This window comes from Myotis myotis, unplaced genomic scaffold, assembly GCF_014108235.1.
Source record: "Myotis myotis isolate mMyoMyo1 unplaced genomic scaffold, mMyoMyo1.p scaffold_m19_p_8, whole genome shotgun sequence".
NCBI classification, from domain to species: Eukaryota; Metazoa; Chordata; class Mammalia; order Chiroptera; family Vespertilionidae; genus Myotis; species Myotis myotis.
Window position 1 is genome coordinate 74,407,207 of NW_023416390.1, and position 1,153,433 is coordinate 75,560,639.

At 39.7% G+C, this 1,153,433-nt stretch overlaps 2 protein-coding genes, 1 non-coding gene and 2 pseudogenes across 3 annotated transcripts; 3 read left to right on the forward strand and 2 right to left on the reverse strand.

The window, feature by feature from the left end:
- The first annotated feature begins 131,643 nt into the window (after window positions 1-131,643).
- LOC118661093 lies at window positions 131,644-133,094 on the forward strand (annotated as a pseudogene).
- Window positions 133,095-192,223: 59,129 nt separating this feature from the next.
- THSD7B (thrombospondin type 1 domain containing 7B) lies at window positions 192,224-948,182 on the reverse strand. Its single transcript, XM_036320836.1, has 27 exons — window positions 948,034-948,182; window positions 773,565-774,375; window positions 747,393-747,641; window positions 727,741-727,910; window positions 682,730-682,885; window positions 671,795-671,992; window positions 590,810-591,001; window positions 588,577-588,811; window positions 580,171-580,286; window positions 557,814-557,943; window positions 554,015-554,118; window positions 445,071-445,265; window positions 437,534-437,797; window positions 405,536-405,714; window positions 302,622-302,755; window positions 296,150-296,300; window positions 243,877-244,018; window positions 242,149-242,264; window positions 240,082-240,199; window positions 219,318-219,463; window positions 213,608-213,767; window positions 212,339-212,512; window positions 212,144-212,239; window positions 209,615-209,697; window positions 208,241-208,433; window positions 204,963-205,050; window positions 192,224-193,394 (listed from the first exon to the last, which is right to left on the reverse strand). The coding sequence occupies exons 1-27, from the start codon at window positions 948,170-948,172 to the stop codon at window positions 193,313-193,315; spliced, it is 4,821 nt and encodes a 1,606-aa protein (XP_036176729.1). The 5' UTR covers window positions 948,173-948,182; the 3' UTR covers window positions 192,224-193,312.
- Window positions 397,724-397,828, forward strand: LOC118662280. Its single transcript, XR_004969672.1, has one exon. It is a non-coding gene; the product is annotated as a U6 spliceosomal RNA (small nuclear RNA).
- LOC118661446 (zinc transporter 1-like) lies at window positions 742,051-746,490 on the reverse strand. The gene is given in 3 exon segments (XM_036319546.1): window positions 742,051-742,079; window positions 742,082-743,630; window positions 746,482-746,490. Coding segments are annotated over 3 exon segments (1,587 nt in total).
- On the forward strand, window positions 839,333-843,123 carry LOC118661449 (annotated as a pseudogene).
- Window positions 948,183-1,153,433: the final 205,251 nt, after the last annotated feature.

The window sequence follows — 1,153,433 nt, forward strand, 5'->3', positions numbered from 1 at the left end:
GAGTGGACTCTGGCCACAAAGAGCCTCTACCCATCCTTCTCTGCCTAAACTGTCCTCAAAATAAATGTCATCCCTTTGTGAATCTGCACTTTGGAAAAGGAGTCTCCCCAGCTTGGGGGGCATGTCTATGTAGAAGAAAAGATTTTAAATAATTTTTCATATATTCTTTAGTTTGTCTCCTTATCATTAAAGTTTGTTTTCCTTAGCCCTTGAAAGTCAGTGTTTTGCCTGTATGCAAATGGCTCATGGTGCTGGATTCTTCCCATAAACCATAGAGTTCATGTCTCTTGCATATCAGATCTTCTGTGAGTCTCCACATAAATGGACCCTGCAGAACAGAAAGCTGCTTTCTCTATCAGTAGGACTTGGCTGGTCCAGTTTTCCTTCTTGCTTTGCTGAGTTGGATCCCAATGTGTCAAATCTCAGATGCATTAGCAGTGGTTCTCAACCTTGGCTGCACATTAGAATCACCTGGGAATCTTTAAAATCCTGTTTTCTGGGCATCATCTTCCGGAAATTCTGTTTCTTTGTTATGGGGTGAGGCCACAACATTAGTAACAAAGAAACAGAATTTCCGGAAGATGAGGCCCAGAAAACAAGATTTTAAAAAGATTCCCAGGTGATTCTAATGTGCAGCCAAGATTGAGAACCACTGCATTAGAGGATTTGTCTTTCCTACCTAGGCCTTTGTTTGCACTATATTCCTGCTATTATTTCCATTTACCTTCTTAGGTTTCTTAATTTCAAAACATATTTTTGTAAATAATTTGGGTAAAGAGGTATGGAAATGAAGCAAGTTTGTTTGTTTACCCTTATGCATTTGTTTGTTTGCTTTCTAAACACTACATTTTTTGGTCCCAGGAGCCCTAGACAAGGAACTGTTATGCATTTTCATTGATGAAATATATTTCTATGAATCTGGTGTTACAGCAAGTTCTATAGTAAAAATCTGTTTACAATTGTAGCAGAGGACCCCTGAGGGTGCCTCTCATGACTTCTGTTCCTATTGCTGACCTTCCTCACAATTCACTATAAGAAAGTTTCAAGGACAGGGGGTGAAATTACAACTGCAAAACTTACTCTTTGGATAGACTTATGAAGGGCCTCTTTCCTCACAGACTGTGAGAAATTGAGTATGTATTTTATCATCAAACAAACAAAAACAAACTGGATTCATTCACCAATATGAGTGGTAGGTGGGGTGGAACATGGTTTTATTCCCTTTTGCCACTTTGACTGTAGGAGCCATAATCTCTGTCTGCCTGGTCCATCGTGTTTGGCATAGTCAGACAAGACAAATGACAATGGGATATCTCCTCTAGCCAGGGTTTATGTATCTGTCAAAAGGGGAGGAATTTTCATTTCAGGACCCCGACTTTGAAGGTAGACAAACCAGAGTTTCATTTTCAACCCCCAGCCTTTCCAAGTTGTGTGATCTTCAGCAAGTTTCTGAAGATGTTGGAGATGTGGTTTTGTCAGCTATAAAGCAGGATATTAATATTACCAGCAAGTACCAGGTCCCTGTTGGGGACAGTTGGCATCTGAAAAGAGTAACTGCTTAAAACAACAATAAGAAAACAAGTAGTCTGATTAAAAAATGCGCCCAAGATCTTAACAGACAACTCATCAGAGAAGTCATACAATAGAAAATAAGCATATGAAAAGATGCTCTACATCATATGTCATAACGGAAATGGAAGTTAAAACAACAAGATACCACCACACAGCTAATAGAATGGACAAAACCTGGAACTCTGACAATAGCAAATGCTGTTGTGGAGCAACAGAAACTCTTACTCATTTCTGGTGGTGAGCAAAATGGTACAGCCACGTTGGGAGACAGTTTGATGGTTTCTTATAAGAGTAAATATATTTTTACCATATTATCCAGCAGTTGCATTCCTTGGTATTCACCCAAAGGAATGCAATATGTTGAAAAACATATTGTCCACACAAAACCCTGCACACGGCTATTTACAGAAGCTTCTTCGTAATTGCCAAAACTTGGAAGCAATCAAGATGTCCCTCAATAGGTGAATGAATAAAAAAAACTATGGTCTATCCAAACAGTGAAATATTATTCAGTGATAAAACAAAATGAGCTATTAAGACATGAAAAGTCATGGAAGATCCTTAAATGCATATTACTAAGTAAATGAAGCCAATATTAACAGGCTACATAATGCATGATTCCAATTATATGACATTCTGGGAAAGGCAAAACTATGGAGATAGTAAAAATGATGAGCAGTTTTCAGGGGTGGGGACTGGACGGAAGGATGGATAGGCAGGAAAGGAGATGTGAGGGCAGTGAAAATAGTTCATATGATACAATAGTAATGGTTCTCTTTTCCTCTTTTCTTCCAAATATACTACAGACTGGTAAAGAATGCCAAGTTGTTTTTGTTCTAAGTATCTAGAGAATGGTGATCAAGTTATTTTCTGCTTATAAACGAGTGGTTTAGTATTTAGGATGAAGCTATTTTATTTGATATTTAAGTTCTTTAAAAAATATGGCCTTAATTTATGGACATGAAATAACATGACAGAAAAAATGTGAAGGTAAATTATCCAGTGACATTAGATAACTTGCTTTTTTTTCATTACTGTGTACTTTCCTTTCCTTTCCTTGCTAATGTTGTTTCCTCTTCCAGGCTTACCATCTTTGTTCCCATCCTTTTTTATTAAAATCTTGCCTTCACATCACAAGTAAGTGCTATTCCTTTAAGAAACTTACACTGGTTTGCCAAAACTTCATTTTATCTTTTCCTTCTTAAACCTTTGTATCACTCTCATGGCTCTTAACAAATTGAAGCTTCTATTTTAGATACTGAAATTTCTATCTTGTCTTTGATTATGGGCTGTGAGCTCTCTAAGGACAAAGTGTATTTCCACAACTGCGTATTCTTCAGAGCAGGCTTGAATGACCTCTTGTATGTATTAGGTGTTTGATAATAGATGGACATCTGGAACAGTATCAGAAACTTAGGTTCCATTATTTTCTATAGCACATTAGGGTGACTTACAGAATAACACTGCTTAGCTTTTTCATCTACACAATGAGATAAGATTAGATGAATTCAGCAGTGGTCCCTTTTGGCCCTTCCCTAATTCCCTAATTTCATTTAGAAGACAGAGGATTCAATTTGTAAGTAGTAATTTTATAATTCTGTTTCATAATTTCCATTTAGGGATAGCTAACATTCCATGATCTTACTCTTGCCAGATTATTTCTCAAGAATCTCCATGGGGCTAAATAAAATTCACCACACCTTTGAAAAAATGGAAATGTCCAATGATCCTCACTCTTCTTTCTCTTTTATGCCTTCACCCCGGTGATTGCCCATTTTGCACCAAGAAAAAGCACCTCATTTTATGAGCACTTTCTAAAGCATAGTGAGCAATAAAGGAGTAAAAGTTATAAATATTACATTCTATATAAAGGAATATTACTACAAATGCACCCACAAAGAACCAAGTTCATAAATGCTGGTATGTCAATTACGATGGTAAAATATGTATATATATATATATATATATATATATATATATATATATAATACATGTGATGTGATGGGTGCTATTGGAGTGGCTTTGGCATTTTTATTAACATTTATTTTTATGAAAATAGATAAAAAATGAAATGTCTGCTGTAAGCTGTCACACAAAAATGGATAAATACAAAAGCAAGCATAAGAATATTCAGCAGGGAATTTTGAGCCTGAACAATCAAGTTTCAGGAAAATCTTATGTGGTTCATAATTTTAGCCCTTTATTATGCAAAGCTTCCAATTCAATTTTACAATGCAAAGAAATGTCTGGCATGCTTCTCAATTTATATTTACTGTTCTGTGGAACTACTAAAAGATGCACTAACTTGAAAGAGACTGTTCAAATTACCTCTGAACACACTTTTAGATCCTCAGTGGTAAGCAAAAGTTGACAGAGTAAAATGTATTATTCTTAACAAGCATCAGCATTTGAGACTTTAGAAAAACTGGAGCAAATGATGATTCAGTTGCAGAGCCAGACAAATGATTTCCAAGTCGACAAATTCAGAGAAAAAGTTGCTGATTCTAGTCAAATTGCCACATGTTGCCACTTCCTTTCACATGTGTCTGGTAGAAAAATCTCCTACCCATTAGAATAAATGTTCTTGTTTGTTATTTTGAACCCCTATCTGCTGAAAAATCAGGATCTACGGAAACCATTGGCAAACCCAAAGATGAGAGTTGAGGTGCCAGGTTTGAGAAACGGAGAGCCCTACATTCTGGCCTCTATTCCCCCCTACCCTCTGCTTCTTTGTCTCCCCACCCTCTCCATTCTCCCTCTTTCTTTCTCTTTCCCTTGAAAGAGTTGCCTATATTTGCTAAATTAAATTTCCCCTCTCCCTCTCCCGCTTTTTCTACAATGCACTTTGTTCAAGCTTTTGTTCCCATCTCTTCACCAAAACTGTCGTAGTCAACATCATCAATGACCGCCCTGCTGCAGAAGCCAGCCTTTCAATCTCAGTTCTTCTTATCTAATTTGATACAGCAACGTGACACCTGATTTATTACTCCCTACTCCTTGAAGCATTTTCTTCTCTAGTCTTCCATGTCTCGGCACTCCTAGTTTTTTTCTCTCACTAGCTTCTCTTTTTCAAGGTCCTTTGCTGGTTTATATTTTTCTTTCTTATAAATTTCATTGACCCACATCTCTTACCTGCACTATCTGTACTCACGGCCTTCACAAGTTCATCTTGTCTTGTTAAAACTCAGTAATGTGTAATTTTAGTATAGACCTCTCTGCTGAGATGCAGAATCAGAGATCCAGCTGTCCACTCTCTGTCTTCACTTGGATGTTCAATAGTTATTTCAAACTCAACATGTCTAGAGCCAGACTTCTGATAGTCACCCCACCCTTACCAAGCCTGATTCTGCACAGACCATCCCAACTCAGTTCATGGTGATGCCGTACCTCTTGTCAGGACTGGGATAAAATTGAAGCAGGATAATCTCTTAGGCATAAAATTTAAGACGTTCAGAATATCACTCAAGTGCCTACTGTGCTTTTGCATGACCCTGAGAATGAGTTCCTCCTTAAATTTTGTGGCCTCAACACCTCACTTACCTCAACCTGTCCCCCCTGCTCCTCCTTGCTCAAGCCAGACACCTTAGCAGTATCCTTTATGCCTCTGTTCCTATCACTCCCATGTCCATGAGGAAATCCTGTTGGCTTTACCCTCAGAAAGAGCATAATGTCCTGAGGCTGCTCTTCAGGGGACAGTCTCCAGGATGGCAGTGATGGTCTTTTGGGATGGATTTTAAACATCTTGCAGCTGCCAGGAGAAACAGCTAGTCCCAGGGTGTGCAATGGGATGGTGTGTTCTGGTTGCTATGGCCTTGGAGTTTGCAGATGTCAGATTGGGGTCCCAGGTTTCTACACCAGGAGTTTGCATTCCTGCCTTGGGACTTTTCAGGGTCCTGAAAAGCTATATAGATTTGTGGCCCTTGTATGTCCAGTTCACTCCCCTCTCTTCTGGCATCTGCAGTCTCTCCCCTGCACAGACTTCGAGCCAGAACTTGTCCCACTGGAACTCTGTGGCGAGTGGCTGGGTGTTTGGGGGAGGTGTCCGCGAGTACTGGAGTTTGCATGATAGGTAGTGCAAGTCAGACTCCTTACTGATGGGTCTGGGAGGAGGGGCCTCCAGCACCAGGGCAACCCAGGTATTTCTCATTTCAGGATGCCCCTACCACTACTGAGATCCTTAGAGATCAGGCTTCCTCTGGGAAGAGTGGTTGAGTCTGCAGCGCTTCAGTACTGAATCTGCAATTCTGTAGGCCACCCCTGATGCTCAACACATCCCAGCCCCTTCTTTCCCTGCCCCTCCATCAGGACCCACTCTTACTCCTGCCACACACCTGAAGTCACTAGAGTATCCTACCAGTTCCATCTGTGCCAACTTGCTCTCCTGGGAAACCCTACACTTGACCCAACCTGACCAGGCCCTGGCCAGGGTCCAAGGCTGTTCCTCTACCCACCTCCCACCCCCACCCCCCCCAAATATATAATTTTGGCACACTTCCTTTCAGGCATTTGTAAGATTTGTTTCTCCTTCCCCTTGAAATTAGGCATGGCTATGTGACTAATTCTAGGCATTAGATTGTAGCTGGATATGATGTTTGCTATTTCTGGCTAGTACATTTTATTGTCAGTTGAGATATTCTTCCCCTACTGCCACAATTGGGTATGCTCCAGATGGTAGAACTTCCATCCACCTGAGCCCTAGAATAAGAATAATACATAGTAAAACCCTCACAGACATGCACTGGCCATGTAGTTTAATATAGAATTAAAGCTTAATGCTTTAAAGCCACTGAGATATGAGGAGTTGTTACCATATCATAGCATAACCTGTCCAGATTAATATAACCAAATTGCCTCTAGCTTGAAAGCAAGATGATCAAATAAAAATTGTATACAATAGAATAAATATAAATAATATCTAAACTTGTGAAATATCCAATCTTTGAGAAATATGCTTTCAATTACTTCGAGGGAAACACACATATACACACACACCTGACATGCCTAAAAGGCTTCATGCTAGACATAGCAAATAGTCTTGTGGATTTGATTAGATAACTCTAATGACGTTTATAGTTACACATCTACCTGGTCTGAGCTTATCTTGCTCTGCCTTCCTGGCCAACATGATCAGTACCTATCTATTGGCCATGCACTGAACTTTGGGGATGAGCCAGAAGGAAGATTAGTGGGTATAAAAGGGCGTATCGAAATATTTGGTGCTGCTATTGAAGAAATAGTTACAAATGTCAAAAACAATGGGGTAATTTTTTAAAAATCTTTAAATATTGTGCTTTACCTAAAGAGAGGAATTTAAAATTCTGAGATTGTTTTCACAAAGAAAGGCCGATGCATTGTTTCAGGGACATTTTCCATCCTCAGTTAGTAGTGACATACAGGCATACCTTGGATATATAATGGGTTTCATTCCAGGCCACCACAATAAAGTGGGTAGTACTCTTATTTTTCTGGTGGAGAATCTGGTCTTTAATTTGTAAAGAATGCAATATTTGCGAAGAGCAATAAATGCTCACTATAATGAGATATGCCTTTATTTAGGTATGAGTAGAAACAACTGCATTAGACTTGATGACTGCTGTCCGTGTTAAGCAGGTTAGAGGCTGAGGGCAGAAACATCATCAGCTCTGCACACTGCATTTGATGCAGTCAAAGGGCAGGCCCACCCGTCCAGGTGCCTTAATTACCCTCTCCCCTATTCACAAGGAATAGCTTTCCAGACATACCCTAAGCATCAACTCCTCTTTAGAGCTGTCCTGATTCTTCCTGGCAAAATTAGTTGCTCAAATGATATTAGCCACATAATTGCAGCACTCATCAGGCCGTCTAATTCTTCGTTTACATGTCTGTCTCCCCAGCTAACCTGTGGGCTTTTTCAAAGGCAAGAGCTTCATCTTCATCATTTGTGTCTTCTCAATGCTATTTGTTATGACACAGTGATAATGTGGGAAAGGGCTGGGGGTAAGAGGAAAGAGGAGTGACTAAAGGGAATACAGGAAAAGAAGAAGGAAGGAAGGAAGGAAGGAAGGAAGGAAGGAAGGAAGGAAGGAAGGAAGGAAGGAAGGAAGGAAAGAAGGAAAGGAGGAAAGGAGAAAGGAGGAAGGGAGGAAGGAAGGAAGGAAGGAAGGAAGGAAGGAAGGAAGGAAGGAAGGAAGGAAGGAAGGAAGGAAGGAGTCTGCACCTGCAGGCCTTTCATCACAGGTCTTCATGAGTGGGCACAGGCTTCTGCCAAGGAGAGCAGGAGGACAAATGAGAGCGGGCTTCTCTGAGTCAGGATTGGCATGTTCCTCACATCCAACAACTCAGTCACATAATTGACTGTTTCTAAGATATTCTAGCTCTTCTCACCAGCAATCCTAGTTCAACATGTGAGTCCGTTGTCTGTTATACCATTGATTTCACACTCATAAAAGCTAAGGTTGATGAACTTTATAGTTACATGGAACAGTTTACTTTGCTAGGTTATTTTAGTTTTATATACAGTTGACCCTTGAACAATGTGGGGGTTAGGGGCACTGATGTCCCGCATAGTTGAAAATGTGTGTGTAACTCTCAACTTCCCCAAAAGTTTACCAATAGCTTATTATTGACTAGAAGTCTTACTAATAACATAAACAGTCAAGTAACATATATTTTGTATGTTATATGTATTGTATACTCTGTAATTACAATAAAGTAAGCTAGAGAAAAGAAAATCTTAAGGAAGAGAAAATACATTTACTAAACTATACATATTTGTTGAAAACCCAGGTTGTTCAAGAGTCAACTGTATAAGGAACTCAGGTGTTTTATACTAGACCAGAGGCCAGTGCACAAAATTTGTGCACTGGTAGGGTTCCTAGCACCTGCTGGCTGCTGGGGGCGGGGGGCTCCCTTCCCCCAGGGCTGCCTTTCAGCACCGCCAGCTGGGGTGGGGCTAGCCAGAGGGAAGGGCCACGGGTGGTTGGCTGGCCGGCTCCACCCCCTGGTCAAACTCCCAATCGAGGGGACAATTTGCATATTAGGCTTTTATTATATAGGATGATAAATTGGTTTGATATATTTTACCAACATACAAATACAGTAGGTCCTGGGGTTATGTTGGAGATCAGTTCCTATGGCGCGATGTAACACGATTTTCACTGTAAGTCAGAACCCACCTACATAAGCATCTATGTCACTCACATGGAGCACATACACAGCAGTAATGAAGTGAAACAGTAAAATAACTTAAAAGAAAGATAACAATTCCTGACCCTTACTTGTGGTAAATAAATAATAAAAACATAAAGCACATATGTACATATGTTGAAATGACAGAATTTTTTTTTTTTATAAATAAATGGGAGATGGTGACATAAACATGAAATGACGTATGTCAAGTCCTATGTAACCCGAGGACTGCCTGTAAGAGAGCTCCTTGGACTATAGGACGTTGCTAGGCTCCAGGAGGGCCTCCGGCCTCTGTGTGAATAGCCAGCATGTCTATTGTACTTGTTTGGGCAGTTCCTCAATTTCTAAAGAACAGTGATGTTTTTGCAAAAAATAAATTGCAAAACTAAATATTTTACATACTATCCCCTGCTTATTGAAATCTTAAAGAATGGAAACTCTTAAATTTAAAATAGAAATATTATCAAGGGAAAAAAATTCAAGTTCTAAGAGTTAATAAATTAAAGATTGATTATGATTTTTTTTCTTTTTCTTTTCTTTTTTTTTATAGAGAGGAAGGGAGAGGGATAGAGAGTTAGAAAAATTGATGAGAGAGAAACATCGATCAGCTGTCTCCTGCACACTCCGCACTGGGGATGTGCCTGCAACCAAGGTCCATGCCCTTGACTGGAATCGAACATAGGACCTTTCAGTCCGCAGGCTGACACTCTATCCATTGAGCCAAACCGGTTAGGGCTAATTATGATTTTAATGTTCATGTTCTTTGATACAACAATATTATTTCCAAAAATTTATGCTACAGAAACACTAAAACATGTGCACAAAGTTAGGGATAAAAATATGCATAGCAAAATTGTTTGTAGTCATGCAAAATTCAAAACAATTCAAATGGTTTTAATTGAGTATTATATAACTAGGTATATAGCAGGTTAAAAAAGGATTATTTTGAATAAGCAAAAACAAAACAAAACAAAAAGATTCCATGATCCATATCCAGTGAAAAAAGTTTCAGGATCATATGTATATATCATTCTATTTTTTCAAAACAAGCAAAAAAGAATAAAATCAAAAGCTGTATGCCTATACACACATACACCAGTACACTGGGGGTGCCATTAATATTTATATCTGAATTATCAGCATGATTAAGGAGTGTCAGGAAACCAGAATGTATAGCCACCTTAACTTAAGGAACTTTATATTTTGGATTAAACATTTTTTAAAGTTTGTTTTAAAGTGAACATGCACTAATCCTATACAATAAAGAGGTAATATGCAAATGGATGACACGCCCTTGCACAAGATGGCTGCCCCCATGTGGGCACAAGATAGCCACCACAGATGGCCAGCAGGGGAGGGCAATTGGAGGCGACCAGGCTGGCAGGGGAGCAGTTAGGTGTTGATCAGGCTGGCAGGGGAGGGAGATTAGGGGGTAATCAGGCTGGCAGGCAGAAGCGGTTAGGGGCAATCAAGCAGGCAGGCAAGCGAGCGGTTGGGAGCCAAAAGTCGGACATCCCCCGAGGGGTCCCAGATTGGGGAGGGTGCAGGCTGGGCTGAGGGATACCCCCCATCTGTGCATGAATTTCGTGCACCAGGCCTTTAGTCCTATCTAATAATAGAGAAACATGGTAATTAACCGTAACTTCACTACCCTTCCCATTGGCTAATCAGGGTGATATGCAAATTAACTGCCAACTAAGATGGCGGTTAACCACCAACAAAGATGGCGGTTAATTTGCATATGTAGGCACAATGCTGGGAGGTGAAAGCGAAAGGGAAGAAGCCCCCTGCCACTGCCGGTGATCAGAAACCCAGGGGGGAACTAAGAGCCAGGGGGCAGGGCAAAGGCGACCCTGGGGGCTGCCTTTGCCCTGCCCCCCAGCCATGATCGGAGAACCGGCGCCTTTGCCGCCCTGGCCAGTGATAGCTGGAAGCAGGGGTGGAGCCGACAATGGGAGCTGGGCAGGGGCGGAGCTGGCAGTCTGGGGAGCTAGGTGTCCCTTGCCCAGGCCTAAAGCCTTGGCCAAAGACGTTAGGCCTGGGCAGGGGTGGAGCCTGCAATCATGGGGAGCTGGGGGTCCCCTGCATAGACCTAACGCCTTGGCCAGAGGCATTAGGCCTGGGAAGGGGCAGAGCCTGCAATCGCAGGGAGCTGGGGGGTCCCCTTCCCAGGCCTAACGCCTCGGTCAGAAGCATTAGGTCTAGGCAGGGGCAGAGAGGGAGATCTCCGGGAGCTGGGGGTCTACTGCCCAGGACTAAGGCCTCCACCAGAGGCCTTAGGTCTGGCCAGGGGTGGTGCCAGAGATTGTGGGTAGCAGGGGCGGAGCCGGGGATCGTGGGAGCTGGGGGTCCCCTGCCCAGGCCTGACACCTCTGCCGGAGGCCTCAGGCCTGGGCAAGGGGCCGATCCGGATCTGGCGATCGGAGGGTGATGAGGGTCTACTCCTCTGGCCAGGCATCAGGCCTGGGTGGGGGGCGGAGCCGGTGATTGGGGGGATATGAGGGTCCCCTGCCCAGGCCTGAAGCCTGGGTCAGAGGTGTCAGGCCTGGGCAGGGGGTGGAGCAGGTGATCAGAGGGAGATGGGGGTCTCCTGAACAGGTCTGACGCCTGGGCCAGAGGCATTAGGCCTGGGTGGGGGTCAGAGCTAGTGATCGGGGGAAAATGGGGGTCCCCTATCCAAGCCTGACACCTCTGGCGGAGGCGTCAGGCCTGGGCAAGGGGCCGATCCTGCGATTGGAGGGTGATGGGGGTCAACACCTTTGGGCGAGGCGTCAGGCCTGGGCGGGGGGTAGAGCCGTCAATTGGAGGGGTGTGCGGGTCCCCTGCTCAGGCCTCATACCTGGGCCAGAGGTGTCAGGCCTGGGTGGGGTCGGAGCCAGCTATGGGAGGGAGATGGGGGTCCCCTGCCCAGGCCTTACACCTCTGGCAGAGGCATCAGGTCTGGGCAAGGGTGGAGCCCGTGATCGGGGGAGATGAGGTTCCCCTGCCCAGACCTGAAGCCTGGGCCAGAGGTGTCAAGCCTGGGGCGGGGGTGGATGGGGTGCCAAGCCACCGATTAGTGTGAACTACAGAGGAAGCACCTTTTCTGACCGCTCATTGGTTAAGCTCCCTGTGTGCCACTGGTAATATTCTTAGTAACTTGGGTAATGAGAATCCAAAACGGTGATCTAGGGTTTTTCACCACACTCCTGGTGAAAAAAATGAAGGTCTGCTGCTGGAGGGCTAAGAAATGTTATATTGTGCCCTAGCCACTTTGGCTCAGTGGATAATGCCTTAGCCTGCTGATGGCAGGGTCTGGGTTCGATTCTGACCAAGGGCATGTACCTAGGTTGCAGGCTCCTCCCTGGCCTGGGCCCAGGTCAGGGCTCATGCAGGCGGCAACCAATCAAAGTGTTCCTCTCATTTTGATGTTTCTCTCTGTCTTTCCCTTTCTCTTTCACATTCTCTAAAAATCAATGGAAACATATCCTCAGGTGAGGATAAAAAAATAATAAAGAAATTATTATTATATGAAAGACACATCTTGAAAATGCCTAAAGAAAGTTGTCATATTTTCATGGTGACGGGACTGGAGTCCGTGTTGATGAAAAAACCTTGCTGGCTGCGGTGACTGGCAGTGGCTGCAGCAGCGGGGTGATGGGGCTGGTTCCTTCCCCTGATCAGCCTGGTCACCTCCCACAAAGGGAGGCCAGACTGTGGCTTAGGCCCGCTCCCCAAGGGGAGCAGGGAGTGGGCCTAAGCCGTCAATAGGACATCCCCTGAGGGCTCCCAGTATGTGAGAGGGGGCAGGCTGGGCTGAGGGACACAAATTTCGTGCACCGGGCCCCTTGTTATAATAATAAAATTAAAATTTCCATACTTTAAGAAGTGTTTTCCATCTATGAAAAGAACATTCAGATAATCTTAAAACTTGAGTCTGAAGTCTGGTACCTCCAGTTGTTTCAGAACTACCTCCCTTTGTGTTAACTCCCTTAGGCTGATCTCTCTTTTTTAGAACATGCCCACAACATTTTAAATTTATGTTTCACCAGGACATTCTTTTTTCCTATTCTCTTATTGTCAGAACACACTGTTAATCATTCCCGACACTCTGATCACTGCAAAGGTCCTAGGCTTGTCGATTTTATCTTTTATCATCCACGTATCCACAGCAGCAGATTTATAGTACTATACAGTATTTATTTTCTTTCTTTGGATTTTTCCAAAGATTCATTTTAGTATCTATTTAAATGGATGATGGGTGACCACTGTCTTTTGCTGGTTATTTTGCTAATGAGGCCAAGGCAAGGAAGGGCCTTTGCTGGATTTCTACATTATCTTGGTTGATCAGTCCTATTTTTGGTGTAAGTTGAAAGCTACATTCACATGAAAGTCTTTCTTCTTTTTTCTTTTTTTGTTAATTCTCACCTGAGGATATTTTTTTAGAGACAGTGGAACGGAAGAAAGGAGGGAGAGAAAGAAACATCAATGTGAGAGAGACACATCAATTGGTTGCCTCCCACACCCGCCCCGACTGGGGCTGGCAATTGAACCTCCAACCCAGGTGCATGGATCTACACTCTAATCAGTGAACAACACTGGCCGGCCACTGCTCACATGACAGTCTTTCAAAAACTATTGGTTACATGAAGACTAGAAAAAAATGCAATGATAGGGGTCAATACAAATCCATTCATCTAACAAAATACATAATTCAAGGCATATGCATTATGAATACTGAATCAGAAGTATTATCTTCATATTCAAAGACTAGCATATAATTATTAAGGACAGAAATGTAAAGAAAATGAACAACTGGATGATAGAAATGATTCATATTTATTATTAGAAATCCTATTTGAAATCCAGACAAAAACATCTGAGTGGATAAAAGCATGTCAGACAATAGGGAACAAGGAATATGAGAAAATTAGAACTTTATTTTCTCCACTAAATTTAAATGTTTTCCACCAAATTCTCTACTTGACTGACTGAATAAATTTGACTCTGCAAGGATATGGACTCAGAGAAATTCTTGCTGCCATTGTTTTAATCTGTGATGCTGCTAGTCTAGGGTTTGCATGCTGTACTGGTCACACATTCTCTCCTTCACAAACATCCATTGAACATGAAAGTAGACTTACGGTACATTTCAGAATAAGTCAAAGGTTGTGAAGTTTCCATTTAAGTTTAAAAAGATAAGTGTTTTTATTTGTTTGTTTATTTCAGTGGCTTAAAACAACATTTATTATCTCAGTTGCTGTGAGTCAAGAATCTCAGCATGACTTAGCGGGTCCTTTGGCTTAGGGTCTCTCACAAGGTCCCAGTCAAGTCAGCTGGAACCACAATCATGTTAAGGTTCTATGAAGAAGGTTCTTCTTTTGAGCCCTCTCACATGGCTGTTGGAGGATCAAGTTCCTCAGGGGATGTCCAGTTGGAACATGTATAAGAGCTAATGGTCAGGAAGATGGTAGAGTAGGAGGGACCAGGAATCTGTCTTCTCACCCAGACGACAATTACACTGGCAGAGTCTGTCTGTTTTGGAACTCTGGAGTCTATTGAAGGCTTACAACTTCCATGAGAATACTCGAATAATAAATTGCAGCTAATTATGATAAATTTCAGCTCTTAACACAGTAGCATCTATCCCTTCCCACCCACAGCCATGTGACAGGCACTGGTGCACAATGTTCTTGAAGCGGATGGACACAGCTGGTAGGAGCAACTGTAAAAACAACAACAAAGGACCCTTTTCTCCAGATATCATGAATTAATATTCTGATCACTGATTGCTGCTTTTGATTACAGAAGTGTAGACATAGAGGCAAGCACCTGTTGTTTTACACACTCCATTGTTGCACGCCCCTCCCTCTGCTGATGAAGTGACTTCTAGGGCATTTATATTTTATTTATTTATTTAATATTTTTTAAAATATATTTTATTGATTTTTTACAGAGAGGAAGGGAGAGGGATAGAGTTAGAAACATCGATGAGAGAGAAACATCGATCAGTTGCCTCCTGCACGTCCCCCACTGGGGATGTGCCCGTAACTAAGGTACATGCCCTTGACCAGAATCGAACCTGGGACCCTTCAGTCTGCAGGCCGATGCTCTATCTACTGAGCCAAACCGGTCAGGCCACTTCTAAGGCATTTAAAGGGTTAATACCCTTATCCCATTTTATTTTTCTATTTGTTCTTTTCAGAGCCAGGTAGTAAAGACTAGGTTATTCAAAAACAACTTTTTATATTGGGAAGATTAGAAAGCCATCATGCATATCTAGGAAAAGGCTCAGAAAGTACTTTAAGTTTATAGCTCAGATTGACCCTCAGCCAGAGACAATCTACATCAATTAGAGTAATAACTAAAAATTTAAAAAAGAGGAAACACTGGAAGGGGGAGAAGCTGGTGTCTCAAGTAAAAACAGTATTAGATTCAAATGGCCACAAAGGCACACAAAGAAACAGAAAAATATGGTTCATTCAATGGGGAAAATAAAGAAACTGTCCCTGAAAAAAGACCTCATGGCAGATATATTAGACAAAGACTTTAAAAAAAGTGCCTTAAAAATCCTCAGAGTACTCAGCTTGGCCTGCATGGCTCAATCGTTGAGTATTGACCTATGAACCTGGAGGTCACAGTTCCATTTCTGGTCAAGGCACATGCTGGGGTTTTGGGTTCAATTCCCAGTAGGGGGTGTGCAGGATGCAGTTGAACAATGATCCTCTCTCATCATTGATATTTCTGTCTCTCTCTCCCTCTCCATTCTTCTCTGAAATATATATATATATATATATATATTCAGAGTACTAAAGGAAAGTGTGGAGAAAAGAAAATGTATAAACAAAACGGAAATATCAGTAAAGAGAAAATCTAAAAAGGAAATCTAAAACTTCTGAAACTAAAAGTATAATAACTAAAAGGATAAATTATAGCAGGTCCTCAAATAACGTCACTTTATTCAACATCATTTTGTTACGACATTATTGAGATCAATAGGAACTTAATTCTTATTTAATTGGCCTATGGTAAAATTGATTTTGTTGTATGTCATTGCACTTCAAATTATAGAACCTGTTTACAACATTGAGAACTCACTACAGAGGGATGCAAAGTCAGATTTGAACAGGCAGGAGAATCAGTGAATTTGAAGATAGGACAATGGAAATTTCCGAGTCTGAGAAACAGATTGTAGTATTAAGGTCCTAAGAGACCTGCGGAACACTCTCAACCAGACCGACATACTCATTGTAGAGTTCCAGAGGAGAAGAGCAAGAGAGAGGGACTGAGAGAATACTTGAAGAAACAATGGCTGAAAACTTCCTAAGTTTTATGAAAATTATGAATGTAAACATCTAATAAGCTCAACAAACTCCAAGTAAGATGAACTCAAAGAAATACATTCTGAAACATTATGATCAAACTTCGGAAAGACAAAGAGCACACCTTGAAAGCAGGAGGCCAGAAGGAAATCATTATATATCAATGATTTGATATATATCAAATATCAATGATGAGAGAGACAGAAATATCAATGATTATATACCAGGGCTCTTCAATAAGCAAATTCCTCATCAGAAACTTTGTGGAGGCAGAAGGCAGTGGGTCAACATAGCCAAAGTGCTAAAAGAAAACGCCTGTCAACCAAGAATCCTATATTCTTCAAAACACTTTAAAAAGTGAGGGAGAAAACAAGACACCCAGATACACAAAAGTTGAGGAAATTTATTAGACTTTCCATGCAAGAAATGCTCAAGGCAATCCTGCAGAGTGAAATGGAAGGATACTGGACAGAAACTCAAAGCTGTATAAAGAAAAAAATACCTTGATAAAGGTAAAATAAAGATACCAAAAAGTTAGTATTATTGTAGCATCAATTTGTAACTGGACTTCTGGGGATTTTTTTGTTTGTTTGTTTTTTGCATGACTTTAGAAACTGATACAGTGAAAGCAGTTATTAGTTGAAAAGGTAGTATTGTAACTTTGGTTTGTGACTCCAATTTTGTTTTGTACATAATTTAAGATACGTATTTAAAAGAATGTTTATGTTTTTAGCCACACAATGTATAAAGATGTAATTTGGGGGATATCAGCAATCAAAAGGATTTAGGATCGAGTGATATGACACCAGAGGCACAGTTAACAAAAGAAAAAACACACAAATTAGACGTAATGAAAATTTAACATTTTTGTTCATCAAAATACACTACTAGAGTAAAAAGGCAACTCACAGGATTAGAGAAAATATTTGCAGTAAGGGGTTAATATCCATATTATATAGAGAACTCCTAAAACTCCACAACAAAAATAAAACAACCTGATTCAAAAATGGACAAAGAACTTGAATAGATATTTCTCCAAAGAAGATGAACAAATGGCCAATAAGCACATGAAAAGATGCTCAGTATCACTAATAATATGGGAAATGCAAATCAAAACCACAGTGAGATAGCACCTCACACCCATTAGGATGACTGCTACCATAGAACAGACAACAAGAAGCATTGGTGAGAGTGTGAAGAAAGGGGAACCCTTGAGCACTATGGCGAGAACATAAAGTGATAGTCACTCAGGAAAACAGTATAGTTCCCCTCCCCAGCCCCTCCAGAAAAAAAGAATTACCATATGATCCAGCAATTCCACTTCTGGGTATATACCCCCCCCCACAAAAAAAAATAATTGAAAGCAAGTTCTTGAAATATTTGTACACCCATGTTTATAACAGTGTTTTTCACAATAGACAAAATGTGGAAGCAAGCTCAGTGTCCATTAATGGATGAATGGATAAGAAAAATGTGGTGAATGTATGCATTGGAATATTAATCAACCTTAAAAAAAAGGAAATTCTTCAATATATTATATCATGGATGAACCTTAAGGATCTTATGCTAAGTTCAATAAGCCAATCACAAAAAAAGATAAATACTGTATGATTCAAATCATGGAGACAGAAAGTAGAATGGTGGTTGCCAGGGATTGGAGTCTGGGGAGATGGGGACTTATTGTTTAATGGGTTCAGAGTTTTAGTTTTTCAAAATGAAAAAGTTATGGAGATAGAAGGCAGTAATGATTGCATAACATTATGAATGTTTTAATACCACTGACCTATGCATTTGAAATTTGTTAAAATAGTAAATGTTGTTATATGTATTTTTGCAACAATAAAAAAAAATTGAAATAAAACACTAGCGGACAACATTATTTTATGTTTCAGAGGACAAACAGAGTACTATAAGGACATGTGTTTCAGTGTCTTCAAGTAAACATTTTGTATATATCTAAGTTTTCTCCATTATTTTTGAAACATTTATTTTCATTTTGACAAAAAATGTCTCAAAAATGTTTTAATAATTTACTTTTTGAGCAGAGGAATTTGGACATAACAATTGTGAGTTCATCTCTTCATGACTAAGGCTCATCCCTGGAATGCCTCAGCATTGGGCCAGTGCTTTTACAATGTGATACCTGCCCCTGCACCAAACGACCCCAAACTGCTTTGTAGGTGTTGATTTTACTACCAATACTGTTTCCTTCTTCCTTCCCGTTTTGTATTCTGGTGTATCAAATTCTAAATGTTTGTGTTGCTCACTAAAACACCACAGGAATAAAATATTACTATGATAAGTAATCATCAAACTAGAGAGTAAAGGCAATGATATGTTTTTGCCAGAGGGTGGATGGATAAACTTACCGTGTAGCTAGTAGAAGTTCTCAACCCCAAGCATGCCTCAGAATCATCTGGAGGGCTTGTTAAAATACAGATTGCTGGGGCCAAGCCAGGTTTTCTGATTCAGTAGGTCCCAGGTGGGGGGTGGGGGCTGAGAAATCACAGTTCTAACAATGTATCTGTTCATATTGCTGGTCTGGGAAACATACATTGAGAGCTGCGCCACAGCACAGTGGGTTAGAAACAGTTTCCAAGTATCAGTAAGATTTTGAGGTTTTAGGAAGTGCTGGAAATATCTAGAAGCCTACAAGTAGAAAAAGGGTTACTTTTCTTTCACATACTGAACATTACATTTGTGGAGTTTGTAACACAAAGATGGGAAGCTGCTAAAAAAATCCATGAAGTTGTAAACATTATAATTTGGTACATTAGAGTTACATGTGAGTTCACTAAGAGATTTTTATAAGATATATTAAATACATCCATCGTTATAAACTGTACCACATCATATAAATGTGGTTTCCAAAAACCATCTCATGTTGCCACTATAATAGGCTGGCCTGGATAAACCAATGGTTTGCCCCTGTGTGGCATTCCTAATGTCTCTATATTCTAATTGGTTGCCACTAAAGTACTTTGCCAACAGATTTTGTTCTCAGATAGTGCACAGCATTGAAAAGAAAATCACTTTGCAAATCCAGTGATTTCATGGACCATAGGCTCTCTGCATTCTCTATTACCCAGTTTATTTTTTGTTCATTTAATGCATTGAAAACAACACTGAATTAGTTTGTTGGACAATTAGGTAAGATATTAAACTAAAGATGTGCATATAAATATGTCAAGTAATTCTTTTAAGAATACATCTGTAAGGAGTAGCTGGAGAAGGTACTTTGTGAAGGTTTTTTTCTCCTGTTTTCTCTAATAGTTCAACAAACCTAAACTTTTGTAAATAATACACCTTTTTCTAAAGTGTAAGCAGCAAAAGAATTTTCTATAATGAATGCTTAAAAATTCATTTCCAAGGAAATTAGCTCTTGTAAACATCCTGGAATATGTCAGGAAATTACATTGGTGTTTGTTAGAATAAACATCCCAAATCAAATTCACTATTTGCCAATATTAGCTCAGGCCTGGTTTCTAGACTCTGTAAGTTTCTTTCTTCCTGGGCTGTGGCAACCCAGTGACCTCCTGCAGCCTCACCACTGCCTTGACTCTCAGCACTGATCCTGAAATGTTGCTGGGGACTTTTATATGGCTTCATGTCTGGAGCTGCAGTTCAATCCCTTTTACTTTGTTTCTGCTCTAACGTCCTACCTTAGTTCTGGTAAATGGGCCTCACTCTGTTCTAAGCTTTAGCTTGAACCCTGTTCCTCATGTTTTGTTACCTGCCATTGCCCTCTCTCAAAAGGGTACCCCAGTACTAGATCATGGCCATTAGCTTGGACCCTCCTTTGTAATGATAGATACCCCTCATCCCAATTTGCTATCCTTCCTGTAATTGTTTCATATTCTATCCATCTGTTTGGACAGGTCAACATTTCCTTTTAACTCTGTGTATATCTACTTACCTAGAGCACAACCTGCTATCATTATTGTATCGGGCAAGCTGCCTGCTTTCGTCTCTGTTTATAGATATGATGGTTTCCATTCACCCAGATTCTATTCAATGATTGATACTTTTCCAAATCCCAGCCCTTTCTCACCTGAGCTATATGATAATAAGTAACTGGACTTACCTAGTTTGTTCATTCTGAAAACAAACTTTATTAGATACCTGGGGCTCTGCTGGCCACCAGGGAGATGGACATGAACAAGACAAAGTTTCTCTCTTGAAGAAACTCATTCTGGATGACAGAAACAAACAAACAAGGAATTGAAATATATTTTAACTGTAGGTTCTCTCCATAGGTAAGATAGTTGCCCTTCAATAAACATTCATTCTACTAACATTTACTCAAAACCCACTATGTGCCAAGAATTTTATAACACACTGGGACTGGACTTAGAGATTCCCTCAGGTAATTGGGAGTGAGATCCAGACATTTACTCTGGCCTCAATGTCCAGACCTCTTACCTCCCAGAGACTAATGACATGTCCTCTGGCTCTAAGAAATCACAGGAAACCTTTATAATTAATAGATTCTGAACATTGTTCCTGCTCCCTCAATACCCAGATGACCTACCTTGAACTCTGATTATTATAGAATCAGCTTTCTTTCCAGAATCTCTGAATCAGGTGTCAGCCTGTTTCAGTTCACCCTTCTGGATTAACTGGACCTGGAGATCCTAAAGGGATGAAAGTTCTTCCAGTTAATTAATTGTATGCCTGTTGGAACAGGTGGAAAGAACCCTGGAAATAAACCTACTTAACTTTCAAAAGCCAGCATTCACCTCTGAGTAGCAGAGTTGCCTTGAGCTGGTGTTTCTGTTGGAAATGAACACCAAGATGATCCTCATTCCGCCTAACTTGTTGAAAACTGAGCAGTCACTGAAACTCCCTGCATGAAGAGTGACTGTCAAGGACTTCCAAAACCTTCTTTAGGCTGAGTTGTTAAGGCTGCCCATGGCCTTTGGTTGGCGGAATGCTATCTGGGCCTGTGATAGACATAACAAGGATTTCTTAGGACATCCTAGGGAAATGTGAGATTGCCTTTAACCATAACCCGAGAACCAATAGACATTTTGCCAAGCCCTTTGGCTCTTCACTCCCAATTCTAAACCAGTCCTAGCCCACTGGAGGATAAACCTGAAACAAACTGGGAAATAACTTCCCTATTCATCAGTATTTCTGAAGTTTCTTGAGGATTCTGAAGAGAAGAGATGAGTGTTTGGCTTAGAGAAGGCAGGAGGGCCAAGGTGAGGAAAGGGCTCAGAGGCAGTGCCGTCAGCGTAGGGTACTCCAGAGACTTGCAGCAAATAGGACTAAAGCAAGCGACGTCCTAAATGCTAATTTCAATTGTGCTTTTGAGATCTTGAAAATACAAAATCAGTCATTTAACTTTTTGTACACTAATCTGTAAAACATACATATTCTACCTCACCACATTCTTCCCATGATCTAATAAGAAAAAGCATGTTAAAGTGCTAAAAATATTTTAAGGAGTTATGTAAACAACATATTACTAGGGTAGATGAGAAGTTATAGTTCTGCCATTCATCTCTTTCCCATTTGCTTACTTCCTGAGAAGCTTTGATAAACTTTCAGTTAATTATTTTTCCATTCCCCCCTTATTTATGAGCATATATGCTTTATGTAAGGTTTAAAATATTATCTCAGAGTCATTAAGGTGTTTTAAAAATCTAGCTGTGTTTCTTATTTACTCACAATATTTTGTCTGGAAAAATTTGTCCTTAAAATAAAAATGAAAAGAATGTTTATAAAATTGTGCTATGATCAAGGCCAACCATAAACAAATGCTTGCAGGTTAACAGAACAAGTATGTCCTGCACTATGGATGACTTCCCAGTGTATCATAATAGTACCTTAAAGCTGTTATGAATTTTTCCATAAACCCATATTTAGAGACTTTTAAAAATGCAGATTATTGGCCTGAGAGGCCATTTTTGTCTCCAAAGGAACATTGGCAGGCTGTCGTGCCAACCTGCATTTGAGCTACTTTCTCATTATGATCTTAGTGAATTCTTGACCAGATGGACTTGAACAGCTGCCACCCATGCCCAGTAAGTCCCTTTGCTTGAGAAGACAAAATAGCTCATTTGTTTGCAATTCCTCACTGAAAGGACACAAGGGCAATTTTCTACATTGTGAATTACTTCTATGAGAGCAGCAATTTCCCTGAAAAGACCAAAGCTCATTGTGCTATTCAAAAACAAACAAAAAATATGCACAAACATCTTTTTCAGGAGCCTTATAATTTGTGCCCAGAAGAGACAAGTTCCTTTTCAGATTAAGTTTTAAAAAATGTTCTTTAGTTGCCATTATGTTAAAGCTGACATGAAGGTTATAACTGAGAGAACCCTTCTGAAATAATAATGCTGTACCTTTGTATAGCACTTTATTCTTTTCGAAGTGCTTTCAGACACATTATTTCAATTGATCCTCAATTCAGGGAGGCAGGGAAAGTAGGTGTTTTTATTCATTACTTTATTGATATAGAAATAATTTTGCTCCACAAATACCATCTAAGTATCTCTAACTCCATTGTATTATACTAAGTATTATGGAGGAGAAAATAAAATATGTTTCTACAAGGGACTTATTTTGTAGATAAGATATAAAAATGCAAAGCTACATAATAAAAAAAGTACAATATGTTTTAAAAGATGACAAAAGGCAAAAGACAATACATAGTTAAAACATTAGAGGTAGTTATGATGAACAGTGTCCTGGAGGATTCAGATATACTTTGTAAAGCAGATGGCACCTGGAATGTATGTGCCTGGAAGGAGACTTTAATGCTTATACTCAATGCTGGAACTATTCTATAGCACCCTAGACAAAAATGTTGGAATAGCTATAGATTTTAGAAAATTCTATTTCACATGAAGTTGCAATTTCTATCTCTATAGTTCTACCCCTTGCTGACTGGAACAACACAACACTAATCTATTTTCTCTTTCTGTGGAAAGCCTTTAATATATCTGTAGACACTATCAGATCTTTTTTTTAGTCTGTTCTTCTTTTCATTAAATCTTTGAACTTTTCTGGGTACTAACATCATTATTACACTTCTGAACTCCTGTCTTAAATATACAAATTATCTGTAACTCTTGCCATCCAAAATTGATACACTATTATAGGTATACAGAGTTTAATAAGATTCTTACACCCTGGGCTAAAAACACTATGGAGTTTAATTCACTTTTAGCATGTAAGTTAATACTGCTAGTATGAACATTTCTCACACGCAATAGTAACTATCATGCAAAAGCTGTTTAATTAATATGCCTGGAATAAGTTGTAAGTTGTGAATCTTTTCTATGGAGCAAAGCCTTTCATTGCATTGCTTATTTTCCCTTAAATATTTTTTTCTTTTTCTTACGTCTTTCATGACCTCTGCATACCCACCCAGATGATGCTTGCTTAAGGAATTAATATCAAAGCTTAAATATATATAACAAGAATCCTTTGTGTTTTATTTCTCATTTTTATTAACTGGGAAAATATAAATTAATAGCTCATATAAATTAATAAGCCAATACTGACCTCTGGTGTATAGTGAAGAAATTGCTTATTGGATGAACAAGTGGATGCTTGGGAAAAGTTTTGTTTTAATGTAAGAATATTCAAAACAAAGAAGTTTTTTGAGTTATAATTACAAATCTAGAAATTGTGGAATATAAAACTAATTGAATAGAGAATTTCTCTATGTTAGCCTCTGGTGGTATACTAGTAAAAAGAAAAGGAGAGAATCACTGACAATAGAACAACCTCATTATAGAAAGTTTTTGGCCAGCTTTTAAGCAACTCTAAACACAGCGACTTAAGAAATGATCAACCCTCCTGGTCTTAACTCATATGGACTGGATTTTTTCTAAAGGCCTTTTGTTATTTTGTCTTTGTTTCCTTTTTAGATGGTAGGTGTACATTTATTGCCGGCCATGTCCCCAAATGCCTCTCCACTTCTTTCAGACACAAGATCCCAAAGTCATCTTATTTGCTCTTTTTTATTCTCCTGGAATTTTCCAAAGCTATACTATATGCTGGGATATACTTGTTTTATAACTTGAAGGCTGACATTCATTAGAGTGGTTCTTATTTGAGATCATTCATTCTCTTCTCTGTTTCTAGTATGCATTCTTCCCTCCCACTCCATGCTCAAGGCAAATTATCTATCTCCCCCTCTCTCTGTGGTCCCCCTGGACAGAGCCACTGTGGAGTGCACAGCCAGGACTGCAAGCTGAGTCCATTACCCTGCAGGGGTGTCAGCCTTGCAGTTTCAGGCCTCCGCTGCTCCCGGCTGCTTGCTGGCCTGCCCTCTTCTGTAACAGTGCTCACAGGATCTTAGAAACTCACTTGTTGGTGGAGTATCGCTGGGCCGGTAGCCAACGGACCCAGATTCTGATTTAATCCCGGCACTACCACTGACTGGCTGTGAGAGCTTCTGCAACTCAGTTTGGCTCCTAGGCTGTAGGTTCCTTCTTCCTAATCTATCAAGGGCGTGATTCGACTAGATGGTCACCAACATCACCTGTGGTGCTGCAATGTATGATTCTTAAATCGGGACGCAGGAGGCCAGCTGGGAGCCCAGGTTCTTTACTGCCTGTAGTGCTTCCTCAGTTTCTTTCCCCTCCCATCCTCTGGTTTGTTTAGGTGTCTCTAGTGTGCTCTTCGTGTGTACCAACCATTGTACTGTATTTGCCTTTTTTCCTGCTATTGGCCTCACGTATAACAGGCTGTCACTATCTCCAGAATGAATTGAAAAAGAGCACGCTTATCCGACAGGTTTGTATCTGCCGTGTATTCTTTAGGAGTTCCTGGTGCCTGGAAGCGTTGGTGTCAGCATCAACCTTGTGTCCTAATTTTACAAACCAGATAAAAAGTAAGAATGTTGCCTCTAAAAAACTCTCAAAGGTATTGCATAGTCATAGTTCCTACAGCGAGAAAGTGGAGGACCAGGATTGTTAGTGGGAGCCAAATTACTCTCTATAATAGAATGAGAAGTTGTAGTTCCTTCCCACTGTCAGGCAGATGAGGAAGAAGTGGGTAAGAAGAGAGTGGGAACATGGATTAATGAAACGGTTTGAGATTGGAGATCATGTGGGGTAAAGACCCAGGGAATGTTTCCAGCCCTTGGGGTGGTCAAAGGAAATTGTGAGAACTCAGCATAAAATTTGATTTGACTAAATGTGCTTGCTTTTGCAACTCTCCATTTCCAACTTTCAGTGAACTCTTCTATGCTCACAGATACCTTGCATGGATAGTGTTTTGTGGCAAACAATGAAGAGGATGAGTAGTACCAGTATATATGGGCCTCTGGTTCTCATCCTTCAGGGCACGTTAGAATCACATGGTGAGGCTAGGGAGGGGGTGGCTTTTAAAATCTGGATGCTAATGTCATACTCCAGAGAATCTCTGGGGGTGGGGCCCAGAATCAGTACTTCTTAAAAGATGCCAGGGGAATCTGATGTGCAACCCTGATAATGAACCACTGGCCAGGATGTGAGAGGCAATCAACATTATCTGACAAGGTTCATGACAACATCATGATGAGTATACCTGAGCCGTAGAAGAGACAGTGGGATGGGCAAAGACCACAGTGAGACAAGAATAAAATAGCTCCACATTGACTTCTTACTACTTAAACAAATTAACTAGAAGCCTCCTCTAATGGAGAAAATGCACCCAATTGGAAAGGCAACTCAAATAGTGATGAAAATAGCACTAATTTACTTAATGACTAAGTATTTCAATTTGACAGCTTGGGAACAGACTCACTACCTTCCAGAAACCATTCTGCCTTATTTGAAAAAGGCTGAAATTCATGTATATGAAGCATTAATTTCACAATATATTCAACAGCTCTCTGACACCTTGGGTGAAGAACTTCCAATTGTCTTACCTACAGGATGGCAATATTTATACCGTTTTAATTCTGACCCATCCACTGGCACAGACTGTTCACTTATGTTACCGTCATGGGCAAGTGATGCAGGAAGAGAAATATCGCTCATCTGTGAAATTGGACAATACATTAAATCTGTCTTGGTCTTTAAGCCACAGTGAGTACCAAGTTTAATTGGGTTTATAAAATGAGATCTTGTTCAGGGCAAGGATCAGTACGGAAGAGAAGCTATAATGGATGCTAAATTAAATGCCCAAGTTAAAACTAAACTGTTACATGCACAAGTCAGTAATTTCAGAACTAAGATTCCCAAGTGAATCACAAGTTGACCTCTTTGTGTGACATCAAATTTTAAAAGCCTAATCTGACTTGTTTCCAATTATATACCCCAAAAACATAACTGGGGGGAGAGAGATAGAGAGTCAGAAACATCGATCAGCCGCCTCCTGCACATCCCCCACTGGTGATGTGCCCGCAACCCAGGTACATGCCCTTGACCGGAATCAAACCTGGGACCTTTTAGTCCACAGGCCAACGCTCTATCCACTGAGCCAAACCGGTTTCGGCATGACATTTTTTTCTGTAGTGCCAAGTAAATGGATGGTGTCAAAGCTCAAATTATGGAAAATGAAGTTTTCCAAATTATTAATATCTGGATCTTAGGATTTATCAACTATGGCATATCTAAAAATACAAAACCTACCTTTCCTATCTTTGTGGAATCTCTAGATGTGGAAATAAAGGCCTCATTGCATGCAGAAATGCTCTACCAGGCACAGTTTTCATGATAGGGATTTAAATGGCTGCTTTAATTTGTAGACCAGAATGTATGCGCCAGGAATCTAAGACTAATGAGCTGCTTTCTCAGAGAATTGCCTCTTCTAAATAAACAAGGCCTTTTGCACTGACCCAGGAATATGAGTTGTGGCTGAAAGACTAATTATACTAATATTATAATGGACACATTCCCAACAATATAAAAGGGTGTTCTCTCCATCTTCAAAATTAGATGCTCATTCAAATGCTGCTGTAAGTGAAAATTTCTTTTCACAGAAAAGAATACCTGGAAGGGCCATCCAGAGACAGTCTCAAAAGCAACACTGGGCAGGGACTGACAAGGATTGAGGAGCTCATTTGGCCAGGGGTATTAGTGACAGAGAAAATATTCCTGAAGTTGGAGATAGCAAAACCCTTGGAGAATTGTTGAGCAGATTAGATTGGCTTCAGTGAAGACACCATATGATCTAAAACGAGAAATAAAGATATTTATGCAGCATTTAAAAGGTATGTCCATAGATATAAGTATAATCCCCCCAAAATGACAGTTGTATCCCATGTGAGTGGTGGGCTTCCATGTAGCTACCTAGAAACATTAAATATTTAGAATTATGTTCAAAATAAGTTTGAAACACCTAAGAAACTAGAATTCATCATTTGTTACATGTATATGTGGGTGCACACACACATAGTGTTATTCAGGGAATTTTTCCAACTAAATTCTATATAACTATATGCTATCATTTTTTCCAATCTTAGTCTTATGTCTACACAGGTTTTATTCTATATGATTTTGGCTGCTTTCAGATTGTACATATAGTCTCAAATGATCATTGAAGAGAATCAAAGAATCTTCAATAGGCTCTAAGGAAAACTTTTTGAAAAAGTCAACAAATGTATTAGTAGTAACAGCAGTGACATTATCATGCAATACTTTGGAGAGGCAGCACTTACTTAAATATAAAAAATTCTGGTGTGTTTTATAAGTAAAAAACCCTTAATAAAGTAATCCCAAGCCTGAACATTTATACTACTGTAAAATGTTTATAGGCATTCAACTATAAGAAGAAATTAGGCTCAAAGCATGCCTGGGTATCCCATATGGATGCACTGTGTAATCAAGGTCAATATCATTTCTCACAGGCTGTTCCACTGGGTTAGCCAATATACTGAAGCCAATTGACCATAGAGATTTTCTAATTTAGCAGAATTAATTTCTATACTAATTAAACAGCTTAAGACATCAAACATTTTTCTTTCAGTTGGAAAGTCAGAAACTCTATTTCTATAAATAAGAAAAATGAAAGGCAAAATAACATTTTTATTCTAGTCACGAAGAAGCTAGAATTTTCTGATAGATTCTAGACTCAGAGTTGTGTCCATGCCCTAATGCTTCAGGTAATGGTGAGGGTATCATGAAAGGTGCATTTGAATGACCATTGTAAGCTCCATTTAACTTCCATTGTGTGCCCCAAACCTCTGGTAAAAGAAGACGGAAATGGGAAGAATTTCTAAGCCACTGAATTGAGCAGGGGTCTGTCGAGGTACAGTTTTGTGGGCCTAAGAAGAATAAAGGAGAAGGAAAAGGATTTGAATGATTGTCAAAGAAAAATAGAAAAGGGAAGCTATGTAGCAGTCCTGGTTAAGAAGGTCTCACCTATTTTTTAACATGAGGTTTCCTAGAAACTCTACATATGTATGTATATATAGATTTAATTATTTAACTATACATATACAATTATAAAAAAACTCTGTGTTTATTGGTAAACATTAAAAGATGGTGGTTCACTTTAATTTTTTTCCAGATATATATACACCCAGTTGTACCAGTACTATTTTCTAAATAATACCTAATTCTCATGTAATTGAACTGCCACATAGATCATCTATTATTTCTGATATATATTGGATACCATTTCTGGATTCCCTATTTTGAACCACTAGTCTAATTCTCCTCTCTTATACAAATACAATGATGAATTAATTATAATATTTTCTAACTGGTTAATCATTATGGTTTTTGCCTTGGCTATATTTGGTAATGTAGTCATCTTTAACATAAATTTTAAAGTTGGTTTCTCTAATTAAAAATAGTTATTGCATTTATGGTTGAAATTCCATTAAAATTATATATTAATTCAGGAGAATGAACAATGTCCTGAAATTAAGCTTTCTCATCAAAGACTGTGTGTTCCTTTCAGATTTTGTTTTGTACCTTTAAATACAATCCTATCTAATAAAAGAGAAACATGGTAATTAGCGTACGACCGCTACCCTTCCCATTGGCTAATCAGGGAGATATGCAAATTAACTGCCAGCCAAGATGGTGGCCGGCAGCCAGGCAGCTGGAAGCAAACATGAGGCTTGCTTGCTTCAGTGACAGAGGACTCCAACGTTCCCCGCCTGCCGCTGCCGGCCTCTGAGCTGCAACTCTAAGCAACTATGTTACAAATATAGAAGCTAAACAAAACCCCAGAAACCTGCTTTAGTCGCTGGGCTTCATACAGCAGGATCGCAACATTGTTTCAAATACAGAAGGTAAACAACTCCCCAATCAGCCCTGCTCTGAGCCCGACCAAGGGCTGCACCTAGGGATTGGTCCTGCCCTCTGCCACCTGGGAGCAGGCCTAAGCCAGCAAGTCGTTATCTCCTGAGGGGTCCCTGACTGCGAGAGGGCACAGGCCGGGCTGAGGGAACCCCCCTTCCCCCCCTTGTGCACAAATTTTTGTACACCGGGCCTCTAGTTTTATAATAATTTTATTCATGTAGACCAGTGACTCTTAAACTCAGTATCTCATTGAAATTACTTACAAGCCTTAAAAAAATGCCAATGCCTAGGATTTTTACCTAGAAATTCTGATTTGTTTTGTCTGAGGACATCAGAATATTTTAAAGCTCCCCAAGATAATTTTAATGTAAAGCTAAGGTTGAGAATCATAAATATAGATACTGTGCCATTCACATTAAATTTATTCCTAAGTATTTTATACTTTTCTTGGAGCCTTTTCCAATAATATATCTTTAATCATTTTTTGAATTTCTTCTATGGGATATGGCCCATCCAAATTTTCTGCTCTTTAATTTGGCAATGTGTACTTTGTTAGGAATTCATTCATTTACTCTAGGTTTTCAAATATATTTCTATAGAGTTTCATATTCTCTTTTCATGATTATTATTTTTAGTAGTAATAATTATTGTGTTGCATTAGAATCTCCTTATGTACTTTTTTAAAATTTTTTAGGTGATCTTCATTCTCTCCGGTAATTTTATTTTACTGGGTATATATTATGATTGCTCCACTTCATCTTCCTCTCTCTTGCTGCTGACCGTACTTTACTTTGTCCTCTCATTGGGACTCATTTCTGATCACTGGAAAAATACAGATGGTGTCAAAAAACGGCTTTGCCCCTGTACTTGCTCTGACAGGCCCCTGCAAAGGCACCTAGAGGAAGCCTCTTGCTCTTTGTACTCTAAATACTGTTTACTGCAAATGCACAAACAGTGTGCATTACCTTTCAGCTTACCTTTCAGCTTCTTCACTTTGGGGGATCAGGAAATCCAGCACTTTATAGGAGACCTGTGTTGCATCCTCCCGATGTGCCCTCAGATCTTTGAAAGCCAAGCTGTTCCCTGGAAAGCTCACTTTCTCGTCAGTGCTCACCCCTAGGCTCTACAGTGTTCTCTTGTCCCTTGGTCCCTTGCCTACCCAAGAGGGAGAAATGCCCACATCCCTGCTCTCGGTTGGAGCCTGAGCAGAGGCTCAGGTGGCCCAACCCCTTCCTGCTAGCGTGAAGAGGAAGCTACTTTATTCAAGATGCCACGTTCCTTACAATGGTAAGATAAGAGAGCACTTAGATCACACGTCACAGCGTTTCGTTGACTCTCTCAACTTGCCTCTCTTTGGTGCACTTCCAACTCCACCCTCCCCTGCACTATCTTATACAAACTCATATCACAAAGATATTCTCCCTAAACTATAGGTGTATGTAATTGGCTTTATACACTTATTTGGCTAGCGTTGAATAAGGAGATAAAGAAAAAAATCATGCATGCAAGTACATATTAGGAAAAATAGGGCTTAATGGGCATAAAAGGTATATTCAAACTCTTGTATATTAACTATAAATACACTGCACAAAATTTGATCCTTAAAAACTTCCTTTCAGTGCTGATATCGAACCAATGTCCCATGTCAAGCAGTGTTTTATAGTTATTCTAAATATCAAAGGAACATCATAAGTTTAATTGGGGAGCCTCATATAAATAGCTGCTGTATTGAATTGAACTTATTTTGGTAGTGTATGATCTATAATAATAGAGGGTGCAACTCATATGTAAATTATTATTTTTTTTTTTTTGTGGTTGCATGAATTTCTGAACTGGTATCATATTTTTTTGCTGGAACTGAAACACCCCAGGCCAACTACCAACAAAAACCAGGGTGAAAAATGGGGGTAGGGGGTAGAAGCATAATACTTTTCTTCTCTTAGTATTTCTACTTTAGCTATAGAGAAATGGATTTTTGCATCTCTTCCAGTTCAGGGAGTATGAAAAGAACTAGTCTAGTCTCACTCTCTCTTCACATTGAACAGTCTCCTATTTTGTGATGCCTGTATTTGTGCACCTGAAAAATTCTGGGTCACATTCTTAGTGGAAAAGGTAACTAGGCCCCCAAAAGACAATAGGATTCTCCCAGGTTTTTAAATCTAGTCTCTTTCCCTTTCCTCTGTCTTGACTCAGACACAGCATGCACTTATACTTCTGGCCCCATATTGCCTGCCATTATGGGAGAAACTCCAATGTTTTGCAACTTCTCTGCCTGAGTTTTGATGAATAGGTCATGGCAGCTGTGCCTCCCAGAATCACCTCTATTCACGCTCACATTCCATTTTAACCTCGTTTTCCAAAAGTATTTCCAAGTAAGCTGTAACAGAGAAGCCAATCTTATGGGAATTTTTCTACCTCTACTGATGCCATTAATACTCCAGATCAGTGGTTCTCAACCTTCTGGCCCTTTAAATACAGTTCCTCATATAGTGACTCAACCATAAAATTATTTTCGTTGCTACTTCATAACTGTAATGTTGCTACTGTTATGAGTCATAATGTAAATATCTGATATGCAGGATGGTCTTAGGCGACCCCTGTGAAAGGTTCGTTTGACTGCCAAAGGGGTCGCGACCCACAGGTTGAGAATCGCTGCTCCAGATCTTCATATGGAAATTCAGGTTTATTTTCAATATGTTAGAATGTATGAAGGCAAGAGTAGGTAGCTCACTGTCATTCCCACTCCCAACAACCTGTAGAATTACTGCCGTTGTTAAGCTGGCTAATAACTAACTTTTTAATAGAACCATTTTCCAATTAAATTTAACACTGATATTGCATTTGCATACAGATAACATTAGACTTCATGCATTAACCTCAGTGCCTACAACACATTTTAGTTATAATTTCTAAAATTTACACTTTCTTCATGTCTAAAGTCATCTACAAAAGGCCTGAATTTTCAAAGATTGAATTCTTTTGGATTTCAAATCAAAACTGGTTTGACTGTCAAATGGTTAAAAACAAGTTAATTTTATTAAAGATTCTAACAGGATTACATTTAACATTCATTATCATTACTAATGGTAGATGTGAGAGATATAAAATCATAAAGCTGAGATCAACATTTATGACGATTAATAATACTAGATGTGAGAGATATAAAGTTACTACAGTTCAGTGAGAATTTTGACATGTATAGTTGTCTTATTCAGTTTGAACTGCTATAACAAGACACTATAGACTTAACCAACAGAAATTTATTTCTCACAACTCTGGAGGGTGGGAAGCCCAAGATCAGGTGCCCATAGATTAGTGTCTGGTGGGAGCCCACTTCCTTGTTGATAGAGGGCCATATTCTTCTGGTACCTTTAGGAGTTGGAGAGAGAAACCTCTTTCAGGTCTCTTCTTATAAGGGCACTAATCCCATTGATGAGACTCCACCCGCATGACCTAATTACTTCCCAAAGCCCCTACCTCCTAATACCATTATATTTGGGCATGAGGCTTCAACATATAAATTTTGGGGAAACACACACATTCAGTTCATAGCAACAGTTAACACTATTGATGCTCCAACATAGATATAGATATAGATATATAGATATAGATATACAAATTTTTAAAATATATCTTCTAATTAATTTCAAAGAGGAAGTGGGAAGAAGAGACACAAACTTCAATGATGAGAGAGAATCATTGATAGGCTGCTTTCTGCATACCCCACATGGGGATTGAACCCACAACCCTGGCATGTGCCCTGACCAGGAATTGAACAGTGACCTCCTGGTTTATAGGTGGACACTCAACTACTGAGCCACACCAGCCAGGCTCCAGCAGATAATTTGAATTCCTTTTTCTCTTTCTGTGAACCCTCTACCAGCTGCTTTGCACTTTGCTTCAGAAGGCCTGAACCTGAGACTCTCTTTGGAGACCTCCTCTGAGCAAAAAGTCTGCAATACCTGACATTCAGGTTCAGGTGTCTTAAAAACTAGCCGTCCCAGCCTCTAGCTGGATGAGGCTGAACCTAGACTTTGTCTGAAATCACATCCTTCCTTGTCTTCTCTCTTTCCTATCTTGCCTCCCTTCCTCCTTCCCTGTTTTCCTCTGACATCACTTTCTTAATAAAGTACTTCCGCCTGAGGCCTCATCTCAGGGTCTTCTTGAGGAGAACTGACCTAAGACAACGTGTAACGGAGAGCCTCACAATAAAGTAAGAGAATGACATTGATAACTAGAATATGAGCACAGCCCATCATGGCACAGACCTTGTACAGATACTTCCTAAGTCAACAGCGGCCCAGTGCTCTGTAGTGATTCCTCAGAAATATCAGAGAGGAGACATAGCTCTCATGCAACTGGGAATAAAAATCAATGAAAGTGGATTTATTACAAGGATTCCCACTTCTGCTCACAGGTTACTGAGGTCTCAGGAAGTGAGGGCTGCATGTTGAGTAGGTAACGTGACACCAGCGCACAGGTGAAGGCAGTTGGCAATCTGTTTTATATCTAAGTTTGGAATGCAACACCAGAAATCTGTTATAGATGTAAATTTGGAATGCAGTGCCAGAAGGTATCTTTTACAGGTTTTCACAGAAACTCAAATATAGTTATAAGAATTTGCTGAATTTAAGAAACAGTTTTGTCTAGGAATAGGCAATGGAGCATAGGAAGGATAGATCTGGAAAGGGCCAGAGATGGCAGAAGACTTCTGCAGTCTGGGAAAAAAGAAACTAAACTGTTGTAAGTGATTACATCAGAAAGGAAAGGAATAAAAATAAATTTGTTTTTAATTTGCTATAATTTTCTTTATTCTCCAAATTTTCCACAATAACATGTGTCGATGTTATAATCAAAAGAGTAAATTAAATTTTGATTACTTTACAACTTTTTACTTATAAGATATTTAAAAATAAAACTAAATTTCTACTATTAGGGAATTGTTAGTAATTGCAAACATTCATACAAGGAAATATTGTACAATCAGTAAAATAATGTTTATAAAGTGTTTTGAATGAGATTGAAAAATATTATGAAATGACATCAAATGACAAAGGCAAGATTCAAAATTTTATATACTCTTTGATATCCTCTATAATGTGTATAGAAAATAAACTAAAAGGAATTACACTGTACTATGAGTTAATTTTCACTAGATTATGAGGTTATATATTTTTCTTATTATTTACATTTTACAAACATTCTGTTCTGAATATTTACAATCACACAAGAGTAAACTTAGTAAAATTTGGAGCTGTGTGTTTACATCAGGGGTCCTCAAACTACGGCCCGCGGGCCACATGCAAATACAAATATTGTATTTGTTCCCGTTTTTTTTTTGTTTGTTTTTTTTTACTTCAAAATAAGATATGTGCAGTGTGCATAGGAATTTGTTCATAGTTTTTTTTTAAACTATAGTCCGGCTCTCCAACGGTCTGAGGGACAGTGAACTGGCCCCCTGTTTAAAAAGTTTGAGGACCCCTGGCTTACATACTCCTAGGCCTGGGATGCTAACCTCCTGAGGTAGTACTTCTTAACAGGCCTAGGAGTAATTAGTTGTATCTAAAACATTTGAACTAATTTATGCCTTTAAATGGATCCCATTTTTCTCTGCCACACTTCCCCATTTTCTTCCAAGCATCTATCTTCCTTTGAATGCCTGCCACTTCTTTGTCTCAGGAAAGCTTAAATTTATTTCCAGCAGATTCCCTCACATTCACATGAAAAACATACATCTGCTGTGTGTTTCTTTTTTCCTCACATCTCACTGAGAGTCTGCTAGCATTTTTCTGATGATTTATGGAAAAGTAAATATAGTTTTCAGTGCTATTCACCCCATGTAAATTTCTAATGATCCCAAATGTGAGGGTGTGTATGACAATGACGCCTTGGGAAAAAGCCAGATGCTCTTTTCATGTGAGCAATGGTTTCATATTATTCAACTCACTAAGCAGGCTTGTTTGTTCCCACAGCTGTTGACTTCATCTCCCTCTCAATGGATGAAAGGAAAGAGAAAAAAGGAAATGCTTCCCTCCACATTCCTTCCTGGCTACCTCTTTCCTAGGTGGTAGACTTATCCATTATTACAATCAGGGATCTTTGGAGCTAGAAAGAATCTAATCGATTATAACTGTCAAGTACCCTCTTTGTGAAGTAGTTTTACTTTGCATACATTATGTGTAATTAACCACTTATAGTCAGATAAGAAAATTCAGGCTCAAATTCATTAGGTAGCTGGACTATGGCCACAAATATTATGGATTGAGAGTTTGAGTCACTCCTTTCTTTCTCTCACAGATAGAACTGTAAGGGCTAATAAACGTATCAAACTTAAGATCTAAGAATGGCTGTAAGCCATAAAATAAACCTTTCGTTAGGTTTCTAGGCTTACATTTGTACACTTGGCTTCAATCTTCAAGCAAGGGAGCTATTGCCCGCTAGCAAGAGGATGTGGGGCCTCGAAGGCTTAGGGGTCCTGTGGTTCAAGTTTTTGAAGGGCATCTATGACATGTTCCAACTCCAAGTCTCAAGGCCTCATTCCTTCCTTACCAAGGTCCTGACTGCTGCGAGGACCTTTCCCTGATGGCAAACTCAGCTTCTCTTTAGGCTGACGACTCTGAGTTGGTCCTGGGCCTGGTCTTCACATGGCCCATCTCCGGCTGGAGGAGGTCTGCTTAAAGCTGTGAAGGGGTTTTCTGACTTTCGCACCGTTCCTGAACTTGAGCTTTCATTTTCTCTTTTCAGTTTATTATGGAACCCATCCACAGTCTTTGTAATCACCATTTGCCTTGCACCTTTCAAAAGCCAGAGAAAACTGCACTATCTAGTGCACCCCCTCTGTCAGTTTCCTAAGGCTGCCATCATGGAGTACCACAACCCAGTTAAGGACCCCAGGAATTTATTGTCTCACGGTTCTGGAGGCTAAAAGGCCAAAATCAAGGGTTCAGCAGGGCAGTTTCTGAGGGAGGAAGACTCTGTTCTTTGCCTCTCGTAGCTCCTGGAAGCGTCAGGTGTTCTTGGCTTCGCGTCGTCTTCCTCTACACGTGTGTCTGTTTCTGGGTCCGGATGTTCCCTTTTCATAAGGACATCAGTCGGATTGGGTTAGGGCCCACCCTAATGATCCCATCTTAACTTGATCTTCATAAAGATCATATTTCCAAATAAGGTCTCATTTACAGGTACTGGGGCTAGGACCTGTATCTTTGGGGGACACAATTCAACCCATTTAATTTTAATTGACCACAGGTGAAAGCTTAGCAGTTGTATTCCAGGGGCCCTCGAGGCTCCACAACCACCTACGATAGGATCCTTATTGCCATTCGGCTAGTGACATAACTCTAGAATTCCATCCATAGAGCCCAGCTTCATTACCCCCAACCCTGCACTCTTGGTACCAAATGTCTTATGTAGGCTTCCTAGAAGCAGACCCTGGGATACAGCGTCATGAGCAAGGGATTGACTAAGGGCCAGGGGAAATAAGTAAAAGAGAAGGGAATGTAGAGCAACAGCATTTTAGACAACTCTTCAGTCTTAGCCTGAACTATTGGGGTGCTCTAGACTATGAATTAGATCATAATGTGCCCCCCGCTGAGGCAAGAGAACCAGCGTGTCAGACTCTTACAGTAGTCAGTCTATGGTTACAGGCTGCCCCAGACTAAAATCTCTCTTTTTGGGGGAGAACTGACTCATGGCCAGGCCTCTGAAGAGGGCCACGGGTGCAAGGCATTTGGAACAAAGCACAGAAACTACAAGATGTGTGCATAAATAGCTGGTAGAGTGGATTGGAGTGGGTGGGGTGGGGAGAACATGAGCAGGGTCTACTACTCACTTCTCACTCATTTGTGAAACTTAATGCTTCACACACAAATGTCACAGGTAAAACAAGGTAACTTGGAACACTGAGGGTTCGAGGAGGACCAGGATGCCTCCTGATAGGACCCAGCGTGTGTGGAAGCAGGGTGTCCTGGTCTGTGAGGGGAGGTGCCTGGCAGAGGTCATGCTCACATCCGTGGCAGTTGCAAAGGCAAGTGGGAGGCAGCTCCACTGTGGGCTGGGGAGGGGCAGGAACCAGCCCTTCAGGGTCAGCACAACAGAGCAGCAGCCACTGGTCCTGCCTGAGAACCTGTTTATGAGATTCCCTGAGAAACTTCCAAAACAAATCTCAGAGAAGCCATAGTGGAGATGCACTGAGGCCTTGCAGCAGCAGGGCTGTAGGTACAACCAGATGCATTAATGCTTATTATTTTACCCTGCCACACTTTTTCTTTTTTTTTTTTTTTTTTTTCAGAGTTGAATTTTTTTTTTATTTAAATCTTTATTGTTCAGATTATTACATTTGTTCCTCTTTTTTTTTCCCCCCATAACTCCCCTCATCCCAGTTCCCGCCCCACCCTCCGCCCTCACTCCCCACCCACTGTCCTCATCCATAGGTGCACGATTTTTGTCCAGTCTCTTCCCGCATCTCCCACACCCCTTTCCCCTCCAGGAATAGTCAGTCCATTCCCTTTCTATGTCCCTGATTCTATTATAATCAACAGTTCATTCTGTTCATCAGATTATTTATTCACTTGATTCTTAGATTCACTTGTTGATAGATGCATATTTGTTGTTCATAATTTGTATCTTTACCTTTTTCTTCCTCTTCCTCTTCTTAAAGGATACCTTTCAGCATTTCATATAATCCTGGTTTGGTGGTGATAAACTCCTTTAGCTTTTCCTTATCTGTGAAGCTCTTTATCTGACCTTCAATTCTGAATGATAGCTTTGCTGGATAAAGTAATCTTGGTTGTAGGTTCTTGGTATTCATCACTTTGAATATTTCTTGCCACTCCCTTCTGGCCTGCAAAGTTTCTGTTGAGAAATCAGCTGACAGTCGTATGGGTATTCCCTTGTAGGTAACTGAGTTTCTTTCTCTTGCTGTTTTTAAGATTCTCTCTTTATCTTTTGCTCTTGGCATTTTAATTATGATGTGTCTTGGTGTGGTCCTCTTTGGATTCCTTTTGTTTGGGGTTCTCCGTGCTTCTTGGACCTGTAAGTCCATTTCTTTCACCAGGTGGGGGAAGTTTTCTGTCATTATTTCTTCAAATAGGTTTTCAATATCTTGCTCTCTCTCATCTTCTGGCACCCCTATAATTCTGATGTTGGTATGCTTGAAGCTGTCTCAGAGGCTCCGTACACTATCCTCGCATTTTTGGATTCTTTTTTCATTTTGCTTTTCCGGTTGGGTGTTTTTTGCTTCCTCGCATTTCAAATCATTGACTTGATTCTTGCGGTCCTCTGGTCTGCTGTCGGGAGTCTGTATAATATTCGTTATTTCAGTCCGTGTATGCTTAATTTCTAGTTGGTTCCCCAATATAAGATCGAGGGTCTCATTAGTTTTCTTGTAGATCTCATTAAGTTTATCGGCGGCTTCTAAACAGTTCCTGAGAGACCTTAAAAGTGTCGTTCTGAACTCTATATCTTCCATTGACAATTTTGTCCTGTTTCTTTGTCTCCGCATTTTGTTATGCTTCCTTGGTGCACCCCCTCGTGGTCTTTGTTCGCAGTCTTATAGTTAAACCTTGTTGTAGCTAATACCAGGGAGGGTTTGACCTCCAGGCCAAGTGGCTATGAGAATCAGCTGTGTCAGCAGTGAGAGAACTTCTGTCCTCTAGGGAGGTGCTAATCTAGCCTTTGCCTGAGGCTATCCGGCAAATGCCTGTGTGCAGGGCTTGGGCGGGGCGGGTCGCACAGGATCAACAGGGTGGGCCAGAGAGAGCAGTTATGGCAGCTCTCAGTCCTGTCCCCAGGGGCTCTGCCTCTCTGAGTCCCAGCACCCGCTGCAAAGCTCAGAGAGAAAGCTGCACACTCTGACCGAAGCCAGACAGTCCCGCTTCTCCCGTTTGAGTCTGGGTCCCTAAAGACTCGCCCGGTTCTGGAGCTCAGAGTCTGTGACTCCCTCCCGATTGAAAACGCCAACCGCGCCCTCCGCCGCCAGCCCGCTCGCGCACTCCGCACCTCAGAATTTGACTTCAGCACTGCGCCTCCTCTGAGTGTCCGTATGCGTTTCTCTTTCCTCCTAGTTGTAGGACTTCCACTCAGCCAGCGTTCCTGTGGTTCTGGGTGATGTCCCTTCCGTTTTTTGGTTTCACTTTTGAAGTAGTTGTTCAAAGCAGCAAACTCCGGCGTTAACCTATGCCGCCATCTTGGTTCTCCCCACTTTTTCTTTTTAATGCTAGATGGGTATGGCAATCCTTTGTTAAAGACAAAATTATTTTATTTTCTCCACAATGGAACAGACAATTCACAGGGCTAATTAGAAAGAGTGGATGAAAAGTAATATGAAGAAACAGATTAAGTTGAAAATAATAATTAAAGGAAATCAGAAAGGGGCAGAAAGAATTTGGAATTTACTTGAAGGCATATATGAGGAAAAGATTGCATAAATTCTCTCTTTGAAGTGGGAAGTGTGCAGAAAGAGAAGAAACAGCTGTCAAAATGCTCCATGCCAAACACTTAGGTATTCCCTTGCGATGAGGTCTTGGAGTGCAGATTAAATATATTTGAGGAAACCAAGGTTCGAAGAGGGTAATTGATTTTTCTCAAAATTACACTGCTTAGGATTTTAAGAGTGATAACTGAGAAATAGGTGTCTTTTGTTTATTTATTTTTAATTTTTAAAAATTTGTTTTTGCAGAAAATAACATTTGAGTTTTTATTGTTCCATTTTTTAAAAATAATCTATCTTGATTGTTGAAAATATTACAGATGTCCCTCTTTTTCCCCCAATTAACTCCCTCCTTCCCACTTCCTCTCCCTCCTCAGACCATCACTGCACTATTGTCTTGTCCATGGGTTATGAATATAAGTTCCTTGGTTTATCCCTTCCTGTTATTCTCTCCACCACCCCACCACCCCACTTCCTTCTGAGAATCATTAGTCTGTTGCATGCTTCCATGTCTCTGGATCTATTTTGTTTATCAGTATATTTTGTTCATTACATTCCACATATATAGGAGATCATGTGATGCTTGTCTTTCTCTGACTGGTTTATTTCTCTTAGCATAATACTCTCCAGGTCCCTCCGTGCTGTCTCAAAGGGTAAGAGATCCTTCTTTTTTTATTGCTGTAATAATATCCCATGGTGTAAATGTATCACAACTTTTTTATCCACTCATCTACTGATGGACATTTGGGCTGTTTCCAGATCTTAGCTATTATAAATTGTGCTGCTATGAACATAGGGGAGCATACATTCTTTCTGATTGGTGTTTTAGGCTTCTTAGGATATACCAGTAATCCTAAAAGTGGGATCACTGAAATAGGTGTCTTTTTTACTACCAGAATATTCTATAGCTAATTTTAGATTTAGGTTCTTATATCCCAAACTGTGCTCAACATCCACCCACCTCCACTTTCCCATTCTTATCAGCAGGCGATTTCTCTGATGTATTTAACTAATATTAGCACACAATCGCCATGTAAGTTGCTTAGGCAAATTAGCACGTTTTGCTACATCTGGGCCAATGTCTCTCCCATATCTGACCTTTTAGTTGGAGTGTACTTGTTGGAATGTCTCTTACACTTTCATCACTTGCCTCCTGTTAAGAGAGATTTGTGACCACTGACATGAAGCTTTCTCAGAGAGACATGCTGGTGCCAGGCAGCTAGCTTCTGAGTAGGTAACTTCCAGACTTGTGTTTGGGATTGCCCTAAACTGATAAAATAAAATTGGCAACATTTTGTTTGTTTGTTTGTTTTTGGACACATGAGAATTTAACATCTTCAGAATCAAGTCTAATATGCTCTAAATGTAATGCTTAAACCACAGAAAGCAGAACGAGTTAGGTCAAGATTGTTTCAGCTTTCTAGTGCTTTTATGAGGCACATCCGAGCTTTTGTCTCGCTGCATGAGTGCGCCCTCTTGTGGCCACAGATCCCACTGGTTCGGCAACAGCAGGATAACAATGAAGGTTGCAGGCTTTGCAGAAACTGCAGATCAAGCCAGAGAAGTCATAATCCCTTCACTATCTCTTCACACTCCAGTTGCCAGGCCAGCTAATCTTACATTTGCTAAACTTAAGCAAGATTGTGTTTCTTTTTAAATAAAATATTTCTATTTGAAGAAGGGATTTCATTCTATTTTGACAAAGTAACATTGGAAAATGACTTGGAAATGTTCACTTTGGAGTGTTACCTGAAATACTGCTTCCAAAGCTGACCATTGCTTTCCTTGAACATGACCCTCACTCATGACAGGGCGGGTTCTAAAGCTCATGTTCTGTAAGAGTCAAGCTTAGTTCATCTCTTAATATGAGCTCTTCCTTCTCAGAGTGGATACCTGTATTTTGAAGTATCAGCATCGATCAAATCATACCCATTTCTTCAAGTTTTAATTCCCTCTGTGCTGTTTCTATACAAGAGAGATTATTTTATAATTTACTCAACTTATATTATATTTAAAGATATTGGCATATGGAAAAAAATTAGCCACCCCCCCATTTCCTTATCCACTGGCACCATTATTATTCTAATGTATTTTCTTTTATTCCTTTTATATGCATACATGTATATGCCTATAATACATTTAAAATTTATGATTGTCTATACTATATGTTATATAATATGTTATAATTATATATACTATATATTGTTTTGTTATTATAGCTTTTGGGTAATGTGGATCAATTATTCCCTGAATGAATTATATTCAGAGAATATGCTATAACTATTAAAAGCTTAATAACAAAAGATCTGGACTAAAGTGGACCTGGCGTGAACCTACATCCAATTTATTTATTTCTCCTGCAGGCAAATGAGGTTATTAAAATGTAACTTATTTACCATTATTTGTGTGCCCCTTCCCCAAAGATAAACTACAAAGAGGAGGAAGAGAATTTTATACCTGCTAGATTGCTGGCTGGTATATGCTGCCTTAGGCTATTCAGGCCATTCTCCTCCTGTTTGCTCAGTGAAACTTGATCTATATACACTGACCCCCTGGAGAATGTATAACTGCCTTGAGTCACATTCCGTTATAGTTTTGTGTTTAGTTAGCCAATCATGTATATATTTTATACTAAGGGCCTATTTTGGCCAACCAGGCAGCCCCTGGCAATTAATTTGCCAACCACAGGACATTCAAAGTCTCTGAAATCACTCCATACACTGGGGCAGTACCCTTCTCAGAGTGGGCTGGTTCCTCAGGGGAGCCCCACAAAGCCCCAAAGCAAGGCTGTTCTGTATCTATTCTCTTCTTAAATCAGAGAAGGCAATGTCCTGAGGAGTCCATAAGTGTGATGAAATACTGACATTGGTCACAAAGATAAAGATAGATCATCTTGAACAAAATGGGCTCGGACTTCCAATAGCAGCAGAAATCACAGCAAGTTCCCCGTTATTTGCTATTCTTATTGTCAACTGGCAATGGGGAGTCTGCACTTTAGAATTGGGGAGCATGAGGGCCCCCTGCTTCCAGACCCACTGCTTCCAGAGGAGTTGTCTGCTGCTTTCACACCGGCTTTGCCCTCTGCCCAGGCCCATTGAGGCTTCCTCCCCAGAAGGTAGGACCTTTAGCAGAAAAGCTGGGTAGATGATTGGGGCAGATTGCTTCTTATATTTTACCCTAATTTGCATTATCGCTCAGCTTCACATCACTGTCTTTACTTACATAATTTTTAAATGAAAAGAAAAACCCTCTTCTCTTAGGTTTTGTACCTGAAATTATTGTGAACAATTTGGCTGCTATTGGTCAGTCACATTTTAATTCGCTTAAAATATGCTCACATATTGTTGTTATTGTTATGTATCTGGCAGGCACACACTAATGTATGCTGTGGTAAAATATGCTTATGGGTATTTAATGCCAGAATAATTACTGTATTTTATTTCGACTTTAGTCCACAGCATGGGACCTCTTCTGAAAGTACATATACAAAAATGATTGTTCCCAGGATGGCCAAAATGTTATCTTCCTTTCTTTTCATTCCTGGAGTACATTATATTATGTCCTCCCTCCAGAATTTTGTAATTACTGTGAGTAAAAGAAAAATGAAATGATGCTTAATTTGCTGAGTGCAAATATATCAAAACTTCACAAGTTAAAGATGCCACAAAAACATTTTTTTTTCCAAATGGTTTTTGCCACTGCTTTAATGAAAGAATTGACTAAAGATTTGCTGTCTGACTTGAAATTATGCTATTCTCAGAACATCTTTCTCTGTGTGGTTAAAATTTATAACCTTCATGTCCTAATTTAGCTTTATTACTCGCTATCTCTAAAATATTTTAAGATACAAGAATTTCCTTTCCTTATTCCATTTTCCTGGTGAGATCTTTAATTGTTCTCATTTATGGAAACAAGTTGAACACACATGAGAGAAACATTAAGGAAATAGCACAGAGTCATCACTGTATCATAACCCAACATTCATTTATTGAGCATTTACTAATTGCCAAGCATTTTGCTAGGCGCATTGCATTCCTTCCTCGTTTATTTCTCATAGCGCTCTATGAGCTAAGAATGATGAGATGCTCACTCTGCTGGTGGGAAATGGATCTGGAAAGGTTATTTCTTTTTCTAATTTCACTTTCCTGAATGTAGTGACTAATTAGAATTCAGTTCTGTCTGACTTCACATCCTGAGAGCTTAATCATTACCCTTTACGGCCTCATGTGTTCCATGTAAGCAAGAGAGACAATGCAGTGGACTCACTTGTGCCTTCTCTTTGCTACCACATGGCTATGTGGCCTTTGGTTTGCCTTCTACCTTTATCCTGAACCACTCTGGATTGCCTTGCTTTCTGAATACTGAGAGTTCTCCAAGTCCACATTCTCTCCAGATAAATTCAGCCAATGTCACAGCTTGAAATGTTAACCAAACACTGTTATTTCCAAGTGAATACATCCAGCCATGACTGCTCCTCAAATCCCTGCTTTGGCTATCTAACTGCAAAATCAGCACTTTCTCTGGGATGTCTGATAGACATCTAGATTTCATGTTCTTTGTCCCAAATCTGATGCTTCCCCTCACTCCCAATCTTAGTAGAAATATCTCTGATTACCTAGTTGCTCAGGCCCCAAATTTAGGAGTCAGCCTGGATTCCCTATTTCTCACCCACTCTACATCTGGTCCATTAATTAAGCCTGTTAGTTTCATTTTCACAATGCATCCTAAATTGAGCTCTTGTCTCTTTTGTAGCTACCATACCGGGCTAAGCTGCCATTATCTCTCTCCTAAATTACTATGGTGACTTCTGACTTGTCTCTACTTGCATTATTATTTCTTTACCTCACCAAGCCCAGGCCATTTTCCGAACAGGAGACCCACTGATATTTTTTAAAACATGTATCAGATCACATCATTTTCTACTCAAAATTTACAATGGATGTCTATCACATGAAGAACAAATACAGAGTATTCACCAGTATCTACCTGACCTCAGGTAACCGAGGCCTTGGTCATCGTTTGGATTGAGAGCATACCACTTTGCTTCAATCGCCCTACCCTTTTGCACCACTTTTCTTCCTGTCTATTGAACTCTCCTAGCTCTTGCTGCCTTTGGGCTTCTGATTGGCTATTTCCTATTCCCCCAGATTTTAATGTCCACTTTTGTCAATTCTTTTATCTGTGAGCCCTCCCTCTATGATGCTCCCCCATCACACACTCATGTGTCACTCTGTCTTCAACCAGGCTTTATTTTTTTCCTATGGCCCTTACTACAACCTAATCCATATCACATATTTCTTTCTCAACTTATTTACTTTCAATTTTCCTCATTACAATGGAAACTCCATAGGGGTATATATATTGCCTGCTTTGTATCCCAAATGTTTTAAAATGTGCTTGGCACATAGGAGGTAATAAAATTTAATGGTGAATAAAATTATTTAGACATTTTAAAAATCAAACTTTATACTTACTATAAAGTATAGTAAGTACTTTATACTAAAGGCCTATTTTGGCCAACCAGGCAGCCCCTGGCAATTAATTTGCCAACCACAGGACATTCAAAGTCTCTGAAATCACTCCACACACTGGGGGCAGTACCCTTCTCAGAGTGGGCTGGTTCCTCAGGGGAGCCCCACAAAGCCCCAAAGCAGGGCTGTTCTGTATCTATTCTCTTCTTAAATCAGAGAAGGCAAGGTCCCGAGGAGAACCCATAAGTGTGATGAAATACTGACTTTGGTCAGAAAGATAAAGATAGATCATCTTGAACAAAATGGGCTCAGATTTCCAATAGCGCAGAAATCACAGCAAATGATTATGCTAAGAGCAATTGGCTTTTCTTTAAGATTTGTGAGAAATACATGTTGTGCCAATCTGTTAGAAAGTACACTTACAGATGGAGAAGTAGGATAAGAGAACATGGAAGGCTGGGCTGACCATAGCCTTAGTCTTCATTTTGGACGGCAGTGTAACAGCCACATGAAGGAGGCTTTTCTACCTTTTGTTAAGCTGCTACTGACTACACCGCCCATATTTTTCTTCCACTTTTCTTATATTCTATTCTATAAAATATATCTACTTCAAACATATAGCTACTTAAATACAAATTTACTATGGGATTTATTATATTATTGTAATTTATTTATCAAATTCTCTGGACTTGTTGGTGTACAAGCAAAAAGTAGCTACTTGTTTTATCTACTGACTTTCAAATTCTCTTTCTTTCATCATTTTTCCACACCTGGAGGTTAAGGAAACTGTTTGGTAGTCTCTATTGTTAAAAATAGGCTCCTATGACCTAGCAGCTCTCCTAACTAGGTACCTGAGAGAAACAAATATGTTTACAGCAGTTTTAGTCATAATAGTCAGGGCCTGGAAACAAAACATTCATCGATAGTGGGATAGATAAACAAAGGGCAAATTATTTACACCGGGGAAGTCTATGCAACAGTAAAAAAGTAGTGCTGGTACATCCTGGATGGCACACAGAGACATAATACTGGGGGAAGAGATTAAACACAAAAGATTTCATATGTACAATTCCGCTGTGTTTAGTTTAAGATGAGTTACCCATCTAAAGGGAAAGAGGGCAGGATAGTAGTTATTTACTCCAAAGATCTGCCTGGTGGTGGCACATGTATAGAGATTTGTAAAAAGTTATGTAGCTGTGTACTTAGATTATGTGAACAATTTCTTCAAAAGAAAAAATAAAATAAAGAAAAATAAAAGCCAGTCTAGGCTAGTATAAAAAACTTTCACCTCCCTGTTCCCTCTCCGGGCTTGGTCTGGAGTTCTCCAGACTTACAGAGCGGTAGGAAGAGGCACTGAAGTTTTCTTGTCTCTTTCTTTTTTCTCATCCTCGCTAGTTGCGCTCTTCAGAGTCAGGCACAGGACTGAGGAGGACTTGCAGAAAAGGCCAAGTCTTTCTCCGTTGGGGCTTGTGTGACAGGTGTACAGATTCTGCCTCTCTATCCTTGGATTTGTGGTGGAGGGAAAAGTTTTCCTCTTACCCTCTACATTCAGTGGCTGGGACTCTGCAAATTCAATGGACAAGAGACAGATTAACAGGAGAGAAGAAAACAGGGTTTATGCTTGCAGAGTGAGTGCATGCAGGAAAGACACAGTGGTGAGTAACACCCAGGGGTGGTCAGAGCTTGGGATTAATGTGTCTAATTCAGTAGATGATGGGGAGGGGGGGAAGGTCACTTATGGGGAAACAGATGACTTTTGGAAAGATGCATAGGTTTTCAAGAGGAAAAACAGGACGTAAGAACGTCTGTGATAATGTTTGTCTACGCAGGTTTGAGTGGCCTTTCCGTCTGCAGGGCCATAAAGCTCGTCTGGAGAAGGAATTTGGAGTAGGTTTTCTCATGTGCTTCCTTCTAGCAGTAGGTCTGTCCGGAAGAGGGATTTATGGCAGGCCTATTTCCCAAAATTGCTTTTTTAGTCAGGTAATGGAAGCCCTGAGAAAGTTTTAATTTCTTTTTCTTCTTTTTTGCATCTGTTGACTCTGAAATGTCTTCAGCTTAAAATAACCTTTGTCATGAAGTGGCATATTTTGGGGTGGCATGTTCTGATCTGCTATTGTCAGTTCTTCTAGGACAGCTGACTTCAGAGGGCCCCTTCCACTGCACCTTTCCTGAGCAGGAGCCGTGCGCCCCCTGGCGGACTCTCAGAGCCACCTCACCCCGGCTGGGCAGCGCCCCCTGGAATTAGGGTTCTTCAGGATGACTATAGTTCAGCTACCTCCTATAAAATGAGCTTTTCCCACCTGAAAACTGTTACCACTCCCTTTGTCTTTCTAACTCTAGAATTACAGGACGCTCCTAGTATGTTGTTCTCTCTGCTCTGCAATGCAAGCGCTTCGGCCAGCTTATCGCAGAGAGGTTTCCTGTCTGTATCTGGTTGCTCTTCCTTCAGACTCCAGGGCTTCCTGTCAGGCTCTTCAAGCTTGTCTTTGGGTGCAGCTTTCACTGGTCTTGAGCGGGTGGGGGAGGCAGTGTGAGGGGAAAAAGAAATAGTGCAATTTGTTAACAATTCTCGTCAAGGAAAACCTCATCAATCTCCTGTGTTCATTCTTCTGGCCTCCTCTTGTTCGGGGTACATAATGGGCTAAGGTTTGCAGGGCCAGCGTGGGGACCACCCATCAGGGAAGCCTGTTAGATGGTCTGTCCTGTTCACCTTTCACCCATTGTCTTTACTGTTTGAATCCTAGGGAAATTTCAGAGACCATTGGATAAAAAGCACTTAATATCTGTTATAAAATATATTTTGATCTACTTATTTTAGACACAACTATTCCCCTCCCCACTATATTATGCACAGATTGAGAACAGAGACTAAATGTATATTTTTGTATCCACAGTGCCTAGCTCAAGTCTGATAGGCTTGATACTTAACCAAGAGAACTGGTAAAAAATGCATGGGAGTTATATTTGTTGAGGAACAACACACCAGTCCCCTGCATTTATTATACTTCCAGCGGTTCTCAACCTGTGGGTCATGACCCCTTTGGGGGTCGAACGACCCTTTCACAGGGGTCGCCTAAGACCATTGGAAAACACATATATAATTAAATATTGTTTTTGTGATTAATCACTATATGCTTTATGTTCAATTTGTAACAATGAAATTGGGGGTCACCACAACATAAGGAACTGTATTAAAGGGCCGCGGCATTAGGAAGGTTGAGAACCACTGCTTTAAACATTGATAAAAGTGTAATCTGAATGCCTCTGCATCTGGCAGGGCATGCTACAATAGCAAGTAAAACAAAGGTCTCAGTGACTTAAACACAAAAGTCTTACTTTTCACACATGCTACATATTCATTGTAGATTTGCAAGGGTTTTCTTCATATCAGGGTGATGCTGGGTTCTGGGCTGTTGGGAGCTTTATTTCCACATGTTTCCATGATCCCAGACATAGGGAAAAAGGGGAAAAAGTGTGAATCACATACTGGTATTTTAAGATTCTGCTTAGAAAACACATGCTAATTGCCCTCACATTTCATTGACCAAAGGAAGTTGCAAGATGAAGACAGATGTCAAAGAGATGGAAAAGTCTAATTCTCTTACAGTGAAGGGCAATGAATATTTGTGAACACTACTTCAATCTGGCATACGGTAGTGTTTCACAAACAGAATTAACCACTATTCATTTTTTTTAACCACTGTTCATATTGACTATATTTGCCTCTGGCACTTTTTCTTTTATTATAAAACGATGATTGTATTTCCTATCTATGGGTTGCTATATTCTAGTCACTGTTTCAAATATTTGAATATATTAATTAATTTTATTATCACAATAAGGCTATGAGTTTAGTACTACTATTATCAGAATTTTAAAATGAGGAAATAGAATTTCCAAGCAGTTTGGTAACTTGAGAAAAACCACACAGAGGAAGAGTGATTCAAACTCAGCAAGTCTAGTTGCAGAGACTGTAACCTTGACCATTATCTCTCTGTCATTCTATCTGAAACATACTATATAATTCCTATATATAATTCTATATAGTGTATATCTGAACACACATCTAGGTATAGATAAATGTATGAGGTATGCCCCTTTGAAATTTAAAATATTATAAAATGTTGCAATCTCTTTTCTAGATTTCTGTCTTTATCTGGACTCTACCTTGTCTGAGTATTATGACGTGGTGCAATGTACTTTCAATCTTACTTGGCACATTTTCATAGCAAAAGTATTCATAAGAAATATATTGCTTTGTGTTTTATATTTATATTAGTGGCCTGGTGCACAGATTCGTGCACATTGAAAGGAAATTAATTAGAAGAAATATTTTAATATCACTATTGGCCCATTTTCTATAATAGAAGTGTCAACCAAATTCACGATCAGCAATGACAGATTGAAACACATGCATGCAATTGGCGCCAGCAAGAGCCATATATGTATCATGCATGCGTGAGTCAACGTTTATTTTTAAATTGCCAGTGAGCATCATATGTACCAGCTGGTCGGTTGGTCGGATCGTCAGACGGATGTATGGTTGGTCACTTAGCCTTTTATATATATAGAAGATAAATACTGTTTGCCCTTATTTTTGAAGTATATCCTTTGTTGATACATACAGACCTAGTTTATTATTTTTAAATTCAGTTGGCCCATTTTCTATTCACACCTTATAGTTACTGGATCACATACTTGATTTCTCAAGGGTAAAAAATTTTGATTTTTTTTATTTCGCTTTAAAACTTATTTTCTCTAAAATAGTTAGGGAGCATATTTATATACACCCCCTCTGTATTTTCCTTTTGTTTAAATTGTTTGCAAATGACTGAAGGATGTGTGGTAAACTCATTTCCAAAGAATGCCTTTTTGCTTTACATATTGCACTATCATGCTCTAATGGATAAATATTATAAATATTTATAAATATTTTATAAAAATACAAGTATCCAAAATAAATATCTTTATTAAATTTAATTATTTGGGTGTTAAATTCTTTAATCACACATTAATATTGATGCTTAGTCACTCTCTATTGATGCATGTATGTGCCCATCCCTTCCTCCTCCACATTAGCCTGTAGAATCAAAGGTCCAAATTATTGCTTTATAAGAATACTAGAAGCCCGGAGCATGAAAATTCATGCACTGGAGGTGGGGGTCCCTCAGCCGGCCTGCCCATCTCACAGTCCGGGAGCCCTCAGGGGATGTCTTACTGATGGCTTAGGCCCGCTCCACGCAGTCTGGCCTCCCTCTGCGGGAGATGACTGCTCCGATCAGGGTAAGGCGCCACCCCCATCACCTCACTACAGCTGCCACTGCTGGCCCTTGCAGCTGCCATGGCTGCCAGCCATCCTTGGCCCTCGCAGCTGCTGTGGCTTTGTCTAGAGGACATCCGGAAGGATGTCCAGAAGACGCCCAGTCTATCTGGTCTAATTAGCATTTTACCCTTTTATTAATATAGACTAGAGGCCCAGTGCACAAAAATTTGTGCACTTGGGGGGGGAGGGGGTCCTTCAGCCCAGCCTGTGCCCTCTCGCAGTCTAGGACCCCTTGGGGGATGACCACCTGCTGCCTTAGGCCCGCTCCCCTGGGGGATTGGGCCTAAGCTGGCAGTCAGACATCCCTCTGGCAGCCTGGGAGCCCTCGGGGGATGTCCACTTGCCAGTGGGGAGCAGGCCTAAGCTGCAGTCGGACATCCTTAGTGCTGCTGAGGAGGCGGGAGAGGCTCCCACCATCACTGCTGTACTGGCAGCCATCAGCCTGGCTTGTGGCTGAGGAGAGCTCCCCCTGTGGGAGCACACTGACCACCAGGGGGCAGCTCCTGCATTGAGCATCTGCCCCCTGGTGGTCAGTGTGTGTCATAGTGACCAGTCATTCTCAGTTGTTCTGCTATTAGGGTCAATTTGCATATTACCCTTTTATTATATAGGAGTGCCTGGCCAGCCTGGGTGAGGGGCTGATGGCTGTTTGCAGGCTAGCCACACCCCCAGCCACCCAAACTCCCAGTGGAGGCTGGCTGGAAGCAGGTATCTGGGATTTATTTTGCTTCTATAATTGAAACTTTGTTGCCTTTAGCAGAGGCCACAGCCAACTCAGGGCTGGCGGGAAGCTTGACTTCCTCCATCTCCCGGGCAACCAAGCCTCCTGCTTGCTCCAGCTCTGTGGCTGCTGGCCGCCATCTTCGTTGGGTTAATTTGCATATAGTCACTCTGATTGGCTGGTGGGCGTGGCTTAGGGCATAGCAAAGGTATGGTCAATTAGCATCTTTGTCTTTTATTAGTGTAGATGTAAAACTAAAGAGTTGTATGGATGTAACTACTTTTTTCTTACAAGCAAAGCTACACTGTTATTATGAGAAGTTTGTGAGCCAAGAATCAAGTAGGAGGAGTTAATTAGATGACCAGATGCCTAATGGTATTCTGTTAAGAGAAGTAATATGTCCATCTTTATATTGAATTAATAAAAAAAAACATAGGAGAATCTTTAAAGCTTATAGGTTGAAGTGCTCTTTCCTTTTTTTACCTATTTATCTAATTTTCTCTTATATTAAAAATTTGAGTCATATAAATAACATACTATAAGTTTCTGGGCCAATACAAAACAGATTCTCGTAACGTTGACTGCAGACCCCTATTCCCTGGGTCTTGAGGACTGACCACCTGAGTCACGGGCCAGAGTTCCCACTTCCATTGGCCAGGAAACATGACAGACCTCAGTGCCTGCTGCAACCATGGCCACTCGCATCCTTTTGTTTTAGAATACTGACTTTTCTTTTGATTTATTTTAATAATTATTTTGCTATTTTTCTAAAACAGATTATAACTACACAAAGTTTCTTACTTTGAGTGGCTCACTTCATGTTTATGGTTGTAATATGGTCCCTATTAGATTGTTCTGGATGTCTCTTTAAACATCTGGGTCCCAGAAAGGAAGAGAATGAGGACGTTTAAATGATAGTATTATGATGTCAGATGACAAATTTATTTTTTCTATGATCAGTTAAAAATGAGACTCTGTTGGAGGAAGCAGTGTGTCATTGTACTGAAGTTGTCCTATCCATGCTGATTGTTACAAACCACGGTACCTGCAGGACTGCTTTTCTTCTATAAGATAGTCTGGCACCCCTGCCCCGTTCTAAACAAGTATACCTGCCCTCATACAAAGACGTAGTGCTGCATCCCACAACGAGGGCAGCTGGGAGTGCGACCCTGGCTGGCACTCTGTGCACCAGCACTGGAATACTATTCTCAGAAGCATGGAGGATTTATGTGAACATCCCGTCTATTGCCCTTGCCCCTAAGCACCTATCTTCTGAAGTTGGCAGCATTAGCTTCTACTGGGTATTTATTGGACTTGGACTTTGCCCATGATGTCTTAACTGTTGGTCAGCCTTCCCCCAGTCTATCTCACTACATTTTTCAAAGAGCCCACAGCATTTCTGGCATGTAACTGGCTATTTCCTCTATTTCCAATGTGGTATAAATATCTCCTTATGGATTTGTGGTAGTTAGAAAGATGGTAGGGAAAGTAGTTAAATGTGCAAGGCCAATTTGCCCTGTTATATTGAAATATGCCACTTAATAATGTCCATGTTTAATTACCATATTAAGCTTTGAATGAATATTGCTATATAATAGTTAGAGGTGTATTGGGCTGAGACTAAGGACAAATAGACCTGCTAATAAGTTCCACATGATCTTACAAAAGCGACTTTAATCAATCTGGGCTACAGGTTTCTTACCTGAAATATGAGATAAAAGGGACTTTATGAGTTAACCCTCACATTTATATAAAAGTTCATTCCTAAATAAAAAGGAAGTGCCATGCCCTCTAAAACTGAGCAGACTTCAGCAATAAAAACACCCTATGTGTGCCCACTTTGCTTATCTATCTCATGGTAATTGTTCATTTACAGTATCTTATGCTGTAGATATTTTAAGGACCATTTCTTCTGATGTTCTTGATGAAAAAATGTTATGCCCCATTACTCAACATTTAGAACTAATGACTGTGAGTCGAGCTTGTTGTCAGCCAGCTCTCACTTTTATCTCTAGAACACTTATGATGGCAAAGGGCATTTTTTGAGACCTCTTGAAAGATGTTAGGGACATGAAATGTCAAGTTTATGAAGTCCTTGTTCCCTGTCAATTTTTCAACAAAATATTTAGTCACATTCCAGTTGATAGGAAGGGACTGCTTGCTGTGAAGTGCTATTTTACTAGGGAAATAGCAAACAAGACTGCTGCCTATAAAGGGAGGTAGTACTTCTTCTCCTAACAGTCCAATTCATTCATTGCTCAGGCCATCGTGAGTCATGCAAAATGTTCTGATGCATAAGATGTTCTTTTTCAAACATCTTAATTATCTTATATCCAAGTTGTTTTTTAAAATTGTGATTTGAAATACATTTGATTAAAGGAAACGACCATAAAGTGTTTCCTTGGACACCCTCCCAACCAGTGCAGTAAGTCCTTCTAATGTAGCCATGACAGGGGGCAATCCGGCCTTTGTCCAACATGTTACATTTCAAAGAAACCTCTGTTATCAACATAGATATTTCTGCTTTTGAACAAGTTTTTTTTTTTGTTTTTTAAAGATAGGTTTACTAACTTCCTCTTGGTCCTACCATTTGCTCCTGATTTTTCACCTACACCCTCTCCCCAGCCTTATCTCCTTATCTTTCACCCTTTAATCTGCAAAGAGAAAGGAAAGATCATAGAGGAAGGAAAGGTTTTCCTCTTTCATTCATGCATGTAAATCACCTGACGTGTCAATTAATGTGCTTGTGTGTGTGTGTGTGCATGTTTCTGTTTTTCATATTAGGCTCCATGCCACCTACCAGAATAAAATAGTGATCAAAGTAAAAAATGCTTTTTACCAATGATTTTGCCAGTTTCCTCAATCATCTCTTAGATGGAAAATCTTTACCTGCTAGTAACTTCCACACAAAAAAATGCCTGAGAATATTCATAGATTCTTAAGAGTTTATAACTATTTTTATTCCTATAGCCTGATATTACAAAGAAAACTGAACTGAATATAAAATCATTAGATAATAATTTTTAAGTTTCTTAAAGATATTTCTCTGTTGTAGTAATGCTTTCTATAGCTTTTTTCAGCACAGTTTTATTTCTAAGTGGTTTTACTTGTTTGAAGCCCACGGAATTTCATATTTATCTTTAAAGTCCAGTAATTGAATATGGAAACATTTAGGAGTTGATTACTCCGGTTTTCTATTAGGAATGTTTCCTTGAATTATAGTTTCAGATATTGGTTTTCTTTTTATATTTCCTTTTTCTTTTTTACAGGCTCTAATTATATACTTTTTTATAAACTCCAAAAAATGTATACACACTTTGAATGATTATGAATTCAATGTTTATTAACGTAGAGTTCATTTTCAAAATTTAAAACAATCTACAGAAAAGTATGTATTCATTTTTTGGGATATTCTATATATGTTAAAATATTCTTTGTCTCTTTATCATTCTCACTGGACTCTGTTAAATTTTATTTTCTATACTTTGTTATCCCTATTATCTATAGTATTTCTATTTTACTTTCAGAGGCATCTGTTTTCCTTTGAGCTTCTTGTAACCTTTTTTTCTTCTGAGGTGACCTTGTTTATTTGTGTGTTTGTGTATCTATTTACCTACTTAATTTATTTTAGACTCAGCACTTATTTCACATATCTCCTGGTTCTGAATTTTCATATTTGTGATTTGTGGCTTTTACTTATTCAATTGGTTGTTAGAAACAGTCATATTTTGGGGCCCTCTCTTCAGCTGCTTCCCAACTTTTTTATCATTTAATCAATGGGAACCCCTTCTTTTACATTGCCTGCCTCATTTTCCAAAACCCAGAAAAAACTTTTCCCCAGGGCTGTCTCCTCTGGTCCCTCACATACTCCAACCTTTTTCTCTTTTTCTCTTTTCACTCCCCAGTAGTCAGTGCTCTGATATACCAGGACTGAGACCTATTGTTAGGTTTATTTACTCATGGGGTTTCTTTCCTCAAGAGGCTCAATCCTAATGGACATTAGCTGTGTTCTCCTGGGGGAACCCATGCATCACTTGTCTTCTGTGCAATCCACTCCTGCCAGTTGAACGGACTCCATGGTCTGTCTTATTTATGTGCCCACTTAGATACTTAGAGATACCTTGAAATTCTAGTAGTCTCTGTCTTCTAGGTAGATGAGGTTGTGCTCTCTGGGATATTATTTCTTTTTTTTTTTGTAGTTATCCTGTGTGATATTTTTAATGATATGTGGTAAGATTTAAAATTAGGGGACCATCTTTTTTTCAAAACCTCTTCATGAGGTTCTGAGTTAATGAGTTTAGTTATTTTATGTTCATTATATTAAATTCTTAATTGGTGATTAAATTAATAGGCCTTAGCTGGTTTGACTCAGTGGATAGTCAAACCTTGCAGACTGAAGGGTCCCAGGTTCGATTTCGGTCAAGGGCACATACCTCTGTTGCAGGCTCCTCCCCTGACTCTGGTCAGGGCTCATGCAGGAGGCAACCAATCGATGTTTGATATGTCTCCCTGTCTTTCCCTCTCTTCCACTCTCTCTAAAAATCAATAGAAAAATATCCCTGGGTGAGGATTAAAGAAAAATTGAATTAATAGTAGAACAATAATGAAAATAATGATGATAACAAGAAAATAGGTAGAGCCTTACTAGTATTTTTAAACTTTCCATAGTGCTTTAAGACAGTTATTTATTTATTTATTTATTTATTTATTTATTTATTTTTTATTTAGTGTTGTTGTTGTTGAATAGGTATTGAAAAAGACTGAGAGCTAATGCTATTACCATGATTCCCAAATTCAAATAAAGTCAGTAGAATCAATGATGTGCGCGATGATCTAACTTGATATGGTCTATTGGGTGTCTAACAGCACATTACAGCTTGTCAGAGAAAATAAAAAGAGAAGGAAAAGTAAGCCATGTCAGTCAGGGGACATTTCTCACTTTGTAAATTTTTTTTTTCTTCATGTTGTAATTGAATTGCCATTTCATCTCAGTTCAATCTATGTGGTTGAATAGATAATTTATCATATTTTTGACCCTTCTCAGTCTCTCCCTTAATGCCATTTTACAAGGTGTTCACATCTAGAAATATTGGCAAATTCATCTTTAATTATCACTCCAAAGCTACCATGGCATTTTAGGTGGTTAAGATATAATTCAATACTTCCTTTTCAACAAAAATTCAGCAACTTAGATTTTAAAAATATAGGTAAAGAGTGAATGTCATCAATTGAAGCATCTAGACATCTCCTCTGGAGGTTGGTACTTCCAATAAGCGATCAGCTCATTTCTCTTTGTCATTACGAGGATCTGTGTTGGAGACCGGGTGTAAGCTGACATGGTCCTTGCACCTGAAGGGGCTAGCAAGGCTGGAACCCTTACCCAGACTTGTTTGGATGGAGGTTATCAGTAGAATGAGAGCAGCCTTTATAGAATGAGAACAGCCTTTCATGGCTTACCAAGAAGTCTGTAACTATTTACTGAGATTTGCTGTACCAAGAATTTGTCCTTCCACTCTATCTCTCCCTTGGAGATTAAAAGGAACAAAGAATACACTCCTCTTGACAGACCTCCCATTCAGTGTTTTGTGTATAAAAGGCATTGCGTGGTTAATAAACTTACTGCAGTTCCTCAATTGAGCTGTAGTCCTCCCAATCCCGCTCTCCTGTCTTTCTTTCTTTTCTCAATTCCCACCTCCTTACCTCAGCCTGGTTCAACCTGTCAGGCTGGCCCTGACAGACCCGCACTATTAATTTTAAACATTTTGTCTGAAAGAAGTTAGTAACCTGAAACTTCAAGGCATATAATACCTATCAAAGAGAAAGATATTTAAAATGTACATTCAAATTTTCTCTAAAACCTATGCAAAATATTAGATAGCAGTATATCAGTTCAGTGAGGCATAATTAGTTTGGATCCATTGACACTTGGATATAAAGAGCATTATATTTGGTCTTTCTTTCAAAAACCAAGAATTGAAGGAATCCACTTAGAATGTTATCATTTGTTACAATTAATGTTCAAATTAAAAAAGGTATCTGGATATACAGAAAATTATAAGGAACAAATTTACTAAATTTAAATCTTTTCCTGAGAAAGCTAATGACTCTTGACGAAAGTGGTATTTTCTTCATCCTTGGTTAATTATGACATAATTTGAAAACTTGTTCCTCTAAGCTCAAGCTTCCTCTGTGTTCCTCTTTTAATCCAGTGGATTTAACCAGAAGAGTACATTACCATTGCCTATAAAGATTTTTAAAGAATATAAGGAAAATTGGAAAAATTATTTGGAAAACAATGTCATTATCCAAATACAAAGCATGCATTTTGTATGCCCTGGAATCTACCAGCTCTATTTCTACAAAGATGCATGACAAATATACCTGTAGAAGTGCACAGGCATATTTTTAGAAAAGTATCTAGAAAACTAAAAAATAAATAGCTATCAATAAGATTGCTTAAATGCATAATAGTATAGATATATTAAGAAATACTATGCATCTTTTAGAAAGAAGAAAAACATAAAAATATATTTTCAATTTGTTTTGTGATAAAACCAATTGCAAATGAACAGATATGCTGCAATGCCATTTATGTAAATATATATCTGTGTAAATATACACATCTATCTATCTATCTATCTATCTATACACACACACACACACACACACACACACACACACACACACACTAAGTGGCCAGATTATTATGACCATCCCATCAATACTTCATTGACACTTCCAAAAATACTGAATATTGAAAACTTCCTAAGCAAATATTCTCAAGGTTTTATTATTATTATTATTTGCATAACTAATTCACTTCATTGTACTGGTGGGGTGGTCATAATAATCTGGCCGGTCATAATAATCTGGCCACTCAGTGTATATATAAAATATAAACATAAAATGGATAGGGTACACACATGAAATAGTAACAACAGAATGGGAAGGTGAGTTCAGAAGATATATTGGTATCTCATATGTTACGTTTTTTTAAAACAAAGAACATATTTCTATTCTAATATTGATAACAATATTTAATGCAAATGTTTGAGCTCAATGCCCAGAAATTCTATTCTGGTTTAATAACCTGAGGTATGGCCCAAGCACTTTTACAATTTTAGAAACTTCACAGCTGACTTTTATGCATACCACCTTTATTTTCCGAGCATCAACTATTTAATGGGAACCACACTAGCATTATGTATCTAAATGTTGATCAAAACAGACATAATGCTTGATCCCCAGTAGGGAGCATGCAGGATGCAGCCAATCAATGATTCTCTCTCATCATTGATATTTCTTTCTCTCTTTCCTCTCTCTTCCTTCCTCTCTGAAATCAATAAAAAATATTTTAAAAAAACAAGCGAACAAACAAACAGAAACAGATATAATGCCCTGACCTGTGTGGCACAGTTGGTTGAGTGTCATCCCATGCATCAAAAAGTGGCAGGTTAGCCGAAACCGGTTTGGCTCAGTGGATAGAGCGTCGGCCTGCGGACTGAAAGGCCCCAGGTTCAATTCTGGTCAAGGGCATGTACCTGGTTTGCGGGCACATCCCCAGTAGGAGATGTGCAAGAGGCAGCTGATCGATGCTTCTCTCTCATCGATGTTTCTAACTATCTGTCTCCCTTCCTCTCTGTAAAAAATCAATAAAATATATTTAAAAAAAAAGTGGCAGGTTGGATTCTGGGGCAGAGCACATGTCCAGATTTCAGGTTCGATCCCTGGTCAGGGTGTGTACAATTTCTGGTCAGGGTGTGTGCGGAAGGCATCTGATCAATGTTTCTCTCTCACATCAATGCCTCTCTAAAAACATCAATAAAAACAGATCTAACATGCACACATGAAACTCATAATCTATGGAGTGTTTTATTCAATTTATTTGCATTAACAAATATACCCCCAAATATTTATGATTTACAATCAGTAGGTCAGCTCTGGGACCCAGGCTGAAGAAGCAATAGCCACCTGGGGTCTACTTTTCTCATGACAGGTGTCAGGAGTGTACGTGAAAATAGACAGATGCAGGCAAGATCGCTGGAAGCATCTGCTCTTTTCAACTAGAGTAAAAACCACAGTCCTTCCTTTGGCTAACAAGACCCGACATGATTTGTTCATCAGATACATGATTGCCTGTGTATCTTCCCCTCAGTCCCTCTGCTGAGCTGGCCTGGGGCTAGTCTTCAGCACTCCGGACACGTTCCTCTCCTGCAGCTCTGAAGTAGCTATTTCTTCTCCTCAGCATTCACTCATTGTTTGCAAAAGAAATTCAAATTGAGAGAAGAATCTTTTATTCTGTTTTTAAAATATTAACTTTTATATGTTTATTTAGTCATGTAGGATGATATTTGAATTTATAATAGAATGGGTGCTTTTAAAAATTAATCAATAAAATGAAATAATTTTCAAATTTTCATTTCCTCAGATCCTAAGAAAAGGACATTCACAAAGTATCTTCCTGACTGGTATTTAGGATTCCTGAAGAGTGGCTATTGATTTACTCTACAGACATCATTTGAATTTCAAATCGAGCAATGTCTTGCTACCCATAAAACAAAAACAAAAAATCCCTTGCAAAGTACAACTATGGCTTACAGATTATCTTCTTTATCAGGGGAATAATGGGACAGCTGAAAACTGTTTCAGCCTCCTGACAAAGATGGGAGAATCATTTTATGGTTTCCGATTATACTAGCTAAAACAGACGTGAATTCTCCCTGAAATGTTCTAGCTTTTGCAGAGCCTTTGCTTCCATCCTTTAAACACATTCACTTCCAGTATAGTTGAATAGTTTAAGTGCACCTCATTTTGCATATTTCCTGTGATATTTACATTACAATAGCAAAGTAAGGTATAGCCAGAATAGCACAGGGATGTCCCAAATATCAGTTCATTTTGCAACCACAGTTACCTTAATTTGTAAAGTAGACAATAGCATTGCTCATTGATGATCCCCTCAACCCTTTCATACTATTCTTGTATTACTGGCCCTTTGGCTTGTTGGGGAGGGGGAGCATTCATTTCTTACCCTCCTTTAGTCCTTATGGCTAGACTAACATCAAAATAAAATTGACACAAGACTAGATTAAATGGAGAAAACCCAATTTAATGCATGTGCATGGGAGAATCACAATATGATGTTCAGATCCTATAATAATGCTAAAGATGATTGAATTAGGCACCTTTTAATACTTTTAAAAAATATATATAATATTGATTTTTTTACAGAGAGGAAGGGAGAGGGATAGAGAATTAGAAACATCGGTGAGAGAGAAACATTGATCAGCTGCCTTCTGCGCACCCCCCACTGGGGATGTGCCGCAACCAAGGCACATGCCCTTGACTGGAATTGAACCTGGGACCCTTCAGTCCGCAGGCCAATGCTCTATCCACTGAGCCAAACCAGGTAGGGCCTTTTAATACTTTTTAGCCAAATAAATAAGTTTTTGAGAAATTGACAGGACAAAGAACATTAGTGCTCGTCAGCAAGGAATCTAAGCAAGGTTTGGGCATAGATAGTAAATTAGTAAAGGCGTTGCAAAGTTTCTTTACATAGGCTTTTTCTACCCTGGGGTTTATAACGCTTGTGATCAGGTTGTCTCAGCCCTCAGGAGCAGGGAGGGCACCTGTGGCAGGGAGATGTATCTCCTGCACTTAGGGAGACAGAGGAGGGTCAGAGAGCTCCAGCCACTGCTGCTTCTCAAGTGATTTTACTTTTAAATAATCAATCTGCCATTGTGAAACATCTTGGGCAGCCTGTCCTGGGGCCTGACAGGCCCAAAGAGGGCATTGGCCAAAAGTCCAACGGTAGGAGGAGAAAGAGTTCTGATCCCTCAGGTTGCCTGTCACAATTCAGCAGTAGCTGTGATCCTTCTGCTGGGCACGCCCCCTCTTTCAGCTGCAGCCCTTGCAAATCCTGGCTCCACCTCCCCTCCGCTTCTGGCCTGGAAGAGGTAACAGCTTCACATTTTTTTATTCCTCCGTGCCTCACTACATCTCGTTGGTTTCCTTACCTTGGCCTCCTGCTTTCTCAATAGGGACCTCACTAAACTCTTCCAAGGACTCTGTCCTTACACCATTCGTTTTCTCCCCAGGATGCATGGCTTCATAGTCATTTATCATGCACTGTGTCCTGCAGAAGTTTTAAAATAAAAATGATAAGGGTGAGAATAAGTTATGATTCTCCAACTGGCAAAGTCTATTTCAAATCATAAAGATGGGATACAACTAACCTATCCTCTCTTTCCAGGAGACTTGTTCCCCATGTTCTTCTGAAAACTGGGTTGACCTTGGTCTTGCTAATCCTCTTTTCCAATCTACGTCCCCAACCACTCGACTCTGCAAACCCTTTGGACCTGATGTCCATTGAGAGAAACCATGTGGCCTACTGGCTTGCTTTGTGGGGTGTTTGTTTTTTGCCTATTGGGATAATCTATCGCTTAAAAAAATTCCTTTTGTATATGCAAGGATATCTGCTATGGTTATTTAAAACCATTAGGCCCCCTTTCTAATGACAGAATACATAAATATATTATTATTTTGCAATAGTATGAAAATATTATCTCAGATAATATAAAGCCAACAGAGTAAAATGTAAGAAGCCCTCTTTGTTACCTCCAACCTTATAGTCTTCAGAAATAACTGCTCTTTGACAGTTAGCTAACATGCATCTCATTTCTGTGTTTACCATCAACACAATCATAGTATATGTATAAAAATTTGACATGTATGCTACATGCATGGTATATCTTATATGTATATTATATAAAGGCATGTCTCTATGTGAATATCGCTATATGTTATATATTATCATACAAAAGGCATAAACTCTGTATCTCAGTCTGTCTAGTCTACCTATAGATGCCTTGGGTCTCTTTCCAAATCTGTACATATTACAATTTGTAAGTGTTGCATAACATTATACAGAATCGATATATTTTCACACAATTGCAAACAGTGTGGTAATAATGAACATAGATGGTTTAAGGGTACACAAAATATTTGAATAAAATACTATGCACACCTTTTGATAATGTTAAAGTGATATATAATGATTTTTTTATTTTCATGTAGAAATTTTAGTTTATGACCATGTAAAAATACATCTTTTATATAATAATTTCTATATGCTAATCAGCATGATACATACTTTTAAATCTTTAATTTATTTTTTAACAAGTTATACTACAAAGTTAGATTGTGTTCTTATTTTAGGTGGAAACCAAATAAATGCTCTGAGGGATAACTGACTTGTTTAGAGTCAGATAGTAAGCAGCTGTCGTTTTAATCCCCATCTCCTAATTTCATATCTAGATTTTTATATCACAGCTACAATGATTGGAAGATAGAAAGGCAATGCACTTCATAGATTAATTGCCCATAACAAGTGACTTTCAGCAACTGTGAATGCTTAGTGCAAATCTCATTGAAGTCTATTGTACCTGCACAATTTTCTAGGAAGAACTTTGGAGATCCTGTAAATAGGAAGTCTCTAAAACAGCAGTTCTCAACCTGTGGGTCGCGACCCCTTTGGCGGTCGAACGACCCTTTCACAGGGGTCGCCTAAGACCATCCTGCATATCAGATATTTACATTACGATTAATAACAGTAGCAACATTACAGTTATGAAGTAGCAACGAAAATAATTTTATGATTTGGTCACAACATGAGGAACTGTATTTAAAGGGCCAGAAGGTTGAGAACCACTGCAAAAGATACCTGCTAGGATCATATAATACTAGGAGTTCTTGGGCTAAGTTTCCTGTAGTTGCCACCTTATTTGAAGAGCTGTGAACACTTATAGGTATGTAATTTGTGATAAAGAAAACTGCTTTAAATCAAAACTATATCCTCTATGGCTGTGTCACAGCTATAATTATTCAATGATTTTCTCAAAAGGTACTGAAATTAGTATTAACTTTTCATGTCAAAAGCCCTCAAGCCGCTAGCTTTCATCTGAATACATTTTTAAAAACAAACACAATCAACAGAAGACATTAAAAGCTATTACTTCTAAGTTCTATAATTCTAATTTTTAAAAAAATCAATATCTTCTGGGCTTCTATAATTCTAGTTTAAAAAATTCAATATGTTATCAACATTATTTTTTCTTATTTATTATTTCGTTTCCTATTCTTTGAATTAACTACTTTCTCCAGTGGTCCTACCAACCTTCTTTGTTTCCTTCTTCCTTCCTTACATTTTCCCTTCTTTCCTTTATATTTTGTTTATTTTTCTTAGTATTCATAATGTCAATTTTTCTTGCGTGCCTACCAATTCTTGGTTTTCTGTTCATATTTAAGAACAAGGCAGTGAGAAGTTGATGGGGCTTTGGTTTACAGGACTGAGGATTGTCAATTGGTAAGAATAACTAAGGGAGAAGTAGATAAACTATTTTATTAACTAGGGCATTTTAAAGGATTGAAGCTGGATATCTTTGAGCTCACAGTAGTTCAGCTATTTCTTCAAAAGGTCTATTTTAGTTACTTTTTTATATTCTTATCTTAGAAAGAAGAGAAGCATGTGATCAAGCCACCATTTAGGAACACTTCATTTAACACCTCTTAACATTATTTTGGGAATTGCTAGACTCAAGTGATACAATTACAAAAAATGAGCCCATATTGTTTTATTGTTGTTACACCAAAACATATTTTATTACTGGAAAACAACTTGTTCTCTGGTTTTTACTATTTCTCTTAGTGATACTACTGCTCTCCTGTATCCCATATTCAAATGCTTGAAGTTGTCCTTGGATGCTCATCTTTCTTCTGGAATTCAGTTCAGTCATTTATCTTGCATCTGTCCCTCATTTCCATTTCCCCTCAAACCCCCCTCCCCCTTGCCTGGACTTTTAAAGTTCTCTTAATAAATAAATCATGCTTGTCATAAATGTGACCATACTCGAAGGAAGATATAGTATATTTACTCTAGAGCCAAATAGAACTGAGTTCAAATCCTGACTTTGTCACTTACAATATGAATGAAATACGGAATTTATGCTCTCTAAACTTGGTTTCCTCTTCTGTAAAGTTGATGCAATCATATTTCCTACAATAAAGGGTTTTGAGGAAGGTTAAATGAGATTTTAAAATGTAAAACACTTCATCCAGTGCTGACACAGTAAGTACTAAAATGTTACCTATTTATTTGTCAACTTTTATGTATTACATTTAATCCAACATTCTTAACACATATTTTTCTCTTTTGCTTAGCAAAGTGCTTCTAGATTCTTAATGACAAATCATCAGCTTCCAGCATTTTGCTCTATCTTTAAGCACTTGCATTCCACACCCCACTAACAATCTAAAAATCACAGATCTCTAAAACATCTTTTTGCATGGTGACCTCATACTGAGATATCTTGATTTTTCTCCTAATTGCTTAGATAATACAGCTGAGCTGTCTTGGCTGATATTGGAGGTACTTTTCTGTCTGGTCTCTATCTACTTTTGATTTTTCATTGCTGCCCCATTATTTCTCTTCATTTCAGCAAAATTTATCTGCTTATTATCTGCATGTATACCATTATATATTCCTGTCCTTGTCCTTGTCCTTGTCCCTTTTCTAATGAAATGCTCTAAATTATTCCTGGAATTCTCAATACAGTTTTCATCCCTACTTGAAGTGTGAAATTCTATGTTCTTTTGTTTTTTCACTTTTATGCCATGCTATGTAGTACTTTTTTTTTTTTTTTTTTTACAAATATCTAAACTTAAAATTAGGCACCGGATATACTTCACCATTATCAATATGGAGATGGTAAGTAAGGAGAAGAGGACTATTTGTAACAGGGTGTTTAAAAAATTCACCCCTTTGATGCAGCCATTCATCAAAATCTGGAATGAAGAATAATCCAAAATGCAGAAAGTATTATGCAAACAGCTGGATGATGCTTGTTTATAATTGCAAAAATTTAAAAATAACCTAAATGTGCAGCTATAATGAGGTAATCAAAAACAAAGTGCATTCATTTGGTAAAGAAATGCATACTGTTAAAAATTAGGTTGTAACCTGTCAGGAAAACATGGGGAAATACCTTTACATTCCTTACATTTATCAAGTAATTGCTCTATGCAGAGTTGGGTTAAGAGGTTACACATACCCATTAATTTCATTCTCTCTATATCACCTGATGAAGTTGGCATTCCTGTGGTTTTTCTATTAATCTATTTACAGCAAGGCTCAGCTCCCAGGCCATTGCCAAGGTAGGTGACCTGAAGTTGTGTACTATGTCATGGGTTCTAGTTTTCCCTAAGGGCAATCACCTATTTGTGGATCAGGTGATCTTCATAACATTTAGAAACGAATACAGCATGGGCACTGACCAATAAGAACAATGCCACAGCCAATAAGAATGGATACCTGCATAGCTAAGCAATAAGACCATAGCTGTGCATTGTGGGTGAGCATCTGCCTTGGCAATTGGGGGTTAGAGACTTACTCATGCTATTCCGTCGCCTTTCAGTCACACTTTACCAACGAACTCAGAATTAGTATTAGACTCTTAGGAATTAACTTGTACTTCCATGGGTGGCTGAGCAAAGTTTTAATGAGGCACTCGCTTAACACATTGAAAACAGTTTTCTCACGAAATCCCAATAACCAAGATAAGTAGGGTTTCCAACAACTTATACTGGGAAATCTGTACAGAGTTCTTAATGAAGAGGCTAAGATAATTACAGACTTTTAATTAACTACTTAATTGCTCTGAATTAGTGAATATCCCAGCTTGGATAGCTTTACTCAGTTTTGTGGTTGACAAAATACATTCTCTTCAACTTTATTCCTATTATTCTTTCAATATAATTAACCATTTCCTTGTACCAGTGACCTTTTCTAAGAGACATTTAATTATTGTTAATCTGTAGCTCTTGTTTTTAATCATCCAAAAAAAATTAATGGCTTTAGCAGCAATAAACACCTTAGTTTAGAACTGGGTCCATGTAAGTTATAGAGCATTGAGTCATGTGACCTTAAGACTAATGTAGCCTATTTCTTAAAGAGATGAGAAACCATGCCAAACGTCTATTACCAGTAAAAGGAAACCATTAGTTAATGTTTTATGACACTTTCCATTCTGGGCTTTGTTATATGTTAATGCATTTCTTCTCATCGTCACCTCCTCATTATAGGAGAGAGAAGTGCATCTTAAATGGATGATCGAGTTTAACCTTTAATTCAGGCCAGTGAAGGGGAAAGCAGTAAGAATCTACTTCAAAACAATATTTTTCATTTATTGGACTTACTCACACAAACTTGAGATAAAGACTCATTGATCCCTTTTCTGTTGGCTGTGGAAATAAAGAATTATAGATTAGAAACAAAATTTTAATTCAATGTGTTGATGAAAGAAACTAAGACATGTTGTCATAATTAATGTATGACATGTAATATAAATTGTCACACAGTTGTCCTTTCTTGATCTATGGGTGGGATAAAATATTTCATTGTCTCCCACTTTCTCCCACTGGTTATTTTTAACAATTATTGCATCCACCTGGTTATCTACTCTTTTATTATTTTATTTACTAAACCCTTATTTATCACCCGGATGATCTAATTCAGAACAAAGGGGAAAGGAGAGTCCTTGAACCATTACAAATGCTCTTGATGAAAATCTATCAGATGAACAATCCAAAAGTGATCCTTTTTTGAGTCACTGTCTACAACCCAATTGGGAGGGAACGAAGGGGACCAAAGATAAACTCTATCTGAGGAGATGGATCAGTGAAATAAAAATCAGAAAAGTGAATTAAATATGTTTAAGACCTATTTGTTTGTTAACATACATGTGGCTTCTGTGTTCTTATGTAACACAGATAAAATCAAAGTGGTTAGAGAGACAAAGGGGCTACCAGCACTCCTCTTCACTTGCTATGTGAATTCAGGCAAGTAATTTGATTTCTTTAGGCCTCAGTTTATCAGTGATTAAGTCTACCCACCTTATAGCATGGTAAATAAATAATGCATATATATTCCTTGGTAGAGTGCTTGCCATTAGATACTAAATAAATATTACCAACCAGTCCAGTCTAAGTTCTGAATTGAGCTAGCTGCCTCTTTAGAAAAGTTATATTCTATCCAATTTCAGTTTTCAAAAGGTTCCCTATGAGCGAGGAAGGAAATATGACGAGTTCTTGGGTAAACGCTTTCCCGCCCGCCTCTGACAGGGCTCTCTGACTCCCAGGCTCTACTCCAACGTGGCCTTAGTTTCCGCCACATGGACTGAGCTGACTGCACTGCCCTTGAAGACTTCTTACCAAAAAGCTCCATGCATTTCTCTGAGGGAAGTGCTTTGCACGTTCACTGGGAGTTGTCCTCAGACATGGTTACAAGGCTTCTTGCAGTTTGCAAAGGTGAGGACCAGGGAGGAGGGGAAAGAAGGACCCTGGGTGGGGGCTGGCTCTCCCCAGGCCATCATAGCCCAGCACGTAACACTCCAGTGCAGATTTCTCTTTCTTGGATGTTGAGGAAACAGAGTAATCTCCCTCACCCCCACCCACCCCCACCAATGTCCATGCATTAATCCTCAGAACCTCTGAATATGTTACGTTACATGGCATGGGGGAATTAAGGTAGCAGATGGAATTAAGGTCACTAATCAGCTGCTCTTTACATACAGATATTAGATAGCACCCTAGGTGTCCCAGTGGGCCCAATGTTATCACAGAGCTCCCCTATAGTAGGAAAGGGAGAGAAAAGAGGGAGAACAGGGAGATAGCAGTGTGAGTAGGCCTGGGACCAAGACTGCTGGTTTTAAAGATGGAATAAGAGGCCCAAGACTGCAGGCAGTCTCTAGAGCAGCCATGGGCAAACTACGGCTCGCAGGCCGGATCCAGCCCATTTGAAATGAATAAAACTAAAAAAAAAAAGAGACCGTACCCTTTTATGTAATGATGTTTACTTTGAATTTATATTAGTTCACAAAACACTCCATCCATGCTTTTGTTCCGGCCCTCCAGTCCAGTTTAAGAACCCATTGTGGCCCTCGAGTCAAAAAGTTTGCCCACCCCTGCTCTAGAGGCTGGAATAGGCTGGAGAATGGATTCTCCCTCAGAACCTCCAGAAGGAATGCAGACCTGTTGACATCTTGTTTTTAACCCATTGAGACCCACTGCAGATTTCCAACCTTCAGAAATATTAAGGTAACAAATGTGTTGTTTTAAGCCACTAAGTTTGTGGTAATTTGTTACAGCAGCAATAGGAGACCAATACTAATAGGTGTTTTAAGAAGCCTCAGGTGTGTTTTATAACGGGGTGATTCAGAGCTGTGCCCTCCCTCTCCACATTTACACAGAAACATCGGCATTGAGTTACTGAAGGGCGGTCTTGCTGGCAGTCAGCTCACACCCCTGTGCCTGGATTCAGTACCAGAATCAGCTCTGCCATGAATCTCCTGTGGAAGCTATCTTTGATGCGACAGAAGTGGTGTTTTCAGGTATGAACGATAATTAAAAACAAACCTATTAGTAATTTTTGTCTAAATTTCTCTCTAAAATTTTTGTCAAATTAGACAATGCTAAGGGGCACAGCTTCATTAGGGGGAGTTAGGAGAGCATGTTTTCACGTGTGATTTCAGTGCTGAGAGTGGGCCTAATTCTTTTAACTTCTCTGCTGCACAAAAGATGGGCTACATGTATGTGGGACAGGTGCACAGAGGGGATATGCATGAGTATATGTCGGCAGGAGCAGGAAGTTGATGCGGGTTTTGATAGGCTCACTTTTTTATTTTATTTTATTTTTTTTCTATTTCTAAGCCTGTGGATATTTTATTTTCCTGTGGATCTTTTCTTTCCTTATTTTGTATATTCTTTTTAAAATGTTGACACTATTACAGATGTTCCCCATTCCCCCAACCTTTCCTACCCTCCCCCAAGCACTGCCCTCTTCTCCCCAGGCCTTCACCACATTGCTGTCTGTGTCTATGAGCTATACATCTATGTTCCTTGGATATTTTCCTCCATTCCCCCACCCCCATTCTAACTCTGTCAATTTCACTATATTAAAAGCAAAATTTAAATACCAACTACCAATACCCCCAAATTTCCATTCCAGAAATGTTATCTTTGCCATTAATTATATTTCACACTAGATGGCAGTATAGTGTAAGCAAAAAGAAAATCAGGCTCAGGCTTGGGTTGGCTGGCTGCTGGTAAAGGAAGCTTCATTGCTGTTTCAAGAGGAGCTGAAAACCAAGCTTGCCAAAGCAGTCAACTCAGAGGGCAGGGCTGTCCCAGGCTGATTCTAGGGCAGTGGAGTCCTAGAAAGAGCATGGACTTTGTGGGCCTCAATGCCTACAATTCCTAGCTGTGGGATCCGGACAGATACTCAGTAACACCTCAGACCTTCAGTTTCTGCATTTGCACAGTGGACATGGATATTCATATCTTTTTTATAGGGCTATTGTGAACATAAAGTGACATGTTACAATCTTGGGACATAATAGGCAGTCAATTTTTAAGTTTGTTCTGTCCTCTCTGTTGGGAGAAAAATAAAGTTTATTTAAAATTTTAGATCTTAAGTTCTATAAAGAATGGCCTTAAAAGGTAAGAAGAAGTGATTCATTCTTTGCTCTGCTTCAGTTTGGCCAAAACTTTCCAACAGCAATGCTATAACCTTCCCTTCTGCCCTCACATGCAGTTGCTGTCTCCCCCATCTCTCCAGGACAGTTGAAGTGCATCTCCTGTGAGCTCTGTAATGCCAGCCTGCCCTTCATGTCCTTGACTTAGGCAAGGGATCACAGTGGGACTCCAACCTCAGCATTTCCTGCTTCCTACACCTGCAGCAGGTTGGCCTTCAGTTTGTGGGTGCACCAGGAGGCTGCCTAGGTAGCAGAATTTGATGATGTAGTGAGTTGACTGGTTACCCCCGAAATATAGGTCCACCTGTAACCTGTGAATGTAACCTTTTTTTTAGAAATAAGGTATTTGCAGATGCAATTAAGTACTCTGAGATGGATCATCTTGATTATCCAGGTGGGCCCTAAATTCAATAACTAGTTTTCTTAGAAAGGCAGAGGGAGATTAAAGAAAAAGCGCTGAAGGCCAGGAGAGATGGAGGCAGAGACTGGAACAATGCAGCCACAAACCAACCAATGCCAAGAGCCACCACGTGCTGAAGATCCAGGTATGGATCCCTTGGAGTCTCCAGAGGGAGCATGGCTCTGGCGACAACTTGATTGCAGACTCTGGTTTTCACACCTGTGAAACATACATTTCTGTTGTAATAAGCTACCAGGTTGGTGGTAATTTGTTACTGCGACCCTAACAAACAAATACAGATATATTTGACAGAATATATTTCTGTCCCCAAATATATTTCCAGTGTTGCTAAAATTTTTTAAAAAGTACAGCCTTTTTAAAAAATAAAATACATGAGGTCCTTGGGAAAGGTAATAGATTTCAGAATTAATTTTTCACATCATATTCTCTGTGACTGTCTGGCTTGCATGTGCAGCAAAGCATTGGGCATGTACTTGGAAGGAAGTCATTCTAAAGAGGTGAAGGGATTTGGCTTTAAAAGAGCAGCGTGACTGGCAAAGCAACTTGTTTGGCATTTGGCCCAGTTCTTCCTCATTATGTCAATGCTCCTCAATGAGAGAAGCCAAGGTTTGGGGAAATCTCAAGCAGTATTGCATCAAAGAAGATCCCACTCTGCGCTAATTTCATTATGCCCCCTTGCCATAAGGTGAGGCATCCATGAGACCTATGGAACATGTCCCCCAAACTAGCAACTTCCCCCTCACATGATTCAGACTCCAGGAATCCTAGAATTCCTTGCTAAATAGCTCCAAGCCCTTTTCCGAGGCCCCTTCAGGCTTCTCCTCCAGGTCTTCCTCCCCGGGTGCATCACACTTTCAGTGGGCACACTCCTGGGTGGTTAAATTAAAGGCCCTTCTCAGCACAGAACGGGGCAGGAGGTGGGCAGGCGAGGCTCCCTGGGGTCCAGGGCCCATCCCTTTTAGCACCATCACATTTTGGGCAAGAGTTTTGATAATTCTGTACTGAAATATGGCCTTCCTGCTCTTCATGGGATATATTTGTCAAGTGAGGAGGATCAAGCCAATTTTATTAAACTGTTTGTTGGCTTGGTATAGAAATTCAATGGTTAGACAAATGAATGTAGGTCTGCATTTGTATCCTTGCCCTGCGCCCAGCAGAGTTTAAGGGGTGGCCCTGACTCTGAGATGCACGGAACTTTAATAGCCCTTGGAAGGTGAGGTAGTGAGCCAACAGCAGTCCATAAAAGGCAGGACATAAAAGACAGAATCACAGTGCTGCGAGTGCCATGGGAGAAAGGACTGGGAAAGGAATTGGTAGTAAAACTTAAGAACTGCATCAAGCCTGTAAATGACTACAGGGTAGAAAGCAGATACAGGCTTTCCCATCTCTCAGCTATTGGAGTTTAGAAAAGACACATAAAGTCGTTGAACTGCAATTTATTCAAGTACTATAAAACTGGGATGTTTAAACCCGTGCCAAAGAGTAAGAATGAGAATTCAGAAAGGAGTAAACTAAAGTCATTGCTTTAAGTGAGGGCACGTGGGGAGGGCCATATACATTGTACTAACAATTTCTCTCATGATTTTACAGAGCTTAATAAGATGAGACTTGGCATGAGGTATATTACACTGGAATGTATACCTTACTCAAAACATAAAATGTGTCGGGAAAAGAGGCAAAACTGTTACCCAAAGCTGAGTTTGGCCTGGCCATATACCTATGTGTGGTGAAAGTGAGCTGCCTGAGAGAATGCTGTAAAAGCGATTGCTTCTCTGGTCTACCCATTTTAACCCTGGAGTCATAGGTGTGAGTTTTAAGTGTGATTTTCAGTTTGGGTTAGCTCAGACCAGACATCTCTTTGACATGATACAGAAGGAGAGTTATTATCACTATTTTTTAATAATAGTGTTCTTTCTAATTTATGAGAAAATAGCTGGGCTATTAAAAATAAGGCCATGTATATGTAGTTCATTAAAAAGCAATTTGGGAATGATTACATATGGTAAAAAAAAAGTTATCAATCGCACACTCTTAACTTTCGTTCTCTCTTTACTAATATCTGGTGAGTCCGTGGTCACCTGGGAACACGATGGGAACAGTGTTTTGTTTTGTTTGTTTTGTTTTTCCCCCCAGAGTTCCTTACTTCTTTGTCTTAGCAGAACTTAATTTCCTCTGTGGCTGCATCTTCTGGGTCCTTCCCAGGTGGCTGGGTGGTTGCTTCTTATATCAAGGACTTCACTGTAATTGCAGAGATTTTTCTTTGCTACAGCTACAGCCATGGAAAGTTCAGGTTTGAAGGAACAAAGTCTGTACTAGGTGTTCCTAAGGGGACTCTTCCTGCACTCTGGTCTGCAAAGAGCCAGCCTGCTTGCTGTGGGCTTTTCAGTCACCAGGGAGGAATGCCTGTCTTTTTGCTTTCTTGGGTCAGCTTCCTTATCCATGTATTTGCTCTGTCTGCCTACTTGATTGCACACTGTTCTTAAAGCAGTGGCAGTGGGTGGGATTTTAAGACTCATGGCACTTTTTTCTTTCTTTCTATATACAAACAGGAGCTCTCCAATTAGGCCATAGCTAAATATTGATTCTCGGTTAAGCAGAAACATAAAGACCATTTTATTTCTTGTGTGACACCATTAAACATCCGCCTTGGCTACAACAATCCAAGTATTATGATCTTTTACTATTTCTTACCCAGTAGTCATTTGGCTGCTGAAACTCCCAGGATAGAGAAAGCTGAGAAAATGAGAAGAGAGAGCTGATACTCTATCTCTAGGCCAGAATACTATAGCTTAGTGGTGGTTGACAACTTCGATTGTAATTTTTAGGCACCATCCTGTAAGAGCTTTCCTGGAAGCTTCTCAATAGGCGTGATGAGTGTGGAACGCTAAAAGATGTAGCCGATACACTAAAAGTCAGAGTCAGGGGACAACAACATCTTTACATGGGAATGATGAGCAGATTCCAACAGTGTCAAATGCAGGATGGACACGTAAATTTCTGCACTGAAGTTGGACAACTTGCCATGTAGGTGCAGGATGGGAGATGGATCTGAACAGGCAGATGTTTGCCGGAGGTTCTATCTCACACCAGGACTGGAGGCTGATGTGGTCTGCAAAGCTCTTCACTCTCTGGCCTTTACCTTCTTGCCTAGCCTCATATCTGATGACATTTTCTCCCAACCCACTCCCTTCACTTGGGTAATGGGGAGTTGGATTTTAGCTCAATATAAGAGGGAATTTCCTAACAACAGAGCTGTCCAAAAATAGAATGAACTTTCTCCAGAAGCAGCAATAACAGGGTTTCCAGCTGAGGCTTAATAACCTTTTATAAGGTAATTGCAAAAGGGATTGAAACAGTGTAACTAAGAAAATAGACTTTGGAATAAAAAAATGTTCGAAGTCTCTCTTGATGGATGCATTGTTTGGGGCGGAATGGTGGTTTCTGGAACTCAGTGGCTTAGTTCCCAATGCAGGTCTGCCAGGCACTAGCTGTGTGACCTCGGCATGTCACTGCAGCTCTCCTGGCCTGAAGCATCTCATCTGCAAAAGGTGGACAGTAGTACATTTCTCACAGACACTGTCCTCAGCATCATGTGAGGATTAAGCACATCAACACCCAGAAAACTCCGGGAACAATATCTGACATATAGTAAGCATTTAATAAATGCTAATAATTATATGTAACTACTTAAACCTATGTTCTATCCTTGGTAAGATAAAGATAATATTTTCCTTTTAGATTTCCTTTGAAAAGGAAATGAAGTATGATTAATGTAATATTTAACATGCTAGACAATGGTGATTATTAGTGATGAAATGTTGTGCAGCATATAATATCTAATATTTTTCACATGATCCTGATTTAAATGAATCTCCAATGGCCAGACAGCAGAGGGATTTTCCAAGCATTCTCTGTGGCGGCAGATGCCTATAGCTTGCATACTGAAAAAAAAATTTCATCATAGGTTGGAGAATGGAAATTGATTTCCAAGTCCCTACATAATTTTTCAACTTTATTCTAAAAACTATGAATTCCTTTCAGTCTAATCACCTACAGGGAACTGACAGTATCAAGACACATGTGAATTGTGTTTCTCTGTGGATAATAATTTTTAAATACATCTCTTGACATTGTGGAGTTAAAGATATCTCTAATACTCATCTTTTAACTTCTCTCTTCTACTCTGGTATTAACATGATTGGACCAAGACACCTACCAATTCCCAAAGTTTCAATGCTCCTATGAGTTGGAATTGAGCTCTCCCTTCAGCTGCTTTGATTTTAGCTTTCTAATAGCTTTTTGAGCAATTCATTTATATGTCTGTGTAACAAACACTAACTCATCTGTATGCAGGGGGCCTACAGAAGATAGAAGGGGGTGGATAAGATCTCACCCCAGATTTTTCAGGTTAACATACTGTCGTTGGGATGGAGGAAGGATGCCAGAAATATGTCTACAAGATAGTTAATTATTAGCACAAAGAGTTGGTTGTTCAGAAGGTGGACACCATCCGTACCTTGGGGTTCAGTGATGACTCTGGACTGATGTGGGGGAGTCATTCTTAAAAATGGTGCTGCTCCCAGGTAAGAGCAAGTACCAGCTCCGGACATCTGCACTCCGTGACCATGGGCAAACTAGCCTCACTGAGCCTGCTTCCTGATCTACAGAATGAGCACAGTGATGCTTCCTCCCCTGATGGTTGTAGAACTAAAGATAATGCATAGATGATGTCTGTCATATGGAAATAATAAGTAACTGTGGGCTTATTACCTTGACATGTAGTGTAGCTAAGGTTCAAAAGGATAAACAGAACTCAGAGGCACACACAGGACTTGAAATCTGAGTATGTATGACATGGAGGGGGAATGGAGTAGTTAGTGGTTGAGGGTCAGGGAAATTTGGAAAAAATATGAGCAGCACATAGGGAGGGCATTGAATCCCACACTAGTTGTATTTTTTTTTTTAAATATAAGCAGGAGTGGATCCATTTCTTAGAACCTGGAAAGTATGCAATTGGGTATTTTCATACAAAATTAGCTACAAAATGAGTGTTTCTTTCAAATGAGGATATAAATCACAACATGTTACACATTTTAAAAGGCTGACAGATTCCAAAAACATTACAAAATTTAGGAAAATAGCATAATGTGATTGTGAACCAGAAGGAATATATCCCACTAAGTTCTGTTATACAGACCCCAAGTCAAAGCAGCAAGACGTGGCAGTTTTAACTGACTTGGGTTAAATAGCACACTTTTGCTGACTTTAAGATTGCATATGACCATCTGAACATGATGCTGGATCTGCCGTGCGGAGCTTTCAATGGTAATCCTCAGTGACTTGTGGCAAGTCCACCTCTGCACAGAGACAAGGTTGGAACCCCAGAAAGGTGAGTCTAGTGTTGTTATAGCTAGAGAAGCAACACCTGTGGTGAGACCAACACTTGGAAGTCACAAAAGTGAGAAACATCAGAGAGAGTACCATGGACAAGGATAGAGAGGGGCGACTCTGAAGTGAGGGAACGTTGGCCTCTTAGGACTGAGAAAATGCATCGTGGGCAAAGTAGGTCTATAGTTGTTCATATGGAAAATAATACACCAACTAACCAACAATAATACACGAATAAACTCTGTGTTTCATGTACTCACAACTGTAAAATTACTTTTCCCAACCTAGTATACACTAGAGGCTTTAACAAGGAAGCAGCTACTGTCTGTAAGAAAGTCTGTCCACTTCATCTTGGCCATGGACATCTGGAGGCAAACGCATTAGTGGTTTGGGATAAAGGAAAGTGCTCCCTTTCCAGCCTGATTGGCTACATCAAACACAGAAATGGAACAAATAGTTACTTCAGGGCTATGTGGTTAGGAATCCGGGAAAGACTGGGTGCCACCAGAGTCTAAGGATACCCCACTTAGCCTAGACCAGGGGTGGGCAACCTTTTTGTGAGTGCATGCCAAAACCCGCAAAATCTCTGACTCAAAGTTCTTCTGAGTGCCAACCCTAATTTTTTGAGAACATGTTATGCCTACTTGATATCTCTTAAGGTATACATATGTGAAGAACCTTGAAGAAATAATAAAATTCATTCGAGCGCCAAAATCACAGTATATGATGATGAAAAATACATTTATTTTTTAATGTATACATGTACACTGATAGTCCGACAGAAAACTTTATGACTCCGTTTGATATTATCAGTGGGACTTCTGCTGCTGCATCACTGATGACAGAGATTTTATATCAGGTTTATATTTCGTGACCTTCAGAGATATGCACGAGCTACTACTTTCATCCATCAGGCTACTCCTATTACAAGACTTAACAAAATTCACCCCTGAGAACAAAGATTCACAATTGTAAATGGAAGATTATAAGAGAGGGTTTCGTGTGCCAGCAAAAGTTACTGGCGTGCCATGTTTGGCACGCATGCCAGGGGTTGCCCACCCCTGGGCTAGACCCTCCAAGCAAAGAGAAAGCCAACTGTGCTTGGTCATTCTGGGGGCTCTGCAAATCCCCATGGAGAGCTGTGGTGCTGTGGCTACACCATGTGAGGAACTCATGTTGCTCAGCTTCAAAGTCTTCTCCTCAAATCTCATCCCGAGTCCCAGTCACAGCCATCACGGGGGAATGGTAGCAGATATGGTGCCAGTTGAAATTAGGCTCCTCCATGGGATCGAGAGAGAAGCATTTCACAGACCCAGGCAGGGGAGGTTGTAGTATGGCAAGGTTTCTTTTTAGTACAGAAGGAGTTCCCCTCCTGCGTTTTCAATGTCTGATCTCCATCTGTCCTGCCATGGAAAAAGTCTGGTGTTGTCTTTAGCAAGGCCAAGACAAAGGCCAATGTCCAGAGTTCCTGCTTCATATTAAAGCTTAGTCCTTTCAGAGCCCAAGTGGTCTTCCGTGGCCTGGCAGTTGTTGGACCCACGAAGTTGCATGTTCCCAGATGGGAGGGAACACAAACAAAGGAGGTGAATGTGGGTCATGTTGTTGCAGAAGACCAAAGGAAACCAAGCGACGCTTTAAAGAAATGGAGGGACACTGTTTAATTACGCCAGCGGACTCAGGGAATAGCTTTCCAAATCTGAGTACCGAAACATGCAAGGAGCCTCTTTTTATATCTCCCTGTGGTCTTGTCCCGCAAATATGGATTATGCTTCCGGTCCTTTTCGCGGGCCTTGTAAGAAGGCCCCCAAGTGTTGGGGGTCTCCAGGCCATATCTGATGGTTTGGCCTGGCGCCAGCGTTAATAACCCTCCCTCCAGGGCAGTGCACTGTTCACAGTTTTATGGCCTCTGTAACAGCTTCTGCAAGACCAGTTTCTGGGAAGGAGGTAATGACTTAATTATAGGTTATCAAGAGTGTACACTGAGCTTGCTGGCATGGATTCCAATTGCTAGCCCCCAAAATATCAGGGTTACATTGGAATTAGCCCTTTTTAGCCTTCTCAATGTGAGCACAGTGAGGGGGGAGAAAAGAAGTGGGGGAGTGCTCTTTGCTCTTTGTTACCTTGGGGTTTTAAGCAGGACCTTTTTAAAAATAACCAGTCATCTTCCTAAGCTTTCAGGCTTGCATTGACTCACCCCCTAGCCCAGTGGTCTGCAAACTGCGGCTCGGCAAACCACGGCTCGTGAGCCACATGTGGCTCTTTGGCCCCTTCAGTGTGGCTCTTCCACAAAATACTGGCTCTTCCACAAAATACTGACTTCTGCGCATGGGCCACGAAGCTTCAATCGCACTGTATGTGCGTGCCCGCCCATGGTATTTTGTGGAAGAGCCACACTCAAGGGGCCAAAGAGCCGCATGTGGCTCGCGAGCCGCGGTTTGCTGACCATGGCCCTAGCCAATGATCTTTTTCCCAGGTTAGACTGACAGGCCTCTATGGTCAAGCACCTCCCCCTGTGCGATTTTGACTTCTAATGCACTTGTATTTATCTCCCCCTTTGTTCTATCCCCAGTTGTCTGCTGGAAATGTGTGTGCGTGTGTGTGTGTGTGTGTGTGTGTGTGTGTGTGTGTGTGTGTGAAGCTGTAGCTTTCTGGTGAAGCAAACAGGCTGTGTCCCAGTCCATTAGGCTCAACAATGTCTAACTTCCCTTGCTCTCTTTCTATTTATCCATACTATCTGTTACCAGGATAAATAGAAAGAGAGCAAGGGAAGTCAGACATTGTTGAGCCTAATGGGCTGGGACACTGAGCCTGTTTTCAGACAGACAGCAAATTAGAGAGTGTTTTCCCACAGTGCCTCTGCTGAGGTGGCCTATGCTGAGCCTGGGTACTAGCCTCACCTGATTTCCAGGTGAGATGAAGAGTCACCATCTAAATCAGGGTTGGAGAACCTTTTTTTTCTGCCAACATCATTCGTGGGCCATACAAAATTATCAACTTAAAAATTAGTGTACTATATATTTGGTCAAACATTTACTCACCCCTAATGCCTTGGCAGGACCAGACCAAATGATTTCATGGGCCTAATACAACCTGTTAGCCAGATGTTCCCCACCCCAGATCTAAATTAAGTGGGGGTACCTGGCCAAACCCAAATAAGGAAAGCTTTTCAGTCATGGAAATGAGAAGCAAGAAACATCCATATTCTATCATCAATAGGCCCCTGGACTCAACCCACCACCCTCCTGGACACTAACTAACCTAGAGAATGATTCCAACTCCTTAGCAGAAAATTCACTTTCTTCTTTTTTTTAAATCTCTATGCTTGACATTATTACAGATGTTCCTCTTTTTTTCCCCCATCCCCCCTCCACCCAGTTCCCACCCCACTCCAGGCCTTCGCCACCCTATTGTCTGTGTCCACAGTTAATGCATATATCTGTATAAGATCTTTGTTTAATCTTTTCCCATCCCCTCCACCTCCTTCCCTCTGAGAATCATTAGTCTGTTCCATTTCCATGTCTCTGGTTCTATTTTATTCATTGTTTTATTATGTTTATTAGATTTCTTATTTGTTTATTTTGATTTTTAGATTCAATTGTTTATAGATATGTATTTGTTGCCATTTGGTTGTTCATAATTTTTATCTTTATCTTTTTCTTCTTCTTCCTCTTCTTAAAGAATACCCTTCAACATTTCATATAATACTGGTGTGGTGGTGATGAACTTCTTTAGCTTTTTCTTCTCTGCGAAGCTCTTTATCTGATCCTCAGTTCTAAATAATGGCTTTGCTGGGTAGAGTAATCTTGATTATAGGTCCTTGCTATTTATCACTTTGAATATTTCTTGCCACTCCCTTCTGGTCTGCATAGTTTCTATTGAGAAATCAGCTGACAGTCGTATGGGTATTCCCTTGTAGGTAACTAACTGCTTTTCTCTTGCTGCTTTTAAGATCCTCTCTGTGTCTTTAGCCCCTGGCATTTTAATTATGGTGTGTCGTGGTGTGGTCCTCTTTGGGTTCCTCTTGTTTGGGACTCTATGCTTCCTGGACTTGTAAGTCTATTTTTTTTCACCAGGTAAGGGAAGTTTTCTGTCATTATTTCTTCAAATAGGTTTTCAATATCTTTCTCTCTCTCTTCTTCTGGCACCCTCATAATGTGAATTTTGGTGTGCTTGAAGTTTTCCCAGAGGCTCCTTACACTGTCTTCATATTTTTGGCTAATTTTTTTTCTTTTTGTTCTTCTGGTTGCGTGTTTTTTGCTTCCTCATACTTCAAATTGTTAATTTGATTCTCAGAATCCTGTACTCTACTGTTGAATCCCTATATTCACTTCTTATTTAATCATCTCATTCACTAACAGGCAAGCATTGTCATTCACTTTACAGATGATTCAGTAGACCCCAAGTTTAGCTACTTATGCAAGACTACATGGCTATAAAGTAAGTACCAAGCTTATAATAATGATATGTAACATAGTATTTAAATAGTTTAACTAAGTTAGCTCATTTAATCATCACTAAAACCCTATAAGGCAGTGATGGCGAACGTATGACATGTGTGTCAGAGGTGACACGCGAACTCATTTTTTTTGGTTGATTTTTCTTTGTTAAATGGCATTTAAATATATAAAATAAATATCAAAAATATATATCTTTGTTTTACTATGGTTGCAAATATCAAAAAATTTCTATATGTGACACGCCACCAGAGTTAAGTTAGGGTTTTTCAAAATGCTGACACGCCGAGCTCAAAAGGTTTGCCATCACTGCTATAAGGTATGGCTGTTATTATCATCCCCAGTTCACAGGTGAGGCCACTGAGGCAGAGTGAAGTTAGGTGGCTTGCCTGAGGTCTTACAGCTTATAAGAGGGGAGGCCAGGATTTGAACAAAGACAATTTAAGTTCTAGAACACATACTTACCATGTGTTATTCCAACTCCAAGATTTCAAACTATGACTTCTTATTCCACCGGCAGTCATCCTCCTTCAGCTCACTCCACAACCCTGACCTACACTTACTGCCACATCCCCTCACATACAGGGGACGGATCTGTTTCAAATGCCGATAGAAGTAGAGAGGAAGAAGCATTGGGGTGGGGAGGGGTGGGAGGGAGGTGACCAGTCCATTATTGGAAATGGAGATTTGTGAATGCTCCTGAGGAAAAGAAGCGTTTAGGGACCTGTCCTAGAAATGTAGATTTGAGAGTCAGCAGCAGGAGGTAATAGAGCCACGGGATAGTATCTACTCGTGTATAATTATGTAATTAAAATAATGATACCTTAGAGTCATTTGGTACTTTATAATTTCCAAAACACTTTTACATACACTATTACATTTAATCACCTATAATATTTTTAAATTGAAGCATACTGAGCCTGCTGCATTTTACAAAAATGTTTATTCGAGATATAAAAGGACATATAAAAAGACATGATATAGGAAGGCAAGGAACCTGGAATTTGTTGCATAAACAAGCTGTGTGACAAGAAACGTGCCAGATGTTTATGACGTTATCTTACTTAATCTGACAAATTCTGAGGGCAAATCATGTCCTAACTGTACAGATAGGGAAAGGAAGGCTCAGAGAGTTAATGAAAATTGGCCAAGGTCACACCACTAGCAAGTGTTCAGGCCAGGTTCTCCCAGGTCTAACTGTGGAGTTTGTTCTCTCAGGCAACAACACAACATGCTTCTTTTGCAGTCTTTCCACTTGTGCTAGGTCCTCAAGTGTCATCCAGCAGATGACACTGCCCACATGTATAATTTTAGTTCTTTTTTAATCCTCACCCAAGGATATTTTTTCCATTGCTTTTTAGTGTGGTGGAAGGGAGGGAAGGAGAGAGAGAGAGAGAAAGAGAAAGAGAGAGAGAGAAAAACATCAATGTGAAGTAAAACATCGTTTGCTGCTTCCTACACACCAGCTATTGGGATTGAGCCTGAAACCCAGGCATGTGCCCTGACTGGGGAATTGAACCAGCAACCTTTTGATGCACAGGATGATGCCCAACCAACTGAGCCATACCAGACAGGACTCAAACTCATTGGTTTTAACATTGACACTTGTTATATCTTCTCTACTCAGTCACCTACTGACCAAGCCTGATTGCTGGCAACTTTTGCTAATTGATTTAGGGTCAGGAAGGCTATATAAATAAGCATGGCACCATACTAGATACTGACAAAAGCCCACCATGCCAACTTGAATAAATGTGTGTTGGATCCAGTCTCCCCTGGGCAACAACTTCTGCTGCAGATTACAGACTTTTCTAGAAATTTCCTTTTTTTTCTGTTACTCAGACCCAATTCTGCCTTCCAATTTCTCTTCTTTCCATGTCCTTATTCCTTCCGATGTCTCACTCCCCACCCAAATTAGGCTATGCCAATGTTCTGTTCATGGCCATCTTCTACTTGATCTTCACATGTTCCCTTAAAACAGTTTGCTTCTTTCTGTAGCTCCTTTTCCCATGACAAGATAGATGACTCAGTGCCTCTGTTCCTGCCCTGAGATGGGATCTGGCCTTTTGGTTGGAACCTGGATATTGATTCAGTGGTTGATCAGCTTTGACATCAGGCACTTTGTTTGGACTTTGTTAGATGAATGACATCATCATCAAATCACTTAACTTCCTTAAGTCTTAGTTTTCTTCCCAATAGAGAGGGGTTATAATAGTTTCTACTTAATAGAATAATTATAAGCACTAAATGAGTATTTTATATCAAATGCATGGTACAGTGCCTAATGCATGAAATGTATTCTAGCTAAATGATTTGACTTCTCAAATCCAATGTATTGATAATGCAAATTAATGCTCACCTCCCACAAAAACTGGCTCCTGTTCTAAATTTCTTGTTACTATTCATGGTACTATCTACCATGTTCTTGGTCACTTGTCTTCATGAGGTAATTATCCTTGACTCTTAACTCTTTCACTCCACATCTGATGGGTCAGCAAATTCTGCTGACCTTAGTTATTCAGGTTCTTGCTAATATTTATCTCCCCCTACCCATTTTATTGCCACAGGCCTGTATCTTGTTTGGTTTAATATGGAAGTCTGCTAGATTTTGGAGCTCTACTACCTATATTGCTACTGGCAAAATCAGGGTCACAAACAATATTCAAGCCCTAAATAGGATGGATGTGTGTGTGTGTGTTTAGAAATTTAACATTGAATATGCTCAATCTTCCTGGTATGTCACAAATCCCATCATTTGCATTTTTATTCTGTTTGGTGCCTGATGTTTTTGCTTTTTGTTTTTTATAACCTCTGTTAACCCTGTTAACGCCAATCTTTGGATGGCATAATGAGTAGAATTGTCCAAAAGTGACCCTGGCAGCTGGTTGGACCTTGGGACCTCCATCAAAACTCAAGTTCTGAAGTGGCCTCCTCCATCCACAGAGGATTCTGCAACATCTTATGAGTCCCAGGGTCTCCAAATTCTGGCTCCTTCCTTCCCCTGACACTTCCTGTAAATAGCTTGCACCCCAGATTCAGACTCAGGTGACCATTTAATCTATCCATTCATTCTCTATGATGCATAATTTTAATGTGTGACAGACTGGGCCAAGGGCTTCCCAGGTTAAACATTATTTCTAGGTATGTTGGTGTGAGTGTTTTCTGATGAGGTGAGCATTTGAATCCTGCACTCAAAGCTTATAAAGTGGATGGTGTGATACTCATGCAAATGGGGAGGGCAATCTGTTAAGGACCTAAATAGAGCAAAAAGAAAGAAAAGATGAATCCAAACCTCTTTTCTTCCCTCCTCCTGCCTGAGTCTTCTCCTGCCCTTGGCCTTGGATTATACCATAGGCTCCTCTAGTTCTCAGGCCTTCAGACTTGGACTGGCACTATATCACCAGCTTCCCTGGTCTCCAGCCAGCCGACATTAGATCATGAGACTTCTCAGCCTTCATGACCACCTGAACTAATTCCACTAATTTCTAATAATAGATCTCTTTAATATATATATATTTCTCTGGAGAGCCCTAATACATCCTTTGATTGACTAATATACCCTCCCATCCCCTCTCCATTTCCTGTAAGAAGTGAGAGTTAACAAGGAAAAGTGGACTGTTGACTACTGTATGGTTCTTGTCAAGCTCAACTCTGTGCCTTTGACTGCAACACACTTCTCTGTGGAATGATAGCAGAGTCAGGAATCCCGTGATTTCTTTTTTCCTTGTGAATCTTTGGTCTATTTAAGCTTCACTAATAAAGGGCAGTTCCTTGATTCATACCACATGGAGTTGTAAACTTTGGACCTTGCTCTGGCGTGTTCCAGATGAGAGGTCAGGAGCGGTCTACCTTTTCAAGACAGCCTGCTAGCCTGTCCCGTAAAGCTCTTTATAATCATGGGACCAACTTTTCTCTTCCATTAGTCTTTCCAGTTAATCTTCTATGTACACTGAGCAACTCCCCCTTTGAAATTTACTACCTGTGGTTTGCTGCTTCTCCCCTGAGTCACTTCTCATCACTTCTATCTCCTCCTCTGGAAATCGGCTCACCTTCCACCATCTACTCCACAGTCAACCTTCTCTAGGAAAGCATCCCTTAGAGAACAGTTCAGGGAAGGTCTCTTTCCCTAGATCGTCTCTTCCACACCATCTTTATGGCACAAAACACACAGAGCCTTGGATTGTGAATATTTGAATACACTTGTTGTTGTCATTAAATCTCCTTCTCCTTCAGAAATCAGAGTCATCGTTGCATGTCCCATAGTTAGCACACACTGTTTTGCTCAAAGTCTTCAGTAAATGTGTGGTAAACTAGGACTTCTGTGTCTTGCATATATGAAGAAAAAGATGGACCATTGAAATATTTTGGGTTTTTCAAACTAACACAAAGTTATGGGGCTTTTTTGTTTTGTTTTGTTTTGTTTTAAAGGCTGTGCAAAGCAAATAATTTCCTGGATGCAAACTAATTACAACCTTTCCCTGCCATTCTGACTCATTGGAGACATGTCTTCCAAGTCTAAATGCCTGGCAAGTCCTCTGAAATTAGTTTTTATGTGTTGTCTTTTTAAGGTGCACATGGTGAATAGTCCTGATATTTTTATTTGATTGGGTTTGGTCTTTAAAACACTCTCAAGCAATTTGGCTGGGCAGTGGGCCTCACCTCCCAGCCAGCCTGCTTATCAACAAACCAGCCACTTTCTGTGTTAGTGTCTTTTATATTCAACCATATTTCAAAAACAAGTGAATGCTCACGATGAAGTCTGCGTGATAAAATGTCTTTCACCTTATGTAAAATAAGGCTACATCCACAGGGTGTAAAACTTCTGGATGTAATGTCAAAACAATCTAGGTCTTTGACACAAACCATTCATCCTCCAAGTATTTGCCTTTTTCTCCCAAAGATGTTTGGTATATTTTAAAACACATTTGCAAATTCATGATCTTTAAACCGATTTGTTCTAGCCTAAAATAAGAATGAGTGGAAAGCAACGCTGTCTATATCCATATTCTAACAGCTAATTTTATTGACTAGATTCAAGTAGACATAAAGTAACTGAAAATTTCACTTCTAGTCGACAGTCACAGAGACTGACTTTACCTTCTGTATGGACTGGGTTTGTGTCCCTCCTCAAATTCATATGTTTAAGCCCTAATCCGCAGTGTGATGGTAATAGGAGGGGGAGCCTTTGGGAGGTAATTGGGTTGAAATGAGGTCACAGATTTAGAGTTCCCATGATGCAATTAGTGTCTGTATAAGAAAAGGAACAGTGGCCAGAGCTCCATCTTACTCTCTACATGTGAGGGCAGAGCAGGAAGGCAGCAGCCATCTGCAAGCCAGAAAGAGTGTCCTCACCAAGAACCGACTGTCAGCACCTACACGTCCCATCCTCCAGACTGTGAGAGTAAATGTCTGTTGTTTAAGCCACTTGGTCTACATCTCTTTGTTGTAGCAGCCCAAGTTGATTAATATGCCCTCCAGTCTTAAACAATTAAAAATAGGACAGAGATGCAAAGCGATAATTTTCACGCGTTAAACAACAGTGGCCAATGTGCAAAATAGTGAACCCCTAGAGAAAGGAAGCAAACAAAATGAACCCTATGGTTGCCCCTACTGACTGAGTAGCATTTTGGGGCAACAATGGAAAGAGAGCAACAGGAATGGAGCCTGGCAGTCATCTGAGTTGAAGAGAACACAATTGGATTTCTGGGAGACCAGGGGAACTAGAATTCTGGGGGCAGAATACTAGAGACAGCAGAGCTTCACAGAGAGAGAGTTCCAAAGATCTTCAGAGGGTTTTGCTTTCAGCCTTTAATACTGACCAGTGCACATGAACAAACTACCGATGCCTAGCAAAGAACCATAAAAAAAGACGCAGGAAGAATAATACCAGGAGCTCACACAGGGCCAGGAACAGTTCCTAATTTCATCAGCCAAAGTGGAAATATGAAGTAGAGTATTCAAAAGGCTGTTACCTCATCAGTAGGATAAATTAGCTCTCAAATAAAGGCTGCTCTTCCCTAAATGAACACATTTTTAAAAACAAGCCTCAAAAGGATAAGACAAGTGATTTAGCTGTATCCCAGAACAAAGATCCAAAATACTTAACAGAGTTAAAAACAAACAAACAAAAATGAAAGCATCCACAAACTTAAAATTCAAAGTATCTGGCATACACTAATAGTGTCACATGTACCCTAACTCACTGGGGAAGGAACGAAATAAGAGGATGCTATGTGAGCTTTCCTTTTCTAATATCTTATTTAATGAGGAGGACACAGTAGGGGAGCACTGAGCTAGGTTAACCCACCTTTACTGTCTCTTTCTCATAGTCTGTGAGCTCCAGTGCACAACATCTGTTGTTTAGCTTTGATTTAACATTGAAAAGCACAAATGTTTACATCTTTGTCACTATCTCTGAATAATCTATGAAGAGGGGGAAAGATATACATTTATAATCACAGGCTGGATTTCAATGAATGGCAGGGACCCACCATTTATGCCACCAATAAAATGCATTTAGAAATATTTCCTTTAAGTAGGATTTTCTGAATTTGTAAAATGCAAATAAATAAGATATACTATTTCTCATGTTATTCTCTTATTTTAAAAAATAATAAAATACAAACAACTCACCATGTTCCAGTATCCAACTTACGCCATTCATTTAGCATGCTGTAATGGAACTAGCAGGTGATTTGGAGCCAGATACATCCAGAGTTGGTTCTACTATTTACTATTCCCATGACTGCACAAGTTAAACTCCCTGAGCCCCAATACACACCTTTATAAAATGGAGATAGTGCCCTCGCTGGTTTGGCTTGGTAGATACTGTCAGCCTGCAGACTGAAGGGTCCCAGATTGATTATGGTCAAGGGCACATGCCCAGGTTGCAGTCTCGATCCCCAGTAAGGGGTGTGCAGGATGCAGCCAATCAATGATTCTTATCATTGATGTTTCTATCTCTTCTTCCCCTTTCCTCTCTGAAGTCAATAAAAATATATTAAAAAATAAAATGGAGAGAGTGATACCTCATAGGATTATTGTATAGATTAAATTAGGTCACAAACATAAAGAATTTCACTCAGCTCTTGGTAATCAGTAGGTAATCAGCAAATGTTAGTCCTCTTTTCTTCCCTCTCTCTATTATTATTGCTTAAATATCTTAGTATAACTTAAAATTTTAATCCAGTAATGAGCAGATTCATACCTTTACTAAATATTTGGGAAAATAAGTGTTTACTTCCTGATCAAGATGGCAGATTGAGGCACATGCGAGCCAAAATATCATTGGAATTAGAGTATATAAGTACAGAATGGAATAACTCCTAGTAGCACCAAAAATGGGGAGAATGCCTCAGTAAGTCAGATATTCTAGAAAAATAGATGTGAACACACTGACATATAAGCCGGAATCCAGGAAAAAGCAAAAGAAGGTGACATTGGAAATATGAGCTGCTCCCTGACAGAGCCCTGGATAGACTCCAGGCTCAGAATCAGTAGGCAGGGAAAGCAGGAAGGGTTGGGGGATAATGATCTGAATAATTCATTTTGAAACTGTCTATATAAAAAGCAAAGTCAATTGACTCTTTAAATTCAAGTACACATATATACAAGTACACATATATATATAATTCAAGTACACCAAGAATCAAAAGCAGTGGAATTTGCCTCCCTAACTAAAAGTTGGAAATTGTTTTCCAAAGATTTTGAACAATGTCTCCATGTACTGTTGGGTTCCTATCAGAGTATGGTGCCTAAGAGTACTAGTACTATTGTTCAGTAGAGGGGAAGAGAAGTCTATCTGCTCACTCCTACCTGTGCACCTAAAGGGAAAACTGACAGCCGCTTGTCCTGCCCAGTCACCCAGGACTGTGGCCTTGTGGTCAGCCCTTCAGTGTTAAGAAGGGTTTTTTGTTTGTTGTTTTTGGTTTGGTTGTTTAAGACCCATAGTCAGATTGTCACAAGAAGCTTAGATTGACTATCCAATCATCTATGGTCATACAGCTTATTGATTACAAATAAATATGAGAGAAAAATCAAAGACAACTAGGCATTTGAGGAAAACAAATGGCTTGATAGGAATATCAAAATGAACACACAGAATAACCAATTAAGAGAAAAATAGATATTGTTCAGTGAAGATTAAATAACTTTAAAAATTACAATTTTTATTTTAAAAGAAAATTGAGATGATATTTATCTTCATTATAATAGAACTCATATGGGAGAAATGGCATTGAGGGAACACAATAATTTAATTTAAAATGTAATTAAAAAAAAGATGAGAAATGAAGGTGAGTAAATCACATAGGACCTACCTACTTCCAGGAGGCTCTAATGATTTGGACAGTTTATTTAGAGTATAATACAATCAATTTATTTTCCAACAAAATTGAGAGTTAAAACCATGGGAGACAAATTAAAGATATAATGTTAGAAGTTGTATACCTAATAGAATCCAATATTGCAATTTAAAATCTGGAAGATTTAAGTTCAGACTGAAAAGTTAATTAAGAAGGATGAAGGAATAACATTAATTAAGAAAGAGGGAGATAATAAAATTTACTGGAACTAGAGAAAGAAATGTTTCACTGAAGTATGAATGAAACAAGGTTTAAACTGAGACACATCCTTAGGAAAGTTCAAAAAAACAGAGATAAAGAAAAAGAGATCCCAAATTTTCCTGTGAGAATAAAATGAAATATATAAACAATAATGAAATTGGTATCACACCTTTCATCAAAAACACTGGGTACTAGAATAGTAATTTAAAATCATGAAGAAAAAAAAACCCAACCATACATATTAAGCTTGTGCGAGTTAGAATAGGCTATGTAATGCTGAGGTAACAAATGACTCCACATGCTTCAGTTACATGTCCATCATGGTTTCGCTGTGGCTCTATTCCACAATGTCTTTACCACAGGATCCAGTCCCCTCTATGGATTATGGAAGTTTGGGGGATAGAAGAAAAGAGTGTACCAAGAATGACTGGAAGATTAAAGTGGCCCTATTCATCAAATACTATGACTTAAAAACCAGAAGATTTCAGCCTGGCTTCTTCTAATCAGGAGAATAGAGATGTGATGAGAAATCATTATATAAAGAGCTGTACAAGGCCTTGCTCAAAATATAAATCAGAGAAACTATGGCATGCTTTGAACAATTAATAGAAAATTTAAAAAGATAATTATTTTGACTAATGCTGGAACATTCTCTTTTCATCAGCATATTCTGCATGATGTTGAATTATATTTCTGTTTATGTGTTCAAGCACACTACTTGGTTCTAAAAGGAGCAGTATTTGGATAATCAAAGTATCAATACTACTTATTGGCATGCAGATTTTTAGAATCTCACTATTGAGATATCTAAATTATGGTTTTATACTATAAAGTATATTTTATATCTCCAACAATGGTACAAGAGGAAAGAAGGTGGTAAGTAGAGTAGGTTTTTGTAGGGTATGAAGTCCATCCTTTTTTTTAGGTATAAAGTTGATGGGCCAAAAACATTAGCCCAGGTATTTTATTTACATTTTTGTAGATTATTTAGACAAACTAAAATAATACAAGTCTCAAAACTTAGAATAAAGGGAAAGACTTGGTAGGTGGTAGAATAAGGGAACTGAATTTTTAGTCTTCAATCTATAATAATAAAAGCATAATATACTAATTAGACCAGACGACCTTCCAGATGGGACCGGGGCTGCGAGGGAAGCCAGTGCCAGCAGCCAGGGGAAGGAAGGCCTACTCTTGCATGAATTTTGTGCATCTGGCCTCTAGTAGTTGAATAAAAGAGAACTATCTTAAGTTGATAAATCAAGCATCAGGGTCATAGCCATATTATTAAAACACTTTTAACCACCAGAAATCTAAAAACATGAATAGTTAAAAGTGGTTACCTGTGGAGTAACTAAGAACGACAATTGCATCATGGCCTTTTTCATTAAATTTTATACCATTATGTGTACATATTTTTATAATAAATGTTGATCAAATTGTAGCAAATTTGATGAAATTTAGGCAATTTTAAAGTCAAAAGTGACTAAAAGCTATAATATTAACATGGCAAAGTTATTTGAGGACCGGGGCCTTTGTTGAGATACTGAATTCAGGAATGATTAGTATGTAGTAAATACACATATACAAATTATATTGTATATGGTTATTTTATCAATTTACATGTCTCATACTAGTTTTTTTATAGTCTTATCCCTTTACTACAATCAGATTTACCTCCTCACAGGCCCTGGAGGAAATCATGCTGCTTTGGACTGTCTTATCTTTACTCATTTTTCTGAAAAAATTAACAAGTTGATGTCCCTTGTAACTATAATATTTTTCTTATCAAATATTCCCTTTCATGTAACCATGTGATAATATTTGAAGAACTCATTATGTGCCAGGCATCATTCTACGGATGGTGATGGTGCCATTCATATAGATGGCTATCAAGGATATGCTGCCTTTGAGGGGCTTACAGGCTGTCAGAGAGGAGGCAATTTCAGGACATTGTGATAAATTTGAGGACAAAGGTAAGTAAAGATATTTTAACAATACAAAAAAAGGGTTTCCTGATCCACCATGTAGGGTCTGAGAGATGTCCCAGAGTTAAGTGATATTTGAATTGCTCTTTTTTAAAAAAATATATTTTATTGATTTTTTTACAGAGAGGAAGGGAGAGGGATAGAGAGTTAGTAACATCAATGAGAGAGAAACATTGGTCAGCTGCCTCCTGCACACCCCCCACGGGGGATATGCCCTCGGCCGGAATCGAACCCGGGACCCTTCAGTCTGCAGGCCAACGCTCCATCCACTGAGCCAAACCGGCCAGGGCTTGAATTGCTCTTTAATGGCTAGAAATTGATGGTCAAAACATAGTGAAGAATTGGATGCAGGTTTCTAAGCAGAGGGAGTACCAAGTGCAAATCGTGGAGACAACAAACAGGATGGGGCTTTAGAGTAAAATTAAGCAGTGTGTGGGCTTAGTCCAGAAGTTTTATGTGAGGGAATGGATGAGGATTCAGCCAGAAGTGGAAGTAGCACAATCAAGGGAGAGTTTGTTCTGGAACTGCTGCTTCTTGAAGCAGTAACTAGATCTTATAGACCAGAGTAATTTCTCCCTACACAAGCCTTTCTATTCAGGGTTGTCTTTCACGCGTCCAAAATGTCAAGCACTTTATTTTTCCTCAGTAAGACTTTGTTTCAGGAGACAGAGACTATGGTTTATTTGTATCTTCCATAGATAGTAGCATTGTTCTTGGTTTACAGTGGTGCTAAATATATAGTTGTTGCATACAAATGTGATAAAAATTTTTAAAAGACATATAAAAGCCAGAAAAAAAGTGATAAAATTTTGAGTCTCAGTCTTAAGATGTCAGCTAAATGGATAAACACAGTGTCATTGTAGATGTATTTCTTCCATATGAATTTTGAACATTTGATTTTAGAATATTTGATTTTGGGGGTTGCTGAGATTGAATGAGAAATGCAAATGAAATGCTATACTACTTTCTCAATTTATTTTTTATAATCAAGATTTTCCCAAAGTTTACAATGGAAATACCTTCTTTCATCAGAATATGCCTACATATTCAAGAATAACATCCAAGAATAAAATGAATGTTAAAAATAGCATTTTTTTTCTTGTCAGTCCAGACTAACAAAGTATTGTGGCATTTTTAGCAAAGTCTTGATTCTCATTTTCAAATGAGTGCTTGATTTATCCTCTAAATTCTGTGCTATGCATCAGCCAGACACCTCATTAAAACCTGGGTTTATTAAAATCAAGGAAATAGCAACTCCTAGCATTGTTTTTGTAATGTGCACCATCTATAACAAACACAACAAATAAAAATGGAATGGCTATAGAGTAAGAAAATAACTAATTAGTGAGATTCATTATAATGAAACAAGAGAAGTTAGAAAATACAACATGAATAATGTAAGGGCAGAATATTTTGCATATGATCACATGGGAACTCTAGGAAAATATCATACTAGTTTCAAATAATGTAGAGCATTGAGTGCCCCACGAGAACAGATACATGATTTTGTCATGTTTTCTTTTGATTTAAGTAACTTTTTTTATGCTATGGTAAATTAAGCTATTGTTTATTTTATTATGCAAAACAATTTCCCTCTATGTCATCATTACTACTGTCTAAACCACATGTATGGCACATAAGTGTTTAGTAAATGTTGATTGTCACCTTTTCCTGATACAAAAGACAGGCAAGTCAAGTCAGAATAAATTCCATTTTTATTTTTTTAAATGTAGCTCCCTGCTGCCTACCTTACCCTTTGCATCCGTGTCTCACCTTTTCTAACTACCACATTATGTTCACATGGTTTTGTAAGTTGAATGATAGTGTGCCCCTGACTATCTCCCTACAAATATTTTCTTTCTCAATTTTCTCTGAAGAGGTCACCCAGCTAAGCATTTATTTCAGTTGTAAATTGTGGTCACCAACCTTAACCACACTGTCATTTCTGTGTTTCTCTATGCAACTCTCTCCCATTTCCTGTAATCCTCCAACACCTACCTCTGTGGGACTCACAATGGGAAATCTATCTGGTCTCCCATTTCTTGGAGTAAACAGTATTTCAGCTTTTTGTTATGAAAACCTCAAATCTTCCTACCCTTAAGCACATCCATTCTGCCTTGCCTCCTGTCAAGGTCAAAGCAAGGTCTCTCCTCCTATCTACGGCCAGTCTCCCTGGTATTCTGGTGCTTTCTCAGAACTCAGATCCTTTTGATTAGCTTCCTTTTTTTTTTTAAATCTTTCTCTACTAACTTGTGCATACTAGCTTTTCAACACTGTACTCCAAACTTCCCTGTTTAAAACGATAAAAAAATCCCACTTGCCCCACTTTAACTTTAGCTGCTTCACTCTCTGTGCTCCCCTTTATTTCCAAGTCTTCTTGAGTTTTCTGGTTGTCTTTAGTTCTTCAGCCTTTATGCCTCAACCCACGGCAAACTAGCTTGCCCTGCCTATGCACTTGTCCTACTCTAGGATGTCACCAAAGACTTTGTCACATAATTTAACCAGACTCTTCAGTTCTCTTTAGCTTTAATCCTCAGAAACAGCTTGTTACACTTTGACACCACAGGAAAGAGTTAAAAAGCAGGTCTCATTGTTTTCCTTAGAAAGGCCTGCTTGTAAGGTTGGCCCTCAGGAGGCTGGAAACTTGGATTTCAGGGTTCCTACTATTCTCAGAACTAATAAGAGGGGTTACCTCTACCTAAAGTGCCTGTGCAAACAATAACTTCCTTCAGGAGTCTGGAATCTTGATCTGTGGCAGGCACAGATTGCCTAAATGACCAGCCCGAAGGAAACACTCTGGCCACCGAGTCGCTAATGAGCTTCCCTGGTTGGCAGTGGTTTACTTTTGTTGTCACAACTTGCTGCTGGGGGGGTTAGTGTGTCCTGTGCCCCTCCCTAGAAGAGGACACTTGGGAATGTGTGCTTAGCTTCCTTTGAACTTACCCCTTGCGCCTTTTCTCTCTGCTGGTTTTCCCCTGTATCCTCTCACTGTGATAAATCAGAGCAATGAGTTGTCTCCTTAGTCCTCCGAGACAACCATGGAACCTGCGGGTGGTCTTGGGAACTCTATCACAGACACCCACTCCTTTTTAAAAGCCCCACCTCTGGCAGCACACTCTCCTGCTTTTCTTCCTTCCTTTTTGTCTCTTTAATTTATTTTTTTCTTCCTGTCCATTAAATGTTAATGTACAGTTGGTGATATTTAATTCATTATAGCATCACCAGTGATAGATTTAAACCTCTAAACATATCTTGACACTAACTAGCATTATTTGCTCCAAGGCACGATTATGATCCTAGCATACTTGTGTGTTTCCATTTCTTTTCTGATCTACAATCTTGTTATGGATTGAATTGTGTCCCCCAATAATTCATTAATTCATATGTGACTTATTTGGAGATGGGACTTTATGGCGATCATTAAGGGTAAATGAAGTCGTAAGGGTGGGGCCCTAATCCAATAATACTAGTGTCCTTGTAAGAAGGGAGACACCAGATCTCTCTCTCTCTCTCTCTCTCTCTCTCTCTCTCTCTCTCTCTCTCTCTCTCTCTCTCCACATTCACAAGGAAAGGCCATGTAAGTACATAGTGAGGAGGTGTCTGCTCGCAAGCCAGAAAGAGAAGGTGTTAATCCTCCTGACACCTTGATCTTGGAATTCCAGCCTCCAGACATGTGAGAAAATAGACATCTGTTTAAGCACCCTAGTCTGTGGTGACTTTTAATGGCAGCCTAAGCTAACTATTGCACATCTGTTCTCCAAATAGCAATTGGAATAATCTTTAGCAATCCAACGCATAAAGATACAATATCAGGGCATGTTACTTTCTACTTAAAGTTTCAGTGGCTTCTTATTGCTGTTCAAATGAAATCCAAATTCTTTATTATTGCTTACAAAGCCATGAACGGTAAGCCTTTAACTTCACCTTGGATCACTCTCCCCTTCCTTTTATTACCCAACCATAGTGGCTGTCTTTCATTTCCTCACGTGTCTCAAGATATTTTTCTCCTCTGGCCTTTGCACATACTGTTCCTGAGCCTGGAATCTTCTTCCCATTTTTCACATGGCTGCCTTCTTTTTATCCTTCATTTATCAGCATAAGTTACACTTCCTTAGAGAAATGGCTCATATGATTTTAACTACGTGTTCTCTTCCATATCCTCTGTCACTATAAGAAGATGGTTTTCTTCACTGTGCTGATAAGCTGTATCACATATTTGTTTATTGCCCATTCCTCCACCTTCTGTGTAAATTCACAAAGACAGTAACCATGTTTAGTTTATTTTCTAATATAAAGCTAATTTGCTGCTATAGTGCTTGCCACATAATAACCACTTAACAAATATTTGTTAAATAAGCAGAGGGACGGGTAGATGGATGGATGGGTGGATAGGTGGACAGCTATATTAAGGAAACTTCATACACCAAATATAAATGCCTTAAAATAAATTATTACTATTTTTAAAAATATATTTGTATTGATTTCAGAGAAGAAGGAAGAGGGATAGAGAGATAGAAACATCAGTGATGAGAATCATTGATCTGCTGTCTCCTGCACACCCCACACTGGGGATTGAGCCAGCAACCTGGGCATGTGACCAGGAATTGAACCGTAACCTCCTGGTTCATAGGTCAATGCTCAACCACTGAGCCATGCTGGCTGGACTAAATTCCTTAAAATAATTTGTAAGACCTTCTACAATCTAACTCCTTGTGGCTAACTAATGGGCGCAAGAAAACTTCCTAATTAAGAGAACACCAATCTGATCCTAGTTATTGTGCTAGCTCCATCAGTCCCTAATCTCTTCTCACCCCACCATTATGCTCAAACCATAATGGACACACTGTATTTCCACCAGGGGTCAATACTTCCTTTCTATTGCCTTATCCTTTACCCAGACTGTTCTTGCTGCCCCAAATACTCTCTACAGATACTTTCATTTAGTTAATCCTATTTGTCCCTATGATCTTGGATTAAACATCAATTTTTAAAGGAAGGCCGTCTATGCCCCTAGATTAGTCAGGCCTCCTGCTGTAATTTCCCCTAGCTTCCCAAACTTCATCATAACTCTCTCTGCACAGTGTCATTATTATTTGTCTTAACTGTTTCCTTCTCATTAGATATTATGAACTATGATACACTTGTGCACCATTGTATCTCTAGGAGCTAGCACAGTGGCGAGCAGAAAATACCTGTGGGATTAGATTGGTATTTCCTCAATTAGCAATCTAATCCCACAGGCATTTTCCAACCACAGGCTTTTCTGGCTCAACCATCCACTCACTGGTGGTTGTAAATATGAAGACTGTACTTACATAATTAAGTTGTGCCTTTAAAATATCCGTCACAATGTTTTGTGATAGGAGCAATCTTCCTATCAAGGTACTTGACTTTCTAACCTTCATCCAATCCCTCCTTAAACCGATGGTTCTGCTTCAAAGACAATGATTCCCTTACAACCAAGAGATTTTATGAATGCTTAAGTGAGCACAAAGCACAATAATCCCCATTTAGCTGAGTGTCTTTAATTTCTTGGCTCTTTACATAGGATATAAATAGGCTAAGTGTTTTCTTGAGAAGGCCGGCTTCTGCAGGCTCTGGAATTTTGCAAATGATTGCAGTGTTAAAACAGACTGGTTGTTACCTCTGTCCAAGGACAAGCATTTTACTAGTAAACCAAAGTTGCACTGAGGCTGGCTTATGGAAAGCAACATTCAGGAGTCTGAGCTCAAGAGGCAGAGACCTCAGTTACTAGATATCACTGGACTAAGACAACGCACAGACATTAGTTGTTCACTGGGTGAACTGTGAGTTGAGCAAGTTGCATACATTAAGAGACTATTTCCTGACCTATATTATGTATCCTCAAGTCTATGATGCTGACACACAGACCTCATGCTCCAGGCCAGCTTTACCTTCTTCTACTCCCTTTATGTCTCCCTGTCCTTCAGTGGCCCGTCTTTGACATAGAACCCTGAAGACCTTCTAGCACCTCTTTCTTTATCATCTCCTAGCTAAAGTCACTTTACTACTTCTTTTTGGTAAACCTCATAATTTCAAGTATGGTTGAGTTATTTTTGAACTCTGACTGAAAGATGATTTATCAGTTCACCTTATCTATCTGTAAAATGATGCAAGAAGAAAAACACAACTCAAAGCATCTTGAACAAACTAATGAAATTGGGAGCACTTATTGGCTTAGGGAACTAGAAAGTTACATGGCCTTGAGAAAGAGCTATAAGAACCAAGGTCTCACCTTAGACTAATACCAGTATTCAAATCCCATTACTGTTTTTTTTCTGTTTGTTTGTTTATACTTCTTTTGAAGGTATGTTTTCTCTAAATGGATAGAAGTCACTTTTCAACAGTTCCAGATTTTACCACCAGTTTATTAACCCCAGTGGAAAGATGGCTTTATTCACTGAGCCAAACCGGTTTTGGCAAGAAAGATGGCTTTATTATCTTAGTATCTGCATATCAAAAAATAAAAAACACACACAATCAGTACCTAAATGTTAACAACAACAACAATAAAAAACAAACAAAAATTAATGTCTACCTCTTGGACTAATCGCTTATTCAGTGAGAAGGGATATAACAGTTGCCCAATTGGCCAGACAATGCGCCTATTCTTATACCCTGAGGAAAGAAGATTAAGAATGGATGGTTCTCGCAGTGGCCGGTTTGACTCAGTGGATAGAGTGTCGGCCTGCGGACTGGGGGGTCCGGCGTTCGATTCCGGTCAAGGGCATGTGCCTTGGTTGCAGGCATATCCCCAGTGGGGGGTATGCAGGAGGCAGCTGATTGATGTTTCTCATCGATGTTTCTAACTCTCTATCCCTCTCCTTTCCTCTCTTTAAAAAATCAATAAAATATATTTTTTTAAAAAAAGAATGGATGGTTCTCTGGAGGACACAGGGGAGACCAACACTGGGTATACATGCTGATGAGCTGGAATAATATGAGATAACAAAGAGCTCATGTACTGACTTAGCCAATAGCTAGCTGAATGGCTTACACTGTTTCTCAGTGTTTTCTTTTCCCTTCCTACCCATTAGATTTATGGTACCAAGTATAATGACATAGAGAGACAAGCTATTTGAAAACATTTAGAATGCTGTATATAATTCAGGTATTAACTTCTTCCAAATTTTATTTAACTTTTAGCTTTTTTTTTCTTTATTGATTACATATGTGTCCTTATTCCCCCATCCCCTCCCCCCACTCATGCCATCAGCCCCCTGGTGTCTGTGTCCATTGGTTATGCTTATATGCATGCATACAAGTCTTTTGGTTGATCTCTCCCCCTTACCCCAACCCTTCCCCACCTTCCCTCTGAGGTTTGACGGTCTGATCGTTGCTTCTCTGTTTCTGGATCTGTTTTTGTTCATCAGTTTATGTTGTTCATTATATATCACAAATGAGTGAAATCATGTGATATTTATCTTTCTCTGACTGGCTTATTTCACTTAGCATAATGCTCTCCAGTTCCATCCATGCTGTTGCAAATGGTAAGAATTACTTCTTTTTTACCGCAGTATAGTATTCCATTGTGTAGATGTACCACAGTTTTTTTAATTCACTCATCTGCTGAAGGGCACTTAGGCTGTTTCCAAATCTTAGCTATGGTAAATTGTGTTGCTATGAACACAGGAGTGCATATATCCTTTCTAATTGGTGTTTTTAGTTTCTTGGGATATATTCCCAGAAGTGGAATCACTGTGTCAAATGGGAGTTCCATTTTTAGTTTTTTGAGGAAACTCCATACTGTTCTCCACAGTGGCTGCACCAGTCTCATTCCCACCAGCAGTGCATGAGATGGGAAATGATAAAAATATTAGAGCTATCCATAGGCAGCAAAATCTGACATATGCTGAAGCAATATCTTCACCGATTCAGCTCCTAGGACAATGGAAAGTAAAGAGAAAATAAACAAATAAGAATACATCAAAATAAAAAGCTTTTGCACAGCAAAAGAAACCATCAACAAAACAACAAGAAAGCCCACTGCATGGGAGAACATATTTGCCAATATTATCACCGATAAGGATTTAATCTTCAGCATTTACAGGGAATCCATACAACTTATCAAAAGGAAGATAAACAACCCAATCAAAAAATGAGCAATGGACCTAAATAGATACATTTCAAAAGAGGAGATAAGGAAGGCCAAGAGACATATGAAAACATGCTCAAAATCACTAATCATCTGAGAGATGCAAATCAAAATGACAATGTGGTACCATCTCACACCTGTAAGAATGGCTATCATCAACAAATCAACAAACAAGCACTGGCGAGGATGTGGAGAACTTTTAGCTTTTGATTATTATTTTTCCCTTTACCATGACAAAGCCTGACTAGATGACTTCCGGGTCATTTCACATCTGAGAAAGCTGAGTTTCCAAATAGGAGAACTTCTGCTATATTGTTTTTTTTATTTTCTTTATTGATTAAGGTATTGCATATGTGTCCTTATCGCCCCCCATTCCCCCCACCCTCACTCATTCCCTCAGCCCCCTCATGTCTGTGTCCATTGGTTATGCTTATACGCAGGCATACAAGTCCTTTGGTTGATCTCTCCCCTTTACCCCCACCTCCTTTATCTTCCCTCTGAGGTTTGATTGTCTGATCTTTGCTTTTCTATCTCTGGATCTGTTTTTGTTCATTAGTTTATGTTGTTCATTATATTCCACAAATGAGTGAGATCATGTGCTATATTGTTTTAATAGATATTTGTATCACAAATGTCATCAAGCTCCAAGTACTAGTGCAGGAATGTCACTCTCTGCATGTTCCAGGAGAGGGCTTCAGTCTGTCACCTGCCCCTGTCTAGATATTCTGTTGCATTATGGCTGCCTTGTCTCAGTTACCTTGTTTTAAGTGTGAGAGGTACTCTGCATCTTGGGGTCCATAGCATATTCCCAAAGCAGAGTAGGGATAGTACTCATTATTCCATAAAGGAAGTTCTTCAGACACCTATAAATACAAGATGACTGAAATATTACACAGACTGAAATCTGGGGGTCACATCAGTCAGACAGCAAATCAGAAAGCCAAGGAAATTGAGAGAACATATTTCAGAACATGATCTTCCTACATCTCTTTCTCACTTTTTTTTTTTTTTTTTTTTTACATAATAATCTCGCTTTGGACCCAATCCAAATTTTGCCCCAATATATTTAGAGGCTACATTTCTTTCAAGTGCTTATCCATAAAAGAGTTAAGAATAAGAGAAAAGGTTTGCTTTATTTGGTACATGAGCCACAGTTGTTTATGCAACTTGTTTCCTGCAAAAGTAACTAGGGTTATGGAAGGAACATGAGGATTCATTGTCCAGTGAATATCCTTTCTCTAATCCAGAAACCAGGCTTAATTTTCAAAGGTATTCGACCCAATAATTTATGCATGCAATGTATTCATTCACTCAGTGAATGAATATTATGTTAACATGCTAGGCACTCTTATATTCTGGAAATTGATTTATCAATAAGCTAATGTCCTTAGATCTGGAGGAGCTTATGATCAAGTGGAAGAAATAAATCTATAAATTTTCATTATAATTTAATATGTTAAGTGCTGTAAGACATGTATGAATAGAATGTTGTAAAAACACAGAAGGAATGAGTTGAACTCCCTGTAGGTGCCTAGAGGGACTAGAATATTCTAGTTATCTATCTACTGGAAGATTGCAATAAGAATGAGTGAAGGACTATTTAGAATTATTAGCTCAAAACTAAATCTTGAAATAAATAAGGTGAGATTTTTTGCAGTTTAGATGAGTCCTAGTTAGAGTAGGATGACTGTCTAATATATACTCAAGCTGAGAAACTTTTGTGAGGCAATGAAAGCTCTTTTTTAAATTACACAAAGATAGCAAGCTTGTCTCAGGCTATCTTCTACCAGAAGCAGAACTTAGAGACAAAAATTTGAAAACAAATCATTTATTTGGGAAGTTACCTCCAAGAAATAGCAGTGAGAGAGTGAAGAACTAATACAAGGACAAGAGGGAAGCCAACAGTAGATACATATAAAGCCAGTTACCACTATGGTCAACTGGAGTTCAATCCCACTGAGAAACTATAAAAATCAGTCAATGCCTCAGAGCTATCCTTCAAGGAGTAAGACATCTAGGCTGCTTACTCTTCAATGTCCATTTTCATTGAGGCCCATCCCCAGGGGCATAAATAACTGCACAATTCTGGCCGGCCTATCTTTTTTTTTTTTTTTTAAAATATTTTATTGAGTTTTTACGGAGAGGAAAGGAGAGAGATAGAGAGTTAGAAACATCGATGAGAGAGAAACATCGACCAGCTGTCTCCTGCACACTCCCCACTGGGGATGTGCCTGCAACCAAGGTACATGCCCTTGACCGGAATCGAACCTGGGACCCTTCAGTTCGCAGGCCAACGCTCTATCCACTGAGCCAAACCGGTTTCGGCAGGCCTGCCTATCTTTTGAGCCAAGAAAAAAGCCCTTAAAAAAAGAGTCCCAAGTGCTTACACTGAGATACCTTAGACATGGACTTAAATGTGATGCCAAGGGGACTAATAGCACCTGCTAAAAGATTTTAGCTAAGTCTGTCCCTGACAAACTGGGACATATGATTCCCCTGCAGATTGGGGGTACATGTTTGTCCATCTCTCCTTGAGCTGACTATGAATCTGAAGAGTTCAAAGCAATTAAATTTCAGGGAGGCAGATAAAACTTCCATTATTAGATTTCTGCTAAGATGATCTTCTTATATCTTGCTTATACAATTCCACAACTACATAAAAGCTCACTGGATTGCTATGTTCCTTCATTCAATTACATTTGCTCCATCTGCGCTTGCTTGTGAAACTCTATAATTACCAAGAACACATTTAATTAAGCACCTTTTTAGTAACTTAGCATGAAGTTGTGAAAGTTGTATGAGTGAGAATCAGTCATGTGAGACAAATACCAAAAACCATAATAGACCCACCTGTTTGAAATTGGTGTAATAAAATGAATGTCTAGAGCATTAAATATTCTGAAGAACAACTTCTACTTTATTGTTTTACAAAACAACTTTTAAGTCATCATTAGTGCTCTCAGTAATTAATGAACACCAGATGGAATATGAAACAGACAGGAAGTGTTTTCTTAGAGGTAAATGAGGCAGAGCTTGGAAAGTTTTCATCTCCTGTAGTCATGGTTCAAGATCCATTTTTACATACTTTGAAGAAAATCTGGATGCATTCCTTGATCTCTGATATCCAAATATGAGATTTAGCACTTTTCTTTCACTCAGCTATTTCTAATACAAGATTCTGTGATCTGACCCCAAATGTTTTTGAGAAATTTTCCTTATTCCCCACTAGGTAGACAGAACAACATTGAGAATCTAAACAATGGGTGGAAAGACGAAGAAAGCAACCCATATCATGCCATGTGGCTAAACCATGAAAATGAATGAGTTCGTGGTTACTCCATGGATCTCTGCTTGGGGTTGAGGTGTATATTTACAGCTGAAACATATCATCAGTAATTAGTACTTCCAAAACATAACATAAACAGAGATGCTGAGGTTTTCTAAGGTCCTTAAAGACAGGGAACAAGGAACTCCAACATGCAGGAAGATGATTAAAGATCAGGTTTGTGGGATAGGCAGTCCATGAAGATGCAATGATTGTGTTTTGTGATAAGGACAGATTATTTGTTTTTTAGATTTTTTCATAACTTTCCTTGTAATGGAAACTTTTGGAATTATCAAAGGGAATGGAATAAACTCCTTGGTCCAACAATGAAAATTTCACTGGTAGAATAGTTTCTGAGGAAGCTAGTGGAAAAGAGATGAAAGTTAATCAGAGGTCATGATCGGAGGTGAAGCACAGGAGGATGGGCTAAAATATAAGAAAGCTATTCTAAGAAGTAAATAACAGATAAGTGTATATGCACAGCTCAATTGATTATATTCCAGGTCTTGAGTTTGATTCTTATCCAAACAAGTCAGAAAATTAGAAATGAACCAGTTTCCACCATTTGAAACCAATGATATATTAAGCTACTTCTTAATTGACCTACCTATCTTCACTTTCAAATCTGAGATCCTGGTCATGTAGTTCCCATTAACTGCATTACTATTACCTATTACCTTTTCCCTTTGATTTATTTACATGATAGGTCTATCTACATTAAAACCAAATCTAACCCTCTCTAGGGAGATTTTCTTTATCTCTTGAATCCATACTGATCTCTCTTTCTTTTGAAATATTTTGATATTCATGATCTGTTTCATGCAACTCATTTCTAAAAATATAGGCTGTTCTATAATACTTGCTATTATTTCATATGCATAGATTTATATTTCCAACTAGAGTGTAGGTTCCTCCAGTCATGACTGTGACTTATACTTCTGCATACCCATAACATTGAACATAGAGTAACATGTATTCATGAACTTTTGAGCTAGAAGGGAGATTTACCTTAAAATCCCAGATTTAAGAATGAGGCAACTGAGACTCAAAAAAAGAAAATAACTTGTTAAATTCCTTTTAAGAGTTAGTTATAGTGTCAAAACTGGGATATAAAATTTCTGACCCAAGCCTAAAGTTTATCTATTACTAGAAGCCCGGTGCACAAAAATTTGTGCACTCAGTGGCGGGGGGGAGGGGGTGGTCCCTCAGCCTGGCCTGTGCCCTCTCGCAGTCTGGGTCCCCTCTGGGGATGACCACCTGCTGGCTTAGGCCCGCTCCCTGGGGGAATTGGGCCTAAGCTGTCAATCAGACATCCCTCTGGCAGCCCGGGAGCCCTCGGGGGATGTCCATTTGCCAGAGGGGAGCAGGCTTAGCTGTAGTCTGACATCCTTAGTGCTGCTAAGGAGGCGGGAGAAGCTCCCACCACCACCACTGTACTGGAAGCCGTCAGCCTGGCTTGTGGCTGAGCAGAGCTCCCCCTGTGGGAGCACACTGACCACCAGGGGGCAGCTCCTGCATTGAGCGTCTTCCCCCTACCCCCTGGTGGTCAGTGTGTGTTATAGTGACCAATGATTCCCAGTCGTTCTGCTGTTAGGGTCAGTTTGCATATTACCCTTTTATTATATAGGATAGAGGCCTGGTGCATGGGTGGGGGCTGGCTGGTTTGATCTCAAGGGTGTCCCGGATCAGGGTGGGGGTCCCCACTGGGGTGCCTGGCCAGCCTGGGTGAGGGGCTGATGGCTGTTTGCAGGCTGGTCACACCCCCTTCAGGGTGGGGGTCCCTACTGGGGTGCCTGACCAGCCTGGGTGAGGGGCTTATGGCTGTTTTCAGGCTTGTCAAGCCCCCACAAGTGGGGACCCTCACCCCATAGAGGTTTGGCCAGCCTGGGTGAGGGGCTGATGGCTATTTTCAGGCTGGCCAAGCCACCCTGGCGACAGAAGCTCCCAGCCTCTCCTTTTTTTCTTTTCTTTTTTTATTCTAGGATTTATTTACCTTCTATAATTGAAACTTTGTAGCCTTGAGAAGATCTCAGAGCTGGCCAGGGTGGGCAGGAGGGAAGCCTCCTGCTCGCTCCACCTCCATGGCCAAAGCCAGCTGAAAGCAGGTATCTGGGGCTTATTTACCTTCTATAATTGAAACGTTGTTGCTTTGAGTGGAGCTCAGAGTGGGCCATGGCATGCGGGAAGCTTGGCTTCCTCCATCATTGGGGCAACCAAGCCTCTTGCTTGCTCCAGCTCTGTGGCTGCCCGGCACCATCTTGGTTGGGTTAATTTGCATATAGTCACTCTGATTGGCTGGTGGGCATGGCTTAAGGCATAGCAAAGGTACGGTCAATTTGCATGTTTATATTTTATTAGTGTAGATGCCAGATAGCCTGTGAGATCTGACGGGTAATGGAACACATTTAATTACTTTAAAGTCCTGGAAATTCTTGTGGGTATTCTCCAAAATATAAGGATCAGACCTACCACCTTGGGGGCTGAAGGGGGAAAAGTTGGCAAATTGAAGTGTTTCCCTCAAAAGAACATTTAACCTGTTTCGGTTGGAGCAGAGGGCTTTGGTTTTTCTTACCCCTTACTCTTCTCTTTGGTTCTACCTAATAATCAGCAAGAAGGGGGGTTAATGTCATGTCAAATAAATCACTCTGTCTGACCTTGAGACCATCTTTCTGTCTTCTCTAGCAGTTAGAAAATCTATAAATTTGGTAACAAGTGCCAAATGGAAAAGGTCTAGCTACGAATAAAGACTTCATAAAAAACCTGTCTGTCCTTTCTAGCTATAAATCATTCAGCATTTTTTCAGCCACATAAGAACTTTCTTCCAAAGAAAAAAGAACAAACACACAGTAAGATAAGAAAGGGAAAGGGCAGACAAAAACATGAAGTGGCACAAAATAGCAGTCTCTCTTTTGCAAAGCTTATCCTGCCTGACATCCAAACCTGATCCCCATGCCCCACCCAAAGGTAAGGTTGTGACAGCTGCCTGTCTGCAGACACAAGTGTGAGCTGCTGGAAATATACAACACCTGGATTTCTTAAAATGTGATGGCAAATATTAACTTGAAATAGTCTTATAGGGACAGTGAACACTGAGCATAGGCACAGCAGCTGCTTCAGAGTAGCAATAACTGGGACTTATATGGGTGTACATTTTTATTGAACCCTGAACAAATAGCAGAGCATTAATCTTGGTAAAGGTTAGCTAATTAATCCTATACTTGAAACTTGAAGTGCTTCTAATCAACTTCTGGATTTTAAAAATTTGTTTTGGACTATTTTCTCTCTCTGCTGGGCTAGGAAGTTGTCAGAGCTGCCTTATAATACTCTCACATTTCTCTTTTAGAATGTACTCACAAAGTTGGGTTTTTTAGATGTGACAACTTATAAAAATCACTAGGTATCTCTCACATTTTGAATATCTTAGAAATAATATTGAGACTGTGCTCAACAACTAAAGGAAGTTGGAAAACAATTTATGTTTATGTCTCTCTAAAAACCACTCCTTCAACATACCCATGATTTTCTTCGTATTATCCTAAGTCAAAATGATTCCTGGAGCCAAGATAATAAGGCCTGTCCTACAAGGTGCTGACTAATTATAAAATAATTTGTCACTGAAATATGTGATATTTATGAGTGTGTGCATTTTAGCATTGACTCATAACACAATTCATTGCAAACTAAAGCAGATTTATTTTTCCCAGCTTTCAGTGCTATAATACATTTACAGTTAGTGTTGCAATGCAGGACTGAGGTGAAGTGAGTGAGGGTCCCAGAAGCTGACACTGCATCTGCACAACCCTCTGAGTGCTTCCTTACATTTGCACCCTGGAGTCTCACTGGCGGCACCTGAGTTCCAGCCCTAGTTGCAAATTGTGCCCTGCACTCTTCATCAGTAAATGATGAGCCATACTGTCTTGAACTGAGTATTGGAGTGTTGTCTACCCTGACAGAGCCTCTTTCTACCATCTCTTTGTGTTCTAGTAAACAGTTTAGATCTAAAAGTGTCTGATTAAATGTTTGCCAGTGATGGGAATGGATCAAAGACACAAAAGAAAATATATTAGAAGCTAAAATCCTATATAATAAAAGAGAAAGACGTAGATTGACTGTCCCTCTGCTATGCTCACCAGCCAATCAGGAGAGAGTATGCAAATTAACCTGACAAAGATGGGTTAATTTGCATACGCAGGTGTCAAGCACCCTGGGAGGCAATGGTGGCCGCAGGCTCCCAGGACCATGACCGGCCCTGGGAGGTGAGGCCAGCCATGCCTAGCCCTGCCCACGGGCTCCCAGGACCTTTGCCAGCAGAGAGCAGAGCAGGAGAGCGGGCAGAGAGCGGGAAGTTTGGAGGACTTGGTAGAGCAGGAGGCCACTGGACATAGAGCAGAGCGAGAGAGAGGGCAGCTTGGAGGGCGCGGCTCCCTCTGTCACCCCAGCTTCCTCATCACAACTGTGGAAACTAACAGCAGGGAGGAGGAAGTCTCATCCCCACAGAATCAGCCAGAATCAACCATTGGTCAGACAGCTCTCAGCGGCCTGACAGCCAGGACTCTCATTCACCTGCATCTCAGACCATGACAGTAGAGAGGTGGGACTATGTCTAAAGAACAACTGTTGATACAACGTAGCTCTGCAGCCGAAAGATGCCGGCATTATTGACAGAAAATGTCTGAAGAGGAACGTGCGTCTGATCTTGAAAGAAGGCGGCGCCTGTGACAGAATGTGTCTGAAGACCAGCTACTGGAAAAACGTTGCTCTGATGACAAAAAACACAGGCATCATTGACAGAAAATGTCTAAAGACTAACGTGCCTTTGAAGTTGAAAAAAGGCGGTGGTGACGACAGAATATGTCTAGAGAACAGTCATCAACAAGTACTACCAATACTGGTAGGAACTGCCTTCTCAGCGAAAATGGAGTACATGAAGATGCAATTCTCGAACATAGTTGAGGTGGAATGACTGTTCAATGTGAATTTTTCCTATCCCTAAATTTCTCAGATGAAAAACTATCCAATGGGAAATTTACTTGATGTTGTAACAAAGGGAAAGTTTGTCCAAATGATATACATTTTCCATTTACCCGGCATATTTAAAAAGATTAATGACAAACAAAGACTCTGACAGTAAACATTTCATAGAAAATATTCGTTCAATAAATAGTTCTTTTGCTTTTGCTTTCATGGGTGCAAATATTGCATCGCCATCAGGATATGGGCCATACTGTTTTAGAATACACGGACAAGTTTATCACCATACTGGAACTTTACATCCTTCGGATGGTGTTTCTCAGAAGTTTGATCGACTCTATATTTTGGATACAGCTGAAGCTACAAGTAAATGATTAGCAATGCCAGAAAACCAAAGGCTCATGATCAGAAAGGCTCATGATCAACATCAACAACCTCATGCATGAAATAAATGAATTAACAAAATCGTACAAGATGCTACATGAGGTAGAAAAGGAAGCCCAGTCTGAAGCAGCAGTGAAAGGTATTGCTCCCACAGAAGTAACAATGGCAATTAAATATGAGTGTAACAGTGACCCAGGTAGATATAATTTTCCCCGTATAACTGAGGTTGCTGTCATATTCAAAAATGAAGATGGAGAACCTCCTTTTGAAAGGGACTTGCTCATTCATTGTAAACCAGATCCCAATAATCTGAATGCCACTAAAATGAAACAAATCAATATCCTGTTTTCTACATTAGATGCAATGACATATCCTATTCTTTTCCCACATCGTGAAAAAGGCTGGGGAACAGATATTGCATTAAGACTCAGAGACAACAGTGTAATCGACAATAATACTAGACAAAATGTAAGGACACGAGTCACACAAATGCAGTATTATGGATTTCATCTCTTTGTGTGGGACGTGTTCAATCCTATTTTAAATGCAGGAAAATTAACTCAACAGTTTATCATGGATTCATATTCAAAAATGGAGGCCAATCAAATAAATTTCATCAAAGCAAATCAATCTAAGTTGAGAGTTGAAAAATATAGTGGTTTGATGGATTATCTCAAATCTAGATCTGAAAATGACAATGTGCCAATTGGTAAAATGATAATACTTCCATCATCTTTTGAGGGTAGTCCCAGAAATATGCAGCAGTGATATCAGGATGCTATGGCAATTGTAATGAAGTATGGCAAGCCCGATTTAATCATAACCATGACATGCAACCCCAAATGGGAAGTTATTGCAAATAATTTACAACACTGGCAAAAAGTTGAAAACAGACCTGACTTGGTAGCCAGAGTTTTTAATATTAAGCTGAATGCTCTTTTAAATGATATCTGTAAATTCCATTTATTTGGCAAAGTAATAGCTAATATTCATATTATTGAATTTCAGGAACATGGACCTGCCTCACGCTCATATATTATTGATATTAGATAGTGAGTCCAAATTATGTTCCTCTAATTAATTCCCTTTCAATGTGCATGAATTTTGTGCACCGGGCCACTAGTACCAACTATATAATGAATGAAAGAAATGGAAGAAAACATACTAAAATAACAGAAAGTTGTTGGGATTGGGAGAAGTATTTAAAATGATCAAGGATATTATAAACTTCCCTGCCCTGGGATAGCTGACTAACCATAACTTGAAGTGTAGCTGGAAAAACTGTGAGTGGTAGCATGTTCCAACTTCAGGGGATTTGAAGCAAACAGAAGAAAAATGGCCAGTTTCTGGATCTGGCAACCATCTCCTGAGAGATTAACCTATAAAAACTTACTATAGCTGTGATTCATCTATTTCTGGAACGTATCTACCTTGTTCTTGATGGTTTGCTAGGTGTCCATCACAGTTTCTCTCATTCTCACAGCAACCTGTTTTACAGATGAAGTTACAGAGTATCAGAGTGAGTATGGAGATTGCTTGTACCCATGAAGCTAGCAATTGTCAGACCCTGGACTCTAACCCAAGCTCATTGTCTTATATGATTGTAAGATGTAAAAACAAAGTAATTTCTGTAATTAAAAAGCCAGAATGATGTTATAATCCATCAGTATATACTGTGATTATCTTTATGATATGGGTGATATTTAAGCATCTCACCTTAAAACCAGACCCCTAGACTATTGTTTGTATTCTCACTGGATTTCCCAGTAGAAACTACACACTATATACTGCACTGCACTACACATACACACACACAGAGATTCAAGTTGAAATAGGTTTTCTCATTTCGATATGCAGAATTAAAGATCAGCTTTCTAAGTTTGCATAAGCTTGCAAATAATCAGCTCCCCTATAAACTTTTAGGAAAATAAATATCTCAGTTTAACTAGTAATCGCAGCAATGTTACATGGGCTCAAGCGGATCCAAGTTTCTCACTTTAGCATTATAAACCTTATTCATCAATAAGAGATTGTTCATTTGGACTTGCTTTTAATGTAATTAGAGAGGAGCTTCTATATCTTGTGTTCACAGGAAGTAAAAATAACAATGTACTCCTGAATAAAGGAAATGTGTCTGACCCCATAGTCACAAAGAGATTTTTTTTCTAAGTTGCTTCTTTCTGATTTGGGGGATAAGTTTGTGTCACTCCATCTATTTTCATATATCACTATTTGTGTTTGAAAAGGGAGTGTGCCCACGGGAGGTTGAAACTGATATTTGTTGAGCATCTTATATGTGACTAACCCCCTGTTTAGCTCTTTATGTAATTTTTTTAAATTTCATACTCAAAAAACTTGATGATGCTCTATATTTTCCAGATTTCTTCTGGTTACAGGTGACAGAAATCCAACTCAAAATGGCTTAACTAAAAAGAGGTTTATGAAACAGGCTCATATAACCACAAAGGCAGGGGCAGGCTAGCTGCAGGCACAGGTGAAGCCAGGGGCTCAGACACTATCGTCCAACACAATACTAGTCTCCAACTATGAGGTCTGCATGGTGTTGTCCTGGCTGAGTTCTCCATCAGCCTCTCAAATCATATTAACAAAATGGCTGCCAGCAGCTCTAGTCTACATTAGTATCTCATCTGTGCCACAGAAAGTGAATTCATCTCTGAGTTAATTCATTGAGTCCTAGGATTGGGTACAACTGGCTCGCTGTGGGTAATATGACCATCTTTGTGTGAACAACAGTGACAAGGAGAATTTGGTGCTTAATTGCCCAAACCTGCATTCTATTACCTGTTTAGTGCTGAGTCCAGAGAATGCTCCCTGAAACTCATGGGCTTACTTTGGGGGAAGGATGGTTTCCCAGGGAAAATTAGGACTTATCAGAGAACAGGGGGATGGGATAAGCATACAGTTGCTGGATAAAATGCAGGATTCTTATTTAAATTTTAGTTTCACATAAATAATGTATATTTTTTAGTATAAGTGTGTCCCAGATATTGCATAAATTTTAGTATAAATATGCCCCATACATACTTTGGGACATACTTTCACTAATAAATTATTCATTGTTTATTTGAAATTCAAGTTTAAATGGGTGTCTTCTATTTTCATTTGCGAAGTCTGACAGCCTTAAATAAGCAGAAGCAGCAAAGGTCCACTATAGAGATCCTACTGTTCACATTTTTCACATGAGAATGTTATAGCCCAGAGAAACTTCGTACCAAGCCACAAATCATATCTAGATCAAATATCTTGACAGGATATAAGTCCATGGCTATCTGCTTATAAAGCCCCCACTTATTCTACTTACAACCTTCCTCATCTCACACCCCTTAAAATAAGAGGTTCCAAGTGTTCACTGGAACGATGGACCCAACCTTGGTTTTCAACATAGTAGTGCTCAGTTTGGGTGAATCAAAATGACCTCCTGAATTATCAACACTAACTTCAGTAGGATCAGCAGACATTTGCAGCTTCTAATAATTAGAATAATTCAATTTAGCCAATGGTCTTTTTAATTTTATTTTATTGATTTCAGAGAGGAAGGGAGAGGGAGAGAGAGAAGGAAACAATGATGAGAGAGACCCATTGATTGGTTGCCTCTTGTATGCCCCACAGTGGGGATCAAGCCCACAACCTGGGCATGTGCCCTGATCAGGACTCGAACCCTGACCTGGTTCATAAGTCAAGGCTCAACCGCTGAGTCACATGGGCTGGGCTAGCCAATATTCTTTAAAATGTACAGTTCCCCACCAGAGACTTACTTGTTCACTTGGCTTGAGAGGAGTATTTCAAAGCAGACAGAAAGATGACCTGGGAAGCGACATGGAGATCACACAGAAATTCACCTCCACCACACCAGCTTACCAATAAAGAAATACCAAAAGAGGTTGGGTTATGCCTGAAGCCAGATGGTTCCTAGGGGCAAGGAGAGCTGACAGCCTGGGCTCAATGAAGGAAAAACCCAACAGAGAACTTAAAGAGAACAAAATTCTGATTTGAGTGGCTTTAAGTACAGAAAGCAAACAGCAATTTCAGACTTAGTGCTTTCATACCAGTGTTGCCTGCTTGGTTGTCATTTGAAGAAGAAAAATGCAGCTGGTTCGATTTCATCTCCTGATACAGCGTATTTCCAATTTTTATCACCTCACAAAAATGAGTATATTAAGGCTAGCTGAACCTTCTATTCTAATTACCAACCTTCTTGCTTTGCTTACACATTTGCCTCTGAAGACAAAGTACAAAGAATTAAGAAAATAGATGGCAAAAGAGCCTGGAGCATGCCTGCTTTCACGGATTTATTAGCTCATTAGGATGGATTAGCCCCTATCACTTACAGACACTTGGTCTAGATGAAACCAAAACAAGCAGTCAATTCAGACAAAATAATAAGACATAATAATAAAATCAATAATTGGATTCAGTTAATGGGCCATTCTGTTCAGTCCATCTATGTTTCCTGAATGATCCAACGCTGCCAAGTTGACATAACCAGTAACCATGACAACACTTATTTAACACTTTCAATGATGAAGGCTATAAATACTCATATGAGCTTATTTAAAATTTACAACACTAATATCAGATAGATTTTATCTTCACATTTTGCATTTCAGGAGACTGTGGTTCCAAGATAAGTAATTTAACTTGCTCAGTGACAGAGCTGGGTTTTAACACAAATCTATTCAGCTTGAAAACCCATGCCATTAACCTCCACATCACACTGCCTCTGTAGACTTCCAAATAAATATAAAGGCTGCAAAGTAAACATAAAAACAAGGTCAGAAAATCTTTAAAAGATCTTAAACATGTTTGAAAGCATATTTATTCACACATTTGCTACTCATCAAAATAACTGAAGCAGATGACCTCTAAGATTCCTTTCAGGAAAGCAATCACCTGGGGCCTATAACCCTCTAGGGCAGCGGTTCTCAGCCTGTGTGTCGAGACCCCTTTGGGGGTCGAACCACCCTTTCACAGGGGTCGCCTAAGACCATCGGAAAATACATATTGAATATATAATTATATTGTTTTTGTGATTAATCACTATGCTTTAATTATGTTCAATTTGTAACAATGAAAATACATCCTGCATATCAGATATTTACATTATAATTCATAATAGTAGCAAAATTACAGTTATGAAGTAGCAACGAAAATAATTTTATGGTTGGGGGTCACCACAACATGAGGAACTGTATTAAAGGGTCACGGCATTAGGAAGGTTGAGAACCACTGCTCTAGGGATACCTGTCAAACCCTTCCCTGTAACAGGCCCAGGGCTCCTGTTGGGGCCTCACCTAGCACTTCCTTCCCTGGCCAGGCTGAATTTCTGGAATGGGCACTGCAGCTCTCACTATACATAGAATCTTTGTGACTAGTACCCCTGGTAGAAGGAGGTAAGACACCTCACCAACCACCTCATCCTGGGCCCTGGATGTTCAGTGGCTGCTCCACTCTGAAATACCCCTTCTTATTTCCAGTCCATGATAATCCAGCAACAAGTCAATTTACTGGTAAGTAAACTACTATTCTTCAGGATATAATTAAGGAACTATCCAGACATATTTTGGTGGTAAAACCTACACACGGGCTAGTATTCATTTTTCTTGATGCCCCACAGTTCCCAATCTGTAAATAGCACCACTGCTTAATTGTTTAGGTGCGCCAATCCTGATGGATTGGTGAGGTAACCAATTACCTATGGCTGTGGGGTTTGGAGGTTAGAGTGAAAAACAATTAAACAAAGCCCAGCCACCTGACAGAGGGCTCTCCCTGCTTAACTCTGTGACTGATCACAGAGTGCTAACCATGTGCTACCACTCAGATTGGCTGTGAGCGTTTTTATAAGGACAATAAGGAGGTATCCTTTAACCCAGAGGAGTGCATCTAACATTGGAATCCGCAGTCCCAAGTGATGAGCTCAGAAGTTTACCAAAAGAGAAATATATAAATATTTTCATTCCTCCAATCATACTTTCATATGTTGATGCCATTTTATGTACATACAAAGCCCACCTTGGCAACATGGATCAGGGACAAAGGAATTGATTCCAGGCACCCGTGTTATAATATTGGTTGCAGCTAAAGGACGGGCATTTGGTGGGAGAAAACCAGCTAATAGCGTTAAGACTGCTTACTAAGCTGTAGAGACCTAGAACAGGGGTGGGCAAACTTTTTGACTCGAGGGCCACAATGGGTTCTTAAACTGGACCGGAGGGCCGGAACAAAAGCATGGATGGAGTGTTTGTGTGAACTAATATAAATTCAAAGTAAACATCATTACATAAAAGGGTACGGTCTTTTTTTTCCAATAGTTTTATTCATTTCAAACGGGCAGTAGTTTGCCCACGGCTGTTCTAGAACCATCCAGATTGCTGTGCTTTTGTGACTCTATGAAATGTACTTGAAGAGCAATCTCTGTACTTAGAAGCATGTATTTGTCTTAATGAGCTCAGGCTGCTGGGACAATACCACATTGGATCGGTGAGGCCCTCCTGGTTTGCAGAGGCTGCTGTCTTCTCATTATCACCTGGAGGGGCTGGGATGGGAATCTCCTGTCTCTTCTTTTCATAAAGGCACTTCTCGAATCATGAGGGCCCACTCTCAGGACCTGATTTTACCCTAATTATCTTCTGAAGGCCTCGCCTGCAAATACCTTCACATTGGGTATTAGGGCTTAATTTGGTGGGGGGTGGGGGGGTGGGCACAAGCATTCAGCTCATAAAAGTACTTTTTGTGTAAAAATCATTGTAATTATACTCATGAAAGAGTATTTTTAAAAAGTATTTATTAAGTGTTTGCCTATGCTTCCCTGGCAACAAGAATTCCCCAGAGAGGAAACTTCCCTGGGTGATTCCTCAACAGACAATGCTAACACATGCTCTAATCTTAAAAACAACTCCTCGGGCTAAGCATTCTTACTTCCTCTTTGCAGGTGAGAAAACTAAAGCTCAGTGAACGTTATAACTTATCTGAGCTTAAAAAGCAAAACAAACTGGTTGGTAAAGTCAGCAAGATTTCGTTCCACATAACCAGATCCTGCCTTTGTCACAGGCATGGACAGAAAACTCCCCTTCTTTTTGTATTGCTGCTGATTGGAGTAACTGGACAGAGAATGCAAGGGGTGAAGGAAGGCTATGGCATTCCTCCAAGGAAGTATAGTGGAGTCCTTAGGGACTGATTGCTCTGCAGCCAGACCTAGGTTCACATTCTGTTCCTGCACCATTAGCATTGTGACGTAGGCATCAACCAGGTGTTTCTGGTGCTTTGAAATCAGGGGCCTTGCTGACCCGGAGAGGCTGCCTTCCCCAGGTTCACCAATTCCTGAAGATAGTAAAGGACTCACCTAAGAATGTACCTTTTACCTGCAAACCAACCAATCCAGAACTGATACCCCTAAGGCAGTGGTTCTCAACCTTGGCTGCACATTAGAATCACCTGGGAATCTTTTTAAAATCCTGATTTCTGGGCCTCATCATCCAGAAATTCTGTTTCTTTGTTATGGGGTGGGGCCACAACATTAGTAACAGAGAAACAGAATTTCCAGAGGATGAGGCCCAGAGATCAGGATTTTGAAAAGATTCCCAGGTGATTCTAATGTGCAGCCAAGGTTGAGCACCACTGCCCTAAGGCCTCCTTATTGGGGCTCTTACACACCTGGCCACTATTCTTCTGCCCTAATCACACAGCCCAGGTGTCTTATAACTAGGGGCAGCCCCCATGCCCTAGAACCGCCTGAAATTGTTCAAACCAGCCAATCCAAAGCCTCCTGACCCTGCCTCGCCTGTTCCTTCCCCAGGAAGGCACAAAAAGGCCCCTGTGCACATTTTCTTTCCTGTGCCTGCTGGATCAGCCCTGGTGCTCCCGGTGTAGCCTGGCGTGGCGTGGCGTGGCGTCGCGTGGTGTGGAGTGGACGGCCTGCCTCCTCTTGGGAACTGTGAGTGACAAACTCTTTTCAATTACAATTGTCTCCTGATCTGTTGGCATCACTGTAATTGAATAATAGTAAAACCTACATTTTAAAACACATTGGGAAGTTGATCTCACCTCTCTGAGCTTAACGTTTTGTGTGTTTTACCTGTAAACTTATTGATCATAAGTTTTTATATGAGAATGTGCATGAAAGGCTCAGCAAGGGTCAGGGCTTGTGGTAAGAAAGCAACAACTGATACTGCTGTTGATATCTTAAACAGATCATTATTATCATCACACAGTGTGCTCCTGGCAAGCACAGACCAAATCTCATCACCGCTGCATCTCCAGCGGCCCGCAGAGAGTGGCATTCAAAAATCATTTGCTGAATTTCAGATGGTAGGGCTTTTGTTTTTCTCAGCGTCCTCTATGCCTGATGTTAAAGAGTGGGTTGAGGCAACCTGCCTTTATTCTCGGAGTGCTTTAAATTATCAGCACCTGCGCAGAATGGCTGAGCAAAACCTTTAGTTCTTGGGTGTATTTTAACCTATTTATTTCCTTGATAATTAATGTGAACATAACAAGCATTTACATACCAAAAAAACACCCAATTCTTCCATGTGCAGTTATCTCAATCCTGCCCTATAAATCTTCAAGAATTGAAAGCTTGGAATATATTCTTTGAGGAAAAAAATTTACATGTCCTTTTAAAAATTAAATAAATAATAAATATTCTTCCCTCAAAACACGGTGTCTGCTTGGGACAAATGACTGCCACCCGAAGTGGAAACAGCATGCATCCTTTATAAGCAGGGTTCTTCTAAAACTACTCCAACTTACTTTATATTCTAGTTGTGAATTCCAGAGTCATCTGATAGCACAAACCCTGGGGAGGGAAGTGGGGCCACCCTCTGGAAGGCTTTGGACTCAAATGAGAATTAGTGAGGAATGAGATGATCTGCCTTTCTGTCGCATATGTGCAGGCTCTGATCTGCCTCCAGCATGGATTCCGTTGGCTGTGTTCAGGAAACGTTGCCCAGTGCTCCAAGCAGGAAGGGTTGATGTTAAGACCAGATGCTGTCATGTCTGGGCAATAATTCCTCGGAAACCCAAATTCTCTGTAATAATTCCAAAATTCATGGTAGCTATGGGAGAACAGAGTATAAGAAACAAGGATGTTTTAACAGTTTCTAAATGCGGTTAGCACTGATTCTGACTGGCAAGTTTATTACATGGTGACGGCACAGAGTGCCTGGGCTGGCCTCCTCTCCTCAGTCCTACCTCTCACCCTCTCGGTAAGTCCATGCAGACTGGTTTAAGAAAGAATTTCAGCCCATCTGTGTGGCTTGGTGGTTGAGCATCAATCAACCTGTAAACCAGGAGATCATGGGTTCAATTCCAGTCAGGGTACATACTGGGGTTGGGGGCCCAATTCCAATAGTGGGTGTCCAGGAGGCAGCCGATCAATGATTCTCTCTCACTGATGTTCCTATTCCTCCCTCTCCCTTTCTTTCTGAAATCAATAGTGTGAGTGTGTGTGTGTGTGTGTGTGTGTGTGTGTGTGTATTAAAAAAGAATGAACTTCAATTTCCCTCTTTCAGGTCATAGAATGTACTTTATTTGGTGGTTTATTTGTCTTGTCATGTGTGTTGCAACATCTATTCCCTAGGAAAATTTGGGCCAATATCAATAACACATTCCTTCTTAATAATTTATGTGCTTTAAAACCCATTGCTTGACCTGAAAAAAAATCTAAAAATATTTGAATAATCATTGGTCATGTGCCTGTGCCAACTAAATCCATTGCACTCGTTATCTATAATCCTTACCAAAATTCTCTATGCTAGACATGCTCATTTTACAAATGTGGGACCTGAGACTCTGAGAAGTTAAATTGGGCAGCAAAAGTCACACAGATAGAAGTGGTGGCTTAGGAACCGTACAGTTCATATATTCTTCTATGACGACTTGTGTTTCAAATTACTGTTCATTTTCAGTGTTTACCAGAGTTTTAAAAAACATTTATTTGATTTTTTTAACATAGAGATTCACACTATTTCTGTCTTTGAGCATATTAAGAAACAAAGGGTAGCTTTTCTGTTTGATTCAGATTTGTCTGATTCCATAGCATTTTGGGGGAAAGTTCATATTTTAGTTCTTGTCCAGGTTCCAAAGTGTACGTCTGCCTCTATGCTTTTTCCTTTCCTGTGAGAACATTCTACTCAACTGTGAGGAGTCCAGGCACACATGAGCCCCCCTCCTGATGCCACCCTCCCCGAGGCTGAGCTGGGATGGCAGATGTTACTGGATTTCATGAAGACCTGGGATTAGGTGGGCCTTTTGACAAGGCATTACATTTGAAGTTTAGCATTCTTTCATTCAGCAAGTGCTGCTGGGCTGTTGGTAATGCCTGGGGCCTAGGCTTTTAATCAGGATGTTTGGATGTTTGTTCTGTCTTGTTAAAGTGATTTCTTCAGCTTAGCATAAAAAAACAATAAGAATTATCAAACAGGAAGCTGCTTGAATGCCAGCAAAACAAGTGCTGGATACAAGCTAAATCTAAAAGGTTTAATGAGTGTCACCCACTAAAGACTCCTCATAGGGAATAAAGTGAAATCCGGAAGGGGAAGTCTGGGTGAGCTCCCTTTATCAGCAGCCACATTACCAACCACCATTGTGCCTGGATTTATTCCCCTTTCTTCTCTCTCTCTCTCTTTTTTTTTCTTTCATGTGCTTTAAGCCTTAGAACAGAGGGTTATTTTTGTTTGTTTGGTTTTCCCCCAGCCTTACTATTAACAGTTAATGCCGAGAAATTGGAAATCTCAGAACCGATGTTCCTCTGTGGCCTCAGCTGTTTAGTGGTGACAGCAGGCTCTGCCATGCTGCATCTTACAGACTTAACTTGAGGATTTAACTTGTTGAGGACTTGGCTGCCATTATAGCCTAATACTTTTGTTGCTATTGGAAATATTAAAAAGAAAAAGCAGACTGGTATGGGGAGAAATGGAAATAGCAGATTGCAGAGCTGGAGAGCTGCTATTGTACAATGGCAGATTGTACAATGCCGCTTTGCTAGGGTTAGACTGAGAGGAACCAAAGCCTCCCAGGCACATCTCTGTTGGGTATGAGTGGCACGACAATGCCAGGAGAAAGGGTTTGTTTAGTCCTCTGGTCTCTGAAAAGACACCATCAGGAGTGAAGAGAAAGCTGAGAGAGCCAGGGTTAAAATGAGCAGGTTTGAAGGCGCTCTCTCAGCTTACACCTAGATCTTCTCATCTGTGCCAGGCAGGCTAAGTTAAATAAAGTCACTGAAATACTTTTTTTTTTTTTTAATTTGAAAACACACCAATAGAAAAATACAGAAGAAAAATATTTATATTCCCTAATCTAAACCAAACTGTTAAATTTTGTCATATTTGCTTTGAGCTACCTTTTTCCCCTTAAAAATCAAACATTTTTCAATTTTTTTTATAAAAAATGATAAAAAGCTTTTACAGAAATTTAAAATAATTATAGAAGCACACAGAGTTTAGGAGAAGATGCTCCCCATCACATGTCACCAGGGAAATGCAAATTAAAACAACAATGAGACAACACTACACACCTATGAGAATGGCCAAAATCCAAAACAGGACTCCACCAAATGCTGTGAGGATGAGGAGCAGCAGGAATTCTCATTTATCTGGTAGGAGTGCAATAGCTTCTCGGCCTTTTGGCTAAGATCAAGTGTATCTGGTAGGAGTGCAAAGTGGTACAGCACTTTGGAAGACAGTTTGGCAGTTTCTTACAAAAGTACACATGCTTTTACAATACTCTCCAGTTGAAAATTTATATACACACAGAAGCCTGTACAGGGTTTTTCATAATTTATTCATAATTGTCAAAACTTGGAAGCATAAATATGGCCTTCAGTAGGTGAATGAATTAATAAACTGTGGTACATTCAGACAATGAAATGTTATTCAACATTTTTCATCATTTCTTTTTAGAAATAAGCTATTCATGAAAAAACATAGAGGAAGCTTAAATGCATATTGCTAAGTGATAAAAGCCAATCTGAAAAGGCCATATACTGTTAGTATTCTGTAGTAAGAAATTAGGAAAATTCCTGAGCAAGTGGAATAGGGAAACTGAGACAAGAAAAAATAAACAAGGCCAAACAGTTTGGGCAACTTGCAGCCAGTTTACTGCAAGACCTTATCTTCCCCAACCAAGGACATTTGAGAGCACATGGTTAATATCTCTCCTCCCTAACCAGAGCATACAGGTAAGGGGTGAGGGGGAAAGATGGGAGAGTTTTATTTCACCCACTGAACAAAGAAGTCAGCTGTTTTAGGACTTGCAAAATGAGATGACCAGTTGTACAAACATCCCAAAATAAGCTACAACATCATAAAATGAGGACTTTGAAACCTAATCTGGAAGAGGAACCTTGAAACCTATAGGAAGAAGGGTATAAAACACCTTGGACCCCCACCAGGTGTGTGCTCAGATTAGCCGTTTCCTGCTTGTGCTCTATGCCAAGTGTATCTTTAATGAATTTGCCTTCTTTGCTTCCTTAATAAACTCACTTGCTTTGCTTTAACACCACTGTCACTGGTCTGAAAACTTTCTTATGAGGCCGATAAGAACCTAGGAAGGGACAGCCCTCACCCTCTGACCCAGAGGGCTGTCCAATAATAATTTTAACTACATGACAATATGGAAAGGGCAGAACTATAGAGATAGTAAAAGATCAGTGGTTTCCAGGGTTTGAGGGAGGACAGGAATGAATAGAAGGAGCACAGAGGATTTTTATGACAGTAAAACTATTCTGTATGATACTATAATGGTGGATACATGTAATTATGTCTGTCAAAACCCATGGAATATTCTACTCCAAGAGTAAACTCTAATGTAAACTATGGACTTTGTGTGACAATGGTGATCAATGAAGATCATTGTAACAAAGTATCTGTGGACTGGTGACAGTGGGGAAAATTATGTTTGTTGGGGATGGTGGATGCATAGGGGATATATGAGAACTCTACTTTCCAATCAATTTTGATGTGATGCTAGAACTCAAAAAAATTAAGTCTATGAACACACACACACACACACACACACACACACATACACATACATACACAGGTGAAGTGCTTTTTAAAAAAGAAACATTACTCTCACCATCTATATATTTTTATTATCGTAATTGGATATTATTCTCTAGATATCCAGATAGATGAATGATTTATAAATATATGGATAAAGATAGACAAACAGATATAAATACTTGTATAAAGTGAATTTATAAATTACATATTTTAATAACAAGTTGTTGACCATTCTGGATATTTTGCTCTCCATATAAACTTTAGAGTCAGTTTGTGGATATCCATAAAATAACTTACTGTCTACTTTGATTGGGTTTGCATTGAATTTATAGACCTAGTTGTGAAGAACTGACATCTTGACAATATTTAGTCTTCCTATCCTAAACACAAAATCTGTTTTTATTTAGTTCTTTGATTTTGTTCATTAGAGTTTCACAATTTTTCTTATATAGATCTTATACATATTATGTTAGATTTATATCTAAGTATTTCATTTTTGCAGATGCTAATATAAATGGTGTTGTGTTTTTAATTTCAAATTCTACTTGTTCATTGCTGGTGTCTAGAAAAGCAGTTGACTTTTGTACATTATTTTTGTATCCTGTAACCTTGGTACAATAGCTTATTAGTTCTGGAAGTTTATGGTCAGTTCTTTCAGATTTTCTTCTTAGACAATCGTGGCATCCAAAAATAAAGACAGTTTTATGATGCTAGGTATAGGTTTTTGAAGATGATCTTTGCCCAATTAAGGAAGTTCCCTTTTGTTCAAAGTTTGCTGGAAGTTGTTATCATGAATGAGTGTTGTTACTAGTTGACGTCCATATATTGTATTTTTTTGCAATTAATATTTTTAAAGCTAATTTGTCTCAGACTGACTTAATCTCTCCCCCCCAAAAAATACCTTTTGCTTCTGTTACATGGTTAGGTTAAACAAATTACCTTGAGCTAATGTGAAATTGGAATTCTGTGAAAACTACCTATTTCCAATTTGCCTTTATTTTATGTGCATGGTCCTCTTAGGGCCATGTGGCCCTAAATATGTGGTCCTTTGGAATTGGTTGCAACTGAAAATCTGGAATATATACCAAGGCTCCTTCTCCTTCCTGGTTCCTGAACTCTAATTTTTGTGAAATAACCCAAATCTTCCTCAGATTCTCATCTTCTGAACCCTGCTCAGATTCTTAGACTCTGTGCCACAGCTTAGAATTCGCAAAGTCTAAAGTGGAAAAGTGACACAGTGTAGGATTAACCTCTTTGTAGTGCCCTTTACTCTATGCTTTTAGCTGTGCACTCAACTTTTGGCTTTATCTCCAGTGGAGATATTTAATAATATATTTATTTTGTCCGTATTTCTTGTTATTTATTGAAGGAGAGTTGGTCTAAATTGTTTGTCAACCAATGCCAAAAGTGACATTTTGTTTCCTTTGTTCCTGAAGGACATTTTAGCTGGGTAACATTTTTTTGGACTTTATTTTCCCCCCAGAATTTTGAAGTCATTGTCATTGTCTCTGACATTAAATAATGCTTAGAGAACTCTCAATCTGCTCCTGATGATGATTTATGTCTTCTGCCTGGGTATCTAAAAAGAATCTTTAGCCCTGGCTGGGTGGCTAGGCTGGTTGGAGCTTCTTCAATATACCAAAAGGTCAGGGCACATACCAAGGTTGTCAGTTGTATCACTGGTTGGGGATTATATGGGAGGCAACCAATCAATGTTTCTCTCTGTCTCGCTCTCCCTGCCTCTCTCTCTAAAATCAATAAAATAAAAAACAAAAAGACAAAATCAAAGAAAGACATATTCTTGGGTGAGGATTAAAATAAAATTAAATAATTAAATAAATAAATCTTTGTTTCTGATCTTTTACAGATTAACTGCAGCATATCTTTGTAAAAAGCTTTTAGGATAAAGTTTTCTTAAAAATGATCTTTTGAGAAGAAAATTTATTTTTGTCATATTTAAAAAATTTCTTGTATTATATTTTAAATATATTTTTCTATTTTATTTGTAGTATTCTCTATCAGTTAACATTGTGGTGTATTGTCTGATGAATTTCTTTAACTTATTTTTACCATCTTTGTTTTTTTCCTTATTTCCTATGTTTATATCATGTTTTTATCTATGTCACTAATTTGAAAAACAGAAATGTTTATTCTTGTATTTCCTAACTTACTTAATTCCATAATAATGTTTTTGATTTTCTAGGTAACTTTGTGGTTCCCTTTGTATATATCATTTTATTGTTTTAATCATTGAATTATAGTTTCATCTATCATGAGCTCAATTTCTCCTTTTTGCAATGCATAGTGAATGTTTTTGTTAAGGTAATGCTGGCTGCCACAACAAGGAAATTTTAAAAATCTCTATAATGGTTCACATGTGATAGAAGTTTATCTCTTATATGGATGTTCCTGAGAATGGGCAGCTTTCTACCCAGTTTCTTTTCCAAGAACCCAGCTCTTTCTATCTTGTGGCTCTACCATTTTCAACACATAACTCTCAAAGTCAACATATTTGTCTGTATCAAGCTGGTAAAAGGCAAACAACCATATTGTAATTCATGTGGAATGTGAATGTTTTTGATGGGCCAGTTCTTTCTTCCTCCTTTCTTTTCTCTCCTTCCTTATTTCAAACCTCTCCACTCACCCCCTTTTGTTTTTGGGGTTTTTTTTGTTTGTTTGTTTTTTGTTTGTTTGTTTGTTTGTTTTTGTTTTTTTTTTAGGTTGGCCTAGTTGTTAAGATTGCTTTGTTTTCTATTTTGTTTCTCTGTTTCTTTTTGGGAGTCTCAATCTACACATTCCATTTGCCCTGATAAACTATGGTTAACTTTAAGACTCTCTCCAGAAGCACATATTTGTTTTTTTCCCCCTTGCTTTTTCACCAAGAGCTGTAGTGAGAGCTGGATACTTTTTATTAATTCCATTTTTCTACAGCCTGAGGAAATGGCAAAGATATGGGTAAAACTCAGCTGAGCTGGTGTCTATTCTTAGTTGGAATAGTTCAAATATGTTTTTTTTCTCCTGAGACTTTTTAATGGGAGTAATGAAGTAATAACATTAATTCCTCCTCACTATGATTATGGTGAACTTGTGACTACATTCTGATAACAATAGACACAGAGGGATTAGTTTTCCCAGAGTCACTGTACCTAAGGTAGGGAAGGGTAGAAGACACAGTTCCCTTGGCAACACACCTTAAACTCCAGCACATACTGGTATTTTTGTCTTCATTATGTAGGCTTCAATCCCTTACATCTCTCCAAAAAGGTCAGTTTCCTACTTCATGTTCCTTTTCTTTTTTTAAAAAAAATTCTGTTATAGGAATTTACAGTCATCTTTCCAATATTCTTTCATCATAGTCCAGAATAACCAAAGTGTTCTCAATTATTCAAGTTGTTTTGTTGTAATGTACCCCGCGAATCACACAAGGACGCCTCAAGAAGTCGAATTAAAGAGTCACATTTATTGCATATCCAGGACTACGAGGGGGCCATGCACTCCAAATCTCGCAGTAGTTACCTAGCCCCAACACTAGATTTACATAGGCAAAAAATCACAAAGGTATTGATTACATCTCAGGGTTTGGAATGAGGAGTCTGGTTTGCAAAAAAGCAGTTACAGAAGCAGAATTGAGCACGTTAGTTAAATTATAGTTTTGGGTCTCTGGATCACTGAATCAACGGAAACACATTGCCTAGAGCCATGGGTCTTGGGACCACTGAGTTGACAGAAACACATTATCTGGAGCCATTGAGGCAATTTAAAGTAATTGTGCTATCCTGGTCTTGGGACCACTGAGTTGACAGAAACACATCATCTAGAGCCCTCGGGTCTTGGGACCACTGAGTCAACTGGAACGCATTATCTGTAGCCACTGAGGCAATTTAGGATAATTGTGCTGTCCTGGTTCCCAGGTACAGAAGAATGTGCTTTCTAAAACCAGTATGACCACAACCAATGGGGTATTCACATTACAATTAATAGGGTATTCAATTGAATGGGATGATTTATATAATTCAGAAAATCAAAATAACTTTTCTATTATTTTAGCAAGCAAATAAGTACAGAAGCCAAACAGCAGGGTTAAAGTTAAACTACAGTTTCTACCTGAGATGATTGCTGCCATACTTCATTTTATTATACAGTCACATGAAGCAAAATAAACATGTCACCTGATGCTCCCTGACTGTAAACAGGGCAACAAATGATAGGTTCCATAAGATAAGAAACTACCTTACTTTAAAAATAAATGGTCCAGCCACATCCCTAAAATAGGAAAAGTGATTCCTAAACCATATACCCCCTACTTGGGCATTTTAGTTCTTTCTTTTGGCCTAAGCCACATAGAAAACTTAGGGCTGTCCTAATGAAAAGGTTGCCTTGGATTAATTGAAGTGAGAATTTTTACCTCAAAACTCTTCTTTTGGCAAGTGAATAATATTTAAGATAAGATATTTATAGCCCAGTTAGATTTATTAATGAAGAGAGCTATCATGTTCCCAGATAAACAATTATGTAAACACTGGTGCTTCTCAATAATAGGAGATCATTAAGCTTAAAGATTTCAGTAGTTGTGATTGACAAAGCAAAGACTATGATAAAATGTCCTAATGATCTTGTCAGTCATACACAGTCAAATACAGTGTCTATGTTCTGCACCATTAAAAAAAAAATTCACCTGAGAATATTTATTTATTTATTTATTTATTTATTTATTTATTTATTTATTTATTGCAGAGTGAGGAAGGGAGAAGGAGAGGGAGAAACATTGATTGGTTGCCTCCCATATGTCCCCTGACCAGGGATTAAACCCACAACCTGGGTATGTGCCCTGACCAGGAATCAAACCTGTGAGCCTTCAGTGCACAGGACAATGAATACTCCAATCAACTGAGCCACACTGGCCAGTGCTATGCTCTTCACCAGGGCTATGCTCTGTCTATTACAGTGTCTGGACTGCGGGAGCAAATAAATGAGAGTAGATATGACTACTTTCCTGCAAGAAGGTTATAAGGTGGTAGGTACTCAAGTTTAATCAACTCCCAGGTTACCAAGTAGAGGCCCCTTCCAAGCAGAGGCCCCATCCGAAGGGCACTACCTAAGATACTACACAATTTTTTTTCTCCCAATGGAGCTTAAAGTTTTGAGTTTCCTTAATGAATTCATGCCACTTAAAAAAAAAATTGCAAAAGAAATATGCATCACATTGAAATTCCAAGTTCTAAGCAGCCACATTCTTTTTTTCTTAGCTCTGCTTCTAATTACTATAAAATTTTGACAAGTAGTTCACACACTCAAAATTCTGTGTTCTGCTCCTCATAGATTCCCGGAGCCTTTAATCATCTCAGCGCTGTCAGCTGTGTCAGCACCGAGCAGGGGAGCAGTGCCACAGTCCGGAAGGAAAGGAGTCCCCCAATGCCGCTTTCTTTCAAGCCTTGAGTGGCAGGCAGGGTACAGAGTGAAGCATAGCCGCAAAGCTCGGGTGTCTTTGCAAACGCCTACTGAAATATAATGAAAGGGGAAAATTTTCAAATAAGAGAAACCAAAAAAGTTTGAGACATTTTTTCTTTTAGAGGAGTCAGGAAATAGCAACTATGAAATCAAAGGAGGTTTAGGACTTTGAACACATGGCCAGGTAGTTGTAAAGTACCTACTCTGCAAAGATTCATGTAAGATTCGAAGAGGGAGAACACTATGATGGTTTTCATTTCTCAGCACTTCATAGTTTATTCATCCAATATTTACAACTTTGAATTGTTTATCTTCAATGAATTAATAATTCATAAAAGAGATTGTCCATGTATTTATTCATTCACTTAGCAAACGAGTGGAGAATCACTTTACTAGGCACAGGAAAAGATACATAGTTTGATGTCTACTTCATTCTATGTAGTGAAATAAACCACACTGAAATATTTATGTAGCGCTGCTTAAATTACATACAAACATACCTAGCTTAACTGTGTATGCTTTATCATTTGAATTGTGGGAGCAGATAAAAATAAGTAGGAAACATTATATATAAAAGTGTTAAGTTCTTCCAGGTTTTCTAGGGGCAGGTCAGCAGAGGGAAACTGGAGTGTGTGAACGCTGAGACTTGACTGTGTTTGCATCCAGCCCTGCTTCTTTTCACCTGGGCAAACGTGGCCAAGTAATTAAACTCCACAGACTTTGACTTCATCATTCTGAAATGTGAGCACTAACAGCACTTATTTCATGTGGCCTTTGTGAGGAATAATCAAATTAAGGTACATAAAGGATTTAGTGTGTTACCTGTGTCATTAAAAGTGGTAAGTGGAAGCTATTATTGCTTAAGATACATCATTTAAATGTTTGATAAAATTCAGCCATGAAACCATCTGACCTTGGTTTTACTTGGTTGATAGTTTTTTTTTTTAAAAAAAATATATATTTTTATTAATATCAGAGAGGAAGGGAGAGGGAGAGATAGAAACATCAATGATGACAGGGAATCATTGATTGGCTGTCTCTTGCATGTCCCCTACTGGGGATCAAGCCCCTAACCTGGGCATGTGCCCTTGACTGGAATTGAACCCGGGACCCTTCGTCCTAAGGCCGAAGCTCTATCCACTGAGCCAAACCAACTAGGATGTTAATTACTAATTGAATATGTGTGTTTTTTAAATCACTAATCTGTTTACTTATGAATTTAGTTAGTCTATTTTTTTCTTGCCTAAGGTTTTGGGAGTTTGTGACTTTTTTAGGAGAAGTATCCATTCCATCTCAGTTCTTTAATATATTAGCATACAACCCTTAATGGTATTGCTTTTTCTTTTTTTAATCCTCACCCAAGGATATGTTTTTAATTGATTTTAGAGAGAAAAGGGGGGAGACACAGAGAGAGCAGCATTGATTGGTTGCTTCTTATACCCGCCCTGACCAGGGATTGAACCAGCAACCTAGGTATGTGCCTTGACCATAATTCAAACCCACAACCTTTTGGTGTATAGTACAACACTCCAAGCAATGGGGCCATCTGGCCAGGACTGAGGTATTCTTTTATAATCTTTTGTGTTTCTGTAATATCAGTCATAATGTTTCCTCATTCATTTCATATTACTCATTCACTAGTAATTTGACTCTTCTAGTCCCACTCCTACTCCCCTTGGTCAATCTAGCTAGAAGTTTGTAAATTTTAGTGCTCTTTTCAAAGAACCTACTCATTTTGTCAATTTTCCATATTATGTTGTTATTCTCTACTTTGTTAATAAGTAGTCTAATCTTTATTCTACTTGTAAGATTTCTTAATTTTATGTTTAGATTTCTTAATTTTTCTCAGTTGTAATGTGTAGAGTTAGGTTATTAATAGATATAGTTCCTTATTTTTTAAATATAATTTACCTCTCAGGACTAATTTAGCTGTCTCCTATAAGTGTCAGTTTGTTGTGTCTTCATTTTCATTTATTTCAAAGTATCTTAACTTTATTTTTCTATTTCTATTACCCAGTGGTTATTAAGGGATGTGTTTTTAATTTCCACATATTTTTGATTGCCCTAGATTACTGAAAGCATACTGACACCCCATAAATAAAATATTTACAATTTCTAATGTTGAAGAGAATATGAAACAACTGAATCTCTCATACACTGGTGAATTGAGTGTAACACTGTCCTACCAGTTGGGAAAACAATTCAGTAATATTTTCAGAAATTAAATACATACCAACATGATGAATCAGCAATTCTACTCCTATTTACCCAAGATAAATGAAACTATATGTCCACAAAAACTTGTAAGATAATGTTTATTATAGCTATATTCATAATAGTCACAAACTGCAAGCAATTCAAATAATAAGTGATAAATGAAAAAAAGACATTTTGGAAAATTCACACAATGAATTCTCAGCAATTAAAAGTAATGAATCACTGATAACTCAACAATACAGATGGATTTCAAAGAAAATTATGTCAAATAAAAGGCGCCAAACACACATGAATTTCTAGAACAGACAAAAGTAAACTAAGGTAATATGGTGACATAAACCAAATCAGGACTGTCCTTATGTGTGTCAAGAAGGGGAATTATGAGGGATCATTGTCTGGAAAAGTGTTAAGAAGGGGGAGTAATGGGAGATTGTTGTCTGGAAAAGGACACAAGGGAACTTTCTGGGATAATGGAAATATTCTATGTCTTGATTGCAGTGGTATTTACATTGGTATAAAAATTTCTCAAAATGAACTGAACTGTAACCAAAAATCTATGCATTTTATCAGATGTAAAGTACCTCAACTTAAAAAGAAATTTAATGCAATACTTTTTAGTTCTTAAAAAAACAAGACTACATAAAGATAAAACCTCATAAATAAAAAATTAGTTAAAACAAAGAAACCAGGATGAAGGAAGTCATGGTTTAAAATATATTTAATCTATCCTATAAAAAAAGGCTAATATGCAAATTGACCAAACTGCAGAATGGCCAGTTGCTATGACACACACTGACCACCAGGGGCAGTTGCTCAATGCAGGAGCTGCCCCCTGGTGGTCAGTGCACTCCCATCGGAGTGCTGCTCAGCCAGAAGCCTGGCTCATGGCTGATGAGCACAGCAGTGGTGGTGGGAGCCTCTCCCGCCTCTGTGGCAGCGCTAAGGATGTCTGACTGCTGGCTTAGGGAGAGGGCCTAAGTCATCAGTCAGACATCCCCCAAGGGCTCCCAGACTTCGAGAGGGTGCAGGCTGGGCTGAGGGGACCCCTCCCCGCCAGTGCACCAATTTCATGCACCAGGTCTCTAGAGTAAATATAGAATTTAAATTCAATTATTTTTGAGATTATGGTTCTGGTATAGGATATAAATTTTAAAAATTTGATCATGAAAATATTAATATACATTAAGGAGCTGGGTGTGGGAAGAAAAAATTTAAGTACATTCATTTCATCAGCTTTAAAAAAATGTGTTTTTTTTTTATATCAGAGAGAGAAAGGGAAAGAGAGAGAGAAACATCAATGATGAGAGATAATTATTGATCTCCTGCCTCCTGCACACTCGCTACTGGAGATAGAGCTTGCAACCCAAGCATGTGTCCCGATTGGTAATGAAACCCTGACTTCCTGATCATTGTTGGGTGATGCTCAACCACTGAACCACACTGGCCAGGCCATTTAATCAGTTTTTATCATAAAAACATTATTCTAATCTTTGTAGGCAATCTTTTATTACATATGTCAACTGAATGCTTGTGGATATATATGTAGAACATAATTTTTGGTCAAAAATTTTGAAGTATCTCTTTTGCCCTGGCTGGGTAGCTCAGCTAGTTAGAGTATCATCCCCATATGCTAAGATTGTGGGTTCAATCCTTGGTCAGAGTACATACAAGAATCAACCAATGAATGCATAAATAAGTGGGACAACAAATCTCTCTCTCTCTCCCTCTCTCTTTCTCTTCTTCCTCCTCCTCCTCCCTCTCTCTAAATTAATAAAAATTGAAATAATACCTTTTTCTATATCTGTGTAAATTGTAAATATAATAGGTTATAAGGATGTATTTATGTTTAAGTATTATGCTCAATTATTATTATCAAGCTCAACTATTAAAGGTATGCATTAGAATTTATAAGAATTTTTTATGATTATGAAAACTGAAAATTTACTTTAAGTAGTGAAACAAAGGTAGAAAAAAATCCCCAGAAATCAGAGCTATTAATACCAAACTCACAGGAATATATTTCATATCTGAGATAACCCTTGGGACTTGCAGAAACTAAAGGATTTCTGCCATCCTGAGCAGCATGAGTATATATGAATATTCTAAGAACTTCTATCAGTATAACAGCACCAGACTCTCAATCCCTGCCAACTGTGATTGAAAATTACACTGTAGTGATTAGACCTTAATAAACCTTACAAAGTGCTCACCCCAATAAGTCTAGTATCCATCTGACATCATAAATAGTTGGTAAAATATTGACTATATTATCTATGCTGACTATATATTATCTATATTATCCCAGTGACTATTATTATAACTATCATTTTGTAATTTTTAAAAATATTTATAAGATTTTATTTGAGCCAAACTGACAGCATATGCCAGGAGCAAGATCTCCTCTTCCTGGCAGTGATGCCCCAGGTTGGGGAGCCCTGTGTGGGGCTGGGACTCCTCACTCTTCAGGAGTGACCTCTGCAACTGAGATATCCTTCTGATTTTTTTAAAGTTACCATAATCATGATCTTCATTCTTTTATAGTCTTTTAAAGTTTTTGTAAATCTGTTTATGTATGCATTAATATATGTGCACAGTTTTATTTGTAGGAATATTTCTTTTTTTTCTTATTTATCCTTGTTTTAAATTACACATATACGTAGTACATATTTACTATAGAAACATTAGAAAATAGAGATAACTAATTTTAAAAAGCTTTCTAATAGTGATAATCATGGTTGACATCTAAAATGTATATTCTTACAAAAGTGGTTTTACATAATACAATACTTATTGATTTATTATTTTTCTCTTAAAGCATGTCTTTTTTAATGTTAAAAAGAATATACATATATATCACCATTTTAAAAAAATTCTTTATTGTTTAAAGTATTACATATAGTATTGCATATGTCTCCTTTTTTCCCCCATTGACCTCTCCTTGGCCACCCCCACCCCCCAGCACATGCCCTCACTCCCCTTGTGTCTGTGTCCATTGGTTATGCTTATATGAATGCGTACAAGTCCTTGGTGGATCTCTTTCCCCCTCCCTCACCCCTCCCCTGCCTTCCCTCTGAAGTTTGAAGGTCTGTTCCATGCTTCTGAGTCTCTGGATCTATTTTTGTTCAGCAGGTTATGTTGTTCATTAAAATCCACAAATAAGATCATGTGATATTTATCTTTCTCTGACTGGCTTGTTTTGCTTAGCATATTTTAATTGTCACACCATGGTTTTTGGACCCGCCCCTCCTATCAGTCTCTATATGGCTTCTTTATATTCTTAGTTAAGGAATTCTGATCAGCTAGTCTTCAGCTGGTTCTCAATGATGTCTGTTCTATTATTTAGTTGTGATTTTGAAGTGGTCTTAGGAGGAGAATAGTGTAGAGTTTACCTAATTTGCCATCTTGACCGGAAGTATGAAGTGTTTTGATAATGAAAACATTAAGGCAGAATATCATACATAGTGGTTGCCTCATAAATGGTTTCAAATCTTATAAGGAGGCTGTCGCGGGACGCCAGCCAGCAGCACGGGCGGCTCCGGGCCCGGGGCTCCGCGGTCCGGAGGGTACCATGGACGACAATCGAGTACTTCAAGTCTCAGATGAAATATGATCCTGACACGGCCTCAGCTGTGGCTGCCATACGGACTCTGCTGGAGTTCTTGAAGTGAGATACAGGGGAGACGATCCAGGGCCTGAGAGTGAATTCACCAGAGCCATTGAAACCCTAGGCGGTGTGGACTCCTCCGTGGCCGTGTCCTGGGGCAGGAGCTCTTCCCGCGCTTCATCAGTCTCGCATCCCCGGAATACTCGGATTACTCCAAGTGTGAAAAGATCATGATTGAGCGGGGAGAGCTTTTTCTCAGGAGAATATCACTGGCGAGAAGTAAAATTGCAGATCTGTGCCACACTTTCATCAAAAACGGGGCGAAAGAAAATGGCCAAAGCCCTGTGCCACCTCAACATCCCCCTCCCGTGGTCCTGGACGCCGCTGTTGGCTACATCATGGAGAAGGTGGACCTTGTCATAGTGGGAGCGGAGGGCGTTGTTGAAAACAGAGGCGTTATTCACAAGATTGGAACCAACCAGATGGCCGTGTGCGCTGAAGCACAGAACAAGCCCTTCTACGTGGTGGCGGAGAGTTTCACGTTCATCTGGCTCTTCCCACTAAACCAGCAAGACGTCCCAGACAAGTTACAGGCAAGAGCTTTACGTGTTTGAAGGGGTATTTGGGTCTAAACTCAAACCTTTGAAAAAATGCTAAGAATGCACCAGGGAGTTATTCTCTTCCCGTGACTGTTCCTTCCGACATTGAGACAGAAAGATAAGTTGGTGGCGGCGAGACTGAGTCTAACTGGGCCCCCAGAATTTCAGCCTTCCAGCCTCCGGCTCACAGAGCACTAGACGCGGTGCAGAGGCAGGGGCTGGTGGTGAACGGTGCAGCCTAGAGTCAGCTGCCTGGATCGGCTCCCTGACACTCCCTGCCCGTGTGCCCATGTGCCCGTGGGCAAGCCCTGGCCTCCTGAGCTCTGACCTCCGTGACCTGTGCAGGGGGAACAGCACGGGCAGAGTTAGATGGTCCGACACCACGCGTGGGCAGGCTGAGCAGTGCCCGCAGAGGGTGGGCTCTGAGAATGGTTCTCTCGCGGGTCTGGAGGAATGGGCCCAGCTCACAGTGAGGGGATGCGTGCCGTGGGCTTGTGGCCAGGCGGCCGCCATGACAGCCCACCACAGCGGCCGCGCCCTTGGCAGTGGGCCGCTCAGCTGGCTTTTCCCCGTTTGGGGAGAGTGGCCAGGCCAGCCCCCACCTCCAGTGCAGAGCCCTGAGCACATGGCGGGCAGATGAATGTGTGCTTGCTGTGTCCACAGGACAAGGCGGACACGCTGAGGTCTGTGCAGACTGGACAGGATCTCAGAGAAGAGCACCCGTGGGTCGACTACACCCCGCCCCCCTCCTTGATCACACTGCTGTTTACAGACCTGGGGGTGCTGACACCCTCGGCCCCTCAGCGAGGAGCTCATCAAGCTGTACCTGTAACAGGTGCCTTCCTGCCTCGAGGTGACATCGCTGCATCGGGGCAGGAGCCTCTGGACCCCGCGTGAGCCAGGCCAAAGGGAACTGTTTTCATGAAGATATATGGACTAAGGACTTAAAATGCTATTTTGGTGGATTTTTTTATTCTTTCTCGTCCTGTTTAAACATGTTCCCGGTTCCCATAAAACTCAACCTAAATTGTACTGATGGGTCCCAGACACTGTCACTCCCTTCCTGCTTTTAGAAATACATTAGACTATTGGCTGCTTAACCCTCCAGACCCCTCCCCTCGTCCTCTGCCTGCAGTTAGAGGGTGCAGGCCCCTTACAGAGCAGGCGTTCCTCACTGCGCGGGCCCGGAAGCTTGCGGTGCCTCAGGAAGGGCAGGAAACACCTGCTCAGGTAGCATCGCTTCCCCTGGTGAACACGAGCCAGAGCGCAGCCTGGACAGCATCGAGCCAACAGAGCGGAACCTCCGAGAACCCAGGCGCGGCTCACCGCCAATGACGCCGCCCAGAAAGTTCGGAAATGAAAACTCTGTGTCTGTGAAAGACGCGGATCTTAAAGGTCTGGGACCTGAATGTTTAGAAATTGTACTTGGGAATACGCTCAGCACCTTTTCAAATAAATGACATGAAACACTGAAAAAAAAAAAATCTTATAAGGAGGTTTTTTTTGTTGTTTTTTGTTGTTTTTTTATAAGATAAAGAGAGAACTGCTGACATAATGGATTTTGACCGAGTCTTTGCCTAAGAAGAGTAATGGGGGATGGCGACAGAGACAATTTTTTGGTTAATGGTAGGAGACATCAACAAAGGCAAGGATAGCCTTTGAATACAAACAGCAAGTGAATAAGAGAGAAAGCTAATAGTTTTTGACTTCCAAAAGTCATATTCTTCTTCAAATGTATGGAATTTGTGGTGCTTTCAAGTTAACAATGTGTTCCTTGTTAATTTTACCCACACTCTATGGCAGGAGTGGGCAAACTTTTTGACTCGAGGGCCACAATGGGTTCTTAAACTGGACTGGAGGGCCGGAACAAAAGCATGGATGGAGTGTTTGTGTGAACTAATATAAATTCAAAGTAAACATCATTACATAAAAGGGTACGGTCTTTTTTTTTTTTAGTTTTATTCATTTCAAACGGGCCAGATCCGGCCCGCGGGCCGTAGTTTGCCCACGGCTGCTCTATGGGGACAAATAACCCTTTATATTGCCCCTTTCTATTGTCCCTATGTCAGACATTTCTTATTAAATTTGGCTGCAGTATCAAATAACCCCCTACATGCCAGCGACTTCAACAAAAGTTTGCTGTATTGCATGTCCATCATGGACTAAATGCAACTTGTCTTTATTCTGGGTCACAGGATGAAGGAACAACCCCCATTTTGGACATTTCCAGTCTCATGGCAGAAGAAAAAGGTAACAGTAAAAGAAAGATAATGGCTCTGGAAGTTTCTACTCATCAGTGACACATGATTTCTGCCCATTTTTATTGGTCAAAACTAGTTATGTGTAAGACAGAAACTAATAAGTTTGGTGTATAATTCTCCCATAGGAAAGGGCAGAGATTATTTTACGTTATAATATAATATAATATAATACAGCTTGATATCTGGTATTGAGATCCCACCTACTTTGTTCTTCTTTCTCAGGATTGCTGTAGCTATTCGGGGTCTTTTTTTATTCCAGATGAATTTTTGGAAAGTTTGTTCTAGGTCTGTGAAATATGCCATTGGTATTTTAATGGGGAGTGCATTGAATCTATAGATTGCTTTGGGTAGTATGGACATTTTAATGATTTTGATTCTACCAATCCATGAACACGGTATATTCTTCCATCTGTTCATGTCAAATATATATATATGCCTCATTCTTTCCTCCTCTTCAATAAAAAGCTTATGGATTAAATAAGTGCTAAAATAGAACTAGAAACATAAATTCATATTTTACTCTAATTTTAGTTAATAGTAGATTCCAGTATTTTTTTTTCATTGTCAGGGCAAGCCTAAACAAAGAACTGTCTCAAGTGTCTAGCTAATGCAACTAGATGTATAAAGGCTTGACAGTTGCCATTATTATGCTGTCAAATATTATCTTTAGCTGACATGGATTCTTATGCTACCAGTATTTGGATAACTGTTGAAACCTAATTCTAAGAGTATTTCTGAAGTTGAAAACATGTAAGAGGTAGGAAAAGAATTAACTTTAGAAGGCAACTGAGAAAACTAGCTTTGTCAGCTCAGCAAGATCACTGCTGACATCTGCTGGATGGAAAATTAAGAAAAAAAATTAGCTTGAGAGAGCTATTTTGATTGGCGTGTGTTGCATTAAAAAAGGGTTTTCAGAACTGGCTATTAATTTCTTTTTGGCCATCCAATTAAACTTGAAACTCATTCTTTCATGGTGTTATGATGACAGTTATGACAGACTATTTAATATTAACATTTCATTGAAAAATCTGAGCAATCCCTTTGTCAGTATATCTTAAAATCTCCTGTATACTGAGTGTTGTGACATGATGGGAAATGAAATCTCACAGCTTCCAATATTAAGGTTATTTACTGTACCAGAAACTATATTAATTGCTTATGTATAATGTTTCACCTTTTCCTATTATCAAGAATTCTGAAGGTTCTAAGATTTTGCTTTTCTTGCAAACTAACAAGTTATCCTGCCAGTTTTACAGATGTTGGTAGATTTACATGACATTTCTAGTCCAATCAGAAAAGAAGTGTTTATTACTCATAGTAATAGCATTAGCTAGGGTAGCTAGAGTAGTTGCATTGTTTTTACAATGTACCTCTAAGTCCCAATTCCCACACAGCTATGTGAAGAGTCCCAGAAAGCACTTACACATACTGTGGGTTGTGTTAGAGAAGAGGAGCACTATGAGTAGAACCCTAATCTATAATAATAAAAGCGTAATATGCTCATTAGACTGGACAGCTGAATGACCTTCTGGACATCATTCTGGATGTCCTTCTGGACGAAGCCGCAGTGTCAGGCACCGAGACAGAGGAAGTTAGGGGTAATCAGGCGGGCAGGCAGAGTGGTTAGGGGTGATCAGGCAGGCAGGCAAGTGGTTACAGGCGACCATGCAGGCAGGTGAGCAGTTAGGGTGATCAGGCAGGCAGGTGAGCAGTTAGGGGCAATCAGGCAGGCAGGCGAGCAGTTAGGGGTGATCAGGCAGGCAGGCAAAGTTGTTAGGGATGATCAGGCAGACAGGCGAGTGGTTAGGAGCCAGTGATCCCAGATTGCAAGAGGGTGCAGACCAGGCTGAGGGGACCCCTTCCCCTGTGCGCAAATTTCGTGCACCAGGTCTCTAGTCTATATAAAAGGCTAGGTGACTATCTGACTGTCCAACTGCCCAACCAACCAGTACCTATGACACGCACTGACCACCAGGAGGCAGACACTCAAAGCAGGAGCTGCCAAGTTGTGGTGTCTTGGCAGCAGCAGTTCTCAGGTGACGCAACCCAGAACCAGAAAGGAGGGAGCCCGATTCCTTGCGGGGCCGTGTGATTTCACCTTCAGCTGTGGGTTATGTTGTTCCCGGGGCACTGTTCGCCCCGAATCTGGTTTACTGCACACTTGCATTTGCGTTCCACACCCTGTACAACAGCAATTTTGTAGAGTGTCCTCTTGCACTCCAGGACCCCTCGGGGGATGTTGAAGAGCCAGTTTCAGCCCGATCCCCACAGGCCAGGCCAAGGGACCCCCACCTGCTAGAGGGACCCTGCTCACACTGCAGACGTCCTTCAAGCTGCAGTGCCACCCCAGGTGCAGCCTGCCAGGGAGGGACCACGAGAGATTGGCTCCAGGGCATGTCCAGCCCATTTTGACCAGTCCCACCAGCCACCACCTGGGACTGCCTGAATTAGTCCCTGACCCCTGCACCGAAGCCAGCACCGAGATTCGGAAGAGCCAAGCATGAGTTTTCTTTCTTCCTCCCACCCCCCATCACTCTGCAGATGGCCTTGGAGCCCTGGCACCACCCCAGGAATTCTAATTAATTTCCTTTCAATGTGCATGAATCCGTGCACCGGGCCACTAGTGTTTCATAATAGGCAATAAGCATGACTGTCCTTTGTTACATAGGGGAATGTTATCTTCATTACATTTGATGGTAGACATATATGTCCTCTGTTCTGGAGGGAAACACTATCTCTGTGTTCCAAGGCTGTTCTTTTCTATACAAAACATCCTTAAAAGGATAGTAAAAATAAAAGGAAGTAACTGCTTTCCTTAAATGATATAAAAAAATGTGAGAGATCCTTGGAGAATTATCTCCCCACAATATCTGCTCCAGATTGCTACCCTCTTGACTTCTGTTGAGTTTCCCCAAAAGTGTGCCACTCTCATTAATCTGAACAACATGGGTTTGTTTCATATATTATTTATGTGACTGTCATTGTGAGGACTCTAAGCAGCAGGACAATCTGCAATATTGACCATTCCTCCCAGCTGGACCAAACTGGCCAAATGCTACAAATCATCAGGGTCTACCATAGAAATCTATATAATTTTCTTTTTAAATTTCTTCACTGACCTTTCTACTTGGTCCAAAACCTTAATCCATGTGCAATAAGATTATCAGTGAGCATACAGACTATATTGTACCAGAGGAAGGGTCTAGGGCAATTTTATCATGCGTCACAACTGTAGCCATTGAGTTGTTGCTGATCTGAATACATTCCAGAATTGAGACAGTGTTATTGATCATGTCAGCTAAATTAGAAGCTAATATCATGCCACCTTTTCTAACTGGATGACTTTTATTGTAGGAGTAACTATCCACAGTGCATGCATAAATGATGAGTCATTATCTCTCCAGGAACCTCCTCTGAATAACTGAGGGTGACCAAAGTTATTGAAGAGATTCCCACAGTCATGTTAATAGTATATGATCCTAGTGGTAGTGTTTTCTTAAATACTTGAAGGGACCTACATTGGTCAGGGCCACAGGGTGACAAGGCTCCTAACATGGTCTCCTGAATGGCTATAAGACTTTATGGCCCTAGCTCAGTTGAAATGATTGAATCTATTTGTTTTGGTGGAATTAGTCTCCCTCGTGAAACTGAGCAAGGACGATACAATTGGGGGTGCAGAAGACATCCAAATATGTTGACAGATGTCCTACATGGGAGGTACAGGAGATGCTTTTTCCCATAGACTTCTCAGTAAGGATAAGGGGGATGATGATTACATCATTGTCACAAATATCTGGTGGGGGATGGTGCACCAGTCAGTTGAATTTTAAAAAACTTACAGCATATTTAGAGAGCAAAATAAGGCCATTTTCCTTTGTGAAAAAGATTGCAAGGGTGATTCTGAAAAACAAAGATGATTAATGTACCTCCTTTCTCCTAATCCCTTCTGGTGTCTGAGGTGTTCCTCTCCCTGGTGACAGGATATTGTTCTCTTCACCGCCACAAATACAGTAAACTCCCATTCAGTATCAGCAACTTTGCCATTTTTTATGATTATTCCCTACTCACAACTAGACTTTTATACAAAAAGATCAGGTATGGCAGGAAAAAAAGCATTTCTATAAAACTTACTGAAACCTGTTAAGTTCCCCAATTTGGCCTGGTTAGGTCACTGGATGGGAGTCAGTGAACAATATCGTCAGCCAGGAGATAATTATCCTATGATTGAGCACCATGTCAATCCAACATGAGAACCCAGGTGGCTGAAGCAGAATTAAGTGTATATCCTTTATGCCTCATTTTGGCTGGTTCCTCTCCAAAGGGTATACCAATCAAGCTTGCCTGGCTTTCCATTAGGAAATAACAAGAAGCTTCATGACCATGAATGGTAAGGGAGGAATCCTAAATTTTCAAAATGGGTCTATATAATCTCCCACCCCTTTGATCTTGATCATTACCCAAGAAGAAGCTACAAGGAATTGTTCACTTTCTTAGGACAATTGGATTCTGTGACCAAACTGTCTTATTACAGTGTGTAGACAAGGGGGAAGTGAGAAGGGTATAGTGAAAAATTGTTTATCAATTTTTGAAGGGAATGTTGTAGTGTACAATAGCAGATATATGTGGATGAAAGGGAATATAGAAATTTCATGAAATACCTTGATATTCAACTCATTATTAAGTGACCTTTGTGATTAACAATCAGTTATTCGAATGCAAATGGTTGGGAAGGTGAAACACATGAGGAGAATTGGTTTCAAGAGCTGTAACTAATACAACTGATGGTACAGGAATGCTGTAACAAGAAAACATATAAAGGGTGGTGAGGCACCACTGTTAGCTTTAAGAAGGAGTCAAAGATTTCATCTAGTGAGTCTACAGGAGTAGATTAGTCTGCAGGCGTGGATGAGAGCCATGCCCTTTTGAATGTAATGCCCACACCACAAGAAAAAGGGTCAACTTTTGCTATGGGTCATGAGACTGGCAAGTCGTGGTAATTATCATCCTCTGTATTGTCCACCCTATGATAGTGGATGTGTTGCCTTATGAGATATGGTGGTGAATCCAGGCAGCAGTGGTGGCAATCTGAGCAGTACAAGCTTAAGCAGACTCATAAGAAAGTGGACCCTGAATGGGAACATCTACATGAGTAACCAAGATGGCTCTGTGAGTACCATGATTTGTTTTCATCATTTTGTAGCCCAAAGAGGGTTTACTTTAATCTGCCAATCTGTAGTGTACCAAGTGGCATACCAGAACAGCTAGGCCATTAGTAAGAGCCCACAGCCAGTAAAAACATAAGATGGGCCCTAATTGGTTTAGCTCAGTGGATAGAGCATCAGCCTGCGGACTGAAGGGTCCCAGGTTCGATTCTAGTCAAGGGCATGTATCTTGGTTGCGGGCACATCCCCAATAGGGGGTGTGCAGGAGGCAGCTGATTGATGTTTCTCTCTCATCGATGTTTCTAACTCTCTATCCCTCTTCCTTCCTTTCTATAAAAAATCAATAAAATATATTTAAATATACATATAAGACAGTTCACTAAGAAAAGTATTACCTGCAGAAGAGAGCAATTGCATCCATTTTGGTTCTTCATAGGTGGTGCTGAGATGGAACAACTGCGGCAGCCCAATGAGCACCACTAGGTTTCAGCTTAGGTGTATCCTCACATCTAAGGCACCCAGGCCCAGGCAGTGTATTGAGAGCACAACTGAGCCAGCAGCTTTGTTTAACTAGTGGAGAAGAAGATCAAGATTCCCCCAAAGTGATAGGTTTACTGTAAAGCCAAGATGGCAGCCCCAGGCCAGGCTGGCTGTCTTCTTAAATATACCAGATCCATTTGACAAGTGAGACTTGATGGACCTTTCACACCTGGTTAACCATGGAGTCTAAACTGACCCGAACTAAATGGAAATATCAGGTTGAGGAATCATGAAGCTTCCATGAGTCCAGAGTTCACTATCAACAAGAACCCAATAGCAAGCCAATAACTGCTTTTCCAAGAGTGACTTGGTAACCAGGTAAAGGAGGCAGCAAGCCCAAACCCCTAGGGTGCCCCTAGATGGAGGCTGCCTCTCTTTGCAAGGAAATCTAATGCACAAAATCATTGGTCACAGATTTGTAGCTTAAAGAGTCATTAGAGAAATACAAGCAAGATGAATATAGTGAAACTGTACCTAGGCACAGCATAGCCAACCTGCTGAAATCATGGAATTAAAGAGAAAGTTTTTAAGGCAGTAAGAGAAAAAGTGATACATAAGTTGTAATGACAATAAGATGCTGGCTACCATTTTGTCAGAAATGATAAAGGTCCAAAGAAAATGAAATGACTTCTTTAAATTGCTGAAAGAAAAAGTAATTCTAGATCTAGAAAAACTACCCTTCAAAACAGGGGGCAAAATGAAAACATTTGTAGGTAAAGAAAAAAGTAGAGAATTCATCTCAAGCCCCTTGCATTGTAAGACGTGCTAGAGAAAAGTCTTCACTCTGATGGAACTGATGATAACAACATTTCTCCAGACGCCAGAAACAAAGATTACTGGAAATGGTAAATGTAGAACATGAAATATAATTGTCTTCTCTTATTTTTTTAATAAATTAAATATATTTAAAGCAAAACTTTAACACTGTAAAATATGTACATAATGTATATAGATATGAATATATACCAATAGCACAAAAAGCAAGGTACTAAACAGAAATAGTCTATTGTTGTGTAGTTCCTATAATCTACACAAAGAAATAACTCTAATTAGATTGTGAAAATTTCCAATTCACACTGTGTTCCCTAGAACAACCACTAAAGAAAATAATGCAAGGAAGTACAGCAAAAAAGCCAAAAACATTTGCTTAACCCCCAAAGCAGAAAGGAACAAAGGAGCAGAGTAACAAAAAAACAAGATAAGCCAAAGAGAAAACAAATACCAAATGGCAGATTTAATATATACATCTATAATAATAAAAGTGTAATATGCTAATTAGACCAGACATCCTTCCAGATGTCAAAGCCAGGGCTGTGAAGGCTGAGCCCCTTGCACGAATTTCGTGCATCAGGCCTCTAGTATATTATATAAATAGACTATAAACTCCAATTAAAAGGCAGATATTATTGGACTGTATAAAAAGTAAGATCCAACTATTCTTAGATGTGTTTTGAATATAAAGTTAGAGTAATTTGTACTTCATATTCTTTTCGACAATAGGCACACTAACTTAGGTAGCTAAACTTAAGCCTTAAATTAGTCTGGAAATATTTACAGATAAAAAGTGTAGAGACTGAGATAAAGTCAGACTGGAATTTATTATTGTTGGTTGTATTATTACTCTTATTATTATCACAAAAGTGCAGTCCTGAGTCCTGAAAAGAAAGAGTGAAAATATGAATGACATTTTAAAAGAAGAAAAAAATGCAATTGATAAGACATTGTATAGAAAATGAAAGGGTTAAAAAAAGGACTTATGACTTAATTGCAGAGACATTTTGAAATTAATAGTTACTGAGCAACGCTTTTTTTTTAATTCAGTTATTTCAGTGGTTGGCATAAAGGAAGCAAATAGTTTTGTGTGTTTGATTTCCTTCCTTTTCCCCCTGATTTGGCCTCAACTAGTGACAAATGACTTCCAAAATGGGGAGAGAGCATTAAATTGAGGGAAATGGCAGAACCCAAGAAATTCATGAGAGAAGAGTAATAATTGAGTTTCTACCAATTTTGTTCATAAAGCTTTTTCTCAGCTAAATTTCCCCTTCTGGTAAGATCAAAATGCTCAGCTGTATTTTTCTCCTCCTTGATCTTCCTAGTTCTTACAAGTGACTTTACTATGTGTAATGGAAAAGCTTATCTTGCTGAGGGAGCAAAACTCTAAATACATAATTAAGTTATAGTACAAAGAACCCACAACATGTTTGCCATCTCAACTCAATATACAGAGATAGACAGGTTACCATATAAGGAGAATGTGGAGTCAATTCCACACATTCAACTTCAGTGTCTATAACTTATGAATAAATGATACCTAAAATCAAAGCTGTTTTGGTTTCTCCATGAAGACAGATGTTCATCTTAAAATCACTAGGACTCTGCCTGGAGGGTTGGATTGATTGTAGAGCATGCTGTGCTTCATTACCTTTTTTGTTTTGTTTTTGTTTGTTTTTAGCCAATTCTCATGGGAATGTTTTCTGAACAGATTTTCCTTTGATGCATATAGTGCCCTATGTTTAGATAAGCTTTATAAGCTCATAGCAGAACAAGAAGTTGCCTCCTGGGGGTAATATCCCTGAAAAAAAAGACATCAATAATCCAAATAAATCCCAACTGTCCTGAGGAGATAAGATATGAAGAAGGAAGGAGAAAGCTGAATGTAGATTGAACATGAGACATCAAGTACATAAAAGACTATTCTAGGAAGAAAACTGCCTACCGTTTGAATACATGCAGTTTTAGACATTGATGTAGTGATTTACTAGAGCAAACACTGCAAGGTTGATAAGAGTTACTGTATCTTCTGAAAGTACATATTGTAAGTCTCAAAACATATATTGCATTTTAAAGTTAGTTGAGAGAACATCATGTAAAGTCATTCTGCAATTATCCTCCCTTATAATCCTGCTAAGATGTCCTCAGCTAACGCAAAGGGCCTTCATGTTCAATGGTAGGAAAATTTATTTCTAAAGAGTTAAAAATTACAGTGTTGATCAAAAAATATGTTTTGAATTATTACTGATTTTGATCCTTGGGCTATATTTCTTCATCTGGGAGGAGTCTACCAAGACAAAATTAAGCCTCATTAGGACTGTATTCTATTCATGTAGTGGCTTACCTGTTTAACCCACTCAAGGCATGGGGATCTTGACTCTAATTTTATAAGATGGTTTTCATTCATCCCATAACAAAACAGGGAGGACTCTTTACTTAGGAAATATTTGAGAGGACAAAAAGAAGACAATAAGAACTATATAACATTTCAGTTAAACACATAGTATAATGAACTATAAAGTAATTCAGTGGTTTGTGTTGTCTATTTCCAATTCTAATTACCACAAAACTGGAAAAAAATCATCTCAAAGATGTGCTAAGGGACTAGTTTCTATCTTCTCTGGGATATCTTTGAGTGAGCCCTGAGGTCGGCTACGTTCTTTGGGTTCTAATTACTTGTTTCTATTTTTGCTCACGATACAGCCTTTACCAATGGATTTCCTACAAGTTGTGATTTACTTCCATAGGTTCTGCTCAATACTAGCTTCCTATTTTTCATATTTTCAGAAATAGTTGTAGACTCTTGCATGCCTGTACTCTTTACTTGAGGCTTATGGCTGTGCTCTCACCTGTATCCTCTCTGTGCGATCACTATTATCCCAGGTGCTGTTGAGATGGGAAGGGCATTTCAAAACCACTTCAGTGGGAGAAATCTTTTTTCTGCCCAGAGACTTTATATAAAACTAGAGGCCTAGTGCACAAAATTCATGCACAGGCAGGATCCCTAGGCCTGGCCAGTGATCAGGACCGATCGGTGCCTTCTGGCTGCTGGCTGGGGCCTTCCTCTGGCTGGGTCGCCGGCCAGGGCCTCTCTTCTCTGGCTGCTGGCTGCCAGCTGGGGCCTTGCTTCATTACATGCCACCCCCTGGTGGTTAGCGCACGTCATAGAGAGCGATTGAACTCTTGGTCCCCTGGTTGAACTCCCGCAGGTACACTTTGCATATTAGCCTTTTATATATACAGATGTTCTCCAATCTAGCTCATGTAGAGCGGTTGTTCACAATTATAAGGTTCTTTATTGGTTGGTCCTGGGAAGTCTCCAGTAATTTAGAGGTAGATGAGAGCTATATGTATTTCCTTTACAGTCTCTTTACCAGGTAGTAGGTTACAATGTAAACAAATTCTGCTATACATATCAAGGTTATTACCAAGCACAAAAGTATGCACGAAAATAATCTTAGAACATGTTCAGTAATATCGCTGCAGTCCCAGCTCTCTGTCCATTCATTGTTCCAACATCACATTCCTTGATCCCTGGAAACAAATGTTGTGGGGGGCTGTTTCTCTCTTTTCCACGTCCCGCATGGAAAAGGAAACAGTCCATTTGCTGAGTGGAGGAGCTGGGGATTAAGAAATTAAAGAAAGACCAAGACGCGAAAATAGATTTTAAGCTGGGGCCAGGTGGGCGCCATCCTCTCTGATGGAGAGGCGGCAAAAAGCGGCTGAGCCACACAGCAGGTTTATTTTAAAGCCCTAGATTTACCTATCTAGTTCCGCCCCTGCCTGATTAACATGTCCAGCCTTATTGGGGAAGCATGTTCCCAGGGTGTGGCTCTGCCTAAGCTCTGAGTTCAGCTGACAATAATTATAAGAAAATGCCTAGGTGCTTCCCTGGCGGCCCTCTACAAAATGTGACATCATTCTAGAGTCAGCATTGACTTAATGTTACAGGTTGGGGCAAATGTAAACATTTTCGGATAGTTGCTTCTGATGATTAATGTTATGTGTCAACTTTACTGAGCCTAGGGTGCCCAGATATTTGGTCAACTCTTATTCTGAGTGTTTATATGTGAGGGTGTTTTTGGATTAGCTTAAAATTTAAATCAATAGGCGGAATTAAGCAGACTGCTCTTTCCTCTAACTGCCTCTGAGCTGAGACATTGGGTTTATCCCAACTTTGGGTATCCAGCTGAAACATTGGCCTTCAGACGGGAACTCATAGCATGGGTTCTCTGGAGGCTCCAGCTGGCTTCTGCAGATCCTACATCTCGTAGGCCTCTAAAATTGCTTTAGCCAATTTCTAATAGTAATTACATATTATAATCTCTATTGGTGATGCTTCTCTAGAGAATGCTAAAACAAGGGTAAAATACAGGTCTAGTTTCAGAATCCTAAATGTAAGACAAGAATTTGTAGTGTTGAACCTATTGGGTTTCCCAATTCTTACTTTGTTCTTGCAAAGGTGTTGGAGTGGACATGCTGCGGTGAACAGTACTCTCCACCACACCCATCTTACATGCCTCTCAGTTTACTGATGAAAATGCATTTTATCGTCCAGTATGTTAACTTGTAGGGACTCTGTGGATTGCAGGTAAAGACAGTGAGAGCCTCTGCACTGTGGGCTTATAGGACAATAGGCTGGTGTATTCCCAGGAAAGGAACTCACTCAGCGCCCCTAGGTTATAGATTAAAAATAACATAAATATATTGTCTGCGCTCTGATATTTTAAAATCAAGGACAGGCAGTATAACAAGACAAGTCCCTCACTGCAAGTATATGAGCAGCAAAACCCTTTCTATGTAAGCCAGTGATTTCCCCTCAACAGGGTAACTTGAAGCCTATATCACTATTCCATGTCCTGTGTTATGGGGCTAGTCAAGGAAGATGACATTTCATATTAGGTATATGAACAAAACTTCAGATTCAGGCTCTCTTACCAACACTTTGAAGAGCATTTAGAGACAGGCCTCTTTGTGACATATTCTTACAGGCCCATATTCAGAATCTCAGCTCACAATCATTTCTGAAGATAAGCCATTTCATTGCTCAAGTATAAATGCATCTTGCAACATTTCATGGAAGGAAATTTCATGGCTTCTGGGTTGCTTTGAATATGCAAATTCGCAGACACAAAACACATTCACTCCATATTATTCCTGCCTCTCAGTTGGATAGCTCTTTCTTGAAAGTAATCCAAAGGACTAAACACTCTCCTTCATATTCGTATTTATTCCTTTGGATAAGAAAATAATATACAATTCTCAGTCTATTTCATTTTTTAAAAAAAATACCACTGAGCATGGGGCTGGTGCCCATTGCCTCCTGAAACCCTGGCATATAGACAGGATCGCTAGAAACGAACATCTCTTCCCTTTTGATAATAGCCTTGTATTTTAACATAGCCATTGCTGGTCATCGTCCAAGGTTGACTCAGTTTAGCAGTGCCATCAAGGCACATAATTTAATTATTGCTAACCACTCACTTACTATGCTGGTTTTTAGCATCCAATGCAGTGGTCCACTTAAATTCCAAACAGAAGAAACTCCTGCTTCAACACAAAGGCCATATCCAAAAGAAGTCTCTCTCCTATCAATATGGCCCTCAACACAAAACAGCAACAAATTGGGTAACCAGAGTGCTCTGGGGGAACACTTCCTCCTGTGTCCTTCCCAAGTCACCCCAGGCTGTCGCGAGAGCTTCCTCTCCTTTTGGGATTTAAGGTATAATCATAATACTCCTTAATTAAGATCACAGCTCATTATTTGGCTAAAATTTGGGCCATTTCACCTGAATATAACCTGAAATGAAAGCATTTGGGCACCTGGTCCCCAGGCTCAGTCCGTCAACTACTGTGAAAAATAGTTTTCATCCCCTAATTCCAGGCCATAAAGAAACAGGCCAGTCTGTTACTTGACTAAATTATAGTGTTATCTGATTGAATTTAGCAGCCTGTTTACTTAAAAGAAGTAACCTAGAGATACATTAAGTGGGATCCCTTCTAGTATTTGAGAATCTACTGGTAATTTCTATGGCCTATTGAATAGATCGCTGTAGCACTTTCTACATTTGATGAGAAAACAGTGGGAGAGGAAGCAGTGATTCTATGATGATTTTGCTCTTGCATCCTCCTCCCCACCCCACCCCACCCCCCCCTACACACACACACAGCTCCAGAGTGATTTTGGAAGCTACGTCCAGAGAGACTGCTGAAGATTATGAATGCCAGACAGTTTTGTTTGGGGCAGTTTTGGTTTGTTCCTGGGGCCTAGAGCTTGGAGGGTGCGGGAGGAAGAGGGCTACAAATTCAGATGCTTTCACAGACTTAGGCACAAAATGCATCTGGAAGCAAGGCTTCTAGGGGTGGGTGGAAAGTGATATTTGAAGCTTATGTGGGTAACAGGGAAGAAACCGAGGCAGAAGCAAAGAACACAATGACCTGGGGTGACTTGGCGTCACTCCAGTCATCCCCCAAAAGTGACAAAGCGGAACTGGCTAGGAGAGATTAGAGTGCCTGCATGAACAGCAGCTGCAGGGCAGAGCACCTGCTTAATAATCAGATCAGTAGCTGCCTGGGCACTGTGATAAGGAAATGCAAATGCGACAGAGTCAAGGGGGAGAATAATGTACTGTGTCTTCAACTTGACAGTTCTCATTGTCCTGTAGGCCTGGAGAGGATCAGCTTTCTAAGGAGGGCACTTCTAAAAATACCAAGCAGAACCCCCAGGCCTCTCTGCTGCTGAGAAGTCTGTGCCCTTTCAGGGTCCCGCATTTAAAGGAGCACTCAGCTTTGCAGCATTTGCTGGAGATAAAGTGACTGAGGAGGAGGGCTGAACAGATTGGCCTCTCACAGGCTGTTTCCCGGTCAGCATTTTGGAAGCCATGGTTAAGATGGGTTTGGATTTTTCTTAAATCAATATTGGTAACCGTTCAGGGGAGAGTTCTGGAATCATATAATATAGTATAGGTTCACATTCTAACTCAGCCACCCACTGTGTGAGGAACTTAATTTCTCTCTGCCCTGCTGCACTCAAGCTATAAAGTGAAGGGGCTAATGTTTCTGAGAGGATAAAAGGTATAATGTGCAGAGAGGGCTTAGAGCAGTGCTTGGCACAGACTGATTCGTTAACAAATGTTAGTTATGATTTCTTGTGGCTCCCACATCCTGGTATGTGCCTTGGCTGAAAGAAAATTTTGTGCTTTCTCTTGACCATGAGAATGTACATGAAGGCATGGTCCTTTTCCATGTGCTTTATTAAGGGAGCGATTTAGGTGATGATTATAGGAAGGAAGATGACAAAGAGACCTCCAGGGCATGATGATGTCCCCAGAAATCTATTCATAGGAGAGTGACAGGCTCACGCAGACAGGATTGGGGATTATCGCTTTTTGTCTTCTTTTCTTTCCATATTTAACTGACACTACAAAGCTTCCTCATGTCCTCTCCTGGCATTTTCACCACCTGCTTTAGCGAGTTCCAGGTGTCACAACAGGATAACTTGGTGGTGCTAACATATTTCCAGAAATCTTTTGAAAAATACCTTTTGAAGGGAAGAAGCCAAGCACTTCACACAACTAAACTGTTACAGGTATCGTGAGGGGTCACAATCTTTTGCTAAATGAATAAAGTCACAGCCGCCCACCTACAGCTTACATCACCCTGTCAGTTCAGTTTGCTTTCTTGCCCGTTTTCCCTTCAGAACACAAGGCTGTTGGAACTGAACTGTATTTCTTTTTGTTGAGGCACCTGCTTTATATTCATTCACTGTGTGGCATTTTTATGTCAAGAAAACCACATTTGCTGTGATGAAATGACCCTGAGGTAATAAACCATGAATTATCTTTAAAACCTGTAAAGGAATTTGAAGTTATAAATAAGTTATAAAATAATTTGCAGGCACTGTTATTTCCCCACCGGATTTACCTAAACAGACTATTTTATGACAAGATTGATTTATTACTTAAATCACTGTAGAGATGGCGAATGGCTATTTCAATCTGTATTTACTTTAAAACTGGGAGAAGACTATAGGTAGAAGGTGTGAGGGGAAGATCTAATATCAAGTTCAATGAAGAATTAGAGAAATAATTTTAAAGTGAGCAAGCACTTACAGTATCTCACATTATGTTTCATATAAGTGTAAGAGATGGGAAAATTTGCTTCAAATCTGGTATAGAATAAAATGTTTACACTTTATACCTATACACTCACATTGATATTTCAAATCAGCAAATATATGCTATGAAAGTCATTGGGATCAAAGATGTACCAAGAGTGCCTTTTTTTTTTCTCTGCCAGTAATAGGTGTTCTTACTATTTTGTAACAAAGCTCTCTCTAAAGAACACTTACCAGTATATCTCATGTATGTGTGTATATACTAGTACATGTGTGGCTATGCATCCTATGTAATAAAAGCCTAAATATGCTAAGTGTCTGGTTGTCGGGTTGTCCTTTCAATCAAAGCGTAATATGCTAATAATATGCTAAGGCCGCTCAACTGCTCACTATGATGTGCACTGACCACCAAGGGGCAGACATTCTGACTGGTAGGTTAGCTTGCTGCTGGGGTCTGACGTATTGGGACTGAGTGTGATGGACTGGACAGACCCCGGGGCCCTCCTGCAGTCCCTCCCCAGCTGGCCAACCTCCCATGTCTCTCTCCTGCCCTGATCCTTCACCTGTGGGGTCCCTCGGCCTGGCCTGCAGCCTCTCACAATCCAGGACCTCAGGGGGATGTTGGAGAGCAGGTTTTGGCCCGATCCTGCAGGCCAGGACAAGGGACCCCAGTGGTGCACGAATTCGTGTACTGGGCCTTTAGTATATATATCCAGTTCACTGATGCGATTAGTCATTTTTTTTTTTTTTTTTTGCCTGCTAAACTGTTCATTTGCCTCCTCTGTATATTTTTAAAAAATTCAGTAACTGTGGTGAAACTGTTGTAATTTTCTAGTTATTAAAATAGGAAAGGAGCAAAGGGAAGCCAGACATTACAGGCATGTCATTTGGGCAGCTTCACCAGGAAGCTGCAATTGCACAGTCTCCAGGGAATAATTAGCCCATTCCCTGCAGATCACTGGGTGAAAGGTCCAACAAAGGGGAGATAGATGCATGCCCAATGAAGTTGAAGTGACATTGGAAAGGTACTTGCCTGTCAGTCAAACCTGGGGACAGATGGTTGGCTAGAATGAGCAGGGCCACTATAAGTTCATGAAAATTGGAGGATATGTACCCCCCTCCCCCCAAAAAATAAAGCAACCAAAAACACACACACAGAATTCCCTCTCTTGTTGCGCTTGACTCTTGGCTCATGGGGCTCACTTGTTCCTGCTTCCTTGCATTTACCCATGTTTCCTCCATAGTCATGTGGCCCTGCAGTCCCTACATGCAGTGGACTGAGGGACTGTAGTGGGGAATTCAAACTATGCTGGTCTGGTGCTGGGTTGAACTCTGCTCCAACATGGAAAGGAATCTCAGGACACTGGCCCTGATTCTAGCTCCGCTGAAGCACCAGCTACACTTCTATGACTGGATAAAGGGAAATAGAACTTTGGATTTAATTCTACACAAATGTTCCTCTCTCAGTTTTAGGTTTCTCTCTCTCTTTCTCTCTCCCTCTTCCCTTCCCCTCCCTCCCTCCTTCTCTTTTTTTCTTTCTATAAAACAAAACATATCTTTGAGTGAGGATTGAAAAGTAAAAAAGGAAAGCCATGGGATTTTGAAGTAAAAGAACTGCAAATTAGAGAAACGGAAAATATAAGATTAGTATGGCTTTATAAAAGAGAAAATCTAAGCCCTAACCAGTTTTGCTCAGTGGTTAGAGTGTTAGCCTGCAGAATTAAGGGTCATGGGTTTGATTCTGGTTAAGGGCACATACCTTGGTTGCAGGCTTGGTCCCAAGAGCTGGATGGGAAGATTGTAGGAAGCAACCAATAGATGTGTCTCTCTCACATTGATGTTTCTCTGTGTCTCTCCCCCTCCCTTAAGTGGAAAAAATATCCTCAGGTGAGGATTAATGAAAAAGAAAAAGAGAAAATATAAAACAACAGATAAAAAGTAGAAAGTCCTACTTACCATTTTGTAACAAAAGCTCTCTCCAAAGAACTCTGACCAGGACATAAATGTGTGTGTACGTATATGTGTATATATGCACATGTGTGTATGTGTATATATAATTGTATATATGTATATATATATATATATATCATATATATGATAATTTGATGAATTATAAACCTAACTTCTTCTATTTTTATGTTCAAATATCTTTACCTCCTTCTATTTTCAAGGTTGCTTCATGGACAAAGATGATATTTTGGATTTAAGCCATCTTAACTTCAATCAGGCAATAAGAAAGTTGAAGGAAGGCAGAGAGGCTATGGAATTAAGTCAACTCCCCTTAAGCAATTTTTCTTAAAGTCCATATAAGGCTCCTGCATACGTCTTATGCTCAGTAATATATTCACATGCCCACACTTTCTTGAAAGGAAAGCTGTAAAAAGTAGTGGAAAGTTGATTATATTGTAACTCTAAATAAAGATTGAGTTCTGTTTTTATGGAAGAAATAGAGAATGGATATTGGGTGGCAATTTGCAGTATCTGCCACAGTGAGTTAAAACTATTCTACTTCCAGCAGTTATCAGGGTTCTTGACACACAGTCAATAAATAGGAAGTGGCCACCCAACCCAATTCATGATTACAAATAGCAGCTTCCTGGCACATAAAACACAACAGTGACAGCAAAGACAAACAGTCTGGGTTGCCTACTGTAACATGTGGACCTTTGTAGCCTTCACTTTGTCTTGTGCTCATGTGCAAGCTAAGCTTAGCATTTGGTAAACTCCCTCGCCCACCCCCGACCTGCAATCCTAACTATCCAACCTTGAAAGATTTGCTGAATAATGCCCAGGTCAGTGAAGCTTTGCCTGAGGAAAGACATGATCACTTTGCACATAAAGCAGGGAATGTCTCTATGCCATTTCAAACCACTTGGTCTTCTTCCAGCAGCCTTCCATTTTCCCTCCAGCAGCCCTATCTCTCCCCTCTGTTCCAACCCCTTCTTATTCAGAAGCTTCTCCTGCCTTCTGTTTGGGCAAAACCCTTACACAGAATCCCAAAGCTTTCAAATCTCATCCACGGTAACACCCACTCAGGCCCAGTAATCCTTCAAATAGAGGACACAGTGTCTCTTAATTAATCTCACTACCTATTGAACCTTGCCTATCACATGTTATATAGACATTAAATGTTTACATCAGATATAGCAAGGTTCTCGGTTCTTAGCAGAGTATAAGGCACTGACATGGGGCTCCAGGAGTTTGAGCTCTAGTGTAATATAGATTTGTAAACTCATGAGATGGGTGTTCTTCTGCTTATTTACTGTCATACTTGCCTTGACAGTCAGTGCAAAATATCATGGTCAAGCCTCACCTTTGTGTTTGCGGGGCCCAGCATACTTTCTCTGCAGCGAAGTGTTCTCTCCTTGGTGGCTTCTGTCAACAAATGCCATTCGGGAGTCTTTTTGCTCACATTTTTCTAGCTGCTTTGTAGTAAACATTAAAAACATAAATTTATGGGGTTTTTGTTTTGTTTTGTTTTGTTTGTTTTTCATAAGTAGCAGGGAGTGTGCTCCCCACAGGGCTGATAGAAATAGCTAATATTATCTCATTATTGTACCTTTCTGTGTACCAAGCACATAACTAGGAGTCTTGGGGATATTATTCCATTTCATGCTCTAAATCAGGGTTAGGGAACGTCTGGCCTGAGGGCCTTATAAGGCCCACAAAATAATTTGGTCTGGCCCTGCCAAGGGATTATGGGTGAGTTAATGAAATGTTTGACCAACTACAGCAGGCTAATTTTTAAGTTGATGATTTTGTATGGCCCACAAATGATGTTATAAATATCCAATGGCCCTTGGCAGAAAAAAGGTTCCCGATCCCTGCTCTGAATAGTTCTTTGGGCTAAGTATCTTGAGCAGAACATAACTAAGATTTTGGAGAAGAAAGGGGCCTAAAATACTCTGATGGAAATTTTGTAGTATTTTCACTCATACAGATAAAATAAAACCATAAATTATGTTTAATAATTTATTAGTTTAATTTTTTTTCTATTTTGACAATTTTATTAAGTTTTGATGGTTAAAATATTTCCTCCCCAGCAATCCCTGTCCTGCCTCTGAAAGATTGAGAGCAAGGTACCTGCCTCTGTTCTCTGGCCACCTGAACCTTACCTAACTTAACATATTGGTGAATTGTAGGTGAAGAAGCTGAAGTTTACAGACAGAGAGTAACTTGCCAGAGGTTAGGTAACTAGTAGCAGGACAGGGATGTAAAATAAGAACTGACCAACCACAAGTCTTTTCCTAATCAGTACGCTATTCAGTCTTTTAGATTCTTAAATATTGGGAGAGGTTTTCCCAGAAATGAAGAATAAAAACTCCTTTGGGTTAAAGTTTGAATGACCAGATTAGATTATTCATTAAAAAGAGTGTGCTGGTAAATGTTTTGGAACTAGCTATCATCCACCCTCCCCCAACCCCAAACACACAAAACAACCACCAAAACAGCTCTAACTTTTAGCATCTTCAGATTTCTGTGGTATAAATATCCCTCCATGGTTTATTTCAAGCAACCAATGTAACTGCATTGAAAGAGCTGAGAAAAGATGTGAGGTAAAGGCTCTTTTAGTGAGTTTGAGCTGGCACATCAGACTCGATAATTAGTAGCAATATTAGATCCCTGCATTAACAATTAAAATAGATAATCAATCAAACTGTGTACTAAATAATGCAGTACGTTTTATGGGACACTCAGATTTTTCACCAGGTGCATCAGAATTGAATCCTGGCTGTACTCCTAAATAACTACATGAACATGTGACTGTGGGCAACCTGTCTTCTCTGAGCCTCAGTTGCCTTATCTCTTACATGGTGATAACCCACCTACCTCTTGAGATTAGTTGAGTATTAAATGTAGAAACTTTAAAACTGCCTGGAACATGGTGAATTTTATAGATATTTAGATCCCTACATATTAACACAAACTTATTTTCATTCATTTCACTGGCAAGCATTTATTGATTAATAAACACAAAAGAATGATTTTTTACTGGCTTTATGAAGTATATCTTTCTTCATTTTCTTAATGATAAAAATCCATTTATTAACCTTTTCCAACTTTTCAGAGAAATTTTAATATAATTATTTTATTTTTCTCTAATATCAGTATTATAGGCAATATAACTAACAAGCAAAACTAACACAAATTGGTGACTGTTACCCTAGTCTCTGTCTTAGGGAGGCAGTAGGGAATGGAAGGGTCTGCTCCATCTAAACACAGAGGCCATTTCTCAGCTCCTGGCAGTTACTGTGAGAAAATATGCAGGCTCAGTATGGCAGATCATTCCATTTTTCTGAGAACCAGAAATCTGAATCTGTTTGTGAAGCTTCCTAATTTTTATTCATTTTTATTTTATAACTGGAAGTTTGTACCTTTTGACCACCTTCACCCATTCTGCACACTCCCCCTCCCCTCATTCCCCACTTCTGTCCACCACCAATCTGTTCTCTGTGTCTGTGATTTCATTGTTTTATGTTTTCAGATTCCACATATAAGTGAGATCATCTGGTATTTTTTTTCTCTGCTTGACATTTCATTTAGCATAGTACCCTCAAGGTTCATCCATGTTGTTGCAAATGTCAGGATTTCCTTCTTCATATGGCTGAATAATATTCCATTCACATTTTCTTTGTCAACTGATGCACACTTAGTTTGTTTATGTGTCTTGGCTATTATAAATGATGCTGCAGTGAACATGGGGGTGTATATATCTTTTTGTGTTTTAATTTTCTTCAGATAAATACCCAAAAGTAAAATTGCTACATCATATAGTAATTCTATCATTATTTCTTGAGGAGCCTTCATACTATTCTCCAAAGTGGCTGCAACAAATTATATTCCCACCAACCGTGAACAAGGGTTCCCTTTGCTCCACATCTTCTCCAACACTTAGTTCTCAACTTTTTATAATAGCCATTCTAACAGGTGTGAGGCAATATCTCCCTGTGATTTTAATTTTCATTTTTCTTATGACTACTGATGTTGAACACCTTCTCATGTACCTGTTGGCCATATGTATGCGTCTTTGGAAGAATGTTCAGATCCTCTGATCATTTTTAAATTGGATCCTTTTTTTTTTAATTGGGTGGTGTGAGTCATTACTTTGGATATTAACCCTTTATCAGATATAACGTGCAAACTTTAATCCCATTTGGTAGGTTGTCTTCATTATGTTAGTGGTTTCCTTTGCTGGGCAGAAGCTTTTCAGTTTGATGTAGATCCACTTGTTCATTTTTGCTTTTACTGCTAATGCTTATGGTGTTAAATCCAAAAATTCATCACCAGGGCCAATGTTAAGGAGCTCTTATATTTTATTCTAGAAATTTTATGATTTTAGGCCTTACCTTTAAGTCTTTAATTCATTTTTGTGTTGACTTTTGTGTATGGTCAACTTTCATTCTAATTTTCATATATCTTCTTTTAAAACACCATGAACCCACTGCTGGAGAGGCCAGATCAGTTTGCGGCTTCTGAGTTAATGGATAAGGATGTTTTGGGGAGCAGAGAAAGCTGGGAGAGGAGCCTGAGCAAGGGACAGAGGCAGGGGTGTGAAGGGAGGAGCGTGCCGGAAGCAGGGTAGGGAGCGGTCTGATGGAGAGAAGCAGTCTTGCCATAGACAAGCGTGGATCAGTGCCATCGGGAGTAAGTGAGCATGGTCTGGAATTCTAAGAAATGTTTTTTCTTCCATGGAAAATGGGCACTTTTTAATCATAGAAAGTGATGTAATTAACCTGGTAATAGTTGAAGGTAAATCTGAGAATGGGAAGAAGTGCATGTAAGTGTTTTAAGAGTCTTATCCTCAGTGTCAGGCTGCCTGGGCATGCATCTGGCTCACCACTTTTATCTCTCTGGGTCTCGTGATAATAAGGTTGCTGTAAGGATTTAATAAATTACTGATAATAAAGTATTTAGGTAGTACTTAGTACATAAGAAGCATTCAAAACATGTGAGCTATTATTTTAAGTGTTAAATAAATAAAGGAAATGAATAGCAAAAACACTGTGAAAGGGGTCACTATAAAATGCAGGTGCAAATTGTTCAATGAAAGAATAAAAGGCATTTGATAGCCTTAAAAAGAGAAGGAAAGGGAAGTATAAAAGTAATGACTAAGGGTATTTTTCATTTTTTAACTTGGCTAATAAGAAAAAATGTCTTACCTTGACAAAAATAAGGAATTGTAAATGAGGAATAATCTTGTGATCAGGTGAAGATGAGTTCAATTTTAAATATAAGTAAAATTTGAGGTAAGATGAAATGTGCTGTCAGCAGTTAAAGATGTAGGACAAGAGGTAGACTGCAGTTTAAATGTGGCACATTGACTGAACAGTGAGTGATGTGCAGCACCTTATGTTTGGTGTTAGAAGAAAAACACGTAAAACAATCTACGCCCTTCCGTAAACAATATGCAGTTTATTGAATATGGACAATTAGTCAAAGACGCAAAGGTCCATTCCACCAGGGAAGCACTGAAGAAATGGTGGTAATAAGTACAGGAGAGAAGATCAAGGATCAGGTTAGTTTGGCTGGAGAGGGGAGGCCCTTTGGTTGTACACATTGTTAAAGCAGAAAGGATTGGTTAGGGGCAGATTAGAGAGGGTCTTACTGTCAGGATAAGGACTTTTAATGCATAAGATGTAGCATGTGCACTGAGCATTTTGGCAGTGCAGTAATACAAGGAATCTACTTTTGAAAGATGATAATTTTTTAATATAGGACTGACTCCATGGAGAAGGCAAATAATTACATGAAGTCCAATTTGTATAATTTAGCACTGACTATGCGAAATGGAGGTGGTGAACTTGGAGGAGCCTAGAAGTGCCTTTATTTATTTTTGGTGATCCTCACGCAAGGCTATTTTCCTGTTGATTTTTAGAGAGAATGGAAAAGAGAGGGAAAGACAGAAATATCTATTTGAGAGAAATACATTGATTGGTTGCCTCCTGCATGCACCCCAACCAGGGCCCTAGCCAGGGAGGAGCCTGCAACCAAGGTACATGCCCTTGACCAGAATCAAACCTGGGACCCTTCGGTCCTCAGGCTGGCACTCTAACCACTGAACAAAACCAGCAAGGGTTGGAAGTGCCTTTAAAGGAAGCAGCTAAGTTGTGCAAAACAGCCGGTGCCCAGGAAAACATCTATAATTCAGAAAAGAGACTGGGTTATAAATTATAAATTTAATAATCACCTAGAAATCCTTGTTGAAACCAGAAAGTAAATGAGATTGTCAAATGAGCAAATTTACAAGAAAAGATAGATTCTGTGTTAGAGCACTGGGTGATGCCTACATGGAAGGAGTGGGAGGAAAAACTTCAGCGAAAAGGACAGAGAAAAAGGGGTCATTGAGGTAAAGGAGGAGCTAAGACAGTGCCTGCCATGGAAAACAAAGACACAGGAAGCTGAGCAGCAGAGGGCCAATGCATGTGATTGAGCATGCATTCCCAGGCCTCCTTGCTCTTCTTCAAAGAGAAGAGGGTCTGTGGGGAAAGGAAGGTGCCCGCTGAGCTCTGCCTCACACTTAGGGGGCAGAATAGGAAGAGCCGAAAAGACTTCAGAAGTCCAAAGTGTTCCAAATCACAACTAGTGATGCAATTGAATTTCTTAGAAATTCATCTACATTATATTAGCCTGTATAACTTGTTTAGATGTTTGTTTGTTTTTTTCAAGTTGCTTACTTTTAACAGAAATGTCTGGGTCTATGTAGACATTTGTTGGCAATGTAACTCCATTGCACCACAGAAACCATTCTGTAGTTCAAGATTTATCAACCTTGGCACTGCGGACATTTTGGACAGGATACTGTGTTGTGCTGGACTGTCCTGTGACTTGTAGGATGTTTAGTGGTGTCCCCAGCCTCTATCTACTAGATGCCAGTGGCATTTTTCAACAGGACAAAATGTTTCAGTCACCAAGTACCTTTTGGTAGGCATGATTTCCCCCTTTCCCTGCATTGGGAACATCCTTAAAGTTTAATAGTAGCCAGAATATTTTCTTTCTTTTTTTCCCCCCTCTGCAAGGGGGAAATAATATAAACCTAGGCAATGAAGTTTCTGGAGCAATAAAATTATAATCACCAGATTTGTGACATATACGTAAACATACATGGATTTGCAGAAAGAAAGAGGAAGTTATGTTTTCAAGCATCTAGCACGTGGAAAAGGCTGAAGTTATAAAACCACAGAATAAATTAAGCATTATATCTAAACAGATATGCCAGAGGGTAGGATTTTCACTTAGTGGCAAATACAATTAAACAGGCATTTAGTTTGAAGCAAATCAAGTCCTCCATATATCTGGTGGCATCTTTACACTGATACAAATTGTAGTGAGAAGCAATTTGTATAAATCACTATTATTCCAGAAAGAGAGAGAGAGCTATATATAGACCAAGCAATTCTAATGTGACAGATGTTGTAAATGTCATCATTATGGTTTTTCATTTCAATTCAAACAGTTCAGAGACTTCCTCCACTGATTATATTAAATAGAGGATTAGAGCTTTTCCTGTTGGAAAAGACAACAGCCTTATCACATAGTTAATTTCTTCACCCAGGTTGAACTTTCTTACCTTCCTGTGGATACAGTGGGCTCCATATTATGGTTTTCAAAACAAATACATTGGATCATAAATCACAGATTAAGAAAAAGAAAGACAATCTTGTCAGTATGTAAACTATTTTAGATAAGTATATGCTAAATAATGAATCTTCTATTTTTCATAGCACTGAATGTTAGAATGCACAATACAGGGCCATGTCAATGGTTCAAAAGGTCTCAATTCTCATATGCAGAGACCATGAAAGCTGTCTTATAGATGGCAGTGAGCTTTTATTCCTTCAAATGCAATGAGTGATGTAGAGCAGAACTTATCTCTGTGTATGTATATTTCTGTAAGGCTATTTCATGAGGAATATTATTTCTGCTTAAGATCTAGATCTTTCCTAAAATAACCATACACTGCTATCTATTGGAGATGAGTTGACTGTGTAATCATAACTGCAAAATACAAACTTTATTTTTAGATCTATTTCAGAATGTCTAATCCAAATCAGAATATCTAATACTTATTCTACACATAATTATGCATATAAATAGTGTAGATAATAATTTTATGTATATTGTCTATTATATATACATGCATAAGTACAAATTAAAGATTACTCTTTGAAAGAGCACATATCCATGAAACCCGTGTTCTGGACTTTACTAAATGTTATGTCCTGAATTCCCCCCAATTTATCTGTTGGCACTGTGACTGTATTTGGTGACAAGACCTATAAGGAGATAACTAAGTTTAAATGAGGTCATAAGTACGAGGCCCTAAATCAGCAGTTCTTAACCTGTGGGTCGCGACCCCTTTGGCGGTCGAACGACCCTTTCACAGGGGTCGCCTAAGACCATCCTGCATATCAGATATTTACATTACGATTCATAACAGTAGCAACATTATAGTTATGAAGTAGCAACGAAAATAATTTTATGGTTGGGTCACAACATGAGGAACTGTATTTAAAGGGCCAGAAGGTTGAGAACCACTGCCCTAAATCATTATGACTAGTGTCTTCCATAAGGAAGAGACAGGTGGGATGCCTGTGCTCAGAGGAAAGGCCATGCAAGGACACACTGAGAAAACGGCCATCTGTAAGCCAAGGGGAAGGGATAAACCAGATCTGTCTCAGGATAAACCAGATCTGTCAATACCTTGATCTTGGACTTCCAGCCACAGAACTGTGAGAAAATAAATTTCTGGTTTTTATGTCCCCTAGTTTGTGATTGTGATGTTTTGTTGTGACAGATAAGTACACCAGAGGAGATCACCTTTGCCTGAATTTCCCCAAACCTCCATACTCACTGCTACCATCTCTTCCTCTTATAATAACACATAGACTTTAAAAGACTCTGCCTCTACAAATATCTCCTAAATTCCCTGGAAACACATATGTTTCTGTCCACAGATGAGAATTTGGTAAGACTTGCTTTGCTGTTTTTTCCTCAGTGGAATAGCTGGGCATATGGGCTTGTCAAAAAAGTTCTCTATAAACCATTGGTTTTAAGGCTAGTTGCCTAAGAAACGTGGGGGCTGCTGCCATCTTGGTCATTGCTCTGAAGGAGACTGGCTTTAGGACCAGCCTGGAATGTCTATTGCTGCTATCATGTTCCAGATGCCATTTCTGCAGCAAAGCACGGGGCTGTTCCCAGCACCTTTGTGGCAGTTGTTGAGCACAGATCTAAAAGCAGCCAGGACAGAGCTCTTGTCAGTATGGAGCTGGTGATCCCGTGAGAGAAACAGAAATTATCTTGTAATTAACATGACAGAATTTTCATGTATCAGAAGCACCTAACCTAATCTTGGAGGTTGGAGATGGCTTCTCTGAAGAAGCCCCTTCAGAGCTGAGGCAAGACTGATGAGTATAAGCCAACTGCTTGAAGCGCTGGCCAGCGGCGAGCATTAGTGAGGGCCTGAGGAAGCACGGAGCTGAAGGAAGCAGACAGCACGTGCCTACATGGCTATCCTGAGGAGGCACAATGGGGCTGCATAGGCGGGTGGGACCATAGGCGGGATGGTAAGAATACATATTAAGGGAGGACAGGAGGAAACATGATGTTTTCAAACCACAGTTTGTGTCTGGCAAAAGGAAAAAGAAAAATCCACTTGTAATGCTTCCAGGTAATTAATTTTACTATGTCATATAATTATAAAACTAATTACCTTGAAGTGATGATTTAATAAGTGTATTGGCAGTCATTGAGCAGTCAAGTGAGATTAATTCAATCGATTATATAAGAATATTTCTTTGGAGCTGGTGCGGAGTCTGCTTGTATAGGATCTCTTGCTTGAAATATACGCCTGTGGGAAGCAATTAAATTGTTCGAAATGGAGCTAGAGAGTGTTTTCAAAATATGTAAAACTGACTCCTGATAAAAGTCCCAACTTGCTCAGAAGAGAATCAGATGGTCTCTTAGTTTGTTGCAGCCCCAGAGGTCAGCTGCCTTAAGAATCACCACTCCTGAGACAAATTCTTTGCTAAACTGGAGAGTTGCCCAGAGTTTGGGAGCTGAGATTGCTGGGACCAGAACACCACCCCTTGACGTGTGCTGTGCCTCTGGCCTTCCCTCTGCTGCTGAAAGCCCCACTAAGTCTTATAAGAATTATATCTATGATGACAGGCCAACTAGTAAGTGTATCCTCAGCTAGCATTATTATTCCAGAAAGAATGCTGCTGATTTTTTAAATCATTTCCAGTCAAAGTAACTTTTCAAAGTGTTCAACAGCTGGCGCTTCAGCCACAATCTATTATAACCTAGCCTGATAATTTAAGCAAATGCACCTTAAATGCAAATTGCTCACCAATGCTTTCAGCTTAAATTTATAACTAAGAAACTTATTGTCTACCCAGAGCTGTTGAAGTTGTTTAAGATAGAAAAATAGAGATGCCTTTAAAAAGGAAAGCTATGTAATTAGGAATGGCCTTCAAATCACCCCCCAGATTATCACTGGATTCATAAAGCAAAGATAACTGGTGAAATGAGACATCATTTGTTTTAAGGTTGTATTATTGTTGAGCTACTTTGGTGGTTCCTACAGTAAATATTTAAACATTGTGGGTAAAAAAAATATCTTGGTTGGCCCTAATTTTACTCTCACCTATTTCCCTTTTAACTCTGCACTGAACTTAAAAAAATAAAATGAGATCAGAGCAATTGCTCCTGGGTGGCATGCATAGCATAGTCTTCAGCAGTTTATTAGTGAACATTGACTGTATATGAAACATGTGCTAGGAGCTGGCTGGGTACCAAGAGGAAGACAAAGATGAATAATAAAAATGCTTTTCCCCCCCAAGGGAAGTACTATTTAATGGAAGAGAGAGAAGGGTACCTTAATAAATTTAATACCAACTATGAACTGAAAATTTAATACCAACTATGAACTGACAGGTGCTAAAGTGACGAATGAGAAGTGACACCAGACTGAGGCTTTAGTGCCAGTTGATTGTGAAAAATAAGGAAAATGTAGAGTGACTTTTTATAAAGTTAAATATATTTAATTTTTTGAGGAACATCATATTGTTTTCCATAGTGGCTAAACCCATCTGCATTCCCATCAATAGTGCATCCTCACCAACACTTTTTTGATGTATTGATGATAGCTGTTCTGACAGGCGTGAGGTGATATCTCATTGTGGTTTTAATTTGCTTTCTCTGATGATTAGTGATGTTGAGCTTCCTTTGATATGTCTATTGGCTATCTATATGTATGTCCTCTTTGGAGAAGTGTCTATTCATGTTCTCTGCCTGTTTATCAATTGGATTGTTTGGGGGCGTTTTGTGTGTGTGTGTTGAACTCTATCAGTTCTTAATAAATTTTGGATATTAACCCCTTATCAGATGTGTGAATATCTTCTCCCTTTCAGTAGGTTGTCCTTTTGTTTTGTTGATGGTTTTCCTTGTTGTGCAAACACTTTTTAGTTTGTTATAGTCTCATTTGTTTATTTCTTGTTTGTTTCACTTCCTTGGGGAGTAAAAAGTCAAAGATTTCACTGCCTGTTTTCTTCTCATGAATTTTACCCTCTAAATGTTAAGAATTCCATCATTTTAAATAATGACTATGTCTTTCTATTATTTATCTTTTCTTACCTCATAAATCAGACCTTTAACATAATATTGAAAAGAAGAAATCATGCCCTAGCTAGTTCAACTCAGTGGATAGAGTGTCTGCCTGCAGACTGAAGGGTCCCGGGTTTGATTCCACTCAAGGACATATAGCTTGGTTGCAGGCTTCATCCCTGGCCCTGGTTGTGATGAGCAGAAGGCAGCCAATTGATGTCTCTCCCTCACATCTACTTTTCTCTCTCTCTCTGTCTTTCCCCCACCCTTCCACTCTCTCTAAAAATAAATGGATAAATATCCTTGGGTGAGGATTAAAAAAAAAAGTGAGGATTAACCCAAAAAAACCCATGTCTCCATTAGCAATGATAACTCATGTAGATAATTATATTAGGCTAAGGGAGTTTCCATTTATAATTAGTTAGCAGCTGTTATTATTATTAGATATTAAATGTAATAAAATGGTTTATATATTTTTTGAAGTAATTTTTTGTTTCCCTTGCTTTAATCAATAAATTTGTTTTTAAATGTTAAGCCACCATTGCATTCTTAGGAATATACCAGATATCACCATGATACTTCAAAAATTTATCTTTTATTAAATATTATTGATATACAATATTATGTTAGTTTCAAAAATACAATGTATTGATTCAACATTTACATACCTTACAATATGTTCACCACAATAAGTCTAGTAAACATGTCACCATACAAAGTTATTAGGATATTGTTGATTATTTTCTCTGTGCTCTACATTACATCTCCATGAGTTATTTATTTTATAACTAGAAGTTTGTACCTACTTTTACCCTTCACCTTTTTCACCTGGCCACCTAGCTCTCTTCTCTGGCAAGTTTGTGCTCTGTATCTATGAGTCTGTTCCAGTTTTAATCTGTTTATTTGTGTGTGTGTGTTTTTTAATACTTTTAGATTCCACCTTTAACTGAAATTATATTTGTCTTCCTCTGTCAGACTTATTTCACTTAGCAATAATACTAAGGCCCAATCACGTTGTCCCAAATGGCAAGACTTTATTCTTTTTTATGGCTAAGTAATATTCCACACCACATCTTTATTATCTATCTATCGATAGACACCAAATTTGCTTTCATATCTTGACTATTATAAATAACTAGAGGCCTGGTGCATGGATTTGTGCACTGGTGAGGTCCCTAGTCCTGGCCTGTGCCCTCTTGCAATCCGGGACCCCTTGAGGGATGTTGGAGAGCCATTTTTGGCCTGATCCCCACAGGCCAGGCTGAGGGACCCCACTGGTGCATGAATCTGTGCACCAGGCCTCTAGTATACATATAATATATTCGGTTAATCTCTTCCTGCCCTAACCCTTACCCCCTTCCCTCTGAGATTCATTAGTCTGTTCCATGTTTCCATGCCTGTGCATTGAGCGTCTCCCCCGCTGGTGGTCAGTGTGCATCATAGCTACCAGTCGAATGGTCACTTAGGCATATACACACACACACACACACACACACACACACACACACACACACACACACATATATATATATATATATATATATTCTAATAATAGACAAACATGGTAATTGACCGTACCTTTGCTACGCTTCCCATTGGCTAATCAGCATGATATGCAAATTAACCGCCAACAAAGATGGCGGCTAATTTGCATATGTAGGCACCAAGCGATGGAGCGAAGCCCGCTGGCCCAGGGCAGGAGCAGTGAGTGAAGGCTGGCGTGGTGAGCAAAGAGGGAAGCCCGTCACGCCAGCCCTGCCCTCGGGGCCCAAGGGAAGAGTGAAGCCTGCCGCGACAGCCCCTCCCAGCAAAGAGTGAAGGCCTGGGTTCCAGGCACCAGAGGAAAACTGGTGCCAGCAGCCAGGGGAAGGGGCCCCCGAGGGTCCCCAGACTGCAAGAGGGCACAGGCCGGGCTGAGGGACCCACCCAAGTGCATAAATTTTTGTGCACTGGGCCTCTAGTATATATATAATATGCTATAATGAACATAGTGGTGCATATATATTTTTGAATTAGTTTTTTTGTTTGTTTGTTTTTTATTTTTAGATAAATACCTACTAGTGGATTTTCTGGGTGATATGGTAGTTCTATTTTTAATTTTCTGATGTTTTCTATAGTCACTGCCCCAATTTACAAACCAACCAACAGTGCACAATGGGTCCCTTTTTCTCCACATTCTCTCCAAAACATACTATTTATTGATTTTATGATAATAGCCATTCTCACACATGACAGTGTGAGGCAATATCTCACTGGGATGATTTTTATTTCCTGATGATTAGTGATGTTGAACATCTTTTCATGTTTGTCTCCTATCTGTATGTCTTCTTGGAGAAAATTTTATTCAGGTTTTCTGCATATTGTTAATTTTTAATGTCAAGTTGAATGAGTTCTTTATATATTTTGAATATTAGCTCCTTACCAGATATATTGTTTGCAAATATCTACAGTTTATCTAGAGTTGCAGTACCAATTTACACTTCCAATAGTAGTATATGAGAGTTTCCATTAACACTTGATAGTTACTTATTTTTAAAAATTTTTATTTTAGCCATTTGGCAAATGGGTAGTGATAACTCATTGCAGTTTCAATTTCAATGTGTTGAGGACTAATGAAATTGAGCACTTTTTCATTTATCAGTCACGAATATCCTATTTTATAAATTGCTCATTCAGGTCTTTTCTTATTGTGCTGTCTTTCATTTATTGGTTCATAATAGTCCTTCATATATTCTGGATACATGATATATATTCACTATATTTTTTATTTTACATTTTCACTTTCTATAATGATGTTTTTTGATAAATAGATATTTTAAACTTTAATGGATGTCATCTATCATTCTTTTATTTCATGGTTTAAGTTTTTATGTCTAGTATAAGCAATCTTTGCCATCTCAAGCTTAAGATATTCTAACATATCTTCATCCAGAAGTTTTTATTGATTTATCTATTACATTTAAAGTTACAATCTTTTTGGAATTTAGTTTTGCATATGGTGTGAGGTATTTGTTAAGATTAAATATTTTTCTATATGGTTATCCTATTGACAGAATTAATTATTAAATATATTTCTTCACACTATATTACAGAGAGATCTTTGATATAAATCAAGTGACTATGTACAGACTTTTTTTCCTGTATTCTCTATTTTATTCCTCTGATTTATTAATCTGTCTTGCACCAAAACCACATGGCCTTAATTGATATAGTTTCATAAGAAGTTTTGACATCTGGTAATAAAATTTCTCCACTTTTTTTTCTTCTAGAGATTCGTCTTGTTTATTTTTGACCCTTTTCAGACTTATATGTATTTAAGAAGCAGTTTATTACTTTATACACACAAACACACTCATTCTGGGATTTACTTTAATTTATAAATCAATTTGGAGATAATTGGCATCTATACTTCTACATATTGTAATTTATAAAGCTCCATTTAGTTAGGCAGGCCACCTTTAATATCTCTCAAAAATGTTCTTAAATTTTTTCTGTGTATGTCTTTTACGACTTTTAGTTTCTTTGATTTTCAATCATTCTTGATGGTAATATAAATGGTTTAATTTTTAAGAAAACATGTTTGTAATTTTATCTGTTACTACATAGACATATTCACTTATTTACATATTGCCTTTGAATCTAGAGACCTTGTTACATTTATTTTAAAAATGTTATTTTTAGTAAAACTTTTCTGTTTACACAACTTTATTGATTGATTTTATAGAGAAAGAAAGCAGGGGAGAGAGATAGAGAGAGATAAAGATAGATTTTTTGTTCTACTTACTTTTGCATTTATTGGTTGAGTCCTGACCTGGGATCACTCAACTCGCAACTTTGGGTTATTGGAACGAAGCTCTAACCAATTGTGATACCTTGCCAGGGCAGGATCTTTGTTTTTAATTTTCCCCCCCAAACCATGTGCATTATTTTTCTTGAATTTGCAATAGGGAGGACTTTTCTAGATGTTGTACAATGTTGAGTAAAGGTGGTGATAGTGGAGGACTTCTTTATCTTGTTTTTGAATTTGAGGTAAACTAAATAGTTTATTATTCAGTAGAATGTTTATAATATGCATATTTTATATTGTTTTTAAAGTGAATTGGAATTTACATTCATTGATGTACACAAATATTAAGTTCAGCCTAATTAAAGGTTACATATGTCTATACTTTTGGAACCACCAGTGGGTCAAGATATATGCAGTATACTCCAAACGTCTCAGAATGCTTATATGTGCCCTCCACCACTCCTATCAGTGCCTCTGGCTTAGTGACTGAATGCAATTGGTATTAAAAGGGCAAGGGAGCTCACTGATGAAATTTATAAATTATTTTCTGGAGGATAGGAAAATGTGAAGGTTTACCTGGTAAAAGGTAATTATTCAGCATTTTTTCTCCTTAGAATTCACTTTTACTCCTTGTTCTATTGAAAAACATTAGTCCTCCACTGGCCAGGTAGCTAAGTTAGTTAGAGCATCATCCCCATATGCCAAGGATGAAGGTTTGATCCTTGGTTAGGTCATATATAAGAAACAACCAATCTATATATAGAAAAAGCCAGCGTGTCTACGGCCATACCACCCTGAACACGGAAGCTAAGCAGGGTCGGGCCTGGTTAGTACTTGGAAGGGAGAAAAAGCCAACGACCATAACACCAGAATGACTGGAATGCCCGGTTGCTATGACACCCACTGCAGCCAGTGAACCAGCCAGATGGGGGGCGGATGGGGCCGGCCAGCCAATCTCCTGAAGCCCCTCCCCAGAGCTGGCCCCAGCCAATCAAGGGTGGGGTGGTCGGCCAAATCCTCTGTGGCCCCTCTCACCAGCCAGCTCTACCCCTGATCACCCCCCACACAACAATCGGGAGTGGGACTACCTGACTAACCTCCCTTGGCCCCTACCCCAGCCACATCCCATTCAGGGGCGGGGCCAGCTGGCCCATTGCCCATAGTCCCTCCCCATGGCCGGCCTGGCCCCCAGTTAGCCACCCCCAATTGGGGGCAGGGCCCACCAAAAAATCACCTGTGGCCTGTCGCCCCAGCCAGCCTGGCCCTGATTGGGCCTCAATTGGTGCCCGGCTGGCCAGACCTCACCCATGCATAAATTTGTGCACTGGGCCTCTAATGAATACATAAGTATACATCATAAGTGAAACAACAGGTCTCTCTCTCTCCCCCTCCCTCTTTAAAAAAATCAATCAATAAAAATTAAAAAAACCTAAGAAATTCATTAGTCCCTATTCTAAGTCCCAACAGCTATCATATTATTGTAAGATTATATCAATTCAGTCATACTTCTTGAAATCATACTTCTTCTTGAAACATATATTACTATTTTTTTCCTCTTAATATAAGACTGGTTTGGCTCAGTGGATAGAGCATCAGCCTGCGAACTGAAGGGTCCCAGGTTCAATTCCAGTCAAGGGCATGTACCTTGGTTGCGGGCACATCCCCAGTAGGGGATGTGCAGGAGGCAGCTGATCGATGTTTCTCTCTCATCGATGTTTCTAGCTCTCTATCCCTCTCCCTTCCTCTCTGTAAGAAATCAATAAAATATATTTTAAAAAAATACATAAGACAACAGTAAAAAAATGGGTAAAGAGTGTGAGAAAACTCCAAAAATAACATATATTTTAGAGTTTTTATCTCAGTTAAATTATAGATGGTCAAAAAAGAAAATTGTAACATTAAGAAAAAAAAAATCAACTTTTAACATTTTTATACTTTTCTATCCAGCCAGCTTTTTATTGGTTATGAGGACATGTGTTATAAGAATGCTGAATTTAGTGAGCTTATTTTCACACTTTATGTGTCACAAAAGGAGTTTACTAGTTTAAGGTGATTTTGTGTGGAATACCTGGCAAATCATAATATATTCTGTTAACCGATTAAGGGAGGTACTGATAAGGGTATGGGATAGAAATTTGATGCCGGAATATATTTCCATCTGTGTGACATCAACTTCTTATTCCCTCTTTGATGAAGGGTCTGATGTAAGCAATCAGCCATCTGGTAGTTAGCTGGTTTCCTTGGAAATTGGTTTCTCTTATTAGCAGGATTTATACTCAACGATGATGATATGTAGGTAAGCTTTGGTGAGGGAAATAAGAGGCTATTGAGCTATGTATAACCTCCATGACTATCATCAGGGCCTCATTGTACATGAGCACACTGAGCAAACAGCAAAGTGCCTGGGAAAGAGGCAGACTGGCATCAAACAATAGATCTTGTGCATCTAATTATTACAAGTGTCCAATGTTGTGGATATATCCTCTAGTGGGCATTTATGTAGAACATGAATATCATTACACTCTGTGCCAAGATAGTCATCAACTTCACTCTCAAATCTGGACACCTATTTTTTTTTTAAGTCCTTAACTTACCAGCCAGCATATAACATCACCTATGAATCGGCGTCAAGCATCTTCAGCCATCTCTATCCTATGTAATGTGAACAACCAACCCACTGGAAAGGTACACCATACTCACCGTCTTTCCCTTTTCTCCATTTCTTCTGGTTATAGAATACTGCACCTATTCACTCATAATCCAGATATTTTCTTTTCCATTAATCGATCTTACAGTACTTTCTATGAGATCGTAAGTAGGATGAGAGAGACAGTGAGGCAGCAAGAGTAGTCACTGATATACAAAAAGAGCAGGACCATTTTGTATAGTTTACACATGCATTCAAGACTTGCTAGTGTTGGACTGCATATCATTTCCACTATGTAATTCAATGGCTGCTGAAAATGTCCCAGTTTTATAACTTGGTAAATTAGATAACAAATACATAATAGGACATTTAGATTGCAGAGATACTTGGTGTCCTACAGTCATGCATCCCCTTTCTCCTAGTACCCAGTAGCAAGCTAGGGGCTGCTTTTCAAATGGATTATAGTTGTCAGACAAAGAGGGCAAAGAGTATGTGACCCCACTCCAAAGTCCTCAAGGTCTGCACTATGGTTCTTCTATGGGGGTTACTAGATGTTTCATTCAGCATCTCTCCAGCACAGATATGTCCCAAAGAGTATGTCTATGGGTCATAAATCCCAAATGACAGGGCAGCTTGCACTGGAGCCTGAACTTGCTGCAGAAACTTTTTGCTTCAAGGCTTTACTCAAAATGGGGGGTGGGGGGGGAGTAGAGGGGCTTTCAGTTAACTCAGTAAACGTCTTTAATCAGCATGCCTGAATACATTATAGTTAACCCCAAATCTAGAATGTCACCCTACTCGGTCTCTTCCTTCATTGGAGAGCAGGGCAAAGACTAGCAGTCCCCTTTTTACTTCATAAAAGCTACCCCCACCTGCTGCAAATCAGTAGATGCAGAAACCCTGATGTGGCAGGCCTCTGAGTGTTCATGGGTATGGTTGCCAACCCTCTGGCACATGTGTTCCTTCCTATCCAGTAGGCACAATGAGGAAAATGTTATCAATATAATGAACTTGTGTAATGTTTTGTGGGCTATCAGGAAAATCAAGCTCTATATATGGACAGAGAGCAGGAGGATTAATATAGTCTGGTGACTAGATCATAATAGTATGCTATGGTTCCTAATATGTTAAGACAAATGGCTTCTAACTAACTTTCCTGATAGAAAAAATAAATTCTTGTTAATATTTGTATTCTATGTACCAAGGGCTGTGTTTGTATTGTTTTGCTCCAGAAAAATACCACATTTATTTTTCTGGAAAGACAGCTATAATTGACATCACTATCTAAGTTTGTGCTAATGTAACCTAGGAAACACCTGGCTTTTGCCTTGTTCAGACAAGAAAAGGAAATGAAAAGCCTCATTCTATGAATTAGAAGACATTATTTTGAGAACCACTGATCTAGAACACCCAGTTGGTTACCTGATCCAATTGAGTAGGGTTCTCAAATGATAATCTCCAGACTAAAAGCATTGCTATCACTTAGACATGCACATTGGTGGGCTCCATCAGAGACCTAGTAAGGTAGAAGTTTGGGGGGTGTGCTCAACAATCTGTTTTAAGAGGTTTTCCAGGTGACGCTGGTGTATGTTATGGTTAAAAAAGCACTGTTCACTTTACTGTTATAGCTGTGCCAAGTCTTAATTCTTGGGCAGGGTAAATCACCACAGGGTAAGTTTTAGCTTTCTCTGGACTCATTATGAGATGGATTGGAGTAAATGGATAATCTAGCACCTGGTTTCTGTAAGTCCCCTCTTTGACTTGTGAAACATACTAAGTTTTCAGTACTTAAGCCTTAGTATTAGTAGAGTCACTGCCTAGTTATGTCCAGAGGTGTTAGGGCATGCACGAGGCCAAAAGAGGTAAAGAATTACAAATTTATTGTTATATCCGGGAGCAGAAGGGCTAAAACCAAAATGGCATCAGCGAGGCAGAGTAGGGGGAGTGAGATATTTATATCTCTTGTAAGGGTCAGTCAGAGTAGTCGGACCAGGTGCCGGTGGGGACCAGATGTAGGCGGTCCACTGGAAACTGGGTGAGGCAGCTTACTGGAAACCAAAAGCCAGTAATCATGAGAATAACAGGAAAATGGCTAAGAGGGGCAAGAGCCCCACGCAGAGCATAAATGGAGCACAAGAATGTGCCTAACATGAAGGTCTGTGTATTTCCATTTTTGTAGTGTGCAGAGATGCTGGGAAATGGGCACAGGTATCTTTCAAGGTATGATGTATAGTATACTGCATGGTTATATTATATCGTTTTCTTTTCTATAAAGGGCCACTAGATCCATAAACTAGCTTGGTTAGATATTAGTATAGCATAAGAGCCCATAGTTCTCTACTATGGTGAGCCAGATCTGTGGCACCAGACCTAGGATATTTTTGTCCTTAATAAACTTTTAATCTATTTTATTTCTAGGGAACTTGTGATCAATTATCAAACATCAAGAGATCCCCATGGGTCCAAATACCGTGATTACCACCCTATCCCTGTGAATTTTTGTGAGTGACATTTGTGCCTGATTTTAGCTGCTGTTTTAAGTTCAACAACCTGATCTTTTCCATGTTGGAATTTATAATTTCTATTAAAAACAGGGAGCCCAAACCATTGCAGCATCCTCTACTATCACCTCTGACCTATAGAAGTCAGCCAATACAGAACTAACCATGGGAGCTGGTGTGCTCTTGCCAATGCATTTCTTTTTTTAAAAATTTTCTTTGCTTTATTGAGATACTAGAGGCCTGGTGCACAAATTTGTGCACCAGTGGGTTCCCTTGGCCTGGCCTGTGGGATCGGGCCGAAACCGACTCTCTGACATCCCCCTAAGGGTCCCAGATTTTGAGAGGGTGCAGGCCAGGCCGTGGGACCCCCACTGGTGCACAATCGGGGCCAGGGAGGGACATGGGAGGTTGGCCAGCTGGGAAGGGACCATGGGAGGGCTCCAGGGATATCCGGCCCATCTTGCTCAGTCCTGGTTGGTTGGACCCCAGCAGCAAGCTAACCCACCGGTCAGAGCATCTGCCCTCTGGTGGTCCGTGAACATCATAGCAAGCGGTTGAACGGTCTTAGCATATCATTAGCATATTACGCTTTGCTTGGTTGAATGGACACTTAGCATATTAGGCTTTTATTATATAGGATAATTGACATATAGCCCCATATAAATTTGAGGTATAAAGCAAAATGACATACACACACACACACACACACACACACACACACACACACACTAGAGGCCCGGTGCACAAAAATTTGCGCACTGGCCGGGGTTGGGGGGGTGGGTCCCTAAGCCCCACTTGTTCCCTCTCACAGTCTGGGACCCCTCGGGAGATAACGACCTGCTGGCTTAGGCCTGCTCCCTGGGTGGCAGATGGCAGGCCCGATCCCTCGGTGCCTGCCCCCCCTCCCCGGGTCACGCACACGACACGGCAGATCTGGGGGTTGGGGCGCCGCCCTAGGTCACACACATGGCAAGGCCGGCCCAGGGGTTGGGGCGCCACCCTGGTCGCGCACACTGCAGGGCCAATCCCGGAGTTGGGGCGCTTCCCCAGGTTGGGTCGCACACGGGACGCCCGGGCGGGCCAGCCTATTGCTGTTGCCCAGCCCGGCCACCCCGGGTTGGGTGCACACGGGATGCCCAGATGGAGGCTGGGCGGGCCAGCTGATCGCTGCTGCACCACCCGGCCGCCCCGGGTTGGGTCGCACACGAATGCCTGCCACCTCGGGTCGCAGATAGCAGGCCCGGATGGCAGCAGGGCAGGCGGGATGGCGCTGTCCCGCCCCACTGTTGCAAATAGCAGGCCCAGATGGCGACGGGGCAGGCAGGATGGCGCTGTCCCTCCCTGCCTGCAGTATGCAAATTAGCTGCCATCTTTGTTGATGGTTAATTTGCATATCACACTGATTAGCCAATGGGAGGCGTAGTGAAGGTACGGTCAATTATCATGTTTGTCTATTATTAGATAGGAGATATATATATATATATATATATATATATATATATATATATATATAAATTATTACCACTATAAGTTTAGTTAACATCCAGTATCTCATATATATACAAAAAGTTTTTTTTTCTCTGTGATGAGAACTTTTAGGATTTACCCCCTTATCAATTTTCAAATATTTTATACAGCAGTGTTAAGTATACTCATCATGTTGTACTTATCTTATAACTGGAAGTTTGTACCTTTGATCATCTTCCCCCATCACCCACTTTTTTTAAGTACAAATATCTTTTCCTGTGAGTTTGGTAGGTTTGTCATTTGTTTAAAATTCTACATATAAGTGAGAGTTTACAATATTTGTTTTTCTTTGTTTTATTTTACTTAGCATAATGCCCTTAAGATTCATTTATGTTGTTACAAATGGAAGGAATATGTTTTTTTTTTTTTTTTTTTTGTGCTTAGTAGTGCTGTCTGTGTGTGTTTGTCTATATATAACAATATATTTTATCTGTTTATCTGTTGGTGGACACATGTCTTAACTATTCTATATAATAAAAGCCTAATATGCTAAGTGTCCAGTCATCTGGTTGGCTGTTCAACCAATCAAAGCATAATATGCTAATGATTTGCTAAGGCTGCTCAACCACTCACTATGACATGCACTGACCACCAGGGGGCAGACAGCTGACCATTCGGCCAGTCACTATGACGTGCACTAACTACCAGGGGCAGATGCTCCAACCAGTAGGTTAGCTTGCTGCTGGGGTCTGGCTGATCAGGACTGAGTGAGACAGGCCAGACATGCCTTGAAGCCCTCCTATGGTCCCTCCCTGGCTGGCCAACCTCCTGTGTCTTTCCCCAGCCCCTGTTATGCACCGGTGGGGTCCCTTAGCCTGTCACACAACCCAGGACCCCTCGGGAGATGTTGGAGAGCCGGTTTCAGCCTGATGGTGGAAGGACCAGTCGCTATGATGTGCACTGACTACCAGGGGGCAGACGCTCAATGCAGGAGCTGCCCCCTGGTGGTTAGTGCACTCCCATAGGGGAAACACTGCTCAACCAGAAGCTGTGGCCACACTAAGGATGTCTAGCAGCACTAAGGATGACCAGCTGATGACTCCCAGACTGCAAGAGGGTGCAGGCCAGGCTGAAGGCCCCCCTGAGTGCACAAATTTCATGCACTGGGCCTCTAGTTATAAATAATGTTGCAGTGAACATAGCGGTGTAGATATCATGTTTTATATTTTTTAGTTTAAAGTCTATTTTGTCTAAGTATAGTTATGTCTGCTTTGCTTAGTTACCATATATTTGTTCTACCCTTCCTCTCAGCATGTGTGTTTTTAATGCTAAAGGAAGTTTCTTATAGGCAGTATATCATTGGATCTTTTATTTTAAATCCAGCCAGCCAGTCTATGCTTTTTATTGGAGAATTAGATAAGAACTTACTATTGCCATTTTATTAATTGTTTTTTGCTGTTTTGTAGATACTTTTGTGCTCTGCTGACTTTTATATTTGCTTTGGATCCTGTATTGCCTTTTATTGCTTATAATGATAGCACCCTATTTAGTAATGCCACCATTTGAAACTAACACTTGGGTACTCCAACTATGAACTCTGTCTGCCAAGATCCAAGTGCTAGGTGTTGCAAGCTCCTCCCTGCTTCTTTGTCACAATCCATTCTCAGTGGTCAAACCCCACAGATTTCCCATGACCCTTGTGAAGCAAGACCAAAGTGGGACTCCTGAGAAGAGACCCATAACACTGGTGAGTTAGATGTCTACCCTGGGCTTTCTTTTTTGCACTGGGGGAACCATAGACCCAGGGAGCCCTTTCAGTTCAGTGCTATGCCAGCCTGGAGGAAAGTCAATGAGATAAGCATATAGCCATTCCTCTTACCCTTCAAATGGAGTCCTTTTCAGTCTCTGTGGTGCAAGGAATTGCTTCAGCATCACCCTTGTTCTATGATTTTCACAGTGGTGTCTTGTCCATAAATGATTTTGTTAGTCATTCTTCTTGTGAGGGAAAGCAAAGTTGGGAATGACCTATTCTGCAGTCTCCCAGTTTTCCAATGTGTTTTTAATGCCTTTTTGAAGGCATTATACTCTAAGCCTTCCAAGTGGTCAAGGTTAGTGGATTACTAAGCTGGTTCAAAGAAATTGCATTGAAATGTTTCCATCTTCTTGAGCTTTTTTCCTCTTTTTTTCTTTCTTTTTTTTCCCAGAGCACTATTGAGCCTAGGACTTAATTAGCCAAACTTAGAATCTATTAATGTAATTCCTAGATGCTCAAGATAACACATTAAATCATGAATTCTAGGTGACTATATCCATGTTACTAAACTCAGGTTAATCAGGTCTTATGTTATTTTCTTTTGGTGTAATATTCATCTACTCAAATGAATGCTACTCAGATTCCTACCTAAACAAATTGGTAAATATTTTCATTTTCCTCAACCGGTCTGTACTTCAAACTCTGATCTAATTCTCCTATAAGCCTACAGGGAATAAGTAGTGATGGTAATTGATCCTGAGGAGAGATTGTATCTACTGTGATACAATTTTCTGAAGTTATTTTGCAGAAAAATGGCTAATTTCCTTAAAAGGAAGTAGAAGGTATTCCTTTATTGGCAAAGAAATTTCAGGGGTGGTGGTGGTTTAAAGTTTCAGGATTATTTCTGTCAGCTCAAATGCCCTGTCCCATATTTTATAGTCCCACTACTTCCAGACTAGTGGTCTCATTTTACTATAACATACCTACAAGAATTACATTCAAACCTTGGGCTTATGTATCACCCATAATTGTCTGAAACACCAGCTGCCATACGAATATTTTTCACTCATATTCTGAGTCAGCTGGTTCTAATTTTTCCTTTGCTTGTTCATGCTGTTCTTCATGATTATAAACACTTTTTTCATCATGGAAATGAGACCATGGGTGATCTCCCGATGTCTTGCTCTGTTTGCCTTCTATAATGTTCTACCACCAGTGTTAGTCTGGGTAATTGTGAAACCAGTGCATGCCATCAGTTACTAGGGCACGAAAGTAATTTGTGCTTCACTTAAACATAGAGCAATGCAATACTGAGTCCCATTTCCTGGGGTCACTCTGGTACAAATTACTTTATCACTCTGAATTTATACAGGAAAGAAGTGGTTTTCTTAAACAGTTGATTTATTTGAGTTAAATAAAAGTAATTTTAAATAAATGAATAGGATTAAGGGAAATCAACAGGCATAAGCAAGTATCCATCTTACGCCTGGAAGAACAAAGGAACAGAGACAGAGGGAGTAGGTACTGGAAGCCACAGAGAGACTCTAGTTCAGTGATGGCGAACCTATGACACGTGTGTCAGAGGTGACACGCAAACTCATTTTTTTGGTTGATTTTTCTTTGTTAAATGGCATTTAAACATATAAAATAAATATAAAAAATATAAATCTTTGTTTTACTATGGTTTCAAATATCAAAAAATTTCTATATGTGACATGGCACCAGAGTTAAGTTAGGGTTTTTCAAAATGCTGACATGCCGAGCTCAAAAGGTTCGCCATCACTGCAGTTGTGCAAGAAAGCCACTTGACAGAGCTGTGGCTTTTATTAGAGGGAAGGAATCAATTTATAGCAATCGAGCAGAGAGGCTATTGGATGAATAAATATTCTCTATTTGCTATTTGATTGCCTGCCAGTACCTCTCATTGGCTGATACCTACCAGAATGCAGAGTTCAAAGGACCCCAATTATGTAGTCCATGAATTCAGTCTTCAAGAGTCAGTAAAGCCTGGCCGGTGTGGCCCAGGGTTAAGCATCAACCCATGCACCAAGAGGCCATTGGTTTGATTCCCAGTTAAAGCACATGCCTCGGTTTGGGGCTCATTCTCCAGGAATGGGTGTGAAGGAGGCAGCTGATCAGTGTTTGCTTCTCACTGATGTTTCTATCTCCCCTTCTCCCTTCTCTCACTAAAACAAAAACAACAGCAATTTTTTTAAAAAAGTCAAGAGTTAAGAGTTTGGAGAGAAAAAAAAAATGGAAACATCTAGCACATGCTCCCATTTAAGTTTTCTTTATTGCCTCTAATAAAATATTATCCTACAGAAAAACCTTATATATCCTGTTTTGAATTTATTTGAAGTGATTTTTTTGGGGGTAGTATTAGTTCAAATGGCATCTTTTATTGCATTTCTAACATTTCTAACTCTTTGCTTTTATTATAAAGAATTGCAATGGACATCAATGTTTTATTTATTTATTTTAAATATATTTTTATTGATTTCAGAGAGGAAGAGAGAGAGAGAGAGAGAGAGAAACATCAATGATGAGAGAGAATCATTGATTGGCTGCCTCCTGCATGCCCCCAACTGGGGATCTTCTATTCCTTCAATAAAGATTTTTACATAAATTATTTTTATCAAGCTATCTTTCAGTATTTATTGAGATCATGGCATTTTTTTTTAAATATATGAATATGCTTCATTATTTTGGCTTATCATTGATAATCAATCAATCATATATTTTTTAATCTCCAAAATAATCATGATGTCTTTTGCTAGGTTAAATTTGTTAATATTTTCTTTTGAATTACACTCAATAAAATTGGCTAATGATTTTCCTAACTCAGTCTTTTGTTGTTTTGGTATCAATGATATGCTAGCCTTGTTAAATGAGTTGGAAAGTGTTGCCTCTTCTACAATTCCGTGTAAATGTTTGTGATCAGTATTTGGAATTACTTTGTGGATGTTTGCTAGAACTTATGAGCAAAACCATCTGTGCCAGTTCTTTCTTCTTTAGGAAAATATGTAATTACTAATAGCCCTGCACACGAATCTGTGCGCCAGTAGCTCTCTGCAGGGCCTGGCCACTTCGGGCCGCTGTCCAGATGCTCTCCATGGCCCTGAGGCCCATTTGTGCCCCGGCCTGGAGAGAGGCCCATCCGCGGCTGGGAAATGCAAAAGACTTCCCTCCCTGTTCTCAGGAACTCCGGTAAAGGGCTTCCTTCCTCTTTCTTGGCTGGCTTTCACCCTTGTGCCTCCACCACCAGCCCCTCCTGTCACAATATTCCTCTACCCCCTCCACCCTCTGGCCACCCGAACTTGACCTTGCCCAGGAGTTGGGGGCCACTGGACTCTGCTCAGCTCACCGGTTCCTTCTCTTCTTATGCAAGCATTCCGTACCCGGCCTGGCTAGAGGCCCATCTACCGCTGGGTGCTGAATGCTTGCCTTGTCACCGCGGTGGTGAAGCAAGCATTCCACCAGGCTGCTCACACTGCCCACTCTCAGCGGCCACCCCACCAGACTGGGGGACTCCGGCTGGGCTGAGAGGACTGGGCGCCACCATCTTGTGACTATGGGTGCCGCCATTTTGCAACGGAGTGATGGTTAATTTGCATATTACCATTTTATTAGATAGGATTTTTAGATAGGATTAGTTGTATCTCTTAAATATTAAAACATATGTTCAGGTTTTCAATATTTTTGAGTTTTATTTTTCCTAGGAATTTTATGTAAAGCTGTGCATTTTATTTTGGGGAAGTTGATCACATTTTTCTCATTACTTTTCGTGCACCATGCCATGCAATATATCCTTTTATTTCATTCTAGATATTCTTTATTTGTAAGTCATCTCTTTTTCTCTTGATTAGTCTTTCCAGAGATTATCTATTTTGTAGTACTTTTTAAAAACCCAAGCTTTTGTTTTATTGATCCTCTATTTTCCTGTTTATTTGTTTTTTCCAAAAAATTTCCAACTGCATATGCCAGTTTGTCTTAGTAATTTACTTACAATTATGGCCATACATGTTTTATCTATGCATGGAAACACACATACCTGTCAGAAAACTTACTCTTGAATGCATTGACTGGGTGCTGGTTGTGGAAGAACAAGAAAGGTCATGCTGGTCTGAAGGAGAGTGAGTGTAGGCAATTCAACCCAGAAAGTTTGATAGCTATCTGGGGAACGTGTACCAACAATAGAAGCAAAATGAACAATAACTGAAAAATTCTTAAAATTTTGGAACTGGGTACAATGACCAAATCAAAGACAAGTTGGAAGCTAGTGAGCATGTTCTGGAATGACTGCCCAAAGCCAGAGGATTTTTGTTGCATTGTTTTTATGGGACAGTCATTGCTTGCTATGTGTATTGGACTGACATAAAAGTTTAGCAGCATGAGGGCACACTGGGTTTTGTCTCCTGATCTGCAAACTCATGTTCCCCGTTTACAATGTTGTAATATGTAAATATGGTCCTGTTAAATAGATGTTGAGACGATTTAGATAAAGGGTCTGGTCATAGGAGACTTGGTGGGGAATACCTATTACTCTATTTTAAAGAAATCCTCTATAAAATATCTGTACAGAATATATTTAGAGGGGTGCATGGTTACACACACAGAAAGTCTTTTGACTGCTCTCCTTGTGCTTTGAAATATGCAGCAAATCAGTAGTGTTTGATAGATATTTGGAGATGTGAGAAATAAATTGAAGATGTACATTTAAGAACAAAAGAAAAATGAGGCTCAAGTGGCTATTCATCCCTGAAGTGAAAAACAAACCCATGGAAAACAGACATGGGCATATGAAACCCTGTTGTAGTCATGGCCCTTCAGAAACACAATTCAAATTTTCTGTGTGTCAAAGGTCTCTTTGGGATTATGTCCAGAAGATATTATATTTACAAGGAAAACACAGCAAATGCAGCATTGATCAGATATGATATGAACTACTAACATAAGCTAGTTCATATTTTAACATTAGATTGCACTACTTTTTTGATGTTACACTATTGAATCTGAGTTTTCATTGATTGTTGTGATCAAAATGAATGGTGAATAAAAATCATCATGGATAAGAAAATGAGGGTGGCTGCATCTAATCTGATTCCATGGTTTTAGAAGTTCCAAGAGCACAAATCCACTTAGTAGATAACTGTGGTTATTTATAATTTAAATATTAATTTATGTGTATTGTTGTTTTTAAATGTTACTAAGTTAAGCATAAATTATTAAGTTTTTTGAGCCTAACTACTTCATAAATAGAAGGATTAGGCATTGCTTCTGGCTATTGATCTCCATGAAAAAATGATTGAGACACTAAGGGTCCTGTTGAACTATTTTAATCTGTTGAATTTTCTTTGAGAATAATCAAGAAAGGCCGAGTGAAACTCTAGGAATTATTTGAGTGTGTGTGTGTGTGTGTGTGTGTGTGTGTGTATGATTTCTAAACAGTGGTAAATATTTCCAGCAGTCTCTAAATACCCATGTGTTCAGACAGGGTTTTCTTAATGAGGTATTTGACTAGCATGGTCTGCTTTCCACAGTTCCTACTCTAGTGTGAGATTGAGAGGCTGCTCCATGGTAGACATGGGATAGAAGCCTGTTAGTAGGAAGACTACTAGTGATTTGGCCTAATCACAAGGATGCAAAACCCTTTTACACTGCTTCATAAAGGAATTGATATATATATATCTCACTTTGGACTGATTCATTCTTGGACCAACCTAAGAATGTGAAAATTATCTTAAATATCTGGGCCAGCAATGCCAAGCCAATTAACCATCACCTTTCCCTCTACCCATCAAAAAGTCTTTAGTATTCAGTGTGTAGTTAAAATTCCATTTTTTCCCTGAGTCCTTCCTTAATCCCTCACTTGATATTTTTCATCTTCCTGTGCACCAATTATACCAGTGTTCCCTAGTGTTTATATATGCTTCACACCCTCACCCCCAAAATGTGCTTCACCTAGTGTTTCTATTTATTGGAAATAGAAATAATACCTTCATAATCTTTGTCAAATTATCTTAATGAGCCTCATAATTTTAGCCATAGCCACAATTAGAATGACTTTTCTTCTCTTTTGGAAAACAAATATCATTAACAAATTATGATTGTTGTCCATCACAGGACTACTTAACCTTATCACATTCATATAAAATAATAATAATTCTGTAACATATCTGGGATACATGCATGAACAAAATTGAGTTCCTTGCCCCCTGGTATTAACAACTTAGTGCAAGAAAAAATAGTTTATTAGCTATAAAATAAAGGTATGTAGTAAATATAATTATTTGAGTGATAATAAGAATATGAAAAAAAAGTTGAGAATGTTAAGAAAATTCAGAATATCAACAGGAATAGGGTCAGAATTTTTTTTGTAAAGGGCTGGATATTATTTTAGGCTTTTCAGGCCAAGGGTCTCTGTTGCAACTGCTCATCCTTGTCCTGTAGCACAAAGGCAGCCATACGCAGTAAGTAAATGAGTGGGCCTGGCTGTGTTCCAGTAACACTTCATAAAAACACACAGTTGGCTTATTTAGCCAATGATCTGTAATTTGAAGACTCATGGGTACAGTATTAAATTATCCCTGGGGAATACCTCATTGAGTAGGAAGAATTTCAGCAACATTACTTTTTGTGCCATTTTCCTGTATAGTTTTAATCATGTTAATATGTTTAACATGATTAAACATATTTCCTATATAGTTTATTACCATGTTAACATGTTACCATGTTTTATTTGAGTGTTTGTAGCCAAATGTTGTCTCTCTCTCTCTCTAAATGCCATGGTGGCAGTAAGCTGATCTTATTTTGCTCATAACTTAGAGTTGTGTCTGGAATATAATAGATATTCAATTAATATTTGTTAAATGAATGAGTAGTGAGTGTTATTTTAAAAAGGGCGTCCAATATTCAGTTTTAGCAAACTATTACCATAAAAGATTGAACCATTTGTTACCAGATTTTCTGTTTCAAGAGAAGCTACAAATCCAAATTCTTGTGTAAAATCTCTCGATTTTAAATGACCACAACTACTTTAAAAATATAAAAATCTTTGCATGCCAAACTAAGTATTTCTGTAAGTTAGTTTTCTGGAACTTCTGCTATGTACACTCTCGGAGGAAAGCAATTGGTGTTTTTAGTCTCTTTTCTACACTGTGCAGTATGAGAGGTGACATGGGTAATTTGTCAAGGTCAGTGGTTCATAGCAATACCAGGTCACACGTACTTCTTTGGACTTCCTACCCATGTACTCTGACTGTAAGAACTACACATGTTGAAATTGTCTTTACTGTAGGAGAAATATGTTAGCATAAGAAAAAAGAGTTCACACACTTCATGCATACATTTAGATTCTCTACCAGCCTATGGAAATTGTTTTTCACCTAGATCTCTTTGCTTTGTTTTGCTCTACAGGGGTGATGGTCCCATATCTTTGGGATTGTACAGTATAATTTTCAAGTAAAGTAAAAGTCAGAGGAAATCGTTTTTCATTGATTCTAAAGTATACCTACTAGCACTGTGTGCCCATGGTAGGTGTTTAAGAAATATGGATTGTTAAATGAATGAACGAAATATGTATTAATTATTATAGTTGAAAAATAAGCATTAATTGGAATAAAAATATTTTGAGTAATTACTTCAAAAATTATTATACTCAAGCCATGGATGTTGAAAATTTAATATATAAACACAAATTCAGTACTTGGATAATTGTTGAATCTATAATAAATGAAAAACTTGAATAAGCTAAGGGCCGTAGCTGAGTATGTTATATAATACTAATTGTAGGTAATATTTATTGCACTTTTGATATGTGATTAATACTAATTATTTTACATTATTATTGAAATAAGGTAAAATATTTATTACCAACATCATAATTATGCAAAAGTTACATAATCATCTATGGCAGGTGATTACTGTGAACTTACTCTCAGATGTACTAACTTGTTTTTCAGTATCTAGGATTACTCATTTCACATCATTTTGAAGATAACAGAAAAGAAAAATACATGATACTCTAACCTATGAGATAAAAGGCAAGAGATCAAATATTGACTTTTTAAAAGTTTCTGATACTTTGCTTTGGGGTTCAGGTTTGGAAAGGACATGAATGATCTTTTTTTGTATTGCTTTTAAGGGACAATACTATCACAGATACTTAAAAATATGTAGATTATATTTAGGATTTTTTGTTATTAAATTACATTGTCTTCTGACAACATGCTGTAAGGAGAACTACTGTACATACTTGTTAGGGTCACTGAAAGAGGAATGCATGAGGCCAAAAGAATTATGAATTCATTAGGTCATCTGGATACCCACATGGGCTGAGCCCCAAAATGGCACCAACAGCCAGAGACGGGGAGTAGGAGATTTTAAAGAATTCCAGGAGGGATTTTTCTGGGGAGAGAATTCTCTGGGTAGGTCCTGACAGGAAAGATAATTTAGCCAATGAGCTGTAATTTGAAACCTTAGCAAGTGAAATGTGGTCTAAAGGTCAATTCCCAGGGGAGTGTGTGTCCATTCAATTATTTGATCAGACCTAACAATACTGATAATTTTAGTTTCTCCTACATTTATATTTTTTATTGCTGTATAATTAACATGTATAATTCTATTAGTTTCAAGTGTACAACATAATGATTTGATATATGTATATATTGTAAAATAATCACCACAATAAGTCTAGTTAATATCCATCACCACACAGTTACATTTTTTAAAGGTGAAACTTTAAGATTTATCATAGCAATTTTCAAATATGTAAGACATCATTATTATTCTTTTTTGTTAATCCTCACCAAGGATATTTTTCCATTGATATTTTAGAGAGAATTGGGGGGGAGATGGGGGGGAGACAGAGAGAGAAACCTCCAATGTGAGAGAGACACATAGATTGGTTGCCTCCTGCACACACATTGATGGGACTGGGATAGAGGTACGTGCCCTTGACTGGATTAAAGCTAGCACCCTTCAGTCCACAGGCCGACTCCTAACCACTGAGTAAAATCAGCTAAGGCAGTAACACATCATTATTAACTACTAGAGGCATGGTGCATGAAATTCGTGCACTGGGGGTGGGGGGGTGGGGGGAGGTCCCTCAGCCAGGCCTGCACCCTCTCCAATCTGGGACCCCTCGGGGGATGTCTGACTGCCGGTTAATGCCCACACTTTTAACAAATGACAGCTCCATTGTTGTTTCTTTCTTTTCATGCTTAAACCCATTGGAATTAGTAGGTATTCAAAGTGTGTATACATTTTGGGGGGACACCCTGTTTATCTCTAGTCAGCAATGAAAGGAACCAACAGTGGGTTTTAAACCCCCAGATAGGGAACCTCGCTCCCTCCCCGCATATCTCCCCACTCCACTTTCCACCTTTGCAGGCAGTGGGAGAATCAATGTTTTCTCTCATTAACACAGAAAAGCACGTCCTGACACCCGCTGCCTGGCAGGAGTGCGCTAGGCCTCAAGCGAGCGAGGCTCAGTCAGGGCAGCCTTTGCTCATGGGTGCTGGCACCCAAAGTGTACATTCCTCCTCTGCAGTCGCCGCGTTCTCCCACTGTTTCACTAAGAGGACGGACCTTCTCGCCTCCTCTGGGTTCCCAATCTCAAACCCTGACTGAAGGCACCTCAGTGAGGGCCTCCCACACCCACCAGGTGTGTGTGTCTGCATCTGCTCCCGCCTCTGTACCTGCATTAGCCACACAGAGGCAGTCTCGTTACCACACTGGCCTCCGCGGGAACAGGGCATCACCACTCCGCCCTCTCACTGTCATCTCACAGGCGCCCACCCCGAGCACCCAGACAAGCTCCAAAGGACGTGAGCATGCCGGAGGGGAGGTGCGCATGTCGTGTGGGGGACATAGGCATGCCGGGGTTGATGGAAGTACAGAGGAGAGGTGAGGGGAACGTGTGCACGCTTTGGTCCCGGACTGTTGTGGGCATGCGTGGGTGACAGTGCGCTGGGGGATGTTTACACGTGAGGGGGGCAGTGGAGAGGATGCCTGCACCAGAGGCTTGCACCTGCGCAGATCTGCAAACCCGCACAGCGCGGCCAGGAGGATGTCAATCTGGCCTGCCACAGTGGCTGTCCCTGCGATTGTGCACCTTCTGGACCAGGAGGCGGGACTGGCACAGCTGTTCTTGGTGCTGATGGCCCACAGGTGCTGCTTCAGCTCGGCCCGCAGGCTTCACTTGGTACCACTCATAGCCACCGCTGCCATGTGGGTAGTACAGGTTGTCCTCCACCTCCCCCGCCTCCCCTGCCCCCATCACCACTGCCGCTTGCCTGGGCAAGCTGTAGCGGCCATTGGGAGCACTCACAGCTGCCTCCACCCCCATGTGGTGAGTACAGGCCACCCTCTGCCAGGCCCGCCTTTCCTGACCCCCATCCCTGCTGCTGCAAGTCCCCACCCACCTGAGTCTGCTGCACGTGCAGCCTGCTGAATGGTCATTATGTGATGGTGTCCCAGCCAATTTGCATATTCCTCTATTACTAGTATAGATAGTCATCATGCTGTACATTGCATGTCCAGGACTTATTTCTGTGAACCTTTTGACCGCTCATCCATTTTGGCCACCCTCAACCCTGCCTCTTGCCACTACAAATCTGTTCTTTCTATGAGTGTGGTTTTTGTGTTAGGTTTCATATAAGTGAGATCATATACTATGTCTTTCCCTCTGTTTGACTTATTTAACTTAACATAAGGGCCTCAAGGTCCATCCAGGTTGCTCCAAATGCCAAGATTTCTTTCTGCTGAATCATACTACATTTTACACTACACACACACACACACACACACACATGCCTTTAGGGTATTATAGTTTTATTCCAGACCACTCCAATAACAAAAACATTGCAATGAAAAAAGTAACACAAATTTATGGTTTCACTGTGCATATAAAAAGTTTCTTTACATTATACTGTGGTCTATTAAGTGTGCAATATCATTATGTCTAAAAAAAAATGTACATACAAATCTCAGCGGGAAATGGGGGCAAGAAGAGATTAACCAAGGAATTTATATGCATATATGAATAACCCATGGACACAGACAATAGTGTTGTGAAGGCCTGGGGAAGGGGAGGGAGTGAGGCGGAAGGGGTCATTGGAGGAAGAAAAGGGGACATTTGCGATACTTTCAACAATAAATGCTTTATTGCTAAAGAATGCTAACAGTCATATGAGCCTTTTGTAAAAATGGTAGCAATACTTGCTCAACCAAGGGTTGCCACAAAACTTAAATTTGTAAAAAGTACAGTATCTGCAAAGCTCAGTAAAGCAAAGCTCATTACAACAAGGTATACCTTTATGCCACATTTTCTTTCTACATTCATCCATTGATGGACACTTAGGTTGTGTTCATGTCTTGTCCTATATAATAAAAGCATAGTATGCAAATTGTCCCCTCGACCAGGAGTTTTACCAGGGGGCGGAGCTGGCTTGGGGAAGGGAGGGAGGCCCCGGCTGGTGGCAACAGTTGGCCAGGGGAAGGGAGGGAGGCCCCAGCCAACAGCTGGCAGAGCTAGGGACCTTACCTCTATTATAAATAACTAGAGGCCTGGTGCACAAAAATTTGTGCACTCAGGGGGGAGGGTAGGTCCCTCAGCCCAACCTGTGTCCTCTCGCAGTCTGGGACCCCTCAGGAGATGACCACCTGCTGGCTTAGGCCCGTTCCCTGGGGGACTGGGCCTAAGATGGCAATCAGACATCCCGATGGCAGCCCGGCAGCCCTAGGGGAATCCAGTGGGGAGCAGGCCTAAACTGCAGTCGGACATCCTTGGCACTGCTGAGGAGGCAGGAGAGGCTCCCACCACCACCGCTGTACTGGCAGCCATCAGCCTGACTTGTGGCTGAACAGAGCTCCTCCCATGTGAGAGCTCCCTGACCACCAGAGGGCAGCTCCTGCATTAAGCGTCTGCCACCTGGTGGTCAGTGTGTGTCATAGTGACCAGTCATTCCCAGTCCTTCTGCTGTTAGTGTCAATTTGCATATTACCCTGTTACTATATAGGATAGAGGCCTGGTGCACGGGTGGGGGCCAGATGGTTTGCCCTGAAGGGTGTCCCAGATCAGGGTGGGGGTCCCACTTGGGTGTCTGGCCAGCCTGGATGAGGGGCTGATGGCTGTTTGCAGCTGGTCACACCCCCTTCAGGGTGGGGGTCTCCACTGGGGTGCCTGGCCAGTCTGGGTGAGGGGCTGAGGGCCGTTTTCAGGATGGCGGGCAACTGAAACTCCCAGCCTCTCCTTTTTTCTGTGTTTTTTTGTTTGTTTGTTTTTGTTTTTTTATTCTGGGATTTATTTACCTTCTATAGCTGTCACTGGAGCTGAGAGCCTGCTCCATCTCTGAGGCCTGGCTCCAGCTCTGAGGCTGTGCTGGCTGAAAGCAGGTATGGGGTTTGTTTAGCTTCTATAATTGACACATTGTTGCCATCACTGCGGCTCTAAACTCTGAGGCTGAAGCTGGCTGAAAGCAGCTTGTTTAGCTTCTGGAGCTTGTTTAGCTTCTATAATTGCAACATTGGTTCTTAGACTGCAGCTCAGAGGCCGGCAGTGGCAGGTGGGGAACGTTGGCTTCCTCCATCACTGGAGCAAGCTAGTCTCCTGTTCACTTCAGCTGCCTGGCTGTCGGCCGCCATCTTGGCTGGCAGTTAATTTGCACATTGCCCTGATTAGCCAATGGGAAGGGTAGCAAAGTTACAGTTAATTACCATGTTTGTCTATTATTAGATAGGACAAGAGGCCTGGTGCATGAATTTGTGCACTGGAGGGGGGGGCCGGCCCACCCAATTGGGGCTGGGCTGGCTTGGGGGAGGGGCTTCGGGAGTTTGGCTGGCTGGCCAACTGGCCCGATGCAGTGCATGTCATAGGGGCCAGTTATTCTAGTCACTTGGCTTTTATCTATATCAGTGATGGCGAACCTATGACATACATGTCAGAGGTGACACGCGAACTCAATTTTTTGGTTGATTTTTCTTTGTTAAATGGCAGTTAAATATATAAAATAAATATCAAAAATATAAGTCTTTTTTTTACTGTGGTTGCAAATATCAAAAAATTTCTATATGTGATACGGCACCAGAGTTAAGTTAGGGTTTTTCAAAATGCTGACACACCAAGTTCAAAAGGTTCACCATCACTGATATATATATATATATATGGATGCTGTAATGAACGTGCGGGCACATATATATTTGCAAGTTGTTATTTTCATTTACTTTGGATACATACCTACAAGTGGAATTTCTAGGTCATCCAGTTTCTGTTTTTAATTTTTTGAGGAATCTCCATGCTATTTTTCATAGTGGCTGCACCAATTTACATTTCTACTAATAGTTCACAAGGGTTCCCTTTTTTTACACATCCTCACTAGCATTTATTGTCCCTTGTCTTTTTTATAAGAGCCACTGTAACAGGTGAATTGATATATCATTGTGAATTTGATTTGCATTTTCCTGATAATTAATGGTGTTAATAAACACCTTTTCATGTACCTGTTGACCATCCATATATCTTCTTCGGAGAAATGTTCAGATTATCTGTATATTTTAATTGAATTTTTTGTGGGTTTTTTGCTTTTGAGTTTTATGAGTTCCTTGTATATTTTGGATATTAACTTATCAGTTATATGATTTGCAAATGTTTTCTTGCATCCAGTAGGTTGTCTTTTAATTTGATTGATCATTTCCTTTGCTATGCAGAAGCTTTTTAGTTTGATTTAGTCTTGCTTGTTTACTTTTGTTTTTGTTGCCTTTGCTTTTGGTGTCAAAAATAAAAAACAATCTCCAAGAATGATTAAGAAGGTTACAACCTCTGTAGTCTTCTAGGAGTTTTACAGCTTCAGGTTTTACATTCAAGTCTTTCATCCATTTTGAGTTAATTTTTGTGTATGGTGTAAAATAGTGTTCCAGTTCTACTCTTTTGAATGTGACTGTTCAGTTTTCCCAATTCATTCTTTATTGAAGAGACAATCCTTTCCCTATTGTATATTTTTGACTCTTTTGTTATGTTAATTGACCATATATATATTTTATTTCTGGGCTTTCTGTTTAATTCCGCTCATCTATATTTTTATGCCAGTAGCATACTATAACTTTGTCATGTAGTTTAAAATCAGGAAATATTGTGCCTCCAACTTTATTCTTTCTTAAGATTCCTTTGGTTATTCAGATCTTTTGTGGTTTCATACAAATTTAGAATTGTTCTGTTTTTGTGAATAATGCTATTGGAATTTTGAAAGGGATTGCATTGAATCTGTAGATTACCTTAAGTAGTATGGATGTTTTAGCAATATTGATTATTCCAATCCATAAACATGGAATATTTTCCCATTTTTTGTGTCTTCAATTTCTTTCACCAATGTTTTATGATTTTCAGTACACAAGACTTTGACCTCTTTGGTAATATTTGTTTCTGGATATTTTTTAAAGCATATATAAATGGGATTATTTTCTTAATTTACCTCTATATTAAAACATAATTTACATGAGAAGTTATTTCACTTATACAACATGGTGATTTAATGTTTATGTACCTTATGACGTGATCACCATGATAAGTTTAGTGCAACTAAATCATCTGCTTGTAGAAAGTTATTACAATATTATTGTAATCTCTGTGCCATGCAGTGCATTTCTATGATTTATTTATTTTACAACTGGAAATTTGTTTCTTTTATTCCCCTTTAGTTTTTCAACTATGGACCCCTTCTATCTCCCCAACTCCTCTGGCAACCATCAGTTTGTACTCTCTATCTATTAGTGCAAAGTTTCTTTTTGGTTTATTTTTGAGTACAGAGTTTCTTTTTGGTTAATTCTGTTTCTTTTTGGTTTTATATTTTTACATTCCAGTTACAATGAAGATTTTGGTATTTGTCTTTGTTTGACTTATGTCACTTAGAACAATACCCTCTAGGTCAATCCATGTTGTTGCAAGTAGCAACGTTTTATTTAAAAAAAAAAAAAATCTGAGATATAGTCTCGTGTGTGTGTATCACATCTTTTTAAAATCCATTTATTTATCAGTAGTCATCAATGTTGCTTCCATGTCTTGTCTATTGTAAATAATGCTGCAATGAGCATAGGGGTTCATATATCTTTTCAAATAATTATTTTTGTTTTCTTCAGATAAATACCCAGAAGTGGAATTGCTGGGTTGTTAGTCATTCTCTTTTTTTTTTTTTTTTTTTTTTTTAGAAAACTCTATGTAATTTTACACAATGGAGGCCACCATTTATAAATCCCACCAATAGTGCATGAGAGTTCCCTTTCCTCCACATCTTCACCAACACGTGTTTGTTGACTATTGATGATAGTCATTATGAAGGGTATGAGTAGATATGTCGTTATGGTTTTAATTAGCATATTTTTTTTTCTATTGACTTTTTCTTTTAGAGAGTGGAAGGGAAGGGAAGAGGCAGAGAGAGAGAGAAGCACTGATGTGAGAGAGATACATCCATTGGTTGCCTCCCGCACATGCCCCAACCAAAGCCGGGTATTGAGCCTGCGACTAAGGCCAATTCCATGCCCCTGACTGCAATTGAACCCAGGACCCTTCAGTTTGAGTGCTGACACTCTATTTACTGAGCCAAACCAGCTAGGCTCTCCCAGTCTTAAATGAGTGACTTTTGTAGGAGAGGAACTTTTTTTTTTTTCAGCACTACCCTAGTTCTTGTTTGTCTGCATGTACCTTTGTGATTTTCCTGAGAGCAGTCTACTCTGTACTTGGTGGTTCCCAGTAGCTGAGAGTGTGTCAAGATCTGTCATGTCCTAAATCATAATCTAGATTTAGGCTGAGTGGACATCAGATTCTCAAGCAGTAGCCTTTAAAAGTATCCAATTAGGCCTATTTCATGGAAATACTAGGAGGTAGGCATTTCTGTGTGTTCCCTCTGCATTGAGGCGCAGGGTGATAACCCGTTAAGAACTGTTCGTTTGCTACAATTCCACTAAACACATGAACACAAGTCCCTCTGTTCATCAGAGCTAAGTTATCAAAGAATGTCAGCCAGGTTGCCAGATGTGTGCCCAACCTCCTTTCTTGGGGATACTGGTGTCTGGGTAGGGCACAGGGAGAGCCAAAGATGATACCCGCCAGCCTCCCTGGTCTCTGATGAACATTGCAGTCAGGCGTCTAGGTGTGTGTTTAATTAGAAGTCTGCCCTTCAGGCTATGGCTCTTCCATAGAAAAACTGTGTGTTTCTGTCTGCTGCTTCTGAGCTCTGCCCTGGGTGCAGGGGTAGCTATGGTCAGTCCATTTGTGCCCTTTAATCACTTTCTCGGTTTGCTACAGCTTAGAGGGTCTTTGGATACCAACCCCTTTGGCTTGCAAAGCTAGGCGTTTTGGCATCATCTTTCAGGTACAGGTCTTAAAACTTGGGTTGCCAGATACTGGGTTCAAACCCTTTGCTCCTCAGAAAATAATAGGGGGCTGTGTGAGTTCCCTTTGAATTACGGATTGCCATGCCGAGAGTGGGGTTTATGGCAAGATTTTTGTCTCAGCCTTTTTTTATCAATGTCTATGTGTAGCTTTCCTCATTCTCCTGATGTGTAAGAGTTGCTCAGTTAGTTTTCTAACTTCTTTCAGAAGAAAGAATTGTTCCAGATATATTGGTAGTGTGTCTGTGGGAGGAGGTTCATTCAGATCTCCCTACTTTGCTATCTTTAACTGGAATACCATTTTCCATTTATCTTAAGAGAAAAAATATATATTATCTTTATTTTTTTGGGTCAAACAATGGGAACAGAGAGTTTGCAATTTTTGTGGGGTAAATATCACATAGGTGATGAAGGGAACAGTCAGATTTTGATTTCCAAAGCAGGATCTCTTGAACTACTACAAACAGTACTGAAAGTTTAGCTAAAGTGAACTAATAAAAGGGCAACTCTAGGAGTTGTTTCCTCAACCACACTATTGACAGAAGATGGTATCTTTTTAAGGACTCTTTTGTTGGAAGCATTGAAGTGTTACATGGTTAACAGAAGCCATATTGCAAACATTCTCTATCTTGCTCATTGTATCACTTCTCTAACATTCCCATTTTCTGAGGTCTCTCAGGTCACTTACATGTCAGCATTTGCCTTATTATAGTTGTTTGTTCTAATATTGACTGAACTTTAAATATATCTTAAAAGCTACTTCTGTGTAATTGTGTTTTACTCAATTTTGCAGTGTGCTAGATAGAGCTGAGAATGTGGGGTAAAATTCCCTTTCTCTGTGATTTCAGCTTTCAACCTCTAAAACAATGAAACAGGGAAAGTGTTATTAAAGGTGTGTTTTTCAAAATAAGGGCACTTTAGAAATGAATAAATCTAGAAGAGTCAACTTCTCAGTCTCTTGAGCACTTTATTTGTTATAAATACAAGTCAATACCACAAGATGGCACCTTCTTACTTTCAACATCTACTATTACAAACAATTATCTTCATAAAATGGTTTCAGCTCTTAATGTGTTTTAGATATTATTGAAACCTTATAAAAGCAAGACTTGCTATAAACAGGATTGGTGTTTGATGTATATTAAATGAGGTCAGATAATTAACTTCAAAAGAAATTTATAAATATTCAGATAAGAAAATTGAAATTACAAAAGCAGAGTTTGTCATCATTAAACTGAATTACAACTGTGTGATTAATTCTATATCTACGTTGCTAAGTTTTGTTAAAATGCAGTTTTAGTAATCAAATAAATCAAATAAATACCTCATTCTCCAGTATGACCACCTAGTCATTTGTACACCATCACACTCAATACACATTTCATTTAGAAACCACCCAGTTTTCATCTAGTTCGTCAATTACGCGCACGCCATTTCTTTCAATAGATGCAACCCATGAAGTGCCATCATCCCCTGGCTACAAAACAAAATACAATATTCAAAGGTAAAAACTCAGAGAATTTCTGAAATGGCAGCCCATTCCCTCTGTGTTCATGAAAATAGTCAATGCAATTTGAAGGTCTCTGAACTAATGTAAACTCTAGAAAACTCAGTGTTGAAATATGGAAAGAATAAAGATTTGCACTAATATAGTGCGTAACAATGCAGTGTCAAACTCGCCATTTATAGTAAATGTCTTGATTGGACTTTCCTCTGGATTGTCATCATGCTGCAGAAGATAAAGATTACTCAAGTCTGTGGGAATTCCATCACGTTTTCTTCCTCCCTTTTCCAAAAGGGAAGAGAAGGATTTTCAGGTCCCTTGAGAAAATAAAAAAAACTAAACACACCCACAAACAACTTGAAATCAAAATGGCAGACTGAATAATCCTTGACCCCATATCCAAATGAAGTTGAGGCAATATTACTTTTGCAGTATTTGCATTCTGCCTAATGTATCACACTGTGAGATTCCTCAAAAAACTGAGAAGTCTGAGAGCTACAAAAGAGAAAGCAGTTAAGGCAGTCGATGTCTACATTTGGATTTCCTTTTCAGGTTACATGTCTAAGTCTCCATCGTAGGCGAAGGTCAGAGGCTTCTGTTGGGGAGGTGTGCTTTGATGTGGTTTTGGCTTCTTGCTGCAAAGGGAAAAGAATTCCTGAGATAAAGAAAGTTCACAGAGCTCTGTTTCATCTGCCGAAGACAATTGTGAGGTTTAGAAATTCAATCAGTTCAATGACAAAATATTATTTTCTCTGGACTTGGCGTTTTCTTACTTGTCTACTTTAATGCTATTTTTAGGAGAAGCCTCATGCTTTCAAAATCTTAGACATAGTTTAGTGGAAACAGTGAACTTGGTAGAGGGCTGCTTTCTTTCTTGTGCCTTTTTATACACAGTAATGTGAACATCTGCGGCTCACTAATTCCTAAGCTATTGCAACCTTCATGTTGCAGATGTTTAACATCCTAAGCTGCTGGAGTAGCCAGAATCTGGGGCCTTACCCTGGTCTTGTTTTTAAGTAAACACTCTTCTGCTCTGGCCTGAAACTTGACATTTAGCTGCCAAGTCACGCCATCCTCACCTGGTGTGTTTTACCTAAGGCCACCAACGTCGCCAGAGCTGCTGCTCTCACACAGAGAGAAGCTGAAATTGGTACCATTCCCAACTCACACAATCATGCCCAACAGCCTCCCTTACACTCTTTGATTGTTAGTATGGGTGAATCTCTGTGTTTATGAACATTCATAGTTTGAATTACGCCACACACTGCCCTACCATCCTGATTCCTTCTTCCTCTGTGCCTTTGCTTTGCCCTGCCTCTAGAGCCCAGCTGTCTTTTGGGTTGTCCTCATTAGCAGGGAGCCATCTCACTCCCTGTCTCCAAATTATAGAGACATCTCTTATTAATTAAATAAATGCATAGTTAGTGCCAAGCTCTTTGATGGGCATTTCACATAAAATATCTCAATAAATCCCTGAACAACCCTGAGAGGGAGGCACTAGAATAATGGCTACTTTACAGAGAAGGATGAGAGAGGTTATTGACCCTCTCCCTAGTCACTGAGTGAGTGGCAGAGCCTGGATTCTAAGTAAGACTAACACCCAGACCTGTGCATCTACCCTCTTCAGCACATTCTCTCTCTACACATGCCACACTTAGGCATCTGGTAGAAACAACTTTTTTGTGTGTATCTGTAAGAGTGAATTTTTATATTCTGAGTGAATTTAAATTAAAAACAAACATGTTAATGTATACAGTTCTGTAACATTTAGTACATTCACCATGCCCTGTAACCATCACCCCTATCTGGTCCGGGCACATTTTTATCACCTTAAAGGGAAACTCTTCACCTACTAAGCAGTCTCTCCCCATCCTGCCCAGCAACCACCTACCAAGTTTCTGCCTCAGTGAATTTGTCTATGGAGGATATTTCACATAAATAGAATTATACTAAATGTGGACTTTTTCATCTGGCTTCTTTCATTTAATGCTTAAAACAGTGAATTTTATGATATGAACTTTACCACAGTTAAAAAAAGTTTGATAAAATTAAAATGGTTGTCAGGAGAATGTCCTAGTTTAAAATGCTCAAGTTCTAATTTAAGGAGAAAAACATTTTATTTTACGGTTTGGGACATAAAGCAACTTATAGGAGCTAAAGAGATAAATTAAAATGATTAAATAAACTATTACAAGAAATCGGAAATCCTATCAGTGCCCCCACCCTTACAGCTGCCAGGGAATGGGTGCTCAATGGACAGCTACACATTTTACATAAACTCTCTCAATAAATCCCAGAACAACCCTGAGAGGGAAGCAAACAGTTTCCAACCAGGGAAGTTGAAAGGCAGAAACATGCTTTAGAATTCTCAGCCTCCAATTTCCTGCTTCCCATGTATTTTCCACTTCTCCAAAAGGTATTTATTGCATAATTAGATAAGAAACATTCAATTTGACTTTATATTAATAGTATATTAATGGATACATATATTCCAGTTGCTCTAGTCACGTTGTTGAGTCAGGCTCTCATATGGAAAATGGACCCAGACTGAAACTGGGTCCTCAGTACTCAAATCTGAAACATTTAAAGGGACTAAGAAAATACTCAAATAAGAGTTTAGGACAACTTGGAAGTGACAGCTTGTATACCACCCTGGGGGTTATCTTAATGTAAGAAAGAATACGTGGACATTCATCTGAAATGACAGTAGGGGTCCTCTCTCTCACCTATTTTTTTTTTCCAGGGCAGGGGAAGGGAGGGAGAAGAAATATAAGTGCTTTCAGAGAATTTCTGGCAATCCACTCTTAGGTGGCATTTGCTAAATGTAATTAGGCAAAGTGAAATGGAATTGCTGAGTTCTAGGGACTGGGGAAGAGATAGTAACATTTCCTTGGAGACAGCTAATATGGTCCAGCTATGGTGAGCTGGGCCTGGAAAATTCCACTCTAAATATTACACAGATATTTTAATTACAGTTTTCATGTAAAGAATTACAAACACTGTGTCTACCTCTAGAAGAAAAAAGGGGAGGGGGGCTCCTAATACATAAGCCTTGGATTTTTTGTGGGCTGTGAGGTTTATTGGGAATCATTGTGATGGTCTCATTATATGATGAATTTTTCATATTGTGTACTCTCTCCATTGTCAGATACTAAAACAATAATTATGAATGCGTGAGACCTAAAATTTTTTTATAGTTTAGAAGTTCTCAAATGTTGGCAAACATTGAATATGGTGGTACTTTGTTGGGAAGGTGTGGCTTTGCAGAGCTGGGCTAGTCAAAAGCATGCTGAGAGGAGAAGCTGAGTGACAGAGTGCCCTCTGCAAAGCCAGTAAACAGGAGGCCTTTCATTTTTTGTTTCTATTGCAGTTGACACACAATATTATATCAGTTCGGGTGTACACTGTAATGCTTGGATATTTACGTAACTTACAACTTGACCACCCGATAACTCTAGTATCCATGTCACACCATATACAGTTATTACAATACTGTTGATTATATTCCCCAGGCTGTATTTTATGTCCCTCTGACTATTTTTTATAACTGCCAATTTACACTTCCTAATCCTTTCAACTTTATCACCCACCCATCTAGCAACCTTGAATTTGTTCTGTGTATTTATGACTATTTTTTCTATTTTACTTGCATGCTTATTTTTGTCTTTTGGATTCCATTTATAAGTGAAATATGTTTGTCTTTGTCTGAATTATTTCACTAACCATATTACCTTCTAGATCATGCATGTTGTCACAAATGGCAAGATTGTATTCTTTTGTATGGCTGAGTAAATATATATATATATATTATACATACATACCAAATCATCTTTATCCATTCATCTATCAATGGACACTTGGGTTGCTTTTGTATCTTGGTATTGTAAATAATGCTGCAATGAACATAGGAGTACATATGTCTTTTTGAATCAGTTTTTTGGGTTTCTTTGGATATGTTCTCAGAAGTGGGATTTCTGGGTCAAAAGGTAGTTCCATTTTTAATTTTTTGAAGAAACTCCATACTGTTTTCCAGAGTGGCCACACAAATTTACAAACTTGCCAACAGTTGTTTGTTGACTTAGTGACTATAGCCATTCTGACTGGTTTAAGGACATATCGCATTGTGGTGTTAATTTGCCCTTCCTTGATGATTAGTGACATTGAGTATCTTTTCATATGTATACTAGAGGCCCGGTGCACAACATTCATGCACTGGGTGTGGGGGGTCCTTCAGCCCGGCCTGCGCCCTTTTGCAGTCAGGAACCCCTCAGGGGATGTCTACCTGCCGGCTTAGACCCGCTCCCCAGGGTCCTTAGCACTGCCACGGAAGCAGGAGAGGCTCCCGCCACTGCCGCTGCACTCACCAGCTGTGAGCCCAGCTTCTGGCTGAGCGGCTCCCCCTGTGGGAGTGCACTGACCACCAGAGGGCAGCTCTTGCATTGAGCATTTTCCCCCTGGTGGTCAGTGCGTGTCATAGCGACTAGTCGTTCGGCTGTTCAGTCGATTTGCATATTAGGGTTTTATTATATAGGATTGGACATCTGTTTGTTCTTTTTGTAAAAAAATGTTTATTCAGGTCTTCTGCACATCTTTTCATTAAATTTTATTTTTGTATGAAGTTGTGTGACTTCCTTAAACATTTTGGGTATTAACCCCTTATCGGAGATATCCTTGGTGAATATCTCCCCCCATTCAGTACATTGTCTTTTTGTTTTGTTGATGGTTTCCTTTGCTGTGCAAAAACATTTTTATTTGATGTAGTTCCATTTGTTTTTTTTCTTTGTGTCCCTTGCCTGAGAAGACATATCCAAAAAGGTATTACTAAAAGTTATATCAAAGAGTTTACTGCCTGTATTTTCTTTTAAGTTTTAAGTTTATTCATATATATATTAGGATAGCTTCATTTTTTTGCATGTATCTGTACAGTTTTCCAAACACCTTTACTGAAAGGAATGTCTTAACCCCATTATATGTTCTTACCTCCTTTGTCATAGATTGCTGGGCCATATAGGTGTCGGTTTATTTTCGGGCTCTGTATTCTGTTCCACTGACCTATGTATCTGTGTAGTCTATGCCATTACCGTGCTGTTTTGATTATTATAGTCTTGTAAAATAGTTTGACATCAGCAAGTACAATACCTTCAACTTCGTTCTTTCTCAAGATTGCTTTGGCTATTTGGAGTTTTAGTGGCTCATATATATTTTAGGATTATTTGTTCTAGTTCTGTGAAAAATATCTTTGGTATTAGGGATTGTATTGAATCTGTAGATTGCTTTGGGCTTTACAACTTAATGATAATTCTTCTTACCCATGAATGGAATATATATGCTTCCATTTAATTGTATCCACTTCACTTTTTTCTCCAATGTTTTATAGTTCTCCAAGTATAGGTCTTTTACTTCCTTGATTAAATTTATTTCTTGATATTTTATTCTTTTTGATGCTATTGTGAATGGAATTATTTTCTTAATTTTTCTTTCTGACAGTTCATTATTGGTATATAAAAATTTAACCTATTTCTGAATATTATTTTTGTATCCTGAAATGCTACTGAATTGATTTATTAGTTCTAATAATTTTTGGTGGAATCTTTAGGGTTCTTTCTATATATTATTTTGTCATCTGCAAATAATGACAGTTTTATTTATTCATTTCCTTGTCTGATTGTGGTGGCTAGGCTTCCAATAGTATGTTTATTAATAATGCTGAGAGTAGGCATCTTGTTCCTGATCTCAGAGAAAAAGCTTTCAATTTTTTTCTGTTGAGTATGATGTTAGCTATGGGTTTAGCATATATGGTCTTTATGTTGAATTATGTTTCGTCTATTCCCACTTTGCTGAGAGTTTTTATCTTAAATTGATGCTGGATTTTATCATTTTTTTCTGAAGCTATTGATATTTTTATCATTCATTTTAATTATGCAGTGTATCATGTTAGCTGATTTGTAGATATTTAATCAACCTTGCATCATAGTAATCCAGTTGATCATGGTATATGATCTTTTCTATATATTATTGAATTTGGTTTGCTGATATTAATGTTTTTGTCTGGTTTTGATATCAGTGTGATGCTGGCCTCATAAAATGAGCTTGGGAGCCTTCCTTCCTCTTCAGTTTTTGGACTAGTTTGATAATTATAGGTATTAATTCTTTGAATGTTTGGTAAAATTCACCTGTAAAGCCACCTGATACAAGACTCTGTTGGTAGTTTTTCTTTTATTACTGATTTGATTTTGTTAGCAGTTGTTACTTCTGATTTTCTGTTTCTTCCTGATTCAACCTTGAAAGATTGTATATTGCTAGCAGTGTATCTATTTCTTGTAAGTTGTCCAACTTGTTGGCATATTATTGTTCACAATATTTTCTTATAATAATTTGTATTTCTTGTTACTGCTACTCTGTGATTTTATTTATTTAGACTCTCTTTTTCTTGATGAGTTTATTGATTTTTAAAAAATCTTTTCAAAGAATCAGCTCTTGGCTTCATTGATCTTTTAAATTGTTTTAAGGCTTCATTTTGTTTATTTCCACTCTTATCTTTATTATTTCCTTCAACTACTCATTTTAGATTTGCTAGTTTTTCTTTTTCTAGTTCCTTTAGGTGTTCAATGAGATTGTTTATTTGAGATTTTTCTTGTATTTCCCTCTGAGAACTGCTTTGACTATGTCCCATAGATTTGGGGTCTTCATGTCTTCATTTTCATTTGCCATGAGTTATCTTTTGATTTCTTCCGTAATCTCATTGTTAACTCATTCAGTGTTTCCTAGCGTATTATTTAGCCTCCATGTGTTGGTTTTAGTTTATTTCTTTTACTAGATTTTAAATTTGATATCATTGTAATCAGAAACAGTTTGATATGAATTTAATCTTCGTAAATGTATTGTGACTTTTTGTGTGCATCTGAGTATGTGGTCTTCCCTGGAAAATGTTCCAGGTACACTTGAAATGAATGTATATTCTCCTGCTTTGGGGTGACATGTCCTAAAAATATCAGTTAAGTAAAGCCAGTTTCCTTGTTTATTTTCTGTCTGGAAGATCTATCCATTGATATCAATGGAGCATTAAAGTTTCCTACTGTTACATTATTACTGTTGATTTTTCTATGTATGTCATTATTTGCTTTATATATTTAGGTGCATAGATATTCATAAGAGTTATATCCTTTTGTTGGATCGATGCCTTTATTATTATAAAGTGTCCTTCTTTAAAAGTAAGACTGTAGCAGGAGATAAAGTTTATTTAGTCTGATAGCTTTCACAAAATTTCCATTTGCATGAAATAACTTTTTTCACCTTTTTACTTTCAGTTTGTGTGGTTTTTATTTTTAATCTGAAATGGGTCTCTTGTAGGCAGCCTATGTATGGGTCCTGTTCTTTATCCATTGAGCTCCCCATTCTTTTGATTAGAGCTTGAATACATTTAAAGTGATTATTGATAGATATGTGGTTATCTCCATCTTACTGTTTTCTGTAGTTCTTTTCTCTGGCTTTCTCATTCTTATTCTCATGCTCTCTTCTTTTGTATGTTCATGACTTCCCAAGTGTTGTGTTTGGACTTCTTTCTTGTGAATTATTTGTAAATTTTAGTTTGTTGTTACCATGTGCCTCATTTATACCAACATCTATTTATAGATGTCTATTTTAAAATCACTACAAGTTTTACTCACCCCCTACACTTTTGTTTTCATGATTTTTTTTTTACTTCTTTGGTGTGTGTTTTCATTTGTCTATTCATTTATTGTTGTAAATTTACATAGTTTTTCTACTTTTGCCTTTAATCTTTGTTTTAGCATTATAGTTGATCTACTGCTTTTATTATTTGCTTTTTAAGTGAATATTTTTTCTTTTCTAGTTTCCTACTCATATTTTGTATCTTTTATTTTCTTAAAGAAGTCCCTTTATCATTTCTTGCAATACTGGTTTAGAGGTGATGGACTCCTTTGGCTTTTACTTTTCTGGTAAGCTCTTCATCTCTCTTTCAGCTCTAAATGAGCCTTGCTGGGTAGAGTGACCTTGGTTCTAGGTCTTTGCCTTTCATCACTGAATATTTTATGACAATCCTCTGGAGCCTGCAAAGTTTCTGTTGGGAAATCAGCAGATGTTTTTATGGGAGTTCCCTTGCACACGACTGACTGAAGTTTTCCTTGGTCTTTAGCTATTGGCATTTTAATTATGTGTCTTGGTGTGGGCCTCTGGGTCCATCATGTTTGACACTGTCTTGCTTCCTGGACTTGTATGTTTGCTTTGCCAGGTTAAGGTTTCCAGTCATTAGATCTTCAAAAAGGTTTTCAATCCCTTGCTCTCTTTCTTCTCTTTCTGGTACCCCATGATGCAAATTTTGGTACTTTTGATGGTATCCCAGAGGTCCTTTCAACTACCTTAATTTTTAAAACTTCTCTTTTATTTTTGCTGTTCTGATTTGGTGTTTTATGCTGCCTTGTCTTCCAAATCATTGATTTAATCTGCTTCATGTAATCTGTTGTTCACTCCCTCTAAGGCAGCTGTTCTCAACCTGTGGGTCACGACCCCTTTGGCGGTCGAACGACCCTTTCACAGGGGCTGCCTAAGACCATCCTGCATATCAGATATTTACATTACAATTTATAACAGTAGCAACATTACAGTTATGAAGTAGCAACACAAATAATGTTATGGTTGGGTCACAACATGAGGAACTGTATTTAAAAGGGCCAGAAGGTTGAGAACTACTGCGAGTCTAAGGTATTCTTCATTTCAGTTATTGTATTTTTCATTCCAGACTGGTTCTTTTTTCATGGTTTTTCTCTCTTTGTTGAAGTTTCCACTTGCGATTTCTTATTCTTTCCTTAAGTTAATTGATCATACTTACAACCAGTTTTTTGTGTTATGTTTCTGGTAGATTGCTTGACTCCTTCACATTTAGTGCGCTGTTGTGTTTTGTTTGTTGCTTTGTGTTTTTTTTTTTTTTTTCTGGAGTTTTACTCTCTTCTTTAATTTGGGACATGTTTATTTGTCTCCTCATTTTGGCTGCCTCCCTGTTTGTTTCTATATTCTGGGTAGATCTGCTACATCTTCCAGTCTCCACAGAGTGGCCTTATGTAGTAGGTGTGCTGTGGATGCCAGCAGCACATTCTCCCTGATTACCTGAGCCAGGCGTTCCAGAGTTGTCCCTTGTGTGTATTCTCATGCTGTAGTTGAGCCTTGATTACTATTAACATAACAGTGGGTGGGATTGACTCTCATGCTGACTAGCTGTGAGGGCTGGCTAAGATGACAGTGGACAAGCTGTCCTTTTTGTTTGAGGATAACCCCTTGGAGATGGATTTGCTATAGCAGGGTACTGATGCCTGCTGAGTTTATACTTGGGTGTGTCATTTTTGGAGCTGGTTGCATGGTGCTCTGAAGCTGGACATGAGGGCTGTTGGTTCTGCCCTTCCTTGAGGCAGGCCAAGATCAGCCTTGGCATGTGCCCACCCTGGGGCCATGTGGGAGCAGCTACAAAGTGATCTGCAGTTGGTCACCACCTGTGCTGGGTTTGGAGGTGCCATACTGTGAACAAAGGCAGGCTGCCACTAGAGTAGTACTAAGTCAGCTTCACAAGAAGTACACTGCATGCCAAGGCTAGCTGTAGCTTGTTTGGGCCTTTGAGAGATTTTAGGGAAGTCAGCAGCAGAAGCTGAGACAGTCTGTTTGCGTGGAAAATCCACTGAAAGAGGTTCAGGCCAGTCTCAATGTGGTTTCTTCATATTTTTAGTTATAGGACTTCTGTTCAGCTAGCCTGCAGATGATTCCCGATGATGGTTCTTCTATAATTTAGTTGCAATTTTGATGTGGTCATGGGCGGTGTGAGCACAGTATTTACCTATTCTGCCATCTTGACCCAAATTCCCCAGGAGACTTTTCTTTAGAGCAGTGGTTCTCAACCTTCCTAATGCCACGACCCTTTAATACAGTTCCTCATGTTGTGGTGACCCCCAACCATAAAATTATTTTTGTTTCTACTTCATAACTGTAATTTTGCTACTGTTATGAATCGTAATGTAAATATCTGATATGCAGGATGTATTTTCATTGTTACAAATTGAACATAATTAAAGCATAGTGATTAATCACAAAAACAATATGTAATTATATATGTGTTTTCCGATGGTCTTCGGCGACCCCTGTGAAAGGGTCGTTTGACCCCCAAAGGGGTCTCGACCCACAGCTTGAGAACTGCTGCTTTAGAGTTCTTGTTCCCTATATTCATTAAAAGTGCATTTTATTTTTATACATATCTCACCTCAATTTTGTTATCAGAAAAGCTATGATCACCTCTCTCACCATAAATTAGGACCCAGAAATGCTGCCACATAGGCCACCACCAGTCATCTCTACTAGTAATCCATCATGCAACCTGGCTGTAAGAGATCATTGACTGACACATTTTAAAGTGACCTCTTCCACAGTCATTTGCATCTTAGCAAAATATAAAGCCATTCAGCTAGAAAAGTGAGCTCATTATAAACTGAAAGGCAAGCTGCTAGCAGTTCTCAGCACAGTTGTATTTAAGCCACAAGGACTCATCGTCAGGCCACTGGAGATTAAATAGTTTGATGAAAGCCAGAAACTGTCTGTTGTTTAGGCCGACCCTCTGGAAGTGGGGGCACCACTCTCAAAGTTCAGCAGAGTAAAAGCCCATTTACCGAGTTGTTCTGAACAAGGCGGAATGGATGTCATTATCTGGAGTAACTTCCAGGTAGTATGTCTGGATTAACTACAAACTCACCTAGTGGCCATCCCCATTAATTACCTCATAGATCTTTATTGCCAGGGGAGGTGGAACATCAGCAATATTTCAGAAACTTCAAACACTAATGGTAGAGATACACAGTAGTTTCTGAATAAAGTGGTTCTTAAGAAGACTATTTTTCTTCTATATTTTCTCAAAAGCATTTCCAAAATGTATTATAAATTGCTGTCGTCTAAAGTACACACCTAAAGACCTGGCATGTTATAGCAGTTGTTTTGTTTTAAGCCTTATATTTTGGGAAGAAAATACAAAATCCTCAAAACTGTTCTCCTCTAACTCTTTTGCAAGCTTTTTAATAGAATTATATGTTTGAATTCTTTAGGCAACTCATCGGTAAGGGCATATGCTATGGGTTTAGATGTCAATTAGATCTTTTCCCAGGCCTGTACCTTAATTTACTTAGAAATCAAGAAGCTCTAAAATAAGTGAAAGCAGTAAACACTGCTTTCTGTCTAAAGACATGTTAGGATTACTTAAGAAAAAGAAACTACGGAGACTGGACAGAGCATATGCTCTGGGGCTGGGCAAAGCCAGAGTAGATTTTACCAGGCTGATGACCTCAGCTGTATGAGTTCACTTTCCTGGGGATCATTTACTCTCTTTAAAATGGGGACGATGATAGCAACATCTCATTAGATTATTGTGAGGACTGACCAAGGCAATCTCTTTAAAGTACTTTGTTTGACATATAAATATTAGACATTTTTCCTGACATTTGTCTCTAAAATTAATGAGCAATACATTACTTGTTGTACTTATCTACTCACTTATTCATCCACTTATTCCTTTGTTCAATACACATTTATCAAACTTGTGCTCTGAAAAATATGTCAATAAAGTATAGTAATTATAACTCTTCTCCTCCTTCCCACAAAGTCCTTGAGGGTTTGGTAGAGGAGGAAGATGCTTATACAAATAACTCCCATACCAGTGAGGGGTAAATGTCACAGCAGGGAGGCATGGCAAGTCATTCCAGATCAATACGATATAAGGAGTAAACCGTGGAAGCATAAGCCTCCCTTTGAAATTAGAAAGTTCCATCCTAAGTTGTTTTTTTTAATATAAAATTTTAAGAACTAGAATTATTTAGAGTAATGGTTTTCAGCTTTGGTTGCATATTAGAATTACTTGAGATACTTTAAAAGATCTAGATGACCTGGCCACACATAAGACTAATTAAAATAAGAAATCTCTGGGGCTGGAACCCGAGTATCAGTCCCTTGGAGTGGCGGGAGATGCCAGTGAAAACAGCTGCCAAGCTGAAAGCTACTGATAAAAATTAAAATAAGAACTTTATTTCAAATGAGAATAATAAAGATAATGGTCTCCCACTCAATTTTACTGTTGATGATTATTTTGTTGGGTAAATGATCCTGATATTTTTCCTCTTAGTATAACATGCTACCCATATAAACTAGTAATTAGTACTTACCAAACAAGGTAGGAAGTAAATACTAGGAAAATCATGATAAGAAAACCACCACCTGAAACACCATAAACCCAGATTTTTACTCGGCCATCTGTTTAAAATAAAGATAAAATAACAAGCTTAGCATACAACATTTTTATTTCTTATCTGAATTTCTGAGTCTTGCACAAATCATAAACACCCAATTGTGACATCTATCAAATGTTAGATCGTCTATCAAAAATTTCACAGTGCCAAAGAAACACTGGCAATCATTACTTCATAAAATCTAACAACTGGTAAACTATTTTTGAATTTATTTTCGTGTGTGTATTGTCTTATACATGTAATACATCTTGCTACATAAATAGACCAAGAAAATAAATTGTCTATTTATTAAGAAACAATCTGCATGCAAAGAGAATTACTATGCCTATTTTTGATGACTTTGCTTCCTGAATAATGTTGAGTGAACAAAAACATCATGACAAAGCAAGCTAATCTATTTACCAAATTATTATAAAATTATAGCCATATGTGTAAATATAGGCATTGTTTTGGATTTGATTATTTGCTAAAGTTAAAGGAAAATAGATTAACCAAATAGTCTGATCATTGGAACTCTATCTCATTTTACTAAGAGATAACTCTGACTTGATTGTATGCATGTTTTTCTATGTATAATAGATATTTGACTTGTATCTGGAACTCTAAAATTTTATGTGAGCATAGAGTTATCTAAAGTCAGAATTGGACTGGCAAAGGAACTGTATTCCTTTCTGAAAGATATTCACACACAGACGGGGTTGTTATATTAGATGAATGTAATTAACTGCAGGTTTAAAAAATACTTCAACATCTAATTCCAAATGTTTCCGTAGGATAAAAAAAAACAATAAAAATACTTCTTTAGAATAAAATCATAATATGTTCAATTATATTATGACCATCTACAGTAATTTTTGACACTTCCAAGTATCAATCTGGTTTCAGGATGAGGTTTCAATGTATTAATGCTATTTTTCTATGGCCGAAAATCTTTTTACAAAGCTTTGATTCTGATCTCTTTGAAACACTAACGATGAAATCCCCCAGTCTGAGTTTTTACAATGACAATTTACAAAACCTTCCCTGAGTGAGAATGCACCTTTAATCTTACTACCCCTAAGCCTAAGGGCGTTGAAGTATTAGGAGAATCCAATACTTTTAAATCCCCAGTGCAGAGGTATGTGGTTCATGGCCTTTAAAAGCATATTCCTTAAAAAGGAATTAATATAATTTTTATAATAACATAATGGATAGGGCCAAATTTCAAACTATTAAAAGATGTATAGTGAAAAATAAGTCTTCCTGCCCCTCTCTCTCAGTTTCCGACCCAGGCGCTATCACTGTTACCAGTTTCCTTGGGAATCATTTCAAAGTTGTTTCTACATATGCAAGCATATGTATACACAAACACATTTTTTTAAAAAGACACAAATTTTATATATATATATATGTCATTCCCTTTTGATTTGCACATATTTTCACTCTATTTCATAAACCTATTTCATTCTTAATATATCTGACATATTGCATAATTGTATTATTTTTTTCTCATTTATCCTATTTACACATATTTATGTTGTTTCCACTCATTTGCTATATAACAAGCAATCGTCTAATGGGTAGCATTTACATACTTATTTGGTATAAGTATATATATTTGTATGATGAGTTAGTTGCTAGGAAAGAAATTTTCAGTCACAATGCATGATCTGAATTGCCAGATGCCCTCCTAGAGGTTGGTCCAATTTATATTCTCATCATGAAGACCTCTTTTTCAAAACTAAATATATCTCATATATGCTTATATACATACACATAGACACACATGTGTATTTGCATCTATCTTATTGATGCTTTCATTTGATTCCTCAAAGGTTAAGGACCTTACTTGTGGATTTAAAGACTCATTGCCCTAGAACCTCACCCTCATTCTCTTCTGAAATATGGTCTACAAACAACAGGTGAATATGGCTACCTTTCATTTCACGTATCCTTCAAAGAACTTAGTCACAATGTGAATAAGATTTAAAAAACACACACATATGGAATGCCCAGACATCTAGGGGAATCAAAATTGAGTTAAGATATTGTAGTCATCCTTAAAAATTGGTTGAGGATTATACATCTTGTTTCTCCCACCAGATATAGGGGTTATTGGGACTGGGCTCTGGTTTTTGCTTCATTTAAGCACATCATTAAGGTACTGTAGTCCAGCAACGGCCTAGGGTCTGGAAGGAAAGTAGCCAGGGTATATTTTGCCTGAGCTTTGTCTGTTTTTTTCTTCTCCCTGCCCCATCAGCTATCCCACTTTGCTCAGTCATTAGCACCATTTTGTTTCTTAGAAGAGGCACGTGTAGTAGGCAGAGTATCCTGCGTTCATTTTCTGTTCACTTTACAAAGTGGGAAGCAGAGACCAGTGCTATGTAAAGGCCTGAAGGACCTGCCTTTCAAACCTGGCTGTCACTTCCTAGTGGTGTGACTTTGGTAAAATTAATGTGTGTGGGCAGTTTTAGACTCCTAATCTCTAAAATGTGAATAATAGCATCTCATTAGATTACAAGAACAGAATGAGAAGATTCATGCAATATAGTAAGCACAGACCCACAGGGTACATGGAAGCATCTAATAACTTTTCATTCCTGTTCTTAGTAACCACCGATTCCTGAGCCCTGCAGGCCTGACACTGTGCAACTACCCACAACAGTCCAACAGGGCAGGTGCCTCTAGATGTATCTCAGCAATGAGGAAACAGGTCCATAGAGGAGAAGAAATTATACTCAAAACAGGCACATTCTGAGCCATGACAGCAACAAGGTCTGTCTGCCTTTGACCACTGCCTTTGCTTCTCTAGTGTTGCCCAAACCAGATAAGGTCCTTGGACATTTCCTAAAGCATTTGCATGTTCTGGAGAATCTATTCCACCTTTTTATTTTAATTTAAATTATATACACAAATTCACAGTTGTAGAAGCATATACTATTGCAGAGATAGTTTATAATGAAAAAATATTTTTCAAGGTTAATATTTTGGTTATTTCATTATCTTAGACTGAAGTTGGCAGACTTATCCTCAACAATTTATGAAAATTTTTAAAAGAGATTGTGCATTATCCACCCAGTGTTCAAATTTGGGAAACCTTGCATGAGACCATATTGCATTTTCCTCCATTCTTTCAGTCATGAATATTGGTCACAATATAAACCCTAATCTCCCATAAGAAAACTTACATTTCTTAACACATAACTGAAATGTACCTGGATCAAGGGGCTGAATAGACCATCCTTTAAAAATATCATGTATTTTTGAGTTCACAGGTCTGTTCTTCCCAGCAAGGTTTTTCACATGAGCTTTTCTATCCTCTGAGCCAGGGACTTTCATGCAGTAATCCAGAAAACCATTTGATCTCATTATCTCCGTATAACCCTTCTCACAACCACAGACTCCGCCCTACAGCAGAAATGATATTTTTATGATTACTCGTTGAGTTGTGTAGACAAAAAATAACAAGTGTTGAAATCAGTTGATATTTGCATATGTCATGGCAATTTCTGTGTGTGTTTTTTTCAGCAACAGTCTTGCCAAAGAGATGAAAATCCAATAATTCATCTTTCTGAATTCCAAAGTCAACCCTTAAATAAATCATCAGCTTTTTTCTAGTGGTTTACAATTCTGACACCTTGCAAATATGAAATCACAATTATTTGTCAGAAGAGGGTATTAACTACACCCTTTTCTCTCTTGTGGAGATGTTTAAGGCATTTAATCAAAATATCCTCAACTCTTCCCCCACCCACAGCTGTTTAGATTCCTGCCCACTCACTTCAACCTTGTCCTTGATACTGAGAAGCAAAGCAATAGGAATTATGTGCATATCTTCTTGGAGTTATGTGCTCCTTGAGCTCTGTTGCTGCCCCAGCTGCCGAATGTCTCTCTCACCTGCTACCCTTGATCAATAACTGGTCTGAACTACCTCCCCGCTTGTAGGCATGGCTCTGCCCTCAAGAAGGGCAGCCCAAGGGGAGAAAAACACAAAGGCACATGTGTGTGAGAAGAAACCTGTTTCAGGAACATGACATAACTTTAAAAATTATATGTGCACGGCACATTTTTCCATAATTCCTGAGCAGTGGTAGATGGGAGAATGATTTCTGCTTTAAAATATATATACACGTTCATATATGTGTGTGTGTGTATATGAACATGTACACATATACTTTTTATTCATAGGCATTTAACTTATTTAAAATGAACTAAAAATTTACACTATACTATTTATAGTGTAATCAATTTAACATTGAGCACATACAAACATGCATTTATAATAACTTTCAAAGTAATGTAGGTAGATGAAAGGCTAAGAATCAGGAAATAAATCAATGGAGAACAATTATTGGTAAATAGAGCTAATATAAATTAGATACCTGAAAAACAGATTTCCCTATAGGCACATTTATAGAAAAAGACTGCTGGCAGAGTTCCTTAATCACTGTGACTACTCCAGCAAATGCCTCTAGATGGTATCGTGGGCACATGGAGCTGCTGCTTGCTCCAGTGACTGGAAGGCATCCAGCCGCATGTGTGCAGCACAGCAGTTAAAACCCCGGTGGGGGTCTCCTGCAAGGACTCACCTGAGTGCAGTAGGAGAAAGGTTTTCTGCAGGCTGGACTGCACTGTCGAATCGCCGCAGGCCGTGCCTGAGGGGAGCAGCCTCCTACAAAGGAAATCCCATCATTTGCAGATTTTTCTATGATAAACATTACAAAACAGTTTTTCTCTCTCTGGCACTGGCCACTTTGTAACAGTAGTAGTATTATTTTTTAAATCTGTTTGCTGACATGTGGCCCAGTCTTACTTTATTGATTACTCCAGGATGGATGGATAGAGATGGGAGGCTCTGCTCACAGAAGCTATTTATAGATTTTGTATACCTGCTGTTGGCAGTATGATTCCATCTTATGGCTATGCTTGAGGGTGACATCTATGAGTGCCAGCATCAGTAAAAGAATCGGTGACATCTCAATTTAAGTTCAGGAGCATAAAATGTATCAGCTTGAGACTTATTTTACATACATTTTCCTTCAGTTCTGGAGGACCCCACCTAGGCACTGGGCCAGTTCCCAACAACCACATTTTAAAAGAAAGCCACTAATCAATGTATGCACCAGAATATCAAACACTTTGGCAACATTTTAAAACATATTTCAGGATATGCATACCCTTTGACCTCCCTCCCCCCTCACACACACATCCGCTGACCCCCACACTTACTTTGAAGAGCATATGTAGAAGCACCAGGAAGGGAAATCATACATATGATCTGGTATGTATAGTACTTGGCACAGTAATTGCATATTTGTGAGTAAGTGGCTAGAATAATGCATGCTTCTATAATCTGAAAATCACTCACTTGCCTTCTTGGATTCCATGTACTAAGCAAAGAAGGTGCATAATATTTGAGGGCAGTATTTAAACCTTATTCATAATATTGCTTGCATTTATAGACTGTAGGCTTTACCTTACTATAATTGTTAACCAGTTATAGTTTGATTTTGTAACTAGTAAAAGCTTTGGGCATAAGGCAGTGTAGAGAACAGTCAGAGCACTTTCCCTGAGAATGAAGCAGGTAAGTTCTCACTGTTACTTGGAAAAGAAAATAATCCACACAAAAATTAAAAGACAACCACACTCCAGAATTAGCCCTTTGGTGTGGTTATTAATTGGGGCATTAGTGGCAATAACCACACAGTCCTGTTGCTACCAATTGAGTTTGGAAGGGGTGTTGTCCACTCTCTAAAGCGGCAATGTCCAAAGTGCAGTGTGTGGGCCCCTGTAGGAGGGCATCACTAGGGAAGAAAATGTTTGAATTTATCTAGTTTATATAACCCTTTTAAGAATAAAATTAAGCTCCAATAACACTTAGCAGATGACGCTAGTAAGCTGAGGTCATGCATCAGGTGTCACGTGTGCTCTGTGCAGAGAATTTGTAGTGCGACGGCGCCACTTTAACTCAGCATATTGCAGAGTGTGTGATGCTTTCTGTGTTCCTGGGAAGGCTGATTTACAATATATTTAGTTTTAATAACTGATGAAATGTATAAGTCGCTTAAAATAAATTAGTGTATGAATAAACTATGGATTAAAGGAAATACCAACAATGCAAAAACACACGTACAAGGAAAAGACAGAGCTGACCCTCCTATTCCTACAGAAGAATAGACATTCTCCCTAGAATAAGTTCTTTGCCATCCCAGTACTAAGTAAAAATAATGGCAATTTACTCTGATAAGAAGGCATAAAAAAACCTTTAAAATTATTGAGAAGACTAGACTGTAGATCAAATTGTATCCATCACCATGAATGAGGAACACTTCCTCCATCTAAATTTATATATTAAATAGTAACCTGGAAAAGACTGTAAAATCTCAGAGGGAAGGAGGGGTAGGTGAGAGGGAAGAGATCAACCAAAGAACTTGTATGCATATATGCAAACCTCATGGACACAGACAACTGTGTCATGGGGGGCAGGAGGCAGGTGCGGGCTAGAAGGGGTTAAATGGGGGGAAAAAGGGGACATCTCTAATACTTTAAACAAGACAAATTTTAAAAATATTAATCATGACTAGCACAATCTTCAAAAACTAAACTTCCAGCGAGTTAATATATGCATCTATAATTTGCAGCAAATTTTTGTACCATTAGCAAATATGATATTTTAAATTTTATATGTCCTAATATACTCTTTTAATTTAAATTCCTGTACATTTTATAATATATAAGCATATGATATGATTTATAAACATGATATGTTGAGATAAGTCCTCAAAAATTTTTTACTAAGAAGGTACATGATTTAAAATTTTAGAGACAATTTTAAGTTGGCATCTGTCTTTTCCAGTCTTTCTCAGATAATAATATTTGAGAGAAAATTATTGTGTTTCAGCTTATTGCTTTAAGTTGTCTGATATATTATGATGGGTCTTCAAATAGAATTGTTTGCTTTCTGAGATGCAAAGGTCTAATGACAACTGGACAAGAAGATAATCAAAGGCTGTCTGTTCAGTGTTACCTGGCTTATAATTTGTAAGCGAATTCTCTTCACAAACAGCAACACTCAGAGATCGTTAGGAAGCACCCACATGAATCTGAGGTAGGAATACCTGTGACATTCACGCCATCTGAACGCTGGCACCATACGGTTCGTTCATTATTATTCCAAAGACTTGCTTTCCACGTGTAGTGATAGCATTTGCCTCCTGCAAGCAGACATGACAACAGCGGTTCCATTATCCCCGACATAAGAAAAGAATAAGCTTCAGCAATCAAAGCTGAGAACTGAAAAGTGCTCTTGGTACCTGTACAAGGACGTGTTTCTAGAACCTGCTGGGGGCAGCTGTCTTGGTTTTCAAAAGACTGAATTATAAATGTCCTTGACCTAGATTGGCGGCCCATGGTCTCGAAGCTTCTTCCATCGATGCAGGTTAATTCACACGTGCTCCACTCCGACCAGCCCGTGAGATGACAGTCTCCTGGATGGGTGTGCAGTACAGAGCGGGGGCAACAGCATGGAAACTGGCACTTGACAGCATTTACATGGACAGGGTTCACGGGAGATTGTTGGTGGTGCAGTGATAGGGGTGAGTTCCGTAGGCCAGACATTCTACTTTGACGAATTTTCTAATTAGAACATACTCAGAATGATGAAGTAATTGATGGTTTAGTCTATTTTAGAAAGATAATGCCAAAACTAGATTGGCATTGCTTTGCTTCAAATCATAATGATATCTAGAGAACACTACACATCTGCCAGTGATACAAATTTTTTAAAAAGGGAGATGTAGAGGTTAAAGTAACTAAGTTTTCAAAGAGCAGCATAGCATTATAAAATTGAGGTTCACCGAAACCATAAAAAGATAATAAGCTGGTTATTAAAGTGGAATATCTTTGGGCCTAAACAATGTCACATACACTAAACATACACACACATTTATGTGTATTTACATTTATGTGTATATGTGTACAAAAGCATATGTTTACATCATGCACATGTATTTTACATGTCATACTATGAGGATATATTAAGCCACCTTAAACTTATGCCATATATCCTAAGTTATTAGAATTAAAATAAATTCATACATTTTATGCAACTAATAATGCCCTTCATGGTTACATAGAATGTGACTGTGTGCAGAATGCTTTCATAGACATGTAGCCTTATTTGTTCCCACCACGCCATCCCCCTGAGGTTCATCTACTCATGGATTCAGTCAATAGTTTCGGAATAATGGCAATGTGCTGTCAGGTCAGGTATTGTTAACACATTTTCTAGATGGAGCAACCATTGCTTAAAGGATGAGACCATATGTCCCGGGGAAAACACCAGGGAAGTGATAGAGACAAGATTCCAATTTAGCTCTTAAATTTCCAAGTCCAGGGTTTTTTCCCCTCTTGCCTCCATTGCCAGCATATTCCAAAAGTTATAACCAAAATTAAAAATTAATTAAAGTTAATAAAAACCTTCAGTTTTGACTAGATAGAGCTTCTTCAGAAAAAAAAAAAAACTAATAGAAAATAAATAAGGTCATCATGGTGGGCACTCCCCATTGTCTGAGGCTGCATACCTGGGCAGGGCACAGAACACAGCTGCTGCAGGGTGCCATCCTGCCAGGGCACTTCTTTACACTGGGCATCGTCCACACGTACAGCGGAGCTAGCGACCGAGCCATTGTGGACTACACAGGAGAGGCTGCGGATCTGGACTCCCTCCCCACAGTCTCCACCCTGGGAGAGGAAAGGATACTGTCAGGATCACCCAAATAATTAGTAGCTCAGTTTTGGCTCATGCTACCTCTTGCTAAAAGAAAACAAACAACAACAAAAAGGTAAACCCTAGAGTTCTCTTTCAATTCTTGACAAAGCATCACTAAACAGTTCTTTGAGAGCTCATAGAGAAGCTGAAGAAGAAATGCAAATTTATGCCGTGGAATTTCTGTTCTCAGAATATGACCATTCATCCTGGAACTCAGCTAGAATTGACTGAAAAAGAAACACCATTCATAATTTGTCTAGGTGTATGGGATAAAGTGGCCTAGGCCCTATAATCAGCCCCTCCCCCAGGGGAGCATGTAGGCCATGGGCCATAAGTTCCTCACACGTTTCTCTTGCTCGCAGCTCAGTACTTGCTCACATGGATTAGGCTGGGGTTTCCCATGCAGCAGTGATTTTCTCTATTGCCATGAACTGCTTTCCCAGCATGCCTTCTGTGATGAATAATGTCCTTTGAATATATTTACAAAGCCCACTCTGATTATTCCTGGCAATTAGAAAAAAATTACATGGTCTCACAGGAAGAGAAGCTTAGAATTGAAAGGCTCTTAGTGGGCGTCTGGCCCACGCATCTGCCTGATGAAAGGTTTCCGACTAGAACACCTGTCTGGTACTCCTGAGAGGAGCGGTCTTTCCTCAGCCCTAGTCAGGTGCTCATACTTCAAACAGAATTCCATTGGATATTTTGATAACTTAGGTGATAGCTCTCTCTTTGCACCAATAGCTTGAAAAACCGAGCCTAAGGCCAACATTTCTGCTAAGGAGCTGAAATCCCAGGAGGGCAAGAGTGAGGCTAAAATAACTGAAGCAAGAAGGGAAGGAAAGTGAGTATAAGGTAGTGCGACCATGCTGGCCTCCCTTCCAAAGTCAGCACAGCTGCTTTCTTGTTCGCCTACATCCTCTTTCAGACAGGCCACGTGGTGTCACCATGCCTTGGTACCACCCATGGTGGGCGAGAGAGGAAGAAGGCAAAGGCATTTAAATGCCAGCTCCTCCTCGGAACCTCTTCTCATCTATCAGCTTTCATCCTAGGGAGTATTCACTGATCTGTGCTTCCAAGGTGTGCTGCTCAGTTTGACAGAAGAGCTAGAGCCTTTCTGACTACTGCTGGTATGGTTGAGGGGGGACAAGGAGAGAGCCAGAGGGAGGGGGAGGAAGGGGGTGTAAGAAGGCACTGCGGGAGAGTGCTGGAGCCCTGCACACTCCCGTGGTCATGAATGACTTGCTGTATAATCCATTATCAGGGAGCAGCATGGTAACTGCTCTGCACTGGGCAACTGGATTTCACCTCCTTATCCCTTCTCCACCCCAGGGCTCAGAAACTGCATTTACCAGGCCTTGGCGCTACTGTGGCTCTTGCAGTGTCAGGAGCAAGAAAGGTCAAGGTGGTCAGCCAAAGCAGTCAGGACAGTGTTCTGGATGTGCAACAGGTTATCTGGGGCTGATGGGCCTGTGGAGCCCCGCCCAGGTCAAGGTACAGTTCGTGTCAAGGCAGGTGGTAAGTAGACCACTGGAGGTACAGGAGGGCACACGGTGTCTGCCGAGACACATTCTTCATATAAGAAAGTTAGGGTTTAGCCCTGTCTGGTTTGGCTCAGTGTATAGAGCGTAGGCCTGTGGACTCAAGGGTCCCGGGTTCGATTCTGGTCAAGGGCACATGCCCAGGTTGCAGGTTCGGTCCCCAGTAGGGGGCATGCAGGAGGCAGCCAATCAATGATTCCCCCTCATCATTGATGTTTCTATCTCTCTCTTCCTCTCTGAAATCAATAAAAATAAAGAAAGTTAGGGTTCAAAGGCATATTGGCAAAGAAGAAAAGGTGCCACTTGGAGGAGGTCCAAATTGTAGGAACTTAAAGCCTAAAAAACCTGCACAGGCATGTTACCTGAGACCATCACCATCCCTTCTAGTGCTGTTTTAACAAGTTATGTAAGACGCAATCCCCACACTTGATCCATCAATGCCTCATAATTGCTCTAACCTAATTTCTACATCTGATATGAAATTGTCAAACGTGCACTCTAATTTTGAACCCAAGTGCATTTTTTGGAAGATAACTGGAGGTTCAAAATCAATTCATGGTAGATTCAGTCAAAGCAAATGCTGTAGAAAATGTCTACTCCCTACAGCAGGAAATCACTAGTGTGAGTTACATTTCACTGGGGGGAGTATTCTCCCTGTCACTTGCTATTCTTCAGGAGGGACCTAAGAGTCGTCTGAGGTGTGTGTTGCTGTAGAGCAACAGACTTTGCGGACGTGGAGAGGAGTCTGAGACCCCGCAGCAGGTATGAAATTTGAAGATCCTGCACCTGGAACCTCAGTAACAGAAGATGCGAATGCTTTGCGTTTTGTTTGACATTCCAGGAGATGGAGTATAAGGAAATGGCAGGAAACAAGTCCACATAAGGAGTCAATTTAAAAACGAAGACAAACTAGAATATGTTCCATACTTAAGCTTAATCTCTCATACCTTTGACAACAACAGCCACAGAAGGAAGATAAATCAGCAGCAGAATGATCATTTTCCCTCATGAAGCAGGCATGAGCTCGCTCTCAGCCCTGAGCCTGGCTTCTCAGAGCAAGATGACCATCTGCGAGGATTCTCTCATTAACTCTCCACTGTCCAGATCACTAATGGAGACTGTATGCTCTTAATTGGCATACCAGATGTGGTTAGGCAGATGGTGTTAATAATCATAATTATAGTTTTAATCAAGACTATAATAGCAACTGTAATAGCAATTACAATTCATGAGGTCTTCTCTTTGCCAAGCACTATGCTAAGCACTGCATATGAATTGTCTAATACCTTCCAAAAATCTCCAGCAAAACTTGTACTATTTCTACTGCCATGATACAGATTTAAAAATAGGGGCTTGGAGCCCTGGCAGGTGTGTCTCAGTGGTTAGAGTGTTGGCTCAAAAACCGAAGGGTCAAAGGTTCAATTCTCAGTTAAGGGTAGGTACCTAGGTTGCAGGTTCAATGCCTGCCCCGTCAGGGCTTGAACAGGAGGCAATCTATTGATCTGTCTCTCTCACATCAATGTTTCTCTCTCTCTCTCTCTCTCTCTCTCTCTCTCTCTCTCTCTCTCTCTCTCTCCCCTTCCCTCCCATCCACTCTATCTTAAAAAAAGCAATGGAAAGAAAATATCCTCAGGTGAGGATTAAAAAAACAGAGGTTTGGAGAGTTTCGACACTTTGCAAAAACTGCAAAGCTGGGAACTGGTAGAACATTGACTGAAATTAGGGTGCTAGACTCCAGAGTCTGAGCTCCTAGGACAGATTGGCCAACCTATGCCTGGATGCATGCTATCAGTTAAAGAACTTGAAAAGAGAGAGTTACAAAAACACTTATAACAAGTAAAGCCTGAGGATAAACACTTCTGTTTGCTGATCTCTTTCCAGATGAGATAAGGGCAACATTGGCACATCAACAGTGCCCTGTGCAAGGTTTGATACTGCTTGATGGCCATCAGCCACTTCAGTACCATCACCATCTTCAGTGAATGAGCAGGTTATATACCTGCATTTGACAGGTTAGGCTATGATAGGACAAGAAGCAGCAGAAGTACAACTGAGAGAGAAATGTTTTTTTCCTTTGTGGCAAAGGCCCACTGTATTTTGATCAGTAATTCCAAAACTTCAGCTTACATAAGGCAACTCACTGAAAAGATAATTGTGTTTTCTAACTCAGAGAATTCACCATTAGGCTTCAGGAAAAGCAGAAATTCAATCTGAATGCAGGACAAAGTAGAGGCGAGTATCATGATCCCCTTTCTCCCTTTGCCCCTGCTTTTCTCTGCGTTACCTTCCTTAGTCTTTCTCACTTCTGAGAAACTCTATCTACAGATAAGAGTTCCTAAATACAGCATCCTTGAAAGCTTCAATCCCATTCCTCACTCTTAGGGAAGAGTGCCGATTGGCCCCCTTGGATAAGGTGCCAGAGCAATTAACCGCAGACTTGTTTCCTGCGAGCTTTGCCTGGATGGGGTCTAACTCCAAATTTCCTCCTAACTGAGCGTGCCAGTTAGTCAGATGTCGCCTAGACATCTGAGGAGCTCTGAGGTTTCTGGACACAGCTGCTCTTATGGTCTCCAGGGCCTCTAAGTCTGGGTATTGCCAACCGATGCTATCACCCCACTGCTCTCACCAGCACTGCTGCAGAGAGTGTTCACAGCACACCACTCTTGCCCCAGCTTTTCTGCCAAAAGCTCCATAGCAAACAACAAAATTAGAGATTGCATTTGGCATTTCCCCAAAATGTTTCTATGGGACAAGATGAAGCACTTGTCTAGTAGAAAGAAAGGAAAGGAAAGGAAAGGCTGAGAAGATAACAGGGAAAGTACAGGAGAACTGGTAAGGCCTAGTAACAGTTGTGTGCCTGGTAAGACGTTGAGCATGGAATTTCAGTCCTCTCTGGCTCTCTCACTTCCTCCGTTTCTTTTGTCTCCCTGTCCCTGCAATGGGCTCTTGCATTCTTTGAGTTGATTTTCTCTGTGAACATTCAGTGAAATTATAAGGAGAAACATTCCTTTCATTCTCTTAATTGTGATTCCAAGCATTATTTTAAAATTGCTCAAGTACTTTAGGGAAGAAGGTTTCAGATTAGCGGGCAACGTATTCATATTTAAAACCATTAGGCTAGTACTGAATTACTTAGCATGGTTACCTTTTTTTTTTCTGTAAAAAGGAGACTAAACAAATGTACCACACATTTTTGTTCCTCTGGGACTTATTATAATACATGGGTATTTAACTTGTGCAAGATGATAATGCTGCAAGACAATGTCATCTGACAGGGCAGCAGACATCTTTATGAGACTACTCTGCAGATTGCTTAATGCATAATGGAAATTATTGTTACCTAATTATAATGAGCTTTGGAATAGGAACTGGAGGATAAACTAGTAAAGAAAGAAAACAGGAAAATCAATGTGCTTTTTCATACACAGGAAGCCAGAGAGCAAATGCAGTGGAGGATCTTTGCTGATCCAGCAAAAGCATGTGATATATTATGATGTTTCTAGACATTGATATTTCAGGCCAATAAAAAAGCAATCACTGAGGAAAATGTAGTAACCTTGGTTTGTGTAATAATGTTAAAATATAACTTTCATACACTTTTGGTTTTCTGCCCATACGCAAGATTTTGTCTAAGCCTACATGTGCCTCTTTAAGAAATACAGTCTACAGCCAGCTTGCTATTTCCATAGCACCAGGGTTTTGCCTAATTAAATAATAATACGTCCAACAAGCCAGGAAAATAACAGAGAATTCTTGAGGATGCCAAGGAGATTGACAGTCCTATGACCCGGCCCATTATCATCAGTGCCTAATGAATGGCTCTGCATTTTCCTGGCAGTATCACTCTGCTGGAGGTTAAGCCCTTCATTGTATTTTTCCATGTACTCCATCGCATAAAAATACATTGTGCCTGGCCCCTGCTGCTGGGAAATGTATTCCACCAGCACACAGGTTTGAGCAGAGCATTCTCTGTAGCAGACCTACCTCCAATTTACATGCAGACCAGTTGCTGAGGACCCAGCTGTAGCAGGGCGTCACAGGGCAGGCTTTCTGCTGGGTGAGCTCTGGGGGGCACGGCCGTCCTTCCCCTTGGCTTGGCAGCATGATAAATCGAGTCCGGCTCATTCGACCTAAAATGTTAAGGAAGATGTCAACTTTTCAGGTGGAATTTGGCTTAGAAAAGGAACTGAAGGACAGGATGTTGCCTTACATACATTAAGTCTTCATTGAAATACACCAAACTCTGTCACGTCCAGCTTTCAGTTTTTCTGCCATTTTAATTTAAGTTCCTACAGAGACACAGGTTATCTGCGTAATGCTTAGGGTCTGAAATTCTGTGACTTCTACTCCCTCAGTGTTCCCAATTACAAACTCTGTATTGTTTCCAAATAGATTGATCCTGTAAACATGGGCAGAATGCTAATTCATTCAACAAATATTTATTTGTAGTAGCATCCTGCTGTGTGCTAGGGATACAGTAATGAAATACAGGACGACCTTCAGCCCTCACAGAACTTATATTTAGGCCAGGATTACTAATATTAAAAATAGAGACAGTTACATCTTCTTTATCTGTTAGGTTTTAAATTATCAAGTAAGGTAAAAGTTGCACACAATCTGAATCACCCTGGAAAATTCCTTAGGAAGGTGCTATCCCAGTGGCCCAATAGTTTTTCTCAATTCATTCAACATGGCTAATTTTCTTAGAGTTTAAAACCAGTGTTTTCTTGTGTGTGTGTGTGTGTGTGTGTGTGTGTGTGTGTGTGTGTGTGTGTGTGTGTGTGTTTCACTGAGCACAGGGTAAAGTTGTTGCTTTATGTGAAGGAGCCATGATGTTTAAAAAACATGTTCAAATTTCAGTATTCTATTTCATAATTTAAAAATTGGTGAATAAGTGTAACTGAGGAAAGAGCTCCCATGTCAACTTATGCCCACTCCTAGGCATTAGGTCATAAGCTCTTTAGTTGGAATTGTGAATGGAATTTAAGTGTCTATGTCTCTCTCTCTCACTCACTCACTCTTTACTCTTCTTTTACTACTGAGGTAGTATGTGTATATAGTGTCATTACCATTATATCTGTGACTATAATGCCCTTCCATTCTTGTTATAAAATTATGTTTTTGTGACAAAATATTCAAGAACAAACCAAGGGTTCTATTAGAGAACATTATAGGGATGCAGCCCATTCTGGGATGGAATCAGAAAACATTTCCTTGAGCACTTGAACTTCAAGCAGAAACTTCAAGTAGTACAAGCCAATACGATGTACAGAGTGTCCTATGCAGAAGAAAGAACATGTGAGGAGGTCATGAGATGAAAAGCAGTAGAATATGTTTGCAGACCTGACCGAGGCCAATGTGGCTGGAACACAGAGTCAGAGAAAGAACAGGTTGAGACAATAGCTGGTAAGGCTATTATAAGGGGGGTATTTTAGTCAATTCCAAAAAAAGTCTGCATTTGTATCTTAACACATTTCGTACCGCATAGAAATCTCTAAGACATACACCAGGGACCGCACATTTTTGGGCAAACTGCACGTTATTTAAATCATTATAACTACAGATCATAATGCACTTTAGGTGTTGTTTTTCAATAATTATAACATTTTTATTTACAAAAACGATTAAACAATTAAACAATTAAAGTTCCTAGTACTTTTTTAACGTAAGGTACTGCGTAAAACATTTTCTAAAAGCGCCAGGAACTTGAAGACGAAGACTATTCGAATGACCAAAATATAATGTAACTGCAATGCTTTATGGGTTCGGGCAATTATATAGTTTTTCGTAGATTGACCTGCACGGTTTCCACCAATGAGATCGCTTCATTCGATGTGGACAAGACAGTGTGTTGACATCTAAGGTCCATAACAGATGGCGTGTGAAAAACGAGAAAACTCGTGAGCGGTCCTTAACAGATGGCACGCGAAACACGAGAAAGCTCGTGAGCGGTACGAAAGTTATTAACACCTTTCGTATTGGTGGAAACCGTGCCGGTCAATCTACGAAAAACAATATAATTGCACGAACCCATAAAGCATTGCAGTTACATTGTATTTTGGTCATTCGAATAGTCTTTGTCTTCAAGTTCCTGGCGCTTTTAGAAATGCCCTCTCGCAGAAAAAGGAAGGAAACCAACGAAACTGATACACTTCCTTTCGTGTTGTTCCATTGTAAGGAAAACGATGAAATGGACAAAAAAAGTAGTGCTGCACCTTATAAACTGTGGACTTTTCAATTCATTTAGAGTGTACATCATCCTCAATCCACAAGCAAAAATGAAGTATAACCAGTTTCTGCTATCGGTGGTGAGAGACTGGATAACGGATGACAATAATGAAGGCTCTCCGGAACCAGAGACAAATCTGTCCAGCCCTTCCCCTGGGGGTGCAAGAAGGGCACCTCGTAAAGATCCACCCAAAAGGTTGTCAGGTGATATGAAGCAGCATGAACCTATGTGTATTCCAGCGAGTGGAAAGAAAAAATTTCCTACGAGAGCCTGCAGAGTTTGTGCCGCCCATGGAAAAAGGAGCGAATCTAGATACTTATGTAAATTTTGTTTGGTCCCTCTTCATAGAGGAAAATGTTTTACGCAGTACCATACGTTAAAAAAGTACTAGAAACTTTGTTTGTTTTTGTAAATATAAATGTTATAATTATTGAAAAACAATACCTAAAGTGCATTATGATGATTTAAATAACGTGCAGTTTGCCCAAAAATGTGCGGCCCCTGGCATATGTCTTAGAGATTTCTATGCAGTACGAAATGTGTTAAGAGAACTGAAAAGCTAGTGAAGACTACACTTCCACACCTGTAGAATTCAGGTGTTGGGTAAGATTTCAGGCCCTGGGTAGGAACAATTCTCACATGCTCTCAGGTTCAGAGATAAGCAAGCATTGCAGTATTATTCACACTTTTAGTGGACTAGGCATTTTACTGGCCTATGGAACATTATCATAGATTTGGTGATAAACTAATGACCCTTGAAGAAAACCAGGAAGTTCTAACCACTGAATTCTAAATTCCTTGGGGTTTGGGCTTCTGTCCCCAACATGGTGTTTCATATATAAAGAGCACTAATTATATTTTTGTTTAATTCATATATTCATAAATTATCTCCATATTATCTGGTATCAGCAAATGTGTGATAATATAATAATACCAATACAATTATTGAATATTTGTAAACTAATTCTAAACGCTTTATAGACACTGATTCATTTAATAATCATAACAACCTTAGAGGAAAATTCTATTATATTCCCATATTATAGATGAGAAAACTTAGGCACAGACAGTGTAAGTCATTTGTCTAAGGTCAAAAAATGAGTAAATTGCAGAACAGAATCAAATTCAGAAGCTTTTGATACAGAGTTTGATGTATTATTAGACATGATGCTAGGGAGACACAGGTAAGACAGCTAATACAGCAAGGATAGAACCAAAAAAGATGTAAAAGAAACTTTGGAGATAAAATTGTGTCAAAGATAAAATGGGTTTGGTGAACAATAGAATCCACCCAGTCTACATTCTTGGGCACTGAGTGGAGCATATCTATTTGTTCTTCCCAGCGTCACTCCAATCAAATCATATAGGTCGGACATCACCTCATTCATGTGACATGTTATCCCTGCTTGACAAACACGTTTTGCTCAAGATTTTATATTAATTCATGCTTATACACTCTTTGGTATTAACCTTTATGTTTATGTTCTTGACCTAAATACCCATTACCTTAATGTCATTATAATTGTATTTTGTTCTACGTCCACCTTTGTAAGAATAATGATGATGTAGTGTTACCTTTATCATAGCTAAAGAGGCTCTATTTCATTATAACCAAATAACTTCAAGCTTGTTCTTGAATTGATGTCATGTGGATGGCCATTATTTTAGAACTATTTTATTTATTCCCATTAAAGTGACAGATATCTTCTCCTGGACATAGGGGTGGAGGGAACTTGCCTAATGGATCTGATAGGAAAAAAAGAATAATGCTGTTATTTTTTGAAGTAGGTACTCTTAAAATCATTTGTTGGCTGATAGATCTGTGAAAAGATGTCCAACCTCACTAGCAATTAGGGAAATGCAAATCAAAACCAAAATGAGATACCACCTCACACCTGTTAGAGTGGATATTATCAACAAGACAAGCAATAACAACTGTTGGAGAGGTTGTGGAAAAAAGGAAACCCTCATTCACTGCTGGTGGGAGTATAGGCTGGTACAGCACTATGGAAAGCAGTCTGGAGATTCCTCAAAAAATTAAGAATAAAGCTACCATACAACCCAGCAATCCTCTCCTGGGTATATACCTGAAAAACTCAAAATCATTTATTCACAAAGATGTATGCACCCCTATTTCATTGCAGCATTATTCACGGTGGCCAAGACATGGCAACAACCAAAGTGTCCTGTGATTGAGAGTTAGATAAAGAGGTGGCACAGATACACACAGTGGAGTACTACTCAGCTGTAAGAAAGGATGAAATACTGCCATTTGCAACAACATGGATGGACCTTGAGAATACATTGGCCCATGACTTACGAGTGTCCCGACTAACGAGTTTTTTGAGATACCAGCTGTCTCTCCGCCGATTTTTTGCATTGAGTTACTAGAGTAATTTGAGTTAACAAGCTCCTTAACGAGCTCGGTCTCAGAATGAATTAAACTCGTAAGCCAAGGCCCCACTGTATTATGTTAAGTAAAATAAGTCAGTCAGAAAGAGCTAAGAACGATATGATTTCACTCATACGTGGGATATAAAACTGAAACTCGTGAACACAAACAGCCATGTGGTGGTTGCCAGAAGGAAGGGGGTAGGGTTGGTGGGGGTCCTAATATATGGTGATGGGGAAGATTTGACTTTGGGTAGTGGGCACATGGTACAATGTACAGATCTTGTAACATAGAAACCCACACCTAAAACCTATATGATCAATATCACCCCAATAAATTTAATTGAAAAAATAAATTAAAAAAATAAAACCATATTTAAAGAACAGCCAAATTATTTTTCTACCTTTTACTATCCAATCACAAAGATAATATTTTCAAACAATGCTAATTACTTCCAAGGACATATATTTTAAACCAAAAAGCATATAACAATCCTAAATTTTGAAGTATGTTATATTTAATTATCTACTATTAAAGATCAGTTAAAATTTGCTAATAAAAGAGCAAGAGTCTAATAGGCAACTCCTGGCCCTGATGCTTCTGCGGGGTACTTGATGGCTTTTAACATGTTCCTTTTTCTTTTTACATCGGGGATATTTGGTTGTATAAATTAAATAATTGGAGAAAGTGTCCCTCAAATTAGGTACTCTTTCACCAGTCCCGAAGTTGTAAATATAAATGTGTCTACATGGACAGTATAACAAGGAGGCCTGCCATCTCCAATGACAGTGGTCAAATACTACATGGGATTCCAAACATCAGAGTGGATGAATATTTGACCAAACTGTCTCTCAGCAAGGCTGTTCTAAAAGGGACCCCTCTTAGCAAGGATTGTTCTGGTGACAGTAAGTTTTAATGTAAGTGGGGAAACAGTGGAAGTTGTTGCCAAATTAAACATATTGTAAAATGTGATATAATATAGAATATTATAGAAAGAGAATGTTAAAATTAGTTGATGTGTGGTGAAAAGAAACCAGGACTTGGCATCAAAATTCTCTATTTGGAAGCAGTTCTCTCAAATTAACAACTAGGAAATGATGTGACTGCATTGAAAGTACTTTAACACTCTGAGCGTAAATTCTCTCTTCTGTAAAATAAAATTAAATATACAGAAACTCCTTATTATCTGAGGATAATTCATGCTGGGGAAAATGCCACTTAAAAGTGAATCTATTTAAAATGGGAATTAAATTATTTTAAATAAATAATAAAAGGTCTAAATGGGCCATTTTCTGGAACTAAAGAGTTTGCAAGTGGGTTTATTTGATCTAATATAAACGACCCTGCAGATTATAATTGCAGCTATGCACTCATTAGGGAAAAGAATAAATCAGCTACGGATATTTCTTTCATAATTTTATGATTACCCTATAAAAAGACTCATTGTTTTATGACTGGCTTGAGCAGTTTGATTATAGCATCTTTTGGCCTTTGAGTCACTTTTCATCAATTTTCTCAAGAGCTCCCTTTAATCTCTGATGTAAGGATCACTCTATTTTGTGCTTCATTTGCAACTAGAGATTGACAAACAAATACCCTGTTGCAATGACAGCACATGTGTGTCAATGAGGATGTTTGTGGCCTGGGGGATGGCTTTATAAGGGGTCAGTTCACTGGTGATTCAGATGGACTCCTTACACTTATCTCACACTAATTACATGAATAAAACATATATAAACCACATGTAAAATATAGAAGGTATTTGCTAAAATTTTTAATATTTTTAACTATTTGTTTTAACAACTATTTCAATCAATTCTGAGAATAAGCCTGTAATGTTTATATAAAGCCTGCTATCTATATTCTATTGGGTTTATAATACTAAAAGCACATGAAAACGAAATCCATAATAATTCAGCCTGTTCCCAATCTACCTGACCCCTTACATCCTAGGCTGAACTGCTTTGTCCTCCAGAGAGAAGGTTGCTGCCATATATATATCCTCATGTTTCCAGGCAGTGGGAGATTTTCTTGGACACTCTGGACTTCTCTTTTTTGGGGTTATTTTTGTTTTCAATATAAGTGTAATATAAGGGTCTAGGAATTTATTTGGAACCCAAATTCAGTAATAGATATAGTCATTCTGCTTAATGAGAAATACCAGTAAGATGTAGAAAAACAAATTGACTCTCTATTCATCCAGTCTTAAGGCTATAAAAGAGAGCAAAGCACTCCCTACAAAATATGTCTCCATTTAATAAAAACCCAAATTATGATAGGGTAAGTTTGCCAGCAATTCTGAGTCTTTTTTTCTCTCCTCCCTTGGGAAATATTTGGAACTCATTATCAGCAACAGTGATATTGAGCCTACTATTAAATTCACAATAATTACTTGCAATGAAGGAAAAAAGATTGCCTGGTAAGACCTCCATAAAAAAAAAAAAGAGAGAGAGAGACAATGAGGCATACTAGTTATAATACACACACAATTCAGAGAGGCCAATAGGCTTAAGCTGCATATAGTTCAAAGAATATTGGCTCAGATGACATTTCCATTGAACTCATTCTGTAGTCAAACTTCATTCTGAGGCTTCAGTGACAACATGAATGTGGAAATTTTAAGCAGCAACAATTCTAAAAACTTGTTAACACTTGTCACTTTATACAGTCATAAAAGGAAATGGAGTCAAATGCAATGGTTTTCTTTTCTGACCATTCCTTCAGATCTAAGTAGCCAGCAACCGTGCACCTTTGTAGTGCCATGTATTGAACAATGGCTCCTTTGTGATCAATTGAATTAATTGAAAAAGATGGTTTAGATAGCTCTGGGCAATTTAAATATGACCCAGGCAAACAAAAAATATGAATGGAAAAGAAAATGGAAAAGGGAATACAATAATGCAGAGAAAGGAAGAACATACCTACTTAACCTTACATAGTTCATTAAATAAACTATCTGAGCAATTTACAAGAATGTACCTGTAAACCCCAATGCACCATAGACACAAATACAGTAACAATATGAACTGACTTCAAGCTTATAGCATATTATTTGAATACTAGAGGCCCAATGCACAAAATTCATGCAAGAGTAGGCCTTCACAGCTGTGGCTGCCTGGATCCCTCCCTCGCAGCTGCAGGCAGCTGCCTTGATCCTGAGGCTGTAGACCTGGCTTCCTCCTGGAAGGATATCCAGTCTAATTAACATATTATGTTTTTACTATTATAGACTAGAGGCCTGGTGCACGAAAATCTAGCACTGGGGGGTGGGGGGTGGGAGGGCCATCAGCCTGGCATGCACCCTCTCCCAGTCTGGGACCCCTTGCTCCTTATCGCCTGCCTGCAGCGGAGGCAGGAGAGGCTCCCGCCATTGCCGCTGTGCTTGCCAGCAATGAGCCCGGCTTCTGGCTGAGCAGCATTCTCTGTGTGGGTGTGCACTGACCACCAGGGGACAGCTCCTGCATTGATCGTCTGCCCCCTGGTGGTCAGTGCATGTGATAGAGACCAGTCGTTCTGCTGTTTGGTCAAATTGCATATTAGGGTTTTATTATATAGAATTATTATTACTGGTTTGTTTTTTACTTAGGCATTCTTTTTTTAAAAAAATATATTTTATTGATATTTTTACAGAGAGGAAGGGAGAGGGATAGAGAGTTAGAAACATCGATGAGAGAGAAACATCCATCAGCTGCCTCCTGCACACTCCCTACTGGGTATGTGCCCACAACCAAAGTACATGCCCTTGACTGGAATCGAACCTGGGACCCTTAAGTCTGCAGGCCGACACTCTAGCCACTGAGCCAAACCAGTTAGGGCGGCATTATTTCTTCTGAATATGAGTTTAATATTTAAGGTATATGCCCAGTTGTTGGCAGGAAGTGGCCTTCCAGAGCTTACATCTACAAGGGGTTGGTGAACTTGTACAGTGAGGGACGGGATTCAATGTCACTAACCTCAAGTTGATGGTGGTCATTCCTGATGTATGCCCAAAAATTAGGTTATTGAATAAAATGTTTCCATGTTTAAGTATTTTCTCCTGTGAATTTATTCGTAATCATTTGGTACCTGACAGAAAATACTAGCAGTAACAAAAATTCATTAAGAGCTGGTCATGCCAATCTATTCAACTAGAGGCCTGGTGCACAAAATTCATGCATGGGGGAGGGGAGGTCCCTCAGCCCAGCCTGCACCCTCTCTAACCCGGACCCCTTGGGGGATGTCCGACTGCAGGTTTAGGCCCAATCACCCCTAACTGCCTCTGCCTGCCGGCCTCGTCACCCCCAACTGCCCCCCTTGCCAACCTGGTCACCCCTACCTGCCCCCCCCCCGCTAGCCTGGTCACTCCTAACTGTCCCCCCCCACCAGCATGGTAGTCCCTTACTGCCCCCCCTGCCAGCCTGGTCGCCCCCAACTGCCACTCCCCACCAGCCTGGTTGCCCCTCACTGGCCCCCCTCTTCCAGGCTGGTCGCCCTTAACTGCACCACCCCTGCTGACCTAGTCACCTCCAACTGACCCCCCCACCATCCTGGTTGCCCCTCACTGCCCCCATCTACTGGCCTGGTTACCCCCAACTGCCCCCCCTGCTGGCCTAGTTTCCCCCAACTGCCCCCACCTGCCAGCTTGGTCACCCCTCACTGTCCCCCTTGCAGGCCCTGGTTGCCCCACACAGCCTGCTGTTTGGTTGTTTGGTCGCCCCTCACTGCCCCCCCCCCCCCCCCCCCCCCCGCTGGCCTGGACACCCTACGCAGCCTGCTTGTTCAGTCATTTGGTTGTCCCTCCCTAATCCCCCTGCTGGCCTGGCTGCCCCCTCACTGTCCCCCCTGCTGGCCTGGCCACCTCCTCACTGTCCCCCCTGCTGGCCTGGTCGCCCCACACAGCCTACTGTTTGGTTGTTTGGTCATCCCTCACTAACCACCTGCTGGCCTAGTCACCCCACGCAGCCAGGTGTTCAGTTGTTTGGTTGTCCTTCACTAACCCCCCTGCTGGCCTGGTCACCCCATGCAGCCTGCTTGTTCAGTCATTTGGTTGTCCCTCACTAACCCCCCTGCCGGCCTTGTTGCCCCACTCAGCCTGTTTGGTCATCCATTCTGTTGTGATGGCCCCTGGCTCTTTATCTACACTAATAAAAGACAAAGATGCTAATTGACTGTATCTTCGCTACGCCATAAGCCATGCCTACTAGCCAATTTGAGTGACTATATGCAAATGAACCCAACCAAGATGGCGGCCGGCAGCCATGGAGCTGGAGCAAGCAGGAGGCTTGGTTGCCCGGGTGATAGAGGAAGCCAAGCTTCCCACTGGCCCTGAGCCAGCTGTGGCCTCTGCTCATGGCAACAAAGTTTCAATTATAGAAGACAAATAAATCCCAGATACCTGCTTCCAGCCAGCCTCAGCTGGGAGCTTAGGTGGCTGGGGGCCATGGCCAGCCTGCAAACAGCCATCAGCCCCTCACCCAGGCTGGCCACACCTTCATGGGGTGAGGGTCCCCGCTGCAGGGCTTAGCCAGCCTGAAAATGGCTAAGCCTGACTGCCCCTCACCTAGACTGGCCAGGCACCCCAGCAGGACCCCCATCCTGAAGGGCCTGTGGCCAACCTGCAAACAGCCATCAGCCCCTCACCCAGGCTAGTCAGGCACCCCAGCGGGGACCCCCACCCTGAAGGGGCTGTGGCCAGCCTGCAAACAGCCATCAGCCCCTCGCCCAGGCTGGCCAGGCACTCCTATATAATAAAAGGGTAATATGCAAATTGACCATAACAGCAGAACGACTGGGAATGACTGGTCACTATGACACACACTGACCACCAGGGGGTAGATGCTCAATGCAGGAGCTGCCCCCTGGTAGTCAGTGCACTCCCATAGGGGGAGCTCTGCTCAGCCACAAGCCAGGCTGATGGCTGCCAGTACAGTGGTGGTGGTGGGAGCCTCTCCCGCCTCCTCAGCAGCACTAAGGATGTCCAACTACAGCTTAGGCCTGCTCCCCACTGGCAAATGGACATCCCCTGAGGGCTCCTGGGCTGCCAGAGGGATGTCTGACTGCCAGCTTAGGCCCAATTCCCCAGGGAGCAGGCCTAAGCCAGCAGGTGGACATCCCCCAAGGGGTCCCAGACTGCGAGAAGGCACAGGCCGGGCTGAGGAACCCCCCCTCCCCCAGTGCACAAATTTTTGTGCACCGCGCCTCTAGTATATATATATATGTATACACACACACACACACACACACACACACACATATATATATATACACATATATATGTTTTAATAACATGTCTCTGTATAATACCTGTTGTCATCATAAAAGTGCTTCTCATTATGGAGGGAGAGACTAAATTAATTGAATATGATGTGCTATGACAGAGATGAAATAGCATATTCTTGCTTAATTTGTTACCCTTCCTTATCCCGGTTTCTTTGATCCCCTTCCTGAGAGCACCTGCCTTCCCCAATGCCCCTCAAAGAAATCACTGCAACAAGAATCCCAGGCTCATACTCTGCTTTAAACACAGTTATTAATATTCTCATCTCATACTTGATAAAATGAAGCTCATAAAATTTAAATAATATTTGCAAAATCAGACAGAAAGATTGGAACAAGGTTTGTCTTACTCCAACAGCATGTACCTTTCACAGATCTCAATCTCAGTCGGTCCAAGTCAGGTATCAGATGGGTTGCCTGTATTCATAGATTTTATATTTTCCTTTAGTAAAAAGTAATTATAAGTATTATGCTAACAGCTTTCTCTGCAGTAACTCTTCATTTGCTTTTGGGTACTTGTTATATTAAATTCTGAAAGCAGTGGAAAGTTAGATTTTTTATAAAATGCTCAGTTAACCTCATGTAGCTCTCTATGCTAGGTAACTACTTTTTATTCTCTAAAATATCATCTGGAATTTTTATCCAAGTTTTTAAAGTGCAACATTTGTTTTAAATATATACCCCAGTGGCCATGGATTTGTTTATTTTCTAATGTAACCAAGTGGAGAAAAGGTATGATCCTGACCTGCAATGTAAGGCAAATCTCTGGCAAGGTTAGAGATGGAAGATGCAGCAATAGGTCTTATTCATAGTTGTCCATGGGTTTCCCTGAGAGAGGGTTTTCCTGGCTTATCTGAATATTGCTTCAGGCACCCAGATACCTTTCATCCTAAAGAACACTCAGTTTAGGCAAGGTACAGATTCCATAGCTTTTCAGAATAAAATGGACTAGTCCCAGCCATGACCGTCTATTTGGGATGGTAGACACCTGAGCAAGGAAGTACTAGTAATAGACACAGTTTTCAAGTCAAGAGAGACCATGGTATCACAGGACTAGGGTAGTTCTTTCTAGGGCAGAAGATCAGGTTCTTTTGGTTTTGCTTGGAAATAAAGAACTCCAGACTTCTCAGTGAGGAGCAAACTTATATGTTCTGATCTCTCACCCCAGTAACACCTGTGAGTCCCATTAAAAGCTATTAAAGCTTGTCGAACCACTGTCAATACATATATACAGCAGAGATACTCCAAATGAGGTGCTCCCCTTGGGATGAAAAGCGAGAAGGTCAGAGAGAGTGATTTTGACAGTTCTGGATCCACTCTGTCTATTGTAGTCACACATTCCCTCTCTGGAGGACTGGCTCCCTGCCTGTATCCCAATTAGATGGAGTAGATAATATGCAACATTATTGATTATGAAAGAAGTATTCAGAGAGACTTATTTTTTATGTTTTTTGTTTGTTTATGGGGGCTTGGGGAGTTTTTTTTGTTTTTGTTAATCCTCACCTGAGAATACTTTTCCCCAATGACTTTTAGAGAGTGGAAGGGAGGGAGGGAGAGAGAGAAACACCAGTGTGATGTGAGAGAGACACACCGATTGGTTGCTTCCCACATACACTCCAACCCAGGCTGGGGAACGAACCTGCAAGCCAGGTACATGCCCTTGATGTACCATTTGGTGTGTGGGCTGACGCTCTACCACTGAGCAACACCGGCCATACCCTTCGTGTTGCAATCTGAGATCCATTTCCTCTTATTTTTAAATATACCTATAAATCATGAAAATTTTTGCAAAGTGATATAGCACCCAGCCCAGGTCCATGCACATAACAGGAGCACTCACCTGTACAGAGTGTCAGTTGCAAAGGGGCATATGGAACAAAAGGGATTTGGAAACACCTGAACTTGGTTCAAGTCTTATCTCTGCTACTTAAAAGCCACATAAACTTAACCAGGTTGCTTAATTGCTTATCCCCTCACCTGTAAAATTATGCCTATACTTCATAGTACTCCTGTAAAAATTTACCAAAACACCCCTGGCACCAATCATTGTGCCTTTGTACAAATGACATTGCACAGTACTTATTGTAATATTTTATCATTTTGCAAATTTTTTTTAAAAAGTAGTGCAAATGAGTTCTGCAGAGGCCAGCTCCAAGTCCAAGGACTTGCTATGGAAATACCAGCTCTAACTCATAGGTATCCTGGTTTCTTTCTTCCATTCTACCATTTAGCTTCCTGTTCTCCTGTCATAGGAACTAGTTAATTGATACAGGAAGTAAGTTGGAACTGTTACAGTGATTGGACTGTGTCTGATCAAGAACACCACACTGCTTGCCTTTGAAATCTAAAAAAGAAAAGCTAGAAATTTGAAAGTTGTGGGGCTTGTAATTAATATTAGATTATTGTTTCATTATGGGCTACAGTTGATAGAAAAATGGTATGCCATTTTGGAATCACAAGAGGCAGGCTAGCTGACATAGTAAAGGAACATATTATAAACTCACATACATTGAATTAAAAATACGAAATAAGAAAAAAAATCATAGTCTGGGATTCAGACCTTTCTTAGAATGTTATGAAGTAATCATCATGAGTAATTCATGAGGTGCCAAATTTAGCGAGTTCTCCATTCCACTGAAGTGATGCAAATTCAACAAAGACTACGACTAATCCAAATATTAAGCTCTTCTATTACAAGCTTTGATCTTTGAAATCTATCTAAAAAGATCCCTCAGTGGAAGCTTAGCATCAGTCTCTCTCTCTAATGTAAATTAAATTGGATTCAAACTGTTCTGACCTTGAAATCTTTAACACAATTAGAAAGTATACATGCTAGTGTCAAGTGTACATTAAAGAGACACTTCAGATGCTGGGAGAGGAAGAAAGAGCTCATTTAAAAATTGCCCCTCAGGCCCATGTCATCCTGTGGATCTGAAGGTGAGGTGTGGCTCCTGGGGCAGCATGTCCGGAGATCCAGCTCACCTCACCGGCTTTTGCCTGACAACCCAGTGAATTCATGAACAGAGACAACCAGGTGAGCTTTTGCCTTTGATAAAGAAGTCAGCCAAGAGCCGCAGGTGCTGAAGGCAGACTCCCGTGCCACTAGCTAGACCTCTTAGCGTGACTCCATCATCTCCACCCCCCCCTTGTAGTCTCTGCCCCATTGCCAGGACCAAGGGGAACAAAGCAAGTGGCTGCTACAAAAAGACAGCTGCTGGCAGACTGTTGTAGACAGACAAGCCGCAGGTGGTGCCCAACCTTTTCAGCTGCACATTTCGGTCTCTTTTAAGAAATGAGTTCATCTGTGCCACCCAATTCTGCTTGATTATCGCGTGTTTTAGGCTGTGCTCCGTGATGAGGGAAGCATTACTCTCTGCCCGGGTAGTGAGAGGAGTGGGGCTGGAAGGCTGGAGCTGGAAGATTGGGATGGGGAAACTGGGGAACTGGTGAGGGATAATAAAGGGTGTCCCAAAATTCACGCAAGAAGTAATTTTGATAGAAAACACAGGTTTGTAATTAAAAATTGTAAATTTTTATTGATTCATAAGGTATACAGTATAAGGTTATGTATGAAATAGCACTTTGGGTAAATGGCCTCCACGGCTTTGCTGGCATATACCCAAAGCCGTGGTCTTCATTGTCCCTGCTCCTGGGCCATAATTGGTACTTGGTAATGCTTATCAAATTGAAGGGATTGAAATCAAAGGGCAACAGATATTAGAATCTGATTCAATAAAACAAGTAAAATTAGGCTTTTATTTTTTGTTGTTGTCAATGCTCACGCAAAATTCAAATCTTGCGTGAATTTTGGGGCACCCTTTATAATATTCCACAAGGCTATCTCAGCAGAGTCCTCAGGGGAGATGCTTCAACTTTCAAAGGCCATGTGTCCTATTTTTTTTTTGGTACTACTCTATTCTTTTTCATAGTGAGGGTGGGCACACATATAACCAAACATACTCATTTTTATATTTTTCTCTGTGGGTCCTAACATAGAGCCTTGAATGCAACAGATAATACAAAGTGCTTGTGCGGTTGAACCCGAGCAGCTAGTAAAGAAAACAACGGCTAGAAGAGCTATTGACCGTGGCATTCAGTTCTCACTGAGTATCACCTCCTCAGCAGCCTTTCGTCCCCCTTCCCTCACTTCCCCGACATGCTTGTCATTCTCCACCACGTGACCTGTTTTTATCACAGCACTCATCAGCATCTGATATTTTTGTGTTTATTTACTTGTTGATTTGCTACCTCTCTGTCCTATTATCACCATCTAATTTTCCACTAGAATATTAAGTTTATGAAGTCATGGATTTTAGCTTCATACATAGTGTAGCCTAAGTTCACGGCACTTGGAAAGCATTCAATGAGTCTTTGTGACATACATGAATACATTTCTACAGTCCTGTCTTCAACAACACAGGGTCATTCTGTAATTTATTTCTCACACTGCTACTCTTGACAGTGAAAGAGGTTACCATTAGGTGCCTGAATAATGAATCTTTGTTGAATAAATAAAGGGGAGAAAAAAACCCACAGAATACATACATATTTAAAGCAGAGCACTGGAGGGTTTGTCAGATTTCAGGATTAAGGAATATTTTTTAAAAGGCATTATTATACCTGACAATTGGGAGATCAAAACATCTAAGGGTTCAAGAAAAGATTCCCAAGAAGTTATCCTACTAGAGCAGCAACTGTCAACCTTTTTCATCTCATGGCACATAGAAAATGGTTACTAAAATTCTGCAGCACACCAAAAAATATATTTTTTGCCGAGCAGAGAAAAAGTAGGCATACTTTTGATGCATTCACGCCAGTTGGCTACTCTTCTTGTTGGTTGTTGTCATTTTTGTATTAGGCAATCGAAGGGAAAAGAGGTCAGTGCCCCTAAGTAGTCAGGTATTGCATGTTTTAAAAATTCTTGCAATACACCAGTGGAAAATTGCTGTGCTAGAGCATCTGAAATTGGCTAGAGGTGATTTGTAACTCGTGCCTTATCTATGCACCAATGGATGCTATTTTGATGATTTCCAAGCATTTTACACACTAGATTTCTCAGGTAGTTAACATTCCTTCCCTGGTTCCACTGTGCATTTGTTTACACAATGACTTTTCCCATGAAGTCTTTGATTGTTTATTTTTGTTTATTATCCTAAGGATTATAAAAGGTGAACTTACATTCAAATTCTAATTGCCTAGAATTTTCAGGTTTGGAATGGGTTTTTGTTTGTTTGTTTGCTTTTCTTTCTAGTAGACAAGCAGGGTCTGATGAGTCCACATCACTAAGAGAAAACTGAAAAATTAAAAGTGATATTTTAATGTTACACTTACAATTTTGGGTCTTATTTTTAAAGGCAGTTTGTTAGCATAACATGACAATCTGTCATGTTTCACTGACTTAGCACAGTGGCAGAATGAAGACTTTCAGGAAAATTATAACCAACATTTTCTGTCTCCTTGCAGTGAACATATTCTTAGGTGATGATACCTAAATTTTCTGTATTTATTTATTTATTTATTTATTTATTTAATTTAATATATTTTTATTGATTTTTTACAGAGAGGAAGGGAGAGGTACAGAGAGTCAGAAACATCAGTGAGAGAGAAACATCAATCAGCCACCTCCTAAACACCCGCCACTGGGGATGTACGGGCAACCAAGGCACATGCCCCTGACCAGAATTGAACCCGGGACCCCTCAGTCTGCAGGCCGACGCTCCATCCACTGAGCCAAACCAGTCAGGGCTAAATTTTCTGTATTTAGGTAGGGGAGAGGGAATACGCAGGGGCTGGATGCCTCTGGGTATGGGATCCAGTCTGCATCTCTTCCTGTTCAAGCTTCCCCTGATAGTCCAGAACCACCTGTGCAATGACAGATATTAAGAGAAAATTCTCCAATGCGCCAGGTACAGTGGTTCATGGGAACTGGGGCTATTCACCCATGAAGAACCCAAACAGTGTGTTTTTCCCCCTAGACAGACATATCATTAAAATTTAATTAATCCCCTGGCCAGATGGCTCATCATACATGCACCAAAAGTGTCAAGGTTTTGATTCCCAGTCAAGGCCCATACCCAGATTGCGGGTTTGATCCCTGATCAGAGCAGGTATGAGAGGCAACCTTTTGATGTTTCTCTTCACATTGATGTTTTATCTCCCTTCCCTTCCCTTCCCTCCCCTCCCCTCCCCTCCCCTCCCCTCCCTCCCCTCCCCTCCCCTCCCTTCTCTCTCTCTCTCTCTCTCCTCTCCCTCTCCCTCTCCCTCTCCCTCTCCCTCTCCTTCTCCCTCTCCCTCTCTATGATGTCCCTCTCTCTCTGTCTCTCTAACATGTCTTTCTCTCTGCCTTTCTAAGATCAATACACATGTCCTTGATTGAGAATATAAAAAGTAATTCATGCATGATAGAAAGTAGAAAGAGGCAGTAATGGGGGTGATGACGAAATGCTTCACACAAGGAAAGGTGCCAAGGTACAGGGCAGTACCCACTCAAGGATGCAATGAACTAGGCCACACTGGAGCACAGAGAGCCAGCTGGACAGTGGAGGGTGATGGGGACAGAGAGGCAGGCATGGTGAGCTCCTGCAGGTCCTTGTGGACCATGCTGACAATACAGGACTTCATCCTTTCTCTCCTGTTTCATTCTACCCTTTACCACTGTAAGAGTCACACATCCCCGCAGAGGCCCACACAGGCGAGGCTGCAGTGCTGATGGCTGTGGGATAACCCGGGTGGGTCACCACTGGACAAAAGAGGAACCAGTCATTCTGAAGAAAGATATCACCAATGTGAACAACACCTCTCATGTGTATAAGTCTTTAGTGAACTCATCAACATACAATATCACTGATTTATTTCTTTATTTACTGTCTGTTTTTCCTCAACTAGATTGAAGCTCCATGAGAATAGGGAAAGTATCTTTTATTCCTCTATTGCTGCAGCCTCAACTCCTCCAACTGTAACTGGCACATACGTGTGTGCTTGTGGAAAGTGAACTGATGACTCTGAAGTCAAGAGGAAAACAAGGGTTCAGACTTGCATTTTTAAAAGTTCACTCAGGCTATGACTATAGCATATGGATTTAATGAGGTAAAAGGATGAGCTTTGAGAGTGGGAGATGAGAGTGACTGAGCCTATGGAATAATCTTTAAAAGATTCTAGGGAGTTTCTGACAGCTCTTTCTACTGCTGGTGGGTAGGAAGATGGAGCTGGAAATGTACATACACTAAATTAACATATTGCAGGTACCCTCATACATCACATCATTTAGTTCTCAAATCAAAAACAGTGCCTACTAGTATAATATGTGGATGAATTCCACTTTATAGATGTAGAAGCTGAGATTCAGTGTGAGAATGACGCCAGGGTCCCTGGATAGTCAAGGCCAATGGGAGCACAGAGGCCTTGTCAAATACACCAGAATGGCCAAGGCCGCACTGAGCATGAGCCTAATCGGGGTGCCCAAGGCTAAGATACACAGCTGCAAGGCTGCAGCGATCTCACGGTATGCTGTGCCCTTCTGTAACCCAAATGATGGATGTCACTGTTGGCAACTAGCCTTCTTTGTCTCTGGAGTAATAAACAGGCTCCTGACCAGCCAGTGAGAGAGAACAGCTGAGCAGAGCAGAGGCTAGAGAGCTCAGGGAATCAGAAGCGAGAGGCACAGAGAATGTAGCACCTATGTGTGCAGGAGACGCTAGAGAGCTCAGACGGAGTTGAGAGCTGGTATTGTAAGGCTAAGAGCTCATAGAGAGCCAGTGTGCTGAGCCAGAGAGCTTAGGTACCACTGCGATGTGAGGTGGTGAGTCCAGGAGGCAGTGTGCGGCTGCTCAGATAAGAGCTGTGGGTAGAGACTAATGCTGCTTTGTGGGAAAGATGTACATTTTAACCAGCCGGTGTCAGGCTGCCTGCCTGTCTGGACTTTGCTGGGAAGGATTGTCTTGTCTGATGTCCATGTGGCCATTGGCTCCTGCAATAAAGACTCAGTCTTACTAATAGTAGTATATACCCGCAACCTCTCATGGCTTCTCCATCTAAGACCTGGCATCCTAAGAGGTCCAGCCCAAGGCAGAGGGGCTAGGACCTGACACCTGTAACAGTGAGCAGAGGATAAAGGACTAAGTGGGAAGGGTTCGAGAAGAAACCAGCCCTGGCATAGTCAGGAGCAATTGAGAAGAATATCTGGACTCAGAGCAACTCAGACCAGCAGAGCCATGCAGAGCGTCAGAGCGCGCCCCTGCTGTCTGACACTCAGAAAACTTAATTGGGTTCAACAGCTACACTATGAGCCCAAATCTACACAACTTTAAAGCAGACGCCCATGCAAATTACGCCATGCTGCTGATCAGAAAATTTGAGCAACTCTAGATCAATCACTGAAATGTTGGTCCTAAACTTGCCATTTAGTTTTCAGAGGTTCTTGGCAGGCTCCAAATTGTGCAGGAAATGGCACATTCTGTTTAGTTATTGTGATTCCTATAATTCATTTCGAGTCATGCTCTTTGCAGAAATAGTTTTCAATTTCCTTAGCCACCTTTTGCTAATAATATTCTGCTACTGTTGTTAGCTCTGCCCTTTCCAGGGTCTTCAGCGGAGTCCACAGATGAGCCCCTTTTCCTTGCTGCACGCTGCCTCAGTTTTTCAGATAGCCCCACGCAAGGCCCCCAGCACACGCCTCATCAGCAGCTCAGAAAGGAGCCCGTTTCTAGTGCCAGTGATCCAGTCTCAGGACTTTTAGACAACTGCGTCCAAATACCGTGGCACCCGCTCCTCCACCCCAATTTCATGATGCCTCCAGCTTGCAGTTCATCTTGCCTCCTTCTCCTCTGATTAGTGCCTATTCCAAATTTCTGACATTTACTCATGATAAACTGTAACTCTCTTTCAGGACTAGAGAGCTATCCCAAACCACATTTGTGTTCATTCCTGTTATACTCTTTTTTAAAAAATATGTTTTTTATTGATTTTAGAGAGAAAGGAAGGGAGAGGTAGAAGCATCCATTGGGTGCCTACTGGGGATCGAGCCCACAACCTAGGCACATGCCCTGACTGGGAATCGAACTGGCCATCTCTCAGTGCATGGAACAGCACATCAACCAACTGAGCCACACCAGTCAGGGCCCTGTTACACTCCTGTTACACTCCTTGCATGGGCACATGTTGTGGTCCCTACTGTAGCCTGGTGGCTGGACTGCTGTGCTGTCTGTGTTTCTGAGTATCGATTGCTTTCTGCATTCCTTGCCATTATGGAAACTTTATTTCCTGCCCTACCACCTTGCATAGAGCTGGGGCATGGGACTAAATTTTGTCTAGTAGCATATACATGGGAAAGATGTATGCTCCTTCTAACCTCTTCCATAAAAACCTCCACACAACCAGCTGGGTATAACCCTCCCGAGAAACTTGGTTATTTTAAAGTGGTAGAGCCTTCTTTAATCAGTATTATTAATTGACTTTGTGAAGCAAAAGCTACTCTACCCTTTTCATGAGTGAAAAATTAGACTAGTCTATGATGTTAAGCCACTTTGATTTGGGCGTTTACCTGACACAGGAGCCAGCTTTACTTATACAAAACATACTCCTTCCCAAAAGAGGCCAACATTTGTATAACTAGTTGAGCTTATGGCCTTTTGAATAAACACTGTCCCACATGGCCAGCAGCTCCTCTGGCGTGGGCCACTGTTCGCAGGCAGTTCTTCAATCTCTGCCTGATCGTAAGGAACTGAGAGGAGGCCAGCTTCTCTCTACTCCCCATGTCAGCCTCATGTTGCCTCCAGCTGGCCAGCATGCCGTATGCCCGTTTGCCAGGCCACAGCACACGGAAAGATACTCAAAACTAAATTGTTCAGGGTGAACATACACAGGGGACCACATACCTCCATGGCCGCAAGTCTGTGAGCACTCGGTCCAAGCCGTCCACTCCGAGAGCTGACAGTTGACCACACATTCCACCAGGCAGTGAATGCTCATTCTCTGTGGCTTCGCCAAGTTACGCTGCAGATGGAAATGAAATGTGATTTCAGCAGATAATTCAAATCAACATCAAGTCGAACCATCATATCCTTCTATGGGAAAGACTGCCTTTTATTCTTTGATAATAATCTTTTATATTTTTTTTGGGGGGGGAGGGATATCCTTTCTTATTTAAATTGATGGCACTTGCATAAAACGGCTGTCCTTACCTCACAAAATCAAAATTGTCAGCCAAAATTTCTTTTTATAAACTTTAGAATAGACCTGCAATTAGGGTGCTGGGAAAGCAGGCGGTTAAATTCTCTTGGTCCCCTGCTCGGCCAGCCGGGGACCAAGAGGATGCTCTGTTAAATGCAAGCACCCTGCAGTTCTGGGTGAGCCAAAATGAACAGCTAGCTGGGCTAAAACATAAATAAAAAACAATAAAGCCCAAATCAATAACCCATCTAAGGTTTATTAAAAAGACCAATAATGCTAAAAAACATAATCATGGGCTTAATCATGAGGAAAGTTGGTGATAGAGTTTGCTTTCCTCCCGTCCACTCTGAAACCCATATCTAGGCAAAATCTACAAATTGTCTAATGATCAAGGTAGAAGAGGTCTTAGTGAAAGAAGAAATCATCTAAGAAACACAGAAAGAATAATAAAAAGTTCTGCTTTAGGAATCACACACCATATACACATTGAGGAAAACTTTGACTTTCAACACATGTTAGGTGTTAGCATTGTCCATACCAAGCTGAAATTAATGATGACTTGGCAAGTGGGCAACATGGCAATTACCACAGGGAATGTATGATCTATACAAGATGTATGGATATTCTAGTTAGGTTAATAATTTGGTACTTATTTAAACTAATATTTTTTAAAAAATATTTGTTGGACATATGGTATTAGAAAGCAGAGAAACTGATTTTTCTATTAATGAAAACTTTATATCTTTCTTTGTATCAAAATAAAAGATTTCTTATACATTTTGAATGTAAGGTTTTTCACTTATTTGGAGTTGCTGTACATTGTGAATTTATTTTTCTTGAAGCCTACAACTTCTTGATAAGCAGAGGAGATGAAATAAAATGTTAAATAAATCACTGACTTCTGGTAGACAGAACTATGCCAGTTTCAGAATTTCACCAAATGGGACATCTGATTTCAGATGGTCTGGTCTCAGAGTTGGTCTATAGCTATGTGTTTGGTTTAGAGAGTGTGTGGTCATGACAATGTTTAACATGTTAAATCAGGTTAGAGGAGGAAGGTTTTGTTTTGATGTTAATTTCTACTTGTGTACTCCCCTTTGTTAGGAGACCGGGGATAACGATTATTTTGCCAGTTTGTTAAGAAAAGTTTCTGTGGAGATCTGAATTAACTGGCCCCATATCTTCCATTTATTTGAAAGATTGTTTTCATGATTCCTATTATGTGAAAGCATATTGTCATATTTATTTCTATTATATTTCCCCTTTAATGCTTTTCACCTGTACATTGGGAAGCAATGCTGACTTCTTTGGAACAGCTTTTATACAAACTTTATATAGTTTATCACAGGTAGAAAAGGGAAACAATTCTGAACCTGCTCATTTGAAATTTGGTAAGGAGACATTTTAACTTAGCTTGAGAAGGAGAATACAACTGAATTAATTATATAACAATCAGATACTAAGAAAGCAGAATATTCTAATAGCGAGTGTCAGTGTTCGTCATATATGGAATGGACAGTGTTTATCACATATGCAGATGAATCACCTGCCCAATACAGAATCATATCTAAATATTAGAGTCACCTGATGTCAATAGTTTGTTGGTCAGCAAATACATCTAAATAAGTTCCTGAAAATCATAAGAAATATTTTTTAATGAACTCACATCCCCAGTGCCAATGACCTTTCCCAGTCATTGTGATGAAGTTGAAACTAGTGGGATATAACTCTACTATACTATTACCAACTGAAAACAAATATAAACAAATTACCTGCTCACATTGGTCCATGCTGACTGGCTTGCCATCACTGCGCACACAGCTCAGAAGGCGGGTCCTGACGCCTTGCCCACAGGTCGCATTTTCACTCAGCTGGCACGTGCTCCACTCTACATAGAATCACCACAGTGAGTTTCAAAATTCTGGGCATGTGAGCAAAATACAACAAACCTAAGGTTATCTGTACTGGTGGAAGACAGTGTGTATGTAACTCTAAAACCACTTCAGCTGGGTTTAAAGACATCATGCAATTCTTTCATAGAAAAACAATCAAATTAATATGAGTGAATTAACTCCCTACGTGTTCTTTAAGGTAAAAAGCCAAATGTTTGTTAGAAACCATCTCATAGTTGGCTGGGAAGGAAAGGAAAGACACTAACCAGGATGAGAAAGGAAGACAAGTTTGGAATCCTCTGTTTGCTGGGGATAGTTGAGAGAGAAAATAACACAGAAATGAAGCTAGTCTTTGATGTGAACTTGAAAATGTTTTCAAGGAATAAATATAATTAGCTAAACAATTTGGTACAGTGAAGCCAAAAGAGGCACTGTAGAAAAGAAAGAGTTCAACCTATTTAGAACTATAGCCTGTTCTCAAAACTCTAATTTTTAAAAATTATTCTCATCAAAGAAGGTTTTATAGATTTGGCTCATTGCATTACAAAGTAGACAACTTTTGAGTTAGAATAAATTCTCCTGCTTCTTAAAAAATTTTTATTGTTGGTATGGGTACAAAGGAAGATCCTTGATCATATGCAATGAGACCCTTTTTAAGGAGATTTTCCATAATTGTTAGATGATCTAAGTTTAACAGGAATAGCAAACTTTGTGATGAAATCAGTGTTTTAAAGACACGCTCTTCCAATAAAGCAAATTTAGTTGTATTTGAAAAAATTTCTATGAAAACCAAGGTTCTGACACACCTTTATCTAAAGAAAAAGAGGAAAACATGAGATCATCTTCACCTATAAACACAATCATACAGCCCCACAGAATTTACCACAAAGTTTTCTACATGAGAAATCTCAGCAGCGCCACTGGGGTGTCAGTGGGGAATTTCTTCTAGAAACCAGTATTGCTCTGCCCCTGCAGGCAGAGGGCAGGTTGGATATCAGTATTGAGTTCAATACTGAGACTTAACATGGTTCCGCATTTTGTATATCTGTTACTGCAGGAAATGGTGGGTAGCAGATCAACAATGTGACAGATCAATGTAACTAAACAGTCTTTGGTATTAGACACTGTGGTGTCCAGGAAAAAGCTAAGCATTTGGCTGAAGAATGAGGCTGTCATGATTCCCACTGCCTCTCAAACATCCCTGTCCAGCAGGCCTACCATTCATCCTCACTGAGGCCCATAGAACAAGTGCATTGCAAGCTTGAAGTTCTTAAAGTAATAGAGACCGTTAAAGAGCTACATTCTGTGACAGAATGATTATATTCTTTCCTAAATGATAAAATATCCCATGATATTTTTTATTGTTTCAGTTTAGCATGGCTTAATTCAACTTGATTCTGAAACTTTGTCAAATCTTTGAATTCAGAGATTCTAGGTGGTGTTGCTGAATCTATGTGGCAAGAGTGGGCATGTGAAGTGGCATTGGAAATGTCAAATCCTCAGCCTGCTGTGCAATGGATTCGCACATTCTACTGGCAGTCCTAATCTGGAGAACGAAAACCCATGCAAACGTACTCCGTTAGTCAGTGCTACGGGAAAAGGGCATACCTGTCAGGTTGTACTGGAACTGGAAGCAGTTTTCATTGAGGAGGCAAGGCCGCACCTGGGAGTCTTCAGCACATGCCCTAGAGCTCAGCGAGGGTCTCAGCAGATGGCGGGTTCTTCTCTGCATTGTGTGGGGATCACATGACTATGAAAATCAAAGAGCAGGCAGAGTTAGGCAAGGCCCAGAGTTCGTTGATAAATCATGATTATCTGTATATATGTAGGCATATGTACAATAACTACAGGGAAGAGACTACTGAAAATATTAAACATAATATCATTCTGTGATTCAATGAAAATAGTTTGTGGTTTTGTCACATGACCACTCTTTCTTTTTTGTTGTTATTGTGGCAAAGCTGCATTTTTAATCTCCCATGCATAATTAGGCACATAGAGACCATTTTCATCAATTAAATGTACTCTGTACTCTCAAATAGGCTTCCCCTTAGCAAGAGATGAATTCATTTTGAATGTTTAAATTAACATAAAAAGGAAGACTGTCCTTTTGCCCTCAGATAGTCTAACCCAGTGGTTCTCAACCTTCCTAATGCCACGACCCATTAAATACAGTTCCTCATGTTGTGGTGACCCCCAGTTTCATTGTTACAAATTGAACATAATTAAAGCATAGTGATTAATCACAAAAACAATATGTAATTATATATGTGTTTTCCGATGGTCTTAGGCAACCTCTGTGAAAGGGTTGTTCAATCCCCAAAGGGGTCGCGACCCACAGGTTGAGAACCACTGGTCTAACCCAATAGAAATAACCATTCAGAACATTTTAATGAGAAAATCATTTTTAAAACCCTGGAACAAATAGATACACAGAGAATTATGAAACCAGTATTGCCAACAGACCAGAAATTTCCTCCTATTTCAGAGGCTCTTTGAGCCACCGAAGACAAGTCACTGCATGCCGTGGACTTTTCAATATAATAAATGTATACATGTGAACTTCAGATCTCCTGCAAATATCACTTTTCCTGTGGGCCCACATGTTCTCTCATATAATGCCCTTGATCCTAGTAAACTTACCAGCCACATCCTCAAGCTCCTTCTTTTGGAGTAATCTCCTCTCAGCCATCCTACATCCTCTCCTTCCCCTTCCTCAGAACACTAAGCAGGTCTTCATCAGTGACAGTCATTCTTTTACCAAAGATAAATTCTTCTCTTCTTTCCTAAGTAACATTCCACCCATGCTCAGGAATTGTTCTATATATGCTTCTAAACAAATATACATACACCTGCACTTATATGTTACACCTGCCCTTATATATTATTATTCTTTGTTACCCTGACTTCTTCCTTTTTTATAAACTCATTGAAGGCATGGTTTCTACGTGTCATGTCACTTCCTGAAATCTTGGTATATATTTTACACAGTGGTTGTTCAATAAAGACCAGTAAATATAGTCAAAACCACACAATTCCAGACCCAGAAACCTAAAGAGGCACAGACATGCTTAAACCCCGGGAGAAATAAAAACCTCTGAATTAAGGTAACCAGACCATCATTTTAGTATTTGAGATATTTTGTTTATTTTTATTCCTTTTACCTTTTCAGATATTATACCAAGAGCACAACCTGTAAAATGAATCTTCGCTACTAATCAAAATGATAATGTTGGATTGCACTGAACTATGCAGGGAAATGCCATAATTTTTTTTTTTTTTAAGTTTCAAGTGTTTGGAGCCATTGAAAGACATTTACTATTCATTTGACTTTATAGTTGGATAACCTGTCAGTACTTGTCATTTTATATTTAAATTGTATTGAATGATCAAGAAATGCCATTAAAACTAGGTAATTATGAATTATCTGTAAATGAATCCCTTGCTAAATAATTACTAATAATTTATTATTAGTTCACTAATTAATTTGTTCACATGAGAAGGAATAATAACTTAAGTAATTTGCCAATGAAATAATATGAAATTATCTTGGTAGATACTCCTGATTACTTCTTTTCTACCTTAAAAAAATGTCTGAACCAAATGAGTATGTGTAAAGACTTAAGTGACTGCTTAGTGTAAACCATCAAATAAAGCAAAAGAGAAAACAACACACGCACACATGCATGTACAAATGAAATTGCTAAGTAACCTTGAACAACTCACTTATATACTCTTTCCTTATCTAAACCTAGGTAAGAAAGGGGTATCATTTTATAAGATTTAAAATTTTCCTCACAGTATTATCACCCTTGAGTCTCAAAGACTGCTGGATATGATTTTAAAATATCCTCTGGAACCTAACCTGTCATTCATAACCATGAAAAACTTGGTAACCACTTTCTGGAAATTAACATATTGAAAACCAACACTGTAGCTAACTCTCTCACTAACACTTCTTCCATAAAAACAGGCAAAGAGGGGAGCATGAGTGACTGAGATCAACAAACACAATCCAACTTAAACTTAGGCAGCATTTTCATATTCCACCTTATAAAGATTTTCCTCGCACTGCTTAGAGGTGATAGATGGGATAGCATTTCTCCTTACTTTTCTCTCTGTTAGCCATTTATAAGTTCATACAGGTTCATACAATAATAGATTGGTCACAGGGATATGGGGATGGAGCTAAGAAAAAAAGAATAAAGGAGGCTTACATTTGGTTGATTTCTTTACTTGATCAAGACTCCCAAATATAAACCTGGATTTCCTATTTTCTATAAACTATCCTATCTAATAAAAGAGTAACATGCAAATTAACCATCACTCCTCACTCGGTCAGTCCGTCACAAATATGGCTGTGGCCACAGAACTGGAGTGAGCAGGAGGCTTGCATTGCCCCCTGGAGATGGAGGAAGCCAAGCTTCCCGCCTGCCCTGGCCAGCCCTGAGCTCTGCTCAAGGCTACAAAGTTTCAATTATAGAAGCAAAATAAATCCCAGATATCTGCTTCTAGTTGCCTCCGCTCAAGGAGGGGCTGGGAGCCTAGGTTGCCAGGGGCAACCCAACCTGGGCTCCACTTAAAACTACAAAGTTTCAATTATAGAAGTTAAATAAATCCCAGATACCCGCTTCAAGTCCACTGGCATGGCCAGCCTGAAAACAGCCATCAGCCCCTCACCTAGGCTGGCCAGGCACCCCAGCGGGACCCCAACCCTGATCCGGGACACCCTTCAGGGCAAACCAGCCAGCCCCCACCTGTGCACCAAGCCTCTATCCTATATAATAAAAGGGTAATATGAAAATTGACCCTAACAACAGAACAACTGGGAATGACTGGTCACTATAACACACACTGACCACCAGGGGGCAGACGCTCAATGCAGGAGCTGCTCCCTGGTGGTCAGTGTGCTCCCACAGGGGGGAGCTCTGCTCAGCCACAAGCCAGGCTGACAGTTCCCAGCACAGCGGTGGTGGCGGGAGCCTCTCCTGCCTCAGCAGCACTAAGGATGTCCGACTGCAGCTTAAGCCTGCTCCCTGCTGGCAAGTGGACATCCCCTGAGGGCTCCTAGGCTGCCAGAGGGATGTCTGACTGCCAACTTAGGCCCAATCCCCTGGGGAGCGGGCCTAAGCCAGCAGGTGGACATCCCCTAAGGGGTCCCAGACTGCGAGAGGGCACAGACCGGGCTGAGGGACCCCCCCCCCCGAGTGCACTGGGCCTCTAGTATATATATAAAAGCCTAAGTGACTGAACGACCAGAACAACCAGAGCAACCAGTCGCTATGACACGCACTGACCACCAGGGGGCAGACTTTCAATGCAGGGGCTGCCCCCTGGTGGTCAGTGCACTCCCACAGTGGAAGCGCCACTCAGCTGACCAACTGGTCTCAGCAGCCCACCAGCCCTATGGCAGCCACTCCCTCCCTCAGTAGTCCTGCAGGTCCAATCTGGAGAACGGGCCAGGCACCAATGGACCAGCACCTCCGGCATGATCCTGACAGTGCTGCTGGTCTCCTGGAACTTGGCCTAGGACACCCTGGCTGCTTCCCCTCCCTAGACACTCGGCAAGGAAGAAACAATATAAAAGCAGCTTCCAGGTAGCTCCTGACAACCAGTGCGAATATCAGTGGGACGGATCCAGATCCTGGGCCGGCAAGGGCATCCCACAGCATGCCCCAGAGAGCCGATCACATCTACCCCTCACCCCACCCCCTTCGGGACCCCACCCATGCATGAATTTATGCACCAGGCCTCTAGTATTTATATAAAGACATTTTGTCAACTTTCTAAATAAAATGTGAGAAAGCAGTGTGTTGATTACTAACCTAAAGTAAACTCTAAGCCACTTCCATGATAAAGATACATGTTATGTAGCTCAAGTTCATTTGCTAGGAAAGGAAATGACCAATAAGATCAGTTACAGTACTCCTCACTTATCCACAATTTTGCTTTTTGTGGTTTCAGATACGCAATGTCAACCATGATCCAAAAATAAGCAATTCATAGGTTTAAATTGTTTGTGGTTCTTAGTAGTGTGATAAAATCTTGCACCACCTCATCTGTGATGTGAATCATCCCTTTGTCTGGTGTATCCATACTCTGTATGACCCCCACCCATTAGTCACTTCACATTTGTCTCCGTTTTCAGATCAATTGTCATGGTATTGCAGCACTTGTGTTCAAGACACCATTATTTTACTTAATAAAGGCCCCAAAGAGTAATGATACTGAAAATCTGGATATGCCAAAGAATATTCCTTTAAGTAAAAAAGTGTGTGCATATGTATAGGAATAAAAGATAGCATATAAAAGATTCAGTACTATCCATGATTTCAGACATCCACTGGAGGTTTTAGAATGTATCCCCCACAAATAAAAAAACAACAACTACTATAGTGTCTTGTACATATGACCCTTTAAGAGATTAGTTTTTCTAACTTATTACCTTTCAAAACCAGCACTTACCTTAGAGTTCAATCATTCCTTACGACATTATTTCTTCACACCTTTTGTTCTTTCTAGCAATAAGGCCTTTACCCATAGGTCTGACCTGAATATGTGTATTTATTTGTCAAAATTAAATCAAATATCCCTTCTATCATCCTCTACTGACTTCCTTGCTCCCCTATAAATGGAACCACCTTATGTAGTACACATTTCCACTGCGCTTGTACATGTATTGATGTATGTGCATTCCTTCCCATGGGATATGTAAAAAAAAAGACCATGTCTTAATTTTCCTGGAAATTAGAGGCTTGTTCTGTGTCTGCCATACAGTATGCAAATAATAAATATTTGTTTTGTAGAATAATTTGGTTTTCGTCAGCAATACAACTGGAATTTTGTAAGCGGCCATTAGCAGACAAATGGTCAACTCTGGACTATGATCATCTTGCCTGAATGTAAGGATTCTCTGTAAGCCTGTATCTGAGGGAATAGAATCATTTCTGTAATTCTCATACATTCATATAAAATTTAGGTGACAGCTTTTTTGTACACCAATAATGAACTCACAGAAAGGGAAACTAAAATAGTAATCCCATTTACCATTGCAACAAAAACATTAAGATACCTAGGAATAAATTTAACCACAGAGATAAAGGATCTGTACTCAGAAAATTTCAGGGCACTGAAAAAAGAGATAGAAGAAGACATGAACAAACGTAAGAATATACCATGTTCATGGATTGGTAGAATCAACATCATTAAAATGTCCATACTACTCAAAGCAATCTATAAATTCAATGCAATCCCCATTAAAATACCAATGGCATACTTCAAAGACATAGAACAAACTCTCCAAAAATTCATCTGGAATAAAAAAAGATCCCAAATAGCTGCAGCAATCTTGGGAAAGAAGAAAAATGTTGGAGGAATCACAATACCAGATATCAACCTATACTACAAAGCCACTGTTTTCAAAACTGCCTGGTACTGGCACAAGAATAGACACATAGACCAGTGGAACAGAACAGAGAACCCAGAAATCAACCCAAGCCATTATGCTCAATTAATATTTGACAAAGGAGGCAAGAGCGTACAATGGAGTCAAGACAGTCTTTTCAATAAATGGTGTTATGAAAATTGGATAGATACATGCAAAAAAAAATGAAACTAGACCACCAACTTACACCATACACAAAAATAAACTCAAAATAGATAAAAGACTTAAAAGTAAGATGAGAAACCATAAACATCTTAGAAGAAGCCATAGGAACCAAAATAGCAGACATTTGTTGTAGCAATATCTTTACCGATATAGCTCCTAGGGCAATGGAAACTAGGAGAAAATAAACAAATGGGACTTCATCAAAATAAAAAGCTTCTGCACAGCAAAAGAAACCATCAACAAAATAAGAAAGCCCACTGAATGGAAGAACATATTTGCCAATGTTATCTCTGATAAGGGTTTAAGTTCCAAAATTTACAGGGAACTCATACAACTTAACAAAAGGAAGATAAACAATTCAATCAAAAAATGGACAAAGTATCTAAATAGACACTTTTTGAAAGAGGACATACAGAAAGCCAGGAGACATATGAAAACATGCTCAAAGTCACTAATCATCTGAGAGATGCAAACCAAAACAACAATGAGGTACCATCTCACACCTGTCAGAATGGCTATCATCAACAAATCAACAAACGACAAGTGCTGGAGAAGATGCGGAGAAAATGGAACCTTCCTTCATTGCTGGTGGGAATGCAGACTGGTGCAGCCTCTGTGGAAAACAGTATGGCATTTCCTAAAAAAATTAAAAATGGAACTGCCATTTGACCCAGTAATACCACTTCTAGGAATATATCCCAAGTATACAGAAATACTAATCAGAAAGGATATTGCACCTCAATGTTCTTAGCAGCACAATTTACAATAGTTAGGATTTGGAAACAGCCTAAATGCCCATCAGCAGATGAGTGGATTAGAAAATAGTGGTACATCTACATAATGGAATACTATGCTGCTGTAAAATAGAAGGAATTCTTACCATTTGCAACAGCATGGATGGAACTGGAGAGCATTATGCTAAGTGAAATAATCCAGTCAGAGAAAGATAAGTACCACATGATCTCACTCATTTGTGGAATATAAATAACATTATAAACTGATGAACAAAAAGAGATACAGAGGCAAAGAGGCAATGAACAGACTGTCAAACTAGAGCGGGAAGGCAGGGGAGGCGGGGGGAGGTAAGAGATGAACCAGAGGACTTGAATGCATGCATATAAGCATAACCAATGGACACAAGACACTGGGTGGGGGGTGAGGGCATGTGCTAGGGGGGAAGGTAGAGAGGGCCAGTGGAAGGTCAATTGGGGGAAAAAAAGGAGACATATGTACTACTATTTGTAATACTTTAAACAATAAAATAACATTTAAAAAAATTAGATGACAGTTCCCAGAATAATAGTCTATTATTAAATTAATAAACATATCAATAAATAAATATTTATTTACCGATATTAATGATAACAGATAACTTAGATATTTTAAATAAATCCAAATAAGAATGTATAATTTGATATTTTTCTCATTAACACTGAACTATTAATCAGTGTTTAATAAAACCTGGCATAATTCCAAATACTTGTGAATTTAAGTTATTCTGCAAATTTCTTGTCTGGAGATGAACATGGCTCCAAGACCTAGCCTTGTCAGCTCCCATCAGATACAGACACCCAATGCCTTTATTCTGTGACAGGGTTTATCTGATAATTCTGAGATGGACTCTCCCTAACTTAGCCAATTAGCCTTCCTGTCTACAGCTGTGCTATTTCTCTCTATATCTTTCATGAGGCAATAATGGATATATGCTCTGAACTTAGTTTTATTTGGAAAAATGGGGTTAAAAGATTCACAAAATACCATTGCAATGTGTTATAAGGAAATTTTAAATAAAATTGAACCCCGTTCTCACAGGTTGATAAGTTATGCGAAAACTTTTAGGGGAGAAACATCGAGACTGGAAAAATTATTAGTCAAACCTCTCATATTTAAATTTTATTCAGAGATTCTGAGATAGCTACAGAAGTAAAAATTTCTTTGCACTTTACAGTGCAACAAGGAGAGTGATGTCAAAAATATATAGACAATATGCTCAGTAAAATTAAGTGACACGTTATCTCCACAAACTTCAAACTATGGGACCAATGATGGAAGTTATAATACCTCTGTGATATCAGCTTCCAATAGGAGAAAGCAGAAGGTAAAAACTAGCATCTGACATATTCCAGAACATCAAAATGGAAAATTAAACCTGAGAGTCAGGAGATTTTTCATAGCCCCAAAGTGGTAACTATCAAGGTTCCACGGAGGAGTTTGGGGAGCCGATGCAGTGGGTCCCAGGGACTTGCAACATTAATAAGTCAAAGCCTCCTTCCAGGAGGATTTCCTGCAAGAGAAACTGGTGGATAGAGTTTCCAAACTGAGCAAAACAGGGAACTAGTAATAAAGAAAAAGGAGGGGCCAGTAAACAAAGTGGGGAAGGAAAATGAATCCATTAAAATCTCACAAAATAAGCTGTTTTATTTTTGAACACTGACAGAGAAAGAGAGGGAAAGCGAATGAGAACACACCCTGGAGCATGAAGATGGAAGTAGGGAAAAAGGACTTCTAAAGGTTCACAAAAAAATTGATTTTTCAGAAAAGTAAGCAAAGAAAGGGATCAAATTAAAGCTCCACAAAACAAATTAAAACCTGGCATAATTCCAAGTACTTGTGAATTTCAGTTACTCTGCAAATTGTTTGTCTGGAGATGAACATGAGGAAAAAGAGAATAAAGGTCAGAAATAGCAACCCCATAAATTAGAAAGTGCAGGGGGGAAAAAGCGTGGAAAAGAGATGAAAAACTATTTCAAAACAAGCTAACAACCAACCTAAGAGAACAGAAAAAAAAACACACAAAAAGATTTAAGAAAATTCTAAAGTCTTAAAACTACTATTTAAAGGATACATCAGAATCACTAATTCTGACACAAACTAGTAAAATTATTGTTTTAAAAATTTCTTTTAATATCTAGGCAAGAATATAAGGTGGTTTATAAAGGCAAAACAAATTCAGATTATCATTAGACTTTGACAGAAAAACCTTGTGCCAGAAAAAATGCAAAACTATAGTAAAGGTACACAAAGAATATGAACCAATCATGATCTAAAGATTTTATATCCAGCAAAGCTGTCAATGAAAAGACCATAGATAAACTGTTAACAACATGCAAAAACTCAAGGAATATCATTTCCTTGAGGTCTTTCCTAGGAATTTACTGGAGACTGAATTTTACATGTCCAATATGGCAGGAAAGTCATCAACATAAAGATTAGTGGTAAGCCAAGTTCACACGTAACACTTAGATAAAGGCTGTATGCTCTCAAGATACAGATAAATGCAACAGTAAAAGAATGAGGAGGGCCTATGTAAAAACTATAACATTTTTAATAACTTATGTTAGTGACAGGTATTGGTACTGTTATTAAGAGAATGTTTTATGTTATTATGTGGGATAAAGCAAGTATGTAATTATGATATATTCTTTTTTTATCTCCAGTGTCCTTAGCAAAGTCAATTCTTAGTATAGAAAAAAGGAGACACATTTGTAAGATGGAACTTAAGTGAGCTCTTATAGTTCATCATTATAAACTTGTGAAATATTTCATCTTCAAAATAAGGGAAATAATCCTATATAATAAAAGAGAAACATGCAAATTAACCATCCCTCTGCTATGCTCAAGCCATGCCCACCAGCAAATCAGGAGCGAGCATGCAAACTAACCAAACTAAGATGGCGACGCCCACAGATCTGGAGGGAGGAGGAGGCTTGGGTTGCCCCCAGTGATGGAGAAAGCCTGCCCTGGCTGGCCCTTGGCTCTGCTAAAGGCTATAAAGTTTCAATTATAGGAGATAAATAAATCCCAGAAAAAAAAGGAGAGGCTGGGAGCTTGGGTTGAGGGGGTGTGGCCAGCCTGAAAACGGCCATCAGCCCCTCACCCAGGCTCACCAGGTACCCCAGCGGGACTCCTCTACCCTGAAGAGGGTGTGGCCAGCCTGAAAACAGCCTTCAGCCCGTCACCCAGGCTGGCCACACTCTCATGGGGTGAGGGTTCCCACTGGGGAGCTTGACTAGCCTGCAAACAGCCATCAGTCCCTCACCCAGGCTGGCCAGGCATCCCAGTGGGACCCCCCCCACCCTGAAGGGACTGTGGCCAGCCTGCAAACAGCCATCAGCCCCTCATCCAGGCTGGTCAGGCACCCCAGTGGGGACCCCAACCCTAAAGGTGGTGTGGCCAGCCTGAAAACGGCCCTCAGCCCTTCACCAAGGCTGGCCAGGCACCCCAGCAGGACCCCCACCATGATCCGGGACACCCTTCAGGGCAAACCAACCATGCACCAGGCCTCTATCCTATATAATAAAAGGGTAATATGCAAATTCACCCTAACAGCAGAATGACTGGGAATGACTGGTCACTATGACACACACTGACCACCAGGGGGCAGACGCTCAATGCAGGAGCTGCCCCCTGTTGGTCAGTGTGCTCCCACGGGGGGAGTTCTGCTCAGCCACTAGACAGGCTGACAGCTGCCAGCACAGCGGTGGTGGCGTGGTGGCAGGAGCCTCTCCTGCCTCCTCATCAGCACTAAGGATGTCTGACTGCAGCTTAGGCCTGCTCCCCACACAAGTGGACATACCCCGAGGGCTGCCAGAGGGATGTATGACTGCCAGCTTAGGCCCGATCCCCTGGGGAGCAGGCCTAAGCCAACAGGTAGACAACCCCTGAGGGGTCCAGACTGCAAGAGGGCACAGGCCAGGCTGAGGGACCACCCCGAGTGCACAAATTTTTGTGCACTGGGCCTCTAGTAGTACATATTTGAAAGTTCTGTTTTCTGAATTGGCCTAGAAGGAGTGGAAACTAATAGCGGGCATGGGAATCCTATGACATTAAAGAGCCATTTCCATTAAAAGAGGCCAGAGCTTTTTAGAGAAACAAAGGAAATGTGCAATATGAGCCTGACACATCTTGCCATATCAGGTAGCAAGAAAGTTAATGATGGGTACCAGAGTCTTTATTAAAATGTTTGTGGAAGGAATTATCTGAGTATGAATATAGGTGATAACTGAAAAGGGTTAAAACACATCAGTTTATTTTAATCTGTAATTTCATAACTACACAAAAATTGTCACATGCAGTGAAAGATGCTAGGAAAACAACTTATTTTGAAAACTGGTAAGCAAAGGGCAAGTACACATTTTTTATGCTGCCTTTTCTATATAGAATAGATCAGTAGTTAATAAAATAGCAGTTGGGGTAAAATTTCTCCGTACAGTAGTTACACAAGTGAGTGAGGAAGGATGATAGAATTGGGATGTTCCAAATTTTTCTAGTATTTCCTAAATAATAAAGACTCTAGGAATTGATCACCAATCACAGCTGAACTAATAAAAAGAGATAACTATACATTATTTGCCTTCTGAAAAAGAGAGCACGCATTCTATAGAGTCTTGCTAAAATAATGAAATTTGAATTTGATTAGACCTCTATATACAACTCCCAATTTATAGGAATTTCAAAGACAGAGGAACATGTAAGCCTCACCGTGGGGATGAAATTTACCACTTAGACTGGGTAATTCTATAGGAGAGATGGCCTGTTTTCCCTATCAATAAATTGCTAGTGCCCTAGCCAGTTTGGCTCAGTGGATAGTGACAGCCCGCAGACTGAAGGGTCCCAGGTTCTGCTACTGTCAAGGGCGCATGCCCAGGTGTGGGCTCAATCCCCAGTAGGGGGTGTGAAGGAGGCAGCCCCTCCTTCACACCAATGATTCTCTCTCATTATTGATGTTTGTATCTCTCTCGCTCTCCCTTCCTCTCTGATATGTATATATAGGGAAAAAGGAGAAAGAAATGAGAGGGGAAAATTAGATAAAATGAGATGTGAAGGCATTATAAAAACAGGCAGAGCTAAGCAATGATGTCTAGTCACTCAGATACTAGTTCAAAAGGAAAAGATGATCATAGAAGTCACCATAGAGTTGGCTTTGAGGGAAGTGAGGAGGTTATAATTAGAAAGAAACTGTGAAGCGCTTTGTGGGCAACTGACAGGTTTCCACCTCCTACGCTGGCGGCTGTTTGATGACTAAACTGAACTTTTGTTTTTTGTGGTTTCCCATATTTGTGCTAAAATCAGTATTTTAAAAAGTTTAAAAATTTTCCCTTGTCTTCCTTGGTTTCTTTTCATTTTGGGATTTGAGATGTCCCATCAGCAGACTTTTCCAAAGTGTGCTGTTTTCTGGTGTGTTAATAGATCTTAAATTGCGGACGGATCACAAGAATTCTCACTTCATATTACACAGCGTTTTACAAAGTATCATACTTTAAAAAGATATTAGCTTGTAAGAACATGTAATAACTTCAAAATGCAATGGGTATTTAATTTTAAAGTGTGCCTTTAACATGTATATAAAATGTTTTCTGTACTTGTTCAATAGAAACTTATCTGGCCACTGGGTAAAGCCAGCAATAAAACAACTGGTCCACAATATGTTGAGGGAGAGAAGAGTTTGATAGGCAAATGCATTTAGGACACGCTGAGATACAGAGTGCTAGAGAAGGATTTTTACAATAGATCTTTACTGTGTTTGCAGACTCTTCTATTATGTCATTACAATTTACTCTCTCCTTTCTCCACAGGCATAGAACTGGACCTCATTTCCCAGCCTTCCTTGCAGTCGGTGTAACCATGCAACTGAGTTTTGACAAATGAAAGGAAGTGGGAGGCTGTGTGTGACACTCCACTCCTGACATAGCTTCCTCCATTCTCTTCATCCTCTCCCATGAGCTAGAATGGTGATAACCACAGTGACTTTGGATGTCAAGATGGCAGACCCTCCATTAGCCTGGGTCTCAGAATGAAGCAGCAAGTGCCCTTTCACCATTGAGAAAACTCCCTTAGGACTGTTTTGTGGGAGACAAATAAAATTATATTCCATTTGAACCAGTACAATTTGGGGTTATATGTTTTGGCAAATTACAACTACTTCACTGTACATTATGACTCGCTGAGAGTCTCAGATCGTTAGTATCAATTTAGCATTCTATAGGACACATTTGGGGAAATGGACTTACAGATTTAAAGACATGAATGAACATAAAATTCTTTGTAAATTATAAAGTTGTTAAGTTATTATCTATATGAATCAATTGCTATCCATGAACACTCTTCTAGTAAGGTTTCCAAACACTTTAAACAAATAGTTTTTGAGAATACATTAAATGCAATGCACTGTACCAATGAATAAAACATCACCCCAGGGAGGATTTCCTTTTATTCTATGGATTTTCAAGAGATCAGACCTTGTCTCCATGAAAGACTTACAATTACATTTTAAAAGGACATGTTTAAGGATTTAAAAGGAAATATAGTTATTTCATCCTCTCTATAAAACAAAAGTATTTACTGAACTTGCCTCCAAGGAAGTTAAGTTTAATTTACTAATTTGTGTGTGTTGGAAGGTAAGGTGGCAGACGAAGGAGGTTGGTCTTAGTCATCTGAAAAAGTGTGTTTTCTAATGTTGTGACATATTGGTGGGTTGTGAACACTATATTAATAACTGACACTTTTATAATGCTTACTAAGTGCTGGTCACTGTTTTACATTCTTTAACTCATTTCATTGTCATAACAACCTTATGAGGCAGATCTATTATTTCCCTCATTTTACAGCTGGCACAGAGAGGTTAAGTAATTTTATCAAGCTCACACAGCTAGAAAAGGGAAGAGCCAAGATTCCAACCCCATCACCCCATCAGTCTTATGCTATAGAATCCATGCTTTTCACTACACTATCTTGGTTTTCAGTTTATTGGATCAAAGACAGCACCTTTAAAACTCATAGAGCATAGCATAGAAAATGTCTATCATATACTCAAAGTGAGAATATTTCCTGAAATGGTTATTTCTGAATATATATATATATATATATATATATATATATTAGAGGCCCGGTGCACCAGTGCGGTCCCTCAGCGGGCGATCGGGCAGAAACCGGCAGTCCAACATCCCCCGAGGGATGTAGTAGTGTGCCAAGCAAGGCTCACTGCCATGCCACTGTGGTCTCCACCCACTCATCCTAGGGCGATACTAGCACACGCCCATGACTGAGAAGCAGCTGCAGGCTCATGCCCAGTCAGTCCCGATCCCAGTCCTGGTCCGGATCGGGGAGGGGGACGCAGGTAGAGTGTCTGCGGGAGAGGCTCGTGCCATTGCAGCTGCGCTTGCCAGCTGTGAAACCTGCATCTGGTGCCTGTTGATCAGCTGAGCGGTGCCCCTGCTGTAGGAGTGCACTGACCACCAGGTAGCAACTCCTGCATTGAGCGTCTGCCCCCTGGTAGTCAGTGCACATCATAGCAACCAGTCAACAGGTCGCTTAGACTTATATATATATACTAGAGGCCTGTTGCATGAAAAGATTCATGCGATAGGCCTTCCCTTCTCCTGGCTGCCGGCACAGGTTTTCCTCTGGCACCCGAGACCCAGGCCTTTGCTCCAGCTGGAGCCACCTTCAGTCTTCCGTCTTCGCTGCTCTGGCTCACCTTCAGTCTTCCCTCCGCCGCTTGGAGCCTACATATGCAAATTAAACACCATCTTTGTTGGCGGTTAATTTACATATCGCGCTGATTAGCCAATGGGAGGCGTAGTGAAAGTATGGTCAATTACCATGTTTGTCTGTTATTAGATAGGGTATATTTTAGAGGCCCGGTGCACAAATTCATACATGGGTGGGGTCCCTAGACCTGTCCAGTGATCAGGCCCAATCAGGCCAGCAGGAGGGAAGGGGCCATGGGAGGTGGGCCAATTGGGGTGGGGTGGCTAGGGGGAGAGGCCGCGAGAGGTTGGCCGTCCAGGAGGAGGGACCGTGGGAGGTTGGCTGGCCGCGGGAGATTGGCTGTGGGAGCACACTGACCACCAGGGAGAAGCTCCTGCATTGAGTGTCTGCCCCGTGATGGTCAGTGTGCGTCATAGCAACTGGTTGACCGGTCGGTCGTTCAGTAGTTTGGTCGCTTAGGCTTTTATTTATATATATAACAGTACGTATGCTCATTTGTGATATAACATGGTTTTCCTACAGTGTACCATGGTTAAAAAAAATCAAAAGCCACCAATCTAATAAAATGCTTATCAAAAAAATCTTTCCATTAAATAGTGTGTCATGATCATTATTGCAAAACTGTGTTTTATCATATATAATATATATGTTTGTTTTTTCACGTATAAACTGTAACATTTTTAAAGGGGTGGATAGTCATTCTTTCTAGAATATTTGTCTCTACCATAAAAACTATTAGTCTCTTTAAACACTAGGATTCATTTCAGAACAAAATAATTATTAAATTAAGTTTGTACCTAGAAAACTCACATTTATTTTCAATATATTTCAATATAGTTTAAATATAAATCTGTAAGAAAAATTAATTTCTTAAACATGTCCCTTCCTATAGGATAGTGATGGCGAACCTTTTGAGCTCGGCGTGTCAGCATTTTGAAAAACCCTAACTTAACTCTGGTGCCGTGTCACATATAGAAATTTTTTGATATTTGCAGCCATAGTAAAACAAAGACTTATATTTTTGATATTTATTTTATATATTTAAATGCCATTTAACAAAGAAAAATCAACCAAAAAAATGAGTTCGCCTGTCACCTCTGACACGCGTGTCATAGGTTCACCATCACTGCTATAGGAAGTGGTTAGGGGTTTAAGTTGAAACCTGCATCCTATCTAGATAAATTGGACCTAACCGAAGGGGAGACCAATGCGGGCGGGGGGGGGGGGGGGTACCTGTGTCAATTCTCCATATATTGAAGGAACAATTACATTCAGGATATTCCCTTCCACAGGGTTCTTTAAGACAGAGTAGGAAGTGGAGTCAAAACTCAAAAACTGTTTTTCACCATTTAGGCATGTGCTAATACTAGTACCCATCTATCATGGTCATAAACTGGAAGGGAGAGAAGGTGGAGTACCAGACGGGGCACTCCAGCGGTAAGGCACCAGAAGCATTGCAGTATCTATGAATTAACTCCTCTCATCTGTGATCTGGTAACTCTCTTTATCTTAGCCAACCTCCTCCATAGCTACACCTGACGCTAGAATAGAGGTTCTGCAAGTGTGGTCCCAGGACCAGCGTCAGCAGAATGAGCATCATCCTGAAACTTGTTAAAATTGCAAGTCATTGTGCCTTATCCCAGACTCAATGAATCAAAAACTCTGGGGTTCTATTTTAGTCATCAATTTCCTGTGGCATGGAAACATGAAATAGACTGATGAATCTCAGAGGGAAGGGGGAGGGGGCTGGGAAGAGAATAACCAAAGAATTTAGCTGCATATATGTGCCCCATGAACACAGATAATACCTGAGTGAATGCTTGGGGCGGGGCCTAAACTGGGTAATGGAAGACAAGGGGGTGGGGAGGGGGAGGCATAGGTAATACTCTCAACAATAAAGAAGAAAAAATCTGGGGGGTGAAAAACACACCACTCCTGGGGTGGAGTTGAGGAATCCATATTTTAATGAGTCATCCAGGTAATTCTGAAGTACTATCTAGTTTTAGAACCACTTTCTTCAAACCACGGTTTCAACTTTATATGTACAACAACAAACTCCTAGGTTCCTACCCCCAGCATCCTCCTCCAGTCTTTCCTACCTCTGTTAATGGCACTCCAGCTCAGGTCAGAAACTTGGAAGTCATCTTTGACTCCTTTATTTTTCTTACCCCTTACAACCATACCTGAGCAAGTCCTTTCAGCTCTAACTTCAAAACAGCATTGACCATCTATCTACTTCTCACCATCTGCACCACGTCTACCTGGTCAAAGTCACCTTTCACTTAGATAATAGCAATAACCTCATAACTGCTTTTTCTATTCTACAGATTATGTTGAACTCTGGGGCTAGAATCAACTTTTTCAAATAATACAAATTAGAACACTTAATTCCTCTCTTCCACACCCTTCAATGGTTTCCCAACTTAGCGTGAAAACCAAGTCCGATTCTATGGCCTACAACATCCTACACCATCTGGTCCTCCACTACCTGTGAAGCTCATGGCCTTCTATCCCCCTGCTTGCTCACTGCTCCATTCGCCACTCTGGCCTCCGAGGTGTTCTTAGGGGACTCCAAGCATTCCCTTGTCTACAGGCTTTTGTTCATGTTCTCGCCTCTGTCTGCAATGCTCTTCCAGTGCCTGCATGATTTGCCCCCTTATTCTTTCAGTCACTGCCCCCTATTAGAGAGACCTGCTTTGACCATGCGATATAAAATATCAGGAATTCCTCCATGTCACTTTGTCCCTCTCTATATTTTCTTCTCCATATCACATTACTACCTGACATTCTATATATTAAATTAATGCTTTTGAAGTGGTAAAACATATATTAAGCTCCATATAGGGTGGGGCATGATCTTGTTGATTGTTGATATTTTCAGGACCTGAAATAGGCCCAGGCTCATACGAGAGACTTTCAACAGACAGTATACTAGTAATAGTGAGTGACAAGCATTGCCAGGGCACTCTGGCTTTCTCATCGGCTCAAATACAGAAAACAGCTATTAGCATCCCCAGGACTTTGGGATAGTTAATGAATTTAATGAGTATAATAAGTGTAAGTACTCTGAGTTTCTGGGAGTTTGGGGTTTTACAAGTACAGTGAACTATTATTATCAATGCATTTTCTACAGGTAAAAAGATAGCATGACATCATAGCAAACCTGATCAGAAATTAAAACAGTGAAAACTAAAGTGATCGCCAATCAGAAGGGCCAGAGGTTGGATTTCTGAACCCTGCAGCGATCTGTTTCTTTGTACTTTACCCTAGATTTGACGGGTCCAACAAATATGGATTAAAGAATAGGCTCGTATAGCTTCTGCTTGTCCTTTGAGAGTTTAAAGTGATAATAACAATGGAAACTATAAACATATTCTGGATTCTGTCCTATATCCTAAATAATAGCAACAGGCAACATTTAAGAGTATGAACACATGCCTGGTACTGTAGTGAACATTCCATGGGGATTATCTCATAAAGCCCTTCTCCCTTAATCTCACCTCCAAATAATCTAGGTGTACTTTATTTATTTATTTTTTAAATATATTTTATTGATTTTTTTACAGAGAGGAAGGGAGAGGGATAGAGAGTTAGAAACATCGATGAAAGAGAAACATAGATCAGCTGCCTCCTACACACCCCCCACTGGGGATGTGCCTGCAACCAAGGTACATGCCCTTGACCGGAATCAAACCTGGGACCCTTGTGTCCACAGGCCGATGCTCTATCCACTGAGCCAAACCAGTCAGGCTCTAGGTGTACTTTAATATCCTTGGTATTACAAATGATGAAATAGAAGCTTAGAGCATATAGCAACTTTATATTCAGTGCTCAAACCAGGATTTGAATCTGGGAGCACTAATTTGCTCCTCAGTATCCTCAACTGTAATGGTACTTGTGTAATATTTGATGGTAGGTACAGTGGGTAGAACAATGCATCACAGAGCTATATTGTGATTGTGGTTATTGGACCTGCTATTTATTTCATCCTGGAAAGTGTAGTATGGACAGTGGTAATTAGAGATAGCAAAGGAGAGAGAGAGAGAGCAGATGTAAGGTACTATCACTTATTAACTAACCAAAAAAAACAAGATAAATCACAGACTGAAGAATGGAGAGTCAGCTAGGGATGGAGCAGTGAACACGGCCTGCTGCCTGACTTTAGGAACTTGCAGGTGCACCCAGCCCAGGGTCCGGCTGATCAGATTTAGGGAGTTAATTGGAAGCAGGAGTGCCAGACACATCTCTGTCAAATGGCACTGACAAGAGCAGGGCAGAAGCTATGATATAATCAAAATGATATAAGGTTCCTCATAAGGCTTTGCTGGCCTATTGCTATGAGGAAGTTAGGATAACACATAAATGTCAGGAGAGTGTTACTTAGCTGAGATGTTTGAGTGGAGATTTTAGAATGGTCACAGACATCCCTACATAGTCCTTCTGGCTGGTACTTTATGACTAAGGTGCATATTTATAAACCAGTCAGAAACCTTGGTACTGATGTATGATATATGGCATATCCAATGATAGAATCTGAGGTTGTCACCTCTTTATATTATTGTTGGGGATTGGGAAAGAAGAAAGGACTTAAATAGAGACCAAAAATATAAGAGTCATGAAAGAGAAATAAAGACCAAAGTGACTAAAGAGATATGATCATAAAATGCACCCATGTCTGGATCCAATAATCAAAGGAATATGAATGCTATAAAGGGCTTCAATGCGACCATTGGGAACATGGGAATATGGCCTATACATTGGCTATAAGTATTGTATCAATGTGATAAATCACTGTGCTATAACACATGCTGAGTTATCAATATTAAGGGTAAAAAGGTATGGTGCCTTCAACATATGCTCAAATGGTTCAGAAATAATAATAGTGTGTGAAAATATATACACATATACCATTGTGTGTGTGTGTGTGTGTGTGTGTGTGTGTGTGTGTAGAGGGGTGGCAGAGAGTTAATCAAGCATATGTGGCAAACTTAAAATTTCAATGTACATATTTTCTTTTAGTTTGAAATATTTGAAATAAATGTTCTTAAGTAAGAGAGGACTATAAATGGCACTGGTGCACCAATATTCAGGAGATGTGAATAAATGATAAAAATCAAGCGTGCATTTATAACTACATGCTACTCAGAAAACCCTTACGTGGCAACTCCTATTTGAACCGAGGGCACACTAACTCTTTTTTAAAAAATATTATATTTATTAAGGTGACATTGGTTACTAAAATTACATAGGTTTCAGATATACCATCCTATGACACATCATCTGCATATTGCATTGTGTGATCACCAACTAAAGTCAAATCTCCTTTTGTCACCCTAGATTTCACCCCCTTCACCCTTTACTACTTTCCCACCTTTCCTTCCCCACATGCTGTTGTATGCATCTATGAGTTCTTATTTGTTCATTTGTTGCTTTCAGTTTTATATCCCACATATAAGTTAAATCACAAGATTCTTAATGTTTTCTGTCTGATTTCTCTAAGCACACTGTTAATCTCGATCTTTCCCACTCTCTCGCTTTCTCTTTCATCTTCCCCTCTTCTTCATCTTTTATTTTCCATATGATGCTTACATCTTTCTTCACTCTAATCTCCAAGCATTCACAGACCAAATGAAAAATCCAGCCAAAATAAGCTATAACCCTACCTGGTTTGGCTAAGTGGCTAGAGCGTTGGCCTTCAGACCAAAGGGTCCCTGGTTCAATTCCGATAGAGGGCATATGCCCGGGTTGGGGGCTCATGCTCCAGTGGGTGGCGTGTAGGAGGCAGCAGATCAATGATTCTCTCTCATTGTTGATGTTTCTATCTCTCTCTCCCTCTCCTTTCCTCTCTGAAATCAATAAAATTATTGTAAAAAATAAGCTATAAACTGCACTGGGGCTTCTGCCTGTGCTGGACCCCAGGATGCTCTCTGGAATGGGAATCCCAGGACAACAGTTCCTGTCTCTGCCAGCAGGGTAGGAGTGCTGGGCCACTCTGTGGCCCCAGAAGACTAAAAGAGGGCCACTTTTGTGTTTTCCTTTTACTGTTTGTGTGTCTCCCTCTCTTCCCAGTCCCCACCATAAACCAAAGAAAAGTGTCACACACGACATCTAGAATGTGTCTGGGCTCTCTCTCTCCTGTTGCCTTTCCTTTCCAATAGGAAAATTATTGGCCCCTTTCCCATAGGAAGAACCTCACCCTTGGTTACCCAAAGCCTCTTGATCTGCTAGCAGTGGTTCTCAACCAAAGGGGTCGAATGACCCTTTCACAGGGGTCGCCTAAGACCATCGGAAAACACATATATAATTACATATTGTTTTTGTGATTAATCACTATGCTTTAATTATGTTCAATTTGTAACAATGAAATTGGGGGTCACCACAACATGAGGAACTGTATTAAGGGTCGCGACATTAGGAAGGTTGAGAACCACTGTGCTTGAGGAAGAGGTATTAGTAAGTTCCATACCCAGGCTCACAACACAGAGGGCGCCCCGGAGACTCATCTAGGTTTATTCTTTCTATTCACACCATTGTTTTAGGCTGTCATTCGTAATCTTTTTTCTTTTTCCCTGTTCTTTCTCATTACTTTTCCACTCTTGCCGAAGTAAGCCTTACTCATCTCTGAGGTTTCCATATGGACATTCTCTCACTAGAAAATTTACTGATCCTTCAAGGGGTTGGAAAATGGGCCAATATATGCTCTCATGACACCTGTGCTTTTCTCTTTTAATCATATGATTCTAGTCCTCTGCTCTGTTGAAATTGTTTAGGAGCTTTATGTGTTTCTCATAAAATTAGGTATGTTTCTTCAGGACAAGGAATCTTCATTGTCGTAGCCTAACACAGCATTGTCACATAGTAAGCTCTTAATACTTGTTGAATAGAAAACATTACTATTTATTTCTGGACTTATGTGCCAGTCACTATGTTAAATGATTTAGACATATCAATCCCTGCTCTAACTTCCAATTTTTCTGACTTTGAGGTTAAATAACTTGCCCAAAGTGCTAAGAAGGGAGACAGAGAGGAAAAAGAACGCAATGCATTTGGGCTATTTCTAAATCTAAAACGTATTTTCTACATTGTCTCATCAGCATTGCTATGGACTTAACACTTGCCTTTCAGCATAAAATTTAGCATCTGGAAAATAAGACACACAACTGCATTTTATCTGAGGGCATTTCTGCAACAGAAAAATAATACTGGGGATGGGAATATGATCTCCATAAAAATCTATAATTATAATTAATTTGAAGTTATGAACACCCAGAGCATTTGTATCTGCAATTCCGGCATTATTATTTTCTATTAGTACCGTATAATAAATGTAGTGTTTTAAAACTTAAAATAACCTTACAGGTAAATATGAAGAACTAGAAAATACTACTGGGATATGATAAACACAACATAGTAAAGCACATTACATTTTTTTAAGAAACTGCAGTTCACGGAAAATTATTCATAGGTATTTTTCAAGGTAATATGCTAGTGTAACATAAAAGGAAAGGAGGTTAAGACTCAAAGAGAAACACATACATTTTAAAAAGCTGAAGTGTGTACAAAAATCAACAAGAGATTTCTATGTCCATTATAATTCCTCAGACATACCATTTTGTGGAGAGGTTCCTGGCAATCGATGCTCTAATGTGTCATTGGTGGAAGTACATTTGCACATTCTTTTTCCATGCAACCAACGTGGGGGGTGGGAATGATGCAAAGAATGACTTATAGAATAACCTTCATGTACTGTAAACATGGTTAAAATTCAAAGTGAAAATCTGGCCTTTTCTTTTGGACATGAAACACACAATTGGGATGGATTAGAGATCACAAGTAGCATAGGATACAGATCACAAACCGAATTCAAAACCGCTAACACGTCGTAGTTTGATACTGACATTTTAATAGCTGCCATGATAATGAAATATCATTGACAGTAAAGACAGATCTCAAATAGACCTAGGAGAGGAATTAAATTATTTAAGAAAAACTATATTTTACATTTCACTATTTTAAAAAGTTGAAATAGCCGCTCCTTTCGTAATTCCTGAAGAAAACCCTGGACCTTCTTCACAAAGCTATGAGCAATGAGAACTATTATAAGTGAATTTGGGTCCAGGCTCTGTTGTTTTATAATTTTCGGTGTTACTAATTTTTATGCATTTGTAGCCACCAATAAAAAAATCACATTCAATATTTCAAAATGTGGATTATTTTATTGACTTTTATATATCAGTGAACTGAGTTTCAGAGTGTCAGTGACCTATCAAAGTCACATGGCCTAAGCAGAACAGACACCAGAACCTTGAAATCCTGCTCTTCTTTCTGTTCTGCTCTCTTCTTGAATGCCAAGCACAGCATGAAGTACTGTCTTCATATACTTGCTTCGTGAATGATGTTTTACCAATATTAATTCAATACCAAGAAGAATAACTTTATTATTATAACAGTGGCTACTCTTCATTCCCCATTTTAAATTACATAGGTGACTAAAATCTTCCAAATAGACTAGGCCAGTGACAGCGAACCTTTTGAGTTCGGCGTGTTAGCATTTTGAAAAACCCTAACTTAACTCTGGTGCCGTGTCACAAATAGAAATTTTTTGATATTTGCAACCATAGTAAAACAAGTATTTATATTTTTGATATTTATTTTATATATATAAATGCCATTTAACAAAGAAAAATCAACCAAAAAAATGAGTTCGCGTGTCACCTCTGACACGCGTGTCATAGGTTCGCCATCACTGGACTAGGCAGTGATCTGGATGTTCCTATGTCAAAATTATTCCATTAGAAAAGTTAGCGATTTCAAGAATCTATTTCAGCACATTGCAATTACGAAGGGGGCCACTGACAGAAATCTATTTCCTTAAGAAACTAAAGGCAGTGCCTCTGGAAATAAAAGTCATTTCTCCATGCTTCTGTTTCTTCACTCAGAGACGTACCCTATATAATTCACAGTGAAGTGAAGGCAATGCAATGAGATCAGCCTGAGAGCACTTTGAAGAACAGAATCATTCTACAAATGCAAAGTGGCATTGGCCTGACTGCGATTATGGGGCACTCAGGAGAGGGGCGGGAGTCATGCTGGACTGGGCCATGAGAGAGCAGTTCCTCAGAGCATCTTCTAAAGGAAAACGCAGGCCATCCAGTTCCAGCTCATCCCCAATTACCCTGAGGTGGGAGCCACTCAATCAAGTGCCACCTGAAACAAATTGAAAATTGGTGGAGCACAACATAGATGACAATAGACTCCAAAATGCAAGTCGGGGAGCATGAGGACAGCTGGTAGCCTGCGTGGCACAAACAGAACCTCCCGTTGCAAGGATTCTCCACTTCCAGTTGACGTGGACGCAGAGGGAAAGGATATGTATAAAGGAGAACAAGGAGTATATTCCCTTAAGAGGCATGGTGTGTTCCCTTAGCTGGAGGCCCGTGAAGACCAGAAAGAGGCAAAGGAAAGCAATAGGTAAGGTGGGAGGTAGCAGGCCACTGTAAGTTTGGAAACTCAAGCACAGTTAATTGAGACAAAATTTCAGAGCATTCGATTGACTAGACATGACAGCTTTTCAGATTAGAACAGTATGAGCAAGTAAGGCAGCTGAAAGAATACAGTTGCCATATTTTGAATTAGGGACTATTTCAAATTCAGAGCCTGCAACCTTGGGTAGGATGAGTCTGATTTGTTATTTCACATCTGCATCTTTCACTTTCCTCACGGACAAAAAGGGGATAATAATGCTATGTGAACATTAAATGATTTAATACATAATCATTTATTTCTGTCAGGAACCCCTATCCCAGAGAAAAATTGTTAGTGTTTTATTTTAATTGACTTTTACTTATAAGAGTGGTTCCAAGGGTACATTGAAACCAATGGTCTACACTTTTTCCAAAGTTGAATGGTGAATTCCCATTTTGCTTCTGATGTGTCCTGAATTCTAATGAAATTGATGGAGTTTGGAGTAGACAAAATGTGTCAGCTATGGTTCCTATATAAGTATGCGTGTGCATGTGTGCGTGTGGGGGGGGGGAGAGAAAGGGGAGAAGGATAAGGGAGGGGGAAGAGAAAGAAGAAGAAGAGGGGAAGGGGAAGGAAGAGGGAAAAAGAGAACATAAAGGAGGCCAAAAACATTGAAAAATATTAACTTTTTGTGGCCCCAAGACTGCTGGCAATACCCAAGTCTTCCAGGAATGATAGCTTAGTAGGAAAAAGGCCGAAAAGAAAACCCATAAGTGAGGAGCCAATATGAGCAGTGAAAATCACTCCATATGCTTCCAGTATATTTCTTCTTGTTATACATTAAATTCTTTAGCTTCTATTAAATAGCAAAGCTTTATAAAAGCATTCAAAATAAATTTCTTTGAGCTAGATGCTTGTCGATATCATATGAGAAGAGATGAAAAAACAAGAAAAAACCTCTAAGGCTTTCTTTAGAGGGTTGTAAATCATTGAATTATGAGTTACACAGATATTTACAAGCTTGGCCTAAATAGAGTATAGTAATCTGTAAATGCTGTTCAGGTGATTTATGGCGCAACTGTTCTATCACATTAACAATAGCAGGAAATGTGTTTAATTTATTCTCAGGGATGCACATTTATGTTATTCACAACAAGCCATTTATGAGGAAATGCGCAACCCTTAACTGAGAGTGAATGAATCTCTAGTGGGTTTTGAACAGTTATAACTGTCTAATAAATGCTCATATCCATATCCTGGCTTACTGTGCAGGCCAATGTAAATGCTCACAAGCTATCCTGTAAGCTCTCTATGCTGTGAACTCGTGACCAGCCCTGGGATGCATGGCAGAAACAGTAGCCTGAAGTTGTCTGGGTCCTGAATAATAAAGAACCGACACTCCTGACTGAAATTTCACAAGAGCATGAGACAGAAAAGCATCCTTTATACCTGATCCCACAGTCCAGATTTGTCGGAGGTAGCAGAGTGATAATTTAAGGTTCTAAGGACCTCTTAGCACTTTTGGCTACTGCCTGGAAAGTGAACCATCTGACAGTCTACCACTTCAAGAGGAAAATAGTATCCTGGGCCTTCCTGGGTTCTTTATCAAAATATACACATGCATACAGTTTGGTGGCTGAGATGAAGAAGAAAGAGATAAAAAAGAGACAGGAACAGGGATGAAAGAGATTGAGAGAGGGAAGGAGTAAGAGACATAAGAATAGGGAGCCCCATGCTAAATTACCAGTGGCCTTCATATGTTCTATCATTTATTTCTTCCAGGAAACCATGGAGATATAGTTATCCAAATAAATATGTTATTTATGTGGAAAGTGAAGGCTCTCGATATAATTGAAATCCTAATACTCAATCTCTTACCAGTAAACAGTGTAGCCCTGATTTAAAATGATTAAACTGGAATTGAAGCCTTTCTAGGTCTTAGCTTAGAAAACCCAGAACAGAATGTTGCTCTTTCATGAATTTAGACAGCTAAGCTTTGTAAAATGGAATTATTTCATGTGTTGGAAATAACACAGTGCATTGTCTTTGGGTAGTTTGTTCTTGATGGTAGCCCCAGTTTCTCTAGCTACATGTTCTCTGTCTCTTGGCCACTGGCCAGATCATTCCTTTGATTATGCAAAGACTTAAGTGAACTAGAAGCCTGATAAATTCTCTTTTAGGGAAACAATATCTCACAAACAACCACCTTCTCTTATAAAATAACTAGAGGCCCGGTGCACAAAAATTTGTGCACTCGGGGTGGGGGGGGAGGGGAGCCCCTCAGCCTGGCCTGTGCCCTCTCACAGTCTGTGACCCCTCAGGGGATGACCACCTGCTGGCTTAGGCCTGCTCCCCAGGGGATTGGGCCTAAGATGGCAATCAGACATTCCTCTGGCAGCCGGGCAGCCCTTGGGGGATGTCCACTTGCCAGCGGGGAGCAGGCCTAAACTGCAGTTGGACATCCTTAGCGCTGCTGAGGAGGCAGGAGAGGCTCCCACCACCACCGCTGTGCTGGCAGCCATCAGCCTGGCTTGTGGCTGAGCAGAGCTCCTCCCTTGTGAGAGCGCCCTGACCACCAGAGGGCAGCTCCTGCATTGAGCGTCTGCCCCCTGGTGGTCAGTGTGTGTCATAGTGACCAGTCATTCCCAGTCTTTCTGCTGTTAGGGTCAGTTTGCATATTACCCTTTTACTATACAGGATAGAGGCCTGGTGCACGGGTGGGGGCCGGCTGGTTTGCCCTGAAGGGTGTCCCGGGTCAGGGTGGGGGTCCCGCTTAGGTGCCTGGCCAGCCTGGATGAGGTGATGATGGCTGTTTGCAGCTGGTCACACCCCCTTGAGGGTGGGGGTCCCCATTGGGGTGCCTGGCCAGTCTGGGTGAGGGGCTGAAGGCTGTTTTCAGGCTGGCGGGTGACTGAAGCTCCAACCTCTCTTTTTTTAATTTATTTTTTATTCTGGGATTTATTTACCTTCTATGGCTGTCACTGGAACTGACAGCCGGCTTTAGCTCTGAGGCTCAGCTCCAGCTCTGAGACCTCAGCGGCTGAAAGCAGGTATCTGGGTTTGTTTGGCATCTATAATTGAAACACTGTTGCAGCTCCAGTTCTGAGGCCCAGCTGGCTGAAAGCAGGTTTCTGGGTTTTGTTTAGCTTCTATAATTGCAACATTGTTTCTTAGAGTGCAGCTCAGAGGCCGGCAGCGGCAGGCGGGGAACCTTGGCTTCCTCCATCACTGGAGCAAGCAAGCCTCCCATTCACTTCAGCTGCCTGGCTGCTGGCCGCCATCTTGGTTGGCAGTTAATTTGCATATCTCCTTGATTAGCCAATGGGAAGCGTGTCAGAAGTACAGTTAATTACCATGTTTGTCTATTATTGGATAGGATGCTTTTTCTCCCCTCTTTAGCACATGGCACCTTCTTAGATTTATAAATGATGTTGATAGCTAGCTCATAGAACCCATGCATTTAAAACACACGCTCAAACCTGCTTCCATGCACAGAAAGGCTATACCCTGAGGCTCGATGGACTCTGGAGAGTTTCATGGTTTAATACTGGTTGAAAGCCAGGAAATCGTAACAGGATTTTTATCATATAGGCAGAATCCCATTATTCTAATGTCATTACGACAGATTATATCACACAGCACAATCTAATTCCATGTACCATTCAGTTGTCCATGGAATTAGGGATTTGTTGTATTAATTACAATAATATTATATTGCAAGAATTTGCTCAAGAAAAATGTCAGCCCATTCCTTTCAAACTAAAGTTGTCTGCATCCTAAATAATAAAGAACCTACATTCCTGACTGAATTTTATGAGGATGAAACAAAAAAAACATCTTTTTTTTCTCAATGAGAATAAAGTATAAGAGTGCAATTTAGTAATAAAGTAATTCTTATTACTATTTCTCTGGAAAGGTAAAACTCAGAGTAGGAAAGAGCAGAAAAAGGGCAAGGAGCTTTATAAAAATAAAAGTACTAGAGCAGTGGTTCTCAACCTTCCTAATGCCGCAATCCTTTAATACAGTTCCTCATGTTGTGGTGACCCCTAACCATAAAATTATTTTCATTGCTACTTCATAACTGTAATTTTGCTACTGTTATGAATCATAATGTAAATATCTCATATGCTATATGTGTTTTCTGATGGTCACAACCCACAGATTGAGAACTGCTGTTAGAGTGTACTTTATCTAAAAAGATTTTCCTCAAAGTATTTTACCAACCTTTTGAATAGAAGAAAGAGTAAGTTAGTGTTGGTAACTGACCAGACCATTACCAGCTGTTGTAGTCTAGGAATAACCTCTTCCCCTTGTATTCTCACCTACTGTATGGACATGACTGCCCCATGTCCCAAATCCTTTGCAGCATGGTTGGGAGCACAGTGGATTTTCTTGGCACTCATCAGCACATTCTGAAGGATCTAGTTTTATTCTGTTTTGATATTTTCTCTGGTGACTGTGTGTGTGTGTGTGTGTGTGTGTACACATGCAGAATAATCAGCGGAAAAACACATATATATCATGGTGTCACAAATTTTACCATGTTTATATAGTTCCCACTACATCTAACTTTTTCAAACTTGTGCTGAGATTTACTATCAAGTCACCCCTAACATTAACTACTTCCAATGTAGTAATCTCCATTCTAATAACATTTCAAAACCACACAACATGTAACCTCATATCTATGGTCTCAGAAACTGGGTTACTGGAAATGCTAGTTTCAAAATATTTCTTTTTTGTGAAATACTATGCAATAGCTTAGGTATTTATGAAACAAATGAGCAAACATTATTGTAATTTTATATTATATTGATTCTATGGCAATGTATACTCTCTAGAATCTCTGAAATGTATATATATAATCATTTTGTTTCATTATCTCATTTCAAACCTTTAAATGTGAAATCTATAGTAACAGAGGAGTAAATGTACTTATCAGTCCATTGTCACTGAACCTTAGAAAAACCCCACATAGTACTATTAACTTTGAAGAAGAAAGAGGAAGGAGGAGGAAGGATAGCAGAAAGAGGAGGAGGAGGAAGAGAAGGGGAGAGGGGATGGGGAGAGGAAGAGAAGAGGGGGGAACAAAAGGAGGGAATGGGTTGGGGAGGGAGGAGGGAAAGAAGAAAGAGAAGGAATAAAACAAGGAAAATTAAAGAAACTATTCATGTTAGGAACTCAGCATAACTCTCTAACTCAATATGTATGCACTTTGATGAATTTGATTGAAGTCAGTTCACTTTATTTTGATATAAGCTAAATACAAGTTGAGATACAGCTAGCACTCTTTGATACTCTATTAGTGTATGTCTCACTATAAAGATAAGATTTTGGTGTCAGGAGCTTTATCTGTGCATCTGAGCAATCAGAAGATGATGTTTGAACACACAACTAAGTGAGGTGTAATTAAAGGAATATCTTTAATCAAAGTTTCAGGGGTGTGCAGTTTTCAAAAAACATATTAATTCTATGTGGTGGCAATTCAAAAATAATTCCTTAGCCTTCCATTCCAGACCTTAGTTCTCTGTGGCCAGTTAAGCGAATCCTGCAGTTTGGTAACTGCTACACTGCACTGCACCTAAGACAGTTTCTGCTTGCTGTTGGGGAGGCAGCATCATCCATCCGCATTCAAGCTTTTTGTGTGTTGATTTCCTGTGCACTCCATGCTTGAAGACACACAACTTTCACAACCTCTCAGGTTTACAATAATTTCATTTTCTCTTGATTCCACAATAATATTTAAAAGGTGAAATTCACTTTGTATTGTTTTCTGTTTTTGTGTTACTTATGTAAATAACTTTTTTCTTCATTAATTTACTGATTTTTTAAAAGGATTACACAATATATAAACTCTCTAAGGCTTATACTCAGTACTTAATAATTTGAATAAACTATTAAATAACCCATCTAATATAACCTTCATTATATTACTAAAGAAGTTTGTAATAATTAACATTATTTTTAAAAGTTTTGTGTGATTAATAATTAATGATTGATATATATATTTTCATTACCACATATAGAAATGTGTATGTATATACAGGGGTGGGCAAAGTAGGTTTATATTTGTTTATATGTAAAAATAAATAAATGAATAACACAAGATTAAACTGTGTTTCATGTACTCACAACTGTAAACCTACTTTTGCCAAAGCATGTATGTATTCCTTTTAAAATTAGATTCCCCCCAAAGGATAATCAACAAAAAGGGATATTAGCCTATCTATAAAAGATAGTTCATTGTGTTTTAAAGTGAAAGTTGACTACTTCTAAAACCGAGCCATCTAGGCCATGGGCTCCATTTTACAATCCCAACCTGGACAATAAAATAAGTCAGCAGCTCTGCCCAAAAGCTGAGACCAATTCTAGCCCCATCCACTCAGGAATCCTTGCCAGAGACCCTGGTCAGCCATGGAGCCCATCCTATGGCCAGCCTGGGCAGCGGACCATGCCACCAGTTCTGTATAATTGAGCAGAGCCTCCATCCTTACCTGACCAGGAAACCAGCTACAGACACAGGGAGCTGTAGAAGCCGTCCTCTAGCCCTGTCAGACAGAGCACCTACCCAGCAACCTCTGGCCCTGCCTGACCATGGAGCTTGGCAGTGACCATGAGAAGCCTTAGAATCCATCCTATATGACCATCCCACTGTGGAGCTCAGCATTTAGCCCCACCTGGAAACAGAGCCCATCCTATAGCCCTGCCCAACTGCTGAGCACAGCTTGTGGCCATACCCAGGCAAAAACACCCGCCAGCAATCCTTCCCAACCATGAAATCCAGCAGGTTACACTGCTCTCACATGAGACACAGCCTGTAACTCTGTACAATCAGAAATCCTACTTGAACATGGAGATCAGCCAGCAGCCCCTCAACTACAGAGGATGGGCAACAGCCCTGCCTATCTAAAGACCAAAACAGTAAGCCTCACCTGCCTGGAAACATTACCAGCTGGCCTGTCCATAACCCCAAACTGAACCGACTAATGAAGGGAACCTCCAAGTGCTGAAAGAGGAGGCCACTTCCCCACAAAAAGGATACCAATGCAAAGATAATATGATCCAGGGGTCCTCAAACTACGGCCCGCGGGCCACATGCAAATACAAATATTGTACTTGTTCCCATTTTGTTTATTTACTTCAAAATAAGATATGTGCAGTGTGCATAGGAATTTGTTCATAGTTGTTTTTTTTTAAACTATAGTCCAGCCCTCAAACGGTCTGAGGGACAGTGAATTGGCCCCCTGTTTAAAAAGTTTGAGGACCCCTGATATGATCACTAAGAAGATGGTCAATAACTGATTCTAAAGAAATGGAGATCTATGAACTATCTGAAAAATATTCAGGATAATCTTCTTAAAATGTTCAGTGAATGCACAGATAGACAACTAAACAAACCTTGTCAATGCATAAACAAAAGTAGAAGTTCAACAAAGAAACAGAAGCCATAAAAAAAACCCCACCCCCCAAAAAACAAACAAACCCAACAACAAAAAAAGAAAAACCACACGCAGAATCCTAGAACTGAAGAATACAATAATTGAACTGAAAAATTCAACAGCAGAGGAGGAACCAGTGAACTCCTAAGAAATCACCTAAAATTAACCAGTTAGAGGAGCAAAATGAAAAAAAAATATATAATAAAGGAGTGAAGAGTCTATAGTACTTATGAGACAACATCAAAAGAAACAATATACAGCCATAGGACATCGTTTCAGTCCATGATGGACTGCATCTACAACAGTGGTCCCATAGATTATAGTGGAGCTGAAAAATCCCTATCACCAAGTGATGTCCTAGTCCTCGTAATGTAGTATTGCAACATATTACTCGTGTGTTTGTGGTGATGCTTGTGTAAATTAATCTGTGCTGCCAATCATATAGAAGTATAGTGCACATAGTTGATAGTGACAGTGAACAAATATGTTTTGGTTTATGTACTTACTATAAATACTTTTTAAAGTGTACTTATTCTGCTTGTAAAATTGTTTGCTGTAAAACAGTATGCCATGTCATGTAGATAGCAGCCTCAGATATCTTGCATTTACTTTGTCTCTTGATTGCATTATCTCATCTTGTGCTTGATTTAATCAGTGTTGTTTTGTTTATTCTCTACAGGCTTATAGCCTGAGAGCAATAGACTATAGCATATATCCTAGGTGTGAAGTACCTATACCATTCATGTTTTGTGTAAGTATACGATGTTTCCACAATGCCAAAATTGCTTCATGGCACATTTCTCAGAATATAACCCTGTTGGGAAGTGACAAGTGGATGGAGATAAAGGGAGAGAAAATTTATTTTAAAAATAGTGGCTAAAAACTTCCCAATTGTGGGGAGACAAATGGGCATCCAGATTCATAATGCCCAAGTATCCCCAATATACTGAACCTAGAAAGAATTACACCAAGACACACGAATTGTCAAAAGTCAAAGACAAAAAGAGAATTTTGAAAGCACAATGCAAACATATATGAAAATATATGAATATATAAAATCACCAATAAAGGTAAGTATATAGTCAAATCCAGATACTCTAATATTGTAATGGTGGTGCATAAGTAACTTTCAACTTCAGTTTAAAAGTTAAAATAAAAGGTATTAAAATAACTATCTTAATAAAAGCCTAATATGCAAATGGTCATGATGCCCACACGTGTAACGACCGATCAGCTGGAGGCTGCGTGTGCAGCAGGCACAGGTGGGCGGGGACTTGCAGCATCAGGGACTTGTGTGCCGCCCGTGTCTCCACCCCCGGGGCCAGGCACAGGGATGTGAGGCTTGCGTCCCTGCCCCCATCACCAGGCCCAGTGACGTGAGGCTTGTGGAGGTCTACCTCTTTGGAGCCATGGGTCGCAGGGCTCCTGCACTGTGATAGGGCACAGACCAGGCTGGGGGACCCCCCCCCCCATTGAGTGCACGAATTTCATGCACTGGGCCACTAGTAATTACAATAATTTGGTTTTGAATGCACAACATTAAAAAGATGTAAATTGTAACAATGACTTAAAATGTGAAGAGGAGAGAAAAAAATGCATAGAGTTATAGTATACTATCGAAGTCAAGTTGTTGCCAGCTTAATATAGGATATTATCCCTATAATTAATTCCCATTATGTTGTTGTATGTTTATTACGTAATTCCCATTGTAACCACGAGGGAACACTCTGTAGTAGGTACACAAATGTTTAAGATAAAGGAATCAAAGAATACCACTACCAACGTCATCACATCACAAAGGAAACAACAAGAGAGAAAGAAAAAGAGCAGCTACAAAATATCAGAGCACAATGAACAAAATGGCAATAGTAAGGCCTTTCTTGTCAATAATTATCTTAAATGTAAGTGGAATGTCTGAATAGAGTAAAAAAAGATCTCAAAGGACACAGGTTCAGTTGGAAGTGAATGGAGAGAAAAAGATACCTCATGCAAAAGGAGACCAAAAGAGCAATACTGGCTATACTTTTTATCACTCAAAATAGACCTTAAGCTAAAAAGAGTCACAGGAGAGAAAAAAATTCATTAATATAATAGAATAGTGAAGGAGTCAATGCATCAAGAAGATGCAAGAATTGTAAATATTTATGCACCCACCACTGAGGCACCTAAATGTATAAATCAAATACCTACAGAAATACAGTGGGGCCTTGACTTACGAGTTTAATTCATTCGGAGACCGAGCTCATCAAGGAGCTCGTTAAGTAGTTCGTTAAGGAGCTCGTTAACTCAAATTACTCTGTCAACTCAATGCAAAAAATCGGCCAGAGACAGCTGGTATCTCAAAAAACTTGTTAGTTGGATCACTCGTAAGTCAAGGCCCCACTGTAAAACGGTAAATATAAGCAACATAATAAGAGTAAGGGGCTTTAATACCCACTATCAACAAAGGGTAGATCATCCAGACAGAAAATCAATAAAGAAACAGTGAATTTGAACAAAACTATAGACAAAATAGACCTAACAGATGTATAAAGAACATTCCATACAGCAACAGTAGAATACACATTCTTCTCAAGTGCACACAGAAAACTTTCCAGGATAGATCCTATATGTCAGTCCACAAAACAAGTTCTAAAAAATTTCAAGAAAATTGAAATTATATCAAGTATATTTTCATATAATGGTATGAAACGAAATAACAACAGGAGGAAAATGGAAAATTGGCAAATATGAAGAAATGAAACAACACACTCCTGAATGACCAAGGGGTCAAGGAAGAAAGAAAAATAGGTCTACAAAGATATCTTGAGATAGAGGAAAATGGAAACAGCATACAAAAGTTTATGGGATTCAACAAAGGCTGTTCATAGCTCTAAATATCTCAAATACATAACCTGGCATTATACCTCAAGGAACTAAAAAACATAAATAATAGATTAAGCCAACAGTTAACTGAAGAAAAAAATTATTAGTGTAGGAATAAATAAGAGAATATTAAAACTATTGAAAATATCTATAAAAATAAGATTTGATTATTGAAAAGATAAAAAATTACAAACTTTTAGCAAGACTCACCAAGGAAAAAAAATTACAAACAAAAGGGAAGACACTACAACTGATACCCCAGAAATCCAAAGGGTCACGAAGGACTACTATAAACAATTACCTGCCAACAAACTAGACATTTAAAGAAATGGATAGATTTCTAGAAATATACAACCTAACAAGACTGAGTTAAGAAGAAATAGAAAATCTAATTAGACCAATAATGGTAAGAAGATAAAAGCAATAATAAGAAACCTTCCAACACAGAAACCCCCTCAAACCAGATGGCTTCACCTGTAAATCCTATTGTTTAAAAAAGAATTACCACTAATCCTTAAACTCTTTCAAAAAATTGAAAAGGAGGGAACACTTTCAAACATTTTATAAGGCAAGTATTACTTTGATAATAAAACTGAGGGCAGAAAAAAAAAGAATTTAAAAGGCAACATATGGAATAAAAGAAAATATTGGCAAACTACATATCTGATAAATAGTTTACATAAATTCATGCAGTCAATAGCAAAAAATAAAATAAGCCCTTTAAAATGTGCAAAAGACTTAAATAGACATTTTCCAATGAAGACATAAAAATGGCCAACAGGTCCATGAAAAGATGCTCAGCATCTCTAACCATTAGGGAAATGCAAATCAAAACCACAATGAGATACCACTTCACACCTGTTAGAATGGCCATCATCAAAAAGACAACAGATAACAAATGTTGACAAGAATGTCGAGAAAACCATTTTGCCCTGTTGGTGGGTATGTCAATTGGTGCAGCCATTATGGAAAACATTATGGAGATACCTCAAAACATTAAAACTAGTACCACCGTGAGATTCAGCAATCCCACATCTGGGTATATATTCGAAGAAAGTGAAATAACTATCATGAAGAGATATTTGTGCCCCTATATTCACTGCCATATTATTCACTATAGCCAAGACATGGAAATAGCCTATATGTCATATATAAATGATATACACATACATACACACACATACAATGACATATTATTCAGCTGTAAAAAAGGAAGGAAATCCTGCCATTTGCAACAGCATGTATGAAACTTGAGGGCATTATGCGAAGTGAAACGTCAGACAAAGACAGATACTATATGATCTCACTTATATGTGGAATCTAAAACCGGATTAGAATAGTGGTTACTGTGAGCTTGGGGTGGGCAAATATGGAGATATTTTAGTTATAAGTAATTTCTTGGGATCTAATATACAGCATAGTAACTACAGATCACAATAATGTATTGTATACTTAAACTGTGCTAAAAAGTAGATATTAAGTATTCTCACCACACACACACACACACACACACACACACACACACACACACACAGAGAAGGTTATCCCTGTGACATGATGAGTATGTTACCTAACTTTATGTGATTACCATTGTGTAAAATGATTCTATAACCTTGAAAATTTTTTAACGTTTCTAATCATAGGTATATATCTATTCTGTGATGTAGCTATTCCATTCCTAGATATATGCTCAAAACAAATGAGTGCAAATATCCAAAAAGCCACTCACAGAATGGTCAGAGTAGTTATATTCACCAGGGAACTAAAGTGGAAATGACCCAAATGTTCACTAACAAGAGAATATGTAAATAAATGATGCTATATTTCTATAATGAAATAATATGTAGCAACAAAAATGAACTAATGACCTCAACAACACTCATAAATCTCCAAAATATTATAATGAGTGAAATCAGCTAGACACAAAATAATATATACTGTGATTTCATTTATATAATGTACAAATAATATTAAGCTAGTAAGATCAGACATAAAAGATCAGACATACTGTGTACTGTGTCATTTATTTTTTAAAAAATTATCCTCACCCAAGGATATGTTTTTATTGATTTTAAAGAGAGAAGAAGGGAGAGAGAGAGCAAGAGAGAGAAACAGCAATGTGAGAGAGAAACAATGACTGTCTCGTGTAAGTGCCCTGACTGGAATCAACCCACAACCTAATAATATGGGCCCTGACTGGGAATTGAACCCACCACATTTCGGTATAAGGGACAACTCTCCAACCAACTGACCCAGCTGACTAGGAACATACTGGAAGTTCAAGGCAGAAAACTAATAGATATGATAGATGTAAGTCTAGAGCTAACTTGGGACAGGGAAGTATATGTATAAAATGAAATGTCTTATCAAGGTGCATGTAGGGTGCTGGAATTGGCCTCTATTTTTATCTGCTGGTGGTTAATTAGATGTATAAAAAGTAAAAATGAATCAAACTGTACCTTTAAGATTTGTGCATTTTAATGTATGAAATATATATATATACCAGAAGACATAAAATTTCCTAGAATTGGAAAGGGGAAATGCTCATATAATACTCAAACCATACTACATTGAAAAATTCAGTAAGAATAAAAATATATCCAATAACACAAGATAATGAAAGTTGTTGTAGGACTAATAATTATGGTCTTAGAATGCACAAAAGCAAATGAACTTGAAATTTTGTCATAATGAAGTAAACAGAAACTTAAGGTATCATTCCAACTTGCTTGAGGTGATATATTCCAATTATAATGCAGAAAATAAAGAGTACCATGCTCTGAATAACAACACCAAAAAAATCTAATGATAAAAGAGAAAAACATTAACATTTTCTATGATTTCTACAAATAATATATGATCATATAATAGAGAAAAGCTGACAAAAAAAATCATCTAGGTCTATAATTTCAGATTATCTGGACAAAGAAAGATTTGGGGAGAAATAAAACTAGCTAAAGAGCCCTCGTATACAGTGTGCATAGTTTTGTTTAGAAGTTTATAACAGAAAAAATATAGTTCAAGGCTTTTTGTTAAGATGAAGGATAATCAGTAGTAATATTAAATTACTCAAATACATAGAAAAATGCAAGGCAGCCCTGACCAGTTTGGCTCAGTGGATAGAGCGTCAGCCTGCGGACTCAAGGGTCCCAGGTTCGATTCTGGTCAAGGGCATGTACCTTGGTTGCAGGCACATCCCCTGTGGGGAGTGTGCAGGAGACAGCTGATCGATGTTTCTCTCTCATTGATGTTTCTAACTCTCTATCCCTCTCCCTTCCTCTCTGTAAAAAAAATAAAAATCAATAAAATATATTTAAAAAAAAATGCAAGGCATAGTCCATAAAGTTGTTGGAAACAGTAGAAATGTCAAGGATCCTTTTTTTAAAAGTAAAAACAATAGATACGAGTTATAGTTAAAATAAATGTTAACACTCTTGTGAAAAACCAAAAACATTAATTATACTTGTATAACAAGTTTTTTAAAAAAGAAAATTAACCCTACTGGTGTGGCTCAGTGGTTGAGCATCGACCTGTGCACCATGAGGTCACAGGTTTGATTCCTGGTCAGGGCACATGCCCGGGTTGTGGGAGTGATCCCCAGTAGGGGGCGTGCAGGAGGCAGCTGATCCATGATTCTCTCTTATCATGGATGTTTCTATCTCTCTCCCTCTCCCTTCCTCTCTGAAAACAATAAAAATATATTTTTTAAAAAGAAAATTATATGGGGGGAAAAGGAATGAGTGAAGATAAAAACACATGAAAAGGAAAGTAAAGCAGGAAGATCTACGTCCAACAAAACAGAATAAAATGGCAAAGTTCTGATGTAACAAAGGTCAATTAAAAATTATTGAAGCAAATATTTATGAAGCTTGTGCTAAATAACAAGGATTCAAACTATGGAAATAAAACACGATTATAAAGGCAAGGAAAATTTGACAGAAATACAATCATAATAGCATACTAAGACTGCTGTCAGACTATAATTTTTCAAGTTGGCTAATGACAAATATGGACAAAAAAATATTGAAAAATATAGAGAGCCGAATTGTCTATAAATACATAACATGAATTCTAAGAAAGAAAATAAATTGTATGTTTGTTTCAATCATAGTGGAAAACTAATAAATGACCATACAGCATCCCCTTTGCAAGCCTGACTACATTTTTAAAAGCAAATAGTAATAAAAAAAAGATTAAATAATTAAGAAAGCCTTTGAAATTTTAAAACTTAAATGTAATTTGTGAAATGACTATTTAGGACATAAGAATGTTTGCAATTTGGTGGGCTTTTCAGGCAGTAGTGAAAATGAAAATACTTGATATCAACTTTAAAAGTCAGAGCCAAACCCTTAATATTCCAACTGGTTTCATACTGCACAAATTCTTTTATAGGTAGATCCTATAATATCCTTAATATTAATGTCCTTGAGTGTTCTCATTACTACAAAAGACAGTAAATATACTAAAAAAGTTCTATTCTAGTTGGAAAAATACTGTATGTGCCTTAAAACCCAATGAAAATAGGTTAAGTGCAAGAACCAAAAATAAAAAACACACACACAATTCTATCTAATAAAGAGGAAATATGCTAATTGACCATCATACCCTCATAAAGATGGCAGCACCCAAAGCCAATAAAGAGGGAATATGCTAATTGAGTGCCATGCCCTCAAAGATGGCAGCACCCACAGCCATCAGATGGTGGTGCCCAGTCCCCTCAGCCCCGCCAGGGCAGCAGGTACGTGGCATGGCCGGGCCCACCCCCAGGCAGGTCTGGCCGCTCCACTGCCTCTGGGGTCCCCCAGGGCTGGCAAGCCTCAAATAGCGGCTGCCCTGCCACCCAGGGCCGCCCAAGGCTCAGGTAACCAGGGCCAGCCAAGGCTTGCGCTGCCAGCAGTGGCAGCAGCAGAGGTGTGATGGGGCATCACCTTCCCCTGATCGCTGGGTTGCCTCCCACCCCTGAGGGCTCCTGGACTGTGAGAGGGGGCAGGCCGGGCTGAGGGACCTCCCCTCCAGTGCATGAATTTTCATGCACCGGGCCTCTAGTTGGAATATAAAAAATAGGAAGACTAGAATTGATCATGAAATAAAAATTTGAAAAATAACATTTCTAGCATAAATTTCTGACAAATTGAACTAATATAAAGAAAAAATAAACATGAAATGAAATGAAGGGTAAATGAAAGCGGATACAATAATAGATACAAGAAGTCTCTCCCTAAGGGGATTTTTAAACAGTATATACAAATGTTCCGACATTAACTCAAGAGATAATAGAAACCCTAAATGGACTGATAATCCTGGGAAATTGAATACATGACTAAAAGTTGTCTACCAAAAGGCTCCAAGCAGTATCACAAATAAATTCTTTCAAGTAACATGTTTTTTTCTTAGATGAAAAAAACCCCTACAAAAAACCCAAACATTCAGAGTTTATTTTACAGCATGTGATGTACCTGACTTTACTTATAATAGTAATAGATGAGAAGGAAATTATGTCAATCTCAATTATACAAATATGATGTCAAAACACTAAAATGCTTTACTATATTATATAGATACTAATACATTTTAAAAATAAGTAGAAAAACGAGTGTAACATTAAAAAATATAATATACTGTAAATGATTGGAATGCGTCTCCTGGGAAAGCAAAAATACCTAAAAAAGCTTTCAAAATGTCTTTAGTACAGTGATTTACACACACATAGACACACATACTTACACATGGACAGTGTGACCTCAATACATGCCAAATATTTATTCAAGAAAATCAAAAGCCTAGGCCTGATAAAATCTCATCCAAATATAGAAATAAGCACATTACTCTCATAGTCAGATATACTAGGCAGGATATGGTGCCTGTCATGCACACATTCCCGTGCCAGCTGGCCTCACTGTTCCAGCTCGGAAAAGCATCGTTGAGCTGATGCCCTACATTGCTGTGTCTTGGCCAAAAAGTCTTTGCCTGGTATTAGCCATGTTGACTAGCTCAGCCAGTGGCCTACTTCTGTCCAATAAGTGCATAGGAGAATGTTTTGAATACTGTTCAGTGAAAAAGGAATGCAGGAACCCAGCTCAAACATGCAGAGTAAAGCACAGGTAGGTACTGACAACAAAGAGAAAAATCATAGGGAAAATGGAAGAGAGGTATGGAATCAGAATACAATAACTTCACTTCAATTTTCTATAATTATTTACAATACAAATGACTGTTTTGTGGTCTTAGTTTTTTTTTGTTTTTTTTAAATTTTTATTGATTTCAGAGAGGAAGGGAGAGGGAGAGAGAGATGGAAACATCAATGATGAGAGAGAATCATTGACTGGCTGCCTCCTGCATGCCCCCTACTGGGGATTGAGCCTGCAACCCAGGCATGTGCCCTTGACCAGAATCGAACCCGGGACCTTTCAGTCCACAGGCCGATGCTCTATCCACTGAGCCAAACCAGCTAGGGCTGTGGTCTTAGTTTTGTTTTTCAATCCTTGAAGCCCAAAGAAAAACATTATAAATTGTCTATCTCACTGTAACATCATAATAATTGTGAAACACTTGTCATTGTGAAATTCAAGAATATGACAAAGATGCCCATAACCAGTAGCATATAATTGGTCATCATTATTGTTAGCTCTGTCCAACTAAAGCAGGTCTAAGAAGAGAATAAATGTTAAACACATTCATGTCAGAATAAAGATGTCCATTGTTTGAGATGAAATATTATAGCTCTGAAAATACCAAGATAATAGATTCAAGACATAAAAGAATAGAAGAGTCCAGTAAAGTGAGTAGATGCATGAAAAAGGTAAAGAAAACCCAATACTTGCCACCCTCCATGCAGCACTAACAGTTTAAGCAGAACCACTTAAAGTATTTGTGCCTAAGTATAAACACAAAATGCCTATAGAAAGGACACAAAATTTCACAGGCATACATAAAGAGGATTGCATTAAAAAGTACATAAATTTTTATGAAGCTGCAAAGTTTTATTTACATAACTCCCTGCAGTTTTCTTTATGCTTAAAATGCTTCATAATTTAAAGAGAGAGAGAAACCCCATCAGCAGTGCATGAGGTTTCCACTTTCCATGAAAAACATTAAAGAATTTCCTCAAAAAAACTAAAAATAGAACTACCACATGACCCAGCAATTTCACTTCTGGGTCTCTATCACAAGGAAACAAACAACCCCCTCCCCCCACTAATTTGAAGAGATATGTACATTTCTGTGTTCATGGCAGCATTATTTACAATAGCCAAGATATGGAAGCAACCTAGGTGTCCATCAATAGATAAATGGATAATAACAATGTGGTATATATACACAATGGAATATTACTCAGCCATAGAAAAGGAAAATCTTTCTAATTTCAACAACATACATGGAACTAGGGGGTATTATGGTAAGTAAATAACATGAGAAAAACAGACACCTATGATTTCACTTATATGTGGAATCCAAAATAAGAATAAAGAAGAAACAGACTCGTAGAAATAGAGAACAAACTCCTGCTTGCCAGAGGAGAAGAAATTGGAAAAAGAGTGAAAAAGGTGATAGGAAATAAGAGGTACAAACAATTTCCAGTTATATAATAAATAAGTCATGGGGATGTAATGCACAGCATATGGTATAAAGTCATTAATACTATATAATAAAAGCCTAATATACTAAGTGTCTGATCAATCGTTCAACCATTCGACTGTTTGACCAGTCACTATGATGCGCACTGACCACCAGGAAGCAGATGCTCTGACCGGTAGGTTAGCTTGCTGCTGGGGTCCGGCTGAGTGGGACTTGGCAAGACGGGCCGGACCCGCCCTGGATGAATCCATGCACCAAGCCAGTTTCAGCGGATCACTGCAGGCCAGGCCAAGGGACCCCACCAGTGCACGAATCCGTGCATCGGGCCTCTAGAATTGTAATAACTTTGTATAGTATCAGATGGTTACTAGACTTATAATGGTGATCACTTCTCTAAGTATATAAATGTTGACTATATGTATACCTGAAACCAACATAATGTTGATATAAACTATATTTTAATAAAAAGAGAAAGAAACAATGTATTTTTTAATTGATAGAATGAAGTAAAATCTTTTCAAATTAAAAATTGTTTAAAAAGTGAATGAATATTCAAATATGTTTTTCTTCAAAGTTAACACAAATGTTATATATTTTATTAGCAATAATTGGATATGTAAGTATCCCCCAAATGGTAAAGAAATGTAAATGACAGAAATACACACACACACAAACACACAGGATAGATATATAGATATAGATATAGATATAGATATAGATATAGATATAGATATAGATAACATAATTACAATATATGGGAGTAAATGAATTAAAACAAAAATTGTGTGTACTTTATTTGAATAGATATTTTTAAACCTACCAAAAAATGTCATATTCTTGCAGTGTGTAAATGACTAAACTTTACTCAAAAATGAGGTGGTTTCAAAAGAATATAGCCGCAGGAGAAATTGAAAAGATTGTTAAAAATATACTATTGAGAAAGGTTCTTGCTACAGATGTTTTTAAAATTCAAAGAACTAATTCCTATATTTTAAAAAAAATTGGTTCAGAGGGGAAAAAAGTGAAAACCTTTCAAATGAATTTTTCTAAATAAGCATAATGGCATAATATTAAATCCAATATGATATAATGGGAGGATAGTGGGAAGGGGTGTGGTGAGAGACATTCTGAAACAATTAAAATAATAATTATAAACTGTCCTGCCAATGTGGCTTAGTGGTTGAGCCATCACCCATGAACCAAGAAGTCATGGTTGGATTCTGCTGGGGCACAAGCCCAGGTTGCAGGCTCTATCCCCAGGAGTAGGGGGTGTGTATGTGGCAGCCAATCAATGATTCTCTCTCTTCATCTCTATCTCTCTCTTTCTTCCTCTTTTTGAAATCAATAAAAGCATATTTTTAAAAAGAATAAAATAATAATAAACTAAATTCTTAAGTTATAAAAATAACCACTGTGGTGTACACCTTCAATTAATATAATATTAAATGTAATTAAAAATAATAAATAAAAACTATTAAAAGTGAAATAAAAATAATCATAGACTACAACCAAATACAATTTATTTTAAGAATAAATGCACACTTCAAAATTATAAGGTCTATTTTAAAATCATAAGATTTGTAAAAAGCATTTGATATAACAAAGTAATCTTTTCCAAAAACATGTATGTATATACAGGTATAGTTGCATATATGTTAAAATAAATTTAGAGAAACTTCTTAAATATGAGCAATGAGGATACTGTTTAAAATGGCTCAAATGACCTGGCTGGTGTGGTTCAGTCATAGGTCAACCAGCCATAGACCTATGAACCAGAACAGTTTGATTCCTGGTTAGGGCACATGCCCGGTTGTGGGCTCAGTTCCTAGTAGGGGACATGCAGGAGTCAGTCAATCAATGATTCTCTCTCATCGTTGATGTTTCTAATTCTCTCTTCCTCTCCCTTCCTTCTAAAATCAATAAAAATATCTTAAAAATCAATCAATAAATAAAATGCCTTAAGTGTAATATTATTATTAAAACCAGGAAAATACTGATGTAATTTTTATTTTTAGTATTATTTAGAAAGTTCTTGAATATAAAATATGACCAGGATAACAACACAAAAATGATAAAATAATTATTTGCATATTGTATGATTATATAGATTAGTTGGTTAAATAATGAGAAATACCTAAGAATGTTAAATAATAAAAAAGAACACAGAAGAATTAATAGGAATATATAGAAAGCATGATGGATGTAAGTTATACATAAAACCCAATAATATAATTAGATACTATAATTAACCAGTTAGTAATTCACACTAAAAAAGCACATTAATACTAGCGGTGAAAAATTTAATTGTATACAACAAGTATATAAAGAAAATTCTCATAAAAATATATAGAATATAAAATACAGAAAGTCAGTGGATAAATATTCATTTCGGATTTCATTGAAAAGCCTATCTCATACTCTACACAAAATTAAATACCATATGAATTAAATATATTTGTATATTTTATACAATTAAAGTATTAGAAACACAATATTAAAAATAGTAAATCTGTTAAATTTTAAAGCAAGAAGTAAACTTAGTTTCATAAAAATTAAATACTTTTCATAAATTATGTTAAGATTAAATTAAGATTTTGGTTACCGATGGAAAGTTTTACAGAATTCCTTCCAGAATTACCACTAAAATGGGTAAAGGAATTTGTTTTTAAAGATATACAAGTGATCACATGGTGATGATAATGTAAGAGTGCAAAAGCAACAATATTGAGGAAACTGAAAAACTGATGTGATAACTGCCTTCGCTGACATGAGAGTAGTGAATCCCCAACCAGCAGTGGGTAAACTGGGACCTGACTTGTCTGTAAAGCTTCACAAGACTATGAGTTTAAGCAGCAAGTACATCTGCACAATACCCGCTAGGTACACCCATGTTGTTGCAGATGGCGCGATTCCATTCTTTTTTATTGCTGAGTCATATTCCATTGTATGTATTTTTATTCATTCATCTATTCATGAACACTTAAGTTGCTTCCATATCTTGGCTATTGTAAATTATGCTGCAATGAACATATGGCTATATATGTATTTTTGACTTAGTGTTTTGGGTTTCTTTGGATAAATGCCCAGAAGTGGAGTTGCTGGGTCCTTCTTTGTCTCATTATAGCCTTTGTTTTAAAGTCTATTTTGTCTGGTCTAAGTATTGCTACCCCAGCTTTTTTGTTTTATTTTTCATGAAATATCTTTTTACATTCCTTTATTTTCAGTCTGTGTGTGTTTTGATCTGAAGTAAGTCTCTTATAGACAGGATATGTAAGGGTCTTGTTTCTTTTTATTAATTGAATTTATTGGGGTGACATTAGTTAACAAAATTATACAGGTTTGGACAAGAACGCTAAGATATCCTTATTTAGATATCCAGATTATTTTGCCTAGCCTGACCCTCTTCAGTATTTTGCCCTTCAGATTTCAGCTTCCTCTACTTCTCAGATCTCTGATCTCTGGTTCCTCCTAAGCTTTTGTTAGGCTCTCATTCCTGGCACCATTGCCCAGACTTTCTCCATCCGGAAACCATGGTGATTGTTAAGGCTCACCTCACTTGGTTTATCTTCCCTCAGGATTATAGTCCATGCTACCTGTTGTCCAATGTCTGAAAACTGTTGCTTTATATATTTTGCTCTTTTTTTTTTTTTGGTTTACAATGAGAGTAAACCAAAAAATCCAATAATATTTGATTATTGCTAGAAGTAAAAGTTTTCTGCCCTCTGCAATTCTTGTTGGACCAGCCTTGCAATCATGCTGGTTTAATCATTAATAAGTTACTTAATTTTGATACTTTGTATGAGTCATGTTTTTAAATTTTTGAAAAATAAACTCCTACAAAGTGTAAAATAGTATTGTAGTTATATTTTGCTGAAGTTGTGATTAGCCATTATCTCTTAAGAAAATATATATAAATATTCATGGGTAAAATAATATGAAATGTGGGATATACTTTAATGTCATCTATAGAAGGGCTAAAAGGTGGGGAAGAAGAAATAAAAATGTCATATGTAGATAATTGTTGAAACTTGTGATCAATGTTGAGCTGGCTGATCAATTTGTGGGGTCATTATTCCATTTTTTGAGAGAATTTCTACTATAAAAAGATAAAGTCAGGTAGAGAGATTGGGAGAAAGAGACCAAGGGATTGAGAACAATGAACCCTTATTTATACTTCAAATTTGTGATAGTGAGATTCAAAGAAATTACACTGTATAAAAGAGAATGATAATATATTGAATTTTAAAAACTGGAACAGCCCAGAGACTGCTTTCATCTAATTGCCATTTGCTGCTACACTGCATGAAATGAGGCACCCTTTCTGCAGGGCCTAATTGGTTCTGGAAACATTAATGGTTCTGAGTGATACTGATACCATTGCAATTAACCCAGTTATTAATACTAGGAAAGAAGCAAAGGGAAGGCCAAGTATTAAGGCATGTTATTTAGGTAGCTTCACCAAGAAGCTAAGCTTTACACTCTCCAGGGAGCCACCAGTCCATTCCCAGCAGATCTGTGGGGAAAGGGACTGAACAGGGGGAAACAGATGCATGCCCAATGAAGTTGGAGGGACAGCGAAGATGCTTGCTGGCAATCACACCTGGGAATGGGTCATTGGCCAGAATAGGCGTGGCTACTGAAAGGCCAAGCAATTTGAGATAATTTATCCCCTAAACCAGTGGTTGGCAAACTGCGGCTCTCAAGCCACATGCGGCTCTTTGGCCCCTTGAGTGTGGCTCTTCCTAAGCCTTAGGAGTACCCTAATTAAGTTAATAACAATGTACCTACCTATATAGTTTAAGTTTAAAAAAATTGGCTCTCAAAAGAAATTTCAATCATTGTACTGTTGATATTTGGCTCTGTTGACTAATGAGTTTGCCGACCACTGCAAATGAAGGCGTTCACTCTCTTGGTTCTCTTGGGACTCGTGTTGCAGGCGGAACACTCTCTTGGCTCCCCTGCATTTGCCCACATGGCCCATGGCCAAGTGGGCCCGACAAACAATGGACGGATGCATCGTAATTAGCCTGATGCAGTACTGGACCTGCTGCAACATGGAATGGAACTGGCTTTGCTTCTAGCTCTACTGAAACCCTAATTACACTTCTTCCAGAACTTGGACTAAGGGAAATGGGACTTTGGAAACCCAGGGGTGTAATTCCAGGCAAATAAAAATCACTCATTCTTATGATATCTCAAGAAAACTGTTTTTCTTGAGATATCAAAAGGACTCCACTGTCAACACTCAGTGAGAAAAGGGATACCTCAACTTCCCCAATGACAATATTAAACCTCACAGCACACAGGGGTAAAAGCCTCCACTCGCCCTTGAGTAATGGGTTACTGGCTTCTTACAAAATTCAGTATCAATTTAGCAGAAGCAACCAAAACTTTCACTTCAGTACGCATACAATTTTAATCGTTCTCCTCCAGCTTTTAGTTGTGAGCCAAAGAACAGCACGAGGCAGCTTGGTCATGCTCCAGACTGTGAGGATACGTTGATGAAGAGTCTGCAGCTGAGCACTAGTAGTGAACATTGGGGAAATTTGCTTCCCTGGAAACATAACTTTCAGGGATACTTAAGGTACTGAAAATGCGGAGTCATCAGTAATGGAAGTCATTGTTGATGGCATTTACCAAAAATAACACCAGAACACCATGAAAAAAGGTATTTTTCTTAACCTCAACTGCTTAACTCTTGAGCATGTATCAGAAAACGAGTGCATTTTTCTTTCTCTTCTAAAGAAGTGTCACTACTTGCAGGAGTAATGGCAGTGTGTATCTGCTGATATATACCCGCATCAGCTTTCACTAGAGTACCCTGCACTCATAATGAGCTGGAGAAAAATATATAAATAAGATGTATTTTGAAAGCACACTACTAAGACTATGATAGAATTCAGATTTGATTATACCGAAGCACTATGTAGTCTTCCTTCCTGATCCTTCTTTAGAGATTGTCCTGTGATAATGCAAAGATCCGAGCCACTGTTTGACCAGGAGGCTGTGCTTGAACCACTGTGCATTGAATTTCCATTTCCCGCAGTGTAAGGGGATGGTGGCTATTGTTCTAGCCAGCCTTGATGCATTCAGCTTCAAGTGAATCAATACAAGTTCAAATGGGTTTGCTAAACTTGAGTCCTCTTTCTGGAGAGGAATTCCAAAAGCTTGCTTCTGTAAAATATGTATCAGTTTGGTAATTCCTCTCCAAGATCCTCTTTGCTTTTTTCTATTAATATGATTGATTAAGATATTCTTTTGTCAAGTTTCCAAGGAGAGTCATAAATAGAAAATCTGTATTATTTATAGGAAACTTTCTGCAGGGATTGGTGGCATAAATGAAGAGAACCATATATTTGTTCAGATATATCAGGGGCTGAACACTGTCTGAAATCAGAAATTGATAAACATCTCCTGAAGAATATATAATTCTATGAATTCTCATGAACATAATTTTGAAGTATGAAAAATAAAGATGAAAAATAAAGATAAAAACTAAAAAAATTAGGTAGAGAAAATAGGAATCAAGGGTGACAAACAATAAACTGTTAAATATATACATTTGTATATTTGTACATATGTGTATAGATACATATACACATGTGTATTTATACACAAGTATTTAAAGAATAAACACTATTGCAAGGGTTTTTGATGTACAAATTCCATGTTTCCTTTTACATTAAAGCATGCTAGAATAGTGAGTATTTAAGTAAAAAAATAAATTTTACATATGTACTGGGTGTCCCAAAAATGTATACACATTTTGAATAATTATAATAATTCCAATGGGTTAAATCTGGAAAGAAAAAAAAAACATCAATTGAACTTTCAGCTGTTAGAGTATGTATATAAATTTTTGGGACACCCTGTATATGTATATATATATTATGACAGTAAGAACGTGAAAATCATGGTTTTCCTTTTTCTTCAAAGTTTGCCTTGAACTGTGTTTTTCCTTGACCCATTTAGTCCCCAGTTCTTCCCAATACAGATAAAATGGTCCTGACACAATCTTTAGTGCCTTTGTCTTCTTTGCTCTTTGGTATGGCTTGCAATTAGGAGTACGTTGGTCAGTAACCCATTCAAAGTTAGCTTTCTGATGCCTTACTTTTGGGGACTACTCTTAAATTAGGCATAAGACATTTTCTAGCAAAGGAGGTAACATATCACTTCTTTAAGATCAAGTAATAACTCATTTTGTGTGGGGGAAGGAATATTCATTATATGGCTTAGAAAATGTATGGCCACCTATCTTCTGTTTCCCAGCCAATGAAAACAATGATTTGCAGCTTTTAAAACAAACTTGTATTAAATTATACTATGTGCTGTTCACTTTATATGTATTTTCTCAATCATTAAAAAAAAAAAAAGGAAAAAACAGCTGTCGTTGTTATTTTCCTTAAAAGGAAACTGTAGCTCAGAGACTTAAGTAACTTGGCCACAATCACACAGCCAAGTGTTCCAGGACATTAGACCACATCCTTTCATGAGTCCTTCCTTCCCTTACTTGGCAATCTATTCAAATGAGGTAGGTTATTCAATTTGAAAAATCTTAACTTCACGAATCCATAACCAAAGTAAAGCAAAAAAGCAGGTAACAGAGTTGATAGGCTATAATATTCTCAAGGACAGGAAGTGTAACTTCTATTTCCTTTGTAGAGATTAGAAATGTATAGGGTGTGGCAAAAGTATGTTTACAATTGTTCTTATGGAAAATAATACAATAATTAATAAACAATTATACAATAATAAACTCGGTACTCACAACTGTAGACCTACTTTTGTCCCACCCTATATAGACTACCTGGGCTTATATAGTCACTGTGCCTTTTACTAGCACAAAAAAGCAACAGGTCACTAACCCCTCTCTGAGACTTAGTTTATTCATCTATACATTGGAGGAATAATAGTATGTATTTAATAGTGACACTATGCAGATTAAATGGGATAATAAGTAAACGCTGAATACATTGTCTAGCACATGGAAAGCATCTGTAAATATAAGCTAAGTTTCCACGATATTGTCATTAAAGTGATACTGAGAAAGAACATGACTAGAATGTAATGACCAAGAGACTTGTGACCCAAAGGGCGTTCTCCAAAGTGGCTGAATTAGCATCACCTGGAAACTTGTTAGAAATGCAAATTGACGGGCTCTACCCCAGACCTACCAAAATGCAATCTCTGGGATGGAGCATAAAAAAAGAAATATAGATATATTTTTATCTCAGAAATATTCTGCTTTTTTTAAAATTTATTTTTGTTTTGTTTTTTGTTTCTTAAGTGTTTGGTTTTAAAGAACTGCCTCGGGAAGAAAACAAAGGAGAGTAAAAAACAAAACATAGTGAATTGGTTCCATTAACGTACGTCACACTGCAGACTATCGAAAGAGAATTTGGTAGAATAATGGCCAATATTGCACTGTGATTCAACACAGTATAGAGAGCAATTACACAATAATTGTTTCTATTTTTTTCTCAGAAAATGCACATTAATGTGCTAATTACACTTTAGTCATAAAGATCCAGCTTGCTAACTTTGCCATTATCATGATCATGATCATTGCCAAGTACTGTTTAAGCATCTATGATGTTGGCGCATTATGCTAAGATGTGGCAATTTATTAAAATTATGCAACATATATAGAGATAGGGAAACTTATAAGTTGTGAGTACTAATTAACATTTTTCCACTTTAAAGTCTTTATTTATACTAGAGAATGAGGGACATCTGAGGAAAAACATGCTCTGTCAGAACTGAGTGACCATGGATAATGTCTGGCATCAGAACATAGCGTTGTTTAACTCCAGCACAATGTTGTTTACTGAAGATGTGCTCAATGGAAGTTGTTCTTGCTGTTGTCATAACTATTATTGTTATTGCTATTATTATTATTATTGCTATTGTTATTATTATTATTATTATTATCATTATTACTACATATCTTCAAAGATATATAAGCTGGTGAAGGACAACCCCATTGTGACAAGCAAGTACCTATGTCATCTTCCAGATGCACAAAAGGAGGTTAAAATATTTTCTCTGCCTCCAATTAACAAACACTCAAAAAATAGAGTGACTATGTTTAGAAAAGCAAACCTTAAAGAAAAGTGTCTCTTAGAACCCAAAGAAGCAAGCACACAACGCCAGTCACCCCGACACTGCCAAAACACTCCTCCAGCAAACATTTTCACTTAGTAGCCAGCACTTTGACTTAAGAGGGCAACATTTTCATTGCAAAGTGCTCACAGCTTAATGGATTCTGCTGTGAGCAAATTAGAAAAAAAGAAGTGAGAGAAATCACGGCCTCTACATTTAATTAAACTTCTTCAGGTTGTTAATTCTTCTGCAAGTTGATTAATAAAAAGTGTAGGCTACCACACTTTCTAAACTGTGATTATATGTACTCAGTCATGGTATAATCATACAGATTATCATAACTTGCTAAAATAACTTACTTTGTTCTTTAAAAAATGTTGCATCTTAAAGCAAGAGAAATATTGAGTCTAAATCTACCTCAATTCTTCTAAGAGAAGTGAACCGAGGTTGTGAGAGCAAAGGCTCTGGCTTCCTCAGAGAGAATAAGGTTCATGCCCAGCTGCATCACTTAGTCACTGTGGACCCTCGTGTAAGCTACTTAGCCTGCCTGAGGATCAGTTTCTTCATCTGTACAATGGACTTCATTTGTATGAAGATTTTATACAAGCTTTCCACAAACATCAGTACCACCATTGAATTCAAAGATCCTACTTTCCTTCCTCATATTTGGACCCATATAATATGTTCCTTATCCTAATTTTATTTTTTAGTGCTTTAGGCAGAAATATAAGTCTAATACAACATTGAAATTTATCTTCTGAGAATATTAAAGTGAACCACATTACTTGAAGAATATTCATTTTGGCATATTTGGTTATGTTTTCATTTTTTTAAAAGAACAATGAAGGCTAATTCTTTGGACTTCAAAACAGGTTTGTTTTTGTTAAGTTCTGGGAAAATATGGCCAAAGAACACCACATCTTTGGGAACAACAGCAAAAGACAAAAACAGATCATCACTAACAGAAGCTAAATTACACAGCGGATTTGAGCTCCTAAGATAAAATTGATTCTGCCACGATAAAAATGGAACAGGACCAAGAGATGACAATGAGAATCGTTTGAGTACTTAAGAGACCACTTTAACAATGGGAGTGCGTTCGAATCCTAGCATCATCATTATAGGCTCATTTTCCCTCTTTGGTTCCCTTGATAAATGCCTAAAAAGAGGCACTGGCATTTTAAATTGCTCAGTCTTCATAGCTGAATTCTCTTTTTCTTTTCCTTTCTTAGGGAACAATATTTTCCTCCAGGACTAGAAGAATGGTTTTGAGAGCAGCACTGTGACCATCTAGCAAAGGCCGCACCATGGGATTAGGGCCCTGGCAGAGAGTTACCTGTGGGCACTTGCTCCAGGTTCCCCACTCGGACATGACGCATTCACTGGGGCACAGAAGGGAGCAGGGCTGGGTTTCTGGGGGCATCTCGTCCTGGTTGCAGAGGCTGCTATTTACTGCCCCACCTTCACTGGAGGCCGTGTTCACACATCTGTGAGGCAAGACCACAACGTAATGTGATTACTTCAAACAGTAGAGAGTACATTTAAAATAGCCATGAGGCATCATACTTACTCCTCAAACATAACATAAAATGAGCAGAGAAACCAGGAAAAAAATTCCAGTGGGCCTTCACAGAGTGATAACTCTGTGCTGACCCCTTTATTCCGCAGAGCAGGAAAGATAAACAGGGACCAGAGATAACTACTGTCCTTGAACACCTCTCACTCTAAAGAGACCTACAGTATGTTTGCTCAGGTCCAGCACAGAGTGAATTTTCTTTTTATTGTAGCAAATCTTGAAGGTGCTCCTTTTCAGAATGAACCCATCACTTTGTAATAGCCAGGACCTCTGGTTGCCATGATTCCCTCAAACCTTCCCTAGACTTCTATCTCTTATCATATCATCTATGCCTCCCTAATCTGTGTCCAACACATTTAAGGTCAGGACAAAGTAAAGTGAATATTAATTGAACATGTTTTTCTTTTAGTTGTTTTCTGTAAATCAATAGGAAGTTTTGATGCCATAAACCAGGGGTCCTCAAACTAAGGCCCGCGGGCCACATGCAAATACAAATATTGTATTTGTTCTCATTTCGTTTTTTTTACTTCAAAATAAGATATGTGCAGTGTGCATAGGAATTTGTTCATAGTTTTTTTTTAAACTATAGTCCGGCCCTCCAACGGTCTGAGGGACAGTGAACTGGCCCTCTGTTTAAAAAGTTTGAGGACCCCTGCCATAAACCAAAGGACAATGAGCAAGCATTTTTGTGCACAAGATACAGATGCACACATTATAGTTGTTTGGACTCCCTGGTGTCAGGCTTTGAGATAAATTGCTGGTGAAAGTTAAATAAATGATCATGATGTTGATACCATCAAATGAAAACCCAAGTCTTATACCACTATATACATCCACCAGAATGGCTTAAATAAAAACAAAAAAATATATATATATATCAAAACGTTGGTAAGAATGTGGAGAAATTTTTACTCTTCTAACTCTGCTAGTTGGAGCACAAACTCTGGTAAATTAGGTGACAGTATCTACTAAAAGTAAACATACACATACAGTGTATTCCAACAATCCCAATTTTATATTCCTCTGCAAAACAAATGTGGAAAAACATGCACCATACTATGACTGAAAATGTTCATGACACCACTATTCATAATCAGCCAAACTAGAAACAGTTCACCTAGACCTGTGGTCAGCAAACTGCAGCTCGTGAGCCACATGCAGCTCTTTGGCCCCTTGAGTGTGGCTCTTCCTAAGCCTTAGGAGTACCCTAATTAAGTTAATAGCAATGTACCTACCTATATAGTTTAAGTTTTAAAAATTTGGCTCTCAAAAGAAATTTCAATCGTTGTACTGTTGATATTTGGCTCTGTTGACTAATGAGTTTGCTGACCACTGACCTAGACTATGCAGCCAGCAACATAAAGTAAATACATTGTGATAAATTAACACAATTACATGCTATACAGTGGTGAGAATGCATGAACTATGGTTGCATATAGGAGCATGGGTAAAGCTTATAAATATAATATTAAACAAAAGAAGCTAGACACAAAAGAACCTTCTTTATAATACCATTCATATAAAGTGAAGTGGACAATACTCTTCCGTGGTCTCAGAAGTCAGAATAGTGACTACATTTGGGGTTACTGACTGACAGGGGCTTAGGTGGTCCTGGCAGTATCTTGTGTCTTGGTCTCTGGGCAGTTACAAAGGTGTGTTCACATTATGAAAAGTCATCCAGCTATGCCCCTATGATGTGATCTTTCTCTGTATTTATATTATACTAGAAGCCCAGTGCATGAAATTTGGGGGGGTGTACCTCAGCTCAGCCTGTACCCTCTCCAATCTGAGACCTCTTGAGGGATGTCCTACTGCTGGTAGGATCGGTCCTACACGGGCAGTCGGACATCCCTCTCACAATCCAGGACTGCTGACTCCCAACCACTTGCCTGCCTGCCTGTCTGATTTCCCCTAACTGCTTCTGCCTGCCAGTCTGATCAACCCCTAACCACTCCCCTGCCAGCCTGATTGATGCCTAACTGCTCCCATGCCAGCCCGATTGCCCCTAACTGTCCTCCTCTGCTGGCCCGATTGCCCCTGTCCTCCCCTGCCAGCCTGGTCCCCCCCCAACTGCCCTCCCCTGCAGGCCTGATTGCCCACAACTGCCCTCCCCTGAAGGCCTGGTCCTTCCCAACTGCCCTGCCGTGCTGGCCTGATAGCCCACAATTGTCCTCCCTTGCCGGTCATCTTGTGCTGGCCATTTTGTGTCCACATGGGGGTGGCCACCTTGTGTGTGGGAGTAATGGTCAATTTTCACATTACTCTTTTATTAGATGGGACTAGAGGCCTGGTGCATGAAATTCATGTACTTGGTGTTGGGGGGTGTCCCTCAGCTCAGCCTGCGCCCTCTCGCAATCCAGGGAACAGGCCTAAGTTGTCAATTGGACATCCTTGCGGCCACGGAGGCAGGAGAGGCTCCCACCACCGCAGCTGCACTCACCAGCAGTGAGCCTGGCTTTCGGCTGAGCAGCATTCCCCCTGTGGGAGTACACTGACCCCCAGGGGACAGTTCCTGCGTTGAGCATCCAACCACTGGTGGTCAGTGCACGTCATAGCGACCGGTCATTCTACCATTTGGTCGATTTGCATATTAGCGTTTTATTATATAGGCTATCAATTAGATTATTTAAAAAATATTTTCTCAAAAGTGTTTAATAACGACTTGGTATGTACAGGCTCTTTTGCTAGGTGTTGGTATCAAATGCTATTCTTTGTTAGTAATAATTCACTTAGTAAATATTTTTAAGGGTTTACAGTGCACCAGGCCCTTGCCTGGAGGCTGGTGCACACAACTGAAACAATGACAGGCAGGATCTTTATTGTTACCAATATGTCCTTGGAGTGATAATGATCAGAGTAAAGGTAAAGGTGACCATGGTGATGGGATAAAAGGTGCCACTTGCTGGCCTGGGTATTTCAGACACAGGGCCACAGCCATGGAGAAAACACCTTAAGGGGGGTGTGCAGGAGAGCTTTTGGTACTCCCCACATCATGCTGTGCTGAAGTGAATTGTTCTACATAGTAGGAGTCTTTTTACATATATATATATTAATAATTGTTTAAAATTTTAGGAAAATTGTAGTCAATCACTAGGCATAAAATAAAATAAACTTTATTAGGTGCTAAGGAATGGGAAAGGAATGTATAAAGGAGGGTAGGAGAAAACGGCAGACAGAGAGAAGACATAAGTTTGTAATGATTTCCTATATAGGGAGGCATGGTACAGAGTTATCCTTAGACTTTAATTTCTCCTGCAGTAACAGTCAATAGTGGAAGGAGGGACCACAAGGTGGCTTTTTTCTCTTTCCCTGGACAAATTTAAAGCTGGAAATTGCTTTTCATTTTGACCACATATTCTCAGCTGATGTCCTTTTATCATTTCACTGAGAAGAAGAGGTAAGGCTACTTCTGGTCAATGGTGACTAGTTGAAGTTATGCATCAGTCTTTTTTCATCTCAATATGCCACAAAAACAATAGCAGAATAATTTGTTACACACACACCACCACACACACACACCAAGAGGGAGGGAAAAGGCATTACCCTGTGAGGACAAAGAACAAGAAGACAAAGGCAACAAAAGGAAAATGGATGGGCTAGTGCTAACTGCCTTATCACACCAGGAAAGCTGAATACGAATTCTTCAAGGAAAAACAGGAAAGTACCTCCATTTACACCACAGAACACATGAGCTATTTGGGAATTTGTGTCACTAAGTACACCTGAAAATATGAATGAAAGAGGCTGAAAAACTGTAGAATTTATTGAAAGTGTGTTTAAGTAGCTGGTCCCTGGGATCCCCTGCCCTAATCTACATAGCTCAGTGATAGTCCCTCTCTGCCAACGCAGGGAACTGAAAGTTTATTAGCTAGAAGGGGTCATAATGAGGTCCTTTTGATTAGAAAATACACAGTCCCTTAATATCATACTGAAAACAAGAATTTAAGTTAAAGGTAACACACTGTAAAAATCACCACAAACTTAATATCTCAAACAATGTACGTTTATTATCTGATCATTCTGAAACACAGAAATCCAGTGTGGATCTCACTAGGCTAACTTGGTGCTTTGTCAGAGCTACATTCCTTCCTGGAGCCTCTAGAGGAGAATATATATATATATATATATATATATATATATATATATATATATTCTCTCTCTCTCTCTCTCTCTCTCTATATATATATATATATATATATAGAGAGAGAGAGAGAGAGAGAGGGGGGCGCGCCTGGTGCACAAAATTCATGCACAGGGGAGGGAGGGGGTTCCCTCAGCCCCAGCCTGTACCCTCTCCAATCCGGGACCATTGGCTCCTAACTGCTCACCTTCCTGCCTGCCTTATCACCCCTAACTTCCCTCCCTGTTGGCTTGGTCACCCCCAACTCTCCCCCTGCCAGCCTAGTTGCCCCCTACTGCCGCCCCCCCCCACCAGCCTGGTGGCCCCTAACTGCCCCCCCCCTGCCCGCCTGGTCGCCCCATGTAGCCTATTCGGTTGTCTGTTTGGTTGTGATGGTCACTTAGGCATATACACTGAGTGGCCAGATTATTATGACCACCTAATGTTTGTAGGCAAATTAGCTATAATTTTGCGCTGAAGTTGCTAGAGGGCCAGACCATTATAAATAGGGAAGCAGGTTGTTTACCATGACAGTAGAAATGATTTTTTTCTGAAGATATGGGTAAACAATGAGATTTAACAGCCATTGAACATGGGACGGATATATATATGTATATATATACACACATACATACACATATACACATATACATATTTTCTTTACCCTTTCCAGGATAGCAAAAGGAATAATCTCCTTTTACCTTGTTCTAGAAGACTACATGATTTAAATACTGGTACCAGCACATGGGGAAGCTTGTTATTTACCTTGTTATTACAAGCCCACAAGGTTCCTGGTTTGGATGCGTCTTCCTCCCTGGAATCCGCTTTCTATAGAACCTCATTTATTTGGGTTTCTCCTCAAATATTGCTGGTCAACCTCTCCTAAATAGTATCCGTCATCTCTCTGACCCAATTTTATGTTTCTTCTTGGCATTTAGTAGCAAAGACTTTCCAATATATTTACTTATGTGTCTACTTTTTCTCTGCTACTAATGTCTTTGAGGACAGGAACTGTTTGTTCACCTTATCCCCAGTTCCTGGAACAGTGCTTGATCATAGAAGGCAAAGATTCAAAGGCTATTTTTTTAAATTAATAAGTGACAGCAGTCATTCATGAACCATGAAGATGTCCTCCAGTCTGTAGGTTTTAAGAAAGAGAACAGATCAGCCGTTTCATGTATTACAACAGCATGCTATTGCCCTTGCTGGTGTGGTTAAGTGGTTAGAGCACTGACCCAGCACTAAAGGGTCATGAGTTCTATTTTCGGTCAAGGGCATGCACCTTGGTGTCAGGTTGCCATCCCCAACCCTGGTAGAAGTGCATGCGGGAGGCAAACAATGTGTCTCTCTCAAATTAATGCTTCTCTCTCTGTTACCCTCCTTCTCTCCCTTCTATCCTCTCTAAAAATCACTGAAAAAAATATCCTCAGGTGAGGTTTAAGAAAAAAAGAAGAGCATGCTATTAAACTCAATAATGGTTGCATTGCAAAATACCTGGAAAATCCGCTTCACATATTTACCAGTAAATGTGATCATGCACATAAATCACATGACACAGTGAGTATGTGTGAGTTAGCAAGGGATGTCATAACAAAACGCCGCGGACTGGGTGGCCTGAACAGAAATGTATGCTCTCACAATGTAGAAGTTAGCAGTAGAGGGCAAGGTGCTGGCAGAATCGGTTCTCCTGAGGTCCCCATCCTGGGCTTGCGGGTGTCCCTCTTCTCACTGGGCCCTCACCTGGTGTCTTCCTCTGGGTGTGTCTATGTCCTAATCTCCTCTTCGTACGAGAAACATGGCAACACGGTCAAATCTCCTAGTTTGTTAACAGTGATGGCCAGGAGTCAGCCGAGGGATGCCAGCCGCTCCATGCCATCGGCTGCCCACCAAAGGCATTGGAAGGAAACGGCCAGGATGGTGGCTTCATTGCTGAGGAATCCTCACCCCCTTTTGGCAGTGGAGGGCACGTGCGCTCCATGGATTCTTAAAGATGAGCAAAAGCCAGAGTACACTGTGTGAACGTCAGAGTGTGCTTGGCAAAGAACGCTGCTGTTTGTACAGAAGTGCCGGAGCCCCACTGCCCCCTTCCCCAAAGGCCTCCGTCCCACACACCTGATTCTCCTAGCTTGCGTTCCTCCACCACAGCGCAGGGGCCTCAGCTCGCTGTGGATTCTGCATGGGGACCAGTGTTCTACAACCCAGGAATACCGATTGCGCTCACTGTGACACGGGACTGCCTCATGCACCTGTGGAGAACAGCAAAGGGGAAAAGTATGTTAAACTACCCAAGTTATAGAAAAAATGCCTCTCTTTTTGTAAAGCCTGCTGAGCATAATCTGAGAACCACACTCTGGTCCAAACGGCCAATTATATCCCTCAAAGCAAGATATATTTGGCTTCTTTGAAATTACGGATTTGCCTAAAGAAATATACCGGGGAAATCAACTAAGATATGAGGGTATGCCTTTGCAGAAGAGAACAAAGGACAGTCATTCCCCATCAGTGAGAATAGGGATTCCATTATCATTTCGTTTCCTCAAATAGCTCACACAGCATCTATTAGCCGGTTCAGCTCTCAATTACATGGTGTATTGTATTCTCAGATGTACTTTAAGATGTCAATTGAAACAAATACATGGAAGGGAAATTTACTCCTGAACATAACAGGTTTTTAGAATGCATAAGAAAAGTGGTATTTTTGCACCGAAAATTTCTTTTTAGGCTCCCAAATGATCAACGCTAGCAGGCAATCATTTAGCCTCCTGGGCATTGTGGCTTCATCTGAATGTAGCTATTTGTAGGATGTGTTCAGAGAATAGCTAAAACACACACACACACACGCACGCACACACACACGCACGCACGCACACACACACACACAACAAATGCTATCTAACTGTCAGAGGCTGTGCATGATTGCTGACTGAGAATACCTACAATGTCATGGTAAATTCACTGGATGCCATAAATTAATTCTTAGGTTACTTCCTATCTGTTTGTAATTATTTTATTCCTGAAATTGATGGGTAGTTAAATGAATTTGTCTGCCCCTTAGAGGTTGAATTTAAAACGTATTAGTTCTCAATATAGAGCACAGTGTTCTTCCTTGGTAAGAAAAAAACCGTTCCCTGGCGTGATATGTTGCTCTAGCCCACAACGATGGCTCTCGTTTAGCCTGCTGATAAAGAGTAGCTCAGCCCATTACCCAAATAGTTAATTAATGCCTTTCCTCTTAAATAAGAACGTAAGCCTGGATCCTTTCCTCCCCTCGCCTTTCTAATTCCATAAAATTGTAAATGATGACTAGGCAGTGCTATCCAAATAGAACCATTACTTCTGAGTTTCTACTAAATGCAGGGGAAAGCACTATGTAATGGGATAATCAGAAGACGAGATTGGAGCACTGTCAGCATGTTAGACGGGAATCAAACGAGAAAAGGTTATTTGCGAGACTACATCTTTGGAATCACAAATAATGTCAGAAACTATTTTTATCTGCGGGGTTCTATTTGGCTCTCATGTAGACTGCACACGGATAAGGGAAACCACGAAGTGAAAAATATGTGAGGGCAAAATGAAAGGAGATGGAAAATAGAAGTGGAAATGGGTGTGGGAAAAGTAGGAATTAAGTCATAAAAGAATCACATTTCTTGCTGTGAATGCCGACAAGAATGAAATGAAAGGGTTAGGAGCAGTGCCTACATTAGAATAACTTGTAAGGGAGGAAAATGCTAAAAAAAAAACCTCAGATGATGCTAGAGGTAAGAGAAAAATCTATAAAATTGAAAAGACATGACTCCACCCAAACAGACACCAGGAAACAGGGCTGACAGCCATTGAAGGTTTAGTTGACCCAACTGTACCCTGGACATGAAGCTCTCACTAAATTTATAGGTTCATTTTATAAGCTCCTTAATATGCATCAGACAATTCAAAGAAAGCTTGTTGATTTGCATATGAGATACAAGAAAGTCTATCAAATCACTTTGCACAAACAGGGGATGGAGAAGAAATTCATTAAAAACAATTTCCCCCACACCTCCTGATGTGTCCATCTGTAAGCAAATGTGGGCTCACCTCCCTGAGATGAACCTATTTTTCTAAAACTATCGATACTAAGCAGAGCATATAATTCCAGCCATCAAAAGCCCCAAGGTCAGATGGAAAATGAAAAAGTGTTAGTTGCATATACGTCTTATATAAACCTTGAACGCTTGGTGATAGATTGATTTACTGCTTTTATTCTTTATGCACCAGCCGTCTCCACCTGTGGCAGAGTAGCTAACCTCGGTGACAAGCTACTGGAAGACAGGGAGTAGGTCTATGTAGGACGACGGTGACCACATTCTTGATTAATGGTGGAAAAATAGCTCCTCTTAAAGAAGGTTCTCCAGTCCCGTGGGTTTACTTGACATGCCCCCCATATGCATCAGCCATTTGAATGACGTTCACACTGTCACTTCTAGCTGATAAATCGCTACCCTTCCTTCAAAGCACACCCACAGTAAACCCCACCACTTCCATAAGGCTCTCCCCATGTTTCCAGTTTCCCATGTTTCCTTGCTTTTGGTACTCAAGTGACAGTCTCAGTTTTAAGCACACTTGTAGCTACATTATAATGTCACATGCACATGTACAGGGTGGGGACAGTGGTGGTGGCTAGGGCGGTGGGTTCTAGGGGAGCAAACACATTTAAAAAGTCATCACTTTGATTCCTCTATATCAGTGGTTCTCAACCTTGGCTGCACATTAGAATCACCTAGGAATGATTCCTGAGGTGATTCTAATGTGCAGCCAAGGTTGAGAACCACTGATCTATATGTTCCTATTCTCTCATATGAGCATAGCCCCCACCTTTTTTTTTTTTTTTTTACCTCAGTCTTAATACCATATCTGTTTACTTTTTATCTTAAGTAATATTGAGAATATGCTCAAAGAAACATAATTTGTATTCTCCATACCTACATATGCTTTTCTCTCAGCATATTTAACCAGGAGTCAGATCTGGAATAGCAGTGTTATTTATGTGACTACTTAAAAAAGAAATATGTGAGTCGCAGGCAGGCAGGGACGACGTTTCTATGATGTCTGTATTTCACAAGACAGGGAGACGAGGGTAGTGCTCAATAAGCACTTGAATTAAACTAATTTTTGAATGTGCCCAGGTTGCTAAATGACACTTAGTTAATTTTCTAGAGAAAATAAGCCCACTAAATGGAACATGTAAGAGGTACTTTACAAAGCTCAAAGGACAATAAGAAGGAATAGAAATGAAAACTTTTCTTTCCATTATGGGCTTTGGTGAAGAATAGCAATCACTATTTTGTCAAAAGGCACTACGTGATGATTTTGTTAATGGAAAAAAGGCCATCCCTTAACAATTGTGAGAATTGTCTCCTTAGAGCAGGGGTGGGCAAACTTTTTGACTCGAGGGCCACAATGGGTTCTTAAACTGAACCGGAGGGCCGGAACAAAAGCATAGATGGAGTGTTTGTGTGAACTAATATAAATTCAAAGTAAACATCATTACATAAAAGGGTACGGTCTTTTTTTTTTTTAGTTTTATTAATTTCAAACGGGCCAGATCCGGCCCGTGGGCCGTAGTTTGCCCACGGCTGCCTTAGAGCCTTGTCCACCAGGCAAAGGAATCCTAACTAGAGAATCCACAACACCTGGAAGAGGCTAAAAGGAAGCTCACTCATTTGTGGGATATAAAGAACATTATGAACTGATGAACAAAAATAGATACAGAGGCAAAGAATCATTGAACAGACTGTCAAACAACAGCAGGAAGGCAAGGGAGGACTGGGGGGAGGGTGGTAAGAGATCAACCGAAAGATTTGTATGCATGCATATAAGCATAACCAATGGACGCAAGACACTGGGAGGGAGGGTGAGAGCATGTGCTGGGGCGTAGGGGAAGTTGGGGGGAGGTCAATGGGGAAAAAAGGAGACATATTTACTACTAATTGTAATACTTTAAACAATAAAATAACATTAAAAAATGAAGTACCCAGACGCCCGATTTCTTCCCCTTTCAGCCCTCTATGTTCTCCCTATTTCATATTGCTACTCAGTTGCTGATTACAGTTTTATAATGAAAGTGTGTTAAAACATGGGCTTTATCAGGGAATCATATGGAAATGTTCTGAAGGAAAGAAATGAGCCATGGGGAAGTTAAATGAAAACCATGTTTTAATGGCATGAATTAGGAAGAAAATAACAGAGTTTAATAGGGTCATCAATGCTAAAAATGCCACTGAAAAGTCTAGATCCTCTGAGAGAGGTAACGTTACATTCTCCCGGTAATGAGTCCTATTTATTACTTCTTCACTGGGGAATTCTGTTTTTATATTTTGATAGTTCTGGAGTCATAATCATAAGTGGATTCATTGAGCCAATCTTAATAATTATTGAGTAGGCCACTGCTCATGGTAACGGATCAGTTTAACTTGGTATTGGTTTCTGATACCACTCTTCAACTTCAGAGTGATTCCAGTTGGGGAAACAATTGGAATCTAATTGGGTATCAGTTACTGTCATTATTACATATCAGAATCTTAGGCTTCAAGGGCTCAGACGAGGCAAACAATCCACCAAGCACAATAATAACAAAGACAAATCAAGGAAAAGTCATGGTCTCAGCTTTCCTGTAGCGGCAACCCTTTGCTCCAGTGAAACTATCAAGTCCAAGGACTCTGTGGCTACTTTACATTTGAAAATTGGTTCAAAGGCCTATCTGGGGCCATAGTCAGGGGCTGTCCCATGGGAAGGGGGGAGGAACTGGTCCCCTGGAGTGATGAGCTCACATAGCATTAAGGATTCCCCTCTCCTTCAGATGTGAGCCCTTAACATAAGGCGTGCAAACTTGCCTCTGCTCAGGCCTAGGGTCCTCATCCCTTATCTACGCTTCCCCTCTTTCCTCCTCCAGGCCTCATGCTTCCCTTCAGAAGGATCTTCTGGGCAACACCTTCCTTCAAGTTACCAAATTTGCCCCTTTTCTTGTTCAATCAGAAACTTAAGTTATACTCTCCTCCATTAGGACCTGTCTGACTGACTGGAAAGTATCACATTTACACAATTACCAATTAACTTTTCGCTTCCATTTTTATTAACCATGCATTTAAGTCTGTTTATTCACAGTGTAACATATGCAATTGGACCCAGGAGCTTTGACTGTGCCCATCACAGTCCCCGGTCAGCACCATAATGCTGTGTAAAAGATTATAGCTTATAAGAGACATTCTATGTTTTAGGTCTTGACTATCACAGTCATTTGAGTTAGACAATATTGGTCTGACCTCTATTTACAGGGAAAAATAACTAACATTTGCAGAAGCTAAGTGAGTCATTCATGGCTGGTCCCCAAAGTGAGACTGAGTATCCCAATCTGGTGATGCTAATTGTGCACTGGCTGCCTGTTTAGCTGGTTCAGGCACATCGCCATGCTCTGAGAGACAGTCAATACAGTGGGACCTTGACTTACGAGTGTCCCGACTAACGAGTTTTTTGAGATACCAGCTGTTTCTCCGCCGATTTTTTGCATTGAGTTGATAGAGTAATTTGAGTTAACGAGCTCCTTAACGAGCTCGGTCTCGGAACGAATTAAACTCGTAAGTCAAGGCCCCACTGTATCTTCTCAGTGACAAAGGTGATGCTAATATCTATAATTCCCAAAAAGGGAAAACCAAGAAGAGAATGTTCAAAGATGTCTATGTAGTAGATGATGCCTATTACTTTATATAGCAAAAATATTGCATGAGCAATGCATTCCTTGCCTTTGGCTAGAGTTTCCTTTCACAATTTCAAAAACCCAAAAAGTGTCTCAGAAAACTAATTTTCACGTATAAAGCAAGAGCAGGCCTAAGTGTTTTAGATGATTGTCATCCTCGTGTGAAGATGGTGCGTTAAAAAACATCCACAAGTATTTTAAATTGTTATCTATGGGAAAAACAAGTCATCATGTGCTATGGGCTGCTCAAGAGTGCTCCATTTGAGGTAAGGCTTTTTCTGGAGATCCTGGAGTCCAGGGATCCATACGCAGGGGAGTCCAGGGATCCATACGCAGGGGAGTCCAGGGATCCATACGCAGGGGAGTCCAGGGATCCATACGCAGGGGAGTCCAGGGATCCATACGCAGGGGAGTCCAGGGATCCATAGGCCAGATGCTCAAGTCTGAGGCCTTTTCCTGGGCATTTCACACACTCGCTTCTTTAGCACAGCAAACGAAAGACTTCCTCGGGATGCTCTGAGCTGATCACCATGCCTGCTTTGTGAATTTCACCACTGATTTTAAGTATTATACGTTTTGTTTTCAATTTTGATGTTAAAAATATAAAATAAACCTAATAACACTAAATCATCATTACCTGAAAAATTTATTGACAAGTAAATTGTTGAACTTTAGCCAATAAAATGTTTATCAGAATAATAATGGTGGTAGCTACTAGTAAGTTCTCCATCTCTTTTTTTTTTTTTAAATATATTTTATTGAGTTTTTACAGAGAGGAAAGGAGAGAGATAGAGAGTTAGAAACATCGATGAGAGAGAAACATCGACCAGCTGCCTCCTGCACACTCCCCACTGGGGATGTGCCCGCAACCAAGGTACATGCCCTTGACCGGAATCGAACCTGGGACCTTTCAGTCCGCAGGCCGACGCTCTATCCACTGAGCCAAACCGGTTTCGGCAAGTTCTCCATCTCTTAAAAACTGCAGATTCCAGTTGGATGTGCAGACCCTGAGAACTACAGCATTGGTGCAAGGGGCCCTCGAATGCATTCCCCAGCAAATTCTATCTGTGGTCTTAATGAATAATATAATCTCAGACATGTTACCACCACTAGTAAAATGAATTTATACCATGTTGTGATTAATGAAGTTTTCATTGCATGTAAAAGAACTGTTGAATTTGAAAGCACTGATTAGAAAGTTTTCAATGTAGGTTAAGAACATAAATTCCTCATATCAAAACCACAGGGAACCACTGCCTTTACATGTAAAGAAGGGAAGAAATGGACCAACTAGCAGGCTATGCCCTAAAAGAACATTACTCTTTATGTTTTGATAAAAGATATGTTGCACAGAAGAGCCATTTTTGCTAAAAGTGGATATTAAAGAATACTTTTTGCTGATAAGTTCTAAGCTCCAGATTTATTACCTTACATTTCTTAATAGTCTATGGCACTAAACCCCTTCCCTCTGCCCTAAATATCACTGATAAGCTTTAAGCACAGAGTCCAGACCATCATCCATGCACAGCTAAGCATCTCCATCACCCACATAGTCCTATTTTCCTCCCCATAATGGAAGAGGGAGGTGGGGTGGGTAGTAAGACTTAACAAGACCACAACAAGGCATGTACATCTTCCCCTCGCCCATGTCCCCTGCCTTTTTGCAGGAAGTCACACACAGCCCATTCACTATAGAAGGTACATAAGAGAGGGGAGCCCCAACGCCCTCATCTAAAAGGCTTGGTCAGCGCCCTGTTAGCTGTGCTGATGGACTTTGGATGATCTATAAATGCACATAAGTAAAAATGCTCCAATTAAGCATAATATTATATAGGGTGTCCCAAAACAATGTATGCACACCCTTTGAATAATTATAAAGGCTGTGTTTATTAAAATACATTTCATTTTCAAAATTGAGCTGACAGCTGTTAAAGTGTGTATATATTTTTTGGGACACCCTGTGTTCCTCCCTGCAGAAGATTTACATTTCTCATTATGTGTATTTAAGCAACTATGCAAGTAAACCATGGCCTTGAAGTGCACTGCATAGTAATGGACTATTGGCAAGAAAAATGATCATTCCGCAGGTCCTGTCAGGGCATGCTATCTGCAGTAATGCTCTAACCCACCTGTGTGTGAACATGAAACATGAACACTTATCGGCCTCCCTCTGTGCCTGGTGTGTACCACAGAACTGAGTGAACACACTGACATGGCCAAGTTGGGGCAAGGTGAACTGCACGGCCCACATTCTGCACCAGAGCACGATGTAAACAGTCACAGCAAATAGAAGGAGAGAAGGGAACTCACTGCAGAATCTGGACTGCCTTCCCCCACACGCTGGGGGTGCCGCCACTGCCATGCTGTGCCGCGGCAAGACATCCGGTGGCATTTGGGAGATTGCTCACAGCACACCATGGACTACAGGCCTGGTGGCCCTCTGGGTTTTCATTGAACAGACTGAAGTTATCAGTCATGTTGAAGTAAAAAAGAAAAAAAGCAACACTATGTCAACTATGATTGATACTTCCAGCAAACTCTGCCAGAACTGAGCCCATAGTTCTTTAGAGAAGAGGTTATAGATAAGCCTGGAAGACATGATGCAAAGTGAAATAAGCCAGTCACAGAAGTACAAATACTAGCCGAGTCCACATCTATGAGCTGCTCAAGTAGTCAAACTTGTGGAAGCGGAGAATGGAATGGTGGTTGTCAGGGGCCGAGGGGAGAGAACAATGAGGAGATCTAATCAACGAGTATAATATTTCAGTGATGCGCGATGAATAAGTTCTAGAGGTCTGCTGGGCAACGCTGTGCCTGTGGATAAGAACATTGCATTATACACAAACGCATAGAAGGTGTTTTTAGCACAGAGAAAATTTAATTAAAAAGAGGCATGTGTCTCAGAGGGAATTAGACTTCACTGTGGGATCCTGACTCGGGGTGGGAACTTCTGCCGTAAATATCCAAGAGAAAATGTGGAGGAGTCTAGTGCAAATATTAGATACCAGTAGATGCCAGATACCAGAATATGACCACCAGACATCAGGTAAGAAAGGAAAGTTTTCTTTCTCTGTTGCAATAAAAAGCAGTGTGAAATGGAGACTGCTCTGCCTCCTGGCAGGTAACAGCAGTTTTATAAATTATGACAGAAGGCAGTGCTAAAGCAGAGCTTAACAGATCCCAGGCCTCGGAAACAGATGTCTGAAGGGGAAATAAGACACAGCGGTCTAGAGCACTGTTTGGGATTTATTAAGAAATGGAGAACAGGGCTTTAAGCCTGAGGCTTGCAACTGTCAAACAGAAGTGGCGGCTTTGGGGGAAACCTTTGCTTTCCTTGTTGGCCTTCGCTAGGAGAGGTCTCGTACAGCTCCCACTGGTTCTCAGTAGTTGGGAGCATCCACATCATCCCTATATTCTAGGAAACATGCAACTTTCTCTTCACCGAATAAATGCAAGAAGCCTATGGCTTCAAAAAGATTTGCTTTTCAATTATGCCTAGAAAATCAATATAATTTGGATTTATAAAAAGAAGCAAGTATAATTTAAATTGCATACCCCTTAGGCAGAGAAATTCTATGTTTATGTTGCTGGACTACTGCATATGAATGGACAAGGAAGAGTAGTCCTAGTTAGGAATGACCTAATATGAACTACTTTGGAAATATAGTCCCCCAACTTTACTTGGAGTATCTCAAATGGGAAACTTGATGGGGTAAAATCTCATTGTGGAGAGTGGGAGCCACTAAGACTTTTAAGATTTATATCAAGAGAGCTACTCCAAATAAAGTTGGGGGACTGTGTGTCATTTTGAATGTGAGAGGGATAAGAGTGTGTGAGTGTGCTGAGAAAGGCAGAAATAGCAACAGGCTCTGTAAGAGGGGATGGTTATGGATTGACTGCTATTTTCACAAAGCTTCCAACATAACAAGGAAGAAGAGACACCAAGATTTGGTAGTGAAAATGAGAGTCAACCCAAAGATCACTGCTATTTTTGGGAATCATTTAAGATTAGTATGTTCTAGAACAGCGGTTCTCAACCTGTGGGTCGCGACCCCTTTGGGGGTCGAATGACTCTTTCACAGGGGTCACCTAAATACATCCTGCATATCAGATATTTACATTACGATTCATAACAGTAGCAAAATTACAGTTATGAAGTAGCAACGAAAATAATTTTATGGTTGGGGGTCACCACAACATGAGGAACTGTATTAAAGGGTCACAGCATTAGGAAGGTTGAGAACCACTGTTCTAGAACCTAGGGATGCATTAAAGCACCCCTCCCCTTTTTTCCCCCCAACAGAATTATGAAGAAAATGATGAGGCATCAGCCTCCCAATGCCCTGAATTCTAGGGAGCATTGCTAATGAGCAGATCAGCAGAAACCCTTGGGTACTGCAAAAAGATACTTTTTTATAATGTATTAACCATCTTCTTTCATCTTATGCTGGCTGGCTTGGGAAATATCGGATGCTGTGTGTGACCTAAAAAGCAATCTGGGCTTTGGAAGGTTTGCGGATATTCTCAGGAGGCAAGCACAAAACTGGCTTCCGGGACCACATCCAAAAAGAAGCCCCATAATTGATAAGAAATTCCTTTCACATGTTTCTTATCAGGCGAGGAGAACACTGGGCCACATGCTAGACTCTCTAAACCACTGTCACAGACAAACCTGTCCTGCTCTGAAGCAGATCATAGTTCTCGCATATCACTTACCCCATTATAGAGAACAGAACAAAAGAAGGAGCCATAAAACACTGGCCATTATTAGCCTGGCCAGTGTGGCTCATTGGTTGAGCCTCCACCAATGAACCGGGAGGTCAAGGTTGGATTTCCAGTCAGGGCACATACCTGGGATGTGGGCTCAATCCCCAGTAGGGGGCGTGCAGGAGGCAGCCGATCAATGCTTCTTTCTCATCATTGATGTTTCTCTCTATCTCTCCCCCTCTCTCTTCCTCTCTGAAAGCAATAATTTTTTTTTTAATGGCCATGATTCTACCTAGTAAGACCAATATAGAAAGGAGAAACAAGAATTATAGTCTGCAAACTCCATTCATAATTTGGCTAATTTCTAATTGATCCTATCAGAACAAGCAGGAGGAGTGGAGATTGCTGTATCATTCCATCTAAGAAAAAACAGACATAATTATTAATTCCTTATGGTCTGGGCAAAAGAGAAAACTGAAGTTTACTACTATAAAATACCCTTAAAGAGACTATTCGCGCAAAGATGTTCTGTGTTACACACACATGCACACAGACACAGGGATCTTTATCTTCTTCTGTAGATAAACATATGAGAAAGCAACTCTTAAGCTACTTTGTGCACCAACAGTTTTCTTGCCTGTGAAAGTACTAGGCCAGGCACAGCACAAATGGCTTTTTAAAATATGAACTCTCAGTGTGAGTTCTCCCATAACAAACCGGATGTGTCTGGGGCTAAGTTAAAGTGAAACGCGGAGCCACAAGTGGTGTTTTATGACCAAGGATGGCGCAGCCTGACCTTTGCAGAAATGAGAGGCGAGATTGACTGGATAATGTAATCCCTGCCAATCCCTTATGTGGTGATGAATTGGGATCTGGGCACTGACTTCCGCCCTAATTTCATCAGTTGGAGACTCTTATTAGGGACTAATTGAAAGCTGTTGCTTTATGGGATACAGAGTATCTTGTTGGAAACATTCTTCCGTTGAGGCAGACAGTGAAGAAGAGACAAGGACTGATATGGCCTTTTTGGCTCTTTACAACATAAAAACAGAAGATTACAGAAGGAAAATGATAGTTTAAGGCAGACTTGTATCTAGCCTCCATTTTAGGAAACAAATATTATTAAATACAACATAAATAATGAAAATATTCATGGGTACTCACAACATGGGTTATTTGAAAAACTACAAGTGTGCACATACAACTGACAGCCCTTTTCAGATATTTACTGAGGACTAAGAATTCCAGAAATCATATTTTCTGCAAACAGCCTTTCCTTCTGCCAAAACACACACACACACACAAAACAACAACAACAAAACTTTATGCTCCATGTCCCTGGTTTATCTGCTGAGCTCAATAAATGTATATGGGCATAAATAATGAATGAACAACTGCAGAAATACTTTCTGTGCATGCTTCCTGCAAAGCATACCTAGACCAAACCATAATGCTGGTGTCCACAGAAGTTAAAAGTTTGGCCCTCTTTGTAATTATTTTTACAAGGATTTTAGTATCATGCATCAATAATTCAAATACAATTGTTTATAATTATACTCTGGTCCCAATATTTAAAAGTGGATATCCAGATGAATTCAGAGTCTTTCTGATATTTCTTAGACATATGTAAGTTCAAAGTTCTCTCATTTCTGAATTCAGTTATGATTTCTCTAAATATAATGGCAGTAGTACCCCATATCCACATCATAGTTATGGATGCCATGACTTACTTAAGAAAATACAAGCTTCTAAAAGGATTGAGTTTTTCTTCCCTTGAAGGCAGGTAATATTCAACATGGTCAGCACTCACCATGCCTAAGTAAAGGTAGAGTCTGCTGGCATGAAGGAGCCAGACTCACAGTGACAACTGAATCTCTCAGAAGGAGGGGACTATATCTCTTGAGTTGCACATTTCTATGTTGCAAATAGCATCTGATATGCACTGGGCCACATGGCAGGCTCATAATAAATAAATATTAAACTTAACTGAACTCTAGGAAGCATAGGGCTTATGGTTCTAGATCTGAGCTTAGACCTCACTTGGTGGGGGTTAGGGGTCTGTTAAAATATTCCTCCTTATTAACTGAAGGACTTGTATACATGGATATGAGCATAACCAATGGACACAGATGGGAGGTGGGGGGTGAGTGAGGGCATGTGTTGGGGGTTGGTGGCAGCTGGGGAGAGGTCAATAGGGGGAAAAGAAGACTTATGTAATACATTCAATAATGAAGAACTTAAATTAAAAAAAAAATTGTCTCATCAAAAATAAAATTCCTCCTTAACAGGCATCGACACTGCTTTGGATTGATGAAAGGGCACCTGTAGAGCAATTTGGGAAATGGGCACCAGCAAGTAGTCCACTTGCATTGGATTCCCGCCTCCGTTATTGGATTCCTTGGTCAGATCCATTAAATTGATAATGTGGTCCTCTGTGGGGTGGCTGCAGTTCAGTGCCGGGAGAAGGGATCCTTTATACTGTGCGAAAGATGATCTGTGGCCTAGTGTGCAGCGAAGTATGAAGGAAGCAGTGAGAATGGGGTTTTGCTTCAGGTTCCGCCATTAATTTCCCGGCAGCTCACTTAAGGGACTTTTGGGGTCTAGCTTTTCTCTTTATAACCTGACATTAGAATTTATTTTTAAAGGAAGAACAGCATGATACATGAGCTTTAGACACTTTGAAAGAGTTCGCTATAATAAATAATATTGGTTTTGAGTAAGATTAGCATTGAGGCATGGAGTTGAAGAAGTTTTGAAGCTGGAAGTAAATTATATATGATCATGTATTTCAGCTGCATCATTTTCATCAAAATTATACTTGCACTCCCATGTAAATGAACCTAATAAACTTTGAATACTTGCCAACATTACACCCAAACATGGGAGAGGTAACATTGAAAGAGAGAGACAAATGCCTTGATTTTTCACACCGTTCACAGCACCTGATACATTGCTGAGGAAAGCAGATACTCAACCAGGGCCAGCTAAGCCAGCAAAGCAGCCGGAGTCACTCCAAAAACAGCAGTATTATTTCTGATAAGGATGCAAAGGAGTATTTACAGATTTCATAGTCCCATCAATTTTTGACATTTCCCTTGAGCATGAAATTATTCCTCCTAAAAAGAAAAAGTCTCTAATTTTATAGCTGAGATGTATAAAGTGCTCTACGCTGAAAGACTTAATTAAAAACCATTATTAATTTATGGATCATTTACTACATACAAGGTGGAGTATAAGATATTGGTGGGAATAGACAGAAAATGAATATCATAAACATTATTTTTCACTCAAGATAAGTGTAATCAGATACCAAGTTATAGTTCGTTTTACAGTTGCAGCTCTGAACAGGTGCAGCTATACTTCTTGTACTTACTCATTTACTCATGCGATATTTTATCAGACATGTACTACACTCTGTTATGTAAGACTCTTCCTCTCCTTAGATGCTAGATAAAGAAAGATGCCATGAATTCTTTCTTCTCAAGTAGATGTTGGCAAACTATGGCCCATGGATTAAATTTAGCCTGCTGACTATTTCTGCTTTCCTTCTTTAAAAATGGGATATAATTTACATATCATTAAGTTCATTCTTGAATGTGTAGAGTTCAGAGGTTTTTAATATATTTGCTAATGTTGTGCAACCATCACTGCTATTTCTAATTCATATTTTCATCACCCATCCTCCTAAAATCACTACCCGTACTCTCCTTCCCCTGGTCTCTGGATATCAACCACAAATCTCCACTCTTCCTCTATGAATTTGCCTTTTCTAGAGACTGAATATGTTAACTGAATCGTACCATTACCATACATGGCCTTTGTATCTGGTTACTTTTACTTAGCATAATATTTTCAAAGCTCATTCATACAATAGCATGAGTACTTCATTATTATTTGTAGTTGAGTAACATGCAGTTGTTTGATAACATATATGTTAACCCATTCTTCAGGTTGATGGGCATTTGGGTTGTTTCCATCTGTTGGCTCTTATAACTAATGCTGCTATGAACATCTATGTATAAGTTTCTGTATAGATGTACATATTGATATTATTATATGTCCTAATATATGGTCTATCATGGAAAATGTTCCATGTGAAAATGAGAAGAATGTACGTCCTGCTGTTCTTGGGTGGAGTGTCTTGTACTTATGTAGTTACCTTTAGCTTTACTGGTACTCTTTATTTCTTCCTTGTATTTGAATTACTGTCAGGTGCTCCTTCATTTCTGTGTGGAAACACTCCCTTTAGTATTCTGTGTAGGACTACCAATAAATTCTTTCAGTTTTCATTTATTTTGGAGTTTCTTTATTTCTTTTTAATTTAAAAAATAATTGAATTTATTGGGCTGACAATGGTTAATAAAATTATACAGGTTTCAGGTATACACTTCTACAATATATCATCTGTATATCATATTATGTGTTCACCGCCCCAAGTCAAGTCTCCTTCCATCACCATTTATCCCCCCCATTTTCTTCTACCTTCCCCACCACTCCTACCCTCTGCTAATCACCCTAGTTATCTGTGTGCATGAGTCTTTATTTTTCCCTTTGCTTAGTCCCTCCCCCATCATCCAATCCCCTCCTCTCTAACAGCTGTCAGTCTTTTCTCTATGTGTCTGTTTCTATTTTGTTTATTTTGTTCACTAGATTCCACATATGAGTGGAATCATATGGTACTTGTCTTTCTCTGACTGACTTATTTCACTTAGGATGATGTTCTCTAAGTCCAACCATGGCAACGCAAAGGATAAAAATTCCTTCTTCTTTTTTTAATTCCTTCTTTTTTTTACAGCCGTGGTGTAAATGTACCACGCTTTTTTATCCACTCATCTACTAATGGACACTTGAGCTGCTTCCAATATTTGGCTATTTTAAATAGTGCTACAATGAACACAGGGGTGCATATATTCTTTTGAATAAGTGTTTTGGGTTTCTTCTAATATATTCCCAGAAGTAAAATAGTTAGGTCACAAGGAAATCCCATTTTTACTTTTTTATGTAACTCCATACTGCTTTCCACAGTTGCTGCACCAGTCTGCATTCTCTCCAATAGTGCACTAGGGTTCTCTTTTCTCCACATCCTCTCCAACACTTGTTGTTTGTTGATTTATTGATGATAGCCATTGTGACAGATGTGAGGTGATATCTCACTGTGGTTTTAATTTGCATTTCTCTGCTGCTTAGTGATGTTGAGCACCTTATTATAAGTCTATTGGTCATCTGTATGTATGTCTTCTTAGTAGAAGTGTCTATTTAGACCCTTTGCCCAGTTTTTAACTGGACTATTTATTTCTTGGTGTTGAGTTTTATAATTTCTTCATAAATTTTGGATATTAATCCCTTATCCAATGTATCATTGGAGAACATATTCTCCCATTCAGTGGGTTCTTTTTACATTTTGTTGATGATATCCTTTTCTGTGCAAAAACTTTTAAGTTTGACTTATTTTTTTTTCCTTTTGTTTCCCTTGCCCGAGGTGATGTATCAGAAAAAATATTGCTACGAGAACTGTCTAAGATTTTACTGCCTATGTTTTCTTCTAAGATTTTTATGGTTTTGAGTCTAACATTTAAGTCTTCAATCCATTTTGAGTTTATTCTTGGTACAATATCCACAAATCAATAAATGTGATACACCACATAAACAAAATGAAGAATAAAAACCACATGACCATATCAATAGATGTAGAAAAGGCATTTGATAAAAGCCAGCACCCACTTATAATAAAAACTCTCAGCAAACTTGGAATAGAAGGAAAACACCTCAACACGATGAATATCCAGAAATCAGTTACAATTTTATACACCAACTAGTGACTGGGTGCATGGATTCATGCACATTGAAAGGAAATTAATTAGAAGGTGTCCAGTGGGGTGGGACTGGGAGAATGGGCTGGACATGTCCTGGAGCCAACCTCCCGCAGTCCCTCCCTGGCATCTGCGGAGTGAGCGGGGTCCCTCTGGCAGGTGGGGTCCCATGGCCTGGCCTGCAAGGATTAGGTCGAAACCTGCTCTCCCATATCCTCAGAGGGGTCCCGGAGTGCGAGAGGGCACTCTGCAAATTTGCTGTGGTACAGGGTGTGGAACACAAATGCAAGTGTGCAGTAAACCAAATTCGGGGCCGACAGTGACCCAGCAACACCATAACCCATGGCTGAAGGTGGAATCGTGCAGTCTCGCAAAGAATCGGGCTTCTTCCTCTCTGGTTTGGGGTGTGTCACCTGAAAACCACCACTGCCAAGTCACTGCAGCTTGGTAGCACCTGTGTTGAGCATCTGCCTCCTGATGGTCAGTGCGTGTCATAGTGACTGGTTGGATGATCTGACACTTCCTATCTAATAAAATGATAATATGCAAATTAACCATCACTCCATCACAAAAGATGGCAGTGCTCATAGTCACAAGATGGTGGCACCCAGTCCTCTCAGCCCCGCCTGAGTCCCCCAGTCCCAGGGGTGGGGGCAGCTGCTGAGAGCAGGCAGTGTGAGAGGCCTGGCAGAATATTTGCTTCATCACCGCGGCGATGAGGCAAGCATTCTGCACCTGGCCGCGGATGGGCCTCTGGCCAGGCCAGGGTACAGATGGGCTTCTGGGCCACAGAGAGCCTCTGGGGGGCACGGAGCAGCCAGGCCCCGCAGAGAGCTACTGGTGCACAGATTCGTGCACAGGGCTACTAGTATATATATAACAGGCTAATATGCAAAATGTCCCCACATTAGTTTGACCGGGAAACTGGGAGTTCTATCGCTCGCTATGATGTGTGCTGATCACCAGGGGGTGGTGCAGAATGAAGGAATACCCTGGCCAGCAGCTGGAAGCCAGGGAAAGGAGGTCCCAACCAGCAGCTGGAAGGAAGGCCCCAGCTGACCCTGATCTCTGGCTAGGCCTAGGGACCCTACCCATGCAGGATTTTTGTGCACCAGGCTTCTAGCATAGATAATGAACTATTAGAAAGGGAAACTAAGTAAAGAATCCATTCACAATTGCTTCAAAAAGTTAAATACCAAGGAATAAATTCAAGCAATGGTGTAAAAGATCTGCACTTAGAAAAGTATAAGACACTGAAGAAAGAAATTAAAGAAGATACTAGTAAGTGGAAGCATATACCATGTTTCTGGGTAGGAAGAATTAACATCACTAAAATATCAATACTACCCAAAGCAATCTATAGATTCAACAAAGATACCAATGGTGTATTTCACAGAACTAGAATAAATATTTCAAAAATTTATAGGAAACTACAAAAGATCCCAAATAGCCACAGCAATCTTGAGAAAGAGGAACAATGTTAGAGGACTAGCACTACCTGAAATCAAACTATACTACAAGGCCACAGTAATCAAAATAGCATGGTATTGACATAAAAACAGACATATAGATCAATGGAACAGAATAGAGAGCCCATAAATGAACCTGCACCTTTATAGTCAATTAGTATTTGGAAAATGAGGAAAAAACATACAATGGGCTAAAGACAGTCTATTCAGCAAATGGTGTTGGGAAAATTGGACAGATATATACAAAAAAATAAAACTAGACCACCTTCTTTCACCGCACACAAAAATAATCTTAAGTTTTGAAGAGTGTTTCTCTCTGGATATAGAATTCTTGGTTGAATCCTCTTTGTCAACAGTTTTGAATATGTCTCATCACTGCCTACTGATGATTACTCAGCTGTTAATCCTGGTGTTGATGATCACTTGTCAATTGTAAATCACTCTCTTTTGCTGTTTGAAAGATTCTCTTTTTGCGTTTTTATTATAGCGTGTCTAGTTGTAGATCTTTTTGTGTTTATCCTATATGGTATTTTTTGAGCTTTATATCTTATATAGAACTAGAGGCCCGGTGCACAAATTCATGCACCAGTGGGGTCCCTTAGCCTGGCCCGTGGGATCAGGCCAAAATTGGCTCTCTGACATCCCCTGAGGGGTCCTAGATTGTGAGAAGGTGCAGGCCAGGCCAAGGGACCCCACTGGTGGTCAGTGCATGTCATAGTGAGTGGTTGAGCGGCCTTAGCATACATTAGCATATTACACTTTGATTGGTTGAATGGACAATCAGATGACCAGACACTTAGAATATTCGGCTTTTTATTATATAAGATTTGTTGAGCTCTTGAATGTGTAGTTTACTATTTTATTTTTTACCAAATTTAGGAAATTTTAGCCTTTATTTCTTCAAAATTATCTCTGCCTCTTTTCATATTCTCTTTTTTTTCTGGGATTTCCATTATGCACATGTTTGTATGCTTTATAGTGCCCCAGAGGTTTGAGGCTCTATTTTTTTTCATTCTTTTCATTCTTTTATCTTTCTGTTTCTCATATTAGATAACCTGATTTGGTACATTTTCCAGTTCACTGATTTATTTATGTATGTATTTATTTATCCTCAACCTTCCTATTGATTTTTAGAGATAGTGGAAAGGAGGGGGAGAGGCAGAGAGAAACTTGGATGTGAGAGAGACACATTGACTGGTTGCCTGCCGCATGCACCCCAACCAGGGCCAGGGATCCTGCCTGTAATCAAGGTATGTGCCCTTGACCAGAATTGAGCCCAGGATCCTTCTGTCTGTGGGTTGACACTCTAAATGAGCCAAACCAGCTGGGGCTGATATTATTATTATTAATTAGTTTGCCTACAAACATCAATTGATTAGTACCTCTAGTAGAATTTTTATTTCAGTTTTCATGTTTTTTAACTCTAGGATACCTATTTGGTTCTTAATTATAATTTCTACATTATTATTAATATTATCTATTTTGTTTAACATCATTCTTATATTTCCCTTTAGTCCTTTAAACATTTTTAAAAATAGCCGATTCAAAAACCTTTGCCTAGTAAGTGTAACATCTCAAATGCCTCAAAAGTTTTCTATTGACTACTTCATCTGTATGAACCAGATTTTGTTGTTGCTGTTGTTTTGCATGTCTTATGATTGATTTGTTAAAAAATGGAGGTTTAAAATAATATAATAGGCAATTCTGGAGACCAGCTTCTTGTATTCTTTTAGTGTTTGTTGTCATTGCTATTTTTTTTGTTGTTTTTTGCTGCTTTATTTAGTGACTTTTTGAACTAATTCTGTGAAGCCTATGTTATTTGTCTTGTCCCATGATGTCTTCAATAATCTGACCGAGATTCCCTTTAATGCATGAGACTGATGAGTCTTCTAGTCTTTGATGAGGGGCTCTATATGTTTTTTGTACCCAAAGAAAGAGCTGTTCTTACTGGGCCAATTCTAAGTCTGGTCAAACACAGATGGCATTATGAGTGGGGTGTTCCAGGGGGCCACCAGATAGTCAAATAATGAAAAGTCTTCAAAAATAGGATTTTGAAGAAGTTCCAACCCTGTTCCATCCTCTCTAATGGTTGCCAACCTAATTATTTTTTATCGTAATTTTGGGCAGCATCTTTCAAGGCTATTGTGGTGCTGGAATTGGTGACATGGGAGTAAGATAAGTTAAATGCAATTAAACGTTCTGTTCTAAGATTCAGCCGCGTTTCTTGAGTACATGCTCCCCAGACTGCTGCAGTCTCTGATTAATTTACACAGTTCTGAGAAACTGACTTGGGCTATTTTTGCCAATGATCTTATTGCTTTTATGCTGGACAGGACTTTGGGATGTCCTTTCTCTACTATTTTGACAGATTTCTTATTGTTTTAAATCAAGTTTTATTGAGTCGCATCCATGCTCATTCAAGTATGTATTGTTTATTACTACTACTATGCTACTAGGAGAAGTTGTAAGAGAAATCTTATTGCCTGCCAATTTATACTAGTACTTACTTAACCTTTCTCCGTGTTTCACAGGCCATTTTATATGTGACATCATAACCTATATTAAACTTTTAATTTTTTAGTTTTTATATTGTATGACCAAATTGTGGAGGAAAATCTTAAATGGGATTTTCTGTAGTATAAAGTTAAATAAAAATAAAATATGCTAAGAAATAAAGGATTGATTCATCAGAAAGAAGTATGTCATGAACTAGGAGAAAAAATGCCCATCATCTTCAACCTAAAATAAGAAATTGACTTTTTGGGTTAAAAGCTAGAACAACCCACCTGTTTGCGTGTGGTGTGGTATATACAATTCTAGTAAAAAGTCATTATTCTTACTCAGAGAATTTTTTTCTATAGGATTCTAAGATAATCATCTTGAAAAATTGTTATAACATTCTTAAAAGTTAAATATGAGAATGGAAATGAACATTCAATTTTAGCAAATTGGTCCTCTATATAAGCTGTTTATATATGCTCAGAACATGAAATGAAAGATAACTCTAAGAAGATCATGTCATGATTTTATATCTCATGACCATAAAAATCCAACTTGAGTATTTAGATGAAGCTTAGACACATGGAAGGTATGACACCATAAAATTCTTCAAATTTTAAAGTCTGTTACCTAACCCCCTCAACAGAAGGCTGGGTATGTCTGGAGTTGCAAGTTTGAAACCTTCCCAAATGCATGGGACCTAAATAACCTATGTTTTATTCCTCCCTGTTAGCTCTTATAAAAACTTGCACATGAAAAAGCCTGTATATTCTTGTGACTGACAAACTCACATTAGCTGTGCTTAGCTTCTGTCCCCTAAGGCATCATGCACATCATTCTTATCTACTACTCAGGGAGCATCCGGAAACATTACTTATGTTTTCATTCATTATATGAGCAACAGCATTTCAAACAAAAATTGGGCTGCTCAGAAGTAGCATGTGACTTTATTAAAACTATAAAGCTAAAGAAATGAGATTTATATGAGACATTGATGCAATCTTAAAAAAAAGATTAATACCTTTAGAAATAAGGAGAGAAAGATTGAGAGAACTATTGATATTCTGAATGGTATTTGATAAGAATTTGGTGATTTTAGAATGTGAATAGGAAGCTGTGTATGGGCTTTTCAATACTAAGTTCGGAGCTACAGAGTCATGCACAATGCCATCTAATACACCCTGAACGTACACGCTTTCAGAGCTTGGTATATTCTGAAACCTTAGAGTATTGCTGTTGTTTTCATATCATGAAATAAGCCAGCCATGGCAAATTGAAGAAGATATAAATCATTTTTCTGGGTTTCTGAAATAGTCATTTTGCTGATGCAAAGGAAGTAATTCAATAGCAACATACAAGAAACTGACTCTCCTCTGTGACTATTTTTTTCTCTCCCATGTATGAACAATGTTTTGATCAGAATTTATAAAGAGAAAAAAAAAGCTGATTTGTGAAGAAAACATCAAGGCTTCTTTTCACTAAATGAAAACAGTAAACATCAAAATGGATTGCAACACCAACCTGAGCCTTTGTAGAAGTCCATGTTGGCAGTGCATGACAAGCAAAAGGGAAAGAAAATTATATATTCATTAGTTGAGCTGCTGTTATAATGCAGAATTGAAAAAAAAAACAAAAACCTAGAAATCCTTTTCCCTGGTTACTCAAAATTAATGGCTTACATTTCAGCTAGTGTTTGAATGTTTCCTTCCCGATTCTCAAACAAAAACCCCCTCTAAGTGGACATCAAACACATGACTCTGTGGGAATAAAGAACATATATGGATCTGAGAAAGCTGAACAGATTTTCTCTGCTGTCCCCTGGCTATGAGAGCTGATTCCTAAAACCAAAGCCTAAGGAAATACAATAAATCTCTGAAGCTTAATTCAAATTCCCTAAAATGTGTCACAGTTACAGCTCATCAACCTTGGCCAAAAAACAAAACAAAAAAGACATAAGAATTATTTTTTTTTTAAGAATACAGCACACATAGACACTAGACTAATTCTTGGAATGTGGATTCCATGACCCTTGTTTCTTCTGCCCACTCCCACATGCCCCCCCCCCCCAAGCGTCTCTACTCCGTAACCTTACTACAATTTTAATTTTAAACTTATTTGACTCATTATTTAATCACTCATCTCTACAACTAAACTACGTTTCCTGAGGGCAGGGTTACTATCATTCTGTTGTTGCTGTTCATCATTACACTGTCAATACTTATCCAGTGCCTGGCATAGAGTAAATATTTCAAAAATATTTTTAAAAAGATGAAAGAATGAATGTAGTTCCAAGGCAATATACATTATACATATTTGGATAAATCTGAAAAATTGTAGACCAAATCCAAATTTCATTTCAATTGGAATTCAGGTTTTGCTCTTTTATGTAACAGATCAGAAATCTTTAATTTACAGAATAATATTTCCAAAGAAACTAAGCTGGGTAGGTCAATTAAACATCCATATACCTAGCCTCTTGGGAGTTCTAATCACATTTGAATCAATCCATCATCATAATTTATAAACAGTGGTTATTTGTAACCAGAAGTCACTGAGTCCACAGAGCTTTACAAACTTAGCAGTTGGCCAGACTTACTATCACTATTTTGAAAACATTACTAAAATTGATATATTTTCCAGCTATAATTACATAGGTTAATCAAAAGAAGAACATCTTCATCTTTAGTTAGAAGTATAAAATCATTAAAAGTCCTCAACAGTAAGAAAGTCTGGGAAGATATAATTAACTCAGAGTTAGGTCATCAATGAACAATAAACACTTCACAAAATTATTTTATTGCACATTAGTATTAACTGTATGGAAATGATTTACTCTCAGATTTAATATTGCTACCAAATCTTGGTGATTACTGCTCATGGATTAGAATTTAGATCAACGAACATAGAAACTTGGATGTATCACCGTTTCACCCTTTTCGTGTGTTTTGGCTTATCCAGAGCTTAGATTTAGCAGAGTTCTAGGAATATGGCTCCATAGTTCAAGGGTTGCTAAATCTTTTTAATTTCAGTTCCTTGTATTTATATAATAAATATGTACAACAATGTCTAAATAATGAAAGCATTATTAATATTAAAGGCTAAGAATTCCTTCAATAAATAATGATGGGTAATTTCTTTTCTTTTTTTAAATATATTTAATTGATTTTTTACAGAGAGGAAGGGAGAGAGATAGAGAGTTAGAAACATCGATGAGAGAGAAACATCGATCAGCTGCCTCCTGCACATCTCCTACTGGGGATGTGCCCGCAACCCAGGTACATGCCCTTGACCGGAATCGAACCTGGGACCTTTCAGTCCGCAGGCTGATGCTCTATCCACTGAGCCAAACCGGTTTCGGCAGTAATTTCTTATATAAATGGTTAAACAAGTTTCTGTAGGGCAATACTATAAATAAAAGGAACCTCTTTGCTGTTCCTCATTACATACTGAAGTTTTCCATAATAAGCAGTAATAATTATTTTCTAATAAGCAGTAATAATCTTATTAGATATGGGAATTTGACCGTATTCTGACGAACTAAATTGTTTTCCTGAAATTACGTACATTATTTTTTCTTTCTTTTTTGAAATTCTTGCTGTCACAATTAATCTCTGGTTAGTATACATAATTTTTGGATAGTATTCATCCTCTATTCTTCTGCCTCAAAATTCTTTCAGGTATTTCAACCACTTTTACCTCTACATGCCGCCTTCATCTTCCTCCTTGGCTTAGTAAAACTGCTTTTTGATATTTCTATTTCATTTTATTTTAGGTTTTTTATTGTATTTTATTTTTTATTAACTTTATTGGGGTGACATTGATCAACATACTATAGATTTCAGGTGAGGGTTTTTTCCTGTATATAGCACCGTGTGCCCACCACCCAAAGTCAAATCTTCTCCCATCTCCATATATTGGACCCTCTTCTCTGCCCACCCCCTTTCCTCTGGCAACCACCACATGGCTGTATTCATGAGTTTCAGTTTTATATCCCACCTATGAGTGAAATCATTTGGTTCTTAGCTTTTTCTGACTGATTTATTTCACTTAGCATAATATTCTCAAGGTTCATCCATGTTGTTGCAAATGGTGGTATTTCATCCTGGCTGAGTAGTATTCTATTGTGTATATGTGCCACATCTTCTTTTTACTTTATTTTAAATCTTTATTGTCGGAAGTATTACACATGTCCCCCCCCCCGCCCCCATTGATCCTTATAGCTTGCCCCTGTCCCCTGCCTACATTTTCTTTATCCAGTCCTCTATTGCAGGACACTTTAGTTGTTTCCATGTCTTGGCCACCATGAATAATAATGCTGCAGTGAGCATAGGGGCACATATATCACTGAGAATACATGTTTTGGCGTTTCTCAGGTATATACCCAGGAGAGGGATTGCTAGTTGTATGGTAGCTTTATTCTTATTTTCTTCAGGAATTGCCAGACTGCTTTCCATAGTGGTTGTATCTGTCTACCTTCCCACCAGCAGTGAATAAGGGTTCCCTCTTTTACACAACCTCTCCTACACTCATTATTGCTTATCTTGTTGATAATAGCCCCTCTGACAGGTATGAGGTGGTATCTCACTGTAGTTTTAATTTGCATTTCCCTATGTGCTAGTGCAATTGAACATCTTTTCATATATTGGCAGTGATATGTCTTCTCGGGCAAGGTATATTTGATTGGGTTGTTTGCTTGGCCTTTTGGCTATTTCTATTTTAAAATGCTGCTACTGTGTCAGCTATAATGTTCCTAAACAGAAATTGCTTAACTTTCCCACTGGGCCAACTCCATTTCCACATGTCTAAATATTATTCTTTCCATGAAGTTAGTTCAGGTCTTACTTGCTCTTACCCTCCAAATTTGTGCTTCCACATTCCCCTGAATTCTGAGGCACAACAGAATGTGCCACAGATTTAGCTTTTTCGACCTAAGTTCGGTCTCCCATGGAATCCGAGTCTGTTTTGAGATGGGGATACAGAGCATATACATCAGACAAGCCCAGACCAATTCATTTGACCACTCAAAACACTGCAGGGGCTCCTGTCTCACTTGGAACCATACCCATGGTTCTCCCAGTCATGGCCCAATGAGCTCTAAATGACTGACCTGCCTATTTCTCTAAAATTATGTCCAACTCTCTCCCTGTAGTCCTTCCACTCCAGCCCATGGCCCTTCATGCTGTTCCTCAGACACAAAGTGATGCTCACTTCTGGAGCGGTTCCCTTGGGCTACAATATCCTTTCTTCAGGCCATCACAGCTTCCCTCTCACCTCATTCCTGGCTGTGCTCTGATGTCACCATCTCTTCCTTGACCATTCAATTCTCCTACCCTTGTCTATTTTCTTCCCACTTCCCACCATTATTCACAACTATCTATATGTTTGCTTCTTTGCAATCTATTTCATCAGAATACCATATAAGCTTCATCAGAGCAGAGCTTTTGAGTGTTTGGTTCTTAGATGTATCCTAGCATATGACATAAGGGAGGCACTAAAATATTGTTTATTACATGGACAATAACTTCCTATATGTTAGGCACCTGGTAAAATGTCTTAAGCATGGGCTGAAAGTATTGATAACTACAGAATAAGAAAACCTGGTAAAAAGAAACTCTGAAGCTATATTAGATTACATGGAGTCAACTGTGGTTATTACACTCGAAGAAATAGGAATAGATGCTAGAATTCCATTTTCCTGCCATCTGATTGTTCAGTACCTGAAATATCAATTACAATTATGGTAATTAAGGCTGCTTCCTTGGAGATATGAAACTATCACTTTTCCCCCCATGTGCATGCACAAACCTCCTACACATTTTCACAAATATTGAATTTCAGTCAGATGCATTAACATGAATGGAGAAAAGTGGTATACATTTATACAGGGTGAGGCAAAGCAGGTTACAGCTGTTTCATATGAAAAATAATACAATCATTAATAAATAATAATACAAGAATGAACTCACAACATGTACTCACACTGTAAACCTACTTTTGCCCCACCCTGTATAAGTAATGAATACTGAGGGAAATTTGAGTCTGAAATATTAACCATAACTGAAAATGAGCAGAGTTATCATCAACTTTTACATATTAAAATATTTAACAGTATTACCTGTACTCACAACTTTTAATAGAACCAAACACCATAAAGTTAAATATAATGCTAAAGAATATTTGAAATCCTCCTTAGAAAAAAATGGAGAAGAATAGGGATTTTTATGAAAAAATAGTTAAGGAAGATTCAATAGGCAAAAGCAAATTTCAATTCTAGGAGGATAAATGAATTGAATGTTTATTTCTTGAAATAATATAATTAAACCAAGGCATGTCAGATACAGTTGTTCTCACTACTTTAATATGGGGTCACATAAGAGGAAATGCTATCATATTGCTTTATATAAAAATTATGTGAGGTGCTCATAATTAATATGCCTTTCAGCTATTTGAGAACCTAAGAGATGCTAATGACATATTTATTACAAATCTATTTGTATGCTTCTACATATCTCAGAATTTGACAGAAAAAGAAAACATGCTGATAGCATATATTTTTAATATGCAGTACATAAAATGTCTCCAGAAGTTATGTATTTATTTTGTATTTGGTACATGGTGGTAAGAATGAATTAGGTATTATATACACTTTATAATTAAAGAAAGGTAGAAGTTGTATGCCACAAACACAACTCAAACATGCTCCCTCTTTCCATAAAGCACCTGTATTTTGCTGTCTCCTCAAAGACCAAATGAGAAAAAAAATACATTTCTCAGGAATTTAATCAATGATGTTTTTTTAAGGGTGCAAAATGCTATTCTATGTTCACAATGACATAGAAAGGATTGCTATATACTATTTAATAGCCACCAATGTCTTCTCAAAATAAATATACTGCTGTTAGAACCATGGTTCTCATTAATCCTCTGAAATCTTCCAAAAAAATAGGTAAGGAGGCAGAACAATAAATGTCTCCTATTTTATGGTATGGAAACTATAAATAGAGGAATGAAACTGGATCAAAGGCAAAAAAGGAAATGGAGGATTAAGAAAAGAATCAGTGTTTTAAACTGTAGAAAATCAAAGCTGGAACAAAACAAACTCCTTTCCTAGTATTTGTATGTATGTATGTATGTATGTATGTATGTATGTATGTATGTGTGTGTGTGCTTGTTTAGATATTTGACTAAACAAGAGTGACAATAGAGACAGAAAGGTCCTAAAATTGGAGTTGCCAAATCAAGTGTTTAGTTAAAGTTTTCCTTATGCTTCCATCTAATAAGAGAATCAATTAGGCAGTGAAACAAGCATTATCATCAGAGGCAAATTGCTGGTTCAGAGGGTCCCTTAATCAGATGCAACTTGCTGAAATCTCAAAGCCATAGAAAGCCCAGTGGCAGCCCAGGCTAAGAGCATGCATGCTAAGTCTACATTAAGACCAATATAATCATCTATCAGGGAAATCATTACTTTTTTCTTTTGCAGAGAGCTATTTACATAACACTTATAATACACTGCTTTGCATATTCTTAGACTAGGTCCCTAAATAATGCCTTTGTTTAAAGGGGAAATTTAAAACAAACAAACATGCCAATACCATCCTATATAAGAGTAGTCTGCAAATTGTCTCCTCAACCTGGAGTTCGTCTGGGAGTTCGACCCGGGGGTGGGGCCAGCCATGGGAAGACAGGGAGTACCCAGCCAGCAGCAGGCAGCCACTCGGGACCCTACCAGTACATGAATTTTGTGCACGGGGCCTCTAGTAAATAACTAATAATAACACTTTGACTTCTTGCTATATTGCTTAATAACAAGAAATCTTTTTTTTTAAGTAGGGTATTGAGACAAAGAATGAGTAATTAATTGAGTTAGTGGATTAAAGTAAATGTGAAAGTTATAAAATAACATGAAGCTGATTTTCATGTGAATACAGAGAGAAGAGGTAGATTTAACTAGTGTAGGAATGGCAGGTTTTACTCTTTATTCTACTTGTTTCCTATGGAATAAGATTCTGGATAGTCTTGATGTGAAGAATGAGAACATTCCTAATATGAGGAGTCAGGAATCATGTATTCTGAAGAAATTAAATTAGCAATAGAGAGTTATCTACACCCAAAAGCTATTTGGTGGGTTAAATAAAACAAGTATATATGGTATTTTCCATCTAATACTTTTAAGCTACACTGTTAATAAAATAAGCTGTATGATTACATAGACTTGCATCATGTAGCCTATATAATAAAGAGCTAATATGCTAATTAGACCTGACAACAGAATGACCATCCGGAGGACCTTCCAGACAAAGCCAGGGCTGCGAGGGCCGAGGCAGTCGGAGCTGTGAGGGCCGAGCCCCTTGCACAAATTTTGTGCATCAGGCCTCTAGTTTATATATAAGTACTGTTATATTATATGTATATTATATAAGATAAATTACATAGATATGTATATAAATATGAATGTCAGATACAGATACATACCATATATATATATATATATATATATATATATATATGTATATATATACATACATATACATACTAGATGGCTAGAGCATGTATCTTACCTGAGCAAACAGTATGTGGTCAGATACACACTTCCCCACCTGAATATTTTAAGATGTATGAATTAAATTCTTATAGCAAAACCCCAACTTACCTACTATTTTGACTTATTATTTGTCATCAGAATTATTTCTCCCAATGACTGTGATTTTATCTTTGCAGTCTCTAAGTAGGTAGTGTATAGACTTTTCATTTATTGTAAAATTTCTAAATGACTCACTATCAAAAAGCACAAGTGAGATAATAAAATCCTGCATATAAGAGCACAGTCAGAGTAAGAAAGAAAAACAAAGAGACAAGGAGAAAGACATGCTCTGTGTCTTGAGACAAACTCTGAGGGATATGAGCACCATATTTTGTCTCTATCCCCTCATCAAACAGTTTAATTGTTTACAGCAAATCATTTAATTTCTAACGTTCTAGGAAATCTTACCTCAGAGATGTTCATTTTCTCTCAAGGGTTGTGGATCCCATTAAACTAAATCTAAATTATATGTGTTTTATAGAAATTTAGTAAGTTATAAAACATATAAACAGAATAATCTAGAATAATCATTTTTTCTTAATTTAAAAGTTTTGCCTTTTCTATAATTAGTAATAGTGATTATAATATCAAAGATCTAGAATTTCTCTTTCAGGAGCAAAATCAGTAATGGCTTTGTGTGTTTAGAAAAAAATCTATTTTATTGGCATTCAATATGCAGAAAAACTAGCAAATACATTTTATCAAGATGATTCTAATGCTATCCCAAGATGCAAATTTAAAATGATCCTAAAGTAATTTCAAAGCTTGTTCACTCATTCATCAAACATTTATTGAACACGTACTGTATTCTCAATATTATTCAAAGCAATTAAATTGGTAAATCAGAGCCCCTATCTCACTTCTTTAAGATTCAACTCCAAAAATATAATTAACATAAGCTCTCCTTTCCAAATATACCTTGCTCTTTCAGAATGAACACTCAGTTTATTTTATATACATTTAACCATCCCTATTTGGCAGTGAATTCTAGAATAAGGCTCATTTCTCTGCCCATAGATCTACTTGATATTCCATGAGCATAATACCACAATTCGCCCAAAGTCTCCATGTCACTCAAGCAAAACACTGTCTCTACTAAGAATTTAAAATGATGCTGAATTAAGCACAAAACACTAGGCAGTGGTATAAAGCACCATGAGTATTAGGGGGAAATCATCACAGAGGCTCCTTTGTCTTAAGTTCATCTTTAGCCCTTGCAGTTAACTACAGGTGTACAAAATTGCATGCAGATATAATTGCACCTGAAATGAGCTTACTGCAGGTGTAACTGGTCAGTTGTATCCTCCGAAGGGATGCCTTGGCTAATTATACCAATTATTAGGTAATTATAGGTATAATGATATGAATTTCCATGCAACTTTATTGCTTCAAAAACCCTAGTGCAGAAAATAAGACATGGACATAAGCTTTTGGAAAATTTCCATTAAGTGAGAATGCTTCTGGATTCTGAGTGTTTAAGACCTGAATTTCACATGCACAGTCCTCAGCCTGGGTGCCTGGCTCTGTGCTCAGTTACTGTTTACTGGAATCATACCCATACCACACTTTTCTCAACAAAGTGATGTGGCAAGGGCATCTGTGTTAGGATACTTTCTTGGGTTCAGTATTAAATCTAAATGGCATCACTGCCTTTTACTTTGATGAGACATTTGATCTTCAGAGCCCAGAAATGTAAATGTTATACAGTCAAGGGCTGTTTTCAGAAGAAAGCGGGGCGCATGCCTCACCAGTTCAGGCCTTACTGCTATGGGACAGGATGCCTATATTTCCCTAGTCAAATTAGCTTGCTCACTGTGATTTTGTTTTATTTTCTGGCTGTGCAAATAATGAGTTTGCAATCTATAAACCACCACTTAAAAAGAGGAAGATTTAGGCTACAAAAACACTTTGTACTGAGAGAAAATCTATCCCAAGTTTGGCATGTTTGGATATTGGAGAACTGGTGGGTCTGGCTGGTTATAATCCAAGATCACTGGTGCCTGCACTCTTCAGTATCCTGATTCCAATAACCAAGCTCCAGACATACTCCTTGTGGGATCAAGCCTGTCACATGGAGGGCCTGGTGATCGGTCCTGCTCCTGTTCTCATACGCGTCAATCGCCTTTGTGCTTTACAGAACCCTTTTGCTCCTTCCAGACCTCCAGCGGTCCTGCTTCTGCATCCCGGCCCCTAAGATCAGGCCTGTGAATACTGATCACCAGAACTCCCCTTTCTGTGGCATCTTTGGATCCCCAGTTTTGCCTGCAGTAGTGCAGCTCATCTCCCCATCTTGGTAAATAAAAGGAAAGAGCCTAGTGCTAAAACAGCATAATAATCCAACCAAGACCAACGACCAAGTTGACTTAAAGCTCTGTCTTGTCCTGTGAGAGTCATCTGCCAAGTCCAGGAAGTATCATTCCTACCACAGGTCAGTCTAATTTGTTCTGCTCCAGCGATACCATTCCCAGGACCACAATATGAATACTGCACCTTCTCAGGGAGAAACATGGGGAGGTCTGGTAGGTGATGGTGCCATGGCCTGCAATATCCTCATGCAAATCTCACAAATGGTTTAAGAGATCATATTGCAGCATCTTTGTCATCAAAGACAAGACTGAAAATCTGTGAAATGTTCAGCTTTTATAAAGCTTTATAATCAAAGATATTTTTAAAACATTGCATATATACATACGTGTGTGTGTGCATGCACATGTGAGTGTGCATGTGGGTGCACATCCATATGCACAGGGTATCCCAAAAATGTATATACACTTTGAATAATTATAATAGCAGTGTTTATTAAAATACATTTCATTTTCAAAATGTAATAGAATTAGCTGTTAAAGTGTGTTTACATTTTTTGGGACACCCAGTATGTATGTATGTATGTGTGTGTGTATATATATATATATATATATATATATATATATATATATATATACACACACACTCTTTCTTTCATAGTGAACATTTAAGTCCAAAGTTCTGAGATTTCCAAATAGTAGGTTTAAGTTTTGTTAAAATTCATGTTTTTTAAACTTCTTTTAACATGAAACTATTTGGAAGCAGAATATGTGAAAATAGCCAGTATGAGATCCTTGGAACTTGCTTGGAGGATGCTGTGCAAAGGTTGCGTTTGTGTACGTGGCGTACTCATTTTGGGTCCCTAGAACTTCTTTACCTATGAGTCAACAATGGACTACTGGAAAGGGTAGACACATGTCTATAGCTGACTGCAAGAGCATCAGTAGGATGCTGATGTTTTCCTACAGATCTGCATGGCTTTTAAGCTCTAATTCTCCCAGATGTACTACAGGACATGTGCTACTAACAGCAACCGGTTTTCAATTAACTATCGATATTTAGAGGGAGAAGTAAAAAAGATTTTAAAGGCTCCTTTCTAGTTAATTTTTCCCACACACTACTTAAAAGGCACTCTCTATCCTCTTAATGTTAATTGAATCATTATCCACTTCTCACTCAAATTTCAAATGCATGGCAGGACACTCCCCTGAGCACTGCCTCCTAGATAGATGGCCACCCTACAAACCCACATCTCTGTTCTCCCTCCTCATCTCTACCACGGCAAGAACAAAATAGAGAGGCCTGGTTACATGGAACAGACTGACAGCTGTTTGGAGGACTGGATGAAAAAAGGTGAAGTGATTAAGCAAAAAATTATATATATAACCATATATAATTAGTTATATATTAGTGCTGATAGCCAGGGGGAGAGGGGGGTGGGGGTAGGTGGAAGTGGGAAAAGGAGGGGAAAATGGGGACAGAAAGCTATTTTACTTGGGGTGATGGCTCACAATGCAGTGTGCAGATGATGTTTTATTGAGTTGAACACTTGAAACCTGTACCCCAATAAACTCAATAAATTTTAAAAAAATAGTGTGATATCTAAAGGACAGTTTAATTCTGTTAGTGATTTTTAAAAATATCCCTCTCTAAAGCCTAAACTTTCATTTGAATTTCTAAAGTTTCCTATGTTTTGTCTAAGAACAGGTACATTGTGGATGTCTTTTTTTAAAATTAAAAATTCCTTAAAAATATCCAGATTTCTTGAACATCTATATTGTACTTGCCTGTCAAATGCTAGTTTCTTCTTCTTCTTCTTCTTCTTCTTTTTTTTTTAATTTGGACACTCCCCTCCCCGGATATCTTTATACTGGAAAGCTCTGCGTGATGTTGAAGTTTTTATGGGTGAACTTGTTTAAAATAGTTGTCTTTAAAGGCAGTTTTGCCACAGCAAGGTTAGAGGTTGCCAGTAAATCCATTTACAGCAATTTCTGTATTCCTTGCTCCAGACACACCATTGGGGTGACCCGTGCACAATTACTGCAGGCCACACCAGCAGCAGGAGTCCCGGTTGATCTTCCTGGCCAAGGCCGGTTAAAGGGTTTGGGGTATGGAGTGGCTGAGCCTTCCCCCCTTCCCAGCCTGAAATGGCTGCTGGAGATTTCTGGGTGAAGCCGGAGAACCTAGGGCTCCCGAATCCGTAGGCTCCATCCCAGCTCTCAAGCATTCAAGAAAACTTCAGCTTGGCTAATTGCTCCCATATGTCCTCCTCCGTTGTTTTCAAAAAGCAGCAAGGAGGGGAGGCCATGTCACTTCACTGATTTTAGAGAGACCGGGGAAAATAAACAAAACAAGACTATCACTCATTTTCATCCAGTCCCAGAGGGGTCCAGGCTCAGCCCCAAGGGACCAGCCCCCAACCCCCTGGGGAGAGCTAGGGACTGGGCCAGGAGAAGTGGGCAGGGAGCACTGCGCCCAGCATCCGGCAGAAAGTTCTCCCCGGGGGTCCTGGGAGCCTCCACAGCACCAGGCGGGGAGGGGCGCGGGAGGCGCCTAGTTTATTCTTCTTGAAGGCTCAACTCTAACCTTACTTCTTTATGAGGCCCCCTCTCTGCCAAGCACAATGACATTATTTATCCTTTATCTTTTGGACAATCATTATTTCCTGAGCACTTGCAGGCCTTATGTTATTAAATACATTTTAGGTGAAGGAACTAATCCCTCAATTGCACTAAAAACCCCCACTTGCCAGTATGTCATTGTATCCCTAATGCCTGTCACAAGGAATCATCCATTCTTTTATTTAGCCAACAAACATATATACACAGAGTGCCTCATTAAATCATAACGATCATATCTGATTGCTCGCAGTCCAGCGGAGGGAGAGAGGGAGGGGAGGCAGGTGACAGTCATGTAAAACAAATAACTCATTAATTTTAAAAGTGTCTTAGAAAGAAAAAGGACTAACTGCTCATGAATGGGGGGGAATCCTAGAAGATTTAACTTCACTTCTATCAGTGGAGATAAGTAGGAACTTAATAGTAAGTGAAGAGACAGATTTTTGGGTAAAAATAACTGCATGTATGACACCTTCAGTGACTGGAAGACCACTATTTGCTGAAGAAATGCCAGGGATTTTGGTGTGGCTGGAACATAGAGAGTGGAGGAAGAACTACATGGCAGAAAGAGGAGTCAGAAAGTGAAGACACTCCTGTGCTTTGTGTGCCATCCCACTTAGCGAGGTCCTTATGCTACAGGCCAGGTCACACTTCCGTGTGTGGTTCAGAAACTCCTAAGGATGCTACTAAAGTAGGTCCACAGTGGAGTCCAGGAATGTGTATTTGTAACATCTCTGGTGCTTCCGATGCTGCATGCCCTCAGGAATGTTGAGAAATGCCCTGTGGAAGGGGGTGATGCCATAGGCAGTGTGGGCTGGATTAAGCTGGGGAGTCCATCCTCCACTGACAGTGGCTGCAGCCTCAGGTCGGGCAAGGGCTGTTGGTAATGATCATAAACAGCTTCTTCAGTTAGTTAGTTGCTGCTATTCTTTTTTTACAAGTTTATTTTTTATTTTTCATTGATTTCAGAGAGGGAAGGAGAAGGAGTAAGAGATAGAAACTTCATTGATGAGGTAGAATCATTGATCAGCTGCCTCCTGCTTGCCCCACACTTGGATTGAGCTAGCAGCCTGGGCCTGTGCCATGACTGGAAATTGAACAGTGACCTCGATGTTCAATCACTGAGCCACACCGACCAGGCAGTTGCTACTATTCTTGCATAGAAAAAGAACCTATCTGAATAATCTGTTAGGGCACTTAGAAGTAAACACAGGGCACTGAAATATATTTGTTTGATTCAAAAGATTCCACCAGACATCACTCTTCTCTTGTTACATAGCACAGTAGCCCAATGAAGCCTCATAAAAATACTATGAAGTGGTCATCGCTGTTTCTAACCGAGGAGAAACGGCTGAGAGGTGAATGACATGCTCAGCGTTACAGCACGCGTATGTGATGAGTATGCAGTAAAAGCCACCGATTCCTTATTCTACACCACGCTGCCTTTGGAATAACTGCAAAGTGACTTCCAAAGTATGCAATGAAATACAGCAGAACTCAATCTTGTGCACAATAACGTTGAACATGAACTTGATATTACCGAAGGTTAAAAATACAGGTATCCAACTAGCTTGTATCAGGATTGTTCTTACTGCAAACGACAAATACCAGCCCAAGTGATTAATGCAAAATGAAAATGTATCGATTTTTATGGATAAAAATTCCAAAGTAGGCTCCAGGTATTACTTGATCCTGGGTACTGACATATGACCCTAGAAACACTTCTCCCTCCCTATCGCTTATCTCCACATTCAGTCCCACTGGTGCTGGCAGGATGGCTTCCCCCAGGGCTCTAGCTTCATATCCTCCAAAGTTCAAGTCAATTGAAACAGCACATTTTCCCAGCAATCTCTGCTAAAGGTTATTTGTAGTTCTTATTGGGTTATGTCTCCTCCTGAGTCAACCTCTGAAAGCAGAACTTCTCAGTCTTCTGAGTATCCACATGGGACTCCAATTTTCCCTTTGGATCCAGCAGAGTCAGCATCATCACACATCACAGACTGTAAGTGGGGGAAACATGGTTCTTCAAAATGAAATTGGATTCATGGTACCAAATCAGGGGGATTCAACTTGAAGACAGCAACAGTAGAGAATATACACCGTGTTTAGCTAAAGAAAACAGCAGGATAACTGAGCGTGGCTGTAAATTATTATGACAGAATATGCGTGGTGCCAGGTGGGTTCTGGAAATATAGGGGGGCACTTTGTAAAGTATCTGATTGCCTAGCCCAGTGGTCGGCAAACTGTGGCTTGCGAGCCACATGCGGCCTTTGGCCCCTTGAGTGTGGCTCTTCCTAAGCCTTAGGAGTACCCTAATTAAGTTAATAACAGTGTACCTACCTATATAGTTTAAGTTTAAAAAATTGGCTCTCAAAAGATATTTCAATCGTTGTACTGTTGATATTTGGCTCTGTTGACTAATGAGTTTGCCAACCACTAGCCTAGCCACTATGCTATCTAACTGAAATTAATACAAAATAATATTGAAGAAAAAATGATAAATTATGACAAAATAAATTCAGCTCATATCAGGGGGTGGGGAATGTCTGGCCCGTGTACCCTATGAAGCCCATGAAATCTTTTGGTCTGGCCCTGCCAACCCATTAGAGGTGAGTTAATTAAATGTTTGATCAAATATAGCAGGCTACTTTTTAAGTTGATAATTTTGTATGGCCCGTGAATGATATTATACATATCCAAGTGGCCCTTGGCAGAAAAAAAGGTTCTGCACCTCTGAATTAGATAATACTGTTTTAAAATTTTTTTTTCCTTATTTCCTTAGGATAACACAACACCAAAGTAAATAAAAATTTATTTTACGATGGTTTCTACATACACACACACCCACCCACACACACACACACACACGCACACACACTGATTCTACAGCACTACTTTGTTAATATGGATTGAATCCATTAAAATAAAATTATTCTGTAAACAACTGAATTTTGTTATTTTGGTTTCAAAATAATCCACTGTTCAGTCAAATTCAATATACCCATAAAACAAACTTTAAACTAATTTGTGTGCACATATAGCCACAATAATTCTTCAGCCAAAGTATACTAGTTGGTTCTTTTAATTCTTTAGTCAGTACTTCCTTCTAGAAATTCCTACCTTCTTATTTCCTTTCCAAAATCATTCATGTCTCTAAAGAAAGTGGAAGGTTTTCCTGATCTGTCTCTTTGGTGGTTTCTTTTAGGTTAGAAAAGCAGTACAAAATTCCTGGGAATTTCCCCCTTTGGTGATATTGTATGTTCTTTTGAGTGTATGTGTTAATTTTCAATCAGCTGATTGTTCAAACTTCAACTGAAGCCTCTATGACAGTGGTTCTCAACCTTCCTAATGCCATGACCCTTTAATACAGTTCCTCATGTTGTGGTGACACCCAATTTCATTGTTAAAAATTGAACATAATTCAAGCATAGTGATTAATCACAAAAACAATATGTAATTACATATGTGTTTTCCGATGGTCTTAGGAGACCCCTGTGAAAGGGTCGTTCAACCCCCAAAGGGGTTGCGACCCACAGGTTGAGAACAGCTGCTCTATGACACATATCCACTATGCTCAATAGCTCATTATTCAAAACATTTATCAGTGTGCTAAGTATTAATACCATAATCATAAATTTAATTAATTGCACAGAAAATAATTAATTCACCAATTAAACTGAACATAAGTTTCCTCCTCCATAAACCAAAAACTCATTGAGGTCATAGTTCTAGCACTGTCTTGCAAATATGAATTGTTAATTGAATAAATTAACATATGATAAGCAGTCACATTATGTGGTAACTGAATATTTTCTATTTTCAAAATGTTGACTTTTCTCCAGGCTCCTGGATGAAAGGGTTAGGAAGGGGACACCCAGTAGCCCCTCTGACATTGGGGAGAGGAAGAAGGGAGGGAGAGAAAAGGCCAAATGGATGTCAGGGTGGGCGGGGCTGGCTATGAGCAAACCTTGCAGCTGAAGTGTCAGCGTGGGAAACAAAGCCCCAGGGACAAGAGAAGAGGAACCTACAGACTAAGGAGGCAAGGGGCTGGTGCACCAACTTCGCAGAGGCGCTGAAGCTGGCTTTATGTGAGGCCTAAATAGAGATGGATGCCTATGCTAAGAGCTAGGGACAGAGGGAGTAATTTGGCTACATAGACACTTACTTATGCAGACCCCTCTGACTCATTAAATACTTAAATGTGTGAACTTGTCAGCAGCTCTTGGCTTACCAGCTTTTCTTCCCATTAGTCACTACACTTTCTGACTATAACATTTTCATTTGCAAGCGTGGCACATTATGAAATTTTCCTATTGATGATATTTCAACAAATTAAACCGCACTATTATGTTTGCAAAGTGTGGCCTGCATCAATCAACACAACAAATTACAAATGTGAAACACTACTTAAGCCGCATAATGACAGCATAATTTAAACTTTATCCCTGAGTGCAGTTAGGAGTTTCAAGAGAAGACAGAAGAAATGTACATGCCTGGGTAATGGATAAATAAGCATAAGTGACTAATTCTTGGAAAGGGGTTTGCCTAGTGAAATGTGTGCCCCAAAGACATGCTGATAAGCAGCCCATCACATTGAGGAAATATTCCTGCTACCAAGAAGTGGAAGCTCCTGCCTTATCGCTGATCTGGGGTAGTGGTTCTCTTTTGTGACGTTAGGAGTTAGAATAAACTGGAATGTCTGGGGTCAGTGAGAGGAGGTCCTGGAGCTTGTGCATGGCCTGTCTTTTATTTCCTCTTTAGTAGTCCATGTTCAGATACCAGCCCTTGAAAGTATTCTGCTCATCTATACTAATAAAAGGTTAATATGCTAATTAGACCAGAGGTCCTTCCAGACAACCTTCTGGAAGAAGCTGCGGCAGCGGGGGCAGAGGCAGTGGTGGCTGCCACCATGGGTTGGGTCCAAGGCAGAGGCAGCCACGGCAGCGGCAAGGGCCGAGCCCCTTGCACGAATTTTGTGCATCGGGCCTCCAGTGTGAATATAACAGTCATGTGTGGTCCTTCTAATCGTGGTGCTTTGAACCTCCTAACTGAACAACAAACATGAATTTCCTACTACCCGAGTGCTAAGCATATGGGGACATTAAGTCAAACTCAAGCCAATGAACAATCACAAAAAGACAAGCCAACAAACCCACAAACATGAAGCATGAACTCTTCCTGTTTTCGATTCAGTTGCTGATATACATGGAAAAAAGGAGCAAACTACCGAAGAATGCTGTCCATAATTCAAGGGGACACACGTCTTAGAGCAGTGATGGTTTTCAAAATATTTAGCTACCAACCTATATAACTATGTGACATAATAAAAAAATATATATTTGGTCCAGCCGGTGTGGGTCAGAGGTTGAGCATCAATCTATGAACCAGGAGGTCACAATTCGATTCTTGGTCAGGGCACATGCCCCGGTTACAGGCTCAATCCCCAGTGAGGGGCATTAAGGAGGCAGCTGATCAATGTTCTCTCTCATCACTGATGTTTCTATCTCTCCCTCTACCTCTCGGAAATCAATAAAAATATATTAATATATATATATATGTGTATATATATATATATATATATATATATATATATATATATATGTGTGTGTGTGTGTGTGTTGTGTGGTCTCTGTCCTTAATTATTGACATAAACAGGGATGCAGCCACCATCTATTAAAATTGTAAAGGTTTCTGTACTGGGCTGTGTGAGAAGGTGATAAGGCACCTGGTACTCCAAACTAGCTTGGACCCCAAACCAGTAGTAAGTAGGAGAGAAATAAAACTAAACAGCGAGCTCTAACAAGCATGGGCTCAATGCTCCGCCAGCCAAGCAGGAACTTCCAGTGGCCCATGGCGAAGAGACAGTTCCACATGAGGGGCCTTCATGAGTTGGACAATGTCTCTTAAACTAACTGCAAAGCCACTCCACGCTGGGCTGGTATTTTCCAGTGGCTTACTCAGTATCCTATTAGTATCTCAATGCTTTCCTTTACGCAGAGGTTTTGATGTCAAATTTTTGACATTTTGGGAGGCTACAAAGCTCATAGCAGCAGGACTTGCTGTTGGTGCTGCTGTTCAGGTTTCAATGCAGTAAACACATGTGCAGTTTCACTTAGTAGACTAAATAGAGTTGCATGAAATCCAGAAATTGATTAGTCTACTTTAATGGGAAAAATCCATAGAAACAACCTTGACATGAAATTAATCTCCTCAATGCATTTTTTAAACTAAGAAGTATATGTTGAGAACTTATTTGTTCAGGATATGCTATAGTAGTGGTTTCAACCTCATATTTAGAATCATATAATGATCTTAAAAAAATGATGGTGCCTGAGTCCCACCCTACAGCTTAAGAGAAGAGTGTATTCCAGAGGTCAGTAAGTAGAAACTGCAAGAACCAGGTCACAGAGGAAGGAAAACAGCAGAATGAAAAAATCATGACCAGCTTAGAGCCATCATGATGAACTCAGTGAAGCTGGATGTATGATTGGCTGAGCACACTAAGTTCTGTGAGCATGAAAAAAGCAATGGCAGGAAGAATGGCTATTGAGCAGGCAATCATTGGGCAGGCAGCTAACTGTGTCTGCCACCTACTCCCAGTATTTCAAATCATTCTTACAAATTTTCAGAGTGAGATGGGAAACTTACCAGAGCATAGTTTGAAAATGATGGTATTTATCCTATCAATTCTTGTACCTTTCCTGTTCTATGTGAACACACAAAAGTAATTGACAATGGTTCAGGAAAATGTGGGATTGCATTCAATTTCTAAGCATCCTACCTCTTGAAACCCATAATTTAAGACACTAAGGGAAACTTCAAAGGTAAAAAGAAATATAGATTTCTGGCCTTGAAAATATGATAATCATAAAATATAATATCGTGGACACAGGGATAACATTTGAAGATTTTATAGGCAAATAAAATTAATGTGTCAAGAATTGAACTTTCAATTAATGATAAAGAAGGCTATTAAAATAACAAGTGCCACCTAAAATCAGAAATCAGAGCACTGATCAGACACACAGTCCATTTCTACATTTGTGACACTGAAATAATATTTATACCATTATATCGGCCTAAGGAAAATACAGTCCTTGCAGCTCTCATGGATTGTGGCATTTGCAATGTCAGACACTAAACCTCCGGGGCATTCATTCAAAACACACACATGCCAGTTCAGTAGCCAACGGGTGGAACATCCACTACCATATGGTAGGAATATTTAAAGATGAACGAGATGCCATCAGACAGATAAACAACTAGTTTGCCTGCAATTGGCCAGCACAAATGGTAGTAATAGACAGTCTAAATGCTGGGATGATCTATCTGGAATAAGTGCATATTGCATCACAACATGTAATTCTGAGTACTCCGTCTGGCTGTTGAGGGGTTTCTAATCAAAATCTGCTTTGTCCTCATTCAAGTAGCAGGTGTTTTTGCTACAAAACTTTGTCCTCTGAAGCAGGTTTATATCAATGTCAATGAAATAACACAAAGAGGTGGAAAGTCTAGAGCAGTAGTTCTCAACCTTGGCTGCACATTAGAATCACCTGGGAATCTTTTTAAAATCCTAATTTCTGGGCCTCATCCTCTGGAAATTCTGTTTCTTTGTTACTAATGCTGTGGCCCCTCCCCATAACAAAGAAACAGAATTTCTGGAGGATGAGGCCCAGAAATCAGGATTTTAAAAAGATTCCCAGGTGATTCTAATGTGCAGCCAGTTGAGAACCACTGCTCTAGAGCCAAATGAGATGGAACTAAGGTTTCTAACTGCTGAGGAATTCCACCTTTGCCCCATCCTTATTTTCTTCTCACCGTTAACCTAAAAAAGTAAAGAAAAAGCCATTGGAAATTGCTTTCTTTCCCTCCCAGGAATTCCTCCAACAAAGATCCATCGATCACTTTCTACGTGGCAAAAAAAACAAACCCCAAAAAACTAACCACAGAGGAAAAGACCAAGTATGCAAGGCAGTCACAACTCTGGAATTTCTGCATTGTTTTCATCCTGGTTTTGAAGTGAACAAATTAAGACACATTAATTTACTTACATTTCAAAAGAAACAAGTACAAAGTTAGACATTAAGCTTAGCTCTTTCACACTGAGATGCTGCTTACGCAGGGCATCCATGGGGGTGTCTTGGTTATTGCACCACAGGTGGTTTATCTGAGCTGGTCCAAACCTCAGAAAAAGACAGCCCAGTCTATTCCGTCCTCAGGCTGAATTCAGAAGAAAGGGAGGCTGTTCAGGTTTATAAAGTTCAGGGCCAACCAGGACTTGCAGAGCTGTAGTAGAGCTCAGGAAGTATGTCTCAGGCTGCGGCTGATGCAATGGTGAGAGCACACTCCACCATGACATGCTTCCTCGGCACACCAGGAAGTAGCAATGCCCTCCTGAACTAACTCCTAGAGCCACGTGCATAGTACCCCAGCCTTTCAGCCATTGGTCTCCTATAGCAATGTGTCTCCCTCTGATTGGTCGCCTGTAGCAACGTGTCTCCCTCTGATTGGTCCCCTCATGCTATATATACCCCTGTAGTTCCTCAATAAAACGGATCTGGGTCAATGAACCTGGTCCCCGGAATCGTGCATGCAGACGCCCTGGCGCGTTGGGGCTCCGTGGTCCTCACCCCCTAGGGATTCCCCTGCTTCACAGAGCTGTGCTTGATGACCCCCACAAGGAGAGATCAGAGCACAAGAATGTAACACAGACCTAGCGTGAGGCTGCTTCACGTCTCAGGAACACGTGCCAGCAGAGCCTGCCCTGCCGTGGGGACGTCCTATCACTGACGCCCGATTACTGCGCGGCTGTGGGGCACAGCGGCATTTGCTAAGGAGCTCCCTGCCCTAAGGGGGGAGATTGTCAGAGAAGTCTCGAAAGCCAGGCAGATGCCAGCATCCCCTCTACTGCTGCTGCTCTCCCACAAACAGCCTTGCCAGATGGCATGTCCACCTCCTCACACATACTCTGATCATAGGGAACAAACAGGCTGAAACACTAACAACTCTGTCCCGTGTATCAGACCTGCCCGTGAGACATGAATTCACGGGCGAGGGGAGAAGTGAAAAGAGAAGGCAGAGAGGCACTGGTGAGGGCGCTCTGCCTCTCCCAGGCTTCCTTTCCTTAGACAGCTGTGTTGCATTTTGCATGGTCTGTTCTACTTCACCTACTGAACACCCCCTCTACCCAACAGAGTGCAAGGTTCTTAGTGACAATGATGGCGTCACTGACTTTGGTGGTCACAGTTCCTACATGGCCCGATGGCTGGCACACAGTGACTGCTCAGCAAATATCTGGTTGCTGTTTTTAAAAATGATGCTGTGAGGATGAGTTGGGCTAAAATACCTATTCAATGAGAACAGTAAAATTCTCATTATATGAGGCCCTGAGATCCCACGACAGCTCCTTCTCACCCAGGAATTCATAGAAATGACATGTCACCCCATGGGCAATGCACAAAAGGCCTTTCACCTCTGTAGCGATGTTCACCTGTGCCAGCGGCACTGCCAGGCAGCAGGGAAAGCACCCCAAGCCCAGCCCCAGGTCAGGTAAATTACTAGAAATAAAGGGATAGCTAATATTTCACCTCCTTCTGACCACAGAGTTCACCCCTAAAAGACCACGAGACATAATTTTCAAATAATTTGAAGATGGTAATAAAGCCCAAGTACTGATAATTTGAGGAGTAATCATGATCCTTCTACATATTATATTATCCAATGTAATTCTGTGTAAATTTCATCACCCTCTAGCATTATGAAAGCAATGACCTCTAATTGTGATTTAATATGAAGCACCACCATGTTCATTGGTTCCCTGGTGCATATCCTATACCGCAACGATGCTGAAAATAAAAGCACCTTGCACCAAAGAACAGCATGTGAATGGCCTAGGAAATGAAATCAAGCAATAAATTACCTTCGCATTCTTACAAGTGCACCTACTGTAAGAGTTCACACCAGGGAGACTACAGACACAAAATATGTCTAGAATTTACAGACATCTTTCTCTTATACCTTTAATGGAGAGATGGAAATTAGTTTTAGTGTTGGATTAAGCTACCCTCACATAAGCAAAGTAACTAGGTCACTTACTGGTACCTAATTTACTCATCTGATGAATAGGGATGTCTCACACGTTAACGATGATGATTGTGTATGTACAGAGTTATTATCTAAGTCTCTAGGAAACTGTTAACTTTCACAATTAGATTCTATTAGTTCTAGAAGTTATCATCACCACCATCATTATGATCTGTATCATCCGTTGATGGAATGACACAATAAAGCTAGGTAAGACCTTATGCGATTGAACTAATTCTTTTATCTTTCTCCTGAGAAGAGAAGACACACTCTGCTAACTAGTGTGTTACCAACCAAGTGGAGAAAACAATGAAAACAGGAATGCCTCCTAACTCCAAGTTTAGATTTTTTTCACCCAAATGTGAAATAATAGGAAGTGTTTTAGGCCATTAAGGGCATTGAATGGGGTTCTTTCTCTCTCAGCATCTCTCTTGCCAAGTCCAGGACATGGCTTTCCATTCCTCAGGGCTCTGTCAGAAAGGAAGTGGTAACAGGCACTGAAAACTTACAACATTCTTTTCCCGGCATCACTCATTCGCCAAGGTATGCGTTTCCTTTAGAAAGTCATACTGATAAAGTTTTTTTTTATATTTTAAGTATTTATGAACTGTTTCTATGAAGACACATCAAAGTAGATTTGTAAAGCATTGTGAGAAGGTCTGAATGTATGAAACAGACCCCTATCTCTGACAGATGCTTTATTTTTGTTTCCTTTTAATGTGTTATAGACATTTACCTATTAAGTTTCAGCCCCACACTTGTTCTTCTATATTTACCTTCAAACTGCTTGGGCTAGCGCCCTGCAAACTATTATTTCCAAGCTTCCTTGCTAGCAAGTCTCTGGTTATATTCTGTCACTTAGAAACACTTATGCCAAAATGGAAATCAGTAAGAAGACATTCTGCCTCAGGCAAACCCTCCTGCAGTGGCAGCGGCAGCAGCCTAGTGCATAGACCGGTCCACCGAGACGCTGGAAATAAAAGGGTCTTATTTTAGATAAGCAACAGCTGAAGTTCCAGTAACGAAGCATTTCAGAAGCAGCAGCCAGCAGTTCCATCAAACACAGAGACAAGAGCTCCTGCTCACAGCCTCCAGCTGTGGTTTCAGGGGCCCAGAAGCTGAGGGTTCTAACAATCTTAGCGACAAGATTGCTCTCCGGGCACCCAGCCCAGAGACAGCAGCAGCTCCCTGACATCTGAGTAATGCCTTCTTCCCCTCTGTCTTCTCCAGCTCTTCAAACACTTCGTAAACATTCCTACCCAAAGTCCCCCCTCCGGCTTACATACCTGACTGGTGTTGATTTTCCTACTGGGCAATAACTGATAGACACACCTGACAAGGACTGTTCAAGCCGTATCAATGTTTCCACATTACAGATGAGGAAAAGGATGCTTAGAAGCGAAGTGACATGCTCAGGGGAATCTGGCTACCAAATAAAAGAGTGAGACTTGGTACTCTAGTTCTATTGAGCTCAGATACCCTGATTACTCAATGTGAAGAACTATCTATTTAGACTTGTCATAAAAATTTCAGTTGTATTTTGATGTGGAAATCATACATGATAATTTTACAAAACTCAGCAAAATGCAAGAAACAAACATTGCCTTTTAAGTCTCCAGATGAACTGTGCGGCGCTGAGGTCATTCCCCATGGACTTTACTTGATGTGACATACAATACGGTATCTATCACATATACTGTCATATCCATCAGCACTAAGAGCAGATGCAAGGTCAACTGTGAGGCATTCATTAATTCTCAGTCACAGAAAGGGGAAGCAAAAGAAATAAATGTATATAGCGAGGCGTACAAATAGAAAACAACTAAATTACCACTTTGAAATACAAAATAGTAGTTTATAAAGGCAAGTGGGATGATACAAATTCTTGAGTCTGGCCACAGTTGATGGCCTCTCACTTTGCCTCAGGATAACACCTGTCTCCCAAGATCAGGCTCCGATCACACAGACTCCCACTCCCACCGCTGCCTCATCTGCAAACTCTGCTCCTTGTCTGGACAATGCCTGCTTACATGTCAGGTTCCAGAACAACCCTCACCTCATTTCCTCCAGCTTTGCCTCGGGATCTGTTTTCTAGGGTTCCTTGTATAAGACAGATGGCAAAGAAAATCATTCTTAATGAAAAAAAACATGTACTTATGTTAGTTAAATTATTTGTGGCAAAATTTATATTACAGGATTTGTATTAGATTTAATATATGACTATATACTTGTAAAGTGTATTGAAAGTTTGAAATTAATAATGTACACAATATATTCACACCTACTGTTCAGTTGTGGATCACACTTTTTCAACTATAAATTATTAGAAGATGTTATCATTGGTCAAGCCTTGATTTTTATGTAAAGATGGATTCTACTCTCCATTTCCTCCAGCTCCAATTAAAACATAAAACCTAGAGCAGTCATCAATTTTTCAACACTCACTTGATGATTCTGAGAGGTGATGCAGCAAAACTTCCCATCTCCCCCAAATTCCTGACCTCAAAGAAATTCATGCAGAATTGCCATGTAACCTACTGCTTATTATAATTTAACTGGTTGAATGTACTAAGTATGGGGGATGAGTTAGAGAAATAGATAGGATTGTTTAAAAAATATGACAAGCCCCAAATGGCTTAGAGAAACTTGAGTGCTTTAGTGTGGAAAAGGATGAGGAAGACACTGGGAAGCCTCAGGGGTTTTACACCATTCGGAGGTTTTCAATGGTGTAGCTTGGACAGTTTCACCTTTTTTTTAAACTATAATTCAGCCAATATCAGAAGATGATTAACAGTTCTTGAAACCATCTGATATGATCCTAGATTTGCCTCTTTAATGATATGAAATAAAAGACTGTATCTAATGGTGACTATTCCAGACTGCCTGAATTTGACTTCTGGCTCCATAATTTAGTAGCTGGGTGATTTTAGGCAAGTCGTTTATCCTGCTTATTCTTAGCTTACTCATCTAAAATGAGGACAATAATACTGCCTCGTCGGAGTGCTATGAAAATAAAATGAATTACTACATGTATTTACAATTCTGCCTGTACGACATTAATCTTTAAATACATGGTATCTTTTATCACAGCTATTTCAAGGTCATTTAAAACTCTCTAAGGCTCATTTAAAGTAAAGAAACTTGTATAATACACACAATTCCATGAATGATTTATGAAAACACTTAATATGAAAGAATTTTACTTCTAATAAAACCTCGTTGAGAGAACTGGCTGATTATACTCTGCAGACAAGTTTAAAATCGGTCAGCATTATTTGATGACATTGAAAAATGACCAAAGGTAGGTGATGAGTTGAGAATTGTTTATTTGTGACAAACAGCTAGTTCATCCACTGGAATAGTGGTTTTGTGGCATCTTGCTGGACACAGTCACTTTCCTCTGTTCCAGTGGCAAAATCCCTTCGTTTACCAATTGGTGCTTGCAGACTCAGTTCAGAGCAGGTGGCAAATCCATCATCCGCTTAAGGGAGAAAATGTGAACAATGAGGGAGACAGAGAAGCACTGAAATGATAAACTCCCCATACATCACTGGCGTGGTCTTAAACTACACATTCAGGTATGGAACACCAGGGGTTCAGGTAAAAGTTGAGTCTTGAAGAATCAAGGATTTGCCGTTCCTTTGAGTTCATTTGTTAACCAACACAGAGCTTAGTAACAGAAGACAGCACCTTAGTGGATGGGGGAATGTAAGTGTAGCCTTTGCATATGTTGCTGGCTGACCATGAAACTACAAGGGAACCAGGCTATCAGACACTGAACAGACTAGACTACGTACACACGGCAGGGCAGACAGATTTAAGTCCAAGAATTTAACTGCCTGTTAAAACAGCACAACAACCATCAGTGAAAATAAAACTGACATTAATGAAACTACAACATATCATCTACATTATCCAATTTCTTACAAAGTAATTACTAGGCCTGCAAAGAAACAGGAAAGTTACCAATGCACAGGGATAACATATCCAATAGAAATTGACCCAGAATAGAAGTAGCAGACAAACTACAAAGAATCTATTGTAAGTATGCCCAAGTTTAAGGATAATATAATCAATGAAAAGTCTGTTCAAAGATTTAAAGAAATATGGAAATAATGAACAAATAAATTAATTTGAGGATAGGTCAATACCCAATCCAAAGAACAGAGAGAAAGAGTTACGAGAATTAACATAGTTTCAGGGATTTGTAATATGATATCAAACATTATAACACTCAACAGTCTCAGGAAAAGATTAGCGAGAGAAGGGGGAAGGGAAATATTTTAACAAATAATGACCAAAATTTTCTAAGTAAGTAAAAAATATTAACTATATACCCAAGAAGCTCAAGAAACCCCAAATTTCTACATTATCCAATTTCTTACAAAGTAATTACTAGGCCTGCAAAGAAACAGGAAAGTTACCAATGCACAGGGATAACATATCCGATAGAAATTGACCCAGAATAGAAGTAGCAGACAAACTACAAAGAATCTATTGTAAGTATGCCCAAGTTTAAGGATAATATAACCAATGAAAAGTCTGTTCAAAGATTTAAAGAAATATGGAAATAATGAACAAATAAATTAATTTGAGGATAGGTCAATACCCAATCCAAAGAACAGAGAGAAAGAGTTACGAGAATTAACATAGTTTCAGGGATTTGTAATATGATATCAAACATTATAACACTCAACAGTCTCAGGAAAAGATTAGCGAGAGAAAGGGGAAGGGAAATATTTTAACAAATAATGACCAAAATTTTCTAAGTAAGTAAAAAATATTAACTATATACCCAAGAAGCTCAAGAAACCCCAAATTTCACAAATTCACATGAGACTGCACCTAGACATATGATAGTCTACTGCTGGTAGCCAAAAAATACCAAGTAAATCTTGAAATCAGTAACTGAAAAATGACCAAGCATATAAAAAGGAAAAACTATATGATTAATGGAAAAATTCTCTTCAGAAACAGTGGAACCCAGAGACATTGGAATGCCATTTGAAGCACTGACAGAAAAAATAATCAACAAAGAATTTTATATCCAGAAAAAATCATTCTTCAAAAATGAAGGTGAAATAAAGACCTTTCCAAAATAAAGAATACCAGAAAGAATTTGTTGCTAGGAGAACTTCACTATAAAACATACTGAAAGAAGCCCTGTAGGCTGAAGAAAAATAACACAAAATAATAAGTTAGCTACACTGGAAGAAATAAAGGGCACCAGAAATCATGAGTATGGGGTAAATATATAAAATACACAAACACATATATTTTTTTCTTTTAACCACGTTAAGACTTATAACTATGTAAAGAAGAATTTAAAATACTATATTTTGGTGTTTGTAATGCATGAAGGTATAAAATAGATGACAGCAATACAAAAGGATGGGGGAATGGAGGAAAACCGGTGCCAGCAGCCAGGGGAAGGAAGGCCTATTGCACGAATCTTCGTGCAATGGGCCTCTAGTATTATAATAAAGATGATATAATTCCTACAGAAATCACTTTAAAAAGAGTATTGAAATATAGGAAAAAGACAAGAGAGGGTGAAATGGCCATTAAAATAGATAAAAGACGACAGAGAAGAATAGAGGAATACATAATAATTGAGAGAATTAGAAAACAAGTAGCCAAATACCATATCTCAATCTAGCCATATCAATTATTATATTAAGTGTAAATTTACTAAACATGCAAAACAGGAATAATGTTCAGATGAATAAAAAACAAACTCCAACTATATAATATCTACAGCAAACAGTTTAAATTCAAAGACATGAATAGATTGAAAAATAAAGGCATGGAAAAAGTCAAGTGAACCAAACAATAAATAGAAGCAAGTTGGAATTGCTATACTATTCCTGGAAAAAACAGATTTTAAGAGAAGAAATATTACTAAAGACAGAAATATCATATTTAATAATAAAATAAATCATAAACCTAAAACAATGATAAAAGTAGAAGCACCTAAACAGAGGCCTGGCTATAAATGAGCACAAGGGAAATTCTGAGAATGATGGGAGTATTCTAAAACTTGATTTGGGGAGCAGCCAAAACTCTCACTATATGCATAGAATGGCTGGATGTTATTGTGCATAAATAAAGCCACACAAAAGAAAAGAAAACCCACATACACACAGAGAGAAAGATGCCTCTAGGCTGCACAGGCTGTCACAGGTTGCCGGCCCTGGGCAAACATTGTTGGTGATGTTTCGGTCTATATATGCAATCTGAGGCCTCCAAAATCAATGTCAGCACTTTTTTGGCAGCCTCATCTCATTTGATTCTGAAAAAGAAATACTGTTCTATCGACAGGAATGACTCACTTGCCAGGTTTGCCTTTCAGGAAGCAGACCTGGCCGTGCTTCCCAGGAGAGGGGCGAGCCCTGGGATCCACAGGGAACCCCTGTGGCGAAGACCCACCCTGAGGCAAAACAAGACAGGCTCCCCTGTGGGCCCAGGTTAAATGCAATTCAGGACCCCACCCAGGAGGCCCTGCTGACCCTGGATGGTTCAAGGCACAGAGTGTTTCCTAGAAGCAGGGCCTTCCAACCTCCCAGTCCTGAGAAGGGCCCAGACCCCTTGCCCAGGTTCAAGGGCAGTACGGAGACTACACTTATGCCTATAAATTCAGTTGAATGAATTCACTTTAAAGAATTATCCCTTTCAAACAACTGAAATCTAAACTCAGTTCAACTGATCAGTTTTCAAATTACACTTTCACTAGGGTGCCTAATTGCCATTTAACAAATACAGCGATTGCTCTATACCAGTCACTATTTTAATTGATTGGTAAATATTCACTTGTTTCATTATTATAAAAACCTCATGAAGTAGATGCGATTATCGTTTTTTCTTCTTTTTCATTTTAAAGATGAGGAAACAGATGCACATGAGCGTTAAGTAACCTGTTCATGGTCACACGGCCACTTCAGGGTGACGGGATTTAATGCCGGGGAGCCTGCTTCAACAATCCCTGCTCTTCAGCACTGCTCTACATTAATTAAAGCCCGTTTGTGCAGAAAATCTATTGTCTGGAGTAATGCTTCCGGACCAAACCATCTCCCAATACAATCTATTTCATCCAACATAGGAAGAAAAAAAAAAAAAGGAAGAAAGTGAGGGAAGGATGGGAAGGATGAAACGAAGGGAAAAGGGTTTGAATATATCAAGAAGAATTCAGGTTTGAAACATTTCAAATGTGAAGGGAAATTATAACTTTTCAAGGAGTTTCATGCCCATGTATTACCTATTTCGGGCCCTCATTAAAGCCACCAGGGACGAAGTGGGGATTTATGGCTTCATGGAGACTAAGCCAAAGGCCGAAAGTGGCGGAGCTCACTAGTAACAGAGCAGGTCTGACTCGGCCTCACTGAGCTGATTCCCTCAACCCTCACACTCCAGGATTTTCAAATCACTGAATTCCAAAGTCAGGGTAATCTGTGGCCGACAGGGAGAGATGTTGGACTTTCTGATTTATATTCTGAAAATCCCAACCCCGCAACGTGAGACTGGACCTCCCTGTGGCTGCCATGCTTGGACTGTGTGTGGAGGCGGCTCTATTTTCAGCGGATCGAAGAGAAGCCTGAAGGTAGGACTATTACTCCATGGCCCAGGAGTGAAAGCCATTTCCTCCCCATGGCCAGCTTCGCTGTCAAATGCCGGTGGGCAAACAGGCCAGATTTTGGATGAATGAGAATCCTCTGTGCCTGGAGGGACTGTCTATTTTTATCTCATGGATATAATTGTGAATTGTGCTGCCCTCCCAAATATCTGCCCGCTCCTGGTGTCTGCCAGCAGAGTTTGTATTGTCACGCGAAAGTAAACGAGATGTTCTCCCAAAAACATCAATTATGTGATTGTTACTTCTTGCAAGCGGCTGGCTGCTGAGTGTTAGGTTGTCAATTCACCTTTCTTACCATTTGCTGTGCAGGACTCCTTTCTGCTTCCTGTATTCTGTATTTTTACTATTAGCTGCCTTCTGAGCTGGCAGCCAGGCAGACTTGCAGCAGCTTCTAAGACATTCCCAGACAACACAGGTTTAAAGCCCATTGAACTGGGTCTTCATCCAAAGGTAATCCCCAACCTCGAATACTGGATGATACCGCAGAGAGTTCAGGAGAGAAAGATGTCCACTCTCTGAAGTTGGGTGGTAAATGCTAACGGACACATCTGTCTGTGGGCTTTCTTGAAACCCCCTCCTGAGCCTTTATCTAATACTGTCCACATCCCCTTTGCTCTCCACAAAGCGATGGGTGAGAGAAGTGCAGTCAAAGGCCAGGAGACTCCATCTTCCTAGAGAAATAAAAGGGTGACCTTAATTGGCTGACACTAGCTTAGAAATAAGGATTTTAATATGTTCTTATCCAGAAGTACTAAAAAAATTAGGAGTAGGGAAGAAAATGCTTATTCTGACTAGAAAATTATTTCCCAAGGGCGTGAACTCTAGAGCAAGTCCCCGTCAGGTGTAAGTGATGATGCGCATGGTACAGAGGCAGCTAGGCCTGCGTGTGCTCACAAGTCACTGCTGAAACACATTCTGGTTTCTATTAACCTGATACTTGAACATCTGCCTGGCATGCATACGCCAGACATTCCTGGTTTTAGACAACCTAACGGTATATGCCCGAGTCACTTCACCATGACCTCCTGCCTCCGTCATGTCACCCAGCCACTCCTCAGGAGGAATTCTCTCTAAATACAAACCACTCCACCCAGAGCCCACATCCCAACCACCTTCTTTATCGGGCTCTCACACTCAGGGCTGCTATCCTCCTGCCCTAATCCCCCAGGGCCAGGTAACAGACAGCTCCGGTGCCCCAGAGCCTGCTGAAATGATTCCAATGAGCCAGTCCCAAGCATGCTTACCTGGCCTCACTCATTCCATCCTGCAGAAATCAAAATAAAGCCTCTTGCCCAGTTCCCACCCTTTCTCCACGCCTTGTGCCAACTCTAGTGCTTTCCAGTGTGGCCGTGGGTATCGTGGCATGTTCTGCTCTTGAGACCTATGAGCAACAAATTAACTTTTCAATAGCAGTCATCTCTTGATCCTGGGATCCTTGGCCTTACTGTAGCTTCAATTTTCTATTAATGCACAGTGTTTTTAAAACACGGGCTATTGCCTAGCCAGCATGGCTCAGTGGTTGAGCATCAACCTATGAACCAGGAGGTCATGGTTTGACTCCCAGTCAGGGCACATGCCTGGGTTACGGGCTTGATCCCCAGTAGGGGATGTGCAGGAGGCAGTCAATCAATGATTTTTCTCTTATCATTGATGTTTCTATCTCTTTCTCCCCCTTTCTTCATCTCTGAAATCAATAAAAATATATTTAAAATAATAATAAAATACTGGCTATTGCCCTTGCTGAGTAGTTCAGTTGGTTGGAGCATCACCTTACACTCTTAAAAGGTAATGTGTGTTCCTCCCTGGTAGGGAAGTGAACCAACTGAGGTTTCTCTCTCACATTGAGATGTCTCTCTCTCTCTCTCTCCCTCTCCCTTCCTTTCTCTCTAAAATCAACAAACATATCCTTGGGTGAGGAGGCTTAGAAAGCACGCACACTTATTATGCAAGGTTACCATACCTGGTACCTTATCCCACAAAGCTGGTTACATATTATTGGTTCCTGGATGATCATGTGACACATAGCAGTCCTCTATAGACTGGACAGCAGCCTATACGTTGGTCTGGTACAAAAGTCCTATGAACTGGACTTCCCTGATTGCCAGTGGGTGGAGAAGTAATGGACCCACTATGGTAGACCGATCAATCACTGAGTGCCGTCTACCCCTGCAACCCAATGCATGGTCCTTGCCCAGGGGCTTAAGCAGCTCCTGGGATCCTGCGGATACTCAGGTCCCTCTGATGAGCTACTGAATCAGAATCTGCATTTCAATGAAAATGTGTACGTGATCTGTATGCTCATTGAAGTTTGAAAAGGACTGCTGAACTCTGGAATCCTTCCATGTGTTTGCACAAAAGCCATGTTTCCCACGGGCTGCTCTGGCCTTTGAATGATTGTGGCGAGGTGCTAAGCAGACCGGTTCCTGGGAAATGGGGGACTACCCTGACAGGCAGATTTGGCGAGAGGACTCCCCTGACCTTGCAGGATCTCCCTACCACTGCTTTCTAAGATGTCCGCACCAACCTCCCTTCCTCTCCTCTCCCCTTTGCTCAGGGTCGGACCTGCAGTGTGGTCCAATGGCTCCCCCAGCACTGCTGCCTTTTCCCTCACAGGCACGTCCTCCAATAAATTGCTTACACCTTTAATTCTGACATGGAATCTGCCTTTTGGACCATCTGGATTAACAAACAGGTCTATACCATTTCAGGTGGCAGCTTTCTAGATTGGCACAGCTACATAACTGACACAGACAACAACAACAACAACAGAAAACTGGCTGAGTTGCAATTACCTGGATAGAGACCCACATCTTGCCCCACCAGCAAAGCAGCAGTCTCATATACCCCTTCCTAAAGTTATAATATAAGACTGAATATCAAATATATGTTTGACTGGATAACTATATAGAAAAGACCCCCCAAAATGGACAGTTTAGCAGATCTGTAGCAAGGATCTAATTTTTGTGTGACTCAGGCACATTTGTGTTCGAGCACTAGCCATCTTAGGTTAAGGTAGTAGTAAGCATCCTCGCTTACGGGACAGGTGTTGGGGTTGTTGCTGTTGCTCTGAGCATGCTCATGAAGAACAACACTCACCCTACATGGAGCAGATGGAAGGAAATAATCTAACACCAAGCCTGGAGCCCAATCTTTCAGCAGTGCAATGACAGTGGAAGGAGAATGGCTAGGCCTTAGATTAGATAGATGTAATAATGACTATTATCTTCTAAAAAATACACAGGAAAAAAACAGATTTTCCAATTAAATTGTACATACATACGCACTTTGCTTAATTTTTTTCAGTGCTCTAAGAAGTTTGTAAACTCATCATCCTGAAAATAAACATAAACCATGACCCATGGAGTTGAAGATATTGCACAGGGCTGAGACCACCAAGGGTCAAGTTTTGTAAGAAGCTACATTGTATTCATTTTGTCCTGAGGTTTCACTCACAGAATCAATGTAAGTCTTTTCAAATGTTGAATTTCTTTTCTTTCTTTTTTTCTTTTCTTTCTCTTTCTTTCTTTCTTTCTTTCTTTCTTTCTTTCTTTCTTTCTTCCTTTCTTTCTTTCTCATTGGCTATCTATCTGTCTCTTTGTCTCTCTCTATACATGTATATATGTACACAAACACCAAAACACATGTATGCATTTTTGTATCTATTATTAAGGATTTATGTTGCACAGTCTGACTTACTGACTTAGAAGCCTGCGAAAGTGTAAAGTCATTATGACAAAAGAACATTGGTGCTGGAAGTACAGTGACTACAAGGATTCTGTCCCCAGTGCCTAGAACTTGAGTTCATCATCATTGGTTTTATCATCCAATATATTTGCAGATTATACTAAAATGTTTCATCTGCATCATTTATTGGTTTATGAGTTTCTTACAGTATTTAGGCTTACGATAAGCACTGAGAGCCAACAAATCAACACTTTTAGCCTGTGATTGATCACCAGTGTCCATTTAATGCTTTCCTGTTTAAATCACTCCACTCATTAGCCAGACCACAGCTGCCAAAGCACTTCAGTGCATTCAGGGGAAGCTCAACACTCTTCACTAAGGGAATGCCCTGCTTAGATTTCTAGAACTACCCTCACAATTAGCAGCTAAATTTAACTTACCTCTGCTCTTCTGTGGCTTCGGAGATATTAATTTCCTTGCTAACCCACAATTAGAGGAGTAAATCATAGACAATTTTCTCAAGGAAATCTTGAATTAAGTGCGCATTACTTGAGTGGTTCCTATAAGTATAATCATAGTGTAATGCACCCAGGACCCCTTCCTCTGTGCCTGGGGGAGAAAGTGAGACTCTTAAGTTCTAATCTACCTCAGGGCAAGTTTCCCCTCTCTGAAGCCATCTAAAGAGGTATCAACTAATGTAAGTAAAGCAAAGTGAAGTGAGACATGGATGCATTTTCATAATATGTCATCGAGTCAAACCCAATAAAACCTTTTTGCAATTACATATTTTGAACACTTTAATACTTTTACCGAATTTATTGTAGTTTTTTTAAGGGATGGGTGTAGAACTCTAATTTAGGAATGAACTCAAGTATCATTCTATACTTCCTGGCCTTGCATTTACTGCAAATACTTTGTGGGAAGAGAGATACCATAATCTACTAAGACAGGTCCTATCTCCCACCCCTTGGTGGAATCTCCTCTTTTCAGTATGTGGATACCCATCAATGTTGATTAAAAAGACACATTTTCTTTGCATTGGTGGTATCTAATTGCAAAAGGATGGCTATAGTGAATCCTTGGTTCTATGATTTTGGGAAGGGTGCTAGGCAAAGCAGTATACTTCCCTGATAGAACTGACCTTTTAAAGTAAATGTCACAATTCAGTGTGATTCTAAATGTTAACTGTCGCTGCCAAACGGTTTATTCTACCCCGTGTGAGGCACTAAAGTGCTTAATCATACAAATCTAACAAAACTGGAAAATGTTCCTGGTTTTTTTCTTTATAACATAAAAAGCCACAAAACCTGAAAGATACTCAGCTTCCAGTCACAATGCACATTCTCAATAATCCTTTCTTGTGTGACCATCATGTCCTAGGCTCTAGGCCAGCCTGTAACAAAGCACTGAGCAATGGCCCTACTGGATATATAATACGCACTCATCATGTGTGCTAAAATGCTTAAATTTCTCCGATATGTTTTATTCACATGTGTATAAAAATAATAGATATCAATGAGTGCTTACTGAATATTAGATTCTAAATTAGGAAATGTGCACATATTGTCTTTAGTCCTCCCAGAAACTCTCAGAAATACATATTAGCACACAGATTTAAAAAGCAACTTCAGAGACTGTGAGTGACTCTCAGGGTTGCACTGGTAGTAAGTGACAGAGATGAGAAGCGAGACGTTAGACCTTTCTGATTTGCCTCAGCTTCTGTGTTGGTGTGGAAACTCTAGGCCCAAGGACTTTAAAGGACAAACTGTGGCACATGTTAAACCAAAATGAGAACTCGGTCATCTGCCTGAATGTGAACATCCATACTATCTAGATCTTTGCTATTGGATCTTTGCTGTTGAGTCAGAAAGATGGGTCTGAATTATCCACATAATTGCTTTAATTTTTATTTCCCACAACAGACCTAAACAAAGTTTATACTCGGCTTGTGTTAGTTTATGTGATTCTGTCTTATGCACTCAGATTGGTTTTGTTATTCAACATTCAATTCTTTACTCTGAGATTTCAAAATAGGGATGTTAATGAGGTCAGTATTTCACTGGTGACTAGTAACAGGTTTTCAAGGACAGGTCATTTTCAATTGGAAATGAGGGTTTTTATCTGAACTCCATGCTTAAATAGTGGATGTCTTAAAAACTATCCGTTCTTGTTAAACTTTTTCTCTATATTATCAAGGAATAGACACCACTACAATCCCTTATTATCCTTTTTTTTTTTTTTTAAATAAACTGCATTCCTTTTGACGTAGGATATTTTATGCTCATCTTTTCCCCCGGGGTTTATACAGTTTTATTATTCTCCTCATTGATTTCAGATCATACTATATTGCCAATCTCTTGCAATGCGATCCTTCACCAAGAACTTCTGATAGTTCTTCAAGTTGTGCAGGAGGGCTGTGGGGGAGGGGCCACACCTATTCACTTTCTTGTCATTCAACACAGTCACCACATGGTATTCTCTGTCCATCCTCTCACGCGCCAGCTCATGTTCCCCATGGTTTATGTGCTCTGTTCACGAAGCCACATGAAGGAACTTTGACATGTTCATGGCTCATGGAGCCCTTGGAGAGAACACTAATATCCAGTGATAGGCACTGGTGGGGATGTAAGCAATTCAATCCTTGCTAGATGTAAGCAACATCTTCCATATGAAAACCCTTCAGTGCTGACAGGATGGCTGTCTTTCCATAGAATGCTGAAAGACCTTAAGTAGAAAATGACATGGATCTTCTAATGCAAATTTAGAAGTAGATGCAAAATTGGAGGAATGAATTGTAAAGATAATGAAACACTGGGATGAAGAAATCGCTTTGTTGTTTATGAGAGCACTGAGCATAACATATTTGTGCTTCCGCTAGATTGCAAATCTCCACATTCTTTTTTTCGGCAAGCACCAAGATATATTAAAATGTCCTCACATTCCAATCTCCATTTCACTTTGTGTTGACAATGAACGACTGAGAGTAAAAGAGGAATTGGACACTGAATTAGAATACATTGGAGAAGCCAATGTCCTCTGGACATCACTATCACAAACATATAATTAGTTCCATTCCATCAACCATTGCGATTTGCTGACCATGTTTCAGCTGCTCATACCAGACCTCCACCATTTATCCCCCTCCCAGGAAGAGGCCCCTAGTCTACCCCAAATTTCCTGGTAGTTCGGACAAGTGTCCACAGACACTTGTGAGCATACCCTCTTCCCCCAACATGGTACAGCTCACTCTCATATGGGACCTGAGGCACTTTTGCCCTCTCCTGGAGTCTCATAAAGGCTACCATGAACATCATGAAGATAATTCCCTCAGATATAATACTTGCCTCTGTCCCCTCTTACTTACAACTAGTCCAGGTGGCCAATTCCTACCTGTTCCCCTTCCCCCATTTTGTCTCTGACGGAGTGGAGGATTTCTATAATAACTAAAAAATAACCTATAAACAATGAAAAGCTCTGCTCCCACCTTCTAATCTCTCTTCAATCATAAAATATCTCCATCCAATAGATCCAAAGAAAGGTCACTGGCCAGTGAACCTATAAACTCTGATGGTTAGTTTGGGATTGATGGGACATCTTGTCCTAGATTATCCAACTTGGGAAGATACATTGGATCACCTGCTTTTATTTAAGGATAAGAGAATGAGACCTAAGAGGTATGATCAGTGTCTCAGAGCTACTTGGTTAAGAAATCAATTTAAATTGTCTAAATCATAATGGACTCTTTACCTGTAAAACAAGATGCCACTGTCTCCTTACAGAGATGTGATATACTGAACTCCACAGTCTTAGTCATTTTACTCCCTGAGTTTACCATGATACCTTGGCACATAGGGAGTAGGGGCTCAAAATATTCATCCTCAATGAAGTCAGAAAGGGTAGTCTAATCTCTGGATCACTTTCATTTAATAATTATCTAAAATACTTTAAAAACCACAAGAAATCACAAGACAAATTACTTATCATGCTATCATATAATATGAGGCTGAGTTCTTTATCTCTCACATCATTCAAATTGCCATGGAAGCGAAGCCAGTATTCTGTGGTGCAATGAGTCCTTTATGCTGCTTCATGTCCAAGATTGCAAGGAGAATAAGTTACCATCAAATCTTAGTTCTCAAAAGAAAGGCTACCTTCTGTTTCATCTTGGTGGAAAATATTCCTTTGAGATTTTTGAGACTTAAAAGGAAACCAGCTATCCATGAAAACCAATGTTAACTCACTCTCTTCAAGTTGCACATGTGTGACTTTAAAAATGGGAGCCAGTGAAGGAATCATGAAACCTGAGAAACCTTCCTGTGAATTAGCACTGCCTTTATTTCCTGAGGGTGACTTCAGTCAGTAGTTTCTGGCAGTTGGAATGGTTACATTGATGTTATGAAATTTTTTCCCAAGGAGTCAACAATTTTTCTCCTTGTGCCAGAGGAAATTCTTCATTCAGGAAATTTATTTTTTGCTATAGTCTATCACAGAAAGGTTGTATGCAATTGGTAATTTTGGAAATAGATCTGGCTTCAAAATAGGGCTAAAATAACCATAGTTAATAATATGATGTTTTAGGGTAATCTACACCAAGTTGGAACAATCTTATCTAATAAAAGAGAAACATGCAAATTGACCATCACTCTGCTACACCCACAAGCCACGCCCACCAGCCAATCAGGAGTGAGTATGCAAATTAACCCAACCAAGATGGCCCGGGCCATGGACCTGGAGTGAGCAGGAGGTGTGGGCTGCCCCCGGCGATGGAGGAAGCCAAGCTTCCCGCCTTCCCTGGCCTCCGCTCAAGGCTACAAAGTTTCAATTATAGAAGATAAATGAATCCCAGATACCTGCTTCCAGTTGGTAAGGAGGGGCTGGGAGCTTGGGTCACTGGGGGCCGTGGCCAGCCTGCAAACAGCCATCAGCCCCTCACCCAGGCTGGCCAGGCACCCCAGTGGGACCCCCCCCACCCGAAAGGGGGTGTGGCCAGCCTGAAAATGGCCCTAAGCCCCTCACCCAGGCTGGCCACATCCTCATGGGGTGTGGGTCCCAACAGGTGGGCTTGGCCAGCCTGAAAACAGCCATTATCCTCTCACCCAGGCTGGCCAGGCACCCCAGTGGGACCCCCCACCCTAAAGGGGTTGTGGCCAGCCTGAAAATGGCCCTCAGCCCCTTACCCAAGCTGGCCAACCTCCATGGAGTAAGAGTCCCCACTGGGGGGCGTGGCCAGCCTGCAAACAGCCATCAGCCCCTCACCCAGGCTGGCCAGGCACCCCAGCAAGGACCCCCACCCTGAACGGGGTGTGGCCAGTTTGAAAAGAGCCCTCAGCCCCTCACCCAGGCTGCCCATGCCCCCTCAGCGGGGACCCTCACCCCATGGGAGTGTGGCCAGCCTAAAAACCACGACAGGCCCCTTACCCAGGCTGCCCCACACCCCAAGGGAACTTCCACCCTGATCCAGGACACCCTTCAGGGCAAACCAGCTAGCCCCCACCCATGCACCAGGCCTCTATCTATACTAATAAAAGGATAATATGCTAATTAGACTGGGAGACCTTCCAGGAGGCCTTCTGGACGTTCTTCTGGAAAAAGCCATGGTGGCGGAGCCGAGGTAGAGGTGGTTAGAGGCCAAAAGTGGAAGGCAGTTGTGGATGATCAGGCTGGTGGGGGTGGGGCCATTGGGGGTAAGCAGACCAGCAGGGGGGCCAGTTGGGAGCAAGCAGGCCTCCAGTGGGGGTCAGTTGAAGGTGATTAGAACAGCCGGGGGGGGGGGGCAGTTTGGAGTGAGCAGGCCAGCAGGGAGGCAGTTGGGGGTGAGCAGGCCAGTGGGGAGGGAAGGTAGGGGCAAGCAGGCCAGCAGGGAGGCAGTTGGGGGGGAGCAGGCCAGTGGGGAGGGAAGGTAGGGGCAAGCAGGCCAGCAGAGGGGGCAGTTGGGGGTGAGCAGGCTGGCAGGGGGGGCATTTGGGAGCAAGTAGGCCAGCAGCCAGGGGCAGTTGAGGGCGAGCAGGCCGGCAGGTAGAATGGTTAGGGGCAATCAGGCAGGCAGGCAGGCAGGTGAGCGGTTAGGAGCCAGCAGTCCTGGATTGTGAGAGGGATGTCCAACTGCCAGTTTAGGCCTGATCCCTGTAAATCGGCAGTAGGACATCCTTCAAGGGGTCCCAGATTGGAGAGAGTGCAGGCCAGCTGAGGAAAATCCCCTCCCCTGTGCACGAATTTCGTGCACCGGGTCACTAGTCTATCCTATCTAATAATGGAGAAACATGGTAATTAACCATAACTTCGATACACTTCCCATTGGCTAATCAGTGGGATATGCAAATAACTGCCAACCAAGATGGCGGCCGACAGCCAGGCCGCTGAAGCGCATAGGAGGCTTGCTTGCTCCAGTGATGGAGGAAGCCAAGGTTCCCCGCCTGCCACTGCCGACCTCTGAGCTGCAGTCTAAGAAACAATGTTGCAATTATAGAAGTTAAACAATCCCCAGAAACCTGCTTTCAGCCAGCCGGCCTCGGAGCTGGAGCTGAAACAGTGTTTCAATTATAGAATCCAAACAAACCCAGATACCTGCTTTCAGCAGTCGAGGTCTTGGAGCTAGAGCCGAGCCTCAGAGCTAAAGCCAGCTCTCAGCTCCAGTGACAGCCGTAGAAGGTAAATAAATCCCAGAATAAAAAAAAAAAAGAAAAAAAGGAGAGGTTGGGAGCTTCAGTCACCCGCCAGCCTGAAAATGGCCCTCAGCCCCTCATCCAGGCTGGCCAGGCACCCAAGCGGGACTCCCACCCTGATCCAGGACACCCTTCAGGGCAAACCAGCTGGCCCCCACCCGTGCACCAGGCCTCTATCCTATATAGTAAAAGGGTAATATGCAAACTGACCCTAATAGCAGAATGACTGGGAATGACTGGTCACTATGACACACACTGACCACCAGGGGGCAGATGCTCAATGCAGAAGCTGCCCTCTGGTGGTCAGGGAGCTCTCACATGGGAGGAGCTCTCCTCAGCCACAAGCCAGGCTGATGGCTGCCAGTACAGCGGTGGTGGTGGGAGCCTCTCCTGCCTCCTCAGCAGCGCTAAGGACGTCCGACTGCAGTTCAGGCCTGCTCCCCGCTGGCAAGTGGACATCCCCCGAGGGCTGCAGGCTGCCAGAGGGATGTCTGATTGCCATCTTAGGCCCAATCCCCCGGGGAGTGTCCCTAAGCCAGCAGGTGGTCATCCCCTGAGGGGTCCCAGACTGCGAGAGGGCACAGGCCGGGCTGAGGGACCCCCCCCACCAAATGCACAAATTTTTGTGCACCGGGCCTCTAGTATATATATAAAACCCTAATATGCAAATAGACCAAACTGCAGAACAACAGAACAACCGGTCACAATGATATGTGTTGACCACCAGGGGGCACATGGGGGAACATGGCGGGTGCCGGCCATGGTTGGATGGTGGAACAGGTCAGTGGGGGCGCCAGACCCCGACGGGGCGCCAGTCACTGTCATCAGGGCAAGCCTCTGGTGGTTACCGAAAATTCTTTGCTCCTGTGTGCCACAGTCCCGCCTGGCACTAGCACCTGCTGCCGGCATCAGCCCTGCTTGCACCCATTGCCAGCACTGGAGCCGCTGCTCACTCCTGCTGCCAGCACCCAGTGCCAAGCGATTGGCACCGTCAGTGGGTGCTAGTGGCAGCTGCCAGCCCTGATCACTCCTCAGGGCTTGTCCACCTCCCCCTGCTCCTGAGGAGCAATCAGGGAAGCATTTGCTGCTCACACCTGCTGACGGTGCTGGCCCTGCTCACACCTGCTGACGGTGCTGGCCCCGCTCACACCTGCTGACGGTGCTGGCCCCGCTCACACCTGCTGACGGTGCTGGCCCCACTTGCACCCACTGTTGGCACGAGCCCCAATCACTCCGCGTCATTAGCAGGTGTGAGCGGGGCCGGCACTGTCAGCTTGTGGGAGCGGCGGCAATGGGAGTGGGGCTGTTGGCAGAGGGGGGATAGGGACCGTGGTGGGAGCTGCCAGGCAAGGGCATGGAGGATGGGCTGAGACTCATCCCTGTGCCCACAGCAGCCTCGTGGCCCACAGTCCCATTTAAGGTGCACAAATTCGTGCACTGGGCCCCTAGTACCATATAATTTCACTTAGATGTGTCATCTGAAAAAACAAAATAAGTGAACAATAAAACAAACAAACTCATAGATGCAGTGAACAAATTGAAGGTTTTCAGATGGGAAGGGTTTCGGGGGTTGGATGAAAAAAATGAAGGGGTTAAGAAATACAAATTGCCAGTTATAAAAACAGTCATGGGGATGTAATGTTCAGCATAGAGAATATAGTCAATAATATTGTGGTAACAATATATGATGTCAGATGGGTACTAGACCTATCAGAATAAGCATTTCATAAATTACAAAAATGTATAATCATTATGTAGTGCATGTTATGTAATATAATATTGTTTGTCAACTATAACTGAAAAATTAAAAATTAAGGCCATGTTAAATATTTTTATGATTTATTATTCTTTTGCCAAGAAGTAGTGGTAAGAAAAAGTAATTTTATTAAAATTTATTATACCACCAATGTTCATAAGTAGACCTTTATCTTAACAAGCAGAAAAAGGCTTAAAGTGTGTGTGTGTGTGTGTGTGTGTGTGTGTGTGAGAGAGAGAGAGAGAGAGAGAGAGAGAGAGAGAGAGAGGAGAGAGAGAGTGTGTGTGTGTGTGTGTGTGTGTGTAGAATTTCACCTGTAAGAAGACTAACAAAAGAAGCAACCATCTTTCTCAAAGTATTTACTTGTATTACAGTTTAGGAAGGGTTGGCCTAAGTGAGCATCTTTAAACCTAATTTTAGATAATAAACCCTTAGAGAACCTAATGAAAAGTATTACTATTCTTTGCAGAGAAAAAAAAAAAATGGACACACCAACAATCACATAGAATTTTTCCTACAAATTCAGGTGACTCACTGACCCCAAAAGAATACATGGACTAGATAACTGGAATTCCTTAGGAAAACCTCTGAGTATATTAATTTCCAAAGCCCTAAGGCCAAGTACATTGTAGGCACTCAAATATTGTAGCTCAAGTAAAAATTATCTTTTAAAAAAGTTAATGAGAAGTTACATGGTATGAGTAGAAAGTAAAGCCATTATTAATTTTCCTTTATTCACAGGGTAATTACAACATAATGATCACTTTAAAACTCTTCCAATTATAAGTTTATTTTATAAACAAGTGAATCTGAGATTTATGTTGCCAAAAAATGATTAACTATTTCCCAGGGTTTTTTTTTTTTAGAAGTGCAACAAAGTAGAAAAGATTTTGATATAATGGTAATTATAACTGAAAATAATTTAAAAGAGCTGGTTGCATGAGAGAAATCTGCACACAATAAAAGCTAAAGTATAAGGAAAACTACAAAACAGAAAGGACTCAGATATGTAGAAAATGGGCCCATAGGTGGGAAGGGACACAATTTTGACAGCCCTGACTAACATATCTAGATTGAAGTTTATCTTTAAAATGTGAGAGGAGACATATCTAGATTAGCTGGAGGGAAAAGAGCATTGATGTGGTTATCAGGAGACCAGCTTCTAGTCCAAATCCATAATTCTTTGGCTGTACAAGTCACCTGAGAGCACTGGGCCTGGAATCTATACATTACTGTAAGATGAGGAGGCTCATTAACGGAGCTTGAAAGTCTTTTTTGGCAATATTAAGAAAAATAACATTGATCTCTACTTGCCAAATTTCAAAGACTCAAACTACATCTTTTGGGCAAATAATGTATTAAAAAATAAGAGTAAAACAAGTAAAGTGCAAATAATTAAGTCTAAACTGAAGTGCTATTCACTGGAATGAAAACTCGATTTTATTAAATACTAGGAGCCCAGCATGTGATTCGAAATAGCGCAGTGCCGCCCACCCTCAAGTCGCGGGTCTGGCCCTGCCCCTCTCTCTGGCCCATGAAGCAGCCCCAGCCACTGCTGATCAGGCCCTCCCCCAGCTCAGGCATGCAGAGGCCCCTGCCGCCCCGCCCCTGCCGCTGCATGAGCAACCTCCTCCTGTCAAGTTCACCAGTTAAAGCATCCCAGTTAATTAGCATATTTCTCTTATATATATATATATTTAAGTAAAAATAAAATTTGCAAATGAATGTAGTAAGCTTACAATGGAATAGAACTTTAATTTTATTTATAAGTTGTGTCAAAATGTACCATTTAAAAGTTGATAGATATATATTTGTCCATATATCAATATCAAAGATATATTTAGAACAAGAATTCTCTTAAGAACCATGTGCATAGTCTCTTTTAGTTTCATACTCTCTCCCTCCTCCACCCCCCCCCCCCCGCCCGACTCCCTCACATACACACACACTGTTCAGAGGCTATGGGGTCAGGGGTATTTGGAGAGGTTAGCAGGCAGTTAGGCTCTCAGAACCCGTAGGCAGGCTCTTGAACCCATCATTGGGTGGTTATTGAGAACTGAATTTCAGATTTTTTAAATTATTAACTTACTCACTCTAGAGGTTGAATGTTTGACCCTATTTATGTGGAAAAGAACACTTCTCTAAAAGCAGAGGGAGTAAATAAACCTCAGGGTAAAACTTCTTGGATTTTAGAATTATTCTGAATGAAAGATTGAGGGAGGGAGGAAGATTGAATTTCCTGCCAACACCAAAAGAGGAAAAGTGGTCAAGTGGGCAAAGTGGATATAATAGCTGGGGCTCAGAAGGCAGCAACTTCTAAGGAAAATAAATAAGGCCAGGTGAAGGGCCTGTTGTCTTATTGTCTGGACATGGTAAGTATCATATCTTCCATTTATTCCATGGGTCATTATTGAATTTGAAATGGTACATTCATTGAAGCTTTTATGCATTCCCCCATGCATTACTAAATAGAAACGATTACTAATTGGCTGAATTAACATTTTGAGTACATAGTATTTAGCACTACCACATATAGAGAGACAAGAAGAAACAAACCAATAATTACATTAATGTAAGCAATGAGGGATAGAGTGTACCCCAGTGTCCCCACAATGCAAAGCAACGCTGGGTGTGGTTTGGGTTGGAGATGGTAATTAGAGCAGCAATGCTGGAGAAGGTGACATAAGCATGGTATTAATGATGGAAGTTACAAAGCAGAGGATAGAGAAATGGATTGGGTGGACAGGATGAGGATTAAACAAAGTCTCCTGTTTGTGGGAAAGGAAGGAGATTTGAATGAAATTTTAGATGGCTGGAAAAAGATCATCCACAGAGGTGTAGCACCAGACCATAAAAGCCATGGTTACAAAGCTAGAGGGGTTCAACCTTCTCTTGATATAATAAATGGTAGCTACAAAAATGATTATGGAAGCAACATAGAGCTTAAAAAGTTAAAAGTAGATACCAGGTAATAAAAACATGCAGGACGAGTAAGGAGGTACTAGGCAGGGATGGTCAAGTGGTTTAATAAATGCTTCCTAGAAAAATGAGATGACCATTTTGCCTGTGTCTGCTAAACTAGATCCTTAAAAAGGGCAGAGAGTTAAGGAGACAGACTGCATTCACTATCCATATGTCACATCATCACAGATTCATTTTTTATTAGAGTACAGAATAAAACCACAATATACAGGATCTCAACTAAGTACTAACTTTATTTTTTTCTGTACTTAACTTTCAAAAATAATGACATATTAAAAAGTGACAAGAGTGGCAATTTTATTTTTTAAACAGTAAATTTTAAGGAATATTTTTAGTTGATATGATCCACTCTCCTATATCTTATGAATATTTATATATTGTATTCTTGGGTGCAAAATAAAGATATTAAGGAAATATAGGGATCCGATTATCAGAGAATATGCCATTCTCATTACATTCAGCCTACCATGCTCTAGTTAATAAGGCTCTGAATTAGATTAATAATTTTTAATCTAATTTCAACAGCCAAGATTAAATTAGTAACTTTCTGTTAACCACAGCTTTAAAATTGAATAATGAATGCCCTCTCTTCATGCCTCTTGGTTAACCAAGAGGCAGGAAGATTGATTTCTCTTGGGGAAAAAAAGACATGCTGTTGTTCAGTTTATTTACTAGTAAATATTTATATTCAAAAACTTCATGCATCAAATTTCATTACTAAGCAGATGATTCCATATAAAGAAAGGGTAGAGTAGTATGAAATGTGAGAATTTGAGCTGAAGTTTTAACATTATTGTTTTCCAAAGGATGCAGGGTCCTGCCACCCAGTGATGTAACACTCTTCCTAAACTACATTCTGACAAAAAGGGAAAAAAATAAAAAAGGAAAATAAAGTAGGGGCAGAGAACAACACATTTCCATTATGTTATTATTGTCTGCCTCTGAGATTTCAGACTTTAAAGGTTGTCAGCATGTTGCCTCCTATCTGTGCGGCCTTGTTTCTCTACGATCCACAAACCAAAAGGAAAATTGGACTCAGGTGCTGCCCTTCACCACCATCCACTCTTTTATTTGGAGATGATAATGGATTTTCCTTATGGAGGAAGGTGTGAGCCATGTGTGCCCTCACTTATGTCCCTGCTCAAATGTGCCAAGTGGCCAGGGCAGCGGGGGCAGGAGGAAGCCGCTCGCAGGGCAGCAGAAGACAGGGGGAGCTGTGTTCTGCCTGGCTTACTCAGATGTTCTCTGATTACATATAATAAAGTTAGTCTCATGTTGACATTTAACCTGCATCTAGGTCGGTAAATTCATAAGACCCACTCTACAAGCTATGAGCAAAAGCATTTGTGAAAGCTATAAAGAAAAGGCCTCAGTAAATTTGGCTCCTGAATTCCTATAAATATCTTTCCAATAAAAAGCAAGGAAGATTTGAGGAATAGTATGAATAAAACATGAAAACAACAAAGATCTGCTGTTCAAAAATATTTTCCTTTGCCATCATACTTAAAAGTACACCATTTCTAAGTGCTAATTTCTTATGTTATTTATTAACTGCTATTTTATGTCAGACACTATACTTGGAGTTATACAAACATTATCTAATTTAATCATGGCTAGATTCCTGAAAAGCACTCATTGTGAAACATTTTTAGAGAGGAGAAAGAAGGAATAAATGGGGCTCAATGACTACTCAGCTATTCTTGTTTCCAAATCCTCAAGCTCTTTCTATTACGGCTATTTACCTCCTACTTCCTCTTTATTTAGTTTGAATAAGAACTAATTTTTCATTGCAAGGCAAACTATCCTGGGAAGATAACAATATTAAGCCTATCAACCACTTATTCTCTTATACCAAAGTGTAATTTATTTTAATTTAGATAATTTCTTCCCTAGAGTTTGTTTGGTTAATGCTAGAATAGGGGAGGGGAGGTTGATAAAAGTATCTTAGAGAGAGATGTAAAAGGCTCCTAGCAGGCACATGGACACAGTGGACATTCGGTGGATAGCGGCGGTGAACCTGGAAAATAGGTAAAATGGAAAGAAAAGGAATTTTCAAAAATTAAATTCATTATTTTGCTGTTAGCCAGGTCTGCTTAACTGGGGTGGTTTTGCAAGTTGTCAAAAGAAGTCTCATTTCCCCTCTGCTGTAATACTAGATATGGATTTGTACCCTAATTAGAAGAAAAGGAATTCAGGGTTAAATGTAAAACTGTTGTGTGGACGAAAGGGGCCACATGCTAACCTGACAAACTCAGGGCAGGCCTGTGTGGCGGTCTTGCAAACTTAAAGACCTAAAGTAACCACAGAGAACGGTCTGGAATGAAATTTTAACTAAAAGCAGTTTTGCTGGGTAGTCACCTCCTAGGCTGGTATCTCCCCTGACTAGACTTTACCTTAACTGAGCCTATTGTCTTTTTTGCATCTATGATGACATATCCTTGAAATGTCAGGGTAACTTGGAACTTGCCTTTTTTCCAGACTCCTTAGGCCACAACCAAATGCCTTGGGCACCAGGATAGGAGACCATAAATTCCTCCATTGTTATCGTTATCATGTTAATTGTTGACTGTTAACTCCCCTGCACCCGCCTAAGTATGTGTCTATCATTTTACTTTTTATCCAATCCCAGAGGTTTCCCTACTTTCTCCCGCCTCTCTAATCTATTACCAGTGGATTTCATGCAACCCACCTAGTCTCCTCCTTTGATTGCAATGCATAAAAATAGATGAAAACCCACCATTCTCCGGAGCTTTATCCCAATACCTTGAGATCCTGCTTCCCGGCCATTATTGACAGTGTGGCTCAAATAAACCCACAAAAATTCTTTACAGGTTTAAATGTTTTTACACTATTAAGGATGGATACAGTGGAAAATACAGCTACTCAAGAGATTGCTCTTATTGAAATGCAAAGACCAACTCAGGCCAGGACCAGATTAGAAGAAGTAATATGCTTTTAAAAAAAAAATAAAAGAGAAAAGAAAAAGAACAGCTTTAGATTTTGCAAAAATCAAAACAGCACTGATTGCTTAAAAGAGTCAGGTGATAATCATGGCATGCCGAATACCAGAAAAAAATTAGAAATTAATGGAGTTGTACAGTAATCTGCTAGAAACCACTTCATTCATTTTCTTTAAATAATTTTCCCAACTTGTCATCCATAAAAGGTTTACCTTTCTTTCAATTAACATCAAAAATAGGGAAGGAAAAATCTCTTAAAAGGGAACTGGAACAGAATTTCAACCAGTGAAGCATGTAACAGGTCTTGGCTCAAAGTTGTGGCCAACATAGCAAGCTGGCTTCCAGCAGCCTGGCGTGAGGATGCTTGTCAACAGCTAAGCCTTCGAACCACCCTGCATGCAAACTTGTATCCACAGATGCCAAGAAACAGTCACCAAGTGCAAAATACTGAGAACAGGGGATTCGAAGGAAGCAGGTAAAGTCACTGTGTGGCATCATCTGAATAGAACTGACTTCACTTTTTTTTAAATTTATCTCTTGTTGAAAGTATTATAGGTGTCCCTTTTTTTTCTCTCATTGGCCCCTTCTAGCCCGCATCCACCCCCCACCGTAGGCCTTCACCACACTATGGTCTGTGTCCATGGGTTATGCATATATGCATATACATTTATGATTAATCTCTTCCCATTCACCCACACACCCCTGCCTTCCCTCTGATGTTCGAAAGTCTGTCCATGTTTCTGTGTCTGGATCTATTTTGTTCATCAGTTTATTTTGTTCTTTAGATTCCACATATGAGTGAGAGCATGTGATACTTGTCTTTCTCTAACTGGCTTATTTCGCTTAACATAATACTCTCCAGGTTTCTCCATGCTGTCTCAAAAGGTAAGAGAGCCTTCATTTTTACATGTATTCCATGATATCAATGTACCACAGCTTTTTTATCCACTGGTCTATGATGGGCACTAGGGCTATTTCCAGAGCTTATTATAAATTGTGCTATGAACATAGGGGTGCATACATTTTTTCTGATTGATGCTTTGGGTTTCTTAGGATATATCCCTAGACATGGGGTCACTGGGTCAAATGGGAGTTCCGTATTTAATTTTTGAGGAAACACCATACTGTTTTCCATAGTGATTGTACCAGTCTTCATTCCCACCACCAGTGTACTAGGGTTCTCTTTTCTCCTCCTCCTTGCCAGCATTTGTCATTTGTTGATGGTAGCCATTCTGATAGGTGTGAGATGATACCTCATTGTTGTTTTAATTTGCGTCTCCCTGATGATTAGTGACTTTGAGCATTTTTCATATGGCTTTTGGCCATCTGTATGTCTACTCTGGAGAAGTGTCTATTTAGATGCTTTGCTCATTTTTAATTGGATTGTCTTCCTTTTGTTAGGTTGTATGAGTTCCTTGTAAATTTTGGATATTTACCCCTTATCAGATGTATTACTGCCAAATATGTTCTCCCATACAGTGGGCTCCCTTTTTATTTTGTTGATGGTTTCTTTTGCTGTGCAGAAGCTTTGTATTTTGATGTAGTCTCATTTGTTTTTCTCCTTTGTTTCTCTTGCCCTAGGAGATGTATTGGTAAACATATTGCTATGCGAAATGTCTGAGATTTTGCTGCCTATGGCTTCTTCTAGAATTTTTATGGTTTCACAACTTACACTTAAGTCTTTGAGCCATTTTGAGTTTATTCTTTTGTATGATGTTAGTGGTCTAGTTTCATTTTTTTACATGTATCTGTCAAATTCTTCCAACACCATTTATGAAGAGACTGTCTTAACTCTACTGTATGCTCTTGCCCCCTTGTCAAATATTAATTGAGCATAATGGCTTGTCTTGATTTCTGGGATACTCTGTTCTGTTCCATTGATTGATATGCCTGTTCTTGTGCCAGTTCCAGGCTGTTTTGTTTATAGTGTTCATGGGTTGGCAGAATTAATATCATTAAAATGTCCATACCACCCAAAGCAACCTATAGATTCAATGCAATCTCTATTTAAATATCAATAGCATATTTTACAGAACTAGAATAAATACTCCAAAAATTTATATGGAACCAAAAAAGACCTTGAATAGCTGCCACAATATCGAGAAAGAATAAAGTTGGAGGGATCACAATACCAGATATCAAGTTATATGACTTGACTTTATCTTTTTCCTTTAGTTCCTAGCTGTCACATAAACCCAGATTAATGGATAGACAGAGACAGTAATAGTTCTATCAAAAAAGTTGGCCACACCTATAATTCCTGATAGTATTTCTAGTAGTGAATTCAGAAAAAGAGATGAATCTGTTTTCTTTTTCTCCTCTTCACTCTTCGCCCTCCTCCTCTTGCTTTAAATCTAGTTAAGAAGAAAAACTATCGCTATTTCTTTTGTGTGCATATATGGGTCACATGTGTGTGCACATGTGTGTGTTAGGTGTGCTGTACATGTGTGTGCATGTGTGTGTTTCCTTCTGGGATCAGCTGAAAAGCTCCCTCTTGGCTTAGTTATAAGGTGCTAGCTTCATTACACAGTGTTATTATGAGCATAGGAAGTATCCAAATTGGAAATGGCTTTCAGTGGTTCTCAACCTTCCTAATGCTGCGACCCTTTAATACAGTTCCTCATCTTGTGGTGACCCCCAACCATAAAATTATTTTCGTTGCTACTTCATAACTGTAAAGTTGCTACTGTTATGAATCGTAATGTAAATCTCTGATATGCAGGATGTATTTTCATTGTTCGCGACCCACTGGTTGAGAACCACTGGTTATGTGCTAGTGAATCCATCCTTGGAATAATTTGGGACAATCTGTCTTTAACTTAAAAATACAAGGCCATACACAAACTCCACTCCCATGTTCAGTGAAGCATTATTTGCAGTAGTCAATATGGGGAAACAGTTAAATGTCCATTGACAGATAAAGGGATAAAGAAAATGTGGTATATACATGCAATGGAATATTATTTAGCCTTAAAAAAGGAATTCCCACTATATGCAACAACACGGGTGAACCTTGAGACCAGTATGCTAAGTGAAACAGTCAGTCACAGAAGGACAAACATTGCTTTATTCCACTTGTATGAGGAAACTAAAGTAGTAAAACACACAGAAGCAGAGAGGAGAATGACCATTGCTAAGGACTGGTGGGAGGGGGAATGGTGAGCTGCTACTTCACAGACATGAAATTTCAGCCACACAGAACAAGTTCTAGAGATCTCTACACAACCCTCTGCCTTTGGTTAACAGGGCTGTGTTGTGCACCTAACTTTAGTAAGAGGATAGATCTCATGCCAAGTGTTCTTACCACAATGAGAAATATAGGGAGCCCATGGAATAATCCTGTCAACGGTCATTAGTCCTGGGATCTCAAATCAGATCTAAGACAAACCATTTAAGTAATTACTTGTTCCTAGTGTGATTAGAAACACGAATGTAAACTAAGGTTTAAATATATCCTACACTTGCTTATAAAGGGTTTATATGGATAATCCAGAATATACTTAAATGTATTCTTTTTTACAAGAGTTATCTTTGTAAAAAAAAAAATCATAAATACATGCATGCATAGTTATTTTAAACAACGTATGAGCTGTCTGGACTATGCCCATTATCCCCTGGCACCATCAGACCCCAGATGGATAAACTTTCATATAGAAGATTAGCATATTTATCATGTTCTTTAATTCTCTGAGGGACAAAAATAAATGAAATGAAATAAAATAAAGCTCCAGCATCCCATTAAAATCTTTAACTTTTAACTTCCTAACATTATTAGAAATGTCTTTTTTAAAAAAAATATAGTCCCATAGACTTGTGTATTTAAACTGTGAATTGTCATCAACTTGACACATAATTAAAGTGTACACTTTTACTTGTATACCATCTAGCAAAATAAACATCTGATAACTTATTGTCCTGTCAATGACTCATAGTAACTTGCCCTTATTCGTTACCTAATAGATATCTTTTCAATGTTAGTGGCCAAACACTAAGGCCAGAAAATACATGTTTTAGCTATACTCACTTTACCATTATTTATAAGGTCATTATCCTTATTAGCTTGGTGATTACTCTAATCTTATGTTCTGTTTGATCAATTTGCATTTCTCCTTGGTGAAACAAAAATTACCATTGATTTTTCTGATGGATTTTTTTAAACAAATACCTATTGTTCTAGAGTTTCTCTCTGTGATACCACACAGAAAAAACAAAAACAAGAAACACACAAACAAAAGAATGTTGCTCTCGGACTTCGAAACCAGGTGTGGTAGATCAAGTGGTGTGAATGCAGCAAAGGAGGAAGGAGACAGTAAAGGACATATGGACAGTGAGTTCAGGCTGGCAAAATATAAAAACATCCCACATTGGGAATGCATTGATGATGTGTGTATATGTGTGCATGAGTGTGTACATGTGTACACATCAAGAATAATTCTAGCCCCGGCTGGCGTGATTCGGTGGCATCGACCTATGAACCAGGAGGTCATGATTCTATTCCCAGTCAGGGCACATGCCTGGGTTGTAGACTTGATCTCAAGTGGAGGATGTGCAGGAGGCAGCCAATCGATGATTGTCTCTCATCACTGATGTTTCTCTCTCTCTCTCTCTCTCTCTCTCTCTCTCTCTCTCTCTCTCTCTCCCTGTCCCTTCTTCTCTGAAATCAATAAAAATATATTTAAGAAAAGAATAATTCTAGGCTCCAGATTTCCTTTTTTTTCTCCACAGCTTTATTAAAGTATAACTGATACTTTAATAAAGCTGCACACATTTGATGTATATACAATATGAGGTTTGACATATGCATGTTATGATTTGGCATGTGCATATCAACCTATGATACCATCACCACAATCAAGGTAATAGACATAGATATCATCTTCAGAAGTTTCCTGTGTCGCCTTTTTGGGTGGTATGAAGCCTTAAGATGAGAATCTGCCCTCTTAACAAATTTTTAAGTGCACAACACTGTATTGTATATATAGGCACTATGTCAGGATTTTCTTTTTTTAACCATTTAAATCGGGACTAATCTGGACCACATCGCCTTCGGAGCGACTCAACAGTGATTCTTAAAGCCACAGTAAAGATTTTCAAATATTCATATGATTTTACTTCAGTGAATTCAATTTATAAAATAAAATAAAAACAAAACAACTTATGGTCATTAAGACTAATTGGTAAATAGCAAACAAGCAAACCCTAATGAACTCTTTTCTATTGGTTATGGATTTGGGTTGCTTAATATTTTCTTTCGAAGAAGAGATATATAGGAGGCCAAACTTGTGTTTTCTATTTGTAGTATTATAAGCCACCTCAAAAAAAAAATGTAAAGTTTCTCCTTGAATCCAATATTAACATAATAGAAATTATGTTAACATGAATGTAACTTCAATTTTATCTCTAACATCAGAGAACTGAGGGCAGCCAGAATAAGTGCTGCTTTGGGAATCCTGGAAAGTTCATTCTAGTCCTGGATTTGCCTGTCATGCTAGGAAAATCATATTACATATCTGTGGCCCATGCTGAAAAAGAATTTTCTGGTGGACAAAGTTCTTTCTTCATCAGCATTTGGCAATTTCAAATTCAATCCTAGTCCACTCAGATCTAATGATTTGCAACTCTCCTCCCATGCAATGCACCAGTGAACATTCCCTTCTCCAAAAATTGATAGGGCATGTGCTAGTTTATCCATCTCAGATTTGTGCTTCTGAATAATATACTACGTTTGTATACATGTACACAAATGAAATGGAGAAAAAGAGAATGAGAAAAACAATGTGAAATGGAAGTCCCATATAGATAGAGGTCATCATCTTTATCACAGACATCTATTGTGGCAATCATTATTTCTCCAAAACAGTAACTTTTGGGCCACTAACAACTCTATGTCCAATTTCGCTATCAGTTGGTGAATATTCTATATTTTATACTATAAGCCAGGGTCCTCAAACTACGGCCCATGGGCCACATGCAAATACAAATATTGTATTTGTTCCCATTTTGTTTTTTTACTTCAAAACAAGATATGTGCATTGTGCATAGGAATTTGTTCATAGTTTTTTTTTTAACTATAGTCCGGTCCTCCAACGGCCTGAGGGACAGAGAACTGGCCCCCTGTTTGAAAAGTTTGAGGACCCCTGCTATAAGCAGTTGCCAAAAAAATGTGTAGGTCTAATCTATATATATAAACAGGGAATATGCTAATTAGCCGAGTGTCACGCCCGCTCAGGAGGAGCTGCTCACAGATGGGTGGGAGGGGACTGCGTGCTGCCCCCACCCCAGTGGCCACGGGGAGGCTGGGGCTGGGTCGGCACGAGCAGAGACACAGCACACAGGAGTGCCTGCCCCCACCCCAGCGGACACAAGGCTGTGGACAGCCGGCTACGTGGGTCAGGCACCGCACGGGTCCCGGCCCCCCACCGGGTGCCTCCTCACAGGATGGGAAGTGGGGTGCCTCCTCATGTGATTTCAATGGCGCGCTGGGCCTCTAGTCTTAAATAAAGTCATATCCCCAAATCTACTTCTATATCAATGTTTTGAAACTCAAAGAGCATTTTCTCATAAGAGATATACATATTATATACAGGGTAGGGCAAAAGTAGGTTGACTTTTGCGAGTATGTAAAACACAATTTATTCTTTTTAACAAATACTTTTAATTATTTTTAGAGAGAATGGAAAGAAGAGGGAGAGAGAGAAACATTGATGTGAGAGCTGAACATCAATCAGCTGCCTTCTGCACATCCTCTACTGGGGACTGAGCCCGCAACCGGCACGTGCCCTGACCAGGAAACAAACTGGCAACCTTTTGGTGCATGGGACAATGCTCAACCAACAGAGACACACTGGCCAGGGCCAGAATTTATTCTTGTATTATTACTTATTAATTATTATATTATTTTCCATACAAACAACTGTAAACTTACTTTTGTCCCACCCTGCATATATGCATATGTACCAATATACTTATTGTGATATGTATGTGCATTGATATTTATTTCATAACATTCTTTAAGTATAAGAAGTTCTGATTTTATTACAAACGTTGATATCAGTGGAACTATTTCACCTCTTTGTTTCACCTCAGCATTGAGCATTGCGCTACGCTTCAACTCTAAGCATCCAACTCTTGACTGGAAAGCTGCAGCTGAGTACCTTAAGGAACCACAAACTAAGCATGTCTGGAACTAATAGCATCAAATCCAAGCCCTCAAGGCGTTTCTGTCCATTAATGTTGTTAGCGTTCCACCAGCCACCCAAGCCTGAAAGATGATTCTTCCTTGGCCCTCTCCACCTCCTTTCAATCCATCAACACATCCTATAAATTCTGTCTCTGAAATGATTCTTAAGGCCATAACCAGTGCACCTGACAGCTCACTGCTGCCTGCCTCCCCCAGGGCTGTGGGCCTTTGTGCTTCCCCCTGCCCCGGGGCTTTTCTTCTGTTTACTATTTGTTAAAATCCTCTTACAGGCTCAGCCCTGTTGTTACTTCTCCTATGAAACCTTCCCCAAATTCATCAGCTAGAATAGATTGTTCCCCCTTAGTGCTTTTGAAGATTCACCTATAAAAATATAGATAATAATTGCCATTCAACGAAATAGGGGCTATGTGCAAGTACCTTCAGATAAGAGTTAGATCATGTCCTCTTTTGAGTGCTCAGCACATTCAGCGACCATTTACACTCTCCGCTGGGATTAGGGGCTTCTCTCCCTCATGCACCAGGTCATTAGAAACAGGCACCAGCGAAGACTCTGGAGACAAGCTCTCTTGGGTTTGAGTATTAGATCCATGACTTACTAGCTGTGCAGCTAGGACAATGATTTACACCCTCCGGAAGGTTTGAATATATGTATAGGCATGATGGTAGTACCTTCATCACAGGATTATTCCAAGAACCAACACAGATAATAGAGGTGAAGCTTGAGCTCTTAAGGCTCATTAGCTTGAGCTCTTAAGGTTTTTATGCCCTGAAGCAGGAGAGCCACCAGAGCAGAACAAATGACAGTTTGGTGTAGCAGAGCACCAAGGGATGAGGAGCTACTGGTCTCAAGGCATCAGGCTGGGGACATTTCTCAGTTCCAGAGGACAAAAACATGCTCTCATAGCTTTACCCAGGACTCTGCCATTTAATAACTTCCCACATGTTCTCTCTCATCAAGCAGTTTGTTAGAACCAGAGCACCTTGCAATGTTTTTATGTTCCAGGAGTCTGAACTATAACTCATCAGTACATTTCAGAAAACCTGGGCTGTATTGGGCATAAAGATCTCTTATACCCATCTTTTATGCCCCTCATTCTTGTCATTCTTCCTCTTTTGGAGCAAGGTGAGAACTTGGAACACAATCAGGTTGGAAAAAGTGGTTCTGAGACTGGGACTTACAAGAGGAGAGAAAGCCCTACATGGAGGTTGGAAGGGGGAATAGGTATCTTGAGAAGGCTAATGAGCCTTCCAGATGGGAAACTGTTTCCAGAATGCCAGTCATCACTAAAAATGCGGTTAGGCACACCCAAGCCCAGGACTCACTATACTAGCATTTCTCAAGTTAGGTCCCATGTATCTCCTGTGATTATTCAAGGCGGGTTCTATGATTAAATATGCTTAGGAAATACAACCTATTTTCCCTGTCTCCTGAAGGTTTGTACTGTTTAAATTGTTATAAATAAAATAAATAGAAATTTAACTTAGTTCATTCCCGTGTTTCTGAAAATTATTTGATGAACACAAGAATTTAGACAACCAGCTCTAAAAATATTAATGAACATATTAGTGAATATGCTAACTAGTCAACAGTTTTCTATGCAAAATAAGCCATATGGCTAAGATCTTATAGAACGCTATTTGTATTATCCTAAAGGAGCCACACTATCAATTTTAGAGGAATTGTTCCTGAAAGTCTTTGTATGTGTGAAAATATAAGTAGGATCTGATATTTTATCTATGTACTCTCCAATTTATTTAGTTATTTAGATAGTTATTTTTATCCTCACCCAAGGATATGTGGTTTTTCTTATTGATTTTAGAGAGAGGAAGAAAAAGAGAGAGAGAGAGAGAGAGAAACATTGATCAGTGGCTTCCCATATGTGCCCTGACCAGGGATTGAAACCACAACCTAGGTATGTGACCTGACCGGGAATTAAACCTGCAATCTTTTGGTGCACAGCATGATGCTACAACCAACTGAGTCACCCAGCCAGGGCTGAGATCTCTGATATTAAATACTAGAGGCCTGGTGCATGAATTCGTGCAGGGATGCAGTCTGGCCAGCCTGCCCCAATCAGGGCCAATTGGGTGGGGCCATTGGCCATTGGCAGGCTGGCTCTGTTCCCGGGTTGAACTCCCAGTCCAGGGGACAATGTACACATTAGCCTTTTATTATATAGGATTGTCTCTATCTCACACATTCTAAAAAAATACTGTTCTTATTTAGAAGGCCTATAGGCCAAATCCAGTCCACGGTTTGTATAAATAAAGATTTTGGGGGGACCCAGAGATGCTAATTTACTTATTTATTGCTTATGACTTTGCCATACAACAGCAGAGATGAGTAGTCCTGGCAGAGATCATGTGACCTGTGAAGCCTAAAATATTGAGTATCGGAATCTTTTACAGAAGAAGCTTGCTGACCCTGATTCCTAGGGTTATTTTTTATTTAAATTTAGGTGATATCTTTTTAAATGTAATCTTACAGAATTTGTTATTCATATTAATTCAATTTTCAGCCTTTTCTACCATTACACATATAAAGCTAAAACATCAAACATCGGTATTTCTATATGACCTGCAATAGTTGTGGCATTAAAAAAAGCCTCAGTATTTTGAGAGGTAACTAAGAGTTGTATGCATAGAACTTCTGGGAGAAAAAAAATATTTTTTTTCAAAATTAGGATGATCTTTACAAAGTTGTCTCTGTAAAAATAAAGATACTTCCCATTGTCCTTCACATGATTAAAATTTTGATCTTGTTAATTTATTAATGAACTCAAATTTAGCCACTTCTGAACACTAATGAAAAACTCTATTTGAATTATAATTAATTGGAAAGTTCTTGAGAATTGCAATTTAGCCTAATCAAAAGTGAAAATTCTGATCTTTTCTCATGAGAGATATAACTTCAGAGTAATTGCTCCCTATGTAGAACACTCTACATGTAAATTTAATACAGAAATCTATTACAGCTAGTTTTTTTTAATGAATTGCAGAATTTGATGAGACCTACACAAGGACTATGGTAAAGGTCTTGTTTTGATATTTTAAGTTAGCATATTGTACTGTTAATCAAAATGAGTCTTTGAAAACTTTATAAGAGAACATGGACACAATTTTTTGGTAAACATTAAGATGATAAATATGATTTTAAATTGCACACGCAAGAATATCTTGAGCATTTCTTTGTAGAATTACTAATGCTAGTCTAATATTGTATTCTTATTCCAAATGTTAAAGAGCATCCCAAAGGTATTTTAAAAACAGTAAGTCTAAGGCCTTAGCATTGAATGTATATCTAAATATCTGTGCACTAAGACTCCAATAGGACTGTTAGAAACACACATAGAGAGTGGATTTAAATACCAGATGTCAAAAGAACACACCTTGACATCACTCAAGCACAATGAGGATACTGGCCTGTCTGAAAAAGGTTTTAATAGAGTCTCTGAAAAAGAATACATAAGAGACTTACACGTGGCCAGAATTACAAAGAGCTAAGAGAAAAGGTAGTAGAAATGGAATATAAGTCCTTAGAATTACTTATTTACTATCATTTGAGTCTCAATATAGCCATAGACTGCAGTACATGATTTTTGTGTATTATTTTATCATGTGCTAATTCAATAATGTAGATATTATTATCACCATTTGTTTTTTGTTTGCTTGTTTTAACCCTCACCTGAGTATATTTTTCCATTGATTTTTAGAGAGAGTGGGAGGGAAAGGGAGAGACAGAGAAACATCCATGTGAGAGAGACACATCTATTTTTTGCCTACTGCATAACTCATTCAACAAGTATATTCCAAATGATCAATGCATGAAGTTACAAAATAATGTATGGATTAATGATGTATTCAAAGTACCAGAGAGTCCAGTGGATTTTACTGTAACCAAATATAAAAGTATATTATTATGATTTCAGATTCCACATTGCAACCAAACTTGAAAAACTACAACTTGTCAAGTTTTGGTACAGTTTCAAAGACTAGCCAAGGTTATTGAAAAACAACTACTAAAATACTCCTCCTTTTTCTGCCATATATCTGTGTAAGGCTGGAATTTCTTCCTATACTTCACTGAAATAACCCATTGTAAAAGACTGAATGCAGGAGCAGATGTGAGAATTCAGCTATCCTCTATGATGCCAGATATTTTTTTTAAAAAAAGTAAAATGTAAAGCAATGCCACTTTTTAAAATGATTTTTTTCTTTTATAATATAATGTTATTTGCATAAAAATACTGCATGTAAAGGATTTAAATTTAATTAGATACTTTTAAAAAATGAATAAATTCTTTTTCAATTTCTCACTTTAAATGTTAGTACAGTAAATAACCCCCCCAAAAACACACACACACACAAACACACACACACACACACACAAGCTCTTTTGAACTCTTGTGAATTTTTAAAAGAGTAAAGTACCCTGAAAACCAGAAAATTTGATAATCACTGTTTAAAGGGCACTTGCCTAAAAGAAACTCTCCCAACTTCTTTCCTATTTCAACTGAAATAATGCAATAAGTGCTCCACAAATCTCCCACTCTGAGATTAAGACCAGCAATTAATATTCATAAACACCCGCTTTGTACCAGAAATAAGCCATAAGATGGACAGGAGAAAGACGACTAAACAAGGGCTTCAAACTTAAACATTTGCAGATTCTAAGTATGTGACCTAAATAAGTAAAATAATCTCTATCTAAGGATTAAGCCCTTTCTATTTTCTTGAAACGCTACACATTATTTTTTCATCATTCGTGTTATCATTTTTGATAAAATTCTAAGAATAATGCTTTAATCTTAAAGCTACCCTAAGAAAGTAATAGTACAAGTCTTAATATAAATGGTCATTGACAGGACTGTCTCTGTCTTACCCCACCCTCTACCCCAACCCCAGAACAGAGAAACCCTCTCTGGGCGGCCTCTAGCTGCACCTCTTCCCTATGGGTGAGTAACCTGCAGAGTCAAGAGGCCATGCACAGCAGCAGCCTCTTCTCTGCCTCCTAGGGTCTATCAGACCACATCCTACAAACCCGGGCCCCACAATTCCTTGCCAATCGAGTCTGAGCTGCTTCCATGGCTCTTCCCTACTCTGTCCTCCTGAGAGGTAGGACTGCACCCCCAACCCAGGTGAGTAACCTAGGCCTGCAGACTGGGTATGGGGGTGTGTCTTGCAGCAGACAGAGCTTGTGCACATAGACGGGGGTCTGGGACAGGGACAGGGTCCGGCTGGAAGAGCAGGAGCTCATAGCACAGGCTGGAGACTGGCTCGCACTGCAGGCTACTGTTGCTTGGATGGGTGTAGGAGAGACTATGGGAAGAGGGAAGGAAGATGGCCATTATACTGGTATTTTCAGATTCACCTGAAACTTGTCAGACATTCTGATACTAAAATCCAATTTTAATGCAAAAATTCCTATTTTAAACATCTTGACAACTAAAAAACAAACAAACAAAAACCTTAACACCTGGCAGCAAACAGTCCAAATTACACACTCTGCAGTCAGTCGAGAGCTTGCCAACATCTGGACTGCAAAACATTTTGTAATGTGGTGGTATTTCCAGACCTCCCAGAATCCTCGCCAGCACTGTTACCATAGGCAGGGAGTTATTAACAAAAGGAAGGCAGGAAATGAAACCAGCCTGATTAAGGAGGAGAGGCAGTTTTTACAGTCACTCCGCTGTCCATCAGATTAACTGTGGGAGGAAGAAGATGGAGCAGGAGAAGTCCTTTTCCTAAGTGCATGCACAATAGAAGCCAGATGAGGAAGCGGAACTAGAAGGCATGTACAACAGGAGCCAAAGGGGACCATAGAGGTGGAGGAGACTACTCTGGGAAAATCTGGGGAAAAGACCAAATAGGATAAGGGCACAAACCCCAGAAAATCCAGGAAAGGTATTAGATAGGGGAGAGCACTAGCATAGCCCCAGGAAAATCCAGTAAAGAGATTGGGTAGTTTGAAAGACGGTCCGCCCTTTCCCAAACCATCTCTGGGTGGAAACTGGGCACCATCAAGATTTGGCGGCAGATGTAAAGATGGGGAATATAGCACAGAGAAGTTAAGTAACTCGCCCAAGATCACACAGCTAAGAATTTGATTCCAACTCTGAGCAGAGGTTGAGCTGGACTATTGGAGCCTTGGGAGCCAGGGGTGATGGCATTGCAGCTTTGGGCCTGATCCTTCTTGGCATGGTTTGCACAAGTGCGGGCCTGTGGCCCTGGATTCTAGTCTTCTTCCACAGCCAGTCGAAGCTGAACCACTGTGGATGAGACATCAGGCATGGAGTATCGAGACAGATCAACAACAGATAAGGTCGACCAGCTTCTGCTACCCGACCCACTGGGGAACCACGTCCTGGAGTACAGCGGCCTTTCAAAGGAGCTCTAATAAATCATGTCACCACTGCTCAAATCCTCTTTCATGAGTGTCCCTGAGATACTTTTCCTGTGACACTGTAAGAACATATTTCCAGACCAATCTTTCTCTGGTAACAGCATCATGATTAATAATGACATTAATAATAACAGCTATTGCCCTAACCGGTTTGGCTCAGTGGATAGAGCATTGGCCGGTGGACTGAAGGGTCCCAGGTTTGATTCCGGTCAAGGGCATGTACCTTGGTTGTGGGCACATTCCCAGTAGGAGATGTGTAGGAGGCAGCTGATCGATGTTTCTCTCTCATCAATGTTTCTAACTCTCTATCCCTCTCCCTTCCTCTCTGTAAAAAATCAATAAGATATATTTTTTTAAAAAACAATAAAAGCTATTACTTATATAATGCCTAATATACACCAGGCATTATCTTAGGTCTACTGAATACATTATCTCAACAGCATTCATGCTTTCAAATGTTTTTTGTTGTTGTTGTGTTTTTTTTGTTTTTTTTGGGTTTTTTTTGCATCTATGGGAAAGATTTGGAGCTTACCTATTAAGTTTCACCTAGTCAGTCCCCTTTATCTTATTCTTATCAAGAAATCTATTTATCCTTTTGCAATGATGACTTGACTGTAGCAAGTTATAAAGTATGTACATGTAGATTAGGACATCTACCTGGTCTGTGGAGGAATTAAACCTTAGTATGAGCTGTGTACTTAAGTGAGTCAGTCTGCTTACCATATTGATTCCGGGGAAGTAATTCAGTAACAGCCACTGGGCAAGTGACACTTGAACCCTTGTGAGTAATCTAGGCATTGGGCACGAAACTCTTCTGCTTCTATGCCAATAAAATATCATCTCTTGATTATGACTCCTTTCATAGCTTTTCTATAATGCCTTATATGGTATTCTAGATGGGCTATAAAGTAGTTAATCAGAATTAATTAAAATTTATACTTAGTAATAAAGTGTAAACTAATTGTATGTTTTCTCCCCAATCTAACCATATACATTAGTGCTTCGTTCACTGCAATGGTGATAATTTTAGGAAGTTGTTTAAACTACCTGTCCCTTCCCCGTGGCAATCTAAAGGCTGCAGCTAATGTGTTAGCATTGAAGCATCTCTTACAAACTCATTAGAGAAACACGGTCCTGTCTGGTTCATCATAAAGTAAAATAGAGCAGAACATTGTCATCTGCCCATTGCCAAGCAGACAATGAAACCCCTGGCCTTACTGTGAAAAGAGTTTAAAGTTTTCAAGAATGAAGGGCATTAAATACACACACTTAATCTTCCCGCTGCCATGTTTTATACTTTCCAATATCAATTTTGCCAGCTGTGATAGTCTCTTTCCTAGCATCTGCTAGAGTAGGAAGGATGCACAGTGACTGTGCTTCAGCACAGTCATACTTTTTTAAATGATGGCCAATTGGGTTATGAGAAATTCATGACTTACAAATGATATAAATTATAGAAAGATTGAAAATGATCATAACTTACTTTTAATTAAGTAATAAGCCAGAGAAGATTTTCCAGTAGTTTTGAATAATGTGCATTTCAAATGACAGGCAATGGCTCGTGCAAGGAGGATCATATATTAAGTTAAAAACGTTCATATTTCATTTTTACAGTCTAAAGCACTTTCTAGTCAGTTTCTAGGCCGATTGCGTCTCCATAATTATTTAGTATTTTGTTTAGTTATGCTTATGGTTTGGTTTCCTAAATATAAAAATGCCAATTCTAAAGTTTACAATTTGGAGGAAGGTGGGGGGTGAATATGTCCACACAGGTTCATATTCATGTCACCATACGTTCCAATTTTATGGATTATTTCCCCTGAAATTTATTGAATTTCTTAATTCAGATTCATGTAGACATGGATGGCTTTAATCACCACATGTAGAAAAATCACCATTTTTTTTAAAAAGAAGTGAACAAATATACAGAGTTAGCAATTCCGTTTTCATCAAAAAGCCACTGAGAATGAACCAACCTGATACAGCCATGCTACTGAATCAAACTTCCCCCTTGGTCTAGGAGCCAGGGATCAACTGCTTATCTAGTTCCTCTGAGTTATAAATTAAGCACCATAACGAAGCCATCAGGGCAGCAAATGTATGGCTAAATATGGAATCTGAACATAGAGTATCTAATACACATGCTCGCAGTTATAAAAATACCATGGACTGGGTGGCTTAAAAACAATAGAGATTTACTGCTCACTGTTTTGGGGGCTGGGAAGTCCAAGATCAAGGTGGTGGCAGATTCTGTATGTGGTGACTCCATTTCCTGGTTCACAGATAGAGAGAGGTCTTGTCCCTGTGTCCTCCCTGTTAGGAGGTCCAGGTAGCCCTCTGGGGTCTCCAGTATAAGGGCACTAATACCATGAGAGCTTCGTCCATATGTCCTCATCATATCCCCCAAAGCCCCACCTTCTAATGCCATCACAATTGGGAATTAGAGTTTAACTTGGACTTTTGGTGAGCACAAACATTTGGTCAATAGCATGGCTATTACAAATTCAGAGTCTAGTTTTATCCTTCAGGAGCTTTTTATTTTAAAGCAACTCTGTTTTAAAGCAACTCTATATCCAAATTTAAGTATATAAATCTCCTTAAAGGAGCAATTTTCAATACTATTTTTTTCACAAATATGGGCTCTTATTTCATTTTTATACAAAATGATATTCATTTCTATTTATCCCTGCCATCTACTCACATTACAAAATGGTCTCACAATGTTGAACAGTCTAGTAGTATACTAGTAGGAGTTTTAGAAACATTCTGGAGGAATGCAGAGGAGATATTACACATGCCTTTCTTCATTAGTGTTGTTAAGAACCCACACCTATATGTGCATAATTCCAGTATGCCTTTAAGTTACTGGTGAAATACTAGAGAAATGTTTGCATGGGCTACGTAGAACTAGGAAACAGGAGACACAGGGTATATGAGTGTATTGCTTATCTCATTTGAAGTCCACTTATTTAGCATATGGAATGAGGCAGTAGAAGGATGGTTATGCCAAATAACTTGCAAAATGGAATGATAACCCCCAGATGAAAAAGAAGCATCATAGAAGAGCTCTAGTCAAGGCAATTCATACCCTCAGAAGGAAAGAATTCGGTCATCTTTCTTAACATAAAGGAGACTTTCTGATATTCAACTTAAAACTTTGCTTAACTTTTCTATCTCAATATAAGGCTCAAAATGTTACTTAAAACTAGTGATGCTTCTATCAAATTAGATGTCAAAAAGAGTAAAATGAAGAGTGTAGAGTAGACGTTTTGGTCCACTCCTCAACAGGCACACCACCATCGGTGTAGGAAAAGGCTCCCCCAGCTTGCATACAGCAGCATTTCAAAATAGAATCTGCAGACCGGCCGCTCTGGTACCATCTGGGAACTTGTTAAGACTGCTATTCCCATTCCCCCAGAACTACTCACTCATAGAGTCTGCATTTTTAGGAGGATCCGTCACGTGATTCATATGCACATTAAAGTTAAGAAATACTGCCTACCACACCCGTGTCTCATAAGTGGATTTTAGGCGTACCTGAGACATGGATGTTACGAATTCAGAGTCTGGTGTCTCAGACCATTCACTCATGCCAAAATCAGGTTTGAATGCACATCCCAATTTGCCAGGCAAACATTATAGATTTCTATGTGTATCATGAAGTTTAAAAAATAAAAGTTTGCACCCCTATGTTCATAGCAGCGTAATTTACAATAGCTAAGATTTGGGAACAGCCTAAGTGCCCATTAGCAGAAGCAGATGAGTGGATTAAAAAACTGTGATACATCTACACAATGGAATACTACACCGCTATAAGAAAGAAGGAACTTTTATCATTTGCAACAGCATGGATGGACCTGGAGAGCATTATGCTAAGCGAAATAAGCCAGTTGGAGAAAGATAAATATCACATGATCTCACTCATAAGTGAGATATAATGATCAACATAATTTGATTAACAAAAATAGATTCAGAGACAAATGGCAGGGGAAGTAAGGGGTTAAAGAGCAACCAAAGGACTTGTATGCATGCATATTAGCATAAGCAATGGACACAGACACTGGGGCAGTCAGGGGCCCCAGGTGGGAATGGCTGGGGCTCCGCTTTCAGCAGAACCCAACCTAAGATAACACCATTACCAGCTTCCAATGTGCTCTTTGGGAGCCAGGAGGGTGGCAAAGAGAGACAGGCAAAAATTGAAACTAAAAATAAATGAGAAAATCATACAATAGAAAAAGGAGAGCAAGGAAAGGTAAAAGGGAGGAGTGGGTTAGGGAGGGGCAAAGTATACTATTAAATAGGTGATCAGAAAAGACACATTAAAAGTTTAAAAAATATAAATACAGTATGCAGTTCACATGTCCTTTTAAATAAACAAAAAATCTAATTTTAGATCAATAATAACTTCAATTTAGTTGTATTCCCTTGCTCCAATAACAGAGCAATGCAACAACAATGTCACTGTTGGTCATTCTAGTTAATGACACATGGTCCCTGCTGGCCCCAATTAAAAGAGTGATTTCAAGGGTAAGCTTAAGTCAAACTTCTCTCCTTATACCACTGCTCAAATTAATTTACTTTCAGGTCTAAGGGTGCCTATTAGGGTGGAAGTTGGCTTTGTACAATCCTGCTGATTTGTAACATTCTTTGAAAGCAGACGTTACAATTGCTTCCATACTTGCTTTTAGCACAGGAGATAAGCACAGTTACCTTGTTATCTAAGAGAAAGAGAGTTCTCTTCAGGGAGGAAAGCAACAACTTCAATCTGCCTTGGGCTGTCTTTACTTAAATGACAGGGGAGCATGATTTTAATCCAATGTAGAAGGAATTTGCTAAGTAGCTTCCAGAGAAAGGGCATTAGAATAAATCCAAATATCTAATTTCATTAAAGAATGCTTGGAGAATTGTAAATTGAAAGGCAGTTTCTGTTAAAAGACACCAAATTGGACATGAATCAATTGATTTATATGATCATCCAGTGAAAGTGAAATTATCATTTTTTATGAGAAGGCCTGTGTGAGGGCTGAGGAGATAGAAAGATAAAAGAAGCTCTGCCTCCGGGCTCGGCAGCAGGTTCCCTGGCTTGAGGGCTTTGCTGACTGAGCTTAAAGAAGTGTGGCCAGAACCAGGTCATGATATCTCTTATAAAATACACTAGAGGCCAGGTGCACAAAATTTGTGCACTAGGGTGACAGGGGTCCCTCAGCCTGGCCTGTGCCCTCTCACAGTCCGGGAGCCCTCGGGGGATGTCTCACTGACGGCTTAGGTCTGGGGAGAGGGCCTAAGCCGTCAGACATCCTTAGTGCTGCTGCGGAGGAGGGAGAGGCTCCCATCAATGCCGCTGTGCTTGCCAGCAGTGAGCCTAGCTTCTGGATGTTGGCACTGCTCCTGTGGGAGTGCACTGACTATCAGAAGGAAACTCCTGCATTGAGCGTCTGCCCCTGGTGGTCAGTGCACGTCATAGTGACCAGTCATTCTGCTATTAGGTCGATTTGCATATTAGTCTTTTATTATATTATTAGAGGCCCAATGCATGAAAATTTGTGCAAGAATAGGCCTTCCTTCCCCCAGCTGCCAGAACCAGCTTCCCTCTGGCATCTAGGACCCAGGCTGCCAGCACCAGCTTCCTTCTGGCTTCCAGGACCTGGTCTGCTTTCCTCCTCCTGCTGCCAGTAGGCACCCAGGACCCGGCTGACTTTCCTCCAGCCCCGGCTTTGTCAGGAAGGACATCCAGAAGACATCCGGTTTAATTAGCATATTACCCTTTCATTATTATAGATTATATAGGATTATATAGTTTGCACTTTATCCCAAAGGTAACAAGAGACCCATGAAAGACTTTAAGTATGAACAGATTTGTGACTTGGAGAGGTTACTGAGACTGCTGTGTGAGGAATAGAGTGTGTATGAGTGTGTGTGGGGGGGGAGAGGGGAGTGGGGGAGGCAGAGGAGATTAGAAACAGAGGAGATAATGGTTATGGTGGTTGCTTAGGAGAGAGGTGACAGAGTCCAGGAGAGGTAATCAGTGTTCATATTTGCTCTCTTTAGAAACAGAGATGAGGCTTGGGAGTAAGTAGCAGGCACTGCTCTAAGGTGACATGAGAAGTGCTGAAGCAAACATTTAATGCATCCATATGGCTTTCATACTTTTTTTCATGGTGTCAGGCAGGTCATATGTCAAGTCATTATCTGTAATTACATACTATCTTTATTTATGAACCATGCAAGAACTTACAAATTAAAATGAAATGCCAATTATCTACTGAAGCTGAATATATGCCTATCCTATGAGCTAGAAATTCTACTCTTAGATGTGTACCCAACAGAAATACACAATTCTGAGCACCAAAAATATGTACAATAATGGTCACATCTGTGTTATTTGTAATAGCCCACACTGGGAGAAAAAATAAAGTGTCCATCCATCAACAATGGAAATGGATAAAATGTGGCATATACAACAAGATAATAGGATTCACAAAGACATGATGACATAAAGCAATAAAAATGAACAATGACCCATATATGTGCCGTCTATAAGAGACCCACGTTAGAACAAAGGACTCACAAAGACTGAAAGTAAAGGGATGGGAAAACTTTTTTCAGGAAAATGGAAATGAAAAATAAGCTGGGGTAGCAGTACTTAAATCTGACAAAATAGACCTCAAAGTGAAGGCCAAAACAAGAGATGAAGGCCACTTCATAATTCTAAATGGATCAATACAACAAAAGGCTATAACTCTGGTAAATATATCTCCCCAATACAAGAACATTTAAATACATATAAAACTAAACTTCTGGGGGATATCAAGGGAGAGATCTACAGCAATACAATCATAGTAGGGGATTTTAATAACCCACTGACATCACTGGATACATCTTCTAGACCAGCGGTTCTCAACCTGTGGGTCGTGACCCCTTTGGCGGTCAAACTACCCTTTCACAGGGGTTGCCTAAGACCATCCTTCATATCAGATATTTACATTACGATTCATAACAGTAGCAACACTAGAGTTAAGAAGTAGCAACAAAAATAATTTTATGGTTGGGTCACAACATGAGGAACTGTATTTAAAGGGACAGAAGGTTGAGAACCACTGTTCTAGACAACAAATCAACAAGGAAACAGAAATCTTAAATGACACTCTAGAATAGATGGAATTGATATTTTCAGAACATTCCACCCCAAAGCTACAGAATATACATTCTTCTTAAGTGCACATGGGAAATGTTTAAAGATAGACCACATATTAGGACATGAGCTAACTCTCTACAAATTCACAAAGATTTAAATCATATCAAGCATCTTCTTAGACCATAATGGCATGAAATTAGAAATCAGGTACAATAAAAACACTCAAAAACAATCAAATACATGGAGGCTCAATAGCATGCTATTAAATGAGTGGGTTACCAAAGAAATCAAAGAAATAAAAAACACCATGGAAACAAATGAAAATTAACACACAATAATACAAAACCTCTGGGACACAATGAAAACTGTCCTGAGAGGGAAATTCATGCACTAGAGGACTATCTCAAAAAAAGCAAAACAACAACATCAATAACAAAAACCTACAAGGAAGACTGGTAATAAGTTAGCTAACTATAACTTAAAGAATTAGAAAGAGAACAACAAGAAAAGACCAGAACAAGTAAAAAGAAGGAAATAATAAATAGATGACTGAGAGACCAAAAAACAACAACTATAATACAAAAGATCAATAAAACCAAGAGCTGGTTCTTTAAAAGGATAAACAAGATTGATGGTCCTCTAGCCAGGCTAACCAGAAAACAAAAATAGAGGGCCCAAATAAACAAAATGAGAAATGAAAGCAGAAAAGTAACCACTGAAACCACAGAAATAAAAAGAATTGTAATAAAATACTATGAATGACTTTATTTCAACAAATGGGACAGCCTGGACGAAATGGACATATTCCTAGAAAAATATAACCTTCCAAAACTCAATCAGAAAACCTGAATAGGCAGATAACTGCTGATGAAATTGAAGCAGTAATAAAAAAATTTCCAGCAAACAAAAGCCCCAGTTGAGAAGGATTCACAGAGGGGTTTTACCAAATATTCAAAGAAGAACTAATACCTCTATTCCTCAAACTATCCCCAAAAATTCAAAAGGAAGGAACACTTCCAAACTCTTTCAATGAGGCCAGAATCACTCTAATTCCCAAACCAGATAAATACACCACAAAGAAAGAGAACCACAGGCCACTATCACTGATGAACATAGACGCTAACATCCTCAACAAAATTTTAGTAAACCAGATCTGGCCATACGTTAAAAAGATTACACATCATGACCAAGTGGGATTTATTCTGGGGAGGCAAGGCTGGCACAATAGTCACAAATCAATAAATGTGATACATAACATAAACAAACTGCAAGACAAAAATCACATGATCATATCAATCAATGCAGAAAAAGCATTGGAGAAAACCCAACACCCTTTTTTGATAAAAACTCTCCACAAAGTGGGAATAGATGGAACACACCTCATAACAAAGGCCATATATGACAGTCAACATCGTACTCAAAGGGCAAAAGCTAAAACCATTTCCCCTAAGAATAGGAACAAGACAGGGATTCCCTCTTTCACCACTCTTATTTAACATAGTTCTGGAAGTCTTGGCCATAGTGATCAGACAAGAAATAAAAGGCATTCAAATAGGAAAGGAGGAAGCAAAACTCTCATTATTAGCATATGACATGATACGGTACATAGAAAACCCCAAAGACTCCATCAAAACACTACTAGATTTAATAAATTAATTCAGAAATGTAGAAGGATACAAAATTAACTTTCAAAAATCCATAGCATCTTTTTTTTTAATATATTTTATTGACTTTTTACAGAGAGGAAGGGAGAGAGATAGAGAGTCAGAAACATCGATGAGAGAGAAACATCGATCAGCTGCCTCCTGCACATCTCCCACTGGGGATATGCCCGCAACCCAGGTACATGCCCTTGACCGGAATTGAACCTGGAACCTTTCAGCCCGCAGGCCGACGCTCTATCCACTGAGCCAAACCGGTTTCGGCCATAGCATCTTTATACACCAATAATGAACTCTCAGAAAGAGAAACTAAAATAAGATCCAATTTATAATTGCAAAAAAAAAAATTAAGATACTTAGGAATAAACTTGACCAAGGAGGTAAAAGACCTGTACTTTGAAAACTACAGGACATTGAAAAAAGAGATAGGAGAAGATATAAACATGTGGAAGAATATACCATGTTCATAGATTGGTAGAATCAACATCATTAAAATGTCCATACTACCCAAAGCAATCTATAGATTCAGTGTAATCCCTACTAAAATACTAACGGCATATTTCACAGACCTAGAAAAAACTCTCCAAAAATGTACATGGCACCAAAAATGACTCTGAATCGCTGCAGCAAACTGGAGAAGGAAGAACAAAGTTGGAGAAATCACAATACCAGATATCAAGTTATACCACAAAGCCACTGCACACAAAGCCTGGTATTGGCACAAGAATAAGCATATAGATCAATGGAAGAGAACAGAGAACCCAGAAATCAACCCAAGCCTAATTATGCTTAATTAATATTTGACAAAGGAGGCAAGAGCGTACATTGGAGCAGAGATAGTCTCTATAATAAATGCTGTTGAGAAAATTGGACAAGTATATGCAAAAAAATAAAACTAGATCGCCAACTTACACCACACACAAGAATAAGCTCAATGTGGATATAAAAGATTAAAATGTAAGATGTGAAACCATAAAAGTCTTAGAAGAAACCGTAGGCACCAAAATCTCAGACATCTCTCATAGCAATATGTTTACCAATACATCGCCTAGGACAATGGAAACTAAGGAGAAAATAAACAAATGGGACTACATCAACAAAAAAAAAGCTTCTTCACAGCAAAAGAAATCATCATCAAAATAACAAGAGAGCCTACTTGGCAAACATATTTGCCAAGGATACATCTGATAAAGGGTTAATCTCTAAAACATATAGGGAACTCAGGCAACTTAACAAAAGGAAGACAAACAATCCAATTAAAAAATGGACAAAGGACCTAAATAGACACTTCTCAACGTGGACATACAGAAAGCCAAGAGGCATATGAAAAAATGCTCAAAGTCACTAATCATCTGAGAGATGCAAATCAAAACGACAATGAGATATCACCTCACACCTGTCAGAATGGCTATCATCAACAAATCAACCAATGACAAATGTTGGTGGTGATGTGGAGAAAAGGGAACCCTAATGTACTGCAGAACCCTAATGTGGGAATGCAGACTGGTGCAGCCACTGGGGAAACAATATAAATTTTCCTCAACAAATTAAAAATGGAACTCCCATTTGACCCAGTCATCCCACATCTAGGAATATACCATAAGAAACTTGAAACACTAATCAGAAAGAATATATGGACTCCTATGTTCATAGCAGTGCAATTTACAATAGCTAAGACTTGGAAACAGCCTAAGTGCCCATCAGCAGATAAGTGAATAAAAAAGCTATGGTACATTTACACAATGGGATACTATGTGGTAATAAAAAAGAACTCTTACCATTTGTGACAGCATGGATGGACCTGGAGAGTATTATGCTGAACGAAATAAGCCAGTCAGAGAAAGGTAAGTATCACATGATCTCACTCATATGCAGAAATCTAATGAACCAAATACACTGATGATCAAAAATAGACCCAGAGATATAGAAGCATGAACAGACTGTTGAACCTCAGAGGGAAGGCAGGGGAGGGTGGGTGGGAAGAGATCAATAAATGAACTTGTATTCATATATGCATGACCTATGGACATAGACAATGGGGTGGTGAGGGCCTGGGGCACAGGAGGCGGGGGAGAGGGGAGGGCAGAGGACGGGAGTGGGCTGGGAGTGGTTAATGGGAGAAAAAAGATAATCTATGTAATACTTTCAACAATAAATATATATGTTTTAAATGAACAACATATCACAACATGGATGAATCTCACAAACAAGTTGAGGAGAAAAACAGGCAGACGCAAAGTAATTCAAAGTAAAAAATCCATTTATGTCAAGTTTTTTGTCTGTTAGCACTAACTTATAGTGTCCAAATACTGAAAAGTAGTTCTACATGGTGGGAGGAAGTGGTGGTGAAGGAGGTGGAGTACAAAGGGGTCTCTGAGATACTGATAATGCACAGTCTGCCCTCCATATCCACAGGTTTCCCAGTCACAGATTCAATGAATCACCACAGATCAAAAATATTCAGCCCAGCTAGGACAGCTCAGTCTGGTTGAGCATCACCCTTTGCACTGAAAGGTCACTGGTTCAATTCTCAGTCAGGACGCATACCTGGGTTGCGGTTCAATCCCCGGTTGGGGTGCATACAGAAGGCAAGAGGACAATGTTTCTGTTTCACATCAATTTTTCTCTTCCTCTCCCCTCCTCTCTGTAAGCATGTCCTCAGTTGCAGATTAAAAAATATACATCTGGGAAAAAAGTTCTGTTGTTGCTGATGTGTACGTGTAGTTAGGCCTAGGTTGGTTGCATCTGTGCTGAACATGTACAGACATTTTTCTTGTCATTATTCTCTAATAAATTCAGTATAATACCTATTTGCATAGCATTTGCATTGCGCTGGGTATTATAAGTAATCTAGAGATGTTTTAAAGTATATGGAAGGATGCCCACAGGTTATATGCAAATACTACACAATTTTATGTAAGGGATTTGAGCATCCATGAATTTTGGTATCCCCAGGAAGGTCTTAGAACAAATCCCTGTGGATACCAAGGAATGACTGTTATTTCTTGATGTGGGTGGTAATTGGATGGAGAGGTTCACTTTGCGAAAATTCCTAGAGCTCTACCCATAATGATTTGTGTATCTTTTGGTTACACTCCTTAATCGAACCATTTATATGAAGACCTAAAGAATCACAAATTCCTAGGAAATTAGTTATAAATATGTAAAGAGTTATATTCCCTTTTGCCACCAGAAAAATTGCAATGCCAAATAAGTTGTTGAGAAATAAAATGAAACAGACTTGCATAGAGGAAGCAATGACAGCAGCTTTTACTATGCCTTCAAGCTGAGTTATTACAACTAAATTATAGGACTTTAAATGTTTTAGTAGACTGTTTGCTTCGGCAGCACATCTACTAAAATTGGAGCAATACAAAGAAGATTAGCATGGCCCCTGCGTAAGGATAACATGTGAATTTATGAAGCATTCCATATTTTTTAAAAAAGTTTCAGTATATAAATACAAAAAGAGAAGCAATTTGCCCAATTTAATTGTAAAAGGCAATATGGTATAGGTGAAAGCCAACTGAATTTGAACCAAATTATGTGTTAGAGACTAAGTAAAAAGAATCCCACCTAACATTTATCAAGCACTAATTATATGCCAAACAGGGAAATATGATATTTATATTTATTTTCATTTTATATGAATACAATAGTCTTATGAGGTAGTTGCCATTGTTATACCCATTTGACAGATTATAAAACTGAGACTAAGAAAGGTTAAATATTTTTCTCATTCTCCCACAGCAAGCAGATGGCAGGGCAGCATTTGACCTCAGACCTGATTGACTCTTAACCCCTTATATTCATCAGTGGTGAAGTTGGGCAAGTCATCTCTGTAGCCTTAGACTCCTCTTCTGTAAAATGGGAGGGTCTTCCCAGATTTTCTGAGTGGCCAACTGTGGTTGTGTTCATTGTTTAGATTGGAAAGGGCAGGCTAAAGATAAAATCCTTTCCAGAGCTAAATCCAGAGGAAATGGTAGCCTCAGTGCCAAGAATCTTCATTCGGGCAGTGTTCACCAACTTGCCTAATCAGAAGAACCAGTGAAAACCACCTCTGCTAACAATACACTGTAACTGTACTGGCCACAGTCTCAGAGCAGGACCTGGGAAACTGCTACATACTGACTTTCCTCCAACCCACAGTGATTTTTCTGTTCAGTAATGGTTTAGAAAAATAGACTACGGATTTCAAAAGATTTAGACAAGCTTCTCAGAGAGACTATGTTTATCTTGACTCTTAAGTCATGTTGAAAATATATATCATGATCCAACAAATGCTTTTCTGCAGGGATCTATGGTAGGATCTCGTCAGGATCTAGGTAATTTGTTTTCTGGTGATTTAATATAGGGACAAAGCTTGAAAATCTAAAGCATACAAATTTGCCACTGGCAGATAAATCAGTCCTGGTGCTCTCATGCACAGCATAGTGACTATAGTCAATTATAACTAACTAGAGTCCTGATGCATGAAATTCGTGCAAGAGTAGGGCTTTCTTCCCCCGGCTGCTGGCACCTGCTTCCCTCTGGCACCTGGGACCCAGGCTTCCCTCGCAGCCCCGGCTTTGTCCGGAAGGTCGTCCAGAAGGAAGTCTGGTCTAATTATCATATTACACTATTATTATAGATTATAAACTTCAAAGTGGTTAAGAGGCTAGATCTTAGCTGTTCTCAAAGCAAAAAGGAAATGATGTCATGTGACTAGAGAGATGTGTTAGATAATGCTCTGGTGGTAATCAAATTGTAACATATAAATTTATCAAATTAACACACTGTACATCTTAAACTTACAGTGTTACATGCTAATTGCATCTCAGTTAAAAAAGAATTAACATGCCATTTCTTTTATTTTATTTTTTAAAATATATTTAATTGATTTTTTTTACAGAGAGGAAGGGAGAGGGATAGAGAGTTAGAAACATTGATGAGAGAGAAACATCCATCAGCTGCCTCCTGCACACTCCCCACTGGGGATGTGCCCGCAACCAAGGTACATGCCCTTGACCAGAATCGGACCTGGAACCTTTGAGTTTGCAGGCCGACGCTCTATCCACTGAGCCAAACCAGTTAGGGCAGCATGCCATTTAGAATCTTACTTTAAATAGGTCTTAAGCAAGTTATTCTTTTAAGAAGGCGCTGTACTCCCATCAGTTAACCATTTTATTTTCTAACATGAATGCTTAGGCCTGGCTGGGTGGAGTGTCATCCTGTACACCAAAATGTTGTGGGTTCAATTCCTAATCAGGGCACATACATCGGTTGTGGGTTAGATCCCTGGTCAGGGTGGGTACTGGAGGAAATCGATGGCTATTTCTCTCTCACATCAAAGTTTCTCTCTCCCTTCCTCTCTCTAAAATCTATAAAAAGCATATTCTCAGGTGAGAATTTTAAAATATGTTTGGTATAACGAAATGTTTGTGGTTAAAATCACATCCGTTTTCTTTCAAGGCACTACAGAGGGACATTTCCATTCTGTATTGAACGTTTAAATGACAGGCTGATTCAGAAAAGATATAAAAATTAGGTTCTGCCAATATTTTCTCTAGAAAAGTACTTAAGAATTTCTACTTGAAGTACTTGATTAAGAAGACAGTTTTTCAAAACTGCAAATACAGGTGATATGATTTTCTGCTAAGCTGATGTTATCTAAAATGCTATTTCAGGAGTTCAAGAGTTCAGGGACCAAGGATAATATGAGATATGGGAGCACACTGAGAGAATTCCAGAGACAAAATGTTAAAAAATGTGCCTGCTTCCCAAGTTTACAGCCAACCCCAGCCCAGCAAATCCTAAAATCCCTGCTTAGGGACAGCATTTGTGACATTTGCCAAGCCTGTCTAGTATAGAACAGTCTAGAAGAGCATAGAATATCTTGAATAACAAGTAAACATGAGTTTGAATACATGCAGAGCAGCAACACCCCATATTTAAAAACACAATAAAATGCAAGACAGAGTGGACACCAGGTATAGGGAAACTGCTTCTCATGATGGACTTCGGCAGCTCTCAAGAAAAATGATCAAAGTTGCAAAAGATTTTAACAAACCGGAGGCTTTGGAATGGTCAAGAATAGGGGATAAGTAAACACAAATGTGGGAAAGAGGAATCTCTTAGGAAAAAACATTTTTTCTTAGACATGGTGACAGGGCAAAAACAAAAAAGAAAAACTGCCTCTCCTCTGAGCCCTATCAGCTCAATTAGCACCATGTCGTGGCCGGAGAGCAGAGAGCTAGACTTGGCAGTCAGACACAGAGGATGCAGACAGAAGAACACACCCTTAGGAGCCCTTTCAGGCTGCTGCTGACATGGGTGTTGTGTACCTGGGCATTAGGATGATAATTACCATGTTGGGGAAAGGTCAAATGTTTTAGGAGTATGTGCCTCTATTAAATCACCTTACATAACACTGAGAATAAATCACTCTGCACCACTTAATTCTGTGACATAGGACATTTCATACTTAAAAAGTGAAGCCACAATCCCCCCGCTCCCCGCAGAGCCATGCAAGAACAGTCCACCTGAATGTACTTAATCATGGGTGGGCTTGGGCTGCCTTCCATGTTCATGCTCAAGAAGAACTTCTTGCTCCATTGCAGTCTGGGGCTCCTGCCAAAGTCCTAAGTCCAAAGTGATCAGGCTGTGCAGGAGTGATTTGAATTAGGTGAGAATAAGTGTGAGTGTGGCTAGTTGAAAAGAGGAGGCCAACATTGGGCACACTGAATCGAACCTAATGTCGACGTCCTTTCCTGGGTAAACACACATTCAGACAGAATGACAGCTATCCTATTTCCATACCCTGTATTGCTAATAATTAATGAAGCAGTACTAAAATAAGCCCAAACAATCTCTGTATAGAAACCCTTTCTCATCTGAAAGCCTAAGGAAGAAATGTTCATGTTAAAATGTTTCTGTATATATTTGAAGAAAAAAGTACTCCTGAAAACATTTTTACCCTGCTATGAAAAATAAAATGCATTTTACTCATCATTTCCAAACTTAGGCCACTTCTCTTTAGGAAGAAGGCACACCTTTAAAATAGCAATTTTTCTAGAGATCACACATATTTAGTTTGTATCTGCTCAGTCTGTTGCAAGAATAAAAACTCTTTCAAAAATGTATTTAAATGGAGAGCATGCATTTGTAAAAGTATAAGTAATGAATCTCAACCTAAGATTTTTATTCAAACACACTGTGAACACAAGATTTGCAACAGATAAGCACAATATAATTTCCTGGAATTCTCTTGCCTTCAATTGTGTGAAGAACGCATAAAGGGAAATGCAAGTCCAATGAAGCTTTAATGTCCCCATATTTAATTTTCTGTTAAGCAGAATTCCAAAAGAAAGAAAAAGTATCACAAAAATATATAGCACAAGTGCACTTAAATCCACCCAACACATTACAGATGGCAACAAATTAAAATGCATTGTGTATTTTATTATGCTCAGTAGTGTCAAGGGCATCAACCAACTGATCTGATAATCCATTAAACTATTTAGAAGAAGTTTTCCACTTAGATGAGAGCTTTGGGTGAATGGCGTGCTGCAGCAATTTAGCATCACAAATATATTTAGCAGAAAGCTATTCAAGTATTGCTGTGCTATTGGCACTTCTAGAGAAAGCTATCTTGTTGATGGGTTTTGGTATCAAAGAGAGGCTGTTTAATGAGAGATTATAAATGTTGATTTCACTAACAGATTCAGAACAGTATACACTTTATAGTAACCAACCTTTCCTTGCACATCACTGAGTTAGATTTCAATGGGATCGAAACGCCAGGATTTTTCAGGCAAGTTTTTTAAAATATATTTTTATTGAATTCAGAGAGGAAGGAAGAGGGAGAGAGCGAGAGAGAAACATCAATGATGAAAGAGAATCATTGATCAGCTGCCTCCTGGGGATTGAGCCCACAACCCGGGCATGTGCCCTCGACTACAATTGAACCTGGGACCCTTCAGTCTACAGGCTGATGCTCTATGCACTGAGCAAAGCAGCTGGGGCTCAGGCAAGTCTTGAAAGACCCTGGGCAATAATATTTTGGAGGTTCTTATTTCTTTTCTCTAGAAGAGTCAATGTTTTTGAGAATTCAAATGAAAAATCACAGCATAAAAGACCGGAGTTCTTACATATTTTGTCTTTCTATGGAACTGCCTACCCACCAATCCAAAGAAAAGGCTTCTTATCAAATAAAGCATCCAATGGATATAATTTGACAGTCCACTAGGGGCATGAACACATTACAGAAATAGAAAGACAGCCCTTGCCTTCAAAAAGACCCACAGAGCAACGGAGGAGGAGAATGAATAAGCACATGCAGGTATCTAACATTTACACAGGCATATGCATAATAGGCAGCCCACACACAAGACAAAGTTTAATATGTTTTTTACGAACAGTACACCAGGCTCAATCTGACATACACTGAATTTTCTACATGCACAGGTGCTAAGGATAGGTGCCCCTCTTACTGGTTAATTCGGTTGCAATTTTTATACTCTTGTGGGTGAATGGATGATAGCATATTAATATGGTCCCAAAAATAGAAAAATGAATCTGAAACTAAAAACCAACTGGAAAGAAGACAAATGTCCTAAAGCCAGTTGTGAAATTGAACTTTACAAAAGAGCCTCAAGTGAGTATGCCTCTAACTGGACCACATTTCCAGCTTAGAAAAACAAATAGCGGCCTCTTCCACAGAAGCATCAGCATAAATAAGAGAAGCTTGGAGATATTTCCTAAATAATGAAAATTCCTGACAACCCCATTATTTTCAAGTGACTTAGGAGAATGCGGATAACTTCAAAAGAATTCTATATATAACATCACATACACACAGAGGGTTCAAGCTTCCCACAAATATGCTTATAGGTAGGTATGTGCTTGCTTTAGAAAAGTTTCTTTGAAACCTAAGATTTTTCACACTAGTATCTCCCCTTGCCATTCACAGATTATAAATGAGAGGGGTGCCTATTTCTTATTGCTGTTATCAATTAACTTCCTTTAAAATGTAAATATGGACTGGGGTGTTTTCTGATTCAAATTTAATTAAGCCATATACATGCTAGATATCTGAAACCTCTTTCTATTAGAATATAGGCAATACTCAATTCAACTGCTGATCATTAATGTCAGAATTTATTTCTGAGCACCACAACACACAATCAACTTTGCAGTGCCATAATGCCTTTCTGGAACTTAAAAGAAACATTTCCTGCAGACAGACACACCTTAATTTTAATTTATGGAATTTATCTAAATTGTTGAACCTGGGGTTATTAGTTTGTACTACTTCGTAAGGGTACATGTTTTATCTGAAAATGAAATGTTTAGAACATGTTTCCTTTAGGTCACAGCAGCTTACAAGTACATTTATCTCATTCATACTTTCAAATTTGATAGACACATTTCTACACATTCGCCTTCGTGTATTGAAAATATTGTCCTAAAGTCTGTGCTCAAATAAAATCCTTTTATTCCTTTGATAATTTCCTAGTTCATAAAATAAACATATTAAAATAATATTTAACACCAGTGTTATAAGGACTTAGCTTTCATTGTTGCTTTTGAAAAAAATATAAAAATTACCATACATTTTTTATAACTATAAATTCTTAATAGCGTTTCCATTTTAAATTCCTAGAAAAATCTCTGAGGAATGGTCAAATAGTCTTCACAGAAAATATTCACTTGAGAGTCTTCCTTTTGACCATAAACTTGGGCTGAAGGCATATCTCCTCAGATTATCTCTTCTCTGATTATCTCTCTCCTACTTTCATTAATCAAATCCCTTCATTAACTGTCCATTCACCAAACTACAGTACTTGGTCCTCTGCCTTATTTTCCTCAATAGGTTTATATTTGCTTTGCAGGGGGAGAACCAGGTCATTATTTTACCACAGAACCTTAAAATACAAGATGCATCACGTTGTGCCCTGTCTTAGAACTTAAGTGCTTTTGTTGGAATGATAAGTTTTCATTCTCAATGAATTATATGCCTTTTGCAAAAACTTAGAAAAAATAGCTAGAGATATTGCTCTTGAATTGACAAATGATATCTAAATCCAAGTAGTACCAGACACGCTATTAAAATTAATTAAAAATAGATGCATGGATTTCCCTTCTATTAAACAACCTGTACAGAAAGTCTAATCAAAATGGGGTTAAGATGACAGAAATTAATATACTAGAATTAGTAATACAAGCCTGCATAGCTATTCTGTTGAAGCCCTTCTGGAGTATAGAGACTACATACCCACATAAGACACACTTCACCTCTCTAAGAATAAAGAACTTCTAACTCTCATCACCTTGTTCCCTGCCCATTCAACTAGATTAAAAAATATATGTCAGTTTTAATCTAATAATCAGTATGCAACTGTGGGAGAAAATTTAGTTTTTTATTGTAATTCATACCTAAATTAATAATCAGTATGCAACTGTGGGAGAAAATTTAGTTTTTTATTGTAATTCATACCTAAATTTAGACCTTGTTATATGGGTAAAGTCAACTGAAATACTCAAATCAACTTTGCTTAGGATGGTACTTTGATTAGACATCTACATGGAAGGGTATTCTTGAGGGTTCCGTTTTATGAAACAGCTTTGGTTTGGGGGGAAACAGGTAGAGAAATAGCTCAGAAGAGAATGAAGATCTGTGGAAACATTAGCAAGGCTGAGAACAACAAAAAATTAGAAGGAAGAGTTAGGTAAAGGTAAAATAGAACACCATTTTTGCACTATATGACGAGACCAGACCAGTAATTATATTTATGGCCATATTAATTGACATTCTCCCAACATTAATACATATGCACACGTGTGTGTGTGTATGTGTATCTATACACATCACTATTATCACAGATAATCAAATTACAATTCAAGATTATTTAACATCAATTGGATGTAATTTTTGTAAACACTATTACTGCTAATAATACCAAGTTGAACTCAACAACCAGCCAGGAGTGCCCAAGGCTTCTATGACTAATTGTATTATATTAATATCTGCTGCTGAACCCCTCTCTTCTGAACTTGTGATAACCTGTTATGAGCTGCTTCTAACAAGATAATGGCTTCAATTTCAATAGGAAATAATAAAGAGGATAATTTTTTAGCTTTTTATTTGCTGCTTCATGCACTGTACCTGATTCTTGAGATCCAGTTTGGGACATGGGCGGCCTCCATTGTAAGGTTTTTCTTTTAGCCATTTGGAGCGAATTCTCACGCCAATCCCACAAGAGGAACTGCAAGACCCCCAGCTGGACCAATCGCTTAACTTGCAATCAAATGGGCAGGGGATGGTACATTCTTCTTGAATATAACCTGAGAGAAAAAGATCCAAGAGAAGGGAGGAAAGTCTGATCAAAATGCACTGATCAAATTCACTTGCTATTCTTAGAGTTCAGGTTGCTCACCAATACTGCCATAGGGACCCTGATAGTTTTCTACTCAAATGCACAGACAGAAGTTCTCAGAGGCAGATACTTATGATTATATCTGCAACCCAAATTTGTACCACCTGTTTACTTCACAGACAATTCTGGGATGGAAGGAGCAGGGAAAAGTACACACTTAGTTGTTCTTTCTGATAAGAAGAAATGAGGCAGTTTAGGGCTAATGATATCATTTCCTTCACTGGGCGTTGTGTTCCACCAATTCCTATAATTCTGTCTGAAGATAGGGAGCATAATAGAATCAATCTGGATAATATTGAAAGAGGAAAATATAGGCATAGTGAAAGGGCATCTAATGAGATATTGGACTGGAATCAAGTGATATGGATTGAAATACAGATGCACATGTTCTAGCTTTACTTGGTCTTACTCTTGTCCTCAGCCCAGTTCTTGCTATCATCTTTCTCTAGATAATCTAATTATTTAACTATCACCTCAAATAATCACTATCAAATACATATTTCTAAGTCTGATATCTCGAATGAGTTCTTATACAACCTACTCATCCACTCAAGTTGGATAGCCAATTACCCCCAAATTCAAAATATCTAAAGCTGGGGCAATTGATTTCCTCCTAAAGCAGTGGTTCTCAACCTTCCTAATGCCGCGACCCTTTAATACAGTTCCTCATGTTGTGGTGACCCCCAACCATAAAATTATTTTTGTTGCCACTTCATAACTGTAATTTTGCTACTGTTATGAATTTTAATGTAAATATCTGATATGCAGGATGTATTTTCAGGGGTCACGACCCACAAAGCATTCTCATTCTATTATATCCCTCATCTTAATTAACTACAACATATCTGGTTCTTATACATTGATGGGCATGCCTACATAACCTCTTCCCCTTGGTTTTGGGCAGGATCCGTGAATGTGCTAGGGTGACACTCCCATGATTAGATTTTAGTGTGTAGCAAAGGGGAAAGGAACTCACATATAGAATTAACATGAAAAATCAGTTGATTTTGAGTTTACTAGGAGAGAGATTATCAGGACGAACAGCCTGGATAATTGGGTGAAAAACCTTAAAAGAGTGACTGGACCCTTTTTGTGGAGGAAGATTCTCCTGCTGGCCTTGAATAAATAAACAGGTGCGCTATGCGTGGCCACATAGCAGGGGACTGAGAGCAATGTCAAGGGCCTGAGAGCAGCTGCTGGCTGTCAGCCAGCAAGAAAACAGGCCTCAGCTCTACAGGAGTGTGGAGATGAATTCTGCCAATAATTCCAAGGGCGCCTTCCCTTGTGCAGCATCTGCTGAGACCTCGGCCTTGGCCCACACGTTGCCTGTAGCCTGGTGAGAGACGTAAGCAGAGAACCTGGAGAAGCCACGTCTGTACTGCTGATCCTGGGGAGCCGAGCTAGTGTTTTGAGCTAAGTCTGTGGTAAGTTTTTGATGCAGCAACTGACAGCTAACAGGTTATCCAAAATAAAAACCCGAGTCATCTTAGGCCTTCCTCCATTATCTCGCACATACCTTAATAGGTGTAGTAAGTTCTTATGTCAAAATGTCCCAAATATGGCCCCTACTCCAAAATTCTTTTGTCAGTCCCTGGTTCAAGATCTTACTTTCTGGTCTGGAATACTGCAAGTCTCTTCACTAGACTCCCCTTTTCCCTGCGCATTCTCTTTTAATATTGGTCAGTCACGTTGAGGAAAAGGTTTCTCTTCTGATGCTGTATCAACTATAATAAAAATTTAATAAACAATCTAAAAAAAAGAAAGATAAAAATACATGATTTATGCTACTCCTTTTAAACTCTTTGCTGACTCTCCAGTGCCTTGAAAATAAAGTGCCAACTAGTTTGCAAAAACTATACAATTCTCTACAAGAGCCTCTAAGCAAAGAATTTCATCTTGACTGTAAAATATATTCCTATTGCTCAGGACATTCTACAGACCAATTTGACCAGAGTCTCCGAGATGGATCTAGGCACCAGTACTTTTCAAAGGTCCCCGGAGAGTCTAATGTGCAGTCAAGGCTGAGAACTGCATCCCTAACTTGTTTTGCTCCTGCCCTTCCCTCTCCTCTGTCTCAAAATCTGTCCACATAGACTACTCCATCTTCTTCAGTAATATTTATGCCTTTCCTCATGCAAAACTACTCTTTCTCTAGCCAGGTTAGCCTTGCTGGCTCATTTTTATTTTTATCTATATTTGTATATTGAATGATTTTAATTAGAGAGCCTCTCATACACTGTTTTATATTTTTCCTCCTGATAAGACATAAACCCAGAGGATCTCTATGCAACTCAAGGTCATAAATTCAATGAGTATAAAATAGTTTTGAAATTCAACAGCGCCAGTGACATTTATTTTTCAGGATAGTTATATTCATGCTAGAGTATACCCCAAAGGAAAGCCCTTAGTGAGAACCATTAATAATTGCATATTCTCATGCCTATCCCATAATTGAAAAGATTAGTTTTACCCACATACTTGAGACTTACAATTTTTGGCAATAGAAGATGATCACATGTGGCTATGTACAAGGTTCACCTGCCAAATGAGAATTCAAATTCCTGACTATGGAAACGTCACTAATGTTTTAAAAACTCATTTGCATAAAATATATTACAGAATAGCTTCTCTGGCAAATTTCAAAAATATAAATCCAACTGATATAAAAGAAACTGTTTTTCTTTCAAAAATATTTTACAGTCCTGGCCAGTGTGGATCAGTCGGTTGGAGCACCGAAGAGTCCTGGGTTTCATTCCAGGTCAGGACATATACCCAAGTTTCAGGTTCAATCCCAGGTCTGACCGCATGGGAGGCAAAGAATCTACATTTCTCTCTCACATCAATGTTTCTCTCTTCTCTCTTCTCCTCTCCCCTCTCCCCTCTCCCCCCTCTCCTATCCTCTCTCTCTCTCTCTCTCTCCTCTCCCCCCCCTCTCTCTCTTCAATAAAAACATATCCTAGGCTAAGGATTTAAAAATATATATTTTTACACTATAATTCATATGCAGAATACATTGCTTGGGCCATCATATTATTTAACCTGGAGATGTTTCCATCTTCTAGTTTAGTTACCTGTATGCATATGAAGTTAGATATGGAGTATTTATTACAGAATTATCAGTAGAGCATATACCCAACATTGTGATTTTTGTAAACCATATACGTTACAGATAGCAGGTACCCACAAAATATCTGTTGTTATGAATACAGATGAACTAATAAGATCTGTGATTATTATCTCTATCTATGTTATAATTGAAGGGCTTTATTTAATGAAATACTCATTTAGGCTGAAGCCCAGAGACCTGGAATGGCTTTTCAATCTACATTGCTAACCTTAAAATATTGCTCTTTAGGTTAGGACATAGGAAAAACACAGCTCTATGTATAAGGCTGGCTTTGTAATGAAACTACTTCCTAGGATATTACCTACTGTAATTTTTCCCCCTCCATCATTCAAGGACTAACACATTTTTCCCTCTATAAGAGCCTCTTTTGAAGGATTAGAAAGAAACACTGATGATATTCATAGCCTGAGGGAAAAAACCTAGTTTAATTTACTTATATTTTCCTACTGTGTAAAGTAATGGCAAATACAGTGCATGTTCTATTTGTTGATACTTTGCTAGAATAATGAAAACACAGGACCAAAAATAAGACAGGAAAAAATGAAGAAAATGCTGATTGTCTCTTCCCCATTTCAAAGTGAAGATCTGGTAGAAATTTGTGAGTTAAAATAAAGTGATGTTTTCATTTCTCAATATTTGAAGATTTACTGTTTTAATTTACACATTTTAATACTACTTTTTATCTAGTAATGAGTGTACCATACTAAAAAGTATCTGATGACTTACATCAAAGTAGTTTAAAGTATATATTTGTTTAGAAGAGGTGAGGAATATGAGGGTGGATGTTTTTGACATGGTTGCAAGAAAGACAATTTAAGAAATAAGATCAATACTTTGTATTCAAGGGAATAGTGGCAGTATTGGACATTTATGTAAAACTAGAGGCCCGGTGCACAAAATTCATGCGGGGGGGGGGGGGTGGGGGGGTGGTGGTGGTGGTGGTGGTGGTGGTGGTGTTCCCTCAGCCTGGCCTGCATCCTCTTGCAGTTCGGGAACCCTCGGGGGATATCCGACTGTCATGGAGCCACTGTACTCGCCAGCCGTAAACCTGGCTAAGGGCTTCTGGCTGTGTGGCACTGCCCCTGTGGGGGTACACTGACCACCAGGGGGAAGCTCCTACATTGAGTGTCTGCCCCCTGGTGTGCCATTTGGTCAATTTGCATATTAGCCTTTTATTATATAGGATATCAATCCATTAGTGTGTGGAAATATAGATCAACCTCAGTAAGGTTTCCAGCTTGCTTTGGTGAATTTATATTTTCACCTGAGAATACTGCCCATGAATATTAGTTACATTCTTTCAAAGATGATTCCAACCCTGTACAGGCCTCTGTAAAGCCCAAGAGGAGAGAGTTGGAAAGTACCTACATTCCCATTATTTCTTCTTTTTAAAAATTTAAGTTATTAAAAGAAATATTTTGAAATCCCATTTGCAAGTAGAAAAATAATCTTTACTGCATATTTAAAACCTTATCAGCATAGACTCTCCAATGTTAACATTATAAAATGATGGTTATGGTACTATACATAACAAAGTATCTTATTTGGACCCAAAATCAGAACATGAAATACTGCTGATTTAGAAGTTACATAAAATTCAAATAATTATATTGACAAAATATGTTTGCCTAGACTCCTTCAAACTCAAATATATTCCTCAGATAATTATTTATTAAATTGTATTCCATTTACCAGAAAAAAAATCATTTAAGTGTAAAGCACTTTTTAATAAGACAGCATGTGAACTTTATTTTAAATGTAGGTTCAAGGTCATCTGGGCCAAAAGCTTCATTTTATAGAATGGGCAGAAATAGAAAGGGAAATTGAACCCAGACTTGACTGTGATACCCAGCTCACTATCAAGTTTAAAAAAAAAAAAAGATCATCAGTATTATGGCCCCAGAATGTTCTCTTTAGTGCTGGAGTGACAAGGTAGAAAATCAACCCCTGCCCTTAAAGAAATTCATATTTTGGAGGATATCAGGCTTTTGACAAAAATGTTTTAGTTGATTTTAGAGAGGGAGGAAGGGAGAGGAAGAGAAACACGGATCCATCCATCAGCTGCCTCCTGCACGCCCCCTACTGGGGATTGAGCCCGCAACCTGGGTATGTGCCCTCACAAGGAATCCAACTGGCAACCTCTTGGTGCACAGAATGACTCCCAACCAACTGAGCCCAACCAGCCAGGGCGTAGAGATCAGTCTTATTAATGAGAAGGGAAATAAAAGGTACATAATCAACTACTTAAATTATATGATACAAATAATATATGCAAATTATATAACAGTTTGAGGTAATATAAATGGATCCTGGTTTCAATTCCTGTGAGGAAATTTATTGGGATAATTTGTGGCAGAAACAGGTTTTTGACTAATTGTTCTATCTGGTTCACTTGCTATAACTAAATGGATCAGTATAAATTTAATCAGTCAACCAAATAATATGACAAATGGATGTTTTAAATTGAATTGTCCAGGCAAATTCATCACGATGCCATCTCCAGTTGTTCACATAGACCGAGTTTCAGCATTAACACCCTTGTGCCAGGTTTCTCCGGCAGACAAGAAAGATGTTTTTCTCTTAGAAGATATTGGGGATATTAAGGATAAATGGAACACCAGCTGCAGAACAATCTGAACTGTTCCATCAGGACTGTGTGTACTAAGTGGTTTCTATCATTAGCGCAAATAAGCACTGTTAAAATTAAAGTGACTGAATGATTTAACCACATAACAAACTCGGCATTTGAAACATTACAGAGGTATACAGATTGTTGACAAGCCAATGCTACCAAGTAATTCTTGGAACTGTGTCTGTAAGACCCTGTGTTCCTTGCCAAGAGAAAAATCTTAAATTATACCAAACATTCTCTACATTACCATAAAGTTCCAATAGCTGAACTCAGAGCATGCCTCGTATTTGTTAGAGCATGCCAAATATTTCAGGGTTTGATTCTAGAGGTGTAGTGTAATTGCACTTCCCAGCTTCTTGAAGTGAGGCGGGATCTTAATTTGCTTTAGCCAATGAAATCTGGGAAGTGAGCATGTGACTTCTAGGTGAAAGCTTTAAGAGCTCTAGGGTAATTTGCCACACTCTTTCTTTCCCTATGCCCACCAACAGGAAATGTTCCAGATAGTAGCTGCTCCATCAGGCAAGGTCCTGGACTTAAACAGAGTGCCCCAGTCAACCCAATTTTGATAAAAGATGGGCACGGTGAGTTATCTTAGTGGCATTGACCCACTAAGAGTCTGACACTGTCTGTTACATTCTGTACTACACCATAAACCATTGCACAGTTCATGGACCAGCCTTGGCATAGTAAACTATATTTTCAGAAAAGGAAATAAAAAGTCCCATGAAATAAATATTTAGAATATTTTGAGACCCTATATATAATGCTCTGAAAAGATAAAATTAAACTGTGTCAGCAGTTAGCACAGAACGAATAGAGACATCATCAAATTAGAATGTGACTTTGTAAAAGTTGAGTCAAATGGATATGTATTTCAGGAAAATTTATAATTTATTATTTAAAAAGGACTGGTAATTTGGATTATAAATCAAGGTCTAACCTTATGTGATCTGGAATGGAATTTTAAATCTTAATAATTCAGTTTCCTTATGTAAAAATAAAAATAATACCCACCTTTAAAAAAATATCCCTTTCATGCTGTAAAAATTAAAATGTAATAAGTAGAAGTTTGTGGAAATTTTCAAATATAAATCAGATACTAATATTTTGTCACTACTAAAAGCGAATAGCAGGGTAAAAATGCGTTTTTCTTATCCTGTTTTTAGTGCTAGTGTTTGATAGAAATTATAATTCTGTGGAGATGCTTTAGCAAAAAAAAGCTATAGGGTAATAATGATCAAATTTGGGTGCCAATTTGCATTCCAGATCATTTCCAGGCAAATTAAAGCCTAAGATAACATTGAAAAGATGAGAGAGTCTGTATTGGATCAGGAAAGCAATTGTTGTTTGAGCCCATCTCTGTCCTTCCAAGTCTGCTGCCACCAGCCAAGGCCAGACACTCATTATCCCTCACCTGGCTCATGTTCATGGCCCCTTCACTGGACGCCAAGGTCCCCAATCTGTTCTAACCCATTCCATGTCTGATTGACTGCTACACTAATGTCCCAAAATAGCAACTTCAATATATCATAGTTTAACTTAAAGTAAATAACCTCTAAAGCATAGCAAAATAAAATAAAATAAAAGATATGCAGATGACAATTTAGGCAGGAGAGATATCACACATTAAATTAAGATGGGAGTGAACCCAAAATCTCCAAAAATCAAGAGAGAAATCCTCTGTATAAGAATTTGAGGCTGGAAAGAAGTATAGAATTGGCTAGGTCAAGTGGTGCCACATGGGCTGTCATGATGAGGGCTCAGAAAGTTGATTCAAATGCCCGCTATTAATTTAGGTGGGCTCGTGAGTGTAAAAAAAAATAGCATGAGAACAAGTCACCTTCTTAACAGATAACTGAAAAATTTAGAAGTTAAATTAAAATGACTAATGGGTAGGCTTTAGCCTTAAAGACCATTAAATATGATATTTTGTACATAAATATATACATATATGATGTATATATACATATTACATATTTTCCTATATTGCATTTACATATAGATTGTTAAAGAAAATATTGAAACATGATAGACTATCACTGATAATTAGCTCTCACATGTACACACAGCTAATATACTGTCTAAATGGAAATTACTATCTTCAGAATGACCAGTGAACCAGCTCTTTAAATAGCAACTTCACAACTGTTGAGACAGGTTTAATGAACTAATTATAAAAATGAATAATGGCCAGTTTGTGAGTAGATAGATGCTTCTAAATATCCCAGGGGATTCAGAAAAATATAAGTTTAGAAAAAAAGTGTCTTTGTCCTTTTTTGCTTCATCTGTGAGGTCCTAAAGGAAGCTCTGACCTGAATCCAGACATTATACTGTGCCAGCACAGAGGATTCATTTATTGTCTGCCTGTTTATTTATTTTCTTGTTTATTTACATAGGGTGGGGCAAATACAGGTTTACAGTTGTTCAAATGGAAAATAATGCAATAATTAATAATACAAGAATAAACTGTTTCTGATACAACTGTAAACCTACTTTGCCCTACTCTGTATACTTATTCTAAGGCCAAGAGTTCAGTAGTGAGGGATTTCTGATAAAAATAAAGATTTCTGGCTTCTCTTGAATATGGGGGATCTGGGGGCGCCTGGGTCCTTAATTCCAGCACGGCACCAACTGTGCAGCAGGGTCTCTGCAGATGAAATTTCCCTTTGCCGTCCTCTGCTGCCCCTGAGTGATCATCTAAATTTCTAAAGTAAGGATTCTCCCCCAACTAAAGCAATGCAAAAACATGACTCACAATTCCAGTATAGAAGCAGACGAGGAAGTGCTGCTTGTATTGTAGGAAAAGGTAGACGATACAGAGACCCAGCAGTCAGGGCTCACAATGCTCATCACGGGGACACATCTACCGGAAGTCTAGCTAGAAACCTCGCTTGGAGAGAATTCCTAATGCTTAAGCTTCATTAGATGGACTGAGTTCTACTTCCATCAGTACCTGCATATTACTAAAGCCAGCACATAAAGATAATTCCTGAAGGTGGCAACAAGAGGCATGAAAAATACGTAGAGCAGATGACTACCTAGAACAACGATGATGAAGGCAGCCTGCAGTCAGAGCCACCCTCCACCATGAAATGATCTGATTGCCTGAAACACACTTCAGGGATGAAACTCCATTTTTATTTGCTGAAATGTGGAGTCATCCCAACAATGATTTGTATTCATGAACAACAACACAAGCTGTTACTATAAATTCTAAATTATGGATTACAGGATGAAGAAAATTTACATCTAAAAGTTGCTTTAACCAAAGAACTGCATCTTTCACTGGGCTAATACAGAAATCAATGTGCTGGAATGAATTCACAGTACATTAACTCCTTGCAAGTTACTGTAAAAACTTCTGAAATATCGCTAAGGTGTAAAATTAAATATAACTTCCAGCTTAGATTTATACTGCATGCTGGTAACGGTGAATTTGTTTCACTTACCAATAAATTTCTTTACTAATGGATTGCACATCAGCTAATCCAAAGACTTACATTTAGGCTTCTCTTGCCTTCTATAGCCAAACAAATATCTTATGGTTTTATTTATGGATATTTAATGATATACCTGCTAAAGGAATAAAAAAATTCAGAAAGGGTGAGGCACTTATTTTCTTCTAAGAAAATTCGAAGTTAGCAATCTCTTAATTACAGTAATCGTGTCCAGGAGCCGTGGATATGGATACTTTCAATTCACAGAGAGAATCTTCCAACCACTAAAAAAGTTTCAAGAGAAACCAGAAATTTCCCTTGAAAATAGAGTTTATTAGTTTCCTAGGGCTGTGATAACAAATAATCACAAACGTGGTGACTTCAAATGACAAAAATGTATCCCCCCCATAGTTCTGGAGGCCAGAAGTCTGGAATTAAGGTGTTAGTAGGGCTGTACTCCCTCCACATCTGTAGGAGAAAATCTTTCCTTACCCTTCCAGTTTCTGGTGGCTCCTGAATTCCTTGTCTGTGGCAGCATGATTCCAATTCTGTCTTTTCTTTATATATGCCTCAGATATGTCAAATATCCCTCTCCTTCCTATTATAAATATGCCCATCATTAGATTTAGAGCCCACTGTAGATCCAGGATGATCTCAAATCAAGTTCCTTAACTTTGTTATACCTGCGAAGATTCTATTTGAAAATAAGGTCACATTCACAGGAACTGGGGGTCGGGATTTAAACATATCTTGTGGGGGAACTTAATTCAACCCACTAAAGAGATAAATGCAAACTATGATAAGGAAGACAATATAACACATGGATAGAATCTGGCCTTTGATATCAAGCCAACCTAGGTCTATATCTCACAACTAGAGGCCCGATGCACGAAATTTATGCAAGGGGCTTGGCCATTGCAGGCCCCCCCCCCCCCCCACACACACACACACACCCCGCAGCTTCATCTGGAAGGTCGTCCAGAATGTAGTCCAGAAGGTCATCAGGCCATCCAGTCTAATTAGCATATTATGCTTTTATTATTATAGATAGCTCTTTGAATCCCCTAAACTTGAATTTTATTATCTATAAGAAAGATTGGCAAATTGTGGCCTGCAGGTCAAATCCAGCCATTGCCTATATTTTGGAAATACAGTTTTGTTGGAACAGAACTACACCCAATGTTTTAAGTGTTGTCTATAGTGGCTTTTGCACAGCAAGAACAATGGTGACTAATTGTGATAAAGACAGTATGGCCCACAAAGTTTAAAATATTTACTATGTGGACCTTTATAGAAGACATCTGCAAACTCTGATTTATAAAATGGGGATGATAATAGTACCCACGGCGTAGGATTATTATGAGGATCAAGTGAAAGCACTAAGCAGGGCTGACCGCATGGCAAGCACTTAGTAAGTTGTTTCCATTAAAGAGGCAAGGTACCATGGTGGATAATAGCATGTACTTAGAAATAAGGAAGACCTAAGTTCAAAGTCAACCAGAACACTTGTTACTAGTGATATTAGTTTGTGTCTGTCATAAACATTTTCAAGCCTCGATATTTTTGTCTGCAAAATGGAGGTAATTATTACACCTACGCCAAAGAATTTTTCTGTAGACTAGATGGTCTGAAACAAGGAGTTGGCCATTGCTGTTACTATTATTATTCTCCAAAATCATAGATATAAAAGAAAAGGTTTAACGTCATTTTCAGTATATAAGATGGGGAAGAGAGGTAGGAAGACAGTCACAGACATAGAAATCGCATAGAGGAGGAGATCCAACATCTTGAGTCCTTTTAAAAATGATGTTTTATTCTCAAGGTCAAAGCTTGTGTGGTATGCAAGGATGGGTGGAGCACTCCTGTGAACTTTTGTCTATTTGTTGATCAAACACACAGAGCAAGTAATGATAAGCTTTTGGTATGTGGCAATGAATAGTTCCATGCTAATTAGAGCAGGCATATATAAAATAATGAACAAATGGTGCTTGAAGGCCACTAAAGATGGGAATTAGGTCAAAAGACCTTAACAACTCCACTTATGTGAGAATTATTATTACCCCCACACCCCTAAGCAATCATGTCCCTCCTTCCATGTTCTCTATCCTGATCCTATGTTAAAATCCAACTTCTTTGGCTTACAGGGACGTCCATATCTATCCATTGCATAAGGGCACATGACGTTCTGTAACTTCACAATGCTCAACATGTGGTAACAATTTCACAAAGTCAAGATATCATTCAGGAAGTATTGAAGATAGTTCCTTTGTTTTACTTTATGCTCTACTGCCATCTAAACTTTGAAGGGATCTCATTACAATCATCATCAGCTTAGAAAGTTGAGGCTATACCTGTGTATATTTTGAAATATACCTTTGATCCAAGAAAGTAATGGCTATTCCATCTGAACTTAAAATGTACGGCACTCATTCTTTCCATGTCCTAAATTTTGATGAATTGAAAAACAGATGAGAAAAAATTTTCAACTCTTGTCATTCTAGAGAACTGAGATAGTGCCAACTAACCTATTTTAGGCTATACATTTCTTTTTCAGATGTTGGAAATGATCAGGTGAAATAAATTTACACTTAGATTATTCAAAATTCAGGGACTAAATATACAGACCACAAAGTTAAAACTTTGGCTCTGGCCTGGATTCCACATGGAGACTCAAAATCTAAGGGCTTGTCAACATTACAGTTCTGTATTAAGATATATGGAAATAAAAAGCAAAAAGAGGAAAGTGTTGGAAAAAAAACATTCTCAGCATTTAAAGGCTACCAGTTGCTAATATCTTGGCATACTTCTCCCTTTTGGTTACTGATTTTGTATTTAGTGTTGTTGCTTGTTAAATTATACTATCTTACTAGCTACCTAGTGATCACACTGCAGTACAAGATGCCAATATTGGACTAAATATACAGCATTCTTAGTTGACTGGCTAAGACTAGAATGAAGCCTGGATAATTTATTACTATTAGGAAAGAAATATAAAATGCTGAATATGTGTAAAAGGTGAAATACTATAAGTATTTTGGGGGAAAAGGACAAACTAATCTACATAAAGAAGAACAGAGGCCATTAATGTATTAAGAGACACACTCTAGGACCAAATTACAGGGATGAAGAAGCAAATTATGGCATTCCCTAGTTGAGAAAGCTTATGCAAGTTCCTTAACTTCTCTGTTTCTTATCTATAACATAAGAATGAAAATAATATCTGACTAATCCTGTTGATAGCAGAATAAAATGAGTTACTAGAGAGAGAGCACTTAGAGAAAGGTATTACATGTTTATAAATGCTCAATGGATGTTGGGTATCATAATTTATCAGGAAAAAAATTAAAAATAGAATTAGTACCTTATGATCCAGCATTCCCACTACAGGTTATAACCAAAGGAAATAAAATATGTATCTCAAAGATATATTTACATTCCCTTTGCAGCATTATTCACAATAGCCAAGAAACAAGATATGAAAACAATCTAAGTGTCTGTCAACAGGTGAATGGAGAAAGAAACTCACACACACAACTGGAATATTACGCAGCCTTAAGAAGGAAGGAAATCTTGCCATTTGCAACAACATGGATGAAGTTGAAGGGCATTATGCTAAGTGAAATAAGTCAGACACAGAAAGATAAATACTGTATGATTTCACTTGTAGGTGGGATCTAAAATAGTTGAACTCCTAGAAGAATGTAGTAGAATGACGGTTGTCAGAGGTTGGGGTGGGGAAATGGGAAGATGTACAAAGGGTACAAAGTTTCAGATGTACAAGATGAATAAGTTCTGGAGGTTTGTACAGCATGGAGAATATAATTAACAATACCATATTATATACTTAACATTGCTAAGAAGGTAGAACTGAATTGCTCTTAGAACATACATACACAAATGCTAATTACATGAGGTGAGGGATATGCTAATGATATGTTAACTAGCTTGAGTGTGGTAATCATTTTGCAGCATATAATTATATCAAATCATCAAATCATACACCTTAAATATATACAACTTTTACTTCTCAGTTTTACTCCAAAAAAAAGTGAAAAAACAAAATATATATTATAAATGTAAATTAAAGCACAAGCAAAAATAATCATATACATTTATTTATATTTATACTTTTGGAATATATATATTTTAATATAAACAGATGGAAAGTAGATTGGAATGTTCTAAATTAAATATGAGGAAACTTAATCAGATTGGAGATACAGAGTAAAAGCAAAAACTATGAAACTGAATTAAAAGTACAAAAAGGACTACAGAAGAGAGGGTGCAGATTCTCAGTCAGATCCTCACTCCAGGAACTTATAATGTCAGACAGAGAAAGTGGTAGAGACAGAGAAAGAAGGGGAAGGCCAGCTGTCAAGCAAGATTCAGGAGACAGCAGACTCAGTCACAGAATAACAGAACACACCGTGAGGGCAGCGGAGAGGGAAGAACCAGGAGCCACAACGCATTTCCTCCTGCGAGGAAAGTCCTCTTTGCTTCCTTAGCTCCCCGTGAATCCAGCAATGGGTGCCAATCTCTGAAGTTACTTCAGTTTGTCCTCATTGTTTGAAATTAAAAAGTAGCCTAATAATACATCAGTTTGGGCACTCAACAGAAAATATTTCCCAAGGACATAGATGATAAAGCACTTTTGTTCAACTTGAGACATAAAACATAATGACACAGAAAATGATTATTATGACCTTCCAGATAACTGTTGTTATTTTTCTCCTTCTCAAAGCCCTGCAATGGTGAAACAGCAATGAGAAAAACAGTATATTCAATATCTCCAGTATGGTAATTCATTGTTCCAACCCTTTGAATCATCTCAAAAATGTGACAAAATTTTAAATATTTTAGTTTATTTCCAACATGATGCCATATCAAGATTGAACTGTATGGGCCTGGCATTCTAATCCTATTAAACAGATGTTATAAAATAACATAAGCAAAGCCCCCAGCAGAGCACCTAATACATAGTATATATTTTAAAAAGCCAACATACTGCCCCTTGCCTTCCCCAATCATGATTCCACTTATCCAAGAAAAAACTGTTAAAACTCATCAAATGAACTGATTGCTACTCACATTGATAAGATAAGTGAGGAGGAATAAAACTGATGAAAAATCTGAAAAGTAGCTGCTGGGACTTAATTGTCTTAGATATGAGGTTAAGGGAAACACAGGTGGGATTATGATATTAATGTTTTTACTTAAAAAGATGCTTTTGAGAAAGAAGGAGATAGAGAGTAAAGTGTTTGTAGTATAGACAGTAATGAAGAATGTGATTAAGTATTTTAGGCTATGAATTATAATAGACCTATAGGCAAACAATGGAGTTCTAATAGGAGAAACAACAAAAATAAGAAAAAATGCGTGTAAGTCAAACTTGAAGTAGTGGGAGGAAAATGGATAGAAAATAAATATACTGAGAACAAGACTAGAATCAAGAGTATTAGAGGCCTGAATCCTTGAAAGGAGAAAGTAATAGAATAGGAATTGAATAATAATAATTATAACCACTGTTATCTGTAGCTCAACACACAGAATAAGGAAAATAAACACAGTAAAGCAAAGACAGGTCAAATCAATGTAGGAAATATATTCTGCAGCTGCATCCTCATATTACTCTGTCTGCCTACTAAACAGCATCGCTACCTGAAAGGAACTATCAGCTGTTAAAGGTCTCATTCCTTTTGGGTGTTTTGTAACTTGGCCTGGGTTGCAAGCCATTAAGACATTGCCTTTGCCCCGGAGGGCTAGGCCTAACCAGAAGTGATAGAACTATAGCAGGTTATCACAAAGCTATGGCAGTGACCAATTCTGAACAAAAAAGTCCAAGGATATATTATTAAAAAGCTTGTCAATCTATTAATAAAAGCGTAATATGCTAATTAGACTGGACAGCTGAACGACCTTCCGGACATCCTTCCAGATGAAACTGGGGCTGCGAGGGCTGAAGCAAGCAAAGCTGCAAGGGCCAAGCCCCTTGCACGGATTTTGTGCATCAGGCCTCTAGTATTTTAATAAAGAAGAAGTTGGCAATCGGCATCAAAATGGGCTCACTGAGATCAATTCCAGAGAAAGTGATATAATTTATTTCTCATGCATTTACTAGACTGGTAGAGAAGAAGAGGACATTACAGGTAGAAAGTACTTTGACAAAAACTCTCTCCTCATACTCTTGTAAACAATTATAGGAAGCTAGATGGATTTTTGTAGTTACAAACAAAGTTGATTAATGGATCAGTATGTCTTCCTGTGGCTGAATGCTGAGGGGTGAATGCTTGGTCCTTTTCATTCAACATTTTGATTAAGAACTTAGATAATGACACAGATGGCATGCTCATCAAATTTGGGGATGATGTGAAGCTAAGAGTTATCGCTAATATGTTGGATGTCAGAATCAAGATTTAGAGTGGTTAAAAAGCTAGACTAATGAGCTGTAACTCAAAATTTTATAGAAGTTCCTAAGAAACAGATTTCAGGATTTTTTTTTTACTACAAACTGAAAAATGCATTAATAGTTACTATACAAAATGAATTATGCATTTTGTTTATTTTATTGTAAATTTCATCTACCGAGAAGTATTTGAGATTGTTTATAAAACAAAACCTACACAAAAGTACTATTAACATGGCCCAAAGAAAGTAGGTGAATAGAATTCTGGGAATATTGTACTCATATTCATTCAAGGGACATTACTTAAGTCTCTACTCTGGCTGAAAGTGTGTCCCTTCTCTATTGTACACCTCCCCAGTCTTCATTTTTTAGATTTGAAATAGTCTATTTAGAATAGTCTATTTTTAGACTACTTAGAAATAGTCTCACTATGTTAGCTTATCTATAAATACCCCTTGCCTTTTTCTCTTAATCAGAACACAATTTGGGCTTCTGTCTGAATCAGTGTCCCTGAATAGTTTTTCTTTTTCTTTTTTTTGGGGGGGTGGGGGGGGGTGGGGGGGACGGGCAGTGATCTCAAATATGCTTATCGCTTCTTACTTTGGCCTTTTATTTTCAGGTTAACAAATTGAATAAAGTTAATTTGGAACCAATGGATAAAGAAAGCTACATTTAGACTTAAAAGTAAAGATCGCTCCAGGTTGAAAGCTGTCCAAATGACTTGTAGCGATGAGCTCCCAATCAGAGAGGAGGCTGTACACACATGGTGGATGATGCTCCTACCACCGTCTCAAATACAAATATTGCTTGGTATTTAGAGGTCATATTTTCCAATTGTCAACACTATTCATACCACCTATCTTGCCACCTATAAGCTATTCCAAAATCTATATTCCAAATCTCTAGTTATAAAAACTTCTTTCTTCTGACTTTAATCAAATATTTCCAATTGTGGGATTTTTTACATCTCTAACGATTGTTCTGCTCAGTCCACTCTTAAGCTGTGCCTTGCCTAGTCAGTGTCACCAGCCATCACTGGCCCAGCTTTCCATTGTTCCTGACGCCACCCTGTCTCTCCACCACTAATCAGTGTTATCTGTCCTGACTCTGAAACGTTTATTCCGTCCCGGTCCCCATGGATCCTGTCTTTTTTCACTCTCACTGCAGCTCAATTCTGGTTGGTTTCTCTACCTTTAATTTTCCTTTTATCTAATACAACCTCAACCCTGAAGCCAGAATTATCTAAATAAACATTAAATCTTATTACAACAGCCTTGGTTAACAACCCTACTTTCTAAAGCAGCAACGTCAGAATCAGTGGGAAAGATACAGGGAGAGTTGGGATGGGGATTCCAGGATTTCTTCTGTCCCCAGGCAGTTTTTCCTATGGGCAGCCCTTGGGGAATAAATATTCACTTCTGATGAGTATGATCTGGGAAACATTATTAGGTAAACATATCACCAGAGGGAAAAGGTTGAGAACTACCGTCCTGAAGATGAATTCCACAGGTGTGGCTCCTTGGCTTCTAAGCATCCACAGATACTTTTAGAGAACAGAAAACTTAAAAATTTGACATTAAAAATTTTATGTCTCTTTTAATATATAGCTTATGTCCTATAAATATAAGGAGAATTATGTTCCATTCTGTTTTATGACGAAAAAAATTTCAATTAAGACTAGAGCTCTGTAGATATGAATTCCTTAAAAAAAGTTCAAACATTACTTGAGCTTTAAAAATATGCCTTGAATGCTCAATTCTATTTAGCATGTGAGTGCCTCCTATATGAGTTAACTCCAACTGAAATTTCTCACCTTGTCTTCTATCACCTACCTATACCTTGGTCACACTGTACTAGTTATATTTACCAAGAGACCATACATCCTTTCCTTCAAGAGTTAGATCAAAATCGTCTCTCTTCTGAGATAGTGGTGCTGAGACCATCCCTGAATTAGTTCATCATTGTGTTCCCAAAATACTTCATATTTATCTTCTGGTATGTTCCACATTTCATTAAGTTTACATATTTACAAGACTATTCCTAACATTAGACATTCTAAAAAAAATCCCTCCAAGTAAATCAAAATCTCTCATGTCAATATTTTAGATGTGTCTGTGAATATGTGTATGTATACACACATATGAAAGAAAACACATACATACATGTGTAAACATACATAAAAACATTAACCTATTTTGCACTGAATTATTCTTTTGAATTATAATTATGTTATTAGGCCTCAGATTTTTAATTCTTACTTTTGAGATATAATTCACATATATTTAGAGTGCACAATTCAATGCTTTTTAGTAAATTTATAGAGTGGAACAACCATTATCAAATCAATTTTAGAACATTTACATCACTGCCCAAAGAAACCACATATCCACTAGTAGTCTGCTATGGACAGCACTGTGTCCTTCCCAAATTCAGATGTTGAAACCCTAATGCCAATATGACAGTGTTTTGAGATGGTGCCTTTGGGAGGTGACTAGGTTTAGATGAGGGAGGGAGGGTGGGGACCTCATGCTGAGATCAGTGCCCTTATAAGAACAGACACCAGAGAGCTTGTTCACTCTCTGCAATGTGAGGATACTGCAGAATGTGGCCATCGCAAGGCAGGAAGGGAGAGGAGCTCTCGTCAGGACCAAACGATGATGGCATCCTGATACCAGACCTCTAGAGTCTAGAACTGTGAGAAATTACGTGTTTTAAGCCACCCAGTCCGATATTCTGCATGGCATCCTGAGCTGACTGATACAGAATATCTCCCTGATACAGAATCTTTCACTGGACTCCTACCCCCTCTCTCCCGCTCAGGCCCCAGACAAACACAAATCTACTTTCTATCTCTATAGTTTTGACTGTTTCAGACATTTCATACAAACAGTATTCTACACTTTGTGGTCTTCTGGGACTGACTTCTTTCACTTACTATAATGATGTCAGGATTAATTTATGTTGTAGTAGGTATCAAGAAGACACTCTTGTAATTATCCAATAATGTTCATTTTATGGCATGCTGTGTTTTATCCATTTATGATAAAAATTTGAGGTGTTCCTACTTTTTAGCTCTCATGACAAATGCTGCTAAATATTTGTGTATGTTTTATGTGAATGTGTTTTTTATTTCTCTTGGGTATGTATCTAATTCCTGTTGGGTCATATAGTAACTGTATGTTTATATTTTGAAGGAACTGCCAAACAGTTTTCCAAAGCAACTACATTTCACATTCCCACCAGCCATGTAAACCGTTCCAATTTCTTCACATCCTCATCGACATTTTTAGTGTTTTTTTTTTTTTATTGTAGCCATCCCAGTGGGTGTAAAGTTATTATCTCATTATGGTTTGATCTGAAAATATATATATATATATATATATATATATATATATATATATATATATATACACATATATATATACATATATATCACCTAAAACGATTTTCCCTTTTGTAAATTGTCTCTGTACATTCTTGATAATGCTCTTTGCAATGTGTTAAGTTTTAATTTTGAATAAGTGCAATTTATCTATATTTTCTTTTTTCACTAGTACTTTTAGTATTGTATATAAAATGACTTTACCTAGCCAAAGTCACAAAGATTTACAGCTTTTTTATTTTAAGAGTTTTATAGTTTTAGCTATTATATTTACGTTTATCATCCACTTCGTGATAATTTTTGTATATAGTGTCAGCAGGGGGTCAAGGTTCATTTGTGTGTGGATATTCAGTTGTTCCAATCCAATCTGTTGAAGAAATTATTTCCCCATTGAAGAGTCTTGGCACACTTCTTTAAAATCAGTTGAGCATAACTGGATTTCCAAGTCTGTTTCATTTATCTATACATCTATCCATATGTCAATACTCCAGTGTCTTGATAACTGTAGCTTTGTGTAATAAGTTTTAAAATTGGAAAGTGTGAGCCCTCCAGTTTTTTCTCTTCTTTCAAGGTTATTTAATTATCCTTGGTGTCTTGCATATCCATGTGAATTTTAGGATTAGTCTGTCAATTTCTATTAAAACAGCCAGCTGAGATTTTTAAATAGGGATTGGGTTGAATCTATGGATTTGAAGAGAATTGACATTTTAACATTATTAAATCTTCTGGTCCATAAACATGGTACATCTTTCCATTCACTTGGGTCTTGATTTTTTCAAGTGCTTTAAATTTTTTAGAGCATATACTGTTTTGCTTCTTAAGTATTTTGTTATTTTTTTTGTTATTATCAATGAAATTGTTTTAACTTTATTTTCAGATTGTTCACTTACTTGTTATATTGATCTTTTCTTTTTCCCAGCTTTAAAATATAATCAATGGTATACTGATATTGTATCTTGCAAAAACTAACAAATTTCTTTATTAGTTCTAGTAGATTAAGAAATTCTTTAAAGTTTTTTATTTACACGATCATACTATCTACTAATAGATAGAGCTTTACTTCTTCCTTTTTAATCTAGATACTTTTTATTTCTTTATCTGCCTAATTGCCTTGTCTAGAGTTTGTATTAGAGTGTTGAGTAGAAGTAAAAAGTAGACATCCTTGTTTTATTCCTGATATTAGGGAACTGAACTATGCTTTTAAAGCACGCAAAGAGTTATTTTGCATTTTGTTACAAAATATCTGCTCGTTTGTATTGAAAAAAAAAAGAGTAAAGGACAATCAATTCCTTAATTAAAAAGCATTTGTTTAGAAGTTCTGTTTACTTTCTAATTTAAGATAAGACATGATGTTTTTTATTTCAATTAGGTTAAAAGAAAAGCTGTACATGAATTTAATCATGGGTCCTTAATGTCTCCTCTGAGAAGGGTTACAACACACACTGCCTTTTTCAGGAAGTTATTTCAATCAAATACATAGATACAAGGTTATAAGGCCATAGATATGCCTTGTCCACCTCCAATCACTAACAGAAAACTTGACACCATATCTGGACATTATTCTGGATAAGAAAAATAGGTATATTAAACTGTTTGATTGTTTGAGGTCCTGAACTTTTTGTCTCGTTGTAATTTTAAAAAAACTAAAGTATGGTCTACCTGAGAGAGGGGAGAAAATCCCAAATTTGGAAGTACCTAAAATAGTCCTATATTAGACGGAATATAGGACTACAATGAGTAGGATCTATTTACCTTTCTATATTGTTATATAGGAATGAGGCTGACTACATAGATGTTTGTTAAAAGAATATATGAATACAAACAAATGAACCAATATTCCCAATGTATTCCTTCATTAGGTGAGTTCTTAGTCTGAGTGCCTTAAACACTGTCAATAGCAGAAGCCTCTCTTCAAATGAAATCTTATTAGTAAGCCTTTGTCTCTAGGGACCATTAAATAGGTCAAAATTAGAAAATAGAATATAAGAAATAAACAAGATAAAGCTAATATATGACCTGAGACAAGGGAATAAAACATACCCTGCAAAAAACAAACATATATCATATGTTTCATATATCACTGTTCAAGGAAATAACTAAAAAGTTTTTGCTTCCTTCATTACATTTTAGCCAGTAACATTTGCCTAATAGTTTTCCGAATTATGATATCAATCATTCACATAAATACCCTCTATGTAGACACCACACATAAAAAGAAATAAAATAACACTGCGAATGCTTCTAACACTGGAGAGAAGTTTTCCATTCTTTTTCATTTGCACATCTTTGAAGTTTAGCTTTAAAAAATAACAAAATTAACATATCGTGGTAGGCCGAACAATAGCACCCAAAGATATCCAGGTTCTAATCTCTGTAACCTGTGAATGTTGCCACATATTTCAAAAGAGGCTTTGCAGTTGGGATTAATTTAAGAATATTGAGATGGGAAGATCATCCTGAAGTATCAGCACAGGTTGGGTAACTCCAAGTGTCTTCATAAGAAGAAGGCAGAGGAAGATTTGATGGAACTGATACAAATGGAGAAAGACATGAAACACTGAAGCAAGATGCTGTACCACAGGAAGAGGCCATGAGTCAAGGAGTGCTGCTCTAGAACCTGGAAAAACCCAGACAAAAAAAAAGATTCTCCACCTGAAGACTTGAAAGGTAGCATGGCCCTGACTATACCTTGATTTTGATCCAGTGAAACTGACTTTGATTTCTGACCTCTAGAACAGTGATAGAAAAAAATGTGTTTTAATCCAATAAGTATATGCTTTTTTTACAGCAGTCATATACATGTGTATATTACAATTCTTTATTCATAGCATGGATTTATCCTCTGTATTTTATTATAAAGTATTGAGTATACATGATAAACTGACACTTTTCTAGGTGTTTGTCAGGATAGAATGATGAGGTAGGCACAGCCCCTCCATTCGGAGAACACACCCCTCTGTGGCAGGATAGGCTAGCAATAAAGAAGGCAGGTAAAATATGAGAAGCAATAGGACTGGTTCCTGCATCTTGATAAGGGACATAAACCAGATATGTTCAGCTCCTAATGGGCTCTAAGGGATGGGGAAGGGCTAGCTGGCAACACTGCCTGTAATTTCCCAGAGGAGGTAATATTTCTAATGTAAGTCCAGAAAGGTTACTAGGCGCCAACTACAGAATTAGGTTTCAAGGAGAAAAAATTAAAGTTATAGCAGAAATAGAGTGTACAGGTACAGAAGGCAAAGCCCCATGAGAGTGAGGGGTATATACTGAGACGCAAAATTCAAACATAGCTGAAGTTCGGCATGGAAGGGAAGAAGGATGAGGCTTTTAGGGATGGCAAAAGGGCAAAGTCATGAAAGGCCAGAAGTCCATGCTAGGGGTCTGGACAATCAGTTGACACTGAGAGTTTAAAATTTACGTGAGCAATAATCAGATCTGCCTTTGGACAGATTCCTCTCACTGAAATAGGAGGAAAGGATGGCAGGAGGAAGGACTGAGTGAGGACTCTTGATGGACAACCACTGCCTTGAATATCAGGAAAAGGCCAAGTGAAGGCTGAACTAAAGAGAGCTGCTGAGATGGAAGACATGGCCAGAGAGAAAAATCTCTAAAGCAGTAATATCATGGCAATTGTTATAGCAACACTCACATTAAAAGAAAAAGAAGCAAAATCTCAACATGAAAACCAAACATTTTTCACCTTGTCAAAATTAAATGTCCTTGCCCCAGGGTAGGCACTGCTAATTCCTCCTCAAATATTGATGTGAACACATTTGTAATGTCTCAAGAAACAGAAAGGTGTAGATGATTTAGAAAACAGGTCATGTGGCCAAAAAATTGAAATGGCTATTTTTTTTTTCTACAAAAAAGGGTGGAATATAATTATTCAGTCCCTTCTGTGTGATGGACTTATGAGGACAGCTCACAATAGGTTAACAGAAACCATTCAGTAATTTAAAATTCAACACATGCACAGAAAATATAAACTTTCTAAATGTATTGATTAAATTCACATATTTTTGAGTGACTGCAAATAAATGAAATTATAGCTTTTCACAGAGATTATTTATGTTATTTAGTTTGTCTGATTGTGCACTGCACAGATGACTTTTCTATGGATATGCATTCATGATACACAGCTATTCTACCCAAAGAGCTGTTTAAACACACATACCCCATCTGATGATTGCACTTAAATTAGATCCAGACTCCTTTGCTTTGTCCTATAAGATTCTGCCAACTTCTTCAACTTCACTTCACAAGACCCTTGCCTCACTTCCTACATTCAAACCACAGGACTTCCTTTGTTATTTTGACCAGAATGGCTCTCCTGACCTACATCCTCTGGACATGCTTGCCTAGTAACTAAAATTACCTTTAATATACTTTTCACATGATTGCCTGCCTCCTCCTCACCCTTCACATCTCAAATTTATGTCATTTCAGTGAGGATTAGGGAAGGTGGATGTGGATGGGAGGGTGGGGAGAAATTAACAAAAGAACTTATATGCATACTAGAGGCCCGGTGCATGGATTCATGCACCGGTGGGGTCCCTCAGCCTGGCCTCTGGGGGGATTGGGCCAAAACCAGCTCTCTGATATCCTCCCAAGGGGTCCCAGATTGAGAGAGGGTGGTTCTCGGGTGACGCACCCCTGAATGGGGCTCCTTCCTCTCTGGTTCCGGGTGCACCTGAGAACCAATGCTGTCAAGTGACCACAGCTCGGCAGCTCCTGCACTGAGCATCCGCCCCCTGGTGGTCAGTGTGCATCATAGCTACTGGCCCGTTGGTCGGTGGCCTGTTGGCCAGTCAGCCGGTCACTTAGGCTTTCATATATATAAATATACATAAGCTATGTACACCAACAATAGTGTGGTGAAGGCCTGGGGGTAGGGGGTGGAGTGTAGGGGGTCAATGGGAAAAGAAGGGGGACATATGCAATACTTTCAAAAATAAAGGTAAATTTAGAAAAATAAAAAATGAACTTTTCTATTCATAGCAGCTTAAGAGCTAGACAAGACTAGAAATTCCTTCTTATTATTAAATTTCTATCCACTATTAGAAAATAAACTGCACAATTCCCTGATTTACCCATAACTGTATAACCAATCATATAAGGTGTTGGGTCACAGCCCCTCTGCAGACACTGCAAATTGCATGAAGACACGAGGAGCTGCAAGCAGATGGGAGAGACTTTACTGCAGATAGAGAAGCCATTGCTAACAAGGAGCTACCAAACATAGCAGTTCCTCAACGTAGCTCCCCACAGAAGCCGCACACGGGCTGGTCAGCAACACATCTTTATACCAACTCAGACAAAAGAGGCTTCTTGCCAAATAGTGACATCAGTATTTGGGTTATAGAAAGGTGCACCTGTGCGGTGCCTTCAGGGAAACTGCTGAGTCATTGCCTTTGCTTGTGGGTGTGGCAAATGGGCCTTTATCATCTGGCATACTTAGGGCAGGGTCCCTACAGAAGGGGGCCAGGTTTTATACATAGCAAGTATTCAATATTTAGGTTTTTATCAAATGAATGAATAAATGAATCAATAGGTAGGTGCATCAGAATCACGGTGGAGTAAAACATTCCTCTCTTCTCTTCCATTTTTATAACGATGAGTTAGACTTCTGTCGCCAAACAGAAGGCCTCCAGCACTACACTAAGAAACCTGCAGGTTTCTAGTTCATCTGTGCATCTGAAATAAGTAAAGGGACCTGGTGGAGGCTGCGAATCCAAGGGAGACAGTGAACTGGTCCCACCCGCACTGGCTGCAATCAGGAAAGAAAGAACCTGGTGAGCACAGGACTGGGAAGAGACCCAGGGACAAGAGAATTTTAGAAAGTGTCCAACCTGTCTACAGGGAGGTTCCAGAATGCATTGGAGTTGGATAGGAAAGCATTTGGATATGGAGAAGAGGAAAGAAGTTGCCAAGGTGGGTCCCGCTTCCTAAGGTGACAAGGCAAGAGGTTAGGCATTTTGCGGCGGCAGTGGCTACCCTTCTGGCAGAGGAGGTAGAGAGCAGTGACCTTTCCCAAGGAGGAGGTAGTCACCACAATAAAAAATCTAGAATACATTCACAGGACATAAAAAAGGGAAGACAGCATACCACCATGAGAAACCACCAATTTACAAAAGCAGGTAGAAACAGAAGTAAAAAGGAAACAATGAAGATAAAAATCAACTAGAAGACAATAAGATGGCAGCAATAAGTCCTTACAGATCAATCACTCTAAATGTAAATAGATTGAATCCGCTATCAAAAGGCGAAGAGTAGCTGACTGGATGAAAACAAGCAAGTAAAAAACAGAACAATGGGATACACACACCAATACCTAACTATATACTGCCTACAGGAAACTTATTTCATCTCCAAAGACACCCACAGGCTCCAAGTGAAGGGATGAAAGAAGGTATTCCTGGTAAGTAGAAACCAAAAGAATGTGGGTATAGCCATAGCCATACTTATTAGGTTAAAAAAAAAGACTTCAAGTGAAAAATGTAACAAAAGACAAAGATAAAAGACAAAGAAGGTCATGTTTTAATGATGATAAATGGGTTAGTACATCAAGAAAATATAACAAACATAAACATATATATAGCCAACATCAGAGCACCTAAATATATTATGCAAATACTAACAGGTTGGAGGGAGAAATAATGATACAATAATAGTAAGGGACTTCAACATCCCACTCTCAGCAATGGATAGATAGATCAAATTGAAAATCAACAAAGAAACGTTAGAATTGAAACAAAATAGACTTGACATAAATAGAACATTCTACCCAATAATGACAGAATACACAGTCTTCTCAACTGCACATAAAACATTCTCTAGGATAGATCATGATAGGACATAAAACAACTCTTAGCAAATTTAAGCAGATTGAAATCATATCAACTATTTTCTGACTACAATGGTGTGAAACCAGAAATCAAGAAAAAAGCTGGAGAATCTATAAATACGTGAAAACCAAACAACACACTTCTGAACAATGAATGAGTCAAGTGAGAAATCAAAAGAAAAAGTTATCTCAAAACAAATAAAAATGGAAAGACAATATATCAAACCCTATGGAATGCTAGAAAAGCAGTTCTGAGGAAAGTTTACAGTGATAACTGAATATATTAATATATTTGAAAGATTTTTTTAAAAATATCTTTTATTGATTTTTTTACAGAGAGGAAGGGAGAGAGATAGAGAGTTGGAAACATCGATGAGAGAGAAACATCGATCAGCTGCCTCCTGCACACCCCCCACTGGGGATGTGCCCGCAACCCAGGTACATGCCCTTGACCGGAATCGAACCGGGGACCTTTCAGTCCGCAGGCCGATGCTCTATCCACTGAGCCAAACCGGTTTCGGCAAGAAAGATGTAAAATAATTGAATTTTACTAGTATACCTCAAACAACTAGAAGAAGAAAAAAATAAATTAAAAGTTAGGAGAATGATGAAAATTATCTAAAGGAAATAAAGATTGGCATAGAAATGAAATAAAGACTGAAAAAAACAAAAGGATAAAGGAAACTAAGAGCTGGTATTTCAAAAATAAACAATCGACAGACATTTACCTAGACTAAGGAAAAAAAGGGGGAGAAGACTCAAATAAAATGAGAAATGAAAGAGGAGACATTACAACCGATACTACTGGAATTCAAGGGTGATCATAACAACTATATGCCAACAAATTAGAAAGTGTAAAAGAAATGAATCCATTTATAGAAACATACAACATACCAAGACTGAATCTGGAAGAATTAGAAAATCTGAATTGAATCAGTAATAAAAAACATTTCAACATGGAAAACACTAGGAACAGATGGCTTCACTGTTCTACCAAACATTTTAAGGATTAGTGTTAATCCTTCTTAAACTTTCCAAAATAATTGTAGATAAGGAAAAACTTTCAAATTCATTCCACAAGGCCAGCATTACCCTAATACCAAAGTCAGATATGCAAACAACATAGATCAATATCACTTATAAATAAAAATACAAGAAGTATCAATAAAATATTTTCTAAACTGAATTGGACACTTTAAAAGGATTAACACCATGACCAAGTGGGATTAATCCCTGGGATACAAGGATGGTTCAGCATATACAAATTAAACACAATAAATTCCATTAATAGAATTAAATATAAAATTTAAATGATCATCATAAAAGATTCAGAAAAAGTACTTGACAAAAATATATCCTTTCATATTAAAAAACAAACAGTTTTCAGCAGATTGGGTATACAAGGAACATACCTCAACACAATAAAGGCCATCTAAGACAAATCCACAGCTAATGTTATACTCAACTTTAAATAACTAAAAGCTGTTCCCTTAAGATAATTAATACGACAAGGTTGCTCATTCTCACCACTCTTATTTAGTACTAGTGCCCCGGTGCATGAATTTGTGCACATTGAAAGGGAATTAATTAGATGAAATATTTTAATATCACTATTTGCCAAGTCCTGGGTGCAGATATCTGGCTCCCTCCTCCTTCCTGTCAGAGTCTGTAATGGCGCCTGCAGGGATGCTGTGTCAAAGCAAGCACCCCGGCGGGGCTGCAGGGCTCCCCTGAGTCCTGGAGTCCTATAGCCCCATGGAACCTGTGCCTCAGGGGACACGGGGCTGGTGAGGGGGATGAGAGTGGTGGCCTGGCTCTAAGAAACCACCCTGGGCCTCCCTGGATTACCTCTGGGTTCCCCCCTGAAAAGGGTCAGAGGAGTCAGGGCTGAGTGTGGAGCCAGCGGCGGCAGCAGTGGTGGAAGAAGCTGTCATGGCTGGCTCTTTGCCTATCATGGTGGCTGGACTGGGACAAACAGCAGAACATGCCTTGGTAGGAATGTCTCTATTAAAGGAGCTGGGCAGGGGCTGTTTTAGAACGTGGCTGCCTGACTACCAGGGTTCCACATTCTGTTGGGCTCCATTGTCAGGAAGTGAGGTCACTGCTCTTGTCAGGAAATCAAATCACTGCTCTTGTGTGGGGAGAAGCTCAGAGTAGGGGACCAGGCAGTGACCAGGGCAGTTTCCTGTCATGTTCATACCCCAGGTCAAGGCTGGGGGGTGGATGTGAAGTGTGGGCAGCTCCTACTACCCAAGGTTTATCCAAACACTGGAGCTGAATCTCATTTCCCCAGGGTGGAGGTGGAGTGGGGGTGGTGCCCTTGGCCCTGAAGTTCAGCCCACGGGGCGCAGGGCTGTGGGACTTTCCCATGGCCAGTGTCCTGCGGGACTCCCCTGATGCAACTCCTGGTCAACTTCCCTCCAGCGCGCTCACGCATGCAGCATCAAGCCCAGCCCCGCCCACCTGTACGTGCCTGCTGTATGGGCAGCCATCTTGTGACAACGTGAGGGCATCACGGTGAGACGGCATGAGGACCACTAGGCTTTTATATTAGTAAGATAATATTGTAAATCTTAGCTAGAGCAATTAGGCAAGACAAAGAAATAAAAGATAACTTAATAGGAGAGGAAGAAAATTATCACTATTTCAGATGATATGATTTTGTATACAGAAAATCCCAAAGATTTTTAAAAAACCTGTTGTAACTAACAAAAAAATAGATAAAGTTGCACAACATCAAATCTAAATACAGAAATAAGTTGCATTTTGGACACTAATAATGGAACATCTAAAAAAATAAATAAAAATTATCCCATTCACAATACAGTGGGGCCTTGACTTACGAGTTTAATTCGTTCTGTGACGGAGCTCGTAACTCAAATTGCTCGTATGTCAAATCAAAAAGTGAACGAGTGAGACACGTGATGCTGGGCTGATGTTGTGGCGTTCGCTGCACCAACTAATGGTGGGGTATCTGAAGCTGGCTCGTAACCCGAATTTTCGCTCGCAACTCAAAGCAAAAAAATCAGCCGAGAGATGGTTCGTATCTCGAAAAACTCGTTAGTCGGGATGCTCGTAAGTCAAGGCCCCACTGCAGCATCAGAAACAATAAAACATCGAGGAATAAATCTAACTAAAAGTAAAAAATTTGTACAATGAAAACTACAAGAGTTGTTGAAAGAAATTTAAGAAGACATAAATGAAAAGCCATCCCTGTCCCTGAGTTATTTAATATAGCTACAATGTCCCTACAACCAAAAGCCACTTATATATATAAAAGCATAAGCAACCATTCCACAATTAGCTATGACATGCACTGACCACCAGGAGACAGACACTCAATGAACAGGCATGGAAACATGGAACAGACTGATGAATCTCAGAGGGAAGGCGGAAGGGTAGGAAGAGATTAACCAAAGATCTTATATGCGCACTAGAGGCCCAGTGCATGGATTCATGCACCAGTGGGGTCCCTCAGCCTGGCCTGTGGGGACCAAGCTGAAACCGGCAGTTTGACATCCCCCGAGGGGTCCCGGATTGCGAGAGGGTGCGGGCCTGGCCGAGGGACCCCACTGGTGCACGAATCTGTGCACCTGAAAAGCTAAAGCAATCCTGAGAAAGAACAAAGCAGAAAGTCTCACACTTCCTGATTTCAAACTATACAACAAAGCTATAGTAATTAAAACAGTATAGTACTAGCATAAAAATAGACACATAGACCAATAGAACAGATTAGAGAACTCAGAATTGAATCCCCTTATATTCAGTTAACTAGTATCTGACAAGGGAGCCGGAATACCTGATAGGGAAATGGCAGACTTTTCAATAAATGTGTTGGGAAATCTGGATATACACATGCAGAACAATGAAACTGGACCGCTGTCCTACACAACTCACAAAATTAACTCAAAATGTATCAGAGACTTAAACTGAACTCTTGATTCCATAAAACTCTTAGGAGAAAATGGAGGAAATTAGCTCCTTGACATTGGTCTTGGCAACGATTATTTTGGATATGACACTAAAAGCACAAAAGCAAAAAAAAAAAAAATAATAATTAAAAAAAATGGCACTACATCAAAGTTCAAAGCTTTTGCATAGCAAAATAAACAACAAAATGAAAAGGCAGCTTACAGAATGGGAGAAAATTTTTTCAAAACAAACATTGTATTAAGGGCTAATATCCAAAATATATAAAGAATGCATACAACTCACAACAACAGAAGCCCCAAGCAAATTAAACAATAGGCAGAGGAACTAAACAGACTTTTTTCAAAGAAAACATCTGAATGATCAACAGATATATGAAAAGATGCCCAACATTACTGATTATCAGGGAAATGCAAATAAAAACTATGAGATATAATTTCACACTTGTCCAATGGGTAACATTAAAAAGAGATAAGTGTTATCAAGGATGTGGAGAAAAGGAAACCATTGTACACTGTTGGTGGGAGGTAAATTGGTTCAGTTTCTATAAAAAATATGAAAATTCCTCAAAAATTAAAAATATAATCCTAAATAATAAAAGGCTAATATGCAAATTGTCCCCTTGACCAGAAGTTGGACCAGGTTGTGGGGCCGGCCAACCAACCGGCTGAGGCCCCTCCCCCAGCTGCTTCCCCCCCATTTAATTCCCACCCCCACCCCCACCCCAGATTGTGGGTAGGGCTGGTTGATGGTCCCAATCAGGACTGGGCAAGACAACACGATCAGCCCCGATCACTGGCCAGGCCAAGGGACCCCATTTGTGCACAAATTTGTGCACCAGGCCTTTTAAGCAACAAAGCCAACAATATTGTGGTATAACCAAACTTGGTAAAAGACTAGAACTTCTTTTGTAAAATGGGTCTACTATTTCCTTGTGATGTGTTTAATGTTTCTGAAAGTCAAATCACTGAAAACAATTCTATAGACTAACCTGGGGAACAGAAAAATGGTGGCACCAATTTTTTTAAAAAAATCATTAAATTTTAAATTGCATTCATATATTGATACAGGTATTATCTTAAAGACAAGCTAATACATTGACAACAAAGGAAAACTATCATTTACCTGACTTGGCTGAAATAATTAAATTCAATTTGCCATTTCTGGTATTATTCAAAAAGCTTATTTAAAGCCTAAGACCTTGATAACAGAGACCAAGAATCAATCATTTCCCCTCCACCCCACCCCTGCCTATTATTCAAACACAAATTCTTTCTTTTCATACCATCTATAAAATTCCTAACTTGTTTAGTCTCTTAAAAACAGTAGTAACCCTCTTACATAAATAGAGCAGGAAATTCATAAACTCCATCATAATCATGCCTCAGCCTCTTCTATCAACTTTTACCCTAACTGTATTTATGCTTCATTCTTTTCTACATTCACCCATATTTTTCAACTTCTCAAGTTCAAATAATAAAAAAAGCAACAAAAACAAAAAACATCTTCTACCTGATTACCATCTCACAAAACTCTCCCAGATCGCCTAATTTCTTTTTGTTCTTCAGCTCTACTCTACTAATCATTTAAATTAATTTTTAAATGATATTTTGTAAAATCCCTTAGAAGTTTAGGATCAGAGCACCAATAAATCCACAAAATATATTTATTTGTATTGGGCTTTTGCTTTCTTGGTGAACTAGCGCAACAATGCTCACCACCAGCAAACAAGTGGCCAAAGGTGAAGTATAGGGTGAGACAAGTCATGGGACCAAAACACATTCAAGATAATCATGGATAATCATGAGATATGTGCCTTCATATGTCCGTATTTTATGAGATGCACTGTGTTACTGACAAAAGAGAACTGAAGCCATCATTAAATAACAAAGATACTAATTCTAGACCTTGGACAAACCTCCTGGGCTGGATTTCAATGGTCGCATTTCTTACTCCTCATCCATCTCCTTACCAGAGCTACTGCAGCGGGAGGGATCAACAGGTCTTCCGTTTTTATCAGAGCAGGCTATCGCTCGGAAGCGCATGCCCTGTCCGCACTGTTTGCTGTCTCCTTGTACCCGCAATCCTCGCTGAGGCTCCCTTCTGCTTTCAGGAAGAATGCAATCTGACCAATTTCCGTAAGGTTGGGATATAAATACATCGCAAGGACACAGTTCTGTTTCCACTAGAGGGTACACGTCAGCATCCTGGCACTTCTCCTTCTTCCTGCTTTTTCCTGTGCCAATAAGAAACATCAGTGTATTAATTTCATATCTGCTGTTTTGTTAAAATTTACTCAGTATTATATTTAAAAGCTCTTAACAATATTGTCTTAAGTAATATAGTCTTTCTTAGTTTTCATTCTTTTGTGCATAGAATTAAATCCTAGGACAATGGAAGCAATTCCCAGAGTAGATGTGAAATTCAAGTTAATTTGACCAAAAAAAAAAAAGTGTTTGATGTTGGAGAGTGGCACAAGATAAAATGAGAAACATTTGCTACAGTGGCTCAACAGTTAGAAAATTCTTGTCAGTATATTTATTATTTTCCCTACAATATGTTGATAAAAACCAGATTAATTACCTTGTCACCATGTTCCTTGAAAGTTACGGTTGCCAAGGAAACTAACAAAAGGTGTAAATATTGACTCCTTTTTCTTTTTTCCAAGCAACTTTTTAAAAACAAATTATTTATTCAAGGAACAAAATAATATCCTCCCATACAATGGAGTGAGTCTGGGTGTCACTTGGATGTGATAGACAAAGTGGAACTTACTTTGTTTCCCATTACCAGGCAGTTTACAAACACCGGAGAATCAATAGATTGAAATATATGCTAAAATCATACTGAATAATTTAATCTGAGAAAAAGCTATGGCTTCTACTTTGAGAGACCTTTTTTACTTAAGGATTCTGAATATGACTTTACCTTATCAAATGACTTTAATGAACATTTTAGTTGTAATTCCAACTTTGAATAATGACAATGTGGAGTCATTTTTTACAGCTCTGAGTACCAGATAACCATGTTTAATGGATTCCAACTCAGCCTGTAACTTGATTCAACTTTTCCATCAATACACTTCCTCTAAATTCCTAAACGTTTCCCTTGATCTAGTAATTCCACTTTTTGTTTCCTCATTAATGGGTCATGAGCTAGCCATGGTTGTTTATTAAAAGTGGGTATCTTTATTGACCTAGTCCCAGTCTTTATGATTATTTTATTTTTTAATATATTTTTTATTGTTGATAGTGTTACAGATATCTCCCATTTTGTCCTCCTTCACCCCCTCCCCCAGCCCCTACCCACACACCTCCAGGTCTTCACAATCCTATTGCCTGTGTCTATGGGCTATGCATATCAGTATGTAAGTTCTTTGGTTTATTTCTTCTTGTCCCCCCTCAAAATACCTGATACAAGCTAATACATAGACTACTTTCTCCTTATCAGACAGTTTACATTACACACAACAATGCTATAGTTGTCATCTAATGAGTGGCTTTCTAGCCTTTCCTGATTTTTTAATCATTTTTTAAACTAGAGCCCTGATGCATGAAATTCATGCCAGGATAGGGTCCCTAGGCCTGGCTGGCGATCAGGGTCGATGTGTGGAGCAACCGGCGGGGAGATGGTGGTGGGGGGTGGGGGTGGGGGGGCTATGGCACCTGCTTTAGCTGGCCTGGGGCCTGTGGGCAGCTCCTGCATTGAGCGCCTGCCCCCTGGTGGTCAGTGCGCATCATAGCGACAGGTCATTCCATGGGTCTTTCTGCTGTTTGGTCAATTTGCATATTAGGCTTTTATCATATAGGATTATTAATTAATTTGAAGAGAGAGAGAGAGAGAGAGAGAGAGAGAGCGAGCACAACATTGATTTGTTTTCCACCTATTCATGCATTCATCAGCTGCTTCCCATAAGTGCCCTTACCAGAGATCGAACCTACAATCTTGGCACATTGGGATAATGCTCCAAGCAACTGAGCAATCCTGCCAGGGCCTTCCCTGGTACTTATGGCCACAATAAACAAGGATTTTTACAGGACCTGCAATGATCTTGCAAAAGCTTCAGACAAACCATTGTATCTCTGTGAGGATGTATTCATCGCTTTTCCCATTAGAGGTACTAAGAACACATTTGAAAAACAGTTTCTAGCATGGCTTGAAATCGTACTGGTTGAGAGATGTACAAATAGGTGGTGAATAGCTCCTTCCATCAGCATTTAGTTTAACTTACCCGAATCTATTATCTTCATCCCTTCTAATTCCACTGTCTTCTCAACACACTGAATTCTGAGTCTAACTATTGGTTGAAAACACTTACGCTTGCCAAAGCAATAAAACAAAGCCCTGGAATATCATTTTGTCCTTTATATTTCAGAGTTGGTTGTTTAATGACAGTTCAGAGTGAGACTTTACCATTATTCTTAAAATATCCTTTCCAAGTTCTATCACACCTTACCTTTTTGTCCCTCACCTTTATCCCACCTCTCCACTATTTCTCTGGTAACACCTTACTTATTTTTTTTTTTAATTTTTCCTCCTCTACACCTTCCTTAACTGACTGATGGGCTTCCTGGGGACACTGCCCTAGATTATCTTTTCTGATCCTAAATTTTCAACACCATAATGTTTAAATAACCATCTAGAACTCATAAATCCATCATTATTATCTTCAGCCCATACTTCCTGTTCAAGCATCTGAGCCACAGACTAGAAATCTACACCTAAAAGGCCAATCAGATTCAACCTGGCAAAACCCACACTCATCCTCTTAGTATCTCTTTCTCCTTTATTTCCCAATTATATCAACATGACCAAGTCCTAAACTTGTCATACTTAAATCATTCTGTTGTATACCTATATCTATTTAATGGCAATGACCTATCATTCCAAATACCTATATATCTCTTGAATTAGTTCAATGTTTCCATTATGGTCAATGCCACCCATACTTAGCTCACCTCAAATCACCCGCTTAAATTACTACAATGGCTTCGTTCAAAATCGTGTTGCCACTCTGCCTCATTCCCTTCAGTCTATTGCCCTCACTGCAGTCAGGACCAGCTTACAAAGATTGAAATCTGATCACATCATCCATCTACCTTACACTCTCCAGTGACTTATCACAGTTCATGGAATGAAATCTGGCCTCCTCACCATGGTTATCAAGGACCATAGGATCTGATCCCATACATGTCTGTCTCCTGCCTGCATTGGACTACTCTGCCCCTGGCATGTTTGGACAGAAAAAAAAACTGTAATAAGTCATAAATTCCTAACTGGGCAGGTCATGGTGGGTAGTCATGCCCCAGGCCTATGACTTCTTTAGGGAAAGGTTTTTAAGCAAACCCTGTCCATTGTTCTTATGAATCTAGTTCAGACATCTTTGAAAGGACTGAACAAAAACCCGTGAAGGTGTAAGCACCCTTAGGAAAGCATGTAATCTTGTAATCCATCCCTGCCTTGCTTTCTCAACCCTCATATAATCTTTCTTATGTTCTCTCCTTAATTTCAAATGCATACAAGAAACTGCTTGGAGCTTTTGAGATCTTGCTCCCTGGCATATGTTATCAGCTTGGGCTCAACACACACACACACACACACACACACACACACACACACACACACACACCAAAAAAAAACCCACAAAACAAAAACAAACAAACAAAAAAAACCCCAAAAAACCTCTTATAAAAATTCTCTACATGTCTGGACACTTATTTTGTCAACACATGTGACAAGCTAGTAATATTGAGAACCTTTCAGTTCCTAAAAATTATCCATTTGGCTTCTGGCCTTTGCATGGCCCCACTCCAGATATTCTCAACCGTTCCATTCTCCCTCCAAAGCCTAGTTACTGCCTCCATGTTCTTCAGGTCAAACTAATAGACTGCTCCCTCCAGAAAGCCACATGGAATATGCTCTTCATCTCAGGTTTAGAAGAGGTGTTCTTTTCATATAGTTGGTTGAAGGCAAATAATGGCTCTCCAGGGAAGTTCCCAACCTAATTCCTGAACCAGTAAACATGCTCCATTAAATGGCAAAATAAACTTTGCAGATGTGAATAAAACTATAGATGTTTGAGATGAAATTAGTCTGCATTATATGGTTGGGCCTAACCTAATCACATGGTCCTAAAATCAGAGGACCTTTCCTGATTGACTAGAAAGTCAGAGAAAAATATGACTATGGAAGAGTGGACACAGAGAAACAAAGTTACTAGATTTCAAGTCAGAGGAAGTGAGAGCCATGAGCCAAGGAATGTGAGCAGCCTACAGAAGCTGGAAAAGGAAAGCAAACAGATTTTCTCTTAGTGCCTCTTGAAAGGAATTCAATCCTGCCAAGATCTTGTTTTTTTTGTTTGTTTGTTTGTTTTTTGTTTTTTTAATATATTTTATTGATTTCTTACAGAGAGGAAGGGAGAAGGATAGAGAATTAGAAACATCGATGAGAGAGAAACATCGACTAGCTGCCTCGTGCACACCCCCTAATGGGGATGTGCCCACAACCAAGGTACATGCCCTTGACTGGAATCGAACCCGGGACCCCTTAGTCCTCTGGCCGACACTCCATCCACTGAGCCAAACTGGTCAGGGCAAGATCTTGTTTTTAACCCTATGAAATCCATGTCTGACCTCAGACCTACAGAGCTGTAAGGTAACAAATTTGTATTGTTTTAAGCCAACACATTTGTGGTAATTTGTAACAGCAGCATTAAGAAAGCAATACAAAACCCTTTATAACAGCTATTGGAGCATACTGCACTGTGTTGTACCACTGAGCAGGTACTATACTGGTCAAAATCTCCATCTCCCATTAGACCGCAAGCTCTAAGTTAGGATCATGTCTAATTCCTTTATAATATTCTCAAAGCCTCACGCACATAACTGATCAAAAAAAATGTTTATACAATAATTGAAACAAGAAAATTTTAAGAAGGGAGAATGAAGGAGAGAGAAGGAAAGAAGAGAGTGAGATGAAAAGAGAGAGAAGAGGAAGAAAGAACATGTTAATCAACAAGGCAACCTAAAGTTCCTGGCAGAACAAATATTCTGTACAATATACACTCTCTATATTTATGATCTTTCTTAACTACATGGAATCACTGTTTGACCAATTTGTGCAAGTTAGTTAAGGCAGAAATGGTTCTCACAATAAAGAACAAAATTACTTTGATTATCTTCTTGTCAATATCAGTATCAACCTTTGGATTCAAATTAGCTACCACTAATTTTTAAAAAAATCAATCCCTACTACAACTCTAAAGACATTTTTCTCCTTAAGTCAGAGGGAAATTTGTGACTGATCCCACCGAAAACAGAACTAAAGTACTAAATATGTTTGTATTGGTTATCTAGTTACTATATATATTAAAACCTGGACATATCTTCTATGTAATGGATTATTTCCAGCATTATAAAAACAACTGCCCTGATTACCAATCTAAAACCTGTGATGATTTAGTTTGGAATCAATGCACAGACACCCAGATTTTGAAGTCTTCTGTTTAAAATGTAAAAAAAAAGAATAATAAGCACCCTTGATGGTCCCTTATTCAATGCAGAGGCTTGTGTTTGTGTGTGTGCCTCTCCAAGTGCGGCTGTGTTAAAGAGGCACATTGTTTTATGGTCTAAGTTCATGCCTCTTATTGTCATTCATGCTCTCAATTGCTTATTAAATTTACTACCAAATTACATGGAGAAAAGCAAAATACAAGCGGTATATCACAACCAAAATAAGTCTTCAGAAGTTGAAATTTTCAATTCACTACCTTTTTTTCAACAAAAATACTAAATGATTTATTTGACTGGTTTTGCAAAGCTCATATTTAAATAAGTTGAGAAGTTATTTTGGTGTAGCTTAGATGTTAAGACACACAAAAGATCATTCAGCTACCTAAAAGCATGGCAGTTAATTTAGAAAAGAAATTCTAAATACTTTTTAGTACAAGTAATTTTAAGATAGAATTTGCAGAAACATGTTCAATATTTACATAAAATATATTTTAAATAAATAAAATTAAAGTTTTGACAATTCACACAAAAAACTATGCTGGTTGTAAAATTAAAAAAAAAAAAAAACTTAGAATTTTCAATATTTTCCTTTCTCAGTTTTTTAGTATAAAATATCATTAGCAAAATTTAAGACAAGGAAACACTGGTCATGAATGAAAACATTTCCCCCTTTATAGGAGATTCTCATTCATCTCAAAGATATAGGTGAACCAGAATAACGCCTTCTACATAATGATGTATGAACAAGCAAACTAAGTTTCACTTACGTTGCCCTGTGAATTTGAAACCATTCCTGTCATACACATGTACCCCATTATATCATTTTATCTTAGAAACATAAGCAATGTTGCTTGAAATTACATATGCAAAGATTTTTCTATAGAAGAGAAAGCACAAAGTATAGCACATTTTATTTGATGTTTTTATATGTGATCATAAGTTTCACCTACACTATGAATGAGCTCCTGACTTGTATGCAGAAATACTCTTCAAGGCTCTCACCCATGAAGTAAATCTATTAGAGTGAGTTACATTTAAAACAATCTTAAAAGCAATGCAATCCAGCAAAGGGGTCTTGAAAACAAGAGAACTGGCACTTGAACTACCAATAAGTACTACTCATTGTGCTGAGTTCTTCAAGGTCAACACCAATTTTATTATCCCAATGATTAGTTTGGCATTTTTCCTTTGGCTTCCCGTTGCCCGAATTAAATTTTCTACGTATACAAATACACGTACAATTAAGAGAAGTTCTGGTATGTCTACCTGGACAAGTAGTAAAATACACTACTGCTCCAGGTATTTGTGCTTTGCAGGCAAAAAATGCTACAGGACCTTGATTAAACTAGTAATTATTTTAATTTTCATTAAATTTCATGGATGCAAACAGAATCAGTAATGAGTAATAGACCACAAAAGCAGAATCTATGTATGTAACTCGATTTTTACCTAATACTAAAATTTCTAAACGCTAAATTGCTCATGAGGTAATGGCAAAAGTCTATGACATAGGTTAGATATACCTTTGATGTTCTTTACAAATCACCTACTGTTTTCAACCTTGCTGGGATCCTGGCACCATTAACTACTCCCAGAAAATTGGTAAGTATATTGCCATTTATAACTACAAGGTGGGGCAATAGTAGGCTTACAGTTGTTCATATGGAAAATAATACAAGAATAAAAAATAACACAAGAATAAACTGTTCACGTACTCACAACTATAAACCTACTTTTGCCCCACCCCATACAAAGATTATAAAGCTGTATAGAGAATGTCATAGCTATAGAATGGTTCCCATTGTTCATTCATTTCACAAATATTAATTGAGTACATAGGATGTGCTCAGCATAGGCACAGAGGGTAATAATGGCCTGGAGGGGTGGGAGAGGGGGAGACCCGATACAGTTTCCTGTCTTTCTGGAGCTTACATTGTCCTTGGAAAGTTCAGGAGTACAGCCCTGGGCTGCAGCTCAGACATGGAAAGCACAGCTTACCTGTGAGCTGTCGCCGTCTGCTTCGGGTTGTTCCACAATTGGTGGAGCAGGGTGTAAACTTGGACCAAGCCGTGAAGGTGCAGTCGTCTCGACATGGGACCGTGCATTCTTGCACAAGGGGAGGCATGCCATTTGCCTGCTTGAGGCATTCGGTCATTTCTGCTGACTGGTTATCATCAGAGATGCAAGAGATAGCTAAAAGAGAGTACACGTGTGGGTTATTTTGTTGTTTTCAGTAAATCAGTCTGCTGTTGCTTGTTTGATAAAAATAGTAGAACGCTCCAAGGTCCGAACATGTAGTTGTCACTTTGAAAGCAAAAGGTCTTCAACATAGCTATCCTTATTTCCCTCTGAAAATTAAATGTTTATTGTTGCCATGGAGGTATTTGATGACTTAATTGGTTATTAAATCACTTTCAGTAATTTATTATGTATGTCCTGCCTGTAGCATCTGATCTCAAGGGATGTCACAAAACTAGGTAAGAGAACCAGTGAGAGTAATACCAGTATGTAGACAAACAAAACAAAACCACACACACACACACACACACACACACACACACACACACACACACACATACACGCATACACACACACACAAAATCGTCAGAGCTCTTTCTAGGTTTTCCTGTCAATTTCCTTGTTTAAATGTCACTTATGGAAGTGGCCCTGTTTTCACTTCACAGTATTTAAAAAAGAATTTCTGCTGTCAATAAGTAAATTTGTTTTTCTCATTATTAAAATTTCAGGAACAGTTAAAGATTTTAATTTTTTTTCAAGTACTGGCATACCCTATTCCAGTGGTTCTCAACCTTGCCTGCACATTAGAATCACCTGGGAATCTTTTTAAAATCCTGATTTCTGGGCCTCATCCTCCGGAAATTCTGTTTCTTTGTTATGGGGTGGGGCCACAACATTAGTAACAAAGAAACAGAATTTCCGGAGAATGAGGCCCAGAAATCAGAATTTTAAAAAGATTCCCAGGTGATTTTAATGTGCAGCCAACTTTGAGAACCACTGCCTTATTCAGATAATTCCCACAACAAGTATCTTATCAATTGCAGATAACACTCCAAAGTCTCTTTCACATAGTTTTTATTTTTTAAATTGATTTTAGAGAGGAAGGGAGAGGGAGAGGGAGATAGAAACATTGATGAGAGAGAAACATTGATTGCTGCCTCCTGTAGCCCAAACCCAGGCCTGTCCCCTGACTGGGAATAAAACCATGACCTCCTGGTTCATAGGTCAAAGCTCAACCACTGAGCCCACCAGCTGGGTTTTCACATAACTTTTTAACTAGACTGTCTCTAGTCATATCATAAAATAACTAAAACAGTTATGAAATTTTGCTTATATTTTGGTTTGATTTTTGGACTGACATTTATTTATTTATGAATGAATGATATGTTTGTGTATCTTTTATTTACCCTGGTTAATTGGGAACTCTCTAAGTATATATCTATATTCTCTAGACCAGTGTTTCTTAATCTTGGCATTATTCATGTTTTAGATTGAATAATTTCTTATTGGTACAGGAGAATTTCTTGTGCATTGTATCTCAGGGCTCTACCTATTAGATACCAGTAGCACACATACCCTCTCAGCTGTGAAAACCAAACATTACTCCACACACTGGCAAACACTGTCCCCAGTTGAAAACTATTCTTCTAAAGGATTCCTAACCATGGATGTCTCAGAATACAGAAGTTCCATGTCATGGCTTCAAGCCTGCTCTATCAGCATCTCTGGGGGAGAAACCCAGGAATATTTTGACTGTAAGTGCCCCAGGTGGTTTTGAGCAACCTGCCCACTGACCACCCATATTCGGTGTGGTGCCATTGGACATGTATGTCAATGGCTATTTGCTGAGTTCATGATCACAAAGAAACCACTGAGTAGAATCATTTTTATTACAGCTCTTTAAAATTTGCCAAGTTCCAAGGAATAAATAAACTACAGCTTAGGATCAACATTGTTAAAACTATTTATATAAACTATTCCAATATAGGGTTAATGTACATTGGGGTTCCTTTCAGTTGCCCATTCTTATATTCCGAATTATGTTCTTTATTCTGAGCACAATAAAGAACAAGTCCATCTGAAAAACATTTTTTTAAAAACTGGTAAAAGCCAAATCTATCTAATGCTTTAAGACCAAGGAATTAGCTAAGATGACAATGGATGGACACACATTACTTCCCAGTTTGTCTATCTGCCCAGTGGCAGGTCAGGCTATTCATTCATTTTGAACAGTTTTGTTTTTAACCACATCCTGGGGACAGAATTCATCATACAGCAAGACAACATCACCTGCCTTTTTTAAATTGGGAATATTACAGCCATTAATCATAAATACAGCAAAATACTTTAAGTAGTGTACAAGCAAACATTATCTGAATTTTATGTTTAGCTAAACAACTTAGAATCAATTTAGGAGACTTATCAGGCCAAGTTAATTTTCCCCCAAAATTGAAATGTACTGAAAAACATGAAGAACGTTAAATGCTTTTAAAAAGCATTGCTACTTTTCCAGTGATAAATTTATAGTATTCAAAAGAAATACTAGAAAGTAAATGTCTAAAACTTGAATGCTATAATAACATTTTAAGTTCTACAAATTATTTAGAGTAGAATACTCTAGACTTATGTCTATTGGAAGTATTTTTGTGTTAATAAATGAAAACATTAAGAAATTTTAAAATAGCTATAGCATATGTTGGAATTAACAGACTTTATTGTCAAATGACATGAATGCAACTACACATCTAAATATCTGGGATTTATATGAACTAAGATACGTTATTTAAGTTTTTATGCTTTCATTTCCTCATCTTCAAAATGAATATGATAAGGACACCTATAACAAAGAGTTGGGAGCATTCTTAACACATTATCTCATATAGGCTAAGAGCTCAATAAATGCTAAAATTATTATCATTTATATTTGTTTTTTTTAATTTTATTTAAATCAATCAAGCTCGTTGTCCTACCAAGTATATATGGACATACTCTTATTTTCCATGCCTAATTTCTTCCTTGTCATTCTCAGAATCCAAAGGATAAAGGTGAGGAGGAAACTGTGGTTGAATCTTCACCTGATTCTGGCACTACACTAACAATCATTAGTCAGCCAATCCATATATATATATATATATATATATATGAAGTAATATGCAAATGAGGTCAGGGCTCCATAACGGCCACAACCAGCTTAGGAGGAGGGGCCGGGAGCAGCCCCAAGCCTGAGAGATCAACACAGAGGGGAGCCTGCTCCAAGCCTCCATGGTGTGGCAGGGGACAGGCCCCCAGCAGACACACACACACGTGGCACCTGCTCCAAGCCTCCACGGCCAGACTGTGGCTTCGGCCCGCTCCCCATGGGGAGCGGGCCTAAGCCATCAGTAGGACATACCCTGAGGGCTCCAAGACTGCAAGAGGGAGCAGGCTGGGCTGAGGGACCCCCACACTCCAGTGCATGAATTTCATGCACCGGGCTTCTAGTATATCAGATAAACCCTGAACACTCCCACTATATTAACAGAGCTTCACAGAGCAAATCAGGTCTATCACTCCTGTAAAAACTGATGTAGTAAACTAGCCTAATGAAAACACTGGAGGTCTTAAGTGCCACAGAATGCATTCAAAATGGTAGCATGAACAATATCCACATTAACCTGAAGAGCACAGCTCTATGTTACTAGTGGTGATCAAGTAACCCAAGCAACTGACACACTACAGGTCATGCAATCATCAGTTTTGTCTAAGCATTAAGGTTTTTAAATTTCTTTAAATTCAAGATTCTGATTTATTTTTAAGTGTGAAAAGAGTTAAGACAAAAAAAAATGTCAGATACAGAATGGTGATTATCAGAGGGGAAAGAGGATGAGGGCAACATGAAGTGGGTAAGGGTTCAACTATACTAGGTATGATAACAGAAGGAAACTAGACTTTGGGTGGCGAGCACACAACAGAGTCCACGGATGTTAAACTATATTTTACAGCTTGAAATTATATAATGTTATTAACCAATGTTATCCCAATAAATGTAGTTAAAAATAGCTAGAAACAAACATTAGAATAAGTTAAATGAAGCATTTCTCTTCTTGGGAATGTTCTAGTATAAGAGCAAAAATTTATTTAATAAACATTTTATGAAGGACTGGGCATTGAACCTTAGTAAAGGGTAGGAAAACACTGAGGCAATCGCAAGCAAGAAGTCTGCAGAACTGGAAAACCAGCAACAAAAAGAAAACAGATAAACACACAAAGAAAATAGAGACTGAAGACATTTAGAGAAAATAAAGATACCTGGTATCCAGATATACAACCCAACTCAGAGCCCCTTCCATGGGGCAACTATGGGCAAAGGATATTTTTAAAATATTAACTTTCCAACCACAATGTGGTCCTGTGACTAATATTCAAGGTGTATAGACTCCCTAATCCAGAGAACCTCTTTAGCAGAGTGCGGATCCAATTGCAGGCATTGGTGTCAAATGAAATTAATGGTGACTATTTTTTTTTATTTATTGTTACTTTGAGCGAATTATGTAAACTCTTTTAAGACCCATCTCACCAGACTATGGAGATGATAATAATACCAGCATCATCTAATTAAAAAAAAATAATGCATACATACAGATATAGTGCTAGGAAGAGAACTGAACACTTAGTACATTAGTGCATGTGCCCTGAGAGTGACACATTACTATGAAGAAGGTTATTGGAAATGAAATGTAAGAAATGGAAATAAAGAAGAACCCAGCTTCACTTGTCTTGGTTCTTGAGTGAGAAAGAATTTTCCAAACACCACCCAGACCTTCTTGACCCCTAAGAAGTGTGACTGGAACCTTCTTTGAATTATAATGTTAAAGTCAGCAGCTTCTTCCAAAGACCGCATGGCCCTCCCAAGGAGACTGTTATATTTCCAAATGAAGCCCCGTGCACTCTGCTTAGTGTCAACAAAAATTAGGCTACCTTATAAGCTTGCAACTCCCGGAAAAGCCAGAAACTTAAATCTAAGGCCTGTAGTATATTTCTCCCTGAAGTAACAAGATTAAACTCCTTAACAACGCTTAGCAAAGAGCTTAATGAGAGGAAAGTGAACATTTGTACAAAAGAGTGCTGGCCAACTCTACGTCTTTCCACCTCACTTACTAGTACTTACGTGGTCCTAGCCAGCAGAAACAAGTACCATGCCCTTCTATGCTAAAGCTGGATTCACGAGAATTTTAATATTTGAGTAATATTTAGGGGCATCTATCAAGGCTTTCCTGATCATTAAAACCAATTGGACTTCACTATTGATCAGAAGAGTAGTAAACATGAATCAGAAAAAAGCAACTTATGATTTTGCATATATACCTGGATCCTTATTACCTACACCTTTTGCCCTAATAGACCTTATTGAACAGGATCCATTCATTCATCCATCCACTTATTTGGTCACAAATATATATATCCACACATGTAAATAATTGAACTTCCAGAGGATAGAGCAGTGGCAATGGTAGTGGCAGGCAGGGGACAGATAATGGTACCGCTTTGCCATTTTCCCAGTAGCAATAATCAATGGCATTGAAGATAACCTGGCATAGAAGAAGTAGGTACTTCAGTCTTAATGGAAAGAATGAACAATGTGCAAGCAGGAAAAATAGGCTGTTACTGAGGACTCATCTGCTATTTAGTGAGCTCCGAGTCCTGGGCCTTTCAGATCACAGCAAAGCACTTTCAGGCCACGATCTAGAGAAAACATTTCTCTTTTGGCGCTTTTAAGTATTTAACAAACTGTATTATACTAGTGGGAAAGGTCTTCCCATTAGGAAAGAGAGAGGCAATTACTCCAGACCCTTTTCATCATATATTTCTACCTGAACTGAACTGTTTAAGAGGAGTGGCTCTTCAGTGCTAAATGATATTTATTTATTAAACTAGAAATATTGTCAGGAGGAAAACCGCACTCCCAGGTAAAATTAGTTCAGATAGCTCCAGAACAATCTCATTACTGGGCACTGATAGAAATTCAGCATATTAAGCTCTGGGCAGAAAGCGCTTAGAGCAGCTGCCTGGGACATCTGGGTATTCTTGTTAAGGAATGATGGAGAAGCAGGTGGTTCAGCCAAGCCGCTCAGATAAGAGCTCTCAGACAAGCGCTGTCATTGGTAAGTGGGTGTGGTAGGGTCACCTGGAACCCTCCAGAAACCTCCTCAAAGCCCGAACTCAAGCTTCCTGTTCACAGTGTCCAGAAATGCACGTCACACATAGAACTGAGTTCAGCCACTTCATCTTTCCCTTAATTACTATACACATGGAGCCTTGAGAAAGCATCACCAGACAGGGGAGATGAGACACTAATTGCTTTCTCCTGTTATCCAAGTTTCAATTCTAGCAGCATGGAAACACACACCTGCCACAAAATGCACAGTTACCGAAGAATTTAGTAAAAGAAACAAAACGAAGTCTCTGTGTCTCATAGTTAATGTTTCAAAACAGTGGTTCTCAACCTTGGCTGCACATTAGAATCACCTGGGAATCTTTTTAAAATCCTAATTTCTGGGCCTCATCCTCCAGAAATTCTGTTTCTTTGTTACTAATGTTGTGGCCTCACCCCATAACAAAGAAACAGAATTTCCGGAGGATGAGGCCCAGAAATCAGGATTTTAAAAAGATTCCCAGGTGATTCTAATGTGCAGCCAAGGTTGAGAACCACTGTTTTAAAAGAAACTGCGGTTTGTGTGGGATGGTTAGGCAGCCTCCTTAGGCTTCCATGAAGACTAAAAGCAGCAGATTAACTACAAACAAATGGCTAGCTTTCCGCGCCCACCCTTCCAGACCCTCCCCCCAAACAAAACAAAACAAAACAAAACAAAAAACTGACAGTCTGACAAGCCATTTTATGCCTGCCTTCTTGTCAATTATGATCTAAAGAGGGCAGGGGTTGCGGGCCTTGTGATAAGAAGCTATAATTTCTGCCTGGAAAGACGACATGAGGACGGAGCCTGCTGTTTCAGATCTGCCCGCGCTCACCACCCTCACCAAGGACATCCGCATCACTCTTCCGAGGTTGCGCCTGACCAGCGTCCAACTCTAATAGTTGACAAGAAAGGGCAGAGAATTCCTTTCAGAGGTCATGGTCTTCAGGAAATGGAGGTGGCCTGCTGGAAGAGAGGAGCTCGCTGTCCTGCCATTGTGAGCAGTTTTGGTTCAGGAACAGAGGCCAAGTTTGCGTGCACATCAAGGAGTGGACAGGGTGAGCACTTGGCTCAGCCCACATCCAGACAACGTGTCCCAACGTTAGGCCCTGTGGCCTGGGACACACCGATGGGAGAACCGGAAATGGCATTTCTCTCCAGGCAGGGTCCAGGCACTGGGCAGTCAGAGGTGCCTTCCCGGGTGACACGCGGAGGATGAGTGGCATCTATGCAGTGAAGACAACACGAGCCAGGCCGGGGCTTGGCCCACCACCTGCCTGTGCAGAGAAAGCCATGTGATGGCCGGCTCCCTGCCTTGCCCTGCACACCTGGAGACTCTTCCATTCCCCTTGGCTCAGCCTCTGAGACTTATAATTACATGTTGGCATGCGGGTAGTGAGGTTGTAACTTAATGACACTATGCCAGGCTGCCCTAATACGTGTGGCGTCCAGTGCTAGAACACAAGAGGTCAGGAAACACAAGTCTAAAGAGTTAAGGGATAACAAATTAACCAATGGGCAATAGATGGTTCTATTCTCCTACCTGAACATATATGTCTATATACTGTCTTAGAAAGCCAGGGTCCAATGTAAATTCTGGGATGACTTGGAGTTTCAGGCTGGAGTGAGGCAGCACAAGGACTGTGGGCACTGCCCGTGCTCCTTTCTTCTCAAAAAATGCACTCCACCCCAGGAGGGACCTTCCCTGCACTGTGAGTAGGCACTGCAGTCAATCCCCCAAAGCTCAGTTCACACCCCAGCTCCACCCGCAGCCCTGTCCACCCTCAGGCCTGGGCTGCACACACAGGCACTGCCAGCTGTCCTCAGAGGTCACACGCAGGGAAGAGATGCCTGCATGTAGTGGAACAGGCTCAGAGCCCTCTGGTCAGGGAATTCAGCCCGAGCTTACGGAGGACCAGAGGAAGCAGGGGCTGTGGTGAGACTATTCACTCATGGGAAGCAGAGCTGGAAACAGGCAGAGAAGGGCCCTCCTAGGCGTGGCGGCCGGGGCAGGCCACCTCTTGCTGAGTCTCAGAGCAGATTTACACTCCACTCCAATTATTTCATTAAAGACCACTCCCTTCCTCATAGGCAATCAGGAAAGGTACAAAAGCCAGTGAACACTATCTCAGTTTGGGCCACTTTAATTAGCTTTCTTCATGATATATATATATAAATGCACAGTCTCGCTCTTCCAGGCACTTCCCCTCTGCTCTCCAGGATGGCATCTGAGTGTCCTTGGCAGCCAGCAAGGGTCTCAGATCTGCACAATATCCTTCCGAAGCTCCCTGGGTCTCTGCCAGCATCTGTAACGAGCGGCCCTTGTCCACTCGGTGACTGTTCAACCTTGACATTCACTGTCAAGGTCTCATCTCAGGCTAAAAAGGTCATGACAGTGCTCTCAGCCTGGTCAGGGGCCATCGCCTCTAGCTAATGAGCTCTTGCCCCGTCTCGGTGTGGAACATTCGGCTGGGGTATGTGATAGGAGCCCGGAGAGATGGAGGGTAGGGGCTCCTGTTAAGCCTGCTAGATCGCATCATCAGGTGCCACGCCCTCCTCAGGGCAAGGGAGACCTCTGGAGGCTCTCTACAGCACAGGAAACTCGGGGCATCTGGGAGGCATTAGGGGCCTCCTTCTGAAATGGGGCCCCTATAAGTCACCTCTTCCCAGAGTTCCAAACATGATACGGAGCAGAAGCACCTCAGCTTTTCTCTTTTCCTTAGCAAACGCTCCTCGTTTAGAACATCAGCCTGAGTCAGGGGAAACCATGACACAAGCTCCTTCTGCTTCCCTTTCCCTTCCTCACGTTTCTTCTTTTTTCCTTCCCATCACCCCCGGCAAGAAGAGGGACCTTTTTTCTTTTTACTTCTTGTCTGAAAGACTTTCCCTGCGATGTATCCATCTGCTAGCTGAAGTGGCATGTATGCCTTCCATGAAGCCACGGGGAGCCAGAATGCAGGGAGAGAAATCTGATTAGATTAAGGATGTGAATTGAGAAGCATTTTGAAAATATAAAGCCGGTCATACACAGGCTTCGCCAGTAGGTGAAGGGGCCCAGGGGCTGAGCGGGCCAGCTGCTGGCTTTTGTGCCTGTGTCTCCTAACAAGTGACCAACACCCATTAAGGTGCCACTAAATACAGTCGGTGGGTTTTTTCAAGCCCATCGTGGAAGGGGAGGCGGGGCCGTGTACAATGTGCCTGGGGAGGGCTCAGTGTCCGGTGCTGAAGGACTCAGATGCTCCGCTGTGGAGCTGCTGGCCCGGTGTGGGCACACCTTGGTCTATACTGTGCTTTGCTTTTTTGCACTTCACAGATGTTGCCTTTTTTTAAAAAAAAAAAAAAATTGAAAGCAAGGCCCTACACCAGCCAAAAGATTATGAATCATTTTACTGTGTTGGTCTAGAGAACCAAACCAGCAATACTGTCAAAGTATGCCTTTATCAGGAAAGCCCTATGAGATTTTTTTAAATGCTAGCATATTTTGGGGTATTATCATTTTCCTGTTGCCACTGTAACAAAAATTAACAAAACCTAGCAGCTTAAGAGAGCAAACATTTGTTTTCTTACGATTCTGGGAGTCTGAAGTCCAAATGTCAGTCTCACCAAGCAAAATGGTGTTGGCAGGGCTGGCTCCTCCCGGAGGCTCCAGGAAAAACCAGGTACCTTGTCCTCGCCAGCTTCCAGGGCCGCCTGCACCCTTCACTCCTGGCACCTTCCTCCAGCCTCCAGGCCAAGCTGTGTGTAGCACCCCCTCCCCTCTCCACCTCGCTGCCTCTCTGCCGTCATCACGTGGCCTCCCGCTTCCCTCTTGTAAGGGCTGTTGTGATTACATTGGACCCACCTGGATAATCTCCCCACCTAAGGATGCTTAACCTGATCACACCACAAAGTCCCTTTTGCCGTGTAAGGTATATATTTACCGGTTTGGGAAGTCAGACCGTGGCCATTTTGGGGGGCTGTAATGGAGTCTATAAGACGGATGGTATTTCTTCCCAGCCCTGCAGCATTGCTCAGCCACTAGAATAAGAATAAGCCTGCTTCATGCACTCCCGTAACAGGAAGAAAAGCAGATTTGATGCAAAATTTTCCATGATGTCTCCGTCCTAGCTCTCGCACAGGTTTGATTTGTGTTTAGTTACTTGATTGTTCGATGACCCTGCCTGCTTCCCATCAACTACCAGGCTTCCTTTAGAACTGCTCCCCCCACACCCTGCCGGGTGTCCTTAAGGAAGACAGACTGTAGACTGATTTCTTATTCAAGACCAAGCATAATTAAGAGTGTACGTTTCAGTAAATCAAAGTGCATTCCAATGACAAAGCAGGTCGGTCTGAGCCATGCAAAATGCAAAGCCACTTTTTCCCTTGCAACTATCCTGCTTCAGTTTTTGAAAATCTCAGTTGGGAACGTCAATTGCAATTATCTCCAACATGCAGAGATATATTGGAGCTGAGAAGGACATGAGAACAGGTAGAAATAATATGAAGTTCTCAATCCTGGAAAAGAAGGCTAACTCTGTGCTTTCCTTCATGGCAAGCTTGTTTTGTTGACTGTCCACCCTGAGTGAAAGCCGCCGGAACCACTGCCGCCATCCACGCCGTGCTCAAGAGCCAAGGGCTGGCGGCCTTAGGATGCACATCAATACGGTCACTTGGATGTTGCATGGAAGTCTCCCCAGCTTGCCTGGGCCTAGGCACTCTGGCTGCAGAGGAGGGGAAAGAACTGCTCTTATCCTCTCCCGGTGTCGGGGAGTGGACCAGGAGCCCTGGGGGAAAGGTGGCCCCAGCACTGGTATTTCCCTGCACAGAGAATGGAGTCATCCCTGCCCAACTAAGCCAACTTCTCTATTTAAAGAGACAGGCCCTTCCCTTTTGGACTTCAATCATCTCAGCTCGACCAAACAGCCACTCCTTGCACCCTAGTCCACTCAGTGAATATCCTCACAGTTCCCTTTCTGCGGCAGTGTAAGTAGTAGAGAACGCATTTGTACAGTACTTGCTATTAGCTAAAGGAGTCTATTTAGAAGTAAAAGCCAGTCATTGCCACACCCCCCGTGCTTTCATCCTTTCACTTCTCCCTTCGTACTGTCTCTCCCAGTCAGAGCACACTGTTGGGAGCACAATATTTGGAAAGTCCCATTTTTCAAAAGCAGCATTTGAGTAAAGGGTGTGCTTATCATTACATGCTGACTGACATATATGCAACTTTTGAGGGGAACAGCATGAGTTGTGGAAATTGAATTAAACAATAAACCCCTAATTGCTTGTTAGGGTGCTTTAATTGACTCCTAAGTACCATATGTGAAGCTGCGAGGCTGCAGGAGCCCAATTATAAGCTTGCTTATGGAAAGATACAACTCATTCTGCACGTTGGAAATATATTCCCTAATTATTGTTGCCCTCTCAGAAAAAAATCAAATAACGAAGAAATGCTTTGTAAGCTAATAAGGTATGCTTAGTCCTTAGGTAAACCCGAAGCACTTTATTTAGGTTCTAATACAAGACCAGAAAATGCACAGTTAAAAATTCCATTTGCTTTATTCCAAGGCCTTTGTTAAGACCTGGAGCTCTGTGTTCACAGCCAACCAAAGCAGTGCACACAGGTATGGCTCTTGGTTTCAAGGAATCTGCCCCTTAACTTAAAATGATTGAAAATAATAAACATCTCAGGGGGAAAAAAAGGAATAAAATTACAAAGAATTCATAAATAAAATCTCAACTCCTATTTAAAAAAAAAAGACTAGCGATACTTGTGAGGATCGCACAGGGGGAAGAGGAAGAGAGATCTTAAAACTCTGTTTGCTGATCTTGTGTGGCAAATTCCCGAAAGGAATGCTGGGAATTGTGGTCGTAACTCAGCCGTGGTTGGAAGACAAGTGATCAGGATCAGCTGTGGGTCTTGAGGAGTGGGTGAGGAACATGGGAAACAGGAGATCCAAGCTGCCCTCATAGTAAAATCAGAAAATCAGGAGGCCCCACACAAGTAGACTGAGTGGGAAAGGCGTAATCAGTGGAAATGCTAAATCCAAGAAGAAAAGCAGTAAATTGCCCTTCCCAATGCAGCCTGATGATGATGTTTGCATGAACACAAGTTGTCCTGGCGTAGCTTTACTAGTAGACTCCCAGGATCTCCATAAGCCACAATGAAACCACCCAAAATAATATGGAAGTACAAAAAGTAGCTTGCTTGTTAAGAAAACTACAACATGAGTATCTTAGTCCCCAACCTCTCCATCCCTTAAATAGACCAATAAACAAACAAACAAACAAACTATAAATAGAGGGAACATAAGATGCAAACTGAGCTTTAAAAGTTCGTAGCCACCCCTTCCGTTTAGATTGCCTCTCTGAGTCCTTTCTCCTGCAGATAATACTATAACCTATTGTGGGAACCCTAGTCAGAGTACTCGGGATGATCAAGGCCCATTTGCCATGCACATGCGTGCAGGCGAGGATGCAACCTGTTTATGTTAAAGAAGCAGGAGCATCACAAATTGGCACGAGGCCTCTTCTGTTTGAGCATGTCTGTAAGTTGCCACTGACCAGCCAGGAGGACTGGGCCACTAGGTGTGACTGCTCTTATGGGGCTGCTTTGAAGGACTACTTTGTTTACAATAGTAGCAATGGCTCCTATAGTAGCAACAGCTACTCGGTCTACAATATAGTCTCCTCTGCATGAGCCTGGGACTTTTCACGTCTTCTCCATCCAATGCCCGGTGTCTGAGGACTTATGCTCCCCCACCTATATTATAGAAAGCCATTATAAATGCATATAAAACACACATATGGGAAGATACTTATCAGCAATCACTCTAAATTGTGATGGTGAATATGACGGAGCCATCATTGCTGTTTACACATCTCTGCTTTTACAATAGATAGAGGAGCTGCATTTATTTCAGTTGACTTTGTTTCCCTTAAAAACTATTCGATAGGGAAAGACTGCTAATGATAACATGTTTCTTTTGGGGGTGATGCAATGCTCTGGAGTTAGCTTACTTAAAGTGATGGTTGCACAACATTATGAATATACTAAATTGCACAGAGGCCGGGGGGAGGTCAATAGGGAAAAAGGAGACACATGTACTACTATTTGTAATACTTTAAACAATAAAGTAAAATTTTAAAAAAGTGCAATGTTATTTCAACAAAGCTGCTATAAAAATTCTGAATCTCAAACAAATAAATGTAATTTTAGAAAAAGAGCTCAGGAGTCACGTTACAAAATCATGTGACTTAGATGCTGCAGTTTTAGAAATCTGAGGGATCAGAAGCATTGACCAGCTAGCAAGGAATTTATTCTCCACAAAGTTATGCTCAAATCATTTATATTAACTTTTATAAATGATAGTGTGCCCGTAAATAATGGATTAAGATTTTATCAAGAATGCAGTTCTTTTGACATGCTTCTGGTTTGCAAAGTTTTGTTTTTAAATTTTTTCCTACATTAAGAAAAACAAGGTACCTGCCTAAAATTTCTGTGGTGCCATATTTACTAAACTTAATTATGTAGAATGATATTTGGAGAATAGAGGCAATGGAACTATGAAACATAACAGCAAGATAAGGTAGAATATATGCCCTAAGAGGGCTCATAATCTACCTGAAATACCCAACTCCCAAAGTGTGGAGAGAAAACACTAACTATATAAATATATATGAACCACCTGGATTTAAATATATACAGAATTCATAAGCATTGCATGGTAGGGTTCATCTCTTACTGTTATAAAAATCTGTCAGGTAAGAAATCATCGCACTCCCCTTATAAATGTGTGCTTTTTTCCTCTCCTTCTTTCTATATCACAGCCTCATTAGAGGTGTAAACTCATGATGAGATGTTTTCTAGTATTTCTAAGTCATTTTTCTCACAGCCACTAAAACGACATCAGATCAGTCTCCTTTGGTAATAGCTCCGACATCTAAATTCTGTCTTATGCCTAATTAAGTCCTCAATTCAAATAGTATGAAAGTTATTTGACATTTCTTTTTTATATTTGGAGAAATAACTTACACACCCTCCTTTCACAGAATATTGCCTATAACCAAGCTATATGCTGGTAGCTTTATGCTCCTCCAGCCTCTATTTTATGTACACGTACAAGGGAAATGTATATTTGGCAGATGTGAAAGAATAAATCCACACCCTGCATGTAGAAGGTGATTTATTTCACTATTAAAGGAATATGGCGGTATTTCCATACATTTCACCTGTGTCTCTGCCAACAGCTGTTGTGCAACAAACTTCCAAATCAGGAGAAGAAATGGGCTGGGCATGTTTTAACAGGTGCGCTGGGTTTGACAGATGGACGGTGCTTTTGTTACCTGCTGCACTTCACATAATGGCACAGGAAAGAGTTGGGCCAAATCACTATAGCAAGTAATTCTAGATTTTAACAAACATACCTACTCTTGGAGCATTAGAGGTAAGAATCTTAAAAGCCTGTGTAAAACAGAAATGTTAACTATTATCTGCCATGAAATAAGCTATCTTGATAATAAGTGTTGTATCATTCATCAGGAAGCTAAATGTTGTCATATAATTATTCCAGTAACAGCAACTAAGTAACAAATGAGACATGAAACATGAATTCGGAAATAATTTGGTGTTCTCTACTAAAAACCGACTGCAAAGACCCAGGATATTAATTACCTCATTGCTATAGAGAAACAATCAATCAGCATAACATCCACATTTATTTCCCTCCCTCTCCAAAGTATACTACATTTTCTTGTGGCTCTGTCTGCTTAGAACCTCTTCTAAGGAACTCTCCTTTTTCTACAGATGACTTCCTCTCTGTAGCTCACTGTGCGTACTCGTGCTTTACATGGGACCATAATTACTGCTATTATAATAAATTGTCTGTTATATACAAAGCTGATGCCATGTCAAGAAGACATTTGTTTTCATTTCATTGGGTCTCCTTCTCCATAAACTCTGCCAAGCTACTGCTGAAATTATGTTTATTCATCCACATTTCCTCTTTGGTCCCTCAGGAGACCACACATTTGCTACATCCTTTATGCAAAAACAAAATTTGTTACACTCTAATTCTGTTTTAGAATCTCAAACTTAATAAAACCCCATAATGAAAGTATGAGTAATGGTGGATTTAGAGGATCATATTGTAGTTCTTTCGCACTATATCTATTCAAAACTAAGTCATACAACTTAGTTTCTCTTACAAGACTTTTTCAAGAACAACTCATTTCATCTAATATGTAGATGGATTCCTGAGAAGTTGTATGCAAGAAATATGAAGGAAATGAATCTACTTAAATGCAATAGGAAAACCTGCTATTTAAAGGCTTTCTCTCTAGAAAAATGCTATTTAACTTCAAAGATACATTTTTTTTTATTGTTTAAAGTTTTACATATGTCTCCTTTTCCCCCAATTGACGCCCCCCACCCAGCCATTCCCACCCCGGGCAAGCGCCCACCACCCCAGTGTCTGTGTCCATTGGATATGCTAATATGCATGCATACAAGTTTTTTGGTTGCTCTCTAACCCCCCTTTCCCTTAACATTTGTCTCTGGACCTATTCTTGTTCATCAAATAACTAGTATGTTGATCATTATATCCCACATATGAGTGAGATCATGTGATATTTATCTTTCTCCAACTGACTTATTTCACTTAGCATAATGCTCTCCAGTTCCATCCATGCTGTTACAAATGGTAAAAGTTCCTTCATTTTTATAGAAGCATAGTATTCCATTGTGTAGATGTACCACAGTTTTCTAATCCACTCATCTGCTGATGGGCACTTAGGTTGTTTCCAAATCTTAGCTATGGTGAATTGTGCTGCTATGAACATAGGGGTGCACATATCCTTTCTAATTGGTGTTTCTGCTTTCTTGGGATATAGTCATAGGAGTGGGATCACTGGGTCAAATGGGAGTTCCATTTTTAACTTTTTGGGGAAACTCAATACTGTCTTCCATAGTGGCTGCACCAATCTGCATTCCCACAAGCAGTGCAGGAGGGTTCCTTTTTCTCCACATCCTGGCTAGCACTTGTCGTTTGTTGATTTGTGGATGATAGCTATTCTGACAGGTGTGAGATGGCATCTCATTGTTGTTTTGCTTTGCATCTCTCGGATGATTAGTGACTTGAAGCATGTTTTCATATATCTCTGGGCCTTCTTCATGTCTTCTTTCGAAAAGTGTCTATTTAGATCCTTTGACCATTTTTTGATTGGATCGTTTATCTTCCTTTTGTTAAGATGTATGAGTTTTCTGTAAATTTTGGAGATCGAACCCTTATCAGAAATATCATTTCCAAATATGTTTTCCCATGCAGTGGGCTCTCTTGTTGTTTTGCTGATGGTTTCTTTTGCTGTGCAGAAGCTTTTTATTTTGATGTAGTCCCATTTGTTTATTTTCTCCTTAGTCTCCATTGCCCTAGGACAGTGATGATGAACCTTTTGAGCTCGGCGTGTCAGCATTTTGAAAAACCCTAACTTAACTCTGGTACCGTGTCACATATAGAAATTTTTTGACATTTGCAACCATAGTAAAACAAAGACTTATATTTTTGCTATTTATGTTATTTATTTAAATGCCATTTAACAAAGAACAATCAACCCAAAAAATGAGTTCACATGTCATCTCTGACACATGTGTCATAGGTTCGCCATCACTGCCCTAGGAGCTATGTCTATAAAGATATTGCTGCGACATATGTCTGCTATGGAGTCTTGTAGGATTTTTATGGTTTTTCCAATCTTACATTTAAGTCCTTTAGCCATTTTGAGTTTGTTTTTGTGTATGGTATAAGTTGGTGACCTAGTTTCATATTTTTTGCATGTACCTGACCTAATTTCCCAGCACCATTTATTGAAGAGACTGTCTTGACTCCATTATATGCTCTTGCCTCCTTTGTCAAATATTAATTGAGCATAATGGGTTGGGTTGATTTCTGGGTTCTCTGTTCTGCTCCATTGGTCTATATGTCTGTTCTTTTGCCAGTACCAGGCAGTTTTGAGAACCGTTGCTTGGTAATATAGCTTGATATATGGTATTGTGAGCCCTTCAACTTTGTTCTTCTTTCTCAGGATTGCTGTGGCTATTCGGGGTCTTTTTTATTCCAGATGAATTTTTGGAGTTTGTTCTAGATCTTTGAAATATGCCATTGGTATTTTAACGGGTATTTCATTAAATCTGTAGATTGCTTTGGGTAGTATGGACATTTTAACGATGTTGATTCTACCAATCCATGAACACAGTATGTTCTTCCATTTGTTTATGTCTTCCTCTACCTCTTTATACAATGTCCTGTTGTTTTCTGAGTACAGGTCTTTTACATCCTTACTTAAGTTTATTCCTAGGTACCTTAATTTTTTTGGTTCAATTGTAAATGGGATTTTTTTTTGTTTCTCTTTCTGTGAGTTCATTATTGGTTTATAAAAAGGCCATAGATTTCTGGGTGTTAATTTTGTATCCTGCTACATTGCCAAATTCATTTATTAGGTCTAGCAGTTTTTTGATGGAGTCTTTGGGGTTTTCTATGTATAGTATCATGTCATCTGCAAATAAGGACAGTTTTACTTCTTCTTTTCCAATTTGGATGCCTTTTATTTCTTCTTCTTGTCTGATTGCTATGGCTAGCACTTTAAGTACTATATCGTACAGGAGTGGTGAAAGTGGGCATCCCTGTCTTGTTCCTGTTCTTAGGGGAAATGAGTTTAGTTTTTGCCCATTGAGTATGATGTTGGCTGTAGGTTTGTCATTATGTTGAGGTATGATCCCTCTATTCCCACTTTGCTGAGAGTTTATATCAAGAAAGGGTGTTGGATTTTGTCAAATGCTTTTACTGCCACAGTTGATATGATTATGTGATTTTTGTCTTTCAGTTTGTTTATGTGATGTATCACACTTATTGATTTGTGGATATTGTACAAAGATACATTTTTCAATATAAACGACCAATGTACTTATGTAAAATTGAATTTGTTTAAAGTGATATATATTTCAAAACCAAATGACCACCACTTTTTTTATGTGTAACTTTTTACCTGCTAAATGAACTAAATTAACAATAAGACTGCCTTCCAATGTTTTACCAGTTATGAGTTAAGTCAGAAACTTGAATTGTTTTTATCTCTAAGCACTGAGAAATACTTCATCTTAATGTGACTAACAATATTCAAATCATACATTTAAGAACTTTGAGGTAGTAATGAGCACACCCATGATTCAAATGAACAAGGCTCATGGGAATCTGTAACTAGATCTTCTTCTGGTAACGCATCCTTTTACACATTTGCTTGAGGTCTTTGCACCACTTAAGTGGAGCTTGTTTTAAGCCTGAGTTCCATGCCATGACCAGCACCCAAGCACAATCTGTGGAGGCAATGTGGACCATCAGGAGAATGCATGTAGCTCTGCTTTCCCTATAATAGCTGCATGACCACCAGAGGAGGCTCATGGAGACTTAAGCACATTCATATGCACAATGAAAGTTGGACCAGGGTGACCTGGATTCCTTCCAGCTCTAATACTCTTGATTACATTATTGGTACAGGCCTGTAGAAAGCATTCTCAGGAGTATTGCTAAATTTTCTGTGGAGAATTGGCAAGATTAGTATAGCCAGCTGCTACTAAAGCAAGCATTTATGCCCAATTGTTTTTATTACACTAAGTGGCATGTTGTTAAGTACACATTGCATGCTAACACATGGAGGAAAACATTCTACAATTTTTGTAAAAAAAAAAATCCATGCTTCACTTAGGAAGGCATTTTATATAAAAAATATGTGTTAATTGAACTTCCAAGTAAAGATTACAGAGCAGAAGCTTGAATATACTTCTACTTCTTTCTACAGCCTCATCAAAACTTTGTTAAAATTAAAAGGATAAAAAAAGCAGAATGGTGTCATGATTTTTGAAACTATAAATCCATATACATAAAGACTGAACAGACCAAAGAAAATATTAAATTCTAAAGTGGAAATAGCAAAAGCCTAGGATTAATCTGTCATCATAGAATCTCTAAAAGTGGGGTTGAATTGGGAAATGGGTGTGCTTGGAAAAACAGCTCAGAGTGTGTTTATAAAGCAGTCAGACCCCCAGCTCACTCACTCCCATGCTCCATTCTCTTTGCAAAAGCACCTGGAGGCCAAAGCCTAGTTGAGAAGATGATTTGACCATTGTCATAGGGAACACTGAAACCTCTCCTCTTTTTTCCTATCTCAATACTCAGAACACTGAGAGTCAAGTCTTCCCCTCCAGGAAGAAAGTTTGAAAGTCTTCTCTGGGAAATCCAAACGACACAAGAGAAAAGATTCAACTATGTTGGCATGAAGAGTTTCCCAACTGATCAGCCCAGCTAGATCACCCTACTCTGAAGTTCACAGGGGCAGCCCAATACACATAACTCAATGGCCAGTTCTAAAGAGAAGCAGAAATCCAAGGATTACCAGATACCCGAAGAACATTTCTGGCATAAAAGACAGTTACTAATACAAACCATGAGATAGAAACCAAGCTGGAACAAACTGAACTATTGTAAGGCAGAAAAAACTTTGATAACAGAAAAACTATCACTAAAACCATCTTCGACCATGGAACTGGAAATGAATACTGGGGGGAAAAAATTGAGCAATAAACATCTTTTACAAATTAAAATGAAGTAGAGGAAATTAAAAGAGAAACTCAAAAAGTATAAGATTAAGTTGAGGAAATATTTCAAAATAGAGTAAAATGACAAATAGATGGAAACTAGGAGAGAAAATGATTTAGAAAATCTATCCAGGGATCTAGCATCTTGATTTTAGGAGTTTTAGAGCTAGAGGACAAAAAATGCAGGGGAACAAATCATTAAAAAATAATTAAGAAAATTTTAAGACTATATATTTCCAGATTTAAAGGGAAAGATGAATGCTCATTAAAGACAGTTTATGTACATCCATATGAGGGTACATTTTAGAGAAGTTTCAGGACAATATGAACAAAGATCTCAAAAGCTTCTAATTTCTTGCCCCTAGTGAATCCTACAAGGAGATTAGTTGCAAAATTCTAAAGGAAAATTGTTTCCGACTTAGAATTTTATACCTTATCATTCAAGTATGAGAACACAATGAAGACATTTTCAGACATTAATGACTATGAAAATTTTACCTCCACATCTTTTCTCAGGAAACTACAGAAGGATGAACTTCTCTAAAAGAAGACAGTAAACCAACAAAGAGCAGACAGAGGACAGAAGAAAAGGAGAGGATGCTTTCCAAGAGAGACCCAGTCCAGGTTGGGTGGGTCAGAAATATACAGGAGAGTTTTTCTGAAATGTGAAACTGATGAATCTGATCATCTGGAAAAAATTAATCAATGAAAAATATGTTGTTGTTTTTTCAGTGCTGAGAAGATGAAAAACAAAGCAAAGAAAAAGAATAGAAAATTAACATGCCAGGGACAATAAAGAGTTGCATGGAAAGAAACATTATCATAATTTACTTACACATAGTAAGCCTTTCAACAATATTTATATTATAATTATTCATTTAATTACAAACTTCATATATTGATCTAATAAAAAAAATACACAATAGCACCATGAGGAAATGGGAAGTGTACTGCATAGTGAGGGCAGGATGAGGGGAGAGCCAAATCCTTATTATTCCTAGTGGAAAGGCAATAGGTAATGCTTAAATTTGAACATATAAGAAGACACAAACAACTTATTTTCTGGAGATGTGGTTTAAAAAACAACATAATCAACTACAATTGATAAAAGTATTTGACTTTGAGGAGAGGCAAGTAGAGGCAAATATCACAGAACTATTTTTATTTTTAATTTTGTTGCACAACTATTCGATCTTTTAAATTTGGGGCATGTGTAAATTTGCTGAAAATAAAACAAAAATGAAAGTGAATGGCTAAATGGATAAAACAGATTAAATCTAAAATCTTTAAGATAGTCTCACAAGAATATAAAATGGTATATCATATTATATACATAATATACTGGATTATGTATCATTAAAGTCTTTTTAATTTGCCTCCTTTTGTCAATAAAATAAGTGGAGCATAATTTCATATTTTAGTTCTTTAGATATTCTAAGTATTTATTTCTTGTCTTTCACAACCAAAACAACATAAAGAGTCAGATTTTTTCTTATGATGTTATCAAACTAACAGAAAGTGATTATTTTTTAGATTAATGGCTTACTATGTGCCCGTGTTCTATTAAGCATTATGAAGTAAAAACACACATAATAGAAGCCCAGTGCTTGGCGTTTGATAGCTAAAGTTCTTGGTTGGAAAGAAAGTAGGTTAGTTGGATGATATAATTTAATTTTAACCTCTAGAAAGAGAAACTAGAATAGGACACACACACACAACAACAACACAAACAAACAACAAAACAACTCTATTGGTGACAGAGATCAAAACAGTGAGGAAGGATTGCAGTGGTCATTGGTTATAAGGAGAGAGGAAGCAACAGGGACACCAGGGCCCACGAAAGAGAGTAATTGTTACTGATCCGTGTGGAAAGATAAAGCTGGTTACTTAGAAGTTCTCAGCTCACTTTTATCATTTCTTGTTCTGTCCCTACAGGACATTCAACTCCCTAAAATTACAGATTTACAGATTACACAATTGCGGATTTTATTTCTACATTCCTATTTCTCCATTAATAGAAGAGTAGCATTAATTTCTGCCATCCTTTTGATTTCACCAAGTCAGGAAGAAACAGTCCAGTGTAAATCTAAGAGAGCAGAGAGAAATTCTGATATGTGAGGGCATCTCCACTCCTCCAAGCTCCTGCTTATTAAACAAATAATTCCAGAAATCAATATGAGAGACTGCCCACAACAATGTACAAACCCAAGCCAAAATAATCTCATTTTATACTGAGCCAAACAAACTCATTTGTGACTGTGAAGTACCTGCTTCCTTTCAAAGGGTGTATAACCTTGTGGGGAAAAGGGATGCAGATGTGAAATATTGTCTGTGGTCATTTCCAAACGAAACAAAACTAAACAACCAGGAAGAGATAGTGGGCAATAAAAACATCTAAGAAAAACAGTTGGGGGCATGAAAATGGTAAAATAGTCTTAAAATATTTGGCTTTAAAACAGTTAAGTACTACTGCTAACAACCAAATCTCCCAGTGGTCCATTTACATGGGAGAGTTAAATCATTCTAAAAGAAAACAAGATGATTCAGCCATCTGTGTCCAAATGAAACTGCATTGGAGAAATTCCAAGCAGAGCTCTAAGGCTTGGCCATACTTAACTATGACTGAGGATTCTGAAAATTACATGATGGCAGTCTTTTTGTGGTAGGGATTCCAAATGCAAGTAACATAATTTTCTGGATAGGTGAGAATTGGGAATTAATGAATCAGGAAAAAGCTACAACTTCCTACCTAGGGTTAAGATGAAAGTTTAGTTTTCTTTTAAGTTACTTTCCACATGGTGGACACTTAAACTACATCTGTTTTATTTATTTATTTATTGTTTATTATTTTTCAATTACAGTTTACCTTCAACATTATTTTGTATTGGTTTCAGGTGTACAGAACAGAGGCCAGACAATCACTTCACGAAGTGTCTCCACCCTACACCTCCAGCACCCACCTATGTTGTATCCCACATCCTCGGGACTATTTTGTAACTACCAATTGGTATTTCTTAATTCCTTCACCTCTTTCTCTCAGCCCTCCACATTACCTCTCTTCTGGCAACCACCAGTCATCTCTGTATCTATGAGTCTGTGTGTGTATGTGTGTGTGTGTGTGTGTTATTTTAACAGTGAATTGCTCTTGGTTTTATAATCTTCAGTTCTTCAATTCTGTTGTCTAAATTAGCACAATAAAATAATAATGTTATAATTAACCTAATTATTAATTAATTAATTAATTAATTAAAATCAAGAGGGGAGCAAAGGGAAGACCAGATAATATAGGCATGCCATTTGTACAGCTTTGCCAGAAAGCTGCTGTTTAACACTCTCCAGGTCTGCTTCCCACAGGTCACTGTGGAAAGGGACTGACTACACAGCAGATGCATGCCCAGTAAGGTCTGGGTGATGTGGGGAAGTGCCTGACTGTTAAACACACCTGGAGTGAGTCATTGGCCAGAATAGGTGTGGCTACTGCCAGGGCACAAACTCTGAAATACATAAGCTCCTAAGCAAAGAGAGTTCCCTCTTGGCCTCTAGCGCTCCTAGCTCCCTTGTTGCAGGGGGCACACTCCCCTGCATTTTCCCACGTGGCCCACAGCCAGGTGAGCCCCACACACAATTTGACTAATGGACTAAAATGAACCTGCTGCTGTGCTGGACTCAACTCCACCACGAAACAAAAATTTTGGACACAGGCTTTGCTTTTAGCTCTACTGGATCCCCAGCTGCACACATTCCAGAACTGGCGTAAGGGAAATGGGACTCTGCAAACCTCAGTATATAATTTCACACAAACACACCTTTCTACCACATCTCATTCTCCCGTGCGAGTCTTAGAAAACTATTTTTCTCAAGATATCGTAAGAAACCCACTCCCGCTAGCAATGGAGAAATCCCACCCGCACAATTCTAAGATAACAAAAATATGTCTGAAAAGTAACCCAAACATTTGAATGTGATATCATTGACAAAATGAGTTTGTGTTGAAGTCAACTGAATTGATATGTTATCCTTTTACAAACAATGAAATGTAAGATAGCTAAAGAATCCAGGATTATTTTAGTTAATACACCCCTTATTGATGACAGGAGAAACCTAAAGGGTTTGGATAAAGCCCTGAATTACCAATCTGCACTTTTTTTAGAGAAAAAAAAGATAGGGAGAAAAGAAGAGAAAAAAAAATAGCTTAGTCTTCTGATAGCAAATCTTAGAAAAATAATCTATAATTTCTTAAAATCTGGATACTTGGGCTCATTTATAGAGGTTCTTCTTTTATATATCTTAAATCTATTTCTCTTTATTTTGGAAGGTAGTTCCTTTTTCTTTCATTAACAGAGACAGAAAACAGTGAGCTCACAGTCTCTGCATAATCTTTAAATATATGAAAGCTTTTATTCCTTTTCAATCATCCACCATCAAAGGACTAATATCTGCATTCTTTAGAGCCTTCAACTACATAACCAAGTTTTTCCACGATTTTTAGTCAAACTCTGAATGGGATTCATTATGGATTAAACAATTGTGTCCTCCAAAATTCCTATGTTGAAGCCCTAGTCCCTAATATGAAGGTCTTTGGAGATGAGGCTTTGTAGGATAATTAGGGTTAAGTTAACTCATACTGGTAGGGCCCTCAAACTGGGATTAGTAGCCTGATAAGAAGAGGAAGAGAAAGAAATCTCTCTCCCTCTACCTGCACACACCCAGGAAAGACCATACGAGGGCCGAGCAATTAGGAGGCCATCTGCAAGCCAGAAAGGAAGTCCTTACCAGAACCTGACCTTCTGCACCTAAATCATGGACTTCCAGCCTCCAAAACTATCTAATCTAATAATAGGGGAATATGCAAATTTGTCCGTTATAGCGTCACATCATGGCCAGATCAGCAGGCTGCATCCCCGCCCTCTGCTCAGGCAGCTGCAAGGCCTGGGGTAGGATAGGATAGGATAGGTGCAGGAATGGAAAAGGGAAGGAAACTGCACGTGGAAGGGGGTGGCAACCTCAGGGTGGGGGGGCGGAGCACGTGTGCCTGGCGAGGGGCAGGGATCAGGTGGCACAGAGTGGGAAGCCCCGCCCAGATGCAGGAGGAGGGCGGTGGCAGCCATTGGCAGGGAGGCACCCACAGGTCCGGGACAGAGTGGAGGATGGTTGGAGGCCTTCTGGGCAGAGGCGCTCCTGCTTTGTGGCAGCAGTGCCTGAGCCGCATGGGTCTCAGCCACCTTCACTGGGCCGGGCATCCCGGGCAGGGAATGGGAGCAGGACAGCAGCGAGGAGGCCGGGAAGGGAGGGTGACAAACACCTGGCCAGTGCTGAGCCCTGGGCTGGGGGTTACTACCCCCCCCCCCCGAATGGAAGCTTTAAGAAGGGAAGGAGGGAGGGAAGAACTTTATAAAGGAGTCTGTAGAGAGCAGAGTTAAAGAAGGAAAGAGGATGTGTGAGTGAACTGTAGGAGCTATAATGAAAATCAAGTATAGTTGTGTACTGGGGACAGATTTTAAAAGTAGGAGTCAGAAAAGAAAAAAAGATAAATGATAGTGAATAATTAGGCAGGTAGATAGATATTCAAACAGTGGAAGTAAGAAGGATGTGGATGAGAGAGAAAGGGGGAGGGAAGAAAAGTTTTAAAGGGGAGCCGGTAGAGCTTAAAAGGAGAATGTGAAGAAGGAAGAAATGGGGGAGGGAGCAAAGCAGGTCCGAGGGAGGAAGTGAAGAAAAAAATTAAGGTGGGAAGGAAGGAAAAGGGGAGGGAGGAGACGGGTAAAGATAAAGGAAAGAAGGAATGTGGGGAGGGAGGGAGGGTAGGAGAATGATGGGAAGAAGGATGATGAAACAGAAGTAGGAAATAAGGAGGAAAGAAAAGTTTATAAGTGATGAATCAGTAGGAAAAAGTGTCACATAAAGGAGAGAGAAAAACTGTGTGACAGGGAGAAGCTAATAAGGAAGTCAAATACAATTGTGTGTGAAGGGGATAAGATTAAAAAAAAAAGTTAATAGGGGCGACCAGGCAGGGCAGGATAGTTACGGGGATCAGGCAGGCAGGGGAGGGCAATTAGGGGGATCAGGCAGGCAGACGGAGTGGTTAGGGCAGGCAGGCAGGTGAGCAGTTAGGAGCCAGAGGTCCTGGAATGTGAGTTGGACATCCCCTGAGGGCTCCCAGATTGGAGAGGGTGCAGGTCGGTCTGCGGCACCCCTCCCCGCCACTCATGCACAAATTTTGTGCACTAGGCCTCTAATAAGAACATACATTCTGTTGTTTAAGCTATCCAGTCGCTGTTTTCTGTTGTGACAGCTGGAGCTGACTAATACAGGTTAGGGGTATTACAGAATTTTGAAGCTGGAAAGGTACTCAAAGATGACTCATTCCAAGGATTAAAAAACACTGTAAAAACTATTTTAGAGGTGATAACTGTAATTTTACACAAGCCCCATCATTGTTCACTGCATTACTCCTGCCCTAACAACACATTGCATAACTTCCTTCATGCCTAAGATTTGATTTCTGCCAACCTTCTCCTTTTAAGTATGAGAAACTGAAGTCCAAAGATATAAGGTGACTTGGCCAAACTGAGTACTTAAATGAAAAAGTAACTAAAATGAAAAATGGGTCTAGAACCTAGATCTCTTGATACCCTATCTGGTTTCCTACTGCACAGCACCTAAGGGATATGTTAGTTAGCTATAGCTCCAGGACATGAGACTAACAAATAACTTGGCTCCCTGAAGCATATGTACCAGGGGAAATTATCAAGCAAAATGAAAAAAAGGGTGGTAATTTATTATTCATTTTATCTATTCATCATTACAGATGATTAATTCTGAAAAAGTAACTAGTAACTTTGAAGATAAAATATTGTCATTCTGGAAGTAAAGAGGAAAAATAAAAATTTGAATCATATATTTCCTGAGGTAGTTCTGTTAATAATGACTTCAGAAAGAATTTAAAGGGTTTTTTGTAGGGAAATACCAAAAAAGAAAAGGAAATAACAGAAGAAGGAATATAGTTATAAAATTCTCTAATTTAATATTATATTAAGAGTGTGAATAAATCTATTAAAGTGTTAATATTTTCATCTAATTGCATTATGTACTTCCCATAAATATGAAATAATTATTGTAATTAATGTCCCCAAGTTTCCCTTTTTGTCACCTATGTGCACATCTTCTTTTCTTCAAAATATGCTAATGGTATACAATCAGTAAAAGAAAAATGGGAGAAAAACTAGGCAGTGATATGCCTTTCTTACAAGTGTTGCAAAGACCTGAAAGGGGCAAATAATCAAAGAATCATTATCTAGGTAATAGGCCCTCCGCTAAATTAATGTGTTTATCAGTAAAAATAAAATGTAACATTTGTATAATCTGAAAATTTACCAAGAAATTTCCCATGGATATTTTATTATTTTATCCTTCTCCAAACTCCGTGTAATAGGTAATGCAGGAAATTGTCTCCATTATCACAGAGGAGGACGCTGAAGCTCAGAAATGCTAAACCTTATGCCCAACAGAGTCGGCCACGAATCCAAGTTTCCTGCAGTCATGCTCCTGAATATTTCACATTGTAGAAGGTGATTTTATGGGGACATTGTTTCACTCATTTAAAAAGTTCATGGATATTTGGATTCTAAATGTTGAATGATATTTCCTGTTGAATGTAACCATCAATCCCCATTCCTAAGCTGAGTAATTGACATGGGAAATATTTCCAATCTACTGTTTCTAACCCAATTATATAAGATTTGGACCTGTTTTTGAGGAATCTCTTTATTTGAATTTTAGATTAATTTTACTTGCCTCTTTTACACTTAGATAAGAATTTGTTTATTAAATTGATGACACTCAGATTTTTTTGAAAAAATGTTATACAAAAGATTTATTTGCATAATGTCATGTCAAATACAGAAAAAGCCCCTTATCATCTATCAGTTCTAAACTGTTTAAGATTTACAGAATAATTTATCTCAATAGACTATTGAAACTTCAGCATGTCCTTGTTTGGCAAGTTAATTTTTAGTAGGTTTAAGAACACGTAGCAGTTACTCAATTAATGTAGCCCTATATGATATATTTTTAAATTCACTTTTATTCATATTACTGGATTTCATATTAAGATTCCTATATTACAAGTGACTTAATTATTCATTGATTTATTCACTATTTCAATAAAAATATTTTGAATACCAACTGTCTTTGGAGTTCATGTGTTTGTGAATGTGGGGTGGGAGAGTTAAAGTAAGTATGGACCAAACCCCAACTTCTAGACAGGACCTACAGTACAGCAGGAGAGAGAGGCCATACACACATCTAAAAAGAATACCCGGCTGTGGCCCGTGTGGCTCAGTTGGTTAGGCATCTTCCTGTCCACTGAAAGGTTTGATTCCAGTCAAGGCACATGCCTGGGTTGCAGGCTCCATCCCTGAATCCCTGGTAGGGGGTGTGCAGGAGGCAGCCTATCAATGGTGTGCTCTCACATTAATGTCTCTCTTTCTCACTCTCCCTTCCTCTCTCTCTAAAAAAACATAAAAAATATATTTTTAAAAAAGAGCACCTGGTATATGACCTGTGTTTTCAGAAGTTCATGGTGCCCATGGAGGGGGTAAATGTTCTAGCAACTGGTTACATAGCCCTTTTAAAATGTAGGTCTGGAGTGAATTCAGATCAGCTAAAGACCAAGGACTGTCTGTACCATCCTACTGCCCTCCTTCAATAAGAGCCTCAATAAGAGCCTACCGTGAACCACCCACCACCATCTCCGTGGTCTTCCTTGGTGGTGACATGGTTTAAACTTCTGAATAATCTCTTTTGATTTCACACCTTTTTCCTTTGTTCTGGTGACTTGATACTGATTCCCCTTTGCTTTAATTTAACTCTTGTACCATTTTCAGATAAAGCTGTTTTTTCTCTCCTGGTACTAAGCCCCACCAAGCCTTTCTCCCATGCAGCCTATCAGCACCCTGATCCACCCACCATCTGTTCCTCACCCACCTCTGGACTGAGTGGGGGCAGAGATGCTTCTGCAGGTAGCTCCTTCTCAGGACCATGAATGATGGATAGGATTTTGCCTGATTCTATGGGGGAAGGAGACATCCTCCAGAGAGGGAATGGCATCAGCTAATTAGCTCTTCTCAGACTAAACCCCAAGGTTTGTGAGGGAAGTGGGACTATACAAGTAGGCAGAGAGAATACTGTGGGAGACCCTGGATGCTCTCTTAAGGACTTTGGTCTCCATAGGCAACGGTGAGCTATAGACTCTGTTTTGTCTGTTTTCAACAGAGGAATATGTGTTTTAGGATATCTAATGAATGTCCATAGCAAAAGCCTCTGAAAAGAGCTGCAGGTGCTCAGAGAACCCTCAGGTCCATACATTTATGACCAAGACACTGATATAAATGATTAATGAAGGCTGACATCCAGGTTGTGATACCTGAAAAAGTCAAGTCACTGTAGTCACCCACTGAGAATGTGTTTACTAACAAGCACCCTCTCAGTGGGGAAGACTATGTTCAGCACTGAAGAGATTCAAAGTGTAAGACACAGCTTCTGCTCCCAGTGGGTCCACAGAAGCTCCTGATTGCTCTCCCTTCCCTTGAACCTCTGTATGGTGACAGTGACACCAAAAATAGAATCAGAAAGTCACTGAAGCTGCCAGTAGATCATCCGCTTCCCTGAGAGCCATTCTCCAGAACGCATTCCCCTTGTCTCCTGTGATGCTCTGTTTCAAAAATCAACAGCAAGCTTGCTATTGTTTAAGATATTTTGTCAAATTAATTTGACTTATTCATATTCAGTCTTAAATAAACATTTATATGGTTGTAATACGTTTACATCTACATTATCTACTGCCTAAGTCAGCCCCTTAATTAGGACCACAAATGCTCTCACAGATGCTGTAACATGAGAGTGAAAGGTCAGCTCCAATCTAAATCATTTTATAAAATAAGAGAGAGACAAATAAGGTTCTCTGCAGAGCCTTGGCTGGCAATTAATAAAAGTGTCTTTTCAGGGAACATGTCCATGGGGAAATTTCAGTGGAAATCTCAGAATTCCTTTTTTTGTGTGTATGTTGTGGTAGTGGGAGTTAAAGTGTCTTCTACACTACAAGAGAATTTCGTAAAATGTATTATTATTATTGACACTAGAGGCCCGGTGCACGAAAATTTGTGCACTCAGAGGAAAGCGGGGGTCCCTCAGCCTGGCTTGTGCCCTCTCACAGTCTGGGACCCCTCGGGAGATAACGACCTGCTGGCTTAGGCCTGCTCCCGGGTGGCAGAGGGCAGGTCCAATCCCTAGGTGCAGCCCCTGGTCGGGCTCAGAGCAGGGCTGATTGGGGAGTCGGGGCGCTGCCCCCTATCATGCACAGAGCAGGGCGGATTGGGAGGTTGCAATGCCACCCTCAGTCATGCTCAGGGTAGGGCCTATTGGGGAGTTGGGGCGCTGCCCCCTGTCACACTCAAGGCAGGGTCGATAGGGAGGTTGTGGCACCACCCCCTATCACGCACAGAGCAGGGCCAATCAGGGGGTTGGGGCGCTGCCCTCTGTCATGCACAGAGTAGGGCCGATAGGGGAGTTGGGGCACTGCCCCCTGTCACACACAGAGCAGGGCGGATCAGGGGGTTGGGGCACCACCCTCTATCACCCACAGAGCAGGGCCGATCAGGGGGTTGGGGCGCTGCACCCTGTCACACACAGAGCCGCAGGGCGATCAGGGGGTTGGGGAGCTACCCCCTATCAGGCACAGAGCAGGGCTGATCAGGGGGTTGGGGCGCCTTCCCCTGTCACGAACAGAGCAGGGTAGATAGGGAGGTTGTGGCCCCGCCCCCTGTCACACACAGAGCCACAAGGCGATTAGGGGGTTTGGGCGCTGCCCCCTGTCACGCTGATCCCGGTGCCGGGAGGCATATTACCCTTTTACTATATAGGATAGAGACCTGGTGCATGGGTGGGGGCTGGCTGGTTTGCCCTGAAGGGTGTCCTGGATCAGGGTGAGGTCTTGCTTGGGTGCCTGGCCAGCCTGGGTGAGGGGCTGATGGCTGTTTGCAGCTGGTCACACCCCCTTCAGGGTGGGGGTCCCCACTGGGGTGCCTGGCCAGTCTGTGTGAGGGGCTGAGGGCTGTTTTCAGGCTGGTGGGTGACGGAAGCTCCCAACCGCTCCTTTTTTTCTTTTTTTTTTTTTTTATTCTGGGCCAGCTTTAGCTCTGAGGCTTGACTCCAGCTCTGAGGCCTCGGCTGCTGAAAGCAGGTATCTGGTTTGTTTGGGTTCTATAATCGAAACATTGTTTCAACTCCAGCTCTGAGATCCCAGCTGGCTGAAAGCAGGGATCTGTGTTTGTTCTATAATTGAAACAATGTTGCAGTCCTACTGGCTGAAGCCCGGCTGGCTGAAAGCAGGTTTCTGGAGTTTTGTTTAGCTTCTATATTTGTAACAATGTTTCAAACTGCAAGCTCAGAGGCCAGCAAGGCAGGCGGGGAACATTGGCTTCCTCCATCACTGAAGCAAGCAAGCCTCATGTTCGCTTCAAGCTTCCTGGCTGCCAGCCGCCATCTTGGCTGGCAGTTAATTTGCATAACGCCCTGATTAGCCAATGGGAAGGGTAGCGGAGTGACACCAATTTGCATGTTTCTCTTTTATTAGTGTAGATTCTTACAGATGTCCCTCATTTTTCTCCCTTTCATCCCCCTCCATCCAGACCCCGCCCTCCCCTCCCTTTGGCTTTACTGTTAAAAGATATATTTAAAAGGCACAGAGGCTCAGAATCAGTGTCTGAGGGCACAAATGCTCACTAAAGCAATGTGGAGGGGGGTGGGGATGAAGAAAACAAGAAAAGAAAAAGTCAGCATGGAGAGAAGGAAAGTGTCAGGGCAAAGGCACAAGAGAATAAGGAGAAATATTTTGCTCTGAGCGGTGAATCAGTGATAATATTAAAATATGCACTTAGAAAGCGACTGGCAGACACACAGGGTAAATCCTCACTCTCTATGCGAAAGGCAGTGGAGTAGAGTATCATTGAAGCTCTTCCCATGTCATTATTACATAGATTATTAAATTATGTCACTGTTATTTGTCTCAGCCTGCAACACTGTTGACCAGTGTCTTGACATTTGGGATGGAAGATTTGAGAGTGGAGCTCGTGGCAGTGGGCATGCCTTTAGTCCTCGAAAGAGAAACAAGTTAGACTACCCATTTTCTCCAAATATCTTTTTTTTATTTTTTTTATTTTTTTTATTTTATTGCTTAAAGTATTACAAAGGGTATTACATATGACCAAATATCTTTTTCAAACAACAACTTTTTCCAGTGGTTTAACTTAAAAGTATGTCCAGATGCCCTCAAAACTTGAGGGGATAGGGAGAAGAGAGAGCACTCAGTGTGCTAAACAACAATGAAGACATCGAAGGCCCAAAATTTGCTACAAATCTTAAAACTCATTGTCTATTACACAAGCCTGTAAGTTAGATAATGCAGCCTTTGGTTTGTAGGTGAAGAACCTAAAGCTCAGAAAAGCCTATCATGTTTCCTTAAATAAAAAACTAGCAAATTGAGGTGCCAAATTGATATGCATAGCAGCAGGGCAGCAGCAGCCAAACTTCACAGCCTGTGGTCACTGCAGGATACTTAGCAGCTTCCAAACAGGGAAAGACAGTTTGAAGCCTAAGTACATTGAAGATGTTTAATTGTACAAATAAATCGATGGTTTTTTTTTTTTAAATCCCTTTACATATTTTCCTTAACATTGAATTTCCTTAATACCCAACTAAATGTTTTCCCAGGTATTTGTTGAATCCGTCCTTTAGTGAATTGTACACAAGTAATGTCAGTAATAGGTTTTGATTTGTATAATTAGAAAACACATTTCCTATTAACACCTAATACACTTTCAAGCCAAGGTAGCAAGTGTGCTATCAAAGATAAAAGTGTGTGTGTGTGTGTGTGTGTGTGTTCACTAAAAAGAGGTGTTTGAAAGTACTTTAGCTTGAGCAGTGGGCTGTATGTACCAGGTATCTGCTGCAATATACAAAGTACCCAAAACAAAGATTTTTAAAAAACTGTGGGTCGCCAGGCAATTTTCCCCCTGGTTTTCCCAGGCTTACTCATGGGACTGCATTCAGCTTGAGGGTCGGTTAGAAGCTGCGCTGAGCTGCCATAGATGGGGTAACTGGGCTTCCTTTCCACGTGGTGTTGCACCTTCAAAGAGTATAAGGCTTCCTCACTGATGGTGACAGCTATCCAAGAGGGACTCCAATGAACAAGCGTTTATCGAGTCTATGCTTGTCATCTTTATTAATGTCCTATTGGCCAAAGTAAGTGACATGGGCAAGCACAGAATGAATATTGGAGGAGTTTACACCAAAGGACATAGATACCAGGCTCTGATATTTATTAGTGCCTATTAAACTGACGCTCTACCTCAGAAACCTTTTTGGATGTGAAAATAGCTTTCCTTTGCAGCCTTGTTGTTCAGACGAAAAAAGATGTAATGAGATGCTTGGTTTTTGAGGATTTATGGGAAAATATATCTTAATATTTGAAGTAAATTCCCCTTTGTTAATTACAGCATTATTCATGGTGGTCAAGACATGGAAACAACTGATGTGCCCGTCCACAGATGATTGGATAAAGAGGCCGTGGTACTTACATACAATGGAATACTACTAAGCCATGAGAAAAGATGAAATATTGCCACTTGAGACAACATGGATGCACCTTTAGAATATATGCTAAGCAACATAAGTCAGAAAGAAAAAGTCAAGGACCATGATTTGAATCATAAGTAGAAATAAAACTGAAAGCAACAAGTGAAGAAATAAGACAAGCAGACAAAATAAAACTCATGTGCTAAGCAAAATAAGCCAGTCAGAGACAGACCAGTATCACATGATCTCACTCATATGTGGAATCTAATGAACAAAATAAACTGATGAACAAAATAGATCCAGAGACATGGATACATGGAACAGACTGATGAATCTCAGAGGGAAGGCAGAGATGGGTAGCTGGGTGGGTGGGCAGCATCAACCAAAGAACTTGTATGCATGTGTGCATAACCCATGGACACAGACAATAGTGTGGTGATGGCCTGGTATGAGCGATGGGGTGGGCAGGAAGAGGTCGATGGGGAAAAAAAATGAGTCATATGTAATACTTTCAACAATAAATATTTAAAAAAAACTTCATAGATACTGACAATAGTATGGTGGTTACAGAGGAAAAGAGGTGAGGGGGTAGTGAAGGGTAAAGGAGGTCAAATATATGGTGACAGAATAAGATCTGACTTTGAGTGGTGAGCACACAATGTAACATACAGATGATGTATTATAGAATTGTACACTTGAAATCTATGCAATTTTATTAACCAACTAGAGGCCCAGTGCATGAAATTCACACATGGGTAGAGTCCTTAGTGGCTGCCGGCTGCGGCCTCCCTTTGTTCCGCACCACCCCGAGGTGGTCAGTGCATGTCATAGTGAGCAATGGAACTCCCAGTTGGTCCATCGGTTGAACTCCCGAGAGGACACTTTGCATATTAGGCTTCTATATATATAGATGTCACCCCAATAGATTTAATTTAAAAAAATAAAGTCAATTTATAAAACAAAAGGGGGAGGGGCAAAGTTCTCACCCTTTGATAGAGGCCCTAGAGCAGGTATAGCCGTGAGATGTGGATATGTGTGAAAAATAAGAGTCCTGAGCATGAAGATATGCAAAATTGGTAACACTCCACAGTGTACCCTTGTGAGAATATTTTCATAGTAAGAACCCTGGTGGCCTAGTGATGCTCATTGATGATTAGCACTATGTAACTATTTAAAAAGTGTGGCTTAGTGGTTGAGTGTCAGTCCATGAACCAGGAGGTCACAGTTTGATTCCAGGTCAGGGCACATGTCTAGGTTGCAGGCTAGATCCCCGGTAGGGGTCATGCAGGAGGCAGCCGATTGATGGTTCTCTCTCATCTATGTTTCTATCTCTCTATCCCTCTCCCCTCCTCTGTCTAAAGTCAATAAAAATATATTAAAAACAACAACCACAAAAAGAAACCCACTACGGGAGCATCACAACAGACAAGCCTCAATGGCACTTCCCTGCCTCACTGAGAAGCCATGATTATAGTGGATTTCACTGATGTCCATCTCCTCCTGGTTGGATGTGCATGACAACTACCATGTCTGCGATCTTTATAAAACAATAAGATAAAGCAAATGGTAAAAAAAAATCATAATGCTAGTTAAACTGTACAGAATGCTTACTAGATTACATGTGCTATTCCACACACTCTACAGTTGGATTCTATTCCTATTCCCATTTTATAGACAAGGAAATAGAGGCAAAAAATGGTTAATTAATTTTCCAAAAGCCAAGGAGCTGTATGACACAGAGCTATGACTCAATTCCAGATCCTGGTTTCTCAACTACTGCTCATGGTGCCTTCTGAGGAGATCAGTTAATTAGAAAAATTAATGGTATCATTATATTCTGATTTTAAAAGCATTCATAAGTTAGAAATTGTCTATTAGAATGTTTTAATCTTAACCATATTTCTGGCCCCCTCCCAGGTCCCTGAGTCTGTACAAAGATACATTACTTTTTCTCAATAGTGAGCTGACATTTCTTATACTTTGTTTCCTATGTTGAGATACTTTAAGAAATACATATAGATGCTACAATATATATTTACAAAAGAAATCCTTTATTCTTATTAAATTACTAGAGGCCCAGTGCACATATTCATGCACTGGTGGGGTCCCTCAGCCTGGCTTGTGGGGTTTCGGGTGAAACTGGCTCTCTGACATCCCCTGAGGGGTCCCAGATTGCTAAGGGCGGTTCTCAGGCGATGCACCCCGGAATCAAGCTCCCTCCTCTCTGGTTCTGGGTGTGTCACCTGAGAACTGCAGCTGCCAAGTCACTGCAGCTTAGCAGCTCCTGTGTTGAGCGTCTATCCCCTGGTGGTCAGTGTGCATCATAGCTACCAGTCGTCCGGTCGGCCAGTTTCTTAGGCTTTTACATATATAGATTTCTGCTTATGATTAGGTATTTACTACTTCCTTGTAAAATAAATATCAATCATATGCTATTACTTGTTTTTCAACACAACTTTAACAGGCCATTCTCATGGTAGTCTTTTATGATCTTTTGAGTTTCTGTGTTACCCTTTATAATGCCTATTTTGTGATTCATTTATATTTTGTTGATTTGGACCCTTTATTGTTTCCTTGGTGGTCAAGTTAAGGGTTTGTCAATTTTATATTATTTTTCAAAGAGCCAACTCTTGTTTTGGTTAACCTTTTTTATTGTTTTTCTATTTCATTTATTTCTGCTCTTATTTTCATCTGCTAACTTTGGGCTCAATTTTTTAAAAATTCTTTTCTAGTTCCTTAAGATGTGGAGTTAGATTCTTTATTTGGAAACTTCCTTGCTTCTTTTTTATTATTGATTGATTGATTGATTGTTGAGAGAGAGAGAGAGAGAGAGAGAGAGAGAGAGAGAGAGAGAGAGAGAGATTTGTTGTTCCACTTACTCATTTATGTATTCATTGGTTGATTCTTATATGTGCCCTGATTTGGGACTGAACTAAAAAACTTGGCATATTGGATATTAGGAACAATACTCTAACTACCTGAACTATCTAGCCAGGGCCTTTTTTTGTTTATTAATGTAGGTATTTATTGCTGTAAACATCCCTCTTAGAACTGTTTTTGTTGCATATCAAAAGTTCTGGTATGTTGTGTTTCTATTTTTTTCTCTAAAAAAAATTTACTTCCCCTTTAATTTATTCTTTGAGCCTTTAGTTGTTTAATGTATTATTTTTATTTAACAGTTTGAAATCTCTCATAGCATCTGCTGAATGCTTTACTATTAATTTTAGGGAAAATGAAAATGTATTTAGAATATTCCCTTTTGATTAGATGATCAAGGCACAAGAAAATAAAAACAACTGTTTAGATACCCAGAGGGACCTGAAATTTGAACTTTATTCAAAGTAGGATTGAGTTTATGAGCTGTTTTTTTTAAAAAAAAAAAATTTCATAATGATAGAAAATCCAATTTTACCATAGGTTTCATAAAATGATGTATATCCATAAAGGCAATTACTAAATGACTCATTGATGATAAAACCTGTGGACAAAACTCTTAACTTGTGTCTATTTCTTATTGCCAGTTGTACCTTATTTTTTTTAAAAAAAGAAAATTATAAAATTATTTTCCTGGACATCTATAACAAAAACTAAATATAATAATATGTTATTTTATATTATTTACTAGAGGGCTTGAATGTATAGTAAAGAAAAATCCATTCAATGGTCAAACTATGAATATGATTATAAGTCATTGGCTTTTACCTGTAGGGACTTATTCAGTTTACTTTTCCTCTAAAAATAGGCAGTTTTAAAAAGTAAAGTATCATGTTTTATACATTTACCAAAATTAAGATATCCAGAGTAATGAGGTCTTTTCTGACTGCATTAATTATATTTATGCATTGGATGTCTGAGATCTGTGAGGCCCTGGGAATGCAAAGGCAAATAAGACATTACTACAGCCCTTAAGAAGCTCATAATCTCATGGGAAAGCTGAATATATAAACAGATAACTATAATAACAATGCACATCATTGCTCAGAAGCAGAGGGGAGAGAAATACTATTTCTGCTTCCAGGGCCAAACCTTTTGTTATAAACAGGATTAGAGACAGAGAAGAGTATCAGACATCAGACCCAGTTGGGAGACTGGAAAAGCAGGCCATATGACTATTAGATTGCCTTTCTCTAATTAAAAGTGACTCAGAGATTGATTTGAAAGTATTGTATTTTTTTCTTGTAGCTATAGCCTACTAATTTTTCCAAAATAGACCTGTTTTTCAACCATAAATGGAATCTCCTAAATTATGTAAAACTAGAGGCCCGGTGCACAAAATTTGTGCATAGTGGTGGTGGTGGTGGGGGGGGGTGTCCCTCAGCCTGGCCTGAGCCCTCTCGCAATCTGGGACCCCTTGGGGGTTGTCCAACTACTGGTTTAGTCCCAATCCCTGCAGTCAGACGTCCAGCAGTTGGACATCCCTCTCACAACCCTGGACCACTTGCTACTAACCACTCACCTGCCTGCCTGCTCAGTGTGTGTCATAGCGACCAGTCATTCCAGTCATTCCAATCATTCCGCCTTAACATTCGCTTAGGCTTTATATATATATATATATATATATATATATATATATATATATATAGATAAGGATTCTGAAAGATTTGAAGGAAAACGTCTATGTGGTTGAAGCTTCTATTATATTTGGCAGAAGTAAGTATAGGATTCTTTTATTCACATGTTTTTATTTATGAGCCTATATCTAGAAAAAAGATGAATGTAGGTGAATTTGTACTGCTTAAGTATTTAAAAGAATTCCAGGCATGAAAATTGACTATCTGATTTACAATGCACTCTAGGAGATCTAGAAAAATGATTCCCTTAGGGAAATCTATGCCATTATCCAGCATAGAATATACTGTCAACTTCTGCTTAGAAGACATTCCAACTTGCATGGAACAGGGCATGGCTGGTCAGGTAAGTGAAGGATACACAGGGAGTCTGGGATGAACTGCTTTTGGAGAACTGGGACAAAGGTTCATTATCACCAAGAAGCTAATAGCTAACAGCAACAGGAATGATTTGACAGTACCTCCAGTAATTGCATATCTTGCTAAATGCTCAGGTGAGGTTATCTGTTTCTCCCTAAGCTAGCATTCCACCACACTCATTACTCATATTCTTTCTGACTTTTTTTTTCTTTTCTGTCTTTTCCAATAATGACAATCTTACTGGGTCAATCAGTCATCTCAATTGAGCAGAATTCTAGATTAGACCAATTAACAGGTGCCTAATCTATTTGTGGCTAACTCAAAAATTTTACTGTAGCCCTAGCTGGCTTGGCTCCAAGGATAGAGTATGGGCCTGTGGACTGAAGGGTCCTGGTTCAATTCCAGTCAAGGGTACATGCCTGGGTGGCGGGCTCAGTCCCTAGTAAGGAGCGTGCAGGAAGCAACCAATCAGTGATTCTCAATCATCAATCAGTGATTGATGTTTCTATCTCTCTCCCTCTTCCTTCCCCTCTGAAATCAATAAAAATTATTTAACCAGTTTACTGTATTCCAGGGGACACTAACTCTAGGTGATATTAATCAGATTTTATTCCATATCAAAAAAAATCTATGGAAAATGCATAGCAATTCTACCTATTAGAAACTCATAATACATATTTATATGAGGAAGGCTGTAAAATGTTCAAGTTAAAAAAAAAAACAACATATCACTGTTTAACTGAGCTTAATAATTAAATACATTTATTTTAAATGTAAGACTATTTTTTCTGAACACCTTTATTCCTCTGAACATTTTAAAACATTTCCACAAAGAGCTTAATCTTAACTACAGTTTGGGAAATCGTGTTCTACTTGTGCTGATTTGTGGTCCATGAGTTGTGGGTATAATGCCAAGGACACATAATGCATCTCAACAATTTACATGTCAGGAACCACTGATGGACATTTGCCTCAAGATAGATGGAACCATGGCCCTTGCTGATTTGGCTCAGTGGATAGAGCATCAGCTTGTGGACTGAAGGGTCCCAGGTTCAATTCTGGTCAGGGGCATGTACCTTGGTTGGGTTGCAGGCTCCAGCCGGCCTGGGGCCCTGGTTGGGGCTCGTGCAGGAGGTAACCAATCGATGTGTTTCTCTTACATCTTTATTTCTCTCTGTCTTTCCCTCTCTCTTCCAACTTCTCTAAAAATCAATGAGAAAATATCCTTGGGAAGATCAAAAAGAAAAGAAAAAAAAGATAGATGCAACCATGGCAGGAATCTTGTAAATCTTTCTAGGCAAACCCCATAAATCATGGGATAATGACTTTTAATACAAGACTAATTAGAGTTTCTAAAACGGAGATTAAGTTACTCAACCCATGAGCCAGTTCAATTTCCTGAAGGTCCAACAAAACCAAACTGCTTGAGTGAGAACAAAAACAAGTTTTTGGTCCTTCTTGAAAAGAGGAAAACTCAAGCATGTAGACTCTCCAAAGTAATCATGGTTCATCCCATGCAAACCCTTTGCCCAGTGACTTCCATTTGTGTTGTGTCAGCAGAAGAGAACAGTAAGGGAGAGTAGAATCTTTATTTTGTCCATATGATTTGCTCTTGGAATCAATCTTACCTTTGTAATTATGCGAAGTGCGTTTTTTCTTTACTCTCCTTTCTATTTCCTTTTTTTAAGGCAAAGTGTTGCTTTGGGAATAGAATAAATAATGCAACTATTTAATGCTTTCCGGTTTTAGGGAGCATTCAAAGACAAACATCAATATTATGAAAAGGCCATCCTTAAATAAAACTTGGAGTTAACAAAATGTATCTCCATCTTCCAATCTCCAAGTTCTTTTAGCTACATCTCATGCTATAGAAGTTCCACGCTATTGATCTTCCACATTTTATCTATTCCCTTACTGCTACCAAGATTCACTCATCTGGTGCCTCATTCTATCAAATGTTTTCTCTTTAGTTGGAAATCATTCATAATAGAAATATCTACTAAAGTGATAATCTACTCTGCTTATGCAGAGACAGTTGGGCAGTTTTTAATTTTGCTAAAAAATAAATCAAAGTTTTAGAGTCTAGGACTTGGTTGAAATCTCAGAAATACTGTAGTGTCCTGATGAAAATATGGTACTTCATTGGATGGTGAGAAAACAATATATCAAATGTATGACTTTAATATTCAATGTTAATCAGATCTTTCTAATTACTTGTACAGGTTATTAAAAGACACTCAAAACTCATACCCTGTTCTGCCACTTGAACTTTAAATGTTGGAACTCCTCAGGGCTAGGCCTTGTGCTTCTATCTCTTCCTGCTTGACAGTCTCCCTATCTCTTACACTAGAACTGCTGATCTAATCTCAAGAAATCAGTTATCAATGGTGATATCAATGATTACCAGGATTGAATCTGCAACTCAGATTTGCCTAGTTAGCTCTAGTTGACTACTAGACATCTCCCTAGGCCTTTTCTTTTCAGGATCTTCAAATTTTACATGTCTAAAGTTCTGTTAGTGCTGTTTTCTGCCACCTGCTCTACTCTAGTGCCTAATTCATCAGTGGGTCCCCATTAGTGCTGTCATAGCTCAAGTCAGAAATCTGAGTCCTGCCCTGGATATTTCTCTCTGTTTTACTCCCATATCCAATTAATCTTGGGTATTATACTTTTTAAAATTGATTTTTGAGAGAGAAAGAGAGATTTGTTGTTCCACTTATTTATGCATTCATTGGTTGATTCTTTTTTTTTTCCATTGGTTGATTCTTGTATGTGCCCTGCCTGGAGATCAAATCCTCAAAAAGGTTGGGTATTTTACTTTTAACTCTTTCTTCAGCACTCACTTTTCTCTCCATCTCCACTGGCATCTTGATAATCTATTAACATACCTTCACTCAGTTATCAAACTAGCCCCTTACCTGGTTTCACTTAATCTAGTCTTCCTCCCCTCCTCACTCTAGTCATTCTCCACTGCTGTCCAGTGATTTTTCTAACAAATAGAAATCTAATCATGCAGCTCTTTAATCATAGAGTCTAAATACATTAACATGGCTTAATGCTCTTTTGTGATTGCCCTTCCCCCACTGATACAGCTTTACTTTGACCCACTCTCTAACTCTCCTCATTGCTGGCTATGATTTAGTTTCAATTATTTCAATGCACTAAACAATGTCCTTACATTCAGATTTGCTCACACTATTCCCTTTCTTGGATAAAGCCTATTTCCTCTTTGTCTTGGCTTAAATTACATTTACTTAAGAAAACCTTCCAGGATTCTTCAGCTTTATTATATTCACTCATTTACTCTGAACTTTTCCTTTGTAACAGTTATAGACTCATAATTGATTCTTTTATAAATATTTGTTTAGTACATAACCACTAATTAAGTTAAAAGGTGTACAAGGGTAGCGTTGCATACACCTTGTTCTCCATACTATCTGTTGAGTGTGTTTCCCTCCACATCCCGAGTGGTTCAGGGTTCAGGACCTGGAAGTGGAGCCGCACACAAATGAAAGAGAGAAGACAAGAGATAATTGGAAATACTGGGGGGCCAGGCAGGCAAGTCCAACTCAAGGGGAAGGACCTCCCCTGGTGCTCAGGCCTCACCAAGCTTTTATTGATCTGGGATACACCCATAGCATAGCCCTTAGGCAGGCGACCCAGGGCAACAGGCAGACTAGCCCATCAGCAAGGATTTACATAATAATAGATGGGAAAGTTGCTTCAGCTACCACTGTCTGGACAAACAGAGGTGGTGCCTAGCTCGACCTTTGCTAGGGCTTCAAAGGTACCCAGTTTTGGGGGGAGGGGGAGGGTCTCTGTCTACGCTTATCAGCTAGTGAAGACAATAAACGGTTTCCCACACTATCTCTCCCTAGTACCTTAGTACATAGAAGATTATCAAACAGTACTTCTTTTAAAATAAACTAGTGAGAAACAGCTAATATTTGACACTTATAGTGACGCATGATAGCAATGTCACTCTTTCCAGTTCCTAACTGTGTGTTCTAGAGTAGAAGTCTGAGAAACAGCCTAGAAAATTATGATTAACACTGGATACATTATGAGTCATCTGAGATTTAGCAGACAAGATAGATACCTTAAAAAGACATTTATCCCTCTTAATTTCTGGTACTTCTTTTGATGTTATGACTCTAGCATATTAAAATTCTTATTGGCTGATCATTAAGCAAGATTTTGATAAAGTATGGGCTCATTTTTAAAATGAGAGAGAGAGACAGAATAGAATTTGAAATAACTATCACAATTAACTAGCTGAGTATTCAAGAGTCAAAGAAAAATGGTCTCAATAATATGTTCAACACAGCAGGTAATATCAATAACCTACTCTGGAACTGGAACTGGAAGCAGAGTTTGCAATAACTGTAAGTGGGTCAGACAGCTTTGCCCTCCAGGCACAAGTTTTTATGGCAATGGAAAGGTTCATGAATTAAAGATAGACCTTTCTAAAATATTATAAATCTACAGCTATCACCTGGCACATTGTTTAACAAATTGCTAAGGATGTTTATGAACTTTGCACATGCCAGGAATGATTTTTATAAACCTCATTGGCTTTAATCAGCTGAAATGGAATGCAATCAGTATCACAAATTAATAATATTCATTATCATAATCATTTTGTTCCATAAAGATATGGCAATTGAGTAAAAAGGCTATTAAAAAAAACACAAAAAAGGTCTCCAGGAACATAATTTAATTTGATTAATAGATTACAATGATTGCTTACATATGATTTCCCAAACTAATACACTTGAAATGGATACTTCTAAAGCCATTTTCCATTTTGATCACAGAGTAAAATAAAGGATTTTGCCATAGTACAAAATGCATCATCTACTTTATCTAAATTTATTCTAGTCTGTGAAAATACACACACACACACACACACACACACACACACACACACACAGAGGCATGCATGAACCCACACATGCATTCACATTCAGAAAATCACCATTGTAGATGGCCAGAAACATATTATTTCATGCTTATTTTGTAATATTGATTTCTTGAAAAACTTTCAGATTTATTAGCACTTTTTAAAAACTCAAGTAAAAAACAATATCCTGTAGCCAGCAAAATGCTATCTATATTCACAAGTTAGTCTAGTTGTAAGAAAATAGCATTGAAAAATGCAATATTTAGGTTCCAGTGCCTTAACTTTGACTTGATTAAGTTAAACTTTGGAAGTTAAAAGCTTTCTCTCTAAAGATCAGGAATAAAACAAGGATACCTACTCTCACCACTTTTATTCAACATAGTTTTGGAAATCCTAGCCAGAGCCATTAGACAGTAAAACAAAATACAAAATGGAAGAAGTAAAACTGTCACTGTTTGCGGGTACATGACTTTATATTTAAAAATATTAAAAACTACACCAAAAAACTGTTAGGACTAATAAACAAATTCAGTAGTGTTGCAGGGTACAAAATAAATGTATCTATAATAATAAAAGCATAATATGCTAATTAGACCAGATAACCTAATAACATTAGTATTCATCAAAGAAAGAAATCTAAAGCAGAATCACCAAAAGACAAAATCAACTATTTATGCTTAATATACATTTTTTAAGGAAAACTATATACAAATTAAAGGTTAAAAAAAAAAAAAACTACAAGAGAGACTAAGTCCACTATCTATACATATAAAAGCCTAATATGCAATGTCCTTTCAGGAGTTCAACCGACCAGGAGTTTGATTGCTCTCTATGACATGCACTGACCACCAGGGGACGGCATGGAATGAAGGAAGGCTCTGGCAGGCAGCTGGCAGCCGGGGAAGATAGGCCGCAGGCGGCAGCCCGCAGCTACTAGGTATCCTACCTGTGCATGAATATCATGCACTGGGCCTCCAGTTGTATCACGAAGTAACTAACAGAGTCCATATAATATCTATAATAATAAAAGCATAATATGCTTATTAGACCAGATATCTTTCATGATAAAGCCAGGGCTGCGAGGGAATCCCGGGTCCCGGGTGCCTGCCAGTGGCCAGAGGAAAGCCCAGGTCCTGGGTGCCGGAGGGAAGCCTGGGTCCCGGGTGCCAAAGGGAAGCCTGGGTCCCGAAGGCCAGAGGGAAGCCAGTGTCGACAGCCAGTAGCTGGGGGTAGGAAGGCCTACTCTTGCATGAATGTCATGCATTGGGCCTCTAGTTAAAAATAATCTCTGTTGCATTTCTATACACTAAAACTAAAATATCGAAAAAAGGAGACAAAAAACAATCGCATTTACAACTATATCAAAAAATAAAATACCTAGTAATAAATTTAACCAAGGAAATCAAAGACCTGTACACTGAAAACTATAAGACCTATGAAAGAAATTTTTAAAAGCACAAACAAATGGTAAGAATTTCATTTTTTAAATGTCCATATTACCCAAGCAATTTATAGCTTCAATGTAATTTATGTCAAAATTCCAATAGTATTTTTCACAGAAATAGAACAAACAATTCTTAAATTTGTATGAAAACACAAAAGACCCACCAAAGCAATCTGGAAAGAGAACAAACCTGGACCCATCACTCTCCTTGATTTCAAACTATGTTACAAAGCAATAGTAATCTAAACAGTATAGTGCTGGCATAAAAAACAGACACACGTAGATCAATGTAATTGAATAGTGAGCCCCGAAAAACATCCATACATATGTGCTCAATTAATTTACGAAAAAGGAGGCAAGGATATAAAATGAGCAAGAATAGTCTTTTCAATAAATGGTGTTCAAAAAAACTGGACAGCAAACAAACAAACAACAACAACAAAAAAACAACAACACTGGACAGCCACATAGATAATAATGAAATTAGACACTATCTTACATCATGCACAAAAATTAACTCAAAATAGAGATGTGGACATAAGACCTGAAACTATAACACTTCCAGAAGAAAACATAGGCAGTAAGCTCCATAACATCAGCCTTGGCAATGATATTGGGGATCCAACTCCAAAAGCGAAGGCAACAAAAGCGAGAATAAACAAGTAAAATTACTTCAAAATAGAAAGTTTCTGCACAGCAAAGGAAACCTTCAACAAAAGGTAAAAGCAACCTATTTAATGGGATAAAATGTTTCCAAATCATATATTCAATAAGAGCTAATACCTAAAATATATTTAAAAAAAACCACTCTTACAACTCAGTAGCAAAACACCAAGAACAACAACAACAAAAACAAAACCAAACAAACAAGCAAAAACACTCCAAACAATTTAAAGATGGGCAGAGGAACTGAATAGACATTTTTCCAAAGAAGACATAGCATTATTTACAATAGTCACACTATGCAATCAAACTAAGTTTTCACCAATAGATGAACCGACAAAAAAAGAAAAAAAAAAGAATAGGCTACACAATAGACTACTACACCATAAAAAATAATGAAATCTCACCATTTGTGAAAATATATATGGACCTTGAGTGTTACATTCAGTGAAAAAAGCCAGACAGTGAAAGACAAATATTGTATGAATCCATTTATATGTGCAACCTGAAGAACAAAATAATGAGCAAACAAAACAAAACTCATAGATATAGAGAACAGATTGGTGACTGTCTCTAGGGAGTGAGATTAAGGGGTACACAAAATGGGTGACCAGGTTAGGAGGTAAAAACTCCCAGTTAAAACATAAATAAATCATGGGGATGTAACATACAACATGGTGGCTACAGTTAACACTATTGTACTGCATAACTGAAACTTGCTAAGAGAGTAAATTTTAAAAATTCTCATTACACAAAAAACTGTAACTTTTTATGGTGACAATGGTAAGTAGACTTATTGTGGTAGTCATTTCAGAGTACGCAAATATAGAATCATTATGTTGTTGGCCTGAAACTAATATAATGCTATATAGCAACTATAATCAATAAAAAATAAAGTTGAATTTTTGAACTCTCCCAGCCCCCAAGTAACACTCAAAAGGTAAAGAAAAAAGAGTTCTGAGGAATAGGATAACGAACTGTTCTACACAGCTCATGGAATAATACTGCTGCATCGGATAGACACTTTGATTTAATGCGCATTGGCCGACAATTCAAAAATTATGGCTGATCCCTTATGTGACACACAGACTCACCACAAAACTTGAATTACTCATTTGTTTATCTCATAAAGTACAGACTGGTGCAACATAAGGACATTCCTAGCACACTACATGGGGACATAACCTGTAACTGTTTAAAATGATAAAAGACTAACAAAACGGACTGAACGCTGCACATCAAGGACTTATGATTAATAGCATCAGGAAAAAAACAAAACTAAAGCAAAGCATGAGTCTGAATACCTGGCCCTAAAGTTATGGAGACTGTCAGCAGGCTTTCAGTGGCAAACAATTGCTTTGTAGTTACTAAATCATGCTTGGCTTTTGACGCTGCCTGGTACAACCTGCATCTAGTCTACTGTTGACATTTTAATCATATCATTTGTTGAGTGTCTACTTAAACTGGATATCCATGAAATTGTCCATTTGGTTTTTCACAATATCTTTCTTCACGTGAGAACATTTAACATGGGTCAAATGCCTCCATATAGACTTTCTACATTGTTGAATTAACACAAATAAAATGATTAATGGTCCAATTTAAGTGCAGCCACTGTAAATCTGATCTAGATTCCCTCTAGAAAGATTATGTATTCTTTTAAAATAAATCCCCTACAACTCAACAACAAAAAGGACAAATAACTAGATTTAAAAATGGACAAAGGACTTGAATAGACATTTCTCTGAAGAAGATTCACAAATGACAGAAAAGCACAGGAAAAAGATGTTCAGTGTCACTAGTGATTATGGAAATGCAAATCAAAACCACAAGGAGGCACCTTACACCCACTATCAGAACAGCCTCAACAAACAAACAAACAGAAACTAGAAAATAACAAATGCTGGTGAAGATATGGAGAAATTGGAACATGTGTGTACTGTTTGTGGGAATGTAAAATGGTGCAGCTGCAAGGAGGTTCTGTTAGAAAATTAAATATTAAATTATTGTATGATGCAGTGACCCATTTGTGGATATATATCTAAAATAATTGAGAACAGGATGTCAAAGAGACATCTGCACACCCCCATGTTCATTGCAGCATAATTCACAATAGCCAAGATGTGGAAATTTCCTAAATGTCCATCAAAGGATGAATGGGTAAACAAAATGGCATATACACATGATGGAGTATAATTTAGCCTTGAAAAAGAAGAAAATTCTGTCCTATGCCACAACATGGATTCACCTTGAGGACATGGTGCTGAGTTAAATAAGTTAGTCACTCAAAGACAAACACTGCAGGATTCCACTTAGATGAGGTATCTAAAATAGTCAAACTCTTTGAAATAGGAAAGTTGTTTTATTGAGGAGAGTGGTTTTACAATGGGAATAGCATTTTTGATTGGCAAGCTAGAAACAACTAGAGACCTGTTGCACAACAATGTAGATGTAGTTAATAATTCTATACCAGACACTGAAAAATGGTTTTGAACGTTAATTCTGTTTTTTTACCACAGTAGCAAAAGGCCCATGAAAGAAAGGTACACAAGTCTATGAAGAAGCTGAAGACACCAAACTCTACACAGAAATGGAGGAAAAGTTCTGCATCCACTGCCCCCACCACACCAAGCATCCCAGAACACATCATCCAGGTGGGGGGGTGCAGGTGTTTATTAAATTTAAAATATATATACTATGTGTTGGGTTTTTTTTTTTTATTGTTTTATTGCTTAAAGTATTACAAAGGGTATTACATATGTGTCCTTTTTTTCCCCCGCCCTTGACAATGCCCTGGCCTCCCCTACCCCCCAGTGTCTTATGTCCATTGTTTATGCTTATATGCATGCATACAAGTCCTTCAGTTGATCTCTTACCCACCTCCCTCCTGCCCCCCAACCCTCCCTGGCCTTCCTGCTGCAGTTTGACAATCAGTTTGAGGCAGCTGTGCCTCTGTCTCTATTATTGTTCATAAGTTTATAATGGTCTTTATTATCCATGAATGAGTAATATCATGTGGTATTTTTCCTTCATTGACTGGCTTATTTCACTTAGCATAAGTGCCCATCATTAGATGAATGGATTAGAAAACTGTGGTACATCTACATGATGGAATACTATGCTGCTGTAAAAAAGAAGGAACTCTTACCATTTGCAACAGCATGGATGGAACTATGTGTTGTTTAGACTTATTTTCTTCCACTGCTTCTAATTCTTCTGTTCTCATTTATTTATTTAGTTAGTTAGCATCTGCTGAATTGCTCACATCAAAACTTCTTTCTAATCTCATAAACTCTCTAGTCCATGGAATACACTTGCCCCTCTGTGCTCTTGGCTAACTGTTCCCTAAGCCTGATGCACTGCTATTTTTATGTTTTTATTTAATTATTCTTCTTGGTCACAGTCACTACTATTCTTGGATCCCAAATTCATTTACTCTCTCCTGTTCCCTTTCTTTCTCCTTTTTTTTCTCTCTCTGATTTTAATTTTTTTAAATGTTGTATTTTTATTGAGAAAATCCTTAAGTAGCATTTATTCTTACATTGTATTATTTTCCTAAATAATTTTCCTTCTTTCTGTGTCACATCTTTCACTTATTTCAGAAAGGCCTATGTCTAGACAGCGTTACATGTTTCTTGTGTGTCTGATTTTTCTTAAGTTTTCTCTTTTCCTCACACGTAGGTAGGAGAGTGTGGGTTTGACATAAAATTCTAGGTGGCACGTTATTTTCCCTTAGCTCTCTGAGGGTCTTGTGCCAGTTTCAGCTGCTAATCAGAAAAGTGGTATCAAAATCTGCTTCATCCCTAGTGTGCTTCTTCAATTAACTCTTTTTGCACAGTAGTTTCTTCCATTCATTGAGTTTTTTCTTCCTTGCTTTGGTGATGGCGGCTTTCCTTAAATGTTTGGTGGCTAATTATTATTGTATTTGTTTATAGAGGTTTTCTGTTAGACCATTTGATGTATTAATGTACCCTACATGTCTGAGGATGGCAGTTAGGGAAGGCAAATGGTTCCTTCTGTATTCACATCTGTTTCAGGAGGACTAGGGGGCTGGATATGCAGTCAAAGACGCCCTGGGGTCAGTCCCTGACAGGACACTCCCTATTCCACTTGCTAATTACCAACTTGTCTTTCCCATAAAAGTTACCAAATACCAGGCTCCATCACAACATTTACGCCGTCACTGGTGCTTGACCCAAGGAAAGCCTGTTTCTGTTCTCTACGTGGTAACAGATCATCCTATCATTTGTACTTAGACTATCCCCCTGCTCTTTCTGCTCTTTCTACTCACTCCTTTGAGACATGGTAGCCCCTTGCCTTTGCAGCAGTTCATTCCAATGTAGTAGAGAAGTTGACTCATTCGAGCTCATGATGTTCCCTCCACATGAAGGATGCTCCAGTAGCTGTAACACTCGCTTCTATTCATTGTCCCTTCCTTGGAGGACAGGAAATTGACTCTGGGGTATTTGGAATCATGTGGACATACAAAACCTAGTAACTTGCTTTTTTTTCCTTATTAAAATGTGGAGCTGCCTGCAGAAATCATGAATCTCCTTTGCTCATCTACACAATGGATATAACAGGCAGCAACCACAACTCCAAGTGTGGGAAGGCCTGTCTCAGTCTGGTGCTGAAATGAATGGCAAGTCTGTTTGAATCTTATAATCTGAAACTCATTTGTCCCCAGAAGAAGCCATATTTTCGGATATCAACATATTTAACTAACACAGAAATATTTAATTCTGTGTGTTTTAACCCATTTTCTTTTTTCTCAATTCATTCAGAGTTCAAAGAGGAAAAATAAACATTATTTATTAAGTCATTTTTAAAACCCAACTTATGTAGTGGGGAACACTGCTTCCATCATCTATCTAAACATTTTTGTTAAGATGTTGATTTTTTAAAATTGATTTGGTAGAGAAAGGAAGATAAAGAGAGATAGTGAAAGAGAGACGGAGAAGCCTCAATTTATTGTCCCACTTACTGATGCATTCATTGGTTGCTTCTTGCATGTGCCCTAACCTTGGCTTATTGGGATGACACTAACCAATTGAGTTACCTGGCTAGTGCTATCAAAACCTTTATGTTAGCAATTTCTGGTCCATCAAGGACCTTTTCAAAATAATGAAGTTATGCATTAAATTTATTTTTATATCATTTCTAAGGATTATGTGTGGGAGTTGTATACTATAGTACGTGCTCAACCTAACATTCAAGAATCCAGAGACATGCAAGCATGCAACAGACTGAGGATCATCAGGGGGAGGGGGGGAGGGAAGAGATCACCCAAAGAACTTATATGCATATATACACAGCCCATAGTGGGGTGAAGACCTGGGGAGGGGACAGGAGTGGAGAAGAGGGGGGTCAATGGGGGAAAAGGTAAGACTTGTAATGCTTTCAACAATAAAGATAATTTTAAAAAATAAACATTCCCCTTGTTTTCAAACAAATAAATAAATATATAGCCGAAACCGGTTTGGCTCAGTGGATAGAGCGTCGGCCTGCGGACTGAAAGGTCCCAGGTTCGATTCTGGTCAAGGGCATGTACCTGGGTTGCGGGCACATCCCCAGTGTGAGATGTGCAGGAGGCACCTGATCGATGTTTCTCTCTCATCGATGTTTCTGACTCTCTATCTCTCTCCCTTTCTCTCTATAAAAAATCAATAAAATATATTAAAAAAATAAATAAATAAATAAATAAATAAATATATAGTCTAGTCCAGAGGTTCACAACTAGGATAACAGTGCTCCTTTAGTTAAAATTTAAAAATGAGAAGCTTGTGGTTGTTGCAATGACTGGTGGTGCTTAGTACCTAGGGACACAGAAGCTAGACATCCTGCATTACCCAGAGCAGATGTGCACAGCAAAGAGTCATCCTGTCCAAATTACCAACAGTGCCAAAGCTGAGGAACACCGCTCAGCCCAACACTTTGATTAATTAGATAATTGTCTTCTGAATCCCTTTTAAACCATTCACATACCTCACATATGAATATTAAAATATATTTCATCACCCTGGCCTACACACTGAAAGGTTGCCGGTTTGACTCTTATTCCCAGTCAGGGCACATGCCCGGGTTGAAGTAGGGCATGCAGGAGGCAGCTCATCGATGTTGCACTCTCACATCTATGTTTCTCTCTCTCTCCCTCTCCCTTCCCCTATCTCTAAAAAATCAACAAAAATATAGTTCATCTATAACTTGAAAATTTTAAGTGATGTCTAAATTTTCCTTAAATTATAAATATGGAAAATATATATTTTATATTTATTTGATTAAAGGAAAGTTCTGAATATAAGAGCACAGTTCAAGATAAAATGTCTACAACAAAGGAACTGATTTCAGCTTGTATTACTGTAAACCATAATATCTTCTATATCACATGGCTCTCCAATATACCAGACACTGAACCAGTAAGTTTCTATGTCAAAACAATCCCATGATGTAATTATTAGACCTTCATTTTAGAGAAAAAGAACACGAGTATATCAGAGGATTAAAGCAAACTGCCAAAAACCGTTTGGTTAGTAACTGGAGAAATGGGGATAACATCTCAGGTCTCTCTGATCGTTCAAAAATAAAGCCCAATCTGTCCCCTCAAGGCACTGCTGCCTCTCTGCATTGTTGAATTAGGGATCAGGGAAAGAGCTAAGAGAGGTGCAGGCAGAGCCATATATATATATATATATATATATATATATTGATTTTTTACAGAGAGGAAGGGAGAGGGACAGAGTCAAAAAGATGGATCAGCTGCCTCCTGCACACCCCCTACTGGGGATGTGCCCACAACCACGGTACATGGCCTTGACCGGAATCAAACCTGGGACCCTTCAGTCCGCAGGCCGACGTTCTATCCACTGAGCCAAACCGGTCAGGTCCAGAGCCACATCTTGATAATCACTTGGCTCAAAGCACTTTCCTTTATTACGCTCATCAAGAGACCCATTTATTAACAGTAGCTGACTTTCAAATTTACCAAAAACCTTAAACCAGAGGTGAAGAGCCTTTCTTTAAAAAACATTCAATTTAGAAATTAGGACAACCACTTGAACCCCATGCTTTTCCCCCTGCTTCTTCGATTCCCATGTTCCCAATATGGGAAGGAAGGTTCTCTCTTGACAAGTAATACGTGTTCCCTTCCCGTTGCACTCAGTGGAGCGTTCAGGAGCTCGTGCTTCCAGCTCTCCTCTAATTACTTTGTGTTCCCACCGGCACACCTACTCCAGCCACTCCCGGATGCACTGGCTGCGCCCATCTGCCAGTGACAGTTGTGTCTATTTGTGTGAGCAGAAGGACTGCGCTTCTAACGGCACAGGACTCCGACTGGTGACATGGCTCTGGGAAAAGAAGTACCAGAAGTCCATCCTTAATTTGTCTTCAAAGATATTTATTCAGAAAAAAAAGAAGTTGGTCTTTTGTCAACTTTTAAGAGAAAGTTCAGACTGTTACTTCCTTATATCGTGGAGAAGTAGATGTTAAGTTTCTTGAGAGTGGAGACTGTATATATTATATATGCTACCTTGTGACTACAAACAAGTAGTTAGTCATAGAATGATGGAAAAGATAACTGTCTGAGGCCAAAAGATTTAATAAAATCCCTAAAAACCAATTAACCTGCACAGACATGAGTTTTAGTACCTTTTCTGCTCTTCTTCCCTTCCCTCAGCAAATTAATTCATGACTGCAGTATAGAGGCGGTTTTGGTGTGTCAAATTCAAACCTCCTTCTCTACAGTACGTAGTCCCATATCCTAAGCAGAATTTTGGTTTCAATGAAGCAAGATCAACTATCATGTTAAATTAATATAGTTAATTAAAATATATTGGATTTTTTCTTGAATTTAACTTGTATTGCTCTATAATCCATAAGCACTGTGAGCATAAAGAACATATTTTTAGTTTCATGTATTTAGAAGTATAAGTAGCATTAAAGTTAAACTAATTTAAGTCAACACCAGGTATGGGAGCAGTTATCGCCATGACACCATGCTTAGCTTCTTCTCCTCCTTCTCCTCTGCCAACCCCCCCACCGAGAGTAGGGCAGCCCTCTCATGCCTCAACCTTGAGAACAGTGGCCCGTCCCTGCTTTGATCAACAGAATATGGTAGAAGTAATGATGTGTGACTTCTGAGGCTAGGTCACCAGGGGCCTCGTAGCTTCCCCTCAGGTCACTTGGAACACTTGCTCTGAGAGAAGCTACCGACCATGTAAAACATTCAACCCTTTTGAGAGTGCAATAATATGACAACACCTCGCCAGCCATTCGGAGTGACTATACAGGACAAGAAATCTTTGACTGGCCCTGACCTGTCCCAATAATTCTTGACTGGGCTTTAAACAAGTAACTAAAGAAGCCCTCAGCAGTCTTAGCAGCTGTTCCAGCTGAAACTGTCTGAGGGATCCCAAGTGAAAAACACTGAAGTCAGCCAATTCCCAGAAGTTTGAAAACTAATAACATGATGTAGTTACAAGGCACTACATTTTAAGTTTTTTACATAACATTAAATGACTGGAAGCACATCCATAAGAATATGTTTTTTCTTCTTTAAAAAATGTTAAAATATGGAGCCAACCTTATGAGTTAATGAGTTTCTGGTGGCCAAATTTAGAACAATTAGGGCTACGAAATAATGATAGTAGTGGATTATAATTCATTGACTGTAGTAAGTCTCCATGGGTCCATACTGGTATAAATAATTAAAGAAATTGATGGGGTTGGGGGAAGAGATAATCTGTCTGGTCCATAGTATTCAAATTAATAAATATAATAAGAATGATGGAACTAGAAAATCACCATTTGACAAATATGACACTTATACATTTTGCTGATAAGAGTTAAAATCAATGGGCAAAAGAATAATGATAAACGGGATATTTGAATAGTGCCAAAGTAAGATCCCACAAAATTATGTATTAATTACAAGAGAAATGGGTGTTTACTATGGAGAAACCTGCCAGCTATCACATTAGAAAGTGATCAGGATCAAGCTATAACAAGACAACTTGACATCACATAACTCCTGACTTGATACCATTTTTGCCAAAAAAAATATATATATATATAACTTCAATCTGATGAAGAGAAAAATGTCAGACAAACTCAATCTGAGAAACATGCTACAAAGTAAATAACAAGTGATCTTCACAATTGCCAGGGTCATGAAGGAGAAAGATGGAAGTACTGTCCCAGACTGAGGGAAATAAAGGATAAATGACAACTGAACAAAATATAGGATCCTGGATCAACACTTACACATGCAAATTTTTTTTAAAAAAATCAATATTAATGGAGCAATTGGTGAAATTTGAATAAAGTTTGAAGATTATTAATAGTATTATATCAATTATAGTTTCCTGGTTTAAGTAATAATTGTAGTATTATTTAACATAATATGTTAACAACAGGGAAAACTGGAATACAAATAATCAGTGCACTATTTTACAACTTGTTTGTAGGTCAAAATGATCTTAAATGGAAAGTAAGTATAAAGCTGATACATTAAAAATTTGGATGGAGGAGGATTAGGAGTGACTAAGCAGATGCTTCATTTTATGAACAGACATTTACATAGTAATTTTTAAAGGCATAAAAATAACAGGGACCTTTCATATATGAGATGCTTCACTGAATAGTTTCCAAATAAGATGATTTATAGCTCAAGGTTGACACACACAGTATGTGGTCTTCTGTTCAAAAACATGACTTTAGCACTGAATTGTCTGTGCTGTGGTTTATCTCATTGTGGCCCTTCATGTTCCCAGCACAGAGAACAAGCCCATGAAACAATGTGCTGTTATGGCAACTGATAATAATGCCAGTTTCCAAACATCTTGATTTTTTTTTGATTTTGCAACCCATTCTGGAGGTGGAGATGGAAGGGAAGGAGCACTCTAATGCTGCCTCTGTAAAGTATTCCTGATGCACAGTGTAGATCCTTGCCTGTAGCATGGACGGTGCAAAATCCTACCCAACTGAACCAAGATCCTACCCAACTCGAACTTATGTAGTTAAAGTGGAGTAAAACAGATGCCATCATTCAGTTCCAGCATAGCTTCCAAAGACAGTAAGAGTAGAAGTCAGGGAGAAGGTAGCTCACTTATGACCTTTTCCTGCTTTAGCTCTTTATATTGCAGCCTTGGCAGGTAGTTAATTTTCTTAATGTCAGATATAAATATTAAACTACAAATAGGCCTCAAATATTTAAAGTGACCTTGAATATTTTTTATGGTCTAATCCTCATGATCAACTGGTCCCCTGACTCTTCAGTATTGATCGTTGAGAACTTTCTTCTACTGTCTCAAGAAAGCAACACAACTTTTAATGATCAACAAACTTTTCTACTTCTTTCATATTTTTCTAATTAGTAAGCATCTTGTTCATCTTTCTGCTATTAAATAATATTCTTTAATGGCTTACCAGGGGGTCATATTACCACCAGAATGAAGCTACAAGAAAATATATAAATAAATAAATTGGTAGAGATAAATGACTACAAACTAAAGAAGAAAAGAAAAACAAACATTTCAAACTTGGAATGAAATGATGCTGATTTATTTAGGTGCTGTAAGCACAGGCTATTAGCTTTGGCAAGAAAATTCAATGTGGACAAGAAAAACTGGCTCTAAGAGAGGCCCAAAAAAGAAATGTTAAGATAAAAAAAGCAAGAATTGATGTGTCAGTTGCTAAGCTGACCCTTCATGGAAACAGCAGGAGGATGAAGATCAGACAGTGTTTACAGAGCCCATGGAAAACACTCCTTCTTCGGCCATTTATTACTAATGGTCAGGGCTGTAGTTACCTCATCTGTGAGCACTCAGACAATCCCAACACTAGGCAATTCTTGGCTTGAATAAGATTAAGGAGCAATTTCTAATTTATGAATGCTTGTATTCTTAAAGTTCATTATGTTAAGGTTGACTCAGTTTGAATGTCCAAATAACTAGTTTGTGTTCCCATAGGAATAAAATGTACCTGGGGGTATAGTATAGAAATCTATTTAGCCCAATTCTAATCATACGTATCTTCTATAACTGAACCTATAAGGGGAAAATGGACTCAGAAATAACTTTGCAATGCCAGAAGCATATGTCCTTATCAGATGTCCTGTTGGGTTAGGCACTAGTGCAGAGCTGCTGGGGCAGGAGATGAGGGGATTGGGGGAGTGGGGAAGAGTAAAAGCATTTGTTGGAGGCATAATAAGGAGTTAATATTGGGCTGAAGGGACAAGGAGAATTTTGCACAACACATTGGGGGGAATGACAGAAGAGACCAAGGATCTTAAAAGTAGACTCAAGGAGAGGAGAAAAAGATAGGCAGAGCATATCCACTCCTCCCATCAATTCCCTTCTCTCCCTATCTGCCTTCTAACTCCTGTGGAGATGATGCTGAGATAAGCTGAGAAGGGAAGAAAAGAAGAGTGATGGAACAAAATGTACCAAATATGCTTATCACTTTCCTTGTTATTATTTTTTATTTTTTATTTTTGGAAACTAGCATTGAGCTAGAAAATGGATGATATAGAACAAGCCTCAGTAAACCATAGTCTGTGGGTCAAATTTGGGCTGCTGCCTGTTTGCAACAAAAGTATGATTTGGGTGACAGATACATCCATATGTTTGGGTAAATGTCAAAGTTGAGTAGTTATGACAGAAACCATACAGTCCACAAAAACAAAAATATCTGCTATCTGGAACTTTACAGAAAAAGTTAAGATCCATAATGGAGAATGGGTTTGGGTACTGAATTTTAAAAGTCCTATGAAGGGAGAGAGCTTTTCCATCTAAGCCTGTCTTCTCTTCCTCACCCCATCATGACTACGCATATCCTGCTACAGGCTACTGTGGCCTGGAGGTGGCGCAACAGAGAGAGACCAGGGACAATACAGAAGAATACCAGAAGACTAAGGGATCATGTATAAGCAAGGTTAATAAGCAGTGGTACAAAGTGCAGAACCCAGGAGAGGAAGTGAAGAGGAAGTGCTTGGGAAATCAGAAGGGAAGGGGTTATTTTTAGCTATCCAAGGAAAGCTTACTTTTTAAGAAAAGGTCAAATAAAGGCTCCGCGACTCTCATTTCTCTAGTTGTCTATGCTATAAAATATTAGATTTGTCTACTGTCTCAATCTCTTTTTCATCTACATGGAAATTTTATTTTCTCAGCTGGGCAATAGTTTTTTTATAGATAAAGAGTATACATCTTATATGCCTTTCATGGTGTCTGGCACCATCTGGAAACAGGCTGAGTAACATACTAGAGTGCCTGATTGATGAATTAGGTACAGAAGCCATTTATTCATGTAGATGTACTCAGAGGCAAGAAAATACAAGATTTAATTTAGTGGGGTGAGGATCCCTGAAAATTTTGAGAATGTACTGATTAAAGAACCATTATTTCTTACAAATCTTTTCTAAATTGTACTTAATTTCAAAAAGGTACAACTGGAAAACAAATGCATTTTTCATGAAAGATTTTTGTTTCTTAGCCATGTTAGGAAATTATATTGTGAAAAGTCTGACATTTTATCATTATTTTCATCTTTCAATATTGGCTCCCCATTGCATGCTTGTTATTCTATCACATATACGTAATGTTTCAAATGCTTACATGCTGAGGAAAAAATTTCATTGCAATGGTGAAAGAGCCAGCTAAATGAGAGCCACATAGTCAACAGCGTCCAAAATTTTATAGCATAGACAACAGAGAAAAGTAGATAACATATAAAATCTCATAGTGTAGCTAACTAAAGAAACCAGATCCAGATATACTGTTCAATATCCAAGGGCTGTCAGGATTTTTTAAAATATATTTTTATTTACTTCAGAGTGGAAGGGAGAGGGAGAGAGAGATAGAAACACCAATGATGAGAGACAATCATTGATTGGCTGCCTCCTGCACACCTGCCTACTGGGGATCAAAGAGAATCATTGATTGGCTGCCTCCTGCACACCTGCCTACTGGGGATCAAAACTGAAACTGGGCATGTGCCTTGACAGGGAATGAAACTGTGAGCTCCTGGTTCATAGGTCAATGCTCAACCACTGAGCCACACCAGCCCACACTGGCTGGGTGGCTCTCAGAATCTTTAAGGAAATATTCACCAATACAAAATTGCATTTTTAGCATCATACTAACTATTCATTTAGCTAGCTTGCCATAAGTTGCCCTTAAGGGAAATTAGAATGTTGATTAATGCAATATTACCATGGAACTAAATAAGGTAAGAATTGCATAACATTCCTGGAGATAATTTTATTGAAACATTATGTAATCTTTATGTCATATTATTAGCTCTGTTGAAAACAGTCTATGAATCATTATGAAACTTTCCATTAAGGAAGAAATGTAATTACCAGTAGAATATATTCTGCTATGTTTTCTTCATTCATGTTTTAGGTTGAGAATAAAAATATTTTGTTTCTGTTTACACGCTAAAGAAAAATAATGGAATAATTCACAGTGTCCTATTTAAGATTTAAATGTTTCATATTAAATATCAGAAGTGTCTCCATGAAATTCAATACAATTCACTTTAGAGTAAGAGGACAACTAAAGCCTGTTGCTATTAGAAACTGGCTACTATATTTGCTCATAAACTTTTTCCTGTCCAAATTTTAGTAGAGAAACTCTTATGAGATAAAATGAATCCAGTGAAAAAATTAGCCATATTAAAATTTATTTTTTGAAATAATATGCTTTCTGCCCTGGCTGGTGTGGCTCAGTTGGTTGAGCGTTCTGCACCAAGAAGTAGCTGGTTTGATCCCAGTCATGGCACATACCTGGGTTTTAGGCTTGATCCCCAGTAGGGGGTGTGCAGGAGGCAGCTGATCAATGCTTTTCTCTCACATGGATGTTTCTCTCCTTCCCTTTCCCCTCCTCTCTCTCTGAAATTAATAAAAGCATTAAAAATGCTTTCTTCATCTAATTGATTCGATCTGCCTATGTTTACCTAAGAATAAGATATTAAGTGTGACAGAACGATGCCCCACTTATAAAAGGAATGCAGTGAAAATGCTAATTACCTAATGTAAACACCTAATTAGAAAGTAAAAATCCCCATATCAATAAGGCAAAGACAGTGCAAGAGCTTTGATATTCTTTGCCTCAGTGGTGTATTGAAAATTCATCCAGCTAAGAAAAAAAATGTCAAATTGGACTTTCCACTTTTCAAAATGTCAGCATGCCTCTCACAAAAAGCCCCCTGAAGAATAATCTGTAAACTCCAAAGGCCACATCTGTAGAGTTTGACAGCTTTTATTTTATAATGATTAAGTAATGCTGTTTAGCCATTGTGCTACCAAGAAATACATGTGTAGGACTAGAAAGTATAATTAATTTCATTCTCTAACAATTCTGAAATTATTTCTTGAAAACATTTTTACTACATCTAGCTTTACACATTTCAAAGTTGGAGCTTATTTAAAGCTACCTACTATCAATACTTGTCTAACTCAAATTTATTCATCTACCTGTGATAAGCTTGCAATAAATATTCAATGATGGAGAAAGCTAGAGGAGAAAGGTAGAGAGATGAGGGAAGAGGTACAAGTGGAGTAAAGGATTGCAAGGAGAGGAGGAGGTGGGAGAGAGATAGTGGAGAAAGGGATAGAGGACTAGAAAAGAACATGAAGAGGGAGGAGAAAAGACTCTGTGGAAGGAAAAATACATTATTGGAAAAGTTTCCGGTGGAGACTGGGTTGATTAATCAAAGTACTAGTAAGATTATACGGGGCTTCCACTTTTTATCATATTATAAGTTTAAAAACCACTATAATGAGGTACTTCTAATATTAACAGTAACAAATCAAAACTAACCAACCAAATCCTGAATGCATTCGGTGTTTGCCATGGGCCAACACAGTTGGGCAAGACCAATCGGAGGCGCACGATGCTCAGCAGATGTCATGGAAAATCTCAGGCTTGTCAATGGCCGGACTGCTCCAGCTCTCTCTGATGCATGCCTGCTCTCCAAATCAGGGACTGCAGTAGGAGAATATGCAGATCCTGCAAAAGCTACACTCAGCCTTGATTTAGAAATAGCAACTAACTTGCTAACCATGAAAGGAAGGAAGGATGGCTTAGTCAAATAGAAATAAAACCGTTAAATGTGTGGATAAATGTGTTTTCCGGGGAAAAAAATCAACAGGCTTAAATGTTCTTTCATTGACCCACAGAGAGATTTTTATTCACTTATTATTTCTACACGTAAACATTTATCACAATGCTCACTTAAGCATGCCCGCTGTAAAACAAAAACCAAAAAAAAAAACAAAAAAAACCCTATTTTCTATTTTTTACTCTTAGAAAGTCTTATGTTTACAAAGAAAGAAGGACACATATAGACGTACAAGTTAACAGACTGACAAGCAGCCTTTTAAACTACTATTTTTTAACTGCGTGCTTCAAGGGGGGGGGGTGCATTCCTCTGACATTCTGACATTCTTATATTGATCTGTGCTGGTCTACTTGCCATTTTGTGAAGACTCAAGTCACTCACTGTGTACATCCAATTTCATCGGCTATTTTGTTTCCGAAGAAAGTTCATTCCAGTGTCTTCTATTTATTTTGATATCTCCAAGCAGCTCTGTCTGCATCTGACAGAACTGAAATCAATGCTTTGTACCAACTGACAATGTTTCTTACTAAGAAGGACTGGCAGGTATGATTTTGGGTGGATTTCATAATTATCAAAAACATACATATATGGAAACTCATAAGGCCACTGTTCCCTCTGTCAATCATTCAGCCCATTTCATTTAGGAATGTAATTAACCTTGTGTAACCTACTATGGAGTCTCTTTAGTTAAGCTTATACTGAGCATCAGTTACATCCCAGGCAAAGTTGTAGGCATGTTTACATATTGTGCTAATGCTGTTTGTTTTTTCTGCATTATTTATTTCCTCCTCTCCCCCCTTCCTGAAAAAAAAACTAATTTTCTTTTGGTTATCTATGCTCATGTAGCTCAATAGAAGTCAAGCCCCTCACCACTGCCAAAGGTAGGCTAGAATAGTCTGAAGGTAATACTCCTCAAAATCTTGATTGAATTAAGAATGCAAACTTAAGCAAATCAGTTCTTGATAATCTATATATACAAGATTAGTCCTGAAATGGGCTTATAACCAATCCAAGTCAATGGTACATGAAAGATTTTCAAGGGCTTCTAGGAAAACATTTCCTTCATACTTAAGAGAAGGCACTGGGAAATTACTTCTCTTTTGGCAACAAGAGGATATATTTGGAATTGTGTAGCCACAGAGAAGCCAGTGAATGAAGGAGGCACAGAACAGAATCAAGACAATTAAAAAAAAAACAATGAGGCAGACACAAGGACTTCATTCCTGGGCAGAACATTTGGGTAGAGTTTTTAATTACTTGCATCAAAATAATCCCTCCAAATATTTTATTTCATTTTATTTCTTTCTGTCAAATAAGAGAAATGGGTATTATTCCCATTTTACTGATATTAAATTTAGCTAACATGTATTGAATGGCAGGCACAGTACTATTTTTCAGCGGGGGGGGGGGTGTGGATTATTTCATTTAGCTCTCAAAAATTACCTGATGTATGTCATCAGATAATGATGACATGAAACTGATGAAGGATTCATAATCTCACCAGTTGGACAACCAATATAGAAATAAAGCATGTCTGGCAACCCCCATTGCCAGGTTTCCTTCTGCAATGTCACTTTAATGGGTGTAGGCATTTTTAACCTGTTCCATTGTTGTCCTTGCTTCTTTTTATGAGAAGCAAAAATGGGAAATTTAAAAAAAAACACCAAAACTCTAAATGAAAGCAAGCCAAAGTAGAAGTCAATTGATTGCTTCCAGCTCCGTTTGGAGCATTCATTCTCCTGGCTCTGTCTGTGACTGGCTTTAAAAAAAAAAAAAAAAGCAGGGATGAGAAATCAAATTCACAGAGGTGATTTCTTATTAACCTGCATCTGCCTGTCCAGTAACTACCTTTTACAACAACACAATTTTGAAAGACACATCACTTCATGCCAATGCCTACGGCAAAACCACAGGCTAGATTAAAAATAGAAACACTGAATTTGAGCAATTCTGTCATAATGCCTCCTGGAAACTGAACCACCAGTTGAATGCAGTTAACTATGAAATGGATTTGCTGCCCTCTCTCCACACGGAGGAGGCCTGTATTGATCAAGGTGACTCAATGTCTGAGGCTTTCTTCCTCCTGGGAGAAAACTTCTCAGAAAAGGGTCGGAAGAAGGAGCTTGGGTTTTTATTCTGACTCCCATTTTAATTTGTCTTCTTGGTCCTTTCTTTTAATCAGTCCTCTCTTGATTTGATTAGATTTTCCCCTGACTTATACAAAACATACTTCTATTAACTTTCATTTTTCTACAGGCTGCATGCACATTTTTCTTAAATGGTCTAGTTATAGAATCATATGAATAAGTAGCAATTCCTCTAATAAGTCTGTCTGTTAGTAATCATATCACTTATATCCCTTGTAACTATAATCATTTTGAGGGTATGAACGATAGAGGCTATTCTGTTGTTGCTATTTCACAAGGTGTCTGGTAAAATTCCAAGCAATAAATGAATGGGTTCTAAAATATTCATTAATTTCTCAGTGAGTGGAATGAACATAATGAATTTCATTAATTATTTGCTGACTTCATTTTTCTCCTTAGTAATATTAATTCAAGCATTGTAGATATAACTCATTAAAGAGGAACTTTAATATTGTTATTTCATTTTTTATCCACTACTTAAACAAACATTTCTTGAATGCCAACCATGTGTCCAACTACACAAGGCTGTAGGGCTGTATATGTTAAAGAGGTTGATCTCTGCCTGAGGGCATTTAGGACAGGGAAAGGCAATTAAAAACTATGAAATAGTGGGATAATAAAAGGAAAATGGCACTATGTGTCAACTTCCCAGTGTAACTAACCTCTCACTTTTCGCTCTAAAACACATTATATCCCCAGGAGTTTTGACAAGAGGGGGAAAGATGATCGACGACTCAGATGATGATGTCTCTTTTGTGGCTACTCATTGCTCTTGAGCTTCCGAGAGTGATACATTTTTCTATTTAAAACTAATGTTCAGAATGATTATAACCCAGAGAAAACATGAAAATAAATGAAAGGTGTTACTGCTGAAAATAATGCAGAATTTTGCCCTGCTAGAACCAGAACATTTATTCTTGTCAAATAGAATCTCATTCATCTTCCTAATTTTTTCATATAAAATGATGAATATTCCTCTGTGAAATTTATGGAATTAATATCTTTCAAAATTACCAATTTGCCACAGTTTGTCTCCAGTTTGGCTTGAAGACAAATTTGTCATCAAGTTTTCAGTCAAATTCATTCACATAAGCAAGAGACTAAGCACTCACTCGTCATTGCTACTTAATGAAAATAGCTTCCTTCACTCCCTCAATAGCTAATAAGTGTCAAATAAGAGATTCAAGCCCAGAGCTCTGTGCAGCCAAAATCCTCTCTTTAATGGCACACAGTACCTTCCAGCATAGTCACCGAAGAGTGGATGCTTTAATTCATTCTTTTGATTAAAAATAAGAAAGTTATTTATGATAATTCAGTGGAGAGTGGGTTAGTGCTATGGGGTTATTTTAACAGGAACTAATGAGGAAGGATATCCTGGGACTATGAGAGGACACTGAGCTCCGAGCTTCCGGTGAAAGACACTGGGCCCAGGGCAGCTAGAAGGCCAGGCTATTGCTCCCTCGCGCCCCGGCTGAATGGTGATTCTGTCACACCCCACTGCCTCCATCTTTGTGTTTGTCCCAGGTTACTCTGTCCACTGTGCTGTTGTTTTTTTGTTTTTTCTTGTATGTGGTAGATTATCTTTAAACCCATGGTATTCTATTCACTCATAGTTCTTTTCATTCAAAATTCCTAACTGAACATGAGCCATCCTGGCCTCTTTGAGTTTCTACTAAATTGTATGTGTAACTACATGTTGACTGGCTTGGGCCAGTGAACTAGTCCAGGAGTCAGGACTATGGCACCAAACAATAACACATGTGGTTGGGTAAGGGCTGCCCTTTCAACAGGAGGTTTGTGGTGACTCCCCTTTACAAACGGTATGAGTGTCACACAGTGTTCTTAATGTATTTGTGATTGATATAATGACACACCTTCCCCTCCGTGTCTTCCCACAACAATTAAAACTAGGTTTAAGTGCCTGCAAGACAACAAGACGAGGCATTGTGACAAACAGAGATGTTCCAAGTCTGGAAATCAGAATGAATGAGAGGGCGTTTCTTATATCCAATCTAAACTTACCATAACCATTCCCATGGCTATGATTCAGCAATATCTGGTCAAATCTCAATTCTAGGTCAAAATATGCTTTTATCTCACTTTTAGTTAAAGGCCTGTCAACTAACCTTTATGAAGCAAAGAACAGAATTATGGATGTCAGCTCTGGGATGGGGCTGCATGGGCTGGAATTCTGGTTACATACTGTCCTGCTGAATGACCTTAGCAGCGTCCATTTCCCTAAGGTTTCATTTCCTCTTACACAAAGAGGGTTCAGTAACAGTAGCCCCTTACAGGATTTCTTGAGCTAAATTCAACAACCCATACTATTAGAACAGAGCTGAAAAGTACCTTCACAGGCTGCTGTTATTACTATGTGCCGGGCTCCCTGCTATGTGCTTTCCTCCTATAATTGCATTTTAATCATCATAACATCTCTACTGCGGGAGTGTTATCACCCGTCTTTGACAAAGAAGGTGCTAGATCTGGGACTGGAATGAAAGGTTTCACAGAAACTTCCAGTCCAGTGATTTGAAACTTTATAAAAGCTTCTACTCGAAATCAAGATAAATTATGTTGGTTTAAATTATGATCCTACACCAGGGTGGAAAAGGGAACTGAGCTTTGGAATGAGCAAATGACTTTTTAAAGTTCCAAAATTATATTCCCGCAGTGGTATTAACACTTGACAGCCTTAATGCTCTACAACCTTAAAACCCTGCTTAATTCAACATATGAGGAGTAATGGCAGCGCATGGCAGCCACAATGCAGAGTCTTGGAGTGCATAAAAGGCATCTGCTTCCCCATAATGTCTCAATGAATCATTATGACAAACAGAAATAAAGCCAATGCATCTCACTATATAGCTGATGCTGCTTTTCTGCTCACAAGGCACAGAAGTTAACTATTATGAACAGATGTGCTTAGATTGGACAAGAATTTATACGCCATGAAATTCAGCATGAGCTAAAACAACACAATATGGTCGGTATATTTGTATTTTTTGATGAACGTTGAAAGGGATACACGGCTCACCATCCCAGAGTGTGGATTTGAGCACCCCGAGGGCTTGATTTTCCTGCTTCCAATCACTTCTCAGACATATTTCTCCAGAAGAACCCACCTCACACATTGTCGCACTGCCTCACTCCTATGGTGACTGTGACTGGTTAGCTCTGCTGTTGACATGCCAGGCTAACGAGGCCAGGATTATGGCTACCTTCCCCATCTGGAGAAGTTAATTTTATTCAGTATCACGGTAAGACTTTCTCATACTTTCTGGAATACGTGACCAGATAATAATAAGTATGTGGATTCATTAGCACAAGCACAATGCTTCCCATATAAACCTTAGGCATGCATATGCATGCTCTCCATATAAAAAGCATAAGGTATGTAAAATAATTTATTAATGAATTAATTAGTTCAAAAGATACATATCAAAAATATAAAGAAGTCTTACCACTCAATAGCAAAAATATCAAAATATTTAATCCAAATATTGTTTAAAAATGGGCAAAGAATCTCAGTAGACATTTTTTTTTCCAAAAAAGACATTAAGATGGCCAACAAGTACGTGAAAAGATTCTCAAAATCACTCATCATCAGAAATGCAAACCAAAACCACAATAAGGTACTACCTCACACCTGTTAGAATGGCTATGATTAAAAGACAAGAAATAATAAATTATAGCAAGGATGTGGAGAAAAGGGAACCTTTGTGCACTGTTGGTGGGATTGTAAATTTAGTGCAGCCACTATGGAAAACAGGTTCTTCAAAAAATTAAAAATATAACTACCATGTGATTCAGCAATTCCACTTTTTGAAATGTAACCAAAGGAAACAAAGCCACTAACTAAAAATGATATATGCACCTTCATGTTATTTGCAGCATTATTTACAGTAGGCAAGCTATGGAAACAACCTAAGTGTCCATTGATGGATGAATGGATACACACACACACACACACACACACACACACACACACACTGGAATAATATTAGGTTATTAAAAAATGAACTCTTGACATTTAAGACACATTAGTGGAAGACAAAAGCATTGTGTAAGTGAAATAAGTCAGACAGAGAAAGACAAATACTGTAAGACCTCATTTATATGTGGGATCTAAATAAAACAAAACAAACAAACAAAAAACAAGCTCAGAGATACAAAAAGAGATTGGTCGCTGTAAGAGGTGATGGTGGGGAATGGGTGAAATGGGCGAAGGAATTCAACAGGTATAAACTTCTATTTATAAGATAAATAGAAGAAATTTATAAGATAAACTTCTATTTATAAGATAAATATATTATAGCAGAGCAACAACTACAGTTAATAATACTGTATTGCATATTTGAAAGTTGGTAAGAGAGTAAATATTAAAAATTCTCATCAGAAGAAAAAAAAATCTATAATTATGTAATGTGACAGATGTTAACCAGACTTATGGGGATGATCATTTTGCAAAATATAAAAATACTGAATCATGTTGTGCACCTGAAACTAATATAATTTTATTATGTCAACTAGAGGCCTGGTGCACGACATTCGTGTACTTGGGGGCGGGGGTGTCCCTCAGCCCGGCCTGCGCCCTTTCGCAGTCGGGGAGCCCTTGGGGGAGTGGGCCTGCGGGGAGTGGGCCTAAGCCTCAGTCGGACATCCTTAGCTCTGCCATGGAGGCAGGCCACTGTGCTCGCCAGCCATCAGCCTGGCTTTTGCCTGAGCAGTGCTCCCGCTGTGGGAGCACACTGACCACCTGTGTGTTGAGCATCTGCCCCCTGGTAGTCAGTGGTGTCATAGTGACTGGTCATTTTGCTGTTCCATTAACTTGCATATTACCCTTTTATTATATAGGATTACACCTCAGTAAAAAAGATACTTTAGATTTACCCTGTTCAATAAATGAGTTATTCATTGTTAAGATCTGGGCTACTCAAAGATGGATATGAAACTTTTTCTGCTGCACAGTGCACATAATTTAGCCTGTAAGAGAAACAATCCTCTAAATTACAGCATATGTTAAGTGCAAAAGTAAAAAAAATAACGTGTAGGGCTACTGAAGAAAATAAAGGTTGTGAAACATTCTATAAAGTAAGGGTTAAAAATAGGCTGACTTCTTTGTAAAGACCTTATACTAATTTAACTAATCTCAAAACTACTTTACTGCATAGGTATTAGTATTGTCATTCTCAAGATGAGAAACTTGAGGTTTACAGAAGTTAAGTAACTTGTCTCAGGCACAGGCAAGCTCCAAGTCATAGAGTCCGAATGAATTCCCAAATGCATTTTGCTGCACATCTCTGGGAAACCAATAAAGAGGAATAACAATTCTGTCTTAGAAGCTATGAAAGCTTCATAGAAAAAGTGCCATCTCATTAGGGCTTTGAGAATAAGTAGGATTTTATCAGACAAAGAAGGAAAGGGTTGTCCAAGGTGAAGGAATAGTTGGTTCAAAGATAGGAGCAGAGAGAAATGAATGAGTTTGCACTAATTTGGACATACTTCTTCCAATCCACCTTTGTGAGTATTTGCATATATATATATAAAACTCCTTCTTCCATTTAGATATCAAAGCATTATCTGGGGCATTTGCTACAAGGTTAGAACTATAACACTAGTTCATATATTATAATCAATTTCTATGGCCCAAATATACAGAGATTAACTCAAAATTAATCAGGCTTTATGAAGAACAAATTCTGCATCTAATGTTATTTCTTTATTCAAATATTGTAAATCTTACTGAAAGTGTGTGGTTTTAAAATAGTTATACTTCCTAATAAACTTGGATGATTTTTTAGAGGAAAAGGACAAATTTTTTCTTGGTATAAATATGGTAAATTAGGTTAAACATTTTTAAAAGTGCTGTTCCATGGGAAAAATACATAAATACATATATATATATATATATATATATATATATATATATAATATAATATTGGAATATATATGAACTGGTCTACCATGTGATATAATTATATCTTATATATAAATATATTTATATGTGTGTATATATACTAATATACATACATACATACACACAGTATATAGTTATGGTCACTTATGTGAGATCATGTGCTAAATACATGTACTATGACAAGAAGAAAGAGTCTCTATGGGAGTGCCTATCAGTTAGGAATTATATTCAGCTATTAATAACAGAAATCCAATGATAATGGCTTAAACACATTAAATTAACTTCCAATTTTATTCTCTCCTATAAAACAAATCGCTGATAAGTGGTCCCAGCTGAGGAAGAAGCTCCTTTAGGCTCCTTCTGCCTTTGTGCTCTTCCATGCTAGTGGATGCCCTCCATCCTCAGGGCCACAGATGACAGCCAGGGCTCCAACAGCAGCCTCACCCCCAGCCAGGCAGGAGCAAGCTTGAGGGCAAGCCAAGTGAGCCCCAGTTAAGAATATTTCCCCAAAATCCTTTGAAATATTCTGATTATAACTTATTTGCTACCTCTACCTTCAAGGAAGCCTGGGAAACAATGAAAGTTTTTAAAGCTAGGAGCCTCCTAGCTTTAAAAAGTCAAGTTTCTGTTATTACAGAAAAAGAAAAAAATTGAAATTTTGCAGGCAGTTAAAGGATCCACCATAGTAGGACATGAAAACCCCAAACTGTTAAATATGTTGAGAAAACAGCAGCAATAGCAATGATGATATCTCTACGGTGCTTTATACTTTGGGACACGCTTTGCAGTTTACACAATATTGAACAAGAAGTGAATAAACAGCAATGGCCCAGACCAGAGGGTTTGGGGCGCACAGATATTGAAAAGCAGAAAGTGTCACTGAGGGATTCATAACAAGAGCTGCCAAGATCATTGTAAACCACTCACTCCTCTGTAGTCATGGCGCACAGTGGCAGGTGAACGTCATCCGCACGTGAGAGGTACAGCTTTAGGTATCGTCATGCAGCCACGTTCATTACCAAGTGGGGAAGAAGTCAGCAGCTGCACTGCACACTGGAGGCAAGCAAGAGAAGGACACCCGTTCCCCTAAGCTTTGCACAAGAGCGCTGTGAGCAAGTGCTCTGAATAAGAGAAAAGCCAGACTAGCGCCTCTCTCTGTGGATATGAGTAAGAGCTTGAAGCTGGATGTGAACCTCATGGTAAAGATCACATGCAATGAGACCCAGGAGCCATAACAGCCTTCCCAAGACAAAGAAGAAGGTTACCAACCAGAACAGAACACTTCCAAAGCCAAACACGTTGCACGTTATTCGCAGCGCCTTCATGAGGGGCAAGCTGGCTCTCAGGACCTCACTCTATCCCAGTGGTTCTCAACCTTGGATGCACATCAGAATCACTTGGGAATCTTTTTAAAATCCTGATTTCTGGACCTCATCCTCCGGAAATTCCGTTTCTTTGTTCTGGGGTGGGGCCACAACATTAGTAACAAAGAAACAGAATTTCCGGAGGATGAGGCTCAGAGATCAGGATTTTAAAAAGATTCCCAGGTGATTCTAATGTGCAGCCAAGGTTGAGAACCACTACAATAACCATCCTTCACAGAAGTAACAAAGCTTGCTTGCTTTCTCTCTCTCTCTCTCTCTCTGTCTCTCTCTCTCTCTCTCTTTCTCCCTCCCTCTCCCCTTTCCTTCCTTCCTTCCTTCCTCCCTTCCTTCCTTCCTCCCTTCCTTCCTTCCTTCCTTCCTTCCTTCCTTCCTTCCTTCCTTCTTCTCCTTCTCCTTCTCCTTCTCCTTCTCCTTCTCCTTCTCCTTCTCCTTCTCCTCCTTCTCCTTCTCCTTCTCCTTCCTTCTCCTTCTTCTTCTCTCTTCTTTTGTTTTGCTATTCAAGAAGACCCAAGTTTAAGAATGTTCTATGTTCTTCATGGAATTATAGAGAGTGTAGAGATAGCTTGTAGGACATACTACACTCCAATAGAGTAAAGATTTTAGGGTCAGAAACACTAAAACAGATAGGCAACTTCCATCACAAAATTCTGCTTAATGAGTCTTATTTGCAGGTATGCTACACATATTTTTGCATATTTGATGCAATTCAATCTTCATAACATCCTTTGAGGGAATTATTCCCATTTTAGAGATGGGCTAACTATGGGGCATGGAGGTAAAAAAGTTAAAATCAAGGTTACACAGCTATCACGTGTAGAAACAAAATTGAAATTCAGCTAATTAGATTCCAAATGTTGTACTATTTCCACCAGAAAGAAGTAGAGAAATCATGTTGGATTGGGACTTTGCAATGTTATTGTCATCCAGTGTACATTCCCCTCAGTCCTCGGCTGTCAGCAATAGCATGACCCCAGATCAGGGCATTAAGCCTCAATTGGCTGTATGCTTTGGAAAGGAAAAGTTCTCATTGTCCTGTGGTTAAGTCTGAACTGGAAAGGTACTTCCTCCTGGCTGGGGCAGTCAGGGAATAGAGCCAGCACATAGAGAGTGGAGCCAAGCAGAGAGCTCAAGCTCAGATGACATTTGTGTCCCCAGATTCAGTCACGCTTGATACAAGATCTAGACCCTAGTGTTCAACTATGTGAGGCAATGTTTCTTGTTTGTGTAATTAGCCTAGTTTGTTATACTTTCTGTTATAGTAATGAAAACCGTCTTGACTAATAAAGTTATTTTATATAAGATGAAATTGTTATGTAGTTACTATGATGTAATTAATGTTGATTAATTAGAACTTAATCGGGATATAATTACTTGTAATCCAGGACCAATGCTTTTTAGAGGCCAAGTGTTTTGAGTTAGTAAAACTGTTTTACCTTGAGTAGATTTGGGACTTTTTCCCTCTCTGGAGAGGTTTGTAGATAAACTATAAAATTATTTGATTAGAATATTTTAGAGTCTTGTATTTTTTTAACTTGGCATCACTCAATCCACTAAAATGAGTAGTTCAGTTGCTGTATTCCATAAAGCCCCTCTGTAGGTAAGTAATTGCAGGAAATACAGTCATACCATATCATGAAAAAGGTTTGTGTGTAAATAGGTTCATATACAATTATCAATAAACACTACTGAACATCTTGCATTCATAAAGGATGCTCTATATTAGTATACATAAAAAATAAAACTTGACTGCTCACTGATATTTGGGAAAAACAAAATTTGATACCAGAAAATTACTCTGTAGATCAGTGTCATTTTACTGATAAAAATAGTACCTGATCAATATTCTGCAAAGATAAAGAAACAGGAAAAAAATCAAGATATAAAAATTTTGTGTATAAACATCACCTGGGAAAAACTGTCAACTGCTTGCAGGGATCAATGTAATGGTATGAATAAGAATCACATTTATATATGATATCAATTTATATTCTAAATTCTACAGACTTTTCCCCTATGATTTTACTTTCACTCTTGAAATACAGATTATGTCAGAACCTGCCAACTCAGAGCATTAAAAAGCCTTAATTATCCACTGGGAGTAATAAATTTATATAATGTTAACAACACTTAATGATTATAAATCCTACTTTTGCTGGCCCACTCTCTTCTTATTCTTTTCCTAACCCAAATTAAAGAATACATAAATCTGTTCACTGCTTCTTCATAGCAATTAGTTCTTATATAGATGACTAACTTTGTGAACCTAGATTTTTTCTAATAGTTTGGAAAAATATATGAAAAATTGGAAGGAATAAACTCCTTGGGGGAAACTGTTAGAGCGAATTCATAATAACTTTCTTTTTGGCTAATGTCAGAGGTTATTTTTAGCACAGAAATGAAGACTGGCTCTCAGTTAAGATAAATCATTTAACCTTTGCCATGTTTTAAGGATGCGTTCAAAGCTACCACTTATGGTAATCTTCTCTGCCACACATGCAGCCTTTGCAAAAGTTCTAACACATCTGTGATGATACATACCTCTTTGCTATAATAGCAAATATATTTCTACCAGATTTATCCTGCTGAAGTAATATGTTTACCCAAGTAATAAATCTGAGATGATATCCGAGACTATGGCATGCACACAATGCACGCCTTAAAAGTCAAAATAAAAATGTAATCCAGGGTTGAAAAATCCACACGGAAGATTAAATATAGAAAATTCAAAAACTAAGTGTACAATGGGAAAAATTTGGCATAGATGTTAAAACAACACTTGGGCTATTACAACAGAGAAATTACCAAGGTGTGAGTAAATGGATCAAAGAAAAAATAGGTTTCAGAAACAGACATGTTTATATAGGAAGTTTGATAAGCTATATATATATATATATATATATATATATATATATATATATATATTAATTGATTTCAGAGAGGAAAAGAGAGGGAGAGATAGAAACATCAGTGATGAGAGAGAATCATTGATCGGCTGCCTCCTGAACTCCCCTTAGTGGGGATCAAGCCCGCAACCCAGCATGTGTCCTTGACCTGAATTGAACCTTGGATCCTTCAGTCTGCAGACCAAAGCTCTATTCACTGAGCCAAACTGGCTAGGGTGATAAGCAACTTTTCAAAGTGTGGGGAAATTGGGGATAACTGGCTGACTACTTAAGAAACACAACATCCGATCTCTACCTCAATCTTTCCCCCATACATAGTTCAATGCAATACAATCATTAAATTTAAATTTTTTAATGTAACAGGAAAAGGAAGTACAGGTAGATATTTTTATCCTCTTGGGATAGAGGAACTTTTCTAATATAATATCAAGTATAGAACCCCCAAAGTAAAAGTTGATAGATATGCCACCAGAAAATGTTTAAAAATTTTATATATATATATATCACTGAACACTGTTCAATATGTTTAAAAACACATAAAAAATTCTAAATGAGCTCCAAAGACATACAAAATTGGGAACATAATTGAAAAAATACATCACAAATAAATGCTTACTATTCATAATATAACAAGTAACGCTTTCAAATTTTAGGGAAAGACAAACAGTCAAACAGTGACTATATAAATAGACACAGAACTTTGACAGGTAGTGTTTACAAAGGAATATGATTGGCTAAGAAATACTAACAACTGAAGAAACATAAGCACAAAAATAAATGCTCACTTATTCAGTGGGATTGACAAATCCCACCAGGCGTGTGTAGCCCCAACATTAGATAAAGGAGGTAAGGAGGGAGCACTGTTTTATGCTATTGTTGAGAGCATAAAATGATACAACATTTCCAGAAGCCAATTTGGAAATATTTACAAACTCTCTAAAGACAGCATGAACTCTGACTCAGAAATGCAGTTCTAGAAGTAAATTCTAAAATTAAAAGTGGATACAATGGTATTCATTGCTCTTTCTAATAGAGAAACACCTTCACATTAGTCAGTAATACATTGGTTACTACAAAATAGAGCATTCATGTAATCAGTAGCCTTGCATCTATAATAAAAGGACTCTTGGAAATGTCTGTTTTAATAGGAACTATTAGGAAGTAAAGAAAGCAGGTGTGTTCCTGTGTGTATGTGTAAAACGATGTTAGAAAGGCTGCTCACTAAAGTGCAAACAGTGGTTTCCTCAGCCTGATGAGATTCCAGGTGATTTTTATTATATTATGTTTCCACATAATTCTGTGTAAAAATAATTTTAAAAAAATACATAGTATATTTATGATAATAATAAAGCACATTATGGAAATAAGAGAATTGCATACATATAAAACAAGCAAAAGAAGGAAGTTGCTTGTCTGATATCTGTAATTTGACAACTATGTGTTAATGTGTGCTAATAGACAATTTAGGGCTATTCATAATGATTCTGAATTAAATATACAATAGGCCCCTTTCATTGTGGCCTATTTCAATGTAATTCTACTCTGTCACTTACAAAGCTCTTGCATAACTTCAAAGCAGAGAATCGCTTCAGCCAGATCTCTATTCATAGATGAAAAAAGCAGAAAGTAAGTTGGATTGGAACCTGATCAGAAAGCTCAGCCAGTAAAAGGAATCGCCAAACAGTGTTAGTGTCTGCTCCCTTATTCCTGGTGATCTTTTTTCGCTTGGAGCTCAAATAGGGTAGAGTCATCCCCATTATAGCTGCGGCTGTGGCTTGAGTTTGTGAGTGTGAGTGCCCATGTGTGCAAGCTGTAGGGGGAGGTGGGAGGAACAAGAAGGGATTAATTTAACACCTGGAGCAAAGATAATGGAAAGCTTCCATTCTTTACTGTGCATCACACATATTTATCAGATGAGACAGCAAGGACAGAATGATAAAGAGCATATATGATAGGAAATGGTTGCCCTATTTGCAACTATTCCCAGAAGAATTCTTACCTCTTGCTGGCAGGTGGTAGGTCAGAAGCTTTCATAAAAGTCCCCAAGAGGGGACATTTCTACTGGCCAGATTCTGGAGTTCACTGACTGACAAAGGCACCAAAACCAAGATTGATAAGCCCTAAAATACATGCCCATCCAACAGTTAACTCTGATAAGGATATCATTTATGCTTGTGCAATGTTAAGTCTAATTTATGCCTAGCAGTATCCAAACTGCATACAGAGCCATAAGATAATCTTCAGTGTTGTTTACCTTTCATGAAAACATCTGTATGGCTTCCCAGGAGTGGGGAAGCCTGACAGCATTTTTATGAACACACTAGAGGCCTGGTGCACAAAACTTGTGCATGGTAGGGGGGTCCCCTCAGCCCAGCCTGCACCCTCTCCAATCTAGGACCCCTCGGGGGATGTCCGATTGCCAGTTTAGGCACAATCCCCAGGATCGGCCTAAACCGGCAGTTGGACATCCCTCTCACAATCCAGGACTGCTGGCTCCTAATTGCTCACCTGCCTGCATGCCTGATTGCCCCTAACTGCCCCCCCCCCCCCCGCTGGCCTGGTTGCCCCAGCCGCCCCTAACTCCCCCCCCCCCCACAGCATGGTCACCCCTAACTGCCCCCCTGCTGACCTGGTCACACCTCACTGCCCTCCTCTGCTTGTCTGGTCACCCCTGACTGCCCCCCCCCCCCCCGCCGGCCTGGTCACCACACGCAGCCTGCTGCTCAGTCGCTTGGTCATCCCTCACTAACCCCCCTGCGGACCTGGTCTCCCCATGTAGCCTGCTGCTCAGTCATTTGTTTGTCCCTCACTAACCGCCCTGCCGACCTGGTCTCCCCATGTAGCCTGCTGCTCAGTCATTTGTTTGTCCCTCACTAAGCCCCTGCTGGCCTGGTCACCCTATGCAGCCAGTTCGGTCGTCTGTTTGGCTGCGATAGTCACTTAGGCTTTTATATCTATAGACTAGAGGCCTGGTGCATGAAATTCATGCGGGGGGGGGGGGTCGTTCCCTCATCCCAACCTACATCCTCTCCAATCTGGGACCCCTCGGGAGATGTCTGACTGCTGGTATTGGGCCTAAACCGGCAGTCGGACATTCCTCTCACAATCCAGGACCACTGGCTCCTAACTGCTCACCTGCTTGCCAGCCTGATTGTCCCTAACTGCCTCCCCTGCTGGCCTGGTCACCCCCAACTTTCCCCCCGACAGCCTGGTAGCCCCATGTAGCCTGCTGTTCAGTCGTTTGGTCGTCCCTCACTAACCCGCCTGCTGGCCTTGTCACCCCAGGAAGCCTGCTGGTCGTTATTGTTACTGTGATGGTGTCCCAGACAATTTGCATATTCCTCTATTATTGGTATAGATAGATTTCATAATTGGCATTTGACATGCCCATTTCCACAATTTCAATAAATAATATGGCAATTTATCCAGAGAATTCTCATGGCTTTTCTAACATGGGTGTCTTCAGAGGGTAAATGAACACCACCTGTGATTCTGTAGGATGTGGAAATCAATATTGATTCAGAGCTTTCTCTTATTTCTGGACAGTCAAGACATGTTCCTAGAAAGTTTAGTGTCTCTTGTTCTTTTCTGTTTGTGATCCTAATGCTTCCTCTCCTATCGGGGACCTGGGAGTTACCTTGACTGAAGGAGGGCTGGGAGCACCAACATCAGCAGTTTCAACAACACAAAAAGTCAGCCTGAGCTCTCCCACCAACTTCCTATGTGTTGCTAAACCTGAAAGAGCTTCTAATCACAAAATAACCCTGTCCTTTCAGGGGATATGCCCCTGTTTCAAACTTATCCTTCAACTGCAATATCTAAATGAACAAGCAAGAATCTCAAGGCAAATGAGGAAAATCTACAGTTTAATAAAGAAAGACCAAAATGAACAGAGATAATGCAAATTAGAGAAGATAATTTAAAATATTCTTATTCTCAAAAATTTAAGAGGATATTGCATCAACTTAAAAATGGTTACTACTTGAAAATATTGTTCTATCTATCTATCTATCTATCAATCATCTATCTATCATTCATATCTTTCTTAAATGTTTTATGCAAGGGACGATCAGAAAATAAGAATGAATTCTTATAATTTTTAAAAATAACATAACATATTTACAAACACTCAGTAAACATATTAAAAATACAGTAGGCATGCTGCAAACCATTTTAGAGACTTGGATAATAAAATAAAAATTAAAGGAAAAGGGAATAGACAATAAGAAAAATAATTGCACTACAGATGGTAAATAAATATAGACAGCATATACAGTATAGAGCTATCACAAAATATATAGAAAAAAAGAGGCATAGAAAGAATAAAGTATAATTCTTCTTCACAAAAGGAATATGCAAATCTTTAAATTTTGCCCCACTAAGTATAAAGTAAAAACTTAAACAATAAAACAGTAAGATCTACTTTTACAGTAAACTATGTAGATAAGGGTGAGAATAAAATGATGGTGATGATAAACACATTTGGTGAATACTTTTCAAATTTAGAAGTTCGGGTTAAAAAAGGCTTAAAGGTTTGGAGAAAAAAAATAAAAGTTCACAAAAGCAGACTACCTCAAATACCTAAGAAACCACGTGACATTCCGAAGTGTCTAGTTGCCCAGAAACTTGGCTACATTTCCCAGAATTGCCTTGCTTGTACATGCAGGGAAGGGTGAGCCACAGGAAAGATTCTTAGGGATTTGAAAGGAGGAAGGGAAGCAACAACTATTTTGTAGCTCATAGACATTGCTACTGATCTGCTGACTGGCGTAAAGCAGCAGCTAAGCCAGGAATTTCTCTACCTTCCCTTGGATGCCTTAGTTTCTCTGACTCCTGGGCCAGGTTGTGTGTTTGACTTTGACAAAGAACCCAGCCTCTGCAGGCTGTCCTCAGTACTGAGGCTAGAGACAGACCCGAGTTTCAATCCTGTGAAGCTCCAACTAGCGCTTGTGGCCTGCAGTGTGCGCATGGCTGTTTTTCTTGAGTGACTGCCCTATAGACCTCAAACTTCAGTATCAGATCAGGACAGCCTTACAGAAAGTGCTCAAGGAGCTTCCACGATTGCATAGGCTGACTCCCTTAATGCATCCAGAACTCCTGCTGACTCTGCATCTCTGGTTGGTCCTGGACTGAAACAGTGCGTGCCCAATGAGCATAATATTTCTGACCTGCAACGGGGGGGGGGGGGGGGGGGGGACGCGAGGTGCGGGGGGGGGGGGGGGAGGCATTATTTCAAAGCCAGAATCCATTTTAATTGGAGAGGAATAACATCATTTTTAAGCACATAAGTGCTCAGAAAATTTAACACCTCAGGACTCCTGAACAGTAAGTCAAGCAAATCTAAGAAATGGAAGTAGAACTAAACGTATGTTCAAGTCCTAGTTTTATAATCATGTAGTGATGTGGAAAACCCCACAGACATGTCTTCAACAAGACAGCATTCACCATAAGGCAGACTTACGCTCAGCACGTTCAGAATCACAAGTATGATTATGGTGCACAGATGCTAAGAAAAACTGACATATTTTAAAAAATTAAATAAACAAACAAAAAGAAAACTCCAGAAAAATAAGAGAGCCATGGTTTATAAATGAAACAAGCTAAACATGATAGGACGTGAAGAAATTAACAGGGTATGTCATAATTTTCTGGAAAAAACAACAGCATATATCAGTGAAGAAACTGCGGAGAGATAAGGAGGCCTACTGAGACTATGAAGCCATGTGATTTGTAATTTTTATTTCACTTATAATAGATATTAACTATAATAGTTATCCCACAATGTACTGTTTCATTTTTCTTAAAAGAATCTTTTGGAAATTAGGAAAATTTTGCCTTTAAATCAACCTTTACAAATATTATTTTAAAACTGAGATTTATATCAGAAAATGTATTTTCTGTTCTGAAAATGACTCTATAAGGCAAGGCATTTACTTTGCTCCATAAGACAAGGTGTTTACTTTTATTAAAATTGTTGCACCCTCACTTCTGAGCACATTATCAGTGCTGGAGAGATCTAAGTTAAATTAGTTAATTAATTTTAAAAATTTAGGAAGAATCAGTTTGCTCTTTAGACACCAGTTAGACATTCTGATTTTTAGGATACAATTGGCAAACTACGTTAATGCAAATAATTTTATGGTAATTAAGAAGCACAATTAAAGTTACAATCATGATTTCAACTTATTAATGTTTCCATGGATTTTTTTAGAATTTAAATTAATTTTTGAGAACCAAATCATTATTTTTGAAACTAAGATAAAGCATTTGAATTACGGCAAATCTCTCGCATTCATTTCTGTTCTTTTTGCTGTTGTTATTACATTCATATAAAATAAAAGTTTTAAATTAAAAAAATAGCTTTATTTCTTGAAAATGAATTTAGAAAAAAAGCATTTCTTCATATAACATATTTTTCCTTATTTTCTAACTTTATTAATAATGTATGTCCACTTTTCTATCAGAGAAAAATTTAAATGTAAGTTACAAATGAACGAGGAACTTGTACAAATTATTATTTGGAAATACATTTGTATCATTAATATTTTAAAAAACTTCAGTAGTTATAGCACAGTCCAAATGTATATTTTAAGAGTGCCTTTCTGAGTGCCAGTGTGGCTATTCACATGTGCTCTTCTAGAGAGATGCGTGCCAAGTTACTTTTAAGCTCATTTGAGAAGTGAGATTGTGGTTGGATAAGTGAGGGTTAAGGAATGAATTTATACTGTACTGTGTGTTTTTCTTCTCTATTTAATGGAAATAAATTCATTTTTAATAGATAAAAGATTTAAAACATAAAAATCATCTTATTTTTGCCTTCAAGAGCATCCTTCCAGCAATTTTTTCTTCTTTCTCCATCATGAATCATTCCCTTCAGCTGTTATCTCCAGTATTAGAAACAAATAAAATAACCAACCAAACAAAAAAAGTCACTTGCTTGACTTCACTGTTGCCTATTATCCTATTTCTTTTCTTTATTTCTTATATTTTCTGTTTTTATTGATTTCAGAGAGAGGAAGGGAGAGGCCGAGAGAGATAAAAACATCAATGATGAGAGAGAATCATTGATCGGCTGCCTCCTGCCGATACTAGGGATCAAGCCCGAAACCTGGTCTTGTGTCCTGATTGTGGATGGAACCATTACCTCATGGTTCATGTGTTGATGCTCAACCACTGAGCAACACTGTCCTAGATTTTGTTTTGTTTTGTTTTGTTTTTGCAATCATGCTCTTGCAGTCCTCCCTAGTCACCTCATATCACTGTTTTTATCAAGCTCAACAATGACCTTCAACTTGTTACATCTTATGGACAAATCCCCAACCCATCTTACTTGCGCACTTTATAACATTTAGCAGAGTCAATGCCTCCTCCTCCTTGAAATATGTCCTTGTCTTGATGTCTAAGGCTCCATGCATCCTGCTGGTTTTCCTTCTTTAACTGGTCTCTTGTCTCCTTTGCTGATTTCCCCTCGTTTCCCCAACCTCTTAGCCTTAGCTCAGTCCTTGGATGCTTCCCTAGCTACATGGAACACCTCAGTGACCTCATCCAATCTCATGGTTTAAGTATCAACTATGTGCTCAAGATTCACAAAGCTGTATCTCCATTCATCCTAGGATGGCCTTTCTCTCATATCATTCATCCACTCCTTCTCCAAATCCCAAGAGCCCTATTCTCAAAACCTATTTGAACCCTGAGCATTTTGTACCTTTACTGTAGCATCTTGGTTGAAATCACCATCATCATTCCCCTGGATGGTTCTAGCAGCCTTTTAATTGGATGCATTGCTTGGATGTTTCCACTTATAGTCTACTATCCACTCAACAGACATGTAAGTCAGATCACAGCAGTTTTCTGCATAAAGCCTTTGAGGGCACCCCATTCCACTCAGAATTCAAATCAGAGGCCCTTCAGAGTGTCTCCTCTACCTTTCTGACCTTCTTTCTCCCCCTTCCTCCTCCTGGGCTTTCTGCCCAAGCTCCCCCGTCTTGTCCTGTCCCTTGAATGCATAGGGTCTTCACTGTCTTGGGGCTTTTGCATTTTCCAGATATAAGCATCATTCACTCCCTCCCCCACCTCCAAATTTATGTTCAAATGCCACTTTCTTAGCAAGAGCTTCCATGATTAACATATTTAAAAGTAAGTCATTTTGCCCGGGTCATGTGTCCCTCAGTTGATTGGGCATCAACCTGTACACTGAACGGTTGCCAGTTTGATTCCCAGTCAGGGCACATGCCCGGGGTTGCAGTCTTGGTCCCTAGTAGGGGCTGATCAGTGTTTGGCTTTCACATCGATGTTTCTCTGTCTCCCTCTACCTTCTTCTCTGTCTAAAAATCAGTAAAAAAAATAAAATAAAATAAAATAATTTTCCTTACCATACTCCTGCATTCCCTATCCCTGTTTTCTGGTTCATATTTCTCCAGCACCCCATTTTATTGATAATCCATTTCTCTTTACCATAATATAAACACGAGGAGATGAGAAACTTCTGATTTTGTTTACTAATACATCACAGTTTCTAGAACTGGTACTAATGATATAGTTATTGCCCATGAAATATTTGTTTAATCAATTAGTAAATAAGTAAGTGAATGGCTTAACAAAAAATCATGCCTGGAAGAGTCCTTACTATGTATTAAAAGCTGGGGTCCAGAGCCAATCACAGTGACCAGGATAAAAAAGCAAGAGCAGCAATTCAAAGGAAGCTGAAGGCTGATGGGTTAATACCCATAACACACATTAATGAGCCAGCTGTGATGCAGCGCTGGGTGCAACAATTTATTTAGAGCCAGTGGGAGGGAGGTTTTCATGTTGCTTATAAAATATAAGGAAGGTTATAAATTCCAATTATAAAAAGACTTTAATCCTTTTGTTGGTGGTAAGAATTGCAACAATGAACTTCATACCTGCATAGCCACATACACTTCACAGGTGGTTTTTAGAGCTTGAATATTTTCCCCGCATAGCCCCCCCCTCCCCCCGCCCGCCCGCCCCACCTCTGTCCTCACTGGCCTGTCTTGGTCTCCACTCTCCACAGTCATAGCAAGAGCTCTTTCGATTTTTCTTCCCATATATATTACTTTTCTCATATTCAACATCAAATTAACCCATCATCACAAACATAAATGTTTTTTGGTGTGTGTGTGGTTGATTTCACTTTTGCTTTTTCCAGCATGTGCTTTCTATGCACAGCACTGCTATCCTCTCATGAATTCTTACAAATTTATCATCTCTAGATTTTCAGAGAGTATAAATTACATATTGGGGACAGCTTATTCCCTTTATTTCACATAGAATTATTAATAAATTTTGAAATTTTAATTTTCCATATGGAAATGTCCTAATGAATAATTGTTGGATTTAAAAATCTTATTATATAATCACTGGATCAAGTTGTGTCACTAAGAAGGTAGGTAAAATAGAGATGGCATACCACTTACTTATCATTAAAAAGAAGAAAGGAAGGAAGCGGGGAAGGAAGGAAGGAAGGAAGGAAGGAAGGAAGGAAGGAAGGAAGGAAGGAAGGAAGGGAGGAAAAACTTCTACATTTTCATAATATTTTATACATTACAAAACAATTGCCCAACTTCTTTATTATAACATTAAATGATAATGGTATACTCAGAATGGATATTTTATTGAGAATAAATTAAATTCTTTTTTTCCCTCTGGTTTAGAAACTTGCAGAGGGCAGGGGTGAGTAGGAATAAGAAGCAATTAGAATAGCATTAAGTTTATAAGTGCTAAGAATAATGAGATTCATATTTGATTTCCCTTAGCACATAAAATGTAGAGGAACAATTCTATCTATGCAAGAGAATTTTGAGAAATCATAATCAACCTTTATCTACTCCAATACATTCAATAAAGTAGATAAAATGTTTTTAATCAAGTACATAACAGTGAGACACTGGAATGTTCCTGTAAGAAATATTGTTCAATATTTTATTGCCCAACTGAGAGAACAGATGTAAAAGATTGCATATAATACATGTTTATGGTTTAAGAGAAATTTCTCAAAAATAGAACAAACCTATAGAAACAGAAAATTTAAATATCACATCTACCATTCACTTGTGCCAAATCAATTCCTCATAGTGAATAAAGAAAAACCTAAGATATAGTAGCGACTGATCAAAGTTAAGTATAGATACAATTTTTAAGTTTAATATTATAAGCTAAAATATTATATCTGGGCCTGACTGCACCATAGTCATTTAAGAACGTAAATTTAAATATTTTTAAAAGTGTGATAAGAGTATATTGCTGTATTTTAATAAAAGATAACTTTCCCCAAATCTTTCTGTATCTTAATAAAGTAGTTGATAGTTTTTTTTTTTTATAAACTTGCACTCTGAGATTTCTTGATCTAAAAACCCTAAATGCAACCTTTCAATAGTACAAAATAAAATCAATAGCTCTTACAGTTAATCATATATCTACACTAATAAAAGAGAAACATGGTAATTGGCGTATGACCGCTACCCTTTTCATTGGCTAATCAGCGAGATATGCAAATTAACTGTCAGCCAAGATGGCGGCCGGCAGCCAGGCAGCTTGAAACTAACATGAGGCTTGATTGCCTCAGTGACTGAGGAAACCAATGTTCCCCGCCTGTGGCTGCAGGCCTCTGAGCCTGCAGTTTCAAACATTGTAACAAATACCGCCAGACTTCAGCCAGCAGATTCGCAACATTGTAAGCAAAGGCCAGAAACCTACTTTCAGGAGCGGAGGCCTAAGAACTGGAGCCAAGCCTCAAGCTAAAGCTGGCCCAGAATAAATAAATAAAAAAAAAAAAAAGGAAAAAAGGAGCGTTTGGGAGTTCAGTCACCCCCAGCCTGAAAACAGCCCTTAGCCCCTCACCCAGACTGGCCAGGCACCCCAGTGGGGAACCCCACCCTGAAGGGTGTGTGACCAGCTGCAAACAGCCATCATCCCCTCACCCAGGCTGGCCAGGCACCCCAGTGGGGACCCCCACCCTGATCCGGGACACCCTTCAGGGCAAACAAGCCGGCCCCCACACATGCACCAGGCCTCTACCCTATATAGTAAAAGGGTAATATGCCTCCCAGCACCAGGATCAGCGGAGCCGCGAGGCCTCCCGGCACCGGGATCAGCATGACAGGGGGCAGCGCCCAAACACCCTGATCGGCCCTGCTCTGTGTGTGACAGGGTGCGGCACCCCAACCCCTCCCCCCCGGGCCCTGCTCTGTGTGTGACGGGGTAGAGCCATAACCTCCCCATCGGCCCTGCGCTGAGTGTGAGAGTAGCGGTGCCCCAACCCCCTGATCGGCCCTGCTCTGTGGGTGATAGAGGGTGGCGCCCCAACCCCCCCGCCCCCCCCCACGGGCCCTGCTCTGTGTGTGACGGGGTAGAGCCATAACCTCCCCATCAGCCCTACCCTGAGTGTGACAGTGGCGGCGCCCCAAACCCCTGATCAGCCCTGCTCTGTGGGTGATAGAGGGCGGTGCCCCAACCCCCTGATCTGCCCTGCTCTGTGTGTGACAGGGGGCGGTGCCCCAACTCCCCTATCGGCCCTACTCTGTGAGTGACAGGGGGGAGCTCCCCAACACCCCTGATGGGCCCTGCTCTGTGTGTGACAGGGGGCAGTGCCCCGACCCCCGGATTGGCCCTGCTCTGTGCGTGACAGGGGGTCATGCTGCAACCTCCCCATCGACCCTGCCTTGAGTGTGACAGGGGGTGGTGCCCCAACCCCCCAATCGGCCCTGCTCTGAGCCCGACCAGGGGCTGCACCTAGGGATTGGGCCTGCCCTCTGCCACCCGGGAGCAGGCCTAAGCCAGCAGGTCGTTATCTCCCGAGGGGTCCCAGACTGCGAGAGGGCACAGGCTGGGCTGAGGGACCCCCTTTTCCCCCTAGTGCACAAATTTTTGTGCACCAGGCCTCTAGTTTATACATATTTAAATAAGGACTTCCGCAAATTACTTTAGCAAAATTCCTATAGGATATTTTTTTGCTACAGAAGTTAGTCACTTTGGATTAAGTCCAAGAGAGTGAAAGGAGAAAATGATGTACAACGTCAATTTCAAGGGCATGTAATGTCATGATGGTACTATTAAATATTAATATTAACTATTAAAATTGCCATATATATGGAATCACCTATTGGTGATCAATTTATTTCCTTTTAGGTATCTGAGTATTTCTTTTTTTTTTTTTTATTTATTTCTTAAAGTATTACAAAGGGTATTACATATGTGTCCATTTTATCCCCCCGCCCTAGACAGTCCCCTAGCCTCCCCTATCCCCCAATGTCTTATATCCACTGGTTATGCTTATATGCATGCATACAAGTCCTTTAGTTGATCTCTTACCCCCCTACCTCCTGCCCCGCAACCCTCCCCGGCCTTCCTGCTGCAGTTTGACAATCTGTTTCTTATCTGAAATCTGTGGTTTTAAAACATTTCTCAAACCTGACCATACTGAGCTCAGTATGCTTATGTATAAAGTATCCTTAAAAGGCTGGGGAAAGGATGAGAGGACAGTGGGGCAATCCCACTAGATATTTTATGAAATCCCCTCTGACCTTCATATCTTAATTCTTTGAAAAGAAAACAAGAATGAACAAATCCACGCATTAAAATGATGATGATGATGATGAAGATGATGAAGATGATGAAGAAGAAACAATTTACTGGAGACAAAAACAGTCAAGGCAAACAGTAAACATGAGCCAAATATTTGATTATGTCAATAGGAAGGGAGCCAATTTGAAAAAGATGAGGAGCAGCTGAGTGTCTCAGAATGGCCCAGACAACGAACAAGGAGGCCAGAACATCCATGAGTCCCTAGGCATTGCAGCTGGCCTCTGGGACCAACGCGACTTGTGATGGTTCATGTTGAGTGCCAGCCTGACTGGACCATGTGCTGCCCAAATATTTGGTAAAACATTATTTTAGTGCCTATGTGAAGGTGTACCAGGATGAGAGTCATGTTTGTACTGATAGATTGCGTAAAGCAGGCTGCCCTCCCCGATGTGGCTGGGCCTCATCCAGTCATTAAAAGAATAAAAGTCCGAAAAACCAAAGGACTGAATAAGTGAGAACTTCCCCTGCATGTCTGTTTGTACTACATGTTTTCTCTTGGGCTCTTCCTGGATTTCAAGCCAGCCGACAGGCAGACTGGAACTTAAACCCTCAGCAACCCTGAGTCCCCAGCTTGTTGACTATAAATCTAGGCACTTGTCAGTCTCCATAGTCATGTGTGTTAATTCTTCATTACAATTATCTTTATATGCATTATATATGTTATATTTCACATATATATATATATATATATATATATATATATATATATATACACATGCATGTATGATATTTCCCCCTGGAGAACTCTAATATAGCATCCAAAGCCAGGTGGTAGGAGCCTTATTGGGACCTGAGTACACCATATTGTGCACCTGACTCTGCATTCATCGCCTCCTCTGATGATAGTGAGAGATGCAGGGAGGTTCTGCCCAATACCTTCAGTTTATGTGACCTCATATGTGCAGAGTCAAAATTTGTCACTTAGAATTCACATGTAGTATTGATGTCAAGCAATAATTACTAAATATAAATCGCACAAAATGATTCAAAATTCTATCGGCCATTATAAGTTTAGAGTCCATGGTAGCCACATTGCTTTCAATGCAGAATCTTGAAAACAGAATGTCATCTACAGCATAACTACCTACCTTCAATAGCTCCATGAATAAAATCTTACTAACTCACATGTTAGCCCCTCACACTGTGGGACCTCTGTGTTTTGTAGAAAGTTCTGTTAGCTGGGTAGCATACTGAGTCATTGTAACCAAGAAAGTAACACCAAATGATTTTAAAAAATAAATGGTAGCCCTAACTGGTATGGCTCAGTGGATAGAGTGTTGGCCTGCGAACTGAAGGGTCCCAGGTTTGATTCCGATCAAGGGCATGTATCTTGGTTGCGGTCACATACCCAGTAGGGGGTGTGCAGGAGGCAGCTGATCCATGTTTCTCTCTCATCGATGTTTCTAACTCTCTGTCCCTCTCCCTTCCTCTCTGTAAAAAAATCAATAAAATATATTAATAAATAAATAAATAAATAGTAAATAAGAAAGATCATACTTCATTGTAATGAGTCAAGCTAAAGAACACTAGCAAAAATTCTAGTTAAACATAGTACAAATGACATTAATTTGCAAACAATATGGAATGTATTTTCTTCATTGTCCCTAGATGCTTATGGTTCAATAGAGGATGTTTAGAAGAAATTTGTGATATGCAATATGTGAAAAAAAAGCCCAGTTCAAGCAAAATGGATTTTTTTCTCCCAAATAATATTGATTCACTTATAACAGGAGGATAATGGTGCCTGGCTTATGATGCTGTACTATGGCTTACTGATAGCCATAGACATATATAATTAAAATAAAGACTTCATCCCTGGCCCACATTGCTCAGTGGTTAGAACATCGGCCCACACACTGAAGGGTCGAAGTTTCAATTCCGGGTCAAGGGCACAAACCTGGGTTGCAGGTTCAATTCCCAGCCCTGGTCAGGGTGTGTGGGGGAGGCAACCAATCAATGTGTCTCTCTCACATCAATGTTTCTCTCTCCGTGTGTCTGTATCTCTCTCTCCTTCTCTCTCTCTTTTCCTCCTTCTCTCCCTTCCACTCTCTAAAAATCAATGGAAAACATACTGGTATCTTCCAGTGAAGATTAACCAAAAAAAATAAATAAATCAAAGGAAGAACTCAATCCTTGTTGATTGAAAAAGGTCAGGTCATTCAGGACACAGATTCACAAAGCCTAATCTAGGTTGGCAAATGGAAGATAAGATATTTGAGCACTTCTAATATTAATGGAAGCAAATTAGTATCAGCATTTAAAGAAATACAAGCCAGGAAATTCCACTAATGAAAAATACTTTCTCATTTCAGTAGGGCAAAATGCTCTATTTAAGGCTGACATGTTTTTTACTGTCCATTTGGTATTTTTGTACTATTTGAGGGGCAGGGGCATGATATGTAGAAGAGTTCAAAATTCCAAAGGGAATCTTTAAAGGCAAAAGGAAAAGAAATTGGTGTATGTGTATATTAAATATATTTTGGAGAAAAAGACTTAGAATCTGCCATTCTAATACAGTACTATAAACTAGATAAAATGGAAAGATAAATATGTATTCGATTGACAAGTTGTGTAGATTACTTAAGCTATTTCTGTAAAATTTGTTGCTATGCTATTGCTGGTTTGCTAGTGTTCTGATTGAAACAGACACTGCTATTTTTCTATAGAGACTCCAGTGAGAAAATGGAGATAATTACAAGTTCATCCAACAAATAACACCTGAGACATGTGAGCAGATAGCAGTGATGGGGGAGAACAAAGGAAACATGAAAGTAGTATGATATTACTTAATATGGGTGTATGTATAGGTATGAGTTCTATATGTGAAACCCAATAATAAAAAGTTAAAAAGTCAGCATTAGTCAGAATTTCATGCCACAAGAGAACATAAGCAACGTCATGATTTTCTAGATATTTATTTGATGCCTTGAATGAGCCAAACCATTGTATAAAGTAAACATAATTTCAACCCACCATTAGGAGAGAGACAAGTAAATCAATAATTATAACTGGTACTACAAGAGTCTGAGGGAAGGATCTTATGGGAGAGGAGAATCTCCTATTCCAGAAGCACAGTAAAGAGTTTGAGCAAAGAGAGAGCACAACCCATCTGGGAAAAATAGAATGCATTGCTGAATTAGGTACTGGAGGGATAAGGCCACGTGAGGTGAGAAATGAAAGTGGGGCCAGGCCATGAATAGCCTTATATTTCATGTTTTAGATGTAAAAAGGGATGTATTAAAATGTTAAACAGGTAGTGACATATGAGATATTAATTCTAGAATAATCATTTAGAAATCTCAGGCATACATTTGGAGAATAATATATTTTAGGCCAGATATGGTGATGAGGACTTGAGCTACATTGGCAGTAGTAAAAAAGAGAGAAGAAAATAGATTTTGGGAAGAATGTGTAGGATCTTATGCTTAATAAGATATGATTAGTTAAGAATTGGGAAGATTCCAGAATAATTTCATAGTTATGCTATTTTTAAAATATGAAATATAGGAATAACAAGTTTGGAATATTGAGATACATATCAGTTAGGGATTTGAAACTACAACCGAGAGAATCAATGCTGATTAACTTCAGAGAGTGAGAAAAAGAAGGAAGGATATGAGGTATTTAAAAGAATATGAAAAATATGAATTCCACATTGCAAAACAAAAACTAGGGTAGTTCCTAATTTTTAATAGCAAGAAGATTCTCTTGAAAATTTTTCAAGAAAGAAGAAAATTAACTTTCTGGTGGAGACCGGAAGTATGAGTGTACAAATTTAATCTAAGAGACAAAATAAATGAAGAGCAAGTCATCCTTAATGTAGAAAAGACCAATGCAGACAGAAGTCATGATGAAGTCATGAACCAGAGCAATTAGAATGAGCTGAGATGATGTAATTACTGCTGGGAGTGAGGAAAAGGTGAGGGTCTTTATGTCCAACAAATATTGGTAGTTAGCATGAGGTAATAAAACCTAATATGAAAAAGATATCCTATATAATAAAAGCCTAATATGCTAAGTGTCTGGTCGGCCATTCAACCAATCAAAGCATAATATGCTAAGGATATGCTAAGGCAACTCAGCCACTCACTATGAGGTGCACTGAACACCAGGAGGATGACAGTCTACTGGTCAACCAGTCACTATGACCAGCCCTGACCACCAGAGGGGCAGACATTCTGATCATTAGGCTATCTTGCTGCAGGGGTCTGGCTGATTGGAACTGAGCAAGATGGGCCAGACATGCTCTGGAGCCCTCCATGGTCCCTCCCCAGCTGGCCAACCTCCCTTGTCCCTCCCTGGCCCTGATCATGCACTGGTGGGGTTTTTGGCCTGGCCTGCACTGTCTCACAAGAACCCCCACACACCGAGTGCAAGAATTTTGTGCACTGGGCCTCTAGTTAGTAGAGAAAAACAGTAGTGGAGACAAAGTCATTCTTCTGGTAATTTAAGGAAGAAAAAGAAGTTAAATGCAAACTGTGTTAGCAGTCGATTAGATTGTTACAATAATGCCACTAGAAATTAATCTTAGCAGATTCTGAAATCTAAACACAGAATAAATAGCTCTTTATGTAGAGTACTAGAGGCCTGGTATAGGAAATTCATGCATGGGGGCGGGGGGTGGGGGGTGGGGAGGAGGGGTGTTCCTCAGCCCTGCACCCTCTTCAATCTGGGACCCCTCAGGGGATGTCCAACTGCTGGTTTAGGCACAATCCCGCAGGCAGTTAGACATCCCTCTTGCAATCCAGGACCACTGGCTCCTAACAACTCACCTGCCTGCCTGCCTAATGCCCCCAACTGCCTTCCCCTGCCGGCCTGGTTGTGCCCCCAACTCCCCTCCCCTGCTGGCCTGGTCACCTCCAACTGCCTTCCCCTGCTGTCCTGGTAACCCCCAATGGCCCTCCCCTGCCAATCTGATCGCCCCCAATGGCTCTCCCCTGAAGGCCTGGTCGCCCCCAATGGACCCTCCCCTGCTGGCCTGATCTCCCCTAACCCCCTGCCAGCCTGATCTCACCACCAACTGCCCTCCCATTCTAGCCTGACCTTGCTCCCAACTGTCCTCCCCTGCAGGCCTGGTTGCCCTCAACTACACTCCCCTGCCAGCCTGATCTTGCCCCTAACTGCTCTACCCTGCTGGCCTGATCGCCCCCCTAACTGCCTCTGCCTTGGCCCCCACCACCATGGCTTTTTCCGGAAGAAAGCCAGACGTCCAGAAGATGGCCGGTCAACCCTGTCTAATTAGCATATTACCCTTTTTTTAGTATAGATAGATTATATAAGATAGGATTGCTTAAATGGGGGGGGGGGCTTTTTCAGCAGGAAGAAATGCTCTTGGCAGACAAAAATACATAACCCCTATATCTGGACAGATAGCCAGTCATATGCACTATACTGCCAAACCAGTTATTAAAAAATTCACCCACTTTCTTACACCTTAAACAAAATAGCTGTTCACCTTAAAACCCCTCCTCAGCCCCCGCCTTAGATCCCGCCTTCGCAGTTCACCCAGATTTGGTTCTGATTGGTTGGTTTCTATGCCAGTCAGTGTCAAAGCTCCTCCTCCTAGGCAGCCATTGGCTCCTCACAGTTCACCCAGATTTGGTTCTGATTGGTAGGTTTCTATGCCAGTCAGTATCAAAAGCTCCTCCTCCTAGGCATCCATTGGCTCCTCTGGGAAATTCAGAATGGCCCCGCTGACAGCTGCCTCTCTCTCCGGGCCTATCTCTGGGCCTGATCTGCAGCATCCACAGTGGCTGTGGATCAGGCCCTGCCTCTCTCTCTGGGCCTGATCTGCAGCCGCCACAATGGCAGTGAGGTCCTTATGCCTCTGGCCTGCCTCACCGCACCCACCCACCCGCCTCCCTGCCTACCCACTGGCCAGCCAGCCTTGCTGTGATAGGAGCCTGTGGGCTATGGGGCGGGACCAAGAGGTGCTCCATGCACTTCCTGGTGACCGTTTGTTTGGTCATTTTAGTCATTACAGCCATTGGCCTTTTATTATTATTATGACTAGTGGCCTGGTGCACAGGGGGTAGGGGGGTTCCCCTCAGCCAAGCCTGAACCCTCTCCAATCAGGGATCCCTTGGGGGATGTCTGACTGGCAGCAGGAGGGCTGTCGAACATCCCTCTCGCAATTTGGGACCACTGGCTCCTAACCGCTCACCTGCCTGCCTGCCTGATTACCCCTAACTGCCTCTGCCTGCCTGCCTGATCACCTCTAACCTCTCTGCCTGCCTGCCTGATTGGCCCTAACTGCCCTCCCCTGCCAGCCTGATCTCACCTCCAACTGCCTCTGCCTGCCTGATCACCCCTAACTGCCCTCCCCTGCCAGCCTGATCTCGCCCCCAACTGCTGTCCCCTGCCAACTTGGTTGCCCCTAACTGCCATCCCCTGCCAGCCTGATCTTTCCCCCAACTGCTGTCCCCTGCCAACCTGGTTGCCCCTAACTGCCCTCCCCTGCGGGCCTGATCGCCCCTACCTGCATCTGCCTTGGCTCCCACTAACATGGCTTTGTCCGGAAGGAAGTCAGATGTCCGGAAGATGGCCGGTCAACCCGTCTAATTAGCCTATTACCCTTTTATTAGTATAGATAATTATACCATCCACTTCAAAACCCAAATTTTACGGGAACTTGCTGATAAGGTAACCCAGTACTCAAGCTTTCAGCCTGCATGAGTGTTTCAGAACTGAATCATGAGTGTGAAGCTTTGCATCTGTCATGTTATCATCCTCTATCCAATTGAAAATTCTGAGGTGCTCTGGAACCACTTGTTGAAAGACATTCTTATAAGAAGCCTCTAGTACAACTACAGATTACAATGTATTTGTAATTAATTTACAGCTATACATACAGGAAACCCATCAGCTATGTTACTAAAAATAAGCACAAGTTGTAAGACATATTATTTATATGGGAAGCATTCTGATAAGTCCTTAAATAAAAAGGCATTTTTATATTATATCTGTTTAAAATCATGAGAAAGTGAAGCTAACTCTACACTTCTGATTGCAGAAGTAGGATTTCTGGACCTTGGCACTATTTATATGCCAGAACTGTGCCAGCTGTAACTTCTGCCCCCCAGCAATGTCTCCAGATGTGGCCAAATGTTCCCCAGGGGGCAAATTCACCACTGTTGGAAAACCACTGCTCTAGAGAGAGCGAAGCAACACCTATGCCCTCACTGCTATTTGTAAGGAACAAAACCCTCCCGCTTTCATGTAAATTGATAAGGAGGCATCTGATAATTACAGAAGTTCAATTCATAGTCTTGACATCAAAGAATCAGGTTGTATGTCATTTTATTATCAGCTCATTATCTTACAGTAGAAATTCAATTTTACTAATTGAAGCAATTAGTAAAATGAACACACTATAAAGTTGATACAGACTACTCTCTAGGACAGTGGTTCTCAACCTTCTGGCCCTTTAAATACAGTTCCTCATGTTGTGACCCAACCATAAAATTATTTTCATTGCTACTTCATAACTGTAATGTTGCTACTGTTATGAATCGTTATGTAAATATCTGATATGCAGGATGGTCTTAGGCAACCCCTGTGAAAGGGTCGTTCGACCGCCAAAGGGGTCGCGACCCACAGGTTGAGAACTGCTGCTCTAGGAGATGAAATGCTCATAAGCAGAGTTCCATTTTCCATTACTTGATTTAAGTATGAAGTATTTTATAATAGTAATTTTAATATATTACAATTTCTGTTTTTTGCCTTCACAGAATAAAATTACATATACATTATACATACTTTTATTCATCATATTTTAGGCAACATCCTGAACTTCCAATTTGGTACACAGTATAATAATTATTAAGTAAAAATTTCTTAAGCAACTATTATGTTTATAACTTATGGCTATTTGGGACATTGGTGATATAAAGATGAATAAAGTTCATTGTCTGTATTTTGAGGGCTAAAAATAAAATAAGGGGGGCATTCAAGATATAATCTATAATAATAAAAGTGTAATATGCAAATCGACCCAATGACTGCACAGTGGAGCGACCGTCTGGACAACCATCCAGAAGACCACGCTATGACACACTGCACCAGGCCAGCCAAGGTGGGTGTGATGCGATTGATCAGGGGGTCCTGCCATCGTCCCATGATCACCCCGGCAGTGGGAGGCCCAGGCAACCCGGCCGGCAGCGCTGCGGTGGGTGGATGGGGCCCCCCTCTGTGGGGCAATCAATCATGGAGCCCTGGCCAGGTGTGCGGGGCTTACTCTTTGGGGCCAGCAATGGTGGAGCCCCTGCAGAGGGAGGCCCAGGTTACCTGGCTGGCAACACTGCAGCAGGTGGGTTGGGCCTCCCTCTGTGGGACTGTCAATGGCAGGCTCCCAGACTGCAAGAGGGAACAGGCCAGGCTGAGGGACCACCCCTCCTAAGTGCACGAATTTCATGCACCAGGCCTCTAGTATAATTATAAGACATGAAGTATGAGTAAGTAGGGAGTGTACTCTGAGAAGTGCTTACCCACAACTGAAAGAATAGAGTTATTTGGAGAAGGAGGTGATATCTGAGATGGGGCCAGGAAGAGGTATAAGATATCAATAAGTGGAGGAATATAAGAAGGATACATCCAGGCTGAAGGAGAAATATTAATTGCTGAGTGCTTTGTGTGTTATAAATGGTGCCTGGGCAATGGCTAGTTGGTGCCGACTCTGGGAGACAAAAGTGGGAGAAGTGGGTAAGAGCTTAGGAGGATCTTTAAGGTAATGACTTTCATTGGGAAAGACACTGAAAATTCTTTAGTAGGTGAGTGTTAAAATCGGATAATGTTACACCCTGGCCTGTGTGACTCAGTTGATTGAGCATCATCCCACGCACCAAAGGGTCTCCAGTTCGATTCTGGGCACATGCTCAGGGAGCCTGCAGGAGGCAGTGGTCAATGTTTCTCTCTCTATCCCTCTCACTTCCTCTCAATCTAAAATCAATAAAAACATTTTTTTAAATCAGATGAGTTCCTCTACATAAAACTTAAGGATGGGTTTTTAAGAAAAGTGCCTGTGATAAGAACAGTAGGGAGGTTATTATTTTAAAAGCAGGACTACATACCAGTGGTCAGGAGAAGGCAGGCAGACACAGTGGAGCTTTATGGAGATGAAACTCACAGGGCTGGATGGCTGGCTATCTCTAGCAACAGATGGGTGGAGATGTAACCATTTGAGAATGAAAAGGTGGGATGAAATCTCTAGCCTCTGGAAGGAGAGAGTAAGTTCATTTTTGGAAGCAATAAGTTTGAATTACCGATGTATTGTCTGTAGGGTGGTTAACGTTCAGCAAGTGAGAATTCTAATTGTCAAGCAAGAGAGATCTTTCCCTTGAATTAAGGACTTGGTGATCCTCTCGAGAGCTGAAATCCCGGAAAGAGCTGGAGTTCTGCCGGGAGACATAGATGGAGACGATAAAAGCAAAGAGGAGAACTATGAAGCATGATGTCCTGTAAGCGTTGGGTGGAGAAAGAGAAGTCAGGCTCAGAGACTGGGACAGAAGTATTCCTGAGAGGCAGAGAAGCATGGGGAAGACTGGGCATGGGGATAGTGGTGCGGAGTCTGCAAAGGAAAGACAAACCCTTGTGGTATTAAAGAAAACATAACTGGAGTTACGATGAGAAGATCCTGGGTGAGTGCTGGGAAGGGGTTTCTATGGACACTGAGCTATGTTATGAAAGCTCTCTCATGTTTCCTCTTCACTGGCCCTATATCTGTGTTCTGAGAATTTCCTAGAGAGTTTAGAAAAAAGGAAGACAGACTCTCTTCTTTGCAAATCCAGAAAACCTCTACATCCTGTCCCATCATCACCTGTGGTCTCCAGAACCATGCTCCCATTTGCTTTTTCTCCTCCCTCTCTCACAGCTGCAATATATTTTCCCCACTACTTATTTCCAGCTTGTCTTCATATTTGCATAACATGGTCCTATTTTCACACGTTGGATTCTGAGCTATAATGCTACTTCTTTGACAAATATTCTTTAGAGTCACCACTTCAACATCTGTTTCCTTTCAGTCTGGGGTCTCCAAAGTATAATTTTGTTTCACCTGCAATTACTTTGCTAAGACTAGACAATATTCAGCTATGTCTACTCAACTGCCAAATCATTCCTTCCCTCTTTAATTACACACTTACTTCTAAAACACTGGCAATACCACATACACTTCTTAAAAACTTCCCCTCCATGATTTTATGATCATGTGCCATTTTTCTCAATAATAAAAATAAGTTAGTTGGTATGTCGTAAAAAAATGGACCCTCTGAGAAATTAGGTTTGGGAAAATTCTCTGATGAAAAAAAAGTTGTGATAGATTTCTTTACTGCAGCACTGTAATGGTCTTCAATATGCTAATTCTACACTGAGATCTCCAAAAGGGGTTTAATTTGGTCAAAGAATCCGTCTTTTTTCCATGTAACCAATGAATCTCTCCACTCAATTACTTTAAAACCATGCTTTGTGACATGACATCCTCCCTGGATTCTAAATACATACTCCTTGTTGTTTTCTTGATGGTTTCTTTTGCTGTGCAAAAGCTTTTTATTTTGATGTAGTCCCATTTGTTTATTTTCTCTTTAGTTTCCATTGCCCTAGGAGCGGTAACAGTGAAGAAATTGCTTCAGCATATGTCTGAGATTTTGCTGCCTGTGGATTCCTCTAGTATTTTTATGGTTGTCCGTCTTACGACAAGAAAGCCCACTGCATGGGAGAACATGCTCAAAGTCACTAATCATATGAGAGATGCAAATCAAAATGACAATGAGGTACCATCTCACACCTGGCAGAATGGCTATCATCAACAAATCAACAAACGACAAATGCTGGCAAGGATACAGAGAAAAAGGAAGCCTCGTGCACTGCTGGTGGGAATGCAGACTGGTGCAGCCACTGTGGAGAACAGTATGGAGTTTCCTCAAAAAACTAGAAATGGAACTCCCATTTGACCCAGTGATCCCTCTTCTAGGACTATATCCCAAGAAACTAGAAACACCAATCAAAAAGGACATATGCACCCCTATGTTCATAGCAGCACAATTCACCATAGCTAAGATTTGGAAACAGCCTAAGTGCCCATCAGCAGATGAGTGGATTAGAAAACTGTGGTACATCTACACAATGGAATACTATGCTGCAGTAAAAAAGAAGGAATTCTTACCATTTGCAAAAGCATGGATGGAACTGGAGAACATTATGCTAAGTGAAATAAGCCAGCCAGAGAAAGATAAATATCACATGAACTCACTCATTTATGGAATATAATGAACAACATAAACTGATGAACAAAAACAGATCCAGAGACAGAGAAGCATCGATCAGACTGTCAAACCTCAGAGGGAAGGTAGGGGAGGGTGGGGGTAAGGGGGAGAGATCAACCAAAGGACTTGTATGCATGCATATAAGCCTAACCAACGGACACAGACAACAGGGGGTGAGGGCATGAGTGGGGGGGTTAAGGGGTAATGGGGGGATAAGGACACATATGTATTACCTTAATCAATAAAGAATTTTTATATAATACATACATACATACATACATACATATTCCTAACTTTGAAGCTTTGGAAAAGGAAAGGAGATTAGCATTTCCTGAGCAACTATGAGCACTGGTAAAAGCAGCGAGAAACTGGAATCATTCTCTCTATTGCAAATGAAAGAAACCTGAGGCACAGAGAGGTAAAGTCTTTTATCCACACCCAAAAAAGTAGTGAGTGGCAAAACCAGGAAACCTTGAGCCAAGGGCCTTGATGTTCCACAGTGAGGAAATGTACTTTCATCACACCAGGCTGCCTCCAGGCCTCAGGCCTCTCCTCTGTGTTTTCCCCCATAAAGAACAGACATCATATGCAAGCTTTAAACAAGTGATTCAAAAAGGTATTTTCTAGATGTGATTATTCTCACACACTCAAATACTGCATCTCTCTCTCCCCCTCTCTCTACTTTATGTCAGCTATTTATATCAATTTTTTATATTCTTTGTTTGCATCAATAGTGTTCATTTTCATGGGTGTAAAACTATTATATACTTCCAATCCATCCCTATCCTTTGTTCTATATGTAAAGTTGGCTATTAATTCCAACTGATTTTTAAATGCCTTTTATGTGTGTTTCTTCTAATTAATTCCTAAAGTCTGGTACAGGCTTTCAAAGCCTTTGTGGTATAATTTACAAAAACTCCATGAACCCAAAACTTTCTACTTATAGTTCATCCTTTCAAGAATTTCCTATGAGCTTGATTATTCTCTGTACCTAGTGAATTTAATGGACTCCAACAGGTTTATAATTGTTATTCCTCACGCATCTGGTTGAAACACTGTATTTTATCACACCATGTGAATCCTTCATAGCATGGTTGGCCTGAGGTGGCACTTACTTTGCAAAGTGCGTGTCCATTTGAATTCTGAATAGCAGTGAAGACAAGTTTGAGCTGTTAGAGCCTCTAGAGCAGTGATTCCCAACCTTCTGGCCCTTTAAATACAGCTCCTCATGTTGTGACCCAACCATAACATTATTTTCGTTGCTACTTCATAACTGCGATGTTGCTACTGTTATGAATCGTAATGTAAATATCTGATATGCAGGATGGTCTTAGGCGACCCCTGTGAAAGGGCCGTTCGACCGCCAAAGGGGTCGCGACCCACAGGTTGAGAACCGCTGCTCTAGAGCAAGTGGGGCTCCTCCTCCTCTTGCTGCTATTTAAAAGAGTATTGCCGTTTCTGTTTTCTGTAGAAATGAAAATAAAAATGTAAGAACAGCCCTAGCTCAGTGGACAGAGAGTCGGCCTGCAGACTGAAGGGTCCTAGGTTCGATTCCAGTCAAGGCCACATGCCCGGGTTGCGGGCTCGATCCCCAGTAGGGGGTGTGCAGGAAACAGCCGATCAATGATTCTCTCTCATCATTGATGTTTCTATCTTGCTCTCCCTCTCCTTTCCTCTCTGAAATAAATAAAAATATATTTTTTAAAAAATGTAAAAACATTTCTTCCTTCCAATACAATCCTAAAATGGCTCTTGGGCCACACGGAAATGCATACCTCGGCCTTAGTAACCTGAAGGCAAAGGGAAGCCAAGAGATTCACATGATTTGAAGAGACTAAGTTCTGGCCCTGGACAACAGAAATGTAATCCTGTTGCCTTTATACAGTTTGCAGTAGACTTTAAAATTCATGCTAACATTCCTGAAGGGAAGCTAGTTCTGTAACTGAAAGCCGGGCAGTCAGAAGAGAAATATATTGCTCCTAGTTCAGCAAATAACTGCATTCCTCAAATGAAAACATTCCTCCCTACCCACCCTCGCCCTCAACAGGATTTCATCAGGGAAGTATCAGCTGGGGATGTGACTGAGGTGGGAGTGGGCTGAAGAGTTACTTTGCATTTTGCATTAGAGCTTATTAAGTGAAAAATGGAGAGGCCGGTGCAAGATGCCATGTCTGGATCTGTACTTAGTCAACATTGTGTTACTAAAGCATCATGCCTTAGGTCATCCACCTCCTTTAATATGTATTTTTATTTCCAAAATTTTTAAAGGGTTCATATTTAATCTGCAGCAACCATGAAAGCCACCAAGTTAATTCTACCCTAGGACATGCCAAGGAAACGAAAGACACCTCCCAGAATCATTATTCTCTGACACTAAGATGCAATCTTTGCTATCAGTCATTTAAGTCATATATTTCTGTGTCTTTAAGTTCATTTTTTTTAAGATGTTTTATTTTCTTTCTGAGCTGCCTTGTTGCCTTAGTGATTCATGGTATTTGGTGAATTTCTTCTCTGTCTAGGCATCTATGTATGAGTGGCATTTCTCTAGTAGATTAATACAAATACTAAGTCAATTCATTATTTCCCAGTAGGTAGCGCTGATTCACAATTTGTTTGTGTGTTTGTTTGTTTGTTTGTTTGTTTATTTATTTATTTATTTACTAGAGGCCCGGTGCACAAAAATTTGTGCACTCGGCAGGGGGGTTGGGGTGGGGGTGTCCCTCAACCAGGCCTGTGCCCTCTTGCAGTCTGGGACCCCTCGGGAGATAACGACCTGCTGGCTTAGGCCTGCTCCCGGGTGGCAGAGGGCAGGCCTAATCCCTAGGTGCAGCCCCTGTTCGGGCTCAGAGCAGGGCCGATTGGGGAGTTGGGGCGCCGCCCCCTGTCATGCACAGAGCAGGGCGGATTGGGAGGTTGCGATGCCACCCTCAGTCATGCTCAGGGTAGGGCCAATTGGGGGTGTTGGGGCACCGCCCCCTGTCACACTCAAGGCAGGGTTGATGGGGAGGTTGCGGTGCCACACCCTGTCACGCACAGAGCAGGGCCCATCAGGGGGGTTGGGGCTCCGTACCCTGTCACGCACAGAGCAGGGCCGATCAGGGGGTTGGGGAGCTCCCCCATGTCACTCACAGAATAGGGCTGATAGGGGAGTTGGGGCACCACCCCCTGTCACACAGAGAGCAGGGCGGATCAGGGGGTTGGGGCGCCGCCACTGTCACACTCAGGGCAGGGCCGTTGGGGAGGTTATGGCTCTACCCCGTCACACAGAGCAGGGCCCGTGGGGTGGGGGGGTTGGGGCACCACACCCTGTCACACACAGAGCCGCAGGGGGTTGGGGAGCTCCCCCTATCAGGCACAGAGCAAGGCCGATCAGGGGGTTGGGGTGCCTTCCCCTGTCACGAACAGAGCAGGGCCGATATGGAGGTTGTGGCCCCACCCCCTGTCACACACAGAGCCACAGGGTGATCAGGGGGTTTGGGCGCTGTCCCCTGTCACACTGATCCCGGTGCTGGGCGGCATATTACCCTTTTACTATATAGGATAGAGGCCTGGTGCATGGGTGGGGCTGGCTGGTTTGCCCTGAAGGGTGTCCTGGATCAGGGTGGGGGTCCCCACTGGGGTGCCTGGCCAGCCTGGATGAGGGGATGATGGCTGTTTGCAGCTGGTCACACACCCTTCAGGGTGGGGGTCCCCACTGGGGTGCCTGGCCAGTCTGGGTGAGGGGCTGAGGGCTGTTTTCAGGCTGGGACTGAAGCTCCCAACTGCTCCTTTTTTTGTTTTTGTTTTTGTTTTGTTTTTCTGGGCCAGCTTTAGCTCTGGCTCCAGCTCTGAGGCTTCTGCTGCCGAAAGAAGGTATCTGGTTTGTTTCAGTTCTATAATCGAAACTCTGTATCAACTCCAGCTCTGAGATCCCAGCCGGCTGAAAGCTGGTTTCTGGGGTTTTGTTTAGCTTCTATATTTGTTACAATGTTTCTTAAACTGCAGGCTCAGAGGCCTGCAAGGCAGGCGGGGAATGTTGGTTTCCTCCGTTACTGAAGCAAGCAAGCCTCATGTTAGTTTCAAGTGGCCGCCATATTGGCTGGCAGTTAATTTGCATATCGCCCTGATTAGCCAATGGGAAGGGTAGCGGTCGTACGCTAATTACCATGTTTGTCTTTTATTAGATAGGATTATTTTTGTTCTCTTGCAGTTCTCTGACTTTTCAGACCAATGCCAGGTGGTGGAAAATGGCCTGTGCTCCCTGAGAAGGCAGGCACTGCCTGTGTAATCAGATGGCCCTGGTCCCAGGAGACCAACCCCTCAGGGGAATGTGGTGAGTGACTGGGCTCCAAATCCATGGAATCCCAGTGCTGTCCCTGCAGCGGGATTCTGCTGTCAGTGCAGCAGTGGTGCATGGGGGTGGGGTGGGGAAACCCAGCTGGCTTCTTTGTTGTTTTGCACTCCTGGTAATGGCAACCAGGGACATTCCAGGTATCCCTCTGTACCCAGACCACAGGACCAATCACAAGTGCACTCTCTGCTCAGGGGGAAACTGAATCCGTAGTGCCAGTTCTTGGGTTTGCGGGTAGTGTGTTCCACAACCTGACACCAAGGGCAAAGGGAGGCGAGCTCTGGGAGGTTATGGGGTGACTGTGTTTCTCCGTCTGTAATGTTGGCCACCCAGCAGCTGCGGCCGCTCCATTGTGCTGTGTCCTTGCCCAGGTCTCGGTGCTCAGCCGCAGCTGGTACTCCCCACTACTGCAGGGATGCCCACTGAATAGCATTGCTCCTCCTGCTGAAGGGAGTGCTAGCCACAATCTGATTCATCCCCTCCTGGGGCTGAGCCTTGTCATGAGCTCCTACCTGCAGGGCTGCCTTTGTGGCTTGTCTCAGCATTTCCCCCTCTCACCTCCCGGTTCACTCCCACCTGCCTAGCTTCAGATGTCTCAATGCACAGATCTCAGAAGTGTTTGTGCATTGAGCAGGGAATCCCTTGTTGAGTTATATCTGTTCAAATTGTTGAAACTTCAAGGGGAGAGACCAAGGGGATCTCTCACACTGCCATTCCCCTGACATTACTCCTGCCTACCAAATTCTTACCCCCTCCCTTTCAAAAAATAAAAGTAACCCAGGACTTATTTTGAAAGTAGATCACTTTGCCTATTTTTTTTTCCTGGAAAAACACCTTCATTCAAAGAGATTCTTTCACTGCAAAGAAAATGAACAGATTCCATCAAAACTATTATGTAAGAAGACTATGCCTTTCCTGGTGACAAAAAACAATTAAAGAAGAACACAATGATTTGACAGAGATAAGAGATCTGCCTCCTTTGGTCCACATAAACAGTGTTCAGTGAAAATGAACCAAAAAGAATTCAGGTACTTCATAGAAGTCAAGAATATCTCAGGACAACTTTGATATCTAATACCTACTCTGCTTCCATTATATTGTTGTCTCTATGCTATGATAGTGTACACTTATAAACTAATGAATGAGAATATAATATCCAAAAGAAAAATACTGGCAAGTCCATTAAGCCAGTGTTCAAATGGTGACTGTGAACAGCAAAACAAGAATCAGACCACATCACTTCATAGACAAATTCACTCCCTTCTAGGAATGTCAGCATCTTTACTTTTTCTTCCTTTTTAGAATTAATGTTTTACACTGTTAAGGGCAGTTTCAGCGAAGTATGTTAGAATATTTAAGTTTCTTCCTATTATGCTTTCATTTTCCATAAAAGCTGAGCTACCATCCTTCTTTATTTAGATTCAGCAAGAAGCTGGACAGAAATATACCTCTGTCACTGAATAACGGGATGGCGAGGACAGTGGGCCTTAAAATGCCCATCTCCATGGAGAAGGTATAGACATTTAGCAACTGCTATAATCCTACCTGCCCTTCTGTTTCTTTCCCTTCTTCTTTGATTAAAATTATATTGCATAAATGTATTCTTATTGTAAATCCATTAATCAGGTCAGCAATATAAACACAATGAGGTAAAACAAGGACTACATCTATTTTTGGCAGTATAATGGCACAGAAATCATAAAAGACCTTTATAATGAAGAAAAAAAACACACTAAAATATGTGACCTCTAAATGTATTGATGGGCTGGCCCAAAAGAAAGAAACACATAAAGCACAAATTTAAAGATTGGGATGCAAGGTAAGCAAGAAAGACAAATTTTTTCCTGAGGGTTTCTATCAAGTTTTGGAGACCAAAGCTTCCACTCCCATGGCTTTAAATCCTATTACAGAAAATCTCATAAAAGTCCCCATACCAGAAATGATGAACAAATGCTTGCCCTCGATTAAAGGGTGAAGGAGGGATAAATTTGCCAAACAAAATGTCTTGGCAATTCCACTCGCGTGTCTAAAACTTAACGCTGAATGAAGAGGGGAGAAAAAGCTCTTGTGAGCATTTGAAACCCCAAGCTGGCCTTTCCAAGCATTATGATATGAATTCATGCCCCTTCTATGATTCAAGACATCTTGAAAGAGAAATTTATTTTAGAGTGTTTCCAGATTGATAGGGCTTCCATGAGACGAAGACAGTGGTCGGCAAACTCATTAGTCAACAGAGCCAAATATCAACAGTACAACGATTGAAATTTCTTTTGAGAGCCAAATTTTTTAAACTTAAACTATATAGGTAGGTACATTGTTATTAACCTACCTATATCGTTTAAGTACTGTTGATATTTGGCGCCTCCCCCGGCCTGCGCCGCATCTCCTGTCGTCCGACCCACCAACACCCCCCACTTCTTCTAACGCCACTTCTTCAAAATAGACTCTCCCAGGCCGAAAACTGACTTCTGCACATGAGCCACGAAGTTGCAATCACACTGTACGTGTGCGCCCGCACATGGTATTTTGTGGAAGAGCCACACTCAAGGGGCCAAAGAGCTGCATGTGGCTCGCGAGCCGCGGTTTGCCAACCATTGGACGAAGAAGTATAAAAACCAGCAGGCCAGCATGTTAAAGCATGTGGAACAAGGACACTGAGGGTCTCCTAATTCCTTATGCAGACTTTCCTTGGGTCCTCCTGCTTTGTGTCCAGTCCCTCATTTCCACGCCCTCTGCCTGTTGTCCAAAGTGCACAATAGCTCTGGTTTCATAACCCCAGAGAATAAACCTCGCAGTTCTTACACAAACAGGAAGAGGTAGGAACCTAACTACGCATGGTGAAAGGTGAGAAACTGATCTTCAGACTTTCAAAGGCTCCCTGTTTTTTCTCCCACTCCCAACACACACACACACACACACACACACACACACACACACACACACCCTTGCATAGTTCCTTTTGCAGTACACGATGCCTTTATGGGGGTGACCAGTCCAAATCGCTTTGTTTCCCTTCAGCCCCCACACCTTCCTCCTTGCCAACATATGGGTACAATACTGTTCCGTGAAGTACTTTTCCATATCTCCATTCACATTCTACATGATGTGTTCTGACTGAAGTTGCAGATGGCTCCTAATGTACTTGAAGGTGAGCTTACTGTGTGTGCTTCTTGGTCTCTACAGAAATTTTAAAAAGGAAATCTCATGGAGAGTAACTGTGTTACTGTCTGTTTTCCTTGCTGGTTTAGAAGTAATTGTAGAGAACAGATCATAGTAGAAATGGTTTTGCTTCAATATTTTAAAATTGAAGACTCATCTCACTACTTTAGAAGTGCAAATTTCTCTACAGCTACACACTAGGAATTCTCTAATGTTGGGGTATATTTTGGGGAAAACTCAAGTAGTTTACTTGCTTAAAGGACTATCAGGATTGCAGCCAGAATGCATTTAAATTGAAATCCAACGTAGAATTCTTCTAAGACAGATGAAATAATTTGCCATTTATGTGATAAGATTCTACATAATTTAGGGGCAATGTCTCTGAGGAATTTACTAATGGTTTTGTAATGAAAACCAACCATTCTGACACTCCAGTGGTAAAGGGTGTCAAGTTCAGGTAACGATAAAGAGTTGAGTGTGTACTGCACAAAGGTGCCGTTTTAAAAAACACATTCATGTAGATAGTGCTGATCTAGCTAAAGGTAGGTAAAGGCCTTGTAACAGGAAGATCATATTATTACTATTTTCTGACATATGGAAGTAAATTGTTTTTTGGAAGTTGTCTTTCCTATAATTTACACAGAGTCACTGTCTATATAGCCTCATCACCATCCTGTATCTAACAACCTTGCTGATCTGTAAATGGTCAGATGGGGCATCATTTGCAAAGTGTAACTATTATGGACTGAATTGTGTTCCTCCCCAAAGTCATGTTGAAGCCATAGCCCCAAATATTGCTGTATTTGAAGGTAGTAAAGACCACTAGAAGCAGGTTGCTTTTAGCTGGCAAGTCCAACAATACACATTCACTGTCCTCTCTCAGGGACATAGTAACTCTCCAGCCATATTTTAGAATTTAGTTTGTGGTCACCTTGACCAGTCTTTTCCCTCAATAAGATATCACACTTGGCCATTACATTAGTGACATTATGCTGACTAGACCTAGCAAGAAAAAAGTATCAACTAATGTAGACATTTTGCTAAGTCAGTGGGGGAAGAAAACATTTGAAAAAATCCAGGGGCTTTCTACCTCAGTGAAATTTCTAGAGGCTCAGTGGCATGGAGCATGTTGAGATACCCCTTCTAAAGTGGCAGGTAAATTGTTGTGTCTTGCCCTCCTACAATCCAAATAGGCCTCTTTGGATTTTGGAGACAACATACTCTTCATTTGTGTGTGTTATTCCAGCCCTTTTACGAAGTAGCTAGAAAAACTGCTAGTTTGGAGTGGCACCCAGAGTAAGAAAAGGCTCCAAAACAAGTTGAGGCCACGGCGCATGCCGCCCTGCCACTTGGGCCACATGATCCAGCAGCTCTCACACCACTGAAGGATTAGGGGCAGATGGGGACGCTCTTGGAGGCTCCGACAGGCTGCTGTAGGTGAATCGCAGTGCAGGTCCTTTGGATTTTAGAGAAAAGCCCTGCCATCAGCTACAAATAACTACTGTTTTTTGCAGAAACAGCTTTTGGCCTGTGACTGTAGAGACTGAAAGCTTAACCTTGGGCCAAGTTATCATGCAACCTGAGCTTTACATCATGAATTGGGTGTTATCTGGCCCACCACACCATAAGGTAGGGTGGACAGCAGTACTCCGTCATCAAATGGCTGACTGGGCCAAAGCAGGCCCTGAAGGCACAAGTCAGTTGCATGAAGAAGTGGGCAAATGACCAGGGTAACCACTCCTGCTGCACTACCTTCTCTCTCCCAGGCTGCACAGAAGGCCTCATGGGGAGTTCCCTCTGATCAGCTGGTAGAAGAAAAGATTTAGGTCTGATTTAGAGATGGTTCTGCGTGACATGTAGGTACAACCCCAAAATGAACAGCTGTAGCACAAGAGCCCCTCTCGGAGACATCCTTAAAAGACAAAGGTGAAGGGAAATCTTCCCAGTGGATAGAACTTAAAGTAGTGCACCTGGTTGTTCACTTTGCCCGGAAGGAGAAACAGCCAGATGTGTGGTGTATATAGACATCTACAGTCTGTGGCCAATGGATCTGCTGCAGGGTCAGGGTCTGACAGGAATATGATTAGAAAATTGGTGGCAAGGGAATTTGGGAAGAGAAATGCAGGTAGACTTTTCTGTGTGGGCACATATTTATAGCCCACATAAGTGCTCACTGAAGGGTGACTACACATTCTGTGGATACCAGAGAGCCTCCTTCCCCAGCTAGACCTGTCATCACCCAATGGGCTCATGAACAAAGTAGTCATAATGATGGAAATGTAGGTTATATAGAGTGTCCCAAAATTCACGCAAGAAGTAATTTTGATAGAAAACACAGGTTTGTAATTAAAAATTGTAATTTTTTTATTGATTCATAAAGTATACAGTATAGGGTTATATACAGAATAGCACATCAGGTAAATGGCCTCCACAGCTTTGCTGGCACATACGCAAAGCTGTGGTCTTCATTGGTCTTCATTGTCCCTGCTCCTGGGCCATAATTGATACTTAGTAGTGCTTATCAAATTGAAGGGATTGAAATCAAAGGGCAATAGATGTTAGAATCTGATTCAATAAACCAAGTAAAATTAGGCTTTTATTTTTTTTGTTGTTGTTAATGCTCAAGCAAAATTCAAATCTTGCGAGAATTTTGGGACACCCTATATATGAGGTCAGCAACATGAACTTCATTCAACAAGGCCTAACTGGCTATGTTCACCACTGATCATGCAATTTGCCAGCAGTAGGGACCAACACCGATTCCCACTATGGCACCATTCCCCAGAGTGATCAGCCAGCTAACATAGTGGCAGGTTGATCACTTTGGACCACTTCCGTCATAGAAGGGGGAGTGTTTTGTTCTTACTGGAATAGATACTTATTCTGAATATGAATTTGCCTTCCCTGCATACAATGCTTCTGCTAAAACTACCATCTGTGGACTTACAGAATGACTTATCCATACTCATGGTATTCCAAACAGCATTGCTTCTGACCAAATTAAATGTGGCAAAGGGCCCATGATCATGGAATTCACTGGTTGTATCATGATATATACTGTCCTGAAGCAACTGGATTGATAGAATAGTGGAAAGGCTCAGTTATGGCACCAGTTAGGTGGCAATCCTTGCAGAGCTGGGACAAGGTTTGACAGGAGGCTATACATGCTCTGATTTGACATCCAATAATATTGTTTCTCCAACAGCTATCAAAGGACAGCAATAGAAGAATTAGGAAAAATCATTTCAGAAAAGATGTGTCATTAGAGACCAAAACGAAGATCATCCACATCCTCGTATTCCAAATTATTTTGTACAGATGCAAAAGTTAGATGGTGAAGAAGGCTGACAGAAAAAAAAATCATTTGAAATACGGTATTGCAAGAGGGCTCTATAGATACCCTGGACTGCCAGAAAGATAAACAAGCGGGTCCTAGAGCAAACTAAGCCTGAAACATTGCTGGAGGCAAAAAAAAATATGACAAAACAGAAGCTGTCATATGCCAGGCACATCACAAGAATGCCGGGTTCTTTGGAAAGACAATAATACTGGGAAAACAGAAGGCAGCAGGAAACAAGGAAGACCAAATATAAGAAAACAGACTCCATTAAAAAAGCCATTAGCATGAATTTACAGGAGCTGAGCAGGGCTGTTGAGGACAGGACATTGTGGACATATAGAGTCACCAGGAGTTGGGCAAGCTGACTCAATGCTATGTTGCAACACACAAAACTCACTCTTACCCCTTGTGACCCACTAGTGAAAATTTTGCGTCCTGTCCCCAGAATCCTAAGCTCTGCTGGCCTGTAGGTATTAATTCCAAAGAGAGGAAGGCTTCCACTAGGAAAATACAACAATGATTCCACTGAGCTGGAATTTCAGACTGCTACCTGGCCGTGCGGGGCTCTTCCTGACTCTGAATATATTTCCTGTGCTGGCTGGGATGACTGATCCTGACTAATACAATTATCCATGAAATAGGAAGAGAAACTAAATTCTAAAAATTGCCTTTTAGAAGATAAATGAAACTAGTGTAATGCAGTTGGTCCCACAAGTTCTGATTTTGCTAGACACATCCCTTGAGCAACAGTGTTCAGATTTTAAGATTAAAGCACTTCTTATCAAACCTCGTATTACTAGCACCTGCTTATACATGAAACAGAAAAGAGAGCAGTCTGATGACTCGCTCAGTGTTTTTCATAGATTTCAATATGCCACCCTTCCAGGCATTTTACTCAGATCCAGAAACCTATTCATAATGTCTTCTAGAATTCAATAGTTCCTTTCTATGTAATTATAAACATATATATATATATATTGTTTAAGTCATGATTATTAAGATTAATCAATTAATTCAGTTATCCTTTCATTCATTCAACAAATATTTAATTAGCACCTAAGAAATACAATGCATATTATTGAGTCTAATCTTGACATATCCTTCATTCCTTGGCTAATATCCAACATGCATTTGGAAGATCAGCATTGGGGTATGTTGATGACTTAGAATAGATATTTGCTTACATTGCATTAGACCTTAGATGCACTAGCTGGTTATAGTTAAAATATAGTATAATATCAGCATTAACTGATACCCAACTTAAACTCAAACACTTACAAATAAGGCAATCTAATAATACCACAACTTACTCCAATATACCAGTAAGCATAGTCAACAGTATATAACAGTAACATGATTGTAAGTCACATTCCAATAGCAAACCTGTTTGAAAATCCTCTTACCTCTTGTTTGCACCCCTTTCCCACAGGCTTCGCTGGTGCTCATTATTCCCTGCCTGACAGACTCCGGCACTAAGATACAGGGGCTCCATTTCTGTGGCTTCCACCTGTGATTACAAAGAACAGGGAACTAGAAATTTCACCATGACAAACACACAAAGGAAATACTTGAAATGGATAAGTGGGAAATCCAAAAGCATATAGATAGTAATTCAATAAAAATGGATTTGAACCCAATGCCATAAAACGGAGCCCTGGCATGCATTTGAGATAATAACCCACTCTGCCTCAGGTTCACGGTTAATGCCTTGATTCCATTTTTTAAAATGTGGACATTTTGCACATAAACCTTAGTTCATATAGCAAAGCGGCCATAAAAGCATTAGAAGCACAGATCAAGTCTAGAGTGCTAAACACTTTATGAACTTACAATTGTTAGAAAAAAGAGAGAAAGATAGTTCTTATGTCCCATTAGAGCATTAGAGAATCAGGTTTCGAACAGCTGAAAGTGCCACGCGCACACCTTTTCACTTGCTCTTCTAGTTCAATATTTTAGAAATGTGTTTCCTAGGACTTTGAAGTAACTCAAACAACTCAATAGGTTGTAGAGTAAAAGGGAGGTTGGGGAGGCACCTGTGCCTATTTATGTGATAGTTCATTCCAAGGAAGAGGAATTGATCTGCTTTTGATGAATTACCAATATTTCTATTCCTGTGAGGAAATAGTCTCTAAGGACACTGTCTGGCTTTTCCCTGTTTTTCTTTCCTCAGATCAACAAAACTTTCTATTTTCATGACCCACATGACCGACTGTGCCTTGTGTCCGTAAGCCTGTCTCTTCAGAATGTGCCATAAAACCCAAACCTTAAGCGAAACCACAGCTTCTGCTCCTTTGCTTAGTACATTTTTACACTTTTCCCATATCAGCCAATACCACCAACAAGAGATGTTAATTGAAAGAGTAAAATAAAAACAGGGAGTAAAATATCATTGCCCAGCCTTGCAAGATGAAAATGTTCTAGAGATTTCTTGCAAAACAATTGCATAAAATTAACACTACTATAATGTACATTTAAAAATGGTTAAGATAGTAAACATTATGTGTTTTTTACCACAATAAAAAAAGCCTTAGCGAAGGAAGACTTTCTTTGCTCAGGAAAAGTCACTTTAACGTCTCTCTTAGTTATGTGAACATAGCTTGATTTAGTATATGAAGATCACCTAACACAGGCAGCCATTAATATCAGTAACCATAAGCTCCTCCCACTTTATTTTAGATTAAGTGGGTCTCTGGGACAATTGGAAGTGAGGCAGAGATGGTCTTAAGGGGGGCGCTACAGACCATCCTGCAAAATCAAGCCCAGTATGTTAACATATAAAAGTGAAACAAATATATCATTGACTTTATTCAAGTGGCCTCCATATTGGGAAGAATTGGAGAGAAATCAGGAAACAGCTAAGCAGCAAAACCTGTCCTTTTTAAATAAATCATCTATTGATTTTAAGTAGTTCTAAATTTTCTTTGTATATGCATAGACTCATTCAGTATAACTCCAAAACACAGAAAGTGATACAGTAAGCGTTTTTCAGTCTGACTTTTCAACTAGGATATGTCATCTATTCAGATCTCTTAAATTTACATGGGCTTTCTACACTAAAATGAGACCAAGGAATTGAATCTAGTTTGGTGTTCTGCAGAGACTGAAGTAGAATGAATGACTTTTCACGGCTCTCTTGTGAAACCCTCAGGGTTGGAATGATGAACCGGAGCTCAGGGTAAGTGATATGTCCCAGACTGCCCAAGTCAAGGCAGGCCAGTTTTCAATCCTACATCCCTGGATGCTCAACCATGGACCCCTGGCCAATTCCATATAAGAATCCCCGCCCATGCTGCCTTCTCATTCCCGTACTAACCTAACATATTGGAGGAATGCTCAAACTCACAGAAATATTTCTGTGGACATTTTGTTTCTGTTTTAATTGGTAAATGTGTTACTGTGTCACTTTAATGGAGTCAAAAAGAATAATCCTGAGATAATGATAAAGGTCTACATTCACTTGCTTCCCTAACATACCAATGATGGAGAAAGCAAAAACTAAATTAGAACCAAATTACTCAAAACTCATGGATGCTTTACTAAGGAGCAGAGACTCATGCTGATAACTGGGACATATATTAAACCACACACACCGGGAGAAATGATACATTGATCCAACCCACACACAGTGGAACTGATTTCTGGGGAAATGGCAGGGGGTCGGTGATGGAAACTAGTTCAAACATGAGTAGCTGAATTGAAGTGCAGCAAGAGAGTCAGGAGAGTGGACAATAGAAGGGAAGAGCCCACTGACAGTTCCTAGGATTTTCTCTGATTATAATAGCCCTGGGCTCATAAAAATGTGTAATAATATTTGATTTGGCTAATTTTTTAAATTGGCTGCTCTCCCCTGGCAATGGTTAGCTGGACTCAGAAGTTTCAATATTTATATACATGGCACAAAAGTGTGGATATTGACAGTGCTTCCGCAATGGTCCTGTGGTTGATGAGGAAAAACTATTAGTCTGGGCATGTTCCCAGTGTTTGTCTACATCCTTCCCAAACTGGTCATCATGTAGAAACAATGGGAGCACAGGGACGATAAAATCGATAGTAATTTAGATTACTTCAATAAGACACTAAAATTTATTTAATGTAAGGCATCGTCTTAAAAGAAGAAAAATAACTTGCATTTGTATGAATGAATTAGCTCTTAAATTTCATAGCTTTAAGATGTAGCTGCTCCCATAATCCAGGGAGATCCTAGGCATTTTCGGCAGAGGCAATTTTAAGTGTGATGATAAATAAATGCCTTTTAAGATCATGGGATTTCTTCACAAGCCAGTAAAACCCAACAGTGAATTTAATGCAGATACCCTTTAAATGAATGTTTCAAGCCAATGTTGAAAGAGTGGAAGTTTATGTCTAGACACACAAGTCTCAAGTATTGTTTTTTATAAATAACCACCAACTTACCAGGAGGAGCATTTATAGTTTAAAAGTTACTCATTTAATTTTCCTTTTTAACATTTTATCCATAGGTTAAATTAATTTTTCTAACTAGATCTTTTCTTAAAACATGTATATAATTAAAATTGAGAACCAAAACAATTTTTGTTTTATATACTTATTAAATAAGTACAAATTTGGTTTGTGATTCTTGTTAAAAAAGGCTTTAGGGTGAGAATAATGGAATGAAGTAAGTTACCTTTGCATGGGTGCCTGTGTGTGTGTGTGTGTGTGCATGAGTCTGTGGTTTAGGTAAGGACCTCACCCTGAATCTCCTTGAATCCTGATCCTGAAAAGAGTTCTTGAGTGGCAAAACTCCAGAAGCTCACTTACTATCAAAACATGTCTGTTTCTTTTTTCTATAAATTAGACTTTCATATTCTTTATCCCTCAAAATGTATTCCAGATAGGAAGGGGGGAAAATACAGGTATTTGAAGATAAACAACATTACCTTATCTTATCTCTCACTAAACAACCATCTATACATATATAAAAGCCTAATGCCCAAATTGTCTCCTCAGGAGTTCAACTGGGAGACAAAGAGTTCAATTGCTCGATATGACATGTGCTGACCACCAGGAGGTGGTGCGGAACGAAGGAAGGCCTTGGCTAGCAGCAGGAAGGCCCTGATGGGCCCTGATCGCCAGCCAGGCCTAGGGACCCTACCTGTGCATGAATTTCTAGTATATTATATAAAAGAAAATGTCATAATTTATGTTGGAGTTTAATGATTATTCCAAAAGGTAACCAATTACCGATATATAGGGCACAATGAAACATCTTCACACTCTCGCTCTTCAAATAAGGTGTCTGGACATTCTTGACCTCCATTAGCTGCTTCCTGGTTGATAATCCTGTATCGAGACTGTCTTATTGTGGAATTTCCTGTGGTAAAGGAAAAATAAAATGAGAGTGCTCTTTTAAGTGGATGCAGAGAAAAACCCAGGGTTAGAGAGCCACTGAAACAAACAAACAAACAAACAAAAAAAGAGGTGAAGTAAGAACATGTGGAAAGACTGCAGGAAATGAAAATAAAAGCAAAGACCAGCAGTTAATACTCAATACACACTTTGTGATATCAAATATAGGTGTTTAAATATGCTAAGGCACATCTTAATGTTTTGAAATTCATCTGAATCCATATTGCCTATGGCATAGGAGTGACATGGCATAATCTGAGAGGCCACAGAAACCCTCTTTCATCTCAAAACAACAGCTCAGGGGCCTAGCATTTTCCTAGCAGCAAATCACTCTCTGGGGTAAGGCATTTCTCTCTCTAAGCTGCCATATATATATATATATATATATATATTAATTTCAGAGAGGGAGAGATAGAAATATCAATGATGTGGGGATCGAGCTCTCCACCCAGGTATGTGTCTGTCCTGACCAGGAATTGAACTAGCAACATCCTGGTTCATAGGTGGACTCTCAACCACTGAGCCACACAGGCCATGCTCTAGGCTACTTTGTACAATAGAAATACTCATAAAAATAATTACATTAGTAACATATTTATGGGTATTAGTTTATTAGAGTTTTTATTCCTCATAACCTGAGACAATATATATGTAATTGAGATTTAGGAAAGAGCCACTAAAATTGTAACAAAATATTATTTAATTGTGTTGTAGCATTTCATTTTATAACTTTAGATGCTTTCTGAATCAATAGCAGCAACAAAAGCCAATTATAGTTATAGTGGGTGTCAACTATTTTAATTACTATGAGCAACATATCACATTAGGTATAAAGACACCAATTCTTCAACTTACAACTAAACAGGAAAAGAAGGGGCCAATAATGCACAACTAGGTCTGAGTCACTGAAAAGCAAGAAGTGTCAGACTGGAGTGTAGTGTTAGGAGAATGCAGAATAAAGCATAATATTTCATGTTTCTGGAAAGCAGACATCTCATAGAAGAGGAAGAATTTATTCTGGGACTTGAAGGGTGAATAAGAAAAAATTTGCTGAAGCCATTTCTGGCCAAAGAAACAGTTTGAGAAAAAGGCACTGAGATATAAGGGACATGAAATTTACAGAGAAAGACACGTAACTGCATCCAGAGGCTGATGTGTATATGGCTTGTGTGTGTGTGCACAAGAGGGGTTTATAAAAAATGGAGAGATGGGACGTATAGGGGAAAATGGAGTTAATTTTTAGGTTTGGGACAGATACTGGACCTAACCATGTTAAGAAGAAAAGTCCTAGAAAGCCAAGTAAACTAAGTTGAGTAAAACTAAAGATAACTGGAAGGAGCCTTTACTAAATTACTTATTCACATGGTTGTTAAAAAGTCATTACTACAAAAAGGCATAGTGAGAAGTGACTGATCCATTCCCCGTCCTCCTCCCCAAACATCATGAACTGTTTCTTATTTACTTCTTCTGTGGTTACCTCCCAATCTATGTATAACATGCTGATGGCATTACTTTTTGATTTATTAACTTTAGACATCATCTATTGACTTTCTGCTCTACTTGATGAGAATTTACTTTGCACCATCGTTCAATTTTTTCAATAATTATATCGTTATTTCTACATGTTTACTGGTTATTTAAAGGCTTTATAGAACCTATTTCTTTTCAGCCCCACTGCTCACTGCTGTCTTCCATCAGACCAGCCACCTATGGTCTAAGAAGCCTTCCTGGGTAGACAGCTTCCTCTCTACTGCAACCCACACTCCTGTTCAGTTAGGTCATGGCTTCCTGTGATGTCACCAGCTTCTCTGCCCTTCAGCCTTTGGCCACTAAGTCTTCCATAAATTAATTGATACCTCTCATCCACTGATGGTCCTATTCTTTTTTGTTGGCAAGGAATTAGGGCTTTTAAAATTCATTTCTATCATTTTAATGAAATCAAGGGAAAAAGGGGAGACTGACACATTCGTACATTTCATGCTCTTGAACTGTTCAGTTAAGGGCATGCATGGAATCTTTGCCATCTGCTCCCTTTTTTGGTTTCCCTTCTTTAACCTGCTTTGTAACAAGGAGGCTGACCACAGAAGGAGTTTAGTCATCCATTGGCCTCTAGGTTGGTTTGGCCAATCGGGGATGGCCAAACAATGGAAGGAAAAAAGATGGCAAGAGGTGAGAGAAAAATCAGAGTATTTATTCCACCAGATTTCATCCTCTGGATCACCACAAGTTGGCGCCCCATCCTATAAAAAGCCCCAGTTCCTGTGGAGTGGCACCTCCTTCAGCCACTTCCTCTGAGTTCTACTAACAGATCCTACCTCTATCAGCTTTCAGGATTGGGGCTGTCACTAGGGCAAGTACTACAGTTTACATTCATCCTGTCCACTGCTTTGTAAATAATCCAGTTAATTTTCTCCAGTTGCCCCATTTGAATGAGCCACCTTTTTTCTTGACAGCAAATGCTTATATTGTCAAAGGACAGATGCTACTAGTGTTTGACAGAGAAGGGTGCTATAATCGGTTCCTCCTGAAATGTAGTTAAGGTCCTGTAAGGAGTATAGAAAAAAAAGATCAGAAAGAAAAAAACTATATTTAAAATTGCCTGCAAAATAATATTAAAGTCATCTCCATTGGACAGGAACACTATTTTTAAATAATTATGCTTTTGGGGAAAAATCTAGTCCCCCTCTCTCAATTAATTCCAATCATACTGTACTTATGCTAAAAACTATTGTTTACCTTTAGGATTCACACACGTGTGTGTGTGTGTGTGTGTGTGTGTGTGTGTGTGTGTGTGTATTCTATCTAAGTGTTATCTTTGGAGACAAAAAAATGAAGACTGGAGACAATAGAAAAAAATAAAGGGATGCCTTTACTTCACATTGAGAGATAACATGACTGATTGACTGGTGCCTCTTCCTTCACAATGCATCCACTCACACACGCACCATACGCACACATGCACAGTGCACATTCGCACACGGAGGCATTCTGCTTTATAGTTTAATTATAAGTAAATGAATTCAAACTTTGGGGAAAATAGTTGCATTGATTTTCATGCCCTATAGATATTAAGGTGAAGGTTGAAAAGGGGAAGACAGGGACTTTTCAGGTGGAAAGCATTTGTATTACAAATATATGTAAAATGTAGTGGAAGTTTCCGGGTATTATAACTTTAATCTACACCAGATCCAATTCTGAGCATTTTGCATATATCTCATTTTATTAGTATAATACTTTATGCTGTTGGTATTATTACTATTATTATTACACCCATTTTATAAATAATAGAACAAAGAGAGAAAAAGATAAATAATTTGCACAAAGTCACCCAGCTAGGATTAAAACTGCAGCTAAACAGACATCAAAAACCATGTTGTTTGCTGCTTTTTTTTTTCATAAAAGAGGCTTCATAGTAAGATAAAGAAAAAGAGAGGAACATTCCAGGGAGGAGTCCACAGAGCAGGTCCTCTGTTATTCCCAAAGGATATCTTTTCCTTTCTAATAAATTCTTCAGTGACACCCTATTTGCAGAAGGCTTTAAGTGTCAATAAAAATACAGAGTTGTGGGGCTTAGTGAGTGATGGTACCAACCTCATTAGGCCTATGAAAAAATAACATTAAATTAAAGTGCCTGTTTACAAACATAAACAACTGCTCAAACATGATTATGGCTAATAAACAACTAATCTAAATTCAATCTTGATTTATACATATTTTATAATTAGTAAGTCAGCAGGCGTACATAAGTTATTATAGTCAAAAGGAATAAATTTAGAAAATGTGGCAACTTAAAGATCAAAAACAATATTTAACAGAAAATACATGAGTAGGATACACATCTGGAGGAATATTTATAGATTATCTGTGAAGGCCTACAACAGTCTTTCCTGGAAAGATGGTAGCAGAGGAGGGAAAAATCAGCATGAAAAGAATATTTATGGGTGATTCATGGCCAGGTGAGCTGGGGCACATCACACAGAATTGAATAATCATGATTTTGCCCTAGCTGCTTTGACTCAGTGGATAGAGCGTTGGCCTGTGGACCAAAGGGTCCTAGGTTCAATTCTGGTCAAGGGCACATACCTTGGTTGCAGACTCCTCCCTGGCCAGGCCCCTGGGCAGGGCTCCTGCAGGAGGCAACCAACTGATGCTTCTCACATCAATGTTTCTCTCTGTCTTTTTCTCTCTCTTCCTCTCTTCCTAAAAACCAATGGAAAAATATCCTTGGGGAGGATTAACAACAACAAAAAATCATGAGTGTTGATCCCTGGTGCTGGGTTATTCAGCAATGACTTAAAGAACTGACTCCCCAAGTTTCCAATTGATTTGAAATGTGAGAGTACGGGAAAAGCAGGTAGAACATGGTGAACATGAGCACAGCTGACAGAGTAAGGTCGGATATGAACGCTGGGAGATGGATCCTAACGGCAAGACTATGTACAAAGTAGAGACAGGGTGGGTATTTATCAGCAATTCATGGCAGTTAGTTCAACATCAATCCTCAGAATTCTGATGGTATATTTTTAAAATATGACCTCTTGCCTTTCCCTCGTTTCTCAAATACCTCCATTACTCCTAGGTCTAATAAATCTCCAGGACTCATTTGGCTTCATGGCATCAGTAGTCTTCCAGGCTTATTGCCTTGTAAGGCATGGTTCTCATCTGTTGCTCTGTTCCTCAGCACCACTTACACTTCCAGGTTACCATTCAACAAACAAAACCCCAAATCTGCTGATTACCCCTCTCTCATTGATCTTGAAGCAAAATGATGGCACCAATGATATATAAGTTGAATGTAATAAAAACAACCACAAAGAAATACTTTCTGGGGTTGAGCTTACCACCCTAGTATCTGCTGGACTTCAAGCAATTCCTTTTATCTGGCTAAGCCTCAGCTTCTTTGGCTATAAAACAGTCCAAATAAAAGTTTCTATTTCACATGATTGCTTATAATAATTACATGTTACTGCATGTAAAATATGCACAGACTGCCTGGTACAGGACTCTTCTCTAGCATATTATGAGTTCAGGAGAGAAGGTGAAAAGAAAGATTTAAAAATAGTAGAAAGAAAAATACCACATGATCTTAGTTATTTATGGATAATAAAGACCATTATAAACTGATGAACAAAAATAGATACAGAGGCAGAGCAGCAATGAACAGACTGTCAAACTACAGCAGGAAGGTTAGGGAGGGTTGGGTGGGGGGTGGTAAGAGATCAACCAAAGGACTTGTATGCATGCATATAAGCATAACCAATGGACACAAGACACTGGGGGGTAGGGGAGGCCGGGGGAAGGTCAAGGGGGAAAATAAAAAGGAGATGTATGTACTACTCTTTGTAATATTTTAAGCAATATAACAAAATTTAAAAATAAAATAAAGTAAAATAAAAAATAAAAAAAATAAAGAAAAATAGTAGAAGGAAAGCTTCAACAGTTGAGGCTGTTTCTAATCAAAAGAAAAATATAACAAAACACTCTTCCATTGAGTGCTGGGTCTCTCCATGTTCTGAGCATCTAGGAGACCATGAATGATTTAAAATAATTCCATGCCCCTGGTAAATTAAACTACAATTGTCAGGCAATTGTTACCAACCATCTTCTCATAGCATTGGCTATGGTGATCAAACATCCTTGGGGAAGTCCTAATTAATGCCTGTTATGCTGGCTTAAATATTAATAACTCATTCACTCACTTTCAGAAGTGCCTTAGTTTGTATGGAAGATTATATGCATCCTCACCACCCCATGAGAATCTAAGAAACATGCACATTTTGTTTTTCATTGTGGCACTGAGTTCCATTTCAAATGTGCAGAAAAGGTAGACTGCACCGCTATTCTTAAAATCATCTACTCAATGTGGTTACTGGACCTTTATGTCTTGCCAGAGTTCTGTCTGAGATAACAGTTCAAGCATCTGAAGAAGACTGTTGTGTGCCCCGAGCACATTAGCTCATAAATCATTAAATCAAAAATTAAAGGGAAAGACAGTATAGGGCTTACCTCAAAACAATTGAGCTCCTTTATGTTTTCGTGATAGAAACATCACACAATTCTTTATATGCAAGCCCTTACCATAGCTTTTAGTTACTCAGTAACTAAAGAGAATTGGTGTTTTCTCAAAGTAGAGCATGAATGTGAAGAGTAAATCACTTTCACTTGGCAGAGAATTTCAATTGGCCATTGAGAAGTCTGTTTCTAAGCCAATTCCATAGGCAGAGATCTCAGTATGATGCTGGGCAGCCCGTGTTGCTTCAACATCAAATCCCCTAAAAAGCACATTCTCTCTGCCTACCAATTATACACAAAACAATACCCCTTTCTAGTTTATTCACAACTATCATCGATATTGAGTTGAATTTCTTTATTTAAAAAAAGGTACAAACTAGGCTCATCATCACCCCAACTATCTCCCACTAAAATTTGGAAAAACAGAGACTGTGACCCTGAGTTCTCAGAGGTAAGCACTTACCACATTCAGGGCTGTCGCTGTTGATAAATATTTAGCAGGTGTAGGAGGTGCACCAGGTGCTGCATGTTATAAGGAAAGGCACATGCATGCATTATTAAATCTCCCAGTGAAGCAGAAGTGAAACTTGGTGGATGGATAATAATGTAGTTCTCTATAATTTTATAAGCATTCAGAAATGATGACATAAACTTTGTATTTATTATCCAAAGGCCATCAACCCAGTATGCTCTCTCAGGGGTGAAAAATACAATGCCCTAGAAGAACTATGAGTGGGAAGTTTTCATAGACTCCCTTCCTATTTTTCTGGATGTTCTAAATATAGAGTAGACACATTAGAGCAGCCTTCTCCACCAGAATTCCTGCCCAACCTAGATATCTAAGTACCTCAAAATTCTATCTATATACATATGGAATTAAACAGCACTGCAAAGCTTTTCTACTAAACTTCCAGGAATGTTCAAAATAGGCTCCAGGATATCCATATACTTCTTTCATTCTGAAATTTGTCTGGAAAAAAAAAATGTATGCTATATTCTTAAATTTTCATAATCACCATTCACTTTGCAACAGAAGCCAAATTCAATGGCTCTGGCACCAGACAAGACCTTCAGGGCACTTACTTCTAATACCAGCTCATTACAGAATTGCTATGTGACCTTGGGCGGTGCACTTAACCTTTCAGCGTTTCAATTTTCTTGCTTTTCCTCAGTGGGTAATTCTGTTGAGCCAACACACAGGACAGCTGTTAGGAATGCCTAATTAAATGGGATTTAAATCATCTTGAAAAGGTAATACATATATAACTACCCACCTAACTCAAAATTCTTTATAGGCAAGCCCTTGCCATAGATTTGAGAAGGAATAATTCATGCTTATATCTGCATAAACCATCTAGGATGGCAGTCCAGGCAAATAAACAGTTTCTCTCTATGATAGGCACCACCCACTCTCTGATCCTAGGCAATAGTTCAAATTTCTAGAGACTATCTCTAATATCCTCTACTTCCTGTCCTCAACCACTACTGCTCTGAAAACACCTCCAGTTTGAAGAGCTAACCTTATCAAATAGTGACAGTCTTGACTCTGGTCCTTCCTCTCTCAAATATCACAAGTGAAGTCACACATAGGTAAGTAAGCTTGAGGTCTCCCGGACCCATGAGGAACTTAACCCTAGCTGCATATCAGAATCTCAAGAGAAATGTGTATAGACTCATAATGTACCCCCCCCACCCCGCCAACCTAAGCCATTTAAATCAGTATCTCTGGTGACTAAAGCCCAAGCATTGGTGTGTTTTAACAATCTCCAGGGCAATGAACCACTGATTTAGCACATTTAAAACTAACATCTCTTATTCATCCTATATGTAAAACAAGAAAATGACAATGCAGCATGGTTAACCAAGCAATAGAAAACAAATGAGCATGAGCTAAATCATTACTGCTCTCAACACTTTTAAAAAATGCAAACTGCCCTCTAGCTAAGTACATCATAATGGGCATAAATTGGAAATGTGTACTATAAACGACCAGGGTTAACAACACAATTTATAATGACAAGTTGTACTTGTCGTTGCCTCTTGCCAATGTGTGTGAAATAATAGGCATTTGTTTTCCCCCCATCCTGGCCCCTTTTTGTTTTAGCAGATGAAATGTCTAGTGGCTGCCGGCTACAAGGCTCCCTAATGTGCTGCACTCCATCATCATTGATACTGAAACACACGGCAACACCATATTGCACTGTATAAAAGCAGGTTTCTGAGGGCACAGATGCCACCTAGGATACAAGCTCAAGACGTTACCATCATTGTTAGGGATGGATACTGAACTATATATTAGGAAAATCCTTTTAAATAATCCATGTGGCTGTTATGTATTAATGCTTTATATCCTCATTGGCATTAAAGGATGCTATTCATGCCTAGCACAGAGCTGACAGCAAGAGGACAGAAGGGCTTATAGGTCAAGATTATGTGTCATAGCAGGGAGGACACAACTCAGAAACGCACAGCTAGCAATTTCAGATCCTCAGCTTCTCTGTTCTTACAGGACGTTGCCAGCTATTTGCTTTATGGAGATGGTCATATTCTAAATGTTCCACCACGCATCATGGCTCAACCACATAAATCCTGATTTCGGAAACTGTTTGTAATGCCCTTTCCAGGATGTGTCCACCTATAAAAACTGGTTCACCTGAATGTTAGCTATGGGGAACCACTCAGACATTAATAGCACTTATGATACTAAATTTTTTATTGGGGGAAGAGTGGTAAGACAAGTTAAAGAAAAATAACTGTGCAAGCAAGCCAATTGAAATAAACCTTTTCATTTTTAACTAAAAATTTTATCAGTGTCTACAAAGACATTTAATTATTCATTTTATGCACATAGCATGTGTTACTGTTTGTCTTGCTGTCTCCACTGTTTTGCAGTATTAACATAAAGTGATTGGCTTTTAAAGTCCTCTTATGACTTAGTGTTGATAAAATAATATGACTTTTTAACATGAGTGATTCTATGAACTTGGAAAAATTACTTATCTTCTGGTGCCTCGAAGAGAAATAATTAATTGGGGCTTTGAAAAAATAGAAGAGAGAGAGAGAGAGAGAGAGAGAGAGAGAGAGAGAGAGAGAGAGAGAAAGTAGTTCAGGGTTTGGTGTCTGGTAAGTATGTAAAATGGTTAGTTGATATGCAGGTTAGTGTGGGGGATTGGTTTAGTGTATTTTCTCTTCCTCTGCATCTAGATAACCTGTATGCTTCCTTGGATACTGAACAGAGGGCCAAGTCTTTCAAGAAGTCTTTCCAACCCACCCTCTTTTCTTGCCTTCATGTCTCTACAAAGATCTAGTTTGCACTCCTAGGTTGAACTCCTTTGTCTCTCTGCCTCCAAGCAGTAAGCATCTATAGTACTTATTATAGTTCATAAAACCTAGTAGACAGTAGTAAGTTATTTTTGAATAAATGAAAAGAATCCATAATTAGATGATCATATAACATTCTACAATTCTTTTTTCTTGAATGAAAATTTGGAGACATTAGTTTCTACCCAAGAGGCAGAGTATATGTCTGAAGAAGCACATGGAAACTAGGATGCTGGAGAAGTTTGGTTTTAATTCATTTTATAATGTTTATATTTTTAACTTTACAAATTTTCAAACATATCAAATGAACTCAATGTATCCACCCATTATCATCAATAATTAAATGGCAAGCTTGTTTCCTCTATACCCCTGCTTATTCACACACAACTGAATTATTTCAAAGAACATTTAGCTATCACATCATTTTATCTGTAACTATTTCAGGATAGAATTATAAAAGATAAGGGCTTATTTTAAACATAACCATAGGAGCACTATCATACCTTGAAATATGAATATCAATTATCCTAAAGTACTTCAATTATCCATCTGCCATTGGGTTACAATTTGTGTCTCAATTATCAAATGGGTTATAATTGGTTGAAATGTCCTATAGGTTTCTCTTCCTTTCCTTTTTGTTTCCTTTGCAATTCTCTTTGAAATGCTTTCAAAATATTTTTTTAAACACATGACAAAAAAAAAAAAGGTAGAAAATTAAGGGGGAATTTTAGATCATTGGCCATTGGAAAATTTCTCTCTATTGCTGGTGGTGAGACCTGGACTTTTAACAGATATGATAAATTAAAAAATAAGAAACAAAGCCTGAAACCAGAGCATAGGGCAAGGTTTGGTCAGTGAGACCCTTACACACACACACACACACACACACACGCACACACACACACGCGCGCGTGCACTCGCAAGTCTTTAGTGTGTGGACTATAAAAAAAAGTCTGCTCTAAACTAGAGAAAGAGTGGGAGTGCTGTCTGTCTTGGATTTCACTTTAGAACTAACAGAAAAAAAGTCACCCAGAGATTTCCTAAACAGATGCCTCTATTAATTAATATATGTGTGGAGCTAAAATTCCCACTGCACTACTTGGAAGACAAAACCCAGGACATAACTGTTTATAAGGTATTCTGCATTGTTCAGGGAAAAAGAATAATGAAATCCTCTAAGGAGGAGATACTGTTCTAGAAATTGAGAATATGGCACAAGAACAGAAAAACAAACAAACATTAGCCCTGTCCTCATGAGCTTTCCATTCTAATGAAAGGATAAAGAAAATTAAAAAATAAATTTTAGCCCTGGCCCATATGGCTCAGTTAGTTGAGGGTCATCCCATGCATTGAGAGGTCACTAGTTCCTGCCCAGATTGCAGGCTGCTCCCAAGCAGGGGGCATGCAGGAGGCAGCCAGTAGTTGTTTCCCTCTCATTCTTCCTCTCTCTCTCTCTCTCTCTCTCTCTCTCTCTCTCTCTCTCTCTCTCTCTATCTCAAATCAATAAAAACATATTTTAAAAAATAAAAAAACAAATACATTTTAAATAATTAGTGTTTATTTGGCAATTAAGTGTCCTGCAAAAATAATGTGGATGAAAGTTAGGGAGAGTGTGTGTGAGTGTGTGTGTGTGTGTGTGTGTGTGTGTGTGGTGGGGGAGGGAGGGAGTTGTAATTTGTAACTTCAAGAGCCTCAATGAGAAGGGAATGTTTGAGCAAGAACATGAAGGAGGTTGGCAGGTCATCTATATAATATCTAGGGGAAGAGAAGTCTAGGCAGAGCTAATAGTATGTACAAAGGCCCAGAGTCAAATTCCAGAAAGAGAAAAGGAGACAAGACTGGCTGGATTGCCCTGGCCAGGTTGCTCAGTTGGTTGGAGCTTTATCCCCGACCCCACCCCCGGCAACTACAAACCATGAACTCCATGGGATGGGCAAAGAGCCCAGTGCACACCAGGTCATGAGGACGGTCTATGAAACAATGGGGAGTTATAGTAATTTATATGCTCACCAATGATGCACATTTCTTTTATTCAAGAAAACAGATTCTCCTCATTACTTGCCTGGATAATTAAATGACCTCCTAATTTTCCTGGCTCCTACTACTGTCTAACCTCATTATTTCCTGTACTATTTTTCTAAAACACATATCTGATATGATCACACCCATGCTTAAAATTTAAATGGCCTATCAGAATTCCATGTAATGTCCAATCTTCTTAGAATAGCATAGCTATTTTCATAAGCTGGCTCCTGCATATTTCTCTAACTCTATTCTCATCACTCCCTCATAATGCATTACGCATCCCAAGTGTCACAAGCTTCCTGCCTGCAATTCATTTAATTAAAAAGTACTCTCATGCAGTCGATTCCTGCACACACATGCCCTCTACCACCTGTAAGAAGTTCTACCCCATGTTTACTTGGAAACTCCTGATATATCAAATCTTACCTCCTCTGGCCACTTAGCTAGAATTCGAGCCCCTACTCTTTGGCTGCAAATACCCTGTGCTCATTCCTTATAGAAAAAAAAAATGTTTGCCTACTTGATTCCCCTGTTCAAAAGTCCTATGATTTAACTAACCTTGTGTTACTCATCTTAATGTCATTAGCAGTTGACATAGAACTCGGTATATACTAGTAATAAGCACTAAAGAAAGGATTTGCTAAGTTAATGATACATTCATCTCTTATCATTCATTCAATAGGTGGTTAGGCACTTACAGGATGGCAGCCACTGTTCAGTGTGTGTAAGCAGTGCACAGCCCACAGCGACTACTTAGGGACTACTAACTGCCCTGAGGAAAATGACAGGGTGATGAGCAAGGTAGAGAGAGGGAAGAAGTGGCGGGGGGTCCCTAGTAAAGTTACCAAAGAAAAACTCTGAGTCATGACTTTTGAATTGAGAATGAAGTGTTGCTCTAAAGGCACCTATGCCAAGGGCTGGGAGAAGAGCATTTTAGGGAGAAGGGGCAGCAAGTGAAAGGCTGAACAAAATTGTCAGAAGGGAGGCCATGGCTACAGAAAGGTAAAGAAAGCAGTACAAGGTAGGACGTCAGTTCACAAAGTTGCAAAGCAACAGACTGTGAGGCTGAAGCCGTCCTGATTATCCCTGCTTGTGGAGGTGACCCACTTCTATAGCTTCCGTGTCACAGGACTCACAACCTCCCTCACTTGTTTCTCCTTTGGGAAGAAGGAGTGGCATCTAACGCATGACTTTGGGAGGAGGAAGTGAGCATATGTGGCTCCTCCTTCCCTCTCCTTTTCTTTCTTTGGGCTCCATCTGCTCAGAGGACGCACATACTCTGATCTTTTCTCACTCATCCCCAATCAAGTGTAGGTATACAACATGGACTGTGGCCAGGTGGTTAAGCCTGTCTAATTCTGGGGTTGAGAATCAGCTGCTATTTTGATCTCCCTCTGCTCTGACTCAATTGTTTCTGAATCAGGATGGGAGGAATAGGTGAGTGGAAAAGTTAGACTTCCTCAATATCCACGACAATGTATGAGCTTGTTGGTCACACACCCTTACTTCTAAGTATATTTTCTTTATTAAAATAATAATTTTATGGCTTGACCTTGAGTACTCATGCATCTTATAACTTACTCAGGGGAGATAAAATACAGAATGGAAGACAAGGAGGGACTTAGTACATGCTGAGCTAGCCTGTTCATGTAGGATAAGTAAGCCCTAGGGAGTAAGTTGTCTCATGAATGCTACATGTTAGAACTATGCTAACAATGAATATATACAGTCTCAGAGAAGTTAACTAAATAAAGACACCAGGAGTCCATTATAGATATGTTAGATTCTATAGGTTAAGCTCCTTCCACCACACATGAACAAATTAGTGAGAAGCTTAAAACAGAATATAAGTGCTTATTGAATATAATCAAAGCTCAGTTCAAAAAGTGTTGTGGTAATTCAGCAATGGGAGAGAATATTGCTGGCTCAAGTAAGAAATGAACAGAACTGCCCTAACCCGTTTGGCTCAGTGGATAGAACGTCGGCCTGCGGACTGAAAGGTCCCAGGTTCAATTCCAGTCAAGGACATGTACCTTGGTTGAAGGCACATCCCCAGTAGGAGGAGTGCAAGAGGCAACTGATCGATGTTTCTCTCTCATCAATGTTTCTAGCCCTCTATTCCTCTCCCTTCCTCTCTGTAAAATATCAATAAAATATATTTTTTTTAAAAAAAGAAATCAACAGAACTACCCACAGAACTTGTCATTGCATTCATGTAATCTATACTCCTACTTTGGTTATCATTCACAAGGCCTCTAAATTAAAAAACAAACACATGTATTTTAAGTATCAGGAAAATTAAATAATAGTATAATAAGGAAAATCTCAAATGGCAGAGAATCTATCATTCCTAGCATATTGATTTTGGAATATTTTATTCCCTACCACTGTAAACATGTCATTCAGTACATATTCTATCTGAACCATCTCCATGTAGCAACTCAATTTTGAAGGAACTTCAAGAGATTAGCAGAAGATCCAGTGATACCTTTTAGGAAACACTTAAAAGTTGTTTGTTAAACTTGAGGAATCTACTTAATTTTGAGCTTGAATTTACTTCCTTCTTGATTTGTTACATAAACTATTTGATGTTATTATACAACCTAAAGTTCCAAATTGACATATTAAGATCCCAACATTTAACTCTATCTCTCACTCTAGGCATTCTATGCTTTGTTATAGTAATGCAAATTAAATAGTTTAAAAATTTACCATCCTACTAGCTAATCCAGTCAGTCAAAAACCTCCTGAAATCACATCTAATTGAGAATCATATTAAAATGCAACTAAAGTCAAGGAAGTGAAACATAATGTATTCTCTTTAATTGTAGAAAATTATTTAATAAATTAACACCCTGTTAAATCTAAACTAATTTATTTTAGTTCTTCATAGGAAGTACATTGAAAGTCTAAAAATAAACTTCTAATTAGAATGGGTACCTTGGCTTCTGAAAGGCAATTCATTTAACTCTATAATCAAATAAGGATTATATTATGTTATACTGTATTGTCTGCAGAGAATTCTCCAGATATGAGAAAGAAACCAGCCAGAAGTAAAAACATTCGAAAAGAAAGAGCCTTCACATCCAAAGAAACATTTTTTTTTTTTGCCACTAAGGCTAACAATAAATCATTATAAATACCCATGTGAGCCTTAGGATTTATTTATGGTAATGTAGCTTGACTGCTGAATAAAGAAGATTAATGGTGCTTTAGAGAAACTATTAGATGCAAACTAAGAAGACATAACCGTGGATTTCAGGTGTAAAGGACAGAACTTCATGCATTAAATCAGCATTTGTTTATCCTGTTTGCTTTTTTGTTTATTTGATTTTGTTTGAGATGTTAGTTTATTTTATCAGACAATCGGGACAGCACTGTTTATGATCGAGAATCCCTAGGCATGAGAGCCTAGGCACTGTAATAAGAATGCAAGTACACACAGACTGCATGTTTTGTTTGTTTAAAGTAAAATATCTGGCCCAGATCATGCTCAAGGAGAGAGTCCTTTCTCTCTCCTCCAAGTTTCTGTTCTACAAGAAAATGTTATCCTACTGCATTTATATTCCCTGGAGCTTCATTTTCCTTCTCTGTATTTCTACCTTATTTACAATGGCTCTCCTCTCAATCTGAAGCTCAAAGTGGCTTTTGCGTTAAAAATAAGGATGTAGGCTTTGTCCCTCCTCTGCTTAGAGGTCAGCACTGGTGGACACATAAGGGAGGAAATTAGTCATATCCTGCATTCTCACCCAAAGCGCTGAGCTGGGATGTTATGGAGAGATCAGTCTCTGTGATGAACAACCACTCGCCCTAACTGAGCAGAGCGCTCCCATACTCAGTTCCTGCTGCCTTTTTACACTCTGTCCCCTTCCCTTCAAGACGGGTTCTGGTGACAAGGGAGCTGATCTGCAGGCAGCTGGGTGATTGAGGGACTGGAACAAACTGGGCCATCAGACTCTTTTGCTTGTAAGTTGAATAAAGAGACCCAAGGGAAGTTTGTGTCAATGCTCTGTGCTTGATTTAGTATTGTAGAGCAGGGTCTGGGCCAGCGATTCTGAGCTCTGTGTCTGCCAGTTATGAGCACAGAGACTCAGAGCAAGCCCGTTAGAAGGGAGAGGGTCGGAGGTATGCACAGAGGAGCAGAGGGGAACGGAGGAGGGATCAGCTAGCTCTGAGAGTTGAAAAGAGGAGCCTCAGTCCCTTTTGCATTTCTAGTCCCCAAACCACCTTCATGATAATCTTTTCTTCTTTTTGGACATCTAGAAGAATTGCTGTTATAACTTCCCAACAAGCCCCTTCCTGCCTAATGGAGCTAGAGGGACTGGATCCTTGAAAACGGAAATAGATTCAATCAGAAAAATATAGCAGATACAAGTTACACATTTCTCAAACAACCCAGTGGTCCAAGGTTAAATTAAGTGTTTCTATAGTTCAGTAATTCTCAAGCTTTATTTAATATGTCTTAAAATTACTAAGGTAGTTTGTTTAAATGCCTGTTTGAGGTCCAAGTACAACTTCTAAATCAGAATCTCTTAGGGTTTTAGCAAACATTCTCAGTAATTATGAGTTGGAAGTGCCTGGGCCGCACTTCAGAAACTTGATCAAATTATCCTAAGTTTTATATTTGGGTCAATCTAGGCCACAAAAGCCTGCACATGACCATAATTTTGCATTTTAACATTATACCCTGTGTTTCATTAGGAAAACAAAGAAACCCTACTTTATCTTCTGTAGATATATCACCTCTATTGGAGTCCTCTGTTGAAATGGGAAGTTACAATAGGAAATGCCCTTTAGGAATTAGCAATCGAATAGCCTTTGCTTCCCATGAGATACTCATAAGATTTCATTAAAAATAATGATAAACTGACTTCACTAAAAATAATAAACAAATGAATGAATGAATGATCAAATAAATAAATAAAATGATAGTACATGTTTTCCTTTTAACCACATTTGCCAGGTAACCAGAACAAACCTGATTCTAAGTGTACATATGCTATCTCCAGCATCATCATGTGTGTTCTTGTAGTAAGCTACACAAATCATTTAAGAAAGAAATTTAGTTGGAAAGGCAGATCATCGGTTTTTTTAGAAGTTTTTACGTTTGCTTAAGGATGCAGGTTTTGTTCATCAGTTTATGTCCAGAGACAGAGAAGCATCGATCAGACCGTCAAACCTCAGAGGGAAGGTAGGGGAGGGTGGGGGTAAGGAGGAGAGATCAACCAAAGGACTTGTATGCATGCATATAGGCCTAGCCAATGGACAGAGACACCAGGTGGGTGAGGGCATGTGTGGGGGTGGGGGGGCAATGGGGGATAAGAACACATATGTAATACCTTAATCAATAAAGAAATAATTTTTTAAAAAGGATGCAGGTTTTAACTGGCATCCATTTATTTGACATGGGTTTACTGAATTCTATTCTGTATTAAGTTTATTACGAGGCACTTTGGGAATGAAAACTGAAAAGGCTCCAGGTCCCAAGGACTTCACCGTCCTTCAGAGAAGAAGCAAAATATAATCAGAGAAGAAACCAAGTGCTCAAATGCAAGCCATTCATTTGGGGACTCAAGAATGGGGACTAGTTATGTCCAGCAGCAGGAGCAGGACAAATTGAGTGGAGAAGGAAAACGTTTACATCTGGTAGAATGGGCAAACAGTAGAGACAGAGGGAAAGATATTCTAGATGGAGGGTCATTCTGATTTTCCTTACTACCTTCCCCCATAGCACCATGGATTTCTGCAAAGCACATACCACACTTTGTAACTGCATTTTCATTCGGGTAATGTGTTCAATCGCTCTATCTTCCTCCACTAGACTGTGATCTCCATAATGTCTGGATGTGTTTTTCAGTCACCACTCTATGCCTATATAGTACCTAACCTAGCAAAGTGCCTGGAACACAGGGATTGTTCAGCAAATGTTAACTCCTACATGAGTGGTCAAGAGACTAGGATTCCACATGGTTTGCCATTTATCAGTTTTGCAATCTTGGGCCCTATTTCTAAGTCTCTGTATCCTCATATGTAACATGGGGTTGTGATCACTCTTTTCATATAGGGTTGAGGAAAGAATTCAATAGAATAATGAATGTCAATGCTACAGGTATTACTAATTTGGTAGAAAGAGGCAGTGAGATGAAGCCAAGACAATGATATTAAGTTACTACAACTTATTACAGATAAGATTTGAACTTGTCCAGCTTTGTTTTGTGTAGTACTGTACAGGCTCACTAGGCAAGGCAATGTAGCACGTTTAATTTAAACCGGGTATCTTTGCTTCTATTGGGTCAGGTGACCAGGGGTGCTTTCCTTGAAGATCCTCATTTACAGAGCAGGACTCATGGAACAGCTGTTCCTTTGTCATCAAACTGTTTTGACAGTCAATGAGATAGCGCAAATGAAAGCAATGTGTGGCAGGACTGTACCATGCGGAGCCTCTTCACAAATATTCTTTATAAAATTATAAAATTAATTTACTTATTTTTAAATTATTGTTCACATACAATATTGTATGCATTTCAGATATACAGGACAGTGATTCCACATTCATATGCCTTACAAAATGAACACTGCAATAATCCTAGTAGCCATCTGTCCCCATACAAAGTTATTACAATATATTGACTATATTCCCTAGCTGTACCAGGCTTCAGGTTCTCCAATTGGTGATAAACAAACCAGATGAGCTGTGCTTAGGAATATGAGAAATAACTTGTTGTGGGATGAATACAGGCAGGCCCTGGAGTCACAGAAATCTGGATCCCAATCGTGGCTTCTCCTCTGACAGGTTTGGTGATCTTAGATCAGTGATTTCATCTTTTTGAGCTGGGTGTTCCTCACCTGTTAGTAATATACAATTAGACCTACCTCCTGGGGCCATTGCAGGAGGTAAAATAAAATCCCAGCTGGTGATACTCCAGGTCTCTGCAAATGTACATCAGCCTCTGGCCCAGAATGAAGAGGATGCAGTGGAGAGGAGGACGTGTGTGGACTGAGAATGCTTCCCTATCAGCTACGATTTGCACTAACATATGCGGTGAAGAAGTGTAGGTACGCCAACTAAGAGTTCCAGCTCTGAGCAGTGGTTCTTATCAGTGGTCTCCCTGAATGTGGTCATGGAACTTTAAAAATAATGTTCCATTTATTTATTTTTTTATTTTTTTAAATATATATTTTATTGATTTTTTACAGAGAGGAAGGGAGAGAGATAGAGAGTTAGAAACATCGATGAGAGAGAAACATCCATCAGCTGCCTCCTGCACACCCCCCACTGGGGATGTGCCCGCAACCAAGGTACATGCCCTTGACCCGAATCGAACCTGGAACCTTTCAGTCCGCAGGCTGATGCTCTATCCACCGAGCCAAACTGGCCAGGGCTCCATTTATTTTTATTTTGTTGCCAAATCAAAACCACTTCCCACTGGGTTTTAGTAGAGACAGGCAGAAGAAGAAAAACCCACATAGGAAAATTTTAAAAGAAATTAAGAGAATTATATCTATCTCCTTTTTCCCTATGAATTAAGAAAAGTGTCCTTTATGAATTTTATTAGCAGAACTCCTCAGTTTAGTAGGAGTATGACTGAGAAATGTAACCTTTACAAGTCCAAGTGTTTGTAATTCTTCCTATTAAGTTTTTGGGAATATTTACTAGTAAGATTACTAGGACTTTGTGGTGATCTGTGATCTATGGCTTTTCACTTATAGACTAAAGGAGGTCTGTCACCCCCAGTGGAGCTTGTAAAGTCAAAGGCACCTATACTTTGTATAATGAGACTTGCGCTTGGGGCGTATATGTGAGATGCACATCTTATTTCATTTTTCAAAGAATACTGAGAATAGGTAACACCCAAAATGTACAGAGTTGAAAACTGAGACTTAGGTTAAGTCACTTTCTGAAGGAGTGTTATTAGATTATTACATTCTCTCCAACATTATTTTGAGGACATGTTTCGGGCCCCAAATCTTGATCTCTCACACAGTGTAGACTCCTCATTATTTGGGAGTAAATTAGTACTTTATCCTCCACTTCCCAAGCGGACAAAAGTACAGATGAGTCTGGGGGGAGAAAGATGGGATCATGTGTGCTTGAAAGGAGTAGGTAAAGAGAAAGGGTGGCGACAGTTTGCCTTTGAGTAGAAGAAATTCTCAAGTCCAGATGAGGAGATTTTTGACTTATTTGAAATTCTGAATGACCCATACAGGGGTGGGAAAAAGTAGGTTTACAATTGTTCATATGGAAAAATATGTAATACAAGAATAAATAATAATACAAGAATAAACTTTGTTTCACATACCCACAACTGTAAATCTACTTTTGCTTATCCTTCTACTACTCCCAAGGTGTGAACTAACAGGAGGGTAAATACAATTGAAGTGGAAAGCCAGAAGAAATCTGAAAATTGAATCTTTGCTCCTTCAAGTCCCTTGGCTGCCAGGCTGTGAAAAGAATTATCTAGGCTTGAAAAAAGTGGAGGCAAAAAGAGAGCACAGAGGTTTAGAACTATTTTTATTTCAATGCCAACATTTAAATAATTAATTGACTTTCTGGAAATTGGAGTAAAATTTAATATTGCTCGAAAAGCAATCATTTCACATGACCTATGATGTCTCCATCCTTAGCCAGTGCTAGGAGAAGACCACCTCCCCCACCCCCGCCCCAGGCGACAGAGAGATTTTTCTTGAAAGTAGAATAGGTGCAATAGCAGTAGCTGAAATAATCTGTGGCCACAAGGGTGTACCGGCTCATCAAAACTAATATTCCTCCTGAGGGTCAGCAGGTCTTGACTGCTCCCCCATCAATATCTGGCTGCCAGTGGGCACCCTTTTTAATTCAGTTATTTCCCTTCTTATAACCATTTAGCAAAGGAATTATACTTATCTTCCATGGGGAAGAAACTAAAAGAAATAGCGGAACCCAATACAATTCCATCATCACAGATTATTTTATCTTTTCCAATGTTTCCAAAATTTATCTTTAAGAGTTGGTATGTTTTTCGGGTTCATTACTATTAAAATTCAAAAAGCCAGTTTTGTCGATGCTGCCTTCCCAGTGGTTCCATATATAGATTATTCTTCTGTCCCACTCTGTCTGGAAATGGCATCCCCCTGACTTCTCTGGACCAGCCCTGCTCATTCAGTCCACTCATGTCAGAACTTCATTCAGAAAAGTACGTTTTGGAGAATCTCTAGAAGAGATTGTTGTTCCCCCCTTTGAGAGATTAGCTAAATATTTCACTGTACTTTCAAAGCTCTTTTATATTTAATATGTTTCTTTCGGATTCTATCCATAAGCAAAGCTCACTGGATTCTACTTCATTGCTGCTTTGACAGTCATTAAGAAGAGGAAATGGCAGTTCTAAAGCTTGGCGCAGGTGCCCCGCCACTGCTACCTGAAACACTGATGATGATGGTCTTCACCAGCGGCCACCGCCCTTTGGCCAGTCACTGTGAGGTTGGTCACATCTCATGTCACTCCCAGGAAGATGTGTGAGAGTCAAAGTACATTTGGTTGATCCCAGATTCATTGAGCTGGGATTCTGCACAGAAAGGTGTTAATGCTCTCAGCCTCTTTGATGGATTCTCTCTTTGCAGAATGACACGCTTTCTTCCTTCTGCCAGGAGGTGAGTGCGGCAACAGTGCGGGCCATACCCTGCTTCAGAGGACCTGACCATCAAGCAAAGGCCAGGGGTGTGTGGCTGAGCCCCAATTTACTCTGGACACTCAGGTGAACATTCTCTCCATCCTTCCTTTTTGTGGATGTGCCTTTTCTTACTGTGACAATGGTAAGATCTACAGGACCAAGGCCAAGGTGTGAAACTAAGGAAGAGCAACTACATTATTAACTCCTGGCCTTAGGCTTAAATGGAGTTTTGAGGCTAGGACCCTTTATATCTCCATGTGGACTAGCTCATCAGGGAACCATAATAAATACTAGAGGCCTGGTGTATGGAAATTCATGTACTGAAGGCGGGAGGGGTCCCTCAGCCCGGCCTGCCCACTCTCACAGCCCAGGAGCCCTCAAATGCTGGAGGTGACCTGGCGATCAGGGGAAGGCGATGCCCCATTACACCTCTGCTGCTGGCACTGCCGGCAGCAAAAGCCTCGGCCAGCCCTGGTTACCTGTGCCTCAGGCCGGCCCTGGGCAGCTGGGGGGCTGCGGGGATGGGGGACTTCGGAAGGCACGCCTGCCACCCCAGTGGGGCTGAGGAGACTGGACACTGCCACCTTGTGGCTGTGGGTGCCGCTATCTTTGAGGGCGGGGCATTCAATTAGCATATGCCCTCCTTATTGGCTGTGGGTGCTGCCATCTTTGCCACAGTGTGAGGGTCAATTAGCATATTCCTTCTTTAGTAGATAGGATGGGGGGCAAGTCCTGTTCTAAGAAAGAGGATCATGTTACTGAAGTGCTCCTGTGTGTTCAGTAGGATTTGGTATTAAGGATTCTGGGCCATAGCCTATAAGTACACCCGGGAGAACAAAGCGTAACCATTAAAATAAAGAAATACAAATGCACACGGGAGCAACAAATACATTGTGATGGTGATGATGTCTTATGGGAACCACATATGAATGGTTCAAAATGCCACGCAGGGTTAGCAGAAGATGAGTACTCCCACCGTGCACCCCAGTGAAATTACGGCTCATCACAACCGGATATGTTTGCCCCGCCTAGTTCTGATGGCTCTGAAAGGCCAGACCTTATTTGCAAATGTTACAAACCTCGTTCCCAGGAAGGGTGCTCCCATTCGGCATTCTCTCGCTGTTGAGCAGTGGGGAACACAAGCAAGCGGTTAGGAAACAAAGCAGAAAGAAACAGCATCCGCCTACCTGGCTGGCACAGCCTTGGGCAGGGCGTCCACTCGCTGAAGGCGGTCACGATGCAGTCTTTTTTGCATGGGAGGAGACAAGGGCGCACTGTTTCGGGGCGAGTGGAATCTGGGCATCTGTCAATGTGAAGAGACCATATCAATGCCTGCGGGGAAAGTCAGTGCTTTAACATAAACTGCAGGATTTCGCCCTGTTGTTGTTTTAGAGATCAGGAGAGACAGCCCCGGGGCGGGGAACTCCTGCCCAAGGGCTCTTCAGGCAGAGGCAGAGCAGAAGGAGGCCTCAGCTCTCTAGTCCCAGACACTGCACTACTTTCCCCCAGACCAGGAAAAGCACAAGCCCTGAAACTAACCAAAGACAGACACCAAGGGGGGGGGGGGGTCTCCCTAGCAGCATCAATTCAAACAACAACAACAAATATATATATATATATATATATATATATATATATATATATATATATATATATATATATTTAGAATGAGCACATATTTGAAGTGTTTTATTCAGGGTACTATATCAAATCAGTGATATCATTCAAAAGGAAGAGGAAAGTGCAAGGCAATATATGGAAAAAATGGGAAAGAAAATCATTGAATTCCACTGAACTATACATATTCGATTATTAACACAATTTACAATAGTCAGGTGTCTCTTTAGAACCTGTAGATTGATGAAGTGGAGTACGCAAGATATGACAGACTGCAAGTAACATATGTACTGCCTAGCATTAGCAAGAGAAGCACTTCCATGACTTTGTCGATTATTCATTTAATGTTCACCTTGGGAGGAAAAGTAATATAAATAGTCCATGGATTCATTTCACTGGGAAGAACTAAAGTCTCAGGATATGGCAAACAAGTTTTTTTTCCTGTTTTTTTTTATGACAACACGGGGCTAAAAACCACATTTATTATCTTCTAAAACAGTGATATGCCAGGAGGAAAAAACAGAGAAATACCTCATAACATGTTTGCACTTTAAATTCTATTCCTCATAACTTTCTAATACAAAAACAGTGATGCAGTATGCATAAAGCCTGATGGTGTGAGCTTTGATATTAGATCCCCAGTGCTGCATTGTGTTTTGCCTACATTCTTTCATTTCTCCCTAATGACAAAGTAAAAGTCACTATAATCTTCATTTTCAGATGATAAAACTGAGGTGCCAAAGCCACCTGGGGACAGAGTACTTGAGAAAAATTATAAAGCACCAGGTCTAGCAAGTTCAAACAGACAATAAAAGTCCTTCCAGTACAAGAGAACAGAAGATGTAGCAGATAAAATTCACAAAAATAATAATGGGTTAAAAAAACAAAGAGCTAGCCCTGGCCAGTGTTTCCCAGTGGTTAGAGGATCGGCCCATGCACTGAATGGTAGTGGGTTCGATTCCCAGGCAACGGCAGGTAACTGGGTTGCAGGTTTGATTCCTGGCCTGCCTGCTCAGCACATGGCAACCAATTGATGTGTCTTTATCACCTCTCTCTCTCTCTCTCTCTCTCTCTCTCTCTCTCTCTCTCTCTCTCTCTCTCCTGCTCTCTCTCCCTTCCACTCTCTCTAAAAAACAAAAAAAAACAAAAAAAAACAATGGAAAATATATTCTCAGGTGAGGATTAACAAAAACAACATCAAAAAGAGCTGATGAGAGTGTGAAGATTCAGATAAAAGCTCACCAACTGAATTACAAAATTACAAATATGCAAACACAGAGATTGTCCAAATTTCAAACACTAAGAAAAAGTAAGAGAAGTGATGATACCACCAGGGGGTGTGCACAGAACATGGTGGGTGTAGCAGCAGGCAGCAGAGTGCGGAACATGGTGGGCATCGGCCCTGGTGGGATGGTGGAGCAGGTGAGCAGGGGCGCCAGACCAAGGCAGGGTGCTGGTAGCTGTTATCGGGGCGAGTCTCTGGTGGTTACTAAAAATTCTTTGTTCCTGTGCACCGAGGTCCCGACTGGTGCTCACACCTGCTGTCGGCGCTGGCCCCGCTTGCACCCACTGCTGGCGCCAGCCCCAATTTCTCCGTGATGCAGTGGCAGCAGGAGTGGGGCTGCCAGCAGACAGGGGACTGGAGGCTGCAGCAGGAGGGGCTGGGAGGGGGCACAGAGGATGGACCGAGACCCGCCCCTGTGCCCACCACAGTCTTATGGCCCACAGTTCCTTTAAAAGTGCATGGATTTGTGCACTGGGCCCCTAGTCTGATTAATATTAGAGCTCATAAATTTACATAGTTATAAAAATGAAAACATCTTCTTAGTTTTAAATCTTTAGAAACAATACATAGACAAAACATGGGAGATGGAATCTGGCTGTGGAACAGAAAGTACATGATATTCTTGCCCTCATAAGACATAGTAGGCAAAGGACTGGAGATGGAAGGGAAAGAGGAGAAAGTGGAGGCTTGGATATCTTCATCTAACAAAGCAGAGGGTCAGAGCGCCAATCAACACATAAACGAATAAGAAATAAAGTCAACAATGTGGGGAATCGGTAGAGGAATTAGTGTGAATGGGCTGCATTCATTGTTTTCATGAGAGGAATCAATGAATGGACATTTTAAATTAAGAAATTAAGAAATATATAAAGGATATCTAAAAAACATGTCATGCAGCATTAGAAACTAAACCTCAGAAAGGAAGAACAGATAAAATATTTACATGGGCTGGCCCATATTGATATATAGACACAGTGGATAGATAAAAAACTAATAAAGCCATAGCCAGTCGCAGGGCAGGAGGCAAGGAAGGGGAGCAGGGGTATCTGAAGGCTTCCTGTTATTATTCTACTAGAAGCCCGGTGCACTAAAATTTGTGCACTGGCAGGAGGGAGGTCCCTCAGCCCAACCTGTGCCCTCTCACAGTCTGGGACCCCTCAGGAGATAACCACCTTCTGGGTTAGGCCCTCTCCCCTGGTGGCAGATGGCACGCCCGATCCCACGATGCCTGCCCCATCACCCCGGTCACCTGCAGATGGCAGGCCCAGATCCCACGCTGGGGCAGGGCAGCACAGCGGGATCTGCCTGCAGTATGCAAATTTAATGGCCATCTTTGTTGGGTTAATTTGCATACTCTTCTGATTGGCTGGTGAGCGTAACAAAGGTACAGTCAATTAGCATATTTGTCTTTTATTAGTGTAGCTATCTCCTTGTATATTGTTAAGATTTGTGAACCATGCAAAGGCTTGCCCAGTCAAAATAAGGGAGGTGAATGGAAGAAATCTATAACAACTATTAAGGAGTGGTTGTATCTGGGATGTGGGGTACTAAGCAGAGCAGATCGTTGGGGACTGGTTGCTTTCCATCATCAGCAAATTAAATGTATTATTTCAGTTCTACTAGGGAGCATATCATTACTTTGATGAAAATGGAAAATATATTCACAGAAAACAAATCATTCAATTCATTATAGTGGCATTTTTATTAATTATGCTTAACATACAAAAGCCTGTCTACCAAATAGTTTAATTCAATGAATCTAACAACAAAAGAAAAAAAAAAAAGAGTATCCTTAGAGTGTCTTTATGAGCATATAGTGTTATTTAAACAAGCTACTCTGGTAGGGAAAATTTATGTCATACTTTAGTAGAGAGAGCAACAAAACCTAAAATCATTCCCAAGTCCTTCAGTCACACTCTGAAATGCACTGAGATTAAACTGATTGCTGTGAATTCTAACTCCTCTCTAGCCTCTCCTGGTATTTGGCTGGAAATGATAGTACAACCTGAGTAAAGCCAACTCCCTGTGTGCATATTGGGGTAGGAGGGCCCACACCATCCTACTGCACACTCACCCACACACTCCACAGAGCTTCGAAATGTGTGGTGCCAGCTGCAGACTTGCTGGAGAGGGTGGCATGGTCTGCAGGGACGTGGCTCACTCCAGTTATGAGTGAGAGTTCATCTTTCTAGGGTACTGATATTGACTACTTTATTTAAACTGTTTTCCCATCACTCACAATAATCACTCACTGAGCCTAATGTCAACTCTCCACAATATGGCCCCCTTTCTCTCTGTGTTCCTCCACTATGTCCATAAGACAGAAATGGTATCTCCTCAGTGGCAAAGGTCAAGATGCTCAGCTTATATTGATTTTATAGAGTCCATGAACTAAGGGCTTTGTTGGAATGTCTACTGCTTCAAGGATCATTACATTTTCAATTTCCATGAATTTCCTCTTAGCCTTTAAAAATATTCTCTTTGACCATTAGCAACTTATGTGCCCCCCACCCCTCCGCTTCTAAAAACTACAGGCTTTTATTTTCTGTACTCTTGTATTGTCACTGACTGAAAAAAGACTTTTGACATATTTTGTGTTGCTGTTCTGTTGTGTGTGTGCAAATGCACACATGCGCATACAAAATATATACACTAACTTTGAATGCTTTGATCGTAGAACTCCATCTTATGTCATAACTTAAAAATGCCAGATCTTAGTGCATTGCAAATATTAGTAACAGTAAGTCAGTGATTGAATAGTATCATATGCTTTTGGAGCCTGAAGACAAATAAATCCCTGGGAATATTAGACAAATCTATCCAGCTTTCTCCAAAACAAAATTGAAGCCTTAAAGTGCAAGGAAACATGGATTCACTTTTTAGCAAACCAACTATGGCCCTTGCCTTTTGTCATAATTGGTTGTGCTCTTGATAAAAGGATGAAGGCATCCCAACTGAACACATATATTTTCCTGGTCTTGCACTGAAGTATTCTATGATTGTTTCCTGGTCTCCCTGTAGGCCAAATTTCCTCATAAGCATTGTGAGGAAATGTATTAAATGGAGCTACAAAGACTTGTCACTTTTCAGTTTGCCGCCATAATCAAGATGCAAACACACAGTGCTCCATCTTCTAAAGCAGGCCTCCTACCCCAGGGCTGATGTTCCAGCTCACTCCGCTAAGGGGGCAAACCTGACCACTGTTTAAACATTAACTGTTTCACTGGAATTTTATATTCCTATAGCTCACAAAATGCCAGGTGTTTTTACATTAAAGGCAAAGAGTGACTTATCAGGACCTTTGGAAAGCTTTGAGTTGTGTGTATTTAATCTTTATTACTATTTTTCTACATTGCAGCTGGAAAAAACAACATTGAATCATGAAGCAAACCAAACAAAACCCAAAAAATATACCAACACGCTCTCACTTCTGTTTCCGTTGTGCCCTAGCTAGTTCTCATTTTCTGATATGATCGGTTCTATTACTCATACAATGGTAACATTCTCACCTACACAATTGCATGGAAACCAAAACACCAACCCAGGGAAGCGAGAGCTTGCAAGGAATTCTGTGCATCCCAGTGCAGTGAGTTTAGAGGTAAAATACGTTATGTTAGCTGATCCATTCCATGGAGGCATGCTTCTTTCATTCTACGCCAAGGCCACTGGTTTTTTAGGAGATTTTCCTCTCCTTTCCTTTTTCTCTTGCCCCACCCCACTTCAAGGATTTCACAAATGACAGGGGATCGATCTTTCTCCACTGCAATGGCTTTCAATTGAAAAAGAATGAACATATTTATTTTTTAAAAGGGCAGAGAAAAAGATATTTTCTACTGTTGATAATCTCACTATCTCATGATGTGTTTCACTGGACAATAGCTATTATTTTTATAGCTCAATTAATCTCATTAACCTCAAGAATTTTAATTGACTTTACTAAAGTCAATCAGGCTCCTTATGTTTAGCAGGATTGTTTGGCGATGTACAGTAAGAATTACAATTAGGTTAAGTCTCCAGCCTCATTAACAGTGCAAAAGTAATTAGTAATATCTCTGTGTGGGGGGGGGGGGTGTGTGTGTGCTAGGGAAAACATCTGTACAATTCATTTTTCTTATTGGTAAAGTGAACAAAACTAGAGATTATTCACTGTAATAATAATAGTTTAGTTTCACTTACATAAATTTTTAAAGAAAAGCATATTCATTTGTGAATTATGCTTTAAACAATGAACTTATGTTCTTGTGATTTGGGGGCATAAAAATATCATTGAGTTAAAAATTGAGTAAGTTGATGTGCTAGACTTTAATTAAAAAAAAAAGTCTCATTCAAAGTAATTGTGAGGATAGAAAAGGAATTAGAGTGCAATTTGAACATATCATCTGACTTTTAGTGCCCAAATAGCCTTCACAATGTAATGATAATTTATTTGCTAGATGTCAGTCTCAATTCCAATGCTCCTTTGCTAAGAAAGAAACAAATTGCATTCCCATCAAGGGAATTATTATCTGTTGTGATTCAGAACTAAGCAAAGTTTTGTCAAAGGTAGGAGATCAGAATTCAAGTATGCAAAAGGTTCTTATCACTATAAAGAATATTGTTGTATATCACATAAGTCTTATTCCTATATCCAGGATCGATTTATTTTTATTTGTATAACAAAGCTAACATTTCATGCATCCCTTTTTTAGCAGCTGAATATTTACATCATAAAAATAACATTATTAAGGCTGCAATCCTTTCCAAGATAAAAGGAGTTCTCTTAATAACTTTTTAAGCCATTTAGGATTTTACCATAACCTCAGTAATTAGATAGTCACCTCAAGTAGGCGATATGTAAACATTATTTCCATGTTTAACTCCCATGGATACCAGGCTAAGGATACCAGGCAAGTTTCAACACACAACTGACATAATTCGATGTTCCAATAAACATCACAAGCAATGTAGCATTGGATGCTAAACAGAAATAACATTTATGAGTTAATAAGAGCAGAAGGCCATATGTATGATCTCTTCATTACTCTTCATGGCAGTCCTCTGCCAAAATTTATTATGGTAGATAAAATATATTTTTGAGGCAAATAATAAGCATCATCTACTCTCATTTTTCTCTAATTTATATCCAAGCCTTGGCAAGCACATAGGTCAAGTTAAGTCATAAATTTTAAAATGCTTATGGAACACTCATACATGCCCAACGCTGTTCTAAAGTCTGGGGTCCTTACAGTGGAGAACATCCAACCCCAGCACTTTGGAAACCACAACTGGGTGGGGGGGTAGGGGGGGGTTGATGAGGTCTTTCTGACTGTGCTTCACTGCAAGGCATAGTTATCTTCACCTACACAGCCAGCTGCCCATCGGAGGCTCCACCAGCAGCAGCATCTGGCCAGTTTGCGGGATTTCTGCCATCAGCAGTTCATTTCCCTTAACTGAACTTCTGTGACTTTCCTTACACACGGTGAATGTGGTTTCCATGGCAGTGTGGATAAGGCCCAGAGCCTGTCAGTCTAGTGTCCCAAGATGAGATTAATCAGGTGTCTGAGTTGCCCATGGCAGCAACACAAATTGGATTGAATTAGGCAGAAGAGCAAATGCATTTGCCTTGGTTGCCAGGACAGGCAGCGGTATACTTAAGGGGGATGGGACCAGGGATTAATGCTGCCAGGATTTGTTCTGCTTCGATTTCTGCTTCTTTTTGAGCATCAGCTTCATTCTCCCCTCTTACTTTTTCCATCAGTCCTAACCAGGGCTATGGAAACTCTTAATTCATATAGTTAAGCATCAGGAATAGAAAAAGAGAAAATTTCATTTTCCCATTTTGAAAATTCCTTGGGAACATCCCTAACTTGCCTAGTTTGCACCAGTTCATCCTGGTGGCCCACCACTCCTATGGCTGGGTGGGGCCTTCACCACAAAGAGGGGACTAGTGCAAACATGGCCACTTGGAAACCTCTATGGATAGGCCAGTTAGCTAGTCTCTGCATACTGCAGAGGTCCTTCACATTTTCTTCTCCACGAGATTACCCACATGAACTTGAGGAAGAGTTATGTCTCTTTATTTTGTCTAGAGATGCAACTTCCCCAACTGTGCTTTCCACTCAATTACACTTTTTCCTCCATCACTTGTAATTATTCCTGACCCTTTTTTATATCTATATCCTACTCCCCATGTCTAATCTCCTACTGATTTTTATTTATTTATTTACAACTTCATGTGCCCAGTACAGTGTCCATGAGATTGTAAACATGCACAAGGGAATTAATTAATATATTCAAAATGGTTGCATAGATTTAGCTCTCACAGCAGAAAAGATCAATGGGACCTAAAGAAGAATAAAATACAACACTATAATTTCAAAGTTCAAAACTGCCTTCATGTAGACCCAGTCTCCACATGATTAAGAGTCAAAACTATTGAGATCAGCTCTAGAAAACTGGATTACTCAAACAGATTCCCTATTTGTGGGTCTTATTTGCTGTTATCCATTCACTAATACACATATTATAACTTAGTAAAGTGACTACCTTTGTTAAGACATATTTTTTTAATTTTTAAGAGTCAAGCAAGACAACACAACAATGTATTACTCTAGCACAGAATGAGACATATTCAGTGCTTACAAATGCTTTTAACTAAAAATACTCCAATAGGCAAAAATCCTATGCACTTTCACTAAATTATTGATAATACCTTTTGGTCATCACTTGTCCCACGTGACTCTTGACACAAAAGACCTTCCGTGTCTGAATGCCCACACCACAGGCAGCTTCTCCATTCCATCCAATGGTTGCATTAAGAGCAGTACCCAGTGTGTCTTCAGCACAGGGGCCCCAAGGCGATGTCTCCCAGTAGAGTTGCATACAGGAATGGTCATTGCATGAGCGATATTCTTGGAGGGCCTGACTAGGGGGGCATGGTTTTCCACCTGGAAAAATCAAAGTATGAAAGAATGCATAGCCATTGTTGTTGTTGTTGTTGTTTAATATGTTTTTATTGATTTCAGAGAGGAAGGGAGAGGGAGAGAGAGATTGAGTCATCAATGATGAGAGCGAATCATTGATTGGCTGCCTCCTGCATGCCCCCTAGTGGGAATCAAGCTTGCAATCCATGCCCCCTAGTGGGAATCAAGCTTGCAATCCAGCATGTGCCCTGACCAGGAATAGAACTGTGATTTCCTGGATCATAGGTTGATATTCAACCACAGAACCACACCAGCCAGGCTAATTGCTGTTTTTATTAACATGCTCCTGTTGTTGTTATTTGTTGTTCTTTTTTATTGTTTTTGTTATTTTTATGGTCAAGAAAAACAGCTTTTTTGGTACAGCTATCCAAAGGCCTAAGCAACTGCACTCCTTTTCCCACTTTAAGGACATGCTCTTTTGTCCTGAATAATAATCTGAGGACAAATGTTATCTATTTTCTAAATAACATGGAGCAGTACATGTCAATTATATTTTAAAAAAATAACTAATTCTACTCCCCACCCCATCGTCGAGATAAACTTTAAAGAAATCTGCTTTTATTTTAATATTACTATGCCTAATAAATGAGTCAGTTAGATAAAATAGCCAATGACCTTGAATTGATACTGGGTCCAACATACGTACATGTGCGCGCGCGCGTGCGCATGCACACGCACACACTCCCACACACACACACACAGGTATGCACACACAAGCCCACTTATTGCCTATAAATGGCCTCTCTTTGCTAAGAGAGCATTATTTTATCAAGTACCATTTCAAAACACCCATCCTCCATCAAGCAGTGCATCTTATTGCGATTTGAGAAGTCTCTCTTAAAGTTTGGCAAGAGGAAGCCATCCTTGACATCTGAAATCATATTTGACAATGTGTTATCCACAGGCTGGGAGACCAGATAGATATGGATCTTCACACTCTTGGTGAGTCAGACAATCAAATTTCAGTACTGTCTTTTCTTTCATATTTTTATATCTATGTGAAAACTGGTATTTACCTAGAGCATTGATTCCCCCCCCCCCCCCCCGATCTTTCACACTATTTTATTCAGTGGGCCAAATGCTCAAGAAAATTTGTGACTTTGATTTTGTTATTCTTGTTAAAGTTTTTCCCCATTAAATACTACAGACCCCCCGCCCCCGCCTCCATCCAACATTCTAAAAGACAGAAGAGGAAGCGATTGCACTTTAAGAATATGAAAATCTTCATTCATCTTGACACTGGCCCCCTGTCTCAGAATCACAGGACAGAATCTTGTGGAAAGAGGAGCTCCCTGCATCCGGAGGCCACACTGCCTTGCTGTTCCAACTGAGCTGTGGGCAGACAAAGCCGAGGGAGGGCCTGAGAGAATGACACCCATCGTCTGGTTTCAGACACTGCTATCAATAATAGCAACAGCTGCTCCTCTAGTTTTTTCTGATGCCTTCCATTTACATTCCCATCACACACTTTAGCTTCTTCAAAGCCATTTTCACAGCCATCATCCTTTCTCCTCTCACCACATGCCAGCAGGAGAGAACAGAAAATCAGGGCACAGGGATCAGGTAGCTTGCAGAAGTGACCGGCAGTTTCCAGTTAAGGAGCTGTGTCTCTCAACTCCTAATTTGGCACCCTTCTTACCAGACATATTCCAATTATGTCCCCAACTACATGAGCTGGATGTGTATCAACCAGACTTTGTTTTCTTCCCTAAAAGAGTATAATGAAAAATAACATAAGATGGACTAAAACAAATTCATGCAAATAAATGGAACTCAGCACAGACACCCTTGAGGATTAAAGAGAACAGGCACACAATGACAGAAAAGTGTTCATTTGGATTCGTGGAATACGTATAGAAGGTCACCTAAATGTGTCTACTTCCGTGACATGATCTTCACAGTTACCTATCAGAAAACAATAACTGGGCAATGGACTTCCTTGAAGCCTTTAGTATGACTCACCTTCTCCAGCCAATGCCAGGATAGTCCTTGACCTGGTCTGTTTCCCATCCGAGTTTTTATTTGAACAAGACTGGGAGCAGGATGACCACTCTGTCCACTCGCTCACCACGCAATCCATCCTGCAGGGAATTTCACACGCCATCCGTTCAGGAGGAACAGATGCTGGGCAGAGACTCCCTGACACATCTTCTCCTGTAATCAACCAGACCAAGACACATGCTGGTTAATGCTCAATCCAGGCCAGTCCAAGGAACGCTGAGGCGCACTGCTTCCTCTATTACTTCCGTTTAGCTTAGAAGACTTCACCTTGTGTCTGAACCAATAAAGTACAGAAAATGATGGTTTCTCCAGCCATTCATAATGCCTGTGTCAAGGAAAACTGCCAGGAGATCATTTGGCATAAAGAAAGGCAGATACCGCAGCAAAACTGGCGCTTGTTATTCTTCACAGGGACACAGTGGGCTTCTTCCAGCAACAGTTCAGCCATGGCTGGCTGGAGACAGACATGATTGATGCATTATTGACAACCATAGCTAACAAGTATATGCTTTACTGCAAAATGGGGGTCATAGTAGCCTGTTGTCCTGAAAGCATGTTTTATGTTGAGCATCCTAACCTACCCTATAAAAAAGAATTTTACCAATCTAATTTTCTGGTGTGTGCTTTGCCCCAAACACATAACCTTAAGCAAGTTGATCACACCATTACTCTTTTACTTTATTTGTGCATAGTGGCAAGTAATCCAAAACCACAATGGAAATGGATCCATGGCTGAATTATATAATGTGTTGAGACAAAAGTTGAAAGGTAGTCCAAACTTCTTCCAAATGCATTTACTATTCCCCCTTTGAATGCACTTATATACTTATAAATGACTTAAATATATATATATATATTTATAACATATATTTACTATAAATATATATTTACAATTGACAGATGTTAAGACTTAGATGATCATTTCTTTTTTAATATATATATTTTTACCTTATTTGTTTTTTGTTTTTTATTGATTTCATAGAGGAAAAATGAAGAAGAGAGAGAGAAAAACATCAGTGATGAGAGAGAATAATTGATCAGCTGCCACCTGCATGCCCCACACTGGGGATCAAGCCCACAATCTGGGCATATGCCCTTGACCAGAATCGAACCTGGGACCCTTCATCTGCAGGCCGACACTCTATCCACTGAGCCAAACTGGCTAGGGCCTCAGGTGATCACTTCTAAGTTACTTTCAATATCTCAGATTATTAGAATGGTTTTTTTAAAAGCTCTCTTTTTATTTCTTCTCTATTTATAGAACTAAGTATTCTTCACAATTAATAATTCAACTCCTCCTATTCTCCCATTCACGGTCACCCCATGAAAACAGCAGACGGGAACAACAGTGATACCGTTTATAGTTTGACATAACAACATGAAATGTGGAATGGCCACTCCAGGAGAGAGCCTGTTTTTTGTGTGTGTGTGACTTTGTGCCTATGAAATGCTCTTGTCATATTCTGACATAAAACTACTGCAAAGGGGATTGATATTTATAAAGTGTCTCCTCTGTGCCAGGCACTGTCCTTGTAGGAAACTCTCAAAGCAGGTGTGACCCCTGCTTTACAGACAAGGAGTCAGTGGCTCTGGAAAGAAACCTTGGACAGGATCACACAGGCCTGAGTTGGAAATCAATTTAAAATGTTCTGGCCCCAAATTTCTGCTTTTCCCATAAACTATGCTGTGTCTAATTCCCTTAAGATCGATATTCCTTTTCTGAGGAAGTAAATAAAACCACGTGACAGTAAGCAAGCTGCCTAAAGAAGAGTGTGCACTGCTAATATCTGCATTCATAATTGTAAGTGAGGCCAGGCTCATTGCCCTTGAGGTACAAAGAAAACTTCTCAAACATATTATGAGAAGTAATAGAGATCCTAGCACATAATCAAGCTGAAAGACCAGTTCCAAACATTCTCCTGTTAGTCTTGATCTATTTTCAGGTTAAGCCTACATTATATGATACACACACACACACACACACACACACACACACACACACACACCAATACAGTTAATGGGTAGTGGTTTTCCAAGTACAGAAGGTGGTAGGCCAAACACCCAAATTGCATCTCTAATCAAAATGCAATTTCCACATTTATAAGTATTAGTAGCATCGTTTATATACAAAACACTTTAAAGCAGTGTCTTGCAAAGAACACTTTAAATAATAAAGAATAAAAGGGGGGAGGGCTAAGAGCTACTGGGTTGAATTAGTAAAATGGTCTTATTACTAAAGAATTCCTCAGTTTTGAAAATGCCAATGTATAGTGTAAATTTCCTAGGGTGGAAGTGGTATGTAGTGTTTTTCAAGCTTAGTTGACCACTGGCCATCCCTTTTTAAGGAGCATCTGTCCCATAAGTGGTATTTTTATGAGTATGTTTTGAGAAAGCTCTGCTTGCAAGAGTTATATATAATTATCGACTATTCGATGAGCACATAGTATGTCCAGAGTATTTGATGGTATGTAAATAGATGAGAATAACTTATTTACCCCACTAGAACTCATAGCTATAAACACATGAGAATAAAACTATCTCCAAAAGTAAATGTCAAGCCATGGCTCAGTTGATTGGGCATTGTCTTATACATCAAAAGTTTGCTGGTTTAATTCCTGGTCATGGCATATGCTAGGCTTGTGGGCTTACTCCCAATAGGGGGAGTGCAGGAGGCAGCCAAAGGATGTATGGCTCTAATGCAGTGGTTCTCAACCTTCCTAATGCCGCGACCCTTTAATAGAGTTTCTCAAGTTGTGGTGACCCCCAACCATAAAATTATTTCCGTTGCTACTTCATAATTGTAATTTTGCTATTGTTATGAATCGTAATGTAAATATCTGATATGCAGGATGTATTTTCATTGAACAAATTGAACATAATTACAAATTGAACATAATTAAAGCATAGTGATTAATCACAAAAACAATATGTAATTATATATGTGCTTTCCGATGGTCTTAGGCGACCCCTGTGAAAGGATCGTTCGATCCCCAAAGGGGTCGTAACCCACAGGTTGAGAGCCGCTGCTCTAATGGATGCATCGCTCCCTCTTTCCTTTCCTCTCTCTAAAAATCAATTTTAAAAATATCTTAAAAACAAAAAAAAGTACATGCCAAGCTGCAAATGTTTGTTTGAACAAGAAATGCTACATCAGTGCAAGGAAGAGAGGACCTCTGGGGGGTTAGCATGACAGCTGAAGCCTTTCAACAGGGAGAAAGAGAAAGGTTCAGGATTGGTGGCAATAAGGGCAGGCATTTCAGGCATCAAAGTGCCAACAAAGGTATCATAGTACAAAAGTACAAGGTATTTGGAAGACAGTTAATTCTGAAGCTACATGAGGGAAAAAGAATGCCTATGTTGGAAGAGTTATTGGACATCAAATTCTGAATGACTTAGACTGACACACAAGTTGTCTTATATTTATTCCTTCCTTAAATTGCCATTACCCAAATGTAACATTCTCCCCAGTCACCATTCAGCACCCATTCTTTTTAGGTGCTGGAATGCTTTTCAAGGGCTAAGCATTCATATAAACTGATATGCACACTTCCTCGGTGCAATTATTTGTCAATTCTCCACCAACAATTTGATAGCTTGTCTATTCAGGCCAATTAAGAAATAAGAGCAAAGTGAAGAGCCTTTCCTTAGGGGAGGCAAATTAATAGTCATAAGCATACTCTGAAATATGTGTGAGCTATTTTTATAAGATTTTATAACAAAACAAAAAAAAACTGGCACAATGGGATCCTAGTCACAAAGTGGTCTAGTCTGAGAGTTAAGTATCTGAAGGTGAATCATAACACCACTTATCCTCATTAGTATGTCATTTAATATCTTTGAACCCGTTATCTCACTTCTGAAAATGAAATAATAACAGTTCCTTTTCAGGGATATTCTAAGTATTAGAAATTATGCAACATACATAGCGAGGTGCCCAACACTTAAGAGGACTTCCAAATATAGGGACCTTAAAAATGTTCTTTGCAAAGACGTATACCACAAAACCCCTTATTTATCTGAAAAATTTAGATATTTATGCGATAGCCATGGAAAGCATCTGCCTTACCATTTTTGTATATGTACAAATAACTCCCAACAGCTTCACAGGCTGGTTCACACAAAATATAAACACCATTTATAATTTTCCACATCATTTTTATATGGTCAGCTAAGCCAAATGATTTAAGAGCCAAAAATGAAGCACTTGTGCCTGAATAACTTCATCTGCCCATCGACATTGGTATAATTATCTTCCCATTTCACAGAGAGAACCTATCTCGAAAGAGAAGCATTTATTATCTCCTGTTTTCATTTTTTGGGGGTGGATCAATGAGATCAACTGAAATCTCAGTCAAGCATGGAAAATAAAACGGCACATGGCACAGATACATAGCCATTAAAAGTCATTTTCACCAGCTCTGATAATCTAATATCATTATAAAATAGAATATATTTAAGAGCGAAATCAAGTCCATCTTTTGAAATACTATAAAATTACTCCCAGCCCTCATCAGCCTCCCTGGGATCAATAATGACAAACTCTGCATTCTCTCCTCATGGAGGAGACTTATTTAAACCATTTGTGATCCTCAGAACATGGGATATGGTGCTGCTTCAACCTTGTCACTCAGTATTTTTAAAAAACAATAATTTAATATGGTGAAATTCACATTAATAAAATGAAGCCTTTGAGAGTAAACACTTCAGTGGCATTTAGTAAATCACAACATTGTGATTTACTAAACCACCACTTCTACAGAGTTTCAAAAAATTATAATTGCTCTGAAGTAAAACCCTTTACCCATTAAGCATTTTCTCCCCATTACTCACTTCCCTCAGTCCTCGGCAGCCACTAATTTATGTTCCATCTCAGGCAATTAAATTATTCTGAATATTTCATATTAATAGAATCATATAATTTGGGATGTTTTTTGCTGGCTTCTTTCACATAGTATACTATTTTAGAGATTCATCTATGCAATGGCACATATCACTACTTTATTCCATTTTATGATAAAACTAGAGGCCCAGTGCATGAAATTCATGCCCGGGGGGTGGGGGGTGTCCCTCAGCCCAGCCAGCACCCTCTCCAATCTGGGACCCCTTGGGGGATGTCCGACTGCCAATTGAGGTCTGATCAGACCTCAACTGGCAGTCGGACATCCCTCTCACAAACCTGGACCGCTGGCTCTTAACTGCTCACCTGCCTGCCTGCCTGATTGCCCCTCACTGGCCCCCTGCTGGCCTGGTCACCCTAACTGATCCCCACCAGCATGGTCGCCCTTTACTTCCCCCCTCTGGTGGCTGGTTGCCCCCAACTGCCCCCTACCATCCTGGTCACCCCTCACTGCCCCCCCTGATAGCCTGGTTGCCACCAACTTCCCCCCTCTGCTGGCCTGGTTACCCCTCACTACCCACCCTGCTGGCCAGGTCACCCCACACAGCCTGCTGTTTGGTCGTTTGGTTGCCCCTCACTGCACCCCCGCCACCCTGGTTACCCCACACAGCCTGCTGTTCAGTCGTTTGGTCGTCCCTCACTAACCCCACTGCCAGCCTGGTTGCCCCACGCAGCCTGCTTGTTTACGTGTTTGGTTGTCCCTCACTAACACCCCTGCTGGCCTGGTCACCTCACTCAGCCTGTTCGGTCATCCATTCGGTTGTTTCAGTTGCGATGGTTGCTTAGGCTTTTATATACTACTAGAGGCTCGATGCACAAAAATTTGTGCACTCGGGGGGGAGGGGGGGGCGTCCCTCAGCCCGGCCTGTGCCCTCTCGCAGTCTGCGACCCTTCAGGGGATGACCACCTGCTGGCTTAGGCCCGCTCCCCAGGGGATTGGGGCTAGGATGGCAATTAGACATCCCTCTGGCAGCCTGGCAGCCCTCGGGGGATGTCCACTTGCCAGCGGGGAGCAGGACTAAACTGCAGTCGGACATCCTTAGCGCTGCTGAGGAGGCGGGAGAGGCTCCCACCACCATCGCTGTACTGGCAGCCATCAGCCTGGCTTGTGGCTGAGCAGAGCTCCTCCCATGTGAGAGCGCCATGACCACCAGAGGGCAGCTTCTGCATTGAGCGTCTGCCCCCTGGTGGTCAGTGTGTGTCATAGTGACCAGTCATTCCCAGTCCTTCTGCTGTAAGGGTCAGTTTCCATATTACCTGTTTACTATATAGGATAGAGGCCTGGTGCATGGGTGGGGGCCGGCTGGTTTGCCCTGAAGGGTGTCCCGGATCAGGGTGGGGATCCCGCTTGGGTGCCTGGCCAGCCTGGGTGAGGGGATGATGGCTGTTTGCAGCTGGTCACACCTCCTTCAGGGTGGGGGTCCCCACTGGGGTGCCTGGCCAGCCTGGATGAGGGGATGATGTCTGTTTGCAACTGGTCACACCCCCTTCAAGGTGGGGGTCCCCACTGGGGTGCCTGGCCAGTCTGGGTGAGGGGCTGAGGGCTGTTTTCAGGCTGGTGGGTGACTGAAGCTCCCAGCCTCTCCTTTTTTCTTCTTTTTTTTTTTTTATTCTGAAATTAATTTACCTTCTATAGCTGTCACTGGAGCTGAGAGCAGGCTCCAGCTCTGAGGCCGTTGCTGGCTGAAAACAGGTACCTGGGTTTGTTTAGATTCTATAATTGAAACTCTGTTGCCATCACCGGCCGCTCTAAGCTCTGAGGCCACACTGGCTGAAAGCAGGTTTCTGGGGTTTGTTTAGGTTCTATAATTGCAACATTGTTTCATCCAGAGCTCAGAGCTGAGCTGCGGCAGGCGGGGAATGTTGACTTCCTCCATCACTGGAGTAAGCAAGCCTCATGTTCATGTTCGCTCCAGCTGCCTGGCTGCCGGCCGCCAGTTAACTGTCTTGGCTGGCAGTTAATTTGCATATCTCGTTGATTAGCCAATGAGAAGGGTGGCAAAGTTATGGTTAATTACCATGTTTATCTATTATTAAATAGGATATAGATAATATTCCATTATATGTGTATACCATAATTTTTTAATTCATTCATCTGTTGATGGACATCTTTTGATTATTGTGACTAGTACTGCTATGAACACATTTACACATGTACATGTTTGAGTACCTGTTTTCAATTCTTTTTGGTATATATTTAGGAGTGAAATTCTGTGGTCATATTCATCACTAATATTTTTGTTTTTGATTCTGGGAACCATGGCATAAATGGCTGGATGACTAGGTCTTAGCCATAGTTTATACTCATGTTCTCATGCCTAACCATTCCTGGATAACAACAAAAGTACTTAGATGAGAGAAATATTTTTTAATATATTAGTGTACTCAAGATTCCCTAATTTTTTTCCCATTCAAATGTATATACTACTTTAAGTATAAATTCCTCCTGGCAAACATTCTAAATGTTTATGGCTATTAGTCAAGCAATCATGTAAATTTAACACTAATATAGCTATCATAGTTTGGACTTTCAACATAAAGCTATTGTTTAAACCATACATTTGCAATCTAGTACATTCCGTGGCATTTGTCATTTTGTGACTTTGAAGGAATTAGAATTTCATTTTATGAACTACTATCTATCTTGTATAACAATAGAAAAACAACTATAATTATTTATTCCTGACTTAGACTATTGGCCTCCAAAAAGAGTAAAAAGATATATATAAAAGATAAACTCAGATATCCATAAATCTATAATATGATTTCAAAAGTACACCAACATTTTTGTCATTATACAAACTTCAAATTACCATATTCTTTCAAAATAATTCACACTTGGCTATTTTATGGCTATTTCCTCTCATATACTATTATACTATCTATGGAAAATAATAAAACAGTTATTGAAAATACTCTGCCTGTCATAAAATTTTATGTCCTATTTAAATCTCAGAGAAGAAAAGCCAATAAACATTGATTAAATGCTTGCCGACAGCTGAGAAAGATGTCAACAGACAGCACATAGCAAATTTACTGGAATTCATATATACTTAATTCCATTTTAAAAATTTAAATGTTATCTCCTTACAGGCAAGTAGCCCATGGCTACTTCTGGACTGAGAACCCAATCAGCTAAGGAAATGTTTATATTGCAGACCAATAAAATATGAAACAAAGCTAAGGGCTAAACAGAAATTATCTATGTGCAACGATGCTATGCCAGCATTGCAATGAATATTTCTGCTTGTTAATAGCACAATCTGAAGCTTATCTGTCTATGTAGTTTATACATAAAAGAAGACAAATAAAGAAACCTGATGTTAAGTATTATCATATTCATAATAACAAAAAATCAACTGCGCTAAAATAACATCAATAGCTGATATTTATGTAAGAGTGGACTATATCCTATGCTAACCACAGGACATGTAGTGGTTAAATGAATATCTATATTAATATTATTAGTGAGGCACTATTCTTTCACTCGAAGCACAGAAAAGCTACAAAACCTTGTCAGAAAGTTAGGTAGCTCATAAATGTCTGAGCTGGAACAGGAAAAGCTGTCTGTTAGACATTACAAGCTTTGTTCTTTCTATTATGCTGTATTGCTTCCTGGCTCATATCTCCTATGTATCATTCCTATTACATTCATTTTAGCTGATGCCAAACCATAAAGAAGGGATCCTCTACAATTCGTTGTCAGCTTCTCAGTAAATTTACTATTGGAAAGGGTAAGTCGAAAGGAATAGGCATCTTGATTATCTGGGAATTAAATCATGGGATGGAGCAGAATAGGACAACACCTTTCAAAAATAGAATAGATAAGCAGCTGAAAAGAGCTCAGAATGGAGAGATGGAAGAATCAGACAGAAGGCAAGAGGAATATTGGACGAATCCTAATTCTTTTGGACACAGTGGATGGCTCAGAAATCAACAAAGAGCAGAGGTCCTGTCCAAGAAGGCACAGAAGTGCACACTGAAAAAGAAAATCCACACTGCTATATGTCAAAACGCAATCTGAAGACATCGTCTTAGTTCAGAAACTCTGTTTCTCCTGAGAATTTTATAGAGAATGTACAATGTTACAAAGATGAATGAGAATGGCAATAATGGAATAAATGACCTTTGTAATACAGAGCATATGTCTTCAAAAGGAAAAATCTTGGAGAAAATAAACAGCCTATTATAATGAACAGGGTATTTGATGAGGAGTTGAAACATCTGGATTGGTGTTCTGATTTTAACACCTACCTAAATGTGATCCCGCAAAATTGTTAAGCTTCTTTAGGCTTCAGATGCCTGTATAAGTGTGTGTGTGGGGGGGGGGGGGGTTTATATCAATGGGTCTGGTGATGAATCAAAAAGGCTAATGTAACATAATACTTTGCAAATTGCAAAGTACCATTTATATATAATGTGGCTTTTTATTACTGGTGCAAATGGGAATAGAGGACATTAGAAATAGAGAAATGAATTGTGTCAGAGATACTAGCTCTATTCTCAGCCCATTGGTCTTAGCTAGAAAAATAAAAGAGGAGCTGAAATGATTATAAAGGTGGAAATATTACTCATTTTGTCTATTTATCTACCTATCCATACATATCTGCTATGTAGCTTACAGAAACGCATTTGAACCAACTTGAATATGTAGTATACTTTAGAGAGTTGTCTAGAAGTTTTAAAATATTTGAAAATCAGTATTTTGAAGATAAATTGGGTAAGTCAATAGAGTAAACTGATAGTACATCAGTGAAGAATGATAATTTCTCTAGGTAATTAACCTTCAGAAACATATTTTAATGCCTGTAAGTGGTAAATACATATTTATTTAACTACCCCACTATAACTGCATGATTAAGATGTTTTCAATTTCTATGTGATTAATAATACAACAAAAAAATCTTCACCATATTGTCGATTGCTTTCTGAAGAACACATTTCAGAGATGGACAGACAAAGCCAAGTAATTCAGTGGATGTGAATTTCATTAAAGTTCTTGCACACACACAAAAAAAAATGTAGCAATTGTGTTTTTTATCCCCATTATTTATAATTTTCATTATTTGTCAAATTTTTAACATACATACAGTTAAGGTATTATACAACATTCACTCTTCATGTTGTATAATTCTGAGTTTCAGCAAATGCATAGAGTCCTGTACCCACTACCAAAATCATGATACAGAACAGTTCTGCCACCATAAAAATTTCCGCATGTTGCCCAAACCGGTTTGGCTCAGTGGGTAGAGCGTTGGCCTACGGATTGAAGGGTCCCAGGTTCGATTCTGGTCAAGGGCATGTACCTTGGTTGTGGGCACATCCCCAGTTAGGGGTGTGCAGGAAGCAGCTGATCGATGTTTCTCTCTCCTCAATGTTTCTAACTCTCTATCCCTCTCCCTTCCTCTCTGTAAAAAATCAATAAAATATATTTTTAAAAAAATTTCCACATGTTGCCCATTTGGATTCAACCCTTCCCCCCAAATCTGATGCCTAGAAGCCACTGATCTTTTCTCTGTTCCTACAGTTTTTCTTTTTACCATTAGAATGTTATAAAAACAGAATGATACAGCATGTAACCTTTGCAGAAGAGCACATCTGGGGTTCATCCATGTTGCTACATTTGTCAAGAATTCATTCTTTTTTGTTGCTCAGTAGAATTCCATTGTATGGATGTAGCACATTTTGTTTATCCATTCCCCTGCTGAAGGACATTGAGATATCTCCACATTTTCATATAATTATGAATAAAGGTTTTTGTGGAAATATAGTTATTTTGGGGGTATATATTTAGGAGGGTTATTGCTGAGTCATAAAAAATCTGCTCTTATACCTGTCAGAATGACCATTATGAGAAACACAACCAATAGTAAGCGTTTTCAAGGATATGGAGAAAAGGGAACTCTTATGCAATGTTAATGGGGATATAAATTGGTATAGTCATCATGGAGGTTGTGAGAAAAATTAAAAATAGAACTATCATACAATACAACACCTCTATTTTTTGGTATTTATCCAAAGATATAAAAAAGTAATAAAAATAAATATATGTACCTCTTTGTTCATTGCAGCACCATTTTCAATAGCCAAGATATGGAAGCAGCCATGAGTGTGTGTGTGTGTGTGTGTGTGTGTGTGTGTGTGTGTGTGTGTGTGTTTTAATGGAATAGTACACCACCATAATAAATAATGAAATCTGTTCATTTAGTATAACATGGATGGACCTAGAACGTATTCTGCTAAGTAAAAGAAGTCAGACAAAGACAAATATAATACGATTTCACTTACATGTAGAATCTAAAAACAAACACATAAACAACAGAAACAGACTCACAGACACAGTGAAAAATATTTGGTTGCCAGTTGGGAGGAGGGTGGTGGCAGAGGTGAGACAGGTGTAGGGGGCTAAGAGGTACAAGCTTCCAGTTATAAAAGAAACAAGTCAAGGGATGTAATCTACAGCACAGGAAAGACAGTTAATGATATTGTAAGAACTTTATACGGCGATAGATCATTACTTGACTTACTGTGATGATCAGTGTAAGGTATATACATGCTAATTTATTATTTTATATACTTGAAACTAAAATAATATTATATGTCAACTATATTTTCATTAAGTAAATAAATATTTTCCTTCATAACGTTAATAAACTGCCACACTCTTCTCCAAAGGGCTCACTGTACCATTTTGCATTTCCTTCAACAAGGAATGGGAGCTCTAGTTGCCCTGCATCTTTACCTGTCCTTAGTATGACCACTTTATTGTTGTTTACATTTTAAACATTCTGATAAGGGTAGAGTGGAATTACATGGCAATTTTCATTTACATTTTCCTAAAGACTTAGGATGTTGAACAAATCTTTTCATGTGTTTATTTCCCATCTCTGTATCAACTTTGGGAAATGTCTTTTTTGAATTTGAACTAGTGTTGAATTGGGTAGTGTTATGGATTGACTGTTTATGTCCCTACAAATTCATATATTGAAGTTCTAAGCCCCGGTGTGATGGTATTTGGTGGTGGGGCCTGAGGGAAGTAATTAGGTTGAGATTAGGTCATGAGAGTGGGGCCCTCATTCTGAGATTACTGTCCTTATAAGAAGAGGGAGAAGGTGCACAGTGAGAAGGTGACTATCAACAAACTAAGAAGCAGGCCTCCTGCAGGCGCAAGTATGCAGGCACCTTGGCCTTGGACCTCAGAAGTGTGAGAAATAAACATCTGTTGTTTAAGTCACCCAGTCTGTGGTATATTATTATAGTGGCTGGGCTTAAGGACAAGTTGTTGGTTTTCACATTGTTGAGTTTTGAGATCATTTATGTATTCTGAGTACAAATTCTCAGAATACATATAATATGCAAATATATGCACAGAGTCTGTGTTTTTTTTTTTCTTTTCATTTCCTTAAGAGCCTATTTTGCAAAGCAAATTTTTAAATTTTTAATTAAAATTTTAATTTAAATCTAATTTGTCACATTTTCCTTTACAGATTGTGCTTTGATGCCACATCCAGATCTATTTTCAGGAAGGAACCAAAAATACGTTGCCTGCTTCAAACAAATAATGAGTTGAAGTTTACATATTAGGACCTACAATTTCATAATTTTAAGCATAGTGAATTCTCCAGCCAATGTGCCCTAGTGTATGACTTGAATACAGATTTTTCAAATATGGTACTAAAGCATAGCTCTTCCTTGGCAAATATTTATGGATGCGACAGCTGCAAGTCAAGCATTATAACATACTGATATGTGTGATACAATGGAAATTAGCTCCTGGCTAAAATAACATTTATGTAGCATCCAAGCAGTACAATGCATGATCTATGAAAATGAAACTTTGTCTTTTATAAAATTGCATCATTCATCTGGCACAATGTCTAGTGCATAGTAGGTCTCTCAATAAATTCTGGTTGATAACAATAAGTGAGGTATACAGGGAAAGAGGTTTATTCTGTTTAAAGTGTAAACTGTAACTTATGTTTTGGTACTATGCCTCCCAACCCTACTACTGATAGAGACCTATGGTGAACCCAGATGAAGATGCCAGGCAGTAATTAGGAAACAGGTGAGGTTTCAAACCCCCACATTAACTGGGAGCCAGCATGGCATAATGGAGTCTGGAGTCAGACTACCTGGGTTCAAAATCTGCACCTGACACATATTTGCTAATATTTAACTTCGCTGTACTTCAGTGTCCTCGTCTGTGGGCATATTTCATAGGGGACTGTAATGATAACAGTATCTTTCTCACAGCACTCCTATTCTGCTAGGTAATTGTGAAAATGTAATCACTCGATATATATAATCCCTAAGATGGTGGCCTGCACCATAATAGCTCATATAACAGTTATGATATAATTGTGATAGTATCATATTAAAAGTTATAGACTATGGCAAACTATTTTCATTCCAACAAATTTTTAAGCTCAGGCCTCTGGGAAGATTGTCTTCAAATAAAGTACAATGAAGGCAAGATAAGCTTGCCTTTTTGAATTGGTGCATTCTCCTTTTCTTTCTAAATCACATTCCTGCTACTATGGGAACTATGATATTGCCAGTTCTTCCCGTCAGAACCTGCACTATTTCAGATCTATGAAGAATATGTAGCGTTCACCAAAATCTAAACTTTTTTTGTACTGGGGAAGAATTCTACAAAAGCAGAATATTTTAAAGCATCCAAATAGCCCTGATTGTATAATTCTCAGAGGACAACTATAGCATTTCCCTTTAAAAAGCAATGCTGCTGCCTTTTCCATGCTTGATCCCCTGGCTATTAAACTGCTTATATTCAATTTTGCAGAACATGTCAGGGGTCTAATGACTACTTTTGTACCATATTAAAGAAGTATAATAAACAACAAACCACAAAACGCTATTGGAGGTTTACAGTGTTGAACTCATGGAAAATCATACTACAATCATTTTCTCACCGAAATGTTGCAAACTAATTAAGACCCTAAGATAATAATTGGATACTGCTTTTCCAATTTGTTCCACCAACTTAGTTCAGATATAGGATCACAGTACCATAGATCACAGGGCACATCGACTAATGCTGAGAATGGTTCATTATTTATCAGAATTTGAGATCCAAACAGAAAACAGTTTTTAAATGTTTTGTTCAGTCTTTAAGAAAACCTGAAAGATGAAAAAAATAAGGAAGGCCAAGAGACATATGAAAACATGCTCAAAGTCATTAATCATCCAAGAGATGCAAATCAAAACGAAGACAATGCGGTATCATCTCACACCTGTCAGAATGGCTATCATCAACAAATCAACAAATGACAAATGCTGGTGAGAGTGCAGAGAAAAAGGAACCCTCGTGCACTGCTGGTGGGAATGCAGACTGGTGCAGCCGCTGTGGAGAACAGTATGGAGATTCCTCAAAAAACTAAAAATGGCACTCCCCTTTGACCCAGTGATACAATTTCTAGGAATATATCCCAAGAAACTAGAAACAACAATCAGAAAGGATATTTGTTCATAGCAGAACAATTTACCATATCTAAGATCTGGAAATAGCCTAAGTGCCCAACAGCAGATGAGTGGATTAAAAAACTGTGGTAGATCTACACAATCGAATACTACGCTGCAGCAAAAAAGAAGGAATTCTTACCCTTTGCAACAGCATGGATGGAACTGGAGAATATTATGCTAAGCGAAATAAGCCAGTCAGAGAAAGATAATTATCACGTGACCTCACTCATTTGTGGAATATAATGAACAACATAAACTGATGAACAAAAACAGATCCAGAGACAGAGAAGCATTGATCAGACTATCAAACTTCAGAAGGAAGGTAGGGGAGGGTGGGAGTAAGGGAGAGAGATTAACCAAAGGACTTGTATGCAAGCATATAAGCCTAACCAATGGACACAGACAACAGGGGGGTGAGGGCATGAGTGCAGGGGTGGGGGGACAATGAGGAAGATAAGGACACATATGTAATACCTTAATCAATAAAGAAAAAAAGTTTCCAAATAAAAATTCGGTAGCTAATAGTTATATCAATAAAATGGTAAAATAATGAACACCAAAGTTTTATTAAAGTTCTCATTCAAATCAAGCTGTTGTCAACTGGAAATTTGCACATATAATAAATATAAATGTTTTCACCTAGATTATTTGGATGGGATAAGGTCCAAGAATATATAGATTTTTACTATTATAACTTTTACCTACTATATTTCAGTAGTGTTGGCTTAAGACTGATACTGATTTCTTCCAGCAATTGAATGAATTCTCAAGGAGAATAAACCCTATATCTATTTGCCTATCTCCCCCAAACTGATCTTCCAGTACAATAACTCAATCAGCCAGTGCCATTTTACCTGTCTCAAATAGTTAAAAAAAATCAATGAATGGAACTTAAGTAGATTTTCAAGTCAAGTAAAATATATGCTGAGGTATTTCAAAATACATGGAATAAACTTAAGGAAACATTTCAAAAATCCAAACATCACTTTATAACATTACCAAATTCTCCTCAATGCTTCATAAGAATGATTGTTCCATTTGATTCAAGCTGTATGCTCAGAATAATAAAAGATGAATACAGACATTTGAAATCTGTGTACTCCTTCTACTTCTGTACTGATACCAAAAAGAAACATGTTCTTATTTCATGAAATAAATATTATTTTATCAAATGCCTGTTTTACTTAAGAGGTCGAATCCTTAATTACATCATTAATAAATATGTTGACATTTATTGCCTGCAAGGCATGGCTTCTTTAGAAGCAATTTAAGCCCATTAGATATTTATGATCATTTATCTTATTCTAACTGGCCTACTGGTTAGAAGAATAATTTTCTAATTCTTCTAGGCAGTGAAACTAGCAGTTATTAGGTTATTTGTACATAGGCACTTTTCTCCTGAGACATAATAAATGGAGAAAAGCAGCTACTCAATAAATTAAAGGTTGTATAATGTCTTACGTCTTTAACCCATTGCTTGCTTGGCCAGAGAAAATGATGTGTCTTATGTATTTCTGAATTTCCAGTGCCTACAATAGTGCCTCACTCCTAGTAAGTATTCAATAAATGCTCATCAGAGTAAAGAAAGTATAACAGATGTTTTAGGGTCTGAGACAGTTCTGGCATCCGTAGGGCTAGCACAAATTGAGGAAATATTAAAGTGCTTAGGAATGTACCAATTTCAATATATCTGATTGAGGTCTACTACTATGAGTTAAAACATTGGTTTAGAAGCAGAAAACCCTGGGTTTGAATTCTAGCCTGTCCCTAATAGTTGTGTGTCACTAGGAAAGTGATTTTAATTCTCTACATACTCATTCCTCATCTAAATATGTGAATGCTGATTCCTACCAACGTATCACAGGAGTTATGTGATGATGAAATTAGGTAAGATTAAGGTAACAGGCACATGCCTAGTAGAGTAAGTATTCAGTATGTGTTGGTGATGATGATGATGATGACAATAAGGATGATGATGACATATGTCTACTAACTTCTTTTAATGCCTTTAGATTTTGCATAAGTTCATTATAGATATAGTCAAATCTTTGAAAGACTATTCTAGCACAGGAGAGGCATACAGAAGGATATGGAAATAATGAACATACCAAAATCACTGATGCAAAGCTTTACAAGGCACTATCAGATTTGTGGGTTTGTTTGCTTTGGCAGTGGATTTACCTGTCTGGGACTTTTGTTTGGAGTAATACTCCATTAGCATGCGATTCCTCAGGGTAAAATGCTGAGAAACAATGCTGAATGGCAAAAGGAATGTGTCACAAGAAAAATTTTGCAACATGAGCTCTGATTTAGGTAACCAAAAACACTGAAATTGCTGAGAGAAGACAGCAGAATATTTGAAATAGAATTAAATGCCATATATATATATATATATATATATATATATATATATATATATATATATATAATCTCCAGAAGCCACAGGAGAAAACTTGCTCTGAGACAGGCAAGGGAAGGCAATCTATGTAGTACTATTGGCGCATCCTTAAAAATATGGCGCTGTCATTGGCAGCCTGACCATCTGACGCATTACTCTGCTTACAAACTTGGCCTCATGTGATTGTCCAGTTTAGTTGGTGGAGATCAGCCAAGACACAGGAAACCACATTATTTTTCCTGTGAAATTTCTCAAACCATGAAGGTTTACTCACCTACCCAGTCTGTATATCAAGCCAAGGTTGAGCTGATTTATTTACAAGACCATTGTGAGCATGCCAACCTCGTCCTTGAACATCAGCGTACCATGGGCACCAATTTTGTCCAATTCAGAAGTAGCTGTACATTGTTTACCACTAGGCACCGACAGAGGTTCCTTTCATTTCATATATATGAAATTTCAGCAACATGGAAAGGGAAACCTGTTCTGTTTCCCTCACTTACTGTTTTACCCAAAAATCTGAAAACTGCAAAATTAATTTTGACCCACTCTTCCAAACTGGCATATTGAAATGGAAGAATCGCCCTAACTGGTTTGGCTCAGTGTATAGGGCATCAGCCTGCAGACTGAAGGGTCCCAGGTTCGATTCTGGTCAAGGGCATGTACCTTAGTTGAGGGCACATCCCCAGTAGGGGTTGTGCAGGAGGCAGCTGATTGATGTTTCTCTCTCATCGATGTTTCTAACTCTCTATCCCTCTCCCTTCCTCTCTGTAAAAAAATCAATAAAATATATTAAAAAAAAAGAAATGGAAGAAGCGTATGTGTGATAATTTGCCTCAAAATTCAAAAAGCCCCAGAGTGAGAGAAAGCAATATTGTTTCTTTAACTTTGAAAAAACTCTGCAATTCTCTGCATTATTCAGTTATTATAATGGGAGAGAATATCCTGAGAACTGGCTTAGGCAGAAGTTTTTATATTTTTGTGTGCAAAGGAATGTGTATGTAGAAAAATATTAAAACATAGAAAAATATTAAAATTTTCAATGTTAATCTATATTTCAATACCCAAGTATATTTCAACAAACTTTCAAATACAGAATGCACGAAATTCATCAAATATATATGAGTGTGATTACATTACTGTTTCTAATTTATTTTCCCCCTCAACAAAATTCTACTTTTGAATTCTTATTTATTATGCCTTTTATTCAATCGAGTGCCCAGGCAGAAAATACAATAAAGCTTTGCTAATTTCATAAAATACTGAAACACTGACACTGCAAATAGAATTTCACTATCTTTATGTACTTCTGGGCTTATCTCATAGTTTAATCTAAAAATCTAGTTAAGGAATGCATAATTTCCTAGACTCTAATTCTGATAAGGTACTTTCAGCATCTTAGAGAAGAATTATTCAAACAAAATTCAGAAATAACATTTCCACTAGTTCAAAGGTAGTTAAAGTGCTAATTCACAAAGATCAAGAGATTAAAGAAGGCAACAGAAGTGGCCAACATTTTGACATGGTGTGTTTCCTGCACTCTTACAAGATTTACCTTTGAGTCAAAACCTTACAAGAAATGAAGGACTATTTCTAGGTGTTCTTCTTTATTAGATCAACATTTTAAACTTATGGTACTATCCTAACTTCCTAATGAACAGTTCTTCACTTACTAAAGGCTTTGGAGCTCTTCAGGCCAGCAAACATCTTCCTTCATTGAAGAGGTGAATTCGTCATTCCTCTCTCCACAGGGACTTGACTATCAGTTTTCAGAATTCATATAACTTGCCTTGGAACCTACAGCTTTTGTGAAAGAGGATAAAACAGTTTTGTTGCCCACTTGGCATGGCTCAGTGGCTGAGTGTTGACCTATGAACCAGAAGGTCACAGTTCAATTCCCAGTCCGGTCACATGCCTGGGTTGTGGGCTTGATCCCCAGTGGGGGGCATGCAGGAGTCAGCCAATCAGTGATTCTCATCATGGATGTTTCTATCTCTCTCTCCCTCTCCCTTCCTCTCTGAAATCAATAAAATATATATTTAAAAAAAACAATTTTTGTTAAAATGTTTGTATCTCTCTTTATCTTCTATTAAAGGTGTTAACTTATTTATTATGTAACATACCAAAGGTACTTATTAGAGTGTATATTCTTATTTTAATAAGCCCGTTACCATTTGTTCCATGGACCCTGATGTCAGCAAACATATTCTAAACATAGTGAAGATAGTAAACAGAAGGAAAATCCACGAACAACAATATAAATAGGCACAGTAACAATGTTAAGTGCTTCCTAATGCCCCTCCTCCCAAACACACACACACACACAATATTTGGGAAAAGCATATATACTTTTCTATGGGATAACGTTATAAGACAGAAGCAGAGCTTTCATCTTAAGTGTATTTCTTTTCCTCCCACCTGAAATACACTGCATGCAAATTCTATCTCAGAATAAAATATTTTATTTTTTATTTTTATTACATGATACTCTGAATTTTACTACAAAAATATTTTAAAATATCCTTTGTATTTTGATGTTAAATCATTGTCAATATTTTTCCTTGTTTCTCTTTCTTTTATGTTGACTTGATCTTCCAGTACAATGTAGTAAAATGTAGTCATCCTCTTAAAAACAAAGGCTTGCATTAATATTCTCTAAATGGCATACATAATATGTAATAAATATGTGCTTTCTTACATGTTAATTTGGCATGCCCACATTTATATCAATCAAAGTAATTATGCACAACAATGAGAACTTTAAAAATTGTGTTTCTATATCATTTGTTTAATATGACATTATGCTTTGATGACAAGTATGAGCAAATAAAACTGGCTGAGGTCTTTGGTTTATCTTTGGTGTTTGGTATAAACTTTTTATTATTTGAAAAGGAGAAGATAATACTTTGTGTATACATTTAGAAGTTAAAGAGAAAAATCTTAATTTTGAATAGCACTGACTTTAAGCACATAAATCATAAGTAAAGGGTGGTCCTAGACATTAAAACCATAAACAAAACCTGAATTCATGGCTTAAGTACATTAAAATTCACCCTAATGCAATGAGTGCATTCTATAAATTTCAATTGCATGGAATATATATTGCATTAGTGGGAGGTTAATGGAATGGCTGTGACGCACCTGCACAGATCTGGCTCTGAGATCCAACTCCACCTGCCCTTTGTCCTCACCAGAGGCTGTTGTCTACTTTGGTTTAAATGACAATGAGAATAATTCCTGGTCCTAAGCCGATTGAGATTTCCAGGATCAAGATCTAGATTTCAAAATGGGCTTTGGATATTACTTTTGTCAGTCCTGGAAGAACACTGACTGAGAGAACACTGGGAATGAGGAAATCAATGCTCTATTTCTCTACTTGAACTTTTAGTATCAATAAATAATTATCTATACTAATAAAAGCACAATATGCTAATTGGACCAGACAGCTAAATGTCCTTCTGGCAAAGCCAAGGCTGCGAGGGCTGAGGCAAGCCTCCATGACTGTGAGGGCCGAGCCCCTTGCATGAAATTCATGAATCAGGACTCTAATATTATATAATTACTAGAGGCCCAGTGCACAAAAATTTGTGCACTGGTGGGGGAGTGAGGGGTGTCCCTGAGCCTGGCCTGTGCCCTCTCGCAGTCTGGGACCCCTCAAGGGATGACCACCTGCTGGCTTAGGCCTGCTCCCCGGGGTATTGGGCCTAAGATGGCAATCAGACATCCCTCTGGCAGCCCAGCAACCCTCGGGGGATGTCCACTTGCCAACGGGGAGCAGGCCTAAACTGCAGTCGGACATCCTTAGCGCTGCTGAGGATGCAGGAGAGGCTCCCACCACCACCGCTGTACTGGCAGCCATCAGCCTGGCTTGTGGCTGAGCAGAGCTCCTCCCATGTGAGAGCGCCATGACCACCAGAGGGCAGCTTCTGCATTGAGCGTCTGCCCCCTGGTGGTCAGTGTGTGTCATAGTGACCAGTCATTCCCATTCTTTCTGCTGTTAGGGTCAGTTTGCATATTACCCTTTTACTATATAGGATAGAGGCCTGGTGCATGGGTGGGGGCCTGCTGGTTTGCCCTGAAGGGTGTCCCAGAACAGGGTGGGGGTCCTGCTTGGGTGCCTGGCCAGCCTGGATGAGGGGATGATGTCTGTTTGCAGCTGGTCACACCCCCTTCAGGGTCAGGGTCCCCACTGGGGTGCCTGGCCAGTCTGGGTGAGGAGCTGAGGGCCATTTTCAGGCTGGTGGGTGACTGAAGCTCACAACCTCTCCTTTTTTTCTTTTTTTTTTATTCTGGGATTTATTTACCTTCTATGGCTGTCACTGGAGCTGAAAGCTGGCTTTAGCTCTGAGGCTCGGCTCCAGCTCTGAGACCTCGGCTGCTGAAAGCAGGTATCTGGGTTTGTTTGGGTTCTATAATTTAACACTGTTGTGGTCCTGCTCGCTCCAGCTCTGCTTAGAGTGCAAGCTCAGAGGCTGGCAGTGGCAGGCGGGGAAGCTTGGCTTCCTCTATCACTGGAGCAAGCAAGCCTCCTGTTCACTTCAGCTGCCTGGCTGCCGGCCGCCATCTTGGTTGGCAGTTAATTTGCATATCTCGTTGATTAGCCAATGGGAAGGGTAGCGAAGTTATGGTTAATTACCATGTTTCTCTATTATTAGATAGGATTATAATTATATGCAATTATATATAGTATATCATACTATGAACTATATTATGATATAATATAAACTGTATTATATTTTGTGCTATATATAACCTAATATTAACTTAATGTTAAAATCTAAAATTGCTTTTTACTTTGTACATAACTTTTATAATATACTAGAGGCCCGGTGCATGAAATTAGTGCAGACCGGCCTGCGCCCTCTCACAATCTGGGAGCCCTCGGGGGATGTCCAACTGCCAAAGAAGTGGGAGAGGCTCCCACCACTGCTGCTGCACTTGCCAGCCGCACGCCCGGCTTCTGGCTGAGCAGTACTCCCTGTGTGGGAATCCACTGACCACCAGAGGGAAGCTCCTGCATTGAGCATCTGCCCCCTGGTGGTCAGTGCACATCATAGCGACAGGTCATCCGCCATTTGGTCTATTTGCATATTAGCCTTTTATTATATAAGGTGTTAGCCTAATAAAATTAAGTAATATAAAATATACATAGTATGTAATATATAGTGTATAATATGTAGTATATAGTATATAATAAAAAATAGTAAAAAATCAAGCAGAGAGAGAGAGTTGGTGATATATAGTGCATGATATATCCTGAAGATATATCAGATATATATCTTATACTGAATAACTATCTCATTGGAATATAAATTTTAAAATTAATTCACAGACAATTATGACAAAGCTTATGTGCTCTGTCAAAGAAAAGGCAGAGAGCCTGGCTGGTGTGGCTCAGTGGTTGAGCATTGACCTATGAACCTAGAGGTCACTGTTTAATTCCCAGCCGGGGCACATGCCCAGGTTGTGAAGTATTTTTATAATTCTGATAAGAATAGCCAGTTCTGTGCCATTTAAGTGGCTCTAAAATTAGTGAAGACATGCCTTTGAGAAAAAAAATTAAGAAAATGTCCACACATTCCAAAATAAAATCAGCAAAAGCTACCCATAAACACACACACACACACACACAGAGAAATCTTTCAAAAACAAGGAGGTTAAAACTGACCACAATCAAAATGTAGTGAATCCAAGAGTAACATAGCTTAACAGAAAATGTAAATATGAAATAATAAAATAAATATTTCACAAAATTTGTTATAATACATGAGTACAAATGCTATTGTGCTTTCTTATTTGTGTGATGTTTGAATTTTGGGGTTAGTGTTACAATTCCTCTTTCTTTTATTTAGCTCCAAGATGATAGAATCTCTTTCTGTTTTTCTCAGCATAGTATATTCACTCTCAACACTGAAACTAACGCAGAATATGCAATAAATAAAGACTTATTGAATGAATGCATGTAGGCCCAACAAAATGATTTTTCCCAGTTTTATTGATGCATACTAGACTTATGACATTGTGTGAGTTTTAGGTGTACAATCTGATGATTTAATACATGCATATACTGCAAAATGAAAACCACACTAAGGTTAGCTAACAAATTCTTCACCTCACAAAGTGATGGTATAAACATTTAATATCTACTCTCTTAGAAACCTTCAAGTATAAAATAGATTATTGTTAGCTATAGTCACCATGCTGTATATTAGGTCCCCAGAATTTATTTATTTCATAACCGACATATCTAGTTACTTCCCCCAGGCTCACCCCTGACAACCAACAATCTACTGTCATGAGGTTGGCTTTTCAGAATTCATATATAAGGGAAATCATTCAGTACATATCATTCTCTGACTTATTTCACTTAGCATAAGGTCATCCTCAAGGTCTAGCCATGCTGTTGCAAATAGCAGGATTTCCTTCTCTTTTATGGTTGAATAATATTCTAGTGTATGTGTATATCACATGTTCTTTTTCTCTCAGTGGGTACTTTGGTTGCTTTCATGTCTTTACTATTATGAATAATGCCACAATGAACATGAAAGTGCACGTATCTCTTTGAGATAGTTGTTTCATTTCCTTCAACTATATTCCCAGAAATGGGGTTGATGGAATATAGTAGTTTTATTTTTTAAGAAACTTCATACTGTTTTCCACAGTGGCTGTACCAGTTTATAGTCTCACCAGCAGTACACAGGGTTCCCTTTTTTCCACATCATCACCAGCACTTTTGTTTCTTGTCCTTTCTATGATAGCCATACTAATAGGCATGAGGTGATATCTCATTATGGCTCTGATTTATTTTTATTTGATGATTAGTGATGCTGACCATCTTTTCACATAGCTGTTGGTGATCTGTATGTTTTATTTGGAAAAAAAATATCATTTTGAGTTCTTTGTCCATTTTTAAATTGGATTATTTGTGTTTTGTGTTGTTGTTTTTTGTTATTGAGTTGTATGAGTCATTTGTATATTTTGAACACTAGCCACTTATAAGATACATGGTTTGCAAAAATTTTCTCCTATTCCATAGGTGTCTTTTTTGTTTAATTGATTGTTTCTTCTGTGATACAGAAGTTTTCCTAGTTTGACGTTATCCCACTTGTTGATTTTTGTGTTTATTGCTTATGCTTTTGGTGTCAAGTCCAAAATAGTCTTGCCAAGACCAAGGTCAGAGAACTTTTCCACTATATTTTTTTCCAGGAGTTTTGCAGTTTTGGGTCTTAAACATTTAAGACTTTAGTCTTCTTCAAGTAATTTTTTGTGAATGGTGTAAGACAGGGTCCAATTTCATCATTGTACATGTGAATACCCAGTTTTCTCCACACAATTTATAGAAGGGTCTATCTTTTCCAAATTGAGTCTTCATGGCTTCATGTCAAATATTAATGGACTGTGCATGTGTGGATTTATTTCTGGGCTCTCAATTCTGTTTCATTTTTCTATGTCTTTGTTTTTATGCCAGTATCATACTGTTCTGATTACTATATTTTTGTAATATAGTTAGAAATCCAGAAGTGTGATGCTTTCAGCTTTGTTCTTTTATCCTGAGGTCTTTTGAAAATTCCATGCACATTTTGATTGTTTTTCCTATTTTGGTTAAAAATACTATTGGAATTTTTATAGAAATTGTATTGAATCTGTACCTTGATTTGGGTAGCGTTTTAAAAATATTAACTCTTCTAATCCAAAAACACAAGATATCTTTCCACTTATTTGTTTCTTCTTCAATTTCTTTCATCAATATCTTATACTTTCAATGTACAGAACTTTCATCTCCTTGGTTAAATTTATTCCTGAATAATTTATTGTTTTTAATGCTATTGTAAATGGAATCATTGTGTTTCTTTTTTAGATAGTTGTCGTTAGTGTACAGAAACACAACTAATGCTGATTTAGTATCCTGAAACTTAACTGATTTCATTTATTAATTATAACTGTTTTTTGGTGGACTCTTTAGGAGTGTCTACATATAAAATAACATCTGCACAGAGAGACAATTTTACTTATTTCTTTTCAATTTGGATGCCACCAGGCTGATTTTCAGTCCTTGATTTTCTTTCATAATATAATAGTAGGCAGGTGTTCATGTTAATTTAAAAAATAAAGACACTTTGAAATAGCAACCATAATTACAATGATAAAAATAACAACAACAACAACAAAACACATGAGGAGCATTTACTTATTTATTAAGCAATTTCCCATACCATGAATTATATAACTCTCATCATAGGTATTAGTAGAGTTATTAATAGATTATTTTGACAAGGAATCTAAGACACAAGAAAATTAATTGAGTTGCTCCAATTCAGCTAACAAATGGTAGAGCGATATATCAAACACAGGTCATTCTACTAATCCTATATAATAAAAGCATAATATGCAAATCGACCTAATGGCAGGATGACCAGTCGGTGAGGGGTGGGGCTGGTGAGCAGGTGGCACCAAGTCAGCCAAGGCACATGCCAGCAGGCAGAGGGAGGGGACATGATTGGATGGTGATTGGGGGATGGCAGCAGAGGGGCAATGGGGGGGGGGCAGGGCTGGCCACTCACCAGTGGCACCATCCCCTGATCAGCCACCGGGTTGCCTCACACAGAGGGCTCCCAAACTGTGAGAAGGCACAGGCCAGGCTGAGCACCCCCCCCTCCCCGAGTGCATGCATTTTCATGCACTGGGCCTCTATTGTCATTATAAATTGGATACTAAATGTTCATTTACATAATTAAGACACGTTATTAAAAGATTAAAATAAATGAATTAAAAATAAACTGTACATAATATACATATACTTATCAAATAGTTTGATATTTAATCATTTATTTCATATAAAATACTGGCTTTATTGAGAAACTCTTAAGTTTAAGATAATGAGAGCACAACTATGACATATTCCCATGATGTGTGTGTGTGTGTGTGTGTGTGTGTGTGTGTGTGTGTGTGTGTGATTGGAGGGCAGGCAGAGTCTGGGTGAAAGAACAGGGAGGCAGTCTGGGTTAATAGTTTTAAATGGGTTATGTCCCATTACTCAGTGTCAAATTTTATGAACAAAAATATAAAATAGTTGGATCACAAAATACTCTTTATCATGGCCGGTACCTGCATCTGTTTCTGCAAATCTTACTTCCTGAGCTGAAGTGAAAGATACTTGAGTTCACTTTATACCTTCAAAACATTAAATGCCTGGGAAGTACCTAGCTATAATAGAACTTCAGAAAAAAACAAAGTATAGCTAAGAAAGAATAGCTAATGTTCCAACAATCAATAGAATTCAAGTTCAAAAGAAACAACTATAATATGAATAAATTCTCCTTTTTCCCTAAATGAATTATTCTAACATTCTTTATGAATAAATAAAAGATAGATAAGGAGTTCAAAATCCATATGACATTGAAAAGCCTGATATACCTAGAGGGCTAAATTGTATTTTCTGAAATAACTTTTTTTAAACTTTAACTAGAACATACTCTCATTAAACAACATAATGCAAAAGTGAACATAAAAGTTGTACAAGAGAAATGTTAAACACTTTCAGAAGAAATGAGTGTTTTTTTGCTATAGTCTTTAAGACGCCTTTCATCTCTACTTAAATTCTGTTTAAATGTATTACTATACATCACATCAAGTCAGCCTAGTAATTTCTTAAAAATTCTCCCAAAGTTTATAAAAATCTGACAATGACTTATAGATATTTTTAAAAGAGATTTGTTCCTGATTGTTTTCAATGTTTAAACATGAAAAAAATAAAATAGAGGTTCCTACATGACTGTGAGAGCAAATATTTCAAATCAGTTTCAATAGGTGATTTTAAATGACTCCATATATTTAATATCATTTCACAGAGCACTGCTTTTCCCCATATATCTCTGCATCAATTATGCAAAATTTCCCAATTACATGTAGCAGAAGTTTTTAATACCGCATGCCTACATGCTTAGGCATAGTCTGCATATGCTTATTGATTACTTAGTGGTAAGAACTACTTAAATGTCCAAAAGAAAATGCTTGACTGACTATAAAGAACAGATTAGCAGCATCATTGAGAAAAAATAGATAGCATGCTATGATAGCTTGCTCAAGCTGCCATAACAAAACACCACAGACCCTGTGGTTAAACAACAGAACTTCGTTTTGTCAAGTTCTAGAGCAGTGGTTCTCAACCTTCCTAATGCCGCGACCCTTTAATACAGTTCCTCATGTTGTGGTGACCCCCAATTTCATTGTTACAAATTGAACATCATTAAAGCATAGTGGTTAATCACAAAAACAGTATGCAATTATATATGTGTTTTCTGATGGTCTTAGGCAACCTCTGTGAAAGGGTCGTTTGACCCCCCAAAGGGGTCACGACCCACAGGTTGAGAACCGCTGTTCTAGAGGCTGGAAGTCCAAGATCAAGGTGTCAGCAAGATTTGGCTTCTTCTGAAGGCCTGTCACTTTGGCTTGAAGAAGTCCATCTTTTCACATGTCTCCACATGGTCTTTCCTCTGTGCACGCTCCTCCCTGGTGCCACTTTGTGTGTTCAAATTTCCTCTTCTTAAAGGGGCACTAGTCAGATTGGATTAGAGTTCATTCTAAAGGCACATTTTAACCAATTACCCCTTTAAAGGCCCTATATCCAAGTGCAGTCACAATCTAAAGTGTTGAGGGTTTGGACTTCAACATACGATTGTGCGGGAGATACAGTTCAGTCCATAACACATGCCAAGTTATTGCAACTGCGGCATTTCTTAAATTCAGATAATACTTTGTAACTTGCTTTCTATCTCTCATAGTTAGAATTTCAGCTAAATTAAATAATTGCTGGGCATTATTGTAGTGACTTGATCATTTGCAGAAACGACCAGTATCTTATTCAAGCTCTTAAATTTCAATATGAAACAAATGCTTTTATAGATCTAATCAGATTTTTTAAACAGCTGATAGGTATCACAGTAATCACATTATTTCCAGGTTAGCTATGTAATTGTGACTTGAGGTTGACCACAAATCTGGCACAATCAGGGACCTGGTAATAGCCACTAGAGAAAAGTCCATGCTCATTCATTCATTCATTCATTCATTCATTCATTCATTTTTCTATCCATTTGTTTTTTAATGGGAGAACACATCCTGGGCCAGGAGTTATGGATTCAAGGAGAATTAAAGCATGGCCTGCTTCCAAGACTGTCAGAATCTAGTGGGGGCAGCTATGCAAGCAAAGGGCTCTTTGTTCAGTGTTATAGGTACTTGAGAATAGCAATGAAGGACAAGCAGGTGGAGATCAGAAAAGCCTTCACAAAAGAGTTGGCAAAAGGACCATGGTTTGAATGCATAGAAAATCACTGAATTCCAGAAGAAAAGTACATGGTACCAGGTTTCTATTCTTGTGTTCTTGCCCATCATCCACTTCTTAGTGACCTATTACCCATAATTGATGGGGAGCATAAGACATTTTTGGGGGACTAGCAATCTGAATTTGTTCCAGTAACCTGCCTTCTACTGCACACTCTTGCTGGCCAATGATTAACTCCATTTGTGAAAGAATGTAGGAGACTAGCAGCCGGACTCTACCTAGTTAATCAATATCCCTAATGCACATTCCTGAAGTCACTGTCTTAATTATCTAGTCGTGCAAGACCTATTTATCTAAATACTTCCAATTTACAAGGGCCATAAACCAAGGATGTAACAGCTTAACTAGAGGGAGGTCACTGGCGCCATGCAGGATGGACATTAGATACAATCTAAATTAATGATTTTAACTGACTTTCAAGGGGGAGGGGGACTGTGAGAATCCACTACAGAAGCTTGACAGTTAGGAAACAAAGAGACTCAGAAATACATAAGGAGGAAATGTCGTTGTCTAAGTTGTTCAGGATCTGGATCTTTGAGTCCCCTGAACCAGCAGTGCTGCTTTGAATAAAGGCTTTCCTAAACCTCCCCAGAGTTCAACTGTCTTCTTCCACGCCAATTCCATAACATAATTATCTACGAATAATTTAACCCAATGCCATTTTTTTAGCACCACTACCAAAGCCATGCTGCGTGCCCCTCCTTATAGCTCACTTTCTTTCTTTTTCTCTCTTTGCAGCTGCTTTGATGCTGCATCATCTAGTGATCCACTTTCCTTCCTGCAGCGCATTGGCCAAAACATGAACAGCAAAGCAGTAGCTAGAAATTTGTCAGCACCTGCTCCTTCACAGGCATTAATTCAACAGTTCCTGACTAACTGATGGCTCTTTATGTGTCCTTTCTGTAACAGAGGGGCTTGATGGAAAAGTGATGTAGTTTAATAAGCCAAGCATCTGGACCAGAAAGACCTAGATTTGAGCAACAACATCACCCATTTCTAATTTTCTGATCTTGAGCAAATAATTCAAATTTGTTGAAGCCCAGCTTCCTCGTTTGCAATAAATAAGATGTCCATAATAAACTCTACCTGGTTGTTAACATATGAAAGCACCAGAACACAGCAGGTACCCCTGACTAGCAGATGCATTATCACTTTCACATCCCACCTCCTCTCCTCATTCCTGCCTTTTCTCTTCATTCCTGCCCTACCCGACCTATTTAAATATCTATTCCTTTCTAACATCAACATCCACTCCCCGGTTGAACTTTCCTTTTTAGAAAATTGTCACTCATTATTCTCAAGCCTAACAGGATCGCATCCCTTCTCAGAAGACTACACCATGAAAATGCATCTATTCTTCTAGCATTCAACTTCAAGTACTTCGCTTCAGCAACCTTTGTGCCCATGAATAATGACTGTCTGAGAAGTTAAGCAAGATCTATTTTTGCCTTTACTCAGATATATTACCACAAAGCATACCTCTTCTTCATACTCATAATGGCTTCTTGAGCAAACTCACCACCATTTTATTCTACTCAAACATTCAATTCTTATATAGAGATGAGTTTTTCTCGGACCTGTTTGCATATTAGAATCATTTGGGGACCTTAAAATATACTGATGCTAGGTTCCAATAAAAATTCAATTAGATCAGAATGTGTGGGGATGAGGTCCACTATATTTTTTTAAAAGCTAACCAGGTAATTTTAATGTGCCTTCAGGGCTTAGAACCTGTGAGTGGCAACTGGTTACATATGATTGTATGTTTGGGGCTTTAAACACTTTCATTTGTGTTTATTACTTTTCCCTCATTAATTACATTGTTGAACATAAAGTTCATTTTTGTCCAGGTTCTAGATGCATGCCCTTAGGCAAGTCATCTAACCTCTCATAACCACACTTAATGGCCTCCAACCTCCCAAGATAGTGCTGTCAATTAAATGAGTGCAGCTGTAACATGACCATACAGAGCAGTCTGCAGCTACTTAGAAATCAGTCACTTAAAATTTAATGCCCTACCTCCAAAATCACCTCCCACAACCCCTCCCCCTTTAAAAAATAGAAAGGAATACAAGACATGCTAATAAAAATACAAAAGGATAATCTCTGCTAAAAATATAAATTATTTTCTTTGTCAGAATTGGTACAGATTTGTATTGTCAATGTACTTACTATTGAAGTATGGTAGCAACCATACTTCCGGTAGAAACTGTAGTTTAACTCTAACCCTGCTGTTTGGCTTAACAATAGAAAAGTTACTTTGATTTTCTGAATTGTATATATAATCCCATTCGATTGAATGACTATCCCATTGATTGTTATCGTACTGGTTTTAGAGAGCACATTCCTCTGTACCTGGGAACCAGGACAGCACAATTATCCCAAGACCTGAGGGTTCCAGATAATGTGTTTCAGTCAACTCAGTGGTTCGAGACCCGAGGGCTCTAAATAATGAAATCCTGCCAACTCAGTGGTCTCAAGACCCCAGGGCTCTAGATAATGTGTTCCTGTCAACCCAGCGGTCCCAGATGATGTGTTTCTGTCAACTCAGTGATCCAGAGACCCAAAACTGTAATTAACATGCTTAATTTCTGCTTCTGTAAACTGCTTCTTTTGCAAACCAGGTTCCTCATTCCAAACCCTGAGATGTAATCAATACCTTTGTGATTTTTTGCCTATATAACCCTGGAACTGTGACCAAATAGGTACTATGAGATTTGGGAATGACCCCTGATAGTCCCGGATTGCAATAAATATGACTCTTTAATTCGACTTCTTGAGACGTCCTTCTGTGATTCACGGGGTACGTTACAACACTATCATTATGGAGAAATATACTGACAACAATTTACCACTGGCATTATTCTTAACACAATGATAAATAATGTATTAGAAGAGCAAGTAAGGTCCGAAGTAATGCAAGCAACTGTAAAATAAATGCACAGCTGTTGTAGAATCAATATCCTGGGATTTAAGACACAGATGATGTTAAAAGTGAAAATATTTAAATTCAAAGGTAGGGCTCCCCAGGACTCTAGAACCTTTACATGCGGAGCCATTCCAATTCACCTGCATTTTTGTAGAGAGGAATGAACTTGGAGGAAAAGAGCTTCCAAAATGGAGAGTAATGTTCAAACTCACCCAAAACCATAACTCCGTGGAAGCCTCATATCTACTGAACTCAGATATAACAATGAGAAAACAGTTTTTGCCTCTATACCAAAAACAAACAAACAAATAAGTAATTACAATTAAAAAACAGAATAGGCATAGAAGGATTGGGTTTAGCCATCCATTTCCTTAATTTCCTGAAAACATTGCTAGCCAGTGGTCAATCATTGCTTAAATTTTTTTTTTCCAGTGACAATAATCTTTAGATCTTCCTTATATTGGCTAAAAAGATTTCTGATAAATTCCCTTCACTTGTGGTAGAGGAAATTTTAGAATTCTCTGAAGTGCCTTGGGGGCCATATGGAACACATTTAACATATGTTCTACAAGCAGACTTTTAAATGCTTAAGGGCAAATTTTACAATCCTCAAGAATCTTCCCTAAAACACAGATTTTCAACTGTTACTGACACTCTATTCAGCAATAAAACTGGCATCAGGAAAGTGGCATTGTTGGCATCCTGTTATCTTTCCTCCTCTGGGATTTGGGCTATGGCAGGATCTGGACCCAGTTTACCCAAAGTCAACAAAGAGACCAATGAGAGTGGAAGATTAAGGACACTCTTTTAGAGCATTCACTTGCAGGGGGTGGGGGGGAGAGCAGGCAGGCACCCTGACCTTCTAGCCTCTCGCACAGTCATTGGGCGTCATATTCAGATCCAGTATCCCATGATGGTGAAGGGTTTATCATGCATTATTGATGTTCCTTGACTTCAGTTTTTGTTATTAGTTTTCACAGTCTTACAAACACCAATGTGTTTTAGTGATTTTTTCCCCATTTAGTAATTCTGCTAAAATTCTATGTGAAATCACTACCTCATGAGCTATGTAAAATGCTACATATCACAACTCACACTTTTCAAGTATAACAACATTTTTTTAAAATATATTTTATTGAATGTTTATGGAGAAGAAGGGAGAGGGATAGAGAGTTAGAGACATCGATGAGAGAGATCAATCAGCTGCCTCCTGCACCCGCCGCCCCCAGTAGGAATGTGCCCGCAACCCAGGTACATGCCCTTGACCGGAATCAAACCTGGGACCCTTCAGTCCGCAGGCCGACGCTCTATCCACTGAGCCACACCGGTTCGGCAACAACATTTTTAGTTGATTCTTGATTTCCTGGTGTATTCCAGGTAGACAAGATACCAGAACAAAACCGAATGTATACTAAATCAATGTGTATATAAACAAGTTTATATATTTATGTCTAAAATAAAATATCTCTGATTTGTCTATTCTAATAAAAATGAATTAATCCTGCCTTAAGTTACCTTTAAATATACAGATATGTGATTTTTTTTCTCCTTTTGGTTGTACATATGTCCATCCGTTGGCCTATGTGTAATTTTTTGTTTTAAAAAACCTGAAATTATATAAATTTTAATGTGTGCCAAGAACTTGTTCTGTACAGCTGTGGTACTGAGCAGTAATGTGAATAACTTTTGAAATTATATAAACTATGCTTAATGATTTATATTAAGAATTAATACCATGAAACAAAAAAAAAGAAAGAAAATAAAAGAAAAATGCTTCATTTTACATGGTTTCCTTAAAACCATCAACTATAGAATGTCAATTAGAATTTCTCAAAAAGACTAATTATTTAACCTTAGATCTAAATCACATGCAGACAACTGAACAGCACAAAAATAAAAATGCAAAAGGTGACTAGTAAAAATTCACAGCTTATACTGCACCTCAGAAAATACTGAAATCTGAAGACCACAACCCCAAGGGAAAATATTATGTACCACGATTCTGCTGACCATTACCAGACATTTTCTACCAGAAGATAAATAAATAAGAGGAAAACTGATTCTTCTCTTTTGTCTCTTTATTAGAAATATTATGTACTCATATCTTAAGTATATTTTGAAGAACATTAAGCAACTTTTTAAAAATTGATTTTTCTTAAAAAAAGAAAAAAAAGAAGCTTCAACTTTAAAATAACAGATTTGAAGATTGCTTTTCTGGTGCCCAACCAGGTGCCAGGCAGCAGTCGGCCTTTGACATAGAAACCCAGAGGACTCAACAACACACCTCTTATCTGTCATTCCATTCCAATTATCATCATCTCACTAATATTGGAAAGGTTTGACGTTATTTCGCTTGCAGCTCTAAACTGTTCCTTTTCCCCTGGGGTTGTCTGTGGTTATCTTTCTTTCACACATTCATATTTCTTATTGAAAGGCCTTCATACTCCCACCTGACAAGGAACAGATGGTCTCTGAGGAGAGTGTACTATATAGTAACATATCTCCAGATTCTCTGGATAGCAAAGTTCATGCACAGGCATGTGTGATGATAGACTTTTCAAAGTTCTTGTTCAAATGTTTCATTGTAATGAATAGAAATTTAAAGTGAGAAATATAGTGCACAAAGTCCTGTTTTTGAAGTTCAAAGATCCCACTTGTTAATACAGACATCTTACTCCTCATTGACATGCTTTAAGGTTCCCAATGTTATTATCAGTCATCTCAGTTCCTGAGTGAACTAAGCAACCCCATGACTATGAATAAATTCTACTTTTAACTATTAACAAATTAATTTTTAATATTCCTTGTTTCATATCACAATGAAAAAGAAAGATGAAGTTTGGGGCTAGAACCAGAAAGTTGACCCAGATCTAGTCCACATGTTAGTTCATTAACAAATAAAGAAAATTAGATGTTATTTTTCATTTCACCACTGAGAACTGGAAAAATATACTTTTTTAAAATTTAAATTACCTTTATTTACTTCCTTACATTCATCTTAATGCTGGAAAACAGAACAATTACTATTTTCCTATCCAATAAAGAACAAATAAAAATAGCTCTATTTCAGGAATTAAAAATTTCAGTGAAGAAGAAAAGAGTTATTGATCTATATTCACTGCTTGGTACTTTAGACCAGGGAATACCTTATCTAAGAATTGGGAATAGTTATTATTTATCTTTCTTGAGAACAAAGTAAATTTAGAAAAGTAGTGGTAAGAATTCCAATTTTTAAAAAATCAAGTTTATATCAAACATCTGCTTCTAGCTATAATGGAATAATTTGACACACACCAACAATCCCACTGAGAACAAACCAAAAAAAAAAAAAAAGCCAAATATAACACCATATATCTAAATTGATAGATCTATCTATCTATCTATCTATCACCTATCTATCATCACCATAGGTAAGTTAAATAGGAATCTGGAGGGCAAGATTCCAGAAAGCTAGAATCATAGAAACTTGGCTAAACTGCAATCTCTCTGTCTTTTGAAAATTTTCCAATTCTTGGTTTGAATCTGGGCCAAATTCATGGGCCATAAACTTGAGAAACCCCATGAAACCTGTGTTGGTTTCCTAGGGCTGCTGTAACAAATTACTATCACCTTGGTGCTAAACCAACAGAAACTTATTCCCTCACAGCTCTGAAGACCAGAAGCCCAAAATCAAGGTGTCAGCAGGGCTGCACTCTCTACAGAAGCTCTAGGGGAGAGTCTTTTTCTTGCCTCTTCCAGCTTTTGGTAGCATTCAGCATCCCAGCCTGTGGTCACATAACTCTCTAATCTGCTTGTCTCTTCAGATCACCTTCTCCTCTATCTTCTCTGGTTGTCTTCTCCCCTCCCCTCCCCTCCCCTCCCCTCCCCCCCCCCCCCCCCCCCTCCCCTCCCCTCCCCTCCCTCCCTCCCCTCCCCTCCCCTCCCCTCCCCTCCCCTCCCCTCCTCTCCTCTCCTCTTCTCTTCTCTTCTCTTCTCTTGATATTTGGGATGGCATTTGGTGCCCTCCTGAGATAATCCAGGAATATCTCCTCATCTCAAGATCCTTCATAAATTCAAGAGACATAATAGAGATACCTCTTGGGGAAACAGCCTACCACAAACCTCAAGGAAAACAATTAAAAACAACAGCACAACCCTATCCAGTTTGGCTCAGTGAATACAGTGTGGGCCTGTGGACTGAAAAGTCCCAGGTTTGATTCAGGTGAAGGGCATATGCCAGGGTTGCAGGCTCGATCCCCAGTAAGGGACATGCAGGAGGCAGCCGATCAATGAATCTCTCTCATCATTGATGTTTCTATCTCTCCCTCTCTCTTCCTCTCTGAAATCAATGAAAATATGTTTTAAAAAAAACAATACAACAGCACACACAAGTTCACTCAAAAAAAGCAGAATCCTTAAAAGAAAATTGTTTAAAAAGGTACCACTTAGAAATAAATAAAAATGTCATTTCTTCAGAAGACAGGGTTTTATAAAAGTGAAATTGTACACCACACAAGGAAGGAAAGGATTGCATGAAACAAAAAACCCATATCCAGAATATATTGAGAACCAAGTACTCTTAGAGATTAACAAGAAAAAAAAACAGAGAGACCATCAGGAAACTGCAAAGTCCTAAGCAGGAACTTAACAGAAGATATATACAAATGGTTGAAAAAGATCGGAAAAAGGCTCAACCTCTTTAGTTACCAGGGAATTGCAAAATAATCCACAAATGAGACACTGCTGCTTTCCCACCTCAATGCCTAAAAGGAAAAGACCAACAACAGCACCAGCACTGACCGGGTGTGTAGAACCTAGGACTGCCATCCATTGACCCTGGGGTCTTAACTGGTACAGCCACAGTGGAAAATTATGTGGCAGCTGAATATACACATATCCTATGACACAACAATTCTGCACTGAGGCTTAAAGGAACCAAAGACATACATAGAAATGACCATTAAAGTAGAACAAATGTACTGGATAGTGTTGCTCAGTGGTTGAGCAATAACCCAAGAACTAAGAGGTCACTGGCTCGATTCCCAGGCAGGACACATGCCCAGGTTTCAGGCTAGATCCCCAGTAGGGGGCAAGCAGGAGGCAGCCAATCTATGATGTTTCTCTCTCATGAATGTTTCTATCTCGCCATCCCTCTCCCTTCCTCTCTTTCTAAAAATCAATAAAAACATATTTTAAAAAATAGAACAAATAAATAAATCTATTAGAATTAAATAATGGGTTTCTATTTAGTAATGAGAGAATGACCTACACAAACATTTAACACTAATATTCAACACAAATGAATCCTAGAAACATAATGTTGAGTGAAAATAGGTTATTTCTATATAAAGTTCAAAAAGATTATGATGTTATAAGTCAAAATAAGAATTACCTTGAACAGCATGTATAACTGGAAATGGCACAAGGAGGGAGCCTGGAATTTAGGGATGTCCTATTTCTTAATATGGGTACTGTGTTTATGTGTGATTATGCCTTTAAAATTTACCCAGAGAGCACCATGATTTATACTGATTTTTATATGTGGATTATATTTATTAAATGATTATTTTATAAGTAAATTGGAGGACAATTTGAGATCTTGCTCTCAGACATATGGCCTTATTTTGGCTCAAATAAACTTTTATAAAAAAATAAAATAAACAGGATAAGCCCATTTTAAAAATGAGTTCCTGATAAACCATGAAAGAAATAAAATTGTAGAGAGAGGTCTAAACAACTTGAACACCCAACTTACAGTATTTACATAAATTTAATGTATATAATGCTACAATAAAATAGGTTCATATAGAGATTTAAATAAAAACTGATGACAGCCCTGGCCAGTGTGGTTCAGTAGTTGGATTGTCAGCCAGCTATACACCAAACCATCTCAGGTTCAAGTCCCAGTCAAGGACATGTACTAGGATTGTGGGTTTGACCCCACCCTGGTTGGGGCTCATGTGGGAGACAACCAATTCATGTGTCTCTCTCACATTGATCTTTCTTTCTCTTTCTTTCTCTCTCTCTTCCCCCATTCTCTCTCTTCCTCCCTCCCTCCCCTTCACTCTCTATAAAATATCAATGGAAAAAATATTCTCGGGTCAGAATTAACAACAAAAACCCACAAACAAACAAAACAACCCTGATGATTTAGTTCTCTTACTAAGTCAACAAGCACCTACAGAGCATCCATATCATACCCAGATGGAGTGGGAATGACTAAGGTGCATAAAAATAGAGAAGAAAAAGGCACTTCTTGCTCTTGAATAATTTATTGCCATCACAGAGAAAAGATCTATATGTCTGATATATCTGAGGGAGAATGCAGTGGTGCAGATGTAAGGGTTTAAGTAAAGGGAAAATCATTAAAAGCTGAAGAATATTCAAGTTTCCAATGCTCCTTACAGAGTTAAAAGGACATAATTATGTGAAGATTCTGCAACAGGGTAGTCAGATTCTGAGGCTATTTCTTTGCAAATCTCAGTTGTGTCTCTAGAAATATTTGGCCACCAGCATTGTTTTCTCATTAATCATCCTAGCCACCTGGTCTTTGAAAATATTTTTGCATTAACTTCATATTTTTCATCTTCTCTATTAAAATTTACTCCCAAGTAAAGTTCAAAAGTGTAATGCAAGATTCCCTCTCATATTTGCATATTTCCCTTAGTTAAGCATAAAATAAAGAAGAATTTTTTTAAAATTTCAAATAGGGAAATAAATCATCTTCACTTATCAAAAGCAAAGGTGAAATATGTTCTATTTGTTCTGAAAATTAGTTTAGGAAAACTCATCACAGCATGACTTTTCTCATTACATGAAATAAGTATTGGAATTAGCTTTCACAATCTTATCTGGATGACCATCACGAAAACCAAGTACATAAAATTCTTGAAAATCAAGTAAAAGGACCTGACTAATACGTCTGCATTCAGTACATGACAAATGTAAACATATTTATATGTATATATAAGAATATTTTTAAAAACATGTTAATCATGTTAGTTACAGGGACTGAATGGGGATGGGGCTTTAAAAAGAGGAATTTGAAGGAGAAACCAAGATGGCGGCATAGGTAAACACCGGAGATTGCTGCCTCGCACAACTACTTCAAGAATACAACTAAAAGACAGAACGGGCATCATCCAGAACCACAGGAAGGCTGGCTGAGTGGAAATACTACAACTAGAAGGAAAGAGAAAAGCATACCGGGGCTCACAGGAGCTGTGGTGCGGAACTTAAGTGCACAGGTACGGAGGCGGACGCGGAAAGGGCTGGCGGCTGAGGACACGGTTGGCTTTTTCAATCGGGAGGGAGTCTCAAACTCGCTACTGCTCTGAACTCCAGTTCTGGGCGAGTTTCTGGGGACCCTGACTGATACGGGGAGAGGCTAGAGACTGTCTGGCATCGTTGGCATCTCGAGGGCGGCTTTCTCTCAGAGGTGCTTGCAGCGATTACCTGGACACTGAGACTCGGGGCCTCCTGGGAAGGACTGACGATCAGCCATAGCTCTTTGCTCCGCCCTATTGATCCCCTGGGACCCCGCCCAGCCCAAGCTGTGCAGGAAGGCTTTTGCAATCTGAAAATTACCTAACAAACTTGCAGCTGGCCCAAGTCCCCGGGGGCAACTTGCATTCCTTCACAGCTGAGCTCCTGCTAAGTAGCCTCAGGCAAAGGCTAGATTAGCACCTCCTGAAAGATCCAGGAGCCAGTATACCCGGTGGTCAGAGTGGGACCATCCAGATTGCAACCCCTCGGACCCACAAGGGACACACTCAGAGGGCAGACTCAGTGAGCACCAAAGCCCCCCTGAAGCAAGTCTTGCCCCAGAAGGGTGTCTTCAGCACAGAAGTTCTCCCACTGCAGACACAGCTGATTCTCACAGCCAATTGGTCAATTCCTCCCAGTGATACCTACAACAATCAAGGCTTAACTACAATAAGACTGTGCACACAGCCCACAAGGGGGTGCACCAAGAGTGTCCACCTCAGGTAATTGGGGAGGCTGAGCCACTGGGCCCTATAAGACACCTAGCACAGAAAGCCACTCCATCAACACAGGGAAGCACAAAAAATGCGGAGACAAAGAAATAGGACACAAATGACAGAAATGGAGGAAAGCAAACGACTGGATATAGAGTTCAAAACCACACTTTTAGCCGAAACCCGTTTGGCTCAGTGGATAGAGCGTCGGCCTGCGGACTGGAGGGTCCTGGGTTCGATTCCGGTCAGGGGCATGTACCTGGGTTGCGGGCACTTCCCCAGTGGGGGATGTGCAGGAGGCAGCTGATCGATGTTTCTCTCTCATCGATGTTTCTGGCTCTCTGTCTCTCTCCCTTCCTCTCTGTAAAAAATCAATAAAATATATTAAAAAAAAAAAAACCACACTTTTAAGGTTTTTCAAGAACTTTCTAGAAGCTGCCGATAAATTTAGTAAGACCCTCGAAAAGACTGGTGAGACCACAGATAAATGTAGTGAGATCCTCAAGAAATCTAGTCAGACCCTCGATGTTATGATAAAGGACCAACTGGAAATTAAGCATACACTGACTGAAAAGGAGGATATTATAGAGACTCCCAACAGCAGACTAGAAGATCGTAAGAATCAAGTCAACGATTTGAAATATGAAGAAGCAAAAAACACCCAACCGGAAAAGCAAAATGAAAAAGAATCCAAAAATACGAAGATAGTGTAAGAAGCCTCTGGGATAGCTTCAAGCATACTAACATCCGAATTAAAGGGGTGCCAGAAGAAGAGAGAGCAAGATATTGAAAACCTATTTGAAGAAATAATGACAGAAAACTTCCCCTACCTGGTGAAAGAAATAGACTTACAAGTCCAGGAAGTGCAGAGAACCCCAAACAAAAGGAATCCAAAGAGGACCACACCAAGACACATCATAATTAAAATGCCAAGAGCAAAAGACAAAGAGAGACTCTTAAAAGCAGCAAGAGAAAGAAAGTCAATTACCTACAAGGGAGTACCCATACAACTGTCAGCAGATTTCTCAACAGAAACTTTGCAGGCCAGAAGGGAATGGCAAGAAATATTCAAAGTGATGAATGCCAAGAACCTACAACCAAAATTACTTTACCCAGCAAAGTTATCATTCAGAATTGAAGGTCAGATAAAGAGCTTCACAGATAAGAAAAAGCTAAAAGAGTTCATCACCACCAAACCAGTATTATATAAAATGCTGAAAGGTATCCTTTAAGAAGAGGAAGAGGAAGAAAAAGGTAAAGATACAAATTATGAACAACAAATATACATCTATCAACAAGTGAATCTAAAAATCAAGTGAATAATCTGATGAACAGAATGAACTGGTGATTATAATAGAATCAGGGGCATAGAAAGGGAGTGGACTGACTATTCTTTGGGGGGAAAGGGGTGAGGGGGATGTGGGAAGAGACTGGACAAAAATTGTGCACCTATGGATGAGGACAGTGGGTGGGGAGTGAGGGTGGAGGGTGGGATGGGAACTGGTTGGAGGGGAGTTATGGAGGAAAAAAGAGGAACAAATGTAATAATCTAAACAATAAAGATTTAATTTAAAAAATAAATAACAGAGGAATTTTTATTTTATATAAATCTTTATCTTTAAGTATTTACAATGTGTATATATATATATATAGTATACTCTTAAATTATAAAAAAAACTAAGTATATCTTATTCTCTTTCAATATGAAAACTGAAAATAAACCCCTAATAAAAGCATTGTTCTTAAAACTGTTCACCATTGCCAGTGAAGAGCTACAGGTAGGTTATGTAATACAACTCACATGTAGACTGGGAAGGCATAGCCATTCTTCATCCAGTTACACTGAGGACAACCCAGGGCTGTGCTGGGGCTGCTGTGTAACTCCGCTCTGCCCACTAGTGGTAATGTGAAGAACCCTAAATCCATTCCCCCACACCCCCCACCCCACTCCACCCTTAAATAAAAGTAAGCCTTTAATCATTTATTGAACAGATACCAAATACAATTTTTTTTCAAATAAAATATAGCAACAACAACAATAACAACAAATTCCTAAAACTCCTCATTGGGCACCTCTGTCCCCAGGGGCCCCTTGGGTCCTGCAGCTGCTTCCCCAACCCCCTCCCCCTCCCTTCCCACTCTCCATCTCTCAGCAAACAGCTGCACAGTCAGTCCTGCTGTCTTTCTCAGTGCTGGCCAGTTCTCTTCCTCAGCTTGGGCTTACCCAGCAATTCTGAGTCTTAGAAAGGATTGGATAGAAAGCTGTTAGTTATAAGTTAATAGTTTTAAGAGTTTGTTCATTAACTTACTGTGTTGTAAATTCTTATTGATTGCTAATTTACTGAATCTGGCAGTATATAGGTAAAGAAAAGAGGCAATCCTCCAAGTTCTGTAATTATACCACATGTGAGAGATTTGTATGCAAGAAGGAAACTCATAACTGCTTTAAATTTAGCAGGTAGCCCTGGCCAGTGTGGCTCAGTTGGTTGAGCATCTTCCTGTGCACCTAAAGTTCAACGGTTTGATGCCTGGTCAGGCCACATGCCCAGGTTATTGCTTAGGTCCCGAGTAGGGATGCATACAGGAGACAACCAACTGATGTTTCTCTCGCACATGGATGTTTCTCTCTCAAATCACTAAAGTATATTAAAATAATAATAAAATAAAATTAGCATGTAACTTTGTGATGTATCTTGTGTAATCTTTCTTTCCCTAGAACTTTTTAAAGATTTTTATTGAATTTATTGGGGTGACACTGGTTAATAAAATTATATAGGTTTCAGGTGCACAACTCTATGATACATAATCTATATACTGTATTGTGCATTCACCACCTCAAGTCAAGTCTCCTTTCATCACCATTTATTCCCCCTTTACCCTAGTCTACATCCCCACAGCCCCTTTTCCATCATGTAATCACCATACTATTGTCTGAATCTATGAGTTTGTTCTTATTGTGAATTCCAAATAGATAATGCAAATCCAGGACATTCAAATTCCCCTAGCCAAAGATCTTTGGTGAACCCATGACAATATTCCCCCAAAGGTATCCTACTACTGTATTAAAATAATAAGGATAAAAAATAATAAGGCAATTTAAATTCTTAGTCTAGAAAAAAAAAATATGTCTTCCAAAAGATTTTTCATGGATAACTTCTCACTTACTGATAGATCTTAAAGCAACGGTTCTCAACCTGTCGGTCGCGACCCCTTTGGCTGTCAAACGACCCTTTCACAGGGGTCGCCTAAGACCATCCTGAATATGAGATATTTACATTATGATTCATAACAGTAGCAACATTACAGTCATGAAGTAGCAACGAAAATAATTTTATGGTTGGGTCACAACATGAGGAACTATCTTTAAAGGTTGAAAACCACTGTCTTAAAGGTTTCTTTTGAGGATATAACTATTTAATGAGAATCTGAGGAAATCAGGAGTTAATCAGGAGACACCCTCCCATTTATACATGTAGAGCTCCTACCTCCAGCCTTTTTCTAAACACATTTTGACCATCAAAGGGCATGTATGCAGTGGAGGGGAAGAGGCATTATCTGGTCATCACTCAGATGGTTGAAAAGTTACACCTGAAACCCCGAGTCTCTTTTCTTCAGAAGGTTAAGTGGTAGATGTCACGGTTGAGTTGTCTTGAATGTGCAGTTTCTCAGTAAGCAGATTTTAGTTAAATGTAAGTCACTCCTTTCTAAGTGTCTGCTTTTTAGAGGTTTAGGGATAATGTTGCTTTTATCAGTTTTTAAATTCATTTTTACTGGTAGAGTTTTAGATTTACAGAAAGGTTGTGAATATAATATAGTTTCCATACAGTCCACACTTTGGAAATGACTGGAAAGTGTAAGACTAAGGACAAAAGAGACTCTACATAAGCAACTTGAGTTTATAAAATTGTTTCCCACACAAAGGGATATAGGTTAAAAATTTTGAGACCACCATATTTATATGGGAATTGAATGAATGAATAAATAAATAAATAAATAAATAAATAAATAAATAGACGGTGGGTGGCGAGAGCCAGGTTTCTCTCTGTTGGAGTGGAAAGCTACAGACAAGGAAGGGGAGGCTAGAATGATCCTTGTTGTAAGAGTTTAGAATTAAAGACATTGGTATAAACTCACGGTTTGCTTAATGTATATACAGGTGGATACACATAAGAATATGCATATTTATGTGTATCTACATGTGTTACTATGTACACATGTTTCCTACCTCTTTCAGCTGAGAGGGCCTGGAAGCAATGGGATAATTTTAGAGCTGAGTTTTGATGAAGTCCTTTTCTGGAGATAGTAGGCCTTGGTGACAGAGGGCACTTAGCATATTTCACAATTGTTCCTCTTTATCTAACCCCTGGAAGAGCCAGGAAGGGATCTTTCTGAGATCATCACTGTGAGAACATGATAAGGTTCTTTTAAAGAGAAAGCCTTTAAAGGTGTGAGCTCACCTTGTAAGATGGTCGCCCCTAGGGGTTTGCTCACTGTCAAGCTACCCCACACTCCACCTCTAGCAATTTGTCAAAATTACTACTTATGCACTCTCATTTATTTATGTTTCTAGAAGCTTCTGCTCCATGCACACATATCCCACTTGCTTTATTTATGTGGATGTATCTAGCTCTCTAGATGTTAGAGTGGCATTTGATTTGAGGCCTTGGTTCTCTAATCGGTCCAGGAAAATTAGTTAGTTTCAGTTTTTTAGCTTTTCTTTATTGTACATATGGAAATGAAGACCTGGGAGCTCTTTACATATGTTGAGATTGAAACCAAAAGTCCCTATACACATGTTTATCAGTATCTATCTACCTATCAATCATCTATCTATCTATCAATCTCATACTCCAGGCCATGATTTCATACTGATATTGTCAATTCTAAACCATGGAGTTCATTCCATGATTTCTCCTTTCCAGATTTGAAAACCACTTCCCCAAGAGCAAAACCTGTCTCATAGAATGAATTAAAAAGTATTTTCAGAATTGCTAATCCATGCCTCTGCAAATAAAAATTTATTAGAGAATTGGCATTCATTATTTCTTTAGAGGTTTTTAGTTTGTTTGTTTGTCTTTTGATCAAGACCATATGATTCAAATACAGTAAAGTCTTCACTTAAAGTCCTCCATAGGTTCTGTTATTTTAAGCATAATGTATAAGAAAGCCAATTTCATCATACGCTAATTGATATGAATATGTTCTTACAGCATCTCATCAACATTATAATAAAATAACATTGAACGCAACAATGCTGTGGACCAGCTGTACTGGGTTTAAAAGTTACTGGAGTCAGTTATCCCTACGCCCCCACTCATTGTGACTATGTTTATTCATTTTAAGCACAGTCAAGTTCATTTATTTCTATTTGCTTTTGCCTTAACTCCACTTCCCCCTATTCCTTGTGTATTTTATTTCTTTTCCACTCTTTTTCTTTTTGACTATGTGAAGCATTAACAAAGTTCTAAAAATCAGGTCTATAAAAAAGGTATATTCACAGAAGGTCATTCTCTCCCAATGCCATCCCTAGTTCCTTCTATCTTTTCCACTCAGTGCCTACTCACACACTGTAGGTAACCAATCTTCATCTCTGGGTTTTCTCTTCTGTGTTTCTAAATGTTTCTTATACAAAAGGTAGCATAGTATAGTAACTTTTTGCACTTTGAAGCTTTCATTTAACAATATTTCCTTGAAATCTGTCTATATCAGTTCATGAAATATTCGTCATTCTTTTTTTTTCTTACAGCTCCATCTTACTATAATGTGTAGATGTGTTGTTTATTCACTACTTCCCATCCAATGCCTCTGCTATGTATGGGCATTTAGATTGCCACCAGCATTTTTCAATCACAAATAATGCCATAATGAATGACCTTATGCATATATGTTTTTGTACTGTGGGAGACACATTTTCTCGATAAATGCCTATAAGTGGGAATTCCAAATCAAGATATAAATTTCAATAGGTATTTATAAATTTCACTTCTTAAGGGTCAGAAAAATTTTTATTTTATCTAGCAATATGCAGAAGTGCCTGCTTCCCACAGTTTCAGCATCAGAATGTGTTGTTAAAACTGTTAAGTTATACCAATACTATAGGTGATAAATCATATCTCAGTGTAGTTTTCATTAGAACTATCATGAATGAAAATAATAAATGTTTATATATATATATATATCCCAATTATATATGTAAATTTTCTGTTCATGCTTTTCTACCATTTACATTTGTTTTCTTACTTTTTTACTTCAGAACAAGGATTTCTGGGCCATAAAGTAGCTCTATCCTTAACTTTTTGAGGAACTGCCATCCTGTTTTCCATAGAGGCTGTACCAATTTACATTTTCACTAGCAGTGTACAAGGGTTCTCTTTTTTCCACATCCTCCCCAACACTTGTTATTTCTTGTCTTATTGTTGACTAGAGGCCTGGTGCACAAAATTCTTGCTCTGGGTAGGGGGTGTCCCTCAGCCCGGCTTGCACCCTCTCACAGTCTAGGAGGCCTTGGGGGATGTCCAACTTCCGGCTTAGGCCCACTTCCTGCAGAGAGCAGGCCTAAGCTGGCAATCAGACATCCTTAGCACTGCTGTGGAGGCAGAAGAGGCTCCCACCACTAAACGCATTCACCAGCCATGAGCCTGGCTTACTGGCTGAGTGATGCTCCCCCTGGTGGTAGCACACTGACCACCAGGGGGAGCTCCTGTGTTGAGCATCATAGAGACCAGGTGTTACACCATTCAGTCGATTTGCATATTAGCCTTTTATTATATAGGATCCCCATTCTAACAGGTGGGAGGTGGTATTTCACTGCGGTTTTGATTTTCATGTCCCTTATAGCTAGAGAATTTGAGCATCTTTCATATATCTGTTGGACATCTGTATGTCTTCTTGAGAAAATTATCTGCTCAGGTCCTCTGACCATTTTTTAATTGGATTATTTATTTGATTTTTGTTGATTTGTATGCATTCTTTGTATATTTTGGATATTTGTGTCCCTCAACTAATAACTAAATAAAGTTGATGAGGTACATATATAAAATGAATACTACTAGGACATAAAAATGATTATATATTGCCATTTGTGACAACATGAATGGATCTTGAGAATATCATGCTAAGTGAAGTAAGTCAGATGAAAATGAACAAGAACCATATGATTTTAGTAATATGTGGGATATAAAACAGAAATCAACAAATGAACAAACAAAACAAACAAACAAATACTCATAGACACAGACAACAGTATGATGGTTACTAGAGGGAAGAAGGATTGGGGGAGGATAGATGGGGTACGAGGGGTCAAACATATAGGAACAGAGGATACTAGCACTCAATGCAATATACACATAATATATTATATAATTATATACCAAAAACTTATTAATGTTATAAACCAGTGTTACCTCAATAAATCAAAAACATAGAAGACTTAAACAGAGAAATTTTCCTAGAATAAATATTGAAAGTGATCATCAAATTACACCATACCAGGCTCATATGCTTTCACAAGGGAATTCTTTCAACCTTCAAAGAGCAGCTAGCACCCATACTCTATATAAATTGTTACAGAATAAAGCATCAAAAACTAAACCTGATAAAGGCTATCTAAAATGAATGGAATATAAAACATGATTAAATATCAATGCACACATTGTAAATATATATTAGTGAAGAGAATCCAATGTCATATCAAGAAAGTAACATACCATGGCCAAGTGGGACTTATCCAAAGAAAGCAAGGTTAGCTCAACATTAGAAAATCCATTATATAATGCATCACTTGACAAAATTCTACATGCATTTCCAGTTTTAAAAAAAATACAAGAAAATTGCCGAAACCGGTTTGGCTCAGTGGATTGAGCGTCGGCCTGCGGACTGAAAGGTCCCAGGTTCGATTCCAGTCAAGGGCATATACCTGGGTTGCGGGCACATCCCCAGTAGGAGATGTGCAGGGGGCAGCTGATTGATGTTTCTCTCATCGATGTTTCTAACTCTCTATCTCTCTCCCTTCCTCTCAGTAAAAATCAATAAAATATATTTAAAAATAAAAGAAAATAGAAATTTATGGATACACTCAAAATATATTTACCTTAGCCCCAAGGTCAGTATATCTCTTAATGAGAAGACAGCAACAATATCTTTACTAAGATTAGGTAGAAGCAATATTTCCCCCCATATCTACCACTATTCTTCATATAATACCCAAAGTATTAAAACAATTATTTTTAAAATAAAAAATTAAATAGACATTAGTAAAACAATATTTATGTGATGATGATATAAACTCATACTTGGAAAACCGTGGGAAATAATGGTGCCATTAACTCAAATATAAAAGAATTAAATATGGAAAAATATCTTTCAGGCAAATGGAAATGAAAAAAAAGCTGGGGTAGCAACACTTATATCGGACAAAATAGACCTCAAAGTGAAGGCCATAAGAAGAAATAAGGAAGGCCACTTCATAATACTAAAGGGATCAATACAACAAGAAGATATAACCCTGGTAAACATATATGCACCCAATGCAGGAGCACCCAAATACATAAAAAAACTCCTGGAAGATATCAAAGGAGAGATCAACAACAATACAATCATAGTAGGGGACTTTAATACACCACTGACATCACTGGGTAAATCCTCTAGACCAGGGGTGGGCAAACTTTTTGACTCCAGGGCCACAATGGGTTCTTAAACTGGACCGGAGGGCCGGAACAAAAGCATGGGTGGAGTGTTTGTGTGAACTAATATAAATTCAAAGTAAACATCATTACATAAAAGGGTATGGTCTTTTTTTTTTTTTTAGTTTTATTCATTTCAAATGGGCCGGATCCGGCCCGCAGGCCGTAGTTTGCCCACGGCTGCTCTAGACAAACAATCAGCAAAGAAACAGCAATACTAAATGACTCACTAAATCACATGGACTTAATTGACATCCTCAGAACACTTCATGCCAAAGCCACAGAATGTACATTCTTCTCAAGGGCTCATGGGACATATTCAAAAATAGACTACATATTGGGTCACAAACAAAGTCTCCCCAAACTCAAGAAGACTGAAATCATACCAAGCATCTTCTCAGACATGATGGCATAATATTAGAAATAAACTACAATAAAAACAACCCAAAATACTCAAACACTTGGAAGCTGACTAGCATGTTATTAAATATTGCTTGGGTTACCAATGAGATCAAAGAAGAAATTAAAAACATCCTGGAAACGAATGACAATGAAAACACAACGATCCAAAACCTATGGGACACAATGAAAGCAATCCTGAGAGGGAAGTTTATAATTCTACAGGCCTATCTCAAAAAACAAGAAAAAAAATGATAGTAAATCATCTAACTCTACAACTCAAAGAATTAGAAAGAGAGCAATAAGAAAAGCCCAGAGTGAGCAGAAGTAAGGAGATAATAAAGATTAAAGCAGAAATAAATGACATAGAGACCAAAAAAACAATACAGAAAATCAATGAAACAAAGAGCTGGTTCTTTGAAAGAATAAGCAAGATTGATGAACCTCTAGCCAGGCACGCCAAGAAGGAAAGAGAGAGGACCCATATAAACAAAATCAGAAATGATAGAGGCAAAATAACAACAGACCCCACAGAAATACAAATGAATGTTAAACAATACTATGGACAACTCTACTCCAACAAATTAGAAAACCTGGAGGAAATGGACATATTCCTAGAAAAATACAACATTCCAAAACTCAATCAGAAGAATCTAAAAATCTCAACAGGCCAATAACTATGGAAGAAATTGAAGCAGTCATCAAAAAGCTTCCAGCAAACAAAAGCCCAGACCAGATGGCTTCACAAGGGAGTTTTACCAAACATTCAAGGAAGAACTAAAACCTATCCTCCTCAGACTATTACAAAAAATCCAAGAGGAAGGAACACTTCCAAGTTTATTCTATGAAGCCAGCATCACCCTAATACCAAAACCAGGTAAAGACAACACAATGAAAGAGAATTACAGGCCAATATCCCTCATGAACATAGATGCCAAAATCCCCAACAAAATTTTAGCAAATCAGATCCAGCAGTACATCAGAAAGATCATACACCATGACCGAGTAGGATTTATCCCAGGGATGCAAGGATGGTACAATATCCGCAAATCAATAAACATGATACATAACATAAACAAATTGATAGGAAAAAAACACATGGTCATATCAATTGATGCAGAAAAAGCATTTGACAAAATCCAACACCAATTTTTGATAAAAACTCTCAGCAAGGTGGTAATAGAAGGATCATACCTCAACATAATAAAAGCCATATATGACAAACCCACAGCCAACATCATACTCAAGGGAAAAATCTAACACCATTTCCCTTAAGTACAGAAACAAGACAGGGATGGCCACTCTCACCAATCCTGTTCGATATAGTACTAGAAGTATTAGCCATTGCACTTAGACAAGAAGAAGAAGTGAAAGGCATCCAAATTGGAAAAGAAGTAAAACTGTCCTTATTTGCAGATGACATGATATTATACATAAAAAAACCCTAAAGAGTCCATCAAAAAACTATTAGACTTAATAAATGAATTCGGCAATGTATCAGGATACAAAATTAATGCCAAGAAATCTATGGCACTTCTATACACCAATAGTGAATGTACAGAAAGAGAGACTAAAAAAGCAATCCCATTTACCATCGCACCAAAAAAATTAAGCTACCTAGGAATAAACTTAACTAAGGAAGTAAAAGACCTCTACTCAGAAAACTACAGGATGTTGAAAAAAGAGATAGAGGAAGACATCAACAGATGGAAGAACATACTATGTTCTTGGATTGGTAGAATCAATACCATTAAAATGTCCACACTACCCAAAACAGTCTATAAATTCAACGCACTTCCCATTAAAATACCAATGGCATATTTCACAGATCTAGAACGAACTCTCCAAAAATTCATCTGGAATAAAAAAAAGACCCCGAATAGCTGCAGCGATCCTGAGAAAGAACAAAGTAGGTGGGATCTCAATACCAGATATCAAGCTGTATTAAAAGCCACTGTTCTCAAAACTGCCTGGTATTGGCACAAGAACAGACATATAGATCAATGGAATAGAATAGAGAGTTCAGAAATTGACCCGAACCAATATGCTCAATTAATATTTGACAAAGTAGGCAAGAACATACAATGGAGTCAAGGTAGTCTCTTCAATAAATGGTGTTGGGAAAATTGCACGGATACATGCAAGAAAATGAAACTAGACCACCAACTTACACCATACACAAAAATAAATTCAAAATGGATAAGAATTTAAATGTACGACAGGAAACCATAAAAATACTAGAAGAATCCAAAGGCAACAAAATCTCAGACATATGCCGAAGCAATTGCTTCACCGATACAGATCCTAGGGCATTGGAAACTAAAGAGAAAATAAACAAATGAGACTACATCAAAATAAAAAGCTTCTTCACAGCAAAAGAAACCATCAACAAAACAACAAGAAAGCCCACTGCATGGGAAAACATATTTGCCAAAGTTATATCTGATAAGGGCCTTATCTCCAAAATTTATAGGGAACTCATACAACTTAACAAAAGGAAGATAAACAATCCAATCAAAAAATGGGCAAAGGACCTAAATAGACACCTTTCAAAACAGGACATTCAGAAAGCCAAGAGACATGTGAACACTTGCTCAAAGTCACTAATCATCTGAGAGATGCAAATCAAAACAACAATGAGGTACCATCTCACACCTGTCAGAATGGCTATCATCAACAAATCCACAAATGACAAGTGCTGGAGAGGATGTGGAGAAAAAGGAACACTCGTGCACTGCTGGTGGGAATGCAGACTGGTGCAGCCACTATGGAAGACAGTATGGAGTTTTCTCCATAAACAAAAAATGGAACTCCCATTTGACCCTGTGATCTCACTTCTAGGAATATATCCCAAGAAACCAGAAACACCAATCAGAAAGGATATATGCACCCATATGTTCATAGCAGCACAATTCACCATAGCTAAGATCTGGAAACGGCCTAAGTGCCCATCAGTAGATGAATGGATTAGAAAACTGTGGTACATCTACACGATGGAATACTATGCTGCTGTAAAAAAGAAGGAACTCTTACCATTTGCAATGGCATGGATGGAACTGGAGAGCATTATGCTAAGTGAAATAAGCCAGTCAATGAAGGAAAAACACCACATGATCCCACTCACTCATGGATAATAAAGACCATTATAAACTTATGAACAAAAATAGATACAGAGGCAGAGCTGCCTCCAACAGACTGTAAAACTATAGCAGGAAAGCCGGGGAGTGTTGAGGGGCGGGGGGTAGGGGGGTAAGAGATCAACCGAAGGACTTCTATGCATGCATATAAGCATAACCAATGGACATAAGACATTGGGGGGTAGGGGAGGCCGGGGGATTGTTAAAGGCGAGAAAAATAGGAGACCTATGTAATACTCTTTGTAATACTTTACGCAACTAAACAATTAAATAAACGAAAATAAAGTAGCAAGCTATAAAATTAACCTAAATCAATAGTCTTCAATTATACATATAATCATTAGTTAGAAGATAATAAGAGAGAAAAACACCATTTACAATAGCAACAAAAGGATGAAATATTTTGGGATAAATTTAACAAAAAAATGTATAAAAACGTATGTAAGGGAAATATTACAACACTCCTGAAACACACAAACATTGCTTTGAGCACAAGTAAGGATACCCTTGCTCTGACAGGGAGAATCTGCATTATAAAGATGGAAGTGCCCCTAAGTCAATTTATAAACTTAATGCAATCTAATTACAAATATTCACATGCTTCTTTCCCCCATGGAGCATCATCCTTCCAGAACTGCCTGCCAGATCGGGCATGCACTTTTAAATCTCTTCCCATAGGAAAAGCACAGAACTGAAGTGCATTTTTCAACATTTTCAACTTGTATGCACATAGGGTGATTTTTTTCCATCCTGTGGTGGCTTTATGTCCATCATAGGTCTGCTGCTAGCTCCCCTGTTCTCTCTAACAGTGCACCACTCCCTTCCCACCCCTCAGGTAGCCTTGCATGCCCTGAGGGCAGGGAGGACTGGAGAGAACCCACTGAATTTAGTGTTTATTTTTCTACTTCATTAGTTGGAAGCTGTCTGTCTTCTAGTCATGCTGATGTTGTGGGGTTTGTATCGTTTTATTTGCTAAGCTCATCAGTTCTTATTGCTTTGGAGGAGAAGTTGGGAATATCAATTTACATGGCCTGCATTGCGTTGGGTATTTTATCTGTACTGGAACCTGATAAAGTGGGACAATAAACCCATTTGTCAGATGAGAAAGCAGAAGACTAAAAATTCACACTCATATCAAAGAACTGAAGAGGTCAGGAGTATTTCTAAGACGCACACATTTATTTCTATGATTTGCCATCTAGCTCTAAGAAAGGATTAATGCTTCAAGGCATGCAGGTCAGAAGACTTGTCTCTATCCTCCACCCTATGGCTTCTGGTGCTCATATCCACATTTAATACTCACATTCCTTAAACAGCAACTTCTTGATTCTATAGGAATCTGCTCTCTTTACAGAAAGCCCAATGGGGCACTAACCATTGAGGGCATCTAGAAGGTGGGACATGGTACTGCCGAGAGCACCTGCCACCATTCTTTCCTTTCAAAATCTGGGTCTCCTACCTCAAGATGCTTCCTAAGTAATCAAATTTTTCCTATCACTTCTTTTTTCCATATTCACAGGCTTCTCAAAAACAAGCTAATATACACTCATATACAATCCAACTTACAGACACACATGAATGTCCATGGGTGTGTATACACACACACACACACACACACACACACACACACACACACACTGATGTGGCCTGTGTACTCATCAAGTTGCTGCATCATGGTGAGGTCTGGTAAATCAAAGGGTAGATAGATATGGGACTATTTACTAACTCACGCTACACTATTTCTTTTTTTAATTTTAAATCTTTATTGTTGAAAGTATTACATATGTTTCCTTTTTCCCCCATTGCCCCTGACTGCCACCCCAGGCCTTCACCATCCTATTGTCTGTGTTCATGGGTTACGCATATATGCAGACAGGTTCATTATTTGGTCTCTTCCCACACACCCACACTCCCCTGCCTTCCCTCAAATTTCATTCTCTTTGATGCTTCTGTGTCTCTGGATCTATTTTTGTTCATCAGTTTATTTTGTTCGTTAGATTCCACATATTAGTGAGATCATGTGATACTTATCTTTCTCTGACTGGCTTATTTTGTTGAGCATAATGCTCTTTTTATTGATTTTTAAAAGAGAGGAAGGGGAAGGAGAGAGGGAAAGAGAGAGAGAGAGAAAGAGAGAGAGAGAGAGAGACATCCATTCGACTGCCTCTGGGGATTGAGCCAGCAATCTGGGCATGTGATCCAACCAGGAATCCAACTTGCAAACTTCTGGTGCACAGGACGATGCCCAACTGAGCCACACCCAGCCTAGGCCATGCTACACTATTTTAATATTTCCGCAACTAGTACATACCCTCTGAATATTAGCCAAGCAAACACACATACACACTCACACACGTTCGATAACTTAGCTTAATGTTAAAACTTCATGTAGCGTTTTCTATGGCTCCTCATCTTTGTGCAGGTTTTCCAAAGGTAAAGGTGAATAAGGAAATACTGATTTTCCTTTTAAGGTGAAATTGTTTTCTTTTTATATATTTACTTAATTAACAACACTTATTCGATTCAAAATACATATTACAATAATAAAAGCATGCAGTTATAGCAAGAAGTTTAAAGTTAGTGTGAAAATGACAGGAGTTTAAAAACATAAGCACAGCTATTTCTCATTCATGTGACAACTGCAAACTCTCACTACTCTGGAAAAATGCCTGTTTCCCTTCTGCTTCTAAGCTTTGCATTCACAATTCTGTCCACTTAGAATTTTCTCTGCTCCTCACATTTCTCTTCCCAGTATACAAGTCACAACAAAACTTTGAGTCTCATTTCAAATACCACCTTATACAGAAAACTCCCTGCCCGCAATCACCCTGGCCAGAAAAGACATCCGCGATTGATCACCAATAGCACTTCACTCTTCCTTTATGAGTTTTTCCTTGTTTGTAGTATTTCTGAATGAATCTTATTCACCTCCTATACCATCAAATTCTTAGAGTATATTTTATGCATCTTCCCACAACCTAGAACACATGTACAATCCTTACCACCTTTTGTTGAATATGCTATATGACAGCATTTTATTTATGATATACCCGTGATTGAATTGGAATAAACTTAGAGTCATAGCGGATTTCCCATCTCCATCCTCTTTCCAATGCTGTGGTCTTCTTTCCACTCCCAGTAACACTGTAGGAGGTAAAACCCCCCAAAACACAAATGGTAACATAGCAATTCCTCTCCTATCAACTCATCCTAAGGAAAGCATAAAGATTTAGTTATACACATATCTGTCTCAGCATTATTTGTAAGAGCCAAGGAAGTGGAAATATCCTAAATATCCAATAAGAGGTGATATCTTAAATGAATCATGGTGCATTTGTCCTATGATATACAATGAAACCATTAAAAATGACAGAGAACAGCGTGTTAATGATATACTCATTATTGAGTATATACACTATAAACTATTTCTGCAAATCTAGGGCTGTGTAAAGCTGGGCTTATGCTGCAATGGTGGGGTACTTGGGGGTACCCAACCAAATGAGGGAGCAGAGAAAGCTTCCTGGAGACAATGTGTGAGCTGAGATGAGTGACTGAGTGAAGGTGGGAGGGCAACAGCGCTGGCGTGTGAGCTAGAACTGGCTCCAGGCAGATAGAATGGTGCAAATGAAGGTCAGAGGCAAGAAGAAGCATACATATGCTTGGGAAACCCCAAGTAGTGTACTAATCATTATACTCAGACACCCAGTAAGGAAATCAGCAGAACTGGGACAAGCACCAGCTCCCCTTCTCCTGTGCCAGGCTGGCTCAAAGCAGAGGCAGCTCTGCACGCCCACCTAAGCCCATACTCGGTTCCCATCTGAACCTTGAGGATGCGGCCAAGAAGCAAGGCAAATACAATACTGAGATAAGCTTCTGAAAATAAATCATATATGGACCATAAAAGAAGCACAATGATCCTATGTAATAAAACCCTAATATGCAAATAGACTACATGGCAAAATGACTGGTCGCTATAATGTGTGCTGACCACTAGGGGGCAGATGCTCAATGCAGGTCAGTAAGCTCCCACAGGGGGAGCATGGCTCAGTCAGAAGCTGGGCTCATGGCTGGCAAGTGCAACAGCAGTGGCGGGAGCCTCTCCCACCTCCACTGCAGGTGGGCAGTAAGGAGTGAGGGGTCCCGGACTGAGAGAGCTCCAGACTGTGAGTGGGATGTCTGACTGACTGCTTAGGATCCCACAGGGATTGGGCCCTAAGCAGGCAGGCAGACATCCCTCGAGGGGTCCTGGACTGTGAGAGGGTGCAGGCTGGGCTGAGGGACCGTCCCACCCCCCCCAAGTGCACAAATTTTGTGACCAGGCCTATAGTATATTATAATAAACTAAAATGGAGAGGATGAGGTTGAGAAGAAAATCATAAACTCTGCCCTTTATGGACAGTAGTGTTTGGTTGAATAAATACTTGCCAGACCAGTGGGTCAAGGGGCCACTGGTAGTAATATTTTTGTTTTTAAATTGCTTGCTGTTCTCGGGAAGAATGGCATCACCTGCAGGAGTTATCGCCAGTACTTCTGCAAGCTGAGCAAACCCTCATTAAGAGAGAAATCCCTCCTGGTCCCCAAGACCTTCCATAAGGGACATGACACATTGCAGTGGGCAGCTCGGCTTGCGGGATCCCCTGTCGACAGCAGTGTGGCTGTGAAACTGTGCATCTCTCAGCCCTGGCTTAGCCCCATGATAAGTGGTCTGCCTCAAGGAGCTATATAGAAATCCGCTGATGGCTCACAGTCACAGACTGTGAGTGGGCAGCTGTCTCCCAGAGTAGCAGTGACAGCTGACGGAGCATGTGCCCCATCAACTCTCCGCAGGAGGGAAAAGGCGAAATCCCCTAAAAACCCTACACTTGTCAGAAATGTGATTTCCTGACATTGTGAACTGCAACTTGTTTCCTCTGTGAATTTAGGCGGTAGATATGCACACATGTTTTCACCAACCCCGTGGAACCTTGTCCGGTATTCAGCACTAAAGTTGTCACTCTGACCCAGGAAAGCCCAGGAAAATATGACCAGGAAAACCATGCAATACAGAAAACAAGGCCATGAATACCCCAGGGTACTTTGTCATGTGTCATCAAAGTCAATGGGTTCAGAGAAAGAGGAGCTCCCTTGTCACAGGCAGGTCTGGCAGAATCTTTGTCACCATGGCAATCCCACACTCCCAGCCCTCCTCAGAGACCGCTTGGAGTAGAAGTTATGATGTTGATTCTACATCATATGCTGCCACAACTCAACTTGCTCCAGTTCTTCCAGCAATTTGAATACAGAAGAATTAAATACTGGATTCAAACAACTGATTTTAACTATGATATACTAACTTCCTGATAGGTTCCCGATTCTGAATAACACATGACATATATACTCATCCAACCCTCACCTCAAGCCTGCGGAGTTTATAAAATCATCTCCATGAGATTGACTCTAGGAAATACTGAGGAGCCAATAAGGGAAGACATTCCCCAGTCAGTCAAACCCAGAGCAAGGTTTCAGTCATCTGGACCTTCCCAGCCTTAACTGTGGGCTACAGCTTCTTATTAATCAACTAGAGGCCCAGCGCGCACGATTGCATAGTTAGGGCCCCTAGGCCTAGCCTGGCCTCCGTCGCATGATCTCTGCTGCCCTGAGACACTATGTGAAGCTCCCCACCCCGGACACTCTGTGATGCTCAAGGCCCTTTGACTGCTCTGCAAGTCTCCCCCCGCCCCTCCGCTGCTCTGCGAAGCTTGCTGCCGCCCTGTAAAGCTCTCCACTGGATGCTCTGTGAAACTCCCCCCGCCCCGCCACTGCTCCGTGAGGCTCCCCCCACCCTGCGGCTGCTCTGAGAGACTCCCCCAACCCGTGACTGCTTCACGAAACTCGCTGCCACTCCTGTGACTGCTCTGCTAAGCTCACAGCCACCCCACGAAGCAGCCCACCACTGCTGCTCAACAGTCCCCAGTCCCACCCCACCGCCAGCCCCCTTCATGGTTAGCGGCTCGGGGGCCGGGGGAGGGGGAGGACTGAGAGGTGCTCCATGCACTTCATGGTGACCAGTCGCCTGTTCGGTCATAACGGCACCTAGCTCTTTATATATATTAGGATACTTGTCCTCCCACACATAGGTGACCTTATGAAAGTTGCTGGACATGTTTAAGGGCTGAACTAATGCTGTCTAAAATACCTTCTATGATTGAAACTCTCCACTTCCATTTGAGTCATATATAATGCTAGGTATGGCACACAATTCAGAATCATTAAAACAGTTTCTGTTTTCAAGGAGCATATATTATATGAAAGAATGTAAAATTAAATATACAGTAGAGCAATTAAGTGTAAAGCTGCATAGCAATAACTACATGTGAAATAGGAGAGAGGGGAATAGTCAATTAGGGCAGCATAGTCACAGAAGGTTCCACCTGAACACAGAACATGGCACCATGGCAAGTAGAAGAAGGGTCAAATGACCAGAAGACCCCAGTGAAGAATCCTGAGGCTCTTGTGGAGGAAGTACACTTGAACCTGAGCTCTAGACTAGAGAGTGCAGGCCTTGGGTGACGTGGGCCTCGTGGTCTCCAGATGGTGAACCTGCGAGCACAATGAGAAGGAGCATGGCCTATGGTGGACACCATGTTTGGTGTGGACAGCACAGGGCGTCTGCTGAGGACTGTGTTACAGGGCCTATTTAATAGAGTTGTTTGTTTCAATGTTTCTGATTATTTCTCTCACAGGTTCATACACCGAACATGAAAAGTCTTTGGTGAGGAAAAACCATGTCAAGAACTTTTGGAAAGCTCACCCTGCTGGAAAGAGCTGGCTCCCGGCGTTCACAGACCTGGGTGTGATTCTGCATAATATGGCAGCAATGGGAGAAGGCAAACTGAATGTGGTGTGGAGGAGGGTCAGGAGGAAGATGGGATGGGAACCAGTTGCCAAGGGAGAGAATGAGTTGACTAGAAATGGCGGCTAAGGTGGTAGGGTAGGACAGGGCTAAATAACAATGTGCCCAAACAAGCTAGGGCACTTCTGAGATTGAAAAGGGGTAGCATTCATGATCATGGAAGGACGTTATGAATAGACTGTGTATTACTGAGCAAACCAGCATGAATGATCAAAAGCCTTCTCTATGCAAAAGCCTTCTTCCATCCTCCCTATGAAAACTTCAATACAATATATATTTCTCATAAATGCCTGGGGGTGACTAATATCATTGGGGGAGAGGAGTTCAGGTCTCAGATTATCACATCACAGACAACAGCAGCATGGAAAACAGAGGCTGCTCCTTAGAACAATAGAGAATTGGGTTACACTTAGTCAACCCTGAAAGTTTGATGACAGCATTCCCACAATGTCATCCCTGGAATACAAAGCATCAGTATGCACATTACAAATAAAGTGCTCAATGCTCAAGCAATTAAAGGAGAACCAATATGGAGGTTTCTTCAAAGATGTTCTTCTTGGAAATCTTTCTAAGGCAATGTGCCTTAGGACTTTCCAAGGGAGAGATGACATGCATCATTTTCCACTTTTATTTAAACAAAAAAAAAATCTATTTTTTCAGTTACTCATTAGGCAGCTTTAAACTAATGTCCCATAGTACAGGATTTGGAAAATACCCTATTACAAAGGGATGAGTTACATTTCCTGATGTAATATCTGCCCCAAATGATCTAACTCATAAAGTCAGAAACAACAAAGTAGCCTTGCTTTGAAAAATGGAATATCCATTTGCTCATAAATGGAGTGGCAGAACAAGGGCTTGACAGACTGCAAGGTGCCTGGATTCTAATCGCAGCTCTACCTCTCTTTAAAAAATCAAATCATATTGAATCTCAATATAGTGGCAGGGTTGTATTCAATGCCTAAGAGTCTTCTGTCTCATGTAATTTATGAGTCCTATGGTGCCATTAGGTTGATTTAGCATTCCTTTTCACTCATCAGACACTGTGCTAAGTTATAAGAACACATAATGAACAATGGGACCTTCTTTGCAGTATCTAGAACTGCCATCTTTATCCTCTGGGGATTTCCTATAGAAAGCAAATAACGGTGTGTTTTTGCAAATATGGTATAAAAATCTTAGCTGTTGAATATATGCATTTTTAGGAAACGGTGTGGATAAGGCTACAGTTGAAAAAAATTAAAAATAATTAAAATTGATTACCCAACTTGAGAAACACAGAGCTATACATAGAATTATGTGACAAAGATACTACTGGTTGTACATTCTAAACAGCACCAGATATAACCATGCAAAAATCAACAATAATCTACTTCCTTCATCACAGCTCAGCTCCCTCTTGCAGGACTCCCATGCTCTGTCTGGGGTGGTAAGAGCTGTGGTTGTTACTATGGCACTCATTTCAAGTCTCCCAAATCTCATCTCCAAATATTGGACTTCTAACATCTTAAAAGCAGAGGGATCTGGAGTATGTCTGCCTAAGCTGTGCACTGGCCTGTTACATTTATTCAAGGTTATTAACATCCTTCCAGGATAGAACTTCAGCCAAAGAACAATGTCATTTAGAATTCAAGCACTCCCTGCCCTCTAAACCATAAAATGGTATTTCTGCTCTTGAGCTTCGTGTGAAACTGGCACACAAGGTCTATTTGTTGGGTCATTGTGCAGAGCACAAATCTCCTGAGGAATGGACCCGATGTTACTTCCTGACGTTGACTGCACTCGGGTTCACATGCTCACCATTTATCTCAGCCTTTCAGAAGCCAGGCCACCATTCCCCAGTGCCTGCCTCTCTCTTCACAGAGCACTTTCTAAGAGCAATATCGGCCCAATATCAAAGATGAGGCAGTGAATTACATGTCACTGTCACAGTGATGACCTCAAATGTCATCTCTCAGAGAAAGAATTGGAAGATGGCACAGGGAAGTATGGCCCATATTCTCTTTATTCTATCTCTTGGGCCCCCTGGGTTTTCTAAATCAAGTTTGTAGAAACGTGAAACAGATGAATCTCAGAGGAAGGTGAGGATGAGTGGGAAGAAATTAATCGAAGAATTTATATGCATATATGTATAGCCCCTGACACAGACAATAGTGTGGTGAAGGCCTGGGGTGGCGGACCAGTGCCGGCTTGAAGGGGTCAGTGGGGAGAAAAGAGGACATATGTAATACTTTCAACAATAAAGATACATAAATTAAATAAATAAGTAAATATAAAAGGTAACTGGAATAAAACGTTGCGGCCAGCCTGTGACTAGAGTGTCCAGCAGACTTTTTTTTTATTAATTGCTTTTAATGTGTTGATTTTATTCTGGGAGCTTGTACTTTTCTGGGTAGGTGTTTGCCATTTCTAGGGCTTCTTTTTGGGAATACCCGAACATTTAATCAAGCACTATTTCTGCTCTCCATAATGTAACTCTACATTACTAGTTGCAATGCATGAGTCCATGGGGGAAATGACGAAATAAAACTAAACTAAAAGCTAAAAGTTGTTCATCTATGATTATAAATAAGTACATTTAATTCAAAAGGGAGTAAAGGACTCTTCCCAATAATTTCGTTTTGAGTAAAATGAACCCTGTATCCACAAATGCCTCTCATCATCTGCAAACATACTTCACATTTGTTTGGCCCGTTCATGCCTTATGAGTGAATCTCCAGTACAGCGTGCAGTCTCTTATTCTGCCTCACCTCTGGCCTCCTGACTTTTTTTCCTCCTCTTTCCCAAGATATTAGTCTAGAGAATCAGAGTTTTACATGTAATTGAATATAGATATAGACATATAGATAGAGATATAAACATATATAATGCAGACATAAATGGATATAGTGATGTACATTTTAGCCAATTATATACATATATAATTTAATAATAACTATCTCAACTTGTACTCCATATAGAACCCCAGGATTCAGTACCTAAGATCTTGAAAATATATTGGTTCATGAGTAAGAAGACAACATAGATGTTTGTCTTGTGACCACAGACAAGCCACATACACCTCTCATCTTTAATCTCCTCTATCACAAAATGAGCATAAGCTACCAATTCCTGACTACCATGTAGGGCTATTATGAGGAGTAAAGTAAAATAATGTAATAAATGTAAGTGTTTTGAAAAGTGGAAAGCAGTAATATAAATGGAAGGAGCCATTATCTTTCATCAAAACTACAGAGAACACATGCATTTTCTCATCCTTATTCCACACCGTGAACAAATTTGAACTCTAAAAATGAAATCAGCCCAAAGTGAAATGTTAGTGAATGACAATGAGTCATTTTTCACAACAAAGAAATTGATTTTCTATAGACGTTCTTTCCTGTTGCATGTAAAGACCTACATCCATCAATGCCCAGGTCCCCTGTTTTGACATTAGGTATAATTATAGCTGATCACATAGTCGCTTGGTTCAAGTTCCCATCAGAGCCTCAAGGCCACTCAGTTTCCTTCCTATTACCATAGGGATATGTCAGATATATATAGTAAATTGTGCTGTTTCCAAGGCATTTTTTTAATTAATTAAAAAATAAAATTAATTATTTTCAAGGAGGTGATGTAACCCCGAATCTCAGGCTTTGTGTTCAACTTCTAGTTCAAAAGTTGTAAATCTTTTATGATCATCATATTTATCATAATTATTTTATTTTTAAAAATATATTTTTATTGATTTCAGAGAGGAAGGGAAAGGAAGAGAGAGATAGAAACATCAGTGATGAGAGGGAATCATTGATTAGCTGCCTCCTACAAAACCCCTACTGAGGATCAAGCCCACAAACTGGGCATGTGCCCTTGACCGGAATCAAACCCAGAACGCTTCAGTCCACAGGTCGATGCTCTGTCCACTGAGCCAAACCAGCTAGGGCTAATCACCATTTTTAAGCAATGTTTTCAAACCTCCAGATGGGCTGAACATCACCAGACACTCTACTTTTGCAGACGAGATCAAATTCTAGAAAAAGAAAAATTGCTGCCAGATCCTCCATTAAGCCCTTATGGTAGTTCCTCAAAATTAGTTATATTGTACCAATGTTAACTTTTGGTTCTTGGTAATTAAACTATGGTTATGTGAAATGTTATCAATAGGGGAAGCGGTGAAAAACATAAGGGAGCTGTTCTTTGCACTGTTTTTACAACTGTTTAATTGTTCTGAAATTCTGAAATTAGTTTAAAATAAAAAGTAAAAAATAAAATAAAAATAAAAAGTAAAAAATAAAATAAAATAAAAATAGCATTCTATTCCCACAAGTCTGGACACTAGGCCTCTGATATATTAGTCATCTGTCTAAAGTTGGTTGTCATTTCCATTAATTTATGCCAGCAATTTATTCTAAAATATTTAAAAGTTTATTTATATAAAATTAATAACTATAGGTATTTTAGATAGTATAATCATTTTTTTTGCAGCAATAACCACATGCCAGAAACTGTCTTAAGAACTTGACATAGATGAAATGGATACCAACATCTACCCTATTTGAGGCGCTATCCTAAGTTCCTTTTCACATCAGAAAACTGAGATGCCAAGGAAATCGGTAACTTGCTCAAGGTCACACGTCTAGGAAGTGGGGAAATGATCCCCAAGATGACATTCAAATGGCAAATAAGGAAGGTAGAAAGCAAGTATGGGAAAGTGACATGGATCCAGGAGAGAGGCAAATACGGCTGTTCAGACAACAGTACAGTGCATTCAACAAAAGCCTATATGACCAGGAGATAGACAACCATGCTTGACTAGGACCAGCCAGTGTTTCTCCTAAGGAGCCTCACACAGGATGCAGATGTGAACAATTTAAAGCCCTTCACTCTCATACCTTTTGAGGAAATGACAATTTTCATGAGGAACATACTATAGGCAGCTGATGCCACAGCAATACATGATTCTGTAAAAATGATTTTGTAGGTTGTCAATAGTATGTGCTCCAGGCACACAGCTCTTCTCCTCCCTGACTTAATGCAGGGAAAATTTCAGGATATCAGGACTGATATTATTTCTCTCAGCTGCACTTGTGATAAATATTGGCCAGAAATAATTGTGAGAGTGTTCTCCTGCCAAATTCCCTGAAGTACAGGGTTCCACTTAGCTTAATAACTAACTCCCGTATGTCCTACTATTCTTCTTAAGAGGAAGTCACACTTCTCTCACCTCATTCTCTCACACCTCCTAGAGCACCGTCTACAACGAGAAACCTTAGTTATCAATGAGGGAGCTAACTGGCCCTCTGGAGAAGTAAATTTCCTATTTACGTGAAATCTAAAATTCTCACTAGTTGGCATGATCTTATTTAGCAGTTTGCTTTCAATTGCAATGCATTCAATGTGCCCAGCAAATTTCCTCGTCTTAATTTTGATTAATTATTTAAAATAAATCACTAATTAAAATTGATTATAGAATTAAACATAACCTTTTCTTCATAACTTTGAAAAGACTCTGTGCATCTCCTTGCTTGTGGCTTTCCATGAGGAGAAAGTCAGCGAGAAAATCCTCCTGCGGGTGATTGGACATGAGTGGGACCACTGGGAGCTGACAAAATGAGTAGAACACACACCTGACATTTTATGGGGAGAATCAGAGATGCTAAGCATCCTCAAATGCAGGAAAATCAAGAGCCATGCAGAATCGTCCTATCCAAATGGCAATAGAGGCTCATACAGATTCCTCTAAGTGGGCTTCCACCGCAGTCACGCTGTGAGGTCCCCAGCCTCTGCGTAAGTGTGTTCAGTGACATTGGGCTCATAATTCTGGTCACCTTCATGAGATAAAATGGAGCATATAATCACATGTAGAGCCAGAACTTGTTATCTTTTAATTTCTTCCTGTTTGCCTTCTAGAATGTATGTCACAGGAAAATTGCATCTTCTTCTCAATGAATTACTAAGTATATTTTTAAAAACTGATGTAATATGAAGGGCCACTTTTGTATACAGAATTTTCTCTCTGTTTACCAAACTCTCTCAACCTTCATTTTATGGTGTTATTAGTGGTTCTGTCTTTGCATTCCTCCCTGTGGACATGCCTCTACTAAAAAGGAGTGAAAAGCTACTTGTCCCTAAGTAGCTGTCTCCAACCTTCCTTTTTGGTTTCATATCATTAACTTTTTCAGAGAATCTGCTTCTCCCTCTACTCCCAATGCAGTCTGATGAATAAATGCCACACTGTTTAGCTGTCTGAATACAATCAAGGTTATAACTGAAGTTACCAGTGAAAAGCGGATAATAAGTACAATATATCTAGCTCAAATGTGCTTTGCACCAGAAGGAAACATGTATGGGCTTTGTACAATGTTTGCATTGTACCCAGCAATCAATCAATCTCTCTCTCTCTCTCTCTCTCTCTCTCTCTCTCTCTCTCTCTCTCTCTCTCTCCCACCCCCCACCAAGAAAAAGAGAAGTAAAGTTACTAGTGTGCCGTTAGAAATGGGTTTCATTGTTTGTACGACACCAGTCAGTTGGCAGTGGTTGCAATAAGAGTAAATCTCAGGCCAAGTCTCACTTAAAAAAAAATAACATCTTAACTAATGAATGTCACTGCCTGGGTGTGAGACATGCAGTTGTTGGTACATGTGATATGCATTTGCTGAGATTCATAAAGTAGAATAAGCACTGGTTTGGAGTCCTAAGTCTTAAGTTCAAAATTCTGTGTTAGAATTTACAAGTTGGGTGACTTTGGGCTGTCAATGTCTCTGACTTACAATGTCCTCATCAATAAAGTTGGAATAATAATTTCCAATGGGGCTGTTGGGCAAATCAGTTGAAATAACTATTTTAAGTTTCATAAATATTTATTGAGTACATTCAAATATACCAGATACTCTGGCATATCGTGCCAAGAATAAAATGATAAATGAGTCAAGGTCTCTGCCCTCAAGAAGTTGAGTAAAATGAGAAAAATAGACAAATTAGCAGACAATTTCAGTATAATGTGATAACTGAATCACAGAATGTAATGAGAACACAGAAGACAGGCACTCTATTAGGATGATTTCTGTAGCAGCTCATATAAACTCTGATAGAAACTGGCTTTTACAATAAGGAAATTACTGTTAATTTAGGGATTTAGCAATGTCTTCCAGGATCCAGAATGTCTTTACATCTCTGTGCTACTGTACATGATAATGCCTTTATTCCAAAGCCACATAACCTATAGATCTTACAATGGATCACAGTAGCAACTAAAACAAATCCCTTCCCTGACCATGTACCTCTTCTCACAGCTTGTTGGCTAAAAAGATTGAACCTGACACATTTCTGAACCAATCATCCATAATAGAAATTGAATTATCATAACTGACTATGACAATTGACTATAACATTTGAGATTCTAGCCCACCTTAGGAGATGTAGAGTGAGAGTGGAAGGGTGTTCTTCTGAAGGACATTAATCCAAGATTTTAAAGGATGAGTAAGAATTAGCCAAAGGAAGAAGAGGAGGATGAGCATCTCAGACATGGGAACAACATGGACATGATTGTGGAGAAAAAGTACTTTAGAGATAACAAGCAAAAGTAGGGCTTATTGTGAGCTATGGATTTCCTTGGTGCTTGTTGATGACTGAAATTTACCTATGGAGTAAGAAAGTATCAAGGTCTTAAACTATCTCTGAATTAACTTAAGACACATTTTCCCTTTATTCACATGTCTTTAAAAAAATGTATGATGTTCTCAAAAAAAATTTCTACTTCTTAGATATTATCTCCATGGAAAATATAATTCTTTGGGCATTGCAGACACTCAACTCAGTAAGTATGAAATGAACTACATCGAATGTCCACGTAGACACACATGAGATGTCTATATAGAAGGAAACATGGGGAGATGTTATTTCAGGAGTTATCAGCTAAAACAACCAAATAACATTTTTAAATGAATTTCAGAATGAGAAAACAAAACTATATCCCTGAGACTAATACTGTAACTAATTCCTGTTAATATCACTAGCAGAATACACAATGGAATAGAAAAACTTAGAGAATAAACGAGAGGAAAGTTAAGGGTAATGACAAAGGTGACAATCTTACTTTAACTCCACCTGAAAGTTTGAGTGAACCATTTAATCCTATAAACTACATTTTGAAGTATGAGTACAATCTATGATTCATTTTGCTTTTTGAATCACATGGGATGGGAACAGAAAATGGACTGCCCAGTGAAAATTTCCGAAGAGATGGAAAGAGGAGACAGCCTTTCTAGGCAAGACATAGACACACTCAGGAAGCAATTTCCTCTAAGCTGTTTCTAAGTGTTGAAATATGAAAAGATCGGACTATACTTAGTCTAGCTGTAAATTACTGTTGGGGTAGTGATGTGAATACAGCAATTTGTCTAGGAACCTCCAGTAAAAGAGAAAAAAAAGATAAAAGCTATCTTGTGATGTCTAGATATCTAACAGAGTGGAAAAAGGAATAATTCAAAATACAATACCTCTTTATCGACAGACAACATACAGTAAATATATTAAAAACTGTATTACAGTTCCTCGCCCTTTAGAATTTAAATCGACTCACCAGTTTATGTCTGCTGCCCACCTTCCATTCAAACATAAATGGGGAAACTGATTAGAACAAGTCTCTATTTTTCTCTTTTGGATTCCCTCCTTGCCAAGCATTATTAAAGTTTCACCTTTAATTTCACTGCAAGATGTCTAAATGAAAAGGAATGAGGGAAGTGGCTACAGGAACTCTCAAATTTAATCTCCTTTGCGGTCTGATTCCTGTTGTGTGAATAGCAGCCTTATCTTATCTGCACTTTCAACTGCAATGTCAGGCTCATTCCAAAATGTAATACGATGTATGTGTCATCACCACATTTCCTTCGGTAAGAACACTGACACCAAACTGCTACCAGCTGGTGGTCTGCAAAAGAGAGCTTGCTGAAAATGAAAATTCCCTCCTTTAAACCTAAATAAGTCATCTCACACATTGCGTGTCCTCTGTTTCATTCAGTAAGACTACATTATTGCTTCCATTATTTGATCTTCTAGTAAGTCATCTAGGTAACAATAATAAAAAAAAAAGAAGATTTACTCCCTGCTTGCTTCTGGAAATACAGTAATATATTTCATGGATTTCAAGAATAACTTTCCCAGCAGGAAACAAAAACAACAACAGATTAGAGTCAATAGTCCTGTGTATTCTGACTCAGTGTAAGACATGCCTTTCATTGTTCTAGCCTAGTTTTGTTACGCACTATTATAATTCTGCCTTTAGGCCCCCTACTTCTCAGAACAGTGTCCCTGCAAGTATGGTGCCTGGCTGGACCAACATCATCAGTATCACTTAGGAAATTGTTAGAAACACAAATTCTTGAGCCCATCCCAGACCTACTGAATCAGAAACTCTGTAGTGAGGGCAGAAATATGTGTTTCTTTAATCCCTCTGGGTGATTCTGATACACACTGTAGTTTAAAACCACTGATCTAGTACAAAGGAGACAGAGCAACATGTTCCCCAAACACTTCAAAATCAATTTTCCCAAAGAAATAATCCCCTTAACTTTTAAAAGAGGTTGATCCTCTTGTTCTTATTAAGAAACATTAAATACACTCGGAATCCAGTTCAAAATGAAAATATGAATAATATAGTCCTCTCTTGAGAGTCATAAAATGACTCAAACTGTTGGAAAACAAGATTCAAGAGGATGGTATAAATTACTGGTATTGCCTAACTGGGGGGAAATGGGATTCAACACTGTTTTTGTTTCCAGAGGAAGGACAGAAACAGTATATTGAAGCTCTTCAGATATTACAAATAACTGATAAATAGTGAAGGTTGTTCAAAATATTGAATGAGCTCTTATGAGAGACTATTATTTCTTCCTTGGAAAGATATAATCTAAATATTTTAATCTTTCATCTTAAATTCCTTAGGCAAAGATATGCAGGTGGTATCAGCGGAATGTCAGGCTGACATTCACAGAAATATTAAAAGGCCAAGAGGATCTGGACAGGAAAAAACAGTATGTGATAGTCTACTCCCAAAAGCTCTTTATCTGAATTTGCATTGCAAATATAAAATATTTATTCTCCTCTCTTTTGCTCCCTCTGAACACTTGGCAATATAGTTCTAAGATCCCCAAACCTTATGTAAACACAAATGTAAGCTTTTTCCCTACTAAATAAAGAAACAAGAAAGAAACAAAGCATAAAAAAATAATTTATAAGAAAATGACACTTTTTTTTTCAAAAATATACCCCAATTACAATTATCCCTGCCAAAATGCACATTTTAATAAACATCATACTTATTTCAACCAAGGTACCATTGCTCAAAACTTTTAGAAACTTCATATTGGAAATGTACTAGTATTTGAGAGAGAGGCTTTCTATTCTCTGTGATGATTCTGATTTTGTAATGTCTCTAATAGGTTGAATCACTACAGGGATATACTTGTGTGGCAAAAAAAAAAAAAAAAAAAAATACCTGCTAAATAACTTATTCTTCATTCTTCCTAAAATAAAAGAAAATAAATATTGTGCTGAAATAGCAGTTAAAAAGTCTGGTAAGAAAAAGAAAAATGGATATATGTACAGAAAAGTAAATCAGAGATTGTTGACCAAGACAGGATACAACATAATCAAAGGGCTTAGAAAATAATAACTTGAAAACATAAAAGAAGTTCCATTTAAAATTTTTATGGATCACAAAATATTGTAATAAGTAACTTATTTGAATGGAGTTTGACTTTATTCTCACAAGTGAATCAAAGAAGATTTCTTGAGACTTAAAGATAAAAAACAGGGATCCAAGATGGTGACAAAGTAGGTGACTGTTACACTCACTCACCTCCACCTAGGACCAACGTGTAGTTAAAACTAAAATATAGAGCAATCAACGGCAATAACCAATGGAAGACTAGCGGAAGAGAAGGATTCACTGAAGAAGCCACATGGAGACTAGTAGGAAGGACAGAGACACAAAAAGAGCAGTCCCCACTCCCATGGGTGGTGGCTGAGAAACTGGAAGAATAGCTCAGCTGAAAAGGTTCCCCCTGAGAACCCTGGGGTCTCATACAAGCCAGGCTCCCCACCCCGGAACACCAGAGCTGGGAAAAGGTGCCAACACCTGTCTATAAAAATCAGCGGGGATTCTGTCCATCAGGGAGAGATGCCAGGGAGAGACAGAAGTCTGCTAGAGCCGCAGATGCTCTCTTTAAGGTACAACACACAAAATCATATTCACAGTCACACACCCTCGGTTCCAGCAGAGAGAGGTCGGAGTAGACTAAAGTTGGGAGAGGAGAGACTGGGATTTGTGGCTCTAGGGAGAAAGCTGAAGGGACAGCACCAGGATGCCTTTGAGGAATCACTCTCTCACATTGTAGACACCATCTTTCTTGGTGGAGCACTCCCCTCTATTGGCACCACCCCGTCCCCAGGGAAAGCAATAGCTCTACCATCTAGACTCCCTGTAGCCACACCCTGTAGAGCTTTCATCCTGCTGAGGAGTCAGCTGCCTGAACCAGGGCATGACTCAGGTCATGAACCATGGGAAGACTCAGGTGGTATCAGTGATTGAGTTGTGTGGCTTTGGGGTGGAGGCCATTTCCTCCCACTATCCTGTAAAACTAACTGGCACCTCCTCCTCATGGGAGATCCACTAGCTCCACTCTCTGGGATCTCAACAGCCACACTCGCCTGACTTCTGGTGGCTACGCCTTGCTGAGGTATGGGCAGAAACCAGGACAGACTGAGTTGTGTGGCTCTAGGGATGGGCACAGCCCTCAACTTCCCCCAAGCCCGACTAGCAACTTGACCTCATGGGACAACCCCTAGTCCCATTCTCCCAACTCCTGGCAGAATTAAGGTCAGACAGAGTTGTATGGCCCTTGAATAAAGGCCATTATTCCCTTGCATGCCCAAGCAGTGCAGAGCCGTCCCTTTACATGGCCAAATCTTGGTTTGAGCCTAATAAACTCTGCTGGCTCACCCTGATGACTCCCTGAGATCCCAGTCCACCACAAAGGTGTGTGAGCACCCAGCAGGAGGCATTTAGACTTGGTATACCCTGTGACATTTACTGAGTGGCCTCAGACCCAGCACTGGCACTGAGTTTGAACCTATATCAATTTGATGAACTCATTCGCCCCTACCTGATGACACACTTAGCACCTACATCATGCAATTTGAGCAGCACCACAGGCTCTTTCAGTGACTGGGCCTAACAAGAAGCCAACAGCAAAGGCAGGTAGATATGAATGTCAAGGTACCTTGGGACATTTGCTGGTCTGACCTCTGGTCAGATGCTGATAAAAGCTGACCTTGGTGTGAAGCTTAGTCCTTCCTCTGTACACCCAGGTACAGGAGAGGCAGCCACAAACTGGATAACTTTGTAGCTCCAAACAGGTTACCAAGGGCCAGTCACAGGTAGCATCTGATATTGGCCTGCACCAAGTCTCTCCCAAGGGGCCCCAGTACCAACACATCCAGTGGCCATCTTCAGACAACATCAGAGGAGGATCTGATTGACTTCACAAGCAGCACATCCAATGAGAAATCTTGGCAGGTTCCAGACCCTGCCGAGGCGAATTCCACTTTGTGTGGTCAGCACCTGCACAGCAGCCTCCATACTGAGATAAGGGCCCTCACAGTCAGTCAGCCTGAATGTCAATGTCATGCACAAACAGGCCAATAGAAAGTAAGGCTCAATTACAACAGGAGGCCATTCCTGAAGCACCCAGCTCAGGTGATTAAGGAACCTGTGCCACTGGGTCCCATAGGACACCTACAACATAAGGCCATCCTACCAAGACTGGGAGTCATAGACATCTACCTAATACATAGAAAAAAACACAAAGAGGCAGTCAAAATGAAGAGACCAATAAACAGTCCTCAAATGAAAGAACAGGAGAATTCTCTAAAAAAACAACAACAACAACAACAAAAAACAGTAAATAAAATGAAGGCAAGCAATTTACCAGTTATAGAATTCAAAATCCTATATAATAAAGAGGTAATATGCAAATTAACCCTCATGCCTTCAAAAGATGGCTGCCTATAACCAGGCTGGCAGGAGGGTTAGTGAGGGATGACCAAATGACTGAACAGCAGGCTGAGTGGGGTGACCTGGCCAGTGGGGGGGGGGGGGGGGCGTGAGGGGGGATACCAGGCTGGGGGAGGGTCAGTAAGAGGCAACCAGGCCAGCGGGGGTTTGGGGGCAGTTAGGAGAGACCAGGCCAGCAGAGGGGGTGCAGTTGGGGGGGACCAGGTCAGCAGGGAGGGCAGTTGGGGGCAATTAGGCTGGCAGGGGGGCCAGTGAGGGATGACTAGGCTGGCGGGGGGGGGGGGCAGGTTGGGGACAACCAGGCCAGTAGGATCGGGCAGTTAGGGGTGGCCAGGCCAGCAAAGGGTGGCAATTGGGGGTGACCAGGTGGGCAGGGGGGACAGTTAGGGGCAATCAGGCTCACATGCTGAGGCAGTGAAGGGCGATCAGTCCAGCAGAGGGGGGGCAGTTAGGGGTGTCCAGGCAGGCAGGCAAGTGAGTGATTAGGAGCCAGCAGTCCAGGATTATGAGAGGGATGTCTGACTGCCAGTTTAGCCCAATACCCATGATTGGGCCTAAACTGGCAGTCAGACATCCCCCAAGGGGTCCCAGTTTGGAGAGGGTGCAGGCTGGGCTGAGGGGACCCTTTCCCCCATCACCCCATGCACCAATTTTGCCGGGGTCCAGCCCCAGCAGGTCCAGGGGTCCCCAAAGGTGTGGATGGAGTCGGCGAAGAAGGAATGACACGGAGACAGCATTCAGTTGATCAGCAGCCTAGCCAGGATCTCTAGCCAAGTTCTGGTCAGGATCTCCAGCGAAGTTCTGGTTAGGATCTCCAGCCAGGTTCTGTGTCCATGTTCTCTTGCTAGGTTCTCCAGGCAGGTTCTGTAGCCATATTCCCTCGCTAGGTTCTCCAGCCAGGTTCTGTCCAGGTTCTCCAGCCAGGTTCAGTCACCAGGTTCTAGTCAGGTTCTCTTGCCAATTTCTGTAGTCAGGTTCAGTCCAGGATCCTCTGCCATGTTCTCTCCAGCGAAGTTCTTCTGTCTCTAGAGAACGTTCTGTGTAGGTTCTGTGCCTAGGTTCTGTCTCTCTTGGTTCCGTATTCTAAGTTCTGTCTTCTTCGTTCTGTGTTCTGAGTTCTGGCTCTTGCTGTCTTGTTGCATCTGTATTTATACCAGTTGATTCAATCCTATCAATCTCTATTACAAAGGTTAGGGCGTTTCTTATCTTCATTCCAGGGAGTAAAGATTATGTAGCTTAAGCACGATTGTTCGTAGTTAAAGTGATTAAGTACCCACCTGGCACTTAGTTAAGAGGTTTTATTCCCTCCCTAACTTCAGGGGAAAATCCCTACCTGGGGAAACAACCTTTCTCAGAGAGGAGACCTTGGTTAAAACACATAGTGCCAAGAAGGTGAGCAAACATATTAAGAACAGTATGCCATATGTGCCAGGTCCCTTGAAACAGCAAGCATGGACCGGTTCCCGGCACAATTTCATGCTCTGGGCCTCTAGTAATGGTTATAAGGATGTTCAAGAAACTCAGTGAGCAGTTCAACAAAGAGATAGCAAGCATAATAAAGAACACAGAACCCATAAAATTAACCAGTAAAATGAAGAATACACAAGATAGAATCAACAGTAGGTTGGATGAAGCAGAGGATCAAATCAGCAATATGGAAGACAACATAGCAGAAAACCAATCAGAGCTGCAATATGATTAAAAAAATTCATAAATTAGGATAGTTTATAAGCCTTTGGGAAAACATGAAGTGTAACACAACCATATCATAGGGTACCTAAAGGAGAAAAGAGAGAGAAAGGGATCAAGAAACTATTTGATAAAACAATGACTGAAAACTTTCCTAACCTGGTGAGGGGGGAAAAGACTCACAATCCAAGAAGCACAGAGAGTCCCAAAGTAGATGAATCCAAAGAGGCCCACACCAAGACACATCATAATTAGACTGGCAAAAAGTAAAGACAAAGAGAGAATCTTAAAAGCAGCAAGAAAAAGGCAGTTAGTTACCTACAAGGAAGCAACCAAAACACTCTCCGCTAATTTCTCAACAAAAATATCTCAGGCCAGAAGGGCTTAGCAGGAAATATTAAAAGTGATGAAAAGTAAAGATGCAGGAAAAGCCTTTGATAAAATCCAGCACCTATTTATGATAAAAACTCTCAGCAAAGTGGAAATAGAGGGAACATACCTCAACATAATAAAGGCCATATATGACAAATGCACAACCAACATCATACTTAATGGGCAAAAATTAAAAATGCTTCCCTTAAGATAAAAAACAAGACAGAAATGGCTGCTATCACTATTCTTATTCAACACAGTACTGGAAGTCCTAGCCATAGCAATCACAAAAGAAGAAGAAATAAAGGGCACCCAAATTGGAAAGGAAGAAGTAAAACTGTCATTATTTGCAGAAAACAGGATACTTTATATAGAAATCCCTACAGATTCCACCAGTAGCAGGATACAAAATAAATATCCAGAAATCAGTTGCATGTTTATACACTAATAATGAACCATCAGAAAGGGAAACTAAGAAAACAATCCCATTTATAATTGAACCAAAAATAAAATAAAGTACATAGGAATAAATTTAACCAAGGATAATGTAAAAGATCTATACTCAGAAAATTATTAAGAAACTGAAGTATAAAATTGAAGAGGATACAAATAAGTGGCAGTATATACCATGTTCATGGATAGGAACAACTAACATCATTAAAATGTGCATACTACCAAAAGCAATCTATAAATTCAATAAAATTTATATTAAAATTCCAATGGCATATCTGACAGATACAGAACAGATATTCCAAAAATGTATATGGAACAAAAAAAAAAAGACCCCAAATAGCCTTAGCAATCTTGAAAAAGAACAAAGCTGGAAAAATCATGCTACCTGATGTCAAACTATACTACAAGGCCATAATAAGCAAAACAGCATAGTACTGATATAAAATCAGATATATAGATCAGTGGAATAGAATAGAGAGCCCAAAAATAAAACCATTCCTATATTGTCAATTAATATTTCATAAAGGAGTCAAAAATATACAGTGGGATAAAGATACTCTATTCAATATATGTGTTGGGAAAATTGGACAAATATATGCAAAAAATGAAAGTAGACTACCTTCTTATACCATACACAAGAATAAACACAAATATTTAAATATTAGATTCAAAACTATAAAAATCCTAGAAGAAAACATAGTCAGTAAAATCTCTGACATTTCTCATAGCAATACTTTTTTCTGATATCTCACCTCGGGCAAGGGAAACAAAAGAAAAAATAAGATTTGGGAATTGGAATATATCAAACTAAAACGTTTTTGCACAGCAAGTAAAACCATCAACAAAATGAAAAGCAACCTATCAATTGGGAGAACATATTTGGCAATGATACATCTGGTAAGGGGTTAATATCCAAAATTTCTAAATAACTTACACAAATCAACACCAAAAAAAAACACAAACAAACCCAAACAAACCAATTAGAACATGGACCAAGAACCTGAATAAACACTTCTCTAAAGAGGACATACAGATGGCCAATAAACAGGAAAAGATGCTCAATATTACTATTCATCATAGAGATGCAAATTCAAACCACAATAAGATATCACCTCACCACTGTCAGAATGACTATCATCAATAATCAACAAACAGCAAGTGTTGTTGAGGATGTGGAGAAAAGGGAATTCTCGTGCACTGTTGGCAGGAATGCAGACTGGTACAGCCACTGTGGAAAGCAGTATGGAGTTACTTCAAAAATTGAAAATGGAATTGTCTATGACCTAGTGATACCACTTCTAGGAATTAAAATAAAGAATCCTAAAGCATTAATTTGAAAGAATATATGTACCCCTATGTTCATTGTAGCATTATTTACAATAGTTAAGATCTGGAAACAGCCCAATGCCCATCAAGAGATGAGTGGATAAAAAACTGTGGTACAGTTACTCAATGGAATACCACTCAGCTATAAAAAAGAAGGAAATCTTACCTTTTTTTGACAGGAGGGACTTGAAGAATATTATACTAAGTAAAGTAAATCAGTCAGAGAAAGACAAGTACCATAGGATTTCACTTATATGTGGAATCTAATGAACAAAATACACTAACAAACAAAATAGAAACAGATGCATAGGTAGAGAACAGACAGCTGTCAGAAGGGAGGGGATTAGGGTGTGAGTGTGTGTGTGTGTGAAAGGGATGAAGAGATTAAGAAAAAAAAATACTCATAAACACAGACAACTGTTTGGTGATTATCAGATGAAATAGGGTGGGGGATGGTCAAAGAGGGTAAAGGAGGGATAAATGGTGATGGAAGGAGACTTGATTTGGGGTGATGATCACATAATATAATATACATATGATGTACTATAGAATTGTACACCTCACACCTATATAATTTTATTAAGCAATGTCATTCCAATAAATTTATTAACATTTTTAAAATTTAAAAAATAATAAAAAAAACAAACAAGCAAAACAAAACAAAACTTCTGACTCTCTTTAATCATAGACTTATCTATATTAACCAAAAATTTAGTGCAACTAAAGTAAATGATTATTCTAAAGTACATCTCACCAATTCAAGTTATCCTTTAAAGGGTTCTTATTTTGTTAGAGCTTATAAACACATGCCATTTTAGTCAAGATTAAAGATCATATTTTTGGATTATTCAAGGTTAATGATGCAAAGCAGGTACTCATAAAAAAAATGCCTCTGAACTAAAAAGCAAAGTCACTTTAATGATAAGAAATCATTTCTCATGCTTCCTGTGCAAATGTAGGAAAATATCTGCATTGGAAAGGTCTAGCGCAATTATGAGAAATAAGAAACCTTGAACTTGAGCTCCATGTACCTCTGAACATGTGAGCATTCTAACATTCTTCCTGATGTATTATGCTCTTCACCAGTGTGGGCATTTGCTTTCTACAAGGGCAGAATTTATACTGGGTTATCTCTAAATAAAGATGTTTGGTTAAACATACAAACACTTGTTCTTTTAAAGACAGCTTTTTAGCAAATTATAGAGCAGCATGTGGTGAGTATCAGGGTTTGATAGCTCCAGCAAACAGTCTGGTGTTTATCCAATGACCCTGCACTATCACCCACTTTGCATGATGGAGACATGAAAGATGATACAGAGTGGCCACTGGAACACTATCCACTGATTTGGCATTATGTGGGTTTTCCCAATCTGTTCTGGGAAGATGTCACGTAGTGGTAAACTTTATATCAATTGGCAGGGAAACCTGGCAACAATGAACTGGTCACATGTTGGAGAAAAATAGTTTAAAATACTATATATTAACTTGATAATCTAAGAAATATGCCGGGCTTGCAGCTGGCAGCCAACTCCCTTTACTTTCAAATGCCTCCTTTGAAAAATAGGGAATATAACCTATGTATGCTTTATAATCAGTGAACTTCTAATGGCCCATAATAATGATAGGCTATGGTTCACAAGTGAGAAATCAAAGCTGATCCACCAAAGTACTGGAAACCAGTTTCTAAGTCAGAATTCTCATTCATGTAATCTATATTATACAATAGTCTTCCTGAAAAAAAGATCACTGACAAAGGACTAAAACATTATTTGCCACAATCCCAGAATGGGAGAGAAATAGGAACTTCAGTGAGACTGATTGGACAGTATTACTAATAAATCAAAGTAGTGAATGGGTCAAAGTGAATCTACAGAGATAGTTGTAGAAATTCATAGACACCTACTTGGATATTAGGTAGTCCAAAGTCGATCACATTTTCTAACCCACAAATCTTAGGTATATCAAACTGCTATTTCCATTTACTTCCTGGCTTCAGTGTGACATAGAATATGTATTTCTGAAATTTTCAAGCTAAGTCTGAATAACCTGCTGTGAAGGAAAGTATGTGCTCCTAGTGGCTCAAGTAATGCCCAACAAAACGCTGACAAAAGTCCTACAGAATCTTTTTTTTTAATATACATATTTTTATACATATTGATTTCAGAGAGGAAGGGAGAGGGAGAGAGAGACACACACATATCAATGATAAGAGAGAATCATTGATAGGCTGCCTCCTACATGCCTCACACTGGGAATTGAGTCCCCAACCCAGGCATGTGTCCTGACCGGGAATCAAACCCTGACCTCCTGGTTCATAGGTCAACACTCAACCACTGAGCCACACGGCTGGGCCTATAGAATCTTGATAGTGGCTATACATAAATCTCTTCATTCTACAGTCTGAATTGCAAGGATGTTGGATGTTCTTCTGTTATATGGGGATACCTGGCATGAGTTAACATGCTAAGCCTAAAAATGAGGGACAAAGCACGTTATCCTGCAAATGGTAACAAGCCTCAAGTCTGACTAGATCTAATAAAAGGCTGTCTCTTTTTTTGTCTTTTTTTTTAATCCAAAGAAAGACATTTCTTTTTGTCTTAACCATTAAACTCTGAATAATTCTGAAATAAAAAGCTCATGAAACAATTAAACTCAGAGAGATGAAAAAAAAAAAAACTACCAAATGTTACAAGAAAAATAATCATAGGAGACTTACTAAGTATATATACAGGGTGCCCCAAAATTATATATACACAACTTAACAGCTGCTGGCTCAATTTTGAAAATGAAATGTATTTTAATAAATACTGTCTTTATAATTACTCAAAGTGTGTGTAGACATTTGGGACACTATATATATATATATATATATATATATATATATATATATATATATATATATATATAGTCTCCCCTTTTCAATCCAAGCATTTATATGAGTGTCTGTCAAATCTTGCAGCTATGGAAAGACAATAATAATGTGTGAGAAGTCTAACAAAAATACTTCTCTGCAGAACTTCTATCATCAATCATCCCAAATCTCATAGCAGCTACACTGTGGAAACTGCAACCAGACCGCATGTTCAGTTTCTCAGTGGATGGAAGACTGCTTCAGCCATCAGGAGGCGAACATGTTCTCATAACCATGACCATGGCTGTTGCCCCACAAATGATGGAGACATTCAGGTATTTAAAAAACACAAAGAATTCGTGCAACTGATATGAACCAGCAGTAACTCCTACTTCTCCCCCATAGAAACTGAGTGAGATCAACGCTGAAAATTAGCCATTTCCTAGGAAAATGCAATAAAACTCTAGAACTGCTGTAGAATGGTAAAGTCATTGCCTCTGATTTGTACCAGCTGATTGTCCTATCATTCAACTCAATTCTGATACTACCTGTCAGAAGACAGCATCATATTCTGCAGCCCCATAACTCTGCCCTCCACCTCAGACACCTGTGGTTCTGAACAGCTGGCTATAAATCCCAAGATCCTGTCCTTGGGTTCCATTAATTTGCTGGAGCAGCTCACAGAACTCAGGAAACCTGTTTTACTTACTCGGTCACTGGTTTATTATGAAAGGATATAACTCAGAAGCAGTCAGATGGAAGAGATGCACAGGGCAAGGTTTGGGAAAGAGTGTGGAGCTTCCATTTGCCACCCTCCCCAAATCTCCATGTGTTTACCAAACTCCATCCTTTTGGGTTTTCATGGAGGCTTTAATGCATAGGCATGATGAGTGAAGTCACTGGCCATTGGTGATGGATTCAACCTCCAGCCCCTCTCCTCCCCTGAAAATCAGGGGGCGGAAAAGAAAGTTCTAGCCTTTCTTTTTGGTGGCTCCTCTGGCCCAGACCTGTTCTTAGATGGTTTCCATAAGTCTCAACATAAGACCCGTGGTGTTGGGAAGGGGTTTGGTATGAATTATGAGACACCATTTCACCGTTATGAAAGCAATTTCAGGAACGAAGGACCAGAGACCAAATTTAATAACAAAAGATGTTTCCATTGCTCTTATCACTCAGGAAATTCCTCAGATTTTAAGAGCTCTGTGACAGAAACAGGGACGAAGACCAAATACATATATGTAATTTTAAATCTGAAGGTCACACTCTGCAATACTGTGCAAGGCACAGCACAAAATGTGAAGAAGTCCAAAGCCTTACAGACATTATAAACCATCACAGGTCTGCAATGCGGGCTATGAAATGACAAAGCCCGACGGTCATTTGTTATTGTGTCTCAACCTAAGAAATGATTCTCTTGTTTCCACAGTTGGAGGTTGGGAGGAAGAAGTATGGTTATTCTCATCCTCATTATTATTTTTATTTCTAAAGGAATGTTTTTTGCTTTATTCTCCCAGCTCAGAGAACACTAATAAATGTACATTATAAATAAAATAGGCTTATAGCTTCTTTCGAATGGTTATGTGCCCAGCATCTCACTATTCACTTTTACAACACTTATTGAATCCTCATATTCTGAGCATGAGTGGCAGGTCTTGTTATCACCACTTTCCAGCAGAATGAAAGGATGTTTCCACAGTTAAATAATTTTCCTGAAAGCATCTAGCAGGTGAGCAGCAGATTTGAAATTCCAACCTGTCTGACACTAGAGCCTCAGTTTTAAGCCCAGGTTCTCAATCTCTATACTACTCTTCTTGAATTCAAATGAAAGCAATACAAAAGTGACCTCATTTGCCTCTCTTAATAAACTGCACATATGTTACCTCATTCCAAAAATTATTTGTTAAAATTCAAAGCCACTATTTGTTTTAACTATTTAGTCAAAAAGGACTGAGCTAATACAATCTGTTGTTGCTCTCTATTTAATTAAACAGCCACCTGGCTTCAGGGGTTACCAATTACATCACCTAATAAGATGTATATTTGTTTAATTACAGCAATAATTAAAAAAAAAAGACTGAGAAAGAGAAGGAGGAAATAAAAAAGGAGGAAGGAAATGTGGATGAGAAAAGGGGAGGAAGGGAGTGCTGGAAAGGAGGGAGGAAGAGGGAAAGAGAGAACAATGAGAGAGAGAGGAGACGGGGTGGGGAAGCACGAAAGGAAATGCACTGTTGAATGTCAAGTCCGTGTAGATGTTAATATCATTCGGAATCCACTTTGACTTCCCTTCTATGTATTACTTCATCTCATAAGTCAAAACATTTCACTCCACACACCGAGAGCATTACAAATGCGCTTCTCATGGTAGAGCTGATTAATAGACAGACTCAATATTCTTCCAAGAAACCAAATTTTTTTAACTGTTGGATAAAGGTTTTTAAGTGTCACTTTTCTCATTTTTATGTTAGTTACATATTTTCTAAATCACATCTCACTTCAAATAACCATTGTACTAGAAGGCTGGCAATAGAGAAAATACACTATTGTTACTAGTTTTGTAAATCTCAACTACTTTCATTTATAACTGGTTCTTTAGAAATGTTAGTATTCCATCTAGAAATGATTCCAGTCTAATGCTATACGAATAAAAAGATGCTCAGTATTTTTTTCAGGAGTGGTAGCCCTGAAATGTTTACAATGTAGTATTTGTTACTAATATATAAAAGCTATATAAAAGCATGTTACATATGGACATCCAAAGCAGCAAATAAAAGTTGTTCTGTGCTGATAAATTGAAGACTACCCAGGCAGTGTCTGTGTTCTATGTCTTGATAAATTGAAAGCTTCAGCGAAATCTCCAGGTTCACTGTATTACATTTAGGCAGAATCAAATAGTGTTCTTTTGTCAGGGAGTATGTGGCCCCATATGAAGTCAAGGCAGCTTACTCTGCAGCAATGTGGCCCTTGAATTAAACATATTCAAGATTAGAACAGACTGTTTCTCCCTCTCAGGAAAGTGACCTGGTAGAGACTGCTGCTGTTCCACTGGGCAGATATCACTTAGAACATACTTGTGTTTGTGTGCGTCATACCTCGGTCATTCTGGCAGACAGCCTTCAGGATGCGATGTCCTGGGCCACATTTCCCATGATCTGGGATACAGATGCCTTCAGATACCAGCCATCGGTAACACATCGGGTCTTCGCAGGGAACAGATTCGACCAAATGCGGGCAGTGTCCTGCAGGCCCCGTGGATTCCATGAGGACATGGCGCTGTCTCATTCTAAATCCTAAAAAGAGGAAAACAAGACGTTTACAGAGTTCCAGCCCTAACCAACAAAAGAAACAAGTAGCAGCTAGTGAAGAGATGAAGCTTTCATTTGAATACCTACAGCTCTAAAACATGAATCACTGTGATGTGTTTTCTCTTATGGGAAATGGGAATGATATGAAGATAAAAGAAGTAAATGGAAAAGAAGTAGAGCTGGAAATCTGCATTCTAAAGATTACAACCTAGAAGTTGGAGAGTTCGGACATAATAAAAAAAAATCACAAGTAGCATGTGTCCAATGGTATCAATAAATAAGTAAAAATGAATGAACACTTACAGAAATAGCCTAAACACAGGTAAATCTATATTTTCTTTCTGCTGTCATTTTTGACAGTATTGTTACTCTATATTAAGTCAAAATATAACTACACTTTGGTATATTCCTTTGGTAGATGCCTGAGCATTCACAGCTTCATTCCCTGAGACTTTCAGGTCAGCCTGCCCTGTGAAGACTGTACCTCATTGGACCTGCACTCCCCATTCTGGCTAAACATGGGTCCCTGGGCTATTATTCAGTTAAAAAAAGAAAGTACTGTGAAACTAGGGCACAAAGTTCCACCACAATTAGGATATAAATGAACCTTACATGCTGCAAGCCTACAGAGTCACAAACTCAATCTCATAGGAGTCAAGCAGGTACAAATTGAGGGAAATGGATAAAGTGTAAGACTATAGGGAGTGGTGGGGTCTGTGGTACTATGGAGGATGTGCCTTGCTCTGAAATAGTTGGCTAATCTTCAGCTTTCATTGATTGTGTCCATGAGGGAATATGGACTCTCTTTTGTCAAATCTTCTGATTTTTGTCTAAGAATCCAGAAATCCAAATTATATTTTGCTTTTATATGAAATCGCTCCATTTTTAAGTGATAGAAACTAATAGATAAATTTTAAAAACACAGTGAGCTAAAGAAAAGTGACTGAGAGCTAGTAAATCCCTTTACTAAGCATTTCATATCTGTGGTCCTCCTGATGCCTCACTTCTGAGGGCTGCACCCACCTTCCAAGGATCTCCTATTTTATGTTCCATCCTCTAAAAACCAAATTAAATCAACTGCTTCAATTATTTTAATTAATCTATAATAATAAAAGCATAATATGCTAATTAGACCAGATAGCCAAACAACCTTCCGAACGAAGCTGGGGCTGCAAGGGCCAAGCCCCTTGCACAGATTTCGTGCATCGGGCCTCTAGTTTTTATTTATTTTTTATTTATTATTTTTTTTAAAATATATTTTATTGATTTTTTACAGAGAGGAAGGGAGAGAGACAGAGTTAGAAACATAGATGAGAGAGAAACATCAATCAGCTGCCTCCTGCACATCTCCTACTGGGGATGTGCCTGCAACCCAGGTACATGCCCTTGACCGGAATCGAACCTGGGACCCCTCAGTCCACAGGCCGCTGCTCTATCCACTGAGCCAAACCGGTTTCGGCAGGGCCTCTAGTTTTTAAATTAAACCAATCTTGTTGCATGGTGACATATAAAAATTAGTATTCATTTATGCCTTGGGGTAAGTAAAAAAAAAAAAAAATGAGTCTTTGATAGAAATATATCATGAAAACATTGAGTTTCCAGAAAGTGAGTTAGATGCCACATCCCCCTTTCAACAAGAGGACATGTTAGGAAGCATGAGGGGTAACAAAGCCAGGTATGTCTCTCCCATCGTTTTCCCAGGGCCATGCCCCTCATTCCGCCAACAGTAAGCAGACGAAAAGGTTACAAAGTTCAAGGTGCAGGTGGCAAAAGACTGGCTGCTCTTAGCACAGCCAGGAGGCTAGAACAAACAGACTCATGGTTTTAGGCCACAAGAGGGAGCCAAGCTTCCTTAGAATATTGCAGGGCTGGGCAAGTATTATAGAGTCCTAACTGCTGGATTTGGGTTTTCTTGGTCTAGGGTTAACCCATGACCTCCCTTTAAAAGAGACTCTTAGACTCTATAGATCATACGTCCCAGTCCATGTTATTAATCAGTCAAAATAAAACCCAAGGAAGGGCTCAGCTCCCTCCCTGGGCCACCTCAAGTAGAGATGCCTGAAACATACAGGGCTCTAAACTACATGTAAGCAGCAAATACACTGACCTCTGAGCTTTCACTGCCACACACTTTGGATGACTTCTGTTCCTATAGGTGATGCCTATATTCCACTTACTGACACCTATGTTTGTTAATTTACGTCTTTGAGTAGGACACGGCATGGGTCTCCATGATTTACATCGTTTGACAACCAGCTCAGAAATTGAGCAGTCTTTTCAGAGGGCCTCTGGGTGTCCTATTCCTACACCTCACTGCCATGGAGGGGCATGTGCAGTTTTCCTCTATCAATCAAGGTGCATCCTTCCCACCATAAATCTATAGATTGCAGCTCCTCAGTCAATAAATTCTTTCAGTCACTCATTTGTGCTGCCCTTGTCCTGACTCTAAGTAGGATCAGATCATAGCACAAGCTCAGCATAAAACAAAAACCTTAGATTCTCTGGTTAGCACTTAACTTTAATCACACATCAGTGTTCATGCCTGCAATAGACATCAGGCTTCCCCCGGGTGCTTCTGCTCTGAAAGACACACAACTGCCAAGTCCATGGGGGCTGGGGCCAGCCAACCGCTTACCTTCATTTACTAAATTCCATATTAATCAGGTAGCATCATCCCGTAAACATTAACTGCTGTATGTAGATCACTCTAATGGACTGTGGGAAGCCACAGGAGGGACAGAAAACATAAATCTCATCTTCACAGCGAATGCAGTCCAACAGGAGGAAGGCGCAGGCATTAATTAAGATCTACCCTACACCAAGACTGTGACAGCCACTTTACTTATATTACCCCGAATTAATAAATCATCAAGACTATTTCATCACTTACTATGCTCATTTTACATATTTAAAAACTAAGGCTGGAAGATGCTTTATTGCTTCTCCAAAGGCTCGTTACTCCTGAAATGGATACGTGTGAAATTCAGCGGAGGTCTTTCTGAGTCGTTACTTCCTCACAAGAAAGGATGCAAGTTAGCTCTTGTGTAAGAGGCTCCCAGCCCCGCTTCATCCAGTGAATCTGACAGGTACATGGGTCATCTCCTCAAACTAAAGGCGTACAGTTTAGAGAGTGGAATTTTAGCCACTGGGTAGCAAGAAGGAGTTACAATAATCATTTCCTGACCACAGATTCAGTTCACCTTTAGTGAGGCTAATACTTGGAGGGTTTTAATTTTTCTATCAACCTAAGGATATAGTGTCTAGCCCACTGGTTTAGAGGTCATTAGAAAAAGTGAATGTGGATTGGGGAGAGAAAAGAGAAGAACAACAAATAGCAGAAGGGTCAATATTTTTTAACTGAAGCCATGAACAAGTGAAAGGAGGCTTAGGTGGGCTTTTCCAAATTTGAGGACTGTATTTCTTCATGTGCTAGTGACCCAAAGGTGTGCACATAAGCTTCAACGAAGCTACCCATGGCCGAAGCTGTGACTCCACACTAACTCCATGGGGACAAGCTGGGAGCAAGGTCCAGCAGGAGGAGCAAAGAAGATAGTGTTTTTTCCACCTTAAACACCCCACCTGTCCTTATCCCTGTCAGTCTTGCATGTGTTGACAATCCTGAGTGAAAGAAGGTGAGCAGATTAAATCTTTCAATCCAATTCTAGTAATCAAACCACAATCCCTGCAGGGGGAGCAGTTTATAGCATCATTATAATTCACACCCCGTTGTGAATACAGACAAGAAGAGGAGGCATTGATAGGTGGTTGTGAGCACGAGAACCCAATTCTTAGAATGAAAAGCAGGCAAGGCCTGGCACCAGCTCCCACACACCAGACACAGAGAAGAGAAAACTGTCTCTTACTCTACATAGTACCTGTGACAAAGCAAAATGATCTCAGATGCTTCCCATTAAAGGTGGATTTATCTAGCAGACAATAATAGAAAATGGAAAGGATCCCCATTATTATTATGTGAGATATAAACCATGTATTTCCCTACTTTAATGTGTTATCTAAATTCATCTGTTTCAGAATATAAAAGAGTGTCTTTTCAAAGACAGTCATGGCCTCTCAGTTTCAAAATGCCATTTCCTATGGAGACTTTTAGGATTTTATATGCTGTGCTTGGGGGGCAGTGAGATAGGGGTATGGATGGAATTCCTGATGTTCTACCACATAAGCAATTATCCACTGTGACACCATATGTAGGGGCCCCGTCATTTCCTTTTCAGAACAACTCCTGTGAGCAAGGTAGCCTTTCCAAAATATGTCTAAAAGGAACAAAAATATATGTCTATGTATCAAAAATAATTTTTAAAATGTGCTGCACATGTAGGTAGAGTTCATCCATCAGCAATGTTTCAGGCTATTTCTCTTTCACGTATCTCTAATTATAACTCTGGGAATGCCTCAAAAATAAAGCCACGAATGATAAAACCTGACCCGATTCAAATCCCTCTGGAAGGTGTTCTGGCTTCACTTGACAAGTACCAGCCTGCCGAGCACTGTTGTCCTTGTCCGCCTGTCACAGACCAGACGGAAGGTGCGAAGGCCGTGTACAACAGCTGCCTTCTGATGTACTCGGAATGGCTGATGGGCACAAACCTTATCCTGACTGAATGATGTCTGCCTGAGAATGACAGCCATATAAAGATCATTTCTATAGAAACTATTAGATAATAAAAAATTTCATGCTTTCTTATCTTTTTCTACTATTAAACAAAAACGTGAACAAAAGGAACATACTAAAGTTATAATACAGTGGCTGAGGAAAAGATCAGTGAGGAGAAATGAGTCATTATCTCTAGTTTTCCACATTCATTTTCCTGGTGTCTTGTTTGCCCCTCAAATCCTCCATCAGATATAGATATAGATTAGATATAGATATAGACATAGACATAGACATAGACATGGATAGATATAGATAAAGATATGGATACGGATATGAATATACATACAGATATAGAACCTAGGAAAGTATGCACAATTGAGATTTCTGCTAGTGCATTTCTTTAGGGTAGAGAATTCAAATGAGAACAATCCAGATCACATGCAAAGGTCAGCAATGCTTAATGCATTAGCCTGTGCCCTCCAGCCTCCATGGAATGCTAAACCACATCTAGTTTGTGCCAGTCAGTGGCTGGCAGAGCCCACGGTACCACCACGAGACAGTCCAAGATTGAGCGCGTCTCTGACCTCATGCTCACAGTCAGTAGGAATGACAAGAAGATTGCTTTCTGCTATCATAACATGCTTGGACTCCTGAAAGGCACAGAATCACTTCCCTAGAGGACAAACTCCATTCTTTATTTGTCCCAAGAGGGATTACAGGCAGGTGGCCCTGGCAGGTTTTAGCAACACCTTAAAAATCAAAAATCTCTCTGCTCTGGGGAAGCATTTATAAAACAACAAACTCCCAGACCTGAATGATAATCATTGTACTTACACTCTCTCCTGTCTGCAATTACGTAGTGCCTAAAGCAAGTCATTTAGCCTCAGTATGGGCCCTATAAAACAGTCTAATGCTTATCCATCCCAGCCTGCTGCTAAACTCCGCAGGAGGCTGTGGTGACACTCAGGTGAGAAGTTCTGTTCTCTCTACCCTCTCTTTGAAAAATGTGTTATTTAGGGCACAAAACACACATGCCTGTTACTTGGTGCTCTAAAACTGTCCTTAGCACAGCATCCTTTTCTCACACACTGCAGCCTATTTTCCCTCTCCCTCCAGAGGGAGTGCACTAGTGCAAAGAGGCATCCCAGACCCCACCCTCATCCCCCACTCAGCTCAATGATCAGCTCTCAAGGCTAATTGTTCCCCCTGGCCAATGTGGTACACAGGGGCAGAGGACTTCTCTGCTGACCTAGGGATAAGCCTTCTCTTGATTCAAACTTATTTAGGCTCATGGAGGACATCCTGAAGGAAGCCTAGCGTTTGAGGAACTCTCAACTGAAGAGTCAGAAATCCAGGTCCTTATTGCTGGCATGGCCATCATGAAATCACTCTGGGGTTTCAGAGAAATGGCTTTACTTTTCTACACTTTCGTTTGGCATTTTATGAAGTGTTGTGTTCTTGCTGAGCCTAAATGCTGATGCAAATGTGGGCAGTTAATTCGTTTCCTAGGGCTTCCAAAACAAATTACCACAAACTGGGTGATGTAAAGCAATAGAAATTTACTCTCTCATAGTTCTGGCAGCTAGAAATCCAAAACCAAGCTGTCAGGAGGGCCCCGCTCTCTCTGAATGCCCCAGGGAAAGACGGTCGCCGTGCCTCTCCTAGCCTTTAGCGGTTTTCGGCACTCACTGCATCCCTTGGCTTGTGGAGGTATCACTGCAATGTCTGTCTCTGTCTACACATGGCCTCCTCTGTGCGTGTCTGTATGTCCAAACTTCCCTCTTTGTGTAAGGACATCTGTCCTTGGATTAGAAACTACCCTAATCACATATGACCTCATTTTAACTTGACTGAATCTGCAAAACCTTATTTCCAGATACGGTCACATTCACAGGTACCAGGGGTTCGCACTGGCCATAGCACTTTGAAGGACAAAAGTCAACCCACAGTGGGTGATGTCTAATGAATAATGGACCAGCGTAGATTGTCAGGAGTTGGCTTCTACAATAGGGGTATCCGGGCCAATGAGGAAAAAGTTTGACAGATGGAGGGAGGGGTCGGAATGTTGTGAGTGTCTTGACTGAGCTCCATGAACCAGCTCTGAGTTATGTAGAAAGGGAAGACTAAAGTAAACATTAATAGAGCAGTGTTTCACAAAGTTTTTTTGTGAAAATTTGGACTCAAGTGACAAAAATTACAGCATAGAATTATTAGGAGAAAACACACACACACACACACACACACACACAAATTGTCTGAATTTCTGTAAAGACTCTATGGCCCAAAACAAAGGGCAAAAAAACATTTATTACATTTGAGCATAGCATTGCTTCTACCTTCTTGCTGTGGCATCAGCACCTCATGTTCCCTGGAGGGGGTTGCTTCCCTTTCACTTTCAGTCTGTGAGGCTTGGATGGAGCTGGCCCTTTGGTGGACCTGGCCTCTAATCAGAGCGACAGGATCAGGGAAGAGCACCTGACACAGATTATCTAATGGGAGTCAGCTCCAGGACTCTGCCTGGAATTGTTAGAAAAGACATTTCTTTCTATTTTACTTACTATAAAAAGGAAATTATCTTCGATTTTTTTTGATGTTGAGAATTCTAAGATCTACTCTCAGCGACTTTTAAATACACAATATAGTATTTATTGTTACCTGTAGTCACAATGCTAAGCATTAGATCCTCAGAATGCAGTCATTTTATAACTGGAAGTTTGTGTCCTTTGACCAACATCTCCTCTTTCCCCACCCCCCAGCTGTTATTCTACTCTCCGTTTCTATGAATTCAGGTGTGTTTTGTAAAAGACTCCATATATGAGTGCGATCAAACAGTATTTGTCTTTGTCTATCTAACATTTCACTGTGCATAATGCTCTCAACATTCATCTATGTTATCACAAATGGCAGGGTTACCTTCTTTTTATTTCTAAATAAGATCCCTTTGTGGGTGAATGTGTATGTATGTATTTATATGTGTGTATATAGATTTACATTATATTTTATTTAATCATTCTTCTGCCAACAGATGTTGTTTCTATGTCTTGACTATTATGAATAATGGTGCAATGAATATGGGGGAGTACAGAGAGAGAGTAGATCTTAAAAGTTCTTACCACAGACACACACACACATACACACACAAGGCAATGATGTGAAATAATGGATATGTTAACCAACCTTATTGTGGTAATCATTTGGCAATATATATGCACATTAAACCATTATGTTGTATACCTTAAAATTACACAATGTTATATGTCAATTAAATCTCAATAACACTGAAAAAATTGACCATTAAAAATATATTAAGATACCATCCTTTTTAAGACACTATGTTGGTTTTATTACAAGGCTTTGGAAAATGTACTTATACATTTGTACTTCCACACAAAATGTACTTATAGATTTTATGATACAATTATATCTAGAAACTTAATATATATATATATATATATATATATTATATCTATTATATATATTTAATATATTTTTACTGATTTCAGAGAGGAAAGGAGAGGGAAAGAGAGATAGAAACATCAATGGTAAGAGAGAATCACTGATCGGCTGCCTCCTGCATGCCCCACACTGGGATCAAGCCCACAACCCAGGCATGTGCCCTTGACCAGAATCAAACCCAGGATCCTTCAGTCCACACGCTGACTCTCTATCCACTGAGCCAAACCAGCTAGGGCTAAAAAATATTTTTTAAAAAATATTTAAGAATCAAGAAAACAAAAAAATTTAGCCTCACTCTCCAATTTGCAATTTGTAGATGTAGACCATGTTGATGCCAACTTATATCTGAAAGTTTAAATGGAATTGAGAGACTTTCACAGTCTGCCCTACTGAAATCATAAGTAGAGTTTTATGTTACTTGAACATAGATTATTAGGATAAGATAGTGTTTCCTAATTTTAAACCAAATGTCAAATGAAGAAACTAATGTTTGAAGGTTATGTTGCCTTCAAAAAAACAGAAAATAAGTAATTTATCACTGACATGATTTAGAACAACTCTAAAACTAGAATTTTTTAATGAATTCTAAGAAATAGATGTTTCAAATCAGAATGCTTTAAATAGTTATGACAAATGGTTGATATCCGTTATTCTTAAGATGAATAATCACTACAATGTGTATGGTAACAGTAAATCTGCCGATAGCAAGGACACACAATGAAAGTTTAGCAGTTTAAAAAAAATTAAGACTTTTCTTTATCCTATGGAGAGGGCCTGCCTTAAACTGAACCTAATACAGACAAAGATAGAACCAAAATATGGAGAGAGAGAGAAGATTTTAAGGGCAAAGAGAAAAGAATAGAAGAGTATAGAAACAGAAGATCATAAAGATAAAGAGAAGAATGAGGAAGACTGAGACATAAAACCTTATGGATACTTTTGGACACAGCCCTATATTCCCTTTTATTTTTTATTATATATGCTAATAAATTCCCACCTTTGGCTTAAGTCACTTTAAATTGTGTTTCTGACACCTATAAGCAAAAGTGTCCCAAGTCCTTCTGATTTAGCCCTACCTCTGCCGCAGCAAAGTGTCCCAAATAAAGTAAGCCCCACTTGGACTGGTGTAGGTTCTACAACTTGAAAAACAAAGGAAGGCAAGACTCAATACAGCAAAGTCCCACCAGCATGGACAGCCACGGCCACAGAGGCCAGGGGAGCCTAAGTCCAATTATACGTCATTTTCTAAATAGTGAACTTCAAACAGAGTGACACAGTGGGGACATGAGAGGGCTGGTTCTAATAACACGCAAGTCCCCCTGGGAAAGCTCATATGCAATTCCAAGAGACTGATGTGGTCCAATTATGCATACGTGGACCTCAGACCATGGATTGTGGGTCTTAGTATTCATGAGAAATTATTTGTTTCCATAAGCTGGCAAGGTTTGGGGATACTCTGGTTACATATAGAATAAGGAAGTAGCACCAGCCCCCACCACTCCAGGTTCCATTGAAATCCAGATTTCTATTGTTTGATAACAAAATTAAAGTTAGATTCTTCTCCTTGACTTACACTCAATATACACCCACCTCTTTTGCCTTAGGACAAGAGTCAGAATAAAGGAAAGCCAGGGGACATGGTGAGTGAGCCTGGCTGGGCACATAATGTGCATCTGCGCATTGTGGGGACTGCTGAAATGTGGGTCTTCAAACACACCTGAGTTTCGGCTGAGAGCACCAGCTTAAAAACATCAAACACTTGCCCACATATTCTTTCTTTGCATGTGGACACTGGAATTAGTGCTTAGGAAATGTGACCTCACTTCTGGGCTGTCCTTTGATATCATTCGTCTTAATAAAGGGAATATTTCCTTTAGCCCTGCCATGTAATGGGACATAATATCAATGCAATTGGAAGAGCCAGTGAAAGAGAAGTCAAGATGTTCACAGCAAATGAAAGAGAGCAAGACTGCCAAGGACTACCAAATTAAACAAGGACATAAAGTTTTAAGATTTCACTTTAAGGCTGAGCACAACTGAAAGTATCAACGTGCATAAATGCCCTTCATGAAAATATGAAAAATAACATCAAATTCAGCATGTGGAAATCTGAAAACAGATATGTAAAAACAATTTTCCCCGATGTGTCTACAGAAATCATGTCTAATTTCCTCAGTATCCCGTTACACATATAAAACATCAAGTTAGCCAAAACCGGTTTGGCTCTGGATAGAGCGTCGGCCTGCGGACTGAAAGGTCCCAGGTTTGATTCTGGTCAAGGGCATGTACCTGGGTTGTGGGCACATCTCCAGTGGGAGATGTGCAGGAGGCAGCTGATCGATGTTTCTAACTCTCTATCTCTCTCCCTTCCTCTCTGTAAAAAATCAATAAAATATATATTTTAAAAAAAATCAAGTTATATGATTTTTTGAGTAATAGTTACTTCACTAGCTATGAGCCTAATCTGAAGATCAATCAAGGTGAGGGTTTCTGTTCCATAGACATATCCTGAATGCTGTCAGAGCTGAACTGATTATCTAAATTTTACAAACAAATATTGTCTTATGCAGGCTTAATTGGCCACTGAGCCTCCAGAGAAATTGTGTGTGCACCGGAAGTCACTGAAACACACACACACACAGACAGCCACTCACCTTTTCTCCCCTGGAGATCATGGCAGTTCTCATGGACGCACAGACCCCAGGCTGACCAGGAGGACACCACACAGTCTGTAGAGCAAGGAACGCTGCAGAGCTGAGAGGCTGCAGGGGCAGGCCCCAAGCATAGTGTTTTGTCCACAGGTCTAAAGACTAAAGGACAGAAAAAGAAAAAATAATGCACCATGTCACATTCTCTGGATATCCCTAGAATCTCTACCATCTTTGCGTGCTTCCTTGCCCCATATCAGCTTCATGGTTAGAAGGGCAAATGCAAACAAAATATAAAACACTCTCTAATATGCACAGCTCAGCTGCACAGTATTAGCATTTGCAGTAAGAAAAAACAACAATAAAAAAGGTATTCAACAAGGGCATGCACTTGAGTTTCCTGCCTCACAGAGTATTCCCTGGGAGTCAAGAGAGGACCAAGAATATAGATATAATACCTAGAGTTATGATTTTAAAAATTAAATGGCTTTGTGAAGTTTCAAGATGAGTCCATCTCAAAGATATAAATGACTGGGCTGCTGTGGAAAAAATCAAAATTGAACTCCTGAGGTGGTGTTTAGCATAACCAATCTACCGCTGTTACTCCCCTGCGGTGGAGCTCTCCAAGACAGTAGAAAAATGATTTTTAAAATAAGAAGAATAATCAGGATCTGTGATTGCAGAATTAGCCCTGAAAGTCAGTTTCATTAGTGAGGCTACCCAGAGGCACAGGAGTGTCTAAGGAGCGACAGGGACTGAAAACTAGGAGCCTGTGAGCTCTTCCTGTGGGGCCCTGCACCCAGAGAACGCCCAGAACGGGTCCCCATCCTGGCACCATGAAAACACACAGAGGAAAGAGAAGGTGAGATATTGATCCCTGTGGAGTTTGAAACATAAAAGTAACTAGGACAGCAATACCTAAAATGCACGGAAAAGAACACCAATGCATAACCACACTTCACAGAAGGGCCCCAGGCTAAGGTGGTTTTGGAGCATTTCAGAGTTTGTGAGCAAATGACTTAAGTTCAGAAGGGTTTGTCTTATGGATGGGCTTACACTATTGTCTAAATATTTCCTTTGTTATTTCCATCCAGCTAATCAGATTAGAATCGCTTCAAAGACAGAGACTGGCATGAGGGGATTGGGAGGTGACTCACGCCATCTACTTTGTCTCCTCACACTACCTGCGATGTGAATTGAATTGGATAAAGTTGCCACTAAATCACTGCTCTAACCAGCATAATCCAAAACAATAACAAAATAAAATTTTTAAAAATACTGTCATGAAGAAGTCGTAACCCATGAGGAAAAAAAAGGGTTTCTAATGAACAATGGGACAGCCTGAGGTGATTATGAGGGTGAATGAGAAAAGTAAAAGGTTGCAAAGAAAAATAATAACATTTTGTTTGAAATTAATTCTTTTACAGCTTACCAAAAGGATTTGACCTGACTTAAATAAATGGCAGGGCAAAGCAAGATTAGAAATATAAATGTCAAGGGCACAAGCCAGTGGAGGAGACAGGTAAAAGAAGAGAGAGCAGCCCTAGCCAGTTTTGCTCAGTGGATAGAGTGTTGGCCTGTGGACTGGAGGGCCCAGGTTCGATTCTGGTCAGGGGCACATGCCCAGGTTGCAGGCACTATCCCCAGTAGAGGCAGCCAATCAATGATTCATTCTCATCATTGATGTCTCTCTCTCTCTCTCTCTCTCTCTCTCTCTCTCTCTCTCTCTCTCTCTCTCTCTCTTTCCTCCTCTCTCCCTCCTTCTCCTTTCCTCTCTGAAATCAATAAAAATATATTTTAAAAAAAGAAGAGCGAACAGGTGTGGGTGGAAAGCAAAAGGGAAGGTGACGAAAGTTGATGATCAAACAGAGACAGTGCTGGTGATGATAACAGTGGGAAGGGAGGTTGGTGTGACCAGGACTGAAGATGAACATCTGACACTGATGGATTGTGGGTAAAAAAGAACCAGCGAGATGTGGGGGCGGGGGGGGGGGATTTCTTTCCTAGGAGGGAGCAATGGCTGACACACAGGACAGCCATTCACTGAGTAAGTATGCATTCATTCTAACCACTGAGCACCCACGCTCAATCAGGCGCTGTTAAATGGTGTCTGCTTTCAAAGAGCTCTAAGTCAAGATGCCTAAGGCAAGTAGCATATTAACAAACTTGATGGAAAGAGGTGCTTCAGAGCATCAGGTAAGCAGAAAGCCCGTATCCAGAGGTCCTAAGGCAGAAGAAGGCTTGTGTCTGGAGCCAGGCTTATTACAATGTGTTCTCACAAACTCAATTTTAGTTCTAAAAACAAAACCTTGATAATGAAGGACAAGGAATCAGGGAGTGCAAACTGATTAAATTAATCTTCTTAGTTAAAAAGACATTTCTAGTGCATGGCAGGCACCAGTTATAAATGTATCAATCACGTTAAGCTGTATAACTGCTTTGAGATATATATTATTAGTAGTCCTAGTTTAAAAATGAGGAAATTACGACAGAAATATTTACTCTCTTTCCCACATTTCCAGTTGGTGAGCAGAAGAGCTGGGATTTGGACCCAGGGGTGTGTCTCTTAACCACAGCACCAAGTAGCCTCTTCATTGATTATTCAACCTGCATTGTTGAGTGCCTCCCATGTGTTAACATGGTGTCAGGTGCTCAAACCAGAATAATTAGTGCAATAGTTAAGGCCCCTTCCCGCATGGAGCCCATATTTCAGTGTGGGTGGACATTAACCATACATGAGTCCATGGGCTCTAACAAGACTGGAAAGCTGTTAACAGTTACTTTTTTTTCCTTTGCCATGGCTGTCTCCCTGCAACACCAGTCAGACAGACTTAAGCGTCTGATGATCAGTGCTGAGAAGGTACCCCAAACCACTCAGCAATAAGACCAGAAGACACTTGCTGCTATAACCTCTGTACCTGAGTTGAAATTAGTCAATCTGCCAGTGCAGCGATCAAGCACACAGTAGGCCTGCATTACATCTCCTTGGGAGCTCTAGATTGTCTGTGTCAGCAAGGCTCCAGGTTGGCAGTGCAATTGGAAAGAGACTGGGGAACTCGTTTTAAAACTGTTTGTTTTTACAGATATTAAGCTTCTATGGATTATTTTTGGAGGACTGTTGAGGATTATTGGGAGGTGTGGGGTTAAGTTCCCTGAGGTCCCCTTTGATAAATACGTGGGGCTAATGGTACTACTAAGATTTGAAAGTAGGAGAGAGGGACATGGGGCTCTGGAGAAGAACAAGGCGGGCCTTCCCTGGGGACTATTAAGTGGCATAATGGGAGGCACAGGGGTGGGATTGAGGCCATTTGTCAGAGCACTTCCGCCTCTGCAGCACCTGCAGCTTTGACAGACAGGGGATCTTTATCCATATCAATAAATTCTTCCCGTCTCAGGCGACATGTCTCAGACGCGTCATTTAAGCACTGAATCAATGTGCTTGGGTCAACCTCTCTCTCTCTCAAACCCCCTGGGCTACATTTGTTCTACAAATAAATCAAGAGGCAGTCACAAAGCACTTACCAGCTTCAGACCACTTAGGTAGTCATCTCCCCAAAAAAAGTGAACACGGGATATTTCTACACCTATTGACTGTTAGTGCTAGAAGGGAGTTTTTGAGCTAATTTAGTTTAATTCACCAATTTTACTGAAAAATGAGCTCCAAAGACATCAGGTGCTTCCAAAGACCTTCACTCAGCAAACTGAGAGCAGAGGAAGCCTAAGTCTTATCCCAGGGGGTTGATTCTCCTTTCCTGGAATGATGGCATCAGGCAGCACATATGAGGTCATTTATACCAAGAACATTTGCTTAGGAGTCACAGTGACCATGACTGGAGCAGCCAGTGCCAAAACATTTCTAAGGTAGCTCCCAGGAATGTCACAGCCTCCACTTAACCCTTTAAGCAAAATCCAAACCCTTCTCCCCCTTCACTGGTACTTCTCCATACCTCCTCCCAGACGCCCCTCACTAAGTAGGAGGTAGTAGCTAGGAAGACCAACATTTGCTCCACTTCAAATAACCATTTACCTGTTTAATTGGCAGCTATTCATGTTGTAACAAAATTATTTTGGGAGTGGCTGAGTGGGGGCCATGACCTGGACCACCTGGAATTGGATGGTAGAAGCATTTTACTTTTCATGGGGCCTCATTTCTTCTTGGCCAAACTCCAGCCATGATGTCTGCAGGAAAAACTGCTGCTTTCTGCTTACCTGCACTCCTTGCTCTGGAGCTATGGACTGAAATGACTTTATTCTACTTACTAACTCTTTTCCCCCAGTGTGTCCATTCAGTACATGGCTGTGCTTGTCCCTTGCCCCACTTTCTCAGCTGCCTTTTAGACCATGTCACCTTGAGGCCTTCTGTCATTCCGGTGTTAATCAACTGCCTGATTAGATAAGCAGTTACCCAAGGTCTCATAGGCCACTTAGCCTTTGTAGGCAGCAATGTTAGCTCATACAGAGCCCTCTGGTTGCCACAAAGTGTTAAAGAGCCCAAATAACATGTAACTAGGATATATTGGCATCACGGCATAGTGGCAGCTTTCTAAATGCTAGGGAATATGGCACAGTATTATAAGCAATTGTACATATGCAATTTCATTAATATTTTAGTACCTAACCTGGAATTTTTTATTTGCAATTATTACATTGACCTGCCTTACAAGAAATGTGAAAGTCTGCTACTAATGATTGCAAAGTTTCCTTAAATAATGAATTACTCCATGAACAGCATGTTCATAGCAATTAACAAGGGGGAAATATTCTGGTAGATGATATGTTGAATGTTTAAAAAAATTATTTTAAATTCTAGAAATGTACAAAGTTCATGATTTTCCTTAATCACAAGGTAATTTCAGATGAGCATACTAATTCAATCAAAAATGAATTGTAATTAAGAAGAAAAATGCCTGTTGTGATCATTAGCATGTGACTGCCATTGTAAAGAAAAATTAGTTCCTTCACATTTTGTTCTTTGAAACTCTATCAAGCTCTAATTCAAACTTATGTGAATTAATACAGAAATAAGTTGGCAAGGATTCAGTAAGAATATATTACCTCCACACCCCTGCTGATGGCCATTTTGTAAGATCTAAACTTCAATGTCTTTTAACTCCTCAAAAGTAAATTAAAATGAAATTGTATAATAATACTTAATGATATTAATAACCTAGCATCTCTCTCTAGTTTATTTTAAAATTAGTTATATTTGCTTAAAGTAAAAAGAGTTGTTATAGAAGTTGATGGGATTTTCTCATTTTTTAAATATATCTGTTATTGAATAAAAATGTTTCAGTCTTTCAAAATTCAGAAAGTATTTGAGGTCATTTCATCATAGCACATACGAGTTCACCTTTTCCTCTGGACAGAAAAAAGTATTTTGACGATAGTAAAGAAATTAGTCACAAAACAGTGCTTTTGTCCTAGTATTTTCAAGGAGATGAAAAGAACATAAAGGTCATGCTACTTCCTGAGAACTCTTAAACCTGGATTATCTGTCTGCTTTCTATGAGGGGTACAAAGTACTCCTACAAACAACATATTCCATCTCTGGTTGATTTTTACACAACAGATTTGATTTCCAGAATGACATCAACCTGCACAAATACATTAGACAAAGAAGTTCTCTTCACTTCCACTTTCCAAACCAAATGCAGGCACTACAAACCCCAAAGGGAATCCCCATCAAAAGTCAGGACCCCCACATTCCACAGGCTCTCCAAGAAATAACCATCATAGAAACAGCAATTGCTAAGATTTAATCCAACACTAATGAAAGAGCTCACTTATGCAAAAATGCTGCTTTCTAAATGATTTTTGAGAAACAATATTGCCTCTGACATATTCATTTAGTGAGTATACTGACTTGGCAGAAATTCAATCCACCTCGCTGCTAAAATAAATAGGCCTCTTCTGCAGACTGAAGGAGTCAAGCGGTTGAAGGGGAAGATAAATAATATTACAATTTTAACCAGAAAGCTGTTTTCCTTCAAGAAGCTTCATGTGCTATTTCAACTGCCTTTTGCCACTGGGATTTGCAAAATAATGTATCATTCTTTCAGCTTAGTGGATAGAATAAAAACAAAATCTGTCTTCTAGCACTTATAGTCAGCTTAAAGAATGAAAGCACAGCTCATCCTATTACATGTAATAAAGTTTAATTTTAGCCATATTGTAACTCTCTTGGCAAAGTACTATGCAATGCAATTTGGCAGGAGGATGGGTGTGTATGTACAGCAAATTTAATATCTAAAAATAATTCCTGCAATTAGAAATGATTATGTGAAATTTGGCCACATGTTAAAAAGCTTTCCAAATTTCATTCACTTCACATAGCCACTTGCTAAATGTTTATCAACAAGTGATTTTTCTCAGTGCTACAGATTAACAACACTATAAACAAAGATAAAAATCAATATCCAGAATAAAAATGAAGACAAAATAAATGAAGTATGTATACAATTTTAGTAAGTAATCGGAAACAAATACAACAATTACATCATTCAGGGAGAAACATAGTAGCATCCATTCCTAAATATATATATTTTATCATCAGATATTCTCTGTTCCAACTTTGAGAATTTTTTTCTGATTGTTCATCAGACTTCTAGCTAAAAGCTGATATGGCAGTCCAGAGAGGATGGGAAAAGAAAGAGCTGACCTAAATGGCATCTTTTACAGCTTATAGAGTTAGAAATACCATCAATGATGAGAGAGAATGGAAAGGAGATAAGTGAAATATGAGGAAGTGGTCAAGCAAAGAGAAAAAGTGAAGAGGCAGAGAGGCAAGTGAGAGAAAGAGTTATCTCCAGAGATATCATCAACAGGATATGCAATGCCAGAAGTCCACCCATTAAAAGGGTTTTAGTGCAAGAGCACTCATACTCAGCACTCTGCAAACAATGACAAGAGCTAATTGAGAGAATGATTGCAAAAGACTATTTCATTTATTAATGTAACTAGGAGCCCGGTGCACGAAATTTGTACACTGGGGGGTGGGGTTCCTCAGCCCAGCCTGCCCCCTCTCACATACTGGAAGCCCTCAGGGGATGTCCTTCTGACGGCTTAGGCCCACTCCCTGCTCCCCTTGGGGAGCGGGTCTAAGCCGCAGTCTGGCCTCCCTTTGAGGGAGGCAACCAGGTTGATCAGGGGAAGGCACCATCCCCATCACCCCACTGCTGCAGCCACTGCCAGTCACCACAGCCACCAAGGTGTTTTCATCAACACGGACTCCAGTCCCTTTACTATGAAAAAATTACAACTTTCTTTAGGCATTTTCAAGATGTGTCTTTCATAGGATATGACATTTCTTTCTTTCTTTCTTTTTTTATCCTCACCTGAGGATATGTTTCCATTGATTTTTAGAGAATGTGGAGGAGAAAGGGAAAGACAGAGAGAAACATCAAAGTGAGAGGAACACTTTGATTGGTTGCCTCCTGCATGAGCCCTGACCTGGGCCCCAGCCAGGGAGAAGCCTGCAACCTAGATACATGCCCTTGGTCAGAATTGAACCCAGACCCTGTGGTTGGCAGGCCGAGGCATTATCCACTGAGCCAAACTGGCTAGGGCAGGATATGACATTTCTTATCCCTCCAGCAGCGGACCTTAGTTTTTTTCTCCAGGAGTATGGTGGAAAACCCCTAGATCACCCTCTTGGACTCTTATTACCCAAGTTACTAAGAATATTACCAGTAGCATACAGGGAGCTTAGCCAATGAGTGGTCAGAAAAGGTGTTTCCTTTGTAGTTCACACCGATCCCTGGCTTGGCCCCTGCCCAGGCCTAAAGCCTCGGGGCCTGGGCAGAGGAACCCCAGCTCTCTCCGATTGCTGGCTCCGCCCCTGCTCCCTCCGATCGCGGGCTCCGCCCCTGCCTAGGCCTAACACCTCTGGCCGAGGCCTTAGGCCTGGGCAGGGGACCTCTCAGCTCTGATCACAGGCTCAGGCCTTGCTCAGGAGCCCCCTGGCTCAGGCCCTTCCTAGGCTGCTCAGGGCCCACATGTGGCCTACCTCGGAGTGACCTGGGTGCCAGATGATGTTCCCGGGACCCAGGATGCTGGGGGCCTACATATGCAAATTAACCACCATCTTTTTTTGGGTTAATTTGCATACTCTCCTGATTGGCTGGTGAGTGTAGTGGAGGGACAGTCAATTCATATGTTTGCCTATTATTAGGTAAGATGGTGAATGCCTATTGGCAGCCCACTTGGTTCTAGGCACTGTGCTAAGCACTTAAATGCAATTTCTCATTTATTCATCACAATCACTCCAAAGTAAGCACAATTATTGTTCCCATTTTATAGATGAAATAAGTAAAGATAAATTATTTGCTTAAAACAACAAAGTTAATAAGTGATAAACACTGAACTAGGGCCCTTAAAAGCCCAGACCCTTTAATACTACACTATAGTATGATGTTATCTTTGTAATGAATTATGATAGAAAAATCTGTTGTAAGAGTAATAATTTATCAGGAAAATAAATAAGTGAACATTGAGTCCACTTCCAAAATTTTCTTCAAGGGAGATCAAATAGACCGAAAAAAGGGGGAGTGGGGGGGAGGGGAGTGTTGTTAAAGGAGAATGAGGAGCTGGGTTGGTATTTTTTATGTGATTCCGAAAGGTATTTATGATTATTACTGAAAGTGTAAGGGAGTAGATAAAATTATATTATAATGACTACTTTCATCTTAAGTTTAGTTTAGGGCCACTCCCGAGGTATTATAATGAGTTCCCAATAAGCACCCTTCCCCCCTTTTAATATTTTCTTAGAGTAAATAATGACCAAAGAAACCATTCTGGCAGCTTTGAAACTGGGGAAGGTCGACAAGTATGTGCAAAGCTCAGCCTGCACTGGTACACACAGTCTCACCAGCACAATTCTGTCTCCTTGTCAACCCTCTCCAATCCATCAACTGAGAAAGGACAGCCTAACAGTACAATGTTCCTAGATCCACTGGACAAGAACTGGAAAGAAGAAAGACGTTTGAAAACCACAAAAACAAATAAACAAACAAACAACATGATAAGGATGCTGCAGAGAAGGAAAAGGGAACAGGAAGACCTGCTAAGAAAGGTCAGAAGGAGGTGACAGAAAGTGAAGCCTGGACTTTCAGACTTCAGGACTGGGCACAAGATGTCCCGTCAGTCCATCTGAACAAAGCAAGTCAGACCTCCATCTATGTTGATTTAGAAGGTGGTCTCTCAACCAGGGAATAACTGAACAAGAAGTTTTAAGAATGGGAAATCCATATTCTCTAAAGTGACATAGTCCTCAAGAACAACATTGCTAAAACCAGAGCTTAAAGCTCTTTCTAAAGGAACAAAAACCAAGTAGGAAAATGTGTACTTCTTAGTCCCTTTCACCTTCCCACCATCTCCCCAAGCACTTCCCATCTGACAACCACCAATTCGTTCTCTGTATCCTAAGTTTGTTTCTGTTTTCTCTGTTCATTCACTTTTTTTTTTTTAGATTCCACATTTAAGTGAAATCATATATTTGTCTTTGACTTATTTCACAAAGTATAATACCCTCTAAGTTAAAATAGTCCTGGGGGTGTGAAGTACAGTATAGGGAATGTAGTCAATAATACTGTAATAACTATATATGGTGTCAGATGGGTACTAGATTTATCAGGATGATCACTTCATAAGGTATATAAATGTCTAATCAATATATTTTACACCCCAAAGAAATACATCATCAAATTTTAACTGCAACTGAAAAATAAATTAAAATATTTTTTTTTTATTTTAGAGGGTCAAGAAACTATTTGCCCCTAAAATAAATATGCACATTCTGTTTTAACAGGAGAGAAAAACGAAGGCCTCGCTGTACTGGACATTATTGTTAGCCTATGCTGCTTAAAATTTGCAACTTGTTTTAGACTGAACAAGTAAATTCAGCTTCAAAGGAAGGCTCATGGGATTCACCAGGCCCCTAAGTAGTGATAAGGACAAGAAATATGATAGTAACTTTTTTAAATGCAGAATAGTTCTTTCTATTATATAAGGGACCACATTATGAATTTTTAGACGTAAAACGAAAATTACAAACTGACACTTCTGCATTGCAAAACTGAATGAAAGCTCCTTTTTCCCAGGCCCAATTGGATACGTTAGTCATACACTATATATCTCTTCACTGTGTCAAGGCAAATATTAAAAATTAGTAGCTTCCAACCTGGATCCAAGAGTGGGGTCCCACATATACCCAAGCATTGTGTCAGAATTGGGAAAGAGGTAGCAGAGAGTACAGTATAGATTTATATCTTCAAAAATCTTTCTTATTAACAGGTTGGGGACTAAATCTTATGAATAATTTATGGAGTATGATTTTGAAAACCCAATTGGCAAAATACTATCATTAAAAAACCATCAAACCGAGAGCCTCCCACTACCTGTGTGATTTGGACAAATCTCTTAGCAATTGAGCTTCTGTATAATAAATAAACTACCCAGTGTTTCTCACTTTTGTTACATTATCTTCTCCCTAAGGAGCCTTTGCAAACATTTTTCCCTAATTGTCTCTCTCTTTCCTATGACATTTTCACACCACACATACCTGAAGAACCAATTGTGGATGCCATGAGGTCAGTATCACCCCCATTGGGAATGCAAGGAATAGCACACAGGGTGAGCTTAAATTGTGTTCCATTCAATCAATTTACAAATATATCCTGATTTCATTAGCAAAACAACTCTCTGACGTAAGTACTGCTAATATCTCTAGTATCCAATAAGGGAAAGTTTTAAAAATCTATCCAAGCTTCTATAATTAACTAGAGGCCTGGTGCACAAAAATTTGTGCACTCGGGGGGTGGGAGGTCCCTCAGCCTGGCCTGTGCCCTCTCACAGTCTGGGAACCCTTGGGGGATGTCCACCTGCTGGCTTAGGCCCGTTCCCCTGGGGATCGGGCCTAAGCTGGCAGTCAGACATCCCTCTGGCAGCCCGGGAGCCCTCGGGGGATGCCCACTTGCCAGCGGGGAGCAGGCCTAAGCTGCAGTCAGACATCCTTAGTGCTGCTGAGGAGGCAGGAGAGGCTCCCGCCACAACCACTGTGCTGGCAGCCATCAGCCTGGCTTGTGGCTGAGCAGAGCTACCCCTGTGGGAGCGCACTGACCACCAGGGGGCAGCTCCTGCATTGAGCATCTTCCCCCTGGTGGTCAGTGTGTGTCATAGTGACCAGTGGTTCTGCTGTTGGGGTCAATTTGGATATTACCCTTTTATTATATAGGATAAGTGGCTGAGGCAAGACCTGAACTCAGCCAGCATGAGTTTGTTTTTCCCTCTTCATCACCATGTTAGACTTCCAGGCTTGAGCTCTGAAATTCTTAGACTCTGTGCATTTCCATGGCTGTAGGCTGAAACCTATGTTTTTAATTTGGCTACTGTGTTTCTTAATATCTGTGAAACTGGAATCTATCTGCTAATTTTTTCATTACAATAAGCAGGAGATAATGCATTAACCAATAAGATATGCTATTTTCTGGTAGAATTCTGATGCATGTAAATAGTACAAATAATTTGCCCAGCCAGAGTGGCTCAGTGATTGAGCATTAACCCATGCACCAAGAGGTCACTGGTTTGGTCAAGGCACATACCTAAGTTGCAGACTCATTCCCCACTAGGAGGCGTGCAGAAGGCCGCAGATCTATGCTTCTTTCTCATCTATGTTTTTCTCTCTTTCCCATTCCCTTCCTCTCTCTAAAATCAGTAAAAACATATTTTAAAAAGGAATGTGAATTATTTAAAATAGCTGATAAGCTGTAAAAATTTTATGAATTTGTCTTTTGCTTAAGTAGCAGTCATGTTATTAAAAAACCATCTTGAGAAGTTGTATAACCTAATATTTTACAATTATATACATCAGAGCAAAATAGGTTATAATACCAAGAGGACAATGACAAATATTTTAAAATATTGCAGTTATTTTCTAGGAAGTCATAATTTGAGAGAAAAGGCATAAAAATAATAGGATAAAAACAATTATTTAATTTTAAAATGCACTTATATGATTTTCTATTAAAAGCAACATGATGTATTTATAGGTCATTAAATGCAAATAAACACTAATTCTGAAAATGTTATTACCTATTTTCAAAAGGGTAGATGAATCAAATTTCTAAAGTAAAACTAGAGTAGTAAACCACAAATAGATTCAGTTTCAATAATTGTGTTATTTTTGTAAAACATTTATACTTTTTTAGCTGAGGTGCTTTAACAAATATTGTTTTGTTCAACCCAATGAAACTCAAAGATAGGGCATGTTCATCATAACAATTATTTGGGGGGGGGGGACCCTGAATGAGTAAGTAGTTATGTTTGTTTAGATAATTTTCAGACCTCTGGCAGCTTAAGATCTTTAAAATAGAGAACTCAGCACAAAAGTCAGGGAGCTTTCAGGGACTCCCTGTGCAGGTTACAGATCATGATGAAGCACCTCATGTGAGAACCAGTGTTCCCTTTCCTGAACCATCTTGTTCTAATCTGGCCCAACAGGATCCAAACAGGACCCAGGCCTATCACCACAGTATAGGAAATGACAGATTTCTTATTCTGAGAACAGAGATAGGGCCATATCTTGCAGTCCACCAGGTAATAACCAGTCTATCTTCTCTACTTAACATGAATAATTAATTCAATATTTATAGTTATTTTCTCATATTATAATGATCAAAAACAGGTATGCATTGCTACATTTTTAGAAAAAAAGAAACTTCTCAATCCTATTCTGAGTTAAGACATGTTTCATAGGCGGTTTTCTGTCTCAAGGGAAACCAGACAGATTCCAAGGCAAGTGGGGCCTTACGTGGAATATCCTTTCCCTCGGAGATCAGAGATATGCTCCCTCATGGAGCCTTGGAATGGGAGAGAGCTCAATGGTCTCTTCTACAATATTCTGCTCCTACAAATGAGAAAAACAAGGCCTAAAGTGGTTATATGACTTGCCCCAAATCAGCATATGGTTAGTTTAAACATCCATCTGGAATTCCCTGACCTCACACCGACTTCACTCAGTTATGCCAACTCTAGTTGGAAAGAAAAAAATATGCTTGATTAATCCTATCGTATCTAAACACATCTACAGTTCTCATTCATTGAGGATGTATTTTATTCTGCAGATGACGATATTCTCCATGAAATAGACATTTCTTCTCCTCAATTAGGCTGCAAAAACCCTGTTGTTAGGACAGCATCATATACTTCTACCTAAGAGTCCATATAATAATGTTTGAGCTAATAAAGTGCTTATTGCCAAGGAAAAAAGATTAGGATTTTTTTTTTCAATAACCAGTTTGAAAGAAACATTATGCCCAAGATGAACAGCTGTATAGACATTTAAATAAAAACATAAATGGAGTTAAATGCTCACTACTATACAACTTCCCCAGAAACAGGCACTCTATCTGTCCTGCTCATCACTGTAACTCCCGTCCCTCTGATATAGACCAGTGGATAGTCATCATTCAGCAAATTTTTAATAAGTATGTAAATAAATTAATGTGGTTATAGGAGTTTCAATTCTGACCCAGATATTAAATGAAAAGGGAATTGGGTAGCAAATATTTGATGAATACTTGAGAGTATGAAGATAATTGAAGAATGCTGATATACAGGTTCTACATAGGGTTGTACAGGTCAAGCCTGCAAAAAAGTCATCTTGCCAAGCTGGGGGAGGGGGGCAAGCAGTGCTGAAATCTGGCCAGGTTCTGCTAGCCAAAATCCATCCTCCAGTAGCTTCCTCTAGCCAAACTCCATCCTCCAGTAGCTTCCTCTAGCCAAACTCCATCCTCCAGTAGCTTCCTCTAGCCAAACTCCATCTTCCAGTTGATGCTCAAAACGATATCTCTTTCTAACATTCCCCCTCCCAGCAGGTGACGTTGTATAATTCACACAATTATGCAGTTTATGCTGCCTATGGCCCTGCTTACATACCATCTGAAAGAATGAGAAGTACCTACAGAATCAGGTCCATTTAAAAGTGTCCCTTGAAGTTGAAGGTACCCTTATAGTCATAAAGGATGTTGACTGTTTAATAATTGAAAACTTAGAAAAAAATAGGGACTTCACCAGAGATGTTTCTTTAGAAAAACTAAGAAATACATATTTTTAAAAGTAAAAAAAAAAAAAAAAATCAGGTGTCTGATCAAGAAAAGAAACATGATCCCACACCAATAAAAACAGCAGATGGAAGAACTAATCTGTAACAGATTTTTCGGGTCTGAGATCAGCCAGTAGAGTTTATTAGAAATAAGTGAGACACAGAATGAGAAATGGCTAGTGGAACTAAGAGCCAGGTTAATAGAGGCATGCATTAAAGGTCAGAATGTTAAATGTCTTTGTTAATGATTCCAAAGTCCAAAAATTTAAATAGAGGTAATGTGATGGGGTCCACATTAGGCCACTTACCTTTGCTCACCTCTTAGCAATAAGCAGTGCAGTTTTAAAGGGAAAGAATATATGCTTCACAGAAGTAAATATTCTGGAAGCAGAAAGTACCCACTTAACACAAATCACTGTCAAATAAGACATGCTAACTGAACTGCAATTGCCATTAATAGAACCACTAAATCTCCCTTCCGACCCACTGCACTGACTGCTTCCTCAAGGGAAAGCAGATCATTAACTCCCAGCCCCTTTCCTAGGCACCGATACAAAGTCCTAGAGAAGACTTCACAAATCCCATGTTTTGACAACCCTTTAATTTGATCAGAGGAATTAGATTCACACATAAAAATAAGGGACCATTATTAATTAGGACAAGTATTAATTAGGTTTCCATGTGTCTAGTACCAATTGTACATGAGATAGGTAACTCCAGAAGAAAACCAGGGTCTGGTGAGTGATTCTATATAAAAAAAAAATTCTTACAAAATTAAATTGTATTTATAGTAAATTGCATTATAAAATAAATGTGCAAAAATTCCAGATGACAATCACTCAAAAATATTCCTGTTACTACTATGTCCATGGTACTGGAAATTTCACCCAGCAAGCACATTAAACATTAAAATAATTGAAAACATAAAAGAGCAAGGTATTTTTTTTCTAAAAATGCAAAAATGGATCAGCATTGGGATATCTACTAATATAACTTACTGTATGAATAGATAGAGGGAGAAAATGCAATAACTCTTCTCAATAAGTACATATATAGAGATATGATATATTTTATAATATGATGTAATTTCTAAGTACTATTTATCTATAACTTCCACAGTTAACAATAATCAGACATTCAATGTCCAAAACAAATAAAGAAACAAACAACCAAATCATTTAGAAGTAAACATTTTTAAATATTTAGGTCAGAAATAAGGCAGGAGTATCAGCTAACATGTTATGACCTTCCTATTGTGCTAAATTTTCTAACCAATGCAATGAATTTTTAAAAGATATACTCTGGTTTCTCTTCAGATCACATAAATCTTTCACCTTTTACTAAAAAGACATAAAAGTTATAAATTTTACATGAGAAGAGAAAAACATTATATATGATTATTGCTTAATTAATTTAGATTGTCAAGTGAAAATATTAAGAATTTGTAAGAATATTTAACAAAGTTTTAACTGTTGTCATTAATTTCTGAGTATTATTTATGTTTACTTTGTATTGTTACCTAATATATTTTATAACATTTCTTTCTTCAGTTAAAAAATGTTATCGGTGCATCAGTTATTAAAGTATGAGTGTCATATGTAAAAACCACTATACGTAGGAAGCTTTGGGTAACAGTTTAAATAAATTATCTATGTCTTGATCCATATTAAAATCTGAGTTCAGTGTATCTACTACCCAAGTACTTAGCAGATAAGAGTTATAATAAACAGGATTACACGTAAGTCTGAGTCTGTAATGGTGAGCACTGAGGTTGGGCATTGGGAGTAGCCTGCCCCAGGGAAGGAGTATTTTTTCACTGATAGTGCTAAGAAACGCAGGTTCCTGGTGATACCTCTTTTTTTTGCGAAGTGATGATAGAGTCAGGAATATTAAAAAAAAAAAAAAAAATGTGAGGGCCCTGTATACTTTTCACCAAGTTTCCTCCATAGTAACTTCTTGCATTCTAGAGTTCAAAACCATGAAGTGGACATTGTTAATATCTACTTAGCTTATTCAAATTTCATCAGCTTTACATGCATTCATTTATCTGTGTGTGTGTGTGTGTGTGTGTGTGTGCGCGCGCACGCGCTCCTTAGGCCACTAGTATTAAGGAAACATATGTATCTGAATGCATACTTATGTATTCCTGTGTTTATATGTGTTTTGTGTATACACAAAACCAGAAGTATTTATGCCAATTCACTTAAAATAACTATTCCTGAGATTCTTGAGGCAGGCTTGAAGGAGAATTTTTTTTTAACTCTTTGCACTACAAATTTATATCTGTATAAATTTTTATAATAACACATTTCTTTTTTTAAATATTTTTATTGATTACAGAGAGGAAGGGAGAGGGATAAAGAGAGAGAAACATAAATGATGAGAAAGAATCACTGATTGGTTGCCTCCTGCATGCCCCTTACTGAGGATGAAGCCTGCAACCCGTGCATGTGTCCTTGCCCAGAATCGAACCCAGGACCCTTCAGTCTGCAGGCTGATGCTCTATCCACTGAGAAAAACTGGCTAGGGTCACATTTCTTTTTTAAATAAAGACTGATTAGGAAAGTTAAAAATTAAATGGAATGTTGTTTCATTAAACTAGTTCAGATTAGAGCATCCTTCACATATAATAGCATTTGGTATTTGGCACAATGTGTTAGCCTTTCACATAGAATACTTTCATTTAAATACAATTCTTAAGCCAAAGGACTAAAGTACTCATAGCAGAATTTCAGCAAGAATATTTCTATTATTGAGGGCTTCCTAGAGCATTTCACAATGAATCATGACAGCAAATGCAATATTTTCATCAATCAAAGGGCAGTTTGGTGGTATCTCTAATTCTCCTTATATTCAGTGCCCAGAATTATGGACCATTGACTGGCAAACTACTCAAGGCCTTGGAGTGCAGTGTTTAAGGTTCCACAACTGGCACTCAAATGACTACAGAGAGAGAGAAAACTCTCTTCTTTTTTCTGAGCTGTAACCTTCGTAACAGGTATCCACCGTGGCAGGCCTCCTGCTGGCCTCCCACTGCAGCACTGGTCAGTGAGTGGACGCACATCTGTATTACACAGGCTCTACACTACAGCCAAATTGCCTTATGAATGTGCTCCTTTAGATCCAGAAGAGCAGATCCTCCCCTTACTCACTCAGTCTTTTTAAGATAAAAAATGTCATCTGAAGAATTTCTCAGGTGTTCTGCTAGGAGAATGGGGATGACTAAGCGTAACCTAGTTAACATTACTTAACAATCTGAGCACATACCCCACTGACCCTCAGTCAGCAGCAGCATGTCTATACAATAGGGACTGCATATGAACACAGCATTCAACACGCAATGAATAATTACAGGGTATACTTCAAGCTGACATGAATGGAAAGAATAAAAGACCAATATAAAGCTGAAAAATGGAATAAATGGAAGACAGAATGTTGAAGGACAGGATAGAAAAAACAACAGGGGAAGTAATACACAGGAGTAAATACTTGGGAACAGTCTTAAGTAATAAAATGCTACCTCTGTATGGAATGACCTAGGGATATAACAGAAGGAGTTAAATACGATATTATAAATAATACCATGATTTTCTGGGCTAGGGCATTCAACTAGGGATGGAGAACCTTTCTTCTGCCAAGGGCCATTTGGATATTTATAACAACATTCAAAGGCCATACGAAATTATCAACTTAAGAGTTATCCTGCTATATTTGGTTAAACAATTAATTAACTCACCTCTAATACCTTGGCAGGGCCAGACTAAATGATTTTATGAGCCATATATGGCCCATGGGCCATATGTTGTTCACCCCAGAACTAGAGTATGGCACATAAGAACCTTAAAAGTAACCCTCAATTGGATATTACAAGGAGGTAAGAAAATAATTCAAATTTGTAAAACTTTCAAAATATAGATTCACATGCATTTTTACATTAAATGTCACAGCTATGGTCATCTGCTTGGAAATCAATGAATCTAAATACATGTTAGGTAGCTCAGGGGATCACACAAAAAAATATGGAGGAAGAGAAGTAACCTTTGAGAGAAAAGCCAAGTTCAACTGCTGGAGAACATGGGCATTATTATTCTATACTGAAAATCCATCACAACCCTTCCCCAATGGGCAAAAGATACCAGCTTTATAAAAGAAGATATACTATGAGCGAATGAAAAAAGATTCCACATCATTAGACACCAGGGAAATGCAAATTAAAACCACAATGAGAGCCCTAACTGGTTTGGCTCCGTGGATAGAGTGTCGGCCTGCGGATGCAATGGTCTCAGGTTCGATTCCAGTCAAGGGCATGTACCTTGGTTGCAGGCACATCCCCAGTGGGGCATGTGCAGGAGGCAGCTGATTGATGTTTCTCTCTCATTGATGTTTCTAACTCTCTATCCCTCTTTCTTCCTCTCTGTAAAAAATCAATAAAAAAATATATTAAAACACACACACACAAACACACACACACACACACACACAATGAGATATCACAGTTCACCCAGCAAAACAGCCAAAAGTAAAAAAGCTTTAAAAAACAGAGGGTTGGTAAGGAGATAAAGCAACCAGAATCTCATGGTTAGACAAAGCCAGCAGGTATGTAAAATGGTACTAACTATTTGAAGAAAAAAAAAAGGAGGTCTTTTTTTAAAAAAAATAAAACCAGACCCATCTGATTACCCAGAATTCTCCCCCTAGATATTTACCCAAGAGAAATGAAAGCATTTGTTCACAAATTCCTTGTAAAGATTTACCATGGTAGTTTTATGAAGAGTAGTGAAAAACAATCCTGACATCAGTCAACAAGAGAATGGATAAACAAATTGTGCTATAGCCACAAAGTGGAATATTACTCTACAATAAAAGATAATATGGATGCAGTTCAAAAATGTTATTCTCAGTGAAAGACAACACAAAAAAGTACATGGCATCTGATTCCATTTATATAAAATTTTAGAACAGTACAATCTAACCAAGGGTTACAGAAATCAGATGAATGGTTCTTCTGGTGGGACCTGGGGTTGAAAGTAGAATGGGACTGACTGGGAAGGCTCGCAGGGAACTTTCTGGAGTAATAGAAAAGCTTGGGTCTGGTTTTGCCTTGATCAAAACATACACTTATCATCGGAACATTTCATTATATGTAAATTAAACCTCAATTAAAAATCACAGAGTTATGTTAAGGTAAAATGAGAATTTCAGCTGTGCAAATACTTCATGAATATCTCATTCAACCAAAAGCAGAGCATCTGGAAAATTCTATTGACAGTGCATTCCTAGTTGAAATTATAAAGGCAATTGGGAAAGGAGCTACTACACCAGGACAAAGTCTGATAAATGAAAAGTTATCTTTGGTATCCTGGACTTGAGAGCACTGGCAGAAAGCAATTGAGTGGGATTAACTGAGATTCTGTCCCCTACATCCCTATTTAGTGGTAATAAGGACACTATTTTTCTAGCCCTCACACTTTTGATTTCTAAATGTAATATAGTTAACATGAAATTAATTGAATTGTTCTTGTTTTTAAAAAGAAGAAAGGTGTGTGTTTAAAGAAGAAACAGAAATGAAAAAGCCAGCAGAGAATAAGAATTTAGAGGATGATATTGAGGAAGAACAGTGAGTCTAATGGCCCAATGAGAAATGTTCTTAAGTAGTTTGATATAGAATTTGTCTCTTCACTTTTTTTCCTTTCTTAAATTTCCAGGAAAACAGCTGTTTCTTGTTAAATCGTTGTTTCATTGGAGCTCTTGTTTCAGATTATATTCGGAGACAGGGTCTTGTTCTAAGATGGAGATGAGTAAAGACTGGGACCACTATGGACGGCTCTGATCATCCCAGACATCCAGTCAAGTTCCTTTAGAGTTTGTGAAAGACACACATGGTTGATTTAGCCATGCACACTGACTTCAGAAATGCCAGCTCCAAAAAGGTCAGAGAAAACCCATGGGCTAAGTCTTTAAGGAATTCATTTTAAGGTGTAAGTTCTCCTGAAAGGAATTATGACCCACAAAATGCAAGAACCCCAAAGAAGGTTCAATAGAAGAAAGTTCTGAGGTGGGGTGTCTTATGGGGCTGCACAGGGGTCTCTGGATGAGCACATGTTTTAGACTTGCAAACATTTAGAAAGAAGGAAACAGCAAGAGCAGTGACTTCAGTGTGACATTAGAATAATGTTGCCAAAACTAATGCTTGAAATAAACTGGGCCTGTAAAACTGCTAAGGGGAACCAACCACACAGGGGAAGGGGCACTTTAAACATTTTATGGTAAGCAAATTAAGTGAAATGACAGGATGACTTTTCATCTCAGGCAAATAGGAGAATAAGATAAAAGAGTAAAAATGGCAATGATAGTTTAAGAGGTAACATTTACTGAATATTTTCTAAGTGCTTACTATTTTATATGATGCTTACTACAGCCTGGTGAGGCCAGTGCTCTTATTAGCCTTAGTATAGGCTCAGAAGAACCTGGGGTTCCTAGAGGGTATGAGAGTTGGTCTAGGTCACACAGCTGTCAGGGAATAGGCCAGCCTGCCCCCTTAGGCACCATGCAGTAATTCACCTCCTTTCTAATGCTCATTTTTACTATTATTATGCAAAACCCTGTCTACATATTAGTATCAAAACAACTGGATGATAAGGGGATCAAAAGGCTCAAGTAAGTGGCATTTGGAGATCATGTCCCTTTGAAAAATAAAACTAGCTGCCTGTTCCAGGTAAATTACAATCCAGAATAGATGAGGAAATATTAAATGAAAAAATTTCAGAAATAAACAATATCTAAGTTTTAAATCATGTGCCATTCAGAGTAGCATGATGAAATCTCCAGACATCTTGCTCCATCCTGCCTCAAACTCGAATCATCCCTTTGTCCAGCTGTATACATCCGTGCTATATATGCTCCCAGCCCCTCAGTTACTCAGTAGCCTTCTCAGTCAAGGTATCACAGTGCTTTTGTTCCGTAACCCTTATAGCAGTCTAACTGAATGTCAGGATGCCTACATCATTCATCTCACTTCATCTAATCACTTAGGCATTATGTCATGGCATCATCAGAGGGTGAGTACAGCACAATAAAATATTTTGAGAGAGAGAGAGTACCACATTCACTTAACTTTTATTATAGTGCAATCTTATAATTTTTCTGTATTATTATTAGTTATTATTGTTCATCTCTTGTGACTAATTTATAAATTAAACTTTATTTAGGTATGTAAGTATCAGAAAAAAAATTGTATATACATGCTTCTGTACTATCTGTGGTTTCATCCACCTACTGGGGGTTTTGGAATATATTCCCTTTCCATAAAGGAGGCCTCAACCACTGTTGAGAGGGAAGAGAAGGGCCCACTGCTATGCTGCTGACTTTTGGAATAGTAACAAAATCATCAAGCCTTCACCCCATCTGGTTATTCTCTGTTCCCTGCGAATGGGGTTTGAGGATTCTCCCAGAATGCTCATTTACCTCCTGATGCAGGTCCCATCATCCTCTGGACCAATGGTCTAGCTGGCCCAGGACCTCCAATGCAGGGCCTGCCACTGCAAGTGTATGAAGCAGATCCTCCTTACCTCCCCACAAACCGTATTTCCCATAGCCACTGACAATAGGGGGCTACTGTTACTAAGCTATAGCAGCTAATCAACTGTACCCAAAGCTTAAGGATTCCAGAAGTAAACTACATCCACCCTATAAAATTTTTTTGAAGCTTGGCATTAGAGTTCAGAGGCCACACCCCTCCACAGGGAATCATTTTGCCTGCCTTTCCTCCCTAAGGCCAGGCCCTGCTGCTCCTATGCCAAGAGGACTTGCTTTCCTCAGGGGGCTCTGCCCTGGAGGAGTAGCTAAGAACATGTGCTCCAGAGTCACACTCTCCAGATCAGAATCCTGGATCTGCCACTGTGACTTTAGATCAGTTACTGCCAGCTCAAAACCTTTGCTTTCTTCATGTGTGTAATGGGGATAATAATGCTGCTTAAGGTATGGGGATGTAAGGATCGTATGAGATGATTCATTTAGAGCATTTATTTATATGACACATCTGAGAGCAGTACCACACACAAAGTAGACATCAACAAAGATTAGTTCTCTGTGTTATTTCCAGGCTCTGAGAGATCCAGATGTGAAGATCTAGAGCTGCACTATCCAATGTGGTAGCCAGGAGCCACCGGCCACATAGAGCTACTGAGCAGTTGAAATGCAGCTTACCCAATAGGAGATGTGCTGTGAGTGTAAAATACATACACATTTTAAACAGTACAAAATAATTTAAAATCTTTTCATGATTTTTATACTGATTGCATGTTGAAATAATGATGTTGTGGATATGTTGTGTTAAATAAAATACTTTTAAAATTAATTTCACCTATTTCTTTTTACCTTTTTTTCTTTTTGCACTGAAAGGTGGCAACTAGCCCTAGCCGGATTGCCTCAGTGGTTAGAGCATCGGCCTGCAGACCGAAGGGTCCTGGGTTCTATTCTGGTCAGGGCACATACCCAGGTTGTGGGCTTGATCCCCAATAGAGGGCGTGCAGGAGGCGGCAGACCCATGATTCTCTCTCATCATGGATGTTTCTATCTCTCCATCTCCCTTCCTCTCTGAAATCAATAAAAAAAAAATAAAGGTGGCAACTAAGAAATTTAAAATCACCTACGTGCCCCGCAGATTTCTACTGGACAGCACTGTTCAAAGTATGGTCCATGCATCTCCTGGTAACAGTAGAATGCTGGATCCCCACTCCACCCAGATCTCTTAATCACAATCTGCATTTTAAAAAGATTCTCGGTAATTTGCATGCTCATTAAAACCTAAGAAGCACTACTCCGGAGAAAAAAAACAAACCATGGTCAGCATAGCAGAGAGAGGACTCCCTTTTACTTTATTAGATCTAGAATTTGAAGTCAGACTCCAAATAACTAGAAGACCCATTGAAATCTCTGCCACCTTCACTTACCCATGCAAGGAACTATATTGTCCCTTCCCTTCAGGCTGTTTTAAAATAGATTGTTTAGGGCCTCACTTCATGAGGAATTTGGGACATGGACATATAGAGAGAAAACAAACCAATTTTGGATAGTTGTTCCAAAAGAGAGAAATAATAGATTTGATGGTATATTCAGTGTGATAAAAATCCCAGGCAAAAATTCAAAAGCTTGTTTTTAATAGACAGTAACCACAAAAGGAAGTCTTATTTCATTATGAAATTATTAGAATTCATTAAGCACCCTTTATGATGAAAGATATGAAAATATGACCCAGGAGTAAAAATTCAAGACTGAGGGGGTGTTTGGTATAGAGAGAAAAATGCAGACAGTATAGTGTGGCTGTTTTTAAATTTTTGAAGGGTTTTATATGAAAAATAGATTAATTTTACGTAGCTCCCAAGTGCAGAACTGGGAGACATGGATGAAAATTAACAAGAAGCAATTCGATATAAGAGAAGTCTTTGTAATAACTGGAACTTTGTAGAGGAATGAATTAGTTATCACTAGCGTGCAATCCGAAACTACACTCGGGGACACTTCAAAGGGAAATCGCTGTGTCTGAGAATGATTTGCATCAATCCACCCCCTTTCAAATTGCAGACATAATGATTCCACTATCTCAGCTCCTAAAGATTCAGGAGTGGTCACAGCACCGCTAAGGATATACTTCTAGCCTAACCTTCATCTGCATAAAGAAGAGCATAGACAGGGTTAGCTCTGGGCCAGGAGACAGTCACTGAATACTGGCAGATAATAAACGTATTGCTCGTATCTTATATAACACACTAATCAAGCTTCCTTGTCTTACCAACAGAGAAGGTCTATTCCATCACTCTCCAATTAAAAAAGAAACATCCCCAACAACAAACATGTACATGGCTTCTTTAAAAAAAGGAGGTGCGGATGCTAGTAGTTAAGGAGACTATAACAAAGGCACAGTTCAACTCTTTCTTCAAGTGGGATTGTGGGAAGCCACCTATTGTCTTCTCTAGCAGAGAGGTGTGGGCAAGGAACCAGGAAGGCTGGTGACTCTTGAAGCCCTGGCAAAGGTCAGAGCTATGCACCCAGTGAGGCAATGGTAGCTGAAGCAACTTCCCCACCAGATAGTCATGTAAATCCTTACTGATAGTCTGTTACTGGAATGTGCCTGCCTAAGGGCTATGGGTGTATCCCAGTGGTTGGCAATTTCTTTTGAGAGCCAAATTTTTTAAACTTAAACTATATAGGTAGGTACATTGTTATTTACTTAATTAGGGTACTCCTAAGCTGGTCTTTGCTAAAAACGTCCTCAATCTGATGGAGGTACATTCGCTGAGGTCGACCCCTTTCAACTGACCCATCCACTCTCGTCTTGTATACTTGTTTCATCTATCTCCTTTTGTTCATCCTCTCTATATGTCCAAACCATCTCAACATACCTTTCTCAATCCTCGACACTACATCTTCTTTCACCCCACAATGTTCCCTAAAATTAACTTAATAAACTTCACTTAAAGTTTTAAGTCATAGTTAAACTGTAGGTACGTTGAATAAAACTTGAGATCATACTTAATAACGATATCATTTATTGATAAAATTAAATTCCTTACAATTTACGCGCCTCCCTTGCACTGCATATCCCGCGGCCCATCTCCTGTCGCCTGACCAAGGACACCCCCACTTCTTCTAACGCCACTTCTTCAAAATAGACTCGTCCAGGCGGAAAACCGACTTCTGCGCATCGGCCACGAAGTTTCAATCGCACTGTACGTGCGCGCCCGCACCTGGTATTTTGTGGAAGAGACACACTCAAGGGGCCAAAGAGCCGCATGTGGCTCGCGAGCAGCGGTTTGCTGACCACTGCTGTATTCCAAACTCAATAAAAGCGTGGCAAGGCCTGAGCACAAGCGGAGTCCATCCTCTTGGGATGGGCTCTAGCCTGGCTCCCCAATTTCCAAATTATTATTTCTTGTCTTGTCTCTTTCATTTGTGTGAGGCCCCTCTTCCAGATCCTGAACCCTGAACCATGCGGGACAGGGGGCAACAAACATATACACATCTACACAGGGGTAGGTAGGACTGTATACAGGTAAAACATGTTAAGGAATTAGCAAGCAATCAGTGTGTCTTCAGGGACTGAATGCCCATCCAGGTCCTTTAAATCAACCTCACCTGCCTATGTCCAAAATAAGCTATGGGCCCTCCCCATCTGCCATTCTACCCCCAGACCTCCGTCTCTCCTTCCCCTGCTTTCCAGGACAACCCCCTCCAGGGTGGCTCCTTACTTGAGTTCTTTTTTTCTTTTTTTTTAATATATTTTATTGTACAGAGAGGAAGAGAGAGGGATAGAGAGTTAGAAACATCGATGCGAGAGAAACATAGATCAGCTGTCTCCCGCACATTCCCTACTGGGGATATGCCTACAACCAAGGTACATGCCCTTGACCAGAATCGAACCTGGGACCCTTGAGTCCGCAGGCGGACGCTCTATCCACTGAGCCAAACCGGTTAGGGCCTTACTTGAGTTCTGAAGGACCTCCTGTTTCTCTTGGCTTTGACAATGCTTTGGATAAACATCAAAACTCTCAGACATATTCTGGTATTTGTCCTCTAACTCAAATATAAACTGTACTTGAATAAACATGTCCTTCACTTCATATGCTTACCCCAAATGTGCATCCATTTGGAAATAATAGAGGTCCTCAGAAATAGACCTATTTCATAAGTTGGGATCCTTCATCCTATGCTATAAATGGGCAAAACGCAGGTTAAAAAATGCTTGTAGTTGTAAATGGTATAAGAAATGGCTGTATAAAATTGAGTTTATATGCATTATATGGTGTCCAAAATAGAAATGGAAAAGAAAATAACATTCCTCTAAAAAGGCTACTATCTAACATAAAAGAATAATAAAATACGTTGACCTTTGACAATGGGGTCTAAATTATAATTTATAGGATTTTCTGCCCTACTAAGGATAAAAGAGAAATCAGGCAAAAGTCATAATAAATTGAACTTCAGAATTCCAAGGAGAAAGTGAGTAGACTTATACTTAGTATACTTATACTTAGTCTACTTAGTATACTTATACTTAGTCACCATGTCTTTTAAGCTTTAAGTCCCATTTCAGGCCATTTAGAAACCGAGGAAAAAATAATAATTTTGTCTTTATAACAGGTTACAGATTTTCAAGGATCTTTGACACTGTTATCACAGTAGAAGTTTTCTGCAGGGTCATAAAGAGAAGCTTACATACGGAACAAGAATAAAGCAGAAAAGAGAAATCTGTAAAATCATAACTAAGAAAAGAATAGTGTTAGCAACTCATTAAAAGCTTTGATGCTGCTCTGGCAGGGATTGCTCAGTTGGTTGGAGCATCAAAAAGTCAGAGATTCAACTCCCTGATCATTGATGTTTCACTCTCCATCTAAAAAAAAAAAAAAAAAAAAAAAAAAGCGCTATGACGCTGTGATGCTGAAGCTGCAAACTACACATTGAGCCTGACATCTAAAGTCATCCTTACCCCTGGAAACAAGTTCTTTTGGAGCTTTTTGATACCAACCCCACTCCCTAGAACTTGGGAATTGTTGCTGAATTTACAGAGGAAGAAATTATAATAATAATTAGTAGATAGTGTAAGTTAATAGAAAATTGCATATTTGATAATCACATTAACTTTTAGGCTAGGAAAATGGATGGAAAGCAGAATGAGGTGCCTCAAGTCTAAAGCATGGGACTAAGGTCTACAACTGACCAACTTTGAAAACCAGGCAAGTTTCAAATTGGTATTCTTCCAGATACCAATTTACATATTTTAACATACAAATACTGAATTATGTCAACGTTGTCCAAGCTTCTTAGAAATCACCTTTTTTATTTTAAAATTTACAAATTTCTAGGCCCACACTAGATATACTAAAGCAGCATCTTTAGGGGACGAGCCCAGGACAGACTAAGTTTGACAATACCACAGGCAATTCATACCACCAGGTTTGTTGATAATTATTGCTTAAGTGATATCTGCATTTCCTCTCAGTCCCAAAATTTAGTTTTTTTTTTTAAAAAAAAAACTTGCTTCAAATAATACTTTCTTATAGCCTAAATAGATGACTAGAGAAAGGTACAATTAAACCAACAAATAATTACATAATTTATTTTAAGAAAATTAGTCTTAAAAATGAAAGATATTGTTTCAAGCTGTATCCAGTCTAAAGAATACTAAATGAATATGACCAATTTGACAGTATATCCTAAATAGAAAAAAAAAATGACAGATACAGAATTTTAGGGAAATAATATACTTGGAGTATCCCTAATCAATTCTATTTCAGTGTAAGAAGAAAAAGAGTATTACATATAAAAAGATTTTATTTAGAATGTAACTGAGTTTTACATTTATATTTCCTCCTAACACGCAATACACTTATGAGATAGAACAAATACATCCTATTATCCTTACTTTATAAAAGGATAAACTAAAGGCAAAATTTAGTAACTCATCTACCCAATTCTAAGTATTATTATCAGTTATAAAGGGAAAATTTAAAAATCTGTTTACTTAAGTCCTAGTTCAGTATTTCTTTCTACATAATTTCATTTTGTCAAAAAGTACTCACTACTATCTCCACTTTATGTATATTTAAAAATTCCCACCATGAAATATTTTTTTAACTGTTTGTTACCTTGAGATTAATAGGAGGGGCAATTTATAGACAAAAATATTTAACTGTCTGGAATAGAATTTCCAGAACATTATCTCTACCAACCAACAATTTGGGCAAAATCATTTTAAATTTCATATCTCAAAAATTTCTACAGGAGATATATATTTATTTATTTATCCTTTAAAAAATGTTTTCACTGATTTTTAGAGAGAGGGAAAGAGAGAGGGAGAAGAGCGAGAGATAGAAACATGGATGAGAGAGAACGATGGGTCAGATGCCTCCTGCACATCCCTTATGGGGAGCAAGCCTACAACCCTGGCATGTGCTCTGACCAGGAATCAAACCAGTGACCTCTTGGTGAAGAGGTCAGTGCTGAACCAATGAGCAACAATTGGCTGGCCTATTTCTTTATACTTAATAAATTCTTCTCATGGTGTGTTGGCTGAAGCTACACACCAATAGCTCAATGCCTCTATAACATCTATTTGATTCAGAGAAACAAAACAAATGTCCCAAGAACAGTGTAGATGCTGCAACTTCCAAAGGAGAATGGTCATTTTCTAAATAAAAGCATTTGTTGTTTCTAGGGTTTTGGGGACAATAATAATTTTCTTCTCTGAATTAATACCACAAGGTAGGATAACAAAAAATGAAGTTGCTTTTAGCCCATAAAAGATGTTGAAGAACAGAAACATTTTATTGTTTTATAAAGTGGATATACTATTCCCTTGATTGTAATTAGAAAAGCAGAAGATCAGGCACTATATACAATAATTTTAGTTACATTTTTAATGAAAAGGGCTATATTAACCAATGTGTGTGTGTGTGTGCTCCCGTGTGCGCATGTGGGTTTGGGTATTGTTGTTGAGAGATAATTTTTCCATGGATCTGTCATATTTCTGCATGTCTTATGATCAGAGATACTGAAAGCTTTTGTTCCAGACTATCTTTTCAAGGATGTTTAAATAGAAAATAGCCTTGGAAAAGAGGGACAATGTCATCCTAAGAGATAAAGTTTGTACCGATTTGATTTCAGCCTCCTTATAGGAGACTAGTGTTTCTAAAGCTCAGTGTCTCCCTATTGACACAACTCACTATGTGCTCAGGTATCATGGCAACTATGACTGAAGAAACTAGTACAAATGATATTCTGGCTACTAACATTTCTGTAAAAAGCTGACTTTTGTCTTTGATCAAGGGGCATCATGTCTTCTGCCAGTATCTATAAAACAGCTGCAGGCTAACGTGTTATAGCTGAGACCTTTGATAGTTCTTGGTATGTGAGAATATCAGTTATTCACATTTGAGCTTACACGTAGCTCTTCCTACAACGTGTTTGCACAACTCCTTTGGAATTGTTTGTCTTTCAACTCTCTGTGAGCTAAGACATCCTAGATAGTCATTTTATGACTGGTCATTTCAATTAAGTAACTTAACAGCCCTGGGAGATTTTTTGAACGCATCAACACTTTTTTATATGTTCTATTATATCATTCCAAAATTCTCACATCTACCACTATTTATGTGTCAAACTTTTTATGGAATGCTTAGGTCACAGTCTGTAAGTCTTCTTCCATTAAAATCAAGTGAAATGCTTTAAATGAAATGCTGATATACCCAATTCTCAAATTTGTAAGGATGAACGAAATCTATTAGCATTCAATTCTGAATGCACTCAGAGGACTCACACATTAACGTCCTGCTCTCAGTGACTGACTATCCCAAGTAGAGGTTACCCTACAAGAAGCTTCAGTAGTGACCCCTTGTGCACATGCCTTGCCAGCGAGGGCAATTAAATAACCAGGCCAGTGCCTGGGTCATGTCCTACTGGCTGTTACACATTTTTAATACTACCCCTTCTCGGAGAGAACAGATCACATAAACTTATCACTGAAAAATTTTGCTATTAGATCATATTCCAACTTCTTCTTTTATAGATGAAACAGCTGAGTATTTGCATTTTAATAGAAACTTTGAAGTACATACTCTTTTCTTCTAGGTTACTTATTGTTTAATCTTGCATATGAAAACTACTTTCATATTAGACCAACATAATTCTTTTTTATTTTTCTCTCTCCAAATTGCCTTTGACCTCCTGATATTAAAGACAGGTTTGCTCACCCTTCTGTCCTAAGAGTATTTCATACAGTATCTAATCTATGTCAGGGTCCCAATAAATATATGAATGCACAAAAAAAGCAAAGCCTTTAGTGTCTAAAGAAATAAAAAAAAATGCATGCCTTGTACTTACTGAGTATTTAGTAAGTACTAGGGACTGTGTTCTGATTTTTTTCTCCTTTACATATGAATCATCTCATTTAATCCTGACAACTCTATTGTTATCTCCATTATTCAGATGAGAAAACTGGAGGCTTAGAGAGGCTGTGACTTGACCAACATCATATAGTCAGGAGGTGAGGGAACTGGTGCTCCAATGTGGCAATCCCCACTTCAGAGTCTAACGTCTTTGTTGCTAAACTAACTAAACCTCTGTAATCCTTCACTTCACACCAAATCATCCATATGTTCATAAGAACTATCCTCTTACTTAATTTTAATAAACACCAATAATGTATTTATTTCTGAGACAGAAAAGAAGGAGTTTTAGAAGACAAAATAATAACCACACAAACATGTGTAAATCTTAACCCCTTATCACCTGTGAACATGTTAGGTTACATGAGAAAGGGGGATGAAGGTTGTGTATAACTGAGGTTGCAAATTAACTGACCTTGAAATGAGGGGATTGCCTGCATCATCCAGGTGGGCCCAACTTCCCCACAAGGGTCCTTATAAGTGGATGAGGGAGTGAAAAGGGTCATAGTCAGAAAGGCATGGGAAGATGTTATGTTGCTGACTTTGAAGACAGAGTGAGGAGTCAGGAGCCAAGAAATGCAGGCAGCTTCTTGAAGCTGGGAGAGCAAGGGAAGGTACTTGCCTAGAGCCTCCAGGAGGCGCACAACCCCACTCACGCCTTGATTTTAGATCAGAGACAAACATTTTGGACTTCTGACCTCCAGAACTATGAGATCATAAATGTGTGTTGCTTTAAGTCATAAGTTTTTGGTGATTTTTTACAGCAGAAATAGGAAATTAATTTAGGAGTGAAATTAACAGGGAAGTAATACCTGTGGCAGAGCCTGCTCGCTGCCCCTCAAAGCCTGTGCTTCTGTTCCAAAGTGTACGGTTGTTGCCAACAAATGGCTGCCCAACAGGGCTCATATTTTCCAAGGACCCCTAATTTTCCTACCCTCATTTCTTTACATTGCAACTGGCATACAATGACTCGGTGGACTGTGGAAATGAATCAGTCAGGAGTCAAGATGTTTCAGCTCTGGGTCCTTGACTCACGCTCTCTGTTGCCTGGGTCGCAAACTGTGGCCCCTTGAGTGTGGCTCTTCCACAAAATACCACATGTGGGCGCACACATACAGTGCAATTGAAACTTCGTGGCCACACTCAAGGGGCCAAAGAGCTGCATGTGGCTCACAAGCCGCAGTTTGCCGACCACTGGCCTGGGTGATGATGCAATGCTACCAGTAGCTTCTGGCCACAAGATAGAAACTCAGCACAGAAAGGTCAACTAACTTGCCCAAAGCCATACAGTGTGGCAGAGATAGAATGAATGAAAGGGACAGTGGAGTCAGTTGAAGCTGGGGTGGTCGGCAAGGGCTATATATCCTGCATGGCTCTATGAGTGATGTTAAAAAGTTTTTAATTCAGAAGAAGCTTCTTAAGTCATTTTTCATAGGAATGATATACTCAGATAATAAGGTTGTTTTGGCAGGAGTTGAGAGAATAAAAAGTAATAATAGCTAATACTTATTAAATTATTTTTGTATAAGGCTCTATTCTAGGTGGTGCTGGTGGTGGTGGTAGTGGTGGTGGTGGTAGTGGTGGTGGTGTGTGTATGTGTGCGTATTTCCATTCAATCCTATAGTACTCCAATGAGCTAGGAAGGTTCAGTATCTCCATTGTAAAGATGAAGAAACTTAAAGTAAAGGATTACAAGGTTACACAGCTTGTAAATTATAGGGTAAGAATTTGGACAGAGGTAGTGTGTCTGCAGCGCCCATATGTTGAGCCACATGAAACATGCTCAACTCTATTTAGGAGGAAGAGTAGAAGGGAGAAGTCAGTAAGGGTCCCATGATAGGAGTTCATCTGAGAAATAATGCTAGAAGGGAAGATGATTGGAAATACATAGATAGAATGAATAAGCAAATTAAATATATATAGGGCTTCCCAAAAATGTATACAGATACATTTTTGATAGCTCAACTGATGTTTCATTCTTTTCAAATTTAATCCACTGGAGTTAAGAATTATTCAAAGTGTGTATTTGGAGGTAGAATTAATATAACTTAGTGATATAGTGAATGCAGGCCAAGAGGTAAATGACAGTAAAATGCCAAGGGTGGAGCCCAGGTTTCTAGCATGAGCATTGAGCCAAAAGGGACAAATTCCTGAACTGTGGAACCCTGGGTTTGGGGTATGCAGGATAGCATAGAGTCTAATAGGGGGAACACTGAATTTAAAATGGTATAGGTTATTAAAATAAAAATAGCTGTTGCAATCCTAGAAAAATTGGGAAAACTTGGACAAATTTCATCAAGAGTTGAATACAATTGAAGCCTTTGAAAAACAGATCTTGAAAGAGTAGAACAAACTACAATGATATATTCCACACAGAGATACAGAGAATCTTAGAAGCGGCATCATGATTCAGTTTGCTTTCCAGCTTTTCTCTTGATGTGGGAATTGATTCTCCCTCCCAAGATGCCTGAGAAAATGGCCAGAAGATAGAGGAGTAAGTGAACAATTCTTAAGCACATAGAGATCTTTTTTTAAATTTTATTTTATTGTTTAAAGTATTACAAATAGTAGTACATATGTCTCCTTTTTTCCCCATCGACCTTTCCCTGGCCTCCCCTACCCCCTGGCACATTCCCTCACCTCCCCCTCCAGTGTCTTGTGTCCATTGGTTATGCTTATATGCATGCATACAAGTCCTTTGGTTGATCTCTTATCTCCTTCCCCTCAACCCTACCCAGCCTTCTCGCTATAATTTGACAGTCTGTTTGATGCTTCTTTGCCTCCATATCTATTTTTGTTCATAGTTTATAATGTTATTTATATTCCACAAATGAGTAAAATCATGTGGTATTTATATTTCACTGACTGGCTTATTTCACTTAGCATAATACTCTCCAGGTCCATCCACGCTGCTGCAAATGGTAAGAATTCCTTCTTTTTTTATAGCAGCGTAGTATTCCATTGTGTAGATGTACCACTTTCTTCTAATCCACTCATCTGCTGATGGGTACTTGGGCTGTTTCCAAATATTAGCTATGGTAATTTGTGCTGCTATGAACATATATAGGGTGCATATATCCTTTCTGATTGGTGTTTCTGTTTCCTTGGGATATATTCCTAGAAGTGGTATTACTGGGTCAAATGGTAGTTCTATTTTTTAATTTTTTGAGGAAACTCCATACTGTTCGCCACAGTGGCTGCACCAGTCTGCATTCCCACCAGCAGTGTAGGAGGGTTTCTTTTTCTCTGCAACCTCTCCAGCACTGTTTTTTGTTGATTTGTTGATGACAGCTGTTCTGACAGGTGTGAGATGGTACCTCATTGTTGTTCTGATTTGCATCTCTCAGATGAATTTGAGCATGTTTTCATATGTCTCTTGGATTTTTGAATGTCCTCTTTCAAAAAGTGTTTATTTAGGTCCTTTGCCCATTTTTTTTATTGATTGTTTGTCTTCCTTTTGTTAAGTTGTATGAGTTCCCTGTAAATTTTGGAGATTAAACCCTTATCGGTGATCACATTGACAAATATGTTCTCCCATGCAGTGGGATTTCTTGTTGTTTTGTTGATGGTTTCTTTTGCTGTGTAGAAGCTTTTTATTTTGATGTAGTCCCATTTGTTTATTTTCTCTTTAGTTTCCATTGCCCTATGAGCTGTACTGGTAAAGATATTGCTAGGACAAATGTCTGCTATTTTGTTGCCTATGGCTTCTTCTAAAATTTTTATGGTTTACCACCTTAGTTTAAGTCCTTTATTCATTTTGAGTTTATTTTTGTGTACCGTGTAAGTTGGTGGTCTAGTTTCATTTTTTTGCAAGTATCTGTCCAATTTTCCTGACATCATTTATTGAAGAGACTGTCTTGACTCCATTGTATGCTCTTTCCTCCTTTGTCAAATATGAATTGAGCATAATGGCTTGTGTCAATTTCTGGGTTCTCTGTTCTGTTCCATTGGTCTATATGTCTATTCTTGTGCCAGTACCAGGCAGTTTTGAGAACAGTGGCTTTGTAGCATAGCTTGATATCTGGTATTGTGATCCCTCCAGCATTGTTCTTCTTTCTCAAGATCGCTGCAGCTATTCGGGTTCTTTTTTTATTCCAGATGAATTTTTGGAGAGTTTTTTCTAGGTCTTTGAAGCACGCCATTGGTATTTTAATGGGGATTGCATTGAATTTATAGATTGCTTGCATAGTATGGACATTTTAATTATGTTGATTCTACCAATCCATGAACATGGTATATTTTTCCATTTGTTCATGTCTTCTTCTATCTCTTTTTTCAGCATTCTGAAATTTTCTGAGTACAGGTCCTTTATCTCCTTGGTTAAACTTATTCCTAGGTATCTTAATTTTTTGTTGCAATGGTAAATGGGATTGTCTTTTTAGTTTCTCTTTCAAGCACACAGAGATCTTACTGAGTCTTCTGTCTGAAGGACAGAACTGATGAGAAGTTCAAACTAGAGCATAGAAAAAATGCCAAATACTAGAATAAGTTAGTGAGTAACTTGTGAAACTTTCATGCAGGAAGATTTTTACAATAAGCAGATGTTTCTTCTATATCCTGCTTGCCAGGATACTCACATATTCAACAAGGCTGGAAAAATAGGTTTGGAAGGAATAACTTTATTTAGGAGGTTACTCTGCCAAGAGGAACCTCATTACCTCTTGGCTTGGTGCTCCAGAAAAATCGAATCCAGCTGACAAAATAAAGTTTAGTGAGACACCCTACTAAAGACTGTAAATGCTCTCATCTCAGCATGCTTTTCCAAATGTAATTTTCTGGTCTGGAAAGGAGAAGGTAACTGTTCATTAATGAAGTGCAGGTGGACGTGAGCAATGGAAATCCAGAGAAAGGTTCCCCACGTGAAAAGAAAAGCCTAAAACTGAACGGTAAGACTATTTATAGGGGATTAGCTCAATACATGCCTATTGAGCTCATACTGCCTGTGCCAGGAATGTGCTACCTGCAGTGAAGTCTACCGCGGTTATTAACACCGTTCTTGCTCCCAAGGTTTATGCCAGATGGGAAAAAAGAGGAAAAGGACAATGAAGGGGAAGAAATAGAAAAATTGCATGATGAGAAAGATGCAATAGAGGAGGAAGAAAAGTGAGGCTGAGAATAAAAAGGAGAAGGAAAGTAAAGTGGGGCAAGAAGAGTTGTTTGCAGCTCCCACCCTACTTCCGGCTCATACTAGGTCTCACTCACATGCATTATTATAACAAATCCTTAAAAACAGTGTCTCTCATTCTTTCTTTTGACATATGTTCACTGAGTTTTATTGTAGCTGAGGTCATCTAGAACGCAGAGCCTACAATGATAATTAAGGTATTAATACTTAATTTGTAAGCTGCAAGGCCAGGAGGCAATGTTAAGGAGAAAAGAGTGGGAGTAAAGCATTGATTCAATGCTATGTGGTTTGTTATTGTGCTGACTAACCATTTCACATTCAACCATAAAGACATATAGCAGATTTGTGTATTTGGAAACCAGAGTTCTTGGAAGGGTTGCAAGAACATACTGGCATAACATACAGGTGCACTGGGAAGAGCCTGGCTCCCTCCTAAATCATGTTTCCCATTGGTGAAGTTTCACTCATCAGGTAGCTATCTTCAATGCTGCAACATCCAACTTCTCAGCTGCCCAAGAAGCCAGATCCCATGCACCACAACATGGTGTTATATCCATGTTTGGAATTGGACTGGCAACTGTGTACTCTTAGGGAATCAACAATATGAAAGAAGGTGCTAAAAGGAATATGAGACGGGGAACAGCCTTGAATTCAATACAAGCATCGTATATGTGCTAGATACTGTGCTGATTGCTGAGAACAACATAGATGTGGTCCCTGATCTCATAGACCGTGCACAGTAGCCTGGTTAATAGGGCACACAAACAAACAATGATAGTGCAGTGAGATAAAGTGCTTTGATGGGTGAGGAGAAGAAACCCTATGTTGTCTCCTAGGTTCAGTGTCTAGGTAGGGGTTCTTCAGGTAAGAGTTCCAAGTCAAGGATTAAGTTTGCTAGGGTGGAGGGAAATGACAGAGATCTTAGGATTGTGGTCAGTAGTCAGACAGAGACTGGCTCTAAAGGCCTAGCCTGTGCAAGAAAATGTTCCATGTGTTGAAGCTCAGAGTGTTGGACAGGGATGGAGAGGGCAGCAGTTCAATCCCACCATCTCAGGATCTGATCAGCAGCAGGCCTAAGACCACAGAATGCTACCTCTCTCTACCCTAAATCCACAGCCCTTTCCTTCACCCACACATATGCATGTTAAATTTCTTTCTCTATGCTACCCCCAAAGCAAAAAGAATTCAACAAAACACTCTCTCACTTGAGGAGTTTCTCAATTTGACTTCCATAAGCATGTGCATTTTTCCATTTATAGGTCGGGCACCAGTACTTAAAAATACAAAAAAGAAGGACCCCAAGAATGGTCTGCAAGGACTTTACTGCCTAATGGGTGACAAAGAGAAGAATATCAAGTGCTAGAAGTCAGGCAAAAAATGATGTGTTGTTACAGGGGCATGGACTTAGTGCAATAGGATTAGGCAAGCTCTAATATTACTTGGTAAAACCATTGGAAAATATCCAAACACATCTTGCTCTTGACAATTCTGCTCTTCCTTGATGGCAAACACTTTAGTTTCAGTTATGCACAGAATTAAGTTATTGATTCAGTGTGTTAATTTTGAAGAAATATAAAATATGTTGCACAAATATGAACACATGTTCTTCCTCTTTAGGAGATAATATTAAGCAGGTCTCACATGCTATCAAAACGCATTTTTCCGTAAGCATTTTTTCCCTAGGAGTAACCTTTACTCAGTGCTAGATTTTCTCCTGTAACATCCTGCTTCTATAATTTTTTTCAGGGCCTTCTCTCCTGCACTCTTTTTAATCATGTGAATTACACCTTGAGCTAAATAAATTAAGAAAATTTTAATGTCAAGAACAGCCTGATAATTTAATGAATGCTGAAAGTAGGAACTCTTCAATATTTTTGCTAAGCACAGTAATTCAATAAACACTTGCTATAGCGCACTAAGATCAGTTTGTTACACTTGATTAAAAAGTCACTAAACTGAGATACAAATGCAATAAACAGAACCAGAAAAAAACAATCTTAATTTAGACTCCTAGTGACCTATTTCTTCTAAATATTTAATGTGCTTTCTCTAAACTTTTCTCAACTTTCCCACTTTGGGACTTTTGGAGAGAATATCTGAACTATATAAATATATATATTCCCAATAATTGAGTATGTTTCCAAGGTAGGAAGTTTACAGACCAGTGGCCTTCTGTTCCATGGTCTCAACTGAACTGCCATCAAATATCCTGCTGTTAATTAGCAAAAATTATTTCATTAGGTTATCTCTGCTTCTCTGTTAGCAGAAAGCAAGAGAAAATGCTGCAACACTCTTTAAACAGTCTCATTCCTCCTCTAAGGGTTAACACTAAGGGAAGTTCTAAGTGAATTGTTTTCCTGACACTTTATTTTCACACCCAAATGAGCTTATTGACTTTAAAATCAATTTCTTAAGATGGGTAAAGATATTTGCAGGCCCTCAAATGATGGTGAAATATCTCCTTTAATTGTCCCTTAAGAAATCTGTACATCTGTTCATAATGTAAAGTACTTTAGTTCATATCTAAAAACTTCTTGGATAACCAGATAAGTTTGAAAATAGGACATGACCACTCATGAGAATTTTCTTAGCATACTGACATTTCTACATTTTTAGATACAGCTAAGAATATGAGATTTCTTCTCTGCTTAAAAGCCTACAGTGGGTACCCACAGTCTCAAAAATAGTCTTAACTCCAGGGGAGCCCAAAGGCCTAGTTTTCAGGTGCCATTGTCACTTCCTATTCCCTGTGCTCTCCTTTCTCCAGTGCACTGGCCACCACTGAATATAAACACCTCAGTTCTTTTCCAAATGTCCCTCCTGCCCCACTTAAAACATTCTTCCCTATTGATCCTGCAAACTCTCATTAAGCATTACCTCCTTTATGAAGATTACCTTTAGGCATCATTATAACATGGTATACACACATACACACACACACACACACACACACACACACACACACACAGGGTGGGGCAAAAGTAGGTCTACAGTTGTGAGTATGCAAAACATAGAGTTTATTCTTCTATTATTATTTACCACTAGAGGCCCAGTGCATGAATTCATGCACGGGTGGGGTCCGGCTGGCCCAGTCCCAATCAGGGCAGAACAGGGCCGGGTCCTGTCAGGAGGAGGAGATGGTGGGAGGTTAGCAGGCTGGCCCGCCCCGATCAAGGCCCAATCAGAGCCAGGCTAGCTGGGGAAAAGGGCCAAGGGCGATTGGCCAGTGGGCCCCACCCCCAATTGGGGTGGGGGGCTGATCAGTGGTCAGTGGCCATGGGAGGGACCATGGGAGGTTGGCCAGCCAGCCCCACCCCTGATTGGTGTGGTAGAGCACATCGGAGGCAAAGCTGACTGGGGGGAGGGGCCATGGGCCAATCGGGTGGTGGGAGCTGATCGGGGGAGGGGTTGGCTGTGGGGAGGGGCCAAAGGCTGATTGGGGTGATAGGGGCCTATCAGGGGTGGGGCCAGCCTGAGGGAGGGGCCATAGGCAGTTGGCTGGTGGCCCTGCTACTGATCGAGGTGTGGGAGCTGATCTGGGGTGGGGCCAGGCAGGAGGAGGGGCTACAGGAGGTTGGCCGCCCTGCCACGCCCTTTATTGGGGTGGGAGGGGGCAATTAGGGTTGGGGCCGACCAGGGGGAGTGGCTGCAGGCTGATCCAGATGGTGGGGGCCCATCAGGGGCAGGTATGGCCAGGGGGAAGGGCTTTGGAGTGATTGGCCAGCTGCCTCGCCCTCGATCAGAGTGGGAGAAGCCAATCAGGTGTGGGGCCGACTAGGGGGAGAGGCCGAGGGAGATTGGCCAGCTGCCCCACCCCCCCCATTAGGCCAGTTCCCTGGCTGCAGTGGGTGTCATAGTGACCAGTCCTTTGGTTGTTATGGCATTACAGTCGCTGGCTTTTTATATATATAGATTATATTATTTTCCATATGAACAATTTTAAACCTACTTTTACCCCACCCTGTATGCACACATATATATATAATTAGAGGCCTGATGCACAAAATTAATGAAAAGGCCATGGCCCTGGCCCCCGCCTGCTGCCACCACAGCCGGGGGCCTCTGCCACCTCTGCCACAGCCCCCGCCTCCTTGGCTTTATCTGGAAGGAAGGATATCAGGAAGGATATCAGGAAGGATGTCCAGTCTAATTAGCATATTATGCTTTTATTATTATAGACTAGAGGCCCGGTGCACAAAAATTTGTGCACTCGGGGCGGGGGGAGGAGGGTCCCTCAGCCCGGCCTGTGCCCTATCGCAGTCTGGGACCCCTCAGGAGATAACGACCTGCTGGCTTAGGCCTGCTCCCGGGTAGCACAGGGCAGGCCCAATCCCTAGGTGCAGCCCCTGGTCGGGCTCAGAGCAGGGCCAATTGGGGAGTTGGGGTGCCGCCCCCTGTCATGCACAGAGCAGGGCAGATTGGGAGGTTGCGATGCCACCCTCAGTCACACTCAGGGTAGGGCCGATTGGGGGGTTAGGGCACCGCCCCCTGTCACACTCAAGGCAGGGTCGATGGGGAGGTTACAGCGCCACCCCCTGTCACGCACAGAGAAGGGCCAATCAGGGGGTTGGGGTGCTGCCCCCTGTCACGCACAGAGCAGGGCCCATCAGGGTGGGTGGGGCTCCTTACCCTGTGACGCACAGAGCAGGGTTGATCAGGGTGTTGGGAGCTCCCCCCTGTCACGCACAGAGCAGGGCCCATCAGGGGGGTTGGGGAGGTCCCCCCTGTCATGCACAGAGCAGGGTCGATCAGGGGGTTGGGGAGATTCCCCCTGTCACACACAGACCAGGGCCCATCAGGGGGTTGAGGAGCTCCCCCCTGTCACTCACAGAGTAGGGCCAATAGGGGAGTTGGGGCACTGCCCCCTGTCACACACAGAGTAGGGCCGATCAGGGGGTTGGGGCGCCACCACTGTCACACACAGGCAGATCCAATGGGGAGGTTATGGCTCTACCCCATCACACACAGGGCAGGGCCCGTGGGGGGTGGGGGTGGTTGGGGCACTGCCCTCTATCACCCACAGAGCAGGGCCGATCAGGGGGTTGGGGCGCCACCACTCTCACACTCAGGGCAGGGCTGATGGGGAGGTTATGGTTCTACCCTGTCACACACAGAGCAGGGACAATCAGGGGGTTGGGGCGCTGCAGCCTGTCACACACAGAGCCGCAGGGCGATCAGGGTGTTGGGGAGCTCCCCCCTATCAAGCACAGAGCAGGATTGATCAGGGGGTTGGGGCGCCTTCCCCTGTCCCGAACAGAGCAGGGCGGATAGGGAGGTTGTGGCCCCACCCCCTGTCACACACAGAGCCGCAGGGCGATCAGGGGGTTTGTGTGCTGCCCCCTGTCACGCTGATCCCTGTGCTAGGAGGCATATTACCTTTTACTATATAGGGTAGAGGCCTGGTGCATGGGTGGGGCTGGCTGGTTTGCCCTGAAGGGTGTCCTGGATCAGGGTTGGGGTCCCCACTGGGGTGCCTGGCCAGCCTGGGTGAGGGGATGATGGCTGTTTACAGCTGGTCACACACCCTTCAGGGTGGGGGTCCCCACTGGGGTGCCTGGCCCGTCTGGGTGAGGGGCTGAGGGCTGTTTTCAGGCTGGCGGGTGACTAAAGCTCCCAACCACTCCTTTTTTTCTTTTTAATTCTGGGCCAGCTTTAGCTCTGAGGCTCCAGCTCTGAGGCCTCTGCTGCTGAAAGCAGGTATCTGGTTTGTTTGGGTTCTATAATCGAAACAATGTATAACTCCAGCTCTGAGATCCCGGCTTGCTGAAAGCAGGTTTCTGGGGTTTTGTTTAGCTTCTATATTTGTTACAATGTTTCAAACTGCTGGCTCAGAGGCCGGCAAGGCAGGCGGGGAACGTTGGTTTCCTCCATCACTGAAGCAAGCAAGCCTCATGTTAGTTTTAAGCTGCCTGGCTGCCAGCCGCCATCTTGGCTGGCAGTTAATTTGCATATCGCCCTGATTAGCCAATGGGAAGGTAGCGGTCGTACGCTAATTACCATGTTTCTCTTTTATTAGATAGGATAGTCACATTATTAAGATACAATATCCTAATTGTTCATTCAATTGTTCATTCCAATTAAGAGTCTATAAATTAATGAAGGGTACCTTGATAATAATACCCTAAAACATAGCTGTACATAAATTATTTATTTATTTATTTATTTATTTATTTATTTTTCGATGTGTTGTTCCATTTATTCATGCATTCATTGTTTGACTTCTTGCATGTGCCCTGACCAGAGATCGAACCTGCATATAAATTATTTAAATAGTATGAATGTGTCATTGTCATCCACCTTTAACTGGCATCATCAGTATATTTAAAACCAATTTAATGAACTAGAAGACTTAAAAAACACTAATGTGGTTTATCAAAGTTCCAAACAAGTCAGATCTAAAACCCAGAACCAAAACACATTCAGCTTGCATACACTAGTTAGACAATATATATATATATTTGTATATCTTCCCATAGTACTCAGAATTCCAGGCCATTCCTGTATCTGATTATTCTCTCCCGTAATACCAAGTCTGAGCCCAGCATGAAAAAGACTTGGGACTCTCAAGAACTACTGAGTCTTACTGGAGTACAGAGGTGAACTAATGTATTCAACAATTCAAAGCTAAAGTGTGCTCCATTTTCAAAATAGCTTTGTCCATTTAATGTCAAGTAATAAATCTGAAATTTGAAAACAAACAAACAGGTAGTGTTCTGCTTAACTGCAACCACACCAATTCCTTTTCCCAATTTTTATTTAGTTTTTGTAGAGTTTTTGGTTTCATGTTTTTTTTACCTAATGAATGCATTCTATCTCTATGCTGTTTCACTCCATATTTGTTGATATTCCAGGCCCTAGGCCACATTGTCATAACTTGATTAAATCTGTCCCAGTCTTTATTAGATTTTAGAGGTGTGTTCCTTGTTTCAATGTTTTACATTCTGAGAAATCATCCTTGAATGCAGGCTAAGTGGCTTTAATTTCATTTGAGAAAAGGGCAAAAAGAAAATGGCCTCACCAAATATAAGCTTTTAGACTTGCAGGTAAACATCACTCTTATTAGTGCTTCTCTTATCAAAGAAAAACACAACAATAAGTGCTAAACAAAATCATAAATAACCCTCTATATTTTTATCCCCAAAACTATTGACTTGGCTGCTATCACTGGTAATACTTCTCATATTGATTGTTACAGCACTACTTTGACTGCAGCTAAAACATCACATGAACACTGAACAATAGAACCAGGTAAATATGCCATAGCTGTTCTTATACTATCCTTACAAACACCATGAATTGAGGTCAAATGGAGACTTGGACATCAGCAAGAATAAGTTGCCACAGAACACAATTCAGTCTCAGCGTCCAGCCTCACCAAGAGACATGGGAGCCTTAAAGAGAGAATTAGCATTCTTCCCCAATCACCATTCTAGCATTTAAAAATTCTATTGCATGAGAGACCCATAGAAATGAATCTTGTGGTTTTTTTTACCTCCCCCTCACCATCCCCTAAGATCTGGTTCTTAGAAAGCGGTACAGCTAACTCACAATGAATGGCAGAGTTCTGTCGGGGAAAACGTCAAGCAATTCCATTGCAGAGACTGAGCAGACTATCCTGGAGTCTAAGGAGAAATCAACCTTGTGGGAAAGTCAGCTGTGACTGTGAAAAGAGTTTCCAAAATCGATGCTATTAAAATTCTTTCTCCAAAACCTAACATAATAATAATCATAAAAAAGAGGTTCACAAAAACTGAAATGCAAAATTGTCATCAATTTTGGCCTTCTTCCTGCATTAGCTGAAAAAGTTAGAAATATTTAAATTCTGTCACTTTAATTGGGCAAAAACACTCCATTGGTCCCATTCAATGGCAATTCAATTATTCTCTCATGTTTAATTTGAGCCAAGGAAGAAATTCTCATGTTGCCAGCTTTGTCAAGGCATATCTACAAATGATAACAGCAGGACAGGAAAGAATTTATAAGAAAGGAAAGTGGTGGCTGAACAATCTTTCTGGTTCACTTCTATACAAGAGCAAAATAAAATGTTAATGTTACCTTTGTTAATGTCTACAAAGGTAAGTAGTAAGCTACACCATGCCTTTAATGCAATTGTGACTGTGTTGTGTTCCCAATGCAGCAATAGTTTGACTCTGTCTTCAACTTTGCACAAGAGTACACGGTCGTGGTATACATCATTGTGCTTATATCTTGTCCCCACATCTAAGACCCCTCCAACCCTTTACCCCTCTGAGAACTGGGCTACCAGGCTTAGGGATTTCTAAGTACTTTTTTGTTTCCATGTGAACCAGCATACTAATCTGAAAGTGTAATTTGGCCTTAGATTTTTTTCCTCTTTGTCACATGCTTGAAGCATATGATAGCAGGGTTTAATAGGCTGCGAAATATATCTTTAATACCCGTCCTCTCTTGAACTGCCTAGCTTGCATGTCATGCTCAGCTCTAGAACACCATTCATCCATCTCTTCCTAATTATAATCTTCCTACCCAAGATGTTTCTATTAAGAATGTTGGAAAGATTAAAGTTGAAGAAATGTTAGAAATAGGTGATCCATAATTAAAGCTATTTTCACTAAAGAAACTTTAGGAAGATGAAACTGTCAAAAGAAGATTAAAAGTTGAAACTAAAAATTGGTCATAAATTCTCATTTATGTGTTGACCCTGAATACCCTAGAACTCGAGACAATAGTAAAAGGGGGGAAGAAGAAGGTGAAATAGAAAGATCACCAAGGTCTGGAAGAAAAAGCTGGAACTTTTTATCGATCTTGTTCTTCCAAGTTTAGAGGAGTAAGCATAGCCATGTTTTGTCCTGTGTAAATTGTCACTTTGAAAAATTTACTATCACTTTTAAAATTTTTTATTAAAATGTAACTATCACTTTTAAAATAGCCCTCGCCCTGTAAATATGGAAGTAACTTCAATTGTTGAAATAAATGCTCAGGAGTCTGTAAAGATTATTCCTCTGTGAGTTATAAGGAGCATCGCCCAAAGGCTGTGGTCTCAGAAGCCCCTGGAACAATAAAAGGCCATGTCAAAAATAAAAGACACCTGGTAGGAAAAGCTTGACAGGATAAAAAGGATGCATTTCCATAGCAAGAAAGCTCAGATCTGACCTCCCTAACTAAATTCCACAGGAGAGAATGTATGTGCACACCCAAGAAGGCATCCCCACCTTGGCCACTTCAGCAGAGGGCACTGCTGTGGTTGGGATATGTCACACCTTCTTCTAGGGTAGAAGCATATCGTCTACTCTGGGCTTTTCAGTCAATTGACTAAGGAGGTCTGGGCCAGTTTTTCAGTCTCTATATGTTATCACTGTCTCCAACTCTGAAACAAATGGACCAGTGCTAAGGTTGCACCTGCCCAGGAGAAAGCCTACCATGGAAGAAATTGTTTCTTCTCCTGCTTTTCATAACATTTAAAATTGTCAATTTGGCAATAAATTGACATTGACCTTAACATTTAAAAGTGATACATCTGCAGAAATTTTCACATTCACAAACTCACATGCCCAAAAACCTCTTGAAAACAAAACAAAACAAAACAAAACAATACTATTATTCATTACTAACTGACTCACTCCAGCCTCTCAGAGTGTGGAGTGAGTCAGTTAGGATCTTTCACAATGATCCTTTGAGGCTGCTGTTTTTATTACTGCTATTGTCGTTATTCCAAATTAAAGTGGCAGAATATAAGAATGATTTGAAAATAGTCAACAAAACAAATATGAAATGTGTGAATGCTGAGGGTCCACTGCATCCAGAAGAATCTGAGGAGAGAAGGCTGATGCGCTTCAGGCAGTGGCACCATCTGTCCTTGGAACTGGCTGCCTACCTTCCTTGGCCCTCTGTGCAGTGGATGCTGGTGTGCTCTGGGCACAGTACACCGCCCGGGTCTGGATCCCACCTCCACACACGGGTCCCGTCACAGGCCAGTGGGGGTCCTGCTGCTCGAGGAGGAGAGAGACTTGGCATTCTTTCCACTCAGAAGTCCTCCAGGAATACCTGTTTGGTTTGATTTATTTAAAAGAAGAAGAAGAAGTAAGGAAAATATAAAATTGTAAAGAAAACTTAAGTCATGACACCAAGTGTGCATAATAATCTCTCTTTCTAGGGCCAAATCATTGCCTACGGGTAAGGAAGTCCACTGGCGTGGAACACTAAATCCCTTTTATGTCCTAGAGAAAAACCATCCTAACCAGATGAGGTTAAGGAAAGAACTATGGATAAACACTAGAATGTTCTCAGCCTTGAAGCTATAAGAGTAAAGAATTAGGAGGAGTTGGAAACCACATGAGCCTCATTCATAGCAGCTGCACTTGTAATGGGGCCTCATTTCACAAAATACTAGATAACTTGGTGTGAAATTTGGCCTTTCTTCTTTTAATGAATAGGATACTGTTTCAATGTGTGAAGCTGGGAATATATTAATTTTAATGGATTGAAATGACCTCCAACTTTTTAACTTTCTTGATAAAGGAAAGTATTTCTACCTGTTTGACCCCACTGGGAGAAAGGTTTCACATATTAAAAAACTGAGTTAATGAAGTTCCCCTTTATTTAATTGATGGGTATTTTTTTTACATGTGCTGACATGCTGTTATTTACACTTACTTAGCAATATATCCTGTGGCTTATAACTAGTTAAGATACATGCTAAGAGAAAAACATACATACATGAACACACACTCAAGTAAGGAATGAAAACACAATGGACTCTGCATACATCTGGCAGAAAACAAAACAACCGTAACAACACTACACTCATACCTGAAGAATTATTTCAGACAGAATTTCCTTTTGCAGGTTACTATAGCATTCCCCAAGCCCACAGTATTAATATAATTCCATGGCATTCACATAAATACCAACAGAGTCATTAACTTCTGGAACAATAAATGAAACCTAAGAACATTTTCATATCTGTTATCCCATATCAGATTTCAGGAAAAAAATCTTAGCTTTGTGATTGTTTAAAAGAAAACAAATGGTGATAAAATAAGCACGTGTCACCAAGGCTCAGGCCTAATGAAAAGAATAAAATCTAAATCAAGCAACAGATGTTGAAATCAGGAGACCGATCTCTAAGAAAACCTAATGGTTACTGAACTCCTCATAATAGATGCCATCATTCTACGAGGTTTGAAAGCCCTGGCCAGTTTTTCTCAGTGGTAAGAGTGTTGGCCTGCACACCAAAGGGTTAAGGGTTCAATTCCCAGTCCATCAGGTACTGTGGCTGAGGGTTTGATCCCTGGCCCAGGTTAGGCCACATGTGGGAAGCAACCAATCAATGTTTCTCTCACATCGATGTTTTTCTCTGTCTATCCCCCTTCTTCTCTTCCTTCCACTCTGAAAATCAATGGAAAAATATCCTTGGGCGAGGATTAAAAAAAATAATAATAAAATAAAAAATAAAAGGCTTGAAAGCTGAGAATCATTAGTCTTGTGAAAAGCCCACTAAAGAAAGAAGATTTGCATAAACCATTGCAGTTTGTTATAACACAACTCTTCTCCCTCTGCTTTGCTACTTCACTTTCCTATGATTTTCAAGGCTTGGAAATGAGTGGGCTGGGCAAGAGTTTAGAGAACAGAATATAGGTCCTGCTTATGCAGTGAACATAGACAATTATACCTTCCTAATTCCTGGGCATGAGAGACCGGGAGAAGTTTGGTTCTCCCCAGAGGTAGTCCTTCTCCAGGGGTGAAGCTCCTAAGCCCTTTCTAACTCGCTCAGAGTTGCCTCCTGACTCATATTCTCTATGGCCACTCAAGCCAAGGCTAGTTCCTCCTGCCTCTGAGCCTTAGGGCACAGGTGGCTCTGTATTCAAGGTCAAGACACAATGATGCAGGGGTGTGCTGCAGTGAATGGTTAAAAATAAATAATTTATTTCAAACCCTCTTCCTACCAAGGTTCCCTGGAATAGCTCTCTGGCTATTAAGGAGGGTGTGAGCTGACTCCCAGGATCCTATGACAGCACATAAGAGGCAAAAAGATGGTAGTGTGGTGGAGGTGACCAGCATGCCTCAGGGTCCAACTGACCTAGGCCTTGCCACTTAGTTACTAGTCATGTGACTTTGGCCCAGTTCTGTTTTCTCATCTGTAAAATGGGAGTAATAACACAAATGTTGAACCTGGCGTATAATAAATATTCAATAAATATTGATTCCCTTTCTTCTTATGTCCTTCACATGTGCCTTTTGCCCACCCGCTGCCACAGGAGACACACACATACACACACAATTCACATTTTATGTATGAGGATTTCATTGATTTTATCAATAGTCCTAATATTAGGGACTCAGGAATGTCATTGTGCAACTTCCAGCAACTAAAGTTCGGCAAAGAGCATACTAATAAAAGAAATAATGTGCAGAATTACAGCATCACAGTCATCTGTTCGCTTGTTTGAGAGGAATGGCCCCGGCTGTACGAATTGCCTTTTCAATTCATTTCCCATGACCCTACAAGAATTAGCCATGGAGGAACTTTGGAAGTCATTCTAGAGAAAAATGAAAAGGAAAGTTTAATGACTTTAGTTTTGTATAAGGTAACAAAAACGCTGTTGGTAGCTCGTTAACACACAAATTCCATTCAGTCGCAAATGACAAATTCTCTAAAGAAATCTAAGACATGTCTCACTGTGGCTCAGAGATAGCTTCCCACTTCAGAGAAAACACCACCCAGCAAGTGGCAGAGGAGGAAGCATGCCAGTAAAGGACTTCTAGGTTCCTTTTGAAAATGAGGGTCATTTCATAGTCTTTTCTCATCCTTTTATCTTTACTTTTTCAAAAGCACTATCTCCGTTTAGTCACAAATCCCCCAGCCGTCATGCAAACCGGTCATCCTGAACTCCACCGACCTGGGCAAGTGTCTCCAGGATCTGACAGAATGAGACATCAAAGGGGTTCACTCAGCTTCACTTTCTCCTTTAGAAGCCCTTGCAGTGACATCCTGCCTCTGAACAACCTGGCTTTCCCGCCATCTGGGACACTCTCTTTAACGGCTAAGTCTGTGCCAGAGACCAGGTCCTTTCCACTCTCTCTCCCAACTCGGATGCCTTTCAACACATCCTCATCTTGTCCTTCTGCTCAGGAGGGAAATTCAGGGATTCTCAAAGGCCAGAGTCCTACCTCCTTTGAATGAGCAATACTTTGAAATTGATTGTGGAAATGCCTCAAGTAGAGTACAGGGCCATGAAATGAATGAATTAGATCATCCTCACAGTTCCTTACCAATATGACTGTGTAGGAGCCATCTGCTCTTGTCAAAGGGCTCAGCTGAACAGGATGGACAAGGCATTAACTTATTTGGGCTACTAAGGTATCAGAACATATCCCCCAAGTTAACAGCCAGTAATGGCTGCCTGCTCACTGTGTGGCAGATCAGTCACTAACAAATTTCGGTGCATTACTTCATTTAATCCTCCTAACAACCCTATCAGGAAAATATTGTTTCCCCCTTTTTATTATTTCCCCCTTTTAGAAATGGGTGAATCGGCATAAAAGCTTAGTAATTCTTCTAAGATCACATAATTAAGTAAGTGGAAGAGCAGGACACAAAGTCAGATTTGTCTGATTCTAAAGCACGTGCTCTTAATGAAATGACAATCTGGTAGATTAAAATAGTGAATGGCAAACCAATGAAAGCTGATCAGAGGATACAGGAAGCAAATTCAGCTATCAGCCTTGTCACTATGAGGACAATCAAATGTTAGTCTGGGTCTGAGGAAGTGTTTTCTAGACTGAAGCAAAACAAAAATCAAAACAAACAAACAAAAAAAAACCATGCACAATAAATCCTCTGTTGGTAAAAACTAACCAATGACATTTTGCATTGGAAACACAAAAGCAATTTGAGAATATTTTATAGCCAAGTATTTTATAATTAGAGCACTGTGGTGACACAGGGTCAGATTTTAGTACATTCAAGAAATAATTACAAGTTAATGAGAGAAACAAAATATAATCCAAATAAAAGGATCTATAAATACAAAAGTTGAAATTCCCACTAAAAATTATAGCAGACTTTTTTTAAAAAAATGCCGTTTCAAGATCCTGCAAACAAATTCCCCACATGTCTCGCCGTTGATTCTGAATCTTAGATAAACTTGCCATCATCCAGTCACTGAAAAGAACTCAAGTGCCCCCACTATAAGTGAGAGAGCGTATAGCCACTCTGGCACTCTGGAATCCCAAACCTCTGAAAAGGGGAATGCTGATAACTCAGGGAAGACAATTCATACAAGGACATTGTTGTTAACATAAATATATGTACGACAGACTGAAGGCAGGAAGGATGTAAAAGTCAGGACTCCCTAGAAAAAGAAACAGGACTGTCCAAAAAATAAGTGAATCACTTAACCATGTGTTCATTTGTCCTTTCTTTCATTATTGAGCTCTAACTATGTGCCACACACAATTGCAGACAATAGAAGCACATAGTAGTAAGCAAGACATTGACCTTGGAAAGGTTATCTTCTACAGAGGGAGACAGAGAAATGCATCAAGACACAACGTGGCCTCAGCTAATGCAGAGAAGAGAGATGAAGAGAGCTATTTCAGTGCCACGCCCAAGGAAGTCCTCAGAATTCTGAATAAAATGACGGGGTGAGTACAGGAGTAAGCAGGCAAGCAATTTTCTAGGCCGAGAGAACAAAGATCCCAGGGAGAGGGAGCGCTTGGCATTTCTAGGAAGGTACAGAAACCAGTGTGATTGGGACAGGTGAGTCAAGATGGGAAGATCATAGGAAATGAGGTGTGGTCAAGAGCCAGGTACAGAGAGCCTTATCAGCCATTCCAAATACACTAGGAAATTGTTGGAAAATTTTGAGGAGAGCAGTAATATGATGATACAATTTCAGCTTTAAAGGACCACCCTAACTATGAGTGAATAGACTATGAGGAGGTGAAAGGGAGGGCACAAGTTTAGAGGCCTTTGTTGATCCAGAAAAAAAGATAGTGGCTTCCACTGGGACAGTCATAGTCAATATGGTGAGAAGTGATCAAATTCTGGACATACTGTGAAGGTGGAGACAACCTTCTATTGACTTAGATGTGGATGGGAGAGAAAGAGAGGAGTGAATGATGCTCCCAAATTGATTTTACTCTGAGTATTATAGCACTAAATTATTAGGTGAGATAGCCCAGGAGTGGGGACAAGAACCCAATCATCAGGGAAGCTATGTAGTATAACCCTGGAACTCAGTTTTTCTTCATTTACCTCCTAGAATCTGCTTTCTGAATCATTTTTTCATACCTAAAACTCATCACCCAATTTCATAATATGTTCCCATACTTTTGGCCTACTCCTAAGGAATGGTCAGTAAATATATTCACATTATATATATATATATAAAGCCAGCAACCAGAACGCCAGAACGACCAAAACGACTGGTCGCTATGACGCCTACTACGGCCAGTGAACCGTTCTGACCGGCCAACTTCCTTCAGTCCCTCCCGCAGGCTGGCCCCAAATTTGATCAGCTCCCACCATCCCATCAGCCCACAGCCCCTCCCCCAGCCAGCTCCTCCGCCAATCGGCCCCCCACCACATCAATCAGGGGTGGGGCTAGCCAGGTCCCTCCCCCAGCCCCATTCGGGGGTGGGGGGAGCCGGCCCACCACCCACAGCCCCTCCACGCAGCCGGCCCCACCCCCAACCAGCCCCCCTACCCTATTTGGGGGCGAGGCCTGCTGGCCAATCACCCTCGGCCCCTCTCCCCAGCCCACCTAGCTCTGATCAGGCCATGATCAGGGTAGGCCCTCTGGCCAACTTCTCCCCATCTCCTCCTCCCCACAGGCCCAGCTCTGATCAGCCGATCAGGGCTGGGCCAGCTGGATCCCACCCCTGCATGAATTCGTGCACTGGGCCTCTAGTTATTAATATTAAGTATGTTACCATTCTAATGAGTTATATACAACTTGAACAAAGAAACTGAGATTAAGCCTCAGGAAGATATTGTCTAATGGTGGAAGTACATATTCAAGAAATTCTGGATTAGCCCTAACCGGTTTGGCTCAGTGGATAGAGCGTCAGTCTGTGGACTGAAAGGTCCCAGGTTTGATTCCGGTCAAGGGCATGTACCTTGGTTGAGGGCACATCCCCAGTGGGAGGTGTGTAGGAGGCAGCTGACCAATGTTTCTCTCTCATCGATGTTTCTAACTCTTTATTCCGCTCCCTTCCTCTCTGTAAAAAAATCAATAAAATATATTTTTTAAAAAAGAAATTCTGGATTAGAAAAGCCTGCTCAATGCCCTGAAGTTCAATCACCCATGGTAGCCAGCTTATCTTCCTTAGAGTTTTGTTGGCTAAGCCAAGGAATCCTGCAATCAAACTATCCTCCAAATGAAAGTGGGGAGAGGAGAAAGGGTAAGGAATTAATTAATTGCTGTGAAGTAATGAGCAGTGATGTCCTAAATTAGCAAAGCCAAAATTAGAAAAGCAGGCACATTTAGCAACTATTTTTAAAACACCCCTCCCCCATCCTACTAATGTAACCTAAAGTGATTCTGATAGCAATAGGAAGGCAGGGCCATCAGCGTTTTATAGAAAGTTCTGCCCTTTAGAATGCAGGTTTTGTCACTTTCATAAGGCTTAGATTTACTTAAAAAGAGTAGATTTATTTTCTCCTTCTAAAGGCTTAGACTCCAAGCAGAGTAACATGGGGTAGAATCTTAAGTAATTTAATGAGGACAGATTGAAAGAATAATTGCATTAGTTAATGGTCATGTTTTGACTAAGCATGTTTTGCAAACACACTTGGGTTTGAAACACTGGTGCGAGGTATGCAAATTGAATGTGTGTATGTTAAAAATTAGTTACTGCAGCATGACTAATTTATGATAATGTCTGTTGTTCTTTTAAAGTTGTAAATGCATTTAGAAAGAATTAACTTGTCATTTTTTGCTGAACAGACAGCCAAATAAAGGGAACCGATCAAGGTTTCTACATTTTACGCTCTGGTAATTTTTTATTGAATAGAGTGGAACTATTGATTATGGAAAGCTACTCTGAAGTGCAAAGCTCTTTGCTCTTCAGCAGACGGCTTTGCTAGCCAACCTCCACACATGTATTATTAATAGAGTTCTATCGCTATGCACAGCACTTAGCAGTGCACTACCTTTCTTACACTAACAGGGGAACAAATCTTCCATCTGGGAGGGCTTAAAGTGGCACAGTGGGGACTCATGAAACTATACGCATAAGCAAAAGGTGGACTCCATAAAAAGCATCAGTTTCCTTCTGTTGAAACACTTTATAACTTTGAAACAGTTGTTTATTCTCTAAAACAGATTCCCCTGAGGGTTCCAGTCCATGACCCCTCTACCCCTCAGCTGCTGCAGAAAAGCAGCACTTACTATGTACCGAGTGTGGGCGCTGTGGAAAATGGAAGAAGATAGAGAAGATGTGTTCGGTGATGTACATGCTATTCTGTTCTGGAAGACAAACTTTTCCAAATTTAGATCTGAACTCAGTCCTCACCCTTTTGGAGCTACTCTTATAACCAGTGACAACAGAGATTTTTCTTGGCTGGCAAGGCAGACATATTGTTAGCAAAAGCAAGGAGGTCACTGGGACCACCTCAAGCTTGGTGTGTCCTTCTCTTCCCTGAGTAGGTGTCCAGATTTGACCTCCTTGGTGATGCCAAATTCAGCTGCTATTTATAAGGAATGGCTTTGGATCCTCCATACACACATTATATTGTAAGTATAAGAATGAAATAAAGTATTCTATGCACCATATTGTTTGAGAACTGTCCTACATTTGAGCATCCATCCATCCATTGTTTACTGAGCATTTACTATGATCAGGTACTTTTATAGATGCTATCCATTCTACAGTAAAGGAAAATGATAAATAAATAAAAATGAATTGGGGAAGCATTACTAACTATTAAAAAATCTTAGAGGATATGGTTACCATATTCTGGACATTTTCATTTTTAAAAAGCATACTACACTAGATTCTTTTTAAAAAATATATTTTTTATTGTTGATAGTATTACAGATATCTCTTATTTCCCCCTCTTTGCTTCCTCCTCCAAGCCCATACCACCACCACCCCCCGCCCCAGGTCTTCACTACCCTATTGCCCGTGTCCATGGGCTATGCATATAAGTTCTTTGGTTTATCTCTTCTGGTCCCCCAAACCCACATCAAGGTGTATCAATCTGTTCAATGCCTCCATGCTTTCAGTCTTATTTTGTTGGTCAATTCATTTTGTTCATTAGATTCCACACATAAGTGAGATCAAGTTATATTTGGTTTTCTCATTACACTAGATTCTTAAGATGAATAAACTAAGCGATCACAAAAGTAAAGTTTTCGGTTTCCCAAACTGCACAGTTTCAGGCTGTAGCAGGTGGTAAACAAACATTCCTTCATGACATGTCACCCCCAGCACTAACTTTGTTCCAATGGATGAAGGAAGTCAACAATTGAGCCAGCTTTTAAATGCCCCCCTTTCCCTTGACTCTCTCCCTGGCTTCAATATCCATCTAAAAAGATCTGGAGAAAAGATGATTTTATCTAGAACACTTGAAATTGGTGTCAGGTCCTTAGAGAGAACTTAAGGAGACAGGGGCTTGTTTTACAAGGGAATTAAAGTATCTGCAGGAGACTCAGAAGTCTTAATCTGAGTCTGCAGAGATTAACTTTTCATGAAGAATTTCTAGATTACCCATAATAAGAATAAACTCATCCATATCAGAGACAAGGAGGGGTGGGTTATAAGAGTTTTTATCTATTCAATGCAAGACTCAACTATTGAAGCAATGTTTTACATACTGGCTCTTCTGTGTGGTAATATCACACAGTCTATATAATACAGTCAGCCATACAGCTTCTGCCTTGAGATCTTTTAAGATTTTCACTCTACATTGGTCACTGTCACCTTTTACTAGTGCTATCTTGTATTTTATTTCAAACTCTAAATGACCATTTCCGAGGTAGAATAGTCAGTTCTGCATGAAATCTGTTGCCTCCTTGTTAGGGAGGTCATTTGAGCTGCCACTCCCAAGAAGGGTATCTGCAGCTGATATTTTGCAATATTCTAGTGTGCTACAATGTCTTCAGCCAGAAGGGTTGTACTTAAATACATGGGATTTGGAGTCAGAGCTGTTTCAGCTTCAGGTCATGTCTAAGATCTCTGACATTAAATATTTTAGATATTATAGTCCCTGGATTCTCAGACTTTCCTATGCTATCTAGTAAACAGGACCATCTGACCATTTATGGTCTTCAATGCTTTTCACCTTCCTCTTAGTTGCATCAGGATCTAATAATTTAGTTGTTAAGCAGAACATAGGAACCAAGGTTCCTTGTATTTCAGTATTTTGAAATAAAAGAATAACATAATGCCTAAGGTCTTAACGGTCAATGGTAGGAGATAAACACAATAAGAAAAAAGGTGGCAAGTGACATGCAAATGTTATCCCCTCTCTTATTTCTATCCCCACCCCTTAATATATAATTTGAGTACTTAGTGTTATGTTGGGGCAGAGCAAAAAATTACAAGTAGACTGTATAATGATGGAGGAAGGGGTATCTTGGCTATGGGTATGTCTTGGAAGGGGTATGTCTTGGTCAAATATAGCAAACCCTTGAAATAAGTTTAAGGCTATACACAAAGCTAACTCCCTGATAGAGCTAAAATTTCCCAAGTTAGCACAACATACACTAGTCTATCTCCTTTCAACTTAAGTTGGTTGCCCCAACGCAACTTCCAAAGTATCCCTTTTATGGAATGATGCCTTAGGAACTGGCATTCATAGTGTTTTGAGTTAAAATGATGGTCTATGAATCACTAAGTAGCACCAATGCTATGCAGTATTCATATACAGAAACTAGAACCATTTCTAGCACTACCCTTTTCTTGAAAAAAATATTCTTCCACAAATTACATAAATGGCAGATTTCCTTACTTCCTTCAAGCTCCCCCCCTCCCCTTCACACCCAAATGCTGCCTGTTCAAATGAGACTTCTCTAATAACCCTGTTTAATTCTATACCCTGAGCTGACCCCCATCACAGCATCCCAGAAGCCTCAATCTTTCCCTGGCTCAATTATCTTAATTTTTCCACAGCTCATACAAACATAGTTTATTTAATGTATTATATTTACTTGGTGTATCTTTACTAAAATTTAAGTCCCATGATGAAGAGGGAACTATATTTTATTCTTTGATGTATCCCAAACACTTACAACAGTGTTTGCCACATAGAAAGAGCTCATTGTGTATTTACTGAATGAATGAACATGTGTCCTACAGCAAAGATGGTAGAAGGATAAAAGCCAAACCACATTCTAAGAGAGTTTTAAGAAACACTATGGAAAGGCATAGGAATGTACATTTACCTGCTAGAGAGAAATTTGGTGAATGAAATGGCTTGATGCATATGAATTGGTCATGAATTCTGGTAAAGGAAAAATAGGCATTTTTGATACCTAATAGATTTTTGCTCCCATTTCCCTTGTTTACAATGAATTTTAATCACCAATGTCAAAATAGAAACAAGTTTGTAGACAGCTTTTATTCTTTCCTGTGGTAGAGGCCACAGCTCAGATTGCAGACAAATAAGAATGTCAGCCAGTGTTAACTGTGTTGCTCTTATGTATGCCTTGTCCTTTCTACCACCAAGTGGAATCTTTCATTAGCACAACATTCTCCCTAGAAACATTGATTAGTATTCAGGGAATTTTCAAAGATTCACTTTTCCTGCAAATTCACTATTTGAAAAGGTTTTAAAAAAATGTCAAACTCACCCTGGCCAGGTAGCTCAGTTGGTGAGTGTCATCCTGATACACCAGGGATATGGGTTCATTCCCCGTTCAGGGATTGTACAAGAGTCAACAAATGAATGAATAATCAAGTGGAACAACAAATCCATATTTCTCTAAATAAATAAATAATTCTCTTCTAAAAATTTAAAATAAATAAAAAATGCCAAGTTCAGTAACATCATCAAGTAACAGAACGAGGGAGCCAGGTTCATCACCAATATAATATTTCAGCCTCTATTTTCAGATGTCGAGGTACAATGAAATGAAGATCAATAGAGAAATTCATATTGGGTACATATTGAATAATTGCCATTCCCATTTGGGGGGATAAATGATACATATGAATATATGTTTATGTATATATACACCCATAACTTGGTATGCCTTCACTGTGAATATCATGAAATTGTCCTTTAATGGAAAGAACACTAACTTCAGAGCCACATGGTCCTCAACTTGAATCTGAACAATACCAATGTAAGTTGGGGTACAACCCCAGCAGGTCCAGGGGTCCCCAAAGGTGTGGACGGAGTCAGCGAAGAAGGAATGACACGGAGACAGCGTTCAGTTGATCAGCAGCCTACCCAGGATCTCTAGCCAGGATCTCCAGCCAAGTTCAGTCTAGGTTCTCCAGCCAGGTTCTGTCATTTATTGTCTTGTTACATCTGTATTTATACCAGTTGATTTTAATCCTGTCAATTTCTATTCCAAAGGTTAGGGTGTTTTGTATCTTCATTCCATGGAGTAAAGATTATGTAGCATAAAGGTGATTGTTCATAGTTAAAGTGATTAACTACCCACCTGGCACTTAGTTAAGGGGTTTTATTCCCTCCCTAACTTCAGGGAAAAATCCCTACCTGGGGAAACAACCTTGGAGAGGTGACCTTGGTTAAAACACATAGTGCCAAGAAGGTAAACCAACATATTAAGAACAGTATGGCATATACGCCAGGTCCCTTGAAACATATGCTGTGCAAATGTTTCTTCCCTGCAGCGACTGTGTCAAGCAGCAAGGATGGACCAGCTTCCGCCAAATTCCCCTTTTTATTTTTATTTATTTATTTTTTCAGTTGATCTTTTTTTTTTTAGGTGAGTCAGTGCCCACTGATTTTGCTATTATGATTAAGTCCTTTGAAAAAAGAGAATGTTCCTATTGTACCACTTTGCTACATACAAGCTACTTAGAAATTATGAAAAGCGAAATAACTGAAACCTAGAGGTTGTTACCTTCAAAGTACTTGGGGGGGAAGGGGAGAAAAGCCCTTGTCCCAAGCTTATAAATCATTTTAAAGAATCCTCATTCGGTTGATGTCTTACACATTATACAACCGTTAAAAAACAGACCCAATAAAGCATTTGTAAAGAAAACCCCATTGCATGGAATATATTTTACCAGTTATCCTATTGTATCGTTACTGAAATGTTTCTATAACAAACTGTTTTGAGATCTTAATGTTTTGTAGTTTAAAGTGTTAAGTCAGGAATGTACACGACACAGTACAATTGGAAGCTTTCTCTTTTATTCATCGATACAATGAGGGAATTCCCCAATTTCATGTCTAAAAAGAAATTGTAAAATTCAAAATAACTACCAATTTAGGAATCAAATTCCACAGTATCAGATAAGAGTATTAAAATCTCAAGATGTACTGCAAAATTGGCAGGTTATGGTTTTGGCCCATTAGAGTAAATATGAACTTACAAACTGTGTTTCTAAAATTACCTTATTCTCATTGGAAAAATCGGTTGTTCTTAAATAGGCCCATTGCCAGCAACAGGCTTATGCTAGAAAAAACCACACCATCTACCACAGAAGATCATCCCTTTAAAAAGTTAACTGTCAAAGGCCAGCGTGTTCCTCTTAAGAAACATTAAACAATAAATTATTTCAAATCCCGAAAGGTAGTCATCTTAAAAGTAGTCATCTATAAAAGTCACTGAAGTAGTCAGAATACCTTGTTGCTAGAAAAATAGAATTATACATGATAACTGATATTAATATTCACCCTTTTGAGGACAAAAATCTAGTTTCTTCACAAAGCATAATCCCTCTCTATCAAGAAAAATACCACTTAAATACCCTTAAATAACATTTGTGTATAGCAACAAAATAATGAAGAACAATTTCCTCTGTAGATATTGCAACCTCTCGCAAAATAAGCCACTATTGGAAGATCTGAGCATTATCAAGACAGGATAACTTACAGAATCTTAATGATTAATTTTGCCTTAACTCATATTGCTTTTTAAGAATTTAATATCCAAACTGCATTAACCTTCAGATTTCTTTGTTCTCCCAAGTTAGTGGCTCTTGGCCAAACACAAGCATTGCTGGTGGTGTTTGAAAAGCTGCATTTGAATCCATTCATGATTGGTCACTATGAAATGACTTCAACTCTGGAAAGTCTTTTTTTTTTTTTTTTTTAAGATTCTATTAGTAAGCTTGCATTTAACATCTAATTATTAGATTGAGTTTAATGTCCTTAAAAAAATTTACTGAATATATGTGCTTCTGATGCCAATCTTTCAAAGCAAGCAATGCTGATGAACACGTCCATGTTTTAGACTAACTTTGGTAAGAAAAAACACGTTCAGATTCTCAGGATTTAGAATGTAGTCTCAATATTAATTTACAATAATCTAAATATTTAATTTGGTAAACTTTTTTCCCTGCTCTTACTCCCCATATGTCCTACTATGTGTAAATTATAAGTTTGTTAATTATAGCTCACGGTTTATTAGAGCAATACTCAGCAATATAGAACACAGGATAATAACTAACTTTTAGTATGATAAATACCCCATGGGAAGAAAAACAACTTTTCCTAATAATATCCATCAGTCACTCTTAAAATATGCTGCCACTGTGCTATATAATGATCTTAAAGAGCAAGTAAATAAACATTACTTAAAGTATCAAAGGAAAGAAAGTTGTTGGTGATATCTTAAGTTCTAGCAATGATAATTTTAATAAATAAATGTAACACTGAGGGAAAAGAAAAGCAGAGAAATTCCAGTAACAATTTTAATTTATTTATCCCCCTAATTAATTTTAACCATGGCAAAACTGGAAATCAAATGTCATCATGTTATATAAGGTTTATACTTACTTTAAACAAAATGTAACATAGTGTTAAAACTGGCTTTTCAAAATTGTTAACAGCATAGCGGTACTCTGCACTGAGAATCACAAATTGTAATATGGAAGTCTGCTAAACAGTCCCATTATGTTCTTACAAAAATAGAATTAAACTGTGTGACCAGACAAAGACTTCAATTACACTACTTAGCAAACTTAGAATTTCAGGAGTCTTTTCCCTCCTACAGTTTAAAGCAAAAGTCAAATATCACATCTTTTTCAAGACTCACAAAGATGATTCAGGTTGTTTGTTTGCATCTTTTTAATGTCTAGCACAACAGCAGGCATGTCTTCAGCTTGAGTCCTGGGCTTCTCTAGATTTTCACAAAGTTCTAAACAGGAAATGCTAACTGTTGGGGCCTTTTCTGTATCCTTTTCCGAATAGGCTTGTGGCCGAGTCCCACAACATTGCTTCAAAGCACACTGAGTTCTGTAGGCAAGTTCACATGGGACTCCACTTGATTTAGAGCCTACACTAGCAAATTCAGGCTGAATGGTAGTTGCGTGAACTCCGTGATTATGAAAAATGTCTTTAATGGTTTTAGCCACCTGCATGTATGATGTTGGATCTTCACATTTTATGTGAGCAGTGGCAATGATTCTGCTTCTAGCAAGTTGCCAAACATGTAATTCATGAACTTCCTCAACTCCTTCAACATTTCGAAGTTCTTTTATCAAATTTCTGATATCAATTTGTTTAGGAACAGTTTGTAGAAGAATAAGAGCAGATTCCTTAAGTAATGGATAAGTTGTGTAAAGAAGTATACAAACCATTACAATACAAAGCGTTGGATCTAAATATAGCACCCAGCAAGGACCGGCCTCAAAAACTGTTCCTTGAGTACTATTGATTATTTCTACAAGCGTTTTGCAGGGGTCAGCGATACACGGGTTTTCATAGAACTTCCCTTCAGGACAACTATCCCAATAAAAGTAAAAGACCAAGGCATTCACAGCTACAATCACTGAACCCAAAGCATCTCCAAAGACATGCAGAAAAACTCCACGCATGTTAAGTTGTCCAGCCTTTTGAGCATCATCTGCTTCATCTTCCAAATCCATATTATCAGCTTCTCTGATAACATTCCTATTCATTTGTACATCTGCTGCATCAGTTCTGGACTTTTCCGGATCTGCCCCGCCCAGTTTGAGCCCATTGGAGTTGCTGCTACCGGCCACCAAGGTGTTGGTCACCTCCTGGTCGGGTCTCTGGCCGCCCGGGCTCCTGTGGTCGCTGTCCCCGGGGCGGCTGCTCTGGCCACAGACCCCCTTGGTGTGGCCGTGAACCCCGTGCGGGTGGCCGTGGCCGGAGTTGTTGCCGAAGCCGCTGTGATGGTGGAAGAGGCAAAGCCCCAGCACGCTGACCACCAGCCCCGCCACGCCGACCACGAGGACCATCAGCGGCTGCTGCATCTCGTGAGGCTCGATGAAGCGCTCGATGGCCTCCAGCAGGATGGCGAAGCAGAGGCCGGTCAGGAAGATGGCGTTCACCAGAGCCCCCATCATCTCGGCCCAGATCCAGCCAAACGTGTTCTGGGTGGCGTGGGTCCGCCGGGCGAAGCGCTCGGCCACCAGTGCCACCACGAGCGACAGCACGTCCGACAGCATGTGGAAGGAGTCGGAGAGTATCACCAGCGACGCGGTCACCTGGCTCACCATCATCTCCAGCACCATGAACATGAAGGTCAACAACAGCATGCACAGGCCCCGGTTCCGGCTCCAGCAACCCGTGGCTGTGGCTCGGGAGCCCGCTGAGCGCGGCACGGACTCTTGGGAGGCGGTGGCTGGGAGGCGCCGAGGGTCGGTCTAGGACCTGGTGATGGGAGGAGGACGGCACGGGACTCTCTTGGTCCGAGCCGGGCCACTAGGGACACCGCTCAGTAGCCTCCGGGGTTGGAAGGGGGTGAGCTGCTGGTTAAGCCGCCGAGCCCCCACGCCTGTGGGCGTCCCAGCGGGCCGGCAGCCTGCAGCTCCGCAGGCATCTGTTCTTGAAGCCGAGGAGGAGGCCCGGCTCAGCCCCAGCAGCCCCACGCCTGCGGGGGTTCCGGGAGCCGGGGACTGTGAGCCTGACCCGAAGCAAGAGCTGGTGAGAGGCAGGGGCAGGCGATAGGTAGGTCCTCACTGCGAAGGCTTTCCACGCTGGTTGCCTCCTCTGTGGCTCAGGTCAGGAGCCGATGCCAGGGAGGCTAAAAAAGCAGCGGCCACAGCAGCTGGTGTCGGGCTCCTGCTTCTGTTCGGGCACCAGATGTTGGGGTCCAACCCCAGCAGGTCCAGGGGTCCCCAAAGGTGTGGACAGAGTTGGCGAAGAAGGAATGACACGGAGACAGCATTCAGTTGATCAGCTGCCTACCCAGGATCTCTAGCCAGGATCTCCAGCCAAGTTCAGTCTAGGTTCTCCAGCCAGGTTCTGTCATTTATTGTCTTGTTACATCTGTATTTATACCAGTTGATTTTAATCCTGTCAATTTCTATTCCAAAGGTTAGGGCGTTTCTTATCTCCATTCCATGGAGTAAAGATTATGTAGCGTAAGGGTGATTGTTCATAGTTAAAGTGATTAACTTTAAGGGGTTTTATTCCCTCTCTAACTTCAAGAAAAAAATCCCCACCTGGGGAAACAACCTGGGAGAGGTGACCTTGGTTAAAACACATAGTGCCAAGAAGGAGAGCAAACATATTAAGAACAGTATGCCATATACGCCAGGTCCCTTGAAACATATGCTGTGCAGGTGTTTCTTCCCTGCAGCGACTGTGTCAAGCAGCAAGGATGGACCGGCTTTCGGCAAATGTATATTCCTTTTACTCTCAAAGTTTGCCTTTGGATGATAAACTGTGTTATTCTAAAAGATCTTTACAGAATCTCAACTTTGTAAGTCTCAATAAGTGCAGTGACTATTTAACAAATGTAGATGAAAGTCAACTTTCTTTGCAACCTCAGGAAGGCACCACTCTGACTTCCAAGAGAATTGTAATAGTTATCAACAAAGAAGGAAAAGTGGAGTAATGTCTATAAATCAAAATAATATTTAAAATATCTGGAAGACATCATTCCTTCCATGAAAAGAATGAAGAAAAAAGTCATTAATATCAAGGTCAACACTAAAACCAGATTCAATTTCTGGAAGTTCACCATTGAGAACATTTCTGAATTTTGCCTCCATAGGGGGAAAAAAGATTTCCAAATTACCCACAATTAATTACCACAGTATGGCTTATATGGAAAGAGAGATTCTCCTTCTGAAGGAAATCAGAATACCACAAAATAGCAATAATAAAGGTAACTGTTCTCACTGGGATTAACATTTTACATATCTGGTATGTAGCTTTTTAACCTTCAACATAGGTAGCATAATTAGACATAAATATATATATATTGATTTCAGAGAGAGGAAGGGAAAGGGAGAGAGAAACATCACTGATGAGCGAATCATCAATCAGCTGCCTGCTGCACACCTGCTACTGGATGGGAATCAAGCCCACAGCCCAGGCATTCGCCATAATAGGAATTGAACCGTGACCTCCTGGTTCATGGATTGAAGCTCAATCAATGAGCAACACCAGCTGGGCTAAAGACTTAAATATCTTAGAGAAATTGTACAGTTTGTCCAAGGGCACGCAGTTAATAATGGTGATGCCATTTTAATCCAGGTCTATCCAACTTTAAGGACAGAGATCCCACATTTTATGCTGTTTCCAATACCATGCTTTGCCCCAAAATTAGTGATTTGAAAGATAGGACATGTACTCAACAAAACGAGGGAAAATTCTGTGAGATAATATCTTAATCTGTAAAGAATCATAAAATGAACCTACTGTCTGCTTTTGAGGTAAAAATAATCAGAATCTAAGGGGTCATAAGGACAGAAAAAAAGGCCTCTCCTTTTCTTTGCTGTGGCCTTTCCACAACTTATAAGAAGCACCTGGTAATTAAGTCCCAAGATTGTTGGCTCCTCTGCAAACTGTAGAACAAATTAAGACTACTCTCAAGGTTGCATTCTGTACCCCCCTCCACCCTGCTGTTTTAACAACTCCAAGATAATATGCACCAAAGACTCTCCAGTAAATACAAAGTTCCCTTCTCCCTCCCCTTCAGACAAGCCTCTTTTGAACTCCTCATAACAATTTCTCTAAGCATATTTTACAGGCTTGAAAGGAAGTTGATAAAGAGACCACCCTGGGACATTTGCAGGACTGTCTCCTGGAAAGCAAACTGAAACTTTTCAATACAACCCCGCCCCCCAATCTGATTAACTTCAACACAACTCCCCTCCCTTCCTTATCACCTAGCAACAGCAACTGGATGCTCTTTAAAAGTACAAGCCTGCCCTGTATTGAGTAGCAATACACCAGCCCTTTCCTCCTTGAAAAGTAAAATAAATTTCCTCTCTGCATCTGTTCTCTCAGTTGTTAATCCTTTCATCGCCATATCATTGCCCCAACCCTAACAGTCATCATAGTAAAAACATGAGCAATCAGTATGTAAAGAGTATGCTAAATCTACACTGATATCAAAGGAGAGGCATAGGAGGTGAGTAGCTAAGAATGTGACAAGAGAAACTGCCCCCCCCCATTTACCCTCACCACCCAATAAGCACATCATTTCAGGTTTAAGAAATAGCCAAGTCCATCAAAACACCTATTGAGTTTGTAACCCACTACCCTTCCCATATCGACATGTGATTTATTTCTACAAGAAGCTATTTGTTTTGCCTCATTTCATTTTTGCTGGGAAAATGATTCTCAAATCTTAGAAACTATAGGACAGGTCTATCTCAAATACCTGCAGATTTAGCAGATATACTTCAGGGCAGCTGTCTAATAGGAGTTACCATAAATCCATCCCAAACCCACTCTGAACAACCAGCCATGAATGATTTCCGTGATTATCAGACCGGGCCCATCATGAGCCAACCACACAAAGAAAAATACACTGGAGGTCTTGCCTAAGGCCTATGTAGCCAGAAAAAAAATAACCAATATCAAGATGTTAAAATATAGCTACTAATAGGTGGTAACCTTATGTCCAACATCCTCTGGCTCCTGGGGGATGTAATAGAATACCACAGGATGGCAATTAGGTCTGGAGGCAGAACTGAATTAAAAAAAAGGGGTACTCCCACTCATTAATTTTATAACCTCAAGGATTATTTAATCTCTCTGAGCAGTCATGTCCTCACTTGCAAAATGAAGATACTATGAATGGTTTCTTAGGTTGTTAAAAGTGTTAGGCATCACATGTCAGGTAATGATAACTAACAGTCATTGAGCATTTATTATGTGCCAGGTGATGAATGAAATACTGCTAGTAGAGATATAAACTAGACACTAGAATTTAGTCAGTTGCTGAAATTCATATAATTAGAAAGTCGCAGAAATAGGATTGGAACCTAGAAAATCGGTACCAAAGCCCATGCTCTTAACCTACTGTGCTACACTAGCATGGAACTCTGCATTGAGTAAAGACTCAACACATATGAGTCATGGATACTGTTGTTATTGTAACATCCCTAAATCACATAACATGAGGTTTTATTGAAACCTGAATACTCACACCACAGGACACACAGTACCTGGGACACGGCTGCAAACTTTCTCCTTCGACAATGCAGGCCTGTTTCTCCAGAAGTTCAGGGCACTCCCTTCCACCTCCGATAGCAATGTGCTTCACATTCCGGCTCCTGCTCCTGAATCCCGGCGAGAGGCTCTCTGAACGACACGTCTTGGAGCAGGGACCCCAGGAGGACCACTCGGTGGTCTCACAGTCTTTCGGCATGATGCAGGACTGGACAGTCAAAGGGAAGGAGTCTTTCATGCAAAGGCTAAAGGGACATAAGCAGAAACCAGTCAGCCACCGATTAAACCGATGCAACCAACACTATGAAGTGCCTATAATTAAAGAAAAAAAAAATTAAATGTGGTTTATGTGTTCAAATTTGAGGATTTAAATAATGTTAGAGGCACCATGATAAAAAATGGAAGGATGGGCATTTAAAAAATGCACGCTCTCTTTCATTTGAAACTGAACTTATTTCGATCTAGCAAAACGCATATGTAGATGAGTATGTCTTATATTTATAATGCAGGATCGTCTAAGTGTTTCACTTAGGAGATAGCCTACCATTACCATTTATTGACTGGTCCCCAGGTGGCACACACTGCTGCACTTCACAGGCACTTCCACAACCTCATGAGCTCACATATTTTTTAATATATTTGTATTGATTTCAGAGAGGAAGGAAGAGAGAGAGAGAGATAGAAACATCAATGATGAGAATCATTGATCGGCTGTCTCCTGCACGCCCCCTACTGGGAATCGAGCCTGCAACCTAGGCATGTGCCCTTGACCCGAATTGAACCTGGGACCCTTCAGACCACAGGTTAATGCTCTATCCACTGAGCCAAACGAGCTAGGGCGTTGAGCTCACATATTATCATGGCTATCTATAGATGAAAAATCCTTGGCTTAGAAAAGCTAAAACATGGTCTAAGGTCAAACAAAGGTAAATGTAAGCTTTAGAGTATTCAGCTATCCATTCTCTTAAATACTAGGTTATATAAAACACACACACACACACACACACACACACACACACACACACACACACACAGAACAAATATGATGTTTCCTTACACTTTTAGGCTCTGAGCAGCAATTTCCTCATCTATAAAATTTGAGTGCTATCAAATACTAGCAATCTAATTGAGAAACAGGTAAAGAAATAAAATAATGTGATGAATTCAATGTAAAAGCATTTATAATTAGTGATGAGGACAAACAATAATGAGGCAATGTTGGGCCACCTGGAAAGGCGGTGGTGGAGGTGGAGGGGGGGTTCTAAGAGAGGACATCTGAGCTTTTTTTTTAAGATTAGTAGGAATTTCTCAGGCACAGAAAGAAGACTAAGTTAGGAAAAGTGAATATTAAAGACTTGATATAACACTTTGTGGGGATGAAAACCAGTGGTATGCCAGAGCTGGAAATACTGTTTTATAAAAACCAACTGTTACATTTTCAAGAATTTTTCAAGCCAGTTGACTTCATGTAAGTCACTTAAAATGGGTCACAGTGGGAGTATTTATACTACAAATATCAGCAAATGCTACAGATCAAGCCCCTGACACCTGAAGACTGGTACTTAAACATTTACAGGCATACCACTGGAGGAAAGTAAAAGCCAACTTGTCAATTGTCATAAATTTTTCAAATTATGAAGCATCAAGTACAAAGAGGAAAGTAAATAGATAATAGGTATGTGGGTTCTTCAAAAGTATGTCTTAAAAGGCTTCTTATCAAGAGCTAAGAAATTTGTATTTAATTGAACATTAAATAATTTTAAATGAAGGAAAACAGACTCACATTTCAAATATTGATTGGCATACATTCCTTTTACTTTCTTGGTGTTAACCTTTCCTATATTCAATCAAAGGTATCCTTTACTTCTGGGGGAGATGGGGAAGGATAATTTTGATAGGAATACAAAATCAAAGAAAGGGCTTATGGTATCTTATGGAATAACTAGAGGCCCGGTGCATGAGATTCATGCACTTGGGGGAGCGGGGAAGTGGGAGTCCCTCAGCATGGCAGTTGGACATCCTTAGCACTGCCGCAGAGGCAGGAGAGGCTCCTGACACCTAAACTGCACTCCACTGCACTTGCCAGCCATGAGCCCGGCTTCTGGCTGAGCAGTGCTCCCACTGTGGGGGCACACTGACCATCAAGGGGCAGCTCCTCTGTTCAGCGTCTACTTCCTGGTGGTCAGTGTGTGGCATAGTGACCAGTTGTTCTGCCATTCGGTCAATTTGCATATTAGCCTTTTATTATATAGGATGAGCTATAGACAGAGTTTGGTAATGTATCCAAAAAAAGGAAAGAAGTATTAAAATGATTCTAAGTTTCTGACTTGGGAAAATATGTAGATAAGGGACCCACCAACAGAAAAATGGATTACAGACGGTGATGTGAAAGGGGAAAATAACACATGTGACCATTTTGATGAACAAATCATAGTGAGACTTCTATACTGATATCCTACATGAAGCCAGGGGGAGTTAGTGTGTCTTCCAAAAGTCACAATAATATAAGAGAATCCTTTGGTCCAGTAGTATTTTGAAATCTATTCAGATCATATTATTTCCTTCCAAATGAAAAAGGCAATGTATACTTCATTGCCACCACTCTTTCCAATGGGATCTTCTGGGGGCTTGGAATCAAGGCACACTGGGAAGAACCTCCCTTGAAAATATCCCACTAATACAGAATGTACTCACTGCACAACATGCAGGTAGGGAGAGAGGGACACTTTTCAGAAATTGCTATTGACTGAGATGCCCCATCCCCAAGTCCTAACTCCAGTACCTCAGATGTGTCTGTACATGAAGATGAAGTCCTTAAAGAATGAATTAAGTTAAAATGAGGTCACTAGAGTGGGCCCTCATCTAATATGAGTGGTGTCCTTATTTGAAGACATGAGGACACAGAGAGGGAAGGCTATAGAGAGAAGGCAACCTTCTGCAAACCAAGCACAGAGGCCCAGAAGAAACCAACCCTGCTGGCACCTGATTTTGGACTTTCCAGCCTCATAAGTGTGAGAAAAGTAATGCCAACTGTTGAAGAACCTAGTCTGTGGTCATTTGTTCAGGCAGCACTAGCAAACTAATACAGAAATTTAAAGCTTTTCGATTTGTGTATGTTTTTAGAAAGAATTTCAATTTCCAAGGTGGATTTCTGCTTCCTTTTATTAAGAAGGTCTCACAGTATGCAGTTCTCTGTCTACAACTGAAGTGGTGGTTTGTTTCTTCCCATTTACCAACTTTCACTTTCTGTTGCTCATCTTCCCCGAAATGGCCCATGCCATTAGACAGTAGGATGAATAATAGGATTCCAACAGTACAAGCACCTCCATGGAGTGGCTGGGCTTATTCAAGTATTCTTGTGTTTTGGGAAAGGGCTCCTAATTATTGGAATTAGAAAGGGGATATGTTCTGTTGATTAGATATTTACTTGTTTTAGTGTTTGCTGTTTTTTTCACTAACCAGCCTCCTTAGTTAATAAGAAAAAAGTAATCATAAAAGGTATCACACAGGACCCTGGTGTAATTTGATCCATGAGATTTCATTTCACTAGATTATTGAATCAGAATTAAATTGTGAATCAGAAATATCTGGGTCCTGAATGTTGCATCACATTATCATGACCTTAGTTTCTTGACTGCTTGGTTTCATAACTGCAGGGAAAAACAGAATAATAAAACGTGATCTGCTCACACCCCAGAGTTGTGGTGACCCTTAGTGTAAGTAGAATCACCTTGTACTACACCAGGGTGGGGAACGTCCAGCCCACAGCTGTATGAGGCCCAAGAAATCATTTTTAGTCTGGCCCTGCCAAGGCATTAGGGGTGAGTTAATTAAATGTTTGACCAAATACAGCAGGCTAATTTTTAAGTTGATAATTTAGAATGGTCTGCAAATGATGTGACCCTTTCAGAGAAGGTGGTGGACCTTTTTAATAAAACAAACATATTCTGTTGATTTATCTTTTCAAGAGATACTACAGTAATTGTACCTACTTGACATTTACAGAGTTCGTTGTCATTTATAAATTACTTTTCAAGTATTCAATTGTAAAGGAAATTGTGAAACTAAAAATTATTCTAGTAATTCTTACTTCCTCTAGAAATGTAAGGAAATCTTTTTACTTACAAAATAAGGACAGGGGCTGTTATAAGAAAAAAATCACCAGAAAAGTGCCCTCACTTCACTAACACTTCAATTACTACTTTAAAATAAAATATCTCAAACATTCAGAAAAGAAGAGTAATATAATAAATAATCTCATTCTTTATTAGAAAAGGCCAACATCTACTTCAGATTTCATTAAATAAATAAATAATTACAAATTTAGGTGAAATTTCCTGTGTTCTTTGCAATCTCAATTCCATCTATTTCTGCAGACATAGCCACTGTCCTAAAATTGATTTGTATTATTCTCTACCATGTTTTTATACTTATAACTAACATGTATATGTTCATAAATAGCATGCAGCACTCGTTGTTTCACACGTTTTTAAAACCTTTGTTTAAATGTTGTTTTATAAAAAAAAAAAAAAATGTTGTTTTATTATACATACTAGTGACCTGGTGCATGAAATTCATGCACATTAAAAGGATTAGAGGAAATATTTTAATATTGCTATTTGCCCTTTCTCTATAATAGAAGTGCCAGAGATGAAAGAAAATTAGTAAAATGTATATGAAAATCTTCCTTCGATTTGAGGTCCCCCATCAAGCACTGCCGGGTGGGGGTCATGGCCTCAGGTCCCCTATCAAGCCCTGCCAGGTGGGGGGCATGACCTTATGTCCCTTGGCCTGGCACCAGGGCAGGGGGAGCAGCCTGAGGTCCCCTGTCAAGCCCCATGGCGTGGGGTGGGGGGGCACAGCTTCAGGTCCCTGCTGATTGCTCATTAAGACTCATTACGGGAACTCGGCCTCCATTGTGGGTACAGCCATCTTGTGTTAAAGAAACCATCCCCCCCCTCCACTGTGGGTGCCACCATCTTTGTGGGGCAGTGACAGTCAATTTGCATAGTCCCTCTTTTTTATATAGAATGACTCTGGAAATTGTTTCCCTCACTTAATATTCTGACTTCTAAATCTATCTATCTATATAAAATCCTAATATGCAAATCGACTGAACTGCAGAACGACCCAGGGAATAACCAGTCACTACGATGCACACTGACCATCAGGGGGCAGGCATTCAATGCAGCAGCTGTCCCCAGCCTGCAGGCCCCAACCAGCAATGGCAGCAGTAGGGGGCGGTGCTGACAAGTGGGCGGCGCCAGGCTAGCCAAGGCAGGTGCGAGCAGGGGTCCCAATCACCCTGCTGGTCGCCCCACAGATCAGCCCTGATCACCAGCCAGGTCTAGGGACCCCACCTATGCATGAATTTTGTGCACTGAGCCTCTAGTCCAGTGGTTCTCAATCTTCTGGCCCTTTAAATACATTTCCTCATGTTGTGACCCCAACCATAAAATTATTTCCGTTGCTACTTCATAACTGTAATTTTGCTACTGTTATGAATCGTAATGTAAATATCTGATATGCAGGATGGTCTTACGCGACCCCTGTGAAAGGGTCATTCGACCGCCAAAGGGGTCACAACCCACAGGTTGAGAACCGCTGCTCTAGTCTATGTTGATAAATGCAGATAATGGTCATTTCTTTTTATTAGTCACATTCCAATTTATATGTATTCAGTCTCCCATTAGTGCACCCTTTGGTTTGCCTAATTTCTTGCAATTCCACAGGATTACATATTGAAACTCCTTTACATGTGTCTATTTGTTACACATGTGTGATAAATTTTCCCTACTATGTTTGTCTGGATTGTGTGGGGAAGCACCAGACCTGGTTGGAAAGTCTGTAAAGAGGATTCTCCGAAAGGTCGGGGGTCTCTAAGGGGGACCTTGCCAAAGGTGGCAGCCTGCCTTGACTTTTCCAAACAAGTCCGAGCCCTCGTGTGTTTTGCTAAAATCTCTATGTTTAGTCTTTTAGACCCAACCTTGTAGAAGCATGTGCTTTCTCAAGGATGCTTACCCTGCTCATAGTACCTAATAGTTAATTTTAGTTCAAGCTGTTCTTACAAAAAAGCCTAAGGAGGCAGGCAATCCAGGCTGTTTGCTCCCAAAGAAAACAGCCCTTTAGCCTTCTCTTTCACAGAAATGTGTGTCAGAGTACTCATTCATCTGTTGCTCAAGGTCTGCCAGGCAGTCCCAGCAAAGTGGTGTCCCATGTGAGGAGCTAGGACTGCAAGGAAACACAGTAGAACCCTCAAAAACGAAGAGTAAGAAAATGAAAGTGACTGCGCAGTAAGCCATTGGAGCCCGCTTGGGATTTCCAAGTTCGAGGGAATTGTTTCTCAGCTAAGGAATTCACTATCTTTGTTATGCTTAAGAATGTAAGTATGGCCCTAACCGGTTTGGCTCAGTGGATGGAGGGTCGGCCTGCGGATTGAAGGGTCCCAGGTTCGATTCTGGTCAAGGGCATGTATCTTGGTTGCGGGCACATACCCAGGAGGGGGTGTGCAAGAGGCAGCTGATCGATGTTTCTTTCTCATCAATGTTTCAAACTCTCTATCCCTCTCCCTTCCTCGCTGTAAAAAATCAATAAAATATATTTTTAAAAAAAAGAATGTAAGTATGTTTTCCATTGGAAAAATAAGCCTATTTCTGAAAGTAAGGAATAAAAACTTTTTTTCTGTATTTCCCTAGGAATCAATGGTTTTATATATATTATTAAAATTATTATGCTATGTTAATCAGGAAGTTTATTACTTTAAATAAACAGATTACTTAATACTGTTTAATAATAATAATAATAATATAATAATATACAACAATATAATATATTTGACTACCTTCCCAGGGTTTGAATTTTAAGATTTGCTTTCTTTCCTTATGAAAGAAATTTTATATTTAAGGTATATGGGGCCCTAACCGGTTTGGCTCAGTGGATAGAGCGTTGGCCTCCGGACTCAAGGTATATGGGAAGTTCTGTCAAATAAAGAAATAATAATTATATTATATTTATATGTACATATTAAATAGATTCTAACATGCTTTCATTTATAACTCATTGTTATAACATGATATTGTAGAATATTATGTTTTGCAGAAAGAACAGGATTCCATACCATTTGCATTATAATCAAATCAATAACCATGTCCTTTTAAATTTCTTCTCATTTGGAGATAGTCACTGTTTTATTATAATGTGTTTTAAAAAAACGTTACATCTTCTGAAGACTCATAGAAAGGACTCCAACTTATTTTTAAGCTACATATCTCTGAGAATAAACTTTCAGATCATCCCCTTGAATTAGATAAAATTATTAGAACTCTACAGTATCTAGATTTATAGAAAAACTGGCAAGAACAATCAGGAGAAAAAGAATTTAATTATAGGACTAAATGGACTAAAAATAATTGTAATTTTGGTAATTATTGTTCTCTTAGCAATATGTTTGCATGAATCTAGTAAGAATCTGATTTCTTCATAACAGGACATAGGTCAGTTTCCAGTTGTGGTTTTATTAAACAGAACTTTGCTGAAATGTCATGTCTGAGAGAGAGACATGCCAGGACTCTGGATGTCACCAGGAAGCGCTCGGGAATAAAGATTGACTGTGAAGCCCTTAAGCCCCTTGGATAAAGAGCCTGGTACCTTGCTTGGTCACGTGGTTCATGGCAGTCTTTCCAGGTAAGGAAGGAAGGCTGCTTTCCTAAGAGATGGCATGAAAGGAACCTCAAAACACCCGGCGCCTCGGACTTGTTTGGAAAAGTCAAGGCAGGGGCTGCCGCCTTCTGCAAGGTCCCCCTGGAGGCCCCCAATCTTTTGTAGAATCCTCCTTACAGACTTTCCAGCCAAGTCCCGTGTTTCCCCACAGAGTTGGACCATATTCATGTATCAAATGTATTAAATATCGTGAACATTCTTTTTTCCTACATGTTCAAAGCTTGGTATTATTAAATGTAGTTTTTCCAAATTGTTCAAAAAGTGAATTTTCTTCTCTAGATTACCACTGAGATTTATATTCTTCTCACATCTTTAGTGACCACTCAATTTTTCTATTCTATTAAGTGGACTTTTCCTATTGTTTGTCCATTGTGGTTGGCTGATAATGGCCCAGGAAAGATGTCCACACTCTAATCTCGAGAAACTGTGAATATGTTACCTTACATGCCAAAAGAAACTCCGCAGTGTGATTGCTAAAGATTTTGAAAGAAAGAGATTGCCGGAGTCCAACCCCAGCAGGTCCAGGGGTCCCCAAAGGTGTGGACGGAGTTGGCGAAGAAGGAATGACACAGAGACAGCGTTCAGTTGATCAGCAGCCTAGCCAGGATCTCTAGCCAGGATCTCCAGCCAAGTTCTGGTCTGGATCTCCAGCGAAGTTCTGGTTAGGATCTCCAGCCAGGTTCTGTGTCCATGTTCTCTTGCTAGGTTCTCCAGCCAGGTTCTGACCAGGTTCTCCAGCCAGGTTCAGTCACCAGGTTCTAGTCAGGTTCTTTTGTCAATTTCTGTAGTCAGGTTCAGTCCAGGATCTTTTGCCATGTTCTCTCCAGCGAAGTTCTTCTGTCTGTGTAGGTTCCTTCTTCTGAGTTCTGTCTTCTTACAACTGTATTTATACCAGTTGATTCCAATCCTATCAATCTCTATTCCAAAGGTTAGGGCGTTTCTTATCTCCATTCCAGGGAGTAAAGGTTATGTAGCTTAAGCATGATTGTTCGTAGTTAAAGTGATTAATTACCCGCCTGGCACTTAGTTAAGAGGTTTTATTCCCTCCCTAACTTCAGGGGAAAATCCCTACCTGGGGAAACAACCTTTCTCAGAGACCTTGGTTAAAACACATAGTGCCAAGAAGGTGAGCAAACATATTAAGAACAGTATGCCATATATGCCAGGTCCCTTGAAACAGCAAGCATGGACCGGCTCCCGGCAAGAGATGATCCTAGATTATGCAGGTGGGCCCAATATAATTACAAGGGCCCCTATATGAAGAAGGCAAAAGACCAGAGATGGAGAGGGACATGTGGGAACAGAATCACAGTTTGGAATGATGCAAGGCCCTGAGCCAAAGAATGCGGGCAGCCTCCAGAAAGTGGAAAATGAAAAGAACCTCTGGAAAAACAAACACAGAATAATGGCCCCATTTCAAGATTTCTTAACTTTTAGGCTTCTGACCTCCAGAACTGTAAGATAATACAATTTGTATTAAGCCTCTCCATTTTTTTGCGATGTGTTACAAAATCAGTTGGAAATGAATATACCCATTTTTCTATTGACCTGACCTTTTTCACATTGAATTTAAGAAGTACACTCATAAACATATGTAGACAATAATGATAAATAAATATATAGGCACTTACATTCTATATAGTAACCTGTTCCTTCTATATTTTCCTATAATTTTATTTTTAATTTTGTTCATAGTATCTTTTTGTGGGGCACAATTTTTTAGTTTGTTGTTCAGTCTTCCTTTATAGTTTGCACTTTTATGCCACATTTAAGATTTTTTCTTTATTTCAATGTCATAAAGTTATGCTCCCATATGTTTTCTTTTAGAAAAACCTTTATACTTTGCAATTTCATATTTAAGCCATCAATTAATTTGATATAGATTTTCATATATGGTGTTTTATAAAACCTCCAATTTTGTAAACATCAACATTGTATATATTCATCCTTCGTATTTAACCTATATAATTCTGATATTATTTTCTCTATGTTCAGTGTTTTTTGTCTTTCAAAGAGATTTCTTCAAAATTATCTTTGAACTTCGTATTAATTCTTAACACACATTGCAATAAAATATTTAATTTGTAAGATTAGTTTCTTATTCCCTACTTATTTCTTTTTAATATCATCCTGCTTTTATTCCATGAATGAAATATCTCCCTTCATATCTTTGACAATATAACTTACAACTTTTTGTTTTTACTTTAATGATCCTTTGCTCTTATGGATTACAATGAGGTACCACAAGCACAGATTGGGAGCTCACTGACTATAGGTGGGGCTCTTCAGATAGTAAACATTACTGTTGACTGATTATGCAGAACTCAGAGCATTTTATTTGGGACCCTCACCATTTATTCCAAAATAGGAATCCTCCTATCTCTTATGTTGGGCTTACAGACCTAGCTGTTGGCTTTATGAAAGCTGATTAGGGAAAGAAAGCTGTCAGGGCACTCTCACAACCTGCATTTTCACAGAATGACGTTTCACACTTAGACTATGGTCTGTAGGTAAAGGAATAATTTGTAGGCATATCTAACATATCTGTCCTCAGAGTTACTTACCAACTATAATTCTTTTTAAAAAAAAACATATATTTTATTGATTTTTTTACAGAGAGGAAGGGAGAGAGATAGAGAGTTAGAAACATCACTGAGAGAGAAACATCGATCAGCTGCCTCCTGCACATCTCCTACTGGGGATGTGCCCACAACCCAGGTACATGCCCTTGACCGGAATCGACCCTGGGACCTTTCAGTCTACAAGCTGATGCTCTATCCACTGAGCCAAACCGGTTTCAGCACCAACTATAATTCTTAAGCCTTCCAAGAATCTTGTATTAGTTAGAATAGAATGAGCTATGCTGTGGTAACAAATAAACCCTGAAATCTCAACGGTTTAACAGACTAAGTGTTTTCCTTTCACATACAGTTTGGCACAGATAATTCAGCTCTTCTAGAAGGCATTCCTCTACCTGAAGACTTAAGGATCCAGTTGTACCTGTATTATAGATTTACCATCTAGATTGCATGCCTTCCAAGTTCACGTTTAGAAAAGGAAGGTAGAGTAGGAAAATGGCCCAAAGTGATTTATGATTTTAGCCTCATGGTGACTTGTGTTACAACTGCCCGCATTTCATTGGTCAGATCTCAGTCAAATACCCACAACAGACCTGCAAAGAAGACAGTGAAGACTGGCCGGTGTGACTCATGGTTGAGTGTTGACCCATGAAGCAGGAGGTCATGGTTGGATTCCTGGTCAGGGTACATGCCAGGGATGCAGGCTAGCTCCCCAGTGTGTGTGTGTGTGTGTGTGTGTGTGTGTGTGTGTGTGTGTGTGTGTGTGGCGGGAAGGTGGGAGGAGTGTTAATACAGGAGGCAGCTGACTGATGTTTCTCTCTCATCGATGCTTCTCTTTCTATATACCTCTCCCCTCTCTAAGATCAATAAAAACATAATTTTTTTTAAAAAAATTACAAATAAGACAGTGAAATATCTTTCTATGTGCGGTGGAAGAGAAAAAGTGTTAAAAGCACAGGTTGCGTGTGCTATCGCTGTGCCATGCAAACGGATTTGCTTCTTGAAGATCTTCCAGCTGAAGGGGAGCTTTCAGCTTTCCTCTCTGCTAAGAAAATTACCACTCATCCATCTGCTTCCAGCTCCCAGAGTCTGTTGATTTTTCTTTTTAGCTTTTATAGCCTTTCCGATTATTTTTGTCCTTCAGGGTTTATGCCTTTTTAGTCCTTTATTTAAGTGGGGTTCCAGAGTATAGCAGTAATAAATAGCTATGTTGTTTTTTAATTAAATCTTTATTGTTCAGATTATTACAGTTGTTACTCTTTTTTTCCCCCATAGCTCCCCTCCACCCGGTTCCCACCCCACCCTCTGCCCTCACCCCCCCTCCACTGTCCTCATCCATAGGTGCATGATTTTTGTCCAGTCTCTTCCCCCATCCCCCACACCCCTTCCCCCCCCCCAAGAATAGTCCACTCCCTTTCTATGCCCCGATTCTATTATAATCACCAGTTTATTCTGTTCATCAGATTATTTATTCACTTGATTTTTAGATTCACTTGTTGATAGATGTGTATTTGTTGTTCATAATCTGTATCTTTACCTTTTTCTTCTTCTTCCTCTTCTTAAAGGATACCTTTCAGCATTTCATATAATACTGGTTTGGTGGTGATGAACTCCTTTAGCTTTTTTTTATCTGTGAAGCTCTTTATCTGACCTTTAATTATGAATGATAGCTTTGCTGGATAAAGTAATCTTGGTTGTAGGTTCTTGGCATTCATCACTTTGAATATTTCTTGGCACTCCCTTCTGGCCTGCAAAGTTTCTGTTGAGAAATCAGCTGACAGTCGTATGGGTACTCCCTTGTAGGTAACTGACTGTCTTTCTCTTGCTGCTTTTAGGATTCTCTCTTGTCTTTTGCTCTTGGCATTTTAATTATGATGTGTCTTGGTGTGGTCCTCTTTGGATTCCTTTTGTTTGGGGTTCTCTGCACTTCCTGGACTTGTACGTCTATTTCTTTCACCAGGTAGGGGAAGTTTTCTGTCATTATTTCTTCAAATAGGTTTCAATATCTTGCTCTCTCTCTTCTTCTGGCACCCCTATAATTCAGATGTCAGTACGCTTGAAGCTGTCCCAGAGGCTCCTTACACTATCTTCATATTTTTGGATTCTTTTTTCATTTTGCTTTTCCGATTGGGTGTTTTTTGCTTCTTCGTATTTCAAATCTTTGACTTGATTCTTGCGATTGGAACTCTGCATAACATTCTTTATTTCAGTCAGTGTATGCTTAATTTCTAGTTGGTCCTTTTTCATAACCTCGAGGGTCTCACTAGATTTCTTGAGGGTCTCACTACATTTACTGGTGGTCTCACCAGTCTTTTCGAGGGTCTTACTAAATTTATCGGCGGTTTCTAGAAAGTTCTTGAAGAACCTTAAAAGTGTGGTTTTGAACTCTATATCCAGTCGTTTGCTTTCCTCCATTTCTGTCATTTGTGTCCTGTTTTTTATGCTCATTTTTTATGCTTCCCTGTGTTGGTAGAGTGGCTTTGTGTGCTAGGTGTCCATATAGGGCCCGGTGGCTCAGCCTCCCCAGTTATCTGAGGTGGACACTCTTGGTGCACCCCTTTGTGACCTTTGTGCACAGTCTTGTAGTTAAGTCTTGATTGTTGTAGGTATCACTGGGAGGAATTGACCTCCAGGCCAATTGGCTGTGAGAATCAGCTGTGTCTACAGTGGGAGAACTTCTGTGCTGAAGAAACCCTTATGAGGCAAGACTTGCTTCAGTGGAGCTTTGGTGCTCACTGAGTCTGCCCCCTGAGTGTATCCCTTATGGATCTGAGGAGTTGTAATTGGATGGTCCCACTCTGACTACTGGGTACACTGGCTCTTGGATCTAAGGAGGTGCTAATTTAGCCTCTGCTTGAGGCTACCCAGCAGGAGCTCCAAGGAGATCTGCAGATTCCCCTTCCTTGTTTGGGGTTTGGAGGTGCCCAAATGAGACCCAGCTGTGAAGCAATGCAAGCTGCTGTGGGGCCTTGGGCCTTCTCTTGGAAGTTCTGGGTCTGTCTGGCCCAGCTGCAGTTTGTTAGGTAATTTTCAGATTGCAAAGGGCCAGGGCATTCATATGCAAAAGCCTCTGCTGCAGTTTGGGTGGGGCAGGGTCTCAGGGAATCAACAGGGCGGAGCAAGGAGCTATGGCTGATCCTCAGCCCTGCCCTAAGGGGCCCCGGGTCTCAGTGTCCTGGTGGCTGCAAGCACCTTTGAGAGAAAGCGGCCCTTGAGTTCTGAGTTCTGCTGGCTGCCAGACAGTCCAGTTTCTCCCCGTATGAATCTAGGTCCCCAGAGACTCACCTGGAACTGGAGTTCAGAGCAGTCGGGGGCTTGTGACTCCCTCCCGAGTCAAAAAGACAGCCGCGTCCTCATTTGCCAGCCCTTGCCACGTGTGTCTCCATACCTCTGCACTTCCGCACCTCCTCTGGATCTTAGTGTGCTTTTCTCTTTCCTTCTAGTTGTAGAATTTCCACTCAGCCAGCCTTCCTGTGGTTCTGGATGATGTCTGTTTTGTCTTTTAGTTGTATTTTTGAATTTGTTGTGGACGGCAGCAATTTCCGGTGTTTACTTATGCTGCCATCTTGGTTTCTCCCCATAAATAGCTATGTTCATGTTGCTCTATTTGATCAGAAACTTGAAAAGTTATTTGACAAAAAATCCTTGCTGAAGTCACATAATGACCAATTTATAAATCAACAAATCCCTAAAGAGCTAAATCTGCCTTATACGTGGAAAAAATACTAGTAAAAATTCATTAAAAATACATGAGTAAAGTACTGACTTGTGAAAGTTTAATTTCTATTAATGTTATTCTAATTTATGGAATATTTGTTTATAGAATTTAATATTTGCAAGGAGGACTGCAACAATTACTTAGAGGTATCTGTGCAGACTTTCTTAGAATGCAATAATTACTGACTTATCAGGTCTGAAGGCATAGCTGGTAAGAAGTCACCAGATTCTCAAGAGTTCCTACATTTTAACTAGTGACAAATTAATTGTTTTCCAGCCCACCTAAGTGTGGGTGTGTGGGGACAGGGGGGAACTCACTCACAATGTAATCTAAAGTAGATAACCATCTGTGGGGATAAGTATCCAATGATAATCACAAACAGGAAAACACAAGCCATTCTCATCCTTTATCCCAGTGAACTTGAGGGACTTACTCATCACGAAGAACTGGACTGCACTATGATCTCCTTGAGTGAAAAGCCCCTTGGTTTCTCTATTACTTTTTGTTTCTGTTTAATATGCAAATGTGAGTGTGAGATCTGCAGTGTCTTTGCATACACTAACTTAAAATGTTTATAAGTACAGTTTTCTGAAATGTTTCTATTGAAATAAATTACTTAAAAAAGAACTGAAAACTTCCAACGTATTCTTTAGAGCAAAAAAGTTATTTTTTTACAAGTGAAATTTTTAAAAGTGCAATATGCCTAAGAAAGTATGTTAGAAATCTTTGAAAGTACAGTTATCCCTATTATTAGCAAAAACACTACTATCCCTATGGCAGCAGCTCATACAAATTACAGCAAAGTAACAAGAGAAAAGTTGCTTCAGGAGATTACAAATTCTAATTTAAAGAATGCCTCCAAATGTCAACATGAAAATAATACCAGAGAATAAAATGGGAATGGAGAAATGAAGAGAAATTACCAGAACTGAGAGAAGCTTTAAGAGAATAGATTTGGGAAGTCAAGTAAAATATATGCTATTGATTTTAATGATTTTGATTCCAAATGGATATTTTTCTTCCACCATTCCAACTAATAAGAATAGCTTTTAAAAATAGGAATAATAATCTGAAGAAGAGAAACATGCACACACCAAGGTTGGCATGAAATACCTGGATGCTTTAGAAACTAGACTAAAAAGTGAGCTGCCTACTATGAGATAAGATTCAGCAAGTAAAATAAGCCGAATAAACAGTTTGTTTGTTTTTAACTTTGGCTGGAAGACAATTTTTTAAATGCAAGAAATAATTTAAAATGACTAGAAAAACATTAAGAATTACTAGTGAATTTTATCTGGATGATTATGAGTTTTATTTTCTCTATAACTTACTCGATTGGCCAAATTAACCTGAGGTAATTTATATCTTGCTTGACAAAAGTAATGTTTATATTAGGTTAGAATTTATAGCAATGGGGACACTGCTTGAACTATATAACATTTTTCTGTCTAATTCTCTATAACATAAATCTGAGCTATTAAAATGCTTCTTAATTTCTTATTTTGAGTTATACCATTTTAAAACTTTCAACAGTTAATAAACCTAAAATCACATATTAAAACTAAAATAGCAATATGAAATTATATTTTAAATATGCTGTTCAGTTGCTTCTGTGGGATAGAGATTATTCTATAGATATGAGACAAGCACATGTATACTGAGATATTAAATTCTTGAGAAGGAATGATCTTAAAGTTATACTATACCAAAATCAAATGTTTTTAGTATTGTATTCATTTCTTGTTACTACAAAACAGTATTCAATAGAGATATGAAATGCAGTGCAAGTCTCAGAATAAAATGGACTTTAATCATCTCCAAATTTCTTAGAGTACTAAGAATGATATGTAGCTACATATTTCAATATGTGTGTTTAAATGGTTGGAGGTAATAGAAATAAAAAACAAAGTAACAATAATATTTGAGCTTTAGCAATGATATTTCTTTGATAGAGTTAAAATTTATTATCCTACAGGAACTACTTTCAGAGGAAATCATTATACTGGCCTGAGAATTTAGGTATGTTTCAGTTGTACCAAATGATCACAGCTCTTAAAACTGTCCATGCCAAAAGTTCCTCTATATTTAAGGATATGAAAGTAAAATCCATAAAATTCATCTGAATTTTATTCACACAGACAATAAATTAAACCACTTTCATACTCAGGTAAATGGACTGATTGCCTAGTCTTCAGATTGGGTTTCATAATTCAGATCTACTTTTATTTAAAGAAAAGAAACAAAGTACAAAAAACTGAATATAGAAGCCTACTTCATTTCATTAAGTAAGGTATTATAAAAATTCAATAATAGCATAACTGATATCTGAGAATGCATAATGAACAGGCTGTAGGACAGCTATTTTAAAATATAATAATAGAATCTCAAAGAAATTCCTGTCAAAATAAAAGAGAAAAAAATAGGACATGCAATGAGAACTAGAAATAAAAGACGTTTAAATCCAATAGGCAAATCAATGATTAGGGAGCAGAGTGGCACCAAAAATAATAAAACTGCCTACCACATTGCAAATATAACTGAACAGAAAATTGCTCGAGGTGATTATCAAAAGTTACAGTAATCAATGGGAACACCAGTAAAGGGCATTAATTAGAGCTCTGTGGTGTCCTAGATTGATAATGTGACTGTCCAGAAAGGCGCAGGCAAGAGCTTTCATTGCCGAGTAAATACTGGGTGCTCCAATGATAAATGACATGGTAACAGCCATTGCCATAGTCAGAAAAGAGAAAACAGAAGGCCGCTTGTCCCTACAGTCTCACAGAGCCCATCAAAAGGAAAGTGATCTAAAGGTAGATATAAGGACAGAGTAAAAGGAACCTATGCTTTGGGACAATTTTTAATGATTACGGGAAACCAAGCTCATCCTAGAAGTCTATAATAGACACACAAAAATAACAATGGTTTCCGGAATGAATTGGATCCACTCCCACACACATATACCGTCCCCCCCCCCCACACACACACACACATACACAGTGTACTTTTCAGAGATAGATTTAGCCTTTTAAAATAATCTTGGTTGACTGTGCCCACATAGTCCACAGTTCATCAGGCTGGATGGAAATGAGACAACTATGTCGACAATGCTGCCAAACAGATGTCAAGGACAATGTTTTTGTTCACTGCAGTGGAAGGTAGCGGAATAGAAATATCCCCACTGAACACCTAGTAATCTACTCATTTCATGATAGTATATTAGTCATTTCATAATGCTTTCATGACTAAAATGACTAGAATAGATTTCATGACATAATGTAAAAAAAAGAAAAATAGTTGTTTTGGTTCAGTGTCCTGCCTAGAACTCAAAAGAGAACATGGTGATTTGTGGTTTCCATTTCAGCTTAGAAGGGGTCTCTACAGTCCTCATAACAACAAAAAGGCCAAACAAACTGAAAATCAACAGCTTTTTTTTAGATCCCTCAGAAAATTTAATCACAGGGAAGATGGGTGCCCTCAAAATTATAGAGACAAACAGGTGGATGCAGAGGATCCCAAAAGCCTGGAGGAGCCCCCAGGAGAAGAAATGCTAAGAGATCTCTGGCCTGCGTGGCTAAGTTGGTTGCATGTCTTCCCATGAAACAAAAGATCACTGGTTTGATCCTGGTGAGGGCACATTCCTGGGTTGCAGACTTGATCCCCAGTAGGAGGGGCGGGGTACAGGAGGCAGTTGATCCCGGCTATTCATGTCTCTTTCTCTCTCTCTCTCTCCTACCTTCCTCTCTCTAAAGTCAATAAAAACATTAAAAAAAGAAATATTAAGAGAAATTCTTTGGAAAAAAGAAAATAATACATATAAGTGAGAAACTTAGGTTCACATAAATAGAGAAGGCCTGTTGGAGGAGGAATAAAGAAGGTAAAATAAAATATTTTGTTTTTATTCATAATTGATCTAATAGTTAATAATTTGTTCAAAATTATAATAACAATGTATTCAATGATTCAAATGTAGGTAAGTGAAACTAATACCAGCAATGTTATCAGGGATGGGAGAAAGGGACTAGGAATACTCTGCCCTCAGGTACTCGCAGTTCCGGTAAAGTGCTATTGTGTTATCTGAAAGTGGACTAAATTATTGGTAAATTTACAATGTAAACTCTAAGGCAACTGCTATTGATATGTTAAAAGAGGAGACAAAATGACATAATATAAAATGTTCAATTAAAAACAGACAGATGAAAATCAGAAGTCAATAAGTGAAACAAACGACAGCACCATTAAGGCAATGAATGGAAAACTATAATAAATGTGGTAGATGTTAATCCAATTATATCAATAACCATTTTAAACGTCATTGATATAAATATATCAATTAAGGGACTAAAACTGTCAAAATGAATAAACTAACAAGATCAAAATTTATGTCATCTACAAGAAACTCACACTAAATATAAAGACACAAATAGATTAAAGAGTAAAGGGATGGACAATGGTGGGGGGGAAGGAGACATATGTAATACTTTCAACAATAAAGAATCTAAAAAATAAAATAAAAATAAATAAATAAATACACACAAAAAATAAAGGGATAGAAAAAGATATACCATGATAACAGTAATCAGAAAAAGATGGAGTAATTGTAATAATTCCACACAAAGCAGAATTTACAGCAAGGAACATTATCAGGCATAAAAATTGGCATTCCATAACAATAAAATGGTCAATACTCCCAAAAGACATAGCAATCCTCGAATATGTATATGCCCAACAACATAAAAAACTGCAAAGAAGCATAGATGATTCTACTATTATAGTTGAAGACTTCAACATTCCTCTATTAGAAGTGGACAGATCCAACCGGCAGAAAATCAGTAAGGACATAGTTGAACTAAACAGCACCATTAACCATCTGAATATAATCGACATTTATAGACTACTTCATCCAACAAAGTAGAATGCACATTCTCTCAGGCTTACACAGAACATTCACCAAGACTGACCACATTTTGGGTTATAAAACACACCTGAACGAATCTAAAAGTATAGAAATCATACAAAGTATGCTCTCAGAGCACAACGGAATTAAACTACAAAAAATAATAGAAAGATGGCTGGAGAACCATGGTGTTTAAACAACACACTTCAAAATACTACATGGGCCAGAGTTAAAAAAAATCAAGAGAAATTAAACAATATTTTGAACTAAACCAACATTAAAGTAGTAGGGTGCAATGAAAGCAGTACTAAGAGGAAAATTTGTGGCACTGAATTTCATGTTAGAAAAGAATAAATATCTAAAGTTAATAATCTAAACTCCTACATTAGTAAACTACAAAAAGAACAGCAAATTCAATCCAAAGTAAGTAGAATTAAATAATAAAAACTAGAGCTGAAATCTATATAATTAGAAACAGAAAATAAATAGAAAAAAATAACTAAAATCAAAAATTGGTTCTTTGAAAAGTTCAATAAAATTGATAAATCTCTGGGTAGGTTAACTAAGATAATAAAGAGAAATTACTAATTTCAGTAATTACTAATATCAGTAATTAAAGAGGGGTCATCACTAATGATCTCATGGACATTAAAAGTATCATATAGGAATATTATAAACATTCAAAAACATAAGTCTATGACCACAAATTTGATAACTTAGGTGAATGAATTAATTCCTTAAACAACACACACAGCTAAAACTCACACAGGGAGAAATTTATAATCTGAATAGATCTATATCTATTTTTAAATATGTATGCTATTGATTTTTATCGAGAAAGAAAAAATAATGATCAGCTGCCTCCTGCACGACCCATACTAGGGATCAAGCCAGGAACCCAGGCATGTGCTCTGACCAGAATCAAACAGGTGACCTTTTCATGCATGGAACAAATGGGACAATCCTTAATTACTGAGCCACACATGCCAGGGCAGGCAGATATATAGCTATTAAAGTAATTGAATCAATAATTAATAACCTGTCAAAACATAAAACACCAGGACCAGATGGGTTCACTGTCAAATTCCATCAAACATTCAAGGAAAAAAAATATATAGCAATTCTCTATAATTTATTTTGGAAAAACAAAGCAGAGGACATATGTCCCAATTCATTCTATGAGGCCAGCATTACCCTAATACCAATACTGAAGAAAGCCATTACAAGAAAGGAAAATTAAGACTGATATCTGTCATGAGTATGTATGCAAAAAGGGTCAACAAAATATTAGCAAATAATATCCAACAATACATTACAAATATAATACACCTCAAGCGAGGGTGATTTATTTCAGGTGTGCAAAGCTTGCTCAACATTCAAAAATCAATAATGTAATCAAGAATATTAATAGCCCACCCAGCATGGCTCAGTGGTTGAGCATCAACCTATGAACCAGGAGGTTACTATTCGAGTCTTGGTCAGGGCACACGCCTGGGCTGCAGGCTCCATTGCCGGTGTGGGGCATTCAGAAGGCAGCCAATCAATGATTCTCTCTTATCATTGATGTTTCTATCTCTCTCTCCCTCTCCCTTCCTTTCTGAAATCAATAAAAATACATTTTTTAAAAGAACATTAATAAATACTATCTATATATGGAGAAAAAAAGCATTTGACAAAGCCTAAGACCTACGCATGATAAAAATTCTCAGCAAACTAGGAATAGAGGGTGATTTCTTAAATGGATAAAGAACATCTATAAAAACCCTACAGTTCACATTATATTTAGTGGTGGGAAACCAGAGGCTTTCCTGCTAAGATCAGGAACAAGGCACGGATGTTCCTTCTTACCACTCCTATTTTAGATCATAATAGAAGTCCTAGATAATGCAATAAAACAGGAATAGGAAATAAAAGGTATATAGGTAGAAAAGAAAGAAATATTTGCAAATGATATAGTTATCTATACAGATAATTCCAAACAATCAACAATAATAACAACAAAAAGCCTCTTGAAACTAATAAGCAATTATAACAAAGTTATGGGATACAAGATTAACATACAAAAGACAATTGCTATCTTGTGCGCCAACAATGAAAACATAGAATTTGAAATTAAAAACACAATACATTTGTATTAACACCAAAAATATGTGAAATACTTAAGTGTCAATCTAATAAAATATGTACAAGGTCTATATGAGAAAAAGTACAAAAGTCCAGTGAAAGAAATCAAAGAAAATTTAAATAAATGGAGAGATAACCCATGTAAATAAATAGGAAGATTAAATATTATCAAGATGTTAGTTCTTCCCAAATTAATCTATACAAGAAAATTATGAACAAATGTGTGGTTGTGTGGTTATGGACCAAATGCTTCTAAAATGTATATGAGAAGACAAAAGATCCAGAAGAGTCAATCAACACAAAACTAATTCAGGACTACCCAACTTCAGGACTTATAATAAATCTTTAGTATTAAAGACAGTGTGTTATTAGCAAGGAATATGTAAAGGGATCAGTGCAATAAAGACAGCTCAGAAATAAATACACACAAATAGAGTCAAGTGACCTTTGACAAAGGAACAAGGCAATGCAGTGGAGAAAGAATAATCTTTTTAAAAAAATATATATTTTATTGATTTTTTACAGAGAGAAAGGGAGAGGGATAGAGAGCCAGAAATATCAATGAGAGAGAAACATTGATCAGCTGCCTCCTACACACTCCCTACTGGGGATGTGCCTGCAACCAAGGTACATGCCCTTGACCAGAATGGAACCCGGGACCCTTGAGTTCGCAGGGTGAGCCAAACCGGTTAGGGCAAGGATAATCTTTTTAATACATGGTGATAGAACAACCAAAAAAAATAGTAAATCAAGACACAGACCTTACACCTGTCACAAAAATTTAACTCAAAATAGATCATAAACCTAAATGTAAAATGCAAAACTATAAAACTTGTAGAAGATAACATTAGAAAAAAAAAAAGTTGACCTTGGGTTTGGTGATTTTTTATTTATTTATATTTTAGATTTAACACCAAGGAATGATCCATAACAGAAATAATGATAAACTGAACTTCATTAAGGTAAAAAACAAACTAACAAAAAACTTCTTTGTGAAAGACATTGTTAAGAGAATAAGAAGACAGGTCACAAACTGTACTATAATTGACTTTTAGAGAGAGGAAAGGAGAGGGAAAGAGAGAAGCATCAATATGAGAACAAACATTCACCAGTTGCATTCTGCATGCCCCCTACTGGGAATCAAGCCTGAAACCTGGGCAAGTACCCTGATCAGGACTCAAACTTGCAACCTTTACATGCATGGGATGATGCCTAACCAACTGAGCCACACTGGCCAGGGCTGAAAGATATTTTTGAAAGACATATCTAATAAAACAGAAAATAAAACAATTCTTAAAACTCAACCAAAAGAAAAAAACCTACAAATCAATAAATAGATAAGAGATCTAAACAGACATCTCACCAAGGAAGATACACAGATGGCAAATAAGCATATGAAAAGATGCTCCACATCATATGTCATTAGGGAATGGAAAATTAAAGCAAGATACCATTATATACCTATTAGAATGACTAAAACCCAAAGCACTGAGAACACCAAGTCCTGCCAGTACGTGAAGCAGTTGAATTCTCATTCATTGTTATTGGGGATAAAAAATTTTACAGCCATTTTGACAGACATTTCAGAAATTTTGTAGAAACTACACATACTCTTACTATAATATCCATGAATTGTGTTCATTGACATTTACCCATATGCACTGAAAACACATGGCCACATAAAAATCTCACATGATGTTTATAGCAGTTTTATACATAAGTGCGGAAACTTGGAAGCAACTGATATGTCCTTCAGTAGGTGAATGGATAAAAAAGTGTGGTACACTCGGACAACGGAATACTCAGTGATAAAACAACTGAGCCATCAAGCCATGAACAGACATGGAGGACCCTTAACTGTATATTGCCAAGTGAACAAAGCTAAACAGAAAAGGCCACACAGTACATCAGTCCAACACTATGACATTCTGGGAAAAGGCAAAATATGGAGGCAGTAAGAGATCATTGGTTAGCAGGGGTTCAATGAGAAGAAGCATTAGATCATCAGATGGATTACAGATTTTTATGGAAGTGAAACTATTTTCTATGATATAGCAATGATGGATGTATGTCATTAGACATTGGTACAAGTCCATAGAACTCTAATGTACTCTTGCTATAGTAATCCTATCTAATAAAAGAGAAACATGGTAATTGGCATATGACCGCTACCCTTCCCATTGGCTAATTAGGGCAATATGCAAATTAACTGCCAGCCAAGATAGCGGCCGGCAGCCAGGCAGCTTGAAACTAACATGAGGCTTGCTTGCTTCAGTGACAGAGGACTCCAATGTTCCCCGCCTGCCGCTGCAGGCCTCTGAGCTGCAACTCTAAGCAACTATGTAACAAATATAGAAGCTAAACAAAACCCCAGAAACCTGCATTAGTCCGCCGGGCTTCAGCCAGGAGGATCGCAACATTGTAAGCAAAGGCCAGAAACCTACTTTCAGCAGTGGAGGCCTAAGAGCTGGAGCCAAGCTTCAAAGCTAAAGCTGGCCCAGAATAAAAAAAAAGAAAAAGAAAGAAAGGAGTGGTTGGGAGCTTCAGTCACCCCCAGCCTGAAAACAGCCCTCAGCCCCTCACCCAGACTGGCCAGGCACCCCAATGGGGACCCCCACCCTGAAGGATGTGTGACCAGCTGCAAACAGCCATCATCCCCTCACCCAGGCTGGCCAGGCACCCCAGTGGGGACTCCCACCCTGATCCAGGACACCCTTCAGGGCAAACCAGCCAGCACCCACCCGTGCACCAGGCCTCTACCCTATATAGTAAAAGGGTAATATGCCTCCCAGCACCGGGATCAGCATGACAGGGGGCGGGGCCACAACCTCCCTATCCACCCTGCTCTGTTTGTAACAGGGGAAGGCGCCCCAACCCCCTGATCAGCCCTGCTCTGTGCCTGATAGGGGGGAGCTCCCCAAACCCCTGATCGCCCTGCGGCTCTGTGTGTGACAGGGTACGGCGCCCCAATCCCTCCCCCCCCCCCCATGGGCCCTGCTCTGTGTGTGACGGGGTAGAGCCATAACCTCCCCATCGGCCCTGCCCTGAGTGTGAGAGTGGCGGCGCCCCAACCCTCTGATCGACCCTGCTCTGTGGGTGACAGGGGGCAGCGCCCCAACCTCCTGATTGGCCCTGCTCTGTGCGTGACAGGGTACAGAGCCCCAACCCCCCTGATTAGCCTTGCTCTGTGCATGACAGGGGGTGGCGCCGCAACCTCCCCATCGACCCTGCCTTGAGTGTGACAGGGGACAGTGCCCCAACCCCCCAATCGGCCCTACCCTAAGCTTGACTGAGGGTGGCATCGCAACCTCCCAATCTGCCCTGCTCTGTGCATGACAGGGGGCGGCGCCCCAACTCCCCAATTGGCCCTGCTCTGAGCCTGACCAGGGGCTGCACCTAGGGATTGGGCCTGCCCTCTGCCACCCGGGAGCAGGCCTAAGCCAGCAGGTCGTTATCTCCCGAGGGGTCCCAGACTGCGAGAGGGCACAGGCCGGGCTGAGGGACCCCCCCTTCCCCCCGAGTGCACAAATTTTTGTGTACCGGGCCTCTAGTATATCAATATTGCCTCATCCATTTTTTTTTAAATATATTTTATTGATTTTTTACAGAGAGGAAGGGAGAGAGACAGAGAGTTAGAAACATCGATGAGAGAGAAACATCGATCAGCTGCCTCCTGCACATCTCCCACTGGGGATGTGCCCGCAACCCAGGTACGTGCCCTTGACCGGAATCGAACCTGGGACCCTTCAGTCCGCAAGCCGACGCTCTATCCACTGAGCCAAACCGGTTTCGGCTGCCTCATCCATTTTAACAAATATACTACACAATGCAAGATATGTGTGTGAAACAGTGTATGTGTGGAAGGGGGGTGATGACAAGGCATATGAGAACTCTGTACTTTCCACTCAAATCCTCTGTAAATATAAAACTGAAACTTCTCTAAAAATAAAATCTATTAATATTTTTAAAGAACTTGGTAAAAACAAGCAAACTAAAGATGAAAACATTCTATGTAATAATCCAATGTGGAATATTAAGAAAACAATGTTATTACAGAATTCCACATTCATATTCAAATAATAATCACCCAAATCATCTACTTAATCTTTTGGGCTTCACAGGGGGAAGCAATAGTAAAAGGCAGAAAATCACTCTTCAATGGACTTGCAAACTGTATACAGCATAAACCAGAATGAAGCACCCAAGATAAAATATGCTCATTTTTAAAGTCAAATAAAAAAAATCATCATATTTCTTTGTTCTTGAATAGCAGAGGTAGCCTTCTGAACCTCTCCCAGCCAGCTGTGGATCCCCCAGAAAACAGTAACTGATGATAATGATTAATTTTAAAGATGAGTGTTTCATTGTTTGGTAATTTAAATACTATTGAAAAGCATCTTAATTTGGAAGAAACTTGGCAATATACCAATGTTTCCATTTAAGGCCTTCTGGGGGAAAATTAAACAAATATTACTTTAACATAGTTCCCTGGGTTTAATGTCATGATGTTTTATACTACAATTTAAAATAAAACGATTACACATAATCTTGAAACCTAGATAATGGCTTTTAAGTTTTAGTTCATACCCTGTAGAGGTTGTAATTCTAATTATTTGCTGTTCAAGTTAATATTTTTATCATATCAACACCAAAAAAAGCAGTCTTAGATTAACATATTAATATTAGTTCTATTATAAAAAAATCTACATCTCAAATGTAAAAAAAATCTTTCTTAATCATGAAAATAAAACTAAAGCAAGAATAAAAGAAGTTTAAGAAAAAAATTATGAAAAATGATTATTTAAATGACTTCTATCACCAATTTGAGTGAACTTGAATATTTATAATCGTTTATTATTATAGTGATAAAGACTTGTTTAATTGGTTGATATTTGATAAAGTGTGGAAATATACGCCACCCGATATAGTTTCACTACCAATTATGCAAGAATTCAGAGCATTGCCTGGTATATTTAGAATTAAAATTGAAGACTTCTCAAATAAAACTTCTAAACACCCAAATCCCAAACCTGCTTACAATTGTCCTTTTGCAGAAACTCGGAAAGAAACCTTATAAAATTACACTGTCCGGTATTTAGGTGAGTCAAAAATATGAACACGGAAGGCCTCCTACCTGATCATGGCATTCTTCCCATCGCTCCTTGTACACCACACCTGCCGGGTTTGGTGACCTATCTCTATGTCCCAGGGCTTGGCATGGTGATGTGGCTTGTCACTTGGGTATCTCAAGGTGACTTGCTCCTTTGAATCAGAGCTAAAATCCACAACAGTCCTTCCGGCGAGGTCCATGTCCTTCAGCTGAGGCAGTCTACATTTACTCCACGGGCCAACTTTAAGGCTAAACGTATATTCCTCTTCGCCGAGAGGACAGGAAATGGGGGCGTCACAGATTCTTGTCTCCGTCAGATTGGGACAGTGAGACCCTCCATAGAGAGGGGGAGCGATGGCCACGCGAGTCCGGTGCTGCAGTCGCTTCCCGCATCCCTTGCTACACTTGGACCATTGTGAGAACTCGGATACAACACAATCCCGCGGGCAAGGAATGAGGCAAGCTTGCTCTGTGGGGGGCTGAGGGGCAAAGTGCTCACATATTTCGCTGGCGACCATGGTCCTGTTCAACTTCTGAACACAGCGCACAGTCCGGTGCTGCAGCCCATGCTGGGCCGTCACGCACTCGGAGGTCCGAGGCTTGGCCTGGCCCAGGACGGGGGGAGCAAGCACACAGTGGTGCCAGTCAGAGACCTCCCACTGGAAGAGGTCGCTGTGCCAGTCGCAGACACGGAAGCAGCTTCTCTCCTTTGGAGGTCTGTGGTTCTCATCACAGCTGGACAGGTGGCTTGTCCAACCTTCAAAGTGGAAGCACCACAGTGCCCGAGTCTGGACTCCTCCAGGCCCACAGTCTCCTGTACACCGTCCCCAGGGGCCTACAGGCAGAAAAACAAGGTGTCAGTTACTCAGAGGCTCCATGCCACCATCCACACAAAAACAGGGCAATCTGCATACTTTTCCTACAGCTGATGTGAAATTACAAATTTTGGTGGACAATATAATTTAGTGGTTCAGAATGTGATTCTCCATAAGTTGGCCTTTATGTAGTCCCATTTCCTCTCTTACTAGCAATAGAAACTTGGACAAATTACTTCACATTTCTAATCCTTGTCTGGCTGGAGAGGCTCAGTTAGTCGAGTGTCGTCCTGTGCACTGAAAGATTGTGGGTTCAATTCCTAGTCAGGGCACATACCTGAGTTGCAGGTTCGATCACCAGTCCAGGAATGTATAGAAGGCAACTGAATGCTTCTCTCTCACATTGATGTTTCTCTCTCATAATCTCTCTCTCTCTCTCTCTCTCTCTCTCTCTCTCTCTCTCTTCCTCCCCCCTCCCTCCTTGCCTCCCTCCCTTGCTATCTCTAAGCATGTCCTTGATTGAGGATTAAAAAAAAAAATTCTTATGGAAAACAGTATGGAGTTTCCTCAAAAAATTAAATCTGGAACTGCCATTTGACCCAGTGATCCCATTTCTAGAAAAGTATCCTAAGAAAACAGAAACTACAATCAGAAAGAATATATGCACCCCTATGTTCATAGCAGCACAATTTACAATAGCTAAGATCTGGAGACATCCCAAGTGCCCATCAGTAGATGAGTGGATACAAAAGCTGTGGTACATTTTCACAATGGAATACTATGCAGCTGTAAAAAAAGAAGTAACTCTTACTATTTGCAACAGCGTGGAGGGACCTGGAGAATATTATGCTAAGCAAAATAAGCCAGTCAGAGAAAGACAAGTATCACATGATCTCATTCATATGTGGAATATAATGAACAAAATAAACTAATGAACAAAATAGATCCAGAGACAGAGAAGCATAGAACAGACTGTCAAATCTCAGAGGGGACATGGGGGAGGGTGGGTAGGTGGAAAGAGATCAACCAAAGAACTCATATGAATATATGCATAAGCCCTGGAACACAGACAAAAGGGTGATGAAAGTCCTAACCAGTTTGGCTCAGTGGATAGAGCATCAGCCTGCAGACTCAAGGGTCCCTGGTTCGATTCCGGTCAAGGGCATGTACCTTGGTTGCGGGCACATCCCCAGTGGGGGGTGTGCAGGAGGCAGCTGATCGATGTTTCTCTCTCATCAATGTTTCTAACTCTCTATCCCTCTCCCTTCCTCTCTGTAAAAAAATCAATAAAATATATTTTTTTTAAAAAAAGTGTGATGAAAGCCTGGGGCAGGCAGGTGGGGGCTGGGGGATGGGGGAGGGTAGAGAAACAGGATAGAAGAGGTCAATGAGGAAAAAGGGGGACATATGTAATACTTTCAACAACAACAACAACAAAACAATAAATGTCTAAGCCTTAGTTTCCTTAACTACATAGGAAGAAGATAAAAAAAGCACTGACTTATAGAGCTGTTCTGAGGATCAATGATATAATGTGGTGCCAAGTAGACAATAATTAAAAAAAAGATTGGAATCATTATAATTATTATGTTCCAAAGCCTATATATCTAATTCATTATTAATACTTTCCAGTTGGGCAGTGTTTCATCTAAAAGAAAAGCCCTAGATCCAAGTTTTAATAAAGTAGGATTTATCATGTTTTCAATCCTTTGGCTCATATCCTAAATAGCTCAAAAGAGAAATATGTTATTAAAAAATAACCTGCCAGATTATCCTAAATATATTTTCATTTTCTAAATAGTTGTCCTCAATTTTGGTTTTTGCTTGAAGAAAATTACATAAAAAAGAAAAAAATATGATATAGGGGATAAAAGTAAGGTCATAAAAGAATAATTAGTGCTGAATTGCCTTTGGAAACCCTGCTCCTACAGTCCTTGAAATATATCCCTTTTGATTTCTGATAGGTATTGACTCCAGGTAAAGTTTCCCACATTGCCTTGTCATATGCCAAATCTTTAAATTAATGAATTAGTTTTTGTGGGAAAGAGTCCAAGAAATGAGCAGATGAAAGACCTGCCAGTTGATGCTTCTCACATTTTTTTTTTTTTTTTTTTTTGGTGACATACCAGCTGGCTTGTCCAGAAGGCTAATTATATATCTTTTCACAAGGACTCCAAGTGACCCCATTTTGTGTCAATAGAAAAGCATAAAACATTTCTCCCTTTCACTTAAATGTGTAATATGAACCTGGAAAATGTTTATCAGCTGAACCATGTAATTTATACCCCCATGCTAGGGTTGTGATAATCCTAAAAGCAATTCACACCCTGAGAAATGTTTTAATTTATACAAGTGAGAGGAAGAAGGTATAGTCTTTCCCAAAATCGGATACCGCACCCAAAATGCCACTTAATTACTTCATGGAACATACTCCGTGCACATGTATTGCATGTCTAGGAATAGTACGTGTGTGCACAGTCAGATGCACTTAGCAGCCCCGGAGACGGGTCTTTGCTACTGGGGCCACATGCCACATGAGGGTCTCACTTGAGTGGACAATGGTTTGGGTTCTAATACACACAGTCATCCCAGTTCTTCCTCACAGCCCCGCTCTGGGTATGTAAGCCTAGGCAATCCCCTGTGAAGCTAGAGTTCCAGTGATTCCTTACTTTGTGAGAGGGATGAACATAGAAAATACACCCTCTTCTTTTAGTACCTCCACGCTAGTCTCTTACAGAAATGGACAGAGGAGTTTCACTAGAGTGAATCAGCTTCCACTCACCAAATGCCCTTGGTTTCCCACGGGCCTGTTGCCCCAGCCTTGCTCATGGCCCAGGACATGTGCATGGAAAGTGGTGCTCTCAGCACAAACTGATTTGCTCTCAAGTCTCCTGATTCTCTCCTAGATTGCTCACAGCTTTGCACTTTGTATATTGAGATGTCCATTGTTACATAAAAGGTATTTTCAGGCTTAATATGTCCAGCTGTTCTGCAGTAGTTTCATTTTAATATGCCATCCCCTGTCCATCATGTCAGACTAAACATGCAAATTGTTATTATTACCAAGAAAAAATTATTTCCGCAGTTATTCAGTAAAGGAACATTTCAAAAAGACATATGATTGCAGCCAACTTTGAAAATCCCAAATCAGCCTAGAATGATATAAAAGTTATTTGGACAAATTTAAAGGAAACTTTTTTTTTGTAAAGCACTGGGTTTTAAAATAATGGCTGCCAGTTTATCTCTATTTGATAGGTATCAAATACACACATTTTTCCAGTTAGGATTTGTGTGTGTGTGTGTGTGTGTGTGTGTGTGTAGATTAAATAATCTAAGACCAGAAAGTTAAGTCATTCCAAACTAATCTTGAAAAAGTTAATATTAAATTTAAGTCACCCAGAATATTTTACAAAGTCATCCCTATTTTAAAGCATTTAATTAACACATTTTTTAGTAGTAAATGTTGTTTTCTTACTAGTTTTCTGCCTACTTCTAAAATTCTGAAGGGAGCTTTTTGGTTTGTTATTTGAAATCATTAACATTTTAAACATTGCAAATTACTATTCTTTCCTTAGCTTTCACCTCCTCCGTCCATACAGAATTTTCCAAAAAGAAATATTTTTTCTAGCTCAATGGAGGACAAAAGATAATCATTAACAAATAATTACTGCCATTTATTGAGGGCTAGCAATGGTGGGCTGCACTTGGTTGGTGCCCGGGGACTGTTAAATATTTAGGAATTTTACCAGGTGGCTGTTAAATCATTCATAGTTGGAAATTGGTCATGGTGGGAGGATTTATATCACACTACAAATCAAGGCAAATCAAGGCCTTGTGGTTTTTTTTAAACAGCCGGTTTACATCAGGCCATAGTGATGTGCCAACTACCTTCCTTCCTGTTCCTTAAATGACCCTATGAGCTGGCGCACCTTTTATCCATTGATGAAAACGAACATCAGAGACCTTACAAAGCACGTCCACGGATACACAGCCAGTATGTGGTCACTACAGTGGGACTCCAGGCCTGTGGGACCCCTCGCTTGGGCTCTTGCCCTGCATTTGAAAGAAGCCCTTCCTAGGTGTGCGTTGGTACATGTGACCCTAAAATCACAAGGCGGATTTGTTTGTAGCTTAGTTATGATCTCTTCTTTGTGTGAGTTAATACTCTTTTGAGTATGAGTAGAACAAATAGTCAAGATGGTATGTGAGCAGGGCTTTCCACTCCTGGCCCTGGGAAGTTAGGAGCGCAGCTCCTGCACAGCTGAGAAAGAACAGTTTCTTCTCATGTGAAAACAACTAAAAACCAAGTAAATAACAAGCAAATGTAAAGTGAATTGTGTTTGCTTGGAATAAATGGAAAATAAGTTGCAAGCAAGACGTATGTGATGGAGGCAAGACCTCTCAGCAGCTGACCTATAACAACTTTCACTTTTCAGGCAAGGAGAGAAAATGTATTCTCTTATTTATTCAGTTATGGTTAACTATGAACATTAAGCACACACAATAGTGAAAACCACACAGCTCTGAGAAATTCTGCCATTTCAAAAAAACATGCATGTTAAAGTGAAACGTGGCCTGCAGTTTGAGAAATATTTTGTCCCTTGCCCACGTTCAGAAATGAAAGAACGTATTAAAATTTTGAGCAGTTGCATAAAGAAAAAAATACCACCTTTAAATTTGTCATACATATAAAATATGATTATATTCAGAATATATATCTAAAGATAATCTAAAGAAAAATACAAGAAATCCTTGTTTTTAGACATCAATCATTTTTTATTTCTTAACTGAGAACAGGTCTCAAGTAATACAAATAAAACAAAATTTAGAACAATTAAAGAATCAAAAGTTTAACTACAGACATAATATGGCTCTAAATTAAAATGCATACTGTGTTGTATTTGCAGCAAACATTTCAATGCTATGATGGGAATAGCAATTTTGTACTTTTTTACCTGGACCAACATTACATAAAAACATCATCCACCTTCATCTTACTATCCCCTTTCTGTGGAATAAACACAGTTACCCTGGAATAAAGTGCCACATATTTTAAGTCATGTGAGTTTCAATTAGCAGGTTAAAATTCTGGTGTAAAAAATAAATTGTTTGGACTGGAAAGGTAGCATTAATGAACTCTCAGGTCACATTCACAATTAATACTGTGATCTCTCTCTCTCTCTCTCTCTCTCTCTCTCTCTCTCTCTCTCTCTCTCTCCCTCTCTCTCTCTCTCTCTCTCTCTTTCCCCTGCCTGTGTTTTTGTAGAAAGTGCAAATATATGAATACTCTAATGTAATATTCCTCCAGAAGTAGAAAAGTTCTGGCAAATTGTTCTTTTGATCAAGTTATCCTTAACTGGCTTAGTTTCGATGCATGTATCACCCAATCTAAATCAGCACATTTAAGACCACCTGCTGGATGTCTGAACTTTAGGTGTGGTATTCACTATGATACCTGCAAAAAAAGAAGAATTCTAGAGGAAGAGAGAATAAGCACACTCCCCATAGTTTTTGCACAGTTTGTGCCCCTGTTTGAGGCAGCAACCCTGATTTAATACCATTCATGCAATAGGAAATGATTGTTTTATTATTCATTTTTTAAACCACAGCTTTTATTATTCTGACATGGCTTTATTATTCTGACATGCCTTTATTATTCTGACATTGCCTTATTTTTAACTGGAGCAAAAGGGGGTGAGGAATGACATAAATGCCAATGCAGAGCTTTAGTGTCTTAAACAAATTGTTTGCAGATCATCGCTACATCAAAGCTCTCATAAACCTCAGAATTACAAAAGGCAAGATCAAACAACACTGGCTTACCTGTAAGAGGCCTCACCTCCAAGGAAAAGCTTGAAATTTATGTAGTGACTTTTCAAAAAGCTTTCATATCAACCATGATATAATCAGTGTAATCTCTCCCTTTACATAGTGGACAATTATCTAAGAAATGGCATTATCTAAGAAATCATATTTCTAAAATAGATCAAAGAACTCAAGGAATAAAAAAAGTGTGATCTGAGTATTCATTTATTAAAATAACTACTATTAATTACCCACTACTTGAAAGGTAGTGTATTATACTCTGGGGGTATAAAAATGAATGAGGCATTAAATATCTCTCAAAACCTGTGCACTGCATGTCATGCCCATTTGCTCATGAAAAGAACATGGGGCCCCTCCTTCATCCTTATCTATACTTATTTTATACACAGGACTGACAGTCTTTTTTATTTTTTATTTTATTTCATTTTTTAATTGATTTTAGAGAGGGAGAGGGAGAGAGAAATAGAAACATTAATGATAAGAGAGTATCATTGATCTGGCCACCTCCTGCATGCCCTCCATTGGGGATCAAGCCAGCAACTGGGCATGTGTCCTGACAGGGAATTAAACCATGACCTCCTGGTTCATAGGTCGACACAACCACTGAGCCACACCAGCCGGGCAGGACTGACAGTCTTAATGCTTTGGCTTCCTAAAGCTCATTGGATCTAAAGCAGCAAACCGGAAGTTGGGAGAGAGACTGGAGGCAGATATGCTCACAGAAGCCCCGAAGAGAGGATAGTTTCCAAGACAATGTTTCTAAATCTATCATGGTAATTAATAACCTTTCCAATCCAAGCCACCCAATACGTTCTAAACTCGCAGAGGAAACCTGTTCATTAGTAACAGCCATTAGTGAGTCATGCATCAGATATCAATAGAAATACAATGGAGAAAAAGTTTTTAAATGAGAAGGCATTTCAACCCTAATGCATTTCATCTAAAAACTCCATTGCACTTTTTACAGAAACACAAAATTCCTATATTAATAGTAGAACAATTTCCAAATCAAGCATATCCTTTTATCTGAAGGATCTGCATGCTAAAACATTCCAATAAATCTCTTCAGAAAATTTTAACAGCAACAGTTAAAAGCTTCCAAAAAGAAGTTCTTTTTCATAGTTATAAAGATGTACTTTTGAAGACAGTTCATGATTCCATGCGAGAATACCACAGAGTGTTCGGACTGAATATTTACACTCCGAAGTAAGCACAGGCATGGTTACTGATGCCCAGGCTCTTTCTGTGTGCTTGTGTTTTTGTTTGACACCTAGCAGCACTTTCTGAGTCCATTTCATCTTGGTGGACAGATGTCTCTTAATGAAAAGCAAAGTGCCGCTGTTACTTATCACTTATGGCTACAAATTATTAGTTGCCAGTGGCAACTAATCCATTAAAAGTAGTTCAACAGCAAAGCAGATTGGAAATTTATCTGAACGACTCATCAGTTAATGCCAACACCATAGACAGAAAACTACCCTTTACAATTGTTTATCAATACTTTTGGTTTCCATTCCACTTTCTAAAAATTCTGAGGCCTAGAAGAGACTCTCAAACCTCATCAACTTCACTGCATTCTGACACAAAGTGGGTCTTTTCAGATCACTAAACCCCACAGCCTGCTTACCGCCTAGAATGTGGGAACGAAAAGGAAATCATTTAGCCCACAGTGTTTGGAGGAGGCAATAACGCCCAGGCAAATTCACTCACTTGCCCAAGGTCACACAGTCATTTTGAGCGAGAAATGGGACTGACGATTCCATCCCAGACACCCGATCCGGTGACACTACACTATAACACCTGGCTTCGTTATAAAGTTCTAAGACTACAAGGAAAGAATAGGAACCCCTATTTAGGAACCCCTATATGGTTGTAATCCAAGGTGGGGAAAGGAAGGGAGGAGAAACAACAAAAAGGTGGAAATTTCATGAAAACACAAAACACACAAGCAACAAACTGCCTGTTAATGCTGAGGTGTTTTGGTCCCTGGATGGGCACCGGAAGCAGCTCCTCTCAGGGTCCCTTCACTGTATTATGTGAACTGCGTCCCGCCTGGCTTTGCAAGCTTGAGAACAAGGCTGAGCTCCTGTTCGAGAACATCCAGCGACGTCCCAGGGGTTAGCACATAAAAGAAGCCTCAGGCACCAATTAGAAAGTGTATTCCTAGAATAACTACAGTAATGTTAGTAACAGCTGTCTTTTTTTTTTAAATACCTACAATCTCCCAAGCCCATACATACTTATTGATACTGGTCTGCTTTGCTAGATGAGACCATCAAAGCATGAAGTCCAAGAACCTGGTCAAGGTGCACAGCTCAGGGGCCAGGAAACTGGATTTGTCTCCACAATTTTATTGACTCCAAACCTTTTCCACGTCAACTGCAGTTTAAGTGCTTTTATATAAAAAATCCTGACCCGAGGATATGCTTACTGATTTGAAAGAGAAAGGAAGAGAGAAAGACGAGAGAGAGAGAGAGAGAGAGAGAGAGAGAGAGAGAGAGAGAGAGAGATGAGAGAGAAACATCAATTGGTTGCCTCCCATACATGCCCCAACTGGGGATCCAACCTGCAACATTTTGATGTATGGGAGGTGCTCCAACCCACCAAGCCACCTGGCCAGGGCATAACTATTTTTAACAGCAATATCTCATGAGCAGATGAAGCTTTGCAAAGCCTGCAGGTAAATATTTGGAAGGGGTTCCGCCCTGAGTACAGCTGGGGTGAGGACCCAGAGCTGGCCCTTCTCTCCTGCCTAAAGCTCCTGGTTCCGGCTCAATGGTGGGGCTCAGCGGTGGCCTGGAACTCCTGCGGCTCTAATGCCTGTCCAGGGATATTTATGGGGTGTTCTCATCCCCTAAGTGCATCTCCATTCAACTGGGACTTGACTTCAGTTAAGCCTTCTAGATCCCCTGAAGGAATCCTTTACGCAGCATTTTCTATCCGCTAAGTGGAAGGCAATGAAGAGTAAGTCAGACACAGAGGAAAGCCGAGTCTCTCAAGTCTGTTTCTTTTCCTACTCAGAAAGCAAACTGGAACAGGCGCTCAGGAGGCAGAATTTTCAAACTCTGTCCCTGCCCCCTAAAGAGAGTAAAGTGCTAATTCCACACTGAATAAGCAATACATGCTGGGCTTGGTAACGGAGGCCTGTGTACTGTCCGTGACAGGTTCACCGGAGAGGCGGCAATGCCGGGACTATGCACATAAGCTTTAAAATACACGGAGCAAAAGGGCCGGATGGCACCCAGGTTGTTCGCCGCTAATGCAACTCAAGAATTAATTGTTTTCTAGGATAAAAATTGCACTAGAACATACTTGAGATAATATTTTTTCTTAGCAACATCAATTTTCTACTGGTTACATGGAGTATATCTGCTTCTCAACAAATCTCTTTGTAGGAGCAGACATTCGTAATGGACAGTGAGGGAGAACAAAAATAAGCTGCATTTCGGTGGACAGAACTTTCAGTTAATCTAATTTCTTTTTCAAAGGAGTGATAATTCCTGTGTTGAAGCAGTAATGTTGTGACTATTTCAGACACTACTCTTATGTCCTGAAAAGTAATTTCCCAATTATTGCATTTGAAAAAAAATACATGAGAAACAGCAGTACCATGGCTGAATCACAATGTTTTTTTCTATGTAGAAAACAACTAGAAATGTTCATTTATCCAATACTAGAGGCCCGGTGCATGAAATTCATGCACAGGGTGGGGGGGCTCTCAGCCCGGCCTGCACCCTCTCGCAATATGGGACCGCTGCCTCCTAGCTGCTCGCCTGCCTGCCTGCCTGAACCCTAACCACTAGCCTACCTGCCTGATCTCCCCTAACCACTCTGCCTTCCTGATCGTCTCTAACCACTCACCTGCCTACCTGATCACCCCTAACCACCTCTGCCTGCCTCATTGCCCCTAACCATTCGCCTGCCTGCCTGATAGCCCCTAACCACCTCTCACCTCTGCCTCAGCCCCCTGTGGCTTCATCCAGAAGGACATTTGGAATCATGTCCGGAAGGTCAATCGGCTGTCCGGTCTAATTAGCATATTACACTTTTATTATTATAGTCTAAGAAGCATCCTGAAGATGCTATTTACAAACATAAAATCCAATTGCCCCCTGCCACCCAAGCTTTACCTCCCAAACACAATCCAATTTGTCCAGGCTATTCACCCTCCCACCACCACCCTTGTCCAAACTACCATCTTGTCTTGTAGGAATGCAAAGAGTAGCGTCTTGTCTGGCCTTCCAGCATCTACTGTCCCACGCCACTCCAGCCATGACATCAATTATTTCTCCATATTGCAGGTTAATTATAATATCCCCAACAGCAGTGGGATAGAAACTATGCTCAACATGGTAACAACTGTATCACACAGCCTTCAAAACAGCCTGGCAATTTTAAGAAGAACTACCAAACTCCTTAATTTTCTTAGATATTTTCAGGAAAATTGACAGAGGGTATAACAAAAGCGTTTGTTGACATAATTACAGTTTCAGACACCCAGAAAAACCCTAAGAAGGGAAGGGCCTGGACGGTATGCATGAAGGCTGCTAACCCAGACCACTCCTCTCCCCAAGAGGAAGCACCAGAAGCAGCAGGAGATGAGCAGCGGCGAGAACTGCCCAAAGGCAGGCTCCCAGCTAGAACCCTGAGGATCCTGCAGGAAATGGCTCCACACTCACAGCTAATAGGGCTTTGAGTGGCACCATTTTCCGAAGGGTGGCATGCGAATCAGAAACCCAGTACCTGCCTACATTCGGGGTTGAGGAAATGAGAGAAATGTGTTCAAGAAATATGTCTTGCTTACGGAAACACAGATTTATTCAGAGAGGGTGATGTGAGGACATTTTTTGAAAATGCACACAGCCCACCAAGCGTCTGGTTTCTGTATTACCAGAAGTCCAGTCTATTAACAAGGTTCTGCTGGATGTTTCTTAGGGAGGGACCCTCTCCCCCAGGCACAGACCTTCTAGCTCAAAATAAAGAGCTTCCTCTCTGGCACTTCTGTCTGAAGCAGAACAGATAAGGACATAACGGGGAGAGAGGACAGGGAGAGGAGAGAGACAATATGTCCTGCTTCCCCAGGAAGAAAGTGTCAGCCTGGGGTGCCCGAGCATGGGAGGCCAAGGCCACTGAGCCCCTCGGAGAGATCCAAGGGCTTGGCACAGTGGGAAAGCAGCACAAGGGACCAAGAATGGTACAGAGTTTCAGAGTCACCAGCCAGCCTGTCAGGAACATGGGTCCTCTAGTGGTGGCCAGTGTGGACTGATGGCTTAAGGAGGACATCCCAGAGAAAGAAATGAGGGACCCTGGTGGTAAAGGGCTCAAAATAAATAACCAAACTGAGTTAAAGATGAATCAAAAAATTGTATTTCTAATGCACTTAATTTTTTTTTAGCTGAGATGGGTACCCACAACAATAATTGTCACTACATATAATAATTAAAAGGAATCAGAGAAGTTAATAATAAATACATCCCTCATCGGCCCAAGGGCTGACAGCCCCACAGGACATTCAAGCTCTTTGTTCAATAGTGCGCTGAAAAAAATCCATCCTCATTACCCTTTTCCAGCTGGGTGAGCACGTGGCAGTGGCCTGCAGCCTGTGTCAACTCCTTTCAGCCTCCCCGAGTCCTCTCCACCCCCTCCCACTCCTCTGAACTATTGGAATTTCAGAAAGTGCTTTGTGGGAATTCCACTTACAATGAAATGGAATCGAAGAAATGTCATTTGAGCTATGAGGTTAGTTTACATTTGCATAATGAAAATAATAATTATTATGAGGTAGCATTAATCACTTTATAGACTTAATGCTAGTATACAAATGATTTAAAAAAATATACTAGGCTTTTACCAGCTTCTGGGGACAAGGAAGCACTGTGCTGTCCCCCTGCCTCTCCTGGTGTAATCACCATCCAACTGAGACTGAAGATACCATGGTAACCTGTGGGAACTGCCCAAATGTTTCCAGGGGAATGGCAGCATCCTCAGAGATCAGGAGGCAGGGAGGGACCCTGTTGTTGTGTAAATTTGGAAACTAAAAAGAGTTAACATTTGAAGTTCTCTTGTCTGTACGACTTCTCAAGGTTTTTAATATACATTGTGAATCCCTAAGAATTTGCCCCTCGTGTGCAAAAGTTCACAAACTTCTTCCCCCAAGTCACTCTTTTACTAGAGGAAAAACAAGAAGGAAAGATTTTGCATGTTCAATGCTATTCTCATTAGATGATGTAGTTGGCCATATGTTTAAATCTTCATTATTATCCTATCTAATAAAGAGGTAATATGCAAATTGGCCATCACTCCAACACACAAAATGCCCGCACCCATGTGGACACAAGATGGCCAGCAGGGGAGGGAAATTAGGGGCAACCAGGCTGGCAGGGGAGGGCAGTTAGGGGCAATTGGGCTGGCAGGGGAGCAGTTAGCGTTGATCAGGCTGGCAGTAGAGTGGTTAGGGGGTGATCAGGCCGGCAAGCAGAAGCGGTTAGGGGCAATCGGGCAATCAGGCAGGCAGGCGGGAGCCAGCAGTCCTGGATTGTGAGAGCGATGCCCGACTTCCCGAAGGGATCAGGCCTAAATGGGCAGTTGGACATCCCTTGAGGGGTCCCAGATTAAAGAGGGTGCAGGCTGGGCTGAGGGACACACACCCTCCGCATGAATTTCGTGCACTGGGGCTCTAGTAGATAACATAAAATGAAACCATTTTCTAATTTTAATTTTAGGATCTACATCATAAATTGAGGTTAAAATGTAACTTCCGATCCAAAGCCTGTATATCCCTTCCTGGCCACACAAGCACACAGAGCAATGAACACATCACAAAACATCTCAGATCTACCACCAGTTCACGAAGAACAAGATGATACAAAATGCCACAGAGACCCACATGTATGTTAGGTATTAGCCCACCATTTCAAAGACAGGAGACAGGAGATCAAAGTGCACAGTGACAAGGCTGAATGCTGGAAACGCATGACCCAATTCAGAGTAACCATTACACACATCACTAATTTACAGCCCAATTAAAATGGTCCATATCCTTTAATCTTAGAATTTCTATATCTTTTCAAACATAGCTTGTGCTGTTCTGGGTTTTACTTCAGGATATGACAAGATATACTTTACCGTCCACACATTAGTGAATTATTGTTTTGTAATCATCAGTTCAGGTTTAAAACACTGCTTTATCCACCCTGTATGTCATATCAGAACAGTACAATATTCTGCAATAACCCTATATAATAAAAGGCCAGAGGGCATACGTGTCATGACCAGAACGACCACTCAACCAGTCGCCATGAGGTGGCATTGACCACCTCTCATTCCCGGCCCTCAAGCAGTGCAGGGCAGGACTGGGGACTGGCGAGTGGGCTGAACGGCTGACCTCTTGGTCTCTTCCCTGGCCCACAGGCTCCAATGGATCAGCGACGGTGAACAGGGGAATTGGGGTGGGTGGGGGAGAACCAGGCTGGCTGTCAGGCCATTGGGATCACCAGCTCATCCCCGGCTGCTCAGGGGCTCAGGCCTGCGGGAAAGTGGGCGCCAGCGACTACACCTCCATGCACGTGCACCGGGCTGGCTGCTGATGGAATGTGCTGCCTGCTCAGGGCCACTCACACTGGGGTGGGTAGGTCGCAGGCGTGCCCTGCAGCTTCCATCAGCAGTTCAAGCCCCAGCAGCAGCGGCGGCAGCGGTGCCCACATGAGCAGCCCTGAGCGGGTAACGCATTCCATCAGCGGCTGGCCCAGTGCACGCACATGGAGGTGAAGTAGCCAGTGCTGGCCTGAGCCCCCAAGCAGCCAAGGATGAGCTGGTGGTCCCAACGGTGTGATAGCCCGGCAGCAGAGGCGACGTTTGGCCTGGGGACTGGCGAACAGGCAGAAGATGGCCCTGATCACAGAAGGCTAGGCCTAGGGACCCTACCTACATGATTCCGTGCACTGGGTTTCTAAAAGCTTAAGCGACCATTATGATGGAACGACCAGAATGACCGAAATGACCGATCACTATGACATGTACTAACCACCAGGGGGCAGACGCTCAACGCAGGAGCTGCCCCAAGCCCGCAGGCCCCAATCGCTGATGGGGCCCACCAGCCAACCTCCCGGTCCCTCCCCCCGGCTGGCAGGTCCTGATTGCCCGATCCAGGCCGGCCCCCCGGGCTGGGACAGGGAACCAGGGGTGGGTGGCAGCAGACATGGCAATGAGGGAAGGAGGAGGGAAGGAGGAGGGGAGGAGGCAGGATGGTAGGGAACCAAGCAGTGGGTGGAACGCAGCCAGCTAGGAAAGGAGGAGGGGGGAGGCAGGGAGACGGGGAACCTGATGGGCCCTGATTGTCGGCCAGGCCTTGGGACCCCACCCATGCACGATTTTGTATACAGGGCCTCTAGTACACAATAAACAGTATATATATAATTATGTATATACACAGAAAGAATTATATTAACTATATATTATGTGTTATAGGAAATAAATAATATATATAATATTAATATTACATTAATATATTTAAGCCAATCTTATTTCTTATACATTATATACTTTATATAATTTATTATATATTTAGTATTTCATATACATAAGTGTACTTAATGTGATAACAATATATTACATTATACTCTCATTTATAAGTGAGTATAAGTGTGTGTGTATACCAGTTGATTCTATTACCATGTTAATATATTTTGTTAGTGCAGCTCAATACCCAAATCTAATATACTTTGCCTCTATGACAGAAAGTACTGCTTATCTGAATCCCCCATCCTATTCCATCCTCAGTTCCCTCAGGGAGACTCCCTTCTACACTGTCCCCCTTAGTTAAAATACTGTGCTTCTGAATACAAAAGTCAGTATGATGATATCCAACAGGTAAGGAAGTTCAGTCCTTTACTTCTTTCTCCACACAGAGACCACAGAAATAAAACAAAGAAAGGTATTTCTGAATCACCCACAAAATGATTAATTTATATGCATTGTCAGTTTAGAGTGAACTATCCTGTTATATTCCTGTCTTATAAAAATCAATATTTAATTCATCGTCTGGATATGGAAATTTAATGTGGACCATAACACTCCACTCCCTGGGCACTAACTGACTGTAACACACTATTACAACTCTTTATCCCCCTTATGATTTCAGAGAATTAGTCTGGGCACATCCTAATTCCTACCTTGATGAAACACATTATCCAAAGCCTATACCACTTTGAAATACAATAGTCCCCTATTATCAGCAGGGAATATGTTCCAAAACCCCTGTGGATGCCTGAAATTGCAGATCGCAGCAAACCCTGTATATATTCCATTTTTTCCTACACATAAACACCTATAATAAAGTTTAATTTACAAATTAGGCACAGTAATACATTAACAACAATAACTAATTATAAAATAGAACAATTACAACAATATATTGTAATAAAAGTTATGTGAATGTGGTCCACCCTCTTTCTCTCCCCATCTGTGTGTGTGTGTGTGTGTGTGTGTGTGTGTGTGTGTGTGTGTGTGTCTGAGATGTTATACTGTACTCACCTTTTCACTCAAAGAAATCACCTTACAGCTACCCTTTGGCCTATCTGAATTGCCAGCATCACTACTCTTGCACTTTGGGGCCATTATTAAGTAAAATGAGGGTTACTTGAATACTAGCTCTGTGATACCACAACAGTCTAAGCACAGGGCTACTAAGTGATTAACAGACTGGGAGCATATCCAGCGTGGAGATGCTGGACAAAGGGATGAGTCATGGTGCCAGGCAGGAAGGACTGAGCCAGATTTGTGAGATGTCATCATACGACTCAGAATGGTGTGTAATTTAAAACTTATGAATTGTTGCTTTCTGGAATTTTCCACCTCATCATTTCAGGCCATGGTTGACTGTGGGTAAGTGCAACCATGAAACACAAACCATGAGTAAGCGGGGACTACTATACCTGAAGCCCACATTTTCTAATCTACATTAAGATTCAGTTAAGGTTTTCTTTTACTTTGTTCATGATACAGCCTCACCATGAATCCCTATCCTTTACTTATTTTCCAGTTGATCATATAAACCATGGGATATGCTGGGCAACTCATCTACCGGGTCCCAGAAATAGATACTGTTACCTCTTTGACTACTCACTTACAGGAAGAGATGAATCTAGACTAGCTTTCATACTCATTCTTGGGAGGGGGGAGGGGGGGGCGGGTGACCCCACAGCTCCTGTTTGTCTTTCTATTAGAACACATTTGAAAGCAAGGTCCAGTCTTTGGTATTCTCACTGAAGAGTTCCCTTTAGGGGCTACCACCACTATTCCTCTTTGACCTGCTTCTTCTCATGATAATTCCCATAAGTAATGGAGGCAGAGCATCGCTTACAGTGCTGCCAAACCTTTTGCTCTACTATAGGAGTGATTACAGATATGAACGTTTTTTCAGCCTGGGTCTAGAAGCCTGGCCTGAATTGAGAGTAAGAAGGAACAGTGGGACAACGGCAGCAAGCCACAACTCCTCTGAGCACCTGGGCATGTAAATTCACAGATACACACTACCGTGGTCAGGGCTCTGCTCACGTGTCTGACAAAATGGCCTTAGGTGCTTCTGTTCATTTATTCTTCCAAATAGCGAAAGCAATGAGTCAATGCCAGTAGATACTTTAAACTAGAAAAAAGTGGGTTTGTAGGAAGCGCTGTGAAGCTACATGAGCTTTAGTCCAAATCTTGATTTTGCTCTTTAGCCCCATGGGCAGCGCTTTTCCACTTGATCTTGAGTAATTTCAAACAATAGGCTTGTGAAAACAGATGGTTTGTGTAAAGCTCTTGAACCGTGCTTGGCACACAGTGAACAGCAGGTCCATGTGGGAGGTGTTGTGAGTTACCAGGCTCTTGATCTACACAGTGTTGATCCAAGATCAGCATTTGACATTTGGGGCAGGGCTGTGCTGTGCACTGTAGTATGTTTAAAAACATCTTTGACCTACACCCATTAAATGGCAGCAGCACCCCTCCACCCACAGTGTGGCAATTAAAAATGTCTCCAGACATTGTCAAATGTCCCTTGGGAAAATTGTTACAATTGAGAAACTGATCTACACTATATCATTGAATCCTAACAAAAATCCTGAGACTTGTCCACTCTACAAAGAAACCACATTACCTGTCCAAAACCCTAGAAGTGATGAAAGGAGACCAGGACAGTGAGCCAAGAGCTGGAACTCTGTCCCTGTGTTCCATATTTTTAAAATGTGTATTTTAAAGATTAATAATAGAAGGGCCATGATGTCTAGAAGGGCCATGAAGGGCATTCTAAGTTTAGCTTTGGGCTGCCCAAAATAATATTTGTATGATTGTGCTTTACCTCTTATCCATCTTTTTGTTTGTTGATTTTATAGAGATAGAAAGGGACAGGGAGAGTAAGAGAAACTTTGATGCAAGAGAGAAGCATAAATTGGCTGCCTCCCACATGCACCCCTACCAGGGATCAAGCTCGAAATCAGGGCAGTTGCCCTGACCAGAAATCAAACTGGCAACCTTTCAGTGCACAGGACGATGCTCAACCAACTGAATCACACTGACCAGCGCTATCCTATTTTTTAACTTCAAAAAAACAAAATTTTTAGGTCTAACCTTTCACATATATTTTAGTTAGACTTTATTAATATTGGCTTTCCATTTCTCATCCTCTGCTTTAGAAATAACCTGGACTTTGCCATCAGACAGCCTGGATTTGAACTGTGGCTCCTCCACTCTCTAGCTATATGACTCTGGGCACTTACTTAATCACGTAATCTCACCTTTGCATCTTACAGAAAAGCAAACCAAATTTTGTTGACCTCACAGTTGTGTAGACAGCCAACTCTCCAGTGCAGCCGGCTATGCAGAGCAGAGTACAAGGTATAAAATTGCAGTTGTGGAGTGAAAGCCTGCCCTCAACTCTTTTTTACAGAGCAGAGGTGATATGATTATTTCCCCTCCCTTAAATGCATTCTGTCTATTCACATGCTCCCCATAGAAACACAAAATAATTCAACCTCCCCGAAATACTGGCTGTAAGTAAGTCCAACATAACCCAACTTCCCCATCTAGTCTAAACTAAGAGGCTGTGGAACTGGGCCCAGCAATGGTATTTGCTAGCTGACAAGGACAGTGGTGGCTCTTTTCCAAGGAAAGGAGTACATGAGGGGGCAGCAAAACCTGCCGTCCAGCACAGACAAGTGATTCCTTTCACCAGGTGAGTTTGAACATGTCCATTAAGCTTTCCACCCTTCTCTATAGTGATTTTGAATGAGAAGGCTTTAAGAAGATGCATTAAAATCTCATAGAAAAAAATGTCAGATATTTCTATCACTTTTCACTCCCGGAACTTTAAAAATCATGAAAAATCTTGAGAAAAAAACATTTTTAAGAACACAAGCCCCTCAATTCCAAACTGAGCGATAATCATTGTGAGCCCAAATGCAGAAAAACTATGGATCGGAGTTCTATGTTGTGTTAAAAATTTTACAAAGTTAAAAAAATAATGCTGAATTCATTGGTTCTCCAAATATAGAGACCAACAACATATTTTTGTGTTTTTAGCATTAAATAGGATGAATATCTTGACACATACATAAGAACAGTTTGTATCCTCCTCATGGGTAACATGACCAGCACTGATGTCACTTTATCCATCATCCCTGGTTTCAAATATCCTCCCTAGCATCCCTAAAGTTATGTCTAATGTATCTGAATGTTCTTCTCCATATACCCTTTCAGACATGCAGCTAATACAAACTACCTTATTTATACCACCTTGTCACACCATTGGGAACATGTGAGAAAAAGCAATCTTAAGATGCAACTTGTTAGTGCAAAAAGAACTTTAGTCAGATAAATCTATATTCATCTTATTAAGAAGTGAAGAGAGGAGGGGGTAAAAAAGCAAAACTGTGATTACCCCCAGACCAGGTCAAGACCCTGACCCTGTTGGGAAATAAAAATAAGACCTTCTCTCAGATACAGAAGTGTGAAAAATAAAAACAGAAGATTGTATATACATGAAAAAATAAACTGGATTCATAAAGGCCTTCCTTTTTTTAACAAAAACACAGTATTCATATTACACAAACACACAGTTCAAAAAACACGAGCTCCATTTTTATGTGGTTCTTCATTAGCCTAAGTAAAAGAATATAGTGCCCATATATATTTAGATAATTTTGATTTATAAGCATAAACTATTCAGAGATAAAATATTCACATAAATAAAATATTCATTTCAGTATTAAATACTATAAATAGTATTATAGTACTATTTAAAATACATATATAAATTTAAGTTATTTCAGTATTAAGTAACTTTTTTCAAAAAACAACATCAGAATTATATCAGAGCTATTAAAACATATATTTAATATGCCATTTCTGCCTTCAGATTGTTTAGAATCCCTTAGGAAATGAATACATACCTTAAATAATGTTAATATGAACAATTAGAAGTTATTCCAAACAATGTAGACAAGGTTTGAAACACTGAGACAGAAATATTATTCATTCACAGAACTAGATGTTTCCTGGAAAGCAGAGTATTATTATAACTACACTTTCTTCTCAGAGAAATAGGAGAAAATAGGAGAGATGTGAGCCATTTTTTACGAATTCATAACAAATGATCTTCTGAATCAAATAGGAGAGAAGCAGAGAAAAGTTCTGCCCAGCCGCTGTGGAATCCAGGAGGGATGAGTAATTGCCCTTCTACACCTGCTGGCTGCTATTACACTATGCAAATATTTAAAGGTTACCTTGCAGCTGTGATAGGGAACCCCTTTCAATGGTATTCTCCTGTTCTGCTAAGTCCCCCTGGGAGAGGAATGCACTCCCCATTCTGATTTAATACCTGTAGAATAATGTTCTTCTACAGGCACTCTACGGCACTCGGAGTCTTTGAGAGTAACCCCATTTAAGCAAAACTCTACTTGTGACAGATATGCCTTTCTATGCTTTTAGAAATCATATTTAGAAAGTTCTTCCTTCAAAGATATTGATGTGAATAATCACTCTTTGGTCACACTCGCAGTGATAACCTATTTCCATCATTTACAGTTAGTTACTCATAAGTTCGATAGTGTAAGTGGGGAGGAGAAAATACGATTTCTTTGAAAAAATGTGAATATTGTATTTTCCATGTTGGCAACATAAAACCAAGATGTAATAACATGATTAAACGTGCTGACATTTCATTAAAAGCTCTGTGGACATTTGTATATGGCTATTAAGCAGGAACATCAGGAAATGATTAGTTTTCCCCAAAAAAGCAGAAGGTAATTCTATCAAACATGTTGAAGTGAGTAGTATGTCATGTGAATTAGTAAAAATGACTAAAAATTTCAGGATTTCTAATAATGTCTAAAAATACTTATAATTCCACATGAAAAACTCTGAATCATTTAATCATTTTTTGAAAGCACATAGTAATTTGTGTTAAGTGTTTGCACATTTTGGACATATGAAAGCACATTTAATGCACTTTAGAGTACTGCTGATGCAGGAGGCAGTATATCATCCAACGACAGCTGCAGCAATTCTAAGGTCAAAGCCATTGCTTTTGGATTTGATACATTTTGTGCATGATTTATGGATTAATTTTATGGTAAATATGTAAGCTATATGTCCCAAAAAGCATTTTATGGTATTATAACAATAAAACATTACAGTTATGGGCCGCCCTTCATCTAGGCTTATCAAAGCCCTTTCCTGACATCAGTTCATCTTTGTAATACCCCTCCGAGGCAAGAACCCTTGCCTGCACTACCTTTTTTTTAAATTTTTTGAACACTGAAAGCACTGGGGATTTTCACACGTCTCCTTAGTCTTAAAATACTACAAACCATCCACACATTTATTTCTTTGTTCTACCTGGCTTGAGCCCTACACCTTGTGCGAGCACCTGCGGACAAACTGGTGTGAAGAAACAGGAGCATCAGCCCTGTCCTCCCTGTCGGAATGTAATGTGAAATACATGAACTGCTTCCATTTATGGGGAATAAAACAATGCATGACATTTATCTGTAACCTCCCCCTAGCAATCTGGAAACATGCCGCTCTATAATATTTCCTAGCAGCCAAAAGCTATGCTTCCAAGTTGTGAAAACACATCAGTCACAGGAGTGCTCCTCTTGCCATAAAATTTACTGAGAATGACTTTGACATATTTCTAATAGACATTGGCCAGCTGGTTTCCAATCAAGTGAGTCAAAGGAAAATTTCAAAAGAGAAGGGCATTGTTAAATGGCTGTGAGAAGTGGGCCTCAACAGCAAAGATAACATAGGAAGCCTAATGACAAGAAAAGGGGTGCGTAGACCCTAAAAGGCAATCAGTAGAGCTCCAAGTTCATACCAGTGAGGCCGATTACCATCAGGAGCTGAGAGGCCTGAAGCTCATGCTTTCTTGATGATGTTGTAGTAGGTTCTTTGCAAAAAATAGCCCCATGTTTTCAACTCTCCCTGTGTCTATACCCTTTGCAATAGGACTTTGCAGCAATGCCATCAACGTGCGGCGTTTACTTTTCCAGCCCCTAGAAACTGGGCTAACATCGTGAGTTAGTCTCCCAAAGGAGTGCTGTGGAAGTGACTGTGCCAGTCTCAAGAGGCCCTGTGTACTCCTGCCGCCTGCACACTACAGCTAGGCCATGTGAAAAGCGTGGGCTAGCCTGCTGAAGGCTGACACCAACCGGAGCAGAAGGAACCACAGCAGTTTTGACCATCTTCCATCACCCAACTTGTAGCTGGCCCTCTAACTGCCTAGAAATGCAAGAGCCATTCCAGGTCAGAACAGCTAGGTCCAGCCCAGGTCAGCAAAAGCCCACAGATGACCTGTCATGTAGATGTGGATACATATACAATAATAAAATTATTTTGGCTTAGGCCACTGAATTTTAAAGTGTTTCTTACCAAGGAGTAAGCATCTGATATAAATACATTTTAGTAAATATTAGCTATTCAATAAGATAAACTTGAATCATTAGAAAAAGTTAAAATTCTGCCCTGCAGCCTAAATTACATAAAGCATAGACACATAAACATATTTTAGAGGTATTCCTATCTAAAGTGGCCATTAAGGAGTACACAGAGGAGATATTCCAAACACAGGGCATCCCGGGAAAAGTAGGGGTAGCCATACGTATATCATACAAAATAGATTTCAAGACAAAAGGTAACAAGATACAAAGATGGACATTTGATAATGATAAAGGGATAAATTCACCAAGAAGACATTAACATTTATTAATATATATGCTTCCAACCTGAGAGCAACAAAATATATAAAGCAATTACTCATAGGCCTAAAGGGAGAAACTGGCAAAAATACAATTATAATAGGGAACTCAAATAACCCACTTACAGCAATGGATAAATCATGCTGATAGGAAGTCAATAAGGAAATATCAGCCTTAAGTGACACATTAGACAAAATGGACTTAACTGACATTGATACAAGTTTCTATCCCAAAACAACAGAATACATGTTCTTCACGAGTGCACATGGAACTTTATGCCAAGGATAGACCATATGTTGGGACACAAAAGTAGTCCCAAAATACAAAAAGATTGAAATCATACCAAGCATTTATTTCTGACCACAATGCTGTGAAACTGGAAACCAACTAGAAGAAGGCTGGATAAAAGACAAATATATGGAGATCAAACAACATGCCAATAAACAACTATTGGGTCAAAGAATAAATAAAATAAAAGATAAAAAAATACAAACAAAAATGAAAATATGGCATACCAAATTTTTAGAGTTGCAGCAAAAGTGGTACTAAGAGGGAAGGTTTTAGCAAAACAGACCTACCTCAAGAAACAAGAAAAACCTCAAACAGTCTATTATAAAACGACTAGAGGCCTGGTGCACAAAATTCGTGCATGGGGGGGTGGGGGGTGTCCCTCAGCTCGGCCTGCACCCTCTCCAATCCAGGATCCCTTCAGGAATGTCTGACTGCCGGTTTAGGCCTGATCCTAACCGCTCGCCTGCCTGCCTGCTTGATTGCCCCTAACCACCTCTGCCTGCTGACCTGATGCCCCTAACTGCTCCCCTGCTGGCCTGATCGCCCCTAACTGCCCTCCCCTGCCAGCCTCATTGCCCCCTCACTGCCCTCCCCCGCTGGCCTCATCGTCCCCTAACTGCCTCTGCCTTGTACCCTGCCACAGTGGCTTTGTCCAGAAGGAAGTCCAGAAGATGTCCAGTCTACTTAGCACATTACCCTTTTGTTTTTATAGATAGATGGTGAAAACCTGGAAGCTTTTTCTCTAATATCAAGAACAAGACAAGGATACCCCTCTTGCCACTATTATTCAACATAGTACTGGAAGTCTTAGCCAGAGCAATTAGGCAAGAAAAATAAAAATAAAAGCCACCCAAATTGGGAAGGAAGAAATAAAACTGTTACTATTTGCAGTTGGTGTGATTCTATATGGAGAAAATCCTACAGACGCCACCAAAAAACTATTCAAAATAATAAATGAATAGAGCAAAATTACAGGATACAAAATCAATATAAAATTTGCCAAGTTTCTATACACTAACAATAAACTATCAGAAAGAGAAATAAAGAAAACAGTCTCATTTATAATCACAGCAAAAACAATAAAATACCTAGGAATAAACTTAACAAAGTAGGTGAAGGACTTATACACTGAAAATGACAAGATATTCTTGAAAGAAATTGAAGAACACACAAAGAAATGGAAAGATACTTTGTGTTCATGGATTGAAGGAATTAATATTGTTATAATGTCCATATTACTGAAACATCTACAGATTCAATGTAATCCCTATCAAAATCCCAAAGGCATTTTTCACAGAAATAGAATAAAAAAATCTTCAAATCTGTTTGAAACCATAAAAGACCCCAAGTAGGCAAAGCAATCCTAAGGAAAAAAAATAATAATAAAAATACATAAAGAAAAATATCCAAACCTCTGAAAACTCATACCATGTGGCATATTCCCAAGGGTGCCATATAATCTTAATTTTGCTAGACTTGAAAATCAGAATTATAAAAATGACAAATTGGAGGGTATATTACATGAATTTTTACACTTTGTAAATTCTCTAAGAATAAATTCTGTGTTTCGAGTACTCACAACTGTAAGCCCACTTTTGCCCCACCCTGTACTGTGAGGTCTGTTTGTTGTCTAACACTATCCCCAACAATGTAGAACACAGTACCACGATTTGGGTGCTGCTATGGAAATAAGCTAAATATGTGGCCAAGCAGTGAGTGCCTGGAACAGATATCACAGGCTAGAAACACGAAGACCTGCATTATGCAGATTAAACATACCTGAGAACACGCTACCCTGCGACAACCAGGAAGGCTGAGGAAGCACCTGCCTCGCCTATTGCTCCACTTTTTGGGTATTAGTTTGTGTCAGGTTATAGTTACTGCTTTTTCCAACATATTATTAAAAACTAATAAGCTGAGGGGAACATTGACTGCTTAGCAAACAGAAGCTAAGGGACTTGTTCAAATGGAGAGACAAACGATAAATTACCATAAATATCAGGAGATGAGAATAAAAAGTGAGGACAAGTACTTATAAGAATTGTAATTTAAACATATAGACTCAGTTGGAAACAAAACTAAAATTATAGGTGTTGCTTTCCACCTCATACATACTGTTTCAGTTGATACCATAGGCCTGGGGGTGAGAGGCATGGGTTTCAGGAAGCAAAAATATAGCAGTATCAAAGTCAATTCTTTTAGTATTGTTTTATTGTAATGTTGCTGAGATGCTGCAGGAACTTCACTCTAGTTTATATCAATGAGCCTGGCATAAAGTTACTTTCCTTACATGTTGTTTTACTTCATTTCCCAGAACCTATCAGCAACGTTAACTGAGGACGTACAATACAGGAGAATACTGTGGACACACAACATTGATTGGGAGCAAATAGATCAAAATGCTAATACATTTTGAGGGTACTTTATTGCCAAAGAAACCAGGAGCCTGGCCTTTAATAAGCCTTGCCCTCTCAAATCCTTTGGTCTCCCAAAGTTACATGAGCAGGAAGCACATTGCAAAAAAAAAAAAAAAAAAAAAAAAATGCACAGCCTGTAATGAAGACATATTCCCAAACCTCACTGCAGATGTGGCCATAGAGGAAAGAAACTGAAAAAGAAAGAGCCTCTTAGAAAGCAAAAGAAAAAACCACAAAGAGTAATAAATATGGGCGTTCCCCACAGGCAGTCTAGATTCTAACTAGGAAAATTCTGTCCCTGGAAAAACAGATTCACCACCCCTGTCTCAAACATTCCATGACTGGTTTGGACTATTGACTTGATGTGTTTCCCAATTTCATATTCAAATTCTCATCCAAACTCCCTTTTTTTGGATAGGAATTGTGTTATGCATAATATGTCCCTGATGTGCCATTTTATTTAGGGGTAGGTGAATGGCAGCTCATCTTTCAATTCAGTCATCAGAACATGAGGAAGGACATCTGGACCTGATGAAAAGAACTGGGAATTACTCAGAGATTCTGGAACTTGAGGTGAGCACAGTATCTGAAATGGGACCTTGGGCTGTCAGTCATCAGAACATGAGGAAGGACATCTGGACCTGATGAAAAGAACTGGGAATTACTCTGAGATTCTGGAACTTGAGGTGAGCACAGTATCTGAAATGGGGCCTTGGGCTGTCTCCATTGGAGAGGAAAGGAGTGTCTAAAGGAGCAGCTGTGGCAGAATGTCTAATTTCCAACAAATCTGTTTCTCTCCTTCCATGGAATATTATTATTGGTGATTAGCATCTTGACAATGATGAACTCTATTGCCCATTACCTCCACTTCCTTGCAGGTAGGTAAGGTCATGTGACTAGTTATCACCAAAAGAATTGAACATAAGTAATATGTGCCAATTCTCATCCAAATGAAGCAGGAATTTTGGGGTAACATAGGCAGGCTTAGGGTTATTTAGAATTGGAGTCCATGGAAAAGCGAGGGGCTGCAGACTGGGAGAAGGTTCATTTCCATAACACCAGGAAGCCAGGTGCAGTTACAGCTCCATAAGACAAGGGAGCAGCAACAGTTGCATTTACATAAGACAAGGGAACTGGAAGTAGCCAGGAAAGGTCTATATTTACAAAATAAACAGAAGGAAGCCCTTAATCAGAAGGAGAAAAAGAAAGCCCAAAGGGAATAGGAAAACAATAAGGAAGGAGAGGGAGAGAACCTCACACTTCCCAAGTGAGGTTCAACCTTTGAGCCCAAGAGTTACTATAGTAACCAACTGAAGGGGAATATTGACCAATCAGAGGGGATATCAGGACACAGGAACTGTAGCCTTTATAAGCCATGGGGAAAAAGAACTCAGTGGGACACTTTTCCCTCTCCCCTCGTGGGAGTCTGTACTTGTTCTTCAATAAATCTCCACCTTTGCTATACCACTTTCTGTCTGTGATTTCATTCTTCGATTTCAGAGGACAAAGAATCTGGGTTCAAGTCCAAAAATTCAGTATCACAAAGATTTTAAGAAGTGAGCATGCTTCACACACACTCATTTTCCCCTTTTGTTGACATCAGACTCTAGAGAATAGCAGAGCCACAAGGTGAAATGCATCTGGGACTCTGAATCCACACACGGAGGAGAGTTGTCTGCAAACAGGAACACGTACCTTGGACTATTTCATGAATGCTAAATAAATTTCTACAGTGGTAGAACCAGGATACTATTTGGAAATACATTTATTGCCACCCCTTACCTACCCTGAATAAACCGCATTCACACATGAGATTGCAAATAGGGAAGTTCTAGGAAGAAAATAAAGCAGGGTGATGGATTCCTACGTGTCAGTGAGTTGGGGTGACTAATTGGGATAGGAATCAGGTCTCTCTCAAGAGGTTAAATTTTAGTTGGAAAGAGTGGAGTCTGGAAATATCTGTGGGGCAAGCATTTGAGACAAAAATTACAGGATGTAAACTCTTATGTTATAAACCAATTTTATGCTTTTATGAAAGAGCAAAACGGCCAGTGTGGAAGAAACATAGAGAGAAAAAGGAGAGAGGCAGAGTTGCTGGCTTGTGAATCTTACTGGCTTGGTGAGAAGACTGGATGGATTTTAAGTTTAACAGGAAACTCCTGAGAAGTTTTAAGCAGTTGGTCTTTCTGGCTGCATGGAGAATGACTTAAGCAGGCAAGATGGAAGAATGAGATCAGGCAGTAGGCTACTGCAGGACTCTAGGCATGGGATGATGGTGGGTGGAAGGGTAGTGGTGTTGGTACTGAGAGGTGGACAGATTGGACTATATCTTAGAAGGACTTGCCTATGAATGTTGTGGATGAAGAAAAAAGAAAAATCCACAATACTTATATGTTTGGCCTCAAAAGCTTAGTGGATGGTGGTGTTATTTGTTGAAATGTAGAAAATTTTGGGAACATTAAGTTGACTATGTGTGGGAGGACTAAAGAGAGAAAGAGAGAGAGGAAGAACTGTTAGCAGAATAACTAACCAGGTTATATATTAAATATCAACTTTTAATACAGGTGTGCTGACACATGTTTCTTGTTTTCAGGTTACCTCTATTATGAGAGAGGGGTACTTAATTTGGGGGATTTTAGAGGGACACATAAATATATTGCATATCCTTTCTCCTCCTAAATTTAAAATTTAGCGGAGCTGGAGCGAAGCCCACCTCAGCGGGTTTTGCTCCCTTCTCTGCTTCGTTCCAGCCGCAGTAAGCCCTATTCTTGCAGGAATCTCCCTGCAATGGGCCTCTAGTTAAAGAATATAAATATACAGATGGTATATCAAGGAATTGTGCACTTGAAACCTATATAATTTTATTAATTAATGTTAGATTGATAAATTCAATTTTTAAAATAATATAAACTTAGACCCTCAACTAGTAGATTTGCAAATACTAATTCCTCAATAGACACTTCTCCAAAGAAGACATACAGATGGCCAATAGACATATGAAAAAATGTCACCACTCACCAGAGAGATGCAGAATGGCCATTATCAATAAATCAACGAACAACAAGGGCTGGCAAGGATGTGGAGAAAAGGGAACCCTAGGGTACTGTTGGTGAGAATGCAGACTGATACAGCCACTGTGGAAAACAGTATGGAGTTTCCTCAAAAATTAAAAATGGACTGTCTATGACTCAGTGAAACCACTTCTGGGAATATAGCCTAAGAATCCCCAAACACCAATTCAAAAGAATATATGCACCCCAATATCCATAGCAGTGTCATTTACAATAGCCAAAATCTGGAAATAGCCCAAGTGCCTATCAGTACATGAGTGGATAAAAAAATCTGTGGGACATTTACACAATGGAATATGTGGCCGTAAAAAAGAAGGAAATCTTACATTTTATGACAGCATGGATAGACCTGGAGATTATTATGCTAAGTGAAGTAAGTCATTCAAAGAAAGACAAACACTGTACCATATGATCTCACTTATATGTGGAACATAATGAACAAAATAAACTGATGAACAACATAGAAACAGAGGCATGGGTACATGGAATAGACTAACAACTGTCAGAGGGTGGAGGTGGAGGCTGGATGAAAGAAAGTGAAGGGATTAGCCAAAGAAAATATATGTATAGCCCATGGACATAGACAATAATGCGGTGATGGCTAGAAGAAAGTGGGGGGGGGGTGCACAAGCGGAGAGGAAGGATGGGGGCATCTGTAATAGTGTCAACAAGTAAAATAAAGTTAAAAAAATAAAAACAAATGCTAAGTCCTCCCTCCTCCCTATCACAGGCAACTCTAAACAAAAGCGTGCCCACACTCTAGAGAGGTCTTTAAAGGCCCAAGGGAGAGCATAGGCCAGTTCCTGTTTGCTAAGAAATCCTAGGAGGGCTTGGGACACATGTCTAGATCTCTCTCCCAAATCCCAATCAGTTCAGTCTGCCCCAGGCTCCTGAGAGAGTGATGCAATGGATAGCGAGTCCAGGAATGTTACCTTACATAGAAATACAAAGAAAAGGAGAAGGAGTTTGTCTCTTAAAACAAATGACTAAGTGAATGTTAGAGGCATCTGGAAGCACCTCTGCAGGACACAGTGAGGACAAAAGAGGGGCTTTTCAGTAGACTGATGTCATTTCAAAGAGGAGCGAACATATTGTCAATGGCCTTTACCTTTGCACTTTCAAACCCAGCTCTAGGAAGACAGGAATAGATTGAAGCAAAATTGAAGTTTTACCGTATTTCAGATAGTAAAAGAAGGAAAAAAAATAGAAGAAAAAACGTCTTGTCCATTAGTTGGATTTAGAGTGAAATTCAGTTTTCCTATCTTCCAATCTCACGTTGTATGGGTGGCTCATGCCCAGAGGGAAAACTTGTCACATTTCCTGCTGCTGCAAACCACCAGCTCGAGATCCATCACGGCTTCACGTCTGCTGGCTCCTGATGATTTACTGACAGAACTGATGGCTCCATCTGAGCACGCAGGTCCTGGGGCCTGACATCTTATTGTTTTGACTAACTATCTCCCCTGAGGGATTAAATAATCAAACTACTTCAAAAGAGTCCTCATGAAGAAAGGAAATATGCTGCACAAAATGCTGTTCTTGGCCACCAGCCTAGCTCAAAGCTCCTTACTTCCCTTTAATTTTAGGTTTAATCCCTGGATTTAAAAAGCATTGCTCTCAGGTCTTTCCCCATGCTTCCAGGGCTCTGCCCTGCACCAGAACTACATTTCCCAGATTCCCTTCCTGCTGTGGGTTCTCCCACTGCAAGGCCCTGGCACATATCTGATGGGATGAAGGCAGGGAAAAGAAACCCTGGCAGCCACTGCCCTCCCTCCAGTGTCTGGGTTATCGAGAGCCATTCCCTCCACAGCCCCAGCTCCTGCTTAGCCCTGGCTCCCACCAGATGAACCCTGAGAACACCCTCCTCCCACCCATTGTCCCTCCAAATCTGGGGGTGGGAGCATTTTGCAGTGGTTGCTAATTTCTGAGAGGTTCACCATTCCCTGTTTAATTTCTCTGCTCTTCCATCCAATACCCTGGTAAATTCCTTCTATTGACTAGACACAGTGGTTCTCAACCTTCCTAATGCCGCGACCCTTTAATACAGTTCCTCATGTTGTGGTGACCCCCAACCATAAAATTATTTTCGTTGCTACTTCATAACTGTAATGTTGCTACTGTTATGAATCATAATGTAAATACCTGATATGCTATATGTGTTTTCCGATGGTCGCGACCCACAGGTTGAGAACCGCTGGGAGCATATCTGATAGAGCCAAGCTGTATGGGCTTTTCTGCTGTTTGTGTGCTTAAATTCATTACACCAGGAATAGGCAAACTATAGCCCTTGGGCTCACTGCCTGTTACTGTAAATAAAGTTTTATTGGAACACAGCCATGCTCAATCATTTAAGTATTAGCTATAATTGGTTTTGTGCTACAACAGCAGAGTTGTACAGTTGAAAAGGGAACCTTTATGGCCCACAAACGCTAAAATATTTACTAGCTGCCCTTTCACAGAATATGTTTGCTGTCTCCTGCAATGAATAAAAAGGCCCTCCTCTAGAGGCTCAGCTGAGTCTGTGATCATTACAGTCTAGACCAGCTGGTCAAACAGAAGCAGAGTGACCACCCGATCATTTCAAATTTTCTAGTAGGCACATTTGAAAAAGGAACAGATTGAAATTAATTTTTAAAATACATTTTATACACACCACTGTATCCTATAATCCTTTCAACATGTTACTGATATTTTTTTTAAAAAAAACTGTTGAAAATATTTTACATTTTTAGTACTAACTCTTCAAAATCCAGGGTGTTCTTTATACCTAAGCACATTTTATTTTGGATACTAACTCTTCATTACAAATACTTGATGTCTGTGCATATTTTATAACATTTGCAGTTGAAAATGTATAGTCACACTATGTACCTATTAGTAGGAAAAGACAAAAAATAGGTACAATACTAAATTCTGGTAAAGACTCAGAGAAACGGGATCACTCATATTCTGGTAGAAATGCAACGTGCCACAGCCACTCTGCAAACAATTTGCCAGTTTCTTATAAAATTAAACATGTAACTACCATAGGACTTTCACTCTTTGGCATTTATCCCAGTTAAATAAAAACTTATGTTGACACAAACCTGTACACAAATGTTTATTGCATCTTTACTCATAATAGCCCCAACTGGAAAAACTATGTATGTCCTTCAACTGATCAATGGTTACAAAAACTGGGACATTCATACCATAGAACAAGCATGACAAACTCAAAGGCTAACATGGGCCAAATAAATGAGGCATGCAGCCCGCAGGCCGCGAGTTTGACATGCTTGCCATAAACATTACTGAGAAATATAAAAAAATCAACCTGCCCTGGTGGTGTGGCTCATTTGGTTGGGCATAGTCCCATGCACGGGAGGTTGCTGCTTCTATTCCCTGCCAGAGCACATGCCTGGGTTGTGGGCTCAATCCTCAGTGGGGGGTGAGCAGGAGGCAGCTGATTGCTGTTTCTCTCTCTCTCTCTCTCTCTCTCTCTCTCTCTCTCTCTCTCTCTCATCAATAAAAACATATTGAAAAAAAAAAAAGAAACCCACAACCATGTGGATAAATCTTAAATTAAGTGAAGGAACCCAGAATAAAAAAAAAAAAAATTGCTTACTATATGATTCCATCTATATAGCATTCTTGGAATGACAAAATTATAGAACTGAAGAATGGATTAGTGGCTGCCAGGGTCAGAGATGAAGGAATGTGTGGAGTGATGTGGGTGTGACTATCTATATATATAAAAGCCTAAGCAACCTGTATGATGGAACTACAGGAACAACCGGTCGCTATGATGTGTACTGACCAGCAGGGGGCAGACACTCAATGCATGAGCTGCCTCCTGGTGGTCAGTGCACTCCCACAGCTGGAATGCTGCTCAGCCAGAAGCCGGGCTCACGGCTGGTGAGCGCAGTGGCCGCCTGCAGCTTCGCACACTGCTACATCCCCCAAGGGGTCCTGGATTGTGAGAGGGTGTAGGCCAGGCTGAGGGTTCTCCACCCTCCCATACACGAATCTATGCACCGGGCCTCTAGTAAACATATAAAAGGACATCATGAGAGATCCTTGTGGTGATGAAAATGCTCTGAATCTCTCAATGTCAATATCCTAGTTGTGATCTTACGCTATCATTTTACAAAATGTTATCATTGGAGAAACTGGATAAAAGGTACATGGGACTTCTGTCCTATTTCTTGCAACTGCATTTAAATCTGCAAAAGGAAAATTTTAATTTTAATAAAAGTAGATGCACATAACCAAAGTTTTTCGAATAATTGAAAGTTTTCTAATAGCTGAAAAAAATGTTTTTTTTAATTTTTAAAATTTAATCAAACTCTAAAAAATTAAAAATGTAATCCTTAGTCACCCTTGCCACATTTCAAGTATTCAATAGCCACATACAGCGAGAGGCTGAAGCATTCACAGTGACACTAGACCCTCTTTTTTTTGGCTAGAATGGCTAAACTACAGCCAAATTTGAGCCATTAGATAGGAAAATGGCCACCCAATACTCCCAGAAAGCACACATCATGCAGAGAAACACACATTTTTAGTCTAAAACTTTGCAATTCCAAAAAAGGTAGTAAGACCTTCATGGTATTAAAAATTAACCAATTGTGACAAACTGCTTATAGTGATGTACCGTTCTTTAGACAGTTCGTCAGCCAGCTAACAAGATGTTGTCTCCCAGATAAAATATACATTTCCTCCTTAAACTCCCTTATTTAAAAAGAATGAATAAAATAAATAAGAGAATGTTGTTTTAGATTACAGCTTTTCCCACCGACCCTATATCTTCATGAGCAATGGCATTTAGTATGATGAGTGGTAATGGCAATATTCACAATAGAGAAGCTAGTGCTCTACGCAGAAGGCTCCTCTCTTTGACGAGCTGACAAATGAAATCTGAAGATGAAATGAAATTGTGGTTCCTCCAGGCACTGGTTGCCTGCCATGCAGAAGGGCCATGGGAGACAGGTGGGAGCTGTTAAATGAACACTGGAGAGAAGTGGGCAGGGTTTGACAGTTCTGCTCTTCTCGGAGACTGTTGTGATTAGGTTCTCCATGAAATAACAATTGAGGGTGTTGGGGGTGGTGGCTGGCACAGCTTAACGTTCAGTGCTACTTACATGTGTGTTTCCATGGGTGGGGATTTGTGCAAAATAGCTCTTTGTGAATGGACAGCAATTGGATCACACTGGGAGAAACTCAGCAGGAACAATTTTCTAAAGGGATTGCTGCGGTTTAGCAGTCCTGGAAAGAAGTCAAGGCCAGCCGCTCAGTCTAGCACTCAAGGCCCTCCACCATCTGGAGCCTGGTGCCTGCTGGCTTCATGTGCCTCCACCCTTCGCTCATACTGGTCTACCTGCTTCCTTCAGAAAAATGCCTGGTTATGTCTTTGCCTACAGTGACACCTGCCTCATCTCCTTTAATTAGGGTCTTAGTCCTCCTTTAAAGTCCAGGTAAAACCTCATCTCCTGGGAATCCAACCCAGCCACAAATGATCTTGACTTCTGTAGGATTCCCAGAGCTAATAATAACATCTGCCTTTCACTGGGCAACTGTAAGTTCCCAGATCTCTGCCTGGCATGTTCATGTTCCCCAACTTAATCCTCACAAACCTATTAGACATGAATTATTGCCTCCATTTTACAGACAACTGAAGATGGGAGCTATTAAGTTTCTAGCCTAAGCTCACATAGTGGGTAACAATCAGAATCACAATTCAAACTAAATATATTTTTTTCTGTCTCTAAGACCTGTGCTGTTATCCTTGTACTATTCTATTAACTCAGGACACAGTCATTTAATCAGATCACATTGACAGAGCATCTGAGAGATGCTGGGCACTGAGCTAAACTCTAAGGCAGTGATGGCGAACCTATGACACGCGTGTCAGAGGTGACAGGTGAACTCATTTTTTTGGGTTGATTTTTCTTTGTTAAATGTCATTTAAATATATAAAATAAATATCAATAATATAAGTCTTTGTTTTACTATGGTTGCAAATTTCAAAAAATTTCTATGTGACATGGCACCAGAGTTAAGGTAGGGTTTTTCAAAATGCTGACATGCCGAGCTCAAAAGGTTCGCCATCACTGCTCTAAGGACACAACACAAATTAAAAGCATTCAAAATACAATCATATAAGTGCATTTGGTAATACACGTACAAAGAATTATAAGGTATCACAGAAATATGACACTTCATGGTAGGTTTGCAAGATGTATGAAAGTTTACCAGGTGGAAAGGGCCTGGTCAAAAGCACGGTGTGGGGTGGGAGAGTGCAGGGTGATATAGTCGAGACAGGAAATGCATGTGCAAAGGCAAAAATTATAAGCCCACAGTGATGAAAATAGCTCAGGAGCATGCTATAAACCTAGCCAAGGACAGCTTGTGAGGGTGTGCTCGGTCACATGTAGGAGTTGGATTTTTAAGCAGAAGATGATCAGGTCATATGGGCACCTCTTTTGGTTATTCACCAAGTATATACTGAAGACCAAGCACTGTCTTCCAATTGGAAACATAAATAAGAGTTGAATGGTGGAGAGAATCAAATAGCCCAACAATTCCAGAAAAAACAGGGTAACTCCTGGACAGAGGTGTGTGTAAGGTAATACGGAGCACAGAGGATGGGCCACTGGTTAGAATGGCAGGAGGTGGCAGATGTCAGAAACAGTGCCCTGAGGAGAAGTCACACTGAGGGTGGCTGGAGGATGAACCAGAGGGCATTAGAAGGGGAATAGAATGAGAGAATTGTAACTGTAATGAAAACATACTTGAGAATTACTGCCTCATAGAAATGATTAAAATATTAACTTACCGGAATGGACATGGAAACAAGGGAGAGAAGGAAGGATAGGGTTGTGACTAAAATCTTTAGCCCAGTGTTTATGGAATGGAAGGTTTTCGGAACAGAAAAATCAGTGTTTTTGCACAGAAAACAGGTCTGCATTCAGTTTTATACACAATATGATAATTCAGAGAGCATTTAAAAGAAAGACAATAATGGAAATGAGACAACAGAATCCCAGATAATAATAGCATACTGTTGATATTTTTATCAAAGCTATGATATTACTTGCCAAAAATGGCACATCATTCTTGCCAAAAGTGGTAAATATTTATCAGCAGAGTACATTTGAGCTTACTAAGCATAATAAATCCCATTGTGTTTGCTTTTCCCTCCAAAGGTGTCTTCCACAATGCAAAGTGAATATCCTGCGGATATGGCACACGCGCTTATAAAATTCACAATGAAGTTTCCAAGAAGCTTTATTTTGTTTGACGATGGCATCATTCTGAGAGTATCATTCTGAGAGCATCATTGTGTGCTTGGGAATCCTTGTGTTTTCCCCAATTTTCAATATTTTCAGTATAGCTATGTAAACTTACAGAGTGTAAGTTTGTTTCCAGTACTTCTATTATGCTCATGTGAGGTTTCTTTGGTTTTATCTGCTATCATTTTTGAAACCTTATTACCAACCAATAAATCATTGCTCTAAAATCTTAAAAATGTTCTTAGGCCTATGTGGAAATATAAAAAGAAGTAAGTATATTTTGTGATCTTGTTTTATAATATTTTCTAAATTTAAATTTTTTTTTCTAAAGTTAAAAATTTTCTTTGTTCTATAATTTAATATTTTTAATTTAATATTTAATCTAATATAAAATAAAATTTACTTATAATGCATTTTCATTATATTTAAGGATAAAATGCTGGGTTTTATTTTTATTTATTATTTTTCCTTTTTATTGAAGTTATTAGGTTAACACTGCTTAACAAAATTATACAGGTTTCAGGTGCACAATCCCACAATATATCATCTGTGCACTGTTATTGTGTGTCCACCGCCCCAAGTCAAGTCTCCTTCCATCACCATTTATCCCTCTTGTACCCTCCTCCACCTCGCTCTCTACCCCTGGCAGTCACCGCACTGTTGTTTATTGACCATGAGTGTTTTCCCTCTTTTTTAAAAATTTTTTTGCTGAATCCCTCCACACGCCCCCAATTCCCAGACCCTCCCCCGACAACAGCTGTCAGCCTGCTCTCTAGCTATGAGTCTGTCTCTATTTTGCTTGTTAGTTCATTTTGTTCATTAGATTCCACATATGAGTGATATCCTATGGTACTTGAAGTTGTTGGTTTTTAAAAGAGAATTGAAGACTTGCTTTCTCAGTTCACGGCAGCATCAATCTATGTCTAAAGATGCTGAAAAAGATTAGAGTTCTTGACTGAAAAAAAAGGAAGAATCTACTCCAAAGAAAGTTAAAATGTAAATAAAACCAAAAGTGTCTTCCCCTCCGCCCCACAGAAAACAATTCGCCTTAACTCATCTTATACAACAGAGCCTGTGGAAACATATTTATAATGGTGCGAGCTGAGGCTCTGCATTGATTTTGAATCCAAATCCTCAGAATCTAAAGAAACAGAAATTGGATATTACTTTTTGATGAGACCTTCAAAAGTTAAAATGATTTTGTGCAACTTTCAAACTAGAAATGAAGAAGCCAGGGAAGAGTCTCCTAGGGCAGGACATTAGCTAGGGGAGGGCCTGTGACAGCTGAGGGACTACTGAGGGCTGTAGGATGGCAGAGCATGAGGGAGGCCCAGACAACCAACAGTGTGAAAATCAGGGATCTGCACTCCAGCTGAATGGTTGGTTCCACTTAACAGCCTGTTTCGCACATCAGCCTTTGCCATTTCCAACCCAAATATTGTCCTGACATTGAGCAGATGGCACTGGCCCCCTAGGATGACTGGAAGACCCAGTCACCAGACCTGTACTCCCATGTCCTGCCTCCTTTACACTCACACAAGCAGTTGTTCACCCGCGCTCCCCTCTGCTCCTCTCCTCGAGGCTGTGGCTGGCAGTCCTTTTCCTCCTGTTCTCTCAAAGCTGCATGTCTCTCTTCCAATTTCTTCCCCAAATTGGTTCCATCCCTACTAATAATTAAGTTATTCTTATAAAGAGAGAAAGAGAACACAGAGCCACTTCTTTCAGCTTTAGTTTTGCCTCAAGTTAATACTCCACCTTAATTTTGTTTTTGTTTTCTTTCTGGTTAAGAACAGTGAATACATACTAGAGGCCCATAGTCTCTCATCCACATGCTAGCATGCATAAAGCTGTCAAACAAAACAACGACAACATTATTTTGTAACTCATTTGAGGGCAAACCCTGATCTTCTAATTTGGCAGTAAATTCTGATAAAAACTGACACTTGAAGTGAGGAAACATCAGCTATGATTGATTCTAGTGCACTGGGAGGCTATGTAACAGAGTCTGTGAGCACTATGTTACATTTTTAAACAACTGTATTTTGAAAAGCATCTGGCCTCAAGTACTTTGGGTCAAAGATTGTAAACCTATACTATCTTTCATATCAATCTCAGTATTTAGGAGCAATCACAAAAGTATTTACACTACATCTCTGATTAATGCAGAGGTTGATACGAAACACGAGTGGTTTCCGACTTTAGTTTGTCCACAGGACTGTGGTCTAATATTCCCTACAAAACTACATTAAGGTGCATTAACATGTCTAGACACTCTTCATATACCATTTAATATTCTCAGAGAATGGATTCTGGTCTAAGTATGGAGCATCGTCTTAATGAAATAAACCTTGATAATCCCCATGAGAACCAAACAATAGATATAAAGAGAAAATAGCTACAGCCGCATGCCCTGCCAGGAGCCTTGTAGAGCAGTTTTCACGGAAAGGTGTGTGCAACGGGGATGTCAACGTTTGTCCAACTTACCAAATATATGCCCTGTCATTGCAACTGAGGTTAAATATTGCAGCTTTCTAAAAGTTGTAGTCGGAGAGAGGTGGTGACAGTTGACATTTATCAAACATACCTCCGGAAGTCTACTGGATGCTATATTCTTATGTTGCCCAAAACTCTCATGGTTATTGTTATTGTTTTACTTCAGAAAGTAAAAATACATGTTTATTATTTGTTGGTTAGGAAAGCTCTCATGGGTCTCCTTCATCTAATTATTCATCTGACAACCTCCCATCAGTCTTTGGAAGGGAAGCAATACTGGAGGTGAGGCTGCAGGCTCTGAGGTCAGGCTGGCTGGGCTGAAACCCGCTCTGTGACTCTAAGGCCTGGCTGAACCTCTCTGAGCCTTTGAGACCTCATAAAGGAGGTTCTTACAAAGGGTTCTTGTGAGGATCCCATATAACGCATTTAGCACCATGTCTGACGCACAAAAATGTTAGTACGAGGATATGAACATGCAAGCTCTTTTACTATACAAACTTAATTGTTTTGTTTTACCATTCACTGCTTCACTAGATGAAAAGAACACAGATATCCCCATTTTCTTCATCTCCTGGGAGAGTTTAATGATTAAGCCCACTCTGCTCTCATGAAACAGGAAACTGACTTTTGTTTCGCACTAGTTCGGGTTCTATAATTTATAGGTCATCAAAGGCTACTTTTGAAAGAAAATAAAGTGGTGGTGTTTAGAACAGGAAGCAAGGAAAAAGTGGCTTAAATGAGGGAGGCAGAGGAATGATCACAGAGGACCGGTTTTTTTTGAATGACTGATGCACTGAGCAGGGCACTTCACAGGTGAGTCATCCCAGCCCTGGTGGTCATGACCATGAAGATCAGGGAGAGAATGAAAAAGAGGCCAAGGCTGAGCAGCCTGGACAGGGAGTTGCAAAGGGGAACCAGAGACGCTTGGAGCAGAGCATGAAAGAACTAGACATGGTGTCAGCATGTGTGTACTTGTGAAGTCTGAGTGGGCAATTGGTAAATTAATGAGGACTTTCCATGGAAATTAATTAGGGAATATAATACACTCTATCTCTTCCTTACTGGACATAGTATAGGGTATTATTATGAACTAAATGTCTATGTCTCCCCAAAATTAGTATGTTGAGGCCCTATTCTTCAATGTAATGGTATTAATGAGTGGGGCCTTTGGGAGGTAATTAGGGTTCAATGAGGTCATAACGGTAGGGTCGTCATGATGGGATCAGTGTCCTTAGATAAAGACACCAAAGAGTGCTGGTTTCTCTCTCTCTCACCCTCTCTCTCCTTTCCTGACCCCTCCCAACCTCCCACCTATCAGCCATTTGAAGGTATAGCCAGAAAACAGCCATCTTCTAGCCAGTATTAGGGCCCTCACCAGTACCCCAACAAATATGCTGGCACCCTGATCTCAGACTTCCAAGCCTCCAGAACTATGAGAAAGAAATACCTATTGTTTGATCCACCCAGACTCTGGGAATTTTTTATAGCAGCCTGAACTGACTATGGCATTCACTTTTTTCCCCCGTTTATTGTTCAAATTATCACAGATATCCCCTTTGTTTGTTTGTTTTTTCCCACTGACCTCCTCTACCCCACATCTGCCCCTCCACGGCCTTCACCACTCTGTTGTCTGTGTCCATATATGTATATAAGTTCCCTGGTTAATCACTCATCAACCCCCCAACCCCATCTTCCCTCTGATTCATCAGTCTGTTTCATACTTCTATGTCTCTGGCTCTATTTTGTTCATCAGTTTATTTTGTTCATTACATTCCACATATGAGTGAGATCATGTGATACTTGTCTTACACTGACTGGCTTATTTCACTTAGCATAATACTCTCCAGGTATATCCATGCTGTTGCAAATGGTAAGAATTATTTCTTTTTTATAGCTATGTAGTATTCCATTGTGAAATTGTACCACAGCTTTTTTATCCACTCATCTGCTGATGGGCACTTGGACTGTTTCCAAATCTTAGCTATTGTAAATTGTGCTCCTATGAACATAGGGGTGCATATATTATTTCTGATTGGTGTTCCTGGTTTCTTAGGACATAGTCCTAGAAGTGGGATCACAGGGTCAAATGGGACTTCCATTTTTAAAGTTTTGAGGAAACTTGATGCTGTTTTTCACAGTGGCTGCACCAGTCTGCAATTACCACCAGCAGTGTACTAGGGTTTCCTTTTCTCCACATCCTCACCAGCACTTGTCATTTGTTGATGATAGCCATTCTGACAGGTGTGAGGTGAAATCTCAATTGTCATTTTAATTTGCATCTCTGGGATGATTAGTGACTTCAAGCAGGTTTTCATATGTCTCTTGGCCTTCTGTATGTTCACGTTAGGTCCTTTGCCCACTTTTTTTTAATTGGATTGTTTGTCTTCCTTTTCTTAAATTGTATGAGTTTCTTAGATATTTTGGAAATTAACCCCTATCAGATATATCATTGACAAATATGCTCTCCCATGCAGTGGGCTCTCTTGTTATTTTGTTGATGGTTTCTTTTGCTGTGCAGAAACTTTTTTTATGTCGTTCCATTTGTTTTTTGTTTTTTCTTCTTAGTTTCCTTTGCCCTAGGAAATGTATCTGCAAACATATTGCTATGAGAGATGTCTGAGATTTTGCTGCCTATGGATTCTTCTAAGATTTTTATGGTTTCACGACTTACGAGTACAGTTAAGTCTTTTATCCATTTTGAGTTTATTCTTATGTATGGTATAAGTTGATGGTCAAGGCATTTACATGTTTATGGACCAAATAAAAGTGCTATGACAATGCTTGGAAACTCAAAGCTGAGAGAATGCCTTTAAGCAAGTAGGCATGATGTGAGCAGTTGTGGAAAGCAGCTGGGAGAACTGTCAATCTAACCTACAGGTGAGGAAACATATTTTAAGCAATGGGCACAGCTGCAAGCATGTTCAGCAGCACAGAGGAAAGGCCAAGATCACACCAGTGTGCAATCACAAGGCCATTCACAACACATCTAGTCTGCAAAATGATTCTCAGCTACATTAAGCTGTGCTAATAGAAACCACAGCCATGCAAATAGTTGCAGAAACATGAGAATGTTGAGCACAGGGCTTGAATGCTGGCTTGGCCAAGTCCTAGCTGCACTGCTCTGGATGAGTTATTGGCTTCTCTGAACTTCACTTTTTTCACTAAGAAAACAGAGGAAATAATCTCTTTCAAGGCTCTGTTGGCAGAAACCCAGTCAACTGGCACAAGCAAAATAAGATGACTTTGTTTTAAGGATGAGGATGATGACATGGAATCTGCTTACAGAACGAGTATCAGATCTCCCAGGAAAGGTAAACAGAAACTAGAGCACCTGGGGAAAGCAATTACTCTCTCCATGGCTGTAACTTCCTATGTCTGCTTTACATTTTTCTCTATATCTTCTGCTTTCCCAACATGAATATGATGGACTTGGCTCTCCATGACCACGGGTTAACATTTAGTTATCAGCAGAAACTAACTAGTTTCTGTGCATCTTAATTCCTAATTACTAGGAGAGCTGCTGGGTGACCCGGCTCTGACCCAGGGGCATCAAGTTACATACAGAAGCCTGGTCCCTAAAGCCCTCTTTGAGGGTGGTTGGGAGTGGGCTGGGAGGATTCTTAATTAAGGGACTGTGGAATAACAGACACCTCAAAACAGAATTCTCTACGGGAAAATCTCACAAAAGGTTGTGTTTAGGATTCATTGAATTACTATATGTAGAGTAGCTAGCCCCTTACTGTGCTCTCACAAAGAATTTAGTAAATATTCATTTCATCCAGGGCTATACTGACTGACTAAAATGAATCTGCTTGAATGGGTATAGCATGTGATCTATGAATTCTCCTCCACATGGGCATATCTCGGATAAGTTTACACCCGAGGAAGTTCACATCCAGTTATTGTATTTGGAAATAATACAGTTCATTCTACAATCTTAAGGAATTTATTTATGACAAAGATGAGATAGGCCCATGCTTCAGAAATCCATGTACAGTCTGTTAAATGTGCAAATGAAAGTTGAAAGATGACTATCAATCATAACTTAATTGGAGTGAACACTGGGAGACTGGAGACACTGGTGTGTGATATTAGAAAGTTGTAGTTAGCCTACATTTCTCAAATGTCATTAAGAGGACCTTAAATTTGGTTCTCCAATGTTCGGTCATTACCTGAATGCCACATGAGAACTGAATTTACTGAACAAACAGATCTACTCTGAAGAACAAGCTGAATTCAGGCAAAAGAATTAGATGTGCAGGCTGTCCTTCCAGTGAGACCTCTACACCTCCCTTCCGAGAGTTAAACAAAACCATCAGCTTCTAGAGAGACAAGTGTTTGGTTTACCTGAATGGGTGGCCCTTTCCATATATTCCCCTCAAATGGCCTTGTTACCTGATTCTAAGATGGTCAAGTGCATGGTCTTAACTAGCTATGCCAGCATCTTTTGCATAAAGAGCTAACACGTAGGTGAGTTTGTAGTTGAACTGAAAGACCATTGTTTAATCTGGATCTCCAACTCTATCACCCTAGACTGATATCTTTCAGAATAAGTACGTCTATAAACTCAGTTTTGCCTATTGTCAGTTACCGGACCGCCATGATACTTGTTACACTTGAATGAAACATTGGGTTTATTAAAAAAACGAATTTCCAAATTGATTGATTTTTGAAAGCTACGGTTTATCTATCACTTTTCCTTGTTAAGGATGAATTTGTTGGTGAAATTTTGTGAATAAGATTGTTTATGGACTGTTTATGTTAAATTCAACCTATTACTTAATGAGTGTCCTTATTCCACGTATTTTTTAAATGCTGTATGAAGTTGCAAAAGTGACTAAGGTATGGTCTCTCGATTCAAAGAATTTATAATATAGTTGAAATAAGAAGATGTAAATATTTCAATAAATAACAGTGGGCTCAGTAATGGATGAAATGACAGTGACCAAACAGAAAAGACTTGGAATATGAATTCTGAAGTAGAAAAGGTGGAACAGGCTGCAGCACATAGAGGAAACTCCACGTAGTAGGTGAAGGTGTAGTTGGGCCTTAAAGGATGGGTGGGATTCAAAGAAAGGAGCTCCTGTTGCTGCACAAGCAAACACAAATGTGGCAGCAAATGGTCCTGTAGGAAACACTATGTGCAACAGCTGAAAACAGAGAAAATTCCTGTAAGGCAAGCATTTTCAGCTGAGGCTAATTTTAAATCCCAGGGGACAATTTCTTTTCTTAATTTAAATTTTATATTTCAATTACTGACTGACTAAAATGAATCTACTTGAATGGATATAGATATTAGTCTAGGGCCATGGTTGGCAAACTGCGGCTCGCGAGACACATGTGGCTCTTTGGCCCCTTGAGTGTGGCTCTTCCTAAGCCTTAGAGTCCCCTAATTAAGTTAATAACAATGTACCTACCTATATAGTTTAAGTTTAAAAAAATTGGCTCTCAATTTCAATCGTTGTACTGTTGATATTTGGCTCTGTTGACTAATGAGTTTGCCGACCACTAGTCTAGGGTGATAGAGTTTACATGCAATATTATTTTGTATTAGTTACAGTTACACTGGGTAGAAATCATATACTTCACAAAGTGCTCCCCCACCACCACATTTCAAGTACTCACCTAGCACCGTGCATAATGTCACTGACTATATTCCCTATGCTGAAATTTACATCCTGTGAATATTTTGTAACTACCAATCTATACTTCTTAATCCCTTCCCCTTTTCACCCGGCCCCCAACCCCTCCTCTCCTTTATCAACCATCAGTCTGTTGTCTGGATCTATGAGTCTGTTTTTATTTTGTTTGTTCATTTATTTTGTTCTTTAGACTCCACATATAAGTGAAATCATATGGTGTTTGTCTATCTGTCTGACTTATTTCACTTAGCACAATACACTCTAGATCAGCCGTTCTCAACCTGTGGGTTGCGACCCCTTTGGGGGGTCGAACAACCCTTTCACAGGGGTCGCCTAAAACCATCGGAAAACACATATATAATTACATATTTTTTTGTGATTAATCACTATGCTTTAATTATGTTCAATTTGTAACAATGAAATTGGGGGTCACCACAACATGAGGAACTGTATTAAAGGGTCACGGCATTAGGAAGGTTGAGAACCACTGCTCTAGATTCTTCCATGTTATTACAAATGGTTAAGATTTTGTTCTCTTTTATGGCTGAGTAGTATTCCATTGTGTAAATGTACTACCACTTTTTTATCTACTCATCTTCTGATAGGCACTTGAGTTGCTTCCATATCGTAGTTATTGTAGATAGCACTGCATTGAACATAGGGATGCATATATTCTTTCAAATTAGTGTTTCAGGTTTCTTCAGATATATTCCCAGAAGTGTAATCACTGGTCATGAGAAAGTTCTATTTTTAATTTTTTTAGGAAGTCCATACTGTTTTCCACAGTAGGCTGCACCAATCTGCACTCCCACCATCCGTGCACAATGGTTCCCTTTTCTTCACATCCTTACAAACACTTGTTGATTTTTGGCAGCCATTCTGACAGGTGTGAGGTAATATCTCATTGTGGTTTTAATATTCATTTTTCTGCTTCAGGAGACATTTTCCTTTACTATAGCTTGAAAGGCAGTAGTACTGGCATCTATCTAGAGATACATGCAGGTCAGAGATGCTGCTGAACATCCTAGAATGTGCAGAACAGCTACCCACGACAAAATTATTCAACCCAAAATGTCAAAAGTGCTGAGGCTCAGAACCCGGGTTTCTGAGCCTCAGCACTTTTGACATTTTGGGTTGAATAATAACCGCCGATAAATTTAGTGAGACCCTCAAGAAATCGAGTGAGATCCTCGAGGTTATGAAAAAGGACCAATTAGAAATTAAGCATACATTGACTGAAATAAAGAATATTATACAGAGTTCCAACAGCAGACTAGAGGATCGCAAGAATCAAGTTAAAGATTTAAAATACGAAGAAGCAAAAAACACCCAACTGGAAAAACAAAAAGAAAAAAGAATCCAAAAATATGAAGATAGTGTAAGAAGCCTCTGGGACAACTTCAAGCGTCCCATAATCCGAATTATGGGGGTGCCAGAAGGAGAGAGAGAGCAAGATATTGAAAACCTATTTGAAGAAATAATGACAGAAAACTTCCCCTACCTGGTGAAAGAAATAGACTTACAAGTCCAAGAAGCACAGAGAACCCCAAACAAAAGGAATTCAAAGAGGACCACACCAAGACACATCGTAATTAAAATGCCAAGAACAAAAGACAAAGAGAGAATCTTAAAAGCAGCAAGAGAAAAAAAGTCAGTTATCTACAAGGGAGTACCCATAAGACTGTCAGCTGATTTCTCAACAGAAACTTTGCAGGCCAGAAGGGAGTGGCAAAAAATATTCAAAGTGATGAATACCAAGAACCTACAACAAGATTACTCTACCAGAAAAGTTATCATTCAGAATTGAAGGTCAGATAAAGAGCTTCACAGATAAGAAAAAGCTAAAGGAGTTCATCACCACCAAACCAGTATTATATGAAATGCTGAAAGGTATCCTTTAAGAAGAGGAAGAAGAAGAAAAAGGTAAAAATACAAATTATGAACAACAAATACACATCTATCAACAAGTGAATCTAAAAATCAAGTGAATAAATAATCTGATGAACAGAATAAACTGGTGAATATAATAGAATCAGGGGCATAGAAAGGGAGAGGACTGACTATTCTTGAGGCGGGGTGGAAAGGGGTGTGGGGGGTGTGGGAAGAGACTGGACAAAAATCATACACCTATTGATGAGGACAGTAAGGGGGGTGTAAGGCAGAGGGTGGGGAGGGAACTGGGTGGAGGGGAGCTATGGAGGGAAAAAAGAGGAACAACTGTAATATTCTGAACAATAAAGATTTAATTTTTAAAAAATAAAAAAGAAGAGCTTAAAAATGATTTTAAGTGGTTCATTAAACTTGCCATCTTTAAACCAAGCAAGAGAAAAAAATGCAGGAGGTTGTTTAGAAAACAAATAGTGTATAAGTCTACTTCTAAATTAGAGGTAAAGCCTACTTTTAGAGTTCCTCATATGCACCGTGGCTAGAGTAAGGCCACAGTTTTGATTCTTTTCATGTTCAAATCTCCATTTTCAAGTGATAAGATCTACCTAAAGCCCTATTTCCTACTGTTGGTTTCAAGGAAAACCAGGTCAGAGAATGTAAGTAGTTCATCATCATGATTAGAAAAATGAATCAAAGTACAAGTTCTGCCAATGAAAGACTAATTGCATCACCTTGATGATAATGTTAATCATGACAATGTTGAAAACTATGATGTTAATTACTTCTTGAGAAGCCTTTCTTTGCTACTCTCCATAGCAGCACCCATTTACAATTGTCAGAAATTAGGAAGACAGATAGATAGATGATTAATAGAGGTGTCAATTCTTATTGACTGCCTGGTCCATTACAATTCAATCTCCATTTAGACAAGCACTTAAATTTATTCTCTCCTGTATGTATTTCTGGATTTAGGAAGTAGGTGCTCATTAAATATCTATGGAATGACTAAATGACAGTTGCTAACATGTATATGGAGTACGCTATTAAAAAAGAACTTTCTTTCCTTTGAGGAATAGCATGCATTGGCACTGTGACTGAGAGAGATCTGAGCCTGCCCCTTACATACACACCTTACAGGCCAGCAAGAGCGACAAGCAGTGGAAAATCCTATATAATAACAGGCGAATATGCAAATCAACCAAAGGGCAGAATGACTGGTCGCTATGATGCACACTGACCGCCAGGAGGCAGACACTCAATGCAGGAGCTGCCCCCTGGAGGTCAGTGTGCTCCCACAGGGGCAGCCCCACTCAGCCAGAAGCTGGACTCGGGGCTGGCAAGCACAGCAGCGGTGGCGGGAGCATCTCCCGCCTCCACAGCACTAAGGATATCAGACTCCCGGCTTAGGCCCAACATCCCCCAAGGGCTCCCGGACATGGAGAGGGTGAAAACTGGGCTGAGGGACCCCTTCTCTCCAGTGCAGGAATTTCGTGCATCAGGCCTCTAGTGTAATTATAACCAAGTGGATGAGTATTCCATAGAGAATGTTGAGTCACCTGGAGGAGCAGAGCAGAGACCCCTAACAGTGGCAAGGAGGAAGGTATAATTTTTCTTTCTATTTCATCAGTGAGAAAACAGAAGGTCAGAGAACTTAGCAGATTTGTCCCAAGTCATGTAGTTGAAAAGTGAAAATAAGATTCCTGTGAATATGTGCTGATCCATTAGCTATGAAGATAAACAGAGGTTACTATTTTGACACGCATGCATAACTTCAGTAGGAGCACCATCCTCACTCTGCTGATACCAGCCCCCTCTGCTGGTGTGAGGGTGTCTGTGTGGCTCTATCTGATTGGAATGTACTGCATGGCGCCTCCCATCAAGAGCTGAGATGTCTACACAGTGAGATGACCTACTGTTAGCAGTTTGCCAGCATTGCAGCGTTACACGTCCTCAAGCAGAAGCATGGGGAGGGTGGGAGGAGTGCAGAGGGGGTGGAGAAGAGAAAGTCATCCAATTTTCTTCAGAATTACATTAGAGAAGCTATTTTACCACCCTGACATGACTAAATGACACTTTCAGAATCAGTCAAACCCAGAACAAATTGCTGAGTTCACTGGTAAAAATGTTATTGTTTTATGCGGCATCAATAGCTGCACTTATTTATTCAAAATATATTTACTAAATGTCAATGGTGTGCCAGCCAGTAAGTTAGTCCTCATCTGGAGACAGGGTATGGGAGGGGGATCTGGTATCTAGAGGGCAGAGGCCAGATATGCTGCTAAGTAATTTACAGTGAACAAAATAGCCCCAACAACATGGAATTCAGACATAGAAAGTGTCAGTAGTGTTAAGGGTGAGAAATCCTGGTGTAGACCTAAATATCAAAAGAAAGAATCCCTGCCTTCAAGGGCTCAGGTATGTGAATAACCACAACCGAACTTGATCAGCCCCGCAGTGACAATATCTAAGGTGCCACAGGAGCACAAGGAATGCACTGCCTATGTTCCCGCTCCCGAGAGAGTCTCCAGAGGAAAGCGCGGTTCTCTTCCCTTGCTCTCTGATAATCAACTATTCCTCTGTCATGGTCAATCTGGGTGTTTAGTCCTGGTGCCAGATATCACATCAAAGACTTAAGGAAATGACTGTCAATGATGTCTAGCTTACTCTGTTCCTTTCTATCTACAGAGGGGCAAACAAACACAAACTCCACATGGCATTTTAGGTGCAGAGACTGTCAGAAGCATTTTTATGTCAACATTTAAAGAACAGCCCAAACTGATATTTCAAATAACGAATTATACTGTAATTTGTACACGAATTTGGAGCAAAAATGAAAAAATGAAAGGAGTCTACTTTAAGGTCGCTTAATCTCCATTGGTTAACAGAAGTAAATTTTATGAAGTATCGCCATCTCCTTTATAAACAATGATATGTTTTATTATGACTCTCATGATGTACATGCAAATAAAAGGGTTTCTATAAGATAAGCTTTCATAAAATTTAGAATTCTATCTCCTAACATTAGAAACACACACACACACACACACACACACACAATCACCATAGAAATCAACCACATCAAACAAGAGAGCATCATCAACATTTTGAGAGAACTTACTTCCATCTGGTTAACTAAAGAAATACGCCAAGCACTTTGGGTTGCTCATTAGGTCGTAAGTTCAGTTTCATTAACAGCTAATGAAAACGTTTTACAAGATGACATCTAAAAGCACAATGTACCCTTTGGGCTGAATGATTTGCTTTATAGTTTCCCTTTAGTTAATTTCCTCTTAACGGTTTAAATTTTTTTTTTTTTTTTCAAAAAGGAGACTTCCTTAATAATTGTTTCTACATATTTAATTCACTGTGTGCCAAAGGACATTAAATGCACTTCCACCAACTCTTCTATTATTACATCATTTGAAAAGGCTTAACTCTAGAGAAATAGACGTTTTGCAAATAGATAAATTGCAAATCAATTTGATCACAGTATATTTTCTTGGTCCAAACTAGGATAGTCTTTTTAAGATAATATGAGACTTATTCATGCCTTTGTTAGTACAATGGATTAGATATGAAACTATTAAATCTTATTACCTTAACATCATATCAAATTTATCTGGATATCTGAATCCCCCAAGCAATTGTTGCTGAAACCAAGCCAAATAATATCAGTCATGCTCAGAAAAGTAGTCCACATATCATTTAATATTCTAGGGTGGACATTTATTTCACAGATATTAAAAGAATTAATGATAGCATCAAATGACCTGAAAGGAAAGTGGTATTTAGGTGGTTCGTAGTTAAATAAAAAGATTTCTGGCCTAATGAATTAATCATGTGGAGTTCTTTATCTAAGCTTTTCATTGGCAATATGATCCCTATAGAAACATCTCTGCTGGTATTTGCCTTAATTTCTGCTTTGTTATGTTACCGCCAACAAGGCACAAGATGCCTCTGCAATTTTTATCCAATGCTATACCTTTGTATGTGGTCCCAGTGAAGAAATCAAGGTCTGACCTGGTCACACATTTCATTTCTCCTTTACTGATGCAAATTTTACAAGCCATCTTCCATGAACTTGTACTGCCTGTGTGAGTTATTTATTTCCTGATTTGGAAATATATTAGACTAGGAACCTCTGATCTTTTCCAGAAAACTCCTGCCTTCATGTTTCCATTAGGTGATAATCTATCTATATTGGATGTTAATGTGATTCAAATCCACAAGAAACTTTTAATTGCTGAATGGCTTTATAGTATAACTTAAACATTCCTGTAATAATTAGCATACATTTTAGTCATCTATGTTTTCTCAGTTATAATTTAAGCTGCCCACAAAGTCTTTCCTTAAAGTGACAAATGTCTGATTTAACTATAGCTTCATTTACTACTGCCTGTTTTTGCCACATGCATATTTACCCTCTTACAACTGATAGAGCCTTTGGCAGGCTTCAGCATCTTTCACCTCCACCAACTGACTTGCTCATAGATATTTGTTGGCTTACAGTTACACTCAGGAATGCCTGTCTGCAAGTCAATTTTCACTATCTGTCATATGAATGTGACTTAGAAAATTTTTGACGTTACTCTAATAGATTGAAATGTAATACCTTCAAAACTAAGAGAACACGAACATTAATGTGCTTGTCATCTACACATCTAGGAGGAAAATGTTTTGTATAATAGTGATTTGAATAAAATTTACATTTTTTTGGTATGGAAAATTTTCTTTAAATTGTTTCCAGTAAACAGTGATTCCAGCCTCTGAAATCACTGTTTCATATAGTTCATGAGTGCTGGTTTAAAAATATTAAAATCAGAATAACAGCAACAACACAGAGCGGGTAACTATTAAGGAACCAGCTCTGGATAGTTGACCTCTCCAAATCACTTTTAAGTGCGATAGAGATGCCGTATAGCCTCAGAGGCCAACCCCAGAACACTACCATCCAGAGGCTGAGCCACAAACTGACTCTTTGCTAAACACAAAACAAGGCAGTCTGAGAAACAAATACGGCCTGCTTTAAAATAAGGACTGTGGTTTACAACACAGAGGAACAGTGTATCGCAGGGAAACTCAACACTCTCCTGAATACCTGGCAGGACTAAAGGCGAGCCAGAATGAAGAATAGAAGAACTGAAGGACCTTGACTACTGCAATTTTTTTTTTTCTTTTCATCTTTTAACTAAGAAACCAATTTTTTTTCCTTTTTTTTTCTTCTTTTTTTTTCTTTTTTCTTTTTTTCTTTCTTTCTTTCTTCTTCTTTTTCCATCACCTGATTTTACCCTTTTAATTACTATCTTCTTATTCTTAACCAGTATTATTACTGCTACCATTTTACCATTTTTTAAAGTGCCATTTTATTTTCTCTTTATTTTATTTTGGGATTAGTGTTCTCCATTCTATTTTCATCATTATATTATTGGTTGTTTCTAGTTTGCATCCATCTCCAGGGAGCTGTTGCTGGAATTTGTTGGGATTAGTGGCAGTTCTATAGGAGTATTCTCCTCATATAAAAAGTCTCTTCCCCTCTTCCACTTCATTCTCTCTTTTCGCTCTTTTTTTTCTTTTCTTTTCTCGCTTTTATTTTCCCCCCTCCTTTTTCCCAATTTCATTTTTGCACTCCTTTTTTTGGTCCCTACTTTTCTTTTCATTTTTAACTTTTATCTTCCTTCTTCCTTATCCCCTAATTCTCTTAATTCGGGCGGTCACCTTTATTTGGGTTTATTAATATTGTGAATATATTTGTGTTTAGTGCCTGGTATGTGGTGCCTTGTTGTGTTGTATTTTGTGCCTTTAAATCAACGAAGCAGATCCAAGCAACAGCAGCCTCCTGAACACCACACCTTCTGCTGAGGAACAGCAGCTGTACGTGAAACCTCCCCCCACCAGCCAGAAGAGCCACCACAGCTGTGAACAGCACCCACCAGAGGAGCTGCTGCCAACTGAAGAGCAGCTGCTACCGCAACCACCCGAAGAGCAACCACAGACCAAGGAGTCACTGCCACCCAGGGAGCAGCCACTGAACGACTCAAAGTCTAGATATGTCAGTGAGATCAAACATGGGTAGACAAAGAAACCCCCAAAGGAAAGAGAAGGAGGACTCTCCAAAAAAGCAGCTAAGTAATACAGAGGTATGCAACATGATAGAAAAAGAATTCAGAATAAGGGTCCTAGAGTGCATAAACCGGATGGATGAAAAAATCGACAACCTCTGCAAGAAGCAAGAAGAAACAGATGAAAAAATCAATAACATATGGAAGAAGCTAGAAGAAACAGATGAAAAAATCAACAACTTAAGTAAGACCCACGAAGAAATGAAGAGTGATATAGCTGCAATGAAAAACACCATTGAAAGTATCAACAGTAGCCAAAACCGGTTTGGCTCAGTGGATAGAGCGTCGGGCTGCGGAATGCAGGGTCCCAGGTTCGATTCCGGTCAGGGGCATGTACCTGGGTTGCGGGCATATCCCCAGTGGGAGATGTGCAGGAGGCAGCTGATCGATGTTTCTCTCTCATCGATGTTTCTAACTCTCTATCTCTCTCCCTTCCTCTCTGTAAAAAATCAATAAAATATATTAAAAAAAAAAAAAAGAAAGAAAGTATCAACAGTAGACTAGGAGAAGCGGAGGACCGAATTAGTGAATTAGAAGACAAGGAAGCAAAACACACCCAAAATGTACTGCAATAGGAGAAAAAAATTAAAAGACAGGAGGAGAGCCTAAGGGAGCTTTGGGACAACATGAAACGAAACAACATACGAATAATAGGGGTACCAGAACAACAGAAAGATGAACAAGGATTAGAAAACCTATTCGAAGAAATAATATCAGAAAACTTCCTTGAAGTGGGGAAGAAAAAAGTCACACAAGCCCAGAGAGTCCCAAACAAGGTGAATCTGAAAAGACCCACACCAATACACATCATAATTACCATAGCAAATGTTCAGGACAAAGAGAGAATCTTACAGGCTGCAAGAGAGAGACGGAAAGCTACATACAAGGGATCTCCCATTAGATTGTCAAATGATTTCTCAACAGAAACACATCAGGCCAGAAAAGAATGGATGGAAATTTACAAAGTGATGCAAAGCAAAGGACTGAATCCAAGAATACTCTATCGAGCAAGGCTATCATTCAAACTTGAAGGGGAAATAAGAAGCTTCACAGACAAAAAAAGGCTAAGGGAGTTTATCACCACCAAGCCAGCATTGCAAGGAATGCTAAAGGGACTGGTATAAAAAGAAGAAATAAAAAGCTCAGAAAGAAAACAGCCACACACAAAAAAAGAAATGGCTACAAACAAGTACCTTTCAATAATAACTTTAAACGTAAACGGACTAAATGCTCCAACCAAAAGACATCGAGTGGCTGAATGGATAAAAAAACATGACCCATACATCTGCTGTCTACAAGAAACCCACCTCATTAGAAGGGACTCACACAGACTGAAAGTGAAAGAATGGAAAAATATCTTTCAGGCAAATGGAAAGGAAAAGAAAGCTGGGGTAGCAATACTTATATCGGACAAAATAGACCTCAAAGTGAAGGCCATAACAAGAGATAAGGAAGGCCACTTCATAGCACTAAAGGGATCAATACAACAAGAAGATATAACCCTGGTAAACATATATGCACCCAATGCAGGAGCACCCAAATTCATAAAAAAACTCCTAGAAGATATCAAAGGAGAGATCGACAACAATACAATCATAGTAGGGGACTTTAATACACCACTGACAGCACTGGATAAGCCCTCTAGACAAACAATCAGCAAAGATACAGCAATCCTAAATGACTCACTAGATCAGATGGACTTAATAGACATCTTCAGAACACTTCACCCCAAAGCCAGGGAATATACATTCTACTCAAATGCTCATAAGACATATTCAAAAATAGACCATATATTGGGTCACAAGCAAAGTATCCCCAAATTCAAGAAGATTGAAATCATAAAAAGCATCTTCGCAGACCACAATGGAATAATATTAGAAATAAACTACAATAAAAACAACCCAAAATACTCAAACACCTGGAAGCTTAATAGCATGCTATTAAATATTGATTGGGTTACCAATGAGATCAAAGAAGAAATTAAAAACATCCTGGAAACTAATGACAATGAAAACACAACAATCCAAAACCTATGGGGCACAATGAAAGCAGTCCTGAGAGGGAAGTTTATAGCTCTACAGGCCTATCTCAAAAAACAAGAAAAAATGGTAGTAAATCATCTAACTCTACAACTCAAAGAATTAGAAAGACAGCAACAAGAAAACCCCAGAGTGAGCAGAAGGAAGGAGATAATAAAGATTAGAGCAGAAATAAATGACATAGAGACCAAAAAAACAATACAGAAAATCAATGAAACCAAGAGCTGGTTCTTTGAAAGGATAAACAAGATTGACAAACCTCTAGCCAGACTCACCAAGAAGCAAAGAGAGAGGACCCAAATAAACAAAATCAGAAACGATAGAGGTGAAATAACAACAGACCCCACAGAAATACAAATGATTGTTAAAAAATACTATGGACAGCTCTACTCCAACAAACTAGACAACATGGAGGAAATGGACAAATTCCTAGAAAAATACAACAATCCAAAACTCAATCAGGAAGAACCCAAAAATCTCAATAGGCCAATAACTATGGAATAAACTGAAGCAGTCATCAAAAAGCTTCCATCAAACAAAAGCCCAGGACCAGATGGCTTCAAAGGGGAGTTTTACCAAACATTCAAGGAAGAACTAAAACCTATCCTCCTCAGACTACTACAAAAAATCCAAGAGTAAGGAACACTTCCAAACTCATTCTATGAAGCCAGCATCACCCTAATACCAAAACCAGGTAAAGACAACACAATGAAATAGAATTACAGGCCAATATCCCTCATGAACATAGATGCCAAAATCCTCAACAAAATCTTAGCAAATCGGATCTAGCAGTACATCAGAAAGATCATACACCATGACCAAGTAGGATTTATCCCAGGGATGCAAGGATGGTACAATATCCGCAAATCAATAAATGTGATACATCACATAAACAAATTGAAAGAAAAAAACCACATGGTCATATCATTTGATGCAGAAAAAGCATTTGACAAAATTCAACACCCATTTTTGATAAAAACTCTCAGTAAGGCGGGAGTAGAAGGATCATACCTCAACATAATAAAAGCCATATATGACAGGCCCACAGCCAGCATCATACTCAATGGACAAAAACTAACACCATTTCCCCTACGAACAGGAACAAGACAAGGATGCCCCCTCTCACCACTCCTGTTCAACATAGTACTGGAAGTGTTAGCCATTGCAATTAGGCAAGAAGAAGAAATAAAAGGCATCCAAATTGGAAAAGAGGAAGTAAAACTGTCCTTATTTGCAGACGACCTGATATTATACATACAAAACCCTAGAGACTCCATCAAAAAGCTACTAGACTTAATACATGAATTTGGCAATGTAGCAGGATACAAAATTAACCCCAAGAAATCTGAGGCATTTCTATACACCAATAGTGAACTTTCAGAAAGAGAGATTATAAAAACAATCCCGTTTACCATCGCACCAAAAAAATTAAGCTACCTAGGAATAAACTTAACTAAAGAGGTAAAAGACCTCTACTCAGAAAACTACAGGACGTTGAAAAAAGAGATAGAGGAAGACATAAACAGATGGAAGAACTTACCATGTTCATGGATTGGTAGAATCAACATCATTAAAATGTCCATACTACCCAAAGCAATCTATAAATTCAACGCACTTCCCATTAAAATACCAACGGCATACTTCAGAGATCTAGAACAAACTCTCCAAAAATTCATCTGGAATAAAAAAAGACCCCGAATAGGTGCAGCAATCCTGAAAAAGAACAAAGTAGGTGGGATCTCAATACCAGATATCAAGATGTATTACAAAGCCACTGTTCTCAAAACTGCCTGGTACTGGCACAAGAATAGGCATATAGATCAATGGAATAGAATAGAGAGCCCAGAAATCGGCCCGAACCAATATGCTCAATTAATATTTGACAAAGGAGGCAAGAACATACAATGGAGCCAAGATAGTCTCTTCAATAAATGGTGTTGGGAAAATTGGACGGATATATGCAAGAAAATGAAACTAGACCACCAACTTACACCATACACAAAAATAAACTCAAAATGGATAAAGGACTTCAATGTACTACAGGAAACCATAAAAATTCTAGAAGAATCCAAAGGCAACAAAATCTCAGACATATGCCGAAGCAATTTCTTCACTGATACAGCTCCTAGGGCACTTGAAACTAAAGAGAAAATGAACAAATGGGACTACATCAAAATAAAAAGCTCTACACAGCAAAGAAACCATCAACAAAACAACGAGAAAACCGACTGTGTGGGAAAATATATTTGCCAATGTCATATCTGATAAGGGCCTAATCTCCAAAATTTATAGGGAACTCATACAACTTAACAAAAGGAAGATAAACAATCCAATCAAAAAATGGGCAAAGGACCTAAATAGACACCTTTCAAATGAGGACATTCAGAAAGCCAAGAGACATATGAAAACATGCTCAAAGTCACTAATCATCCGAGAGATGCAAATCAAAACAACAATGAGGTACCATCTCACACCTGTCAGACTGGCTATCATCAACAAATCAACAAACGACAAGTGCTGGAGAGGATGTGGAGAAAAAGGAACACTTGTGCACTGCTGGTGGGAATGCAGACTGGTGCAGCCACTATGGAAGACAGTATGGAGTTTCCTTAAAAAACTGAAAATGGAACTCCCATTTGACCCTGTGATCCCACTTCTAGGAATATATCCCAAGAAACCAGAAACACCAATCAGAAAGGATATATGCACCTCTATGTTCATAGCAGCACAATTCACCATAGCTAAGATCTGGAAACAGCCTAAGTGCCCATCAGTAGATGAATGGATTAGAAAACTGTGGTACATCTACACGATGGAATACTATGCTGCTCTAAAAAGGAAGGAACTCTTACCATTTGCAACGTCATGGATGGAACTGGAGAGCATTATGCTAAGTGAAATAAGCCAGTCAATGAAGGAAAAATACCACATGATCTCACTCATTCATGGATAATAGAGACCATTTTAAACTTTTGAACAATAATAGATACAGAGGCAGAGCTGCCTCAAACAGATTGTCAAACTGCAGCGGGAAGGTCGGGGAGGGTTGGGGGGCAGGAGGTAGGGGGGTAAGAGATCAACCAAAGTACTTATATGCATGCATATAAGCATAACCAATGGACATAAGACACTGGGGGATAGGGAAGGCTAGGGGACTGTCTAGGGTGGGGGGGGGAATGGACACATATGTAATACCCTTTGTAATACTTTAAGCAATAAAAAAAAATGAATATAAATAAAAATTAAAAAATAAAAATATTAAAATCTGTAAGATAAAAGAATATTTTGTAACTGTGTAGATATAGGGCACATTGAAGACTAGATGATACAGAAATTTCAAAATGTGAAATGGTCAACAAATATGAAATGAGATGCATACAATTAATTCACATTTGTTAAATTCATAATTAATTCATATTTGTTAAATTGTTATTAACCTGCATTGCGGTAAACATTTAATTATTATGTCCCACTGATTTCAAAAAGGATTGGAAGAGTTGGCTGTTTTCTCTTCCAGCACTGACCCTGGAGGACGGGTGCTGAGCACAGCAAGGACTTGCCTTTCAGACAAACAGAATGAGGACTCTAGGGCTAGGCGGTGTTCGCCAAGTGCCTTCTCACAGGTCCCAGGCCACGTCACAATTCAATGCGCATGCTTCTCACACACACCCCACATTTATTCCTTAAAGCAACTCAGATGGAAATTCAGTTTGCACGTTTTTTGAGGTAGTTCTTACTCTTTTAGTATTTAAAGATGTGAAATTGGTTCTCTATTTAATATCGTTAGCTCAGATGTTTCTTCTTAATAATTTTGAAAAGATGGAAAGTTTATGATTTATTGTAAATGTGTACATAACACACACATAAACATATGTACACACACGTAAAATCTCAAATGAGTTCTCTCTTCACTCTGGTAACACCCAAAACCATGTAATTTGGACAATACATTATTAGATTCAATTCTGAAGCAGAGATAATAATAAAATCTTTAGAAGATAAGACTTTAGTTAGTACTATAAAATGACTGTGCCATTTCAAATATATAAAAAGGAATCTAGAAAAAATAGCTTTTCTTCCTCTTCTCTGTATAACAAAAAGCCTACAGTGTGGGCTCATTTTTCTCTACAATAGAAGACACATTAATTGGCCAACTTTAAATTCATGGAACTTGGCAACTGCACATAGATTAGCCCAAAACATAGGTATACAATTACTTCTTTAAGATGTCTCAGTTTCTTCCTACAGTGATGCCAACACACGATTTCTGGTCTCCAAGCATTCTAACACCTCACGGCTGAACGGATGTGAGAAGTCACAAAGTGCCAGTGCGCCCCAGTAAAGGGGGGACAGTTCCCCTGATGGCAAAGTACAGCTATTGCCCTAGGGAAGAAAGACAGCAGATGACATTTTCTGTATCATTCCCTGCCTTTCTTCCCCATAGGGGATTCCAACATCAAACAACAGACATGCTTTGGCAGGCTTCAGCATCCTTCACCTCCACCAACTGACTTGCTCATAGATATTTGTTGGCTCAAGAGAAACATTATTGGCAAAATAATTGGTTGAGTACTGACATAACTTTTTCTTTTACAGAGCCTGAAAACCAAGAGGATGCCAGACAGTGTTCCTGATTTCGCCCCTCCTTACAGTAAGAACAATGAACAGCTTTCCAAGAAGGAGACACCACAGAGAGGATCCACCAGGGTGACACTGAAGCACCCCCTGAGCCTCAGGCTCCCCCCGTGGGAAAGGTCTTCCTGAGCCGCCGGTTCCTCCAGCGGGAAAAGAGACCCCAAGAGGGACCACAAGTGCCCCCAGAATTGTGGGTAGCTTTGTAGGAGCCCTTATGCAGGGATTGCAGGGGAACATGCAGGGCGCAACCAAAATTGGCCCCAAAGTTGACCATAATAGAGCCCACCTACCCACGGGGCAGTGAGAAAGGGCTTACCATAACCAGCACACAGATCTTGGCAGACCAAGTTCATTCCTGCAAGTGTCCAAGTAGTAATCCCAGCCACTGGCTTTGCCCATCTGCGGAACCAAGTTGGGGGCATACTCCGACTAGGGAAATCAGTGGGGTGCAGATCTGCTTGACTGGGATCCACAAAGGAAGAGTTTTGCTGACGCCCAAGCCCAGTTTGCTCACATCAGGAAAGGAAGATAAGACATGGCCCCATCCTCTGTGGAGAGTGTCTTCTGGCTCCATCTGACAGGAAAGGAAGGCTGGCAACAACCCCTGGAGTTGTGTGGGCCATCAGCACTTGACTGTATGCGGAGTAACTCCAGGGGCCCTGTTCAGTCAGGGAACTTGGGGTACAGGCCAGCTTGAGTTAAGGCAACAAATAAATGTACTGCCGTTGGAGCTCCTTTTTCACCCACGCCTCAGCAGGAAAGCTAATTCATCATCAAAACATAGCCCTGCTCATCGCTGAATACAGCCTTCGTTCTGCCCAACCAGGGAACCAAACCAAGCATCCAGGAAGCTGCACAGCCCTACATACAGTGGGACTTGAACTGGGAGTACCATTGCTTCCCTTGTCTGCAGAGCAACACGCTGGCCTTGCCTGACCAGAGAATTCAGTCACACTTGGCTTAATGCAGAGCTGTGCAATTCCTGGCTCAATACCAATGTGCTACCAGGGCAGGGAAGCCAATGCATAGCTCCATCCACAACTGGACATAATATCCAGTCCCGACCATATAGTAAGCCTGACCAGAAATTCCAGGCATCCTCAGAGGCCAGCCTACAGCATCACTTGAGTAGGAAACCAAGCCAGCAGTCCTATCCAACTATTCTCAGCCAGTGGCACACCACCCTGATTCCCATCTTCACAGCTTGAACACTTGATTTGCCCCCAAATTGACCATAATAGAGGCCCACCTACCCAGGGACATTATCAGTAGATACACCCAGAACCCAAGTTTGCCAAAGCAAACTTGTAAAGACTGGAAGATAAGCTCAATTACTCAAATATGCAGATATCAATGTAAGGAATCAAGAATCAGAAAAAAAATCAGGTAAATGTGACACCACCAGAAGAACCTAACAAAGCTCCAATAACTAAACCTAAAGAAATGGAGATCTATGACCTTTCAGACAGAGAATTCAGAATAATCCTCTTAAGGAATTTTAGTGAACTCCAAAAAAAAGCACAACAGACCACTAAATGATACTAAAAAACAAAACAAAACAAAACAAAAAGCACAGTGCAAAATAAATAAATAAATAAATAAAACCTACAACCAAGAAAATCAACAAGGATATAGCAACCATCAAAAAAAAAAAAAAATCCTAGAGTTGAAAAATATAATAACTGAATGAAAGAATTAAATGGAGTTTCAAATGTAGACTCAACCATGCAGAACAAAAACAAATAAGTAGCTTAGAGTATAGGACATTGAAAATTACCCAGAGGGGCAAAAAGAAAAAAGAATGAAGAAAGCCTACAGGAATTACAAAAAACAAACACATTTTGCATTATGGGAATTCCAGAAGGAGAAGAGAAAGAGAAAGGGACATAAAGTAGATTTAAAGCAATAATGGCTGAAAACCTCCCAAACGTGGGGAGAAAAAGGACATACATATCCATGAGGCCTGAAGGACCCCAAAGAGTTGGAACCTGAATAGGACTCACTAAGACACATTCTAACCAAATTCTCAAAAGTGAAAGACAAAAAAAGAATTTTAAGAGCAGCAAGAGAAAAGACAGAAGTTACATACCACGGAATCCCCATAAGACTATCGGCAAATTTCTCAACAAAAAAAATTTTGGCCAGGAAAGAATGAATTTACATATTCAAAATATTAAATAAAAATAACTGTGTGCCAAGAACTCTATAGCCAGCAAAGCTGTCCTTCAAAACTAAATGAGGAATACAGAACTTGCCCTATAAAACAAAAGCTGAAGAAATTCATTTCCACCAGACCTGACTTACAAGAAATTCTAAAGGGAATTCATTGAGTTCAAGGAAAAGAATGCTAATTAACATAATGAAAACATAGAAAGATACTATAAATCTCCCTGGTAATGATAAATAAAGAGTCATAATTAGATTCTGCATCATGGTAATAGTGGTGCACAATTCACTTACAACTCTATCTTAAACATTTTTTAAAAGTGTAGTAAAAAAAAAGAATACAGTAATTTGTTATTAGTTATATAACACAAAAATATGTACATTGTGACACAAATAACCTAACATGTGAGGGGTAAGTAAAAGTTTAAAGTTTGCTGATTATATTAAAGATACATTGTTACCAGTTTAAAGAAGGGTGTTATGTTTTAAGATGTTTTATGTAAGCTTCATGGTAACCACAAGGGACAATCCTGCAGGAATTACACAAAATACACGATAAAGAAGTCAAAGCATCTGATACCAAAAAGACACCAAAACACAAACACACACAAAGACAGCAGGATGAAAACAGTGAACAACGGAACTACAAAACACCCAGAACACAATGAACAAAATGGCAATAGCAAGACCTTACCTAGCAATTGTTACTTCATACAAAGCAGATTAAATTCTCTAAGCAAAAGACATAGAATGGCTGAATGGATAAAAAAAATAAGATCTAATAATATGCTGCCTACAAGAGACTTACTTTGCCCTAATGACACACACAGATTGAGTGAAGAGATGGAAAAGGAAATGTGAAGCAATGGTAACCAAGTAACAACAATAAAACACAAGGGGTAGTTATACTTGCACTAGAGGCCGGTGCATGTAATTCATGCATAGTAGGGTCCCTAAGCCTGGCCAGCGATCAGGGGGGATTGGGACTTTCAAAGCTGCTGGCCTGGGCCTCCTTTCCCTGGCTGCCTGCTGCCAGCCAGGGGACCTCCCTTCCTGGGCTGCTGGATGACTGCCAAGGGCCTCCCTTCATTCCATGCTTCCCCCTGGTGGTCACCACACGTCATAACGAGTGATCCAACTCCCAGTCTAGCTCCCGCGGGGACACTTCTCATATTAGCCATATATGACAAAGTAAACTTTAAACTGAAAATGGCACAAAGAGACAAAGAAGATTATTATACCATGATAGAGGGGTCAATACATCAAGAAAATATAATAATTGTAAATAGTTACGAACCCAACATTAAAGCATCTAAATATTTAAAGCAAAAACCAACAGAGTAAAAATGTAAAAAAAACAGTAACAATAATAGTTGGGGACTTAAATATCCCACTCTCAACAATGGGTAGAGAATACAGACAGAATGAATAAGAAGACAGGGGATTTGAATAACACTAGAAACCAAATAAATATAGCAGACATAGAGCATTATATTAATCATCAGCAGAATACACATTCTTTTTTTTATAGTTTATTGATTTTTTACAGAGAGGAAGGGAGAGGGATAGAGAGTTAGAAACATCGATGAGAAAGAAACATCGATCAGCTGCCTCCTGCACACCCCCTACTGGGGATGTGCCCACAACCAAGGTACATGCCCTTGACGGGAATCAAACCTGGGACCCTTCAGTCCGCAGGCTGAAGCTCTATCCACTGAGCCAAACCGGTTAGGGCAGAATACACATTCTTAAGTTCACATGGAACATTTTCTAGAATAAGCCATATGTTAGGCTACAAAACAAGTCTTAGCAAATTCAAGAAGATTAAAATCAAATTGAGTATTCTCTCTGACCACATTGGCATGAAACTGGAAATCAAAGAAAACTAGAAAATTCACAAACACATGGAAATTAAACAAAACTCTCCTGAACAACCAACGGATCCAAGAAAAAAAATTTAAGGGGATAGAAGAAAGTTTGTTGAGACAAACAAAATTAGAAAAACAGCACAAAAGTACTTTGGGGATATAACAAAAGCAGTTCTAAGAGGGAAGTTCATAGCAAAACCACCTATATTAAGAAGCAAGAAATATCCTAAATAAAAAATCTAACTCTACACCTTAAGGAATTAAAAAAAGGACAATGTTAACAGAAGGAAGAAAATAATAAAGATTAGAGCAGAAAGTTTTAAAAATAGAGAACATAAAAACAATACAAATGATTGGTTAGTTCTGTGAAATGATAAAGAAACTTGACAAACCCTTAGCTAGACTAATCAAGGAAAATAGAAAAAAATAAATATAAATGGGGTAAGTACAATTTCTTTGAACCATAAAAATTCAAAGGAACTTAAGAGGCCAACAAATTGAACAATCTAGAAAAAAAAATAGAAAAATTCTTGGAAACAAGCCACTTTTCAAGACTGAATCAGGAAGAAAAAGAAAAATCTAAATATATCAATTATAGTAAGTACACTGAATCAGTAATATCAATTCTCTCAACAAAGAAAAGATCAGAATGAGATGGCTTCACTGATGAATTTTATCAAACATTTAAATAAGAATTAACACCAATCCTTCTCAAAGTTTTCCAAAAACTGAAAAGGAGGGAATAACTCCTCACTCATTTTGAGGTAAGCATTATCCTAATACAGTGGGGCCTTGACTTACGAGTTTAATTCATTCCGTGACGGAGCTCGTAACTCAAATTACTTGTATGTCAAATCATAAAGTGAACGAGTGAGACACGTGATGCTGGGCTGATGTTGTGGTGTTCACTGTGACATTCGCTGTAATAACTAGCGGTGGGGTATCTGAAGCTGGCTCGTAACCCGAATTTTAGCTCGCAACTCAAAGCAAAAAATCGGCCGAGAGATGGCTCATATCTCGAAAAACTTGTTAGTCAGGACACTCGTAAGTCAAGGCCCCACTGTACCAAAAACCAGGAAAGGATGCCACTAGAAAAGAACACAATAGGCCACTATCACTGATTAATATAGAGGTAAAATTTCTCAATAAAAGACTAGCAAACCAAATTCAGTAGCACACTAAAAAGTTCATCTACCATGATCAAAAGTGGGATTTATCCCTGAAATGGAAAGATGGTTCAACATTATACCGGACATTAATGTAATGAAAGAAGCCCTAGCTGCTTTGGCTCAGTGGATAGAGCATCGGCCCTGGGACTGAAAGGCTGTGGTTTCTATTCTGGTCAAGGGCATGTACCAGAGACATGCCCTTGGGTGTAGGCTCGATCCCAGCCCTGATCAATGCATGTACAGGAGGCAACCAATCGATGTGTCTCTCTCACATTGATGTTTCTCTCTCTGTGTCTCTATCCCTCCCTTCCACACTCTGTAAATATCAATGGAAAAATATTCTTGAGTGAGGATTAATAAAAAATAGAGAGAGAGAGAGAAAAGACTAATATGAACATCTCAATTGATAGGAAAAATCATTTGACAAAAGTTCAACATTCATTCATGATAAAAACTCCTAACAAATTAACATAGAAGGAACATATCTCAACATAAAGGGTGACCACTTTTCCTGTCCCTAGTCAACACAGTACCAGAAGTCCTAGCTAGAGCATTCAGTTAGGCAAGAAAAATATATCAAAGGTATGAGAACTGAAAAAAAAAATAAGTAAAATTGTCTCTCTTTGCAGATGGTATGACTTTTATATATTTAGAAAAAATCCTAAAGACTTAACAAAAAATACTGTTAGATTTAATCAATAAATTTGGTAAAATTGCAGGGTATGAAATTAACACACACAAATCAGCAGCCTTTCTATACACTAACAACAAATCTCCTGCAAAAGAAATAAAGTAAATTGATCCCGTTTATATTTCATCTAAAACAAAAAGATATACTTAAATTTAACTAAGAGGTGAATGATCACTACTTTAAAAATGACAAGACGTTGAATCTATAGATTCAATGCAAACCCTATTAAGAATCCAATAACATGTTTTACAGAAATTTAAAAAAGCTTTCCTAAAATTTATTCGGAAGCACAAAAGACCCTGAATAGTCAAAGAAATCCTTAGAAAGATAATACAGGGGCATCTGCCCTGGCCCATGTTGCTGAAGGATTACGGGTTTGATTCTTGATCAAGGGAACATACCTGGTTGCAGGTTTGGTTGGGGCATGTACGGAAGCAACCAATTGATGTCTCTCTCTCATATCAATGTTTCTCTCTCTTTCTCTCTTTCTCTCTCTTCCCTTCCCCTCCCTCCCTTCCACACTCTCTGGAAAACAGTGGAAAAAATGATAAAAAGCAATAACAAACAGAAAGCATCACTCTCTGATTTCAAGCTATACTAAAAAGGCACAGTCATCCAAAGAGTTTGGTATGGCCAGAAAAACAGACAAACAGAGGAATGAGATAGAATTGGGAGCCCAGAAAGAAACCCAAGTATATACAGTTAACTAATATCTGTCAAGGGTACCAAGAATAACAATGAAGAAAAGACAGTCTTTTCAACAAATGGTCCTGGGATAATTGGATATTCACATGTAAAAGTGAAACTGGACCATATCTTACTACATTCATATAAATTAACTCAAAATGGATTAAAGACTTAAATGTGAGACCTGAAACCATGAAAATCCTGGAATTAAACATAGGCATAAATCTCCTTGGCATGGGTCTTAATGATTCTTTTAACAACACCTAAGCACAAGCAACAAAGTAAAAAATAAACAAGTAGGACCACATCAGAAAAAGCTTCTGCATAGCAAAAGAAACCAGCAGCAAAATGAAAACTTACACAGTTGCCAAAAATATCTGTAAACAATATATCGGATGAGGGGTTAATATTCAAACAATGTGAAGAACTCATACAATTCAATAGCAAAACAAAACAAAACAATTTTAAAAATGGGTAAAAAAGATCTGAATATTCATGTCTCCAAAGAAGAGACACAAAAGGCCAACAGGTGCCTAAAACAACATTCAACATCACTAGGTATTAGGGAAATGCAAATCAAAACACAATGAGAACTATCCTCATGCCTGTTAGAATGGTCATCATCAGATAATGTAATTTTCCCTGTGAAGTGAAGTATCCTGTTCTTTTGTAGTTCACTGTTTTCAATCCATGATAGGGGCACATTGGTGGACTTTAATAACATCCACTAACCCCTAATTAAGCAAATGTTTTCTTAAGAAAAATGTGATTTATTGAATAAAGAGCTATAACAGTTCTTCCAAAATAATGAGTATGTGAGTGTGTACGTGTGTGCGTGTGTGTGTATATAAATGTGCATACTTCTAACTTTACACAAAGCCATCTTTGAATTCTCTTTTTAAAATATATTTTCATTGATTTTAGAGAGGAAGGGAGAGGGATAGAGAGACAGAAACATCAAGGACAAGAGAGAATCATTGATCAGCTGCCTCCCACCTGCCCCCTACTGGGGATCGAGCCCTCAACCCAGGCATGTGCCCTTGACCAGAATCAAACCTGGGACCCTTCAGTCCGCAGGCCAATGCTCTACCAGCTGAGCCAAACCGGCTAGGGCCATCTTTGAATTCTTAGCATAATGACATTTTTTTTCTTTTGACTTAGGACAAAAATAATTTCCTACAAAATTATCAATTAATATTGGCTTTTCAGAAACTCTCCATCTTTTCACAATGGAGACACTAAAGCAGAGTTGGAACTGCACCTGAGTGAACATTACCTTCAGGAGGCAGCACTGAGGGGTGGGGAGGGGAAGGGCATTTCTTTGACATCAATGGGAGAGGATAGACGGGTTATCATTTTGTGACTAGAATTCATAAAACCCCTATGATATTTTTTTTTATTAAATCTTTATTGTTCAGATTGTTACATTTGTTCCTCTTTTTTCCCCCCATAACTCCCCTCCTCCCAGTTCCCGCCCCACCCTCCGCCCTCACTCCCCACCCACTGTCCTCTTCCATAGGTGCACGATTTTTGTCCAGTCTCTTCCCGCATCTCCCACACCCCTTTCCCCCCCCAAGAATAGTCAGTCCATTCCCTTTCTATGTCCCTGATTCTATTATGATCACCAGATTATTTGTTCACTTGATTCTTAGATTCACTTGTTGATAGATGCATGTTTGTTGTTCATAATTTGTATCTTTACCTTTTTCTTCTTCTTCCTCTTCTTAAAGGATACCTTTCAGCATTTCATATAATCCTGGTTTGGTGGTGATGAACTCCTTTAGCTTTTCCTTATCTGTGAAGCTCTTTATCTGACCTTCAGTTCTGAATGATAGCTTTGCTGGATAAAGTAATCTTGGTTGTAGGTTCTTGGTATTCATCACTTTGAATATTTCTTGGCACTCCCTTCTGGCCTGCAAAGTTTCTGTTGAGAAATCAGCTGACAGTCGTATGGGTATTCCCTTGTAGGTAACTGAGTTTCTTTCTCTTGCTGCTTTTAGGATTTTCTCTTTGTCTTTTGCTCTTGGCATTTTAATTATGATGTGTCTTGGTGTGGTCCTCTTTGGATTCCTTTTGTTTGGGGTTCTCTGTGCTTCCTGGACCTGTAAGTCTATTTCTTTCACCAGGTAGGGGAAGTTTTCTGTCATTATTTCTTCAAATAGGTTTTCAATATCTTGCTCTCTCTCATCTTCTGGCACCCCTATAATTCTGATGTTGGTACGCTTGAAGCTGTCCCAGAGGCTCCTTACACTATCCTCATATTTTCGGATTCTTTTTTCATTTTGCTTTTCCAGTTGGGTGTTTTTTGCTTCTTCACATTTCGAATCTTTGACTTGATTCTTGCGCTCCTCTGGTCTGCTGTTGGGTGCCTGTACAATATTCTTTATTTCAGTCAGTGTATGCTTAATTTCTAGTTGGTTCTTTATCACAATATCAAGGGTCTCATTAGATTTCTTGAGGATCTCACTACATTTATCGGCGGTCTCACCAGTCCTTTCGAGGGCCTTACTAAGTTTATCGGCAGCTTCTAGACAGTTCTTGAGAGACCTTAAAAGTGTGGTTTTGAGCTCTATATCTTCCATTTCTGACATTTGCGTCCTGTTTCTTTGTCTCTGCATTTTTTTATCTTTTCTTGGTGCACCCCCTAGTGGTCTTTGTTCGAAGTCTTGTTGTAGTTAAGCCTTGATGTCGGTCGGCAATACCGGGGGTGATTTGACCTCCAGGGTAACTGGCTATGAGAGTCAGCTGTGTCTGCAGTGGGAGAGCTTCTGTGCTGGATCTCTAGGGCGGTGCTAATCTAGCGTTTGCCTGAGGCTATCCGGCAAATGGCTCTGTGCAGGGTTTGGGCGGGGCGGGTCCCCGGGGATCTACAGGGTGGGCCTGAGCGAGCAGTTATGGCTGCTCTCAGTTCCTTCCCTAGGGACTCTGCCTCACAGAGTCCCAGCAACCGCTGCAAACCTCGGAGAGAAAGTTGCCTTCAAGTTCCGACCGAAGCCAGACAGTCCCGCTTCTCCCGTTTGAGTTTGGGTCCCTAGAGACTCGCCCGGATCTGGAGCTCAGAGTCTGAAACTCCCTCCCGATTGAAAACAACAACCGCGCCCTCCGCCTCCAGCCCGCTCCGCGTGCACTCCGCACCTGAGTATTTCACTTCAGCACTGCGCCTCCTCTGAGTCTGGGTATGATATTCTCTTTCCTCCTAGTTGTAGAATTTCCACTCAGCCAGCCTTCCTGTGGTTCTGGATGATGTCCATTCCGTCTTTTAGGTGTACCCTTGAATTGGTTGTTCGAGGCAGCAATCTCCGGCGTTAGTCTATGCCGCCATCTTGGTTTTCGCATTCCCCCAATGATATTTTTAATAATGAGAAGTAATGCGGGGCCTTGGAAATCCCTGTACTCACACGTGCCGACTGTGCTCACCAGTGGCTCCTGCAGCAGGCTTTTGAAACAGGAATCCTTCACTCATCCTGACTGCCCTCTGTTTGGGAACAGACTCTGCTGCTGCCAAACCCGGTCACAGTGTAGTTGCACAGTGGAACCAGTAGAGGGCGGCACACTAGAAACTATGTAAGGAGAATGAATAAGGATGGAGGAGAGCAGGGTGGGAGAAGAATACGAAATTGATTGCACTGCACAATCAGGAGCCAGGCCAAGGGAAACAGCTTCACACCGCAATGAATGCCTTTGGTGACATGACCAATGAAGACTTCAGGCAGGTGTAGAATGGCCTTCACAACCAGAAGCTCAGGAGGGGGATGTGTTCCAAGAACCCCCCTTAGCTGAGACCCCCGTCTGTAGATTGGAGAGAGAAAGGCTATGCAATTCCTCTGAGGGGCCAGGGTCAGTGTGGGGATAGCAAAGGCCTGGACTCAGAGGAATCCTATGCATATCAAGTAAGGAATGAATCCTGCAAAAACAAGCCTGGGTTTTCTGCTGCCAATGACACTGGCTTTGTGGACACCCATGTGCAGGAGAAGCCCCTTACGAAGGCAAGTGTGGGGCCATCTCTGTTGCTATAAATGTGAGCTACAGATTTTTCCAGTTTTATGCAAAAGGCATTTATTATGAACCAGAATGCAGCAGCAAAGACCTGCGTCATGGTGTTCTGGTGGTTGGCTACGGCTTTGAAGGAGCAGAACTGCATAAGTATTGGATTTTCAAGAAAAGGGGTACAGCTTTGGGCATGGGTGTCTACATAAAAATGGTCAAAGACCAGAACAACCACTTTGGAATTGCCACCATGGTCAGCGAGGCTACTGTGTGAGATGACGGTGATTAAGAGAGATGTGATTAAGAATAGAATATCCAGAGGAGAAATTTGGTCTTATAACTCACCAGATCTTATTTTGTGGAATAAAACACTTTAATTACTGAAGATCTAAGCTGTGATTTAAATCGTGTGACATTTTACACTGGTACAATATTACCACTTCTTTAATTATTTGTGCAAACAGTTTTGTATGATTGACTTGCCTAATAACTTTTAAATGTTGATGTTTGAAAAGGATGTATTAAGTTTCATATTTTAAAATAAAGCTTACTTTCAAAGTAAAAAAAGGTAATGTAGCCTTAAAGTTAAAATGCTATAAAGTCAGATAAATGTCAGATTAGAATCTTAGTTGTGCCACATGCATTGCTTAACTGTGGTATGTTATTGCACAGCTTTGTGACTTTTCCCCGGTCTGTATGATGGAACTGGTCAAGTTTAGTTCAGAATTAGCTGTGATGACTGACGATGCAAAGACAGCCCTAACGCAGAGTGGGTCTATGGTAAGTAGGTGCACTTAAGAATGTTTCTAGGAAGGAAGTCATCTGAAGACGGTACTTTAAAGAAATTCATATGCAAGTCAGAGCCTTTTCAGTTCAACTAAGAAAGGGACCCTTTCATTTAATCATTTTGTATCTCAATGGCTGCCAGGCCAAACTTTATATTTCTGCTTTATATCAAATAGGAGATACTTGGTCACTGACTTCAAGAATTTTGAACAATTCTTCTCTTATTATACCCCTGATATCTTCTTAATCCACTCTTTAATTTCTGCTAAGGTCAAGACAACACAGGAACCTGCTCCCTCTACCCTCTAAGTATTTAATCAGGCGGTTTCTCATTCCTGGAATGTCCGTCCCACTTTCTTCGGCAAAATCTTCAACCTGTGTCTTTCAAGATTTTTCTATAGGATCATGACTCCAGGGCAATCAAATTATGTCTCTGAGTTGTGAATGCTAAGCATTTATAACAAACAATCTATGGTGGCTTCCACTCCATCAACACAGCAAAACAGCACCCAGTTCAACTCTTCCCATGAGGCAGATCACCAGATAGTTGCTAACTGACTTACAAATCAATAAAGAGATTTCCTAGTGAAAAATGTTAAACATTTTTAGTGTATGTATGAGGTAACTATAGTCAACTAGATAAAAGACTGAGTTAGTCCACGGAGGGTTAACTTATTCAAATACTGTATAAATAAAGCTCAATGATTTCAACACGAGAGTCACTATCTACCTTTTATCTTATAACTGAAATCTAGATATGATATAAGCAGTATAAGAAAAAATCTGAGCACGAAATGGAAAGTTAATATAATGCAGAGATATGCAATTTTTAAAGAAATGGGAATTTGGGGACAGTATTAAGGCAAAAGAGAGGGAAGAAAAAAAGTAATGGGAACAATGATATGGAGTCAAATACGTAGGGTGTCCCAAAAAATGTATACACACACTTTGAATAATTATAAAGGCAGTGTTTATTAAAATACATTTCATTTTCAAACGTGAGCTATAATCTGTTAAAAGTATGTATACATTTTGGGGGGACACCTTGTATATAAACTAAGGCAGGAAACAGGAAAAAAAATCTAGAGATGGACAATGACATTTAACTATAGTTAGTGAATTGTCAAGAATTCAATTTGTGTTAGATGTTATGGAGAATGATGGAAGACAAAGAGTAAAAGCCAATAGGTTCTTCCAAAACGTAAAAAATAACTGGAAAGGGCACATACACAAAGAAAGTGTTTTAAAACACCTCATGAGACAAAAGAGGACGTATATACTGAGTGGCCAGATTATTATGACCACCTGATGTTTGTAGGCAAATTAGCTATAATTTCACGCTGAAGTTGCTAGAGGGCCAGACCATTATAAATAGGGAAGCAGGTTGTTTACCACAACAGTAGAAGTGATTTTTTTCTGAAGATATGCGTAAACAACGCGATTTAACAGCCTACGAACGTGAGATATATTTGAATGTGAGTGGCCAGAGTATTATGACCACCACATCAGTACTTCGTTGGGCCACCTTTTGCCTTCAATACTGCGGCGATTCTTCTTGGCATTGACTCCACGAGATGTTGAAAGGTGATGTGAGGAACCTGACACCATGCCTGATGAATAGCACTGTCCAGTTCTGTGAGATTTGATGGTTGTGGAACCAGCTGCCTGATGGTTCTTTTAACTTCATCCCACAAATGCTCAATTGGATTGAGATCTGGTGATTGTGGGGGCCACCTAAGCAAGGTAAAGTCTCCCTCATGTTCTTGAAACCACTCCTGCACAATACGAGCACCGTGGCATGGCACATTGTCTTGTTGGAAGAAGCCATCTCCATTGGGAAACACCAGTGGTTGGCAAACTGCGGCTCAGGAGCCACATGCGACTCTTTGGCCCCTTGAGTGTGGCTCTTCCACAAAAATACTGACTTCTGCGCATGGGCCGCGATGTTTCAATCGCACTGTACATGCACGCCCGCACGTGGTGTTTTGTGGAAGAGCCACACTCAAGGGGCCAAAGAGCCACATGTGGCTCACGAGCTGATGTTTGCCGACCACTGGGATACACCATCAACATGATAGGATGAACTTGATCAGCAACGATACTTAGGTATGTTGTGCTATTCAGACGTTGTTCCACACGAATTAAAGAGCCAAAATCATGCCAGGAAAACATGCCCCAAACCATAACACTGCCCCCACTAGCTTGAAGGGCTGTACTCATGCATGTGGGGTGCATGCTTTCATGCTGTTTCCACCAAATTCTCACTCTGCCATCTGCATGATGCAACTGGAAATGTGATTCATCAGACCACATGACTTTTTTCCAATGCTCGACTGCCCAATCCTTGTGTTCCTGTGTGAATTGGAGATGTTTTATCTTGGTAACTGCAGACAGCAAAGGTGTTCGAACAGGCCTTTGGCTTCCATATTCCATAGGATGCAGTGTACGGCTAATTTGCCTACAAATGTCAGGTGGTCATAATAATCTGGCCCTCACGTTGAAATATATACCATATTCAAAGGCTGTTATATCACATTGTTTACCCATATCTTCAGAAAAAAATCACTTCTACTGCCATGGTAAACAACCTGCTTCCCTATTTATAATGGTCTGGTCCTCTAGCAACTTCAGCGAGAAATTATAGCTAATTTGCCTACAAACGTCAGGTGGTCATAATAATCTGGCCTCTCAGTGTGTGTGCTGAGATACAGCAGTTGAAAGGGAAGAACATGGACTCTGGAGTCTCCTATGTCCTATTCTGACACTGAAGGGTCGCATACTCTTGTGCAGCTCAGGTGACCCACTCTAAACCTCAGTCTCCTCATCTGTAATGATCTCGAAGATATTTAGAGTACTTTGTGATTCTAGTTCATTGGGGAGGCATAGCTCATAATCTTGATGTAAAACTTTTTGGAAGAAAATAATTTCGAGGAGGAACATAAAGGAGGTGTGAATGGATATTGACAAAGTGTTTAAAAGGAAATCCCAGGCAAAGCAAAAGCCATGTACAAAAGTCCAAGCTAGAAATGAGAGTCATATGTGTAAGGCAAAACTTATACCTGGTAGGTTGAAATGTGGACTTAGAGAGAAATAACAGTAATGAGATGGAAAAGAAGATAGGGACGTGGAGATTAGCTGCTCCATTGAAGACAGGGCAACAGCAAAAGCACATAGGAATAAAATAATAAAGACAGTATCTGGAGAATGAGCACAATTATTTCTTAAAGGCAAAAGGAAAAGTTTTGATCAAGGGGAACAATGAAATTGAAATGCAATTAAAAGTCAGGAAAGTTGCCCTACCGGCATGGCTCAGTGGTTGAGCATCAACCTATGAACCAGGAGGTCCCAATTCAATTCCCTGTCATGGCACATTCCCAGGTTGCGGGCTCGATCCCCGGTGTGGGGTGTGCAGGAGGCAGCCGATCAGTGATTCTCTCTCATCATTGATGCTTCTATTTCTCTCTCCCTCTCCCTTCCTCTCTGAAATCAATAAAAATATGTTTTTAAAAAAGTCAGAAAAGTAGAAAGAATAGATCTTGGGTTGGTAAATAGGAGATAAAAGTAAGTGGGAGTAAGAAAAAGAATGAGTAGGTGATTTAGAAAAAGTAGATTAAGGTTAGGACATAGATAAATAGTCAAAGATTTGAGCATATCTTCTGAATTGGAGCCTTCAGCATGGCATGAGAATGGGCATTTCAGGGTCATTAAAACAGCCAAGAGAGTTTGGCTTCTGCCATTGCTTTAGCTGCCAAACTCAAAGCATCTCTAAGCAGGACAAGTGCAGAAGAGGAAGTGAAATTGTTGGAGATTTCTGATGAAATATTTCTTCCTCCTGAGGCCAAAACCAATTAATTGGTCTATAATTGGTCTTCTGGCGGTACTGAATGCAATGCAATCCTAACAAGAATTATCTTAGCTAACATTTAGGGAACGCTCCATGCACCGGGAACCATGCTGTGTTTAAAGGCACAATTTCATTTAGTGATTCCTATGAAAGGATAAAGTAAGATGTACATGGCCAGAAAATATGACTCCATCCTGTTCATCGCATCTTCATTTGCATATGAAAGTCAACCATCCTCATAAGGAAGAGTATTAAAAAACCGGGTGCTGAGGGCAAAAGAATACTCTTCCTGAGGTGTCAGCACACAGGAAGGTACCTGGAGGAGCATCATTATCACCTCACACAGGAGAGTCCAAATGAATCCACAGCATTAAAAAGAAATCAGGGAAATGCTAAACTGGAAAGGACTGCAGTGCATGAAAGTTAAATGAGACAATATAATAGAACACACGCTCTAAAACCTTCAGCCTCTCATTTTTATTCTATAATGTAAACACAATATTTTCACCTGGAGGGTGGATGAGGAACAGCTGAGGATAGCTTAGTTCTCATGAGCAGTAAAATAAAGAAACATCACTCATATTTATAATTAACTAGGTTGTCTGTAACAACTATGGGAGACACCCTTTCCAAATGCAATGGCTGGCTGTTGAGGTTTCCTTCTTGTCAAAATAAAATAAAATAAAAGCAACTGCAAAGGTATTTCTCTGATTAATGTTTAAAATTCATTTACTTTAGCATAAGCTCACATTTTCATGTAAAGTCTTAATTTGATCATAATTAGCACAGACTACAGGACTTAATTAGGACTAATCATTCCTTAATGCAATCAGAACCCCAGAAGAACAATATAAACAGATTTTTATTGGTATTAGTGATGCAAACTTGTATACTATAGAGCCAATTAACCTGTGACAATGCTTCCAATATCTATAATAACAAAAGCTTAATAAAATGCTAATTAGACCAGACAGCCGAACAACCTTCTGGACGTCATTCTGGAGCTCCTCCCGGACAACCTTCTGGATGAAGCCATGGTGGTGGGGGCCAAGGCAGAGGCAGTTAGGGGCGACCAGGCAGACTGGTTAGGGGCGATCAGGCAGGCAGGAAGAGTGGTTAGGGGCGATCAGACAGACAAGTGGTTAGGGACAATCAGGCAGGCATGCAGAATGGTTAGGGATGATCAGGCAGGCAGGCAGAGTGGTTAGGGGCAATCAGGCAGGCAGGCAGGCAAGCGGTTAGGAGCCAGCAGTCCTGGATTGCAAGAGGGATGTCCGACTGCCAGTTTAGCATAAACTGGCAGTCGGACATCCCCTGAAGGGTCCCGGACTACAAGAGGGTACAGGCCAGGCTGAGGGATCCCCTCCACCCCATGCACATATTTTGTTCACTGGGACTCTAGTATAAAATAAAGATAAATGATGGGTGCATTACCAAACAGTTCCATGAGTACACTAGGAACATAGTAACAGAGTTCATCATCAAACCCCACAGGGTCAGTTTTCCTTCTTCTGGGCTAAAGATAGCAGTCACAACTGGGCTGCATAGTAAAATATGCTACCTCTTAATGACATTAGGCATGAAAAGACTTTCCAAGACATTCCAGGTTCTATGATGTCAACATAACTCCCTGGTTAAATTCTGATAGATAAGAAAATCTGCAATTTCTAGGTCATGTAACAAAATTGTTTTAGTCCCCTTTCATTTTGAAAAGTTCAACTTCCAAGAGAAGTGTGTGTGTTGAGGGGCGGGGGGGGGGGGGGGGGGGGGGCGGGGGGGGGGGGGGTTGGTAACCATGTCTGCTTTATAAGTTTCAGAATATAACAGCAACTGTTTTTCTTCTGTCCATTACATCCTAACTTTATGTGTTTGCTCCTTCAGCCTCATGAAATGGTTTTTAACTCCCCTGAAGGGAACTTGTAGCCAATATCAGCAGTTAGACATTCCTGTTACAATTTATGAAAAGACAGGAAATGTAATTTGTCTTAACATAGAACTCTCTAATAATAAAATGTCTCCCTGGAATTAGAATCCACCCTAAAATACCTGGAATATTTCACACAGTTCAATTGGAAACTTCAACTGTTCTATATATTCATTTCCATAAAGTGCCAGACTGAACACATTAGCACAGGATAGGTCCTCTGGACTAAGCTTTGAAACAAAGGGTAAAAGTACAAATTGGCACACAACTTCGACTGCACCAAGATTACTTCCCAGCTGGAATTTAGTAAGACATTAACAGGGAGGTGTGATCTTTGAAATATGTAGTCTAAACAGTATGCTCAGATTTCTAGACTGTTGTGGGTTTCTCCTCACAATGTTGCAGATTCAGAGCAGCTTGCTGCTGAGACAGATGCCCAAATCATATGCTAGGGGGGTAGGGGAGCAGACTTCTAGATTTGGTGAACTAATTAGTCCCTTACCTCCTGCCACAGTTTGTCAGGACTTCCAGGATGAGTTCAGTCAAGTTCATATTGATGTGCAAATAGGATAAATCAAAGCTACCGCCATGCCTGAACAAATAACAAGAGTTCTGACTTACATCAACCCCCTCCACCTTTACCCAGAGCTTTTCTAGTTGTTCTTTTTTTATTTGTTTGTTTTTGTTTTTTCAGTAAACACACACATTCTTCATGATCACCTTTTTTTAATTTTTTTTTTATTAAAAATGACTTAACAGAGCCAATTAGAAGGATTCACCAGGAATTTCTAAAAAAAACATGTTTATTTGGGATAGTTGTATGGTTGCGACTTTAGGTATCAAGTAGTAGTTATCTCCTTTGTGGCCAGAAGAGTAGGGCGAGATCGCAAAACATGGTTGCTGTCTTTATGCAATTTCCAGTGTCTCCTGAGGAAACACTAGGCTCTCATTAAACAGTTGATAACTCTTGAGGTAAAATAGAATTAGTCCCTAATTAAGGAACACAGAAAATAGGATCTTCATCCAGGCTTAAGATTAGGATAAAAGGGAAGCAGAGGTGTGTGTGTGTGTGTGTGTGTGTGTGTGTGTGTGTGTGTGTGTCTGTCTGTCTGTGTGTGAGAGAGAGAGAGAGAGAGAGAGAGCACGCCTGTGTGTGTGTGTGTGTGTGTGTGTGTGTGTGTGTGTGTGTGTGTGTTTGTTGGGGATTATTATTTCAATAAGCATGAAATAGCAGATGATGAGAAAAATGAATGTCACAATCACCTCTTTTACCCATCAGCAAGTATGATTTTAAGCTTCTCAAAGCTGTTGCTTATTTTTCTGCTTTTTGAAACAGCTTTAGACCCAGAACTTGAGTATCTGAAACCTGAACTTCATATTCTCTGGAAAGGAGTCACCACCAGCAGTATTTTCAAGGGATCTAAATATTAAACGAAAGCAGATCTGTACATCGATGCTAGCAAGCCATTCTATGTTCTACAGCAAACACTCTCTCATGCTCAAAAGGGTATGTGTAATACAACACCTCACATAACTCAATATTGTAAAGCTTTATGTTCAGTCTAATTCTTCAGCAAACTTGGCAAAACTCTTCCAACCTCTGACATTAGGAGTGACCCTCCCACAGAAGGGATATGAAGAAGAGAAACATCTGTCTGTGGGCATTTTACTGTGAGTTATGCACTAAAATTTATACTTGTTACAATCACATATACAGGAAAACATATCCCCATCCCATGAAAGCCAAGGGAAAAAACAACTTAAATGTGCTACAGATGTCCTCATCTTTTCTTTTCTTTCTGTTTTATTTTTTTTCATCTTGTTTTGTATTCTTTTCTGAGATGACCAGTGAGGTGTGACCACAAGAGGAAAGAGAGGAGAGGCTCCGGAAGAACTAAGTTTCTTATACTCACAGGCCGCAGAGAGATGGTCACTCACACCAGAAGGGGACCAGACAAGAGAGCACCAAGGGAGCAGGCTCAACCAAGCAGGTGAGAAACAGAGAGAAGCACCGCTGGGTGCTTTTATTGGGGGTCAGGGTGGGGTACAAAAGAAAAAGTGCAAAGTGATTTCGCCAGTGCACTTGGATATTATTAGGTTACAGTTAAGGGGGAGTGGGAAGGAGAACTTGTGGCAGGGTCCCACCTTGTCCCACCCATCAGTGCACCTGAGCTCCTGGGTGGATGCTCAGAGCCTGTTTATGAAGCTGTTGAGGTGTTAGGGTCCAACCCCAGCAGGTCCAGGGATTCCCAAAGGTGTGGACAGAGTTGGCAAAGAATGAAGGACATGGAGGCAGCGTTCAGTTGACCATTATAGCCATGTTCTCTCCCCAAGTTCTCTAGCTAGGTTCTCTAGCTAGGTTCTTCAGCCAGGTTCTCTAGCTAGGTTCTCCAGCCAGGTTCTCTCTTGCCAGGTTCTGTGTTTATTGTCCTGTTACATCTGTATTTATACCAGTTGATTTTAACCCTACCCATTCTATTCCAAAGGTTAGGGCATTTGTTAATCTAGTTCTGTTGAGTTTAATCCTGTCTAGGTTAATCTCTGTGTTCCATTATAAGGTCACTGCTCTACTGATAAACTACAAGGAAGTAACTGAAGGAGATTATCCTAAGTAAAGATTATGTAGCTTAAGCGTGATTATTCATAGTTAAAGTGATTAATTACCTGCCTGGCACTTAGTTAAGGGGTTTTATTCCCTCCCTAACTCCAGGGAAAAAGCCCCACCTGGGGAAACAACCTTTCTTGGAGAGGTGACCTTGGTTAAAACACAGAACGCTAAGAAGGGGAGCAAACATATTAAGAACAGTATGCCATATACGCCAGGTCCCTTGAAACATATGCTGTGCAGATGTTTCTTCCTTGTAGCGACTGTGTCAAGCAGCAAGGATGGACCGGCTTCTGGCATTGAGGCAGCAGAAAAGTAAAAAGTTTTAAAGGTTACAATACAGGTCTTTTAGTCTCTGTTTATAAGATTACTAGAGGCTCAGTGCATGAGATTCGTGCACTGGAGTGGGGGAGGTGGTGTCCCTCAGCCCTGCCTGTGCACTCTCGCAGTCCAGGAGCCCTTGGGGGATGTCCAACTGACAGCTTAGGCCCGCTTCCTGGACATCCTTAGTGCTGCCACCACTGCAATCACCAGCCGTGAGCCGTGAGCCGTGAGCCTGGCTTCTCGCTGAGTGGTGCTCCCCCTGCAGGAGCCCACTGACCACCAGGGGGCAGCTCCTGTGTTGAGCGTCTGCCCCCTGGTGATCAGTGCGCATCATAGTGACCCATCATTCCGCTGTTAGGTAGATTTGCATATTACAAATATGCAAATATTATATAGCATTTTATTATATAGGATTTTAGAAAGGAAACTCTGTCTTTCAAAGATAAATTGTAGGCTTTCAGTGTTTCTAATGCTTCCTCTTCCCAAAATGACAGCTTAAGTATAACAGAAATCTTAAATGATGGCATGGCAATTAGGTGGGACCCTCGATTTTTATGTGGGTCATTGGTCTGTGTCTTCTGCTTGTCCAGTTTATCCTGCGTACCTTGTGAAGTTGTCTATTATGGTCTGACTGGTGAACTTCTGGCTTTTTTCCAGGCCCACCCAGGCCAGTTCTCTGCCCCCCCTCACTTGTGCTAGCGCTGTAGCCGTGTCCTGAGGCTCGACCTCAGCTTAAGCTCTGTACCTGCAAACCATGTGGTACCAGGGTTTGAGCTCAGCTCTCTCCTACATGCCCATAATTCCAGCAGAGAATGTCTGAATCACGCCCAGGACATAAGCAACCTGGTTAGGCAAGGAGCCATGGCCTCAGGCCCTCTCCCTGATAAGCATTTCTATTTTGCTGTGACTGGAGGAAGGAAAGTGCGACATAAATGTCAGGCCACTCTTTGTTTCTACTCTCAGAGACTTGAGGGCTCTATCTTGGCCTCTTCAACCTTCTGGCAGTGCCTGTGCACATACTTTGCTTTTTCAAAAGTGGCTGGAGTAGAAAAATCAGTGGATGAAGATAATAAGCCACATTCATGTCATGTTTTCAAAATATTAACCCCACTGTGTCTAGAATATGACAACATTCATGCAAAATCAAAGATATAACTTCTATAAAATATTTTATATTTTAATCCCCACTTAAACACATCTGTCAAACATGGGGAGCTTGTCTCATATTTGCACTCTAGTGTTAAGAGAATAAAGTAAATGTCAATGAAACAATTTTGTAAGTAGGATTATGACTAAAGAAAAAAGAGGAAGGAAATAAGATAGGGAGTAGCTAAAAGAAAGAGGAGGAAGAAAAGAGGGGCAGCTTTCAACACTAGGGATGTTCTCAGCTTGACATAGACAGATTCAACACAGTCTACTTTACTCCTCAATTTATGATAATCCTTGATGTAGTAAATTGGTGGTACTTGAAAAAGATCCTGACTCTGAACAGCTATCAGTTGCATTATTAGACTCTGTTTCCAAGGAGAAGACTAGACAAAATAGTATTATATAGATTTTTAACAATAAGTATTAAATTTTTTTCCATCCCACTTAGAAAATGTATTCCATAAAGATAACCCACTCCCCAATCACTCAAGTTTGCAAAAGTTAAAACATAAATGTTTCCAACAGCAGAGGAAGTACAATAGCTCTTTAATAAAGTAAACATAAAATAAAAAGCTTTCTCATTCATCCGTTAGATATATTTGTTTTGGCATTCAACATGCTCTTTCCACGATTGCCCAATGAATACTGATTGATTAATGATGAGATTATTTTATTAAAAGCAAAAATTTGTGTTCTTAGTGTGCTTCTAAATCACATGTTAGAAACAGTCTGACTCATTTGTTAATAATTTAATAGTTGTGATGTCTCTTCCAATTATGTATTGAGAATTGTGAAGTAGCTTCTTCCATCTGCTAGCCCTGTACACAGACAGATCAGCAAAATCAGAGATTAATGCTAACCCAGCATCTCTGCAGAGATATCAACACACAGGATTAATACATGAAAAAGTCAATGTAACTTCAAATAATGCTATTACATCTTTAAATTATATGTTGCTATTCAGAGATACAAAATGTTACATGAGATGAAAGCAGGAGAAAAGGACTCCTTAAAAAGTTTAGGAGAAAAATCAGTTGGTAGACCAAGAAATAATGATTGAAAAAAATATATAATGTGGGACATACCACTATTGACTCCAATCTCAGTTACAATACATTCTTTGTCCTCATTCCACCCATCCATAAATAATACCTAGCATTAACATGAATAGCCCAGAGAAAAATGCCTCAATATGGCATGTAAAATTCAACCTTTGACAAGTTTTTTCTCAATTTCCTCTCTAAAATGAGGACCACCCTGACCACATGAGGTTTGCATGAGATTTTGTCTCCTTAAAATGATGAAGTTATGAGATTTGATTAGACAAACCATACTGTTCTTTTCCCAAAGAAGGGGGAAATGATGCCTTCAATATTGATCTACATCACACTTGAACAAGTAATGACCACTTAGATGGGTTCATTCCCTTTCAAGAAACAGGAACATGGTCAGACTTGTTCAAATTAAAAAAATAGGCATTTATTGAAAAAATTTGGAGAACAGAATAGAAATATAAGCAGGAAGAAGAGCTTGGTCTCTGAGAAGCAAGAGATGATGAAGCATCATTACTCCCTCCATTTCTCACAGAGGCAGATTTGCTGGTCTCTGTCCTTTTCAGTGAGCTTTGGCTCTGCTACCCTCAACCTTTCCTTCTCCCCTACTCCAACATCCAACCCCATTGCAGCCTTTGTTGCTTTGATGACACAACACACTGAACATCCATTGGCAAAAGTCCACTTCCCCCGCCCCCTTCTGATCATAATCCTGACCAGAGTTTGCTCAGAGAAAGCCATTCACAGCCAGGAAGTTCTGGGTTGGGTAAAGGTCAGTCCTCCTCCTCTACTGAAGGTGCAAGCTTTCAATAGTTTGAGATGTCTGTGGACATAGCAGCACACTGCTGTGAGAAATTTAATTCACCTGTAAGAAAGACTCCAGGGGACACATGAGCCCTGCGAGTAATCCAGAGTCTGGCTAGCTCAGCTATAATGGAAGACACATGCTCAAAATAAAGCAACACTTAGCAACCTCTATTCCAAATACGAATGTCACACATAAATACATATTAATGCCTATGTTCCTACTTTCCAGAAAATGTAGACAATACTTGCTTAGAAAACCTTATGCACAGGTTGTATGTGTTCTATATATGAGCCTTGGTACTGATGTGTCTTATTTCTTTTTCTAATATTAATTTTTTTCTTGGTTTCAGAGAGGAAAGGAGAGGGAGAGAGAGCTATAAACATCAATGATGAGAGAGAATCATTGATTGGCTGCCTCCTGCACGCCCCCTACTGGGGACCGAGCCTGCAACCTGGGCATGTGCCCTTGACTGGAATCAAACCCCGGGGGTCCTTAAGTCCTCAGGCTGATGCTCTATCCACCAAGCCAAACCAGCTAGGGCCTAATGTGTATTATTCCTATAATCTGGATCAAATTGTTTAAACTCTATGTCTTTGTATACATGTATGTATAGAAGGGTATATTTTCCTTTCTCTATCTCTGAACTGGTTTCTTGACAACATACAAGATTGCTCTTGGGACTAAATGAGACAACAAAGGCAAAATACCTATCTTAGGACTCAACATCCAGGATCTATCAATATAGGCTTGTTTGATTCTCGAGGTACAATCCAAAGTTCTTACAAACCTCTCCAAACTCTCTCTTACAGAATAAACAGTTTAAATCTCTTACTTTATGCCAAACCTATTTAATTGTGGCGTTCCCTCTAAATCCACCTACTTACCCAGAATCCCCTCTTGCAAAAATATTTTCCAGTAAAGCCAAGGAGTTAGTGATACAACAATGTCTGAGTTGGTCTTATTAAGAATATAATTGAAATGACAGAAGTATATAGAAAACAGTTATTTTGCTATCTTCTCTACTCATCATCTCAGAAAATATACTTGTCCCATTGTTTTCAACATGTATGTATATATATGCACATATATAAATGCATGAACACACTAGGTGATCCCTGTCCTCTCACTCTCATACATACACAGACACACACATACACAGACACAGGCTCTTCCACCTTCACCATTGAAAGTCATCTGCTATTCATACATCTCTCTGTGTCAGATATCTTCAACTAAGTTTGACCTACTTACTTAATCTAGTCAGCAAATGTGTTTCATTTACCCTACATATATTTGGACCAAAGGGTATTACCTACTCATTTAAAACTTTTGACAATGTCACATGAACATCAATATACACCTGCTATGGAAGGTTTGGATGATCCCTAACACTAGGACTGCATCTCCATATGAAAACTGAATGCTCTAGACAGAGCTCAAGTTCTCCATTTTACTAAAGACTCTACCACTCACTAAGTAGTACTTACTACTTCATATTAAACTGGCTTGCTTCCCATTCACTACCTTCATTGCCCAGAAGGGGCACCTCATTTTGTATACTCTGGACTCTGCTTTTATACTCATTTCAGTGTCTTATTCAGATTTTAGATTCCAAGGGGGAATAAGCACATTGGTTTGACTGCTTAAATGTATTTTTATTTAAATGGAGATGTCAAATAAATGTGTCACATTAATGATGACAGTGATATAGCACTTAATGATTTGTTCTTATATACAGCTGAACCATCTAAGGCAGTGGTTCTCAACCTGTGGGTCGCGACCCCTTGGGCTGTCGAACGACCCTTTCACAGGGGTTTCCTAAGACCATCCTGCATATCAGATATTTACATTATGATACATAACAGTAGCAATATTATAGTTATGAAGTAGCAACGAAAATAATTTTATGGTTGGGTCACAACATGAGGAACTGTATTTAAAGGGTCAGAAGGTTGAGAACCACTGATCTAGGGCATCTTCTGAGTTGAAAAAGCCTTTATGACAACTGTTGATTATTCATGGTCTGCTTCTCCAGTTTATGAATTATTCAGGTCTCTTTGTTTCTCTTCATTTCGCCCACTACCTGATTGCTCTGTGTATCTCCCCCAGTGCAAAAGCATGAGTAGAGAGATGAAGCAATTTCTTGATTAAACTTAACAATAAGGGGAAAGATAGGATCAATGGCTTTAAAACGAGCAAAGATTTTATAATTTAACTTTGTTCCCTCTATTTGGCAGATCTTCAGATAACCTGAAATTTGACAACTGCATTATAACAGGCACTGTCAATGGTCCATACATTGCCCTGAGACGCATGGGCCATTGTGTGCTGGTATCAGGTGACTTTCAATCAATAGCTGACCTTTGTTCCTGGAATGAGGAAAATGTGAGTTGTCCAGAGGTGCTACTGCATGGCAGGCCTGGAGTTCTAATGAGTTAACACTCCCTGAGGCAAGAGAGTCTTCAACAAATGACTTGAGACTTAGTATGCAACTGTCTTACCTCATCATATCTCAGTTGTGTGTGTTGTATTATTTCCCAGAGTCTGTCCTCTGGGACAAGGTCCAGGCACCCACTATAATGCGCATTTAATAGATCATCTTTATTGGCTACATTCCCTTTCTTGCATCACCTCCCCCAGATTCCCCATGGGTTTTTCCTGCACTTCCCAAACACACTTCTTTCACTCAATCTCAATCTCCAGATCTGATACCAGGTGATCCTACAATAAAGTATGTATATGTCAGAAATAGGTAGACTACCAGGAAACAAGCAAATTAGTTCCCATGATTTTCACAGGACCAAAATCACACTTTAAGATGGAAACTCCTTCAGATTAGTTACAGCTTTCAATCAGTAAAAGTTTTGCCAGAGAACACATTTTATATACCATACTTTAGTCATTTAAGATAGGTTTTGGTAACTTGAGAAGAAATATTATTGTGAAACAAAGACATTTTAGTCAAGGTTTTTTATCTTAGTTGATCTAAAATGTCTTTTTATTGCTATATCAATCAACTAAATGATTTTTTCCAAGTTTAAAATAAAATTATATACTTACTGTGTGCTGGGCAAGAGAGACAATGAGAATAAAATTTTAATTGGTTTTCATGAACACGACTTTGTAGCTTATGTGACTGCTGAAGGGGACTCCATAATTTTCATTATGGTAAAGTGACGAATGGAGAAGGCAGAAGCCAAATAAGATATCCTGTTTTAGGGCCAGACAAGTTTCTGAAAATTGTGAAAATCTAACAGTTGTGCTTTGGCATTCAAAGTTTATGGACCTGAGATCCAAAATGCTCTTTGACAAATTTAATTTGGCCTCGGGGGCAGTGGTGAGGAAATAGGATAATTCAAAGAAGTGAGGCAGAAGGAAAATTAATGGGGTGAAAGAATTGGCTGAGGACAGAATGCAAAAAAATAAGGCCAAGTAGAATTCTTAATTCTTGCTGCCTTATAAATGAGCAGCAAATGAAAGGGCTTACCAGCAAACTGATGTACTGCACCCAATTTACCCAACTCTTCCAGCTACTCAGGGACGCACTGGGAATCATCCAGCTTCCATTTAGTTTTCTGCTACTCTGGAGCCAAAGTGATATAAGTACAGAAGTGAAAAGCACTGCAAGCCAGGCATATTAGCGACTGCCAGCAACACAAAAGTAACCACAAGACAGACTTTTTATCTTGCAAATATATCATTTAGCCAACCCATCTTTCTGAAGACCATGGTTGAATCTCATATTTTAACTTCTTATTCTCAAATCATAGACATTTATCATTCATGTGACTGAAACACTTTTTATGTACCTCTATTATAACAGCTATGTTAGAATCATTTTTATGTGTATTTTCTGACTCAATAATGAGTGATTTGAGATTTGGGATAGGATCATTTTCAACTTTTGCATCACCAGAACACAGCTTTCGACCCATAATAACTGCTCAAAAATATATTATATATATTATATATGTAATATATAATACATCTCTTTTATATCAGAGAGGAAGGAAGAGGACAGAGAGATAGAAAAATCAATGATTAGAGAGAATCATTGATTGGCTTCCTCCTGCACATCCCAAACTGGTTGTGCCCTGATCGGGAATCAAACCGTGACCTTCTGGTTCATAGGTCAATGCTGAACTATGGAGCCAAGCTCAAAAAAAAAAATCTTTTGAATTAAAATGCTAAATGATATACCTAGAACTTCCTGATGAGGATAAAAGTATAGCCTTTCTATTGAATCTCATATTTGTTCAAGCTCCTATATTTAACATATAACCATCTTTCTTTATTTTATTTTATTTTTTGGTATCCAACTCGCCAACAGAGATGATATGTCAGTTTCAATGTGTTTCCCACATCTGATTCTCCTATTTCACCTGCTTACTTGTGTTACAAAAGTCAGCTCATCTGTCATGTTATACATTGCTTTCCTTCTGAATATTTAACTTTTAAAGAAATTCTAGCCCTAACCGGTTTGGCTCAGTGGATAGAGCATTGGCCTAGGAACTGAAGGGTCCCAGGTTTGATTCAGGTCAAGGGCATATACCTCAGTTGCGGGCACATCCCCAGTAGCGGGTGTGCAGGAGGCAGCTGGTCGATGTTTCTCTCTCATCGATGTTTCTAATTCTCTATCCTTCTCCCTTCCTCTCTGTAAAAATTCCATAAAATATATTTTTTTTAAAAGAAATTCTAATTTTTAAAAATGCTCAATGCTCAGAAGAAATGCCATTGCCTGGGTATTGTGGCATATCCTAATCGGTATCCCCATCTCAAACATGGTATGAGAAGAAGAGAAAACTGCAAATATCTCCCTGGTACCTCAATTTCGTGCATTTAATGGGGAAAGCTATTGTGCACTTGTCCATCATTATATCAAATGTCCTATGAAATAAGGCCGTTTCCCCCCATGTTTTGCAAAGCACCTCCATCACTAGTAATTAGTGTCAATGACAGTGTTACTCGCCCCATGTTCCAGTGCAGCCCATCTGCTGACTGTCCTGCAATGCCCTCAGACAGTCTCAGGTTCATCTCCTCCCTGCCTGGTGTTTCCCCCCTACAGTTCTGTCCATCTGCTGACTTCCTCGCTCTGACCTTTTAAAGTCCTGTTGATTTGCTGACTCTCTGCCATCCTGGCTCAGGCATTCTGATCACGTTGGGTTGACACAATGACTGATCCACTCTACCAGCTTGTCCTATTAGCTCAGGCTTCTCTGTCCACTGACCAATCCATCTAACCCCTACATCACAGAATACTAAAATGTGCATATTTTATGAGACTCTAAAGCAGGCTGGACATTAGTGGAAGGAGCAATTGATGAGAAACCTGGAGTCCTACGTTCTATCCTTGGCTCTGTCATTACGTAGCTGTATAAACTCAGACAATTCCCTGATTTCCCTCTTGACCTCAGTTGCCTCAATTCTAAATTGAGGGGATTGCACTATACCAGTACTCTAAAACATTTCTAACTCAATGATTGAAATGCATCTCCACTTGGCTTTAAAAAAAGAGATAAATCAGAAGATGTCAGTAACAGGTCAGATGCACAAAGACTGAAGAGAGAAAGCATCACATTAGGTTATCAGCATGTGTGAAAATACCAGAAGGCACTATGACCCGAATACAAGCTACCACCGTTATCATCTCCAAAGGGATGCCCCGCTCCCTCCAGTAACTTCTAGATTCCATTTTACACGCAGCACCTAAAATTATCTGCATTAAATGTACTAGTATATCAGATCTTATCATGACCTCTCTCCCTATTGCACTTAGAATAAATCCCAAATGATTCCTATTGCACTTAGAATAAATCCCAAATGATTCCTATTGCACTTAGAATAAATCCCAAATGCCCTTGGATGGGCCCCAGCCTCTCTGACCTCATTTTGAACCACTCTCTCCCTTCTTGAGTTGTAGCCACGCCAATCTTGCTTTGGTCTTTCAAACACCCAAGCTCATGCCATCTACTTCTGGCAACTGTTACACTATCTGCTTGTCTATCAAATCTTCACACAGTTGGCTCCCTGTGTGACTACGGTCTCAGCTCAAATGTTCATATTGTCATAGAGGCTTTCCCCCATCAACTTATCTATATCAACCCCAACATCCAGCATCACCCATCCTTTCTACTCCAACACCCTGATTTCATTTCTTTCTATTATTGACCTCTACCTGAATATACCTTATTTATTTCTTTATTATTTCTCTCCTGAAACTAAATATAAACTTCTTGGGAATAAAAGCATTAGATTTTGTATTCACATCTATGTTCCTCTCATCTAAAACCAGTGGTTCTCAACCTTCTGGCCCTTTAAATACAGTTCCTCATGTTGTGACCTAACCATAAAATTATTTTCATTGCTACTTCATAACTGTAATGTTGCTACTGTTTGAATCGTAATGTAAATATCTGATATGCAGGATGGTCTTAGGCGACCATCCTGCAAAAGGGTCATTCTACCCCCAAAGGGGTTGCGACCCACAGGTTGAGAACCACTGAAAAACAATGCTTGAAATGACAAATTCTTGTTCAATGGATGAATCAGAGAAGGGCCAGTTACTAGGGTAGTAAAACCTCCTTGGACATTTTAAATGACAGATTTGACTTTGAATTGAGCAGGAGTAACCTATTTACATTATGAATGAAATCAAAGAATAAGGGCCCTTGCTTCCAAATCTGCCAAGAGAGCTGAGAGACTTCTTTAAAATGTAGTTAGAGCTTGTTTAATTCTTTCTCTGGCAAGAGCATGACCTCAGATGATCTTACTCAGGAAGACTGGCCACCACTGATGGTGAGTCAAAACTCATGTGCCCAAAGTTGGAAATGCATGAAAGGCTCCTCGAGGTTAAGACAAGTTTTTTTGGAAAATGCCAATATTTTCAGAGGATGAGGGCAAAGTTCTTCCGCCTGCAGTCACCCCAGGGACAGTCAAGGGTGGAAGCTCCTCACACGTGGAACCCCTTCTCTCACACATCAGTGGAGGCCAATCTCCCCCACTAAGATCACCTGAGGTCACACTGGCCAGAGAAAGAATCAAACATCTCAAACTGCCTTTTAAAGAAGTGTCTCAACTGTCCCCGGCAGCTTTGGAAATAAATTCAGATTAGGTATGGTTCCTTCCACAGCCTGAGGCCACTGTCTTATACCATAGGTAAAAATCAAAAGAGTTTTACAAAATTCACACTGCAATACCTGGGCTTATATTTAGCATCCTACCCACTTGCGAGGCCAAAGACAACCAAAATTCACCCTAAGAACTTCCTGGCCCAACTGGTTTTCCTTAAAATAAAGCCTTTGGCAAATATGTAGAGACCTAAAGAACATTAGTGATGCCTGACTTTAGTGGCTCAGTGGTTAAGTGTCGACCTATGAACCAGGAGGTCACGGTTCGATTCCAGTCAGGGCACATGCTCAGGTTGATCTACAGTGGGGGGTCATGCAGGAGGCAGCCAATCAATGACTCTCTCATCATTGACGTTTCTTTTCTTTTTTAATTTCTTTATTGATTAAGTTATTACATATGTGTCCTTATCCCCACATTACCCCCATCCCCCCCCCCCACTCATGCCCTCAGCCCCTGTTTTCTGTGTCCATTGGTTAGGTCTATATGCTTGCATATAAGTCCTTTGGTTGATCTCTCCCCCTTACCCCACCCTCCCCTACCTTCCCTCTGAGGTTTGACAGTCTGATCGATGCTTCTCTGTCTCTGGATCTGTTTTTGTTCATCAGTTTATGTTGTTCATTATATTCCATAAATGAGTGAGCTCATGTGATATTTATCTTTCTCTGACTGGCTTATTTCACTTAGCATAATGCTCTCCAGTTCCATGCATGCTGTTGCAAATGGTAAGAACTCCTTCTTTTTTACTGCAATGTAGTATTCCATTGTGTAGATGTACTACAGTTTTTTAATCCACTCATCTGCTGATGGGCACTCAGGCTGTTTCCAAATCTTAGTTATGGTAAATTGTGCTGCTATCTCCCTCTCCCTCTTCTTTCCTCTCTGAAATCAATATTTTAAAAAAATGATATTTTTTTTAAATGAACATTAATGGCTACCTGGGATTGGAAGTGGGAAAGGAGATTCACAACCAAAAGACACCAGTGAATTTATTGAGGTGATGGACATGTTCTACAACTGGGTTTTCATGATGGTTGAAAAAGTCAGTAAACTTACCCAAAATTATTAAATTGTATTCTTAAAATGGGTGAATGTTATGCAATGTAAATTATATCTCAATAAAGTTTTGTTTCTTTTTTAAAATTAAGTCTTTTAATTTAATCAGCTGAGTTACCCTGGTTTTCAATTTCAAGGGGACACCATTTCCACTCCTTGTAAAAATAAATTTTTCTCTTTTTGACTCTCAACTTAATCTGAGGATCTGGGGAAATCTCCACTTGTCAGCATTGCCAGAGGTTCTCAGAAAAGGTAGTTTCACTCCAAAAATATTGTCACTTCTTTTTTAATCCTTTTTGGCAAGCAGAAAGTGGCTAGATGTAAAACCTTGGACACATATCTTATACTTGATGAAATACTAAAGGATGCAATTACTAAGTTATCTGAACTGTTGATAGAATAATCCAAACCATGTTAAAGTGACACCAGTCTGGAACTAAAGACAGAAGTCTGTGTGTGGTGGAAGGGGTGGTCGGAATAGCGGGTTTCCATGCCCTTTTCAGCAACGCCCTGTACTGAAAACATCCCTGCTTCGCACCTTAACCCATCCTCACCTGCCTGACATCTTGTCTACATTGTTCCTATTCCATGTATTCCTGTTGATTCAGTTTTCTTCCTACTTTTCACATTTTTAAAAGCTGTCCTCTCATCAAGGCACTAAGTAAGTGAATAGCCATGAAATTGCTATCCGTGTAGCATACTTGCCCAAGGACACACCAATCTTTGATTCTGCAGCAGTCACAGTCATCGCCCTGGCTAAACAACTTTGCCAAATCTAAGAAGGGCCCTCTTTTAGTTGCTCTCTAGTCTATATTGTGAATGGCAGATGGGCCAGGCAGAGCTCGGTATGGCGTCTTGTGTGACCCACATCGGAATGTTGTGTGACCCACTGTGCAGCTAAGTGTTCTCAAATGAGAAATGGAGACATCAGTAACTACCTTTCCATATTGCCGACAGGTCGGGAGATAACACCATGGCGCTCTCACAATGCAGGGGCTGAATTTTGGGTACATAATAACTTATAGTCCATATTTTTCCTGCCACCAAAATCTCTGGACTCTAGGATGGCACAAAGTTACTCCCATAACCCACTAGACAAGTCTTTAGTGTGTCAAAACGGCCAGGTCCTGCTTCCAAAATTATAAGCTGTCAAAACCACAGTTTCTTACCAGTGGGAGCTGACAAAGTGACAGAAATAAACTTTCTAGAATGATGGTTTACAAAGGCATAGCCTTTCTATTGGCAGGAATGATCCTCTACCCTGTGATTTCTATTCTCAGATAATTTGCAGTAATCTGATCTGGAAAAACCATGGCAACACCCACGTGGTTTGATGTTTCCTCAAGATGCCCAGGAGAAGCATTCCAACTACTGCCGCGTTTAGAAGCCTATTCCACATACCTGTTCATGTCACATCTTTACCGCTCGCCTGCTGGATGGTACCTCTCAGAGGAGTTACCAGTCCTGCCCCCACTGTGGCCACTCCTTGAGCTCCTAAGTTATCCCAGTCCTAGTAGTGAGAGCCACTTTCTACAATTCCCAGTTTCTGGGCTATCTCTTTGACCACTTGATATTCTCTCAGTTTCCCGACATGTATATTAAATTCTATCTAATTTAAATGCCTACTGTAGTTTCTATTTCTTGAATGAAGCCTGATTGACATATTATGTAATACATTTTAAAAGAATAATTATTTAATGTATAAGACAAAATAAGATAAACCATCTGGTTCAAACTCATATTTGCCATAAGGCCTGTGTGGATTTGGAAAAGTTTCATAACCTCTAAGCCTCTGCCCAATCATATAAATAAAATATAATAGTAATATCTATTTTAGATGTTATTATTATTATTTTTGTAGTAAACTTTTAATAAAGTAAAGTAGCACATTTTGAAGCAAACCACATAAAAACATTTTAACTCATAAGAATACTAAAATACTATAGACACAACAATAGAACATGCAAAGAGCAAATAGTTATTAATAGCAGTATGAAAATAAATGTTACAAGTTCAGATGAACAGTCATTAACTTCTTATAGAAACCATAATGAAAAAAGAGCATAATCTGAATCATCATTACTTAATCACTTTCATTAAAGTATACGAACCTTTTGAAATACATGATTACACAAAGCATTATCTCATGATATATTAGTTTTAAAATAGTTTCTCTAACCAATACAAGTCACTGAGAATAAAATATCTGCCTTTATCAAATCTCCATATACTAACTTGTACTTTCCAGAATGCCAGAGTTCAAAAATATTATTCTAAATATTAAAACTCCAGGTTGTTATTTTAATAAACTTAATTATGCAAAACATCAAGTGCAAGAATATACTCACAAAACAGAAATATGAAGCAGATTGGTAATTACAGCAACTAGCTTCAGATGGCATAGCAGTACAATGTATTTTTCAAGTGTGGTTTAATAAAAAAAAAATCAATTGAAAACACTTTTCTACTGGTACAATCATAGAGTGCATTACTGTTGAAGACTTGGAAATTCATTTTCACAAATAATTTTTGAAAATAATGAATTTTGCTTGTTCTATAATGACAATGGCAAATACTATTTTTAAAAACTCCATTATAAGAATAAAAGTGCAGTATAAAGAAAAATATTTAGTCTTTAAATTCAATCTATTTGCCACAATAGAATGTAAAAGTAAACATAGTCTTCCACATTGAAAAGCGGGGGCCATAAGAGAAAATGAAGAACTCCACATGTGAGGGGAATAACACTGGACGAGATACTCACTGCACATCTGAAGAGAAAACAAGGTCAATGAAGGAAGCACATAAATCAGAATGGCGAGTACAGATGGGACACCTCTGCTCCTCTAGGAGAATACGACTGGCTACAGTGGGAAGTATGGGAAGAAGAAACAATACCCCCAATTCTAACCTTTGTGCTTCCTATGATTCCTTATCTTGAGGCATGGGGATGGACGTGTGGGCATGCCAGAGAAGGAAAGACTGGAGATGAGAGAAGGTCTGAAGAGGGTAATAGGTATAAGAAAATATGTAATTATAAGTCTGATTCAATTTATACCACAGACATATGAAATGTTTTAAAATCACAGGGGGAGGGAGAATAATCTCCCCGAAATTTCACTAGATGACTGGAAGACTTTTAAAAATAAACCCATGTCTATGTAGCTGCCTCACCCTCCAAAAAAGTATTGACTGGGATGTTCTGGGGCACACCTCAATCACTGAGCTAGAGAATGCCTGCCAGTAATTCTTAAGCGCTGCCATGACATTTGAGAAGCATCGTTTAGTCCTTCAGTACTTTCTATCGGACAATAACTTGCCTCAAACCCAAGTCTATTTAATGTTTATAACTATCTCTAAAGTATTATAAATGAACCAAGGATCAATCTTCATGATTTGTAATAAAGTTTTCAACAACCTAAATACATTTCAATAAGGGATTGATTAAATGCTACAGGAAACTGTGTAATGAAAAGTTAGGTTGTTACTTTAAATCATGCTATTAGGTCTAACAGTTATTATTTTATTTTTAAACAATATTTTTATCAAATTGTTATGCACATTATTTGAAATATCAAATAACAGCAAAATACAATAAAGTATAAAAAGAAATCTGTTTTTTTTTCCCCTTACTGCCTGACCCCCAGAGAAATTGTTTTTATCTCTGTTGAAATTACCATTATATTTCCAAATACTATATTCACATTTCTATTTCTTAATTCTTCAATGTTGGGCATTACGTACTGCCTTCCAAGGAAGATAAGGACATAACTCTCACTACTCAACTCCTATGCCAGGTTCAGGAAAAAAAGCTGATTGCTTATCCAACACACCCTCAGTTTAAGACTGAGCCCCTCAGAGTGGTCCATTCTCCTTGACAGTGTTGTTTTAGGTGTGGGCATGGAACTAATCCTGGTCATGGAGACTTGGTGAGAAGGCTTCTGCGGAGTTACTAGAAAAGGTTTCCTAGGTCCTAACAAGGAGGCTTCAGCAGAGATGATGGCCCTTCTGTTTCTGGACCTTCTCATGACTGAATGCAATGCCTGGAACTTGGGCATATTCTTGCTCTCTGCCTGAGGCTGAGGACAAAGGAGGAGGAGCCCTGAACCAGTTTGGCTCAGTGGATAGAGCCTCGGCCTGCGGACTCAAGGGTCCCGGGTTCGATTCCGGCCAAGGGCATGTACCTGGGTTGCGGGCACATCCCCAGTAGGGGGTGTGCAGGAGGCAGCTGATGGACGTTTCTCTCTCATGGATGTTTCTAACTCTCTATCCCTCTCCCTTTCTACCTGTAAAAAATAAATTAAACATATTTTTTAAAAGGAGAGGAGGAAACATCGAAGGAGGAGTGGAGCCGAGCCCGGAAAGCACTGTGCAGCAGCTCCCGGATCTCAGACTCCTCATGTGAGATGGCAAAGTTAAATTTTGGTGAAGCCGAATTGAGCTGGCATTTCCCATTACAGTTGACTATATCTTAACTGATATGCCTCAGTTATTCTCTCCAGCATCTAATATAATTTTATGACATGTTTTTGTTAAGCTAATGATTCAATGTTTGCGTTTAGTATCTACAGATGTTTGTTCAGTGATAAAAATGAGTACACATTTGCTTTTCTACGCAATATTTCAAGTCCTCAAAATTTAAAATCTACTTCATTTTTCATATTTTTAGTTTATTTATATGCCTATACCATATGAGACTTTTAAGGCAATATTTCACATGGCAGAACATGTCTAGGATGACCACTTCTGAGAATAAAAGTAGGTTTTGTCAAAGATTATTTCAGAAACATAGATACTGAAAGGAATTCTAGGGACAAAATAGGCAGGTTTAATGAGTCTTAGGAATAAAGAGGGTCCATGGGGGAGGAAGGCATAGGTGAGGGCTTGGAGCCGCCGGAAGGCATACATTCACAGAGAATAGAAAGGTGCCCCAGGATAAGGGGAGAGGGAGGCATACATTCACAGAGATAGAGAAAAAGTCACAGAGAATGGGGAAAAAGCAAACATGCTTTCACAGAGGATAGAGAAATGTGGACAGATGCTGGAAAGAGGGAAACATGTTCACAGGAGATAGAGAAATGTTGCAAGATAAGGGGGAGAGAAAGGGGAAAGGCACCACATGGGTTTTGGACTTTGAAGCTGATATTCTGCAAAAGAGTGACCAATTAGAAAAGCACAGGGTCATAAAGTGGGGAAGGGGTCCAATTAGAAGAGAGCGTGAAGAGACAAAGAGCTACAGCCTTTATAAACTTTAGAAAAAGGGCTTGGGAGCGCCTCCCTACCTGGTAGTCTGTATTTGCTTCCAATAAATGTCCACCCTTTTACTAGCAAGTCCCAAAGCACTTTGATATTCTGAGTGACTTTTTTAAAGAACCCTAATCTTATGTCATGGGTTCAATATTTTCTCCTATTTCTTTTTATATTAAGTTTTAAAAAACAGCATTGCCTGTACTTTCTGAAGTTCCTTTGGTAGATTTGTGGTTATTTTGCTGCTCCAATTTATGGCGTTCATGTTGGAGGTTTCCCTAAAATAAATGGTGATCCTTATATTATACATGGAACACTTAGAAGTTGATTGGAAGCTTGTTAACTGGTGGCTTTACTTATGGTGATTAGGTGGTGGCTTTTTCTAGGGAAGTCTGGGTTCCCCAAATATTGCTATTTCTAGGGCTTTCCTCTGAGATTATTCAGCTTCTCTAAAGAAAAATCCTCTATGTCCTGCCTGATGTGTTCCGGGAACAGGGTAGCAAATGAGGGCTGGTGGTCTCCATTTATTCCTTTCTTTTACACTTTCTTTTTGCAAAAAAGTTACCCTTATATTAGATAATTTTTGCAAAAATGTACCCTTATATTAGATAATTTTTATAAACTCACATTAAGGAAGAAAAATAAATATAATGAGTTAATGAACAAATTAATTTTTAGAATATTTTTGAGGTCCCACAACATGTAAAGCATTATGGTTGATGCTCTCTGAAGTTCAAAAGTTATTAGGATTAAATATTTGCTCCAAAATAGTTGACAACCTACTGAAGAGAGACACCGGCATAATAAACTCAAACAGGATCTGTTTCATATTATTACATAAAGGTAAGTCTGGAAATGGAGACAGGCTCTAGCCAGGGCTGAGAGATAAAATAAAGTGGTATAAGAGTGCAGCCAACATTTCTCACCAAAGAAACCTGGACAGGTTTTGAAAATGTGCTAGACTTTAGACAATGCAAAGAGTTCAGTAGGACTAAATCAGATAGAGAAAGAAAGGAAGGAAGAGTTTTCAAAGAAAAATGTATCTTAAATTTTAGGGTAAAAAATGTAGGCTGTTTTCTCTGAGCAATTGAACATCCTTAGAACTTTTGTCCACTTAATTAATCCTTACTGTAAAGCCACCAGGTAACATGCTGCATACTTTTTATATATACGTTATCAACCTGTTGCTTTAGAGATGAGTCTGGTCACAAAGTGTGAGATAGATGGAAAGAGAGGGGAAAAACCAGAGGGCAAACCCAAAAGAGTTAAAACGCTATTGCCTTCCATTTAAAAACTCAAGCAAAAAAGCAATAAAAAATGACATGAAGACCTAAATATTACAAACTCCCACAATACAATGGAAGTTTGTGGGAAATGTCTGTTTAAACACCAAGTAGGAAAGGATTTCTTAAATAAGATACCAAATGTACTAACTGTAAATTAGTCATGTTTATCTACATTAAAATTAAGACTCCTGTTTTTAAAAGACACAAAGAAATGAAAATAAAGACATAAAAGAAAAATAACTTGCGCCGAAACCGGTTTGGCTCAGTGGATAGAGCGTCGGCCTGCGAACTCAACGGTCCAGGGTTCGATTCCGGTCAAGGGCATGTACCTGGGTTGAGGGCACATCCCCGGTGGGAGATGTGCAGGAGGCAGCTGATCGATGTTTCTCTCTCATCGATGTTTCTAACTCTCTATCTCTCTCCCTTCCTCTCTGTAAAAAATCAATAGTTCGATTCCGGTCAAGGGCATGTACCTGGGTTAGGGCACTCCCCGGGGGATATGTGGCAGGAGCAGCTGAGCGTTTTCTCTCTCATCGATGTTTCTAACTCTCTATCTCTCTCCCTTCCTCTCTGTAAAAAATCAATAAAATATATTTTAAAAAAAATAAAAAAAAAATAAAACAAGTATAAACTGGTTTAACCAATTTGAAAAAGAACTTGTCAATAATAGTAAATTAAATATAGACACATCCAGCAAATCAACTCCAACAAACATATCCCACTGAAAGTCATGCACATCTGTATCATGATATAGTAGAGCAGTACTATTTGCAAAAGTAAAAATGGAAACAATCCAACTGTCCATTAACAATAGAATGAAAAAATAAATTGTATAATATTTGTTCAATAGAATGCTGTACAGCAATAAAACATAGAGCAACATGGCACTGTGCAGATGAATCTCAGAGAAAATAAGGGGAGTTAAAAAAGAAAATCACAGAAGATCCTTATAGAGTACTGTACTGGAGGCCCAGTGCACGGAATTCATGCCCTGGTAGGGTCCCTAGCAGCTACTGGCTGCCAGCCGGGGCCTCCCTCCCTTCCTACAGCCAGCTCCATCCCCTGGTCCAACTCCCTGACTAACTCCTGGTTGAGGGGACAATTTGCATACTACATTTTTATTATATAGGATAATTCCATTTACATAAAGTTCAAAACTAAGCTCTTTTCTTTACGGAAGCATCCAATAGTGCTAACTCTAAAGAAAAGAAATGACAATATTATAAACAAAAGGGAAAGTGCTTCCTTCTGGTTGAGGAGTGTGATAAGGACAACGTACATGGGGGGACAAGGGGATATTCTATTTCTTGAAATAGGTTGTTATATCATGGCTCACTTAACAATTATATTTTAAACCTGCATTTATGTTTTTCTCTAAGAATAATGTTGAAATATTTCAAAATTCATAAATAATAAATAAGAGAAAAGACTAAGAAAAGAAAATATCAAAAGCAGAGGAATGAAGGATGGGTTATTTCAATGACCCAGGAGAAATGACCTGAGGTCTTGAACAATGGCAGAGGAGGGGGAGAAATGGGACTGATGTTTTCATAGTTGAGATAGAATTAATAAGACTTGGTGAATAATGGATACAACAGCAAAGAGAAATAGAGGAAACAGTGATGTCTTCAAGATTGTATTCAGGTGACTGATAGGATTAATACACCATTTACCACTATTGAATAGAGGAAGGTGAACAAGTTAGCACGAGCAAGGTGGGGAAGATGTTAGAAACAGCTGGGATATTTTGAGTTTAACATCCCTGTGTGACAGCCCTGTAGAGATACGCAATAAGATTAAAATACTGGTGTAGAATATAATTCCATTGCAATCATTTATTTCAAATATCCAACCAACAAATGTTTTTGTTTTTGTTTTTGATTTTTAGTATCCCCCACTCGTACGATATCATGCTGAGCACTGTAGAGGCCACAATAAAGTGTAAGTAGCATTCTTTTTCCCAAGAAGCTTACAATGTAGTCAAAGATACTGGACATGTATAAAGGGAATGGCAGCAAAATAAAAGGCAAGGCTAACTGAGTTCCAGATATGATAAGTGATAGAGAGTTTATTAGAGGAGGAGAAAAGGTAGATAGGTAGGTAGGTAGGTAGGTAGATGGATGGATCCATAGATAGATCTACGGATAGGAAGGGGTGGAGAGAGAAAAAGATTCACAACTAGTGACTTCTTTTGATCTGTGTCTTGAAACATGTGTAGGATTTAGAAAGAAGGAAAAAGTCTTTCCAGACTCAGGGAAGGTGCTTAATAGTATATGCAGAGGAAACTAAATAGACCAGCCTGGGTAAAATTAAAAGACCAGCAAAGGCAACATGGAAAGGGTTTAATGGAACTAGATTTTTTTTGTCAGATGAATAGGAGATAAGAAAACAAAAGATAAAGAACCATGCCACTATATCACTCAAAACAAAAAGATATAAGACCTGAACTAAAATATAGCAGTAGAAATGCAACCAAAGGAACTGACTAAAAAAAATATTGTTTAGAAAAATTCATATACATTTTATTTGGGGGGAGAGAGTAAAGCTAAATCTAAATCTGACATTTGATCTAGACAGAAAGATCCTTGAGACCACCATGAGAAAGAAGGGAGCCAGGAGAGGAGATTCAGAGAGGGACATGTGTATAATTTTAAGCACAGGGAAGATAATGAGACAGAAACTGATTAATGAAGTAAAAAAGCCCACTGTGGTCTTGGAAAACTAGAGCACTTACTTGGGAAAAAAGTTTGGTCAGCAGAATAATTAAGATTCATGCACAGAAAAGTGAGAGTTGAATCTAGAGAAGTGATAAAATCTCTAATGAATTTAGTACAGAAACATGTATTGAGCATCAACACATTATGTACCATAACAAGAATATAGATACAGAATTATAGAGAGAAAACGCACAGAATTCACAAGTTTAACAAGTGGGAAGAAAACAAACCATTAAAAAGTGACTAAGATTAGCACCTTCCTCATTTCTCCCTCCTCTTAAGCTCTGGCAGCCACAGGTGTAAGGTTTTAACTATGCAAGACTATAGTTAACAATATTGTGCCTATAGTTGACAATATTGTACTTACACTTAAAAATCATGAGTTAAGAATAAATCTCATGTTGTGTTCTTACCACAATATTTTTTTTTTAAACAAAGACACACAGTTGACCCTTATATAACATGAGGGTTAGATCAACAACTCCCTGAGCAATCAAAAATCCAGGTATAACTTCTGACTACCAAGAACTTAGCTACACTGGTTGTTCCTTGGTGTCTGTGGGGGATTTTTTCCAGGATCCCTCTGGATACCAAAATGAATAGATGCTCACAACTACGATATAAAATAGCATAGATCAATGCATTTAGTTGGCACTTCCTATCCAGAAAATCTCAACTACGGATTGAAAACAGTATGGTATTTATTGAAAAGCATTCATGTGTATAAGTGGATCTGCACCATGCAAACCCGTGTAGTTCAAGGGTCAATTGTATTGCAACATAAAAAAAAATAAAAATCAGAAGCAAAAGGAAAACCAGATTATCTCGATTGGAAAGTAAAACATATGGTAGAAGACTAAAAGAGCCAACAAAACAGAGATGTCAAGGAAAAATGACAAAGATAGGGTCTCTGAAATGCCACTGACATATTTGCCAATGTTATCACCGATAAGGGTTTAATCTCCAACATTTACAGGGAACTCTTACAACTTAACAAAAGGAAGATAAACAACCCAATCAAAAAATGGGCAACAGACCTAAATAGATACTTTTTGAAAGAAGATAGAAGGAAGGCCAACAGACATATGAAAACATGCTCAAAGTCACTAATTATCTGAGAGATGCAAATCAAAACAACAATGCGGTACCATCTCACACCTGTCAGACTGGCTATCATCAACAAATCAACAAACAACAAGTGCTGGCGAGGATGCGGAGAAAAAGGAACCCTCGTGCACTGCTGGTGGGAATGCAGACTGGTGCAGCCACTATGGAAGACAGTATGGAGTTTCCTAAAAAAACTAAAAATGGAACTCCCATTTGTCCCAGTGGTCCCACTTCTGGGAATATATCCCAAGAAACTAGAAACACCAATCAGAAAGGATGTATGCACCCCTGTGTTCATAACAGTAGAATTCACCATAGCTAAGATCTGGAAACAGCCTAAGTGCCCATCAGCAGATGAGTGGATTAAAAACTGTGGTACATCTACACAATGGAATACTACACTGCAGTAAAAAAGAAGAAATTCTTACCATTTACAGCAGCATAGATGGAACTGGAGAGCATTATGCTAAGTGAAATAAGCCAGTCAGTGAAAGAAAAATACCACATGATCTCACTCATTTATGGATAATAAAGACCATTATAAACTGATGAATGAAAAGATAGATACAGAGGCAGAGAAGCATCGAACAGACTGTCAAATTACAGGGGGAAGGCTGGGAAGTGTTGCCGGGGCGGAGGAGGGCGGTAAGGGTTCAACGGAAGGACTTGTATGCATGCATATAAGCATAACCAATGGACACAAGACACTGGAGGAGTGGGGTGAGGGCATGTGCCAGGGGGTAAGGGAGGCCGGGGGAAGGTCAATGGGGAAAAAAAGGAGACATATGTACTACTATTTGTAATACTTTAAACAATAAAATAAAATTTTTTTAAAAAGTTAATGGTGGACTCAGGAAAGCAGGTTCATTAATTAATGTGAAGTGGACAGAAGATACATTAGAAAGGGGGAGTTCAGCACTTGTGTCTTCTACCCAGAGCTCTTCCCTCCTGGCTGCTCCTTCATCTCCTTCAAGTCTTTGCCAAATGTCATCTCACCAAGACCTTCCCTAATTCTCCTGTTTAAAACTATAACCACTTGCGCTCCTTTCCCATCCCCATACTCTATTTTCATCACAGCACTTATCACCAAATGTTTCTCATTTACATTTGTTTACATTCTCTCATTCCACATAAATGGCGTGAGAGCAAGAATTTATGTTGTGGTCATAGCTCCAGTACCTAAAATAGTGTCCATGCAGAGGATGTCCTGAAAACCAAGCCAAAGAGACGCATCAAGAGGAAGGCCTATGAACTGTGTCACATGAGAGGTCAGATGACATGAGGACAGAGAACTGACAGGGGCAATTTCAAATAAGCTGTGTGAAAAAATATCTGATTGATGTGGGTAAAAGCATGAATGGGTAGTATGGAAGTAAAGCTCGAAATATAACAGCCCTTCTAAGGAGGCTTGCTATATAGATAAATGGGATCATAGCTGGGGAGATGTGTTTGCTTTGGGATGGGAGATAATATAGAATATTTGTACAAAGATGAGAATGTTTGAGTAGAGAGGGGGAAAGTTGGGAATTCAAAATAAGAGGAATAGTGAGTAAAGCAATGCTCTTAAGAAGTCCAGAGGTGGCAATTTTGGTGCACATGGTTGGAAGTGGCCCTAGCCTGAAGGAGAAACAATTACCCCATTGGGAAAAGCAGCCAGACCTGGCATAGAGGCAAGCTGATGGAAGACAAGGCAGCTCTCTTCTGATTCCTTTCTTAGTGAAGGAGAATTGAGTGTGCTGAAGATTTAATCAAAGAAGACATGAAACCGTTGTCTTGGGCATGAGGAAACTACTTTACTGAGGAGATGTGATAGAGCCTCTAGGTACTACTGAGCACCTATGGGAATGTTGTGGTACGATATTTTAAGTGAGGACATTCAGCAACAAATTATGGATTCTTTCCCAGCTATGTTGAGTGGCAAGGGTACAGTTGTAGAGTGGATTAAGGTTGAATTTAACCATTCTGATTAGCACTATTTTCTACCAAATGAGAAAAATAGTAATAAAAATTATTGTAGCCCAAATAACAGTTTTTCATGTGGTCTGGTCTCACCATGTTAGCACATTAACACACACATACATAAAGTATAATAATAAAAAAAGGAATTGTTTGTTCACACTTCTCAAGGAATACTAGTATTTGAGTAGATCCAATTCAAAACACAAAATGCCATTCCTTTTCCTGTTCACTAACTCCCTCACTCAGGAATACCCTTAAAACCTTTCACCACAATTTATTCACAACTCTGCCAATCAAAAGCTGTGACACAAGGCGGCAATGGGCTCTGCCCTTCCCTCTTAGTTTCCCTTTTCTAGTGCCTTCACTTCCTTCCACTTCTCTTGAGCGAATCATGAATCTTTCCAACACACATTGCCTTCTCCCATGCTTCTCTACTAATTACTCTGATCTGAGCAGTAAATGGAAGGGGAGAGGGAAAGGGATGTTAGAGAGCATGCGGTGCGGTGTCAACCACGCCAGTTAAAATCTTCGGGAAAGTGGAGGGATTTTTCCAAATGTCACACTTTCATCCTTGTTACATCATTTTCATTACATAATTCTGACCCCCCTCCCCCCCAAAAAAAGCAAAGAACCATTGTCTCCATCTCTGGAATATAATATTCAGAAATAGTAATGAAATCTCTAATTGCCATTCTATTAGAACTTCTACTTTGCTCTTCTGTTGAAACCAAAAACAAATGAACAACAACAAAACCTGGATTTCAAAATAAACGTTATGATAAAAATTGAAGAATTAGCTTTTATGTTCCTTCTTTCAAGCTCTATGTTCATTTTATAAACTGGCAAAAAAAAAAAAAAATCCCCACAAATGTGTTATTTCCTTAGGAAGAATAATAGATCACTTATCTTCCTTAAGTTAAATTTCTCAGCAGAAATATGTATTATTTTCTGTGGTGTTTTAACATCATTTCACTGTCAATTTTCCCTCAACTGCCTTGTGAGTGTTTCTAAAGTCTTGAAGCCCAGGCCAGCTCCTATGTCCGCCCTTTCTGCTATTTAACTAGCCTCAGGGACTGTTTCCTTTGTTTTCAGGGGCGGACCTGACACATACCACTTTGGAAGTGCTGCTTGTCCTTCTCACTCAGTGCTGCCCATGGAGCAGGGTGGAACCATCCCGACTCTGCTGCTTGCCAGGCAAGGTTGTCCTCAAATGTTAGGATTTTTATTTCCATATAAGATATATACTGTGGAGAACCAGATAACACATGTTCATACTACAAAGAGTTATCTGTTTCCTATTGCTGCTATAACATATGATCGCATATGGTGACTAAAAACAACACAAATTTATTATCTTATAATTCTCAAAGTCAGAAATCTTCAAAGGGTCTCACTAGACTAAGAACAAGGTGCTGGCCAGGCTCTGTTCCTTCTGGAGGCTCTAGAGAGGAACCCATGTCCTTGATTTTGCAGCTTCTAGAGGCTGCCTGTGTTCCTTGGCTCATGGCTCCCTTCCAGGGTCAAAGCCAGCAGCAGTAGCATCTAGTCTTTCTCATGTAGTATCATTCTGACCATCACCCTTCTGCGTCTCTCTGACTCATCAGACCCTGGTGATCACACTGGGCCCATCCAGAAAATACAGGATTCTCTCCCCATTCCCCATCTCAAGTTCAGCTGGTTAGCGACCTTAGTTTCATGAGTACCCTTAATTCCTCTTTGCTATGTAACATATCATATTGTGAGATTCTAGGGATTAGGACATGGGCATCTTTGGAGAAGGGGGTGCATTATTCTGCCCACCAGAGGTACTAACATTACAAAAACCTAGGAAATCTTTTTTAATGCTCAAATTAATTTTCTTTAGGTCCCAATTCTTTGCTGATACAATAATTTAAAGTTGCATGAGACTTCTATGCCTTTCCATTGTTATGCAAGATGGCACAAACCATTTCACTGTGCCGACAGCCCACATGGACTCCCCTCCTTCGTGATCACCTGTCTTCCTTAAATGTGAAGCGAAGGAAGCAGTAAATCCATAACAATGAGTGCTTCCTTGATTCAAGCTGGGCATGCTTGTTTGAAGACCTCCATAGTAACGGGCACCAAGTCCTGCCAGGAATGAGCCATTCTGAGCATTCCCTCTTAGCATTACTATTTCCATTGAAGAATATATGCACAAATATCAGAACGACCTAGAAGCTTTCCATCAAAGGCAAACATTTTAATTTTTACCTAAGAACTTACCAAAACTTTCCTGATGTCACATTTTCTAAAATGCTATTTCCCTGTTTCTCCCCTCCCCCACTCCCCCACAAGTCCACATTCCATCCCCCATTCTTCTGTTCATAGGACCATACGTGACAGTGGTAGCTCCAAAATTTCTCGTATAAAGAGGTTCAAGATAGGAACCTTGTTTGGTGGGGAAGGCCTGGCATTAGAGACCATGTGCCAAAGCTGCTGTTTGGAAAGCACTTCCAAGAAACAACACTGAAATTACTCACATCCAAAAATGGGGTGAAGCTAGAAAAGCTCATGGAAAGGCTAAAGGCATTCCCCACCCAAAGCTGCCCTGTTGTTATCAGTAATGATGGAGAAATTATATAGAAACTGCACATTTGGAGGAGACATTTGAGACCATTCCAGTTGAAGCCCCAATCCTCAAACGAATACCTGAGAGATGGCTCATCCATCCTGCAATGTCAAACAAACAATCCAGAACTCCCTCACTCAAAAAGGTTAGCATTTTAGCCCCGCTGGTGTGACTCAGTGGTTGAGTGTCAGTCTAAGAACCAGGAGCTGACGGTTCGATTCCCTGTCAGGGCATATGCCTAGGTTTCAGGCTCAATCCCCAATGTGGGGCATGCAAGAGGCAGCCAATGAAGGATTCTCTATCATCATTGATGTTTCTATCTCTCTCTTCTTCTCTGAAATTAAATATATATATATATATTAAAAAGTTAGCATTTAAGCTCTCAGTTCTGAAACTGGGTGATTTTCATTCTGAATCAACTATTCCTCCCCCCAGCCTGGTGTCCTGCTTCTTTATCTAAACTTAACAACTGATTCCTGCCACCGAAGTCCGCTCCAGAGTCTCTCTTCCTTGCCAACTCTCTATTCTAGTTGGGGATAAAGTTCAGAATTATTTTAATCAAATAAACACAAAAAACATTCCTAACTATCTCAGCAATATGTTTATGGAGGTAATTGTAGGGGGACGAACTCCTCCCTCTATTGAGCCATGCATTTTATGTCTTGTCACCCAGATTTCAGACTAAAAGACATTTGAATTTGGAGAAATAATGGCTGTAAGTAACAAAGTTCAGACCACCTTGCTACAAAGTCAACAAGGAAACTCAAGATGATTCCTCTGACCAATTAATATGTGGTAATTGAAAAAGTTCATGAAGTGAGATTTTGACAACCAGGTAACTTTGAGAGAATGTGGGAAGCTGTAAGTTTCTACAAAAACCTGTGTTTAGGGGCAAAGGGAAGCAGTAAGTTTAGAGAATAAGAAGTACTGTAACAAGAAGAGTCCAGTTTCAATAACTCACTTGGACAAATGCTGCAAATTGGAATGTGAGGTTGCTGAGCTGTTCGAGAGGAGAGAGCCACAGCTTCCTTGACTCAATGTCCACCTCCCTGGGCAACCACAAGCAGAAGTCTGGGAAGAAAGCTGCACTCCCAAAGAAGCAGGAAATCATTAGGAAAGTCATCATGGCTGGAGCAAATGAGTAGAAACTGTCTCTGTCAAAGTAGCTTCTGCTCTCGGATGTGCTAATGATCCCTAGATGGTGTTGAATCTGAGGTTTCCTTATAACTCTGCAGTCAATACCACTTAAGACCAATTCCACTTCTGACAGAACTTGCCAGAGGAACCCCACACTGAGGCAATCCGATGGGGCAGGCACACTGACCCTCCCATCCACCACCACCACCACCACCACCACCTCTCCCAGCATCACCCCTGTCTCTGAGGCTTACCTGTTGGAAACCACTTTGGAGGAGATCCAGCCACACTGGGACAGTGCTGCCCATTAGACTGCTTGGTCCTGTAGTAACCTGAAACCTGTCTCCAAAACCGCATGCCCAGTTTTGCTCTCCAGTGCTACCCAGAATAAATTCGCTCATTCTCCCACATAAGTATCATTCAAATAGTTAAAGAAGGTTCTGTTCACTCTGAGTCTTCATTCCTCCCAGGCAAATATCCCCAATTCTCTGAGAATAGCCACAGGTCCTCTCACCCTTGTTCTCTCCTTCCTCTGCCCCGCCCTTCTGTCAATATCCCTCAGGCAAATGTGCCCAAATCCCCATTCTTCCGATGTGGCTTCATTATCACAGAATGAAAGGATTATTACCTCCCAAGTTCAGGGCTGTGCATATGGATGAAACCAGGCTGCCTCTGAATCGATGCATCCAGATGAACCATTTTGGCCAGTACACCAGGTCCAGGTCGCTAAATTAGATTGTGCTTGTAGATTGTGCTTGCAATCAACTAAAACCACTCAATATTTTCACCAAGCTGCAGATAAACTACACACCTCCTTCATCCTGTGTTCATGCAGTCTGCAGTTTAGTTGAAGGACACAACTATAGATCTTACTTATAGAGCTCCTTAGGGTTCCTTGAGCTTTTATTTTTTTAAAATTGAGTTCCCAGTATTTGCGTTTGGATAAATTCCAAAATATATTTATTCTCTCTTTATTCATTACTTCTACACTTTGACTTGTTTCTGCAAAGTAAATTAAGATGGAAATATTAATTTGTTTTACTATACATATAAAATGCTGTAATTAATATGAAAAATAGGCTTGAAAAATCTTACCATTGTGCACCATAATAAAAAATCGGAATTCAAATTTCATCTGGTTACACAAAAAGAACTATTATACTTATTGCAGACCTTTGCATATCCTGATTTAGATATGCAAGATATCAATAATCACTTTTAGCTTTGTATCTCATTAATAAATATCCCCATTGGTGGTTAGCTTCAATATGCTAAGGAAAATACCAGATTGTAACTACTAACAACCCTAAGGCACATTGTTAGCAACTAGTACTGGTTAGTAATGCAACTTTAATCCTCACAACTCAGGTACAGCCTTTCAAACAAGAAGACCCCATGCTCTGGGGTATCACTGAGTTCAAATTTTTCATACTTTACCCACAAAGTGATGCTATATGGTATCATCTGAATTACTGAAATGTATAAGACCACATTCATTCAAATGTAGAGTGCTTTAATCCAGATACAAAATACAAAACTCTGGAGGTTCTTTGCAACATAACAACAAAGAAAAATAAAATGCTTTAGTGAGACCAATAAAACTGTATTTGCCAGGACTCTGCTATAAGATTTAAAAAGGAAGCATTAATAATAATGAATGATAATAATGATCCTATGTAATAAAGAGGTAATATGCAAATTGACCATAACTCCAACACATGAGATGACCGCCCCCATGGGGTCAAAGATGGTCAGCAGGGGATGGCAGTTGTGGGTGATCAGGCCTGCAGGGTAGGGCAGTTAGGGGTGACTGGACCAGCAAAGGAGGGCAGTTGGGGGGAACCAGGCCTGCAGGGGAGGGCAGTTGGGAGGGACCAGGCCTGTAGGGGAGGGTGGTTGGGAGGGGCCAGGCCAGCAAGGGAGGGCAGTTGGGGGCGATCAGGCCTGAAGGGGAGGGCAGTTAGGGGTGACCGGGCCAGCAAAGGAGGGCAGTTGGGGGGAACTAGGCCTGCAGGGGAGGGCATTTGGGAGGGGCCAGGCCTGCAGGGGAGGGCATTTGGGAGGGACCAGGCCTGCAGGGGAGGGCAGTTGGGGGGAACCGGGCCAGTAGGGGAGGACAGTTAGGGGTGACCAGGCCTGCAGGGGAGGGCAGTTAGGGGTGACCAGGCTGGCAAGGGAGGGCAGTTAGGGGTGACAAGGCCAGCAGGGGAGGGCAGCTGGGGGCGACCAGGCCTGCAGGGGAGGACAGTTAGGGGCAATCGGGCCAGCAGAAGAGCAGTTAGGACTCAATCAGGCTGGCGGGGGAGTGGTTAGGGCATGATCAGGCTGGCAGGCAGGCGAGCAGTTGGGAGCCAGTAGTCCTGGATTGTGAGAGGGATGTCCGACTGCCCATTTAGGCCTGATCCCACCTGAATTGGGCCTAATCAGGCAATCAGACATCCTTCAAGGGGTCCCAGATTGGAGAGGGTGCAGGCTGGGCTGAGGGACACACACACACACACACACACACACACACACACACACACCCCATGCACAAATTTCATGCACTGGGCCTCTAGTTAATAATAATGAACTAGTCAAGGCAAGAGACATAATAATAAATCATATTGGCCCATGCAACTAAAAAATCTCAGTAGCCACAGCAGGATTCTAGGCTCACAGAGTGCCATCAGGACTGGTCTCTCTCCATCGCTCAGCTCTGCTCTCCTCCTTGCTGGCTGCACATGTACCACCCTACATCCTCTCAGACTTAATTCTTGATTGAAAATTTATGTCTCTTTTTAGCAATACCATCCCAAGACCCAGGTTAAATGAACCAACACAGAAAGTATAGCCATGAGTCAATTAATGGCAGGGATATGTTCTGATCAATGCGTTGTTAGATGATGTCATCATTTTGTGAACATCATGGGGTGCTCTTACACAAAACTAGATGGCATAGCCTACTGCATGCCTAGGCTTTACGGTATAGCCTGTTGCTCCCAGGCTATAAGCCCATACAGAATGCTACTATGCTAAATACTGTAGGTCATTGTAACATTTGTGTAACTAAACATATTTGAAAGTATTTGTGTATCTAAACATATGTGAAGATAGAAAAGGTACAGTTAAAGTGTGGTATAAACGATTTTTAAAAAGGTACTCTTGTACAGGGCACTTTCCATGAATGGAGATGGCAGGACAAGTTGCTCTGGGTGAGTCACTGAGTGAATGGCGAGTGAATGTGAAAGCCTAAGACATCACTGCCCACTATCATAAACTTTACAAACACTGTACACTCAGCTATGCTAAATGTATAAAAACAATTTCTTCAGTAATAAATTAACCTTAGCTTACTGTAACATTTCTAACTTTATAAACTTTTTAATTGTATAAGGTAAAAAAGTTACAGTAAGTAATGTGTTGAACTATGGACAGACATTACAACAGCTAAGATGTCACTAAGCAATAGGAGTTTTTCAGCTCCATTACAGTCTTATCAGACCACCACTGTATATGTGGACTGTTGTTGACCAAAATGTCGTTATGCAGCTCATGCCTATAAGTGACACTAATTGGCCAGGCCAAGTAATGTGCTCTTGTCTGGAACCAGGGGGGAGCCCTTCCTGAACATAATCTGAGGAAGACAGAGGGCCTCTGAGCTACTGTTACCCAAGGAAGGGGCAATTGATATGAGTCAAACCTCAAATGGCCACTCTCTGCATAAGCCGAGTAAAATTCTCATGGTACACTAATCATAGAACACTTTGTAGATCAAAGAGAAAGACAGGTCAGCTAGGGGTCAGACCAATAGACAAACCTGTAATGTTTCCAGACACAAACAGCCAAGTGCTCTCTCCCAGATTTGCAAAACATGCAACCACATTTTCCATTTCAGCCAGTGTTTAAGATCCATTCTCACTCAGGGCCAAGCTGGCATTGTATGCTGCTGAATAATTTATTTTGCTGACACTAAGTTACAAACCAGTCATGTCTGCTTTGCCAAGTGCCCTTGAGATCAAAGGTTTAGCTCAGGATTCATGTGGCTGGCTTTCTTACATATTTAAAGCATTTAGGGTAGATTTAATCTTATTCCATGCCTGACCTATTAAATAAATGTCTACTGCCTGAGAGGAAGAACCGTAATGTTTTCTCATGTTCAAGAAAACAAGTCGTTTCTATATTCCTCTTTTCTACTGCTTCCAGTGAATGAAATGCCCTCACTTTTGCCCTGCTTTTACATTCACTTACTTTATATACAAAATGCTAAGAAATTTCAATACCAACTTAAAATCTGATATTAAAAATAAATACCTCACACCCTAGACCGAATTGATACCAACATTGCTTTAAAGGGAACAGCAACTTTACAGGAACTGTGATGGCTGATTCTGCGACTGGGCTTCCCGAGGTGGCATATCTGCTTCTCTGAGAGATTCCTATTTAAGGAACATGGGAAGCTATTATTAACATATAGGAAAATTACACAGAGTAGACTGTGTTAGTCATATCAAATCCAATTCCCTTCTGGAGTGAGGCTAATTCAGCCAGGTGACTTTCTACATTACATTACAACAACTTGATATTATAAACTGGAACAAACTCAGGTAATGATCTGGGCAAACAATAGTTCTCCAAACCCGCTTCGATACATTAGCTCCCTCGAGGTGACCCAATTTGTGCATTCCAGCTCTCTGAAAATTACCTTAAATTGCATACAATTCTATTCTCAGATCTTTTCAAACAAGGGCAGAGTTCTCCCATGCCGAGACTGCTAGGTTCTCCAGTGGGTGGTCCTCATTTGTACTCCATTAGTGTGACTGGTCTGCCCCTCACCCTCCATTATAGGTTTTCGGTTCCCTCCAGTATGTTATTCCAAATATGTGGTATTAAAGGATAACAAAAACTAAGAAAGCAAGATGACAATCTATTGGTAAAAAGCAAAACAGTTAACTCTAGAACCTATGGAAAGACAAAGAGAAATTACTACAAACAACCATATGGAAATGATTAATAAAAAACAAGACATCTGGAAACTGTACAGTAAAGCTTGAGAACCCACAAATGCATCCCTTCATGGTCTGTCAGAAGAGGCCAGAGGGACAACGTGAGACAAAGAAAAGGAAGCTCTTATGTGATGTCTTAAAAGTAAGGCAGAGTCTGTAACTGGTCAATATGTCAAATGAGGAGGAAAATCACTATGAGATGAGCTGACCAAGAAAGATTTGCAAAATACTTTTACCCTTTTTTTGCACCTGGCTACCCTTTGATGGATTTCTTCTCATGTCAGTTTAACAGCCATCTCCTCAGGGAGCTTCTGAACTCCCAGACCAGACCAGCCCCCTCCCATCAAACATCTACAACAGCCTGTTTTCCTCTTTTAAAGCACAGCTCACAATAGAGACTGCATAATGAATAACAATGATTTTAAATATCTGATAACTATACTACAAACTCAGTGACTGCAGGGATCACACCCAGGTCCCAGCACCTAGCAGTGTCAATAAATGATACATTAAGTACTTCTTTGAGTGAATGACTGAATGGACCATGTAACTCTCTCATCCCTAGAATGTGACTCTAAAATAAAATCTGAAAGCCTATCACTATTTAGATGACTCAGTGAGGCTGTGTTTCTGACACATTTGTCATTAAGTAAATCTCATATCTCTTAAATTCCAACTCTTAAACTGTGGGCAATGTCGATATCTCTCATTAGCTTAGAGAGAAATGAGCATAGAAAACAAGATAGTGCCCATGAAATTATCGGGAGAGAATAAAAACCCTATTTAAGGATTAGGAACTATTGGTGCTTTAGGAATATATGCTTATTTGTACACTTGTGCTTGCATGCGTTTTAGAGTTGATGACATTCATGTGTGAGCAAAGTGATGTTTGGTCAATGCACGAAGATGGTGGAGTGGCTCTTGGGTCATTTCTCTTTCCACTATGCTGCTCCATTTAAAGCTGACCGCATGGGAACCCTTATTAATGACGGCTAGGGTCACCAAAGGAGGAACACACGAGGCCACGGTGGTAAGGGATTACAAATTTATTAGGTCATCTGGATACCAGATGGGCTGAGACCCCAAATGGAGCCAGCACCCAGGGGCTAGGAGTCAGTTTTTAAAGGACTCTTGGCAGGGTTTTTTGGGGTGGAGAATTCTCTGTGCAGGTCTGGATCCTGGGAAGGTCTGCAGGGGAGAGATTCTGGTTTTAGCAAGTGGAATGTGGTCTAAGCAAAAGGGAATGTCTGTTCTGAAGTGACCTAAAGGTCAGTTCCCAGGGGAGGGGTATCAATTCAATTATTTGGTCAACCCTAACAATGACTTTCATACATTTCTACATGAGGGGCATAATCTATACTTATAAAAGGGTAATATGCTAATTAGACTGGATAAACCGGGAGTCTTCCGGATGTCCTTCTGGACAAAGCCACAGCAGCTTCGAGGGCCAGGGGCCAGCGGCACAGGAGGGGCGACGGCATGGGAGAGGTGGTGGGGTGGGCCTGTCCAGCACTGCGGCCCCTTTTGCAGAGGTGGCGCGGGAGAGGCAGCAGCGCAGGCCTGTCCAGCGCCCCAGCCCCTTTCGCAGAGGCAACAGGAGAGGGGGCTGTGTGGTCCCAGACCCAGTGCTGCCCCTTCCACAGAGGCAGCCACAGAGGCAGCCACAGAGGCAGTGGCGTGAGCCTGGTCCCGGCGCCATGCCTCCATAGAAGCTGGACTGGGTGTGACCTGCTGTGCCTCAATTTCCCACAGCCCCTCCCCCAGTGGGTGGGGGGGTGGGGCCAGCACTAAGAAGCAAGGGCCAAGGGCTGGCAGCCACAGCGGATGGCAGTGGCAGCAGCAGCGGGGTGATGGGGGTGGCGCCTTCCCCTGATTGGCCAGTCACTTCCTGCACAAAGAGGCCAGACTGCAGCTTAGACCCACTCCCCCTGGGGAGCCATCATAGGACATCCCCTGAGGGCTCCCAGACTGTGAGAGGGGGCAGGCCGGACTGAGGGCCCCCTGGACCCCTGTGCACAAATTCTCATGCTCCGGGCCTCTAGTAATGAAATAATCCTAGAAATAATCCTAGAAATTTTTCTCTTTTGAAGCACATTTCACATCAAGACTCTATAATGAATAGCATATGATTTTTAAATACCTGATGATTACATTAAAAACTCAGTGATTGCAGGGATCACACCCAGGTCCCCAGCACCTAGCAGTGTCCATAAATGAAGGTAGCCCACTCTCTACATATATAAGTAAAGCTTAAGTATAAGAAAATACAATTCCTTTTTCTTTTTCTCTGTTTGAGTCACTTACTACTTGAGTAGTAAACATTATATCCTAATGTGAAAAGAAGTTCCTGAGGCTCAAAATAGTTGTGCTTTAAAATAGCTTAATGGCGCCTTTGAAACCAATAATTGGATTAAGGAGCAGTGTCTTTGAAGAAGTTAGCTAGCTTTGAAGCCCAATAAGAAGTTTGTCTTTCCCACAAAATTAATCTAAGTGAAATTTTATCTCTACAAAGGGGCCTTCAGCTGTCCATTCCTTTCTTCTCAAAGTGTAAGTTAAAAACTGTAAGTGAAAGATCTCAAAAATGTTTATCTTACTGTTTTTTTCTCTATAAACTTTTCCTTTATTTTCCTAATATTCTGCCACTTTCTATCAGTAAAAAATCAAGTATTTTTCCATGTTACTAACAAAATATTACATACTTATTTACTAACCTTGGTCTTCAATTATTCTTCCTGAGAAATTTATAACTTTAACCAAATAGCATGTGATTTATCTACAGTTATTTGGCTATAAGTTATAAATTACCATGAATGTTTGCTTTGGAAGAATCCATATGAAATGGTAATTCTAAGTGATTTATGAATTTTTTATCCCCACTAATAGGAAATCTCACATATACACAAGGGAGAAGGTAGCCCACTCTCTTAATGTTCTACAAGGTCATTCCTAGAGACTCAAACTTTATAGTCTGTTCAAGGTCAAAGGTGAAATGGACTCAAGGTTTTCATATTTGATTCTAGAGAACATGATCAAGACAACAAAAAATAATACCTCTTTGTTAGCCATACTCAACATAAAATACATGAAAAATTTTAGTTTCTCTGGGAACCCCTTTACAAGTGCTGGTAAAACATATATTTCACATAGTAATTCACAAAGAATAAAAATATTAAAATGGATTTGGATCTCTTGGGAGATTTACTGTCTTACTCAGATGAAAAAAATTCTCCAAAGATTAGACCTCTGCCACTGAACAAGCCTATACTTAAATCATCTCAGTGATTTCTAGGAAAGGAATTTCAATAACTTACACTAACAAGAAAACAATATTCACAAGCAAGAAAGTATTCTGCACAGACTATGTCTTTCAGTGCATTTCTAATTTCATGGAAACTGAGAAATGGAAGCTACAGTGCATGAATCATATTCAAGTGCAGGAAAAGTCTCATTAAAACAATTACCTAGATAAAAAAACAATCTAATATCCAAAGTTATTTCCATATCATGACTAAGTGAAGTATGTTTAGTTCATGTGATTTCAACGAGTTCATTATAAGTACTATTTTTTTTACTGGCCCATCTTTATTTTAAACACATTGGCTATAAAAAATAATCTTGATGAGTTAACCACACTCTTGGCAGAGAAAAGCTGATTTATAATTGAGGTTGGAATTTTAACAGTTCATTTTTCTGATCACCACAGAGCGATGATAATGTTGGTGACTATTGTATTTGAAATATCTGAATTCTAAAACCATTCAAAACAATCAAACCATCCTCCCTTATAAAACACCATTCTGTAGCTCTGGTAGTCTCAGCCAAAGATGAAGGAAGGAAAATAGAGAGGAAATTGGAATAAGAAAATTTAGTAATTACTGTCTCCTTCCAGATTCGTTCTATCTAGTTTACTCACTATAAAATCCGCTACACATTTGATATTTTCTTCCCAGACGTGTTGGCTAGGAATAGAATTTACACATACAATGAATTCTAACAGTATGTCTTTACCAAAAAAATAGATGTTTGTTGGAGTTCACTATATTAGAATTAAACTTCTATTTTTACTTAAATATATTTCCAGAGTACATTAATCAACAAATGACTTAAATTGAGTGTGTATGATTGTGTGTGTGTGTGTGCGCGTGAGACAATAATAAGGAAATGAGGAGTGGGGGCGGGGAAAGAAACTATTCTATGATGTCTCTCTCTACCTTAAGTTACTTAATGAGTCTATCGTCTAAAGACCAACTCTCAAGTGCATGCTTCATCCCCACTGATTCTCATCCCCACTGAGACTGATTCTCAATAGCAAGACTGCTGCACATTACATACCCATGATTTACTTATTTCATAACTGGAAGTTTGTGCCTTTTGACTGCCTTCATCCATTTTGCCCAAGATAGTATAAGTTTTTTGTCACTAAAATTGAGTGGTTAAACTTGCATAAATTAAAATCACATGTGATGCCACTCCACTGTATTCCAATAATGCAGTGATGGCGAACCTATGACACGTGTGTCAGAGGTGACATATCAAAAATATAAGTCTTTGTTTTACTATGGTTGCAAATATCAAAAAATTTCTATATGTGACACGGCACCAGAGTTAAGTTAGGGTTTTTCAAAATGCTGACACGCCAAGCTCAAAAGGTTCGCCATCACTGCTATAATGCATTAGAAGATTTGTTCCTTCTTCTCTACCCTTTCAAATTGTGTCCAATTAGTACAACAATCCTGTAGCATTAGGTATTTGTGCATGTGTAAATGAGAGACTGCAATAAGGACTTATACTATTTAAATATTAGAAATAATGTGAATCATATGTATGTATTTTTTAAATTATCAAAACCGAATGATAGCTATGCAGCAGTCTCAGTGAATTGTAAGTTATACCTATATTATTGCCACATGGTAACTAAAACAAGGTTTGTCAGGAGTAGTCTTAAAATCTTCAAGTTTTCTACTATGCTAGATTGAAACTTTCTCTCACATAAGATTTGAACCATATGTTGCCTATATGTTTATTTGGTGTGAGATTCCAGGGAAAAAATACCTCTACAGCTCTTAGCATTCTGAGTGACAAACAGTTTAATTTCCAATGTGTGTGTACATCATATGCAAATGCTGCTGTCCCTTAGTAAACTATCCTAATATCATTCCACTGGAAGAAAGGTTTTTCTTACCTAGATTTTCATGATGTTTTCTCTCAACTTTTAAAGACACATATATGACATATACATAAAAATATATCTACTTACATTACATATGATTATTTCTTAAAACATCCTATCTAATAAAAGACAAAAAGGGTAATTGACCGTACCTTTGCTATGCTTCCCATTGGCTAATCAGGGAGATATGCAAATTAACCACCAACCAAGATGGCGGCCAGCAGCCACTCAGCTGAAGCGAGCAGGAGGCTTGCTTGCTCCAGTGATGGAGGAAGCCAAGGTTCCCTGCCTGCTGCGGCCCAGCTCTGAGCTCCAAAAGCAACAAAGTTTCAATTATAGAAACTAAACAAAGCCCAGATACCTGCTTTCATCAGGCCATGGCATCAGAGCTGGAGCTGGCTCTCAGCTCCAGTGAAAGCAAAAAAGTTTCAATTATAGAAGGTAAATAAATCCCAGAATAAAAAAAACAAAAAAGAAAGAAAGGAGAGGCTGGGAGCTTCAGTCGCCGGCCAGCCTGAAAACGGCCCTCAGCCCCTCACCCAGACTGTCCAGGCACCCCAGAGGAGACCCCCACCCTAAAGGGGGTGTGGCCAGCCTGAAAACAGCCATCAGCCCCTCATCCATGCTGGCCAGGCACCCCAGTGGGGACCCCCACCCTGATCTGGGACACCCTTCAGGGAAAACCAGCCAGCCCCCACCCGTGCACCAGGCCTCTATCCTATATAGTAAAAGGGTAATATGAAAACTGACCTTAACAGCAGAAAGACTGGGAATGACTGGTCACTATGACACACTGACCACCAGGGGACAGATGCTCAATGCAGGAGCTGCCCCCTGGTGGTCAGTGTGCTCTCACATGGGAGGAGCTCTGCTCAGCCACAAGCCAGGATGATGGCTGCCAGTACAGCGGTGGTGGTGGGAGCCGCTCCTGACTCCTCAGCAGCGCTAAGGATGTCCGACTGCAGTTTAGGTCTGCTCCCTGCTGGCAAGTGGACATCCCCCAAGGGCTGCTGGGCTGCCAGAGGGATGTCTAATTGCCATCTTAGGCCCAATCCCCCAGGGAGCAGGCCTAAGCCAGCAGGTGGTCACCCCCGAGGGGTCCCAGACTGCGAGAGGGCACAGGCCACGCTGAGGGACCCCTCGCCCCAAGTGCACAAATTTTAGTGCACCAGGCCTCTAGTATTTTTATATATGAGAATATATATGCATATCATATATATGTATATATATACATATATGTATATATATATTAATAAAAGCATAATATGCTAATTAGACCAGACAACCTTCCAGACAAAGCCGGGGCTGCAAGGGAAGACCAGGTCCCAGGTGCCAGAGGGAAGCTGGTGCCGGCCGCCGGGGGAAGGAAGGCCTACTCTTGCATGAATTTCATGCATCAGGCCTCTAGTGTGTGTGTGTGTGTGTGTATAAACTAATAACCTATATCATTGAAATCCCAGCAAAAAAAACATAATTTCAACTGGGTGAAACTAGACAAGGTTCCTAAGAGCCTAAGAGAGAACAGCACTTGTATCATGGAATAAAGTGGGGGAAGTCCTGGCCTTCTGAAGTGTGGCCTTGAGAGGAGGACTCTGGAGGAGGCAGCAGCTACTTGATCAAAGAGAAGGAGGTTAGGCTTGTGATTCCATTCAGTCAACCATGCGAAGTCAAGATTGTCTGGGGGGGGAGAGGGGGTGTGAGAATAGAATAGAAGAATAGCACTGTGGATTGTATCTAGATTGTGAGGGCCATGTCTGCCAGGCTAAAGAATCTAGATTTTTCTAGAGACAATGGGGCGGTTTTCAAGCGGGAGGGGCATGGCATGTGCCACTTGCATCACTAAGATAGTCGTCTATGACTTATTGGGCAGTAATAATGGATTTCTTCATGTATTCAGTGCACAAATGTTTCCTCTCTCTCTGTTTTATGACCCACACTATGAGTCATTAAAAAAAAGCAAACAAAAAACCTCTATGGAGTTAGAAGGAGTGGAGAGGACTTGTGAGCTGAGAAAAGCCTTAGTTTATAAGGAAATGGAAGATATTCATATCAACTCAGCTGATAGTGTTGCCATTCACAGCAGAAGATAGGACTGTCAGGTGAGGGGCGGAGGTGACAGAGCCCCTCTGGACACACCAGTGTGATGTGCCTGCAGAATATCCCATGCGAACCAGCAGACACCCACTGTGCACACTGGCACATAGCAGGAATGAGTAAAATTGAGGTGTTAATTTTCCAAGATAAAACAAAATAACAGAGAAAATGTTTCAATTATTGAATGAAGAGCCAAAATCATATAAAAAGTGAGCTTTAGAAATCCCACATGATCTATAAAAATTAATAGTTCAGTCTGATGCGTATTTATATGCATTTTAGAATTAACGACTGGCCCTGGTTGGGGCTCAGTTGGTTAGAGCATCGTCCCAATAAGCCAAGGTTTCGGGTTCCATCCCAGTCATGGCACATACAAGAATCAACCAATGAATGCATAAATAAGTGGACCAACAAATCAGTGTCTATCTGTGTGTGTGTGTGTCTCCCCCTTACTCTATCTCTAAAATCAATCTATAATAATAAAAGCAGAATATGCTAACTAGACCAGACAGCCAAACGACCTTCCTGACGAAGCCGCCATGGCGGGGGCCAAGGCAGAGGCAGTTAGGGGCGATCAGGCAGGCAGGGCAGAGTGGTTAGGGGCAATGAGGCAAGCAGGCGAGCGGTTAGGAGCCAGTGGTCCTGGATTGTGAGAGGGATGTCCAACTCCCAGTTTAGGCCTGACCCCGCAGGAATCCCTGCAGGATCAAGCGTAAACCAGCAGTCAGACATCCGCTGAGGGGTCTCGGATTGCCAGAGGGTGCAGGCCGGGCTGAGGAACCCCTCTCCCTCTGTGCACGAATTTTGTGCACTGGGCCTCTAGTCAATAAATAAAAAAGAATGACCTAAATAGGATATCCCCTTTTGTTCCCTCATTAATGAAAGATTCTGCTCAGGAAAATGACAGATAAATGAGAGAGATAAATCAAAACAATCTGCAAGTTGGATAATCTTTCATGAGGGTGGGCATTATTACAAATCTTTAGATTTAAATTGTCTCTCCTTCAGGAAATCATGTCCATAACAAAGTAAATTAAATGGAAACTTAATCCCTGACTGGCATTTGGTGTATTTTTCTTTCTTAAACAGGTAGCATTGTTACAACAGCCAATATATGGAAACCACCTAACTGTCCATCAATGGATGAATGGATAAAGATGTAGTATAAACACACACACGCACACACACACACACACACACAGTGAGATACTTCTAATTCTAAGCCATAAAAAAGGAAATCTTGCCATTTGAGACACCACTGATGAAACTTGAAGGTATTATATTAAATGAAATAAATCAAACAGAGAAAGACAAATACCCTCTGATTTCACTTATATGAGAATATATAAAACAAAACAAAGAACAAACAAAACAAGCCAAAGGCATAAATACAGAGAACAAATTGGTGGTTACAAGAGGGGTTTGGGGGATGAGCAAAATGGGTGCAGGTGGCCAATTGCATGGTGATTGATAGTAACTATAGACTTAATGTAGTGATCAATTTGTACTGTATACAAGTATCAAAGTATCATATTGTAGTGACCAATTTGTACTGTATACAAGTACCAAATTATTACATTGTTCATGTGAAACTAATATAATATTATATACTAATTTTACCTCAACAGAAAGGTAGCATTGTTTATGAAAACATTCCAACAAATTTAGGAAATCATTTGAAATCTGATTCCTTCCCTGTGTGCTTAAGAATTTTTTTTAAAAAGAGGTGAAAGGTAGATTTAAGATATCTCAGATTACATCCTAGGAGAAGAAAAGTAATTGCAATAATTCTTCAAATATCTCAATTAACCAAATATTTCCCAACTGCCTATCATCCTGTCAGTGCCATCTCTCACCTCTCCATTCTTGCCTTTCACCGTGGTACTAGCTGAAAATGCAGCAATAAATAGAAAACGACAAAGCCTTAAAGACTTTTCCTTGGTAGAAGAAAGACTTTATCTTAGTTGCATGCAACCATGAATTTAAGATTGCATAAAAATAAGCTATTTGAGGGTAAGTTTTGCAGAACCTATTTATTATACAGAAGGGAGGGTGTCCTGGCTAGGATGATAGTTAGACACATAAATATATGCTGCCCTTTCTCAAAAAAAATAAAAAAGCTCAGGTCACCAAGGGGAAATTTAGGATCAGAGAGCAGCAGCAGGGACAGGAGTAGGTACTAAATGATCCAAATTCCCTTGCCTAGGATCCCTTGCAATTGATGCTGCATATTCACCAGGTAGCTAAACACAGTTCAGCGTACAGTTTGTGTCTGTGAAAAAAAAATGAAAACAGGGATCTGTCCAGAAGTGAGGTGGTGAGATGCAAATACAACACAATGGTAAGAGTTATAATATGTCCACAATGCTTCAGAAAGGAAAAGACCATTGCCATTGGTCAGAAAGAAAGGAAGGCTTCATGGAGGAGACAGTGGTGAGCTGAGGCTCAGGGAATAGCTGGCGACTAGGAATGTGTACACCACATTCATATTGAAGGGAGAGATGCAATTTAGCAGGAATTATATTAGACAATCACAGGGCATCAGATTGTAAAGGCCAGCAGGCCACATGGAAGTGAATGGGACTATTTACTCCAGGTAATGGAGGGAAAAAAGTTAAAAATGCCAATATATTAGCATCTGTGTCTGGGGAAAATTAATCCCATATTTTCTACTCAAGAATTGATTTGAAAAGGTTATATCAAGAGAGTGAAGAACAATTTGGAGGCTGCTGCTAGGGTGGTGCAATAAGAATGCAAAGGTAATTTGAAGAAATTCTCAGCATAACATGGTGACTAATTGCACTTGGGAGACAAATGGAACTGAGCTAATAAGGCAGCTTCAGGAATGCAGGTCCAGGTAACCAGATAATGATGCAGCCAATGAAAGGGATGGGAAATTTATTTTTAATGCAACCTGCTTGAAAAGAAGACACTTGGAAAAGATGCCGTGGAATCGTGGTTATTTTTCTTTAACATATTTTTATTAATTTTAGAGAGGAAAGGAGAGGGAGAGAGAGAGAGAAACATCAGTGATGAGAGAAAATCATTGATTGGCTGCCTCCTGCACGCCCCCAACTGGGGATCGAGCCCGCAACCCGGGCATGTGCCCTTGACCATAATTGAACCTGGGACCCTTCAGTCCACAAGGCGACACTCTATCCACTGAGCCAAACCAGCTAGAGCTGGAATCATGTTTTGCATGGCCAGGTGAGGTAATGGCCTACATGAACTCAATGGCAAAGGAGTTATGTAAAATCCTTCCCCTTGCCATCGTCAAGTCACATGGATTTATCTAAATTTCTATAGCAGTGGGGACTGTATTAGTTTCCTTTTCCCCCACATTAATTCTCTAGTGATGAAAGTCTGCATGAGAACAATATTCTATTTTGGCAGTCACCTCTATTTGCCACACAAAGTCAGATTGGCTTATTCATCAAATTACCCTATTACACACATGGATACAATAGGGGCCTCATCAATTCGGATCGTCGTCTTATTTATTTTTTTTCAAAAGCTCTGTCCACACATTGCAGCACCACATAAAAATCTTCCCAGTTGTGTACCACAGTAGGAAAAAAGGGAAAATGTGTTTCAACAGTCTCATCTCTGCAACAACAAAAGCAGAGAACATTATATTATATTTTCTTTGACTCCAAACCAGAGGGGAAAAACATTTATTTCAGATCCTACATACCACAAATGCCTGAATAAAAATATGTATATATTATATAGAATACATTTTAAAATATTTTATTTGAGGAAAAATGGGAATGATTCAATAGTAAGATTTTAGTTTTAAATGAAGAAAAAAGAAACAATAAAAATAAAACTGCCTTGCCTTTCTTTCCCCATTGCAGGATAAACTAAATCATGCCCTTCATCTTCCTTTGGCTCCTCAGTCTCCGGGTTCTGCATCTTTTTCTTCCCTCACCCTCCTGGTGAGCATTCTCCTTCAACCCCGACTCCTCTCAGTATTTCACACTCTGCTGTTTGCAAGGATAGGACTTCATTCTCTCTAGTATGATTTTTCCAGGTGTGGCCTATGGCCCTGTCCCTCCCACATCAGCACTCCCTTCAGGGTAGGCCACATGCATATTCTCAAACACAGCCCGGGTCAAAGTGCATTGGACTTCTCACCCCTTCTCTGCCCTGACTTCTTTCACCTCTAAAAGCACTCTTTCATTTTTTTCATTACTTTAATCTAGCCTTTATAAGTCCAGAAAGAAGCAGAGTATGTCTTGGTACAAACCCTACCCATGTGGAAAGCATCTTCCTAAGGTTGCATGCTCAATAATGCAAGTATTTTACTTACTCGATCACAGAATCAAGCAACAGCTCTACTCAACTATTTCTTTAATAATTAAACGTGAGGTCTCTTCAACTGCAAGTGAGGCCATGGTTTTTTCTGGACAAGAGGTACCTCTCATACATCCAAGCAGCAGAACACTTTCATTATAAGAAAGTGAAGATGACCTAGAGACAAATTTGGGCAACTGTGTCACGCTAATGAATGAGTAAGGATGATAGTTAATGTTAACTTTTGCTTTGAAGTAAAAAAATCAACAAATGCTTACTGAATATCAGCTCTTAATTTGAGAAAATAAATGCCCAAATCAGAACATTCAAATAAGATTTCAGTTTAAAATAGCAGGAGGTTTGACATAAGACTGTATAAAATCTGCCTGCCAATTGGAGCTATCCAAGGTCAGAGAAGACATAATGAATGAATCCTAAGACATCAGCAAAGGTTTCACAGAGGAGTTGAGATGTCAATGGGGATTAATTGGGTCTGCATGGGTAGAACAGGCAGCAGGCAGGGTAAGCAAGGTGAGTGGAGGTAGTAATGGGGGGAAAAAGCACAGATGGCAAAGCAAAAACCATGTACTAGAGAACTTGAGTAAACTAGAGTGGCTGGAGCGGAAATGCTAATGAGAGGAAATGCCAGGGAAAGGCTTAAAAATAAAGAAAGTTAGAAAGTAGATTAGTGGTTGCCTATGTCCGTGGTGAGGGGGGTAGCGAGTGACTGCTAATATACATAGAACATTTTCTGCAGTGACAAAAACTGTAAAATTAGAATACGGTTGCACAAAGTCAATATACTAAAAACCATTGAACTGAATATTTTAAATGGGTTTGTATTATGGGTTGTGAATTCCATCTCACTAATGCTGTTTTTTAAAAAAGGGACAGTAATGCAAATCAAAACTGCAGTGAGATACCACCTCACACTTCAAACCTCACTTGTTATCAAGATAAGTGATAAGTGTTGGAGAGATTATGGAGGAAAAAAAGAAGCCCCATTCACTACTGGAGGGAATGTAAACTGGTACAGCCACTCTGGAAAACAGTGTAGAGATTCCTCAAAAAATTAAGAATAGAGTTACTATATGACCAGCAACCCCTCTCCTGGGTATCTACCAGAAAATTTTGAAGACATTTTTTCATAAAGATATATGTACCCTGTGTTTATTGCAGCATTATTCACAGTGGCCAAGACATGGAAACAACTGAACAGATAATTAGATAAAGAAAATGTGCTACATACATACAATGAAATACTACTCAGCCATCAGAAAAGAGGAAATACTGCCATTTGCAACAGCATGGATAGATCTTGAGAATATCATGCTAAGCGCAATAGGGCAGACAGAAAAAAATCAAGAACCATATGATTGCACTCATATGTGGAATATAACACAGAAAGCATCAGATGAGCAAACAAGACAAACAAAAAAATCCATAAACACAGACAACAATAGTATAGTTACTAGAGGGAAAGATGGGGAGGTAGTAAAGGCTAAATGGGGTCAAATATATTGTGGCAGAAGGAGATTTGACTTCGGGTGGTGAACACACAATGCAATATACAGATGATGTGTTATAGAATTTTATACTTAAAACCTATGTAATTTTATTAATCAATGTCACCCCAATAAATTTAATTTTTAAAAGCAAAATAGGGGGATATATCTGAATCACTTCTTAAAAGTCTTCAAATATTTTTAAGACTGAATATGAAGCTCTGCCTTGTGATCCATGAGTCCATTCTAATGGTCATATTCTGCATAAATACTGCAGCTTTATCTTGGAAAACTCTAAATACTTTTACATTCATCTTAATTTTAAAAGTTTTTTTGAGTGCCCTTGAAATCATGAATTATAAATTAGTATTATGCTCTCTATTCACTAGCTAAAATTGTGATGTGATTTAGGAATAAAAATCTAAGTACAAATTGAGCTTTTTTTACACAATGAACTGGTAGAAATTTTGGGATAGGCTAAAATGATTAAAATTTAACATGCACCCAGAGGAAAAGGGAATTATATGCTAAAGTACTAAAATGACTTAGGTATGCCTAATTTCTTTTTGCTATACTACATTAATTTTCTAAAGTTAATGCTGCCTAATAATCTCTTCTTAGTGAACATTAATTTCCCCCAGTGCATATACAACTGCTGTCTATCGTATCCACAGAACATGTTGAGATTTCTGCATCTTGCCAGACAAAAACTCTGTGGGTCTCCAAATTCCTTTGGCAATAATTTGTTTATGCAATGATAAAGCAGTGGAGTCATTTGTGTTTAAGTGTAAAACAATGAAGGATATAAATTTATTTTTACTGTAAATGAGAGAATGTTCCACTGTTATGCACAATCCATTAACTACTCTACCTAAACAAAGTCTTTATAATGTTGTGTTTCTCACTTTTTGAATTTTTATAGCTAATGTGTTTTCAGCCCGGAATAACATGGTGACTAGAAGAGAGTTCAATGAGAATATGCGGCGATGCAATAAATGCAGAAGAATTTCTCAGTGACTAGAAAATAATTATTGATCACCAATTTTTGGAAAGCTTTAAAACTGATTTTTATTACAAAAAGTTTTTGAAAAAAACAAACAGGAATTATATAAAAGATTTCGAAACTAATAAGATATGAGTTTTCTTATTTATATGCTAATTTGTAGATTTAATAGGCCCTAATTTAATTAGACTAATGTCTTTTGTGTGAACCTGGCTTGCAGATAAAGACTATCTGACAAATTATCTGAATTTCTGAATTGATGTCTCTCCAAAGAGGGAGAATTAATACATTTTTCAGCTTGGGAACCTCAGTTAATAGCCCAACCTAAGTAACTATGCATTTGGAAGATCCATGTAGTTTCATACCTGCTTACTTACTTGCCCCTTTATGTCATTTGAAGAGATTAGCAGTTGCTTAAATTTTCAATTAGGTTCACTACCAATTAGATTAATGCAATTTAGAATTAGAATATGAAAAGAGAGTAGAAGCTCCATTTTTGTGATAATGACTAAGGATAGGGCAGCAGGGAGCAGAGAGAAGGAGAAAGGGATTGATTATAGAGAAGAGAGTAATATAATTCAAATCTATCAATGATATAAAATCTAGCTGGAGTCTCTTAACCAATCAATAATTTTCTATGACAACCACTAGGTAGTAACCACAATAGAGATGAGCTTATCTTTCATTTTCTGAATGTAACCTACTTGAGAATGTATTGAAAATACAACAAAAATAGTAAGAGGTAGACAAAAAGAAAATGGATAATCTAGAAATTGAATAATTACTCCCCTGGGAATAAAGTCTGAAATTAAGATACTCCCTAACCAGATTTGCAAATGCTACGTTTTTCTTATTTAACCATTCTCAATGCAGCCAATGCTTTACACCCCAGTCAGTAGGTAGATATAGAGATATAGATCGAGATAGAGACAGAGATAGAGAGACAGATATAGATATATATCCTCCGTGCTTCTCTGGGATATTACTACCCCCTGGTGGCCAGTCGGGGGAACTTGCTTCCTTACCACATTTCTCCCCTAACTGTAAAAATGCACATTTTATTTTTCACTGTATCCATATCTTCCTGCTTGACTCAAGTAATTTCACCTCAAGAAGTCAATTTTCAGATATTCATATATCTAAGAATTCATTTTTTCAGTTATTATATCTCTTCCAACTTTTAGTAAATTTCTTTAGGAAAATAATTTTATATGTCTCTCCTTACCTTCTTCCTAGCTCAGTTTTTGAACTCTATAATGAGTTAAATATGGATCAGTGAGTTTAGGGTTCAGGTTTAAGTAAATCATCACTAATAAGTGTATTATTTCTGACAACAGGACTTTAGAAAATCATACCAAAGGACCATAAGTGGGATATAATTATATTTTAAAAATTCACAAATATAATTTAAATAAGTATCAGTACCAGTACTATCTACATTAGATGTAATTTAAAAAATGTTAGATTCAGTAAATCTACATTAAATGTAATTAAAAATATATTAAAACTACTACTGTCTCCATTAAGTAATTTGAAAAGTGACTAAAATATCATTTGAAATCTCTATAACTGTTTCCCCACTTATTGAAACCTTTTAACTAAATATGCCTACATACTATATGTGCTATACATTAAAAGCTAGTTCTAGTTTAATTTTCCTGCTTTTTGTTTTTGGCAACAATTCATTCTATTCTTTTGTTATTAACATAGAATATTTTATGAGCTATAATATTGATGATATAGATTTTCTTTCTTGGTTGGGTTTGGCTAAACACTCTTCGTGATACTTTCTCTAGAGAGAAACGCTTTCCATGTTTTGTACATCCTATGACTGTAGAGAAGAAAATGTTACCTGCCTACAGCATAGAGCAGAGCTACATGGCTGTTTGCTGAGAATACACCCTCACAGCATAACTTAGCATTTAGTCTGAACATGACCCTCCCCCACTGTGATGAAAGGCAGTCTCATAAGAACAGAAGGGCAATGGTTTGGAACCAGACAAACTTAGGTGTCAATTCTCAATGTACCATGTAAGTAGCTATTTAACCTTGACCAAATTGCTAGGTTCTCTGAGTGATGATTCCTCATCTACAAAATGTGGCTAGTAAGGCTATATTCTAGGGCTGTACTAACTCATGCATGTATGTATGCATAAGACAAATACATATACCCGTGTATGCACACACACACACATCCCTCCAAACCCCTAGTCATTGATCTTATCACTACTTTTCTCTGTACACTGACCTTCCTCTCTCAGACTTGCTGTGCCATGAACTGTAACAATAGCGGAAGGCAGAACAAGTGGTATATCTTAATAATTTCATGAGAATATAGGACTTTTCCTAACCAGAACCATCAGAAAAAATTCTGGGAAAACACTTTCATTGGCCCATATTGAGTTAAATACTCATGGCTAGCCAAATTACTCTGCCCTGAGGACTGTAGCACTAGAGTGAACCAGCTTGAGCAGGACTTAGGGACACCAGGTCTCAGCCAATAGAAGCTGGGTGGGCACCCTGGGGAGACAGAGATACTGACCTATGTATACACCACGTTGGCATCTTGAATTCCTCATTTTCTAGAATAAATGGTCTCTTACATTTTTAAGTCATTCGTCATTATTCACTCCTCAAATATATCTATCTGCCTGGATGACTACAGTAGCTTTCTTGCTGGATACCACTTCCAGATTCACCTACCCCCCAATCTCCTTTCACATAATTTCCAGGCTCAAGAAACAACAGTGAGTTTGCATGGCCCTTCAAAAAGAAATCCTATGTCAGTTAGCCATAAAGCCATTTCAGTGCCTGGCCCTCCCTTATCCAGCCTTCCTTATCTGTTACTGTTCCTTAATATGAACCATTCTTCTCCAGTACTTAACATTTCCTGTCATATCACAGCCATTATCCCCCAGGCCTCTGATTATGCTAATCTCATTAAGTAAACTGGTCAACTTTTGCATTTCCACATCCAATCAACCTTTGCAACTTAATGTTCCATTTTTTTTTAATTTTTTTAATATGCAACTCATACTGATTCTGTCCTTCCTTGAATTCTTACAATCCAAGATAATAATAATAATCCAAGATAAATATTAATAATTTATTATTTCCTAATTGCTTTGCCATCTCTCCATTTAGGTGATAAGTGCTTTGGGAGCACAGACACATCTTTGAAATACAGTCCTCTAAGGTATCTTCCTTAGAGACAAGTTCCTCACAGTGCTGGGCCTCATGGGCTCTGAGCAACAAATACCCGAGTGTCATGCAGACTGCAAACAGAGAACTTCAATGCTCTAAAGAGTTAACCCTCAGAAGGAAGGTAGGGGAGGGTGGGGGGTAAGGGGGAGAGATCAACCAAAGGACTTCTTTGCATGCATATAAGCCTAACCAATAGACACAGACAACAGGGGGGTGAGGGCATGAGTGGAGGGGGTGCTATAGGGGGGTAAGGACACATATGTAATACCTTAATCAATAAAGAAATTTTAAAAAAAGAGTTAACCCTGGGATAAAAAATAAACAGAACTGCTCTGTGATTAAACTCATCTATCTCATTTCTCTGTAGCTGTCATGAAAATGTGTTTCAAACTCAACATTTAAGTCCAGTTCTGCTACTGGATAAAGGTCATCCTCAGGTGGTCATGTGGCAGAAGGGGAGTCAGAGACGGGAAATGTGCACATGTTTACCATCTTTTCATGGCCAGAGACTCTCCACGGGGGGAGACCTGGTGCTCTCGTTCATAAATAGGTCAGCAGCCTACCTCTGTGGATACCAGCAATCATCTTCTAAAAACATTTGAAAACCTTAACTCCTGAATCCTAAGTAGCTAATTCATCTTTACATCAAGCTGAGAAGAAAAATACCATTTCTTCATGTCTTAACTGATGGGTGGTTGCTATTTTCAGGAGTGATAAAAACTGCCCAACTTAATGGCTTCTTAAAGTGCCACTTCTTTTTTCTTTTTGACTTATAAATTCACAGAACCTAAAACCTACTAAAAATTAGATGAAGAAAACTGACATTCTGAAGCAAATAGATCAGACCAATGACTGTAGAAAAACAAGATGTACATACTTTAGTACTATTGATCTATTTATGTGGAAAGCTCCAGAAATGGGAATTCATAGTGGGAAGGGATAAGGAAAGTGAACAAGTGCTGATTTAGAGTGATAAGTGTTTCAAAACTAAATTGAATAAACTAAAGCAACCATCTGTTTTATAAACTTAAATGAAAAATTGTTAGTAAATCTTCTGATGGGACACTATTTTTTGGCAGAGAACCAATTTATAAGAAACAGAACAAATGGGCAATCCAGCATAGTTCATAAAGGATAACTACGTTTCCCAGTTATCCATCTGGGTCCTTTTCATTTCAGTGCTTTAATTAAAACTCAATGGTATTATCAATCTGTTACATTTTTCATGGTGATGGTTATTACATTTACAGTACAGCAGGACTACAAATTAAAGTGAGGCAATGATAAATCTCAGCTCCAAATTTCATTTCTGTTTCTCCAGTAACTAATACTCTGGTAATATTTTTTAGCTCACTCATGTTTATAGAACAATTTCCATGATTTTTTATGATTAAAATAAGGGAGGAAAAAGAGAAGCATGATTTTTTCAAAGCTTTTTTTTTTCTTTTTGCATGCATTATATTTTATGACTCTTCTATCAACCCACTCTGTAGATATATGTGAGTTGGGCTCCTAAAATCTTTAATAAATTTGTCCTTATGGCTTCCTTTTTTTAAAAATATTTGTTTTTTTTTTCAAATAATATTTTTATATTAGACTCCTTTGAATTTAAATAAGAAGCATATCATTCAATTATGAATTTCAGGGATATATAATTTATGTGTAAAATATGGTTACTTTATGTAAAAATCATTAACAAAAATAAATGATTACCTCTTTGTTTTAAGGATATCTCTTCAAATCCAGAGCAATAAATATGTATTCTTTGGAGCATACCAGGGATATAGTCACATAATTTTGTCAACATATGATTATAAATTGGTTTAAGCTAAACAAACATGGAATGCAGTGGGTTACACTAAAAAACAAATGCCATACAAATGCTTTCAAAATATTAAAAAACTATATAGCGATAAGCAAAGATGTAAAAAAAAATTAGATTGGAGCTGACATTCAGAATAAAATTTTTAAAATGTACAAAATACACCTCTCCCTCTCCCATCTTCCTCTCTACTGACCCCCAGACCTGGAGAGGATGCACATAAGAATGAATATAATCCAATGTGTCCTCACAGACAATCAAAAGGGCTTTTACTACCCCTTAGGAAGAAGAAACTATTGTTTTGAAATAACTCGTGTCAAATATTAATTTGAAAAATCTCCACTCTTGTCAACATTCCTACACAACTAAGCAATGGTTGTTCGCTCTCAATGTCTTCCATCAGTCAGCCCTGACCATCTACAGTCTACTTGTTTGGACCAAGGTAGACTTCATTCCTTGCATTAGGCTCAAGTCAACCTTCCTCAGAATGAAACACCCATTCCCCATAAATGTTAGGTAAATGCTCTGCCCTTTGTCACACTTAAGCCCTTTGTTACTCACACAGGTGATCAACTGTTCAGTACCAAACACGGGGCTCCATCCCTGAAGCTAATTATTTAATAAGGATCCCAGGACATCATTTAAATGTTAAAAGATGTATATTCTAGTGAAATGGAAATAGAAGAAATTTCTTTTGCTAGTATTCTAGGAGTCAATTTTCCTGGAACTCAACTCAGGCTTAACAATGGAAACACAGCTCCCCTGGAAGTTGGCATACCTGGGTGCCCAGCTGAGCTACTCCTGTTCTAACCAAGTGTGTATGTGTGTGAGGTGAGTGATCAGGAAAAAGCTCACAGCAGGTCATGTTTTACTTATTCTTAAAAGATTAAAACTAGTTAAATATGTAGAGTTAAGAAAGTAAAAAATTGGGAGAGAGAGGAAAAGAGAAAGGGAGTAGGGGGAGGTAAAGAGGGGGAGGAGCAGAGCTATGAAGGAAGAGAAATAGACTTCAAGGAAAGACAAGTAATTCCATAATGCTCAAAACTGTGTGCAATGAAAGACAGAATATAAAGCTGACGCAGAAGATAAATCATGAGTTTTTTGGTATATAACGAAATTCAGATTTATCCTAAAACTGGTAGAGAATTAGTAAAGGATTTTTGCAGGGAAGTGTTAGAAGCAGGTTTGCATTTTATAAAGATAAGTTCGAACTAATTCAAAAGGTGGAGACAAGGAGACCTCTTAAGAACAACAGAATAGCAATGCATTTGAAAAGAAAGGATAAATAATATGATCATTTAAGACAAGAAAGGGGAAGGGACTTACGTAGTGGTGGGGTGGAAGGAATAATTATCTATTAATACAGCCAGCATGGCTGAGAAGATCTCACAGAAATTCACAGTGGGATGGACAGAAGACATTCTCAGAGGTGCTGGTGAGCACCAGTTTGGACCAGTTGAGTTTGAGGGAAACCTGCACGTGATAAGCATGTGAGGATTTCATACACAAAAATTGGAAATGTGTCGCCCTAACTCATTTGGCTCAGTGGATAGAGCATCAGCCTGAGGCCTTAAGGGTCCCTGGTACGATTCCAGTCAAGGGCACCTGCTACGGTTGTGGGCTCGATCCCCATAGGGGGTGTCAGGAGGCAGCTGATCAATGATTCTCTCTCATCATTGATGTTTCTATCTCTCTCTCCCTCTCCTTTCTTCTCTGAAATTAATAAAAATATTTTTAAAAATTGGAAATGTGTGTGTGTGTGTATCTGCCATGTATGAGTTTTGAATCCCACATGAATATTTAAAATGTAGGTGTGCTTCTGATTGCAAGAACTCAAGTAGTGAGCACAGGAAGAAGAGAGCTGAAGGTAGATCCCTGAGGAATGAAGACACTAAAAGGCAAGTGAAGGAAATGAACTTACCAAGAAAGAAGAAATGAATAACCAGACATGTAGAAAGTGAGAGAAAGGTTTCAAGAGAGGAAAAAATTTCTATGAAGAAAATATTCCAACTGTGTGAAATGCACCAAGGATTTCAAGAAAGGTCAAGACCAATATGCCTGTTTAATAATTTTTTGTTTGTTTTTATTAATACTCACCTGAGGATATTTTTTCCATTGATTTTTAAAGAGAGTGGAAAGGAGGGAGAGAGAGAGAAACATCAATGTGAGAGAGATACATTGATTGCCTCTTTAACACACCCAACTGGAGCTGGGGATCGACCATGCAACCCAGGCGCGTGCCCTTGACAGGAAATAAAACCCATGCACGACCCTTCCATGCACAGGGCAACGCTCTAACCATGAGCAACCAGCCAGGGCTGATAATCTTTACAATTACAACTTTATAAGGAAGGTATTATCCTTGTTGTTGTTGTTATGCTTATCTTAAATGAAGAGAATAAAGGCTCTAAAGCAGCCATGGGCAAACTACGGCCCGCGGCCGATTGAAATGAATAAAACTAAAAAAAAAACACCGTACAAAAAAAAAAAAGACCGTACCCTTTTATGTAATGATGTTTACTTTGAATTTATATTAGTTCACACAAACACTCCATCCATGCTTTTGTTCCGGCCCTCCGGTCCAGTTTAAGAACCCATTGTGGCCCTCGAGTCAAAAAGTTTGCCCACCCCTGCTCTAAAGGTTTATATAACTTTTGCAACATCACAAGTGAGCATTGGAGCAGAATTTTGAATACACACTACTGTAGTACCACATTTTCAAGCTTGCTCTTTCTATATGACCTTTCAAAATGAGACTGTAGGAATTCCAGTTATAAATAGAAGAAAGTGAAGGTTGAAGGGAAAAGCATTTTTAAAAAATATATAAATATCAAGAGGAAGGACAGAGAGAATGAGAGAGACAGGAAAACAGAGAGACAGAGACAATATAAGAAGTGGTCAGGTCATTTATTGGAGCAGTTAATAAAGAGATTATCAAATGGAGATTCCAGGGGAAGGGATGTGACCAAAATAGTAGGAGGGAGCCACCTGTCTCAGATATGGGAAAAGAAGGGAGTGCTATGTACACAAGCAAATGCAGGAGCAAGGAGTTTGTGAAAGTGGAGAGAGATTTTGTCTGATCTTTTTATTGTAGGTTTTTGTTTGTTTTTCAGCTAAAGGTGATCAAAAATCTATTTGCAGAGAGGAAGGAGAGTGAAAGTATTAGAAAAACAATATTCTGCCTAGCATTTCTAAATTATTTTACACTCTTAATATCCCTCTCCTTTTATGAACAATAGCATAAAATACATGTGCTCTATGTTTAGGAGAAAGGGAAATCAAGAAAATGGTTCACTACTTTTTTTTTTTTTTTAATGTGGAAAGAGTAAGGAGATTGAAGCAGTAAAAAAGGAAAAGTCCTTGACAAAAGGGCTTTCCTGGATAATTTAAATAAACATTAAGAAAGCAATTAACACCAGTCCTTTTCTAATTCTTCCAAAGAATTGAAGAGGTGAGAACATTCCCAAACTCATTCTATGAGGCCAGTATTGCTCTAATACCAAACCAGACAAAGACACAATAAGAAAAGAAAACAACAGATCAATAACCTTAATGAATATTGATGCAAAATCCTCAACAAATTACTAGCAAGCCTAATTGAGCAGCAGCACATTACCAAGTGGGATTCACATGTGAAATGCACAGATAGTTCAACAACAACAAAATTAATCAATGTGATACACCATATTGGCAAAATAAAGCGCAAAAACCACATAATCATCTCAAATAATGTGGGAAAAGTACGTGACAATTTCAACGTTCTTTCATGATAAAAACACCCAACAAACTTGTAATATAAGGAAATTATCTCAACAAAATGAAATCTGTATATGAAAAACCTACAGCTAACAACATACTCAATGGCAAAACAATGGCGACATATTTTCCTCTAAGACCAGGAATAAGGCACAGTTACCCATTCTCACCACTATTATTCAACACAGTTCTGGAAGTGTTAGCCAAAGCAAGTAGATAAAAAAAAAAATAATAATAAGTAGAAGGCATCCAAACTGGAAAATAATTATCTCTGATTACTGATAACATGATCTTATATATCAATAACTCAAGATTCAATAAGTAAAAGAGAAAAACTGGTACAATTAAACAATTTCAACTATAGAGTACCAAAAAGGATAAAATACTTAGTAATACTCTGAAACAATGAGGTGAAATACTTGTACACTAAAAACTATAAAACATTACTCAAAAAAACCCCCAAAAAAACACAGATGGTACAAAGGTAAAGATATTCCATACTCATGGATTGGTAGACTTACTATTGTTAAAATGCTCATAGTACTGAAAGCAATCTACAGATTCAATGCACTCCTATTGTTACAGAATTTACCAGGCGATCGAAAAATACACAGGAGTACACGGAGATTCAGGATGAACCCATTTATTTTCAGATGTTTCACATGTACTAGTACAGTGACTCAGAAGACCCTGTTTCCAAATCCTGAGTCCCCGAATATGGAGGAAGCTTTTCTTTTATACTCTTTGGTTTCTTTGTCCCCTAAATATGAATCGGACTTCCAGACCTTTTGTGGGGTTTGCAAAAAGCCCCGTGTGTTGGGATGGAGGCTGTGAGACCACACCTAAAGGCCTGGCCTGGCACCAGCACTGATAACCCCCTCTGGGGTTGTGTATGGTTCATGGTTTATGGCCTCAGTAAAATGGGAGTACTTAGGTAATAGGTTTTGCAAGACCAGATAATTAAGGAAGGGTAGTGACTTGATTATAGGCTAACAAGAATATGCATTAGGGATACTGATTAACTAGGTAGAGTCAGGCTGCTAGTCTCCTACATTCTTTCACAAATGGAGTTAATTATTGGCTAGCAAGAGTGTACATTAGAAGGCAGTTTACTGGCACAGATTCAGGTTGCTAGCCGCCCCCTGCCCCAAATGTATTTATATGTTCCCCATCACTATCAAAATCCTAAAAACAATTTTTGCAGTAATATAAACCCACCCTAAAATCCATATGGAATTGCAAGGAATCCAAATAAATAAAACAATCTTGAAAAAGAATAACAAATTTGGAGCCCTTATAATTCCTGATTTCAAAACATAATACAAAATAACTGCTATAAAGACATATATAGACCACTGGAACAGAATAGAGACTGCAGAAATGAACGTGTAGATACAGCCAAATGATTTTCCACAAGCATGCCAAGACACACACTGGGGAGAGGACAGTGTCTTCAACAGTGTTGGGAAAACTGGAGTATCCATATGCGAAACATGAAATCAGACCCTTATCTTACACTATATACAAAAATTAATGTAAAAATAGATTAAAGACGTAAATGTAAGTAGTGAAATGATAAAATTTGCTCAAAACACATAGGGGGAAATCTTCAGAACCTGTATTTCAGTGATTTCCTGCATGTGGCATCAAAAGTACAGGTAATAAAAGTGAAATAGACAAATGGGACTACATCAAATTTAAAAAACTTCTGCGCATCAAATGAAACAATAGAGTGAAAAGGCAACCAAACTACAGATGGCAGAAAACTTTTTGTAAATCATATACCTGTTAAGAGGTTAGTATCCAGACTAAATAGGGAACTTCTACAACTTAACAACAAAATAAATAACTTGATGTAAAAGATGGGCAAAGACTTGAATAGACAATTTTCCAAAAAAAAAAAAAAAGAATGTTCAACAAGCATATGAAAAGATGCTCAACATCACTAATCATAAGAGAAATGCAAATCAAAACTGTAATGAGATATCAGTTCACACTCATTGGGATTGCCACCATCAGTTGAACAGAAAATAACAAGTTGTTGGCAAGGATATAAAGAAACTTGGAACCCTTGTTCATTGTTGGTGGAAATGTAAAATGGAGCAGCCATCATGGGAACAGTGTATGGGGGGAGGGATTCCTCAAAAAGTTAAAAATAGAATTACCATATGATCCAGTAATCCCATTCCTGGGTATATATCCAAATGAATTCAAAGCAATATCTTGAAGAGATATCTGCATACTCATATTCACCACAGCATTATTTACAATAGCTAAAGATTGGAAGCAACCCAAACGTCCCTCAACAGATGAATGGATAAAGAAAATGTATAATATGTATGCAGTGGGATATTATGCGACCTTATAAAGGAAGGAAATCTTGCCATACGCTACAACATGGATGAACTTCATGGGTATTTTACTAAGAAAATAATCCAGCCACCAAAGGATAAACAGTGTTTAATTCCACTGATATGAAATATCTGAAGTAGACAAAATCTCAGAAACAAAAAGCATAAAGGTGGCTGCTTGTCAGGAACTGAGGGAAGGAGCTTGGAAACTAGTGTTTAGTAGGTATAGAGTTTCAGTGTTGCAAGATGAAAAAATTTGAGGATTTGTTGCGTTAAAATGTGAATGTACATAATGCCACTAAACTGTACATTTAAAACTGGCTGAGATGGTAAATTTTAGAGTCTATGTTTTTTTATCATGATAAAAAAGAACACACAAAAAATTTTGAATCCACATGCACATAAACTACATGAACATACAGAAGAAAGGCAGTTGGGTAAAATAAAGTGACATGCAAATAAGAGGGTTAAGAGTTTGGCTTTCCTCCCTGGGCAGTGTGGCTCAGTGGTTGAGTGTCAACCTATGAACCAGGAGGTCACAGTTCAATTCCAGGTCAGGGCACATGCCCAGGTTTTGAGCTGGATCCCCAGTAGGTGGCATGTACTAGTAGGAGGCAGAGATCAATGATTCTCACCATTGATGCTTCTATTTCTCTCTCCCTTCCTCTCTGAAAGCAATAAAAATTTATAATGAAACGTCTGGCTTTCCTGTTTTAATAGAAAGGTGGACTATAGCTAGCTTAATGAAAAAGAGACTAGTCATGGAAAAGAAAAACAGAGACTAGTCATATTTTAGAAAAAATATATAATCCTGTCAAGGTTATCTACTTTACAAGTTAAATGTAGCAAATAAGGGTTCATTAATCAAATACAGCAAACAGAACGGATGTCTCACACCTATGTGTCCAGCTTACTGGACAAGCTGAAAACAGAAACATGTAGTAAAGATAAGAAAGGTCATTAAACTTTTAGGACTAATATTTGGTTGATAGGTCAAAAGAGTATCAACTAGAAATTGCATATTATGGCCAACTAAGTGGATGCTCTCCTCCAAAATAATGTAGCTTTGTTAGAAAAACTTCCCTTCTTCTTTCCACCACCTTCAAAAATAAGTAGCAAGATTTCCAGCCTAGAGAAATTGATTAAGGGGAGGAGGAGTAGGCAGGGCCTGGTACCAGTAGAATCAAGTAGGGAAGAAGGGCAGACAATATGATATATAATTACATGGCAAGTTACAATCGATGTGGCATAAGTCCATTCTGGTCAGAGAATGGTTGCAGTGATTCCCATAGTGGACTAGGCAGCCAAGTGGGAATTAAGGTAAAGGTGATGCCAGGGGTGGGCAAACTTTTTGACTCGAGGGCCACAATGGGTTCTTAAACTGGACCGGAGGGCCGGAACAAAAGCATGGATGGAGTGTTTGTGTGAACTAATATAAATTCAAAGTAAACATCATTACATAAAAGGGTATAGTCTTTTTTATCAATAGTTTTATTCATTTCAAACGGGCCAGATCCGGCCCGCGGGCCGTAGTTTGACCACAGCTGTGTTAGACAGTCACCTTGAACGTGGCTGCTCTTGTCCATCAGAGGTGGGGGCAAGTGCCCAAGAACCAAGAGACTATACAATGGAGAAATAAAAGAATATTGCAGATAGCATTGGGGATTTTTATTCTTTTGCTACTATGTATAAATGCTTACCTGAGATTAGATAGTAAATACTAAGGACAAATGAATACTAAAAAGCACAAAAGCAGCCCCAGGCTCCAATTTCTCCAACCTATTTTTATAGCTTGGGGAGTTTCTAAGGAAAAGAGCCATCTCTGGGTGAAGTGGTAACCAGTCAGAAAGATAAGAGACACCTGAGTTCTCACAACCTAGCTGCAGAGGCGATTTGGCCCAAGTGTTCTGCTAACTGTAATTATAGCTACAGTGCTCAGTTTTGCAAATAATGGTTTGCAGAAACAGAGGCTTTGTGAATTTTGTCATCATGCTAATCCTATATAATAAAGAGCTAATATGCAAATGGTTGTCACACCCTCGTGCCCTCACGCCCTCTCACCAGGGCCAGGGGACCTGAGGCTGTGCCCCCCGCCTGGTGGGGCTTGACAGAGGTGGGGCCGGCTGGGTCTGGGTCTCGCACAATTTCGAGGTGCACGCAGGTGGGCAGGGACTTGACTCTGGGTCCTGCGGTGCGCCCCAGGCTCTGACAGGAGGGAGATTTTCATATACATTTTATTAATTTTCTTTCATCTCTGGCACTTCTACTACAGAGAAAGGGCAAATAGCAATTTTAAAATATTTTCTCTAATTAATTCCCTTTTAATGTGCAGAATTTCATGCACTGGGCCACTAGTTAATTATATAATTAAGGCAATGTTGGGAATCTTAGAAAATCAAGGAAATGCTGATATGAAATTACCATCCAGCCATTAAGACAGTACTGCCAATAGTAAACCTCTGGAACAAATTCCAAACATTTGACCTTCTTTATAACCAAACTGTGCTTTCACTTTCCTTAGCTTGGAACATCTTACCTAGCCTATGGTCTGAGCTTGCAAGAGAAATGAAGCCCAGTCTTGCACATAAGCAGAGTATGGTATTGTTTATGGGTTTCCAGAATTAAAATCCCCTGAACTTCAGTGTGGATAAGCCTGAGTGTGGATTTAGTCCTTGGGGTTGTGATATGGCCCACTTAGAATAAGTCTATTGGGAGGTAAGCATTCCAATGAGAAGTAACTTACATTATAAATGGTTATTAACATAATTTGATCTGGGTCCTCAGACTGAAGTAAGCCAAGCTCCTAAAAAGCAGATTGCTGCAAGGTTAAAAGAATTATAGACAAGAAAAAGCAGGGGACACTCCAAGGGAATTGCCTCCTTCCATACTATGGGGGGCTAGTCCTAATTACAAGGGAATGATCAAGACTATATTTTGACAAAAGGAAAATTCTACTCCATGCATTACTGTTTTAAACAACTATTTCTTTTGAGGTTGTTTTATGTGAGTGCCATCTTTAGTTAAGGGCTTGAAGGGAATAAAAAGGACTAAAGCTATTGAATTGCCAATTATTTACTACCGCTGTCCTAGACTGCATGCAATTTTTATAAATTCATCATTTGGGAAATTGTTTTGCTTTGGGGCTTGGGAAGTACTGCTTTGAAGGACTAGTACTGAAGCCACTGTAAAAGGAGTTCTAAATTAAGTGCATAACAAGGAACACCAGAGGAAAAAGGGCCTCTAGGAGGAGAGTGCCAGTCAAGGCCAGCACTCCCACCCACGGCACTCACGCCCAGGGCCCCGTGTTAGAAGGAGTTGTCTGCCTTGTTCGCCCAGGTCAGAAGGCCAGCACGGAATATACTACAAAAAGTAAGATAGCAGCTTGAAGAAACTAGCATCCCTTTTAACTCCATTGGTTAAGTCTGGATATCTTTTTTAAAAGGGGGAGCCAATTTAAAGTATCACCTCTGGAAAAATCACTAAAGAGGCCAGGTTCCCCAGACTGGTCCCCACAGCTAGAATTCAAAACCCTTGTAATAGAGCAGAAACAAAGCTGTGGACACTTTCTGCCGTCATCATTCCCTCCCAGGAGTATAGTTATAAACCTGTCAGCAGTGGGTCTGTAACTGCCAGACCTGTACCCTCAGGGGTGATGTCCCCTGCCAGTGTCCCCCAGTATCTTCATGACACATATTCAGGGAAAACTGAGGACAGGCTCAGGAGCAGGTCTCATCCAGACAAGGATGAGAATAGATAAGATGCAGCCACTATATTTAGCAAGGTGACTCAATGAGAGGAAAGGGGAGATGGATTTAATTCCCCTTTCTTTATCTATTTCCAACTTACTGAAACCAGAGTGGGAAAATGAACATAAAAGAGACCTAGGTTTTAATTCTTTCCTAAAATAGAATTATGTAGGTGGGAGATGATGTAATGGAAAGCTTCTTCCAGAAGTCAGGGGACTTGGATTCTGGTTCTAACCCTATGACCTTGAACTAGTCAATTTTGTTTTTAGACTCAGAGCTCATCACACACAAACTGAAGAGATGATACAAGAATAATGTCTGTAGTCTATTTCACCTCCCCCAAAAGTCCATGCTCAATGTATTTATGACCACGCTAACTTCAGAAATGAAAGCAATAAAACTTGAACTTTTCAGAATCAGTGGAAATTAATGGAGTTTACAGATTCAAATGTCTACAGACCCCAACTTGTAACACTGTTTTAGAACTGCATTAGTAATCTAAGAATTTCTTCCATCTATCCCCAAGCCATTATAATTCAGTTAAAGGATGTTAGGCTTTTGGATATTGTACTTGAGACTTTATGCCAAAGTAAAGATATCGCTCAAGGCCCATTTGAATTTTTATGGCTCTAATGATGTCAGTTTGCAAGGTGGACTATTTCCTTTGGAAAATGAAGAGTCCTCCCGGGTGACAGAGCAGACGGTGGGCCCACTTTTACTTATGGCTCCGATTACATAGACGCTGCACCTTAAATAATTCATATGATGTGATCATACTAGGGCCTCATCTGTGGAAACAGACTGAACTGAAACCAAATATGTCCCAATCTGTATCCTAATCACTGTTCAATAGCAGAGACGCGGTGGAGAGTCCATTAGGCTAGTCGAGTTGGGAGGCTCATGCTACTTAGGCGCTGAGCAGATGCTCAATTCTGGTTAAAATGCCTCATTCTACCCCACCCCCAGCCGAGAGCTCCATAATGTAGGCTGACTTACTCACTCAATTAGACAAGAGCTGGCTTTGGGGGTTCATAGAAAAAACCATGCAGCAGTCAGCCTCCCCATTCTCACTGAAAAAAAACAACACACACAGATGACTGATATTGCAGTAAGCTAGAGAATGTCTACAAACACGGAGATAATGTGCATATACTTCGATTTATCAACAGGAACAAAGTGAGGGATGGCAATACCACTGTTTTAAACTGAAGATTCCATTTCAGTTCAAATTTTGTGCTTTAAAGTTTGAGTTTGGGTGAGGTCATCATTTATAAAAATCATACCAAAGAAAAAAGGTCCCTCATGAAAATTGATTATTCATAGTAATTGCCTCCTATCTGAGATCAGTGAAACCCTTGTCAAATGTGAATTTTTCTAGATAGAATCATGACCCCTGTAACATGGGCTGTATAACTGTAATTATAGATTTTATAGATAGGGGCCCTGAGGTATATTTAGTAAAGAATTGTAACTTCATTACTAAATAATCAAACCAGTGATTCATGACCTCAGGGTTCAGGTCCTGTTCCACTAGAAAATATTAAGTGCTATTTGCTGCCTTAATCCTTACCTATGAGCCAGATGAAGTGGTAAAGCAGTCCTCACTTGGCTGAGCTACTGGCATCAAAAAGGAGGCAGGAGAAGGGGAGGGACTGCAGCAAATCCGCACCAGCTAGAAGCTGCACCTTATGCTCAGCAAGAAGCACTGAGGACCAAGCATTTTCTAGATCACACACTTGGACTAGAAGACACTATGAGATGGTGGGACGTGGGCACGAGCCAGAGATGCCAGGTCAACACTGAGCTCTGTTGCCCATGAGCTGTGTGACTGGAGCAAATTTCTGAACTTCCCATGCCCGGTTCTTCTCGCCTCTAATGCAGGGATAATATGCATTCTTTGCATTGTTGCAAAGAAATGAGTAAACTCTACATGGCATGTTAGGCCTCCATCAGTAGCACCTTTCTTAGAATACCTGCTGCATGCAGCCACTAAGTCCTTTCAAGGCCACAAGGTTCAATCTGAACCAATAGACTAAATATTCCCATTGATCATCACGGGCAAAAATTAATACGTGCTTTTCCCACACAGCTCCCAACAGGCCACAGGCAATCAAAGCATTCTCACATATAAGAAGCACACTGAAATTTGCTCCTCCAGCACTTTTGGGGGAGATAGCTGGAAGTGGATTAAAAACAAAACAAAACAAAACAAAAAACCCCAAACCAAAAAAACAACCTGACCTTTCCCTCTAGCAAAGTTTAGAACAAAGGGAAAGAAACAATTTTAAGTAAAGTAAAAATGGCTCTTTATCTCCTTTTCTACATGAAGGAAAAGAGATGTCTGGTTATTTCTACAATTGTTTTTAAATGTCCTTCAAGTACACACACTTGACAAGAATCTACAGACCTGGAAAAGAACTGTCATGTGGAACAGAAATATGTGTGTGTGTTTTGCTGTGTTTAATATTATATTTTTATTATAACCATTTAAAAATGTTAATCACTTACTGTATACTAGTAAAGTATGATTTTAGGACTCAGGCTCTGAATCAAAATGGGTTTGAATCTTGGCTCTCCCACTGACTTGCCGTGTGATGTTAGGCTGGATACTTAATCTCTCTGTTCTCCAGTCTCGAGATCTACAAAATTGAAATAGTAATTCAAATAGTAATAGTAAGTTCCTAACAATCTATGTGAGACAAGGGAATACAAAAGTCCATACGGAGCAATTAGAACAGTGCCTGTTTTTTAAAAGTAGTAGATCAATGGGGGATTAAGAGGAGGCACATGTAATACTTTCAACAATAAAGATGTTTTTTAAAAAGAATAAATACCATTTAAAAATAAAAGTATTAAGGCAACTCACATGATTCCTATATTCACATCTTCATTGCTGTATAAACTATAAAAATCCCTTCATGACCTTTGTCATTTTTTATTTATTTTTAAAATATATTTTATTGATTTTTATAGAGAGCAAGGGAGAGGGATAGAGAGTTAGAAACATCGATGAGGGAGAAACATTGATCAGCTGCCTCTTGCACACCCCCTACTGGGGATGTGCCAGCAACCAAGGTACATGCCCTTGACCAGAATCGAACCTGGGGCCCTTCAGTCCACAGGCTGACACTATCCACTGAGCCAAACCGGTTGGGTGACCTTTGTCTTTTAAAATAAAAATGTGTATACATGCCTTCCAGTTTACAATAAAAATATAAAATAAAATAAAAGTAGTAGATGTTAGCAATTATACTTCATTATTACTGAGTGAATCTAACAAGCCTTTAAAATAAATATTTTAAGTAAAGACTGGAAAGGCTAGTTTAACTCTTGAGAGTCTGAAGTAACATCTATCTATCTATCTATCTATCTATCTATCTATCTATCTATCTATCTATACACAAAGAAGTAATATGCAAATGAGGTTGGGACTCCATAATGGTCACGACCAGCTCAGGAGGAGGGCCCGGGCATGGCCCCAAGCCTGAGAGATCAACACAGAGGGGTGCCTGCTCCGAGCCTCCATGGCAGGCTGGGGGCAGGCCCCCAGCAGGCGCGCACACACACACACACACACACACACACAGGGAGCGGACCTAAGCCATCAGTAAGACATCCCCTGAGGGATCCCGGACAGCGAGAGGGGGCAGGCTGGGCTGAGGGACCCCCACTATCCAGTGCACACATTTCGTGCACCAGGCCTCTAGTTTCATAATAAAGTCACTGAAAATTTCTTTGATATTCGTGTTGCCTGCTCTTATCACAGGAAAAACAACATCCCTTCACCATATTTACACCTGATACAGGACATGAAGCAATCCTATATAATAAAGGGGTAATATGCAAATTAACCCTCATGCCCTCACAAGATGGCTGCCTATGACCAGGGGGGTTAGTGAGGGAAGACCAAATGACTGACAGCAGGCTGGGTGGGGTGACCATGCCTGCAGGGTGACCATGAGGGGATACTAGGCTGGCAGGGGAGGGGGGGGTTGGGGCAGTTAGGGGCAACCAGGCCAGCAGAGGGGGTAGTTGGGGCAATCAGGCCGGCACTCAGAGGCAGTAAGGCATGATCAGGCTGGCAAGGGGGTCAATTGTGGGCAATCAGGCCGGCAAAGGGGTCAGTTAAGGGTGACCAGGCAGGCAGGCAGGCAGGCAGGTGAGTGATTAGGAGCCAGCAGTTCAGGATTGTGAGAGGGATGTCGACTGCTGGTTTAGGCCCGATCCCCAGGATCGAGCAGTTGTACATCTCCCGAGGGATCCCGGATTGGAGAGGGTGCAGGCTGGGCTGAGGGGACCCCCGTCCCCATGCATGAATTCCATGCACCAGACCTCTAGTCTATAATAATAATAGCATAATATGCTAATTAGACCAGATGTCCTTCCAGATGTCCTTCTGGATGACCTTCTGGACAAAGCAGGTGCTGTGAGGGAAGCCCAGGTCCTGAGTGACAGAGGAAAGCAATCTACACTAATAAAAGAGAAACATGCAAATTAACCATCACTCCATCACTCCACCACTCTGCTACACCCACCAGCCAATCAGGAGCAAGTATGCAAATTAACCCAACTAAGGTGGCGGTGGCCACGGAGCTGGAGTGAGCAGGAGGCTTGCATTGTACCCAGCGATGGAGGAAGCGAAGCTTCCTGCCTGCCCTGGCTGGCCCTGGCCTCCGCTCAAGGCTACAAAATTTCAATAATAGAAGGTAAATAAATCCCAGATATCTGCTTCCATTCCGCCCTGGCCTCCACTCAAGGAGGTGCTGGAAAAAAAAGAAAAAGAAAAAAGGAGAGGCTGGAAGCTTGGGTCACTGGGGGGCGTGGCCAGCCTGAAAACAGCCGTCAGCCCCTCAACCAGGCTGGCCAGGCACCCAAGCGGGGACCTCCACTCTGAAGGGGGTGTGCCCAGCCTGAAAACAGCCCTCAGCCCCTCACTTAGGCTGGCCACACCACCATGGGGTGAGGGTCCCCACTGGGGGGCTTGGCCAGCCTGCAAACAGCCATCACCCAGGCTGGACTGGCACCCCAATGGGGACTCCTGCCCTGAAGTGGGTGTGGCCAGCCTAAAAACAGCCCTCAGCCCCTCACCCAGGCTGGCCAGGGACCCCTACCCTGATCCGGGACACCCTTCACAGAAAACCAGCTGGCCCCCACCCGTGCACCAGGCCTCTATCCTATATAATAAAAAGGGTAATATGCAAATTGGCCCTAACAGCAGAACGACTGGGAATGACTGGTCACTATGACACACACTGACCACCAGGGGGCAGACGCTCCATGCAGGAGCTGCCCCTTGGTGGTCAGTGCACTCCACAGGGGGAGCTCTGCTCAGCCACAAGCCAGGATGACGGCTGCCAGCACAGCGGTGGTGGCGGAAGCCTCTCCCACCTCCTCAGCAGCGCTAAGGATGTCCGACTGCAGCTTAGGCCTGCTTCCTGCTGGCAAGTGGACATCCCCTGAGGGCTCCCAGGCTGCCAGAGGGATGTCTGACTGCCAGCTTAGGCCTGATTCCCCGGGGAGCGGGCCTAAGCCAGCAGGTGGACATCCCCTGAGGGGTCCCAGACTGTAAGAGGACACAGGCCGGGCTGAGGGACCCCCCCACACACACACAGTGCACAAATTTTTGTGCACCGAGCCTCTATTTTATAATAAAGTCCTCTAACTCTGGACTGCGTGTCCTGATTATTTTTACACTGTAAAAAAGCTAACCATTTCACATGACCTTGGAAAAGAATTTTCAAGTCCCTAACTCAGTTCAATGTTTCCTCAATACCTAAATGTCTTGAAAAAGACTGGTACTTCATTCTATTGCATAGATTTGTTCCCTTTACCAAGATTCAGCCCTGGACATAAAACCATCTTCTGTTTGGGGCATTTTATTACCCAAACAGCCCAACACCCATCTATGATTACCCAAAAGCCTATTTATGTTCCTCTTAGCTAAGATGAAATTATTTTTTTATCTTGTATTGTTCTAATATAAAATGGTATCTTAAAACTTTTATTTATTTTATCTCTTTCTCTTGAGTTACTAGTAATACAGCTCCAAATTATATAGCTGTATAGTAGCATCATGCTATGGACCCTGAAAGCAACACTTCACATAATTCATTTTCATCTTCACAGTTGAGTACATTGCCCAGGGTCTTACAGCGGAGACACACACAGCTCGTGGCACACATACACTATGCTAAACTCTTTAATTCCTCCACTTCTTCTTTCCTCTCCCCTCCCAGCATGCCTTCCACCAGCCATGTGTCTTTGTATCTGTCCATCTCCTCATCTAGCTATCAGCTAGACAGAAGAGAGGGAGGAAGAAGGAATTAAAGCACATGCTTAGAAAGAAATTTGGAATTTCACTAATTCAAAACATCAGTAGGACTTGGTGGCTGCGAAGTGCTCACTTGTAGTAGTAGGCTCAGCATGGCATGCATTATTAAAGAAACAGTACTTTAAGTGCCTGTCAATTTTTCAAAATGTGAAGACTGGCTCTACTTGAGAAACCCAGCAGCCTTGAAGGGACATGTACAATCTTACTATTCAGCAGCCATGTCACTGAGATATGAACATCATATACAAAAGGAAAGATATAATCAACAATTGCTCCTTTCAGTAAGACAAAGGCTAGGTAGGAGTAGGTCTAAACTATCTCTCCTTCCTTAATGAAACTGCTATTGATTTTCATCCCAGTGAATCACTGCCTTGAAGCAATTTCTTTTAGCTGCAGGTTTTCACATTTAATTTGGATGTATGCTTAAGGGAGAGTTTATCAATAAAATCTCCAGAGGAACACCAAAAGGTTTTTATTAGAAAGAAACAGTGAAAGCAATTTTATCAATTTTGTTAAACAGAAAGATGATCAGAGAATTACTAACCAATGACATTTAAAGAGTAATTTCAATGTGAATATGGGTCATATCAACATAACCATCACTATAAATGTTCTCAGTGAGTATGAACATTAAAGATTTCCATGAGCATCACATAAATTTCCCTGCCCTTAAAGGTAAAAGCAGACTGAAAGTTGACTGCTGACCAAAATCAATATCTCCCCAGTTTGTGTAGCATCATCCCTTATTATTTACTTATTACTAAACAAAGCATGAACTATGTATTACCTTATTGGATCTTATAATCCCAATACCATAAAACCCAGTTTATACATAAATAAAGAGAGGTATAGATATCAAGAAATTTGCCCCAAATTATATAATTGCCAAGTAGCAGAGCCAGCATTTAAACTCATGTTTGTGTGTTTCCAGAACCCACATTATAACGGCTGAATAGTTCATATATGCAAACGACTTTATTCTGCCCCATATATAATACAGCCTTTGAATGAATAAACATTTTCATAACATTCATCAATGCTCCAGGACCACTAATTTTTAGACCAATGAAGTTATGCCCGTACAATTTCAATCACCACAAACCCCATGTGCATGCTAGAAGACAAGACATTTTTTTAAAGCAAGAAAAGAATTTTGAGGTCCAACTTATTTACATTAGTTTTCGATATATATTGGTATCATGCAATCCCCATATGGAGATGACTAAGTCCCTCTCCAAACACAGCCCCTTGGCCCTAGAAGTGTGCTTCATTCCAGATTGACACCACCAGAGACAGGACCAGTTCCAGAACCATCTGCACATCGAGCTTTTTCAGCCCTTCCTCTTTGAACCCTCTCTTCATTCTCTCTTGGCCTCCTTTCTGCTCTGTACCTCTTGGTCAATACTGTGCTTAGTCTATAGTCCATTCTAGTTTCTTCTAGTTCAAGTCATTTTCTTCCTCCTAGCAGAGTTCATAGACTGACACACTATTCAACACCACTTTCCCTAGAAACTGTTCTAGGAGTCCCAAAACCTAGGCCCTGCTTTTGAAAGCAGTTCAAACCAAGGGAGATACCTCCTCAAAGACTGCAGAGGGGCCCCTAGCATCAATATCTACCTATGAACGTGGCTGCCTTTTCTGCCTGCCAACCGCACTCCATCCTATGCTCTGCTGGAAGCGTTCTTGGCAAGTTGGCCCATTATGCCAGTAATGTGTATGGAAATCATGCAGAAGAATGAGCAGCAACAACAACTCAAACCAGAACAAAACATTATCAGTAACAACAGAAAAGGACTTACATAGTTTGGCTGTATTATGAGTACTAAAGCATCACATAGAATAGATTCTACTGATTTATTGTTTTTGTACATGGTTGGGACATGTTCACAAGCCATGTTAGTAATGCCATCCACTTGTAATTTTGGACTATATGTTAGATACAACCTGGTTAATATTCAGGGTTTCTCAGATAAGTGGAAACTCAAAATGAATTTTCCAGCAATTCATTCTTCTGTTCTCTACACATTTATTGATTTCAAAATAAGCCAGGCTCTAGGGAGGGATAAAGAAGAGTAAGAAACAGTCATCCTCTCAAAGTTTTTCTACTCCATGAGTGCAAACAGCAGAGCACTGGCCACCATCAGTGAGGGACAGAACAAAAAATTTCTCTTGCTGTCCTTCCCTGGCCTTTTCTCTGTCTCTTTGCTCATCCACCGCTCATTTTTCCAACCCCTCTCCAATCTTGCCATCTTGTTAGCATCTAAACTACACTTTTCACTCCTGTTCTATTCTCTGGTGCCTTACACCAGAAATTTTCAACATTTTTCATCTCATGGCACACAAAAACTAATTATTAAAATTCTGCGGCACACACAATTTTTTTTGCCAATCTGACAAAAGGTAGGTATAATTCTGACTCATTCACACAGGATGGCTATTGTTGTCTTGGCTGATATCATTTTCTTATTTGACAATCAAAAAGAAAAGAGGTAAGTGCCCCAGACTAAATAGTCAGGTATTGCATATTTTAAAACACCAGTTGAAAATTGCTGCCATAAGCTAAAGGGACAATTCTGATGCATTTTCTAGGGCAGTCTCACTTTCAATTAATGTTCCCCATTGTTCCCATAATAAGTTTACTTATTAAGTAATGTTCCATTTTTATGTATTTAGAAAATATAATCCACAATATCCATGCCTCAAAATGTCCTACTTTCCCCTATACAGAAAACTCTAATTCACTCAGTCTTTGCTGCTTGTTATTGATGTAGTCAATGTGATTAACTAAGGTGTGATGCTATTCATTCAAAACTCTGTTCTGCTGTATCTGTCCAGTCAATAAGCATGTATTATGGCCACATGTATGTAGAATATCTCTTAGGTGGTTGATCTATAGACTTAGGGCTCCAGCGGAGGTGGCCTCCTTCAAATGAGACTCTAAGGTTCATGATGGACCCTCATCTGAGGCTCCATTTAAAAATATATATGTATTTTTATTGATTTCAGAGAGGAAGGGAGAGGGATAGAGAGATAGAAGCATCAATGATGAGAGAGAACCATTGATTGGCTGCCTCTTGCTCGTCCCCCACTGGGAGATCAAACCCGCAACCCTGGCATGTGCCCTTGGTCGGAAGTGAACCCGGGACCCTTCAGTTCGCAGGCCGATGTTCTATCCACTGAGTCAAACCGGCTAGGGCTGAGGCTCCATTTTTTTAAAGCGACTGTTTAGGTCCTCGCGAGCTACATGTGGCTCTTTGGCCCCTTGAGTGTGACTCTTCCACACAATACCACGCACGGGTGCGCACGTACAGTGCGATTGAAACTTCGTGGCCCATGTGCAGAAGTCGGTATTTTGTGGAAGAGCCAAACTCAAGGGGCCAAAGAGCCGCATGTGGCTCGTGAGCCACAGTTTGCTGACCGCTGGTTTAGGAGCACAAATCTACTGTTAAGAATATTCTAGTTCAAATTCCAACTCTGCTACACACCTCACTGTGTGACTCAGTTTCCTCAAATGTAATATGGAAAAAAATAATCTCATAGGATATTTGTGAAGATTTAATGAAATAAAGCATGTAAAGATCATCAAGATGTAAAAACTGGTCAATCAACATAAATATTATTGCTGCTATTTTTTGTAGCACATTTTCTTGGAATTTTATAAGGTTTTTCTTATACATTATTAAATTTTTCCATGACACAATAGCTCTAGAGATTTTAAAATGAGCCTTGGAAGCAAAATTTGGCAGTTATACTCAACATTTCTCAAAAAGTCAAAATTAAAACTATTAAAAAAACATGAAGCAGTTTGAATCAAACCTGACCAATAAATTCCCTAAAAAAATTAAATAGAAACTCACTCACTCAATTTTTAAAACTTTAAGATACTAAATTTTCAGGCAAATATAAAAACTACAGATAAATGTTTTTTCATGTGTAAGAACCACCTATGTCAAATTTCCTCTACTAGCATTTCGATCACCTAAAATACTGCACCAGAGGACACATCCTTCTGCTTAATGCTGGCGACCTCTATTTTTCAGCTTGAACAGAAAAAACAAACTTCTAAACTGAAATCTTTGCAGGCCAGTGAAATACAGTAGTTGTCTTTTCAAAAGAAGAAAAATAAAACAATATTTCAGTATTTGAGATCATAATTACTACTTGAGTTTCTCTTAAAACGAAACAAAAATTTTCAGATTCTAAGAAGTAGTTTCACTATTAATAAAACAGTGCATGAAATGAAATTCTCCATTACTTCTAGGTGTAAACATTATTAGGATAATAGTAGTTCTAACAATTTAGGCATTAAATCAATTAAAATTATCCCATGGTTCTTATTTATCAATTTACCATTTTTGTTTTTTTATAAAACACTCTTGGTTATCAAACATTTCTTTTATCCATTCTAGGTGAATAAACAAGTGGATTAAAATGTACATGTTTATACAGACTTGAAAATAAAAAGCTTAAATTTTCAGTTAAAATTAAAAAATAATCAATATTTTCTACATTTAAAATCGATTTAGTGAATAAATTTTAAAGACTACTAACTACATGCTATGCTTCCTCTTTGGTCTAAATTTTAATGAAAAACCTATGGGATCTTTTTTCTATTTCTAATCTAGAAAATTTCTGTATTTTTACAAAATTTCATATATAAATGAGATCATATAATATTTGTTTTTCTCTGCTTTATTTCACTTCACATAATTCCTTCAGGGTCCATCCATGTTGTCACAAATGGCAATATTTCCTTCTTTTTATGGCTGAATAGTATTTCATTGTGAATATCTACCACACTTTATTTATTTGTCAATAGAAACTTAGATGATTTCTGTCTTGGCTATTGTAAATGATACTTCAATGAACATGGAGGTGTAGTTATATCTTTGGGCCAGTGATTTTTTTTTTTTTCATTTCCTTTGGCTATTTATACCCAGCAGTAAGATTGCTGGATCATGAGAGTACTATTTTTAATTTTTTGAGGAACCTCCATGCTTTCAGTAATGGCTGCATGAAGAACCCCAAAATATCCGGTTTCTTTTAGGTGACCTCACTTTTTCCCTTCCCCCAAATAAATCCACCATTTCTACTAGGAAGCACCCTATAAGTACAAGAAAACCAATGTGTGCATTTTCCCCACCCATACACCTCCTTTCCCCCGCCCCCACTAATATATCTTATCTAATAATAGACAAACATGGTAATTAACTATACCTCTGACACGCTTCCCATTAGCTAGTCAGGGTGATATGCAAATTAACTGCCAACCAAGATGACGGCCAGCAGCCAGGCAGCTGAAGCGAACAGGAGGCTTGCTTGCTCCAGTGATGGAGGAAGCCAAGGTTCCCTGCCTGCCGCTGCCGGCCTCTGAGCTGCAGTCTAAGAAACAATGTTGCAATTATAAAAGCTAAACAAACCCCAGAAACCTGCTTTCAGCCAGCCAGGCCTCAGAGCTGGAGTTGCAACAGTGTTTCAATTATAGAAGCCAAACAAACCGAGGTCTCAGAGCTGGAGTCGAGCCTCAGAGCTAAGGCTGGCTCTCAGCTCCAGTGACAGCCATAGAAGGTAAATAAATCCCAGAATTAAAAAAAAAGAAAGAAAAAAAGGAGAGGTTGGGAGTTTCAGTCACCCGCCAGCCTGAAAATGGCCCTCAGCCCCTCACCCAGACTGGCCAGGCACCCCAGTAGGGACCCCCACACTGAAGGGTGTGTGACTAGCTGCAAACAGCCATCATCCCCTCATCCAGGCTGGCCAGGAACCCCAGTGGGGAGCCCCACCCTGAAGGGGGTGTGACCAGCTGCAAACAGCCATCATCCCCTCATCCAGGCTGGCCAGGAACCCCAATGGGGACCCCCACCCTGAAGGAGGTGGGACCAGCTGCAAACAGCCATCATCCCCTCATCCAGGCTGGCCAGGCACCAAGTGGGACCCCCATCCTGATCCGGGACACCCTTCAAGGCAAACCAGCTGGCCCACACCCATGCACCAGGCCTCTATCCTATATAGTAAAAGGGTAATATGCAAACTGACCCTAGCAGCAGAAGGACTGGGAATGACTGGTCACTATGACACACACTGACCACCAGGGGGCAGACGCTCAATGCAGGAGCTGCCCCTTGGTGGTCAGGGCACTCTCACATGGGAGGAGCTCTGCTCAGTCACAAGACAGGCTGATGGCTGCCAGTACAGCGGTGATGGTGGGAGCCTCTCCTGCCTCCTCAGCAGCGCTAAGGATGTCTGAATGCAGTTTAGGCCTGCTCCCTGCTGACAAGTGGACATCCCCCGAAGGTTGCCGGGCTGTCAGAGGGATGTCTGATTGCCATCTTAGGCCCAATCCTCAGGGGAGAGGGCCTAAGCCAGCAGGTGGTCATCCCCTAGGGGTCCCAGACTGCGAGAGGGCACAGGCTGGGCTGAGGGACCCCGCCTCCCCACCCATGTGCACAAATTTTTGTGCACCAGGCCTCTAGTGTGTGTGTGTATACACACACACACACACACACACACACACACACACACACATTCTTTTTCTTTCTCACCAATATTCAGAACACGCTTTCACACTTTGGAAGACTAGGTATTTTAAAGTTAGGAGGCTCTCATAAGATATCTTCTTGCAGCCGGATATTAAGAGTTCACACCCAACCTCAGTTCCCCTGAAAATTCCTTTCAACAAGGGAAATGGGACAAAAGAGGAAATAAATAATATTTTAAAGACATCTACTAGGAAATAGAAAATGAGAAATGGGATCACAAAAAGGAGAGGGGGGAAGACCATGTTAAATGTGCTACAATGTTGACACTTAATGCCACCAGCAATTAAGGAAGAACCTCAGTCTATACTTGCAAGGCTGCCCAGGCAGGAACACTGCCGCAGCTTGATTCTGCTGGTAGCTGTGAGCATCTCCCACCTGTGTTCAACACTCAGAGCCACCTGCATGCCTTCCTCCCCTCCCCAATATGTAAGGCTTCCATGATAGCCCCAATTGGCCTCTTCCATCTGACTTTCACGGTTTTTCTGTCTTTGCATAAGACTACATGCTTCTTCAATTTCAGATGATCCATAATGATAATTTGTCTCAACGTTATGAGGAACTTGTTTCAAATTGGTTATAGTTGGTTTATCTGTCCAAAACCAAAAGTTATACAATATTGTATTAAACACCAGAACATTCTATCGAAGCTTAGGGACGAGTACAAGCACTATCATGACCTGGGAGGTTGACTTTGATCCTAGCTATTAATTTATGACCAATGAAACAGTCTTTCTAATGCATGTACAACAAAATTCATGGTAAACACTTAGCATAGTGCCTGGGATACAGATTATTACAGCTCTTTTCCACTGTTCAGAACAATATTTCTCATGTAATTGTTGTACTCTCATAATGCTTTTGATATATGTTAGCTTTTTGTTCTGTAATTATCTGTTTAGGTACTACATCACCAACTAGATGGTAAACTCCCTAGAATACAGAAAATGAAATGATCATTGTAACCTCGGGGCTTAGAATGTGGCAAGCTCCATGAAAAATACCTCATACATTTCTAACAGACTATTGAAGGAATGAAAGTAGAGTTAAGTTTTGTGAAATTTCACTCAACCACTTATCTGGAAATCTTAATTTTCATTTCATCTCTACCAGTGGTTTTCTGCATTGTCTTAAGCAGCCCACATGAAGTTGGAGAATAAAACTCATGTACAAACTTTGTAGGGTTGCTATGAGGATCACATTAGATAAATGGGAAGATGAAGGCCAAGGACTCAGTCAAAGAGTCAGTTCCCCTCCCACAGATGGTTTTCTCAGTTGAATAACTGAGAGGTGGTACCCACTCCAGCATTATAGGAATCCAGGGAATCCCCAGATGAATTACACCAAAGTTCTCAGATGAATGAAAACAAAAAATTATATCAAATGGAACATACATTTGTTGGAAGCAAATTTTTTCTCAGCTTTTTCTAGCTCCTTTTTTCAAATTATTTCATTTGTTCCAAAATTGCCACCCCATGCAATCCCAGGGCAAATCACTGAAGTTTCCTGGAGGTCTCCAGACCACTCATTGCTTCTCCTCAACTGTGACCCCTGGATGTCTTGGTCGAGTGAGAGATGGCCTCTGCAGCAGGGCATGGGGCCTCATCCAGGTGCCAGCTTGGTTATCCTATGCCAACAGGCCAACATTAGCTCAATTTTATCTTCTATGGAGCACTGGACATATATCCAGGCACTGTGCTAAGTGTTTCAGTAGGTTATACCTAATTTCACATTTTGAAAAAAGGCCTCTGGGTAGATATCATAACCCTATTTTACAGAATACGGTAGGGCCATAATAAATGCTACATAAATGTTTATCAAGTGAATGAGGGAAGGAATTCAGAGCTAAGAAAAATACTGAGGAACAGAGAGGATGCACAGCTAGCCCAAACTCACACACTATGAGAACAAAGCTCAGACACAAACCAGTTTCAATCCAACTTCAAAATGCTTTGATGCTGGACTAAACTATAATGTTGGCCACTTTTGGCATTGATGTTAAAATGAACTTTCTCCCACATAAATATTCTGAAGTGTCCACTTCTGTTCACCAGGTTCCAGAGTCGCCAGTGCTGGTCCTGTCTCTCAGGTGCTTCTCCATTGTCTAATGATGAGAGAAGAATCTTCTACGTTCTTTCATCTGCCCCTTCTCCTGAAAACTTTCCTTTGAATTCATTTATTTTATCCCCTCTTTTAATGGCCTCCTACTATTTAGACTATAAACAGTGGAATGTGTACCACTCAAGTCCACCATCTGCTCGCTAATGGCCAAGCTGTAGTACTTTCTATCATCTGTCCTTTCAGAAGAAGAAAGTGAACCAAACCTGAAATTGTCCTAGGAGGATGGGCTCAGAGGACACCTGTCCCAGTTCTGTCTCTGTTGCTCCAACCTGTTTTCCTGGCCCTCCGCTAGCTCGCCTGTTCGTGAGAAGGCCAGATTTAATGTAGGAGTGGGGAGGAGGTAGTCAGTGGGGGACATCTGCAATATTTTTAACAATAAAGATCAATTTTTTAAAATAAAAACTAATCTCAAGGTCCTTTCCAGCCCCAAAATTCTTTGAAAACATTGGGTTAAATACATATTTCTTTGTGATCCAAACAATCATAGCAACCTATGAAACTAGCAAAGTAACAAATTGTATAGCAGCTGGTCTCCTGTTTCAGTACTGACAGTGGTGTTCAGATTTCTATTTTAATCACCTTAAAACTTGGTCCCTGGTCTTCCAATAAACTCAGCATTGCATTTATCCTCCCCTCCATTTTCATGCTCTAGATTCTTTAACAGTCTCCGAATTCCCACTCTGAGACTTAATTCCAAATTAAGAGGCACCGTTAACTTCAACCCTTTGACACTTAATGTTAAAGGCCTGAAGGGAAAAATAAAATCAAATCAGATGGACCTAAAAAAATAAAATAAAATAAAAAGACCTAAAAGGAAATGCGTTACTTTCGGGTCAGCATGTGAGTATCAAGTATTAGCAACACATATTCTACATCTGTTCACTAATTCATTCTGAACACTTTCAACATACCTTTAAATCTGATTTTGGGCCTTGGGTTCTGTAATAATTAGATCATTCTCCTCCTCTGAAAGCTGGCTTATCTATTTCCAAATTAATCAAGGGCAAACAAATCAGAGATTCTAACAAAGATGGAATAATATATGGTAACACCTAACTTTTAATGTATCACTGGCTTTAATATTGAATACTAACTACTTTTCAAAAAAACCTGTTTTAAAAAGCGTTCTTGATTTGTAAAAATCCTGGTGAGAACACAGCTTCTTTTAAGTGTTATAAATATAACTCCCTGGGGGAATCTCTTCTCGTCAAAATTCACCCCAATAGAAATGTCATCCAAATATCAGAGTGGCTTAAAGAACTACATTGCATCCCCCAATAGTTTTTAAAACATAACCTAAGTGCCGAGGATTGTTTAAATACCCATACAATTCTTCTCAAATGTCCCCTTTCCACTTATCTTGTTACCCACCGTTACCAAGTTTATTGTCTATTCCATTATTTAATGATTAGGAAGCACTTGGGCTTTCTCGGGTGATATTCTAGTGTTAAAAAATAAGAAGCACTGAGGAAAGGATATATTCTTAAGACATCCAAAGTTTTGCATCAGTATAACTTAGAGGGAAATCCTTGGTGTTCTGTCAGCATGGGCCTTTGAGGGGGGCAGTCTACATGCTCCAAGTTGGGGGTCAGGAAAGTCCCACTTGACACAGGAGCTGTGCCTTGCTCCACTTTGCAACTCTCCTAGTACAGCACTTGTCATATAGTGACACCCAAGGACTGTCTGATGCATGAATAGAATCTTAACCTTCAAGCATACAGGCAAGAAAAAGAACCTAAGATATTTCAGAACAATACTATTCTCTATTAAAACAATCGCCCCTAGCTGGTTTGGCTCAGTGAATACAGCATCGGCCTGTGGACTGAAGGGTCCCAGGTTTGATTCCAGCCAAGGGCACAAGCCCAAGTTGCAGGCTTGATCCCCAGTGTGGGGTGTGCAGGAGGCAGCCAATCAATGATTCTCTCTCATCATTGATGTTTCTATCTCTCTCCTTCTCCCTTCCTCTCTGAAATCAATAAAAGTATATTAAAATAAAAACAATAAGAAAATCCAATAAATGAGAACACTTTCCAGATTTATAGAATCACTGAGTAAAAATTGTGAGTTTTCTAAGAAGTATCATGAATGTATATAGTTCTCTCACCTTATGCCTTATGATAGAGATTTGTACATGAGACTTTTCCAAGAGGAGAATGCATGCATTTTCTTTTTCCAAGAACATATGCCTGCTGATTTACAGAAGCAAAAACAAAACTCACTACATTCAAGATCCATGCTAAAATCACAGCTGTGCATCTTTCTTTCATTAACATTTTAGATGTTTTATTTTTCTCTTAAAAGTAAGTTTTCGATCACTTTTAAATTGTCAAAAGTATTTAAAAAGTTGCAGAGTGCATGAAAATAAAAAGAGTAGTATAGGAAAGCCTTATTTATGATGAAGCGTCCTTGGCAATATGAAGTATCAAATAAATATAAGCTGACAAAGCATTAAATAAATAGACCCTTTATTGATTTTTATAAAATGTAATCAAGGGATTTTCTTTGTGATCACACTGCTTTAATATTCAAAATGTTTTCCACACTAAAATATAGAGAGGTTTTGGTGTGTGTGTGTGTGTGTGTGTGTGTGTGTGTGTGTGTGTGTGTGTGTGTGTGTTTTCTGCATTAAGCCCTAGTTTGGAGGAAATCTTATTTGTATTGATCAATAACAACACACAACTCAAAGGCATCCCTAGGGTAAAGAAGACAGAGGAATCTTTCTGTCACTGGTCGTGTGTTACAAAGACAGAGAAAGGCAGTAAGAACAGACACACTGCACACATGTATGCTGAGCTATGAGCAAGACCCCACAATCTATAGAGCCAAGTGGATAGAGATCCCATTGGAACTACTCTCAGCAGCAATAGGACACAGAGTAAGGGTGCACCTCTCAGCTGCCAACATGTCTGATCTTCATTCATGGCATTCCGATTGTATTCTCTTTGAACATATACCCTTTCAAGTGAAATTAATCAATCTCTTTATCACTCTCATTGCATCTGGAGCCATAATCATTACCCAACTGCTGGGAAAGAAATGAAACCACTAATCGCACAGGGAGTAGAGCTTAGTGTTCAGATTAGGGAAGTTTTTATTAAGTTCTAATGTGAAATGTGATTTTTCATGTCTAGCCATACAGACGTGCTTATGTGCAGGGAGCTGACAGCTAAGATTCTACCAGCATACTCGAAACATGCCAACAAGTACAGAACTCACACTTTGTTTAAATTATTCAATGATTGGATCTTAACATCAATTTACAATACTCAACATGTAATATTCTCCTAGGAAAATCAGAATCCATCTGATTTTCTGAACTTACTATAAATGCTGGGAAGTATCAAATATATGAATGTCTAGTTATTCATAATCTTGAAATTTTCCCACCAGCGACTTTAGGAGCCCCACTTACAACTATAACATAAACTCACTGAAATGTCATCCACAAGATTCTCACTTAGTTGTACTTTTTGAACTTTTTAAAACCTCCTACTATTTCTGGACAGTAAATATAGCTGTGTTTCCCTAGAAACTATAGGCATATTATTATACAATATTGATTCATGTTAATTGAAATACATTGTTCAATAGACTTACTTTATAAAATCGGGCAGGTGTTCTTAGAAGAAAAATTAAAGTGCCAAAATACAGTTTCAAAATCACATTTAAGAATGCAATAAACATATTTATGCCATACAGTTGATTGATCAATTGTAGTTAAAGTATTTAATAATATACAATATTGAGAAATACTAAAACAAAAATAAGAAATTTAACTCCCACGAGGCTAGAATTATAGAGCACCAGACATAGGCGTTAGGATTGATCTTTGAAGAGAGCTTAAAGAAACAGAATCACAATCGCTCTCAAACTAGGTACTCTCGACAATATAAGCTAAAAGACCAGATTCTGTTTTGTGTTAATAGTCTATATATTTAACTAGGGGTATTTTTCTTACCATGGTTCATTGGTAATTTAAAGGATATTTGTTCTACTGATTTGCTTGCTGGAAAAGAAGATTCTTGCCATAATAAGATGCTAGGAGAGGCCTTCTGAACGTAAGAGATAGCAGTGATCATTAAGAGGCTCAGGACCCAAGTATTATGTCCCAAGTGAGTTTTAACACAATACAAGCTTCTGTAAGCCCAGTGATGGCGAACCTATGACATGCGTGTCAGAGGTGACACGTGAACTCATTTTTTTGGTTGATTTTTCTTTGTTAAATGGCATTTAAATATATAAAATAAATATCAAAAATATGTCTTTGTTTTACTATGGTTGCAAATATCAAAATATTTCTATATGTGACACGGCACCAGAGTTAAGTTAGGGTTTTTTGAAATGCTGACACGCCGAGCTCAAAAGGTTCGCCATCACTGTGTTAGGTGGAATGTACTGCAAGCAAAGTTAGGTCAGAAGTACTGCAAACATCCTACACTTAATATCCAGAAAGTCCAGAAAAGTTTAGATAGCTCCCTAGTATTATCAATTTTACAACCTGGAGTAATAGCTTAAACACTGAATAGTAAGCTTCATAACCACTCATGGCAAGACAGAAAATCTGTATTAAATACCAATGTATCTCTTTGTACTAGCAGTGAAGAATTTTTTACAACAGTAAACAATCTTAAAATAAAATGAAGACAACTCCATTAAAAATGAATAAGTTTATGAATAAACTTAACAAAGGTATATACATTGAAAATACTCTATGTTCATAGATTGGAAGACTCAATATTCTTTAGATGGCAATTATTTCTAGATTGATCTATAGATTCATCATTATCTGTATGAAAATCCTAGCAGGCTTTCATGCAGAAATTGACAATCTTACCCTAAAATTGAAAAGGAAATGTAAAAGAGTCAGAATAACAAAAGCAATGTTTAAGAAGAAAAAAGTTGAAGGATTTTCACTTCCCAATATTAAAATTTATTATAAAGTTATCATGATAAGCTTTGGTTATCAAGACAGTGTAGTACTGGCACAAGGATAGCATAGCTCAGTGGAACAGAGCTCAAAGTCCAGAAATAAAGCCTTGTATTTATGGTTAGCTGATTCTCACAAACATGCCAACTCAATTCAATGAGGAAAGCATAGCAGCCAAGTATGTGAAAACAAACCAAATGTCCATCAACTCATGAATAAATAAAAAAAATGCTATATCAATAGAGAATGTACTATTCAGCAATATAAAGGAATGAAATATTGATATATGCTATAATTTAAAGTTAAAATGTTATTCAATCACAAAAAATAATGCATCCTGTGTTATTACATTTGTATGACATTTCCAGAAAAGGCAAATCTATAGAGACAGAGACGAGACCAGTGGTTGCCTAAGGCTGGGGTGGGAACAGGATTAACTGTGTTAGATTGTGATGAGGGTTGCACAACTTAGTAAATGTAGTTACAATCGTTGAAATGTACATTTTAAATGAGTATATTTGGGGTATATAAATTGTACTTCAATAAAGTTATTAAAAATAATCTTTCATGCTAAAAATTATGGTATCGTAACAGCGTAGAATGCTGTAAAAAAGAAGTCTCCACTTATAAAACATGTTTCTGGATTATTAACCACCAAAATGATAACCAATTCACATGAAATCTGAGGAATATTTAAAAAGTAGTAATATTTTTGGGTCATGAGCCTCTCTACTGAGAACAGCAACATCATAAGCAGTTTCAATTCAAAGTTTCAAAAGCAGAAAACCAAAGACCTTTGAAAAACGAAGATTCAAGTAGGGAAAGGGTACTGGGCTAGTCTCGGTTCCATTACTCAATATGTGTGCTCTTCAAACTTGGTCTCTTCCTGTAGGATAAATTGAGGTTCTTACTCTGCCTACATCTCAGGTGTTGTGAGGACCACATAAGATAAATAAAAGAAAAGGTATTATAATATAATAATATTTGATCTATTGCCAAATATAAAAGTGTTGCTTGCATGCTTGCTTTTTTTCATTTAGAGTCTGAAGATAGAAGAAGTCAATCTCATGGACCCATCTAAGTTCAAACCCAGGTTTGGTCAAACAGGCCACTCATTCTTGGCTCTTGAGAAATATCTGAGATTGCTTCTGCCTGGTAATTGCCCTGATAGAATCCCATAGCCCTTGTTTTGAAAACAATAATACAGAGTGTCATGAATGAAAATGTCAGGGGAAATATTAGAAGCCCAATACTTGAAAAGCTAAAGAACATGAGGAATACCACTAGAAATAAGCAATAAAATGGCAATACTTATTTTAGAAAATAAACTTTAAAGTGAAGTAAACTAAAAACAAATGACCATTTAAAAGAAATGATATTTACTATAGGTGTATGTTTATATATCCAAACTAAAATATATTCTACATGTCAGAAGGTGGGAAGGACATATATCTCATAAAGCAGCAACCATTGAACAAAAATAAAAATAATATTAATTGAGTACTTAATTATGACTTTGATCATGTAATCTTTATTTTGAGTATAGATAATGTACTCTGAGTATGAGCTATGTTTTATTCAGATTTTCTCATTTATTCCCATTTACTGATGAGAAGGCAAAGGCATAAAATTGAGGTTGCCCACAACTTAGCTTAGCACTCAGTCTGACCCAGTGTCCGTGCTCTGAACTTCATCACTCTGCTTAGTATGTAGCATCAGCATCTTTATTGTTCACGGGTTCTCTAAAAATACAGCTAAGTAATTAAGCCTCAAATGGTTTCCTTTAAAAATTAAAAATGCAGCCACTTTTCAACATAGTGCGTATGCTAAGCAACAAAAATCTTTGAGCAGCTGCATTCAATTAAAAAAATATTAACCCTGAGGAAACACACACACACACATACACACACACACCCCAGTATCCATATGTCATTCTTCCAATTCTTGTTACCTTTGTAGTGAAGTGTATCCATGAGTGAAATCCAAAACTACTTACTCCCACAATAGCTTATTATTTTCCTCTTTTGGGGCAAAAGTGATCAATATAAGGGGGTAATAGTATTTCAGATTCCCTACAGTAACCACAGTTTGGTTACCAGAGTAACTCAAAAAGCAAAAGAAACATAAGGATGAGATGGTTAATTCACATTCATTTTTTTTGCTAAGAAAACAAGCTTAACCAATACAAAGCAATAGAGAGAAGACTTCCCATTAACTGAGGGACATGACACAAATACATATTTTCACTCCCTCCTAATCTCCTAATACCCCACTGAAATGACAGTAAAGGCATTAAAAGATATAACTCAATAAGGGTCAAGAACACAGGGCTAGAGACAGAGAACAGAGAGCAAACAGAGGAGTAGTAAGCACCCTGCCAATGGGAAGGAAGCTGAAGGCTAGGTGCCCACAGAAGAGTCTGGCAGCAATAACAACAGGTAAAGCCCATTTATACTTGCAGAACCTGAGAAGGTCTGGGATCTAGAGACAGTGGAAGGAGGAAAGCTTGTGGCTTGGTGGGGAATAATTAAAAGTCTATAAATGGAACTAATTAACCCCTCAGATCCCTTCCTCTGTCTTTTCTTCAATCTCCACAGACAGCAAAATCCAACTCCTCCGAGGACATCCTTGAGCAGAGCAAATAAACTGAAAGGGCTGAAAGAAGGATGATAAAAATTTTAGAAATTAGAAAAATACAAACAAAAGAAAAAGTAGAAAAATATCTAAAAGTTGAGGATCAGTTAGAGAGGTACAATATCTTCTAAGGAGGTTCCGAAGAAACAGAGACAAGAGGGGGTAGAATCATAGGAAAAAAATACTATATATATATATATATATATATATATATATATATATATATATATATATATATATCAGAACTGTAGTACATTGGCATAGTGATTGAAATATCCTCCTATGGCCAACACAGTACAGGAGACAGGAGAAAGGACTCATGCCAAAGTATGTAATCATGAAATTTCAGAATTTCATGGTAAAAAGGAAAGTCCAGAGAGGAAAACAAACAGGCAAGGCACAAAGAGATGAGATGAGAATAACATAAAACTTCTTGGTAACAACACTGGAGGCTGGAACACAGAATTTCCTTCAAAATTCGGAAGGAAACATGCTTTTTAACCTTGAACTCCACATGCAAGCTATCCGTCAAGATATGACAAGCACAGAGACCCTTTCAGATGTGAAAAATTACTCCAAAGTACCCTATTTGGGCAGTTCTGCACGATAAGACGAGCAGTATCAGAAAATAAAGCAACGGGGTGCAAGGTGAGAAATGCAAGGAGGTTCCAAAGATGACAACTGTGCAGCAAGCCACACTGCGTCAGGGGGAGGGGACTCCCAAAGGAAACACATGACAAGGTTGGGAGCAGTGCATGAGTATGTCAAAAAAATTAAAAATGGCTAAAACCGGTTTGGCTCAGTGGATAGAGCGTCGGCCTGCAGACTGAAGGGTCCCAGGTTCGATTCCGGTCAAGGGCATGTACCTGGGTTGCGGGCACATCCCCAGTAGGAGATGTGCAGGAGGCAGCTGATCGATGCTTATCTCTCATCGATGTTTCTAACTATCTCTCTCCCTTCCTCTCTGTAAAAAAATCAAAAAAATATATTTTTTAAAAAATTAAAAATGGGTGTGTAAGCTCAACAAAGGTGAAGCAAAAGAAAAGATGAGGGTTTTTTAAAAAATAAAAGTTCTGTGTAAAGTAAAAAGCTGAAAGAAAAAAAATGATAAAAGGATATGAAAGCATAATGCCCTGCCTGGCCCAGTGGAGAACAATAGCCATGCAGACATAATAACATAAGCATTGCTCAATAATTTAACTATTTTGATGTAACTATTTTTGAAGAGAGGCAATAAAAAAGGAAAGTAGGTAGTAAGATGAGAGCTAAATCTTAAATTAAGATAACATAAAATCACTAGGAAATGTCCAATATTTCTAAATCAAGAAATACCAATAATGAGTATATTATGAAGATAGGGAGGTGAACATCGGAATAAACAGCAAAAGGAGTTGAAACTGGCTGCCTCTGTGGAAATAGACTGGAAGGTGACTGGCATCTACATCTCATCATAACAACTGTAGTAATAGTTGACTTTCTTCCCTGTGTACCTATTTCTTTTTATTGAAACTGTGTTCATCTTTCCCAGAGATAATCAGAAATGATACTGGAGCCAAACAGTAAGGAAATAATGGATAATTTATTTTTATATTTACTGATTTATAAATTTGATTTTGGTTTGCATTCATTGTATATTATCTCCTGAATATTTATTTCAAGTTCTAGAATAATGGGGATCATACTTTCTTTTTCTTCAGTCTTATCACTTCTCACCTTCCTAAATACGCACACACACACACACAATCATCATAATCATCATCATCATCATCATCATCATCATCATCACCACCATCATCAGAGGTCCTCAATGCACTGTCCTTAATGTACTGGGAATATTTCATATAACAGCTATTTATGTTGTTGGTACTTGGAATTTATCAGTAAATAAAACCAGCAAAGATCTCTGTCCTCAGGGAGCATACATTATAGTGCTATTTAGGGTGGAAAGGGAGAGTTATTTATTTTATACTAGAGGCCCAGTGCATGAAATTTGTGCATGGAGGTGGGGTCCCTCAGCCTGGCCTGCGCCCTGTCACAATCCAGGATCCCTTGGGGGATGGGCCAAGGAAGAAGGGAGGAAGGAGTGTGTGTGTGTGTGTGTGTGTGTGTGTGTGTGTGTGAGAGAGAGAGAGAGAGAGAGAGAGAGAGAGAGAGAGAAGAGTGAGAACCCCCCCCCCCCAAAGACTCCAGATTCCTTTATTCTAAAGCACAAAACTTTGCTTTCCCCATGTTTATCGCATGTCTAAACACAAACCATTGTGTACTTCAAGCAACATGTGTTAGGGAGGGAGAATGCAGCCTTAAAGAAAAGGCTGGGGTTGTCAAAAGTGAATAACCCCTCTGGTCCCCTCAGCTGAAGGTCCTCAGGGCCCTGCCTTTGAGAATCCACATTTATCTCTTGGTGCGTGGGAGGTTAGGGAGCACAGCATTATCCCGGGAGGGGAAGGTCATGGGGACTGCACCCGTGGTCCTCGCCCCAAGTTTCATTTCTTCACCCTCCTGGGTCACTTTCCACCCTCCATTGAGCCAGTTAATGGGGGCAGAGGTCTGCAGCTGATGTCTCCAGGTGGAGAGTGCACTGGGGGCCGGGTGGTCCAGCTCCAAAGCCCCTGCATCCACATCCCACCCCTAACAGCTTCCCACCTGCAGGCAGCAGCTCTGGGTGTACCGCCCTGCCATGTGCCAGACTCAATCCAACTGGGTGCGGGGAAATATTTGGGTGGCTCTGTGGCGGGCAGCTCCATGGCTAGCACCTTTGAATTGTGTGCTGCTAGTTGGGAAAGGAAAGCCTCCCCAGAGAGAGGTTTTTCAAAGGCCTTCAGGAAACCACCAATGGTTAAATAGCAATCTGGGACCCCTCGGGGATGTCTGACTGCTGGTTTAGGCCTGATCCCCAGCAGTCATACATCCCCCGAGGGATGTAGAAGTGCACCAAGCAGCAGGCAGCCAGGGAGAAACCTGAACCAGTGCTGGGTACCACACGGCTCATGCTCCTCTCGGCTGCTGCGCTTGCTGCCACAGGTTGGTAGTGCTGTGGCAGAGTCGGGAGAAGCTCCTGCTGCCACAGCTGTGCTAATCAGCCATGAGCCTAGTTTCTGGCTGAGCGTCACTCCCCCTGTGGGAGCACACTGACCACCATGGGACAGCTCCTCCATTAAGCGTCTGCCCCCTGATGGTCAGTGAGCATCGTAGGGACTGGTCGACTGGTGGTTCTAGTTGTTCCTCTTGGTTTGCCAGGTCTCTGGGCTTTTATATATGTACTAGAGGCCCGGTGCACAAAAATTTGTGCACTCGGGGGCGGGGGGGTCCCTCAGCCCGGCCTATGCCCTCTTGCAGTCTGGGACCCCTCAGAGGATGTCCACCTGCTGGCTTAGGCCCGCTCCCTGGGGGATTGGGCCCACACTGGCAGTCAGACATCCCTCTGGCAGCCCAGCAGTCCTTGGGGGATGTCCACTTGCCAGCAGGGAGCAGGCTTAAGCTGCATTCGGACATCCTTAGTGCTGCTGAGGAGGCAGGAGAGGCTCCCGCCACCACTGCTGTGCTGGCAGCCATCAACCTGGCTTGTGGCTGAGCAGGGCTCCCCCTGTGGGAGCGCACTGACCAACAGGGGGCAGCTCCTGCATTGAGCATCTCCCCCTGAAAGGGCTGAAAGCCTCCTGCTTGCTCCTGCTCCATGGCTGCCAGCCACCATCTTGGTTGGGTTAATTTGCATATAGTTGCTCTGATTGGCTGGTAGGTGTGGCTTGGGCATAGCGAAGGTACAGTCAATTTGCATGTTTGTCTATTATTAGGTAAGACTAGAGGCTCATTGCACGAAGATTCATGCAATATGCCTTCTTTCCCATGGCTGCCAGCACCAGTTTTTCTGTGGCACCTGGGACCCAGACCTTCACTCTGGCCACCGCCTTCCATCTTCACTCTGGACACAGTCTTTGCTGCGGCTGGAGCCTTCAGTCTTTGCTCCTCGCTCCAGCGGGAGTCTTCAGTCTCCGGCCAGACCTGCTCCTGAAGCTCCTTCCGCTCCCTACCCTCCCCCTCATAGCTTGATCACTGCTTCGCCTGCAGACCTCGCTGACAGGCTCCTGGGTCCCAGGGGGCCGCCTTGCCTGCGGCCTGGCTTTCTGATCACGATCACGATCACGATCACGATCACGATCACAATCACGAGTGACAGGCAAGGCGGCTCCTGGGTCCCGGGGGGCCACCTTGCCTGCGGCCTGGCTTTCCAGTGGCTCCTGGTGTCCCGCCCTGCCTGCAGTATGCAAATTAGCTGCCATCTTTGTTGGCTGTTAATTTGCATATCATGCTGATCAGCCAATGGCGATGGTAGCGAATGTACGGTTAATTACCATATTTGTCTATTATTAGATAGGACTAGAGGCCCGGTGAACAAAATTTGTACACAGGGACAGGGGTGGGGTCCCTCAGCCCAGGCTGCACCCTCTCCATTCTGGAATCCCTCTCATAATCTGGGACCGCTGGTTCCTAACTGCTCAACTGCCTGCCTGCCTGATCACCCCTAACCACTCTGCCTGCCTGGTCATCCCTAACTGCCCTCCCCTGCTAGCCTGGTCATCCCTAACTGTTCTCCCCTACTGGCCTGGTAGCCCCTAACTGCCTCTACCTCAGCTCCCTCCACTGTGGCTTTGTCCGGAAGGATGTCCAGAAGGATGCCTGGAAGATGTCCATACTAAATAGCATATTACCTTTTTATTAGTATAGATTGATTACTTGGGTTATATAGACTGTTTCAGACTTATCAGGGGCATGATAAAATTAGTACTTATGGTCTCTAAGAAAAATAATTAGAACTTTCAGCCATGAATCATATGCCATATTTGCCTATGCTTTTGATATCACAGAAATAACACCACTGAGAGTTCATTATACACATGCCTCTAAGATAAATTAATATCCATAAAAATAATTAAAATGATTTCAATTTAATCAGATTCCCAGGAGAAATATTTCATGGATTTCTAGCTCATATTCAAAATTAGTTCCCTGCTAAGAACATTTGATTTTCTCTAAGATTTCTAAACTTAAAGTATACATATTTTTATATATAAATTTTATCTCAAAGTATTTTCCACAATGAAAACATTGTTATTTAAGCTATAACTATTAACTATGTAAGATCTTTTTTCCTTAATTTATTTTATTTTCATAGTCTCTCTTTCTTTTTTTTTCTCCTAAGAAGATTAATTCCAACTTATCTACTTAGTTCTTAGAATACAGGTGATTATTTTGACCCTTTTTATTCACTGTGAAGGAGCTACTAAAATAATAACTTTCTAAGCGTCTGTCATATAGAAAGTTTCAGACCTACTAGTAAACAGTCAGCGAAATTAGACAAGTTATTAATAAAATCTATATTGCTATTGTACTAGCCGGTTTGGCTCAGTGGATAAAGCGCCTGCCTACAGACTGAAGGATCCTGGGTTCAATTCTAGTCAAGGGCACCTGCCTGGTTTGTGGGCTCAATCCCCAATAGGGGGCATGTGGGAGGCAGCCTATCAATGATTCTCTATCATCACTGATGTTTCTCTCTCTCTCTCCCCCCCTCTCCTTTCCTCTCTGAAATCAATAAAAATACAATTTTTTAAAAATCCATATAGCTATCAAACTGAGCTTTCTCTGTTGTGTGTTTAAGGAAGAGAAATATGTATAAATTGAAAAGCATAAAATCAAGACTATTTTAAACATCAAATTATTTATACTAATAAAAGTAATATGCTAATTAGACTGAACATCTTCCAGACACCCTTCCAGACATCCTTCTGGACAAAGACAGGGTGGCAGGGCTGAGGCAGAGGTGGATAGGGGCGACAAGGCTGGCAGGGGAGGGGAGTTAAGGGCGACCAGGCAGACAGGCAGAGTGGTTAGGGGCAATCAGGCAGGCAGGCAGATGAACGGTTAAGAGCCAGCGATTCTGGATTGCAAGAGGGATGTCCTGAAATGAAAAGGGTGTAGACCAGGCTGAGGGATGCCCTCCCCGTCCCCCAGTGCACAAATTTTGTGCACTGGGCCTCTAATTATATAATGACAAATAATAGCTAACATTTATTGAATAGACACTATACACTAGCTATTTCAATATATTATTTTACTTAATTTTCAAAACAGTCTGTGAAGTATTTATTACCCACAATTTCAGATGGTAAATAGAGCTCAGAGAGGTGCAATATCTTCTGTTTAGAGACAGGATTTGAATGTTGGTCTGCATGTGTACAAGGCTCTAGATCTGTCTAGTACACTAAAGTGATCTCTTAGGATGACTTAAGACAATTAAAAGAACTTCTCACAAAGAAAAATATGTATTTTTTTCGTTCAGACCTCATTATTCATAGCACAAAATGTTTTCAGTCTTTATCATAAACTCACTTGGAAATGTAATTTGGAATGATGAAAATTTTCTAAAACCACACAATGGTGATGTTTCTATCACATTGTGAATATACTAAATGTCACTGGATTGTATACTTTTAAATGGTTAAAATAGTAAAGTTTATGTTATGTGTATTTTACCACAATAATTTTTTAAATGTCATTTGGCCCAAAGGAAGTACATTTTGGAAATGTGTTCTCTTCATATACAGAATCATAAATTTCAAGGCTACCACTTCATTTCTAAGGCTACACATTGAAATTCTACCTCTTTGCTAGTGATGTCCAGATTCACATCTCTAAGAAAGACCTTTCTCCTGAATTCAGATCCACATATTCAACTACCTGGTCAACATCTCCACAGAAATTTCTAACAGACTCAAAACTTTAACACACCCAGTACCAATGCCTTAATATTCCCTCCACACCAGCTCCTCCATAGTCGGTCCATATTAAATGATGACAAACTGACTCTTCCAGTGGCTCAGGGCAAAGCTTCCATATCACCCTAGTACCTCTTCCCCCTTCCGCACATCAGTAAATCCACATAGCTTTAAATAAGGGTTTCCCAATCTGGCACTATTGACATTGTGAGGCCTGATAATTCTTGGTTGTGGGGAGCTGTCCTGTGCATAGGATGTTTAGCAGTATCCCTGGCTTCTACTCACAGATGTCAGTAGCACACCCTTTGACAATAAGAAAGATCTCCAAATATTGCCAAGTGCTCCCTTCAGGAAAAAATTACCCCTGGTTGAAAAGCAAGGCTTTAAATATTTCCAAAATCCAATACCTTTCCACCATCTTCACTGCCTTGACCTTGGTGCAGGTTATATGTAACCTCTCCTCTTTATATTTCTGCATTGCCTCCTAGTTGGTCTCCCCCTTCTACTATTCTGACTGCCCACAATGATTCTATTAAAATCTTACTGAAAAGAAAGTTGGATCATGTCACCATTCTCTCTAAACTCTCCAGTGCCTTTCTATCTCATGCAGAGCAAATGCCAAAAGTATATTTTAAAAATTTTATCTTTATTGTTGAAAGTATTACAGATGTCCCCTTTTTTCTCCATTGACCCTCATCACTTTGCACTCCCCTCCTCCCCCATGGGCCACTATTGTCACTATTGCCTGTTGACCTATGAGGACATACCTGATTCAGGCCCCATTCTTCTCTGATCAATTGTACAGTCACAATCCCCATGTTCACTCTGCTCCACATGCTGGCCCCTCTCTGGTCCTCAACATGCCACACATGCTCCTGCCTCAAGGTCTTCTGACTCAGTTCCTTCCATCTGGAATATTCTTCACCTGCTATCTCCATGACTGGCTCCTCACTACCTTCAAGTCTCTACCCAAATCCACTTTCTCAGGGAGTCACCCTATAACCCACCTGCTTCTAATTTCCATCACTCACCTGTCACTGTGTGTCTCTCCTCCTTGCCTTATCTTTCTTTCTAAGCACTTAACACCACCTAACAATTAACTTCTTGATTGTGTTTTTCGCCCTGTTTATGAAGACTGAGGATTTGTCTATTTTATTCTGCATTTAACTCATGTGCTTGTAACAGTACCTGGCACATCATAAGGACTTGTCAAGTATTAGTGGAATGAACCCTCCAACACTGAGGACTTTTTCAAGGAGACCATTAGTTATTGTGACTTCAGAAACATGACCTGTTCATCTCTAAAACGTGTGCAGACATGAATAGTTACATTTACTTAAAACCACCACCATCACTCCTTATCTGATGTTCTTGCTGGCGTGATCCTTCTTTCTTGGCATGAAAGACAGATTGCCTGACACTAAATATAGATCAGAGGATGGCATCACAATGATGACAGGCATCCAACATCCTTGCCAGATCAATGATCCTGCAGCCTACAGCTCTTGTCTCTCCCTGAGAACAGAAATCCTCAGCAACATATATATCATTCTCCTAGGATCCATCAATCCATTGTTTATCCAAAGCCAGGACTCACTTAGATATGCCTCTAAATTGGATGAGGTTGACTAACATCTATGGACTCAGGGGGAAAAACAACAGACACCAGCAAAGAGCTTTAGTGGTTGACACTACGATCTGAACCAAAGAATGGTTTCTAGGTTTCTGAAACAAAGTATATTTAACTGGGTCTCCATGGAAATCTGTTCAACTCCAGATTACATTGGACTTGAATGGCTGGGTTTGGTAACACACTCCAAAGAATTCAGTAAATTTCAGTGCAGTACAGTTTTTTTTTTTAATCCAAATAAAATATAATAAACTTAGTCATAAGCAGAGAATAGAATCTAAGATGTTCGGGTTGTCTTTGAAGGTGATTACCCAGAATTGCTCTAGGACTTACGGCTCCTCAAATTGATTTATTGTTTATCTTTAAAATAATGTTGCACTCATGTCAGTATCATGTATAATAGCAAAACACTAAAATATCCTGAAATTCCAAGCAATAGAGGAAAAAATATAAAGCAATGGGGTGCTGATTAAATAAATTATGGAATAAAAATATAGAAGAATACTATGTAACCATTAGAAGGTGAAATTGATCCATTTGAACTGAAAAGTAACGTTCATCAAGACATCATTCTACGATAAAAAGAAAACTACAAAAATAGATGCAAAGCATGACTGATTGCATGAAGCAAAGTGTGTGTATGTATGCACATATGCACATGTTTGAATTTGGTATTTTCATATGAACATTCCGCACCATCCTTCACTATGCTCCCTGCCCAGGAGGCTGTGTTTGTGGCCACATCAATGGGCTCCTTTGCCTTGTGGCTTCTGGTTGGGTTCAGCCAATGAGAGCCCTGGGAGAAGATGTAAGGACAAGGTTTGTTCATTCCCCTTCCTACTTCTACTGCAAGTTGATTAGATCCCTCTAAAGGCCACAGCATGTGTCTGGCATTCTCTCCATAAAGTTTCTCCCCAGATTCTAGAAACCACTTTCTTTCTTTGCCCCTCCAGACCCGGAAATCATCAAGGTTAATACAGTACTAGCCCAGGGAGCACTCTACAATTCCTTATAGCTGTTCTTCAACCCTGCTCACACTTTCCCACTTGAGCAAATAATCCTTTTATTAAACTCTTATTAATCACTTACTTTGCATGTGCTATTTATTTTCTTGGCAGCACCCTAATTAATGATAATAGTAACTTTTGTGTGTGTGCTTTTTGTGATTTATATACACAAGTATGAACTTTTGTTTTTAATTTTGTATCTTTTAAATTTTTTTTCTACGTTAAAAATATCTGGTCAACTACAAGTAATAAATATGCAATGCAAAAGTAAAATCAAATACTTTGACCATTAACAAAGTATTCATTCATTGTAGAGTGGATTTGTTCCATCCTGTTCCATTGAATACTTTTAGAAAAGCAGACTTACTTTTAAAATTTTGTTCAAAATGAGCCCATGTTCTTAAAACATCTCCTTTATCAACAGGTGCTCATTGGCACCAATTCAACCCCAACAGGAACCCCAACTTGGGTTGCGGTGGAGAAGGAAACTATTCAGTGCACAACAGCTGGATTGTGCTGTGGCATGGCTGTGGCATGGCTGTGGCATGGCTGTGGCATGGCTGTGGCATGGCTGTGGCATGGCTGTGGCATAGCTCGGTGCCAGGCGGCCCTGGAGCCGGGCCCTGCACTGACTTGACAGTGCAGCTCTGCTCCTCAATGGTCTGGTTGGCTACTCTGCTTTGAGCTGCTCTTGTGAAGCATCTTCTGTGTTTCAGCTCAGCCAAGGAGACGCAGAAGGCTTTATCCTTGGTGCAAAGGGGACGTGTACTCCCTAAGCCAGAGGGGAGCTGGCTTATGTGGACAGCCCCGATTGACCTATTCTCATGCAAATAAGGACTCCAAATCATTGAAGTTTGATTAGTCCAAAGGGCTCTGTCCTGACTGGTCAGAATAGAGCCTCTCTGATTGGCCAGAGCTGCACAACTTCAATTGAATGGGGAGAGCCTCAGTCCTATTGATTGAAATAGGAGCAGGAACTCCTTTATAAAGCCTGGCTCAGATGGCAAAAGCAAAGTGCAGGTAGGCAGTTCAGTGCTGACTTCATGAAGTGCAGTTTTCAGGAGAGGCCTCTGTGCAAAAATGTCCACTAGGCTGTTTTTTTGGTGTGTGTGTGTTGTTTTTTTAAAAAATTTTGAGCACAGTTAGCCACCAGGGGCCCTTCTTAGTGAGTATCTTTTCTTTTTCCTCATGGTTCATACCTTCATATTGCAGATTGGCTACTTTCCATTTTAACTGCACTTTTTTGAGAACTTTAGAGAGGAGTATTGTCATATAAATGTGCTTAATGGGGTGGGGGACGGGGGCAGGCTAGAAAGGGTCACTGGGAAAAAGAAGGGGACATATGTAATACTTTCACCAATAAAGATTTTTTTGATAAAATATTTAGTCTTTTGTGATTAAAACAAAATAGCCTGATTCATAGAAAAACAATATTGACTTTTAGAACTATTTCCAAAGCTTCCTAAAACTACCATGGTAAAAAATGCAAATCACTAATGTGATATTAGAGCCCACAATTAAATTAATTTATAGTGACTTTAATGCAATTAAATTTTCCTCCAGACTGTATCTCTAATGGTGCTGGGTTTTTTACTTAATATACTTGAAAGCATAATTTACTTCATTTTTGCAAAGTCATTTAAATATTATAAATTTATCTTTTATACATATTTTCATGCTGACATGATGCATTTGCAGTCTATTTAATTTACAGATGATGAGACTAAAATGAAAACTCTTTGAGGACCATACATCTTCTACAACATCACATTTCCCATTCCAAGTTATTAAGTATGTAAGTTATCTGTATTCACAAGAATGGACTCTTGAAATAGTAATACATATTTTATATGATCTGATTATGGAACTTTCAGAAAATTAAAATCTAGAGCAAAGAAAAACATCAGTGATACAAAGCACCAAGATGTCTGGGGTTCATAACGCAAGTTAATAAATTATCAGCCTTTAAAATTAAATTCAACAGATCCTTCCTACAGCCAAATTAAGGAAGTAGTTAGAGAAGAACATAAGTTATATGAAAGCCTCCGAACGCGATTCAGCTTATTCATTTGGTTTTGTAGAGAACACATTAAGGTGACTTTATAGTCACAACTAATAAGCCAAATGGTTAGGGAAATTTTTCATGCTCCCAAACCTAGAGATGCAGGTTTATTAGAAAGTAGTCAATAATAAATAGCTAACTAGTTTGAACCATGAAAGAAAGAGACACACGGAACTGGTTCAAGACATTTGAAGCCAAGGATACCAGCTAAATTCAGGTGTCACTCTGGCAACACGTGTGCTGCACAGTGGTAAAATATCTGACAAAGGAGAAGCAGATGTAACTAAGGAAATCATATCTTTAGTTACAGCAATGTGAAAATTCAGAAGGATAACAAGCATCAAGGATGGAGGTGACAATTATGCAGGAATAAAAAGCAAATGTAAGTTGTATTCTAATGAAGAAGAATCTAGTTTTCCTCTCTGGCTATTTCCCACTACTCCACCAATAAGAACAAGGAAAGAAAGAATATTCTTCTCATTAATGAAAATGAGACAAAGGAACAGCCAGGACATTCCTACCTGGTTTCCAGATGAAGTGATTATCCTTTCTGCCTTCCAAATGAGCTGCCTGGGACAGCCAGAGAGAAAGGAATAGAAATAGCTTCCTCATGTTTCTCCATACCCAGCAAATGACAGCCACATTACCCTTTGGAAACATTCTTCAGATTTTCAGCCTCTCGACTTGCTTATTCCTATAAGAAAAAAAGAAAATCAGGTAAGTTTCTTCTGTACAGAAATTCTAAAAACTCACGTTGACTGCTAGAACTTTGATCATGATGGCATTACAAATTTCCAATTACCTTAAAGAGAGGACACATTGTGAGGTCAACATTTAATTAGTCACATTTTCAATACATACCTAATAAAGACATTATCAATCCTAGAAACTCCACAGCCCCTCATTCAGTTTACTTTGATTTTTAAAAGGACCGTTGGCAGATACCTGGTATATTCCCACCTTCTATTTAGCAAAACTCCTTGGGAGTTCACAATTTGAGGAGAACGATACACATACACAACAAAATCTAAAACTGGGTGAGGACTGTTCTAGCAGTAGCGTTAAGAAAGTGAGATGGAGCCGAAACCGGTTTGGCTCAGTGGATAGAGCGTCGGCCTGCGGACTGAAAGGTCCCAGGTTCGATTCTGGTCAAGGGCATGTACCTGGGTTGCGGGCACATCCCCAGTAGGAGATGTGCAGGAGGCAGCTGATCGATGTTTCTCTCTTATCGATGTTTCTAACTCTCTATCTCTCTCCCTTCCTCTCTGTGGAAAATCAATAAAATATATATAAAAAAAAGAAAAGAAAGTGAGATGGAAAGATTGAGGAAGAGACAATGGCTTCTTCTGTAATCAGAAAAAAATAAAGGGAAATCTCATACACCAAAAATATTTGAAAAGAGCCTTAGGGAAACATAAGGGCTTACAGGTGCCAGGAAGGGCATTTCAGGCCCAGAGAACCAGGTGTGAGATGTGTTTTGTGTTTGGGGACTGGCCAATGGTCTGGTGCAGCTGTGGGCAAACTATGGCACCCGGGCCGGATCCGGCCCATTTGAAATGAATAAAACTAAAAAAAAAAAAAAAAGACCGTACCCTTTTATGTAATGATGTTTACTTTGAATTTATATTAGTTCACACAAACACTCCATCCATGCTTTTGTTCCGGCCCTCCGGTCCAGTTTAAGAACCCATTGTGGCCCTCGAGTCAAAAAGTTTGACCACCCCTGGTCTGCTGGCTGCTGTGAAAGACACAGAAGGGGAGGGAGGAAAGTACGGAGATGAGGTTGAGAACAAAGGCTGGGCAGCAACTCATATAGAGTCTCTTGACTGTTATGGGTGGGGCCTGGCTTCATTCTGTGTACAGAATAAAAATTATAGGGAGCGAGTGACTTTTAAATAACTGATATCACTGTGCCTAACAAATCACTAGAGGATAAAGGCGGAGAACTTGAGGCCAGTTAGGGAGCTCATGAACAGGTTGAGGCAGGCATTAATGAAGCAGGAGAAATGAGCAAGGTCTGGATTAAAAGGATTTGGATGGGATAATGAGAGAGAAGGTTAAAAACGATAGCAGAGTGTGAACTCAGATGACGGGACCCATGGGGGCTCTTTACCAAAGATGAGAAACAGGAAAAGGGGAAAATTTGAAAGGGAAGATACAAAGAATTTCCTTTCGGGAATATTAAATCTGATGTACTATGCTGCTGTAAAAAATAAGGAATTCTTACCATTTGCAACAGCATGGATGGATCTGGAGAGCATTATGTTAAGTGAAATAAGTCAGTCAATGAAAGAAAAATACCACATGATCTCACTCATTTATGGATAACAAAGACCATTATAAACTGATGAACAAAAATAGATACAGAGGCAGAGCAGCATCCAACTGACTGTCAAACTACGGTGGGAAGACCAGGGAAGGTTTGGGGAGGGGATATTAGAGATTAACCAAAGGACTTGTATGCAGGCATATAAGCATAACCAATGGACACAAGACACTGGGGGGTAGGGGAGGCTGGGGGAAGGTCAAGGGGGAAAAAAAGGAGACATATGTACTACTCTTTGTAATATTTTAAGCAATAAAACAAAATTTTAAAAAAGAAACATTAAAAAATAAATAGATAGATAATTTAATTTACGGAAGTCTAGAAAGTAAAAAATATATTTTTTAAAATTATTTCCTTTAAAAAAAATCTGATGTGCCTACAACATATCCAGGTGGAGTTTTCCAAGATAATAAATAAAATTCTACCCGGAGTTAGGAGATCGGAAACAACTTGCCACAATAGATGTATTAGAAAAAATAAATCAAGAGTCATAGGCAAAGGGGATAAAACGATAAAACTTAAAAGATATCAAGGATTGAAGTTATTACCCCTAAATATTTAGTCACACAAGTGCTAACAGTGGGGAGCAAATCTGACTGTGAGCGTCCTAGTGACCAACGGAAAGAAGTAGCTACGATAGCCATGATGTACATAGGAGAAAATTATGTATTTTTTCAAATTATTGTTTTAGAAGAATTCATGGCCCTGCTCATGGAATTGACCCAAGAGTCCTCATAAATACAGATGATGGTCACCAGTAAAATAGACAAGGGAAATCAGTATTCAGTGGAGTCTCGGAGCACACCTAGAACACGCCAAGGGTGCAGAGACAAAGTACAAATCAGTAAAAATGATTCTGCAAGGAGTCACACAATGAAAGTTCAAGTAAACAGCTCTCTGTGGCCTGCCTCGATGCAGAGACGAAGAGAAAACTTGCATAAGCGACCAAAAGCTTTGCTTCAAACTTCTATATTGCATACCGAGATTTCGACGGCTGAAAGCGGAGTGCTCCAGCAGGAATAACAGAGGGCTCTTTTGCTTGACTCTTTGTCCTCAGGGGCCTGTTAGAATATTTCATGGAACCTTTGGGACATTCCTGGACACAATTCAAAAACCTCTGACCTAGACAACTGAACTGGCCACATTTCTTTGGAGCAAACATGCAAGTGTATGATTTACCACAACTAAGGTTTTGCTAGAGGTTGGGCAACATAGATATTAATTTTAGTTTATGCTAAGGTTATTGCTGGCTCATATGGTAATTTATGTGTGAATCAGAAAAAGTAAAAACATTTTAAGTTAGTATATTATCACACACCCTGAATTGCTCTGGCCAGGAGACCTTCCCAGAGCCCACAGGACAGCAGCCGTGCCTGTGTGCACACACGGGGACACTCTAGCCCCTTGCACACATGAAGATTACAGACATGCACAATACCAGTAGGAAGCATACACTGCACTCTCCCTCCTACTCTCCAGATGAGGAGACGCTCTTGTACTCAGAGTTGGAGCTGTGGGGAACTAGAGAAGTGCCTCAGAGACTCCCAGAGGGCTTGGGAATAGAGTGCAGCCAAGGCATGTGTGTCTGCCTGTTGGTGCCTGCTCTGCTGAGTGTACAGGGCCGTAGGGGTCACTATGGATTTATGTAGGAAGGGGCTCCCTTCCATCTAGAAGCCCAGCAACCTCAGCCCCCACCACAATCTCCATGTAAGTTAGCGTCTGTCTCCCAGGTGAACTGTGCCCCCTTATCTGAGACACCTTTGTACATACACACACACACACACACACACACACACACACACACACACAGACACCCTAGACCATGGATATTTCATGTTGCTAATGTCAAATCCACATGCCTTAGAAAAACAACACAACAAATGTTTAGAAATTGTATAATGGAATTTTAAAGTGTACCTCAGTCCATATCTCAATGGATAGTAATTCCACTTCTGTTGAAAGGTGAACTAAGTAAGCCTGGCCATTATTTTCCTCAGAAACCAACACAGAATTTTTTCCAGGCATGCACATATGTGCATACACACACACACACACACACACACACACACACACACACTCATGGATGATTAATTCTTCACTATGTAGATTTGATTCAAAGACTTTAATCTGGACATTTTTAGAAGACACCATTGAGGCTTTTGAAAAAATATAAATATCACCAGCATAAAACAAAATAATGTCCAGGTGAACCCTATAAACAAATTACTTGAAAAATATATCCCTGGGAAAGCAAGTGAACTGATCTTCTGTATAATGATGGATAAAAGTCCCTGCAATATGAGAGAAGTGTTGATAAAAGTGCTGGCTTGTGTTTTAGGGCAGTTGATCCTAAGCTAACAGGACCAGCTCTCTCCTGAGGCTACCTCTTCTACGACAGGAAGTCACCAGAGTTTAGGAGATGAATTTGTCCATTCTCATTAGCGAAACACAAACATCAAGCATATATAAACACATATTCAAGTCATTGAAATGCAAACCAAAGAGAGGGAAAACCAAACGCATACTAGTATTTGCTGCACTCTAAATGGCTATAGGTGTAAGCCAGAAATTTTTTTTAAAATATATTTTATTGATTTTTTACAGAGAGGAAGGGAAAGAGATAGAGAGTTAGAAACATCGATGAGAGAGAAACATCGATCAGCTGCCTCCTGCACATCTCCTACTGGGGATGTGCCTGCAACCCAGGTACATGCCCTTGACCGGAATCGAACCTGGGACCTTTCAGTCCGCAGGCCGACGCTCTATCCACTGAGCCAAACCGGTTTCGGCTAAGCCAGAAAAATTTAAAAGAATTAGGAATTGCAGTGAGACTGCACATGAGCTGAAATGATTAACCGAGAATTCATATATAAATACTTTAATTTTACATCAACTTTTGGATTTTTACTGCAAAAAAACCCCACAATAACCTACATTAAAATTATCTGAGTATAGGCTGCTATGAATGCTGCTCTCCTCATAGGCTTCCTCTCTAGTCCAGGGACAGGTACTGATTCTGCCAAGGGACACAATGTCTTTATGGTTTCTTTTGTGTTCACGTAAGCCAGGACCCACAACTCCATGGAGGATCCCTGGGCAGAGTGGCTGGGAGAGCTGACTAGACTCCTGTAGTCACCACATCGCTCTGTTGTCACTGACTAATAAGGATAATGCCAATAGAAACCCCAAACTGATGTTGATAAAAAATATATATGAAATAGGGAACTTAGAGGTTCTCAACCTTCTGGCCCTTTAAATACAGTTCCTCATGTTGTGACCCAACCATAAAATTATTTTCATTGCTACTTCATAACTGTAATGTTGCTACTGTTATGAATCATAATGTAAATATCTGATATGCAGGATGGTCTTAGGCGACCCCTGTGAAAGGGTCGTTCGACCGCCAAAGGGGTCGCGACCCATAGGTTGAGATGATGAACAAAGGCATCTTAACTTAGGATGCCACAGCAATCCTACTCCTAAAAACACCCACACGTTTTAGAATCTGAATTACCCATAACCCTATACCTCATTGCCTCCCTTTTCCGGAGAATCTCGAGGACAGAGGGCGGGAAACCAGGCTTGATGGAGCTTTCGCCATTTGCCATGCTGCATGGCTTACACACATAAGTAAAATGAGAATCTCTGCTGACTTGATGGAAAGGGCAGGATGGAATTTGGAAACAAGTTTGTCTTACTCCACTAAACTATATTGCCTCTCTTTCCTCCAAATGCCTGAAACTCACTAAATTATTCCTTGGCAAACACTGAGTCATTCTTCCATCCATTACTTGAAAAGGTCTACAAGAGTCAACAATCAACAAAGTGAGAGGAAACAAGAAACAATTAGATTCCTCTCCTTTTTTTGTATAACATAAAGGTAAAAATGCTGTAACTACGATAAAAATACATATTATGCAAGAAATATGTGCTACCTATGATGGCATGAATAATTTATACCATGAAGGCTGCTGAGCTTCAGATCAACTTATTTACTATATATCTTAGCATCTAAAATGTATTTGTAAGGTTAGCTCTAAACTGATGAGTACTAAGAGAAAATAAAAAATACAGCTTCTCCTTTTAGCCTCAGTTTTCTAATCATTTAAAGGCCATTCAAACAATAAAAAATGTATCTTAACCTTCACATGCATTTCATTTTCCCTTAAACATATTCTTATCATCGGAGTCCTTGAATATTTAAAAGGCACAAAACTCAAAATAATAAAATAAAAGAAAAACTGCTCCAATTTGCTTTCAGTCTGCAGAAACAGCAATGAGTGGGAGAAAGCACTTGACCATCCCTATCCCTATAGCGCCATCTCATGGCAACTGTCCAGAGAAGATGGCTCAATAAAGGTGGCCGAGTGATTGGGCTGGAGATGAGGACATCCATTGTCCCGAGCGATGCAAATGCCAGGATGGCCAGTGCAGGTGACCGTGTTGTACTTTCCACTTCATCTTTCATAACTGTCAATATATAAAATATTGGCCTAAGTACTTAATTTAACTCTAACCAAAGCACTACGATATAGGTATTCCTATTTTCCCCCATTTTAGAGGTGAGGAAACTAAGGCATGGAAAGTTAAATGACAAGTCCAAGGTCACAGAGATAGCAAGCTGCTTGCAAGTGATCTCCGTGGTCTTCCTCCGAAGTGCGAGAGAATAACATTATAACCAAGTATCAACACAAGACATTTATCATAACCCTGAAAATGTAGACCTTTTATAAACCTGTGTCTCTCAGAAGCTTCTGCAAGGCAATTTACATATCATTTCACGTAATCTTCATATAATACTATGAGCAATTATTCCTAATTTTCAAATGTAAAAAGAACTTATCATAAGGGTGTTAGATAATAATTCTGAGGTCACCTCAGCCAGAAGACATCAAAGCTGGATTACAAAACAGGCTGACACAACAGCCCCACTCTGTTCACCACATCACATGTGGTGTCCCTGGCAGGTCACCTGGCCTGGGAGCCTCTGGGTCCTTGTCTGCAGATGAGGAGGACAGTGATCCCATAACCTTAGTGGGTTAGGATGGAATAAAATAATGGATGGAAAGTACTTGGATGAGCGTCAGCCAGAGAATGAGAGCTCACTAAAGGGCTACGTTTGTTACGATTGTCCTTATTCTCTCAAAATTCAGAAAAACTCCTTCTTCAGCAATATTTAAGGAACAGTTTGAGTGCAGTCCTGCCCTGTAGCAGAGGAGTGAGAAATGATTTCTTCAACTGCCCAACCTTCTAAATGTGTGCCTTATTTCTGAAGAGCTAAAGGCACTCTGTACCAAGAACCCCATTAAAGATTCTCACTGACCCTGGGAAGGAGAAAACAGGTTTCATCTCTATTTCATGAGGGAGTTCCCTCTGGTCTTGCAATGACATGATGTTTAGTAACTCTCTCAAGCCATTTAATCACCAGCCTCTTCCTCTATGCACCTCACTCTACAGAATCCTAAATTACACCAATTTAAGCGGGGATACTTGCAAGGACACCATAAAAATAGACCATCTTGTGGGTTTTGGTTACTGTATTAATAAGTGCAATAGGTATGCTTCATGTAATGAGTTCACAGAAAATTTTGCACAAAGTCTTACACAAATATTTGATATATTTCTGAACAAACTTTTGTCACAGGACATAATAGATAAAAAGAGAGCTTGAACCCTGCAGGTGTGGCTCAGTGGTTGATTCCTGGTCAGGACATATGCCCGGGCTGCATGCTCAACCACAGTGTGGGGCTTACTGGAGGCAGCCAATCAATGATTCTCTCTCATCATTGATGTTTCTATCTCTGTCTCCATCTCTCTTCCCCTCTGAAATCAATAAAAATATATTTTTTAAAAAGATGGCTTGAAACAGGTTTGACAAAACCTTTAGGACTACATCTTGGCAGACATTGCAATATTCTCCCTTTCTTCTAGAATTACAACTTTTTCAGAATGTCCACCTGCCCTGATTAAATATATAAATATATATTTCATATATATATATTTTAATATATTTTATTGATTTTTTTTATAGAGAGAAAGGAAGAGAGATAGAGAGTTAGGAACATCAACAAGAGAGAAACATTGATCAGCTGCCTCCTGCACACTCCCCACTGGGGATGTGCCCACAATCAAGGTACATGCCCTTGACCAGAATCGAACCCAGGACCCTTGAGTCTGCAGGCCGATGCTCCATCCACTGAGCCAAACCAGTTAGGGATATATATATATACCCTAATATGCAAATGGCAGAACAACAGATTAACTGGTCGCTATGACATGTGCGTGGGACACTAGGGGGCGTGCGTGGGACATGGCGGGTGTTGGCAGCAGGCAGCAGAGTGTGGAACATGGCGAGCGTCGACCACGGAGGGATGGTGGAGCAGGTGAGTGGGGGTGTCAGGCCAAGGTGGGGCACCAGTCACTGTCATCGGGGTGAGCCTCTGGTGGTTACTGAAAATTCTTTGCTCCCGTGCACCGCAGTCCTACCTGGCGCTCGCACCTGCTGATGGCACTGGCCCCAATCACACCTGCTGCTGGCGCTGTCCCCATTGGCTCCGCACCATCAGCCGGTGCGAGCAGGGCCAGCACTGTCAGCACATGGGAGCAGAGGCAGCGGGAGCGAGGCTGCCTGCAGACAGGGGACCAGGGGCCACGGCGGGAGGGGCTGGGCAGGGGCATGGAGGATGGGCCGAGACCTGCCCCTGTGCCCACTGCAGCCTCTTCACAGCCCACAGTTCCTTTTAAGGTGCACAAAACATATACATATTTCCAGATTTCTTTGTAGTTACAGTGGCCAGGTGACAGTTTTTCCAATGATTTGGATTGTATCAAGAGTGTCAAGAAGACAAGGAAGGATGTCTTCCTTTCTCCAGGAAAGATACAAACCCCCAAGGAGAAAGTAAGGAAGTGTGGTTCTTTGCCATTGGCTCCCTTCCCAGCATCCCTGCCTGGAAAACAGGCAGAATGCCTGGAGGTAGGACAGCCATCTGGAGAGCATGAAGATGGGTGCTGCCCACCAGGAACCAGGGAGCTGCAGGAGCCTGAGACTCAGATGCCGTCATGGAGCTTCAGCAACTGTCCTGGGTGCTCAACCTCTGAGCTGTGTGCTTTGTGAGGAAAATAAATGCTGCTGGTTTAAGCTACTTTTTGTGTGCTTTCTGTTACACGAGCTGAAAGCAACTATGACTCCTGCAGTACCCATGTCCGTAGCCATAGCTACTTGTATGAGTTGCCTCCACACAGCTTCTCACATGAATCGAGCTCACACGGGGTCTCTGTCAAACCTGAATGCAGAAGCCCCTATTTCTAAGCAGGCGAGGCTGGTTTATTTCCTACAGTAACTTCTTCAGGTAATACATGCACTATTCACAGAAATGTAACATGGATCTGTTGTCGTTTTTTATAAGTATCGATGCAGTGAAGAAAGGGTGCTTCATGTGTGAGAACTAAACGTAAAGAAGAAAGGTAGTGACTGCTCTGGTAAGCTTTCTCAGATCCCCCAGTGAAAACCAATCCCTTTATACAGACCTAGTCCAAACTAAGAATATATTTAGGTAGCTGTGTTCTATACAGCTGTTAAAGCCTCCATGATTCTGAAGGTATTATGAACATAGTGTTGTAATTTTAGAACCACCTCGTCATCACCTTATGGAAAATCTTACCACCTCATAGAATCATGTCCTCACTACTCCCTTCATTCCTGATGGGTGCTCAAATCTTCCATTTCATCTTTCTTAATCACTTTTTTTTTTTCACTTGAGACCAAGCTTTCCTCACTTCTTTCCTTCTCACTGGCCACTTCTTCTCAGCCTCCTTTTCCAGCATCTCTTCTCATTTTGACCTTCAAATTGATATCTCTGGCTCTTTTTCTCAGACTGTTTCTTCTCTAGCTTTGCCCACATCTCAAGTGATTGTATGTAGTCCCCCAGCTTTAATACCATGCTTCATGATTCCCGTTTCTCCATATCCGTTCCCATAGCTCTAGTGCTGGCTTGTTCCTGAATCTGTACACCCAACTTACCACTGAACATCTCCCCATGGATGTGTGATAGGCAACTCACATGTAGCACGCATAATAGAGCCCACGATTCCCCCACATTGCCTATAGCCTCCTTCCTCCCTCCGTGTCCCTGCCTCAATAATGGCACCACACTTTATCAGACTGCAAGCCCAGGAGTTGTGCTGACATCATTTTTCTCACATCTGAAAACCATCCATCAACAAACCTCATCTGCAACACCTTCACAACCTATGCAGTACCAAGCCACTTCCCATCTGCTCCTACCTTCCTAGTGCAATCCACCATCGTTTCTCACCTGAGTCACTGTATCAGCCTAACTGGTTGCCCCACTTTCACTCAGGGTTGCCTTTTATGCATTTTTAGAACATCCAGAATAATCTTTTAAAAAAATGCATTACCCTCCCTAATAATAGTCATCCTGTGGCTTCCCATCACAGAATAAAATCTAAACACTTTGCTGGTTGGACTTCTGCTTCCTCTCCTTATCGTTCCCCAGTCTTCTAGCCCGGACACACTGGACTTGTTCTTGTTCTTCACTGATACACCTTCTCAAGGTCCTTGCACTACTTTTCTTTATGTATCCACGCGGCTTGCACCCTCCCTTAATTATTCTCAAAAGCCTTGCCAGACCACACTGTTCATCGCATTTGCAATTGCACTCTCCTCTTGACATTTGTTTGTAATACTTAGAAAAGATGGATACCTGACAATCTAGTATATATTGTTTTATTTTCACCTTCTCAAGTATTATTAACATACTTTATCTCATTCAATGTTATACATCCAGTGCCTCATATATTGCCTGGAAAACAGTAGATATTCAATAAAGATGAATTAACAGATTATTGAGTCTGCATTTGTAAATGTTTTTCTAGTTAAGTTTTCTTGATCTTGGACCATAAACTTGATAAAAAGTCTTTAGCATGCAATGAGAGACAGATGGCCAGAACAGACCATTTACCTAAAAAATTAGACTGCTTTGAAATATATTAAAAATCATGAATAAAACCCTAACATTTGGAACTTATACTTTTAAGTACATTGGTATGGGATCTTATCCAACACAGAGAATGATCTGCTGCATAAGATAGAACTAAAAGTGTTAACTCTCATTTTTCAAAAAAAAAATCATATTTTCATTTTTTCAGCTGAAATTATTTTATTTTTCCAATTAGCCTTTTTAATTCAATTTATTGGGGTGATATTGATTAATAATATTATATAGGTTTCAAGTGTACATTCCTATGATACATGATCTATAAATTGTACTGTGTGCCCACTACGCAAAATCAAATCATCTTCTATCATCATAGATTTGGCTCTCTTTACCCTGTAATACTCCCAGCCCCCTTCCCTCTGGCTACCACCATACTGGTGTCTATGTCTATGAGTTTCAGTTTTATATCCCCCATATGAGTGAAATCATATGGTTCTTAGATTTTTCTGCCTGACTTATTTTGCTTATCATAATATTCTCAAGATCCATCCATGCTGTCACAAATGGCAGTATTTTATCTTTACTTATAGCTGAGCAGTATTCCATAGTATATATGTACCACATCTTCTTTTTTTTTCTTAATTAAATCTTTATTGTTCAGATTATTACATTTGTTCCTCTTTTTTCCCCCCATAACTCCCCTCCTCCCAGTTCCCGCCCCACGCTCCGCCCTCATTCCCCACCCACTGTCCTCATCAATAGGTGCACGATTTTTGTCCAGTCTCTTCCCACATCTCCCACACCCCTTTCCCCCCCAAGAATAGTCAGTCCATTCCCTTTCTATGTCCCTGATTCTATTATGATCACCAGATTATTTATTCACTTGATTCTTAGATTCACTTGTTGATAGATGCATGTTTGTTGTTCATAATTTGTATCTTTACCTTTTTCTTCTTCTTCCTCTTCTTAAAGGATACCTTTCAGCATTTCATATAATACTGGTTTGGTGGTGATGAACTCCTTTAGCTTTTCCTTATCTGTGAAGCTCTTTATCTGACCTTCAGTTCTGAATGATAGCTTTGCTGGATAAAGTAATCTTGGTTGTAGGTTCTTAGTATTCATTTGAATATTTCTTGCCATTCCCTTCTGGCCTGCAAAGTTTCTGTTGAGAAATCAGCTGACAGTCGTATGGGTATTCCCTTGTAGGTAACTGAGTTTCTTTCTCTTGCTGCTCTTAAGAGTCTCTCTTTGTCTTTTGCTCTTGGCATTTTAATTATGATGTGTCTTGGTGTGGTCCTCTTTGGATTCCTTTTGTTTGGGGTTCTCCGTGCTTCCTGGACTTGTAAGTCTATTTCTTTCACCAGGTAGGGGAAGTTTTCTGTCATTATTTCTTCAAATAGGTTTTCAATATCTTGCTCTCTCTCATCTTCTGGAACCCCTATAATTTTGATGTTGGTACATTTGAAGCTGTCCCAGAGGCTCCTTACACTGTCTTCATATTTTCAGATTCTTTTTTCATTTTGCTTTTCCAGTTGGGTGTTTTTAGCTTCTTCGCATTTCAAATCTTTGCCTTGATTCTTGCGGTCCTCTGGTCTGCTGTTGGGAGTCTGTATAATATTCATTATTTCAGTCCATGTATGTTTAATTTCTAGTTGGTTCTTTATCATAACATCGAGGGTCTCATTAGATTTGTTGAGAATCTCATTAAGTTTATCAGCAGCTTCTAGACAGTTCTTGAGAGACCTTAAAAGTGTGGTCCTGAACTCAATATCCTCCATTGACAGTTTTGTCCTGTTTCTTTGTCTCCGCATTTTTTTATGCTTTCTTGGTGCACCCCCTAGTGGTCTTTGTGTGCAGTCCTCCTATAGTTAAGCCTTGATTGTTGTAGTTAATACTAGGGGGATTTGACCTCCAGGCCAGCTGGCTGTGAGAATCAGCTGTGTCTGCAGTGGGAAAACTTCTGTCCTCTAGGGAGGTGCTAATCTGGTGTTTGCCTGAGGCTATCTGGCAAATGGCTCTGCGCAGGGCTTGGGCGAGGCGGGTGGGTCGCTCGGGCTTGGGATCAACAGGGTGGGCCGGAGAGAGCAGTTATGGCGGCTCTCAGTTCCGTCCCTAGGGGCTCTGCCTCACAGAGTCCCAGCAACCGCTGCAAACCTCGGAGAGAAAGCTGCCTTCGAGTTCTGACCGAAGCCAGACAGTCCTGCTTCTCCCGTTTGAGTCTGGGTCCCTAGAGACTCGCCCGGCTCTGGAGCTCAGAATGTGAGACTCCCTCCCGATTGAAAGCACCAACCGCGCCCTCCGCCGCCAGCCCGCTCCGCGCACTCTGTACCTGAGTATTTCACTTCAGCACTGCGCCTCCTCTGAGTCTAGGTATGATATTCTCTTTCCTCCTAGTTGTAGAATTTCCACTCAGCCAGCCTTCCTGTGGTTCTGGATGATGTCCGTTCCGTCTTTTAGGTGTGTTTTGATTTGGTTGTTCAAGGCAGCAATCTCCGGCGTTAACCTATGCCGCCATCTTGGTCTGTTATCACCACATCTTCTTTATCCAATCCTCTATCATAGGACACTTTGACTATCTCCATGCCTTGGCCACAGTGAATAGTGCTGCAATGAACGTGGGCCTGATCCCCGCAGGCCACCCAGAGGGGCCCCACCTGTGCACAATTTCGTGTACAGGGCCTCTAGTTAATAAATAATAATACAAGGATAAATTGTGTTTTGAGTACTCACAACTGTAAACCTATTTTGCCCCACCCTGCATAGAATCCTGCTATCTGCAAAAAGTGAAACTTTCACTTCTTCATTTCCAATTTGGATGCTTTTTATTTCTTTCTCTTGCATGACTTCCAGAACCATGTTGAATAAGAGTGGTAAGAGTGGACACCCTTGTCTTGTTCCTGATTTTAGAGGAACAGTTTTTCACCACTGAGTACAATATTAGCGGAGGTTTCGTCATACAGGGCTTTTATTAGATTGAGTTACTTTCCTTCTATGCTCATTTTATTGAATTTTTTAACCATAAATGGATGTTGTAGCTTATCAAATGTTATTTTTTCCTACATCTCTTGATAAGATCATACGATTTTTATCTTCTGTTTTGTTAATGTGCTATATTACATTGATCGATTTGCATATGTTGAACCATCCTTGTGCTGTGGAATGAACCCTACTTGACTGTGATGCATTATTTTTTAACCTACTGTCCTATTTTACTTGCTACTATTTTGTTTAGGATTTTCGCATCTGTATTCATCAGAGATATTTGTCTGTACTTTTCTTTTTTTGTGTGTTATCTTTGCCAGGTTTTGGTATCAGGGTTATGTTGGTCTTATAAAACATGTTAGGAAGTATTGCCTCATACTCAATTTTTTGAAAGAGTTTGAGGATAGGTATCAAATCTTCTCTGAATGTAAAATTCACTAATGAACCCAGCTGATTTTGAATTTTCATTTACTTTTTCTTTTAAGCATACGATGGTTTCCAAGCATAAAGTTTTTGCCTCTTGTGGGGAACAATATAATTAATAAAAAATTATCTAAAAGGAATGGCTTCTAGAATGTATAATTCCCTACTTCTTATCTTAGGACCTTTCTCACATTATTAAAAACTACTATCACTATTGAATGCTAATCTGTTTCAATAAAATGTTTTCAGGATCCTAATCTTTGTAGTTAAAGTAAAAAGAAAATAGTTAATTAAAATGTATATTTGTCATTTTAACTTGTTTAGCTTATATTAAAATAGAAATTACTTAAATTGAAAACAGCAAAAGGTTATCTCTTGAATAAGTTTTAAGGTAGTTTTGCACAGGTCAATGGTAAACTTTTTTGTAATGAGTTTCTTTTGGTTTGAGTTTCTAAATTCCCTTCTCAGTAAAGTTAATTCAGTAGTTGTGAAACCCTGAAAACCAATTGGGTGATGGTAAGTAAACGAAAAATTACACTGTTTTATAAATAAATTACAAACATACCACACTACCAGCCCCCAAAGAGCAAAAGAATAGAAAATGTTACATGTTGTCTACAATTTTCAAATCCTCGAGTGGAGGACCTTTTTTCATAAAGTAAGACAGAAATGAACTTTAAATAGTTTAATGGAAATAATATGAAAATACATAAGGTAATCACTAGAGAAAAAATAAAGTCTTTATAATCTGGAGGAGCTTAGGTTAATTATAAAAAGAAAATGCATTCAATTTGAAAGCACTGCATGCTAGAAAGAATAATAAAGTCAGTGCAATTACTTCTGTAGATATTTTAAGAACTAAAATAGGTACCTTATGATATTAGTCTATAGTCCATTCTGCTTTAAGTTGAAGGAAAGAATTCAATAATCTCTTTTAACCAAATTCAACAAATCAATATATATTTATAATGTTTTATATATAAATATATAATATTTAAAATGTTATATATCTGTATTTGTATGTAAATATACACATTTATATGTAGATTGTATGCATAAATGAGACAGAGAGATTTTTGTGGGATTATATATAAAACAGTTACTATAAAGAGCTTTATAAGAATTCAATATACCTAGACTATGTGAACAAGATAACATCCCCTTCTCAAGCTATTGACATTTGAAATTAAAAATACTTAATTACTCATTAATATTTTCTGCAATGTAAGATTATAAATATTTAATGTCAAGAGAACTATCCAAATAAACTGTAAATATAGCTTTGTGTTCTCTTGATTAATTATGCATCTACTGTTGCAAAGGAACTTATTGAAAAATGTGTCCACAGTTCACATAAAAAATTGCATGTTTATAAGCCTATAAAAATTTCTAGCACTATCTTCCATTATCTTCTATAAGTTTTCATTTATTATGGTTGGGCATTAACCAATAATAATTTTCTGATTAGAGTCAGGAGATCTGACAGAATTTACTTTAATCCAGTCTCATCTCATTCTTCCCAAAAGAATAAACTAAAATCTGAAAGAGAACATTCCAAATTTAATTGAAATGCAAAATGTGTTTTAGATTCTTTTATTGCACAAGGAAATGTGTAAGAACATACTTGACCAACAGAAAACAGATTTTATTATTTCTACTAGCATCTCTAAGGGTTTTTCTTTTTTTATTTTATCTAGATGTTTTAAATAGATCAACAAAATCTCAAAATACTTGTCCTAAAATATATTTTATTTCTCATTTTCCTACCTTAAAAAAAATGTAACACACTCACTTACACCATGCTACCTATCTCTAATTTCACAGAAACAGGCAGAAATTGGTGATACCAAAGAAAAAGCTATTCTTCATCTTCATGTACCACATTATACTCTGAATGTGTGTAAATATATATAGTGTGTGTACATACATACATACATACATACACTCACACACACTTTAAAATAAAATGATCAAAACCAAAATTTTCAGAGGGATTTCTCTCAGAGTAAGAAGGCAAGTTCACTGGGCACTCTGGCAATTTGCCACTGGAAATTTTACTTTAGAACTTTAATTACAAACTTAGATAAGTGGATTATAATGAAAAATATCTCTAGCAAGGGAGCCCAGGCAGATGCATCATGAATGCATTAAAGAAAACACTAGAGAGAGAACTTCCCATCAGCAGAAAGATTTTAATTAAATAGCAATAGGATGGATCTCTTCTGTGAAATGATATTACTACTACCCACCGTTCAGTAAAACGATTTATTGTAGAGTATATTCTTTGAAACCATTCCTCTCTTTAAAGTATGCTAAACCTTTCCATTTCTCTTATGAGGGGAGGGAAAACTGTGGGTATGGAAGAGGGACAAGGTCCATAGGTGAAGTGTGGGAATGAAAAACCATCTATGTTTTTGTTCATAGTTGGTGAACTGTGTCTGCACTGGCTCCACACTGCATGGAGACCCACAGGCTTCAGGAGAAGGCAAATGAGCCAAGGGCAACCACCAAAGTGTCCACTGAACGTTAGCACTGTTCCCCTTGGGACAGCCAAGAGGACAGCTGAGATCGGTGTTTAATAATGTTACATCTGCACTTTTATTCTTGGCATTAATTCAGTTACTTACTTGGGACATTTGATTGTTAAATACATGCAGTTTCAAAAGACTCAATATTCCACAAGGAAAAATACCAGTGATGTCTAAATCTGAAACCGAAGAAAGTGAAAATGAATTTCATATCAAAACAAAAGGAGGCTAGGTATTCTGCTAAAAAAAAGTCTTCAGAAATCTGGTATTAGGAATGAGTTTCCAATGAGACACACAAAATGGGATTTGATAAGATGAAGAAGTGTTCCTTAGACTGTCTACCTGGTTTAATTCGGGAGGAGGAATGGAGTGAAAAGGAGTTACAAACACTTCATTGGTAAGTATTTAGATTTGACTCTGAAGTATCTAGAGTGGCCACAAAATAATTAAAGGCATGAAGAACTCACATAAGGGCCTGATTTAATGATGTCTCATCACTAATATGGAAGATGTCATTCAAAAACACAGAGAAATTCTGATTTATCCACAGAATGGAGGGAAAATAGAAGTAACTTCCTGCTAGGTACTCTGTGGCCAACCATACAGCCCACATACGCGGAAAGTGAAAGTGAGCTTCATTTCATTTCCATTTAACACTTCACCGCACCCCAAGCTACCAAAGAAAGGTAACTACGTGGGGGGATGACGCGTTAATTGATGTGATTGCAGTGATCATTCCGCAATGTGCATGTATATCAAATGGTCATGTGTAGATTTTAAACACATACGATTTTATTTGTCCTGTATATATCTCAATAAAGCTGGGAAAAACATTCAACACAGACAAATGCTGCTTTCTCACACATCATATTTTCAGAAATATTTTATAATTATACTTACTATAAAACCTTAAAATGCACACACACAACTCAACAATATTCCTGTGGCTTCTGTTTGTTCCTTGAAGTTGGGAACCATGTTTTCTTCTCCTTGTATTCCTAGCTGCAGCCCACTATCTAGATCCAGTAGGGTGCATGGTCAATGTTGCATAAATAGAGAAATGAATGAAGCAAATGGTCTACAGCAGGGTGCTTTCTAGGTTAATAAAATTATAATGAACCAAAAAGAATTTCTCTAGGAAAGACAGTAATCTAAAACACATACAAAAACTTGACTCCAATTATGTGCCCCCCTCCCAAAGTGCAAATTCCACTCTCACAGATTTTCTTAGACTCCTAGCATCTACTATTCACCCTATCAACCTTACTAGTACACCTTTGCTAACACTTTCCAGACATGCCAGTTCCACAGCTGGAATGAATCCAATGTTGGAGGATCTCTAAAGCCCCAAGGAGGAAAATTTTTCTGAGTGTAACAATATATGAAAAATAAAACTCTAAATAGATATTTTAATAAAGCAAATAAACATTAGTTAATAATTAAGTAAATTCTTTAAAAAATTAAATGACTTGTGTCCCTATATTATGAGTCAGACTGTCGGATGCCTTATTATTTCTAGAAATAATCACTCATTTTTACAGGGTTAAGAGTGAATTTCCAGAAGCTTTCAAAGGATCTGATCCTTTAAAAATAATGTATTAGCATAGTCATTTTTATTAAAATTCAAAATAACTTCCTACAGATCTGATATTTGCTATATTAGAGCACTAGATATTAACAGCAACACAGACATGACCACTGGCAGCTAGGAAAAGAACTCAAATAATGTTCAGAAATCTGAAGGCCAGGAAGAGATGTCGGTAGGGAAAAAAAAAAAAAAAGTTTTAGTCTGAGGAAGAGCAAAGAAATACCAAAAATTTCTTAAACTCATTCAAACAAAAATGAGCGAACCAAATGCGTTAGTGCAAACACACGGTTTTTTGCTTATGAAGAACCAGATAAATGACAAGAATGAAACTAAAATAGGCATTCTCACAAATGTTTAAAGAAGGAGTGTCCCTTCTGCCCTGTTGGTAAAATTACTGCAAAATGATAATTGCGCCCACTATGTAAGTTTTTATAATGCTCTGGGGGAAGCAGAAGTAAAATTCATCATTCAAGTTTATCAAATCATATTTATGTGGAATTGTATATTAATGAGACAAAAAGAAACACAATGTTTCACCTTGTGGGTTACTTGGATCACTTTGTCTATGAACAATGGTGCACCTTAACCCTCCATCTGTTTTAATTTTTTAAAATCTTTATTGAAAGTATTACATATGTCCCCCATCCCCCCCACCACTAACCCCTTGTAACCAGCCCCTGCCCTCCCCCCACCCCAGGCCTTCACTCCCCATTGTCTGTGTCCATGGGTTATGCATACATGCATATAATTTCTTTGGTTGACCTCTTCCCACCCACCTGCACCCACTTTCCCTGAGATCCCACAGTCTGCTTCATGCTTCTATGAAAGCTTCTGCACCGCAAAAGAAACAATCAACAAAATGAAAAGGGAGCCCACTGTATGGGAGAACATATTTGGCAAGGATACTCCATCTGCTTTAGAAAAGCTTGCCATTGTCATGGGGAGGGGTGCTCAATAAGCTTAGATAAGAGCAGATGGTTCACTCCAACAAGTCTCTGTCACCATTTTTAAAGACAGAGTAAAATGATTTGTATAGTCTAATGAGGACACTGGTTTTATTGTTTTAATTCTCACTTTATTTTATTTTTTTTATAACTTGCCAATTTATTTTTTGATTTCTTTATCCATTAAGGTATTACATATGTGTCCTCTGGTTTTTTGTTTTGTTTGTTTGTTTTTAATTGTTCTATTGCTTAAAGTATTACAAAGAGTATTATATATGTCTCTTTTTTTTCCCCCTTGACCTTCCCCTAGCCTCCCATACACCCTAGGGTCTTGTGTCCGTTGGTTATGCTTACATGCATGCATACAAGTCCTTCGATTGATCTCTTACCCACCCCTCTGGTTTCAAATGGTGATGACAGCTTCCAGTGATGATGACAGCTTCCAGTGATGATGCCATTTCTTTTTCCCCTCACTTTTTTAAAAGATGAATTTTTTGGACAGTTTCAGGTTTACAAAACTGAGAGGAAGATACAGAGACATGCCCTGTCTCCACACATGCATATCCTCCCCGACTATCAACATAACTCACCAGAACGGCACACTCTTTTCCAAGGATGACATTCACAGGTCATAATCATCCAAGGTCTATTGTTTACCTTAGCATTCCCTCTGGGTGTTCTAAATTCAGTGGGGTTAGACAAATTTATAATGACACATATCCATCGTTATAATATAGCGATGCTATCAATTCTTAACTGATGATGTTATATTCTGATACATGTTGTTCTAAAGCCGCTCCTCCTCTTACAGTAGAGCAAGTCCTCTAACATCTCTTCTAGCTCACAAGCACAAGAAGAAATGAATGGTGAAGCCAATGAGGAAACATAGGAGAATAACAGTAGCCCAGAACAAACACTTACAGGATCAAGAGATTAAAAGGCTGCTAGAAGAGATCTCTATAACTGAACATTTTTCTAATACTCTGAGCAGAAATTGAATATTTCCAATGACAGGGAATGAATTCAATATCCCCCACAAAGCAGCCCACTTCACTTTTGGATAGGTCCAATTATCAGGATATGTAGCTCAATGTGGATAGTTGTTTTCCTTTCTTTATCTAAAGCCCTTGATCTTAAAACACTTCCCTTGCAGTTATAGATAAAGTGTATCTCATGTGTCTGCCCTTAACAAAACTCCAAGTTTTATTTTTTCTCAGCTAAACACATCCAGCCCCTTTACAATCATTCCCCATTAGTCATGGTTTCCATCCCTCATCAATACGGCCCCTTTCTCAGGACATGCCTCCAGAAGTTATAGGGCCATTCTCTGGAGAAGGGCATGACGATAAGCTATTAGCAGCCTGATTCTTAGTAGCCAGCCACGTAAAGGAGATTTGGGTGAGATGGCAACTGCTCTAGAAACAGCCCTAAGTAAAGGGCGTGGAGTGGAAGGCTGTGCACAGAAGTATTCATATCAGGACTTATTATTAAGTTAATTAGAAACAAGGTAAATGTTAATCAGAAAGACAGTAACCTAAGAACCTACTATAAAAAAATGACTAATTAACTGTATTATATCATCTCAATGGAATCATATTACACAATTTCAAAGAATATAAAAAAGTGTATATAATAAGTTGAAAAAACTCAATATTATATTATATTTGACTATGATTATGAGGAAAACTCTATGCCTTACATTTTTTTTCTTTTTTTTTTATTAGTTAAGGTATTACAAATGTGTCCTCATCCCCCCCATTACCCCCAACCTCCGCCCCACACACAAACTCATGCTCCCATCCCCCCGTTGTCCATGTCCATTGGTTTGGCTTATATACATGTATACAAGTCCTTCGGTTGATCTCTTCCCCTTACCCCCACCCTCCCCTACTTTATGCCTTACATTTTTTGTAAAAATATACTAAGGATGTTAGCTGTATTGATGTAGTAGAAACATCAGCTTTTGTTCTTCTTTGTCTTCTTATTCAAGCTTTAAAAATTCTTAATTGGGATGTATAACCCAAACTACCTTTACTTCACAGATTTTTATTTTAAAGAAAACACAGAGAACACACTGTGAGCACCCAACACAACACCCAGCACCACTTGGAGCACATAATGGGTGCTTGATGAGCATCTGCTGCCCCCTTGAGAAGCTAACTCAGTGAGGCCATTTCACCGCACTGTGTGGATTTTGGCAATTTGTCAGGGAAACCATGTTTTTCCCAGGAAGGAAAATAATCTGCTGTAAAGAAACTTTAATGACTACTTTAAAGAAGCGTTGTTTCCCTGTGTAGCCATTCTTCTCCAAGGAGCAAAGAGGGGAAGTGTTTCCCCGCTCCTTTGTGCTCCACAAAGCTCATCTACACATAGAGTTACTACCAACTTTTAATGGAAATGCCTGCAGCAAGACAGAAAGAAGACCCTTGAGTTTCATGGTCCCTGTAAAAAAAATCAAGGCCTGTTGCAGGATAACTTTTATATCTTTTACCATGAAAATTAAAATAAATGTAAACAATTTGCCTCTTTCAAGTTTGATTTATGTGTATTGAAGCCGCTCAGGCATTTAGTAATGAAGGCTTCTAATCAAACAGATTGAGATGTCTGCTCCTTCTGCTTCCTTTCCCATTCCCCATAGTTGCACCAGTCATGGGACCCTCTCCCCAGACCCTAAGGCAACTGAAATCCATGGTAATATTTTTTCCCAGGCTTCTCTGCTCCAGTTGGCTGTCCATTCAGAGAACTGAGGACAAATCCTATCACATTGATAGTCACTGCTCCAGCCAACTGAAAGCCTATTTCATTTAATATTATATGAATTTCTAGTGCAAAAGGATATGAATGACCCCTTGAGTGCTGTTAAAATCTAACTCCATGATATTATGTCTCAAAAAATATAGTGAATAGAATCCCATGATTCTGTTCCTACTCTAACACATTTCATATCAAATATTGCCACCATCAAATATTTAGTGAATACCAGAGTGCAGAGACAAAGTACCATGCTAAGCTCAGGTGAAACCAAAAAGATTCTCACATAGTCCCCCTTTCTGGGTGGGATGCCTACCAACCACTTTAAATTAATAAGTATGAATTCACTTAACTAAACCAAGTAGCCTTTGTAAGTGCCAATTTCCCATTACAGACTGTGAGCAGTATAGGAGTTCCTAGAATTATTTTAAAGAGAAGACTTTGAAAAATAAGTAGATTTTAGACAAGGTTGAGGCATAGGGCCACCCATGGAATTTCAAGAAGGCAGTTGTATGAAGTAAAGTGCTAAGAGTTGGGATAATATTTTAAAAGAATATTGGACCCACAGGGCAAATGGTCTAAAATGTAAAAGCTTCTGTTTTTGTTCAACAGGCAATGGTGGGGTGATCATGAGATGCTCCAACAAGAGGCAGTATAAAACTGTACTTCAGGATATATCTGACAGTAGCATGTAGGGTAGATTAAAGAAGATGAGCTCAGAGTAGAAGACTAGGACAATGACTTATATGTGAAGACCTGTTGTAGATACAGTGACCACTGTGGAAATGGAGAAATGGAAAGACAGCAAGAGAAATAGCAAACAAAAAAGTACACACTAGAGAAAAAAGGAGATGGTCATAGCTAACAATGAGGTCTCAAGCTGACAGAGTTGGAAGGAGGAACTAGTTAAAAGTGATGACAATTTTTGCTTTGTCACAATTTTGATGTAATGATGTAAAATAACATCCAAGCAACAATGTCTATTAGAGAGTGGGAGACATGAAATGGAGAAGAATCAAAGTTAGATTTATGATTTGGAAAATCAGGCACATTAAGTTGGTAGTTAAGTTCAGGAAAGTAGAAAATAGGGCAAGTTCTCCAAGTGAGAGATTTCAGTATGGGAAGAGCAGGAAGCGAAGGGCTTAGCCCTATAATCTGTTGATATTCAGAACAAGAAGAAATCATTTTTGCTCATGCTATCTCTTCTGAGTAATAAGCTCCCTTCTATTTGATGGCTTTATAAACTTGTCTGCAACACTCAAAGCCAACACAAATGGTGCCTCATCTGTAGGATCTTCTCTACCTCATCTGGGCAGAGTTCCTACTCAATTTATGATACCAAAGTATGTTGTGCAATAATCATTTACACCTCTCAGCCATTAGACTGTGAACTCCACATGGATAAAGATTCTGCCTTATCAGTTTGTATGTTCCTGGCACAGTGTATAATGCTTCTTAAATATTTTATGTTCAGCAAAGTTGAGAAAAAATGACCTGACAGGTAGCAAAATTTTATGGAACGATAGTCATAATACCTCGACATGATTTAGATGATAGGATTCTGGACATTGAGCTGATGCTATAAGATGAGATTTGGGGGGTGTCTAGAAAGGGGGTAAATGGGAAAGAAGAAAATCACTGGGAGACATAGGGCAGACTGTGGAAGCTAGCCTCCAAGATGGCCATGAATGATTCTCACTTCTCGGTATTTACACCTTATAAAATCCCCTCCCACACTGAATAGGAAATTGTGAATGTGACAATGGGTGACTTCCTAGACTAGGCCATAAAAAGACACTGCAGCTTTTGCCTTACACTCTCTTGCTCATTCACCTGAAACACTATGTCCCATATCATGAGGATACTCCAGCAACCCGGTCTACTGAAAGTCCATGTGGCATAGAACTGAAACCTTCTCCAACAAGCAGCACTAATATCCCAGGTATTTATGCAAGTCCCCTTGGAAGCAGATCCTCCAGCCCCAGTCAAGCCTTCAAGTGACTGAAGCCCCAACTGATAGCTTGACTGGAACCTCTTAAAGACTCCAGGCCAGATTCCTGACCTATAGAGATTATGTGAGATAATAAGTGTTTTAGGCTATTAAATTTTGGAGTAATTTGTTATACATTAATAAATGACTAATAAACTTAGGCTCTTTCAATTTCTCTAGATATATTTCCCAAAAGGAAAAAGATAATAAGGGATAGTCAATGATAATGGCCCTTAAAGAGTATACACATGATTATTCTACTGATGGATTAAAGACTGCAAAATGGAATTAACCTGACTCAAAAATGAAAGAACCGCCGAGGCCGGTTTGGCTCAGTGGATAGAGCGTCGGCCTGAGGACTGAAAGGTCCCAGGTTCGATTCCGGTCAAGGGCATGTGCCTGGGTTGCGGGCACATCCCCAGTGGGAGGTGTGCAGGAGGCGGCTGATCGATGTTTCTCTCTCATCGATGTTTCTAACTCTTCTGTCCCTCTTCCTTTCTCTCTGTGAAAAATCAATAAAATATATTTAAAAAAAAAATGAAAGAACCAAATTCAAGTCCTTATTCTGTAACTGGCTTACTCTGTGATTCTGAATCTCTATTTCCACCTGCCTTACAAAACGATAAAAATACTTAATGTACAGGTCTATTATGGGATTGCCTTAAATGAGATAAAATGTCTTGAGCACTCATCATCATAGGATCTAGCACATGGTGGATGCTCAATAGATATGAACTGAATAAAAGTCTAAAGACAATTTAAAAAGAAATGAGATTAAAAGTCTAAGAAATAAGTGGAAACAACTATTATCGAAGGTGAACCGCAAAATAATGAGGTCCTAAAATTATATTTCTGCCTCACACAATACATTTCCACACCAGGTTTTGCCTCTTACATGTGGTAGAATAGGTCCATCTCACTTCTTCAGCAAATCCCTCCTATGCTACCCAAATAGGTAGCCTAGCCTTCAGGTACATATCTGGATTCAAAACAACTAAATTCTCTCAATACATAGTTAATGAGTGCCTACTGTATACTAAGTATTATTCTTAGGGATAAAAATACAGCAGTAAACAAAATAAATTTAAAGTAGATAAGAAGTGAGCTATATGGATACGTGGAAAATAGTGTTCCAGGGAGAAGGAAAAGTAAGTGCCCAGGTTCTAAGACATGGAAGCAATGAAGTTGGAGTAAAGTGAGCAAAAGGAGAAATAGAGGAAATGGTGCCAGAAATGCAACAGAACTAGTATAGGGCTTCTGCAGAGCATAATATTTTTGGCTTTTACTGTTAGTAAAATCAGGAGCCACTTGAGTGTTTTGAACAGAACAGTGACATTCTGTGACATATTTTAGCAGGATCTCTGTAGCTGCTGTGTTGAAAATAGACTTCAAGGGGGGAAAATATAGAAACATGGAGACTAGATATCAGACAGTTATGAGTGAAGGTGGTAGGAATTATTCCAATTCTAGCAATATTCTCAAGGCAGTGCCAACAAACTGCTGATAGACTAGATGTGAGTGAAAGAGTAGAATCCGGGATGACTGCAAGATTTTGGACATGAGCAATTGAAAGAACAAATTGCAACTAGCAGAGAGGAGAAGACTATGAGGCGAGAGGGCTAGATGTGAGTTAAGAGAGATGCCAGGACTTCAGTTTTAGATGTCAAGATTGGAGTGCTTATTGCATATCCTAGTGGAGATGACAAATATGAAATTATATCCATGAATCTATAGTTCAGGGGGGAGCCTGAAGCTGGTGATTTTGGAAGGCATTAGCTATAAGTAGTGTGAGGTTAGATGAGGTCATCAAGGTAATGTGATTAGAATTGAGGAGACCAAAGATTGCTCCAAGCCCACCATCAACAATCATATGCTCCTTCCACTCATATCTCTGTCTCTTCTGAGTTCTGCCTCATTCCACTTCCTGGCCTCCAGAATGACTGCTCTCCACAATTCAAATAAACCATGAACCATCTTCTTCAACCCACTCCAATATTAAACTGGGTTCCACACTTAACTTCCAATTCCCATTTCTGGAATGATTTTGGTTTCTTTCGCTGCTCTCATCATCCACTGAGAAACAACAGGAGAACTGATTGTCAGTACCTGCTGTCATTCCTACTACAATTCAACTAATGTGTCTGAATTCTTCCTTCCCTCTAGCTCTGGGTCTTTCTTTTGTGGTCATTCCACTTCGCTTAAAATAAAACACCAATGAGCTTGTAAGATAGCTCTTTGCAATGAACATTAAAAACACCTCTTGCTGTGTGTGCTTAACCATCCATTCTTCTCTCTTGGATGCCACCCACAGGTTTACATTCAAAGCCATCCCACAACTCCAATCAACCCCTCTACTTGTCATCTTATTTGGTGACTGCCACTCACCCTTCCTCTGAACTCATATCTGGATCACTGTCAATTATAATCTCAATGTAGTGTCTTCTCTGAATGTTGGTTTCTATAGCCATCATCTATTAACACCTGAGTGCAGTGCTTGTTAAACTTGGCCAACTCTGAGTCCATCTTCTGCATCAAATTCAATTATTTGAGTGGGAAAATTTTAATTCTAGTTCAAGTGACTTTTAAAATAAGTATATGGGGAACTCCAGAAAAATGGCGGAGGTATAAACGGACGTGTCCTGTGCCTTGTCCTGGAGCAGATAAGGGTGAGCAGCTGAAACGGGTAACATACAGCCTGAATACGCAGAGGATTTTCAGCTGAGAGACTGTCTGCAGCTTGGAAAGACTGAGAACCCTCAGAAAAAAAAGGACGGTTGGAGACTGCTGCTGAAATCTCTCTCGGTGCGCCAGCTCAGCAGTGGAGACTGCGCCATCTTGGGTGGCTGTTGCCGGCAACCAGAGATCAGCTACTAACCTGGAAAGAAGGGATCTCAAGCAGCGTGACTGCGTGAACTCAGACAAGCACTGCTTCTTCTCACGGAAAGGTTAGACTTCCCATAAAGGTGCAGTTTTCAATTCGGGTTGGAGAGAGGACCAAGCTCGCGCATGGGGAGAAAGCTGCGCCCCACAGAGTCCGCAGCCGTTGGGACCAGCATGACCCGCAAGTGGGGAAGGGACCCCACAGGGCTGCTGGCAGAAGGGAACGCTGGAAATAGGCCCACAGCAGAACTGGATGTAAAAAAGCAGCCTTGGACTTTGCCGGTGTGCCAGCTGCTTGGTGCCAGGGGTGAGTGGGCGCGCGGAGACTGTGCGCAGACCTGGAAGGTGGAGGCTTGCGAATTCGCACAACATAGCAGGCTCTTGTTACAGTTCCCCTTAGATCCGTGCATTTGATTATTAAACCCAGTGCATGGGATTCCCCAGTTGGGGTCATTCGCAGAGCCTGTGGGGGAGGGTTCTTTTTGGGGAGCCTGGGAAACAGAGTGGGCAGTGACAATTGAAGAACCAGCTCTGGGCAGTGGACTTTCCAAAATCAGTTTCAAGTACCATAGAGAAAAAAAACAACCCCTACTGATAGAGAGGACTTAGAGCCTCGGAGGTCAATCCATACACACTGCCACCCAGAGGCAGATCCACGAACTGTCTCTTCTGTGATCACAAATAAAGGCAGTCTGGTAAACAAATACAACCTGCCTTAAAATCAGGACTGTGGTTTATGGCACGGAAGGACAGTGTATCGCAGGGAAATTCAACACTCTCCTGAATGCCTAGCAGGACTAAGGCATGCCAAAAAGAAGAGTAGAAGATCTGAAGCACCTTCACTACTGCATATTTTTATATATTTTTTAAATTCTATTTTCACCATTTCATTAAGAACCTATTTTATTATTTTTTTAATTTTTTTTCATCACTTGATTTTACCTTTTTAATTACTACATTTTTTTAACCAGTATTATTGCTATCATTTTACCATTTTTTCAAGTGTCATTTTATTTTTTATTTTTTTTATTTTTCTTTATTTTATTTTGGGATTAGTGTTCTACACTCTATTTTCATCGTTCCTTTAGCATCATTTCTCTCTATCTCACATTTACCCTTAAGCCAAAACTCTCTTCCTCACTTTTCCCCTTTTGTTGTCCTGTTTCTCTTACCCTATTCCTGCTTTAGATTTTCCCTATTCCTTCTTTTTCCCCACAGTCTAAATTTCACTCTACTTATATATCTAATTTCCAATCCCTTGCTCTAAATCCATACACACCTCTCTCTTATCTTTCCTCACTATCCAATTTTTTTTTTCTCTCTCTGTCGTTTTGCTAGTGTTTGCTTGATTTTGAGTATATTGGGGGTTTTTATGCTTGTTTGGGAGATTGTTTTGTTTTTCATTTTCATTTTTCTGTTTTGCTTATTTTTTCTTTCTCTGGTTATTTTTGTGCTTCTGTTTTCCCTTGCCTTGCTTGATATTAGTGGTTGTTTGTAGTTTGCATTAATCTTCAGGGATCTGCTGCTGGAATTCATTGAGATTAGTTGCGGTTCTCTTAGAGTTTTCTCCCCATACAAATAGCGTCTTCCCCACCTCTATTTCATTCTCTCTCTTACTTTTTTTTTTGTCTGTTTGTTTTTTTCTTCTCTCCCTTTTCCCAATCTCATTTTGGCACTCCTTTTTGTTTTTTCTTTTTCTCTTTAATCTTTTTCTCTTTTTTCTTCTTTACCCCCTAATTCTCTTCACTCAGATGGTCACCTTTATTTGGGGTTATTAATATCGTGAATACATTTTGTTCAGTGCCTTGTACGTTGTGCCTTGTTGTGTTGTATTTTGTGCCTTTAAGTCAACGCAGCAGAGAGAGAATTACATAACCAAACACCTGGAGAAGAGAGATCATGGTGAAACAAAGAACCAACCCACATATGAAAGAAAAACAGGCATCATCAGAAAAGGAAGTAAACGAAATGGAGGCAATGGACGCAAGCAACCTGTCAGAGAAAGAATTCAGAGTAATGGCCATAAGGTGGATGAAAAGAATGGAAGACCAATTCAACAATATGTGTAGGAACCAAGAGGAAATGAAGAAGAACCAAGAGGAAATGAAGAGAAACCAAGAAGAAATGAAAAATGACATCACTGATATAAAGAACTCAATAGAAAGCATCAACAGTAGACTAGAAGAAGCAGAGGACCGCATCAGCGAGCTAGAAGACAAGGTAGGTAAAAATACCCAAACAGAACAGCGTCTAGAAAAAAAAAATTAAAAAGCAGGAGGAGAGCCTAAGAGAACTCTGGGACAACGCTAAACGAAACAACTTCCAAATAATAGGGGTGCCAGAAGGAGAGGAAACTGAGCAAGGAATAGAAAACCTGTTTGAAAAAATAGTAACAGAAAATTTCCCTGATATAGGGAAGAAAAATCTCACACAAATCCAAGAAGCTCACAGAGTCCCAAACAAAATGAACCCAAAAAGACCGATACCAAGGCACATAATAATTAAATTGGCAAACACCAACGACAAAGCAAGAATCTTAAAAGCAGCCAGAGAGAGACAGAAAGTTACCTACAAAGGATCCCCCATCAGACTAGCGACTGATTTCTCAACAGAAACACATCAGGCAAGAAGAGAATGGGCCGAAATCAGTTTTGCTCAGTGGATAGAGCGTTGGCCTGCAGACTGAAGGGTCCCAGGTTCGATTCCGGTCAAGGGCATGTACCTTGGTTGCGGGCATATCCCCAGTGGGAGATGTGCAGGAGGCAGCTGATTGATGTTTCTCTCTCATCGATGTTTCTAACTCTCTATCTTTCTCCCTTCCTCTCTGTAGAAAATCAATAATATATATATATATATATATATATATATATATTTTTTTTTTTTTTTTTAAAGAAGGGAATGGAATGAAATATACAAAGTCATGCAAAGGAAGGGTCTGAATCCAAGAATACTGTACCCAGCGAGGCTATCTATCAAAATTGAGGGTCAAATCAGGAGCTTCACAGACAAAAACGGTCTACGGGAGTTTATTACAACCAAGCCAGCAATGCAAGAAATGCTAAAGGGTCTGCTGTAAATAGAAAAAATAGGAAACAAAGAACGATCGCAGCGGTAAAGAACAAAAATGACGACTAACAAGTTTCTATCAATAATAACTTTAAATGTAAATGGATTACATTCCCCAGTCAAAAGGCATAGGGTAAATGAGTGGATAAGAAAACATGACCCATATATCTGCTGTCTACAGGAAACCCACCTCACAAAAAAAGACGCAAACAGACTGATGGTGAAGGGATGGAAAAAGGTTTTTCAGGCCAATGGAAGTGAAAAAAAAGCCGGGGTAGCAATACTTATATCTGACAAATTAGATCTCAAAGTGAAGGACATAAAAAGAGATCAAGAAGGCCACTTCATAATACTAAAGGGAGCAGTCCAACAAGAAGAAATAACTCTGGTAAATATATATGCACCCAATAGAGGAGCACCCAAATACGTAAGAAATCTTCTGGAGATCAAGGGAGAGATTGACAGCAATACAATCATAGTAGGGGACCTTAACACCCCATTATCACCACTGGACAAATCCTCTAAACAGTAACTCAGCAAAGAAACATCAATCCTAAATGACTCACTAGATCAGATGGAATTAATTGACATCTTCAGAACATTTCACCCCAAAGCCACAGAATATACATTCTCCTCAAGTACACATTTGTCATCTTCAAAGATAGACCATATATTGGGTCACAGACAAAGTCTCTTCAAATTCAAGAAAATTGAAATCATATCAAGCATCTTCTCAGACCACAAAGGCATAAACTGGAAATCAACTACAACAAAAACAATCCAGAAAAATCAAACACATGGAGACTAAATAGCATGCTATTAAACAACGACTGGGTTACCAGTGAGATCAAAGAAGAAATAAAAAACATCATGGCAACAAATGACAATGAAAACACAACAATCCAAAACCTATGGGACACAGCAAAAGCAGTCTTGAGAGGGAAGTTCATAGCTCTACAAGCCTACTGCAAGAAACAAGAAACAATGAGAATAAATGACCTAACTCTACAACTCGAAGAGTTAGAAAGAGAGCAACAAAAGAAGCCCACTGTTAGCAGAAGGAAGGAAATAACAAAGATCAGAGCAGAGATAAACGACATAGAGACCAAAAAAACAATGCAAAAGATCAACAAAACCAAGAGCTGGTTCTTTGAAAGGATAAACAAGATTGGTACACCTCTAGCCAGGCTCACCAAGAAACAAAGAGAGAGGACCCAAATAAACAAAATCAGAAATGAAAGAGGAGAAATAACAACAGACCCCATAGAGATACAAAGGATTGTTAGAAAATACTATGAACAACTCTACTCCAACACACTAGACAACCTGGAGGAAATGGACATATTCCTAGAAAAATACAACCTTCCAAAACTTAACCAGGAAGAATCTAAAAATCTCAATAGGCCAATAACTATGAAGAAAATCGAAGCAGTAATCAAAAAGCTTCCAGCAAACAAAAGCCCGGGGCCAGATGGCTTCACAGGGGAGTTTTACCAAACATTCAAGGAAGACCTAAAACCTATCCTCCTCAGACTATGTCAAAAGATCCAAGAGGAAGGAACACTTCCCAGCTCATTCTATGAAGCCAACATCACCCTAATCCCAAAACCAGATAAAGACAATACAATGAAAGAGAATTATAGGCCAATATCCCTCATGAACATAGATGACAAAATCCTCAACAAAATCCTAGCAAATCGGATCCAGCAGTACATCAAAAAGATCATACACCATGACCAAGTAGGATTTATCCCAGGGATGCAAGGATGGTACAATATCCGCAAATCAATAAATGTGATACATCACATAAACAAATTGAGAGAAAAAAACCACATAGTCATATCAATTGATGTGGAAAAAGCATTTGACAAAATCCAACACCCTTTCTTGATAAAAACTCTCAGCAAGATAGGAATTGAGGGATCATACCTCAACATAATAAAAGCCATATCTGACAAACCCACAGCCAACATCATACTCAATGGGCAAAAACTAAAACCATTCCCCCTAAAAACAGGAACAAGACAGGGATGCTCCCTCTCACCACTCCTGTTCAACATAGTACTGGAAGTACTAGCCGTTGTGATCAGACAAGAAGAAGAAATAAAAGGCATCCAGATTGGAAAAGAAGAAGTAAAACTGTCCTTATTTGCAGATGACATGATACTGTACATACAGAACCCTAAAGACTCCATCAAAAAATTATTAGACTTAATAAATGAATTCAGCAATGTAGCAGGATACAAAATTAATGCTAAGAAATCCATGGCATTTCTTTACACCAATAGTGAACTTACAGAAAGTGAAACTACAGAAGCAATCCCATTTACTATTGCACCAAAAAAATTAAAATACCTAGGAATAAACTTAACTAAGGAGGTAAAAGACTTATATGCCGAAAACTACAGGATGCTGAAAAAAGAGATAGAGGAAGACATAAACAGATGGAAGAATATACCGTGTTCATGGATTGGTAGAATCAACATCATCAAAATGTCCATACTACCCAAAGCAATTTATAGATTCAATGCAATCCCCATTAAATTACCAACGGCATATTTCACAAATCTAGAACGAACGTTCCAAAAATTCATCTGGAATAAAAAAAGACCCCAAATAGCTGCAGAAATTCTGAGAAAGAACAAAGTAGGTAGGATCTCAATACCAGATATCAAACTGTATTACAAAGCCACTGTTCTTAAAACAGCTTGGTACTGGCACAAGACCAGACATATAGATCAATGGAATAGAATAGAGACCCCAGAAATCGACCCAAACCACTATGCCAAATTAATATTCGACAAAGGAGGCAAGAGCATACAATGAAGTCAAGACAGTCTCTTCAATAAATGGTGTTGGGAAAATTGGACAGATACATGCAAAAGGATGAAACTAGATCACCAACTCACACCATACACAAAAATAAACTCAAAATGGATAAAAGACTTAAACGTAAGACGGGAAACCATAAAAATACTAGAGGAATCCACAGGCAGCGAAATCGCAAACATATGCCGAAGGAATTTCTTCTCTGATAATGCTCCTAGGGCAATGGAAACTAAAGAGAAAATAAACAAATGGGACTACATCAAAATAAAAAGCTTTTGCACAGCAAAGGAAACCATCAACAAAACAACAAGAAGAGCCACTACATGGGAGAACATATTTGCCAATGATACCACCGATAAGGGTTTAATTTCCAACATTTACAGGGATCTCATGAAACTTAACAAAAGGAAGATAAACAATCCAATAAAAAAATGGGCAACGGACCTAGATAGACACTTTTCGAAAGAGGACATACAGAAGGCCGAAAGACATATGAAAACATGCTCAAAGTCACTAATTATACGAGAGATGCAAATCAAAATGAAAATGCGTTATCATCTCACACATGTCAGAATGGCTATCATCAACAAATCAACAAACAACAAGTGTTGGAGAGGATGTGGAGAAAAAGGAACCCTTCTGCACTGCTGGTGGGAATGCAGACTGGTGCAGCCACTGTGGAGAACAGTATGGAGCTACCTCAAAAAACTAAAAATGGAACTCCCATTTGACCCAGTGATCCCACATCTAGGAATATATCCCAAGAAACCAGAAACGCCAATCAGAAAGGATATATGCACCCCTATGGTCATAGCAGCACAATTCACCATAGCTAAGATTTGGAAACAGCCTAAGTGCCCATCAGCAGATGAATGGATTAGAAAACTGTGGTACATATACACAATGGAATACTATGCTTCGGTAAAAAAAAAAAAAAGGAACTCTTGCCTTTTGCAACAGCATGGATGGAACTGGAGAGCATTATGCTAAGTGAAATAAGCCAGTCAGAGAAAGATAAATACCACATGATCTCACTCATTTGTGGATTATAGAGAACAACATGGACTGATGAAAAGGGACAGACCCAAAGACTGAGAAACAGCAATCAGGCTATCAATCCCCAGAAGGAAAGTAGGGGAGGGCGGGGGTAAGGGGAAGAGATCAACCGAAGGACTTGTATACATGTATATAAGCCAAACCAATGGACATGGACAACAGGGGGATGGGAGCATGAGTGTGCGGGGCGGGGGGGGTGGGGACGTTAGGGGTTAATGGGGGGGATGAGGACACATTTGTAATACCTTAATAAAAAAATAAATAAATAAATAAATAAATAAATAAATAAATAAATAAATAAAATAAGTATACGGGTAATGTGTATCTCCTTTCAAAAATAATTGGCAAACATGTGAAGGAATCATTTCACATACTAGTAGGTAATGTTTTATCCTTTTTAAAACAATGAAATTATATGTGACTTCTCTAAAGCTATGATTAATAGTTAGGACTTATAACTCCTGGTTTAGTAACCTGTTAACACATCACAGTTAAAGAAATGACAAGTTGATTGATAACAGGTGTCAACTGTGAGACACTACTAATTTTAGAGGACATTAGTTTGTTGATATATTGTAGCTGAAACAATCGCACATTCTTTCCCATGCATATGAAAAAAACAACGCAGAAATTGTCAGCCCAACCCAAGTTTCCATGAAGGTCATAAGAATGCAGAGTTCAAATTGTATCTCTGCTCCAGTAATTTGTTCTTCCCTGCTGTCACTCCCATTATGCTTCAATTAAGAGTGGAAGCCGGGAGCGGCTTGATGAACATCTGTCGCATCCACCTGGAAATAATTCAATAAGGGCACACCATGGGAAGATATTGTGGGACATCAGCCTAAGTTTTTTTTTTCCATTTTCACACTGAGTGGCAAGAGAAATTCAGATAATGGGAAGGAGAAGGGTACTTCATCACCTATAAATATTAGGCCAATTTGCCAGTGTAGCACCCCAATACATATTTAAAAGAAATAAAAAATACAAACACAAATGAATAGGACTTATGAAGCTACATGATCACAATGGCATCACTTTTAGGTCAGACACATAAAATACAGTGTTAGCAGAAGCTTCTGCCAATCGAAGTACCACAACCTAAATAGTGTGTATTGTGTAAAATAACATATTTTTGATATATTATCTAAGCACATCACACAATGCCCAAGATTGATCTGCAAATGAACAAAAAAGTGAAGGACCATTAGCTTAAATTATGTGGAATAGAATACAATGGAAATAGCAATTTAGGACAAGCCTGGGATGAACCACATTTTTGCATCTCTGAAATTCCCAAATTAGACCTAGTGATCATTGGATAGAACTAGATTCCTTTTTAAGTAAAAAATGAAGCTATGCTGCGGTACAAAAGAAGGAATTCTTACCATTTGCAACAGCATGGATGGAACTGGAGAGCATTATGCTAAGCAAAATAAACCAGTCAGAGAAAGACAAATATCACATGATCTCACTCATTTGTGGAATATAATGAACAACATAAACTGATGAACAAAAACAGATTCAGAGATAGAGGAGCATCGATCAGACCGGCAAACCTCAGAGGGAAGGTAGGGGAGGGTGGGGATAAGGGGGAGAGATCAACCAAAGGACTTGTGAGCATGCATATAGGCCTAATCAATGGACACAGACATGGATGGGGTGAGGTAGAGGTTGAAGGCATGAGTGAAGGGGTTGGGGGGGGGCAATGGGAGAATAAGGACACATATGTCCTTATTGATTAAGGCTTAATCAATAAAGAAAAAAATGAATCTCTCATTATTTGTTGAAATCTTCAAACTAGACATTTTCAATCTCCAAAAGAAAAACATTCCAAAAAAATCTGTGCTACCTAAGCCTGAAAAGCTATTACTTCAATAATCATTACTTATAAATTGTTTTAATTAGCATATCTAAATAACACATCTCTATTATTTAAATAGTTATTTTCCTCCAATGCTGTGCTCCCATGTTACATTTTTCCTCCTATGTTATGTTTTTCAGACAGGTGTTTGCAATGCTACACCCATGCAGAGAAAAAGTTAAGATATTAGGCTTAGGAGAAGAGGCTACAGGAACTACAAATATTTCAGAATACAAAATAAGACAGCCAGTGAATAAATATAATCACCTTCAAGCAATACAATGAGTAGGAGACAGACATGGGAGGCAAACAACTATTCTCTACAGATGCTAAAACAGCAAGAAATGGGATTAAGCTGCAGGTGCAGGAGACAAGATTCAGTTTGGACAGAGGAAAGATCATATATCAATGTTCAACAATGGCAAGTGTTATTGTAAAGGACATGGCTCCATTTTTCCCCCTTCAATTATTGTAAAACTGTTTGATTACTGTGTGAGATGCTGTGGGAGCGGTCTTGTATGAATTTAGCAACCCATATCTGGTGGACCTCCCAATCACTACTCAGGATATATCATACCAGCAAATTTCACATGGCTTTAGAAACATGTCATAGGCGCTGAATAAGATAGATCCAAGTGCAAAATTAAACAAGGGAGAAAAAAAAGACAGACAGGATGCCTAGAAGAACTTGGAAAAGGGATAGCTGCTTTAACACTACCAGGGTCAGGAAATAGAGAGAAACAGTTTGCTACTGCTCTCAGCCCCTTACTGCTGCATCTAGTCGAAAGGTAAGCATGTGGCTGGCCATGGGAACATCAGCCCAGTAAGATCAGAGCATTCCCACCCCACAGCCTCAGCACAGGGTGGACATACCCAATTCCCATGGAGGGCCTACTCTGGCAACTCAAGATCTTGTCTTTGTCTGTGGTTAAACCTTTTTTTTTTTTTATTGTTGACACCATTGCAGATGTCCCTTATTTTCTCCCCCTTTGCTCACTTCCACCCAGCCCCTACCAACCCCTGCCCCTGGCCTTCACCACATGGTTGTCTGTGTGCACAGCTATGCACAGATGTTCTTTGGCTAATCTCGGTCACATAATTTCATGACCTCACATTTGTAAATTGGTGGCAATGTAAAATCAATATAAAGTTTTATTTACTGCTTATACAGCAAACGATTTTTCATGGAGAATGAGCTCTATCTCTTAAGAGGAAATGACATTCCTCTCAAGAGCAATGACATCCAGTCATCCTATAAGCAACAGCCTTCAAACAGAAGTTACCATACTGATTGCCTCGATCTGGTCTTAAAATATCATCCTCCAGGAAAAATTGCTGATTCCAGGCTGGGTCAGAAAAAGTACAAGTTGACAAGCTGAGCCCAGAACATCCTGTTATTCCAGAAAGTCTGGAAGTACTCAAAGAATGAGGAAGATATGTTCAAAGGACGTAAACCAGCTTCAAGATCTACCATAGGCTAATGTAAGACAATCTTAGCAGCAATAAAACAAGACAGACAAACAAACAAACAGACTAAAACTAATGAGAGTATAAAAGTACACTCTGTTGAATAAAATTGGAATCCAAGACTCCTTGCTGATATAATTAAAATAAATGAATAAACAGATAAATAGGAAATCAGAGAAAACTCTTTTCACAGCTAAATGCTAATCAGCAAATGTGAAAAAGATGAAACTAATAATAACCATTTGCCAATCGTGGTGGTAATCGTTAATATAAGCAGGAATATTAATGAATGCCAAACATGGTCAGGGGCGTAATATAGCAGTATCTTGGCATAATATAGCAGTATCTTCCCACAAAATGCTAATAAAACACAAAGAAATGTGGTCATTTTAAAAGGTGAGAAACCTAGCAGATACCATCTTGACCACGTAATCAAGGTTAGCATCAGCAGTGATTTGATGGGTGAATGTTGTAGGTTTCCTGATTTTATGCACTAAAAGAACACAGATTTATTTCTATAATATCCTGTCTAGAATTCATGGCCTAGGTTTGTACTCTCTCTTCCCCTTCTGTCACATCTCTCTGTCTTCATCTTCTCCCACGTTACTCATATTGAGCTGAAGAAAGTTCTGTGCTCTTAAGGGCTCATGAGATTATATTGGGCCCCTGGGATAATCCAGGACCATCACTTTATTTAAGGACCATCTCCTTATTTAAGGACCGAACCATTAATCAAATCTAAAAATACAACATATGCACATGGATTAGAGTGTAAGCATCTTTTGGGAGCTATTATTTTACTACTACATAAATTATATAAATGTATATTTGGTGCAGACTGTATTATTGGCCTCAATTCTTCATCTTTCCCCATGGTTATTATACCTTTTGTCATTGACTTTGGAATTCCTCCTGAAAAGGCAGAATATATCTCTGCATCCCTTGACCTTGGGCTCAGACAACATGAATTACTTTGTTTAACAGAGTCATAAATGATGCAGGACTACGCCTTAATAAATTTTGAGTGTTTCCATTGTTCTCTTATTCCTCTCAAATCACCATGAGAAGAACATCCCTCTTTAGTTCCTGATTCAAGAAAGATGAGGGGCACATGCAAAAAAGCCACTGCAACTGAGCCCAGCCAAGATCAGCTGGTTGCCAGCTGACCCACAGACAAATAAGCAATAATAAGAGATAGTTGTTTTATGCCGCTGAATTGGAAGATGATTTGGAGGAATGGTAGCTAACACTATAGTGAGATAAATGCTAGCCTACACAAAGAAAAAGGAAAAGTTAAATAACCAGAAAATATTATAAGAATTTATCCAGAATCCTTTCAAAGACAAAAGAGAAGTCAGCAGCAATAAGATGCAGTTAACAGACATGGAGGGTAGAATGAAGGATAGTATAATGTACAACTAATAGTAGGTACAGAAAAAAGGAATAAAAGGAGTTATGAACAAGAATACCTACAGAGATAAGTAGATGAGGATTAGACATAATTTAGGAAAGATATGAATCTTCAGTATGTTGAGTTTATTTTATTTTTTTTAAATATATTTTATTGATTTTTTACAGAGAGGAAAGGAGAGGGATAGAGAGTTAGGAACTTCAATGAGAGAGAAATATCAATCAGCTGCCTCCTGCACACCCCCTCCTGGGGATGTGCCTGCAACCAAGGTATATGCCCTTGACCGGAATCGAACCTGGGACCTTTCAGTCTGCAGGCCAATGCTCTATCCACTGAGCCAAACTGGTTATGGCAGTATGTTGAGTTTTAAAAAAATAAAATTAAAGACAAATCTATACCTGAACATATAAAAAATCTAAAAATAACAAATAAAGAAAAAAGACTGTACACTTTAGGAATGAGAAGAGAAATTATTATAATGGAACAATTATTCTCACAACAGAGGTCTCATCAGCAACAAAAAACAATGGAGCAATATCTTTAAATGGTTGAGAAAATAAATTTAAACCTCTAATTTTATAATTGGATAAATTATCACTGCTGACCGAGCTCAATATAAAGATAATTTTAGACATACAAGGAAATACTAGGAAAATTAAGAAACCTATTAAAGAATACACTTCAGAAAGAGGAAAAGTGAAAATAAAGAGAATATGTAAGATATAAGAAGTAATAGTGAGCCAAATATTGATAAAAATTAAGTAATATATTTAAAATATAATTAAACATTAGCTATAACACTTTTTAATGCAAAAAATAGATAAAACCATCCTTTACCCATTACCAAGCAACATCTTAAAAAAGAGTTCAACATCACTAATTAGGAAAATGAAAATTAAAACACATTAACATACCATTTTATATGCCCCAGATGGAAAAGGTTTTAAGTATCTGATATTATAGTCATACAATAAGGAACTCATAAGCTGCTAGTGGTAGCGTCCACTGTTACAACCCTTTTGGAAACTGGCATTATCTAGGAAAATCAAAGATGCATGTGCCCTTCATCCCTGCAGTTCCATTTCTAAATTATTTGCTTTACCTTTCTTTTAGGCATCATAGAAAAATCTTCCAAATATGCTCAAGGAGAAAAATATACAAAAATATCACTACATCACTGTATTTAATAGCAAAATATGGAAACAAACTAAATGGCCATTCAGAAGAGAATGGATAAAACAGCAATAGTGTACTCAAACAATACAGTATTACACAGTGTGAAAATCAATGAACTAAAATTACATTGATCAACATAAATAAATCTCAAAAAATATAAGGTTGGACAAACAGCAAATTGCAGAATAATGCATAAAGTATGAAGTTATTTATGTAAAGTTTAAAAACATCAAACAGTAGAATATATTTTAATAAATGCATATAGATGCAATGATAGTATAATATATACATATACTATATATATATATATATATATATATATATATATATATATATAAAATAATCACCAAATATAGGCTAGTGATTAACTCAGGAGATGGGGTGACAAAGAATTGGTTTGCAGAAAAGAACATAAGAGGCTTCCAATGTTAAAAATAAATAAGTTCAAGTAGTAAAAAAATTCTTCTGGAGTAAATATGGAAAATAATTACAATTTGATAAAGCTGGGTGCTATACACACAAATGCTATATTATTTGCTTTAGCTTTATGGATTTCTCTAATATGCTGTAACAAAAATATCTGAACACTTTCTCAAAAGACCATTTGGCTTATTTTGGCAGAGAATGAGAGGCAGTCTGGGAGGGCATTTTAGTGCATTAGCCCTCCCTAGGGTGGATGCATTTGCAGGGGACAACTGAAGGGAGCAAGGCTGCATTTACAGTGATAAAACACTAATGGAAAGATACCAGGCTTGCCAGCCCCTGATGGTTTACCAGGGAGGCTGTGTGGGGACAGGACTTCCTCCTACTCACAACTGTCTCCAGCAAGACTTCCCGTTCTGCCCATAGGTAAGTCTAAACTAACCACATCAATTGTCAACTTCAATAACATTTAAAACCATTTCGAGGCTTAGAGAAACACTGCTGTCTTGAAAAGAGTACATGTTTAGGAGGCAGAAAGACCTGGGTTCAAATACTGCTCCTAGAATTACTTAGCAGGCCCCTTACTCTCCTGAACTTTCAGAATTCTCATCCTTGAAATGAGATTTTCATGACTTCACTTGCAGGGTATAGAGAAGAATTAATGAAATCACATCTATAAAATATACAGCACCTACTAGATACTCAACATGTGAGGGTCTTAAACTGCCTGCAAGCAATACTGATGCAAACAAAGACAAAATGCTTCAGAAACCAGATATATCATTTGTGGGATGGGGGAGAAATGTGTTTCCTAATGGAGAAAATACAAATCTTTACAGCCTAAACTATCAAATTGCATATGTATTTCAATAAGTTACATGGCATTTCTCAGTATCAATTCCTTCATCTGGAAAATAGGAATAAAAACATGTAACTTGCAGGGTTCTTGAGAGACTTGGAGGCCCCGAATATTAACGTGTTAGGCACAAAAAGGCACTCAGTCGTGCAGTAAACAGTACCTGCTATTATTATTGCTGTTGTCAACGTTATTATTCTCTCAAAACTGAGAGAGAAGAACAAACTGAAGTTTGTGATCACAGAGTGAGGAATTAATTATGATTTTTGAAACCACTAAAACCCTTGTTCCATATAACATGTCTTTGCACAGCTTTCAAGAGAATTAGAACATTTCATCCTCAACAAAGTGTTGCATAACTAAAACCCCTGTACCTTTCTCAGAATGATTGGCAGACTTACTTCTTGGCAAAAAGTGAATTAAAAGACACAATACGTGCTTAGGTCTTAAGTCTTCATTGCTTTCAACAAATACAGTATATTCATAATCAAAATAAAAAATAGAAAATTACGATTTTCAGTTGAGACACATCCTTAAAAAAGCATTAGGATTCATATTGTGTACTTAATTTACCATCTTTCTTTATATGATCCTTTCTTAAATTTTCCAATCTCAGGAACCATCCAAAACTACAGGTTATATTTTTGTTCTCAAAGTATAGTCTCCACAGGAACAGCACCTGGGCACTTGTTAGAAATGCAAATTCTAGGGCCTGGTCCCAGGCCTGCTGAGTAAAAACCTCCTGGGGTGGAGCCTGGCAGGGTCTCACAGCCTTCCGGTGAGTATGACACAGACTAGCGCTGAAAGCACTGGCTTACATAACAGGAGAGCCTCGGCTTCCAAACCCGAGGATAATGGCTTAGCGTTATGTGTAGTGCCCTGACCACATGTGCCAGAGGCATGCTGTGCAAGGAACTCATCAGGATTAGACCTGGATTAGACCTCTGAGCTCCCTCGCATCGTTGGTGCTACAAATGATGGTCTCTGTACTCACAGGCTTCAAAGCAGAGCAGGACATTCCATATGATCACTTGCCTAGTCCAAAGTTCCATGACAGACAACCCATATGGCATGGAGTAAAACCTCAGATGAACACTGTTATATTACCAAATGTTCTCCTGTAAGAATTGATGAATAAGGTTGAGTTGGGCTGCATGCTTTTATAAGTCCACATGGTTTGAATTTAACATATTCATTCAAACTAAATACAAGCCTCAAGTAGAGAAATAACCCTGCCAGTATCTCAACTAATCAGAGACAAACATGAGATTCTCAAAAGACAAAGATCTGTTTCCATGCTCTTTGACATGGTTTTGAAGGGTGAAACTTACTAGTAAGTAGACAGACTTGTATGGGCCCTGATAGTAAGATTCTATCAAGTTCAAGGATTTTGTGCCTCTATTGAGAATCAGTTGACAATCATATACATGTTTCCCTTATTCAGACTTACTACAGGGAAACTTCTTAAAGAACTGTGATTAATTTCTCAGTATCAATTCCCTCATCAAATAGTTTACCATTTCAACTCTGAACCCAGACATATATTCATCTGTTTCTAAACTGGCCACTAAAGTCTTCCTCTGAAAGGTATGGTGCCACTCCCAGGACTATCCATCCCCTTTGATCCAGGAGATAGAAAGCATCTCCTTTCCCTCCCCAATAAACATTCTCTCTCAACCTACAGACCCTACACAACAAAAAGAGGCTTCTGAGGACTCCAAAGATTGCTTTCCAGAGAGTTCTAGATGGTGCTAAAATTAAGCAACCCTCAGAGCATATTCATTTCCATCTTGGAAGGTCCACTCTCAGGTTCCACGGGCCGAACCTGACTTACTCATTCTGTGCATTTTCCTACTTCTCCATGACTTTCATCAGCACAGAGGCGACTTGAGCTGCAACAGTGTTTTCCCAATAGGGGGCAGGTTTCCTTACCAGAGGGCTTGTTCCAAATCAAAGAGATTCTATTTATTTCCATCCCAAATAACATGTGTTCACAATCCATCTTCATTCCTATATTTAATTCAGCAGTAAAAGTCTTCCTCATGGGGGGTGGGAGGGACCATAAGAAGATTATATCAGATAGATGCCCTTTCAGATGTGTCTCCTATGGCCAGAGCTAAGGTTTACCTACACTCTGAATAGCCCATAAGGTTACATATAGATCCAGTAGGATGTCTACAAATTGAAATTTTAACTTTTCACCATCATTTGTTGGTATTACTATTGGTATTTACTGCATATCAACAGAGTCCTAGGAAAGAGAGTTGCCAGGAAACTTTAACACTGTCCTAGAGTTGCCATGGAATCTGTGTATCATGAAACTCATCCAGTGCTTCAGCGTGTGATTTCCTTCCCCACATAACAAGCACTGGACATACTTTCGTTGAACTCTACATCATAGGAGTAAAACAGTGATATCCTAGTAGGGCAATTTTCAATGTATAATTATGATGATGCCTTTGTTGCTTGCACTCTGTCTGAATTACTAAGTAAGGTTAAAATGGAATCACGAAGTGCTTTTTAATAAAACAAGGGCATCTATAAACGATCCTCGTGTTGATGACTTAGCATCAGCTTAATAACTAAAGAAAATCAGGCAGGCACTGGGGTGTTGCTCCTGCTTCTTGAAGGATAGGTATATTATATTATCGAATTACTGCTACAGAAAGTGTTTTCATTTCTTTAATGAACAAAATGATCGCACTACCTAGTTATGGCTCCTTTCCCACATGACAATAAGCATAAAAGAGAATCCTAAGAGCACCTTTCGGACATTTGTCTCAGTAGCTGGAGTCTCCTTGGCCACCATGTTTAGATCCCTATCAGAAGAAGCAATGGCACAGGAAGCTCTTTCTCTGAAGCCAACATCACTGTGGATGGGTCTATGTAGCAACGAAGGCCTCATTTTATTAGGAAAGTTTTCCACTTGTGAATTTTTCCCTGGTGATAAGCATCATCATTAATAAAAATTGAAATTTCCTAGTAGTTCTCAGGAATCCAGCCAGTACTCCCTGGGCCATGATGCAGGACAGTGACAAGAAGACATCTGACTACCTCCTACACTCACTAAAGTTCCCTCATTAAGCCAGCCACACCATGGCCAGTATTGAGGATGGTTCAAGTACTCCTTTTGTATGCACACATATCCTAAGATTGTACAATATCTCAAGAAATCAGTAGTAACATTCAACTTAAGCTCCCAAATGTTCAGTAATAACCTTTGATGATACCCCTCTCTTCTTCAACATAAGCTATAAAAAAGTATTTGAATTTTCAGTATAGTCATTTTCTTGAGAAGAATGGTAAATTCATGCTCACAGACAACCTAAATCTATTCTAAAAGAACCAAAAACACTTTTTGCCTCTTTGTACAAGCACAACGCCTTTCCTAAACTAAAGTTCATAGTAGGTTAGCACACCATTCCATTATGTAATTGCTTGTAAGAGTGCCTTTCTGATTTTATTTACTTCTAATGTGAAACCCCAGAATATAAAAAATAATTTGTAGTGAAACAATGATTTTTTTTTTCTACCTGGCTCAATTATGCTTTTGTGATTAAAGCTTTGTATGGGGGGGGGGGGGGAAAGTGAACCTGTGTACAAAATCTTGTTGGACAGCTTATTTAAAATCTGTATGCCTCTTTCTGCCACACTAAGAAATATGTTTCCCCAGATGCTGCAAACTTTAAAAGAAATTCCTCTTTCTCTATTCGTGGCTTCTAGTCCTTCCCTTGAGCAGAATTTGGTACCAATGCCAAGTCTTAAATTCTTGAACTACTTCTTCACTAAACATAATAATTCCCACTGTTACACCGTTGATTGAGCTCTTCATCTCTTCCAGAATCCTCCCTTCACAGCCACCCACCTATTCAAACCCCCCGGTCCTTCCACCTCCTCCTGGGTGACTTGTCCAACTGCTCCAATGCTCAAAGGACTTTCCCTTTCCTGCTGCTTCTTGAATCTATGAATAGAGTCAGCATCCTGTTTCCCCTCCCGGGTCCATAACCTTTCCTTTTTTCCCTCTGCCCTGGATCATGTCTGATGTTGGAGTTGACAAGTATGTCTGTGTCCAAGTTCAAGTTATCTAGAAGCAAGTGCTAAAATGGCATTTGGGGTAGAAGACATTTACCTGTGAAAGAAAAAGGGAGGAAGTAGAACTGGGCCGAGGGAGAAATCAAACTGGTATTCAGGCTTGACAAAGTCTTGGCCCACACATCGGGGAGCTTTGGAGGGAACACTGCTGCTAGAGCTGTGCCACCTGGAGCCTAGAAGATCAGTCCTCTGTATGTTCTCCTAGCTCAGTTACCAGATGTAGGCTGCCCCAGACTGGGCATGACCTCAGCCTCTCGGTAGCTGAGACAAATGGAAGGAGCTGACATTTGAAGGCGATCTGCTGGCCATATTTCCTACAGCTAGCTGTTCCCTGAAGGAAGGCTCATTTCCATGTCTGCCTAAGTCAGCTGTTTTCAACGTGTGGGTCACGACCCCTTTGGGGGTTGAATGACCCTTTCACAGAGGTCGCCTAAGACCATTGGAAAAAACATATATAATTACATATTGTTTTTGTGATTAATCACTAAGCTTTAATTATGTTCAATTTGTAACAATGAAATTGGGGGTCACCACAACATGAGGAACTGTATTAAAGGGTCGCGGCATTAGGAAGGTTGAGAACCACTGGCCTAAGTAGTCATCACCTATTTGGGCTCAGGTTTAATCTTGGACCTTCTCCTGCAAAAGACCTTTCACCAGTTCCAAATTCCCTAAGTTTGGCCAACAGGAGGCAATTAGAGAGCAGGAGCAAAGAGAAGCCAGGGTATTCTTTCCCTGTCACTCTGTTTGAGTGGCCTCACCTCCCTGCTTCCAGCTCCTGCTGGAACTCCTGCCCTCTGTAGATCCAGCATCTAACATGCAGGCCAGCCATAATTCCACCTCCCACCAAGTGGGCCCAGATCCGGGCTCTGGCAGTAACTCTCCCCCAACCTTGTTTCTCCAGACTATGGAATGGTCGTAGCTTCCAACTGCCACCTCGTAGTTATCACATTGTCCATTCGTCAGCTACTCAGCTCTTTATCACCTGTGTTACCACCTCCCTGTGTTAAATGAAATATCAAGAATGATTTTTGTATGCCTGACTGAACCCTGATACAACTCTGTCAGAAACAAAATCATATGCAGATACTCGACATTTAAAAAAGATCGGAGTGCCCTGCCTGGCCAGCATGGCTCAGTGGTTGAGCATCGACCTATGAACCAGGAAGTCCGGTTCAATTCCCAGTCAGGGCACATGCTTCGGTTGTGGGCTCGATCCCCAGTGTAGGGCATGCAAGAGGAAGCTGATCAATGATTCTCTCTCATCATTGATGTTTCTATCTCTCTATCCCTCTCCCTTCTCCTCTGAAATCAATAAAAATATATTTTAAAAATTAATACATACATACATACATACATACATACATAAAAAGATCGGATTCATAGAGCTCTGGCCAATGGGGTTGAAAGCACTGTGCTCCCTGTCACAGTCAGGACTCTGGCCTCTCAGAGTACAGTTTTCAACCCACAACAGATGGCCCTCAATTACCACTTTAAACATTACCCCCACAGCTGGGAACAGTGCATGGCTGCTGAATCATGGAATCATGCAAACTGGAGAAAATCCCGAGCTGAAGGACACAAGGATTACCCAAGAACCCAACCATGTGCAATAGCACAGATAAGCAGCCCCCTCAGAACTGCCAGAGTGCCCTATTTTGGGCTCCTTCTCATCCACCCAGTACAGAGAAACCACCTTACTAACATATGTACCTTTATCTGCACACCAGGTGATAAATTCCTGCACATGAGTCATCTTTAGAGATCTACAATAATAGATGCATGCCTCCATATGGCACTGGGTTGCCACTGGTTTTTCATGTATCTGTCTCTTCCATTGGAGCATGTCAATAATTCTGTCTTATTTATCAAATTCCACCTGTAAGAAAGTGCATGGCATATAGCCAATTCTCATTAATTTTCTCTTGAATGTTACAAATGTTTTATTTAGTATGTTTTCTCCATTTTTTAACTTTTGGTTTTCCTATGCATGTGGGATAGTTATGATGCAGGAGAAAAGGGCAATAGGACACTCATGAATATGATTCCATTATAAGGGATAAGCATGTTAATATAAGTATCATCAGACAGAATTTTAGATGAAGCAAGAATTTCTCTTGGGATATGTAGTAAGAAATGTGATGTTTAAATAGACTTGATAAAATTCTAACTTTTCCCCCAATAGGCACCAATAAGTGTAACAATGGGACATTACCTTACTTCAAAAGCATGATTACTCTTGACAATGGAAGTATAAACAGTGCTTTTAAATCTGTTAAGTTAAATGAAAGAAAAGAAAGCAATATCTTAGTGAGAAGCAAAGGAAAAAAGCAAAACAAAAGAAACCACTTGGTTTGAGTGAACAGCTATTTTGCTCAACTTCAAAATCACAATAACAGTTTTTTTGAAAGGGAGACCATGCCAGTGAGTACCTGATTAGAGTTCATTATTCAGAAACATAAAAAGGATGTTTATGGAACAATTTACAGCACATGAAGGATTGTGCATGATGCTTTCACATATATTTTCTTGTTCAATTCCTAAAATAAGTCTGTGAAATATACTATCACCCCTTTCTTTCATGGAGAGAGAAACAGAGACCTGTAAAGATTAAATCCCTTCCCCGGAGTCAAATAGTGAAGGGCGGGGTCAGGACTCAAAACTAAAGCAATCTGATGTCAAATACCCATATTTCTTCACCACTGCTGTTCTGTGATTCGGGTGAAATTATTGTTCCCTTTGTGAAAATATTTTATTATTTCCAGAAACATTTATTCCAAATGTCAATTTTAGGAACATAGCTCAGTTTTTAGTCTCCTAATAATACTGAAGTAGAAAGTGAGGGTTTCATTTATGGTACTTTTCACTGAAATCACCTCAAAATAATTTTTCTAATTATTGCCTCCTTTCTAAGATAATATCTGTTAAATGCATGCCTATCTGGGAACTGAAACTCCTCCACTTATTAAAATTAACCTATCTTTGACCCTGATAATGGGACCAGATTGATAGAGTTGAGATTAATGAGTCAATTATTTTTGGACAAGGTACAAGGCACACAAAGTGTTTCACACTGTTCGTACCGTGTAGTACTTTTTACTTCCTGTGCAGCTTTTGAGATCCATAAAAATAACCTGGTATGAGTATTCCTTTTCCCAACTTAACAATGATGAATATTGCTATTTTCCCAAAAACACAGCCATCATTTGGATTAAAAGGGAAGTGATAAAGCAAGGGTGCAAGCTATACTTTAAAAACAATTTTTTTTAAATCCTTCTTTTTGACAAATTCATGCTTCCTTAGCCAGCTTCCTCAGAGTATCATTTTTAGAGTTCAATTAGTCTGCGAAAATGACTTAGGTCCCATATTGGTGAAGCAGGAGACACTGACAAATTAGCAACAGACTAACATAGGAAAACATTAGAAATCTCTAGAATCTTTGAGAAAAGTTTATCATGATAATAAGTATTAGAATCTATACCAATCTGCTTCCACAAACTGATCCTTTCACTTCTTTATTTTCTTTGTAAGGAGTCAGGGTCCATACAGTTGCAAGAGTAAGAAAGGTTTTGTTGGCATGGTTCTTTTTTTAAAATAATGTATTTTTTCCATTTATATAGTTTTCCTACCACCCATCCACTGATAATTTCCAAATGTGTTCCTCTCACTCTGATTGCTAGCCTGAGATCCAGATTCATATTTTCAACCCCAACTGTGTAACCTGTAGACATTCTTCTGTCCTCACTGAAAGTTCACCCAGAACAATCAAGCCAAGTCTTGGCTTTTTGTGTGTCAACAGGATTAGTTTTATATTTTTGATGGATTACTCTGAATAAGAGGCTATATACTGACCACCATCAGGCTAACAGTGGACACAAAGAGATATTTAAAAAAGATGAAGCCAGTCCAATCTAGGAAGAGCTGCTGGGATTTCTTTTGGAATATATGTGGGATATATCTGGAAAGTATAGGACTTGCTAATAGATTGAATGTGAAATGGATGAGAAAGATAAACTTCAAGATTAATCCCTCGTTTTTTTTTGTCCTAGGCAACTGGTTAAATGATAATGCCAGATGGGTTGGAGAAGACAAGAGAGGAGCAAGGTAGAAAGGGGTGTGTGTGTAGCAAGAATCAATAGCTATCATCTCAGGCAAAGTTGGTGTGAGATGACTTTACACTTCTAAGCAGACATTTAAATATATATAAAAGCCAAGTGACCAGAACAACCAGTTTCTATGATATGCACTGCGGCTTGCCAACTGGCCTGATCAGGGACAGGGCCAGCCAGCCAACCTCCTGCAGCCACTCCCCCAAGCTGGTCTTGCCCCCGATCGCCCTCCCCCGGTTGGGGGCGGGGCAGGCTGGCCAACCTCCCCTGTCCCCTCCCCCGGTCCAGCTTGGTCCCTATTGGCCCCAATTGGGGCCGGGCCAGCTGGACCCCACCCAATCACCAACCTCCCACGGTCCCTCCCCCTGGCCAGCAGGCCCCCATCACCCAATTGGCCCAGGCCCTGGGTTGGGACAGGGAACCAGGGATGGGTGGCAGCAGATGTGGCCCCTTTCCCGGGGGTGGGGGGGTGGGGGGGGCAGAGGGCCTCCTCCCCCCTTGGGACCAGTGGCCAACCTCCCGCGGTTCTACCCCCCCTCCCCTGCCCCGTTCCTTCCCCAGCCAGCAGGCCCTGGTGGGATCTCGGTGGCAAGGGAAGGAGAAGGGGGGAGGGGCAGGGAACTGTGCAGTGGCAGGGCGCCAAGGTTGGCATTGGCATCCGGTGTCTGTTCCTTCCGTACCCAGCCGGGTGACCATTGCCTCCTCTTCCAACCCCACCGGGACCTTCAGGCCCCGATTGGCCCGGCCCAAGTTGGCCCTGATTGTCAGCCAGGCCTAGAAACCCCACCCATGCACAATTTTTTGCACTGGGCCTCAAGCATATAATAAATCTTTTGCTAGGGCTGAAAAGAAAAAGAAAATAGACATATTCACCATATAGATGGCATAAAGCCATGGGCTTAGATTAAATCACCTACATTGTGAGAGTGTTTGGATAAAAGGAGTAGTCCAAGAACTGAATCCTGGAGCACCAACATTCAGAGGCCAACAAAGGATGGGATCTAGAAAAAATGATGGAGAAAGCACAACCATGGAGGATTTTAGGTTGCAAGGTGGTTTTACCAATTATTATACTGTATAAAGTGTTAATGCACAAAACTAATGAATTTCCTTCCTGCTAACCACAGAACTGAACAATATGAGATTTAAAATATTGTGTGTGTGGGTGGGTGTGCACACACACACACCTCTTCACAATAAAGATGGAAAAAAGCTTTTAAATTCTATCATCTCAATCAGGCAAAGGTTGGATATGTACCAACTCAAAAATAAAAAAAAAAAAGATGAAATTGATATCTTTATCCAACTTGTAGCTGAAGCTCAGCGTCAGTGACATTTTTGTTTATGATTACACCCATAGGATGTTTGTGCAGCAGCTCACATACGCATGTTTGAATAAATATGGTTTGAATAATGTAATAACATTTCCAAAATGGCCTACACTGTTTTGCCTAGCAGTTCCTTTATCTGTGAAATTAACTTCAAATTCTTTAATTTCATATTTGGAAACAGACACCAGCTGAATGCTCGCCCCACACGCAGTGATCTCCTTTTTAATAATGCAGGCTGATGTTCTCTGAAACAAAGATTAAAGAGTACAGTCAGAAACTTCCTAAATAACTTTGATGAGATTAGTTTAATTTCTTCCCCCAAAGCAAAGATAAACAGACATTAATTCTCAGTCATTTTATGTCCTTATGCATCTCAAACTTCTGTGTTCTTTTATCAAGAGCAAGGGCAGAGACAGTCCTTTATCTAACATCTCAAATGCGTCCCAGGCTCTCTTTTTGAGCATAGAACATTCAGAAAGTATAGCATGTTCTTCAGAAATAATAAAAAAATGCACCTGTCTTTTATTTCACCATTGTTGGTGGGGAAACAAAAAGTCTGAGATAATACTTTAGAAATTCTCCATGCCTAAGCATAAAAATGTTAAAAGAAATTACTAATAATGGAGTGACCTTCCCAAGAAGACCCAGGATGCCATTCAAAAGGTTGTCCACAGAGTGAAGAGGGGAAAGGGCACAGAAGTCTTCCTGCCAAAGGGCCTCATCCACTCCTGACATCAATGGAGGGACAGGTGTGACAGCCAGAGCCTTCTCAGGGCGACAAAACTTAATGCATTCTCGTCCTACATCATGGTAATTTACATCATCAATATTCCTCACTTAAACGTTTCTCGACACTCGATCACATCTCCTGAGAAGTAAGCTAGCATTAATAATCCTATTTCAGTAACTAAAGAAAATATGGTTTAGCAGTCCCTAGAGAATTATACCCCAACTCAATTAAAGAGCTCAAAATATTACCCTGGTCCCTCTCTCTCCATGAATGATGCTGACACATCAGGACAGCATCTCCTCTCACATGTGAACAGACATTTTTGTTTCATTTTGTTTTGTTTCCTAACTTTTAAAGCGCCTTATTTGGAATACTGGTTTTCGTATGGAGACCCAGTTGGGATCAGAGTGCCTTATTTGGAATACTGGTTTTCGTATGGAGACCCAGTTGGATCAGAGTGCCTTATTTGGAATACTGGTTTTCGTATGGAGACCCAGTTGGATCAGAGTGCCTTATTTGGAATACTGGTTTTCGTATGGAGACCCAGTTGGGATCAGAGTGCCTTATTTGGAATACTGGTTTTCGTATGGAGACCCAGTTGGGATCAGAGTGCCTTATTTGGAATACTGGTTTTCGTATGGAGACCCAGTTGGGATCAGAGTGCCTTATTTGGAATGCTGGTTTTCGTATGGAGACCCAGTTGGATCAGAGTGCCTTATTTGGAATACTGGTTTTCGTATGGAGACCCAGTGGGATCAGAGTGCCTTATTTGGAATACTGGTTTTCGTATGGAGACCCAGTTGGGATCAGAGTGCCTTATTTGGAATGCTGGTTTTCGTATGGAGACCCAGTTGGATCAGAGTGCCTTATTTGGAATACTGGTTTTCGTATGGAGACCCAGTTGGGATCAGAGTGCCTTATTTGGAATGCTGGTTTTCGTATGGAGACCCAGTTGGATCAGAGTGCCTTATTTGGAATACTGGTTTTCGTATGGAGACCCAGTTGGGATCAGAGTGCCTTATTTGGAATGCTGGTTTTCGTATGGAGACCCAGTTGGATCAGAGTGCCTTATTTGGAATACTGGTTTTCGTATGGAGACCCAGTTGGGATCAGAGTGCCTTATTTGGAATACTGGTTTTCGTATGGAGACCCAGTTGGGATCAGAGTGCCTTATTTGGAATACTGGTTTTCGTATGGAGACCCAGTTGGGATCAGAGAGCCTTATTTGGAATGCTGGTTTTTGTATGGAGACCCAGTTGGATCAGAGTGCCTTATTTGGAATGCTGGTTTTCGTATGGAGACCCAGTTGGATCAGAGTGCGGGGAGCAGTTTCCTGTGGGCTCAGGGCGGATCTGAGGTCTCAGCTTTTGCTCTACTGCCCAGAGGCATCTGGCTACCCTCAAGTCACTTAATCTATAAAATACAGACAGTAGCAACTTCTTACTGATTTTCTGAGGATAAAATGAGATGATGGGTATATTTGAATATTTATTTACTAGTATATCCAACCTTGTTTCATTAATGATTTAAAACATTTTATTGCTTTATAAAATACAGAGGGTAACATAAATGTGTCTGAAGCCACCAATCTGGTCTTCTTTTAATAAACCATGGAGTCTAAGCAATTCAACAACCCATAGAATATATTTGTATCTACACTCATAGAAATAAACTTATAATCCCTAATCCTAAATATCTCCAGCATAAAACTCTGAGAACTCCACAATATTTCATACAGTCAACCTCCATGCATTCCTTCAGGAAATAATGCTAATGACAAAACAAGAAGGCAAAGACAAGCATTGTTCCACTCACTTTTGCCTAGATGTGTGGCTTTATTAAGGCATGATATCTACCACGTGGAGGATTTCACTACCAATTTTAATCTGGAATGATGTCTGTGAAAAAAACACAAAAACACACACAACATTTATAAAGAAACTCTGAATTTGGAAAGGAGCAGGAAAGATCCAGGCCACTGAGCTCCATATCTTTCATGTTAAAGCAAAAGAGTCTGTGTAACAATAGCCAAGGCTGAAATTCAAACCATTACAACAACAGGATGGATGCAGAAAAGAGCAGGGTCTTCAGTGACATCTAAAGTACTAGACATCGACTCTTTATCACTTGGATTATGAGATGTTTCAGCAGGCTGGGACAGAGACTTTTATGAACCAACAAGAAAATACTTCAATATTTTGACAAGCAGAATGGCCATACTGCTGTGTACCAGCTACTTATTAGCTATGGGACAACTCAGTAAGAACAAAGTCTGGCTATGCCAGTGAGTTCCAAACTTCCAGGATAAATGTCACAAAAACCTGTAGGGATTTGGAGGGTATGCCACACCTTTTAGACAGAGAGTAAAAACATGGTAAAATTTTATTATTTTAATGTTAGTGAATTTTATACTTTTTATGAATCAAACTAGAGGCCCGATGCATGAAATTTGTGCAAGGGTAGGCCTTCTTTCCCCCTGGGACCTTGTGTTCCCTCTGGCCGCTGGCAGGCACCCAGGACCCGGGCTTCCATCGCAGCCCTGGCTTCATCCGGAAGGACATCTGATCCAATTAGCATATTATGCTTTTATTATTATAGATGACTTTCCATGTCTCAAGAAACTTTCCTCCCATCTGATCTCAAACTCTTTTCCTTCCTGTCCTCATCAAAGACTGAGCAAGTGGACCTGTTACACATGAGAAAAGATAAGAGCTTCGTAATGGTCTAAATTATTCTACTTCACCTTTTTCACTATGCTTGAGTGAAAAACACTTCCTTCTATGAGCCAGACTCTAAATGAGCAATTTGACTTGGGTACACAAAAGCAATTTGACTTGCATACACAAAAGCAAAATTATGACACGGGATGTAACAACAGTCACTGCGAATACTTTTTTGTTATGAGACCCACAGTTGATGCTTCATGAGTATCCAGCCAAGAGTACCTCTAATGATTGTCTTATAACTAAAATGAAAAAAGATGGGTCATTAAGAGATTATTAAAAAGTGATGGTTTTATCTGGAAAACCCACCAATTCTTAACTAGCTACCAACGTTCCCAGATACAAAGCAAAGACAAAAGTTACATCTGGAGGTTGGACAGTGGGCACACTTGAAGAGACAGCATGGTGGAGAAAGACTGCATCCCAAGTCTGCTACTTGCTGGGCAACCTTGAGCAAGTTACTTAACTTCCTGAGCTACTGTCTCTCAACTATAAAGTGGGGAGACTGCGACCATAAGGATTTAGCTAGCATAGCACCTGAGATATGCTAGATCAGGGGTGGGCAAACTTTTTGACTCGAGGGCCACAATGGGTTCTGAAACTGGACCGGAGGGCTGGAACAAAAGCATGGATGGAGTGTTTGTGTGAACTAATATAAATTCAAAGTAAACATCATTACATAAAAGGGTACGGTCTTTTTTTTTTTTTTTTAGTTTTATATATTTCAAACGGGCCGGATCCGGCCCGCGGGCCGTAGTTTTCCCACGGCTGTGCTAGATGCAAGACAAATGATAGCAATATTTTTAAAATGGTATATGACAGATTGGAGACTGGGGCAGCCACTAGGGACAGTGCCATCCCACCCACTGTGGCCAAATTAGTAACACACACACACACACACACACACACACACACACACACACATCCTATCTAATAATAGACAAACATGGTAATTAACCATACCTCTGCTACACTTCCCCTTGGCTAATCAGGGTGATATGCAAATTAACTGCCAACCAAGATGGCGGCCAGAAGCCAGGCAGCTGAAGTGAACATGAGGCTTGGTTGCTCCAGTGATGGAGGAAGACAAGGTTCCCCACCTGCTGCAGCCCACCTCTGAGCTGCACTCTAAGATACAATGTTGCAATTACTGAAGCTAAACAAACCCCAGATACCTGCTTCAGCCAACCGGCCTCTGAGCTGGAGCTGCAACAAAGTTTCAATTACAGAAGGTAAATAAATCCCAGAATAATACAAAAAAAAAAAAATGGAGAGACTGGGAGCTTCAGTTGCAGGCTTGGCCTGCCTGAAAACAGCCCTCAGCCCCTCATCCAGGTTGGCCAGGCACCCCAGTGGGGACCCCCACCCTAAAAGGGTGCAGGCAGCCTAAAAACAGCCATCAGCCCCTCACCCAGGCTGGCCAGGCACCCAAGCGGGACCCCCACCCTGATCCGGGACACCATTCAGGGCAAACCAGCCAGCCCCCACCCATGCACCAGGCCTTTATCCTAAATAGTAAAAGGGTAATATGCAAACTGACCCTAACAGCAAAAAGACTGGGAATGACTGGTCACTATGACACACACTGACCACCAGGGGGCAGACGCTCAATGCAGGAGGGAGCTCTCCTCAGCCACAAGCCAGGCTGATGGCTGCCAGTACAGCGGGGTGGTGGGAGCCTCTCCTGCCTCCTCAGCAGCGCTAAGGATGTCCGACTGCAGCTTAGGTCTGCTTCCCACTGGCAAGTGGACATCCCCTGAGGGCTGCCGGTCTGCCAGAGGGATGTCTGATTGCCAGCTTAGGCCCAATCCCCCGGGGAGCAGGCCTAAGCCAGCAAGTGGTCATCCCCCGAGGGGTCCCAGACTGCGAGAGGGCACAGGCCGGGCTGAGGGACCTCCCCGCCTCTCTGAGTGCACAAATTTTTGTGCACCGGGCCTCTAGTAAAATTATAAGCATGGTTCCATCCTCACAAGCCCTTAAATCCAGTTGAGGAAGTAGAGCAAAAAACAATAAGCTAGTACGTTTGCTCAGTGCTATATGAGTAGAGCAGACAATTATTTCAGGAGGTACTGAAAGAAAGAGATCCAAAGTGCCCTGGGGATCATGGAGAAGACCCACAAGGAAGACTGTCCCAGACTTTATGGAAAGAAAAGCCTTTATTCAAGAGAGCGAGGGCAGAAGAGGGGGATGGCATACTAGGGACACCTGCCAATCTAAGGAGTGATATTTGGTAGAGCCTCAAGTTCTCCTAAAGCCTCTGAGACATTTGACTTTAACTGCTGAACCTTTGGTTATTTTTTATTATTTTAATGTTACCCTGGGGCACGTCCACCAACAGTTGATGTTCAGGGATTACTGATCAAGTCTGTGCTACAAGGAAAAATAGCATAAGAGGTATGTCCTCACCATAGAGAGATGCCTTTAACACATATTTTGAGGAACTCCTCTTTGCATGGAACTTCAAGCATGCAGTGTCCACTCACAGGCTAGCTGTTCTACCAAAGACACGGAGATGCACAGAGGAGTGCCCAAAGGAGCCCAAGGCAGCTGACAGGGTCGAAGCTCAAGCTCCGTTATTTCACGGCTAGACGGCCTCTGCCTGACCCTTTCGCACTTCAGTTTCATCCTTCATAAAGAGAATATAAACATCTGCCTACCTATAGGATTGTGTGCTGTAAGGGCAAATGTAAAGGTGAATGGAAATAAAAAAAATATTAGTTACTAAATATGTCTCTTTTTCATCTTTAGTTAAGATCCTGATTTCTTCTTAAAAGATATTATTATTAGGAAATAGCATTTTGAGTTGCCTCTGATAAGAAAAGTATTTTTAAAACTCCTTTGGCAAAGAGGACATGCCTAAAAAGAACTATTTTGCAAGCCTAGAAGTTGCAGCACCATCCAAATAAGGCAAATGAGGCAATACAGGGCACAGTTCCAAAGACTGAAAGGAGAAATGCTGACTAGTTTTATTGACAGCAATTACCAGTTGATGATTGTTTTATGTATTTATAATTGAGCCACATATGTCATTTTCTGCTAAGTAATGTGACTCCTTTCTTTTCTAAAAACAATCTAAAAATGAATCAATGGGTATTTATGCATCACTTACCATAGGCTGTAACTTCTAATTTCAAGAGAGTACAATCAAAGGGGAATAAAAATTAGCAAACATTAAACAAGGAGCAATTCTGGACAAAGACTAAGTAAGTGAAAATTGTATATTGAGCTAAATTCAATGACAATAATACAGCCAATGAAACATATTTGAGGGGGGGAGGCCTTGTCCATTTCAAATACCTAAATGAAGGTGTTTAGGAAGGAAATGAGAATTTAGGAACTGGGAGAACATGAGGAACCAAAGGTCTAGAAGGGTAAAGAGAAGAAAACGTTCGCAATCACAGTAAAATTTGACATTGATGTAAGAAAACATTAAGGTATGTTATTGAAACTCTATTTCCAAAAACTTTAAGGTTAGTGACATTCAAAACACCTCCCCACATGCTCTGTGGGAGCTGAATAATAGAGGAAGAAGCAAAGAACCCCCAAGAGGAAACAGAAATGAAATCTGAGACTTGGATAAACATAAGCAGAAAATCACTGACTTATTTTGTTTGATTAAGTTTCCCATTTCATCCCTTTTCAATGGAGAGATATGTTCATTACAATATGCAGCTAATTTTCTCGCCTTTAACTTAATGTACTAAAACAGTTTTACATACAAAATTTCATTTGTCAAATGCCAAACATCTGCACCCTTGATCACAGCCCTTCTATTAAGACCCTGGATTTTCAGGTACCATATGTCACAGTATTTCTTTCAGTGCAATCTTTGTCTATGCACATCCAGGTGTGTGTGTGTGTGTGTGTGTGTGTGTACACACATGCACACATGTGAGCCCTCACACATGAGTGCACAAAAAATAAAATTATATCTGGTGCTTAGAAAAAGAAAAGGCAAAAAGGACCAGGAGGAAAGGCAATGAGATTTGTGTGAACATAAACTAAGCCACACACAACCACTCACAGTTACAGATTGTGATACCCTGTGGAGTCACAATGTATGGCTTGTATAATAAATGTATAAAACAGAGAAAAGGAGGTAAGAGTAAAGGAGATTTTAAAGGGATGTTTTAATGTATAATCATTCTATAAATAAACATTTAAGTAGCAAGGCATAAGGGAATTAGGTATGATGTATATGCTTCAAACAAAAATAAACTCTAGATAATGGTTTTCACCAAATATATAAGCCATCCCTCCCTCACCTGACTTAGTCCACACACCCAGATGTTCCCCCAGGATCTCCCGGGCTTTCCCCGTCCCTATTAATTTCGATTCCCAGCATGTGTGCCTCATCCTATTAATGAGAGCTTATTTTTTCCCTCTAAATTTAAATGAAACAACCTCACAAAGAACAATGAGCCTGGAGTCAGGGGACCCAAGTGATGGCCACAGCTTTTCTTCTAATTAGTCAGGCAACCTAGTCCCACTTACTATGCACCTGCCTTATGGAAGGCAAGAGCCTCTCCTCCCCAGGTGTCACGCTCTGATCTGAAGTGTGAAGAGCTGAAGGCTGCTCTCTCTCAGGCTCCATAAAGCTCCCACAGAGAAGGGGGTGCAAGTCAATGGTGCTACTTCCACTCCTCACCTATCCCCACAAACTCCATATCGAAAGAGGCTGAAGGATAAAGCCAAGAAAAGCGTCAGCATGTGTAAAAGATTATGGCTGAACTTCACATACGTATGAACAAAGGTAAACCAATCCCCAAGTCTTGGATCAAAACCTGCTTTGTGCTCAGAATTACTCTGGGCACGTGGAGACTTTTTAAAGCTTAAGATATGGCCCTAACCGGTTTGGCTCAGGGGATAGAGTGTTGGCCTGCAGACTGAAGGGTCCCAGGTTCGATTCCGGTCAAGGGCATGTACCTTGGTTGTGGGCACATCCCCAGTAGGAGGTGTGCAGGAGGCAGCTAATCAATGTTTCTTTCTCATTGATGTTTCTACCTCTCGATCCCTCTCCCTTCCTCTCTGTAAAAAATCAATAAAATATATGAGAAAAAAAAATAAAATAAGTAAAGCTTAAGATATGTTTCTTGTTCTCATAGAACTTACCACCTGTCCTTATATGACTTACTATCTAGTTAGAAGAACACCCCAATATACATGAAAAAAGAGAACAAGGAAAGACTCACACTTAAGTGATGAAAACTAGGGTAACCTAGAAACTGGAAAACTTTATGGCATGAATAGCTAATGAACACTTCATAGAGGAAGTAAGATTCTGCTCATTCAACAAATATTTACTGAGAGCACACTCTGTGTCAGGTGCAGAAATAGGCATAGTTCCTCCTCTCATGGAGCTTAATAGTCATTAATAGGAGGGGTCATGCTGCTATCTGCACTAATAAAAGACAAAGATGCTAATTGACCGTACCTTTGCTATGCCCAAGCCACTCCCACCAGCCAATCAGAGCGACTATATGCAAATTAACCCAACCAAGATGGCGGCCTGCATCCATGGAGCTGGAGCAAGCAGGAGGCTTGGTTGCCCTGGTGATGGAGGAAGCCAAGCTTCCCGCCTGGCCTGGCGGGCTGTGGCCACCCCAAAAGGCAACAAAGTTTCAATCATAGAAGCTAAATAAATCCCAGACACCTGCTTCCAGCCAGCCTCCACTGGGAGCTTGGGTGGCTGGGGGCTGTGGCCAACCTGCAAACAGCCATCAGCCCCTCACCCAGGCTGGCCAGGACCCCAGCGGGGACTCCCAACCGGAAGGGGTGTGGCCAGTCTGAAAACAGCCCTCGGCCCCTCACCCAGGCTGGCCAGGCACCCAAGCGGGACCGCCACCCTGATCTGGGACACCCTTCAGGGCAAACCAGCCGGCCCCCACCCATGCACCAGGCCTCTATCCTATATAATAAAAGGGTAATATGCAAATTGACCCTAACAGCAGAGCGACTGGGAATGACTGGTCACTATGACACACACTGACCACCAGGGGGCAGACAGTCAATGCAGGAGCTGCCCCCTGGTGGTCAGTGTGCTCCCACAGGGGGAGCTCTGCTCATCCACAAGCCAGGCTGACAGCTGCCAGTACAGCGGTGGTGGTGGGAGCTTCTCCTGCATCCTCAGCAGTGCTAAGGATGTCTGACTGCAGCTTAGGCCTGCTCCCCGCTGGCAAGTGGACATCCCCTGAGGGCTCCCGGGCTGCCAGTGGGATGTCTGACTGCCAGGTTAGGCCCAATCCCTCAGGGAGCGGGTCTAAGCCAGCAGGTGGTCATTCCCCGAGGGGTCCTAGGCTGCAAGAGGGCACAGGCCGGGCTGAGGGGCCCTCCTGAGTGCACAAATTTTTGTGCACTGGGCCTCTAATGTCAGACATAAAAGGGGGAGGGAATCTAGTAAGGAAATTCAAAGGGAACTTTCCAGAAGTGACACTCACGCTAAAATCTAGACAAAAAGGCATTAACCAGCTGAAGAGAATAGGCAAAGAATATAGCAAGCAGGGGTATAGCATGTGCAAAGGCCCTGTGGCAAATAGGTGCTTAGAAGGTCCTAGGAACTGCAAAACAGCCATGTGGCTAGCTCTAATTCGTTTGGCTCAGTGGATAGAACCTCTCGGCCTGAGGACTGAAGGGTTCCAGGTTTGATTCTGGTCAAGGGCATGTACCTTGGTTGCAGGCACATCCCCAGTAGGGAGTGTGCAGGAGGCAGCTGATCAGTGTTTCTAACTTTCTATCCCTTTCCCTTCATCTTTGTAAATAAATATATATATTTAAAAATCCATGTGGCTTGTGTGCAAAGAGCAAGGAGTGCATGATGATGTGTCAGAGGAAGTCAAGACCAGGCATGCTGGGCCCTGTAGGCCATGTCAGCAGTTTCACTTTGAAATAACATCTTCAAATGCACATTTCTGGTGACTATGTGGGGAAAGGAATAGAGCAAGACAAGAACGGACATGGATAGATATTGTAAACATCAACTTCAACAGACCAGATGAGAAGTGATAACATGCTGGACTAGGGTGGTGGTGGTGGAGATGGAAGAGGTAAGGATGACCAAATTTGCTGATGGATAAGATATTAAGACAAGGAAGTGGCCAAGAATAACTCTAGGTTTCTGATTTGCATAAATGAATGAATGATTGTGCCATTAACTGAGAAGGGAACACATGAAGAGCTGTTTTGAGGACAGGATGGTAAGTGCAAAATGCTCTTGAGTGTTAGGTAAGATGAGGACTTTGAGCTTAAAAACATGAAGATTACCAGAGACCTTAGCAATCTGAGGTGGAGTGAGAGGTCAGGTGACAGATGATTGTACACTTAGAGAAGAGCTGAAGATCAAGAAGTAAAGACAATAGAGTAAAAGTATATGTCCACCCTTACTCACCTGTTAGCATCTTCATAGTTCCTATGTTATGTCCATCAGTACAACACATAAGAACAAACATACACTCAAAACACACACACAGCTCACATCACTTACTAGAAATTGGTGCAACCTTCTCTAAATAGTTAAAAAGATTAAAAAATGGCTAAATTCAATTTCTGTAACCTGAAATAAAACAGAGTATAAAATGACTTACTTATTTTATTCACTTGTGCTCTCTCCATCTCTAACTCCCTATTTCCCCCTCTCCTCTTTTTTTTTCAATTAAATCTTTATTGTTCAGATTATTACAGTTGTCCCTGTTTTTCCCCCCATAGCTCCCCTCCACCCGTTTCCCATCCCACCCTCCACCCTCACCGCCCCCCAATATCCTCATCCATAGGTGCACGATTTTTGTTCAATCTCTTCCCACATCCCCCACACCCCTTCCCCCATCAAGAATAGGCAGTCCACTCCCTTTCTATGCCCCTGATTCTATTATAATCACCAGTTTATTCTGTTCATCAGATTATTTATTCACTTGATTTTTAGATTTACTTGTTGATAGATGTGTATTTGTTGTTCATAGTTTGTATCTTTACCTTTTTCTTCTTCCTCTTCTTAAAGGATACTTTTCAGCATTTCATATAATCCAGTTGGTACCTGTTTAGTGGTGATGAACTCCTTTAGCTTTTTCTTATCTGTGAAGCTCTTTATCTGACCTTCAATTCTGAATGATAGCTTTGCTGGATAAAGTACTCTTGATTGTAGGTTGTTGGTATTCATCACTTTGAATATTTCTTGCAACTCCTTTCTGGCCTGCAAAGTTTCTATTGAGAATTCAGCTGACAGTCATATGGGTACTCCCTTGTAGGTAACTGACTGTTTTTCTCTTGCTGCTTTTAAGATTCTCTCTTTGTCTTTTGCTCTTGGCATTTTAACTATGGTGTGTCTTGGTGTGGTCCTCTTTGGATTCCTTTTGTTTGGGGTTCTCTGTGCTTCCTGGACTTGTAAGTCTCTTTCTTTCACCAGGTAGGGGAAGTTTTCTGTCATTATTTCTTCAAATAGGTTTTCAATATCTTGCTCTCTCTCTCTTCTGGCACCCCTATAATTTGGATGTTGGTACACTTGAAGCTGTCTCACAGGCTCCTTACACCATCTTCGTATTTTTGGATTCTTTTTTCATTTTGTTTTTCCAGTTGGGTGTTTTTTGTTTCTTCGTATTTCAAATCTTTGACTTGATTCTTGTGACCCTCTAGTCTGCTGTTGGGAGTCATATAATATTCTTTATTTCAGTCAGTGTATGCTTAATTTGGTCCTTTATCACAACCTTGAGGGTCTCATTAGATTTCCTGAGGGTCTCATTAAGTTTATCAGCGGTTTCTAGAAAATTCTTGAAAAACCTTATAACTGTGGTTTTGAATTCTATACCCAGTAGTTTGCTTCCCTCCATTTCTGTCATTTGTGTCCTGTTTCTTTGTCTCCACATTTTTTATGCTTTGCTGTGTCGATAGAGTGGCTTTCTGTGCTAGGTGTCCTATAAGGCCCAGTGGCTCTGCCTCCCCAATTACCTGAGGTGGACACTCTTGGTGCACCCCCTTGTGGGCTTGGTGCACAGTCTTGTTGTAGTTAAGCCTTGATTGTTGTAGGTAACACTGGGAGGGATTGACCTCCAGGCCAATTGGCTGTGATAATCAGCTGTGTCTGCAGTGGGAGAAGTTCTACACTGGAGACATCCCTCCGGGGCAAGACTTGCTTCAATGGGGCTTTGGTGCTCACTGAGTCTGTCCCCTGAGTATGTCCTTTATGGATCTGAGGAGCTATAATCTGGATGGTCCCACTCTGACCACTGGGCACACAGGCTCCTGGATCTCTAAGGAGGTGCTAATCTAGCCTCTACCTGAGGTTACCCAGCAGGAGCCAGCTGTGAAGCAATACAAGTTGCCCTGGGGCCTTGGGCCAGCTGCAGTTTGTTAGGTAATTATCAGATTGCAAAGGGCCAGGCCTTTCATATGCAAAAGCCTTCACACATAGCTTGGGTGGGGCGGGGTCCCAGGGGATCAACAGGGCGGAGCAAGCAGTTATGGCTGCTCTCAGATGAGATCGGGCGAGTTCAGGGTGGTATGGCCGTAGACAATGGCTGCTCTCAGTCCTGCCCTCAGAGGCCCTGCTTCTCAGTGTCCCAGCAATCGCTGCAAGCACCTCCGAGAGAAAGCTACGCTCGAGTTTCAACTGATGCCAGACAGTCCAATTTCTCCCGTATGAGTCTGGGTCCCCAGAGACTCGCCCAGAGCTGGAGCTCAGAGCCCAAGACTACTTCCTGATTAAAAACGACAACCGTGCCCTCAGCCGCCAGCCCTCTCCGCATGCACCTCTGTACCTCTGTATTTTACTCCCGCACCGCACCTCCTCTGAGTCTCGGTATGCTTTTCTCTTTCCTTCTAGTTGTAGAATTTCCACTCAGCCAGCCTTCCTGTGGTTCTGGATGATGTCCGTTCTGTCTTTTAGTTGTATTTTTGAAGTTGTTGTGGGAGGCAGCAATTTACGGTGTTTACCTATGCCACCATCTTGGTATCTCCCTCCCCCTCTCCTCTTATTCCTTTCTCTGTTACTGTCTGTAAATATCTTATTTCTATTGGCAACTAATACATCTTTGTAAGTATCAACTCAAGAAATGTACCTGTATCTTCTACTAATGGGAAGTCATTCATGACACACTTTTTTTTTTAATCCTCAGCTGAGGATATTTTTTTAAATTAATTTTTAGAGAGAGTGGAAGGGAAGGAGGGAGGGGGAGAGAAAGAGAGAAACATTGATGTGACACATAGGTCAGTTGCCTCCTGCAAGAGCCCTGACCCAGAGCCAGGGATCGAACCTGCAACTTGGGTATGTGCCCTGGACTGGGAATTGAACCTGAGACCCTTTGGTGCTCCAGCCAACGCTCTTTCTATTGAGCAACACCAGCCAGAGCATGAAACACTCTTCACACACCTTCTGGCTTGGTTTTCACTGCAGCACCTGAGGCTGTGCGGCCCTTTCTGGTACTCATCACCCTCATCGCCCACCTGTCTGCATCCACTAAACTGCACACATACCAGCAACAGAGGCTGGCCCTCTGAGGAAGGTTCTTCCTCCCATAAAACTTCACTTACATCCCTTAGCGTACAGATTAATTGTTGACAATCGCCTGGCCTAGAGAACTACACTTTTATTTTTCTCTCCTTGCTCTTTACGGCCACATGATTCTTGTTCAGTTTGTCCCAAACACTTTAGAATTATTACCAATCTTTCTTTTCAGGATGTTAACCCACATAAGTCTGGACACCAGAATCCTATATAATAAAAGGCTAATATGCAAATTGTTCCCACTAAGTTCCACTGAATGAGAGTTAGACATGCACTGGCCACCAGGAGGTGGCATGGAACATGGAGGGCGTCAGCGACCCAGCACTGGCAGCAGGCGGCAGTGGACATCCTGCCAGCCCCAGTGGGCTCCAATGAGAGTGGAACCATGGTGGGATGGTGGAGCTGGTGAGTGGGTGGCGCCAGGCCAAGGCAGGTGCAAGCGGGCACCCCAATTGCCCAATGGTCACACCACAGATTGGCCCTGATCAACGGCCAGGCCTAGGGACCCTACCTGTGAAGGATTTTGTGCACCGGGGCTCTAGTACCATAAATAAGAGTTTTCTAAATATCTTGCATATTGTGATACTCTTTATTATGATATATATTCCAACTTGATGAGAGACACAGCCACTCCCCCTGAAAAATTGGGTCAAAAATCCTGGAGAAGTCTGGAGCTGACCTAACATTGCCAGAGGGATTCCTGACTTCTCATCTATGGCTACAATAAGGTCGAATCTGCTTGTTAATCACAGAAACTATATTAGCATGTTCTTGTTCTGCTTTTCTAAATTCTGGGTTTCTGTTTATCAGCACAAACCTTTTGATAAGAAAAGTCAAAAACTCTGTCCTCAAAGAGATGAGGATATAAATATATAAACTAACCAATGACACAATAAGTCTACCCAGAGGTAGGAACTGTGCTCCAGGCTCTTACTAAATGCCTCATTCTTTCCCCTTCATTGGTCTTGGAGCAATGGAGACATCATCCAGTTCAGAGAAGATAGGGAGTGCACTGTGATTTGAGGACTACAGGGGAAGTCTTTTTTTTTAAATTGATTTTAAAGAGAGAGAGGAAAGGAGAAAGAGAAGAGAGAATGAGAGAGAGAGAGAGAGAGAGAGAGAGAGAGAGAGAGAGAGAGAGAGAGAGAGAGAGATTTGGTTGTTCTACTTATTTGTGCATTCATTTGGTTGATTCTTGTATGTGCCCTGACCAGGGATTGAACTTAAAACCTTGGTGCATTAGAATGATGCTCTAACCAATTGAGCAACCCAGCCAGAGTGAAACATCTTATTGCTAAAAAAATTCTTCTTCCATTTATTGGTTACATCTGAGGTTCCATCATGCTCTCTTTGAAAGATTTTATCACTATTACAATGCAAACTAACACATTTTGCCAGGCATCGTGAGTGAAGAATTTAACAGCAGACTTTGCTAGGTCAAAAGGCTCTCACCTCCCAGAGGAAGCAAGATGGGACCATCTGACATAGAAAGGAAGAGAGGAAGCAAGAGGCTGAAAGTGAAAAACAATCTGAGCCTCGCCCAATCTGACCAGCCCTCCTGAAGTTCCTTGGTAATCAAACTTCACTTTAGCAGCAATCCACAGATTGCAATCCACAGATCTGCCAGCACTGTGTCGCTGACGCCCTCCATGTTCCACGCCACCTCCTGAACAACCATGGGCTCAGCACTGAGCATGATCCTCTGGGGAAGAAAGGGTGGGTCGGATTCACCTTTAGTTTGCTTGGGAGCTACAGTATATGTGGGAGCTATAATGAACACACGAAGCAATTTTAAACCACAGATGACCACACCAAATTTTCTCAATGGTAATCCTAGGGAGCTGGCTTCTTAACCTAAGGAAATTTAGTAAATAGAGCCTCCTTCTTTCATGTCTGCCCTTTCCTGAAACCTATTACATTGGAGCTCATTCAAATGATTGTGAACTATGCTGCATTTCAGAAAGTCCACCTCAGAGTGTTTAAATTCATAACTAAAAGGATGACACTGACACTTACTTATAAGAAGTCCTTTCGCAACCTGTGTCCTGACATCAGAGAGCCTGAGGGAGGCAGAAGAATGCCCCCAGCCCGCAAGGTGTCCCCATCCTAAGCCTCGGAGTCTGTGAATGTTTAGTTACCTTACACAGCACAAAGGGCACTGCAGCTGTCAGGATGGTGAGATGGAGCTTATTCTGGATTATCAAGGTGGGGCCATTCCAATCAGGAGTCCTTAACCGCAGACACTTTGCTGGATGGGTTCGAGAGGTGAGAGGGAAGAAGGGAGAGAGACCGGAATCATTACGGGTGCTGGACTGCTGGTGCTGGACTTGAAGATAAAGGAAGAAGGCAGCGCCTGACAGTGGGGAGACCCCGGAGCCTCGAGGAAGGAATGCAGTCTTCCTTGATTTTAGCCCAGAGAGACCCAGGGCAGACTTGCAACCAACAGATCAGTAAGATAACAAATCTGTTCATTTTAAACCATTGAGTCTGGGATCAAGTTTGTATAACATCCATAGAAAAATAACTTGTTTTTCTTTATATTTTGTCCACTGTAAAATGCCCAAACTGTCTTTTCATTTTTCTTTTAAATTGTTGCAAAAATTAAAAGCCAAATAGTAGACACAGATCTTTAAAGAAAAAAAGCTGAGTAGGAAGAAATAACATTTAAACATGTTCTTCAGTGCACTTGCTTTCCCTAAACCTTACAGGATCCAGTCAATCAGAAAATAAGCCAGAAACCTAATCTAGTTTAGCAGTTTCACGGCATCCCCAGGTAATCACAGGCAATCTTTCAGATTGATCATAATATGCAACTAGTTGAGTTATAGAGACACATATATTTTCAGTTCTTTGGCAAATCTAAAAACTCCCTTAGAAAAATACAGTAATAAAATATTCTCAAAGTCAGGCTGCAGATCTCCAACTGCTAGGCACGTTAATGAGATGCATAGCTGGGGACTTAACATGCATCTCAAGTGCAGGCTCTGCATAAGAAACACAGTTGATTTGGATCTCATCACCTTATCCATTTTTTACAGAAACATCTATCAGCAAAGAGAAGACACGCCATGTATTAAAAGTTTCCACATCCACCCTTAGCTATCAGAAACAGGACAGCAGCCCATGTATTAGAGTTTGCAAACCTTATAAAACATTTTTCAAGTAACATATTTAATCAGTCAAACACTGATTATATTTGGTACACTCAAAATACTGAAGCCCCACCACACAAAATGATTTGTCAACACACTAGGCATAGCCCTTTAAAAGAAATTACTTTGGGGTTTATATATTAGATGGGTACAAAAAATGAGCTTCAAGCTCACATAACAGGAAATCATCTGGTGGACATGAACATAAAACAAATTTTAGCCTCATATAATATTAAATAATTAGAAATCACTTCTATGCAACAAAGAATAAAAATGCCAAAATTAATATTTATATATATTTTTAAAGAAAAGCAGAAAAGGGACAAAACATGTCCAAAGCAACTTTCTACATTCAAATTTTGGCTACACTACATATTACATAGTATGTATTTTGGGAAACTTTCTGAACTTCTTTTATAAAAAAAGAAAAATAATATAAAGGGAGCCACTTTAAAATGGAGTCAGAACCGCCATCCCAAAGAACTGCTGTGCAGATCTAATGCCTCAAACCTTTAGAATGCTGAAACAGGGCAAATTAACCTTTGGGTGGGTCTAAAGCAACACTGTATCCCAAACAACTGTTTGCAAACATAACAAGAAAGAAGGTATTATGAGTAACCACTGATGGCTCCCAGACTGAAAATTAAAAACATTGAATTAGCATCACTATGTTAGCTTATCTGCACCAATAGATGCTTTCCTTCTTCTGATGTAATTGTTCTCTTGCCTTTCTTATAAATACCCCTTGCCTTTATCTCCTAAAGGAAACACCATCTGGGCTTCTGCCTGAATCAGTGCTTCCTGAATAACTACTGCTTTTGGTAGCAAATAAATGCTTATTGCCTCTCATTGGCCTTTTATTTTTAGTTTAATACTTTTCACATCAGTTTCCTCATATGTCACAGCATTTTACAATTCTGCATTTAATAAAGCACTTAAAGTTTGGATCTGCTCTCTACTCCTCTCTCAATCTACTTTTTCTCTGCCACGCCTCCCCACCAGAAGTCTAGCCCTTATGTGATAAAGACAGCCCCAGAGTATTCCTATGAGAAACCTTCTCATTTATATTGTGTCATCAAAATGCAAAAAGGATTGGTTAACTGCACTGTGGTTAACAGCAGCAGCACAATGATAAAAATCTATATTCCTATCTTCTCTGACACCCTGGAGCAGGAGTGAGGTGGACAGTGTTCTGACATTAGAGGGGACCCCATGAAACAATCCCTGTGGCATCATCAGGCTAAATAGAGCTGAAAGTGACACCTAATCCTGACTGTTCCCTCTCATGTGGTTCTGTTTTCACCTCTGGCCCCTCCTTTTCCTCCACAGGTCCAACACACACGCACACACACACACACACACACACACACACACACACGCAGGTAAAACAGTATTTTTCTTTGTTTTCTTTCTCTAAAACACACACACACAAAATACTGAGCTCAGCACATTGTTATGAAGAATAAAGGAGATGATAGCTGCAAAATGTTCACCCAATGCCTGAGCCACAGTATGCATTTAACACAGCTTGAGAATTATTTTCATCAATATGACCACCATCATCATTGCAGAAATAACTACCACAAAATCTTCCAGAGAATCTAGTAAATAGATCAATGTTCATCAGATCTATTGCTTTCCATGTGTTTGTCAATTTCCTATACCAATAGAGACAATTCAAAAGAAGGATCTTACTCAGACAGTCTTTCTTAATTCAGTAAAGAATCACAGAGGAATCCCTTTGGAGTAGAAATCTTAAAAGCAAGTACACATTGACAGATTACAAACCCTGAGAAAAGGAGGAGAAAAATCAGGAAGACAATAGAAGACTTTAGAAAAAAAAAGATGATTACCCATGTAATAAATTGGCTAAAATGAGAACTTTGTGAATGGTAAAGAGCAAATGGAATGTAATGAAAAGTAAAAATTAGGCCAGGCTTTACAAAAAAAAAGTACATGTATGTAGATTTAAGTTTCAAAAATTCAAAAGAAAGTTACTGGGAAAAGGCAGAAGACCTTATAAAGCAGAGAGACATGGGAGGAAAGGTAAACTGATCATTGTAAGGAGGCAAGCTTGTATTTTCAACTATATGTTTAAAAGAAGTCTGCTGGGACTGCTGTAATTGAGAGAGCAAAAAGCTCATAGGCATAAACAATTAAAATGCCAATAAATAAGTACCTATCAATAATAAACATTAAATGTAAATGGATTAAATGCTCCAATCAAAAGGCATAGGGTAGCTGAATGGTTATGAAAACATGGCCCATATATATGCTTTCTACAAGAGACCAACTTCAGAACAAGAGACTCACACAGGATAAGAGTGAAGAGATGGACAAAAATTTTCCATGCAAATGGGAAATGAAAAAAAAGCTGGGGTAGCAGTACTCATATCTGACAAAATAGACTTCAAAATGAAGGCCATTATAAGAGACAATAAATATCCCTACATAATTCTAAAGGAATTGATCCAACAAGAGGATATAACCCTTGTAAACATATCTGCACCCAATATAGGAGCACCTAAATATATAAAAAACTTCTGGAGGACTTTAAGGGAGAGATCAACAGCAATAAGGTTATAGTAGGGGACTTTAACACCTCACTGACTTCACTGGATGGATCTTCCAGACAAAAAATTAACAAGGAAACAGTGACTCTAAAGGACATATTGGATCGGATAGATTTAGTTGACATTTATAGAACATTTCACACCAAAGCTGCAGACTATACATTCTTCTTAAGTGCACATGGGTGATTCTCAAAGATAGACCACATGTTAGGTCACAAAACAAGTCTCTACAAGTTCAAGAAGACTGAAATCTTATCAAGCATCTTCTAATATCACAACAGAATGAAATTATAAATCAACTAGAGTAAAGATACTCAAAACATTCAAATACATGGAGGCTAAATAGCATGTTATTAAAAAATGAATGGGTTACCAATGAGATCAAGAAAGAAATAAAAGACTTCCTAGAAACAAATGAAAATGAACACACAACCCAAAATCCCTGGGGCACAGCAAAAGCAGTCTTGAGAGGGAAGTTCATAGTACTTCAGGCCTACCTCAAAAAGCAAATAATAATAATAATAATAATAATAATAATAATAAAATAACTATTCAACCTTACAACTTAAAGAATTAGAAATAGAATAACATGAAAAATCCAGGGTATATAGAATGAAGGAAATAATACATTTAGAGCAGAAATAAATGACATAAAAACTAAAAAAATGAATAAACAAAAGATCAATGAAACCAAGAGCTGGTTCTTTGAAAAGATAAACAAGATTGATGTACCTTTAGCTGGACTCATCAAGAAACAAAGAGAGAGAACCCAAAAAAATAAAATCAGGAACAAAAGCAGTGAACTAACAACTGACACCATAGCAATACAAAGGATTGTAAGAAAATACTATGAGTAACTATATGCCAACAAGCTGGACAATGTGGATGAAATAGATAAATTCCTAGAAAAATACAGTCTTCCAAAACTGGATCAGGAAGAATCAGAAAATCTGAATAGACAAGCCAAAAACACTTGATGAAATTGAAACAGTAGTCAAAAAACTCCCAGCAAACAAAAAACAAAAGCCCTGGTCCAGATAACCTCACAGGGGAGTTTTATCAAACATTCAAAGAACTAATACCTATCCTCCTCAAATTATGAAAGGAGAGAGAGAGAGAGAGAGAGAGAGAGAGAGAGAAACACTTCCAAGTTCTTTTTATGAGGCCAGCATTACCCTATTTCTAAAAACAGATAAAGACACTACAAAGAAAGAGAATTACAGGCCAATATCACAGATGAACTTAAATGCTAAAATACTCAACAAAATCGGCTTCAGTAATATATTAAAAAGATCATACACCATGACCAAGTGGGGTTTATTCCAGGGATGCAAGGCTGGTACAATAATCTCAAATAAAAAAACATGATGTATCAGATAAAAAACTGAAAGACAAAAATCACATGATTATAGCAATAGACACAAAAAAAGCATTCAACAAAACCCAACACCCATTTTTGATAAAAACTCTCAGCAGAGTGGGAATGAAGGGACTATACCTCAACAGAAGTAGACCCAAGTCATTACACTCAATTAATATTTGACAAAGGAGGCAAGAGCATACACTGGAGTCAAGACAGTCTCTTCAGTAAATGGTGTTGGGAAAATTGGAGAGATATGTGCAAAAAAAAAAAATGAAATTAGACCACCAACTTACACCATCCACAAGAATTAATTCAAAATGGATAAAAGACTTAAATATAAGTTGTCAAACCATAAAAATCCCAGAATAAACCATAAGCATCAAAATCTCAGACATCTCTCATAGCAATATGTTTGCCGATACATCTTCTAAGGCAAAGGAAACTAAGGAGAAAATAAATAAATGGGACTACATCAAAATAAAAAGCTTCTGCACAGCAAAAGAAAACTTCAACAAAATGAAAAGAGAGCCCACTGTATGTGAGAACATATTTGGACATCTGGTAAAGGTTTAATATCCAAAGTATATAAGGAACTCATACAACTTAATAAAAGGAAGACAAACAATCCAACTAAAAAATGGGCAAAGGACCTAAATAGACACTTCACCAAAGTGGACATACAGATGGCCAAGAGACATATGAAAAAATGCTCAAACTCACTGACCATCAGAGAAGCATATTAAAACAACCTGTCAGAATGGTTACCATCAACAAATCAACCAATGTCAAGGATGTGGAGAAAAGGGAAACCTAGTACACTTCTGGTGGGAATGCAGACTGATGGAAAACAGTATGGAGTTTCCTCAAAAAATTAAATATGGTACTGCCATTTGATCCAGTGACCCCACTTCTAGGAATATATCCTAAGAGACCCGAAACACCAATCAGAAAGAATGTGTGCACTCCTATGTTCCTACCAGTACAATTTACAATAGCTAAGATCTGGAAATAGCCCAAGTGCCCATCAGTAGATGAGTAGATAAAAGAGCTGTGGAACATTTATACTGTGGAATACTATGCAGCTGTAAAAAAGAGGGATCTCTTTCCTGTTGAGACAGCATGGAAGGACCTGAAGAGCATTATGCTAAGCGAAATAAGCCAATCAGAGAAACACAAGTAGCACATGATTTGACTCATATGTGGAATTTAATGAACAAAATAAACTAATGAATGAAATAGATGCAGAGACACAGAAGCATGGAACAGACCATTGAATCTCAGAGGAAAGTTGGGGGTGAGTGGGTGGGAAGAGATCAAACAAAGAACTTGTATGCATATACGCATAACCCATGGACACAGACAATAGGGTGGTGAAGGCCTGGGATAGGGGGTGAAGGGGCTAGAAGGAGGCAATGGGGAGGAAAGGGGGACATATGTGATGCTTTCAACAATAAATATTTTTAAAATAAATAAAAGAAGTCTGCTTTCTGCTAACCACAACAAGTACTGTCTGTCACGAGAAAAAAGATCAGGGAACCAGAATTCAGAGAGAACTTACTGAAATGTACTTTAGCTGCTGGATATCTTCAAATGAGCAGTCTTAATGGCCCACCTTGGAGGATAGTTGTGGAATTTCTGAATGTTATTACTAAGAGTCTCATTCTCCTTGGCTATCCATTATCTCTGCCTTTGTCTTTGAAAAGCCATCTTATACTTGGATATCCTACAAGGTAATGCATCTCTTCCAGATGGTACACATCTCTTCCATATTAAATAACCAACCAACTAACAGAAAACATGTTGTGCCCATTTTTCTAAATACTATCCAAATCATAAAACAAGGTGCTTATTGATCATATTGCCTTATAATTAGAGCCCAAATATCTTCAAGGTAAAATCCCCAACAATATTCCACAAAATGAAATGGAATTTACATGTTTCCCTAGAATAAATTTTAATGAATGCCCAGGGCTAAATCTAGCTAACAGTGCAGTAAGGACATCAGAATCACCTGCGGTGCTTTAAAAAGATTACACTCACCATCCCACCCACAGAATCCTGAGACAGGCATCTCCCTTTTAAACATTCCCTGTGGTGATGTTTAGAAACAGTAAACATATGCGTGGGCCATCTTCTACTAGCTCCTTCTTCGGGACACTTCCCCCTTTTATTAGACATACTTATGCATATTTTAAGGCAGGGCTTATGAGCAACAGACTTTGAACCAGGCAGAGCTAGAGTCAAAATCTTGCTATAGAATGTAATGGCCAAGTCACTTCCCTAAGTCAGTTTCTTCACCTGTAAATGGGAATAGTGCTCATTTCACAAATTTGTTCTATTGATCTGAGGACTAAATGACTCAATGTTTCAGGTGCTTAAAGAGTGCCTGGCACTCATGCATCCTTTACTGAAGGAAGTTAGCAGTCCACAGGGGGGAGCAGCAGCCGAAGTCATCCTGAGGGTGGGGATGTTAGAGCTCCTAGGACAGAGTGCCCTGGGTTTTGTATGTCAGCACATACACCTACACAAACAGCCTAAGGAATTTTTTGTGAAATTAAATTATCTTAAAGTGGGTTCAGTGGAGGCAGGCCTACAGGGGGTTTTAGCACTAGTCTTCATAACTCTGACCAGTGAACTCACCAAGATGGCAGCACACTGGTCCCAGCATTGTTCAGGGAAATGCAGGAGGAGAGACAGTTAAATAGCCTCTTTGTAACTCCCAGTTTGTGCTCAAATTATGCCCTGGTTACCTTGCCCTGTCTAGTGTGCACACGGCTCACTCTCCATCTTCAGAGGGGCTTGAAATTGAGTGATGTACCTTGATCCATGATCCAGGGCCAAGCCATCTCATTATGTCGCTGGTCACTCATGTCTTGATATAATTTCCTGTGTTCTCTGTAGACAGCACACATTTATTGAACTCTTATCTGGTCCCATGCACACTGCAAGGCTGTGCCCTGCTTAGGCTTGCAAGGGAGCAAGGGGATTCACAATCAAAGGTGGGCTGTGGCAGGTATCACTGCAAGATGATGGTTATAAAAAGACATAAAGACTCCCCTAGAGGTCATTGAGTTTGGAGCCAGGGAAGACAGAGCACCTGCACTGCCTCTTCTGAGAACCCCTAGGCAGGAGGAACTCACAGCAGACCACAATCAAAAGAAGCAAAGAGACCCTGCGGAAGTCACAGCCCTGTACCTTCAGTACCAGCCAGAGAAGCACATAGTAGCAGGGAAAGGAACCTCCTCCAGTTAATCCAGCTGCTGTGCTTGTCACTCACATAGAGGCCTCTTTACCCACCCGTACCCTGTACCCCACACCCACCCAACCACCAACTGCTTAGGAGACTGGGCCTGGAGAAGAGAGGGAGGGAGAAGACAATAGAGTCCATGTGAGCCAGTCCCAGCAGACACATTCCAGATGAGCCTGGACCAAGAGGCTTGGAACTATTTGCACAGGAAGGAGTTTAGAGCTCCAAACTGATTATAAATGAACTAGAGGCCCAGTGCATGGAATTCGTGCATGGGGGTGGGCGCGTCCCTCAGCCCGGCCTGCACCCTCTCCAATCCGGGACCCCTCGGGAGATGTCAGACTGCCAGTTTAGGCCCGATCTCACTAAACCAGCAATCGGACATCCCTCTTGCAACCCGGGACCACTGGCTCCTAACCACTCGCCTCCCTGCCTGCCTGATTGCCCCTAACTGCCTCTGCCTGCCTGCCTGCCTGATTGTCCTTAACCACCCTCCTCTGCTAGCCTGATCACCTCTAACCACCTCTGCCTCAGCCCCCGCCACCGTGGCTTTGTCCAGAAGGAGGACAACACGACCAGAGAAGATGTCCGGTCAACACAGTCTAATTAGCATATTACCCTTTTATTAGTATAGACATCAAGTATGAAAAATTGTCAGGAGGAGCCGAGAAGCCACTAACTGGCAACTCTAAATCCCCTCCTTTCTTTCCCTCAGCAAGTACATGGAATATGGGATCTTAAAAAGTCAAGTTGATATAAATTACTGGGAGAAATTCCCCCCAACAATTTATATCAGCTTGACTTTTTAAATATGTTACTCAGTGCCGGGGTCCAACCCCAGCAGGTCCAGGGGTCCCCAAAGGTGTGGATGGAGTCGGCGAAGAAGGAATGACACGGAGACGGAGTTCAGTTGATCAGCAGCCTAGCCAGGATCTCTAGCCAGGATCTCCAGCCAAGTTCTGGTCTGGATCTCCAGAGAGGTTCTGCTTTGGATCTCCAGCCAGGTTCTGTGTCCATGTTGTCTTGCTAGGTTCTCCAGCCAGGTTCTCCAGGTTCTCCAGCCAGGATCAGTCACCAGGTTCTAGTCAGGTTCTCTTGCCAATTTCTGTAGTCAGGTTCAGTCCAGGATCTTTTGCCATGTTCTCTCACTAGGTTCTGTCTCTAGGTTCTGAGGCCAGTTTCTGTCCAGGATCTTTTGCCATGTTCTCTCCAGCGAAGTTCTTCTGTCTCTAGAGAACGTTCTGTGTAGGTTCTGTCTCTCTTAGTTCTGTGTTCTAAGTTCTGTATTCTAAGTTCTGAGTCTTGCTGTCTTGTTACATCTGTATTTATACCAGTTGATTCAATCCTATCAATCTCTATTACAAAGGTTAGGGCGTTTCTTATCTCCATTCCAGGGAGTAAAGATTATGTAGCTTAAGCATGATTGTTCGTAGTTAAAGTGATTAATTACCCACCTGGCACTTAGTTGAAGGGTTTTATTCCCTCCCTAACTCAGGGGAAAATCCCTACCTGGAGAAACAACCTTTCTCAGAGAGGAGACCTTGGTTAAAACACATAGTGCCAAGAAGGTGAGCAAACATTTTAAGAACAGTATGCCATATATGCCAGGTCCTTTGAAACAGCAAGGATGGACCGGCTCCCGGCAACTCAGCAAAGACTGTCCAGTCATACCCACGTTTTCTTTCTTTTATTTAATTTACATTTGAAGAATAAAACAGAAGTTATGAGTATTAGATAAACTATGTAAAATGGGCATTTTATAAGTAAAAAAAATGGCCAAATATTGGTAATTTTATATGATACTACCTAATACGATTTTTGCAATTTATCTGTAAGTTTTCTTAATACAATGAATTTTCATTTATACCTCATTTCACTTATTTAATTTAAATGTCATGGCATTTGCTGTTTTGTTTTCTCTTGATTGATTTGACAGGCAGACAGATTATGGCTAGCTATAGATATAAACATATAGCTACAGATATAGATAGTGCTAAAATATTTGAAGTAGCAAACACCATAATAATTTACCCCTAAATACCTCAGTGTGTATTTTTTAAGAACAAGAAAAATGTCTTATATGATCACAGTATAATTGGTATTTTTGAAAAATAACAGAGTTATTTTGAAGAATGCTTCTCATATTGGATTTATCTGATGTTTTCTTATGTTTCCTTGCTTTTGTGGCAAGGTAACACAGAAGCGATAGTGTCCCTCTCAGTGCATCACATCGGAGCCATGAGATTCTATTCATCCCATTGTTGGTTACATTGACTTTGGTCACTTGATTAACATGGTGCCCTTCAGGTTGTTCCACTGTATAAATTACCATTTTCCCTTTGCAATTAATAAGTAAATACTCTCCCAAGTAATTAGCTATCATTTATATATACAATTCAATAAATATTTATTGAGCACCCGCCCTATCCAGAAACATTTGAGGTGGTAGGGATACCGCAGAAAATAAAAGACACAAATCTCGCCGAAACCGGTTTGGCTCAGTGGATAGAGCGTCAGCCTGCGGACTGAAAGGTTCCAGGTTCGATTCCGGTCAAGGGCATGTACCTGGGTTGCGGGCACATCACCAGTGGGAGATGTGCAGGAGGCAGCTGGTCGATGTTTCTCTCTCATCGATGTTTCTAACTCTCTATCTCTCTCCCTTCCTCTCTGTAAAAAATCAATAAAATATATTAAAAAAAAAAAGACAAATCTCTTCCTTCAAGAGTCTAATATTTCAGTGGAGGTGGGAATACTGATGATGTACAAATAATTAGGGGTTCTCTATGCTAAGAGGCATTTCCAGGAGTGTGCATGCTTCCATTTTAAACAGGGAGTCAGAGAAGGCCTCCTTGAGGAGTGACATCTCAGCACAGGTGTGAAGGGGTGAAGACCAAGCTGTGGGGAAGGGGGGAACTTTCCAGTCTGAAGGACCAGCAAATGCAAATGGCCTGGAGTCCTATGTCTCAGGCTCAACACTGAGCCAATGTAGCCAGAGAAGAATAACAGAAGAGTTCTCGGGATTCTTCCTTTTACCTTTGACCTAAACTCCTACGTTGAATTAAGAGGGAAGGCAAAACAAGAAAATGTACTAGCCAATAGAATATTGGCATCCACGGAGAAGCTCATTTGGGCCAAAGCTGACTGAAGGGCTAAAAGAAGGGCCATAGGAGCCTGTCCCTCTCTAGCTCTTGCCTCTGATTTCTTCTCCCCGTAGGTGGCTCAGATGGCCTTCCCACATCCAGACTTCCATTGGATTTATTATTCATCCCCAGGGGAAGTGAGTGCCTCTCCCCGCAACAGACTGAAGACAAGTTCTGAGAACCTCATTCATTTGCCTTGCTTGGCTTAGGTCCAATCCCGAGTAACTCCCTAAGGGGTGAAGGGAGAAGAAGAAGGGAAAAGTGGTCACAGACAAGGTCTGGATCACAAATCCACCCCCGAAGGTCAGGCCATTCCCACCCTAGGACACAGGGAGAGAATGGATGAGTGCTGATTCTCTCTAGAGGTAGGTTAAGGTCCTAATTCTAAGAAAAGGAAGAAGGTGTACTGAGCAAAAAAACAACATACAGTGTGGGGCAAAAGTAGGTTTATAGTTATGACTATGCAAGACAAAGTTTGTTCTTGTGTTATTATTTATTAACTAGAGGCCCATTGCATGAAATTCATCCAAGAGTAGGCCTTCACTGGCTTCCCTCCGGCACCCAGGACCTGGACTTCCTTCTGGCCCCAGGCAGGCACCTGGGACCCCGGCTTCCCACACAGCCCGGACTTGGTCCGGTAGGTCGTCCAAAAGGACGTCCAGAAGGATGTCTGGTCTAATTAGCATATTATGCTTCTCTTATTATAGATTATTGTATTATTTTCCACACAAATAACTGTAAGCCTAATATTTCCCCATCCTGGATGTATATTATTAGTGTATTGGTATAATTATACAGTGTATCCTTAAAAAATAATAATAATCTTGATTTTCAAAGCCCCTAATAAATGACAATTTGAGTGAGATTATTTTGCCCACCATTTTGTTTTTAAGGACACTAACTTGGATCTTTTTGTTTCCAGTGATGACACTCGAAGATTAAGAAGAAATAAGCAAAAGCAAAACAAAGTATTAAGCACACCGTTTCACAGTGCTTCTTGTGTTCATTAGATCTGCTTCCACCCGTGTATAAATACCTAATTCTTCACCGAGATGCTAGGATATCAAGAGCATAAAAGCCTGATAGCACCTAAAATGTCAATTCTCCTTTACAACAGCATCTTTTATTAGAGCTACAGCAGCCAAATCCAGTCCCCTAAAAATCAACTTATTTGAAAGCCAATGGACATTGCTAAATGAAAAAAAAAAAGTAAAAATGAGGAATCAGTGGCATTTTATTATACCATTGACCTTAACACTCTAGTTAAACAATTTCACATAGCTGAAAAACTAAATTAAAACATAAATTTTTTTTTAAGCTAAAAGAAGCAAGGAACTACAGCTATGCCCAAATCCATCCTGGGTTCTTAATAATGCTGAACATAATTCAACTGTTTTCTAAGACTAATCATATTCTCTCTTTCTAAAACAAATTTGATAAATAACACCAAACAGGACTTTAATATTTCTAAAAGTTCTACTCTTAAAGGGAAGCCTCCAAAATTATAGATTAATCCAGATGTATTCATCCAAATTAGATCAGTACTTTACTTATGATCATTGTTTTGGAGTTTAGGTAAGATTAACCAATAATAGAATCTTTTATGTGCATCTTCACACAAAGAGAGAAAAGTTCAAAGATTTTCATTCCTAGGACCTACTCTAACCTCTGTTGCCTAAATGCAAATGGAGAGAATCATCTTAAATATTTTTAGAATGAATAGGAGAGCTCAGTATTATAACCATTTACAAAATATACCAAAAATTACTGTTTTCCCATTGTACCAGCAAGTCAATGGAAAACAGTGACATAAAGATTGTCATTCGTCATCACAATAGATAAATAAATTTTTGAATATACTATGTATGAGAAATGTGTCAACTCTATATTTTAAAAGTTACAAAACTTTTCTCAGATATAGGGATGTAGATCTATAAACAAATAAACAAACTTTGCATTCATGCACCTTCCCAGTGAAAATGTAAATTTGTACAACTTTTCTGGATGGCAATTGGCATTACACATTAAATCTTACAAATGTGCATACCCTTTAAGCAAGGAACCCTGTATAAAAATTGATTCTAAGGAAATGATCAAAAATGTAACTACGGATCAAGGTTGTTTATCTCAGTATTATTTATAATAGCAAAACAAAACAAAAATATAAAATTTTAAGGAGAATTGATTAAACTATTTTCATTCATGCAGTGGAACCCTATGCAGCTATTAAAATCCTTGTGTTCAAGCATATGAAATAGCCTTAAAAAATAAACTATTAAACCAAGATACCAAACTGAAGAGGAAAAATAGTATCATTTCAGAAGATGCATGTAATAGACACAACATTATCAAAAGATATCTTTCAAGGTTTCCAATCCCAAAATCTATAAGCATCCCATAAAATACAATCAGATATCTATACTAATAAACACATAATATGCTAATTAGACTGGATGTCCTTCCGGACGACCTTCTGGACAAAGCCAGGGCTACAAGGTAAGCCCAGGTCCAGGGTGCCAGAGGGAAGCCGGTGCTGGCAGCCAAGGGAAGGAAGGCTTACTCTTGCACTAATTTCGAGCATCAGGCCTCTAATAATGAAATAATGTTAGCAATCTCTTCACTCAATACCTGAATGAACTCTAAAGAGCATGGTGCAGAGCAATGCTTTCTTAATGTTCCAAATAATCCCAGACCAAATTCTGACCTCCCTCCCCTGGTCCTCTCTCCCCACTGGAAGATGAGCCTGGCTTTCCTCAGGGAATCCCCTCATCTCACTTCTTCAAAATTTACCTCTGTGTGTTTCTGGAATGCCCAGGATCTCCAACTACATTTATAACCTAATTTGTTTTCATTTTTTTAAGTAGAGTTTTCTAAACTTTGGCCATTTGTTTACTAAGTTCAAAATATTTACCAAACTTAGATATTATCTGTTACTCTCTATTTTTCTTTATATCAACTCATGTTTTTATGTAAATGCTTTAATCTCATGTCACCCATGAAATCAAAAGTTTGATGTTGTAACTATTTTTTTAAATATATCTTAAAATAAATAAATACATTGATCACAGAAAAATAAGCCTCTAATACAATATCTCATATGTTCCCATCATTGCTATTGATTCCAATGGGAAACTCCAAATTAATGAACACTAATAGATGAGCTGCATATAGTTTAACAGAGTTCATCAGGAGAAGCCATGTCTTAATCCCCATTAGTGTCTCTGAAGGCTGGAGCGGGCAGCTTTTGGAACTGGCCAAAAGTTTAACATCCTTCTGCCTGACTGGCCTACTTAAGTCAATTCTTCTGTAGGTCACTGAATATTATGCGGCTTTTTCCCTAAATCCAAGACATAACACCTTTTATTTATGAAATAAAATATGTATTTAAAACAATGCAGTTATACAGTGGGGCCTTGACTTACGAGTTTAATTCGTTCTGAGACCGAGCTCGTTTGTTAAGGAGCTCATTAACTCAAATTACTCTGTCAATTCAATGCAAAAAATAGGCCAAGAGACAGCTGGTATCTCAAAAAACTCGTTAGTTGGGACACTCATAAGTCAAGGCCCCACTGTACTTTCCTTTAGATCAGAGTTGGCAAACTTTTCCTGTAAAGAGCAAACTAGTAAATATTTTTGAGTTTATAGACCAAACGGTCTGTCACAACTGCACGACTCTATCATTACAAAAGTAGCCACAGAAGATACACAAATAAATGAGCTGAATGTAGCTGTGTCCCAATAAAACTATTCATAGACACTAAAGTTTGAATATGATTTATTTTCAACTGTAAAATACTTCCTTAGCTCAAGAGCCATACAAATAGAGATGGAAAACTAGATTTGGCTCACAGGCCATTGGGCTTGGCAATCTTACTGCTCATGTAACTGGAAGCCAAAGGCTAAGTGTCAGTAATAATATTCCTGAAGGTTTCTTTGTATATACAAAATACTATTTATCAAGACAAAAAGAACATGTATTTTATCCAAAAATTTTTTTTGAAAAAGACTTATAAGAAGAACTATAAATGGTGTCATTTAATCACACATACATAATTACCAGCAAGGCCTTTCTGAAGCTAAATGAATGTACATTGATAATAGAGTTTTAAATTCCCCTCCTCTTCCCATTAAAGGCCTATTTTCATTTTATATGGGAATGTTGGCATCTTCATCTAGGAATAAATCAACGTAGGCAGTTCATGTAATTGCTATTCAATAATTACTCTAAGGAAATTCTAATTCAGTTCAAAGTTCAAAGAAAAATGAAAGTCAAGGTTCCTGACTGGCAGTTCTAGAAAGCTTATGCAACTGAACACAGGGTGGTACTGAGAAATTCAAGGACCTGCTATAGCCCAAGTCGGAAACCCTGAGGTCACAGTCCCCTCTGCACACACCAACCTCAGACAGCAAGTCATCCTGTCACCTGAAGAGCCACAGATCTTTATATATAAAATGGGGATCACTTAACTCACAAACTTTCCTGAGAATCAAAAGGGAAAATCCCTCTGTAAGCTGAGGAGGTTAATGTGAAAACTAAGGGGATCCAAAAGAGAACTTTGATAGTATTAGAAGCATTGAAATAAGCTAATTATACTCATTACATAATATAACAAGCAATCTCACTTTGAAGGATATGGCCATCATTTCACTCTCTATATGTCTGGAAACAACAAAAACATTCTGTGGAGCTTGCTAAAAAAGTTACAGAATAACTAATTAAATCATGACATTTTCATAAATATTATTCTTAATGTTGTAGTTCATGTTCAAAGTTGTATGAGTTCAAATTTGAAAGCAGGAGTTAAAAACCTTCAACTGTCTCCAAACTAATACCAGTGTAAATACAGTCGAGCCGTTTGTCAATTCTGTGTGTGTGTTTAAGTCATCTCAAAAAACAGTCGATTCATTTTCCTTCTCTTGGGAAGTGAGAGGTATCCATCATTAATTTTCCAACCAATGTGAGCTTTGTTATCACGCTGTGGAGCTAATCCAAAGAGTTTGAATGCGCAGCAGTCTCCAGTGAATCACAGCAGGTCTGAGGGCAGGTTAAATGGCTTTAATTAAGAGTAATAATAAAAAAGAAAAATCATTTGACACATAGGTCAATATTTTTTCTTCAAACCTAATGTAGGCATACTGGGAAAAGTTCATTGCATATTCATCAAAAAGAAGCAAGTATAAGGCTTCAGAAAGGAAATTAATTAAACAGAGAAAGACTAATTAAACAGAAGAAAAAGGTGGTACACAAGACATACTTTTATCCAATCATAATATTATTTGATCTTGAAAACCAACTGAGTTAATAAGAGATGGGGATTTTAACTTGCCAACTGGTGCTGCTGATTTGCATCATCAGGTATATGGGAACACGTTCATATTCACCTAATACAGACAGCTTCTGTGAACTTTCAAAAATACTGTACTATTAGAGCAAAACGTAACATCGTCCAAAAAACAATGGTACCCTAAATTAGGAGATTCAAGTGTGAAGGCTAATTCTGTAATTTATTAGTAGTATAACTTAGGGAGTATGTGGTGGTGACATTAAAGCTAAACAGGCCTGAGGCTGAATTCCACTCTACTGCCTATCTGTGTGACCTCCCGCCAACAGTTTCAAGTTTCTCAGCTTCGGTGTCTTCATCTAAGAATTGAAGATGCTTACGCCTACTTCTTTGAGTTGCTCTGATGAATAAATAGAATAATGTATGTATTTAGCACTGTGCCTGGCACAAACTTCTCAAAGAATAATAGTTGGTATTATTAATATTAACATCATTATCGTTTTTGCTCAACTTCTGGTTTTAGCTTACGGCTCTTTCACCAACATCTTATCAGAATCATAAGCTACAGCATAAAAATGTGCTTTTTATATTATAAATACAATATATTAATGTAAGTAGGTTCGGGTCAACTTAGTGCTATAAATTTGTTATATTCTTTTCAGATAATTCACTAATATGTTATTAAAATGTTCCATTACCAACATTATGCAAATAGCATGATAAGGTGTTAGCCAATTAAACAAGAAAAAAAATCACAATTGTAGGCTGAAATACAAAGTGTGCTCAAAATGTTCTCCAGCAACCTTTGAAGGGCTCCAGGATAAAATTTCAAATTATTGATATTTTAAAACAAAGCTAGATTATATTTAGAATGAATAAATCACTTACACGTGATTCATACGATTCTAAAATGTTCAAAAATATTACTTCAATGAAGTAATTTCTTTTAAAGCCCATAATAATTCATCTTATGTTCGGTTAGAGGGGAGTAGGAAGCAAACTCTCAACTGCAAAGCCAAGTCCTGGCTCCTCACAGAGGGAGGGTCTCTGATTTCCTCCTCCACTGTGCTCCCTGCTATTGGTCATCCCTGACACGGCCTGGACTAGATATCTACCTTCCTTTGGTTAAGAGTTTGGAATTCATTTTCACAAAGTTACTGAGTAGATGTAAGAAGTAGTACTTTTCCCATTTGTAGACCCTCGGGCCTTAAAATACATGCACAGTATGTGGAGGGTAAATAATTGCCAAGCAAGATAGATAGTGGAGGAATGAGAGTGAGGAGTCGCAGCTCTCTTACTATGGAGTTTTGCCCTCTGACTTCTTGGGATGCTTATTATCTAGATCACAGAATGCTCAGCAACTGCCATCAGGTTTCCTCTTCAGATTAAATACATTAATCCCACTGCTCATGAGAATTATTTGTGTGTGTGTTTTTTGTGAAAATTTCTCTTCCACAGCTCCTTTTCAGCTCATTAGCTTATCATTATTGTTAAAACACTTTATTTTGAAAATGGTGGGATATTTATACACTAGGTTTGAACTTAACGGCATTTCAGAGGCTGAATCTAACCTTTAGACTTGGTTTGCTTCGTCTAAAGCAATTGGCCAGAACAATGTGTAGAATCTTTTTAAATTACTTTCCATTATTTAAAAAGTAGGAGATGTTACGGAAGACTTGTAATTTCTGGCTTCTGTTGGAATGTCTCCAAATGGTCACTCAGGGACAGGATTTGTACGTGGTGACCACCAGCGTGTGCTCAGCAGTGGCCACCCTAATCTGACAGCTGCATGCTCTCCAGGCTCCCACAGGCCTCCACACTCATTACTGTTGCAGGTTTGATCTCTGTAGGTATTGGGTGTTGACTCTTCTGCTCTAAAGAATAAATTCATCCAAGACTGTGTTTTACAGATGAGAGTCAGTTCCAACTCCTATCTATGTGAACACAAAATTAATTATGGATAGATCGTGCTGACAGACTCACATGCCACACTTATTGGCACTCAACATGTTGGTTTAGAAAGGAGTTGATGGATAGGATCCAGCTCAACAGAGGAGACCTGAGGAGCAAATGAGACTCACTAGGAATTGCTGCCTCTCCAACTTCTGTTGCCATGGTTCCTGTCACCTCATGTTCATGCACAAGTCAAGCATGATACCCCCATGAAGAAACTCAATCCATGCCAGGAGCACTGCCAACCCAAGGGTTACAACACATTTATTTCTGTATCTTTCGAGCAGGTTTGGCACGGTGCCAATGTCTGATCTGCAGGAACATGTCTGCAGGATCAGACCATGTTGATCTAAGTTAGTAAAAATGGCATACAAACCAACTAGAGGACATAGTCCCAGAGGACACCAGTGGGAAACACCCACGGCAGTGCCCACTACACTGCCAGGAGACCCATAAGGGCAAAGCTGTCTTTTTGAAGGAACCCAGTGTAAGCACCACCCAACACCCAGCTTGATGAAGACGTTCTCAGAGAAACCACAGCTTTTCAGCAGCAGCAGAACACACGATGCCGCTTTTTATGGTTTCGTTTTTGAACAAGACATATCTACAGACCAGGTTTGCAGTAGGGAGCAGGAGATTAACTACCAGATGAGCTTGGAAACTGGCATAGGTGGCCGGCTCTCTCCTTTTATATTTAGTGACCGCTTTTATAGTCGTATAGAGATGTTTTTCAAGAGATTTCACTCCTATGTACTCATGGCGAGAAGCCTGCAACAAATGACTCGCTGTGTTTTCCTCCTTCTCTGACAGGAGCAATTTCTTTGAAAGACTGCTCTCTGGAAAGTTCGAAGTTCAGCACAGCTCCTCTGCGGCCGCTCTGCTCTCCAGGAACAGCTTTCATGGGCTATGAACTCAGGCGGCAGCACCTGACTGTACAAGTGAAAACTAAAGGGGGAAGGCTCCTGTCACACTCCTCTGCATGTCAACCACCCAGAATCTGAAAATTATCTCCAAGCGCTGCTTAACCCAAGCACAGGCAGCCCACCCTGCTTTTGCAGGAGTTACAAAGGCCACCCCTTACCTTCTGGGAGGAGGCACTGCAAAAGGGTGTGGGGTGTCTTCCTCGCAGCTGCTGAGTCACAAAGTAAAAGGCTTAGCGTGTGGGATGCAGCTGGACTCCCAGCTCAACCTGCCTACCCTACTGGTACCTTGGGCAGTGCACTAACTACACAACTGTGCTTCCTGGCATGTTTCTCATACTGCCTCCACCATCACCCAAGACCAAGCACCAGAATCTTTCCCCCGGACTATGGCAGTAGCCTCCTCTCTGGTCCCTTGTCTTTGTTCCTCACTAACTCAAAGGTTTATCCACACACAAAGGGGAGACTAAATTTTCAACCAAATCATATCATTCCCAGGCTCAAAATTCTCCTCTGACTTTAAGTCTCATTCGGAATAAACCCGTGACCAGAGTCTCCAACTTTGCTATTCACTATGTGGCCCATGGACCAGCAGCAGTGATATCACCCAGGTGCCCATTAGAAAGGAATAATCTTAGGTCCCAGTCAAGACCTGCTGAGTCAGAACCTGTATTTCAACAAGATGCCCAGGCGCATTCAAGTGTGAAAAACACTGATCTACAGAAACCAACAAGACCCAGCTCGACCTTCTCTCCAACTTCATGTCCTACCACCTTCACTTACTCAGCTCCGGCCACACTGCACTCCTCATCGCTCTTCAAACATGGCAAACACCTGCCACTTCGGGGTATCTGTACTTACTCTGCTCTCTGCCTGGGATGCTCAACCCTGTGTACACCTGTCTATCTCAGTCCTCTGTACATCTGTCTACCGCATTCCCTCAGCACTTCCTGATACCTGCTCACAGTCATCTTCTTAGTGAGCCTTTCTCTGACAACCCCTCTCTCCACTCAAAGCTCCACGGTTCTCTAAATTCCTAGACTCTGCTTTGGTCACTAATTTATATTGTATTATGTTGCATTACATATGATGTTATGTTATGTTATGTTATGTTATGTTATGTTATGTTATGTTATGTTATGTCATGTTATATATTTATATGAAAAATTGCTCTCCCCCCAACAAATGTAATTTCCATAACCACAAGGATCTTGTCATTTTTTTTCACTGCTCTATCCCCAAGTCCCAATATATAATAGATATTCAATAAATATTTGATGAATCAGTGATTATATGAAACTAGTGTTTGTAATTAATATTGGCTTAGTCAGGTATCCAAACTAGCTTTTTCAGACCTTGAAAAGGGACCTTAGGCACTTCTGACTTCTGAAAGAAAATTAGCTATAGTTGACAAGTAACATGGTCAAACTTCAGCACAAGGACACAGTTCTTAAAAAGGCCGGATGACCCTAGGTAATTTTAACTGTGGCCAGAAGCTATAGAATGATTAAAAATAGGAAATACATGTGTTGAAATTTATATATTTCTAGAAATGAAAAGAATTGGTAATACCAAGTGCTAGTGAGGATATGGAGCAATTAGAACTCCTATTCATTGCTGGTGGGAATGCAAAATGGTACAGCCACTCTGATCACACACCTAGATATTTACCCAACTGACTGAACACATGTGTCCTAGGAACCAAGTATTATTCTCACATTTTACATAAGAAGACATAGCAATTATATAAACTTAGTGCCATGCAGCTGGGCAGTACCGGAGGCGGAATTCAAACCTATTGTTTTCCTGACTCCACAATCCATGCTCCATCTAGTATAACATTCTAATGCCATAGTATAATTCCTAAGAATTCTAAAATACCACAGACTGAAAACAGCAAACAAAAAGAAAATATTTTGACTCCACAATTCTGAAGAAGTAGCTCCAAGATTATAATCTCCAAGAGAATGATTCAACTCTGGCAATGCCGTGGCCAACTAAACTTCTATTTGGCCATATTTAGCAGATACCAGAGTCATCCTGGGCCTGAATCTCCCTGGGGGTCTCCCACCCTCTCGGTAGCACCAGCAGAAAATGACAGAAGCATTCCAAGGCCCTGGCAGGCATGGATAGCACACTGGAATTGGGTATTCTGAGGAGAGTTCAATAAAGGTATTATTTGCAAAGCTATTGTCTGAGTATAAAAAAGCCACGAGGACTAATGCAGTGCCCAGAACCAGCAACAGCCAAGTTATCCCCAACCTCAACCTAAAGACCAGAGGACAGAGCCATTACCAAAACCCAAGAGAAAGAGCCGGGTGAGGAAGGCCACTGAAAAGAATTATAGACTCCACAGGGAGGAAGTCCAAGGACTAAAGGCTCAAACCTCACTTTTCTCCCACACTAGTTGTCCCCTACTGGCCAAACCTAGTCAGAAGTCTACGGGCAAAAAGACTAAAAAAGCAACCAGTGTGATTTTGTCTCCTGTAGTTCACAGCATCACAGCAGGATAAACAAAAAGGGGGGATGGGTGTGGAGGGGCAGACAACAGCTCTCCCACACACAAGGAAGTTGGTTAGCTGTTCTACCTACACACACAACTGAGGCCATGCTGAACTTAGGAATGCTCTTCTCTCTCCTGCCGTTTTAGAGTCAGAGCTGTCTGTTCAAACTTGCAAAACAGATCACCTGTCCCACCCCAGTGATCACGTCACAAAAATGCTGCTTTAATATATCCCCCCCACCCCCCATTTCTAATTCAAAGGAGCCTAAGGATATTCAAGTCTGATCACCAGATTGTTTAACAGTTGCATATACAAGAGTGTATTCCAGCCGTGGGCAAACTACCACCCCGAGCTGGATCCGGCCCGTTTGAAATGAATAAAACTAAAAAAAAAAAAAAGAAGACTGTACCCTTTTATGTAATGATGTTTACTTTGAATTTATATTAGTTCACACAAACACTCCATCCATGCTTTTGTTCCGGCCCTCCGGTCCAGTTTAAGAACCCATTGTGGCCCTCGAGTCAAAAAGTTTGCCCACCCCTGGCTCTATTCCAACAGAAGTGCTGCAGCTGAAGGGAGCTGATAAGAGACATTGCTTGCTAATTGATCCATTCCCCCCAAAACAAGGACTGAATGGAATCACTTGCACTGTAAGCATTTTTCTAGGGAAAAGGAAAGAGCAGCAGTGATGGCCTGAGTCCTTGATGGTTTAGGTCAGTGTACTGGTTCGCTTTGTGAACATGTGGATGCCATGCAGTTCTAATTGGTTTGTTTAGCCACAAGCCTGAAAAGGGCCCTGTGTTGCCCACTCTTAGGCTACCATTGCCATCGGTTGACTGTAAGAGGCACCCTCTCTCTAGAAGAGAAGGTAAATCTGGAGTAGCCTAAAATGCTGACCCTGACTCAAGGACGCAAGGAAATTTCTGACAGCACCATGACCTATAAGTCTTAATAATTAAAGAAGTTTCTTTTTTTAAAACAGGTACTCAAACAGAAAGTACTTTCAATGTATTTTTAAGGTACGCAAACAAAAAGGTGACTTCAAGGAAAGGAATGCCAATTACAGCAGAGCTCTGGTTGTCTGTAGGAAAGATGAGGCTGTGGATACCAGCTGAGGCTTTCAAAGAATGTCCACAATCTTAGCACTCTGCACTATAACATCATTGAAATACCTCAAGCTAAACTTTGATATGCATGTTGATCCTCATGGCCTTAAATTTAATAAGGCATCAGGTCTATTTTCCTCAGCATCAATTTATTTAAGGATACATCTCAAGTGAAAAGCAGAGAGAGAGAGTGTGTGGTGGTGGTACAACCATTCATAACACTGGTGTTCAGGGGCTGAAGAATAAAGAGATGAACTGACAGTGAACTTCCACCTCTACACACACACATTAGTTCATTATGCCCTTGCAACAATTCTACAAGGAAGGTCTTTGCAGACAAGGAAACTGAATATAAAAAGGTAATTGAATTACTGACGATTACACAGTTATAAATGGGTAAACTAGTGGTCACAGAGACCATGTCCTACCAAGCTTTGTATAGGAGCATTTAATCTCATTTTTATTCTTTATTGAACGCCCAGGTACAACATTCCATCTGCATTTTTCTATCAAACAGCCACTGTTGACATTTAACCACACTCAAAGTCTTCTACACATGGTCCTGTGGTAAATATTTCTCTTAGGATTGCATGTGGACATATGTTCACCTTTAAAAGTTGACATGTTCCCTCCTTTTTGGTAAACAGAATTTTGCAATCCACCATAATATGCCTAAGCCTAGGTTTGACTGCCAGCATCCAATTTAAAACTCATTCACAATAGCACCACTAGGGTTTGTTAGAGAATTTGCTTTTTCTTTCTCTTTATGATCTCGTATGTTTATTTTATTTTATTTTTTAAATATATTTTTATTGATTTTTTTACAGAGATAAAGGGAGAGAGATAGAGAGTTAGAAACATCAATGAGATAGAAACATCGACCAGCTGCCTCCTGCACACTCCCTATTGGGTATGTGCCCACAACCAAGGTATGTGCCCTTGACTGGAATCAAATCTGGGACCCTTGAGTCTGCAGGCTGATGCTCTATTCACTGAGCCAAACTGGTTAGGGCTCATATGTTTATTTTATATCAATTTATTATATGCTTACTAAAAATTTAGACAGAACAAACCACTATCTTTTTTATATATGTTTTATATTTAGGAAATATGATTTGATCCATAAATATATCTAAATCCATGAAGTAGAAATCCATAACATTGAGAATGTTACCAGATAGGTTATCAAAAGTTTTTATAAATAAGTACCTTTTTTTCCTTATTTTTCTATGGCTCATAAAAGTTAAAAGCGTAGATTGACTCTCTGAAAAACAACAGCATTGAATCTGTTGTTAGATATTAGCTCTATTTGTGCAGGACAAATGTTTCCTAGCATGCCCATTATTAGGTGGTAATAAAGAACTAAATAATAATAATGGCATTAATAATGTATTTGGTTATACAGCAGTGTCCCTCTAAGTGAAGCGGAAGGGCTCACGTTTCCAAACCACTCTATTGCAGTTCAGCTGGTGAATTAAATATTTAGGGGGCTGCTTAATATTTCATTATAGACAAATCATAGTGGGTTTGACCCACTCTTGGGTACAAAAACGGTGATCAAGTACCACATGTATATAAAAATTTAATTCATAAATCATTTTAAAAGGCATTACAGTCAACAGTACATGTGTAGCCATGGTTGAAGACCACAACACTGGCTGTCATAAGGCAATTACAGCATTTGCTTTGTGGAATATTGTGTTATCCTCTCAGGAGAAACCACCTCAGGACAGGCAGACTTTACTCCCGCTCTGTACATTACTGAAATCAAGAGAAATTATGCTCACTGCTCCTGTCACAAAGGAAGTCAGTACTTCAGCCAAGATAATTTGGCTCTCTTGCTAGTGCATAGCTTTCCTGTTTGCCTTCACTATACATATATTGCTAAATCTATTTTGAAATGAAAGAAAGTTAATTCTCCAAGGATTAATGAGATTCTATTGCCTCTGGCTATTCTCACTTCTCTTACCACATGGTACATTTCTATCAGCTTTGAAACTCTCTGGTGATGGTAATTGACAACTTACCCCCTTAATGCTCTCTTTATATTTAAAGTGTTTTTCTCATTACTAGCTATATTTTATTCTGTCCCTAATAATTGAGAAGAATAATCCATCTCTACCCAGTTATAATGACTCGGGGGTTTACAAGGAATTGCTTATTAAACAATTATTAACTGTTTGGGAAACCACACATGCATTTGGTTATTGTAACAGCCACTCATATCGATACAAGCAGCTCCCTAAATATGCATAAGCCATTTCTCTACAATAACAGGTAACTACCATGTCTACATTATGCCACCACAATGAAATAATGCTCTGGTTTAAGATACTATCATTTCCTTCCCTGAAGTCTCCTCTTAGTTCTAGCCCTCCAGATCACAGCATGTACTGAAAATTACTGCCTCGTTTTAGCCATTCAAAGCTACACAATCACAGCCCAGCCCTCAGACACAACTCCACTCTAACGCCTTGCCAATTGCGTTAGAATACTATTCAAACCATCCTCCCTGCTTTCAAAATGCTCTTACACTTGTTAGAGCCTTCTTAATGGGCTCTTCCTTTGCTTAACTGGCATTTTTCTTCTCCTCATAAAGATGCCAACCAAAGAATATTGAGACAGAGCGCAGAAGGAGGAAGAGCACACTGTGTGAGTCTTACCTGAAGAGGTGATCTAAACCACCTCCGGCTGAGATCCACTTTCTAAAAAGCTAGAGAAGAAACCAGCCTAGCCAGCTCCACCATTTGTCTTTCTTAAAATTGGTTTTATTCCAATGTGTCCATCCACTGCAATCAAATAATTCTCTATACAACCAAGTCTCCTGAATGGAAATACAACTTTGGGAATCCTCATTCTTTTTCTTATCTGTAAAATGAGAAATCTGAACTAAAAAGTTATTTGTGCCCATTTCTCCATCAGTCATGACAGACTGCTAAAAGGTACATCATTTGTCAGAATAAAGTTATCTGCCTTCCAAGTGATAAGTTATATTGGGGGGCAGAGCTATGTAAACTATCAAGATTAAAGCCCGTGCCAAGAATGAACATGTGTACAGAGGATGAGGGAGAAGTAGGAGAAAAAAATTCCAGGTCTACTGGGAAAGTCGGGAAAGACAGTGAGTGAGGTGGCTCTAGATGTGTTTTAAAGGATGAGTCGAAGTTTACATAGCAGACAAACGGTGAGCTTTTGATAAGCTGAGGGAACTGCACTGGTCAAAATATTAAAGGCTTCAAGATTCTAGTGGATGCATAGAGCTACAAAAGTTCTGTGCTATTGGAGATGCTAGGAAGTTCAGGATAAGAAAATTTAAAAAGTTGATATGTATCTATATCTTTCTATCTCTTTCTCCTTCCCTCCCTCTCCCTGCCTTACCTCTTTCTCTCAGTGGACACCTACAGGGGTTTAGGTTATCATCCCAAATGTTAAGATGAAAAACATGAAAAAATTATGGAATCTCTGATTCCACTTTTAAAATGGCTCATCTTGCAAATATATTGATACAGTTGTGATTAGCTAGTTATTAATAATAGGAAAGGAGCAAAAGGGAGGCTAGCCATTACAGGCATGTCATTTGGGCAGCTTCCCCAGGAAGCTACAACTTTGCACTCCCCATGCAGCTAGCAGCCCATTCCCCAAAGATCACTGGGGGAAGGGGATCAACACAGGGGAGAGAGGTGCTGGTGCAGTGAAGTAGGGGTGGCATAGGGAAGGTGCTTGGCTGTCAGTAAGACCTGGGGACAGAGATAGTTGGCCAGAATAGGTGTAGCCACTGCAAGCCCATGCAAATTTGAGAATACAAAACCCCTTAACAGAGAAATCCTCTCTCTTGTGATGCATGGCTTTTGTTGCTCTTTAGGTCTTGGCTCATGAGGCTCTCTCATGCCTGCTTTCCTGCATCCACCCATGTTTCCTCCACAGCCATGTCACCCTGTGAATCCCACATTCAATGGACTGATGAACTGCAACAGGGAACATAAACTAAACTAACCTAATGCTGAACTAGAGTACGCAGACATGGAATGGAACCTCTGGACACTGACTCTATTGGAACTAGAGCTACACTTCTTTTATGGCAGGACTGAGGGAGAGGAGACCTTAGAAACTCAGGGATTTAATTCCACACAAATAAAACTCATTCCTTCTCCAATGCAAGCCTCAGAATATTCTTTTTCTTGGTATATCACAAGAATTCCACTCCCACAAGCAAAAGTTAGGGATGAGGACCTACCCACTTCCACTGGCAACAATTTTATTTCCAAAATGCAGTTTCAGCAGGTTTGATACTAGTTGAACAAGTTATTATTCTAATCAGATTCATATAGCTGTATAATTAACAGAGGAAAACACCCACTTTTTCTCTTGATTACAGGTTTAAAATTTTCTATTCTGATTTGGCAGCAATAAGTCATATAATATTATAACCCACTTTGTGGGCGATATACCACAAAATAACCACCTACTGATAGATACTGGATATAAGGCACAGAAAGATAAAATAAACCATGAGATACAAGATGGGTTTCAAATTCAGTCAAAGCCAACAATCTACATCCTTAATATGTTTACAGGAGGTAGCCACAAAAAAAATAGTTATTGTGAAAGTAGTTGAACCAGATGCAAATAAAATGGATGGGCAATATTTTGAAATAAAAAATACTTTTAAGAATATACTACATAAAAGATTATAGAACCTAATTTAATATCAGAAATTCTGTGCAAGTTCAATACAAATAGGTTAGATTTCTTAAATCATCCTATCTAATAAAAGAGAAACATGGTAATTAGCGTACAACCGCTACCCTTCCCATTGGCTAATCAGGGCAATATGCAAATTAACTGCCAGCCAAGATGGCGGCTGGCAGCCAGGCAGCTTGAAACCTAACATGAGGCTTGCTTGCTTCAGTGACAGAGGACTCCAAGGTTCCCGCCTGCCGCTGCAGGCCTCTGAGCTGCAACTCTAAGCAACTATGTTACAAATACAGAAGCTAAACAAAACCCCAGAAACCTGCTTTAGTCTGCTGGGCTTCAGCCAGCAGGATCGCAACATTGTTTCAAATACAGAAGGTAAACAAAGGCCAGAAACCTGCTTTCAGCAGTGGAGGCCTAAGAGCTGGAGCCAAGCCTCAAAGCTAAAGCTGGCCCAGAATAAAAAGAAAAAAAAAGAAAAAAAGGAGTGGTTGGGAGCTTCAGTCACCTGCCAGCCTGAAAACAGCCCTCAGCCCCTCACCCAGACTGGCCAGGCACCCCAGTGGGGACCCCCACCCTGATCCAGGACACATTTCAGGGCAAACCAGCCGGCACCCACCCTTGCGCCAGGCCTCTATCCTATACAGTAAAAGGGTAATATGCCTCCCAACACTGGGATCAGGGGAGTCACGAGGCCTCCCAGCACTGGGATCAGCGTGACAGGGGGCAGCGCCCAAACCCCCTCATTGCCCTGCAGCTCTGTGTGTGACAGGGGGTGGGGCCACAACCTCCCTATCCGCCCTGCTCTGTTCCTGACAGGGAAGGTGCCCCAACCCCCTGATCAGCCCTGTGCTGTGCCTGATAGGGGGGAGCTCCCCAAACCCCTGATCGGCCCTGCTCTGTGGGTGATAGAGGGCGGAGCCCCAACCCCCACCCCACGGGCCCTGCTCTGTGTGTGATGGGGTAAAGCCATAACCTCCCCATCGGCCTTGCCCTGATTGTGACAGTGGCAGCGCCCCAACCCCCTGATCTGCCCTGCTCTGTGTGTGACAGGGGGCAGAGCCCCAACTCCCCTATCAGCCCTACTCTGTGAGTGACAGGGGGGAGCTCCTCAACCACCTGATCGGCCCTGCTCTGTGCATGACAGGGGGGAGCTCCCCAACCCCCTGATGGGCCCTGCTCTGTGCATGACAGGGTACGAAGCCCCAAACCCCTGATGGGCCCTGCTCTGTGCGTGACAAAGGGTGGTGCCGCAACCTCCTTATTGATCCTGCCTTGAGTGTGACAGGGGGCAGTGCCCCAAACCCCAATCAGCCCTACCCTGAGCGTGACTGAGGGTGGCATTGCAACCTCCCGATCGCCCTGCTCTGTGCATGACAGGGGGCGGTGCCCCAACTCTCCAATCGGCCCTGCTCTGAGCCCGACCAGGGGCTGCACCTAGGGATTAGGCCTGCCGTCTGCCATCTGGGAGCAGACCTAAGCCAGCAGGTAGTTATCTCCCGAGGGGTCCCCGACTGCGAGAGGGCACAGGCCAGGCTGAGGGACCCTCCCTCCCCCCCATCCCGAGTGCACAAATTTTTGTACACCGGGCCTCTAGTCCTATATAATAAAAGCCTAGTATGAAAATTCTCCCCTCGGGCGTTTGTTCAACCAGGAGTTCAACCTGGAGTTCAGGAGTTCAACTGCTCCCTATGATGTGCACTGACCACCAGGGGGCAGTGCCCAACCTCCCACCACACCTGGGCAGGGGGCTGGGACCTCTTGCCGGCTACCTGGAGGCGGGGGTGATGGAGACAGAGGTGTGGTGAGAATGCAGGGTGTCTGCTGAGCTCACCCTCAGTACACCTGCTAACCTCCCCCAGGATGCCAGGGCTCGCATGCCAGGGAAGCCCCCACACTCAGGTGCTGGGGGCCTGTGAGGAGCCTGCCCCACACCCACACAGTCTCTTCCAGGTGAGCCGGGAGCAGCCGCCGGGACCACAGGGGCCAGTCAGGCTCCCCATGAGTTAGTGCAGGAGTTGGTCTGCAAGGCCAGCTGGGAGAGAGTGTGCTGCCTGCCCGGCTACTGTGTGGCACTGGTGGGAAACCCAGAGGTCCACACTGCTCCCCGGCCCATGGTGTCTAGCCGCGCTCACCGCATCTCCGTGTGCGGACTCGGGCACCATGACTCAGGCAGATGGGGCGCATGGGGGCCCGGGAGCCCAGGTGCTGCTCAGGGGCCAGAGGTCAGCTGGGACCTGCCCTTCCATGACAGATGCTTGCGCTTCAATCACGGGCCAGGTCTAGGGACCACACCCATGCACAAATTTTGTGCACCGGGCCTCTAGTGGGACATAAAATTGTTTTTCAAATGAAATCAAATTTCTATACACCAGCCCTTATCAGAATATCTTTTATTTCACCAAGAGTGGATATATATCTCAAAGAAATTCTATATATTTTAAAGGCTTTCTTCTTTTAAATACCTTTTAAAAATAATGTTTAGCTATTTTATTTGCACACTCAATCATGTTCATGCTTTTCAGGGCAGTGGTGGAATCAAAGTGACTCATCTTGGAATCTAGAACAATGGAGACGCCTTCCTGTGTAAAGAGATAAATTAAATAGAATGGGCCTCTTAAGAATAACTTACTTTAGGATATAAAAATTTATGTTGATGCCATTAAAAAAGCAATATTCCAATTTATGAAAGTTGTGTATTTCTTTCAAAGTAACACTGATCCAGAAGAAGTAGTCCACAGTGACAAGAAGAGTATGTATAATATACAAATAAATATGTGTTTGGATATCTTGGTGCTTGTGTATGGTGTGTGTGCATTCAGAGAAATTAAAAAGTGACTTTGTAAAATCAAATGTTGATTGACTGGAAAGGAGATAATGCCTTACAATATATCTGAACTGACCTGAATTACATTACAGACATGCTTGGAACACAGGTCAATGAATTTGAAGGTGAAATCAGGCTACAAAAAAAATAATAAAAAAAATAGCAATTCATGGAAGCTATTGATGAATAAATCAAGGAATCTTTTTTTTTTTTTTGTCACTACACTAAAATAAATAGGCCCTAGTTAATGGTTCCAACTGTTCAAAAGGAAACATTTGTAACATTTATGAAACTTAAATGTTAAAATTATTTTTTCAATCTCCTAAAACACTTCCAAAATGTATTTTGTACTAAGAAATTGGACTATTATAGTGTAGGTCAAGGATGACATTACAGTAAAATCCCAGAGCCAGACAATGTCTTTCTTGCTATATGTAAATAAATCATTTTTCTTATCCAGCTAACAGGTATGTAAGTGTTGAGCACTATCCTACTTGAGAAGTTTAGATGTAAGATATTCTTTTGTTTGGTAAAGAAGAGTAGAAAAAAGAGTTCCTTCTTCAAGGAAGCTTGCAAAAGGGAACTTTAGACAAACCCCCAAAATCTCTGATTCACATTGAAAGTAGCTATATGGAAGTCTAGTAGGGCAAGATGTCAAACACTGACAAGTGAATCTCTAGGTAAACCCTAAAAAAGATTAGGAAAAGAGTGTAGATGTAAAACCAAGATGAAAACATTGCTAAACTACTTCTATTGTCTATTTAATCAAAGTTTCTGGGGATTTGAGTTTTCAAAGGAAATTGGCTAGGTAAAATACAAATGATTACTGTTTTACATAAGTTCAACAGAGAGTGAGTGGTCAGTTAGTATGGATATGGCCAATGTTGATTATGCAAGGGAGTAAAAATGTTTACTGGCTAGTTTGGCTTTTGTTGGCTTGTTTTTGTTTTTGGTACAGTGTTGACAGATCATTGTGTCCACCAATAGACATCCTTGAATATCAGGAAGGGGCTCAAGAAATTATATTTCAAGTGGAAAATGGTCATAAAAGAGTATGAAAAAGAGGAAAATTAAGCTTAATGGAATGCATAAATTTTGTAGATTCTTTGCTTATAATTTTTGTAGTGACAGTCCTTTAAGTTCTCTGAAAATCACCCTACATACCAGTTTTTGCAAGAATGTGGCTTATTTTGTGTATGATTACATCAAAGTAAAATTCAGATATATTCAATAGCAAGACAGAAAATTCACCAGCCCCTTTGGTATAGGTAAGCAAAAACAAACAAAAAATCCTGTCTAATAAAAGAATAATATGCAAATTGACCATCACTCCAACACACAAGATGGCTGCCCCCATGTGGTCAAAGATGGCCGCCCCCATGTGGACAAAAGATGGCCTGCAGGGGAGGACAGTTAGGGGCGACCAGGCCTGCAGGGGAGGACAGTTAGGGGCAACCAGGCCTGCAGGGGAGGGCAGTTGAGGGAACCAGGTCTGCAGGGAAGGGCAATTGTGGGTGATCAGGCCTGCAGGGGAGGGCAGTTGGGGATGATCAGGCCTGCAGGGAAGGGCAGTTGGGGACGATCAGGCCTGCAGGGGAGGGCAGTTAGGGGTGACCAGGCTGGCAGGGGAGGGCAGTTGGGGGCAATCGGGCTGGCAAGGGAGCAGTTAGGTGTCAATCAGGCTGGCAGGGGAGTGGTTAGGGGGTGATCATGCTGGCAGGCAGAAGTGGTTAGGGGCAATCAGGCAGGTAGGCAGGCAAGCGTTTGGGAGCCAGCAGTCCTGGATTGAGAGGGATCCCAGATTGGAGAGGGTGAAGGCTGGGTTGAGGGACAAGCACCCCCCCCCCATGCATGAATTTCATGCACCAGGCCTCTAGTACTATACAAAGGTTCTAGTTTTAAATAACTATACATGTTTACATATGGTAGATACTACTTGGAAATGTTATTTTCTCTATAAAAAGGTGCTAATGCTTTGAAGCCAGCATAATTTAATATCAGTCTAAATGCTTTACTTAAATGATAAGACTGAAAGGGACTAGGCCAGGGGTGGGCAAACTTTTTGACTCAAGGGCCACAATGGGTTCTTAAACTGGACCGGAGGGCCGGAACAAAAGCATGGATGGAGTGTTTGTGTGAACTAATATAAATTCAAAGTAAACATCATTACATAAAAGGGTACGGTCTTTTTTTTTTTTTTAGTTTTATTCATTTCAAACAGGCTGGATCTGGCCCGTGGGCCATAGTTTGCCCACGGCTGGACTAGGCTAACTAAAAAGAAAACCATGAAGTGTCCCCTTAAAGGTTCAGAAAAATAGAAGTGCCACCACTCAATAAAAATGATTAAAATGTGTGCAGAATTGTACTGCATTCTATCTGACCAGTCTCAAAACGATCATGAACAATCATTATGTGTAATCAATGGCCTATTCATCTGCAATACATGAACAAGCCCATTTTTAATAAGCCCTACTCTGTGGCCTTTACTCTGATGCTTCATCTACACTAGTGAGACTTCGCTAGAATGATGGCTGCCCTGAGGTTGTTCATCATGAAGTTGCCTACGGAAAGACTTATGTGCTCACCAATTGTTTTGAAGTCCATTAATCCAAAATGCAGAGAGGTTATATAATTAATTTGTGCATCTTAGGGATTCATGGCCTTGAGAGAGCTAAAGAAAGTGGTCGTTTAAATCTTCCCCTTGACTGGGGGTGAAGGGAAGTGATGAGTATCCAAACCAGCCAATAAGGACTGACATAATTTCCCAGGAATAAAATTTCTCATCCTCTTTCAACAACCTGTTCCAGTATCTGAAGGTCAGTAACATACAGGAGTAATCACTCTATTATTCTTCAAAGGCTCTTCAGTGAACAAAATTTGATTTCTACAAAAAATGTCCCAGACACTTCATTATTACTGAGATTCGTTTTCCCCTTTTTGATAAAAACAAATGAATCTTCACTTCCATTTTCGGCAGGTCATCAAATATGGTATCTTAATATTTTGACCAGTAAAATTTACAATGTTATATTCTGCCAAATACTTCCCAAATTTAACTAGGGTTTCTTCATAAATGTCCGAGATATAGGAGTAGAACAAATTCTATATATATTTTTAATTGCTATTTAAAAAACCTTAACATTAAAAATGGAAACTCTTCAAGGAAAAAGATAAATTCATAACCTTGGTCTTGATAGAATTTATATTGTGACACACCTGAAACTTCAGAATCTCTTTCAAAACTTAAACAAATATTAACTTTAATGTATGTGATAAAAGTCATCATTTAAAAATGGACTATAATGTCATGGATACATACTGAAATCTCAAAAATCCCAGAATTTTAGAAACATAAATGTTAAAATACTGGGGATATTTTAATTTTATAACTTAGTAATTAACCACTGAAGAGCTTGAATTATGTTCTATAATTAAATACCTTTCTACTGCCACCTACGGATAGTCCTCACCTCTTACAATCCACTCTTATAAAATTTCTATGGGACCTTGGTACAACTAGTTTCCAAGTAGAACCTCTCAGGTCAGTGTGAATAAGATAACCATACAGTCTGCTGTTGAAGGTCCACAGTTCCCAGCAGGAATCCATGCCATGTCAAAATACGCAAACCTTTCCAGGAAGGGACTACTAGAATAATGAGAAAACAAAAATGAAGTATGTGCAAACACCAGCTATTGCTACTTCTGAGATCAGTCCAGAGTCTGTACCTGGTTCCATAATGATCTGTCTGTCATGCTCTAAGCATCCCTTTAACTTTTCTCTGTCATAAATGACACCCCCTGACTTGTGCTTTTAGGATGGTTGTACAGGACATGGCTACTTGTTGAGGTCCTGCTGCAACTACTATAACAAAGGATAATTTTCAAAAATAACATAAAAAAAATACATCAAAAAGCTGTGGGAGAAATGAAGTCTAGATGAACTAAAATTACAGAAACAGCAAAACACTTTCCAGGTTAGAAGAGGGTAAATGAGGGTAAGATATTATGCGTGTATTCAATATGCAAATGAGACTGGTAATCAAAAGAAACAGAATCAGATTCACCTGCGATCCAGGTATAAGAGTTAGCGTATGAGAACTTTAAAAAATGCATGCGATAAATGTAAAGGCAGGATAACAGCTCCCCCAAAGACGACCATGGCCTAATCCCCTGAACTGGTGAATATGTTATCAAACATGGCAAAGTTAAGGATCTTAAAACAGGAATATTATCCTAGAACGACCAAGTGGCCTAATATAATCAGAAGTGTCTTTATAAGCGAAAGGGGATTCAGGAGAGTTAGCATCAGACTGGCAATTGCTGGCCTTAAATATGGAGGTGGGCCATGAGCCAAGAAATGTGGACAGCCTCCAGAAGCTGGGAAAGGCAGGAAAATGGATGGTTCCCTACAGACTCCTGCAGTAATGCAGCCCTGTCAACACCTTGATTTTAGTCCATTGAGACGTATTTTGAACTTCTAATCTCAAGAACTATAAGAAAATAGATTTGTGTTTGTTTCAAGTCAACAAGTTTATGGTAAATTCTTTCAGCAGCATTAGGAAACTAAAGTAGTTGGTTATAAGAGAAACATCTTAAATATAAATATATGGATAAGTCAAAAGTAAAGGATAGTAAGAGATATGTCAAGCAAATACCAAAAGAAGCAAGTATGGCTATATTAATAGTAGACAAATTAGACTCTTTGACAAGATGTTTTAAAGCAAATACATGGGGACATTTCATAAACATAAAAGTACCAGTTAAAACCAGAAGACATGGCAGTCCTAAATATTTAAACTCAAGGAAAAACAAAAATTATATAAGAAACTAGACAAATCCACTATCATTGGAGAATTTAACAATCTTCCCTCAAGAACTGAAAGAAGTACAGACAAAATCTGTAAGGGTGTACAAGACATAAAATCACAATGAAGTAAACTAATTTAATGAAAAATTTATAGAACAATGCCCAGCAACTGCAGAATACACATTCTTTTCAGTGCACAGTGAACTGCAAAGGAGATCACACATTGGGTCATAAAGCAAAACTCAACAAACCCCAAGGAATTAAATCCTATAGACAATGTGTTCTGATCCCAGAGGAAATAACTTAGAAATAAAAAGAAGAACGATAACTAGAAAAATCCATCAATTGTTTCAAAATTAATAGGAAAAAGTAGAAATGAGAAAGTATTTTTAAGTGAAAGATCATGAAAATGTAACTTATCAAAACATGCTATGCAACTAAAATAGTATTTAGAGGACCTTTTTAGCTACATGTATATATTACATAGCATAAAGATGGAAAACCCATTATTTAAGCTTAACAAAGTAACAAAAAATTAAAATTGAACAAAGTATAAAAAAGGAAATAAGATAAGACAAAAGTCAGTGAACCAGAAAGAAGATATACAGAAGTCAATAGATCCCAAAAGCTGCTTAATTTAAAAGATTTGTAAAATTGATATACTTAGCAAGACTGAATGAGAGAAAAAAAAAGAGAAAATTCAAAACACCTGTCAGGAATTAATGAGAGGTATCACTACAGACAAAAAGATAATAAGCAAATATTATGAACAAATTTATAGCGATAAACTTGTCAACCTAAATGAAAAGGAAAAATTAAAACTGAAAAATACAAATCACCAAAATGTATGAAAACATAAATGAAAATCTGAATCCATAATTAAAAGCTTTTCCACAAAAGCCCAGAGGCTTTACTAATAAATGTCTTCAAACATCTAAAAAGTATACAATACCAAACTTAAATATATTCCTTTATGGAATAAATAAAGTAGAAATAATGTTCCATTTATTTTATGAAGCTATGATAATACTCACACTGAAACTCAAGAAGGATAGTACAAGAAAAAATTACAAACCATTATCCTTCATGAACATACATACAAAATTTTAAAAAAAATTTTAGCAAATTAATATATATAAAATGGGTGATCTAACATTTCATTCCACAAATGCAAGATTGGTTTAATATTCAAAATCAATCAATGGAACATGAAAAATATGACAAAATTTGTGAATGGTGCTGTGTCAAACTTAAATAATTTCATTTTCAAAAGACACTGTTAAACAAAGGAAAGACAAACTGAACAGTAGAAAAAAATACATATATTATAGTTTGCTACCCAGGATTCATAAAGAGCCCTTTTAAGTCAATAATAAGAATACAAAAAAAAAATCTCAGTTTTTAAATGTGCCAAGATTTCAACAAACACTTCACAAAGAAGATATAATAGGAAATAAGCACATGAAAAGATGTTTAACTTCATTAGTCACCAGGAAAATTTAAGTAAAAACCAAGCGAGATGCCACCACATACCCACAAGAATAGCTAAAGTCGAAATGATAGGCATTATCAATATTAGCAAGGATGTGGAGAAACTGGAAATCCCACACATTACTGATGAGAATGTAAGGTGGTACTGCTACTTTGGGAAGGTGTTTAGCAGTGTTTTAAAAATTAAACATATACTACTACACAGCACAAAAATTCCACTCATATATTATTAACTTAATGAATTGAAAACATGCCCACAAAAAAAGGACTTGTACTCAAATATTAATAGCACCAGTATTCATAATAGTTAGAAAAGAGAAATAATTTAAATATTAAAATAATAATTAAAATGTGGTATATCAATATAATGAAATACTACTCAGCAATGAAAAGGCATTAACTACTGAACATGAATTTCAAAAATGTCCTGGTAAGAGAAAAGGAGCCTAACAGGCAATAATATGCTTGTTATGATTCTATTTATATAAAATTTCTAAGATAGACAAATAACTATGGAGATATAAAAAGATCAATGGTTGTTTGTCTTTGGAATGGGGATTTATTAAAAATAAACAGAGAAACTTTTAAAAAAAAGAAACTATTTTTTAGAGGAATTTCGGGTTCACAGCAAACTTGAGAGGAAAGTACACAGAATCCCCATAGACTCCCTGCCTCCACACATGCACAGCGCCCTCCACCCCTCCCCACCCCAGCACATTGCCAACATCCCTCACCACAGGGGCTCATTTGTCACAATAGATGAACCTACATTGACATGTCATTATCACCCAAAGTCCATCATTTACATAGGAGTTCATTCTTGGTGTTATACACTCTGTGGGTTTTGACAAATGTGTGGTGACATATATCCAGCATTATAATATCATACACAACAGTTACACTGCCCTAAAAACCCTGTGCTCTGCCTCTTCATCCTTCCCTCTCTTAACTCCTGGCAACCACTGATCTTATTACCATCTCCGTATCAGAACGTCATAGAGTTGGAATCATTTAGTATATAGCCTTCACAGCTTGGCTTCTTTCATTTAATAGTATGCATTTAAAGTTCCTCACAGAAGAATATCTGAGAAATGATGGAGGTGTTCTAACCCTACGTCCTGACATGAAAAAGTGTTCAGCATCATTAGCCATCAGGAAAATGCAAATCCAAAACATAAGATACCACTTCATACCCAGTAGGATCAAAATGACAGATAATAACAAAGATTGGCGAGCATGTGAAAAAATTAAAACCTGATGCACTGTTAGGGGGAATGCAATGTGGTGTTTTGGAAAACAGTCTGGCAGTTTGAATGGATAAACATACAGTTAGTTACCCTATGATCCAGCAACTCTACTCCTTGGAATAACCAAGAGAAATTCAAAAGGCCACACAAAACCTTGTATATTGATGTTTATAGCAACATTACTACTCATGATAGTTAAAAAATAAAAACACCTAAATGGCCACTGACTAATAAAATGCGGTATATCCATCCATGTGGATATTAAAAATGAATACTGATAGGTCTTGATAAACATGGATGGATAAACCTCGAAAGATTGTGTTAAGTGAAAGAAACCAGACATAAAAGATAATATACTGAATGATTTATTTATATGAAATTTCTAGAATAGGAAAATCTATAGCAAAAGAATGTAGATTAGGGTTGCCAAGTGCTAAGACAGGAGAAGTTGGGGAAGGAGAGGAGTTGATAGAAACTGAGAAGTTAATGGAAATAGGTTTCTTTGGGGGAGCATGAAAATGCTCTAGAACTTATTTTGGTGATGGCTACACAACTCTCTAACTATACTAAAAACCACTGATTTGTACACTTTAAATGGGTGAATTATATGGCATATGAATTGCACCTCAATAAATTTGTTATATTTTAAAAATAAAGAATCAGCCTACTGTTTTGATAAAGTTAAAAATGAAACAACTAGCTTGGAGAGATGATTGTATAATTATTCCTCACCAGGTTTCTTTGTCCAAGAGCAGGAAGAGGGATGCCCAGGAGTTGCTACATCTTCTGATTTTGTGATTTTGATTCTCTAGAATGCTTAATGTTTCCCTCTTTCTTCCTTTTTCCTATTACTGCCCAGTCTCCAATGGATGCCCCCCTGGCCAAGCCATGCCCTTCTCCACCAGATGGAATGCCTCTCTGAGACAGCCCTGTCTGTTCAAATAAACACATACATTATTTCTTTTTAATTTCCCAGTTGCTAACACTAATCTACCAAGGTTTTAGAGCTCCTCTTAAAATCTCCAGTTTAGGTAGAACTTCCACTTTGGCCAGTGAGTATTGTCTTTTCCATCAACCCTCCTATTTACCTTCTTTTTTCTGAGTTTTCTCTGCTGGACTTGGATGTTTCTCTAATTAGAGGTAATTTGAAGTTTGTAGTGTCTTAGGTCTCTTAGGTAAGCTGTGGTTTTATTTGCTCTCTTTGTTAAAGAGTGTTCTTTCTTTGGTAGATGTGTAGATAGATTTGGACTCACCTAAATACCATTCTCCAATGGGATCTTAAAAGTCCTATAAAACATGTTTATTCATGGTAGAAATAGTGTAAATTACAGCCCTTGAAATCTCCAAGGACCTTCATTGTTTTAAGGAGAAACTGTTTAAACACAGACAGAAGGAAACCAGATACAAGGCAATATATCACTGAAGTTCTATTACCTACAATAATTGTAAATATTATAGAAATTGGGAATAAAAGTAAAGATAACAGTGAAATAAATTATTGATAAGAACTTCAGAAAGAAGGTGGGATTTTAATGAAAAATAGAATTTGTTATAGAATTAAAATAAATACTAAAACAATAGTTCTATAAAAGTAGCCAGAGATTACTTTAATAATTTGAGAAATTAAATAGGTGTTATTTTCTTCCACATTTTTTTCTCATATTCTCTATTCTTTCCCCCATTCAGTCTGTGGGATTTATTGCCTGTATGGAAGCGTAATTCATCAAAAGTGAGGTGGAAGACAAATTGAGTTTCTTTTTTTAAAATCTTTATAGTTATAAGTATTATATATGTCCCCATTGACCCTTTTTAGCCTGCCTGCCCCTGCTCCCCACCCCACAAATTGAGTTTCAAAAGCCTGGTCTCCAAAGAAACCCAGGGCAAGTAGTATGGAACACACACACACACACACACACACACACCCCACTAGGAAAGAACCCTGAGCACTAGGAGGTGGCAGAGAGTTAGACAGGAAGGCAGGAAGGGTGAGCTTACAATTTGGTAAGTTGCTGGGATCAAGGACCCTCCTCTTCCCCAGACCTTGAAAGATCCCTAGATAGATGCGTGGGATGCCTCTGCGGAGGGCTCCATGCTTTCTGTTACCTGAAAGGGGAGGACTCCTGGCTCATACAATGTCACATGCTTTAAAACTGGGAATAAAAAGGTTATATATTTTTCATTCTCCAAACTATCCCCTCGACAAAGATATGATAATGTTCATTTTTACATTGTTGTTGTTTAGATGCAGAAGCAAATTTTGAAAATAATATGGGTTTCATAATGTTTTATTAATTTTCCCTATTCCCCCATAATAAAATCAATTACTCTCTCCTCTATATCCCAATTACATAATACATGAAGCTCTCTCCTATCTTTTAAGTTTCTGTCTCCTGTTTTAGGTAGTAAGCCTCTTGAGGGTAGGGGACAAGTCTCTTAATCTTTGTATCACCAGCTTAGCACAGGGACCAACACACAGGAGTTGCTCAGTGACCTGAATGAAAATCATTTATTCAAATTAAAACTAAGTAGTGATTATCAATTCTTTAGAATTGGAAAATCTGTGTGTGTGTGGGGGGGGAGGTTTCATGTTAAAAGATTATTTTTTGCTGAGGACTGAAGGGTGGAAGGATATGGCCCAAAAACAATTTCAAAAGCTATAAAAACCTTTAAAACCAAATTGTCATGTTAATTATTAAATATTCATAATAATAACCCTTTAAATAGTGATTTCAAACATCCTTACACCTCTAAGAACCTATTTTTACTGAATATGCAAACCTAGCGGTCATTTCATTTAATAAATACATAAGTCCTAATCAGCTGCGTACTAATGAAGTTCATCTGAAGGCTATATTTCAATTATAAATTATAGAGCCTGAATTAAATATATCTGCTGAGAAAAATATTATCTTGAAGATCAACTTCATTACACCAAGTGAGGTGAAAAGTGATGTCTCTAATTCTTAATTTTTTAAAAAATATATTTTATTGATTTTTTTTTTACAGAGAGGAAGGGAGAGGGATAGAGAGTTAGAAACATCGATGAGAAAGTAGCATCGATCAGCTGCCTCCTGCACACCCCCTACTGGGGATGTGCCTGCAACCAAGGTACATGCCCTTGACCAGAATCGAACCTGGGACCCTTCAGTCTGCAGGCCGACGCTCTATCCACTGAGCCAAACCGGTTAGGGCTCTAATTTCTAATTTTTATGTAACTCTCCTTATGCAAAATAATGATTTATAACCACCTAGTAGATAACTTGGCTAATATAAGGTGTGCCGCACAGATTGGCATGCTCAAAATGAGCCATACAACCTAAGATCCCTGAGGTTTGTAATTATAGCACACTTCAGCAGAAGTATTTATCCTGCTTCAGCTCTGAGAAATTAATTTGAATTGAAGAGAGATTGGTTTTTCCTCTCAATTCATAGCTCTCACAGTTTATTCTGAGCATGTTTTCTCTTAAAGAAAAAAAAATCAAATATAAAGGCATTTCTTTCTACGCTGAGTATGACAGTCATCAGCTGACATTTATACTTAAGTTGAAAATTAATTTGTGTGACTATAAAAGCAGCAGATTGTGTTATTTCATAGTGTGACACTGCAATTCAAATAACTATCTCAAATAGCATATCTGAAAGAAAAATAATTAAAAAGTCTCAGCTCACTTTCAGTTAATTGTTCGAACAGACCACTAGACCTAGCCTCAGAGTCGAATAATGCTCCAATCAGAGAAAGCTCTTTCTCATTCTTGCAATCAGCTGTGATCTGCAGTGCTAGACATGACTCTGGCAGTTTACGGTATCTCCCAATGGGCACTGAAGCCCATTCTGGTTTGGCAGCTTACTTCATTAAGTCACAGAGCTGAATGGAAAAGCCAGGTGCCTTCAAACCAACTATGTAAAGTGGATCACTGACTTAAAAATTCTCAGCCTTACACTGTGATTTGTACCAGCACAATCCTGTATTGTATGCATGCACGTCTTTCTCCTCTGTAGCAGTCAGTGTAGACTAAGTTAGGTTGCAGTAACAAGAAATCACAATTTTAGTGGCTTCCAACCACAAACAGGTTCATTTCTCAAAGATGCTACACAGTCATCACAGATCTAAGAGCCAGGTTGAAAGAGCCACTGCGATGGAGGACACCCAAGACTCAGGCAAGAGAAAGAAAAATGGTCTTGGTTGAACCACACAATGGTTCCTAAAACTTCTACTTGAAAATAGTGAAACAGGAATTTTTTGGGGTGAAAAGGACAGGTTTAGGAAATTTTAGAAATTAAGGGGACCATGGAGGAAGCACAGGGCTGCAGAGCAGCAGAAGGTATAGCTCCATAGAATAGGGAAGCTGAAAAGCTGCAACAGATACATTTCCATAGAATGAGGGAGCTGGGAAAAGAAGAAGGTCTGTCTATATTTACAAAATAAGGAGAAGGAAGCCCTTCATCCAGAGAAGAAGAAAGCCATGTGAGGTTCGACCTTTGAGCTCAGGAGTTACTGTAGTAACCAGTCTAAGGGAATAGTGACCGATCAGAGGGAATATCAAGGCGCAAAGATCTACAGTCTTTATAAGCCATAGGGAAAAGGAACTCAGTGGGACTCTTTCCCTCTCCCCACGTGGGAGTCTGTACTTGTTCTTCAATAAATATCCACCTTTGCCATACCATCTTCCGTCCCTGGATTCATTCTTTGACTCTGGCAGATAAAGAGCTCGGGAACCACTCTGCCCAGGGGAACACCGCGCGTGTTCCAGTCCAAAAATTCCATATCAAGAGGACTTAATAATTTCATTGGCCAAAGCATGTCACTTGGCCAAACTATGTGTGAGAGGCCCCTGGCACAAGGGACAGCAATGGGTTTCTAATAATGTAAATAATAATGAGGAAATAATACACTAATATATTTATCATACCTTCTAAAACCATTAACCTTTATAATTCCGAAGGAAAACTTTAGTTTCTACTCCAACTCTCCATGGGATTTGAATCCTGTCATCCAAGGCAACAAACAGACCAGCCAACAGGTTCCTCTTCTAAACTTCTACTCCAGGAACACTTTACAAAGTAGCCTGTTCCTAAAAACTAGACTTTGAAACTCTCTAAGAATCCAACACCACCCAAGTCTCACAGCAGCCTGGATGTGGTCATTGTGCTAGAGCAGAAGGTAATTTACTCCTGGCAAACAGAAAAGAATAACTTACATCTGAAGAGCTGAAAAGAGGAAACTATGAACAAATTGTCAGAGTTCATAAAAATCTGGAACTTAAAAGCGTACTATACAGATACTTTTTAAAAAGTATTACAACTCAAGACTTTCCTTGAAAAAGCAAAGAGTCATCCAATCTCAATTTTACAAGCACCTTACATTTAATTTTTTAGGGTGCCTTAAATACTTTGAATATATTAGACTACGAATTCCATCATTTTCTAAACTTACGCCCTCCCCTTATACTCATCTGAGGCACAATGTCAGCCTCATTCTTTATTTTAAAGAACCCTTATACTTTCTTCTGAATTTTAGGCTCAGTGCTTGACACTTCTGACAATCATGTGTTGTCCTGGCCACCAAGATACATCTCATCTAAAAACTATGGATCTCTTACCACCTCCCTAAATTAAACAGAAAAAAGCTTATGTAGCCACTTTTTAATTAATATTTGTTATATCAATCTCAATCTCTATAACATGCCTAGTCATTTCTTCTTATTCAAAATACCTTTATTCAGTATTATTGATGCTAAAACTATTAGGTGAATGGGTGATGGGGAATTAGAAGTTCATATAATGTGAAAATAACCCCATACACATTGCTAATTAGACAGGGGGAAACATAGAGTTGTACTACAGAAGTATCAGGGAATCACCACCCTAATCCAACCTTAATTTTAGAGTTGCTAAAATTATCTTTTGATACCATGCAATCTGAAGCATCACCAATGAAGCAAAGTTAAACAACATTAATAAACGCTGTAGACAAAATGTCCCATTAAAAACCAGAACAAGCTAAACAACACCTTAAAGAATCAATTAGCCACACCTAGAAAGTGAGAAATTTCAATAAGCCAATGACATTAAAAATTGATGCTCTTAGTTAGATGCTGACTAGGATAACCAGCAATAAAACACTACGGGTACAACTGGGAAAATTAAAACATTCTTTGGTTCTGAATGAGATAAAAGTTAACTTATAAATTTATATGTACACATATATGTATATGTACAGAGAGAAAGAGAGAAATTAAGTGAATATACACACTGGCATGTTAAAAGTAGTCATCTCTACATGTTGGAACATGGTGATTTCGTTTTACTTGTTGGTATTGTCTCATTTCCTACGACACACATGTACTACTTCTGTGATAATATGAGACTGTCTTTAGAGGCTTTACCTCAACGTAGATGTATGATGAATTTCAGAGGGAAGGTGGGGGTGGGGGGGTGGGTGGGAAGAAATTTACCAAAGAACTTATATGCATATATGTGTAACCCATGAACATACACAATAGTGTGGTGAAGGCCCTGAGGGGTCTGTGGTAGAGGGGATCAATGGGGAAAAAGGGGGGGGACATCTTTAATACTTTCAACAACAAAGATAAATTTTAAAAAATATTTTGGATTATAGCCTGCAGTTGGCTTTTTTGACTGATCGCTGGGTTTGGCACTTGACCTAATCTGCTCCATTTAATTTTTATAATAACCATATAAACCGGATATTATAATTCTTCTTTCACAGGTGGGAAAATAGGCTCCCAAGAGTAACACATCATGCTTTAAGAAAGTGCACTGGGAGATATGTAGGCAAAAATATTGCTATGGGATATGTCTGAGATTTTACTGCCTATGTTTTCTTCTACCATCTTTATGGTTTCACAACTTACATTTAAGTTGTTTAACCATTTTGAGTTTATTCTTGGGTATGGTGTAGGTTGGTGGTCCAGTTTCATTTTTTTCATGTACCTATCCAATTTTCTCAACACTATTTATTGAAGAGTATGTCTTTACTCCCTTGTACACTTTTCCCTCCTTTGTCATATATTAATTGACTATACAGACATAGGTTTATTTCTGGGCTCTCTGTTCTATTCTACTGATCTATATGCATGTTCTTATTCTAGTACCAGGCTGTTTTGATGACAATGTCTTTGCAGTATATTTTGATATCTGGTATTGTGATACCTACAACTTTGCTCTTCTTTCTCAAGATTGCTGAGGTGATTCGGGGTCTTTTTTAGGTTTCACATAAATTTTTGGAATATTTGTTCTAAATCTGTGAAATATGCCATATTTTTGTCAATATATCTCCTAGGAAAAGGTAAACAAAGAAAAAATAAACAAATGGGACTATATCAAATTAAAAAGCTTCTGCACAGCAAAAGAAAAAAATCAACAAAATGAAAATGGAACCCACTGTATGGGAGAACATATTTGTCAATGATCCATCTGATAAGGGGTTAATTTCCAAGATACATAAAGAACTTATGTAACTCAACAACAAGAAGATAAATAATCCAATTAAAAATGGGCAAAGGGCCTAGACACTTCTCCAAAGAGGACATACAGATGGCCAATAAACATATGAAAAAATGCTTAACCTCACTAATCAGCAGAGAGATGCAAATTAAAACTACAATGAGATATCATCTCATACATACCAGAATGGCTACTACCAATAAATCAATAAACAGCAAGTGCTAGCCAGGATGTGGAGAAAGGGAACTCTTGTGCACTGTTGGTGGGTATACTGATTGGTGTAGCCACTATGGGAAGCATTATGAAGTTTTCACACAAAAAATTTAAAATGGAACTGCCTTCTGACCCAGAGATCTCACTTCTGGGAATATATCCAAAAAAATCCAAAACACTAATTCAAAGAATATATGCACTCCTATCTTCTTAGCAGCTTTATACACAGTAGCCAAGATCTGGAAATAGCCCCAAGTGAATAAAAAAGCTGTGGTACATTTACACAATGGAATACTACATGCAACAGCATGGAGGGGCCTGGAGAACATTATACTAAGTGAAATAAGCCAGCCAGAGAAAGACAAATACCTTATTATCTCACCTATATGTGGAATCTAATCACCATGAAATAGAAACAGGGGCTTGGATATGTGGAACAGACTGTTAGCTATCAGAGGAGTGGGGAGGGAGGAGGGACTGAATGAAAGAAGGTGAAGAAATTAACCAAAAACACATAACCCATAGACATGGAGATCAGTGTGGTGATGGCCAGAGGGAAGGAAGGGTGAGGGCAGGACGGGGGGTGGGCAGTGTAAGGTGGGCAAAGAGGAGGGAAATGGGTACATCTCTAATAGCGTCAACAATAAAAATAAAGTTTAAAAAAGTACACTGGGGCCCAGCCAGTGTGGGTCAGTTGTTGGGCGTTGACCCTTGAACCAGGAGGTCACCACAGTTCAATTCTTGGCCAGGGCACGTGCTTGGGTTGTGGGCTCGATCCCAGTGAGCGTTGTGCTGGAGGCAGCTGATCAATTTCTCTCATCGTTGGTGTTTCTACCGCTCTGTTCCTCTCTCTTCCTCTCTAAAATCAATTTTAAAAAACATGTTTTAAAAAGTGCACTGGGTGTTAACTGAGGCTCCCTCACCCACGCTTCATTGAATTTCTTACCTGGGACTGTAGACCTTTTCTCCCAACCCCAAGGACTTCTACTGAACTGCCAATTGCCTTAAGGGGCAATGAGAGAATCAGGAAATGGAAATCCCAAATCTTTGACTTTTGGGCTTAAAAATTGGCCTCATATGCTTGTTCAGGAAAAAAAAAAAAAGGGGGATGAAACATTTAAAGGGAACCAGAAGAGTTAGATACAGTTTGGGTTTCTAAGAAATGGGGTAGAGGAAAATAATAGGTCCCCCCGAAGTCACGCCCTGCTTTCCTTCTGGGGCCCTGGGCAATGGCAAGTGGTCCCTGCCCCCACATTGCACTGTCCCCATGGTGCCAGGGGGCCGAAGTCTGGGTAGCAATGGCAGCAAGGGACTCGGCAGAGAAGCTAACGTGCCTCATGGAGTTCTGCATGAACTGATGAAACAGGGAGCAGGCACCTCCTTCATGATCAAGACGGGCAAGGCCGGGACAGGCAGGGCCAGACAGCAGACACGAAGGGCCTCCCCCAGTGATAGAGGATCCTGGGTGGAGGGTAGGAAGGCCCTGATCAAGAGAGAGCAGGTGGGAACTGGAATACTCTGCAGAGGCCAGTATGAGGAAGGCCTAGCAATGCCCAAGGCCAGCAAAGGGTTCACATCTCAGAGGATGCCAGCTCAGCCCATGACAGACCCCGAGGGCCAGGAACTTGCCCCATAACAGGTACCATCCAGGGAAGAAAAGCAAGAAGAATATTCAGAATTGAATGGGGGTGGGGGACGGGTGGGGTGGGGGGACAAAAACAGACACAAGGAAGTTAACCCATAATTCTGCTATTTGGCTGAAAGGTTTCTGAAAATAGAGATTGTCACGCAATAGTATAATAAAAAAATCTACTTATTTGCACTTTCAAGTATGTGGCTTAAACATAATGCAGCTAGTGTCGTTTATCCTCGTTTACAGAGCCAGTGGGTGTCAGGGTAACGTGCCTTGTAAATTGCACTTCACAGAGCTACTAACAGAGGAAAGGCTAACAAATATTTCATCGTGCTGGCAATTTTATAGACTAAGAATAAAAAAACGTGTCTTGCTTATAAGGCCTTGGAAATTCAGAACTAAACGTTAGTTCTAAAATAGAACTATAGAACACGTAGAAAGAAATTCAATAATTTTTGAAATTTAAGATGCATTTATTAAAATTAAATTGCATTTTTATTTCCATAATAATTCCCCCTTTTAAGGAGGAATTATCAATGAATTTTAAAGCCTCTGCTTTGTGCATTTTAAATTTCTTCATATATTTTACAAAAACAAAGAATGGAGCCTACAAAGTAAGTATAATCTCTTCACTGGCCTGGGCCTTTAATATCTTACTGAAAAAATATGTTCCTAGCCATTTCTGCAGTGTATGGTGTTGTTCTGCTAAATAATACAAGGAATGAACTAAATAAAAAGGCAACCCAAATAGGATGTTCTCATTCTCAGGGAAAATCTGTACTCAAAATCATTATTTGTAAAAGCACCATTTTGATTACTTTTGTTTTGCCCTGGAGAATACTTTAATATGCAGCTGGAAATATAATTTCTGGAGGACAATATTGCCAAAAATGGCAAGGAAAATAATTCGGGGTAAAGGTGAGAGGCACTGTATTGTTGCTGTGATTTGAAGCTAAAGAGAGACTTCACTTTTTAACACATATTTTGCATAGACTCATTAGGAACAAAATTTCATCCTGACATACATTGCTCCCCTCTAGTTAGCTGGATCTCTGTGACTCACGCTTCACATGTTAATCTGAGTAGTCTCTTAACCAGTAGGTTTTCTCAAGGAAACTCTAATTAAAGTCCTAACTGCTGTGTATTTCTCTTAATGAACTGATGGAGAAGCCTTTCGCCAAGTGATCCATAAGCAGCACTGATACCACTGATTGACTGATTTATTGGAAAGGGGGTATGGTGATGAAACACTGGGTCCACACCAACCATTTTCCCCATTGCTCACCACCTCAGCCCTGCTCTGCTCTGTGGGGCAGGGAGCTGATTCCTGCAAACTGCACTCCAGGACTCCCTGGCCAACTGGCTCTGCTTAAATTCTTTTTTTTTTGTTTAAGATATTTTATTGATTTCCCAGAGGAAGGGAGAAGGAGAGAGAGATAGAAACATCAATGATAAGAGAGAATCATTGATTGGCTGCCTCCTGCACGCCCCCTACTGGGATTCAAGCCCTTGCACGTGCCCTTGACCAGAATCAAACCTGGGACCCTTCAGTGCCCAGGTCAACACTCTATCCACTGAGCCAAACCATCCAGGGCTGGTTGAATTCTTACAAGAGAGGCACTGGCAGGAGATGGGGGTAGGACTGGAGAAATTGGGTACTTTTTTACCCCCAACACCCTTAGGCAGCATTTTCATCAATGGCTATGACTCCTGTGGTTGCAGGTGCCTCTGGGTGGCTCTGCCCAGGCTCTGTTGAGACCACTTCACACAGGGGTCCCTCCAGCCCCACAGTGGGCAGCAGCTTCCTGCGGTAGCCAAGCTCTGAACTGCTTCACTATGGCTTGTTTCTGTTTTCAATAAAAATTGTATATATTTAAGGGGCACAACATGATTATTTCATGTACATATACATAGTGAAATGATTACTACAATCAGGCTAATTAACATATCTTCTCACAGTTACTGTGTGTATCTGATGAGAGCACCTGAAACTTCCCTCATCAAATTCCCAGTATTCAATACAGTCTCATTAACTACAGTCATCATGCTTCTCATTAGATCTCTAGACTTATTCACCCAACATAACGGTTACTTTGTGTCTATCTCCTCACTTCCCCCACCTCGCTGCCCCTGGTAACCATGGTTCTACTCTCTGCTTCTACATATTTGACTTTTCTAGATTCCAATATAAGTGAGATATGCAGTTTTTTTCTCTGTCTGGCTTATTACAGTTAACGTACTATCTTCTAGGTTCATCCATGTCGTTTCAATGGCAGAATCACCATTTTAAGGTGGAATAATATTTCATTTTGTACACATACCACAATTTCTTCATCCATCCATGCAGGAACAGACATTTAGATTATTTTTAGCTTTCAAAAGCCCCCTCTGAATTAATGCCCATCTTTAGTTCCCTCCATTGAACAACCTGGCAAGAGCTCTGATTTTCCAGCTCAATTCTGCCTGATACAGGGACCATGTGTCTAATTAAGAAACTACCCCCAAATTTCACTCTCTATGTAGAAAAACACACTAAGCCATAGTCAGCCATCAACATTTCACTCATAGGGTATGCCCCAGGCATGAGTGTCCTGAGAAAGTGGAAGATGAGAAGAAGATTCATTCGCTCACTCGTCAGGTGCCTACCACTGACCAGGCGACATGCTAGATGACAGGCTGCAAAGATGAGCGTGCAGGCCCTGCCTTTCTACTGCCCAAACTGATGGGGAATACAGGCATTCAGGGAAAATAGCACAAGTAAGTGCAGGTTTACAACAGTGCACAGTCCGTTCTGTTTTAATACTTGTTTAAAATTGTGAAGACGATATATGAGGGAACAATTTGAGCATAACAGGATTCTGTGTTTGCTTATACAGTAATTTCATCTGTAAGAAGATGAACATGCGAAAATTTGCACCCGGCTGAACAGAGCCATGTAGGGACGCGCGTGGGACACAGGCCAGGGACCTTCTTCCAGGGACCTAAGTTCGCCTCTGATGGTACAACTCTCCAAAGGGTTTCAGACAACCCTCCTTCCACCACTTCACCACTCCCAGGCAGCAGCCTTTCCAAAGCCTACTTCCACAAGGAAACGCCATGTCTTTTTCAATGGAAAAGACAGCATTTTGCAGTCTTTACGCATTAATGATTTTACATGTGCAAAAGCATACTACCACTTCGCACTAGATTCTGACCTCTTTTTTTTTCTCTCACCTGAGGACATGTTTTCATTGATCTTAGGGGGTGGGGGAGGGGAGAGAGAGAGAGAGAGGAACATCAATGTGAGAGAGAAACATTGATCAGTTCCCTCCCATATGTGCCCATACCTGGGATTGAACCCGCAATCTAGGTATGTGACTGACTGGGAATCAAATATGCAACCTTTTTGGTGTATGGGATGACACTCCAACCCACTAAACCACCCAGCCAGGGCTATCTTCTTTTTTTTTTAATGTGTCACCTGGTGAGTTTTGAATGTTGTACTCCTACGCCATTTTCCCATTAAGCCCTGTGGTTTTTATGGTACCATTTTGCATGACATGGTAATTTTTTAAATGCACATGTTGCATAGTAACAAAACTGACTGTATTTTTAAGGTAAGGGCTCTGGTGCTATGAAAGCCTGCACTAAAATAAAGGGGCTTGGGGCAGGGCCACTGTCCTGGACAGAGAGAGCAGGGCATAGGCACAAGGAACCTGGAGGCAAGCCAGGCTGGATAACTGGAAACCGGGAAGACTGGTCTGGGAGGAGGCCAGAGAGCTGGAGAGGTAGACAGGGGCTGCAGGTGGAGCCTGCCAGGCGTGGGAAGTGGTGAGGAGCCACAGTGTACCAACAGGAGGGAGCTGGGCACTTGGACAAGTCTCCACAGGAAGTGAAGGAGACTCTGCTACTTGGGGCAAAGTAGTATCTGCTAACCCTGCATAGAGGAAATAAAATTCAGTTGGAGTGGGGTTTGGGGACATAGAGATCAAAACAGGCTACACACTCACACACACACACACACACACACACACACACACACACACACACGCATGCGCACGCACATCTATCTGGTAGACAGCCAGTCTGCATCCTTTACCAATCGACTCCCTTAACTCTGACCTTTAAATTTCACCCAGATTCAGGCCAGACTCCCGGGTTCTTCTATAATTTCTCTCCATTGTATTCTGAGTACACAACCTTTAGCAGCAGGTCTGACATCAGTCCCTCCATAGGACTAACACCATTTGCATCCATAGCCAGTCTGTTTGCATTCTGCCACAGGATTGTTGTAGACTGAATGGATCCATGTGCATGCATATCTATTTTTATATATAGTAAAATTCCATTTATTATATGTCTAAAATGCCAGAAACCCTAAATAAACACAATTTGCAGTGCCATTCAATGGTAATTGATTTTCTTAGTGTTTCTGGGAATACTCCAAGTTCCTAAAGGAATGCTAAATCATCAAAGCAAGAATTACCTGTGCTCAATAAGGTTTCCAAGGTTTTTTTTTCTTACTTTAATATGATTCATTTAAGAAATGCTTAAATTAGCTCCTACTATATATACAGTAATGTGCTCAGCATAATGGAGAGAATCCAAATATAATACAAGGTTTGGGACCTTAAAGCACTTATAATACTCATATGAAAAGGAAAGCCAGAACATAAATTAAGCTGCACTATAACAATATTTATATTAATGCCACTTGCCAACAAAGACACTTTTCTTTCTGCTCTAATGTGTACTGAGAAACTAGACCCTAAATTGGATTATATTTCCCAACGGAAATATGTTATAAATTATAAGTAGAGGTTGTTTTCCTGATCAAGGACTTGATATTTTAAAGAACACACACACACACACACACACGTGCACAAATGCACACACATGAACCATGCATGCATACGCACATAAATATATAGATGCATACACACATATTAAATAACATTACATTGAGTAACATAACATATTCAAACAAAAATTACAAGATATTCCGGTAACCATTTAACACGAGTGTCCCACAAATGAGATAATAATTATGTAGAAATTATACACTGAGATCCAGTGTACTCAAGTGTACACAAAGCACAAAAATAAAACTCTAATGTAAACTCCAACATTTCATAAATTTTCCTTACTGCCATAACGTCAGCTCTGGCAAACACAAGCATATCATTAACCATAGTTTGCTTGACTTGTTGAATAGGAAAGGGTGCTTTGGGGATGCCTTGATGCCTGGGTCTTTTTTAAAGATGAGCTGATGCATTCTTTTTCTCTAGACACATTTCCCTGAAGAATGTCTGAGCCCTCAGACTTTCTCACTGACCTAAGAGACAACTTAAAGAACTAGGGCAGGTGTTTCATAAATGTCTGCTCTTGATCGTGGTGGTGGCATTGGTGCGTCTTTTCTCTTTTAAAAGGACTGACCTAATATTTATCCCCTTCCATCTCTCCTCTCTCTTGAATTTTTTTAAAGTGACAGTTTCTGAACAAATAAAACATAAGGGAAAAGTAAATATGAAATAAGCCTAGAGTCTGTAAACAGTTATCTTTGAATTTAGCTGGGAAACCCTACCCACCAGCAATTATTAGGTAGGGGACTGAAGTGGTCTTTGAAAGATGCCAATCAGAATTTTCTACAAACACATCCTTCATTTTCTCCACACTCTGGCTCAATGAGTTTGGTGCTCATTGGGCACCAGTGTCTGAGTGCACGTTCATCTTTATGAATTCCTTAAAAACTCGCCCTTTGAACTTCTTTAGGCTTCAAAGACTTCTAGGAGGAGGAACACGTCTGTGTACTCAGCAACGTTTCCCTTCACCCCTGTGGAGCAAACAGGGGATCTTTCATAAATGATGGTTATATTTTCTACTAATAAATCCTAATTAAATTTCCTTTTACTTACCCATGTCTTGCTCAATTTCGAAGGCTGATATTCCAATTTCAACTTGATTTTGGAGCTATTCTCTTTGGCAAAGTGCCATACGTTTCAATCTTTTCCAGTTTACACTTAGTCCAAAATTGCCCATTTTGCTTGTCTAAATCTTCAGTAGTTATTTTGGCAGCTTTAAAAGGGAGAATCAAAATGGCAAGATCATGGGAACTTTGCCAATCCCTTCTTGGCTCCTCTAATAAACTAAGATTCTTCTTTTAATCATCATAATAAAAAGAGACTGGAAAGTATCCATTGGAGTTGACAACTGGGAAGTAATCTGTGACTTTGGCAAGACTATTTACATTGGAGCAGTGGGGGGGCACAACTCAGGCTGGATGAGCCAGACAGGGGAGGAATGACAAATCCGACTAGTTGGGGAAGGTATAATTTGAAAGGAAGGCAAGAGATAAAGAGGTAAGTAGAAGGTGAGTCAAGAGTAGATTTTTTGTTTTAAATGGGAAAGACTTGCATTTCCATATTCTACATATGAACTTGCAATGGTACATTATACCTCGCATTAAATTTCGCTGTATCATGCATTGTTCTGCCATTTGTTATTGCTCTCTTTAATAAAGTTTCTCTAAATCCAAGAGAATGCATAACCTGAGCTGTACAGATTTCTCCCACCTCTGCAATTGGCTCAACCTCCGGGGCAGTATGCACTCTTTCCCAAGGCGTTTCCTCCACTCCCTTCTAATTGGCTCATCTTTGGTTTGAATTAAATGACATTTCCGAACGCATGTCTAGTCACAACAGCTGGGAATGTTTTTCCCCTTTCAGTTGAATAATTCCCTTCCTCTGTTCCTCTCTTCCTGTCATTTCTCTCTCGCATTTGCTATCACTTTCATTCAAATATGCATGTTTTCCTTTAGGGGGGAAGGGGTGCTTACACGTGCACCCTACCAAATTGCCATCATTCTATGTTCCCATCTTAAGCCTTCACAACATGAATGATTTCATACTATTTTGAGCATCTCTTAGCTTTCAGTTCTTGAGGCTGATTGACTATTTTGCTATTTCAGATGCTTTTATCTTGTAGGCATTTACCAAACATTTATGCTTGCCAACCCTGTTGCCAAATCAATGGATAACTCTGTCCCTGTGTACATTTCCCCGCCACTCACTGACACGTGCCAGGACAAAACTGTTTACTTTAGATTATAAGGATTTGGGTCTCACTTTATTTAGACTGTGAGCATCACAAGTTTTCAAAACACAGAATTTGAGAATGGGATAAAGTTCTATACAGACCAGTAAACCAGAGATAAGCCTATCTGCCCACATTGCCAGGCTGCAGGAGAGCCTATTGTTGTTTTTAATGAATCTTGAAGAGGATTCGTAAGCCATGGACTTCAAAACACTACATGACAGAAGATGTTATATTAAAGAGAATACATATAACCAGTCTAAGAGACTAGCATATATAACACAGAATCAGAAATAATGTTGGGGAAACTATAAGAAAAAAACAAGCAGGTTTATGGGGAGCCCAATTTCTTCCTTCCCATGCTAAATCTCCTCATCTATAACACTCCACAGATGCAATTTTATCTTTGAAATATCCTTCTTTTTTCTCCTTCTTTCACATGAATCTATGAAAAGTCCTCAGGGGTATGGCCAGTTCCCAGGATTGGCTGCACACCCCACTGGGCCAAGCATAGTGCCTTGCACATCATAGAAAACACTACATAACCACTGGCTAAATTTTCCATGAGGAAAACGGTATGCTGAAAAGAATCATTTTACTCTATCAAAGTAGATTGAAGGCCTTGCTTATAAAATGCTAAAGAAATATCTTCCTGATGAGCAGATACCCTCACTGCCTATGTCAATTTTTTTGTAGCTGGTCAAATTGCCAAACTAGCAATGCAGCACATTCTACCACTGATGAGATACTCACAGCCACCTCTGTGGGTTATATAGCCTTGCCAATCATTCGCTGATTCCTCTTGCTCACACACACAAAGTGCTCATCCTGATAGTGGTTAGCTCTATATTCTTCAAGTCATTGGAAGCTCTAGGCAGGCAGATGTAAACATATTTCTTATCCCATCCTACTCTCCACCTCTCGTATGCACCCTTACAAGGATTATTTAGCCTTAGTGAATGTCAAGGTTCATCCACAAAACAAAATAGATTTTTTTGGTACCCAGAAGGACTCTGTGACTGAGGCTAACTCCTGATAGGACCCTGGCATGCTGAAAGGAGAGGCCCACACTCCCTTCAAGTTAGAACCATCTTTTTCAACTGCAGCTAAGCTGCTAGGAGTTACCAACCTGAGCCAGCAGAGCAGATCCAGCCAGGGAATAGCAAAGGGACCTGGATGAGACTTTATTCATCCTCATTATTTAAAATGAGATTTTATATAGGTGCCCCCATTATAAAGGTAGTGAGAAAGCTGTATTTTAATTCACACGTATAAATTAAATCAATGCATCACTTTCATTTAATCCAGCACACAGCTATTGTGCAGTTATTCTCTGCAAGGTGCTGAAGATCCAAACATAAATAAGAAGCATTCTCTGCTCTTACTTGGGAAAATCTCATACATATTTCACAAGGTGACTCTGCTTTGCCGAGGGCAGGGGAGGTGCATGCCACATCTTCCCAGTGAGACTGCAAAGTCCTGGAAATTGGGGCTGGCATCACATACTTGCTTTCATCCACTCTGCACCCTGGACACAGCAGGTGCTCAATAAACACCCTTTGAACGTATTCATATAGCTAACAAACAAATGCACCTTGCAATTTCCATTGGTTTATCTTACTGTGTGAAAACTGCTTAGTTATCAAATAATTAATAATAATAAACACCTGAAAGATGGGCTGCACTGGGGATATATCACGTCCACAAGCATGATGTTTCAATTCAAGCAACTCCATAATCCAACTGAAATACCTAATATTCATGTACATAATATTAGATGACACATCCTTGGAGTCTGTCTTAGGAAATTCCTCCCTAAGAAGTTTAACATTTTTCTTTATTTGCAACTGAAACCTTGTTCTTAATACTTTTCTTTTAATGAGCAACTGAAGTCAGATTTAAGCTAATCATGTAATATGTCCCTCACCTCGACAGAGACTTGGAATTATTAAAATGTTTCACACGATCATGTATAGCTGAATAGAGTTTGCCCTTACAAAGGAAACGCAGGACTTTTTTATATGTAACACACAATAAAAGGCATGTCACATTCTGCTTTTTCAATTGAACCCTTCCACAGCCCAGAGGGTTGGTTACTGCCAGAAATTCAACTTGAGAAAAGCCCTTCGGATAACTGAGAAGAATTCTACCGGCCAGAAAATGAATCAAGCCTACCAAAAAAATTACTATAATTTGATCAGAAACATCACTTTGGTGAGCCACATGCCATTTCTGACTACAGTAATCACAATAAGGATATAGAAAAGAAGACTGAGTAATACACACCAAGTGTAAATGAGAAAAACTGGTGACGTTCAACCTTAGTTAAAGGTTATTTTTCCCTTCTCATTCTTATTAGAGGTAAGTATATCATAGGATATGCCTATTTCATGTGCACCAGGCTTCACATATATGCTAGCAAACCAAAACAAAAATGACATAAGAAACTGGGATTATTTAGCCTGTAAATAAAAAGGGCACAGTGATTCCATAATGTGTATGAATAGTTGTAAAGTGGAAACAATCCAGATATGCTCCATCTTCACAAACAAAAGGCATATAGGACTTATTTTTTACATACTAGTGGCCCGGTGCACAAAATTCGTGCACAGAGGGGGGGTTCCCTCAGCCCAGCCTGCACCCTCTTTAATTGGGGACCCCTTGGGGGTTGTCTGACTGCCGGATGTCCTCAACCGGCAGTCGGACATCCCTCTCACAATCTGGGACCACTGGCTCCTAACTGCTCACCTGCCTGCCTGCCTGATCACCCCTAACTGCCTCTGCCTACCTGCCTGCCTGACTGCCCCAACCCCTCTGCCTGCCTGCCTGATTGCCCCAACCCCTCTGCCTGCCTGCCTGATCACCCCTAACTGCCTCTGCCTGCCTGCCTGATCGCCCCTAACTGCCCTCCCCTGCCAGCCTGATCTCGCCCCCAACTGCCCTCCCCTGCCAGCCTGATCTCGCCCCCAACTTCCCTCCTCTGCAGGCCAATTTGGTTCTGACTAGTCGATTTCTATGCCAGTCAGTGTCAAAAGCTCCGCCTCCTAGGCAGCCATTGGCTCCTCACACTTCACTCAGATTTGGTTCTGATTGGTCGGTTTCTATGCCAGTCAGCATCTCTGGGCCTATCAACGAGGCCTGATCAGAAAGGCAGGGCTGATCAGCAGACCCGGTGGAGGCTTGTAGAGAAATGGAGGTGCGGCTGCTGGCCTGGCCAGGAGAGAAAGAGAGGCAAGTACTGATCAACAGTTGCCAAACAGGCTACAGATCAGACCCTGCTTCTCTCTTCAGGCCTCTCTCCAGGCCTGATTCACAGCTCCTCAGCAGTCAGTGCTGGGTCACCACACCTGCAGCCCAGCAGTCAGTGCTAGGTCACCACAGCAACTCCGCACTGACTTCAGTTGGTGGAGCCTCCAGTCATGACGGACCCAGGGTTTTTATATATTAGGATAAATACAGAGAAATCTTCCTATCTTGTAGATTTTAAGTTGCCCTGGCTGATTTGGCTCAGTTGTTTGAGCATCCTCCCATGCACCAAGAGGTAACCAGTTCAATTCCTGGTCAGGGCACAGGCTCGGATTTCGGTCTTGACCCCCAGTAAGGGGCATGCAGGAGGCAGCCAATCAATATTTCTCATCCATGTTTCTCTCTCTTCCTCTCCCTTCCTCTCTCTCTAAACTCAATAAAAACATATTCTTTAAAAATAAATAAAATAAAAGTAAGTGTGTTCCTGAGAGAAGTAATAGAAGTGTTTTAAGTCTTTTACTTAAGAGATCATTCATGCTGATATTTAAAGGCGGAGTTAATAAATAGATGAATTATATTATATATGCAAAGACTAATGATATAAGCCTTGTAAGGAAACTGGCAGGCAAAAGACAGCCATTAGAGTGGAATTATTCATGGTGCAAGTTCTAGGCACGTCCCAGATGGTGGCCACCAGCCACATGCTGCTATTAAGTATTTGAGACAAGGCTAGTCTGAACTGAGAGGTGCTTGCAAGTGTAAAATGCAGATTGGATTTCAAGGACTTAGTACAAAAAATATATTAAAAATCTCATTAATAAATGTTTCATAATCAATACATGTAAAAATTTCAATATCCTGGATATGTTAGATTATTGAAATATATTATTAAACTTAACTTCATTTTTCCTTTTTACAGTGATGCTACTAGAAAATTTAAGATTTTATATATGAATTGTATTTGCAAATCATGCTCAATTTCTGTTGAAGAAAGCTGCTCTAGAATTAGACTGAGTGCAGATCCTGACCTGTGAGACTACAAGTCACTATTCCTGCTTCTGTAAATGGGAATAATAATAATACAATGGACTCCAAGCTTTTTGAGAGACTTCATATGTTGAACAGTATCTGGCACATAGTATAAGCTCAATAAATCTGTTATTAATATCCAATGCACATGTTCTCTCTGTAGAATACCCTAACATGTACCTGTTTTTCCTCTGTTTAGATACCCCCAAAGATGGGAACCCACATTTCCTAGAGATAGCCTACCACATTCCTAGATAGCTCTGAATGGAAAGTTCATTCCTGAGAATGAGTAAAAAATATCTCTTTACAATTTCAAATCGTCTAAGCTTTTTTAATATATGATTGTGCCTGAGGCAAGGAGAAAAGATGGTCATACTCCAACAGCACATTTCTATAGAAATTGTTACAAAACTTTGGTATCAGAAACTGGGATATTATATATTCCTATGGAAGATCATAGCCAGAGACCTCATGCTGACCCAGCAAAACACTTGTAAGAGACAGACCTTCAGAAATGTGACTTCTCGTGCAGGCTTAACCAAAGAACCATCCTTCTCTTCTTAGTAAAGCTGGCCCCTTCCACCAAGGACACTTTCCTGTCCAGATGCACCTGGAGCAAAGAGGACAGAGAAGGACACTCGCCTGACCAGATCCTCAGCCCAATCATGGGAGTGACCAAGGCCACTACCAGCCCACTCACACTCACATCTGAAGACTGCTCTTCCCCCTTCCCTGCCCTTTGTGCTACTTTCAAAGCTAATGCTATGCATAGTCAGAACAGTTCTGCCTTAATGATAAGCTAATAGAGAAAAGGAATATGATGCGGTTTTCTTAAGTATGCCTGGATTTTCTGAATTCCAGTGATTCCTCAGGAAGCCAATGTCTTTTCTATACAAATGTCTCAATCTAAGATATTATAATCTTCACAAATCAGGTCTGTGTCAAATCAAAATACAGCCTTTTCTCATATTTCCAAACAACCCGTCTATGCCCAGGGAGAAGTGACTCAGCAATTCTCTGCCAGCCAGTCATCTCCACTGTGTGTGAGGCTCTGGCAGAGAGCGAGTGTGTGTGTTCGTGTGTGTATTTGTGTGCATGTGCGCACGTGCATTCGCACTCTTGCATCTGGGAGAAAATCCAGCCAAGGGTAAAACTAAATCTGATGACCCAAACTTCAGTCTCTAGGGCAGTCTGGTGTATCAGAAGCAAAATGTCAACAGACTGGAATGCAAATCTTGGCTCCGTAATTAATCAGCTGCACTGGCCTCACATCACGTGCCAAAGGTCCCTCAGCCTCTGTTTCCTAGTATGAATAATGGGACTAAGTAATAGAACCCACATTGCAACTTTATTCCGAGGATTAGATAAACTGATGCAGCATGGCCTAGCTAACCACTCTTGTTGCCTACCTGGCTATTGTTAGGTCTTGCCTTACAGATCCTCAAAGGGCTGTTCTACCCAGGCCCTACTCTGCATCACCTTCGCCTCTCAGACATTTTCTACAATTCTCACTAAAGAGTGATGCCCTTTCTCATTCAAAGCATTTACTATCAGAGTTCCACAAGTAGATGCTAATAAGAAAATAGATTTAATCAACCATTAAAATTAGAATTTACCACCTCAGTTCTTCAGATAGAAGACTTTGTGAATTTGTGTAATCAGAAAAAACTCAATGGAAGTATAATTAAAACTGAGTCTTGCCTAACAGATAAAATTTGGATAACTGAAGACTGGGGGCCCAAAGCAGCAGATGGGCCTTTTAAAATAAGTGTGGGTCACCCTGTCCAGTGTGGCTCAGTTGGTTGAGCACTGTGCTGTGTACCAAAAAGTCACTGGTTCTAGTCCAGGTCAGGGCATATGCCCAAATTGCAGGTTTAATCCCTGTTTGGAGTGCAGGAAGTAACCGATCTTGCTCTCGCTCTCGTTTTCTCTTCCTTCCTCTCTCTCTAAAAAATCAATCAATAAAAACATATTAAAAAATAGGTGGAGGTCTTGTGAGCCACTTAAAGGAGACAGACTTCACAGAAGAAGCGGGTAATAGGAAGTTAATGGCTTGCATGAGTCAATTCAATGTAAGATCTGGAACACTATTTTTTTCTGTTTAAGAAAGAAGCAAAACTTTACTAGTATTTTTCAGGGACTCCTCTAGCAGTGTTTGCTTTTAGTTTTAGTTAGAAGAGATCCAGAAGAAACAACCAAAGGATTTTCCTTAAAGAGCCTTAAAGCTATCAACATCCCTTCTTCTCCATGACTGGCCAGAAGATATTCCAGTTCACAGAAAGGTCAATTTGGGTGAAACGAAACCCTGTTAACAATATTGAATCACAAAAATGAATGAAAGTAGATACAAATAACTAAGTTACTTCTGAAGACTAGAAATGGAGATGGAAAAAAAAATTGCTTTTCCCCAAAAAAGAAAAATAGCCTGTTAAACAACTCCAATACACATGCATTTTAATTAGGTGGGGTAGAAAGATGTATATACTTCTGGCAGATGGCCTAGCTGAGAAATTAGGCTCTGTCTCTTTCCATTATGACTTAGTATGGGGTTAGTTTACGTTTGGGGGGGGAAACAAATGAAATTGAAAGTAGAGTGACTTTAAATGAATTGATAACTAAAAGGTATCTAGGTAACCTTGGGCTTTTTAGTAACATAAGTATATGCAAATAATATTTAATATATAAATCTTAAATGTAAAAAATTAAAATGCAAAGTTAAGCAGATTTCAAGTTCAACTACTTGATAATGCCAATGGTTGCATTTATTCAGGTTATGGATAAAAATATCAAGGGACAATATAAAAAATATTCACCAAGTGGTAGAGCTCAAGCACCAACCAACCAACCAGAACAGGCTCCAACAACAGCCCTGGAGCAGGTCCTGACCTAGCCCCACTGCCACACCAAGTGGCTGCAACAAGAAATGATCTAAGACAGCGGTTCTCAACCTGTGGGTCACGACCCCTTTGGTGGTCGAATGATCCTTTCACAGGGGTCGCCTAAGACCATCCTGCATATCAGATATTTACATTACGATTCATAACAGTAGCAACATTGCAGTTATGAAGTAGCAACGAAAATAATTTTATGGTTGGGTCACAACATGAGGAACTGTATTTAAAGGGCCAGAAGGTTGAGAACCACTGCAGGTCTCAGGGGAGTGGCCAGTAGTCCTGAGGTGGCAGTAGCCCCATCAGGAGGCTCAGAACAGCACTCATTTACCTACTGTGCAGAGGTATTTCGAGATTTTTATAGTTAGTAAGGCTGTATCAGTGCACACTGGCCAAATCACCCTGAAAATGTCTAACATAGGCACGAAAGGTAGAAATCAATAGAGAGCCCAGAAGCAAACTCTGTAAGGAGAGATTCCCGCAAGCCTTAGTCTTATTATAATTAAAATCTTTCATTAATGTGTACTACACGGTATGCTTTTAAAAATAAGCACCTGAAAACCCCAAAATTAAAATATGCATTACTGCAACACTACAGTCAAAGACCGTGGCGGCGATGGTGCGTAACTGCCATGAACTTGAGTGCTTTCCTCAACATTGTGATTCTTCCAGAAGCAATGAGCTGTTCCCTAACACAACAGTAGGTTACAAATCTGCAGTCAAACCCTCACACAGGCAGTAGAACACAGCAAAGAGCTCCTCCCCAGTCAAGGCACTGAGGAATTGTTTGTGCATTAGTTACTTAGGACTCTCTTTTTAGCTGCCGTGTATTTAATTATGAGAGGCTCATAATTAGAATATGCCTAGAGAGGCAAAATCAAAAGCAGGCATCATGTCTCTTGCTGCAAAATATCTACGTGCAACAATGAGAGCCTTTTGTTCCCCGCAGGAACACTTCCACCTTTTCACAGATCCTTACATCTAGGTCAACGTCCAACCTTCTTTGATATAAGGACCTCTTTTATTTTAACTTCAAAATTTCTACAGATTTCCACATCGCAGCAGAGAGTTATATTTTTAGAAGCTATTAATTGCAAACATGCCTAATGACCAATAGCTAGTAGGAATAGTGATGCTTTTAAATGTAATGTATTTTATTCATCACGAAAGCATATACACAAACTCATAGATGTAGAGTAGTTAGTGCATGCGCTGAAGGTCATAACTGTTTGGTGCATTGAACTGTCCGCCCTGCAGTAACTCTGAGCCCCCTCCAGCAGGGAGGGACATCTCCAGGGTTGATTTTAGAAGTCAGCCAAAAGACATGGAGCAAATGATTTCTCTAATATTCTAGTTTCCTCTTCAAATGAGTCTCTTGATCTGGTAGCTATAGAATACTCATAGCAAAGCCCAGATGGATTACAACTGAAAAATAACTAACTATTTACATTTTGTACAACTGTCCTACTCCAGGCAGCATGGCTCAGAGTGAAAGCCTAATCCTAGGAATTCGATGGCTGTGATCCTATTTCCCCCTCAGTCAAGAGCTACCTACAAGTTGACAGGACACTGTTCCTAATCTTCTTTGCTTGCTTTCATCAACAGCTACTGTGAGCTATGAAAAACCACCCATGAAAATGCTAGTAAAACACCAACAAAATTATCCCAATTAATGGAGAAATTTTAAGGGTGGAATAAAATGCTTGGAGCAAGGGGACCTCGCCTTCCCATCTGCTACAACACTGATCCCACTCAAACCCACAACTTCCAAAACTCCTAAAATTGGAAGTGGAATTTAAAATTCATCTCCTTTCACAGGTTTAACATGTTAATTATCACTTAGATATTAATCCCCTTAACAGTGCTAAATTAAGGATCTGTGCTATATTTAGGAAGCTACCTGGTGTTAAAGTGAATGTACCTGCTTCCTTTATAGTCACGTAGTGGAGAAAGTCTTCTTTAAAAACATAAAGCACTTATGAGTAATTCATATTTTAAAAATCCAAAAGCATATCTAAGTGGCTTATAGAAAAAGTTTCTAACTGAAATGCCCTCCAGCCAGTCAAAGACCATCTCTCACACTCTTCTGCAGAGCGTCTGGGAAGCTGCTGCGTTGTTAATGGTGCTCTTCTTTCCTCCAAGTAGTACAGTAATCACCACTTAGACTCTTTTAATCTGTCTTGATTGTGTACTTAATATATTGTATCATCTGTCATTTTGACTCTGAACTCAATGGGACCAGTCAACTATTCTTCATCATTGTATTCAAACCTTTGAAATGATGTTATTACTTTAATGCCTAATCGTTATAAAGGTGTGTAGAACAGCAAAATTGCAGTTTGGGCAGGATTTTGTTTTGCTTTGAAGAAATCATATGACTCCAGCTTCAGTTTGTAGAGTATAATTAAAATGAATTGACATGCTTTGGAAATTTTTTTGTTTGTTTGGACAGTCCTCTCCCACTAACTTAACTCCTAATTTTTTATTCTGCTTTCTCAGTCTGTTATTTAAAGGTAAACTTTTTTTTTTTTTACAAATATCAATAAAAGTATTATCCCCTCAGAAACAGGATCTGCACCAAGTAGACAAGGTCCTAATGGCCTTCCTGATAGAGTACATTATAGACGTACCATTTTTCTTTAAATCTTTACTTTCTTTGTCTCAAAAAGCACACTCAGCAGAGAACAGAAAGGTACCTTTAGTTGACAATTAATTAATGTCAACCCTCAAACTGTACAGTCTGTGTTAATGTTTTTATGATAAGTAATTACTGTCTACTTGTCTAACAGTCTTTCTGCTTCTTAGCCCTTCAATTCTTTAACAAGCAAACACTTTGATTAAAAACAATGGGGCCTGGGGTGATGGAGGTTTATGAAACATTGTAAAGATCATTTTTAAGTATTGATTTAAATATTAAGGTAGATATAAAGTAATCCAACATGTTATGAACCCTCATAATGGGCCATCAAAGTCCTCCGGCAGCAGACAGTCCTTTCCTGGACCACACATCTCCAAGCACTTAGCACGGATCATCTCCAATCCTCAGAACCCCGGATGGTTTGTAGGTGTCAGCGCTGTTGGAACTGTCTGTGCTAATGTGCAAGCCAAGCCCACATTTTTAAAGCCAACAATTGTATCTGTGTATGTGGTAACAGGGACAAGAGAATTATCTTTGTATTTCTTAAATTTGCATGAAGAAGCGTTTCCAGTCCTCACATCCCAGCTGGTAGGTGGAATAACAGACAACAGAAATCCACAATGCCCAGGCATAGTAGAAAGCCAATTCCAAGGAATCCACTCAATTGGCTTATCTACCCACAGAAAGCAGAAAACTTTATGTAGCTTTCAACCCACAGACACATGAGCTTTTCACTGGATAGTACTTCTTGGTTTGCTTAGTAACATCTTCAGTGGCTTTCTCGAAGCCTTAAGAAAAAAAGCTGCAGTATACCTAGAGCACAGAAAGGCTTCCCTGGAGATCACTGCCCTTTAGCAAACACACACTGTCCTCACACTGCCTGGGAGATAAATGCATCGCTTTGACATCCCAAAAGTTGCCTGCCAAAAAGGACACTCGTGTGCACGTGTGTATTTGTGCACGCACAGGCACACGCAAACACTCCCCCCACAGCCTGGCTGCCCTGCACCCAGCCTGCATGGGTCACCATTTCTGTGATAACAGAGCACCCACAGGTACACTCCTGGAAAACACCAAGAAGGCTCCTCCGCCTACCCTCACGCACAAGAGCACAAATGCACATAAAGATGGGAAACTGCAGGCTACAGCAGACTAGCCTTGGCCATAAACCAAGCACCAAACAACCTGGAGTCTTCCAGAGACATGCCCAGGTACCATAATCTTAGTGGAACTCCACCTTGACCATAGGGGATGGGACTGAACTGTAATCGCTTAAGGAAGGCGCTGAATGGTGTGCCATAAAAGTACCATTAGCTCGCTCACCCTTCTCCTGAAATAAAGCCCCCACCCCTTATTTCAAAAAGAGATTGAGAGCATAATGACCCCCTCGCCAAACACACCCACGCTTTCCAACTCCAAAGACTCAAAACTAGGAGGACTCCCAAAAGTGGGGGAGGTCTCGCTTGCATATTCAAATAACTGAAATACTACCCGAGATGTTAGAAAGGAGAGGTGACAAGAGCCCATGGGTAAGGCTCTAAACATTACACGTGTCCTCCTCTTGCCCCTCGCTCTCAGGCTCCCTTGACAGTTTTCTCTTGATAAACAGCCAAATGTCACACCAGCCCTGAACCCCGTTCTCCCCGGCATGCCCCTCGCCCACCGCAGGCACAGTGGCCACGTAAACTGTTGCTGCAGCCTCCTGACATTCCCCGATAAAGCAGGGGAAGCTGCAAAACTTCTGGGCTAGCTCAGCCACCCTCCAGGGGCACTGAACGCCACTCTCAGGTGCCCAGTCTGCTTCCGCGCTCCCGAAAGGGAACCCTCTGTCAACCTGTTTGCAGAGTCAAAGCCCGCAGAACTCCCCGCCCTTCCATCCTGGGCTCCGAGGTTCCCCGTTCAGGATGGGGACCCAGACTCCCTTCTTCAGTACCTGCCAAAGCAGCTGGAAGTGGAGGAAACAGAGCTCCCGCCGCCCCAATCGGACGACTCAGTCCCACTGCCCAAGGTCTGTGCCCAAGTCTCTAAGTGGGGCATCTCTGCTCCCCAATCCAGGGTCTGGGCGCGCGCCCGGGGCAGCCCATCCCTCCGCGGCCCCTGCCTCTGGCGGCCAGAAGCTCCCTAGAAGCTCTGCTAGCAAGTTCCGGCGTCTGGCTGGGAGAAGGGGTGAGGCAGGCTGTCCAGGGAGGAAAGAGCAAAGTCCGTGCCCGCCGTGCACCCTCCCGCCCCGGTCGTTGCCTCTGATCGCCCCCGCTGGCTAGGGGCCCGCATCCCGCTCCCGGCGCGCCCGCCGCACTCACCCGCCTTGCCCTAGACGCCGCAGCCTCCGGGAGCCACCTCGCCCCGAGCTTCCCGAGCGCCAGAAAGATGGTGGTGTGTGTCGGGAGACCACCCATGCCAGCTTCTGGCAACCCGGTGGCGACTCTGGCTCCTCAGCACTGAAGCGAGAGGAGGAGGAGGAGGAGGACGAGGAAGGAACAGCGCAGTCGGACGCCATCTGCTGTACAACTCTGCTCAGCCATTGGCTGCCTGGTGCGTCCCCAGAGCCGGCTCCCAGGCTGCGGGGTGCCACCTTGCTCCTGGCCTCCCCAGCAGCTGGTCCCCACCCCCCCCCCACTCCCCTCCACCCCTCCGCCTTCCACTGCCCCTTCTAAGAGCCGGTGTACCCTCTCCCCCAGGGGAGAGCCGCTGGCATGGCTGGCCTCAGCCTTGGCTCCTCTGCTCCCAGACGCTGTTTTTCACAACTTTGAAGCTTGGGGTGCAGGTGCGGACCCGTTGAGTGGGGATCCCCCAGCTGACCTGAGCCTGGGGTGCCCAAGCCGCTGATGCCAGAAACAGAGGCGAGCACTTTGCGCAAGAACCATGAAGTGAAGGGCTGCGAGGGGGTGGGGGTGGGTTAGGAGGAAGACAGAGTGGGGATGCTTTACTCCCAGTTTCTGGCCCCTCCACTCCTACACACGCTAGCCAGAGGCAGGCACTGAGACACAGCATCAGTGTACCCGGTGTCCCTCTGCAGTCCCCGGCAGGCATGAGAGGGCTTCGGCGTTACAGGGGAAATCACAGATCCTAGTGGAATATGTAGAAAAGGGAGAAACGGGGAAATTGGGGGTGGTTCTGGGGGGACACCAGGAGCTGGGTCCTCACCTGCCTGGACTTCCCCTTGTTCAGGGGCTCCCAGAGGCTGCCAGTCCTCGCAGACCAGAACCTGAGCAAACCTCTTCTCCACCGGGTTTGCAGTCCCTGGATGTGGGAGGTGCCAGGGAAGTGGAGGTGGGAGGGAGAACTCCTTTGGCTCCTGGGTGGTCCTGGGGGGGTGGGGGTGGGAAGGGAGCCTGCCCAGGTGAGGCAGGAGGGCAGGAGGGCAGGAGGGCAGGAGGGCAGAGAGCAAGAAGGCAGGCTGGGAGCAGAGTCAGACTCTGGGAGTCCTCTGCTTACTCTCTGACACAGGTTCCAAACCCTCCTGGTTTTTGATAACTTTGATGGAGGGAACTTCTTAGACTTGTTCAGAGAGATGAGGTTTCTTTAAAAGGGAGAAAGGGAAAAAAGCATAAGGACTACCCCTTGCCAATGGCGGGATATTTTGCCTGTCATATTGCTTTTAATGTGTGAGTCCAGGGACAGCAAGGTTTGTATCTTTTCTATTTTATCCAATGCTCGGCGCGCCATGGGTGCTTAAAAGGAAGCAAAATACTCATGAGAAAATTAAAGCTTGATGTCACAGAGCAAATTAAATTAAAGAGATAAAGAGAGCAGTGAGGGCTGTCACACAAAAAAATCAAAAGAAGGTGCCGGGCCATTGAAAAGGGGAACAGGAAGACCATGGTGAGGGGTTCTGATCCACTTTGTGTAGGAATGGATTCAGAAAGTGGGAAAGGGAACCCACCTTACTTAATATTTAAATCCTCTCCTGAGGTTATGTGATTGTTTTTATTTTTTTTAAAAAAAAGAAAGGATGGAAGAGGGAAAGAGAGAGAAACATCGATGTGAGGAAGAAACATGAATCAGTTACCTCCAGGATGCACCCTGAACCCACAACCGGGTTATGTGTCCTGACCAGGAATCAAACATTTGACCCTTTGGTGCATAGAACAATGCTCCCACCAACTGAGCTACAAGGGCCGGGGCCTGCTTTACTTAATATTTAAAACAGCCATTGCTATTCTCCCCGTGAGCTACTGCCATCCCACCCCAGTTAAGTTTTTCTTTCTGACATCACTCTTGAAAATAAATCAGCTGCCATCCAGATCCTAGACTATTTCCCCAAATCCTAGACCATGATTTAGTACTCCCAAGAAATAACGCGCCAATCCTGTAAGCCCGAGGAAAGAAAAACTGGTCCATTATGTGTTATTGTAAGCTCAATATGCATGGATCAATAGTCAATGAGTCTCATTTAAGTAACTCAGGAACAACAGCCAAAACAAAAAATAAAAAAAAAGAAATTCTGTTTTACCTGAACTGTTACATCCAGGATTCCCAGATTTCAGTCTTCCCAGAAGCAAAGCAGCATTTTCAGACCACATCCTATGCACAAGCAGCCATATGGTGTTTGCAGCCCTTCTGGAGAGAGGCCACCAAGGACGTCTGAGTATGTCATTTATGGACATATGTCCCTCTCTCTCTTCAGAGGCAGTGGTATGTATAGGTTTTTTTAGACTGCCAATTAGATTTCAACATAAGTTCTAATTTAATATCTCAGCCCATTCTCATTAACCCCTTGCTCTGTGTCAGTAATCACTTATGGTGCTCACAGAATAGTTTGATTCTGAAAATGTAACTCTCCTCCTCTATCACATTGTTTGTATTTGGTCTCTTGGTTGTTGTTTTTTATCTAGGATAATAGCTATACAGTAATTAAGTGCTAGACATTGGGATTCTTAAAGTCAAAAGTAAGTAATTCATAAGAATGAAATCTAAATTATTTCTAAAATGCAAAGAGCCATGAGCTTTAAACATTGCTACCTTTTGTTAGCTTACTGACTCCTCTAATCTACAGAATAGTGGCTTTTCATTAAGGCACTCTGCCAACCACAGGTATCTCAGTATAGTCAAATAGTATAAGGTGCCCAAAATTTCTCTGACATTGTTCAACTGCAAACAAATCTGGGAGAAGGAAAGGCAGAAATTTCTGGCTCAAACTCCCCATTTAAGTTTTAAATACATATAATAATAATAATATGAGTTTCCTGCCAAGATAGTAACTTTGCTCCTTAATAAAAACACTGTCCTCAATATGTAGATTAGGTTAGAAACATTAAAAGAATAACCTAAGCAGGGAGAGAGACTGTGTCAATGAAAATTGGTTGAGGGTGGATAGGGGGATTTTATAAAATAAGTGAACAAAAAAAGGATTTGGAAGAAGGTAGCCCTAAAAAAAAAAAAAGTAACATTACAATGTATAAGGAATAGATCAATGTTCCAATGTGAAAAACAAGCTGGAGATTATAAATTTCCAAAACCCTCTACACAGAGATGCCAAAGGCTTCAATCACCAGCAGGCTTCCTATGAGTATGGAACAAAACAACAGAACAATGGAAGAGGGAAGAGGAGAAGGGGTGGGAGGAGAAGGTCTCTTGGGACCCAGTTACTAGTTAGGACCAAGGGGAAGCCACAGAGGAAAGTAACCCTATACTCCCCAAATATCACTGGAGTTTAAAGTTTCATTAAGGTTGTATTTGTCATTGCTCTTGCAAACACCATGTTCTCCAGACAGTCTGACAAGGTTGGGTGGGAAAGTGCTGTCTAAATAAAATAGACAAACATTAGCACTAAACAAATAAGAGATAAAGAAGGCATGTTGGTAAAGAAGCCCAATTTAAAACAGAATTGAGAAATTCATCCTGAGCCAGTATCTTGGGCCCACCAGCCAGCAAGTCACTGCCCAGGCCCACACTGGCCCAACTGAGTAGGGGGAATAAACCATGACTGTCTCATTTACACAACTCATCCAGGCCAATTCCAGGTTGGATGAGCTTCTATGGCGAATCTGAAGGTTTTTTCTGCCAAAAAAGAGCATTTAATCCTGGCATACAAATATAAGTTCTGAGCTTGGTCCAGTAATTTGATTTTGATGTGTCAACATCTTGAAATGCAATGTAAAGATAATGTATTGAAAAATAGTGAAGTGGAGCTGCACTGGCCTCTGGCCCAGATCAGGCCCTCTGAGGGGCCAAGGCTTTCCCAGCAGACACTCAGCCTTCGCTAACTTAGGCCTGACCCACAGCTTCAGTCATTCATTCAGCAAGACGTTTATTGAATGTCTGCTATGTTCCTGGCACTGTACATGATGCTTGTTCAGGGACACAGTGGGCTGAGTCCTTGCTATCATGGAGTTTACAGTCTTACAGGAGCATCTGACAATAAACAGATACACAAATGATTATAAACATACAGGATGAAGGAAATGGGTTTTGCGGAAAAGGAATGCAATAGACGGGAGTAGAAAGAAAGGATCAGGTTCAGGCAACACTTCTCAGAGAAAATGATGTTTAGGCAGAGGCCCAAATACAATAACAGGTAGCCTTTATTGAAAATTGTCTAGATGTTGAGCATTGGGCTAAGTCTTTTACATGTATCATTTAATCCTAACCAGCCCATGTGGCGGGTACTATTATCAACTCTATTTTACAATAGTGGCATAGAGAGTCAGCTACTCAAAGTCACACAGATGATAGGTGGAAAAGCTAGGATCTGGCCAGGCAGTCTGTAGTGTATACAGTTGTCACCACTAAGATAGCATGGCATCTCACATAAGTAAACACCAAGCAAGAAGGGGGGACACAGGGATAACATGACCAAAGACCTTGTGGCTTTAAGAGCTTGGTTCACAAAGAACCTACCGGAACCCAAAGTAGCTGGAGACTAGTGAGCCTGGGGAAGAGTGACCAGCAGGGAGAGGAGGAGGGGCAGGCCAGGATTTTGATGTGTCAATATCAAAATCAGAGCTCTCTTGTCCTTGTAAGCCAATGGGTAGTTTTAACTCTGAGTGATGTGATCTAATTTGGCATTTTAAGGGGTTGGTAATGTTCTATGTTTTAATTTTAGTTGTAGTTACAATAATGTATAAATTTTTCATCATTCAAACTGTACAATTTTAAATGGGTGCAATATATATATATATATATATATATATATATATATATATATAGAGAGAGAGAGAGAGAGAGAGAGAGAGAGAGAGAGAGAGAGATGATATGGTAATTTTTAAAAGATCATCCACATGCTGTTCAGAGACAACAATCAAAGCAGAAAGAGTGGAACAGTCATCCAAGCAAGAGATGATGGTGGCTTCAAGGAGAGAGAGAACCATACATGTTGATGGCTATCTGTTTATCTCTTCATTTCTGCTTCTGCCTTCCCACCTCCCCTAATTCTCTATCTCAGTTACTGGACCTTAGGTCTGTTTCTTGTCATACATGTGTATTGTGGATAAGCTGAGTTCCCCCTCTGGCCAGCTCTGGGACCTCAGTGTCTGTGCCCTGTCCTAGAATACCCTTCCAGGCACAGCAATTGAGTTCTTCGTTTTGCTGCTCATCCTCCAATAATATTGATTGACCAAGAGATCGAGGGTTACCACAATCCCTTCTTCCCCACTGCTCTCTAGCATCACCGAGCCATGCAAAATCAGGAGAGGCAGTCACCAGATTCACACTCCACAAGGGAACACAGGCAGGCAATTCCATACATATCAGAAACAACTCTAATTTGGAAATAATCAAACCCCTGGAGTGACAACTTGGATCATATTCATAATGACGGGGTTTGTAAAGACCAGGTGTTATGTAGATTGGAGCTTGTTATACAAAGATTTGGCAACCCTGCTCCTCTTCTGCTGGGCTCAAAGCCACACCATACTCACAGGCCTGACTTTGACAAGATGGGCAGGAGAGCCCATACCTTCTATTTTTGTTTTCCAAGGACACCCATCTATCTGATGGCAGCAGGTCCCTTTACAGGAGGAAGGACAAAAACATTGAAACTGACAGTGCTGTTAGCAGATCGCAAGCTACAGTGTTCATGAAGGTGGTACATGGGATGGAACAAATGGAAGAGGTTTTTGTTATTTCTTAATCATTTAAACTATAATATCCCATTATCAAGGAAATAAAAAATCCCCAATACATATATTGAAAAGAAACTTTATGTAAGGGAACCTTGTGTAACTAAAGCTTTCTAGCATATTCTTCTTGGATTCTGAATTATACCATGTTCTTGCTGCAAGCTAACTGACTGCCCACCTTTCTCTGTATTGTTATCCTCCTGATATACTCTGTCACATTACTTTGATTCCCAGGAACCTACTATTTTCTTTACCTTGTCACTTTGTCCCTTCATAATTATCAACTCCTTCCAAAAGCCTTTCCTGACCTTCCCCGATAGAAAATGGCATGTTCCACCTCTCCATATCTCCTCCTATCTTCCTTTGCTTCACAGCACTTATCACAATCTGAAATTTTACTAGGTAGTTGTTTCAATGCTTATTATCTATCCTCTCACCAAAAATGTAAGCTCCATGAGGCCAGGACTATGTGGGAGTACACATACACACGTGCATACTACTTGCTTATAATAGTGCTTGGCATATGGCAGGCACTCCACAAATGTTGAATGAATGAATGAATGAATGACATAAATGACTAGTTTACTGACTTTCGAAATCCTTTCTAATCTGGCCCCACCTTACCTTTTCATCCATGTTTCTTGTCATTGTCCAATAACATCCTTTCCTCTGTTTTCTGGGATCTCATTTGTCCTTTCAAAGTCAATTACACTCTAATTCAGGACCTCTCCATGTCTCCCTCCACAGCCTGGAAGACCTGACCTTTCCTTAAACTCCCACCTTCTCTAAGAAATTTTCCTAAATCTAATTTCCTTTCACATTTATCTATTGCTTTCCTTTACCAAGCTCTTGTAATGCTCATTGTCTGTGCCATGAACCGTTCTCAAATGTTTTCATAGCCTTAGCCTAGCCCTCCTAACTGCACTGTTATGTCCCTGAGTATAGAAACTAAGGTAGGTAATTCCTTTCTTCCCCTTCAATGAACATTTTTGGTGCACAGCAGGCATCCAGTAAGTACCTGTCGATGGAGGAGGTATGTGAGAATCTGAACCTGGGGTTAGGCGTCCTTTGGTCATGTGACATTAACAGAAACACGTATCACCTTATGTTTGTGACAACCAACACCCTTATCACTTTGCGTTCCTGGGAGTTGATCTTGCCAAGTGCCAGGCAAGACTGTTCATTCATTGAACTAACACATAGGATCGGCTTTGTGGCAGATACCACTGTAAGCACTGGGGGGAATCCTGGAGGAGATGATATCTGAGGAAACAGACACTTAAATTGCAATATAATAATCCTTAGAGGCATCCTGTGGACACAATGGGAATATCAAGGAGGAACATCTAACCGCATGTGGAGTGAATCAGAAAAAGCTTCCCAATTTGGAGATGTCTGCATGTGCCCAAATTCAGAACCTGGAAAAAATTCCTCTGGCTGGAAATACTTTATCAATATAGCATTTTTATAGTGGGTTGTGCTCCACCCATGACTTCCTTCTAAGAAATCATAACACAGGCTCTCTCTTACAGCCAGCAATCTAGGGAATCACACTGTCATGGCCATGTCTACACATGCTGCAAAGCAGCCCTTATGCTCAGGTATTCAGGATTTGAACTCTGAGGATCCTATTTTTTTTAAAATATATTTTATTGATTTTTTACAGAGAGGAAGGGAGAGGGATAGAGAGTTAGAAGCATCGATGAGAGAGAAACATCGATCAGCTGCCTCCTGCACACTCCCTACTGGGGATGTGCCCACAACCAAGGTACATGCCCTTGACTGGAATCGAACCTGGGACCCTTGCATCCGCAGGCCGACGCTCTATCCACTGAGCCAAACTGGTTAGGGCATGGATCCTATTTTTAAAGCTTTTTTTTTTTTTTGGTAATGTATTTTTATTGATTTCAGAGAAGAAGGGAGAGGGAGATGGAAACATCAATGATGAGAGGGAATTATTGATTGGCTGCTTCCTCCATGCCCTCTATAGGGGATGGAGCCCACTACCCCGGGATGTGCCCATGGCCAGAATCAAACCTGCGGCCCTTAAGTCTGCAGGCCAATGCTCTATCTACTGAGCCAAACCGGCTAGGGCAGGATCCTATTTTTAAACCTCATCTTCTTTTCTTAGTGTCCTAGATACCACACTATCCTGGCTTTCCTCTTTTGCTGAACCCTTGTGTCTTAGAGCATATGGAAATGTTCTAGACTGGGATCCCTTTTCCTCTCCATCTATACTTTCTCCTGAAATGAATATGTCCATTCCCATGATTTCAGGTAGTATCTTTTTACTGGAAATGCTTAAACCCATTGTTCTGGCTATAGTAGTATAGGCCAGCGGTCTGCAAACGCATTAGTCAGCAGAGCCAAATATCAACAGTACAATGATTGAAATTTCTTTTGAGAGCCAAATTTTTTAAACTGAAACTATATAGATAGGTACATTGTTATTAACTTAATTAGGGTACTCCTAAGGCTTAGGAAGAGCCACACTCAAGGGGCCAAAGAGCTGCATGTGGCTCGCGACCTGCAGTTTGCCGACCACGGGTATAGGCTAATGTGCTGTAGTAACATATGAACCCCCAGATCTCAGTGGCTTAACACAAGGTTTATTTCTCTCTCATCCTGAGTGACCAGCACAGGTAGCAGAGGGAATGGTGACTCTGCTCCACATGCACAGCTCAGGGCCTGGGCTGAAAGGCTCTGCCATCGGGGACATGGCTGGTTGTTATGGCAGCAGAGGGGAGATCACAGAGCACTCTAATTGCTCTTCTGTGCTTCAGCCCAAAGTGATATTCCTATTGGCCAGAGCAGCCACAGGGCTCTCACCAAAATGCAAAGTGGTTGAGCCCAAGCCGGTGTTGCTCAGTTGGTTGGGAGCATCATTCATACACCCAAAGGCTGTGGTTCCATTTCTGCTCAGGAACATACCTAGTTGTGGGTTTGATCCCGTCAGGGAATGTACAGACGTACAGGAGGAAGCCAATCAGCGTTTCTCACAACAATATTTCTCCCTCTCTCTTCCTTTCTCCCTTCCTCTCTCCCTTCTCCCCCCTTTCTCTCTCTAAAATCAATAAAAAACATACCCTCAGGTGAGGATTAAACAAACAAAAAAGCAAAATGGTTGAAAATACAGAAAAGCACTGAGTGTCCTCGGTGCCCCTGCTCCATATTCAAGAGCTGGCTTGACATCTTTTTGACATCACCTGTACTTCAAAGTGAACATTGATTTTTTTCCCTCCAGACCTGTGTTCTTCAATAGGAACATTGATTTCCCCTCTCCCAAACCTGCTTCTCTTCCAGTCTTCCTTGTCTCAATATATATCACCATCCATTTAATTGCCCCATCCCAAACTCTAAGAATAACCCTTTGTTCTTTCTTTCTCACACTTCACCCACATGAAAATAACTAGTTCTGTTATTTCTAACACCCCCCCCCCTTACATAAATCCTACATACATCCACTTCTCTCCTTCGCCACCACCACAACCCTGATCTTAGCCACCGAAATAGTTTGTGGTGGGTGATCATACGAGCTTCCCAACTGACCTATCTTACACTCTTGTCCTTAAAACAATCCATTTTCTACAGAGCAGCCAGACTAACATTTTCCCTGCTTAAGACCTTCCAGTGATTTCCCAGTACACGAGACTACATTTCATGTTCCTTATGTCTGGCTCCTATCTTTCTCTGGGAAGTCATCTGCTACTTCTCTACTGAGTTGTCACTACACCCTCACAGGCAGTTGTAGCCTTAGCGTCTTTGGGCCAACTTTGTCCAGTGCCTGGAATGCTCATCCCCAGACCTGCACCTGGCTGCCTCTCTCTGTCATTCAAATCTCAGCATTAATGTCATTTTCTCAGGAAGGCCTTGCTGAACTCCCAAATAAAGTAGCCACCAGTCACTCTCTACCACATCCCCCTGATTGGTATTTGCATAGTACTTGTCACTATTTGATATTTTGCTCTTTCTGTAACTGTTTGTCCACTGAAATGTAGGCTGCATTAGAGCCAAACCTGGTCTACCTGTTCACTCCTGGACCCCTCAGTGCCGCCCTAGAGGATCAGTGCCAAGCACACAGATCAGCTGCCAGTTCACTAAGAGACTCTGGGGCAGTGCTCACTGTCACCTGTGTCTACAGCGTGAGCACTCGCTTCTTTTCCATATATGTCCTTTCAGTACAAAAGACTCATTTCTAACTCATGAAGACAAATCTCAAGAAGAGAAGGAGCAATGTGAGCATCCATGTGTTGGTGATTTGCAGTCTTCTGCTTGCCAATCAGAGGGAGGAAGTTAACTAAGGAGGCAGCTACTTGTCACATCTAGAGGTTCTTTTGACCTCAGTGATTAAGATGATGTGCCTGACGTGGTGAACTTTTCTATTATGTTGCAAGAGAACTGTGAAAACAGCCCTTTTGTCACACTGAGTTCTCAATTTTTGTGATGGCTGTCACTGTTCTGGAAGGATGACTCACCCAAGACAAGGGAAGGGGGGGCAGGCGAGGGGCCAGTGATAGAGTGAGAAACAGCACTGATCTGAGGGTCTATTTCCAAGTCCACTGAATGAAATAGAAAGTAAATGTGCCATAATACAAGGCACATCTTGATGCCACAGCACTACATAACTTTGATCGAATTTCTAAAGCCCCCAGGAGAAAAGACCTCTCTATTCCTTAGCAGACTCCTCTCCCTGGACTGAGGCTGCCCAGAAACTAAAGGCAGTTTGTCTTCTAGTGTCTGGTTCTACGTGGCTTCTCAAAACTGTCGGGACAGACAGGGGGCCTCATACTGTATCAACCTTTATCCAGCACTGATATCCCTTAATATAGTCTCACTAGAGGCCCGATGCATGAAATTCGTGCAAGAGTAGGCCTTCCTTCCCTGGCTGCCAGCACCGACTTCCCTCTGGTTACCAGCAGGCACCCAGGACCTGAGCTTCCCTCATAGCCCTGGCTTCATCCAGAAGGACAGAAGGACATCTGTTCTAATTAGCATATTACGCTTTTATTATTATAGATATCTTGCTTCTGTACTTCTTCCTGGCCCTCCCAGCACTAACTCCCTGCTTTGGCTTCCTGTTTATGGCCTCCCTTTGATCCATTATCTCAGTGCCTCTTGGCATGCTTCTCCTTCTAGGGCAATTTGCCTTCTGGATCAACCATAATTTGGTTCATTTCCCAAGTGATATTGCTTCCATTGTTTTAAGACAACACTCACATAGCCAGTCTCATCTCTGTGAGACCACAATTGTCAAAGCAAATAAGGGCTGAGCCCCACTTTGTTTTTACCCCACTTTAAGTTATAGATCAGAGCTACACCTTCCTCTGCAAGGTAGTTGCAATGGATGGAATGTGTGCCCCCCCAAATTCCTATGTTAAAGCCCTAAATGCCAGTGTGACTGACATTTGGAGGAAGAGCCCTTAGAACAGCGGTTCTCAACCTTTGGGTCGCGACTCCTTTGGCAGTCTAATGACCCTTTCACAGGGGTCGCCTAAGACCATCCTACATATCAGATATTTACATTACGATTCATGACAGTAGCAAAATTACAGTTATGAAGTAGCAACGAAAATAATTTTATGGTTGGGGGTCACAACATGAGGAACTGTTTTAAAGGGCCAAAGGGTTGAGAACCACTGCTAGGAGATGATTAGTTTTAAATGAGGTCATGAGAGTGGGGGTCCCATCATCTCCATGATGGAATTAGTGCTCATGTATGGAGAGATCAAAGATCTTACTCATTCTGTTTCTCTACCATGTGAGGAAACAGCAAGGAAGTGGCCACTTTCAAGTCGGGAACCTGAACATACTGACACCCTGATCAAAGAGATTCCAGCCTCCCAAACCGTGAGAACTCAGTGTCTGTGGTTTAAACCACCCAGACTGTGTTATTTTGTTACAGCAGCCTGAGACAAGACAATAGTTATTCACCTTTCCTAAAAGTCTGTACACTTTCCAAAACCATGTTCCATTATCTCATAACCTTTAGAGTCAGTGGGAGGGAGAAAAGTCTTCTATGCTTCTTGTCTATATTTCTCATGATTTAATTTAATTAGGGCTCATACCAAATGGGAGGGTTAGACCTCATGAAAAATGAAATGTGTCTCCCTTCATTTCTATAATGAGAACTTTTTCAATCTTTAAGGAACCTGATTTCAATGGTATTTGATCTATCCTTGATTATACAATTATTAGCCTTTTGGTGATCTAACCAATGACATTTAAATGGCATTTATGTGCAGGGTTTGAATTATGGAATCACAAAACTTTGGAGTTAAGAGATACCTCAGAGAAAATATAGTGCAATTCCTGTATTTTAAAGATAAGGCAAGTTGAGCCCCAGATAGCTGAGGCGTGTTGTACAGGGTCACCCAGCTTGTCAAGAAATAGAAGGGGAGATAACATGCAAGATGGCCTTCTTACCATTTTACCTGTAGTTGAAGAAAGTGTTTTAAAAGATAAAAAGGAAAAGTCTTAGGCTGTTAAAAAAACAAGCAAACCATAAAAAAAAAAAATAACCCCACCAACTTGATGCCTTCCCTATTCATTTTATCACAAGGATGGTATGTCATTAACACAGAGACATTCTTCAGAACATAAGAACATCGGAAAAATCATAATTCTAAAAAGAGGGGTTAATTCACAGATCATTGGGGCGAAGGGACATGGGAGGGAGTGGGAGGAGAGGCCTTAAGGATACCAACCTAAATCATAGTCCCTGGAACTGGTTTCTCCTGCTTCTGTTCTATTGGGAGTCTTTTGTAAGAGAAAACTAAAAATGTTCAGCTGCACACAGATTGCTTTATTTAGCAGACAATCTCAATAAATAAATAAATAAATAAATAAATAAATAAATAAACAAACAAACAAACAAACACAGCATGTTCTCTTGTGATTTGAGGCTTGATTATCTAATTTTCTCTTTGTGGTGCTCCTCCTCCAGCAACCACCTGCTAAATGGCCAGAACAGACACAATTACCCTGTGAATGGTCCTTGGCTCTAGTCTTGTCCCCCTCCTGCTCTCCATGGAAGCTGCCATCCGCTCCCATTGCTCCCACTGAAGGGGCCTCAACTCATTCTCCAGCTCTGACCTTTCTTTCAAACTTTAAACTGATTTCTAACTGCCCGAGGTGTATCCCTACCTTGATGTGGCATAGGTACTTCAAACACAGCAAGTCTGAAACAAAATCCATTACTTCCCTTCCCATGACCCCAAATTATTCTCTCTTTACAACCTAGCCAGGTTCATGGTGTCACCAGGCACTCAGTTCTCTACGCTGAGCTCTAAGAAATATCCCTGACTCTCTTCCACTTCACCCACCACACCCAGCTGATCACCGGTCTCTCCAGCCTACCTTTTAGGTAGCACTGGAATCTGTCTCCTGTACCTTCTCCCCTTCCTCATCATCTGCCCAAAGTTTAGACTCTGTCATCTTTTGCCTAGACCCGTGGTCGGCAAACTGAGGCTCGCGAGCCACATGCGGCTCTTTGGCCCCTTGAGTGTGGCTCTTCCACAAAATACCACATGTGGGTGCACACGTACAGTGTGATTGAAACTTCGTGGCCCATATGCAGAAGTTGGTATTTTGTGGAAGAGCCGGTATTTTTGGAAGAGCCACACTCAAGGGGCCGAAGAGCCACACTCAAGGGGCCAATGAGCCACATGTGGCTCGCGAGCCGCAGTTTGCCGACCACTGGCCTAGACTATTATAACAATCTTCTAATAACATAAAAAACTTATTTTTCCTACCTTTACTAATCCAATTCGGTCTTGCTAAAAACCACCTCCATGTTTCCCTACTGAGAAAGAATAAATTCTAAATTCTTTAACATAGAATATAGATTACTTTAAATTGACTTACTTTAAATTTAAACATACTGAGCCTAACTATGCACCTTGAAACTTTGACCCATTAGTAATGAATCTGTTTTCAAGAACTGTATGTGGCATAAGAATCAACCTATGCCCCCATTCACAAAGAGGGCTATGCATTGTGTTGGAGAAAATGGCACTAAAAGCAGGTGGAACTGGATGAAGTCCTGACTCCACCCTGAGCCACCATGGTAACCTAGTTTCTTACCTGTAAAATACTAGTATATACAGCTTCAAGTTGTTGTGGGAATTACATCAGATGTATGCAATGTGCCTAATACCTAGAGGTGTTGATAAAGAGTAGATATTATTACTATAACTTTTCTTTAAATATTTCAAGATAACTATAGTAGGCCACTCATAATTCTCTTGTTCAATACAAACATTCCCATTTCTTACAATTCATTTCAAAATCAGTTTTGAGGATGGTTCTCTCCTAGTTAACTCCTCTAGACCACCAAGAAATTAACCAGGACTTTACAACAAGACTTGAAGATAAAAAGGACAGTGGTTTGAAGGTGATTAATAAATACAAAGTCTCTTTTTCCAAGAGTGTTTTCTCTTTGAATCATTACAACTCGAAAGAATTAAACTCCTCTTTAGTGTATACTTTTGCTTCCTAATTGGGGCTTTCAAGGAAACTTTAGAGTGACTGTGTCAGACCACAAATTAGTCTGTCCTTTCTAAAAATGCACCGTCCAGGTTTCGGTCAGATTATGGGCAGGAAGTGAGTGAAAGTTTTACACTTCCTTTCTGTGGCTTCCTAGAGCAGTGCTATCAATCTAACACTTTCACCAGCTCTGAATTTACAGTCATTTTAATAAGAGGGTAGTTGATAGAGCAGCAAATTAGCTTTCTCTTGCTATAAAAACGCAAACAGATAGCAAACACAGTATTCTATTAAAGGAATATAAGTAATCCTAAGAAGTCAAGATATTGTTAGAGATGTCTAAAAACTGTAGACAGATAATAAAATTGGGCAGTGAGCCAACGATACCCATGCAGAATATATGCATTTGTTTCTTACATGAATTAAATAATTCTTCAACCAAGAGAATGGGGAACTTCACATTTCACATATTCAGAGTGTAGCTACTGTTATCTAGAAAATGAATACAGTGGGGCCTTGACTTACAAGTTTAATTTGTTCCGTGACCGAGCTCGTAACTCAAATTACTCGTATGTCAAATCATTAAAGTGAACGAGTGATGCTGGGCTGGTGTTGTGGCATTCCCTGTGACGTTCGCTGCGCCAACTAGTGGTGGGGTATCTGAAGCTGGCTCGTAACCCGAATTTTAGCTCGCAACTCAAAGCAAAAAAATCGGCTGAGAGACAGCTCATATCTCGAAAAATTCGTTAGTTGGGACACTCGTAAGTCAAGGCCCCACTGTATTGAGAAAGTTTTAAAACAAATTACTGCAAAATCTTGATAGAGGTAGCATCACAAGAAAAAGCTCTTAAGTTTAAATATCTCAGTCCAGCTCTGGCCAAGTGGCTCAGTTGGCTGGAGCATTGCCCCATATATCAAAATATTATGGGTTTGATTTCCAGTCACAGCACATACCTAGGTTGCGGGTTTAATCCCAGTAGGGGTATGTATGAGAGGCAACCAATCAATGTTTCTCTCTCTCTCTCTCCCCCCCCACTCCCTTCCTCTCTCTAAATCAATAAACATATCTTTGGGTGAGGATTATAATAATTAATAATAATTGTTAATAATAAATAATAATTATTATTATAAATACTTCAGTTATAATATTAACCCATCACTTACTAGCCCTGGGCAAGATTCTTACTCTACCTACACCTCTATGAAATGAGGAAGGATAAATAAAAACATATTGTTTTGAAATGAGGATCAAGTCAAGATCATTCACAACAGGTGCCTAACAGCACCTAACACACAGTAAGCACTCAACTGTTGGCCATAAGTGACTATGGTTGGATAACAAGGTTGTGATAATCTCACTTTATTTTTGTTTAGAGACCCAATGCAGTGACAGAAAGTAAAATATTCAATCAACAATTTAAAATGTTATCTTCTCATCCATTTGTTTTTGATCTACATAAAATCAAACACCAGTGGGCTTTTTCCCACTGAAATGAACAGCTGTTCTATCACATGTAGAAATGCCCTAAGTGGATATTACTTTGGCATACTGTACTTTCTTGTCCCATAATCTTACATAGAGATCTGTCAACTCTAAAGAAATCTTATGCCTAAAGTTCTGTGCAAGGTCAGGGAATGATATATGATTAAAAATAATAATACAAATATCATGATTGAGAGAGTTCTACAAAGTAAACTATTTGCCATCTTCACAGAAGTGTTTACAATTTTTAAAGGAAAGACTCCGCAAGAACCCTACCAGGCAAGCAGGTGGCTTTAATTAGGTATTAAATAGAGGAACATGAATAACTAAATCAAGTCGTAGCCTGTCAACCTGGAAAATATTACTATGTTTATTGCAACCAGAAGAAATGTACACAGTAAGCTCCGAGAGAAGGTTGGGAGACTGCAGGACAATTATCCAAAATCTCAGAATTCTTTGCATTGCATGGTAGTGTAGCCACTGTTTTGTTAAGAGTCAAATGCAGAGGCATCCTATTACCACCCATTGCTATATGAGATTCAAGTGGCATTAATTAGACACTGAATACCAAAATCATGATTAACTGAATTAAGTAAATACAAAATGCCAAGATGTGTGTGTAATGAGCTGTCTTCCTGGTATTAATCTGGATAAGTAAATAAACTACATTGTCTTCATTCAAGTATATGTAAACTTATATTTTTTTGATTGATCAAAATACATTCTTAGAGAGTAAATTGGCATTCTATAATGAAAAGGCCAGTGCAAAGCAAAATGTTGGTAATATTTGCTAACACTTATTAATTTCCTGATAGGTACATGCATATACTTCTAAGCACTTTATGGATATTTAATCACTTGATCCTCCCAGCAATTCTATGAATATCTAACATAAATACTCTTACCATCTCTATTTTATAAAGGAGAAAACTGAGGCACAGAAAAGTTAAGTACTTTGTCCATGGCCACTCATTCAGTAAACAGGTGATCCAGAATTTGAATTCAAGCATTTTAATCCAGAGCCTTTAATAATATCCTCTCTACCAGTGTTTTTCAACCAGGGGAGGTTTTAGCCCTGGGAGTATTCAGCAATCTCATGACATTCAGTTTCAATGGTCATGACTGGGAAGGGAGAACACTATTGGCACACAGTGGGTAGAAACCAGGGATAGTGCTAAAGTTTCTATAAGGCACAGAACAACCCCCCAAAATGGAGAATTATCTGATCCAAACTATCAATAGAGTGGAGGCTGAAAGCCCTTGCTCTAGGACAGTGGTTCTCAACCTGTGGGTCGAGACCCTTTGGTGGTCGAACGACCCTTTCACAGGGGTCGCCTAAGACCATCCTGCATATCAGATATTTACATTATGATTCATAACGGTAGCCACATTACAGTTATGAAGTAGCAACGAAAATAATTTTATGGTTGGGTCACAACATGAGGAACTGTATTTAAAGGGCCAGAAGGTTGAGAACCACTGTTCTAGATTATACTGCCTCGGGGATCAGTTATACTCTTGCTATGAAAAATGTGGTACATAGACCACCAACATTGTATCACCTAAGAGTTTATTAGAAAAGCCCACCCCAGATCTACTGAATTGGAATCTGCATTAAATAAGACCTTCAGATGATTCATCTACATGTTGAAGTTTAAAGAGGCAGTGAGTAATACTCTAAGCTCCATAATGCTGTGGTAGGTCTCAAATAAGACAAATACACTTTGTCCCATAAAACAGTCTCCATGCACAAGCACAGAGAGGAAATGTTAGGGGGCTGGCAAAGAGGATAGATAGACATATCAGGGATGTGATATTAGTGGTTGGAATTTTCTTTGGCAGATGGTTACTTGAAGTAGCAGATATAATAAGAAGGCAAGTACAATCTGGGTCTATGAAAGGACAAAACTAAAATAAACTCAAAATCCAACTCTGGCAGATGGCCAGCAGCCAGGTAAATGCAGGCATGAAGTAGAGGTGAAAGAAGCTAACACAACTGGAACATGGACAATTGTCACCAATACAAAAGCCAGCTAGGACGGCAAAGCTCCTTGCTTCTGGGGATCAGCTGTGTGGACTGGGGATTGGCCTGGTTTAAAGGCACAAATCCAGAGAAAGCCCATCCATCTGATGAGATTTGGGTGTATTTCCACAAAATGAAACTTTTCTAGAACACCTCTTTAACAGTCACGGAGGCAAAAGCACCACCAAAATACAAAACTCCAACAACAATGGGGCATCCTTTTAAGAAAAGCTTCAGTCCTTTGAAGAAATCAAGCCACAGCAGCTAATAAAGAAGAAACTTAGGAAGAGTTCCTGCTCCCAGTGGCCCTTGGATTTGGCCACAAAGTGCTTTAGCACCAACACTGATGCATAAACCATTACACAATTTCACATTTGGAAATTTAAGACTATACTTTTGTCAAAACACGTTTCTTCCCCCACAGGCCTCTCAAACCATTAGCAAAACAACATTCTCTTGTGTGTTTTACCAAATGTTAATTGGGAAGCCCTACTGTTTTTAATTGTGCTTGAATAAATGCAGACCAGGATCTAAGAGTGCAAATATAGTGGTTTCCCTCCCTCTCTCTGCCTCCATGTCATCTTTGCTTGAATGGGTGGGCATTCCCAAAGGCAAAGGTTAGGTGAGGGCAAGATTGAGGCAAAATCCTGGAAAGCCATTTCACGGTAAACTAATCATCTAAGAATATTATTGTTGTGGTTATCCAAATAATTTCCTTTACTACCATTCTCTATTCCTAAAGCACCACTCTAACTGTTGCATTAAAATCATAGGATTGGGGATGAATTGGATCTTAAAAGATTTTCTAGCACAATAGTTTCTAAATATGGGGTCCTCTCACCTGGGAAGAGAGTGCTCTGTGAGTCAGCCCAGAGCCTTTTAAATTCCCTGGGCCCCACCCTTGGGGCTTTCTAATTCAGCAGGTGTCAAGGGGACCTGAGGGATTTGTGTCTTTAAAAAAACTCAGATTACTGTGGTGCTCAACTGGGAATCACTATCTACTTCAATGCTCCCATTTTGCAAGTCAGGAAACAGAGTCAGACAGGTAATTCATTGTAATGCCAGAGCAAACATCCAAATCTCCAAACTGAATTTATTTTGATGACCTAATCCTAATATTTGTTTTCATTTTATCAACAACACTGCATAATAGTAAAATATCATGTTCCAAGTATGAGCCACCAAATGCAGAAGAACCCAGAATTTGGACATGGGATCTCTTCTGTTTTTCCACTTCTGATTCCTGCTCATTTTAACCCATGTGAAAAAATGAAACAGCCTCCCAGATATTCCTAAACAACAGCCTCCCCTTCACAGGGAGGACAGAAATGCTTTCCAAGCAACAGTCTGCAAATTAGCTGTGAAATCAATGACATTCCATAAGTGCATTACCTCCCTTTTAATCTCTTACAGCTTTATTGTTCTGAAGATTGCAGGGAATCCTCAGTTACACTCCCAGAAGAAAAATGGCATTATCATAACTCAGGCCCTACTGACTAGTCACTATCAACTATTATAATTGCCATCTTACCTACATACATACATACTTTTTAAGAGGAATTAATTTTAAGAACACATCCACTGTTTGTTTTTAATTTCCCTCACTGCATTCTTGATTTTCTAAGAAGTAACTTATGTATCTTATTCATAAAACAAATAGCATTAACAAAGAAAAAGTACACCCATTAAGATAGTGGTATTGTTTTGTCTTGGTCTTTTAAGGTGTAAGGAACACTACAAAAAATCAGAGGTTAGTTGTTTATTTTTAGACAAAGCCCACTCCTGTTTGTAAAAATATATCCAAATTGCGGCTGAGTTATCTAGCTTGTAATTCTGCTCTGGGATACAGGTGTACTGTTACCACATCTATTTATTTTTTCAGGCATTAAGATTGAAAGAAAAGAAAAGCAGGTGATCCTATGAGCCACAACTTTCCTATACAGTGTGCCTGGTGTTTACTGGTAGTCCAGAATATCTATATTCTTATTTTAAATCTTAATAGTCACTTTAATTTCCTAGGTATTATCAAGTAAAGCACATATTTTGTCTCCTCCATCTATCAAAATCCTACAAGCTTTGGGGCCCAGACATACCCTGCCACCTGTGGGAAGCACTCCAGAATGATTCAGCTTCCACTCTTCCTACAGATGTAGCTTCACATAGGGTCTCCGCCCTCCTTACACAAAGTATGGCCTTCACACCGGCAACATCAGCATCTCCTGGAAACTTGTCAGAGGTGACAACTCTTGGCCCCACTTCAGACCTACTCTACCAGATTTTTGTAAGATCCCCAAGTGATTCATATGTCCATTCAAGGTTGAGAAGCACTGCTGTATGCCCTATAAGACTCCATTAGAGTTTGCTTCAAATCTCGTATCTCCTCCAACTCAATTCTCATACCTTACGGGAGCACCTTTCAGCATCTGGCACCACGACAAGTCTATGGTGAAGTTTAAAATAATACTTGTGTAGCAGACTCCGTTGGTTGCCTGTCCAACAGCTATTTCTCACTTTAAAGCTTGCTAACAGTACCTAGACTTCAATCATGGAGGCAGGTCCAGGTGCCCCAAAGGAAGTGAGCACCAGCCCCATCTCCAGTCCCTGGCTCAGGGGAAAATCGCAATTGGTTTATGCTGATCATGATGATCCCATTTCTCTTCCCAGTGACTAGACAGTGGGGAGTATGGGCATAGGACACAAGTGTAGCCAAGTTATTGATGAGGGAGACAGATGGATCCCGGGAAAGTTTTTGGAATAGTTACAAGTGACATATGAACGAAAAACACCCATTTTCTGACTCTGGACATTTCTTAATGAAGATATGACCTCTAAAACTAAAACAAGCTACCTTGTGAAAGGAATTAGCCCAAGGAGAATATTAAGAATGGTGCAGGGGGATGTTGGAAGAATCTGAATCTCTGTAGGCATCACTGTGCAATCGAATTCACTAACCTTGGACCAGCTTTACTTTCAGATTTCTTGTAACACGATATATAAATCATCTTATTAAGCCATTTGAATTGGATTTTCATGACTGAAATGCAAGTATTCTAACTGATAAAACTGTTGACAGAAATATTGACCATTAACTGAGGAGGTCCATTTACCCTTTACATATACTCTCTCACAGTTATTAGGCTAGTTCAATGAGGAAGGCACTGTTGTCGCATTTTACTGATGCAGAGAAACCTAAAGTTCAGAGAGATCTCTTGGATCCCTAGCTCAGGCATCTGTTTCCATTCTCCTTCCATGGTCTGACAGATTAATAGCCAGGATAATTGACTGACACTGTTTTCTTGGGCCTGAATCAGAGTTGATTTGGGGGAGGATTTTGCTCCAGCTCGGGATGGGGAGGAGAGCCTTTTATAGGTTCTGTTGAGCGTGGTTTATTATTTGCTTTACTGATGACATTGCATGAACAGATGCATGGGTTATTTAAAATAGGAGTCGTCTCATCCTACACACCTCTATCCCCAAAGAATCCTGCAGCATGCCAAGCAGGCTCAGGATGAATAACAAAGCTCTCAGTTTGCGGAACCGTTCACTGTAAAGAGATGTTGTGTTATAAAATTAATGAATCCTTCCAAGAGGTTGATAACAATGAACTGATAACCAATTCCTGACACGTACACATGGGTCTGGAGGGAGATGAAACCTCTACAAGCAGTACCAGAGGAAAACATAATACGGCACTTCTTTTAATCCACCAGTTCACTTTGAAAGTATGTGGCTCAGCTTTCAAATGGGCCCAATATAAGGGAACATCTGCATTCATTTGTTCAGATGTTTGTCTAAAAGAGGAGATAAAAAAAAATCCAAATAGATGAAATTCTCCAAAAACACCACCTAAATATTTTTTTTTTTTTGCCATTCCCACGTGATAGACTGGTAGAGACATAGCTCTTAAAATGAGGCCAACAGTTTACTCAGACTGAACTCCAAAATTATAGGAGATGAAAGGCTTTTGGACCAATCTTTAGCGCCCAAAGGAATACCATTCTTCGTCAAAGAAATGTCATTTCCCAGGTGCATCTAGATACATAACAAGCAGCAACCTTTCTGAAATAAAAGATGCCCACAAGCTTAGACACAATTAGGAACATTAAAGAAAAGAAGCTGGCTGTCCACCCAAGGCAGGCCCAGTCCTCACTCAAAATAGATATCTTGGGACACTGGCCTTCCACTTTCCATGTGCAAGCTATGCTTGGAAGGTCACCTTTATGTAGACAGACGCTAAACTTAGCTCTTAATTAGGTCATTTAGTCAATACAGTGGAAAATTCAGTCCCGATGGTTATGTAATGCATGTAAGCAATGTTTGTCTTTTTCATCTTAACCTCACAGAATCTTTCAAACCTGTTGTTGGAAGTGACCAATTATTTCAGTGAAAAAAGATGAACTAATAATTCTGTGCAGACACAGGCATTGCTGATTAACTAGAAATAGCATTAATTCACTCAGCATTTTTTCAAAATATTGACTTTCTTTTAAAACAAACAAAAATGAAACTTTGACTTGAGAGAGGAACACCAATGTGTGAGAGAAACGTTGATCAGTTAACTCCCATATGTGCCCCCACCAAAAATAGAGCCCCCAACCATATGTGCTCTAACCTGGAATCAAAACCTCAACCTTTTGGGGGTATGGAAGGATGCTCCAACAACTGAGCCACTTGGCCAGGACTTCACTTTATTTCTTAAAATAAGAACTCTGACTCATGGTTGTGAGAATCAGAAAACAGTTTCTCATTCTTAAGTCAATAGAACAATAATAAAAAAGAGATTTCAATATTTCATCTTCTGATTGAATTTCTGAGTTTTGCACAGGCATTTAAGTAATTTGAAGGACAACGAAAGATGTCTTGGAAAAGAGGAAAATGAACCATCCCAATTGCTAACATTAAGCACGTTCGACCAGTTTGTCATTAATACAACTATGGATTTTTAATTTTTTCTCCCTAATTAAGTATTAATTTAAACCCTTCTTTTTTTGATACATCGATCCCTGTGTTAGTCAAAGTAGACCTAAGATATGATTGATGATTTGTATATATTTTTTGAAAGAGAGTCTCCAAAATATTAAATAGTCTTATCATGGCATATTCTCTTAAACTATAGAAATTTAGGGGAAGTTAGAATTTCACTATTTTCAGCCAATCCTTAGTTCTTAAATTCTTACTAATAAAGGCGTGTCACTCTTAAATTTTTCACTAAGTAATATAAGACCATGACTCTTTCATTGTTTAGATTAGATATGCTCCAACTCAGAAGTATATAATTATATGTCTAAGTAGATTATTTTTTAAATGATGAGCATATTTTATTAGTGCATTTTTATTTCTTTTATACGATGTTCAAAGTAAAACCGAATGGCAGTTGGGTGACAGCCTCAAATTGTCTCCCATTGTAAATGTTGCCTCTGGTACCAAATCTCTGCCCTCACACTTGCAGACTATAGAACTTTAGAAGCCCTTGATAGCAGCTTACCGGGAAAGCCGGGAAGGCTAATATTATACTGACTATTCTCATAGGTGAATAAAGGTTTTCTTCTGGAGAGGACAAAAGTTGCTATAAATGTCAATTCTAATAGCTATGAAGGGATGAGAATAGAAGTCCTCTCTCTCGCTCTCCTTTTAAAACCATTTTTCCACCAATTGGTAAAGATCAATTGGTAAAGATTAAAAAATTTTGTGGTTTCAAAAAACTTGTAAAGAGGACCCTCTTCTGATTGAGCTACAATTTAAGACATCTGTACGTCATTTTCCTCCTCTAGGTAAAGATTTGCTCACTCACTTAAAGCTGAGAGGTTCTGTTTGTGGAGGTCTGCTTTGGGAGAATGGGTTGCACAATATTAGAAAGTGGGAAGAGACAGCAAAAATGATCTGCTCCAGAGCTTTTATTACATTTCAAGGTTGGGAACCTTCTGCATTCTTTTTATTTCCCAAACCCAACAGCTGATGTGATATGAGAACAGGGTTCAAAGGATGTGTAGCAGGCACAAATAAAACATGCCCACCTCGACCAGTAGATCCTTGAACTGCTGCTTGAAATTGAGTTTAGTAATTCCTCTAAATGCATTTTATACTTTACAGGTGTGTGTGTCTCTTCCTAGATTAGCATGCAGTGCAACCACCTCATTTTTCCCCCTCGGGGGACATCTCGTTTACCATTCCATATTCTTTTGACTCCCCCCCCCCCCTTGCTTGAGGGTTTCTGAGCAATCAGCTTCACTCTGGTGCTGCACCCCAAGCCAAAACTGGAGCCCCACACCTCTCCCTTCCTCACCTCTATTGCCTGGGAGACATTGAATAAATACTTCCTGTGATGGTCAATATTATAGGCCAGCTCCATTGACAAAGGGGTGCCCAGAAACATTATTTCTGGGTGTGTCTATGAAGGTGTTTCTGGATGAGATTAGCATTTGATTGGTGGACTCAATAATTGCTCTCAGTGATGTGGGTGAACATCATCCAATCCATTCCTGGCCTGAATAGAGTAAAGGCAAAGGAAGGAGGAATTCACAATTTTCTTGCCTCACTGTTGAGCTGGGGCATCTCACTCATTTTATCTTCTCCTGCCCTCAGATTGGGATTTACATCATCAGCTCCCCTAGTTCTCAGGCCATCACACTCAGACTGAATTGCACCCCTGGCTTTCCTGGGTCTCCAGCTTGCAAACAGTATATCATGGGACTTTTCAGTCTCCATAATTGTGCAAGCCAATCCCTCATATTTAATCTCCTTTTATATCGTATTCGTTTTGTTTTTTTTCTGGGGGACCTTGACTAATAATACACTTCCCCTTTTAGACAATTTTGAGACACATTTCATAAGGTCTCCAGAAGGGCTAACAAGATTGGGTATGTCACATGTAGCAGTGGCCAACTCAGTCACTTACATAAGTTTCCTTCCCTATCCCATTTCCCAGCCCCCACTCCTGGACTCACTTCCCAAGTCATCTACCTACACCCAAGGTTCTGATTCTGGCTCTGCCTTGAGGAGGACTCAGCCTAACACAGCTAGAACATCTTAATCATAACCATCATTTCCTTGGAATGGGAGCCTGCCATGAGCTGGCTGCTTTACTCGGAGCTGAGAGTCCGAAATAAGAAAATTGACAGAGTGATGTAGTGAGGATGTGACTAGGATTCAAACCCAGATCTGCTGGAGACTCAACATTGCCTTCCATCTAGTACCATTCAGAACAACACTCTGTAGACACTGAGAACTTGACATCAATAAAACATTACAGTTCAAAGTTCTTTCAAGTTGTCTAGGAGCTTCCTATTACTGACAATAAATACTACTATGGACCTTCTATGTACCAGGCTCTGTGCATACTTGCCATCTTATTGCATCTTTAGAACAAACCTGTGAAATAAGCCAGACCCTATCCCCTCATTTTATACTACAGTACCTGCCAAATAAATAGACTCTATTTGTTTATCAATTTAAATTGAATTGAAATAAAGTTTGGAAACCACAGATTTGTTCCATCTTCCTTTGAGATAAATGAAGTGAACCTCATGCTCACAAATTTTCTAAATTTTTTTACTTTGTTCTTTGATAATATATTCTGATATCTCAAGAACAAAAAGAAGCATATTTTCAAATCATAGGGAAGTAGTATCTTCAAAGGCGGAATAAAAATGCTGGGTTCACTCAAAGAGATTAGTATCGTGGAACTCTGGAGCTATAGGGAACCATGGGAGGTTATCTAGTTTGTAGCCTTGCCTCCAGGCAGTATTCAACAAAGCTGCCATGAACACATTTCTGTCTGTGTCTACAGGTCAACCTTATTAGAACCCATGATAATTCCCATCACCAAATGATAAAAAGATCCCTCTGATCCAACAACCGGCCAGTTTATTTCAAGCAGTGTTTGATAAGGCAAAATCCCAACAAAATATATTTTAGTGGGCCAGAAAATGAAAATTCAAACAGGAGGAGAATTTCAAAAAGCTACATAAAGGCCAAAGACTCTGGGATTTTCATCAATGTGTTCTTTTTTATTTTTTGAAGCTGAAAGCCCTGGACTCAAAGAGAAATTAAAGAGCAAAAAATTCTGAAACCATAAAACTTCATTACACCAATAAAATAAATACCTATTTCTTATAGGTCAGAAGTAGATGAGCATCATTACAAGTATTTCTTTATTGGATTAATAAACATGGTCTTGTTCAAGAGCCCCTGGGAAAATGTACAATAAAATGTGAACAAGAAGAGAAAGAGAAACATAATATGTTTGAGCACCTTCTAACCCAAAAGCTAGTGTTTATGTCCACTTTTTCCCCCATTAAAAATGCAAAGATCATTTATGAAAAGTGGATGGTAACAATGGGGCCTAAAGTGCATGCATCAGAACTCCTTTAGAGCCTAGCTCATTATTAGATGTGTTTTGCATGCTGCAGGGGTCAGGCCATCTCCTCTGGGCCATCGGGACTACATTCAGCAAAACACACTATCAGGTCTTCTCACACTATCGGGTTTATTAAAACACAGAGGCAAATATCTTCGTTCGCTACAAAATGCATGAAGATAACAAATGAAGTATTTCATTACTTAGCTGAGTTATTAATTAATTAAAGATATCCCAAAACTACTGCTATGTTGTCCATTAAGGATAAAAATACTGATTTGGCGGAGAGTTACTTATATAGAGGTAGTAGAAATTGGCTTTTCCAGGATGAATTAACACAAAAGCAGAGCATTAGATTTCCCATTTCCCCTCATGATCAGGTGCCACTAATACTTCCAATGATGCCTCACTGTTACTTAGATCAAGGAATTTGTGTACCCAATATTATACAGTTCATGTGTCTTTAGACTCTGCTCTTTATTTGCAGCCACCCCGCCTTGAGTCACAACCAAATGTACACATTTCTGACCAGTACAGACTGCAGGGCTATCCATAGACTGTATTACAGTAGAGTACAATACAGTACAGTATTAGTATTATAGTACATATTAGTATAGTATATTGGTATAGTGTAGAAGAATATACTAAACATATGTTTTTGTACAGTGAGGGAATAACATTAGCTACTGTAATAAACAAATCCTGGAGGCTTAATATCAAAAAAAGGTCTCTTTTTCACTAGTATGCCATCTAATTCATGAATATAGCAGGTAGGTTCCCAGCCTCTGTGTCTTGTGCCAGACTGTTGTCAGTCCAGTCAGTGGAAAGGGAAGGAGATGGCCGAAGGGGTGCACCAGCTTTGTAAAAGACTTGAGTAGAAATGACACTCATCACTTTCATTCTCATTTCATTAGTGAGAACCAGTTTGTGAATAGCTAGAGGGCCATATCCAGATGCAAGGGGGCTTGTAAACTTCAGTCCCTGGCTGAAGAGCCATTCTCCCACTAAAATGTCATCATGTAGGTGATGCAAACGCTTTTCACTAGGCAATTACCCACCTCTCCCCCACTGTTCTAGAGCACATTTAAAAGGCTTTCCCTCTTACTTGTTTGATGGCTGGGTTTCACAGAGGTGAAATTTGCTCTATGGCTGAAAAGACAAGATATTTGATAAAAAGGTAAACCTCTCTCCTTAATATACTTGCTTGATTCACAGCTAAATTCATTGTCTCAAAATTTTGTCCATTTGGGTAAATATTTAACAGATATGTAACATGTGGAGTCTTATATAGACCTACCCTATCTCTACCATTTGTGGTTTTCTTTTCCTGCTTCTATTATAGATTTCAAGGTGAGGCAATGTTCTGTAGTTAAATAACTACAGACTCCATCTATGGGGAGAGGGGGACTTCTAGCAAGCTCTTTATTTACTTAACATTTATTGAGCAACTACTATGTACAAGATGCTAGGGTGTGTAAATCTTAGGCTACATAAAATGTAGCTCCTAATCCTCCCAAAATTGTAAGTAACATAAAGAAGAAGGACATACAGATGGCCAAGAGACATATGAAAAATGCTCAGTCACTGATCATCAAAGAGATGCAAATTAAAACGACAATGAGGTATCACTTCACACCTATCAGAATGGTTACCATCAACACATCAACAAATAACAAGTGCTGGTGAGGATGTGGAGGAAAGGGAACCCTAGTGTACTGCTGGTGGGAATGCAGACTGGTGCAGCCACTGTGGAAAACAGTATGCAATTTCCTCAAAAAATTAAATATGGAACTGCCATTTGACCTAGTGATCCTGCTTCCAGGAATATATGCTAAGAAACCTGGAACACCAACTGAAAGAATGTGTGCACCCCTATGTTCATAGCAGTATAATTTACAACAGCCCAAGTGCCCATCAGTAGATGAGTGGATAAAAAAGCTGTGGTACATTTACACGATAAAATACTATGCAGCAGTAAAAAAAAAGAAGGCTCTCTTACTCATTGAGACAGCATAGAGGGACCTGGAGAGAATTATGCTAAGCGAAATAAGCCAGTCAGAGGGAGTCAAGTATCACATGATCTCACTCATATGTGGAATCTAAGGAACAAAATTAACTGATGAACAAAATAGATCCAGAGACATAGAAGCATGGAACAGACTGTTGAATCTCAGAGGGAAGGCAGGGGTGGGTGGGGGAGGTGGAAAGAGATCAAGCAAAGAACTTGTATGCATATGCATAACCCATGGACACAGACAATAGAGTGGTGAAGGCCTGGAGCAGGGGATAAGGGTGGGTTAGAAAGAGTGTGTGTGTGTGTGTGGGGGGAGACATATGTAATACTTTCAACAATAAAGGTTTAATTTTTTAAAAGAAGAAAAACATTCCTCCATAAATTATCTATCTCCTCTTTTCCCGGAAGGAAGGAAGGAAGGAAGGAAGGAAGGAAGGAAGGAAGGAAGGAAGGAAGGAAGGAAAGCAGGCCAGAATTCCCAAATACTTATTTAGGAACCAAGTCCAGTAGAGGGCAGCACACATACACATACTTTCACTAGCACCCCTGCACCCTTAATAAATCTAGCTAAGTAGATAGAAGGAAGAGGAAATTCTTTGCATAGTACCCAGCACATGGTAGGTATGCAATTGATTCTTAGAAAAAATTGAAATAGAGTGGTAAGGGAGAAAGCATTTACAAACAGGCAGCTGTGCCTTAAATAAAATTAGTATTCTAAAAGATAATAAGAACAACCTAATTTATTCCTCATGTCTTAATAATTTCTTCAAAAACACAGTGTACACAGAATGCAGTAAAAATCTACTTCTATTGAAAATGCTGTATAATTCAGCTCTATTATCAAATTACCGTGTTTGATTTGTTTTCTCTGAACTCTGATGCAGCTATGAAAATGAAAAAATCAAGTGCAACATTTTTCCATCAATGAAAATAGAGATAGATGTAACCTAATTATTAAAACTAGCGTGTACCTTAGTTATCCCCATGCTTAGATAAATTATCCACATTTTAACCATAAAAGGGAGCAGGAGATAAGCACTAACTCATTAATATTGTATGAAATTGTTTGGTTTATTAATAAAAGACTCTATAATAGCAGAACCCTGTGCATACATAAGGTAGATTTATAACTAGCACTTGTAAGAAAGAATGTGTACATTTGCTGTTAATATATTGAAAGCAAAAGTTTTTCTCTTTGCAATAAGCCTGTGTACATAGTTTGTAAATTGTGTTGTAATCATGGTCTTCAAACCAGAGAATTGCTAAATTAGCACATCTAATGAAATCAATAAATTCTGGGGCCAAACGAACATTTGTGAGGTCTGCACGGAAAACTATTTAGCATGGCAGGGCTGCCCTTTGTTTCCATGGAGTGCTGATTCATCACTTCTAAGTAGCTGCCTAAGGATTGAACATCTATTTTTTTTTAAAATATATGTTATTGATTTTTTACAGAGAGGAAGGGAGAGAGATAGAGAGTTAGAAACATCGATGAGAGAGAAACATCGATCAGCTGCCTCCTGCACATCACCTACTGGGGATATGCCCGCAACCCAGGTACATGCCCTTGACCGGAATCGAACCTGGGACCTTTCAGTCCGCAGGCTGACGCTCTATCCACTGAGCCAAACCGGTTTCGGCAGGATTGAACATCTATTACTGGAAGAGTAAGGTATAACATTAGAAGTTTGCTCATTCTTACTTAAAGAAAAAAGAAAAATTCCCTTTTATTGAAGGGTAACAAAGTTTTGTTATCAACATTAGGAGTAGAAATGACTTCTCTCCCTCTTTCCTAGGTGAGTGCAGTTGAGGTGGATAAATAAAAATCAGAAAGAGAAAATTAGGCATTTCCAGGATGCCTGGGTCACATAAGACATTTCGTCCTTCCTTCCACCAAGGTTGCAGCGCATCAGATTTTCGCCCTGACATTTGGGCTTTTTAATACTGTATTGGGTGTCGGAGTAAACATTTGTCATGCTTTCAGATCAATTCTTTTTTAAAAATCAATATTTTTAAAGAGCATGTGTCAAAATGCCCCTACCCTTTTCCCACTTTGAACTTTCTCAAACATTAAAAAGTTTTCTTCAATTTTTTTGGTTCTAAAATCGAAGTGCTTTAGCTTCGTTTTATCAATTCTTAAAAATGAAAAGAAAAAAATAGAACTATTCAATCTAACTTTGTTGACAAAGGGAATAAAATGGTTTTGCATAGTTTGTTCTCCCTGGTAATGACAATTTGCAGAGGCATAATTCTTACAAATGTATGGAAGACAGTACCATCTGATAGATAATAGCAAGGGGAGGCCCGTGTTTAGGCAGGAGAACACATTAGCTACTAAACTCCCTTCTATGCTAGAAGGGAGAAAGTAAGTTAGAAGTGCTGTACCAATAGCACTTTTGTTTAACAGGCTTTATTAAATGATGTACCTATGGACTTTGATTTCATGAAAGGTTTCTAAAACATGCATTTTCTCCAAAGTAATTCAAGAAAGGGGTGGACTCTCACTGACTCCTGAGTTTGAAAGGTCCTTATCTGAGTTAGAAGTTTGGGGAAGTTAAGTTCATTGCCCTCTCTGAGACTTACAAATTCTGTATTTTCCACCTTTCCTCCACAGCTATGCATTGGTCACCTCCAAGGGCCTTTATATTAATGATTCTCAAGCTTTATAATGTCCATTGGGAGCACAGATCAATCCCACAGGGTTGCCTACCTACCCTCTCCCTGCTTTCAGATAGTGATAATAGATGTTTGAGTGCACTGCAGAGTATACTAAGTACTCTGTTGTATGACAGGTCGTGTAAGGCATAGAGCTACTGTGGTGAAGGCGGTGTTATCTAACAGTGAAATGTAAGACACACCCAAAACAGATTGACCTTGACTCTGCCAGTCATTAGGCATCCAGTTATATGCTGTCTTGTGTTTTCACTTGGCTGCTTTATGTGTTTTCTCTCTTTGACTGGCCTGTAAAATCTTCCAAAGATCATATTATATATCTTTTATCACCCTCAGCTCTAGCACAATATTGAGTAAAAAGTAAATGCTCAATTAAATACTTCAGAGAATAAAAGTAAAAATGAATGAATGCATAAATGAAGAATGACTCACCAGGGAAGACATCGTTATGATTTATCCAAAGAATTCTAAAGCCAGAGATTTTGAGTGTTAAGAAATATGGCTCCTTGTCTAGGTTGAATCCCTGTCCATTCAATTTCCAGACTTGATCACTTTCACAATAGGAACTAGGGATGGTGCAAGACTGACACTCTTTCCTCTTTTGGGTTCCTCTCACTCAGCTTCAAGATATCTGTTAGGCTACTTTTCCTACCCTTCGGAAACTTTTCCAAGCTTAATCCTTAAGATCATTCCCTCCTCTGAATTTCAAGCATTTGTACTCAAGCCAGCACTCAGTCATTCTCCAGCCTTTCTTTCTTTCTTTTTTTCACAATCTTGTCTTTCAATTTCAAACTGCCTTTGATTCCTTCTGAGTCTGCTAGAGTAGCATAGTAGCTAAACAGAGTCACATAATGGGTATCTATTAAATAGTTTACTTAGATATGGTTTTATTCATTCATGCATTCAACTCTGTACTAGGGACTGCTGTGAGCATAGAACACAGCAGGAAACAAAACAAAGTTACTGCCTTTGTGGAACTTACATTCCAGGTGTGGGAGACAGGCATCAGCAAGTAAACAAACAACTAGTACAACAAGTGCTATGGGGAGAGTTGTATGTCCTGATCTAACAGAGAACAGTCACTTGAAGCAGTGGGGATGGAAGCTGTGATTATTTTAAGCAACTTAGACAGGGAAGGCCTCATTGATATGGTGATATATGTGTAGAGATCCTAAGGACACATCAAAGTAAAACATGCAGATATCTGAGGGAGGAGTATTGTAGGTTGAGGAAGCAAGTGAAAAGACCCTCAGGTTGGGTCAGAATGAGCACATTTAAAGAACGTCCAGGCACACAGAATGGTGGAGCAGAGTAACTAAAAGCATTAGCAGATGAGATCAAAATATTTTGGGGACCCCACTGAAGGCCTTGTAAGGATTTTGGTACTTAATCTGAGTTGATGAGCCATTAATGAGCATTGTGAAGGGGGCTGACATAATCTGGCCTACATTTCCTACAATTTTTCTGGCTGTGGATACAGATTACAGTGTAAGGAAGCAGTAATGGAAGCAGAGAGATCAGTTGGGGAGCTACTGCAGCTGCCTAGGAGGCAGTGGGGAATGTCGGGAATTCAGAAATATTTTGAAGATTGAGCCAGTAAGGTTTACTTCTGAATCAGATGTGGAATGGAAAGTAGGAAAGGCGTCAAGAAGGATGCTAAGGATTTGGGTCTGAATGATTAGTTAACAAAACTGAGGAATACTGTGGAAGGAATGGGTTCAAGGAAGAAAACCACTAATGAAATGTGTTCATGTTTCTTTTTAGGTTCCTATTAAACACCAAAGTTATTAAGCATCCAGCTGATGTTCAGGAGAGACACCCAAATTATAGCTATAAATATGAGAGTCAACAGTATATAACATAATTTTAAGCCATGAAGACTGGATCTGATCACTTATGAAATAAATATAGCTAAACAAGAGCAGTGACAAGATTGAGCCCAGCAGCCAAATTTATTTAGACATCTGAGAGATGAGAAGCAAACAAGTAAGAGTAAGAAGGAGGACAAAGAGGTAGGAGAATTAAGGGAGGCTGGCTTATTAAAAGTTTATCAAAGAAAGTGTTTTAAGGTAAGGGAGGCTGGGGGGAGGTCAATGGGGAAAAAAAGGAGACATATGTACTACTATCTGTAATAATTTAAACAATAAAATAAAATTTAAAAAAACATTAAAGTGTTTTAAGAAAGAAGAAGTGATCAGCTGGGTCAAATTCTCCTGACAGATGGAACAAGATGAGGACTTAAGATTGGGTCTAGCTAGCAGCATGAGGTCATTGGTGACCTTGACAAAAGCGCATTTGCTGGAGTGGTATGGAAGGAAGCCTTGTCAGAAAGGGTTCAAGAGATAATAGGAGGACTGGGGTTGAAGTTGAAGAGGGGAAGAAGTTTCTGGATATAGACTATAACTTTTGATAAAATTTTCTACAGAGAAAAGCAGAATGGAATGATACTGTGTGTGTGTGTGTGTGTGTGTGTGTGTGTGTGTGTGTGTGTAATGTGCAGGCAAGGAGGACTTTTTTAAAATAAGGGCAATATGCTGACCAGTGTGGCTCAGTGGTTGAGCGTCAACCTATGAGCCAGGTGGTCATGGTTTGATTCCCAGTCAGGGCATATGCCTGGGTTGTGGGTTTGATCTCCAGTGTGGGGAGTGCAGGAGGCAGAAAATCATGATTCTCTCTCATTATTGATGTTTCTGTCTCTCTCTCTTTCTCCCTTCCTCTCTGAAGTCAATCCTATATAATAAAGAGGTAATATGCAAACTGACCATCAGGCCCTTGCACAAGATGGCCGCCCCTATGTAGTCAAAGATGGCAGCCTCAAGATGGCTGTCAGGGGAGGGCAGTTGGGGGTGACCAGGCCTGCAGGGTAGGGCAGTTGGGGGCAACCAGTCTGGCAGAGGAAGGCAGTTAGGGGCAATCGGGCTGGCAGGGGAGCAGTTAGGCATTGATCAGGCTGGAAGGGGAGTGATTAGGGGGTGATCAGGCTGGCAGGCAGAAGCGGTTAGGGGCAATCAGGCAGGCAGGCAGATGAGTGGTTGGGAGCCTGCAGTCCCAGATTGTGAGAGGGATGTCCAACTGCCGGTTTAGGCCTGATCCCTATGGGACATCCTCTGAGGGGTCCCAGATTGGAGAGGGTGCAGGCTGGGCTGAGAGACACCCCCCACCCCAGTGCATGAATTTCCTGCACCAGGCCTCTAGTTATTTACTAATGGAAAACTAAACCAAAACTGGTGGTTGGCAAGCAGGATATGACATCACTAATTTAAGCTCTACAGGAGAATAAGTACTCCACCCCATAAAATCAGCCCAGATGGCTTTAAGTAATAAGCACATATCAACTAGCCAAAGACCAGAAAGTGAACGAATACACGGAGAGCAGGTATGGAGTAGAACATCATTTGAGGATGCTTTGGAAACAAAGGCTGTTTCTCATTTCAGTTGGAACCTCCATCAAAAATGGACAAATTAAGGAACTTTTAGATGTACTCTACTGTCTATAGAGGTGGCTATCCCCATGATATCCCCTGCTGCATTTGTTGTTAACAATATCGTCTTTTCCAATGAGATTGAAGAGCAGTTTGCAAAAGAGATCCCATGGAAGTTAAATTAAATGTTCTCACAGATCATTATGCCATGCAAGCAGCCTTAACCAAGTAAACAAAACAGTTACTGTCTTAAATCAGTATTGGCGGGAAAACTTCAGAAGGATCGCTGAAGTTATTTGCAGGTCATGTGTTACCTGACAACAACATAATCATGGAAAACCTATAAAGGTGGGACATAGCCAGGAATCAAAACCTCAGGGGCATTTTGAACAACAGCTATATTTTACTCAACTTTTACTCTCCATGGGATTGGAATATATTTTAGTTATTGTATGTCTACTTTCAGAATGGATTGAAGCATTTTCCCTGCCCAAAGGCTGCAGCTCTTGCAGTTGCTACAAAGCTGTTTGATGTTTGTGTTTCTGACCCAGAGCAGACCAACTTTTATACTAAGTGACTGAGGAACACATTTTATAAAAATCATTATAAATAAGAACTCTGTAAGGCATTAACCCTTACTCAAAAACTACACTTTCCTTACCACCCACAATCTTCTGGACAATTTGAAAGAACCATTATCATCCTTAAATTAAAATGAGCAAAAACTTCCAGGAACCCTTGAACTCTTCGGCCAAATGTACTCCCACTAGTCCTATGGCCACACAGTTCACTCCCTGGAGGACACATCAGTTATCACCCTACGAATTGATAACTAGAAGGTCCATTTATTTTAGAATTCCACCTCTGATCCTAGACACTGGCCTTCTATGACAATTATGGCAAAATATTGCAAGGGATACATATAATATACCCAGTCCTATAACCAGCAGTTTAAGGCCACCTTCCCAAAACATCTCCTTAAACATGTTCTTCTTGATCTTGAGGCAGAATATTTCATGTATTGGAAGAGATGTCAGTGGAAAACAGCTCCTCCATCTCATTGGAAAAGACCGTATTGTTAACAACTAATGCAACAGTGAGACTGCAAGTAGTCCATTCTTGGGTTCATATTTCACAAGTAAAGAACCAATTTCAAATTTACAGAATTGTAAGGCTACTTAACAGGGCCTTTCAAATGGGGGGTTCTCATGGATCCTCTAGAAGTACCTAACTTTGGAAGTATGCAGCTGACCCCACACATTTGAAACAAGCTGATGACCAGAGACAGTGGACAGGTTCCACCAGAACATCAAACCAAGATCCCTGTCTAAGTTTTGTTTGGCTTTTGCTTGCTTATAATAAATTTTTTCTCATTTTCTATAAATAGTTGTCATCCCTATAATGACCTCTTATTTTTAAATTCTCTCTTTATTATAATTGTTTTATCTGAACATACTCTAAATCTTACAGTCTGTTGAATGTATCATTGGTCACCAGACCCCATGATAAAAAAAAACCTCTGGGAAATTTCAGTTTCATCAAATGAGATTACAGAGAATTATAATTGGTGCCATTTTCACCTGCACCTACATGTACAAGTGACCTTAAACAAAACTGTCTGTGATTTTCCTAGTGTCCCTTTTTCTCAGAAAAAAATAACTAATTATTATAATCTAATGATCAGAATCTAGAGAACTCTAAATTTGAATTCAACAACTCATAGGATTATGGGCCAAATCATTGCCAACTCTACAAGACTAGTACAGATCCAAATATGTAACCCAGCTAATATAAGGTCTGGTTTCTGACCTTGTCTCATGAACAGCTCCTGTATTCCTAATGCCAGGATTATTGTCCCAGTAGTCCAGAATACTACTTCCTTCGTGGCCAAGATGCCTAGTCTTGTTTGACTCAGGCTGGTAGTTCATGTACTTTAGGAATAGTATTCTGACACTTATCTATACACAAATATCCTAGTTCTATAAATCATCAAGGCTGGAAATTCCAACTCAGACAAGAGCTCCAAAATGAGGCCTATCTTTGGTTATTCAGGTACCTTACCTAAGGGAATTACTAGCTCATTCCTTATGTGAACAACCAAAGCGATGTTCCTGAGGGTGGGAATTATACTAATAGCAAGGACTGAAATAAACTTATCACAAACTCGGCAGTAGTCATTAACAATACCACCTTTGCCCTAGATGGAATAGGGAGTAGTCTAAACTTATTGGCTCAGTACAGATGGGCAATCACTCTGCTCTAGATTTTTTGTTGGCTCACTCTGCTATAATTAGCATTATAAATACTAATACTTTTAGCTGTGTTTGGATCACTAAAACAGACAAGATAGAATAGGCTATATTCTTTACAGCCGATGGGATTTTTTTTTTCTCTTGGCCTGGGTTGGGGAGTTCCTGGTTCCAAATCAACTTACAATGATTATTAATTGTTATTGTTTTTCCATAGTGATCATGATGCTAGATTACTGCATTCTACCCAGAGCCTTAAATACTTCTGTACAGCTGCTCTCTCATCAGATGATTGCCATGATGATATAAGAACAAAAAGACCAAGTAAAGCTCACAATACTATTGATTGTGGAGACAGCTAAACAAGCCTCAATAGAAGAAAATCTGAATGTCTGGGTTCCCATGAATTATTCAACCTCTCATAATTGAGAGAATGACCACAAGGGAGAAAGAAGAGGCTGTATATACAAACAGATAATGGCAGACCACATATGACAATAGAACTCTGACTCACAGCTTTTACAGAAACTAGCCCAGAAAGTCTAACTAAAACCTCTGCAGCCATTGGCCCAGAACAGTCAGGATTTGGTCAGTATCTATCATATTCCCTATTTTTGTCCCCTCTTCTGACATAAGACTAACCAAAGAAAACCACATATGCTCCTCAAACCAATCACATAACTTCTAGTTTGCTGCCGCTAGCTGCCCCGTGCCGACAACTTCTGATAAGAGCATAACTGATACCATCTCCTTTTCGCGCCATCAAGATTTCCCAACAGTCTTCCTGGCTTTGAGTCTCTGCCAGGCACAAAGTGATGGTGGCTGACTCCCTTGCTGTAGCAAACTGTGAATAAATTGTTTTTCTTACTTGGGTGATCTTTATTTACACACAGGAAAGAGAGGAGATGAACAGACCTTGAATGGCCCTGAGAGAAGATGCTATGATTTAATTAAGAGGGTTATTAGAAATCATGGTTTGTCCCTGGACTCAGATCCTTTAAAACAAATTCATGCATTTCAATATGCCTATGTTCAGGTTCTTCAAAAGAAAAAAAACTTCCTATCTAATAAAGCTGGAATATGCAAATAGACCATCACACCCTCACAAAGCTGGCAGCACCCATAGCCACAAGATGGCAGCACCCAGTCCCCTCAGCCCCGCCAGAATCCCTCAAGTCCTTTCAGCCCCACTGGGGGTGGTAGGTGCATGGTGCAGCTGGACCCGCCCTCAGCCTCCCAGCTGCTCAGAGTCGGCCCGAGGCACAGGCAAGCCTCAGATGGTGGCTGCCCAGCCAACACCTGAGGAGCAGGCAAGCCTCGGATGGTGGCTGCCCAGCCACCCAGGGCCGCCTGAGGCTCAGGTAATCAGGCCAGCCGAGACTTGTGTTGCCGGCAGTGGCAGCAGCAGAGGTGTGATGGGGCATCACCTTCCCCTGATGGCCAGGTCTCCTCCCGCCCCCGAGGGCTCCCAGACTGTGAGCAGGCCGGTCTGAGGGACCCCCCCTCCAGTGCATGAATTTTCATGCACCAGGCCTCTAGTATTCTATAATGTTATATCTTTTAATTTTTAAAAAGTCCATTATCCAGTTGTCTTCAGCAATATATGAGTTACTAAATGGTATCTCTATAGGCAACATCCCAATGAGAATGTTGGTGTGTTTAATTGGTGGCTATTATGACACTGGAGCCTGAGATTACATGAAAAATGTATGTTTACTGTCTATAAAGGTGATAAATCATATTTTTGGGGGGAGATTGGAATCTAATTTACAGTTATGTGTTTTTATATTACCTCTTAGCATACTAAAAGAAATGATTTGCACAGCTATTTATTTAGCTGTACAACTTGTTAAAAATATCTTTATTTAGCAGAATCTATTAAACTACTGCATTTGGCAGATATAAGCAATCAGATATATAGATTCTTTAAAATAAAATACTGCTTTTGGAAAGATATGCTTGTATATAGTGTTTTGGATAGTTTTCCCAAAAATATTCATTATTCAAATATCCCTACAGCTGAATTTGAACTTGATAATATTTGTCTTACAAAAAGAAAAGTGCAATCCTAATGTTTCTGTTTGTCTGTTTTAGATGAGTGTATCTAGAAGGGAGGAAACCCTGGAGCAATTCTGAAGACTTGTCTGTCTCCTGCTGAACAGAAGGAGAATACTCTGCAGTCACTTAGGGCTCATAAGTCAAGCAGCCATCCACAGGAGCATTCCTACACAGACAGTGTGGAGAGAGGCCTGCTGATCTGGGAAAACGGTAGCTATGATCTATATTTAGGCAATGCCATGCACACCTGAAATGACTATTTAAAAAGTAGGATAAATTTATAAGCCACTCCTTTCAAAAATATAGCCTGTAAGACTGCTGGATCTTGGGGCTAACCTGTAGGGACTAGAGAAACACATTAATAAAGGCCCCTCAAACTGCAGCTGGTAGCCAATAAGGGTTTTGGCAGAATCAATATCTAAAGTCAGAAAAAGCTCTTGTTAAACCTTTGATCTCCCAGCAACTGGAGGGATAAAGGTTCAACTCACCTGCAAGTTTCCAAGGCTGAATTCTGTTAGGAAACTCAATAGAAATGGCTCAGGGATTCCCTTCTATCACTTTCACTTGGCAATAAAACTGCTGAGATCAGCCCTGTCTTGTGAACCTTTATTCAAGGGCATTAGTTTCTTCATGATATATTTGGGCATTTTTCTAACCCATCATGAAGTGCTTAGTAGCTTAAATATTGTTGGTTGTCAAGTTTCTTCCCTAATTCTGGTAATCCATGCTTTTAATGAGATCAAACAGAATTTCCTCATTACCTTCTCAAAATAATGATTCCACTTCAGAGAATTTTCACATATATTAGGTCACTGGCTTTGAAAATATATTCTGAAGGCCACCAGGAGTATACACAAATCGATGTTTAGGGAGTGTCACATCAGACCAACTGAGTCAGACTCTCCGGGAATTTGCATTTTGACAAGTGTAACATAGTAATCTTATGCATAGATATTTAAGAACCACTGTCTGCAATCTTCAAACTAGGAGAACAGGCATCTTGTCTTACTTGTTGTTCTCAGCAACAAATTGTTATTTATTTCGTAAATGAGTAAATCATTTCTTTGGCTTATTGATTTTAGAGAGAAAGGGGGAGGGAGAAGGATAGTGGGAGAGGGAAGGGAGAGGGAGAGGGGGAGGGAGAGGGAGAGGGAGAGGGAGAGGGAGAGGAAGAGGGAGAGAGAGAGAGAGAGAGAGGAACTCCAACTTGTTGTTCCACATATCCATGCACTCATTTGTTAACTATTGTATGTGTCCTGACCAGGGATCGAACCTGCAACCTTGATGCTCTATTGTGATGATGCTCCAACCAACTGAGCTATGCGGCCAAGGTGAGTGAGTAAATTATTAAATAACTAGTGGCCCAGTGCATGGATTAGTACACATTGAAAGGAAATTAATTAGAAGGAATATTTTAATATTCCTATTCGCCCTTTCTCTATAATAGAACTGTCAGAGATTAAAGAAAATTATTAAAATGTATATGAAAATAATACATAAATTAATAAATAAACAATAGCAACATGATATAACAACGAAGACATGATATAAAAACATGATATAAAAACAACATTGATAAAAACTATGGCTGATAAATTGATTAAACTTATTCTAATATCTTTCTGTATACCACATTAAGAGTAAAAACACTTTCAGAGTGCTTGACTAATTTCCCTTGTGATGAAGTATTTACAACTGTAATTTTAATGGCTCACACTCTTCGAAGTCGAGAGAAAGCAACATATAACTGACCATGTCTGAAAATGGGTTCAGGTAGGAATATTCCTACTCTGTCTAGAGTTTGTCCTTATGATTTATTAATAGTCATCGTAAATGCTGGCATCATGGGAAACTGTCTTCGAATTATTTTCAATGGGAGGCCAGTGTCAGATGGGGACAAATCAATTCTTGGAATCAGAACAACCTCTTCTTCCACAGATCCTGTTAGTACTTCAGCTTTGATTATGTTAGGTCGCAATCTTTTGATAATAAAACTAGTACCATTACAAAGATCCCATTTACTATTAACATTTCTCAGTATTATGATGATTGTACCTACTTTCAATTTTAATTTATGACATGGCATTCCCGAAGAAATAATACTATTAAGAAATTCGATGGGAGCTTTATATGTATTGCACATGCGCAAGTCAACATTTATTTTTAAATTGACAGTGAGCATCATATGTACTGGCTGGTCAGTCAGATAGTCAGATGATTGGACAGGTGGTCACCTAGCCTTTTATATATATAGACATAAATTATTTGAAGTTTGAGGCAAATATGTGTGAAAGATCACTTTTCTATATCTTTTACACACACATACATTTTATGATCAATTTAACTTTGCTTTAGACCTGTCTGGGTCACTGTTAGAAATTAAGATTCCCTAGACCTACACTCCCTGTTTTTACAATAATGGGACTTTATTATGCACTCTGGATAGCAGAGAAACACCTTTCATTATTGACAAACTAGTCAAAATTATGATGCCAATAAAATAAAATGTGATTAAATGTATTTTCACAAAAGCCTGGAATAGAAAGTCCTGTTATTTATATTTTATATGTGGAGAGATATAAGATAAAGAAGATGAATAATTTCCTCACTGCCCTAATAAGGAGATCCATTAGCTTAGTTCATATCAGCAGTCCACAGTACCTCTACCACAATGGCAAAGGGAGCCCAAAGAGAGAGAGAGAGAGAGAGAGAGAGAGAGAGAGAGAGAGAGAGAGAGAGAGAGAGAGCATTCATCCCCAAATCTTAAATGTTGACATTAAAGGACAATTTGCAAAGGTGGCATGCCATATAGTTCTTTCTAGTGACATTCTCTTACGTACATTAAAAATTCAATAGTAACACTGTATTCAGATAACAAGGCAAGACAGCAATGCAGAAAAGCTTCAAGACAATGCCACATTCTCAAATTAATGGCCCCAAAACATCAACTATGATGTTCCAATAGTGGAAAAGCCAATCACAGTTGTAATAAACTGATGGTGTCTAGGAAAAGGGATACAAGCTGGAATTTGGAGGGAGACAAGATTTAACAGTTCAAATAAAGTGAACACAGTGATATTTTCATCTATGTTTTCCACATTTACTGGATTATCTTTTATATGACAAAAACTATGTTATTAACAGGGTGACTGTTTTCCCAATATTTCATCCTTCTGGGAATCCTCTATCTCCCATTTCCCATTGGCTGACCACATCCACCTGCCTCAGGACTACACACAGGACTCAAGCATGAGCAATTCAGTCCTCTCTCCCTTGGCCACAATGGGACACGCATAGAACCTGAGGTGAACTGACCAGAGTCCCCTCTGGAAGCATTCTGTGAGAGAAATTCCCATCACAAGCTACACATCCCACGTATGCAGCAGCTGTGTGTGGCCATGTCCTCTGGCTAAATGGAGGGTGCCTTCTTCTGTGAGAGAAAATGCAGTTAATATTCAATCTGCATGAGAGGCAGTGAGCAAAAAAGGGAGTGCTGATAAAAATCATTTGATTCCTTGAAGTCAGGTCTGCCTCATTCCAGGACTTTTTTAATCCTTAAGCCAATGAATTTCCTCTCATGAGTAAGATTGTCTGAGTCAGTTTCTCATCTTTGTGGGCAAAAAGTATTCCAACCAGTAAAGCAATGATATGGAGTAAAAAATATTTACTGCCATCAAGAAACTTATAGTTAGTCAAACAAGAACACTAATGCAGTGTGATAAATATTTAATCAGTGTAAGCATTAGATGGTATGCTAGCACAGAACAGGGTCACCTTATTTTTTATCTAGAGTTAGAATTATCAAACTTCTGCCACTGAATGGTATCAGGATTATTTATCATTTACATAAAGGTATTAGGGATTCATTAGCCTTTATCCTCTCTAACTAAACTTTTTTCTCTATTATGAACAGAAATGTCCATTCAAGCCAATCAGTGAATATTTTCTTCTAAAAACATAGCATACAAGTATTTAAAAAATGGCATAAAATATTTGCATCTATTTTCTTCTATTTTGTGACTTATTAATGAAATTATAATTTACAAGGAATTTTAAATAAGATGTGTAGTTTTTTTCAGTAAGAAAATTTTCTCACACTCAACATCAAAAAGCACTATTAACATTATTTTAAAATGCTTTACCCTTTAATTAAGTGAAAAATTTCCAATTCAATAATCATCTTCAGGACCATAGACACTGGGAAGAGATAAATATTCACAGAAAATTGCTCTAAAGGGAGTCCATAAAAAGACAGAGGTAGCGCAAAATGAGGCAAGGGGAAGAATCAAAAAGGAGATAACTCTACGTGTGTAGTTAATCATGAACATGTGTTAACTACAGTAATAGATAGAAAGGCAGTCACCAGTCATGGTAATTAGGTTGATTTCAAGTTACAATCAACATTAGTCAATGGCAGGAAAAGAGCAAATTTAGTACAGGATTGTCAAATGGAAGGAGCACCGAGATTTGGTAGGCTTCCTCACAAGGCAAAGCAAAGGAAAAGTCCCAGCTCCAAGAAAACATGGGAAAGTCCATGTAAATTCATAGATAACAGGGTAAAGGATACTAGGAGGTAGAAGGAAGGTAGGCTTCAGAAAAACATGGGTAATTCACAATGTGTATGATCTAAGCAAAAATAATGGGAAAAATTTAAATTCTGTTCCATGCACTAGTTGAGATAATCTTCTATGTAAAGAAAGGAAGAGGTAAAATAACCTTCTCAGTATTTTCTGTTTGCTAATTCTATGATTTGATGCAGCCTGAAAATGTGGTGAGCCTGAATTTAAGCAAAACTATCCCTAGATGGTGCAAGAGAGTGCCAACACCTTAGAGCCAAACCGAGCTGGCCTTGCCAGTTCAGCAAACTCTAGCAACAGCACTCTTCCAATAAATCTCTTTCTCCAGAAGGAAAGGGGAAGCAGAGGAGAAGAAAACCATGTTTATTTATAGTGCATAGCAGGCCTGCTTCTGAAAGAGGGCTTAAAAGAAACAAAGAGTAAACAGCAAACTCCTTAAGGATGAACATTCTGTCAATTCCATCTCTGCCAGCACCTTTCTCATAACTCTGCATGAGGTAGAAGAGGATTAATAGGAATCTAATGAATGCATAGGGATTAATTAATACTCAGTAGAATAAACAAAGCTAAGAGGCAATCATTGACTTGTTCTACTCAAATAACTGGGCCCCTTGTAGCCAAATCTATCTAGAAGAATCTTAGGAACTAGCATGGTTGTCTCACAGTAGATGCTCTAAATAATTGACATTTTAATGAATGCAAGGGATTCAAATTGCTGGACTGAGTCTTTGATCCTCATTCATACACACCCGCGAATCACTAACACGGCATTCAGTGTAGGCAGATCATCATTCCATGCAGAATGGCAGAATGGCCAGTTTTTCCTGCCCACATCTCACAGTTTTGGCAAGGTAAGATGAGCATTGGATGCAGCATTCAGAAAACTGATCCTCTCCAAAGAAAAACTTCCCAATGATTAAGAGAGTCTCTTCAAGGCCCCAAATGAGTATGCAGAGGCATAGATGCTGACCTTAAGAAAGGGATGGCTCTTCTCTGCTTACTCCTATTCAAATGCTGTGCCCTCGATTGTGACTTTGTGGTTTGTTTGCAGAAGGGTTTCCATGTGCTCCTGTGCTGCCCGCATCCATGCCCAGTTCCGAAGACTGCACACCATTGAACCAAAGGACCAAAAGCCATGGTTACATGTTTGTCTCTCTCCACTTTCTGTGCTTGATAGGAGAGGCAACACACAAAGTTTTTTCCAAGCAACTGATCCCTGGTTTTCTTCAAAGTGTGGAATGCTCTGAGTAGGACTAGGCAACTGCTCCCTCAGGGGTGGAGGAAGCATACTTAGAAATGGGGTGAAATTTAGTCCAATTAATATGGTTTATCTGAAATTTTTCTTCAAAACAAGTGGTGAAGCTAAGTGACACTTCAGAGTCCCCTATTGTTCCTAAGAGAATGTGGAATCCCATGTAAATGGTGTGTTTAAGCCACCCAAAGCTGACAGCCTGCTTGGTTTCTAGAGGAGTGTCAGCACCACACTGTTTATTCCCGTTAGCAAAGAACTATCAGCAAGACCACCATTCCAGAGAGACTTCCTCCGCAAACTGCCTATGAGGCAAGAAGAATCAGGAAACGCTAGGCTACCTGAAAGTGCTGTGTTTTCCAAATTCCTGAGCCAAATTCTTGATTCCCAATCAAGGCTGCAGAGCCTTCATGGACAAGGAGTGCATGGTACATTCTTTCATTCAGTTCTTACTGAGCACCTCTCAGATGCCAGGCAGGCATAGGCACTAAGGTGAGAAATGAAACCTGCTCTGCTGGTCTCTAAAGAGCTCATACAAAATACAGAGAAGTAATGGGGTATACTACTGTGTGATAAATGCTAACATGGAGTTCAAGGTGAGTGTTTGTACAGGAGTAAGAAGGATTGGGAAGGGGTGTCAGGAATGGATAAACGGAAAGAAGGAGTCTCCACAGAGAACAATGCCAGGACTGAGTCATGAATGAATTAGGAGCAAGCCATGGGGCAGGGGCTGCAGCAGCATGTGAATGGCATGGAGGTGAGAAAGAGTAAGGAGGCTTTCAGAAGGGACAGCGATGGTGTGGCTGGAACAGAGGGAGTGGTCAAAGGGAAGGCAGGTGCTATTTCTTAAAGAGCCGTGCAGAGCATGCAAAAAAGCTTGAATTTTACTGAAGGAAAAGAGTAACTAAGGGACCTAAAATGAGGGATGTCATCCAGTTAGCCTTTTAGAAAGGTCATTTGTAGATCCAAAAAATACTCAATTGCTGGACTTTTAAGACTTAATAGAAGAGGTGTCAGTCCCTCCAACTCTGGATGATTCCAAAACTAACAGCAATCAGAATGCACGGCTTAGACATGCACGCCTCCCAAAGACTCTTAGCTTTATATAGATAGGCTGCATTTGACTTTGCTGCAAGTTCTTCTAGGTACAGAACATAATGACGTCATTCCCAATAAATTTGAAAAATATATTTTCATAAATATATTTACTTTCACTGTAGGCTTTGAAATACAGTGTATTAGCTGTCTATTGTTGCTGTAACAAATTACCATCAAGTTAGTGTGTTAACCACTACACACACTCATTCTTTTACTGTGGGTCAGAAGTCCAATACAGTTCTCACCAGGCTGTCACCAAGGTGTCAGAAGGCCGCAACTCTTTCTGGGAGTTCTAAGGGAGAAAGTTTCCTCGCCCTTTCTAACTTGTAGAGGCCACTCAACGTTTTTGTTTCATGGCCCCTTTCACCAACTTCACAGCCAGCAACTGGAATTTCTCCCTGACTCTTCATTCACAGTAACATTGCCCTCTGACTGCTCCTGGGAAAGGTTCTCCATTTTAAACACTCATGTGATTAAATTGGACCCATCTGGATAATCTCCCCCTTTCAAGGACTGCCCTTTTAATTACATCTGCAATGTAAATTAACATATTCAAAGGTTTAGGGATTAGGACCTGGGCATTTTGCAGAGGTGGGTAGGGCATTAGTCTGCATACCATGAAGGGATTTGGCAGTATCTCCTGCCTTCAGTTGTTACTGCTTGACCAGAGAAAGAAAATTTAACAAAAAAATATAACATAGTTTCATCTACTCTTGTCTTTCATTTTCAGCTCACTTAAAGCATTTAATAAGATGCACATTTATGTCTAAGGAGTGTGTTAAGGCCTTGAATGTGCTCTCATCAGCCACTGAACAGAAAGAGAAATCAGGGCAGGCATCAATGCTGGCAGGTCAGGCCCACAGTGGGACTTAACATGAGAGTCTGGGGCAACTGGAAGCTGAAGACATGGCCCATACGGGCCTTTAAAGAATCATGAGTAACAGGATGCCCTGAGACTATCTATAAAGATGAAAACAATATCAAAGCAATAAAATCAGTTTTTTAAAAAAGCACAAATATCCAGGTGTTTAAAATAATCTACTCAACATCATCAGCAAGCATCCTGCCTCATTAACCATGGATGTATGTCCCAAAGGCAAAGCGAACGTAAGTTTGTGTTTTACACAGCAATAAGCCCATTGTCAATACTGCACCAATAAATTGTAATAGCTTACATACACTAAGTCTTTCAGTGCCCAGAAAACAGGTGTAGATTTCAGACAAAAAAACTAGAGTTCTCTGCCCTCCCTGTCCTTTAACCATTTCAAGATGCAACACATTTTCCAAGACAAACCCATCTGTTTCAAAGGACATTTCCTTTTCAACATTCTCTTTGAGGAGAAAGTAGCCAAGGACACATATTAAACAAACATTAAATCTCAGTAATCTAGCTATAGTCATATGTTTCCAGAGCATGCAAACACTCTGATCATATTCCAAATCTATAACTAGTGCAATTACTTTTTTTTTTTTTTTCACTCTGTGCTGACTTGAAATTCAGACTATGATGCCAATTCTAAAATAAATGGAAGATATTCTGCTTTGGGGGACAAGATGCCTAGAGAGGTAGTGAGGTCACCACTGTATGAGATTATATGGCACATGGACATGGTGCACTGGGGGCTCAGAGGGGACTCACACATTGGGTGGAGACAGGAAGTAGATTCATCTCCAAACCTGAGACACGTGGTTCAGTGATACATAAGATATGGTCATGTTAAGAACTGTTATTGCTGCCCAGCCAGTATGGTTCAGTTGGTTGAGCATTGTCTCATGCACCAGGAGGTTGCAGGTTTTTGTTTGTTTGTTTTTAAATATATTTTATTGATTTTTTACAGAGAGGAAGGGAGAGGGATAGAGAGTTAGAAACATCAATGAGAGAGAAACATCGATAGCTGCCTCCTGCACATCTCCTACTGGGGATGTGCCCACAACCAAGGTACATGCCCTTGACCGGAATCAAACCTGGGACCCTTCAATCCACAGGCCGATGCTCTATCCACTGAGCCAAACCAGTTAGGGCAAGGTTGCAGGTTTGATTCCCTATCAGGGCACATGCCCAGGTTACAGGCTCAATTCCCAATAGTGGGTGCACAGGAGGCAGCCAACCAATGCTTTTCTTTCATCGATGTTTCTACCTCTGTCTCCCTCTCCCTTCCTCTCTCTGAAATAAATCTTTAAAAATTTATTTATTTATTTTTGTTGTTGTTGTTGTTGTTATTGTTGTTAATCCTCACCTGAGGACATATTTTCATTGATTTTTAGGGAGAGTGGAAGAGAGAGGGAAAGACAGAAAGAAACATCAATGTGAGAAAAACACATGGATTGGTTGCCTCCTGCATGAGCCTGGACCAGGGTCCGGGCTGGGGAGGAGCCTGCAACCAAGGTACGTGTCCTTGACTGGACACGTACCCAGGGCCCTTTAGTCCACAGGCTGACGCTCTAACCACTGAGCACCGGCTAGGGCAAAACATTTTTTTTAAAGAATGGTTATTGCTGACCTGTACTAGAAAGAATTACACCTGTCCTGTAATTTTGTCCATAAGGTAGAGTCAGAAAATGGAGAAAACTAGGTGAAGATTTACAGATATTGGATTCCTACTCATAGGCAATGATAACAAGGATGTGACATAAGCCCATCTATTTCAAAGGACATTACCTTACAATATTCACTTTGAGGAGACAGTAGCCAAGGATGCATATTAGACAAACAACAAACCCTGATGTGGTGGAATCATGCAGAGACACAGGCACACACACACCAGGTATGACTGCAACCTTGCGGGAGGTTGGTCTTCCCGGCAAGCCACCGAGCATGAAACTGACAAAACAACATCTGGTTTCCACTGTTTCTTTCTTCTTAACATTTTTGGAAAAGATAAACTGGCCTCAAAAGAAGGAGATGTTGGGACTTAGACTATTAAAGTGAGTTAAATCCATTGGCTATGTTTCAGGTTTTATCTGTAGCATTTATTGGTTGCTTCCTCATTTGTAATCTGCTCTTTTAGCTTCTATAGCAATGCACTTACCTGATTTTCCTCATACTTCATTGATGGTTTCTGCTCTGTCTCCTTCATGCATTCTTTTTTCTTCATCCTACCCATAAAAGATGGTCTTCCTCATGGTTCTGTATTAATATTCTGTTCTCCTCACTGTTGTCTCCCTCCTCTGGATAATTTATTCAGCTTATATTCAGAGTTTTGACCACCACTTTTTGTCTCCTGGACAGACCTTCTCTTCTAAGCCTCAGACTCATCAATCCAACTCTCTGTGGGATGTGCTGACATGAATATCTATAGGTACCTCAAATCCAGCCAATCTCAAACTATGTACTTCATCATCTTACGCCCTACATCCAGCCAGATAGCCAGGAAGAAACCTGGAGAGCATCATAGTCTTTTCTCATCTACTCATCTCCTAAATTCTTCTGGGTTCATCTCCTGAATATGCTTCCAAGTTCTATTTTCCTTACTTGACAATACTACTAAGACTGCTCTAGCTCAGAGTTTTATCAACTTCAACATGGTGTCAGTAATAGCTTTCCAAAAGTATCCTGGCCTTTAATATAGTTTACAAGGTCCTCCAGGATCTATACCTCTCCTCTCCCTGCCTCCCAGCACTATTTTATAATTCCTCCATGCCTTTGATCATGTAGTTCTCGCTATCTGGTATGGTACCATGTCACTCAGTGACTATCTCTACCATCTGTGAACCACAGTGTATTGTGATTATTTGTTATCCTTGAGGGCAAGGACTTTGCCTTACCCATGCTGGTCTTTAGTGTCTAGCAAAGTAAGGAGATGGTGAATAAATGTGTAGTAGGTAGATAGAGTCATGATTGGATAAGAAAAATCAGAGTAGAATTTTTAATTTAAATATGTTGAACATTTATTGGGTTATCATTTCATCTGGGCCAGAAATTAGAAGAGAAAAAAATCAAAATATTTAAATTTGGAGTTATGTATATTAAGAGTGTAGATTTAAGGAAGCTAGAATAGTCTACCTAAAATGTGTAGGTAGGGAAGGGTTCATCATATTATCATTGTCATCATTATTGAAAAAGCTTACAAGACACTAGAGATCAACACCACTCTCTTTTTTCTTCAGAAAGACAGAAGGAAAAACATCATCTCTTACTAGATGTGAGTTTCATATATTCCTATAAGTATTTGTAGTTTAATTATAAAAATCTGGAAGAGCCAACCTGGCTTTCACTGGCTCACTCTGAGTTCTGTAACAACCAGACAGTGAAGGCTCAAACAAGGCTGAGAAAGAAGAGTTCACTTCCCTTCTTGTCTGCATCAAGCCACAGCAGAGGACCCGCCAGCAGCTGTCACTGGCTCTGAGCATCACCCAAAGTGCCTGCACCCACACACTCTATTTAAATCGCCCACCAGTCCTGCACCTGAAAAGTCATCAGTTTTCCAAGACACCATGATTTTCACCCTAAAGAACTGATCAGATGACTCACATGAAAAAGCTGTCAAAGGACAAGCTATTATTCTTCACCGAGTTCTCCCTGAAAATCAGCTCGAGCACTTGGAAGTCACCAGCGAAGGGAGGAAGCAGGCATTACCTTGCCTTCTTTACTTCTCCATGGATATGTGTTAGTTGGTATCTGGGCACAGAGTACTCTGCTGAATGTCTTTAAAATACAGAGGAGCCTCAAGGTTCTCTGAAGATAAAAGTGCACTTCTCAGGACTACATTTTCTTCCTGGAACAATGCATTGCAAGGCAGGGCCACAGGGAAAGAGATCTCTCTGCTAAAGAGAACTAAGCTATTTACCAATGCAGAAGTTCACGGAAGGCATTTTTTAATTTATTAATTTATTTTGTACACACACACACGAAGTAAGTTACCCAGAAGTAAGTTACAATTTAAGGGCCGAAGGAAAATAGAAGAGAAGGAAGATAGAAAATTCTGTTCCATGTCAGTAATAGTTGTCAGACAAAGACAACCTAGCCAGCCTTTTCACAGCTGGAGCAAAGAGGGGCTTGTAACCACTCAGCACGGGAACTCAATGGAAAAAGGCTGCGGAGTTCTTAAGCCTGAGCACAGAATAATTTCCCCCCTGCTTTTCAGATGCCCATGCTGTGTTGAGGGCTCCTTTGTCACTCCTAGCAGGCAGCTTCCCCATGCTGCCCTTGTGTTTGTATTGTGCTCTCTCGTCTGTATATCAGCACGGACATAGTCAAAAGCTCCCAGGGCTAAATGCGGGATCCAGGCAGGAGGACAAGGGAGCCCGGGCAGTGGGAGTCCAAGGCCCTCTCCCCTCCAGCTACGGATTGAGACCACCTGTGGACACTGGCTTTTATAAAAACAAACACTGTGCTCACCTGGCCTTGGGTTTTGCAACAATACTCTAAAACATGGAACTAGTTGTGACAGTCATTTGAGTCTAGTCATTTCTGCTGACTGTGTTAACTGAAGTAATCAGAATTTAAAAAGCAGTATTTTGTTCATGAGCAGGTGAGCTATTCTTGCAAGAACAATCAATGATAAGAGATCCCCATTAAATTCATATAAATTTCTATTACTATGAACACTAATTTCTCCACTGTATTAGCCTCTTCTTCTCTTTTGGCAACCAGAGAAATCTCTTATTTCCCCAACTCCAGATTTCATCATCCACCCTGCCTTCAGATCTTCAGTTGGTAGACAACCGCTCATAAACAAATGTCCGTTGCTATTGGGAATCCATTATGCCACTTTAATATTGAGGAAGTTAATTTCCAAAGATGAGTCACAATCTAACCAGAGGGGGACTTCACTTTCCCTGGGCTGGGGCTGACAAGGAAGGTTTGGCAGGAAACCTCGTCATAACAGTCTCAGGCATAGCTGTTCTGCTTTTAATGGGATTTCAAGAGAGACAGTTTCAACCCCATGTGCTATGTGAAGGCTTGAAAGGCATCTTTAGTAATCAGAATACTCATTACTTGCCCCCTTCAGAGTTCCCGTTTTAATTTCCACTTGCCTTTCATGTCAGAGTGGAAAAAAGACAAAGGGGCAGGTAGATGAGAGTACACTCTTCATGAGAAAGCCCTGTCTGCCACAATAATGGTACCTCCTTAAATATAGGTTGTCTTGGTCCCAAAAAGCTTGTCCATGTTCATATGCAAAACACTTCTTGCCAGAAATCAGACTAAGTTACTTGGAACTTGCATCTCTACTCACTCTCTCTTACAGTCAACCACAGATGGTGAATTCCAGCCCATTCATGATGTGGGTCAGACAGATCCACACAACTGATTCCCATTATTTTGCACCTAGTGTCTAGTGATAGAAGCTTGGAATTTCCAAATGAATGGTTTTCACAACCACCAGATAAGGTATGCAATATCACCCACATTTTTTTAAAAAAATTAAGGTTCCCCCATCATTGCTAGTTTTAATTTCATCACTACCCATTAAATTCCTACCTATGTTATGCATTTTACCAAGTTAGTGAAGTAGAAGTTATCTCTACTGGGGTTGTGTGTAAAGAAAGAAGGCTATTGGAACAGAGCCCAGAGTTTCCATGCAACAGTGAATTCTGTGTTGTAAGGCAGAATTCCTCAGTTTCCCACAACTGGTCACTCTTTACTAATTGAGCCCAATATTCCCAACAGCATCTACCATAGGGTTTTCCAGTTCCCATAGACCAGCCTCTTCCCAATTCCCCACACATCTTGCTCGTTCTCATCTTCCTGTCATTGTTTCCACTCCCCTCATGGTCAGAGATGCTTCAAGTATAGAGTCACTGGTGTGGGTCATTGCACCTCATTTGCCTTCCCATCCAGCTCATGTATTTTTCATTTTAATAAACATTTTAAGGTGAAGTTTAACATACGGCAGAAAAGTACACACATCATAAACGTACAGTTGTGTGAATTACCACAAAGAGAGCATGCTTCTGTAACCCTCTCTGAGATCAAGAAACAGGATATCATCAGCACCCCAGAGAGCCTCCCTCTTATCCTCATCCAGTTAAAAAGCCCCTCCTCTCCAAAGTTAGCCATTACTCTAACACTGCAGATTAGTTTTGCATATTTTTGAGCTGTTATGTAAGTGGAGTCTGCAGAATACATTCTGTAGCATCTGGCTTCTTTTGCTCGCTATTATGTTTGTGTGACAGCCATCTTCTTGTTTATAGCTGCAGTTTGCTTTCATTGCTATATAATTGGCATTGCATGAATATATTAAAATTTATTTACTCTACTATGGAGAAATCTCAGTTGTTTCTAGTTTGGCACCGGTACAATAATGCTACTATGTATATGCATCCATGTGTCTTTGGTTCATACATGTACACACTTTTCTGGGTATTGTAATATCTGTTGTTAACCCATCTACATTTCCTTGGAGTTTATCATTTCCTTGCACTCTGGTCCAACTTCCAACTGCTCACACCTGTCACTCTACCTTTGAAAGCTATCTCTGGCCACCAGTAGTATTAGGAAATTATCAACCTGGAATAAGTAATTATGGGATCACCTTTCAGATGAGATCATTCTAGTGTTTTATCCTGGCTCCCAATGAACCCAGCATAAACCTCCAGATTCTCCCACAGGTAAGTTACTTACTGATGCATGCCACTGTCTTCCTTCCCATCCCGGTTTTGATCCTCACTCCCCTACTTTTACCGGAGGTTATCTTCCAAATAAACTACTTGCATGTAAACCCTTGTCACAGGAACTGCTCTTGGGTAAACCCAAAGTATAACAATTTTCTCCTCTATTCATTACCCTTTAAGGCAGCGGTTTTCAACCTGTGGGTCGCAAACAATAAAAATACATCCTGCATATCAGGTATTTACATTACGATTCATAACAGTAGCAAAATTACAGTTATGAAGTAGCAACAAAAATAATTTTATGGTTGGGGGTCACCACAACATGAGGAACTGTATTAAAGGGTCGCGGCATTAGGAAGGTTGAGAACCACTGCAGGGGTTACCCTAGAGATTACAAGATCAATCTTTAACATTAAAATCAAGCTAATACATATACATTATAGACAACTCAAAGATCTTATGACATTTTAATTCCAGCTACCCCTTCTTTCTTTTGAACCTTTATTGTCTTGTCTTAAATATGCTTTCAATCCAATGCTATATTTATTATATTTTTTAGACATTTTTATTTACCCACATATTTATTCTTTCCATTTGTTCTTTCTTTCCTCTGCATTTCCATACTTCTTCTGGGATCATTTTCCTTCTATTTGAAGAAGAGCTTTTATTATTTCTATTAGTATGGTCTCCTGGTAGTAATCTCTCTGTTTTTGTTAGTCTGAAGTGAGCTTCACTTATCTTCCTTTGGAGAATATTTTCACTGGGCACAGAACTCTAAGTTAGCAGGAATTTTTCCCAGCAGCATGTTGCAGTTGTCAATCATAGTCTTCTGGCTTCCATTGTTTCTGTATGATATTATTTCTTTTTCTATCTGGCTGCTTTTAATATCTTCTCTTTGTGTTTAGTTTTCAACAGTCTTACTATGATGTCCTTAGGCATGGGTATCTATATTAATCCCACTTAGGATTTTGAAGTAGTTCTTAGACCTTTCAGCTTGAAGTTCTGTAAATTTTGGAAAAATCTTAGCCCTGGCTCTTCAGATACTGCTTCTCACTCGTTCTTTCTCACACAATTTTATTCTAAATATTAGGCCTTTTCATCACATTTCATATAACTTTTATGCTTTTATGCATATTATTTTTCTTCCTATAATTCAGGTTGACATTTGTTTACTTTTAAGTTGTGCCTAATCTGTTGTTAAACTCACATATAAGTTCTTAAATTCAATTACTATGGTTTTTTTTTTAATTTTATAAATTCCACTTGACACTTTCATTTTTACTACTCTCTGGAAATTCATCATTTTGTTAATTTCTTGAACACAAGTTACTTAAATTTGCTAACTGAAATATGTGGGTTTTCTATATGCGAATTTCTTTTTGCTTGCTTGCTTGTGTTTTTTTTATTTGCTTAATTTTTTGTAATCTTCACCCCAAGGATATGTTTGTTTTTATTGAAAGGAGAGGACGAGAGATACATGGATCAGTTGCCTCCCATACAATCCCTGACTGGGGATAGAATCCACAACCTGAATATGTGCTCTGACCAGGAATTGAACGAGCAATTCGGTCCATGGGATGAAGCTCCAACTAACTGAGTCACACCGGCCAGGGTTCTATGTGTGAATTTCTACAGTCTTTGGTTCTCTTGACTTTTCGGGGGGCAAGTCTTACATTTTTCCATGCCTATTTTGGGAGGTTTTGTTTGGGTTTGGGTTTGAATAACCATGATCACCTTGTGGCTCTGATTGATGTCCTGTGCCTCCAGAGAGGATTTGCTTTTGCTTGTGCCAGCAATTAAAGTAGGAGCCGGAATCTTCACCTCGTCTGAGATTGAGGTGATTTAGATGGAGTTTCAGGCCCTGTGAGAGTTGGTCCATTTTCAGTTTGTCTTTACTCTGGAATGTATCCCATTAAGGGTCCCAGTGAAAAGCTTCAAGTAGTTATGACGGTTTTTCTCCCACGGCAGATGCTTAATTTCATTGTCCTCTCAAAATCCCTCTCAGCTGCTACATGAGAATTTGCAAAATGCAGTGCAAAATGTTATACCTGCATCTCTGAGGGGTTTTGCCTCCAGGACCCTCAAGTCTTTGCTGTCTTAGAAACTTTTAATGTCTTTAAACAATAGTTTTTAAACCCAAATTTCCTGTGGTGGGGGCGAGAGGGTTGATCTAATTAATGCACACTAGTCTGCCAGAGCCCAAACAGCTAGTTTCTACCCAGCAAAAGCCAAACTCAAGTCATACCTCCTTTGAAGAGTCTTCATTATTGCTCTGGCCAATGGTTCTCCTTCATCTGTGAACTGTAATGGCATTCTTAGTTTTGCTTCATGCATTTTAGTACATGATTTCATTCTCTTTTATTTTCCTCTGCTTGTTTATGAGAGTTGCAGAATGAAATTATTGCAATAATATGCAACAAAATAAATATATATGTATGCATTATGTGATTAAAATTATGTAATCTATAGCATTGAATAATTATGAACTGATATTCAACACACTTTTAAATTCCCCAAAAGCCAAGGATCTAGCACTTATGTTGCTTTATATTCATCGATGAAGGACTTGGAATTACAAAACACACACACACACACTGTAGAAGTGGACTCACTTTTCCCTATTCACCAATGTCAACTGATGGTTGTTGGCATCAATTCAACACCAACAGGAGTTCCCAATTTGGGGTGCGGTGAAGAAGAAAACTTTATTCAGTGCAACCAGCTTAGTAGTGATACAGCACAGCTGTGGAACAGCTCAGTAGTGATACAGATCAACTCTGAAGCATGACTGTGAAACAGCACAGCTATTAGGAGGCCCTGGGCCAGGCTCCTCTCCAGGTAGCAGCTCGCCCTGCACTGCTCTGCTCCAGTGAGACTTTTTTGTGTGTCACTTTCCATGTTTCAGCTCCAGCCTGGGAAATGCAGTCTTCAGTCTTTGTTGGAAAGGCAAATGGAGCTACCCTGGTTGGCTGATGAAATGCTAATGGAGCTATAGCTACACAGCTCCAACGGAAGGGGAAAGCCTCAGGTGAGTTGGTTGAAATACAAGTCCAGAAACGCCTTTATACGGGCTGGCTCAGCTGGCAGAAACACTGTGCAGGAAGGGAGCTCAGTGCCGGAGGCAGGTGGCTTAGTGCAGGATTCTCCCTGAAGTTTGTGTGAGAGGCTTCTGTGTTGAATGGCTGCTAGGCTCTGTGTGTGTGTGTGTGTGTGTGTGTGTGTGTGTGTGTGTGTGTGTGTGTGTGTGTGTGTTAGTCTGAGGCCAGGTAAGCAACCAGGAGCCCTTATTCTTGAAGCTCTAAGATAGGGTCCACACTGGAAGACAGGTGTCATGCAGTATACATGGTGTCCAATACTATGCCTGCCCACAGTATCTACTTGATAAATAATAGTTCCTCATCTCTCTCCTTCCTTAAGAGAGGATATAGTTCTCCCATTTTCTCCCCTTTTCTTAGATATAGCAGCAAAAAACCCCACAGAATCTACAGTTATCTTCACCTTGAATCATACACCCATTAAGTGCAGTGAGGTAAGAATGTTGAATTCTCCAACAGCTCCACTGCTTGGAAAATGTGAACTATTGCTTCCTTTCCAATCCAGTTTAGAGAATTGTGAGATTTTAGGTAAATTACAGGGGAGGCAACCTATTCTGGGATCAAAAGCACGGTCTTTAGAACCAGAGAGAACTGTCTTTATATCCAAGATCCACAAAGTATGAAGTTGCTTTGGGGAAATTACTTCACATCTCTAAATCTAATTTCCTCATCTGTAACCAAGGATAGCAGTGCAACCTCACCAGGTTGTTGGAATCATTTCATGGAAATGATCTTATTTATGTGAAATGCTTACAACAGGGCTGTTTTATGATTCTTTCCCGCTTCCTTACAATGGACATGCTCTCTGTATAACAATATTCCACTGGGGTTTAACTTCATGTCATTAGTGACTAGACATGGAGCAACAAGCTGAAGAACATGCTGCGGGTAGCTGTACTGATTTCACCACAACTCACACAGCAGATACACACAGGGTCACATTAAAGGTAAAATCCCTCATTTCTCTGTGTTTTTCCCCCACCTGTGTAATATAACTACAAGCAAAATATGCAGCCTCAGTAGCTCTAAAGTCCCCAGGGAAATCTCAAATGGATTCTTTAAAAAGTACTCAGACATTCCTTATCAGCAGAGCTTCACACCCGCTGGCTTCCACCAAAGGTCTGGTGATGTTGGTGCCAAGAGGGCGAACTTTCCATGCTCTGGAAGGTTGAATTGCAAGGTGCCAAATGACCCAGAATCCTTGGAGTCACTGGGCCAGGGCCTCTCTACATCCTGTGCAGAAACAAGGGGGCTGCCCCCCTCCCTGTTTCCATGACACTCTGTCTCCTGGGCACCCAGGTTAGCCCACTTGCCTGTGGAAGCAGCATCTTCCATTTCCTTCCGCATCCCCTTTCTCAGAGGGCAGTCAATCCCCTTGGGAAAACCACTCATCAGGCAGAGCTCCACATACCCAGCCTCTCACAGAACTAAACTGGTATCTGGTTTAGGGGGAAATATCTACACATCTGAACTTGTCTACAGCTATTACCAAGAGAATGGAAACAGCAAGAAGAAAGTTCACACATATGGGAAGGACAAGGAAGTAAACTGTATTTATCAAGTGCCTCCTCCATCTCTAGTCTTCCCTCCCCAGAGACAGTATCCAGAAAGAAACTTTTCGCCTACCCATGGTCAGCAAACCGCAGCTCGCGAGCCACATGCGGCTCTTTGGCCCCTTCAATGTGGCTCTTCCACAAAATACCACATGCGGGCGCGCATGTACAGTGCGATTGAAACTTCGTGGCCCATGCGCAGAAGTCGGTATTTTGTGGAAGAGCCACACTGAAGGGACCAAAGAGCCGCATGTGGCTAGCAAGCCACGGTTTGCCGAGCCACAGTTTGCCGACCACTGGCCTAGCCAAACAAACAAACAAATAAGTGACCCTGCTGTAAACAACCCCTAAGGGTCCTCAGTCAGACGTTCATAGCCACAGTGCAATCTGGACTAAGCTTAACCTGGCTCCTGTTCCACTGGATCACGGCCTTCCTTTCCTTCTGACCAAAGGTCTTCTCCAGGCCTCACCAAGCATCAAGCATCCAATTCCCTCTCCTGTGGGAAAGGGAGGGGTAAAGGCTCCTGGGCTCATCGAGGTGGCCTCAGTGGACATCTCCATCAGCCTCTGAGGGAGGAATCACAGGACTGAAATGCTGGTGCAGAGAGAGCTGTGCCCTTTGCCGTCGCCCCAGGCTGCAGTGCATCTCAAAGCCTGAGCTGATGAGAGTCCTTTTCTTTCTGGTAATACTGAGAGGTCAGTTCTAGAGTAGAATGGGAGACTACAAATAGAAATTGTTCAATCAATTTTTATTATGTACTTAAAGGGAAAAATTCAGATAACTCAGGGACAAGATGCAGCCCTTCCCCACTCCGTGGCGAGGGAGCCTGGGACGCTCCCGAGCTGGTGTTTGGGAGCAGAGTGTGGCATTCACCAAAGCAGACTCCCAGGCGGAAACAGTCTGAGGAGAGTGTTTGGAGAAATCCCTCCTGAAGTCAGAGAGCCTGACAAAAAGAAAAAAGCTGAACTTTTCCTCCTTTTTCTCTAACCTGCGTTTCCTTTTCTTTGATTCTCTTAATGAACCCGGTCCCCAGGATTGCAATAACAAAATGTTTTATACTCACCATCCTATAAGAACAAACTACTTTAGAGACATGTTCATACTACAGGGCATCACCTTAAGCCAAGATAAAACCTGAGGAGCATGAATTTCTTTTTTGAAAAAGAAATGAAAACATTTTTAAAGCTTCCCATCGGACTTCTAAAATGAAACTTTTCTCTTCATATTTGTCTGTTATTTTTCAATTCGTGAAAGTTAAAACTTTGAGTAAGCCTGACACTAAAGCAGTTGACCATTCTACCATTGCTTTTTGGTGTCTTGCTAATTGGTTCAGTAGCTCTTCTGATAGCAAGGGTATTAGAAAAGCCAGAATTATGAACCAGGGATCAAGAAATGCCTGAGGCCAATTGAATCTCTTTTTATAGGCAGCACCATGGACTAGTCTTAGTTGGACTTACCCTGTGAAGGCACAATTGGAAGCTGTGCCAGTCCATTGGGCTCACCAAGAAGCCAGTCAGCAATTCTATTGCATAATACTTGGTATCCAGTCCAGCAAAGTAAAGAGTTTATGGTTCCTTTTATGGTACTGTATATAATAATACAGTGTAATTTTCAGTAAATGTCTCTGGTACTTTGGCATTAAGAACACTCTAAATAATACATTTAGTAAATGCATCAGGTACATTGGCATTCAAAACCATCTACCTAGTAAATGAAACATTTTTTAACATATATGATAACATACTGCACATGCAATTCTCAAAAGGAGTGATTTAAATTGGTATGTTTAAATGTTAGACACACACATACATTTTCTTAGATATGTACAGCCTGTCTCTGCAAGGACACATGAGAAACATGAAGATACATAAGAAGTAGAAGTTAGATTTACATGTAACTATATACCCTTTGGAAGCTTTTAAAACTTATATTATGTATGTGATTACCCTTTAAATATTAATCAATCGTATTTAACATAAAATTTTTAAAATATCAAATGATACCTACTGGCTTAAAGGTATAGTTAGTGATCTTCTAAAAGTCTCTAAGCATGAAGATGAGGGGTTGACACGCAGTAGAGGGAGTGCCACTGAATAAAGGCAGAGAAGTCATTCACTCAATGAAATGAATGATTTACTCAAGCACCTTACTCAGCAGGGATGGGTGAGGCAAAATGAAAACCTCCCAGACTAGCCACATATTCAGAGACTGAAATATCTATAATAATTAAAACATAATATGCTAATTAGACTGGACGAACGCCCAGATGACCATCCGGACAACCATCCAGGACCACGCTATGACACCCACTGGCACCAGGCCAGCCAAGGCGGGTGCAATACCATTGGTCAGGGGCCAGCCATCGCCCCATGATAGCCCCGCAAGAGGGAGGCCCAAGCCACCAACCAGCGGGCTATGGCAGGTGGGCAGGGTCTCCCTCTGTGAGGGAAGCCCAGGTCACATGTGCATGCCTGTAGCCAGAGGGAAGCCTGGGTCCCGGGTGCCAGAGGGAAGCTGGTGCCGGCAGCTGGGGGAGGGAAGGTCTACTCTTGCACAAATTTCGTTCATCGGGCCTCTAGTAGAAAATAAAACACAGTATTATAGATGGTATAAGGGGCAGGCATGTGGCATGATATGTTTTCATATAACTGGTTAACCTACTAATATATTTTCTTGTTGCAAAGTAAATTCATTTTCCTATGCCATGGACACCAATGAAAGGCGTTTTTTGACCTATCGTGATCATTGGTGTGACAAAACGCTGACAACTCCCACAGCTGCATGAACCTCTGCAGATGGTCTCAGGAGCTTCAGCCTGAGAACACCTGAGAGAGCAGTGATTTTTTTACTCTGAAAGGCCAAGGTTTGAATTCTGCTTCTTTCTTGATGGGCGACTTTGAGCAAATTGCCTGATATCTAGGAACATCACTTTCCTAATCTGAAAACTTGGAATGAAAGCTTTTGCATTGCAGCCTTGCTATCAGATCTGTATGTGTGTGCATGTAGCAGAGTGGGTGGGTGTGCGGGGTGGCATGTTACTATGCTGGCATGTAGAAGGAGCTCAGTGAATGGCGGTGCTTATGATCCTGGCTATTATTAATAATAACAGCTATGAAGGATGTGGAATACAAATATTTGAGAATGACCTTTGCTTTTCACAAAATAAATAGATAGCTCATAAGGAATAAGTGTAAACAGAACAAATAGGTAAATATCTGCTATACTTATGAGCATAAATGTGCCTCCTCTTGGTTTATAGGGCCCATGATTATCTCTGTCAGCTGGGCTACTCAGATAAATGCACTATGTTGAAGAGAAGGCCTATCCTATGGAACTCAATCAATAAAATAAAGAACCTGAAAATGACAGCAGCCTGATGATTATTTTATCTGACTTGTTTATCTGTGTCTCTCTGCCATCTGCCACAGCCACACCTAGGGTAGCTCCAGGGCGCTCACCTGGCTGCAGGGGAGCAGAGGTTTAGGGGAGGCAGGAAGAGGCAGGCCAGCCTCAAGCTGATGCGGAGGCACGTGCAGCTGGTTGAAGGTCAGTCTGGAGGTTGCAGGACTACAGACCTGCTTCTTCCACCCTGTCCCAGGTGGCCACAGAAGCTATTTTTGAGCAAAGGACAAAGCCCAGAACAGGTCCAGACCATCCACTGTAGATCAAGATCTTCCTCATCTTAATAATGGGTCAAAACGGGGTCAAACATTCATGAGGCTTAAGGGGCAAGGCTGAGGCGCTCTTAGGTGGGTAGGAGGAAGACTTGGCCAGAGAACCAAGCTTGTGTCCAGGGCAGAATAGCCTTGGTGTTTGGGACACAGGCAGGATCACAGGAGGCTAAAGGTGCTGCAGGCTGACAGGGGGGTTTGAGCAATGGAGGTTTGCTGCCAATGGCTTCCAGTAAGGGGACTAATTGGGGTTTTACTTGGCAGCCCTTCCACAGGGAGACTGTAATTGTCCTAGAGGGGCCTGGACTCCTGCTGGGGCAGTGGTCACCTCACCATAAAGGCCAGAGCAGCCATGTTGATTCGATCATGGAAAAGGAAGATATGAAATACCTGATTAAAGTCAAATAAAATCCCAACTTCTAACCAGTCTACCAGATCTTACATGCATGGCTCCTGCCCACCTCTCTGACCTTGTCTTTATTCTCTCCCCACTGGCAGGCATCTCTGTTTCTTGTTCAAGCAAAGCTCAGTCCCACCTCTGGGCCTTGCCTTTGCTCACTATTGTCTGGCTCATTTTTCCTCTGAGTGCGAATGGCTCTCTCATCTTTCAGGCCTTGGCTCAAGTCCACCTTCTTAGAGAAACCCCATAGGGCCACCAACTCCTGATGCCCCAATGACTTGTATCATGTTCTCTCACAACACTCTGACACCAAATGTGTGTGGGGTTTGCTTTTTGTTTTTCCCACATCAATCAATTTTCCAACTCTGCAGATACCAACTGGGTGTCCTATAATTTAATTCAATTCAACACTGACTACCCAGAGTTAGCATAGACCCTGTAACCCAACAACTAAGGGTCCGGGCTGCCTGTCACTACTTGAGCTAATTAAGCAGAGACAGGGTTGAATCATATATGAGTGTTTATTCCAATACTATGGACAGTATGAGAGAACAGCAGGTCATCCACAAAAATCTGCTCTGCCCTCCTATAAGCTAGCTCGTATATTGGGTAGAAGGGAAAAAGATTATGTGGGAAAGTAAGAATTACAGGCATGGGAAAGTAGGCATGGTATAACCGTTACAGGTTACAGCTTATAGGCAATGTGGGCTGGGGAGGTTGTAGAGGACAGGTGCCACCAGGCACCTCTGAAACCAGATAGGGGGGGTTGCAAAGGGTGGGCGCCTCTGGAACTAGATGTTTCAGCCAGAAGAGGTTGTAAATCTTTCCATAATGATAGGCAGTTCTTGGGAAAGGTGGATGGACTGCATTCCAATGTTAGCTCCCATGTCCAAGGGCATACAACTCTCAGCCAGGTTAGAATGTGCTTTCTCTAATCAGAACAGAACAATCACAGTTAACAGAGCATGATTAATATTTCTTATAATTATAGGTAGTCCCCGATATTCTATTTCTGTCCCTAACAACCCCACGGGTCAAAAGCTTAGTCCCACAAGACTGCTCCTCTCCTCAACTCCAGAAGCCAACTGCAAGTCCTGAGCTTCCTATACTTCTAACCGATCAGTTTTAAATCAAGGGTTCCCACAACCCCTCCTCAGGTTCCATAATTTGCTAGAATGGCTCACAAAACTGAGGGAAGCATTTCACTTACATTTACTTAATTATATAGGAACAGCCCGTGGAGGCGATGCATTGGGCAGGGAGTGAGGGAAGAGGCTGGAGCTCCCATGCCCTCCCTACTAATAGGCATGCCACTCCCGCAATACCTCACTGTTCGCTAACCAGGAGCTCGGGGAACCCTGTTGTTTAGGGTTTTTAATAAAGGTTTTATTTTGTAAACGTCATTAATTAAATCCTTGGCCACTGGCGATTAACTCACTCCCCAGCTCTCCAGCCCCCCACCTCTCCCCAGAGGCTGGAAGTTTAAAAAGTTCCAGTTCTCTAATCACCCCCTTGGTCTTTCTGGTGACAAGCCTCCATCCTGAAGCTATACACTCCAGGTATTCCAAGGGTTTTAGGAGCTCTATGCCAGGAACTGGAAACAAAGACTAAATACACATTTCTTATCATATCACAGTAGCACACACACCTTGTAATTTTTGCTGCAAGCAGACATGATTGTTGAGTAAAAGAAACTGCAGTAAATGGGCCTTTAGTGTGAGGTTTTATGTTTATCTGGCTACCAGTGGGATAGTTCACTGTTTGCTGTAGGAATCAAAGGTGTTCTATGTTTGTCTCCTCTGTTATCTTTGAGTTTCCCTAGAGCAGCTGTTCTCAACCTGTGGGGTTGAGCTGTTCTCAAACCCTTTGGGGGTCGAACGACCCTTTCACAGGGGTCGCCTAAGACCATCAGAAAACACATATATAATTACATATTGTTTTGTGATTAATCACTATGCTTTAATCATGTTCAATTTGTAACAATGAAATTGGGGGTCACCACAACATGAGGAACTGTATTAAAGGGTCGCGGCATTAGGAAGGTTGAGAACCACTGCCCTAGATCAGTGGTCGGCAAACCGCAGCTCATGAGCCACATGCGGCTCTTTGGCCCCTTGAGTGTGGCTCTTCCACAAAATACCACGTGCTGGCGCACGTACAGTGCAATTGAAACTTAGTGGCCCATGTGCAGAAGTCGGTTTTCGGCCTGGGCGAGTCTATTTTGAAGAAGTGGCATTAGAAGAAGTAGGGGGTGTGGGTCAGTCGGGCAGGTGACTGGAGATGCGGTGCAGGCGGGCCGCGGGATACGCAGTGCAGGGGAGGCACAATTCATGCGCGAGTTGAGTGAGCCAGTCAGTCAGCAGTCTCGTTGTGCAGTGGTTAGTGCTAGTCGCGTCCGCAAATAGCGCGTGGTTGACAAAAGTAAAGTTTATTAAGTTAATTTTAGGGAACGTTGTGGAATGAAAAGAAGATGTAGTGTCGAGGATTGAGAAAGGTATGTTGAGATGGTTTGGACATATAGAGAGGATGAACAAAAGGAGATAGACGAAACAAGTATACAAGACGAGTGTGGATGGGAGAGTTGGAAGGGGTCGACCTCAGCGAACGTACCTCCATCAGATTGAGGACGTTTTTAGCAAAGGCCAGCTTAGGAGTACCCTAATTAAGTTAATAACAATGTGCCTACCTATATAGTTTAAGTTTAAAAAATTGGCTCTCAAAAGAAATTCCAATCGTTGTACTGTTGATATTTGGCTCTGCTGACTAATGAGTTCACCGACCACTGCCTTAGAGGAACCTTTTTAAATACAGTCTGAGCCTTGCAGTTCTTTCCCTTGTGATTGCCTTGTAACCTGTGGACTTGGTGGTGAGGTGTGGGGGAGGGGAAGCATTCTATAATCCTGTGATTAGAAATCAGTCTTATAGTCTGCCTGGGCTAAGACAGGATGGCTAGAGGAGGCGGGTGCTACCTTTATCCCTTACCCTTAGTTGGTTAGGCTTTGGTAAGACCCATTTCGTTTAGACTAGTAAAGGAGTATTCCTTGAGGGAAGACCTTTGTTAAAAAGAACAGGACACTGTGGAGGTATTTCAAAATGATCACTTTTCCTCTCTCCCTGCCAGAAGGATGAGGGGATTTTTCTTTAATCTTTACCCTAAGAGCCTGAAGCTCTTTATTACCTTACCCTATTTCATTTTCTTCACAGCACTTATCACCCTCTAGATTTGAATCATCTTTTATATATATTTGTAGGCGCAAAAAAACTGTCCTTCATTTGAATATAAGCTTCAAGGGAATGAAACCGTGTCTGATTCGTTCCCCATCATATCTTCAGTACCTACAATAGTGCCTAACCTAATAAGTACCCAAAATACTGTTGAATAAGTACTTGGATATCTGGCTCCCTAAAACTGACTTCAGTGATCAAGATACGACCTTGATCTTTACTGGACCTGAGATAGGACCTCCTCCTTTCTCTATCAATGGCAATGATTGTTTCTCCATTGCCTTTAGATCCAAATCTGGTCTCTAGCCCCTGGACCCTTCTCTTCCTCCCTAGGTACACCACATACACACACACACACACACACACACCTCTCTCTGACCCTCCAGGGAAAGCTTTCCTATGAGCCTTCAAAGTCTCTCTTCTCATGTGTCATCTCTTACCAGTCACACAGGAACCAGTGCTCTTATCCAATCTTATAAACACATTCAGGAAAACAGAAGAGTCTGTCTTGAAATGAGGTGATCATTAATTCAGCACTTTCCTGTCCTATTTATTCCCATCCTCATGTGTAAGATGAGTAATGTTTGAATCAAATTGAAGCGTACAGCTGGGAGGATGAGAGAGTTAGTATCAGCAATAATTAATATTCCTGCGTTTTTATAGAACAATTATTGATTGTCTAGAAGAACTTTGAGCTCAAGGTAAGTCTACCATTAAATGGCCAGTTAAAAATTTCAAGAGATTCATTATTGCTCTTTAAAAATACAGTATGAAAGAAATGAGGTTGCATTTTCTATGCTATAAAATGAAAAATTCTAATGATGATATATCCTCAATAAGCCTATACTGTGATTAAAAATAAAATGAATATCACAGAAGAAAATATTGGCTAATATGAAATGAGAAAAGGGCCAGCTAGTTTAAAAATTCAGTAATGTTTTAGCAATTCAAACTACTAGTATCTCATTAATATTTAGTCATCAGATAAAACGGAGTTTTTAAACCTCTGTAATTTGAACAGCGGTTGTACAGACATTTCACTGTCATCATGCCTCTACCTGGCTCTTCAGCATCTGGTCTCCTCTGGTCCTGAGCTTTTATTCTTTAACCCTCACTGTCTTCCACTCCCGTAGGCAGACTCACTCACGGTGGGCCATGAACTACAGTCCTTCATGAGCCCAGCCCCCCGCAGCCACACACCCCAGTCTTTCTGCACTACTTTCCCGCTGGCTCTGCCAAACAGAGCTGCTCACCCCTCTTGCCTTCCCCCAAAGACACCTGAGATTTCCCTTCTCTACACCCGGAGTGCCCTTCTCTCCTCTTTCATGCTTCACAAAAGGACTCAAAGGTGGAGCTCAAAACCCACTTTCTCTGAGAAAAAAAAAAAAGTGAATAATACCTGCCCTGTGCACCTGGCCCAGGCGCTTGGTTTTCTGATGTACCTGGAGGTCATGGCCCGGGCTTGAGTTTCTTTGTATCCTACTCCACAGTAACATTTTTATAGGAAATTGTGGTAGGAATACAACCACAATCCCCTCTTCTCTGGCCCTTGTCTGAAGTCTGTCTATACTCTTATTATTCTTAAGTACTACCCCAAATACAGCTTCTTGCTGAGTGATCTGACCACAGTGATTGCTGCTGTTTGTTCATTGAAAACCTGCTCTGTGTAAATCAATATGCATACATTACCTCTCCTCAAAATGCCTCATTGGAATGGGGTGAGAGTTGTTTTTTTAATCATGATTTACCAATAAGAAAACAGGCCCAGGGAGATTAAGTAAATTGTTCAGATTCACATGGCAGAAAGAGAATTAAAAATCAGGTCTGTTGGAACTCCTTATATCAGTTCTTTTCAGATGCCCCACACCTTCCTGCTCTTTCTATTCTCAACGAGTTTTCCTTTTATAGAAACGGGAGTCCACGTGGAGGGTTCAGCCAGCAGTAACAGACTCCTGTTCTCTCAGGGTCATCATTCTGGTTTAAGGTATGTTGTTCAGAGAGACTGAAAGTTTGAAATCTAGGAGAACAGCTCAAAATTCCAGGGTCGTTATCTAGAATGTTCTGAGTGAAACAAGGACTTGAGGGTGAGTGATTTTTGTTGACTTAGAAAGTGGTTCTCAACTGGAAGCACTTTTGCCCTTCAAGGGGCATTTGGAAATACCTGGAGACATTTTGGGTTGTTTCAACTCAGGGCATTGCTCACAGGCATCTAGTAGGCAGAGGCCAGGGAAGCTGCTAAACATTCTACATGCATAGGACAGTCCCCTCCCCTGCAAAGAAGTATCCCATCTGAAAGGTTAGTAATGCCAAGTTGATAAACACTGGCCTAGCGGGAGGAAAGCTTTTACAGTCCGTCTCAGGCAGCCCCAACCTCCCCCACAGTTGGCACTGTGGATACTGCAGCATCACTGGCTTCTCCCAGCTTCAGGTGATGTCAGCTTTTGGTTTGGGGTCTGAGTAGAGGAGATAAGAGGAAATTTTAAGGCCATGCCTGACTTCCGTGCAGCCTGGAGAATAGGGTCTGGGCCACTCCTAGGATCCAGAGACCAAGTCTGACTTCTGATATCTTCCGGAAGAGTTCCACCAGAACATGTGACTTTATAATTTAAAGCCCTCCTCTATCATGTCTGTCATTCCCTATTCCCCCTTCCCCTTCCTCCATGCCCACTCTCCTCTCCACTGAGTGCTCACCAGCCTGTTTAAACCTCTCTCTGGCCCATCGCTGTCTTCTGTCATATATCCTTCCCAGCATGTGCCAGCCCCACCCTTAGCTCCTTTCAGGGTCAGTTCAGGACTCGCCTCATTTAGGAAGAGGCAGTAAGAAACGGACCTCACTCAGCCACAAATGCCTAAAGAGCCCTGCTGAAGCCACCCTCCCTATAGCAATCACCTCATCTGTGCAATCTGGGGGTGTAAGGCCAGTGCCTGTGACCATTCAGTGTTAGAGTCAGATTCACTGGGAGAATTCCCTGAAATGCTTCCCCCTTGGAAGGACTCAGATTTATTCTTAAGTCCCCTATTCTACTCATGGTCCTTATTCGAAGTCCAAACCACAGAAGAGAAAGGTACTGTCATTAAAGAAATTAATGGAAAATAATACAGTATAAGCCAAATATCATTAAAAAATCATATTTAAGGTAAGATATATTTATTTTTTAAATACATTCTGAGCAAATGAAACCCTTTAACCTTGAAGGTGCACGGGAAAAAATGTCCTTGACTTAGCAATTGTTAGTGGAGTGTTTACCCGTGAATGATAGGACTTTATATCTAAAAGATTTCAAGATCCCAGAGAACAGAGCCTTAAATAATGTGTTGAGATGGTAACTTAAAAGATATCTGGAGCCTATGCAAACCCAGAGTCAGAAATTATATATCTTTCTCTTCCTCATAAAACATCCTTCTACAATAGAATATTTCACCTTCCATCTAGAAGCATCTCTCTTCTCCTAGCCTCTGCCTCATAAATAACTGCAGTGACGGAGAAAAATTAAGTTGGCATCTGCTTTGTCTGAGATGTGGTTCAGAGGACAATTACTTTCTCTAGCAGTTTTTAGATCAAAACAGTATCGTGTTTTCTCATGACTTAGGTCAAGGAGCCTTGCATCACAACTCGAATAATGTGGTGAGACAAAGTGTTGTTCTAGGAGCAGATAAAACCTTGACACATCAAGGGTAAGTCAACTGCTCAGATAGTGAGGGGCGGGGGAGGGGAGCACATCTTTACATGTTGTGTGACTCTCAGAATCACATGGTGCCTAATTCACTTCCAAACTCTCTGAGAGGCATCCAGTTCATCCACAAGTATATGAAAGAGGGAGGCCAGGTTGCAAAGGCTTTACCACCTATAAAGATGAGATAAGATGCAAATTTAGTAAAATTAAACAAATTAATGTTGACAGAATACCTTCTACATGGGAGACATAGAATATACTTAAAAATCTCACTATAACATAGAGGAGATAGACGGGCAAGGTAATATTTACCAGTCAATCTAATAAGCTACAAATTGTGTTAGCACAGATCAGAAAGTGAGATTATCTGGTGACAGGTGGAATTGGTTGAGCTGGTTCACCCAGAAGGCTATCCTTGAACTAGGGTTTTGAAGACTGAACAGGAGTTCTCTGGCTAAACAAAGTAAGAGAGATAATCTAGAAAGAGAGAACATTTATCCACTCACATGACACTATGTATTTGTAGAGGGGGGTCATGGGAAAGTCTAGTCTTAGATCTTTAAAATGTTGAAAGGTATGAGTCTAAGATCCTAAGGGATCAGCTGAATAAATTGATTTCTCAAGGAGAAAAAGACCAGACAGGAGAAAGTTTTGTGACTGTACCTGGAGACAGATGAGAAAGCCTGTATCTGTAGGAGGCACATCTAGACCAATAATAGGCTCGATAGTGAGGTCTAAGCTCTATGAACAAGGAGTGTCACAGAAATAGGATGTAGGAGCATAAGCACATGAGTGAATTTTGAAACATGATGCACAGACACTGTGAATGACACCAAAGAGTGGCACCAGTGTAGGGGACAAATCAATGCAAAATACAGCACTCTTTTGGCACTGAGAAATTTCATTCATCATGGAAGGAAAGTTAGAAGAGCAGTAGCAGAAACTGACATGCTCAGCAAGAGATGGAAGATGCCCAGTGGACATGGAAATGCCCAGCAAGTGCCCAGCAGAAAATAATGGAAGCTGGACCAACATGCAGTGCCCAGAGGATGCTGGCAGAAGAGCAAAATCAGCCTAATGCAAGCCCACTTGTCTGGAAATCCAGTATGATTCTCATAATATGGGGAGGACCTGTCAGAAATCTGCAGATCCTTTAAGTAGGACTGTGAGCATGTTCCAGTGGCATTCAAGTTAATATTATGAATGGGATGGCATCGGTACCTGCAGGCTGCTGAGGTCTGTGGCAATTGCAGTTATGAATTTATTGAAGAGTGGAATAGACCAATGTGACATTGTCTTGGCTCTCAGGTGGCAAGAAAACGGATATCAAAGGTTAGAAAGATGGCAGTTTGTGTTATGTAGAAGCAAAACACCTGTCAAACTTTTTTATATGGTGACTAGGGAGGCAGACGTGCCTACTCAGTCTACAGCTCTAAGAGAAGAGGCTGAAAAACAGAGTGTGAGTAATAGGTGCTGATTTGGAAAGAACAGGCTGACTTGCAAGCAGAAATTAGAAAGCATAGACAGCGAATACGTAAGGCTTTGCATGGTAGAAAAGCTGACTGCATCAAAACTCCTCAGGACAGAAGGGGCCTAGATCCAATTGAAGGAGCCTGAGTAGTCACTTATGGTAAAAGAGAGCCACCTAGAAAAGGTATCTATTCAGGAATAGCTACATTGGACTTAGAGTAAAAGAGAAATAGGTTTCCAAACACTAAACTATGGAAATTTAAAAAATAAAGATAGTCTTGATTCACAGACATTTAAAACCTCTTTATATTGATTAAAGTGGTTCAGTGTAAAGATCATATTAATTTATACCTGCCCCACACATAGTTTCAGATATTCTTAAGGTTGCAATATAAAGGGGCACAGGGGAGAGGGAGCAATGAAATACATCAGTACCAAGTGTTATATCTGGTAATTCCTGAGCATGCTTACAGGACCCTGAAATTGACTATAAGCAAATGGATCAGAAAGTGACCAAGTTCTGAAGAAACATTACTGCCAAACAAAAGTCTTGGACTGTTCCTGCGGTATAACAGCCGTCAGGTCCTCTAGGTTGCCTGAGCAGAAGAAAGGAGTAAAAGCTATGCAGTCCCCAAGGAGGGCATGCCCCCAGCACCTTTCTCAGATGTGGCCCAGAAGATATGCACATGAAAGCAAAAGAAAAATGTGGTCCGTAAATGGACCAGGGGCTAAGAACTATGGATAAGAAAGCAATAACTGGGCCCAATCAAGAAAATATCCCACCATGAAGGTAGGAGGCCTCCAAAATGCTTGAGATCCCATAACTTCTAAGATCATAGCTGTGCTGGGTTTTACATACTTCCTTTCCCCAAATGAGTGTCTGTCCTGAGGTTACCCTGTCCCTGCTCCACCACTGAATACTGGATGTGGGGGTGGGAGCAGGAAGGATAACTTGTCCTTTTACCTCCCAGATTGCTTGGCCAAGATGTTTTAACAGCCACATCTGAACCTAATGAGGAGACTGCACATCACTCAGAAACCATGGACTCTGAGCTAGATACAGTGATTATACAGGACTTTGGATGAGCCCTTATGGAGGGGGAAGTAAATGTGTGCTGTGGGGGGGCGGGGGGGGGGGGGAGAAGAAGAGGGCACATGGATATTTAATAATCAGAAGGGCTGAAGGTAGCAGGGTTGTCTCTGATGACCAGAAGTTTGTGAGTGGAGTTTTGGTTAGGAAAAAGGTTTTAAGGCCAGGACTACATTTCCCAGCTCCCCTTGCAGCTAAGTGAGACCATGTGACTACTTCTGGCCAATGGACTGGACTATAAGCAGAAATCATATGCCATCTTTCTAGTATTTAGTGGTTAATTATTCAGTGTGCCTTCCTTCCCCATATTGTTTTTTTTTTTTTATATGGACAAATATCTGTAGCACCTCAGGACAGAAGGAACCTAGATCCAATTGAAGGAGCCTGAGTAGTCACTTAAAAAAGAGCCACCTAGAAAAGGTATCTACTCAGGAATATCTACATTGGACTTTGAGTAAAAGAGAAATAAATTCCATTGTAGTAAGTCACTGGTTTTCCTGTTGTTGTTACAGCGTCTGGTGTTAAATAGCCTAATACAACCAACATAAGTGAGCGCACACAGGTAAAAAATATCTCATTGTAGTTAATAAACTAAAATAGTTTATACTGTTAAAGTGTAAGATTAACAGGAAGAAGTGGCAGGATGTCAGGCTTGACAAGTAGGCAAAGTAAAGATAAGTGTTTCTCAAAGTGTAGCCATGAACATCTGTATTTAAATCACTTGGGAGTCAAAAGATACTCCAGTTTTGAGGGCTACACCCCAGACCTACAGAATCAGAATCTTTTTTTTATTATCCCCATTGTTGAATGTATTACAGACGTCCCCCTATTTTTCTTCATTGACCCCCTCCACCTGACACCTGCCCCCACTAGGCCTTCACCACCCTATTGTCTGTGGCCATGAGTTATACTTACATACATACAAGTGCTTTGGTTGATCTCTTCCCACCCACCCTTGCCTTCCC

Bases quoted from the DNA above. Each gene is read 5' to 3' on its own strand.
- THSD7B (XM_036320836.1), bottom strand. From the start codon at position 948,172: ATGTTTCCAAAGGGTAATGTGGCTGTCATTTGCTGGGTATGGAGAAAC. The intron at 727,911-747,392 runs GTACTGTGTGTC...CAAACCAAACAG, and splicing joins AGTTTGCAGCCGTGTCCCAG to GTATTCCTGGAGGACTTCTG. The intron at 445,266-554,014 runs GTAAGAGGATTT...ACTCTCTTTTAG, and splicing joins GAAAGGGGTGCAAACAAGAG to CTATCTCTTGCATCTCTGAT.